Below are 1,090,359 nucleotides of genomic sequence, written 5' to 3'. Positions count from 1 at the left end.
CCGCGCCCCGCGCCCCCCGCCCCGCGCCCCGGCAGGGCCCGACCCTCCGCCTGGAGCGCCCCGTCGCCCGGGGGCTGGGGGGCGGGGTCCCCCGCACAGGAGCCTCCCGCGGCCTCCCCGTGCCTGGGGCTAGTTCCGGGAGCAGCGGTGCGGGGCGCGGCCCGTCTGCGTCCGTCCGCGGAGAGCAGCAGGATCCCTCCTTGTCCCCGCACAGGAGGCAGCGAGCGGAGAGACGCTCAGTGCCCGGGAAGGTTTACGGGGCTCGCGTGCCTCTCGGGGCGCAGCCGGCTGCCCCCAGGCCGCGGCGGGAAGGCGGGAACGAGCCCCGGCGCTCGCGGACAGCGGCGGCCCCTCCGCGGGGAAGGCTCGGCTGCCCCTCGGGTCCTCAGGAGCGAGCGCCTGGCGGTGGAAATGCTGAGAACCCCGGGGTGAGCCGAGTCCTCCGCCTTCCGGGAAAACGGCGTCGCTGCCGTCGGGGTTGGGAGTGGGGGGGAGGACGCGGAGCCCCGAGAAGAGCGGGCCGCGAAGGCACGTGGAGCGCTGGCGGGAAAGGAGGCGACGCTGGGTCCCACGGAGACCAGGCGCGACCGTGGCCGACGGGTAGGGAGCACACCTCGAGGTCCCCGCCGCGGCCGCTCCCGGCTGCACCGACCCGACGACCACCGGCGTCTCGGGTCTCAGATCCCCGCTGACCCGACCCCCGCCCAGACAGCCGTGCAGCTTGGCTGACCCCGCGTCCGACCGAGCGCAGATGCAGAGTTCAGAGGTGCCCACCTGGGCCAGCGAACATCTCACACAGGTTTTTTTTTTCCCACAGTTTGCAAGTGCCCATTGAAGGCACAGAATTAAATTATGAAGAAAAAAAAAAAATGACCAGGGGCCGTAAGTATACCTACAGCCCTAACTCTTTTTCGTAAGTGATGCACTTAAAATTCAACAAATCCAACATTGGACTCATTATCTCTACCCCCGCATTGACTTCTCCTGTATTTCTTGCCTCAGCAGCACCTCCTGCTCCTCCTCCCCACAGGTGGTTGGCAAAATCCTCCTTTCTCGTCATCCAAACTCCCATCTCAAGCAAGCCCAAGTAATGAGTTGTAAGGAAAATCACTACACTTCCAGGTACCCCTCTTCCTTATTTTATCCTTCTAATTTATTACACTCTCTATCAAGGCGGGTTTGTAATTCACTTTAAAGACAAAAAAGAGACTCTGAGCCAGTGGTTCTGGAGTGGATCCCAAGGCCAACAGTATCAGCATTACCTAGGAACTTGTTAGAAATGCAAATTATCAGAACCCATCCCAGCCCTTCTGAATTATGGGGCGCAGCAAACTGTTTTATGCCTTCCGGGGATTTCTGATTCTGTCCATCCCTGTTTTTCACCCGAGACTGCTAGGATTCGGACATTCATCTTCCTTCCTTTGTCCCTGGTAATAATAGTCCTTGTTTTCAACTCTTTATCCAGTTATCAATGTGACCACTGCAGATTTCTTAGACCGGTGTTTGCATTGAGTATCTTTTCCCATCCTTTTATTTTACCCTATGTCTTTATTCTTTTTTTTTTTCCTATGTCTTTATTCTTAAAGTGGAATTCTCTATTCTTGAAGAGAACACAGAGTTGGATCTCGTTTTTGTTTTTGGCCTTTTTTTTTTAATTAATTATTTATTTATTTACAGAGAGAGAGAGAGAGCACGCAAGTAGGGGGAGCTGCAGAGGCAGAGGGAGAAGCAGACTCCCCAGCTGAGTGGGGAACCGGATGTGGGACTCAATCTCAGGACCCTGAGATCATGACCTGAACCAAAGGCAGATGCTTAACCCGACTGAGCCCCCCAGGTACCCCTGGATCTTATTTTTTAATTCAGCCAGGCAAGCGGTACCTTTTACTTGGGAGTTTTTAGGTCATCTACTTCTTATGTAATTATCATACGGTTGGGTTTAAATCTACAATTTTGTTGTTTGTTTTCTGTTTGTCTTCCTTCTTACTCTTCATTTCTTTTTACCTGCCTTCTTTTGAATTAACTAAGTATATTTTAGTATTCCATTTTATCTCAAGTATTGGCATATATCCTCCCTCCTTCTCCCTCTCTCTCTCTCATTGTTTAGGGTTTATAAGAAGCATCTTAAACTTATCACAGTCTACCTTCAAATAACATTATACTACTTATTTCTATAAGATTTTTACAGCAGCATGTTTCCTTTACTCTTCCAGCCTTTGATTTTTGTCATATTTTCCTTTTACGTATATAATAAACCTCACAACACATTATTATTTTTGCCTTAAGTTGTCAATTTTCTTATTTTGAAATGATTTTTTAAAAAGTCTTTTATACTGGGATCCCTGGGTGGCGCAGCGGTTTAGCGCCTGCCTTTGGCCCAGGGCGCGATCCTGGAGACCCGGGATCGAACCCACATCGGGCTCCCGGTGCATGGAGCCTGCTCCTCCCTCTGCCTGTGTCTCTGCCTCTCTCTCTCTCTATGTGACTATCATAAATAAATAAAAATTAAAAAAAAAAAAAAAGTCTTTTATATTTACCATTTCTGATGCTCTTCATGTGAAGTTTCCAATTTTTATATGATTATCATTTTCTCCTACCTGAAGAACATCTTTTAACCTCTCTTATAGATCTCCTGGTGATGAATTATCTCAGCTTTTGTTTGTCTGAAAGTCTTTATATTGCCTTCACTTTTGAGGGATCTTTTTCTAGTTTGACAATTTGAAGCAGTTTAAAGATGTCAAGCATTAAAAAAAAAAAAAAATGTCAAGCATTGTGCTTTCATAGTTTCCCAGAAGAGATCTGCAGTATTATTACCCTTGTTTCTTGGAATGTAATAAATATTTTTCTATCTGCTTATATGATTTTCCCTTTATTGTTGCTTTTCCCAGTATGAGTATGAGGTGGTTTGGTGTGGTCTTCTTTATGTTTATCCTGTGTGGTATTCATTGCATTTCTTGGATCTGAACATTTATAATTTTTAAAAAAGATTTAATTAATTTATTTGACAAAGAGAGAGGGAGCAGCAGGCAGAGGGAGAGGGAGAAGCAGGCTCCTACTGAGCAGGGAGGGCGAAATGGGGCTAGATCCCAGGACCCTGAGATTGTGACCTCATCCGAAGGCAGATGCCCAGCTGATTGAGCCACACAGGCACTCTCATGTACATTTATAATTTTTAACAAATTTGGGAAATTTCCACCCACTGTTTATTTAAATATTTTTTCTGGCCCCCTTCTTCCTTGTCTCCTTCTAGGACTCCAATCACAGTACTGATAGACCATTTGGTACTGTGCCACAAGTTACTGAAGCTCTGTTTATTTAAAAAAATCTTTATTCTCTATTTTAGTTTGGACAGTTTCTGCTGCTATGTCATCAAGTTCACTGGTCCTTTCTCCTGAAGTGCTGAGCCAAATTTTTGTTTCGTAATTCAGACATAAAGAAAACTGTATGATCTCATTTATATGGGGAATCTAAAAGAACCCTACAAACTTAGACACAAAGAGATGATATTTGTGGCTATAGAGGCAGGGGGCAGGGGTGAAGTGGAGTTGGAAGAGGGAGGATCAAAAGGTATAAACCTGCAATTTTAAGATAAGTACTAGAGATGTAATATATGATGACTATAGTCAACACTGCTGTGTGATAGAGGAAAGCTGTTAGACTAAATCCTAAGAGTTCTCATCAAGGAAAAATAATTTTCTTTTTTTGTCTTTTCTTTTTATTGTATATATGTGAGATGATGGGTGCTAATGAAACATACTGTGCTAATCACTTCACAATACATCAAATGATTATGCTGTACACCTTAAACTGATGCAGTAGTTAGTATATGTCAATTACAGCTCAATAAAACCGGAAAACATAAAATGGTAAAATCTAAAACAAATTTCTTTTTTTAAAAAAATATTTTATTTATTTATTCATGACAGACACAGAGAGAGAGGAAGAGACATAGGCAGAGGGAGAAACAGGCTCCCTGTGGAGAGCCCGATGTGGGACTCGATCCTAGCATCCCAGGATCATGCCCTGAGCCAAAGGCAGATGCTCAACCTGTTGAGCTGCCCAGGTGTCCCTAAAACAAATTTCATTTCAGATATTGTCTGTCTCTAGAAGTTCCATATAGTTTTTAATCTTACATTTTCCTCATTTGATTCCTTTTTCTTTAAATCCTTGAGCATTTTGAACATATTTTTGATAGCTATTTTAATATGTTTTTATGGGAGGGGTACCTGGGTAGCTCAGTTGGTTAGGTATTGATTCTTGATCTCAGAGTTGTGAGTTCAAGCCCTGCATGGGGTTCCATGCTGGGCATGGGGCCTACCTTAAATAGATAAAAATAAATAAATAAACAAGCAAATAAGCAAGCTTTATGGAAATTGCATCATTTCCTTTATTTTTTGATATATTCCTATCAGGTGAGCTTTCTCCTATTTTGGGTTACATTTTCCTATTTCTTGGCATATTTAGTAGTTTTTAAATTGGATGTTAGACATTGTACATGTATGGTGTTGCATGCCTAGATTTTGTTATCTTTAAAAAGTAGGCTTTTTTTTTTTTTTTTTTTTTTTCTGGTAGCCAGCTAGGTTACTTATGGATGAGTTTGATTCTTTACATAGTTATTTTAAAGATTTTGAACCTTTATTCTAGGACTCTTCTGAGGTCTTATTTGTATGGATTTATATTCAGTGAACTCTTCCCCTCTGAGCAGTTGGAACTCAAATGTATCCCAACCCTCTGTGAGCTCTGGAAAGTGTTCAGCTTTGTTGCTTCCTGGACAGTCTTTGCTCAGAGCTTTTATCCTCTTCACATGTGACTTATGACTCAGCCAGAGTCTCCAGGGGTTCACAAATGGGAACCTGGTTCTCTTTGTCTGGGCAGCAACATTCTTTGGGCACTCTGTGCCACAAACTCCAGTTTCTCTGCCTCCTCAAATACTGATTTCTGTGTCCTCATCTTGGCTAGACTTCTTTCTGGGCCCTTCTTAGGATCCTGGGCTGGTAAGTGCCCTCAGGCAGGATCCTCAGGAGGCAGTGTCAGGATCCACTTACTTTGCAGCCTCTTTCCCTGAGATCAGTCCTGTGCTATTTTCCACTCCCTGAAAACTACTGTTTCTTGTATTATTTCCAGTTCCCTGTTTACAAGGACAGGGTGAATCTGATCCCATTTTTCCAAAGTGCATGGAAGCAGAAGGTTCTTAGCCTGTTGTTTGAATTCATTTCCCCATCTCTATCCTTATGTGACTGCCTCCATTTCCTGCTCTCCAACAGCACTAGCTGCCTTCTACCCTGGAGCAAATCTAGTAAGTTTCTCTTTTCTTCAAGTTTGGCTAAATCATTACTATCTTTGGGGAGCCTGACCTGACTGCTCCCCCCACTCCCTATTTTTGTCATTCTGATAAGCAAAAGTGACTGTTATAAAATTTACTTCATTATATCACAATCCTTACTTCTTTCCTTCCTTCCTTTCTAAATACCTTTCCACCATTCTATGTGTTCTTTGAGAGCAGATCTTATAGATCTTTGTGTCTGGTATATTTTAGAGGCTCAAACGATGTTAAATGAGATCCCATGTTCAATGGGACATCAAGAAAAAACATGTATTTATTAATTTGCTTGATTTTAAATATTTTTAGGGGTTTGGCAGACAATTTGGTGTAGGCAAAGGCAATTGAGGAGGAAGACTATAAAAGCCTTAGCTTTTGGGATCCCTGGGTGGCGCAGCGGTTTGGTGCCTGCCTTTGGCCCAGGGCGCGATCCTGGAGACCCGGGATCGAATCCCACATCGGGCTCCCAGTGCATGGAGCCTGCTTCTCCCTCTGCCTGTGTCTCTGCCTCTCTCTCTCTTTTTCTCTCTGTGACTATCATAAATAAATTAAAAAAAAAAAGCCTTAGCTTTTGAACATTATTCCTGAATAAAAAGTTTGTAAGGATCAACTGATAGGTTGATAATTAAAAATGGCAATGTATTGTCTGATATGGAGAAAATATAAGGATTACTGGATTGAAAGACTGCTTGCTTCAGGCACAATTCATCCCTAAGTAATAGTCAAATTTTTGGTCTTAATTAGGGGTCTACATGAGCTTTTTTTTTTTTTTTTTTGGTAGATCTATAAGAACCAATTGTAATCCCCAAATGTCTATGTATATACAACTCTGTCGTTCTTATCCTATTTTAATCTTTAAAATAAGATAAGAATTATCCGAAATAAACATAGAATAACTGTGATCTATTAAGACCATGGACAAGAAAGGAGGTAAGGGACTCTTTGGGGGAAGTCAAATAAGTTTACTCCAAGACAAGGAGCTTCCTAGCAAAGAAGAAATTTGAGGAAAGTGTGAAAGTGAAGATAAATCAAGTGTGGGCTTCCTATTCTGTGGCAGACATTATCCAAAGATAAGGAAAGGCAACCCAGGACTTGAGTTGGGAAGTTTTCTTAAAGACAAGCAAAGAAACAAACAAATGGCATACTGTCTGTCCAGCTGTCTACTCACCCATCCCCTTGGTGTCCACATATCCCCCCATCTCCCAATCCCTCCCTCCCTCCATCCATGCATTCATCAATTCTTCCTTCTTTTCCAGTATCCACCTATTCTACCCCATTTCAATAATAAATTGCTCAGATCATTTTCTTCTTATGGAATTATCTGCAGAATCACAATTTTTTCTATCACCTTGTAATTGTACTTTGTTTTCGACTAAAACAGTTATCAAATATTTTATTTATCAGATTCAGCTTTGAATGACTTTCGGTTGTTTATAGGAGAAAGATCTCCCAACATTGAGTATCTGCCAAATAATCAACTGTAATAACTGAAAGAAATCTAAAATGCAGGAAAACACGGCAGGAAGTAAAGCAATGGGGAGTGGCTCATGTAGTGAGCACCAATATCAAGCACATGTATCTATGAGGCTGGCTTTGCAAATGATTCCTGCTCTGAGGGCCAAAGAACATGTTTGTATATAAATATGCACATGGTAGAAAGGACTAGGAGCACACATGAGTAGGTTTTACTTTTATTTATAGTAAAATACTATTATATAAAATATTATCTAGAAAACACATAATGGAATTACTTAATTAGCTTTTGGTGTTTAGGTCATATCAACAGGTATGAAAATTATAGCTTGATTTTTCTTAAAAGCTCAGAAAAGATAGCTTTTATTCTTGATGTTTGAACCTGGATTCCAAGGATTTTTATTTTTATTTATTTATTTTAAAGGATTTTATTCACTTATTCATGAGAGACAGAGAGAGAGAGGCAGAGACATAGGCAGAGGGAGAAGCAGGCTCCATGCAGGGAGCTCAATGTGGGACTTGATCCTGGGACTCCAGGATCATGCCCTGAGCCTAAGGCAGATGCTTAACTGCTGAGCCACCCGGGCATCCCTCCAAGGATTTTTAAAGCTCTTTCAACAAAATTAAAATCTGGGAATGAAAGAATGGCTTTTTTTTTTTTTTTTTTTAAGATTTATTTATTTATTTGAGAAACAGCACAAATAGGGGAGGACCAGAGGGAGAGACTCTCAAGCAGACTCCTTGCTGAGTGCAGAGCCCAACACAGGGCTTGATCTCATGACCTATGAGATCATCACCTGAGCCAAACTTATTTGTTGGATGCTTAACCAACGGAACCACCTAGGCACCCTGAGAATGGCTTATTGCTATCAGCCCTCAGAAGTCGTGGTAAGACAAGTTTAAATCACTTTGGAAATGAGCCAAACTTTGTCGCAAAATCTTTTCTATACTCATCTCTCATTAGCTTTGTTCATGAGAGGAGAAACAAGCTCAGCACTAGAGTGAGAATATTATAGCCTGGCCTCAGATAACCATCTAGTCGTTTTGACCTCTAAGGACACATTGCATTGTTTAATTTCTCTCAAATAGCTGAGTTGCAACCCAGTGTCCCCAAAGTGGCAGAATATATTTTTCTGTTCAGGTCATATAACACACAATAAAATTAGTGGCATCTCTTTCCCAACTCATTGGATATTCAAGTGTATACATTTTGTTTTGGCAAATATAGTTGCTTTTTAAACTGTGAAGTTTAAATTGAACATACCTGGGGGAATGTGAACATAAAACGTGTGATGTGATACTCAGTGTGATACTCCAAAATACCAGTTTGTACTGAACCTAAAACCTCTTTTACTTGCCTTTGACCTCAGTTTTGACTTGTTATTTCAAATGGCTATCTACTCTGATCGACCTAACTACTAATGCTTTTCAGTTGTTTTTCTTAAAGATTTTAAGCCAGTAAAATTTTGAGGTGCTTTGGCATTATAGTATATGGAGTGTTATCCTGAGAAGGGGAGCATATTTAAAAATAATAGGGTTGTCTAAGAAATAGGACAGATTGGGAAGAAATGGGTATATGCTGCCCCCAATTTGTGACAAGTAGGGAATAGCTGAAGGTAATCAGTGAAGTAAAGGTAACGTGAATAATCCGAGAAATCCACAATAGTTTCAATCTCCCACTGTTAGGTAATTGAGTTTCTTTCCTCCCTACTCACTTTTCTAAATATTGACCATGTATCTCTTTAATTTTTGGCACTTTAATTATAGTGTATCTTGGTGTGGATCTCTTTGGATTCTTTTTTTGGAACCCTCTTATGGGCTTTCCAAATCTGGTGTCTGTTCCTTCCCCAGGTCAGGGAAGTTTCAGCCATTATTTCTTCAAATAAGTCTTCTGGCTCCCCCCTCTCTCTCTTCTCTATAATATGAACATTGGTCTGTTTGATGTTGTCCTATATGCCACCGAACTTATCTTTTTTTTTTTTCCTGCTCTCATTGCGTGAGTTCCACTGTCCTATCTTCGAATTCACTGATCCTTTCTTGTTCTTCATCTAGTATCTGCTGTTGAACCCCTTTATTGTATTTTTCAGCTCAGTTATTGCATTCTTCAGCACTGTGATTTCTATTTGGTACTTCCTTACATTTTCCTTCTCTTTGTTAAAATTCTCACTTTATTCATGCCTTGTTCTCCCGACCTTGGTGAGCATCTTTATGACCATGATTTTATACTCTTTGTCAGGTAAACCACTCATTTCCTTAAGGTGTTTTTCTGAGATTTTATCTTATTCTTTCATTTGGAACATATTCCTCTGCCTCTTCATTTTTCTTGACTTTCTATGTTGGTTTCTATGCATTAAATAAAACAGCCACCACTCTGTCTTGAAGGAATGGCTTCCTGTAGATGAACCTTATTCTTCAACCCTGCCTTAGCTCTTAGTTGTCTCTTGAACCTTTGTGATTATCCAAGTGACTTACTGGTTCTTAGTGGCCTCCAATAGTTTAGGGTGTGCCAAGACCAGTCAGTATACCTAAGAGACTATCTCAGTCAGCACCTAGATTCAAGCTCATTGGAAGCTATACCTTGGGCAGTAACTTTAACCTACACAAATATACTCCTTTAATGGGGAGACCAGAAGATGATCTGGAAGATTTCTGTTTGCTCCTTCTGCGCTGAGCTCTGATGTGTTAGTGAGTTAAGAAGTGTGTGTTTGTTAATGTCTCATTGAACCCATGAACACCCATTGGCACCCAGGGCCAGCCTGTTAAAGAATATGTCCTTTGGGAAGCAGCCACAAAAACCAGGATGCCAGATATGTACCTAAGCTCCTTTCTTGAAAATGGCACCCTGGGGAAGGGCAGAGGGACAGCATGAAGATGCTCTCCCTGGTCTCTAGAGAGGATTGCAGCTGACCCCTGGAGGTGTTTAATTAGAAACCCCCCATGCCTCCCCAACTACCTCCCTCCAACAGCTATGAAGATAAGCTAATAGACCCTTCTCAGGGAGAAACTGAAGTTCATACCTGCTGCCTCTGTGCTATACCCTGAGTGGGTAGCTGGTTAAGAACTAGTTCTCTATTTGTTTTTTGTTTTTTTTTTTTAAGATTTTATTTATTTATTCATAGAGATGCAGAGAGAGAGAGAGGCAGAGACACAGGCAGAGGGAGAAGCAGGCTCCATGCAGAGAGCCTGACATGGGACTCGATCCCGGGTCTCCAGGATCATGCCCTGGGCTGCAGGCGGCACTAAACCACTGCGCCACCAGGGCTTCCCTAGTTCTCTATTTGTTACAGTCCTGTGAGAGCCATGAACAGAAGCCCCACTGGCCACCAGAGCCTGGTGATCAGGGGGTGTCCCCTTGGTGGCACTGTAAAAACTGGGGCCCCAGACATGTGCACAACCTCCTTTCTGAGACATACTTGGAGCGAGGCAGAGGGAGAGTACCAAGATGGTACTTACCAGCCTCCACAGTCTTTGAGAAGTATTTCAGTGGCCTCTAGATGTGTGTTGTATTAAACGCCTGCCCTTCAGGCTGAAATTGTTTAAGATAAACAACAGGCCTCTTTCACAGAAAGACTGGTTGGATTTCAGTCAGTTGCCTCTATACCATGCCCCAGCAGTTTAGCCATGATGAGTCCACAAGATCTGTTTCTCAGTTTGCTGTAACCTTGTGTTCTTGTGGATATAAGCCCCATTGTCTTTCAAAGCTAGGTATTTTGGGGTCTCTTCTCTCAGATGCACATCTTAAAATTTAGGCACCAGGTGTGGCATTCAAATCCTTTGCTTCTCAAGGAGAAGCTCAAAGTTGTGAATTCTCTATTTGTGGGTTGTCACATTAAGAGTGTGGTTTACGGTGACATTGTGTCTCAGCCTCTCCTACCCTTTTTGACATGTTATTTCCCCCCCACCAAGATGTACGAGTTGCTCAGCTAGTTTTTGGATTTCTTCCACAGGGCATTTTCCTTCAGTGTAACTGTGGGAGGAGGGGAGTTCAGGATCCTCCTACCTCACCACCCTGAACAGGAATGCCCTGTAGTTCTTTCTTTGATCCGAAACATTAAGTCATCCAAAACCCTGAGAAGCAGATCATAGTATGAGCTCTGAAAGGCTAGAATTTCCCTACTCTTCTCTTACCTTACCCCATCACCTAGCCTTGGGCTTGTGTATAACTGGCATTCAATGAGTGTAGTTGAAAGAGGTGATTTGAGATTTTTGGGTAAGAGGGGACATTTAGGTTGGCAGGGTTCCACTGCTGGATGCTACTCTTGAGTTTTTTTGGGGGCAGACACCTAGAAACAGCTGTGCTCTACTCTCAAGAACCCTCAAAATACCTCAGATGCAAAACAGAATAAAGGAATAATTCTGGGTTCTTGAGCTGCTATTTGTTGAGGTTCACAACCACTTTGCAACCCCTGCCAGAGAAGCTGAGGAGTGTAGAGGATGCTCGTTCCTTCTTTGGGCCTTTGTTCATTGATATTCCTGCCTTGGGCACTTGTAAATGTATTGTCTGGAACATGTCTGCTCCCATCTTTAGCTGTCAAATTTCTATTCATCCATTTGGTTTGAACAAAAATTTCACTTTCTTAAGAGGTTTTCCCAGATCTTCTTGATCTGAATTGAATTCTTCCTGTTATATTCTCTCAGAGGACCATCTACCTTAACAGCACTTAACTATATTTTATAACTGTACACATTGTATGCTACTGATAGCATGTTCCTCTTTCCAGTCTGTAACCTCCAGGAGTGCAGGAAACAACTGTACCCTCAGCACCTAGTACAGTGTCAGGGGCTTATTATGGATCTGCTGTTGGGGGTGGGAAGGGCAGATGTTTTTTTCTTTAAAAAGTGTGGTTTAGGGGATCCCTGGGTGGTGCCTTTGGCCCAGGGCGCGATCCTGGAGACCCGGGATCGAATCCCACGTTGGGTTCCCGGTGCATGGAGCCTGCTTCTCCCTCTGCCTATGTCTCTGCCTCTCTCTCTGTGTGACTATCATAAATAAATAAAAATTTTGAAAAAAAAAAAGTGTGGTTTATCACTTGACGGGATGAGCACTGGGTGTTATTCTGTATGTTGGCAAATTGAACACCAATAAAAAATAAATTTATTATTAAAATAATAATAGTAATTTCACCATTTTGGCTTTTGGGAGTATGTTGAAAAAAATCAAATAACACATTTTGTTCAAAAGACAAAAAAAAAGTGTGGTTTGACTTTGGCACTTCTGTCTAAACTCTAAGGTATTAAATAACAGATTGAAATAAAGGGTATTAAAGGGTTGAAGTAAAGTTTTTCATAAAAATTACACCTCATAAAAGGGCACCTGGGTGGTTCAGTTAATTGTCTGCCTTCAGATCAGGTCATGATCCTGGGGTCCTGGGATCAAGCCCTGCATTGGGCTCCCTGCTCAGCGAGGAGACTGTTTATCCCTCTGCCCCTCCCCGACTTGTGCTCTCTCTCTCTTTTAAATAAATACATAAAATCTTTAAAAAATATATAATTAAAAAATGAATGTTATCTTTTCTTAGTGACATCAATGTATAGGGGAGCTAAAGAGAGAACCAGTATAGGTTACAAAGCAATAAAGCCACCAATCTGAGCTCTGGTCATAATATTTAAATTGTATAAAGAATAGGTCTTTAAATCTATTTTTATGAAATTTATTCCCAATATGAAGTGGCAGTGTATACAAAGATAACAGAGCTTGTGATATTTTACAGAAATGTTTACTACGACATGCACATTATGAAGTGTTTCAAACATATACATATTAAGTTTCATGCTGAATAAATAATCCCCCCAAATTAATTTTTATTTTTACATAAAAATATAATATTGCACTCTTAACAAGACCAGTTATTTTGCATATTTTTTTCTTTAAATAAGTGATGGAATTCAGCCTTAAAAAAACAAAGAGGACTGAGTGGCAACCCTATTCTAACAGGGGACTAATTCAAAGTTCTTAGTAGAAAAAAAAGCCAGACAGTAGCTGCAATTTTTTTTTTTTTTTAAAACAAAGCAAATCACTTCAACGTGAATAGGAATAATCTCATCTCTGCACCTATCTGGACCTCAGAGTTTGGACCTGGTCTGTGCAAACCATGATCTAAAAGGCAGCCTGTGAGGTGTTCTTATGGATGCATGCCCCTGCAGGCTACAAGCACATGTGGCCACTCTTCTCTTATACATATCTCGACAGCAGAGACATCGGAATTGAATTTTATACAGTTTTTAAGCAGAATGTTTTAGAAAGTCTGGAAGTTACAAAAGGAGTTCTGTAAACACCATATGAATTGAATTTCCATAACAAACACGCAAGTTATTCTTAGGCAGGAATACATATTTTTATCCCATGGTAACACATTACTGAGCTTATTTTACAGTGTTTTCAAAGCCAATGAAGCAGCACCCCAAGTAAAAATAGAGCTGTAATATCATGGTAGAGATAGACTATGCCGAGATTTTTAGGAATTTTGTCTTTTTGGTGTGCAAGTTTTCTGTGGCATATACTTAGATTTTCTGTTGTTCCTAGAATTCTCAGGCAGCATAGATTAGTACAAACAGAGCAGACACTGTTTCCTATAAGAATTATTCTGCATCCTGTTGGAAACAAAGTAAGCTGTAATTCTCTTGTGGGAGAAAACTCTCTCTGTACATTAGATTAAATGCCTTATCTAGAATGTATTCTTAATATCTGCACCATCTTTCTGCATAGTGGAGGCTTTCTATTGCAAACTGCTAAGTATTCAGTGCCCTGTAAATGGCAGATAGTAAAATAATTGTCATTGTGTTTAAATCTTAGTGATTCAACTAAGTAAGGATATTCAATATCTAGTGTTATAGATTTTAAGCAGGATTTTTACGAAGAAACAGAATGTGTCTGAAATCAAATGTGTGTTTGTGGCTATCAAAAAATTCTGGTTCCTCTTTGAGCTAAGAAGGCAACTGGAAAAAAAATGCCTAATGTTGAGATTCATTAGTAATTTTAGTATTCATATATTCCATAAAATGTTTGGTGCAGAGGCACCTACTGAATAATCTACTTCTCAAAGAAAGCACTTTGCAAGTTCTAACTTTTTGTTCTTTTCTTTACTTTTTCTTTTTGTGTGTGTGTGGGGAGGGTAGATTATCTTGGCATAAAACTTTTTAAATATAATTTTTAGAGTATTTTATATAAACAATTAGCTACCCAATTTAAATTCTACTGAGTCTTTTTGGAATAATAGAAAAAGGAGACACCTTAATCCTTTCTTTAGAATACCCTTGTGGGTAAAAACTTTGAGAATACGATTTTAATTTATCATGTAAAACTTATACCTTGTTGGTTAGAACATACTCACACAACCCTCTAGATTATCACTAAATGAGAACAAAATTGTTCTCTCAGGACCTTGTGAGGCTGCAAAATATTGTGCAGATGAAGAGTTGATCGTTATTTGGATGATATTTTGGTCATCCATTTCTTCAAGTTCAACCTTCTAAAACTGGGTGAGGTCAACAAATCTAGTTTGGAGCTAAAGTGCTTTGGAGAAGTGATGTTCTCTCTCATCCAGCTGCATAGCTGCTAAGGAAGGAATAGAACATTGGCTGTTTCAAGCGCTGCTGATCCTTCCGGCACCAGGCAATCACGGTCCCATCACTATTTGCTGTGTACAGATGGTGGCCATCACAGGAAAATGTAAGGCTGTCAAAAGAAATTCCATGCGTACATTATCTCTTAAAATTGCATTAGCATATTGGTGATCATACAGAAATTAATATTAAGGAAGCTAAGATCTCTTTATCGGAGTAGAGAGACCAACAAAATGACTGCTTACAACCCACTGGTTTCCAATGTAATTCTTTTTTTTTTTAAGATTTTATTTATTTATTCATGAGAGACACAGAGAGAGAAGCAGAGACATAGGCAGAGGGAGAAGCAGGCTCAGTGTGGGACTTGATCCCAGGATGGAAGGATCACGCTCTGAGCCAAAGGCAGACACTCAACCACTGAGCCACCGAGGCATCCCTCCAGTATTAATTCTAATATAGTTTAGTTGCTCTGCTGGCAACTTTGTGAAGCTCATTCTAACTGGGTAATGGAGAATAAAATCAAGATCAAAGAGATCCGCACATTCTGTTCCTTCTTTGCATATTTTCTCTTACTGCCTTGTGTATACTCTATTACTTAAACAACAAATACTTGAGTATAGGAAAGTTAGATAATATAACAGTGCTACATTTTCTCTATGTAGAAATAAATGATGATTAGAGGGAGATATTTTATTTCCCTGAAATAGGAAAAGGTAAAAATGTAACATTAATAATTAATTTAAGTTCATTAAAATTTATTTCAGTGCATTGAAAACAATTTAATAAAATATAATTTGAATCACTTACTTCCAATTGATTTTTAAAGTCAAATTTGTTTGTTTAAAGCACCCTCCTGTAGCTATCAATCACCATTATTATATTTTTATTTTTTATTTTATTTTTAATTTTTTTCATTATTGTATTTTTAAAAAGGTAGAAAAGAAAAATATAGTTCCTACAATTTAAAAGCTTCTTTGGGCCCTTTCTCAGGATGCCTTTCTATTAGACTTGGAGCTTCTGACTCAGATATTAAGCTCTACAAAGACATGGACTGTGTTTCCTCTTGCAAAAGGTCCTGGTCAACCTGGTATTTGATAAATGGTCAGCTGTTTAGGACTCTCATCACATTGTTCACAGTCTGTGTACTTTAATATCTCTCTAACAAAAATAGAGTCACAGAGTATATTATAAAGAATCCAGGGGTATTTACCTTACAATTGGCTTATTTGATTTAGGAAATGTGATTTCCCGTACAGGCTTTAGGTCCCATGTACTCCATAACCTAGAGAGGGGAAAAAGTCATCATCTAATTACACAAACTGAAATTTCCTTCACTAAAAAAACCACTATATATGTTTGTTCGTTAAAAATCATCTGGAAGGAAACATAATAAACAATTAACAAAAAAAAAAAAAAACAATTAACAGTAGTTACTTCTGGGAAGTCTGCAGCGGGTAGATTTGGGAGTAAGAAAACTTGGTAAATTTTCATATTGTTCATCTTTTATAAAATTAATAGACAATATATAATTTCTTTTTTTTAAAGATTTTATTTATTTATTCATGAGAGACAGAGAGAGAGAGAGAGAGCGAGGGAGGCACAGACACAGGCAGAGGGAGAAGCAGGCTCCATGCAGGGAGCCTGATGTGGGACTCGATCCCAGGACTCCAGGATCATGCCCTCAGCCAAAGGCAGACGCCCAACCACTGAGCCACCCAGGCATCCCGACAATACACAATTTCAAAACTACATTAAAGCCAAGTTTATTATTTAAAAATAAAACAGGAATCAGTGAAGAACCTATATCTGCAGGCAATTTTAAATCTCTAAATATTAAATATTAACATGCCTATATTTTAAAAGCTAATTTGTGCAACTGCTGTGTCCTTATGAACAGAGCAAACAAAAAGAATCAAAACTCCTCTTACCTGACAATTCCATTCTCTAATCCCCCAGCAATCACATTGATAGATACTCCCTCAGGCTGGTTAGAGAAGGCAACGGAACAAATGATCTCCCTGCAGTGGACATGTCCAACGAGGTCCCCGTTCACGGTCCAGAGTCTGAGGTCACTGCCTCCACCAGCTAAAGCACCAAAATCACCCCCTAGGTCAGCAGAGTGTGGGTATATCAGAGCTCACCACCCTGGGTCCCAGAGGGGCATCCCTGTGCACCAAACTCATTTGTTTTAGTGGTAAAATTTACAGGCAGCTCATGACTGAAGCTGTATAAGTAAAATTATTACAAGTCACAAAGAGCTCTGCATATTTATCTAGAGACAATGACCTATAGAAAAATAAAAAGATTAATTTAGAAATAAAAAGCAACTAGGTAAATTAATTATGTATCTTTGTGTAATCATATTTTAGCAAATGGGACTATCAAGATTGAGTTGAAAGTATCTAGAAAGTTAAACAATCTCCAAAAACAGAAGAAAATATTCTGTGAAACCATCTGTAAGAAGTGACTTCCATGACTTTTGAAGAAAAAAAGTTACAATAAAACTTAGCTGAGTTAAAAGCAACTTCTTAAAGAAAAAAAAAAAGAAAGAAATCGAATTCTTCAGAATGTCTAAGATTGAATCTTGTAAGTCAGCGACTTATTAGACTAACTTTTTCTTTTCAAAGACCTTGGGTAACTAAACTTTCTGGAGTTTTCCAGGAGGGAGTGGAGCTTGCCAACTTCTACAGTTGGGGCCTCATGATGATGTGTCTAGCCTTCTTTGAAGAAATATTCTCAAGCTGATAAAGACCAGTTAAGAAGCATGGTAAAGGTTAGGTGCCATCGTTACTCCACCTAATTTTATCTCTCCATTAGAGCTAACAAAAAATGCAGAATTTAACTCTCTCCTTTATTAAGGCAATGAAAAGACTGTACAGATTTCATATTTTATAGCAAAGAAACAAATTGTGCAAATACTTATGTCAAGATATGCTGAAGACCTTCAGATATCACAAACCCAAATGCCTTCTGTGTTACAGCATTATCCACAATAGCCTAGAAGTGCAAACAACCAAATGTCCGTCAACAGACAAAAGGTAGATGTATACAATGGGATACTACTCAGTCATGGAAAGTGATGAAGTTCTGCTACATGCTACAACACGGTAGCCTTAACATGATGCTAAGTGAAATAAACAGACATAAAAAAGACATAAAAGGATACATAGTGTATGCTTCCACTTAGATAAAATATCTAGAATAGGCAAATTCACAGAGATTGAAAGTAGAATAGTGGCTACCAGAAGCTGTGAGGCAATGAGGAATATTTCTGTTTGGGGTGATGAGAAAGTTTTTGAAATAGTGGTGATGGTTATACCACATTGTAGGTGTGGTGATGCCACTGAATCATATACTTTAAAATGGTTTAAATAACAACTATCACTTTGAACATATTTATCACATATGTAGAGAAAAGAAGGTTAACAAATGCCCAGTGTTTTACTTAAGACTTCTTACTGATTAGGGGAGATTACCTAAAGAAAACATCAAGATGTAGGAGTTCAATAAACTACAGAATTACAATCATAGATAATAAACTCATCTTTTCCATGAGTAGATATTTTAATCTTTTGAATTTAATATATTTTTTTAAATTTTTATTTATTTATGATAGTCACAGAGAGAGAGAGAGAGAGAGAGGCAGAGACACAGGCAGAGGGAGAAGCAGGCTCCATGCACCGGGAGCCCGATGTGGGATTTGATCCCGGGTCTCCAGGATCGCGCCCTGGGCCAAAGGCAGGTGCCAAACCGTTGTGCCACCCAGGGATCCCTGAATTTAATATTTGATAAAAGACTTAAAAATATATAAAGCAACCACATGTGTACTAGTAAAGTCAGAAGACCTATCAAAGATACTGATGTAGGGATTGATCATTACCCATAATCAATAGCTACTGCAGGCTTAGTCTTTCAAAACCAAAAATCTAAATGTGGGCCGGGACTCTCTGAAATATGGTATAGAACTAAATAGGCAAAGAATCATCCAACCAGATTACAGCAGCATCTTGGGCTACCACAAAATAAAGTAACTACTCATCTGCCTAAGATTATAAATATCAAAACTGAGGCCTTCACTCAAGACCAGATTGCTTTCATGTATAATTTAGCACATCAACTAAAAGGAAGTTGGGAATTCCTGAAAAAAAAATCTTTATTCTTCCCTATACATCTTCACTGAAATTAAAATAAATTGGGGAGTCACTGCCCACCCCAAATTTCATATTATATTTACTTTGTAATGCCATTGGCAACACATGACCAGGCTATAAACCTAGTTTAAAGGCATATATTTTGATCTAGTGGCAGAATGATTTTAAAAAATACAGAAACCAAACTCAACACCCAAAGAACAAATAATCCAGTCAGGAAATGGGCAGAAGACATAAACAAGTATTTCTCCAAATAAGACATACAGATGGTCAACAGACATATGAAAAATTGCTCAAATCACTTGGGATCAGGGAAACACAAATCAAAACCACAATGAGATACCACCTCACACAAGTAAGAATGGCTAAAATTAACAAGTCAGGAAACAACAAATGTTGTTTTGGCAACATGTGGCAAAGGATGTGGAGAAAGGGGAACCCTCTTACACTGCTGGTGGGAATGCAAACTGGTGCAGTCACTCTGGAAAACAGTATGGAAGTTCCTCAAAAAGTTGAAAATAGAGCTACCCTACATCCCAGCAATTGCACTACTAGGTATTTACCCCAAATATACAGATGTAGTGACCAGAAGGGGCACCTGCACCTCAATGTTCATAGCAGCAATGTGCACAATAGCCAAACTATGGAAAGAGCCTAGATGTCCATTGACAGATGAATGGATAAAGAAGATGTGGTATTATATATACACATACACAATAGAATACTACTCAGCCATCAAAAAAATCTTGCTATTTGCAATGATGTGGATAGAACTACTAAGTGAATTAAGTCAATAAGAAAAAGACAATTATATGATCTCACTCATATGTGGAATTTAAGAAACAAAACAGAGGATCATAGGGGAAGAGAGACAAAAATAAAATAAGATGAAGTCAGAGAGGGAGACAAACCATAAGAGACTCTTAATCATAGGAAACAAAGTGAGGATCGTTGGAGGGAGGGGGTGGAGGGAGGGGGTGACTGGGTGATAGGCATTAAGGAGGGCACATGATGTGATGAGCACTGGGAATTATATAAGACTGATGAATCAGGGACTTCTACCTCTGAAACTAATACTATGCTATATGTTAATTAATTGAATTTAAATTTAAAAATAGAAAATATTAAAATACTTACATAGTTTAATAAATTTCACATCTTATCATTATAAAAACCACATCCCATAAAGACTGGAGAATGATCAAGAGGAAAGAGCTTGCTAGTGTAATTTCAGCCCTGACACAGAAATTTTATATACACATATGTAATGTGTATGTACGTGCATACACACATATATAACATACATACATATATATGTATTTAAATTTTGATTTATTTTTAAATATTTTATTTATTCATATGACAGAGAGAGAAAGCATGAGTGAGCACTAGCAGGGGGGTGGCAGGTAGAGGGTAAGGGAAAAGCAGGCTCCCTGTTGAGCAGGAAGCCAGACATGGGGCTCTGAGGACTCTGGGATCACGACCTGAGCTGAAGACAGATGCTTAACTGACTGAGCCACCCAGGGGCTCCTAAATTTTTATTTTAAAGTTTGGTACTCACTAATGGGTCAAGATGTTTGGTAGGCTAAATCTGATAACTTTCTTTCCTTCTTGGACCATAAGAATAGGAGGATGAACTCTTGTTTAGGTCTCTAAACATAACTTTGGCCTCTCTTTTTTTTTTTTTGGCCTCTCTTTAAAAAAAAAAATCATTATTTTTATCATATTCTCCATACACCAAATTCTTTTTCTGACTTCTCTTATATGTGTACTAAGAGGGCTTAAAAAAATGGAGAAGGCCTTTTTGTTCAGATTGGAAAAAAGAAGTTCTAGCCATTACTCTATTAAACTATGCACTACCTAGGGACACCTGAATACCCTACTTGCAAGTTAGTAATTGCAGCAAAAGTAATTTTGTTTTTTATTCCCATATGACTAGCTGATATAATATCACAGATATAAATCACTACTGGCAGCAGGAAAGTAATTAACTTTACAAAATTCAGCTCCCTAAGGATCAGTCCTAACTTCCAAATGTTGCTAAAACAAGAAAGTTAGAGAACTCTATATAAATAATCATTATATTATTCCCCCAGATTCCCTCTTGATATGACATACTAAAAGCTGCTAATGTATAAATCAAGGGAGAACAATTAGCAAAGTCATCAATCATTGGCCCACACTTGCATTATCAAAGTCAACTGTTTAAAATCTTTCCCCTTAGTTAGATGATTAAGAAATAGAAACGTTTCCAATGGCATTATTTTATAACTGGATGCTAAGATTGGCAAATGCTTCACATCTGATACCTATAAAGCATGACTGAAGACATTACTTTTCTGGAATACAAGAATTAATGAATGTTTAGTAAAATCAACATTAAACTCCAAGAGGGAACCCTGGGTGGCGCAGCGGTTTAGCGCCTGCTTTTGGCCCAGGGCGCGATCCTGGAGACCCGGGATCGAATCCCACGTCGGGCTCCTGGTGCATGGAGCCTGCTTCTCCCTCTCCTTCTGCCTATGTCTCTGCCTCTCTCTCTCTGTATGACTATCATAAATAAATAAAAATTAAAAAAAAAATAAGCTCCAAGAGATGGCTGTAGTATAATAAATAATAGTGAAAGGGAATATAAGGGAAGGGAGAAGAAATGTGTGGGAAATATCAGAAAGGGAGACAGAACGTAAAGACTGCTAACTCTGGGAAACGAACTAGGGGTGGTAGAAGGGGAGGAAGGTGGGGGGTGGGAGTGAATGGGTGACGGGCACTGGGGGTTATTCTGTATGTTAGTAAATTGAACACCAATAAAAAATAAATTAAAAAAAATAGTTATTTGGTCTTTGTCCCAGGTTCCTGGCAGAGAGCTCCTAAACCCTTGTAATTTACCATCTTTTGTATGCTAATGAACTGACTTCTTGAGTGGTTAGGTCCTAGATAGCTTCAGGATGGGGGCCTCTCACCAGAAAAATCAGCCCAGTGGTTAGGAGGTTAGAATTTACAGTACCTCCCCACCTCTGGGGAGGTGAGGGAGGCTGAAGATTGAGCTCAATGGCCAATGATTTAGTCAACCTACATAAGAAAACCTCAGAAAAATCCCTAAGCAACAGGGTTACGAGGGTTCCTAAGTTGGTTGGGCACATTCCTGTGCCAGAAAAGGCAGTGCACTCTGACTCCACCCAGACAGGCCCTCTGGATCTCCCCCTATATACTTCTTCAGCTGCCAGCCCATTCCTTTCTTTTTAGGGAGAGAGCAGGAGTGAGGTGAGGAGAGAAGGAATCTTAAGCAGGATCCCCCAGCGTGAGCCCCAGGTGAGGCTTGATCTCAACAACCCTGAGATCATCACCCAAAATCAAGAGTCAGACTTCAAATTTGCTAACTTCAAGTAGTGTCAACCACATCACATTCTTGACCTAGGTGGTGTTACAGGATTGGAAAATTGTTGGATATCAGAAAAAAACTAACAATATAAAACATGCAAGCAAAGGATAGATGACCACCCAATATAGATACGTTGAAGATACTCTATACTGAGTGGGCAGAAAGAGAATTTTTTAAAGGATTCTTTTGAGATTAAGATCCTTAAAAATGGAAATGCAAACAGAAAATTTATGAATTTTCCAACTGTTCTTTCCTGCTGTATGCGTCAAGTTTTTCAATACTACTTGAAAAAACAAAAACTAAAAACAAAACCTCTGATGAGGAGATAGAACTGTCATGTAAATTTTAAGGCAAATTATATCTCCATTTAGGATTCCATAGTATTGTTCTCTCTCAGGAACTGGAAGATATATATATTCAAAGTGGATCACTGGCTGATGCTTTGCACTTAGTCAGGAGGAAGGCAGAAAGTTAATAGTTAAAAAGCAGAAGCCAAAAAAAAGACAGTAAAACAAAAGCCAGGAAAATTCAGATAATTATGTAACAATTAACTTACATGTGCTCAAATGCAATCTTACATATATCAGAAAAAGAGTTAAATGATGACAATATTAACTTTTGCATAAGTTGGTCCCTCAATTGATGAACTCGCTCTTGGACCTTTTTGTATTTTAATACACAAATACACTGCTACCAAGATATTAAGATGTCGTTAGGGACCTGAGAGATATAACCAACCCAACAGTTTAACTTATGATGGAACCAGCTTATAATGGCTCTGTGCTTTGGTTTTGGGGCTTGCTCACCTGAATCACACACAGTGGCAATGTCACCTGTAGTTTCACTGGCAGACACTGCTGTGACAGGACTTTTGTGTCCCGCCAGGCTTTGTACATAGCATAGCCTGAAAGACCAAAGACAAATCATTAAATGTAATTATATTCTCTTATATAATTCCTTTCCTTAGGGTATGGATCAATTATCCAATTATCCATAAGGCATTCCCCACTATATTCCTATTTGATCTTTTGATTTCAATTCAATTACAAAGTAAAGTTTATATTTCATGCTTAAAATAATCATAATGCAAAGACATTATTTTAGTGCATCTGTTTCACACAGGAAGAACTGAAACATAGAGACATCTATGTTTGAGTTGGAGACCTTCTTCTGTACCTGTTTAAGTCCCATATGATGCAGGTTCCATCTCTGCTCACACTTATCATTATGCTGTAGGGTTTGCAAACAAATAAGCTGGTTATCTCTTCTGTGTGCCCATACAGATGTATCTGAGACTCCATTTCTATCTCTGAGGGCTGAAATTTTAAAAAGTCAGTGAAGTATAAGATAAAAAAGCATGACAGAAGTTTTCCTAGTACTATGTCTCAAAAATAAAAACAACTCAATTGACTCAAACATTCTTCTCAAGCATAATATGTTTCAATCCACTGTAGTTCAACTCTTTCCTGAAGAGTAAAACTAATTAACCATTAAAATTTTTTAATTCTCCACAATTTCAAGAATTAAAATGTTTTTCATTTTTTTGTCTTCTTGTCCAGTCACACATATATTTTTATAGTTATGATTACTGCCACCCAAATAACTTATAGTTTGTATTTAAATATTCTCCCCCAAAAAAATTCTCTCATAAGTATTTTCTATTTTTGACATTGTCTTCAAAATGATTTTAATGGTGTTATGATATTCTATACAGTTGGCATGCCATAATTTACTTGAGCATTTTTATTGATAGACATTTAAGCATTTTATTGATAGACTAAACTTTTATAGCTCTTCTGAATTATTTCTTTACAATAAATTTCCAAAATCCTATTAGTGAATTAGCGAATACTAATAATTTTATAGTTAGTGTACACTGTACTTAGTGTACTCTCCAAAGGTATTATACCAATTCATGATGCCACCAACAGTAACACTCGAACACCACCATTACTTGTCCATAGTTACAGATTGGTTTTCTAAATGAAAGATTGCAAACTGATGTTCCTAGGTCCATGTTGGCTCACAGATGCCAGGTGTCTATACTAGGTTTGACACTTGTTTTCATTAGACTAAGCTGTTTATTGTCTTAAAGTATTTCAATATTGCCACTTCAAAGGATATAGGAAAGTAGAAAGAATAAGTATAATAAAAAGCTGTATGCTGGCCACTCAGTTAAACTAATCCTAATATTTTATATAATCAGTTCTTTAACCAAAGAAAAAATTAAACATTACACAGTTTGTGTATTGTCCTATTTCTTTTGTCCGAAGTTACTACCTCCTGAATTATTTGTTTCCCTTGTATGTAGAACATATGTTTTACTATATGTTGCCATAACCCAAAACAACATATTATATGGTTTTTCATGTTGACAAATCACTTTATATGTGTGCTATTATTCTTTACGTATCTTTTGTATCTTGCTTTTTTGTTTACCACTGTTTTGGAAACATATCTGTGTTGATATAGTAGCTGCCACTCATCTATTTTAAGTGCTATATAATCCAGGGTTTTATTCACAGAAAAAGACCTACTTTACGCTAAAAGAATCAAATGACCAGGCAAAATACCAGGCTCACATTCTTAGAACAACTGGCTTCTCAGCTCTGTAGCAGTCTCGGACATGAGACCCTCAACCAAATACAATCACAGAGAGATGTGCTTTCACAAGGGCCAGAGTCCCAGGCCTGAGTCCCTGCTGTCTCTCCTCTGTGACCCTCCCCACAGGGCCAGGAATCTGCAGGGCCCAAGGGTTGTGCCCCAAACCCTTTCAGACCTTGCTTTAGGGTACCTGGAACCAAGGAATTCTCTGACGGAAAACGCCTAAACTCCTTTCTAAGTTTCTGAAAATTTCCCAGCTTTTAAATGTCAATGAAGGTTGCTTTAAATCGCATTTGTATTACAACCAACTTTAACTTTTTCACATATTCGTTTTCTTACATGTAAATTTGTGTGTTTTCTGTATTATTATATTAAAAAAAAATTGGGACGGCTGGGTGGCTCAATGGTTGAGCATCTGCCTTTGGCTCAGGGCATGATCCTGGGGTCCAGGGATGAGTCCCAAATTGGGCTCCCTGCAGGGAGCCTGCTCCTCCCTCTGCCTGTATCTCTGCCTCTCTCTGTGTGTCTCTCATGAATAAATAAAATATTTAAAAACAAATTATTTGGTGGTGCCTAGGTGGCTCAGATGGTTAAGCCTCTGACTACCTGCTCAGTGGGGAGTCCGCTTCTCTGCCTCTCTCTCTGCCCTTCCTCCTGCTCATGTGCTCTCTGTTAAAATTAATTAATTACTTTTTAATTAATTAATTAAAAAGAAAATAAAAACTTATTTGGAGGAATTCCTCTACTTGTGGAATAGAATGCAAATATCTTCCCTGTTTCTGCTGGATGACCTGGACCACCATATCAGTCTACAGACACCTTACCTAAGTCAAGTCTTGAGATCTGGACAACTTAGAGAATTCCAACCCAGGCTGTAATTCCATGCAAGAGGTGGCCCCACTTGGCTCATCCTCACCCTTAGGGTATAGTCCTTCAGGGACCAGCCTTTGGAGGAGGGTGTCCTTGGGACTCCCCAGCTTGCTCAGTCCTTGGGTATTGTTATCTATTCCTTTCACAAGAGCTGTCTCCAGAACTGACAAACGCCCTCAAGCAAGAGCTCCTCCCTGACTACTTACCTCTCTGGCTTGGGAATCATAGAGTTTGTCAACAATTTGATGCTTTAATTACACACACACACACACATATGTGTATGGTTTTTTTAACTGCATGATCATGAATAATATTTATAAGGTACATACAGGACTCCTATCCTGCAGTGATTCTTAATATTTTTTTTAGATTTTACACTTTATTTTTTTATTTTTTAAAGATTTTATCTACTTGAGAGAGAGCGAGCGAGAGAGAGGAGCAGGGGGAGCAGCAGGCAGAGGGAAAAGCAGAGTCCCCACTGAACAGGGAGCCCGACATGGGGCTGGATCCCAGGACTCTGGGATCATGACCTGAGCCAACAGCAGATGCTTGACCAACTGAGCCACCCAGGCGCCCCTAGATTTTATACTTTAAAATTATTTCAAGAGTTGGTGTTACTACATGATTCCCTGACAGATCAGAAAACCATTTCCATGGGCAGAATAGGAACCATGGCCTACTTTGTTTAAAAATGCTCTTGAGGGGCACCCTAGGTGGCTCAGTTGGTTAAGCATCTGACTCCTGGTTTCAGCTTAGGTCATGATTTCATGGGCCATGAGACTGAGCACTATGTCTAGCTCCAAACTCAGCAGGGAGTCTGCTTGAAGAGCAGACTATGCCCCTCCCCCTCCTCTAAAATAAATAAATAAATCTTTTTAAAAATTGCTCTTGAGTGACATAATACTATCTCAGATAAACCTCATATATATATACTCCTGCCACCACTGATTCAGAACAGAAATGTAGGTGTTTACTTATATGAAGATGAGGTGGCCATACTATTTGTTCAGTGAAAAAAATGACTCAAAAGTAAATATTTTAAAATCAGTTATCACTTTTATTTTTTATTTTTTTTAAATATTTTATTTATTTATTCATGAGAGACAGAGAGAGACAGAGACATAGACAAGGGAGAAGCGGGACTCGATCCTAGGACCCTGGGTTACGACCTGAGCCAAAGGTAGATGCTCAGCCACTGAGCCACCCAGGTGCCCCCAGTTATCACTTTTAGAAGACATTCTTCTCTAATATATAAATGGCTTATAATAATTCCTTATAACAAATCAACTTATTCATCTTTACCTAGCATACATTGTAGAAGATGATCTTGAGAAATTCAACAGAAACTTAACAATATTCAGAATTAGATATGCTTCACTAGCTAAGGACCATATTTCATAAGATCCTCTTGGAAGTATTTTCTAACAACAATTATTTTGGTCATATCCTATATGGCACTTGGGGAGCCTGTCTTTTGTCCCTGTTAAAGCTATGAGGCAAATGAGAACATAAATACTTTTAGAACCCTGGCGTTCAGTGGGTTGGGAGAAACTAGAACATGAGGTGCCTTCTGCTAGCCCTATAGGCAGGGTCATGATGCAGCGTTTGGGATGCCAAAATGGCGACGAGGTCCCTGAGCAAAAACCACAACAGCATCCACAAAAACCCACATCACCTTCGCTCAGAGCAAACAATGATAAAACCATAGAGCTAAGATGAGTTTTTCAACATGATTTAAATAGTAACTGTTAATCTCATGACTTGATTATCTAATACTATTATACTTAGGAGAAAAAAGAAAACCCTTATAAATAAAGCTGAAAATCTTACTTTCAGGCAAATATATAACTGTGGGAAGGTAAGCAATGGAAGGCTTCACAAGCTTACAGTGACTTCCAAAGCAAAAGAAGCATATGTCTTGCCATACTCACACTGTAAGAGCTATACCTCTGATCTGCTACGTTTGAAGCTATGCTGTGCACAATTACTCCTATACTGACAACTTCGTCTTTTTTTCTTTAGCCCATACTACATACTGTGTTAGTGTACAATTAAAATGTTAAATTAAAATGAAAAACAGAAGTAAGGAAAACTAAGGACAAGGCTATTCAAAGTGCTGCAGAAAGCAAAAGAAAATAAAAACAAAAGCAGCAGAGGATCCCAGGGTGGTTCAGAGGTTTAGCGCCTGCCTTTGGCCCAGGGCCCGATCCTGGAGTCCCGGGATCGAGTCCCATGTTGGGCTCCTGGCATGGCCTGCTTCTCTCTCTGCCTGTGTCTCTACCAATCTCTCTCTCTATGTCTATCATGAACAAATAAAATCTTAAAAAAAAAAAAAAAAGCAGCAGCCAGTTTTTAAGTAGGAGCCTATGGTATGGTGCAAAATGATCTGAGTACACAAGTAGACAACTGCTCTAGCAGCAGGGATTAGAATATATTTGGAGAAAAAAGAAACAGAAGGGTGAGCTTAGAAGACAAATGTGATGTCAGAAGTAATATTAGAGATGCTATAAAATTAACATCAGCTTTAGGTCTTTAGGAGTAAAAAGAAGACACTTCTCTGCTGATACCTTGGCATTCTTTTTGTGCGGGTATATAAGAACTTACCTTGTCTATCTCTCTCGCCCTGCTTTGACCACACGCCCCAGCATCTCATATCTAAACTACACATAAAAGTATTCACCAGTCCCCAAGTTACCAAGCCTTTGTTTCCGTGGGGTTAGTTTCATGTCCCTGAAATACTCTGTTCTTTTCTCCAGTAGTGAAATGATCCTTTAAGATCCAGCTCAAGTGGAACTTTTCAGGCTTTCTGACGCCTGGCCGCTCCTCTGTGCTCTTCCAGCCTGTGTGTGAACCGATCTCAGAGCACACGAGCACGTGCTTCCTTGTTCTGCAATAACCTGGACTTGCCTGTCTCCTGAGAAGGGCCCTGCACCAGAGCCCACCTGGGCCACTGCAGAGGCCAGTGGCACCCTTGCCTCCAGTCTCCTACCCCCAGGTGTTGGTCCTGCCAGGTGCTACAGTGGGCTGCCTAAAATGCTGATGGGATGGTATTACAACTGCTGAAAGCATTTTAATGGCTCCTTAGGCTAATGGATCCTTATGCCCCAGTGATCATGGGAAAGAACCTTAATAAGAGCTTAAAAGGGAATAAACTTGGACAGAAAAGTAAGAGGAACCTAGCATCACCCCATGCTAGGAAGACTGGATTCACCCAGTAGAAGATATTTAATATAATGGAATGTGATGGGCACTGGGTGTTATACACAACTGCTGAATTATTGAACACTGCATCTGAAACTAATATGTTGGCTAATTGAATTTAAATAAAGTAAATAAAATTAAATTAAAAATATTATAATGGAGAAAGCTATAATGGGGGGTAGAAGCAAAAGAAAGTTCTAAAATAAAATGATAATTATCTTGGTTCTAGAATAAAAGGATAATTATCACCCCAAATTTGCCATTTATTGTCAACAACACCACAGAGAGTTAATTCAAGAAAGGAACAACAGTAAATTAAAACAAGTATTGTATAATATGTCTTTTCTTCACTAGACTGTTTGATTAATTTTTAAATTGGAAATTCAGCAAATGGCTAAAATAAATTGAGTGGGCCACTTGGATTTTGCTACAGTCCAGAGACTGCAGGAAGGTTAAATATTAGGTGTTCTAAGCTTCCAAGTTTTACAGAAGCACTCTGGCCGACATTAAGAATACAGGCAAACAGACATCATGATGTCATGAAAAATTCTAAATACCAAACAGATCATGACTCAAAATACCATCTGTCTTTGATACCAAAAATAAGATCATAATAATTATTTTCAAAAGTTTTCATGATCCTAATAAACCTAAAACTAAAGAGTCAGGTATGTGACCTTTTACATTTTAAGAGCTCATGTGAAGAAAGGATTAAAGAACAAAAGACTGAAGCACAGACACTTTCAGTTAATCTTGTACCAATGAATTATATTTCATAAGTAATTTATTCTTCTCACAAACATGACAATCCCAAACTACCCATAAAATGAGTGCAGGACCTACCGTGCTGCTCGTAAACCTGTTTGCGTAAGCTGTGATGACCCCACACTTGCTCCCAGTGAACAGCTGGCAACTGTCAGGTACCCAGGCACAGCTAGTTACCTTCAAAATGATCATACGAAAAAGCATGAGAAATGCTTCAACTTCTCTGACAATTACTTAAATAATACATAACCACAAAATTTCATAAACATTTTACTTGAACTGATTAAAAAGGTGCAAGAGATAATAATATCCTGTAACTTTAAGCCAAGTGTCTTGGTGGTTTCCAAGTTAAAATGTATTATAATACCCCATTGTCTATGATGTTACATTTTTCTGTACACACACACACACACACACACACACACACACGGCCATTTGTTCCTCTGAAATTTAAACAAAATGATCCAGGATTGACTAGATCCAAGGTTGAGTATGTGTGTGTATGTGTGTGTGTGTGTGTGTGTGTGTGTGTGTGTGGTTTCATGTATTTACCTGATTTTTACTTTTTTTTTCTTTTTTCTGCTTTTGGTGGGAATTGGGGAACATACACAGAAAGGTATTGCTTCTCACAGTTCTAGACTGTTAAATAGTTGGAGAAGGAAAGATATGTGGAGACAAAGATCTCACATTATTCCTTGGAGACTGTAAACCCTTTAGTCCTGACCGTGGAGTACTATTCAAGGCCACTCAACTCTCTGGCTCTGGGCACCAGCTGACTACCAGCACTGCTTCCTAGCGGCTCTGCTCCCATGTGTCCCTTCTCCAGTACTGTCCCATGGCCCACAGTCCCCTCATGCTGCGCTAAGACAGAGGTCATCAGCCACTGACCTCATCCTCTTCCCTTCTTTGTGTGTCACATGTCATGCCTTCTGATTTAAAGGAGGAAGCCGGGGCAGCCCAGGTGGCTCAGCGGTTTAGCGCCGCCTTCAGCCCAGGGCCTGATCCTGGAAACCCGGGATAGAGTCCCACTTCAGGCTCCCTGCATGGAGCCTGCTTCTCCCTCTGCCTGTGTCTCTGCCTCTCTTTCTCTCTGTGTCTCTCATGAATAAATAAATAAATAAAATCTTAAAAGAAAAAAAAAAGGATGAAGCCCCTCTACTTTTAAGGGGCTATATACCCCTAGCTCTATACCACACCCAGGGTTCTGAGGAGCCCTGGTCCTTGCTCTCAGAATGTCAAGCTGTCTTTTGCTGGCTTCTTCCCCCAGACCTGCAAATGTGCTCAGGTGTCTGCTACCTTCAGAATGACTCTCTTTCATATTTGTAGGGTCTAATATTTCATTTTATTTTTTATTTTATTCTTTCTTAGAGTTCTTCCAGAGAATGAAGAGAAAAATGTATTTTTTTTATGTACAAAATAAAACTTAGTGTCACCATGTGGGTCTACCAAACCCTTCCTTAAACCTAAGTTCTATTACAGCATTTTAATAATTTCATCTTCCCTCTGTCTTGAAACATTTTGCTGTTTCATTACTGTAGGAATTATTTCATTACTACTCAACAATTATTCCCAACTCTTCTTAAAAAAAAGAAAAAAACAAGGAAAGGAAGAATAATGGATCTCTGGGAAGGAGAACATAATCTGTGAAGTAAACTGTCATCTTTTGGTTTTCTTATTGTACTGTCTAAAGAATGGTGTCATCTTTCAAGAAAGTATAAAGGAAGACTGGAGACACTGTTTCTGTACTCTGCTTTTAGCTTTCATTGAACACAGCTGGCAATTCAAAATTTTTCATATTCTACTGATAATAGAAAAAAGAAGAAAACTGAGAAATAAACTAGGTTTCTCGACTATGAGATCAGTCAGAAGGTGAAGGCAAAGAGATGGTAGGACCCTAATGATGAGACAGTGATCGTGGAAGTGAAATCTGAGTGTGGGTCCTCATATGATAACATCTTGGATGAATTTTCTCAAACTAAAGAACTACTGAGTGGATAATATATTTCTAAGGATGAAAATGAAAGGCAGTCATTTGACTGGAATTCTTTATTACAGGGTATTCTGCTTAAAGAATCTGGACAGGGGATCCCTGGGTGGCGCAGCGGTTTGGCGCCTGCCTTTGGCCCAGGGCGCGATCCTGGAGACCCGGGATCGAATCCCACATCAGGCTCCCGGTGCATGGAGCCTGCTTCTCCCTCTGCCTGTGTCTCTGCCTCTCTCTCTCTCTGTGACTATCATAAATAAATAAAAATTAAAAAAAAAAAAAAGAATCTGGACAATCCTGTTTTGCTAAAAGGACTTAAGACCGTGTTCTTTTGTCTTTAAAGATGCTTGTGTGCCAAACTTTACACGGTGGAAGTAATTTTGCCATGCTTAAATTCTTATTAATATTTCTAATAAGGTTATTTTCCACTGTCTTATGCTTACTTTTGTTAGTTTACACTATACTAACAAAAGTAAGCATGATCTTTTTTTCAGGTATATTGAAGTTTAAGCAAACTGTTCTCCTTTCATTGCCAGAAATCCCCACAAGTAGCAGCTTACTCCATTTCTAAGGTGCTCAGGGAACGGGGAGATGTTAGGACACATGAATAGGCAGGAGATGTTATGTAGGTAATGGGAGTCATGGCAAAAGAATTTCCCACCGAAAGAAAGACACTCACAGAAAAAGGGTTTAACATACAGTTTAGTATGGGAAAAAGTTGTGGCAGTATTTTATATATACACACACACACACACACACACACACACAGTCTATATACAGTTTACACACAACTAGAAACATTTTTACAACAGCTTTAGGAGAGAGTAGTGGGAAAAAAAAAAAAAAAAAAAAAAAAAAAAAAAAAAAAGGAGAGAGTAGTGGGGAGTACTATTACACCAGTTTCAAAGAAGTGGAAAGAACAAGTTTGGAAGGGTTAAGGTGCATGCCAAAGGCTAGAGAGTAAATAACAAAGCCAGGACACTAACACAGATCAGAGGGCTTTAGTTGGGCCGGATGCTCTTTCTATACATCATGACGTGATGCCTGAATACCCAGTCCATTTAGCAAAACCAAGTACAGAAGATAGCACTCTGGTTACAGAAAATGACAGAGTGACAAAAGGCAAGTAAACAGAGAAGAAAGCAGTGTTGATTTTGTTCCAACACTGTGCCTATTGCTGATGCTGACTAGGTCTCAATAAGATACTGGGGGGAAGACAAATTTTGGGAACACAGGATAGCAATGGTCAGGGAATCTGAGCACTGTAAACACTGCCTAAATCCAGTGTCATCAGCTTCCTGGGAAGATTAAGTGTAGAATATTAAAGACCAACGCTACCAGTCTGGCTCCTTTCTAAAGCATTACATGTAATTATTATGATAAAGTACTTCGTAAAAAACGTTACCTGATACTGTTGTGAACTTTGTATAAAGTTTATTGGAGGCTCACTCTGTTTACTCTTCAGCCTTAAAATATTGTCAGCGTATCCCCAGCTCAGGATGGCTGACCACTGAATGTCAGTACTGTTCATGCTTCTCACACCTCAAGAAGGAGAAAGAAAAGTATCAGATTGCCATAGCTCCACTGTTATTTGGCAGCCCCCTAAAATGGCGGGTTAAAAGCTGAAGTTTACATAGCAGAACACAGTATCTTTCCAGTGCAAATCACCTTTGTATTCATTAGCTGGACCAATTTAAGGTAGTTTTATTCCTTTAATACTAATGAAATTCTAAGAGTGGAACTAATTCTTTTTCACTCATGGTGTTTTGGTTAGGATTTATTTGAGTTAGTACTAAAATGTCTGTTAAATTTTTATAGAAGACGATAGTCAAGCTTACTCCATTCATGTTCTGTGACCCTTTTGCCTTTAAAAATAAATATAAACTAGACACTGTTTAAATAACTTTGTATTTAAAAGTTATTTAAAAGCCACCCCAGTGGCTCAGCGGTTTAGCGTTGCCTTCAGCACAGGGCGTAATCCTGGAGACCCAGGATCGAGTCCCACGTCGGGCTCCCTGCATGGAGCCTGCTTCTCCCTCTGCCTGTGTCTCTGAACCTTTCTCTCTCTCTATGTCTCTGGTGCATAAATAAATAAAAAAAATCTTTAAAAAAATAACTTTGTAGCTACTGCCTGGACAACCATCAATACTAGAAAGAACATTGCTACCCTAGAAGCAATACCTATCCTGCAAAGAGATCATTTAATCCTGTCAACTGCAAGGGCTTCGCATAGTAGACTTTGATTTAATGAGGTTCTGCTCTTTTTCTCTTTTTTACAACATAGTTTTATGTCCTTTAGGGATAAAGATTTGGTCTTTTTTTTTAAAGATTTTATTTTTGCATGAGAGACATAGAGAGAGGCAGAGACACAGGCAGAGGGAGAGGGAGAAGCAGGCTCCATGCAGGGAGCCCAACATGGGATTTGATCTTAGGTCTCCAGGATCACACCCTGGGCTGAAGGTGGTGCTAAACCACTGAGCCACTGGGTTTGCCCAGATTTGGTCATTTTGTCATCCTTTTTCAGTACTGTTCATAATCTATGCCTTGTTGGTATGCTTAATATAGCTAATGTAGCATAAATTGCTATAATTGGTACCACTCTTGAAATCTGCATTGCTTAAGTCCCTTAAGGAGAGAGAATGTGCTCTATTTATTCCAGCACCTAGAAAAATAAGCCCACATATAGAGGACTAAAACAAATATATATTTGTTGAAAGAATCAATAGCACAGTGAAGATGTAATTCAGATTTTTGTTTTCTTTTGTTGAGTACAATACCAAATGTTGACATCAGTTTTGCAACAAAGGAGTTGGAATATACCCATTTAATAAAAGCTCCTCTAAATATAAGCTGCTAGGGAAAGCAATCACATTCCATGAATCTCAGGGCTGATCAAATTCTACCATAATGCTTGGCATGTAGTGGGCACTCAATGAATGAAGTACATCTAGTAACTGTCCCCAGTTTCTTGTTCTAGCACTTATAAGATGCGCCATCTCCCTCTCTCTCTCTCTCTCTCTTTTTTTTTAAGAAAAATAAACTTCTCCTTTATTATTTTTTAAGGATTTTATTTATTTATTCATGAGAGACACAGAGAGAGGCAGAGACATAGGCAGAGAGAGAAGCAGGCTCCATGCAGGGAGCCCAACATGGAACTCGATCCCAGGACTCCAGGATCATGCCCTGGGCCAAAGGCAGGTGCTCAACTGCTGAGCCACCCAGGCGTCCCTCCTTTACATATTAAGGCAGTGAATCTTAAACAGGAGTTCTCAAGAAAATGGCGTATCCAGCAAGCCTAGGCTTGGACTTGAGCATCAGAGATTCTGACATTGTGGCTCAAATGAGATCCAGGCAAGAATATTTTGAAATTCTGAAAGCACTGTAGGCAATTTGGAGGCACAATTTTCAAGTAATTGGCCTACACTGGGTTTAAGATATCAAAACCTTATTAGTTACATTGTTTTATGCATGTATAGCACAGCAAAACCAGTTACTCAATGAAATAGCACTCAACACCTTGCAGCTGTAGCATGTGACTAAACTCCCATCTGCTAGCTGAGCTATTACTCCCAAAGCCAATACAGTGCATTCTTGTGTGCTGGGTGCAGCAATGAGAGCTCGCACAGTCCCTGGGCACAGGGTGCTGTGTAGCCTGATGGAACTTTACTGAGCACTCAGAACGAGTCAGGAATTGTGCTAATCATTCCCTATTTAATTTAATCTTTACACTAAATTACCCTATGAAGTAAATCCTTTTGTTATTCCCAATGTATACATCAAAAGCCAGGATTTAGAAGGTTTAAGTATTTTCTCAAGGTCAAACAGCTACTAAATTGCAGAGGTGGGTGGGATGCAAACTCAAGGCACTGCCCCTCCTGAGGCCAGTGTCTTGCATCTGTTATATTATACTGTTGTATATTATAATGGGTTGTATTATACCACTTCCCCACACAACCTAGATGCTGGCAAACCCCGAATACATTCTACAAGGGAATAAAGTACAATTTGAATGAACACAGCTATTAAGGGCTCTGAATATAGTGGCACAAATAAGATAGGTTGACAATTACATTTGACATATTTAGGTCTCATCGTGCTAACTGGTAACACTGCCCTTTTTCTTCTTCTCAACAGAGACAAACTTCAATCCACTTTAATTTTTTAAAGGTTAATTACTCACAGATTTGGTACTTTAAGTATTAGTAGTAAATTATTTGTAACACACCTCACAGCTAATTGCAACATATTGGTGAAAATAAACCACTGATATCACAATCATTACAATTAAACAGATTTATCTTATCCTACTAATTCACTAAACTTAGATAAAATGGTAAGCAGCCTCTTTTACTACTGAGAAGTATAAAGGCAATCATTGATTCTATGATATAAACAAGAGTAAGTCTAAAAAGAATTGTGGTCCAGCCAGCGCACTTCATTTCTTTGAGTGTCCTTGTTTAGCATGGGTAACATGCATCCTTATAGTGCAGGGCTATCCACGGTGGAAGGCTACACAGGCCCAAGGAGGACAGGGCATCAAAAATAATGTTAAACACAGTGTGACTGTCAGGAGGCATCTAGCCACCACATGCTGGCTTTTAGGTAAATCTGCACACACTTGATAGGAACAGTTGAGCATCCTCTCACAGATTTTAGTGCCCAAAGCCCATGCCTAGGGAGTAGGGAGAGTTTTTTTATGTTGAGCGAAATAGTTAATTACATTAACCATAAAGTAATTACAGCACTTTTCATGTGTTGCTGTTAGTGAGTTAGTACACAAAGGGTGAGAAAAGCATCGCTTTCCAGGCACACCTGTTTTTAAAACCTATCTTCAAGGACTTCCTTGTCTTGTTCGTTTTAATCTCATGACTATACCTTCTGAAGTACTAGTTTTGCTGGTCAAATTAGACTGCCTATTCTGGGATTCAAGAGCCTCAAAAGGTACATCGCTGTAAGATTGATATTGTTTTCCTCTTGTGAGCATAACCATTTATTCTGGCCTTTGATTCCTCTCATTTCAAATGGCAATGCATTTAATCCTTTTTTTTTTCATACAGTATGATTAATTCTTACTTTGCACTAAATAGCCACAAATTTGAACGATTTTTCACCATGGACTCAAAACTTACAAGTAAAACAAAACAGCAGCACAGAGAAGCTGGAAACATCAAATCTCATGAAAAATATACCTAGAGAGATTCTCATTATGTTTTCTTTTACCTTGTTCTTTGCTGTATGTCATCAGAAGACAGAAATTTTGGGACAAACCACAGATGGCCCTGGTGGGTAGAGCCTGGAGAGAACCAAATCTTTCTCCATGGGGCTGGCTGAAACAGACCACAGGTACTGGAGCACTTGGAGAACCCACATACTCCCCCCACTTTAAGCCTTTTATCCATGACAAAGGACTCTAAAAGGAAAGTAAAAAGTATGATTAAAAAAAAAATAAAAGTATTAAATATAGAATGACTAATTTAATTTAAATTCTAAACAAAGAGTAAGCAACCTGATTATAAACTCTTTGTAGGCAAGGATTATTTTATATTTTTTTACTTCCCCCATACTTAGCATATAGAAATATATGCTTCTTCTTGCTAGACACAGTGATGAGAATACAGACAAAGCCCAGTCCTCATGGAGTTGTGTTCTAGCTGGGATGAGGGGCAGACAAGAAATAGAGGCATTCACATCAGGTGCTGAAAGCTCTTTGAAGAGGGAAGGGAGAGTGTTGGAGCTGCTAACTTAGATTTGTGATTTGTGATCAGGGAACTGAGGAAGGGACATCTGAGCAGAGAACTGAAAGAAATGAGAGAGCAAAGTGGGGCTTGTTTGGGGACAGGCCATCCTAGGTGGAGGGAACAGTCAACACAAAGATTGTGAGTGGAATGAGGCAGGTCAGTACCAGGCTCCTATTCTGAGAGGACACACAGCTCAGATCTTTACATGTACCAGCTGCAAAGTTAGCTAGCACTAAGTATAGTGTAAATCAAATGGAATCTATTACTTTTCAGGGATGTGCTATTAAATTATTTTGACATGATAAAAGAATAGAATAACTCTTAACTCTGAAACACAACATCGGTGATCTGGTTTTGGCAAATACTACCATACTGATGCTTTAAATTTGAATTTTATTGGTTGTATCACTTTGGTTTAACAGGCAAATTTGACATGTGAGCTATGAGCATAAAAATTTACATATGTTCTGCGTTCTATATTTAGTATATTTAAGTAACATTATTTTAAGAAATGATTGTCAAAACAAGGTCTGTGAAAACCATTTTCTCTTAAAATGGGTCATGGTTTCCTGCAGTTGGGGATGTGTTGCTTCTCTCTCCACTAAGATTCTTCCCAACCATCTAGCACCTTTTCATTTTCTGCCATTCCCCTCTGCAACCCTTACATTTTATAGTAATTCACAGTCTCCCATCGCATGCTGCTTTAATGATGAAGAATTCAGTTGAGGGTTAGAATCCATTTTACTCTTAAGGTTTGCCTGCTTTAGTTTTGTATTTCAAAGTAAAAATTATGGCAATACTTTTTACCATTACAATCTAGGGAGGCCAAAGACATAAGTAAGGTCCTCCCTTAATTGTAAGCCAAAACATCCACAGTTAGTACTTTTGGTGGAAGATAGCCATGGCCCTGCTGTGCATGTGTGTAAAGCCATACACATACACACAAACTATTCTCCAGTCCTGGACAATTCCTCTCCTCTGGCTGGCAGGTTCTTCTTAGGTCACTGCCCAGGGGGGCTTTCCCTGGTAGGAGTCCTCTGGGAGTTGGCCATCAGACCTGAGTTCCCCAAAGCACTCCCTTGTATCACTAACACAGCATTTACTACACACAGAATATTGCTGTGAATGATGTGCCTCTGTGTTCAATGGCTGCAGCACACCTTCTGGCTATAACTATTCTATTAGTTGTGGTGTCCCTAGGGCCTTGGAAGGGGCCTGTGGAATTGAATCAACTTTTTGTTGAATTCTATTGAAATTCAAATGCCAAATGATAATTGTCTTTCTCTGATTGACTTATTTTTTTTTTAATTTTTATTTATTTATGATAGTCACACAGAGAGAGAGAGAGAGAGAGAGAGAGAGGCAGACACATAGGCAGAGGGAGAAGCAGGCTCCATGCACCGGGAGCCCGACGTGGGATTCGACCCCGGGTCTCCAGGATTGCGCCCTGGGCCAAAGGCAGGAGCCAAACCGCTGCACCCCCCAGGGATCCCTGATTGACTTATTTTACGCAGCATAATACCCTCTACTTCCAACACATTGATGTAAATGGTAGGTATTCATCCCTTCTGATGGCTGAGTAATATTCCATTGTATATATACCATATCTTCTTTATCCATTCATCTGTCAAAGGATATCTTGGCTCCTTCCACAGTTTATCATTTGGTTTCACTCATAGGTGGAATATAAGAAATAGTAAAAGGGGCCATAAGGGAAGAAGGGGAAACTGGGAAAAATGAGTGAGGAAGACAAACCATGAGAGACTCCTGACTCTGGGAAACAAGCTGAGGATCACTGGAGGGAAGGAGGGCCAAGGGATAGGGTTAGTGGGTGACAGGCATTGGGGGGCACGTGATGGGATGAGCACTGGGTGTTATATGTTGGCAAATTAATTTAAATTAAAAGAAAAAAGAAATTCAAATGCCATACCGGATAGGTAATTTCTTTGACCTGTTCTCGGGTTTCCCTGAAAGCAAACTGCACCAACAAGCCCACAGCAGCAGGAAGCTCTCCTTCAAGGTTGAGCTTGGACCCAGGTCTGCTGGCATGGGCTGACTGGAACAACTGACGAGGGGTCTGGCCGTAGGTTTTTATCATGGTTTCTAGTGCGCGCCGCTGAACTGGATCTTCAACTGCAGAGACATCCATTCCAAAATATGTCTAAAGAGTGAAAGAGTACAAGAGAACAAGAGGTATATAAAATACAAGACCACCAAAGGGGAAACAGCAACTTGTTTTATTCTCTAGGTGGTAGTTTACTATCCTCTTTTTCAAATGGAAATGATTTTAAAATGTTTTTGATTAGTTCCTGGTTCACTGAGGGAAGAATAGAAGTATTCTTGGTCCCACTGAGAGAAGAACATAAGTAAAGTAATTGAAGTTTCTGAAAGGGGAAATGAAAATAATGTGTCTTGGTTGATTGGTGCTAATTATGTATGTTTATAAAACTTTTTTTAAAGATTTTATTTATTTATTCATGAGACACACACACACACACACACACAGAGAGAGAGAGAGAGAGAGAGAGAGAGAGGCAGAAACACAGGCAGAGGGAGAAGCAGGCTCCACGCAGGGAGCCTGATGTGGGACTCGATCCCTGGACTCCAGGATCACACTCTGCCTCCAGGGCCGAAGGCAGATGCTCAACCACTGAGCCACCCACGGATGCCCTATAAAACCAACTTTTAATTTAAGACCAAAAGATATCATAGAAGACTTCATTTATATGCACAGCAAAGGAAATCATCAGTAAAATGAAAAGTCAACCTACTGAATAGGAGAAAATATTCCCAAATCATACTTCTAATAAAAAGATTTATAGCCAAAAAATACAAAGAACTCCTACAACTCAACAGCAAAACAACAACAACAACAAAAAAACCTGATTAAAAGATGGGCAGAAAATCTGAATAGATATTTTTCAAAGAAGACATACAGATGGCCAAGAGACACATGAAAAAATGCTCAGTATCACTCATCATCAGGGAAATGCAAATCAAAACCACAATGGGATATCACCTGATAACCTGTCAGAATGACTACTACCAAAAAAGACAGGAAATAACAAGTGTTGGGGGCAGCCCTGGTGGCTCAATGGTTTAGTGCCGCCTTCAGCCCAGGGCCTGATCCTGGAGGCCCAGGATGGAGTTCCACATAGGGCTCCCTGCAGGGAGCCTGCTTCTACCTCTGCCTGTGTCTCTGCCTCTCTCTCTCTATGTCTCTCATGCATAAATAAATAAAATCTTTAAAAAAAATAACAAGTGTTGGTGAGGATGTGGAGAGAGAGGAATGTTTGCTCAGTTGGTGGGAATGTAAAATGGTGTACCCACTGTGGAAAATAGTATGGAGATTCCTCAAAAGTTAAAATGTTAAAAAGTTAACATTTCTATGATCTAGAAATTCCACTTCTGGGTATTTATCTGAAGAAAACAAAAACACTAGTTGGAAAAGATAGGTACTCCTGATGTGTACTGCAACATTATTATATATATTACAATAGCCAAGATACGGAAACTACTTAAGTGTCCACTTGTGGAAAATGGATAAAGAAAATGTGACACACACACACACACACATACACACACACACACACAGAGGAATATTATTCAGCCATAAAAGAGAATGAAATCTTGTGATAACACGGATAGGCCTTGAGGGCATTATGCTATGTGCAATAAGTGAGAGAAAGACAAATACCATATGATTTCAATTATACTGGAATCTAAACAAACAAATGAACAAACAAAAAACAATAAACCAAGCTCAAGGATACAGAGAACAGATTGGTGGTTGTCAGAAGTGAAGGGTAGGAGGTGGGTGGAGTGGGTTGAGAGTGTCAGAAGGTACAAACTTTCAGTTATGAAATACATCCTGGGATGTACTGTATAGCATGGTGACTATAGCTAATAAGACCACATTGCATATTTGAAAGCTGCTATAAGAATAAATCTTAAAAGTTCTCCTCAAAAGAAAAATAATTCTGTAACTATATATGGTGATGGATATTAACTGGATGTATTGTGGTGGTCATCCCAGAATATCTACAAATATCAAATCATTATGTTGTATATCAGAGACTAATATAATATTTTTTGTCAATTATACCTCAATTTAAAAAAACAAATGAGGCTTTTCTTTGGTCTTGTCTTTCAATGAAGACTGATGAAAAAATAAGCAAGATTTTCACTTAAGTTGATCCAAAATAACAAGCAGATTAGCAAGTGTATATATTTTTTCTGTAGCTGCCTGTCAAATAATGGTCAGAAAACTAAAATGAAGGGGTTAGTCAAAACGATTTCAGGTGGTCAACAAAACTGAACAAGACAATGTAATTTTCAGGTTATGGCAACAAAGAGGCAGAAGAAGAGTAGAGGATCCTGCCCCACCCTGATTTTCTCAGTTTGTAGAAATGAGGACTAGAAGTTCAAAGCCATTTGTATCTGCCTGAAATTATGTGCTATCCGAATACTCTTTTGTTCTTTGACATTAATATGCTTAAAGAAAGATTCTGATTCCTCTTCTTTCAAGACACAATGGCTGGTTTCACAGGATGATTTTCTGTTGCTAACTCATGTAGGGGCCAAGGGCAGCCTGCCCAAAGATGGGGCACTTTGGCATATTGGTTAGTTTATTTTAAAGATTTACCACTTATTTGAAAGACAGAGAGAGAGAGAGAGTGCAAGAGGATGCAAGTGCATGCACAGGAAGTGGGGGAGGGGCAGAGAGAGGGAAAAGGAGAATCCTAAGCATGGGGCTCAATCTCACAACCCTGAGATCATGACCTGAGCCAAATTCAAGACTCAGATGCTTAACCAACTGAGCCACCCAGGCATATCAATTTCATTTTAAATAAAAGTTACTTAGGAGATAGCCTGTGTAAGAAGACCCAGACCCTCCCCTGTCCCCCTGCAAGCAAGAAATAAATTTCCCATGTGAAAGGTACCCTCCCCATAGCAGGAACTAAAGAGGCATCTTTATCACCGGAGATGGGAAATTTAGAGTGGAAAAGGCTGTATAAACAATGCTTGTTACTTTTTACTAATTTAATACCCCAGCCCAAATTCTGTTTAGAAATCCTTACAAATTAAAGCTCTCAAAGTTAAGTTTTCTTTGTCCCATCAATTCTTCACAGATTTATTGTCTTTTTGTCTAAAAAGTATAGAAACTGCCTGCCTTGGTCATTTCATTAGGTCTTAATTTCATTATTGAGCCTCTGTGTGAACATAATTAAACTTTGGAGTTTTTTTTCCTATGAATCTGTCTTATGTAAACCTAACTCTTAGTCTAGCTAGAAGATCTTGAAGGGCAGAGAAAGAATTTTTCGTTCCCTTCACTCACATACATCATCTTGGAGAGGTCTATGAATATCAACTACTGAGGCATGTTTTCTCACCAATATATAGAAATTAGTAAGGAGCCTAGATTTTTGAGGTCTCTATCTATCCCTTTTTCCTGGGCAGAGGAGTCAGGAATTTTAACAGTAGTATCATTGAAACCCAAGCAAAGTCCTTCATGCTAGCATCCTTCTTATGACACGAAGCTGAAGAGAAAGCAGGTGGTGGTGGCTGGGGGGCAGGGCAATAATCAGCCTGGAAGAGGAGTAAAGATTCAGGACTTGCCATGGTCCTTTTCTTTCTCCTTCAGGTTTGGAATAAAAAAAAAAAAAAAAAAAAAAAAGACTTTATGTATAATACTAAATTATGAAAAAAGTCATTTGTTTAAAGTGATATATAGAAAAGGCAAAAATGACGTTAAGATACGATGTTGGTAGGTAGTTCAAGAGAGTATCATTTAGGTTCTAACGAAAACTGTGGGTGACTGAAAAAGTGTGGTGAAAATTGTAAGCTCTGTTATGTAAAGAGCACTATTACACTTTTCTTCCCCCTGTTGTCATCCCCTGCAGTCAGATGGAGAGTGATGCGCATTTCCTTCTTTACTTCTACAACTAACAGTCAGGAGCTGGTACAGATTTTTCATGTTCTGTGCATATGCACTTGTACAATGAGCCTTTTAGCATTTCATCAGGCGTAGCCAATTTTATTACATATCTAGACATTACCTTTCTATAAATGCCAAAATAAAATTTCAAAGATTCTTTGGAAGTTAAATAATCAGCACTACTCTTCTTGTGTCCACCACCCCCGCTGCCACCACAAGAGATCAAATACTTATTATAAATGCTTATCTAAGCATGGTCTTTTTTTTTTTTTTTAAGATTTTATTTATTTATTCATGAGAGACACAGAGAGGGAGAATTCTGCAGGCTCCATACAGGGAGCCTGATGTGGGACTTGATCCAGGGTCTCCAGGATCATGCCCTGGGCTGAAGACAGTGCTAAACCACTGAGCCACCAGGGCTGCCCTAAGCATGGTCATTCTTAAAGGCTGCTTGACATGGTATACTCAAAAATTCAAATGAAGACTGGAATAATCCTCTAGCCAGGGCTTTAAAAAATTTATTTGAAAATAGTGTTTCTCGGGCAATCCAGGTAGCTCAGCGGTTTAGCGCCACCTTCAGTCCAGGGCATGACCCTGGAGACCCAGGATTGAGTCCCACGTCGGGCTCCCTGCATGGAGCCTGCTTCTCCCTCTGCCTGTGTCTCTGCCTCTCTCGTGTGCACTCTGTGTCTCTCATGAATAAATAAATAAAATATTTTAAAAAATGAAAATAGTGTTTCTCTATTCTATGGTATCAATTTCTAAGTGAATCTTATATATTAGCATTTCTACATTCTTTAACAAGATTAACATTTATTAAAAAAAAAAAGATTAACATTTATTTATACTTAGTTCCTCGGCAGACATTATCCTGTATGAATTGCCTTCCTTATTTATGAGGTTGGTATTATTGTTCACATTTTACAAATTTGTATATTTAGTTACAGGGAGGTTAAGCTATTTGCCCAAGGTCACAAGGCAAGTGGCAGCATCACAGGATGAGGGTTTGAACTCAATTCTGAATTCAGAGACTGTACACTTAATCACTCTACTTTCTCTGGCTCTGTGAATTGAATGTTATCATAGTCCTAGAACAATGGCATAAACTCTACTCTTTTTAAACCTCAAAGTCCCAAAGAAATAGTGACAAAAATTCCAGTAAAATGACAATTATGTGGGATATTTCAGCATGCAGATACTGTTAATGTGAATTTTACATAAGAATAATTGAAAAGATATGTTAGGATTATAGGCAGAGTATAATGAGTTATTTTTTAAAAATTTTTTAAAAGATTTTATTTATTTATTCATGAGAGATAGTGATAGAGACAGAGACACAGGCAGAGGGAGAAGCAGGCTCCACGCAGGGATCCTGATGTGGGACTCCATCCTAGGTCTCCAGGCATGACCCTAGGCTGAAGGCAGCACTAAACTGCTGAGCCACTCGGGCTGCCCTATAATGAGGTTAATGTCAAAATTCCTAATTGCTTTTAAAGTTATATTTTAGATCAAATATAAATGAAGGTAAAAAATTACACCTGAAGCCTTGCCTTTACTTTATACTACTCTTTTTTTTTAATTTATTTTTTATTGGTGTTCAATTTACTAACATACAGAATAAACCCCAGTGCCCGTCACCCATTCACTCCTACCCCCCGCCCTTCTCCCCTTCTACCACCCCTAGTTCGTTTCCCAGAGTTAGCAGTCTTTACGTTCTGTCTCCCTTTCTGATATTTCCCACTCATTTCTTCTCCCTTCCCTTATATTCCCTTTCACTATTATTTATATTCCCCAAATGAATGAGAACATATAATGTTTCTCCTTCTCTGACTGACTTACTTCACTCAGCATAATACCCTCCAGTTCCATCCACGTTGAAGCAAATGGTGGGTATTTGTCATTTCTAATAGCTGAGTAATATTCCATTGTATACATAAACCACATCTTCTTTATCCATTCATCTTTCGTTGGACACCGAGGCTCCTTCCACAGTTTGGCTATCGTGGCCATTGCTGCTATAAACATCGGGGTGCAGGTGTCCCGGCGTTTCATTGCATTTGTATCTTTGGGGTAAATCCCCAACAGTGCAATTGCTGGGTCGTAGGGCAGGTATATTTTTAACTGTTTGAAGAACCTCCACACAGTTTTCCAGAGTGGCTGCACCAGTTCACATTCCCACCAACAGTGTAAGAGGGTTCCCTTTTCTCCGCATCCTCTCCAACATTTGTTGTTTCCTGCCTTGTTAATTTGCCCCATTCTCGCTGGTGTGAGGTGGTATCTCATTGTGGTTTTGATTTGTATTTCCCTGATGGCAAGTGATGCAGAGCATTCTCTCATGTGCATGTTGGCCATGTCTATGTCTTCCTCTGTGAGATTTCTGTTCATGTCTTTTGCCCATTTCATGATTGGATTGTTTGTTTCTTTGGTGTTGAGTTTAATAAGTTCTTTATAGATCTTGGAAACTAGCCCTTTATCTGATATGTCATTTGCAAATATCTTCTCCCATTCTGTAGGTTGTCTTTGAGTTTTGTTGACTGTATCCTTTGCTGTGCAAAAGCTTCTTATCTTGATGAAGTCCCAATAGTTCATTTTTGCTTTTGTTTCTTTTGCCTTCGTGGGTGTATCTTGTAAGAAGTTACTATGGCCGAGTTCAAAAAGGGTGTTGCCTGTGTTCTTCTCTAGGATTTTGATGGAATCTTGTCTCACATTTAGATCTTTCATCCATTTTGAGTTTATCTTTGTGTATGGTGCAAGAGAGTGGTCTAGTTTCATTCTTCTGCATGTGGATGTCCAATTTTCCCAGCACCATTTATTGAAGAGACTGTCTTTCTTCCAATGGATAGTCTTTCCTCCTTTATCGAATATTAGTTGACCATAAAGTTCAGGGTCCACTTCTGGGTTCTCTATTCTGTTCCATTGATCTATGTGTCTGTTTTTGTGCCAGGACCACACTGTCTTGATGACCACAGCTTTGTAGTACAACCTGAAATCTGGCATTGTGATGCCCCCAGATATGGTTTTCTTTTTTAAAATTACCCTGGCTATTCGGGGTCTTTTCTGATTCCACAAAAATCTTAAAATAATTTGTTCTAACTCTCTGAAGAAAGTCCATGGTATTTTGATAGGGATTGCATTAAACGTGTATATTGCCCTGGGTAACATTGACATTTTCACAATATTAATTCTGCCAATCCATGAGCATGGAATATTTTTCCATCTCTTTGTGTCTTCCTCAATTTCTTTCAGAAGTGTTCTGTAGTTTTTAGGGTATAGATCCTTTACCTCTTTGGTTAGGGTTGTTCCTAGGTATCTTATGCTTTTGGGTGCAATTGTAAATGGGATTGACTCCTTAATTTCTCTTTCTTCAGTCTCATTGTTAGTGTATAGAAATGCCACTGATTTCTGGGCATTGATTTTGTATCCTGCCATGCTACCGAATTGCTGTATGAGTTCTAGCAATCTTGGGGTGGAGACTTTTGGGTTTTCTATGTAGACTATCATGTCATCGGCGAAGAGGGAGAGTTTGACTTCTTCTTTGCCAATTTGAATGCCTTTAATGTCTTTTTGTTGTCTGATTGCTGAGGCTAGGACCTCCAGTACTATGTTGAACAGCAGTGGTGAGAGTGGACATCCCTGTCTTGTTCCTGATCTTAGGGGAAAGGCTCCCAGTGCTTCCCCATTGAGAATGATATTTGCTGTGGGCTTTTCATAGATGGCTTTTAAGATGTCGAGGAATGTTCCCTCTATCCCTACACTCTGAAGAGTTTTGATCAGAAATGGGTGCTGTATTTTGTCAAATGCTTTCTCTGCATCTATTGATAGGATCATATGGTTCTTGGTTTTTCTCTTGCTGATATGATGAATCACATTGATTGTTTTACGGGTGTTGAACCAGCCTTGTGTCCCAGGGATAAATCCTACTTGGTCATGGTGAATAATTTTCTTAATGTACTCTTGGATCCTATTGGCCAGTATCTTGTTGAGAATTTTTGCATCCATGTTCATCAGGGATATTGGTCTGTAATTCTTTTTGGTGGGGTCTTTGTCTGGTTTTGGAATTAAGGTGATGCTGGCCTCATAGAACGAATTTGGAAGTACTCCACCTCTTTCTATCTTTCCAAACAGCTTTAGGAGAATAGGTATGGTTTCTTCTTTAAACGTTTGATAAAATTCCCCTGGGAAGCCATCTGGCCCTGGACTCTTACGTCTTGGGAGGTTTTTGATGACTGCTTCAATTTCCTCCCTGGTTATTGGCCTGTTTAGGTTTTCTATTTCTTCCTGTTCCAGTTTTGGTAGTTTGTGGCTTTCCAGGAATGCGTCCATTTCTCTTAGATTGCCTAATTTATTGGCGTATAGCTGTTCATAATATGTTTTTAAAATCGTTCGTATTTCCTTGGTGTTGGTAGTGATCTCTCCTTTCTCATTCATGATTTTATTAATTTGAGTCTTCTCTCTCTTCTTTTTAATAAGGCTGGCTAATGGTTTATCTATCTTATTAATTCTTTCAAAGAACCAACTCCTGGTTCTGTTGATCTGGTTCCACAGTTCTTCTGGTCTCGATTTCGTTGAGTTCTGCTCGAATCTTTATTAACTCCCTTCTTCTCTTGGGTGTAGGATCTATTTGCTGTTTTTTCTCTAGTTCCTTTATGTGTAAGGTTAGCTTTTGTATTTGAGTTCTTTCCAGTTTTTGAATGGATGCTTGTATTGCGATGTATTTCCCCCTTAGGACTGCTTTTGCTGCATCCCAAAGATTTTGGATGGGTGTATCTTCATTCTCATTAGTTTCCATGAATCTTTTTAATTCTTCCTTAATTTCCTGGTTGACCCTTTCATCTTTTAGCAGGATGGTCCTTAACCTCCACGTGTTTGAGGTCCTTCCAAACTTCTTGTTGTGATTTAGTTCTAATTTCAAGGCATTATGGTCTGAGAATATGCAGGGGACGATCCCAATCTTTTGGTATCGGTTCAGACCCGATTTGTGACCCAGTATGTGGTCTATTCTGGAGAAAGTTCCATGTGCACTTGAGAAGAATGTGTATTCAGTTGAGTTTGGATGTAAAGTTCTGTAGATATCTGTGAAATCCATCTGGTCCAGTGTATCATTTAAAGCTCTCGTTTCTTTGGAGATGTTTTGCTTAGAAGACCTATCAAGTATAGAAAGAGCTAGATTGAAGTCACCAAGTATAAGTGTATTATTATCTAAGTATTTCTTCACTTTGGTTAATAATTGATTTATATATTTGGCAGCTCCCACATTCGGGGCATATATATTGAGGATTGTTATGTCCTCTTCTTGGATAGATCCTTTAAGTATGATATAGTGTCCCTCTTCATCTCTCACTACAGTCTTTGGGGTAAATTTTAGTTTATCTGATATAAGGATGGCTACCCCTGCTTTCTTTTGAGGACCATTCGAATGGTAAATGGTTCTCCAACCTTTTATTTTCAGGCTGTAGGTGTCCTTCTGTCTAAAATGAGTCTCTTGTAGACAGCAAATAGATGGGTCCTGCTTTTTTATCCAGTCTGAAACCCTGCGCCTTTTGATGGGGTCATTAAGCCCGTTCACATTCAGAGTTACTATTGAGAGATATGAATTTAGTGTCATCATGATAACTATTCAGTCCTTGTTTTTGTGGAATGTTCCACTGAACTTCTTCTTAAAGGGGAATTTTAAGAGTCCCCCTTAAAATTTCTTGCAGAGCTGGTTTGGAGGTCACATATTCTTTCAGTTGCTGCCTGTCTTGGAAGCTCTTTATCTCTCCTTCCATTTTGAATGAGAGCCTTGCTGGATAAAGTATTCTTGGTTGCATGTTCTTCTCATTCAGGACCCTGAATATATCCTGCCAGCCCTTACCGGCCGGCCAGGTCTCTGTGGAGAGGTCTGCTGTTACCCTAATACTCCTCCCCATAAAAGTCAGGGATTTCTTGTCTCTTGCTGCTTTAAGGATCTTCTCTTTATCTTTGGAATTTGCAAGCTTCACTATTAAATGTCGAGGTGTTGAACGGTTTTTATTGATTTTAGGGGGGGATCTTTCTATTTCCTGGATCTGAATGCCTGTTTCCCTTCCCAGATTAGGAAAGTTTTCAGCTAGAATTTGTTCAAATACATATTCTGGCCCTGTGGCCCTTTCGGCACCCTCGGGAACCCCAATTAAACGTAGGTTTTTCTTCCTCAGGCTGTCGTTTATTTCCTTTAATCTATCTTCATGGTCTTTTAATTGTTTGTCTCTTTTTTTCCTCAGTTTCCCTCTTTGCTATCAACTTGTCTTCTATGTCACTCACTCGTTCTTCCACCTCCTTAACCCTCGTCGTTAGGACTTCTAGTTTGGATTGCATCTCATTCAACTGATTTTTAATTTCTGCCTGATTAGCTCTAAATTCTGCAGTCATGAAGTCTCTTGAGTCCTTTATCCTTTTTTCTAGAGCCACCAGTAGCTGTATAATAGTGCTTCTGAATTGGCTTTCTGACATTGAATTGTAATCCAGATTTTGTAACTCTGTGGGAGAGAGGACTGTTTCTGATTCTTTCTTTTGAGGTGAGGTTTTCCTTCTAGTCATTTTGCTCAGTGCAGAGTGGCCAAAAGCAAGTTGTATTGGGAAAAGGAGAAAAAGAGAGGAGAGAAAGAAGGAAAGAAAAGAGAAAGAGAAAAAAAAGGAAGAAAAAAAAACGAAAAAAAAAGAAGAAAAAGAGAAAGAAAAAGAAAGAAAGGAGAAAAAAGGGGGGTGGGGGAAGGAAACAAATCAAAAAGCAAAAAGCAAAAAAAAAAAAAAAAAAGAACCACGGGGGAGTATCTTCTGATTCTGTGTACTTTAAGTCCCTTGGCTTCCCCTGGAAGTTGTCCGTCTAGCTGGTCTTCTGGGGGAGGGGCCTGCTGTGCTGATTTTCAGGTGTTAGCAGTTGGGGGAGCTGCTCTGCCCCTGCCTGGTGCAGGGCTCAGTGGGGGTTGTTTACCCCGTGAGGGGGCAGGAGGCACAACCCCAGTGGCTGCGGCAGCTCTGGAGTCCTGGATTCAGCTCCCGCAGGAACTACTGTCTGCAGGGCCTGGAGGCTCCGGGGCGGGGCCGCTGATCTGCTCAGCTGGGGCAGGAGCGTCCTCGCTGTCCTGGGACCTCCCGGCCTCTGCCTGTCCCGGGGCAGGCCGGATCCTGGGCTGTGTCCCCGCGCCCTGTGCTCCGAAGCCCGCGCTGTTGGATTCGCGCTCCCGCCCCGCAGCCCCCTCCGCGGAGCCGCCCCCGAGCCCCCCCAGCTGCTCCCGCCCCGCAGCCCCCTCCGCGGAGCCGCCCCCGAGCCACCCCCCCGAGCTGCTCCGGGTCCCGCGGTGCGGGCTGCAGCCCTTAGGGAGCTCGGTGCACTCTCCCGGGGCGCAGGTGTCTGTTACTGTCCCGGGGAGCCCGAGGGCATCCTCGCCCTCCTGGGTCCTGTTCCACCTCCCTGCGAGCCCCTTTCCCCCGGGAAGGTTGGTGCAGCTCCTGCTCCTCCGGGACGGGGCTCTCCTGTCCTGGGGACACTCGCCCCGGCCTCCGCCCGGCTCCTCACGGGCCCCTCCCCCTCGGAGGCCTTTTGTGTCTTTATTTCTTTTTTCCCCGTCTTCCTACCTTGATAGCAAACTCTTCTCACTGTAGCATTCCAGCTGGTCTCTCTTTAAATCTCAGGCCGAATTAATAGATTTTCAGGGTAATTTGAAGGTTTTCTAGGTAATTTGGTGGAGACAGGTGATTTGGCGACCCTACTCTTCCGCCGTCTTGCCCCTCCCTCTCCTATACTACTCTTATGTAGAAAATTATTCACCCACTAAGCTGTATTATCCCCTTTTCCAAAACACTGTGCCACAGCATTTCTCTTATCAGAGTCATCAGTAAATCTTACTCTCTTCTAGACCTTTAAGTCTCTGAAGGAATTAAATTTTCTGTTATTGTAAAGATACTTAAAATAATTAGTGAGCAAAATGGACTAAAGAGAATTTTATTTTGAAATTGCTAGTTAGGAATGGGTCTCTGGCATAAATCAGCCCAGGTACAGAGCACATAACCATAGGTTCAGGTGTGCATTTTCCCTGCATTTGTTACAAACACTCCTTAAACCTACGCAGAGAAGTATAGCTGGAGGGGAAGTCCGAGTCAGTCTCACCCTACTTCCTGATTATAACATTAGGAAAGCAGAGAGGCTAAATGCCTTACATAGTGGATTAATGGCTACTCTGCTATACTCACTGTCTCTGAGTGGCCACTAGGCAACACCAGGCAATAGCTTTGTCCATATCATTTGCCTTTTTGCCCCATTCCTTGAGGAATTTTGTTCTAGAGGCCTAATCTGGACCCCCACTACCAAATCCATCCAGGCACCACCACCCAAACATTCCTTCTCACCCTTCTGTCCCCACTTAAATCTTACTCACCTTCATACACCCAGAGTTTAGCAAATTAAATGTTTCCTTAATGGATAAGATTTTTTAAAATAGAAGGCAGCCTATCTAACATCATCAAAAAGTATATGTGAAAGTGTAACAATTCTACTTAGAGGAATTGATATTGTGCTGAAGTTACCATGGCAGGCCCTAACTGCCCTCCCTGGACAGGTCTGCTTACAAGGTTGGCCCTTGGCTGGTACATGGAAACACGGATTTCAGGAGAGTTCCTAATGGGATAAGAGTGGCTTACTGTGCCAAAAATGTTTGCACAAACAATGTGGCTTATACTGAACACCTGATCTCCTTCTGGGAGCCTGGGATTTCAGTACATGTGAGAGAGCGTTTTTGTGACCAGCCCTTAATAAAAATCCTGGGCTCCTACTCTCTAATGGGCTGCCCTGCTAAACAACATTATGCATGTTGCTGGTGGAAATAAGCATGTTCTTTGTTATTTATTGGGAGAAGATTCTTGGAAACTGGAGCCCAGTATCCTCCAGCTTTGCCTTATGCATTTTCCTTTTGCTGATTTTGAATTGTATCCATCACTGTAATAAACCGTCTGTAAGTACAACTATTTGCTGAGTCTTTAAGTCCTCATCCAGCCTGGGGATGGTCCTGAGGAACCCCTGATGGATAGCATCTCAGTCATTTTTCAAGAGGTGAAATACAAAACCTGAAAAGTCTTGGGTAACAGTTTAGGCTGTTGCCAATTCTCTCTGATAATGGGTATTTTAAAGAAACAGCCCAACAGCTGACCTTTTATTCAGGTTTTGCCTTATATAAATGCATATTTTTAAAAGAGTCACTTACAGCAGGATGAAAAACGTTGATGGCTTGAACAGAAGCTTTCCCTTTTTGCTTATACCCGAATACCAAGTCAATCCACTGACAGATGTTCTGGGATACGTAGTCAGACTCTAGAGCCTGTCGATGAATGAGGATAAAAAGACGAGGATCGTTACGTGCCCAAGGAGGGAGGTTGACGTGATTAACCCGTTCACCATTCTGACGCACACCAAAATCAAAACCTAAAAGAGAAGATTAATATTAATGCTTACCTCCCCAAAGCATGCCTCATTTGGCCCCCTGAGCAGGTGTTAAGAGTTCCCAGAAACAGCTAAACAGCTATTAAAAGCAGGAAAAGCAGAGGCAAAGAGAATAGTGACATCATTGTTTATCTACTTACTTACCGAATGATAGAACTACATGGGTTAATGCTATCCTAATTAAATTTGACATCTTTCAACTTTATCCTTCTACCACTTTATACCATATTGAAAAAAAAAACAGCAGAAAATCACTGTCTGCTAATTTCAATATTCCACTTATCAAAACTTCAAATATAAGTGCTTACATATCTGTTCTATTCAATTATAAACTTGATTAAAATAAAACTAAGGCTTTGTATAAGCATTTCTGAATTATTGGTGTTAAAATCATAATCAAATTAAGACTATATTTAGTAAATATTAGCATTCTGTAGTTTAAAAAAATCCAACTAATACAAAATATATACATTCCTAAATGAACTGTTAACTTTATGGTAAGTATAGAGATCTGTCCTGACACCATTTCTACTAAGCATTCCTATGGACAACAAAATTATCGCAACACATTGAATTAGAGAGTTCTTCTGTGATCTAAATGAGCTGTTCTCTAATTGTTTCATTAGTCTGCTAGTGTAAACAAAAATCTCAGAAGTGTTTGTTTAAAAAAAAAAAACTGTCCTAAAAGAAATGTTACAGAGATGTTTTTGTGCTACCTTTTACAGACACCATAATAGAATAGAAACTAAAAAGGATCTCTTAAAAGCTGATTACACTCTACATAAAATTGAGTCGCTACTTCCTTTTAGATCTTGTGAAAACAGAAGGATATTCGTTAATTTTGGAAGTATTTTGAAATGATATGATGTGAAATATAAACCAAGGGCTTATATAAATTAACATGGAGTGAGGGTGGGGGTCATCTCAAAAAGCTCAGCTCCTCCCACAGACAGCTGCAGAGGGATTTAGGACAGACTGGCCAAGAATCTACAGAACTCTATGTGAGCCGCTTTGGGAGAAGTGGCAGGGATTTACTGATTTAACAATAGTGAATGAGACATCTAAGGACTGAGCTAGGGAGGGGCTGAGCAGCAGGGAGTCTGTATAAACTCACATCATTCTCAACTGTTATGTGCTTTAGGGACACATCACAGGCTGGCACACACAAAGCAGATGACTGGAGGTACAACGAAAGGCTTACGGGAATGCTGATAGGAAATGACATGATGTACATGATAGCAAACCATATTTTCCAAAAATATAACAACACTTGCTTTATTGCATGCTTTTCCAGAATCTTGCTGCTCCCCCATCAAGTGGTAAAATCTATATTCTTTCCTTTTGAATGTGGGCATGCACTTGTGACTGCCTCACAAACAGAATGCAGGAGGAGTCTTCCTCTGGACCTCCAGGGCTTGGTTAGAAGAGCCTGTGCAGTTTCTCCTCCTCTCTTGGGACACTCGCCTTTGGAATCCTGAGTTGCCAAGGAGAATGTCCAAGGCCACCATGCTGTGAGGAAGCCCAAACTAGTCCAGGTGGAAAGACCACATGGAAAATCACAGACACCACATAAAGAGAGATGCCTGCCAGCACCCAGCTGCTCTGATCCCCTGGCTGGTCTAGCTCCAGCTAATCTGAATGCAGACCCTAAGCCAAAACCACTAAAAGCACCAGGCTGAGCTGCCCCTGAATTTCTGACCTGCAAAACCTGTAATGATAACTTTATTGTTGTTTTGAGGCACTAAGTGTTGGAGGTATTCGTATGTACCAAGAGATAATGGAAACATACATATAAGGAATCACAGACACAGAAAACAAGCATAGATTTAAATGAGCCCAAGCCCGAAAGCTACAAGGCAGGTACCAAATTGTGGATGCTGACAATTCACTGAGGCATTTCTCATTTGGGCAACACTATGAAATGTGCTCCAGGTTATTAGCAGTATGGATTTATTAATGATTTTCTAAACAGCTCCAGAGAGGCCAGTTAGTATAGAATAAAATTCTAAAGTAATTTTCCCAACACTAACTTCTTTAAAAATACAGTTATCAATTTCATATATTCGTAAAGGTCACATAAAAATATAAAATTATGTAGAACAATGAAATTATGTAGAACAAACACCTCTTAAAGGATTATCTGGTCTATTTAAAAGTAGGTAAGGTTGGTCAAGATTGTTGGTGTTTGGCATCACAGAAAACTCGATTTTATCCTCTACCATCTCTTTTTGGTATTAGAAGATTCTGGCTAGGGTATGTTATTTCTATGTTGGTCACTCATAAAAATCATTAAGATTTTGGTTAAGTTACGTTGCACTTTCAGTAAATTCGTAACTTTTAAAATAATGAACATATGATAACCTTTGCAATTAGAAAAAATAAGCAATTTCTGTAACAAAACTAAAATACATGTTTACAAATACCTTTAATAGTTAAAAGTTACCAATTGTCCACACATATTTAGTCCTATAAAATAGTTAAAATCTTCATACTCACTTGGAAATAAAATGATATACTTGATAAATAAAAGGTATTTCTCTTATTGGGGAACTCAAATTATAGGACTTAGGAAAGCTCTTCTTATTTTTAGAAAATTATAAAATAAGTAGAGAAATATAAATTAGAAATGATTTACTGCTATACCTTCACGGTTGACTAAGAACTCTGGAAGATAAAAAAACTCTGGGATAAGTTCTTTGACATCAGTCATAGATTCAAAAGATGAGAGGCGCCAAGTTGTATTTGTGGAATGAAAAGTTCTGTCTGGAATGTCAAAACTTTGATCTACAAGGAAATACAAACAATGCAATTAAGACATAATGACCTTATTCTATTTGAAGCTTATTATAATTAATTTACTTCTGCTACTTTGAAAAGATTAAAATGATGTTCATTTAGTTTTTCAATTTAAAAGACGTTATTCATGTTCTTGAAAATAAATATTTCTACACACAAATTGAGACCATATTATAGTATTTTTAATCTGTATTATGTTTTCCTAGTACATATAACTGGATGAATTTATATCATTTATTTAATTGATTACTGTCTACCCAAGCAGAATTAAAGCCCCATAACAGCAGGGAGCTGGAGTATCACCCACAACAAGCACATATGAGGGACTTGATGTGACTTATTTATTGAATGAGTGAATAATAAAGAAGGAAAATTAAAGTTCAAATATGTAAAACAGGTTTTTCCCCATCATAAAGCAAAATTACTATTACTTCACCTTTAATAATTAAGATAACTTTTTTCTTTTTTTGGGGGGGGGAGTATTGCTTTTTAGATGTTGTAATTGAGCTAAAGAATGAAGTACAATTTCCTATAAGTGAAAATAAAACTAAACACAGTCACTCCTCTGCTAAGTTCTTCTGCTGTAGATGAGTAATTAAGAACTGAGTTTTGACCTGTCTCTTTCCTGTCAACAGTTACCATCCGCTAGCCATAGGGTAAGCCAAGAACATTAAATGTCATCCAAAGGCCAGCCCCTGAGAACATCAGCTGTGTAGACGCTTCTTAGGAACCATGCTGTATGATCTAAAACTCCTTTGAAGTTGTTGAAGTTTCGAACTTATCTTTTCATTTAGAGACTGTCACAGACTAATCTCAGCATCAAGCAAGGCATAGTTTTGAAAAGGTGTGCTAAATTTCTTCCCCAGGTCTGGGCTTCCCCGCCCAGTAACATTTTCTATTACTTTCACTACTTTCTCTTCTATTTTGTTGAGTCAGTTAGCTCAAGAGAAAAAGTAACCAATCTAAATGGAACCCAGAAAAACTAAAGGCAATTAGATAAGGATAAGGCTATGGTGGAGTCATAGTCTCTAGAATAGAGACTATGAAGCTGTGGCATAAAAGCAGCACAGTAAGGGTTCTATTCAGATTTTCAAATTCTTCATTATTTCTTAGCTTAAAAAAGTAATACTACAAATTCCTATGATCTAGAATGTGCATATACTAAATGAGTGATTCTTAAGTTAGCATTTCTGCCCCTAAGGTGACATTTAGCTATGTCCAGAGGTATTCTTAGGTTCTCACAACTGAACTGGTGAATGCCACTGGCATGAAGTGGGCAGAGGCCAGGGATGTTGTAAAATAGCCTATACAACACAGGACAGTCCTCAAAACACAGAATTATGCACTTCAAAATGACTGCCGGGCCAAGGTGAGAAGCCCTGGACTAAGCCAGAAGTCTAGAAATAAATCCAAAAGCCGACATCAGTCATTTCAGATGGCTAATCAGATGAAATTGATGGAGATTGCAGCAGCCTCTGTTTTTTAAAATCATTCTTAAATACACAATGAAGAAAACTTAGCATAATAGCAATATATATTAAAAATTAAGAAATTTTAGTTGATTGGGAGTTTTATATTAATAGATTCTTGGGCTACATGAGAAAAAGAAGGTAGTAAGAGTTCTGTTACACATTGCAGTGGTCCCAAACCATATCTGAAACATTCCTTTTTATTCTGAGTGTCACTTTTTAATAAGGGCATTGGCAAACCATAACATGTCCAGAAGGATGATCAAAATCGTGACAGGTTTGGAAATCAGAACAAACAAGGATAGCTTACACATTAGTTTTTAAAACTCTTTAGTAAGTATGGAACAGTCTTATTTATCTTTTGTATTCCTTGCAGAAGCTGAATAGAGGAGGCTCTCAACCTGATGTCCAATTAACTAAGGATAATTAGCCTGGGGATAAAGAAGACTGAAAGGGAAAAAGGAGACAGGGCAATAATTTTCAAATATTTGAACAGCTGTCATGTGGAACATTTGTACTTACACAGGGACAAATATAAGAAATATATAGAATATAAGAAGAATATAAGAAATATATAAAAATATATATAAAATATATACAAATATATATATATATATAAAATATATACAAATATATGAAAGCCCCTTCTATATAGACCACATAGAGACAATATAAAATTCATTCTGCCAAGAGGTGGCATGTGAGTAAAAATATATAAAGAAGTTCAAGAAGGGTTGAGTAAATGAACGGAAAATGGTCCCACGAAGGATTCTGGGTGCCATGAGGAACAACTACAGAGCTCATACCACAGTCCTCATTAGAAACTGTTAGGACAGTATGTCCCTATTTGCACACAAGTCAGTAAATTCACCTCTAAGTAATCTTCCTGCCTGCAGTAGGTACTTAAACACTGAGATAGAAGATGATGATGATGATGATGATGATGATGATGATGATGATGATGATTCTTTTCTTGAGAGAGAGAAACAGGGAGAGAGAGAGAGAGATGCTTTTTTGAAGAGAATTTTTTTGAAAGAATAAATAGAATTCTTTTTCCGGTGGTTTGATTAGTCTCAATATGTTCTCAGAAAGAATGTCAAAAAAATTTTTTTTTCCTAATGACCCAATAGGATATTTTAGGTAGTTACAAAATAATTCTTACCTTGATAGGCTAAAAACATTTTTGTGAAAGGAGGCATTCTGACCAGGAAGTGAAGCACAGTGCCACTGTTAGAATAGTGGGAGCCGTAGTGGTAGGGCTGCACAGGAGGCATGGGGTCATCTTCCCTAGCTCCTTTGCGGTACTCTTCCTCCAAGTACTGAAGGAAACAAGGAATCAGACAGTATTCATGAGAGAGTGCTCCAGACAAAGCTGGAAAAGCCTCACTAATTTTCTTTCCATTTTCTCTACTGTCTGCCCCTTTTCAAAATTTTTATTTTATTTTACTTTTTATTTTGAGAGAGAGAGTAGGAGCAGAAGACTGGGTGGGGTAGGGGCAGAGAGAAAGAGAGAATCCCACATTGCGCAGGCTCCACACTCAGCATAGAGTCTGACACAGGGCTCTATTTCATAACCCTGAGATCATGACCCGAGCTGAAATCAAGAGTCAGACACTCAACCAACTGAGCCAAGCAGGCGTTCCTCTACTGCCCCTTTGACACCATTCTCCATGGCTTGCCCTCCCACTTGTGTTTGGACCTCAGCCACCTCGAGCATCTCCTCCTTGGTGTCCTGCTGAGGTTTGGCCACCTGAGAAGCATGGCACAGTCTGCACCTTTAGCAGTCTGGCTCCCAACATGACTTATAATGTTTAAGTTAATCAATCGCTCAATAAATGAGAGCTACTACTGTCACTAGAGACGTCTGCATTTTAAAAATGAGTCTCAAGATACAATGCTATGTTCTTTAGAGAAACTCTCTAGCAGTGGAAAAGCAACAGCAATGGAAAAACTGTACCACATTACTGAAATTCTTAGGTATTAACATTACACATTATGGCTGTTTTGCAATGTAGTTATACTGAGATAAAAATGAATACAGTGATTTTTTTCATGACTCCTATATTCCTATCATGAAGTAGGAAGCTCAACTGAATATTTAATATCTGTCACTCATCTCCCATAGCTCTGTCTGGCTCTGATAACAAAGTCGGGTGATAGTGAATTTCTAGAATCACTTCTCGATTCCATAGCACTACCCCATTTTCAACTGCAGAAGAATCAAGGAGTGACAGTTATAAGATGGCTGGAGAGATCTTTCTGGAACTATGACACAAAACAATGTGAATGCGAGAAAACTGCTTCTCTTACCTTCATACTGCTGTGAAGATGCAGCATGTGGCTAATGAGTTTTTAAAAAAATTTCCAACACAATTCCATTAATGTTAATTTCACAGAAATAGATAATTTATACTTTGATATATTTCTGCTAATAAACTAATGCATAATTTGCTGAATATGAATAAAAGGAATTTATGGTGCATTATAAATAGACTGATATTGTTATATAAATAACACCAGGGGATACAAATAGCAGGTCTCTGAAAATCTCAGTGAGTTTTTTTTTAAAAGGAATATAGTTATTTACATGTGGATTACAGTGGATTATTAGCTTCCAATTTATGCTATAATAAGTGTATTTCTTTGGGCAAAGTGTTTTCAGAGAATTGAGACAGACAATAATATTTAAAATCATATAATGATTTCCAGTTGTCTGTCACTCAAAGCACAAGAAAGTAAAAAACAGAAAAATTAATATTATAAAATTAGGCAAAACACAAGTCTATAGAATATAACTTAAGTTTTCATTGATCAAAATATGAGGAAAAACCAAACCTACCTTGTATGTGTCCACATAACGATCTTCCTTTTCTTTATACTGCACAGCTATAGGCTTAGAGAGATTTCTACAGACAAAGAGAGGATGGAAAAATATGAAGTATTTTGATACTGTCAAGACTAAGCTGCCTACACACCACCTGCATCGTGTAAGTAAATTGGTGATCAGCAAGCACTCAGCCCTTAGTTTAGTGCTTACACATCCTGCTTTGGAACTAACAGCCATCATTCAGTATTATGATTTAATCAATTGACCTAAGGTAGAGTTTTCCTAAACATATCCAAACCAATCTTAGGAATTCCTGACTTATGAGTAACAGATAAGAAGGGCTGTCACCGCCTCTCCTCTCCCTGCTTCCTCTACTTCCTCCAGAATCACCACGGATGCTGCCCCAGGCAGATTCCGGCCAAGTCCTGAAGTTCCTGCCCCATCTTCCAGACCTACACTGGCTAGGCAGTGAAAACCGAAGGGCAATTTGGATGGGAAATATGCTCATGAGGGGATGTTATATAATTATTAGACTAGTTACTGAAAATTAAAGAAATTTAATACTTAAAAAAAATTTTTTTTTAATTTAAGTAGGCTCCACACCCAGTGTGGGGCTTGAACTCATGCCTCTGAGAGTAAGAGTGACATGCTCTATTGACTGAGCCAGCCAGGTGCCCCAAAATGACATGTTTAAAATGACCAAGTGGAGATTTGGAGTGAGAGTACTGAAATAAATGTTTTGTTGTCTAATTCATAGATCAGGAGTGACATCATTGTTCATAAAGTAGAGAATGTTTGCACACATGTGGATGTGTCTGTGCTGGTGTTCACGCTGTACCAGGGAGGCTAGAGAACTCTAGAATGAATCCTCACTTTTACAAGCTAAGAATCAAGTAGTGTCCCCGTGTGACACTTGAAAGAGCAAGAGGAAAAGATCAAACAAGGCAGAGCAGCCTGCCTAGCTGAGGAACCATCTGGTCTGTCATCAGGGTGTGGCTATCTGGAGTTTCAACATCTGGCTCAGTAACTAGATCAACATCTAAGATTTGCAGATATTTCAGTAGGTCAAACCAGATCTGCTGAGCCAGTTATTAATATACCAATTTTGGAGCACCTGGGTGGCTCAGCAGTTGAGCATCTGCCTTATTAGGCTCAGGTCGTGATCCCAGGGTCCTAGGATTGAGTTCTGCATGGGGTTCCCCGCAGGGAGCCTGCTTCTCCCTCTGCCTGTGTCTCTGCCTCTCTCTCTGTGTCTCTCATGAATAAATAAAATCTTAAAAAAAAAACTTATCTCCTAGGGATATTGAAATTAGTGATAGAAAACACTAATTTTGTTTTTGAGAGCTTTCTAATCCTGAAAAAATTGTCAAAAAGTATAACGTTTTATAGAATAGATACAAATTCACCCCTCAAAATCATGTTTAAGATGGGCATGCAGTTTTTCCTAAACAGTGTTAAGTAGGTTTTTTTGAACACAAGTAATACTTATTGTTGTGGCTGAAAAATCAGAAACTACTGATGAGCAGATTGAGTAACTCCCAAATCAGCTATTCCTACTACTAATACCTACTACTATTCATAGGTAAAATATTTTGGTATATACCTTTCCAGAGGTTTTCCTGGTTATCTGTATATGTATACTCATGTTTAAAATAAAAACATCTTCCCCACTTAGACTATATATTTCTAAAATACCATTTTTAATGGCTGCAATGTAAAAGTTCACTCAAACCTCATCATGTTGGGCATTGAGGTTATTTCTAAATTTTAGCTACTTAAAGAAAATGATAGCAGTTTAAGGACTATCTGTATGGCCAGATCTTTGCTTGCAATGCCAGAGTCCTTGCCCTCATGAAACTTTAGTGGGAACCTTTCTGGTAAAGTACATATTCTTAAATATTACTAAAATAGAGTCCCAGAAGTTAATTTGCTAAAGCAGAGTATGCATATTTGGAGAGTTCTTTTGCTATATATTGTCAAATTGCCTTCCAGAAAGATTGGATCTATTTATACCAGTAGTGTAAAAATGTCTAAATGTCTATCAGCAGTGTATAAAAATGTTTGGAAGATAAATAACACGCCACTTGCTGTTTTTTTAAATTGACAAATACATTAAACTGTATCTGATTTCTCAAAAATCATCTTAAACTAGGCCTACTTTTCTGAGGTTAACACATTCTAAAAAATATACATTCTAATATACCAAGTAGGATATTTGCAGTCAATTTTTCTTTAAATTACATAAGGAAAATTTAAAAACTAAATAACCAACCAAACAAACAAACAAAAACTAAATAACCAGAATATTTCCTCAATTTGGTTACTCTAAAATGCAACTCATTCAAGAAAGGCAGGATAAGTGCACAATTCTTCTGCTTTAAGCGCCAAATTTCAAAAGTAAGGAATGGTGTCCTAGTTATATCCAATGGCAACCAGTAAATTTTGGGGGAGGGCCTTTAAAGTATCATTATTATTATTTTTTTTAATTTAAATGTGTTTTAATCAATTGTAGTCATTATTCTTCCTGATGCTCAGATTGTCCTGTCTTTGACAGTGAGAGCCATTCAAGTTGGCTCCTGAGTCCTTTATTTATTTATTTTGATTATTGTAAAAAACACACGATACAAAATTTACAATCCTAACAGTCCTCAAATATACATACAGTTCAATAGTGTTTACCATATTTACATTGTTGTCTAACAGATGTCTAGAACGTTTTCAACTGGCAAACCCCCCACTGAACAACTCCCCATCTCTCCCTCCCCTGTCCCCCAGCAATCACCATTCCATGCTCTGCCTCTGAGTCTGACGATCCTAGATAACTCATGAATGTCATTATATTTGTCTTTTTTTGTGGCTGGCTTATTTCACTTAGCACAATATCCCCAAGTTTCATCCATGTAATAGCATATGACAGGACTTCACTCCTTTTTAAGGCTGAATAACATTCTATTGTATGTATGTACTACATTTTCCCCATCCATCCATCCATCCATCCATAGACAAATACTTGGGCTGCCTCCCCATTTCGGTTGTTGTGAATCATGTTGCAATGAACATAAGCATGTAAATATGTAAATATGGTCCTTAAATCCTTCTGACAAGACTATTAATTTCCTTGCTTTCTGACACAACAAATATCCCAGGTTCATCTTATATGTTTTCTTCTGAAAAATTTAGAATGAGAGAATAGGAAATCACCATTTTGTGACCCCTAGTGAAATAAATAACTGACTTAAGAGATAATCATCAGTGACAGAAACAAGTTTTGTGGAAACCCGATACCGTGGATCAATCTGAGCATCATTAGCATGGAATAGCATATGTCTCCTGATATGGACAATATGAAGTTCACAACACCATCTACAAAGCATTCTTCCCCCAAAAAGTTGAACTTCAATCTAACCAAGCCTTTATTTTTTTTTTATTTTATTATTATTATTATTATTTTTTAACCAAGCCTTTAGAACTAGTTTCCAGTCTCTAGGAAATACAGAAGCTAAAGGAAGAAGCTAAATACTAACATGGGAATGGGGGATATCCTACAAAATAAATGACATGTTCTTTTTTTTTTTTTTTTTTTAACAAGTCGATGTTAGGAAAAAAGAAAGAGGAAAATGCATACCAAAAAACAAATGCTTATTCTAGAAGTATGACTGTAGAGACATAGCAACCAAAGGTGATAGTGGGCCTGATATAAGCCAATGAACCATAAAAAGACATCTTTCATATAATTGGGGAACAGTGTTAGATGACATCATGAAATTATTGTTAATTTTCTTAGATATGATAATGGCACTGTAATATGACAAGTAAAACAATGTTCTATACTTTCTCAGGAGATGTGTACACAGGAATAACATAACAAAATGTTTGTGATTTGTCTTAAAAATAAGAAAAAAAAGATGATGCAAGTTTGGCAAAAACCTTCATATTTGTCAAATTCAGATGATGGACAGATGAGGTTCATTGTATATTCCTTTTGTAGTGGTGCACGGTTGAAAATTCTCATGATAGGTCTCTAATAAAACAAAGACAGCATATGGACAAAGCTAAAAGGTGATAATATTTTAGTTACCTGTAGACTGATGGATCACTGAGGTCAAGGGTCTCACTAACGTAGTCAGCAAGTATGAACGGGAACACTGGATACTGCATGAGATCATTGAAGGATCGGCCGGCATGTTTGTTTAAGTGAGTCAAATATTCAAAGTTAGTAATTTGTCCAGTATACCATAAATTTGTCAAAGCGTTGATGTTGCCATATTCCAGGAGATTAGGGAGGTTATTTGTTAGTATACTATGGTACACGTCATCACGAACCTGCAAAGGAAGGATAAAAAAAGTACCAGGCTACTGACACTTTTCTCCAAAGTATCCATATTTTAGGCATGTTACTAATCTCAAGGCCACTAAGAAAATACTTGTTGCTCGATTAACATCCACTGATGGAGAACTGAGATTCAACTCTGGGTCTTCCTCCAAAGCCTGGGCTTTTAACCATTATGTTTTGCTATTGGAGAAATCAGTTAATAAGAACATGAGAAAAAGTCTGTATATAAAAGTCACTTATATATAGATCCTGAAAAAAAAGTGGTAGATTTTATCTACATAGATATTGTAGAAAGAGCATGGTTTTCTTAATTAGACAGACATGGCCTGATTGTGCTAGTTACATTTGTAATATGGGAATAATAATATTTATTTAATGAGAGTTAAATAAAATATCGATGTAAAATATGATATTTGATTTTCACTACTGATTGAAAACCAATAAACTTTGGTGTTTTGCTTTTCCTTTTTTTCTTTTCTTTGAGATTCACAGAACTTGTCACAAAAAAAGGTAATCTGATTTTTTCTAAAGCCGTTGAATGTCGATTGGTAATAAATTGGAAAAAACAGTCAAGCCAGGCCTTTACTAAAAAATAAATTTGGAATATCTACCTTACATGTGTATGTACTTCAGGCTTAGGAATGAGAGTCACATATGTGGATAACCAGAGATAGGACTAAAAGTAAATGAGAAGAATGGGGAAAGGGAGTTATGGCTATGGAACAGGCAAGGTCACAGTCAGTTTAAGGACCTCCACCTAGAACACGTTTCACAACAATGTAAATATACTAGACACATTAAAATGGCTAAAATGAGGGCACCTTGGTGGCTCAGTTGTTTAAACATCTGCCTTTGGCTCCTTCCAGTCATGATCCTGGGTCCTGGGATGGAGCCCTACATGGGGCTCCCTGCTCAGAGGGAAGTCTCCTTCTCTCCCGCCTACCTTCATGCTCACTCTCTTTCTCAACTAAGTAAACAAAATCTTTTAAAAAATGGTCATTTTATTTTACATATTTTCTTATCACAATTAAAAAAGAATAGGTTCAAGGAAAAACAAAAAGCCCTAAACCTGTAGCTTAAATCTGAAGGCTGCCACCTTCTAAAGCTAAGGATGATAGAAGGGAGTTTATGATAGACTGCATACCAAACTCTGCAAGAAAAAGGAAGCATTCATTCATTTGACAAATATTGATCAAGTACCTATACTCACGCTGTTGATGCTATAGTACCTAGTAAAACAAAATGTCTACATTGTATTGCAGAGACAATATTGGATGTTATTAAGTCCTATATATAAAACAGAGCAAAGGAAAGGAGACTTGGGGATAGGGGTGACAGAGGTGTTGCTATTTTATTAGAAGTAGTCAGGAAGGTCTCTCTGAAAAGGAGACATTTGATCAAGGAATCTGAAAAGGTGAGTGAGTGAGTCATGTGAATTTCAAAAAGGAAAAACACTCCAGGCAGCATTCCAAGGAGCAGTAAATGAAAAGGTCCTGAGGCATCAGTGTACCTAATCAAGGAAAAGAAAATCACCATGGATGGAGTGAAGAGAGAAGGGGATAGAATGACAGAAAAGAAGGTGAGTGAGATAACAAGATGCCAGATCACTCAGTGCTTCATTCAGCTATTATGAGGACAAGTGACACAGGAAGTGATCGGACAGTTTTGAGCAGAGGAATGGCATGATCCAACATACCTTAGCTATTGTGTTGAGAATAGTCTTGAAAGAAGGGAGAGTATGGGGGGGGGGGGCAGTTAGGAGGCTTTTGTAATGATTTAGGCCAAGAGATGATACTTGCTTAGACTAGGATGGTAGAAGTTAATGTAAGCAGTCAGATTGTGGATGTATTTTTGAGGGAAGAGTCAGCAGGCCTGAGAGAATAGGTGTGGGGCATGAAAGAATAAAAGGAGTGTAGGATAATCCCCAAATTTTTAGATTGGGCAATCAGAAAGATCAGAGTTGCCAAGTTTTGAAATGGGGGAAAGTGGCAAACAGATTCTGAGGGAGAAGATTAGAAGTTTGGTTTTGTGCATACTTAAATATGAGATGCCAATTCAACTTCCAAGTGGAGATGCCAAGCAGGGAGTTGAGTATTTGAGTGTGGCATTCCTGGGAGAGGTTTGAGTAGTGATATAAACCTGCAAGTTGTTACAATACAGGTAGTATTTAAATTTATAAGAGTGGATGAGAAGACAAGAGGTCTGTGGAATGAGCCCAGAGGAACTCCAAGAAGCATCTGCAAGTAAAACTGAGAAGGAACTCCCTTAAGGCAGGAGGAGAGCTAACAAAAAGTGATGGCCCAGAAATCTAATGGAGAGGGTTATTTTTTTCCTAAAAGATTTATTTATTTATTTATTTATTTATTTATTTAATAGAGTGTGGCTGAGGGAGAGGGGGAGAGAATGGGGAAGAAGGAGAGAAAGAGAGAAGAGGAGGGAGAGGAGGAGGGAGAGGCACAAGCAGACTCCCCACTGAGCGTGGAACCTGACATGGGGCTCTATCTCATGACCCTGAGATCATGAACTGAGCCAAGACCAAGAGCTGGACGCTCAACTATTCAACCAACTGCACCACCCAGGTGTCCTGGGAAGGTTATTTTTTTTTAAGAAAGAGAAAACAATCACTGGTGTCAGATGTTGCTGATAGGTCAAGTAAAATGAGGACCAAGAAATGTGACCATAGGGTTTAGACATGGAGGTCCCAATAACCCTGGCCAGAGGAGCTATAGGTGAATTGAGAAGAAAACCTGACTAGACCATTTCAAAAGAGAACTGGAGATAGCGAGCACAGATAACTTTTTCCAAAAGGTTTTCTATAAAGGACAGCAGACAAACTGTAGCTGGTTATGCATTCACTTGCTTTTTATAGATATGGTCACTTTGAAGAATCTGAATTAATACAGTTTTGAAGGACAAAAACCATTCTCAGCCAAGGGTTCGCTTTAGGACTAAGAAATAAGGCAGTTTTTATTTGATGTCAGAAACAGTGAACCAAAGTTTAAATAAGTTAAACTTTCATAAAATCAGTATGAGTATAGTTACACTGGTCCCATGATAATTTCAAAAATATGTATCTGTTAATAAGGCCAAACTTACCTTGGTGTTATCAAATGCTAACAGAAGTGTTCTGCCATTTGTTAGAAAGATTTCTACAGCATTGTCTCTCAACTGCCACCAACGTTTGTGAACTTCTTTAATTTCTTCATATGTCCAGGAGAAAGATGCTGGTTCCAATTCTCCCTGAAGGCTCTAAGACAAAAGAAATAAATGAAGTGTTTGCTTTATAGGAAATAAAAATAATCATTTTAATTTTAGATTTTTAAGATATCAAAATGAAATAAAAGGTCTTCCTTTTGTGACAATCTGACAGATAAGAGTCCCTGACCTGTCCCACCCTCCACTACAAAACACTTCAAAATGCTGGATAAAATTTAAGGAATTAAAAAAAATACAGACTTTATTTTTATTTTTTAGTAGGCTTTATCTTTTAGAGCAGTTTTAGGTTTGCAGAAAACTGAGCAGATAGTGTAGAGAATTTCCATGTATTCCCTGTGTGCACTCACAATTTCCCTATGTTTAACATCTCCCAATTGTGTGATAGGTGTGGTGCCTTTATAAGAATTGTTGAGCCAATACTGAATATATTATTCTTAACCAAAGGCCATAGTTTACATTAGGGTTCACTCTTCGTGTTATGCAGTTCTGTGGGTTTTGACTAAGGTTTCCTGAAATGTGTCCACCATTATAACCATCTCCTCATCCTCTCTCCAACCACCGATCTTTTTGCTGTCTCCATAGTTTCTTCTTCCAAGAATACCATATGGTTAGAACCATACAATACGTAGCCTTTCTAGACATATTTTAAAGCTGAGCTTGCAAGAAATTAAGGGAAAATGAAATCCCCAGGAGCCAAGAATAACAAGAAATGTGAAAAGCAGCAGTGAGGTGGAGGTGACACTTTGGCAGCCTGGTTGTGTGTCTGTCCATATGCATGCAGGTGCACACCTGGTTTCAGAAACTGTGATTTAGGTTAACAATCACTTGAAGAATGAAGATGAGGCATGGGTTTTCTGGATCAGAGTATGGAAGTGAAATTACTTCAGAAATCTGAAACCCATTAAGGGACATTTTCCCAATCACAGACAAACACACATGCCCATCAACAGAGGAATGAGCAGGAGCTTGTCTCTTTTGGCCTGGGGTCTGAGTGAAGAATAAAAAACAAGCCTCTCCCTGAGAACATGGATTTTGGTTAAAATTAACCTATCTGCATGGCCTGGGAGAGCCCCAGCATTGACACATACTTCCCATGCCTCTGGATCTTCAGGAAAGGCAAAATAGCCTCCTACAAATTCAGTCCCACAGACTGTAAGCTTACAGATCATCATGCCCCAGATGGCTATGTTCCTCTCCTGTGTGGTCAGCAAAAGGAAGGAAGAGATAAAGTGACCACCAGAAGGCTGGATCTCCCTGACAGCATAACATTAATCCTGGCCTCCTTCAGCAAATTCCCATATTCTAGAATGAAGGGTTAGGGACCAAGGTCCTTTACTTCTTACCATCACTGGGTGCTTGCCAAAGTACAAAGTCAAGAAAAATTTTAAAAACATGTCTAACTCTTTTGTAAACTGCAATTGAATACATGAATTACATACTCAATGCTTTTAATAGAAAAACCATGATAAAAGCTTCTACCTAGGTTTAAAATTAGTCAGAATTTATCTCATCAAATTACCCTGCATCCTACTTTGGTTTGTTGTTGTCAGTTTTCCCTTTTGGAAACAGCATTTATTTACCCTTTTGTGTTGGGACAGGAGTTCAGAGCAAAATTTAGAACTCAATTGCAATGACTATCTCATCCCAGGCTCTTCATCCTTCTAAAATCTTTTTTGAAATTTTTAAACTTTGACTTGCCCTCTTCTATGTGTGTTATAGTATTGTACTAGGCTCCAAATGACTTTTAGAAGTAGGGGTAGGAAATACATTACAAATAAAATTAAACATTTTAATGAAAATGTAGTAGTCTCATACATAAAACCAAATTCCTTCTTACTGAGCTTCAACTTTCATTCATTCATTCAGCTCAGCAGATGTTAATGGAGCATCTATGAGCAAGGTGCTCTGCTAAGTGCTCTGCACGAAATACATCTGTATAAGAAGGAAAGTGTATACACACTTAAAATGCAAGACAGCAAATGGCACATAAAATGTAGGGACAAATGCTAAAGAGCAGAGGAAAGGATTCTTCACTCTATTAAAAAAAGAGGGACAATAAATGGTGCTGGGAAAATTGGACATCCACATGCAGAAGAATGAAACTAGACCACTCTCTTGCACCAGACACAAAGATAAACTCAAAATGGATGAAAGATCTAAATGTGAGACAAGATTCCATCAAAATCCTAGAGGAGAACACAGGCAACACCCTTTTTGAACTCGGCCACAGTAACTTCTTGCAAGATACATTCACGAAGGCAAGAGAAACAAAAGCAAAAATGAACTATTGGGACTTCATCCAGATAAGAAGCTTTTGCACAGCAAAGGATACAGTCAACAAAACTAAAAAACAACCTACAGAATGGGAGAAGATATTTGCAAATGACGTATCAGATAAAGGGCTAGTTTCCAAGATCTATAAAGAGCTTATTAAACTCAACACCAAAGAAACAAACAATCCAATCATGAACTGGGCAAAAGACATGAACAGAAATCTCACAGAGGAAGACATAGACATGGCCAACATGCACATGAGAAAATGCTCTGCATCACTTGCCATCAGGGAAATACAAATCAAAACCACAATGAGATACCACCTCACCCCAGTGAGAATGGGGCAAATTAACAAGGCAGGAAACCACAAATGTTGGAGAGGATGCAGAGAAAAGGGAACCCTCTTACACTGTTGGTGGGAATGTGAACTGGTGCAGCCACTCTGGAAAACTGTGTGGAGGTTCCTCAAACAGTTAAAAATAGACCTGCCCTACGACCCAGCCATTGCACTGTTGGGGATTTACCCCAAAGATACAGATGTAATGAAATGCCGGGACACCTGCACCCCGATGTTTCTAGCAGCAATGTCCACAATAGCCAAACTGTGGAAGGAGCCTCGGTGTCCATTGAAAGATGAATGGATAAAGAAGATGTGGTTTATGTACACAATGGAATATTGCTCAGCCATTAGAAATGACAAATACCCACCATTTGCTTCGATGTGGATAGAACTGGAGGGTATTATGCTGAGTGAAATAAGTCAATCGGAGAAGGACAAACATTATTATGTTCTCATTCATATAGGGAATATAAATAATAGTGAAAGGGAATAGAAGGGAAGGGAGAAGAAATGGGTAGGAAATATCAGAAAGGGAGACAGAACATAAAGACTCCTAACTCTGGGAAATGAACTAGGGGTGGTGGAAAGGGAGGAAGGTGGGGGTGGGGGTGAATGGGTGATGGCCACTGAGGGGGGCACTTGACGGGATGAGCACTGGGTGTTATTCTGTATGTTGGCAAATTGAACACCAATAAAAAATAAATTTATTATTAAAAAAAAAAAAAAAGAGGGACAGCCCGGGTGGCCCAGTGGTTTAGCACTGTCTTCAGCCCAGGGCGTGATCCTGGGGACCCGGGATTGAGTCCTACGTCGGGTTCCCTGCATGGGGCCTGCTTCTCCCTCTGCCTGTGTCTCTGCCTCCCTCCCTCTCTCTCTCTCTCTCTGTGTGTCCCTCATGAATAAATAAATAAAATCCTTAAAATAAAAAAAATTTTAAAAGACAGTATTTTAAGTAGAGTTTTAAAGGGAGGAAATGGCATCTTTTTGGATTCAGAAAAACGCTGGCTCCTATATCAATGATTAAATTCCTTGGTTGCTAAAAAGTGACATCTTGAAAAATAATGTAGCCATACTTTTACTAGCTGGGATCAATGCTGTGGCAGTTGCTAGGTAAATCACACGAAAGAATGCCTACTCAAATTTTGGGGCTATATTAAATATTTTCATGACTTTTTTCATATTACAACAAAATTTTATGTTTTAGCTCATTAATATTTTAAACTCAAGTATGTATTCACTATTAAAGCACATATAAATTTATTTAGTATATCCTTAGCAATTCCTGGTTTTAGAACTTTTCTGAAACAAAGGCCTTATTTTTATTACAGGAATCTCAAAACAATATTTTAATGGCATACAAGCTAATTCTTTGTCTTATTATACAAAGAGTAATTTTTGTTATTTTCTGATTAATATTAGTACTTCCAATAGAATAAAAATCATGGTACTAAGGTATGTGAATATCATGATTTAAGTTATTCAATTATACAACATCTTCCTTTCTTTGTGAAAGTAAGCGTACTTGATAGTGAACTGGGAGTGGTAAGGAGTATACATTTGTTGCTATGAGAATAGTGATAAAAAGAATAAATTAAATAAAATAACGGGAGCACTTTTTTCATTTTTATTATTTTTATATTTTTAAAGTTTTAATTTTAATTCCAGTTAGCACACAGTGTTATATAGTTTCAGGTGTACAATATAGTGATTCAACACTTCCCCCTGTGCTTATCACAAGACAAGTGCCCTCCTTAATCCCCATTACCTGTTTAACCTACTGTCCCACCCACTTCCCCTCCGGTGATCATCAGTTTGTTCTCTGTAGCTAAGAGTCTGTTTCTTGCTTTGTCTCTCTCTCTCTCTCTCTTACTTTTTTCCCCTTTGCTTGTTCACTTTAACAAGAGCACTTTGGAATTTGACTCATAATACTAATTGCTATGAGATCAGACTGTAAGCCAGAGGAGATGGTATGGCCTCTTTTTAAAAGTATCTTTAGGGGATCCCTGGGTGGCGCAGCGGTTTGGCGCCTGCCCTTGGCCCAGGGCGCGATCCTGGAGACCCGGGATCGAATCCCACGTCGGGCTCCCGGTGCATGGAGCCTGCTTCTCCCTCTGCCTATGTCTTTGCCTCTCTCTCTCTCTCTCTGTGTGACTATCATAAATTAAAAAAATAAAAAATAATAAAAAAAATAAAAAATAAAAAATAAAAGTATCTTTAAAAGAAAAAGCTTGGAATTAAGACTAATCCTTGTGTAGAGTGACAATATATGAACTCTCATAGTGCTACCTGCTCTCTGGTTATACTAGAGTTATACATTTTGGGCATCTGTCTAGATTTATGTAAATGCAAACTTAAGCCTCTACTCACCGAACTTTCGACTGTATCAGAAGCATTATCTTCCACAAAATACATCCCACATTTACCTATAGAAAGTAATTAGTTGGGAGTTTAAAAATAAATCTGCATATTACCATACGTGATTACAGATTTGACCTCTGGAGTCGGTTGGCCTAAATTTAAATCCCAGCACCCAGCAACAGTCCCTGTCACTCAATATATATTTTTTAACAATATCCATGGGATCTTGGGCAAGTTGCTTCTTTGTGTCTTAATTTCCTTATTAAAAAAAAGGGGTGGAAGACAGGACTTAATTTCACAGAGTTACTGTGGGAATTAAGTTAGAATATATGTAAAATGCTTATTACTAGTGCCTGGCATTCAGTGCTAAAAAAAAAACTTGGCTATTATTATTTTCAGTACTCTTCTTATATTACTAGCATATTAATTTGTTTTATTTTCTCACATGTTCATTGTAGTTAACTTGTAAACAAATTTTCTAGCAAAAGAGGAATCCTTAATTATATGTATTTAAACACTCAATAGAGCAGAATAGACCTTAAAAGATAGCCCCCAATGTTTCCTGCTTTATATGTTGACTGTGTTAATACATGTCCCTGCGCCATGGTAACCAAATGGTAGGAATTTCTCTGGGGCTCTGTATTGTATCCTGGTCACCCTGGAGCACTGAGCACTGATGGCTTAGAGAAGGGCATCATCTCCATCCTCCTGACCATGGGGCACAGTCCTGGCAGCTTGAAGCTCTGCATCTTGAGTCTTGGAGGCTGTAGTCCTTGCTTACAGCAGGGACTTTCAAGTTTGAAGGTACATCAGAAATCCTGGAGGGCTAAAGAATGCAGATTGCTGGGCCCCACCCACAGAGTTTCAGACTCAAGAAGTCTGGGCTGGGGCCCAAGAATGTGCATTTCTAAGAAGCTCCCATGTGATGCTGATGCTCCTGATTTGGGGACCTTGCTTTAAGAATTACTGGCCTAATAGCATATAAGCTGATTCTTTAAGGAATCAGAGACCAAGTGGTGCAACCTATTGCTTTATACCTTGAGGACAAAATTTCTCACTAAACGTAATTACATAGGTATCCATGGATGGACAACCTTGGTCTTTCTCTCAGAAGCACAATAGAGAATATAAATTATGAACTATCTCAAGGTGGACATATTTCTTAATATTCTAATAGTTCTTCACTTTAAAAACAAAAATTGCTGTACAGTAAAAAGAATGATTAAATATAAAAATATATACTTATGAGGAAAGTGAACTTTATAAAAATTAAGATGCTATTCATGTGCTTTTTAGAAAATAAGATTGTCATTTCTTCACATTTGTGAGTCATAAGCACTATATACAATGTTAAGGCAAAATCACCTATGTGATGTTAAGGAAAGTTTATCTGATTTAATGGTATTATGTCAAATACTGCTTCAAATTATCTAAGAATACAATAAGGCAGGGTATGTATAAAACTCTTCAAAATGTGACTTACCTAATAACAATTCACCAGCTGTCTCTCGAGATGGTGCAACACTGATACATCTTCGATTCACTCTGTCAAAACATTGAAAATCACTATGATTAAATGTTTTCACCAATTTTAAAGAGTATGGTATAAGACATTATTTATCTAGTAAAAGAGTTTAGCACAGCAGAGTAGTTTCAAAAACATGTCTTAAAAAAAACATGTCTTGTCTAAACCCACATGATAATATTATCTCATTTTTTAATGTTCTAGTAGAGGAGAAAATGAAATTTTTAGAGAAGGCTCATAATTCCTATGCCATGTCTAGAGAATATAGAGATTCATTGTTTTTAAAAGAAATTTCAGTATTTTATATTTTCTAGTAATCAAGCAAATGCCGGGTCATACCTCTGGTATTTTCAAACACATAAAAGAATCCTTGTATTCTAGGAAAAACAGAATTTAGACTCAGAAAAGATCTTTTGAGAAAAGATCTACTCTTTCAAGTCACTCACCTTCTTCGAGTCTCAGTTTTTCATCTGTTAAATGGGCATGATAATAACTGCTGCAATAATGATAATACTATCAATAGCTAACATGTACTGACTCATTTGATACTCAACAATACGCTGATACTTTGGGTACTGTTATCTTCCTCACTGACACGGAGAGGCTAAGTAACTTGCCCAAGATCAGATAGCTGGTAAGATGAGGAGCTAAAATTTGAACCTTTAATCACTGCACTAGATTGCTTGTCTCGGACGCCACTAGCAGTGCTATCTTTTTCACAGACACATTAGGACAGGTCAACCACAAAGATTTATGTATGCAGATAAGGGCCAGAATACGATGACTGAAGTCCACTGAATCCTATCAAAAATGTCTTTTCCTTTTGGGTTTTGGCCATTCAACCTGTCCTCTCTTGAGCCATGTGTAGGACCTTTCCTAAACCACAGCATTATCTGGAATGAATATAAACACTACAATAAATCACAAAACTCTTTAACTACTTCAACAAAAGTGAGGACATTTTAAAGATTCACACTTACCTTATAGACTCACTTGCAGCTTTGTCTTTTACAGTTGAAGAGAAAGAAGAATGAGTTTTATCTTCAAATAGGAAAGACAGTGGTGGTTTGACCACATCTGTTGAAGAAAAAAGTACATATTGTCTCTACGTAATGACCACAGTTACATACCACATTTGTATGTTGCGTTAAGAAGCCATTATTACCTTCTGATTTTTGTCTATCCCGAAGGAGATATTTATTTGGAATAGTTAAGTAGCATCTCTGTAGACGTCTCCTCTCTCGATTTGGCCCTTCTGTGGGATCCAGTTGCCATGAAGTCGGATAGTAGAGAGGGTCATACCAGGCTGCTCTGCAAGTGACAATAAAAGAATGTTCTAAGTGGCAATCTACAGTACTTATAGCTTATAATAAAATTATTATAGAACTTGAATAAAGAAATCAAAATTGATCTAATAAATTAAAAAACCCCAACTGCTTATCTAATTAGACTAGGGAATACATACATAGAGTACAACAGAATAAGATAAAAAAAATATATGTTCTACTCCTAAACCCCAGTCTTCTGGTTCCCTGCCTGGAGGCATGCTTTGCTACCACTTTCTTATACCTATTAAATTTTTAAAAGGATATATCATGACTACTTTGAATGCTTTAGCAACATGTATGCTTTAGCAGTACACTGATTGGACTTAATACGGCCTGATAAAATACATTTTCCAAAGTAAGTTTCTATATTTCTCATCTTGCCTACTAACGTAATGAATAAACTTAGTTCATTTTTGTAGCACAAGTTACACTTCTTAAAAAAATAAGCTCATATTTTAAATGAAAGGACAGTAGAACTGCATTGAATATATTTTTAGAAATAGGTAAGAGAAAAAAAAATCACCCTCAATCCTACTCCCCTAAACATACCTAATCAGGGCAGCCCAGGGGGCTCAGTGGTTTAGTGCCGCCTTCAGCCCAGAGCCTGATCCCGGAGACCCAGGATCGAGTCCCACATCAGGCTCCCTGCATGGAGCCTGCTTCTCCCTCTGCCTGTGTCTCTGCTTCTCTCTCTCTGTCTCTCATGAATAAATAAATAAGATCTTTAAAAAACAAACAAACAAAAAACAGATCTAATCACTGGTAGAGATTATTTTCTTTCATTTTTTAAAACTGTAGTTATAATTATTATGTATATACATTTCTAAATCCCTTCTTCTTTTACTAGACATATTTTAATCTTTATTGTCATCATTGAAAATAGCTGACTAATGCACTGAGTGTATTATCATGTATTTAACTCTATTACCATTATTATATATTTTCTTCCAGTTCATTCACTAGCAATAAATAATGCAGAGATGAAAACTTTTACAGTTATTGCCTTTCTATATTTTGAATATTTTCCTTAGAAGAGAATTGCTGAAATAGGATAACCGGGGGTAGAAATAACATATTTAAAGGATTCCTGACATATGCTGTCAAGTGTATAAAGCCATTGAGTCTCTACCATGGACTAGATTACATTTCTTTCTTTTTTTAAAAAAAAAATATTTTATTTATTTATTCATGAGAGACACACACAGAGAAAGAGAGAGGCAGAGACATAGGCAGAGGGAGAAGCAGGCTCCATGCAGGGAGCCCAACATGGGACTCAATCCCAGGTCTCCAGGATCATAACCTGGGCCAAAGGCAGCGCTAAACCACTGAGCCACCAGGCTGCTGTAGATTACATTTCTTTCTGCTGTGGGTATTAGTACCTAAAAAAAATTTATAACATAAAAGGTAAAACATGGTATTTAAAGGTTTTTAAAAAATCAAATTAGCCTCTAGTCACACTGGATATTTTCCTGTTTATTAATTCTATTTGTTTTATGTGGAAGAGTGTATTCACATCTCTTGCTCAAACTTTTTGGGATCTTAACATTTTACTTTTAAATTGGCATTAGTTTTTAAAACCATAAAAATGTTAACTTTGATGCGTTTGTTGAAAATAAACTTTCACATTTTGTTGCTTTTGTTAGAGTTATTAAGTCCACTGGAAAAAAAATTAAAGCTCAAATCCATTTTTTTGTTCTTGGTGGTTTCTTTTATGGTGTTTGAGCTTAGAAAGTTAACCATCTATCACAGAGTTGATAAACACTATTTTCTTCCACTGTATAAACTTTGAGTTTAATTCTTTTGTTCACCTGGTATCTCCTTTAGTGTATAATGTTTAGTGCATTTTAGCACCTTAAGTCATGCTTATACGTTACCTTAACCAAATTTAAAGAATAACACCTTAATTTTCCTCTTTTCATTATCTGTGATACATCTTTTAGATATTATTACTAAAATCTTATCTAGAAAAATATCTATTTCCCAACTATCCTGTTTCAGTGATTTCTCTATTCTTCTACAAAGATTCTATTTTAAAATTAAAACAATGTATAGATTTTATTATCTAGAAGAGCTAATGCCTCTCTTTCTCATTCCTCCTTCCCCCTGACCTTGCCCTCAAAAATTTAAAAAAAGATTCTTGTAGGATTATTCAAGATGAAATATATCACAAGTGATTAAACAAAAAATATTTAAACTAATGAAACAGTGTTATGAATCTTTATTCTGAAATGAAAAAAGTGTTTCACATTAATAAAATATGCTGGACAACTTGAAACGTCCTCCCACTTTGCTTACCTATCATGTGTCAGCTGTTGAATAAGTTCCTGCCAGTGTCTGCTGGCACTCAGATCTACTTTGTACATTCCTCTGATATATTGAATCACCTTTTTTCTCTCAATTCCTTGGGAGAGAGACACGGCCTGGGTGATGTCTGCAGCGATTTTAGATATGTCCTTTGATTTTGAATCCAGACGCTGAAAGAGACTAAATAAACAAACGAGACTGCCCGTAAGTTAAGCCTATCCGTTAGATAGACAGAAAAGCATGATACTTTAACACTAAAGGTATGTGTGAAGTCCAATGGATTAAAAAGGCATGACTTTTAGAACATAGCAAATCCTACCTTTGTTGATTATTATTAACCGTTCTCTGCCAGGTGGCTTTATTTGTACCTTCTTCAGTTTCATATTTCTTTTGTTCCTAAAAGATTGGGATAATAATATGCAGTATAAAACATATTATTTATCATTTGACATTGCCACAGAAGCCAACAAACTCATTTTAAAACCAAGTTAATAAAAAAAAAGTACTGTTCCCAAGAGACTAGAACATTAAAACACATTAACCGCTTAAATAATAATTCTCCTTTGTTTCTACACAGTTTGGGGGACAGAAATTAGGGTAGAATAGTTAACAGGGTTGCCAAACCTAAGGGGTTTACACAGTTGCTTGCTTCAAGGCTGATTCTTCAACGTGCTTGTTCACTATAACAATCTTTCCTTCACTGAAAGTTACTGATTTACGATAAGGATGACTACAAAGGATAAAGTGCTCCTTACAATAAGCCTATTTATTCTCTCATAGTAAAAAAAGTGGTATAAAAAATCATATCAAATTTATCATCAGTGATATTCTATAATAAAGAGAATCCTTCGATCATTCTTTAATTACATTCAATGGGATCTCCTAAGAAAATTGTGTCTTATGATTTCACTGACTCACCTCTTTGATCATTTTAATAAGGTCTGCTTTTGTTGTTGCTGTGGGAGGGATGCACTTCTGCCCGCACAGTTTTAAAGCATTCATAAGCAGTTCTGCTGTGTCTAGTTCTTCTTCAGTCAATTCATCTTGGTGATTATGTATCAACTCTGACAAATATAAAACCAACTTGGCTCCATGCTTTAAGAAAAAGAAACAATTTTTTAAGTCATAAAGAATTGTTATTTCTTATGTTTAAATTATTTAAGAGTAATTAAGTTAAATTATATTGTTAGATTTATTTGTTGGGATCTGGTTGGAATAAAGCAGCTAAAAGACATCTTGGGGATGATTGAAAAATTTGATTTTGCATTGGAAATATGGTGACATTAGGGTATAAGCTAATTATGTTAGGTATAATGATGTTGTTATGGTTATGTAAGATAATGTCTTTTGAAAAAGATTTCTGTAATTTACTTTATTTTTTATTTTTTTTGTAATTTACTTTAATAAAAAAAGAAATGATGTCAATATGGTTAAAATATTAACAACTGTTAAATTTAGGTGATGGTTTTTATATGATACTCATTATATAATTTTCTATTTTTCTTACTATATTTGAGAATTTTCATTATAAAAGTAAAGAAAGAAAAGGAAAGTAAGAAAAGGAGGAAAAGAAAAGCAAGCAAGTAAGCTTTTGGGGAAAAATTTTTGGAGAGGATTTGCTGTAGGAACTGAGGAAATAAACTTGGGATAAAGGAAAATAATTCTTAGTTCTTCTCCTAGGAAAAATGAACTGGAAGGTAAACTTTCCTTTAAACCTTCAGGTAAGAGAATTATGCTGATTTATTTTTTTCCCTTTGATTTTTGCTTGGTAGAATAGAAGTTGGTGAAACTTCCACAATACAACCCTTTCTTTGGATCAGCTTGTAAGCAGTCATTACTCCCCATGGACAACTAAAGGTGATAAAGTCTAAAACCAGCAAGACTTAGGCACCAGTTCTGTGCATATGCCCAGAGAAGGGCTGGTTTGGGTCAGTCTTTTCTTTTTTTAAAGATTTTACTATTTATTTGAGCAAGAGTGTGTGAGAGAGAGAGCATACACAAGTGAGGAGAAGCAGACTCCCCACTGAACACAGAGCCCAATGCTCTATCCCAGGACCCCTGGGATCAGGACCTGAGCTGAAGGCAGAGGCTTAACCAACTGAGCCACCCAGGTTCCCCCAGGCCAGTCTTTTATGAACTGCCCTGTAACCAAAATCAGAATGTTATTTAAGGCGATGTCAACTGTCTTTCATAGAATAGACCTAAACCAAACTTTGATTCATGATTTTTTAAGTGTCCTTTCCATGCTATAGATCTTATGCCTAATTGTTATATGTACACTATGTATTATTGAAACATTAATTATGCCAAAAAATGAAAGATGTGTTTTACTTTTTAAAAACTCGCATTGATACAAATACTACTGCATGGGACGCCTGGATGGCTCAGTGGTTGAGCATCTGCCTTTGGCTCAGGGCATGATCCCAGAGTCCCAGGATCGAATTCCACATTGGGCTCCTTGCATGGAGCTTGCTTCTCCTCCCTGTGTCTCTCTGCCTCTCTCAGTGTCTCTCATGAATAAATAAAATCTTTTAAAAAAATACCACTGCATTTGGCTTTATGACATTTTAAACTGTGAACAGTATTAAATGTCAACAAATGAATTTGGAAACTCTTACATTTTGGGTGATATTTAAATTAACACAGTGAATCACATCATATCATTTCCCAAAAGCATAAGATGAACATATGCAATGATGAAAATAGCAAAGCTCATTTTAATGCAACATTTTAAATTACTCAGGAGACAGCTGCTACCTGACCAAAAGAGAAAAGTGCACAAATACTCTGCGAGTAAAAGGCCTAAAAAGTTGGCAAATAAAGAAAAATAGTAAATGTCTAGACTATTTTCATGTGTGTTTTAAAGGTAATGCTCTTGATATAATCTAAAAATAGTTCAGTTTAGTATTCAGTGACCTTCTAAAATCACCTTGAAGAGCTATCAAAAATGTTTTCATTTATCCTGAATATCTAAAACACACGTGGTTTTCTCAGTGCCTGCAGTTGTTTTTAGAATCTCATCTCAACATCTGACCAATAATTTATTGATCATAGTTCCTGGGACCTGAAAAGGTGTTATAAGGGATGAACACAAAAAAGGGAAAAGTCTTGTTTTTAGCCCTCAAAAAATTGATTTAAGGAACTGAATTTATTAAACACAAATTCTTAGAAGATAATAAAATGCTAATGTGTGTGAAAATAACATTTTCAGGTATTTGTCTAAGAAGGAAGAGCTCTGAATGGACTCTGAAGGTAAGGAAGGTTTTGAAGGTGGGGAAAGGGAGCTGGACGTATGGATACATTGACCGAACAGGTATATAGATGGACACAAAGAGGAAGGAGGCACTTCGTGCAGAGTGGACAGCACAAATGGAGCAGCAGGTCATTAGAATACACAGGATGTAAAGAGGTTGCAAGAGACAAAGATGAGCTGATCTTGTAAAGAAGAGCTACAGACCGAGGGATTAATCAGAATCAAGTTATAACAATAGGAGAGAGGCACTGGGTTTTAAAAATCAAGCAGATTACAAACAGAATATAGCTTGTTGCCAGTTACAAAAATGCACAAAAAGATCTCTATGTACTGTTATGGAATGACCTCTAGAATGTACTGTTAGTTGAAGAAAGTGAAGTGCAGAATAAAGTGAAGAGTACAGTTCTCTTTGTGTTGAGGAGAGGGTGGGGATAATACATATACTCTGTGTGGTGTGTGCACGCACATGCACAGATTTGCTTCTATCTCCAAAAGAAATAGCAATAATAAAAAAGATGGTGACCTATAGAGAAAGAGATGGAATGAAGGGAGGGAAAGAGTTAAAAGCTAGAACCTCTCTGTGCCATGTTTCACAATTTTGATTTTGGAACCACGTAGACATTTTATATAATTAAAAACAAAGTAAAACAAATAAAAACCCAGTGGAATCCCTAAAAATAGAAAGTGAATGGCAAAAAAAAAAAAAGAACATGACTAGTTAGTTGACGTTGGTGGCATGACTAAATAAAGAAACTTATTTGAATAGCTTTTACAATAGCTTTTTTTTACAATAGTTTATTTTCATGGCACACTCATTGTGATATCCTAAGAACAAAGAGCCATGAAAAAGTCTTAATTTGCATTCACTGAGCTTGTTATGTGAAAATGTTGGTCATCTTATTTTGAAAAGATATAGATATCTATCTATAGATAGATAGAGAAAGAGAGAGAGAGAGAGAGGGAACAAATAAGTGAGTATACTAATGGTATCAGGAACCAAGATTATCAATATTAATAAAAGGAAATACAGGTATAAAATCCAAGAAAATATGAAAATATAAGTAGGAACTCATGATTCATTTTTCTTTCTAAAAAGATTCATATTTTCCTAGCTTTGTCCACTAGAAATGCTGAGAAGAAATGACAACTGAATAGAAATGAGTGCACCTAGTCCCTAGATTTATAATTTCTAAATACCATTATCTCATGAAAAGGAAACAGGGGGTTCTTGGGGAGTGGGGGGAGTCTGGTTCTAGATCCAGGAAGGAAGGTGCAAGATAAGCCAGGGACATTCTTCTATTCCAGAAAGCAAAGAAGTTAGTCATATTAACTTGCTAAAAATTGAAAAGCTATATTAAAAAAACGCAACAATTTGAATCTACAGAGATGTTAATTTGAATATCACATGGAATAATAACTGCAAAGGTTTGAAACTACTTTTGTAAAAAATACCTGAATTCATAATGACACCTCAAAAATAAAAACGAATACAAAAATTGGAGGTTGCTAGGGCACCAACTCATTATCCTAAAAATTAATAAACAGGGAAAAGAAGCAAGCATTTATCTTGCCTTTCCGATACAGACTATATTTTAGGGTACTCAAATAGTTAATAAGGGAATATTCTTCCTTACACAAGAATCAGAGCTAAAAGATGATGGTGGAATGAGAAACTTTGAGAAATAACTATTTTGCAATTCCTATTGAAAAAAGTGCATCCTGGCAACTATAATCAGCGGCTGCTAAAACTGTTAGGTTAAAGATTGAGGGTGAACTTTGTAATGCATGGATCAGGCTGATATAGTCTCAAAAAGCCGGACAACAGGCAGCCCAGGTGTCTCAGCGGTTTAGCGCCCCTTTCAGCCCAGGGCGTGATCCTAGAGTCCCAGGATCAAGTCCCACGTCAGGCTCCCTGCATGGAGCCTGCTTCTCCCTCTGCCTGTGTCTCTGCCTCTCTCTCTCTGTGTGTCTCTCACGAATAAATAAATAAAAATCTTAAAAAAAAAAAAAGCAGGACAACTAGACATTCTCTGTCTCCTGCTATGCTGTAATGGAAAACGCAAAGCACTTTTAATAAAGAAGTCTTTTTTTTTTTTTTTAATAAAGAAGTCTTTAAATAAACAAACACAAAAACAAATATGATTCCAGGAACTAGAATCCAGTCAAATCTTGAAAACTTGAGCCACAAGCATTTGATCAGCTAAACCCAGAATGTGGGAAATCCTGCAGAACAAATAACCCAGTTTCATCAATAAATAGCTGATATTTTAAACATGGCTGGGGAGGGTACCTGTCAGGGATTAAAAAGACTAAGCATACATCAAACAAATGCAATGTGTGGGCCTTGTTTGGATCCAGAATCAAGCAGTTATAAAAATTATAGAACAATTGGGAAAGTTTATACACTATTAGATGACAATAAGGAACACACTCATTACTGAGCATGACAAATTTTGTAGGAGTCCTTATCATTCAGAGCTGTAGACAGGTAAAGGATTTAAAGATAAAATGAATTGATACCTGACATTTATTTCAAAATACTACAAAGAAAAATTAATGCTGGGTAATGGTCACATGGGTCCTTGTTTGATATTTTAGGTATTTTTGAAAGTCTCCATAATCAACTTAAAAAACAGGTGCACAATAATGTGGTTTTAAGGTAGAGAGGAGGTTTTTGTAGTCATCTGAGCACAGGGGTGAAAGTCTGGACTAGGGTAGAGCATGTAGAAAACAGTTAAAGACAAAATAAATGACTGGCCTTGGTGATGACACCAAATTTTTAAAAATATTTCATTTGTTTATGAGAGAGAGAGAGAGAGAGAGAGAGAGAGAGAGAAAGAGCAGGGGGAGGGGCAGCAGGAGAGGGAAAAGCAGACTCCCTGCTGAACAGAGAGCCCAATGTGGGGCTTATCCAGGGCCCTGAGATCATGACCTGAGTGGAAGGTAGACACTCAACCAAGTGAACCACCCAGGCATCCCAAGACATAGTATATTTTTATCACTTCAGGAAGTTTCCTAATGCTTCTTTCTAACCAATTCACCTTCTTGCTTCCTCCTTCCTCACGGACACAACTACCATCCTGAATTCTATCACCGTATCTTAATTTTGCCGGTTCTTAGACTTCATATGAATAAAATCACAAAATGTTGCTCTTTTGTGTTTGGTTGTTCTTTTTGCTAACATAATGTTTTTGAGGGTTTCATCCATTATGGTAGGAGTATCAGTAGCCTGTTTCCTTTTACTGCTATATAATAGTCTATTATATAAATATATCACAATTTGGTTATATACTCTCTTGTTGATTGACATTTGGGTTATTTCCACTTTTTGGCTATTAGCAAAAAGGCTGACATGGATATTCTTGTATAAGCCTTTTTATGGATATATGTTTTAATTTCTTTTAGGTAAATACCTAAAAATGGAATTTTAGGGTCACAGGTTAAGTGTATGTTTAATTTTTTAAATTTATTTTTTATTGGTGTTCAATTTACTAACATACAGAATAAACCCCAGTGCCCGTCACCCATTCACTCCCACCCCGCCGCCCTTCTCCCCTTCCACCACCCCTAGTTCGTTTCCCAGAGTTAGCAGTCTTTACGTTCTGTCTCCCTTTCTGATATTTCCCACACATTTCTTCTCCCTTCCCTTATATTCCCTTTCACTATTCCCCAAATGAATGAGAACATATAATGTTTGTCCTTCTCCGACTGACTTACTTCACTCAGCATAATACCCTCCAGTTCCATCCACGTCGAAGCAAATGGTGGGTATTTGTCATTTCTAATAGCTGAGTAATATTTCATTGTATACATAAACCACATCTTCTTTATCCATTCATCTTTCATTGGACACCGAGGCTCCTTCCACAGTTTGGCTATCGTGGCCATTGCTGCTATAAACATCGGGGTGCAGGTGTCCCGGCGTTTCATTGCATTTGTATCTTTGGGGTAAATCCCCAACAGTGCAATTGCTGGGTCGTAGGGCAGATCTATTTTTAACTGTTTGAGGAACCTCCACACAGTTTTCCAGAGTGGCTGCACCAGTTCACATTCCCACCAACAGTGTAAGAGGGTTCCCTTTTCTCCGCATCCTCTCCAACATTTGTGGTTTCCTGTCTTGTTAATTTTCCCCATTCTCGCTGGTGTGAGGTGGTATCTCATTGTGGTTTTGATTTGTATTTCCCTGATGGCAAGTGATGCAGAGCATTTTCTCATGTGCATGTTGGCCATGTCTATGTCTTCCTCTGTGAGATTTCTGTTCATGTCTTTTGCCCATTTCATGATTGGATTGTTTGTTTCTTTGGTAAGTGTATGTTTAATTTTATAAGAAAATGCTAAACAACTCTTTAAACTGGTTGTACCATTTAAACTCTCCACCTATCACTCTTTAATAGAATTTATAGGCTCTGAAATTCTTTGAAGTATTTAGATTTTGATCATTCCATTTTTAAAAATTTTAACTTCCTGTAAGTTTTTTTTTTTAAGATTTTATTTATTTATTCATGAGAGACAGAGAGAGAGAGGCAGAGACACAGGCAGAGGGAGAAGCGGGTTCCATGCAGACAGCCTGACGTGGGACTCGATCCTGGGACTCCAGGATCACGCCCTGGGCCGAAGGCAGGTGCAAAACCATGAGCCACCCCCAGAGATCCCCAACTTCCCATAAGTTTTTTTAAAAAAAATACTATCATATTTCAAAATATGTTATTTGAGCTACTCAATTTAGATGTTTTATGGATAACATAATGCTTTTAAAAAAGAAAACACTTGAAGATTTAGTAAAAAACTACAAAGGATCTTGTAGGAGCTTAGATACAGAATTATTAATTTTAGCTGGAAGAAGAAATGGGAAATAAAGAGGTCAATTTGAGTCTGGTATGGAGCATTTGAAGAAAGACCTCAGGAGATATATTCTTGATAAGAAAACTATGTTTAGGATGTTTGGCATGAAAATACAGTTTTATAACTTTAGTTTTTGTCTTGTTAAATTTTATACTTCACCACTACTTTTTACTTATGAAGTGCTAAGATACTTACTTGCAGGGATGGGCTAAGACAGTCTCGTAGTATCTCTTGATGATTCGGTTCATGAACTATTTCAAAAATTTGCTTTCTCTCTTGAGAAGAGTGTGCTGGTGACAAAATGTGCACTAGGAGTCTGCCAAGCTGCATTCGGAAGGTTTCCTTACAAGACCATAAGATTTTAGTCCACTGCTGTTTGGAGCCACTGGTTTTACTTGAACCCTTCAATCAGAACAGGGATGAATTAGGATCAGACTTTCCAAGCAATAATACACTAACCACTCTACACAGCTCTCTTCTTTAGAGAAGATCATGGAGCATGTTTTATTACAGATTGCTTTTTTAGTAGTAGAAATTAGAATGACATATGCATCCCTATGAACAGGTGGTTAAAAAAGATAGACATATACCAACGTTTACAGCAGCATTGTTCAAAGAGCCAAGAGATGGAAACAATCCAAATGTCCACTGATGGTTGAATGGATAAACAAAATGTATATACACAGAATGGAACATTATTCAGCCTTTAAAAGGAATGAAGTTCTGATGCATGCTTTAACATGGATGAACTTGAAAATATCACGCTAAATGAAATAAGCCACATAAAAAAGGACAAATATTGTATGAAATATTATATTGTATAACTTATATGAGGTATCTGGAAAGTTAAATTTATAGAGACATAAAGTAGAATAATGGTTATCAGAGGCTGGGGGCCAGGGGGATGAGGACTTATTATTTAATGGGTACAGAGCAGTTTGGGATAATAAAAAGTTCAGGAGATGGATAGTGGTAATGGTTGCATAACATGAATACACGAGGCAGCCCAGGTGGCTCAGTGGTTTAGCGCCACCTTCAGCCCAGGGCCTGATCTTGGAGACCTGGGATCGAGTCCCACGTCAGGCTCCCTGCATGGAGCCTGCTTCTCCCTCTGCCTCTGTGTGTGTGTGTGTGTGTGTGTGTGTGTGTGTGTGTCTCATGAATAAATAAATAAAAACTTAAAAAAAACCAATGTGAATATACTTAACAACAATGAATTATACCTTTAAGATGGTTAAAATAGGAACTTTTATATTATGTGTATTTTACCACACACAGAAAAGAGAGCGATGGGTCAAGAAGCTAAGGTCACTCAAATTATGGCTTAGAAATTTTAAACTAAAAAAAAAAAAAAGGACCATCAAAAAACAATAGTAGATTGATTTTATAATTTATAAGAAAAGGAATCATAATAAAGAAGTAATATTAAAATATTGAATATAATAGTCATGAAATAAGAACTGACCATTCATATTCCTTAATAAGTAACCAAATAAGCTGCTTCAGCTGTGGTCCAACCAAAGCTAACTCAATCTTAATGAAATCTCCTGTATCTGGTTTAAAACTGGAATCAGTACATTTTAGAATTTATTCTGAGTTTTGGGAATGGCTCTCCAAATTACTGCCAGTCCTAAGGGCCCTGTGTAAATGGTTCAGCTCTAAAGTAAAACCTGCAGACACCAAAATCTAGTTTACATTTAGAGATTGCAGAATCATGACTCATGAGTTCTACTAGAATTAGATTGACTTTTGGCATCTATGAAATGTACTGGCTGATTTGATTTGTTCCCTATGGTCAACTGTATGTGACCCACAGAAACCCAAGCACATCAGTGATTAATGGAGCCTGATATCTGTTAGTATTCTCTATATAATTGTGAAGGTGTTAGATATGTTAAAGCTAAAATCTAACCTTCATAATAACTCATAATAACTCAAGAATAAGTAGACACATAAAACCTCATTCTTTTGTGTGAATGAACATGTCCCATGAAATTAATTTACTTACAATAGATGCTTTGAATCCTTCTATCAGATATGTGAGTATCTCCTTCTGAAATGGATGGAAAATGGAAGGCTGTTCATGATGAACATTTTCTTCAGAAATTTCAGTTTGGGAAACTGAGATCTTTCTCTGAGTTGCATTTTCTGGAGTACTCAAGATGTCAATAATATCTGGATTAAATTCTGAATTAAAAGATGAATAAATACGTAGTCAGAACACTGATGCCTAGCCATTACAAATGGTAATGAACTTGGTAAAAATATTCTATATAATTACTAACTCAGTTGTCACAATATAAATGTGTAGCAAGTGTATTAGATGTAGAAGATAACAATATACTGGAGAAAGTGAATTCACCTAAAACAATGTAGAAATTTAAACATATATGCCATGTAATTGTAAACTAAATATTTATTTTATTAATGAAGATGCGTTAAACTGCAAAATTATTAAAGCCATGAGGTTCTTGTACAAATCAAACATAAAGACCACATGATATTTACATTAGGTGGATATGCAGAGCTGTTTTAGTGCATGTGCTATCCCATTAAATCTACATGTGATAAATGGTTCAATTTCAGTTTAGTCTGGGATCTGGTTGCCCCAAATACAAATGAGAAAAGTTAAAGATAAGAGCCTTGGTTGTATTGTGTATTTCTAGTGATTAACAATTATTGTTTTCTTTTTCCTATTTTCTTGAGGTTACTGGACATTATTTTGGAACTCCATTTTGACTTATCTATAGTGCTTTTAAGTGTATTCCTTTGCATAGCTTTTTAGTGGTTGCTCTAGGTACTAAGTTTTATATATTAATATATAAACTGGTAGCCCCCATAAAAATGCAAATGCAATGTGATATCACTATACATCTATCAGAATAGCTAAAATTAGAAATAGTGACAATGCCAAATAGTGGTTAAGGATGTGAGCTCCATATGAGTGATTATTCAGGCAGCACATATACTAAAAAAAAACTGCATGTGGATCTACGATTATCTCAAAGAAACATTAAAATAATATATAGGGGGTGCTGTACTGTTTTAAACTCAATGGTCACTCCATGCCAGCATATAACTTAAGAAGTGAATTTTTATTCAAGTTCCAAATAAGAAATTCTTTAAACACTGTGATGTTGAGAATGAAAAATTAATGCTGTATAAAATTTTGAAACCTAATCAGTTTCCTCTTAAATCATTTTCCTTTTAATCTCATATCTGAGCAAGCCCATATTTATCCTCTAGTCCTACCTTGATAAATAATCCTGTTAACTGCTAAAATGGTGAGCCTCTGCAGCCTCTGTGCAAGCTCTGTTTCTGTTGCCTGGACGGGGTTCTCCTGGCTCATTCTCCGTTGCATCATCACATGCAGCTCATCACTTGCCACTGAGCGCATTTTCATCAAAAGAGAGTCAGTTTGAGCAAGAGGAAATTTTCGAGGACCTTCAAGTATATAAATTAAAAACATCAAATGCTGTGGTTAACAGATCAAGGAAATTATTTTTCTTTTTTTTATTTATTTTTATTTTTTTATTTTATTTTATTTTATTTTTTATTTTTTATTTATTTTATTTTTGTTTATTTATTTTATTTTATTTTATTTTATTTTATTTTTTATTTTTTTTAGGAAATTATTTTTCTTGAAACTTTTTGAGTATTAGACCATGAAGCGAATCTTAATTTATACCAAGGTAATTTACACAAAAGGAAAATGCATGATTCAGAGAAAGTGATGTTTCTCCTTCTTTGATGAAGTATAACAGTACTTCTGATTTCAAAGTCCAAATAAGAATGTTGAAACTAGTGACATAGCTTAGTGAGATGGCCATCATTTGGCAAAATTTGAGTCCTCTGAAAAGCTCAGAAGAATTAGAAGGGTATATGTAAGTAGTTCAAAATGTTCTGACAAAATATGTTCAAATACTGTTTCACTTCCTTGTATTCCAAAATAATCAACAGGTTTTTAAAGCACATCATATTTCAGTAAGAACGTTACTATTTCTGGATAATTACCATTGTTAAATTTTATAAAGTAGTTTTGAAAAGTACATATAAGTGAGATAGTGGAAATCAGTCCAATGAAAGTAAGGAGATTGGAAAAGTGAATATAATTCCAGTGATTTGCTACTGAAATGATTCGGTGCATTTCCTACAGAAGCATTTCCTGAGAAATGTTTCCTCAGATCGAACAGTTAGGAGTAGCATTCCTGCACCATAACTGCACCTGCTTTGAAAGGTACCACACAAGTAGTGGATCCAGGAGGATACAGGGAGAATGAGTCTTGATTTAACTGGCTGAAGGAGCAGGACATCGGAAGTTGACCATAGGAACCAAAATGATGTTTTCGTAGGTGAGGAATAATGGAACCTTCATTGGAATTGAACCTTTGTTTTAAATTATGAAAACATACCAAACATAAATTTCCAAATATAGTCTCTATACATATTACTTACATGACTAAATTATGATAGGTTTTAATGACTGTAAGATATTTAAATATTTTAATAGCATTTTAATTTATGCAGTATTTTAGGTAATCAGTATTTCTTAGCTGTTAATACATTTTGGTAGGTGGAGTTGCCTTTGAGACCAAAACAAAGCAAATAAGAAATATTCATTTTGGATAGGGTATATTCAAGAATAATATTGTCAGATTATGTTCTTACTTAATTTAAGCAGATTCTTCCTACTGTCTACATTTCTGGCAGCTTTCATTCTCTATAAGCAGCAGATAATCCTAATTCAGAGGCAGAGCAATATACTGAACAAGGAAATGTTAAGTCTTCTTCACTATTATCTACTTGAAAAAGTGAAGAGGTGGTATTTCAGCACTCATGCTGTGAAGCTATACCAGCTGGGGTGGCCTCAAGTATACTTCTTTCTAAGCCTCTGTTCCCTCCCTATGTTAACTGTAGATTAGAAAGGAAAATAGAGCTCACCTCACAGGTAGATATTTATCACTGTCTGACATGATATTAAATGTACTTGTTTACAGGTTTATTGACCATTTTCTCCAGTAAGAGACAAGCTCCATGAAAGCAGATAAAACAATACCTGGTATGTGGCTGATGCCCAATAGATATTTGATATTTGAATGAATGGATAAAGAGGGTTGTTTGATTGATTAATAAATAAAATAATGGATGGAGTGCCTAGGTGGCTCCGTTGGTTGAGTGTCTGACTCTTGGTTTTGGCTCATCAGGCTCCAACGCATAGTGGGGAGTCTGCTTGAGATTCAATATCCCTTTGCCCCACACCTGCTTGCACTCTAAACAAACAAATCTTTTAAAAAATTAATTAAATAATGGACATAAAACACAATGCTTATTTCATACAAAGCATCAAAAGTTGTTAATAATTGGTATTGTTATTGATGGTTGAAGTATAAAGGAAATTTATTTGTATATGAATCATTAGTAATACAACATATATATTTATGTTAGTTTATATGTATATGTAGCACTTAATGCTTACTTCTATCTTCATCACTAAGGTGAATGTTTAAAGTTTTTCATAGTGATAAGTGGACAAGTGAAAAAACATAAGAGAATGTACATTGCTATCCTATTTATAACAGCAAAAACAAGTTTAAAAAAGCCTTTGTTTATTGATAGAGATTAGGAAACAAGATCATGGCAAATCAATATAATAGATTATCATGTGTTCATTAAACATAAAGAATACTTTTATTATATGGAAAGGTATCTATAAATATATTGATTAGAAATAGAAATCAGTTTACAAACAGAAGGTAGAGCATGATATCATTTAGGCAGAGTGACATCTCTCTCTCTTGTCTAGACCAAAAAAGATACAGAGGCTGAGGAATCCAAGTTTTGTTAACTGGGTAGCTGGAACCATTGAGGATATTGAGCAGGATAATGGCATACATGAGTCAGGCTGTCAGATCAGTCTGGCAATAAAATAGTATCTAACTCCTCCAAGAGTGTGAGAACTTAAAATCTAGATATGACAACAGTGCTGCTGAAGTAACTCTGGGCCTAAGCCATGGGTGTCCCGGCATCCACAGTCTGAGCAGATCTGTTAATGACCAAAGCATGTGGTGCATGGTTGGAACAGAAGCTGCAGCTGCCAGGTGACCCACAAGCCCTGCTGGAGGTGTAGGAGGTGGCAGTGGGGTTGGACGTGTCCCTTGTCAACAGTTTTCAATAAATGCTAAATGAGGAAGAAAACATTTCCCCAAAATATTTATCACTAATGAGAACAGCTTACTTTAAATTTTGGAAGTAACGGCTCGTTATATCTAAATGATGGAAATATAAATTCTTCTTAGTAACTTTAGCATCATGAACAAAGAGACTTAAATGCGCTTTTATAACCCATACTGCTCAGAAGCAGAGGAGCTCCAGGGACTTGTATCTTTTGTACCTGGATATACACAGCCAATACACTTTGAGAATGAGGAAATGAAACACACTCTTTCCCAAATACATGTGTAAAAACACGCAGAAGGGATTACAAAGCAACATAGAAGGGGGTATTTTGTAAATGGATTCAAAGAGACAGCATTTAAGTAACGGTTGTATGGAAAACAGGAAGAACTGGTGGGAGAGACCTCTAAGAGATGGGTCCTAAAGACGTGGCAGAGTTGGAAAGAGCAGATGTGGTGCTGGACACAGAGGGAGGAGCATCAGCCCTCTTCTTCCAACAGTCTCTAATGCCAGGCCTCTGTGCTTCTGTAAAATGTGGGAGCTGGTCCAGCAGACTTTTAACGTCTTTTCTCAAGCTCAAACTTTGTAGGACTCTATAAGCCTCATGTGGCTTACAGTAATTGCATTTACGTGGATATAGTGAAAAATGGAAGCCAAGGGTGAGAGGCTAGAGCAGTCAGGAAAAAAAAGGAGAATGGTTTAAAGAAAGGACTAAAAGTCTGTCATCCACTTTAAAAGGCCTCAAACAAATAAACAATTAACAAGCTTGGAGCTATGCACGGCTCTGAGGCTCAAGGTAATAAAAAATGCCAGTATCTAAAGAGAGAAATGACTGACTGTGAGGGAAATCACAGACCAAACAGAGGACAGCAAGGGCCCTATTGTGTCAGCCCAGGCATGAATTGATCAAAAAAGAAACCAGGGATCTAGGTATAAAAGCACAGGAGAAATGGACATGAGAATGAGAGATGTTAGCAAGAAAGAAATAGCTCCTGTGATCTGTGACACTGGTAAAGGCATATTTTCCTATATCAAAAGAGGGTGAATTCCACCTAAGCAGTCACTGACTATACAAGGAATCCTGCAATGGAAAAGTGGTTTGAAAGTCATCTCTTGGCATGCAGTTAGCTGAGCATTATTGCCAGATTCAGTAAAAGGCAGAATTCTACCCAAGACCAGAGTTACCACTGGGAGGTCCATTCAAGAGGAGAGGCTGCATTCAGATATTATATTAAGGGAGGATACGCAAGGGCAATAAAGTTATGTGGATGTCTCAGAAATTTTATTTACATAGCTTATATTTAGTATAAGCTAAATTCATAGCAAGCCCTGAGGTGGCATGCATTCTAAACACATGAGAGCCATATCTTCTGCTTTGACTGCTGATAGCTTCCTATCTGAACCCCCACTTCCTTTCTTTCTCTCCTCTAATCCACTCTACACACAAGCCAGAGTGGTCTTTACAAAATGAAAATCTGCTTATGTCATGACTTCCCTCTAGGATAAAATCTCAACTTCCTCACATGGCCTATGTCATTATCTATGCACTGGCCCACACCGTCCTGGACAGCCTCATCCGGCATCACGCTCCTCATTCTCTCCAGAGTATTCCACCCTAGCTAAATGACTTTCCTTCAGTTCTCGGAAGCTTCGCCTTTTCCTGCTGTGAAACCTTCACATAAGCCATTCATTCTCCCTGTAGTACTCTTTCTCTTGACTCTACCTTGCTGGCTCCTTTCTTACTCTTTACATCTACACTGAAATCTCACTTCCTCAGAGATGTCTCTAACTCCTGATGTAAACCAGGTTGCCCTGTATAGTCTCTACTTTGATCCTTTACATTTGTCTACTAATTTGTAATCTCTGTGAGGGCAGAATCTGTATCTGTTTTTTTCATCACTGTATCTTTAATATCTACACTGTGCTGGGCACATGGTAGTTGCTCAAGAGATAACTGAATGAGAAGAGCACTGAAAGAAATTAGTAGAATGGTTTTCACTGGGAGGAAACCTCAAATTTTATAGTTTACCTATTTTTTCCCAAATATTTATTTATTTATTTTAGAGAGGGGGGGGAGGAGCAAGATGGCGGAAGAGCAGGGTCTCCAAATCACCTGTCTCCACCAAACTACCTAGAAAACCTTCAAATTATCCTGAAAATCTATGAATTCGGCCTGAGATTTAAAGAGAGACCAGCTGGAATGCTACAGTGAGAAGAGTTCGCGCTTCTATCAAGGTAGGAAGACGGGGAAAAAGAAGTAAAGAAACAAAGTCCTCCAAGGGGGAGGGGCCCCGCGAGGAGCCGGGCTGAGGCCGGGGCGAGTGTCCCCAGGACAGGAGAGCCCCGTCCCGGAGGAGCAGGAGCTGCACCGACCTTCCCGGGCGGAAAGGGGCTCGCGGGGAGTTGGAGCAGGACCCAGGAGGGCGGGGATGCCCTCGGGCTCCCGGGGACAGTAACAGCAACTGCGCGCCCAGGAGAGTGCGCCGAGCTCCCTAAGGGCTGCAGCGCGCACGGCGGGACCCGGCGGGACCCGGAGCAGCTAAAGGGGCTCGGGCGGCGGCTCCGCGGAGGGGGCTGCGCGGCCCCGGGAGCAGCTCGGAGGGGCTCGGGCAGAGGAAGAGGCTCCGTGCGGAGGGGGCTGCGCGGTTCCAGGAGCAGCTCGGAGGGGCTCGGGCAGAGGAAGAGGCTCCGTGCGGAGGGGGCTGCGCGGTTCCAGGAGCAGCTCGGAGGGGCTCGGGCGGCGGCTCCACGGAGGGGGCTGCGAGGCCCGGGAGCGCGAATCCACCAGCGCAGGCTCCGGAGCACAGGGCGCCGGGACACAGCCCAGGATCCGGCCTCCCCCGGGACAGGCAGAGGCCGGGAGGGCCCAGGACAGCAAGGACGCTCCTGCCCCAGCTGAGCACATCAGCGGCCCCGCCCCAGAGCCTCCAGGCCCTGCAGACGGAGTTCCTGCCGGAGCTGAATCCAGGTTTCCAGAGCTGCCCCGCCACTGGGGCTGTTCCTCCTGCGGCCTCACGGGGTAAACAACCCCCACCGAGCCCTGCACCAGGCAGGGGCACAGCAGCTCCCCCAACTGCTAACACCTGAAAATCAGCACAACAGGCCCCTCCCCCAGAACACCAGCTAGACGGACAACTTCCAGGAGAAGCCAAGGGACTTAAAGTACACAGAATCAGAAGATACTCCCCGGTGGTTCTTTTTTTGTTTGTTTGTTTTTGTTTTTGTTTTGTTTTGTTTTGTTTTGCTTTTTGATTTGTTTCCTTCCCCCACCCCCTTTTTTTTCTCCTTTCTTTTTCTTTCTCTTTTTCTTCTTTTTTTTTTTTTTCGTTTTTTTTCGTTTTTTTTTTTCTTTTTCTTCCCTTTTTTTTCTCTTTCTCTTTTCTTTCCTTCTTTCTCTCCTCTCTTTTTCTCTTTTTCCCAATACAACTTGCTTTTGGCCACTCTGCACTGAGCAAAATGACTAGAAGGAAAACCTCACCTCAAAAGAAAGAATCAGAAACAGTCCTCTCTCCCACAGAGTTACAAAATCTGGATTACAATTCAATGTCAGAAAGCCAATTCAGAAGCACTATTATACAGCTACTGGTGGCTCTAGAAAAAAGTATAAAGGACTCAAGAGACTTCATGACTGCAGAATTTAGAGCTAATCAGGCAGAAATTAAAAATCAATTGAATGAGATGCAATCCAAACTAGAAGTCCTAACGACGAGGGTTAACGAGGTGGAAGAACAAGTGAGTGACATAGAAGACAAGTTGATAGCAAAGAGGGAAACTGAGGAAAAAAGAGACAAACAATTAAAAGACCATGAAGATAGATTAAGGGAAATAAACGACAGCCTGAGGAAGAAAAACCTACGTTTAATTGGGGTTCCCGAGGGCGCCGAAAGGGACAGAGGGCCAGAATATGTATTTGAACAAATTCTAGCTGAAAACTTTCCTAATCTGGGAAGGGAAACAGGCATTCAGATCCAGGAAATAGAGAAATCCCCCCCTAAAATCAATAAAAACCGTTCAACACCTCGACATTTAATTGTGAAGCTTGCAAATTCCAAAGATAAGGAGAAGATCCTTAAAGCAGCAAGAGACAAGAAATCCCTGACTTTTATGGGGAGGAGTATTAGGGTAACAGCAGACCTCTCCACAGAGACCTGGCAGGCCAGAAAGGGCTGGCAGGATATATTCAGGGTCCTAAATGAGAAGAACATGCAACCAAGAATACTTTATCCAGCAAGGCTCTCATTCAAAATGGAAGGAGAGATAAAGAGCTTCCAAGACAGGCAGCAACTAAAAGAATATGTGACCTCCAAACCAGCTCTGCAAGAAATTTTAAGGGGGCCTCTTAAAATTCCCCTTTAAGAAGAAGTTCAGTGGAACAGTCCACAAAAACAAAGACTGAATAGATATCATGATGACACTAAACTCATATCTCTCAATAGTAACTCTGAATGTGAACGGGCTTAATGACCCCATCAAAAGGCGCAGGGTTTCAGACTGGATAAAAAAGCAGGACCCATCTATTTGCTGTCTACAAGAGACTCATTTTAGACAGAAGGACACCTACAGCCTGAAAATAAAAGGTTGGAGAACCATTTACCATTCGAATGGTCCTCAAAAGAAAGCAGGGGTAGCCATCCTTATATCAGATAAACTAAAATTTACCCCAAAGACTGTAGTGAGAGATGAAGAGGGACACTATATCATACTTAAAGGATCTATTCAACAAGAGGACTTAACAATCCTCAATATATATGCTCCGAATGTGGGAGCTGCCAAATATATAAATCAATTATTAACCAAAGTGAAGAAATACTTAGATAATAATACACTTATACTTGGTGACTTCAATCTAGCTCTTTCTATACTCGATAGGTCTTCTAAGCAAAACATCTCCAAAGAAACGAGAGCTTTAAATGATACACTGGACCAGATGGATTTCACAGATATCTACAGAACTTTACATCCAAACTCAACTGAATACACATTCTTCTCAAGCGCACATGGAACTTTCTCCAGAATAGACCACATATTGGGTCACAAATCGGGTCTGAACCGATACCAAAAGATTGGGATTGTCCCCTGCATATTCTCGGACCATAATGCCTTGAAATTAGAACTAAATCACAACAAGAAGTTTGGAAGGACCTCAAACACATGGAGGTTAAGGACCATCCTGCTAAAAGATAAAAGGGTCAACCAGGAAATTAAGGAAGAATTAAAAAGATTCATGGAAACTAATGAGAATGAAGATACAACCGTTCAAAATCTTTGGGATGCAGCAAAAGCAGTCCTAAGGGGGAAATACATCGCAATACAAGCATCCATTCAAAAACTGGAAAGAACTCAAATACAAAAGCTAACCTTACACATAAAGGAGCTAGAGAAAAAACAGCAAATAGATCCTACACCCAAGAGAAGAAGGGAGTTAATAAAGATTCGAGCAGAACTCAACGAAATCGAGACCAGAAGAACTGTGGAACAGATCAACAGAACCAGGAGTTGGTTCTTTGAAAGAATTAATAAGATAGATAAACCATTAGCCAGCCTTATTAAAAAGAAGAGAGAGAAGACTCAAATTAATAAAATCATGAATGAGAAAGGAGAGATCACTACCAACACCAAGGAAATACAAACGATTTTAAAAACATATTATGAACAGCTATACGCCAATAAATTAGGCAATCTAGAAGAAATGGACGCATTCCTGGAAAGCCACAAACTACCAAAACTGGAACAGGAAGAAATAGAAAACCTGAACAGGCCAATAACCAGGGAGGAAATTGAAGCAGTCATCAAAAACCTCCCAAGACACAAGAGTCCAGGGCCAGATGGCTTCCCAGGAGAATTTTATCAAACGTTTAAAGAAGAAATCATACCTATTCTCCTAAAGCTGTTTGGAAAGATAGAAAGAGATGGAGTACTTCCAAATTCGTTCTATGAAGCCAGCATCACCTTAATTCCAAAGCCAGACAAAGACCCCGCCAAAAAGGAGAATTACAGACCAATATCCCTGATGAACATGGATGCAAAAATTCTCAACAAGATACTGGCCAATAGGATCCAACAGTACATTAAGAAAATTATTCACCATGACCAAGTAGGATTTATCCCTGGGACACAAGGCTGGTTCAACACCCGTAAAACAATCAATGTGATTCATCATATCAGCAAGAGAAAAACCAAGAACCATATGATCCTCTCATTGGATGCAGAGAAAGCATTTGACAAAATACAGCATCCATTCCTGATTAAAACTCTTCAGAGTGTAGGGATAGAGGGAACATTCCTCGACATCTTAAAAGCCATCTATGAAAAGCCCACAGCAAATATCATTCTCAATGGGGAAGCACTGGGAGCCTTTCCCCTAAGATCAGGAACAAGACAGGGATGTCCACTCTCACCACTGCTATTCAACATAGTACTGGAAGTCCTAGCCTCAGCAATCAGACAACAAAAAGACATTAAAGGCATTCAAATTGGCAAAGAAGAAGTCAAACTCTCTCTCTTCGCCGATGACATGATACTCTACATAGAAAACCCAAAAGTCTCCACCCCAAGATTGCTAGAGCTCATACAGCAATTCGGTAGCGTGGCAGGATACAAAATCAATGCCCAGAAGTCAGTGGCATTTCTATACACTAACAATGAGACTGAAGAAAGAGAAATTAAGGAGTCAATCCCATTTACAATTGCACCCAAAAGCATAAGATACCTAGGAATAAACCTCACCAAAGATGTAAAGGATCTATACCCTCAAAACTATAGAACACTTCTGAAAGAAATTGAGGAAGACACAAAGAGATGGAAAAATATTCCATGCTCATGGATTGGCAGAATTAATATTGTGAAAATGTCAATGTTACCCAGGGCAATATACACGTTTAATGCAATCCCTATCAAAATACCATGGACTTTCTTCAGAGAGTTAGAACAAATTATTTTAAGATTTGTGTGGAATCAGAAAAGACCCCGAATAGCCAGGGGAATTTTAAAAAAGAAAACCATATCTGGGGGCATCACAATGCCAGATTTCAGGTTGTACTACAAAGCTGTGGTCATCAAGACAGTGTGGTACTGGCACAAAAACAGACACATAGATCAGTGGAACAGAATAGAGAATCCAGAAGTGGACCCTGAACTTTATGGGCAACTAATATTCGATAAAGGAGGAAAGACTATCCATTGGAAGAAAGACAGTCTCTTCAATAAATGGTGCTGGGAAAATTGGATATCCACATGCAGAAGAATGAAACTAGACCACTCTCTTTCACCATACACAAAGATAAACTCAAAATGGATGAAAGATCTAAATGTGAGACAAGATTCCATCAAAATCCTAGAGAAGAACACAGGCAACACCCTTTTTGAACTCGGCCATAGTAACTTCTTGCAAGATACATCCACGAAGGCAAAAGAAACAAAAGCAAAAATGAACTATTGGGACTTCATCAAGATAAGAAGCTTTTGCACAGCAAAGGATACAGTCAACAAAACTCAAAGACAACCTACAGAATGGGAGAAGATATTTGCAAATGACATATCAGATAAAGGGCTAGTTTCCAAGATCTATAAAGAACTTATTAAACTCAACACCAAAGAAACAAACAATCCAATCATGAAATGGGCAAAAGACATGAACAGAAATCTCACAGAGGAAGACATAGACATGGCCAACATGCATATGAGAAAATGCTCTGCATCACTTGCCATCAGGGAAATACAAATCAAAACTACAATGAGATACCACCTCACACCAGTGAGAATGGGGAAAATTAACAAGGCAGGAAACAACAAATGTTGGAGAGGATGCGGAGAAAAGGGAACCCTCTTACACTGTTGGTGGGAATGTGAACTGGTGCAGCCACTCTGGAAAACTGTGTGGAGGTTCCTCAAACAGTTAAAAATAGACCTGCCCTACGACCCAGCAATTGCACTGTTGGGGATTTACCCCAAAGATACAAATGCAATGAAACGCCGGGACACCTGCACCCCGATGTTTCTAGCAGCAATGGCCACTATAGCCAAACTGTGGAAGGAGCCTCGGTGTCCAACGAAAGATGAATGGATAAAGAAGATGTGGTTTATGTATACAATGGAATATTACTCAGCTATTAGAAATGACAAATACCCACCATTTGCTTCAACGTGGATGGAACTGGAGGGTATTATGCTGAGTGAAGTAAGTCAGTCGGAGAAGGACAAACATTATATGTTCTCATTCATTTGGGGAATATAAATAATAGTGAAAGGGAAAATAAGGGAAGGGAGAAGAAATGTGTGGGAAATATCAGAAAGGGAGATAGAACGTAAAGACTGCTAACTCTGGGAAACGAACTAGGGGTGGTAGAAGGGGAGGAGGGCGGGGGGTGGGAGTGAATGGGTGACGGGCACTGGGTGTTATTCTGTATGTTAGTAAATTGAACACCAATAAAAAAAAAATAAATAAAAATAAAAATAAAAAAAAATATTTTAGAGAGAAAGAATGAGAGCAGGGGAAGGGGAGGGCAGAGGAGAGGAGAGAATCTCAAACAGATTCCCCACTGAACATAGAACCCAAGAAGGGGATGATCTCACCACCCTGAGATCATGACCTGAGTCAAAATCAAGAGTCCACCACTTATCTGACTGAGTCACTCAGGTGCCCCTCCAGTTTAACTTTGAAACTAAAAAATATTTTAAAAGTGTGAATGGCATCAGAATATAGAAAGTCAAGCCACCTTCAATTTATAATTATTAAAATATTATTTCAATACTCACCAGCAACGCTCTTCCGCTTTTGAAATACTGCATGATGGGGAGCAGAAGGTAACTGGAATGTATCTGCAAGGTTTTCAGAGTCATGATTTGCAGTGGTCCTTATAAATTCCATAGCAGCTTGGAGAACTCTAAACTGTAGTGCAACAGCCATATCTAAAGACAGAAGACACTAGAATGTTTTCAAGCCATGTGGATGTTAATTTTTTAAATTGAGTTTTTTATTTTCTTGTGACATGAACTATCAATAATGTTTTATTAGATATAAATTTAAAAATTTTGATCAATGTGGGTTCTTGATAGTACTAAACATTTTTAAACTGCCTTTAAAAGAAATTTTAAAGCAAATTTCTAAATGGTCATTATAAAAAATTCAATGGAAAAATACCAGCTCACAAATTTATTTCATTTTATGTCACTGTTTTAAAGAACAGGCTTTTTAATATATAGGGCAAAATTTAACTAGAAATTGTCCTATTTTTCTGTTTCATACTTATTTAATATTTGCCATTAAAGAAAACTAAAGGGTATTTTTATTCAAAAGAAGTCTTTTAATTCAACTTGGTAAGAAAAATCACAGGCTTCTTTAGTGATGTGTTGCCAGCTACCAATTATATTGAGGCATCACTTGTTTAAATTTTGCCATTTAAAAAGACTTCTTTTTAAAGCTGATAGTTTTTATTGCAAAATTAAGGATGAATCTTCAGTAAAACAGTTTCCACAAGAAAGATTAGGTTCAAATAAAAATTTTGGCTACTATATAATTTCCTCCCAAATCCATAAAAACTAAATCTTACTTTGTGTCCTCTTGTTTTTGCTATTTTGAAGATATCCAAGCAGTACAATGAGGTCTTCGATAACTCTAAAATATTGTGAGCCTGAGGAACTGCAAGCATGAATTGTAACTGCTACAAAAATTTGCTGTATATCACAAGCAAGCAATTTGTATTCATTCAAAGGAACGCTAAAGAAAAGGAACAAACAAGGCAAAGAAAATTAGTTTAAATTCCCATTCTTACAGCATTCATTCATTCATTCATTCATTCAGTATTTACTCATGTTTACTCTATGGCAGGTTATTTGAACTGCATGCTAGAAACAGAAATAAGAAAACATGCTTCAACTCCTTCAAAAAGTTAACTGTTCTGCAGAGGACCAAAGAGATAACTATAAACAGTGAGTGGTGGTAAGGGTAACAACAGAGAATAACACAAGATCCCATGAGAACACATAGGTCTCTAGACCACACTGAAGGTGAAGATTTAGGGGATATGAACAGAAATGTTCTAGAAGGCCCCTCAGAGAAGGTGAATTTGAATATATTTATTACTTAACCTCTCTGAATTTCACAGCAATTTATAGTTACTTTAAGGATTAAAAGAGATAATAGATTTGAACACATATTAATCACTTATAAATATCTATTAAATATGAGTTAGTTACTTCTATCCCTCAATTGGGCCAATTAATAGAGTAGCATGTAAGGACATTCAGTAGGTCCAATTTATTAAACAAAAAAAAAAAAAAAAAAAGGCAACAAACCAGCAACAAACTACTTTTAGAAGAAGCCTGCAGGCAACTCTTCCCAGTGTGATATATTGTATTATAATCAAGACTAAATGTTTTGAGGAAGTAAAATATTTTCTTTGTCTTTCTTTGTATTTCTCATATGCCCAGTACACAAATCCTGAATTTAATAGATACCCAGTAACAATTGAACTGAACTCAGCACAAGGAGTCTCTCTTGCTCAGAGAACCACCCTGGCCTAGAGAATTAACTAATCATACACTTGCCTTCTCTTGAAAATACAGATAATGTTTAATGTTTTAATGTGCAGTAAGATGGTACTTCTGAAGATTTATATTTTAACACTATGCTAATAAAAATGTTGTGCTATACATCATAAATGCAGGCATAAAAGGCACAAAATCCAAGTAAAAATATAATCTCACACATTTTTTAAAGCTGTTAACCAATTTGGTATGCAGCCATTTATTTGCTGATATACATCTAGAAACAGGAAATTCATTTACGGTAGTAGAGAGCAGGAGAGCATCTTAAGTTCAAAACACAGCTGTCTGAAGTGAGACAGGTTCCAGTTTCAAGCCCTGTGCTATTTACTAGTTGGGTGATCTTCAACAAGTCACTGTCTCTTTCCAATCCTCAATTTCCTATTCCTCATGGGGATAATAATTTTTATAAGACCACAGTGGAAACCTGGTAAACGTTTATTTGAGGACAGGTGAATTTATTCAACTTGTCTTGGGTTCTAAATACTTTAAAGTAGGTCATATAAATATCTTTTTTTAAAGTAAGCTGGTTGAAAATGATGGAAAATATTCCTCCTCCAAATTCAATTTAATTTAATTACTCTAATCAGTTTAGTAGGAAGAATATCCTTTGAAAATGTTTTGAAAAATAGGATGCTCTAATGTAACCTATTATTAAAGTTTTCCCTTTCTAAAGTATTTATCAGATGATGTGGTTTTAAATAATGCTTTAAAACTTACTTTTTTTCTAATCCATTCAGAGCGGCTACTGTATTACACAACACATAGAGGAGACCATTATCCAACAACATATCTGCTACCTTAGAACAGGAATTTAATATTTGGAGAAGAAGTAATAGAGAACTATGCAGGAGCATATTGTCATATAGAGAGGTCTCTATGAGTCCCAGAAGAGGAATGACAGACCACTTCTGAAAAAGTCCCATGTTTTTCACATCTTCCAGATCAAATCTATAATAAATAATAAACAGTTAAGAGCATGTTAGAAGCATTTAACCACCAAATAATCAAAAATGATTGCAACATGAGTTGTTTTAATAACTTGATTTTGAAGCTATAAAAAATGAATTTGGGGAGCATGGAATCTCAACCTTTAAGATCATAGGCCCCACCCCCAACAAAATAAACGTATTGTTAGAAGTCTGTCCCAAGGTAAATATACACACATTCAAATGAAACATGTATACAATTTCATGTTTTTAATTGATTTGCTTTAATTTGTCCACAGGCCCTTTAAGGTGTCCAAAGGACTCCTGCTTCAGAGGTTTATATAACAAACGCACAGGAAGATATTATGAACTAATTATTAATAAAATAAAATTATTAACAATAAGTTAATTATAATTATAGTATGATCATTAACATATAAAACAATGTACATAATTTGTATAATTATATGCATTACTATTACATTAACATATAATAATAATAATATTCGACAGGGAACTAGTAAAAAGAGGTCCTAATGAAAGGAATGAATCTTGAGTTCTTGTTCCAATACTATTTGCCTCTGCGATGGAAATAAATTATTTAAGTGTTTTGTACCTTATTTTCTTATGTGTCAAACATGTGGAGACACCTGCCCTACTTTCTTCTCAAGGCTGTTGTGAGCAAGGAGATACTGCAGAATTGCTTCGAGAGAACTAAAAGCTGAACGCAAATGAAAATGCTATTGTCACTACTATGATTAGTAAGTAAATTCCTCAGTTTTTCCCCATTGAGAATGATATTCACTGTGGGCTTTTCATATGACTTTTAAGATATTGAGGAATGTTCCCTCTATCTATCCCTACACTTCGAAGAGTTTTTTTTTTTTTTTTTTTGAAGAGTTTTAATCAGGAATGGATGCTGTATTTTGTGAAATGCTATCTCTGCATCTATTGAGAGGATCATATGGTTCTTGTTTTTTCTCTTATTGATGTGATCTATCACGTTGATTGTTTTACGAGTGTTGAACCACCCTTGCATCCCGGGAATAAAACCCACTTGGTCATGGTGAATAATCCTCTTAATGTACTGTTGGATCCTATTAGCTAGTATCTTGTTGAGAATTTTTGTATCTGAGTTCATCAGGGATATTGGTCTATAATTCTCCTTTTTGGTGGGGTCTTTGTCTGGTTTTGGAATCAAGGTAATGCTGGCCTCATAAATGAGTCTGAGGATGCATCTGTCCCTTTCTATCCTTCGAAACAGCTTTAGTAGACTAGGTATTATTTCTTCTTTAAACGTTTGATAGAATTCTCATGGGAAGCCATCTGGCCCTGGGCTTTTGTGTCTTGGGAGGTTTTTCATGACTGCTTCAATTCCCTCGCTGGTTATTGGCCTGTTCAGGTTTTCTATTTCTTCCTGTACCAGTTGTGATAATTTGTGATTTTCCAGAAATGTATCCATTTCTTCTAGATTGCCTAATTTGTTGGCATATAGCTGCTCATAATATGTTTTTAAAATCGTTTGTATTTCCTTGGTATTGGTTGTGATCTCTCCTCTTTCATCCGTGATTTTATTAATTTGAGTCTTTTTTCTTTTAAAAAAAGGCTGGCTATGGGTCTATCTATCTTAGTAACCCGAGAGCCTTTCCCCTAAGACCAGGAACACGACAGGGACATCCACTCTCACCATTGTTATCCAACATAGTACTAGAAGTCCTAGCCTCAGCAATCAGACAAAAAGAAATAAAAGGCATTCAAATTGGCAAAGAAGTCAAACTCTCCCTCTTTGCAGATGACATTATGCTGTACATAGAAAACCCAAAAGACTCCACCCCAGAATTGTTAGAACTCATTCATACAGCAATTCAGCAATGTGGCAGGATACAAATCAATGCACAGAAATCAGTGACATTTCTATATACTAACAATGAAACTGAAGAAAGAGAAATTAAGGAATCAATCCTATTTACAATTGTACCCAAAACCATAAGATATGTAGGAATAAACCTAACCAAAGAGGTAAAGGATCTATACCCTAAAAACTACAGAACACTTCTGAAAGAAATTAAGGAAGACACAAAGAGATGGAAAAACACTCCATGCTCATGGATTGGAAGAATAAATATGGTGAAAATGTCTATGCTACCCAGGGCAATGTACACGTTAAACGCAATCCCTATCAAAATACCATGGACTTTCTTCACAGAGTTGGAACAAATAATCTTAAGATTTGTATGGAATCAGAAAAGACCCCAAATAGCCAGAGAAATATTGAAAAAGAAAACCAATGCTGGAGGCATCACCATGCCGGATTTCAAGCTGTATTACAAAGCTGTGATTATCAAGACAGTAGGGTACCTACTGACAGTAGGGTATTGACATAGATCAATGGAACAGAATAGAGAACCCACTGGAAAAAGAAAAGTCTCTTCAATAAATGGTGTTGGGAAAATTGGACAGCCATGTGCAGAAGAATGAAACTGGACCATTCTCTTACACCAGACACAAAGATAAACTCAAAATCGATGAAAGATCTAAATGTGAGACAGGAATTCATCAAAATGCTAGAGAACACAGGCAATGACTTTTTTGAATTTGGCTACAGTAACTTCCTGCAGGATACATCTATGAAGGCAAGGGAAACAAAAGCAAAAATGAACTATTGGGACTTAATCAGAATAAAAAGCTTCTACACAGCAAAAGAAACAGTCAACAAGACTAAAAGACAACCTACAGAATGGGAAAAGATATTTGCAAATGACATATCAGATAAAGGGCTAGTATCCAAGATCTATAAGGAACTAATTAAACTCAACACGCAAGAAACAAAAAATCCAATCATGATATGGGCAGAAGACATGAACAGAAATTTCACCAAAGACATACACATGGCCAATAAGCATATGAGAAAATGCTCCGCATCACTTGCCATCAGGCAATACAAATCAAAACCACAATAAGAGAGTAGACACCCTGGATTCCAAGATGGCATCATCTGTACCAGTGAAGGAGAAGAAGCTCATGGAGGTGAAACTAGGAGAGCTGCCAGGCTGGTACTGATGCAGGATTTCACCCCTAAGCGCATGCTGGAGCATTTCAAAGAGGCTACTACTGGTATTACAACAAGTATATCAATGTGAAGAAAGGGGGTGTCGCTGGGATTTCTATGGTACTGGTTGCTTATGTGCTTTTCAACTACTGTCGTTCTTACAAGGAACTCAAACATGAACGGCTATGCAAGTACCACCAAAGAGGGGCCAGTGTGGAAGCATGTTTGGCATTCCTGACCATGACTTTTGCCTGGCACCCTTGAATCCTTCCATTGTCCTAATTCACAATTAATATCCAATAAAAGTTGACTTGTAAAAAACAACAAAACAAAAAAACCACAAAAAAACCAAAACCGCAAAGAGTTACCACCTCATACCAATGAGAATAGCGAAAATTAACAAAACAGGGACACCTGGATGGCTCAGTGGTTGAGTCTGCCTTGGGCCCAGGGTGTGACACCGGAATCCTGGGATGGAGTCCCACATCAGGCTCCCTGCAGGGAGCCTGCTTCTCCCTCTGCCTGTGTCTCTGCCTTCTGTGTCTTTCATGAATAAAAAAATAAAATCTTAAAAAAAAAAAAAGGGGGATCCCTGGGTGGCTCAGTGGTTTAGTGCCTGCCTTCGGCCCAGGGCGCGATCCTGGAGATCTGGGATCGAGTTCCACGTTGGGCTCCCTGCATGGAGCCTGCTTCTCCCTCTGCTTCTCCCTCTGCCTGTGTCTCTGCCTCTCTCTCCCTATCTCATAAAAAACAAATAAAATCTTTAAAAAAAAGAAAAGAAAAGAAAATCAACAAGAGAGGAAACAACAAATGTTGGAGAAGATGTGGAGAAGAGGGAACACTCTTGTATGGCTGGTGGGAATGAGAACTGGTGCAGCCACTCTGGAAAACAGTGTGGAGGTTCCTCAAAAAAGTTAAAAATAGAGCTACCCTACAACCTAGCAATTGCACTACTGAGTATTTACTCCAAAGATACAGATGTAGTGAAATGCTAGGACACCTGCACCCCAGTGTTCATAGCAGCAATGTCAACAATAGCCAAACTGTGGAAGGAGCCTCAATGTCCTTCAACAGATGAATGGATTAAAAAGATATGGTATATATACAAGGAATATTACCCAGCCATCAGAAAGGACAAATACCCACCATTTGCTTCGATGTGGATAGAACTGGAGGGTTCTGATGCTGATGCTGATGAAGTAAGTCAATTGGAGAAAGACAATCATCTTATGGTTTCACTCATACGGGGAATATAAGAAATAGTGAAAGGGATTATAAAGGAAAGGAGGGGAACTGAGTGGGAAAAATTAGAGGGAGACAAACCGTGAGAGACTCCTAACTCTGGGAAATGAACAAAGGGTTGTGGAAGGGGAGGTGGGCCAGGGATTGGGGTAACTGGGCGATGCGCACCGAGGGGGGCACTTGACAGGATGAGCACTGGGTATTATACTATGTGTTGGCAAATCAAACTTCAATAAAAACAAATGAAAAAAAAGTAAATTCCTCAAGGTCTGAATCGGTGTACTCAATAAGTAGAAGACACTTAATGATGACAATGATAAGACACACATTTCTCACTACTCTAACACAGACAGTGGTATCAGTTTCACTTTTCAGGCAAACCAGGAATTCCAGGTGAGGGATGTAGTGTTTTTTTGTTTTTTGTTTTTTCTTTTTGAGGGATGTACTTTTCTCTCAGAAAACGTGGAGGCTAAGGGGACTAGGAAGCTTCTCTACGGACCACTCACGTGATCTGCTGCTGTGAAAATAAGAGCCTTCTTTCCAGTTACGCTTCTCATGTTAACTAAATCTAACTGATCACCTTCTTTCTTTTGATGAAGCATTTGTTTCTAGTTTCTTACTAATGTTGAAATACACAGGAAGAAACTAATTTATGGAAAATGACATTTAGAAGGTTATTTTTAATGACCAAATAATTTTATTGAGAGTCAGCTTAATAAATTTTATTTTTAAGACAAAAGATCCCAATAATGGTAGAGGAAAGAATCCACTTACTCTTCATCAAGGCCAATACGACGACCAAAGAACATTTCAATGAAGCATTCTAACAATTCCTGTGTTCCCCGATGAAGATACAACTGGTTGGCTAGCAAGGAAAAGCCACGGTTCTTTAGGAATTTATCTTTTTGTTCCTTAGATGCTCTATTAAAATATGCATCTAACAGCTAAGAAAAGAAATGAAGACAATTTACATAATGCATTAACATTTTATATGATGTACACAAATCAGACAAATACTTGTTAACTTACCATTTAATTTCATATCTTTAGAACATAGAAAGCTCAAAATTATGCGATCTCCACAGCAAAACAAAAATAATCTTTGTTTCTGACTACTTTAGAATGCTAAAGATGACTTTATCTTGGAGATCTGAATATTTTTGTTATGGGGAGACTAGCTTTTTAGCTGAGCATGGACACCTAGTAGATTGGTAGCCTTAGTTGAGCAGAAGTACAATATTTGTGGTTTATTCTGAAGTGAAAAAAAATTAGTCAACATTGTACTACCCTCTCTGTAAATATGTATGTGTGTGTGTGTGCATCTCCTCTAGGAGAAGTCTACCTCCATTTCTAGACCTCTTGACAAATTATTTCTCCTGAGCACAGGCCTAAATTTCTACCCTTCTCTGGCATCTTAAGTACAACACGTGTAAAATCCAATTAATTATTTTCCCTCCAAACGTACATCTTTCATGGTTCCAATCTTACAGCCACAGTAGCACCATCTTCCTAGATTTCACAGCTAATCTTACTTTTGGCTTTTCCAGCCCTGATTGCCCATGTGTAATTATGAAGGTCTCTCCCCTTCATTCCAGTGAATGTCTCTCAAATTTGTGCATCCTTTGACTTCCCACCTACTTCCCCAGATCAGAACTCATCACTTCTCCCACGGACTACTGTGCTATCCTGCTAAACAGAATACTTCCACCTCTCTCTCCCCTGCAATCACTTCCTCACAGTGCTGATAGATGATTCTTCCCCAAACACACATCTATTTACTGCCCTACTTAAAAAGCTTTCTAAGTTTATAGCTTAATACCAAATATACCTTTTGCATGAAGCCTTCCCTGGCTCCCCCATCAGAATTAATTGTTTTTCCTATACTACCATTCTTCTTTATTAATGTTGTCACTGAAGCACCTACCATAAGAGGTCTTTATATTTTACTTAGTTGGGTATATGCCTTTCTCTCTCACTAGATAACCGCCTGGAATGTAGAAATTATTCTAAAGAAAATGAGAATCTTTAAAAGACCATTTCAATATTGGTTTTTTTCTAATGGAAACCATTCATATTAAACATTTATTCATTCAACACTATGCTTAGTACCTAGTGTACACTAGCACGAGATGCCCACCCTCATGGAGCTGATATGTCAGCATGGGAGACCAAAAGAAAAGCTCACAGACAGAATAAAAAGATAATTACAAGACATAACTGGGATGCTAGAATCAAAGAGGAGTCAGACACTAGAGGGAAGCTATTCTGAAAGGTGATCAGGTCCCTGAAAAGGTGACATCTGAGCAAAACCCTGAAGTTAAATGCTTAAGATTTGATACTACACTGCAGGAAAGATTTCCAATGAACTCTGTGTTCCTTGGTATGAATTGATATATGGAGGAGAGCTTAAAATTGTATGATAACAAATATAAAAGTATGACTAAGAAGCAATAAAATACAGTTGGCCCTTGACCAATATGAGTGTTAGAGGTGCCAATCCCCTCCCACAGTTGAAAATCTGCATATAACTTCTGACTCCCCTAGGACTTAACTCCTAACAATCTACTGTTGATGGGAAGTCTTACCAATCACGTAAAAACAATCGATTAACACAAATTCTGTATGTTCTATGTATTCCGTGTTGTATTCTTACAATAAAGTAAGCTTGAGAAAAGAAAGCGTTAAGACAATCATGAGGAGAAAATATATTTATAGTACTCTAGTGTATTTAAAAAAAAAAAGTGTATAAGTGAACCCATGCAGTTCAAACCTGTGTTATTCAAGGGCCCACTGTATGTATCAGTTCATTGTTCCTTAGAATAAAATAAAGCTTTAGGTCTACTTTAACATACATATTCAAATTTTAAACTACGCACATGTTTACTTTTCTGAATTAAAACAACACATCTAGAGTCTGTCCTTACTTTAATAACTCCTTGTTGTATAGCAGGTGATGGGTGATTAACAAGGACTAGCAGTGTGTCTGCCTGAATGAGCTTGTCCATCACATCTTGAAGCATAACATCAGGCAAGATGAGAAGAACTCCGCTTAAGAGCTCATATAATCCACAGCATATAGGAACCAAACAGTCTTCTGTTACACTGAAACAGAGACCCCAAAAGTCTTACTAACACAATATCAGGAAGACAAGTACATGATTACCTTAAGAACTGTGAGGAGTAGTAATAATTTTAACATGTGAAACAAAAGTTCATAAAATTATGGGGCACCTGGGTGGCACAGTGGGTTAGGCATCTGCCTTCAGCTTGGGTTGTGGTCCCATGGTCCTGGGATCAAGCCCCACATCAGGTTCCCTACTCAGTGGGGTGTCTGCTTCTACCATCTGCCCTTCTCCTCTGCTCATGGTCTCTCTCTCTCTCTGTCTCTAATAAATAAATAAAATCTTTATAAAAAGCTCATAAAATTATAAAATGTTTAACTGTGACTAAGAAATTTGCCGTCACTTTTTTCACTTTATTTAACACCAATATAGTTTAGGTACATAGTCTATTAAACACCATTCTATTCCACAGCTATGATGTGCAAGAGGGTGGTGGTCACTAGCCACTTACACTATTTAAACTATTTAAAAGGACTAAAAAATTCAGTTCTTCAGTTGCACTAGCCACTTTCAAGTGGTTAGCAGGTATACATAGCCAGTGTCTACTGTACTTCAGGGCACAGGTAAAACTTTCCCATCACCACAGAAACTCTCACTAGATATTGCTTGTTACTTATAAATATTATAGTTTCCCTGATAAGTTTTTTTCCCTAAAAACCATAAGAATTAAATAAACCACAAGGCATTTTTTTTCTTTAGGAGCTACTTATGGTTTAGCCTTTGGTAAAATATGGAATTCAATATTATATAGCATTCAAATAAAGAGAAAGGTAACTTTCTGTTTGTTATATATGTTGTATATGTGAAGTGACATAATGAAGACATTTCTGGAAGGTAGATATTCTTCTAAGAACAGTAAGAAAAAGGGTAGGGGCTGCAAAACACCTGAGTACCTGTGAGTACTTGCAGTTCGGCTGGAGTATGGCTCATAACCAAGAGAAAAGGCAAAGTTTTCCCAGTCATCGGTGTTCCTATCAACGAGACTTGGCCAACGTCCAACTGCTGCAGATCCATTCTGGGAAGGAAAAGCTAGCCCTAGGCTTGCAATAGTGCTGTGGCTTCGCTGGAATGAGGCCAGTCCCTTCAGGTAATCAGGTCGGCGTGGGCAGGACTCGTCCCCAGGACTGTCATCATCTAATCTGAGTTCTGCTGCCAATTCTTTATGATCGACTTTGACCCCCAGAAATCCCAATGTTCCTTTTGGGACACCATTGACAGAGGTGCGGGCTGAAAGGGCAGCTTCCATTTCACACACAGCTTTTGCAGAATCAAAGCTACTGACAAGTACATCTTCTTTGCCTTTTTTCAGGGTCTCAGAACTCGCCAGAGAATTCAGTTTCTCTGCTTGGGAAGCAGCATAATTATCTGCAATATTTTGTAACTTGTCAATACTACAACCCAAACTTCCAGTCAGTTTTTGTGGTTGCACTCGAGGTGAAGCAGTAGGAAATGCTGGTAGGCTTCTAGAACGCAGCATGTTGATGGTCATCCGTTGTGGGATAATATTGGAGGAGTTGTTTCCTGGTAAGGGTAGACAGAAAAATACTCTTCAAATCTATGAAGGGGGAACACTTGTTTTCTGCACTATCAGTCACAACCACAGCAATAACCCACTTATCCAGCAGTGTTAAAAGAATCCACATTAAAAAAAAAAAATCCACATCGGTTAATGTTCCTAGTAACTTGTGCTTAAAATTCTTCAGTGCTCAAAAGACTTTTTCTTTTAACTTTTTATTAAAATCTTCCAAAAATGTAGGTCTTTTCCTGTCTCCTTAACAAAATAATGTTGATTGAATGATTCAAAATCATAGGATTAATGGCTCCATTGTATCGAAATTAAGTGAAAATTTACTGTAGGCCAACAGTCATTAGGATGCAATTTGATGTAGTAGAAAAGTGTGGGCTTTACAATGAGATATAACTAGATTCAAGTTCTGTTAGTTAGGTGGTCTTAGGTAAATCATTAAATTATTTGAGTGTTAGTTTCTATAAATGTAAAAGGAAGGTTCAAATATCAAGTTTGCAAGGCTGCTTTAAGGATTAAGTGAGATGCTCTATTTGTGATGCTCCCAGTATAGTGTCTGGCATATAAGAGGTACTCAGTAAATGGTAGTAATACTCATACTTGTTATGATGCCTAGACTAAATGCCCCTGGACTATTCTGTCTCTCATTCTTTTTTTGTAGTCACTTCTTGATGTTGTCAGTGAGAAGCAATGGTTTTTTGACTTCTAGCTGCCCAGTTTGCTACTTTTAATACTCTATGTAAGGCAAGACCAAAAAATCACTGTCATTCTAATTGCAGGATAAAGTGAATGCTGCTCAAGGTGTGGCTTGTGAGCCAGGAGCATGGAGATCCACAAGCACAACCTGTGTGATTGTTAGAAATGCACATTCTCAGGCTCCCCCGGATCTACTGAATCAGAATGTATGAGGGAGGGGCCCCAAGTTCTGTTTTACAAGCTCTCCAGGCAATTTCTTTTGTGTGCTAGAACTTGCGTATAAATATAAATAGAAACTGGATGAACTGTTTCAGAACATAGGCTTTTTGGTAGTAGTAGCTCTGTAGCTCAGAAGTCTTCCCTAGTTATTTCTGCATTTTGGCTGGGCAAGGTCGCCAAAAGATTCTGTTCAAAAGACCTGGAAAAAAGCGGGGGAATGACTGTATTTGAAAATGTTTTAGAGTAATGTACAATGATTTTAAGAATAGATAATTCCTATAAAATTCTAAATAAAACTAGTTAAAACACATCCCTCTTCTCTAGAAGAGTGCAGCTGTCAGGAATGGAAAAGATGCACAGCCAGTTAGCAACTAGGAGATGTGTACCTATTTTTTCTCTATAAAAGTAGAGATGAGGTAGTCTGTTAAGTATGTTAGGAAGATACAAAAGTGCTATAAGCTTAAAGACTTGATACACTTGCTATGGAAATAGAAGAGGGAATTTATTTTGAACACACTAAAGAATGATAGGGCAGCATTAAAAGACCAGCTACAGTTGGAGACTCCTGTAAAGTCAGAAATTCTCTCTGGCAGCTTTCAGTGGTCTGAGGATGGTTAGATTGAGACAGGGCTGGGTTTTTTTAGGTCAGGAATGCCCAAAGGCCAAGGAAGCTGCAGGCAGTGTCAGGAAAATGACTGGTTAATGGGATCTAGGTGAGATAGGGAAAACAGGTAGAAGGGAATGTAGGATGGTGATAAAGAAACCAGAAGACAAGAGGTTGTTATCAGAGAGTAAGATACTGAAGTTTCACAGCTGGGACGTATTCTTGATGATGATGGAGTCCATGCATAGTAGTAGTAGATAAAATAGAAGGAAAGGTCCCCAGAGTTCAGGAATTCGAGCTGGAGTACTAGATGAACATTGTCTAGAACAATGTTTAGAGAGAAAGGAGAGAGTAAGCCAGACAAAGCTTTTGAAGAAAATGGTAAAATAAATCCGAAACTTCATGAAAGACAAATGACTATGATAAAAGGAGACAGTTCCAGAGCGATACAGCACATGCCTCTTCTGTTTCCTAACTCCCTGGAGTATCTCTTGTTATACTGAGTGTGAGCTACTGATCCAGAAAGTAATAAAGTGGATTCCTTAAATATAGTCTATAATTTTTGTTTAATCATCCACTTACTTGATCTATCACATATATCATACTGCTAAAACATGTACAATTTATTTATCTGCTAATATTCAGAACTATATGAGAAAGGGTTACACTGTCATCATTATGTTTACCTTCAGGTGGTGAAGCAGTAAAACCAGATGGGCTTATTACCATAAATCCAGGGCTAGGAACAGACTTTCCTCCACTGCTGGAATGTCTCAGGTACATGATTGACTGTACTTTCTCCTGAAAGATCTTGCCATCTGAAATTTTTTAAAAATTGGGATAGTAAAATTTTTAAAAGGATAAAATGAAAATATAATTTTAAAAGCAAATAATTAAATAGAAATTTTTACAAAAAGATGTTCAAAGTGAAAAAATATAGCATGTTTTATACTAATGCACATTTGCTATGTGAGTACATGCTATTCTTTCTTACATGTAAATTTTTTATACTGTTACTTGCCAAGTTAACTTTTATTTTCTTTGAATTATAACCATATTTACAGTTATTTCTACATTTCAACAGCTAACTGTTCACTCCTTGAGTAAAGGACTATGTCCTATATTTTTATATATCCCCTTAAATGTCCAATATGACTCTAAAATGGATACCTACAGCTTAATCTTCTTTTCTGAGCTTCATACTTGTAAATTCAATGGCTTGATTTCTTTTTATTTTTTTAATTAATTAATTAATTAATTATTATTTATTTATTTTCTCAATGGCTTGATTTCTTAAATGCATAACAAATGCTACAAATCTAAATCTGAATCCTCTTTCTGCCCTAAATTCAGTCCTGTTTTGTTTTCTGGTTCATTTGGCAGAAGTACCCATTTCCCAAGTAGAAGCCAGGAGCCACCCTTGGCCACTACCTTTCCATCATCCATGTGAAGTCAGTCTCCAGGTTCTGCTGACTTGATTCTGCATCTTGAGCTCCTCTTATCCCTAGCACAGTGCCATAATGGGGGCGCTTATCATGGCTCACTTGGACGTGTGTCGCAGACTTGTAAACGGTATCTACAATGGGCATCGGTCACCCTCAAATCCAAGCTTTCAGAATTCTATCAAATGTCAACCCCTGCTAAGAACCCTCTAGTGGCTCTCTGCTGCCTCCTTCCCACTCTGGATAAAGCCTAACTTCCCCTTTGTAAGAATCTCCGTGATCTCCCTTCAGATTCCTTCCAGCCTTTCCTCATGACACTTCTGTAGCACCTATTTCTCACAGCTCCCAAGCAAGCTGTTTGCTTTGTTTGGAAGCCCCCTCCCTTCAACTCCTACTCAATGTTTAAGCCTCAGAGCAGGCAGGCATCACCTCCTCCAGGAAACACCTCTTCTCCGTGCTCTATGCTACCAGAAACAAACAAACAAACAAACAAAAAAAACAAACAAAAAACCATCACTGTCCTTTCCACACGATGTCATTACCTGTTTATGTCTCTTTCCCCTCAAATAGGTTGTAAGCTTAGTATGGGAATGGACACATTTTATTCATCTTTGCAACTACCCTGTTTCCAGAGTCCTGACAGAACTTTATTTACTAAACGTGCTGAATCTAACACAAAGTCATGTTGTCTGTTTGCATTTGGATTTTTACTGCTGTTGAATCATTTTATTCATTTATTACATTCCTAAATGGATGTTTTACAAGTTTTCCTCTCCAAACTTACTATCTAGTTTTCTCAGAAGTATATTCATGCTTGCTTTCTTGCCACATTACATTTTCCTGGTTCTTTTTGAATTCTGATTTTTCCATCTTTCTTTATACTAATTATTCTTTCTTATAGTTCTATCCTTAGCTTCCTTTTTTCTTTACTCTCTCTCTATACCTTTCTTAGGTGGTCTCATCTAGTCTCAGAGCTTCAACTCACTTCTACATGGGAGATTCTCCTTCTTGAATTTTATTGCAGTAATTTACTTACATATTTCTTTGCTCAAAACAAACACAACAAAACCAAATCCTTTAGTGATCTCTAAATAGAATGTAAGTTCAAATTCTCTGGCCTCACCTTCAAGAATCCATTTAATATGACATCAGGGGAAAAAATAAATAAGTGGTGGTCCCAAACTATGTTTATGGTTTTGTTTATGGTATCACTGATCCTTTAAAGAGCCCACATACTTGAGTAAAATTCATTATTCTTTATTTTCTCTATTTTTTTTCTCTCTTTAAGTCATTCTCTTCACCTGGAGTGCTAATTTTCTAATATACATCTCAAATTTACCTAAATTATTCAATGCCCATGTCATATATAGGATCTATTAAATCTTCCCTCTCCATAGTGGCCTGATGAAACCCTCACTCTTCTAAAATCAAGTAGTTCTTCTTTTGTATCTACTATTAGGTACTTGCCAGATATTGCTTTTTACTATAGATATTTGGGTATTTGACTCCTCTCTCCTCTCAGCAATAAAGCTCTCTGAAGGCAGAGACTGTGTCTGGTTCATTCTATATTCCTTTGCCCTGTTCCAACCCCACTGTGTGATTAGGATAGTTCTTAGCATACAGAAGCCAATGAATATCAGACAAATGTGGATTGGGTGGGAAGAAAAATAATTAAAACTGAGATAGCCAAAATCTAACAAAATATGATTATACCTACCTATGTGCAAAGAAAAGTAGAAATTTGTGGGGTTGTGACAAACGTAAGTATTAGTAGGAGGGTGAACTGCTAAAAGGAAATTGAAGATAATTGTCAATAATTCCAAATCTGGAGGAGATCCAAGGACTTCTGCTATAATTTTCACAAATGAGTTACAAACCTCTCGGGGCATGGATGTAAGCTGCCCCTCTTTGTGTTCCTGAAAAAATAAAAAAAACTCTTTAGATTTAAAGAGAACTGCCAACTAACATTTTCCATTTAAGCAATAGATTCCTTTTAAGACAGAATTATGTTGGTTTACTACTCTAGTCTGATCATATTTACCACTAAACTGAGTTGCAACTTCCCCATTCAATATATCCTGCCATTAAAAAATTCATTAAAACCAACAGCAACTTACTCTCAGTCCATTTATCTTAATTAACAGGGCAAAGTTATATTACGGTGCTCATGAGCATGGCTCTGAAGCCAAACCACCTAGCTTTGCATTCTGGCCTCTCCACTCATTATCTGTGTGATTTGGGGCATATTTAATACCTCAATGCCTCAGTTCAGTAATATGGGAATGGTCATGTTACTTCCTATGGCCGTCATAAAGATTAAATGACAGAAACTCTTGGAAGAGCACCTCACATTTAGTAAGTGCCATATAAATGTTAGCTAATAGTTGTACTACCACGATGACTATCCCTACTTCTGTCCTACTATGATGGGATCACAAGGAGAAATTCCTGATAGACCAAACTGATTACATTACTACAATGTGTGCCAGTTTACAAACCACTTTCTCATAACCGCTCTGAGAGGTTTTATTCTTCATTTCTAGAATGTGAAGCTCAAAGTGATTATATGACTAACTTAAACCACACAGAAAATATGTAAATAGTTCAGACCTCTGATTCTTCTCTACTGTGTCATCGATTGCCTGGTATAAGAAGACCTGGCAGAGTGCCAAGCAACTACTAAAAATAAAGACAGGTATAAATAAATAATTTATATTCTCCAACTCCATCTCCCCTAGTAGGTAGCAGTCACCCTCTAGATCAAGACCAAGGGGGTACACTTCCTCATCTTCCCTCTCCCTGTACATGTGATACATCCAAAAAATGATACATCTCTGCACCCACTTTTCTTCATTTACTCTTTTGTAATTGCTGAATTAGAAAACTAAAATCTAGATGTTAACTTTGAAACCTCAGATTTAAGAAGAGATCACTGACTCTACAGAAGAACCAAAACCCCTCCGCCAAGATTTTCATTAGTGCCAAGTGGTCAAGCCAAGCCAAGCCAGGCACATAGGTCTTCTGATTTTCAAGTCAGTGCTACTTCTGCCATAGCCATCTGCCCTTTTTCTGAATTAGGCACCTGGTGCCTTCCACTTCCCAGGTCACCACTGCAGTCATTCATTCCTATGTCCATCCCAGGCCATGTTTCCTCAATCTTGTCTTTTCCACTGACCCCTTACAAATAGTCACTAGTATCCTATTTCATTAAAAAAAAAAAAAAAAAAAAAAAACATCCTTTGGGACACCTGGGTGGCTCAGTCAGTTAAATGTCCGACTCTTGGGCAGCCCGGGTGGCTCAGAGGTTTAGTGCAGCCTTCAGCCCAGGGCGTGATCCTGGAGACCTGGGATCAAGTCCCACATCGGGCTCCCTGCATGGAGCCTGCTTCTCCCTCTGCCTGTGTCCAGTTCTCTCTCTCTCTTTCTCTCTCTCTCTCTGTGTCTCTCATGAATAAATAAATAAAATCTTTAAAAAAAAATAAATGTCCGACTCTTGATTTTGGCTCATGATCTCAGGGTTGTGAGATCAAGCTCTGAGTTGGGCTCTGTGCTGGGCATGCAAGCTGCTTAAGAGCCTCTCTCCCTCTCCTTCTACCCTTCCCCCAGTCTATTAAAAAAAATCCCTTAACTTGAACTTTGGGAACCTTTTATTAACTGTTTCTTTTACCCTTCACTTCTAGACTTTCTAATCATTATTTATTCTCACTGCTTCCAATGAGTCCACCACACGTGCTGTCTAAAGTCCTTAAAACCAGGATCCCTGGGTGGCGCAGCGGTTTAGCGCCTGCCTTTGGCCCAGGGCGCGATCCTGGAGACCCGGGATCGAATCCCATGTCGGGCTCCCGGTGCATGGAGCCTGCTTCTCCCTCTGTCTATGTCTCTGCCTCTCTCTCTCTCTCTCTCTGTGTGTGACTATCATAAATAAATAAAAATTATAAAAAAAAAAATAAAGTCCTTAAAACCTAGTTCTTGCCTTCATTCCACTGAAATCTTGAGTCATTAAGAATTTCTATCAGTGACCCTTTCTTTACCTGTCCACATTTTCTTTGAACTTTCCACATTATTTGGTTCCCTCTCTGCCCACCCTTGGTTTCCTGGTTCTTCTCTTAGCTCTTTGACTACTCTTTCTACATCTTTCAATAGCTCCTTTTTCCTGTTTCACACCTGAAAATGGATATTTCCAGAGGTACAAGCCACAGCCCTCTATGATCCTTCCACTACATTGTTTATCCTGTAGTGCTTATCCATCCCCGTGGCTTCACTGTGACATCAATGCAGACAGTTCCCCATCTGTCCCTCCCATCCCTCTCCCCAGTTCTAATCTTGCATATCTAGGTGCCTAGTGGTCACAGCTGCTGAACGTCCCACTGTAATCTCTGATGCACAATGGATAAGCTATACAACTTGCATGTTCAATTCCTTCTTTGATGATGCTATCATTCTTCTAGTCTCCCAGCTGGAAATTCTCTATTATATATTTCATTTCTCCTGCAGCTCCTATTTAGACAGGATCAAGCCCTTTTAATTCTCCTTATAATCTTCTTTATATTTGTTCCCTTTCTTTTACACTCTATTTTCATCACTTGAGTTCAGGTTCTTTATACTGTACTCATGAACTAATGAAACTGCCCCATGTCCAATATACTACCAATTTATCAATCTTTCTTAAATAATCTGAGATACCATAAAAGCAACAATTAGGTTCATTTCTTTATATAATTCCTACAATACCTACCATAAAACTATTCTTAATAGCTGTTTATTTGGTAATGGGCTCTTTCAATGAAGAAGGATGAAGAGATATACTTTTTAGGAAAAGGAACTGGTACCTCAATTTTTCTAGCATTTTTATAAATAAATGAAAATGAGAATATATATAGAAATCTCCAGGTTTACAAGTGTTACTCTGCTGACATGGAAAGACTAAAAGAGAACTTCACACTGTCTTGTGAACTTTTTGAAAATTGGTCAGCAAGTTTCAAAATGGATATACAAAGAAACTGATTTAGAGAAAAAATGCTATATAAATGTTACATAAACCATTCCACAAGCTAAGGGCCTCAGAGCTCACTGTATTGTATTCCTGAAGACAACAGTCTAATTTAATTTACTATAGGGCCCAAAAAAGGCAATACAATGTTTTTGTTTTTTAAAGAATTCATTCATCCAACAAATATTTATTAGATACCTGTATGTGCCAGTGTGATCAAGAAAAAACATTATCCCTGCCCTCAGCAGATTTACAGAGGGAAACAAATCATAATTTCATAAATGATGTGATACTAGGAAATGGAGATATGTGGAGCTAGTGGAGGAAGGGGAAGGGTTACTTTAAAATGCATAGAGATAGGAGGGCTTCTCTCAGGAAGTAAATTTAAAGTGGACGTATGAAGGATAAGCAGGAGGTAGCTAGATGGAAAGAACAGGATTAATAACTTCTCAGTCAGAAAAAATATTATGTGTCCTGAGGAGTGAAAAGAACTCACTGTTTAGGAAGAGAAAATAAGCCAGGGGGCCGCAGTGGCATGAAATGAGGCTGGCATGGTCACCAGGGCATATAGGCTTTCTTTAGGTATAGTCACAGATTCTGGATTTTATTCCAAGTACAATGGGAAGGCCTTGGTGTTATTCAAACAAAGGAATTAAAAACATAAATATTAATGCTCCCAGGGAACATCTGAACTTCTCTGACTTGATAAAGTTCTACTAGATGCCTCACTGAAAAAACAGACGACCTTGAAAAATATTCTCATATGCCAACCAAGGTTGTAAAAGAATATTGGCGAAGGCAGAGCTAAAAAATTAACTAGAAGCCAGGCCATAGCACAGACACTACTGGTGAGGTGCCATTTTTTAATATAACATTTAAAAAATTTTTTTAATTTATTTATTCATGAGAGACACAGAGAGAGAGAGAGAGGCGCAGACACAGGCAGAGGGAGAAGCAGGCTCCATTCCATGCAGGGAGCCTGACATGGTGGGACTTGATCCCGGGTCTCCAGGACCACACCCTGGGCTGAAAGTGGCCTTAAACCGCTGAGCCACCAGGGCTGCCCTTAACATAACATTTTGGATATATTTTCTATACGCTAATTCTAGTGCATATAATAGATCTTTGGCAAATATATGCTTATTAAGACAAAATATATTTGCTTGTTATTTAAGGAATGTGGAATGAGTTTCAGTTAGCAATAATCATGTGTCAGTTAAACTTTACTGGCCACCATACTACTACTGTGCAAAGCTTTGCTATTGTTGATATTTAAGAGATTACAAAATTATTATTATAACCCAGCATAAAGAGGCATTGTAGGTATACAATAGTTGTTGTTCTTTTGTAATTGAGCTATGAATGACAGTATGAAGGTCAAGCTGTAGGAGGCAGGAGTTGAGAAGAAAGAATCTGGGAGATTAGGGAAGATGGAGAAGACAAAAACTCCACTGAAAGTCCCACAAAAATCTGAGTTCACGGCACTGAGTTGTTAAACAAATAACTGTGGAAAATATCTCCCAAAGTAAAGTTACATGAAAAGTACCTGCAAAACCTGACATGTGAGTAGAAAGTGATGGACCACTCGGGCTTTCAGTAATTGCTTAATATTAAAGACCTGCTGGTGGTGATCTGCTCTGATGAGGACTTCGAGAGCCGCCAGCAGTGTTTCCCAAGCTCCTTGCTGAGAAAATAAAACACACACAAATCAGCACATGGTTCCTAAAAGACATGTTACCTGCTTTTTAGAAGACATAAAGCAATCTAACATTGTGGGTATATTCATGGCCAAAGATTAAATTCATCTGAAAAAGTAAATCTTAAAATTTACTCCACACTAATGTTTTTTGTCAATAACTCATTTCTAAAAACTTATGTTGAATGCAATATTGTATTAGGTGCTTTGGTACATTAATGTACCAAATATTTTATAATGTATAGTATTTTCAATAGATGAATTATCTTGAGGAATTTGATACAAACACCTGTTATCAACATAATTGCTTACAAATTGTTTTCAGAGCCTTATTAAAAATGCATAAACTTCTATTAAAAATGCATAAACTTCTATATGTATATAGCATTTAATTAAATTATTTTAGAAAAGATTGTACTAAACTGAAAAAAACTCACTGACAATGAGAAAATTCTGCATTTTGGGATTGATTTACTTTTAAGTCCAAATAACAGAATTCTGTGCATAATTACTGTGTATCTTCAGACTTCCTTTTAAGGTGCCTTAAAAATGATTTTCCCATGTGGAATCAATCTTAAATTACCCTTAATAATGGAGAAGGGGGAATCTTCTATAGATAACTAATACTGAAAAATAATCTTTGCCTCATTTTATTATTCCAAATGACCTATCAGCAAAGCTATTCACAAAAGACAAAATTAACTGGCTTGGGCTGCAGGTCTTCCTATTTCTCCTTGGAAGGTAATGAACAATGAAAAGGCCAGGGAACTGACAGACTTAATCATACTATTACACCCAAGGTCTTTCTCTTCATAAGATAGGGGTCAAGATGCCCTAGAAGAACAAGGCATATGAGAAATGGAGCACAAGGCAGCCCAAGTATGAAAACTTGATTCAGGTATGAAAAAGAGTACCAAACAGAATAGTGGCAAAGTAAAGAAATGACTGAAAACAGAAGACAAACTCAGTTAAAAATTATTAGGAGAGAAAATCTTATTTCGAACTCACAGAAGTACTTGTGTGTAACACTACTGAATTCAACAAAAAATGTTTTGTTTTTAATCAACAACCCCAAAGTAGTATCCTCTTTTGAAATACTAAAACGACTGTTGACCAGTTAGGTTCGATCTTCCAATCTACAACTGAGCTGTTTACTATACACTTATATTTATACTGCCTTTGTTTGTTTACATCTGCTATAACTGTACATTTTCTTTTTCTTCATGCAACATTACTCATATTTTTGTGCATACACATGTATGGTTATTTTTTATTCTAAAAGAGAGAGTTTATTCAGAATGAGAAAAGAAATAACGACAAACTAAAAAGTTTTAGAAATTGATAAGCACCATAAAGTCCAGAAGAAGCAATAGTTCAGTTAGCTGCCTAACACAATACTATAATATCTTCCCCCATGTGTGGCTGCATATTCTTTAATTGCTTTTTTTTTCTTTTGAAGCATAATTGACATATAATATTATATTTATTTCAGGTATACCACACTTAGTGAGATTCAATATTTATACGCATTATGGAGTGTAGAAATCACAAGAAATGCAGTTATCATCTGTCACTATATAAAGTTGTTTATACCATATTATCAACTATATTCCCTATGTTGTATCTTATATCCCCATGGCTTATTTATTTTACAACTGGAAGATTATACTTTTTTTTAAAAAAAGATTTTATTTATTTATTCATGAGAGACAGAGAGAGAGACAGAGAGAGAGAGAGAGAGACAGAGAGGCAGAGACATAGGCAGAGGGAGAAGCAGGCTCCTCACAGGGAGCCTAATGTGGGACTTGATCCCTGGACTCCGGGATCACGCCCTCAGCCAAAGACAGACACTCAACCACTGAGCCAACCAGATGTCCCAAGATTAAACTTTCTTTTTAATTATTTTTTTAGAATTTTTTAAAAGATTTTATTTATTTATTCATGATAGACACAGAGAGAGAGAGAGAGAGAGAGAGGCAGAGACATAGGCAGAGGGAGAAGCAGGCTCCATGCCAGGAGCCCGATGCAGGACTCGATCCTGGGTCTCCAGGATCATGCCCTGGGCCAAAGGCAGGCGCTAAACTGCCAAGCCACCCAGGGATCCCCCAAGATTATACTTTCATATAACAATACATTTTACAAATAGAAGAACAGAAAAATAATTCTGTCTTTCCTCTAGCATGCTTGATCAAAATTTATCTTTATTAATAATAGATTACAAAGGTTTCTTTCAGCATATCTCAACTCATTTTAATAATGAGTAAATTTTCAGGGAGTATTGCCAAATTTAGGAATAACTGATTTTTTAAAAAATCTGAAAGGTATATACTTTGGTCTTTATGTTTGATGGTAATGCTGCTATATCTAACTCTAGATAATCTATAGTCTACACTAGAACTAAGAAGTTTATATGAGCCCATACCATGAAGATTGTTTAAAACTAGGGCATGGGGCACCTGGGTGGCTCAGCTGAGTGTCCAACTCTTATCTTGGCTCAGGTCTTGATCTCAGAGTTCAAGCCATGCGACGTGCTCCATCCTAAGCATGGAGCCCACTTAAAAAAATAAATAAACAACCTCTTGCCCCCCAGAAAAACTAGGGCAGAAAGGAAATAGCCTGTATCCATTCCCTGGCTGAGACCAGTGCATCCACCCAGTTGGGTTGAGATGCTGTGCCTAAGATCAACCATGTTCCTCAACTTATGCCTATAATGAAGCCAAGATTTCATAGCCTTGCCCTAATTCAGCTCTATGACTCGTGGGCAACTTGACTGCCCTACTCAGAAGTGTGTACATTTTTCCCTCTCCTTGACTTGACTGTCTAGTAAGTCTCTAGACTAAGACTCTAGTCTAAGAGTCTCTGGACTCTTAGCAGAATCCCTTTTGAGATTTATGGTAAATGCAAATCCTCACTTGATTTGAATGAGCCCCATGTTCTCTAGCCTGCTCTAGCTATTTCTAGTACTACTTTAGCTATATCCAGTTATCCTAAGTTCTGATCCTAATCTTCCAGCTCAGCATTACCATGGATGTTCAAAAACCTGCACAGAAAATAATCTCCACATTGCCATTTATAATTAACATTACACTAAAGTAGTAAGTTTGTTCTCTTCTCCAGAAGAATGATGAGATGAATATTTAAAAGCACATATCTGTCTGTGCAGCAAAGGAAACAACCAACCTATGGAATGGTTGAACATATGGAATGGGAGAAAACATATGCAAACACATATCAGATGAGGGATTAACATCTAGAATATATTGAGGACTTCTACAAATCAATAACAAAAAAAATCAATCCATTTTAAAAATGGGCAAAGAACTTGAACAGACATTTCTCCAAAGAAAATATACAAATGGCCAACAAGTATATGAAAAGATGCTCATCATCACAAAATATTGGGGAGATGCAAATCAAAATCACAATAGAATATCACTTCATACCCAATAGATAGCCACTATCAGAAAACCAGAAAATAACAATTGTTGGCAAGGATGTGGAGAAATTAGAATCCTTATACCTTATACAATGTGGGATTATAAAATGGTGGAGTTCTTATGGAAAATAGTGTAGAGGTTCCTTAAAAAATTAAAAATAGAATTACTATGATTCAACAATCCCACTTCTGGGTATATATATCCAAAAGAATTGAAAATAGGACCTCAAGGAAGCATTTACATATTCATGTCCATTACAGTGCTATTCACAACATCCATATCTAGAAGCAACCTAAATATCTATTGATAGAAGAAAGGATAAAGGAAATGTGGTATATACACACAATGGGTATTATTTAGTGTTACAAAAGAAAGAAATCTTGTCATTTACTACAACACAAATAAACATTGAGGACATATACTAAGTGAAATAAGCCAATCACAAAGACAAATACTGAATGATTACACTTCTATGACATATCTAAAGTAATCAAACTCATAGAAACAGAAAGTAGTATGTGGTTGCCAGGGACTGCGGAGTGACGGGGTAGGAGAAATAGGGGGAATTGTTCAATGGGTATAGTTTCAGGAAAGCAAGATGAAAATGTTCTAGATATCTGCTGTACAACAGAGTGTATATAGTTAGTACTATATTGTACACTTAAAAATTGTTAAGAGGGTAATTTATGTCATATGTTTTTTACCATTAAAAATAAAAAGCACATGGGGGCATCTAGGTGGCTCAGTTGGTTCAGCAACCAACTCTTGATTTTGGCTCAAGTCGTGATCTCAGTCAGGGTCATGAGAGTAAGCCCCATGTCTGGCTATGGACTCAGCAAGAAGTCTGCTTAGATTCTCTCCATCCCCCCTCCCTCTGCCTCTACTACCACTCACACATGCACGCACACTTTCTCTCTTTCTCCGATAAATAAATAAATCTTAAAAAATAAATAAAAGCACATGCCTTGGCTTTATTCCATATCTTCCAGTCAAGCAACAGCTCCTCTAGCAGTTTAACATCTTGGATTATAGCATTAGACTCTACATCCAACTTAAACTCTCCATTCTCATTGACATGAATAATATCTTCATCACAGCAACCTTCAAGAAGTGTCTATGGAAAATTAGCATTAATACAGGATGCGTTAATAATTGATTAATCCAAAAATTCAACAGAAACGTTAAGCTTTCAATCTTAGCAGTCATTACATTAAATTCAAAGGAAAATTAGTGATAATTCAACATTTCACAAAGTATCTTTAATTTGTTTTGCAAAACAATTCAAATTAGAAAAATACAAACTTCCAAATATTTGTAAATGACTATTCAGTAATATAGGTGAAATAAACATTTTATTTTTTATTTTTATTTATTTTTATATTCTTATTTTTTAAGTTCAATGAATATGTTAGACTTTAAACACTTTTTCCAAAAAAGTACTAAAGATTCATGCCATAAATGTAATAGTTTAAGGGAGTTGGGGATTGAAGGGACGGGTGGAGACATAGTCTTTTGCCTTACTACTAGTACCCTCAGAGACAAATAGTTTCACAACATTACCAAATGCTCTTAGTTAGAAAAGTATTTTAAATATATGATGATAGCTGGATCAAAATAAAAACTAATACAGCTTTGGAAAACTAACTCTCTTGCAGCATTGCCTACTGGAAGTGGCATAGTAGTAGGTGTCAAGAGAACGGAGTTATCTTCCATAAGGGGGAGCTGAGGCAAAAAAACAGTGTCTCTGTGGGTCTTAATCTCATCAATCTATGGAATGAGGGGCCAGCTCTAAGACACAGCTCCAGTTTATCCAGATCCAAAAATTTTTTCTTACTCTTCTAAAATGCTTTAAACAAGAAAAAATGTAATTATGTAAATGATGAAGAAAACCAGAAGTGTTTAATACACAACAGTGTATCAAATATACACTGTTGAGTTTCCTTCGTTTTCTTCAGGAATAACTGAAACATAAAAGTTTATTGTTGGAAGACTAGTGAAGAAAGAAGTATCATTGCATATGAAACTGTAAGAATAAATATTATGAGGACATACCTTCAAAACATGAAAGCCAACAATGCATTTTTGTTTAATCAACACCTGATGAATCATAGAAAGTCCATTACAATTTTCTAATTCATGTATTCTCTGTTGGTTGTATTTAGTTAATGAGAGTATAACTCTCAGTGCTAATGCTTGGGTTTCTTCACAGCTACTGAGTTCCACAACCTAAAAAAATATTTTTTTTAACTTATTAAAAAAAAATTAACATGTATGATTATTGACTATTATATAACATCAATCTATCAGTTTTATTTGAAAGCTATTTTTTTGCTCACACTTTGCTTGTCATTAAGCATTATAAACAAAAATGAAAGACATAAATCCCATGATCCTTAGTCTCTTAAATATACTATAAATGAACTGAAATAACATTTAAAACTGTATAAGTCAGTAGCATTTCATTAGTGATCTGAAATGCCAGCAAAATGCCTCAGGTTTTTTATTGGTCCATCAACAAATCAACTCTACATTACATGCTATGGAAGATAGCAAAGAAGTAAAAGGCATGATACTTGCTCCCAATGGGGCCTACTATCTAGTCAAAAGATAAGTTTTATGTATGAAAACCATAGATTTGCCCTGTACTTCAATTAAACCAATGCTTTCTGACCACTGCTATATATGAGAAACATACACCTTATTATCATGATTACAGACAAAAAAGAATGAGATATGAATGTCATAAGGGCACAGAAACTATTTCTGACTCTACTTTGCTTAGGTTAGGGAAGCCTAAATGGAGAGAAGATGGTCTGGAAAGACAGTAAAACACTAGAAAGTAGGAATGGCAGGTAGCCGGGAGCAAGAGACTGTAGAAGGTTAAGGGTTTATTTTTATTTTTATTTTTTTTAAAGATTTTATTTATTTATTCATGAGAGACACACACAGAGAGGCAGAGACATAGGCAGAGGGAGAAACAGGCTCCCCATGGGGAGCCCAAAATGGGACTCATCCCAGGACCCCAGGGTCACAACCTGAGCCAAAGGCAAACACTCAATCACTGAGCCACCCAGGTGTCGTAGGGTAAGGGTCTAAAGCTAGAAGTTCCTGGTACAGCTAGGAGGCTGCAGGTTGCCTATTTGACTGATTCGGATCAAAATGCAGGCTATGTATACAAGGTTTTTAAGGACCAAATTTTATTTTTGTAGGGGAGGAGGAAAAATAGTGAAGAAAGTTTATAAGTTTTTTTTTGTTTTTGTTTTTTGTTTTTTATTTTAGAGTGATCCCCAGACCAACAGCATCAGCATTACCTGGGAACTTTCTCTCTCTCTTTTTTTTTTTTTTTTAATTTTTATTTATTTATGAAAGTCACACAAAGAGAGAGAGAGAGGCAGAGACACAGGCAGAGGGAGAAGCAGGCTCCATGCACTGGGAGCCCGACGTGGGATTCGATCCCGGGTCTCCAGGATCGTGCCCTGGGCCAAAGGCAGGTGCCAAACCGCTGCGCCACCCAGGGATCCCGAAAGTTTATAAGTTTTAAGCATGACAACATACTTTAGAAGTCTTATTGGAAAGATCCTAAATGTTGGCAAAATAAAATATTAATCATTGTCTCTAGGATCTAGTCACTGTGTAATAGTAATCATAACAAAATTACATTCAGTAACAAAATGTATATTTTGAAATTATACAAAGCTATAACAGTTGATTACAAAATGTTGATAAGGAGTTAGACAAAGAGCTTTTAATTTTAAAATACTATGGGAAAATTAACTAGATATTGGATGCAAAAAAAATTGAAAAAGGAAGAAGAAAAGAGAAAAACAGCTTAGAGTATGGCAAATCAATGCTGACAAAATATTTATAAGAACAGTAATGGTAGTATCAGACACTGATGCACCCCTTGCTGCAAAATCAATCAAAAGTGGTCGTCCAATTGAAGAAAGCAAGCCAGTTAGGAAGACTGAAAATTTGAGAATGCTGCAGAAATTACACTTAGGAATAAAATTCTGAGGATGAAAGAAGACCAAGGCTGCTTTAATTAAACAAGGATATGGGCCTTGAGGAAGGAGGGATGATTAGTACATTTGTATTCCCTATTTAGGATTTCAGCAATCCCTGTAAATAGTATATACTTATTGATTGTCTATGTCAGGCAAGTTATTGTCCCTGCTCTAAGACGACTAAGTAGAACAGATAATTGAACAGTTATTTCTAATACAGTACTCATAACAGTCAAACAATATTTCTCCTTCTCTTTTAGAAAAACTTCAAATAGGGGTGCCTGGGTAGCTCAGTCAGTTAAGTGTCTGCCTCTGGCTTGGGTCATGGTCCCAGGGTCCTGGGATAGAGCCCCAGGTCCTGCTCCCTGCTCAGCGGGGAGTCTTCTTCTCCCTCTGCTCTTCCTCCCATTCATCATATCTCAAATAAATACAAAATAAACATTAAGGAAAAAACCTTCAAACAGGGGTGCCTGTGTGGCTCAGTCGGTTGAGCATTTGATCATGATCTCAGGGTTCTGGGATTGGCCCCAGGTGGAGCTCCTCACTGAGCAGAAAGTCAACTTGTCCCTCTGCCCTCCTCCTGCTCATTCTCTCTCTCTCTCTCAAATAAAATAAAGAAAATATTTTTAAAAAATGACTTCAAACAAACTCAAATTATTTTTTGTACTTATTTGCGGACTCTTGTTTTTTTCCGTGTATCTGTAAGCTTGGGAAAAACAAGTTTCACAACCATTATTTTAAAGACTACATTACTAAGGCTCCTGAGTGACGCAGTCGGTTTAAGTGTCTAACTCTTGGTTTTGGCTCAGGTCATGGTCTTAGGGTTATGAGATGGAGCCCTGTGTCAGACTCTATGCTCAGCAAGGAGTCTAAGATTCTCTCTCCTTCTCCTTCTGCCCCTCCCCCCCACTCTTTCTCTTTCAAATGAATATTAAAAAAAAAAAGAAGAATATATTCCTTGTCTATGGCCATACCACCTTGAACATGCTCAATCTTGTTCAAAGAACACCTTTCTTCTTTTCATTACTATAACATGTAATTTTTCTTATTGACAATTTAAATCTTGTACATTGAATGACTGATTTAAATGTAATACCTACCCAATGTGGCACTTGAACTCATGACCCCAAGATCAAGAGTTGCACACTGTACTCACTGAGTCAGCCAGGCACCCCATTAAATCTTGTGCATTTAATATTTAATTGTTCTAATTACATTTCTGGATAATAGAAAACTTCTAAAATCTCCACAATTAAAAGAATTTTCACCGTTTGTGGCAGAGAACTTAATGACAACCTAATCATGCAATTTTTTTTAAAAGTTTATGATAATTGAGGTATAAATGGTTTTGTAATTTAAAAAAAAAACACTGAAATTTATCAGTATTAAAGAAGAAGTTTCTCTTCAGGTAAAACTATAGTCAGTGATTCTTACCCTAGCAAAGAGAAAAACAAATATACCAGTTCCACCAATCTCGTGCAGAATGCCTTGAATAGTTTTACATTCAGTAGGCCGTAGATTCTTTAGATGATGAGGTTCTAACAAGATGCTCTGAACTTCTTTGGAGCTGAAGGGTCTTTGAGAGAGTTGGGTTTTCATCTGACCTTTAAGTCTAATAACTGGTTCATAGATGGTATACTGAGCAGGACAGTTAGTTGTATATACAACTGAAAGACTTTCCTGAAACACAAATATTTTCCTTTAGTCACTAAATAAAATTTAAAAAGTTATCAACCAGCAAATATATATTTCAAACTGAAAAGGTGCCGAACAATTTTTTTTGACAGACACTACACTAAATAAAGATGAACATGAGAGGCAAGGTGGCAAAGATCCATTTCAATTAGCAGTGACCAATAGTATAAACGTTGTCAAGGCTGAGAAAGATTCCGGCTTTAATCATTTTAGAATAAACATGAAATTATACTTACTTTTGCTACTAAGAACAGCTGAGTCTCATACCACATTCATTACATACCAGGCTTTGTTGCTTGCACTTACAAATATTAACCAATCATTACAACCTTATGAGATAGGAACTCTAGGGTCAATGCATTCAAAATTTTTGCTTTAAATTTGTTCACAGGCTGGCTACTCATTTAAGAGTGACTGTGAGCCAGATCTTTCTACTAGAATAAAATCCCAGGCTATCATCATTCCTAACTAAAACAAAGGAATTTTCAATATTTCTCCCCACAGAGAGTAGTTTCCATCAGGTTCTAACTTTAGGTGAGTTGCTCAGGCTTAGGAAAATCATGTACTGTGTCAGTGTCTTCTCACAGAAACTGTGGGGGCTCTGATCATTTTCAACCATGATGATATTAAAAGTTTCACCTAGACATCATGTAGTATATTTGCATACCAACTAGCATGACTACACAGTCTATTGTATATGATTATGCTGGGCAAAACAAAAACTTAAACCTGCAATAGTTTTCATCAGAAAGCTGACAAAATGGTCATCTATGTAAGACAATCCCACCTGACACCAGTGCCTTGCCAGACTTTAGCTCATGACCTCATAATCCCCAAGTTACTAAATCAGGCTTTAAAAATTTGCTTTCTAGAGTTTTCACATCAAACCCTTAGAATTTTCATTTGTGATAATTTATGTTAAATTTTGTGACTTATATAACCTATATTCTTTTCAAGCAAAATAAAAGTATTAGGGAAATTTTATGTATGTGTAAAAACAAATGATTAAAACCTAGAGTTAAAATTATTATTTGAACAAACACTAGTTGTGTGAACTCCCTGGTCTCCCTAAAGCATGGATTCTCAGTGTGTGGTCCTGAACCAGCAGCATCAGCATCATCTAGTATTTGTTAAAAATGCAAATTCCAGGGCCACACTTCAGACCCTACTGAATCCAAAACACTGGCCCAGCAATTTGTTTTAATAAGTCCTCTGGGTGATTCTGATGCACGCTCAGGTTTGAGAAACATTTCCCTAAAGCATGTTTTCTCAATGGTGAGACATTTAGGGTGGGATAATTCTTTGCTGCATAATACTGCCCTTGTAGTATGGAACACTTAGCACCTCTGGCCACCACTCAATCATAGTAGATGGCCCAAATGCCTTCAATCCTCATTTTTAAATACTTTCTAGGGAGAAAAAGATCATATATGCAGTGTCAGATCATTAGCTAAATTCCATAGGTATCTATTCTCTATCCACTTTATAGATATATATTTAACACCATTTAAGACTTGTGTTTTACAAAATATCTATGCTAGAATTTCTCCTTTCCCTTAATCAAATGTTACAGCTTTAAAGTATAATTTAAAAAATATGAAATACACATCTCATTAACAACAACAAAATACATTCCAAACCAATAGTTTCCTTCAAGTAAAAACTATCTCTGACATATAACTGTACCTCTTATAAGAAGCAAGAGAAGGAGGAACACAGTTTCATGGCCAGATCTACCAGTTTTTAGTAGATCTTCTAAGATTATGAAGGCTCAGCTTTCTAGTTGCTATAATGAAAAATATCCACCACAAGTTCCTAAATTATATTCTAGAACAAAATATTACAATATTGTATAAAAAACAGTCTGAGAGTCTCATATAAGCAGAGTTAGCAATATTTTGAAAGCCAATTCCTGTTACTGATATTAAACAAATATTCTAAAATCTGAATATATGTAATTAAGACCAATATTATAAGTAAAAGTTAGTATTCACTTATAAATATGGAAATGAAATGCAATGAGCAATATTGTTTAGGCTAACATATGTTATATTTTCACTATATCATAAACATTTTTCTTAAATGATCAGGAGATGTAAACTAAACCAATACTTAGTATAGAAATATAGTTCTAAGGAAAAGGGGATAAAAATTTGAAACCTGAAAACAATTTCTGAGTATTTAAATTGTTTTAAAGAAAAAACTGAGTTTTAAGGAACAAAAATGTTGAGAAAGAAAGAAGAGAAACTTTAGAAATTTAATTGATAGCTAATTACATATTTAATGAACAGTTACTATATTTAATTATCAGTTACTATAAAGTTAAAAATCATAAAATGAAAACTTACAATTAAGAGACCAATGTCCACTTCTTTCTTGGTCATAAAAAGTTCTCTTATTTGTTCACATTGCAAAATTTCTTTATTAATATATTTGGAGTAGTCATTCACAGGCTTGCCATATCTGCATGGCATTATAGATGTGTGGTTGGGTCCACAAGCATATAGATAAAAGGCCTCTTGTGAATCAATCTTAGCTCCTGAATAGCAGAAAAATAAGCTTACTGATTTAGATCACTCCAGTCAGAATGTTTTAAGACTTTACATTTATTTATTTGAGAGTACGAGCTGGGGAAGAGGCAGCTGGGGGAGAAGCAGACTCCGTGCTAAGCAGTAAGCCCGATGCTGAGATGTTGGGTACTCCATCCCAGAATCATAACCTGAGCTGAAGGCTGATGCTTAACTAACTGAGCCATCCAGACACCCAAGCAGAATTTTTCATAAAAAGCAAGAAATCAAGAATTAATTTATTTTGCTAGATTCTTTTATCTCAATAAAATTGATAAAGCCTCAAATTCCAATCTGGTTTCATTAGCAAATAACCTATGCCAACTACGGATGGAAAATGAATATACAAAGTTAACTGTGAAGCTTGTGATAAAATAAAATCAAAATTTCTATTTGTTCCTTAAATAGAAAACAGCTATTTTGGTTTTGTTCTGCCTTTTTTTTTTTTAAGTAAATGGAAACTATAATCAGTAAATTTCTTTTTAAAATAAATATGGATTGATGTCTCTATTCCTTCCATCCATCTATATATTCAATAAGCACTGCCTGAATGTTATTATGTGTCAGGTTTAGTGATATATATATATATATTTTTTTTAAACATATTTTCCCTAAAATTTATTATTTTTATAGAATACCCTAAAATTTTAAGAGAGACAACCATTCTAAGTTTACTTGTCATAATACTGCATATTCCAGGATTATAAAATAAAATTGATTTTTTTTAATAAAATTGATTTAATATAAGCTTTCTTTTTGGAGGAGAGGGGTTGGGGTATGACGTACATCCCTACATTAAATATATATATCGGGATCCCTGGGTGGCGCAGCGGTTTGGCGCCTGCCTTTGGCTCAGGGTGCGATCCTGGAGACCCGGGATCGGATCCCACGTCGGGCTCCCGGTGTATGGAGCCTGCTTCTCCCTCTGCCTATGTCTCTGCCTCTCTCGCTCTCTCTGTGTGTGACTATCATAAATAAATAAAAAATAAAAAAAAATAAATGTATATATCAATTGTAAGAAACATCTCCAATATAAAAATGTTAAAATATTTTAAAAGTGCATCCTGGCATCTAAGTAGTATAGTACTTACTTAAGTGAAGGAAGAGGGATTAATATCTTATCCTGGATAATTTATTAGTTTAATAACTTGTTATCTGAGAGAAAAATTTAGAAGTTCTTCAAAGGAGAAAAATATACCATTGAAGAGGAGTAAATTTCCCAGGTCCCATTTTCCAGCCAACTGTAAAAACTCTTCTTGGGATGATAAACAATGGCCAATCATGCAAAATGTTTTATTGCTATCAGATGATAGACTTGTTCTTCTTGGAAGCACAAAATCCAAAGAAACATCAGGCTTCCTGCATCAAAAACAAAGTTAAATCAATTATTTCAGTGACTTAGAGTATTTCAAAAGTATGAATGTTTAATAATGGGAAATTCTTGAACAGTCTTGGTTTAGTATCACAGAGCTGGTGATGGGAATTATTCTATTAGTTCAGAAAGTGATAAAGATAGTATCAAATTTAAATCAAAGGAATAATATATTTGTCCTTGGTCACTTGCTCATTGCTCTATTAACAAAAGAAATCATTACTTTGTACCAAATGACAAAAAAAAAAAAAAAAAAAAAATCCTTCAAATGTTTTCTCAAAGAGAGACACACATGACAAGAGGACTTCATTATCTAGTTGGAAGTATAGTATGCTAAGTTCTATCCCTATTTGGTGAATATTTTAAGCTCCATAGTAAGATAATTAAGGTAACTTATAAAGGTAAAGTTTATAAATAAGATAGAATATGCAGACATGGTTAGCTCTTAATGAGAAATTCTACATTGGTATATCTATTTATTTAAAATCTCTTCCCTAAGGCTTTCTGTTTCATATTTAACATATAAATTTATTTTAAAGAAATATTTTCTGATAAAGATATGAGACAACTTTTAAAAATTGAGTTATAACTGATATACAACATTAGAGTAAGATCATTTCTATTACCTGCATCTTTCTTGAACCAAATATATGGCCATGACTGAAGCACTACTGCCACCTATTGGCAGTATGACTTAATATAGTTTTTAAGGGTAAATGCTTTACAAGATGAATTTGATAAATATTAAATAGCTACTATGTGCCATGTATTTCTACCAGATTTGTGTGCTCATCATTAAATAACAACATAAACTATTAATAATTTGTTTTTAAGTGTCATTATGTATTATTAAAAACATTCTCTGGAAATGTGTTATAGAAATTATTCTATTAGTTCAGAAAGTGATAAAGATAGTACCAAATTTTAATCAAAGGAATAATGTATTTGTCCTTGGTCACTTGCTCATTGTTCTATTAACAAATGAAATCATTACTTTGTACCAAATGGTAAAAATAAATTCCTTCAAAGTAATATAGAAATATGTGAATTCAGTGGCTATGCTCACTAACTGTCTACAATGAACAATCTAATCTAAACTCCCACTCTGAACAAGTCTAATAGTTTAGGACTCCTATAGCTGTCAGGTGGTCTGATTCAGAAAAAAAAAAAAAAAGCTGTGGGGCAATAAATCTTCAGGTTCTAAAACATGGGTTGTATCTGGGTTCAAGTTTCCGGTGTATTCCATTCTTGTGACATGACTTTACCCCCCACTTTGGGTCTCAACTTTCTCATATGTAAAACAGAGAAAACAATATGCCTACTTCCTAGTGTTATCAGGAGGACCAAATGAGGTAATTTGTGTAAGGTGTTGAATACAGTGCCGGGCACATGTTGAGAGCTCAAGAAATGCGAAAAGAGTCCAAGAGAAAGAGGTTCACTATTCCAGCCCTATCCCCAACTCCAACGGATCTCACTCAAGGTTCTGAAAAAAATTTACTAATTGGCTGTCTCAGAAAATATTTTATTTGGAATAGAGAAGCTTCAATGGCATATTTCCATGTATTTTAAAAATGAATACACAAAAACTGAAGTCTTGATTTTTTTTCCAAAGCCTGTTCTTTCCTGTGGCAGATACCAGGGACTGACTACTCCAGGTCATTCACAGACCCCATCTCCTCTGCCTTCCTCTAGCATTGAGGCTGGACAGCTGGAAGCCATTAACTTGATAGCCTCCCTTTCAGCAATGACCCAGCACACAGCCTTCCCTTTGTTTTCACAGGCCTTTCCTCTCCTCTGTTCAGAGCATGCTCCATCTCCCCTTGAGGTCTCAAATAATCCTTGCCCAAAGAGGCCTTTCCTGATCCACCTCTTAAGTAGAAAACCAGTTATTTTCTGTCTAGGGATCTGTTTTATCTCCACAATATTTGTCATAATTTGTATATATTCATTTAACTGTTTGCTTGTTGCTGCTTCCCCATTAGACTGTGAGTTCCAAAAAGGCATGGAACTTGAGTCTTGAGTCTTGTTTACCATTTCCCTCAGGCCCACTACGGCACATGGTGGGTACACAGTAATTCCTCAATATAGATTTAATGGATGAACAAATGAATGACTAAAAATAGATTCATCTACGCTAAGGCATATATTGTTTCTGTGGTCTAATCTACTTCAAGGGATATTTGAGAGAATTAGGAGGTAATGTTTATAATGCACCTAGCAAAAGATCTTTAACATAACAGGTATGCAATATTTTATAGTCCATTCCTTACATTCTAGATGCCTCATCTTGAAATTCAAAACTTGCCCATCAGCTTTACCATATCCATTCGTTTTTCTTTCTCATTATTCAACTTAGGATCTTTCTTCGAGCCAGCTTGATCCCATTCCATGCTATACCAGTTTCCAATTCTGTATCCGCTTTCATGTTATTTCATTCATAAAATACTTCCCAACTCTTACAAATCCAAGATAGCTCTCTTGGGGTTAAGTTTTACATTAAGATATTCCAGAAAATATTTCTTATTAACTTGACCCACAATTCTCCTGGTCGGTAAACATCACACAGTGTTATACCTGAATCTATCACCTGGTACATTTCTAGGACCCTATCTCAATCTATCACCTGACACACTGGCTTATATTTTTCTCTAGTCATTCTAACTTCTTTTGAAATCTGACTTAATTTAGGTATTAGCCTTAAAAAAATTAGGTATTAGCCTGATTAGTCAATTAATTGAAATAATTTCTTGTGGAGTCATCTTATAAATGTATAGACATGAAGGACCAAATTATAGGTTCTGTTCCTTGATCTAACGTATATTCTACATAAATGTCTAAGTGTCCAGATTTCTGCATGTTCCCCCAAACCCAAATGTTAATTTTCAATAGTTACTAGTATGAGAAATTAATTTTGTGTTAAAGTGATAAATAGGAAAAAATATCCAACTCTGACACAGATTCTTGCATTAACATACAGGACATTTTATCTATAGTTTTCTGTAACATATTTCAGAAGCTATGACAGACTAAACTTAAAAATGTAACTGAAGTTAGTGTTTACTAAAAATGTTTCAAACCTCTGCCCAGAAATCCATATGGAGATTTTCCCATGGTTATTCTTTTTCCCTTGGGACTGCTGTAAGTAGGTAAGGACTAAATGCTGCCATTTGCTTGGGACGAAAATATTCTCCTGTGATTCAACCTGTGCCAGTAAAACAGCTTTCATATCATCATTTGAATCCAGGCACATACTATAAAAAAAGAGAAAAAGTATAGGCTGAAAACATGAAATTTCTGATCTCAGCATTTAATAAATGTATAACAACAATAATTCTAGATATTTAAATGAGATTAAAAAGCAGTTCTACTTTTAAACTAACCTGAAAGGTCAGTAGGTCATTGTTTTATACCATAAAATATGCTTAGTTATTTTCTTATAGTATTACCTCAATTCATGAGATGATGCTCATTTGCTGGTGCTAATAATTTAGGCATTAATTTTCAAAATTCAATTTGCAAAAAAACCCTTTATTGTTACTATTTCTACAGTCATTGCTCTTTTAGACATTAAAATGTAATAGTTGGTTCATACAAAAATTAATACATGTTGTACATAAATGTCTAAATGCCAGGATGTACTAGAGGTCTATCCCACTTGGAAGGACTACTGAGAGAATTAAGATAGGATGTATATAAAGTACCAAGTAACATTTACAACAAAAAGCATGTATCATCTAAATAACGTATTTTGGTTTAAAGTTTTATAAAAATAGTATCATACTATTCATACTCAATACAAGTAAAAGATTTATATCTACACTAGTTAACAAAGGAGGTAGGAAAAAAAGACAAGATTGTAAGAACTGAAGTTGATCAGATAATGCCTATTAAATACATAATCTGCACGGAAAACAGCTGTCTGATAATAACATCTTAAGGTAATTGCAATCTAACAGAATAGTTCCATAGATAATACCTCAGCAAGTATTTGGTCTAAAATCTGAGAATTAACATAATCTACTTTAGAGTTCAGTTACAGATTTTTGGAATGAATAATATATTGTTACAAAGGTGGTATTAATAACTATTAGAATGTTGGTTTGTTTATTTATTTATTTATTTATTTATTTATTTATTTATTTATGATAGACAGAGAGAAAGAGAGAGAGGCAGAGACACAGGCAGAGGGACAAGCAGGCTCCATGCTGGGAGCCCGACGCGGGACTTGATCCCGGGTCTCCAGGACCACGCCCTGGGCCAAAGTCAGGAGCTGAACTGATGAGCCACCAAGGGATCCCCTGTATCTTCTTTTTAAATACTATTTTTATGATTTGCTGTAGTGATCTTTATTAGCAGATTTCACATTAATGTCTCACATAGATTATTTAAATACATGATCTATTCATGGGCAGTTGAGGATAATCAATACCGAAAGATAAAAGTGCCATTGTGGGGATCAGCCCACACTTGGATCATCAGCGCTTTGGATCCCAATGAAATCATGTGAATACATCCTTCTTCTATGAGCCTTTCACCAGGATTTGTGTACTCTGCACATTCTGGACTGTTGTTTTCTATGGTAAAAAGATGTTAGAATAATCAGTAAAGCAGTTGATAAAAACTGAGTAGAAAAGTGAATTTAAAAGAACACAAAGTGTGGTTGTTCATTTGTAGTAAATTATTTACCTGGATGTCAGAACCTGACCTGTTTCAAACAATATTCCCAAAGTTCTGATGTTAACTCCAAAAAAGCCCCAGGAGTGAAAACAGTAATGGAATGCATTAGAAGTTTTATTAAATGTTTCAAAATACATGATAACTGAGGGCTAATTGGGGGAATGAACAGACTGCTGATGTAATAGGTCACTGCAGTGACCTATTACAATCTGTGCCACAATTCTTTTATTGATTGGATTGGGCCACTCTGACATTATGGATCCCAGCCCAGGGAGCACACATTGTCACATGCACTACTCCAATCATCCTATATTATTACAATAGCATGATTTTTAAAAATTGATTTTAGAAAAATTGTGGTGTTTAAATATATTCCTGTGTAGGCTCCCTGATGAGTCATCTTTGAATATAATTGCTAAGTGAGTCTAAAATTCTAAAATGTTTCTCTAAGGTGTGCTAAGGAAATGCTATATGCTTTGGACTGTCTGGTTATTCATCCTGACTTAGTTTCTTATCCAGCTAATTCTAGCACCATCTAAGTATGTATAGTGAGCTGAATCCTCAAGCCACCCACACTTCCTGCTACTATGCTGCGTGACTTTACGTAAAGCTATGTTAATGAAGATGCACCAAAATGCACATCTGAGGGCTCAGACTTTCTGAGAAGACGAACACTATCAGTTATTAGGCAGCATATATATTTGTTGCCATTTTTCAACAGTTATAAACCCTATCAATTTTTCAGAATACACCTCTTAAACAATTGTAGTCTTTAAAAGGAAGAGTTAAATTCATTATTTGGAGAACTGTTGCAAAAGATAACGAGATGTATAGAGAACTCATGGCTGATATGACACTAATGTTTCTATGTCAAAACTGACTTTGCATAAATAAAAGACTATAACAAAAAGCATGTGTACGCAGGTGCTGTTAGGTAGGAATACGACAAATATTTCTTAATTTAATGCGCATAACAATCTTATGAGGTAAATTTTATTGTCTCCATTTAGAGGGTGATAGAATTGAGGTGCTGAGAGGTTCAAGAACTTGCTTAATGTCACAAAGTTGGTTTAGTGGCAAAGGATGCATTATCACTATAATATTTTCTTCATCGTTCCCTTCATAATTTTGGGATATATACTATTTTTTAAATGTTCTTTTTAAATATTTATGTAGGGTCCTCTTTCTAAAATACATGTTTTCTAACATATTTTTATAATAAAAATTTTAAAAACTTCCCAATACTGACTTTTCTCAGGTCACTATGTATACTTATTTCATTTTATTAGAGCCTGTTTACATTGTGATCACCCCCACTTAAATACAAGAAAGCAGTCTGTACTGTTTAGAGTGTAGTGGTGGCATTTGAGCTCTGGAATTAAATATAGGTGAATTTAAATCCCTTTCCATCACTTACCAGCTATATAAGTTGGTCATGCTGTATAATTTCATCTACAAATATGGACAGTATGAGCACTTACCTTACTGAGTAGTTGTGAGGGTTAAAAACATATGTAGAAAGAGTAGAGCAAAGTGATGCCCATAGAGAGAGCACTCAATGCACATGAGACAGCATCATCAACAGGATCACATATGTGTTGCTTTGGGGCTATCAATTCTTAGATGGCAAAATTCAATTCATAAAAGAAAATGCTATAACTACCTTATTTCAAAAAAAGTTTGGCTTTCTAGGCTAACCCACAAAAGTACCTAAGTATGCTATGCTGAGAACATGGAAATGTGTCTGGAGGAGTGAATCCAGAGCTCTACCTGTGGATATCAGGTGACATTTCCTACTCTTTGGTCTTGAGAGTGTCATTACAGTCTTTCCTTTCTATCTGTGTGAGTCAGTGGTGGAGAACCTGCCCTGAAGGCATCGTGCTCTGTAGCCGGGTGCCAGTGGGGCATGTAAGCTCTGTGCAATTAGAGCTCCTGAAGCCGGGACCTCCCAATAACCATAAACCCCTAACCGTCTGTCTCCTCTAGTCATTTCATTCACCCCATGGCCTCTATTAATTAGCCCTGTATTACTTCTCACCACAATAACCTGCTTTTTAGCAAACAGGTTCTTCCTGCCCTCATCATATGAGGAATGAGGCAGAGCTTAATGGAAGCATAAAAGTGATCATAGAAGGCACTAGAATGGGAAAGATTCTAACTCTGAAGAAAGGCTGACACATCCAGACATGCTGTGACAGGAACCAGGAGGGGGCACTGAGGTAGGATGAGGCACGAGGAGGAGAGGTGAGCTACAAGAAAGAAAGGAGATGAAGTGGGGCTCACGGGGGCTGGGGTGTAGGGAACAGAAAGATGGAAAAGTGGCCTTAGGGTTGCATCTTCTCCTTCTCTAACATCAGGAATCACCCTAATCCAGTAACAGGAACAGGAAAAAGTCAGGAAATGGGGCTGGTGACCCCCAGGAAGTTGTATATGTGGTGGTCCTGCCACCATAGAACCCTCAACCCTCACCCCAAAGCAAAAAATACAGAAGAAAATGAAGTTTTCAAAGCTATCTGACAACCCAGGCTTTGGTAAGTCAGGGCCTGCCATCACTAAGGCACTTAGGGAGAAGAACATGCTCAGAGCACATGAGAATGTCACTGTATTCTTACAGCTCAACCCAAAATGCTGTCTGAAAAAAGCGTAAGAGGTAACAGATAACAGGAACATCATACCTGTTCTGTCCAAACTACTGTCCCGTAAAACTAAGGATTTATTTCTTTTCTTGATCTTCTTTCCTTTCTCCATGATGCTCTCAGCTTCCTGGATGCACTCGATGTTAAACCACAGGGAGACACTGAAGCCTTCTGACAGGTGAGGCCAGCAGTTCTGCCCCAACAAAGGCAAGTGGATTGGAGCAATGTGCCAGGAGGAAAGCAGCTGCTGCGGGAGACTCTCACTGTCCGCCTCCTTCCTGCTCCGAGAACTCCGTGCTCTTCTTAATAATCCCAGGGCCTTACTGTTTAGAATGCCAGGACACTTCTGTGATGAGACGCCATTGCTTAAATTTGGAGTATACAGTAAGGGAAAGGTTAGGTACTGTGAAGGGCTCATTATAATGTCACTTTCAATAATTTTCAGAATACCCACAAGAAGAACTTCCTAGAGAAAATGAAAAACAAATAAAATGTGACGATCATGTATGTAATATGTACAAAGTACATAATAATTTTGGAATTCAGGTTATAAATGAAGGTACAAGCTCACCCACAAACATATCAGCATTCCTAGTTATGTACTTTCATATCCAACATAGCATTAAAATGCTCATAAGATATGAAATGGAGATTTTATTCTTAAAATATATAATCTCTTGTGGTTAATTTTAGATTTAGGTGGGGTTTTTTTTGGTACAAGCCTAAAAGTTATGAGTTGGTTTTAAGTATTAGAAATTAAATACAATAATTATACCTGGTATCATTTCTACTAAAGAAAGAGGTTTATTTTCAAGTAGGCTATAGTTACTTCTCTCAATTATTTTTAAGTGAGGGATAGAACCAGAGATCTTAAAAATTCTCCAGATTTCAAATGATATTTATAGCATGACTGGCTTCATAACATTGAGTGGCTTAACTACTTTCCAACTTATTCTACATGACTCTTCCCTAATCAAATAAATTTTCTTTCATCTGTTTGGTAAACTGAAATAAGAGTTTTTAGGTTTTATTCATTAATTAAAAATTTTGGGTTAAACTGAAATGCAGAACTGTAGAAAAGATAAGAGAGGAAATGAGCATTTAATTAAAGAGAAAAGTAATACCTAAGAGACAAGTAAACTAGAAAAAAGAAACCTAGTCCAATGCCCTATGCAGTGTATGCCCTACGCATAAAATAACAGCTAATGTTGATGATGATAATGAGAACTGCACTCAAGAAAAGTAAAAGAAACATTCAATATATACAGTCAGTTATCAAGTGTCTACTTTAGTGATTTTTAACCTCGTGTTCCACAGAGCTGGAATAAGGTGGTGATATGGGCAGGGCTCAGGAACATTCGGCCTTGCTTCAAAGAAAGTAGCTCTAAGCTTTTCTGTTTTATTTGCTTATGCTTCTAGTCAAGATTTGGTTATAAAAATGAGTTTCTCAGCAAAGAGTCGAAAAGTCACTAAGCTACACCAATAGAAAGAAGTGATAGAAAATACTTGAAGGGTAGATAGTAATTTTCTTAAAAAAGGATAATCCTTCAAATAGTGTAAACTACTCATAATTAAGTTCTTTAGAAATTAAAATTATTTAGCATTTCTTAAGCACAACAACTAGGGGTGGGATGAGGCAATGAGACTATAAACCCAATGATATCTGGTTAGCCAAAACAGAAGTGAAACAGTTAAGTACGTGCAAATAATAAAATGATTGAAAACTTTACACATAACAATTGACTACATAATAACTTCCATATTACAAGAGAGATCTTAGTGACTTCCAAATCATTTTTTAAAAATATTCTATTAGGTATTAGTGAAAACATTTTAAATTATAGTATATTTACTGTACAAGGAGATTTCTCCAGAAATATTCTCAAAAGAAGGGTTAGCTCTTCTGAACATGTTCTTGAGCTCATCAAAGATACCAAAAGATCCACCAATACCCTCTGGCATGCTAAATTAAAGAAAGATAGGGGGAAAAAAATTAGAGCCAATACATAATTAAAGGTTCCAAACACACAATTTCACTGAAAGAGATCAAATACTATTATCATATCTTCAATGGATTACAAGCAATTTAATAATCCAAAAATGTGCTGAAAAAATAGCAATATGATTAAGTGTAAACAAACCCATTGACAAAAAAAAAAAAAAACCCTACTTTTCTTAAAGATAGTTAATTCACAGGAGAGGTATTATTTAAAGAAGCATAAATTAATAAAGTATTTGTTAAATAAGTTGACACTTATTTAGGTACCATAAAATATTCTACAACCTTCTTATCTTGAAATTGTTTAAGTTATAACTTTTAATTTCTAAATTAGATGACATAAATAAAAGTGTAAATATTAAAGATATTAAAATACTATATCATGAACAATTATTTTGAACACTTTCCTCATTCCATCATGGAGTTTAGAATAAAATATAATGGGTAGTACACAAATTCATAGAACTTTTTAGAATAAAGTAACTAATAGTTGTAGCACACGTTATAGTGTTCAAAGTATATTTACATGCATTATCTCAGCTAATCCTCACCAAAAAAAAGTCCTACAAATGAAATATTATCTCCATTTTAGACATGACAGAAATAATCCTGATGTGCAAGCTGGGAAGAGAAGCGATGTCTCAGCACCGTGTTTTGTAGAAGCAGCGAGCTGATGCAGTAGTGTAATAGGTGTATCTGGAAAGAAACTTGCAACCAGACTATAGAACAGCATGGACTTTACCCTGTAAGTAACATGAATCCATGAAAGGTTTTAGAGTAAGAACTATGAAAACTAGTAAATAAAGGAAAATAATTATTTCTCCTGCCTTTCCTTTACAAATTATATCTTAGAGTAACCAAAGAGTTGATGAGAGCAAGTTTTCTTTAAGTATTCCAGCTTATCCAAGAAGATGAAATGATAGTGTGTTACTGTTTTCTAAGTCCCTAGGCTATGACTATCCACGGCTCCTAGGGTCCCCCAAAAAGAGATAGTCAGACATTACGTGCCTCTGATAGAGGCACAGACTCCTGCCCATAAAATATTCTGCTCAAAAAATGGAACTCAAATCTGATTAGGTTTCTAGATCTTACCACCAATTAAAGGAAATAAAAGACAGAGAGGATCATGTTAAACAACCTCTCAGGGACATAATCACCAAAATTGCAGGAGATGCCTCGTGCAAGATGACCTGGCTTCTTCAACAACAAAAACTGCAAGAGGGTGTTGTTGTGGGGCAGGAGGGGAGTAGACATCCACAGATTAAAAGACTTGAGACATATCTGCTAATGTAATATATGAACCGAACTAGGATTCTGATAAAAAAAAAAAACCATTATAAAATAAAGTGTTAGATAATCATGGGGGGTGGGTGGCGGAAGAAAGTAATATGATCAAAGTGTGTGTATGTGCTTAGACTTATTTTTTTTTTCAGTTCAAAACTAGAAGGTTCCAGTTCAAAATCAGGGAATGAAGATATATATATTTACATATATTTGCCTTTGTCTACTACTGAAAACCCACTGAACTAAAAGTACAGAATTACAAAAAGAAAGAAACTCATAAAAGTAAAAAAAAAAAAAAAAAAGTGGGGGTCAGTGGGCACTGGGGGCACATCAGGTTTAAAAATATTTCTTGAAGCTGGAAGGGTAGATAGATAAAAGAGAAAGCTGTAGCTTACAATCTCTTTGAATTACAAAGTGGCTCAGAGAAGTAGCCCATCTGTCTGTCTACATTCTGGAGAGGAAGTAAGGATGGGGCTACAGATGCAGGAGTTAATAATACAAGGTCTGTCTGGAAACACCTATATCTCTCCTTGATTCTGAATTAAGAGCACAGAGAGCTCAGCTTTTACTTTTATGCCTCAACCTGATAACTCTTTAAAGAAACCCACTGAATTCCCAGGCAAAAGCTGAGATGGAGAGTGAGACATCAGGAACAGGGGTACCAGGTACACAGGTACAGTCTGCAGACAGGCCAAGTTGCTTAACCAAGGGGAAAAATATGGGCTAAAATAAAATCTGAATTCTACTGACCAAACCATGCATCCTGGCATTGGGCTACGTTGCCCAGATGAAGGGATGACTTTCTCTTGAACAGAAACACTATACACTAAGACAAGCCCTATGTGTGGAGGATATATTTTTCTAATGTACGCAAGATGCCATTATAAGGTAACAGTAGCCCTAATGGCCCTCCCACATAAATCTCTCTTTATTATAGTATTTGGGGAGCCTCTATCATCCACTGGTACATCCACACAGAGCTCTTCAACAGATTGCCCATTCAGGGAAGATGCCAAATAGAAAAGCAAATTTACAGCATTGGCTCCAACAGATTTCTCTCTCCCTCTCCGTCCGTCTCTCTCTCTCTCTCTCTCTCTCTCTTTTTAAGATTTTATTTATTTATTCATGAGAGATACACAGAGAGAGACAGGGACACAGGCAGAGAAAGAAGCAGGCTCTCCACGGGGAGCCTGATGCAGGACTCAATCTCAGGACCCCAGGATCATGACCTGAGCCAAAGGTAGATGCTCAACCACTAAGCCACACAGGTGTCCCTCCAACAGCTTTCTTAAACAGAAATGGGCAAAATAGGTTCACAAAATATTTGAGAATCAGCAACATAAATAAGAAAAACCAAGATATGGGATCCCTGGGTGGCGCAGCGGTTTGGTGCCTGCCTTTGGCCCAGGGCGCGATCCTGGAGACCCGGGATCGAATCCCACGTCGGGCTCCCGGTGCATGGAGCCTGCTTCTCCCTCTGCCTATGTCTCTGCCTCTCTCTCTCTGTGTGTGACTATCATAAATAAATAAAAATTAAAAAAAAGAAAAACCAAGATATAAAAGACAAACAAATTGATAAATTGACCTGAGAGAGAAAATAAATAACTTAGAGTAGGGAAGATACCTTTCTAAATAATGTTAGTTACTAGATAGATAAACTTAAGAAGATATTATATCTTTATATGAATATGGAATAACCAAAAAAAAGAAGCTCTTATATATTAAAAGATAACTGCCAAAATTAAAAATTGAACAAAAGGTTAGAATAGAATGGGAGAAATCTCCCAAAACATGACACAAAAAGACAGAAGTAGGTAATGGGACAGAAAGCTAAGACATATGCAAGATCAATCTGAGAAGGCCTAAGATTACAATTAGGATATAAAAAAGAAGACAGCAGCAAATACGGAGAGGAGAAACTTACTTTTTATCTGTAACAGGAAGTTAGACTTTCCTAGATATCAAAAGTACTGGGACAAGAGCAAAACAGATACATTGGACTTCATCAAAATAAAAAATTTGTGCTTCAGTTATACATCATCAAGAAAGTGAAAAGTAAGCCAAAGATTGAGAGAAAATATTTCAAATCATACACATCTGATAAGAGGCTTTTATCTAGAATATATGTGGAACCTCTTAAATTCAATGATTAAAACCACAGTAACTTTACAAGGCAGAAACCCAGCAAGACACCACCTTAACCAAGTGATCAAAGTCAACATCACAGTAATAAAATACAGACATTACAAACCACAAAACAATGCACTGTGAAAGGAACGTCACTTATGAGGTCTGCTTTCCAAAAATGAATCACTTGAATTTAATCATGAGGAAACATCTGACAAATCTGAATCAATGTTTCATGTATGTTAGACTTCTCCAACTAAAATCTAGTAGGTTTCTATTACCTATAGCCATATTATATATTCATTATGAATTCTTCAAATGTCTGTGAAAGGACAGAGTAGAAAGTGGCACTCAATGTCTGATAAAGCAGCAACACAGTGTTTGGACCAGAGAACAGTCCTTGCAAGGCCACTTCTACGTACATGACAATGAACAACTCACTTGATCCCTTGGAATTGTGACTTTCTCCTCTATAAAATCAAGATACTCTATTATCTGGGTGATTCTGAATAACAAAAGAGATGATGCATATAAAGCTACTTTTGAAACCACAGGACACTATGCCAGTTGAAGTCATTATTATTAACTCTTCATTTCACATAACAACAAAATAATTTCAAAGCTATTGTGTAAAACTAACAGTTTCAACGCACCTTGAAAATCAGAATCAGCCTGTGTTAAAATACTCAAGAACCCTCCTAAAAGATTTTTCACAGTTCCCTGAAGATTAAAAAACAAAACATAAGAAATTAAATTTCTTACCTCATGAAAGCATGAAGCAACTGTACTGTCATAATAACTGATTTGATACTCTACTATATATACATATATAAATATTTTCAAATAATGGGGAAGAATGCTATGTACACAATTATGCACTTTTCATTTTCTTTCTATTTTAGGTGGCTTATACATTTATTTTTTTCATACTGTTTTTGTTTTCTGGTTTTTAAAAAACAGTAACTATATATTAAATGTAATTTCTCATAAATAAATGAGGATTAGTTAATGACATTCATTTTTTTAATGCGGCTTTAGAGAACTATAGAATTTTTAGAATCCACTTGTAGGTTAAAGCATACCTAAGGTCTTATAAAAGATAAGCAATCATCTCAAATAATTTTTAGACAAGTTGGGTTCTAAATATGGAGATGAGTGATTGGGGCATGTATGTGATAAATCTTGAACACATTTAACTAAATGCATCTTTTACCTGTTGCATGAGTAGAAAAATATTCTTTTCCTTCTGTCTGATGATTTTCAAAAAACTCTCAAATACGTGGGCAAGCACATCAAGTCTGGCTTTACCAGTAGAAAGTAAGCTTAATTCTAGCATACAAATCTCAGGATATATTATTTCCCCGTCAGTAAGGTTTTCAAGCCAGTCCTTTGGACTGCTTGATGCACTGAAACTTTCTGCTTCAGGCTTTATGTCTACACCTGAAAGAAGAAAACAAAAGATGATATTTATTCCCTAACCACTGAATAAATATTTCAAATCTCACTTAACATTTAGGGAGATCTTGTGGCAAAGCACTCTTTATAAAAAGATTCTCACACAGCCTTTTCCTACAAGGTAACTTTTGATTACAGTAAGTAATCAAGTCTTAGATATCAAGTCTTGTGGATATTTTGAAGATAAATGAGTAGCTTAAAAGTAATTTTGAACTTCAATAGAATTACAAACATCCATAGTAACTTTTATAGACATGTGATACAGATTTAACACATTCCTCCGACATAAGTGGGAAAAAATACTATTCCAAACTTTCTGACTCCCAAAATACCTAAATCCTAGGGTAGTTCATTTGCCTGCTTAGTTATTTTTAAAATAATAGGTTTGGCTATTGGTTGGATGAATTCTTTCTTTTGTCTTCTTCATAAGCGAGAAACAGTTGCTGAATATTACATTTTGGAAAATTTGACTGATGTGCTCTTAAAAGTGACCACTGTGCTCTTTGAAAAAATGTTCATGTAGTTAAGAAATTTATAAATGTCTACATAGACCAGAGTTCTTTAAATTAAGATCTAGTTAGCAAACCTATAAAAGGAACAAGTCATTATAAAATATCAGTACACCGATAAAATCAACACCATTGAACTAATATTTTTTTAAAAGCACTTGTTCAGAGGTGGGGGTGGGGAGAGATGGAGGAAGGTAGTCAAAAGGCACAAACCTCTAGTTACAAGATAAATAAGCACCAGGGATGTAATAGACATAGTTAACACTGCTGTGTGATGCATAAATAAGTTGTCAGCAGCATAGAACCTAAAAGTTCTCATCACAAGGAGAATTTTTTTTCTTCTTTTCTTTTTACTTTACCTATATAAGATGATGGATGTTAACTAATACTATCGTGATGATCACTTCACAAAATATGTAAATCAAACCATCACGCTGTATAACTTAACCTTATATAGTGATATATGTCACTTATTTCTTAATAAAACTAGAAACAAACAAGAATAGTTTAATAAATCAAGTAAGCTATATACGTAGCTTATATATACCCACACACATATGCAGATTCTTCCATTTGTAGCTGTGCTTTTGTTCTTTTCACTCTATTATACACAAACGAATACTTTTTTTTTTTAAGATTTTGTTTATTTATTAGAGACACAGAGAAAGAGGGAGAGAGAGAGAGAGAGGCAGAGACACAGGCAGAGGCAGAAGCAAGCTCCATGCAGGGAGCCCAACACGGAACTCAATCCCGGGTCTCCAGGATCACGCCCCGGGCTGAAGGTGGCGCCAAACCGCTAAACCACCGGGGCTGCCCAACAAATACTTTCTATGGGCCCATTAAGCCCTTTTCAGGACATCTGTGATTATTTCTTCATTCAATGGGAAAGAGAAACTAGATTGAGGAAGACAAGCTCCTGGAAACAGTGAAGACTAGCAGTACTGGGACGGTATAAAGCCAACATTAAAAAGATGGAGCCCTCCCAGAGAGCTCTTGACTTCAATCAACTTGTTCTGCTTGCTCTACCCAAGTTTTAAGCCCAGAGAGAAAGAAAGGATCATGTGCAATGTAGTTCCATCCTAGGGAAAAGTCGGGTTGTGGTGAGCTATGAAGAAATCTGTGCTGCAGCATCCCTGGATGTAACAAATCCTTGAATGTCACAAAAAGATGCCTGTATTCCTTACATTATTTAATCTTTATAACAAACTGCCTGAAATGTTCTTCCTGTCAGTCTCTGCCGAGATAGATTTTTAAAATTTAGGCCTCAATATAAACCGAACATCTTCAGTGAGGCTTTCTCTGACCAACCATTCACTACCACATCACCTTGTTTTTTTTCTTTATGTTGCTCACTCTGACACCTATTGTTTATTTTTTCTACTAGAATATCGATGAAAGCAGGGACTCTCTCTTCCCTTGCATTCTCAGGAATTCAGTCAATGTTGACAATAACAAAATATATTTGTTTTAAGTTGCATATACAAATGCCAGGATCTATTCTTAAGATCAAATAAAAATGAAGCAATGCACTTTTTAAATTGCAAGGCAATACAAAATTCCAAAGTGGTATTATTGTAACTATTTTGCTAGTTAATAATCTGACTTGCAAATCTAATCACAAGTACTTCAGTGATATTTTACCATCATCTCGGGTTTCACTATCCTCAGGATTGCTCTCACCGTCTGCTTCATAACCTTCTTCTAGCAAAAGTTTGAGACTGCAACACTGAGAATCCTCAGCTTCTTCTGAAAAATCACCAGGTTGAGGTGACAATTCTTCTTCAGACTGATGACTCTATAGGATCAGTGCAATTAGAAGGCAAAAGCTTTAATATCTGCTCATGTTTAGTACTAGAATATTTATTACTCAGTGTTTATTAGTCATTTTAAGGGAGACTTCAGTGTTTTCTTTGAGAAAACAAATCTCAGGAATCAACATGAAGCACTATAAATTATGAAATTCATGCAGCAAAATTTTCCAGAATCTCTCAACTTTATTAACATCTCAGAAATGGGGGTCTCTAACAGATGAAGCTATAGGTCATTTCAGTTTCACCGAAAAAGAAGTCTATAAAATTTCCATCTAGTTATATAATAGGAAATGACTAGAAACTACAATCAGGTAGAATTATACTTCTTACAATTTAATGTTAGGAAATAAATATTATTTTTACACATTTGTTCATGGAAGAAGACTTCTCCATAGGATTTTTATAAATAAAAATTTTCAGTAGCTAGATAACCAGAGTAGACATAAAAATTATTCAAAGGGATTAATTTCAAGATTTCAGAAACATATTGTCTACAAGCATTTAAAAAATCAAGAGTTTTAGCATTAACTTCTGGTACAATATCTTGCAGCATGAAATCTTTTTCTTATAAAAATGCTACCAATACCTTCATTTTAGAAAACATTTTCACTTAATCTCAGAGTACTGTATTACTGCAACAACATTAATTAAAAGTAGAATAAAGTAGGTATTTTAACATTTTCCAGTAAAACAATGGATTCAGGAATATGAAGGCATCAGCTGCTATTTCAGTAAGTTTTTTAAAGTTATGACAAATAGCAACATAAATATTGTGGCAGGAGATTATAAAATGTCATATATATGGCTAGACAGGGAAATTATTATTTTATTTATTTATTTATTTATTTATTTATTTATTTATTTAATTTATTTATGATAGTCACAGAGAGAGAGAGAGAGGCAGAGACACAGGCAGAGGGAGAAGCAGGCTCCATGCACCGGGAGCCTGACATGGGATTCGATCCCGGGTCTCCAGGATCGCGCCCTGGGCCAAAGGCAGGCGCCAAACCGCTGCGCCACCCAGGGATCCCTAGACAGGGAAATTAAAAGAGAAGTTACATAAAGGACAGATGACAATTAGTTAAAGGTAAAAGAAACACGAAAGAAGAGGGTAGTGAACTAAATATGCATCACTGTTTCAGGAAGAAAAAATAGTCCTTTTAGAAAAAAATGTTAATTTAAAAACTATGATTGCTAATTTCTGTGCAAATACTAGTCATTTTTCTGTTGAGTGATTTAAAATTAAAGTGGATAGAAGGTTCTGGAAATACTAACTGTACCAATATAGGATCAGAAAAGATAGCTGAGTCATTATCATCCTTGAATTATCTTTTTTTTTAATGGTAAGATTTAAAAAAATTTTATTTTTTTTATTTATTTATGATAGTCACAGAGAGAGAGAGAGAGAGAGAGAGAGAGGCAGAGACATAGGCAAAGGGAGAAGCAGGCTCCATGCACCGGGAGCCCGACGTGGGATTCGATCCCGAGTCTCCAGGATCGCGCCCTGGGCCAAAGGCAGGCGCTAAACCACTGCGCCACCCAGGGATCCCTGAATTATCATTTAATAAACTATCAGTTATATGTAGTTCTTATCAAATCAAATAATACATTTCTATCTCACTGAGAGTAATTCACAGTAAACTGTCAGCTTAGATGAAAAAAAAAGCATGTCTCATTGCTCTTCTGTTTTTTATGAGATAGGGCACTGAGTAAACACTGTCCGTCTTACATGATGAAGATATGACCTACAGAACTCACCTGACCAAATCCTGTTCCATGCATTCTAACCACATTCATTAGTGCCCTAGTCCCATCCCACACACATCTGCCTCTACTGGTCAGACCCAAACAACACAACGGGATCTTGTCCGTACCTTCTCAGTCATAGCATCATGGTGTTCAAAATCTGCTGAATGATCCCCCAGTGCAACTCGAAGCAGGGCATCAAATAAAGGCTTTGCTAATTCTGTTTCAATCACCTTTGACTGGGAAAGATGGTCCCTCATTTCAAACAATATATTTTCCACAGTAAAGTTCTAAGGTAAAATAAAGGATATTAAGAAAATTAATAACATACTTTTAAAAAATTAAGGTGACAAAATTAATATTTACTTAATAAGTGGAAAGCTAGTCCATTTATTTGTAATAGATATGGAAGTAAAATGCCTATAAATATCTAGCTCTTATACAAATACCTACCATTACAATCAATAATAACATTTTTATTTATCAAATGCTTCACTAATCTTATTTCATTCTGAATTTTAATGTACCATAAATTAACTGTATCACACACAAAAAAGATTAATTGAAACTTCAGAGTTTTGATTAACCATCTCTACATTTTACAAATGACTTATTCTTAGAGCTTCTGTAAGACTCTAAGAAGTACTTACATTCTAATCCCTTCCCCCCTCTCCCTTTACTCCCTCCCTTCTGTCTTTGAAGGAAACTCTTGCTGTTTGCCTATGTCCTGTATTAGGTGATGATGCCATAAAGATGGATATGAAACTGACTTCTCCCTTAAGGAATTTTCTCAGTCCAGCATAAGAAACAGATACACATAGATATGATGATGACCACACTGGAGCTATAAAAGTTCTCCAAGAAACAAAAGGAGAGAAGGTGCCTAAGAGACCTGTTAAACGTGTCCCAGGGGAGGGTTTGTATGAGATGAATGATGAAGAACAAGTAAAAGAGAGCAGGCATGGGGGCAGACGGGGAGAGTATACGAGGTGGAAAACCATATGGAAGTAATAACAAAGAGTGGCATCTTGAGAAGCTGCCAGCCAGCTCAGTGGTTGATGGCAGCATGGTAAAAGGATGGCAGGAGATGAAGATAGGTAAGGAAGTGAGAACAAGACACTGAAGGGCTCTGTACGCTGTCCAAAAGAGTTTGGATTTTTAACTGTGAGCATGTGAAAACATCAAGATTTTTTAGATAGGAGGAAGTAGGGAGATGGAACGGCAGTTGGGAGAGTCTGTTGGCTGACAGAACAGTTAGGGGTGAGGTATTAACAGGGGATCTGCCATATTTGAAGTTTCCTTAGAAGCAGGGCCTGAAACTGAGGATTTCCTTTTCAGTTGGGAAATGCCCTCAGGAGAAATCTGTAAGATCATTAAGAAAGCAGAATATATTGGGGGTGGGGGGTGGGGTGGGGAGAGAATCCAGATAATAAATGCTTGGCTCCAGCCTAATTCCATGGGAAGCTCTGGAGCCTGAATGGCACCACAAGGACTGTCCCCACTCCACAGAGCTACTTCTATGCATCACTGGCTACGAGCATCCTTCCCACACAACTACAGAAGATGAGTGTAGATGTGAGTCCTTGTAGCAGGTGGCAGACGGGTGCATCAGCTTGGTAAAGGGGACCTGAGCAGGACACCAAACAGTATCACACTGAGACTGTAGTCTAAACTTTGAAACACAAAGTCCATTATTACTCATCTGACATTTGATGTGTATTGAATGTCTTTCAGGGTTGGTAACCTTGACATGTGTGCATTTTGCATTTCAAGCTAAACTGTACACTTCTTGAGGGCATGAACTGGGTCACGTACTCCTCTGTCCTTCACAGTACCTGGTACTGTGCTAAGCATACAGGAGCTTCTCAAAACTTAGAATCTTTGGAAAAACAAAACAATAGTACTATGTTAGAACTTTGAAATAAGTAAACATATATATGGCACAACAGCTGAACAAAGGACAAGTTATTACCTGATTAGGTAACTCTAATTCCATCTTTTGCTGACTAGCTCTGGTGCTGTGAAGACAAATGGCCAGAAGGGCTTCCAAAAGTCGTATGCTCTGAAGTGAGGTCTCATTCTCTCGACTCGTAAATACCTTTGTTTCCTCAGGAGCAGCTTCAGTAGCTGAAATATGTCCCACATTTATGGACGAAATATGCTGTGACTCTAATTTACCTAAACTGTCAGGACTCTTGTTTAAACTACCCAGTTCTGATGGTGTGGGGTCTCTCTTTATAGTCAAAGATAATAAATCGTCCTTCATGGTGATCTCAGGTTGAGAAGTTCTCTTTATATCTTGGTTTTCATGTACATTTAGGTCTCCTTCCCTTTTTCCTTGCTCCTCTTCATGACTTCTGAACACTTTCTGGATGATCATAAATATTAATTTGTGGCATGCTTGGAAACCACCAAGCCTATAAAACTGTTTCTGGAAAACTGGATTCAACATGTAGATCCAACGACACATGGACCATATGTCTGCTGCGTGGTGCATATGTTTGGGAGAAGGCAAGACAAGGCTCTCAGGAGATAAACACGGTGGCATATGATGCAAAGGTTCACTCGCTGTACTGTCATAGCCAGAAGTATCTTCTGAATCATTGGCTGACTCTCTATCAGATTCTGCTTCTTTACTTACACATAAGAATGCCACACAGAGGAACAGGTTTATCATGTTGATATGAACATCCTGGTTAACAGACTTCCGTTTCTTTGGATAGGCTTCTTTGAGGCTGGCATAAAATTTGCTAAGACTCTGAGGAGAATCTGAGTAAGCTTGCTGGTTACGAAAAGAAGTACCTACATTTAAAGATGACAATTCCTTCTGTTCGACGTCTATCCCATCAATACCTGGAACTGAAGAATCTTTTTGTTGTTCCCCTAGGCTGATTATCAGAGTTTCAAATGCTTTTAAGGAATGACTTCGAATACCATCTAAGTAATTTAATTCAATTATTTGATTTACTCCATTACAACTTAAAAACAAATCTCTTATTACCCTGTGAAAGAAAAAAAATACACAAGATTTACACACAGAAACATTTATAAACAGGTACATATACTATTTAAATATGTCATTGCTGCATGTGGTATTTACTAAACACTAATCTAATTCATCAATTATCTGGCTGGCTTTCTTCATTAGATCAGGATCTCAAATTACTTTCTAATTACTTTCATGCCCTTCTTCAAATACTGCACATATGACTCTAGCATCATTTAGAAAAAATAGATTACATGCATCCCAAGTTAAATGAAACCAGTTCAGGGAAGAATACTTTTCCCCAAAGGGAAGATTCTGTATAAATCCTAAATGCCACAACCACTTCTACACTTGAGATGCACAAACTCTGAAAACAGGCAGACATCTGTGTGTCCATTCATTTGTCTGCCTTGTGGTTTACTCAGGACTTTTTGTTTGCTTTACATCTGCACCTCATAGAGAGAAGGAACCAAACTACAGATCTGAAGATTTTCAGCTCTGTCTCTGTCACAGATCTGGATCACTGGAATCCTAGTAATAAGTCAGCTCAGCAAAGATCCAGGTTGTTCACAAATATGCCCAAAGAGTTACAAAACTTTTCAAGTCAGTTCTATTTAAACAATGTCAGAAATTAAGAAGATAATGATGATATATAGGTTATATTTTATGTTTTTAAAATGGTGTATGCATTAATTTGAAAGGCCAGACAATCAGAAGCAAGCTTTATTGATAAAATTATTAAGGACCAGTCTTGACAATCACAAAATGTGAAAAACTCATTGGTAGAATTCTAAGTAATTTTAATTTTTTTTGCTTATCTGTATTTTCTATTTTTTTCTATATACATTATGTACATAATAAATGTAAATGTGGTATTTAAGAAACAATGATCCCCTTCAATCTACTGCCTTCACAAATAATTATCATTTTGGTTCTGTGTGTATTTCACAAAACTATAAATAAGTAGGTGATATTTTTAATTTTGTATATTTTATTGATAAAATGTTATAAGCAGTTTTTCATGTCATGGTATGCTTTTTGTAAACATTATTTATAATGGCTAATAATATTCTGTCTAAATATAAATTAATTAGTTTAACCTTGCCTATACTGTTGGATATCTGTGTTGTGTCCATTTTTTCCTCAGAAGTATATCTAAAACTTCACTTTATTTCCACTGAGAAATTAAAAATCAATGGCTCGATGCTCTCCTCTATAACCACTCCAATAAAATGAAATAAATAAATACAGAAATAGATCAATCAATCAATAAAAGTAAAACAAATTCTGACATGAGACAGTAACTTTTTTTGTTGTTAAACTAAAATTAAATCTTAGGGCAGAATCATGGGTAAAGACATTCAAAAGCACACAATAAGAAAAAGTATCTGCACACGTGCACACATACAAACCTTGATTTAAGCAGTGTAGGCAGAGTTTTTAAATAAATCTGAAGCACTTCCTGAGGTAAACACTGGTTATGATAGCTACATACATGAGTCTGAGCTGAAGTGATGCTAAGGTGTTGACAATGATGTGCTAATTCAACTCCTCGTTGGAGCACAGGATTAAACACATAATTATACAGTTTCCACTGAACAACTACATTGCCTTTCTGGATTAAATTGCAGATGTGATTTGCAATCTGTATACTATGTAACCTATCTTCTTCAAAAACAAAATTCTGATAAGCCTCTAAGGCATCCCACTTCCACAGCAAGTCTTCAGATCCACTGCTGGGCAGGATCCCGTGAAATCTGTAAGAAAGGCTGGATAGATTTGGGGATGATTCAGCATCACATGAGTTTCCCTGCAGTGTCTCTTCTAATTTGGCTAGTTGATCAGGGTCAATGGTACAAATATTGCAAGCTGCTTGTTTGATCTTTTGTGGTTTCTCAGCTCCTCCTAACTGATCCAAAATAAGTTTGTTAAGGATATTCAATATCTGCTGCTGGCAATGTTTCAGTACTGGCAATTTAAAAGCATGGAGCAAAGGAATGATTACAGATTTGGGGTCCATGCAGCAGCATATTCCGACATTATGAACACCTGACAGAATCTGGACGCAGGTGCTGCTCAGGGAAGCCTGCCGGAGTAAGCGTAAGCACTGGTGAGCACACACTGCAATACAGCAGCACCGCTCGGGATAATAAACATCTCCGTCTGCAGTCTCTTCAAATGGGTTTTTGGAAACCTGATTTTTAAACGCGGAAACCAGAAGACCCGAGAGATCTCTGTGGTGGTGCATAAAGTGAGAATATTCACATCGTCTGTGCCTTTTTCTTGTACACATTGAATGATGAAGTTGCTCTGATTTCACTTTTTTGACAGTGCTCATTATTTTCAGCACACTACTTATTAGGGCTTTCAAATGTTCTGAGGCCTCAGTAGGAACTCCATCTCTTACAACCAGCCATTCCATTTGAAGAACGGCTGTTTCAAACAAATTGAATCCATGGTGCTGAATGAATTCCTGAACCAGATCCATGGCTTGACTAAAGGAGAAAGGATTCGAAGCTGCACTTTGAAGACAGCAGATCAGGATCTGCAGAACCCCTTCCAGCAGCTCAGGCAAAAGAAGGGCTCTATGACGATACTTTGAAAACACAAAACCTTCTCGAACCTCCTGTAGTGTTCTCTTTTGTCTTGGTGCAAAAGGGTCAGGCTGCTTTTCTAGGCAAGTTCTAATTTTTAAAGCTGCTCTAAGCAATTCTGTTAAATTTTTCCTAAGATTTTCTGGCATCATCTCTTCAGTACTGATATCTACTGACATCAGATGCAACACTGTTCGAAAAAGCATCCGTTGAATCAAAGCCACTGGTTCTTCAGTCCAACCTGTGGAAACCATCTGACTCTCCAAATTGTCGCTTAGATTACAACAGTCCCCAAAGCCTGCTAGAAACTCAGTCAGTGTGGGCACGACAGTGGCTGCTAGAGCAGAATTATGATTCAGGGTAATGTCAAACTTACAAACTTTCTCTAATAAAGACAACAAAACGTGACATAAGTCAAAAGGAGAGTTATTCATGTGACTGATAATGGACAAGGCAGCTGGCTCACTCAGGATGTCAGTGTTTGATTCCAGTCTTGGAACAACCTCCTTGGGATTTTCCAAAGCCATGGTGTCAGGAGGAGTCTCTTCTTTGGTTGGTAAGCGGTCAAGTTTAGCTGTAAGGTGGTCTTCTTTAGGAGATTGTGTTACAAAATGTTGCAGCAGACGGGGTCTTCTGTGCTTACTCATTGCTACACTCTTGTCATCTGAATTGGCTTCTGAGTCTGAGGTGGAGAGCCGTGTCTTTCTTGCATCTCTTATAGAATAGCGGTGGGTAATTTTACGCTGTCGTCTGCTTTTTCGAAAAATGTTTACTTTTGCAGAAACCTGACCAGATGGGGCACTTCCTTCTAAATATAATTTTTCCTGAGTAGATCTTTGTGAACTTGAGTTCTTTTCTTTGGTCAGGATGATATCAGCTGAGAATGGTAGATTAAAATCTAATAAAATAGAGAAAGGAAATTTAGAATAATACCTTAATATGTTTTCAAAATCTATTTGTATAGGTGATTACTCTCTTACTTATCTTCCACTTTAGGAACTTCTCCTCAGTTTATTTTTACTGGGGCTGATTTCTTTTAGCTATTTGTTATTTCTCTGGATCACTTCCCTCTACACTTTTTTTTTTTTTTTTTAAGATTTTATTTATTTGAGAGAGAGAGAGAAAACACAAGCAGGAAGGAGGAGCAGAGGAGATGGAGAAGCAGACTCCTTGCTGAGCAGGGAGCCCAACACAGGGCTCGATCCCAGGACGCCAAGATCATGACCTGAGCTGAAGACAGACACTTAACTGACTGAGCCACCCAGATGCCTCTATCACACAATTATTCTTCTCATGCTAAGTACCAGGTGGCATTAGTTCAAAGGATACAAACTGATTTTGAAAACAACAAAGGAGAACAAAACAAGGGAAGTAAATCTGATTTAATACCATACACTGCACTCTGACACCAACATGAGACCATAGATTATCTAGGATTTAGTATTACTATTTGCACCATTTTACTAATAATCTCCTCCAATACTTCCACTGATTAAGAAACAGTAGTGTAGGGGATCCCTGGGTGGCTCAGCGGTTTAGCGCCTGCCTTCGGCCCAGGGCGTGATCCTGGAGTCCCGGGCTCAAGTCCCGCATCGGGTTCCCTGCATGGAGCCTGCTTCTCCCTCTGCCTGTGTCTCTGCCTCTCTCTCTCTCTCTCTCTCTGTGTCTCTCATGAATTAATAAATAAAATCTTAAAAAAAAAAAAAGAAACAGGAGTGTATTATATTCTCAAAAATAGCAATTAGTTTATATCCCTGACATGACTTAAGAACTTTAAGATTTTCCAAAATTATTTTAAAATCATATAATAGATACCAACTGTTCTCTAAGACTAAGGTTAAAACAGTTCCTCATTCAAAATATTTACTGAATGTACCACACATTGAACTAGATGCAGGCATCTCTGTTTCATCCTCTATTTCAACCTAGGGCCTGGCATGTGGCCTGCATGCAATATCTACTTCTTGGGGAAATTAATAAATCCTCCTTACTAATTCAAAAGTTAATAAAATTGGTCTTTCCCCTTGCAATAGTATATAGTAAGATCTACATGAAAAATATAGTTGCAATTTAGAATGAATAAATAACAATCTATAAATAAAAGATCTGTGCCTTAATTAAGAGAGGAAGGGAAAAAAAAAAGGAAAAAAAAAAAAAAAAGAGAGGAAGGGAAAAATTAAAAGGAGTCTGACAAATTCTACCTATACAAAAGCATCAGGCAATGAAGATAACTTTCCCAAAAGAACACCAGTCAGATATCTTAACTGATACACAATTTGTGAATTCTACAAATTCAGAAGAAACCGAGAGCAGAGAGTTAAACATTACAAGGCCTTAGATAATCCCCTAAAAAGAGAGCTTTGTATCAGAAATGTATTAAAATGTCACATATGGCATATGGCATTAAAATACAATATAGGAGGATTTATGTTTAACCTGAGAGATCATTAAACATCTCACAATTCACATATCCCAGAAATGGTTAAGGGGAAAATTGTTAAACTGTTAATTCTTCCACTGAAACGGTTAAACTAAGTTTCATATACTTATTATGGTGTGTGTGTGTGTGTGTGTAATTAAAAAAATTGTTTTCAAATCAAAAACTAAAGGTATATATTGACCTTCAGTGTAATAATTCTACCCAGTCTTGAAACAAAATATTACTTCAAATTAATCCCTTCAAAGAACATTAAAAAAACCAAATTGCAAAAGTCACTGGTAGAGTACTAGTAATAGAAAGCAGTCTTTAAAATAAGCAAAGGAGTTTTCATTTCTTTCTTCATACTTTCCACTATCCATTTCTCTGATGGGGTCACACACCTAGATTTACTCCTTCCACTAAGTGTTCTGGTTCTTCATATATTTTCTGATAATCATTACATTTGAGTAATCCCCTATGAAGCACCATGGTTTTCGTATTATTAGCAGAAATAAAAATGCACTTGCCTAAACAATTTCTCATGTCAAGTATCATGCTAATATACACAGTTCTGTATCGACTATTAAGACAGAAGGAACTTTTCCATGGAACTTCTTTTCCTGGTGGAATTTTGATAACACAAGTAATGTGATAAAAGAAACATACCTGTTGCCTTTTCTTCTTGAACAGGTATCTTCCATACCAGTGGAAGAAGTGACAGAAGTAGAGTAAGGAGTTCTTCTCTACATGTCAATGCCTGTATTAGAAACAAAGCAATCCTTCATGTTCTGAGGTTCGGAGACACATAATTCCTAGTACCTTGTCTGAAATTGAACCAAAAATATCCTTTTTCTTGAAAGGTTGCATTTGAGAAACTAAGAACCAAATTAACCTATCTTAAGTCCAATTAAAGCTGTGGTACTTTTCAATTTATAAACCTTTCCAATGACAGAAGAATGTAAGACTATTTGACGGTATTTAGCACAGTCTCGCAGATTTTTTCCCAAAATAGCTGTTATCACCACCATACACATGGCAAGAATTTCTCACCTATGAAAAAAACAAATTTGCTAGGTGAAAATGAAAAGTTAAGCCCTATTAATTAGCAAACTGATAACATGAAGCTACTAGAAAAACAAAGTCTTCATGCAGTTAAATGTAAAACTCAGAGAACACAATTTTAAAAAGAGAAATTGATGTTATAATAAATAATATATATAAAGAGAGAAAGACTTATTAGTGAAAGTAATCTAATAAATATGTATTGACTGCACACTATGTCCACAGTGCTTACTGTATTACCCTTTCTGAAGGATATGGTCCTGGAGAAGGTCCCCTCATTTGGTCCATAAAATACATACACACAAACAGTTAAAGAACAATAGAAGGCATGTAGTATAAGTAAGTACTCAGATGTGATACAGATACTCAGTTTAGGAATTCAAAAAAAGGAGCGATCATTACCAGTTAGAAGTGTGGAAGTGGGACTGCAGCTAGAGAGCTAGATTGGGGCACTGGGGACATGAGTGGTCAAGGAATTCATGACAAATCAAGTTTCAGTTCCTCACTTCAGTTAGTGGGGAGGAAGGCAGAATAATATAATCCAATTTGCTTGTTAGAAAGACCACATTGTATAGAGGACAGAATTGGGTGGGGAGGGAAAGGGACTGACCAGTGTTAGAGGCAGGGAAACAATAATCCAGATGAGAGATAATGATAAACGGAAGTGCTCTACAGTAAAATTGAAAAGGAGACATACTTGAGAAATTGCAAGGAAGAACTGAAATGCCTTGCAGTTGATTATCTATGGAGTGGAAGGGGAGGAAAAAAGAAAGATCCAGAAGAACTTAAAGAATTCTGGTTTAGGCAACAAGGTGACTGATACATGTCTTCACAAGATTGGAAATTTAAGACTGGTACTAGGTAGGGACAGAGATGATGATCCACTGTTTGGACATGTTAAGTTTGAGGTGTCTATGGGATATTAAAATGGGGAGAGCTTTTTAGTCAACAGTTGGATATATAGATCTGGACCTTAAGAAAGAGATGTGAAGTACATAAAAAGACTTGGGAGTCACTGGGGCAGAAGTCAAGGACACAGGAGATTTCCTAAGGATGGAATGCAGAATGACATGAGGACGGATAGGAATGGAGCTCTGAAAAAAAAAAAAAAAAAAAGGAATGGAGCTCTGGAGAGCAACACTTCAAGAATGAAGAATGGTAGTGCTGGAGAGAAGCCTGCCAAGGAAGCCGAGAAGTACTTCCCCAGAGAAGAACCAGAGAAATCAAGGGAAAAGAGCAGTTCAGTAAAGAAGAAAGTCAACTAGGTCAAGAGCTGTTGTTCTTTAGCTGGTAAGATGATGGCAGAAAAACACTCATCAAGTAGAGGGCCACTGGCTACAGTGTTAATGTAGTGATAAGGGTACAGAGTTGAAAGTGGGCAGTGGGCTTCAGAGTTGAAAGGGAATGAGAAAGCAGGGATATGGCTTCAGACTATTCCTTCAGACTATTCCTTCTAGTGCTCTGGTTATGAAAAGGCTGAAAATACTTCAAAAGTAAAAATCTGAACTTCTTTTCAGGCTTTGAAGACCCTTCATGATGTGATTCCTATTGATTTATCCAGTTTCAGCTCCCACCACCAACCCTGACCCATCCCCATGTCCTACAAAACCACAGGCCTGTACCCCCCAATACATCTTCCTTACAGGCATTGCTCTTGCAATTCTCTACCACCACCCTCCCATCTCCCCAATGCCTACTCATTCTTCAGGCAAGTTCCTCTGTGGAGTGACTTCTCTAATCCCCCCTCGGGCAAGTTAGATATCATGTTCCTGATTGATTTCTGGTACAGCAAATAACTTGCTGAATTGTTAATGTCTGAATGCCAGACACTCTGGATGGAGTGGTGAACAAGGAAGACAATTCACCTTCTCATAAAGCTGATACTCTAGCTGATACTCTAGGAGCTAGAAAAGAATGGGTATGAATAAGAAAATTTCAGACAGAATGCTATGCTATGAAGAAAATTAAACAGGACAGGGATTATAAACTGACATTTAGATAGGCTGTTCAGGATGGGCCACTTAAGCAGATACTTAAAGAGAAGGAATCCGTGCAAAGATTTGCAGAAAAGGAGCTCTTAGGGAAGTATATAGAGGGTCAGGAATGGGCTTGGTTATTTCACAGAACAGCACGCAGACCAGTGTGGCTGGAGTAGCAAGGGGGAGAGTGCCAGGAGATGAGACTGGAGGGCATAGGTGGTAAGGTGGACAGTGTCAGATCTCGTGTGGCGTGTGGGCCACGCAAAGGAGTTTGGATTTATCTCTAAATATGATGGGAAACTTTTATAAACACACTTCCCAGTCCTCTCTCAGAGCATGGACTCCCAAGCCCAGGCCCTAGTCCTTAGCGGTCACCTCTCTTTCCTGACACCCAATACCTAGTAAAGAGTTGGATGTTAAATGTTATCTGCACGAATGACTTTAAATTCTGGATGCAAAATCAAAATTATTTCCAAGGAGCCTATTTCCATGTGTTTTACTTCAAAATTAGGAAGACTAAAGAGGTCTGGATAACATTTCCATGTACAGCTCATAGTCAGTATGCACCTTGACATTTTTAAAGATGCCAGCCAAATGTATATGGTCTTTTAAAAAATGTAAACCAATTTTACATTTTTTACTCTACTCCTGTAGAGTCCTCCTGGTCTGAGTCTTTACCTTTGGTTGATGAACTAATAACATTCTAACAGAGCTTGCAGAAACCTTAAGAGTGTGTGAAGTGCCACAGCCCTTGCTCCACAACAGTACACTGGCAAATCATCACTGCTATGCGAATTGGCATTCCTGCCTCCCAGCCTCTGCGTGACGCATGGTCTGCAACTTCTCTCACTCGTTCCCACTTAGCTAAAGGATCCTTTTGAGGCCCACCCCAGCAAAACCTCTTTAGTGAAGCTTTTCCTCCCACATCAACCCAAATTGACTGTCTTCCCCACCCCTACTCAGGACTTCATGCCTTTGCCCCCATTTCACCAAATGGATTATTTTTTGGAAACCATGGGCCTTTCAAAAAGAATGAGATTGAAGTGTAGGATTTTGGTTTTTGCCACCTCTGCTGGAATTGCAGTCCCAAGGAGAACATCACTCGCAGCCCCATGGCCCAATATAACAGTGAGTGAATGACTCTTGACTTTATTCAATCACAATGATTTCTAAACAATTCATCACTGGGGAAGCCCTTGATAATCTTCTGGATCTATTACTTTTTTTAGGTACTACATGTTTCCAGATTATTCTTTCAAGTTTCAAAGAAATCACACATGTAATTCTATCCCTTTGCAAGTCATAAAATCTTTTTCTCTTCTTTGCAGGCATCCTGGCAAACTAGAGCTTGCACTCCTCTATTTCAAACAAAGTTCTGGTTTTCCTCTCCCAAGTTCCTAATCAGTTGCTGTGTCCAGAGGAATGGGATGTTACCTCATGTCAACAAGGAGAAAGTTCTCAATATGCCATATTTGGCAGTATATGCCATAAACAGATGGATTTCCTGGCTATTCCTAGACTGTCCAATCGATAGAAATCACACCACACCTCATTTAATACTTACATTTTTATATCTCCCCTTCTGTAGGGAAAGGACTACATACAACATGCCTTTTTAAATTCCCCACAGCAATAATACACAGCAAAATCACTCATTCAGGTGGTAATTTGTTAGCTCAATTGAAGAAACATATTTTAGGTACCTACCAAGTGTCAGGCACTGTTTCTTCCACAATTCAAGTGTTTAGTTTAGACAGGAATATTCATTGCCTACCCTAGTCATCCAGAAGTAATAGTGTTAGGATGGGAGATAAAGGGCAAATGAATCAGTGGAAAAGGCTGAGACACAAGGCAGACAGTGTCCAGGGGGCTGTAAAGGCAGGTTGGTACCAGATCAGTGGGGTTTGAGGACCTCAGGATGACAGGCTAAGTTTAGTGCTTATCACTTCCATCAGAATGTGATAGAAGACTACTGAAGTTAAACTAATTGGTATTAACGTTATTACTTTAAATCAGCATTTTGACATGCTAATTAAATTTAATGTCCCAGATGTAAACAGAAATACAAGTCCTTTACTTCTTAAGTCTTTTATTTCTTCTCTCAGAATTTTATAATTACTTCTAATGTACATGTGTGTATACACATATATATAAGAACATTTCTTCATTAATACCATAAACAGAATTTTTCTTGTATTTTCTAGCTATATAGCTGTGGCTAAATGAAACAATGACCTTTTGGGTTTTCCTGTCTATATTGCTTTAAAAATGGTATTTTCATTTCTTCATCCTTCCCGCATTTTAGCTGTCATTACTTTCATGATCCACTTTACTATTGCATGTTTTTAAAACTAATGATATCACACAGAAATAGTCATAAAGAGCTATTCTTATTGTAGAGCTTCTTCCTAAAAAATATTATTAGTTTTTCTATTCTTTGTATATAACACCCTCTATAAACCCTGTATAAAACTTCTTCAAAGTTTTGTTAAGAATGGATTAATTTTGTCAAACATTTTTGATGTCTCAGTATATTTTTTTTTTAATTTTTTTAATTTATTTATGATAGTCACAGAGAGAGAGAGAGAGAGAGAGAGAGAGGCAGAGACACAGGCCGAGGGAGAAGCAGGCTCCATGCACCAGGAGCCTGATGTGGGATTCGATCCCGGGTCTCCAGGATCGTGCCCTGGGCCAAAGGCAGGCGCCAAACCGCTGCGCCACCCAGGGATCCCTGATGTCTCAGTATAGCTAAATGTACTGCTTTTTCCCACTGATGTCAAACACTATATGCATACTTTTTCTTAGATAACAGGGATTGCAATCTTTTTTTGCAAACAGCCAGAGAGTAACATCTTAGGCTTTTTTTTTTTTTTAAGATTTTATTTATTTATTCATGAGAGACACAGAGAAAAAGGTAGAGACATAGGCATAGAGAGAAGCAGGCTCCATGCAAGGAGCTCGATGTGGAACTCAAGCCTAGGACTCTGGGATAACGTTCTGAGCCAAAGGCAGATGCTCAACAACTGAGCCCCCCAGGTGTCCCCAGGTTAGGCTTTTTGAATCACACGTGGTCTCTGCTGTATATTCTTTTAACAACTCCTCAAAAATGCAAAAACTAGGGCAGCCTGGGTGGCTCAGCAGTTTGGCGCCTGCCTTTGGCCCAGGGCATGATCCTGGAGACCGGGGGTCGAGTCCCACGTCGGGCTCCCTGCATGGAGCCTGCTTCTCCCTCTGCCTGTGTCTCTGCCTCTCTCTGTCTCTCATGAATAAATAAATAAAATCTTTCTTTAAAAAAAAAAAAAAAAAAGCAAAAACTAGAGGCTCCTGGGTGGCTCAGTTGGTTAAGCACCTGTCTTCCATTTAGGTCATAATCTCAGGGTCCTAGAATCGAGCCCCATATCAGGCTTCCTGCTCAGTGGGGAGCCTGCTTCTCTCTCTGTCTCTGCTTGCTTCTCTCCCTGCTGGTGCTCTGTCAAATAAATAGATAAAATATTTTTAAAAAATAAAAATTCAAAAATTATTCTCAGCTTGTGGGCTGTCCAAGAACAGATTACTGGCAGCAGAATTTTGGTCTGCAGGCCACAGTTTGCCCAACCAGTCCCTGTTGCCTTTCCTCCTCCCCTCTCAGCAAAGCAGGGTTATAAAATGGCTGTATTACTCTTTCTTAGGACTCCAGAAAGACTTTAGGTGGTACCTAGTAAATCCCATAAGCTAGATAAAAGTATTATTAAGAATCCTGTAGGCATTATTTCACACAAGCTTTACATTCCTAAAGTAGAGAGGTCTGTCTCAAAAACAATTATAGATGTGCTTTTGGGGGATGTGGGGGACCCCATTAAAATTCAGAGGAAACCCTTAACATTTTTAAAGAAAGCTGTATTATTAAAAAATACCAATAGCTTGGACTAAAAGGAACAGAGACAATTCAAAATGAATAGAGACCACTGGGTCCCCACTTTTCTACAGGAGTGAAGCAGGGTGAGAAAGCTGCATATTATAAGCTGTCTCTTAAGGAAAAGAGAAGATGTGTTGGAGGGTGGAGCCAAGAGCCCTGGAGAACCATGGATTAGGGAAGCACTACCACAGAAGAAAAACATTCCCTGCTCCAAGAATAGAGGGGGACCAATAATATGTGCCTGCCAGGAGTTCAGTGGATCAGTGACTGCTACATGCCTCCAGTCACTCTCCTTTTTGAATACGCACATCTAGTGTGGTTAACTTGTCCCTACCCAGGGTGAGTGTGGCTTTTATGTTCATAAGTCTCTCCATTAAGAAGAGTTGTAACTAGAGCACTACACCTGGAAACCTCATCTGCATCCAGAACTGCTGCATAACATGAAATCAGGAAGTTCAAGCCTGAAGCCAGAATGCAATGATACTCTGAGAGTCATGTGGGAGAGGGGATGTGGGAAGAATGCTAAAGGTTGCGGCCAGGGAAGAGACTACGGTAGATAAAATATGGCCACCAATTATCTTCTCCCGAAATGATGGAGTCTATGTTACCATCCCTTTATTCTATGCTGGCCTTGTGACTTGCTTTGACCAACAGAATGTGGCATAAATGATGTTAAGTGACAGACACTTTGCAGCTTCTCTGCTCCCCTCTTGGAATGCTTCTAGAACCATGTAAAGAAGCTGAGCCTCATCTACAAAAACAGGAGAAGCCATGTGGATGAGAACTGAGGCAGCCTGGCTGACAGCCCCATCCAACAGACCGCACATTCAGAGATAAGCCCAGCTGACATCACAAGAAGCGGAGGCGGCGATCCCAGCTAAGCCTACCTGAGCTGCCAACTCACAGAAACATGAGCAAAGAAATTGTTATCGTTTTATGCTACTAAGTTTTTGGAATGTGGTCTGTTATGTGGCAATAAACTGATATACTCATTGCTCCTATTAACCTGGGTATGAAGAGAGATAACTCACCAGATTACCTACTCCCTGAGGATAGCTCCACCGTCTGGTGGCCAAAATGATACTGTCCCTCCTCGAAGTAGGAAAACCAGCATCTCCCTACTCCCTCATTCCTGCCAAACTAATCACAAACAAATAGATCTTGCCACATGTGTAAACAGAATCTGTAGAACTAGAGTAGCAAACTGAAGTTCACTTATTATAATACCTTTACTCAACTTAATACAGTATTCAAGGCTTGCCATCATACGGCCTCTGCCTTCCAGTCCTCTGACTAGCCAAAACCACACATGCAGCCTTTGCTCCAACCCCACTAAACTATTACTTTCAGGTTACTGAAAGTTCTTTCTTCTCTAGCCTCCAAGGTCCGCATTTTGCAGTTCCCCTGGACTAATGCTTCCTCCCTTTTAACACTGCTAATTCCTACTTAGAGATGCCAATTTCTCTAAGAAGCATTTCCTTATGGCCCTCTCTTCTGTGCTCCCCCCCAAATACTTTCACACCATTTTGTCATCATTGCCTTTCTTCAATCTGTCTCTTCAAAAGCTAAGAGCTCCTGGTAAGGACAGTCTCTGTTCTTTCATCTCTGCATCTAGCAGAAGCGCTGGCATTTAGTAGGAACTTAATGGTCCACTGAATAAACCAGTGAATGAACTCTTTAGCACACTTCTAAAGGTCTGCTATTTTTCTACTATACTTATTTTATATATTATAATGATAGGCCATTTATGTAGTACTACATATTAAAGTGATAATACTACAAAAACGAAAGAAGAAAAAAGTAATCTCTTACACAGAAAATAGCTCAGAAAAGAAACCTATTATAATTTTTAAATAATGTTTTGTTCATAAATGTATAACCTCCTCCAATAAAACTGCATATTTTACTCAGCAAAATAAGTAACAACTTTATAGAACATTCATAAAGTGTGAACAGGTATGGAAATGTATATATTGAAGTTTAAACAGTAGTATTTATCACACGTTAGTAATAAATTACTGTGATTTTCTATTTATTATATCAGAATTAAGCTATATATATCTATAACCAGGGTATAGGAAAAAATCTGAAACTATTATTATCAAATGTTATATGAAAACAAATACTTTTTATATATTAAGTCTTCCAACTTAATGTATTTAAATTGTTCCTGATGAGGATACACAGATATGAAGCAGTTAGATCATGAACTGAAGTCACCCATCTCATTGATACTGGTGCCAAGATTAAAATCTAAGATAACTCTTACTTTTGGGCTGGACAAATTTTCTTTCATAAAACCTGTAAAGTTCTGCATATAAACTTCAACCATGACACCTTTAACCGTTGAAAAGAACATATATTTGCTATTCAAGGAGAGTATTTTTTTCTAAAGAATAGACAGATTAATTTGTCTATATAATAAACCATGACCAAATGGGTTTTATCCCAGGAGTACAAATGATGGTTTCAACATTTAGAAACCATCATGTAATTCACCCACATTAATAGGATAAAAAAAATATGATAGTCTCAATAGATTCAGCAAATGTATTTGACAAAATCCAATATGTATTCAGGATAAACATTTTAATAGGTTGGGAATAGATGAGAACTCCCTCATTCTGATAAAAGAAATCTAAGAAAAACCCAGAGGTATTAACAACATGGTTACTGTGTGGGGAGGAGGAGGAGGAAGGAACCGTAGCTCCTGCCTCATGCCATACACAAACATTATTTTAATGTGTGTCACAGACCTAAAAATAAAAATACTAATTAAAAAGCTTCTAGGAAAAATTCAACACAGGACATATTTGCCACATTGGGATGCAAGATAAGGATTTCCTAGAAAGAATACAAAACACAATATTCACACAAAAAGTCTGCTGTTCTAAAGGCATTGTTAAGAATTGAAAAGGCAAGCCACAAAGAACATACTTGTAATCCAACAAAGACTTGTATCCAGAATACATTTAAAATAAACTGTAACTGGACATTAAGCAAATAACCTGACTTTTAAAATGGGCACAAAACTTAAATAGACGTTCACAATGGAAGATGTACAAATGACCAACGAACACATAAAATAGTGCTCAGCATCATTAGTTTTTAGAGAAATGTAAATTAAAATCAGTGAGATACTACTTCATATTCACTTAGGATGGCTAATAATAAAAAGATTGACAATGTCAAATATCAGAGAAGATGTAGAACACCTAGAATTCTCCTACATTGTTGGTAAGAATGAAAAATGGCACAACCACCTTGAAAAAATAGTTTGGTACTTTCTTATAAACACCTACCCTTTGATACAACAACTGTATGCCTAGATATTTAAACAGGAAAAATGAAAATATATTCACACAAAGACTTTTTAAAGAATGTTCACAGCAGCTTTATTCATAATAGCCAAATGGAAACAAAAGCCAAATGGTTTAACAACAGGTGAACAGTCAAACAAATTGTGATATATCCATACAACAAAATACCGATCAGAAACAAAACATGGTGAGCTACTGATTCACACATAATGGATAGAGCTTTGGGACACAAGAGTACATACCGCATGGTTTCATTTATATGAAATCCTAGAACAAGCAACACTACACTTAGATGTTAGAAATTAGAATTGTGGTTGTGCTGCAGTCGGGAAAGGGGAAGGCTGCCTGAAAAGGGGCGTGAAAACCTTTTTCTAGAGTAGAAATGTTCTAAACTTTGATTGAGGCTGTGGTTACACAGGTGTTTGTAACTGTCAAAACTCATCCAACCATACATTTTACATTTGTGTATTCACTACATGTAAATATATAGCAATAAAAAGTCTGTTTCATTATTTCTACCAAATATCTATTAATAAAGTCCGTGCACAAAAGTGGAAGGGTAGGGGCTTAATTTCCCTCTTGCTCAGAGTACCCAAGAAGTGCTCCTATTCATGAGAAGCACAGATATAGAAGCTGAAGTTCCTCTTGAAATGCACAGCTTTGAATCTACCGTTTTGATTCCACCCTAAGTGATTGAACCTACACAATTAAATTCCCCTTAAAGACCCAAATTATCATCATCCATTTCCTGGTTTATTTTTTTTTAATTTTTATTTATCTATGATAGTCACACAGAGAGAGAGAGAGAGAGGCAGAGACATAGGCAGAGGGAGAAGCAGGCTCCATGCACCGGGAGCCCGATGTGGGATTCGATCCCGGGTCTCCAGGATCGCGCCCTGGGCCAAAGGCAGGCGCTAAACCGCTGCGCCACCCAGGGATCCCCATTTCCTGGTTTAAATAATTAAATGTCAATAAGCCCTATTTTTTAAATGGTTACTTATTTGCTCTCTACTTCTACTATTCATACTATCATTGCTACAGATATTCCAAAAGTGAATGAGGAAGAGGGAATACAAGATATTACAAGATTTTACCCTAGTAAAAAATATTGTTGCAATTATGACTTGAATGATTTTAGTCATTTAATAATATATTTAAGGTATTTCATGACTTAAAAGAAAGTATATAATCTATAGAAACAGAAAGTAGATTAGTGTCTGCTTAGGGCTGAGGGGGATAGGAGGGCTGGGGAATGACAGCTACAGGTCCCTGTTTAAGGTGATGAAAATGTTCTAAAATTGAATATGGTGACAGTTGCACATATCTGTAATTGTGCTAAAACCACTGGGCTGTACATATGAAATGGGTAAATTCTATGATATATGGGTTATATCTTAACATCTACAGCTTTAATTAAAAAAAAACCTACTGAGATTTTGATTAGGACTGCACTGGAATCTATACATCAATTTGGAGGAAACAAGTATCCTTACAATACTGATTTTTCCAACACACAAAAAACTATGTATTTATTTGGATTGTCTTTAGTTCCTCTTAACAATGTTTTATAGAATTATGTACAGAAATATGTACATATTTTATTAGATTTATTCCTGGGTATTTGATATTTCTGATGCTACTTATAGGATATCCTAAAAAAAAGAGCACTGAAATGTAGGTGAAGAAAATGAACAGAGCATGATATGCTTACTAAGTCATCAAAATTCTGAAATAAAAATCACTATACATGATCTAACAAATCACTTTTTCTAAATTTAACATTCATTTATGGAAAAGTCATACATAACATAAAAACTAAATTACATGTAGTCACGCATTTAATAAAGAACATTCATGAAAAGGAGTAACAATACATACTATTTTGGAAAATATTCTGGACAATTTCATGACAGGTGGACACCACGATGAATAAATACTACCTGATATTTATTTGTGAGGTTCTTCAGTGTAGAGTAAAAACAGAGACATTGTTTAATTTTAGTTTCTGTTTTTATCCAATATATGTATTCATTAGCAAAATGCCTTGATAGCAAAGAAATTTCAACATAGTTAAGTTTCTATCTAAAGCCAGTAACATTGGTAAGTGTTGATAAATGTCTGTCGTATTGGTGCTACAGAGACCTTATCATCTTTTCAAGTTAATTGAAATATTATCTAACTACATTAATTAGTCCCCTGAAAACAGACAATATAATTTTTCTTTCATAAAATACATATTTGTTTTTTTACTAAAATGAAGTAAAGACATAAATCATGTTTGGGCTACAAGTTAACCCTGTCTGAGTTAGTTAATGTTCTGCTTCTCAGTTTTTTGTTTTTGTTTTTTTTTTTAAAGATTTTATTTATTTATTTATGAGAGACACAGAGAGAGAAGGCAGAGACACAGGCAGAGTGAGAAGCAGGCTCCGTGCAGGGAGCTTGACGTGGGACTGGATCCCGGGTCCCCAGGATCACACCCACCCAGGGCTGAGCCACCCAGGCTGCCCTGCATCTCAGTTTTCATCCAAAAAAGAAGGTTGGATGGCATCTCTATTTCCCAACTAACTTTAGAATTCTGTTAATTCTGTAATAAGGAAACAGCAAAATACTTTCTGTTCAGACCATATTTTAAGCACACACAATGAGGTATAAAAAACTGGATGTATACAAGCTAAAGGACCCAATAATTATTGGTTTAAGGATTCTCTACTTTCACCCCAGAATTAGTAAGCTCTTTAAATATAATTACACTAAACCTTTCAAAAGCATACCCGACACTTCTTGAAAGTGCAAATGTTTTTCTGAATCATAATCTTATATCTCTATTAATAATCATAGTTATCTCATACTGATATTAGGATAAAAAACATAATATATATGAAATAATTTTAGAAGAAAAGCCATTTAAAATCCTAAGACATTCCAGACATTTTGAAAAGTATTCAAATAAACAGAATGTTCATAAATGGGTTTACTTTTCCTTATTGGAGTGATGTGAGAGATAGGACTTTATCTCAAAGAGACTCTCAGAAACTACGCAACCCAGAAATTATGCATCCGTAATCAACTATAATATACTGATAAAAAAATTATTTGATATGAAAATGTTACCTGATCAATGATAGAATTTAGCTTGGTAAGTAATAGAAATCCTCGACCATGGACAAGGTATTGTCCAAGGGTAGCCATGTGTGTCTCCTCCTCTTCTTCCTCCCTGGCCTCCACCCTCTGGACCACTGCATTGCAAAGCCGGTTGACATCCGTCAGAAATTCACGTGCCAATGAGTTACTGTCGATGCTCATGACCGAGCTATAAAATAAATATTGCAAAAAAAGATTAGAGAAATGAAAACTTATGTTTATTTTTTTTATTTTTATTTTTTTGAAAATTTATGTTTAAAACTAAGTGTCTTGAAGGCTGTTTGTTTTTAATCAAAGACTGACTTTAAATTATTGATCACTGGTATTTAACGCTATAATATTTTCAGACATAGTTCTGATCCAGTTAGGTGCTCCTTAAATATTCTTACATGGCAGAAATTACTCCTGAGTGTGGTACTCCCTGAGCATAACCAAGAACAGGGAGTGAAAGTACCTAGATATAAGATACACTAGTGAGTGGTGGCAGTTAAGGTAGATCTTGACCTTCTTAAATAGCCTCATCATAGAATAAAAATAAACCCATTACTTATAAAATATTCTTGGTCTATATGATTTATAAATATGAATGATCTTTTAAAAATATACACTCTTTCTGGAACTGACAATCAGTGAGTGGTACACCATCCCCCACAACAACCAGAGTTCAGTTAATGGAGAGAAAAGGGATTTACCCGTTAGGTAAATAAAAATTGAAGAATTCCAGCAGCTGAAGTTACATCACTTCATTTCTTACTGTACATTTAAATCAAAGGGCAATGTGACGTTTTAGGATCAAGGAAAGTAATGAGATAAAGCAGACAGAAGAGAGGAAAAACGTCAATATAAAGAAAAAAGTGTAACTATTTAGAAAGGAAAAATCATGAACAATAAAATTCCCAAAGAATTTCATCTTAGGGCTAAAAGTAATTTTGAAACACCCAGCATTAAAATTTTTAACTTGGAGAGATTAAATTAAGATATACATTGTGGAGTCAGTCTTTCTTCATCCACTTTGGCGAGGGGGGTGCTACTTCCTCCCCCCTGCTGAGAAGGCAGTGGACCATAGGACTGTGCCTATTGCCAGGGAGCAAGGTCAGCCTCTGAGCCCTAATCAACTGAAGCACACCTGATTTAGGAGCAGACAACAAACATCTGGCTGCCAGATGTGACTTGTATGATGCAGCTTGCAAAGAGGCATCTGGCCAATCAGGCTCTTTGTGCTTCATGGGAATTTGAATTAAGGGACATAGTTGATGAGCCAAAAAGTCACTAGAGAGATGGCCTTCGTAGTCATTATGAGGTAGTTAAGACTCAAAAGCCAACTGGGTGAAAATGAACCACTAGGATGCAAAGGGAAGCAGATAAACATGAAAGGGAGAGACGAAAGAAATTTCTAATACTACTTTTGTTCCTATTCATTCTTGGACCTGATGGTTTAGACCTGGATTCCATCAGAATGCTAGGTATTATTACCATAACAATCCCCTCTGTAACATAACAAAGATCATTACTTTTAATACTGTTGGATCACTAGGAAAAAACATAAAAAATAAAAGTTACATTACTCATTATCCCAAAATGTAGCAATATCCTCTCTTATATAAATATTGGCCCTTTGTAAAGTTTTCATAAGGTAAAATTGTTCAATAAATCAAATAATTTAAAATTACAATAAAACTAAGTATATATTATAATATTTACATAATATATAAACTTATTTATATTCAAGCTATTGTTATCCAATTTTATTTACTTATTTCACCTAATTTGTCACTGATTTTAAGGTACATAATTATTTAGTGTACCATTAAAACAAATAACTGCTGGGATCCCTGGGTGGCGCAGCGGTTTGGCGCCTGCCTTTGGCTCAGGGCACGATCCTGGAGACCCGGGATCGAATCCCACATCGGGCTCCTGGTGCATGGAGCCTGCTTCTCCCTCTGCCTGTGTCTCTGCCTCTCTCTCTCTCTCTGTGACTATCATAAATAAATAAAAATTAAAAAAAAAAAAACAAATAACTGCCAGTTAAAGTATAACACAATACCTTCTTATCACTTAGAATGTTTCATACAATATTATCTTGTAGGCCATTAAGACCCACCCACCATGCACCATTTTTTAAGAGTGCTACACTATTACTGTTCCTGGGATTTCTTCCAAAGATACTGCCATCATTCTGTAAGTTTTGATGCTGGAACTTTCCTGATCTTACCAGACAGATCAGCAGGAAGTTTCCCAAACTGGAAATAGTTTAAACTTGGAAACATTTAAAACTCATCAGGTATAGTCCCTATGATGCATATAACTCAACTGAAATGCTGATATGAACAGCCATGACCAAGTCCCCTCATGAGGAACAACAGCTCCCTTACCGAGGGCAGCCTGCTGCCAGTGCTAACTAGACAACATTCATTACAAGGCACACTGCAACTTTAGCAATATTAAAGACGTGAGAAACTTAAAAATTGTGCTTATAATTAGTGCCTATTTTCCAGAAATTAAAATAATGAAAATTAACATGAATATTTAGGCATGACAATTACTGAGGAAATCATTTCAATCCCACTTCCTAAAAGCACCAGATGCCAGGTTGGCATAAAATATTATAAAATATGCAGAAATATATGTTATTCCTGATTTTTAAATGTACATAAGACACAGACACAGTTACACAAATAAATAGGGTATTATATATATAAATGATCTATTACCTGTTTTGATTCATATAGCTATTTTGGAAATCTTTTCACATGAGCTCTCTCTTACTCTTTTTGCTACCTTCCTGGTGTCCTGCTGCATGTATATATAACATGTTTTTCATTATATAGATGTACTATTAACTATGCAGCCAATCTCTCATTGAATATTTAGGCTATTTCTAGTTTTTGTTATCATAAACAGAACTGCAAAGAACATCCTTACACTACTTGCACATTTATCCTCTATGTCCTTGTGGTAGAAACTGTTACTTCATATAATAAGTTTTACACATTTCTTGTTAGGTTTCCCCCAGAGTGTTTTGTAGTTTTTGCTGTTATTTTGAATGGGATTTTGTTTCCATTATATAATCAAATTAGGATAGAAAGCTGGTATGTAGGAGGCAAATAAGTAGTAGGTTTATTTTGATATAGTAAGCATATATCCAAGCTCCTTACTGAAATCTCATTTTTTTGAAATTTCCAGATATAAAACCCTATCATCTACAAATAACGAAAATTTTATTATCCACACACTTTCAATATTCACACACTTTCCACTCTTCTAACTATTAGCACTAACAGAACAACATTGGTAGGGGTGAGGGGGATACTTTTGCCTTGCACATTAAGAAAATATTCATTTTTTTCCTGCTCATCTAATAGTAATGTTGAATTTCACTGAATGCCTTTCAGCCACTTTGAATGTCAACTGAAAAGATGATTGTATAGTATTTTTTAAAGATTTTAAAAAATATTTCAAATATTCAGAAAAGTACAAAGAATGTTTAACATGAAGTTATAGCCAATACTCAGATTTGGCAAGTCTTAACATTATGCTGTGTTCAGATCTGAGAGAGAGAGAGAGAGAGAGAGAGAGTGTGTATGTGTGTGTGTGCAAAGAAATCAAACCTTACAGTACAGGAAAGCCACACCCCACCCCACTTCTTCTCTTTAGTTGGTGTTTATCATTTCTATACATGTTTTTATAATTTTTTGTTTATAGTCATAAAAATATTGTGTTGTTTTAACTATTTTAAAAATGTATATAAATAGTATGCTATATGTATCCTTTTATAACTTTATTTTTCATCTCAACATAATGTTTGTTTCTTTAAACCATTATGTAATATGCCATTGTATGAATATGCCACATTTACATATCCATCTCTACTAATGGAAAGTTTAGTTGTTTGTACTTTGGGTTTTAATTATGTTACATAATTATATAGTTTCAAAGGATTAGACTGAAACAAGTATTTTGACTGCTTAAATCTATTACATTAAATACTTACCAATCTCTCAACACTTTTGTAACATTGAGTCTTTATAATTTGAGCTCATGAATCAGATGAAATAAATATTCTTAGAATAAAGCTTCACCTATTTAAAAATAGAAAAATATATTAATGGCAACAGTGAAACAAATAATTTTAATAAAGTTCTGACACAAAAACTTATGGCCAGTCTTCATATTTCATGTAAGAGAAGCCAACTAAGTTTTTGAACCTCAAGGACACACTAAGAAATTTCTATTGCTCCAAGAATGGAATCTTGAGACAGGAAGTGTTGGAACATACTTGATCTGAACGAGGCAGCTTGATCACAGCAAACCTATTCCTCCTCTCCTCCCAACTCCTTACAACCTCCAGGTAAATCACCAGTTAACTATAAAGAAAGGAGAATCAGACCAGTTAACAGTCTCCTTAACACTGAATCCTGGAGGCAGTGGAATACCACCTACACACTTGGGTAGCCAAGTCATTACTCTCCTGTAAAAGTGAAAGGTATTTGAGGATATAGGAAAACTCAGAAAAATACTAAAACCAAACAATGAATAAACTACCACCAAATTTCATATCCTTGTTGAAGTTTTAAAAATGAATTAACCTTTTGTGTACAATACAATGAAGGCTATTTCTGAATACTAAAGGATAAATTCCTACTTCTGGGCTAGCAACAAATGCTTCTGTTGAGTTACCTGTTTTCCCCTTCTCTGTAGTTGTGACTAAGCAGAGGCATAGAAAATATTTCCTTATTACAAATACAAGGCAGCCATGAATGTTTATTTCAAAACAAGTTTTTAAATCAGCATTATCTTTGATTCCTTCAAAATGCCCAAGTCTAGAGAACTTTCTTGAATTCCCTTCAGCTTGGTAAATAGTACTTGTACCACATTATTCTGGGCACTTCAGGATAAAGGAGGCAGGAAATGGGATTAGCTGCTGTTAAGACCACACAAGGCTTTTCGTGATGCAAGAAAAACATCTCTCCCCAGACTAGCAGCTCCATTGGGCACACACCTATCCAAGCCCAGGCTAGATTTCAGTCCTCTTACCCCACTCCAAGCACCGTCAGCCAGTGCTTCTGCTGCCCAACCAAATGAAAAAAGAATGAAGTCTCAATATACTCTCCAAACCTGCTCCTGCTGCATCCTCAGCTAATAAAAATCAACCATATATTTTCAAGTCTAGAAGGACAGAAGGGGAAACTATCAACCAAATTATGAGCATAAAGATGGTATTTGACTAATTGCTGTGACTCCTACTACCCTCTAATTTGGACTACCAGAGGTACAGCTGTCCACCTTGAAATGCTACAGTGATTCATTCCAGCATGGTCATTACAAGTGGAAGCTGACAGACAACTGGATCCAACTGTTTTTCTCTGTTATCAGGGGACATTTCTAGGGTATGCAGCGGGATTTACCTAATGCTTTTAAACCAGGATGGCTTCTTTATCTGTATTTTGCATAGCCCAGCTTAGATGTCCATGGAGTTTCACTCTATCCAAGATTGTAATTCTATCAGCCAGCACAGTCAGTTCTGACCTCCTTTATACTGCCACCACCCTTGATAAACAGAGCTACATTCCAACTTTTATCAACCTGTATTATGCTGGGTATCCATGAAGTTTGCAAATATAGTTTAAAAAAACAGACTGAAGATGTCCTTGGGGCATTATATGTATTTGTCTCTGTTTCTAAACTACATAAACACCCTATAGTTACTTATGACTGTCTTCTCTAACCCTATGTCATGAATTCCTTAAGAACAGGGACCCTGTCTTATTACTTTTTCTATTTTATAGCTAAAATGCTAAATTTAAAAATCATCATTATCATATTCAACTTCCAGTGCAACTATTATAATGTCATAATAAATAAAACTTACTCGCAATATTACAAGAATTTTTGTGTTCTTAAAATAAATGAAAAGCATAATAATAAATGATCATACAAATAAAATAATCATATAAACAATCTCAGGAAAATAATAAGTTTTTCTAATACAGTGACCAGTAAAGTATAACATAGGAATGGCCAAAACAAAAAGCAAAAAGCTGAGAGTGTGTTAGCTACACCTCTTAGTTTTATTTCATCAGAAATTTCATTAATATGGCATTTAATTCAAAAAACATTTATTGAATATTTATTATCTAGCTACTATCTATTATCTAGCTACCGGCTACTATTTTTGGCACTGGGAATAGAGCAAAAACAAAATCCCTACCCTTATGGATTCCAGTGAGGTAGAGACAGATGAAAAACAAACATATTGTAATGTCAGGCAGTGCTACATGCTATAAAAAATAAAACAGAATAAGGATACAGAGTGACAGGAATGCTACTTCAGATAGGGTGACAAGGATTCTAAAGAGGAGGTATCTGAGCAGAAACCTGAATGAAGTATGAAAATGGGTCACATGAGCATCTGGGAAAAGTGTTCCAAGGCTTTGAGATTAGTTTATGATATTGAGTGCAAAAGAAGTTAAAGAGTATTACAGAGTGAGAAAAGACACTCATTCACACTGGCCAGGTTCTGAAGTAAGATGTGGAAAGATTAAATAGAAGTGTCCCCCACCGGAACTGTTTCTCCCTAAGAATGGCCTCCCACCCCAGAGAATCCATAAGGTTTTTTAAGCCTGTGTGAAGAGCAGTGCTGTTTAGTGACAGACAAGACTGACAGAGGGAGCAGGATGAGAGGGAAAATCAAGTTCAATGTTAGCTATGGTAACTTTGACAGGTAGTGTGGAAACCAAGCAAAGGACATGCAGTAAATACCTGGATGAGCCAAACTGGAGTTCAGGCGGGGAGGCTGGAACTGGTGAATCAATTTGAGAGTTATCAGTATCTAGATGTATTTTAACAGGACTAGGTGGATGAAATAACCCAGAGCAGTACTGTCCAACAGAACTTTCTACAATGACAGGGCTGTGGCTAGTGGCTACTGTACTGATCAGTGGAAACCTATAGAATGCATGCAAATGAAGCTGAGAAGAGACTCTAGGACTGAGCCCTGGGGTTAGCCATCCTGAGTAAGAGGGAGGGGGAAGATCCAGTACAGGAGACAGAGAAGGAGCAGCAAGTAGGCAGGAGAAAAATCAGAAAATTGGTGCCTCCCAAAAGCCCGGTAAAAAAATCTTGAAACAGTTAAGACTGACCAACTGTGTCAAATATGGCAGAAAGGTTGAGTAAGATAAAGACTGGGAACCCACCACTGGATTTAGCAACAGGGAAGTTACTGACAACATTGTCAAAGAGTAGTCTCAGTGGAGTGGCAAAGGGGATGAGGAAGCGGAGGCAAGGAGCTTAAGACAACTCTTTTGGGAAGTTGTTCTGCCATAAAGGGTGGCAAGGAGGTGGGGGTAGCTGAAGAGAACATGGGATGGGGGAGGTGGTGCGTTTTTTCTTTTTCTTTTTCTTTTTATAAGTGATGTTATAGCATATTTGTAAGCTACTATTATAGCATGTTTATATAACATCTTTCTCCAATGGAGAAAGGAAAATAGATGAAAAACTAGAACGAGAGGAGGTAACTGCAGGAGCAGTGAGCAGGCAGTAGGAAGAGGATGTAATGCACGAGTACTAGGAACACTCACAGTTCATGTAATGGAACAGAAAGGATGACAGAACACATAAGCACACACACAGGAAGGTCAGTATATCTGGCTGTAGATGGACCAAGATTTGGACCAAGATTTGGGTGCATCTCTTTTCTTGGTGAAATAAATGCAAGGTTGCCAGGGGGAGAGTAAGGAGTAGGAGGCGGTGTTAACTGATGAGTGGAACAGGGTCAAAAACAGCTACCTGGAAGAGACTTCCCAGGAGGCTGCCATTAGTAATTGAGATTGAGTTTCAGCTGTTCAATCCCTGGACCTGTACTACAGTCCAATTCCCAACATGTCCGTAAGCATGGAATGACAGAATGGATGATGTCAAATAGATGTCTAGATATATTAGAGACACAGCATTCTCCCCATCTGTGCATGCAGTGTCCCCGCCAAAGGTGGAAACTGGGTTATCTGGAATGAATTATTTTTACAAAACTCTTGTAACTGGTGGAAGGGGAGAGGGTGGGGGTGAGTGGGTGACGGGCACTGAGGGGGACACTTGACGGGATGAGCACTGGTGTTATTCTGTATGTTAGTAAATTGAGCACCAATAAAAAATTAATTTATTAAAAAAAATAAAAATGAAAAAATAAAACAAAACAAAACTCTTGTAACTCTTACTGCTCATCTTTCCCTTCTGTAAATATTTGAGAATCTTTTAAATCGATCTCTAGAATCTTTTGTGGAAGTAACATCAAGCTCACTAAAGTCTATGGGATCTATGTTGTTCTTTTATAATTTTTTGGAACTTTAGTTCTCCACGTCTTCCGGTAGCGTTCAAATTCCCCAGAGTTGCTCAAAGATTACCACCTCATCAACGACATTAACACATTTTCACAGAATCTGAACCTGAGGTGTGAACACATTTAGAGCAGCCAGAGGTTCTGGTACAATTTCCTCTCTAATTGTGCGTGGGCTTAAATTTTCTATTATTATTCTTACATGTAGCTTTATTAATTTGTGTGGAGATCATTCTTCATGTCAGAGAAGTTGGAAACAATACAGAAGCTGGGAAGTTTCATTTACTCTGTATCCAATTATAGGGTCAGGTTTTTTTTTTTAATTTTTAAATTTGAGTATAGTTGACACACAATGTTACATTAGTTTCAGATGTAAAACATAGTGATTCAACTTCTCTATACTAAGCCATACTCACCACAAGTGTGGCTACCATCTGGGGTCCAGTTTGTTAAAAACAAAAATCTATTATTTGCTTGCTGTTTTCATCTCTCTATATAAGTTGTAAACGGTCAGCCTTAACCTTTTTCAAAACCTTGGCTCATTATTCTCTTTGGGTGTATTCCTCTTTTATATGAGATATCTGTATGTACATCTATATATTTTTGTTCCATGTCCTTCTTTCCTTCTTCTGCACATATTATTTTAAAATATGAGTTCAACTGGACACATTGCCTCACTCTTTTCTTCACATACTATTTCCAACTGTTCAATAAAACTCTACCTATGGCCATCTTATCTGCACTTTCCCTTCTGGAGACTATATGCATGGCATCCTATCTACCCTTATTTTAAGATTTAGGAACTCTGTCTTTCTAATTCTCTATATTCCAGGTTTCCTCCACATTCCTCTTCCTGTTTCTTATTTATTCATTTAACTACCATTTACTAAAACACTCACTCTGTTTTAGGAACTAAGAATACAAAATGTGAAAATAATTTTAGTCTCTGCCTCAAGAAGGTTCCATTATGGTGGCAAAAGCAAACCAATACACAGGTGTTGTGTACTGATAAGGGACACTGAATCCAACCTGAGTGGTCAGGGAAGCTTCATGAAGGATGTGATATTTCAGTAAAAGCTGAAAATACAAAGGAAGAGAGAAAAGGGGAGAAGAAAAGCATACAGACACAAAGAGAAGCTCAAGTCAAGCCCCTGACAGAATTATGATACATTTGGTATCAAAATGCAAAATGAAAAAAAAAATAAAAAAAAATTTAAAAAAAATGCAAAATGAGAAGCAGGAAAATGATGGAGAGAGTAGTGACCAAGGATAAATAAAAGGACCCCCTGGTGGCCTGAGAGCTCAGCAGAGGTTGAAAGCCATGAATTTCAGATAGTATAACTCTTCTCAGATGTTTGAGATTCTCCAGCAGGGCTCAGCTGCTTGGATCTAGTAGATAAGGCAGATTGTATCACTGATGTAAAAATGGGAGTTTTGGTGGGAGGAAGAAGTTTAAGTGAAAGAGAATTAAGGTACAAGTGAGAGAACAATCCATATGGTCAAAACTAGGATACAAATTGGCTAGGAAAGAGAAATAGGCTAGGCAGATGTTGATATACAAGTTGAAATACAGGCAGGCAATCAATCTCTCTGAGACTGAAGAATAAAAATGAGGGAATATTAAAAAGAAAAAACCATGAGGAAATGAAGGATATTAGAATTTTTAGATTTCTTCTGAAAGAGGATGTGGCACAACTATTTTTTGAATTTGTTAAATGAATGATATGGTTTTCTCTCAGGATTCCCATTATGTTCACTTGTCTAATTAAGCCCTCATAGTCAAATTTAGTCTCAGAGTTATCAGCTCCCCTCCTTATTTCCTTAACCTTTGTAAAATGAAATGGTCAATAAAATTAGTCAATAGCAGCACTGCTTTTACTGAGTAAGACTCCCCACAGACATTTGGATAGTTGACTATGTATCTTAGCTCTATTCTGATTCTGTGATTAATTGCCACAACCTATTATCCAAAGGAGCACACAATTAAGCTATCACCCTTAGTCTTGTGGATTTTGACATAGTTATTTTATACACACAGTATAAAACTACTACACTCTCCCCCTATGCCAAGTCATCCCTTCATATATTTTCCAGTTTTAGGCATTTTTAAATACCTTGTCATTTCTGTGTCTTAATCAGTGCTACCAATAACATTACATTGACCATTGAAAATAAAATCTCAAGCTCAACAACACAACAAAGAGGGCTCCCTACGGGGTTGCCTGGGTGGCTCAGTAGGTTAAGCTTCTGCCTTTGGCTCAGGTCATGATCCCAGGGTCCTAAGATAAAGCTTCAGGCATCAGGCTCCCTGCTCAGTAGGAAGCCTGCTTCTCCCTCTCTGTCTTCCCCTCCCCCTGCTTATGCTCTCTCTCTCTCTCTCTTAAATAAATAAAATCTTAAAATAAAAAAGGGAGGGACTCCCTATGTCACCAGGTTTCCTCCCCAAGAACTATCAAGTCACTCACTCATTCATTCATAAATTCAACCAAAATTTATTACTTATTCAATAAATATTTCAATAAATATTCACTAATATATTTATTCATTCTCTTTTTCTAAGTTTTGAATCTGTTGTGAATAGTCAAACAGGCAGCATTGTGACAGTGGTGAAAATAAAGGCAGAAGAGTGCGAATGTAGCAATTACTAGCCGCCACACAAAGCTATGTGATGTCTGGCTTCCTTTTCCATGAAACATCTATCCCACAGAGTTACTATGTGGATCTTCAAAGATTATATAACATTAGTAAACATTCTTGATAAATATAGTTCCTTTGAAGTGCTCAGCACTAGGTGACAGCAGAGAGTGCCATCTGGAGGAAGAAAGAGATCATTACAACCTTCCCCCAGAGCAGTATGGAAATGTCAATGTTTGGCTTTATGACTACATAGTTTCCAAGGAAGCTCTGAAAATAAAAGTAGGGAGTACCTGTATATTTTGTCTTTTCCCTGTCTTGTGACTTCTAAAGAAAAGGAGAAGAGGAAAGACAATGAGAAAGTTAATAATAATGAACTATTTACTCTTATAGCCTAATTAGAAATCATACATTTTCTTCATAAAATGATAGTTATCTGAAGGGCTCATTTCCTAACTTTCACCAAGTGTCCAAAATCCTGATAAATTCATTTAAAAAATAATATTAGGGTACTTACATCTAAATTTCTTAATTAAAATAATATTAGAGAAATTACCACTGGAAAAATATGTTTTAGAAATGTATTATGTACCAAAAAAGAGGAGACCACTATCAACTGCAGGATTATTGTGAGGATCAAACACAATACTACACAGAATAATAAATATTCAATGAATTCTTTTGAATCAGAACCTGTGGTGATTTAAAGCAGCCTTCTTGAAAATAAGGGTTGGTCATTATGGACTACTTATTATGCTAAATCCCATCTTCTCCAGAGTTCAGTATATATGGAATATAGACTGATTAATGAACTTTCCCAAAGATCTCATATATTCTTTGCAACACATCACTAAAAATTAAAAACCCTTAGAGAAAAACAATGATAACACTATGCCACTTCATGAGTAACATAAATAAAGGTATCAATGTTAGAATCATACATTCTCACAATGGCAGAAACTTTAGACATCATACTCTCCAACCCTACATTCTACAGGTGACAAAAACTGAAGCCCACAGGTCCATGGTCCCATGGTTAGGTCCCACAACAGTTGTCTTAGGAGTTACAGGATATTTTTAGAGCTAATTAACTAGAACTAAAATAGCCAAGTTTAGAAGACACAGCCTTTCTTCTGTTAGGTCAATTAAAAATTAGACAATGGACAAAGAAGTTTCCTTAACACTAAATACTATCTCTAAATGTTACCCAGAACCTTTACTGAAGTCTACTAGATTGCAATGTGTTCACCTGGAAACAAGCTTCAAAAACCTCTATAGGGGGATCCCTGGGTGGCGCAGCGGTTTGGCACCTGCCTTTGGCCCAGGACGCGATGCGATCCTGGAGACCCGGGATCGAATCCCACGTCAGGCTCCCGGTGCATGGAGCCTGCTTCTCCCTCTGCCTGTGTCTCTGCCTCTCTCTCTCTCTCTCTCTCTCTCTCTGTGACTATCATAAATAAATAAAAATTAAAAAAAAAAAAAAAAAAAACCTCTATAGGGACGCCTGGGTGGTTCAGCAGTTAAGAGTCTGCCTTTGGCTCAGGGTGTGATCCTTGGGTCCTGGGATTGAGTCCCACATTGAGCCTGCTTCTCCCTCTGCCTATGTCTCTGCCTCTCTCTGTGTCTCTCATGAATAAATAAATAAAAATTAAAAAAAAAAAAAAAACCTCTCTACAAACTTTCGCTTGTTGCACTAAGTGCAACTTAGTAATCCTGCCTCTCTGTCCTATGCTGTTTCACTCCTCCAGGCAAATATCCCTCCACCCCAAACTTCTCAGGGTATTCTATAGCTTCATGTTATCTTTCTCTATGTGTTTCCACATTTCTCATTTATATCAAGAAGTAAGCAAACAAAGACAAAACAGAAAACAAAAAACTCTGCTCCTCCTAGAAAGAAGTATTTACATTTTAACAAGAAGTAATACCTTCAGTTCTAACTGGAATTACAACAAAAGAGGGGTAGAAGTTGGCTCTGATGTAGATGTTCCATATTAAAAATGTAGGGCTATAATAATCCTTAACCAGTAAACATGGGGGATGGGGAACAATTGAACTGTTCTTACTTTTATTTGGTATTATGCCTTTAGGCTAAGTTAAAGTACAAAAATGTGCTGAATGAAATATTTTCAATTTATGTAGAATTGTATGGGCTATAAAGAAAATAATACAATAAAGAGGGCAGTGGTTTGGGGGCAAAGGGTGGAAATCTAAGAAAGCAGTGGCCCCAGAAAAGTGAACATACTGTTTTTTCCATATTTCGAGGATTGACAAACAATACCACCTGCTTCCCTTCCCTTCCCTAAGCTCACATCTTGGTTACCACTCTCCATCTTGCCTGCCTGGACACCTGTGACTGGCCTACAGAGAAGTCATCATGGCTCCTCATTTGACAAAGCTGGCCCAGCCACGTGTGGCAAGGCAGAATTGGGTCTCCTTTATTAAAACAAAACAAAACAAAACTGTTTTGCCTAACACAGTGCCACAAAAGTAAGAGCTCAAAAAATCAACACCAATCCACTTAATGCTAACTTTGATAGAAAACACTCTAATATTCAAATTCCTGCAGGAAATCTTCCTGCAGCTAAACCTCTGAGAAATAAATAGCCACATTTACAAAAGCCTTTTTCTGTTCCTTAGCAAGCATTTAAGGTGCTAAGGAAAACACTACAGAAATACATAAAAACTTCACCAAAAAATTTTAGATTAAAAACAAAAAACTTAAGCAATAAAATCTTGGATGTTTATTCTTCCTATAAGGACTATAAAAGCATCTGCCTTTGGCTCAGGTCATGATCCCAGAAGCCCCACTTGTGGATGGCTCCCTGCTCAGCGGGGAGTCGGCTTCTCCTCTCCTCCCTACTTGTGCTCTCTATCACTCTGTCTCTCTCTCTCTCTCTCTCTTAAGTAAATAAAATCTTTTTTTAAAAAAGAGATTATAATCAGAATATACAGTTTAGAAGTTCTTTAAAATCAATTCTATAAATAATGGTTTTCTATACCTCCTAAAGAGACACTAAAAACACAGCTTGGTGTCTTATCCTCCATGTGAAATGAAAAAAATAAAAATAATTTATATAGCAACACCATAATGATCAGTAGTTTTTAATAAATATTCTGTATAAGGTAAAAGATTCTGCAAAATAAGTTTCAGAAATACTGAACAGATATGAACAAGCTTTAAAGACACCACATAAGTGTATATAGCAAGAGTTTCCTCTTATTCCTTCATAGAATAAGAAGACACAGTGAAAATTAGCTAGAAAATTATAGGCACAGTGAAAATTAGCTTCCCTTCTAAAAATCATTTAGTTGAGGCAGTCAAGTACAGACAAATGTGTTTACTGCTATAAAAAATTTTTTTTGCTATAAAACATTTTACATCAAGAAAAATTAACAGTGAGATCAAATTCAGATCTAGCTGCTTAATCTACTGCTCTTTAACCATCCATGAAGATGGATAGATAGTAGGAGACAAGGGAATAGGGAATGAGAGCGATAGAGAACAAAAACAGAAAAGTAATATATATTAAGCAAATGCATTTCAGATTCAACCTACACTTTTTTTTTCTACTTCATTGAGTATCATCACAATTTAGTTTCTACCACCAAGGTATAAACTTAGACACATGTAAAGACAAAGGGCTAAAGGTATAAATTAATTACATACTGGAAACCAGCCATCATCACTTTCCATAGTGTATAAGGTTTTGGCTATGAGATTAGTTTCTTAAAATGTATTAAAATGTTCAATAGGTTAGTGGCATAGTAGAAAGAATACTACACTAAAAGTCGAGACTTTTGGTTTTTTATTTTGCCTCAGACACTTCTTAGGATCTCAGGCAAAATGCTTAACCTTTCTGTGTCCCATTCTTCTTAAACACATTAAAACAAAAACAAAACTAGATCTCTAAATATCTTTTAGGCTGTGAACTTTCATGATAGTGCAGCATTCAGCAAATAGTAATATAGTAACAGTAAACATCAAAGTTCAACTAAGATTAAAATTACACATTCTAGGGGCACCTGGGTTGCTCAGTCAGTTAGGCACCCAACTCTTGGTTTCGGCTCAAGTCATGATATCAGGGTACTGAGATCAAGCCCTGCCAGGCTCCACTCAGTGCAGGGTCTGCTTGAGATTTTCTCCCTCTCCCTCTGCCCCCTCCTCTACTCTCTCTCTCTAAAATAAATAAGTAAAACCTTGTAAAAAATTATACATTCTAAATGTTTCCTTAAATTATGCATAATCAAGTTTTGTCAAAACTACCTTACCGGGATTCTGTATTTTTAGAAGTCAAGTGTAGAGAAAATAAATATGTTTCAGCTGTATGGAATACATGACTCCAGAAATATTCTCCAAAATACTGAAATAAGGCTAACAGAAAAAAATCACAAGAACAGTAACCAGCATTACCATCTTTGGAAACATTACCAAAGAGGAAATCCAGAAAACAGTAAAGGGTTTTAATCTTTAATCAACTCTGAGCTATAATGCATTAAAGATCTAATAAAGTCTAGACAAGCAAATATTAAAAAGTAGCATAAGAGCAAGTTGATAGGTATAAGCAGCTGTTCTACAAGTTACACCAGTAAAACCTCCTTTTGCCATTGGCCAGGATACACTGAACTATGCACTTCAATGAATCAATACCCAGAAGCAGTAACAATGAATGCATTTTATGAACTGATAAATGTTTTGTTGCCTTTTCAAATAAGCCATATTAATATAATAAAAGAGGAAATCATTCTTATCATTGTTTTAATTTCATACTCATCCAAACTCAGTATAATAATTACTCTGTTGGAATAATATATATGCAATTATGATTATTATTCTTCCATCCAAGGAGCTCAGACAAGTGAACTACAGAGCTAACAAGAATTCTATTGTAGCAAATCACATTTTTATCAGAGCAATCTTAAAGACTGATGAGAAAGGAAAAAAATTAATATCCTATTATTGTTCTTTAAAAGTTCATAATACTCAAATGTAAGAAAATACAATTTCATTTTCAAAATTCATTTTTAAACCTCATTATTTTGTGAATATGTGACACATTTGAGCTATATGTATGCATATGTGCATTTGTGTATATAAAATATGGACGAGATTTTAAAACAACAATCTACATTCCTATGCCAAAGCTCTGCTGACATAATAAATGATGTTGAACCAATAAAAAAATTTAAAAACATTTTTTAACGTTCATAATACTCAAATGAACATATAGAATTGATTTCACTTATGCTAAATAAATTGCTAAAAACACATTTGGCCAAAAAACAAATGCTACAACAAAAAATTTAAATACTTAATAATGAAAATATATTTCCAATAAGCAAAGACACATTTAACTTTGAAACAGTTAAGCACAAGAACAAATTCCTAAAAAAACTAGCAAATCCATCCCATCAACAATCGTGGGGGTGGGACATGGTTAAACATGCCAAAAACCAGGCTTAAAAGTAGAGAAAAAATAACATTTTTCACAAAACTATTGACAAATAATACTAAAATTTATATGGAACCATTAAAGATCCTGAATAGCCAAAGCAATCTTTTTTTTTTTTTTTAGTATTTAAAAATTTTTTAATTCTATAGTTAACATACAGTCTTATATTAGTTTCAGGTGTACAACATAATGATTCAGTACTTCCATACATCACCCAGTACTCATTATGACAAGTGCCCTCCTCAATCCCCATCACCTATTTTACTCAACCCCTGCCCACCTTCCCTCTGGTGACCATCAGTTTGTTCTCTATAGTTAAGAATCTGTTTCGTGGTTTGTCTCTTTTCTCTTTTTTTCCCTCTGCTCGTTTGTTTCTTAAATTCTACATATGAGTGAAATCATATGGTATTTGCCTTTTCCTGACTGACTTAATTCACTTGGCATAATGCTTTCTAGCTCCATCCATGTTGTTGCAAATAGCAAGATTTCATTCTTTTTTTTTTATGGTTGAGTAATACTTCATTTTACACACACACACGCACACACACACAGGGATACATGAATTACTGTTGGGCAAAGCAATCATGAAAAAGAAGAACAAAGCTAGAGCTGTCACAATCTCAGATTTCAATATATACTAAAAACCTGAGGTAATCAAAACAATATGGTACTGGCACAAAAACAGAAACATATCAACAGAACAGAATAGAGAGCCCAGAAATAAACCCACGCTTATATGACCATTTACTCTGTGACAAAAGAGGCAAGAATATACACTGGGAAACAGGCTGTACTGGACCACTTTCTTATACTATACACAGAAATAAACTCAAATGGATTGAAGACCTAAACATGAGACTTGAAACCATAAAAATCTTAGAAGAGAGCTCAGAGAGTAATGTCTCTAATAACAGCCATTGAAACATTTTCCTAGCTATATCTCTTAAGGCAAGAAAAAGCAAAAGCAAAATTAAACTATTGTGATTATGTCAAAATATAAAGCTTCTCCCCAGCAAAGGAAACCATTAACAAAATGAAAAGGCAACTGCCAAATGGCAGAAGATATTTGCAAATGATATATCTGATAAGAGGTTAATATCCAAAATATATAAAGAATTTATATAAGCCAATACCAAAAAACAAATTATGATTAATAAATGGCCAGAGGACTTGAATACACATTTTTCCAAAGAAGATATACAAACAGACATCAGACACATGAAAAGATGCTCAACATTGTTAATCATAGAAAAATGCAAATCAAAACCACAATAAGATATCACCTTATACCTGGTAGAATGGCTAGAATAAAAAAGGTAAGAAATGACAAGTGTTGGTGAGGATGTAGAAAGAAAGGAACAAGAAAGGAACCCTGGTGCATTGTTGGTGGGAATGCAAATTGGTGCAGCAACTAGGGAAAACAATATGGAGGTTCCTCAAAAATTTTAAAATAAAAAAAATAATAAAAAATAAAAATTTAAAAATAAAATTACCATGAGACCCCTTTACCCAAAGAAAGTAAAAACACTAATCAAAAAGATATAAGCACTTCTGTTATTGCAGCATTATGTACAATAGCTAAGATGTGGAAACAACCCTAGAATCCATCAATGGATGAATGCATAAAGAAGATGTGGGGTGTATATACAATGGAATATTACTCAGCCATCAAAAAGAATGAAATCTTGTCACTTGCAACAACAAGGATGGAGCTAGAGAGTATAACGCTAAGTGAAATATGTCAGTAAAAGAAAGAGAAATATGTTATGATTTCACTCATATGTGGGATTTAAGAAACAAAATAAATGAACAAAGAAAGAAAGAGAAACAAACAAAAACCCCAGACTCTAAAATACAGAGAACAAACTGGTGGTTGCCAGAGGGGAGGTAGGTAGAGGAATGGATGAAATAGATAAAGGGACTTAAAAATACCCTTGATGAGGGATCCCTGGGTGGCGCAGCGGTTTAGCGCCTGCCTTTGGCCCAGGGCGTGATCCTGGAGACCCAGGATCGAATCCCACGTCGGGCTCCCGGTGCGTGGACCCTGCTTCTCCCTCTGCTTGTGTCTCTGCCTCTCTCTCTCTCTCTCTCTCTCCCCCCCCTCTCTCTCTCTCTGTGACTATCATAAATAAAAAAAATTTTTTTTTAAATTCTATTAAAAAATACCCTTGATGAGCACTGAGTAGCATATTCAATTGTTAATCATAATATCATACACCTGAAACTAATATAACACTATGTTAATTCTGTTTCAGAAATAAATAAATAAATAAGAAATAAGAAATAATATGTCAAAGAAATAAAAACCTCAAAAGAGTTAGGAAAATTAGTATTTCTCACCAAATGTATACTAGGCTTCAAGCATTGTCCAAAAACGTGACATATAATATATATTTAAATAATATATCAAATATAATTATATATAACTTAATATTTACAAGTACCATATAAGAGAAATATTACTGTTATGATTTTAGACAGTTGAAATATCCAGAGATAGTCAAGAATGATTGCTAGTGGGCAGCCCGGGTGGCTCAGCAGTTTAGTGCTGCCTTCAGCCCAGGGTGTGATCCTGGAGACCTGGGATTGAGTCCCACATCGGGCTCCCTACATGGAGCCTGCTTCTCTCTCTCCCTGTGTCTTTGCCTCTCTTTCTCTGTGTCTCTCATGAGTAAATAAATAAAATCTTTAAAAAAAAATGATTGCTAGTAAGTTAGATAAGCTGTTCCTAAAAACCACATTTCTCTGGCCTGGAAGCCTATATTCTTTTCGGTTTTTTAAGAGAGACTTCTTTTTTATTTTTATTTTTATTATTTTTATTTTTATTTTTAATTAAAAAAAATTTTTTTAAATATTTTACCCAAGGGATGCCTAGGTGGCTCAGCAGTTGAGTTTTGGCCTTCAGTTCAGGGTGTGACCCCGGAATCCCGGGATCAAGTTACATATCAGACTCCCTGCATGGAGCCTGTTTCTCCCTCTGCCTATGTCTCTACCTCTCTCTCTCTCTCTCTCTCTGTGTGTGTCTCTCATGAATAAATAAATGAAATCTTTAAAAATAAAAAAATAAAGATTTTACCCATTTAGGAGAGGGAGCGAGAGAGAGCACACAAGCCAGCTCAGGGCCTACAGGGGGTGGGGGCTGGGGAGGGGCAATCCCAGGACTCTGAGATCAAGACCTGAGTAGAAACCAAGAGTCAGATGCTCAAATGACTGAGGTGCCCAGGTGCCAGGGAGAAGAGATTTCTTAAAAGAGACTTTGCAAAAGAGACACCTTAAAAGAAAGTTCAATTTTTCCAAGCCCTTCATTTACACTAATAATAAAAATAATTTATAACATTTTACAATTTTCAAGTAAAATCTTAAGAGTGTTTTGTTCATCTACCACAATAAATCCATACGTTAGGACCTCTATTTTACTTATTTAAAAAGATTGTCTTCTACAACCTGTCAGAGTCAAAGAACAAAAAGAGAAGATGTCTCAGCAACAAGAAAGTAGCTGGAATAAAAATCTAGCGGTTGTAGGAAATACAATTCTAGAATGAGTCTCACTGAGGCTCTGTGCCTCAATCTGTACATCAAGCATCCCTAGATCTTTGATTTTGATTCCCCATGTGAAGAATGAGAAAATGGATTTTATCTCTTCTTAGTTTTCAAGCTTTAAAATGTGCTGGCAGTGTTCCTGAGATGTGTTAATGTTGCATATAGAGAAAGAAACTTTGGTCAAAGCTACTTGATAAAAACTAACACAAGTTATTTAAAAAGCATCAATGTTATGGGATCAGGAATCCTGAACTAATAAACCTTATATGCACATTCCTCCTTCCCTCAAAAAATGTAGAGAAAAAAATAGAATCCTAGAGTTATTCTATAACCTAAATGTCACTTTTCAGTATTTCACCAGATTAGGAATTCTCTCTCTTCAATAAACATTTTCTACCTATTTCAGCTTCTGATGAGTTGTAGTTATTACAAAGTTTGTCTTACTTAATTTAAAATGTATCTTCCTCTTACTTTCACTCTTTCCATTACAACAAAATTACTAACTAGACATTACCAGAAGGCATTGGTTAGAAATCCAGCTCCCTCCTAGTTTTTAACCCTTTGTCTCCATTGGCTTCTTCACTGCCTTCCTTAAATGAATGAATGAATGAATGAAATATATATACATATATGTATGTATATACACACACACACACATACACACACAAACACACACACACATATACAGGATATATATATATATATATTTATACACAGGATATATAGATCCTGTTAACACCTTCCTCTTTCAAGATTACTCAAACGTAGTCTTCACTTAAAGTAGTCTTCCTGTCTCCACCTTACCTCTCTGTGTACTGCAGACTGACTTTTGCCCACACTTCTCTACCAAAACTAGTCAGGCCAAGATTAACAACCCTCTAATTGCCAATGGACACATTCCAGTCCTTATCTTATTTGACCTCTCAGAGGAACATAAGGCACATGAGAGATTAATTTCTTGAATCTCTCTCTTCTTTCTAGATTTGTGGATACTAAATCTCTTGTGGCTTTCCTTCTAACCATTCCTTCTCAGTCTCCCTAGTTGTATTCTTCTTTGCCAGCTTCTTCATGTTGGTGAGTCTCTGGATTCTGTCCTCCTCCTCCTCATTCTCTTTGTGGGTTTTTTTTTTTTTTTTTTTTTTTGTGATCTCATCCACTTTTAAGGTTTCTAGTATCACTTATATGTTAATGGATTCCAAATCTTCATATAGAAATGAATCCAGAACTTCTTTCAAATCTTCAGACTCTTACAGAACAAAATGTACATAGAACATTTCAGGGCAATGCTATAGGGCTAGAGAGAATAATCCTGGGTAAGTTCCATTCATATTCCTCTAGTTTAGGGCTCAATTCATTCATTTTCAACATCCACAGCCCATTTCCAAGGTGACAGCTCCTCTAGTTACCTGTCACTGATATGACTAAACATCTTGATTTGCCTACGACAGTCCTAATTTATGAATGCTGTCCCAGAGTAACTATTAAAGACATTCTTTCCATTTTCATAATAATACCTGTTTGGTCAATAAATTACATGATCACCCTACCTGCCCACCCACCCTTTCTGATTTTCCACACACGACTAGATGAGTCTTCCTTCCTCCCTGGATTCTTTACTCTCTAGCTTTAGGAAACCTAGTTCCATTGCTAAACAGCCCTATCTCCTCTACCTTTACACAAGAGGTTCATTTCATCTCTTCCTCTTAATAAATCACTATATACACCCAGATCCCAGGCCAGGAAGACAGATCAGCATTATTCTGGTTATCACCTGGTTCCTAAGGTGGCCTATGCATCATTATTATCCCATTTTTATCCAATTTTAAGGCTATATTATATTTGTAGTTGTCAACTACTGACTTTGAGTCTTTCATCTCCATTTACTGAGAACTTTGTCATATAATTCTTATCTTCCACTCCATACAAGATCTATTATTTGGGAGCTTCATTATCTATAAGAACAAATAATCCCAACATACTAGGATTCAGAGCTCTTTGATTTCCTTTTCTTCAATGACCTCTACTTTGTAGAGGGTAAGCATAGTTTAGTAGGTGGTTGTGAAAAATATGTATAATAACTATAGAAAAAGCATTTACTATAGTGACTAGTATACAGCATTTGATAAACGGTAGTTTTTATTAATATTACAATTGTAATTAGCACTATTAATTTCGGCTACCAACCATCATTGGTCATACTTTGGCCCTTATCGTCAGCTATGACTGTTTCAACTCCAGAATCTTAAAGTTAGGACCTCACATCTTGTGCCTATTTTTCCATCTCTAGTACTTCTTTACTTCTATTAATCTTACAGCTTACTCACTGAGATTCTTCACCCTCTTTGTTCTGTACTTTTATCAGCTCCATCTTGGCTTAGCTGTCTTCATTAATCAAGCAGGATACCTCTGGTTCAGCCCTTCAATTAGCAACCTCATTATCACCCTCAGTTTCTTGACTTTATACCATCCCCCAACACAAGTTATACATCATATCCTCACTTCCGATCACCATCTAGATTCAGTCTAATTATATGCTTTCTGTACTGCTTAACCATTCTGATTGGCTGCTTTCCTCATTTGTGATTTCAAGGGTGTTTATCATTATTCAGCAATTAGGTCAGTGTTCCCTAGTCAAGCCCCTTTTCCAATCACAACAGTAACCTTTCCCATGAAACATACCCCAACCCACGCCCTTCCTTCTCAATTTCAGCAGATAACCTGGCTCCACGGAGACAAGAGATGTTATCCTGGACATGTACCTATATTATATCAGTATTCACTGTCTATTTCCTTTTCTTTTTTTAAACAGGAAGGTGCATCACTGCTCTTCTCCAAAATAACCCTTTCACCTGTGATCTTGTTCCCAACCCTTCCAGTTCCTCTGAGGTTATGTCTGATCATCTTTCTCTTGTGACTTCAATTTTCTTTCTTCTTCAATGGACCCTTTCCATCAGTCCACTAAAGTTCCTTGACTCTTTCATCCTTAAGGAAAAACAAACCTTCCCCAATCACATTTCCCTGCTCAAGCTTCTACCCACTGTCCTCTCTTCCTTACCAAAAGAATTTGAAAGGATATGTTTACTGAATGAATGAAGACTTTTCATTTGGTTTAGACTTCTCTTCTTCTGAGTTCCAGGCTGACCTACATATTTTGAAAAGTTTAATTACATGTGACTCAGTTCTGACAAAGAAAACAACTATTTTCACCAAACTGATATGAATAGATGAATTTCACATCTCCAAATCTGTTCCTCCACCTATATTTTCAAATTTATGATCAATTACCAGCATTACCATTCACTCAGTCAGACAATCTAGAATCCTTAAAGCCCACTTTGATTCTTCCCTTTCTTTAACTTTGTATCTAAGTAAGTCCTTTCTAAAATCTCCCACATCTGTCCCCTTCATGACTTCCCAGGGCTCCTACTGTTGAGTCCTCTTCCTCTGACACTACTTCACAGGGATGTTCTGAGGGTTAAATAAAATAATGGGAATGCACTCTGTAAGATGCAAGGTGCTTAAAAAGATTATTTAATATTATCATATATTTGGCAAAGTGTGCAAGGGGCTAATATGACGTGTTCTTAAAAAAGCAATTCTGGGTCTTAATAATCAGTGCCTTGTTTTCTAATCACAAATTATAAAGCATCTGCTTGGCAATCTGGCCTATAATTTTTCTAGGAATCACTTAGTATCAAGACATTCAATGTACAGTTTCTAAGCTTTCCCCCTCCCCACTCTGTTTTTAAATTTAAAATATGTGATTCAGGTTTCTGGCAAAAATCTTCTATCCTCTTTACTTTATAAAGATGAGTGGCTCTAGTTATATAAACATTTCTAAGTAGGTGCAATACCCTCTCTTATCATTCATCTATTTCTTCCACTCATTTAAAGTGGCTAGCAGTTCTCTTATTTCCTCATGCATTTTGAGTTTCAATTTCAAGGAATCACATTTGAATGGAACAATGACTAGCCTTCTGGAAAATTGTTTAATTCCTTTCTTCGCTAATTAAGATGGTCACATTTTAAGCATTACTTTTTCTTTTTTTTTTTTTTGTAAAGATTTTATTTATTTATTCATGAGAGACACAGGGAGAGAGAGAGAGGCAGAGACACAGGCAGAGGGAGAAGCAGGCTCCATGCAGGGAGCCCGATGTGGGACTCAATCCCGGAACTCCGGGATCACACCCTGAGCTGAAGGCAGACGCTCAACCACTGAGCCACCCAGGCATCCCTACTTTTTCATATTACTAAATAAGATTTTTATTTTCCCCCAACCATTAGACCTGAGAAGCATTCAGAGTTTCTAAATGTATCAGGTCTCTCTCAATTACTGTAAATCAAGGCCAGGAGTATTAAGAGAGACAAGAACAAATACTGGTGAGAAGCAATAGCAAAAGAAAGTAGGATCTAAGAGAATACAGTGTTCCCAATGACTCCAAGATCAGTTTAAAACTAGTTATTAATCTGACAGTTTTAAGATATACTTTCAGAATATATTTAGGTTGAAAATCCATTAAAAAAATGTTAGTTTATAACCTGGGTTCTTAATGTAAGGGATAGACCTTATATTCTAGGGTCCTGATACATATTTTTGATACAAGTTTTACAGGCCAAACTCTGTTGTTCCGCATACTGCATAATTTGATGAAAAGATCTCCATTTAACATGTGATGGCCCATTTATTTCAAGCCATTTTTTAATGAAACTAAAGAATTAGGATAATCCCTCTATATTACTGAATCATTAATAAAGTATTAAAAATACAGGTCATTTCCATTGTAATTTCACAAATGCCAAGTGAAGTCACATTTGATAACGAGATTTCTGAAGCTTAAAAAAAAATTCTTGAACTTAAGCCAGCCATCCAAACATAACTTGGGAAAAGATAAATCATTGGAGGTGTTCAATACAGGAACAAACTGCAAAGATACTCTGAAATTCTGGGTGATACAGCTTTCTCTACAACTGAAACTAAAAGACAGATGCTCTGAGTGCAAGCAAATAAAAACAAAACTGCACTTGGTGAAATCAATGATTAAGCTGGTCCAAAAGAACTAAAAAGAAAATGAGTATGAAAAAAAAGTTGGCAGTTCATGGGTGAAAATATTAAGCCCCTGATAAAGTCAAAATAATGTAATGTCTTCAATACAAAAATCACTGGAATCTACTACTAATAATCTCTACTTGAATGTCTCATTTTACTGTCCTCTCAGCACCCCCTAACCCTCTCCCCATCAAATTGCTCATCTCATAAACCTCATCTCAGTATATGTCTACTTCATCTTCATTTTTGCTCCGACAAAAATTCTGGTATAAATCTCCTGTTGAGTATACCCCCAATTCATCCAGAAATCAACCACTCCACCAGTTTTACTCTGGTCTCAATTATAATCATCTCTAGCCCCAGCTATGGCAAGAGTCCCTGAGTTGATAACCCTGCCCCTGCCCCTGCCCCTGCTCCTGCCCAATCCCTCCCTCTGCCCCAGTCAATTCTCCACTCTAGCCACCAGAATGATCCTTTTTAAAAGTCTGGTTATATTTCTTCTCTATTCAAAGGGATGACTCCCCTTCTCACTCAGAGTATTAAACCAAGTCTGTACAAAGGCTTACAAGGCCTCACCCAAGCTGTCTTACCATTCCCACTTACCTCACTCCATTTCTACTACTCTTACTTTGCTCACTCCCCCACAGCCAAATCAGCCTTTGAGCTGTCCTCAAACACACCCAGTACACTCCTGCCTTAAAGCTCTTGTAAGTGCCTTTCCCTCTGCTTGAACACTCTTCCTCTAGAGAGGGATATGGATTACCTTCTCACTTCCTCCTAGTCTTGGGCTCAAATGCCATGTTCTCTGAGAAGTCTTTCCTGGCTCTAACCTCTAGTTAATTCTAAGCTCCAGTTAAAATTGCAACCCTCTCCCCCTATCCTCCCTCCTTCCTGCTTTTTCTTCTATAGTCCTTGACACTAAATGACATAGCACATATTTTATTATCTGAGATCCCCCACAAGAATGCAAGCTCTGTGAAGGAGGGGATATTCATCTGTTCAGAAAACTGTTTGGCACACAGTACATGCTCAATAAATATCTACTAAATTCATACATCATTTTATAATTTACAAACTGCTTTCATGTCAGTTAAATTATATAATAACTCATTTTCTCCTAATCCCTCCTCTTCTCCAACCTTTAAGCAGTAACAACATGGAGGACAGCAAAGAGATATCAGAAAAAAAGTTGCTGACTACTCGTAAAGCTCTTAAAAACAAATACCCCATATTAATAACTATATCTATAAAATGAAAGCTCAGAGTCAACATCTTTATTAGCATAAGGTTTCTGGGTGTGGAAGTTTAAAGCAGCAGCAGACCGGCCAAGAATCATCAGGAAGAAAAGCCCAACTCAGTTCGTCCTATCAATCTGTTAAACAAACCCTAGGAAAAACGCGAGCTGCATTCAACGTGCAAGGAAACACTGGTCCGTACTCAACAACAACGTATTCAAGGCAAGACGCAACTCCCTTAGTATTTTCTATCTGCTTCAAACAAGCCTCAAGTACCAAGCGCCGTCATAGGGAACGTTTTGTTTAGCCCGATAAGAATTGAGGCTAGGGAGCGGTTCTGAAAGCCTCCTCCCTGACCCCCTCCACCTCGAACAACCCGTTGACCTCCACTCTGTGGTGTCGGGAGGTCTCCCGGTTATTTTTCAAACACCGTAGTCCCCCCGGAGGCTAAGGGGCATCCCAGCCAAGGAAGGCTCTAATGACGCCCCGGCACAGACGGCCGCTATCTCAGAGGCCCCTCTGGCCCCGCAGAGGGTGTCACAGACGTGAGACGAGCAGCAGACGGAGGCACGCGGGGGAGAGGACAGATGGGCGAGCACCGCGGGACAGGAGCGCGGGAGCCACTGCAAGGGTGGTGGCGCGGAAACTGCCAGCTCCCGCGTCGACTTGCCAGTCTGGGCCCGGCCGGGGTGGAGCGAGTGCCACCGCACAGGACAATGAATACGACCGCGCTAGCAGCACCGCGTCGCCAGCCTCGTGCACCTCCGGCCCGGCCCCGCGGCCCCCGCGCGCGCGGAAATAAAGTTGGTGGCGGGTGGCCGCCGCAAGGGTCCCCAGGGGCCGCGGGGAGCTCCCGCCTGCCTCGCGGCCGCTGTCACACGCTGCCGGCGCCGCGGGGAGACATCTCGGAGACCGGGAGCCGGACGAGACGCCCGAGGACCGGCTCGGGGCCGAGCCCCCCGCGCCCTTAGCCCGGGGGCCGCGACACCCAGCTCCGGCCGGCGGCCGCCACCCCCAATCCGCCCTCTCTCCAGGCCGGGGACGGTGTCCGGGACCCCAAGCCCTCGGCCGGCGTCATCCGCGCCCGGCGGCCGCCTTTTTTACCTGCTGTGTGGCTGCCGCCGCGCGCTTCTACTCACCGGGAGAATCCCGAGTCGTTGTCGCCGCTGCAGCTGCCACCCCCGTCGCCGCCGCGAACTCCCCACCCCCGCCCCCTCAGGTAACCCAGGAAACCGGGAACACCACCCCCGCCCTTCCCCGGTCCTGACCCAGTCCCGCTCGCCTGCGCGTGCGCGCTGGCCCCGCCTCGCGCGTCCCGAGCCCCGTCCCGAGCCCCGCCCCTCGCAGGCAGGGCAGCGTCGGCGTCGCAGGCGTGACGCGTGGAGCCGCCGAGCCAATGGGGAAGAGAGGGGGGCGGGCCGGCCTCAAGGCGGGGGCCCTGACGTTTCTCCGGCGCGACGGAGGCTCGGGGCAGACCTGCCTCCGGTCTTCGCCCCGTCTGTGCCCTGCGAGGCTGGTTATGTCAGACCCAGGGCAGAGCGACCAGCGTTTGGAAAGCATCAGGCGCTCGCGCGGCGTCCGCTTCCTGCATCCAACATGGACCGGCAGGCGTCCTGTCCTCCTTGTGTGGGCCCAGAGGACGGGGAGCACAAGAACCATGGGAAGGGGTTGGGAGAGGGAGGACCGGTTACCCCGAGGAAGCCTAGCCAGCCTTCCTCTGCGGGCCGGGAGAAGCAGTTTTGCAAAGGTACCGGTACGCTTCTTTCGGAAACGAAGCCGCCGTAGAAATCATTCAGCGCAAATGTCTATGTTTCAACTTAGCTCTCTTCAAACACATTTGTTGTATACAGTGCGCACCGTCCACAGCACATACCTTCAAAGAGCTGTGCCTCCAGCAGGCGGGCGCCGGAGCTTTAATACGGAGATGTTTTGGCTGCGTCGCTGAGCGCCGGGCCCAGCACGTGGCTGATCCACTGCGGACGCCAGCAGTTTGGCCTTTTAGAGGACACCCCTGCTCCCCACCCAGTCTCGGGTAGTCCTCGCGAGGCGTGTCAGAGGTGCTGGGGAAGACCTTGAACGGGGCTCAGGTCCTACCTAAACAATACAAACTATAAGGGGATGGGCTACAAATTGACAGCAATTGCTTTAGAATCAACAACTCCTGTTTTTTTTGTTTTTGTTTTGGGGGGGGGGGTTGCACAGGAACCAAGAAATAGAAATAAATCAGGATGGTATGTCTTAAAGCTGTATACCAAATGCAATTCTCATCTGACCCAATGACGAGCAAAGTAAATAGTTGACCAGTGATGTGGTTTAAAGCGGCTCTTGGGGAAAATTCTGCACTTTAAAATATCTCCCCACTGACGCCTGACGTTCAACCTTTAGCAGTTCATATCTTTGGGCAGAGGTTGCCGGCATCCTCTGGCAATCTTTTAGAATGCAAACACTCCAAGGATGGACAAACAACTGAAGTCACTAGCAAATTAGTGAGGAGATGTCTTAGGGAAATCACTACTCATTTAACAAATATAATGAGCACCTATTATGTGCTAGGTATCCTTTGTGCTAGCTAGGTGCTGGAGATACTTTGGTGAATTTCCCTGAACTAAAAAGAGGAAGAGAAAGCCAGAGGACCTATTTCACAGTTTTACCTAACAGTGAACCTACTCTTACTTTCACATCAACTTTTACCCACTAATCTTAAAAAAAAAAAAAGAAAATCTTTTTTTTAAAATAGACAATTCATAGAAATGATAAGTAACAATCCAGTTTCTTTTTTCTCTTGAATGCAAGATAATTGATGATCATGATTTTGTTAAACCAAACAGAATGAAACAGACTTTGTATTACAAAAGTACACAATTAGTCCTCAAAGTATTACTTATTTGTAGAAGGCACAAAGTAATGTCATTTGTGACTATTCTTTTCTCTATATATCTGTATAGCCGTCACCAAAGTATTTGTTCAAAAGTATCTTAGAACATAGATATTAAGTATACATAATTAGATAAAACTTAGTTCAAAAGATTTCAAAAGAGCACAAGAAATGTGTAACTATGTACATTCAATAGAAGAAAGAAAAAAGAAAAGGTAAAAGGTGTATAGAAGGAAGGATTACTTATATACGTACCACACTTTGGAAAACTTTGTTAAGTGTGAAGCTCTCCAGATAATTTGACTCTAAAATTAGATTCTAAAATCAAGGTTTTGATAGATGCAGTTAATGTACAGTTGGCCCTTGAACAACACAGGGGTTAGGGATACTGACCCCTGTGCAAAGAACTTTTGACTTCCCCCAAACTCCACTATTAACAGCCTACTTTTGACTGAAAGCCTTACCATGACATAATCAACATGTATTTTGTATCTTATATGTGTTACATACTGTATTCTTAAAGTAAGCTAGAGAAAAGAAAATGTTAGTGAGGAAATTATAAGGAAAATACATTTATACTACTATATTGTACTTGTCGAAAAAAATCCATGTATAAGTGGACCTATGCAGTTCAAACCCATGTTGTTCAAGGGTCAAATGTAAATGTGCATAACTTCACTTTAATTATTCACCAAAATGCCTGAAAATAATTTCGTGGCCATGTGGCTGTATAAATCAGACCATGTCATACCTCTGCTCAAAACCCTGCAATGGTTCTCCCATTTCACCCAGGTAAACACCCAATTCCTTATAGGGGCCTCCAGAGCTCTACATCACCCAGATACCCACACCTCATCTCTTCCTACTCTCCCAACCCTTCAGACCTACTGTTTACCAAACATTCCAGATGCATTCCTGCCTTAAGGCCTCTGCGCTGGCTGCCCCCTCAATCAGAAATGCCTTTTTCTCCAAAAGGCTATATGTATAACCCTCTTACCTCCTGTATCTTTGCTCAGATATCCCCTTCTCCATGAAGTCTATCTCAACATTGTCCTTAAACCTTGGCAAGAGGATAACTCTGCCCTGGGCCCCACACTTGAGTGTCCCTCATATCACAAATGCCATATGTTATGGATGGAATGACTTCTGCCTCCCCTCCCCAAATGCATATGTTAAATTCAAAAGCCACAATGTGACTCTGTTTGGAGACGGAGCCTTTAAAGAGATAGTTAAGGTCATAAAGGGTGGGACCCTCATCTAATAGGACTGGTGTCCTTATAAGAAGGGTAAGAGACATCAGAGCTTTCCACACACGTACAGAGGAAAGGCCACCTGAGGACACAGCCAGAAGTCAGTTATCTGCAAACCAGGAAGAGAGGTCTCACCAGACGTCAACCTGCTGGTGCTTTGATCCTGGACTTCCAGCCTCCAGACTGTGAGAAATTACATTTCTGTTGTTTTAAGTCACCCAGTCTGTAGTATTATGTTAAGACAATAAAAAAAAAAAAAAAGACAATCCTGGAAGACAAATATAACACCCAAAATATTTTTAACAAGAATATAATACATAACTTCCTCATCTATTATGTTCATTTTTATTATCTCCTGGATATAGACTTTGTGAAGTCAGCAACCTTTGTTCTGTTTATGATGTACCCCAAGTGCCAGAAGTGTATCTGGCACAGAATAAGCATTCAGCAAATATTTATGGAATGAACATTTTAATGGAGGCAAGTTTGTTTAAATTCAAATAAATATCCAAATAGTTAATCATAATTTAAGATGAAGTTTGAAACGTTAAAACCCACTGCACAGCACTGGAGCAGAAATGGATTTTTGAAGAAGTAGTAGAGAGGATGCAGGGCTTTCATTTTTGTAACAGTAACACAGTCAAAATTATAGAGATTTCCACATTTGACCACAGACGGAGCAATTGCTACATTAAAAAATTATAGAGCTGCCTGGGTGGCTCAGTCATTGAGTGTTGAACTCTTGGTTTTGGCTTAGGTCATGATCTCAGAGTCAGGGATAGAGCCCATGTGGGGCTCCACGCTCAGGGGAGAGTCTGCTTCTCTCCCCCCCCCCCCCCCCCGCTCTCTCTCTCTCTCAAATAAATAAAATCATTTTAAAAGTTGTAGATATATAAATTTAGTTTTGGAGTGCTTTATATTATTAAGATGTATATGAATCTTTTTAAAATGTGCTTTTTACTAGGCACCTTAAAACTTATTGAAGAAGTCAGTTCTTAATGTCTCCATGAAGTTGTTTGACAAACTTTTCTCCTTCTTTTTGCAAAACTTAGAAAGATTTTTAAATGTAACTTTCTTAACTAAATCACTGGTAACATTTTAAATTTCCCAAAGTACGTATATTTTACTTTAAAAACTCTTATGTCTTTAAATTACAAGGTTTGTAAAAGTGCTCTTTACAGCCAGTTTAAAGTGTTAAGAAAACCCAAATCTCTCTTCTTTGTTGTGGAAATTTCATGCTGAGTGTATCTTAGTGTCCCACTTTCATGTGTAGGAAAGACTGTACTTGTGGGCAGCAGTGTCATTAATTCTCATAAAAGTTCTTTTTTCTTTTTCAATTCTGAATTATCTTTCCGCTTAGGATGGAAAACGTTTGCTGTAATATAAATTCAAACATTAAGGCAAATAAACAATTTAGAAAACGAAAGGCTTATGTGATCTCATCTCAGAAATAGTCACTAGTAAGTGATGTACATGTCCACAGACACACACACACAGCTATAAAGTTGTTACCATCATTGAAAAAGGAGGAATTTGTGTCCATTATTGAGCATATTTCTTACCCGAGTGATTTATCTGCCATTTCTTATTTTAACAGTTGATCTTTGTCTGTCTTAACTCCCAACATATTCCTGTGTTCAACAAGTTTATGATGAACTTTGAGCTGTAACCTGCATGAACTGTTTATTTTGGAAGAGCAAACTAAGTCTGTCCTGTGCAACAGATAGGCTAACAAGTGGAAAAAAATTAAGAAACATTATAAGAAATGCACATTTGCTATCTATGGCTGTTTATAAGACCAAGAGCCAGGGGATCATAGCAGACTAAAAATTTACAAGAACCCTCTAAAATTCGTGGTATCTCATTTAGAAGATGAGAAAAACAAAGAGATAGTTCGAGTTATCCACAGGTTCACAGAGGAGAATATCACTTGACCAGTTCAAAGCAAGGATTAGAAAGGGCTGGTCAGATTCAAGGTAAGAAACAGGTGAAGATATGTGTGTGTGTGTGTTTGTGTGTGTGTGTGTGTGTGTGTGTTTCCCTCCCTACTCAAAAACACCTGCTATGTAAAAAGATTCTTAATATGTAGTCTTTCTCTATAATTTCATATATACCACGATTTTGTACCACTTCAAAAAAAATGACTCTAACTCTACTTAATACCAGACACAGAATCTATCAGTAATAGTGTTAGGTTGATCCATTATTTCAGGCCTTGATTCAACTACAGGGTATTTTCCATGTACTTGCAATGCTCGATGCTTCGGGATACAATAGTAAAGATAAGACCAAGGATGACTGGGAACCCCAGACAGGAAGACAAGCAATGACAGTGAAGGGTGATGAGGGTTAGGACAGCACCATGCATAGGGATTCCTAGGGCACTGTGGAGGAACATCCAATCCCACATCTGGGATCAGAAAAGCCTTCACAGAAAAGCTAACTCTAGCCTTGAGACTTAAAAGACTCAGCAGCAGGGATGCCTCAGTGGCTCAGTGGTTGAGTGTCTGCCTTTGGCCCAGGATGTGATCCTGGAGACCTGGGATCAAGTCCCACATCGGGCTCCCTGCATGGAGCCTGCTTCTCCTTCTGCCTGTGTCTCTGCCTCTCTCTCTCTCTCTGTGTCTCTCATGAATAAATAAATAGAATCTTAAAAAAAAAAATAAAAGACTCAGCAGGCTTCAGGCAACCATTTTTTCCTACACACACCTTTAGTTCTCCCAGTCTAGGTAGACCAGATTTTAAAAATGAGATGAATGTTGTGAGTTTTTCACAAAGTGAAGTTTATTCAATTCAGAAGACTGTCCTCTTCTGAAACTATGACCTTATTATGTCTTCAGAATTTCCAATAACCTTCCTTTAAGATATGGCAATAATAGCCATGCATAAGTTCCCTGACCTTTCTTGACAAATAGATTGACCCCTGAAAGAGTTCATTGCTTTGTTCTTTTTGTTGTTGTTGTTATTGTAGCTGTCTATAATATCCATGTGTCCAGAAGCCATCAGCAGCTAGGCCAGTACAGGCCTGGCGGGGTGTTCTAGGGCCTTGCTCCTCCTCGGACTGGCAGCTTCAGCATCATCTGGGAACTTGGGAGAAATCCAGAATCTCAGTCCACAACCGTAGACTTACTGAGTCATACTAGGCATTTCAACAAGCTCCTCAGATTATTTATATGCACATTAAAGTTTAAAAAGCACCACTCTAGGAGAGAGAATAGCATGTGTAAAAACTGATGAGGGAATCCATTCCTGATCAAAACTCTTCAGAGTGTAGGGATAGAGGGAACATTCCTCGACATCTTAAAACAATCTATGAAAAGCCCACAGCAAATATCATTCTTAATGGGGAAGCACTGGGAGCCTTTCCCCTAAGATCAGGAACAAGACAGGGATGTCCACTCTCACCACTGCTGTTCAACATAGTACTGGAAGTCCTAGCCTCAGCAATCAGACAACAAAAAGACATTAAAGGTATTCAAATTGGCAAAGAAGAAGTCAAACTCTCCCTCTTTGCCGATGACATGATACTCTACATAGAAAACCCAAAAGTCTCCACCCCAAGATTGCTAGAACTCATACAGCAATTCGGTAGCGTGGCAGGATACAAAATCAATGCCCAGAAGTCAGTGGCATTTCTATACACTAACAATGAGACTGAAGAAAGAGAAATTAAGGAGTCAATCCCATTCACAATTGCACCCAAAAGCATAAGATACCTAGGAATAAACCTCACCAAAGATGTAAAGGATCTATACCCTCAAAACTATAGAACACTTCTGAAAGAAATTGAGGAAGACACAAAGAGATGGAAAAATATTCCATGCTCATGGATTGGCAGAATTAATATTGTGAAAATGTCAATGTTACCCAGGGCAATATACACGTTTAATGCAATCCCTATCAAAATACCATGGACTTTCTTCAGAGAGTTAGAACAAATTATTTTAAGATTTTTGTGGAATCAGAAAAGACCCCAAATAGCCAGGGGAATTTTAAAAAAGAAAACCATATCTGGGGGCATCACAATGCCAGATTTCAGGTTGTACTACAAAGCTGTGGTCATCAAGACAGTGTGGTACTGGCACAAAAACAGAGACATAGATCAATGGAACAGAATAGAGAACCCAGAAGTGGACCCTGAACTTTATGGGCAACTAATATTCGATAAAGGAGGAAAGACTATCCATTGGAAGAAAGACAGTCTCTTCAATAAATGGTGCTGGGAAAATTGGACATCCACATGCAGAAGAATGAAACTAGACCACTCTCTTGCACCAGACACAAAGATAAACTCAAAATGGATGAAAGATCTAAATGTGAGACAAGATTCCATCAAAATCCTAGAGAAGAACACAGGCAACACCCTTTTTGAACTCGGCCATAGTAACTTCTTGCAAGATACATCCACAAAGGCAAAAGAAACAAAAGCAAAAATGAACTATTGGGACTTCATCAAGATAAGAAGCTTTTGCACAGCAAAGGATACAGTCAACAAAACTAAAGACAACCTACAGAATGGGAGAAGATATTTGCAAATGACATATCAGATAAAGGGCTAGTTTCCAAGATCTATAAAGAACTTATTAAACTCAACACCAAAGAAACAAACAATCCAATCATGAAATGGGCAAAAGACATGAACAGAAATCTCACAGAGGAAGACATAGACATGGCCAACATGCATATGAGAAAATGCTCTGCATCACTTGCCATCAGGGAAATACAAATCAAAACCACAATGAGATACCACCTCACACCAGCAAGAATGGGGAAAATTAACAAGGCAGGAAACAACAAATGTTGGAGAGGATGCGGAGAAAAGGGAACCCTCATACACTATTGGTGGGAATGTGAACTGGTGCAGCCACTCTGGAAAACTGTGTGGAGGTTCCTCAAAGAGTTAAAAATAGACCTGCCCTACGACCCAGCAATTGCACTGCTGGGGATTTACCCCAAAGATACAGATGCAATGAAACGCCGGGACACCTGCACCCCGATGTTTATAGCAGCAATGGCCATGATAGCCAAACTGTGGAAGGAGCCTCGGTGTCCATCGAAAGATGAGTGGATAAAGAAGATGTGGTTTATGTATACAATGGAATATTACTCAGCTATTAGAAATGACAAATACCCACCATTTGCTTCAACGTGGATGGACCTGGAGGGTATTATGCTGAGTGAAGTAAGTCAGTCAGAGAAGGACAAACATTATATGTTCTCATTCATTTGGGGAATATAAATAATAGTGAAAGGGAATATAAGGGAAGGGAGAAGAAATGTGTGGGAAATATCAGAAAGGGAGACAGAACGTAAAGACTGCTAACTCTGGGAAACGAACTAGGGGTGGTAGAAGGGGAGGAGGGCGGGGGGTGGGAGTGAATGGGTGACGGGCACTGGGGGTTATTCTGTATGTTAGTAAATTGAACACCAATAAAAAATAAAAAAAAAATAAAAAAAAAACTGATGAGGGAAATCATCATGGCTGGAAGATCCTTTCCAAAGTTGAAAGCATAAAGGCCACATTTCAGGGAGGATGAAGGTGATATTGGCAGAGCAGATGGGAGGGTGGGTGATGATTGATATTTTCCCTCTGCACCAACTGTACCTGGATAGATAGCTGCTCCATATTTTTTTTAATTTTTAAAAAGATTTTATTTATTTATTTGAGAGAGAGAGAGAGAGAAAGAGCATGAGTTGGAGGTGGTGTAGAGGGAGAGGGAGAGGAAGAAGCAGACTCTCCACTGAGCAGGGATCCTGACACAGGACTCGATCCCAGGACCACAGGATCAGGACCTGAATAAAAGACAGACGCTTCACTGACTGAGCCATCCAGGTACCCCAACTGTTCCATATTTCATCCTGGTTATTTCATTTTTAATTTTTTTAGGAGAGGATACAAAGAGAGAGGGAGAGAGAGAATCTTAAGCAGGCTCCATGCCCAGCACAGAGCCCAAAGCGGGGCTGGATCTTAACAACCCCAAATCAAGACCCTAGCCAAAATCAAGAGTCAGATGCCTGACTGACTGACCTGCCCAGGCACTCGTATCCTGGTCATTTTAAACTAAGCCATGTTCTATATTGCTTACATTGCTCCATCATTTGTTGCAGAACCTCAAAACATGGGTTAAACTCTTGTGGGGCAAATAAAATACCTTGGGCCTATTCTGTGGCAGTTAGTGGGATGCATCATGACTATAACAACTGGTCATTCCAACCCTCCATAGTGACTGGTGAAGAGTCTGTTTTAATGAGGACCAGACACCAAAGGTTAAAGGTAAGTTAAGATATAAATTAAAGTATGCATCTTCTCTCTTTTATCTGCCAAAAGAGAAGGTATATCCCAAGTAAGTGTGACAGGCAAGCCAGAACACAATCTCAGATAGTCATCTTAATTTCCTATTGCCCAGTAAGTACTCTTATTCTTGTTATTTGTTAATCTTCTCAAACACACTTTGAGTTTATTATGTTGTGAGGACCCTATTTTACCTTTTTGTGTTCATTTTGAGCAGATGGAAGCTGCTCAATAAATTTTTTGAGTAAATGAGGAAGCTTATGATACAGAGGAATACAAGTAGCTGGCAGAATATATTATGACCAACAGTCATGGTCAATAGTTATTAGAGGTTATGTGTCTTTTATACTTCAGGAAATTTTAATTAAGTCCTGATTTTCATGCCTGGAATATAGGAATATTTTATGCCTGTGTGCATTCCAATGTGGCATCCTATTTGTTAGTAAAGCACTGTTTTATGCAAAGAGAAGTCAAACTTATAAAAATTATATAATCATTTCCCCAATTCCCCATGTAAACTAAACTGAGAGATATAGAACTGTCATATATTTGGAACCAGAACTGAATACTAATGCAGTGTGGTCTCACCTTGAGCCTAAGCTATGTTTACCCGTGGATTTCAAATAGTGGGAGGTGAAGGGGTCCAGTGGGACCCTCCAGGAGTAGATCTGCATGAGTGAGGAAAGAGTATTCTGGGGAAGTTGGTACCAAAGCTCCTCTAGTAATAAAACTTGGGTTGCAGAGGGAAGGGATGATTGTATGACAGCATAATGTCTGGTATCCAAATTTGTTCCCCATCAGCATCCCAGACAGCTCCAGGTCCTGAGATTCAGAGATATTTTAAAGGTCTCTGAGATTAAAAATGGAAAAGCCTGTTTCTATAGAATCCCTGGGCCCAGGCAGCACTACATTAGTATCCATGCAACCAAGTAGTCATATCAGAGAAACAAAGAATGGCCCCAGGTGGTGAGGCCTGCAGGATGTCAGCCTCAGCACGGGAGGTCATGTCATCAGATGTTTGCCTCGAATCTCGGGTTGCAGCGAAAACCCTTCTCCCTGACCCCCTTGAGCTGACATCAGAGCCATGCAGGAAATGTAGGGCTTCACAGGAACATAGAATTCATTTTGGAAACCCTTGACTTGTGGCCAACTTTTGTGTTTTTAAGGCAGCTATTCCATGAGCAAAGTTCTGAGAAAGCTATATCACTTAGCAGTACAGATGCAGCCCAGGTGTGCCATCTTATTGAAAATAAAATGTACAGTCTGTTTGGAAGTAGAACATCTGACACAGAAGAGTAACCCAAGACACACAATAATATTGGGGAAAATGCAGACATTATATTGGAAAATCAGCCACTGAAATAGAAAATGAAGACTCGGTGTTTCTAGATTCTAGCAACCTAACTGAGAAAATAGTTTATCAGACACAACATATTAAAGCATCGTTGTGAACTGCAAAGGACCTTAAATAAGAAAGTATTTATAAATATCTGGGCCCAGGGCACCTGGGTAGCTCAGTGGTTAAGTGTCTGCCTTTTGTTCAGGGTGTGATCCCAGGGTCCTGGAATCGAGTCCCACATCGGGCTCCCTGCATGGAGCCTGCTTCTCTCTCTGCCTTTGTCTCTGCCTCTCTCTCTCATGAACAAATAAATAAAATCTTTAAAAATAAAATATCTCGGCCCATTTATTAACATAATCTTCTGGATGTTTATCCATAATTTAAAAAATATATCATCCTGTCACTTTCTGCGTGTTAGTGTGGCAGAAGAGTTCAGTCAGCAAAAACCCAAGACAACATCCCAGGAGTAGGTAAGCCCAGCCTTCAGTTGCATGGGGACTCCTGGCCAGGACATGGTTTCATCAAAATGCATTGCCTCCCTGGGCAAGGGGAAAGTGACTCTGGCAAGCAACTCTGTCCCTATGGGTGGACTTTGTGGCCAGTGCACAAGCTGCCACTTGACTCAGATTCTCCCGAATTCTGTGATTTCTGAAAGATCCTCCTCTTTCCATCTTGCCCTCCCTCCCTTCCCCCAACATCAGACACACTCTCCCAAAGAATCAGACACCAGCAACTGGAAATAAAAAGAATGATTATAGCCCTGCTTTTGCTGTTACTGTTCACACAAGTTTCTTCTCCAGACATTAAAAGCATCAGCCAAGAATGTGAGGTCACCAAATCAGAATGATAGATGACCAGGAAATGTCGCATAAAGCACCATCTTAGGGTCACTCAACCCTCAGGATGACCTCCCCTGACTTGTTTCCTGCCCAGCCTGTAGTACCATTTCTGGAACTCTGCTGCTGATTGATAATTAGGTCTACTGCAGAGCAAGAGTTTCCTGATGGGATCAGGGACAGACAACATCGTATGTGCTGGCAGGTGTACCTCTGCCTGTGGTTGGAAACCTGGCTTCAAACCCTGTGCTTGCTATCCACTATGCCCAACCTAAGCAATCTAGTGGCCTGGGTTCTTCACCCATTGAAGCAGCTACCAGGTGAGTGGCAATCCAACCCACCATGTCTGATTCTCAATAAAAAGAAATGGAATTAGAACATTCACCACTGGAGAGGATGTACTGGTGAGTATGTGGGGGGTTTCCTGAAATCCGATAAAGTCTGATATAGAAGAGATGTCTTCAAAAATAAGCTGAAACGGTGGCCCCTGGGGACTTTTAGCCAAAGAGGTGGAAAACAGTTGAATGCCAACAATATTCACCTCAAGTGACACTGAATGGCACCCTACGTCACTCCCAACCAGATGCTTGAGAATCAGAGTGAAAGACACCATTTAAAGGGAAAGAGAATACGGGGAGAGAAATTTGCCTCCAAATAGTCCCTTTGTTTTAACTCCATGCATTGCCCTCATCTTTTCCTGTCTAATTAAAAATGCCACCCTTCTTTCACACAAAATTCTATTTTCTAGGCTGTTTCTGAACTCTCTAGAATAGAGAAATACTGATCCACAAACTAAAAGCCCTGAAAATGGATCTTAGTTGTCAACGGTGTTTCAGAAGAACTATTGTCTCATTTTTTTCCCCTTTGATGGAACGGCTGCTACATGTGCAGCACTTCCGTCGGTATGCAAGCCTTCTATCTTGTATACACAAGTGACTGATTCTATCACCTGATTCCCATAATTGTTCCAAAGAAGTATTATTTTTACTGACCACTTCTCTTCAATTTCAGGGAGTCAAGAGGGAGGAACGGAGGAGGGAGAATACACCCCACTCATTGGGAATTTATCAGTCTCTGTGAAAAAAACCCTCTAATCTTGCCTTCTACTCCCTGCCTTTCCGGAGAAGTCCTTCTGAACACACGGAAGAGAAGAATGTAGTTTGTAAGATCTGAAAGTAACTTTGTTGGTCAGTTCTTTGAAGGCAAGGAAGCTATGTGGATTTAGCACACAGTGAAAGCGTCGTAATTTGGCACCAACACCGTTATCAGTGGCTATAAACACATCTTTGGCACACCAGTAGGTTAGGCCAGAAATACCTATGTGAAATAGGTTAGAATATTCTACCTACACGTTTTCACAGAAAACCATATCAATACTGACCAGATGGAATGCACACATAATGTATAGAACTTACTATCTATTTTTACCAAGAGTATTTAAAAAAATTTTTTTATGATTTTGACTCAGGGCTTCCTTTCTATGTGCCTATTTCTTGTTTATAAAAAACACTCTCCTCAACTGTCATGTTTTAAAATCCTGCCAGTCAATTTCCTAAGAGATACTCATCCATGTCCCTGGAATTCTACTTTCTACTCAAGGATTTCTTTTTTTAGTCTGAATAGGAATGATCAAGTATTGCTGTGCTCCATCCTTTAAAAAATTCTATTTAGGGCAGCCCTGGTGGCTTAGCCGTTTAGCACCGCCTTCAGCCCAGGGTCCCATGTCGGGCTCCCTGAATGGAGCCTGCTTCTCCCTCTGCCTGTGTCTCTGCCTCTCCCTATATGTCTCTCTTGAATAAATAAATAAAATCTTTAAAAAATTCCATTTAGCTTCCTTTGAGAGATGAATACAAATCCTATTGACCTGCTAAAAATGCCCCAGTGTTACATGGGGGCCAGTTACTGTGATAATTCGAATGATCTTTGTTTTGAGGTTCCAGCATGCTTTCATTTGGATTGCTCTTTTTCTTAAGAATGTACAGGAAAGGGGTGCCTGGGTGGCTGAGTTGGTTAAGTGTCTGCCTTTGGCTCAGGTCATGACCCTGGAATCCTGGGATTGAGCCCCACATCTGGCTTCCTACTCAACCTGGAGTCAGCTTCTCACTCTGCCCCTCCCCTCCCTTGTGCTCTATCTCTCTTTCAAATAAATAAATAAAATATATTTTTTTAAATGTACAGGAATATTTGTTATTTTACTAATGGTAGAATCAGAGCCTAGAGAACTAGTAACTCACTGGAGGGCTGGAACTCGGGGTTCTTGACTCTACACTCCCAAGCAGGTCATAACCAAGTAGTAACTACAAGACTTACTAATTGGATTTCTTGAAAGGATTTTCTTAGAAGCATCTTGCCAGAGTCTAATTTTAGATTTCAAGTGTTGTTAGCACTTTCATGTTTCAAGGAGTTTACAACTTCTGTATGTGGGAATATACTTTACTGCAGGGCAGAGTCAAATATTCTTGGCAGGGTCTTTGCTGTGCTTTAATTTTCTAACATTACTCCATGGGAATTTATATATGGTTACATTTCTATATTGAAGGTGAACACTTACTGTGCACAATTACCTTTGAGGAGAAAAGATCTGAGTTACAATTATCATATGAGGGCAGCCCGGGTGGCTCAGCTGTTTAGCTCCAACTTTAGCCCAGGGTGTGATCCTGGAGACCCAGGATTAAGTCCTATGTCGGGCTCCCTGCATGGATCCTGCTTCTCCCTCTGCCTGTGTCTCTGCCTCTCTCTCTTTCTCTCTCACTCTCTCTCTCTCTCCCTCTCATGAATAGATAAATAAAATCTTTAAAAAAAATTATCATGTGTTCCAGCAATTCCACTTCTAGGTATATATCCCAAGAACTGAAAGCTGGGACTTGAGTAGATATTTGTAACACTGATGTTAATAGCAGCAGTATTCACAGTAACTAATAGATGGAGGCAACCCAAGTATTTGTAGATGAATGAATGGATAAACAAAATGTAGTATGTCCATACAATGGCATATTATTCAGTTTTAAAAAGGAAGTTCTGACAAATGCTATAACATGGATTACCTTGGAGGATGTCATGCTAAATGAAACAAGCCAGTCATATAGGGAACTATATTGTATGATCCCACTTATAGGAGGCTCCTAGGTTAGTCAAATTCGTAGAAATAGAAAGCAGAGTTCTGCTTGCCAGGAGCTAGGGGGAGAGTTAATGTTTAATGAGGACAGTTTTAGTTGGGGGTGACAAGAAAATTCCAAGACGAATGGTGGTGATGTTTGCACAACAATGTGAATGTACTTAATGCCACAGAACTGTACACTTAAAATGGTAAAAATTTGTGTTATATATAGTTTATCATACACCCTCACACACACCAGGAGACAGAACAATTAACATTGATCTGGAAGGAGAGGGATAGAAAAGTCTTCTCAGAGGACATGGCTTTATCTTGAAAGATGAGAACTGTGGCAGGTAGGACAGAAAAAAAAAGGTATGCTAGGCTGAGGGAATGAATAATGTCAGGAAGTAATAAGGCAATTACGAAAAAAAAAATAAGGCAATTACGAGGTCATATGCAAGGAACAGCAAGTAATCCGGGTACTTGGGTCCTTGCAGGTAAGTTAAAGCAGATGAAGCCACAATGGCAGGGTGCAGGGGCAGATCTCAAAGGCTCCTGCATGCCCCACAAGATGTTTGGGCTTTGTGCTACAGGCAATGGGACACCACTGGAACCCTTTCACTTGCAGACTGACCAAGTTTGTGTTTTAGAAAGAGAATGCTTGGCAGTTGTGCGAGGAATGGATTGGAGGTGAAGATTAGAAGCAGGGTCTCCAGTGGTAAGCCTATTGCAATGGCCCAAGGGAGAGATCATAAGAGCCCAGCTGAGAAGGTGTGGGGAGGGGTGGTTCAAGGGGATATGGGAAACACCAAGGGGTGGGGAGAAGGGAGGCTCATGGAGTGGATGACAGCTCCCAGACTTCAGGCTCTGCTCCACCCATGCTGCCTGCCAGACTGACCCACCCACAGGTTCTCCAGGGTCCCTGGCTCAGAACAATTGCTCAAGACCCACACAACTCTGATCCCAACTGGAGTTTGTTCTTAGCTCCCAAACTCTAAAATCCAGACTTCCACACTATCCTCAGGCCCCTCCCAATTGGGTGGGCATTCTGGCTCCTCTTAGCATTCCTTCGAATCCCATCCAGTCTTCCCCTTCCCCTCAACACCAGCTGTGGGATTTCTTACTTATTCCTTCATAATTCCAGACCAATCTCTGGCCTCCAAGATGCAGGTGGAGGTGCAGGGAGGGACTTGAAATCTCCTTAGCACAGATTAGGAACATAACAGAGGCTGAAGATTGGGCAGGACTAGCAGCAAAGGGTGAGAGAGAGAATGAGTACACTTGGGATATGCTGGGTTTGAGGCACCTGAGAGTCCATCTGCACCCATTTCTTAAACTAGCCCTTGTAACTATGCTGTGCCCCCAAATGATCTCAGTTTCTTGGCCTCCAAGAATCAGAGCTGCAGTCTCTAGTGAGGGTCTTTGGCTCAGCCCACTCCAGAGGAGTATCTTAATTTTCCTTCTGTTTCTGCACAGGATCTGGCCACTCTGAACAAGCAGCCTATAGGAACCAGCTCCAGAGAGCACCAGCACTGCCAGGAATCCATCTACTAGTCACCTTCCTCAGTGGCTCAAAAGTTCTCAGCCTGTCCCCAGCTGGCCCACCAAAGCAGCACAGACTCTTAGCTGGCACCAGGGAGTCTCAGAAACACGTTAACCTACCTGCACAGTGATTACCTTCTTCAGGTGAGCAAGGAACTCTTCCCCTTTTGGTAGTCTCACTGCAAGCGAATTAGTGACCATCTACTCCGTTACCTACAGTTAAACCGGTCTCTTCCATGCTGCAAAGCAAGCTTCGTTGATTGTTTGCAGTTAACTTCTGGCTTCCTTTCAGCTGACTTAGGGGAGGATCATCCTCTTGGCATTATAAGAACATGCACAATTGAATCAAACAGTCAGAGAGATGGCAGAGTTTGCCTGATGTCACCAGAGGAAGATACAGGAGCAGACGGTGAAGGCAGTAGCTCTATGTACCACAAGAACCTCAGAACACAGCCTCCCCATGGAAGAATGGATGTGCTGCCGAAAGAGGCAATGCACCAAATGCTGGCACTACAGCTTCTCTCATCCAAGCCAAATTGTCATTGGAAATGGCTTCTTGGATGCCCAATGCTGCTTTTGCATTCGTGATGGAGCTAGGCAATATCTGTGTTGCCAGGAAGGTGAGTGGTCCTCTCTCTCTCTGGCTCTTTGGCAGGTGGCCACACTTGGATCACATGGGGAATCTGGCAAATCAAGTCCAATTCCTTTGCAGTGGAGCTGCAGCAAGGATTTCCAGTTAGTGATTTCGCGGTGGCTCCTATTAGTCATAACGCCCTGATTCTCCTGCAGAGGGGGATGGCCTAAGCTTGTCCCAGTGAGGATCATCATCATGACTCTTGGTTTGAGAATTCTGCAGTCTTTGGAGGACAGAGAATGAAGCCAAACATAAGAATGAGAATCCCAAGCCTAGCCTCTGCCACAATCCACCTGGGTGCAAACTTGCACCCAATGGGTAGTGCAGATTTTTGCCCTTCTTTTGGGCTGACATCTCTCTCCTTTTTAAAGCTGTTATTATTTCTTGTTTAAAATTTTGATTAAAAATAAACAAATCATAAAATGAAATGACAGTCTGATTAAAAACTGCTGTTGCTTTTAAATCCCATGCCAATTATGGATTTCTGAATTAATACTTTTATTACCAAACCCATGGACATGCATATATAAAAATGATCAGTCGCTCCCTTTTATTGAGCATTTAAGCCAGGGCCTGGGCTAGTACTTTACAACATTTTTAATCTTTACAACAATTTTGCCACATAGGTATTTTGTTCCCATTTTATAGGTAAGGAACCTGAGACTTGCCCAATGTCACACTGCTTTTAAATGTGGTACCAGCACTTGAATCCAGTTCTGTTTCACTTCCAATTCCATGCTTTTTTTTTTAAGATTTTATTCATTTATTCATGAGAGACATACAGAGAGAGGCAGAGACACAGGCAGAAGAAGAAGCAGGGTCCTCAAAGGGAAACCAATGTGGGATTTGATCCCGGGACCACGGGATCATGTCCTGAGCCAAAGGCAGATGCTAAGCCATTGAGCCAACCAGGTGTCCCCAATTCCATGCTCTTAACTACAGACTACACTGCTCTGTGTGTGTGTGATACATATATAGTGCAGTAAATGATGTACATATACATCATAGTAGATGTGCAGTAAATATTTGTTGAGTCACTAGGATGTATTCAGAATTCTTAGGATTATTGCTGTACCTGGAATTTGATGCTAATCATATTATTTTCTGGACACAGAGATGGTAGCTAAAGAAATTCTTATTATAACATCATAGTGGAGTCTAGAACAATGGCTATTAAAGTGGATGCTTAGATATTACCACATTATTTACGATTCTCAATTTCCACACCTGGCTGAGCACTGAAACACCTGGCACAGTCTTTATAATTAGTTCCTAAACAAATAACTGTATGTGAGGTGCCATGTATGTGTTAGGACCTTGATGATGAATAGTGATTACAACTTAAGAGAGTGATGCCTGTTACTGTTGGGCCATGTGACTCCTCTAGCCACACTCAGTGAAATGAGTATAGATGACTGTATTTGCCCTCCTGTATCAGGTCTAGTATAGCTCACTGACACACACCCAACACAGATGTAAGAGTCAAAGGGACTGAAAGAAAGTTCCCTTTCCAACTTGAAAACTGTCTGAATGCTATAGAAAGAGTCTCTAGGGAAATTCTTTACTGTGAAAAGTTTGTTAGCTTGTTTCATATTGTGACACACAAAAAAGCCCCAAAGTATTTTAATACCTTAAAGACATCCCTTGGGGTACCTGGGTGACACTGATGGTTGAATGTCTGCCTTCAGCTCAAGTCATCATCTCAGGGTCCTGGGATGGAGCCCAGTGTCAGGCTCCCTGCTCAGTGGGATGTGTGCTTCTCTCTTTCCCTTTGTGTGTTCGTCCATGCTCTCTCTCTCTCAAATAAATAGATAAAATCTTAAAAAAAAAATAAAGACATCCCTCTCCAACTGTGACTTGCAATTATTATGATGCTCCCTGTCTCATTTGATCCTATCACAACTGGATGAACTAAATTAATGTTTTCCTCCTGAAAGCTTTCTGGATGGAAAATATATCTTGGCCCGTTATGAACTTAGAGACACTTGTTAATGAATAGAATGCAAATTATTAATTTGGAAGACAGAGTACCTTTAGGGTTGCTACCATTTAGTGAAACATTCTTCTGAGGCACAGAGTAACATCAATGGCTTGAAAGAGTTGATGCAAAGTCCAAAATGCTTGATTTGCATTATCAAGAGCAGTGATCTTCTCTTAGAGGTTCTGATTTTGCCAGATAAACGAGTCAGTTAAGTCAAAAACAGGAAGTTAGATTTACTCTAAGATGCTTCTACCTTGAAAAGTCTGCGCAGTTCTATTATTATACTGCATGAAGTGGGACTCAGGTACCAGGAAAGAGTTAACTTCCTAAAGATTTGGTATTAATTTCATTTATTTCACATTTTTATTCTGCTAAATTTTTTTTTTTTAGAGAGAGATCTTATTTGTATTTATTTAAGAGAGACATAGAGAGAGAACAAACAAGGGGAGGGGGAGAGAGAGAAGGAGAAAATCCTCAAAACTCCCCGATGATTGATGATCGCGAAGCTTAACTAGGGGTTTGATGTGGGCCTCAATTCCTGGACTCTAAGATCATGACTTGAGCCGAAGTCCGATGCTTAACTGACTGAGCCACCCAGGTGCCCCTATTCTGCCATGGGATAGACCTGAAACATAAAACAATAAAATATAGGATATTTTAAGATTGAAAATGTAACAGAGGCTCTGTAAATGGGAAATATAACCAGTTAACTGAGATAAGCCGATTATTATAACTGGGCTAAGAATTTGGCCCAGATTCCTGGTAACCAATGCAAAAAGGGAAATAGGTTGGATAGAATAGATCAGACCAAAAAGATATGTTTTTATCTTTTATCTGATAACGATAAATGGTACTAAATTGGCATTAAATTACCTGGCATTAGATTCAAGGAGAAATAAGCCATTTATCCCTAAAGAGTTAATGTATTCTTTTAAAAATACCAGCAGTAAAACATAAAACTCATTAAATACCTATCCTATTTATAGGTTGTCTGTTGTTATTATTAGAGATGAGAGAGAATGGTATATTTAGACCATGTCACAAGTTATCCAGAGGAATGTAGAGAAAGCCTCAAGTTGTTATCCTTCACAAGCCTTCAATATACGTTCATGCTGTTTGAAAGGGTTGAGAGATCATTTGGATGGAAAGGCATAAGGATTACTGCCTTCCTGGGGTGGCATGTAGTGCGCTACTTTACAGAGAGGACTGAATGACTCAGGATTTCTGAGGAATCCTGTTTCTTGATTTTCGAAATTACCATCCCTCATTCCCACCATCCCATCTGCCAGAATCCTTTCTTGCTATAAAAATAGGAGGCTCAGGGGCACCTGGGTGGCTCAGTTGTTTGAGCATTCGACTCTTGGTTTTGGCTCAGGTCACGATCTCAGGGTGGTGGGATCAAGCCCCGAAACTTGGCAGTTTCCTAAACCATATGATCCAGCTATTCTACTTCTGAGTATATACTCCAAAGAATTGAAAGAAGGGTCCCAAACAGGTATTTATACACTCATTTCCATAGTAGCATTATTTACAACAGTCAAACGGTGGAAATAGCCCAAATGTCCACAGATGGATACATGGATAAATAAAATGTGGTGTATCTATACAATGGAACATTATTCAGCTTTAAAAAGGAAAAAAACGGGGGCAGCCCAGGTGGCTCAGTGGATTAGCGCTGCCTTCAGCCCAAGGTGTGATCCTGGAGACCCGGGATTGAGCTCCATGTTGGGCTCCCTGCATGGAGCCTGCTTCTTCCTCTGCCTGTATCTCTGCCTCTGTCTCTCTGTCTGTCTGTCTCTATGTGTCTCTCATGAATAAATAAATAAAATCTTTAAAAAAAAAAAGGAAAAAAGGAAAAAAGGGGCATTTGGGTGGCTCGGTCATTTAAGCATCTGCCTTCGGCTCAGAGCATGATCTTTGTGTCCTGGGATTGAGCCCCACATCCTGCTCAGTGGGGAGCCTGCTTCTCCCTCTCCCTTTGCCTGCTACTCCCCCTGCTTGTGTTCTCTCTCTCTCTCTATCAAGTAAATATATCTTTAAATAAATAAATAAATAAATAAATAAATAAATAAATAAATAAATAAATAAATAAATCTGATGAATCCTGAAGACATTATGCTAAGTGAAATAAGCCAGGCTCAAAGGGACAAACACTATATGATTCCACTTATATGAGGTACCAAACTAGACAAATTCCTATAGAAAAAAGCAGAATGGGGTTTCTAGGAGGTAGGGTTGGGGAGAATGGGGGGAGTTATTGTTTAATGGGTACAGAGTTCCTCCTGCTTGGGAAGATGAGCAAGTTCTAGAAATGGATGGTCGTGATGGTTGTACAACATTATGAACAGACTTAGTGCCACTAAAATATACACTTAAAATTATTAAGCTAAAAAAGAAAGAGAGGGGGCAGCCCCAGTGGCTCAGCGGTTTAGTGCCGTCTTCAGTCCAGGGCATGATACTGGAGACCCAAGATCGAGTCCCACGTTGGGCTCCCTGCATGATGCCTGCTTCTCCCTATGCCTGTGCCTATCTCTCTCTCTCTCTTATGATTAAATAAATGAAATCTTAAAAAAAGAAAGAAAGAAAGAAAAGAAAGAAAGAAAGAAAGAAAGAAGAAAGAAAGAAAGAAAGAAAGAAAGAAAGAGAAAGAAAGAAGAAAGAAAGAAAGGAAACCTCAGTATCCGAGGATGAAAAGTGACCATTGACAAGACCCAAGTCATGTTCCAGCTAGTAGTGTACTGGAATTTCCAGTTCAGCCCTGGGGAAGAAAAGTTCTTCCAGGCTTCTGTGATACACATGTTTTTGGGAAGAACTGTACAGAGAGCTCTTTCTTTGCATCTTGACCCGCACATCCATGCTCCTCTGTCTCGTGCTGGGACCGGTCATGCTGCTACAGTATCATCGCATCCCTACCAAATGCTTGCACTGAAAAATGCAGCTTCCTCAATCTCCACACTTGCTGTGCTCCCCCTTGACCCCAAATTCTCCATTAAAGCTGCCGGGGGGAGCTACCTAACCACTCAGCTTGCTTTCCTGCTCCCTTTATTTCTTCTTTCCCTCAAAATAGAAACACTTGAATCCTGTGTTTGCCATGATGAATTAAGTGGAGTCCATTGTTGAAGACACAACAGAAACAAATATTGATAATGCAGTGTTGTGTTTTATAACATGAGTGATAAATGTACAAAGGAGATTGTGATTTTCTGTTAAAATGGGATCCAGAGAAAGTCAAAGGAGCTTTATTTTAGTTATATTTTTTTTTCTTTCTTTTTTTTTTTGAGAGAGAAAGTGAGAGAAGGCGGGAGAGCAAGGGGCAGAGGGAGAGGGAGAGAGAGAATCTTAGGCAGGCTCCACTCTCAACACAGAGCCCAATGTGGGGCTTGATCTCATGATCCTGAGATCAGGACCTGAGCCGAAACCAAGAGTCAGACGCTCAACTGACTGAGCCACCCAGGCGCCCTGCAAAGGGGCTTAAAAAAAATTATTGTGAAATATTATAGATGTAGCTAACAAGAATAGCTAACATTTATTGAGTACTATCCCAGTTGCTTCATGATTTAATACGTTTAAGCCTCAGGGTAATCCTAAGTGGTAGGTTCTGTGATTACTCCTATTTTTCCAGATGAGGAAGTTTAGTCTCGGAGAGATTAAGAAGCCACCTAGTAACATAAATGGAGGGTGCTTGAGACAGAATTTGAGCCTGGGCAGCCTGTTTCCAGAGCCTCCTTCATAATTGTTACATTATACTTTCTCTCCTATATTAGCCAGAAAATAAGGTAATGAACTTTCTGTTCTTGCCAGAAAGTTTAATTAAACCTTAATATTTCTTCATAGTTTCTGGAGACTTCTAAAAGAAAAGAGTATGGCTGTGCTAAATGCAATGGGGTGTCTGGGATTGGACTCTGAGACAACACAAAAAAGACATTAGTGGAAAAACTGATGAAATCTGAGTAAACTGCAATGTCTGGTTCTACCAACATTCTGTCTTAGGTCTGATAAATGAATCATGATTAGGTACAATACTAATGTTAGGAGAAACTGGGTGAAGCATATATGGGAACTCTCTGGACTATCTTTGTAGTTTTTCTGTAAATCCAAAATTATTCCAAAGTAAAACGTTTACCAAAATAATAGCAACATTATGGATATGAAACCTTGTTGATACTCTTCTTCTTTCTGTGGCCCCTCCACAGTAATCATTATCTGGAATGTGGTGCCTATCATTCTAAAGGCCTAACACAACTACTAGTATAACTAATGTGCCAGCAAAAGAGACACATTTTTTAATGTAACTTTTTAACCTTATTTTATTTTATTCAAGTATAATTAACATACAGTGCTATATTAGTTTCAGGTGTACAATATGATTCAACAATTCTATGCATTTCTCAGTGCTCATCACAATAAATGCACTCTTGATCCCCTTCACCTTTTTCCCCCATCTCCCCACCCACCTCCCACAAACCACCAGTTTGTTTTCTGTAGTTAAGGATCTGGTTTTTTGTTTGTCTTTTTTTTTTATTTGTACATTTGTTTTTGTTTCTTAAATTCCACATATGAATGAATGAAATCATGTGGCATTTGTATTTTTTGATTGATTTATCTCACTTAGCATTATACCCTCTGGGTCAACCATATTGTTGCAAATGCAAGATTTCATTCTTTTTAATGGCTGAGTAATATTCCATTGTCATAGGTGAATAGATAGATACATATACATATACATATATCTCACAGCTTTACCCATTCATCTATCAATGGACACTTAGGTTGCTTCTGTATCTTGGCTATTGTAAATGATGCTATGATAAACACAGGGCTGCACATATCTTTCCAAATTAATGTTTTCATTTTCTTTGGGTAAATTCCCAATAGTGGAATAACTGGATCATAGAGTAGCTCTATTTTTAACTTCTGAGGAACCTTCACATTGTTTTCCACAGTGGCTGCACCAGTTTGCATTCCCACCAACAGTGCACGAGAGTTCCTTTTTCTCCACATCCTTGCAAACACCTGTTGTTTTTCGCCCTTTTGATTTTAGTCAATCTGACAGGTGTAAAGTGGTATTCCCTCTGTGGTTTTAATTTGCATTTCCCTGGTGATTAACAGTGCTGAGCATCTTTTCATGTGTCAGTTGGCCATCCATATGTCTTCTTCTGAAAAATATCTATTCAGATTGTCTATTTTTTAATTGGATTATTTGGGGAGTTTTGGTGTTAAGTTGTATAAGTTCTTTTTATTTATTTTTTTAAAGATTTTATTTATTTATTCATGAGAGAGAGAGAGAGAGAGGCAGAGACACAGGCAGAGGGAGAAGCAGGCTCCATGCAGGGAGCCTGACGTGGGACTCGATCCCAGGACTCCAGGATCACACCCTGGGCCAAAGGTAGGCACTAAACCGCTGAGCCACCCAGGGATCCCCGTATTAGTTCTTTTTTAAAAAAAGATTTTATTTATTTATTCATGAGATACAAAGACAGAGTCAGAGACATAGGCAGAGGGAGAAGCAGGCTCCCTGCAGGGAGCCCAATGTGGGACTTGATCCCAGGACTCCGGGATCATAACCAGAGCCAAAGGGAAAAGCTCAACCACTGAGCCACCCAGGTGCCCCAGTTGTATAAGTTCTTTATATATTTTGATATGTATAACAGATATATCATTTACAAGTATCTTCTCCCATTCAGTAGGCTGCCTTCTTGTTTTGTTAATGGTTTCCTTCACTGTGCAGAAGCTTTTTATTTTGGTATAGTCCCAATAGTTTATTTTTGCTTTTGTTTCCCTTGCCAGAGGAGACCTAGCTAGAAAAATGTTTCTATGGCCAATGTCAAGAGAGGTTGCTACGTGGGGTCTCTTCTAGGATTTTTATGGTTTCAGGTCTCACATTTAGGTCCCTAATCCATTTTGAGTTTATTTCTGTGTATGGTGTAGGAAAGTGGTCCAGTTTCATTCTTTTGCATGTAGCTAGCTATCTTGTTTTCCCATAGTATTTGTTGAAAAGATTGTCTTTTCCCAATTGCATAGTCTCACTTCATTTGTCATAGATTAATTGACCATAAGAGCATAGGTTTATTTCCATAGACTCTATAAAAAAACACCTTAAAAAAAAAAGACTTTTTAAGGCTCAAGGTCCTAGGGACTTCAGTGAGAGGTGACGGTGAGGTTCTTCCCAGAGATCCTGCCACTGTCTCTCCCCTCCCCAGCAGTACTGCCATGAATCCCTGTCCTTGATCAACCCTTCTTCACCCTGACCAGACACCAGGCCCACAGGCTTGACCTCAGCAAGGAGGCCACCTGTAGGTCCTTGCACCTCCCTCCCTGTAGCCCCTTTCACTCAACTTTTCTCTGAAAAACTATGCACTGAATTTCTCTGAGCTTGAGGTTAAATGAAGAGTTGCCAGTTTCTGTAATGGTCTAGGTCAGCAGATAAGAGTCTTGAGGCTCTGCCATTTTCTGTAGGAGACATAATACTGATACCACATGGCACATAGTAAGAAGCTCTCTATTTGCTCAGCACTCAAGCCATGCACCTAGACCACCACCCCTCACCCCCAACAGTCTCTGCACTGAGACAGGGGCTGGTCCTGATCTCTGAGGGCTCCTGTCTTTTCTCCTGATGCTGAGGTATTTCCTTTACGTCTAAAGGGTCTAAAGGTCATTAGAATGGTGACGGCTCCAGTACCTCATTCATCTGTTGATTTAGAGATGCCCCCACTCTTTCATGTCTATTTATAAAATGGTAACTGTGAAGATTCAGAGATTCAGAGAGGCTCTCAGAGAGGAAATAGAGAAAACCCACGATGGGAGGGGGTGGGGTGGACGCCTGGCTGGCTCAGCGGTTGAGCATCTGCCTTAGGCTCAGGTTGTGTTCCCACACCTGGGGATAGAGTCCTGCATCGGGCTCCTACATGGAGGCTGCTTCTCCCTCTGCCTATGTATCTGCCTCTTTCTCTGTGTCTCTCGTGAATAAATAAATAAAATCTTAAAAAAAAAAAAAAAAGAAAGAAAACCCACCAGGAAGTATAGGAGGGAGGGCCCACGCCTGTCAAGATTCTAGAAGACTGACTTGGGACTTTTTTTTTTTAAAGATTTCATTTATATACTCATGAGAGACACAGAGAGACAGGCAGAGACATAGGGGAGCCTGGTGTGGGACTCAATCCCTGGACCCAGGATCATGACCTGAGCAAAAGGTAGATGCTCAACCACTGAACCACCCAGGGGCCCCTGACTTGGGAAATGTTAAAAGAGAGAAAGTGCCAGCCAAAGTCTCTGGGAAAATAAATTGGCTTATCAACTGTTCTTTGATCTGCAGTTGCTATTCTTTTGTTGGGAAAAACAGTCCCTCCAGTTTGGGAATTCCTGAAAGGTAACCAGGGGAATGCAGAGTCCACTTCCTGGGGAAAGAGTGTCCTAAAGTCTCCATTGGATACAGGCTCTGTATCCAATATGAGACTCAGCGGTAGAAAGACTGCAAACGTGAATTATTTGTTTGCTTTTTAAAAATAAAATTAACAAAAAAATAAATAAAAATAAAATTAACACAAAAGACCTAATATCCATAGGAGAGATGGGAAGCAGAGGACTTCGGCTTTTAGCAGCTGACAGTGCTAACTTGTAAAGCAAGGACACCTGTGTTCGTGCTTAAGTAAATATTTGAGGCGATATGTTCTTGTTTCCTCTGCTAATTTACCTAATTTCTTTTGAAATCTCTATGAAGTGTACTGGATTGTGAAATGTGCTACAGACATTGAAAATCATACCATTTAAAGAAGGATCATCTTAGATCTTATAGTGAAATATGATTTTGTGATACACAAAGCTAATTCATGCGATTCTACTCTCTTGGGGGAAAAAAAAACAACACTCACAGTTTTATTCACGATCATGATTATAACTGCTTGCTTCCCAGTAGAAGAAAATGTTTCTTACCTCATACAGTGATGTGTGGTTGAGATTGCTATGAACTGCAAGCCAGAGACCTGAGACCTGCCCCAGTCCTGCCAAATTAGCTGCTTGACAGTGGGACTCATCCTTCTCATTTGTGAATGAGAAGTAAAACTCTTATATGTGATCACTAAAAGGTTGAAATCAATATCGTTCATAAAAGTGTAAAGTGGACATATGCAAATATGAAGTTCACCTGAGAAGTTTGTATCTATGTATACCAACTATACAATGTAATAATGAAAGTGCCGTGGTTAATAGTGTTAAATGAGAAATGTTGTCATCAGAAATCTTTAGTGAAGGAAATTCTCACCAGAGATTATTAATAGTAAAACTGATCGAATATTTATGGGACATTCATCTTCTGAATTAGAATTATCTGTATATTCTAGTCTAAATGGTTTTCAGAAAAGGAGTTTAAATAACTTTCCCTAGTATTTGTCTCAATATTTGAAGAGCCTAGTGGTGAACAACTTTTTGCTTTCATTTAATCCACTACTACCTTTGCTCTCAGTCCCATATGGTGGGGCAAAAAGGGGATGGAGTTAGCTCTGAAGCTGTCCCAGTTTAGCTATCTATGAGCTTTGTGGGTCAACTGGAGTAGGGTGAATTACTCTCGACCCCTGGTCCTATGTCAATTAAGTGAGGATGATAATGCTTACAGCTAGTGTCCATGGAAAGTGCTTTATAAGGTAACAAATATGGTGATGATTATTGTTCTAAGGTATCATGTTTATAACAGACAAGGTATTAACATTCTAAGATTTTAAATGATTAATATTAATAATTTATTACAATTCAGTGCAGTCACTTGGAAGAATTGCACAAAATCATGTTGAGTGAAAGAAGTCAAACACAATGCAATAGGTTCAATATGATTTTACAAAGGGGGCTTCTAGGACTCTGGGAATATTCTATTTCTTGATTTATCTGTTGTTTACATGAGTGTGTTCAGTTTGTGATCACTCATCACATTGCCAGTCTAGGATGTGTGCCTTTTTCCATACATATGCTCTACTTTAATAAAGAATTAGGGGTACCTGGGTGGCTCGGTTGGTTAAATGTCTGCCTTTGGCTCATGTCCTGATCCCAGTGTCCTGGGATCAAGTTCTGCATCAAGCTCCCTGCTCTGTGGGGAGGCTGCTTCTCCCTCTCCTTCTGCCCTTGTGCTTGCTCACCCTCTGTCAAGTAAATAAATAAAATCTTTAAAACAAAGAATTAAAATTTTTAGGGGCATCTCGGTGGCTCAGTCAGCTCAGGTCATGATCTCAGAGTCCTGGAATTGAGCCCTGCATTTGGCTTCCTGCTCAGCGGGGAGCCTGCTTCTCTCCCTCTGCCCCTCGGCCCCCTTACTTGTGCTTTCTCTCTCTCTCTCTCACTTTCAAATAAATAAATATTTTTAAAAAAGAATTACAAATTAAGACAATGAATAAAATCTAGCCACTAAATGCAAAGTGCAGACAATTTAGTAAGTGAAAGGGCTTCATTCATCACATAGTTATTCAAAATAGCCATAGACATTATGTGAATTTATTTTGGTTTAAATACCCTGATAATTCAAAGGAGGGTGCTTGTTGTAATGAGCAGCAGGTGTTGTATGTAAGTGATGAATCACTAAATTCTCCACCTAAAACTAATATTGCACTGTATGTTAACTAGAATTTATTTTTTTAAAGATTTATTTATTTATTATTTATTTATTTATGAGAGAGAGAGAGAGAGAGAGGCAGAGACACAGGCAGAGGGAGAAGCAGGCTCCATGTCAGGAGCCCGACGTGGGACTCGATTCCGGGACTCCAGGATTGCGCCCTGGGCCAAAGGCAGGCGCTAAACCGCTGAGCCACCCAGGCTGCCCTAGAATTTAAATAAATATTTGGAGAAAGAGAAAAAAGGAATTAAAATTTTTGATTTAGTAAAATTACAGACCTGGGTAAAAAACAACAGTAACCAACAACAAAAATGTCCAATTTTCCATCTTCCAGAGCTAGTGAAGAGGTTCAGAAAAACAGCTTCAAAATGTGCCACTTTGGTATGTAAATGATTTTGAGCTGAAAGCAATCAAGACCCAGTGGATTAAAGAAAAACTTTTACCTCTCCCTTTACTACCCAAAAGAATTTAGAAAGATGGTCTGGTCTACAAAGAGAGCTATTATCAGAGATAACTTTATATCTGAGAAACCTAGCTACATAGGAGGGTAACTATCTGATTACCAAACATCTGTCTTTATTGTCCTATGAGCTACCCACCCCATTTTTGAGGCCCCAGGCCACTATCCCATTCCTCAACTCCTGATGCTATATAAGCCTCAATTGCCTGACTTGCCCAGGATTTTCGTTGTCTTTGTGGGGCTCTTGTACACATATAATTAAATTTGTTTTTAAAAAATTGTTTTTCTCCAGTTATCTGCCTTCTATAATTTTTGTTGTTAGACCAGCCACAGAACCTAAAAGAGTAGAAGGAAAAATTTTTCCTCCCTGACAGTGGCCACTTTTAATATTTGGATGTAGATCCTTCCAGAATTTTTTCTCCATATACAAACATATTGTGAAAACAGAATCATATCACATCCTTTGGTGACCCAATTTTCTCACTGGGCAATGTTATAGTCTTTCTGTGTCAATAAATTACCAGTTATTAACTGCATAGTACTGGAGTCTATTTTATTAATGCCCTATTTTGCTGTCACAAATACTTGTTCAGACATCTTTGTTCAGTAATTGGTTTGGTTTTTAAGGATACCTAAGACTGGAATTGGGGAACTCTAGGAGGACACATATCTTTAAGACACAGGCTTTCTTTTAGAAAGACTGTGCCAGTTTATATTCCTATCTGCAGTGGGTGAAGGCTCCCCCTTTCCCGTATTACCTCACTAAAACTGGGTGCTATCATTCTTTTTAATTTTTGCCAATCTGGACTAGGTATAACCAAGCACAGGGGTTTATAGTAGGTGTTGAAGCTCTGACTTTGGTGTAGAATAGACTTGGGTCCATCTTCCAGCTCCAACCTCAGTTTCCCTAAGCTATAAAATGGGGTAAATGATAATATTTCCTAAAGAGGACTATTCAGTAGTTTGACACTAGTCCCAACCACATCTGACTGTTCTCCCTTCTTCCTAACGTCCATTGTGGTCCCATCTCGACCCAGCAGCCTGTATGTCCTCCTATGAACATAAACCACATCCCATCACTGCATCTTCCTCCACCAGCATACATTGAATCAAATCTAAACTTTTTAGTTCATCTGCCCTGAATCCACCTATTCTGCGTTTGCCTGCCTCCCCAGAAAATGGTGTCAGGCCTCGCTTTCTCTCACCCACATTTGTGAGGCCACGCCAGTCTGTTTCAGTGCCTTGCATGGAGCCAGTCCCCAGGGTCTGTTTGCTCCTGCTCCTTCCTGTCTTTGCCGACTTCAGCTTGAAAACCACATCCTTAGAGAGCCCTTCCCTGTCCTCCCTGCTATTTTCTGTCATAGCATCCTGTTTCTTCCCTCCACGGTTCTTATTACTACTATATGTAATTATACATTTCTTTTCTTACATTGGTATTTTTCTGTCTCCCCACCACCTGCTAAGCTCAAAGCAAACAGAGACAAGACCTTTTTCTTTCATTGCTGTATCCTCAGTGCTTGCCTCATTAGTAGATGCTCAATAAACACTAATTGAATGAGTAAATAGCCTTTTTACTTTTCCTTTGGTTTGGCGGCTCAGAGACCCATAGCACAGTGATATGGTGAGATAGCTGTCACACCTTTGTGACCTGTCCACCTGGGGGCTCGCTTTCTGTTCTGAGCCTCTGCCAGGCCATTTCTGATCCCTCCCATCCTCCACGCATGAGTTCGTTTTCTGAATCACCTTCTGCTGCTCTGAAATGAGTATCTGTGATTTCCCACTGTTCTTTCAGGGCTTGAAGTGCCTCTCCCACCTTAGGGAATCACATAGTATACTAATCTAGTTTCTCCAAATGGCACTCCGTCATGAGTGGGGCTGGAGGGAGGTTCAATAAACAGTCATTCAGTCAGTATTTATTTATTGTCAGCTACTATATGACACACTTAAGGACACAAAGATGTATAAGGTACAGCATTTTCTAACTTCAAGGAGCTCACAGTCTAGGGATGGAAGCGCATAATGGAATATGTAGCAAATACAGTGATTTGTTTCCAGGACAAAGACAGTATCAAAGGGAAAGGATGCCTAATCTAGTTTGAGAGAAAGGCAGAGCCAGGTGGGCTTCCTGGAGGATATGTGATTTGATTTAAGCCAGATAAAGGGGAGGAAAGCATTACAAGCACAGGAACTGCCTGAGCCTAGATATGGGACTAAAAAAGCAACATTTTGTGGGTAGAGAAACAGTCAGCAGTTTAGAAAATAAAGTGCATGTCAGAAAATGCTGAAAAATAAGTCAGATGGGCAGGGGCTGATCATGGAGGGCACTGGAAGAAGCATGGTTGAAAGCTTAGATTTTTTAAGGGATTGCTGGGACTTTTAATGGGGGTGAGCAGTGGGGTTGGGAGGTGGTAGATTTGAGAAGGACACACATGGAGGTGGGGAGAGCAGATAAAATATGAGGATCTGACCTGGGACAGGGGTTAACAGTGAGAGAGAGTTGGGGACAGTTTTGAGAACCTTTAAGAGGCAGAACTGGTAGGACTTGGTTACTGATTAAATGTAAGGCAGGTTGGCTGGAAGGCTGATGAGGAAAGAGGAGAGTCCATAGCTTGGCAGAAGCAGTTACAGTGGAATTTCATCAACCAAGAGAATACCTGGGAAGCAGGTTTGGTGAGCTGGACGGGGTGAGGTGACACATAAGGTTTGGGATATGCTGAATCTGAGGGTCTTGGAGGAGTGCAGGAGAAATGGGCCCAGAGATCAGGGCTGCAACTCTTAGGTTTGGGAGTCATCACCCCCACCCTCAAGAGTATGTGAAAAGGGAAGAACACCAGACCCACAGTGGATTCTAGAGGAAACCCCACATTTGTTCTCAACTGGAGTGACAGAAAATTAGATGTAGCTCCTCTACTTGTCTACTTATCTATTCTTTCATGCTTATTAACTTCATACCCATTGCCTTCAGACCTCCTCTAGGCTTGGGTGGCCAATCTCTAATGGCTAATAAGAGCTATGATTTATTGAGCATCTGCTATGTGCTTTGTATACTCTAACTACTTTCCTTGTATTGATTTCTTCACTTTTTACAAAAGGAGCTTGAGGTAGTTCTCATTTTTGGAGATGGCAAGGCTGATGCACAGATAAGTGACTTGCCCAAGATCAGACTGTTGATCGTGGCAGAGCCACCTTAAGTGGAGACAAATCTTCCTGTTTGAAGAAGTCTGCAACAGCTGCTCATCCTTTGTAAACCATATGTAAAGCACTTTCTCTACCTTTCCCTGACTTTCTCTTAGAGACAAAAGGCTGCCACAATATTGCTTGTTAATATTTCTTTTTTTTTTAATTTTTATTTATTTATGATAGTCACTCAGAGAGAGAGAGAGAGAGGCAGAGACATAGGCAGAAGGAGAAGCAGGCTCCATGCACCGGGAGCCCGACGTGGGATTCGATCTCGGGTCTCCAGGATCGCGCCCTGGGCCAAAGGCAGGCACCAAACCGCTGCGCCACCCAGGGATCCCGCTTGTTAATATTTCTAAGACCTAAAGAATCACTAAAGGAAGAAATAACATTTTAATGAGGTCTAGATTCCAGTTAGCTTTATAAAGAAAATTTGGGTTTTCTGTTAAATACTAGTGTTTGAAACTGAGTAAATGTTGTTGAGTATGGCAGGGTGCCATCTTTTTGATGTGTACACAACCCCATAAATATCTCTTTCTTTAGAATGAGCATATTAGTGAGGAGAGTGCAAATCATATGAATAACAATGGAGCCCTCACATGTGTTATAAATACTTCATGGTTGAACGGGGTCCCTGTGGGACAAGGAAAGCTACGAGGGTCTTCACCACCCTCCCTTTGCAATTCTGAGAATTGAATAGTATATTATAAAACACCTCTCCATGGAGTGCCTGGGTGGCTCAGTCAGTTAAGTGTTGACTCTCGATTTCAGCTCAGAGTGAGCCTATTCTTGCCAGGCTCCACACTGGGCATGGAACCTGCCTAAGATTCTCTCTCTCCCTCGGCCCCTTACCCCTCCTCCTCTTCCCATGCTCTCTCTCTCTCTCAAAAAAAGGAAAAAAACAACAAAAAACACTTTTCCTATAAAAGAATATTATATAGCTTTATTATGTAGCTTCCTTATGTAACTTTGGAGAATACATCCAAGACTTCCTTTATCAGTTAGTCATCTTAGAGAAAGTTTTTTTCTGTAAATTTTGTGGAATGTTATATTTTCTGAAGATACATCCAAAGCTGGATAATGATGACTTGAATAGGACATTCAAAGAAAAAAAACACAATCCTAGGAACATGAACATCTTATTGACATAGAAATATTCTAGAACTATTTTATATGCTTGCTGATATTGAGTGTAATCAAGAATTCTGCTCTAAATTAGAAGTTGAGGGGGGATCCCTGGGTGACTCAGCGGTTTAGCACCTGCCTTAGGCCCAGGGCGTGATCCTGGAGTCCCGGGATCGAGTTCCACATCAGGCTCCCTGCATGGAGCTTGCTTCTCCCTCTGCCTGTGTCTCTGCCTCTCTCTCTCTGTGTGTGTCTCTCATAAATAAATAAATAAAATAAAAAAAAAAATGAAAAAAATAGAGCCATAGCATGCCATAGAATGGGAGAAAATATTTACAAAATATATCTTATAAGGGATTAATATCTCATATATATAAAGGACTCATACAATTCAATTAAAAAATCTGATTAAAAATGCATAGAGGAGAGAAACTTAATAAACATTTTTCCAAAGAAGACATAAAGATGGCCAATACGTTTAGGTGCTTGACATCACTACCCAACAGGAAAATGCAAATCAAAATCACAATGAGAGGGAGGAGGGCGGGGGGTGGGGGTGAATGGGTGACGGGCACTGAGGGGGGCACTTGACAAGATAAGCACTGGGTGTTATTCTGTATGTTGGCAAATTGGATATCAATAAAAAATAAATTTGTTAATAAAAAAATCACAATGAGATATCACCTTACACCTGATAGAACGTCTACTATCTAGAAAACAAGAAATAACAAAGGTTGGCAAGGATGTGGAGAAAGGGAACTCCTGTGCACTCTTGGTGGAAATATAAATTGGTGTAGCCACTATGGCAAACAATATGGAGGCCCCTCAAAAAATTAAAAATAGATTTACCATGTGATCTAGGAATTCCACTTCTAGATATTTATCTGAATAAAATGAAACCACCAAATCAAAACAATATCTGCACTCTTATGTTTATTGCATCCTATTTATAATAGCTAAGACATGTAAGCAACCTAAGTGTCTATCAATGGATGAATAGATAAAGAAAATGAGGGCATTATGCTAAGTGAAACAAGTCAGATGGAAAAGACAAATACCATATGACTATACTTATATGTGCAATCTAAAAAAATAAAACCAACAAAACAAAAAACCAATTCATAGATACAGAGAACAGATGAGGATGGGTGACTCCCAGAGGTTGGGGTAGGAATCATATGAAATGGGTGAAGGTGGTCTGAAGATACAAACTTCCACTTATGAAATAAATAAGCCACGGGGATAAAATGTACAACATAGTGACGATAGTTAATAATATAGTCTACATTTAAAAGTTGCTAAGAGAGTAGAACTTAGAAGTTCTCACCACAAGGTGTAAAATAATTTATAATTGTTTGGTAATAGATGTTAATTACAGTTATTGTAGTGATCATTTTGCAATATATTCAAATATTGCATCATTATGTTGTACACCTGAAACTAATATTATATTACATATCAAATGTATATTCTCAATTAAGAAAAATAAATGCAGGGGTGCTTGAGTGGCTTAGTTGATTAAGTGTCCACTCCTTTTGGTTCAGGTTATGGTCAAGCTCCATGTCAGACTCTGTATTGAGTGGGGAGCCTGCTTGGGATTCTTTCTCTTCCTCTGCTTCTGGCCCTCCCCTGCTTGCTCTCTCTTTCTGTCTCTCTCTCTCTAAAGAGAAAAGTAAAGAAAAGAAAAATACAGAATTTCTAACTTCCGACAGAAATGGAAAGCTATAGAAATTGAGATATTATTTTCAAATAAGTCTCACGATGAGGCAAGGAAAGAGAAATTATTTCACCCACTAATAGAAAGCTAAAATACCAAAAATCCATCTAAAAATGTAGAACATACTGAAAATAGAAATAGTTATTCAGAGGGATACATGCACCCTGATGTTTATAGCAGCATTATTTACAATAGTCAAGTTATGGAAATGGCCCAAGAGTCCATCAAATGATGACTGGATAGAGAAGATGTGGTATATATATATACAACAGAATATTACTCAGCCATATCAAAGAATGAAATCTTGCCATTTGCAACTACATGCATAGAACCAGAGAGTATTACAACACTAAGTGATATGAATTGGTCAAACACAAATACTATATGATCTCATTCATGTGCGAAATTTAAGAAACCAAACAAATGATCAAAAGGAAAAAGGGGGGGGCATAAACCATGAGAGAGAGTCTTAGCTATAGAGAACAATCTGATGGTCAGCAGAGGGGAGGTGAGTGGGGGATGGGTGAAATAGGTGATGGGGATCAAGGATTAAGGGTGAGCACCAGTTGTTAAACAGAAGTGTTGAATCACTATATTGTACACCTGAAACTAATATTACACTCTGTGTTAACTGGAATTTAAATAAAAACTTAAAAAATGTTGTAGGACAGGGGATCTCTGGGTGGCTCAGTGGTTTAACGCCTGCCTTTGGCCTAGGGCATGATCCCGGAGTCCCAGGATTCAGTCCCGCATCGGGCTCCTGGCATGGAGCCTGCTTCTCCCTCTGCCTGTGTCTCTGCCCCTCTCTTTCTCTCTATTATGAATAAGTAAATAAAATCTTTTAAAAAATGTTAAAAAAATATTGTAGGACAAATGCATGCTTTCACAGAACTAGCATATTCAAGGATATATATATATATATATATATATATCATATATATATGATGGATATATATATACATCATTTATTGATGACTGAGTTTTTCAGCCTCCTTTAAATGTTAACACAGGAGGCTAATGCTTTACTATGCTGCTGCAGTCCCAGCCCTGAAAATTAAAACCATCTTGAAAGAACTATTGTATACCATGGGATTTGAAACACAAATGGAGAAAAAAAACCAACACAAAATTTTTTCATAAATAAACACATAAAACACTCATACAAGCACACACACACACACACACACACACACACACACATTCTCCCTTTATAGTCCTTTATTAAAATGTAAACATGTCCACTAGGTAAATTTGGTAATAAAATAGGTAAAATCTGCTAATAAAAGTTGACTTTGTGGAATACCTGCCTACCTTATGCATTATGTCATGTCCTTCTTGGGATGCTCCCTGTGGGGAGCTGTTTGTGGTCCCGAGGCTCAGAGGCTGTCCCGAGGCTCAGAGAAGTTAAGAAGGAAGTGGAGCCCCTGGAGACTGGTTTCAAGCATATCTCTGCCGGATTTCATTTGACTTTACCTCCTGGACCCTCAGGCTCCCTTTGAGTAAAATTCAAATGCTGATGGTCTATACTTCCTAGGTCTCCCTAAGTATTAAATAAGATAGTATACCTGAAGCACTCCCCTCGGTGCCTAGCACATAGCAAGCATTCAAGGAATGTATCATGACTGCTGTTGTTTTTCTTATGATATGATTGGCCAAAGGTCAACAGCTGCTGAGAGGCATGACTTGTTGAGACTGAACTCAGAGTTCCTTCCTCCAGACCTTTCCTACCTGGACCCCAGGTAGGTGGGAGCATAAGGGAAAGGGTATCTATTTCATTCTCTGTGATGGATTTTGAACTACCACAGATACTATTCTCAAAATATGTCATGACCTTGGCCTTTCCCATTGGCTGAGCTTGCCCGGAAAAATGGTGGCCAGGCCAACTGCCTGGGTGATCTAGAAGTCTAGCCCTTGGGGAGCCCCAGCCTCTCCACCTGCTGTCAAAATTTCAGCTCTGCCTTTCAGCCAAGTTTGGCAAACAATGTTATTAACACCTCTCCCTTTACATGGCTCCTTCACAGTTACAGACTACACAGTTTACACATTTGCCCTGTTACTCTTCTGCTACCCTCTCTCCCCCATCAACACGTGCACATTATTTTCCAGTCTGGGCTCGGCACTTAACCACTTAGTCATAAATTTTTGTTTCTTTTTCAACCTCTCCATTGCTTAAATTCTGTTCAGTTCTTAAGAGCACAAGGAACCAAGCTAAATTTACCATCAGTTTCCTTGGTACCCTGAACAAAGGACCCTCTTCCTTCTGAGAGGCCACTGGTTTTCTCTCTATTTCCAAATAAGGTTACATTGCTGGGGTACTAGAGGTTAGCACTTCAAAGGGTGAACTTTTTTTCAGGGGGGACACAATTCAACCCATAACACCAGTCTTGGGGATTCCTTCCATCTCAGATGATTTTGCATCATCTCTTGGCTAAAATCTCCATATGCCAATGTCCCTAGTTCTAGGGCCGCCCCTAATCTACTCCTAGGACTCTACATCAGTTCTCAAAGTGTAGTCCCCAACCAGAAGAATATGTTAAAAATGCAGATTTTCAGGCCTCACCCCTGACCTACTGAATCAGAAATTCTGAGGGCAGGATCCAGCAATCTGGTGGGTTTTTTGTTTGTTTGTTTGTTTGTTTTCGTTTTTTAAGATTTATTTATTTATTTTAGAGTGGGGAAGGGAGATGAGGAGGCACAGAGAGAGAGAGAGAGAAAGAGAGAATCTTAAGCAGACTCCACACTGACCCCAGAGCCCATCATGGGGCTCGGTTCCATGACCCTGAGGTCACAACCTAAGTGGACACTTAACCAACTGAGTCACCCAGGCACCCATCCAGCAATCTGTTTTAACAGACCCTCCATGAAAATCTGATGCAGGCTGGTTTTTGGAACCACAGCTCCAGAACCATATATTCAAGGAGAACTGCACTCAGCATTCAGCAGTGTTCACTGTGGTAGATGCAGGTGATGCCCCATCCAGATCCCTTTTTCCCACAGGTGCCTGACCTGCTGTGTGTCAGCTGCTGTGAATATTGGCTGATGACAACTCACAGTCTCCCTTCTCCTGGGAATGGTCTCTAGCAAACAGGAGTCATGGTTCCCATCATGCTGTCTAGCCCTGAAATATGAAAGCTCTGCCCCCTTGCATCACAGGGGATTGTTTGTATGGTGCAGTTCAGGCTTCCAAACCTCCTGGAAGGGGTAAGCTTGAGGCTGGGTCTCAGCTGAGATCCATCCCTGATTGGGTTTCCTCTTGTCCTATCTTGCTTCCCTCACTGCCCTTCTCCTAAGAATACTTCCCTAATGAATCACTTCCTCAAGAAGCTCCTGCTTCTTTGGAACCCTATCTGGGTTAGAGGGGACCGTATCGGAGAGCTTGGGAGTTGGTTGGCTATGGTTTCAGGAATCTAAAGAAGAGGACACTGAAAAGGAATTTTAATCCTCTGGGCAGAGGCCAGTGGTGCTACTGAAGACAGCAGGGTTGCCTTTATGTAGAGTAAAAGCTCTCTTTGTTATGATTATTAGTTTTGTTAAACCACAATCCTAAATATCTGAATCTGAACCATTTATCCAACTTCCATCCTAGTGATTTTGGAAGTCCCTGAGGTCTGGGGCAAGTTCTTTTTCCAGAATATAATGCTGCACCTCCCTTCTTTGCTCTTCATACTTGAAAATAAAGGCAGGGGCTCTTTGGTGATTGAGATTTACCCACTCTCACCCCCAGGATCAGTTGGTGTCCTTCTTGGGCTTTGGGGTATCCTTTACTTCCCTACAGCAACACTTACCATGCTAAACGTCTATGTCATTATCCATTTATTACTCAAGGACTCTGAGCATAATTCAGGCTAACATGACCTGCTCCCTTGTCCCATATAAGGAAGATACTTACAAAATGTTTGCTGGATGATAAAAATGAGACAGTAAATGAATGATTCATGTTACCAAATTGCAGAAGTTTCGTGTGAATGCAAATTGCTGTCATTGGTACAATGTCCCTCTGCCTTTTTAATTTGTTTGCTCTACTGCCTCTGTGGATGGCAAAGACTATGTCTTCTAGCCCCGTTTTATCCCTGCAACAGTCAATAGAACTAGTGTTTGATTGAATACTTAATTAATCAGTCAACATTTATTGAAGCACAAACTATTTTAGGGATACTTTCAAGATGGGGACTTAAAAATTAATAAAACACAGCAGTCTTCAGGAAGCTTGTGGTGGCCTGATTAATTGTTCTTAAAGAGTGTTTTGTTGAATGCAAAACTAAGTTCAGTTTAGTGTTTGTTTCTTTGTCAGACTTTTCACAGAAATACATTCACAAATCATCAAAAAGTTTCTTCTCCAGACCACATGACCCAAATTTTGTCAGCAAAATGGTTGGCATACCAATGACACTCTGGCTGTCAATGCAATCAGTGTATGCTACCACCTGGCTAGAGAAGCAAGGTTTTAGGTTCAAGTCCTACTGTGTATACTTGTCAGGGAATCAGGGTCCCTATGGCAGGATATGTTTGAATCTGAATCCAAGTCCTAGAGGTGGGCAGGCTCACTTTAAACACCGTCCACCTTTAAAGTTCTGGCACTAGGTTCTCTGCTCCATGCTTTATTTTATTTTATTTTATTTTTTTAAAGATTTTATTTATTTATTCATGATAGTCACACAGAGAGAGAGAGAGAGAGGCAGAGACATAGGCAGAGGGAGAAGCAGGCTCCATGCAGGGAGCCCGATGTGGGATTCGATCCCGGGTCTCCAGGATCGCGCCCTGGGCCAAAGGCAGGCGCCAAACCGCTGCGCCACCCAGGGATCCCTGCTCCATGCTTTAAAACAAAATCAAAGCTTGCTTTGGTCTTGACTTTGGATTTCATCTAATAATAGTCTGATAAGTATGTCTATGGCACCCTTTTATTTTATTCTTTCTAAGGACTTTATTATTATTATTTTTAAATATTTTACTTATTTATTCATGAAAAACACACAGAGAGAGGCAGAGACATAGGCAGAGGCAGAGGCAGAGGCAGAGGGAGAAGCAGGCTCCACACAGGGAGCCCGATGTGGGACTTGATCCAGGGTCTCCAGGATCATGCCCCGGGCCGAAGGCAGACACTCAACGTCTGAGCCACCCAGACGTCCCCTATGGCACCCTTTTAAATTTTAACTTCCCCCGTCCTAATGACAGGAACACAAAGTCTTGGAATTTCTTGGCATCTGTGAGGTGAGTCATATACTTTATAAATACAGAAATTGACAGAGGAATGACTTGCATAAGGCAGGATGGCAACTCCAAGAATACAGTGAATCCAGTGCCATGAGGTTGCCCAGAATTACTGGGCCTGCTGCCAGTCTTCTTGTCCCTCCACCATACCAGACGTAAACATCAACAGAGAAGAGCAATGATGGTCCATTAAGAGGGGAAGAGTTCATAGCAATTGAAAGGGTAAAGACAGACCCCGGCTGCATTTCTGTCCTCCTCATTTGGGGTGAGGAACTACAGGTAGTGTCTTTCTTCCTTCTTACCTTCTCATGTCCCACTTGGCATATGGAAGTCTACCAGCAGGTGTATGCTGGGTCTGGGCAAAATAATGTTGTAATAAAAACAGAAAAGATGAACCATGACATTGGCTTTAATTGCCCTAAAGTGTCTTTTTCTCTAAGCTAGGAGATATGCAATCTTGCATTTTCCTGTTAGGAATGGAGACATAGAAATTCTCCCACTTTCTTAGGAATATGGGTATCAGCAAAAACATCCATCATATACTGAACACCAGTTTGAGCCAGATGCCGCTGGGTATTTTGTGTGGTCTCATTTAATCCTCATGATAGCAAATATTTATTGAACAACTCCCATGTACTTACTCATTGTGACATTGACATTGTGTTGGAGACAGAAGATAACAAAAAATAAATTGGGCACCGTCCTAGCTCTCCAGAATTGCATAGACAAGTATGGAAGATATAATCAAGATCAATTTATTACGGGGTGTCTGGCTTGCTCAGTTGATAGAGCTTGCGCTGCTTGATCTCAGGGCTGTGAGTTTGAGCCCTATGTTGGGTATACAGTTTACATAAAAATAAATAAATAAATAATTTTTAAAGAAAAGATCAATTGTGTTATAATATGGTATTATAAAGACAAAGAGGTGAGCCTAGATTGCTTTGGGAACACATAGAAAGAGATCCCAAACCAGTGTTGGGGTGCCATGTACTTGTTGGAGGAATTGATATCTAAGCACTATTTGATAGAAATTATTATCTCCAGAAACATCTTTCAGCCTAATAGAGTTTGGGGAAGGTAGATTACTGGGCTCCACAGACGCCTACATGGTAATCCCCAGAAGCTGTAAATATGTAACCTTGTGCAGCAGAAGAACTTTTGCTGATGTGACTAATCGAAAAATCTTGAGATGGGGAGATTATCTTGAGTTATCTGCATGGGCCCAATGTAATCCCCTATAAAGCGAAGCAAGGTCAGAGTCACTAGTGGCAGATATAGAAGCAAGATGTTGGAGTGGTGGCAGGAAGGGGCCACGGAATGTGGGCAACCTCTAGAAGCTGGAAAATGCAAGAAAATGGATTCTCCTCAGAGCTCCTGAAGGAATCCCTCTGCCAACACTTGGTTTTAATCTGCAGGACTCATTTTGGACTTGTTTTAGAGCTGTAATAGAACAAATATGTGTCATTTTATGCTACTGGGTTTGTGTCAATTTATTATAGCAGCAAATAGGAAACTTACCCAATGTCACAAACTAGACAGGATGAAGCCAGGATTAAGACCAAGAGTGGAATCAATTATATCTCAATAAAACTGGGGAAAACCCACCCCAAATCCAATAGTGAATATTCCAAAGCCTGGACAGTCTTTCCCCAAAGGTTATGTTACTTTTTTGGGACTTCTTGTGTATTTGCTCAACATGTTTTGAAAAGCTAGTCTACCAGTCTCTTCTGTGCTCTCTTGCCTAAGGCACAGTGTCCACTTACAGAGATGGCAGGAGTATCAGATGATACTAGCACGCTAGAATGCTAGATCATCCATGAGCCAATGAATTGTTTCTTGGGTAGTATGATGTAAAGAGAACTGGATTAATGGAAGCTCCAGTCCTAGTAGTGGTAGGCTTAGCTCCAAGGCTTGAACAAACCTTTGACATTTCTTTCTGGGCCTCATTTTACTCATATGCAAAACAGGGGCTTGTGTAGGATTTTTTTAAAAATTTGAATCCAATTAATTAACATACAGTGTATTACTATTTTCAGAGGTAGAGTTTAGTGATTCATCAGTTGCATATAGCACCCAGTGCTATATGTTGGCAAATCAAACTCCAATAAAAAAAATAATAAATAAATAAAAATTAAAAAAAAAAAAAACCACCCAGTGCTCATTACATCAAGTGCCCTCCTTCACGCCCATCCCCCAGTTAACCCATCTCCCCCCAACCTCTCCTCCAGAAATCCTCAGTTTGTTTCCTATGGTTAAGAGTCTCTTTCAGTTTGTCTCTCTCTCTGATTTTGTCTTAGTTTATTTTTCCCTCCCTCCTCCTATGATCCTCTGTTTTGTTTCTTAAATTCCACAGATGAGTATAATATGAGAGAAATTGTCTTCCTCTGACTGACTTATTTTGCTTAGCATAATACCCTCTAGTTCCATTCACATCATTGCAAATGGTAAGATTTTTTTTGATGGCTGAGTAATATTCCATTATATATATAATTCATATATATATGTATACACACACACGCATCTGCTTTATCCATTCATCAGTCAATAGACATCTGGGCTTTTTGTATATTTTGGCTATTATGGACATTGCTGCTATAATCACTGGGGTGAAGGTGCCCCTTTGCATCACTATATTTGTATCCTTTGGGTAAATACCTAATAGTGTAATTGCTAGGTCATACAGTAGCTCTATTTTTAACTTCCTGAGGAACCTCCATACTGTTTTCCAGAGTGGCTGCCCTAGTTTGCATTCCCACAAACAGTGTAAGAGGGTTCCCCTTTCTCCACATCCTCACCAACACCTGGTATTTCCTGAGTTGTTAATCTTAGCCACTCTGACTGGTGTGATGCGATATTTCATCAAAATCCTGGAGGAGCACAAAATCCTGGAAAATATATGAGTAACCTCTTTGACCTCAGTTGCAGCAACTTCTTGCTAGACAAGTCTTCGAAGGCAAGGGAAATAAAAGCATTAATGAACAATTGAGACTTTATCAAAATAAAGAGCTTTTGCACAGCAAAGGAAAAAGTCAACAAAACCAAAAGATAACCTACAGAATGAGAGAAGATATTTGCAAATGCATCATCAGATAAAGGGCTAGTATCCAAAATCTATAAAGAACTTCTCAAATACAACACCCAAAGAACAAATAATCCAGTCAAGACAGGAGCAGAAGACACGAACAGGTCTTTCTTCAAAGAAGATATTCAAATGGCCAACAGACCCATGAAAAAATATTCAACATCACTCAGCATCAGGGAAATGCAAATCAAAACCACAATGAGATAACACAACACAGGATGATTTTTGATGTTCCTTTAATTTTAACATTCTACAATTTCTCAAGACTACCAGTATGTCATTTCCCTTTCCTCTAGCACACACACTCTGAAGCCATTAAGCCCCTGATGGGAGTTCAGTCGTTGTAACTTGGATGTCAGTTCATTTATTATTTAACCAAGGAAAAGGAAAGAAACCTCTCCTCTTCCAAAGGGGCTGGTGTGAGCAGAAATCATTTTAAATTCCCTGAGTTTGAGAAACTCTGCAGCTCAAGTTGAAACACTACTTAGCAGCTAGAAAAGCTGAAGAGGATCATTTTAGTTTGTAAGTTCTGTCAATGTGTACAATGAAGTGTTATTTGAATAGTTCTAGATGAACAATAGCTGTAGCTAATTTTGGAAATGGCCATCTCCATGCTATCTGGTGCTGGAGCATGAAAGGAGAGCTCAAAATAAGATCTGGATCTTTGGCAAATGATCTCAGGGGCCTCAGACACTGGAATCAAGGCTGTCTCAGATTGTACATTCAAACGAAACACCAATTTGTTAACCTATAGTGATCCTGAGGTTTTAGCTAGGTCAGAGTGATACCCTATGGCTTCCAAGCAACCTAATGATAATCCTTGCCATGTCACAGCTTTGAATCTTTGAAGCATAGAAACCACAGCACAAATTCCCCTCTACCTTTCTGAGCTGGTCCTAGGTACAAGTCTATGCATGCTGTTCCTTAACATTTCTCTGCTCTCTGCACTGAGGAGACTTGGGAACACCCAGGAAAACATACTGATTACTAACCTGACCAAGCAACAAATACTAAATAATCTTGTGGCCTTAACATACTTTCTTTTCTTGACCTCTCTTTACAGCACTTGACACATTCCTCGTTCTCTTTTAGAACATGTTTCCACCTTATTCTGTGATGCTTCACTCTATCCACTCCTCTTCTTAGTTCCTCCCACTTGGTCTCCACCTCTGGCTTCTCTTCTTCCTTCTGCCTGCCCACTCTGTCTTCCATTTCCATTCTTGGTTCTCAACTCTTCCCTCTGCACATCCTATCTCTTGATGACCTCCTCCCGTTCCAGTATTTGATTAGCATCCTAATGTGTACAGCCCTGAGGTTGCAGAGAACTCAGGTTCTACTTACTGGATTCACACCAGGGGGGTTCTCACCCCTGCCTCCCAGAACAGCTGCTCAAATGTGGACAAGTGACTTAAGCCTCAGCCTCCTTATCTACAACATGGGGAGAATAATAAAATGTACCTCATGGTGTCATACTACACGCTGAAAAAGTTAATTTTGTTAAGTGATTGAGACATAGTAATCACTTGATATGTAATTTTTATTTGAATAATTGAGCTTTTTAATTTGCATACTCTATTAGTACACCTCTCCTCCCTCAAACAACACTTGACACAATCCCTCTCATGATTCCTATTTCTGGTAGTGTTATCACCTGCCTTCCCATGGTCTAGACTCAAGAGTTTGAAATCAACTTTGAACCTCTTTCTCTTTTGTCTCTGTAACTAACAAATTGCCAAGTCCCACCTCTCAGTTCAAATCTGCCTCTTCCTCTCTGTTCCTATTCCTGATAGCCTGATTTATACTGATCCTGTCATGCTTCCCTAACCAATCTTTCCAACTCTCTTGTTTTTCTTACTGCCAACCCATCCTATACCTTGTGGAAATGTTCATCTTGGCACATGGCCGTAATTACACACTTCACTGGTCCTAAACAAACTTCCACTGACTCACACTTCTTGGTGAATAAAAGTCAGTTCCTCAAAGTAACATTCAGGTTCCTACATGGTAGGGTTGAGGCTTGGCTCAGACTGTATGAGGGGGTGGGGAGAGGGCGGCCTTCTGGATAGCACAATGAGGTGTCAGCTCGGGGTGGGAGAAAACATGAGTCACTTGCTTGTTCTCAGTAAGCGGCAGCAGAAAATATATAAAGACAATGGAAAACTCTGTGCAAAATAGCAAAAAATACCAAAAGTCATATGGGCGTGAGTAACATTCAATCACAATTTATTAAGCATTTTCTAAGGTGCCAGACCCTATGGCTGGGTGTGGGGAATAAGCTGTGAAGGTAAGTAACACGGTCTTTGCTCTCAAGGATTTAAGGTCAGAGAGACAGAAGGGTAAGTTGACAGCCATTACCATGCAGTATGAAAACCACTGAACCCTTTGGTGAGAATATGGAAAAATGTCACCCATGCATGTGGGGTTTGGCGGGGCAAGGGAACCTCTCCTAAGAGGAAATGACATCTTACATGAGACAGAAGCATGAAGACTCATTTAGCCAGGTAAGGGTGAGGGGCCAAGGGGTTGGTATTTCAGGGTGAGGGAATGCCCTTGGCACACCAAGACACAGAGACACCCTGATGCATTGGCGCTACAGGACTGAGGCTTAGCTCGGGGAAGAGGTGAGGGGTATTGAGAGATAAGGCTAAAGGTATAATCAGGGGATGGATTATGAAGAACTCTCTTCACCAAGGTAAAAGTGTTGGATTTTATCCTGGGATAAGGGGGAACCACTAACAAGAGAATGGCCTCATTGCATTTTCTTTATTCTCAGAAGCTGAGAAAAAAAACCAGGATTTTAGTTGGGAAGAAGATAATTAGAACTCAAACAATTTCTCAGGCAATTTCCAACAATTTCAGTAATTCTGTTTGAACAACTCAAATCGTTTCAATTTCAAGACACTTAATTGTAATTCTTTACCTCTGACCCCTGGCAGTTTACAAATAACAAGGGACATCATCAACTGATTTATGTGCTGTTGTCTAGATAAATGTTTATTAAGGTCATAATTATAGGTTGCCGGAATCAGAAAGGACCTCAGATGGAGTCGGCTTGAAAATAAAAGCATTGGTGCACTGAATGGTAGGTCCTTGCTTTTTCCTGGTTTGCTGCCTTAATTTAGCTGTCTGGCTTCTGTGGCTCCCCCTGAGGTAGAAGCATGATGCCTGGGGGGGCCGTGAGGGGGCGTTGTTTAAGGTCTGGCCCAGCGCAATACCCCCCTGCTCAGGGAGATGAGGTCATGGTGAGCTCACTACAATGGGTCCAAAGCACATGGAAGAGGTGGGATTGAGATGCAGAGGTCAGGCATCCCAGGAAAAGGGAACCCAGGTCCCACCATGTTAATACCACCCCTTTTAGCCCAATTTTGAAAAGCAGAGATACAATAACTCTTTCAGGTCCAGACTCAAAGGCTGGCTTAAATTAATTTGGTCCTATGTAGTATGTGTCATTAGGAAAAAAAATCCTTCTTGATGGCTTAGTCATTACCGGGGCTATGGTAGCATAATGCGACAGCTCTGGAAAAAAAGTATTAGTCACAACTAAAGATGATTTAGGTTTGATTACTTCCCACAGTGAAGGTTGAAGAAGTGGCTCCCTCAAACCCCAAGTAAGGTTACTGGAAATTTTTTTGTAAGGTTACTGGAAATTTCAACGTCAACATTATCCTACAGTAACTGGTGTCACCTGTTATCTGTGTAACAGTGAGATTTTAGAGATATTATAGCTATTATTATCCACACTTTAGATATGGGAGCCAGAAGTTCCCTAACAGAGAGTTTAAGTAACTTGCTTGATGTCACACAGCAGGTGATGGTGCCAGATAAACCCAGGCAAATCTCTGACAAGAGCCTGCACTATCAAATATTGTTTGCCCACAAAATACCACTGTTAGACACATGGAATTGAAAAAAGAAAGTTTATTCACTTATTAGATTGACAAAGACTGAGAAGCTGGATGATATCTAAGGTGTGGAGGGCTTGGGGAAAAGTGTGCCGGTGATGGACATTCATTCCTCCTCTCCCTAGCAAAAGGCAGCCCCCCCATGTCTGCAGCAGAGTGGAATCTGAGTATGTAAAGCCAGTGCTCTTCACACTGCAACGCGAAGTTTGTTTGGCAGGTCACAACCCATGTGCATTTTTCTTTCCAAACAAATGAATTGAGTGCAAATAGAGAATGTTACACCTTTCAGCTGGAGTTCTGGTCTGTGTGAGAAAAATAAATGTCTTTATTATTTAAGCCAGTTTGTATTGGGATTGTTGTGCCTTTGCAGCTGCAAACTTCCTGGATGATTCACTAAAAGTGTGAACTTTTAAAAGTGTGCAATATTTCTGGAGGGCAATCTGACTACGTGTGTCAAAATCTAACTAGACATACTCAGCAATACCACTTCTAGGAATATATCTCAAAGAAGGAAATAAATGGCTGTATGGGCAATGTAAAATTATTCATGGAATCAATATTTTTAACAGCAAAAAAAGAGAAATGACCCAAATAATCATCAAGAAAGATGATATAAACTATGTTGTCTCCCTGATTCTATGCAACAGAATGCCATGCAACCCGCAATATGATGAGACTTAGAAAGTAAATTGTTTATATCCTGTCTGAGCATAAAAGATGTGAACTGGAAATTAGTCAAGCCATTGAGTTAAAATGAAAAGTTAAGATGCGTATGTTTTTGTCACCGCTAATTAGAATTGATAGAGGCGGGATCCCTGGGTGGCGCAGCGGTTTAGCGCCTGCCTTTGGCCCAGGGTGCGATCCTGGAGACCCGGGATCGAATCCCACGTCGGGGTCCCGGTGCATGGAGCCTGCTTCTCCCTCTGCCTATGTCTCTGCTTCTCTGTCTCTGTCTCTGTCTGTCTCTGTGACTATCATAAATAAATAAAATTATTTAAAAAAAAAGAATTGATAGAGGCAAAGATCACTAGATGCTAAAGCCATTGGGTAAAAGATTATAGAAGGAGGATGTCACATGGTCTCAAAAGATCTCCCCTGAGGTTTTTTATTGATTACAAGGGAGGAAAGGCACCTTTATATGGAAGCAAACTGGCATATGCCACTTACCCCAGTGATCAGACTTTGTAATCCCAACAAGACAAATGGATGTGATGCCTTCTGAAGTACCAACTCCAGTTAGGTTGCATTCTTGTCAGAAAGATTTAAGCAGAATCTAGTCAAGAGAAACAGACAAATTCAGATTGAAGGCTATTCTACAAGACAACCCAGCTTGGATTCCTAAAAAACGTCTATGTTGTAAAAGGAAAAAAAAGGCAAGAGAGAGTATTCTGGAACAGCACTGTCCAATAGAAATACAATGAGAGCCATAGATATGATTTAAAAATTTTACATGGCCACATTAAAAAGAGACACGTAAAATTAATTTGAATCATTTTAATTAATCATTATTAGTTAATTAATCAAGAATTCTAAGTTTATATTTTTACTCCAATGTAGTCAATGTATTATCACTTCAATATGCAATCAATATACAGGATGGCTAATGAGATAACTTGAATTCTTTTGTGTGTGTGCTGAGTCTTTAGTACAATTGGTTCGGCCCAGCCACGTTCCAAGCGCTTAGTAGCCACATGGCCAGGGGTTTCTGTGTTGGATGGCACTGTTCTAGATTACAGAAGATTCAAGAGTCATAAGAACCAAATGAAATGTGGGTGCCTATTTTGGAAGGAAAAAAATAGCTTCAAGAGAGATTGTGGAGATAACAGGGGAAATTTGTAGATTGCATGAATTTTTCATATTATTGTGTATACATTGAAGTCCTTGGTAGTAACTGTACTCAGTTATGTAGGAGAATGATGTTATTTTTAGGAGGTATATCGTAAATTGCTTGGGTGTGGAGTCTAATGTCCGTAACTTTCTTTAAAAAAAAAAAAAAGATTTATTTATTTTAGAGAGAGATAGCATGAGCAGGGACGAGAGGGAGAAGCAGGCTGCCTGCAGGGAGCCCAATGTGGGGCTCGATCCCAGGACCCCAGGATCATGACCTGAGCCAAAGGCAGACGCTTAACTGGCTGAACTACCCAAGTGCCCCCGTAATTTACCTTCAAATGGCTCAACAAATTACAGATATATAGACATGAATAGACAGAGATCAAGATAAATATAGATACACAGAGAGAGAGAGAGAGAGTGAGCAAACACTAATAATTGGCAAATCCAGGGAAAGGATATTTAGTTGTTTATTGTACTTTTTTTCAACTTGTTGAAGGTTTGAAAGGTCTGAGAGAAAAAATAGATTCTAATCATGATAATGACATACTACATGACTTCCTAGTTAACACTGTATTTCCACATATATTGTGAATGAGATCCTTTAAGAAGTCCTCGCAGGTAGACCTAGATGGGATGTTTTATCTTTATTTTGTAGGCAACAAAACATTTCTTCACATGCCAGGCATGGTACCTACATTTCTCTTCCGCTTTCTGCAAGCTCTCCCAGAGACAGGCCGAGTCTCTCCCCTTCACCAGAGCTGACACCTGAGGCTCTGGGACGGAAGGACACTGGCAAGGTCGCCAGACGAGCAAGCCCAGAGCTGGGTTTGTAAGCACCTGTCTTCCATCCTGTGGCCTGACTTCGTTTCTTTCTGTGCTTCCTGTTTGTGAGCCATTTGGGATGGACGCACAAATGGAGCCCAGAGACGTTAACTAATTTGTACAAAGTCACATAGCTACCGAGGGCACGGGCAGGATTCAAGCCAGACTTGTCTCCCTTCCAGGTTCTTTTCTTCACAGCACTGGGCCACCTGTGGAGCGGCCCTCCCATCAACGAATCCTCTGAAGTAGGTTCAGGATCTAATGTGGTGACTCACGTGAGGAGTCTTGGCTCGAGGGCCCTCAGCACAGCAAAGGACTCGCGCTATTGAAGTGGAGCCAAGAAAAGGCCCACAAGCTCAGAGCAGGCCTTGCCAGGGAGAGGCTTTGTAAAAATAAAAGCAGGGCCACATCAACTAAATCATCTGATGCTCTGATTAAGAAGCATGAGTTGCCACACCATGTGATCGAGAGGCTGTGAGCTCCAGCCCTGGAGACAAGATTGGGCATAGATTCTGCCTTCGGGTGGGAGGATGGTGTTCAGGCAGGATGGGGATAGGGGTGGGAGCAGGTCAGGCCTCCAGTCTCACAGCTGTGCTGCATTTTTAAAAGATTTTTTACTTATTTCAGAGAGAGAGAGAGAGAATCTCAAGAAGACACCCCCCACCCCGACCCCGAGTGGGGAGCCCCATGCAGGGCTGGGTCTCACGATGCTAAGATCCTGACCTGAGCCAAAATCAAGAGTCAGACTCTTAGCCTGCTGAGCCACCCAGGCACCCCTAGGTTGCAATTTTTTTTTAAAGGCAGATACAGTTCAGTTTTCATGTAACTTTAAATGAAATTTGAAACTTTCAATGGAAATTAAAATTTTTGTTTAATTTTAATTAGTCGATTAAAAAAAACCATGTGCTTTACTGAAAGTCTGAGGCTGGAGAACCATGAAGCCATGTGTCAAAGTACTCAAATAAGCAGAAAATAGCAATCATAAATGGAATCTAAGGCAACTGTGAGTTTTGCATCAGAACAGGCTCAGGGCAGTGAGGACATCTGAGGAGGGCTTGATAGATTTCTTTCCTTGGAGGACCACCCCCTTCACTCCCTTTGAGGAGGGGACTCCAAGCAACGACCCACCAAGTGGATGTAAAGTGAAGGAGGTCATCTCCTGAATGTTGATCTCGAACCACAAAGCATGGATTGAAGTGCCATGGCTGTCCTGGATGTAGCAGGATCCTGGGCTTCTGGGGGCAGCCAGTGGCTCAGCTCTGCAGGCACCTGCGCACACAAAACAACCTGGCGCCCACCACAAGACCCTCACTAACTATGGCAAGGCCCGTGCTTTGCAGTCACACTGTCCTCTTTTCAAATAGCTCCTCAGCTGAAGATTCTACAGCCACTGTCAATCTAGACTGTGAATCTAGAAATGTTCAGAGTCAGGGCTGAGCACCTGGGAGCAGGACATAGATTTAGTCAGAGACCCAATGGGGAACAGCCATCAGTTTAGGGTGATACTGGTGGTGGCAGAACAGCTACCAGTAGACACCAGACCCCTAGAAGGGTGGTCCTGGGGGAACAAGCCCAGGCAGGCAGCTGACAACAGTTGTTCAGACTGCTGCATGGGCCTGACTGGTGAGGTCACAGATTTTGCAGAACTCTGTCTTCATTCTGAACTGGTCGGGCCTGCCTGTGACCTTCACCCAGACTCTTCTGGAAGGGACTCAACAGAGGAGTGGCAGAGCCAGTGGTGAGGAATTCATGCAGAAGCTGTCCCATGTGAACCCCTACCAGGCTGCTGGTGTTTGAGTCCTTACCCAGCCAGGCACTGGGAGAAACAGGATTTATGCAGTTAAGAGCTGACAAAGTGGGGTCCCTTACAGGTGGGTTCTGCAACCCAGAAGGACTCACTCTCCCCCAGGACCCCACATGCCTACTGAGTCCCCAAGGTACTCAACCAGACACCAGGGCCAGAAGAACCCTGTGTGCTCATCTCTGAGCAGAGTACCCTGAGCTAGAGGCACTTGAGCAGGAGAAAGCCAGAGGGGCCTCAGTCAGTGGAGCTGGAGCCATAATGGCGGCCAGCACACCTTGTGACTTCCGGTTTGCAAGGCTGCTCCTGGTGAAAGGAAGGGCTGGAGCTCCCACTGCTCAGAGAGGCTCAGTGGAGTGCTCTGTTCTATTTCAGGGACATAATGGTCCCATTATCCTTAAAACGGAGAAAATGCACTCCGGGCATAATAATCCTGCTTCCCTCGCACTCTGGCCCATTCTTCCTTCCTGCCTTTCACCATACCCTCCCTTATGCTTTGCTCTATTTTTATTGATGTGAAATTCATAGAACAAACCATGAGCCATTTTAAAGCATATGACTCAGTGGCATTTAACGCAGCACAATGTTGTGCAACCATCACCTCTGTCTAGTTTCAAAACTTTTTCATCACCTAGAACATCCCTGAAGGCATGAGACACAGTTGCTCCAGCTTCCTCTCTCCAACCACACCAGGGCAGCAACCACTGATCTGCTCTCTGCCTCTACAGATGTGTCTCCTCTGGACATTACCTATCAAAGGAATAATGCAATATGAGACTCCTTGTGTCTGATATCTTTCCCTACATGTTATGTTTTGGAGGTTCATTCAAGTTGTAGCATATCAGAGTACCTCATTTTTTTTTCTTTTTTATGATCCAAGAGTATTCCACTGTGTGGATGTTCCACAACTCATCCCATCACCATTGATGGGCATTTGGGTTGTTTCCACCTTGTGGCTATTATGAATAATGCTGCTATAAACACTCAACACACATGTTTCTGTGTAGATATTGGTTTTCAATGCTCTAGGGTCATAGGGTAATGCCACGTTTAACATTTTAATCAACTGCAGAACTGTTTTCCTTTTTTAAAAACATATTATTTAAATTCAATTTGCCAACATATAGCATAACACCCAGTGTTCATCCCATCAAGTGCCCTCCTTAGTGCCTGTCCCTAATTTTTCCCCCACTCAGTTTCCCTCCTTTCCCTTATAGTCCCTTTTACTATTTCTTATGTTCCACATATGAGTGAAACCATAGGATGATTGTCTTTCTCCGATTGACTTATTTCACTCAGCATAATACCCTCCAGTACCATCCACGTCCAAGCAAATTCATCCTTTCTGATGGCTGAGTAATATTCCATTGTATTTGTATACCACATCTTCTTTATCCATGCATCTGTCAAAAGACATCGTGGCTCCTTCCACAATCTGGCTATTGAGGACATTTCTGCTATGAACATTGGGGTGTAGGTGTCCCTGTGGCTCAGTGGGCGTCCAGCCAAGCTGACCTACTGATGGAGTGATTCAAATGGGGAATAGAGCAGCTGACCAGGGGAGCTAGCACAGGAGCAAAACAACTTCAGTGCAGTCTGGTGCATCACTGTGCACTGCCCCCAGCATGGAAGGAGGGTCTCTCACCCTCTCATCCAATGAAACAAAACAAAATCAACAAAACAATCTGCTCATCCTGAAGCACGAAGTCTGCCAAGGGCATTTATTTTTTTTTTAAGATTTTTATTTATGATGCTCACAGAGAGAGAGAGGAAGAGAGAGAGAGAGAGAGGCAGAGACATAGGCAGAGGGAGAAGCAGGCTCCATGCACCGGGAGCCCAACGTGGGATTCGATCCTGGGTCTCCAGGATCACGCCATGGGCCAAAGGCAGGTGCTAAACCGCTGCGCCACCCAGGGATCCCATGCCAAGGGCATTTAAAGAGCCAAGCATGTTTCCTAACAATAATTTACAAAGTGGCCACAATAAAAGGTGAGCCTAAAACAAACATGCCCAACTGGCCCACAAAGTACCTTGAAAGGCAGAGCCAGCTAGTGTCTCTCTGGCTTCAGGGTGGAAGAGACTGCACTGAAGTTGTTTTGCTCCTGTGCTAGCTCCCCTGGTCAGCTGCTCTATTCCCCATTTAAACCGCTCCATCAGTAGGTCAGCTTGGCTGGATGCCCACTGAGCCCAGAACACTCACCTCTCTGGCAGGTAGGAAGACACGTGGAAGTGGGGAAAGGTCAGACATAGTTCAAGAAGCATGCTGTATTGTAGCCAAATCTGAACCAACATGAAAAGGGATGGCATTTTCACGCTGGAAAGGACTTTGAGATCTCAACTCAAAGTCAGGCACAAGGTCAAAGTTGAGGAAACAAAGGTCCCCCAGGTTCAGTGACTTAAACCTGGCTAGTCAGCAGCAGGGGAAGCTAAGGCGAAAAATCAGGTCCCGGTACACCTGAGTTCCCAGACTTGTCCTACAAGGCTCACCTGACGAGCTGGTGAAATGTAGATGCCCTGGCCCTGCCCAAGCCAACCGGGCCTGACTCTCTGGGGAGAGGGTCTGTGCTTTTAATGGGTGTGATCAGAGGACACCTGGGTGGCTCAGTGGTTGAATGTCTGCCTTCGGCTCAGGGTGTGATCCCAGGGTCTCAGGATCAAGTCCTTCATTGGGCTCCCTGCAGGAAGCCTGCTTCTCCCTCTGCCTGTGTCTCTGCCTCTCTCATGAATAAATAAATAAAATCTTTAAAAACACATGGGTCTGGTCAGGAAGTCTGGGGAACATGCCAGTAATGGTGAAGAAAGCTGATTTAGTCGCACCAAAGGTGCCTCCTTCTTGATCTCATTGCTGATATTCCCTTTCATTTGAGTAAATATTTGAAGTCATCGTGTTTGTATGATATGTGGTTTCTGTTATTCTGCCGTAGGCTCTGATGGTCTGATGATTTACATAGTCCCAGCCTATGTGACACACACCTGTGCATGTATGCACTTGCACACACGCACAGAATGGATGGTGAGTGATTCATCTCTTTTAACCCAGATTATAGCAGCTAACCCCATTGTTCCATACGTTGCTTTTAAAAAGGAAAAAAAATCTAAGTGCCATATCTTATCTGATAAAAATTAAGAAAAAAAGCCTGTCTAGCAGGCATTTTTAAAATCCTGATTTCAGGGATGCCTGAGTGACTCAGTGGTTGATCATCTGCCTTTGGCTCAGGTTGTGATCCCAAGGGTCCTGGGATTGAGTTCCATGTTGGGCTCCCTGCAGGGAGCCTGCTTCTCCTTCTGCCTATGTCTCTGCCTCTCTCTCTGTGTCTCTCATGAATAAATAAAATCTTTTTTAAGAATCCTGATTTCATGGATAAAGATACTAAGATTCTGTGAGTCTCAGTTACTTGCTCAAAGTCATGAACCCAGTTACTGGCTATTATGGATTGAACTGTGTCTGTCCCAAAAGATTATGTTGGTGTCCTAACCCCCAGTACCACACAGTGTGACCTTATTTGGAGATAGGTTCTTTTCAGAAGCAAGGGAGTTAAAATGAAATCTTTAGGGTAGACCCTAATCAGATATGACCGGTATCCTTATAAAAAAGGAAAATTTGTACCCAGATATGCACACAGGGAGAACAACCGGTAGAGACTGGGCAGAAATTGGGATGATGCTTCTATAAATCAAGGAATGCCAAAGATTGCTGGCAAATTACGAGACACTAAGGGAGAAGCATAGAACAGATTCTCTCTCCCAGCCCTCAAAAGGAACCAACCCTGCCAACAATTGATGTCAGCCTTCTGACCTTCAGAGCTGTGAGACAATACATCTGTGGTTTGAAGCCACGCAGTCTGTGGTACTTTGTATGGCAGCCCTAGCAAACTAACACACTGGCCAAATTCAGAGGCAAACCTAAGTCTGTCCACATCTAATTCAAATGCCCACATGTCACAGCACTGCAACCACCTCAAAGAGCCCAGAGCATAATGGGGGCAAAGACAGGGCAGCAAATGATCACCTTGATAGTTCTATGCAACTCTGCAAAGATTATGAGAGTACATGGTAGGCAGTGTCCAGAGTGGGGTGGTTAGAGGTGGCTTCAAGGAGGTTGTGCCTGGTTGTGGCCTATGTGCTCTAGGTGGTTCCGAGGTTATGGTCTAGAATGTGGTACCGCAAGCAAGCATGTGTTATGGGCTTATAGAGCTTCACACACACACACACACACACACACACACACACACACACACACACTCAGAGGACCAATACCATGGACAGTGGAAAAAGAAACCCCTAGAAGGCAAATAGACTGAGTCCTGGCCCCATTCCATCTCTTGGACAAGTCACATAGTTTCCAGATCCTTAGTTATTCCTATAAAATTGGGAAATGGGATGTCTGGGTGGCTCAGTGGTTGAGCGTCTGCCTTCGGCCCAGGATGTGACCCTGGAGTTCAGGGACTGAGTCCTGCACCAGGCTCCCTATATGGAGCCTGCTTCTCCCTCTGCCTGTGTCTCTGCATCTCTCTCTGTTTCTCTCATGAATGAATGAATAAAATCTTTAAAAATATAAAAATTAAAAAAGATAAAATTGGGACTATTGACTAATACAGGGTAATGGACCAGAGGCCTACTTATGGTCTATTTTTGAGGTTTATGTCTGGGAAAGGGTGGTTTGCCTATGGGGTAGTAGTTTTCAATCTTGGTGCAGCCTGGTGTGTCGTTGACATATACAGATTCCAGGGTGCCTCTGCCAGAGCCTGTGATGTGGTGGTCTGAGGTGCTACCCCAGAGTACGTGGGAAAACATGCTCTCCAAGTGATTCTGATGGGCTGTGAGGGAGAAGGTTCTGGAGAATTGCTGAATATTTGTGCAAGCAGGCTGTGTGTGTTGTGGACTAGGTAGCTTGCATGTGCTGGCGCAACCAGATACATAATTTGTCAGGTAAAATGAAAACGCAGAGCCTCCTTGCTCAAAAATTGAGGATTGCAAGATGGCAAAAGCAGTGGAGTATCCAACTAAGCACCGATCCTTCTGAGCACAGTTCCTGCACGACTGTGCAGTTTGCTTGCCTGTGAGGCTGACCGTGTGTGCTGGCCTGGTGGTGGGGGGAAGGAAGGCAGGGAGCGCCCTGCTGCATGCAGTAGAGCAGAGCTGCTGGGCACCTCAGAAGCGATGCCTGTATTGGGGAGAAACAGCTTCAGAATGCCCACTGGAGCCACTCTAATGCTGAGTCTTTGATTTTATCAGCTGAGAACATTTTGGGACTTTGTAGATGACATAGCATGGTCCAGGCAAGTCAGCTTAAAAGACAAAGCAAAGGTCCCTCGAGGCTCATGTCCAATAATTCAATTACAGGGACTTCCTCATATCACATTCTGCAGCCTATCTCAGCCAAAGACTATCACCATCCTGCCCTAATTTAGACAGGAGCGCAGGTACAGTGGCAACCATACAAACAGTCCCCACAGGCAGGGTGCTGCTCCTTGCACCCATTACTTTTCTCATCTTTCCCACACAGTCTTGGCGCCAGAGATCACAGGCCCCTTATCTCTTCTGAAGGGTCTATTTCCTTTCTGTCACGTACAGCAACGCCGACAGGTGAGAAGAGTGGCAACTTGGTAATTGGATTCCTGCTCTGATGTTGTAACACTCCTGCCCAAGCACAGGTCTCGGAGAAAATACATGCTTCCATTAAACTAAAAAATCTAAGCAATTTGTTATCCCTTCTCTGTCTTTTTTTTTTTTTTTAATCCCTTCTCCTTCTGGAGGAAAAAAAAAGATCTAAATGTTGAGGTAGCCTGCAGATACAAAGCAGAGGTCACACATCAGTCTATCAGCTATCTGTGTATGCATATGTATGCATATGTGTGTATGTAAATATATGCATATATGTATACACATCTGTGTATATTGCATCTGTCAAACACTGACAAGGGTTCTGATGACTATGAACTTTCCAGTCAATATTTTTGGGGAAAATGATATATTAGGGAAGCTGTAAACTCTGTTCTGAGAAACGTATTACTCGTATGGGGGAAACTGTGCTTGTGATGGAGTACTTCAATCACCTATGTGAAGGTCTCAAGCTCCTTTCCTCACCTCTGCTTCCTTGCAGATTTGCCAAGTCACAAAATTCCTAAAGCACACTTCTCTTTCTTGCAAAGAAACAGGAACTGGGAGGTTAGCTTGAAGGCCATCAACTGGGTGTGCCAGGAGCATGACCTGTAGGACCTTTTCTCTGACACATTTAAATTGGCAGTTGACAGCCTCTATGAGTGAAAACACACCTAAAAGGATTTTCGAAGCCCAAGGCTGGCAGAGCTATAGCTCAGTTTTACATAGACTCCAGTGGGATTTGACTCCAAAATAAGGACTGGGGAGCCTTCACGGTCCGTTTGCTGCATGAGGCTGATGGTGCCTGGTTGAGAGAAATCAGATATTGAGATAGACAGCTCAAGAGTGTGAAAGTTACCTGCTAGGTCTTTCCTCGTGTTAAACAGAGGATTGTCTTACATAGAGCAGTGTCAAGGCCTCACACGGATATAGAGCCAGCAATATCTCGGGCCATTTCTTATTTTCTTTTAATGACAGTCAAAGCTGCCTATGTGTATTGAAAAAGTATGAGGAAACTGTATGCACATTTCTTTTGCCTCATGCCAAATGGCCATCGTTGGCTTTGGTCCTTGCATAGTCTAAGGATGCCACTTTCTACCAAGCAAGAGGGACTAGTTCTTGCTATTTTAGGAGAAAGAACTTCTAGCTCTTTTAGGAAACAATAACTCATTTTCGGGGCAAGTCTTGAAAACCAAACCTATAAAATCATGATATGTATAATTGCATGTTTAAAATGATGTTAGAATAAGAGAAAACTCAAGACAAAATATTAAGATAAATTAAACTGCTGTTATTTCCTGGAAGTCAGACTAGCTGTTTTAATTTCCCTCTGTGACTCTAACTCAGAGAAAGCAGGGTTGTTTCCATGTTGATGAAATTCTGACTGTTGCTTGCAAGATGGAGCCCTGTCCTCTATGAGGTGGCATTCAACACAGATATCCTTCTGAGGGATGGAAGAAAAATTAACAATGGCATGAAGAAAAAGTTTGGGGACTGGAGAGAGGTGGTGGTTGCATGGTATTATGAGCATACTTTGTGCCACTGAGGTGGACACCTTACAATGGTTACAATGATCGTTTTTATCCTATGTGTATTTTATCATAATAAACAAATGAATTAATAATTGGTACCCACCAGACACTGATTCAGAAATAGAAATGAAGAGAATAAAATTGCACAAAATCCCATCCCATACATAGCTCACAGATACACAAATGTTATGAGTGCAATCACATCTACTCAAGAAGATACCCTGTGTATGTTGGAGTGAGCCTATAATGCTAGAGTTAAGTCTGGCATCACATTAGAAGACAAAAAATAAATAACAGTGATTACAGGTGCCTGGGTGGCTCAGTCAATTGGTTATCCAACTAGATTTTGGTTCAGGTCATGATCAAGATCTTGAGATCATGCCCCACATTGGGCCACACTGGGCATGAAGCTTAAGATTCTCTGTCTCCTTCTGCCCCGCACCCTGCTCTCTCTCTCTCTCTCTCTCTTAAAAAATTATAAAATAAAAATAATAAATAACAGTGACTAGACATCCAAAGGAAATGCTCTAAACCAGAAAAGGGATTTGCAGAGATTGGCAAACTGCGGCCTGCTTGCCAAATCCAGCCCCACGCCTATTTTTATGTGGCCTGTGAACTAAGAATGGTTTTTATATTTTCAAATGGTTGAGAAAAAAAATCAAGAGAAGACAAACATCTCATGACCCATGGAAATGAAATGAAATTGAGATTTCAGTGCCCCTAAGTAAATGTTTCCTGGAAAGCACCCTTTCATTTAGGTGTTTTCCCTGGTGCTTTAGAACGATAATGGCAGAATCAAGGAAGGGCAACAAAGAACACAGGGCCCACAAAGCAGAAAAGTTTTCTTCTGTGGCTCTTTAAAAAGGAGTTTTCCAACCTTTGCTCTGGAGGATGGACTGTCCTTCCAATGAGGGTAGACCATCCTGGAGCCTCAAGGCCTGTGCTGGGGGCCAGCCCACACAAAGAGAGACTCATCAAAGAGAAAGAGTCCAGTCTAGTGCCTCAGAGGGGTCTGCTCTGCTGAGAAGAGACATATCGATGCCAGGAAGGACAGGAGACTTCATGGGGCCTTGGCTGCTGTGGGTAACAATGCTCCCACCTCCCATGAGCTCTAACACATCCTCACCCACAATGGTATTTGCTTCCTGATTTTTCTCCTTTCAAAGCTTCTGCGTGTGCTCATGATAAGTAAATATTCTAGGTGTACCAGTGTTAGAAGGGGAGGGATGGAAGCACTGCTGAGGAGTGGTGGGTGCCTGATATTTAATTGTTGGCTCTTCCAACTGTCCCTAAAACTCTCCAATAATGCAGGCATTATGAACCCCATCTAGTACATAATGTTAGCTCCTTTTATTCTTTTTCTGAGTGATTGCCATGGCCCCTGGTACTCTTCTATGAGCTTTATGTGAATTAAATCATTTAATCCTCAGGACCGCTCTATCAGTCAGTACAATGATGATTCTCATTTTATAATTGAGATAACTGGGGCCAAGATGTATGAAGTGAGTTGCTCAAAAAGAAAACACAGGGTCAGGATTTGAATCCAGTTGCCTTGGCCTGGAGGCAGGGCCTTCGCTTCTCAGCTAGAGTATCTCCCACCACAGACAGCACCTAGAGGTTCTGGATAGTGCCCAAGGAAACCCAGATGGCAACAGCAGAGCAGCATTTTGAACCAAGCTTACCCTAGTTCACACTCCACACTCTTCACCCTGATGCTTACCTGGTCCTGCCCTGGTCCTGTCTGGTTTCCAGACACGCGCAACCAGAAAACATTCATTAATCGAGAAGCTACTACATTCGCCAATTCTAAATCTTCTCTTCTGATACCTGGCAATGAGGACAGCTGTCTTTGTCCACTCATCTAAGAAGGGTTTGATTAGTAGTAAAGTGAAAAGCAGTCCTTTGTGTTGAAGCTGACCTCCTGGATCCAAGCTGGAATACTGCCTTTTCTGCTAGTTCTTTGCAGAACTGAGAGGAATATCAACTCAATTACCCTTATGTAAGACAATGACTAAGACAATGAATTTTCTCTGATAGATTTAGTGTATCCAGAGAGAGAGAAAGAGAGAGAGAGAGAGAGAGTGTGTGTGTGTGTGTTTCTTTGGTAAACTGGCCAAGAAGGCTGGAGAATCTCTGAGGAAAATTTTCCCTGTGTAATAATCTATTTGTAGTAATCGGTGACTCAGGTAGCAATGATAGGCACTTATTCTAAAAAAAAAAAAAAAAAAGAGGGGCTCGCAGTAAACAGCCTAATAAGGGAGTCAGCATGGAACACAGTTTTGAAAGTGCTCTAGGAACACACGTTCAGCACTCTGGGTTCATGCGACTCCTGTCTGCCTAAAATGGATTGTGGTTTGTCAGCAGCTACTTGGAAGAACAAGATGCCTTGAAATGATGTGGAAGACCAGATGCGATATGCCAGACGGCAAAAGGAATCTCTGTTTCTTATTTCTTTATGCATCAGGGGGTCTGGCTCAGCAGGTTTATGGAAAAGGCTGGACCCCAAGTAGCAGGAGAGAAATGGACCCCTTTCTCTCTTCACCCCTTCACCAACTGCACTTCCTTTCCTCTGCCGGGCTCCCAGCAGGAGCAGCCGTGTAGACTGGAGATGCTCCAGTGACCTTGCTTTGGAGCATGAGGGAAAGGATGGATCAGAGCATTTTCAGGTGCATGATGCTACTACATCGATGCAAACAGGAATGCAGTGTGAAGCTGGCAAGAATGTTCCTCATAATTGTACTCAGGGAGACCCTGCAGTTTGCATTTCTAAAGAGAAAAGAGCTCTTTGAAGCCAATAAGGTGGTAGTTAGGTGCCCTTCTGTACCAAGAGCTGGTATTCATTTTCACTGGCTGCACTGCAAAAAGATGTGACAGCTACTTTCTGTTTTAAGCTTTAATCAAATTCCCTCAGCCCTTGATTCAATTTTGCAAGCACTGGACAGCTGCTTTGAGCCAGGCCCTGTGCCAGCTCCTGGGAGAACAAGATCAATTAGGCACAGTCCCGACCGCAAGGAGTTCACAGTCTAGCGCTTTCTGCAGATCCCAAGTATTGTGCTTGTTGACTTGAGCTTTGGAGGGCAGAAATGCAGCAGCCTGGAGTTCACAGCCAGTGTCCCACTCCTCCCAGGGGCTGCTTCTCTCTGTTCCCCACCACACAGAGCAGTTCTGTAATCTCACCCACAAAAAGCTGCCCCACCCTTTGTCCCAGTGAAACTTTCAGTCCTCCTATACTCATTGCCATGCTGCAACCTGGTGCCTCTGATAAGTACAAATTTCAAAACAGTGGTCATAATTTCTGCCAAAGCCATCCTGCCAACATCAGGCAGAAACATTGGCCTGGGCTGAGGGTTGAGTGTCGGTGCCATAAAATGACAATTGAACCCATAAAATAAAATGATGGGAGTTCAGCAACCACCTAGAACAGGATGACGCACTCCTATTCACATACACATTTGCGCGCGCGCACACACACACACACACACACACACACACCTTCTTCCTGGTGCTTTGACCCCATCACTTAAGTGATCCCATCATGAATTTCTAGAAAAAAGAATCTATCTTGAGCACAGTGCATTGGAAGATAAACATGAGCAGTTCAATAGGTTCTCAGAGAGATCAACAGGGCAGTGTTGGGTTTCCTCCAGTGCTTTCCCAGGAGCACACCCAGGTGGAGTCTGTCCTGGAGTGATCTCCAACCCCTGATCCTGGAAATTGACCAAGAAGAGTCAAGTTTGCTGTGTTTAAGAGAGTGAAAGCCTCAGGCATCATTTGGCAAAAGTAACCAGTACCATGCCATCAGCCATGTTCCAAATATTCTGAGAGATGTTCTGGTGCCCAACTAGCTTGGCAATCCTCTTAGGGCAGCAAAGATAAGAATGGTAATAAAGAATTTCCAAGAACACATTGTGATCCAAGTCAGGTGATGAGGGCTTTATATGCTTTGGCTCCTGGAATCCTCAGAACCATCCCCCCAGATGATTGCTGTTATCATTCCTATTTCCCAGAGGGGAAAACTCAGATTTCCCAAGTGAAGCAATTTGCCCAAAGGTCACATATGTAGCAGGTTATGGAGCTGGAATGTGAGCTGGAGCTGAGTGACCACATGAAGGTGGTCACAGGCTGGGAAGGGGCTCCCCACCTCATGCTTGTCCACCTCCTTCTGTTACCACCATGATCACCCCTGCCACTCCCCAGGGCATGTGCTGCATAGACCGAGGCAAAGGCACGGACACTCCAGCCGACCCCGGTCCCAGAATGCAGGGAGGAGCAGAGGAGGGATTCATTTTTTGTGCTTGGAAACAAAGTCTCCCTCCCTGTGCTTTTTGGACCTCCTCAGTACATTCAGACACTTTGGTTTGTGGCCTCCTAAGCCTCCATCCTGATGAAGCCTCTCTGTTTCATTCTACATTGTTCCCTCTCTATCCCCTTGCCAACTTGCATCCTCACCGCCATTGGGTTTACACACTAACAAGTGTATGTAAGTGTCCCTAGATGTGTGTGTATACCTGAATGCGCACACATTCCCATACATATCTTTGGATAGAGGTGCATACTTGACTGTGCACACAGGTAAACATGTACACATACATACACAGACACACGTAAGCATCACTTTGTGCGTGTGGTCTTACGTTCTACAAATGGTACTGTGTCATGAATTTTTTTTTAAGATTTTATTTATTTATTCATGAGAGACACACAGAGAGAGAGAGGCAGAGACACAGGCAGAGGGAGAAGCAGGCTCCATGCAGGGAGCCTGATGTGGGACTTGATCCCAGGACTCTGGGCTCGTGACCTGAGCCAAAGGCAGATGCTCAACCACTGAGCCATCCAGATGCCCAGTGCCAGCAATTCGATTCCATCTTCTTTCAACTGGCTCTGTCTTTAAGTTTTCGTCACATGACTGTTTGTAGATCTAGTTTATTCTTCTGATGGCTCCAAGTATTCTATCCCCTGTGCCTCTTTCTGCATCCCTGATGTGTGTGTATAAGTTAGTTCACATGTGTGTGCGTGCACGTGGAAAATAGTTGTTCATCGTCTGTTAGCATTCCCTAAAATCTGTGTTCCATGAAAATAGGGACTTTGTTTCACATCCTCAGCAGATAGAACAGTGCCAAGGCCATGAGTGGTTCCTAGTAAGTATTTGTTGACTAAGTGAATGAAGACACATCTATCACAATTAATTTTTCTATGGTGAAGAACACCCAGGTGGTCTCTTAGTCTCTGCTACCATGAACACAACATGGAGAAGAGTCGCTGGGTTAGGAGGTATATTCATATTGAACCCTCCCTCTGCCCACCCCAGTCCTACCTTCCCTCTCTCCCCCTCTTTCCCTCCCCATCCCCCCTCTTACTTCTTCCTTCCTCCCCTCTCACTCCCTCTCCCTCTCTCCCTCTCCCTCTGTCTCTGTCTCTCCTTCCTTCCTTTCTTTTGTACAAGCATACCACTAAAAATTCTTTATCTGAGTCCCCCAGAGGCAGATGAAACAAAGGATATTTGTGTCCTTTGAGGCCTCACTTCAATTCACTATAAATGAAATCTTTCTAAAAAGCACCACAATTGAGGAGCTATTCCTGAGCCAATACATAGGACCTCAGGTCACATGTTTTTAACGTTTATTTAGGTTTGACAAGTATCTATGGAGCCCCTGCAAACCTCTGTGACAGGCAGGGAAGGGGTGAGGAGGGGGTATGAGGAACAGACTCTGTTCCCAAAGTGGGGGAGCAGGGATGCAACACAGGGGGACTACACAGAGGCGTGGGCAGCTAGGCGCAGACTGGGTTCCTCTGTCGTGGAATATGTATGGCCTTCTGGTCTGTTCTAGAAACCACTGGGTGCAAATTTGAGAGGAACAGGATATTTATAGTCTCTTAGTATCTCCTCACAATTTAAAACTAACATCATGTGCCTCTTGACGTGATGCATTGAGAAGAAAACATTTATGTAGCAGTTCTGCCCAGAGCGCATCATCTGAACCTAGTCACAAGGAATAAATCAGACAGGCCCAAACAACGCCTAAAAACTCTGTATGATTTGACATGAGAGACAAAGCAAGGCTGAAGAGCTATACCAGATTAAAGGCAACAAATGTGACATGGGAGCTGAAAGCAACGTGTGATTCTGGGTCAGCTCCTGAAACAGGGAAAAGCAATTTCTCTAAAGGATGCTTCTGGGCTAATTGGCAAAATTTGAATATGTGCTTATATTAGATCATATGTTGTATTAATGCTAAATTTCCTGAATATGACAAATACACAGTGGCTAGTTTCTAGAGGCAAGGAGAGGAATACTGCAGTTCACCTCTCAGATGGGTTCATAAAACCATCAGTAATGACAGCTTGTATACAGAGGAAAGAAAGATAAAACAAAGGTGGTGAAATAGTAATAATCAGAGGACCTGAAGGATGTACAGAGTTCATTGTACTTCTCTTGCAGCTTTTCTTTCTTTCTTTTTTAAGATTGTATTTATTTATTCATGGTAGACAGAGAGAGAGAGAGAGAGATCCCAGGTCTCCAGGATCACGCCCTGGGCCAAAGGCAGGTGCTAAACCACTGAGCCACCCAGGGATCCCATCTTGCAGTTTTTCTATGAGGATGATACTTCCTCAAAATAAAAAGTTGATGGGGTGCCTGAGTGGCTCAGTGGTTGAACATTTGCCTTTGGTTCAGGTTGTGATCCCGGGGTCCTGGGATCGAGTCCCCATTGGGCTCCCTTCAGGGAGCCTGCTTCTCCCTCTGCCTGTGTCTCTGCCTCTCTTTTTTTTTTTTTGTCTCTGCCTCTCTATGTGTCTTTCATGAATAAATAAAATCTTTTTAAAAAGTTGATGAATCTGGCTTAGGGTTACAGTTGGGGATTTATTTATTTATTTTTTTAAATTTTTATTTATTTATGATAGTCACAGAGAGAGAGAGAGAGAGAGAGAGAGGCAGAGACACAGGCAGAGGGAGAAGCAGGCTCCATGCACCGGGAGCCCGATGTGGGATTTGATCCCGGGTCTCCAGGATCGCGCCCTAGGCCGAAGGCAGACGCCAAACCGCTGCGCCACCCAGGGATCCCACAGTTGGGGATTTAAACACGGGGGCAGGCGTAGTATAAGAAACATAACCATGAGCAGGGACATTATATCTTTCAGCCATGGTTGTCTCAACCAACCTATGGTAGATATTATTATTTGCCCCCCATTTTACAGGTGGGGAAATGCACCCAAGATTCACAGCTAGTATGTTGAAGAATTGGGATTTAAGCCTCAGAACTTTGGTTCCAAGAGCCAGTCTGTACTGCTGCTGTGTGAGGATTACAGCTGAGACCCCAATCTGTCAGACTGGCTTCAAGTCCTACATTCATCACGTTACTGACGAAGTGGCCATGGGCAAGCTACTAGCCTCAGTTGCCTAAAGTGTTTTTTTAAAAATGAGGTTTACGTAAGATACCTGGCTGGATCAATTGATAGAGTATGTGACTCTTGATCTTGGAGTCTTGAGTTCAAGCCCCATGTTGGGTGTAGAGTTTACTTAAAAAAAAAAAAAAGAGGGTTATAAAAGCACTTACCTTATAGGGTTGTTCTGGGGTTAAATGAGGTAAAGCATGATAAGGGCTCAAAAAAGTGCTTGGTTCATAATAAACATATTATCATGTAGAACTTTCTAGAACCTGGGGCCTATAAGGTGGTTGCTCCTAAATTGTATGGGTGACTAAGAGTAATTAGAAATGAGTGACCAGAGAGGTGAAAGCAGGTTTGAGACAGGGAAATTGGTCTGTGCAACATCTGTATAGAGCTGGATGGATCTTCCATAGGATGACTAGAAACCACTGCAGAACACGATGGAGTCCTTCTGATCACCTTCACTTCCAAGGCCCTTCCTGGATTGTGCATTAAGTATCTACAGCCAGAATGGCTATCACCTACAGGGAATCCCAAAGGGAGACAATATTTTGTCTCTCCTATAAACAACACACACATACACACATTATCATGATCATTATCATCGTACCACCCAGGGGTAAAATGGTTGGAATCTCCCATAAACATGTGCACAATAGCGCTGCACTCCGCCTGGCCACACCAACCACTACTCTATAGGGCACTTCTGTTGGAGATGATACAGTTCCCACGAGTCCCTGTGACAACCACCCCAGAGTAGAGAGCAGGAACTCTATTGTGTAAGAGCAGACAGGTTCCGTGGACTATGCATGACTACAGTTGTTCCTTTAGGGGTAGAAAAAGCTGAAGTTGGAAGTTATTTGTGGAGAGTGTTATATATACAGAGACAAGCAAGGAGACAGAGAAGAATAGATGATGAATTACCAACCTGGAAATGAATTAGCAACCCAGACATCAAGGTTTGGCAAAAGTGATACCCTGCAGGTAGTGGTAGTTGGGAAATTTGGACAAAGGTATCCACAGAAAGAGGAAACCTGAAAATAGCTCTTGTAGTGCATTAACCCAAACTAGCCCCAACCTAACTAGAAACGAGTCAGAAGAAAGTGAACCCAGGAATCTGGGCCTTTTCGAGGCAAAGTGTTTCCTGTTCCTCTCAGGGCCAGGTGAGGCTGGTTGAGTGTCCTGCCCCATGTGCTGGGGACAGGGTGAGGGCCTAGCAGATGGGCTGGGGGTAAGAAAGGGCTCAGATATCCCATGGAGGAGACCCAACATTGAAAGGGAGGCTTCAGATGATGAAAACCTTGGACTGCTTTAGTGTGGCTTTAAATTATTTTTATTTGGTTATCAGTGAGACCCGAAATGTTCTCTGGGACTTGATATAGCATTCTTCATTTCATTTCATGATTTCATTTCATTTCAAATTTCTTCATGAGAGACACAGAGAGAGAGGCAGAGACACAGGCAGAGGGAGAAACAGACTCCCTGCAGGGAGCCTGATGTAAAACTCAACTCCAGGACCCCAGGATCATGACCTGAGCCAAAGGCAGATGCTCAACACTGAGCCACCCAGGTGCCCCACACTTATGAGTTTAAATCTGACACTATATCCTTTGTTCTGTCCCTTGCCTCCACATTGTCCATGAACTATGACCTCAGCCTAGCCCGTGTTCTTAAAATTTTTAAGGTGGACAATCATGCTTAGGTAAACATCCCACCACAGACAGTAACCATGGGCCCAGCTTCCTCCCCAAAGTACATGCATATATTTTATGTCAAATGTACAATCACAACCCTTGTGTGTTACTGAACTTGCCTTATGTTGAAAGAGAATGCTTTGCTGAGGAGCCTGAGTACCCTGGAAGGAAGTTGCTCAATCTAAGTGGAAACCAAACCCTAACTTTGGTTTCCTCGGGAAATTTTGCAGTAACTGCTTCTCTATAATTAGTTAGCATGGCTTGATCAAGGCCCCAGCCTAAGAACCAGCCATAGCATTATAGGCAGGAGCCAAGCACAGACCAGTCTTTTGTGCCATCCTGGAGCCCGGAGGCCTTTGAATCTTGAAAGTTTGCCTTTGAAGAAACCACCCAGGCTGGGGATTTGCAACTGCTTTTCTAAGTCTGCTTCAGATCCAAGAGAAGGAGAGGGGGAGGGAAGAAGGAGAAGGAAAGATGAGGGTTTGATGCAAAGCAGATTCACTTCCACCTATTGTCCATAACGGGCCCACATCTGAAAGGAGATTCCGTTGTCAATAAAGGGGGGAAAGGAGTTAACCATCATAGATCTGTTTTTGCTTTTTTACTGGTGAGGAAACAAATCCAAAGAAGTTAAGTGGCTTGAGGTTGTGAGTTTACTGTAAGTGGCTAAGGCTTCTGGCTTCCCGCCCAGGGCCTGTTCTCACTACCAGCCCCCAGTCCCTCCACAAATAACACTGAGGCCAGTAGAGTGACAGATGCTGTCAATAAGCCATTTGATGGCTAATTAACAATCCATCAGTCACTCAATCATCTATTGCTGTCAACTAGGCCAGCAGATTGTGCCAGCACCTTGAGACACAGAAAGTGTTTAAATTATGTCACCTTTCTCACAAAGAGCTGGATCTGTACTTTGAGATGTGATACATATTCAAACCATGTAAATATCAGTGCAAAACCAGGATGGTACAGTGTGGGGATCGATACCATGGCAGTCAGAGGAGGGAGAGCACTCTTCGAGGAACCTCCCTGGTGGGCTTCACAGAGGAAGGGAGCCCAACCCCGAAGCTTGGAGGATGCATTTCAGACACAAAGGCAGGAGGGTAGCCTGGGACCTTGTGAGAACAAGGTCAGCAGCAGAAACAGAGGGTTCCCTGAGGACCTGAGAGGGTATCCTGGCATCAGAGGTATGTTCACACTAGGAGAGATGGCTACGACAATCGCCTGGACCCACTGGCTACCCCCCTCCCTCCACCACCTGCCTGACGGGAAAGTCACAATAATGTGTAGCTTGTCCAACACCCATCACTGGGTCCTTAGATCAGACCTTCATCACGCCTCCCCCACCAGCCTTCTCTGTCCTCTTCTAGCCCTTCTAATAGCCACCAGAATTCTCTTGCTAAATAGCCAGTTACTAAGTCCTCACTCTCTTTTAGACTCTAGCAACCCGTTGCCCATAGGATAAGTCCACTCTCCTTTGCAGGGCAGATCAGGCCCTTCAAAGTCCCACCACACCTGCTGTGTATTCCCTCCCCCTCTTGCGTCCTTAGATTCTAGGTTCACATCCTCATAGCCCCTTCCTATAACAATGTGCATTACCCTTCATGAGGGTAATAAGAGCTGAATCCTCCGTGCCTTCCTGGCACAGTTCCTTTCTCACAGAAAGTCTTTGGGACTATTTGTCTTCTAATTTTTCTTTGAGACTCATCTCAAATGCATCACCTTCTTCAGAAGCCTCCCTTTCTTGCAGTTCAGGATCCCGGCCCTGAGCTCTGATATCATACAGTTGTTACTGTTTCCATATTATTTATTTATTTATTTATTTATTTATTTTTTACTGTTTCCATATTTAAATATTGATCTCTTCGATAAGCCAGAGCCGGGCACCCCGGGCCTGATTCTCATTCTGTTATGTCCAGAGCCTGGTGTAGCTCTAATAAGTGTTGCTTAATAAAGATCTGCTGAATGAATGAATGAATGAATGAGTGGAAAAGTATGATAGAGAGGAAGAAAAAAATGAAGGCAGATTTTCAGGGTACAGAGGCAAAAGGAGTAGAAGACACTTTGCGTAGATGCACAGTTGCCACAGAGATGCCACCTCTGCCCTGAGAATGGCTGGGGTTTGCCTCTGCAGGGGTCTTCCCTGCACTGTTCCCGTCCCTGCTTCTCTAAGAGTGAGATTAGGGGGTGCAGGGAGGGCATCCCCAGTCTGAGCTAATTGCAGTGCTCACAACAGCAGACGTTTCACACACTTAAAAGAAAGAAAAAAAAACTATTTTGATGTTACAAGCCAAAAAAATAACTTAGAAAGTCAGGACAGAAAAATAAAGGTAACCATAATTCTGTGATCTCAATATAATCAATGACTATTATTTTTCAATTTCCCGTCCAGTCTTTTTCCTTATGTATTGCAATGGTTAATTTTATGTGTCAGCCTGGGCAAAGGGATGAACAGGCAGCTGGTTAAACATTATTCTTGGGATGTTTCCGAAAGAGATTAGCATTTATTTTTTTTTTTTTTTTTGAGATTAGCATTTAAATCAGTAGACTGATTAAAGATGGCTCACCAATGCATGTGGACATCATTCAATCCATGAGGGCCTGAATGGAACACAAAGACAAAGGAAGGAAAACTTGTCTTGCTCCTCTTGAGCTAGGGCATTTGTCTTCTCTTGCCCTTGGCCTTCTGTGTTCCTGGTTCTTGGGTGTTCAGACTTGGACCAGTACTTAACACCATTGGCTCCCCCAGATCTCAGTTTCTTCCTGGGCCTCCCGCTTGCAGATAGCCGACGGTGGGACTTCTCAGCCTCCATAAATGCCAAGCCAATCCCTCACAATAAACCTCTTTCTCAAACCTTGACATGTTGTACACCTTACATGTACACAATGTTATAGGTCAATTATATCTTAGTAAAATTTGGTGGGGGGAATCTCTTTCTCTGTACTTATTGGTTCTGTTTCTTGAGAGAACCCTAATTCACATCTAGAGTTGCAATTATGGTTTTTTTAAATACAGCATGAAAGCAAGAAATCAAAAGTCTTGAGATCATGTCTTTCATTTCCTTTCCAGTGTTCTGCATACAATGGGCACTCAATAAGTAAGTTTAGGCAGACGGACATGTATCCTGATTAAAAGCTTTCCTCAAAGGCAACATCACCACTGCAGTGACCCCTCCAGAAGGAAGCCTGTAATCACGTCGCTCCAGCGTCTCTGGCTTTCTCCTTCCCACCTGGAACATATTTTCCTCCCTTTATATCAAATTTTTCAGAACTCAGTCATTTAGTCAACAGACATTTAGTGGGTGCCAATTATGGAGCGGGCCCAGGGCTAGTCCCCATGCTTACTGCCCCGTGGCTTTGCTGACCTGCAGCCTGTGCTTTCACCCTCGTGACAACCCTGCAGCCCCAGAGCCCCCTTGAGACCTTTTATTGGTGGCTCATCACTCAGCACTTATCTAGTCCTCACTAAACGTCCATGTGTACTCAGGTTCCTTCTTTTGTGTGTGCTGCACCCAGAAGCAAAATAATTGTCCAGCTGTCCTGAGAACAGCCAACAGTTGGGATTGTGTCAGCGAGTCTTTGTTCAGTTCCTATAAAGGACAGTCTATTAGGTAATAATCCGTTCCAAATGGAAAACACGCCTTTCATAAGGCCTCAAATTAATTATTACCACATCCCCCTTCAGGCCCACAAACAGTTCTTTCACTACAAAAGAACAAACTAGAAAGAGTCTCAAAAACATCTTTTCTAGCTTTAAAAATCATGGGATCTGGCCTCAGAGTCAAGCAAAGGATGACAGTGCATGAGGAGCGCTCTCTGCAGAGAGGCAAGCTACAGGCGGCTGGTGTGGGCAGAACCGGCACCATCCTTGGGGGCAGCCACGTTTCCCAAACTGCTCTTTTTTCTGTGCAGGGAACATCAGCAAAGGCGGGTGTGTGCAGGCGATGCTGTCACAGGGCAGCGCTTGAGGGAGGCATCATCTAGACACAGGTGAAACACCACCTGAACTTAGTTTATCTCAAATCCTGAGGGGAACCGCATGAGCCTGTGCAGGTCAGAGGTCTTTCCCCTCCTCATGAACTCACAAGCTCAGGGTGAGGCAGGAAAGAAAGGTTTCTGACACGCCAGTGCTCCTGCAGGACAGGCAGCTGATCAGGGTGTCTTCTGGAACTTTCTGTAAGGTGTGCATGCATGTGCGTGTGCACACACACATACACACACATTGTCATAGGCTGACCTCTGTCCCCCTGATATTCATATACTGAAGTCCTAACTCCCAGTACTTCAGAATATGACTGTGTTAGGGCACAGGACCTTTAAAGAGGCATTTAAGGTTAAGTGAGGTCATTAGAGTGGGCGTTAATCCACTGTAACTGGTGTCCTTATAATAAAATGAGATTAGGACACAGAGGGATGACTGAGTGAAGATGTGAGGAGAAGACAGCCGCCTTCAAGCCATGGAGAGAGGCCTCACGGGAAGCCAAACTGGCTGAAGCGCCACAGATGTGCCACTCTCAGCATTATGTGCTCAAAATGTGCCACTCGATTATTTTGAACTGAAGGCAATCAAGACCCAGAACATTCAGAGAAGAGAAAAATTTTTCTCTTTTAATTTCCTAGAAGAATTTAATAGGCCCAGAACGAGGCAATGGCCAAAGATAACTTTCTTATCTGGAAGACTAACCTGCATGGCAGGAAGCACCTGCTCTTCCTGTGGCCCTGTGCTGTGAATCACCATCCTCCCCCTCGAAGCCTCAGGCTTCTATCCTTCCCCTTAGCTTAGGATGGCACACCAGCCTCAGTTGCCTGACCACCTTAGGGTCTCATGTTTTGGGGGCTCCTGAATGTATAAAATTAAATTTGATTTCCCTCTGTTAATCTGTCTTATGTCAATTTAATTATTGGATCAGTGAAGAACCTATAGCAGTAGAAGGAAAATATTTCCTCCCCTACATGGTCAACACCTTGATCTCAGATGGCTGGCTCCCAGATCTGTGAGAAAATCAACTTATATTATTTAAGCTGCTCAGTCTGTGGTACTTTATGGCAGCCCAAGCAGGCTAATACACTCACTCACACACATTCACATACTCTCACACTCGCACAGAAACAGTTTACACACTTATCCTCACACACACACATACACACAGATCCATACACTTTTACACCATCTATACAGACTCACACATTCAAACACACTCACACATACATCCTCACATACTCATACACACACAAATCACACACTCTAATATACTCATCCACACAGACATGCTCACACTCATCTCAAACACACTCATAGGGATCCCTGGGTGGCGCAGCGGTTTGGCGCCTGCCTTTGGCCCAGGGCGCGATACTGGAGACCTGGGATCGAATCCCATGTTGGGCTCCCGGTGCATGGAGCCTGCTTCTCCCTCTGCCTGTGTCTCTGCCTCTCTCTCTCTCTGTGAGACTATCATAAATAAATAAAAATTTATTAAAAAAAATAAAGTAATCAAACACACTCATATAAGCTCTTGTTTACTCACACAAATCAGGCACAGACTCACATTCGAACACTCACACACTCATCTATATAGATGAATATACTAACACACTCAGACTCACATACGCAAACACTCTCACTCACTCACACTCCTACACACTCATCCACACAGACACACACTCATCTCCCATCCCCATCCACACCATCTGTGGAATACTTGCTCCACTCACACACCCACACACACAGATTACCCTCGCATACACTTCCTTGAGCCTAGAGACTCAGGTTGTTGTGGCTCAGGCCTGTCCTGAGGCCTGTTCCCTTCTTTTGCTCTGTGTCAAGCTCATTCCTCTTGCTAGAACCTTGGATCATCCTGGAGCCCTTTCCCTGGAGTCTGACTTCTTGCCTTCTGGCACTCCCTGGTTGCCTGGCACTTTGTCCTCCTGTCTCCAACTGTGGCCTGGACAGGAGCTGGGAGGCCTAGATTCTATTGACCATGGACAAGGAACAAACACTCTGAGCCTCAAGATTCTTATCCCTAAAAATCAGTAATGTAAGTTAGTACAGTGGTTCTCAAAGTATAGTTCCCAAAGTATAGTTCTCAAAGTATAGTTCCCAGACTGACAGCATCAGGATCACCTGGGCTTATTAGAAATGTACATTCTCCGGGGCACCTGGGTGGCTCAGTGGTTGAGAATCTGCTTTTGGCTCAGGTCATGATCCTGAGGTCCTGGAATTGAGTCCCAGATCAGGGTCCTTGAGGGAGCTTGCTTCTCCTGCCTATGTCTCTGTCTCTCTCTGTGCCTCATGAATAAATAAATAAAATTTAAAAAAAGAAATGTACATTCTCAGGCTCTACCCAGACATACTGAATCAGAACCTCTGAGGGGTATAGCCCAGGAATTTGCATTTTAACGTGTCCTTTGGGTAGCTCTGATCTAGGCTTAAGTCTGAGAATCCCTGAACTGGAAGATCTCTAAAATTTCTGCTAGGGAATAAACCTCCCAGACTTGCTGTATGCTTTGTGTGATAATTATGACGGGAATTATTTATAAAATCCCTTCCAGACATTATCTTTACAATCCCCTAAAGTAAGTAACATTAAAAGTGTTTTCCAGATGACTGAAATGAGGCTCAGAGAGGCTAAGTAACTCATGAAGGGACACACAGCTGGAGATGAGAGCAGAAGGAATATTGAAGTGGGGCCACCTCACTGTGCCATCTCTGCTATCCCACCACAGTGACAAGTGCCTGACCTGCTATCAGCACTCAAGGAATGTCATTTTCAGGTGGCCCTGTGACCCTTGGGTACCTGCTCTTCCCACCTTAACCAGCATGGCTCTTGTCCATCCCTGCCAACGTGAAGTACCTTCCCGCTCCTCCCCACCTCCTCCTCCAGTCCTCCTTATTCTGATTTCCACAGTAGTGAACACAACTCTTGGAGCCAGCTTGGCCACCGTAGAAAAGAGGCTGTCTGCCGTTCCAGACTGTTATGGCCTGGAAAAATGCATCCTCTCTCCTCACAGCCACCCCTTCAAAGAAACCCTCCTGCAGGTGGATGTTGAGACTCACAAAATTCTAATACCTGTGGGCGAAACCATGCTTTCGTAATATTTCCACAGATGAAGCCTGAGGCATGTAGGCACTGAGTGGAAAGGGAACCCTCTCCCAGTATAGGTGTATGTGGGGAGGCTGATCAGCCCAGGGCATGCTTTGGGTCTTTCAGGTTTTTGAGAGGTGGCCCCACCTGGTCCTCTTGCACCAATATCCTGCTATCCTGCTAATCTTAGCAGTGCTGCTGGACCATCCCCCACCAGGGAGACAGGGCTTTGGTCTTTCCATTGCTACGGTACTAGTTCACATCCATAGGGAAGTGCCTCCTTGAGATTTGTTGATTGAATGAATGGATTTTGCCTATCTCCTGGCTTCTGCCTCATGGGGGAGCTTCACAGCACATGCACTCGCATGCAGGCATGCTCCAGGGCTGCAGGGCCAGGAGGCAGGACCAGGCAGGCCTGACAGAGGGAGGGGGGCAATGGGCCAAGAGCAAAGCACGAGGGGTGAGGGGCTGAGGGTCAGTGAGAATGGGTCTTGGCACAGCTGAGGTCTGTGAAAAAAGAGATCCAGGCTGAGGCTAAAGGGAAAATCTTGTAAGTTAGAAATTGGGCCTGCGACCTGAGAATGACATTTTCGAATTATGAATAAGGTCTGCTGACAAAAATTAATATTTGTGTCGAGGGCAGAAAGGTCAAGGTGTGGGTGGAGACGGGCCCCAAGCCTACGCACTTCTCCATGTGTCTACGATCAGCCCCGCTGCAGGGTTGCCTTGTGGCCACAGCTAATTTGGTAACATGCAGAGGTGCGCTGAGGGGGCTTTCGTGGGCTGGACTTTCACCCTGAGTGACACTAGCTTTAGTTCCTCTTTCTGTCTGCAATTAGTCCTGTGCTGCTGCTCATTTCAGGAAGGCGTTGCTCCGCATCGGGTGATGCACAGTGTGCCTTGCACAAGGTTTCATTGCAGCATGACCAGGCGGGAGCCTCCTCGCCTTCCGTGACCAGGTTAAGACTCAGTCATCCTACCCAAGCTCCTCCTCTTCACCTGGGCTTGGCCGCACCATTTCAACGGGTCATCTGGAAATTCCCAGTAATTCCATGACTCAGGGCCCAGCCATCACCGGGATGGGCTTGGCTTACCTTCTCTGTCTATGCCACCCGCTGTATTCTTCTGGAACCTCTGGGTTTTGAATAGGTGTGTCACTGCTGCCCTCTAGAAGCAGGCGGGGGTCGCGGAGAGCAGCTCCCACACAGAGGACTAATTGTGGACCGAACCCTGGTTCAGGCAGGCAGCAGCAAACGGGAATCAGTCTGCCCTTTTGCAAAGATAACCTTGTGTGTGCAGTTAACAAGTCAACATTCGTTGAGGGTGCCCCATGGGCCCAGGCCTCGGCCAGCTGCCTCCCTGTGGGAACGTCCATCAGTTGTAAACAACACTGGCTGCTGGACAAAGTGCCCAACGGGAACGCAATCGTGGAGAAGCAGAATTGTCCTAGTGATAGATTTACTCGGTGCTGGCAGAGGCATGACCAGCATGAGCCAGCGTCGTGAACAGGTTCCTAACCGTGTTGTTTCCTCCCGGCTTAGGGGTGGGTTCCATGTCAAGGGAGGCCCCACTACAGCACTGGGTAAAACTGTGCAGAATAAAGTTACAGGCAGGAGGTTCCTCTGGCTCAACACAGCCAGGAGTGTGGATGCCTTCTAATATTCTTGGAAAGCAAACAGTACATTTTATTGGGAACTTAGTAACTGTGAAGGAGGCCGAAAGGTACAAACTTCCACTTACAAAATAAGTAAGTCCTGGGCTTGTCTCGTGCAGCACGCTGCTGACTATATAGTCCGCAATACTGTTTGCCTGTTTGGAAGTTGCTAAGAGAGTAGATTTTTATTTTTTATTTTTATCTTATTTAAATTCAGTTTGCCAACATACAGTATAACACCCAGTGCTCATGTCAGCAGAGAGTAGATTTTTAAAAGTTCTCATCACAAGGGGAAAAAGGTGTAAAACTCTATGTGGATGTTATCCAGATGTATTGTGGGGATCGTTTTGCAATATATACAAATATCAAATTATTATGCTGCACACCTGAAACTAATACAGTGTTACCTGTCAATTATATCTCAGAAAAAAATGTTTTTAAATAGCCATGAAGTTTTGTTAATAATATATAAGCACAGAGTGGATCTTTGAGTAGTAAATGAATAATATGAAAATAATATGGCAGAGAGACTCAATCACTAACTGACCCCACGCTTAACTTCCTGATTCTTTTACATATTCAAAGTATTTGTTCATAATGAGCTGATGATACACTGCCCCAGGTAGAGGAGGTTTTTATCTTTGCTTCAACTCCAGGTGTGCGAGTAAATACTATAAAAATTAAATGGGTGACCAACAAATTCTAGCTTTTCAACATAGAGGAACTATTCCCCAATTGCATCACCAGGGTATGTCCATGGCAGGAAGAGCTAAGGAAATAAAAATACTAAAGGATTCATTAAGCTGGTGGCTGGGATGATCACAAAACCCAAGTGAAAAGATTGTTAGAACATGGAGTCTTGGGGTGCCTGGGTGGCTTAGTTAAGCTTCTGCCTTTGGCTTAGGTCATGATCTCAGGGTCCTGGGATTGAGCCCTGCGTTGGGCTCCCTGTTCAGTGGGGAGTCTGCTTCTCCCTCTCCCTCTGTCCCTTCCCACACTCACGCTCGCTGTCACTCTCTCAAATAAATAAATAAGATCTTAAAAAAAAAAAAGATTAAAACCAAAAAAGGAATATGGAGTCTCCCCGGGATGGCCAGGGATCTGACCTTTCCCCCAGGACTGTGGGGCCCACCAAGGAGAGATTCCCTCAGCATCCATTTTCTCCCCAACTCCTCTGGCATGCCAAGTTCCCCCAAGACAGTTTGCTCGATTTAAGACTTTGTTGTTTCATTTCCCACTTTCCCTTTCAAGCCAGGATCATGGGAACCTCATATGCAAATGACTACAAAGCCTTTCTGTGAAGCCTTCCAGAACACAGAACTCCTTAACATACAAAGCCCTACTTCCCTTAAGATATAGGCAGCTGTCTCAATTGTTTTATAGAAAGAGGGAAAGTATAAAATATTTATATTCCTTAAATAAATCATTTGTCCTAAAATCACATGTCAATTTACCCCTGTGCAGAAAGTCTCATCTATAGACAAGCCCCCGCTTCTGCTTATACTTGGGGACCCGGTCCCTGGCTTCTGGGGGAAAGTCCTCAAAGAGACGTGACTGCCAGTTGAGCCACGAGCCCGACCTAAGCCATCAGAGGCTTCTCAGCCAGTCCTGTCCTTGGAGTGTGGGTCTCACTTGCCTCTCCTGCTTGCAGAGGCTGCTCCAAGGACACAGCCGTGAGATAATGATGTGGTGCTGAGAACAGCTGCACTGTCTACTTGACTGAACCCAGTTAAGGCCTCTCTATATATAAACTTTTAAGATTTGGCAGGCAGGTGTAGGGATCCATTTGTCTTACTGCCACCCAAGATGAGCTTTGTATGTAAATTCACCTGGGTGGTGCGATTGGTTAAGCATCTGCCTTCAGCTCAGGTCATGATCCTGGAGTCCTGGGATCAAGCTCCAAGTCCCAAGTCAAGCTCCCTGCTCAGCGGGGAGTCTACTTCTCCCTTTCTCTCTCTCTCCTCTCTTTCTCTCTCTCTCTCTCTCTCAAATAAACATAATCTTTAAAAAACAAAACAAAACAAAACAAACCCTGCCACCTACCAACCCGGAGTAACCTGTATCTTTCTTCAGCCTCTTCCTGGTCCTCATGTATATGGGCCAATTTCAGATTATACCCAGGAGGCTCCCATGAGTGTTGAGAACCAACACTACCAAATAACCCCCTCGGTGAACAGGCAGGAGCCACGCTGTCCTCTCACCAGGCTCTGTCACCAAAGCCAAGTTCTCAACTCCTGAGGGTCACCCTGGGCCATCTTCGTCTATGGAGCCAGATGTAATCCAGTCCCTGCAGACTCCCATGGCACTGGGTGGCCACAGCCTCAACCTGCAGCCCACCGTCTCCCATTTAGTGATGCTCTGTAAGTAGTGGCCAGTAGGGCTCATGGCGCTCCTGCCACCCCTGTGCATCTGCAAACCAGCTTTTGTAGGGTGGCTCTCTTGTCTGACACTCAGGAGGGCCAGTGAGGACAGACACCTAGCATCTGCGAGGGTGTGTTCTGTGTGTGCAGCAAAGCACACCTCTCTGGCCCACACTCACTGGGCAGTAGGCCAGTGTATGGGGCCACCTCTAGGCAGTGGGAGAGAGTTTGGGCTGGAGACACATTTATTTTGGGAGGAATCTGTCAGCTTCCATTGCATTAGCTCTGTGTGTCCATCTGTCCAGCCGTCTGATACTTACAGTGTACCTGTTATGTCCCCATTATGTGCCCTCCCTGATTCCCGGCATCAGGAAAGCAGAAATGAGTGAAACTGAGTTCTTGCCTTCAAAACACTTGCAGGCCAGTATCGGAAGTGAGCACAGAAGTAGGTCACCTCAGTGCAGTGTGAGAAGTGCCCCGGGGAGGGCGGGTTGTTGGGTGCAGTGGGGGTGGGGAAGGCTGCTGGCTAGGGGTGATGACAGGAGGGACAAGGAGAGTCAGAGTGAAGCTCTTCCCACTTCCTGGTTTCCAAGGACCACTCCCAGGGCAGCACTAGGGAACGTCCCCTCTTCTCCTGAGCCTTTTGCAGGAGCACCTCCCCCAAAGGGCAAGGAGCAGGTGGCCCTCCCCAGAGCCACTGGCTGACACAGCCACAGCTTCCTCTTTGTCACTTCCACATGGTACCCTCGTCCGTGGACAGGAACTGCTGCAAGGCCCACGCTAGCTGTGGGCCGGGCAGTGGCCTGTGCACACCAGGGGGACAGCCCACAGCCTCATCCTGGGGGCAGCGGCTACATCTACACTCGCAGTCAGCCTTTCGAGGGAGCACGGGGCTCCCCACAGACACGTTTGTTTCCTCGGCTGCGTGCACCTGCCTCCCCCACCCGTGCCCGTGCGTCAGAAGGCTGGACTACTTCGCAGCCCCCATGGTTGTGGCAAACCAAGGAGCTTTCCATTTTCAAGGTTTTGCAATTGGCAACATGGGGGAAATCTCTCCCCACGTCTGTCAGCTAGGAATTGTTTTAGTTGTAAAGGTAATATAAGCTTACAACAAAGCATTCGGAAGGCAGTATAGTCTTCAAGAGAAAGTTAAAATCCTTCCCACTATCCCCACTAACTCCACCACCACCCACCATCCCCTACCTAGAACCACTGTTAAGAATTTCTTGTGTCTCCTTTCCAGGCCTCCTCTGAGTGTGAAGACACATGTTTGGTTGTACAAGAAGAGGTAGTAGGATACACAGCCTTCCGTGACTTCCTTAGTCACTTATCTACATTTTTTACATATTTCTGTGTTACTATAGATAACGTGATCTCCCTTTTGTTTTTATCAATCCTCCATCTCTTTTTAAAGGCAACTGATTATACCAGTGAAATGCCCTAAACCAAGAGTGGCTGAGGCTGTCAGCCTCCTTTATGGTGAGAAGAGGCAACAGATTGAAGTGGAAATAGCATTAGGCAGATCAAACTCGGGATTCTGGCTCGCTAGCTGTGTGATTTTCCGAGGTGTTCTTAACATCTCTGGGCTCAGATGACACATCAGTAAAAATACAATTATATACACAATTCAGGATAAGGCCCAGAGGGCAATAATTGTTCAAGAGGGATCCCTGGGTGGCTCAGCGGTTTAGCACCACCTTCAGCCCAGGGCCTGATCCTGGAGACCTGGGATCGAGTCCCATGTCGGGCTCCCTGCGTGGAGCCTGCTTCTCCCTCTGCCTATGTCTCTGCCCCTCTCTCTCTCTGTGTGTCTCTCATGAATAAATAAATAAAAATCTTTTTAAAAATTGCTCAAGAATTGTAGTTCTTCTTAAATAAATGGAGAGACGCTCCATGTTGATGGATTGCAAGCTTCAATGTTATTAAGATGGTGATTCTCAGGGCCCCTGTGTGGCTCAGTCTATTGGGTGTCAGACTCTTGGTTTCAACTCAGGCCATGATCTCAGGGTTGTGTGATCCAGCCGCACATGGGCTCTGTGCTTAGTGGGGAATCTGCTTGAGAGTCTCTCCCTTTGCCTCCCACCCTACTCTCTCTCTCTCTCCCACTCTCTCAAATAAATAAAATCTTTTTTTAAAAAAGAAATCACAATGATAAATACACATTTTAAAAGTTTACCTCAACTAAGAGAATGAAGCTCTCGATGTTCATGTCTGATTGACAAAGATGAAAAGAAAAAGAACTATTCAAGAGCAAAAATGCAGGGAGGTACTCTCAAACACTCCTGCTGGTAGAAGTATAAGTTGGCACAAACTTCTGGAAGGCAGATGGGCAGTACGTATCAAAAGTCCTAACATTTCAAATAATAGTGAGTCTTATTCTAGAGAAATGAATAACGACACTTTGATATAAGTACAATGGTGTTTGTTAAGTGTTATTTACCAGGGGGGGAAAAAAGGAAAAAAGAAAGAAAGGAAACATTCTAAACGTTTGTCAGTAAGAGAGTTTGTGAGAGTTGATTATCCATTCATAGAATATAATATTATGCAGCTGTTTAAGTGGAAAACAAAAACACCAGATTAAATTAAGAATCCCATTTTTGTAATAGATATTTTATATTTGTAATATATTTTAGATATATTTATATATATATATATATAAAACACAATTCTGTATGAGTGTATGAGTTTATATTTCTGGAATAAGGTATCAACGTATTTTAAAAAATATTTTATTTATTTATTCATGAGAGACACAGAAAGAGGGAGGCAGAGACACAGGCAGAGGGAGAAGCAGACTCCATGCAGGGAGCCTAATGTGGGACTCAATTCCGGGACCCCAGGATCACACTCTGAGCTGAAGGTAGACACTTAACCACTGAGCCACCCAGGTGTCCCAAGATATCAACATATTAATGGGATGATCCCTAAATAGTGAGTTTTCTGCTGATTTTTTTTCTTGTACTTAACTTTGACCTTCTAGTTTTCCAAATATAAATGTACAAAACACAAAGAAATAAAAGTAAAATGCCATAAAAAATTTTAAAACATAAAAAATATAAAAATTACAGTGAAAACAAATCTAATTTCTACTTAAAATGTTCTGTAAAGGGGATCCCTGGGTGGCTCAGTGGTTTAGTGCCTGGCTTTGGCCCAGGGCGTGATCCTGGAGTCCCGGGATCGAGTCCCACATCAGGCTCCCCGTATGGAGCCTGCTTCTCCCTCTGCCTGTGTCTCTGCCCACCCCCTCTATGTCTATCATGAATAAATAAATAAAATCTTTAAAAAAAAAATGTTCTGTAAAAAGGGAGGTGGGAAGGATGTACTGAGTGTGGGCCGTAGAGATCCAGAGGTGGGTTCTGCTCTGAAAGTTACTGACTGACATTTGAGAAGTTACATCACTTTGGGCCTCAGCTTCCTGATTCATGTAATGGGCACAATAAATATACTTCACAAGATTTTCATGAGGAAGGAATCCTCTTTTGCATGTACATTCCTCACATGAAAGTTTCTTCCTGGAGGACTCTTACTGAGTTCCCTTCTCTAAGGTTCTTAATATTTGAAACAAGCATTTCACACCACCTGGTATTAATATCTCCTAAGCAATTGGATACACACTTGCTGGGCAAGGACCAGGTCTTATCTACATCAGGCGGGCATTTTCTGGAGTTCTATATCATCCTCCACTTAGATGCACTAGGAACCTAGTCCTTGGAGGAATGCATATACTCTTCTGTGTACACACAAGTACACTTAGGAATACGACTGTGTGTTACTCCCAACAATGACCACATGGCTGTGGCCTGGGCACCATGGACATCTGTAAATGTTTACTGAGGAGATAGGACTCTGGGAGGAACCGTGCTGGGCTCTGCAGCGGAAATCTGCATTAAAAAGCTTAAAAACGCTGAGAAATTGTGACATTTAGACTTCCTTTAGTAGCAGATGAGGCAACTAACCAATATTAGGAAAGTTCTAGAGCAGGATGATGGGAAAGCCTGAGCAGAGTCTTTTGGGGAAGCGATCTGGGCCTCCAGGCCTGGGAGCCTCAACTTCCATCCTACCCCCAGCCCCGCGGGCATTGGGCGGCTTTTCCTGCCCTCTAGTGGTCAGCGCTGGAATCGCCCTTGAGAAGAGCTGCCGGGAGTGAAACCTTGGGTGTTGAGGCTGTCACCTACCTAGCTCCTCTATTCCCAGCTGCGCTTCCAGCAGACAAGAAGCCAACCAGTGAGCCTGTTCTTTAAGCCTTGTGGCTCTTCCATCTCTTAACTCTGGTTGTTGTTTATTTATTTAATTTTAAAGATTTTATTTATTTATTCACGAGACACACAGAGAGAGCCAGAGACATGGGAGAGGGAGAAGCAGGCTCCCTATGGGGAGCCCGATGTGGGACTGGATCCCGGGACTCTGGGATCATGACCTGAGCCAAAGGCAGACGCTCAACCACTGAGCCACCAGGGTGTCCATCTTCAAAACATTTTTACCACAGGTTTGCTTGGTCCCGACGGGATGTTAACTTACAGTTTATTGTCTGTGTTGGCATGTCAGAAATAAAACTGCTCTATCACGCTTATGAGTGTATCCAGTGGAGCCCAAATACAGGTAATTTCAGCCTTTTCAAAGAAATCCTAATAAACCTTTCTTCTGGTCCTTCTCATTCCTCATAAAATGTTACTGTAATGTGATGTTTTTGTTTTTGAAAGTCTTTTCTTGAGCAGCCCAGAGTGAATCACCCAAACTTGAGGGGAAGGAAATGACGTGGAGTGAGGTGCCCCATGGCGAAGGTCAGGGGGAGAGGCCTGTTAGGCGGTATAGACCGCAGAGCAGGGTGTAGACAGTGGCATGCAGTGCGGAGGAGCCTGAGAGCAGAGGAACAGGGATGAGGGGACATGCAGGACCATCCTCGCTATCCACTATTGTTCTGGGCTCCCTTGCTTGCTTTGGGAGGGTCTGTCACCCAGGTGTCACCCACGCAGTACCCAGGCGGTGCTTGGAAAGGACATGAGGAGCTTAGGGAGGTAGCTCGGCCCCATGCTACCCGCCTCCTTGGAAGCTCTTGAGGAAGAAGATGACAGCCGGGGGCCACAGATAGAGGTTTTCGCTCCAGCCCCTTCCTTGCCTGGCACCTGGCTCCCAGAGAGCCCGTTCCTGGCCTTCACCTGCTTCTGCCAGGTCTAAGATGAAGATGGACTCCACAGTCTCTAGCATCATTCTCTACTCTTCCAGTCTTCAGGAGCACCTACCTCCCCCATGACATGGGGGTGCACAGCACTAAACGTATCTGGGCTGCTCACAGACCCTCTCACTCTTAGGAGGGGGACATATCAGACTCTACTTCATGCCTCTTAAGAGTCAAATATTCTAAATGTTACCATTTATGGTTTTTAAGTCAGGAGCCTTAATGCACGGTGGTTGTTTTTTGTTTAAGATTTATTTATTTGAGAGAAAGAGAGAGTGCGCATGCGCATGTGAGCTGAGGGTAGGGGCCAAGGGAGAGAGAGAATCTCAAGCAGACTCCATGCTGAGAGAGGAGCCTGAAGCAGCCAGGTCCCAAGACCCTGAGATCACAGCCTGGTTGAAACCAAGAGTCGGCACTCAACCCACTAAGCCACCCAAGTGCCCCACAGTGGTTGTTTCTTCAAATCCGTGAGTAGATGAATGAAGCAATGGAAGCCTTGCTGGGATTTACTAATCAGACCCCCAAACCTTTAATTCCTCAGGTAAGAAAATTCAGTTGCAAAATGGCCTAAGTAATAGGTAAGGAGATTCATTTTACTTTAGGACGACTGACTGATTCACAGCCTGCTTCTAAGACCCAACGTTCTCTGTTCCCTCAGAGAAGACTTTTTAGATCAGTTGTGCCCTTATTACTTATTTTGTCTTTTTAGGTGTACAACCTAGGGATTTGACAATCGTATGCATTATGAAATCCTCACCATGATTAAATATAGCTGCCATTTGTCACCATATGTCAACTGTTATCACAATATTATTGACTATATTCCCTATGCTGTACTTTTCATCCCTGTGATCCATCATTTCTTTTTTTAAAAGATTTTTATTTATTCATGAGAGACACAGAGAGAGGCAGAGACATAGGCAGAGGGAGAAGCAGGCTCCCTGTGGGGAGCCGGATGCAGAACTCAATCCCAGGACCCTGGGATCACGACCTGAGCTGAAGGCAGATGCTCAACTACTGAGCCACCCAGGTGCCCCTCTTTTTTGGATTCTTAAATTGCATGTGTGTATGTGTGTGCATGTTTGTTAGGTAAGTTGGTCATTTGAGGCATCATCCTATGGAGTGACCTTTCTCTCTTCATCTCACCCGTGGACCGTAGCCTTAAAGACCAGCCACTAAGGCTCCGTATGCTCTGGGAGGGATATTCTTGGGGTTCTAGCAGAACAGAATATGAGCCAGAAAAGATGTGCAAGGCCATGCCTATGGGCAGAGGAGACCCCACCGCCCCTACCCACAGGAGGGCTCAGAGCAGAAAGGGAGGGGTGGCGTAAAAGGAAGAGGGGGTGACCCACTGGCTGCCCTGTCCCCCTTGGGGAGTGGAGGGACTGCTGCACCTTACCCCATCTGCACAGTGGGTGAGGGAGGGCTGAGGGAGTCACTGCAGCCTCTGTAGGCCAGGAGGTCAGGGGAGGAGGCTGCAGACACCCGTGAGGACCACAGGACCAACAATTCCAAGACCCACAGAAGGACACTCTGTAAAATGGAGCCGCCAAGCCCAGGTACCACCAGGGGGTATTGGAAGGCCACCCTAAGACTGATGGGGCTGGGCTGGGGGCATCCTACACAGCAGGTCTGCAAGCTGCAGAGTTTAGGTTGGGGCCTGGGGGAGAATCCTGAGGAAGGAGGGGGTAACAGGACTCCTGAATCTGACTTGAGTTTGAATCCAGAGTGACTGAGAAATTACTGCATCGAACTACACCTCCGCTACAGTGAGTTGCGGACAATGCAGGGCTCAGAGTCTGAAAATCAAAATGAGCTATGGGACACATAGGGCTTTTTTAGTACATTTTTTGTACATCTGTATAATTTGTACCTACGAGTTATGCTGTAGCATGTATCCTAATTGGATACAAGTATATGTGAAATGATTATGAGATAGCTTTTTACCTTTTTTTTTTTTTTGGAACAAACCTACAGACAAACTTACTCAAAAGTAGAGATCACAGAGTTATGAACTCCTGTATCAGTAAGGGTCTCAGCAAAAGATAGACGTGATCACATTAGGATAATTTGATCAAAGTTTAAAGTTATGGCTGGCGTATGGGGAACCAGACTGAGGGGATAGACCCAGGCAATTGTTACCTCCCTGATGCCCAGAGAGACCAGAGGAGGAAGTGGTTCTGGAGACCCTTGCAGGGTGTGGGGAGGGGGACCGTGATCTTTGGTCAAGAGATACAGCCAGCCCTGGTAGCAACTCAGGAGGGAGTGTGCGGTGGGGTAAAGATCTCCTCTCACTCTCTTCTTTCCCTCCTTTGCCTGCTAGGTAGCCAGGGGGCAAGGAACCATAGATGTCATCCACATGGTTTGGCCTCTTGGGGTTCAGATCAGGATGGGGAGAGTAGACGGACAAATGGAAAGTATATGGCTTAATCTCATATACCAACACCCAGTTGCAACAAGTGTATTAGGTTTCTATTGTTGCTGTAACAAGTTACCAGACATTTTGTGACTGCAAACCCGCCATGGAAAATCTCGCAGTTGAGCTCAGCATGCCTTAGGTGGGTCCTCTGCTGAGAGTTTCTCAGGGCTGCAATCAAGGGGTCTGTAGAGCTGCACCCTTTTCAGGACACTCTGGGAAGAACCCGCTTCCAGGCCAATTCAGGTTGTAGCAGGATCCAGGTCCTTGTGGTTGTCGGACCGAGGTCCCAGCTTGCTGGCTGTCGGCCAGGAGTCGTTCTGAGCTTGTAGAGGTAACCCTGTTTCTTGGCTTATAACTGCCTTCCTCCATTTTGAAGACACTGATGGTCAGTCAAGTCCTTCCCAGTTTTCAGCCTCATCTTGTCTGCTTTGTGTTTTTGTTTTAGTTGACTCTTCTGCCTTCCTCTTCTGGCTGTAAGGGCCCACCTGCATTGTCCAGGATAAGGTATCTCCCTGTTTTAAGCTGCTAACAACTTTAATTCTATCTGCAAAGTCCTTTCACAGAAATATGTAGACTAGAATCTTGGAATCTTCAGAATGTAGCCAACTACTACAGTGATCAGCATTTTGCCACTCTTCGGTCACAAACTTTTTTTTTTTTTTAATTACAGTGATTTAAGAAGCTGTAATTCACATGCTATACAATTCACTCATTTAAAGTGCACACTTAACAGTTCTTGATATATTACCTTCCCAATTTTTAAAAGTTGTGGTAAGATATATATATGTAACATGAAATTTGCCATTTTAACCATTTTTGAGCATGCGATTCAATAGCATTGAGTACATTCACAATGCTGTGCGACCATCACCAGTATTTACATCCCAAACTCTTCATTACCCTAAATAAAACTTTGAAACCATTAAGTGATAACTCTCTGTTGACGCTGCCCCCAGCCCTGGTGACATCTCATCTACTTTTGGCCTCTGTGAATTTGCCTAAGTGAAGAACCTCATATATTTGTTCCTTTGTGTCTGGCTTATTTTGCTTAGCATAATGACTTCAAATTTCATCCATGTTGTAAAGTGTTGGAACTTCTTTCCTTTTTACGGCTGAACATTCCATTGTAGGAGAACAACACATTTTATTTATCCTTTCATCTGTCAATGGGTACTTGGGCTGTTTCTACTTTGGTTATTGAGAAAATGTTGCTAGAACACTGGGAGCAAGTATCTGTTAGAGCCCCCACTTTCAATTCCTTTGGGTATATAGTTAGAAGTGGAATTGCTGGATATAATTTTATATTTAAGTGTTGTTTTTTTTAAGTGGGTTTCTTGCCCGATGCAAAGCCCAATGTGGGGCTTGAACTCACAACCCTGAGGTCAAGACCTGAGCTGAAATCAAGAGTTGAATGCTTAACTGACTGGGCCACCCGGGTGCCCCTATATTCAACTTTTTGAGGAGGAGCCATAAAAGTGTCTTCCGTGTTGCTGTGACATTTTACATTCCATTGGCAATGCATAAGGATTCCCATTTTCTAAATCCTCTTCAACACTTGTTATCTTCTGGGGTTTTTTGTTCTTGCTGTTTACTTTTTTGTTTTGTTTTGTTTTGTTTGGTTTTTTGTTATAACCATCCTCATCGTTGTGAAGTGATATCTAATTGTAGTTTTGACTGGCAATGCCTTGATGATTAATGATGTCGAGCATCTTCTCATGCACTTATTGGCCATTTGTTTATTTCCTTTGAAAAAGTGTTTATTCAAATCCTTGGTCCATTTTTGACTTGGCCAGTTTTTTTAATTATCATTGTTGAGTTTTAGTTCTTTATATATTCTGGAAACCAACCTTTATTAAATATAAGATTTGCAAATACTTTCTCCTCTTCCATGGGTTGATTGTCTTTCCACTCTCTTGACTGGGTCGTTTGATGCACAAAAGTTTTTATTTTTGATGAAGACCAGTCTGTTTTTTGTTTTTTGTTTTTTTTTTCCTTTTGAGGTTTGTGCTTTTGGAGTCACATACAAGAAATCACTGCCAGATCTAATGCCATGAAGATTTTTCCATGTGCCGGCCCCCCAATAATTAAAAACAGCAGTCAGTAATCAGAACACACAAGCCAATTTTTGGAGGATAGGGTTGTTATTGCCCACGCTAGCTCTGGCAAGCCACCCTAGGAACTTGACCTGCTGTCCCCACAGCCCCCCACAGCGGAACTGCATGATAGGGAATGGTTGTCACGATTAAGTGAAAGCTGAAATTGGCCACAATTCAGCAGCCTCTTCATCAAGCTCTCTCTTGGGTGCAGCAAGGGTTCTAACTCCATCTCGAGCTCCAAAGTAGTTTATGCCGACAGCTCTTGCCAGCTCAGTTTTTTCTTGCTTTGCTAGAGATGTATTCCTGGAGCATCCCACTGTATCACCTTCCCCTGCTTAGGTAACTAGGTGTTATGACCAGAATGAAACTCTGGAAGTTTTCAGTTGTCCCCTTAGCCAGTTCCATGGATGCTGTCATTTCCCAAGTGGGCTCTTATGCACCAGTTCCCTTCTGTCCACCACAGCAGCTCTGAGCACTTCACTCCTGCAACTTCCGAGCCCCCTTTACTCTGTCCAAGTTAGAGCTCCGTCTCCATCCCACCGAGGGGCCAGTGTGGAACAGACCAGGGCTCTCAGGCCATGGCAGTGCTAGAACGTGTCTTTGTTTCTCCCAGAGGTGAGGGGGAAAAACACACCTCATTGTCACAACTGAGTTAGGAAACTCTGTTGCTGCAGTTGAAATATGTTTTTCTGAAAAATGAAAACAATGTCCAAAACGGTAGTTTGGGGTCTCTGATGGAATGATTTCCTAAGTCAACGAGCCCCTAAGTCTTTGGTGGGAAACCAACCGCCCCTCATAACCTTGGGGTATCCACAGGGTGTGCACAGTATTAAACTGCTATCTTCTCGTTGCGAATCAGCCCCCAACTATAAATTTCTCCATTCAAACAAGATAAAGGTTTTTTTAACAAAAAAATTGTTTAATTTTCTGCACTGATATTTGTACAACTGTAAACTCAAGGAATCATCTGATACTTGTATAAACCTGGGGGAATAGTTAATAAGCACCTTCATTCAATGGTTTCCACAGTTTAAGAATTGACCATTTGAAGACTTCTAGAATGAATCTAGTAAAATGAATAAAAGTTATAAAATTATATAAAATTATGACAAACATTTGTTATAGAGGGCTCGATATGGGATGATAAATATAAAAAAAGTGAAACTAATTCAGGGGGCTGGGATGGATAGAAGACCCATGTGTTCCCCAAATCTCGTGACTCTCGGGGATATATTTGGCTCTCAAAACAAGCTCCAATTATTCAAGGTAAAGGGTCTTTCCCGATCCAGGTGCCAATGGGATGCCAAAGCAGATGAGGCCAACGCAGGGCAGGGGTACAGGCTGAGGGGGATGAGCTCACTGAGGTTTGCAGTAAGGGGAAACATGTCTTCCCCAAGGAGAAAAACAAGCAAATTCTTCTATGTCTTCAAGCCTAAGTGTTCTTTGGCAAAAGGGACCGTTTTTTCTTTGGGATTATTAAAGAGCTTTTCTCATTGCTGTTGTTAAATACCCTTTTCTATCCTTTCCTCTTGATCGATCTCCTTGTGATACTTTCTGCTGAGCCTTCTCTACTTCCTTACCCTAATCTTTACTGACTTCAAATCCTTATGCTCAGCTTTGAATCCAAGATTCCTATTGTTCTGCAACTCTGGGAAGCAGCTGGTAAAAGATAACACTAGCTACTTTTCTGGCCAGGAGAGGTTTCTAAACAAACTGTGGACATGTAAACATGACAGGTGACAATGGTCCCTTTAAGTACACCAATGAGCAATCAAGGGTCTGGATCAGTAGCATAAATACTTGATCTGGCCCTTGTAGATGAGAAGACAGCCAGCAAGGGCCATGAGTAGAGGGAGAAGCTAAGGAGACATGAGCTCATGTTGGCTGAGGGCAGGAGGTGAGGCCCTGGTACCAGCCCGCAGCTATGCTTAAAGCCAGGGAGGCTGGGCATTGGTGCCAGCAGTGGGGTCATGCTGCTCAAGAGACCAGATGCTGGCATCGAGGTGCTCTGGGCAAAGAGGAATAATTTGGTAACTGCTGGTGAATTTAAGGCACATCCAAAGAATCCTCATCCTCAAACATCTGACTCTATACCTTCAAATTCCTACCACTGGACTCTCCTTTGATGGAAGGCTTTATCTACCAAAGGCTACTGCTGAAATGCCAGTAACTTATCTGGGAGGGGCTGCCCATTATCGCCCACAGATATCCATACGGCCCTATGACAGGGCAGGTTTTGAACGAAAGGTGGGACAGGATGCAGGCGGTACAGAACTCAGGGGTGGCAGGAAGCTAGGAGTTGGGAGAGGGAATTCAGAGCACCAAAAGAAAAGAGGGGGGGACAGTTAACTCCCTCCTTCATTCACAGCCTTGCTTAGGTGGCCCTGGCTGGTGCGTCAGGGAGTTAACGCCACAGGGGAAGGGGCAGCTCATGTGTGGGGAGGCTCCACTCCACTTAGGGGATGCTAAGCTGGGGAAAGGTTCCAGAGCACTGGGATGGGCATAAAATCCTCACTCGGAGGTGGTGGGGTTCTGTCTGTGTGGAGGGGAAGAGGCTTTCTCATTCTAGAAGCCCAAGGCATCTGTTTTGGGAAACAGGGGAACACCATTGGGGCTCAGGCTGGGTAGGATCTGGGCGTGGAGGCCAAGAGGCCAGAGTTTTCAGTCTGGACCCTTTTAAGGAGGGTGCTGCCGAATACGTGCAGAGAGAATGAGGCACTCTTGTCTTCATTTCCGCTCGATGCAGTCAACTCCCAGAGTGTTGTCAGGGCAACGGCAGGTCCTGCTTCCAGGTGTGGCCAAGCAGAGGTGGGTACAGCCACCATTGTTCACTGAGCAATAGTTGTGACCTGAAAAAGGCAAAATCAGTTCAAGGGCTACAGAAGAGAGTAACCTACATATTAGCCCCATTTTTGATTTCCACGCCAAGCATGTGGGTGTTCCAGGAAGAGGGAGTCCTCGCCATTTAAGGATTTACCAGATGGGCAAAACTCAATTCCTGAGTTGGGGACTGATTTACCATCAGAGCTGGGAGCTCTTAGTATAACACGGAGCTGGGATTTTCAAGCACAAAGTGCTCTCAGTCTAGCCTGTCCACTCGGCTTTGCATCAGCCTGGAGGTAGGTGGGAAGCCATGGAGCGCAAGTCTGGGGAGGGGTCTCAGAGAGGTGGCACAGCAGATTCTAGAGCCACACTGCCTAGCTCCCCCACGGCTGTGCCACTGTGAGCTGCGTGGCTTTGGGCAAGTGGCTTCGGTTCCCTTATTAATAAAATGGGACAAGAACGGTACCTACCTCATGGGGTTGCTCTGAGGATTAGTGAACTCATGAGTACCCAGCACTGAGAAGGCTGGGTTAATACACATGGTCGTGATTATTAGCAGCAGTGATTTTTTTTTAAAGATTTATTTATTTATTTATTTATTTATTTATTTATTTATTTATTTATTTTTGATAGACACAGAGAGAGAAAGAGGCAGAGACACAGGAGGAGGAAGATGCAGGCTCCATGCCGGGAGCCCAACGCGGGACTCGATCCCAGGACTCCAGGATCACGCCCTGGGCCAAAGGCAGGCGCCAAACCGCTGAGCCACCCAGGGATCCCCAGCAGCAGTGATTATTAATACGGCTGTTAGGTCAAATGGATGGACTCTTGAAGCAGCAGAGATCGTAACACGGATGTTCCTATTTGGAACCTGAAGGCTGCATATATCTAGACCCAGCCCAAGATTCAGTACTTTCCCTCACCCTGGTCCATCACCTCCACCTCATCCTCTCATGTTTTCAGTGTGGCTCATCTACTAAATAATGAAGACCCTTGAGGGAAGGGGCTGTGTCTCACCTGCCATGTGCTCAGGGCTACGAGAGCCCAGGCAGGGAGCAGCCAGGGCCCCCCAGCCCCTGACTAGTAAGAGCACAGGTGGGTTACCTTGGGGACACTGAGACAGGGCCGTGGTGACACCATATAGCCGGGTCTGCTTGTGGGGGTGGAAGGCATCAGTCTCTTTGGAAATAGCAAGATCTACAGCAACCACGGAATTCCTGTGGAACACCAAAGGGCAGAAGGTAAAAGACACATCTGATGGCTCCAACTTTCTGCCTACAAGGTGGCCTTTTCTGTGGTTTTGGGGCCACGAAGAGACACGTTGGCCTTACTGCCTAGCCATCCCCACTCCCTCCTCCTGGGGAGGGACAAGCCTGCATTTCTCTGCCTTCCTGGAAAGGACAAGGACAAAGATTAGCAAGCTCTCCCCTCAGCTCTAAATTCCAAACTGGGAAATTGGCTTTCCATCCGATGCCCTGGGTCCCAGTTGCTTGCTTGGCTTGACGCCCCATGTTTGCAGGAAGGGGTGGTCCAGCAGGGGCTTTGGGAATATTGCAGTTTAAGAAGTGTAATGCAATAGGAGCCTGGGGTGGGCATGGAGCCTACCAGCCAAGGGACCCCAGGCCAGCTCTCGGGGAAAGAACAGACATTCTCCCAAGTCCAAGTATACATACTTGAAGCTGCCCAGCCAGGAGCATCAGATGATAAACAGCACCTCCTACCCCCCAGGTGCCCTCTGCCTCACTCCTCTTCCCCCTCCTCTCCTGACAACCAGAAGGCCAAGGCAGACAGCAGGTGTCTCTGGGCGCTGGAAGGTCAGGTCAAGAGGCCACATGGGGAGGGCTTGGCCTCCCAGAGACAGGGCAGCAGGGCAGGCTCCCCGGCCCCCGCTGACGTACGTCTTCCAGTCCGTGTAGTACAGATTCTTCCCATAGCTTGTAACAGCAAAAGGGTACTGGAGCCCTTCGAGAACCCTGCGTCGGCCAGACTCATCGGGCTTCAGACACTCTACCCGATTGGTGCCTGTGTGGAGCGAAAACAAGTGGTTTATTGTGCAGCCAAGAAACGGCCCCTTTATGACAAAACCAGTAACGAGGGCCGGGGTGAGAGAAGTCGGTGTTACAATGACAGATCCTGGAGAACACATGAGACCTGCTCTTGAACAGCAGAAAGCTTTTGCCCTGCCCTGCCCCTCTTACTGGTCAGCACCCCCCCTCCATTGGGGATCCATACCTGATTCCGATGCAGGTCGGGGCAGGGGGGCCTCTCCTTGTTCTGCCCATTCCCAGAGCAGCTTGGGGATTAAGTAGGAATGATGACATCTTCCAACTCTCACTCAAGTCCCTACTGCCTGAAGCCTCCCAGCCCCTCCCTCCCTGCACTCCAAGCCCTTAACCATCGTTAACATGCCCCATGGTTGCAACCGCACATGGCCCCACATCAGCGCCCAGACTAGGGCTAACTTAAGCCTTGCATTGTCCTTTAATTGTGCAAGATTTATTCCTGTGCTCCCTGGATGCAAGATGCGGTCCCTGCACTCCCGTGGCACCTGATGGTGTTGGGAAAAGGGTAGGTACTCAGGAGACACTTAACAGATGACTGACCATACTCTCCCACTAAGCATCCCGCCCACATCCCTTGATACCCCAGGGTAGGGGATCTCATCAGGATTGTACACCTTTATTTTCCTTGGCTCCAGGTCCTGCCTGGGCCCCTGAGGACAGCTGTAAGCCACAGAAATATAAGTCACGAATTGCATAAAAGATAGATAATAATATGATGAGGACTGGCTCTATGGGTCAGCAAACTTTTTCTTCAAGGGCCAGATGGTAATTAAGTTTTGGGGGCCGAGAGGCAAAATTGAGGACATAATGGATGCATTTACATAACCTCTGAAAATGTAACATTTAAAAATGTAAAAACCATTTATAGCACCTAGATGTAAGCAAAACAGGTGGCTTGTTTGCACTGGCCCATGGGCTAGAGGTTGCTGATGCCCAACTTAGCCAGCTGAGAACTTGCCCTGGATAGCGAGCATCAAGCCTAGAGAAACAATACATTTCAGAGAAAAGATGGGCCGCTATTTTTGTGCAGAAAAGTAAGACAGCTATCTCATGCCCCCTTCCCTGTAATAGATACCAGCCCAGAGTGGGTAAGAATAATTGTTTAACTAAAAAAAAAAAAAAAAAAAGCACTGTTCCAACCCAGGGGTCAGGCCTGGGGCTCTTCATCACCTGCATCCACCCAGCAGAGCTGAGACGAGTAGGCATCAAATGTCAGCCCATTGGGCAAGCCCAGGTCATCCTGCACAAGAATCCTTCGGTTGGTGCCATCCATGTAGGAAGTTTCAATTTTGGGGCTATCTCTGTTCCAGTCTGTCCAATAAAGGTTCCTGGAGGAGGAAAAGGAATGGAAAGAGGAAGAGAAATAACAAAGATGGATGAGAAGAAGTTTATTAAAACAACTTTAAAAGAACCTATGATGGGGCACCCAGGTGACTTAGTTGGTTAGGTATCTGGCATCAGCTCAGGTCATGATCCCAGGGTCCTAGGATTGAGCCCCCTGAGCAGGAAGTCTGCTTCTCCCTCCCCCACCATAGCCCCCACTCATGCTCTCTCTCGCTCTCACTACCTCAACTAAATAAATAAAATCTTTAAAAAAAAAAAAACACCTATGATGAAGACATTGTCAGACATTCAAATGCAGGATGGCTAATGGGTCTGGAGGTGATGAGACACGTTTTCCTTTGCAAAAATACTTGGATTTGGTTCTTCAATTGAACGTGGTTACTCTGTTACTAATGAATTTACTTCCCTTAAACATAACTGACATATTGTATCTTGCTAAAGACAAATTGTGTCTTGTTCAAAAAGACAGCACAAAACAGAACACCACAGCAGAGACAAACACATAGGAATTCCTGTATGCTGTTCCCACACAGGGGGACACAGCAGACCCAGGGGTTCAGGGTGGCCACAGAACTAGGGATGTGGCCTCACAGGGAAGGGATCAAAGTGTGAAGGTGCCGAGGGCCTGGTGTGGATTTAGAGCTTATTGTAGGGAAAAAGAAAGCACTGATGTGAAGACAAAATCCTAGAAAGGGGTCTCCGAGGCAGCCGTGTTGTGTTGGCCTGAGGCCCAGGGGTATGTTTATGCTACTCTGATACCATTCTGGGGTGGAGAGAGCACAGGTGTTAATCCACATTCAACTCAAATGGAAATAACCAGTTTCTGAGCTGTCAACTTACAGAGTCTCTTCTTAAAAGATTTAAAAGTGGAGCATGGGATCAAGTCCATGATCATGGGAAATTGCAATCCTGTTCATCCTGTAACGCATCCATTTCAGGAGAGCGATGCTGGAGTTAGAGCCTAATATTTGAGGATATCCGAAAGAACAGTTGCAAATGGAATGGACACACACACACAGAGATTTATACAAAGATACCCTCTCACGGAATCCGTGATGATGCCTCTGGGATTCACCAAATCAGTCTCAAACAGCACCCGGCGCTGGGTGCCATCCAGCTTTGCAACTTCTATTCGATCCAAGTGAGAATCAGTCCAGAAAATGTTGCGGCCAAGATGGTCAAGGGCAATACCTTCTGGACTTCCAAGATCTAGAACCAAACACAGAACATTTCTGGGTTTTGTAAGCAGGTATGATGAAGTTTTTCTGATTGCTCAGTGTTATTTCTCTTGGGTGCAATCCTTGCACTTTGGGAAAACAAATGGGTATGTGAAATGCCTGTTGCTTATAAGCTAAGCAACACTCAAAGCGACAAATTTAAAAAAATGTCACTCATTCATCCAGCAGACACCTACCCTGTGTGCCCCACTGGGAACCAAGCCCACGACAACACCTAAGCTGTGTCCCCGGCTTCCAGGAGCTTGCAAGCAACCACAATTGAGACTGAGTTCTGTTTTTATGGGAACATGGAGGAGGATGCTGGCCTTGGCCTGGGGAGACCCTGGAAGGGTTTCCTGGGGTGGGGTGGTGTCACCTCGTGTAGCTGGCTCCCAAAAGACCAGGAGGAGTTTGTCAGGAGAAGATCCTGGATGAGAGTTAGCCAGCTAGTGGGCCCAGCACAAAACTATAAAGGAAGATTGGACCCAACTTGAAGTGAACTATATATCATTTTGCATGGCTGGTGTCCATGACGATGGGAGAGCTGCCAGAGGTGTAGGATGCTCATGTTAAGGAGCTTAGAGCTTATCCCACAAGCAAAGAGGAGGCATATGAAGATCTTAAGAGGAGAATAGCACAAAACAGATTTGCCTTATTCATTAGTTATTGGAGGGAAAGGGTCATCTCAGAGAAGTAACAGCAAGAAATCATAGTTGTTGTTATTTCTATAGAAGTTTTAGGAGTACAAAGAAGGGATATCAGTGATCACAAGTAACACTCCCAGAAGTCTTCTGGGTTATAAGTAACTGATTTTCAAGCCAGGGGTTGCCACAGGGTAAGCTGACAGCAATACGAACCTTCGGTGCCCACCTAACCTAACCACAAGTTCAAGACTGCAATGATTCCCCGACTACAAATGAAAGCAAATTAAACATTAGGACGGTAGCTATCAGGGTTCTGCTGGTGTCACTTAGGGCTCTTTCTCCTCTACTGACTAGAGAATTGAAGATCACTTAGTATGGTTGCAGTGTAAGCAGGAAGGGGAAGAGGCCAAGGATGGGATCCAAGGTTTGAGGAAATCATCCCCACACTGTGTTTCTTCATCAATGTGTAAGCAACTCAGACTCTCAGCTCTTGTATCAGCCTTCACTGGACTCCTAATATGACTGACTGCAGATGCTGAGAATACCAAAGCCCCACCCTCCCGGAAAGGACCCCTGCCAGAGGAAGTTTATTAAGAATTAGAAACAGCCCTAGAACAAGGTTTTTATTATTCAAATCAGCAGTAGAGATTTGTGAAGTATTAAAACTTTTCCCACGTCCCTAGGGGAGAAAGGACAGCAAGCCTGACCTCCAGAGACCTCTTCTGTCTTTCCGACAAAACCAGAATAAACCATTCTGGGGTATATTTCCTCTGCCAGTGACACAAGCCATTCAAACACACAGATAGAAAAGTAGAGGGAAAGGCGGCTCAGTGGCACTGCCTGACAAGATGCCCAGGGCCCTCAGAAACTCCGTGTCGTGCTGTCTCCTTACAAACAGCTCTAATCCTGACTTCGAACCCATGAGCAACCAAATCTTCTCCTCCATCCAGGAAAATGCTTCCTTTTGAACTCTCATGCCAAAGAAAGGTCTGTGTAGTTACTGTGTAGTCAGGGAAAGAAGGGAAGATAGCAAGGCAGTATATTCCATACTGCTTATGTCAAGAGGAAACAGATTATGACACTTATTAAAGATATTTGGCTAGGAGTTTCACTCAAGGAAAGAGAGACAGCCTTACCATTTGGATCACATGAAATAAAGAAGAGCTCCCCACTTCCACCTTCATTCACGAGGGAGGCACCAACTTGTTTCATGACAAAAACTGAAGAGGAAGTCTCTTTCTCTCTTTTGAAATAAAAGAAAATTTATGCCCAGTGATCTTCCTTCTACAAAGATCACATTCTAGTTTAATTCTGTGTTTTCACAGTGGACTTTTGCCCGGAATGTTTCTTGCTGAGCTTAAAGCTTTCTTGGATGATTATCAGTTCCAGAAGCAACAGGAAATAGCAGTGATGACCTCCTCCCCTCTTCCACTGGGTTTTAAAGTCAAAGCATAGATAACAGCAACATTTTTAACAGAGAGAGAGAGGACACCCAGAAAAAGGCATTTTCAAAATTCTGTTCATTAAACCAAACTATGAAAACTAGCAGACATTAAATAGCACCCTGGCTTCCAGAAAATGATGCAGCAGCCTATGTCAAAAGCTAGATGTATTTAATTCAACCTCAGCTTGATTCCTATTGCATCATCTTTTGTGAAGGAACCAAGGAAGGAAGAAAAAAAAAAAAAACTGTATGACCAATACAGGCACAGGGACCCTTCCAGAATATCAACTGCTACAGAAACATTAAATTGGAAATTGGAAAAGCAACATTCAGCCTCAAGGAAAAAGAAATACCAAGTGAGGCTCATATGTTTTGAAGATGTATCTTTGATTTGAGTGTTTTGCAAAGGAAGCAAAATGATTTTACATGAGGACCATCGTTGTCAAGACAATGTCTTTTCATTGAAAATATCTGCAAGTCAGCTGAGGAGTTACTGACTTAGTGACATGTAATATTTGACTTTTTCAGTAAAGGGGAATTTATAGAAGTCCTTGGATTTTGGTTGTAATGGCCTTCAATCTTGATAAAACATATCTATGTAAAATAGTTATGACTTGTTGAATGGAGGCATAACAATAACACACAAGTTCTTGACTTAAATCGACCTCTGTAAATTAAGAAATTGAGGTTAAATGTTGAGGGGTCAGCTGTGCCAAAGTGTTATGCACTTCATTATCAGTAACACAACTAAAAATTGAGGAATGTTTATGAAACTTCAGCCTGCTTTACTGTACTCCTCTGGCACAGGCAATCTGAGCAACTCAGGGAGGGTAAGGTAGAAAAGACCTCCTTCCACCGTTATGTTACAGGCTGAAGTGACAACTTTTGACCTGAAAACCATCTTGGGAATAGACAATTATCAGGGATTATATTTGCCAATATATTTGTAATTCTCCCAACTTCATGATGCATCTGCCTAATGGAGCATACCATGGGGCAGACATTCTGAGAATCAATTCTAGGCTCGACAGATAGAGAAGAAATATATATCCTAAGTGGAGGGTTGAGTTTGGCCTTTATTGTTCATTAAAACTTGCTAGATAAGTGTTAAGAGAAAGGCGTGGGCACTTACCCTATTTTAATCTTATTCTTCTTAGGCTAGCAACAAATCTCAGCTAAAGTGTTTGTGATTTAATGAAGAGTTCGTGGACGACTTTTCAGAGAAAGCTGGAAAGGGTGGTGTTGAGGCCGAGAACCCAGGTCCACTCAAATCATGATATCCTGTATGCAACCACACACTCCACCCCTCTGCTCTCCCCCAAGAGCCACTTGGGCTGCAGGAAGCCAAGTCGAGAAGGAAGAATGCTTGCCCACCTTGTCGAATGATGGTGGTTGGCTCTCCGCCATGCATACTGGCTCTCCCAATGGAAGGCTCACTGATGTCAGTCCAGTAAACCATCTTGTCCACACAGTCGAAGGCCAGTCCAATGATGACTTTATCCTGGAAGTGCAGACAGCTGTAAGAGTGGCCCACCCACTAGCAACTGAGTGACCAATGATGGTAGGACTCTTTCATGTGATTACAGGCATCTGGACTTTTTTAATGAAGTGTTTTTAGTCCATTTAAAAATGTTTATTATTGAGTTGTAGGAGTTCTTTATGCAGTTCAGATAAAAATCTTTTGTTGTATACATATGTATGCGTGTGTGTGTATTTCCACTCATGTAGCTTTTTTCTCGCTTTTTTTGTTTGTTTTTATTTTTTAAATTTTCTTAATGGTATTTTTGAAAAGCAAAAGTTTAAAATATTTATTAAGTTCAATTTATTATTGTTTCTCTTATGACTAATACTTTTTTTTTTTAAGATTTTATTTATTCATGAGAGACACACAGAGAGAGACACACACACAGACACAGGCAGAGGGAGAGGCAGGCTCCACGCAGGGAGCCCAACGTGGGACTTGACCCACGGTGTGACTCTAGGACCACACCCTGGGCTGAAGGTGGTGCTAAGCCACTGAGCCACCCGGGCTGCCCGACTAATATTTTTGTATATTATCTAAGAAATCTTCACCTATCTAAAGATCATTTTAAAAGAGACACGAATAGGGCACCTTAGTGGCTCAGTCAGTTAAGAGTCTGCCTTTAGCTGAAGTCATGATCTCAGGGTCCTGGAACCAAGCCCCAAGTCAAGCCCCAGGTCAGGCTCCCTGCTCAGCAGGGAATGTGCTTCCCTCTCTGATGCTCCTCCTGCTTGTGACGCATGTGTGCTCTCTCTCTCTCTCTCTCTCTCTCTCATATGCAGGCACAGGCACACACATGCAGTCTCTCTCTCAGATAAATAAAATCTTAAAAAAAAAAAGAAATAATGGAAAGAGGTAAAACCACTCTAAGACAATTAGATTGTTTATGTAGAAAATCCTGAGGAATCTATAAAACTATTATAACTACCAATTGAACCCAGCAAGGTTGCAGGGTACAAGGTCAATATAAAATTGTATTTCTATGCACTAGCAAAAACTAAAAATTTTAAAACAGTAATTCTTATATTTGCCCCCAAAACAAAGTATTTAAGAACAAATATTTTTAAATGTGCAAGATTCTACACTGAATATTATAAAACATTGCAGAATAAAATCAAAGAAGAGCCAAATAAACAGAGATAAATTAGTTTAATGGATCCTAAGATTTAATATTGATATCAATTTTTCCTAAATAGGCTTAAAAGAGACACAAATAGGGCACCTATTGTGCACCTTTTGATATCAAAATCTCAGCAGGCTTTTTTTCCCCTTTGGTGGAAACTTACAAGTTTACTCTAAAATGTCTATGGAGGGGCCCCTGGGTGGCTCAGTGGTTGAGTGTCTGTCTTTGGCTCAGGTCATGATCCTGGGGTCCTGAGATCGAGTCCCACATCAGGCTCCCCACAGGAAGCCTGCTTCTTCTCTCTCTGCCTGTGTCTCTGCCTCTCTCTGTGTCTCTCATGCATAAATAAATAGAATCTTAAAAAAAAAATAAAGTAAAATAAAATGTCTGTGGAAATTCCAAGTAAATATATAAAGAACTCCTACAACTCAGTAACAACAAACAAGCCAATGACAAAATGAGCAAAGGACGTGAGTAGACATTTTTCCAAAGAAGATACACGAACAGTCCATAAATGCATGAGAAGATGGAAATATCGTTCGTTAGAGAAACAAAAATTAAAACCACTATAAGACACTACTTCACAAGTATTAGGATGGCTGCCGTGAAGACCAAAAAATAATAAATGTTGAGAAGTTGGAATCTTTGTACTGTGCTCGTATGTCTGTAAAATGGTGCAGGTACTGAGGAGAATGCTATGACATAAAAAATAAATCTATAGAATTGCCATATGATTCAGAAATTCCAGGCCTGGTTTATATTACTAAAAAGTGAAAACAGATATGTGTACACCCATGTTCACAGCAGTGTCATTCATAATAGCCAACGGATGGAAGCAACCCAAGTGTCCATCGATGGATGAATACATAAACAAAATGTGGTAAATCTATGCAACAAAATATTATTCAGCTTAAGAAGGAAGGAAATTCTGATACCTGCTACAACATGGATGAACTCTGAGGATATTTTGCTAAGCAAGCAGGTTACAAAAGGATACCACAGAATTCCAAAGGCATGGGGTATCTAGAGGAGTCAAATCCACAGAAACAGAAAGTAGACTAGTAGCTGCCAAGGGCTGGGGAAGGAGGGAGTTATTATTTAATAAGTACAGAGTTTCTGTTTGGTTGATGAGTGGCTGGTGGTGATAGTTACACTGTCACTGTGAAGTGGTTAAAATGGTAAAAATATACACAAAAAAATCAACTAAAAGAACACAATGAATATTCATCCTGGTGTCAGCACCCTCCCCTCCACCTATTCCACCTCAATTTTTTGCTTTTGCTACTGTCACCTGACATTCAGGCTCTACCCTTGATCTCGGGCAACAATGACTGTCACAGGGAGCTCAAGCCTCTCCCGCTACCTGAGCGTGTGCACTGGAGGACACAATGAAAGAACAATGATGATTGTCCCTGCAAGGATTTATGTTTCACTGAGGCAACAGAAGAACCCAAAGATCACTTATTCATTCAGAAAAAAGTTTTTGAGTGCCAAGCCCTGTTTTGGCTCTAGGAATCCAACTGTAAAACAAATGCCTCCATGAAAGAGATGGACAGTTTCTGGTCTCGCGTGCTTACATTCTTAGGGGGAACATATATATCAGATACAGAGCATATATGTTGATATACAATGTACTAAGCAGTGTGGAGTGATATGGTAAAGACCAAGCATGACAGGGAGACAGAGCAGTGCAGACAGGGTGGCCAGGACAGGCCTCCCAGAGAGGTGACATGCCAACAGAAATCTGAACCAGGTGAGGCAGGAACTGCACAAGTGTCTGGGAGGGACAGGACTCCTGGTGGAGGCACAGCAAGTGCAAAGGCCCTGAGATGGGGATGTGTGTGGTGTGTTGAGGACCAGCCACAGGACCAGACAGCTGAAGCTGCTGAGTGGGAGGACGATGACAGGGAATGGGGTGGGGAAAGTAGCTGGAGGCCATGGGAAAAACTGGATTTTATTCTGGGTGAAGGGAGAACCCATCAGAGGGTTTTGAACAGGGGAAGAACATGAATCCAAGAAGCTTTGAAAGCCTTCTTCACTCCTTCTGGGACCTGAGGGCCCCCTCTGCTCTTGCAACCCCGCCCCCAGGTCTCAGGTCTGGTTTCTTTCTGAGCAGGGGTCAGGATTGCAGATGAAAGTTAATGGCTTTTCAGAAGTGTCCAACCTCTAACAGACAAAAATCCCCAACTCACAAAATGCATCTTTGATGCTTTGAAAAGCTTTAAGATGAAGCTTTTTATTGCCTTGCAGCAGATATGAGGATCTTTAGTTGATGATCTGCCAACTGTGAGCCCCTTTATTAATTTAGCAGGAATGGCAAGGTGGGACCTGGGAGACACACACGGACCAGATACTCAAGTTGTGTGGTGCCCCTAACCAAGGGGTCAGATCCCACAGTGGTCTCTGAAAGGCCTCCCTGATTCTGCTCCCATCCCCTCAGGGAGCTCCAGAGGCAGCTCGAGAATACAGTGGCCCCATCTAGAGATGCACACCTGGGATCACACAGAACCCAGAGGCTCCTAAGTCCCAAGGCTCAAGCTCCAGAGCTGGATCTAACTACACCCTGCTTGATTTTCCAGGTCACTGGAGCGGAAGTTGTCACCAACTGCAATTAGCCAGCACTCACCGGAGCATGAAGCAATGTCTTGGCTTCTGTCTTCTGCATGATGCTCCCTTCCAGGGGGAGGTGCTCTATCTTCCCAGTCTGAGCAAAGAGTAAATGGGTCCCAGGTGGCAGGGGAATCACAGCAGTAGGAACTGAGGGTCCATGATGAATCGGGGGAGCCACTGTACTTAGACCTGTGTGGCAGGAGAGGTCATTGAGCAAGGCCTATGGGCAGCAGGAATGTATGCGGTGAGGCACGCATGTGGGTGCACGTACACACACACACACACACACACACACACACACACACATGAATGCCACCTTCACGGCACCACAGACTGCACAGCCACATGATGCCCATGTTGCATCTAACAGCACAAGGAGCAGAAAGCCCACAAAGGGCGTTTGTGAAGTAGATAAGGCAGGGCATGAGTTGAACATGAAAGGTCACATGAAAAAAACAAAAAACCATGAAAAAACCCAAGGGCTTAGCCTTCTCCTTAATAGAAACAGAAATAATGTAACCATTCATGCCCTGCTGCAGGCACTGGCTGCCACAGTGAACCAAAACGACAGCCAGAGCAGTCCCCGAAGCCCCTGTCCCTGCTCACACTCCACTGGAAGATGCTGAGCTTCCCAAAGTCGACCTGCCCTACACACCCCGTCCTGCCTGGTGGGCAAGTCTTGGACCCAACCCAAAGGGCAGGAACGCACCCATCCCGGGCTTTCTGGATCAGGGGCTAATGCTCCCCCAGGTTCGGCCTCACCTCCTAAGTGCTGAACCCCAACGCCTGACACGACTCCCTGGCTCCCCTTGACAAGAACATGCCCTGAGAAGGGACAGGCAGCCTGTGGCGCAGGGTGAGGAGCCCGGAATGCTGAGTCCTGGCTCTTCCTGGGCTGTGTCTCCTGCTCTCTGAAGACAGAGAGCTGGACCTGGTCCTCACTGGGACCACTTCCACCTCTTTCTCCTGCCTGTCTTGCCCAATATACCCAGTCAGTGATGTAGACTAGTCTGACTGATTTCTTTACGATCTCTGGAATCCATCCCTGTCTCCTAACTCACTGCCAGCAGGCCAGATAGCTCCCTCCCTTAATGCCAGGCACTGGGACAGCCCCCACCTCCCCTGTGGGCCTCTCACCCCATCTCAGCTTCTACCGATCAGCTAGCAGTATTTCTAAAACCCAAACCTGGGCAGCCCCAGTGGCTCAGCGGTTTAGCGCCACCTTCAGCCTGGGGTGCGATCCTGGAGACCTGGGATAGAGTCCCACGTGGGGCTCCCTGCATGGAGCCTGCTTCTCCCTCTGCCTGTGCCTCTCATGAATAAATAAATAATAATCTTAAAACCCAAACCTGGTGGGACCAATGTCTACTCAAGACCTTCCCCAGGCTCCTGGCTTCCCTCGGTTTCAACCCCAGGCCCCTCAGCTGGGCATCCAAAGCCCTCACCTTGGCTCGCCTCCTCTCTCCAACCTCTCAGCCTGCATCGGCTGCCTGGAATTGGCCTTCTAGCCACAGCCTCTCTGGGGCTGCTACCTTGGCCCCTGCTTGATAACTTGGTTCACACCATATTGCTCTGGAACACCTTCCCAACTAGCTCCCCACGCCCACCTAAGCCTCTGGGTTTCTCGGGCTCCTCCTCTCTCACAGAGCTTCTCTCCTGCCCTACACCTGCTCACCTGGCCCCTGAGGTTCCCCAGGATCTGAAGCTCAGTTAATGCTGGCTGGATGAATTAATGACCACTTCCTACTCACTTAGCAGCCTTTTAGCAGCTTCAAGAAGCTATCTGGTAGAGGATCAATCCTTGATCATTAGCTCAATTGTGAATGGAGATTCAAGGACTGATTGTATTTGGTTTTGGTCACTTGTTGACAATTACCCATTTTCCACATTTGAGACAGAAGCAGGATTTTAGAGCTGGAAGCCACGCTACAGATTGCTTTGCTCCTCCTTTGGGTGGACGCTGAGTAAACAGAGGCTGAGGCATCATGGGTCCCAAGCTGCATAGCCTGGCCAGCCTCCCACAGGCCCCCGCACCTCCCAGGGGAGGCCTTCGGTTGGTCTCTTCCATGCCTGATACATCCCATGCAGACATTGGAAGGCCAGGCCACCATGGCAGGGAGTGTACTCTGGGAGGCCCACAGCCCCCACACCCTCTGCTACCACAGCAGTACAGCTGCAGCCAGCCCTGCTGGCATTTGTACAGAACAGGTACGCCCAGAAAAGGAAGAGAAGAGGTATGGGGGGGGGGGGGACAGAGTGATGGAGGAGGGGGATGCATGATGAGAAAGACAGAAGAGGGGTGCAGAGGGCAGAGAGGGAGGGAGGGAATGGGGTCCAGGCCAGTGGAGCAGTACAGGATTTAGGGCAGACACAAAGTGCCACCTGTGTCCTGGGCAAGGCCCCCCGATGCTCATGGGCACTGCAACTCTGGCCCCTGAGGCCTTTCCCAGACCCAAGCCCCAAGCTGCGCTGCCCTCCGACTTACAGGGGGGCGTCATCCCGGGCCTGGTCCTGGTGCCCTCCAGCTCCCGGCCGTCGCGATCCACACACCAGCAGTGGCCAGTGCTGCCGTGGCACTGGGTGGGCGTGTAGTGCCCGTGCTCGTCACACTCGGGAACAAACAGGCCCGGCATCACGGGCTGCTGTGGGTCCGTCAGCCCCGCTGCCCGGAGGATGTGTTCTCTCTCCAGCTGACATCGGGTTTTCTCCATTTCTACGACAGAGACAAGGACAAGGGAGGTGGTCAGCCGGGTCACCGGCCAGCGTCCATTGGCCATGGCTGCTGGAGACTGCGCTTGACTCTAACCCGTGAAAGCTGCTGGTTTATGGCTGGGTTTTATTTTGTTCATTTTCTAAACTTTAAAATGTCATATTATTGAATGAATTTAACAGTCAAGAAGACTATATTTACATCTTTTCTTTCTGAAGCGTTTTTTTTCAGTTTGTAAAAATTAAGACAAAACCAACAGAACATAAAATTAGTTATTTCAAAGTGAGCAATTCAGTGGTATTTAGTACAGTCTCAATGTTATGCAACCACCTCCTCTTTGAATTTGGATCCACTGCCTTCAGCTCCAAAGGAACCTTATACTTAGAAGCTGATGCTCTCCACTTCCAGCCCCTGGCAGCTGGTGACCTGCATTGTCTCCATGGATGGTCTATCCTGGACATTTCTAATAAATGTAACACATACGTGTCATGCATATGACATGTGACCTGGCTGCTCTCACTCAGCAGAAGGTTTCTGCGGTTCATTCATGGTGTAGGATCCATCAATGTATCATTCCTTTTTATGGCTGAATAGTATCCCCCTGGATGGCTATTCCACATTTTGTTTACCCATTAATCAGTTGATGGGCATCACCAAAATTTGTTTTAAGAAACATGGTTTCTCTGAAATTTGTCCTTTTTATCATCTCAAGCTTCTTGATTATACACATGGAGTCGAGGTCAAAGATTTGGGAAACCAACACCCCAGGGCACATTTCCTAGCATTTGTGTTTCCTTTTTTTTTTTTTTTTTTTAAGATTTTATTTATTGATTCATGAGAGAGAAAGAGAGAGAGACAGAGACATACACAGAGGGGGAAGTAGGCTCCCTGTAAGGAGCCTGATGCAGGACTTGATTCCAGGACCCCAGGATCATGACCTGAGCCAAAGGCAGATACTCAACCACTGAGTCACCCCCGGCGCCCCTTGTGTTTCCTTTTAATGATGAGCTGTGTTTGGCATGAAACATGGCCTCTTAACCATGCAACTCAGATCCCTAGGCAAGGAAATACTTCTCTGTTGGTGGGGAATTGCTGACAGGAAGGTGTGGCCTGGAATCAACGATTCGCCAGTACACAGAGCTGTAACTGGTTCCGCTCTGCTGGGGTGCAGCCACCACGAGGGCAAGACCAGCACCGCCCTCACTCCTGCAGTATCCACCACACAGAGCAATGCTCAGACACCAGCAAGGGACACTGATTGCTGAGAGCTACACTTTGGCCAAACCAAACCAGGACAACTGCTTCTCTTTTTCCAGGCCTTTCTCTGCCCTATTCATTAGGTGACACACCCTCCCCCATGACCCTGTTTCCCTTCAAAAATCAGCTTAGGCATTTTAGTTCCTTCAGGAAGCCTTCCCAGGCCCTCCATGTCTGGGCCCCCTGTGCCTCCACAGCTCCCGGTGGGCCCTGGGCTCATCTGCCCTGGAGCTCTCGTCACACTGATCCTAAGACTCTGCTCCTGGTTTGTCTCCCTGGGCAGATTTTATTGCATCTCCTTCACCTCCACTCAGGAAGCACCTGAAGAGCAGGAGTGGGGATGCTCATGGGAGTAGCTCAAGGAACTCACATCAGGAGAGAGGGGCCAAGCACAGTTACAATCTGGTGAGTGAGTGTCTTGACAGAAGGGCTCAGAATAGACAGAAACCCAGAAGACATCTTCCCCACAGGTCTCAGAGAGCAAAGGGGTGCCAAAGGGCCATTTCTGATCTTCACTGTAAGAGTGTGGTTATGTATAGACCTAGGACCAGGCTCACTGATTTTTCCTTTTAAGGGGCAGAGAGTAAATATTCAGTTTTGTGGCCTGTATGGTCTTTGTCACAACGACTCCACTCTGCTGTTGGGCCATGGAAGCCACCAAATTTAATACATGAACAAATGAGAGTTCTAATAAAACTTTATTCACAAAAACAGACAGTGGTCCAGATTTGACTTGGGGGACTGTAGTTATCAACCCCTGCTCTTGGGCATTACTAGTGATGTTAGGGAGAAATTTTATATGAATACACTAATTCACATATTACTATGTATTAACTAATATATTAACGTATTGGTAATAACATATATTGTAATATATAATATATTTCATAGAACTTTGTGTCTGAGAATAGTTTTTGATTCTCAGTTCCACCACTTTTGGAGTTATCTTCGGCATGTCAGCAATGCTGGACGAGTCCTACCCCTCAGCTGTAGAACAGCACTGGCAGGAGTAACTCATCTCATGTATTATTTTGAGGAGTATGTGAAATATGAGGAGACTGCACACAGAGGGAATTTTAAACTCTACAGTCAAATGTTCCTGTATGAGTATATCTATCCAACATGGCCTTCATGGTGGCTTCAGGGTGGGTGTTGCCAGTAAATGCTTAAAGTATCTTTTGTCTATGTTGCCAATTCTCACACTAGCCTGCTTCCAGCGGTTGCTCCCTTGATCAGAAGAAGTGAACATGCCAGGAAAGTGTGTCTGTTGTGTTGAACCTGGCAAGAGAGAAGTGTGTATGCCTTTCCTTTTGTTCTAAGGGCTAATATAAACAAACAAACAAATATTTGATGTAGGAAGAGGTAAATAAGGATACAAAGAAGCCATCTGCTTGAGAATGAAGATGTTGGGGTTTGTTGGCTCTTGGATGTAGAACACGTTTACTTCCTCAGTATCTTGCACCTGCACAGGGTTTTAGAGTTCCTATAGAAACTGTATCCAGGGCAGCCCCCGTGGCACAGCGGTTTAGCGCTGCCTGCAGCCTGGGGTGTGATCCTGGAGACCCAGGATCGAGTCCCACGTGGGGCTCCCTGCATGGAGCCTGCTTGTCCCTCTGTCTGTGTCTCTGCCTCTCCCTCTCTCTCTCTCTGTGTCTCTATGAATAAATAAACAAAATCTTAAAAAAAAAAAAAAAAAGAAAGAAAGGATTAGGCATTCAGAAACCTGCAAGTAGGTTGACACCACATTCCAGGTACGTTTTTGTAGGTAATCGCTTTGCCTGAAGAAAAAAATGAAACTGGGCCTTAGCAAGGTCACGAGGTAGAGAATGTTCCTTGGTGTCTGTTCCTTGTAAGGGATGGAACAATAAAAAAGAAAAGAAAGAAAAAAAAGAAACTGTATCCACTCACACATGTTTTGTCTAATTCTCTTCTTGAATCCTATACAACTGGCAACTATAGTTTTTACACCAAATGAGAGACCCAAGGCTCATATTGGGGAAGGGGTTCCCAGGCCACAGAGCTAGAAGTAGCTCAGTTCAAGCTAGAACCTGGCTTTTTGGATTCCTAGCCCAATGCCTGCCTGTCCACACCCATGAGCCCAGGGCCCAGGATGGTTCAAGCATGTTGGACGTGTTACGTCAACGTGATATATACTAGTGAGCTTAACACACTCGCTGAAATTATCTGTGGTCCACAGACTTATTTTCCTTCCGTCGACAGCTGTATATGGTGCTGCCTTTCCAACTAGGAAACAGGCCTGTTGCTCTGCGCACTATCAACCACACCACACTTGTGAGAAGTAAGGGGTTGCTCCATTTTATGTGGCTGATAGTTTTGTGTTGATGTGGTGTTTGGCCAACATATGAAATCTCAAGTGATCTAGAATTTATGGTGAACCTTTTAAGTGCTGGAGGAGAAAACTTACCAATTGTGACTCAGGAAATGGAATTTCCAGTGTGTTTATGGGAACCTGTGATGGTGCTGGGTTTTTAGGGATAGCTTCTCAGGCCCAGCCAGAAGGCAGTGGGAACAGCTCCAGGATCCCACTGAGGATCCCAGCCCTCCATGAGGAGTTCTCCACTGTGAGTGGGGTGGGGAGGAGTAATAGAGACACATTTCCTGGCCCTGTTTCTGGCTGATAAAATGACAAACCTGGGTAAGATTCCTTTTATTCATCTAGTTGGATCTGCTTAGGGTGAGGAAGCAGTCAAGACCTGATATTTATCCAGGGAAGAGCAGAAAGTCTGGGATGACTTTCTCAAGGCTGGGGACAGAGTAAATGAGAGGAAAATGAAATAGATGGAGAAATAAGTTAAAAAGCACCTTTTAAATCTCTTCACTTGTGGGCACCTGGGTGGCTCAGTGGTTGAGCATCTGCCTTTGGCCCAGGGTGTGATCTTGGGGTCCTGGGAGCAAGTCTTGCATCAGGCTCCCTGCAGGGAGCCTGCTTCTCCCTCTGCCTATGTCTCTGCCTTTCTCTCTGTGTCTCTCATGAATAAATAAAATCTTTAAACAAAAAATAAATCTCTTGACTTTCATTTCATTCCTTTGCCTGATTAAATTTCTTTTTCTGTGTTAATTCAAATGAATAAGTATTATAGCCAATGATACACTCAAAGGGGTAGAGGAACTCACTTGGGGAGCCTTAACTAATTCAGCCCCTTCCTGCCCAGCCTGCCCCCACGCCTAGGGGTTCTTCTGTGTACCTAGATTTATCTATTATCTATTATAAAAAACAATCTAAATCAACACCAGAGACTTTAAGAATGCTTTTTTTCCCAAAGGGTCTTACTCAATTTTGAGAAAAATTGCTATAGGAAATTCTCTTATATAAAGAGTTCAAGGAACCTTTTTGTAAACCAATTATTCAGGCCTCATGTTCTTTGTTTATAAAACAAAGGAGATGAATTACAGAATTTCTAGAGTCCCTTCTAGGCCTCACAGGGAAATTCCAGTTTCTAACATTGTTTTGACATGGTTTGTTTGAGGCAAAGCACACATAGAGACACATACAAGACTATAACAAATAACAAATAAAAAGTGTACGTTGAACTGTTCTTCCGTTTTCTTCCCTCTAAATTGTATTATCCTAAATGTTTTCATCTTTCCTTATAGCCCTGCTCTCTGATTCCTGAATTATCTTTGTGTCTAAAGATATGTGGTGTGTCTCTAGGTGCAACACACTGGTAAGTGTGATGGGTGCCAAGTGTGAAGAGATGTGATCAAACATCAGTAGGCTTGGTATTTGCCCTTAACGACCAGGCTTTACAACTCTAGCCAGGACTTTGTATATGCCTCTTTGATCCGCTAATAATCCACTCTCCTACTTTCTAAAACTCTAGCCAATTACATTCCCCCAGACAAGGTTGGTGGCTGCAGTAGCCAGCCCCCAAGAGGGCCCCAATCTCCCGCCTCCTGGTATTCTCACGTTTAGGCAATTCCCTTTCACACTGTCAGAAGGTTGGCCTGTGACTAATAGTATCACCAGAAGTGGCAGCTTGTCTCTTCCCAGATGACATTACAAAAGACCGTGGCGTCCATCTTGGGCTCTCTCTCTCATCACTTCCTCTAGAGGGAGCCAGCTGCCACGTCCCTGTGAAAAGACCCAGGCTGGGAGGACCTAAAGTCCTCAGTCCCACAACCCGTGAGGAATGGAGGCCTGCCAGCAACCATGTGGATCCTCAGCCCCCGATGAACCTCAAAGACCATAGCCCCAACTAATGCCTTGACGACAACCTAGTGAGAGACCCTGAACCAAGACCACCCACCTAAGCTGCTCCTGAATTCCTGGCACTCAGAGCTGTGCGATAATAAATATTTACGTTTTAAGCTGCTAACTTTGAGAATCCTTTACTATATTACAATAGATAACTACAATTGACCCTTGAATAACATAAGTCTGAACTGTGAATTTTTTTTTAAAGACTTATTTATTTATTTGAGAGAGGGAAAGAGCATGCGTGTGTGCATGCACAAGCAGAGGGAGGGGCAGAGGGAGAGAGAGAATTTCAAGCAGACTCCAAGCTGAGCACGGAGCTGATGTGGGGACTGTTCCAGGGACCCTGAGATCATGACCTGAGCTGAAACCAAGAGAAGGATGATTAACCAAGTGAGCTACTCCAAGAGTCCCTGAACTGTGGATATTTTACCAAACACTATGTAAATGTATTTTCTCTTCCTTATGATTTTCTTTTTTTCTTATGATTTTCTTAATAACATTTTCTTTCCTCTAGATCACTTTATTGTTAGAATACAGTATATAATACATACATAGCATACAGAATAGGTGTTAATCGACTGTTCATATTATCAGTAAAGCTGCCTATCAATAGTAGGCAATTAGTAGTTAAGTTTTTGGGCAGGTAAAAGTTAGACACAGATTTTTAACTGTGTGGGGGGCAGTCAGTGCCCCTAACCACCATGCTGTTCAAGAATCAGCTGTAATATGGTGGCCTTCAAATTTTTTGGCCAGGACCCAGAGGAATACATTTCACTGAGCAACTCAATTCACACATACTATGTGCACACATCTCACCCATGTACAGACATAAGTGTCATTTCACAAAATGGCACTTTTTTCTACTACGTACCCTTTACATAATCTGATGTTTTCTCAATTATTTTCTATTCCATTGCATTGAAAAGAAAATGAGAACAGCAATCTACTGAACTGATTTCACAATCCACAGGCGGGTTGTGGGCAGAAGTGCAAGGGGAACATATCTGAATTTCTTGTCTTGCCTGTCATCAACTGACATTGCAGTAGCCATGAATTTAACTGACTGATTCACCCTCAAAGCCAGTTTCATCTGACTTTTTAAACTACTCCCCACTGTATACAGTAGGTGCCAAATTAAATACTGACTGTCCAATTCCCTGCACTTCATTGTGTTTGGCAGTAGGAGTCCACGTGACACTACACATTATTTTTCTCTCTGCTAATATTTCATACAATATTTTAGTCAGATAAAGTTAAGAAAAATATGATAAAAACCTCTCTGTTCATATTCTAGCAGAAAAAAAATTACTAGAAATACAAAGGCAGTCCCTGTACTGCCCTCCCCCAACCCCAGTGCCTCTCTTCCACCATATAGGTACTTGAGGCCCAAGTTTTTGTTTTTCATTCCTATAGATGCATTTTGTAGCTTTCTTACATACATATATATTAGATAAACGGGATATAAAGATAAATTATATAAACGAGATCATACTGTATATGTGCTTTTTCCTGTTTAACATGTTTTTGAGATTTATCCATCAACTTCAGCTCACTCATTTTTAACTGCTGTATATTATTTCATTGTATGAATTGCACTAAAATTCACTGGTCCATTCCTCCTGTTGATAATTATTTAGTTTGTTGTTGTTGTTACCAACAGTACTCAATGAACATTCACATGTATTTCTAGTGCGCTTTCTCTCTTGACGATATAACTAGTGTTGAATTTCTTAAGAGAACGAGAATGAATACATAAACAATCCTAGTAGATAGCTCTTTTTGGTTTTATTCTTGTCCCATCTTCATATCCCAGCCTGCAGGGCTGAATTTGTTTCTATTTAGTTAACAGAGCCTTAGGAGGCAAGGAGTGAGATTAAAAACAAAACAGGGGATCCCTGGGTGGTGCAGTGGTTTAGCGCCTGCCTTTGGCCCAGGGCGCGATCCTGGAGACCCGGGATTGAATCCCACGTCGGGCTCCCGGTGCATGGAGCCTGTTTCTCCCTCTGCCTGTGTCTCTGCCTCTCTCTCTCTCACTGTGTGCCTATCATAAATAAATAAAAATTTAAAAAACAAAACAAAATGAAACATCTGCTTCTTTCTGAACTGGCAATATGAAGCGAGCCCAAGGAAATAATGAATGCCAGTTATTTTCAGTAGCTGCTAGAATGTCTCAATTGAGATCATCATGACCTCTTCTCTATGCCACCTATCAGAATCTATGGGCATTGTGATGGTTTTTACCCATAACTTCAAGAACAAAAGGTTGGTCTCAGTTCATCTTGGCGGGGGGGTTGGCAAATGTTTCCTGTCAAAGGCCAGGTGGTAAATATTTCAGGCTTTGTATGCCTTATAGTCTCTGCTACAACTACTGAACTTAGTCTTTGTAAAATTAAAGAAGCTATCGGCTATGCATAAACTAACAAGCATGGCTGTATGCCAATAAAACTTTATTTACAGAAACAGGAGCTAGGCCAGATTTGACATGCAAGCAGTAGTTTGCCAATCCTTGTTCTAATCAGAAGAAAACAATGTAGACCAGAAACATGTAGTATTATATACCCAAAGTTTATCTATTATTTTTTTCCTTTTTGATGGGCAATCATCCTAAAAATTGGTCACACCTAGCCCTGTTGAAAGCGTGGAAAAATAAATACTTTTATATATACCACTGGTAGGAATGGAAACTGGTGCGTTCATTTGTTTCTTCAACAACTATAAATCTGTAACGGCCATCATGGGCCACATACTCCACTGGATACTGGGGACATGGAAATAAAATGCATATGTACCCAACACTCACAGGCTAGTGTAGACAGACATTGAAATAGTTATTAATTGCTTTAAAATGTGGGGGTAAAATGGATATTGTGTGAAACATTATATAATTGTGTATATAGAGAACATATTTATAGCGGCACACATATATCTGGCCAATAACAGCAGCAGTCATTACAAATAAGTAACCACATGACTCCAGTCTGAGGCATCAGATGTATTCTTAATCTCTTGATGGAATATCATGAGGTTTAGGGGACCAAATCCAGGCTGGAGTCCATCTAACAGACCTGGTTTGAGTCTCACTGCTAGCACTTACTATTGGTGAGACCTTCATTCTACCTTTATTTTTCTAAGCATCAGCATCCTCTATCAATGGAGATTCTAATAGCATTCATTTTTAAAAGACATTTATGGGGGTGCCTAAGTGGCTTGGTTGGTTAAGTGTCTGATTCTTGATTTTGGCTCAGGTCACGATCTCGGGGTCATGAGATTGAGCCCTGCATTAGGTTCTGCACCGGGTGCAGAACAAGAGTCTGCTTGTGATTCTCTCTCTCCCTCTCCCTCTGCCCCTCCCCACTCCTATCCATTTGCACGCTCGTCCCTCTGCCCCTCTCCTCCCATCCATTTGCATGCTTGTCTCTTGCTCGTCTTAAATGTGCAAAGATGTTTATGAACATTACATGAAATAGTACAGGGGAAGCACCTAGCACATAGTAGGTTCTACACAAATGGCAGCCAATTACACTTTTTCATTCAACAGCATTTGCTGAGTGCCTCCTAAGTTCCTGGATTGATCCCAGATATGGACCTAGGACTGTCACTATCCTTATAGTCTAATGAGATGCCACACAAGCGTTGGGTCAGCAGGTAACTTCAGAAACTGCACAGTCCAGGTATGACAGGTAATATGGACAATTCTATAGAGTCCTCAGCCTGCATCTCCCCCCAGGGGTGACCCTTCATCCCTGCTCCTCACCTTTGCCCCAAGCTCTATTCCCCATGACTCTGAGAGACTGGGAGGGGTTAATCTTATGCGCGATTTTGACTGGGCCACAGGGTGAGTATATGCCAGATATTTGGCCAAACATTCAGGTGTTTCTGTGAGGATGTTTTGGATGAGATTAACCTTCAACTTCATAGACTGGGTGAAGGAGATTGGCCTTAACCAATCAGTGGAAGGCTAGAATAGAATGAAGAGGTTGGCCCTTCCCTGAGTAAGAGAGAATCCCTCCTTCCCAATGACCTCTGACCTGGGACACCAGCTTTTCTGTACTTTTGGACTCAGATGGAAACATTGGCTCTCTAGTTTGGGTGTCTAGTTTGCTAACTGCAGATCTTGCTACTTCCAAGTCTTTATAATTGCAAAAACCAAGTCCTTATAATATATCTCTTTATAAACAAACACAGACACACACACAGATGCATGCACACACTCATCCTATTAGCTCTCTTTCTCTGGAGAACTCTGACTACTTTAGAACAGTTCTTACCCTGAACTGCTTGCTCCAGTTCCAAGGATAACCAAACTCTAGGTTGCCAGGACAGTTATGGGCTGTGTGGCACCCCCTGGAGTTGAGCAGTGCACAACCTGCATGATTGTACACTGCAGCTGTGCTCTGATCTCCCACCGTAACAACTCTTAAGACTCTCCATGGAGACTCCAATTTCCCCACCTCACCTCCTCTCCCAAGGCCATGTACTCAATACTCAGGAATATGGCAATGGCCTACCAGCTCCAAATGTCTCTGACACCTTACCTCCAGGCACACAATGGAAGCCGTCTCCGTGATAACCAGGTTTGCACTGGCATGTGAAGGAGCCTGGAGTGTTGTAGCAGAAGGCATCGGGGTGACATCGACTTGGCTGGCATTCATCCACGTCTGTAAAACAGCCATGAAGCCCAGGGACAATGAAATATCTTCTGGAATTCATAGTTTACACAATCATTTAAACCACTTGCTCAACTCTGGGGGACTCTTTCTGCTCCAGGAACAGTGATTTTAAAATTTACTAAACATTACTCATCAAAACGCCAACTCCCCAATTTCTATCTAGCGTATTTTTAAATATGTTTCATTTGAATGATAATGTTTTTATGGAAAATCAAGCAAGCCAAAGGAAAAAAAGAGAAGACTGTTTTGCATTATTAAAGGAGCCTGCTTATCACAAAGGAGAGCTACAAAAATGTCCAAGAGTTTGGAGGCATTATTCACCCCTGACAGAAAAACCTCAGAGATAAGACAAGAAAACTCACATGTTCAACGAAAAGTAGCTCAGAAATTATCATTTTAGAAAAGCTTGGCCTTTGCCATATTCTGTAATGTTAAGTAATTTTGCATATCAAGGGGTCAGGATATTTTTTACAGTGATCTTATCTACATCATCTTTAAGAACATCTTGTCAGCCAACAATGGCCTGACCTCAGGTCTAAAAGAATTCTGCATCATCAGTTATTCTCTGACTCTGTAGTCATTTATTCAAGAAGGGGACTTGGCTTATTTTGAAGCAGAATGTGAGAGGCGGCCAGGTGGATGATGATATGTACTTTAGTAAACAAAAAGCTGGACCTCATGCCCCATGTATACAAGGATTGTTTGCCTTTTCGTGGAAGAAAACTCCTCAGTTCCTAGCAGACAGCAAGGGTCTCATTGTTGCCTAAGTGAGCTACTCACATAGAACAAAATAGTAGAGGAGGAGGGCTAAGTGTCTTCCCCAGGAGAAACAGCCCTGAAGGAAAATGGAGGGTTCACACTATGACAGAGAGACAAAACGCAGCCCATTTACCCAACAGAGTTGAAAGAATAATTCTCTTAATTTCTGGGTGAGTAGGAATAGGCAAATGGGATTTTTTTCAGGTTACACAGGGCGAAAAATCAGAGCAACCACGCACCTTGGCAGGCTCGGCCATCCCCAGAGAAGCCTGGTAAACAGGAACAAGTGTAGGAAGACCCTCCCATGTAGATACACTGGGCCCGCTGGGGTATGTCACAGTCATGGAGGCCAGTTTCGCAATAGTTGATGGGGCGTTGGTCCACAGTAGCTTCAAACAAAAGGTTGACACACAGTGTTTGAAGAGAGGCCGCCAAGTGGTCCCAGTGCCCTTCTAAGTTCCCTCTGCATCACTGGTTTAGTCCACTGAGAATGCACCTAGATCTCGGACCTCCAGACGTCTTGCCAGGCTTTCTCCTCTGCTTCCCACTGTGTTGATATCCCTGGATTTCCTGTTTTCTCCCATCTGCCTCTGAATAGTCTGCACAGATGGACACCATGGCTGGTCGTTCCACCTGGTGCCCAACCCCTGGGGCTCTATCTCAGGCCATTCTCCATACCAGCTCTCCCAAACCCAATTTTCCTTTCACCTAGATGTGGAGATGGGCCATCTACAAGTGTAAGTACACACTTCCTGTGGTGACTCTGCTGGAGCGTTTGGAGCTAAGGATCTGAGACTTCCACATGGTGTTTGTACCCTTGGCCCACCAGGCAGGTAGACCATGGACCACAAATGCTGAAGTCAAAGTCACCCATTTCCCATGAAGGAAGGAGAAATAAATTTTTCCAGGTGTTGTGGAAAGACTGTGGGTTTTGGGGGTAGGCACCCCTGGGTATCTACTAGGTACACATGTGTCTGCCACGTGACTTTGGATTTTGTTATATAATTTCTCAGAGCCTCACATTCTTCCTCTGTGGGAATTACTTCCTGCATGCCAAGCATAGGGAGGCTCAATAGATGGAATTACCATTCCCTACAACGTCTTAATGATAGAACTCAGAGAATGAGGGCTCAGGAAGTAGGTGAGTGACCTAGGGGATGGCCAATAATACCAAGATGGAAGTCAAGGGCTGAGGCCTCAAGGGGTATTTTCAAAGGCTGGTACAGGTTCTCTGGGCTTCCCAAGGCACTACTTAGCTTCTGGTTTTAAAGCTCTAAGACCCAGGACAGAATCCTCTCCCTCAAAACATCAGGACAAAACCTCTTCTTCCCTCCAATGAGTCCCTCAGTGTCTGGATTATCCCAGAGAAGGATGGCCTCTCTTCTTTGTCCTCTTCACTGAGTCTGCTCAAGATTGATTCCAGTCTTTCTTGTCCTTGAGAGACAGAGAGCTCTAAGCACTGTCAGGGGACATGTCAGGGAGAGGATACTCTTCAAAGGTCTATGGGAAATAAGAGGAAAGCACTGAAGGCTGGACATCCAGCCTGTGCACTTGGTAGCTTAGACTCCCGAACTCAGGACTATTAACTGACTCCCTGGAACAGATACCAGCAAATCACCTCTCATGGGCCATAGGGTCACTGGATTTTAAATTACTACAAGTGATCCAAATCCCTGTCTGGAAAACAGTCACCCAGATGATACCTAACAAGTCCAAGAACACATTCTGCTTTCTAGGATCCCCCAAGTGTAGGGAAGTACATGCAGACAAAACAACCAAGAAACGAGTTTCACTCTGCTTTTTTTTCTCTATCTCTTCCAACACATATCTATCTCACTGATAGCTTGTAAGTGGTCATTTTATAAGTGATGTTTGCTCATGGATCAGTTTGCTCCACTCTTATTAGCAGAGGAGTGCATCAATACAAGGTAAGCCGGCATAGGCTTCAGCGTTCCCTCCCAGCAGTCATCGTCACACCTGTGTTTCTAAAATCCTCGAATCACTTCTAGAAAAAAGCAATTTATAACTGAATTTTTAAAATACATTTTTCTTTACATGAGACCACTTTTCCACACCAAAGCAGTTTGGTTCTTAAAGAAGTTTTTAAAAGTCAGCTTTATAATCCCAAACGGTTTAGTTCCACCTTTTAAATTTTTATTTTATTTTATTTTATTTTAGATTTTATTTACTTACTCATGAGAGAAACACAAAGAGAGGCAGAGACATAGGCAGAGAGAGAAGCAGGCTTTGGGGAGCCCGATGTGGGACTCGATCCCAGGACCCTGGGACCATGACCTGAGCCAAAGTCAGATGCTCAACCACTGAGCCACCCAGGCATCCCTACTTTTCTATTTTTAAAATAAATGATGCATTTTTAAAGAGAGGTTTCACATCAGTTAAAAGGGAAAAGCGTTGGGACGCCTGGGTGGCTAAGCGGTTGAGCGTCTACCTTCAGCTCAGGTCATGATCCCAGGGTCCGGGATTAGTCCCGCATCAGGCTTCCTGCATGGAGCCTGCTTCTCCTCCTTCTGCCTATGTTTCTGTCTCTCTCTGTGTCTCTCATGAATAAATAAAATCTTAAAAAAAAAAAAAAGGAAAAGTGTCTTCTACAGTTCTCCACAGCCAGCACACAATCCACAGCCATGGCAGTGGTCCTTAGTTCTCACTCAAACGGAGTTTTTAGACGGTCTTGCTGATGATGTTCATTCAGAGAGGGGTCAGGACCATCAAGGAGGACAGTGGCTGGCCCATCCCTGCAGCAGAGAAGCAGCTGCCCCAACAACCTAAGCCACCAGAAGGGCCCCCAGGATGCCTGGCTGTGCTTTCCTCAAAGGCTCCCAACCTCAGAGAATTGGCAATTTCTCTACAACTCTGATCCCTCCTGTTCAACTAACAGGAAGCTACATGGTGAGGGGCAGGGGGAGCTTTTGGAAAGGTGAGAAAACTAGGCTCAAATGAGTATTAAAAATTAACTAGAGGGGCACCTGGGTGCCTAACAATATCACAGGCAAGGAAGGGAGAACATTGGGTGAAGCAAGGCTAAACCTAAGGCCCTCTTCCTGCCCTGAAGGATGGGCAGGTTCACAGTGTTGTGCACTGTGCAAAGACACCCACGTGAGCATTCAATGGAACCTCAAATTTTCCCACTTTCTACACACAAAGCCACATATCCTAGGGCTGTGGCCACTCAGAGGGTGTATCTATGTCTTCACATAAAGGTGATTTATAGGCTGTTTCCTTTGTGTGAATATTCTTTGCACATTCTAGTTAACTGTAAAAGTTGGCATGCAGCGGAAAAGAGAAAGGTCATGGGTTTACAAAAAATACCGAAAGTGGAGTTCCATGAGGCAGCTCCTCCCAGGAGGGATACTGATCCTCAGGAAAAGATAATCGCTTCTGGCCAGCCCACATCCACTGCATGAGCCCCAGCCCTTCACAGCTGGCAAGGTACAGGGGCTATCTCCTGAACTGTCCAAATTCTCTTCTCTCCCTTTCCTGCTGTGACCTGGAGAAAATCTTTCCAACTCAGGCTTCCAACACTGGATACAGTTTTAATGAGGAATTTCAGCAGAGGTGAAGCTGCCTGTTTGATTATTCAGTGACAAGCCAGAGTGATTTGGTTGAATACATTTAAGCAGACTTGGCTTTATCCCGTGAGCCACCTCTTCACACAGAGAGTCTCATAGGAGCTGAATAATAGGGGTGAAGAGCCAAGCAGGATGGAATTGTGTGGGGCATACAGGCAGGGGGATAATCAGGAAACCTCACGATGCCAAGCCCCGGGGACACACAATGATCTTCACATTTGTTTCTAAGCAGTAGGATCCACTGTTCAAACTAAATGTCATTCAGAAATTCAGAATTTGATGTATGGAATGCCTGGGTGGCTCAGTGGTTGAGTGTCTGCTTTTGGCTCAGGTCATGATCCCAGAGTTCTGGGATCAAGTCCTTCATCGGGCTCCCCACAGGGGAGCTATGCTTCTCCCTCTGCCTATGTCTCTGCCTCTCTGTGTCTCTCATGAATAAATGGATGAAATCTTTAAAAAAATTTTTTTTTGATGTATAGAGAAATGAAAGGCTGGAGGTCGGGGCAGAAGACAAATCTGCTCAGGCTTCCATGGATCCTCACTGGCAGCTCCTGAGGCATCACGAAAGGCTCCAGGGGACACTATGAACTCATGATCCAGTCCAAGGAACTGATGTCCAGACACGTGAAGTGTCTGCCTCAAAACCCAATGCCTCGGAGTAGATATTTGCACCCCACCTGCCCTACAGGGAGTGTGCACGTTGGAAGTGGTTGGACACAGAAACCCAGGACGTCATGCCTCACAGCCATCTACCCCAGGACTGCACCCTCCACCCCTTGAGTCTGACTCCAAATGTAATATAAATGGTGCTGTGAACAAATAAATAAAATCTTTTTAAAAAGTAATTAAATAAATGGTTGCTGTCATGAAAAATAAACGTTCGAATCTCCTTTATTTCAAAAAGCAGGGAAGGAAGTCACACCAAATACCCAGAAATGGTTGTTCTCTATTGAAAAAGAAAAAGAAGAAACCTTAGCAGAGCTGACATCTGCACTCTGTACAAAGGGGACTGGTTTCTCTAAATCCACAGATGTTTGGGTCCTATTCAAACTATGAGAACTGCCTGTTCCCTTCCGCCCTCAAGACATCACCTCGCCCTGGGACCTCGGCAGCCTCATCTGAGCTTCAAGACAGAGCCAACAGAAAGCACACTAGGCTTTAGTGAACAGTAAGGAAGAGGCAAGGAGGTGCCTCACTGATGCCACAAAAGAAGACTCTGTTCTAAATTAGTTAGAAATGTGGAGTTCAGATGGCCCATTCAGCATGCTGCCCTCCAGACCCAGAGATCTCCAAGAAGCTTTGAACTTAAAATTCTTGGAACCAACAGGTCAAAGTGGTGGCAGTAGGAAAAAAGTGGAAAAATCAAAACAATCTGGCTCTTTGTGGTTGGCCTATCACCACCACCAGCCTAAAGCATTATTAGCCCAACAAATAGCTTCAACTCATTTACTCTGACAAGGCTAAGAAAGTTATGCTACCACATGTGGCTTATAACATCGAAATCCACACAGAATGGCCCTGAGTGAAATTTTAGAGGTAAATCAGGACAAATTCCATGTAAGGCAGTAATGACCCAAGCATCTATTAGATGCTTCCTGCACGTGAATCTCGAGACCACTAATTAGAAGGAGAAACAAGTCTAATTGTCTTAATAGCTTTTAAAAATACAATGAAAAGAATTAAAAGGCATTTTATAAGAAGGGATGTAATGCCAAAGCTTACAAGACGTGAGGTGACACAACGGCTAGTTCAGACAATAATGTTGCTTGTCAGTTAGACAGGTGATTCTCCAGGTGGGTGGAGGGAATTCATCTTTGGAAACCACTTCCCAAACAACAGATGCTGGCACCTGCCGTCTCACCCAGGATGATTACCTGGGGCAACACATTCACACAGGTGCTAACATACACACTGCAAGAAGTGTTTCTGAAAAGTTACCCACAGAACTTACCCACACATGTTCCCTCTTCTGAAAACTGATAGCCCTCCACACACTCGCAACGGAAGGTTCCGGGATGATTGTTGCAGATCGCATGGCTGCCACAAACCGAGGGCTGTTCTGAACATTCATCAATATCTGCAACGAATTTTTTTAAAATGTAGACTTAAAAAAAAAACTTCTTCAAATATCACTAAATATATAAAATAGAAAGCGTTTTGGCCTGCAAATGGATCCATTCTAAAAAAAAAACCTTTCTATATTCTACAAGTAACGTTAATCAGATTTTTCTATTTATTTATTTATTTATTTATTTATTTATTTATTTATTTATTTATTTATTTATAATGTAGGGGGTGGGAGGGGCAAAGGGAGAAAGAATCTCAAGCAGACTCTGCACTCAGCTCGGAGCAGGCGTACAGCTCCATCTCACGACCCTGAGGCCATCACCTGAGCTGAAACCAAGAGTCAGATGCTTAACTGACTGGGCCACCAGGTACCCAAATAAGATTTTTTTTTTCTATGCATAACTTTGGGGGGTGACCTCAAGGCCTTCCTCCTACAGAAATGTACACTTCCCCTGCCTCTCCTAAGCTAGGTGCCAAGCCGGGGGTACACTAACATCAGAGTGCCAAATACACGTTAAGAAGATGTGTAGACAAGTGTCCACTGTGAATATGGCTCCTAAAACTACAGAGCATAATTAAATATGCTACCCCAAGATATTTCCTTTCTCCCATTATAGTTACAAAGCCAAGTTGAACAATTTAAAGCCAAGTCATGAATTTTGAATGCTACCTAGAGCATAACGCGCTAAAAGAAAGACCATTAACTCATAAGGTTGTAAATGAACTAGGAGGGTGATGCCCTCTCATAGGACAACACCAAAGCCATCACATGGGATAATACGAGACCAAAGAAAACATATGCTGTGGAGTGGGAGATAGCTAGGCTCAAATCCTGCCTCCTTTAGTTACCAGCCTGCGTGTGGTCTTGGGCAAGTTACTAATTACTCAGCCTCGTTTGCAGTTTCCCAATTTGTAAATTAAGCACAATACTACTGATCTTGAGGTGTTCTAAGGATTACAGAGATTGGATGTAAGCAGAGGAGCACCTGGTATGCTCTGGAGACATGGCTATTATTATAATTTTTAGGCATTCATCCTATACAACCAGTCATGGGGACAGATTTAGCTGATTCTAGGGACATGGCCCTCAGATGGCCCCTAGATATAAAGATCCAATCTAGTAGCTAACACCACAGCAAGCCCGATTGGCCCAGACAAGAAACTGAGCTAACTTGTCATTACTCTGATTACCTGTCCACAGATGGACTAAAATAAACACAATCACACAGGTCTTTCACATGCCAACCTAATTCTCAGAGTGTATACAGTACAGAGGTAACTACCTCTGGCATTTCTGGAACCCTGAGGCACGGGGATGTCATTTTATGATGGCTGAAATCAAATCCTCTCCTCTTCTCACCCTCCTCCAATGCCTTCATGTGAATCTTTCACACTTGGAAGACAAAGCCTCACGCATCCACCTCTGATGGTCAGTCAGCCCAGCCCACCTCTTCACTGGTGAGACAAACCCCCTACTGGCCTAGCGGACCACACTGTGTGAGATAAGCATTTTTGCCACATTGGCCCCATGGCTTGATCTATACTCATGCCAAAGCCCAAACCAAATGATATTCAGCTTTTTCAAGATATGCTGCAGTGCCTGTGCCTGTGAATTAATTAAGATACAAGATCTCCCCAAGAGGACTGCTCCAGACAACCTGGAAGGTTGCAGAACAAAGCCCCTCCCCAAGCAGCCTCTTCTATGAGCTGGAGCTGGAGTGGGGGTATGGGGATATTCAGCAAGTGTGAACCCCATAGCCCCATCCACCAGCTGTTGCCCCAGCAACACAGGAGAAAAAAAAAAAAACATTCCAGCTATCAAGGTCTCACTGTGCCATAACTCTCAGAAGACACTCCCCACACAGAATGCAGGGCTCCAGAGCTTAGATTCAACTGCCAAAGCCCAAGAGTGCAGAGCAACAGTTTTCAATCAAAGGAAAGAGAAAAATCACCCGGGGAAGTCTTCCAAGGTCCATTCTCTGCCTGGATGTTTGTGGTCAGGGAATCTGTGTGGTTCAAAGAAGCTACTTCAGTGATCAATCCCTCACACCCTATCTACTGCTGGCCAATAGGATTCGGGGGCCCTGGAATAAGGGAGGGATGGCCCCCAGCACATGAAGGTGTAGATATATATACATGTATGTATACGTATATATATGTATCTCCAAGCAGGGTGGAGCAAGACTCTAGCAGTTTCCCTGCTAATAGCCCACAGTCCTTACGTGTAGAAATTCTCCCTAATACCTAATTTAAATCCTCCCTTCTGTAAACTGAGGCTAGGACTTTAATCCTTCCTTTACTGGAAAGAGTGAATTGGCGATAGCCCCCCCTCATAAAATTTCACAAAATCTGCTTCAAGTTTATTGTTCTCTTCTCTGGAAAGAGATTTCCTTGCACATAGATCATCCTCTAACCCAACAGGAAAGTCCTGGATTATTCTTGTAATTACTGCTTTCTTCTTTATTTTTTTTCAGAGTGGCTACTTTTAGATTTTCAACAAATATAAATTTGTCTCTTTTCTCAAGGCTAAGCTCTTTGAGGAGAAGAGTCTCATGACTGATTTGTTAAGTGCCTTGTGTGCACTCAAAATTACTCGAACGGAGATTATCCAAAACTATCTCTACAGACTCCCAATTGAGAAATATATGGAAGCCATTCTGCTAGGCAGCAGAACTCTATGATTTTTCTGGAAACCTTCTCCAAACCACCTTGGAGGGTCGCCATGCAGTGTCTAACCAACACTGGGCTTGTTGAGGGTGTCATCTATCATCACGTCAGTGTTACACAAACTGAATTACAAAGGCTCATTCTCATTCTCCTCAAAGGCACTTTCCAGGTCAAAATAATACACGACATGATTTGCTTAATGCAATTTCCTATTAACAGCCTAATGTCTCAATGCATTAACACTTTGAGGCATGTTCTAGTGACCCAGAACAAAAGGTAGCCTAACTGGGAATATACTCACATTCCATGGTGCTAATCTGCCAGAATGAGGACTAACCAGAAAACAAAAGCAAGTCTGCACATGACCACCTGTCTTCCAGAGCGGGCACATCAGAGGGTTTTCTATGATAGCAACAGATAATGTGAGGTATGGCTGGTTGTGCCTTGTGAAGTGAGGCAGGCATTCCTACTATGAGATGCTAAAGTACAAGAGTGGAAGAATTAGCCAGAGGTCATGGTACAGCAGCAGTGGGTTGTAGTATCTCCATGCTTTCCTAACATTGAGTTGGCTTATGAAGTTGATGAAGAGCCACATAAAGACTAAGGAGGCATATGCCTCTAGCAGAGAAATTAGGGAGCCCCATCCCTGCATGGTGTCCATCACCATCTTCACGGCCTCAGGAGGGTTCTGCTCACAAGAACACACTTGTGTGCCCATGTGGGCATGTCCACCTGCGCAGTCGCATGTGTGTCTACACATGCACACACACACACACACACACACACACACACACACACACACACTACCATGCTGCTTCAAACTGGCCTGAACCAATTCAGCCATTCAAGATTGTTGGGCTATTTTGGGAAATTCTGGAAAACTCTGATCATTAGAGGCAAGTAGGAACAATGTCCCCTTCCCAGTTGTATGTTACCAGGAAGACGAGCCTCAGATTGAATTCTACCACCTGTGTAAAGTCATCAGCAGTCTGGCTAAACAGTTTGACAGTCTTTTCCTGTAAGCCCAAGTCCCTGCTCCCTATTATTTCAGATGGCCCACTGAGCACCTCCCATAGAATTTCACCCTGAGTCAAATAAAGCAATATACTGACAGTAGGATCCGCCAAACTTTATGTTAAATCAGCACATGAAATCTGCCACTAATCAGAGTGTTGGATTCCAGACCTAGGTCATTGTCCCCCAATGTCAAGGCTGCCAGGCTCACCAGATTCTTATGTTCCATTCAAGGGGTTGCTCATCTTTCTAGCCAAACATCCATGTGCATGCCACTCTTTCACTGAGGGAACTTATTTCTAGCACTTCCTACATTTGCTAGTGAGCCCTCTGCTGCAGATTTAAGTGGCTCACCTTGAAGCACTTGACATTCTTATACTAGTTGCCCCTGCTATATGGACTCTTCACTGAGTTAGGAATCAACTAACTAATCCTTGGTAGTGGCCTGAAATTCAGTCACAAACATACAAGCTGTCTACGTGTAAGTGTTAAAAATGAAATTATAATTAAAGAAGTTCACTGAGAAGCAGCATATGCATGTTTGAGTCAGTTAAGTTCCAGTGTTTCAGTGTCACTGGCTCATGTTGATGAGTCTCACTGATTCTCAGCTATAGAAGTAGGAATGGACCTGCCAGCCAGTGGAATGGCCACTACCAAAATAAATATAAACCACAGGAACACAAATTGGCAAGAATGTGGGGAAAGTGCAGCCCTTGTGTGCTGTTGGTAGGAATGTAAAATGGTACAGCTGTTGTGGCAAAAAATATGGAGATTCCTCAAAAAAAATCAAGCATAGAAGTACCCTATGATCCAGCAATTCCACTTCTGAGTATATATCCTCAAAGATCTGAAAGCAGGGTCTCAAACAGGTATTTGTACACCGATACTCATAGCAGCATTATTCACAATAGCCAAAAAATTGAAGCCACCCAGGCATCCACAGACAAGCAAATGAAGGAAAAAAAATGGTAGTGCATGCACACCATGGAATGTTATTCCCGCCTAAGAAGGAAAAGTTCTAACCCAGGCTACAACACGCTCGGATGAGCCTTGAGGATGTTACGCTCAGTGAAATAAGCCAGTCACAGAAGAAAGGGACTGTGTAATACCACTCTATGAAGTACATAGAGTAGTCAAATTAATACACAGAAAGTAAAATGGCAGTGGCCAGGGGCTGATGGGGGCCACACAAGAGAATAGGAAACTATTGTTTATTGGGGACAGAGTTTCAGTTTGGCAAGTTGAGAAGAGCTCTGGAGATGGATGGTGGTGATGGCACCACTATGTGAATGTACTTAATACCATTGAACCATATGCTCAAAAATGGGGTAAAACCACAAATTTTACGTGTATTTTAGCACAATTAAACATAATTTTTATTTTTAAAAAATTTTTAAAGATTTTATTTATTTATTTATGAGAGATACACAGAGAGGCAGAAACATAGGCAGAGGGAAAAGCAGGCTCCCTACAGAGAGCCCGATACAGTACTCAATCCCAGGACCTGAGCCAAAGGCAGATGCTCAACCACTGAGGCCATCCAAACACTCCTAAACATAATTTTTTAAAAGGCAAAAATGAAAGCATCAATCTCAACAGAGTTGCTGGAAGAAAGGAGACTGTGTTTGTGGAGTATCTACACCAAGAAAGCCTGGGCTCATTACAGTTAGTTCTTTATTATTAGTGTGATACACAGCACTGACTTTAGCTTCCCTTTAACGTTGTGTGTTTTTAGGGTGCCTGGGTGGTTCAGTCAGACACTGGTGAAGCGTCTGCCTTTGGCTCAGGTCATGATGCCCGAGTTCTGGGATCGAGCCCCACATGGGGCTCCCTGTTCAGCGGGGAGGCTGCTTCTCCCTTTCCCTCTGCCTCTCCCCCAGCTCATGTTCTCTCTTGCCCACTCTCTCTCTCTCAAATAAATAAAATCTTAAAAAAAAAATAATAGATCTGTGTGTTCTTAAGGTGAAGTAGAGCATGGCCTTGTGAATTCTCCTCTGCTGCTGGGAGTCTCTGCATTGGATTAGGTGGAAGAAAGGGACACTACCCCTGACATTACATGGGGACCCCAGGTGTGGGGCTGGGCACATCCACCCCTGCTCCCTCGCTTCACCTGGTCCTCTGGTTTGTGAACTCTGGATGCCTTCTCCTGGCCTATTTCCCAGACCCCACAAGTCAGAATGGATGGCCATACCAGAGCAGGTCCTTCCGTCCCCTCGGAATCCAATGGAACACTCGCAGGTGAACTGAACCCCGGGGCCAGGACGACAGGCCGCGTTGGTGTCACACCCATGAGTGCCGATGTAGCAAGGATTCTGAAGGGCATCAGGGGAGCCATCTGCAAAGGAGAGAGATATTGAGGCAAGTGAGTAATTCAGAAATGCCAGCAGAGGAAGGAAGGCCCAGCTAATGACCCAGAGAATGGCCAAGGGTTCCTGGAACAAGAAACTAGCCTGCCCCTGCATCACCATGGGGCAGGATAGGTGAACTATCCCTCCAGATCCATGCCTATTTTTGTAAATAAAGTCTTACCTGAAACCAGCCACATCCATTCACCTGCATATAGTCTGTTGCTACTTTTGTGCTATGGTGGCAGAACTGAGATCTTGTGACAGACACCATATAGCTGGCAAAGCCTAGAATGTTTGCTGCCTGGCCTTTTAAGAAAGAACGTACCACCCCCAACGCCTAAAGCTCCAGTTGTCCAAGGAGGGAGAAAGACACCTGCCCTGCTCCTGCTTTATGGAGCTAGGCAAGGACAAACTTGGTCAGCTGGGGAAGTGCCCTGGGTATGAAGGGAACACCAAAACAACTAAAAAAGAGAAAGACCTTACTGCCAGACCCCAGATATACAGAACCCCCGGGGCTCGAAGAGCTGCCATTCCTACCCCTCACAGGACCAATGGAGTTGCTTAGTGCATAGCGCAGGATCCTCTCCTCCTGGTTGTATAGTACAAACACGCTGTCCACAGAGAGCTGCTGGGTGCTGGGCAGGACCGGCCGGGAGGTGTCGTGGGCACACTCCTGGAAGGTGATGGTCTGGCGCCACTGGTAGGTGTAGATGTTGGAAGAGGCAGCACCACCTTGCTCAGGCTCTGTCACGGTGTACTCCCGGGTGGAGGAGGACGTGATCACTGGGGTACGGTGGCAGAGAGAAAGCAGACAAGGTAGGGAGACAAATGAGGCAAAAAAAAGTCTTAGTCGAGGGCTTTAAAACCATCGGCGGTATTCCCTGTCCAGATGAGAGACTGGATGGAATGGGTTACATAAGACCATTTATTTCAGCATTGGGGCTCACTGTGTTACCTAGATTTTCCATATTATTATGGTATTGTTCATATTAGTCATATTTACTGCTTCCTCTTATCAAGTGTTCTTTGTAAGTTCTAAAGCCACCCAGAAGCAACCCAGAGATAAGAGGTCTGCTGAAAGAGCACACACTTGAAAGCAGATACACCTGAACTTAACACCTTGCACCACCACTCACAAGGTGGACAATCACAGGCCAGTTACAACTTCTTCAGCCTCCGTTTCTCTTACACTGTGGTTTGGGGTGAGGATGACATAATGTATGTAAAATTTCCGGACCCATGCAGGCTAGTACTGTTAAGATAAACTACCACTTATGGAGCACTGACCACGTGACTAGCAGAGAGCTAATGGCTTTATATAGGTTATCTCACTTGGGATTCAATAAATAGTGGCTGCTATGTATAACCCTAGATGAAACACTTCTCTAATACAAAGAGAGAGAGAGAGAGAGAGACACTAAATGGGTTTCAATATCAATTTCTGAAAAATTACTAAAATGCTGTGAGCAAACCTTCAGAGAGAACAAGATAGCCTTCCCTGCTCAGGAGAGAGCCTGCTTTTGACCCATACTATGAAACTTTCAACTTCCGATTAAAAAAAGAAGAAGAAGAATAAAAGGTTCTTTATATTTGTGTGCTCTGCTGTAGTTCACAACAAAAGCCAGAAGATAAATAAAATTAGTATAAGCTGCCTCCTGTCCAGCTCCCACATGCTACGCTGCCAGAAACACCATCTGGTCGCAGGCTGACTGCAGACTAGGGTCCTGCTGCTCATTCCACCTCCTATTCACCAACCCCAGGAGAGCTCAATCAAGCCACAAAGCCCTGGTAATTAGTACAACCTTTCTGTATGGCAATTTAATAAGAGCCTTTAAAAAGTTCCTATTGTTTGGCTCAGCAATTCTATTTCTAGGAATTGAATCTTAGAAAAGAATCAGAAATTTAGTCCAGACTTTTGATGATGGCCTTTTGACTGATTATGAGATGGGAAAATTGGAAATAACTTAAGCTTTAGAAAACAGAATGGCTTAAATTAACAGCTGTATAATAGTGTGGTATAATTGCAATTTCATTTAAATAAAATTGCTCTATCCAACTGTAGAGCATGTAATAATATGGCATCAGTGTGAAATTTCTTGACTGTGATCATTGCACTGTGGTCACATAAGAGAATATAAAATGGGTGACTTATTTAGGGAGAAAGTCAGAAGAATAATATTTCGGTGGAGGATTATAATGACTATAACTTACTCTCAAAAAAATGTATCATTTGATATATATGTATATATATATATATATATATACATACATACATATAAGAATGGTCAAGTAAATATGGCAAAATGTTAACAATTAGTGAAGCTGGGTAAATGGCCGATGGAACCTGTGCTACTTTCAACTTTTGTGTAAGTTTGATATTATTTAAAAGAGTAAGTTAAAATATAGATGTATACATATATACACATGTACATATAGTTATATACATATGAAATATCCATGGTATACATTACATCCCTAGGACTTATAAAATCTATAGTGAAATATTATATATATATGTACACACAACCCAACATATGTGTACATATATATATATATATATACACATATATATGTTGAGGTATTTTTCTAATATTTTTATTTTTAAGCAATCTCTAAACTCAAAGTGGGGTCCACCCAACTGAGCCTGCCAGACGCCCCTGTTGGGATATTTTATATATAAATGAGGGACAGGCTGAAAGGAAATAATTTAAATCTAATAATAACTTTGCCCCAGTTTTACCACTATGCTTCTTTTTTTTTTTTTTGCACTAATTTCCTACTAGTGTGTACTATGTCTATAATTAGGGGAAAAGGTGACTTTAATAAGCTAGCACCCAGATACTTCCCACTAGGAAGCCCAGGGGATGGCCCAGCCCCAGGGCTCCTGCAGCAGTGGGTGGGTCTGGAGCCAGTGGGGAGCTGGAGCTGTGCCCATACCCCTCCCACTCCCCCACTTCCACCCCTCTCATCTCACCCCCCCACCCCACATGGCTCTGGTGCCTCACCCCCACGAGAGTAGTGGTAGAGCTCTGTGTAGGGCTCGATGTGCACAGAAGAGCCAAATGGGATGTGCGGCACGTGGCCCTCCAGCTCCGTGTTGATGGTCAGGTGTCCATGTTCGTCGATGCCACTGAACTGCTGCTTGATGACCAGCTTGCCCGGATACCCCACAAAGGTCACCTCGGCCTGGCGGGTGAACTCACCTCCTGGAAAGCAACGTGAGTCATTTTGTCACCTGGGAAGGAGTAAAAATGACTCCTAGGCTCAGGGGTTGCTCATGATGGAGGCTCACACCTCCTCTACAGTTTGGTTGGCAGAAATGGAGCCCGTGATGCTGGGGACAGGGCTGGAACATCCCTGTGGCCCAACTGAGTCATGCACAGAGGAGAGAAGCTGCTTCCCAGCCCCATACCTGTATTGGAGATGGGCTGGCTCAGGACTAGAGCTGGACAAAGCAAAGGACCAGAGTTGGTCTCCCAGCTGTGCTAGGTGCTAATGGAGCAAATCTGAACAAGTTACCTAATGTCCCGAGCCTCCATTTCTTAAGGATAAAAGAGCGATACATGCTACCTGCTGGAAACTAGATGAGCTAAAGTATGTTTAGAAGTGCTCTGCCAAATGTCAAGCTTTCCAAGATGTTAATTATGGTGATAACTATTGTAACACTTCAGTGTGCCAGTCAGGATGGGTGAGTTGCTCAGGGCAAACCATTGCCAATACCAGAAACCACCTGGGGAGTACTTACTATGGGTGTTGGCTCAGGAACTCCCCTTGGTCTGTGCTAGGCTGCAGCCCCAAAGATGCAGCAAAAATACTTCTCCTTCCAGCTTCTTTTCCTTTCCACATATGCATACTCCCATTACAGCTGGGGTGCTGGCACACTATGGCCTCGGGGCTAACTCTGGCCACTCAGGCCCATAGCCCTTGAGCCAAGAATGCTCTTTACATTTTTAAATGGTTTATTAAAAAGTCAGAAGAATAATATTTCGTATTACATGTTATCATATATATTTCACATATATACTATGTGAAAATTACATGAAATTTACATTTTAGTGCCCATTAATAAAGTTTCATTAGGACACAGTCACACTTGCTCATATGACATATTATTTATGATTGCTTTTGCTCTGTGATCACTTAACAGAGTTGAGCAGTTACAACAGAGGTCATATCGCCTAGAATATTTAGGCAAAGCAAATGTTTACTATCTGCCCATTTGCAAAGTGTGACAATTCCTGCTTTATAGTACCCAAGTCCCAGGCGGATGTCCAAGTGCTAATCCACGTCCTGGGACATTTAAGGACCACGGTAGTAAAAGAGATTTACTGTGGTAGGAAATTTGTAAAGACTCCCTCAACCCTGCTGAAGTTGACGTTGTTACAAAATACCACCAGTTTAAATGAATCCACAGAGAGAGCAACACCAATTTGAAAACCTGTGTGGGGATGGAGTAGCGTCTGTGGGTCTGACTGCAAATCTTGGCTGTCAGGAAAGAGCATGTTTGCATGAGAACGTGAACCTGGTTATAATACTCAGGATATATATGCCTGAAGGATAGAGAAAAAATATTAGGCCATACAGTTGATACCTCATGGGTAGGTCCACCCTTTTTCAAATATGTATCCTCTCCGTTCTTAAATGGCCACATTGCAGGAAACTATGTATTTAATGTCCCATGACTTTTGGAGGGTTACCATGGCAAAGCCTAGAGACCCTGCTGCATGGCCTTTTCACAATAAAGCCACGGTTGAGGCTCCAGCAAGGTGAAGAGGTGGGGGAAAAAACAGATCTAGGTAGTCAGAAGCAGCAGATGGGTACCAGTGACCCAGAACAATGGGCTCCAAATTCTGGAAGTGTCTAGAGAGGAAGGACACAGTCTCTTAAACCCAAACTATTCCAGGAAAAGGCCTCCAGCATGCACAGGGAAGCTGGCCTCAGCAGAACATGGGAGAGGCCATGACCACACTACAGAAATGTCCCCCCAAACATCTGCCCCCGGGTCTGCTAAAGACTGCACTGTCCCTGATAGGGCACAGCCTCTGGGAAAATTAGGTTTTCTAAGACTCAGGAGGATTATGTTTATCAGGCTTAATTCACTAGCTAGAAACAGCAGATTCCTTTTCTCCAAGCAGATGCTAAAGAAATGTCAAATATCAGATCAGATTGGTTGGGAATTTGAGGCAGGCTTGATAACAAAAGGAGGGAGACTGTCACAGCCTAAGACCTAGGTCTTAGGTCTAGAGCCACAAAATGCTCATCAGTAAGTGTCTGCAAACCTAGAGTTTCCTTACTATTAACCCCCAGGCCTCCCAGGCACACCTGTGGGGTCCACTGATTTTACCGTTGAAGATAAATTACCTGTTATGCTGAACCCATTCTTGAATGCATCCTGTTCCACTGCAAACATCCATCCAATGATGCCTCCGATGGGGGCCAGAGGAAGCAGAGAATAGCCCACGGTCTCGGGAATGGTGCTGATGGCTGTGTAGGAGCGCCCGTGGTTCATTACCACGTAAGAGTGGAGGTCGGTGTTCTCAAAGACGATGGGAACTGGGCTGTTCCCCACAAAGATCCTTCCTTTCACCTTGCCATTAACTCGCTGGGGGGAACCTGAGCAAGAAACGAAGAAGCCAGCTTTTTTTTTAAAGATCTTATTTATTTATTCATGAGAGACACACACAGAGAGAGGCAGAGACATAGGCAGAGGGAGAAGCAGGCTCCCTGCGGGGAGCCCAATGCGGGACTCGATCCCAGGACCCCGGGATCATGCCCTGAGCCAAAGGCAGACACTCAACCACTGAGCCATCCCGGTGCCCCAGAAGCCAGCCTTTTAAAAAAGAGTAACATGCCTGGTAGGACCTGTACCTCTAAAGCAAAGAGATAGAAAGGCATTGGGATCATTGAGAGCAGTTGCCAGGAGGACAGTAGTCACAACTGTCTGTGAGCATTTGAAATTCCAACATCCTTCCTCTGTCCCATGCTGATCCATAATGGACAGCACGGAAGTAGCTCCAAGGGGAGTCACTGTGTGATGAAGGAGCTTCAGGGTCACATTAAATCATCTTAGGAGAACGGTGTCACGAGTGATCTAGAACTAGGTGATCCTATCACTGATCACTCTTAGGTGTATAAGGAACAGAATTCCTAATTTCACTGGGTAGTCCTGGGAATCTGGGACATTTGGCAGCCTGATCTATCACACACCTTAATACACAGCTCTGGCTCAAATATGGTTCTATCACTGAGAGTGAGGACCGTCTGGGTCCCGGAGCTTCATTCAAACCAAGCTCCAACAGATGTGGGCACTGCAGATGTCACAGGACACACAGACATGGCCTCTGGCCCAGGATCGGCTCATGGACTGGGGTGTGTTTGTGGTTGACTGTTGCATTCAGAAAACTGGGAAAGATGTGAAACCTACTGTGGAAATGTAAAAGCCTTCTTCACAAGTTACCAAAGAGTATATATAGAATAGTTTTTGTTTTAAAAGCACACTAATAATAAATGTTAGCATATACCTCGGGGAAAATACAAGAAGAGATATACACAAAACTGCTAACAGGGGTTAACTCAGGGCAATACGGTAAACTTTCATTTTTCTGTAATACGTGCCTCTATGCTTTGTAAGTATTTATAACTTGCATACATTACTGTTTAATCAGAAAAATGTAAGATCTAAAGAAATTAAGTCGTTTTTGCATTCAAATAAGAAAACTGAAGGTTACCACATGACCCAGAAATTCCAACTCCTAGGTGTCTTCCCAAGAGAGCAGGAAACATATGTCCATACAAAAACTTGTACACAAATGCTCTTACTAGCGTTATTCATAACGGCCAGGATATCCGTTGCTTGGTATAACCACGCAAAAGAATACATAGCTAGAAAAAAAAGAATAAAGTCCTGGTATGTGCCAAAACAGGGATAAGCCTTGAAAACAGCAAGTGAAGTGAAAGAAGTCAGATGCAGAAGGTCACATATCATATGATTCCGTGGAATGAAATGGAAATATTTTGGAAGAGGATAAGCCATAATGGCAGGAAGTAGATGAGCTGTGGAGAGGGGTTAGTGGATACAGTGTTTCTTTCTGGACTGATAAAAATGTTCTACAGCTAGACAGAGGTGACAGCTGCACAACTTAGTGAGACTAAAATCCAGCAAACCATGTACTCTATTTTTAAAAAATATGTTTTTATTTATTTGAGAGAGACAGAGACAGAGATAGCAAGAGAGCAGGAGCGGGGAGAGGAGAGAGAAGCAGGCTCCCCAGTGAGCAGAAAGCCCAATGCAAGGCTCAATCCCAGGACCCTGGGATCATGACCTGAGCTGAAGGCAGACACTTCACTGACCAAAACCCCAGGTGCCCCAAACTGTGTCCTTTAACAAGGATGTTAATTATATCTTTAAGAAAACTGAAGGGAGAGGTAAATAAATCACTTTGGACTGTTCAGGTTTGATGCAGAATTAAATTCGATCAGTTATTGATTGCACATACTTTGTTTCTCTTCATAGATTACCAGGGACAGGACTTTCAGATCCACCCAGCTCCTTCACCTGGCCTCAGCAGTTTTCTGCACCCAGAAAGTTCTCAGTAAAGTCTGTTGAATAACACTGGACACAGGGGCTTGCACCTGAGCATCATCGCTTATGATCAGAAAACCCTCTGCTATGTTCACTATGCCCAAGCTGTTAAACAGGGTCACTGACAAGCCAAGACATACTTGACACACACAGTGTTTCAGCACACAAATTGTGTCATTACACTGGGGAATGCTATGAAGTTGGAAGACTAATATCGAAAAAATGCATCCCCCAAACAATTACAGAAACAAGCAAGAAAGCCAAGTGAAGGAAACCAAACAAATTTTTTCCACCAAACCTTGAGCCAGAAAAATGTTTCAAAAGTAGCAAGAATCCAACAAATATGTAAACCACAGAAGTATTATGGGGCGAGTATATAATGTCAAAATATGCAGCTGAACAGTTTGTTACATCTGAGCTTGTCACCAAACACAAACTGCTCAGCATTTCCAGCTCTGATACTTGGCATGGAAAGAGGGAAGGAGAGGTTGCTCTTTAAGAATAAGCTTTCATTGTAAATTCTGGAAGTTTCTCTCTGGGTGAGAGATGTACGAAAGCCAAGCCAAAAACAAGAAACAGAGGCATACCATACTACCTGGGGTGGTGGGATTTAAAAGAAAACAGAAAACACACTTACAGAAGTTCAAAACATTTCCCCAAATTAATAGGTATACATAATTTTCTTTCATCAGATGGTATTTAACAAAACTCCCTTTATCTCATTGCGATCTAGAAGGAAACGTTTTTTTTTTTTTAGCAAATTAAAATAACTGATTTCACTACAGCTATGGCCAGGGATGTGAAAAACAGAAACTGTTCCTCCGAGTTTCAATTAGTTAAATTTTGCAAAGCAGTTGAGATTCTTCAGCACAAAGAAAATGACCAATGAGGGACAAGTGAGGTGATGTAGCACCTAAAAGGACCAATGTTCAGTATGGTAGGGTTTTGTGGCTTTTGTTTTAATTTTAGTCTATGCCCCAGACTCCCAGAGGTCTTACTCTCTGAGTAAACTATTCTCTTACCCCTCTAGACTTCCGCTGAGAAGACTGTTCTGCTCACCAGAGAGCATCAAGACTGGCTGGTCCTCTTGGGGGTAGAGCTTAGAACTGATATTGACCCACAGCTGAATCCATTTTGGAGTCAGCCCCACAATGGGTTTGGTGCTCCAGAATTAACTGGTGTACCCCTTACGCTCCGCCATCATCATGCAGTGATTTCAGAGGCATGAAGAGAGGACAGTGGGAAGGGATGGGTGATTGGAATATACTTTTCCCTACTACAAATTTTGGTCCATGCCTGCCCACCATGGCCCTGCTGGAGTTTAACAACCATTAGGACAGTCAGGGCTGTGATCAATGCCACATGGGAGGTTGGAAAGAAATGGAAGAAAATGAGAGGCATTAACAATGCCTGGCTGGTCCAGGCTGCATTATTTAAACACTTCAGCCTTTGTCCCATGTTAGGGGCCTTTGTAAAGATGGGCTCCCAAGGCATCAAGATGGAGAAAAACATAGCACAGGAAAGAAAGAGACCCCACTTTATTAGAAAAGTGGGCATTCCCTGAGAAAAGCCCTTTAGAGGAGTATGAGAAAAATGGGAATGATATATTAAATATCATTTTAGATCTACTAAAAACACTACCCACCTTTAGAGATGTAGCCAACATTTCAAAACAAACACCATAACAAAAACTCCACTCCCTCCTTCTCCCCACACAAATGGGACACATCAAAGCCAAATACCTCATTCTTTTCTTTTTTGAGAGAGAACAAGAGCGAGCAAGAGAGAGCACAAGCAGAGGGAGAAGGAGACAGAGAGAATCTCAAGCGGGCTCCATGCCCAATGTGGAGCCTGACACCAAGCTCGATCGCACAACCCTGAAATCATGACCTGAGCCAAAACCAAGAGCGGGACTCTTAACTGACTGAGCCACCCAGGTGATCCCAAAGCCAAATACCTTCTGCAACACATTGCTGGCCATTCCCAGTATAGCCCGCGACACAGCTGCAGCAGAACCCCGTGGCAAAGTCCCTGCATTCGGCATGCACAGAGCACTGGTGTCTGTTGTTGGCACACGTCTGGCGGGAGTCCGTGTTGTAGCTGAACACTGTTCAGAGAAAACACAGCACACCTGTAAGCACCCTGCATGGCGGTGGACCAGGCTTTACCATACTGTGTGCACTTGAGCCTCGCAGGAATTCCCACCTGCTCTAGTACTGCTGACTACTTGTAGCTACTTAAGTCATATAGTGGCTCCTGTACTCAAACCACCAAGGCAAATGGGTCTAAAAGGAGTTTGAGAAATCACAGGAGTGAGTTATTTAAAAATGCTATAATCCAATGTACTGGATCCCTGAATCAATATTATCACTGTATCCCTACTAGGTCACTGCCACCCAACATCAATCTTAACATGGCGTCCATGTAATATAGTCAGATCAGCTTCACATTTTGGGACATATCTTTGATTTTTTTTTTTTTTTTTACTATCTTATTGTGGTAAAAAAAAAAAAAAATATATATATATATATATATATATATATATATATATATATATAATAAAATTTGTCATTTTAATGACCTGAAAGTATTTTTAAAACTTCCCCATTCTTCTCCCAGGGGAAAACTCTGAAGCTCTTATACTGAAAAGCTGACTAGAAATAATTCCTTAGTCATACTTGGTCTAAAGGTCTTTGACTCAAAAAAACAAAAAGAATTTCTATTTCAAATTCCTACTTCCCAGCTTCATTTTGTTAGAATTATGAACTGGCTCATTAAATTTAATAATCCACAGCAAATTAATTTGGAATCAGGTTCAAAAGCACATGGGGAGACATTTTAGAGGGGATAATGATCCAATTTATGATTGACTGTGACAAGGGCAGATAAAAGTAAAGTTTAACGTCAGGTCAATTTGATTAGTCTACAAGCTCAGAAGGGAATTTCCGGTGTGTAAAGGTGGCGTTTGGAGCTCGGAACACTAGGGCCTTGAGCTGAACACACAAAACGTGACTGGTTGCTTCAGCTCCAGCTGCGGGCCTGGCTCCCAGTGGGTCCCTTACTGCCTGCGTATCTGTGAGTGACTTTTCAAATAACACCAGGAATAGACTGCTGACTATAGAAAACTGACCTTTCTACTAAAAACAGGGAAATAAAACCATGGGATGGAGGGACAGAAAAATATCTGTTTTAGGCACAGTTGGAGTTCAAATTGAGGCTTTTTACCAGTACCAGGTAATATACCACCCCGAGTTGCTGGTGCTAGCTATGATCTCATTTCAAAGTGATGGCTTCACGGATGAGAAATTCACAGACACCTAGACAGGGGAAAAGCAGGATAAGACTCCAGACTCCACATCTGTGAGTAAACATAACCCCACATGTCTGGGGGACACCAGTCTGGAAGCAGCTGTAAGAGCAGAGTGCCATGTGCTAAGAGTTGTTAGCATTGCCCCAGGAAATCCAGGGTGTATGGAGCCTGACACTGGGCTCAATCTCACAACCCTGAAATGAGACATGAACCCATGTTCTCATCATGCCATAAAGGGTAACTTCTCTATTTCTATGTCTTAGAAGTAAGTAAGCACATCCCCCCTGGGCCACCAGATCTTGTCCAGGTTTGGGGATACTCCAAAAAGAACAAACATTTATAACGACTGCAATGAAACAAATCAGAAAATGTAAGGAGAAATAAAAATTGAGTGAATAATGTGCAATGGAGTCGATTTTTCTGGGGGCCTTATAAATTCATAGTAGAAGCAGGAAAGAGTCACAGTAAACATCATTTAAAGGCTTAGACTATCTCATGTAAATGAATGTTAACAGATTATATGTCAACCTGCTGAGCAAAACATAATTAACACAGTTTAATTTGAACATCTTTTATAAGACAAATCAAAGCATGCAAGAGCTCAAATGGTTTTCCTTCAAAATAGAGCAAAAACCCGACAGAATATGGTTGGCTAGAAAAGATTGTATTTTAAAATTATCTTTAAAAGGGGGATCTATTTGTTTTGTATTTTGAAATCTTTAAACCCAGATTGTTTTGTATTTTGAAGCCAACCCTGAAGCTGACAGGACTGGGGAGGAAAAATAATCAACCATCTTCACGCCAAAACCAAGAGGAAATAGACGTCAAAGATAAACTGCGTAAATAGCCCAAGAACCTTCCAAAATGTTTTTTCAGGTGTGTGAATATATTTCTGATCCCAGAAGTCACAAATAAGAAAATCTGACTTCCAAAATACTTCCAAAGCCCTCTTCTCTTTCAAACAGACAAAAGGAGTCAGAGGAAACTTGAAAGAGCACCCGCTCGGCAGTTCCTGTGACCACAACCCTAATCCCCAAAGATCCCTTGGAGTCTCTGAAGCCACCAGGCCCATCCAGCAAAGTTCTACAGCTGTGATGGCCACCCCTACTTCCCCAGGTCTCAACCTTCCAAACTGCCATATAAGGCACACAACTGACCCCCTCCTGTCCTGGGACATGCCAGCTATAACGTAAATGGCCGTACCGACTCCTGTCTCCTCAACCTCGTCCACGTCTATGACCTGTGCATGCTGCTGGGGAAATGTCTCTGCTGGTGGCTGGAAAGACCTGGTCCTCTCCGTGGGAGGTCCGGGGTGTCTCTCAGTGGGCAGGCGGCGGGGGGAGAGGACACGGGGCGCGCTGTACGTGCCAGGGTCTCCCCTCCTCGGATCCTCATAGGGGAAGGGTGTCGTGCTCACGTCCCCCAGGCCCAGATGGGTCACCGATTCATAGTCTTCATCATCATACTCTGCTCCGTCATCCAGTCCAAGGCTCACGTCGGAGGGCACCACGCCGCTGGCTGTGGCTGGACTCCCGATCTCGAACACCCAGACGCCCTGCTGCCCAGAGTTGCTGCTCCTAGAGGAAGGACAGGCTTCTTAGAAACAGGCCAGCAACCCACAAACTTCCCCCACTAACAAAGCAGGAGGAGCCCTTAGAATCTGCATGTCAGCCTGGAACACACTGCCTACTTTGTCTGAGTCTTTGGTTCTGGCATAAAGCTCCTAAAATCCTGCTAATCTCTGCAGTGTCTCTTGTATGCTGATGAGATGAGCGGTGGCTGGGACCCCAGAGATCTTCAGGATGAGGGCGGGACAGCAAAAAGACCCAGGCATGATTAGAGGGTTGGAGCTTTCAGCTCCACACCCTGACTTCGAGAGAGGGGAGAGGAGTTGGAGACTGAGTGAATCACCAATGGCCAAGGAGTTCATCAATCATGCTCATGTAATAAAAACCCCTAAACAATGAGGGTGGGAGAGCTTTGAGGTTGGTGAGTATAGGACATGCAGAGCTGGCATGGAAGCCTCAAGTCCCTTCTGCCTCTGATACCTTGCTATATGCATTTCTTCTACTTGGCTGCTCCTGACTTGTATCCTTTAAAATAAACTGGCGATAGTAAGAAAAGTGCTTTCCTGAGTTTTGTGAGCCATTTCTAGCAAAATTATAGAACTTGGCAAGGAGTCACAGAAACCCCTAATTTATAGCCGGCTGATCAGAAGTAGAGGTGGCAATGTGGAGCTTCCCCATAGCTTACATCTGAGGTGGGTGCAGTCTTGTGGGATCAAACCCTTAATCTGTGGGGTCTCTGTTCACCCTGGGCTGTCCGTGTCAGAACCGAGCTGAACTGTAGAATGCCAAATGGATGTTCAGAAAGTTAGGGAATTGGTTGGTGTAGGAAAAAAAAAATGCCACCTATTTGGTGTCAAAAGTGTTGTGAGTGAACACAGTACAGACTTAGATTATCGGAAATGTCAACTCTAGCAGCTGTGGGATCTTGGACGGGTCTCAGTTTACCTTTTTCCATCCCAAGGGTATGGTGAAATGTAAATGAGATTCAGGATGTAAAAGACTTGTATAATTTTTTAAAAAGTACAATACAATGACCCTAATCTCTTCTTCCTTCTCCACCATGTTTACTGTTCTTATGCATCTGTGATTGGAAGTGCTCCTATCAGAAACTATGTAAAATGACCAGCTTATACAATGGAAAGAAGGAACAGACATTACTCAGTGGAGGATACGGAGCAAAACATTGGGGTGGGATAGGGGATAAGGAATCAAGAAAGCCCTGTAGAAACAGGTTATGTATTCCATCTGTCGGTCCCAGGACTCCAAGAGAGGCAGTGGTGTGCAGGAGCTTGCTAGCACCAGCTCATGAGAGCCAGCTGCTAAATTTTAATAATTTTGCAAGCCAGTTCTTAAACAGACCCATTGTAAAAAATTAAATCCTATAAACTTACAATTAAACAAATTACATTAAAAACAAAGGCGCTAAATACTTGAAACCCATCATGTTGAATTATTTAACTATTATCGATGTTCTGGAAGTTATTTAAGTCTACTGCATCCGTAGGGTGAGAAGAATGGTTCTCTTCTCAACTCCATATTGAGCAACATGACAAGGGTAGCTGGAAACTGGCCATGAGTTTCACACCACAGAAACAGGCGAGCACAATAAATGAGGGCTTTTGCCACCCACACAATGCCAGTTGCTACTCACACCATTAAGTCAAGGGCAAGGGATGTTTAGATCCAATTGGGTAATATGAAATTGGGAGGGTGGTGTTCTTTCTTCACTTTTCAAGGCACAATGAGAGAGAAAGGTTTTAGTTTTAGAAAAAAAGCAGTCTGAGTTTCCCCTGCTTTTGCCAAATTCTACAAAATAGCCCAAAAGAGCACTAATTCTGTTGTGAGAGTTTCTATTCTCATCCACGTGGCGGGGCAGGGGGTGTGAAGGGGGAGACGTTCTTTTCACAGCTGTGGGTTTATAGCAGGAGATAGGGTGTGAAGAGCGTTTATTTGTAACTTTATGCTTGTAGAGGAGATGGTAGCAACCGTTTCAAATGTGCATGCTATCAAAAAAAAAAAATGGGATACCTGTTCATTGAAAGAGTGTATTACTTTGAATTCATCAAGGAAAAGGCACTACATGATATAAAAAACTGTATAAAAAATTTAAATCTGTGGGAACGTTTTCAGGACATGTTCTCTAGTGCCCATTACTGATATATAATAATATATACAATCCTTAATAAAATAATAAAACCATCATCTTAATAATAAAATGATCATCAAGGGAGAATCTACTGAAGAACAAGGAAAGCATACTTGGCCAAATTTCCAATTGATTCTCTGTCGTTAGCAAATATATTGTATGCTCCTTCGCTCTTCCAGAATAATCCCTGGATGCCTTGACTGAATGCGACCACAGCAGGAACTTGATTCTCGTCCTTCTTGGAGAATGTCGTATAGAACTGCAGGCCATCTTCAGGATAGAGAAAAATGGCATAGGAGCTGTAATCGGAGGAGGCCAGAACAGCCTGGAATGTGTTTCTCTGCAAAGATGAGTTGAGACTCAGTTACTCAGGAATATATCATTAGACCTTAAATTGTCCTATTCACCAGACTATCTAGACAAAGTCCTGAGATAGCAGTACTCTCACCTTATTCTAGAAGTATTTTTGTAGCAAGAGTTAGGCATTCCAGGATGGCTCCACTTAAATCTTTAAGGCTGGATCAACATGAAATTTTCCAATTAATTAATGAATACCTTCTCCATGAAGCTTCGCTAAAAATTATAGAGATGGTACCTCTACACTGGGGCCTAAATCTCATGCCACTGAGCAAATTCTTATCCTTAGAATTTGTTTCCATGGCCATTAAACATATTAACCACACTTATCATTTGTCATACATTTATCGAACCCAAGCAATGTACAGTCAGAAAAAAAAAAAAAAAAGAACATGAGCATTGGGAGAAAACAGATTTGAAGCTAAATCTTTGCTCTACTCATTATGGGTTATGGGACCTTGGGCATGTTACTTAAATTCTCTAAGCCTGGATTTCTGAACCTGCTAGATGGAAAGAAAACCACATACTTCACAGAAATGTTAGGAGACCTGTGTATGATATGAAGAGCCAGGCACAGAGAAAGTATTCCCTAAATGTTGTTGGTACCTTTCCTATAAATACATGGTCTCCACACTTGAGAATTTCCAGTTTGATGGGAAATTGACATGTGAAGAAAACATTGCAAAATGGGGGGACAGATTCTATAATGGAGTTGTGTGCAAGTGCTATAGAAGCCACAGAAAGAAGTGCCTGAAGCTTAGGGGGCAGGAGCAGAGGAGGCTGTGCGAGTTTAGAGGATCAAGTACGAGTTTTACACCAGTAGTGGGGGCAGGCAGAGAGGGCAGCAAATGCAAGATCCCAGGGCCGAGCGAGATTCATGATCAGAGAATTATGAACAATTTTGACTCAGCTGTGGCAAAGGATGTGTGGAAAAGTAAGGAGAAGGGGAGATTAGTCCCAAGAGGTGGGCAAGGACTCTGTACAAGGGGTTGGGTGTTCATCACTCAAGAGGAGGGGACACACAGTTGAGAAATTTAAGGGTTTTTTTGGTTGCTGTTTTTTGTTAAAGATTTTATTTATTTATTCATGAGAGACACAGTGAGAGAGAGGCAAAGGGGGAAGCAGGCTCCTTGTGGGGAGCCTCATGTGGGACTTGATTCCAGGACCCTGGGATCACGACCCGAGCCAAAGGCAGATGCTCAACCACTGAGCCACCCAGGCGTCCTGAGACATTTAAGGTTTTAAGCAGTTTTCAAGTAGAGCACTCAGTTACAAAAAGCAAAATGTGTCCTACAGGCCTATAACAGGCTTTCCCAAAGTGTGTTCTGTGGGACAAAATGTATCTTACTAGGGAGGGAAAAAAGGAGTATGGCCAAAAGATTTGGGGACTGCTAAGTTTTTTTAAAAAAAATTAGGCAGGTTTCTTTATTGCAGGACTTTTTGGAGCGAATCACCAAGGGGGAGATAACGTTTTGCACTTCTCAAACTTATTTGGCCAGGGGAGGTCTTTTGTTCAAGGACTATCTTATAGGACTGGTATTCTGTGGAACACACTTTAGGAACTACCGACCTAGAACATCCTCTGTTTAAATGGAGTGCTTTTGGATCTTTCAAGTTTCTCTCTACTCTGTAATACTATAAAAATCAAATAATGGTGGAACGAAATTATTGTTTCTAAGGAGAAACAGAGGCATGTCCCAAAAAGTGACTTTAGATATAAAGATGGCTTCCTTGACCTACTCAAGAATCTCTCTTCCTTCAAGGAAGACCAAAGTATATAAAACCAACCTATTGACAACCTTGTACTTGGAAGAGTGCTTACCTTGCCTTCCTGCTCAGGGTCCTTGCTGGGCCCCTGGTAGGGGGCCACAGATTCCCAAGTGACAACCACCACACTACTGGGCTGGAAAGAGACTTCTGGGAATCCTCTCTGGACACACTCTGCAGCCAGCTGAGTGACAGAGGGTGATAAGTCTTCCCGATAATAAACCTTCCCAAGGCCATCTGTCGTGTCCAAGTCTGCCAGAAAAGGTGCGACTACTCCGAAGGTTGGTGGGAAGACCCCAGGATAAGATTCTTTGGCTGGGGGTTCACTCATGGCAATAATGCCATTTGTGGTGACCTGTACAAGAGAAAGCATCGTTAAGAAGAGAGTGGGGAAAGAATTCTTCCTCAGGAACTCTGAGCTCCCACTCACAGAACACTGTTCAGGTACCCCCAGTCTGTCAAATACAACAGAATTGGAGAAGGACATGATCCTGAATTACAAAATTCAGCACTCCTCTCCTAGGCAAGATGGCCTGGTGGAAGGAGCATGGTGCAAGAATCACAGGACCTGACTCTGACATATACCCATCAATGGGCCTTGGACATGTGTCTTGAACTTTGAGTCCTGGGCTTCCCACATGTGCGTGCTTTGCAGCATGCAAACCTAAGCTATTATTAAAGCCTTCACTAATTTACCCAACAAATTGAGTGACCATTACATACCAGGGCTGTACTAACTGCTGTGGGTCCCAAAATGAGTAGTACACAGTCTCTGCCTTCAAGGAACCCACAGTCCAGAGGGACTGACATACATGGAAGATGATACAATGAGTAATGGGTCAAGAAGTAACTTTGGCAGCACATGGCTGGCTCAGTCCATAGAGCATGCAATTCTTGACCTCAGGGTCATGAGTTCAAGCCCCACTTTGGGCCCAGAACCTACTTTAAAAAATAATAAATAAATTAAAAAATTGAAAGTGCATCTCTTGAGAAAAAAAGTAAATTGGAATGGGGCATTATGATATCATTAATTATTAGGAATAGTTTAATGTGTCAGAATAATAGCTAACACTGAATATTTACCATGCTCCAGGCATTTTATTAACATTTAATCCTCAGAAGACCTCCATAAGACTAGATACTACTATTATTCACATTTTTCTGATGGGGCAAGTGAGGTATGTTAGATCTATCCAAAGTTACCAATGAGTGACAGCACTGGGATTCAAACCCAGGGGGCTGGACTCCAAAGTTGGCCTTCTTCATCCCTACATACATCCTTCTTGAAATCAGTTATGCTTCCTATAAAAAGAGATCAGTATTCTTATCCAGCTAACCACCACACTCCTTGGGAAAAAGGGAAGGGACAAAGAGCCCCTTGATTGTTTGAGGGTACTCAGTGGTGGGGGTACTTGGGTCTCCCTCAAAGCCATGCTAAGGATGAGGCTTTGATTCCCTCTCTCTTTCTTGTTAGCGCACAATCCACTGATGACATAGAACACCACTTCAGTGCCCTTTTTACTTCGAGAATCTGTGATTTAAAAAAAAAAAAAATCCCCATCAAATGGGAGCAACTTTGCAAATGGCACCTTGGTCTGTACTTTTAAGAGGCTGTGGATCGCAAGAACACGAATGCAAAGAAAGGGACTCTTTCTTGTTCAGGAGTTGATGGGAAGGCTTATGGGTTTTCCAAGTCACTTATTTCCCTCCCTCCTCCTCCCACTGCCTTCTCCTCATTACAAAGGGGAAGGGCTAGGGAGGCTCTGGGCCTGGGAAGGGACAGGAAGGAGAGTTCTGGGAGATTACATGTAGACTTAGCAAACCCCTCCTTTTTACCAGGCTTCATGGGCTGTTAACTGTCGAGGGGCACACTTTCCAGCACCACCTGGCACCAGCGATGCCTTTCTGGAGCGTGCTGGCAGGCTGTGGAGGAGGGAGTCAGGGAAGGAGCTCGGCCAGCTCATTTCTCACCCTCTCCTCTGGCCAGAACCATCCACACATCCCCTCGGACTGGACATCCCAGCGGGGCTTACCATGTGGGGGCGTGGGAAACAGCTCACTTTCCCAAGCCACCAGATGCTGGCAGTTATCAGCCTCTAGTGGGAAGCGATCACACGGAGGCCACATACAAACAACTTAGTTTTTAAAAAGCTGTTTTCCAGTGAAATTCAAGTCAGTCCAACAATTCTGAAAACACTCCCAGTGTCTTTTATTCTTTAGAATCTGGGCACAGGACTGTTTCTATTATCACAAGGAATGCTTGGGGAATCAAGTTTTTAGACAACAATCAAGAAGCACTGCAACTGCTTTGGACACAGACCACATAACCCCCATTAGTATTAGTACTGGAAAATTATTTTTCAGCCCTTTCTTCATGGCACAGTCAACTCAATTGTTAGTGATAATGAAAGATGACATCTCAGATCAAGTTCATTTACAGAATACCCAGACATTTTCTTTGATTCTTAGCTTTAAACTTCTCCTCCATGAGTGTTTCTGTCTTTTTTTGTTTGAGATATACCAACTGATGGCTGACTTGAACAATACTTTCTTAGTTTGGGTGCCCATCTCACCACACAGATCTGTGGAGCATGTGATGTTCCCATCGTTTTGTTCCTTTTCCTCCATCTTCTTAAAGTTGAGCAAGTCCATTGAAGAACTGGGAGCAGAAAGGGAAAGGCCCCAAAAGTATTTAGGAAGGCAGGAGGATGGATTCAGGTACTACAACTGCTAAGGGGACTGGAGTGGGGTCCATTGAGAGATTCATGCCAGGCGCCTAGTTGCTTAGGACAGGAAACTAGGGAGTTGGTCTTGATTCCTTCCCCTTTCTCACCCATGCCCCATGTATTCCACCTCTGAGGTCCCTGGCACTTTCTCCATCTCTACCACCAGCAGCACCCTCTCCCCTGCCCCATGCATTCTTGTGACTGGCTCACTCCCACCCTCCAGGGCACAGTGAAGTATGGCCTCTAGGAGAGCCTCCTCCATCTGTCCAGTGTCAACTCCTCCTGCTGACCCCTCTTTTTCCCTCCCTTCACTCCCTGACCCCCATTTCTGTCCATGTTTCCTGTTTGTTTCCTTCCAAGTGCAGACCATAATGTGTAATGACCTTATTTGTCTGCTGGCTCTTGCTACTTTCCCCACGAGGATGTATGTCCCTTCAAAAGTTGTGACCATGTCCACCTTGGTCACTGCCATAGCCGCAAAGCTTACACACCACCTGACATGTTATTCCCTTCCCTCCCTGACTTCCTCCAGAAATCAGGGTAGGGAGGTTCAGACAGAATAAGGTCCAGAAACCAAAGTTGTTTTCGAAATAGTGCCTGACTGTGTGTGAGTTCCGTTTGTGAGCTGTATGAAGAATTGCAGCATTATGTGTTGCCCTGGTCCTTCCCTCTAGAATGCCACACCGGTTACTAAAACAAAGTAAATACGAAACTGATAACTTGAATCAAGCAAGTCTCCAGATCTAACCAATGGTTAACAGGAAATACAGGGGACAGAAGAACATGTTCCATGATACTATAGGGACATGATCAGCAATATCCAAAACATGGGACACTGTGAAGGACAAATAGCCAGTTTCTTCAACAAATACACTTCAAGAGAAAAGGTGGGGGGGGGGGGGAATCTGTAGATTTGAGAAGTCCTAAGAAACATATCTGCCAGATCTGGATCCAGGATCAGACTGGATCCAACTTAAGCTGGACTCAGTCCAGCATGAGGCCTTGGGTGAATAAAATTTTGTTTTAAGGCTGAACAAACACATTAACCTTAACAAGATAATCTTGAAATACAGTGGCCACAACGGAGAACTTTTAACCTAGATAAGCTTATACGCTTATGAGGTATCCTAGAAAAAAAAGAGTCTCAGCCAAGCACTCACCATAAAAAGTAGAGTGAAAATTATTTTTCCTGCTCTACAGCTTCTGGTGACCAGGATATGACCTGCCAGGACACCCTACTTGCTCCAGAGCATGCAGATGGGCTCCTGGGAAAACTGGCAAAAGCCAGCAAAGGGTGAGAATTCGCGCCAAAGTCAGCTCTCCTAGATCTCTATCTGCAGAGCCTGGTTAAGAGAGGAAGGTCAAATTTCATGGTGTCCCTTCCTTTCCAAATTCAGATTGGCAGGCAAAATCATTTGTAACAATTAGGTCTTTGAATTGTGACCTGTGAATTTTACTTTTGGGTACCCATTGGTTGTTGATTCTTTCTCTCCAGGGGACAGCTACTGCTCTCTTATTTATCTGGTTTAGTGTCAGAATGGGGGGGTGGGCAAAATTTGGCCAGGCAGAGATGTGTGCTGCCTTCCATTTGCGGCTAGGGTCCTATCAACTATTGCCAACTCGCAGGAGAATTGTCTAAGTCTTTCTTTCTTTTGGTTATCTTTGGGAGTGGCTAGGGGATTATCTTGGGCAGGTGGTATCCTTTGCACCCTCTTTGGGGATGCCTCTTGCATCCAAGGGGTTGGATGCAATACTGCCAGGAATATTAATATTCTGCCAGCTGAAACCTGATGAGATATCTGAAAGGATTTTTTTTAAGTAGCTCTATGGTCAGAAGTTGACTAAATCAGAAGTTGATATTCAGAGATGATAGGAATATGTTTTTAGGCTTTCTCACCTAAGATAAAATGAAACTATTCACCCAGAGGAAAAGAAAAACATTCTAAAGTCTTTTGTGTAAGGATTTACTAAAATATTCTGAAGACGTCTAGCACTAAATCTAGAACGTATCTTTTGATTTCCATCTTGGTGGAAGATCTGCTCCCTGATATAAAGAAGCAAACTGAAGATAATGCATTTAGATGGGCAGTTCAGCCCCTCAGTATCTTTAAGGCTACATCTCAATTGTTTGCAGAATTAAGAGCAACTGTCCTTATCTTACAAATCTTTGCAAAACCAGAAATACAGCTCTAGAAACAATTGAAAGTCTACCTATTTTTACCAACCCCCAAAACTCCCTTATCCATCTCAGAACGTTTGCAGATATTGTGAAAGATCAGGACTTTTGAAACAGAACTGCTTTGAAGAAAATGAAGGAAACATTTAAATAGCAACTCTCCGAGACTTCTGATAACAGACAAATACACTCAAAAACTCCTAGAAAAAAAACTTGCCTTCTTTCTCTGTCCCTAGAAGATGTCAATTTTACCCTGCCTTTGAAATGTAAACATCCCAGGGGGCAAATAAAACACAGCCCATAGTCACCTGAAACTGAAAGAAAAAAGATGAGGGAGGTGGAGAATTTTCAAAATATTAACAGTTTAAAAAGCTCCCTCCCCACACATCTAGTCCACAACCTCCATAAAATCACTGTCAAGAACAAATACAAATTTTAAGTCTCTTCCACAAATATTCGAAAAAGCTTTAGCCACCTGCCATCTGAGCAGGTAAACTTTCCATCCGCCAGAAACAAACTTTAGACCCAACTGGTCTTTCATAAACTAGTGAGTTTTGCATTATCATACCTGCCTCATGGCTAGAATTTAATTTTTTTAAAAGATTTTATTTATTTATGCATTAGAGACACACACAGAGAGAGGCAGAGACATAGGCAGAGGGAGAAGCAGGCTCCATGCAGGGAGCCCGACGTGGGACTCGATCCCAGGACTCCAGGATCACGCCCTGGGCCGAAGGCAGGCGCCAAACCACTGAGCCACCCAGGGATCCCCATGGCTAAAATTTTAAGATAAAAGCAAGGCAATCTCCATTTGCATCTGTCTACATATTTACTGTATATATATTACAAATGTATGATTTTTCTTCTACTCCAGATAGTAATGCCAAAGTTAATTAGTAAAGAGCTCTATTTAATTGGCTTAAAGACAAACACGCATTCTGTGGGTCTAGTGTACACTCACAAATATAAAAACTAATCCAAATTTTTTCAAGTTCATGTGATCTTGGATAATCTTTGATAAATAAAAGCTAGTATAAGTTTGTTGGTTTAATTAAAACAGGCTCGTCTTAGAGTTATCAGCATTAAATAGAATACTTTTATTCCATGTAGGTTTACTAAAAGTCAAATAAGTTCCTGATACCTGTTACAGAATTTGTCAGTAAAAACGATAAGATAGGGCAGCCCTGGTGGCGCAGCGGTTTAGCGGGTTTAGCGTCGCCTGCAGCCTGGGGTGTGATCCTGGAGACCCAGGATGGAGTCCCACGTCGGGCTCCCTGCATGGAGCCTGCTTCTCCCTCTGCCTGTGTCTCTGCCTCTCTCTCTCTCTCTCTCTCTCTCTCTCTCTGAATTAAAAAAAAAAAAGAAATCTTTAAAAAAATGATAAGATAACCCTTAAGCGTTTAAGATCTTGAGAAGTTTTTATGACTAAATGTAATTATCAGAACAAGTGAGTTAAACAGATACTAGTAAGGTGAGTTTATAAATGAACTTTTCAACAATGATGATGCTTGATGGTATGTGTACTTAGTTTCCAGGGACACCTTGGTGGCTCAACAGGTTAAGCATATGACTCTTGATTTTTCGCTCAGATCGTGATCTCAGGTGGTGAAACTGAGCCCTGCATCAAGCTCTGCGCAGAACATGGAGCCTGCTTGGGATCCCCTCTGTCCCTCTGCCCGGCCCATCGCCTTCTTCCCACTGGTACCTAGCACACAACCACACACCCTCTCTAATTTAAAAAAAAAAAGTTTCCAGAATCTTTCTGATATCTGGAAACCTAAGTTATACTGAGAAAAGTTGAATGATGGATATTCATTGACTATCTAGATCATTTCCAAATAAGAGAAAATACTGAAACATTAATTACAATAATTAATTAATTATCTATCTTTGGCTTTCTTTTACAGAGGAATGCAAGATTTTGGGTCTATTAGTGAACATATTCTGTGCCACACTGGAAAACTTACTATTAGGAAGTATACACTTCCAGAAATTATAAAATGTATTTGTCTGTCAGTCCACAATTGCTTCTTAATCTTCAATAGGAATTAAGGATTCTAATAATTAAGAATTCTAATTAATATATGTAATTAAGACTACTAGAAATAATAAGAATTTTTAAAACATGTAACAATATCAATAGTGTACTTACGTAAAACAAAAACTGAAGCTTAATTTTCTTTTATCTGCTAGAAGGACAGTTTTCTTGGACTATTGTGCTGCTCTTGATAAGAAATTGTGAATATTTTTTTCTTTACCTTTTAAGAAATCTACCTGGAAAGAAAAGATTTTTGTCTTGCCAAAATAACTCACTGTGCTTTCATGTTGTCTTTCTCAGGTCTTTGATTTACTTTAGAAAACCCAGTCTTTTCAATAGCAAGAGAGTGAAGTTTCATTCACAACTTCGTAACCTTCAGTATCTACCCTTAACATTGTCTATTGTCACCTTGATTAAATAGATAAGTAAATATTAAATCATAACGATCTGTGATTCTATTTAATCAAATGTTCAAGCCTGTTGACATTTTCTAAAAATCAAATTCTAAAGTTTTTTTGACCCCAAAGTAAGTTTAAGATTTCCCAGAGGGGGAAAAAAAAAAAAAGATTTCCCAGAGGGTCCTGCTATTAAATCTCAAAGGATTTGTCTCTCACCTCATAAAAGAGATGTTACGTTACTTGGGTTTATTTGGTATTTTAAATTACATAGAGTTCATCATCAAATAAGTGATGTTAAACCTTAGGTTATATTGTATGGATGCATGTTATTAATATAAGTGCTCTAGAAATTGTATGAAATTCCAAAAAATCTGACATGTCCTGGTATAATGTTATCAGTCACAATTCCAGTTGTTATCTTAAAATGTCATATGTCATAGAAATAACCAAATTTTCTTGTCAGTTCTATTATAATGAATTCTCATCAGATCTTTAAACATGGTCATTTTGTGTCTTTTGTCATGTACAGACTATTACTTTACTCTGACACTTTTGCAAAAGTGCTTCATTGTCAGAAAGTGTTCATAGAAAGGACTCTGACAAGTACTCTAGAGTATACATTTCTGATAACTTTGTGATTATATAACTGAAACTGGATTAAAGCAGAACAAGAATTAATAACATAGGATTGAATGAAATAATGAGGGTTTTTTTTACAGACTTTTCTTTGAGACATTGCTGGTTCCTTAATGTTTTTTTTCCAGCTTTAAGGAAAGTATTTTTACTTTTTCATTTTGTAAAGTCTACCTTTGTAAACATAATTTAAGCATTTACTTTTTCTCCCTACCTGATCCCTCCAGAATGTGGAAACTTACTGAGTATTGTTATTTTTATACAATATAGTTATTTGCATAAGTTCAATAAGAATCTGTCCTCGTTGGACACAACTGGGAACACTGGTTACATGACCAAGGCTTTGACTGAAATGTCAGACTTTCAGAATGTACAGGGGAATGTACAAGTACAGGGGAACTTGGCTGGCTCAGTCTGTAAAGTGAGTGACTCTTGATCTCAGGATTTTGAGTTCAAGCCCCATGTTGGGTGTGAAGCCTACTTTAAAAAAAAAAAATGCTTAAAAGAATGTGCATAACAGATTTAAGAAACTAAAGTTGGTTTTACTGAGCCAGTAAGAGCTCCTTGGAGAAAACAGCCTAGTACCGTGCTTACAGGGTTCTTAGTAGCCCAACCAAGTAATTAAGGACAGGCACTTCCTAGCAACCCCAGGGAACCTCAGGATATCCTGGGGACCTCATGAAGAGAAAAATTCACCCAAATCTATAGGTATTTCAGGCTAAGTCTGATGACGAGTCCTTAGCTTGGCTTCTTAGCCTGGAGAGGCTTTTTTTTTTTTTTAATTATTTTATGTATGTATGTATGTATGTATGTATGTATGTATGTATTTATTTATTTATTTATTTATTTATTTATTTATTTATTCATGAGAGAGGCAGAGACATAGGCAGAGGGAGAAACAGGCTCCATGTAAGGAGCCCGATGTGGGACTCGATCTCAGGACCCCTGGATCACAACCTGAGCCAATGGCAGATGCTCCACCACTGGAGCCCCTGGAAAGGCTTTTAAAAGTCCAATCTAAGATTCCTTATGAAAGTTTCCAGCAGGGGTGCCTGGGGGACTCAATCAGTTAAGTGTCTGACTCTTGGTTTAGGATCAGGTCATGATTTCATGGTCATGAGATTGAGCCTTGCCTTGAGCTCTGTGCTCAGTGTGGAGCTGGCTTGAGATTTCTCCCTCTCCCTCTCCCTCTCCCTCTGCCCCTCCCCCCACTCACACATTTTTCTCTCTCTCAAATGAATAAATCTTAAAAGAAAAAAAAAAAAAAGTTCCAGCAAAGCAGGTGTAAAAAGAACCCTGACAGTCAATCACTATTCTTGCTGCACTTAACACAAATAATCTGGTCAAATTTAATTTTTCAACTTATTTTGCAAACAGATTAGTCTTACCATGATTCTCTTTGATAGAAATAAGGGTGAATGTTTCAGTAGAAACCAATAACACAACCCTGCAGATGTCAGATTCCACTCCAGTTCGTGGTGTTTGAGGTTTTGTTTTACCCCTGTAAACTGTACTGGATCCTGAAGTCTTCAAGTTTCCTCAAAGGTCTGGCTACAACTCCAGACTAACATTTCCAATTTTCTCCCACCATTCTTCTTCTTTTCTTTTTTTTTTTTTTAAGATTTTATTTATTTATTCATGAAAGACACAGAGAGAGACAGAGATGCAGGCAGAGGGAGAAGCAGGCTCCCTTTAGGAAGCCTGAGGCAGAACTCAATCCTGGGACTCCAGGATCACAACCTGAGCCAAAGGCAGAAGCTCAACCACTGATCCACGCTTCTGATTTGGAATCACAAAGAACGAAGACTGCCTTTGAACCTCATGGTAAGGGACTATGCCAGGTCCTCCTTACTGCCCAGAGAACAGTTACACTTGAGGGACTTGAACCATGGGTCCATGTCTCCCAATTAAAAAGGGCTCCTCCAGGCCCTAGGAACTGCACACCAGCTGGAGATATAAAATTGATATTGACTAAGGAGGTTCCTCCCCAGAAGCAGATGGCATCTTGAGGTGGACAGCCCTGCCAAGGTCATGTATCAAGATCTTCACCTCTCGGGTGCCTCAGTAGTTTAGTTGGTTAAGTGTCCAACTCTTGATTTCAGCTCAGGTCTCAATCTCAGGGTCATGAATTCAAGCCCCACATTGGGCTCCACACTGGGTGTGGAGCCTACTTAAAAACAAAAACAGAAGGATCTCACCTCCAGTATGAAGTCTCTATTCCTTTTTCCTCTTCACTACTTGTGTTTTCTCTCTGAATGCATGGGAAGACAATGCTTTCTAACTGTGGAACCTATCTTTGAATCAATTGTTAAAGCAGTAACTTAGAACAAAATCCTTAGACTCCCTCCCCAAAATTGCTCTTGGTCATAGGACAAACCTTAATTACCTTTTACTTGAGCAAGGAGGTGTGTGTGCTATGGCCAACATCACTTGCTGTACTTGGCTTAACAATGGGTTGTTTTTTTTACTTATTTGATTCTGATTGGTTTGGTTCTTGGATACCATGGCTCCAAAGTACACTCTAGACATTGGGACTTATCCTGCTTATAATAATCATGGTAGTCTCCCTGAAACACTGTGTTCTCTCAAAAGCTTTAAATGCATGTTTACAGCCACTAACCACCAAGCAAATTATCTTCTTAAGACTAAGTCATCAGAAAAGAAACAAAGGGAATAACTGATTTTTTTAAAAATGTAAACCCAAGGTCATGACCTGCAAATACTCCAGAAAGATTCAGCTAAAAGACATAATGACCTGTGAATACCACAGAGAGGATGAGAAAAAAAAAATGCAAGAAGTTCAGAGCTTGGAGAAGCACTAATGCCTTAAATTTTTTTTTATCACATCTCTCAGGCTGAGAGCCTGATCAAAAGGGGAGAATTGTAAAAAACAAAACCAAATCCCACAAGATAACATGCCTAAATGGAGTCACTTATGCTAAGCTCACATCATCAAACCAAGACTTAACTCTTTTTTTTTTCTTTTCAGTTTCAGAGGTAGAGTTGTATATAACACCCAGTGCTCATCACATCATGTGTCCTCCTTAATACCCATCACCTAGTTACCACATCCCGCCCACCCATCTCTCCTCCAGCAACCTTCAGTTTGTTTCCTAGAGTTAGGAATCTCTTATGTGCTAAGATTTAACTTAATTACAGTTTGGCTCTTCCAAAAATCTGAAACCAATCAGGAATCACCTGACCAACACTAGTTAGGGAACTCCTGGACACACCATTACCATCCTCTAAAGGAAAGGGACTTTGCAATAACCAATCCCATTTTTAACCTAGTAGGAACCTTCCTTGTTCCTGCTCCATCTAGCTATGAAAGTCTTTCATGTCGTACAGCTCCTCAGAGCTCATTTCTATCTGCTAGTTTGGATACTGCCCAATTAGAATTGATTTCTGTTCAAGTAAATGCTTAAAGTTGTTAATATGCCTCAATTTATATTTTAACAACAGTTCACAATTAGTACCTTGGAGCCCTAAATCAGGTACCCTGACTCCCAATGGCACCAGCACACTCTTTGCTACAGATTATACCACAAAACTCTTACAGATTAAATGTATTCCTGAGACAGCTTGTCTGAATTATTGAGAGAATAATAATAATAATAATGTTATATTATTGTCTATAATACTTCTTTATTGAAAACAGCTACTTCCAGGCCATTGAAAATGTAAATATTGCCTTGAAATCTTACTTACAGTTTACACCAGGAAAAAGAAGCTCCTTTAGTAAAATTAAACTTCATTTTAGTGTGTTACTAGCACAACTTAATGCCACTTCAAAAAACATATCTAGGGGTCCCTGCCTGGCTCAATCAGTGGCATGTGCAACTCTTGATCTCAGGGTTGTTGAGTTCGAGCCCCACGATGGGTGTAGAGCTTAGAAAAGAAAAGAAAAGAAAAGAAAAGAAAAGAAAAAAGAAAGGAAAAGGAAGAAAGAAAAGAAAAGAAAAGAAAAGAAAAGAAGAAAGAAAGGAAAAGAAAGAAAGAAAAGAAAAGAAAAGAAAAAAGGAAAGGAAAGGAAAGGAAAGAAAAGAAAAGAAAAGAAAAGAAAAGAAAAGAAAAGAAAAGAAAAGAAAAGAAAAGAAAAGAAAAGAAAAGAAAAGAAAAAGAAGACATATCTATTCTCTCCCTCCAAGGAGCACACCAAACAATAGGCTCTTCATCCAGTCACACAGGGCAGAACACGTCACTTATATCACAAAACACCCCAGGGTGAAAATGCCCAGCACCACATGGCTAACAGCTGGAGTCACTTAAGTACAATTGTTTCAACTCGGCTAACATGAAGAGGGTGGACAGAGCAATTAACTCTTACTGGGGACTGTTCCCTATTTTAAAAAGCACTTCCTGTTTCAGGCTCATCTTTAAAGACAGCATGTAGCACTGGAGAAAGTCTGAATGAGGACACTCAACAAATTACATGTTAGAAAAAAAATTACATGTTAGATTCCTTATATTCAAATGCACACTCAAGTTGTTGAAACAACCATAGTTTTAGGCTTCAATGAGTCTAGTAGCAGTCACCAGGCAGAGAGCAGCCTGCAAAAGTGGAGGAGAGCCTTCCCCAAAACAGATGTAGTTAAGAATACTTGAGGTAGGCACAAATAAGAAACAAATGGGGTTGTTTTACAAATGCAAATAGCTATACTGAGAAGACCATGAAATTGCCTGCAGTTGCAAAAGCGAACTCCATGGGTGAGAGAAAGCCAGAATTTAAGGAAAAATTATTTGGGGGTAAAGAATGGAAAGGCAACAAACATTTACTGAGTGTGGGCTACGTCTGAGGTCCTTTACTAAAGCTGTCTGCATTTTTAAAAAGGTAATACAAACATCCTTCTTTTCACATATATAAAAAAGACAAGGAAATGAGACTTAATTTAGCTTCATGTCACATAACCAGCAAGTGATGAAACCAAGATTTTCACTCACATTTGCTGGCACCCATAACATTTGCTCTTTCTGTTATATTTGGCTAGTTCAGAAGAATCGTGAGCAAAAGTCATGTAAGTTGCAAAGCTTCGTGGGATGGCTTCATGGATTACGACTGGGTAGGTAGAAAAACGAAAAAATTAAACAGGCCTAAAGAAAGAAAAGGTTGAGAAAGAAGAAGCCCAAGAAAGAGCCAAGTCCAAAATACAATCAAAGAGGAGGTTGACTGATTTCAAGCCTAGGACAATCAGGGGACCCAGGGCCTGACCTTTATGGTACTTTATGGTGCTTTCATGGTACTTTATGAAGCATTTTTATTCCAGTTATCTGATTAAATCTACTAAAGTGGGCATTAATATTATCTTCATTCTCCTGAGAAAAAAATTAGTTTCAGTTTTTGGGTCTTGCCTAAGATCATCCACAAGAAGTGCCAGAACAAAACTCTTAAGTCCAAATTGCAAATTTTTTCCATTAACCCCACAGAGCCAGAGAAATGGCTCTAGATTGAATTAGAAATAAAAACAAAAGTCTTAGCATAGAGGGATCCCTGGGTGGCTCAGTGGTTGAGCACCTGCCTTCAGCCCAGGGCATGATCCTGGAGTCCCAGGATCAAGTTCCACATCGGGCTCCCTGCATGGAGCCTGCTTCTCCCTCTGCCTGTGTTTCTGCCTCTCTCTCTCTCTCTCATGAATAGATAAAATCTTAAAATTTTTTTTTTAAAGTCTTAGCATATAAAAACAAGGGAAAACCTAGGGGTAATAGTTGAGAGGTGTGTCAGTGTTTTCAACTTAATCCAGTTATCTAATGAGAGACTTTGGATCATTTACCCATCTCTTCCATAGGATATTTCTACCTGAGATTAACTTCCACCATTTAAAAATGGTTAATCTTTAAATGTTCACTTCCAGTGTGTCTATTAAAGAAGGGGTAGAAATGTTCCTCGGTATTCCAGAACAGAAGCCACTCAAGAAAGGATGGAGAAGAGCTTGTCTAAACTCTCCATACTGGGGAGAAGCATGTTCCTCTTTGACACTTGGGAGGTAGATATCAGAAGTTACCAACTAGAGCCCCAGAAACTCTCCTCATTTGGATTACACCGCCACCTGAACACCAATCCCTTCATTTGAACATTAGAATTATAGGGAAAGAATTAAGTATCTATCTGCTTTTCCAGAATGAGCCATATGTCAGTATTACCCAAAAGCCCCAGATGATGGGGGCTTGTAAAGTTTCTCTTTACAGAAGGACATCAGCTAATAAATGTAGAAAGAATGATAAACAACAAAACTAAAACACCACCTGGCAGCACTTTTTTTTTTTTTAAGATTTTTAAAAATTTTTATTTGAGAGGAATGCCTGGGTGGCTCAGCAGTTGAGCATCTGTCTTTGGAGGGTGTGATCCCGGGGTCCCGAGATTGAGTCCCACATCAGGCTCCCTGCATGGAGCCTACTTCTCCCTCTGCCTGTGTCTCTGCCTTTCTCTGTGCGTGTCTCTCATGAATAAATAAAATCTTTTTTAAAAAATGTATTTGAGAGAGAGTATGAGCGGAGGCAGGGGGATAGGGGGCAGAGGGAAAGCGAGACGCAGACTTCCATTGAGCAGGGAGTACAATGCAGGGCTGGATCCCAGGACCCTAAGATCAGGACCTGAACCAAAGGCAGCCACTTAACTGACTGCACCACCCAAGGTGCCTATCACTCAGTAGTATTTATTTATTTATTTATTTATTTATTTATTTATTTATTTTTAAAGATTTTATTTATTTATTCATGAGAGACACACAGAGAGAGGCAGAGGGGAGAAGCAGGCTCCCCACAGAGACCCTGATGTGGGACTCGATCCCAGGACCCTAGGGATCCTAGGGATCATGACCTGAGCCAGAGGCAGATGCTCAACCACTGAGCCACCCAGGACTCTGACAGCACTTAATTTAATAATTGATTCAGGCAAAGATCATCAATGAATGATGCTAAGCATTAGTTGAAAAGTTGATGGGAAAGGGGCCAGCTGCATAAGGCTGAAGTATCATCCCATAGCTTGCTCACTGTTCACCAGGGGGAAAATATGACAGATATGATCTGGCTGTCATCTCCTTAACAGTAGCAGCTAGTACAGCAATAACCAGACATCATTTGCCTCCTAATGTTATACAGTATGACATATATGACTTCATTCATGAAGTATTCTTGTTAAAGAATGTTTAGCCTACTCTATAGTAAAAATACTAATATCCCAAATAAAAAATACACAAACACTTGAATAAATGTTCTCTAAAGAAGATCTATAAATGGCCAATATTGGCCTACATCACTGAGCATATGAAAAGATGCTCAATGTCATCAGCCATCAGGGAAATGCAAATCAAAACCATAGTGAGACTTCACACCCACTAAGTTGGCTAGAATCAAAAAGTCAGATAAGTGTTGACAGAAGATGCAGAGAAATTGGAACCCTCATACATTGTTTGTGGGAATGTAAAATGATGCAGCCACTTTGGAAAACTGGTAGCCCCCAAAATATTAAGCAGAGTTACCATATGACCTAGTTTTGGAAGGAGAAATTTACCTCTACACTCAAAGGTTCTTCTGATTGTCCTAAGAATTAAATTAACATGAGACAAATTAATAGGACAAAATCAAATCTAATTTCGAACATACAGGAACACCACGTACAGAGGGTATTCCAAGACAGGAAGGTAAAATGAGGTATATGTATATATGCCATCCTGAGCTAAGGAATGAGATCAGAGAGTAGGGAAATTCACAGGACGATAAGAGCAAATGTTTGAAAATTAGATGCTTGTCCCGCCAGGTAGATGGTCACTCAGAAAAAAATTCTAATAAAAACTCTCATTCTGGGAAAGACCCCAACTTACATTCTTCTATGTAGTTAAGGCAGGGGCAAATGATTCTCTTGAACCCACAGGATCTTGATTGCATTCTGCTCAAAATAACCCACATGCTAAAGTGGCATAATTAAGGGAGACTTGTTTTGAACCTCTTCATTTGCAATTCCACTCCTCAGTAGACCCAGGAGAACTGAAAGCATATGTTCACACACAAACTTGTGCACAAACATTCATAGCAGTATTTCATGAATAGCCACAAAAGAGAATCTGGATATCCATTAACTTATGAATAGACAAAAGGGCAATATCACTCAGCCATAGAAGAATAAAGTACCCATCCACGCTACAACATGGAGGGACCCTGAAAATGTTATGCTAAGTGAAAGAAACCAGTAACAAAAGATCACATATTGTATGATTCCATCTATGTAAAATGTCCAGAACAGGCAAATCCATACAGACAGTAGATTAGTGGTTACAAGGGATCAGGGGAGTGGGGAAGCTGGAGTGGAGATGGGGTGTGACTGCAAAAGGATATGAGGCTTGGTTTTTGTTGTTGTTGTTGTTTGTTTGTTTTTTATAGGAGGCTTGTTTTGAGGGCAATCAAGATATTCTGTACTAAGGGACGCCTGTGTGGCTCAATGGCTGAGACTCTGCCTTCAGCTCAGGTCATGATCCCAGGGTCCCAGGATGGAGTCTCACATCGGGCTTCCCGCATGGAGCCTGCTTCTCCCTCTGCCTATGTCTCTGCCGCTCTTTGTGTGTCTCTCATGAATAAATAAATAAAATCTTAAAAAAAAAAGATATTCCGTAGTTAGTGATGATGGTTGCACAGCTTTCAAAATATACTAAAAATCACCGACTTGTATACTTTAAAGGGATGAAATTTATGCTATGCAAATTATATTTCAATAAAGCTGGTATTTAAAAAATCAAGGAGGTATGTAAAATCAGGTGGTAGTCGTAGATATACATACATTTGTACATTTGAGAATCTCTCTGCAAGGAGATTAAAAAAACTTCATGAACAGTGATTGTCTCTAGGGAGGAAATTATGGGGCTGGAGACCAGGGTGGGAAGGAAATTTCCCTCTTCCCTGTTTTTACAAGTTTTTTTTAAAACCATTTGCATCATCTTACTAGCTCCAAAATGACTTTAAAAATAAAATTGCATGTGTTTTCTAAAGAAAAAAAAAGTTTAACCTGAATATTTTCAAGATTGCCAGTTTTCGGGAAATATAGAGATGGAATAACAAGCCAAAGTACATTACAAAGAAATAGTCAAATGCAGAAGGTAGGGCATTCTACAGGACAATAGGCAGTGATTCTTAAACTGATTAATCAAATGGGGAATTTCAAGATTAAAACAGACTAAAGAGGGGCTGGGCTCCTTGGTAGCAGAGTCAGTTGAGGGCTTGAGTGTCCAACTCTTAGTTTTGGCTGAAGTCATGATCTCAAGGTCCTGAGATCAAGCCGTGCATCAGGCTCCACACTCGGTACAAGGTCTGCTTCAGATTCTGTCTCCCTCTTCCTCTGTCCCTCCTTGCCCACACACACTCTCTCTCTCTGAAATAAATAAAATCTAAAAAAAAAAAAAAAAAAAAAACAGACTAAAAGAGATATAGTCAAATGTAATGCTTGTCTTTCTTTAGACCTGTCTGAGTAAGTCTAGCTACAAAGGACAGCTTTGGGAATACTGGAGAGCTCTGATATGAAATGGACATAAATTGATAATAGGGGATTATTATTGATTTTGTTATGTGTGATCATACTCAGCTGGCTAGATAGGGAAATGCTCTTATTATTTTAGGAATATGTACTAAAATATTTAGTGATGTAAGTCACAAAGACTATAATTTACCTTGGATGCATCAGCCAAGGGAAATTAATGAAACAAATATGGAAAATGCAAACAATGGTTACATTTAGGTAATGTGCCTATGGACACTCAGGATATTATTTTCTCCCTTTTATGCATGTGTTTGAAACACTAATAATTAAAAATTAAATAAAAGAAAACAATTTACTTGAGGATAAAAGCAGTTAAGGAACGTGCTCCTTAGGAGCTAAGAACCAACTTTTTTCACAAGCAATGCAGCAGTGAGCAGTATCGTGCAGTGGGGAGTAGTTTGATGCAGTGGTAAGTCCTATCATGCGGCAGTGGGTCGTGGAATGCAGTGGTGAGCAGTGTAATGCACCAGTGACCCTCAGGAGAGCAGAGACCATGTGTGAGTCACTCATCACTGCAGTCCCACAAACCCAGCCCAAAAATCCGTACAGACCTGGGGCTGATAAGATATCATCCAATGAATAAACAAAGAAAGGAAAAGATGAAAGTGCTATCCAACATAGCATAGTATAAAGACTGCAGAACTCAGAGTGAGAGGATCTGAGTTCAGGTTTCAGTTCATACTTACTAGCTGAGTGATTTTTGGCAAGCTCCTTAGCTGCACATGTCTGTTTCCTTGTCTACAATAGGAAGCTCATCCCAAGAGCCGCCTGAGCTACCTCACAGGGCTGCTGCCATGTCTCAAATGAGATCATACACGAGTAAGCCTCCTTGTTCCCACCTTCCAAATAGGTCTGGAACCAACGATCCTCATCCATATGCCACCATTACCTCTCATCTGAACCCTGGCAACAGGACGTCTCATCCTGGAGTTCACTCTTCCTCCTCTACCCTGCCCCCAAAAATCCTCTGCCTGGGAGGCAGCATAAATTTTTTAAACTTTTAATAATCGGACTATTTACTAGGGAAAATTTCAACACACACAGTTCAACACCCAACGAATGCCCATACACTTATCAATCAGCTCCCACAATTATCAACATCCTCCAGTTCCTGATTCACCCAGTCCTCTCACATATGTGCATATTTATCTTTTCTTTTTTTGAAGTATTTTAAATGAAATCTCAGATGTCAAATTATTTCACCTGTCAATCTTGCCTATGCACCTCTTCCAGAAAAGCAATTGGTCTCAAAGATGTCTTTTTATGGCCACTTTGTTTCAATCAGGATCCAACAAGGTCCTCACCTGGCACTTGCCTAACATACTTCCCAAATCTCTTTTAATCTATAGCGGTTCTCCCTCCTTCTTTTTCTCCCATGCCATTTATTTGTTGAAGAAGGTGGGAATTTTAAAAATAAATCGTGTCCCTCACCTACTTAGAAAGCTCTAAAGGCATCCCGCTGCTTCACAGAATAAGATGAAAAATGCCTAGCACTCTTTCATTCATTCAATAAATCATAACAGAGCAACCACTGTGTGCCACAGAGTGCTAGTGAACCAGGGAAATGGCGGGGGGGGGACTATGGCAAGTCAAACCCTGCCTTCATAGGGCTCAAACTCTAAGGGAAAAGAGAGCCAACAAACAGAAAACAAACTAATAAATGAACAACCTGGTTATTAGATGGCAATGCATGCTATGATGAAAATAAGACAGGATGGGAAAAAAAGAATCACAAATGGGGGTCTGCGTGTGAGCAGAGCCTGCACGACAGGCAAGTGCAGCCATAGGACATCAGGGCCATGTGTCCCAGGCAGAGGGAAGCCAAGTGCCAAGACCCAGATGGGACAAGCTGGCTGTGGTCCCAGGAAAGAAAGCAAGCTGGTGTGGCTGGAGCCTGGCCAGTGAGAACAGGGTCAGGGATAGGGGCAGAGACTCCAGCTGGGCAGGGCCACGAGAGGCTTTGAGGGCATGGTGGGGAGTTTGGAAGCCTTGGATTCCAAGGAAAACCCTTGGAGGGCTCTGACCTGGGGGTGACAGGGTCCTCCTGCACACTGGACTTTGCACCACTAACTGTGACATGACAAGCTCCTTCTCTCGACACTCATGGTCTCACACACAGGAAGCTTTCCTCTGAACCATAGTCCTGCGCTCTGCCTTCTGGGGCTCACATCTAATCATCCTGAAGTTCCAGCTGACTTGGGAAGGTTCTCCTGAACCTCTCCAACTAGCTCAGTTGCCACCACAATATATGGACTTCTCCCTAGTAGCACTCATCACAGTGGCAATTGGCCACTTATCAGTATAATGATTGGTTTAATGTCCCTCTTCCCCAGTGAACTGTAAACTCTATGAGAGCAGAAACAACACTGATCTTGTTTTAATCTGTAGCTCTGAAGCCTAGCACTGTGCCCGGCATATCAGACAGTAAAATTAAGTACTTGCTGAATGAATAGCTTAACACTGCACTGCATTTTATGAGAAATACTAGCCAGTGTCCTGAGATAGTAAATGTAATTATTCAACACCTGGTCACTCAAAGAATATTTAAAAATCTTAAAATAACATGGACCTCAGAGATAATCTTGTCAAACCTCTTCATTTTATAAGTAACAAGACCAGACACAAAAGGGTGAAAAATAAAATGGTTGGACCTCAATTTTGAGTTGATACACAGGGGCACCTGGCCAGCTCAGTTAGTGGAGCATGTGACTCTTGATCTCAGGGTTGTGGGTTTGAGCCCCATGTTGGGCATAGAGATTACTTAAAAATAAAATCTTAAAAAAAAAAATAAAGTCGATCAACATAATGATTCAATTTCAGTTTAGCCCTCACTGGAAATTCATACTCTATTAAGTATTCTATGATTCATCCAGGGCCTCTGCTAGATCACACTGCCTTTGGGCAAATCAGCGGCAGGCGCCTTTTCCTCTGAGTGGCCCCAGCCCCATGCCGAGGTTAGGGCTAGGAGAGTGGCCTGTGGTCTGGGCTCCAGCTCTCACTTGTCCCCTTGGCCATAGCCCTTGCACAGAGAGCAACCTGGGCCACTGGCCCGGACTGCCACTTCCAAGGAAAGTCACAGGGACCGTGTCAAACATGGAGAAACCCTAATTTTACTTAAGCTTTCTGTGAAAGAATGTAATTGGAATGCCAAAAAATATGATAAAGAAGGAAAGGCAAAAAAGACTGAGGGTCAAAAAAAAAGGCCACTCTGGAGAGCAACAGGAATGTTGCAAGAACACACCCTGAAAATGCAATCCGCCAGAAGATCCAGGAGATTAATTTCTCCAGCATGAGTGCTAGGGCTGATGCTGCCGTGCAAGTGTTCATGCTGTACTAAGAACCCAAGAGAACAAAGGCCATGGCCATGTGGCTAAGTGTTCGGATGCTACATAGACGGGTATGGGCCTTGAAAAGCTTTCTCCCCTGATGAACAACCTGAACACCAATGTGCCCTCCTGGATGTTTCACCGCAGCAAATGTTGGGCAGGGTGAGCAGCGACCCTGCAAGCAGCACAGCAAAACCGCATCCAGAAGCTGCTGCAAGAAACGATTGATGAAGCTGGCCTAGCTCTCCTTGATCTCCACGTTGCAACCACCACAGGCTCAGATAAGTTCTGCCCACACCAGCGTTGCTTCCCCAGAACAGACTTGCTCATTTAAGTGATCAAGAGTAATTTAAAGAGGCCCCCAGGTGGCTCAGTGGTTGAGTGTCTGCCTATGGCTCAGGTCATGATCCTGGGATCCTGGGATCGAGTCACAGGGAGCCTGCTTCTCCCTCTGTCTCTCTCTCTGTGTCTCTCATGAATAAATAAATAAAATCCTTTAAAAAAAAGAATTATTTAAAGAACTGGTGCTTCAGTTTTCTTTACTTGTTTCTGAAATATGTTATATGTTTATAGAGATAAGTTGCACTCCAGTTACACTGGGTACATAGCGTGTGGCTAGAAAGCTGAAACACTACTTGTATAGAATGCTTTCTCTTGCTTTGCTATACTTCCTGATACATGAGAAATTCCAGGGACTTTTCACCTTGACAGATTTTATGGTTCTCTACAGTATGTGTAAAAGTATGAGAGGCATATTTTTGTAGTGCCTCTGACAGAGTGAGCATTCACCTGTTACATATGAAACGTCTTTCTCAAAAGTTACATCAAAACTATGCTACCGGGATCCCTGGGTGGCGCAGCGGTTTGGCGCCTGCCTTTGGCCCAGGGCGCGATCCCGGAGACCCGGGATCGAGTCCCACATCGGGCTCCCGGTGCATGGAGCCTGCTTCTCCCTCTGCCTGTGTCTCTGCCTCACTCTCTCTCTGTGACTATCACAAATAAATAAAAAAATTTTTTAACAAAAGACAAAACTATGCTACCAAAGTACTACAAGAATAAAGTAGAGGGTGCCTGGGTGGCTCAGTGGTTGAGCCTTTGGCTCAGGTCATGATCCCGGGGTCCTGGGATCAAGTCCCACTTCCAGCTCCCCACAGGGAGTCTGCTTCTCCCTCTGCCTATGTCTCTGCCTCTCTCTGTGTGTCTCTCATGGATAAATAAATAAAATATTTTTAAAAAAGAATAAGATAGAAAATAAAGGTTTTGGCTTTTTTTTTTCTTAAAGACACAATCTCAGCTCTCAGTGAAGAAGAAAGCCCAGAGTTTGAGAGCACATTACCACACAATAAGCTGTTTAAATACATTAATTCAAGAATGTTCACAACTCCATGAGAAAGGCAATGATGTCTCTGTCTTACAGATGAACAAACCAGGGCTTTCAGAGATCCACAGCAAGTAAGTGGCAGAACGGAGATCCAAGGCCACATGAATTGGGCTCCAGAGACCTCACTCTTCCCACATTACCCACTGATACTCCAGGTGAACAGATTAAATGAAGATATGTGAACATCTATCAATAGATCAAGCTCCGAATCAGACAGTGAGTTCTAAGGACTGAGGACTTTACACAGTCTGCAGATACCAGTCAGTTAGGAAGGAGGAGGGTCTTGTGTTGACCCTGAGAATGGAAGTGAATCTGAGAGGTACGAGATGGGTAAAGCAGAAGAACAAAAGAATGAGCAAAGGGCCAAAGTAAGGCATAAATGACTCCCTGAGAAAGGTTAAGGCAAAGCTGGAGATGAAGCTCGAATGGTAGGCGGAGGCCCCACATCCAGACCGAAGAGTGCATGGTCTGTCTTCTGAAGTCAGGACAGGGGGTGGGCACTAAAGAGGCTGGACACATTTGGAAAGTGTTGTTGCCAACAGGACAAGAAAGATACAAATGTGAGGACCTGCCATGAAGGTGTAATGGGGAACTGACTGCCATGTTAGTCAAGCCAATGGACAACTCTCATTCTCACCTTTTGGACCCATTTAACATGGTGTGATTTACTCCCTCCTCCTTAATACACTTTCCTCACTTGGCTTCCAGGACTCCTTCTCCTTGCATTTCCTCTCACCTCACTGGCCATGCCCTCCATTGCTGACTCCTCTTCTTTTCTCTGACCTGTTGGAGGCTCCTTGGGACCTCTTCTCCATCAAATATACTCCCCTGGTCGGGTTCATTTAGTTCTCGTTTTAAATATCATCTATGTGCCAATGACTTCCAAATTTATATCTGAAGCCTAGGCTTTTCTTCTAAATTCCAGACTCCTATTCAACTGCCTGCTCCATCCCAGAGCCCTGATATTTGTAGCATATCAACTACTAAAATATCATTTATTATGTTTGCTGTTTATTTTCTTGGTCCCACTCCTCTGCTAGAATGCAAATTACTTGAGGATAGGATTCTTTGATTTGTTCACTTACATTTTGAGTACTTGAAATAGTGCCTGGCACATAGTAGGCACTTGGTAAGTATTTGCAGAATAAATGAATAAAGGGACAGCATAAGGCAGCCTCGATGCAGTGTGAGAACCCTCACGAGGTACCACTACCAAGGTAGTGAAAGCAAGCGGCAGTGAAAGTAGCTGAGGGAAGGAGGGACGTGAGTATTATCAGTTTGCCATGTGAAACCTGAACCGACAGGTGGGCATTTGGGTAGAAACATTTGGTAGGATTTGGGAATTCTGGGACCAGTGTTTATTGTTATTGCTTCATCTGTAAAGAAGGGCAGGTTGTCTTGAAGATTAAATAACCTAAAACTAGCAAGTGTCTGACACATGGAAGATACATTCACCCAATAATTGTTTTCCTTCTCAGGGGCTCTTCATCTTCTTAGTCAGGTACCCCCAGCACAGTCCAGACCACCCAGCTCATATGCACATCCCTGATGATTCACCTGTTCACATCCATCACACCCTGGATCCCTCCTCCTTGACTCCTGAGAATACAGCCCTCCCTCGTCAGCCCTCTTTGAGGACTGCCTTGCTCAGGGTTACCTTTCTTCCAGGGCAGCCCTTATGCAATGACTGACCTGCTGTGAGGGCACTGAGGCCCAACCCTCTCACAGACTTGAGACAGCTATGGAAAGTCATCCCACATCAGGGCTCCCAGGGGCTGGCTGAGGCCTTTACTAGGGCTGCAAGCCACTCAGCTTCAGCCTCTGCTCAGCCTGTCAGCACCTCCTTCCCTTCTGTAGGTAAGGCACTCAACCCAAAGAAATAACCTGCCTGCTAATCTCCATTCAGACTCAGCTTCCTAAGAGCCCAGCCAGTGGCAGATATAACATCCAACAGAGCTCTGGGATTCTTTCTCATTGAAGTGCAGATGAAACCCAAGTAGAGGGGCACTTGGGTGGCTCAGTGGTAGAGCATCTGCCTTTGGCTCAGGGCTTGATCCTGGGGTCCTAGGATCAAGTCCCACGTCGGGCTCTCCCCAGGGAGCCTGCTTCTCCCTCTGCCTATGTCTCTGCCTCTCTTGTCTCTCATGAATAAATAAATAAAATCTTAAAAAAAAAAAAAAAGAAAGAAAGAAACCCACATAGACCTGGAAGGTATGGTTTGACCAAAATCCTTTTTTATATTTTTTAATTTTTTCCCAATCGTAAAATCCTTTTTTTTATCAAGAAATTTTCAAAGTTTTTAGAATGTAATGTGGTTAGTCTAATGCCACAAATAAAGGTGAGGAGGAGGTCCCAAATTTAACAAAAGAATTCAGTGGGTCTGTTAAGAGGGAAAAAAGAAATTTCATTTTTATTTTCAATAACCTCTGGCTGGTATGTAGTATTTCCTGTCATTATGAATGCAGGCAACAAAGCCTAGTGGTAACTCTTAATAACCTTGCCACAAATAGAAAATCACAGGTATTCTCACACCACATTTTAGTCTCGCAGCACCTGTCTTCAAATGTTGTTTACTGTCCTCCTGATCTTGAAAATTCAGTAATTATCTGACTACCACCTCCCACTGGACTCACGGTTACACCTTACTATTTAATAATGGGTAAAGATAAGCACATATGTTACTTCAGACAGTTTTTGTTTTAATTCTTTGGTTTTTTTTAAAAAACGTATTTATTCATGAAAGACACAGAGAAAGAAGCATTGACATAGGCAGAAGGAGAAGCAGGCTCCCTGAGGGGAGCCGGATGCGGGACTCGATCCCATGAGCCTGGGATCAGGACCTGAGCCAAAGGCAGAGGCTGAACCACTGAGCCACCCAGGTGCCCTTACTTTTAATATTTTTATCTGGATTTCAACATGATTGATTTCCTGGGCAATCCTGCAGATTTTGGTTTTTGTGATTAAAAATATTCCACGAGGGGGTGTTACAGGCTTCATCAGACTGCCCGGGGGGTCAGGGCAGTCAGCTCACTAGGGCGACCCTGTCCGAGGGTAGAGACTGCAGGGACTCAGTCCTCTCAGGCAAAGCCGGCGAGCTGCACGTGGGGTCGCCGAGGCGCGGTCGGCCCGCGCGGACGGGCACAGGCACTTCACAGGCAGGACAGGCTGCAGCCGCGGTTGCTGTCGCGTCCTCCCCCCACCCCCACTCTGGAATGCGCTCAGCTTTATATGAAACCCACATGGTGCGCGGCTGGGGAAGGCGGCGGCACGGAAGGACCGACAAGCTGACAGCGCCCCAGGCCCGGCCCATCCGGAGAAGGCTCCAGGGCTGACGCCCCCGGGCCCGCTCCCCGCGGGGCCCCCGTGGTGACCCTGCTCCGCCACAGGAACTGGATCGCCAGGTCGCCCTGCCTTCCCAGCGCTAAATTCTGGCCCGAAACGAGCGCCCGGCCGGAGAGCGGACTCACGGCCGAGACACACCCGGAGCCCGCACCCAGGCGCCGGCTGTCGGCGAAATCCCGGGCCCCGCGCGGCTGTGACGGGCTGCTCTGCCCCGAGCGCGGCCCGGACCTGCCCGCCCGGACCTGCCCGCCCGCCCGGCTCGCGGGCCCAAGGGACGGGTCCATAGCGGGACCAGCTGCCGGGGGGGGGGGGGGGGGGGGGGGGCGGGGGGGACGCCTCCCGCGGTCCCGGGGTCCCGGGGGTGCCGGGGGCCTCGGGGTGCTGGGGCCTCGGGGTGCTGGGGGCCTCGGGGTGCTGGGGCCTCGGGGTGCCGGGGTCCCGGGGGTGCCGGGGGCCTCGGGGTGCTGGGGGTCCTCGGGGTGCCGGGGTCCCGGGGGGTGCCGGCGGCCTCGGGGTGCTGGGGGTCCTCGGGGTGCCGGGGTCCCGGGGGGTGCCGGCGGCCTCGGGGTGCCGGGGTCCCGGGGGTGTCAGGGGCCTCGGGGTGCTGGGGGCCTCGGGGTGCCGGGGTCCCGGGGGTGTCAGGGGCCTCGGGGTGCCGGGGGCCTCGGGGTGCCGGCGGCCTCGGGGTGCCGGGATCCCGGGGGTGCCGGGGGCCTCGGGGTGCTGGGGGTCCTCGGGGTGCCGGGGTCCCGGGGGTGCCGGGGGCCTCGGGGGCCTCGGGGTGCTGGGGGTCCTCGGGGTGCCGGGGTCCCGGGGGTGTCAGGGGCCTCGGGGTGCTGGGGGCCTCGGGGTGCCAGGGGTGCCGGGGGCCTCGGGGTGCTGGGGCTCCCCGGGGCCGGCGGGGCGCGCGCGGAGCACCCCGGCCCGCACCCCTCCTGCTGCAGTGGCCCGGCCGGGGGTCCCCGTCCCCGCCCAGGACGCCCTCGTCCGGCCAGCCCCGCGGGCGCCCCCGCCGGCCCCCGCCTCCGTCCGCCGCCGGCTCGGCCCCACGCCCTCCGCCGCTACAGCCCCCGCCGGCCCCCCGACTCGCACTCACGTAGACCGAATCGATGTCGGATTTGTCGAAGAAGCGGAGCGCCCGCCTCAGCTCCAGGGCTGGGGAGACACGGTCGTCCCCGGGCTCCAGCTGCAGGTCCCCGTGTCCCGGACCGAACGGGAAGAGCTCCTGGCGGCTCAGGCAGCCCCCGGGCCCCACCAGCAGCAGCTGCAGCAGCAGCGCCCGCGTCCACGCAGTCTCGCCCCGGCGCCTCGCGGCCGACATGGTCCCGAACTGGCGTCCCGCAAACCTAGCGGCTCGGCGGACGAGGCCGGGGAGGGCGGAGACGTAACCGGACGCCCCTCGGCTGCCCCTGCACCCGCCTCCCGAGGTTCCCTCCCCGGGAAATAGCGGAGGAGGACCAGGGGAGGTGGGGGTGGGGAGGGGGAGGGGGAGGGCCCGCCCGCCCGGGGCCGGACGCGCCGCCGAGGCCGCCCAATGGGCGGGGGAGGGGGGAGGGGGGGAGGGGGGAGGGGCTCGGCCCACCCCCGGGGGAGGGGCTCGGCCCACCCCCGCGGTCCTGGCGCGTCGCCCTGGACCCCGCGGGGGCAGGAGCGCGGGGGCCGCGGGAGAGCCGAGCGCGCGGCTTCGCGCCCCGGGCCTGGGGTCCGGGCCCAGTCGGAGGGCGGGCTGCGTGGAAACGCTCCGCCTTCAGGAGCACAGTCCACCCCGGCGCTGCTCGGCGGCGTCCAGGTCGGACTCGCTGGGTGGGACTCTGGCAGGAAGAGGGGGCAGGTAGGTGCAGGAAATCAGGGAGAGGGGACTGGACCCGACGCGTTCATCTACTCATCCATCCAGATTTTCAGCGTCATTGAGTGAGGTGGAAGTTCGGCCAGACGGGGGGTCCCACCCTCGGAGACACAGTCACGAGTGTATATGATAATCCGGTGTTTGGTGGGGCGGGGCCCCCAAGTGATAAAATGACATTAGGGCTGGAATAATTGGCCAAGGAGAACTTCCGAGGGGGACCCGGGACTCGAACCACGGCTTCTGGAAGGGGATGGAAAAGTCATCAGGAGGCTGGGGAAGGGACGTTCTGGAAACTGGAGCTGTGAGCGGATTCAAGACACAATCTCCCAGTTGAGAATGTGGAACGAGGGCTGTTGGGAGGAAAGCCTTAATACCAAACCTAGGAATTTGAACTCGCTCTTAACGCTCAGAGAACAGCTATTGAGAGTTCCTGACAAAGGGCGATAAGGCATGTAGCTGGTGTCCTAAGTAATGGGTTGATCATTAATTTGGCATTCATTGGGAGGTCATCAGAGGGCTATTGAAAGGGAAAACAGGGGTGAGGGGTAGTGAGAATGGAAAAGGTGGATGGATATTGAGAAGAATTGGACCTAAGAGGCATTACAATGAAAGAAGGAATGAGACTTGATTATGAATCTGATATGGGGGTTAGGGAGAGAAGTTAGAATTGGGTGTAAGGTTTTGAGCCTGCAGGATTGCAAAACAGGGCTGCCTTTTGAAGTCAGGGACAGTGGGTGTTGGATATGTGCCTGCTATCAGACCTCTTAACCTAGAGAGGTCAACACGGGGCATTTCTGTTGCCTGTCACCAGCTAAAATGAAAGACCTAGGACGCAATTCGAAATAATTCTCACAGTAAACAGCAAATTCAATATAATATTTAAGGAGCAGGAGTCCTGAACCAATAGAAAACATAAAAAGCAAATGACATCCACCCTCTGAACAGAAAGTCTTTGATCATTCTGGATGTCTTTTTCTTTTAAATTCATTAGCTGTCACAGAAAACACTACATTTCTACAAGGTATCAGTTCGTTTTGCAACCACGATAACCCTAGGAGAGAGACCATCCCCATTTTCCTGAAGAGGGGCACAGAGATCCAGAGAGGTTTAAGTCATTTTGCTAAGGCTGCACAGCTGGAAGCCTGCAGGTGACCCAGGGTCGTCCAGTTCCAGGACCACCTTAACCACTACATTAAATGGCTTCTGTATTGATGCAGTTTCTCTCTTGTTAAAAAGTGACTAGTGTGGGATCCCTGGTTGGCGCAGCGGTTCAGCGCCTGCCTTTGGCCCAGGGCGCGATCCTGGAGACCCGGGATCGAATCCCATGTCGGGCTCCTGGTGCATGGAGCCTGCTTCTCCCTCTGCCTATGTCTCTGCCTCTCTCTCTCTACGTGAGTATCATAAATAAATAAAAATTAAAAAAAAAAAGTGACTAGTGCTCCTTGCAATCCATTACCAAATCTGATGGCTTTTCCTTTATCTCCCAGGAGCCCCTGTCCCCCACCCCTGAAGCACACTTCCTGACTGTGCTCCACACCATCCCTGGCTTCAACTGCTGTACCTCTGGGCTTCCAGGCCCCAGCACTGCCCATTCAACCCGCCAACAACTCTTTCTGGAGGCTCCTCTTCATCCTCTGTGCTTACCTGTACTCGGCATGGGCCCTATGACACCAAGCCAGCCTTTTCCTGCCTGTTGCCTCACTCAGACTATCCTCTTTCAAAGCCCCCATCTTCTGTCTCACTTCAGAGCTATGCTGAAGCTGTTGCTCGTGCCTGGAATCCTCTCCGTTTTTGGTACTCAGACAGATTCTGCAACTCCTATTGGTTCACGGCATTTCCCTCGGCTCCTACAAGAGCAAGTTCTCCAGAATACCAGTGCAAAGCTCCAAGACTATTAAGACACAATCCCTTTGGGGAGCAGTTCACAGTCTGTTGGAGAAGACAGACAGACGTGATAGTAACATGGTGAGATGTGAACTAGTCTTAACAGAATGAATACCAATAACAGTTGCCTAAGTGAGTAGCCTCAAGCAGATGTGGGGAAATGGGACTTGCAGAAGTTAGATAATACGCCCAGTTTTGTAGTTTGTGGAAGAGCCGCCAGGATTTGAATGTTTTCAAATTTCAGTGTATCTGAAACCAAAGCTAATACTTTTTCTGCCACACCCTTCTGCCTTTCTGTAAAAGGAGAGGTTTCTCCCCCAATTTCCATCCACAAGGTATATCTGCTCTGTTGTTTATACATAATGTTCATTTACTATTTACATGTTCATTTATTCTATCAGAATGGTCTTGCTTAAAAAAAATAAATAAAAATAAAAATAAATTAAAAAAAGAAAAAAGAATGGTCTTGCTTAAGTGAGTCTGGTATGTACCGTAAACTGTCTGTCGTTTCCTATTAATAGCCCTGCACTCATTGCACATCGTTTGGTGCTAGGGAATGTGACATCTATGCTATGCCTCTGACTGAGACAATGTAGCTGCCAGCTACTCCTTTAGGATTTCTAGTTTTAAATACATTTAGATACACAATCTTCATCATTAAATACTTAATTTTATGTTATGCCCTGGTCATTTTCTAAGTATATGTAACAATTACATATTTTCCTCTAGTTGTTTCATGTGTTTTTTCCCCCTCCAATATAAGCTCTTTGGGGGAAGCCTCATGTGTTCTTTTCTTTTCCAGAGTTCACAGAGCCTCAACTAATGCTGTGTGCATGTTAATAAAAGTTAATAGTTTGAAAACTCAGTAGTACTTTTAAGAACCATTTGCTATCTGCAGTAGCATATGAACCCAAAATGACATAATATACCAGGTTTTTTAAAAATTATCTTTTATTAAACTCGTCACGTTAGAGACTTGTACTTTTTCACTGAGTGCTATCAACCGGATGAGACAGGAAGACAAAATTCAGGAAGCAGGCATATCTATAAGAAAACAAGTTAAACTTTCTATTTGGTTTATTCAGACAAAAGTCTAGGCAACTGAATGGAAAAATAGCTCAATTGGCTATTTCACTGAAAAAGACTAATCTCACTGAAAAAGTTCTAATCTCGTTCTCCTGTGAGGTTTGGCCACTGACCACATATGGTCATGGAAGATTCCTTTATTTACTAGATGTTATGTAGACATAAATGTGCTAGTGTTTCAATTCCAGGGGAATTTACCTAATTTGTGAATAAGATGATCACTATTTTAAACAACTTAACCTCAATTCTTATCACGGATAAAGATAACACAAATTAAATAACCACTCCTAACTAAAGAAGAGAATTATTTCCAAGAATATTTCTGTAACTATGTCATGTTCCAAAACAATGTTCATCCCAAAACAAAATTATAGGGAACTATTAAGAGATTGATCCAAAAAGTTTATGTTTATGCCTTCTCAGCTGCTATTCTTAATTATCATCTTCTAATAATGGATTTTCATATGTTAATCACTTTTTTCCAATCTTTATTGAGGTATAATTGACAAAAATTGTATACATTTAAGGCGTACAATGTAATGATTTGATATACAAATGTAAATGATTACCACAATTGAGGTAATTAACACATCTATCATTTCACAGTTGGCATTTTTTGCGTGTGTGATGAGAACACTGAAAATCTACTATCTTAATGGGGTGGCTCAGTAATTTAAGCATCTGACTCTTAATCTCATCTCAAGATTCCATCTCAGGGTCTTGAGTTCAAGCCCTGCATTGGGCTTTACTCTGGGCATGGAGTCTACTTAAGGGCGCACGTGCACACACACACACACACACAAACACTACTACCTTAGCAAATTAGCAAGTATACAATACATATTATTAACTATAGTCACCATGCTGTACATTATATCCACAGAATTTATCTTATAAACAAAGTTTGTACCATTTGGCCAACACTTCCCCATTTCCTCCATTCTTCAGCCCCTGCAACTACCATTGTACTCTGCTTCTATGAAAGAATAGCAAAGATTTTTGATATTGTAATCCATATTTATTTTAGATGGCTCATATGAATGTTTTGTTGAAAATAATACTGATTTAGCCACAGTAATCAGACAAGAAAAACAAATAAGAGGCATCCAGATTAGTAAAGAAGTTAAACTGTCACTACTTGTAGATGACATGAGACTATATATAGAAAATTCTAAAGACTTCACCAAAAAAAAAAACTACTAGAGCTGATAAATTAATCCAGGAAAGTCACAGGATAGAAAGTAAGTATACAGAAATCTGTTCCATTTTTATACACTAATAATGCAGTAGCAGAAAGAGAAATTTAAAAATAATACCATTTAGGGCAGCCCCGGTGGCGCAGCAGTTTAACGCCGCCTGCAGCCCCGGGGTGTGATCCTGGAGACCCGGGATCGAGTCCCACGTCGGGCTCCCTGCATAGAGCCTGCTTCTCCCTCTGCTGTGTCTCTGCCTCTCTGCCTGCCTCTCTCTCTCTCCACCTCTGAATAAATAAAAAATAAAAAATAAAAATAATACCATTTACAATTGCACCAAAAAGAATAAAATATCTAGGAATAAAGGTGAAAGACCTATAGTCTTAAAACTATAAACACTGATGAAAGAAATTGAAGATGACACCAACAAATGGAAAAGCATTCCACGTTAATGGGTTGGAAGAATTAGTAACATTGAAATGTCCTTATTACCCAAAGCAATCTACAGATTCAATGCAATCCCTATCAAAAAAAACACCAGCATTTTTCACAGAACTAGAATTTTTAAAATCCTAAACTTGTATGTAACCACAGGAGGCCCTGAGTAGCCAGAGAAATCCTCAGAAAGAAGAACAAAGCTGGAAGTATCACAATACCAGGTTTGCAGATACAGTACAAAGCTGTAGTAATGAAAACAGTATAGTGCTGGCACAAATATAGACATGTAGGTCAATGGGACAGAATAGAAAGCCCAAAAATAAATCCCACAACAATATGATCTGACAAAGGAGGCAAGACTATACAATGGGGAAAGGATAATCTCTTCAATAAACAGGGCTAGGAAAACTGGACAGCTACATATAAAAGAATGAAATAGGACCACTTTCTAAACACCACACACAAAAATAAACTCAAAATGAATTCAAGACCTGAATGTGAGACCTAAAACTATAAAAACCCTGGAAGAGAACATAGGCAGTAATTTTTTACATCAGCCGTGGCAACATTTTTCTAGATGTGTCTCCCTAGGCAAAGGAAACAAAAGCAAAATGAAATTCTCAGGACTATACCAAATAAAAAGCTTTTGCACAGTGAAAGAAACCATAAAAAAAACAGAAAGACAACCTACCTACTGAATGGGAAAAGATATTTGCAAATGACATATCTGGTAAGGGGTTAATATTCAAAATATGTAAAGAACTTATACAACTCAACACCAAAAAAAAAAAACCCAAACAATCTGATTTAAAAATGGACAGAAGACCTGAATAGACATTTTTCCAAAGAAGATATAAAGATGGCCAAGTCACATGAAAAGATGCTCAACATCACTAATCATCAGAGAAATGCAAATAAAACCACAGTGAGATATCATCTTGCACTAGTTAGAAAGGCTAATATTGAAATGACAAGAAATAGCAAGTGTTGGTGAGGATATGGAGAAAAAGGAACCCTCATGCAATATCAGTGGGAATACAAACTGGTGTAGCCACTGTAAAAAGTGTGGAGTTTCCTCAAAAAATAAAAAATAGAACTATCATATGATCCAGTAATTCCACTACTGGATGTTTACCCAAAGAAAACAAAAACACTAATTTGAAAGATATATATGTACCTATGTTTAGTACAGCATAATTTACAATAGCCAAGATATGGAAGAAGCCTAAGTGTCCATCTATAGACCAATGGATAAGGAAAATGTAATACACGTGCACTGGAATATTATGCAGTCATAAAAGGGATGAGCTCTTGCCATTTGAGACAATATGAGTGGGCTGGGTGGGCTTAGAGGATATTATGCAAACCGGAATACTGAGAAAAAAAATACCATAGGATTCTGCATAGAAGTGGAATCTAAAAAACACCCAAATGGATAAACAAACAAAAGCAGAATCAGACCTTTAAGTACAGAAAACAAACTGATGGTTGCTGAGAGAAGAGCCATGGGGAGTTGAGCAAAATGGCTGAAGGGAAGAGGGAGATACCAGAATAAATCATGGGAATAAAAAGCATAACATAAGGAATACAGTCAATGATATTGTAATAGTGATTTAACAGGACAGATGGTAACTGCACTTGAACATAGCACAATGCATAAACCTGTCAAATCACTAAGTTGTACACCTGAAACAAATGTAACATTGTGTCTCAGCCCTACTCAATCAATCAATCAATAACTATAAAATAATAGTGATTTGTGATGGGTCATACATATGGCCTCAGATTGTCATAACATTCAATTGTCAAGTGCAAATGAAGGCATTATTTCTTATTAATTTTTTTTAATAAGACATACTTAAACTTACAATCCTGAGATCGAGACCTGATCTGAGATCAAGAGTTGGACACTTAACCTACTGAGCCACCCAGGCACCCTTCTTAATTTTATTTTGTTATTAAATCTTCATAAAGTCCTATTCCTGTGTGGTAAATTTAATGTAACCAAACCTGAACAGGTCAAACTTGTATAAATAAATAAGTTCAGCATAAATTGTGATGACCAAATGATTGTAATGTACGTCACTGTAACTGACTGTACTCAGTCATAGAGGAAGAAGACCATGATGACTCATTACTTTGTCTTAGCTAATTAGAGCTATGTATTTACACGTATTTACAAAACCATGTTGGTAAAAATTTCCTCATTGGAATGGGATTGAGCAATAGTCACCACTTAGCTTCTGGTTCTGTATGTTACACTGAGAACCACTGACCACTTAGCAAATGGGTAGCCATCGGATCTTGCAAAATTAAAAAAAAAAAAAGTAACACATTTCCTTACAAGATTCTTATGAGATCAAGTATGCTTAGCAGGGTAAAGTAAGTATGTTTGACTAGAACAAGTTCAGCCCATCTAGGCCAGTGGTATAGGCTACATGTTATCTCCTTAGTGCTTAGAATCTGTACCTTCTGGGGTGAGGTTGCAGTAGATAGTGTTCTGCGGATATTTTACATTTCAATAAAATAGATTAGACAACTGCCTTCACGGGATTATCCTAGAGGGTACAAAAGACTTCTTCAAGTCCTAATTTACCACTGGTTTTAATTTTGTTTGTCTAACTTAAGGTTTTCCTTCCAATTAAAATCAGAGAACATGTTTTGACATAGCAGAGGGAATTTCAGGAGACTAGAAGAGGTACAAGGATACAATTGAGGAATGAAAGATAACAGAAAATCAGGGTGTTTATGACCCAATTGGCCCAGTTCACAATCTCCCTCAAGTCAGCCAGGTAAAACCATTCAAGTATTGAAGACAGAGTACACATTTAGTGCTAGGTTTTTTGGGCAGGTTAATTGACCCCTAGATAATTTTATCTAGCATTTATTTTTATACCTTCAGTAACCCTGTATTGATCATGCATTCATTAATGACTATTTATTGAGCACCGACTATGTACCTGACACTATTCTGGGCATTGAGACACACCCAAGAACAAAATATTCTCATGGGGGGAGATGGACAACAAGGGAATGAATAAGCAATTAGATATTGTGTGGAGAGGTGATGGGTAAAAGTGCTATGAATAAAAATAAATTAGGAAAAAACTGAAGAGTATTGTGACATGGGTGGGTGTGAAAATTATTTTATTTAGGAAGATCGAGGAAGTCTTCACCGAGTACCTGTTCCCTTTGGAACAGAGGCCTGAAGAAGTTAGGGAGCCACATGTGGACAGGATGAAGGAGCATTAGTAAGTAGAAGTCTGGACAGGGCTGCGTTCAGGGTGTGGGGACCATAGATGTAAAGTTCCTCAGCAAGAATGGGCTCCCTCTGTTCAAGACCATCAAGGTGGGACACTTGGGTAGCTCAGTGGTTGAGCGTTTGCTTTTGGCTCAGGGCATGATCCTGGGGTCCTGGGATTGAGTCCCACATCGGGCTCCCTGCATGGAGCCTGCTTCTCCCTCTGCCTGTGTCTCTGCCTAGCTCTCTATGTCTTCCATGAATAAATAAATAAAATCTTAAAAAAAAAAAAAAGACCAGCAAGGTCCAGTTGGGAGAGCTGGGTAAGCAGGGGTAAACCCCTTGGCCCTATTGGCCAAAGTAAGGGCTTTTGAGAGTCAACAAGCACCTGAAAATAGTTAAATAGGCAATGTCAAAACTGGAAGGAATCAACCAAATTACCAGAATACATCCATGACCGAATTAAACAGCTGTCTCCGGTTTTGGAAAACATTGAAAATGGTACGAATCTAGTACAAAAGAGCCAAGAAGGAAAATGATTCCAGTTTGAGACTAAATGAGATATTATCACTGAAAGGTTATTAGTACAAAGACCAAAATACTATTGTCTCTTCATTGAATTTAGGTACTGTCACTTCTGCTAGGATGCTTGCTTCAATAATGCAAATCTATTCTAATATGAATGATGTATTAATAAACAGTTTCAGCATAATGCATTTTGGTATTTGCATATGCAAATTTTTGCCTTCGAGAAACACCAGCTGAACACAGAAAGCTGCACCCGCTTGAACAGAGCCATGTAGGAATGTGCAAAATGCACACAAGCACAGCTCTTACCCAGACAGTGAGCTACACCCATCCTCATCTGGGTCTAGGACTTTCTATCCCACTTCAGATATTCCTCCTTCTACTCCTCCACTAACCTGCAAGCAGCCCCATTGGCAAAGGTTGTCCTGGCCCTGTGGTCCTAGGGATCCTCTCTTTTATTCCCACCTCGCCTACTTTGTATTTTCCGTCTCTATTTTTTTTTTCTCCTCTCCCCCTTTATCCCATTTCTTTTATTTTCTTCTTTTTTGTTCTCTTCCTCTCACACCCTGGGAGCTGGGCACACAATTCTACAGAAGTTCCGGATGTTTTTCAAGGGAAAGTGCCATAGATGCTGTGGTATGTATGCATTTCTCAACCATTCAACATGTGTTACAGTGAGATAATATGCAAATATCTATACAGTGTTGCCACTAAAGTACATATACATCATTTTGTATTCACTTTTTTCCTATTAATGCTATAGTATAATGATTTTCCATGTTGCAGTATAGCTTTATTTATATATTTCATATGCACTGCATTTATATTAGAGTCTGACCATTTCCCAACTGTTAGCATTTAGGCTGTTTCTAATTTTTTTTTTGTCTATTATTTAATCACATCTGCAGTAAATATTGCTCTTCCTCTGGGGATTATTTCCTGAAATCCTCTTCCCCAAAGGATTAAAGGATGTGAACATTTTTTTAAAAAATCAACTTTATTAAAATATGTTTTATAAGTAATAAACTGTAATAAGGATGTGAACATTTCTGTTGTCCTTGGTATGTCACTGTTGAGAGTAAGGGCAAAAGGAGATGAGAAATAGGTTGTGGGCAAAAATCACCACCAACACTGGAGAAATAAGATGCGTGTCTTTTAATCTTTCTACAGATCCAGTTCAAATGCACTTTCTGCAAAAATCCTTCCCAAATCCCCCCAACACAATTCATCTCTTTCCTATATCTTATTTGTCAATGATTTTAACAATACCTCATCTTGGCTGAGAACTCTTTAGTTTACAAAGTGTATCTACAATCTCAATTATATTGCAGTATTTTCTATCCCCATTTTATAGATAAGGAAACTGAGACTCAGAGTAAATGCCTTGCCCAAGGATATTGAATGAACAAGAAGCAGGGCCAGGTAGTTAAACTCAGAGTCCTATCTTTTTTTTTTTTTAAGATTTTATTTATTTATCTATTCATGAGAGACACAGAGAGAGAGGCAGAGACATAGGCAGAGGGAGATGCAGGCTCCATGCAGGGAGCCCGATGTGGGACTCGATCCCGGGACTCCAGGATCACACCCTGAGCCAAAGGCATACGCTCAACTATTGAGCCACCCAGGTATTTCAAGGACAACTCCTAACTATGGTGAAATTTTATTTTGACTTTTTTTTTTAAGATTTTATTTATTTATTGATGAGACACACAGAGAGAGGCAGAGACTTAGGCTGAAGGAGAAGCAGGCTCTCTGAGGGGAGCCTAATACAGGGCTCAATCCCAGGACCCCAGGATCATGCCCTGAGCCAAAGGCAGATGCTCAACCACTGAGCCACCCAGGTGCCTCTTTATTTTGGCTTTTGAAATAATGTTGATTTCTCCACACAGCCTCTCCAAAAGGCTGGGCAGCCTCTTCAGTTTTCAGAAGCTCCGTCAGGAACAAGAGAGCACACCTCTCTGTCTTCCAGAACAGTAATTCCTAGCAGGGTGTACTGAGAGACAGGAGGCTGGGAGGCGGGGAAGAATGTCAGAATCATCTTCCACAGATTCTGATCAACCTGAGGGGTGTGCCAGGATCTGGGAAGGGGGTGAGGAGGCAAGATGGAGAATTACTGATCAAAACTTGAGATATGTTTGTTGAGATGTTCATGTGATCACATTTGCTCACTTTGTTCCATTCTGGATAATTCCTATCACAGTGGGATTTCCTATGTACAGACCCTTTAATTCTGATTACAAACTATTCATTCCTATATAAACAAAAAAGTATAGGAATAAAGAAAATTTGAATTCATACAATGGAAGCTGATCAAGGAAGGGCATTTCAAACCCTCTTCATTATAATCCTGTGAAGAAATGTGCTCTATTCATGGCTGAGTAGTCCAGTGGGAAAAAGGCTGGCCTGGAAATCATGCATGCTAATGAACATGAAAATCAATGTGTTCCTTAAAGTGTTCTTCATATTTACCTAGTGAAAGGCTCCTGGGAAGTTTCCCTTCCTTCTTTCATCTGCTGCCTGGGATTCAGATGTGTTAACTGGAGCTCAGCAGTTGACTTAAACCATGAAGCATACCCAGGGAGAGTGCTATAGCAAGCTGCAAGGGCCCCAAGGATTGCATGGAGCTGCTCCACTGCCTGCCCTTCTCTTATGTGAGAGAAGGATCATAGTAAAGGGCTAAGCTCTACACAGGGAATGCATCACAGAGAGTCCCCTCTACAGAGTATACCCTAATCCCTCATAAACTGATGGCTCAAGCTTCCCCTGCAGGGTGCATCCTGATTCTCTGCTTTTCCAATGCTTGCAGGTTGGATCTGGACTTTGCTCTGACAGAGGCCCTTGTATAGGATCCTGACTGGAATGAGGGCATGGGAGAGAGGAATCTACACTCATGTGGTCACTAATGTACTGATGCAGGTGCCCACCTGGAGGGGTGCTTCTCAATCTGCCCATGGTGAAGGATTGCACCCAATTTGTCATGGACTGATACTTCTATAAAATATAATTAAAATGAAAAATACAATTAAAATTAAAACGTTTCACAGTGCTTAATTTCACATTATTTAGTTATTTGATTGAATAGACATAACATCACTCTATCAAATTGATATAAAACTTTCTCATCACAGATGCTCTTAGGTTTTACACTTGTCTGGCTGAATACCGGTAACAATCCGCAGACTAGCTCTGGTCTATAGACCACATTTTGGGTAGCATGGAACTTTTAAGCTACACCTAAAAGGAATAGTATGGGTGTATATTAATTGAAATGTCTACTCTAGATAGAGTGAATAATTTTATATGAGATAATTTTTATACAGAACAATGCTATTATAAACATAAGTTATTTGAAACAGTCACTGCTGGTTAGTTTTCTCCAAATTGTTGGAGGCAGTGGATTGGAAAGCAATTCACTGAGGTCTTAGATCCTCTGCTTCTGTCTATATTATTCTTATTCTCAATTTTAGAATGTGTTATAATTTTAACTGTAAAGCTCCTCAAATCATACCTGTTAGCCCCCTTTTCAATGTCAGACTACAGATTGAATCAGATTACTATGAAATTCAAGATCAGGTTTGGAAAAGAAAATAATTCGTAAATGCAAGCCAGCCTTAAGGGTGCGTGGAGGGCAAAGGGATAATTTTTGGTGATGGGAGGGGGATGGTAAACAGATGTCAAGTGACAATTTAAGCAGGTGCTCTACCAAAGAATTGGAAACCATCTGATGGGCAAATGGATTTGTTATCTATAGGGAAAGTTGCAGGCTTTCTCAATACCACACTAGTGTTAGGAGTCCTTCCTTTATTTAAAGGCCATACATCAAGGCACCAAAGCAGGATTTGGCATGGGTGAAGAGAATGCCTTTCTTCTGTAAAATGAGAGGAGTGTAATTTTGAAAGAATTGCTAGAAAAGGAAAACTAGTGTGTATGGGTTGAATTGTATCTCTCCCAAATGCTATACGTTGAAGTCCTAAGCCCCAGTACAGCAGATGTGACTATATTTGGAGATAGGGCCTTGAAAGAAATAAGTTAAAATGTGGCCATTAGGATGGACCCTAATAATATGACTGATGTCCTTACAAGAAGAGGAAATTTGGACACCTAGGAAATACTAGGAGTGCATACACAGAGAAAAAAAGACCATGTTGAAAGGCATCAGGACAGTAGCCATCTTTAAGCCAAAGAGAGAGGCTTTGTGGGGAGCTTATCCCTGACGCCTTGATCTCGGGCATCCAGCCTCCAGCACTGGAGAAATAAGTATCTGTTGTTTAAGTTACCCAGTGTATGGTACTTTGTTACAGTAGCTCTAGGAAACCAAGACACAGTGTGACACCTCAACTTTCTGGGTATTCTCAACTATATCTTTCTTTTTAAGTTGTGCATCATGTTTATGACATACACTCAGGCAGAGAAGACTGGAAGGAAATCAGCAACTTGCTAATCATACACACATTAAGGTGACTTTTGTATACTCTATTTTAAAAAAATGTGACATAGTTCTATTCTTTTTCTCATTTTAAAAATAATTTTTATTTTGAAATAGCTTAAGACTCATGAGAAATAGATGGATCATTTTATTTTTAAGATTTATTTATTTTGGGGAGAGCACAACAGAGAGTGAGTGGGGGAGGGGCAGAGGGAGACAATCATCAAGCAGATTCACCACTGAGCACAAAGCCTGAGGTGGGACTTGATCTCATGACCCATGAGATCACTACCTGAGCTGAAACCAAGAGTTGGATGCTTAACTGACTGAGCCACCCAGGTACCCCTAGGTAGATCATTTTAAAGAAGGAATGCAATAGAGCTTAAGGATCTAGAAATGGATTCCTTTGAAATTACCCAAGCTTATGTAGCCCTTGGAGGGTATAGCCCACCAAATCCCAGTTGGAGGCCCTGCCAGTTACATAACTCTTATTGAACCATTTACTTGTTTTTCATTTTATTTTATTTTTAATTTTTAAAAAGATTTTATTTATTCATGAGCAACAGAAAGAGAGAGAGAGAGAGTGAGAGGCAGAGGCAGAGGGAGAAGCAGGCTCCATGCAGGGAGCCTGATGTGGGTTTCAATCCCAGGACTCAGGATCACGACCTGAGCCAAAGGCAGACGCCCAACCACTGAGCCACCCAAGCATCCCCATTTACTTGTTAATATCCCATTCTGCATCAACCTGATAATAATAACCACTGGGTCTGCTTGTCTACCTTTTCTCAGCTGTTATTGACATCTTGCTCATTCTAGGTCTAGACTAAGTGCTTTGAATAATCCTGAGTCTTTCCTGATGCCCTCAACTCTGATGAATATGAAGTCCTACCTTGGTCTACTTATCTTCTATAGTAAGACTACTGTTTTGTATTATACTTCATATAATACTACTACTGTTTTGCATTATACTTTGGTATTATACTGTTTTGTATATACTTCTTTATGTTTTTGTGCTATCCTCATTGCATAAATATTTACTAAGTTGCTACTATATGTAGGCTCAGATCTGAGGAAACAGCCCAGAACAAAACAAAGTCCCTCCTCTCACAATGCTTCCATAGGTGGGAAGACAGATAATAAGCAAACAAAAACCTATAGCGGCCAGTGGTGACCCAAGCTGTGAAGAATAATGGAGCAGGGTAAGAGGACAGAGACAGGGAGGTGTCGGTAAAAGGAAGGCATGCTAGTTGGATGGGACGTTGAGGAAGACCTCTCTAATGAGGGGACACTAGCCCAATGATTCTGAAAATGTGGGACAGGCAGCATCAGCAGCATTCAGGAACTTGTTAAAATACACATTCTCAGGCCTACCCCAGACCTACTGAATCAAAAATCGTAGTAGTGGGCCCCCCATCTGTGTTTTAGCAAGCCATCCAGGCGATTCTGATGCTGGCTAGAGTAAGCTGGCATTTATACTATCATTTCTGAATTCTTTTAGAGCCTGGTGTAGGGCCTTGCATACATTAGTTGGTCAATGAGTGTCTTTCGTCCGAATGGAGTAGGTACTTTTCTTTCTCAGAGTTGTTGATCTCAGCCTTCATAAGGAATAGTGATGTATGCTATGTGTCACACATCCACAACACCTTGGGTTATACTTGCTTCTCACTTTTCCTTGCCCTCTTGCCATTCTCCTCCTTCTTCCTGATACTATTTCCTTTTTAGTTTTCCTTTTACTTTGTCCTACATATACCATCTCTTTCCTCCTATATCCTCTTTTTTTTTTTTTTAAGATTTTATTTATTTACTCATGAGAGACCCATACAGAGAGAGAAAGAGAGAGGCAGAGACATAAACGGAGGGAGAAGCAGGCTCCATGCAGGGAGCCTGATGTGGGACTCAACCCCAGGACTCCAGGATCACACCCTGAGCCAAAGGCAGACGCTTAACCGCTGAGCCACCCAGTTGTCCCTCCTCCTATATCCTCTAATAAATAAGAGAAAACCCATGTACTTCCCCCTTGATCCACATAACTCTGAAAATCAAATTTGTTTGAAACACAGCCATATATTTCCTACTTGATTTCTTCTAACTGAAAGTAAAATGGTAGTCCTCCCTACATTCTTCATTCATTCACTTGTTTGTTCCTTCAGCATCTACTATATGCTGGACATAGTTTTGGGCAAGAGTAGATAAAATCTTTCTGTAAAGAGCCAGATTGTAAATATTGTAGGCTTTGTAGGCCAAGGACTAATGTCCTCAATTTTTAAGATTTTTTTTTAAAGACTTTATTTATTGATGAGAGACACACAGAGAGAAGCAGAGACGCAGGCAGAGGGAGAAGCAGGCTCCATGCAGAGCCTGATGTGGGACTCAATCCCAGGATCCTTGGGATCATGACCTGAGCTAAAGGCAGATCCTCACCACTGAGCCAATCAGGTGTCCCAAGATTTTTTTTTTTTTTTTTTGAAGATTTTTAAGTAATCTCTTCACCCAATGTGGAGCTCAAATCTGCAACCCTGAAATCAAGAGTCAAATGCTTTACTGAGCCAGCCAGGTGCCCCAGTAATGTCAACTCTTTTTAAAAAAGATATTTAAGTAATCTCTAAATCCACTGTGGGGCTCAAATCAACAACCCTGAGATCAAGAGTTGCATACTCTACTGACTGAGCCAGTCAGGTACTCCAGTAATGTCCTCAACTCTTTTTTTTTTTTTTTTTAAGGATTTTATTTATTTCTTCATGAGAGACAGAGAAAGGGAGAGAGAGAGAGAGAGAGAGAGGCAGAGACACAGGCAGAGGGATAAGCAGGCTTCATGGAGGGAGCCTGACGTGGGACTCGATCCTGGGACTCCAGGATCACGCCCTGGGCTGAAGGTGGCGCTAAACCACTGAGCACCCTGGGCTGCCCTGTCCTCAACTCTTGAAGCAACTTCTCTCACCAAAAAGCTAGAAATGGTTTTTGTTTTTTTCTTTTTTCACATTTTAAAATGTAAAAGCCATTCTTAGCTTGTTGGCTATATGAATAGTAGGGTTGGGCTGAATTTGGCCCTGGGCTATTAGTTTTTGCTGACCCCTGGTTTTAGCTATGGAGATACAGCATTGACTGGAATAGATGAGCATTCCTTCTGTCATAAAACTTACATTATGGTTGAGGGAGACAAAATAATACAATAATACAATTATATACAAAATGTAAGAAATGCTTAGTGCCATGGGGAAAATGGAATAAAGTAGGGGCATTGGGAATGTAGTGGTGGGAAGAATGTTAAATGAGATGGTGAAGAAAAGCTTCAATGAAAAAGGTGTCATTTGGGAACACCTGGGTGGCTCAGCAGTTGAGCGTCTGCCTCAATAAAATATAACAAATATTATATTTATTATAAATATAGGTATATTTATATAATATATATTTAGAATAAATAAAATCTTTAAAAAGAAAGGTGTCAGTTGAGCAGAGACTAAAAGAAAGTCAAGGAATGATCCGTGAGGCTGTGCAGAAGAAGAGTATCCCAGACAGAGGGAACAGTCAGAACAAAGGTTCCTGAGGTCAGAATATACCCGGTGTGTGAAGTGGCCAGCAGGGCTAGAGAGAAGAGTGAGATCAGTGTATATACTAATGTCTTGTATGTGTGCATGCATGTGTGTGTGTATTTGTGTAGTGTTTGGGATGTGAGGAGAGAAGCAGCTGTTAAAAAGGGATGTTCCGGGGTACCACCTTGTCCCTGAACTCTATCTCATGTCCTGAGTCTGATCCCATTCTGTTCCCCCCAATTAAACCAGAAAGGATCTGATATCAGCCCCTGTCCAGAGTAATTCCACCTGATTCTCTGCTATGGCTAATCCAGGTCTGTTACTGCTTCTGAACAGAGGCAGGAACGCAGTCTGATTGATAAGCAGGGCCTTGGTTCTAAGGGAGAACTGAAAACTCCCCTAGAACATGCAGGTAACCTTTCAGATTTGAAATGAAGGGAAAAAATAAAGGATTTCCTGTTACAGTTGAAAGGTTCTGGCTTTGAAAGGACCACATTGGAAAGGGTTGGATGTTTTGTTTTCAGGATCTCTACTGGGGGAGGGAAAATAAGCCACTTCCTGGGAAAGGAAGGACCTCCCCTCCACCCCACAATCCGCGTGCATCAAGAGGAAGGGAATGTGGGAGCTGTGTTTTAGGGCATCTTCAGGCATACCGAGGCCGGCTGTGACTTGGGTCCAGGCTCTACCACTTCATGCCTGACTTAGGACACAGTTTCCACCGTGGCTCAAAAGTAGGAGGGCCAAAGGTGCGAGGGGAGGAGGAGACAGCCTTGCACAGTCTTCAGCGGGCCCCTCAGGTGATACGAGTGTCAGGCTACCCGTCTTCTTCGTTTGTATGAACCAAGCCAGTGCCCCCTCCATAGGGGTGCACCGCTGAACCCCGGAGCTCGGCGAGTACCGCTTGGAACGGCCCGTGGATTGACGAGTACTGCCCCGCCGAGGGGCAGAGTTAATGAGGCCCAAGAGGGTGTGTTCTATGATGACATCGACACAAACACGGACTCTGGGAGTCGGGCCTCATTAACTCTTATCTCTCTGGTGGGCCTGCTTCTCCCATCTTCCAAACCACTGCCCGTGTGAGTTTTCAGAAAGGACAATTCGATTCCCATAATTTTTTTAAGGTTTTCATTTATTTATTTATTCATAAGAGACGCACAGAGAGGCAGAGATATAGGCGGAAGAGACGCAGGCTCCCTGTCAGGAGATTCCGGCCGTCTTCAGCTGAGCGTGGGCGCCACGTAACTCTTTCGTGGGGCACCCAGGAACGGAGACCTCCAGCCACAAACGCAGACTCTCCCACTAGTGACATTACCGCAGAGCAGCGAAGGGTTCGCCCCGGTGCAGGGCCAGCCCCAGGGCTGTCGGCGTGGCCCGAGCGAGCGCAGGCACCGCCGCGGCCTACGAGGCCCTCCCCGCTCCTCCCGTGCACCTTTGCGCCACCTCCCGCTCGGCTCCCAGATCCTCGGTACTCCCTCCCTCGGGGTTTCTTTGCCCTTTTGCCTCAAGGAGGACAGACTCGATCGGGCATGTGGAGGATTATGCTCCCGGCACCTCCGAGCGCCGAACTCCGGGCCACCCCGCACCAAGCTGCGCTCCCAGCAGGCCCCGCGCGCTGCGCTCCCAGCAGGCCCCGCGGGACGTGCCCCCGACAGGCCCCGCGCGCTGTGCTCCGGCGCAGGCTCTGTCCTTGTGCCCGCGCCTGCGCAGGAGGGTCCCGGCCCGCTGTGAGCGCAGGAGGCCGCCTGAGGTAAGGTGAGGTGTCCTTCCAAAAGCCAGTGAGGGAAGTAGGCAGACGGCTGGGTGCCTGCCAGACCCTGGAAAGTGAGGGGCCCTTTGGCCTTCCTCCCCTCAGAAACCCCGGGCTTCTCACTGCCCGTGCTGTTGCCGACGGGCAAGGTTGTATGAGGGGCTGCCCCGCGGTGGACAAGGGTTAGCAGCAAACGTGGCCTCCGCCCGCTAGATGCCGGGCAACCACGGATGTCCGCAGCGTTTCCCACTGGCCCCAAGCCAGCCCCCTCCCCCAGGAGGACCGCCGTGGTGGCATGAGGCAGGCCCAAAACTTGTCGTAGGACCCCCTGGTGTTTACCCCGCCCCGCATGCTTGACGGGGCAGTACTCGTCAATAGATTACTGTCATCCGTAAGGGCTCCTGCATTCTTACATATTTGATAATACACATATAGACTGGTTTGTGACTTAATGCTCCATTGGTTCACCAGCCTTTTCTGCAGGTTCATCAGCAGGTTGAGCAGGCTGTGCCTTTCTCTGTGGTCTTTCTTCAAGACCTTCCAGGAACGGAGATACATCATCATCTCATAAATCGTAAACTCCAAGTCTTTACCAACAATTCCAGTGGAAACATTCTTTGTAGTTAGGTCCTGTTCTGCAGGAAGTGCCTCTCGTAAGGCACGCAGATCATGTTTAACCAGTTCATTCAAATTGCACTCCATAAACCCAGACATAGGTCTCTCCAGGTAAGTACGAGCTGATTGAGAACGGGCTCCAATGGACATGGCTCTACAGTCAAAATAGTTGGCAGATGGACAGGTTCGGAAAATGTGAGGGCCCATATCATCATAACCAGCAATAAGCAGTCCAACACCATACGGTCTCCGGCCATACCGTTGTGTTGGTATCTGGGTCTTGCTTCCAATTAGAGATACAAGACGAGACACAGGAAGTGGTCTGTCAAATACAAATCTGGAATCCAAACACTCCTGGCGCATAAAATTACATAACAGTCCAGCATCAGCAGTAAGTCCCGCAATTGAGATACCAATATGGTTAGCAACATGAAGAATTTTCTTCTGATGAGCTGCAAGCTCTGACTGTGCTCTCTTCGGTGCAACCAACACTGCATGGGTTTTTTATCTCAGACCAACTGTGGCTGAACCTTGTTTGACAGCTTCCATTGCATATTCAATTTGATGAATCCTGCCCTGAGGGCTCCAAACAGTGACGTCATTGTCATACTGGTTGCGAAACGTGATTCCGGCCAGGGTCCCGCTGCTGCCTCTGGCAGAGGTGGTGGCTTCAGGAACGCGGCCTGGGCCTGGGATCGCATCCTGCATCAGGCCCTGCAGGGAGTCTGCTTCTCCCACCGCCTGTGTCTCTGTCTCTCTCTGTGTGTCTCTCAGGAATCAATCAATCAATCAATCAATCAATCTATCTATCTATCTTAAAAGGGTGTTTGGAAAAATGGCTACCTATTACTACCTTTTTATAGAACATAGAGCATTAATTAGAAAGCCTGACCGGTCTATGGAAAGAAAGTTCTAGGAGTATAACATTATTCTAAGATGTTAGAATAAAGTGTTTTTCTACAATATGACTAGCTTTTAGGTGTCATTTTTTTACCTAAAATATGCATAACTGGAGCCTATTGTATTTCACAATCTGGAAGTAATGGTATGCCTGCATACTTGTAAAAAGAATTGTACAAAACTGCATACCTCATTGCACTTTTTTTTTTTTTTTTTTGTATATTTAGCATATGAAACAGTGACACAGTGGACCTGGCTGTTCTTGTGAGGCAGGATATGGTAACCAAGGCAAGAGACCCCTTTACCAGGCCATTCTGCAAACTTTGTTCAGTATCACACAACTCTCCTGAAGGCTCTCGTAGGAAGTCCTACCCAGAGTCTCCTGAGAACACACCTCCTCCTCATCATCTGGATCACAACACTCAGGGAAAACCACATCAGGATCTCTAGGGAATGGGATTGCTGGACAAGACTCAGCTAAAACCAAGCAAAGGAAGAGAACAAAGAGCACTGTGGCCTGTGATGTAGAGGCTTAGTGATGCCATCCAGCCTTGCCACATCAGATTGGTCCCTTTTCCCTATTCACAAGTGCCTATGACCACAAGATTGGCACCTTTTCCCAATTCACAAGTGCTTACTGGGGGGATGGGATGGCTTTTCTGGCTTGCTAAGGGACTGTGACTGCAATGTTCCATTAAGGTGATTTCTGTTCCCCTCTTTGGACAAAATAAAATATAAATTTACCTTCTCTGTAAAAACTAAACAAACCATAAAACTTTGATAATAAATGTAAACAGTAGCAAAGTAGATAACATCCAGAGTATCATAAATGTTGGCATTCTAAAATGTTATATCACTCTTAAAAGTAATGAGAGAAATCTAAATAGTTTGAAAACCATCAACATCTATTTTAAATTATATGAATAAACTAAAAGAAGAAAAAAAAAGGCAGATTTTGTCACTCATGCCCTGGAATAGTATCACTTTTATATCTTTGTCATTGTGTTGATTAAAAAAAGAGACTCCTTCTCCCTTGCTAGACTCTGTGTTCCTGATTTACTTCTAGGTCCTACCGCAGGAGTAAGCACATAGTAGATGCTCATGAAATTCTTACCAAACTGAACTGATTTTGAGCAAAAACTATCCTGTTCAAAGCAAAGTCTCCTTAACAAGAATGACCCAGACATAAGTCAACTAGATAACAAAACCTGGGGTATTAGCGTGGGAGACCAAGTCATTATTCTCAGTGTTCAGAAGGGTCCTGAGAGGGGAATGACAGCTATAGATACATGTTTCAAACAAGTATAATTTTTAATTGCTGCCCATGGAATGGGGTCTTCATTTGTTCAGATGACATTATCCCACAGATAATGCTAAGGAAAAAACACAGCTGATTGTCATATTGTTTAAGAAAAAAAGCAAATGAGTAAAACAGTTATGAAATTGTTACTAACATATTATCTTTAAAAAATTAGAAATGTGTTATGGGTAGATTTTTTTAAAAACCTAATACAAAAACCTAAAAAAATATTTTCTAAAAGTGGTCTGAGGTACAAAATGTACTTTTCACTTAAAAATCTGCTGGCTTTGTGGTGCCTGGGTGATGGCTCAGGTCACGATCCCCAGGTCCTGGGATCAAGTCATACGTTGGGCTCCCTGCTTAGCTGGGAGCCTGCTTCTCCCTTTGCCTCCCACTCCCCCTGCTTGTGTTCTCTCTCTCACTGTCAAATAAATACATAAAATATTTAAAAAAAAAAAAACCCTGCTGGCTTACATGGGTGCTGTGTAATGCACATACATTTTGTTTCAGCCTGGAAGCTCTATGGATAAGTAGATGGACAGAAATTCCTGAGTCTTGGGATGCCTGGGAGGCTCACTGGTTGAGCATCTGCCTTCAGCCCAGGACGTGATCCCAGGGTCCTGGGATTGAGTCCCACCTTGGGCTCCCTACATGGAGCCTGCTTCTCCCTCTGCCTCTCTCTCTGTGTCTCTCATGAATAAATAAATAAAATCTTAAAAAAAAAAAAAAAAAAAGGAAAATGAAACTCCTGAGTCTTAGTTTTGCAAACGCAGTAATTGCATAGACCTTCAGTCTAGTTAAAAGAGCTGAAACTAAAACAACCAGCAAGCCACTCATTTCAGTTCCTATATGGTGCAACATTTTGGCTCACCGCACACACTCCACAGGGTTGTTATGCAGCATGGGAAGGTTTACAAAAGTCAAGACTCATCTTCTTCCAGGAACTAGAGGGCTAAATATTTACAAATGTAAAGAGAGACTGTATGCCTGAGACCCTCTTAAAGGGAGGAGTGGTTGACTGAGAGGGTCTTTTTTTTCCTTTCTAGGTTTACACTGAAGATATATTATGGCAAAACAAATGATGAAAAATGAAAATGTGTCCAACTGGTTGTTTGGACAGCAGCATCAGCTGGCTAGTTTGGCTCATCTGCAGAGCATTTTCAGACTGACTCTTCTGTCTTTGCATCAAATCCATCCATTACCACTGTCTTGTAATGTTAGGGCTCACCACAGACCTTTCCTGCTCTCTCTGAGTCTGAGCAATTAGGCCCAAAAAGTGAATTTCTTCTTTTTTTAAGGTTGTATTTTAAATTAGTGGTACTACTCTCCATTGTTATTTTTTGCCAAAATTTCTATAGAAAAAAAAAAACTTTCTTTTATAAATTATAAAAATAATGTTTAACTGTTATAAAAAATTCAAACATTCAGAAATGTATGTTATAAAAAGGAAACTTCTCCTTTCCCCTGTATATTCCATATTCAGAGGTAATTTGGTATTAGGAACATCGCCTCTGGAGTGCATGTCCCCATCTCTTCCACTCTTATTGGAAGACCCAGGGTAGGTTCCTTGACCTTGTGTTTTAGTTTTTCTCATCTATAAAATAGGTACAATTTTCATAGGGTTGTTGTGAAAGTGCCTGTAACAGTGCTTGGCACGTAATAAGCATTAGATTTGTGATAGTTATGATTATTGGTAAGACTATAAGCACATACTGTGTTACTTAGAGTATAGGATTAGCTGCTGTAATAGGAAACCCCAAATTACAGTGGCTCAAACAGCACAGAAGTTTCTTCCTCTTTCGAGAAACAGTTGGAGGAGTGGGCAGGTAGCCTCCGTTCCATGAAGTTTCATCTCCTTGGAGGGATCCTTGTCCATATCCAAGTGTTATCTCTGGGGTCCAGTAGCAGGAAGGGAACAGAGGAAACAAACGACAACTAACTTCTTTTGAAGGATGTGACCACTTAGTTGTATGTATCACTTCTGCTCACATCCCATTGGCCAGAATTTAGACCCTCTGCCAAACCCAGCTAAAATAGAGGCTTTGGCTGTCGATGTATATGCAGGATTGGGCTAGATTGCCCACTGGGATCTTCATACCCACCCAAGCTAATGTAGTCTTTAGCTGCCCACTTACAATGGACAGGAGTGGCAGAAAACCAGAATTCTCATTCTCATTCTTTATTTTTAAATGAAATAAAGCAGAGATACTGAAAACGACTAGCAAGCTTTGCTCCACACCTTTTCTTTTTTTAATGGTATCATTTCATGCATATTGCTTTATGTGTAGATTTTTCTCTTAGCAGTATATTGGGTAGGTCTCCCTATGTCAGTATACACATACCTCATTTATGTTGCCTGTCAGCTCCTTGTGTTCCAGGAAATAGAGGTCTTACAACTCACTGAACCAAGCCTTACTGATAGGCATTGAGATTGGTTTTGATCTTTGCTCTTACAAAGCTTCCACGTTCATCCTTTTATGTAGGTATTTTTGCAATTTTTTTGCTAGCACTTCTATAATGTAGGTTTATAGAAGTGAGTTGCTGAGGAAAAGGCATGTAGGTTTAAACTTCATTACATACTACAAAATTCCACTCTGAAAATATTGTGTCAGTTTGGGCTCAATAATGTCTTCTTACCTACATAGGAGAAATCTCTCCTTTATAGAGACAACTATTTCCATGTGACAACCTCGGGGAGAGGGGCTGTAGCAAGCACCCCTACCTCACCCATAAATGATAGTCTTGATTTATAGCTGGCTCAGTCTGAAGGTATGGAAAAGGGACAAAAAGGAAGAAGAAACCTGATATTTATTGGGGACTAGGTATTATTATCCTTACTTTATATGTATGGAAGCAGAGGCACAGAACTGTTAGTACTTTGCCTGGTTCACCTAGCTAGTCAGACCTCACTCCCCACTCTTTGCTACCTCTTTTTGGAAGCTTTCCTCCTTTTTTCTTCTCTTATTAGCTTTATTGATGTATTACTTACAGTACAATTCACCAACCTGAACTATGCAATTTGGCAAATTTTAATAATTGGATACAATCTTGTAACCCCCATCACAATTATGCTATGGAAATTTTCCATCACTCCAAAAAGATCCTCTGTGTTTTGTTTTTTTACACAATCAATCTCAGTCTTCCACCCAGCCACTTCATCTCAGTTTCCTCATTTGTTAAATTGGCTAATAATAGCACCTACCTTCTGTGGTTTCTGTAAGGGTGAAGTTATTGCATGTGAACTACTAAAAACAATGCCTGGTGCATTAAACATGAGTGTTGTGTTTGGTATTCTACTTTCACCATCATCTTCATCACTTGTTACTATGTACCTGATAAGTTAGCTAAACTGGATATCATTGGCATTCTGAGATTTTATTGCCCAGTGCCAAAAATAACTCTCCAGATCATACACAGAATAGGTAGCCTCAGGAAAATGGGGGACAAGAGCTATTATGGGGCAACTGCTCTTGATTTGGAGACAAAGTTTCTAATCCCCCCCCCAAAAAAAGTTTCTAATTCATGGAAAGAGCTCCATGGATTGGATTTTTTTTTGCAGATTTACAGTGCGTTGTTCCCTTTCATCACAGTGGGGAAAACTTTGGCAATGGGGCAGGAGAGGTATAGTGCTACACTAGCCTGCTAAGAGTGTGAGCAAATACTGTTCCAATCCATTAGTTTCCACTAAATCTCCAAACATGTGGCCCTCTTTGAGTGGTGGAATTACATTAACACAGCTTCTTGAGTGCCTTAGATATGCATGGCACATTGTTGCAAAACTAGACATACTTTAAAGCTAACTTGAAATCATTGTCTTTTGCAATGCCCAAGATTGTTAAAGTAGCTGCATTACATTTCCACAGACCTCCAACATTTCCTTCCTTCCTGGCCAGAATTCTTGACTCACTTCTCAAAGTGTTGGCTGACCAGGGCAATGTGCCACAGCAGCCTGGGAGGAAGCTCCACAAAGCTGGAAGGCAACACAGGACATCTGGTCTGGCCTGGCCCGCCGCATAATGCTTTCAACAGACTGCTGTCTAAACAAGGCCTGAGCCCCTGGGCTCACATAGTGTCTACCCTATAAGCAAAGACAGAGAGATGGACAGAGAAATTACAGGTGAAAATTATTTATTCATAAAGAAGAGAGAAGAAAGAAAAGAGGCAACTAAAACAGAATTGTAGTTCATTACAGGGAGGTTTTTGAAGCTCCTGGAGCTTTTTTTATAAGTTCTGTGAGGGACGGGTCTTACTAACCTTTGTGAGCTACTCAGCAGAAAGGCACACCGTGGGTTCTGGGTGAGCTCTCTTCTCCCTTGGAAGCACTTCGGATAGACAACCTTCCCCTTCCATCTGCAACAATCCCCAGGATACTTGTCGGGCACTCTTCTTTGTATCCCCTCTGCATGCTGGTGTCCTCTGAGATCTCTCCTCTTCCACTAATGTCCCTTTTCAAATGATTTCATGTCCTCTGCTGGTTTAAATGTCCTTGTTTGTGTTGTGAATCCCCTAAATCTCCAACTCCAGCCCAGATTTCTCTATTGAATGCCCAGTGGACATTTCTATTGCTGCCTCATATTTATCTTAAATTCAACATTTCCAAAACTGGAAATTGAAATTCTTACCTGCAAATGTGCTCTTCCACCTAACTCCTCATCTAGATCCATGAAACCATCTTTCCCTACTTGTTCTATCCAGAAACCCAAGTCTTCTTCAATTTCTCTCTTTCCATCTTGCCCCCATGCTTAATCAGTAATAATAATCATAGCTAATACTGATTTAGAAGGTCCTATGTTCCAGACATTATACTAATCCCTAATATTTTAATTTAGTACACCAATTATATGAAGTAGGTACTCTTAGCTGCATTTTGTAGATGAGGAAACTGAGACACCGATTGTTTGCTCCAGATCACAGAGTAAATAGTGTAACTGAAAGTTGGATCTGTTTAATTCTAAAGCTTGAGTTCTTCATTGTCACCTTGCACCACTTTTGATCACATGTACTAAACACTTTTCACTTCTGCATCTTTCCAGCCCCCTGTCCTGGACTGGCCTTTTGGTACTTGTATCATTTCTCACATGGACCACTGCTACCCCCTATTAATGTCTGTAGCTCCTAGCCCGCACCTTCATATTGCCAGCATGGTGAGTTTAAAAACTTTTCAATGGTTTGGTATAGTTTGTAGGAGAAAGCCTGACCTCCTAAGCATAGCAAAAGGAAAACAAAACCCTTCACCCAGATTTTTGCCATCATCTCTCTACTTGCCCACAGAGTGCCTGGCACAGAGCTCCTAAAACCCTGGGAATTTCCTAGGTGATAAGAGCCATAAAGATCTCTTTTGTTATTTATAATAAGATCCTTTCAACCACACTGAGTTTATATTAATAAGGTGACTTTTTGAGAGCCTGAAGTTTGAGGGCTGGATGTTAGGGCAACCAGCTATAACTAGAGTTGGAAATTTCAGTCCCACCTCTAGACCTCTGGCGATGGGGCTAGAGGTTCAATCAATTACCAGCAGCCAATGATTTAATAAATTGTATCAACATAATGAAGCCTCCATTAAAATTCCTAATTTAGCACTCATTCATTCATCTGAACACTTATTTGACACTTGCCCTGAACATGCCTTATGTTAGACATTTGGAGAGCTTCTGGGTTGGTGGAGGGGTTGAGAAGGTGGCCTGCTCAGAGGGCATGGAAACTCCATGTCCCTTCCTCCATACCTTGTTCTGTGCATCTCTTTCATCTGTCTGTTCCTGAGTTGTATCCTATTAGGACAAACCAGTAATCTAGTTAAGTGACCTGTCTTCCTTTTCTTCAAGCTATCCTAGCAAATTATCAAACTTGAGAAGGGATGGTGGGAACCTCTGATTTTATGGTTGATCAGAAGCACAGGTGACAAGACAAGAAAGGCTTGCAATTGGGGTCTGAAGTGAGGGCAGTCTTGTGGGATGGAGGCCTTAACCTGTGGGATCTGATACTATCTCTAGATAGACAGCGTAAGCATTGAGTTGAATTGTAGGACACCCAGCTTGTGTTGGAGAATTGTTTGGTGATGCCAGAAGTATTGAGGGCAGACTGGTAAATAGAGGAGAAACGAGTTTTCCCCTTCCACCATTGTAGCCCTCCTAGGCAGAATTAAACGTTCTTTCCTCTGTGCCTATGTTACTTTTATTTCTTTAATAAGATGTAGCAATAATTCCTTTATTTGCATGTTACCATAGAGTCCTTGCTGAAAACATACTGTTGCCACATCTCTCCTAAAGTGGACACATTGCCATTGTTGCAAGTAGATTCTTAAATGTTGACCCTTATTCATTGGATAAAGTCTTACTGGGCTCCTTTGCTTAAATCTCAGATTCTGTGCTAAGTTAAAGGGGTGGGAAATTAGTAAGGCAGGGAACCATGCATCGAAGAGCTCTGAGCTCATGTTAAATAACTTTCATTATTTACTTTATCCCATACTACAAGGACCAGGCTCTAATCACATATGTATTTACAATGCCTAATATTAGGTGTGCTTGGGGCAAGTATTACATAACTGTTTGTCAAATGAATGAATGAACCTTCTGGACCAATTTATGAATTGGAAATAGAAGTGAGGAATGAAGATAAAATCTCTCTCAAGAGCCTGACCTCTTGCTTTCCAACTATCATCCACAGAGAATTCCAAAACCCCAAAGCACATTTTCAGAGCCACCACTCCACAGGCAGCAGTGGACTCCACATGATCCATTTAGGGGCCCCTGGCTTGAGGCCCAGATAAAATGATTGTGATCTTGATGCCAATCTGTAGAACTTTCATAGGCCACGGAAGGGTAGGATTTTCCCTTTTCCTACTTATAGAACATCTATATTAATCAGTGAAGCCTTTAACATAAAAATGGGATCTACAGTTCACTTCCAAACCCCTGAAATTACTTCCTTAGTTCTCCTGTTCTAAAAACCAAAAGGGGGGATCCCTGGGTGGCGCAGTGGTTTGGCGCCTGCCTTTGGCCCAGGGTGCGATTCTGGAGACCCAGGATCGAATCCCACATCGGGCTCCCGGTGCATGGAGCCTGCTTCTCCCTCTGCCTGTGTCTCTGCCTCTCTCTCTCTCTCTCTCTGTGACTATCATAAATAAATAAATAATTAAAAAAAACTTAAAAAAAAAAAAAATAAATAAAAAAATAAAAACCAAAAGGGATTACTCATTGGTATTTGTGGGAAACCTCCACTGAGCTCGTTAAGCTGTCATTATCAGAGGAGGAGAACAAAGGTCATGTGAGATGACAATGTGGATCACAGGCAGCTGAGCCAGTTGAAGAATTTCTGCCATCACTGTGGAGCAATTTCAGTGACCCCTGTCCTGTCTCCAGGAAGGTTGTGAGACTCTAGGAAACAGAAATAGCTCCCAGGTTGATAATTCACCACCAAGTCCCTCGGTTCCAGAAACTAGGCAAAGCTGCCACATCAATCCAAGCCAATGACACTGGATAGCCCCTGGCTTCCTACAAAGGGTCCTATCAAAGCTAAAGCCAAGTCTAGAGTATGGAAAAGTGGGGAGAGACAGTCCTTTGTCATCCCTCAGTTTTGGAGATTCATCCTTCATGAATCTCAGGCTTTAGTACCTGTGTGACTTGTTCCTCAGGGTTGGGCCTGAGGTGGGCCTCTGGAGCAGCCCTGAGAAGCCTGAGGGATGGAGAGGGCCTGGGGGGTCTTCCTCTGTGGATGTGCATGAGTAAGGGTGAGTGTGTGTGTGGATGTGACTCTTTCTGATCTTAAACCATCCCTCACATCTGCTCTCACTTAGAGGCTGATGGAAGGCCACCTGAGCTCTCCTCTGTCCACCACATCTCTGTGTCTCCAAGCACACTTTCTTTTATGATGATGACGATTTCTTGATTGTATTGCGGTCATCTAACTTTTCTGTCTGACCTAACTGAAAGCTCCCTGAGGAACCTACAGCATCCACTCTGGCTTGGGATTCCTAGTCCACAGGGGGTATTTGACAAGTAGTTTGTGACATTTGACTCAATCCCATGCTCACCCCAGGTGTTCTTCAGTATGTCTCTGGAGAGTTTTCTCTCCCTCATCCCTCCCTTCAGCTCCACAGGGCACCTGGTCAGGCAGCCTGTGTGGGATGGGAGCAACAGCTCACCCAGGTTTTGTCAAGGGGGCCCTGTTGCCACTCCACATGATGTAAGCCCCACTGGCCCCATGGGGTCCCTACAAGGTGCCACAGAGTGACTGAAGGCCTGGCCTGAGGACCAGAGGTGCTGGGCTGTGGGGTCTGGACAACATATTGGCCCCCTTGGAGCCTCAGTTGGTCATTGGTGGCATGAGGAGCAGCACCTTTCTACCTGCCTCACAGGGGTGTTGGGAGGTGACAGCAGTGACAGCCTTTGAAAAGCATCAACCAATGTGCAAATACCAAGTCATATCACTATTGGGGAGAGAAAAAAATGTGTTTATCAGTGTTCTACAAATAAGCCATTGAAAACGAATGTGAATGAAGCAAAACTCCAAAGAGGAAGAGGAGAAAGCATCCTGAGCCTTTCTGAAGTTGCTCGATGGTGTGGAAATAAAGCCTTGGGGTTTGGCATTGGCAGAGTGGGCTCTGCAGGTATAACTTGCCCAGGGCAACTGAGAACACTTTTGTCCCAGACCCAGGAGGTCCAGACTACAGTAAGGAGAAACTCTCCAGCAAAGCTGCTGCTAGATGTGTGGCTTGTTGGTTCATGCAGCTGGCACGTTTTTTTCTTGTTTTCATTTTGCAGTGGTTATCTGATTTTAGTAGTTCCCTAGGGGCACATTTCTCTCTCTCCTGAGAGAGTTGTTCTGGCTTTGTATGTAGAATCACTTTTCAATTTTTCTAGATCAGTGCCCTTTGCTTTTCCCATTTTCCCTTCTCCAGTCTTTGTCTAGTCTACTTGATGTTTGAATTTGAAGGGAGGGTAGGTTGGAGGGGGAAAATAAGTCCAGTTAAAATTCACGGCCCCTGGTTGGCATTGTCTGTGGAACACATGACTCTTGATCTTAGGTTGTGAGTTCAAGCTCCACATTGGTGTAGAGATTGCTTTAAAAAAATTAAAAAAGTTAAAATTCAATCTGACAGAGGATTTGATAAGTGTTTTAGTAGGAGAAATTAGTATTTAACTAATGTTTTATTATATTTGTTCCTATATCTCTTCTTACAAGAGATTTTCAAAACTGACCATGTATTAGAGAACAGAATACAAAAGATCTTACCAATTTTATTAAATTCGTACATGGCATGTAAAAACAGAATCTTCCAGAAGGTGGTGCCAAAGTCTGCCTTTTCTCCACCTTCCTCCTGGCTCTAGACTGTTTCACAGTGTGCACATTTCACTCTCAAGAAAATGAAGTTTCTGTATCAGCACAGACCAACTCCAGTTAAGATGCACAGCAGGACATTCCCAGTAAGATGTTGAGGGGAAAAATTAGCCCCAAGAGTTGTAGCCTTGATCAATATAATTAACAACTTCCAGGTTTCTGAATTATTTATGGATTTTGTGCCAATTTAGGTTTGAAGAAATGTATAGGCTTGAACTTCCCATGAGCCTTACTTCCCATCTGCCACCTCCACCTCCTACTGACCTCATTCAAGCAACAATCCAAAACCAATGTTTTGGTTAACGTGAGGTACTGGGACCCCAGGACAGGAGACTCTAAACCCGGTATTAAGAGACTATAAATATAAAGCAGGAAATCCTGAGTCCCCATAGCTGCTGCTTCTCTCTTCAGACTCATGACTCTACCCCAGACCATGACAAAGACACAAGTGGGGATTAAAGAAAGGGAAACAGGGATCCCTGGGTGGCGCAGCAGTTTGGCGCCTGCCTTTGGCCCAGGGCACGATCCTGTAGACCCGGGATCGAGTCCCACATCGGGCTCCCGGGGCATGGAGCCTGCTTCTCCCTCTGCCTATGTCTCTGCCTCTCTCTCTCTCTCTCTCTCTCTCTGTGTGTGTGTGACTATCATAAATAAATTTTAAAAAAATAAAAAATAAATAAAAAAAAGAAAGGGAAGCAATTCAAGTGACCGGACTGTCTCCATGCATTCCCCCCTAAGTCTGGGGTAAACGACTGTACAGGTGAGGAAACCAAAGAGAATGAGAAACTGAAATTGCAAAGCCAGGCTAAACATTTATGCCAAGCCCAAAGATTCTTTTTTTTAAAAAGATATATTTATTTCTTGGGTGTGGGGAGAGTGCTCAAGCAAGCCCAGTGGGGAGGGGCAGAGGGAGAGGGAGAGAGAATCCTCAGAATCCTCAAGCAGACTCCCTGCTGAGCACAGAGCCCATTGTGGGGGCTCACTCCCAGGACCTTGAGATTATGACCTGAGCCGAAGCCAACAGTTGGATCCTCAATCAACTGAGCCACCTCAGCACCCCAAAGCCAAATATCTTATTAATTGCTGTATAGGTGTGTGGCATTGTGAAAACTGATAAGAGATACAGTCCCCAGGAATTTATAATTAGGTAGAAGGAAAGATGATCCCATCCAGCAGTGTGTTACAGCCAGCTGGCACTTGTGTGCTAAATGTGGACATCTCCCATCTCTGTGTTCAGTAACATCTCATCAGCAGCTTCAGATCAGCCATAGTGGGAGTATTTATACCAGGGAAATCAGTAAATGCTACAAATCAGGGCTCCTTCTCCCCCAGAGCTGAATGTTAACCATTTACCAGGATACAGATGATTTGTTCTACAGCACAAACTGCTTAAATAAAGGAGGAGAGGACATTTCAAGGCTGGGAAGCAATGGAGAGTGTTGCAAGTTTGCATTCAAGGTTAAGCTTTCCCACTTGGTGACCATCTGACCTTAGCCTCAGTTTCCATCTTTCTTTAATGGGGATAAAATCCTATGCTCAAATGAGATGGATTTGTGTAAAATATTGTATAAATCACAATGGATTTTACCAAGGAGACAGAGGTGATCTATAAAATGTGTAAAATGATGCTGATGATGCTGATGCAGTTCTCATCCCAGTTTTATGAGGAATACATAAGATAATACATATGTATGTTTTCATTTATTCAATAATGTTTATTGAGGTTCCCTATATGTTAGACATTGTGCTAGCTGGGCAGTCATAAGATTTAAAAACACTTTGTAGGTTATAAGGCTTTTGTGCAAAAGTTCTTATAGGTTAGAAGGCGTCCTATATTGTTATTTTTTCCCTGAACTTTCTGTATCCCTCCTAATCTGGACAGACTCACATTTGCCCTGTGACACATCCTGCAACTCATTGTGCATTGATGCCTATATTTAAACTATAAAACACGGCAGCCATCACGAGCAATGGCATGGAAGGTAAACAGAGACAAGGAAATGTCCTTGAAATACTTCGTCGACTGGAAGCATGTCATAACAAAATTTGTAAAAAATTATCTTTATGTATATATATGAATCTGAGAGAATATACACTAAAGTGTTCACAGTAGCTTTCTCTTGATGGCAAGATTGATTTTGATTTTTTTCTTGCTCAGATGTAGTTTTTACTTTTTCTACAAAAATTATCTATGTAAAGTTAAGATTTCATAAAATAGATTTAGCATTTCATAAAATACATTTAGCTCTTTCATAAAATAGATTTAGCTAAAATAGGTTTTGCTATTCATTTTATGCAATCTTAAATTTAGATTTGAAAGGAGCTTAGAGGTCTTTACAGAAGAGGAAGCTGAGTTTCAGAGAGATGAAGGACCTGAACTAGTCAGACTTCCTCCTCTAAATTTGACATTCTGGGGGCATCTGGGTGGCTCAGATGGTTGGTTGAGTGTCTGCCTTTGGCTTGGGGTGTGATCCTGGGGTCCTGGAATGGAGTCCTGCATCAGGATCCCCGCAGGGAGCCTGCTTCTCCCTCTGCCTATGTCTCTGCCTCTCTCTGTGTGTATCTCATAAATAAATAAATAAATAAATAAATAAATAAATAAATAAAATCTTTTAAAAAAATTAAATTTGAGATTCTCTTTCCTCCTCCTAAGTGTGTTTGCAGACCTCTTGATTATTAGTCTAAATCTATGTGCTCTGTAATTAGATTCTCATCTTTAATTATCTTTCTGACTTTTTGATGTATCTGATTACCCTCGTATACTAGTATTTCTTTGGCTTGTTTCTTTCTTTCTCTCTCTCTGTCTCTTTTTTTTTTAATGTTCAAGTGGCTGCTTGGCTTCTTTGACTTTTGTCTTTGAAAGACTCCTGAGGTAAATAAGCATTTTATCCCAATCAGTGGCCTCTTTAATTATATTCTTCTCACATTTGCCCTTTGGTCTCTACCAACTAATTTTCTCAAAAATTTCCAAGGATGAATCATAATTCCTCAAAGCCACCATTCTTGGAATCAGAGTATTTTTTTTCTTTATTTGATGTAGGCTGAAGTAAGAGTTTTTCTGCCCAGTGTATAGTGGCTCAGAGGTTTGCCTTCGGCCCAGGGCATGATCCTGGAGTCCTGGGATCAAGTCCCACATTGGGTTCCCTACATGGAGCCTGCTTCTCCCTCTACCTGTGTCTCTGCCTCTCTCTCTCTCTCTCTCTCTGTCTTTCATGAATAAATACATAAAATCTTAAAAAAAAAAAAAACAAAGGCTATTGCCTTCTGGGCCTCAGTGTTTCTTTCTGCTAAATGGATGTTTTCTTAGCTCAATTGATGACTATTTCTTTTTTTTTTTTTTTTTTTGATGACTATTTCTTATGGAAAATATCATGGAAAATCTGAAGCCCTTCTAGCCTCAACCTATAGACACTTGACTCCTTAGATTTCATAGGAGTGAATGAATCTAGGCCAGAGGTTGTAATAGAAGCCAAAGAATCAAAGCTGCCTCTCAAGACATAGAGCCTTGGACTGTACATGGGGAAAGCTCAAAGGGTTAGAGCCAAATATCAGAACAAGTGAATTTGATTTTTTTTTTTTTAACCAAAGCTTCTTCTCTGATGATGTCCCACCCCACTTTACCCTGCTCAGGGCACCTATGGCTACAGTTTGATTGCTCCCTTATCTGTGGCCATTTATGAAGCTTAACATGCACACGGAGAGTAAATGAGTTGAAGTAAGCTTTCAGATTTTCTCTGAGAGTCCAGGGTAACCCTATCAAGTAGAAATATAATTTAAACCACAAAGGTAAACCACATATGTAATTTCAAAGGTTTTTTTTTTCTAGCAGCCTTATTTATTTTCTTTAAGAATTTTATTTATTTATTTATTTGAGAGAGCATGAGTGAGTACATGAGCTGGGGGGAAGGGCAGAAGGAGAGGGAGAAGCAGACTCCCCCCCTGAACAGGGAGCCCCATGCAGGGCTCAATCCCAGGACCCTGAGATCACTACCTGAACCAAAGGCAGATACTCAACCAACTGAGCCACCCAGGTGCCCCTTAGCAGCCTTATTTTAAGTAAGTAAGATAAATGTGACAGTAATTTTAGTAATATACTTTATTTAACCTTATATATCCTAAATATTATCATTTTGACATGTAAGCAATAGTAGAAATTATTATTGAGATATTCTACTTTTTTTTTTGTTCCTACTAAATCTTTGAAATCCAGTATTCATTCCACACTGAGGATATGTCTCAATTCAGACATTTCAAATGTTCAGCAGGCACATATGGTTAGTGGCTAGCATTAACAGCACAGATCTAGGTGTATCTATATGACTTGCCAAGGTCTGTAGAATGGAGAAGAGTATAAAATCATGCCTGTAACTTCCAAGTGGATGTAACCTTATTAATGCTGTCTCATATATGCAGTTGGATACAGGGAATGAAATTTTCCTATATACCTGGCATTCTGAATATATGCAATCATTCTTGTATATAAATCAAAACTCCTGACAACCTAACAAGATGATAAGAAAATTCTCACTTTACAGATGAGGAAAATGAAATTTGGGTAGTCTCAATGGCTACCTAAAGATTCCCAGTGAGCAACTGGGGAGGCAGGATACAAACCCAGGTCTGTCTGGTGCCAGGGCTCAGGGGCTTCCCCTCCCCCACATGCTCTATTTCGCTCCATTTTCCAACCACACAGATGTCTTGGATGTCTGGTGGGAGACAAGCAAGTAACTAAGCATGGCAAGGTTGCTCAAGACTACCCAGCTCAGATTAGGTAAGACACAGCCTCTTGAAGCCTACTAAGTCTGCTGAGGGTGATGGAGTTGAGGGAGAGGCCAACTCAGCCACTGCAGGGCCTTTTGGGGGAAAGGTGAAAGGTGGCCCTTTGGGGACTGCAGATGGCTCCTGGTGGCTAGAACAGGAACCATGTGTGCTGGGGCACATATGTGGACTGAGAGCAGAGGATAATTCAGTGACGGGCACAGAACTGAGGGATTTTACCCCAAGGACTGTGGGATTTTAAGCAGGTGCTTGATATGAATGGATTTGATTTATATGGCTCTACACCCTAGTCACAGAATAAAGGGCAAATGAAGGACCCTGCCCGGGTATGATCCCACTTGCACATTTCTTTTGTAAATTTAAATTTCAAGTCTAACCAAAGAGGGTAACCCAGAGGTTAGGACCTGCCCAGTCAACAGAATGAAGCAAGAACACTGGGAGGTGCTTGATGTTCTTCCTGGGATTTGGAGTCAGAGAAATCCAAATGCAAGTTCTGGCTTTGCTGTTTTCTAGCTGTGCCACCTTGGCCAAGACTCAGCTTTTACATCTGTGAAGTGGGAATCACACAGAGACCAACTGGATGGAGCCATTGTGAGGATTAAGTGGAACAATCCTGGCCAAGTGCTTAGCAGAGTAGCTGGTACCCAGCCAAGGCTGAATCAGGCATGCCCAATGGTGTCACTGTCACCAAAGCAGTGACATGGCCAAGTGTTCAGGACCATGAGTGGATGGCAGCATATGGACTCCAAGCTGCTCCTGTGTCATGGGCACTTCGGCATGTAGCCAGGTACAGGATACCCACCCCATGACTGACTCATTCCCAACTATTCTAATGTCACACACCAGGCTCTGGAGAGAGAAAGGTGTTCCTGTTTTATGGAGCTTATAGCCTAACAAGGGGTCCAGGGGGAGACCGAGCTCAGTTAAATGATACAAATAATGTATAAAGTACAACCGTAACAGGTGCTTCAGGCGAGAACTGTGTCTAGTTAGAGGTGAAGAAAAGTGCTCAGTGTATAAAAGTCTGTCAGGGCTGTGATCTGGAGGCCGAAAGTCAGAGATCAAGGCGTCCACAGCCAGGCTCCTAGAATCTTTCCTTGCCTCTTCCAGCTCCTGATGGTGGCTGGCAATCCAGCGTTCTTGGCTTGCAAAGCGTGCACCTGCATCCCATTACCAGGTGAGGGCGCTGCGGCTCACCCAGGGGAGGCACCGGACGGTAGCGGTTCTTCCTCTCCTGGGTCCTGTTTGCACTTGGTTTTGCTTTCTCTCCCTCTTCTTTAAAATCAATATGGACTCAAACTATATTTTAAAACATTTTTGCACTTGTTGAAAAAAATCATCACGTCCCCTTCTCTAACAATCTGGCGTATGAAAAAACTTATTTAGCTTTCGGAATATACATTTTCCCCCATTTATTTATTTCTATTTATTTTGTTTCCATTTAAAAAATGAATAGAGAAACTAAGACATTTAGGAATGACTCAGACTCTTCAAATCCAGATACACTACTCTACAAATCCATATTTATATATGCTGGCTAAAAATTAGTCCAAAATATATAATGAAGAATTAATATGTACATGGCTGCATGAGGTCAAGGTGAGTATCTATGACTATAAATTTCAATCAAGAACTTAGTAAATAAGCATGGAAGTTTTATTTTATTTTTTAAAAGATTTTATTTATTTATTCATGAGAGACACAGAAAGAGAGAGAGAGAGAGAGGCAGAGACCCAGGCAGAGGGAGAAGTAGGCTCCACGCAGGGAGCCCGATGTGGGACTCGATCCCGGGACTCCAGGATCACGCCCTGGGCTGAAGGCAGAGCTAAACTACTGAGCCACCCGGGGATCCCTGCATGGAAGTTTTAATGCATAATCTCAAAGACAGTGAGGAAGGCAGTTTAATGTTATTTCTCATTTTATCAAAGAAATCTGTATAAATGCAAGAAAAGATAGGAAAGAAAGAACAGAGAATATATTCAGTATTAAGATTAGAGAATAAAGTATATTTTTCAGTTTTCTTTTTTTTCTTTTTTTAGTTGTAAAGGCTTTATACTATCTTTTTGCATTTGTTTTTATTGAAGTTCGATTTGCCAACATATAGTGTAACACCCAGTGCTCATCCCATCAAGTGTCCTCCTCAGTGCCCTCACCGAATTACCCCAAACCCCTGCTCACCTCCTTTTCCGCAACCCTTTGTTCATTTCCAGAGTTAGGAGTCTCTCATGGTTTGTCTCCCTCTAATTTTTTCCATTCAGTTCCCCTCCTTTCCCTTATACTCCCTTTCACTATTTCTTATAATCCCCATATGAGTGAAACCATATGATGATTGTCCTTCTCTGATTGACTTACCTCACTCAGCATATTACCTTCCAGTTCCATCCCTCCCTTCAATTTGCCAGAAGACACCAAGAAACTTCCAGGCAGGAATTCCAGTCTGAGGACCTGTTCTAAAGATAAAGATGTGTTCAATGAGATGTCTGTTACTTCAACATAATTTTTTTTAAGAAATGCATTTATCTTTTAAAGCAGCTTTACTTAGTTATTAATTGACACAAAGTAAACTGCACATACAATTTGTAAATATTGACACCTGAATAAACTTGTCATCATGGTGATAACGTTTTGCAACTTATTTTTTTCCGCTTTATAACGCAGCATGTGCATTTTGTCAAGTTATGAGATATTATTTTAGAATATTTTAATGACTGCATAGTATTCTATCATATGGGATATTATTTATAATATTGAAAAATGACAAATCATTGAAATATCCAACAATAGAGAATTATATAAGTGAACACACACACACACACACACACACACAGAGGAAGAGACTGAAAAGAATAGGTTCAAGTGCTAATAGTGGTTATCTAGATGGTGGGATTACATGTGGCCTTTTCTGTTTCTGTGTTTTTCTATTTTTGCTGCACAGAACCATCATAATTTCAAAAAGCAAACATAATTTTCTTCTTTTCTAAAAATTAAAAACTTAAATGTCTAAAAGTGGAATTTTACATGCATCAGTGGGATTCTATAGCCATTTAAAATAATATTTTAAAAGAATATTTCATAATATGAGAAAACATGTTATATTTAGTGAAAGAAATCTTACAAAACAATATAGCTTAATTATTTTTTAAAAAGATTTACTAAAAAAAAAAAGATTTACTTATTTCTTTAAAGTGTACAGTTCAGTGGCATTAGGTGCGTTCACAATGTTGGGCAGCCTTCACCACCATCCACCTCCAGGACGTTTTCATCCATCTCATTTTAAATGATTTTGAATGGATGGTATCATCAGAGATTTTATTCCTGTCCTAATGGTCAGGAAGAGAAACAAAGGCTTTCATCCTCCCATCTCATCTCCCTTTCCCATTTTCTTCTCAATACTTGCAGTCTGGTTTCTGCCCACAACTGCCCTGGACTGGGTGCCATTAGGGCTGTCAGCACATCCTAGTGACCCAATGCCATGGGCTGCCACCTGGTCCTGTGTTACTCCTGGTCTGCAAGATTGGACAATCCTGTTTTCCAATTCCTCCTGAAATTTTCTCGTTCCAAAATTCCCATAATACCCTCCTCTCTCCTGGGTTTCCTCTAACCTCTTGGATCTTTTCTTCTGGCTTCTTCTCCTCCTGGCTTGGGAACTCCTCTCTTCTCCCAGAACCACTTGTCTGGTTTCCCTGCTCTGGGCCTGCCCTGCCAACCAGTATGATCTTTCTAACAGGGAAATTGGATCCTGCTTCAAGTCTACAAGTGTGGCCTGAATTAACAGAATAAAGTTTGGCCTCCTCAGTTAGATATAGAATGCTCCTTCTAATCTGGTTCTCAGTGACCTCTAACACTTTCTTCACTGTCACCCCTTTAAAGTCTGCAGCATAGAGCCATTTGTAGGTCTGGTGTTGGAGAACCAGGCTGCGTATACGTCATCTGCACACATGTAGTTGCTCTATTCTAGAACATACATTATAATTATTTATTTGGCTATCTCCCACCACAGGGCAATCTCCTGGAGGGCAGGAATCTTGCTTGCCCTCTTTATATCTCAATGTTTAGTATAATACTTTATAGTTGGACAATAAGTTAATACATATAAGCAGCTCCAGAAAATAGATTGATATCTTGCTGGAGATCTCAAAATCATTAAGGGTTACAGCTAGGACTGAAATCCAGGTCCTCAAAAGTCCTGTCCTTTCTCACTGTAAACATCCTTCCTACTGAGAATCCTGGGGGTTCCAGGGACAAGATGCTGAGAGAAAATGGATGCAGTTCCTCCGTGGTTCTAGGAAAATAAGAAGAGTAAGTCCTGCAATCCTGGACAAGAGTAGACAGACATCATCAAAGATCATTTTACAAATACCCCGAATCGAGGGATTTTATTATAGCTGGCATTATAAAGCCACGCCACAATAGTGAAAAAGTCCTGCATCTGGTGGGAGCTCCTCTCCTGCCTCCTGGAGCTGCAAGCAGTGTGTGTGGGGAGAGAGGGAGGAGCATCACTCTGTCCTCCCCCAGGCCAGGGAGTCTGCTCACCTCCTGATCGCAGCCCACAAGACCTTGCTAATTCATATGAGCTCCCACGAGACAGAGAGGCAGCGTGGTCTGGCTGAAAGAGATATTGTCTCCATCAGCATACTTGAGTCCTGTTTTCTTCTAGATCTGCCACTGATTGGCTGTGTGATCTCATAATGCCCAGGAACCTTCTTCATGCATAACATGAAGGGATATTTAGATCTCTTTCAACTTTGAAATTCAGAAAGAGGAAAATATTTGCATTTAAAGATTGTTCAACCCTACGACCCAGCAATTGCACTGCTGGGTATTTACCTCAAAGATACAGATGTAGTGAAATGCCAGGACACCTGCACCCCAATGTGCATAGCAGCAATGTAGCCAAACTGTGGCCAAACTGTGGAAGGAGCCTCGATGTCCTTCAACAGATGAATGGATAAAGAAGATGTGGTTTATGTATACAATGGGATATTCCTCAGCCATCAGAAAGGATGAATACCCACCATTTGCTTTGACGTGGATGGAACTGGAGGGTATTATGCTGAGTGAAGTAAGTCAGTTGGAGAAGGACAATCATCATATGGTTTCACTCATACGTGGAATATAAGAAATAGTGAAAGGGATTATAAGGGAGGGGAGGGGAACTGAGTGGGAAAAACTAGAGGGAGACAAACCACGAGAGACTCCTAACTCTGGGAAACAAACAAAGGGTTGTGGAAGGGGAGGCGGGCGGGGGGTCGGGGTAACTGGGTGACAAGCACTGAGGAGGGCATTGATGGGATGAACACTGGGTGTTATACTATAAATTGACAAATCGAACTTCAATAAAAACAAATGAAAAAAAATAAAGATTGTTCAACACTTTTAAGATAAAACTGGTCCACATTCCCCAAGCTATCAAAGTAATGGCTGAATCCTCTCATGGTGCAGGTGGTCACAGACTTCTCTTCACTTGCCCATCGCTATGACCTGTGTCTCGATTACTGTTGCTTATATAAAGGTCTAACTTATTGGAAGTGCTTATCTGGAAGAAAGAACTTTAGTTGTACTCTTGGTTTTAACTATTTTCATATGTTATGAATTGGGGTAAATGATATGTTTGATTCAACTGTGTGAGATAGAACTCTTTGAAAGATGGCTGTACCAAATGAGAGGTCTGACCAGAGCCACTGCTGAGATGGAAAGGAGAGACAGAGAGATTTCCTTTTACAAACCCAGATGGTTTCCACAAACCCCACCTATCATTTACTCAAGACTGTTAATTACGGGGCACAGATTTGGACTGCTGTCTCTAGCAACCAAGCTGGTTATTAACCAGGAGAAGCAGAAAATCCTGGAAATTCACCAAGTGCTGTTTCAGGGAGGTGGTCCACCTCCATGTCCTAGATGGCTATGGACACAGACATTTCATTCTCCAAAGTCCTACACAGATCTTCATTTAATATTCACAACCACAGAAGGGGTAGAAAACATAAGATTTAATTTCCAGATTAGGAAACTGAGGATCAGAGAGAAAAAAGAACTTCCCAATATTATGCAATTGGGGATTTAAAACCATGCCTGACCCCAAGACCATGCTCTGTCTCTTTGATAATCAGATCTACCTGCTTCAAATGGCTTACTCTATCTTATCACCTACCAAACAAATCATACCCAGTTCCATCTCATGTTCTGTCTTCGCCAACCTCATGACTCCCTCTGACTCTTGTGAGTACTTTAAGGGTTACTGACCACCTGGTAAGTTTCTTGAGGTGAAGGTGCATGTTTCCTACTTTGTTTTTCATCCCAAGCCTCAGATACCGAGCTGGCACATGACTACATATTTGATAGTTAGGAACCAACACAAAATCCATAAATGACATGTTGTTCAAAGACCACAGATTCTGACTCGTGGAATGACTCTTTTCTTTGTGTCCTCAACTTCTTTTTCTCCTACGATCATGGTCATTTCCGCAAGCTCTCTTGTAGCTCTTAGGATCTCAATCAAAATGTCCTTCTACCAGAGCCTTCCATGACCACTTCACTCTCAAGTCTTACCCCTGGTTATTCCCTTTCATGCTCTCTCTTTCTCTCTCTCTTTAATTTCTCTATAAATATATTGTTCTCTGTTAAATTGCATAAACCAGAGTTCTAGGCCACCTCCTTGAATTATTCTTTCCTATGTATATGTCAGAAATACATGTTAATAAACATGGGTTTGAGTTGTTTGGGGTGTTTTTGCCTTGTTAATCTGTCTTTTATTATACAGTGTCATCTGAAGATCTATGGTTAGCAGAAGAAAATTCTTTCTTCCCCTACAGTAAGTCCTGATTGCTCGTTTGTTTTTTCCCTTTGTGCGTTTACCTGATAAGCTCCTGGTTATCCTGCTGGCCTCTGCTGTAACAACCTCTCTTTCTAGTCTCGATAGGGGTCAGTCTCAGAGTGCTGGGGTCCACATCCACTGTAGTATTGCAAATAAGTACAAAGTAAATCTTTGACTTTTTCTGCCTGGAAAAAAATCTCCGAAGATATGTGTTTGGGCATATTAAGTGTCAGTGTCTGTTGACATGCTGAAAGTCTCTTCCTTAACACCAGTTGTCACACAGATGAATGGATAAAGAAGATGTGAGATATATATATGTATATATATATATCATGGAATATTACTCAGCCACCAGAAAGGATAAATACCTACCATTTATTTGGATGTGGATGGAACTGATTGTTCACTTATGCTGAGTGAAATCAATCAGTCAATCAGAGAAAGACAATTATCATATGGTTTCACTCATATGTGGGATATAAGAAATAGTGTAAGGGGGCAGCCCAAGTGGCTCAGCGGTTTAGCGCCGCCTTCAGCCCAGGGCGTGATCCTGGAGTCCCGGGATGGAGTCCCACATCGGGCTCCCCACAGGGAGCCTGTTTCTCCCTCTGCCTCTCTCTCTCTGTCTCTGTTTCTCATGAATAATAATTTTTTTTTAAAAAAGAAAGAAATAGCGAAAGGGACCATAAGGGAAAGGAGGGAAACTGAGTAGGGAAAAATTAGAGAGGAAGGCAAACCCTGAGAGACTCCTAACTCTGGGAAACAAACAATGGGTTGCAGAAGGAGATGAGGGTGGGGGGATGGGGTAAATGGGTGAGAGGCATTAAGGAGGGCACAGGATGAGATGAGCACTGGGTGTTACAGTATATCTTGGCAAATTGAATTTAATTAAAAATTTTTTAAATTGAATTTAAATAAAAATTTTAAAAAGTACAATAAAATTCACTATTATCATTAAAAAAACCAAACAAACGGTTGTCGCAGATCAGACACCGCCCCTATTGCTCCACTCACTTATGACGATGACCTGCGTCTAGATTACTACACTGAACATGGATTTACTTTGCTGTTTTCTCATGGCATCTCTTTTTTTTTAAATTATTTTTTTACTTAAGTATAATTAACAGTGTTAGTTTCAGGTGCACAATATGAATAATTCTATGCATTTCTCAGTGTTCATCAAGATAAATCAAGATAAATGTACTCTTAATTCCCTTTATCTATTTCACCCATAACCCCTCCCACCTTCTTTCTGGCAACCACAAGTTTGTATTTAAGATCTGGTTTTTGTTGTATCTCTTTTTTAATTTGTTTGTTTGTTGGTTTTGTTTCTTAAATTCCATAGGAGTGAAATTATATGGAATTTATCTTTCTCTTCCTGATTTGTTTCACCTAGCACCAGAATTAAATCCTAGAGGATTCTAGATTCATCCATGTTGTTGCAAATGGCAAGATTTCACTCTCTTCTAAGGCTGAATAATATTCCATTATATATATACCATTTCTTCTTTATCCATCCATGTACTGATGGACACTTGGGCACCTCCATGTCTTGGCTATTGTAAATAACACTGTGATAAATATAGAGGTGCATATATCCTTTCTAATTAGTGTTTTCATTTTCTTTGGGTAAACACCCAGTAGTAGATCATGTGGTTGTGGTAATTCTATTTTTAATTTTTTGAGGAACCTCCATACTATCTCCCATATGGGCTGCAGCAGTTTGCATTCTCACCAACACTGCGTGGAGGTTCCTTTTTCTCCACACCCTTGACAACATTTGTTATTTTTGTGTTTTTTTATTCTAACCATTCTGATTAGAAAAAAAAAGTGCTGTCTCATTATGGTTTTAATTTGCATTTCCCTAATTATTAGTGATGATGAACATCTTTTCATGTGTCCATTGGCCATCTGTATGTCTCCTTTGGATAAATGTTTTGTTTTGTTTTGTTTTTTAGGTCCTCTGCCCATTTTTTAATTAGATTGCTTGGGTTTTTTGGTGTTGAGTTGTATAAATTCTTTATATTTTGAATATTAGTCCCTTATCAGTGATACCATTTGCAAATATATTTTCCTATTTAGTAGGTTGCCCTTTTGTTTTGTCAATGGTTTATTTCACTCTGCAGAAGCTTTTTATTTCAGTGTAGTCCCAATAGTTTGCTTTTCTTTCCCTTCCATAGGAGACATACCTAGAAAAATGTTTCTGCAGCTGATATCAAAGAAATTACTGTCTATGTTTTCTTCTAGGAACTTTATGGTTTCATGTCTCACATTAGGTCTTTAATCTATTTTGAGTTTATTTTTGTGTATCGTTTAAGTAAGTGGTCCAGTTTCATTCTTTTGCTTCTAACTGTCCAATTTTCCCAGCACTGTTTGTTGAAGAGACTGTCTTCACATTGTATAGTCTTATCTCCTTTTCATAGGTTACTTGGCCATATAATCCTGGGTTTATTTCTGGGCTCTCTGTTCTGTTCTGTTGATCTATGTGTCTTTTTTTTTTTTTCTTTTTGCCAGTACCACACTGTTTTGATTATTGCAGATTTGTAGTGTATCTTGTAATCTGGGATTATGATGCTTCCAGCTTCATTTTTATTTTCAAGATTGCTTTAGCTATTTAAAGTCTTTTGCAGCTCCATACAAATTTTAGGATTATTTGTTCTAGGTTTGTGAAATATGCTGGTGGTATTTTGAACACTTTTTTTTTTTGAACACTTTTTTAAAAGTTTATTTATTTAAGTAATCTCTGCACCCAACATGGGGCTTAAACTCACAATCTCAATAACTAGAGTCCCATGCTCTTCTGACTGAGCCAGCTAGGCACCTCTATGCTTTGGTATTTTGATAGAGATTTCATTAAATCTGTAGAGTGCTTTGGGTAATATGGACATTAAAATAATATTAATTCTTCTAATCCATGAGCATGGAATATATTTCCATTTGTTTGTGTTATCTTCAATTTTTTTAAGTCATTGTTTTAGTTTTCAGAGTACAGGTCTTTCACCTCCTTGGTTAGATTTATTCCCAACTATCTTATTATTTTTGGTACAATTGTAAATGGGACTGTTTTGTAAAATTTCTTTTTCTGCTACTTCATTACTAATGTACATAGAAATGCAACAGTTTTCTGTATATTAATTTTGTATCCTTAACTTTACTGAATTTATTTCTCAGTTCTAGTGGTTTTTTTGATGGAGTTTTCAGGGTTTTATCTGTAGAGAATCATGTCATCTGCAAATTGTGAAACTTCTTGACCCATTTACTTGCCTTTTACTTTTTTCTTGTCTGATTGCCGTGGCTAGGGCTTCCAGTATTATGATGAATAAAAGGTGAAAGTGGACATCTTTGTCTTGTTTCTGACCTTAGAAGTAAAGCTCTCAGTTTTTCACATTGAATATCATGTTACCTGTGGATTTTTAATATATGGTCTTTATTATGTTGAGATGTGGTCTCTCTAAACCTACTTTGTTGAGAGTTTTTATCATGAGTGGATGTTGTACTTTGTCAAATGCTTTTTCTACATCTATTGAAATAATCATATGGTTTTTATCTTTTCTCTTATCAATGTGTTGTGTCATGTTGATTGATTTGCAAATATTGAACCACCCTTACATCCCTAGAATAAATCCCACTTGATTGTGGTGAATGATTTTTTTAATGTGTTGCTGGATTTGGTTTGTTAATATTTTGTTGAGAGTTTTTGCATATATGTTCATCAGAGATACTGGCTTGTAGATTTCTTTTTTTGTAGTATCTTTATTTGGTTTTGTTGTCAGGGTAATGCTGGCCTCATAGAATAAATTTAGAAGCTTTCCTTCCTCTTCTCTGTTTTTGGAATAGTTTGAGAAGAATAGGTATTAGGTCTTCTTTAAATGTTTGGTAGTATTCACCTGTGAAGCCATCTGGTCTTGGACTTCTGTTTGTTGGGAGGTTTTTGATTACCGATTCAATTTTATTACTAGTCATTGGTCTGTCAAATTTTCTCTTTCTTTGTGATTCAGTTTGGAAGGTTGTATGTTTCTAGGAATTGATCGTTCCTTCGAGGTTGTCTAGTTTGTTGGTATAAAATTTTTTATAACATTCTCATAATATTTTGTATTTCTGTGATGTCAGTTTTTATTTACCTCTTTAATTTCCAATTTTATTTATTTGAGTACTCTCTCTTATTTTCTTGATGAATTTGGTCACAGTTTTATCAATTTTGTTTAATTTTTCAAAGAAGTAGCTCCTAATTTTATTGATCTGTTGTGTTTTTTTATGTTTTGATTTCAATTTTTCTCCTGTAGTATTTATTGTTTCTTTCCTACTACTGGCTTTGGGTTTTGTTTGTTCTTTTAGTCCAGGTCCTTGAGATGTAAGGCTAGGTTGTTTGTTTGAGATTTTTCTTGCTTCTTGCATTGCCATAATCTCCTGTCTTAGAACAGCATCCTGGAGATTTTGGATTATTGTGTTTTCTTTTGCATTTGTCTCCATGTGTTTTTTAATTTCTTCTTTGATATCTTGATCAAAAGAAATTGTTTAGTAGCATGTTTTATAGCTTCCATGTATTTGTGTCCTGTCCAGAGTTTTTCTTGTGATTGATTTCTAGTTTCATACTGTTGTGTTCAGAAAAGATGCATGATATGATTTCCATCTTTTTTCATTTATTGAGACTTTCTTATGGCCTAGCATGTAGTCTATTCTGGAGAATGTTCCATGTGCACTTGAAAAAAAGTATTTATTCCACAGATTTTGGATGGAATATTCTGAATATATCTATTAGATCCATCTGGTCCAAATGCAAAGCCACCATTGCTTTCTTGATATTTAGTCTGAATGATCTACCCATTGATGTAAGAGGGGTGTAAAAGTCCATATCAACAAGAGAAAAAAAGAACCATATGATCCTCTCAATAGATGCAGAGAAAGCATTTGACAAAATACAGCATCCATTCCTGATCAAAACTCTTCAGAGTGTAGGGATAGAGGGAACATTAAAAGCCATCTACGAAAAGCCCACAGCAAAAGCATTCTCAATGGGGAAACACTGGGAGCCTTTCCCCTAAGATCAGGAACATGACAGGGATGTCCACTCTCACCATTGCTATTCAACATAGTACTAGAAGTTCTAGCCTCAGCAATCAGGCAAAAAAAAAAAAAGAAATAAGAGGCATAAAATTGGCAAAGAAGAAGTCAAACTCTTCCTCTTTGCAGATGACATGATAGTGTACCTAGAAAACCCAAAGGACTCCACCCCAAGATTGCTAGAACTCATATAGCAATTCGGCAGAGTGGCAGGATACAAAATCAATGCCCAGAAATCAGTGGCATTTCTATACACTAACAATAAGACTGAAGAAAGAGAAATTAATTGGGTGCATTTACAATTGCACCCAAAAGCATAAGATACCTAGGAATAAACCTAACCAAAGAGGTAAAGGATCTATACCCTAAAAACTACAGAACACTTCTGAAGGAAATTGAGGAAGACCCAGAGATGGAAAAATATTCCATGCTCATGGATTGGAAGAATTAATATTATGAAAATGTCAATGCTACCCAGGGCAATTTACACATATAATGCAATCCCTATCAAAATACCATGGACTTTCTTCAGAGAATTAGAACAAATCATCTTAAGATTTGCGTGGAATCAGAAAAGACCCCAAATAGCCAGGGGAATATTGAAAAAGAAAACCAGAGCTGGCAGCATCACAATGCCAGATTTCAGGTTGTACTACAAAGCTGTGGTCATCAAGACAGTATGGTACTGGCACAAAAACAAACATATAAATCAAAGGAACAAAATAGAGAACCCAGAAATGGGCCCTCAACTCTATGGTCAACTAATATTCGACAAAGCAGGAAAGATTATCCACTGGAAAAAGGACAGTCTCTTCAATAAATGGTGCTGGGAAAATTGGACAGCCACATGCAGAAGAATGAAACTAGACCATTCTCTTACACCAGACACAAAGATAAACTCAAAATGGATGAAAGATCTAAACGTGAGACAAGAATCCATCAAAAGCCTAGAGGAGGGGGATCCCTGGGTGGCTCAGGAGTTTGGCACCTGCCTTTGGCCCAGGACGTGACCCTGGAATCCTGGGATCGAGTCCCACGTCGGGCTCCCAGCATGGAGCCTGCTTCTCCCTCTGCCTGTGTCTCTGCCTCTCTCTCTCTCTCTATGTCTATTATGAATAAATAAATTTTAAAAATCTTTAAAAAACAAAAACAAAACAAAATCCTAGAGGAGAATACAGGCAACTCCCTTTTTGAACTTGGCCACAGCAACTTCTTGCAAGATACATCTATGAAGGCAAGGGAAGCAAAAGCAAAAATGAATTACTGGGACTTAATCAAGATTAAAAAGCTTCTGCACAGCAAAAGAGACAGTCAACAAAACTAAAAGACAACCTACAGAATGGGAGAAGATATTTGCAAATGACATATCAGATAAAGGGCTAGTAGCCTAGATCTATAAAGAACTTATTAAACTCAATAGTAAAGAAACAAAAATCCAATCATGAAATGGGCAAAAGACATGAACAGAAATCTCACAGAGGAAGACACAGACATGGTCAACACGCACATGAGAAAATGCTCTGCATCACTTGCCATCAGGGAAATACAAATCAAAACCACAATGAGATCCCACCTCACACCAGTGAGAATGGGGAAAATTAACCTGACAGGAAACTACAAATGTTGGAGAGGATGTGGAGAAAGGGGAAGCCTCCTGCACTGTTGGTGGGAATGTGACCTGGTGCAGCCACTCTGGAAAACCGTGTGGAGGTTCCTCAAAGAGATAAAAATAGACCTGCCCTGTGACACAGCAATTGCACTGCTGGGTATTTACCCCAAAGATACAGATGCAGTGAAATGGCAGGACACCTGCACCCCAGTGTTCATAGCAACAATGTCCACAATAGCCAAACTGTGGAAGGAGCCTCGGTGTCCATCGAAAGATGAATGGATAAAGAAGATGTGGAATATTCCTCAGCCATTAGAAACGACAAATACTCACCATTTGCTTCAACGTGGATGGACCTGGAGGGTATTAAGCTGAGTGAAGTAAGTGAATCGGAGAAAGACAAACATTATATGGTCTCATTCATTTGGGGAATATAAAAAATAGTGAAAGGGAATAAAGGGGAAAGGAGAGAAAATGAGGGGGAAATATCAGAGAGGGAAACAGAACATGAGAGACTCCTAACGTGGTGGAAGGGGAGGTGGGCGGGGATTGGGGTGACTGGGTGACGGGCACTGAGGGGGGCACTTGACCGGATGAGCACTGGGTGTTATGCTGTATGTTGGCAAATTGAACTTCAATTTAAAAAAAAAAGACTGTTCCCTTTGTTGTTATGTAGTGTCCTTTGTCTTTTGTTACAAATGGACTTTGTTTTAAAGTCTATTTTGTCTATTATAAATATTGCTATTCCATCTTTCTTTTTGCTTCCATTTGCATGATAAATGTTTTTTCATTCCTTCACTTTCAATCTGCATGTGTCTTTAGTCTGAAGTGAGTTTCATATAGGCAGCATATAGATAAGTCTTACTTTTTTAAATCTATTCAATCACTCTGCCTTTTGATTGGAGCATTAATCCATTTACATTCAAAGTGATTATTGATTGGTATGTACTTACTGCTGTTTTGTAACTTGTTCTGTGTTGTTTTTGTAGTTTCTCTCTGTTGCTTTCTTCTCTTGTTCTTTCTGTTGTGAATTAAAGACTTTCTTGAGTGATATACATGCATCTTTATTTTCTGTACATCTATTACAGATGTGTGTCTGTGGTTACCATTAGGTTCATATAAAACATCTAATGTATATAACAGTATAGATGAAACTGATGGTCACTTAAGTTTGAACCCATTCTAAAAGCACTACATTTTTACTCCCCCTCTTATGTTTTATGTATATGGTATCGTCCTTTACATTCTTTTATTCTGTGAATCCCTTGACTGATTTTTATAGATATAAAGGATTTTAGTGCTTTCATGCTTTATCCTTTGTAGTGGTATTATAGATGATTAATCTACTACTTTTATTATATTTGCATTTACCTGTGAAATTTTTTCCTTTCCTAACTTTTTTACTCCTGATTATGGTCTTTTCTTTCCACCCAGAGAATTCCCTATAACATTTTTTGTATGGCTGGTGTAGTGGTCATGAACTCTTAACTTTTGTTTATCTGGGAAACTCTTCATCTCTCCTTCTATTCTGAATGATAGCCTTGGTATAGGTAGAGTGTTCATGGTTGCAGGGTTTTTTTTCCTTTCAGCACTTTGAATATATCATGCCACTTTCTTCTAGCATGCAAAGTTTTTGCTGAAAAATCCACAAATAGCTTTATGGAGGTTCCCTTGTATGTAACTATATTCTTTTCTCTTGCTGCTTTTAAAATTGCCTACTACTACTTTTCATCATTTTAATTATTATGTGTCTTATCGTGGAGCCCCTTGGGCTGATTTTGTTGGGGTCTCTCTCTGCCTCCTGGATCTGGATGTCTGTTTCCTTGCCCAGATTCAGGAAATTTTCAGGTATTATTTCTTTAAATAAATTTTCTGCCCCCTTTTCTCTCTTCTCCTGGGATCCCTATGATATGAATGTTACTGTGCATGATGATGTCACTGAGTTCTTTTAACTTATTCTCATTTGTTATTATTCTTTTTTCTTTTTGCTGTTCAGCTTGGTTGCTTTCCATTCCCCTATCTTCCAGCTCACTGGTGTGTTCTCACACCTCCTCTAATCTGCTAGATTCCCTCTCATGTATTTTTAATTTCACCTCCGAGTTCTTCATCTCTGATCTGTTCTTTTTTATATTTTCTTTTTTTTTTTTTTTTTTTTTTGAGAGAGAGAAAGAGAGACAAAGAGAGAGTGGGAGTGGGAGGGGCAGAGGGAGAAGGAGAGAGAATCTTAAACAGGTTCCTTGCCCAGTACAGAGCCCAAGGCAGGGCCCAATCCCATGACCCTGAGATCATGACCTGAGCTAAAATCAAGAGTTGGATGCTTAACCAACTGAGCCATCCAGGCACCCTACTTTTTTATGTTTTCTATCTTTTTAAGTCTCACTGATGTCCTCCACTCTTTTCTCAATTTCAGTGAGTATCTTTTTTTTTTTTTTTTTCCCAGTGAGTATCTTTATGACCATTACTTTGAATTCTTTATCTGGTATATCTGGTATGTTGTCTAGCTTTGTTTCATTTAGCTCTTTTGCTATAGTTTTGTCCTGCCTTTCATTTGGGACACATTCCTTTGTCTCCTCTTTGTCTTAACTTTCTGTATTTGCTTCTTTTTAAAAAGATTTTATTTATTTATTCATGAGAGACACACAGAGAGAGAGAGGGGCACAGACACAGGCAGAGGGAGAAGCAGGCTCCATGCAGGGAGCCCGACATGGGACTCGATCCCGGGTCTCCAGGATCACACCCTGGGCTAAAGGCAGCACTAAACCGCTGAGCCACCTGGGCTGCTATCTGTATTTACTTCTATCTGTGAGGAAAATCAGCTGTGTCTGCTGATCTTGAAAGTAGTGGCCTTATGAAGAAGAGGTCCTGTGGTGCCCTGTAGCACAACATCACCTGTTCACCAGAACCACATGCTTCAGGAGTGTCTCCTGTTTGTGTTGAGTGCATCCTGAGTGGGTTGAGTGAGCTACTATTGTAGCTGAGCCACATTTGCCTTTAGTCTAGTCACCTTCAGTAGCCCACTCTGTCTTTGGTAGGCACACTTGGCAAGGTTTGGTGCCTGTGCTGTTAAGGGGCCAATCTGGGGCTTCTGTAAGCTTGTAGTTGGATGATGTCAGCCGTCAGACCAGATGCCTGCCCTCAGCCCATCTTCTGGGGCTGTGGCACCACTGATTGCAGGATATTCTTGGTGGCTTGTCCACCAAGAGGCTTCTGTTGGTGGGCAGGTTGGCAGCCAGACCAGATACCTACCCCTAATCTGTCTACTGGGACTGCAGTCAAACCGTTGTGTGTGGTTATCTTCCCCTCCCCCCAGGGAAGGAGTCACTTTGGAGGGACACCTGCTTAGTGAGGTGACTTGAATGGGACAGATACACAGACGAACACTGGGGCAGCAGAGCTGTGGTGTTAGCAAGATGGGTGGAGGGTGTTCACACTGGTTTCCAGAAATGTCCGTCTATCTAGGTGGGGACAAGGGGGGTTAGATGGGGAGAAATGGCCACTGCCAGTTCTTTTGTTCTTGGAGAAGTCTCCTAAAGATCCCTACCCCCTCAGTACACATTCTGAGGTTAGTAAATAAACATTCACATATACCATAGGTGATTTTCAAACTGCTGCTGCTAATGCTATATCTTGGTGGAGTTGTTTGTTACACTTTTTCTTTAAGAAGGGATACTCCGTTTCCTATCACCCTCCAGCTTTTCCAGAGCTAAACCACACTGATTTGTAGAAACTCACAAAGCTATGCCCCACTGGTTTTCAAAACCAAATGTTATGGAGATTTGTCTTCCCCTGCAGGTCCCCTGTGTCTGGGGTGCCTGGTATGGGGTCTACTCCTCACATTTCTCCATGCTTGTGGCATTCTTCCTGTTTGTGGTTAGTCCCTTCAGGAGTTTGGTTCCTGACCATGTCTTTGCCCCTCTTACAATTAACCATGGAAAGTCTGTTCTGTCAGGCTTCAGGTCATTTTCTGAGTTGGTTGCACTGATGTGAGTGTTATCTAGATGCAGCTGTGAGTTGAGATGAACTTAGGAACATCCTACTCTGGCACGTTTTTCTTTTTTTCTTCTTTGTAGAATTTACTACAACATGTAATGATGTGCTCATTTGCATATCTACCTGTTTATCTCCCTAGAACATAAACCCACAGAGGTCAGGGATCATGTGCATTTTGTTCACCAGAGACTTAAAATGTATTTGTTGAATGAATGATAGAGTGACTTCCATGATCTTCAATCTCTAAGGACCAGCTACGTATGTAGTGATGAGGGGCCCAAATTAGAAATGAGAGAACAAGGGACACCTGGGTGGCTCAGCGGTTGAGTGTCTGCCTTCAGCTCAGGGCATGATCCTGTGGTCCCAGGGTTCGAGTTCCATATCGGGCTCCCTGCATGGAGCCTGCTTCTCCCTCTGCCTCTCTCTCTGTGTCTTTCATGAATCAATAAATAAAATCTCAAAGAAAAAAAAGAAATCAGAGAACCAGACCCCTAGTTCAGGCCTAGTTACCCATATGTTGAGTGATACATCCACAAACTCTTCCTTGGCCTCCATTTTTCACTTGCAGAGCAAGGATAGTATTTCCAGTCCCACATATTCTCAGAGGCTGTTAGGTGAAGAAGGTGGGATAATTTTATATTTACCTTGTTTTATATTTACCTTGTTAATGCTAAAGCCTGATATAAACATGATGAATTATGGGTCCCTTGGTGGGGGGGGACAGGGGTGGTTCACATCTCTTTTTTTCAACTTCATTTTTTGGTGAATAGGTCATACAAATACATCAAAAATATTAACAGAGGCACTTGGGTGGCACAGATGGTTAAGTGTCTGACTTTTGATTTCAGGTTGAGTCCTGATCTTGGAGTTGTGAACTCAAGCCCCATGTTGGGCTCCACACTCAGCACAGAGCCTGCTTAAGATTCTCTCTCCTCCCTCTGCCCATCCTGCTCGTGCTCGCTCTCTCTCTCTCTCTAAAATAAATAAATAAATCTTTTTAAAAAATATCAAAATATATAGAAATATATACAGTGACAATCCTCCACTCCTCTGTTCCCTATCTTTCCAGTCCCAGTCTCAGCAAAACTTTACTACTGGTTTCTTTTATAGCATTCCAGAGTTCCTTTATTCATATACAAGTGAATATTTCCCCCACAGGATTTTGTCTTATACCTGCAAGTTTTCCAGCTGCCTTGTCCTCCTGTGCCCAACACTGAGTAAGTCAGTGTTGTTGTTGATGAAATTGATTAACAGGTATTGTAACAAAAAATTGGGCAAGAAAGAATATGATTTTGTGGTGTGCTTTAAGGAAGGCGATGCACATGCTGAATACGGACCGTTGCAAAGAAGAGTTTGCTTTTGTCTTTCCTGCTGTATTCCAAGACCAATTCCTACATCTGGGCCTTTGTTTTGTTTTGCTTTTCATCTGTTTTTTAATGGATGTAGCAGTTTGTTGGGAAATCTTGATTCATTGATGGTTACAAGGAAAAAATTAGTTACTTCATGAAAAGGTCTTGGAAAAGTGCCTGGCACAAAGACAGAACCTAGAAATTAATATCACATGCACTCTTACCTCCTAGCCACAATTCACCTCAGATCACCTGTTAATCCTATCCACCCAAAATTCAGATGGGGAAGTCCTAAACTCTAGAACATTAGAATATGATTGTATTTGGAGATGATCTTTAAAGAGATAACTAAGTTAAATGAGGTCATATGGGTGGGTCCTAATCCAATATGACTGGTGTCCTTATAGGAAAAGATAAGGACACAGACTCACACAGAAGAAGACTGTATGACAACACAGTGGGAAGTGGCCACCTGCCAGTCTAGGAGAGAGGCCTCAGAAGAAACCAAACCTGTGGACACCTTGGTCTTAGACTTCCAGCCTCCAGAAATGTGAAATAACAGGGGTGCCTGGGTGACTCAGTCAGTGAAGCTTCTGCCTTCGGCTCAGGTCCTGATCTCAGGATTCTGAGGTCAAGCCCTGCATCCGGCTCCCTGCTCATCGGGGAGCCTGCTTCTCTCTTTGCCTTTCCTCCCTGCTTGTGTGCTCTCGCTCTCTCTCCCTCTCAAATAAAATCTTTTTTTTTTTTTTTTAAAGGTACGAAATAACGAATTTCTACTGTTTAAGCCACCCCTCTGTGGGACTTTGTTATGGTAGCCCTACCAAACTAACACACCTGCTCAGCGCCTCATTTCTCAGACATATTAAACTAGAGATGTGTCCTTGTTTTGTTTTTTAGAGCCAGGCCATATGCCACCATGAGACACAAGACTCCATCAGCCACCTGTGAAGGAGTTTCTGCCTAGAAGGAGGGACAGGAGGAGGATGCACCCCAAGCCGGACCTCACGGCATCTACCCCAGGAGCTCTCCAGGTGTGGCCAGGGATTGAAACCAACTTCCTGGCCAACTCTTCTAAGATGTGTGTGCAGAGCTGAGCAGCCACAGCCCTGCTGTGGGGAGAAGCTGACCCTCAAGGCGAGGACAGAGAGCGGACACCTGCAGGGGTCCCACCCAGTGTCGCACCTTCACCCCTACACCTCTGACATCATCCCCACCTCTGTCTCCCTGAACTTGGATTCCTTGGCTAACCCATCCCACTTTTGTTCTAAGTTCATTGGAGGTGGTTTGTGACATTTGCAGCATAGAGGGTCCTGATTATTATAGTCTCTACAGAATAAGATCCTAACTCTGTGGCAGCTCCTGGTGAATAGCTGCTGGCCAGGCTCCTCCCTCTCCCTCTCACTGCTGCCTCTCCCTAGGGCAGGAATGCTCCAGGCCCCAGGGAGGGCAGGAGGTGGGAGGCAGGGGTCTTCTTTCACCACTGAGTCTCCAAACAGGCCTCCCAGCAGAACTGCCACCCTCAGCTGTGCACCCACCAGGACTTTCCTACTTGTGACTTGGCTCAAGTTCCCCACACAGAGGCTGAACCTCCCTCCTCTGAGCTTCCCTGGTCACATGGGTGTGCATGCATCTCTCAACCCCGGGCTGCTCAAGGCCAAGTCCTGTGTAGTCCCCAGCTCTGCATTCTCAAACCCGCTGGGCTGCCCAGTGCTTGTGGTTCAGGTAATCAGCTAGAGGAGTCTGCGTGGCTCCCAGCTTGTCCTCAGTGGTTCAGCCCTCAGCTCTCTGGAATCCAGTAGTGCTCGCAGAGGTGCAGCCTACAGGTCAGTATTGAGTGTCTCTTACGACTTGCTGCTGCAGAGTCAAGTGGGATCCAGACTGAGGCCAAGCCTGTGAAGCTGATCATAGTTAAAATGCCTTTGCAAAGTGGTCACTTGAGCAGCTCTTACTGAAGGCCAACAGAATGGGCTGCCCCTGGCCCTGGGGCTCACTGCTCTTGCTGGGCTGACTAGAGTCCAGCACGTGGCTATGGCAGGCCAGGTGGGGGCCAGTTACATTTATAAAGTCACCTGCCCCAGTGGTCCAAGGAATTGGCTTTGGTCAATCCTGGGCTGGTGGGGGTGGGGGTCAGAGTCATCACGGTGCTTTTGGGCAGCATTTGTGCAATGGCCCAGAGCTAGACACCAGGCTTCGCAGACCAACCCTGCCCTCCGTGAGCTGTGTGTCTTCAGGCAAGTGTCCTAACTTCTCTGAGTCTTTCATCACCTGCTGGCCAGGGAGAAGAGGTCACCAAGTTGTTTATTTAACAAAACAAAATGGTGATATGCTTAGGAATGCATGAAATACTATGCTTGAAAATGTTTTCTTCTAACACCTTAGAGATTATCGTTTTCAGTTGGTTTGCTTGTTTGCTTTTCCTTGAGCATATTTAATGCCAGGAGTTGGGCTTCCTCTGCCCACCTTCTCATGCTCCAACCTCCCCTGGGTGATCCCAAACCTGCTTGCTGCCCCTCCCCACATCCCACACAACCTGTCATATCTGACCCCTCTTCTCTTCTGTCCACCAAAACTTTCTGTTCCCACTTGTACCTTGAGCCTCCCTAATGCTACACTTCTTCCCTTCCCATCTTGATCCCATGATTCTCAGTCCTGGAGTTGAGGAGTCACACGTCTCTGAAGTGACTGCTCATTTCAGGGCATGTGCAGCTGAGTCACTTTCATTACAGTGAGAATGAGATCAGAGGAGACGGGCAGACCAGGATATGCCCCTTACCACCAGTGGTCCCCCATCACCATCCTGAAACCGTTGGCAGCAGCACTGTTCCCTGCTCCGTGCTGGTGGAATCTTCTGGATACTGGGCTAAGAGCTCACATGCATATTTTATTTCACTTTTTCTCAGTAGCCCTGTGAGTTGATCACCTAGGTTGGACATGAAGAGCCATGGTTATCAGCAAGGCTGTGTTTAAAACAGTGAGGCACAGTACTTGTCCATCCCACACAGGGCCCAGAGAGACCCGTTTCTGGCCTCAACAGCTTGACGCTGGGCTAATTCCTCCTGTGGGGCTTCCACATGCGCCAGAAAGCTACCTGGCTCAGCCATGTACTCAGCTTGCTTACAGGAGAGGGCTCTGGTTGTGTGCCCTTTGGTGGAGGGCTCTCACTGCATTATCATGGGAGATTGTCCTGAAGCTTGGTTTGTTGGGTTTGTCTAAGCAGAAGGCCAGCAGTGTTCCCCTGACCCAGATATGCTGAGGCAGCATGTGGTGGACCGGCCGGGGCTGCTGTGGCCATGGTGTGGCATTGTGCTTTTACTGTGGGCAGAGGGGAGCAGCTCACCTACCCACAAGCTCCTTCATTTAGTTGTGCCTCGAACTGAATTAGATCTCCCCTAAAATTCATGTGTCAAAAACCTAACCCCCAATGTGACAGTATTTGGAGTTGGAGCCTTTGGGGGCTAACTGGGTTAGGAGAGGTGATGAGGGTGGTGCCCTCATGATAGGATTAGTGCCCTTATAAGAAGCACCAGAGAGCTTGCTTTCACTCCAGCATATAATGATGCAGCAAGCAGGTGACTATCTGCAAATCAGGAGGGGTCCTCTCCAGGAAGACTTCCCACTGTGCTGGCACCCTGATCATTGGCTCCCAACCTCTGGACCTGTGAGAAAAGAACTTTCTGTGGTGTAAACCACATAGTCTGTGGTACCTTGTTCTGGCAGCCAAAGCAAACTAATACAGTTAGTTTCTTTATTCTCGGTCCAATACGAGGGATCGTGATTGCTGTTAGAATTATTATTCCTGGTGTTGTTACACATTTTTTTAAAAAGATTTTATTTATTTGACACAGAGAGGGCAGGAGAGGGAGCACAAGCAGGGGGAGAGGGAGAAGCAGACTCCCTGCCGAGCAGGGTGCCATATATGGGACTCAATCCCAGGACCCTGGGATCACCACCTGAGCTAAGGCAGGAGCTTATCCAACCGAGCCACCCAGGCGCCCCTTGTTTCACGTTTTGAGAGCACAACTGGCAAGCGTTTTGTTGGGGTTTGCTGCTAGTTGGTCTGGCACCAAGTTGAAATTCTCTATCTCCTCCGGAAGGGTGGGTCTGCTCCCAGGGCACCGGACCAAACGGAGGCCCCAGCTGCTGAAGGCTGGCCCCGGCCCCGCCCCCAGCCTGGCCCCGCCCCCAGCCGGCCCGCCCCCAGCCGGCCCCGCCCCCAGCCGGCCTTCCTCCTCTCTCCCTCTTGCCCTGGTCTCCAAACAGGACGGTGGTGGAGGCCGCTCCCTGGCACCGTGGGCAGGGAGCTCATTCTTCCTTCTCCAAGTACAAAGCATCACTATGCTCTGCTCACAGGAAGAATGCAGATGAGGCTCTGGGTGTGGCCAAGCCTGGGGCCCCAAGAGCTGGCCTGCAGTTTTTTGTTCTGTGGCGTTTATTTTCCCTTTCAGCAGACGGGACCTAAAACTTCTCATACACCGCAACGGGGACATTGCAACCGACTGGGTGACGAGAGCCCTTGATTCAAAGACTGCGTAACGCTCAGCGTTGCGCGGGAAAAGTGGACCTGCCCGGAGAGATACGGATCACACGTGAAAGAAAAGTTCTTTTGTTGAAGTTTTCCCAAACGGACAAGAATCCTAAAAATCCACATGACTAACGTTAACTGGTTGTGAAGCCGAAGCTCCCCTGAACTTCAGTAATAAAACCAGTATTTGGTCAATCATGCCAGAGAAAAGAATGACTTTCCTATTGTCCCCATAGAAGATTACACTGCAGAGTCATTTTAGGTGAAGAGGCAGAGACAGCCAGGAAACAGAGGGAGCCAAGGACTTAGGGATGCCTCACGTGAGCAGTTCGTGGAATTACTGCGTTCTTCTGGATTTTGTGATATTCGTGGTACTGCCCAGCTTCTTAAAATTTGCAATGTGTTCTAAATAAATACTCACTTTAATTTTGTATTTGTAGTTTTGTTTTCCTTTAAAGAGGGTCCCCAACGCTGAGGAAGCTTCAGGACCCACGAAACCCGTCTCCAGCCCAGAGTCTGGAGCTGCTTTCTCAGAATGACTTGGAAGGCACACCCCTCACCCTTCGCCCGTCTGTCCTGCGGCCCTGGCCCTGGCTGCCTGCAAGCCTTCCCGCAGAGCTCCCTGGGACAGATTCCAGCCACGCTCAGTGGCTGAACGTGTGTGCCCGGGAGACCTGTGGTATGATCCTGACAGCTAATTTCCCCTGCTGTGCATGAACCTTCCTCCACTGGAAATAGGGTGTGGTTATTCTCAGGCCTCGAGACATATGAAGTGCCATGAGTGGCACTGGCTGTCTCTTCTGCGTGTTTTCTGGAGATGATAATGGGATATGAAGAAGAATGTGGAGCAATGCAGGCAGCTTAAGTGTCTTTCCAAGAACTCCTGGAAAGAACTGGATCTAGTTTCCCCCCTGAAGCTTGAGCAAACCACTGAAAATTACTCCCTCGGAGCAGAGTATGATGTTGACATGCTTTGGGGGTATTCACTAGAGTAAATTTTTCATTCTGTTTTTAAGTAAGTAGGCAATACTCCATGCTCTTGACCTGGGTGAGCCCCAATTTGTACTAAATTCCCTTTTTACCCTAGATCCTCTTAGTACCAAAGTTACAGTGAGATTATTGAATCATAATAAGAGCATTTCTGAGCAACCCTGTGAGGGTTGCACCATCTGCCTGTTTGCTTAGATATGGGCTAAGGATTGTTCTAAATTATTAGTTACAAATTATCCCACTGTGGCTACCTAACTGAATTAAAATCTACTATGCTTCATATTGGGAGGGATGAAACATTCTGATGCAGTTTTATGGAGATAGTTGTGGCACAAGCTGAAGTTACTAAAAACCACTGAATTGTACACTTAAAATGGGTGAATTTTAAAATCTACCTATTTGGTGAATCTGATAAAGTTGTTTTAAAAAATTGATATGGGACACCTGGGTGGCTCAGTTAAGCGTCTGCCTTCAGCTGGGGTCATGATCCAGGCTCTGAGCTCAGCAGGGAGGCTGCTTCTCCCTCTCTCTCTTCCCCTCCCCCCCATGCTTGCTCTCTCAAGCATGCAGTATCAGTCTCTCTCTCTCAAATAGATAGATAAAATCTTTAAATTTTTTGATATGCTTTACAGTCTTTTTTTTTTAAAGGTTTTTATTATTTATTTTATTTCAGAGAAAGAGAGAGAGAGAGAATGCTCCAGGGGAGGGGTAGAGGGAGAGGGAGAGAATCTTAAGTAGACTCTGAGCTCTATCCCATGACCTAAGCCTAAACCAAGAGTTGGATGCTCAACCAACTAAGCCATCCAGGTGCCCCTGTAGTCTTTAATTTAGGAATTACAAACATGAGAGAGAAAAAAAATAGGTGTGTAATTCATTCATATTTCACAAAAGTGAGATTTATTTGTTGAAAACGGGAACTTTTACCCGAGAATAATCTAAGCTTGCAAAATCCTCCCCACTCATGCTATCTCACCTACTCCACCTTGAATCTCTCAGCATTCCTGAAATCTTTGAAACCCTTAGCGTTCAGAGTTTAAGACTGTGATTTAGACCAATAACCCCACAAGAAATAGCTACAAACAAGAACTGCATCCAGTGAACCAGTCACTCCTCCAACAATGAATCAAACACTTAATATGTGCTGATCATGAAAATGAAGCGATCATTATGCTTTTCTGCCAGTTTAGGTTTGGTGAAGCAGGACAAACCTACCCTCGCTTAGAGCAAAACAGAATCTCTCGGGAGTGGAATCTGGAGACGGGAAGCCACGTAACACAGTTTTCGGGGGGCTGAATTTAAAAAATGTAAACCAGCAATAATTCTGGGGCTATCCGAACTGCTGAGAGGCTTCATCTAACAATTTACACAATGAATATGAATAAGGATGGTTTCTATTGCCTGGGGGGGCCACGCCTTCTTCAGCGGACTGCTTCTCCCAGGAGTGTGTGCCTTCTAGGGGCCTTTATTAATATCCTCCACCGAGCAGGCTGTGATGGTTGTGTGGTTTCTACCTATCATACATTTCCGTAGCTGGAATCAGCAGTAACAATTGGACAGTGTGCTCTTTCCCAAGGGAGTACCAGTAAAGATCTGCTTAGCTAAATGATCCTTGGAAATCCTAGTCCTCTGAAGTGGAACACAGATGTATTTTAGGAGACAAGGAGTGTCAGTGGGATCTGGCAAAGGCCTGAAGGGTGGACATGCTGTGGCCGGTAGGCCCCGGGACAGCCGCATAGCTGGGGGATCCTGGATATCTGTACCCTCAGTCAGGACAGGAAGGTCAGAGCTGGGAGAGAGGCCTTGTGGTCACCGGACCTCAGCAACAAGCCAAGGGGCAAAAGAGATTTCCTTCTTGGGAAGGCTTTCTTCTCACCCTTTGAAAGAATTTCTGAAGACAGCTGACAGATAATATAAAAAATAATAATAATTGCATGCCAATGTTATATCTCTTTTCCTAAAAGTTGATTCTACACTTTTAACTGTGTGCAGACAATAATCTGGGAAGGTCTAAAACAATGCAGGAAGACATCTGTCACCATTTCAGCCCTGCAGCATCTGAGCTCCCTTCCCACACTGGGGTATTTCCTATTTAAGGAAGTAGGGGCTCCCTTCAGAGACACGGAAGATGCTAGATACTTATGTTTCCAGCCACCATTGCTGCTAGAATGTGGGAACATAGCCTAGGCTCTGCCAATCAGATGACTTTGCCCCAGACTTTGAATTGGGAGTTCTTTTTTTTTTTTTTTTTTTTTAAGATTTTATTTATTTATTCATGAGAGACACACAGAGAGAGGCAGAAGCAGAAGCAGGCTCCCTGCAAGGAGCTGATGCAGGATTCGATCCCAGCACCTTGGGGTCACGACCTGAGCCAAAGGCAGACGCTCAACCACTGGGCCACCCAGGTGCCTTGAATTGGAAGTTCTTGACCCAGAGAATCATGAACTGCATCATCTATTTGAGAGAGAGAGAGATTCCTTCCCCCAAGGCCCTTTATATACCCATTCCCTTTCTGCCCCTGCTATAGAGCCTGGTCGTGCCAAATGTGTGCTTTCTCAGCTTCCTTTATCACTAGATGACTGTGGCACACTTCTGGCCAGGGTAATACAGGTGGAAGTTTGTCTTGAGATCTCTGGGAAAATTCTTGCCTTCCTGCTATGGGAGTCACCCTTTCTGTCTTCTCCCAATTTCTGCCTTGACCATAAATGTCTTATCTAGGACCGCAGCAGCTGGGTGGAAACCATGAGAGCAGAACACTGAGGAGCTGTTAGAGCCAATATGCTGAGAGTGGTAGAGCAGATCAAAGGAGCCAGAGTCCTTGGCAGATTTGTTATTGTTTTTTAAGATTTTATTTATTTATTTGTTCATGAGAGACACAGAGAGATAGGCAGAGGGAGAAGTAGGCTCCCAGGTAACCGATGCAGGCCTGGATCCCTGGACCAGTATCATGCCCTGAGCCGAAGAGAGACACTCAACCACTGAGCCACCCACGCGTCCCGGCAGACTCGTTTTTGACAGTTGAATCCATGCTTGCAACAACTGACATCTAGATATGCGAGAAAAATAAGCATTTCTTTTTAACCTATTCATTAACCAGATTTTCTGTTCTCTGCAACTATTTTCATCCCAACTGATACAAGTAGGTCCCAGTGTCCAGTACTGGTGTAGTCTGTAGTCAACTCCCACATCAGAGCTGGTGGTGGTAGCCTCCATGTTCCTTCAGAAGTCCTAAAAATGTTGTAAGCTGCACAATATGCCTTTTAAAACATTCTTTTTCGGCTTAAATTACCCAGAGTTTAATAAAAAATAATAAGATGAGGTCTTAGCATGGGTCTTAATCCAATAGGACTGGCGTCCTCATAAAAGGGGGAAAATTGTACAGAGCTGCCCACAGAGAATACCATATGAGAATGAAGGCAGAAATTGGGATAAAAGAATTAGCCAAAGTTTGTTTCTATTGCTTGCAATCAAGAACCCTGAGAAATACAGAAATAGACTCCGGGAGGGATGACAGCAACATACCCTCAGGAAACAGGGGAGAATTTGAGGCTTGATTATCTAGCCTGGTTGGATTTAATGACAATGAAAATTCAAGTAGTGTTAAGGCAGTTCCTGCACAAATGATTACTTGTGCTCGCTTGTAATGATCACCTAGTACAATGAAGGTCCTACTGAAGTTAGGGCATTGAGCAACCAAGAAGTTGCTTCCAGAGCACAGCATGGAGGGCACAAAGAATTCAAGAACTGTGGGGTGGACTGGTGAATCCTAATGGCTGGAGAGATTAAGTGAATGGCAGAGCCTTCAACTGTAGTTTAAGGCACAGTCTTAAAACAAGGGGCTTTCAATGACTACTGAAAGAATGTCTTATCTTTTTTAAAACTAAAAGGCAGATTCTGTGGGTTCCTGATTTATACTGTCTGTTGGATTCACAACCTCATTTCCTCTCTCACTGGTGATTAAGGGACTGATTGGAAAGAGTGAGAAATAAGACACATGGGACAGAGGACTCAGCACACAAAGCTTCCTTTGTTTTAGGTAGTAGCCCCTTCTCCTCGCTGTTTTTCACTTGCTTAAAGTGATGTTCTTGCCTGAGGAAGTCGCTTTGCAAGGGGAGTCCAAGTGCCCTTGTACCTCCCCTCTTCTCGTTCTTCAGACCAAAACCAGAGCTAAATGCCAACATGTCCCTCCTGTTAGAAAGCCAAACTTGGATAGAGGAGATTTACACACCAAAGTGAGTGCAAGGTTTTGCTCTTTATATTGGTAAAAGTATGGGGGATACCTGTGGGAATCCATTCTGAGTCTGCTAAGCCTGGGGAAGGCAGAAGGAGTACAGGATGTTTCCTTCCCAAGCGATTCTAGCTCAATGTGCTTCCTGGAGCAGGGGAAGTGCTTGTTTGCTTGCTTGGTTAGTTGAATGAAACCTGTAGCCCACACCAAGAGAAGTTGAAATGCATGAATTTCTTTGGCCTAATGGAGAAACAGAACCCAAGGAAATAGGAATGTTGGTGTGGATATATTGTGTATGACACATTCACTAATCCCCTGACTCTGTTCCCTGAAAGCGACCAGAAGATGCTCCTTTCATCAAGGCATTGAGAAATCAATGGGTGAGGGAAATGCCACCACTTCTCAAAAACACTATCATGGCTATTTCGTGTACATTAGGGATGCTGTTGAGACGTGGTGGAGTTACACAGACTCCTTCATATTTGCCAGGATTCTAGGTGCCACAACCACCAGGAGGGGCAAGGTCAATTCAATGGAAGGCATGCTGGCTATAAGCATTCTCAGGGCCAGTCTAGGAATCAGAATTTTCTGCACATCAGATATCTTTGGCAAAAACTGATTATGAGCCCTAGCACCAAAATAGATGGTCAGTTCTCTATGGCCCTACATAATCCATGTGACAGAAGCAAACCAAAATGCTCCAGATCTGACAAGTCATCAACAAGACAACTTGCAATGCTTCGGCCTGACCTTGAATGCTACAGAAGTGGCAATGTCCTACCATGTCCACATTTAACTGTCCAGTTGATGTAGAAGATGGATGCGTCTTTGGAGAGTGACAATGGGTTATCATCATAAGCTTACTAAAGTGGTGATAAGGTGGTGACTTTGAACAGCAAATCCCACAGCCCCTGGAGAAAAATGTTCTTTTCTCATTCCCACTAAGTAAAGAACTCCAAAAGCAGTGTTGTCTCATCTGGCAAGGATGGCTTCCCATCTTGCTTCAGAGTTATGTCAACTCTGATTCCATGCCACAATTCGGTCTATAGAAATTATAATTGCCTCAGCATTCTTTAGGACATCACAGTGCCTACTACATTGATGATATCACGTGTGAGGACCTAAAGAGCATGGATCATAGTTATTCTAGACATGTTAGTATAAGAAACATGCAAATCAGGATGCCTGGGTGGCTCAGTGGTTGAGCGTCCACCTTCTGCTCAGAGCATGATCCCAGAGTCCTGGCATCGAGTCCCACATCAGGATCTGCAGGGAGCCTGCTTCTCCCTCTGCCTGTCTCTCTGAATATTTATGAATAAATAAATAAATAAAATCTTTAAAAAAAACGAAACATGCAAATCATAGTGTGGGATAGAAGTTTCATGAACCTTCCAGGGCTTGTGACCTTAAGAGACAATGTCAGAGAGTCTAGTGACCTAGTTAGGTTAAGATAGCTTCTCCAAAGCAAAGGAGGAGCTGTTGCACCTTACAACCTCCTACAGGAAAGAGAGACAATTCTTCGAAGTCCTCTATGGAAGCAACACTTGTCACATTACGTGTGTTTCTCTCACCCACCTACTGGGTGACTCCGAGGGTGCTAATCTTGAGGAATGGCCCAGAGATAAAGAAGACTCTCTATCATGTTCAGGCCGCAGTGCAATCTGTTCTGCCACCTTCGACTCCGTGAATCCAATGGTGCTCCAAGTGTCAGTGGCAGAGTGGAGGCATGTATGGTACTTGTGACAAGCCTTATTAGGAGAATCACAGCATCAACTTTCAGTGTTTTGGAGCAACCCCATACTTTATCAAATAACTATTTTCCTTTTGAGAAAAAGACTTGGCTTGCTGCTGGGCCATGGAAGAAACCAAACGCCTTACCAAGAAAGTCAGTTTACCATGCAGTGTGAGCTGCCTGCTGTTACTCTGGAAGTCAGGTCACCAAAAGACCCAGTTCCAGGGGCACCTGGCTGGGTCAGCGGTTGAGTGTCTGCCTTTGGTGGTGATCCTGGGGTCCTGGGATCAAGTCCTGCTGGCATCGGGCTCCCTGCAGGGAGCCTGCTTCTCCCTCTGCCTATGTCTTTGCCTCTCTCTCTCTCTCTCTCTCTCTCTCTCTCTCTGTGTGTGTGTCTCTCATGAATAAATAAGTAAAATCTTTAAAAAAGAAAAAAGACCCAGTTACACTGGAGACTCTCAATGTTCAAGAGGACAGGTTAAGTTGCTCCATGGGTGTAAGTTAACTTGTCTCCCCAGCTAACCCACTGCTTATTCAATGGATTCACAGACACAGTGACCAAGTAGGCAGAGACTGAAATTATCTATGTTTTTAACAATTTAGACTTCCCCTTCCAAGGCTGACCTGGCCTCTTACCTGCATCACTACCTGTGAGTGTTCCAAATTCAGAGGGGGTCATAGCCACCTGGAAGCAGATTATATAGACTTCTTTATTCATGGAGGAGATCAGGGATTTGTCCTCACTGGAATAGACTGTGCATCTGAACTCGGATTTATTTTCTTTACCCACCACGCCTACGCTATCATGCTCAGACTTTCTGAGTGCCTTGTTCATCATCATGGTATTGCACACAATAATGCTGCTGACTAAGGACCTCCCGTTACACCGAAAGAAGAAATGTGGTGGGTTAATATCTGTCCCTTAGTAGCAGCCAGGCTTATAGAATAATGGAATGATCAATTATAGACTTCGTGCCTGCTGGAAGACACACATGTAAAGACAAAATGACTGTCCTGTATACATAGGCTATCTTCTGATCTCAAGGCCAATATATGATGTTTCTTCTGCAGCTGGGAGCCAGGGTTACAGGATGCAAGAGGATGGCATCTCTAATATGACAAATGATCCATTTGCAAAGTTTTTGTTTCTGATCCTTTGTCTCAGGGTTGTGCTACTTTGAAGGTCATAGCAACCAAAGAGGAATTCTTCTACCAGGGGACTCAAGCACAGTTCCTTTGAGATGGAAATGGAGACACTGGCTATTTCAGATTCCTCATGCCAGTGGTTGAGATTGCAAAAAGGGGGAATTAGTGTTGATTTTGATGGTAGTGACATTCAAAGGGATGTAAGGTGCTGTTATATTGGCAAAAGGAAGCCAATAGAATCTAGCCGTGATGGGCTTCTTTTGTACTGGTAGCCCAATGGGAAATAATGTTTTGTTAAAAAAATTAACATATACCGACATGAAAGTTATCTCCTGATTAGCTGAGATGCTTAATAAAAGGGAGGTTTTAGAATATGCATTTAAGAGAGGAGTCATAAGTTGGTATAATTTTATAACACTTAAAAACTTGTGGCTGCCAGCAAAAAAGTAAGGATTGTAACTCCTTATATTTTCTTTCTCGATGTGTCCTACGTATATTTGTGTCTATTTCAACTAATTGCTTTTTACTTTTAATTTTCTTCTGTTTATATAGGATAAAGTAGTAAGAGATCACTTAATCTAGGAGATCAGAATATTGAAAGGAGTCGTGGCAGAATTAAAGGAGGAATGACTATCACCCACAGATCGTGGATTTCAAGCTGGACATAGAAAATGATCCTTCAGTGTGACCTTTTGTGGGGAGGAGTGAAGATATTTTGCAAGTGTACAAGGTATGTTGCATTAAATCAAGTGGAAGCATTTTTATTTTTTATAGTTTCTATTTTCAAAAATGTAAGAGTAGGAAGAAGCACATTTGATACTGGTAAACATGGCTAGTTCCTGCCCAAATCCGTTCTCTTTTTTGTCTATAATAACAGAATCTTGACTTTTACCCATATGGAATAAAAACTACATTTCCTAATCTCTCTTGCAGTTGTCTCATTAAGGTAACTAAGTTCTAACAATGAGATGAAAGTGGATGCATTCTGTAGTATTTCTGGGAAGAATTAACAAATAGGAGAGGACAAGCGCCCTCTAGTTTTCTTCTGTCCTTGCTAATGCCAGCCTGGGAGGTGGGTGCAATGGTTGGAGAGCCAGCAGCCATCTTGGATCCGAAGGGAATTTTGTGAATAGAGGTCTTAGAGATGAGGAGAAATATCAGAGCCTGAGCCTTTGATGACAAATGACATTCTTTCAGTATAATAAAATATAAACTTTGTTTTTGAATGGCCAGACAAGCACAGGGAAACATTAGTAAACAAGGCATAGTTTCTAGACTGAGGAAACTTGCACACAAGTCCAGTGGCTGGCCAATTATGTAAGATTGCTCTGTGAGCACACGGGGGGTGCATCTAAGTTAATCTTGAGTAGATGGTGGGGGTGTAGTCCAGGAAGGCTTTCTGGAGGAAGTAACCTCCCTATAGATGAATAGAATTTGGCCAGTTGTCAGAGGAAGGGGTGGAAAGAGTTTTCTAGGTGTAGGGGAATTAAGAGGTGTTTAACACTGTAACACCTCTTAAGAGAGACAAGTCAGGGAAGTCAGCTAAGGTAGGAATGTGGACTTTATCCTCAGAACGATGAGGAGCAAGTAAAAGGAATTAAGCCTGGGAATGACATGCTCAGAATTCTCATAGAAAGATGACTCCAGTTGCTGTGTGCATTAGGAATTGAGGGAAACAGGATCAGAGGTGGGGGGATATTTTTCCCTTGGCGATGAGAAGAAAAAGAGGAAGGAGAAAAGGAGCTTGAAACCAAAGGCACCCTTGGCCTTGATGAAGCACTTGAAATGTATTGGGAAAGTGTAAACACTAATTTAGAGGAAGAACAGGGCTGGATCCAGGCTCCGCAGGGCCCGTTTTAGAAAAAACACACAATTAGGCCCGAAGCTGACTATAAAGTTGAGAAGAGGAGTCACAGGAAATTACTGGAGCCCTGGAAATCCAGGTCTCTTTCCTCTGTTTATCCAAACTGGTTGCCCAGATGTGCTTCCAGCGGTCAGTCTGGCACCTCCTCTCTGCCCTGAGCGCTCCACAATTCCTGGCACCCCAGGGTAACGCTAGAGAGATGCCCTGGTGCATAAACCAAGTCAAGTTCTCTGTCTGGGAGGAGTGACTCTCTGCGCCCCCTCCCCGACCCCCCCCCCCCTCCGCGCCTGGATTGGAATGGGAGGCAGTACTCAGAGCACTGAGTACTTCACTCAGTGCTTCACTCTTGAGCCCTGTGGCCTCAGTGGTTCTGACTGACCCCCTCCCCAGATCCTCGGGGTACTAGCTGCGCTGCTGGGAGTTGAGGGGTGCAGCACCACGCACTGTGTGGATCTCCTGAGAAAGACCCCTGGTCACCGCCAAGACCAGGCAGGCGCCGCAGCACGGTTCCCTTCCTCTCTCTGGGTATACGTGACCTCAAAACCAAACTTATTCTTGGGCATTTCTGGATTTAGAAATAAACATCGCCCCAGCCTGAGATGTCCAAGGAAAAACGCGGGCCACTTCCCAGCTAGTTTTATTTGTGGTGGGAAAAAAAAGGGGGGGCTTACAAACTTTGTTTTGAAATAAAAGAATGAACTTCTGCAAACCAAGTAAGCGAACGTCAGCAGATAGCGGGAGACCACGGGCGGTAGTTGCGGGGGCGCTGCAGGTGCTGTGCGGGCGGGCGGGCGCGGTCCTGCAGGCCTGAGGAGTCTGCGCTGGAACCACGAAGGGGGCGAAGGGGGCGTCTGCAGGGGACAGCGCCGGCTGTGCCGTAGGGGGGCGGGGGCCTGTGGGGCGGGTGGGCGTCGGGCGGGGGCTGTGGGTGACGGGGTCCGTGGGGGGGCCGCGGATGATGGGAAGCGGGGGCCCGTCGGGGGGCCGCGGATGACGGGGGCAGGGCGGGGGCCGTCGGGGGTTCGCGGATGACGGGGGCGGGGCGGGGGCCGTCGGGGGTTCGCGGATGACGGGGGCGGGGCGGGGGGCCGTCGGGGGGGGCCGTGGATGACGGGGGGCGGGGCGGGGGCCGTCGGGGGTTCGCGGATGACGGGGGCGGGGCGGGGGCCGTCGGGGGTTCGCGGATGACGGGGGCGGGGCGGGGGGCCGTCGGGGGGTCCGTGGATGACGGGGGCGGGGCGGGGGCCGTCGGGGGTTCGCGGATGACGGGGGCGGGGCGGGGGCCGTCGGGGGTTCGCGGATGACGGGGGCGGGGCGGGGCCTCGGGGGGCCGCGGATGACCGGTGCGGGGCGGGGCCTCGGGGGGCCGCGGATGACGGGGGCGGGGGGGCGAGCGGCGCGGGGCAGTGGGGCGGGGGGGCCACAGGGCCGCGGGCGGGCGCGGGCGGGCGGGCGGGCGGCGCGGGCAGTGGCGGGGCGCGCGGGGCTGGCGGGCGCGGCCCTGCCAATCGCAGACAAAGGCCGCCCCAGTGAATCATGTGGTGCCGGGGGAGGAAGTGCGGCTTGTTTTCTTTCCTCCAGTCGCGGGGCTGCGGGCGGAGCGCGATGCTCGGAGACCCCCGCGGGGGCGGCGGCGGCGAGCCCCGATGAGGCGGCCCCGGCCCCGCAGCAGCGCCCCCGGCCCGATGGAGGCCCCGCCGTGGGACCCGGTCCGCAACGACTCGCTGCCGCCCACGCTCACCCCCGCGGTGCCCCCGTACGTGAAGCTCGGCCTCACCATCGTCTACACCGTGTTCTACTCGCTGCTTTTCGCGTTCATCTACGCGCAGCTCTGGCTGGTGCTGCGCTACCGCCACAAGCGGCTCAGCTACCAGAGCGTCTTCCTCTTCCTCTGCCTCCTCTGGGCCTCCCTGCGGACCGTCCTCTTCTCCTTCTACTTCAAAGACTTCGTGGCGGCCAACGCGCTCAGCCCCTTCGTCTTCTGGCTGCTCTACTGCTTCCCCGTCTGCCTGCAGTTCTTCACGCTCACGCTCATGAACTTGTACTTCACGCAGGTGAGTCGCGGAGAGCGGCGCGGGGGCGGCGGGCACCTGGGGGCGCTCACCTGGCCGACGGCAGGGACCCGGGAAAGGCACCGGCTCGGGGTCTCCCGCGCCCCGTCCCACCTGCCGGCCTCTCTCGCAGGTGTCGCCCCCCTCCCCGCCCCCATTCTCTAAAGAGGGGGAAGAGAAAGAAAGTGAGGCTGGAGTCACGGCACGTCCTCCCGGGGGTACGCGCCCCTGTCCCCGCACACAGCGGAACTGGCACCGACGGGCGGAGTGCCCACGAGGGAGACTTGAACTCTAGGATTTCTGCTCCCTCTCCTCATCCCAAAGTCCCCAGCCCGAGCCTGGAGAAATCATCTGGAGAAGTCGTCTGCGTGTTGGCCTCCAGATGTGGGTCAGACGCGTTTTTTTGTGTTTTGGGTTTTTAAAAAATTTTTAATTATTATTACTTTTTTTGAGCGGTGGCAGGGCGGGACTGTCCCGTGTTGGATGAGAGATCTTTAAACCTCCTGCTTCGGAGCCCTGCTGAATGAACTAGAGCTTAAGATTTCATCTCCCAGGGTTGCTAAACATCAGACTGGGTAACACCCAGCTCCCCAGCTGCTGCGGCAGGAGGTGGGGCTTGCTGTCTGAGCGGCTCTGAGAGACCCCAAGAAAAAGCCATAAAGTTTACTGGGGCTCTTTTACAGGCACAGAGGAGCTGATTTATGAGGCATATTGTTAATAAGCTAATGGGAAAACACATGAATTGATTTGGCTGCTGTGACCTAAGGAAAGTACAGTAAATGTAAAGTGCTTTGCAAATCCTGTGTAAAGTAATGCAGAAAGGTTTAATTACACAATGCCATCCTCATCCCATCTGATTCTCGTTAGCCTTCCAAGCACTAAAATGTCCATTTTCACTAGGACTCTACCTGTGTCACCCGGTGAGGGTAATTGAAGAGCTCTCTCACAGAGGCTTTGTACAGGCAGGAATTCTGTTCCTTTTAACAGTCCTTATTTCTCTAAAGAAAATGCCTTTGCTTAAAAAAAAAAAAAAAAGAGAGACAAGAAAAAGTAGAAAAGGATTACCCTGTTGTGGTGGGAGCCCCTAACTGAAAATCTGCAGGAGATATGTCTGGCTACAAAATAGCATATGTATTATTTAGTAGCTTTTATACTCTTATCAAAACAGGTCTGTTTCGGTAGGCTTCTGAAAGTCTGGTGTATCCACGTATTTTCCAATCCACAGATACTGGGTATTATCTGTCCAAATACTACTTTTGAGCCCAAAAACTAGTTCAGGCAGTCATCAACTTCATCATAGACACTCCAGCTTTTTAATTGGTTTGAAAAGGGTTGTTCCAGCAAGATGTAAAGGTCAGGTAGGTTGATGTTACTTCAAGAACTGTGACACTGGTGATCTTACCTTGTATTGAGATCCTTGTGTCCCTATTTTAGAGGAAAAAACAAGGGGGAAGAAAAGGGGAAACACAGGCCAGTGCCATGGCTCTCTGCTAATCACATGCAAATTCTGTACTCAGCTGGATTAGGGGCAGGGCTGCACATTTTCTGCACCATCTGCTGGTTGGCAAGTAAATGCTGAGCGAGGGAAAGAGTGACCAGGCAGACAGAGCCACTCAAGCCCAGAGGCCTCAAGCCCTGGCTTCTTTGTGTCTTCCGAGCCTCATTTCTCTTTCTATCTCCAGAGTGGCTGGCCAGAGAAGGTGCTCCCTAACTAAGTGCTGGCATCCGAGACTGCAGAGCAAAGCCACACACTGGCCTCCTGACAAAATATTCTGGTGTTTCTGGGGAGTTATAGAGGGGTCACCCTTTGACTCTCAGCTCTGAGGTCTCTCTCCCTCTCCCTCTTCCCTCCCACGTGCCTTCTCTTAGACAAAGTTCCCAAGTACTTCAAGTACTGACATTGCCCCCCCACCCCCCCGCCGCCCCCGGGGCGGGCGAGGGGGCAGGCGAGGCGGGGGTGGGGTGGGGGGTGTGGGGGTGTGGGGGTTGGTGGCTTTAAGAGTTACAGCCACTGGGGCCCATCTCAGAACAAGTTCATCATATTTGGGAGGGAGGGAGCTAGCAGCAAATAATTAAGAAGCTCCTGGGTACTGGGTGCTAGGCACAGTTCTAACTGGTTTGCCTTATTCTTTGCAAGAGCCCTCTGAAGAAAGTGATGAGACTGTCCCCATTTTGGGGGAGGATAAGGGAAATTAAATAGCTCACTCAAGTTATGTGGTCAGGGCCGGAGGAGCTGGGAGCCCCCCCACCCAGGTCTGACATCTGAGCGATGGTCCATGCTTTGTGGGACAGTATTGGAAGGGGGAAACATACCCTAGCATACCCTGCCCCTGCAAGCTGAGCCCCAGGCAGGGGAGGTACAGAGCGCAGACCCCAGCCAGGGAAGCCGTAACTCAGGGGGACTTGCAGAAGGTGGGTGGCTTGGGTGGGACCTGAGCCCTTTGTGGCAGTTCGGGAGGCCAGCTGGGAAGAAGGAGCAGGCAGCATCAGGGGAGCGGTGTGGCAGAGACTTGGAGAGGAACTGGGCGGTGCTCCTGGAGCCGAAGGAAGTCTTCACTGTCACTGTCCCGTGCTCTGTGCCTGGCCCGGTGCCTGGAGCTTACTTACACGTCTCTATGGAGCCTTCCTGATAACATGGGAAGAAGGGTATTATCATCTCTCCTCTGAGGGGTGGGTTGGTGAGGTGCTTGCCCACAGGGCCCTGCAGCCTCTGGGGCACCTGGGCCAGGCAGGTGTGCGGTACACCTGCCACAGTGCAGTCCCTTGGGGCTTGGGGCTCGGGGCTCGGGGTAGAAGGCTGTGTCCTGGGCTCTTAGCTTCTCCCATTCCATCTGCAATCTGCCTCCTCTTGTGCTGGCCTGAGGAGGCGCAGGGTTGTCCCAAGTGACTCGAGTGTTCACTTCCCACCTTGCCCTGCCTCTGGGCCACATCTACACCATGGACTCTGTGGATAAATCCTGACTCTCTCTGCTTATCCTCCTTCCATCCAATCCCTTCTCCAGGTGTGGCCACACAGACAGTGTGCTAGTGCCCACCCAGTGTCTCCTCCCAGGTCCCCATCTGCTCCCTTTCATTCTCTGCCTGCCTAGGGACCTTACCACCTACAGAAATCCCAAGTGGGGCAGATACTGCCCTCTGAGGTCCTGGTGCCCTCTGACCTCCCAGGTGCTGGTTGGCCTCTGCTAGGACTCGCCACAACTGGCTTTGTTCTCCTGTCTACACTTCTTGGGTCTGAGCCTTCCCAGCTCAGCAAGCACCTGTCCATGGAGTGGGGTGGCTAGGTCCCCTGCTTCCTAATTCCTCTGAGCAGTTCCCCTGGGGTTTTGTCCCCAGTGACCTGGGGTGAGGGTCGCATCTCCTGCCAGCAGGCTGATGACTCCTTTTCTCTGATCTCTACCTTCTTTCACAGGCGGGAAGGCGGGGAGGTGGCTGGACTGGTTCTGCTGACTATTAGCAGGCCCCATGCAAGGTGTGTGAAGGGCTGGCCCCAGTGTCTGGGCCTGTGTTTGGAACACAGGATCGAGTACCTGCCATTTCTGGCTCTAGTCCCCCAGCACCAGTTCTGGGTACAGGCAAACTCCCACTCAGCTCCTTGTTGCCCTAGGAAATAGTAGGGCCGAGGCTTGAACCAAGGACTTTCCTCCAGAACCTGCTTTTCTAGCACCATTTGACTTCCAGATAGAGGTTTCAAGTGGAGCAGGACCCTGACACCTGAAGCAGGTGGAAGCCTCTCTCTGTACATGAGGTGTGGTGCCATCCACCCCCGGCTGTGGAGTGGATGCTCAGTAGCGAAGGCTGCCAGCTTCTGTTCTGGAGCAGCCCCCTGGGCACGGCAGGTCTCCCTGTAGAGCTCATAGTGTGGCCGTGGGTTCGGTGATACCTGGGCAGCTGTGTTTTCCAGCCATTTCCCTGGGAATTAGGAGTCTGGACCCTGGGGGTCCCCACGTTTGGTGGAGTGCACTCAACTTCTCACTGGTTTAGCTGTGTCTTGAGCCCAAAGACAAATTCCTGCCATTACAGAAGGGTATTTTGAGGAAGGAAAAGGAGAATTGAACTCTCCGGACGTGTGTGTGTGTGTGTGTGTGTGTGTGTGTGAGAGAGAGAGAGAGAGAGAGAGAGAGAGAGAGATTAATGGATGCTGACGCAGGAGCCAGGACGCTAGCGTGTCTTAGAGGGCAGCTGGGAAGCTGCAGGGTGGTTATGGGGGTGGAGCTGAGGCTCATGGCAGGTGTTGGAGCTCACTGTGGGGCCCAAGGCTCATGGCCAGGGGGTCAGAGATGGGCAGGGCCTCGTCGGTGTTGGAGCACGTAATAGAAGTCTGGGGGCCATGGTGTGCCAGCAGAGGCCTCTAAGTCAGGAAGCAGCACTGCAGATGGAAGGAGCAGGGACTCTGTGGGCAGAGCTGAGCTTGTATCCTGGCCTCCATGGCTGGTTACTGACCTTTCTCTCCGGGAAAGCGGCAACCACGGTGCTCATCCCCAGTTGGAGCAGGTGAAAGAGATACTTCTTTGTTGCAAAACCTTTGCACTTCAGCAGAGATGGTCTTTCTCCATCTGGTGGGAGGGACTCTGGCTCTTGCCCGGATACCAGACCACAGTCTTGAAGGTCAGACCCCAGTGCCGGCTCTGCCTTTGGTTACCCCACAGTGTCATCACAATGACTTTTACAACCATGTGGCAGCAGCATTCCTGTGTGTGAAATGGCAGCAGTGCTCGGCCTGCCCTTAGGGGAAGAGTGTGGAAATGAGTGCTCCTCACAGCTCCAGCTCCCAAAGCCCAGAGCTGGGATGAAGTAAGAGGTTCAGGGGCTCTTCATTTTGCAGAGGAGCCAAAAGAGGCCAGGAGAATTCTAGTGACTCATCCAAGGCCACCCACCCTGGCCTGAAGAGCCGGGACAAGGCCCAGCACCTTGTGAGCCTGTGCTTCCTGCACACACTACCCCGAATTCGAAATGCACTCCTGTTCTCATCCTTGCCGATAGGAGACTCCGAGGCAGCCAAACTTGAATCCAGAGACCCTCTCTCCACCCCTACCAGGAAAAGGGAGATACTGACTTTAGGAATAAGTGAATCTTGCTGTGGCTCTTGGCAGCCAATTTAATCAAGAAACGTTTACCAAATACCTATCGTGTGCCAGGAGTTGTAAGGAGAGACACTTCTAGGCCTGTTGGTGATTATGACAAAGAAGCTTAGGAACATACAAGGCAAGCCTTTGACTCTCCCAAGTACCTTATTTCAAAGCTGGGACCAGACACTCCTACCAGAGCAAGGAATATGCTCGGCCTCACCTCTTTGCATCACAACTGTGAGCTCCTGGTCCCTGGCACTAGCTCCTTGTGGTCACTCAGTGGGCTCCCTGCCTCCAGAGCTGTGTGTATATGTGTGTGTGCGCGTGTGTGTGTGTGCGCGTGCTCCTCTGCAAGGGCATACACGCGGAACCCAGGAAAAGTTTCCTTATTTGCATTTAGTCTACCATCTGCCACCAGCCCCTCCCAGGATGTAGCTTCCCAGCCTCACTTCTAAAAATTTCCCCCAGAAAAGGCCTTCTGATCCTACAGCCTGGTTGCCCAGGATCTCTCCTTGAAGCACAAGGTTTTATTTCCCTCTGCTCCTGTTATAATTGCTTCAGTGCCAACCTAAGTTGACCCACGTTTCATTCATGCCCTCCACACTCTTGGTAATGATTAGACTCATGGCATACCCCAAGTTCCACACCCCTGACCTTGATGCCTCAATTTCTCAAGAGCAGAAGCTGAGCTGAGTGTTGCCAGCTTCCTCCTGTGTACTGAGCACAGACCTGCAGCTCCTGTCCCCACCAGGGGCCTTGGTCTGGGTCCCACACACCCTGCCACCTACAGGGTTTGGTGGCATCTTTTAGCTCCCTGGGCTTTCCCTGGGTCAGACAAGCAGGGAACAGTAGGGGCCTGCTTATTCCCCAGGGTGAGGGGCTGCCCACAGCTGTGTCCAGCAGCAGGTGTCCACCCAACAAGGGGGCTGTCATAGGTTTCTCATCTTAACCCTGAGGCCTCCCGTGCCGAGAGGGACTCACCACGGACACGATGGGCCGGACAGTGAGGCCTGACCTGAGAAGGACATTGTCAGAAGGGAAGGCTACCCATCCATGTGACATCACACAGAGAGTCGTAGGTTTTCGAGAACAACAAATCATGTGATCTGGAGAGTGGCTTTCGTCAGTGAGTTCCTGTTCTCCTTGCAGCTCCAGTGAGAGGAGGGGGGCCTCTTCCTGGTCTGTGGGTCTCAGTCCTGACGTTCCGGCAGGTCGGTCCTCTCGGGACAGAGATAGCCTCGGCCAGCAGCCAGACAACACCTGGCCCACTGGCACTCAGGGAGGTCTGCAGAGGCTTGTGAATATTTTACTTTTTCTTTATCCCAGGGCTAAAGTTTAGAGTCTGTTAACCAGTGAGGACAGATAAGGATGAGTGGTTTTTTCTCGGCAAGTAGCTTGATTTCTTCAAATGTGCTCATGGAGAGCCACAAGAAAGGAAGGAGCACCAGGAGCCCACGTCGGTATTTTAGCCCTTGTGAGCCCCATACAGTCTCTGCTGTGTGTTCTGTGTGTGTGTGTGTGTGTGTTTTAAATACTTCTCTTTTAATAGATAAAAGCTGCTCTGAGTTCACAGGCCATATGAAAACAGGCTGTGGGCTGGATTTGGTCCTTGGGACAAGATTAGAACAAACCCAGCATTTATCACCAAGCTCCCGGCCCATCTTTATCCTGTTGTTTTTTGCTGGGACAAGTTGGAAACATGCTTGGATTTTCATCTCACCCTTAGAGATGCTCTGAGCAAATCTTATTGATCACCTAAGCAGATGCCTGGGACCTGAGGCGGGGAAGGGCAGACATAGAGACGGGAGTGCTGTGAGCCACATGCCACCCATAGCACACAAAAGGGAACCTGTCCCTTGCCTACCAGGGGCTGGGGAGACACAGAGGAGGCTTGATGTCTTGTGATGTCATCAGTGCTCTGCCACTTTAATAGCAGACACACTTGCTAGACATGACCCACAGGGCGAAAATCCCCACCCAATGGCATCAGCATCCCAGGCTGTGCCTCCTCCTGCTGCCCTCCTGGGCTGCCAGACTGAAGAGCTGTCGGGGGCTGCGCTGTCCTCAGGCATCATGCATGAAACAGAGGAGATGGCACACATCTGCCTACACACAGCTTTCGCATGGTGACATTCATTCAACAAGTGTGTTTTTAAAATTAAGGTAAAATTTACATAACACAAAATTAACCATCGTATTATATACAGTTGAGTGGCTTTCAGGCCATTTATGCTATGCAACTAGCAGCTCCGTTTAATCCCCAAACATTTCCATCTCTCCTAACCACCCCCCACCCCTCCTTGTACCAGCCCCGGGCAGCCATGAGTGTGCTTTCTGTCTCTGCATTTGCCTGTTCTGGATATTTCACATCAGGGGAATCACACAGTAAGTGGCCTTCTGTGCCTGGCTTCTCTCGACGAGCGTGATGTTTTTGAGACTCATCCATGTTGTGACAGGTGTCATGACATTGTTTGTTTTTGAGGCTGGATGAAACCCTGTTGTAAGTGTCTGCCACAGGCGGTCACACTTTCCCCCGTTGATGGACATTAAGGTGATGTCCTGTCTTGTGTTTCTGAGTGCCTGTTTTTCTTTAAATGCTGTGTAGACAAGATTAAGGGCAAACATAGCTCCTACCTTGATGGAAGTTGGCATTGAGTGGGAAAATAGACTACATGATCAATAGCTCTTGTGCCTTTGGCCAGCATGACTTGGTGACAGTCCTTATAGCAGTGACACAAAGTAGGATGTTTCCAATAGAAGGTTGGGGGCTTAAGTCACTCCTTCATATCTATGATTAGGGGACATGTTTTAAAGGAACCAGTGACGGGGATCCCTGGGTGGCTCAGCGGTTTAGCGCCTGCCTTTGGCCCAGGGCGCGATCCTGGAGTCCCGGGATCGAGTCCCACATCAGGCTCCCGGCATGGAGTCTGCTTCTCCCTCCTCCTGTGTCTCTGCCTCTCTCTCTTTCTCTCTCTCTCTCTCTATCATAAATATAAATAAATAAATAAATAAATAAATAAATAAATAAATAAACAAACAAATAAATAAATCTTAAAAAAAAATAAAGGAATCAGTGGTTTTTGCTGTTATTTAAAGGGTGGGCAGAGGCACTTGGGTGGCTCAGTGGTTGAGTGTCCACCTTTGGCTCAGGGCGTGATCCCAGGGTTGTGGGATGGAGTCCCACATCGGGCTCCCCGGAGGGAGCCTACTTTTCCCTCTGCCTGTGTCTCTGCCTCTCTCTCTGTCTCTCATGAATAAATAAAATCTTTTAAAAAATGATTGGGCAACTCCATTTGCTCTGGTTTGTTCATGGCAGCAGCCTCCTGAGCTTTATAGCATCAGAACAGAAAGGTGGTGCTTGGAGGAAGTCTGGTTAGGTCCCGGTCCTCCCCTTGGGGCCATTCCGAGCGGATACAGTCCCTCCTCCCAGGACAGGACAGCCCTTCACAGATGTGATGGCTGATGCATCCTCCCAGGTACTGTCCGCTTGGGGTGGGACATTCTCAGTTCCTTTCATTGTTTCTGATGGGATGTGGGTTTGTCTCTCACCATCCTGGTCCCTGTCCCTGGAGGCCCCACCCAGTGGCCTGCGGTGAGCTGGGGGCAGCTCCAGGAGCAGAAGGAGGCCTGGCTCCCGCTGTCAGCCCGCGCTGCTTCCTCTCTGGGAAGTACCGAGGGCAGGGCTGTCAGCGGCAGGATTTGAGGAGCATCGTCTATGCTGTCTTAGTCTGCTCGGGCTGCTGTAACAGATACCACTGACTGCGCTTCAAGAAATGTATAGCTCGTAGTTCTAGAGTTGGGAGTCTGAGATCAGGGTGCACCATGCTTGGGCTCTGGCGAGAGCGTCCTCAAGGCTGCTGATGGCAGCTTCTCCTAGCGTGCTCATGTGGTGGAGGTGTCCTTCGTGCTCCTCAGGTGTTCTTTTATACGTGTGTGTTACACACATCTGGAAACAATTACAGGCAGGGCCTTGACCGACCGATCATGATGCGCGGTGGTGGCTGTGGTACGAGTGGTTCAGGTACACAGTGATGACCACGGCACCTTGTGCGGTCAAGGTCCTTTCTGTTCGCGAGGCTGAAGAGAGAATCCTGCCAGGGAGGCAGATCTGCGTGGTCAGTCTCCATCCGGCCCCGTGAGAGTGGAGTAGGTAGGCCAGGGGTGGGATGATGCTTCCATGACTCAGGCTGATGTGGGGGCTGCTGGGCCCACCTCCCCTCCTCCTCCCCTGAGAGGTGGGGCCCACGCCACTTGTGAAGCACAGCTGTAGTGGTGCCAGTGGGGCTTCTCAGGGCAGAGGCCACAGGCTGGCTTTGGGGAAGGCACTTCAGGTCCTAGAGTTTTAAAGGTAAAAGGCAGCTGAATGGATATTGGGACTAACCCTTTGGTCTCACTGATAGACATCAAGGCCCAGAAAGGTGAAGAGAGGTCACTGGGGCTGAGCCTAGCAGGTTCATGGCTGTCTGGCCACACTCTGAATCCAGATGCCAGGTGCCCAACAATGGGGAAAAGCAAGGGAACGGAAGGCCAGGGCTCAGGGTGTTGCTGGCTGACTGTGAGGCCTCTGGACAGAGGTACACTCTTTGGGGTGCCACCACCACCTACCACCCACCCCCCATCCATGTCTGGGCTGCCTGCTGGCCTGACTTAATCCATGCAGGCCGAGAGCCTTCTGGGCGGCCAGGCTGGTGTGGGCACCGTCAGGTGGAGCCCGGTGCTGTTGACAAGGACAGGACGGGGAGCTGATGAGGGGTGGAGGCGGAACAGAACTTGGCTGGACTGGAAACAGGAGAGGATGGGAGGAAGCAAGTGGAGACGGCTCTCTCATGTGAGGCCTTCTCTGTTCGCTGGGTGAACATTGAGAGTCAGGGGCAGTTTGGGCATGAGGCCCAGCTCCTGGCCCCATCGTGTGGGTGACACAGACGTGCATGTGCCGGCATGTGGGTGCCTGGAAGGGCATCTTGGGTGCCAGGTCAGCCAGACAGGACAGGACAGCAGAACTCCCGGGAGGGCTGGAGGAGGCTAACGGCACCTGCAGAGAGTTCTGGGCTTGATAGACGTGCAGCAGGGAGGCAATATCGCTGTCTGGGTCCCGAGATCACATGAGCAAGCCACTCACCCGAGTGTGGGGGGCCCTGTCTGTGGGCCTTGGGACAGCTCGAGGCCTGGACATGAGCAAGACTCACTTCTTGAGCCGTGAGTTTACCATGTTCAAAGACAGGAGTTGAAATGGTGAAGCCCTGACCCTGGAGCCCAGTCGCCTCCCTGCAGGGACCTCACACTTGGCCAGCCCAGGACCCAGACAGAGCACACCTCGGCTTCAGGCTGCTGCACCCTGGGATTATATGGCACCTGCAGTGTACGCCTCTGTCCGTCATGGGGTTCCACAGCTCTAAGTACACAGACAGCCTCTGCATACATGAAGACGCTGCGCTGGCCCTCACTTTCGTAAAGAGCTGACCTGGATGGCTGACACCCAGGGCTGTTTTTTGTTCAACCTCGGGGATTGCAGAAAGGGAGCAATGTTGTGTTTGGTCTTGGGACCTCTAATCGTCATGTCACCCTGCTCTGCTGGATGAAGGTGCTCAGCGCATGGAAACAGATGGAGCCAGCTGACCAGTGACTGTCACCTGGGGAGGTCAGGGCCAAGGGTTTGCATCATGTTTCCTCAACATACCAGGAAGTGGGCAGTGCAGACGGACCATAAAAGTGAACAGCGAATGTGTCATTGTTCCTAACCTTTCTGAATATGAAAGTTCCTTTTATGGTCAAGAAGGCCTCTGTGGTCACAGTTTAGTAGTGGTGCATTTAGAGTCATGGTTTGAGAACATATACAAGGGCTGATAATGGCAACAGGGGGAGCAAACGCATCAACACTTACAGAGTGTCAGTGCAGTGACACATGTTTGTCTAAGTGCCAGGTGTGTGTTCATTCACCTGATCCTCACAGAACTGACCAGGTGGGTACTGTGGTTAATGAGGCCCTTGAGGCACAGAGAGGTTAGGTAACTTTTCCAGAATTACACAGCTGATGATTGGTGCAGCCAGGATTCAAGTCCAGGTGAGCGAGCTTGAGTCCACACTCTTAGCCATCTTTTTGTGCTTTTGTGCCAGGGATGGACACTCAGCTGTGACACTTCCTCTCATCCTGTTGACAGTGGGACGCTGGGCCTTAGTGAGAATGCATGTTTCAACCTTGAGATGTTGCAAACAAGTCATGATGGGTGAACAAACAAGTTGCACAAGGGTGTGGATGGTATTCATACTGTTCAGATGAAGTGAAAAACCACACAAGACAGTACTACGTATGTATTATTGTAAGGCATATTGAGACGCTGTGTTTTATTTGGGAATGCACGCACACACAGTTAAAGTACAAGGCGTCCTGGGTACGGGAAGGCTAGATTCAGGAAGTGGTCACCTCTGCAGAGGAGGGAGGGATTAGAACTGGAGACACAGATGCCTGGGGCAGCTTCACTGATATCTTTTTTATGTGTTAAAAATAAAACAGGACTGGAGCAAACATGGCAATTACAGGTCGGACCGCGTGGTGGGTACGTGAGCCTTGGTGAGGTAATTTCTTTGGGTATATGTGACACATACTTTATAATGAAGTGTAAGCCTTCCAGAAATCGGTTACTTTTTCAAGTGAATTTGCTTATATGCATCTAAAGAGAGTGCGCATGTGAGCAACACAGACCTACTGGTTTTCTTTGACTTCCACCTGCTTGTGTGCGCAGCCTCAGACCTGCTTAGCTCCCGGGAGGGCCTCCCCGGGGCCTCAGCCCACCCGTCCGGGCACAGGGGTCAGGTGCGCCCAGCCGGGGTGCGGGCCAGGGAGCCTGCGGGCGGGGCGGCCAGGGGCTGTCCTCTCTGCGTGCTCGTTTCCAGGAAGCGCAGCCCCAAGACCCAGGTCTGTTCGGTGTGGGGTTTACAAGGCAGGATGGTACATGCAGCGACTCCGGGTCAAGTGCAAGTCTGGGAGCGCAGTAGCCCATTGAGTCGCCACCAACCCCGCCTGCGGGAACGGAGAGCTTACTTTGTGGCGCTGAATGCGCAGCGGACACTGTCATATCCACAGAGAACAGCATGGGACGTTTCTGCCAGAAGCAGCCAACATGACATTAGGAAAAAGGACCCTGAGGCAGCAAATGCCAGCTTGAGTCAGCAGGAGGAAACACAGGCAGCAGGCAGGAGCTCAAAGGGCAGGACACGCTTGGTGATGCGGTCAGCCACTAGAATTTACGAGGGGAGGAAGGCCGAGGTCAGCAGCCGCTCTAGGCCTTTCTGCTTCTGTCCCAGCAACGGCGTCATCTGCAGGCCCTCCTGCGTCATCTGAAAGGTGACGCCAGGGGCCTGGGGTTACTGAGGGGACCCTGGGCAGGCCCGCGGGTCGGGGGGGGGGTGCCCACATTCTGCTGCAGCCTCAGGGGGGTCAACCTGGGGCAGCTTCCAGCTTTACCTCACACCTTCCTGGAACTGGGTCTTAAATCGGAATCCAAGGACCCAGGGTCCCCCACAGCGACATCCTCCAGCCCAACGACTTGGGAAATCGCCTGCCTTTCTTCCCGAGGCGGCCGCTCTGGCGGCGGAAAGGACCCCTAGAGCAGGCCTCAGGGGCGGGAATGCTGGGGAGGCCCGACGGCAGCGCCCAGCCGCAGCGCTCAAGGCCACGGCGACTCCGGAAAACCCTGGTGTTCTCCCCAACTGCGAAGACGCCGAAGGGGTGGCAGGGAGAGGCCTCACTCCTTCTTTCGCCCTTCTGTTTCCCCAAGAAGCAGCTGGGACTCTCCCTTCAGGACAGGGTTCCAGGCTGACCTCATGGTCCCCTGGGCCACCTCCCCCTGCCCCCTGTGACCCCCTCTTGGGCCCTCCTTCCTGCCTCAGTTTTTCCACCGTCTGCCTCCCTCTGGGGGCACCATCCACACCCCTGCTGTCCAGCTGCTCCTTCCCTCTGTCAGTCTGGGGCACAGGCCTCTTCTCCTTACCTCTAGGTCTCCCGGTCTTAAAACCAAGCTCCCCCCGCCCCCCCCGCGCCCGGCCAGCCGCCCTCTTCCATTTCCCACAGGTGCCCTCCGCCTGCAGTGCCCATCCCGGGCCTGCCCGCACCCAGGCCTCCTCTGGGAGAGCAGCCGCTTGCTGACTGTGGTACCTCCACCCAGCACCTCCTGCGCTTCTGGCTGTGCTGGGAGCCTGCTCAGGCCTGACCTGCCTCAGACTTGCCTCTGGCCTCGCCTGGGGCTGAGGTCCCCCATTGGCAGCCTCCTCTCCTCACATCTCTCACTTCATGACTCCTTGTGCCTTTGCTCGCCTCCCCATGCCATATCGTGCCTCCTCGTGTTCCCTCACACCTCCCCACATCCCCCTCGCCCCCTCATGCCTCATCACACCTCCTGGCACGCCCTCACACCTCTCTACACCTCCCGTGCCCCTTCACGCCTCCTCATACTTCTCTGTGCTTCCCTAACACCCTGTCATATCTCCTCACACCTGTCCACACCTCCTCATACTTGTCCACCACCTCAGATACCCATCACACCTCCTCATACTTCTCCACACCCTTTCCCACCTCCCAAAACCTCCTTACACCTCCTCACGCCCATCTATACCCCCCTCACACCTGTCTATATTCCCTCACACCTAGCCACACCCCCTCACACCTGTCTACACCCCCTAATACCCATCGATACCCCCTCACACCTGTCCGCATCTCCCCACACCTACGCACACCTCCTCCGATCACCTCACACCTCTCCACACCTCTGCTCTCCTCATGCCGCTGGCATGTCTGTGTCTGGTTGTGTCTTAAGGTCAGAGACCAGCTTTTCCCATTTTTATAGTTCCCGAGTCCAGATTCAGCGCACCAAATTGTTGGCCTGTGTGAACATCTTCATTGTGAACGTAGGAATGATATGAATTTTTGTCTGGCCTCAGATTTTCCTTAGCTATTCACACGGTCTCTGATTTTACAGGTCTGGCTTTGTACCGAGGAGGCAGGCCCATGCTGTCAGGAGCCCTGTAGAATAGGAAAGGGTAATCACTCTTTGTCTGCCTCCCCCTCAGGAGAGGTCTCCTCCTCCCAGCTGAGTTCCTGCTGAGGTCAGTGGGAGCCAGTGCAGACTGTAGGAGATGGACAGCCAGATAAGGGATCTCCGGCAGGCCAGAAAGCAGGGGCTACCCAGGACATTTAGCTCCAGTTCTGAGCACTAATCAACCTTTAATGACGTCTCTTGAAGCACAGATTTGGGAGGGGGTGGATTTATTTTGCTGGAAACATGATCCAGTTGTTTATACACTTTAATTAAAGGAGACAAAAATTGTAAAAAATATATACATATGTATATACTTATACATGTCTGTGCACACGTGCATGTGTGTGTGTATTTGTGTGCGTGCGGGTATGGGTGTATACAATGACAGAATGTATATATTGCAGTTTAAAATGCCAAGAATTTAAACACAACTTTTTTTCTTTTTTTAAAGATTTTATTTATTTATTTGACACAGAGAGAGCACAAGCAGGGGGAGTGGCAGAGGGAGAAGCAGGGAGTCCGATGTGGGGATCGATCCCAGGACCCCGGGATCCTGACCTGAGCTGAAGGCAGACACTTAACCAACTGAGCCACCCAGGTGCCCCTAAATACAACTTCAAGGAACTTGAATCTGTAAGTTCCTTGGTCGCTTGTAAGTTCAGAATGCTTGCCTGTGAAGATCTGAAAACGTGTTTTAAAGGCGGGGGGTAGGGGGTGTTGGTAGATTTGCTTACTGTAAACTCTCTGGGAACATCTGTGTGCCAGAGGAAGATTTTCTCAGCACAGCTTGAATAGATCCAATTGCATTTAAGACCTAGATTTGTCACAAATTTTCAGCAGTGGATCAAGTTTTTGCAAACCATGGTCAAGGCTTATATTTTGATATTTTGATGTGGTTATCACCTTGGCTTTTAGTTTAAGAGGATCCAGTGATTTACTTACCATCAGATTTTGCCTTTCCCTGGTGATGCCTTTTCCCTCCAGGCTGGGGGATGGGGTGGGGTGGGGTGTCTGAATTCTATGGGTGGGGCCCCGGGGCCCTCTTGGTGTGGGACACCTCACCCCTGGGTTCCTCAGGCTTGGTGTGCTGCCTGGCTGGTGTTCCTGTTTAAGTCCCTGTCCCTGTTTTAAAGTGACCTCACTTCTTGTTTGTTGTGTTGTAATTACTGTGGTGAACAGTGTCCACTCATGCTTAGTATGTAGGGCAGCATTTCCGAAACTGTGTTCCCCAGAACACTCAGAAGACCATAAGCAGCCAGATAAGTTTGGGAAATTGCACATGCTGTATGTTTTGCTTGAAGATTTACAGCACGTATTAGTCTTTTGTAGACTAGGAAATTCCTGCAGGGAAAAACCATTTAGCCTTGCAGCTTCTAAATTTGCTTGATCACATGACACTTATTTCTGGTAACATTTATTAGTTTCAATTCTGTAGAACACCTTGAGAAGCCTTGCCTTGGAATAAATTTGTAGAAGTGGAACTGTAGGGGCAAAGTATGCGATTGCTTATAAGGCTTGAATAACTAGACCAAATACTTGGCGGTCATGGCTGGGAACCCCATCCTTCACCATGTCCCAGGAAGAGGGTTCTGGGTCCAGGCTGGCCTTGGAGGCTGTCCTCCCACACCTGACTCTGTTCAGCGCACTCCCAGTAGAGCGTGGGCAGATAGAGCTAGAGAGGCCAAGGCCCTGTGGGAAGTCAGGATGTGTCTCTTGTTCGGTCTATAAAGAAGGTGAGTAGGTGGGCTGTGTTTCTCTCCTTGCTCAGCTCTTGGCTGGGTATTTCATTCTGCACATTCCAGCCCGAAGACCCAGTGCTGGCTGATGGTGGGAGCCAGCAGAGAGCCTGATTTGCCATGACCTTGATGCCGATCCACCCAAACTCCTCCTTCCTGCCATCTGAAGACCAGCAGGAGCTGTAAGTGCCAGAGGGGGCAGTGCTGGGCCAGGGAGCAGAGGAAGCCAAGGTGCCCACCATGAGGAGGTGCCCATGTGGAGCTTGCATGTCTGCTCCTGAGCTTGGGCACGCTGTGGCTGGAGCCTTTTTGGTCTGCATCCCATCTTGTCCCCTCTGGGCCTCTCCTCTCCAGCTATAGGCCCATTGAAGGCAGGACTGCTCATATTTTTCTTTCAGTTCTGGCAGCACTTTACACAGAGCTGAGCCCACAGGATACAACCATTTAGTTGTGTGCCATCTGGGGGATGCTATCAAATGGAGTGCTCTCGGGCTGTGTCTACGAGCACTGGGATAAACCTGGTGTGTATGAGTGAACTGAGTCACTTGACCTGAAACCTGCCACTGACCAAGCCCCACTAAGTGTGGCACAATATTAAAAATACTTGCGTACCGACAAGGTCAAGCACCTTAAAAAAATACTGTAGTTTCTTCTCTGCATTTTGATATCTGTGAATTTTTAATTAATTCAGAATTATTAAATATTATTAAAATAATAATTATTAAAAGCGAGATATCCAAGTACTATTTAAGGAGCATTTTCCTGAGACCATCGTTATATGTTGCATGAATCAGCCAAATTTTGTAGCAAAACTTTGGAGTCCTGTATTAATCTGTTCCTTATTTGTAAGAGAGGTTGTTTTGTAACATTTCTCCTTATGGGCTGCAGAGAAACACCAAAGCTGATGTGATTTGCAAAAATCCCAGGGGAGCCTTGTCAGATAATGCTGGACTCAGGACCCCTTTAGAATCAGGGCAGTGCCTTTGTGTCACCTACTTGTGTTATTAGCAGATATTTTATTTGTGATGTAAACCCCTACTTCCTACCTCCTTCCAAAAATGATTTAGGACAGATACAAAACTCATGTCAGAAACAAAATCACGGGGATCCCTGGGTGGCTCAGTGGTTTAGCACCTGCCATCGGCCCAGGGCCTGATCCTGGAGACCCGGGATCGAGTCCCACGTGGGGCTCCCACATGGAGCCTGCTTCTCCCTCTGCCTGTGTCTCTGCTTCTCTCTCTCTGTCTCTGTCTCTCTCTGTGTCTCTCATGAATAAACAAATAAAATCTTAAAAAAAAAAGAAACAAAATCGCTTATAAGTTTAGAATGCTTGCCTGTGAAGCTCTGAAAACGTGTTTTAAAGATGGGGGTGGGGGCGGTATTGGTAGATTTGCTTACTGTAAAGTCTGTGGGAACATTGTGCTTCCCCCTCCCCCAGATACAGAGTCTGTTCCATTGGCGGCATGGTACTGGAGATTGGAGAGAGGGCAGGGATGTGTGTGTCTGGGGGGCTGCCCGTGGACCTTGATCATGCCCTAATCTTTGTTCTTTGCACCATGGCCTGACTATGTCGTCTCACTATTGTAATCGTGTTTTAAATTAATGATTGCAGAACTATTCAAGAGTAGCAGTATTTCTCAAGAGGTGGTCCTTGGACTAGCTGAATCAGAATCACTTGGGCTGGGGAACTTATAAACATGGAGGGCCTCTCTCTGGACCCCTCCTAAGACCCACAGGGTTGGCCTCTCCCTGGGCCCCTCCCAACACCCACAGGGTTGGCCTCTCCGAAGGTGGTGGGGTTTGCATCTTTGCAAGCTTCCTGTGTGATTCTTTTTTTTTTTCCTTTTAATTGAAGTACAGTGGACACACAATGTTATATTAGTTTCAGGTGTACAACATAGTGATTGGACAAGTCTACGTATTACTCAGTGCTCACCATGATGAGTGTGGACACCGTCTGTCACCATACAATGTTATTTCAATATTGACTATCTTCCCTATGCTGTACATTTCATCTCTGTCACTAACTTATTTTAAAACAGGGAGCTCATACCTCTTAATCCCCTTCACCCTATTTTTCCCATCCCCGCACCCACCTCTTCTCTGGCCACCATCAGTTCCCTGAATTTAAGGGTCTGCTTATTTGTTTTGTTTGTTTTGTTATTTTCAGATTCCACATCTATGTGAAATCACATGGTATTTGTCTTTCTCTGGCTGATTTCACTCAGCATTATACTCTGTAGGTCCATCTATGTTGTCACAAATGGCAAGATCTCATTCTTTTTCATGGCTGAGTAATATTCCATGGTGTATATACCACATCTTCTTTATCCATCTATCAGTGGCCACTTGGGCTGCCTCCGTGGTTTGGCTATTGTAGATAATGCTGCTATAAACACAGTGGGGCACATATCCCTTCAAATTAGTGTTTTTGTGTTATTTTGGTAAATAACCAATAGTGCAATTACTGGATTGTTGAGTAGTTCTGTTTTTAATTTTTTGTGGTCCACCTGCGCTTGCCTCAGAAGCCCCCATACACACACAGGGGACAGCGGCCATGTCATAGCTGGAGCTGGAGCATGAATTGCCATGTGCCTTCTCTGACCTCTTCTTCTCTCTCCTCCTTGCCTTCTCTTACCTCTTCTTCTCTCACCTCCTCTTCTCTCTCCGTCTCCTCCTCTCTCCTCCTCCTCCTCTCTCTCCTCCTCCTTTTCTTCCTCCTCTTCCTCTTCTGTCTCCTCCTTACCTTCTGAGAGCCTTTGCCAGGCCGGACCCTGCACCCTGGGTGGACACATTAGCAATTGTGCAGGACACAAAAGATATAGAGAAATCCCAACACACAACATTTCTCCTATAGATAATGGTCGTTTGATACTTCTATGGCCCTGAGACATTGAAAGCATGCTCAAAATTTGAGGCCTGGGTAGGTGGACATTTACATTCAAACAACATGAGTTTGGTGCCTGTGAAAATTCTAATAAAGGGTGAGAGTGGACGGTTTATCTCTATGGGAAATATGAGTTCAAATAGGAATCTTATAAGAGAAATATTTGGCAGTAGCAGACCAGTAATACTTTTACTCCCCGCTCCCCCCTCCCTTTTTTAACCATTTTCATCATTTAAAAAATATCTTTTGAAATTGTGTGGATGGTTTTAAAAAAATCTTTAGCTTAACAAACATTGTAACAAAGCAACCATTTCAGTTTCAGAAATTGCCCTGGAAGCTGGGTAGAAAGGGAAAGAAGAGTTCCAAGTGATGTCACTGGTTTGCTGGGGTCTGTTTACCGTATCTCCAACCCACCATGTTGTTCTGTCATTTCAGGTGATTTTCAAAGCCAAGTCAAAATATTCTCCAGAATTACTCAAATACCGGTAAGTACCCTGAGGGGGATTTCCATCTTCATTCAGCAAATATATTTCTGACTATTTAGGACTCAGTTATGCACCCTGAGGGAGAAATATAGTCTGTGTCTGCAAGAAGCAAACACTCTGTAAAGATGCCCTAAACAACACAGAAACTCACAGCATCAGGCAGAGTAGCGGATGTTCGGGAGCACGGGCGGTCTCCGCCTTGGGCTGCTGTGTTCTGTGAGAGTCACAGGAATTTTATGGAAGAAGTCAGTCAGTGCTGGGCTAAAAAGAGAGGCTCATAATATGGAAGAGAATGCCTTAAATCACATGCCAAGGTATATGAAGAGGTAGATATGCATGTTTTTCCTATGAAGAGGGTTCGTAGATTTCCCCAAATTTTTGGAGAGGTCTGTGACCCCAGCACTCCCAATAGCAAAGAACCAGCAGCTTGAAGAATGCTCAGACCTGGTCAGAGGGCCAAGGGTCAGAAGGGAGACAAGGCAGTTAGCAGACATGAGGCAGGTGCACAGTGTTCTGGTGTCCCTTGCCCAGGAGAGCTCCACTGCCATGGGCAGACATTTCTGGAAAGGCGATTTTGGCCATTTATCTTCTTGAATCAAAATGAAAGTTTAATTCTTTTGTTACTTAAAAAATATGTAAAAATGTATGCATATTATATTTTATTTAAATATATAATTTTAAATTTATAAGTACTTCTTATTTAAAATTTTGAAAGTGTATTTTTATTGAGATGTAATTGATATATAAGTCATATAATCTAATATAGATTATATTAGTTTCAGGTATCCCACAGAATGATTTGATACTCGTGTGTATTGCAAAATGATCACCTCAGAAACTCTAGTTAACATCCCTTACCATACACAGTTACAAAAATTGTTGTTTCTTGTGATAAGAACTTTTAAGATCATGAAAATGTACATTTTAATCTCCATTTTATATCCAAGGAAACAAATTCAGAAAGTAGTATGACAGTTCTCTGGCCAAGAGACGAGTCATAAGACTCATGGTGCCATGTTTGTTTTTTTTGTTTTGTTTTGTTTTTACCAGATCTTGATGTCTTTGCTCACTACTTTTTGGTATATATTTCTACCAGACTACTCAATTGGGACTTCAGGGTCCACCAAGAAAAAATGTTGGTCCTAAAGAGAACTGCTTAAAGGAGCAGCTCCAAGTGCGTGATCCCCTCCCTTATCTGGCTTTTCCTCTGCTCCCATAATCTCTGCCTCCATCCTCTTGACTAGAAATGTAGATCAACCAGGGGGACTGAGGAGCCAAGAATGGGTGAAGACTGAGGAGGAGGAAGAATATTTTGATTGAATCATGGAGTAGTCTTATTTTGAGAGTGGTTGGTTGAGGCAGGGGTAATGAGATACCTTCTAGAAATGAAATATGAAAGCATTGGTTAGAAAGGAAGGCTGTTCCAAAAGTTTCCAACCTCTGAGTCCTTGAGGGATGGAGTCTATTAGATGAGAGTGTGTGTGGGGGGGGGAGGGGGGGGTCAGTACTTGATCATTGAACTAAAGTGCAGACAGCAGGATAGGCTGCTTTTTATGGGAGCAGATTTGGAGATATGAAGGCAGAAAACCAGGAGAAGTTCAGTTGGATGAGATATTCGGGGTGGAGAAGATACAAGAGTTTCTTGAAGCCAGGAGAGTGAAGTTTCAATGGGAGAAGCCTGTTAACTCTGACGTAATAAAAAAGAAATCCTCAGAGTTATTCGTATTTAGGCACATCTTCTGTATTCTCTGTTCAGCTCCCCACTTCTCCGAAGCCAGATGCCACTGCAGATATTTCAGGCCATGATTTATCCCTTGGGATGCTTTGATATGTTGGCTTTTGAATAGATTGGTTTTCCTAATTGAACCACAACTCATTTGAAATGAAACACCAGCCACTAGTTTAGAACTGGTTAAAACTTCTCACTACTAGAAGCTACTCCTGTAGCCACTCAGTGTTTTTGAAGATGATTTACATTCAGCACAACCAAGAACCACTTCATTTTTCACTGAAGTCCTCTCTCTCCCTGACACGTCAGCTAGCTCTCAGCTTTGCTGGAGTTGGTGCCCATGTGATTCAGTTTTCCTCTTTCTTGGCCTCTATTTTTCAATCTTTGGCTTGGGAAGTGTGAACGCCAGACATGGGGGTGCCTAAGAATACTTTGATTTTAAGCCTTTTTAACTGTTTCCCTCCATCTTTGAGTTTTTGGGTAAGTGAAAAACCTAAGGAACCGGGCTTTGCCTTTCCCATTCTGTAAGGAATCTAAGATCTCAGAAGAGACATTTAAACAATGCTTTACAGGCTATCAATACTACCCCCTCACTGTAGGAGGTAGCAGAGTTGTTTCGCGCTGAATTAGCTGGCAGCCCTCAAGCCAGGCACCTATGTCCCAGACCCACGTGGGCAGCTGCCTTTAGAGACTCATCTCTGAGCTTGCAGCCCAGCTAGGCGCCCATCCCTCTGTGCTCACAAGCAAAGTCATCTTCCCAGATGCAGGGTCCTGCTGCTTTCCTTTTCCTTTGGTCTTTTTTATCTCGTGATAGACTATTTATCTTGACTCTGTGGCTTGAGTTGAGAAGAAGTAATTCTGGGGCAGGGCGCAAAACAGTGTTGCCATGGAAACACACCCTTGTGATTATATCTGTTGTGCCCCCCACCCCGTGCTCTCTCCACACCTCCAGATCTCTCCCTTTCTTCCAGAACTGCAGGCCCAGGGGGAAATGTTGAATTTTGCAAGGTATTTTTTTCCACTCTAAAAGTTATATAAGCTCATTAGAAAAAAAATTATAAAATAGAAGATTGGAAGTTTGTAAATACAGACATGTGGAAAGAAAGAAACCGAATTTAGTGGACTCCCCTCTCCTTCCCCACAGAAAGCCCCTCCAATTTGAAGGAAACACGGTTTCCGTTGTAGGTTTTCATATACATTTCCCAGGATGGAGTTGTTTTGCCACATTTATGATTTTGCTTTCTGACTTTGACCTTAATGTTGGGCGAGTACTTTGACTATGTGGTTTGTTGCGGATACTTTGACCAAGTCTCACAACACAGTGTATTTCTTTAAGGTAATACCAGCCAGCTCAGCTCAGGTCATGATCCCAGTGTCCTACGATTGAGCCCCTAGTCGGGCTCCCTCTGCCCATCCCCCTGCTCATGTACACACGCACTCTCTCTCTTTCAAATAAATAAAATCTTAAGAAAAATAAAAGATAATACTAGGCTGAATTCTGTTTAGCATATGGTCCTAGAGGCTCGCAGAGCAGGATTGGATAGAAATTGTAGGACAGGGAAGTTTTAGGCAGAAAGATCAGCTTGTGAAAAGACGGGGAGGTGGGGACACCTGGATGAGCATCAGGCCAGCATACAGACTAGCTTAATTTGCATGTGGAGTGCCTATTGATTGGCCTGGCTCCACAGAGTGATTGGAAGTACAGGGGATTGGAGGGTGCAAGGGTGGGGCGAAGGGTGGGGGTCAATCTGGACACCATCACATTGGTTCTGGCAGAAGCATGGGGTTGTGTGGTTGGTGAGGATGGGAAAGTGGGCCCATAGTTAGGGGAGCAGAAATCAAGAATCTGTTGAGCTTGACAACTGATTAAATTGGGGGTGTGGTCAAAGAAGAACTTTACAGTTTAGGAATCTTCAAAAAAAGTTGTGAGGCCTTTCACAGAAATAGGAAAACTGAGAGGAATGATGGGGGAGGAACACTGGGAGTTAGGCATGGGCATGGTTTGAGGTGACAGGGCCTCAGGGGCAGGCTGTTTGGAACGTGAGTCTGGATGGAGGATGGGCCAGTGGCTCTAAATGCGCTTCATGAACTTAGTCTTAGAGAGACTAATGTAAGCTGTTAGAGTGAATGCATTTCCCAGGAACCAGGGGGTAAAGGAGAGAGCCAAGGATGTTATCACTTTGAGGAAAAGGAACCAGGGGCTATTCTGGGGCAGGCTTAGAGGGAGGAACATGAGGCCAGTGTAGGGAGCTCTAGGAAGGTGGGGAAAGATGGTGGTCAAGAGTGGACATCTCTGAGTTTGGGAGTAGGTCATGGGGGCCTGGGGGAATGTGGGGTCAGCAGAGGAGTACCTGTGGAGGAAGGAATGACAGGATGAGGCGAAAACCTTCTAGAAGTTGCTGTTGACAAAAGGGAAGTCTCCCTGGGGGTGAGGACAGAGGAGTAACAAGATAGGAAGGCACAGGACCCACTGGATTCTCACAGAGCTCTTTGAGGCAGAACGGGAGTCATCTCTCTTTTATAGAAAGGACATGCAGCCCAGAGTGGCTGAGAGACTGGCCTGATGTCTTGGCTCCGTGTGTCTCTGGGTCACGCTGGGCAGATGGGGGAAGGAAAGAGGGTGCGATGGAGGCTCGATTGCTATTGTGTGAAAATGCAAGATGGCAGGGGAGCCAGGGAGCCACATCGTACCAGCTGTCATGGGTGCCCCGTGGTGGGTGTTGACTTCTAGGCTTCCTCACCCTTCACTTACACGTTCTCCTTCTCTCTCTGCGCCCTCTCCCATTCCTCTCCCTCTGCCCCCCTCCATGGGTCCTGTCAGTGGCACGATGTCCAGAGTCGGGACTGTCATCCGGGATTCTGTGTCCTGGTCTGTTACAGCTTTTGAAGACACTCTGTGGCTTCAGAATTGCTTTCCATTGCGAGTTTTCATCTTCTGGATTCACACACTCAACTTAGACCCAGTCTGTTTCTGAGCCAAGCGAGTCTGTTCCCTATTTGCATTTTTATTGAAGGAAGCGAACAGTACGGACGGTCCTGAAGAGAAGTGGGAAGCTGCCGACTTTGGTTTTAGCAAATTTGAGAAGTCTCGCTGTGGACCTCACACCAGGCACTGAGGAAATTGTGGCTCCAAGAACCTACACGTAGAAAATGCATCCGTCCAGCCTTGGGCAGGTGCTGTGACCGATCTGCACAAACCTCCCAGACACAGGAACAGCGAGGCTCAGAGGGTGCCTTCCTCAGGACACCTCGTGTAGCCGGTCTGTGATTTGAATCCAGGACCAGCTGCCTCCCAAATCTGGCCTCTTAGGTGTTTGTTAACTTTGGCACTTAAACAAAAAAGACCGCATTTTGCTTCTAGATTGATCCAGAACACGCAGCCGGCAGATAGGGCACAGTGCCTGACATTTCCCTCTGGTCCTTTCCAGGTTACCCCTCTACCTGGCCTCACTCTTCATCAGCCTCGTTTTCCTGTTGGTGAATTTAACCTGTGCAGTGCTGGTGAAGACAGGAAATTGGGAGAGGAAGGCCATTGTCTCCGTGCGTGTGGCCATTAATGACACACTCTTTGTGCTGTGTGCCGTCTCTCTCTCCATCTGCCTCTACAAAATCTCCAAGATGTCCTTAGCCAACATTTACTTGGAGTCAAAGGTAGGAAATGGGGTCGAGATCCCTTCACTACTCTAAAAGTCGTTCCCTGGTGGCCAGCAGAGCTCAGCAAATACCTTTCACACCCGACCTCCCACCAATGATTAGCCATCCTGTGGTTGTCCGAACGCAGAGCTGCGAGCTCGTTGAACTTGGTATGCGAGAGCAGTTCCATTCGAGGTGACTCGGAGCGTACTGGAGTGTGCAGAATTACTGGCAGAGATGCAAATCTCTGGGTTATAGATACACTGTTTAACCAACGTTTCAAAGGAGTCTGGGGATTGCTTGTGCTGATGACATTAGTAGAATCACACACCTAGTGTCCCCTGTGTTCCAGGCACTTTTATGAGATTGGCGTTCTACACGCATAAGCTGACGGAGTCCTCACAGGTCTCTGGGAATAGGTATCAGCCCCACTTCACAGCCCGGGAGACCGAGGCAGGGCTCAGCAGCTTGCCCTGGTTGCCCTACGCGGCCTGTTGACGGGGAGCCAGGTGTGGGACTCAGTGGTCTGGCCCCAGGCTCACCCCGACACTGACTGACGCGCCCATGGTAGCACACGCTCCAGTGTGGACACTGCCCCTGGGAGTCGGGGACCAGGTCCCTCTTGTGCTGATCGGCCAGAGACAGAGGCAGACGTGATGGAGGGGAAGCGTGGCTTGCTGCCGTGCTGCACGCCCTGGAATCTGCGCTTTCTCCCTCCTCTCCCCAGGGTTCTGGAGCGGGGCAGGGACGCGCCCTGGGGCTGTGGTGCCCAGGTGCCTCTGCTCAGCCTGATCCCAGTCTCCCTTCCCTGAGGAGCGTGGTGACATGTGGAGGCTGGGAGCGGACCTGCCCCTGGCCCTTCACCTCTGGGGACCTCGGGGCTCTCACGGGTGCAGGGATTGCGCTGGTCCTGTAGCTCCGCGGCTTCCAGCCTACGGGGACTGGGTCCTGCGGCAGACCCCCTCGCCTGGGCCTGCCTTCTTTGCCGTGCCGCCCACCTGGCTGTCATCAGTCTTCATCTGAAGACACTGAGGCTGCTCTGTCTCCCACAATATCATGTCTTCAGGACTGACCAGTTGGCTAAAATCTGGGCCTCTGACTTCAGGAACACAGAGCCCTCTGCAGGCCTCTGGGATCTGGCTGACCTCTGGCAGGGTCCCCGGAGACTTGGGTACAGCAGGGGCAGTTTTCTCAGGCATCAGTCTGGACAGATGTGAGACTTGATTTTGCCTCGACTTTGTTGTTTATATTGTCTCCCGCGTAAGGGCTAGCCAAGGCTTTCACAAACAGAATTGTGGTTTTTATATTGGAAGGGTTACATTCCAGATTGTCAAATTACCATTTAGATCACCCCTGTGGCAAACAAGCTAATAAACTTCTACTAGCAAAATGAAATATCTTAATTAGTGACTTCCGAATGCAAATCTCAAAAATCAGTTTCCATTTTTTGGTTACATTACCAGCATATTTGTAGGTAGGGGCCCTTTAACTGACTGTAAATTGTTAGCTTCATCAATTGGGGGACAGATCACCAATTTCCGTGTAATTCCAAGTCTGGAGTGATACTGGGATTCCAGTGTTTCCAGCCCAGAATTTTCTGGAATTTGAGGAAGAACTCCTCCCCACCTCCACCCACGCCCCCCAGCCAGAGCCGCCATCAGTGGGACATCGCTCTCCCAGCCACCATCCTGTTGAGATGGGTTGTCCCTGGGCCGAGGACTGGGCAGTGGGCTCATAAGTCAGGAGGTCATCTTGGAAATTGAACAGCATAAGCCATCTGACTTCCTCATTCTTAGAAACCTAGGCTTTAGGCCAATGACCCATATTTTAAAGCATCTCCAAATCAACTCCCAGATTTTGAAGCATCTATTGAGGAAAATTTGAAATTTTAGAAGGGGCTGTGGGTTTCACGTCTGAGGGTAGAAGGTATTGGCAGAGGCCAGTGGACACTGCAGCGTGTGCCTCTGAGATCGAAGGGTTTACTAGGTCTGAACACAGGCTGGGTTCTGGGAGGAGGCTGGTGTCTTGGGCCTGGAATGGGTGCAACCCTCGTGGCTCTGTCTTTTCCAGGGCTCCTCTGTGTGTCAAGTGACTGCCATTGGTGTGACCGTCATCCTGCTTTATACCTCCCGAGCCTGCTACAACCTGTTCATCCTGTCATTTTCTCAGAGCAAGAATGTCCATTCCTTCGATTATGACTGGTACAATGTATCAGATCAGGTCAGTGGGTGCCAGTGAGGTGTCACCTGAATGGCGACTCTTTGCTTCACAGGATCCCATGTGGCAGAGAGGTATAAGCTCCTTGCTTCTGCTGCTAAATTGCTGGATGACCTGTGTGGTACCTGCATCCTCATCTGTAAAATGTGATCGTACTACCTACCTGGTGCCAGCTCACGTCTTCTGAGAAAACTAGCCCATATGTGTGCACACATGCACACAGGCACACACACACACACATATTTCTAATTTCTGGGGCTTTTAAGTACTTCCATATAAATGTAAGATGGTTTTATTAAAGGGTGAAGTTTGCCAAGGTAAAATAGATCATAGGTTTCAGAAAATATGTGAAATTATGACTTTTTTTTAATGGAGCATGTAAATCAACAGCATTTGAGGAAATCTAGACAGAAATGACTTGGAATTTGAAGGTGTTGGTAAAAGTTCATTTTACCCGAGGTCTCCCTATAATATTCTCTCCCATTTAAAATATTCTAGAAATTCATGAATTATAAATTATAAAGCAATGAACAAAGGTAGTGACGTGTTCAGTTATATACAAATGCACTTCTAAAATCCCAACAGTGCTCAAACCCTGGACCAGGTTAAGACTCCAGAAGAAGACATTGAATGATGCCAATAAACATATGAGGTTAAGGTGAAATTCAGAAGAGGAAATTATCAGAATTAGGAAGGATTAAGCCAACCACCACCACCCAGACCGATCCCACATGTACAGGATGGGAAAAATTGGGGCGATACATTGCTTGAAGGTGTGGCTTATTTTGAGAAAAGCAAAGATATAAAAATTTATAAACAATAGAGACTTATTCATAAGACACAAAAGGATTTAATTGTAGTAAAATATTCCTAAAACTTACTGTCGTAACTACTTTCGGGTATACAATTCACTGGTGTTCAGCATGTTCCCCTCAATGGGCAACCATCACCACTGTTCCAGAACCTGTTCATCTTCCCAAACTGAAACTCCACACCCATTACACAGTAGAGATTAAGTTTTAACAAAATAAGGATTTCAGGTTTTTTTTTCAGTTGAGGGCTTATAATGATAACAAACTTAAAATAGAACAGTTTTAAAAATTCTATTGTCTTTAGGGGAGTACTTATTTATGAGGATCTAGATCTGTTATTACAACCAAAATAATCTAGGACCAAACCTAACAGATAGTCATGAGGGGCATGTTATTATGTAGAAGGAAGAGTAGTGTACTACTGAGATGAGTTAGAGATGGAACACGATGTGCAGGGCTGGAGAGACAGCTTCCTATGGCAGCCTGGTCAGCTTTGGCTACTGTACTTCAAACACGATGCAGTAGGATTCGGTTTAGGTGATGGGCCCTTCATGGCTTGGATTTGGTGTACTTGGTTGGAAATGCTGGCCTTTGTGGGAGAGTTGCCCAGATGCAACTGTGCACGCTCCTCACTCGCCCACCCTGTCCTGCAGCAGGGTGGACAGACTATGGGGGGGCCCATTTGGCCATCTCACTGGTCCAGACACACATCCTGGACCTTTTCCAGACAAGCTAGCCTGTAATAAGCTCTAACGGGTAAAGAACAGGATATGGTTAATATGAAGAGAAGTTTAAAATTGATATGTTTATCCCAAAGGTGAGACAGAAGGTCACAGTTAAATGCTGCTCTCAAAAATTTGGAGGGGGTGACCTAGCATCTCCTTATTCGTTTGTCTGAAAGGAAGAAAATCAATTTAAATTCAAGAGATTTAACTTGGATATAAGGAAGATTTTGGAGGGTAAAGTCATAAAACATCAGAGGTGGGCAGTTTCTGTCTTTGACTGTTTTAAAGATAATTATCTTTGCTGTGTGTTTGGGCTAACTCTCAACCGGAGGTCCTGACCACTAGTACCACCTGGTTTCAACATGCATGTTGTAGGGGAAACGAATTATACTGTATTAGAATTAGTCTCTGTTCATGTTAGGACGGAGCAAATCCAGCTTCTTTCCTCCACCCCCTGTGTGGTGACTCCATGCCCTTCCCTCGCTTCTCGACAGGCGGATCTGAAGAATGAGCTGGGCGATGCTGGCTATGTGGTGTTTGGCGTGGTCCTATTTGTGTGGGAGCTCTTACCTACCACCTTGGTCGTTTACTTCTTCCGAGTTAGGACCCCTGCAAAGGACCTTGTAAGTAAACTGTCTTATATTTGTGGAAAATATCACCTGCTTCTAATCATGAAACATGCAAGTGGGTTTTGTTCTTAGGTTTCAGTAGCGTGCCCCTTCCATCCTGCTGTGATGTGTTCCCTGGTCTGTTTGAGATGGTCTTTTCCCTTAATTCTTTTTGAGGGAAATGTGTTTTTCAGCTTTTATAGAAGAAATGAAATTTGCATCTCAAGGCTTGGAGATAGTGATTAATTATTTTTCCTAATGCAACAGCAGTCTTACCAGTATCTGAGGTTTGGCTTGAGGTGAACTAAATATATGAGCTTTTATTTTAGCAAAGGGAAATAGAAAATGGTGCTTGAGTTGTTCACCCCCATGTGATGCTGGACGGTGAGTTGGGAACTTGGTGATGTAGAAATGAAAACATCGTTGAGGGATGCTACTCCTGCTCCCCTGGGTCAGTCCTGTTTCTGCTCAGCCAGGTTTGTATAAATGTCTTTATAAGAACAGGACAGAAAATATACAACCTATGAGTATGAGGAAACTCCTGGGAGCTTTTGCTCCCTAAATTATTCCAGCTACACTAACAAGTGGTAGAATTTTGAGTCACTGATCTAGGAAACCCACAGCAAAAGTAGTGTAGTGAATGGTTTTTGGCCAATGTGAGCCGAGTGTGGGTGGGTGGTAAAGAAAGCACAGATACAATAACTAACCTGTTGTGTTTTATCCTGTTTCTTTTTCTTTCCTTTAAAAAAAAAAAGATTTATTTATTTGAGAGAGAGAATGCTAGCAGCAGGGAGAGGCAGAAGGAGAGAGAATCTCAGACAGATTCCTCACTGAGTGTGGAGCTGAACTCGGGGCTCGAACTCATGACCCTGAGATCATGACCTGAGCTGAAAGCAAGAGTTGGCCATTTAACCAACTGAGCCACCCAGGTGCCCCTACCTTGTTTGTTTGTTTGTTTTTTCTTAATCATTTCTGGATAGTCACTGATGAGCCAGAAACGGGGGGAAAAAAACAAAAAACAAAAAACCGAGCCTGGCCTGGGGCAGGTGGAGCAGCACAGCCTGACTGGAGCCCTTGCAGAGAAGGTGGTGGGCAGCATTTTCTAGACCTCGAGATCTGTTTCCTCCCCTTCCATTATCTTTAGCTGCAGGACCGTGGGACTGCATTTCATCTGACCTTTGCTTACTTTGGGAACAGCTGGTGGCGTCTGTAAAGTCAGATCCTAAACACTTCTGGTGTGCTGGCTAAGAAACGGGACAGGTAGGCAGTGGATTCTAGGCCATGAGTCCAGTTGCCTGGTTTTCCTTCCTTCCCTGGAGTTTTCTGGGTACCTTGCTTGACTGTGGTATAGTGAGCCCTGGGCTCTAGGGGGCTTTCCCCAGGCTCCACTGTACCTTTTCATCAGCTTGAGTTTCAGGGCCTTCGGACCCAAGGCAGTCTGAGGGAGAGAGATTTCCGAATTTAACCAGAGAAAGGCTAATGCAATAGTGTTGAAAGTACTATTTTACTAATGAGTACAGAATAATGTCTAATGTGTACTCTTGGATCTCATTATCTGGGGAAACATGGCATCCCTGACACACTCCGTGCAGATGGATTACTCGGTTATTGTGCTTGAATACATCTGCGGTGTAGAGTATGATCTAGAGCCGTGGTTCTTAACCTTTTTGGTCTCAGGACACTTTACATTGGTTAATTTTTTTTTACCGAGCTGTAATTGACTTATTAGTGTCAGGTGTATAACATAGTGATTTGATATCTGTGTATACTGCAAAATGATCCTAATAAGTCCAGCTGACATCCATCACTACACAGTTACCATATTTTTTTTTCTCATGATGAGAACTTTCCACTCTCCTAACTACTCTCAAATATGCAGTACACTGTTATTAACCATAGTCACCATGCCACCATGCTGTACATGACATCCTCAGGACTTACTCATTTTAGAGGCTCATACCTCTTAATCCCCTTCACCTATTTTTCCCATCCCCGCACCCACCTCTTCTCTGGCCACCATCAGTTCCCTGAATTTAAGGGTCTGCTTATTTGTTTTGTTTGTTTTGTTATTTTCAGATTCCACACCCTTTGACCCCTTCCACCCATTTTGCCCACCCCCCATCCTCCACCTCAGGCAACCACACATCTCCTCTGTATCCATGTTGGAGACTTTTCTGTTTGCTTTTAGATTCCACACAAGTTGAGTCTAGCTATTCTGATAGGTGTGAGGTGGTAGCTCATTATAGTTTTGATTTGCATTTCCCTGATGATGAGTGATGATGAGCATCTTTTCAGGTACCTGTTGGCCATCTGTAGGTCTTTGGGAAAATGTCTTTCAAGTCCTTTGCCTATTTTTTTAATTGGATTGTTTTTTTTTGCTGTTGAATTATATATTCATATGTTTTGGATATTGACCCCTTATCAGATGTATGATTTCTAACATCTCCTATTTAGTTGGTTGCCTTTTCGTTTTGTTTATGGTTTCTTTTGCTGTGTGGAAGCTTTTTCATTTGATGTAGTTCTGCTTATTTTTGTTTTTGTTGCCTTTATTTTTGGTGTTCAATCCAAATTATCATCGCCAGGACTGACATCAGGGGGCTTCCCACCTGTGTTTGCTCTCAGGAGTTTTATGGTTTCAGTTCTTACATTCAAGTATTTAACCCATTTGTAGTTAATTTTTGTGTGTGGTCCAATTTCATTCTTTTCTATGTGGCTGTCCAGTTTTCTCAACACCGTTTATTGAAAAGACTGTTCTTTCCCCCATTATGTATTTGTGGCTGCTTTGTCATAAAGTACGTGACCATGTAAGTGTGAGTTTCTTTCTGGGCTCTGTTCTGCTCTGTTGATCTGCATGTCTTTTTTTTATGTCAATAACATACTGTTTGGATTACTGTAGCTTTGTAATAGAGCTTGAAATCAGGGAGCACGATGCCTTCAGCTTTGTTCTTCTTTATCAAGATTGTTTTGGCTCTTTGGGGCTACACTGATAAATTATTGAGGACCCCCAAAAGCTCTTGTTTGGAGAGGGCTGTGTGTGTGACATTTTTAAAAAACATTAATTCACTATATCTAATAAACCCATTACATGTTACCATAAAAGTTTTTTCTGAAAAAGAGTATTTTCTAAAACAAAATGGAAGAGTAGCATGGTTTTAAAACTTTTTGATTTTTTAAATGTCTGGTTTAACAGAAGACAGCTGGATTCTATCTGCTTCTGCATTCAGTCTGTTATGACACATTGTTTTGGTTGAGCATGTAAAGAAAATCCACCTTAGAGATATGTAGTTGTAGTAAAGTGGAGTAATTTAATAGCTTTTAACATAATTGTGGATATTTTTCTTTGATATGCATCAAAAGTGAACAAGTTGTGGTTTCTTAAAAGTTAGCTACACTGGAATCTAAAACCATACCAATAAACTTTACAGATTGTGTTATACACTAACATCCATTAATCTTGGACTTTGAATGGATCTTTTACCCATGCATGGTTTTTTATATCATGCTTTGGTCACTTGGAAAGATATTGGTTTACTGAGATAACTCAGATCTTCCAGATATTAAAATTGACTCATTAAATATCACCACTGATCATTTCAGGAAAATATTTTAAGTATTGGGATGCCATCAAGCTCATGGTGGGGAACACAAGTTTGCTTAAAAGCTCAAATTTGATCACTGATAAATACCATCCACTTGTTTTTTGTTTGTTTGTTTTGTTTTGTTTTTTAATTATCAGCCCACTTCATTTACTTTCAAAACAATGTCTGCCAAACACTCATGTCTGAAAAAGCATGGTTTGTCTGAGTTGTGAAGTTGCATGAAAAAAGGTAGCTACTCAAGTAGCTGTACAGGGTCTTTTCTTGGAAAGAGCTATCTTGCAGCTCACGTGCCAGAAGCATACTTTCCATTTTGTCACATATTAAAAAGATAGGCTCAAGGATTGAGATTTAATAAAACTAATAACATACTGCTTCATAAAATTTTTAAAAAGATTTATTTTTGAGAGAGAGAGCACAAGTAGGTGGTGAGCTAGAGTAGAGGGAGAAAGAGAATCTCAAGCAGACTCTGCACTGAGCATGATGCCCAACCCAGGGCTTGATCTCATGACCCTGAGATCAGGACCTGAGCCAAAACCAAGAATCAGATGCATAACTGACTGCACCACCCAGGTGCCCCTGTCAAAGACCATCTTACATGAAACTGTTTTAACTGATCGTGCAGTGGTGGTGAATACAGTGGCTGCTAGGAGGTTGTTGTCACTGCTTTGATACAGGCCAGATCAGTGGTGTTTTTTCAGTAGCGTTTTTACCAAGGCTTTTGCACCATGAGTGCCACCATCGAGACCATGGAAAAGGCAAATAACATCTTAAAACACTAATTATGAAAATAATTGTGACCTTTCAGATTCCTGAAAAGATCTCAGGGGCCACACTGATGATAGGCACTCATCTACGGTAGCATAGTAATGAATTAAAATGATTCTTTATGCCCTGAACAATATTTTCTCCTAATATACTACGAGGAAGTGACTTCAGTATGAAGGACGTATAATACTAAATAGAAAAACATTTTTTCTACTCATGAAGGAGCTCTCGTTAGCAGGTAATGTGGGTGTCAGGTTTGGCTTGGTGAAGCACTAGTGTTCGTAAATTAGCCATAGGCAAGACTAGCAGATTTAATGCCATCTGTATGTTCAGAATTTGGTAAAATTAGCCAAGTGTTGTATAGTGCTTATATGAGGTAGGCACTGCTTTAAACTGCTTTTACTGTTATATTTAAACACTTTAAATATATTCTGTTCTTTAATCTTTACACTCAGCCTCTGAGATAGAAACTATGATCACACTTAGATGAGGAGTTCTTTACCATTTGTGTCCGTAATTCAGTCCGTAGAAATAAGTCTCTACACTAGGCAGCACTACAGCCCAGATGTAACTGCATTCTAACGTGACTCTCTGCCATCCACACAGGAGTCCCAAGGGTCCTGAGTGAGTGTCAGTACTGATTCCGAGGCCATGTTCTAGATCCAGATCAGAACCTCCAGGGTAGGTTCCGGGAAGCCATATTTAAAATAAGAAGCACCTCAGGTGATTTGAATGAATGTACTGCGAATGCTGTGGGGAAAGTCAGCTACCTCTCCTGCTTCTGAAAGTAGGAGTTGGGGTGTGCACTTTGCACAAGGTGGCACTGGTCCTTTTACAGAGCACTGGGGTTGTTCCTCTGCTGCCAAGACCCAGGCCAGCGGGCACTGCCCCACAAAGTGTGTGAGGGGGATGTGTGGTGCCTGGAGGTTATGCATGCCAGCCCTGTTCCACATGTGACACACAGCCTTTAGGAGACTGGGCTGGCCAGAGTCCCTCTGCAATGTGCAGGCAGGGCATGCAGTTTTAACATGGTGCGAGCATCCTCCACACAGGGTGGCTCACTGCTGCCACCAGGACTGAGGCCCTGCAAAACACATAGTAGGGACACCCCACCCTAGGTTGGGTTTGCAAAGGCTTTCTGGGGAGGTGCCCTGCAGCACCAGGACTGAGAGAGGCCTGGCCACAGGGGGCAGGGGGCGATGTAAGCAAGTTATATAATGACTTGCTGGCACCAGTCCTGGTTATGCTGGGGGACCGGATGGGGAAGTGGTGCCTGCCAGCTCCTTTGTTCCTGGAGGAGTCTTCCAGTGCAATTTGTCCCTCTGGTATAGGCTCTGAGATTAGTAAATCACTCTCCCTTTCATATGGTCCAGGCACCTTTCACACTGTCCTTCCAGGCTGCATCTCTGCAGGCTGTTTGTTGGGCTCTCTCTTTAAGAGACACACTTTCCTCTCCCTTCAGCCTCTCCTGGAACTGAGCCTGCTGATTTTTAAAGTTCCAGGCTTTAAGTTCTAGCTGGTTGTAAGATCTCAGGAAATTTGGCCCCTCTAGTTTTTAGAGCCACATGTTTTGGTGATTCATTCCCTGCAGGCTCCCAGGTGTGAGGGGTGTGTATCTCCCCTCTCTGTATCCATGGTTCCTTCCCAGCTGCAGATGGCCACAGCAATTTAGCTCCCAACCACATCTCCCTCTTCCTACCCTCACTGATGTGTCCTCTTCTCTACGTTTAGTTGTGGAGTTTGTTCCACCAGTCTTTGGGAAGTTTTCTGCTATTTACACTGGTGTGTTATCCAGTTGTATCAGTCTGATGAGGTGAGCTTTGGGTCCTCCTCCTCTGCCATCTTCCTGGAAGTCAAGGTTGTACTTTAAAAAGCAATCTGCCAGACTGTTGGAATTTTCACAGTGGGTATGCCATCTTACACTGGCTAGTCCTAGTAGAGCAGGAGGGTTCTATCTGGCTCCTCCACATCTTCCCCAGCACTTGTTATTGATGTTTGACTCTAGAGATCCTGGATGGGTGTGAAATGGTACCTCAGTGTGCCTTTTGCCCCAATCACTAATGATGTCCAGCATCTTTTCATGTGCTTATTGGTGACTTGTATCTGTTCCTTGGATAAATGTGTGTCTAGATATTTTGCCTATTTTTTAATTGAGTCATTTTTTAAAGAATTCTTTATATGTTTTAGATCTGAGTCCCCTGTCAGATAAGTGATTTTTGCAAATATTTTCTCCCATATTTTGGCTGCTTTTTCACTTTCTTGATGGTATCTTTCAAAGTTTTTAATTTTGATGAATTTTATGTTTTCTTTTGTTGCTCATGCTTTTGGTATCATATTTGAGAATGCTTTGCAAATCCTGGGTCACAATCTGTCCCTGTATTGTTCTTCTACAAATTTCACAGATTTTACTCTTACATTTAGGTCTCTGATACATTTTGAGTAACTTTTTGTAGGTGTGTGAGGTTAGGATCCAACTTTATTCTTTTGTATAGACATTCTTGAACTGCTACAAATAATAAATTTTAAGGCATCTCACCTCGTCTAGGTTTTGTTTCCTATATTTGGCTAGTTTAGTCTTAGAAAAGGAGGAATTTACATATACATGCCCACCATATAGCAAGCAACCTTGTTTCATACTCTTGTTTAACTTTAAAATAGACAACTAATGATATGTACAAGATGTCAAATAAATTCTGGATTTTATGCCAGCTTTGGTTTGCCATATAATAAAGTTCTGATCTTCTGCCTCCTTGAAACCAGTTATTTGAAATGTTTTGAAAGGTGAACTCAGCTTGGGGACAGAAACAGGACAAAATGATTATAGAAGCAGGATATGGAAACGATACAGATCCTCTCAAAATTATTTCATCATTATCATGATCATTTCATTATTTTAATTTGTAAATATCCACATTATTATATAGTTTATCTAATTTGGGACTATATAATTTGGTTCATTTGGGCATTGCCTAGTGTTTCAGTAAGGGATTAAAACAATGATCATTCACTGCTGCAAGCAGAACTCTGAAAGATTTTGTCCACACTGAGGAAAGAAAAAGTTAACACTTCTTAAAAATAAAAGCAACTAAAATGAACATTGTAGCTGAACAGATACATCCTCAATTCAGATGAATACAGCATCATGTTTATCTTTGTCTAGAGGAAAGCACAGTGTATCTCAAAGTATACTGAACAATTGTCTTTCTAGACCAACCCTGGAATTGTCCCCAGCCATGGATTCAGCCCCAGATCTTATTTCTTTGACAACCCACGAAGATATGATAGTGACGATGACCTTGCCTGGAACATTGCCCCTCAGGGACTTCAGGGAAGGTAAGACCCTAGTTCATTGTAGAGAGGCATGGTTAGTAGGCTGAGGATTACACCAGTGAAATCAATTCAATCGAAGAGAAGATGCCTACATGACAACCCTGGAGTCAGAGGGAGTGTGAGGCAAATCGGAAACAGAGAAACCCCCGAGTATGAGACTCCGCAACCAGAGCAGAGACCAGAATTAAGCATCCTTACCTCTGTGGCAGACAACAGGGGTGGTAGCCACTGGGGTTCCCTTCCCCTTTTTCAGCCTGTAATGCTTTAGCCACCCTCCATGGCGCATCCTCTCTTTCTGCCTGTGAGTCTGGGGCTTCAAGGACAGCAGGGGTGAGAGAAGCAAAAGGACTGTCCTAGTGCTTCCTGAGTCTCTCTGCCCTGGGCTTGTGGTCTCACTCAGGTGTGAGACCTTGTGAAAGGGAGGCTTCAAGTTGTGTTTCTTGGAAGCTTATTTTTTGCAATCTTTTGTACCTTGAAAGGAGATCATTAACATTTTAGTATAAACTATCCTCCACCCCCAGGATTGAGTGATAAAAGAGAAGATAGGCTGGCTTTTCTACTTTTTTATTATGAAAATGTCCTTGGAAAACTTTAAAAGAGCTCCGAAGAGAGCCCTTGTTGTAGGGACAGGAGGACCAAGGAGAAGCTGGGACGATATATTGCTTTCTCAGTGGACTAGAGAGCAGAGAACCAGATAGAACAAGAGATGGTGCTTGGGGAGAAGAAAATGCAGCAGTCCATGGAACAAGCCAGCAGATGTGAAAAGCTAGAAATCTGGAAGCGATCCAGTGGGACTTAGGTCAAAAGTTGTTCTAGCCCTCCCTCATCCCTAAAACTGCTTTTATCTAGTTACCCCACTGAGCTGCCCTTTCAGCAAGCATGTCCCTCCATAGCCTGCAGGAGCAGCCATAGCCCCTCAGTGGCCAAAGGCAACATAGAGCTGGGAGTCCTCACTCCATGTGGAAGACCACCCCTTTTCTACTAGAGAGGAAGAGAATAATCAGATGGACCCTGCTGAGTGCTTACTGTACATTAAGATACTGTTCTAAGTACATTATAGGTACAAACTCACAGAAGCCCAACAAGGCAGTTACTGATTATTGCTGGTATTCTACAGATGATAAAGTTGGTGCACAGAAGTTATTTGTGCAGAGGTATCAGGTACAATGTGTTGGCAAAATATTTTGTTACACATAGTGATTGGTTTATGGTTCTAGTGCTTCTGGGCTCTATGGAGTTTACTTGGGTTTTGTTTTTGGAGCGAGCAAGCGGAGTGGGGGAGGAGGGGCAGAGAGAGAGGGAGAGAGAAAATCTCAAGCAGGCTCCACACCCAGCACAGAGCCCAATGCACGGCTTGATCTCACAACCCTGAGATCATGACCTAAGCCAAAATAAAAAATCAGATGCTTAATGGACTGAGCCGCCCCGGTGCCCCAAGTTCAGTAGAATTTTGTGGGTGAACTTGTAGCCACTGCATGGGATTCAGGAAGCTACTTTAAAGATTGAGTTTGTCTATGGTTCCTACAGAATCCCAGTTCTTCTGTCCATCTGGAATAGACATGTCATCAACAGGAAGTATAATGTTTTTAAGTCACCAAAACATCTTGAAGTATAATGTTTTTAAGTCACCAAAACATCTTTTCTTTCTTCTTTTTAAGCTTTGCCCCAGACTACTATGATTGGGGACAGCAAACGAACAGCTTCCTGGCACAAGTGGGAACTCTCCCACCAGACTCAGCTTTGGATCCTGACAAACCAAGCCACGGGTAGCATCGGGAAACAGTTTTATGGAAGATTCCTCAAGTGAAGAGCTTCAAAGAGACTAACTTAATGAATTTTTAAGCTGAATTTTTAAGGCACTTTTCCTTAAGAAATAGGACTTGATGTTTATTTGTTACAGGTTTCTAATGGCTCCATAGGACTAAGCAATAATTCAGATTGATAAAACCTTATTTTAGTACTAAAAAAGTGAGCCTGGCTGCCTATTTCAGTGGGTATAATTTAAACTTTAAAAAAATTCTGTACTTTTATAAAGATATATTTTATATAACTTAACACTAGAATATATACTAGCATTTTTTTGAGAATGTTATTGCAATATGTTTGTAGTTTGCACAGACTTTTATGCATAATTCACTTTAAAAGCATACAGTACACGGTCTGATGGTTGTTTAAGGCTTTTGGGCTAAAGTATTCTCCAGATCCTTACCTCTTCAGATCGTACAGATACTGAGTTTCATGCCTGGTAGACTCTAAACATAGTTGACGTCTAGAAAGTCAGTTACAACTCCAGTGTTAAAAGCTACAACTCTGTTAAAAGCAGAGTATCAACAGACTACATACAAGGTCATTGATTCCTTCCTTCGAGTTAGGTCCAGACAGTTGTTCCCTCAAAGAATCTCCAGAATTTTGCCAAAACAGTGGTACTTCTTTCAGCAGGGCACTAACGTATACACTTCAGTGATAAGTGGATACGTTAAAAACATGGATAAAATTGACACCACTAAACCACCTCTACTATCTTCAGAAACTCTGCAGTTTTCAGCCCAGTGAACTCCCATATCCGTTACCTCAGTATTTTTGCAAGACTGCACCTTTCCCAATCACTGACATTCAGTACATTCAAGGAACAAAGGAGAGGTTGTCAAAGGGGATAAATAATAAATGCCCTTGATCCAGAAGACTGTATGGCATCCAAATAGTTTTCCTGTAATTTCCCACCCTATTTAAAATAATGTCCTGTATTTTTAAATTGCTCTGAAAAGCAGGCTATTAGAAGCAGTGGCTAAAAAATGAGAGTAGCATCTCAGTGTACTATAGCAGGATTCCTGGAGCTCAGTCGTGTAAGAGGGCATGTTACAGACAATGGCTTGTAAGTCGTCTTCTGCTGAAATGAAATACTAGTTCTCCAGCCGCGGGTATGATTCTAAAACCTCCAAGATGTATACAGGTAAAACTGCCTGCAATAGGAAACTGTGGTGCAAGGCTCCCTTGGGGAGGTTAAATGCTCTTATTTTCCTTAAAGCAGAGGGAAGGCTCTAGAGGATTTACTGTCACCAGAGAGACAGTATCCACTCTGCCTAGGAAATGTCATCTCTCGAGACAGGATGAGGAGGAGCAGATGAAGAAAAAGTAGGGTTAATAAGTTCTGCCTTCATGGGGAAAGCCATTTCAAATGTCTCTTATTTCCTATTTTGGTCTTCCGAAAGGATTTATCTCTGGGCGTTGATTTCACAGAGATCAAGTCTACTTCTCTTGATGGTAATTAAAATTGCCATCTCAAGGTTTAAATGCCTTGTGATTGGGATTCTCATTTGTATAGAACGCCTTTATCCTGCATAATCCCACATAATAGTGTTCTTGCCTTTCAGCATTTGGAAGAATTGCAGTCACATATTATTGAAAATAGTTACTGTCAGGGAAAATTCTAGACTGAAGCAAAATTTGCACTGATTATTTGGGTTGCCTTAAAATATTATAAGTTGTTATTATTCTAAATAGCTTTAGGAACATCCTACTTGTCATACTTTGTTACTAATACTTAGGAGAATTTAAAGGGAGTCCCAGCATATGCTTAAAACTTTAAATCGTGCTTTCAGAAAGTACTTTAATTAGGATATCCAAGGGCAGGTATATTTTAAAAAATACAGTAATTTAAAAAAATCACTAAAATCATCCAAGTATTATACTCCTGCTGTATCAACACATTATTATTCTGTTATTACTGGTAGGAAAATGGAAATATCCAGCATTAAGTGATAAAAGCCATAATCTATTTTTATAATAAAGCTGCTACTATTTGAACTATTTTTTTATTGGAAAGAATAAAAATGTTATAAGAGCCTATTTTTCCCTTCCCTTTTTAAAAAAAGTAGTGCTAAAGCACAAATATTATAAACACATCCATAATATAAATAGGATTGTAGCAAACTATCTTTATCTCATAGTAAATGACCATGTATACCCTGTGAAATATTATAGATATGATAGGTACGCAAAGAGAAATTAAGATTTCTTTAGGTTCCTAATTATATTGTGTTGTGAACGAGGTCACTACCAAAGCTCCTCCTCAGGTGGAATAGTAAAGACTCAGAGAAGGCAAAGAATGGGGATGGGATTACCCATTGTCAAATACAGAGATGCCCTTCTGTTTTAAGGCAACATGATGAAATTAAAACCCTGGTCATTTGAAAGTTAAAAATGTAGGGGCAAAAGGCAATGTCACTAAAAATTTTGTATGAAGTCTAATTCAACACTAAAGGCTGCACATGGCTGTTTCTGTGCACCTACTGGAAATCTGCAGGTTATTGTCTAAAAATGCCAACTGGTTTGTGTAGATATTTTTTCACTGGCTCTTTTTTTTCTTTCTCCAATTAACTCACTTGGTTGAGCCAATATTACAACATCAAGAGTATGTCACACATGGAGCTGTGGACTGTAAGTAGTTTTTTGACTCTTACAATATGCACATCAGTTACATTGAGTTATGCCGATTTTTTCTCGGATGTACCAGGCATGTTGTTAAAACTCTGCTGGTTACCATGTCTAGCTATGTAGATCAAGCACACTTGCTGGTGTATCCCCAAATATCCTCTTTTACCAAAATCCAATAGAACTGCTCTTTGTTGGCCTTGAACACTTAATTCCTATCAGGAGGAAAGGAATAGGCATTAGTAAATCCCAGAGCATGAAAAGTACTTAAGAGAAAAAGGTTTATATATTTACATAGATGTTACTAGTCTATTTTAATTTTTCTAAAATTATCTTTTTATTTCTTTAACAAAGGTACACTTAGAATTAAATGGGCCTAAATATTTGAAGTTTTTAAAAAGATTTCCAACTAAAGAAACTTTGTTTAAAAAAATAATCTTGTTTTCACTTCAGAATGCTAGATAATAAAATCTAGACAAGTGTAGGTCTGATCAAAGACATCTTTCCAAAAAAAAAAAAAAAAAGACATCTTTCCCATTTTTGGCCCCAGGGGAGAATTTTATTTAAAAAAAAAAATTCTAACTGTGCATAACCATTTAAGACTTCTCATGGTCCAGAGGAGCTGCTGGAAAGGATCAGGCTAAAAAGTAGAATTCTCATCAAAAACTATAAAGTGGTCAAAGTGAGGAAACACTTAAAAAGGAATGGAGGGAATGGAATTCACTGTCTACTGCATGCCTGTTACATGCTAGACAATGAACGACTGGGTGTTTGCTGGTCTGAGTGTCCAGTCTGTAAACCGTTCCATTAACCCTACTCAAGGCCCTTAGTAGGGATATGTGGAAAACCTCTTGCACCAATGGGCCCAAATACCTGGAAGCATGTGAAAGATGTCCCTGTGCCTCCAACCTAGCTATCTGTGCAAATTCCCTGTACCTGTCATGCAGCAATCTGGGCCTGGGAATCGAAGGTGGGTTCTGTCAGTGTGGAGTTCTTTCTGCCCAGGTCAGCAGGTAGGGGGTTAGAGTCCTCAGATCCAAATCCAGGGACTCAGCAGCTACTAATGGTTTCTGCCTGGTTCCTCTAAAGATGGATTTCTTTCATCTATTCCCTGACCTGGAACTGAAACCGATTCTGTTTTCCCAGAAACTGGTTATACCTTGCCAAGATTAATTCCATTGTAGCCTCCAAAAGGGACTTCCCTTTTGCGGTGTGGTTGCCCTACTGCTCAGATAGTAGACTCTATCTCCAGAACCTATTTTCTGCCTCTGAACTTCAGTGTGGACAGAACAGGAGATCAGATGCCTCCTCCCTCTAGCTGGATTTATGACCTCATTCTCTCTAGCCTGTACGAGCCCTAAATCCCCCACTTTCTCTGAACCTGTTTCCCTCCAGTCCCTTTGCAGTCCCAAGTCCTGGAGCTCCTTGAAGGCATGGAGATATAAAAGGGCTTACCAGGGCCATTCAGTTTGTGTTGCTGAGAATCCTTGGCTGTCCCCTTACTGAATTCACTAGCCCAGAGCTTAGGTTTGCAGACTTAAAAACCTATCTGAGGGGAGAACACCTATTTGGATGTATATTGTTAAGGAAATCTATATGGAAAGTGAGATAATGTATCAGACTGCTGCCTGACTCAGACACAGACTCTGACTCTGGTATTAGCTGGATGATTTTATTTTGTGACAACTTGATGGCACTGTCAAGCAGACACTAAGATTCATTCACATTGAGGGCATCCTCTCCACCAGACAGGTTTCTATGTTAGCTATTCCTCTTCAATGAACGTATTCTTTCTCTGGGTGAATTCTCAGTATAAACCAGATATAGCCTAGTTAGGTTACAGAATTCATAAGTTACATGATGGCAGGAACAGCTGTGTTTTGTTCACTGCTATGTTCCCAGCACAAACAACAGTAAATGGTCAAATCCTGTTCTTGTGGTAGATGGTCTTTCTTTTTCAAAGGTAACTTCTCTCACTTGCATTTTTATCCACGGCATATGGATTTGACCAGTATAAGGGCCTATCCCTGTTTTCTCACATATCTAACTTTTGGGTAAGGGAATTAATTCATAATGTAATTTTAAAAAGGAAATAAGGATTTTACATAAAGACAACCTCCAGGAATGATTTGAGACAGATTGGGTTCTCACTGACATGAAATTCTGTCTCCGTCTATGCAGGCACTACATGCCCACTCTTTGCCCTCACCTGTTTGGGCACTGGCAGATAGAATACTGAAATAATGAACAGTAAAAAGTAGATCTTTATCAGCTAAAGTATAAAATTAAAAGAATAGGGACGCATGAAAGTGGTTAAAAGTGCGCAACTCTTGAGAAAACACTGAATTGAGCAGAGTTCCAGCATAATCTATATGTTAGTGAATTTTTTTTTCTAAAGCTCATATGAAATAAATAAGCACAGCTAAATAAAACTTTTTTAAAAGGGTGGCAGTTGGGGAGAAGAGGGAGCCAACACACCAGATATTTAAACACAGACCCTGAGTAATTAAAATAGCTGTGGTCCTGGTGGCTGAGTAAACAGACCAATGAAACAGAAAGAGAACCCAGATATGGAGCTAATTCTGTGTGCGATGCGAGATATAATAAATGAAGCATCTCAGACTAGGGAGGACATGATACAACTGTTCAGTCAATGGTATTGGAATAACTGGATGATCACCTAGGAAGAAATGAGGCTGGATCTGTAACTTACATCCTACACTGGGACACACTCCAAAGGGATCAAAACTTAGATCTAAAAAACCTCCAAAAGAAACAATAGGTGAATAACTGCTGTGTAAAGAAGGTGTTTAAACTATGACTCAAGCCCAGAAACCACTGAGAAACAGAAATTAAAAAAAAAAAAATCACAAGGCAAAAACCACCATAAGCCAAGTCAAAAGACAGACACCATCTTAAAAAGAAATTTAGAGCCCACCAAAAAGGAGTAATATGTAACCAGGTACTCCTATAAACAAGGTCAACAATGCAGTAGAAAAGTGGGCAACAGGTATGAATGTGAGGAACACAAGTGGATCTTAAACATGTTAAAAGGAGTCAACCTCAGTTGAAGTATGAAAAATAGAAACTAAAACACATTAATCTGTAATTTTGTACCTATCAGAATGGCAAACATCATACCCACATCCACGCAGGTAAGGTTGTGGGTGAGCATGCAGTGTCTTAAGTTGCAGATGGATATGTGAACTGGGTAACTGCCTTGATGGAGGGAAATACTCTATTTTTCAAAATTATAAATATACACGGTCTGTAACTCCAAAATTCCATTTAGGGGAATTTATTCTACAAGAACATATTTATGTATGTGTGAAATGACAGGATATACACAAGGTTTGGAAACCATCCAAATGCCCATTAGTAGGGGATTGGTTAAACAATTGTATGAATATATAATGGGATACCAAGCAGTTATTGAAAAAAAAAAAAAACTTTAACGAGTAAGCTATCTAGGGATGTGGGAAGAGTACCAACAAAAAGAAAGTGAATAAAAGTACATGGTATGTATAAGATGCCACTCTTTGGGGAAAAAAAATGAGAGGAACAGTTAAGACTTTACATTTGTATTTGTTTGTATATGCCTAAAATATGTATGGATGGAAACAGAAGAAACCCCAAACCAGAGGTTATGGGGGTGAGGGGTGGGACGTACAGTATGGGCAGTTGGGCTGAGGACCAGAAGAAGACATTCCACTGTGTAGTCTTCCATGTTTTTTTGGTTTTTTGAACCATGTGAATGTATTAGCATTTGAAAAATAAAGATTTTAAAAGCCTTATGACTCAGTACGTCAGAAGATGCTAAAAGTCCCCAGTTTTTATTTTATTTTACTTATTTATGAGAGACAGAGAGAGAGAGAGAGAGGCAGAGACCTAGGCAGAGGGAGAAGCAGGATCCATGCAGGGAGCCCAATGTGGGACTCAATCCCAGGACTCTGGGATCACACCGAGCTGAAGGCAGACGCTTAACCATTGAGCCACCCAGGCGTCCCAAAGTCCCCAGTTTTTAGTTGAAGCAGGCTCCATGCAGGGAGCCCAACGTGGGACTGGATCCCGGGACCCCAGGATCACACCCCGGGCTGAAGGCAGGCGCTAATCCGCTAAGCCACCGGGGCTGCCCAGACTTTCTGGCTTTAAGCTCTTGTCCCACAATCTAGAATCTGTTGACTATGGACGACTTAGCCAGTTTTATCTTCAGTTTTCTCATTTATAAAAAGAGTTGGCAATTGTATCTACCTATGAGTGCTGCTGTGAAGAGTAAGGAATACATGGAAAACCCTTAATACGGTGGTTGCTGATGCTTGCCATTGTAAGAAACAAGCTCACGCTCCTTATGTATTTCTTGCATTCTCTGCAAATTATAAGTCAACTCCTCAGCTCATAAAGGGAAATAGTTCAAAGGTGGGGGGAGGGGCACAAGAAAGAAAGATGGCAGAGACATTTAGTTTAATTCACATTCGCTACAGTCTGACGGGCACAACAAATTATTTGGAATTGGTGTTCAAAATCAAATTAGACTAGAATACACGTCCGCCTGTGTGTGCGTCTGTGTGTCTTACCCGATACCGTCCATCATACCACGTAAGCAGTCTGCGTGCTTCGGTGAATGGCTGTGGTTTCTGCAGGCACCACAGTCTGCAAACTGCTGAGATGTTTACTGTAAACTGTCCCCGAACTTCCAGCTGAAGTCAATGCTGTCCCTTAGTCACAGTGGCTCCCAGGTAAAGCTGGAGAATATGGCAGGGTCCCCCAGGTGACAGACACCGCGGGTGTTGAGTAAACTCATGATGTCACCACATCACCATGTCTGACTTAAAGTTCACAACTGGGAAAACTCACTATTCTGTCTGGTCCTCTTTATAATCTAAGAATCGACACAGGAGAAACATTCAAATTTTACCAATTTTAATATATAGTATTTCTAACTTACATAGATGCCACTTAAGGAAAAAATAAACTCATGCCATTGAAGGAAGGAATTCTTTTCCTTTTCTTCATTTTCATTACTTCGTCAGCTGGTACAATCATTTCTGTCAGTTATATTATCAAGTGCTGGACTTTTAAATTAGGTAATGAGATAAAGACAAAACATGAGAGGAATTACACCCAAGCGTCTTCACAAGGCAGGCAGTCCTCTAGCATCCCTGTGCGACAGAGGGTCTAGGACTTGGAAAAACAGGTTATATCACAAAGGTCATACAGCATCACCCAGCTCCCACAACAAAGATTCCTACACCTATACAATCACTGAAGAAATACACACAGACACAAAAATGTAGGCTGCCCCCCACAATCCAATCTGTGATGAAATCAAGTTAATCAAATACATTTCAGCTTAAGAATACTTCGTTTGTTTATTTTCTTGGTGGTACAAAAATTCGTTAAAACCTTGAAAAGAACTTTTTATACCAACCTTTTAGCTTCCTAGAACTCACTGTAACGTACAATTTTTCCTAAGCTTGAAATAAATCACAGTCAAGGAAAAAAGCAATCAATGGAAACGACCAAGGATTTTCTTCAATAAACAGAATTTAAATAATAGCTTTTAACTGAGGGAACAACTTATAGTAATAATAGACAAAGCGCAAAACTCACATTTTGTTAAACTTTGAATGAACATGAAGAATAGTTCTTATTAATTTACCAACAAGATTACTTAAGATACTCACTTTTTAAACCAGTTTACCTCAAAGCCCCCTCTCCTACCACACAATACTTCTATCCCTAAACATGAAAAGACAAAGCAGAGGAGGTTCCAATCAAGCCAGTGTGTTTTATTCGACTTCACCAAAAAAAAAAAAAAAAAAAAAAAGTCACCATCAACAACGAAAACCCTACAAAGTTACAAAGCTGAGAAATTGGGTAAAAGAATAGTGAGGCTTTCCTCCCTTCAACCATATTCCTCCAAGGGATGACCAAATATTTTTAAAAGAGGGGTGAGCCAACTAAATACGATTTAAAATATGCCCTAAATCATCGATGAACACATTTTAAACTCTGGCAGGTAAGATGTGGGTTTAAGAGCACTTACTTTGTAAAAGACTGAAGAGTCTAAGGAGAAACTCTAGGTTTTGTACCCGTGTTACTCCTATATGCCTCCTTCCACATTAATCACACTCGCCCTCTAACAGCTTTTAAAAGAATATTTTAAATATTGGAGGAGTTTAAATCTCAGCTTTAGAACATGAACTTAGGATGTGAAGGTCCTCTGTTGGTATAAGTCACACAAGGTACCATTTATAGACAATGAACCGAAATGAAAAGAATGGTGGGGCCAGAGGGGAAGCTTCATGGGCCTCCAACTCCTCTACCTGTTTAAATAACTTGCCAGAGAAATTTAGGTGGAGAGAGGATTGCATAGATTGTAGTCTAAAATAAAATCCTTTAAAAAACATTCAGTTTAAAAGAGTAAATTTTGTGTATATAATGTGTTAAAGTGGCATTACAAATCCATATAGTCCCATTCAAATTTTATCAAGGTGAAACTACCAAGGTGAAATTATGAAGTTTTTTTGTTTTCTCAAAGTAAACAAAAATTTCCTAAAATTGGAGCCAGGACAAAGAAATGCAAAGTCAAAAGAAACAGATACACAGTAGAGGTTCTAAGTAAAGGATCCTCTGGAGCCAGCCCACAACACACACGGGCTATCTGGCTGGGCAGCCAGTGGAGGCGACAGTATTCACCTTTCCAGAAGCAGGGCCTTTAGACCAAAACAAAACAGCAACAACAACAGCAACTAAAAATCTTAAATAAAAACCAATGAAATCAAAGTGAAGGCCTGGGAATCCTTCAGTCACTTCTGTAACTAGACACTGAAAGGGCCATTCTCACACTGATACAGAATCAGGCAAGGCTAAGAACATGTTTGAAAAATCACTGATAACTTTTTGTTACTGATCCTAGCCTGAAGCAACATTTGTTCTCTAGCTCTCCCTTTCCATAACAGACCACTAACAGTGTTTATTAGGATGGTCATTTAAGTCTGACAACTGGAAATAAAGACTAACAGATTAAGAAAAACCAATTCTAAACAAACAATAGCAGAATATTCAACAGATGGAAACATGAAATTAAACACAGAATTAGTATAACTTACATGTTTTAAAAGTATATATACTTCATTTATAAATATTTCTAATTGACAATCTATTGAGAATCATAAATATTCAAGTGAACATTTGAATTTTCTCTTTAAGAGTTCAGAATTCTTTCTTCAAGTCTTTGAAGATTAGTCTCCTTCTGCTGAATGTCCAAGACTAACAGGCTTCACACAGTCAGATTATGTCTCTAATTAGACATATAAAAGCCTTTATTACCTACTGTGTTGTAATAAGACTTTAAAATTTTGTAACTCTCTTATACTTGTAGACAGCCTATGGAAGAAAAAAGAACATATTAGTACAGTTAATATGTGCACATATTTCAAATTACTGACACTGCTCTATGAGCCATAATTTGAAAGCAAAATCCACAATAAAAGAATATAAGCAACACTGAACAATTAAACTTTTATTTTTAAATGAGTATGCTGTACTTATTGAGGCTTGACACACATGCTCATTTATGTCTCTACCCACTAGCATCACATGACAGAGTGATGCGCAGGCCAGGTGTCCTGAGATAAAACTGTATTCAAGAGGCTCTCAGATAAAACTACTAATTCTTTCAGAAAAACTAACGCACAAACTTGCCAAGGTGCAACACATAATTTTATGTGTTAATGCAGCCAGAGTAATTTACTATTTAAATGGACCAATAATCAGGTAGAAGATACGATGAAAAGATTCCACTAACAATTAAGAAAAACTGTAAAAAAAAAGAAAAAAAAAAGAAAAACTAACATTCTCTAAGGAAAAAGTAAATGTACAGAATCCACATAAATTAAAAAAATGAAGGTCAACTAAGATGAAAAGGAGAGTGGCTAAGTAAATTGTGGTATGTCCTTGTAACAGAATATTGGCACATATTTAAAAGACAGACTTTTTTTTTTATTCAATTTGCCAACATATAGCATAACCCCCAGTGCTCATCCCGCCAAGTGCCCCAAGAAACAGACTCTTAACTACAGAAAGCGCTCTGCTGGTTCCCAGAGGGGAGGTGGGGGAAGTAAGAAACAGGTCCCAATGAAGGACTTGTCCTGAAGAGCCCCAGGTGTTATATGTTAAGTGTTGAATCACCATGTTATACAGCTGAATCTAAAATTACACTCTGTTACTTATGCTGGAATTTAAAAAATAAAAAATAAAATAATGCTTATGTATCTGGAAGCTGCTAAGAAAATAAACCTTAAAGCTTATCACAAGAAAAAAAATTCTATAACTGTGTGGTGATGATGATGTTAACTAGTCTTACTGTGGAGACAGTTCTGCAATATATATAGAAATATCAAATCATATTGTGATTTGATTTCATGTTGTGCACCTAAAACTAATATAATTTTGTTTCTCCAAAAACAAAATAATCCTTATGAAAAAAATTTAATAATTTTGGGAAATGATTGTAATACAGTACCAGGTAAAACAGAACAGGAAAAATACACAACTCTGTTCAATTTTGTTAACACATACATACATAAACACACGCATACACGGAAATATTTTACTTATAGGTAGAGGAAAAATACATATTAAAAATATATCAAATGTTGAAATAGTCCTGGGTAGTGGGGATAGTAGTGATTTTTAAATTAATTTTTTTAAATTATACTTTCATGTTTTTTTCCAAATTCTTTATGATGACCATGAATTATTTTTATAATTGGGGAAACAGGGAAAGATGATTATTTTAAGAGCTTTAATAAGCACATGGATAAACTGGTGTTTGTTTTTCCCTGGGGGGAGGGGAAATTAAATTAGGCTGTATCCTTACATGTGTAAGCATCCCACCCCAGGTGTCACTACCCTTAGGAGGAGAACAGTTTCCCACACCTAGTTTTGTCAGAAACAGACAATTTTTAAAGTCCTGAAACATAAGAGCGCTAAATATCCAATGGTTTGTAAACCATCAGCACCAGCTTCCAGGGATTTCAGGGAGCATGTTGTAGTCTAACAAGTACAGTCATGTGTAATCTCATGTCATCTTCATGTGAATTCTGAGAGAAGGGCTTTTACTGCCCTCATTTCACAGAGAAAGGAAGCCAGCTGGGAGAGCAGACTGAGCTGCCGGAGCTCCTGTGGGTGGTATACAGCAGGCCTGAGATTCTAGAGCCCTGGGACCGCTGGCCCTGAATCCAGTTCTCTTTAAAGAACAGTAAAAGGAAATACCAGGCTCTAGACAGAAAACTGAAGCTGGCAGGGTTGCATTTACAGAAATTCTCTTTGAGACTCAGAGAAATTTTGAGGAGTTAACATGTGTTTTCTTCCCTCAATTTAATTTTATTTGGATTTAAAATGTGTAAATTAAAATATTTTTCATTTAAATAAATTTAATTCAGTTTCTCCTGTATCTTATTTGTAGGCCTCATAAGTGGGTGAACTAAATTCCTCATTTAAATAAATTCCACTTGAAATCCCAACCTCCATAGTCATCTGTAAATACATGAGAACGACAGGTGAAATCTCCTAAGATGGGGAAGGAACAACTTATTTTTAATTTAACTGACCCTTTTTAACTTAAAAATGTTAAGAAAAATTAGAAGTAATCTCTACATCTCTTGGCTCCCCCCTTTTTTTTTTTTTCTGAGGATGTCAAACCTTAAGACTGACTTTGTGATCCTCATGGTAGAGGGCATCTCTCTGGCACAAAGGATTTATTTTGTTGTTTTTTAATCTTATTTTAATTCAATTAATTAACATAAAATGTATTATTGGTTTCAGAGGCAGAGATCAGTGATTCATCAGTCTTATATACGCAGTCCTCATTACATCTCGTGCCCTCCTTAATGTCCATTACCCATTTATCCTGTCCCCCTCACCCGCTTCTCCTCCATAGATCCTCTTTGTCTCCTAATCTCTATATCACTTGGCTCCCTTCTTTTTAAAACAGTTCTTCCTTGACTTGACTTTGGATTTTCTAGGGCAGCACAGTTTTATTTTCCCTTATTTTCTAGAATTCTTTCCCTTCTGTTCTGTATTCCTCAGTTAGTTGGTACCACATGCATCTCTGTAGGAAAATTCAAATTATGTTTGAAACAATCTGTGGCATAAGCCAAATGCAAACTATAGGTTTATGCAGGGAAGAATGGGGTAAGAATGAATGCAAGGAAAATGCCTCTTCACCTTAAGAAATAAAAGCAAGGGTGCCTGGGTGGCTCAGTGAGTTAAGCTTCCAACTCTTATTTTTGGCTCAGGTCATGATCTCAGGTCATGGGATCGAGTCCTATGTTGGGCTCCATGCTCAGTGGAAAGTCTGCTTCAGATGCTCTCTCACCCTCCCCATCTATCCCTCCCCTTGCTCCTACACACGCATGTTCTGTCTCCCTCAAATAAATAAAATCTTTAAAAAAAGAAAAGCAGTGAAAGGTTTATACTCTTTTTCTTTCATCACCATCTCAACCAAGCCTTCCTTTCCTTCCTCACTCCTGCGATTGTACTTGGCCAAGCAAAGCCAGCTGAAGACAATATTAGAATACTTTCCCCACAAAAACTGAGAAGGCAAAAAGAAACACTGGCAATCTGACACTATTAATTTTTCCTGTGACCTGCTGAGACACAGGCTTGTGAGGATATAGATATATGACAGTATATAATATTTTCTCTTTGTCAACCAAAGAAAGCAAAACAAACCACTTTAGCAGAGAAGATGATCTTTGAAGTTTGCTGAAACCAGCAAAACCCAACAAGTCTTCACTGTGAAAACTGTTCTTACCTTCCAAAAGCATTTAAAAGAGCAACTATTTCCTGTCGAGTGAGTTGGAAGCCTTTAGATGGGCTGTTCTCTGGAAGCTTCTGGATTTCTTTTTCAGAGAATAGTATCTTCAGGGCAGTTCCTAAACCCTGAGTCTAAAGAAAATAGTGATACACATAACAATTAAAATTCCTGTAATAACAATCACTATAATGGTTAAAAGGAATACACAGTTGCTGTGATGAGAGTTAAGAAATTCATACAAACTGAACTTTTTGCCAAAATGTTAAACTGCAAAATATTGTTTATACTTCCTCATACATTATGCATATGACAAATTTATCTTAACTGCTAATGAATCCGAATAGTTTATTTAACACCTTTTGGACATAAATTACTAAAATGCCTTTTCCTAACCCAGTAGGAAAATATCACATGAGGATTACAATGTTCAATACATGGCCTCAAAAGCATTCTTTACAGACCCTAGCAATTCAAAACTTAGAAATTATTAATGAAAAAAAATTATTGATAACTACACTTAAAAATTTATCATTAGAACTAGAGAAAAACACCTGAAATGTAGTTTCCTTTAAAAAATTGTCTTCTGATTTTCTGACTTACTCTCATCTTTGAAAAAAATATGATAAAATATCAAACAATCCTTTTTATACTGAATATATAGAGAGAGAAATGGGCCTGCTTGGCAAGCTTTTCTTTTTTGTGACTAGGTGGCCTTCTTTTGATCACTGAAACAAATTCAGTGGCTGAAGTTTGACAATTAAGCCTTTTTATATCATATTTTATTTTTATATGGGTCTACAAAATACTAACATACTATTTATAACTACCAACCTCAGAAATGAATCTGACTGTACCAACAGAAACAGATACCATAAAACCAAAGTCATTAACATAGAATGGGAAAAACATTCTTATATTCATCTTTTTCATCAATAAAGCAGAGAAACCACACTTCAGATCCTCTATTTCAATGAACAATGGGGGCACTGTAATAAAAACTTGCAACTTCCCAGTAGGAAAATTTAAGGTTAGTAACCGTTTTAAAACAGAAGACAAAACACAAACCTGCAATTTCCCCCATAATCTGCATTTGTCACATCCAACACAGTCCATTATACGGGAGATATTCTTGAAATGTAAGCGGAATTCCTCCTAACATGCAGAAAATATTTTTGCTCTCATTAAAGGTTTAAAAATTAAACTGCATTTGTATGAATTATAAGAAATAAAGGTTCTGAAGCTTATTAATGAATGAGTTGTATTTTTCAACAATAAAGAAGAAAAACAGTTGGATTTGTATGGCATAACATGGCACCTAAAACAACCATGGAAATTTATAAAATTCCTTCCACACAGTAATTCAACCAACTTTTTATTAGGTGCTACTCTATGCAAAGCACCAACACAAGCACTATGGGAGGAACAAAAGTAAGTGATACATGGTTTTTACTTTTAAGGAACTTAACTGCTCCCTCCATTTGATATCTGCATACAGCCAGCAGTAAATATAACTATATTATGTTTGGTTTATTTTTCATGTATTGCTTGTGTTGAGTCCAAATCAAAAAGGTGGTCTCAGACCAATGATCAATTTCCATCTTTTTCCTTAGTACCCACACACTGTAACAGGTGCTCCATCAGCACCAATGATGACACGGCTGTCTGAGGGGTATTGTCTCACAGTCCCGCACATTTGCCAGGCAGCTTTTTGGGGGATGTTGGCTGACTGCAACCTTGTACTGCTCCCTGCATAGGAGGGTTATTCTGCCAGTGAGCATCTATCTGGCCATGGTTCCTAGGACTCTAAGGCCAGTCTCTGAGGCTAACAGTCATTAAGAGAGTTTCCTCATCTTTTTCATGTGGCAAACAGAAAAAATAAATTTCATTTTATTGTACCGAGGTAAACATTTTATTGCATGAAGCTAGAGGAAAGCAGCCTGAAAACTCTGGCCACCAGAAGCCCTGCCTGGCTACTTTCCAAAGGTTCCAAATAAACAGTATCCTGGCTCAAGGACAATCTAAAGAATACAAAAGTCCTTTGCTCTCCATTCTCATGTAATTCATTTTCTTGGGAGGAGATGGAAAGATGGACCTAAGCTCCCCCTTATACATCTTTGAAAAACAGCAAACACAATTTCCAGCAATTCACTGATGACTAGTTCTTTTCTCACTCTCACCTTCCTCCTCCACAAAAAGAACAACAGAGTTGTCCAAAAGTATATTTGTATAAGTACTTAAAAAATAGGAGGCATGACAAAAACAAATTAGCATTATAGTAAATACCACAATAACAGTATACCCCTAAAATAATCATAAAACACAAAACAACCTTCCAAAACTAAAATACAGTTGTGACTAAGTTATTAGTTCATTTCAGAAGCACCAAGAGACTCTTACTAATGGAGAATCACTCAGTGCTCATTTATTAGTTCTTGTAATACATCCACATTCAGGGCCAAATGTGTTTCAGAATTCCAAATTTCAGAAATATAGTATGTACATTATTTATTATGAGACACTCCACCAGAGTGTGTGGCAACACCTAGTAATCAAATACATTAATAGTTCTGTAGCAATGTGTAAGGATACTCAAACAAAGCAGTTTTTTTTTGTTTTTGTTTTTTCTTCAAAAAAGCACTATAAATACTCTTAGGTCAGTTCACGTCAGGTTTTGCTAACAAATTAATCTGCACCAAACTTAAGAACAGTGTTTCAGTTTTTGGAGCTTCTTGGGTTTCAGAATTGCATATCAAGGACTGTGGAGCTGTATTAGAACACTATTTGACAATCGGTTTCAAATACTTCTATGAACATTTTAAGGGTACAATGTATTCCTTAATATGCTGTAAGCAAATGAAAACAGAGCTCCCAACATGAAGTCTGATAATGTTCCTAAAATACATTCTCTGATTATCACAGGGTAACGGATAATTTTTGCCTTTTGTCAGTGTGTAAGGACAAAAACATAATAGTTCCAGAAACTGGAACATTCCATAAAATATTCCATAAAATAAACCTTAGAAAAATATAATACTTATTGCCTTCAAAGTGGCAAATGGTTTATGATTTTCAAAACCAAAACAACCCAGTGACTTTAAAGTAAAAAACTTTCTCTCAAAATAAGAATTTTAAAAGACATTTACAAAGGCACCATACACATTAGTCAGTTAACAACTGAGGCTTCAAAGTTGGCCATATTAGAAAGGAGGAAGGAAGTGAAAAGTATGGAGAAGGGGCTTTCCGTGCCATTTATAGTAGAATCCAGTCAAACGAACTTCAACACAATGCAGGAGTGAAAAAGAAGAGGTGAGATGGACAGGATTTAAACACAGTCAGTAAATTGCTTCCCATCCTACTCCCCAATTAAGGACATTTTACCTTTAATGACTTGGCCCCCTTTTTGTCACCTGCAAACATGGATTTCTCGTCAAAATGCATGGGAAAGGACCTGAAGAAATGAAAACACTACAAGTTACAGATGTTAAAGTTAAGCACTGTGTAGAAGAGCTCTGGCTGAATTTTCTATCCCCACAAATATTTACAATTCATTATTTACTCGTGTGTGAAGTTTAATAACACATGAAGGAGGCACAGTTCACTTGTAAACTACTCAATAAAAGAGTAATGCAACATAAAAAATGGCTTTGTAATTTGTAAGACTGTGATGTTTTAAACAAATTACATGATAAAAATAATCTAAAATTTTAACTTAAAAAATGTGAAAAATATACAACACTGTTAAGAGGTTTTGAACTTTAATGCATACTTTAAATACTTCTTAATCCATGGTTCATGCTCATTTTAACCATCAGTAAACTCAAATTTTAGAGACCCAACATTTTTTTTAAAAAGGTTATGTTCTAGAAGGTAAAGCTGGGTAGCCCTTAGGTATCTACTTTCATGAGAACACATTTATAGCACTATCTGAATTTAAATAGCAACTGAAAGAATACAAAACTGGTAAAAAAAAACAAAAACCCATTAAAACAGCATTAAACTTTGGGGCGCCTGGGTGGCACACTGGCTTAAGCGTGCAACTCTTGGTTTTGGCTCAGGTCATGATCTTGGGGCCATGGGATTGAGACCTATATTGGACTCTACAATCTGCCTGGAATCTGCTTAAGACTCTCTCTCTTTCCCTCTCCACCTGTCCCTTCCTTCACAATTGCTCTCTCTTTCAAATAAATAAATCTTTAAAATAAAATAAAATAAAATAGCATTAAGCTTTGATACTACATAAAATTCAAAGTTATGATTGAAAATAGAGCCTATTCTCAAGTGTGACTAAGCTGTTCTACTGACCATGTTCCTTCTCAGTTCTAACACTTCTTCCTAACTTTTAGAGTCAGTTTCTCCTATATTTTAAGCACTACCTCATTCATAATCAGAATGCAGAATTTCAGAGCATTGATACTCAATTCTTACTTTGTATCTTGGAAGATATTCAGTAGAAGGGTTTTTGTGTCAGCATCTTCTTCTACATTTCCAGTGTAAAGATCGACAATTGAGCGTTCAAAATATGGGGCCACCTTTGATAAAGCTCGAAGTTCAATTAAGTATAAAAAGTACAGATTCTTAAGCCTTCTTGGACCTTCTCCTTTAGTTTCCACAGGATCAAAGCGGCGTTTAAATTCTTTCATATTAGGTCCCCAACTAGGTTTACCCCAGGTTTCTAAAGAGAAAGAGAAATATATAATACAGCTTCAATAAATAGGATTTTTTTCTTTATGGAGAATGTATATCCCCCCCAATGATTTTTGAACTAAAAAAGGCAAGATTTCTATGTAAAAATGTGATTACCTTCCAAAAGATAATTTGCACATAGATGTAAATTGATACTAGCATGAAGTCCCGATATAAGCTTATAGAAGACTCTCTTTTCCAGACACAAACCTATTCAGAAAAATATTGAAAAGAAATCACATCCATTTAGCTAATGGAAATACTGAATCAAGAATATTCAATATACAGGCTTATTTTTAAAGTTAAAGTTCAAGGACATTAAAAATAATCAAGGAATAATTTAAAATGATTAAATCAAGGATTCTCTCACCAGAAGACAAAAAATAAGATTCTGACTTTAGAATGGAGTTATGAATATGGTAACTTAATGCAGAATGAGACAGAAAACATTGGGCTCTGTAGGTCTAAGCACTATAGATGTATTTGGCAAGTTCCCACACTACCCAGAAGGCAACAGCACAGATTTTTCATGGGTTAGGCTAAACTAAAGCAAATGTGATTTAAAGTCACTGCTTTGTCTTAACAATAGCTGTTTCTCCTTCCCTAGAGATGGTCTTTTTTTGAACCTACTTGATGGTGGAGGAAGAAGAGACCGCATTCTATTTCTCTTCTTCCTCCAGACTCTTTAGTCTTATTAATCTTCTGCCCTAGAATTCTCCAGTTCTACTTAACTATATGGTCTACTTATAAGGAGTCAAAACCTGGAAAACGGTCACCCAGGAATTTCAACCAATAAAAAAAGTAGGTTGACTATTCACTATGTGAGTAGAATTATATTATATGGAATATAGAAATATGATAGAAAATTATTTTATGTAGTTTTCTTAAGCCACACAGGCTTTTGCTCAGAGGTCAAGATAATTCCACTAAGCAATTCTACCCCGCCCCAATTTTAAAAGCTTTTCTCTTATTTTAAGATTAGTATGCATTGTGAATGTACTTAATGGCACTAAGTTTAAAATGGGTAAGATGGTAAATTTTATGCAGTATATATTTACCATATTATGTGATATACTTTACTATGACAAAAAATTTCTAGAAAATATTCTTTACAAAAAATTTCAAAAATAAATAAAAATGCAAAAACCTAAGTTTTAAAAATCCACTAAATGCAGAGTAATTAGCTTTTTCCTTCTCTTATCATCCAACAGTATTTTTTTGTCTTTGGTCATTTTTGCCTTTTGGTTGTTTTAAAACTCTACCCCTGCAGAAAATGGGCTTCAACAGTACAAAGGAACTAAGAAATAACCTCATTTATAAGCTTAGGGATTAAAATGTAAGGGTACGTATGTGGCTTACTTTGCGTTTTTCCCAATATCTTTTAAATCTTCAATTTACTCTATGTTCTAGGTAATAGAACCTAGGTAATAGGTAAAAATAATTCTTTTGAGATTTAATTCTCTAATTCAGAATTCTTGCTAAATATTCCCATAGTTACAGATAGAGACCAAAACGTAGAAATTAAGTTCTTTTTTGCAGCTTCTTCTAAAACTATATGGCCAATTTTGACCATTCATGGTAGCAAGGGATACAAACATCATGAATAAGTTTGATAAAATATTAAATACTAACTTCTCCTCTAGTAAAACTTTTAATCAAATCTGTTATCAAGTAGCAAAATGATCAGATCTGAAGTTCACTTCCTTTCCCTTCTAATCTACCTCTCTAAGCAATGTTTATAACCAGTAAAATGTCTAAAGATTAGAGAACAGAAAAAAGGCAAAACAAAGCCTGTGAAAATTCATATGCCTAAAATAAGAGCATAAACCAGAAGGCCATTCTAATTTGCAAGCCCTCGCAGCCCCTTACTTGAAATGGGGATGGATGAGAAGTGAGGAGCAAGGAGTAGAAATGTACTTCCATAAACTGAAAATTAGATAACTTTCAGCAAAATGGTAATAAAAGATGCGCGAATCCTATGTACTGACACACAACAAGACACACAACAGAGTCAGCAGGAAAATGCTGGACAACTTTTCTCAGCCTGCAGTCTGCTGCAAAGCAGGACACAGTCTCCGACTCCTCAGGCCCCAGCAAAAGCCTTCACAGTCATACTGTTAAGTAACAACTCCAAAAGCGGACTTACAAAGGCAGAATTTACCAACTTCTATTTCTAACAATACAGAGCAAATTCAACTATCCAATTTAGAGACTGGTTCTATTTCTTTTAGATTTCATTTCATTCAAATTCACATTCATCAAGTGAATTATAGGACACTGATATGTATTCTTTTCCCTCACAAAAGGGCTAGATTTACTGTATCAGTATTATATGACATTTGGTCACTGTTTAGTGATTTTCAAAGGCATTTTTACAGGCATCATCTATGCTCAGTGTAGGTAAGATGGATGGCTGTGGCCAGTCTCATAGCCCCAGATGAGGAAACTGAATCTCAGAAAAGTTGAGTCAGTTGCCTATAAAAATAGGAGGGTTCTCTGAAACCATGGATCAATATTCAGGGGCTCCCATCAGTAGGATACTAGAAAAGTGGTTAATACAGAATACCCCAGAATTCAATATTGCCCATAAATTTCATTCGCATCTTCCATTATCAATATTCAGAGTCTTTCATCACCTTAGGTTCTTTTAACCTAAATACTACTTTTCACAACTTGTATCTTTACAATACAGCTAATGAAACAAAGTTAAGAATCTTCTTCCATACAGACCATTTATCAATATCATTCCTAGTAGTACTGGTACATCAATAATTTTCACCTTAATACTGACCAATATATGTACACACTTCATTATTAACAGAGAAATCATGTTCACGAGGTAACATCACCAACTAGCAAACATAAAACAGAATTAAGTGCTTTAAATCTGCAGAGTTCCTATTAGGTTATGATCTCCTGTATCATTCAACTTGTTTATCTTTTGTTAATACATTTTAACTTATGCTTTTATAAATAAATGTTAATTTGGAAAATTTTTTAAAAGCATCATATCTAGTTTTAAACCAACCTGTTAAAATTCTAGAATGTTTCAGCTTTCCATTAATATAGCATTTATATTTTCAACACTAGAAAATATAAGAATGCAAAGTATCTACTGGGATCTATATTGCTTTATCCTTTAAGTAGAGAAGTTTACTATATTAACATGTGTAAACATTATTTAAAATCTTCTGAAATTAAATCTACCTTCCCTCATTTTCATATATATAAAAAGTACTTCCTTCCAAAAAGAAGGTTTCTACTTACAAAGTAGGTTTGCATAATGGTTACTAGAAAAGCAATCTGGATAAGTGGTTTATACAGAATGAAAATAACACTGAGGAGCCAGTTATGAAAACCTGAGGACACTATGTGTCCCTGTGTATTTCCCTAATGCTGATTATTCTTGGCTGACCAACAGCCTCAAAATTTTCAAATCATTATATCCTAAAATACAATAATCTAAAATATGTTAGTTTCTTTCAAATACTGTCAAAATCAGTTGTCTAGGTAATGAATCCTGAACTTAAAGAAATATATTAAATAAATCCATATATTTTTTACAAGAAACCAATAAATTTAAAATGCAGACATGTAGGTTTACCTTCCAGCCATGTGTAGAAGGATTCTCCTTAAAAAAACAAAACAAAACAAAAAAAACACACACACACACATACACAGATTTGGGTTAAAATATTTTAAACAGTCATTTACAAATTATAAGTGCCTAAAATATTTCCTGTGACAGATTAAGGAGTATCTCTAGAAATGACCACTGCTTCATGTGAAGTAGAAAAACAGGTATATGGTTCTAAAAAATAAAGCCCCAAGTAATTTAAGTAACTTTGGGAGGATATTCTTATAAATGATTTTAAGCAAAATTTTTATGAAAACATTTCAGTCAAAATATTATGGAAGCCTTATTCATTAGAAGGCTTAAACATCCATAGTATGGGGGTGAAAAAGCTTAAAAATCTTAAATTTGAAAAAACAAATCTTAAATTTGCTTCTGATGATAACAATCACAGAACTCCTTTAAAAATTCTAGAAAAAAGCAGTGAATTATAATACAAAAATCAGATTAGTAATTATTCTTTTTTTTCCCTGAGCAGTAAAGCTAGGTATATTTCTTTGATTATCTAAGACTACTAAATTTCAAGGGGTAATTTTAAAATCCCTTAATTTTCAAGACAATTTTTCAGAAAAGTCAATGACTAGAATACAGAGGGACCTGACTTACCTGTGTACTAAATGCTAAAAGATCTATTTCTAGACCAATACTGTTCTGAGTGGAATAAAAACGGCAGTCAATAAAGATCTAAAAGTTAATGCACTTTGTGAATTATCTATCTTTAATTGAGAAAAGCAAAGCAAAGGAAAAACTCCACACACAGATGAGCTGAGCAAGGAGTCTAGGGGGTAAATTAGATGGTGGGGAATTGCTTTGTCTCTGATAGTCTTGCCACTTTGCAAACTACACAAACATCTTCCCACAGAATAATTCATCCAACATATTCTTCCAAGGGTCATTCATCATAATCTCACTTGTTTACTCAAGAAACTCCAAATGCTATCAGAAAAGTAGAGCTCCCAAGTCCTCAATAATCTGGCTTCTCGTCCTTCTGACTTAAACTACTCCTATATAAAGTCTTCCCTACTGCTAATAGGGTCTCCTCAGACATGCTTGGTTCTTCCATTTTCAATTCCTTGGTCCACGCTATTTTATCCTAACAGCACACAGGATCTAATTCTACCAGCCTACATCCGTCGCATTATCCAAAACTCTTTTCCAATGCCGTTTCCTGCAGTAAGCCACCAGATCCTTCTGGGGAGATGGAATCTGTCCCACCTCTGAAGAGCTCTAGCACCTACTGCTTGTACTACGTATGTGCAGCACTTCTTATCATTATGTATAATGCTTCTCATTCCTGCTATATACTGTCGGCTCCTGGAGCAAAGGAGTCATGTTTCACAGATCTTTCTATGCTGCACAATGCCCGTCACTGTGTCCTTGAACACAGATAAGTAAACATTCATTTGAAATAATGATTTTGACTGTTCTGGGGCAATTTATGACTGATATTCATCAGATAACCTTGAGTAACCAACTGTTGATAAATCACTATTCACCAGATTAAGTATCATACTAACTGAGGTTATACATTACAAACTCAGTAAGAAAATAAAGTCAAAGACTTATCTGGTAAAACTATCTTAACTTCTCTGCATTTTTTCAGAATATATTTTAGTAGATTATAATAAAACCAGACAACGGGGAAGTTGGATTGTAATCCTGGTTTCTATCCTAAACATTTAAGTAAAATGGAATTTATAGTTTTTTAAACATAGGGTAAATTACATTATAAAACTCTTATTTATTTTTTGTCACCATTCATTGGTAGCTATTTCTGAAAAAAATAGGAAAAACATTTTCTTTTTAATTAAATAGAGGAAAGATCAAATTTTGATCATTAAAAACATTTCCTCTATACTGGAGGCAAACCCAAACACGAAAGTTTTAACTCACCATCATCTTTGCCTGAAAGAGAAAATAGTAAACAGGATTTTAGAAACTGTCCCCCATGGTTCAGATTCCAATTCCATTTACTTTAATATGAGATTAAAACTTACTGTGTGTTAAACTATTAATTATACTACAAACCTTGGTCAGTGTAGTCATCCTGCAAGTGAGACTTCTTAATAAGAATAGAGGCCAAAAAAGTACAAGATTTTCATATGTTTTATATAACAAATAATATCAGAAAGCATCTAAAAATACTCATAAAGATCACTAGTTTCAATAATTAACAAATGGACACAGGCACTCCTTTCATTGTTACATACACAACTCTCTCTTCTCTTTCAAATTACTGCTCCTCAGCCTATATTCACCTTAAGAAAATTATTTCCCGAACTGTGATTAGTGAAACCCTCACTGGGGGTGCCACAGAGCTGCCCAGACATGGGGAAGAAGCCAGAGTTCCAGCTCTACAGAGCCACAGCAGCTCTGCCTTTATCAACTTTGTAATGAGGAATTCTGATACAAGGTTTTGTTTTCGGAAAGAAAGTTTCTGTTGTTCAAAAGCTATTGGAAAGCTAGCTGGAGAAGCCTAGCTGTCTGGCTCAGCAAGAGTACACAAGTGATCTAGCTGAGACTGTTAGGGAGCTGTGAACCACCAGGAGCTGTTCCAGTGGAGACAGCACACAAATAGCATCAGCCCAAGCTTAATTACTGCATGGATTTCTCACCCCACAGAAAGGACCCCGGCTCTCCCCTCACCTGGTCCTCCATCTCCCTTTGTTCTTAGTACGGTTTTCTTCTTCCCTCTCCTTCTGCCCCTGTCTTTTGCTATGTGGCACTCTCTTTCCTCTCATCATTCCAGTGTTCTCATGTCTCTAATTTGTCACAACATGGACGTGAGGTATTTCTTAGGATGAGATGGTTTTGTTCAGTGAACTATATTTTCTGCTTGAAAAGGTTTTTATTCAGCTATAAAAAGAAGGAAATCCTGGCACTGGTGACAACATGGATGGACTCTGAGGACCTCATGCTGAGTGAAGTCAGAGGACAGATACTGTATGAGCTCTCTTGTATGTGGAATCTAAAAATGAAACAAACCCCCCCAAGCTCATAGATCAGAGAACAGATGGGTGTTTGCCAGAGGCAGGGAATGGGGAGCGGGTGAAATTCATAAAGGGCGTCAAAAAGGTACCAACTTATTAAGTCCTGGAGATATCATGTATAACATATCAACTACAGTTAATAACACTGTATTGCATATGTGGAAGTTGGTAAGACACTAGATCTTAAAAGTTCTCATCACAAGAATAAAAATTCTGTATGTATGGTCACAGATGTTAACTAAGACTTACTGGGTCATCTTTTTGCAATATACACAAATATCTACACATTATATTGAACACCTGAAATTAATATAGTGTCGTATGTCAATTACACCTCAATTTAAAAAAAAATATTTTAACTCCAATAAAACAAAAGTGATCATAGAAAAATATCTGAAAGAATACCTTCCAATCACTGTACAATGTAACAGAGGAGTGTGGAGGCATGGGGGGTACTGGAGTGTGGTGGGGGAGGAGCCTTCTCTTTTTGTTGTATATAACTTTTGTTTTGTTTCCATTTTGTGTATGTTCTTTCCATTTTTAAAATAGTAAGTTATAAGATAAACGCAGCAAAAGGGACATAGGATAAGAAACCATGAAAAACCTTTTTCGTGATCCAATTCCCTTTTCCAGACAGTGTCAGAATGAATTTGGGGAAGAACATTTGTCACATTGTGAGATAGTGAGCATCTAACAGCAGTCCATTCGCCAACCTTTCTGAATCTCTCTGGCTCTCAGAAATGCCTTAAAAATATAATCTAGACCAGGAAATTCAAGTTCTTAAATCAATCCTGGTCTAAAGAAAACATCGGAATGGCAAGTCAATTATAGGGCTGCTCCCAGGGTTTGGCTCCTTGCTGATAACAGACTGAGGTCATGCCCAGTTTTATGTTGATTAACCTCCAAAAACGCTGTCACATATGTAATTTTGAATTTTTTCTAATAAAAATTTCTAGTAAAGTTTTTTTCTAGTACCCACATTTTAAGAAGTGAAAAAGTATACATGCACTACAATGCAACAATTACACATTACATGAGGCCAGAGTTAAAATAGTCCTATCAAAACAATAAACTTCTGTTTAATGACACTGCAGTTTTTAAATTTAAACAAATTAGATAAAAATGTAACGTTTGACTTTGCACCAGCTGTATTTCACAAGCTCCACAGCCCAATGTAGCAAGTGGTAACCTTGGACAGTGCAGGTTTACAGTAGTGCTACAGGCAACTGCCTAAACTTCCTAAACTCCTCTACATCTGTAGGACTCAAATGTAGTACGTGGATCAGCCAGCATGCCAGGTATTACCTGGGAGCTTGTTAGAATCTTGGACCTTACCCAATGGCCTACAGAATCAGCACCTGTATTTTCAACAAGGCTCGTAGGTAAACCATATGCATGCTCAAGCCTGAGAAGTATGTTATGAGCCACAGGTTCTCAAGCTTGTCTGCATACTGGAATCATCTGGATAGTCAAAAAAAAAACAAAAAACAAAAAACACCAATGCTTGGGTCTAATCCCACAGATTCTGACTTAATGAGTATAAGATAGGCCCTGGGCATCAAAAATTTTAAGAGTTCTCCAGGAAACCCTATGATATATATGGATTACTCATAGGTTCAGATTTATTTCCCATAAAACTCTTACTGTATTTAGGGCCTGGCATATATCAGTAATTATATAAAACATGTAGAAATCTTGAGACTGAACTATAAACTAATCTTGCACTTTTGATCATTCAAATCAAGCAAAATATAAAATAGTTGAAAATTTACTCCAGTTTAGTTACAAAAACATTTTGTAAATAATCTCTAGAAGCCTGAAAATTTATGAAAAACCCACCTCGGCTAGGTGCCAGAGGATTTAAAGGACGATAAACAGAGCGAGGCCTGAAAAAGCAAGTGTGAAACTCAAACAAAATGGTTTGACTTTTTTATGTAATCCTTTCCCAGCAGAACCATACTGCCCTCCCTCCCACCTCCCTTTGGCCATTCCTCCTCCTTCCCCTGCCCCTTCCAGTTACTTGAAACAGTTTTCTTCATAGATGCTGTTCCATACTCTCCATGCAGAGGACCCTTTATAGCCAGTGTAACGCTCTGGGTTCAGCAACAGGTCTACATATTGAGCAGCTGGAGATCGCTCATCTGAACAAGAAACAGTTCGTAAAAACCAGTCACATGAAAGAAAAAAAAAAAAAAAACCAGTCACATGTCACCAGTTATCTCAAATGTGATATTATACACAAACAGAACTACCAAAAGGTTAGAGAAAGGTTATGCTTTTCAAGTAATCTCCAACTTAAATGGTAGAGTGGTTAGCACACTTGTGCCTGTACTTGACCCAGGATAACTTATGCTTATGTGAGAGGAAAAAACAACTCCTCCCTTTCCTTCGGATACTCAGTGCTCTCTCAAGTAATAGAACACTCCTCCCCTTCTTAAAGGTATTTGTCATTCTTATGTTTTAACCACCCAGGATGGAAAAGACTTAACAGAATCATAACCTGTTTTTTTTTTTTTTTTAAATTTATGATAGTCACAGAGAGAGAGAGAGAGAGAGAGAGAGAGGCAGAGACACAGGCAGAGGGAGAAGCAGGCTCCATGCACTGGGAGGCCGACGTGGGATTCGATCCCGGGTCTCCAGTATCGCGCCCTGGGCCAAAGGCAGGCACCAAACCGCTGCGCCACCCAGGGATCCCCCATAACCTGTTCTAATACTTGATTTGATTTCTTCCTTGTGCATCCACCTACCTAAACACATGCTTGGAAACTTTTTTTAAGCATATACATACTGTACTAAAAATATAGATTTTCCTACTGTTTTCTATTTCCAACTTATGAAATAAATGGCTCAATAACTTTGTGATTCAAATATGATCATAGACTTACACAATGCTCTAGTTTAAAAAATAGACATTTTATTTATTTTTTTATCACTATTAACATACAGAAGTGCTTTTTTCCCCTCTGAAGCCAATATACAGTAGGCACAACTTTAGGAACTTAAGACATTTAAAATTAAATATTTCTTTTTCTTTAAGATTTTATTTATTTGAGTGAGAGAGAGAGAGAGAGAGAGAGAATGAGTGGGGAGGAGCACAGGGGGAGGGAGAAGGAGAAAGAATCTGAAGCAGACTCCACACTGAGCACGGAGCCCCACACAGGGCCCCATCCCACAACTGTAAGATCACAACTTGAGTGGAAACCAAGAGTTGGACCCTTTACCAACTGAGTCACCCGGGAGTCCCTAAATAACCATTTTCTGTGTTGAAAGCCAAATGAGTGTTTACTAGATCTCCACTACTTGGACATTTTAATAGAGATCTCTGAGGAATACAAAAGATAAAAACAGTCTTAATTATTAAGGCTTACTTTGGTAGAAAGGGGAAATACATGCTTTCATACCTATAGAAAAATTATAATGACCATGCTTCACAAACGTATGAACATAATACATGGAAACTGAACCACTATTTATGTTGGCACAGATGTACTCTTTTGTGTGCTTCCTACCTTCTCGTGTCATGAGATTAAATCAATAGTATGCAGGCACCTGACTTAAAACAGTGGCCAAATACATCATTAAAATCTGGTCCCTCTTTTTTTCATTACTAATAATGTATTTTCCTGTCAGCCAACAACATTCATTGAGCAATCAGTGATCATAGGCTGAGGTTATGCATAACCATAAGAGGAACATGGCATCCTGATCCATACTTTCCAACAACTACTTGGCACTTTTGTAAGGAAGTACAAAGAATACAAAGCTAATTACAAGTTATCATTACTAAATCAGTTATACCTAACTTACAGACATAGAAACATGAATGGAAGAACAGTGGCTCTATTTCTAGCTCTAACATTATATAGATATTCTACAATACAAGTTAAGGCACGAAAACAGGTAATTTACAGACAGATGAACAGAAGCTGTCCAAGGACATGGATTGATTCAAGACTTAAAAGAAATAGTTAAAAAAATCTTCATTAAAAAAAGATTCAAATTATAAAGTTAGTAAGAGTGTAGCTCTTAAAGTTCAAATAAAAGTTTTACAATTCACTAGTTACTCTTATATATTTTCAAAATATATTAGACTCATTTGCAAAATTGATTTGATTATATATAAGCTTTATAAATACTACACCTACCATAAACATATTAACTGGGGTATCAATGTCCAATGTGTAAAGAATATGTGTGTGCATGTAAGTTTACAGAGGTGTAGGGTCATCTATGAATGTACACATCAGACTAATATCAACCTCTTCACCCAACAATAGCAACTAACCAACCAATAAAGAAAACAAGATCCAGATATTAAAATATTTTTAAATCATTATACCTTAAGGAAGTGACAAATCACAAGAGTTCAATCAGTCCTATCAAAGCTTAATTTAAAACTTATATTCTCCAGCAGCCCAGGTGGCTCAGCGGTTTAACACCACCTTCAGCCCAGGGCCTGAGCTTGGAGACCCTGGATCAAGTCCCACGTCGGCCTCCCTGCATGGAGTCTGCTTCTCCCTCTGCCTGTGTCTCTGCTTCTCTCTCTCTGTGTCTCTCATGAATAAATAAATAAGATCTTTATTAAAAATAAATAAAACTTATATTCTCAATGTCTTTAATGTGTATTCCCTTAACCAAAATTGCGTTGTTGTTTTTGCGTGGTTTTGAAAAATGCTAATACTTTTCCAAATCATGAAAAGGTGGGTCTTGTTAGCCTATAGAAGGGGTTAGCAAACTATGACCCACAGGCCAAATCTGGTGTGTGTACTCTTGGAAAGAAAGTTTTATGGGACCATAAGCCATGTTCATTTGCTGCTTTCACACAATTATGGCATAGTTGAGTAGTTGCAACAGAATCCAGACAGCCCACAAAGCCTAAAATATTTCCTATCTGTCCATTTGCAGAAGAAAATGTTTGTCAATCCCTGACCTACACTGACAAGAACTTCATGACATCTAGATAAGGAATGGAAGTGAGGGCAGCGGAGGGGGGGGGTTGGCACAGGGGTAGGCATATACAGGTTGAGTTACCCCTACAAACACACCAGTGCTGGTACCCCTATCCTTCCCCTGGGGCCACCTGTGGCATAATTTTCATTAATTAGTCCATAAATTACAACTTCTTTCTATTTGCACAGCTATATCATTCATTTGGATAATGCTCTTTGGACCTTTGATCTGTCCTTCTCCCCAAAAGTTCTCTTTTTCCTCCCTTTATAAAGCTCTTCCAAAGCTGTTCTATTTGACCATGCTAACAATTCCCTAAGATTCAAAGAATTTCCACTGAATCAAAATACCTAATGCTGGGAATTCATCAATTTCAACTAATGATTTCTCTTCCTTTTCAAGTATATCTTTTTTCCTTTCCAACTGAATTCTTTAAAAGATTTTATTTTATTTATTCGTGAAAGAGAGAGAGAGAGACGCAAAGACACAGGCAGAGGGAGAAGCAGGCTCCATGCAGGGAGCCCGACATGGGACTCAAACCCGGGTCTCCAGGATCAGGCCCTGGGCTGAAGGCAGCGCTAAACCACTGAGCCACCTGGGCTGCCCCCAACTGAATTTTCTTTTCACTGTCTTAATTTAAGTGTTTTGAGCCATCTATGTTCTAGGATGCAAGACACTGCTTCCCGCTTCCCAACCCAAGTATCTCTTCAAACATAGCATAAGCCAATTTAGCATGCAGGCTTTTTGTTTATGGACACAGATAAAAAAAATACTGCTGTAGACTCAGGGTTGAGAATGCAACTCTCCATAACCAACTCTATCCCAGATTACTAGCAATGCATTGTTAAAATATAATTTACTCAAGTGAGGAGAATCTATAGTTTGTAAAGCTCCCAAGTAATTCTGATACACAGCCAGATCTGGAAACTACTATTTTAAACAATATTTTAAATTTTGTAATGAACATGTTTTAAGGGAAAAAAATAAAAGTAAACCTCTGTCATACTATTTAGATTATTTATGAACCAACAACTTCATTCAGCAAATATTTATTGAGCATATACTATGTCCAGGAACTGTTCTAGGTACTACGGATAAAGTAATGAACCAGAAAGACAAACCCCCATACCCTGAGGTAGCTGACAATCTAGTTGGAGCAGACAACAAACAGACAGACAAATAACCTGCCCCATACTCTGATAGTTCTCAGGGCTCTGAGAGCAGGCAGCAGTACCAACCATCAGAATGACAGTGGTTACTATTTTATACAGGGAGGTGACAGCAGGCTTCTCTGAGGAGGTGACCTTCCAGCAGAAACCTGAAGCAAAAGAAGCCATGCATAAAGACAATAGGAGCGATGACAAAACAGGAGTAGAGAAAGCAGCTTACCTTAAACTGGTAAATTATTTAAAAATCTACTATTTGATCTGCAAGGATCATCTTCCTTTCAAAGAAAGAACAACAAAATAGAGAACAGGGGTGTATAGATATATTCCAATAAGCTGGGGTGAATATTCTTTAGATTGTTTTAATCCAGTGGTTTTAGATAACGAAAATAAACAATGACTCTAAAGCTACTCTGACTTGTTTTTAAAATTGTATGTATAAATAATTGGGACACATATGAATGTTACTACCCAGAGGAGTAGCAGTAATCCAACTGAGAAGAATAGCTTGTATGTTTGAGGACTATACAAAATATAAAAATAGTATACTAATTATTTTAATTATGTACTCCTAAAAATTTTAGGGGATGATTTTAATGTATATTATTACAGGACATCTCTTCCATTTTTAGAATATAAGAAGCTAATGTTAACATCGTTAATTAACATTATTTATATTAATGAGAGGTATCTGAGTACATCAATTTGATCATACCAAGTGATCCCTGCAACTGAGGAGCATTTTTTGTTAAATACCTATAAAACAAATATATATTCACATTGTTTACTCTAAGAGAAATATTCACAGACATTATTTTTTAATCTAAAAATCTGTTAATTAAGTGCTACTAAAAGTTTTTAATTTTAATCAAAGAATAGGTAAAATGAGAAGTTGGCAAGAAGTGACCATTTGTGTGGAACACTATAATTAGAATGACAATCAAAGAGCAAATGAAAGAGTAAGCAGTGATGTCAATTCTTAACCTAAGTACAACAGCTTGCTTTAATGAAACCTGTGCCAAATTCTAAATATCATAACAGGAGTATTTTATTAATTTTCCATCATTATATCCCGATAGCCAAAGAAACGATTTTTCAGATCTCTTGAAAATATCTTTGCTGGGGACACCTGGGTGGCTCAGATGGTTGAGCATCTGACTCTTGATTTAGGCTCAGGTCATGATCTCAGGGTCATGGTATCAAGTCCTGAGTCAGGTACCATGCTCAGTGCAGAGTCTGCCTAGGATTCTCTCTTTCTTCTTCCTTTACCTCTCCCTTTGCTCACACTCTCTAAATATATAAATAAGTAAATAAAATCATTTAAAAAAAGTTCTTGCTGAAACCATATAAACCATGGTGATAACATTCCACCTCCTGGCATCTTCTCAATTTGCTGTGCTATTATAGGAGCTCACTGTAACTTATTCCATTGTAGATTGGATTAACAGCACAATTCCACAGATGAATCTTCTAAAACTCTTTAGAAAGCTGTATGACTACTCTAGGTGCTTTCAGAACTCGGAGGAACTCCTGCTATCTCCATCTATGCATGCCAGAACCCCAATTCTTTTCCACCACCCACGATATAAAGGTAAAAAGTAAAGAGAGGCCAAATGAATGATTTAAGCCTATTTAGCACAATTCTTGGGAATATTCTCCTTAGATAAAAAATTTTGAGTCACTTTGATTACCTTCTGAGGTAAGAGTCATGGTAGTTAATGTTAAACAGTGCCCTCTCTTTGTACCATTCCAGTGGACTCTTGGAAAGGGGACTGGTTGTAGGAAAGTCAGATTAGAGTCCTCCCCAAAATTGCAAAGTGTCTTTATGTTAGTTTGTTGAGGCCTCCAGAAAATTTCAGCGTGAACATGTTTTTATGTTCACAGACCTAAAGTAGCTTAAAATAGAGGTCCACAGGAGATGGTGTGTCATGAGGTAAAAAAAATATAGGTATGGAATCCAGTCAGATCTGGAATTGAATCTTGTTTCAGCCTCTTGCTACTGTGTGATCCTAGGCAAGTTAGTCAGTTTCCTCAGATATGAAATTATACATACTTACTAAAATAACTGTAAAGATTAGAAATAATGTATTTAAGGCACTCAGGGACTGGAACATAAGCTCTCAATAGGTACCATTATGAATAATAGGATGCCCACTGCAACATCTAGTGTTTTCAAGTTATAACTGATTATATTTTCATTGATTTCAATTTCTTATGAAAGGATTAAGGTTAAAATAATTTAATTATGATAGTTTATTTTATTACCATCAAGTTCACAAAAGTGATCCTGTGAATCATCGTATCTTGCCCAGTCAATGAAAGCTTCTTTGCTTTGATTACTAGGGAAAGAAGGAATAAAAAAGAATAATAATTAAATCTGAAGTTGAAAATGTTTACCCTCTATCTTGTATAATTAAAAACAGATAATCTGAGGTCATGTCTTTAGATAGCTCACAAATTCAATTAATTATGACATGAAGGAATAAGAAGTTATATGAAAAACATAGGTATTAACTTCCATGAAGGATTTCTATTTAACTATACTAAAACTATTATTAGCCCTAGTTCAATAATTACTTTAACTAGAAAATTAACTTACAAATATATATGAGATGTAGTTGAACATAAAAGTCAAGCTTGCCTTTTGAACTAACTTGGAAATTATAGTAAACATTTTTTTCTAAAGTAGAAGTTAAATTTACATTCATAATTCTTTTAACTTAAACTGCTTCTGTATTTACAGGACAAAAATACCAAAAACTACATTTCTAGAATCTTCTTTTCAATGTGGTATTCACTGGTAACACCAATGTCACTCTTATCATGGCATATCATTCATTTTCCATACTACCTCATATTTAACAAAATCTATAATCAAGATCTCTACTTAAAGAACTGATAAAGGAACAATACAGTCATTCAAATAAACTTTGTCCTACATCCATTTTAACCTATATTCAAACCTTCTCTATCTTAAATACATAATGGCAACATCTATAAGAGAACTATTCTTCTTTACACAATAGGAAAAAAACAAGGTAAAAAATTTGCGTACCAAGTATAAACCAGGTAGTTCCTAAATTGTTGCTGTCATAGCCAATAATTTACTTTGTATCTGAGAGACTGCTACATAACATAACCATGAGGACAAGTGTATAAGACTGGCTGCACTACATCAACTTTATCAATAAACATTTCCAATTTAATTCACATTGGGATTATTTTCCTCCTATGGGAATATTTAATTAACTTAATAAAAGTTAATGGAAATACTTGTATTATAGTTGACTCAGCTGGAATATAGGATGCCATAAAACAAGAATGCCTAAGTTCTAGTTATAGCTAAGATAAAACCTATTGTTATGTTTAGTTAGATAAGTCTTCTGTTGAAAATAGTCAACAACAAAGCAATTGTGACACATTCCTATTTTCTTGTTAATAATATGACTATCTTAGAGGGACTTTCTTCTTGAGCATCCTTATGTGATGATGCTTTGCTGTTTCATCCTAAACCCTGCTTGAAAGCCATGGCAGCAGGAGAGATAGGGAATGCTAATCTAACGCTAACAGAGCTGGCCCAGTTTGGCTTACAAATGAGTTAGAAGGAACCCAGTCCAGCTTTTCTGAAAGTCAGTTTGAAGATGGATGCCAAGCTACTTACATAAGAATTTCCTGGACTTACCCCAGGACTTCCTGTCAAGATGGCACTGTGAGTTAAAGTATTAGACTTCGAAGTAGAAATGCAGGAGCAGGAAAGAATGGGGTAGAGTGATTGCCAAAGGGCATGAGAAAACTTTTCAGCGTGGTAGACAGGATAACTATCTTGATTGTGCTGATTTTCATGAGTGTATACGTGTCAAAACATCAAAAGGTATAATATAAATAGGTGTAGTATACCACATATCAAGTAAGCTTCAATAAAGCTGTTTAAGAATTACAGTGTCAATTGTTGGAGAAGTTGTAGAATGAGGAACTCTTGTACACTACTAGTGGCAATGTATTTTAGGAGTCATTTTGGAAAACCACTTGGCAGCACTACTTAATTCTACTTCTAGGTATACTCTACACATAAATGCATACCAAAGAGACTACCAAATGTCCAACACAATATTTTATGAAATGGCTACAAAGTGGAAAACTTCAACTATCAATGATAGGATGGGAATATTCTGGTGCAGTCTTAACTATGGAATACTGTATCAATGAAAAAAGAATTAAATGCTACTACTAAGCTCAAGAACATGAATGACTCTCATGACATGATGTTGTTTTAATAAAATAAGCCTGGCACAAAAAAATTCATTCTACATTATTTCATTTATATAAACAGGCAAAATTAACCTCTGCTACTGGAATTTAAAATCATGGTTAACTTTGGACAGTGGTAATGGCCAGGAAAATACACAGCAATCTTTGCAGTAGCAAGTATATTGTTCTGAATGGTTGCTGCAAAGTTGGGTTCACTTTATAAAATTAAACTGATCTTTATGCTTAAGATTTGTATACTTTATCATATATTTGTGTTATACCTGAATTTGAAAGTCTAAAAAAATAACTTTTCTTCAACAAAATATCTATAAGCAAAATTGAAAGACAAGCCCTAACAACACATAGAGCCAAGAATTATACTGGATTATATTAAGAATGACTACAAATTAATAATAATTTAAAAGCACACATCGCTCCATCTCCACCCGCCCCCCACAACCTCCATGGAGAAACAACAACAAATACAAACAGGCACTTTACCCTAAACACTTATAATGACTTAAGGCCCAATCCCTTGACGATTTCTCTAATTATATTCTCTCCTGGGTAATCTCATTCAGGTTTATGGTTTTTAAATACCATATATTCACACATGACTCCCACATTTTCTCTCCCCTGAAATTGAGACTTGTGTATCCAACTACCTGCTCGACATCTCCAATTGGATGTCTTATAGGCAGCTCAAATGTAATGAGTCCAAGGTTGAACTATAATTTTCCATCAAACTTGTTCCTCCTGTAAATAACTTCAGTTCAGTAAAAGGCAATTCCATTTTTCTGGTTCCAGATCTTGTAGTCATTCATAACTCCTATCTTTTTTCATACCTCACATCAAATCCTTCAGCAAATCCTGCCAGCTCTCTTCAAAATCTATCCAGAATCTCAGCATTTCTACTGCTATCACTCTAGCCTTAACGAGACCACCATTATGCCTTATCTGGATTACTACAATGATCACAGAAGATTTCCACAACATAACACCTGGTTCCCTCAATGCATTCTCTCAAAACCCTCCAATGACTTTTCATTCCATGCAGTTTAAAAGCAGTATTCATAATTGTCTTTAAGATCTCCATTCCACTCTACACCTGCCCCGAACCCTAGCATCTTCTGACTCTGTCTTCTACTACTTTGCCTCTGACCACTGTTCTGCAGCCACACTAGCCTTCTTGTGATTCCTCAAATAATCCAGGCACACTCCTGCCACGGCCTTTTTAATAACAATTAAACATGCCTAGAATACTCTTCCCCCAAGCAGCCATATTATGACCTATGCCTTCATAGGTATTTTGTTCAAATGTCCCAGTATCACTGAGACCTTCTTGCACCATCCACTTTAGAACAGTGCAACTTCCTTGTCCCTAGCCCCACCACTCCTAGACTTCTGTCACTCTTCTCTGCTCTTTTTCTCCTGAGCACTCATCATCACTTTACTTACTTCTCATATATTTTACTTATTTACTACCTATCTCAAAGAGAATTAAGCTTCACAAGAAAAAGAATTTGTCATGTACACTACATGTCTTATACTCCAGAACAGTGCTTGACATATTGTAGGCATTTATTGAATGAATGAGAAACACAAATATTCAATAAACAGATTAAAAAATGCTCAAACTCACTAGTAATCAACAAAATAAAAATTTAAAAATGAGATACTACTTCATATGCAAATATCATCAATTTTTGGCAAGGTTGCAGAGAACAAAACAAGTTCTCTGGAAAGCCATTTGGCAGTATCAAGAATAGATACATGTGGGCAATCCTAAGATTCAGCAATTTTACTAGTGTATGCCAAATTTCCTAGTGTACACCAAAAGAAATTATCAAGAGTGCTCACAGTAGCATAATTTGTGGAAGTAAAAAATTTGAATAATTCCAATGTCTACCAGTAGGGGAACAGATAAGTAAAATAGGGTATAATTATATGATAAAATCCATTCATCTGCTAAAGAATGAGACAAATCTCCAAGTTTTGACATGGATAGATCTAGAAAGAAAAATGTACAGTGTAAAAATAAAGTTGAAGAGTGTTAAATACAGTATTATATAAGGGAAAAATGAAATCATATATAAAATAAATATTATATGTATAATAAAAACAAAAGCATAAATGGGTATATAGCAAATTCATGATAGTAGTTACCTCTAAGAAGGAAAGAAGGTAGGATTGGGAAATAGGACACAGGGGATTTCAAATTTATCTTTTCTTAAAAACATGGTAGAGAAAGTTAACATCTATTCACTTGGAATAAAGGATAGCAAGTAGTTATTATATCATCTTTTCTACTTTTCTGTATTAAAATTTTTCTTCAATAAATAATAAACTGCTAACTTCATTAAGTCTTTAACAATTATAGTACACAAATGACAACCTAAACAAATAGGGAAATTAAAAAGAATATTAGTAATAATCCATTCCCTACTCCCAACTATAGACATACTCAGTCATTTCATAGTACATTATCTCAGACCACTAATGAAGTATGTTGGCCTCCAATCAGGTTTTTACTTAGAGCAAATAAGGAAAAATCAATAGGAAAAAAAAAATCTATGAAACTTAATAGTTATGGTAATCATAACTTTTCCTGTTCAAAATAGAACTTACAGATTGAATTACTATTTACAAAAGACTTAGAGGTTCAAGTTCCTTTTACTATAATAACCAGGAAGAATGGATTCATAAGCCCTGCTAGTTAAGCAATCTTCTATATTTTTACATTTTGATAAGGCGACTACTGATGATGCATCCTACAATTTAAGAACAAATCCACTAAGAGAAGGAAACAAAGCAATCATGGAATTTAGGATAAAGAATAACTTCTTTTTAAGAATGACTTGAAACTTTACTGTTTGTTTTATCAAAATCACATGAAAAACAGAAGATTTCTGATATAATATACTAAATATGAGAATGTTTTTTATACTACTGAAATAAAACTTGCCTTAATGTGCTGTTAATTGCTCCCAGTTTATTAGCTTGCTCACAATCTTCTAATTCTTTGGTATTGTTTGCCACTTTCGAATACTGAAAGGAAGTTCATTGTAAGTTTAGTAATAATATTACCTTTCTCTTTATTTCAAATTCAACTGGCAATCTGTCAGTGATGAGACAGATACATTCTATTATCAAGATCTCTCACTTATGTAAGAAATAAAAATCCAAATGAGTCGCAAATTTTCACCAACTAAATAAGACATTAAAAACAATTAGCACTGGTACGTTGGTGATGGTGTAAACCAAGAAAAGCCTCTTGGGAAAGTAATAAGACAATATTTACCTAGAGCTGTAAAAATGCAGAAACCCTTGAAGCAGCAGTCTCACAACTGAAACTACATCCAGAGCAACATTTTTTTTTTTTCAGAGCAACATTTAAAAACAAAACCAAAAATAAGATACAATCACTTTAGAAAGGTATTTGGTACTATCTCATCATGTTAAGAGATGCTAGTAAGGCTAGTAACCTTACTTCTAAATACCAATCTAGGAAAACTCTTTCATGTGTACATAACGAGACAAAGGACAAAAAGGCTAGTACATCACTGCTTGTAATAACAAAAAACTCAACACAACTGAAATGTCCATCAACAGAGGAAGAGCTAACCAATGATATACAATTGAATGCTACACAACTATTAAAATTAACAAAGCTACATGTATCAACAGAGACAAAATTTCAGAAGTACATAGAGTAAAAATAACTGAAAAAAATGTTTTTAACCTGAAGACATAAAAAATTATAATCTTAATGTTTTAAAACTTTGTATTAAAGGATCTATTCAGGGGTGCCTGGGTGGCTCAGTGGTTGAGCATCTGCCTTCAACTCAGGCCCTGATCCCAAGGGCCTGGATCAAGTCCTGAATTGGGCTTCCCACAGGGAGGCTCCTTCTTCCTCTATGTCTCTGCCTCTCTCTCTGTGTCTCTTATGAAAAAATAAATAAAATTTTTTTAAAAAAGGATATATCCATTATTTGTGGATACATGTGCAACAGAAGTAAGTATCACAGAAGGATGCACATCAATTTCAGAGAAGTAGCTGTCTTTGGGGAGGGAAGAAAAGGGAATGGGATTGGGAATGAATCCACAAGGGATTCCAAATGTCTCTAATACTTTATTTTATATTTGAAACAAATACAAATAAAAGAGAGTGAACAGAAACAAAGACCACACGGGGAGAAAACACAGAAAGAAAATGGGAGAGAGGAAGCAAAGGGAGAGGATATGATGATCTTTATCATGTGTACATGACAGAGAAAAAACTAGAAGTAAACTCTATCTAAAAACACACATAGCGGGATCCCTGGGTGGTGCAGCGGTTTGGCGCCTGCCTTTGATCCAGGGCGTGATCCTGGAGGCCAGGGATCGAATCCCACGTCGGGCTCCCGGTGCATGGAGCCTGCTTCTCCCTCTGCCTGTGTCTTTGCCCCCTCTCTCTCTCTCTCTCTGTGACTATCATAAATAAATAAAAATAAATAAATAAAAAATAAAAACACACGTGGCTAAGTAAAATTATGGCCTGCTTATAAGAGCAAAAGCATTAAAAAAAAATAAGAGGAAAAGAGTAATCTCTAAAAAAGGAATATTTTAATGCCCTTTAAAAGTATTACACTCAAAATACCCTGATAACTGTTTATACAATATAATCCTGAATATGACAGGTGGACTAGTTGAAACACAAGACAAAAAAATACATGCATGATAAAACACCCGTTGCATAGGCCATCTGACACTAGTTACACCAGGATATTCTTCTAGAGAAAACAGAATTGAAAAGAAGTTACATCATTTAACTGTAAAAAGCATACAAGGTCTCTGCTTGCTGCAAGAATCAAAAGGTTGGGACTCTGGGGCAAAATGTGCCCATTCCAACCTAACCACAGTACAGTTCTCTTCCAAAAACCCTGTCAAGCAGTAAATAGGAAGTTTCACAATGTAAAGCAAAAACATTCAAGGAAGAAAAGTGACTCACCTTATTAGAACTCCCAGCTTTAATTCCGACTGGAATTTTGCTCTTAAAAGAATAACAAGAAAAATTTAGAAAGTGATCTTCATTTTTTTTGAGATTTCTTCACAAATTAGTAATGCCATTGCCCAAATACAAAGACTATTTAATTCTATGATGAAAAAAGTGAATATTTTTTAATGAATATTTAAATTCTATTTTCATTCTACCTCAAGATACAGGGTAAAGAATTATAGCAATTTACAGACTTGTAAACCATAGTTTAGCAAACTGAATGACACACACAAAGAGTGTCAAAATCAGATAATTTAAACCTTCAATGCAGTATTGAATAGTTTACATAATTTTTAGATTAAAAAAAAAACTGACAAAAATCACTTTTTCCATAAACTCTCTTACCCCAGAAACAGAAGCTTTAAAATTTTTCAAAGTTCTTTGAAATAGTTTATGCTCAATCTTAATTTCTGCCCTAAATTGACATTTAAAGTAAAAGCAGTTTGGGATTCAAATGGAAAGAATTAGTTCTTTGGTCCATAGGATTCACCTAGAGTTTCTAGATAGATAATCAGGGTTTACTAATAAAAAATTCACATGTAGATCCAACTTGCTTTTCTACAAAGCCAATAATTAATTTTAGGCTTTAATAAACAAATCTAGAAATCATGACAGCTGGTTTATCAAATATAATTTTAAACAAAAATCATATCTGAAAGTAGAAAATCACAGGTTGAACCTCTGACCAGTCCAGGGGACTGATTTCTAACATCTGAATCTGTTGTACAGCAAATTACCTATTAAAATATTTTCATGTTTCCATGATAAATTTTAACATAAGTAAATTTAACCAAGTTTTCAGAATAAATATCTTCCTGTCAGGTAGAAGAATATAAGTAATAATAATAAGAGATATTTCCCTAATCATTAAAAAGATTAACAGATTAAAATGCTACTTGCTGCCAGTATTTTATCATTTCAGTGTTTGCTAGTATTTCTAACAGAAGGCAGAAGAGAGAAGACTATAAAACTCAAGTCAAATCTGGCAGCCAAGCACCCTGAATTTAAAACATGGAATCAATACTAAAGTGACTGCTGGCTGCACTGTGTCCTCTGTCTAGCAGAGTATAATGAGCTAAAATCAAAATCCTTAGCAGCTTTTTTTTTTAAAGTTTGATGCTAAATGCAATAACCTGACTTAAGCAAATCTTAATAACAAGTCGTTTAGAAATACTGGGGTAGCGCAGCCTGGGTGGCTCAGCGGTTTAGCACCGCCTTCAGCCCAGAGCATGATCCTGGAGTCCCAGGATCTAGTCCCACATCGGGCTCCCTGCATAGAGCCCGCTTCTCCCTCTGTTTCTCTCTCTCTCTCTCTCACGAATAAATAAATAAGATCTTTAAAACTAAATAAATAGTATTTTAAAAAAATTGAAATACTGGGGTAGGCTTCACAGATGATTGTCATGAAAAACATGTAACAATCACAAAAGGGAATTATTAGAAGTAATGATAAATGTAAAACTAATGACTAAAAATCAACCATGAAATAAATCTAGCTGGGATTGAGGGTGGGAAGATGGCAGTGTAGGAGGGCCCTAGGCTCACCTCATCCCATGGATACAACTAGATAACATTCATATCCACAAATAATCCAGAAAAACACCCAAAGACTCGTAGAACAAACTCCACAACTAAGGGTAGAGAAGAGGCCACATCGAATTGGGTAGGAAGGTTGGAGATGCAGTTGGGAATGAAACAGGCTGTGGCTATCCACAGTCAGGAGCCAGAGGCACAGAGAAGGGTGACACAGACTATCACACTTGCATGGGGAAGACCAAGCCCCATAACTTGTGGCTTTGAAAGCCAGAGGGTCCAAATTTCATGAGTTCCTACAACCAGTGGGACTTGAAGCCCGGAATTTTAAAAAGCAGCAGCTCCACTCTGGGAGAGCCTATAAGGTATTAGGAAGTACAGCTCCTGCCCTTAAAAAAGACAGCATGACAAAAAGCCCAGGTAGTTACAGCACTGAAGCATCAATTTGGAAAACGCTGAGGGCATATGGGAGAGAAACTTATTATTCTCAGAGCATGTCCAGAGACGCAGGGATCATAGGAAGACCCCTCTAGGAACAACGGAGGATGCCGGTGCCCTTTCTCTCACCCCTGACCCCACATAAACATAAAGGCAGCTACAGGAACCAGGACTATGCAACCCTCCCCACCTAAATTGTTTACACTGAGCCCCACCCACCCACACTTGGGCAGATCCCCTTTTCAACACATTTGCCTCCATTCTGGCTGCAGATTCCCTCCTCCAGAAGGCCAGTGTAAACATCACCAACTCATCTTCTCTTGACCCACATGTTTTGCAGGGCCTCGGTAAGGGCAGCTGTGGGCCCTGAGAAGCTCAAGGGCACACCCTGTTAAAACTGGTACCGTACCCTCTCAGCCTCCCATCCACCAGTGCAGGCAACCAGTCTCATTTCACAGACCAGCACACACTTTGCTAAAATGTGTTGCACCCCAGCAGGGGACCAAACACTGCCCACAACAGGCTAAGTAAGCCTCTGTAGACAACTAGACTACAGAAGGTGGCCAGGACACGATAGCAGAGCATATGCAACACACAGAGGAGACACTCCCTCAGGTGCCAGGTTATGGAGAACAGGGAACAACTGCACTGCAGGGCACTAGAGGACCTCTTCTTCATAAGGTCATTACCCTCAAAAGGAGGACGCAGTGCTGACTTTCCTAACACAGAGAAACATACAGAGAATTAGACAAAAGGAGGAGACAGAGTATTATGTCCCAATGAAAGAACAGGACAAAAATCACAGCAAGAGACCAAAGTGAGATGTATATAAGTAATATGATTGAGAGAGAATTTTTTTAAAGATTTTTTATTTATTCATTTATGATAGACATAGACAGAGAGAGAGAGAGAGAGAGAGAGGCAGAGAGAGAAGCAGCAGGCTCCATGCCGGGAGCCCGACATGGGACTCGATCCCGGGACTCCAGGATCGCGCCCTGGGCCAAAGGCAGGCGCCAAACCACTGAGCCACCCAGGGATCCCCAATTGAGAGAGAATTTAATGTAATGATCATAAACATACTCACTGAACTTAAGAGTGGAGGACATCAGTGAGACTCTCAACACAGAGAGAAAAAAAGAATGCATCAGAGATGAAGAGCACAATAAATGAAATTAAAAATACACTAAATGGAATAAATAGCAGGCGAGATGAAACAGGCAAATGAATTAACCTGGAAGACAGAGTAATGGAAAATATTCAAACTGAGTATATGAGAGGGAAAAAAAAATTATACAAAACAAGACTAGACTTAGGGAACTCAGTGACTCCATCAAGTATAATCACATTCAAATTACAGGGATCCTGGAAGAAGAAGAAAGAGAAAAGAGAGCATAAATTTTATTTGAAGAAATAATAGCTAAAAACTTCCTGAATCTGGGGAAGGAAATCAATATTGAGATCCAGGAGGCAAAGAGATCCCCCGACAAAACCAACCCAACATGATTCACACCAAGTCACACAGTAATTAAAATGGCAAAAAGTAGTAATAAAGAAAAAATTTTAAAAGCAGCAAGAGAAAAGAAAACCACTACATACAAGGGGAAATCCCATAAAGCTGATTTTTCAGCAGAAATTTTGTAGGCCAGAAGAAAGTGGCAAGATATATTCAAAGTGCTGAAAAGAAAAATTTGCAGCCAAGAATACAATATCCAGCAAGGCTATCATTCAGAATAGAAGGAAAGACAAAGAGTTTCTCAAACAAAAACTAAAGGAATTTATGACCACTACATCAGTGGTCATACTACACACTACAACAAATGTTGAAGGGGACTCTTTGAGTGGAAAGAAGAGACCATAAATAAAATATGAAAAGTGGGAAACACAAAAGCAATAAAAATAAGTATATCTGTAGATATCAGTCAAGAGATTCACAAAGGATATAAAATATGACACCCATATACCTAAAATCTCGGGCAGAAAGGAATAAAGAATGGGTTCAAATTTAAGTGACCATCAATTTAATAGACTGTTACATGCAGAAGATGTTATGTACAAACCTAACGGTAACCACAAATCAAAAACCAGCAACAGATATGCAAACAATAAAAAGAAAGGAATCCAAGTGTATCACTAAAGAAAACCAAAACACCAGGAAAGACAGCAAGAGAAAAAAGGATCAGGAAAAAACTGCAAAACAATCACAAAGCAAGTAACAACTTGGGAATAAATTTATAGCTATCAATAACTACTGTGAACGTAAATGGACCAGATGCTCTAATCCAAAGATATAGGATGGATGTCTCTGAATTAGAGTGAATAAAAAAACAAGACCCATCTATAATGCTGCCTAGAAGAGACTTATTTGAGACCTAAAAACAACTGCAGACTGAAAGTGAGGGGATGAAGAAGCATTTGTCATGAAATAGACATCAAAAGAAAGCCAGAGTAATATTTGTATCAAACAAAATAGACTTTAAAACAAAGACTGTAGGGGATCCTTGGGTGGCGCAGCGGTTTGGCACCTGCCTTTGGCCCAGGGCACGATCCGGGAGACCTGGGATCGAATCCCACGTCGGGCTCCCGGTGCGTGGAGCCTGCTTCTCCCTCTGCCTATGTCTCTCTCTCTCTCTCTCTCTCTCTGTGTGTGTGTGTGTGTGTGTGACTATCATAAATAAATAGATAGATAGACAGACAGACAGATAGACTGTAATGATACAAAGAACACCATCCAATAATGAAGGGGAGACTCCACCAAGAAAATGTTATAACAATTACAAATATTTATGCACCCAACATGAGAGCACCCAAATACACAGAAGAGTTAATAACAAACATTAAAGGGGATCCCTGGGTGGCACAGCGGTTTGGCGCCTGCCTTTGGCCCAGGGCGTGATCCTGGAGACCGGGGATCGAATCCCATGTCGGGCTCCCGGTGCATGGAGCCTGCTTCTCCCTCTGCCTGTGTCTCTGCCTCTCTCTCTCTCTCTGTGTGTGTGTGACTATCATAAATAAATAAATGAATAAATAAATAAATAACATTAAAAAAACTGATCAATAGGAATATAATAACAATAGGGGACTGTTAACACCTCTCTGACATCAATGGACAGATCATCCAAACAAAAAATCAACAAGGAAACAATGGCTTTGAATGACACACTGGACCAAATAGATTTAAAAGAGATTTTCAGAACATTCCATCCTAAAACAGCAGATATATAGTCTTTGCAAGTGCACACAGAACGTTCTCCAGAACAGATCACATATCATCCCATAAAACAAGCCTCAACAAATTCAAGATCAAAGTCATACCATGCATCTTTTCTGACCACACACTATGAAACTAAAAGTCAACTACAAGAAAAAATCTGGAAAGAGCACAAATTCATAGAGGTTAAATAACATTCCACTAAACAATGACTGGGTCAACCAAGAAATAAACAAGAAATAAAAAAATCACATGGAGACAAAGGAAAATGAGAACATAACAGTCCAAAATCTTGAGGAGGCAATAAAAGCAGGTCTAAGAGGGAAGTTCAGAGCAATACAGGCCGATGCCAAGAAGCAGGAAAAATCTCAAACAACCTAACCTTACACATAGGAGCTAGAAAAAGAATAGCAAAACTCAAGACAGCAGGAGGAGGAAAATAATAAAGATTAGAGCACAAATAAATGATATAAAATTAAAAGAAATAGAACAGATCTATGAAATCAGGAGCTAGTTCTTAGAAAAGATCAACAAAATTGATAAACCTCCAGCCAGACTCATTAAAGAGAGAGAGAGAGAGACAGAGAGAGAGAGAGGAGGACCTAAACAAAATGGCAAATTAAAGAGAAAAACAATGGACACCACAGAAATACAAGCAACTGTAGAGAATATTATAAAAAATTATATACCAAAAAATTGGACAACCTAGAAGAAATGGACAAATTCCTAGAAACATATAACCTACCAAAACAGAAATAGGAAGAAAAAGAAAATTTGAACAGACTGATGATAACCAGAATGCAATAGAATCAGTAATCAAAAAATTCCCAACAAACAAAACTCCAGGACCAGATAGCATTATAGGCAAATTCTACCAAACATTCTAAGAGTTAATACCTATTCTTCTCAATCTATTTCAAAAACATAGAAAAGGAAGGAAAATTTCCAAATTCATTCTCTGAAGCCAGCATTATCCTGATACCAAAAACAGAAAAAGATACCACTAAAAAACAGAACTATAAAAAAATAATTTAAAAAAATGTTTTTAATCAAAGAAAAACCAGAACTAAACGCCAATACTTCTCACAAACAGATGCAAAAATCCTCAACAAAATACTTGCAAACCAAGTCCAACAATCCATTAAAAAAAATCATTCACCATGATCAAGTGGGATTTATTTCTGAGTTACAAGGTGGTTCAATATTCGCAAATCAATCAGTGCAACACATCATACAATAAGAGAAAGGAAAAGAACCATATCATCATTTCAACAGATGCAGAAAAACCATTTGACAAAGTACAGCATCCATTCACGATAAATAACTCTCAACAAAGTAGGTTTGGAGGGAACATACCTCAACATAATAAAGGGCTTATATACAAAACCCATAGCTAACATTATACTCAGTGGGGAAAAACAGCTTTTCCCCTAAGGTCAGGAACAGAACAAACATATCTATTCTCTCATCATTTTTATTCAACGTAGTACTGGACATCCAGCCACAGCAGTCAGACAATAAAAAGGAATAAAATGCAACCAAATTGGTAAGGAAGAGCTTTCACTATTTGCAGAAGACTGGATATTCTATGTAGAAAAACATAAAGACTCCACCAAAAAACTACTAGGCCTGAAAAATGAATTCAGTTAAGTTTCAGTACATAAAATCAATATACAAAAATCTGTTGCACTTCTATACACTAATAAGAAAGCAGCAGAAAGAGAAATTAAGAAAATAATTCCATTTATAACTGCATCAAAAATAATAAAATAGCTAAGAATAAATTTAGCAAAGAAGTGACAAACCTGTATTATGAAAACTATAAAACACTGATGAAAGAAGCTGAAGACGACACAAAGAAATGGAAATATATTCCATACTTATGGATTACATAAATATTAAAATGTCCAAACTACCCAAAGCAAGCTACACATTTAATGCAATCCCTGTCAAAATACTAACAGCACTTCTCAAAGAACTAGAAAAAACAAATCCAAAAATTTGTATGGAACCACAAAAGACCCCAAATAGCCAAAGCAATCTTGGAAAAGAAAATCAAAACCAGGGATCCCTGGGTGGCGCAGCAGTTTAGCGCCTGCTTTTGGCCCAGGGCGCGATCCTGGAGACCCGGGATCAAATCCCACGTCAGGCTCCCGGTGCATGGAGCCTGCTTCTCCCTCTGCCTGTGTCTCTGCCTCTCTCTCTCTCTCTCTCTCTCTGTGTGTGTGTGACTATCATAAATAAATAAAAATAAAATTTAAAAAAAAAAGAAAATCAAAACCAGATGGATCACTATTCCAGATTTCAAGTTCTATTACTTCTAATCTGGAGTAATCAAAACAGTATGGTACTGGCATAAAAATAAACACACAGATCAACAGAACAGAATACAAAGCATAGAAATAAATCCACAATCCTACTGTAAATTAATCTTTGACAAAGGAGGCAAGAATATTTAATGGGAAAAAGTCTCTTCAACAAAAGGGTGTTGGAAAACTGCTACATGCAGAAGAATGAAACCGGATTTTTTTTTTTAATTTATTTATTTATGATAGTCACAGAGAGAGAGAGAGGCAGAGACACAGGCAGAGGGAGAAGCAGGCTCCATGCACCGGGAGCCCGACGTGGGATTCGATCCCGGGTCTCCAGGATCGCGCCCTGGGCCAAAGGCAGGCGCCAAACCGCTGCGCCACCCAGGGATCCCTGAAACCGGACTTCTTACGCTGTACGCAAAACCTCAAAATGTTTTAGGAACCTAAATGTGATACCTAACACCATAAAATTCCTAGAACAGAGCAGAGGCAGTAATTTTTCTGACACTGACCATAGCAGTAGCTTTCTAGATAGGTCTCCTGAGGCAAGTAAAACAAAAGCAAAAATAAACTACTGAGACTGCACTAAAATAAAAAGCTTCTGACAGCAAAGGAAACAACCAATAAAACTAAAAGGCAACCTAGGGAATGGGAGAAGGTATTGCAAATGACATATCCAATAAAGGGGTACTATCAAAATTATATAAAGAACTTACACAACTCAACACCAAAAAATCCCAAATAATCCAACTAAAAAAAAATGGATAGAAGATATGAACAAACATTTCTCCAAAGAAGACATCCAGATGGAAAACAGACACATGAAAAGATGTTCAAAAATCAGTCATCATCAGGGAAATGCAAGTTAAAAACACAATGAGCTAACACCGCACATGTGTTAGAATGACTGAACTGAAAAACTCAAGGAACAAGCATTGGTGAGGATGTGGAGAAAAATGAACCCTCATGCACTTAATGGGAATGCAAACTGGTACAGTCACTGTGGAAAACAGTATGTAGCTTCGTTGAAAAATTAAAAATAGAACTACCCTATAATCCAGCTACTCAGTATTTACCCAAAGAATACAAAAATACTAATTTGAAGGGATACATGCACCCCTATGTTTATAGTAGCATTATTTATAAACCATATAGTAGCATTATTGCCAAACCATGGAAGTAGCCCAAGTATCCATCAATAGATGAATGGATAAGGAAGATGTAGTATATAAATGGAATATTATACAGCCATAAAAAGAATGAAATCCTGCCATTTGCAAAAACATGGATGGATCTAGAGAGTATAAGCCAGAGAAAGATAATTAGCACGTAATTTCACTCATATGTGGAATTTAAAATCAAAACAAAAGAGAGAGACAGAGACAAACCAAACAACAAACTCTTAAGTACAGAGAACAAACAGATGGTTACCAAAAGGGAGGTAGGAGGGGGGATGGATGAAATAGACAAAGGGTATCAAGAATATACTTATCTTGATGAGCACTGAGTAATATATGGAACTACCGAATCGCTATTTTGTATACATGAAATGAATATAACACTATATTTTAATACTTTAAGCTATATAGCACATTATTATGTCATCTGGCAATATATAGCTAAATTCTGTAGATTAGACACTAGTATTATAATTAACGTTAATTTTCTGATTTTGTTAATTAGGTTATGGTTAGGAAGAGAATAATCTTGTTTTTAAGGAAACACATCCAAGTATTTGGGGTAAAATATGATGCTGGTAACTTACACCCAAATAGTTCATAAAATATTAACATATACAGAGAATAATAAAGCAAATGTGATAAACATTTAGGGAATTTGAATAAAAAGTAAATGAGGACTGTTGGTATTATACTCCCAATTTTCTTTATAGGTCTGAAATTATTTCAAACTAAAAAGTTAAAAACAAAACATTTTATTCTTAAAGGAAAATGAAAAGAATTTTTTAAATTGTCCCTTTAGAAAGGACATTGGTTAAGATGGCTTTTTTTCCCATTTTTAAGGATAACAAACTAGATTAATTGATTAGGTAAGAAAAGCAAAAAGTGAAGTGAAAACATAACTTATAATGAATTACTGTTTAAGAAGAATTAATTATGATAGATGTCAAAAACAGTCTAAAATGTTAAGTAGAGCTTTTTTTTTTTAATGTGAGACCAAGTGAAGGCCTCATGCCAAGCCTGCAATTCCTCTACTTTACCCACTCTAAATATAAAATTTAAGGTCAAATAGCACCATTTTTCTTATGAAACAAGATTTGTATTCAATAAACCATCAAATAAGAATTAGTCAATTATAGATCCAGTTCTAGAACAGGCATCCAGTTTTCTATCTACTTTAGAATCATACTATACTTCCACATCCAATCAATACCACTGGATACAAGAGTGTCTTCAAACCCAATTAGGTGACAAATATAAAATAAATCTTCCATAATCTGGTTAAAAAAGAGTTGACAGCATATGAATTTTAGGACAAGACTAAATCCATCGACATTGACCTAAAATATAAATTCATGCTTATCTAAGAGCTCAAGAGGAAACAATGTTTTCCCCATTTTTTTTTAACTTATTTTACCTCTGGACAGGGCTCCACATGGCAGTCTTTTATTGAACAATGGCCATCTTCTGCCCAGAAAGGACATGGTCGCTTCAGATTGACCTTGAGAGAAAGATTGGATAAACACTAGTAAATGTGTAGCACAGTTCTGCCAACACTCTCGAAGTGTCACTGTTCTGGGCACCAATGACGTGGTGGTAAGAAGAAAACACTTCCTATCCTGTGGCATCTATAGAGTTCAGAATTTTAAACAACTGCAGTTTTTCAGACACCCAGAGGTAAGATTAATTTTAAAAAATAACTTATTAGTCCTCTGACACTTCACAAAAGAAGTCCAAGTACACTGCTTATCTGCAGACCCTGGAAAGCATTTTATGCTAATGTCTGTCAACACCTTACTGTTACCTTACTCATTAGGGTTCTCTCATGCATGCACCACTTAAATGTGTACTGAGCACCCACTATCTGTCTGGCATTGTGTAGGGTCTGGGGCAAAAAGAGACACAAGAAAGCACTATCCCCTCTGGAACTGACAGTCTACTGGAGGGAAGAGAAATTATGTTTGTATGTTTGTTTAATTACAAATTGTGGTAACTGCTACAAGGAAAAATCCAGTTTTGTGATGGAGAATAATGGGGCTGGTAGATGGTGGCCTATGATAAAGTATTATTTTAGGACGGATGAATGTTGGAAAAACATGCATTTGGATAAAGTGATAGAGCTTCAACAGTTGTGAGAACTGGGGAAAAAACAGTTTGACTTTTAGTGAGGGAATGCGGGAATACATAGGACAGGGGCAGACCATTTTAACCATCAGGACACATTAACCATAGTTAAAAACTCTAGATTTTCTTATTTTGAACTTAATGGAAGACAATAATTCAGTAAGACTTCCAGATGGATTGCCCAAGCCAAAACTCCTTTTCTATCTCCTGTAAATAATTCATTATCCACTTCTTCCCACCACCTCCATTGCTACCACTCCCTTCTTGCCTAGACCACCGCTACTTCTCTGCTTCTACTACCATCTGTTGTCCACACAGCAGCTCCAATGATCTCCTTGGGATATAATTCCAACAGGATCAACCCCTGCTCAAAACCTTCCTGTGGCTTCTGGTCACTTTCAGAATGAACCCCAACTCTGCAGCAGGCCCCACCAGGCCCGCCTTCATCTGGTCTTCCCATCCACCTCCCTGACCTCGTTTCTGAAGACGCTCCTCCAGCCTTCTTGCTGGGAATATACTATGCTCCTTTGTCTCAGGGCCTTTACAGTGGCTCTTCTTTTTGCCCAGACTGTTGCACCAGATCTTATAATCCACTCCCTTCACCTCATCCAGGACTCTCTGAGATCCTACCGCAGCAGAGACCTTCCCTGACCAGATTCTCCAAAGTAGTGCTCAATATGTGCCCCCACATCTTGTTTTATGTTCTTTATAAAACATTTACCACTTACCACTACCTGGATATTATTGACTTGCTTATTTATTGTCTGCATCCCCCACTGTAAGGATCGAGATTTTGCCTTATTCATTATTTTACTTCCAGTGTCTAGGATACATACATAATAGACATCTTAATAGGGACATCTGTGTGGCTCAGTTGGTTAATCATCTGAATCTTGATTTCAGCTCAGGTCATGATCTCAGGGTTGTGAGATTGAGCCCCAAGTTGGGCTCCACGCTGGGTGTGGAGGCTGCTTGGGATTCTCTCTCTCCCTCTACTTTTGCCCCTCCCCCTCTGGCACACACATTCATACTCTCTAAAAAAAAAAAAAAAAATAGACATCCCTGGATGCTTGGATGGCTCAGTGGTTGAGCATCTGCCTTCAGCTCAGGTCAAGATCGCAAGGTCCTGGGATCGAGTCCCACATCAGGCTCCCTGGGGAAGACTGCTTCTCCCTCTGCCACTCTCTGTCACTCTGTGTATGTGTCTCTCATGAATAAATAAACAAAATCTTTTTTAAAAATAGACATCTCAATAAATAGGCATAAAATGAAATAAATAACGTCTACATTATAGGGGAAGAGGCAAAAATATGTAGAGACTGGCAACAGGAGGAGAGAGTGGTCAACTCTGACTATGGGTTGTCAGGGAAGGCTTCCTTTTGGTAACGTGTAAAATGGGTAGGACTAGAAGTTTCCTAGAGAAGGAGATTTCCAGGCAGAGGGATCAGGATGTTTGTTTGGGAACTGCAGGTTCCTTGAGCTCCTGGCTTTTATGTCCAACACCTCTTTGATATCTCCATAGGACCTTCTTATTGCCATCTCAGTAAATAGCAACTCACAACCCTGAGATCATGACCTGAGCTGAAATCAAGATTCAGATGATTAACCAACTGAGCCACATCACCACCTGGAAGAATAAAGAGTTTATTACCCCAGCTCCTGGAAACGTTAGCTTCTGAAATTCTGGAATGAGGCAGGCAAACTCAGGTGAAGATAGCCACTTTGCCCAAGGTCACACCACCCCTTCCAACGGTGGCCTTCATCAAATGACTGACATAGGGTTGCAAAGGCCCAGACTTCTCCCAAAAGTGAGCACAGCTCTGGAGGGCCATCCCATCTGCAGGACTCCCAAAGGGTCGCCTGAAGTTTCCACAGAGGCTGACTCAGAGCTTTACCTCTGCCTCTGCTCTTTTCACTTCCTGAGCTGTTGGTTCCACAAGCAGTCTCTAATTAATCTCTTGCCCACAAGCCACAGTCTCGTAATCTGCTTCCCAGAGAATTTAAGCTGTGACAACTTGTCCAGCTCTGGGGAAAAAACTATTGATACTTTTATTAGGATCACATTAAATTTATACATTAATGTGGAGAGAATGAACATCTTATCTTTATGCTACAAAAACATTAGTCCATTTCTTGAAGCTGACGTGTCTCACAGTAGTGTTTTGAAGTTTTCCTCCCCTAGGTTGTGCACATTTATTGATTCATTTATTCCTATAGATTTCATCTTTTTTTCATTGCTAAGATAAATGGGGATTTCTTTTCTGTCCTATCTTCTTATTATTTATGAAGATATGGATTTTTGTATGTTAAGTTTATAACCTTCTGCCTTAATGCATTTATCATTTTTGTTCATTTTATTATTTGGGTTTTCTAGTATTCTTCTGTCATTTTTATAAGTGGAGATAGTTTTACTTATTCTTCAAAAATGTTTATGCCTCTAGTTGCCTTTTCTTGTTTGGTATACAAGAAGATAATGTGTACCCATGTCTTGGTCCCTCACCTAAGGAGAATTCCTCCACTATTTCCCAACAAGCAAGATGTTGGCAACGCTAACTTTAGGATTAAAATGATAATGTTAAGGAAGTATTTATCATTCCTATTAAATTTTTTAAACATCAGGAATGTATGTTGAATTGTGTTGAAAACTTAAAAGCCTTGTCCTTGCATTCTTAGAAAAAGATTAACTTGTCAATACATACTTCTTTGCTCAAAACTCTGCATCATCTTTGATTTCATGTCTACTCTCACAGCTTACATTCACTCCATCAGACAAGTTTGTTGGTGTTATATCTTACATACGATGCTCATTTGCTCACTTTTCACCTCTTCCAATTCTACTGCCCTATTCCAAACCCCTATCACCTTCCATCTGATCTCATGCAAAAACCTCCTACATGGTTTCTCTATTTCCTGTCTCATACTGACCGTCTATTTTGTACAAATCCCTCCAAAAGCTTACCATACTTACACTAAAATTCAACATCCTTATGCGCTGCATAAGGCCCTCTAATTTTGTTTTAATTTGGCTCCTATCTACCTTTCCAACTCTCCATGTCTCACTCACTTTGCTCCAGTTATACCAGTCTTCTTATTCCTCAAACACTCTTAACCTTTATATCTGCATTCAATACCTTTATACCTGCAGTTCTACTCCCCTTCCCTGGAATGTTCTCTCCCCATGTCTTTTCATGGCTTTCACATTTACTCAAATGGCACAGTATTATAATACCTTCTCCTGATCATCTTCTTTAAAAATAAAGCTACCTACCTTCCCCTACCCCATTACTCTATCTCCTAGTTTATTTTTCTCCATAGCACTTCCCTTATAACCATATGAAATTATATTTTGTTGTTTATTGTTTGCCTTCCTAATCAGAATAAAAGTGTCACGAAGTAAGAGCCTTTGTGTTATTCACTACTGTATCCACAGCACTTAGAATAGAGCCTACTACAAAGTAATCATTCAATAAACATTTGGTGAATAAAGGAATGGAATGGATAGTAAAAGAAATTGTAAATACCAACTACAGCAGCTGACTGAGTAATTGGCAGGGGTAGACTGTTGCTTCTACCTGTGTATCCTTGCTTGCTCAATCATAAGTATGTATGCACATGTTTAAAACTCACCTGTTGTCTTAGCTTTCTTTTTCTGCCACTATTGTGCCAGTGCTGGTTAAACAGCTTTTTTACTTAATTCATAGGTTGGCAAAACTAGAAAAGGAGTAGAAATCATCTGAATATCCTTGACTTAGAGACAAATGCATTAACTAGATCATTGCATTATCCTCCCTTGGGAAAGTATGAGGACATTCCCACTATATACGGAGTAATTTTGTTAAATGGGTTAGAATGTTTTCTTAAAACACTGTTATTTTTGCCTATCCAATTTTCATTTTTCCCTTCTTCTACAACGCCCACTAATATTCCTTTGAGAAACAATCACTACCTTTATATTTATGCAAAGAGGATTGTTAACCAAAGTGTCTTTCCGTCTTTTGGTCAATTAGACCAATTACACACCTATATAAGTGTTATTCCATAAATTTGGGAGAAATTTCTCCTAGAAATTTGACACCTGTATAAAGTGTTGCAAAAATATGGGAAATAGCTAACTGAGCCAAAATTTTGGTGGTACCATAAAACGAATGGCTATTAGTTCCTGCTCCAATTTTTTTTATCCTCAGAAGTATTTAAAGATTAAGATAGCTACATAGAAACAGGATTAAAAAAGAAAATCATTGTCAATTTAAAAATGAACTAAAAAATGAAAATCAAAAACATTATAAACCCAACTGAATACTGAGAACAAGAGCCCAGCAAAGCATAACAGCAGCTTTTAAAACATTGTTCTTAAATTTAAATATTGTTCTTTTTGAAAACTGCCTTATTGCTGCTACCTTTAAACCATCATTGGTTATTTTGTAAACTGAGTAGACTGCTAGATTTAAGAACCAATTCTGCAGCATTACTATGAATGGTGCTCCGCTCGTACCCTCAGCCTCGTTTGGCAGCCCTTCCAGTGAGCTACAGGAAGTGTCTGCTGCTGTGGTACTTAGCACTGCTAACAGTACTAACACAGGACACTGCCATCAGCACAACATAGAGCTTGGGTAGGTGTGTAGATAGCAGAGCCTAAGTTACAAGAAAGGCTGACAAATAAGTCTGTGGCATTTTTAATTTCTGTGGAGTCTCTGCCTCAAAAACAAAACTGAAAGATGACGAATTTCCCAAACATAGGAAGGTTCAGATTCTTAGTGTTCAAAAAGATGATCAGGTTTCACCACAACACCTGATATATTCCAATGATAAAAAACACAGAGGATGCTGAGAAGAGTCAAAATGGGCTCTCAATAGGGTCATAAAAGTCACATCTGTAGACGGCTATGTAAAAAACTTTGCTACTAATGGAATCAAAAATTATAACTATACCTTGTAGTAACGGAAGTAGTCTCGCTCTTGCAACTTTTTTATTTTGGGGAAGATTTTGAAGGTGTTAAAGTTATCAATGCTATCAATATCACACAAGCAATCATCCAGGACTCCGGTGACCTAGGGGGAAAATATATATGTAAATATATACGTAATATAAATATATGTATAATAAATAAATATGTATATAAAATATTACATATATAATTTAAAATATGTGAATTATGAGCATCTCAACCTTAACAAGTCTGTACTATTATATAAAAAGATAATTTATTCATTCAAGGTAATGATTGCTGATTAAGTTACATAACATTAAAGGGGTGTCTGGGTGGCTCAGTTGGTTAAGCATTTGCCTTTAGCTATGGTCGTGATCCCAAGGTCCTGGGACAGATCCCCAAGTTGGGCTCCCTGCTCAGCAAGTAGTCTGCATCTCCCTCTCCCTCTCTCTCATTTGTTCTCTCTTTCAAATAAATAAAATATTAAAACATACATATACATATATGTATGTGTATATATATATATACATATATATATATAACATTAAAGCAATCATTTACTTTGGACGATGGCGAATTAAGTAAAAAACAATAGAAGATCAGATATACTTATTCTGAAGAGCTAAGTATTATTATTTAGTGACTAGAGAAATGTATGAATGTTCCTTCCTTTCCCCAAACATACATAAAATCCAAGAAATAGTTAGAATGCTAAAGCAATTTCTTCCAAAACTAACCTAAAAGTCATAAACTGTAATAATACTGCTGTAGTAACTCTATCTTTCTTTCCTACTGCCAGTTATGGAACACTTACGTGACAGGCACAGTGCTAAGAACATTACATGTTACCACATTTATTCTTTAAATATTCTATGAAATAGGTGTTATTATCCTCATTTTACACGTAAGAAAATTAAGGCTTAGCATGGTTAAAATAATTTTTCTAAAGTAGAAATGAGACTTAATCCCAAGTCAATTGCGCTTAAAAAATACATGCTTTATCCACTACTCGAAGTATACATTAACTGAACAGAAATTGGTATTTACAAAATGTGTTCAGAATCCAAAACTTCCACAAAACAGTCTTCAGCTAAATTTAAAAATGGGACTCACTGACATCCACATCTTGGATGAATCTTCAGGGAACCAGACTGAGTGAAAAAAAGCCAACCCCAAAAGGTTATGTACTATGTGAGTTCACTTATACAACATCTTTGAAATGGAAAACAGATTATTGGTTGCCAGGGTTTCAGGACTAGCGTAGGGATAGGAGTTGGAGTAAAGGAGTAGGACAGAAAGGAGGTAAATGTGGTTATAAAAAGTGCAAGAGGAGGAGCACCCAGGTGGCTCAGTCAGTTGAGCTTCTGACTCTTGGATTACCTCAGGTCATGATCTCAGGGTTGTGAGATTGAGTGCCCCACACACACACACACACACTCAGCAGGGAGCTGTTGAGACTCTCTTTCTCTCTCTCTCTCTCTCTCTCTCTCTTCCCTTTCCCTCTCTAAAAATATAAATAAATAAAGTTAAATTCTTAGGAAAGGGCAAGAAGAAGGAGTCTTGTGGTAATGAAATTGTTCAGTATCTTGATGATGATGGATACATGATCCTAAACGTGATAAAAGTGAACAGAATACATACATACACAAGTGAGACAAGGGGGAATCTGCGTAAGATCAGCAGACTGCATCAATGTCAATGTTCTAGTGATAATATTGCCTCGTATACTTGCAAAATGTAACCACTGGAGAAAACTAGATTCAGTGTAGGTGACATTTCTTTGTATTATTTCTTACAAAGGCATGGAACCTATAATTATCTCCATTAAAATTTAAATTTAAAAACAAAAGTGGGACCCAGGCTGTTAAAGATCATTCATGTGATCCACTGGAGGAATCTATGCAAAGATGATTAGAAAATGGAAACCAGAACTTCCCAGTCCTTTCTTTCTCCTGCTTTTCCCCTAGGAATGCAAATGCGTCTCCAAACTCCCCACAACATATAAAGAGTCAGAGGTATATTATCTTTAAAGAACAAAGGATCATTAACAATTTTGGCTTCCAGATGCTTTACTATTCTACTTACTAAGATCCTGTCACTAATTCTACTGAATTTCATTCCATTTCTTTAGCTCACTATTTATAAAACTTCAAAGTCTAAGTAATTGCGGGGGAGGGGGGCAGAAAAATAGCAACCAGCAACTTCCTAGGTTTTAAAAATATTTGATCCAGTGATTGCTCCTTCTTACAAATTTTTCTTAAATTGTTCCTTTTTAGTAAACCTCCATATTTTGGGTTTTTAAAAATATTTTTTAAAAAAATAATAATAATAAAAATAAAAATATTTTAATTGTGGTAGGGGTTGGGGTAGGGTATACAAAATTATCATGTACTTATTTCTAACTCTTAAAGACAACTACTATGACAAAAACCTTCATATCGGGGATCCCTGGGTGGTGCAGCGGTTTGGCGCCTGCCTTTGGCCCAGGGCGTGATCCTAGAGACCCGGGATCGAATCCCACATTGGGTTCCCGGTGCATGGAGCCTGCTTCTCCCTCTGCCTATGTCTCTGCCTCTCTCTCTCTCTCTATCATAAATAAATAAAAATTAAAAAAAAAAAAACCTTCATATCACCAAAATTTAAAAAAACAGAAATAGAGGGGTGCCTGAGTGACTTAGTCAGCTGAACGTCTGACTCTTGGTTTCAGCTCCAGTCATGATCTCAGGGTCCTGAGATTGAGCCTCAAACTGCCCAGTTGGGCTCCACACTCAGCAGAGATCCTGTTTCTGTCCCTCTCCCCGCACCCCCAACCTCTCTCTCTGAAATAAATAAAATTTTAAAAATATATCGAAATATTATCTTTTAAGTCCCGTTCTAATTACGGCCATCTCCCTCCCCCTGAAGCTAAAATACCTTATTTTTGTTAATTTCTTTACTTTTCTTTGCAATTTCACCACATAGGATATATCCCTGAACAATATAGAGGATTTTTTGGTTTTGTACTTTATTTTATTATTATTATTTTTATGATAGTCACAGAGAGAGAGAGAGAGGCAGAGACATAGGCAGGGGAGAAGCAGGCTCCATGCACCGGGAGCCCGACGTGGGACTCGATCCCGAGTCTCCAGGATCGCGCCTTGGGCCAAAGTCAGGCGCCAAACCACTGCGCCACCCAGGGATCCCTGGTTTTGTACTTTAATATTAATGGCTTCTAATGTGTGAATTATATTGTGAGGTGTTTTTGCTAATATTTTATTTTGACAGCTACCCACCATAATGAATTTTATCCTCATTCATTTTCCCTGCCGTAAATGTTACACTCCACGAAAATATCACAACGTATTTGTTATATTGTTGACCTGTAAGGTAGGCAGAATAATGTCCCCCAAAGATATCCATGTCCTAATTCCTGAAGCTTGTGAATATATATGTTATTGTACACAGCAAAAGGGATTCTAGATGTGATTAAGGATCTTGAGATGGTGAGATTATACTGGATTATTTAAGTGGACTCAATACTAAGATCCTTGTAAGAGGAAGACAAGAGTGTCAGAGTCAGACTGAAAGATGCTACATTCCTGGCTTTTAAGATAGTGGAAGAGGACATATGCCAGGAACACAGCAACCTCTCAAAGCTTGGAAAAGGCAAGGAATGATTCTCCCCTAGAGCCTCCACAAGAAATGCAGCCTTGTTGACCTTGATTTTATCCCTGTTAAAACCCATTTTCAGGCTTCCATCCTATAGCACTATGTGATCATATATTTGTACTGTTTTGAGCCCTAAATTTGTGGTAATTTGTTAGAACAGTAATAGGAAATTAATGCAATCCATACTTAGGTTGTTTCCAGATTAAGCTAAAGAATAATGCTGCTACACAAACATATTTTCATTATCTCTCTCTAAATGTGTAAGAGTTTTTTCTCTAGCTTACATGCTTACAAATGGAATTACTATAGCTCATTTCCAAAACAGGTATACCAAGGCAGCCCGGGTGGCTCAGCAGTTCAGCACAGCCTTCAGCCCAGGGCATGATCCTGGAGACCCAGGATCGAGTCCCACGTAGGGCGGGCTCCCTGCATGGAGCCTGCTTCTCCCTCTGCTTGTGTCTCTGCCCCTCTGTGTGTGTGTGTGTGTGTGTGTGTGTGTGTGTCTCATGAATAAATAAAATTTAAAAAAAAAATAGGTATGCCAAATCCCAATCCTACCAACAGCAGACAAAAGCTACTACTGAGTCATATCCTTACCAACACCTGATATTTTTAAAATTTTTGCCAATCCAGTCTGCATGAAAGGGTATCTGATTTTTGTACTAATGAAGTATAATGTTTTATGTTCTATAAGACATTCATATTTCTTTTTTCATGAAATACCTGTTTAGGTCTTTCTTTTTTTTCACTTTTCTACTGGGTTGTCTTTTTCATATTGACATGCAGGAATCAATACTTTTTCCTATCCTATTTCATTCTTCTGGAGCTCCACTCAGACATACTATATTAGACTATGTCTCTTAAGTTTTCTTTAAAATTTACTATCCTGTTATTTCAGCTTCATTCTGAATAATTAATTTGCTTTTATTTTCCATTCATTTATTTATTCCATTCACATATTTATATTCATATATTTACTTATACCCATGTATATTTAGATATATTCCATTAATATATTTATTCATTCATTCAACATATTTGAAGATCTACCTAACATAAGCCTTGGACTGTTTTAAGTGCTGGAAGTGCAGAAGTAGAAGAAAGAAAAAAAAGAAAAGAAAATTAAAGAAAAGAAAGAAAAAAGAAAAGAAAAGAGAGAGAAAGACAAAAATCTCTACCCTCCATGAATTTACATTTTCATAGAAAAGAAAAAAAAACACCAGTCAAGTACAAAATCTGTCAGATATTAATAAAGTAATAAGAATGGAGACAAGCATTGCAGGACTGAGCTGCTACTATTTTAAAAAGCAGAGTTACAAAAGGTCTCAGTGGAAATTTTGGCAATGCTTGAAGGATGAAAAGGAACAAACCATGCAATTTAAGAGAAAGGGGGAAAGCATTCCAGGCTTGGGAACACAAAATATAAATGCCCCAAGGCAGTCAGCTGTCCAAAGTTTCTGAGGACCAATAAGGAGGATGATATAGTAGGTGAAAAGGAGAAGCAGGAGACCACTGTAAGACTTTGGCTTTACTGGAACTTGGGGTTTTCTTACACCAATCAATTCTCAAACTCTCCAATACCAACTGGGTGCCCAATTCAGTTTTGATACTACCTGGAGTTAGAGCAGACCCCCATTGATTAAGGGCTCAGTCACACAGGACTGTCCCCACCTTATATATTAGTCCCAAGTTCCTAGTCACCTATACTTCTGACTGACCAGCTATAAAGTGGGGGTTCCCATGACTCTTCGCAAGTTCAATAATTTGCAATGGCTTATAGAACCAGGGAAACACTTTACTGGTTTATTGTAAAGGATACAACTCAGAAGTGCCAAACAGAATAGACAGGCACATAGGGAGAAATTCCAAGGAGCAAGTGCACCTTCCATGGCTCTGAGCCACCCTCCCAGCAAGCGTCTGTATTCACCCACCTGGAAACTCATCAATCTTGTTTTAAGTGCTTTTACAGAGCTCAATGTCTAGCATCCCTCTCCCCATTTCAGTGGTCATGGGTGGGGCTCAAAGTTCCAATCCTCCAATCACTTGGTTTGTCTGACAACCAGTCCCACCCTGAGTGATCTAGGGAGTTCCCAACTAATTCACTTCACTAGCATCAACAGGTGTGACTGAAAGGGGCTTGTTACGATTAACAAACGGCATCCCTATTACTCTGGCAATGCCAAGGGTTTTAGGAGCTCTAGGCTAGGAAGAGGAGACAAAGACCAAATACATTTTTGTATTATACCTTACAGATTTAGACAGGAAACCACTAGTGAGTTTTAAGCAGAAGGTAAAAGAATATGGAGTACAAGATGAGGATGGAGGGTTTCTCTTTCACATTGTACGGTCAGGGAAGGCTACAACTTAGATAAGTGGACATGTTAGATAAGGTGACACAGCAGAAACCTAAGAAAGTGAACAAGTGAACCAATTAATACACGAAAAGAGTATGCTAGGTAGGGAAAACTGCTAGTCCAAAGGCCCTTAGGCAAGAACATATTTGCCATGTTTGAGGAACAAGGAAGCCAGTTTGGCTGCAGCATATGTTTAAGGGGGAGAAGACTGGGAAAAGCAGATGTGAGGAAAAAGATTGGGAACTTGGTTCCTGACACATCCGATTTGAGATACTTACAATCATGTTAGTGGAGATGAGGCAAAGGTAGTTGCATATCCAGATCTAAAGCTGAGAATCCTGGTCTGGAGATTTTGAGAGTCAGTTATGTAGGTGGTGTATAAAGCCAAGAGACCAAAGGAAATAACTCAGAGGAGAAAGAGTATGGATCTGAATCCTGAGGTTCAAATAACTAGTGGTCAGGAGCAGAGGAGGAAACAACCAAAGGATAGACTAACCTGAGAAACAGGATGAAACTCAGAAAAATAGAGCATCCTGGCAGCCCAAAGAAAAAAGTATTACAAGGAGAGTATGTGATGAACTGTGGGAAAAAATGCTGTCTAAAGGTAAAGCTAAGGTTAAAAACAAACGATTTTGTTTGACATGTGCAGCTTGACATGTGCAGCTTCTGAGGAGTGGTAGGGGCAAGAGTCTGACTGGAGTAGGCTAGAGAACTGAACAGAAGAGGAAGAATAAAGATAATTCCTTTGAGTAGTTTTTCTATAGAGGAGATCAGAAAAATGGAGCAGAGCCAGAAGAGATGGGCAGGTCAAGAGAGAACTCTAAAATAGAATTAATGGTATGTTTTAGGATGACAGTAACAGTCTATCAAACTGTTCAACCAGAAAAATTAATGATCCAGGGGCACTTGGGTAGCTTGGCGGTTGAGCGTCTGCCTTTGGCTTAGGGCGTGATCCCAGAGTCCAGGGATCAAGTCCCACATTGGGCTCCCTGCATGGAGCCTGCTTCTCCCTCTGCCTATGTCTCTGCCTCTCTCTATATGTCTCTCATGAATAAATAAATAAAATCTTAAAAAAAAAAAAAAAAAAAAAAGAAAAGAAAATGATCCAGGACCAAAAGGGAAGATTTGCTGGAGCCATGTCCTTGAAACAAGGAATGGGACCTAATATACAAGAGAGAGGGATTGGCCTCTGATAAGAGTTCACAGTTCATCTATGATAACCCACTGGAAGTCCAGATGTGTGGGTATAGAGACTAATAGATAAACACAAAGGATTATGTTGATTACTCTAATTTCGTTAGTGAAGTATGAAGCTAAGAAAAAGAAAAGACTTAAAATGGTTGTCTGATTCAGTAGTCATTTCTCCTGCTGGATATAATCACCTATTTAATCCATCCATTGAGTTTTTAATTTCATCTCTAGAAATCTCATCACATTATGTTTTAATCTTTTTTATAGTTCTTTAAAAATCTCGTGTTCCAAAAAAATAAAATAAAATAAAATAAAATTTCGTGTTCCTTTTTCTTACTTTCAGGTCAGGGTCTCTCTGTCCTCCACTCCTTTGTATTTAAATTCACTATGTTTAATGTGTTTAAATTAAGTCTGCTATTTTCAGAATCTAAGATCATCACAGATCTTTTTCCATAGTCTATATTTCCAGTACCCCATTCATGATGCCTTGTGTTTTGTGATTTTTAACTATTAGCTGCTTATTATCCTTGGCCCTATACCTTCAAGAATTCTTTAGACCTGGGTTAAAAATAAATTCCTCCAGAGGGGATGGATATTTGCTTTTACCAGTAAACTAGGGGCATGCACCTGGGTCTGCCATAAATTAAATTTCTCACTTGAAGTTTTTCCCAGCATAGGTGGCATGAATATGGCTGGCAAACTTTTATAAGAGCTGGCTTGTGGTTATAGATTCTCAAGGGAGTTGTTTCCCCCTTCCCTAGCAACTTTCTTACTTTTCCCTTATTCCTGGTAGGATTCATCTCTCATATTGAGGATGTAGCTCTTTGGAGTTCAAGCTTTACCGTGGATCTCCTTCTAGTTTCCTCTCTTTGGGCACACAGAGCCTTTATTTCTTGTCCATTCCACACCAAGGAGTTATCACAGCATAAAGTCAAGGTCTTCAGGACTGGGGGAAAATCCTCAGGGTACTGGCCCTATTTGAGTCTCAAGACCTGTCTTTTCCATTAGGAATGGGGGGACTCTGTATTCTCTGATTTCATGCCACCTCAGATGCATTTAGAAAGACTTAAAAATACATCTGACTAAAATTACTTCTTTACAGGAAGATTAACTTGTCACATCAAGTATGTACTATGTCTTTTGTTAGTAGTGCTTTCCAGACTACAAAGAGTATTTGCATTTAATTTATAAGAAAATGGGTATGGGGGATCCCTGGGTGGCTAAGCGGTTTGGCACCTGCCTTTGGCCCAGGGTGTGATCCTGGAGACCCCATTGAGTCCCACATCAGGCTCTGGGCATGGAGCCTGCTTCTACCTCTGCCTGTGTCTCTGCCTGTGTGTGTCTTTCATGAATAAATTTAAAAAAAAAGAAAGAAAAAGAAAATGGGGTATGAGGGGCATCCGGGTGGCTCAATTGATTAAGGTCTGACTTTGGCTCAAGTCATGATCTCTGAATCCTGGGATCAATCCCCCCACGTCCCTCTGCCCCTCCCCCTACTTGTGCTCTCTCAACTGAATAAAATCTTTTTAAAAAAAGAAAATGGGGTAAGAGATATACAAATGCCTATGATTTTATAGGCTTAAAAATAACCTTTGCTTTCATTATAAGGAGACACATTCAATATACACCTCTCCGTAAATGATTTCTTATAAATGGAGATATTTTTTTTAAAAATGTACTTCTCGCTTTATGCTTTACTGGACATTTTTTTTCCTCTTAATTCAGTATATGTAAAAGAAGTGAAATAACTAAGTTCCACTTTATTTTCCTGGGACTCCCTCTGCTTTATTTTGATACCCTAAAGAAGCTGGCATATTGAGATGTAGTGTACAGAAGAAAAAGGGGCCTACCAGGGCTCCAATTTAATCTTGTTCATTTAGCAAGTGTGATATTAGTCATGTAAGCTTTTTGAACTTCAGTTACCTCAATTGCCCCACTTCTGAGAGACAGATCCAATAAATGAGATAATGTATATTTAAACATGGTACAGATTAAAAGACCATCTATAATATGGTCCAACACTATATTAGAAAATACCACTGTATCCACTTTTGAGGATTCTTTGGCACAATGCTACTTTGAATATGCACAAATTTTTCATTTTTGAACTATATGTATTCATTTGGACATTAAAAACTACATATATTCATTTGGACATAAAAGTACACATGCAATTATAAAGCGTTTAATGCATGTAATTAGTAGATGAAAAAACTAAAATGAAGCTTCTAGATTGTGGACAAAACATACAATATATGCTATAAAAAGAAAAAATGAGAAAAGTATCCTTTTAGAAAAACATGTAAATATATATTCCACCCCAAAACAATCACCCAACCATTCTATTTTAGCTAGAAAATAATTCTGCTAAAGACAATTTGGAAATTTTACTTTTTAAAAGATTTCCACTACTTCAGTGTTTTCTAAGCAGGGTTCAAAAGGTAGTTCAGAGGATAACAGCCTTACAGTTACTTACAAACAAGGCTTGTTTAAAACTGCTGATCCCTGGGTCACATCCAGATCCAGCAAATCAGAACAGGTGGCGGCGGGGCCAGAGAATCTGCATTTGTAACATGTTCACCAATACTAAAACCGAAAGTGTGCCCTTTTTATTTTTACCAAATCATCCATTCAAAAAACATCCACACAAGTAGGCTTTCTGGGATTTAATGCACGACACCGTCAGGCCGTGGAAAAAGTATGTGAATCAAGTCAGAAAAACATGTTTACACAGTTACACTCCGCTTCACCTTTTCCCAGCAATGAGCATTAACTGCTTCAAACGACATCCCCCCTCCTTATCGAACCACCTGAGACTCTTCTTTCTCTTTCTTTCAGCAGTTTTGTCACTTTGCAGCACAGGCTATTCAAATGATACTGTAGAAAAGAAGCAAACACCGCTCTCAAGGCAAAAGGCTCTGGTTTCCAAAACCCCCGATTTCCGGCGTCCTGAGAACACTTCTGCAATAGAGGTTTCACAGAAGCAATCCCTAAACTCTAATTTACTCTCCAGCCATCACCTGTCTACTGACAGGCCTTGTAAGGCCAGACGCCCCCCCCCCCCGCCCCCCAGTCTCTTACTTGAGCTCACCTGGAGATACCACCTGGCAGACAGGGCACGAGTTGGGAGACAATACAGCATTCCCAGGCAAGGAAGATGCCGGAGCAAGGGCAGACACCGAGGGGCCCCCTCGTCCGAAAGTTCCAGGAAGTGGAGTCTCGCCCCCTCCCCTGAGCACTCCACTTCTGCGGGGCGTGGGCACCGGCATGGGCATGGGCATCGGCATCGGCATCCGCATCCCCCTCCCCGCCCGCCCGCCGCCGAGGGCTTCACTTCGACGCGTGCTCTCCTCCCAAAGCAGCTGACGGCGCTTTCATTCCGTCTCACCTCCCGCCACACTCCCAGCCGCTAAAAGACCAGCAGGAAAAGCGAAAACACCTCAGGGGACCGTCACCATCTTCCTCTTTTTACTGCCGTCGCCCCACGAGCGTCGCCAGGCCCAGGCCCGCACCCAGCCGCGGCTCGCAGACGCGTCCTGGACGTGACGGCTCGGGGTCCGGCCCCCGCCTCTCCGCCCCCCCGACGCCCCTCGGGCTGGCCCCGGCCCTCCCCGCGCCCGGCCGCGGCCCGGCCGCCGCCGCCGCCGCCGCGGGCGTTCGTCCCGGCGTCCCCGCCCCGCCAGCCCTCGGCTCACCTGGGCCTCGACGACGCTCGGGAGGAAGCTCAGGGTGAGCAGCAGCTGCGCCGCGGCCGCCGCCCCCTGCCCGGCGCCGGCCGGCCGGGCCCCCGGGCGCATGCTGGCCTCTCCCCGCAGCGCGGCCGGCCGGGCCCTCGGGGCGGGGGAGCGGCGGGCGGCCCAGGCGACGACGCGAGGGGACGGCTCCCGGCGGCCGACAGGCTCCAGGGCCAGAGGTGCGCACGCGGCCCGAGGCGGGGGCCGCTCTCGCCGGCTCCCGGCAGCTGCGAGTGAGGAGGAGAGCCGAGCGCCCCCACTGCATCCCCTGGGCGGCCCCGCCCCCGGCTTCCCCTTCGCCGGCCACGCCCCCTCCGAGCGCGGGGCCTTGTGGGAGTTGTGGTCCCGCGCTGCCGCGAGCCGGGCCCCTGGCGGAAGGCGGGGCCGGCGGCGCGGGGCTCTCGGGAACTACAGCCGCGGAGGCCGCTCCGCCTCCCCGGGGCCTCGGGCTCCTCCGCGGCCAATGAGGCCGGACCACGCGGGCTTCCAAAACAAGCGGCGGGGCGGGCGGGGCGCGCGGGGCGCGCGGGGCGCCCTCCCCCGGCAGTTGCTCCGGGAAACCCGCGGCGGGTTGTTGCGGTGCAGCTGTTCCCGACACCGCGCAGCGGGAGGCCCGGGACGCGACCCGAGACGTAGGCAAATAAGGAGCGCGCGCCGCGGGGCCTTGCAGTTCCGGGCCCAAGCGCTGTCTCTGTCTCGGTCAGGGTTCTGTAGCCCCCGATCTGCTGCAAACGCCTGGGATAAGCCCCCTGAGACTTGGAGAGGTGGCCCCGGCTCCACGCCCCAGACGTGGATGTCATCCTCTTCCTCGTCCCACCCCCTCTCCTCTGTTGAGACAAACATAATACTGCACGTTGAAGAATGGGAACAAGCCCAAAAGTCTGTAATAATGTATGGGAATGGAGATAAACGCACGCAAGAGCTTGGAGCGATACAGACGGGGTTCAGCTCCCACCTCTAAAACATCCCACTGCTACGGGTGCCACGTGGCTCCGGACGGACTTCAGTTACTTGACCCCTGTGAACCTCGATTTGCTCATCTGTAAGTGAACGCTGTTTGAGGCTTATATTCGATGACACACACAAATGGCTTCGTATGGTGCCTAGCACAAAGGATGTGTTCAGTCAATGGTAGCTGCGATTCGTTTTATTAATAGCCTTGATTTCTAGAAAACTAGCAATACATCAATTTACCTTTATGTAGTGTGTATTAGTTTCTTGTTACTTCTATAACAAATGACCTAAATTTAGTGGCTTAAAACGAAACAAACTTATTGTCTTAGAGTTCTGAAGATCAGAAGTCCAAATTAGATCAGCAGGGCTGCATTTCTTCTAAAGGCGTTAGGGGACACAACTTCTAGAAGCCACCTGCATTCCTTAGCTCATAAATGTGCACCACATTGTCACATCTTCACTCTCTCCACTTCCATTGAAACGTGTCTTCTCTTGCTGACCCTTATAAAGGTCTGCCTCCCTCTTATAAAGACCTCGTGATTACCTGGGGCTCACCCAAATAATCCAGTATGATCTCCCGACCTCAAAATTCTTTTTTTTTTTTTCCCTAGAGACAGAGCTTGTTTATTGGGTAAGTGGTTATGTGCCAGCCCCCGAAATTCTTCATTACATCTGTAAAGTCGTTTTTGCCATATAGGGTAAACACACAGGTTCTGGAGATTAGGGTGTGTACGTTTTTGGGGAACATTAATCAGCCAACGCAAACTGTGTTAGACCTTTCTGCACATTTGCATCATTTGAGGGGCCTATGCAAAATGAAAATGCAAGATCCTGGTGTAAAAAATACTAAGAGTTTCAAGACAGTGACAGCAGAGCATTAAACCAAGTGCAGGGCCCTTCTAAGTACAGAACCTTGTGTGACCCCACAGATAGCATGCCCAGAAGCCAGCTTCATCAGTCCTCTTCCTCTTTGGCAGCTTAAAAGCAAACGAATTTTTGCTTGACTTTTCCAACTACTTTTCCATGTTTCTTCTTCCTTTATTTACCAAATCTCTATTTTCTATCCTCCCATTTCCTTCTGTTCCTCATGTAAATGTGCTCTGTCTCCGTCCTTCTACTAAAGCTTTCTCTTATCAAATCCAGTGGAGATTAGGGGTTTTTTTCCTCAAGATTCCTCATCTCTGCACTGCATTTGATTTTATTGATAACACATATTTTGTGGGATTATGTTATTAAACAATCCTGGAAATTTTTGTGCCATGGTTTTTTAAAAAGCGTAGATTATAAATATTCTTATTATAAAATCTCAAGTCCTTTAAAGGACGTTTAATTTCAACTCCTCTAGCACTTGGATATCCAGCGTGGCATCCACAGCCTGTAGTTAGAACCCTTCTAGATTTGTCACTGCAGAACAATTTGAGAGGCCAGTAGATGGAAGGAGGAAATTGGTCACAGAACTCCAGTGCGGGGGTCTGATAGCTATTGTCTTCCTGGTTACCTAACCCAGAAAAGTAACAGCAACAATACTCCGATTCATTTCCTGCTCAGGTGCCTGACACAAACCTTCTGGGCGCAATGGGTTTTTTTCTTGGTGAGTGAAATTAGAAATTGTAGGTATTTGGCATGAGATATGGTGCACCCAAATGCATTCTCCTAATGACATCTGCCAGGATCTTACTGTTAATTATTACAAGTGCTATAAGAGGGGTTGGGTGTTTTTTTTTTTGTCAACAGACTGCTCCTTTTGTTCTCTCACCCTGGTCTCTTTGTATACCTTTTCTTTCCCTAAAATCCACTGCACTGAAACCAGCTCTGTGCAAGGTGCCAGTGATGTCACCCCTGCTTCCTGCAGAGTTCCACAATGATGCTGGATTTGAACCTTTCCATCTCTAATGCTGTGGCTGGAAGTTGTAATAGAGGAAAGAAAGTACAGACTTTAATCCTCATTGGTTGAAAGCCACAAAAACCAGCCCTGCTAAACTTTTTTAGAAAAGAATAACAAATGACAAAGATGTAGAATAGCTCACAGTACCAAGGAATATTTCACCGCTTAGGGCTCCAGAAAGGCAAGTTCATCAGGACAGCATTCAGGGACGCTAAGCGAGTCTTTTCCAGGGCACTGCCATCGGACCAACCCATCAATGCCAGTTGCATTTCATCCTTTGTTCTTCCAATAAAAATTCACATTTCTTCTAGAATTTAGCTCAAGGGAGGGAGCAAACCCCTTGATTGCCAACCCAACAAGTCTAGAGGGAATGAGCAAGAGGTAGTTATACAAATGAACAATGAGCACTACTACCTTCAATTTTTAATAGAAAGGGAAGAGGGGACCTGGGTGGCTCAGTAAATTGAGCTCTGGTTCTTGATTTTGACTCAGGTAGTTATCTCAGGGTCCTGAGATAGAGCCATACAGTGGCTCCCCACTGGGCTTGGAGCTGGCTTGAGATTTTCCCTCTCCTCTCCCTCTGCCCCACTGCTTGTGCATGAGTGCCACTCTCTAAATAAATAAACAAGCAAACAAATCAATAAAATCATTTAAAAAATTAGAAAGGGACACTGGTCAGACATGACCCTTCAGTTGTGGCACTCCACTTGCACTTACATTTTTTTTTTTTAACTTCAGTTTATATTCCCACATTAAGTCACCACAAGTATCTTGTGTGGAACACCAAAAAGTACACATTAGGGGGACACCTGGGTGGCTCATTGGTTGTGCATCTGCCTTCAGTTCAGGGCATGATCCCAGAGTCCCAGGATGGAGTCCCATATTGGGCTCCCTGCATGGAGCCTGCTTCTCCCTCTCTCTCTGTCTCTGCCTCTCTCTGTGTGTGTATCTCATAATAAATAAATAAAATCTTAAAAAAAAAAAAAAGTACACATTAGGACACTGGCAGCCCAGAAACAGCAACAATTTGCCTATTGTAGTTTACATGATTTATGATTTACCAACCGCACCTGGATTAGATTGACCTAATTGTCTGGAACTAACATATTTTACAATTGACCACATTTTTCGAATGCAAGAATTTATGGGCCTCTGAAATCTCTTAATCTGAGGAAGGTCAGGGCCAGCTCTGGAGCCAGTAAGTACAACGGCCTCATTGCAAACAATGATAATTTATCATTGATTTGGTTGGGAAAGATTATGGGAAAGGGCTAACCAGGAGGAACCATCTTAGTATTGATGGTAATTCCACTAGGGCTAGCCATGACGCTATTTCCTATGTGGGACAAGGACAACCTATGTGCTTCGGGTTTTCAATGAACAGTGTCAAAATGTGCTTAAGGTTAATCTTATTCGTATCTGAAATGTAAGCACACTGACAACATGCACAAAGATGTATATTTGTTGCAGATTCTCTCAATTTTGCTCTCAAATACAAATGATTCCTCATCCCTCTTTATCCCTGTTTCCCCTCCTCTCCTTTCCATTCCATATCTCTCTCTTTTCCCAGAGGATGGCCTATCTCGTCCCATAGTCTAGAATGAGTCTTCTAAAGTCCTATCACTGTTCCTACCCATGACATTCATTTAGCACTAACAATCTGCTATTCAGTATTGAGAGTTAGCTTTTCCCATGTATATGCGTATTATAGACATCTGGAGTGAAAAGTTACAGAAGACTCTGTCTTCTTACACTATATTCTGTTTAGTGGCTCAGTTCCCATGAATAGTAGTTGATAAATATTTGTTGATTGGTCAATATTTCCAACAAGCTCAATTTATCTTAGAAGACATGTCTCTCAGAACCAATCCTGGATGGGGTACCCTTGAGTGTTTCCTGTGGACGGGCTGGGAAGTTGCTTCATTGGACAGGAACATTTCTGGAGAAGGCATTAAGATAAGTGGCAGCATTTCATTAAGGCAAGGTATTACAGAACCTCAAACAGAGGTGTATTTGGGCACCATCAAAAAGACAGTGGAGAGGGCAACCCAGGTGGCTCAGTGGTTCAGGGTGTGATCCTGGAGACCCAGGATGGAGTCCCACGTCAGGATCCCTGCATGGAGCCTGCTTCTCCCTCTGCCTGTGCCTCTGCCTCTCTCTCTCTCTCTCTCTCTCTCTCTGGTGAATTGATAAATAAAATCTTAAAAAAAAAAAAAGACAGTGGAGAGTAACCGACTTGTCAGAAGATTGGTTGAGACCAATTACTGGAAATCCATTACTTTAAGCACTTCGTTTTTTTCTTAAACAGTATTGGAAATGTCTGTACTCATGGTTGTTGAAGCAATGTCTTGAGCAGATTACTGTGATGTTTAAGAGATTTTTGTGAGTTAACAAAACCACACTAAGTCTTTAGGTTTCCAAGATACCATTCAAATGTATTGTGTTTCCTTGATGATTTTTTGGCTTGGTGAACTTGTGACTTCTAGTGAAGGAAATCGTTGATGAATGGTTCTAAATAAAAGTCAAGGTAATGGGGTGGAAATTTAATAACATCAGTAATTTTCGCTTCTGATAGCAAGCTGGATTGTGATTAATGAAACTGCTGAGTAGTGGCAATCTGTTGTGTTTAAACAAGTGTATTTGCAGATAGCACTGGTGTGTTAACAACCTGCCACAGCAATTTTGTTAAAAGTGGATTTCCACCTGTAACTTAGTTATAAAGGGAATTTTTTATGTGGCGATAGGGTTTCTGAATTTTACTGAGAATATTTCTTCCCCTGTTCTTTTGACAGGAAGAGGGATTAAAAGTAATTAAAATGAAAGAACTTGGCTGGCCTGTGGCATGCTATTAATTACCTACCAAAAGCATTCACTGTTTTTCTTTAATATTTACTCAGCTGTGACATACTCAAGAATTTCACTTAAGAGCATTTAAACTGATAAACTTGAGTAAGTTAGAATTATTTCCATTTCTAAAAGAGTTTACATGGAGATATATGCAGTTTGGATAAAACCTTTTATGTAACAAACATATGGCATTATGCTGGAAGTTAACATACAATGTGATCAGAGGTATAATCTATTAAAGGTAAGTAATTGGGAAAACTAGAATAATCATTTTGCCAATTTCACATCCCTACCTAATTTCTATAATGCAAATGACTTCATATAATCACAAAGTTCTATGGCACCTGCCTGCACATTAGGACTATCTATCTGCCTTGAGTCCAGCTCCTACTCCAGTCCACTCTGCATAGGGTCCAGGGCACATCACATGAGGGCAAACGCTGTGAATGTTCTTATAATGTGAGAACAGGGACTCCTGGGTGGCTCAGCGGTTAAGCACCTGCCTTCAGCTCAGGGTGTGATCCTGGAGTCCTGGGATCAAGTCCCACATCAGGCCCCCTGTATGGAGCCTGCTTCTCCCTCTGCCTATGTCTGCCTCTCTCTCTCTGTGTCTCCCATGAATAAATAAAATCTTTTTTAAAAATTAAAAAAAAAATTTTAATGTGAAAACAAACATTACAGGAAGTAGAGAGGGACAAGGTCTTGGAAATGGTGAGGGCAAGTAGAGAAAGGCAGAGAAGGTTGTAGGTGGTCATAAGTGGCTGCTGGAAGTGTTTCTGTGTTGGTGCTGACTGAGTTTTTTCTTGATGTCAGTCTGTTCCCATGCAATCATTGGAACCCCAAGAAGTTTCATTTTTCCAATCTCATTTGCTTTTTCCGAGTTCAATCAAACATGTATATTGAGTCCAGCCAGTTGCTTCATCTTTGCTTTGTCCTGCTGCCTCTCTTCCAAGGGTCACATTCACACTTCCTCCCTCATTGCTGCCTCACTGGCTTCTCTTCCCCATTACCTCCCCCGCTAGAATCTGGTTTTTATTGTGTAGGATCCCTTCCTCCTGTGCATCATCCTCTTTCACTTGCCAACATCTTGATTCAGATTTGGATCCCATTTGGCCTTAATGGAATCACATACTTGCTGGTTTCCATTTTGTATTAGTTTCTTTCTTCTGTTTAGGGACTTCTGATGATCTCTTATAGATGCACAGACTTCAAGGATCTTCTCCTTCAACTTGAGCAAGATGTCCATCTCGCATTTAGAATGTTACATAAAACCCTGTGCTCTTTTCTGGAGGAAAAAAAAAACAAGCATAACATATATTCTGTAAGGCACTGTAAGTGTCAGGCTCTGCATGAGCATGAAGTCTGCTTGGGATTCTCTCTCCCTCTCCCTCTGCCTCCCCCCACCATTAAATAAATCTTTTAAAAAAATAAAACTAGGGATCCCTGGGTGGCACAGCGGTTTGGCGCCTGCCTTTGGCCCAGGGCGCGATCCTAGAGACCCAGGATCGAATCCCACGTCGGGCTCCCAGTGCATGAAGCCTGCTTCTCCCTCTGCCTGTGTCTCTGCCTCTCTCTCTCTCTCTGTGACTATCATAAATAAATAAAAATAAAAAAAATTAAAAAAAAATAAAACTACAATTTCTTAGAAAATACTACCAATTTTTACCAAGCTGGGTAATAAAACAATCAGAGAACACTAAGAAAATATTCAGTTATTTTAAAGATAACTTTACAATTACTTGAGGGAATCTTTCTCCCAATTTTCAGGTTGTTTTTAAAATCTCATGCTCCTAGTCTGTGGTGCTTTTTTCAGACATTCCTGGATTTAGCATATAACTAAATGAGAGTGATTCTTCACTGTACAAAATTATTTAGCAAAGAAGTTCTCTTATCAAATGCCATCATTGCACTATTTTAATTGCCATGTATAAAAATTTACTAATTTATCAAGAATGGCTCTAAGATTTTTAATGACAAGAGAACGCTTTGGAAATTACAAGTCCTGCTTATTCAAAAACCTGTGTTTACATCTGAAAGCTTTGTGAAATTATTTTTTAATAGAGCAGTTTTAGGCTCACAGCAAAATTGAGTGGGGAAAAAAAAGTTCCCATATACGCCTTCCACCAACCTGCATGGTCTCCTGTATTATCAACATCTCTTATCAGAATGGTACATTTGTTACAATCTAAACCAACATTGACACATTATTAACATCCAAAGCTGTTAGCTTATATTAGGGTTTATATTTTTTGTGTTGTACGGTCTGTAAGTTTTGACAGATGTGTAATAACACGTATCTACCCTTGTACTATAATATGCTATAGTATCACTGCCTTAAAAATCCCTGTGCGGGCAGCCCCGGTGGCGCAGCGGTTTAGCACCGCCTGCAGCCCAGGGCGTGATCCTGGAGACCCTTGATCGAGTCCCACGTCAGGCTCTCTGTATGATGCCTGCTTCTCCCTCTGCCTGTGTCTCTGCCTCGCTCTCTCTGTCTCTATGAATAAATAAATAAAATCTTAAAAAAAAAAATCCTGTGCTCAGGGGCGCCTGGGAGGCTCAGTCAGTTGAGCATCTGACTTCGGCTCAGGTCATGATCTCAGGGTCCTGGGATGGAGCCCACTTTGAGGAAAAAGAGGGGAGTCGGTTTTTCCCTCAGCCCGTCCACCAGCTTGTGTGTGCGCTCTCTCTCTCTCAAATAAATAAATCATATCTTTAAAAAAAACAATCCCATGCTCCATCTATTCATTCCTCTCTCCCCAGTCCAATCATTTTTTAATAAACTCTCCTTCCCCAAGGTGCATGTCACAAATGGAAAAACCCATATCAGTCGGAATTAATTCTAACCATGTAGAATAAAACAAAATGAAACCTCAAACCTCATTAACCTGAAGTGGTTTCTCTTCACTTTGCATGATGTGATTTCAAGAGAAAAAATAAAGATGCGTGGTGGGGTCCAGTTATCTTAACTCAACATTAATGATTATCAACTCAATTTTCTGGCCAAAATTATGAAGCCGGGGGGTAGAATTTCAAATGTAGCAATTTGGCTATCTTGCACTAAGCCAGAGACAAGCGAAGTGTCTGTAGCACTGTCAAGGTTATGGAAGAAAATAAAGATAGAGGACCTTCCTTTGGGATAGCACCCTGTAGCTTAGACTCCCCACATCCTTCTGCACTCTCATCTGTCAGGTGACTAGTGCTTCATACCAGATGCTGAGGATTCTCTGTACCTCAACCTACTACACAAGCTTTGTGCTATCTACATGTCCCATTTTATATCTATGTAAAAAAAAAAAAAACTAATTCTGATTTATATTTTTTGAGTAACAACTAGAAAATCTCTTGACTGTCCTGAAAAGTAATTTTTAAATAGAAAGCTACTAATGTGTTCTTGTTGATTAATTTGTATGATGGAGAAGAGCAAAGTAGTTACTTCCCCTGGCACTGGAGCTATATAGACCACCACTGGGCAGGGGAGTTATAAGGGAGTCGAAGCATCAAATGAATCATTAGACCTGGTGATTTCTTAGTTTTTCAATCCTGACTTTCAGTGATTCCACCTAAAAAATAGAGCCTTTTTTTCAACCAATGAACAAACAAAAAGCCTTTTGCTAACATCATTTAAACATTTTAGAATTATCCCTTCTAATTTTCAGTATGAGCATCAGTATTAGCAATTCAGCAAATGGCCATTATCCTGTGTTCCCACATTTAATATCTTGAACTAGAAAGTAACTATAAATTGCAAATTGAGTGAATGGAGCAATCAGTAGCCGTATATTATCAATTTTTGAAATAGACTAGACTACATATACTAATGCCGAAGAAACAGGAAGTACACTTTGAAAAAAAATAGCAAGAAAAAACTTTCTGACTCAAAGATCTAAACAACTAGCTGATGTTTAGATAAAAAGAACTAATTATTGTGGGGATATCTTAATAGAGTTGATTGCTAAGGAAACACTTTATAGCACCTAGAAAACAGTGTCAGAAAGAACTATTTGAGAGAAAAGCTGCCACACTGTCTTGGAATATTAGTACATCATTTGTCTCAATGTTCATGGCAATAGCATTAGCAACATAAGGACTTTTCAGATTATGAAGATAGCCTTTTCATCCCAGAATGAGTACATCCCCTATGGCTATCTTTGTATTAAGAAAAAGAAGTATGTTAGCCAGAATTTTTATTTCATTCACAGAAATCATACAGAAACCAAAGCATAGGCATGTCCCCCACCCCCTCACCTATCCACCAGCCTGCATCTGCCTTTCCTCCTTTGCCCCCCCTCACACCCCAGCTATGTTCCCTTTGCCAACCAAAGGGCATTGTTCCAAAAATTCACTCATTGTGTTCTGCAGATGGATTCCATCAATATGGAAAAACATATTGTAAGTACTCCCATCTTTTAAAAACACTTTCTTGACCTTATTTCTGCCATGCCTTTCTTTTTCCAGAACACTCCTTAAAATAGTTATCTTATTTGCTGTGTCCATTTCTGCTCCTCCTGTTCTCTCATTAACCCACTTTAATTAAGTGTTTGCCCCCACTGCCCCACCAAAACTGCTCTTATGGAAGCTCCCCAGAGACTTCTATATTGCTAAATCCAAGGTAAATTCTCAGTTCTCATTTACCTGATCTAAAGCAGCATTTGGCACTGCTGAGCACCTTCTTGAAACACTTTCTTCACCTGACTTCCCTGGTTTTGCTCCTCCCCTTAGTTTCTTTCCTTTCAGTCTTTTTTGCTGGTTCACCCTCATTTCCGTGGCCTCTAAATATGGCCTTCTGGGGGTATCTAGGCAGCTCAATCAGTTAATACTCCAGACTCCAACTCTTGATCTCAGCTTAGTGTATGATCTCAGGGTTGTGAAATGAAGCCCTATGTCAGACTCCAAGCTCAGTGGGGAGCCTCTTGAGATTCTCTCTCTCCCCTCCCTCTGCCCCTCCTTCCCTCCCTGCCCCCACACATGTGCACACTCTCTCTCTTTCTCAAATGAATAAACAGATCTTTAAATATGGCCTTCTTTTATTATTTACTCACTCCCTTGGTGATTTCTTCCCATCACTTTGAATGCTGTCATATGTTAGTGGCTCCCAAATTTCTAGCTCTAGCTTAGACCTCTGCATCCAATTGCAGACACATGTCCACCTGCCCCCTTGACACATTCGCTATGCTAATAAGCATCCTGCTCCAATGTGCTCCTCTTAACATCTCCATGTTGCAGGATATGGCAACCCCCTACTTCCAGTGAGTCAGCCCCAAATTCTTGATGTTTTTATCTTCTTTCTTTCTTTCTTTCTTTCTTTCTTTCTTTCTTTCTTTCTTTCTTTCTTTTCTTTCTTCCTTCCTTCCTTTCTTCCTTCCTTCCTTCCTTCCTTCCTTCCTTCCTCCTTCCCTCCCTCCCTCCCTCCCTCTTTCTCTCTCTCTCTCTCTCTCTCTTTCTTTCTTTCTTTCTTTCTTTCTTTCTCACCCCAATCTGGTCCAATAGCAAATCCTACTGCTCTTTCTTGGAAATACATCCAGAATCTGATCACCCTCTCACCATTCCCACCACTGCCACTGCCCTAGTTCCAGCCACCATCATTTTCTCATACGGATTACTGCAAAAGCCACCTAACTGGTCCTCCTGATGCTTCTTTCCTTACCTGGCTTTAATTTTTTCTCAACATCATAGCACTTTTGTTAAAACATGCACCAGATCATGTCATTCCTCTGCTTATAACACTTCGCTCCCCATAAAAGCCTGTGTGTTTACAGTGACCTCATGTGATCTGACCCTCATTATTCTCTAACCTCATCTCTATTTATTTTATCCTTAGTGAGTTCATCTTCAACCAGATTTGCTTCCTTGCTGTTCTTCAAACATACTGAGCGAGCTTCCAACATCCTTTGCAACTTCTGTTCTTTGCTGGCACATTCTCCTTCCAATACTAAATATCTACATGGCCTGCTCCTCAACCTTCTTCAGATACTTAAAATTTAACTCCTCAGTGAGCCTTCTATGCCTAGAATTGTAATTCCCCCTGCCCAGATACTTCCTCTCTTTTCTCTGCTGTATTTTCCCCTTAGCACTATTTTTTTTTAATTTTTATTTATTTATTTATGATAGTCACACACACACAGAGAGAGAGAGGCAGAGGGAGAAGCAGGCTCCATGCACCGGGAGCCCGACGTGGGATTCGATCCCGGATCTCCAGGATCGCGCCCTGGGCCAAAGGCAGGCACCAAACCACTGCGCCACCCAGGGATCCCCCCTTAGCACTATTTTAAAATAGGATCTGTTTTATGTATCTTGCTTATTTACTTTCTTTTCCAGTAAAAAAGTAACATTTGTCCTCTGCTATATCCTCCACATACAGAACAGCACCTGACACATAGTAGTCACTCAATAACTATTTGTTGAACAGATGAGTTAACAGTGTAGACCTTATTCCAAGTATTTTGTAACCCATAACACATAAATTTCCTACCATCCTAATTTATAAAAATAAGCTTGTGAGCAGTTAGGATAATACAATTGCCCTGGCCGAGGATGAGAGTAGGGTTCCTGTTTAGAGTAGCTAAAACGATGTATTGGAACAAATAGTGAGAGCAACCCATGAATGATTTGTCTGGTACTCCAAGTTATGGGGGAGTGCCAAGGGAAGGTACTGTGCAAGGTAGTTTTACTATTGCTGGTTCTGACTCAGTAAGTTAATTACCCAATGTTGTATAATTTGTTCTTTAATACACGACTAATGATTCCCTACTGCACTTCTCCTGCTTCTCTCCTAGAGGGGACTCATGTGGTGGACACACAAATGGAGTCAGGCAGAAAAGGAAGAGTCGCAAAAGTCCAAATGACCCATGAAACATAGTGCCTTTTGCAAAAATCACTCAGCCTGCTAATGGTTTTTATATAGTGCAAAACTGATCCAGACACAGATGTCTCCAATTCTAACCTTCCTTTTCAACCTTTAGCGAACAGGAAAACATCTCCTGTAGGCATACTTACCTATTCCACATTTGTGTCTTAGTGTGAAATCAATAGAAATCTACCCAAACAGGTTTAAGCAAGGAGGGATGTATCTCAAGGATGCAGGAGGGGCTCACGGACCACCAGAGCAAGGAAGCAGCTATGCGCTGTAAGGATAAACTGGAATTAGGGACCTCAGATTCTTCGGGAACCTCAATGTTTCTCACCTCTCTGCCCTTTTCTGACTGTCAACTCTTGTTTTTCACTACACAGCAGCTTTCTCTGCTTATCATCCCATATACACAAACCATGGCAGAAACGCTTTCTCTAAGATTTACTTCTCATCCTCTTTAGAATGAGGATAGAATCTCTTGGTCCCAATTCAAAATTTCCAGTAACTGCCGGATCCAGGTACCCCCACCTCCGAATCACCATATTTGTATGGACATAGTATGGGACCCAGGAAATTTAACAAAAATCCCCTACCCCTGGACAAGCAGAGCAGGACTAACTCCATTTTGTGCTACATCCGCCACCTCCCCTATGACCCCCACAGGACCTGCTTATGGCTTAAGGTGCTGCCCCACCCTAGGCGAGCCGCTGGGCACACCCTAATGGGAAATGGGCTCATGACAATGTAACCCTGCCTTGTGCCCGCCAAAACTGCGCGTGGATTCTGACCAAAGTAATAGGCCAGCTCAAGTGGATCCTATAGGGTAAGGTGTCATTCAATGGGCCACCTGCGTGTGGACCGACATGACTGTGCAACTTTCTGCATATCCCTTGGGCCACTGGCCCCTATAAAGCTGCTGCGCCTCTTAGTCTCGGGGTCCAAGTCCCTGCTCCGCTGTGTCGGGTGCACTTGGACCCAGGCTCGAGCTTGTAAATAAACCCTCATGTGTTTGCATCGGTGCCGGCTCCTCGGTGGTTTCTCGGATTCGCGATCTTGGGCACAACACATAGATACTTTTATTTGAACTGGATGGACGACAGTGAACAGTTGCCAGAGCATTTGGGAGCCAGCAAAGAGTCAGCTGTTTGAGGCAACCCAGCAGATAGCCACTATATTTAGGCTTCATGGGCATTCACAAAAAAATATTACATTTGTAACACTACCTTTTCTCCTACCTCTCAGCTCAGGGTCAGTCTGAGGTTACATAAGGAAGGGAGTGGGATTCAAAACGAAGAGACAACTTTAGGCTCAGTAAGTATATGCAAGGATCATGCCTGACTTGGTCATCACTGAATCCGCATTTACAGCATCACACCGGTGTAAGGACTCTGTTAATGTTATCCTGTGACTATTACAGTAACAAATGAGTGTTGTTGTTGTTGTTGAGTACTCAACAAAACTCATTGAATACTGTGGATGTGAAAGGGGAAGAAAAGAGTTACAAGTGTGTCTTCAATAAAAGCCTTGGACGAGGGGCAGCCCAGGTGGCTCAGCGGTTTAGCACTGCCTTCAGCACAGAGCGTGATCCTGGAGACTAGGGATCGAGTCCCACCTCGAGCAGCCTGCATGGAGCCTGCTTCTCCCTCTGCCTGTGTCTCTGCCTCTCTCTCTCTCTGTCATGAATAAATAAATAAAATCTTAAAATAAAATAAAAAAATCCTTGGATGGCACAGATATTTTCATTTCTGTGACCTCATTATAGGACCAAAAAATGTTGTGGTGGTAGCAACTGACAATAGCCAGGAGGATTATTTGGGCTCATTGCAAGAGAAGAAGAGAAATTAAACAAATAAATAGCTAGATAAAGAGGATCCGTATGACATAAGCCAACAACCCTAAATGGACTTGGCAACCACGAGTCCCTTACATCCATGAAATCAGCCCATCCAGAAATGGCCAGGATGTCAACGTCTCTAATTATTTCAACCTGTGTTTGTAGTCTGGGATAGGATTTGCAACCATGGCAATCTTGTATGTGTCCTTATCACAATAAACAGACATCTGAAAGGAGGTCAACTATCACTGGTGGTTACTCTTGGCTTAATATCCCTCTTGTGTTTGACACATTAACAGAAACAGTAACAAGAACAACACACCCTTGTTTTACTTGGTGGAGAACAGGAGCTCCTACCAGGAATTAGCTCTCTGTATCTACTGCTCTTGTGTCACCACGACTTTTTTCTTTCCCCCAAGGGAAACAGAAAGTAGCCAATCTTAACCCAAAGATGGAGAACACTCATGTAATCCAAAAACGACAAAATGAAAACAGGTCTTACACAGTATAAAGCCTGTACTTTATACTGTGAAGAAATTATTCCAAACAATGGACTGGGAACCAAGGAAAATAAAGCTATAAGAGGGCTCAAGAGCTGAAAGCTGGTTGTTGAGTAGAAAACAAAAGAAATTTGTGCTTTGCCCTGAAGCAATTGTAGATAACATCACTATGGTTAGTAGGCTGATGGCGGGATGAAGTAGTCCAACCTCAGGCAACCCATTTAACCAAGACCCTCAAATCCAAGTAAAGTGATTTCATGTTCCTAGTTCTCATCTGCTTCTGGTAAATACAAACTCAAAAGCTCTCTTGAAGGAAAACAACTCTGACCTGGGCAGTCTGGATTCCCGTCTGTTCACTTCAGTCAAATGTAAACTCACAATTTTGAAAAAAATCACCAAACATACATGAATCATCTGGTATCAGTAAAAGTCAGCAGAAACAACAATAACAGATTTATGCCTTGAGATTCCAAGTATGGGAATTATCCAATTCTGGGTAAAAAAAATAACTGTAAGACATGGCTCAAGTATAATCAAAATAAATGAAGACCAAATTTAAAAAATAAATGAACAGTAAAGGACAATTGAAATTGATATTCAAAACAATAACAAAAGAAACATTAAAAATGCAAAATATAGGTGTTGCAGGATTTCTTTTCCTTTAGTGTCAGTGGTTCTTGGTCATGTTGCTTCAAAGTATGAGGAGGGTAGACCAGACAGAGTGTTGGGCAGCAAAGCAAAGTTTATTGAGTGATATTGGAGCAGTTTATTGAGCAATAGTACAAATCTTCCAAAGAGAAAGGGACCCGAGAGGGTTACTAATTTGGCGTTTAAATCTAGGGGTTTGGGGATGCCTGTGACGCTCAGTGATTGAGCCTCGGCTCAGGGCTCCATCCCGTGTCCTGGTATAGAGTCTCCATTGGGCTCCCTGCAGGGAATCTGCTGCTCCCTCTACCTTCGTCTCTGCCTCTCTGTCTGTGTCTTTCATGAATAGATAAATAAAATATCTTTTTAAAAAATCTAGGGGTTTTCATGGGCTCTTTGGTGTTGGCTGTTTTAGTCTCATTAACCCTGCATATTGTGCCTGTCACACAATTAGGTTTTCGGCCATGTGCTCGTCTATCTATCAGATAGTTGTTCTTGTGGGAAAGGGTGGAGGGCTCCATCCAGGGTGGTGGTTCATAGCTTTGCAGAACAAGAGGGTGGTGGCTGCCACTGCCCTGAGGCATGCCCCCCATTCCCAGGCCACCAGATCAAGCTCTTTGTTTAAATCCCATTGGCTTTTGAGCTGGCCCCCAGCCTGGGTTAGGACACCCTAGGCCATTCCTTTCCTTTCTATTACATAAAAGTTATAAATCCTGCCAGTAGGAAGACTTAAAGCTGGGGCACTCAGTAAAGCCTAGAATAACAGGATAAGGTCTTTTTCCTTTTTAAAAAAAGATTGATTGATTGATTGCATTAATTAATTAATTTAACAGAGGGAGAGAGCACAGGCAGGAGGAGTGGCAAGCAGAGGCAGAGGCAGAGGGAAAAGCAGACCCCCGGCTGGGAAAAGGCAGAGGCAGAGGGAAAAGCAGGGAGCCCATGTGAGGCTCCATCCCAGGACCCTGGGATCATGACCTGAATCGGAGGCAGATGCTTAACCAACTGACCCACCCAGGCACCCCTGTCTTTTTCCTTTTAAGTGTAGTTGTCCATTAGCACCTAGATCCCTCGTCCCTGCCTGCCTTTCTTCCAACTATCCTCCACCATAAGCAGGGATATTTCAAACTCAAACTAGATTAAAAAGTAAATTAGACACAGATGAAAGAATTAGTTAACTGGAAGATCATTCCGGAAAGATTTCAGCAGAGAAACTAGAAGATGGAGAATATGGGAAACAGGTAAAGACGTGAAATCTACCATGAGGAATTCCACAAACACGAAATCAAAAATGTCAAGAGAAGAGAAAAGGGAAAATGAGAGAAAGGGAATATTCAAGTAGATAGTCACCAGGAATTTTCTCTAAATGATCAAGTCTACCTATCCACAAATTTAAGAGCTCCAGTGCATCTCAAGCAAGATGAATAAAAAGAAACCCACATACAGATGCTTTGCAGTGAAACTACAGAATAGGAAATGAGGGAAAAAAATCTTAAGAGCCATCATGGAGACAAGACAGATCACTTCTGAAGGTGTAACAGACAATTAAATATGCTGTAGACTTCTCGAAGCTGCAATGTGAGAACAGAGTAGAACAAATAACTTCAAAGTCTGCAAGAAAAATAAGTGACAACCTAGAATTATGTACCATCAAACCTATCTTCCAAAAATGAGGGCAAAGTAATGATATTTTTATATTAAGTAAAGCCAGAAAGATTATCTCTAACAGACACTAAACAACAATAACAACAAAAAATCCTCAGGGACATGAGCGCCTGAGTGGCTCAGTGAGTTAGGCGTCTGACTCTTGATTTCAGCTCAGATCATGATGCGGGTGTCCCAGGGTCCCAGGAACAAGCCCGAATCAAATCGGGCTCCTTGCACAGCAGGGTACCTAGTTGTCTCTCTTCCTCTGCCCCTCCCCTGGCCTATGTGCTCTCTCTCGCTCTGCTCACACTTTCAAATAAATAAATAAAGTCTTTTAAAACAACGTATAAACAGGGGGCATCATCCCCGGTGGCTCAGCGGTTTAGCCCAGGACATGATCCCGGAGACATGCGATCAAATCCCACGTCAGGCTCCCTGCATGGAGCCTGCTTCACTCTCTGCCTGTGTCTGTGCCTCTCTCTCTCTCTCTCTCTCTCTCTCATGAATAAATAAATAAAAATATTTTTTAAAGACGTATAAACAAAGGTCCCCAAAATGAAAATCTGAGAGGCAAAAATAGGTAATCAGTAAATACAAAAATAGATAATCAGTAAATCAGTAAGTCAGTTAATACAAACACACACTACCTGATTCTTCTTTTTTAAATTGCATTGATATCTGTTTAATGAAGAATTTCTTTTTTAAAAAATTTTACTTATTTATTTGAGAGAGAGAGTGTATAAGTTGGGGGAAGCAAAGGGAGAGGGAGCAGCAGACCCCACACTGAGCAGGGAGTCCTACATGAGACTTGATCTAAGTACCCCAAAATAATGATGTGAGCTGAAGATAACAAACTGAGCTACCCAGGCACCCCTAATGAGGAGTTTAAAAAAAGACAATAATAGCAAAGAAATTGGGAAGGAGTGACATGTAATGTTCTATTTTTTTTTCTTTTTTTAAAGATTTTATTGATTTATTTGAGAGAGAGTGTGAGCATGAGTGGGGCGTGTGTGGGGGGGTATTGCAGAGGCAGAGGGAAAAGCAGACTCCCCACTGAGCAAGGAGCCTGATGCAGGGCGATTCCAGAACCCTGGGATCATGACCTGAACCGAAGGCAGATGCTTAATGGACTGAGCCACCCAGGCAACCCAGGGATGTTCTATTTCTTGATCATATGATTACAACAGTAAAGTTACCTTGTGAAAATAAAGGTATACAGTTATGCCTTTTGAAGGCTTGCACTTAATGGAAGATCTTTAAGAAATCTTTAAGATAGCAAACATGCTATCTCAATATCACTCAACATCATGCTCAACATCACTGCTACTGTTTAGCATAGTATTTTGAGGTCCTGATCTACACTATGTTGGAAGTAAAGAGATAAGAGGTGTATTCCTAAATAGATGATGGTCTGAAAAAGAAGAAGAAAAAAGGAAAGATATCCCATGATTGGGATGGAATACATGTATATTACAAAAACATCAATTATCTCCAAATTAATCTCTGAATCTAGTGCCATCTCAAACAAAATTCCGGTTGGATTTTTCTTGAGCAATCAACTAAACTTATTCTAAACTTTATAGATAGACACCCATAAATAATTAAGTCAATTTTTAAAAAGAAAAGAAAGAACTTGCCTTTCTAGGAATTATGACATATTCCAAAGCCATTTAAATGAATTTTAAAATGGTGATAGTAGCCCAAGGAGAGATAAATAGCCCAATGGGACAGAAGAGAGAGCTTTGAGATAGAATATATGCAAATAGAACCAAATATACCATAAAAGCAGTACTATAAATCAATGAAGAAGACAGATTGCTTACTACATGCTGTTGAGAAAACCAGTTGATTATGGAGAAAATTTTAATTATTTCTACACAACACCATACAAAAGAACTCTGGCTGGATTAAATATCTAAATTTGAAAGGCAAAGCTATAAAGTTAATAGAAAAGAATACAGGACAGCATCTTTGGAACTAAGAGGTGGCAAAAGAATTGTTAAACAATTCCAAAAGCACAAATTGCTAAATTTTATTACAAGAAAATTAAGGATTGCCATTCAATGAAGATTACTGTCAACAAATTTATGGTACGTAACAAAACTGGCAGGTTATCTTTAACGTCCCTATAGTATGTGAAAATCTGACAAGATTGATTACATGTAAGCATTACAATGGTCAGTTTGTTTTTATTTTTTGTGACCCCTTGTACTAAGTACGTTGCCCTTCAGCACCATGATTACGCAGTCATACGACTAGGCCATTGTGGATTCAGTTCACTAGCAACAGCGTGCAAACCCTGGGATCCTGTTCACTGGAAATTCTATACAGAAATTTCATCATGCCAAGGAACAGCAGGTACTGCTCCAGCACAGCCACCCAGTGGAAGAAAAACCAAATACAAAACTTGATTGAAGAATGATGCATATGATATAAGTGGAACAACTCACTTCTTTCTCTCTTTTTTTTTTGTTTAAAGATTTTATTTATTTATTTATTTGAGAGAGTAAGAGAATGTTCAGACTTTTACTCCTGCTAATAAGCAACCAATGCTGCTTGCTCAACAAAAACATAAAGCAAACCATAAGGCAGATACATAAATTAGAGACAAATTTGGAATTCTGAAGAGTTATCCCCAGACTGTTGAACTAAAAATACTGTTGCCTATAAATTTTGAATTATGATTATTACTAAATTAGGAGTTCTTATTTTGTTGTTTGTCATCATATCAGAAGAATATTAGCCCCCTATTTTTAATTTAATATAAACAAAGACCAATATAAGAATATATCTCGGCTCAAGAAAACCCTCACTCATTTGTCTCCATTCAGTATGAAAAATCAAAGAATCCTTCCTTGGAACCTAGGAGCCACTTCCATAAAGTTGCCAGAGAATGGAAGTGGGAGCCATATTGGCAAATCCTAAGACATTGGGATGTATTTTGGTGTAGTATTTCTCAAACTCTAATGAGCCTATCGATCACTCGTGAATCTCATTAAAATGCCAATTTAGGCTCAGGAGGTCTGCAGTGAACCTAAGATTCTGCATTTCTAACAAGCTCCCCCAGGTACAGCTGATGCTGCCAGTCTACACTGGCACTCTGGGTAGCAAGGTCCTAGTCTATCTTACAGTTCTTGGTTTTACCAGTTGTGCTTTTGAATGATCTGAAGAGCTACAAAGAGCTTCAGCATGTAACATTCAGTCTTTCTGAGGAGCAAATCTAAAATCGAGCACACTTAAAACTACAGTGAGAGGATGAGTTATATATAATGAGTGAGCATAGAATCCACATCTCAAGGAGCCCCCACCTCCTTTTTTGCTCACTATGATAGACATTTTGCAGGAAAGGTTTTAGACTTTGAAGATTCAGAACCTAAGCTTTGCTAGTGTCAAGATAGCTGTATTTATTTCTTGCATTTACATCTTATCTAAGTTTCTTAAAGGAAAGAATGGCCAACTGAAAGTAGAAAGAAACTTCAGGCATAGAAGACAGATAGTGAAGATATCATTAGCGCTCTGTGTTATGGTATCCTTTCATGGTAAACATGCCTTTTCCTGTTAAAATGGCTGTTCTCCATCATGGAGCTACACAGGTAATCCATTACAAGACAACAAATCTTCAAAAGCCCATGTTCTAATGTAAATAATATTATGCTCTTCTGTATTTGCCATTTTTTAAAAGATTGTTTTCTAAGAGAACACTTAAATCAATCTTTCCTCTTTTTTAAAATTTTCATGAGTCATTTATTTCCCCTCTTCCCCAAAGATTTTTATCTCTTGTTCCACTTGTAAATATAATATAATCTCACCTCAAAGTACTTCCTGTGCCTAAATGCAAAGCTGGTGCACATCTCCCTTCTATTCCCTCTGACTCACAAAGGAAAGAATTTCTTACAAAGCCTTCATTCTTTAGTGGCAGGTTCAGGTATAGAGCAATGGTTTTTAATTTTCTTTCTTTTAGAACAATCCTAAATCTTTTAAGTGAATAAAATGAGTGTTTCAGTTAGTGTATTATTGACACACATTTTTTAAAAATTTTATTTATTTATGCATTCATGAGAGACAGAGAGAAAGAGAGAGAGGCAGAGACACAGGCAGAGGGAGAAGCAGGATCCACACATGGAGCCTGATATGGGACTCGATCCTGGGAATCCAGGATCACGCCCCGGGCTGCAGGCGGCGCTAAACCGCTGAGCCACCCGGGCTGCCCTGACACCCATTTTTTAAAAATAAAATTGAACCTGATTAAAAACTACATACAGTATTTGCACATGCAGAGATAAGATCTGGATAGAAAGTTCAGACAAATGAGGGGATCCCTGGGTGGCGCAGCGGTTTAGTGCCTGCCTTTGGCCCAGGGCGCGATCCTGGAGACCAGGGATCGAATCCCACGTCGGGCTCCCGGTGCATGGAGCCTGCTTCTCCCTCTGCCTGTGTCTCTGCCTCTCTCTCTCTCTGTGACTATCATAAAAAAAAAAAAAAAAATTTAAAAAAAGAAAATTCAGACAAATGAAAGCAGTTCCATCTACTTGCAAGAATGTATGTGCTTTTTAATTTTTTTCTGTAGACTTATATTAATATAGTTACCTAATACATGATATAAATTTGTAAAAATATTAAAGTTAGTGATGATACTAAAGATGTCATACTGGCTAGGAAGAAAGGATGGGGGCAGGTAGGTAAATATGAACAAATCTTTTTCTGAAGATTGTGATTTTTTTATCTTTTTAAAGATTTGTTTGTTTCTTTGTTTATTTGAGAGAGAGAGCACGAGCGAGGGAGGAACATAGGGAGAGGCACAAGCAGACTCCATGCTGAGCGTGGGGCTCTGAGCATGGTCAATCCCATGACCCTGAGAGCAGGACCTGACCCAATATCAAGAGCCTGATGCTCAACCAACTGAGCCACCCAAGCACCCCTAAAGACTATGATCTTTTAAACCAATGTAAACTTTTAACTATTTATATGCTCTTTCCTGTTCTTGAAGATTCACTACCAATTCTAGGAAACAGTCCAAAGTTCAGACTTTCAGAACACAGGAAGACAACTGAGTAAAGGGGTTGTAAAAAATGCTAATTCTGAATGTTTGATTTCCAGTGGGAAATTTTTATTTTCAGGCAAAGGTGGGCACTTTGGAGGAAAATAGAAAGTAGATTGCACAAAAAAAAAAAAAAAAGAAAGAAAGAATAATGACGTCACTCACTGGTAACCCACCTGGCATGAAACCAAAATTCCAGTCCTTTTTCTACCACCAAGTAGCTTTTAGTGACCTCTATCAAGTTGTCTCACCTTTCTGTATGTCTTTATCTGGAAAGTGAGGGCAAATACAGTTGCCTTCCTCAAGCCTGATAAGGCCACTGCAAGCATAAAATGAAATAACAGGATATGTTGATTCCTTGCTATTTCTGGGCACTTTTCATTTCAATGGTTTATCCAAGCTTTGTTAGCAGATCTAGTTGCATAATAAAGACAAGGGCTAAAATAGAACCATATTTTGAATTCTTAGAATTACAAAAGCAAGCTTCATGACAAACTTTCCACCAAATGACACCAAGCTTTAACCTCCATTCAGGCAGGAACAGAATCTGGACTGATGCCAACTGAATGCTCAGCCCCAAGCCAAGAGGTTAATATAAAAGCAGTCAATAGATATTTGTCAAATGGACATGAAGATTGGTCTTCCCAGTTATCTATGTGGAGAAACTAATGAGAAAGTTGCCCATTTTTAGGGTCTGAATGCAGTGCTCAAAATTCTACCTGATATGGAAGGTAGCCCAAACAGGGAGAAATTTAGAAAATATATACTAATGGCTGTATGCTTAAGCAATATTTTATGTTTGACCCCTTGATTCTCTCTCCCTCTGCTCCTACCCCCCCATGCACTCTCTCTTTCTCTCTCTCTCTCTCTCAGATAAACAAATCTTTAAAAAAATAGTTTAAAAGCTGCAGTCCTTTTTTATATGCTATTACTTACATACCCGGTAAGTAACAATACAGTTTCTCTAAAAGAATTAATTATTCACCCTTGGTATTGCCAGACAAGATAGTCTCTAATGGAAATACTGGAGAAAAGAGGGTAAAAATTCAGAGTTAATCTATCAGAATCATTCTTCTTATTTTCATACCCATTTTGCAGATGTGGAGATGGTGGGGGGAAGCATCCCAGGGGAACGACCAGGAGATACAGCTAAGCTAATTGGTTGGGAGACTGAACCAAGGGTAGCCCCGTCCCTGGGTCCTCCTCTGCCCTCTTCTGGTGGGGGTCCGTTAGGCTGGAGGTGTAAGGGTGGGTAGCACATGCTGCCTCTCCCTCTTTCCCAGTAACAATTGACCAGCATTTGTCTGTGGTATGACCAGACACTCTCACTCCCTGTCACTAAAGTGGATGAACAAGTAGAGGCAACAGACATTCTATAGAGTCTCAACCAGGAAGATAAGCTCATGATCTAAAATTACCAAATACTCGGGCCAGGTGACACTAGGGAAGTGAAAAAACAAAGGGACTTATTCACTTGGGAGAACACAGGTATCAGAGCAAAGTGGGCAGAACTTCGAACACTGAAGACTTTACATACAGGAAAGTTATTACAGTATTACAAGATTTTTAGATATCTTGGAAATGAAATACCTAGTTGCTTAAAAATCAAATTTGGGCCATCCCTAGGTGAATGAGTAAATGAAACATGACATATTCATACAATGGAATATCTTTCAGTCTTGAAAAGGAAGGGAATTCTGACACATGCTATGACATACACAAACCTTGAGGACACACTAATTAAGCAGGCACAAAAGGACAAATATTATGACTCTGCCTACATGAGGTACTGAAAATAGGAAATACATAAAGACAGAAAATAAAATAGAGGTTACAGGAGCTGGGGGAGACCAGGAAATGAGGACTTAGTGTTTAATGGATACAAAGTTTCAGTTTGGGATGATGAAAATGTTCTGGAAATGAATAGGGATGACAGCTGCAACAGCATTATGAATACATGAATGCCACTGAACTGCACACCAAAAAATGGTTAAAATGGCAGGGTGCCTGGGTAGCTCAATTGGTTAAGCATCTTGACTCCTGATCTCAACTTAACTTGATTTCAGGGTTGTGAGATTGAGCCCCATGTTGGGGATGGGGTGAATTCAAGCTATGTATTGGGCTCAGAGCCTACTTTAAAAAAAAGTCAAAATGGCAATTTTATGTTATGTGTATTTTATTTTGCTACACACATGCAAAATCACTTTGGGTTATAGAGGAGAATGAGTTCCACAGCTGATAAAGAATTTCACTGACAGATAAGAGGCATGGCAGATATATTTAAAAGTTCTAGTACTGGGGCACCTGGGTGGCTCAGTGAAGGATCTGACTCTTGCTTTCAGCTCAGGTCATGATCTCAGGGTTGTGAGATGGAGCCCCACATTGGGGATGGGGAGTCTGTGCTCAGTGGGGAGTCTCCTTGAGATTTTTAGCCTCTCCCCCTGCCTTCTCTCTCTCTTCCTTTCTCCAAAAATAAATAACATCTTCAAAAAAAAATAAAAGTTCTAGTGCTGATTTGCATACAGTTTATTGATTTTATTGTCATCATTCCTCATCAACTTCCCCACCAGAGACATCACTGTAAGGGCCTAACCCAGCCCCCACCCTAGCTGTGCTGGCACCTGGGCCTGTAACTGGCCCACATCTGTCCCCTCCCTTGCCTCCCAGTGGTCAGAGCTGTGCCCCCCACCAAGGCCAGCACCACCAGCAGCCCCTCGGCAGCCAGGCATGGATATCTCCACAGCCTGGCCTGTTCTCTCCTAGAGCACAGGTCTCAGAAGGTGAGAGACCACAGAATCAATGTTGCCATCACTCAAAAGTGCCAAAAAGATCTTCCAGCTTTCAGTAGCCCCAGGTGAAAGCTGAAAAGTCCAGTGTCCTCACTTATTCCTCTGCAGGCCCCAGCTTACACCCCTTTCCCCTCAGCCAGCCCCCTCCAGTCATTGCTTTGTAGCTGGAGTCCTGTCTCAGTGTCTTCAGATCCCCCAGGAGAGTAGAAGGGAAGCAGTCAGATAGTAGGCAGGGGGAGCCCATGGCTTGGGGCATGAGAAGGGAGCCAAAGGGCCTACCTGCCCACTGGAGAAGAGGCAGGCTGAATGCTGCTACTCTTGGTTGGGGTGTCCCCCACTCAGTCTCTAAAAAGAGTGGCAGCATGCAAGATAGCCCACATGTGCTCTGGTTTACATATGGGCTGACTGCCCTGCCAAGACCCTATTTGGCTCCTATTACTCATGGGCTGGTGTCCCTGAGTGAACCTGTTCCAAGAGAAGCCTTGTCCCAGGCCTGGTGATGCCAGCAGGTGTTGGCTGCCCATGGCTTTACTGCTTTAAGTGGATGCAGGGGTGGCAAATACCTTTCTCTATCAATAAAACGGTCTGTTCTAATCATTTATTCATTAAATAACTGATATGTGACCGTGCAGTTGAGAGAGCCCTATGTTGGCAGCCAGTCATGTCAGCAACAGAGATATTAGAGTGCTCACTGCCTGCCAGGCTTGATGGTGCTTTTTACGGATCTGTCATCAGAGCAACCATGTGAGGCAAGTGCTGCTCTTTCTCCTGTTTTTGAAATGAGGAATTTGAAGCTCAGAAATAGTTCATAATTCCCCAGAGTAATAGAGGAAACAAGAGGTAATGTAAGATTTGGCTCCGTGCAAACTGATTCCAGGGTCATGGTCCTAATTCCTGGCATCATGCTTCTGGCTGGAGTCTGGTTTTAATTCTGCTGTGTGACCTTGTGCAAGTTAATCATCTGTCCCAACCTTGATTTCCTTATCTGTGAGTGATCTTTAATTTGCTTTTGAGCTGAGCTGTATGACCATGATTTGAGTACTTGCTGTGTAGAAGGCCTTTGCCTATACACATTGGACTAATAAAAATGTTTTTGAGTGAACTTTTTGGTGTACATTAAGTCAAGATGCCTCTTGATTTCTAGACTCTACTGCCTGGTTTGCCAGTCAACCCCAAATTGTTCTAGTACATCCCCAAACAAGTAACAAGTGATAAGCTTTTAGTTTTCTCTACTTTTGGACAAAACTTTTTATTTGGAGTCTACTGTTTCTGGAGATGCTCTTTTCTCCCCTGCCCTCTGGGTTAAAGGACCTATACTAGCTCTGCCTTTTGAATCTTTCCTTATTGTCTTGAACCTGTTTTCCTCTTTGAAGAGTTCAAATAATTACTGATAAAGCTGTTTACTGCAATTGATTCCTATAATATACTGAATCCCAGTGCAACCAGGATTTACAGCAAAACCTGGTCATGTACAAATTATATACATTAAGCGGTCAGACAAATCTAACATCATTATGAGAAAATTTGGAAGGTGGGGCAAATAGATCAAAACCCTATATTTGGATTTACACTGGAGTTCAAAATTTGGCACCTACTTTTTTATTTTTTTTAAGTTCTATGACTTTGGGTAAGTCAATTAGCTTCTCCGAGGTCCAGTTTTCTTCAAATTTCCAAAATAACATTTTCCTATATTAGCAAACAATTGAATGATTGCTGGGTATTAACTTATTTAGTCCTCACAAATAGGTACTTTATTATTCCCATTTTACAGATCGGGTAAGCTCAGACAGATACTAAGGCAGTGGTGCAGTCAGAATTTTAATCAGGTGGTATGTTCCAGAGCTGAGGCTCTTAATTGGCTTAGTAGAGGGTATGTAACACCAGCTCCCAAATCCCTGGTTTGCCTTTTTCCTTTTTATTAAAGTGTAATTAACATATAATGTTATGTAAGTTTCAGATGTACAACACATTGATTCAATACTTGTGGGTTTTTAAAAGATGTTATTTATTTAAGAGAGAGAGGGAGATAGCGAGGGAGAGGGAGAGAGAGAAAAAATACACACAAGCGGGGGTGTGGGGGGCAGAGGGAGAGCGACAAGCAGACGCGGTGCTGAGCGCGGAGCCTGAAGTGAGGATCAATCCCATGACCCTGAGATCATGACCCAAGCTGAAATCAAGAGTCTAATACTTAACGGACTTAGCCACCCAGGTGCCCCATTGATTCAACAATTCTATATTACAAAGTGCTCACCATGGTAGGTGCAGTCCCCATCTGTCACCATGAAACATTATTACAACATTATTGACTATATTCACTCTACTGTGCTTTTCATCTCTGTGACTTATTTATTTTATAACTAGAAGTTTTTTTTTTTAATTATTTATTTATTTATGATAGTCATACAGAGAGAAAGAGAGAGAGGCAGAGACACAGGCAGAGGGAGAAGCAGGCTCCATGCACTGGGAGCCTGACGTGGGATTCGATCCCGGGTCTCCAGGATCACGCCCGGGGCCAAAGGCAGGCGCCAAACCGCTGCGCCACCCAGGGATCCCTATAACTAGAAGTTTGTACCTCTTCATCCCCTTTATTGATTTTGCCCACCCCCTCCCACCTGGCAACCACCATATTTAAAAGTCTGTTTGGCCTGACTTTTATTTTCCAAGCTCTCAGTGATTTGTTATTGAAGAACCCAAGTACTAGTTAGTATATGAGAGGAAAGTGGAGGAAGGGCAATACCTATAACTTTCATGCTCTTAAATCGCTGGCGGAAGTAGCTGCAGCATTTCCCACGATTTTATTCAACTCAAAAGATTTCCTTGTGACTTCTGGGAAAGGACAGGGCCTCTGCTTATTCCAGAAACGGTGAGAGAGTGAACATTGACTTTGGACTCCCTCTTCTGGGAAAGAGCTAGCCTAGCCCATGGACGCACTGTGCAAAGCTTTATCATGGGTAGTCCACGAAAAGCAGAGGGGAGAACTCCTGATGCTATTAGCCCTACGTTGATCTAAGAGGCCAACCTTTGTCCTCAATATCCTTCAGGTCTTCCTTTGGGAAATGTTCTATTGTGAGGATTTCAAACTGGTGGTGTATGGGCCTCATATGGCTCACAGAACTAACTTGTTTAGCTTCCAAACTGCTGACCTACAGATCGTTTAAAAATGTAATTAGTTGTCAACGTTTAGCAACAAGAAGAGTTCACATTTATATCCAAGTTACTGGCCTATTGAAAAATCTGAAGGTCTGACAATAGTCCCACCAGCTGTTCCATCAGCTGGAGCTCAGCAGATGCAGCTGCCATGAGAATGGGTGTACGTACCACTTTCCTAGAGCCCCCCTCATGCTACCCCCAGCAGCTCATTTCACTAATGTCTACACCTCCTGGACTCAATAGCCCCTGAAGTGTCCATGCTTATCCCAGCCTTTTAGGGCTTTCCCCTGACATAAGCCCCTTTCACCAGATGCTGTCCACTTTATTTACTCAATTAGGGACTATTTCTAGGTTTAAAAAACCTCAGCCTTGCCAAAATGCAAACATCTCCTTGGAAGACATTAAATTAATGGTGTTAATAATAAAGATTCCAGGTATCCAGAAAATCCATTTTATCAAATGGCCTTTTGGCAGAGCTTGCTTAGTGACAAATCATCTTCAGAGCATAAAATACACACATTTTAAGACTATAGCTTTTTATTTTTTAAACATTTTATTTATTTATTTATAGAGGCACAGAGAGAGAGAGAGAGAGAGAGGCAGAGACACAGGCAGAGGGAGAAGCGGGCTCCATGCAGGGAGCCTGATGTGGGACTCGATCCCAGGTGATACTAGTATCTTGGTTCACATCCACTTACATCTGAATGGATTTTCATTATATATGGGACTATAGTTCCGGGATCACGCCCTGGGCTGGAGGTGGGAATAAACCCGCTGAGCCACCAGGGCTGCCCAAGACTATAGTTTTTTAAAGTTTTTATTTCACAAATGAACCTTTTGAAAGATGAATAAATCAAAATGCCAGAATTATACAGATAATATGCTCCAAATGTCATGCTTGCAGAAAACCATAATGATGATCAATGTATAGCTAACATATATTGATTCTTTTTTCAAAAAAAGATTTTATTTATTTATTTGAGAGAGAGCAAGCCATAAGTGGGAGGAGGGGAAAAGGGAGAGGTGGGGGCAGACTCCCCGCTGAGCAGGGAGCCCTATATGGGGCTCAGTCCCAGGACCCAGAGATCATAAGAGATCATAACCTGAGCTGAAGGCAGACGCTTAATCAACTGAGCCACCCAGGTGCCCTGAATTGACCGTTTCTTGAGAACTCTGGAACTGGTATGTATGCATGTAAGTGAATAAGACAGAGTCCTCCAGAGAGAACTTTCTTCATGATAATTCTTCATGAGAAAATTTTCAGACTTCTAAATTAGTATATGTTGTCTTAGATTTTATATATATATATGATATTCCCTTAGAAAGTATCAAATTTTGTATACATATGACATATATATAATATATATGGGAATTATATATACAATAATTATATATGGGACATCCTACTTTGGATTATTTTTAGATCTACTTCACCACTTATTATTCTTGATTAATAGTAAAATTATACTACATCAAGACCTCTGGAAAATCTAGAACTATAGTCCCATATATAATGAAAATCCATTCAGATGTAAGTGGATGTGAACCAAGATACTAGTATCACCAAGCCACAAGTGAGACTTCTCCCATTAGCAATCAGTAATTACAGATTTATGTTATATTTAGCATCCCTTAGAGTATGTACTATACAGTATAAGAAGCATTATAATTTATCATTTCTCCACCAAGAATGAGAAAGCAGTGCTGACAGACAGGTATGCTATCCAGAAAGAATATGAAGTGCTAAATAAAATCACAAATGAGAGAGGAGAAGAATAAAGACCACCACAGAAATATAAACAATTATAAGAGAATATTATGAAAGACCATATGTCAACAAATTCAACAATGCAAAAGAAATGGATTAATTCCTAGAAAACATAAACTACCAAAACTGAAACAGAAAGAAATAGAAAACTTGAACAGACCAATAACCAGCAAAGAAATTGAATCAGTAATCAAAAAACTCCCAACAAATGAAAGTCCAGGACCAGATGGCTTCACAGGTGAATTCTACCAAACACTTAAAGAAGAGTTAATGCTTATTCTTCTCAAACTATTCCAAAATACAGAAAAGGAAGGAAAATTTCTAAATTCATTCTAGAGGCCAGCATTACTCTGATACCAAAACCAGATAAATACATCACTAAAAGACAGAATGACAGGCCAATATCTCTGATGAACTCAGATGCAAAAACTCTAAGTATTAGCAAACCAAATTCCACAATACATTAGAAAAAATAATTCACCACAATCAAGTGGAATTTATTCCTGGGTTGCAAGGATGGTTCAATATTCCCAAATCAAACAATGTGATACACTACATCAATAAGGGAAAGAAAAAGAACCATATGATCATCTCAATAGAGGAAGAAAAAGCATTTGACAAAGTACAACATCCATTCATGATAAATAACCCTCAACAAAGTAGGTTTATAAGGGACATACTTCAACATAATGAAGGCCATATATGAAAACCCCACAGCTAATCTCATCCTAAATGGGGGAAAATTGAGAGCTTTTCTTCTATAGTGAGGAACAAGACAGAGATGTCCACTCCCATTGCTTTTTTTCAAGTGAAAAAAATGTACTGTATGTCCTAACCATCAGACAATCAGACAACAAAAAGGAATAAATGGCATCCAAATTGGTAAGAAAGGAGTATAACTTTCACTATTTGCAGATGACTTGACACTTTATATGCAAAACTTAAAAAGACTCCATCAAAAAACTGCTAGAACTGATAAATGAATTCAGTAAAGTCATAGGTTAAAAAATCGACATACAGAAATCTGTTGCATTTATATACACTATTAAGGAAGCGGCAGAAAAGGAAATTAAGGAATGGGTCCCATTTACAACTTTGTCAAAAACCAAAAGGTATCTGGTAGTAAACCTAACCAAAGTAGTGAAAGACCTGTACTTTGAAAACTGTAAAACATTAATGAAAGAAATTGAAGATGACACAAAGAAATGGAAAGACATTCCATTCTCATGGATTAGAAGAACAAATATTGTTAAAATGTCTATACTACTCAAAGTAATCCACACATTTATTGTAATCCCTATCAAAATATCAATAGCATTTTTCACAGAGCTAGAGCAAACAATCCTAAAATTAGTTTGGAACCACAAAAGACCCCAAATAGCTAAAGCAACCTTGAAAAAGAAAAACAAAGCTTGGGGCACCTGGGTGGCTCAGTCAGTTAAGTGTCTGACTCTTAAATATTGGCTCATGTCATGATCTCAGGGTTATGAGATGGAGCCCCACATCAGGCCTCATGCTGGGCATGGAGTCTACTTAATACTCTCTCTCTCTCTCTCTCTCTCTTCCTCCCTCTCCCTCTGTCCCCCACTCATGATCAATCTTTCTCTTAAAAAAAAAAAGAAAAGAAAAGAAAAAGAAACAAGGTTGGAGGCATATAATTCCAGACTTCAGGTTATATTACGAAGCTGTAGTCATCAAGACAGCACGGTACTAGCACAAAAATAGACACATAGATTGAACAGAATAAAAAAAACAAACAGAAATGAACACACAACGGTATGGTTAATCTTCAACAAAGCAGGAAAGAATATCCAGTGGGAAAAAGACAGTCTCTTCAACAAATGGTGTTGGTAAAACTGGACAGCTCCATGCAAAAGAATGAAAGTAGACCACTTTCTGCACCATACACAAAAGTAAATTCAAAATGAATTGAAGACCTAAATGTGAAAACTGAAACTATAAAAATCCTAGAAAAGATCACAGGTAGTAACTTCTTTCACATCGGCTATAGCAACTTCTTTCCAGCTACGTCTCCTGAGGCAAGGGAAACAAGATAAAAAACAAAACAAAACAACAACAACAACAAAACTATTGTGACTACATCAGAATAAAATACTTCTGCAGAGTGAAGGAAACAATCAACAAAACTAAAGGCAACCTACTGAATGGGAGAAAGTATTTGCAAATGACATATCCAATAAAGGGTTAGTATCCAAAATTAGGGCAGCCCCGGTGGCGCAGCGGTTTAGTGCCGCCTGCAGCCTGGGGTGTGATCCTGGAGACTCGGGATCGAGTCCCGCATCGGGCTTCCTGCATGGAGCCTGCTTCTCCCTCTGCCTGTGTCTCTGCCTCTCTCTCGCTCTCTCTGAATGAATAAATAAATACATCTTAAAAAAATTAATATGAAAAGCTTATAAAACTCAACACCCCAAAAATGAATAATCCAACTTAAAAATGGGCAGAAGACATGAATAGACATTTTTCCAAAGAAGACATACAGATGGCCAACAGACAGATGAAAAGGTGCTCCACATCACTGATCATCAGCTAAATGGCAAATCAAAACCACAAGGAGATATCACTTCACACCTGCCAGAATGGTTAAGACCAGACAACACAAGAAACAACAGGTTCTGGCAAGGAGATGGAGAAAGAGGAACCCCTTCCCACTGTTGGTGGGAAACAGTATGGAGCCACAGTAGAAAACAGTATGGAGTTTCCTCAGAAAGTTAAAAATAAAACCAGCCTATGATCCAGCAATTGCACTACTGAGTATTTACCCAAAGAATACAACACTAATTCAAAGGGACAGGTGCACCCTGATGTTTATAGCAGTGTTATTTACAATAGCAAATTATGGAAATAGCCCAAGCATCCATCGATTAATGAATGGATAAAGAAGAAGTGGTAGATTCCAAATAGATCACTCATATTTGGAATTTAAGAAACAAACAGTCAAAGGGGAAAAAAGAGGCAAACTAAGAAACAGATTCTTAACTGTAGAGAACAGACTGATGGTTACCAGAGGGGAGGTGGGTAGGGGTGTGGGTGAACTAGGTGAAGGGGTTTAAGGAGGGCACTTGTGATGAACACCTGATGATGTATGGAGGTGTGAATCACTATATTGTACACCTAAAACTAATATTACACTGTATGAAAAAAAAATATTACACTGTATGTTAACTAACTGTAATTTAAATAAAAACAGAAAAAAAGAGTAAGAAGTGCACATGGTAGTTTGAAGTCAATCCGAGTCTTTGATGTACCACATTTAACACAATGAAAATTACTTTCTGTCCTTAAATATGTGTAAAATAACTTATGGTTTTGGTTTACCTTTGATTTTCACAAAACACTTTACAGCATATCAGAAAGAAAGATGGCAGCCATCTACTTATAATATTGTATAGGATGCCCAAAGCTCTCTGCTACGCTGCATCACTAGGCTTTGACAGTCCCTGAAATCACAGCTGTGGGAGACACATGGTACTGCCAACAAAATCTGTGCCCTCTCTCACATTGGTGTCATCTCAGCTCATAAAAACACATTTCTGCCAGTCTATCTGCAATCTCCATTATCTTTATTTTACCCCACCTCCAGTAAGGAATAAAAATCAAATTTTTATTTCATTTTTCTCCATCAGTTACATTATTACTGTTGTTAGTATTTCCTACTCTTTTTAGACCAGTAGTTTCCAAACATCTTTTTGATAACAGCCTTATTGAGATGTAATTTACATATCATATAGTTCACCCATTTAAAGTACCCAGTTCAATGCCTTTAGTATATTCACAAAATTGTGAAAACATCACAACAATCAATTTTGGAACATTTCCATCACCCCTAAAAGCAATCCCATGCCTATTGGCATGCATCCCCCATTTCCTTCCAACCCCTCAGCTCCTGGCAATCACTAATTCACTGCCTATCTCTGTAGCTTTGTCTATGCTGGACATTTTTTATAAATGGAATCATACAATAGGTATTTCTTCTGGGACTCACTTCTTTTACTTAGCATAATATTGTCAAGATTCACCTATGTTCAAGCATGTATTAGTACTTCATTGATTTTTATTGTAAAACAATGTTCCATTTTGTAAATATGCCATGTTTAAGAATCTAAAGATACTAAGTATTTCAGTGATGTGGAGCAATGAGAAACTTGCTATATTCCCAAAGGAGAGTAAATTTTTCAACCATTGAGAAGAGCAACTGGCAATATCACTATAGTTTAAAAAGTGGGTATCTAACAGATAGTAATTACAGTCTTAGGTATAAATTCTATAGGAATTTTTGCACGGGTGTACAACATATAACATGTACTCTCAGCCTTGTAACTGCAAAAATTATAATCCTTTTTACTGTTCATGAGCATTTTCCCAAATAAATCTCGTTTACTATTTTCTCATGGGCATACCATTCTCATGAACAGTATATTCATTCAATGGACTATTTCATAATTAATTATAGACTTGGATGAAATCTGAAACATATGCCAAACAGAACAGCTTTCTAGAACACATATAAGGTGATATCATAGATGTAATTTTAAAAATATTTTAAATAATACCATGCACCTACTTTTATATTTCCCTAGAAGCATTTATTTATCTTCAAAAACTAGCCCCTTCCCCACGCCTTAGCTAGGGTTCTTTTTTTTTTTTTTTAAGATTTTATTTGTTTGTTTATTTGAGAGAGAGCAGGGGGAGCAGCAAAGGAAGAAGGACAAGCTAACTGCACACTAAGCGCAGAGCCCAACACTGGGCTTGATCCCACAACCCTGAGACCACAACCGGAACTGAAATCAAAAGTCCACCATTTAACTGACTGAGCTACCCAGGTGCCTCCTTGGCTAGGATTCTTTGAAGTTTACAACCAATAGAAAATAACTCTAAAATTTTTCAAAACAAAGGGATCTATTACAATTATACTAAATAGTCCATATGGTCAAAGAAAGTGCTGAACCATAAATTCTTTTTTTTTAATTTTTATTTATTTATGATAGTCACACACACAGAGAGAGAGAGAGGCAGAGACATAGGCAGAGGGAGAAGCAGGCTCCATGCACCGGGAGCCCGACGTGGGACTCGATCCCGGGTCTCCAGGATCGCGCCCCGGGCCAAAGGCAGGCGCTAAACCGCTGCACCACCCAGGGATCCCTGAACCATAAATTCTTGAGATGGAAATTATGGCAGCACTGAAGTCCTCACCAGCAGGAACTCCTCTGTGAGCCCTGCCATCTTGTGGCTCTGCTTCTGACGGTAAGTCCATTGTGTGTTTTCTCTTTGGAAATTGAAATTCCTGAAAGGGTATGTCAATTGATCCATTTAGTCTCATTTCCCTTGTGGTAGGTGTGTGGGGACTGGCATGTTCCCTTCTGTTACTGAGTGTGCAGACAAGGGGAATGAGCCTCTCAGGTCTCTGACTGCAGGGCCCTCAGCAATTCAGGGCCCTGATGCTGTGCTCAGGAATCCATCCATCACTAGGCTAGCTCACAGCCCATACTTCCCCACTCACTGCTCCCAGACAACTTGTGAGCTCAGCAGGGATGTGAGTCAAGCCTGGGAGTATTTTTCAGCTTTTCCAGCCTCTCCCAGCTCCCTCTTCATTTTCTCTGATAGGCATTTCCCCAAATAAATCCCTTTTAATCCCATCTTTCCATGTAATCTCAAAAGAATTGAGCTAACATCTCAAGTACCATATGGAGTGAGTGAAGACAGCTCTCCAAAGAATGGGTGCTGGGCAGAGAAAACCACACTTACATTCCAACACCACCATATTCCAGTAGTTAACTTCCCAGAACACACACACACATACACACACACACACACACACACACACACACACACATATATACTATAAATCCTTCTGAGGCTTTCCAAAAATGTTCCTGAGATCCTGCAAGTTTCCACATACGACTGTAAACACTCATCCCTTTACCAATGAAAGACAGTCAAAGTCATGCCTACCTCTTGCATCTAGAAATAAATGCTTAGATGTTATTCTGAGTTTATAAGCTCCCAATAATGTTCATTCCACTTCTGATTCCATCCCAATATTTCTTAATATTCTGAAGTCCGTGATGAATTTAACCATTGCCCAAACTCCTGAGAATAATGTGAGAGGTAAGCATCAAGAGGAGGAAAATTTTTAAAATAAATAGAAGACAAAGAAGATAAAGAAATACAGATTGAAATAAAGCATAGAGGATACACCTGGTATTCTTCTTCCACTGTCACATTGGCCAGCAGTTCTATTGGTTAGGGGTCTGTGCTCAGCAGAGTACATGAGGGCTTTATTCCTGAGGGCCTGAGGTCATGATCCTTCTGCCAGTGTGGGGTAATAACAGTCTTCATGAACCTTTGCTATTAGGACAGCATCTCACCACTCTTCATGACCTTATTATATTATAATGTATCAATTTAGAAGCTTTGGCGGGGGAGTCAGCTAACAAAATCTCCATTTAAAACTGAATCAGAGGGCAGCCCCGGTGGCGCAGCAGTTTAGCGCCGCCTGCAGCCTGGGGTGTGATCCTGGAGATCGGGATCTAGTCCCATGTCAGGTTCCCTGCATGGAGCCTGCTTCTCCCTCTGCCTGTGTCCCAGCCATTCTCTCTCTCTCTCTCAATAAATAAATAAATAAAATCTAAATAATAATAATAAAACTGAATCAGAAGCAATGAACTTTATATTTATTTTATATTTTATTTTATTTTCTCAAGAACAGGAAGTCAGAAAGTAGATTAAGTTTCAGGCACATTTTGATCAGAGCTCCTGCTCAATTCTTGGAATCTTCTCTTTGGTCTTCCCTGCTTTGTGGGTCAGTTTCATCTATGCTACCAATGGTGCCACAATGAGGTATTGTCTGCTGCCTTTCAGATACATTGAATTAGTGGCACATACAGTTTTATTCTCCCCATAGAAGAATGCACAGATACAGGAATCCAAGAGGAGAGCTGGATGAGGGATAGAAGAGGATTCTTCCTATGGTCGTAGGAACCACCTGCTTCCTTTCCCCAGGACTCTTGGTTCTATGGGTCTAAAAGTTTTACTGATGTGTTCTCCCTCTCTCTACACTCCCCGCCCCCCCCCCACACACACACCTCGAGATATAGTAAATTTTTCACTGAAACAGAAGTTGAAGTTGCCACATGGCTACGTTTGGGTTTTTTGCTCAACCAGGAGGACAGATAACAAGGAGAGAGTTAGTTACAACGTTGGCAAGTATGTGGTCCTGCTCTTTGACAAGGGAAAGAAAATTTGCTCCTTGTGGACACTCATCCCTCAACACCTATTCCTCCCTTCCTCCTTTGCATCAGATCTCCAATTTTCATCAATCATTTATTTGTACCCCTTATGATTCACATTATTCCAGAGATAATAATCTCATTCCTAGCCACACGAGTGGGTCCTGATTTGTCTAAGCCAAATATGGTGATTCCATTGGCCTTATGATAAAAGAACCAGAAACCAAAATTAGAACCAATCAACACATGACACCCCCCAGACAATTATCATTGGTTCAAGGTGGGGAAAGTGAACAATATTGGTTCAGTCAGACTTCTGGAAAGAACTTTTATTCTATAACCAGGATAGAGTAAGTAAACAAGTGTCTTGTCTTACAAGCTATTGGCAGCTGTCTTGTGATCTTGAGTGAAGGTAGTCTGCAATCTTGTCTGTAACATCACTTAAATATTTAACAAAGGTTATTAGATTCATGTTTACATAATTCATTTCTAATTAATTTTAAGAGCACAATGCTCAAAAAAAGAGCACAGTGCTCAAAACAGCATTCTGTTTTCCCAAATTAATCAAAAAAGTCAGAACTTTCTTTTTCCTTAACATTTTAATTACTAATCAAACATCTGTTTAAGTAATGCAGCTGATCTCTTACAATTTAATAATATTTCTTTTCTGTAAATAGTCAAGTTTTAGCTGTGATAAAATAATTTCTATTTGATTTATAATCTTAAAAAATATTTTGGTTACTCTTTCTAATGTGCTCCACTCTGTTTTATAATCCAAAAGGACTTGTCCATTGCTTGATTCTCCATCATTTCCTGGTGCAAAAGAGATTCCACACATAATGATGCTGGGAGAGGCAGGGCAGACAGAAAAGGCAAATCTAAATGTCGAATGTGTCTGTACTGGTAAAGGAAAAATTCCTGCCTTTTCCAAAAGGAATGAAGTCCAAAGTCACTGGCATACCACTAGGTAGCTGGCTGGTCATCTCAGGCCAGGGTGCCAGATTGGGGGTTTGGTGTGAATTACAGTGGCCAAAAAATTAGGCATTGCACAGTGACAGCTCTGGTGATCAAAAGTCCACATTACTGAACTTTCACAGAACTTGAATCCCTGCCACTGAGAATGATGGATTCATGAGCATGCTGGGTTGGCAAGGAAAACGGGAGACTAACAACCAGAACCCAGGTTGTCTTATGTCCTTAATTAAAAAGTTCCTCTGCAAGGGATAAAAATAATTTTCCTCTCCTTTTGGGAACATAGCAAGGGCATGAATGAGAATAACATTCATGTGGCTCAAAGCCAGTATTTTCAGCATGCCAATCTTGGCATTCCTTCCTCCACATAGAGGTTTCTCAACTTTGGCACTACCGTCATTTGGGGCCAGATAATTCTTTGTTGTGGGGGCCTGTCCTGCTCATTGTAGGATGTTTAACCCACACCCCAACTTCTATCCTAGACTGCCCTCTCAGTTGTGAGAATCAAAAATATCTATAGACAACTAATTATCTAAGAACCACTGCTCTATCATGCCAACAGATTTCTTATCTATTTATGTAATTTAACACAGCACCATTAGGTCCAAGTTTATAATAGATAACCTAGAAAACTATTGAAATGTAACCACCTATCACAGTTAGCATATTGCATGCACGCCGTGTGATCATGCCGATAACAATACTGGATTCAAAATTAGAATCTGATTCAAAATTATAATCCTCTGGATCAGACACCTTTAAATTTCAAGTCCCACAAATATTTCCCCAATTTCTAAGAAATAAAGTAGTGAATTCTTACAGATTTTTAAAAAACATCCCTGTTCTGCAATTCTGCAGACCTCCACCATTCCAGGCTACACTGAGCTTGAAACTGGATTACATGGTGAAGCAAGTGAAACCCTGATGTGGAGGAGGTGCAATTATAGCAGCTGCCTCGATGACTGTTAAATGCCAGCCATTGTGCTTTTCCCTTTACAACTATTAACTTATTTAATTTTCCCAACAACCCCAGGGGTTTACTACTGAAATACCAAGAAGTTATGCTAAATTGCCTGAAATCACACCACAAATTAGTGGCAGTGCAGCAGGTGGGGGATCATTTGCTTTTTCAGTGAGGAAGGCATTCTGGCTAACAAAGAGGGATGGGGTGAGAGGGGACATGTTCTCTTTTTCCTGAGTTTTCAACAACAAAGGGACAGTAAGGAGTGTTTGTGTATAGGCGGACATTTGTGTAACTCCTTCCTAAATTTTTTAATTTGGTTATTTTATTTCAGGAGCCCTATATGTTCTTTGTTCCAATCCTGACTAATAATATCATGGCTCAAGTCTGAATCAGGGGCAGTTCCAGTGGTGCAGCGGTTTAGCACCGCCTGCAGCCCAGTGCGTGATCCTGGAGACCCTGGATTGAGTCCCACATCAGGCTCCCTACATGGAGCCTGCTTCTCCCCCTGCCTGTGTCTCTGCCTCTCTCTCTCTGTGTCTCTATGAATAAATAAATAAAATATTTTAAAAAAAAGTCTGAATCTGCAAATCTCTAACTGGCCAATCTCTAATGAATGAAATTTTCGAAAGTATAATGATCAGTGACCCAGGTAGTGTTAGAAGGCAAAGTCTGAGCAGTGCTGCAATTTAAAACATTGTAAATAAAAACAACAACAACAAAAACATTGTAAATGAATGAATGAATAAGATTGTTAAATATATGTAGGCTGAGAATTTCCTTTAAGATTTGGGAATAATAAGATTATATGGCCTAATGCACATTAGAGCAAAGTATTGGATATGGGACAGAGGGTTGGCTTGAAAGTCTAGGATGTAAGAGATTAAGGGTGAGGGAAGTCCTGCTATAGGGCATTTCATTATTTTTTTTAGAATGTATTTACTTATTTATTTATTTGGTGTGCATGCATGCAAGCCACAGGTGAGGAGGTGGGCAGAGGGAGAGAGAGAATCTCAAGCAGATTCCTGGGTGAGCATGGAGCCAGACAGTGGGCTTGATCTCAGGATCTTGTGATCATGACCTGGGCCAAAACCAAGAGTAATATGCTCAATCAACTGAGCCACTCAGGTGCCCCTAAATTTAATTAAAACAAAACAAAACAAAACAAAACAGTGTATTTCCTTGAAAGGATAAGATCAATGATGCAATCACTTTTGAGAAACCAACACTAAACTTGTTCTTACTTCTTAGAGAAGAAGGAGGAAAAATACTTTATCAGTCATAAGGACACAAAGAGAAAAGAACACTAGCCAAGTGAGCTAGTGAGCTAGTGTTCTTTTCTCTTTGTGTGCTCTGATTTTTAGCATTACCAAGTTGAGTTTCTGGCTAGTTGTTTTTCTATGAAGGGTAAAACAACCTCCTGTAATCATCTATTTTTAGGTACAAAATTTTTTTCCCTCTCCAATGGAATTTAATTCTTTATCTAGAGTCTAGGATTACAAGTTTGTTGTAAGATACTGTATTTATTATAGGGAATATAATTCTCAAATTCATTTGTTGTAGAAATTGAATTTATTCACCCAAGCTTTAATGTATATGCCATCACTGTGATGATTAGCTTTATCTTCATTCTATAACTTCACTAGTATACATATGGCATGAATTCACTTTCTAGGTAGAAAGCACTAAGACACTTTGTCTTGACAATCTTTCTCAAGACTTGTTTCAGAGCAACACATTTTATGATTTTAACAGACTTACTTAAGTCTGAATCCCATTTCTCCAATATCCTAAGTATTTTTCTTAGATGGCTTGCATATGGCATTTCTTAAAAAGGTAGTAAGATGAAAAGTGATCTTTCATTAGCAAAGGATATACCTCCTTCCAACAAGTTCATCAGAGAGCCAAAATGTCTAAATGATTATCCTGCATATTTTTTAAAGACTTATTTATTTATTTATTTATTTATTTATTTATTTATGATAGAGAGAGAGAGAGAGAGAGGCAGAGACACAGGAGGAGGGAGAAGCAGGCTCCATGCCAGGAGCCCGACGTGGGACTCGATCCTGGGACTCCAGGATCGCGCCCTGGGCCAAAGGCAGGTGCCAAACCGCTGAGCCACCCAGGGATCCCCTATCCTGTATATTGATACAGTAACCAAACCCAAGTTTGCCAGCCTGATGTGCAGCAAAGACCATCATTGAAACATCAAGAATGCAGTAAGGGAAGGGTTTATATGAGAGGCAGCCAAAGGAGAGATGGGAGGGAGAGCCTCAAATCTGCCTCGCCTATGGAGTCAGGGAAATCCAAGGCAAATGAGCAAGGCTAAGTAAAAAGGATCTGTTCTTGCAGGTCTTATAGTCTGCAGCTGTGCTTAGTAGTCTCGTTAACCTAATGGTTACTGGTTTCAGTATCAATACAAGAAATCCCATCAGCTCAAGGTTATCTCTGAAGCACTCTGTTAAAGGGCTAATGATTAAAAAAGTAATAATAATAATAACAAAGTCTTCAGGGCACCTGGCTGGCTCAGTCAGTTAAGCATCTGTCTTTGGCTCAAGTCGGGATCCCAGGGTCCAGGGATCAAGACGGACAGGGCTCTGTGCTCAGCAGGGAGTCAGCTTCTCCCTCTCCCTCTGCCCTTCTACCTGACTTGTGCTAGCTCTCTCGCTCTTTCAAATAAATAAAATAAAATAATAAAATAAAATTAAATTAAATTAAAAAAATAAAATAAAATAACAAAGGCTTCAGAGACCTTTGTTAGATTACCACAGTGTTAAGAGATTGTGTGAATTAAATTGCACTATTTGCATTTCCATGACACTAGCAAATGTATTGCCATTCTACCATGATGGTGTTTTGGTTGACTTGTCTTTTTAATGAAGGAGGAAACAGTTGACTGAACAGTTGTAATTTAGCCGGAAGGTGTTCGGATGAAGATATAATAATATACTTTGTATTTTTAATGTCATGATAATTTATAAGAGAACCACCTGGATACTAGTGCTCATAAATACCATAATATATAAGGGAAACTGCTGACTTGTTTCTTGGATTTGTATCTGTGGCTTAAATGAGAGACTTTTTTGCTTGACATTAGGTTTTCTGTCCTTTTCTCAAGACAGTTCTTTTTTTTTTTTTTTTTAAATAATAGGGGGGCACCTGGGTGGCTCAGTGGTTGAGCATCTGCCTTTGGCTCAGGTTGTGATCCCGGGGTCTTGGGATCGAGTCCTGCATCAAGTTCCCCACAAGGAACCTGCTTCTCCCTCTACCTATGTCTCTGCCTCTCTCTCTGTGTCTCTCATGAACAAATAAGTAAAATCTAAAAATAAATAAATAAATAAAAATTTAAAATAATAGGAATGAAAAGTAACAAAGTGAGAGACCAGTTTTCACCCCACAATATTACTTGAGTATAATGTTTTCTTCTATCAGACAACAGAAAAAAACATGAAATAATTCAGAGTCATTAACAACTCTGATTTTATATAAAGAGAAATGTCACATGGAGAAAGATCTTTTTAAAATCACTGAACTATTGAGTTTGGCTGGCATTCAATGCAGTAGACATGTACAGGAGACTCTAAAATTTAAAAAAACTGGTAAAACTCATGGTATGATTCTGCTCCACTTCATCACACACTAACTTCTATAAGGTAACCTTTAATCAGATTAAAACAGATTAGAGAGTAACGTAACAGAACCAGCACATTAGGACTCTTTCCTCTCTCTCTCTCTCTCTCTCTCTCTCTCTCTCTGATTTTATTTATTTATTTGAGGGAGAGTGCAAGTGGGAGGAGGAGCAGAGGGGGAGGGAAAGGGAGAAGCAGACTCTACCATGAGTGTGGAGCCCCAGGAGGGCTCCATCCCAGGACCCTGAGATCATGATCTGAGCTTAAACCAAGAGTCAGATGCTCAACCACTCAACCGACTCAGCCTCCCAAGAGTCCTGGAACCTTTTCTTAACTCCTCTCACTTTCCTGCTCTAACCCACTGGGCCCTGGGGAGATCACAGTGAAGACTAGCATCATGGATGTGTAGACAGAGGGAAATAAACCTCACCTGGTGAGGCAGGGGACAAGGTCATGGAGATACTGACAGTGGCCAGAGGAAGGCTGGTTGCACAGCTGCACCAGTTATAGGTGGCTGGCAGAGGTGAGCTTGTGTTGGTACTGAGTTTCTCCCTCCTGTCGGGTCTGTACCTCAAGGTGTGGAGAACCTCACAACCCAGGACTCCAACACTCGCCCAGAAGTCTTCAAGTTCAATGCCTTTTCCCTCGGTTCATTCAAAACTACATTTACTAGCTCCATGTGGTAGCTCCCTTTTGCTTTGTGCCGCTTCTTCTCCAAGGGTCACATCCATCACCTCCCTGAAAAGCCTGGTGCTTCCTGTGCAGCCTCAGTGGGGGCAGGTTTCTACTCCCAGCCATCTGTACCTCCCATTGCCACCCAGGGCTAGAGCCCCTTCTGCTCATCACATTCCTCCATCACTAGTTTTATTTTCTGCTTCCCTTCAAGGACTTCACCTTTTTCAGAAGAGTGTAGCTCATAATTCAAGTGCAGCTCAGCGTGGTCAGGTGTTAACTCTTGGGCAGGTCCTGGGGCCTGGGGCAAATGTGGCTGCTCCCCCTCAGCCAACCTGTAGGTGATCTGTGGGTATGAATAAGCAGTTTTCTGAAAAGGGGTTTAGGTTATGGGTGGCAGTGAGAGGTTATCAACAGACTATCTAATAGGTACCAACTACACTTAGATCTCACTGAAACTCAACTGGGAAATAGTTGTTAGGCCCCCATCTCTTCCAGAACCCTTTGGCTTGGGTTTGGTTTCACAGATTGGCAGAGTAAGCAGGCTCTGCAGCCACTTCCCCCCTGTTGCATTAAGTGATGCCTTTGAAAAGCAAAACAAGCTCAGTTGGAGGCGAGAACAGCAAGCTTTATTATGTTTCCTTAAATAGAAGATCCATAGCTCCTACAGCCTGCCCTGACACAAGGCAGACATTTGGTAAATGTTACCTGCTATTTTAATTTTTGTAGAAGACCCGAAACAAATAGTATTAGAAGCTGTCAAAGTGGGATTGCTGAATTCGAAGCTGGCACTTTGATTTGCTTAGCACTTTTCTAGACCAAGGCCAATCACAGAGCTATCAGCTGAGAGTACTCAGTAAAACTTAACATTATAGGGGAGCCTGGGTGGCTCAGTGGGTTAAGCTTCTGAGTCTTGGTTTCAGCTCAGGTCATGATCTCAGGGTCGTGAGATGGAGTCCTGTGTTGGGACCATGCTCAGCAGGAAGTCTGCTTGAAGATTCTTATCCATCTGCCTCTCCCCCAACTGCCTCTCCCCCAATGTGCCTCTCCCCCAATGTGTGTATGCAGGATCTCTCTCCCTTTCTTTAAAATAAATAAATCTTTTTAATTTTTTTCTTTTTTTTAAGATTTTATTTTTTATTCATGACAGACACAGAGAGAGGCAGAGACATAGGCAGAGAGTGAAATAGGCTCTTCACAGGGAGCCCAATGTAGGACTGGATCCTGGGACCGGGATCACGCCCCAAACCAAAGGCAGATGCTCAACCGCTGGGCCACCCAAGCGTCCCATACATAAGTCTAAAAAAAAAAATTCATATTATAAAAGACTGTGTTTTCAGGATAAGAAAATTTAAAACAGACAAGTGGTTGGTATGAATGCAAGTCAAAACTGGGGTTAGAACTAATGATGGCACCTCCCACCCTGTACCACTCCAGGATAATGATATATCATCCTTCTTAAAATCAGATATTTCACCTTCTCTATTCCAGGTAAAAGGAAATGTAACTCTTCTCAGCAGTGAACTCTGCTGAGGTGAAAAGACTCCTGGGTGGGGCGCCTGGGTTACTTAGTTGGTTAAGTCTCTGCCTTTGGGTCAGGACACGACCCAAAGTCCTAGGCTCAAGCCCCCCCTCCCACCCCGACCTCCCTACCCCCACCACCAATTTGGTTCCCTGCTCAGTGGGGAGTGTGCTTCTCCTGCTGCCCCTCCCCGCTGTTTATGTGCCCCTCCCTTCTCAAATAAATAAACAAAATCTTTAACAAGTGGAGAAAGTCATACCAACCGATAGATAGAAATCAGGGCACTTGGGTACTGGATATGGCTGCCATAAACTAATACCTCAAATCATACAGTTACAGAAACCAAGAATTACGGAAAGACCAAGATCACACAGAGGGCAAGACAGTACTCCTTAATTTATAGCACAGAACTTCTCAGGGTGCAGTTGTCTCCAAATGTCCTCTTTGGGGTGATGGGGACAGGACCAAACTATTTAACTGAGGGCTTCAGGGAAAGGTCAAAAGGCCAGGAGGACAATGAGATCCAATATTCTTAGTTTGACTGGGATTCCCCAACTTGACAGTTGATAAAAAAAAAAGTCCAAATGTCCTCTTAAGGCCCACATTCTATACTATCTTTTTGGCACTTGGCCTTCTGGTAACTATTCACTGAAGAATCACTGAATGGTGCCAACAATGACTTGGGTTTCCCATAGCATCGGACTCCCAAATTCCTCTACCCTGTTCACAACCTTCCTAGCTATCCTTGCCTAAAATTAATATTTTCAAAACCAGATAACAGCAAGATAGGCATTCTAGTTTTCAGATGGGGAAAAGCAGCATAGCTCAGATCTCAGGCCAGAGAAGGTTGTGGAGCACAGTGGCAGGCACCATGCCCATGATAGCTGCAGGGAGACTGCCCAGCTGTGGCTGGTCTCTTGGATTCAGCCATTTCTGTAGCCCCACACACCAGTGTCTTCTTCATCACCATCAGGCCACCATACTATGTTCCAGGTACCTGTACTGAGGTCAGGAAATTGTCCCTAGACAGTGCTGGGGCAATTATAGGAGCTACCTCCTGAGTGTCCTTTCTCTCAGGGGCTGTAGTCTGTGTCACTTTGGCACAGTGCCGGAAACTCTGCCTCTTGTATTTTGTCTGGTTTTATAGAATTTCCTCTTTGTTGGAAGAGAAAGGGAATTTCTAAAAGAGAAAATGCTATGCTTTTAAAATCTTGGTGAGTCTGATCCTATCCTTGGCATAAGCCCATTACAATTCTGGGGATACTATAAAAGAAACCATTAATGCATTTGAAGGATAGTAACATAAACTAGAAATATTACATTCTAATCTCGTTAGTTGAAAATTTTCCGTAAGACTAAGCTTAAGCTATGGAGAATGATACATGCCCTTGGCTGTCTCCCTGAAGAATGCTGAGAAGCCATCTCCAAGAAGCATGGGTAGCCTGAAGCATTCTGAGCTCAACTTAAAACGTATTTCAATCTTGTGTGTGTGTGTGTATGTGTGTGGTGTGTGTGTGAGAGAGAGAGAGAGGTTGCAGAGGGAGCGAGGATCTTAAGCAGGTTCCACGCTCAGCTCAGAGTGCAACCAAGGGCACAATCTCACAAACCTGAGATCATGACCTGAGCTGAAATCAAGAGTCAGACACTTAACTGACTGAGCCACCCAGCACCCCAAAGCATATTTCAGTTTTATATAAACTAATAATTCATTTCATCAGCATTCAGAGATTTTTTTTAAATTTTTATTTATTTATTTATTCATAGAGATGCAGAGAGAGAGAGAGACAGAGACACAGGCAGAGGGAGAAGCAGGCTCCATGCAGAGAGCCTGACGTGGGACTCGATCCCGGGACTCCAGGATCATGCCCTCGGCTGCAGGCGGCGCTAAACCGCTGCGCCACCGGGGCTGCCCACAGAGATTTTTATTTGAAAGGTTGTTGTTATAAAAGCTCTGAGGAAAATCTAGAAAGATAGATGATCCTTCTGTTCCTAGTTTAAATATCAGTTGAGGACTAGGAAAAAGTATTCCTTATGATTATCTGAAGCCTACTTTTATATCTACAAGATGACTTAAAAGAAGTCAATTCTTTACATATCTGACAGGACAAAGTATCTTTTTTTATATAGCAGTTTCTGTAAAAAAAAAAAAGTAATGTTTTGTATGTTTTTATTTGGCATTCCCATAATATATGCCTCTTTACTTCTCAGTCATGAAAAGACAATAAAAATACAATTTTTGATGTATCAGATCACCCAATCATCACCATGACATAAAGATGGGGAAAGTACCCCCATAAAGGCCTCATGTCTCACTTTGAGCCAGGCAGGAGCACAAGGATGGTCTGCCTTCAGACATGAGTTCCTCCTAGACCACCCTCTGTGGTATGGAGAGTAAGACCCCAAGTTATCAGGGAACTCTCAAGTCAGACTTGTTAATAACCAACAACCACACACCTCTGAGGAAGAACCAATATCATGAAAGAGAAATGACAATCTCTATAAATGGAGAATCTTTTTTAAAGGCCAGAATGGGGCTCAAAAATAACATATACTGTTAATATGCTGTGGGCTAAGAGATGATGGCACGTGCAGAAAGTAGACTAGGTAAGGAGACAAGATCTTACAAGGGGAAGACAGTTTTTATAGTTAAAGAATTTGCCAGATGAGCTGAACAGCAGAAAAGACACAGCTCAAGAGCAAATCAATGAACAGGAATATCAAGCCAGAAACTTTTTGAGAACATAATATAGAGCGAGGGAAGACAGGAGAGAAAGTTGAGATATAAAGGACGAAACTTAAAGTTCCAACATCATTCCCTAGTTGTTCCATTTATGTTGCCATTAGCTCCTTCCTAGCCAAAAAATAAGTCACCTGAGCCATTCATTTCTCTTCTTGGGTTTGTGGAACTACATAGCCCACCTTAGGGGCCACAGTTACCCCTGTGCCTGCTGAGCTGAGCCCACCTATACCTCAACACAGGAAGTGCCAGAGAGTCTGCATTCCACCCTCTTATGCCCCATGGTCTGTGGTGGTTCCTCCTTCTGGACCCTGCTCCACTGCTCTTCCTTCCCAAACCCTGGTTTCAAATTAAAAATTGTTCCTGGAGGAGGAGTACAAGGCTATGAGGCTCAGGAGAGCTCTCCTGCATGGAGTCTCATCTGGTGAATGCACAGTCCTAGCATTTTGTCCAGGGACTTTCAAAACCTAGGGAGGCAGATTTCTCTTCTCCCTTTCTCTCTCTCTAGGCTCCTACCAACTGGGAGTTCTTAGAACTTTCCTCAGTGACTTCTAGGTGAAGCTTTGCCACTGTTTTCACTGAAAGCCCATTTGAAGGCTTTCATGATCACCACCATTTCAACACACATATAAGCAATTAAATTAAAAAACAACAACAAGCCAATGTACACAAACCCTTTGGCAGCAGCATGGCGTGAGAGAGACTGGAGTCCCTACCTTGGGAAATAGCAACAGAGATTTGGTTCAGCAAACCAAGACCCTGGACTTTGGCAGTTTCCGTCGTTGCAAATCCAAACATGCCAAATCCTGAGTGACAACATACTAACTCTAAAAAGGCAATATTTGCCAGAATTAAAAGAGTGGAAATCAATTTGTACTGAAAAAGAAAGCCACATGCTTGCCATGAATTAATTGAGCTGGGAGGACAGGCACAGATCAGGGCAACTGTATGGGTCACAGGAATCATTGTTTTTCTAAGGTTAAGCTGTATCTGTAAAACGCTGTGAGGACTCCCTCTTGAGGAGCTACTGCTTTCTTACCAATGAGGTCCCTCGATCTGCTTTGCCAGTCCCACGTATTACTGGGTTACCCAATTGCTAAGGTACCCTGTCCTCATGACAACACCTGTTATGGCCTGAATGTTTGTCTTCCCCAAATTCAGATGTTGAAATTCTAACCCTCAGTGTGATGTCACTGGGAGGTGTGGCCTTCGGGAGGTTATTAGGTCAGGGGATTGGATCCTTCTAGAATGAGATTAATGCCCTTCTAATTAAAGACTCAAGAGTGTGTTCTCCCTGCTGTCTGCCATGAAAGGATACAACAGAAAGATGGCTGCCTGCGAACAATGAAGCAGGCTCTTGCCAGACATCAGATATGCCAGGACCTCGATCTTGAACTTCCCAGCCTCTGGAACTGCAAGTAATAGTAAACGTTTGTTGTTTAAGCCACCCAGCCTAGGGTCATTTGTTGTAGCAGCCTGAACTGACTAAGGCAGTGCCCAAGACCTGATTAATCCCTCCTGCTACTACTTTCCCCTCAGAAAGAGCATCCAATCCAGAACTGACCTCTGCTTCCCATACACCTGCCTCAGCTCCCTTGGGGGTGGTCCAAACTTTGCAAAAGATGCTTTCCTCCTCCCTCGTGGCAAGCAGCACTCTATGGTTCCTGAGGAATGTCTTCCCTCACTATATTAAGTGAATAAATCTGATTTTAACAGATCCTGGGCTTGTCATTGGTGGTCTTTGGAAGATTAGGTGTTAACACTTCTGAGAGAAAGTTCCTGAATGGCTGCTTTATGAAGAAGCAAACTGTCCCCAAAGCCAGTTTTGCACCTTCTAATCACAGATGCACAGCTAAACAAAACCACCCAGGTGCTGGTTTCTCATAGCACTTAACACTTTGGCTTAGAAGTTCCTCATATGACCGTTCCACTTTAATCAGTTTTTGATAAAACGGCCAATTGGTGGTGGGTACAAAGTGCACTGATAAGTAATGTTAATATTACGGAACAATTTTTTGAGTGCCAAGCGTATGTGTGTGTGTGTGTGTGTGTGTGTGTGTGTGTGTGCGCGCATTGTGATAAATGTCTGACAAAGACTAAAACTAAAAGTCAGAATAACTCATTAGCTGGTATTGTTAACTGTTATTGTTATTATCCCTATCCCCTAAATTATGAAATAGGGTCAGAGAACAAGAAGTGGCAAAAAGAACCAAGCTTTGAGGCAGCTCAACTTCACAGCCAGGCCTGACCAATGAGCACATATACCTGGGTCTAGTTTCATCTCTGTGTAACCTTGCCCTACATAACCTTGGATAAGCTGTTCATCTCTAAGGTTCAGGCTCATTCATTTGCAAATTAGGGATGTTTCAGGACTTATAACTCCCAGACCATTCCTACGAACTCCATACTTATAAACTCACCTGCCTACCTAATTTTTTATCAGGAACTGTGTAGGGTGTGAAATTTTTGCTGTGGCTAGCCGGCTGTAATGTCATGGATGCTGGCAGAAAATGCAAGGTATTTAAGTCAGAAACAAAGGACTTCATTACTAATGGCACAGTAAGTAGCATGAACTTCATGTTCAAATTGGTTCCCTCATTCCTCAAGTACCATGGAGGAAACATGGGGCACCCTGAGGAATCCTGAACATAGGGACCCCAAATCTTTTATAATGGACAGTAATCCTGGCTGAGTTTTCCTTAAAGGGACAGGACAGGAAGCAAACCTGCCATCTGCTCTGGAAAGAGATACTCTTTCCGTATTTCAAATATATTCACTATATAAACATCCTTGAAAAGATAGGCTGGACCAAGTCTTTCAGTGCCTTTGCCCACAAGATGTGCAGGCATAAATCCATGGAGAACTGGCTCCCCCAATATCCATTCGTTATTTCTATACTCTCTTGGCTTCTTGTGAATTTCTTGACAAGTGAGACATTCTGATGACTCTGACCAATAGAGGCTGGGGCCAAATCCATTCATTTGGTTTCATACAGCATTTAAAGTTACTATCAATAGGACCTAAGCAGCAGGATGAAGCCAACTTGGGGTGTTGACCTTCAGCTATGCCCTCCAGGGTCCTGAATGCAGCCAGGTTGAACAAATCTAATAAACCATCATTGTCATTAAGATTCTGTACTGACCTTTCTATGCGGTGTAAGGCATTAATGCAGGTGTAGCAGGATGTATTAGGGAGTGCGCAGTGTCTGCCTTGTCCCTTCAGGAAGAAGTCTAGGGCAATCCTGATATCCATAATAACCTCAGGCAGTGGGATGAGGCTGGCCTGAGTGCTTCCCATGGCCAGACTGATCATGTCATTAAAATCAGAAAACAAATTTTGTATCACCTTTTCTAACCAGATGACTCCCATGGTAGGGAAAACTGTCTGCAATATGTGTTTAAGTGATAAGTCAGTTATTGCTCTGAAAGATTCCCCTGAGTAACCAAGAGTAACCTCATTTAGGTAGATCTCTGCAATCACTTTAGGGCTGTCTGACCTCCTGGTGGTGTTTTCTTAGGACCACCCTTAAAAGAATAAGCCCATGTCTTTTTGAGAAGGAGGCAAATTAATGCCTGAATTCTACACAAGAAGTGCAGTGCCAGAGGTCCACATGGGCCTCCAGAAAGAAAATGCTGTTGACAATTGTCAGAAACTCCCACAGGAGATCCACATCTGTGGAAGCGCACAGGTTGAGTACCCCCAATGTGACTTCCTGGCAGGCTGGTAAGCCCTAGAGTTCCCAGCTTCTGTTTGAGTAATTGAATCTAGTCCTTGTTTTATTGGAGGCCCGGCTTGGGCAATGTGTCCACATCACCAAACAGCAGCGTTTGCCCACCCCATGTAATGACTGAGCAACATTCATAAGAATGGGGGTGGAAAAGATGTCCATAGGTGTTGACAGATGTTCTGCATGGGAAGTGCCAGAGCTGGGGCCATCACCTGCTCTTCCCAGTAGCCTTCCCTGTCAAGTTAAAATAAATGGCACTCAAATCATGATCAGAGCTATCTAGCAGGGAGAAGCAGACCTAGTGGTCAGTTAAACTGAAGAAGCTTGCCAAAGTTTGGGAGACTCACACTAGGGCATTTCCCTTTGTGAGGAAGGCTTTAGGGGCAGTTCTGAAGACAGATTTTTTTTTCATAAAAAAGTATTTGTCTATAATTTGTTTGTTTTTAAGAATTAAATGGCAAAATATATACACTGTGGAGTCTGAATCCCCCATCAGAATGTGAATAATGGTTCTGGTGAGGAGCTCCTGAATATACTCTTTGGCATGGGTGACTGCCGTCCTTGGAGCCACACGTGGAGGTGGGGGGCCTTCCACCAACTTCACAAAATAATGGCCATAAACCTTCTCCATGATCTCAAAGCATCCTCTGCCATGGTATCGGATGAATTTCAGGTACTGGCCTCGCCCTGAGGTCAACTCAGCTATATATAAATTGGATCTGAATTCCACGTTGTGGTCTGTCACAATCTCACAATTTCACAAGCCATATCTTGTGCTTCTAAGAGAATCTCTTTATTTGGGTCCCCTTTTTGTCACTGAATTCCAATTGAGCCAAAGCCTGGTCAAAGGACATTCCTCATATCAATTTTGCCAAATACCACGTCTTGTCTTTGCTGTATTTTATTTGCCTTCAATAATGGTAGATTTCTGCTTGTCTCCAAGGTTCTCCAGGCAATTGTGGAGGATAAACAATTTTATACTTCTTCTCCTATTTTTGAGAAATGTCCAGAGACCCACTCATGTGGATATGTGACTGGGGTAAAACATCGTGAGATGAAATAAGCCCTAAGGCCAGCTTCCCCCTCAGATTCTGCCTCCATAATGCACCCAAATATTTCAGTATTGCTGCCATATTCTTTCTTCTTCCCTCTACTGAAGACAAAAATTATTAACATCTCTCTTCTCCCCATACATCTCTCTTTCCTCCGTACATCCTAGCCAAGGATGTTCCCTCCACCCACCCACCCACCCACTCCACTGGTCCTGTATGGGGGTGTTGCTTTCTCTCCACCAACCACAAAATCGCTGAGTAGATATAACTTCATCTTTTCCAATATCCCTCTCCCATCCAGACATTTGTCTTTAATGGCCATGTGCAACAGGGACAAACACATCTTTTAAAAACTTACAGAGAGGGGCACCTGGGTGGCTCAGTGGTTGAGCGCTTGCCTTCAGCTCAGGGCATGATCCTGGGGTCCTGGGATTGATTGAGTCCCACATCAGGCTCCCCGCAGGGAGTCTGCTTCTCCCTCTGCCTGTGTCTCTGCCTCTCTCTGTGTGTCTCTCATGAATAAATAAATGAAATCTTAAAAAAAAAAAAAAACACCTCACAGAGACCTATTATGTTCTACTACCTTGGCCCACATGGGCCACTGAAAAGAGACTCTGTGAACTGTATACTCAGATGAATGGTCATTACCTTCAGAAAGGCAGAGACTTTGATAGATATAGAAACCAAAAAAGCAAGAATTAATGGGCCATTAGAATAAGGGAGCACTGACCCTTTATCACCCATGGTTCAATCCTCAAGGTCCAATTTCTCAACAGAATTTTAATTTTGGCCTCATTTGACTCACTTGCCCACCCCTGGGCCAGTTGGCAGTTCTACTAAGAACTGGAACTGAGGGTAGTACCTTAGAGGAAGAGGAAGAGGAAAAGAATATTTATCAGGTAAACCTAGCAAATGTCCATTATAGGAAGTTATGATTTTTGTCATGGTTCTCTATTCGCACCCTCTTGATTGTTAAGGAAAAAATTATTCATGACACATGTCAAAGACAGTAGAGAAGATTTTATTCAAGGGATGCTACTACAATGGGATTTTGTAGTATAGGAGAGAGATCTGGCTCAACTCTGAATACAGCAAGGACAAATGGAGATTTATAGGCAATGAGCATGAGGGAGACTTTGGATGGAAAATTAACAGGGGGGATCACTGGGTGGCGCAGCAGTTTGGCGCCTGCCTTTGGCCCAGGGCGCGATCCTGGAGACCCGGGATCGAATCCCACATCGGGCTCCCGGTGCATGGAGCCTGCTTCTCCCTCTGACTGTGTCTCTGCCTCTCTCTCTCTCTCTCTCTGTGACTATCATAAATAAATTAATTAAAAAAAAAAGAAAATTAACAGGGAACAACAGGAATAAGGGAGGGAGGATTCCGGCTGAACCAAATGGACAGGATTATTGCTGAACGAAGGCTAATATCATAAAATATTGAGAGTGGGGGATGAGGAATTTGATCAGATATTAAGAGGGATAAGATACCAAGGGTGAGAGATAAGGAATTTGATCAGATATCAAGGATAGGGTAGGAAATTTCTGAAAAATTGACTCAGCAAGATACTTGCTAAAACTGATTGAAATGGGCAGAGTCTGAAGTCAGGGCCTGGTCAGAAAGGGGACTCAGAGGAATCTGACTCAAATTTGCTCAAGGAGAAAGTCTTTGTCATGCATGATTCATCATATTTTCTGCAGTCACACATTTCACTAATTCATTTATGAAATATGCTATGAACAGGAAACATTAAAACAATACCAATAATAATAACAAATGTAAGCACTGTAGTAGAGACAAGGGCAGTACAGGTTTAGAATACATGATTCCATGCTTGAGTTATTACCACCACTTGACTTAATTGTTGAGATTAAGATATAGCACTGAGGATCATAGGGAAAGGGAGGGAAAACTGAATGGGAAGTCATCAGAGAGGGAGACAAACCATGAGAGACTCTTAACTATAGGAAACAAACTGAGAGATGCTGAGGGGGAGGTGGATGGGAGGATAGGGTAACTGGGTGATGGACATTAGGAGGCATGTGATATGATGAGCACTGGGTGTTATACACAACTGATGAATTATTGAACTCTACATCTGAAACTAACCATGTCCTAATGTTGGCTAGTTGAATTTAAATATAAAAAAATACACTTAAAAGAAAGATGTGATATAACTTACACTATTCTTTGAGTGGAACAATGTGTGGACTTTCTAGACCTGCGCTGTCCAAATACCATGGCCAGCAGCCACATGTGGCTATTAACCACTTGAAAGGTGACCAGTTCAAACTGAGAAATGCTGTAAGTGTAAAATACACACTTACTTTCAAAGACATATTATGACCAAAAGTCAGCTAGCACTGCAACCCTAAGATTGCAAACATTGCATGACATCTATAACTAATGGGAGTGGGATCCAAGATGGGAGAGGTCAACCTGAAAGTCCATGATGTCAGAAAGAACATGGAGGAGAAATACTTATAATCTTGGAGTGAATGGGCTGAGGCTGTCAAGATGCTTTTTTTTTTTTTTTTTTTTTTTTTGTAATTCTGTATATGGGCAAAGAGAATTCACTGGAGATGACATCTGTATGCCTCACATTTTTCAAAGGAAGATTATCAAAACTCGTAAAGATCCACAGCCATCAGTTAATCATGTTTGAAATGTATTCAGACCTACCCCAGTCCAGTAAAGTGTATCCTTTCATGATTTAGCCTCTCGATTTTACTCTTCTGCTCCTCCCATTCTTGAAATCCCAACACAAATCCTACCCCTTGCCCGAGGACCATGAACTACCCCACTATCAAATGCCATAGTGATTCATTCAAAACAACTTAATCTGGAGGGATGTGTCAGGTGCTGTTCTAAGAACTGGTGACACAGGAGTGAACAAAACAGGCAAATATCTTGCTCCTATGGAGCTTATCTGGTATTAAGGGGAAAATCTTTTTCTTATCAACGCGAATAGACTTATTATGGATGTTGTTTAGAATTTCAGTTTTTTTTCTTGGAGATATCTCAGGTGATCATCTTGGAGGTGATTCTTCTGAAAGTCCCCTTGGAGGACTGATTCAATCTTCTGAGTCAGGAATTTTCCTAAAGAAAATGGTAACAAGAAAGGTGGCAATGGCACTGTTGCATTAAGAAAAAAGATCACAGTGCTTTAAACACAGATACACTGCTCAGCTCTCAAAAAGTCCACAACTAATAGAACCTGTCTGCTCAGAGATTATCATCCTGAAGAGCAATGGGAAATCCCTCTAGTGATCACTCTCCTTGACAGACACTTGACATTGGCCTTGATTCATTTACTATGATGTTTATTTTATACAAATAAAGAAAAATGTACTGGGCACTTACATTTCCATGATACCATCCAGGATGTTCTTCTATTAAAATTTTGCAAATAGAGCTGTAAATGTACAGAGCTGTTAAATGGGGCACAGGTGAAACTAAGGTAACTTTGTGTGTCGGCTGATCTAGGAATCAGCCAGTGAGTAATTCTATATCAGCGTCCAGGTACCAGGAAAAACATGTAACAGTGTATTTGTACTTCTGATAGTAAGCTGAATTGTAATCAATGAGCCAGCTGGACTCTTCTAACAACTCATTTACCCAGTATAATAGAGATATTAGAAGGTAAAAGGCTTCTGAAGAGTCTGATGATTTATATATTGGATAACATCTTGACAGGTATAAATTGTAATTTGTGCCTGGTGATAAGATTTTTGATGTTTACTTTCTCCTTCCCTTGGCAAGTCAACAGATTAAAAAGCAACTAGAGTGAGTCCATTGTTTATCTTAAATGTTTACAGAGCTATAGAAGTCTCAAGTTTTCTTTACTAGACAGGATTTGATATATTTGGGCTAAAGTTTGGAATGATTTATATTACTAAACTGACAGTTTGAAGAAAGCTCATTTTTATAACCAGCAGATTGACTGGGCTAGTGATTAATGGGTGCTGTGCTCAGAGCTGAAAAAAGTGATAAATTCAAAGACTGGTCAAATTTGTTCTATAATTTCCCCCACTCCCCCATTTTCCTCAGCATACGGCACTTGCCATAATTGTATTCAGAAAGCCAATTAACAGAACTGGGCTATTAGTTTTGTTTTTAAACACCAAGCTCCGGGAGGCCTGGGTGTCTCAGTGGTTGAGCATCTGCCTTCGGCTTGGGTCATGATCCCGGGGTCCAGGGATCGAGTCCTGCATTGAGCTTCCTGCATGGAGCCTGCTTCTCTCTCTACTTCTGTCTCTGCCTCTCTCTCTGTGTCTCTCATAAATAAATAAATAAAATCTTAAAAACAAAAGCTCCTCCATACTCCATGCCTGTCATCCTCTGGTAACTAACCACATTCTTGGAATGTGTTTGTCACCCAAAAGAGGGAATGACCGCTCAGGACCTGCTCTTCCTCCATGATCTCAGGCTTCCTTTCTCCACTCTTATCTCATGCTTAACAACTTGATCTGCCAGATAATATCACCAGCTTCCAGCAACCAGAAACCATCCCTGGATTATAAAATTACCAGCAAATGGAAAGAAGAAATGCCCTGCCTCTCTTTCCACCATTCAAGGCAGAGCCAACTTGATGATAAAACAATGATGTCCTTTTATGAAAGAGACACCCCCAACCCTGTTGACACTTGGTGGGGTTGCACAGTGACTGAAGAAAGTGGAATGGGAATGGGGCAAAGAGAACAGTGGGTTTTAGCTTCTTGGAAACAGAGCCCACATCTATTTCTATGTTTATTTCACCGCTATAAACCTAGGTCATAGCACAGTGCCTGAAATAGAGTAGCGGAAGCTCTCCAGAACTGATAACTATTGCTATTTATACTACTAAATTCCTTCCACAAAGGGCCAGCTTCCCCCAGTTCCCCACACTGGGATGCAGCCAGGCCCATTGGACTTAATGCAATGAAAAATCAAACTATTAGGTTAAAGATGGTGAGAGATATTTAACAGGACACAGATCACAGGAGCCATATTGTATTGCAGGACTTGTGGTCTTACCAGTGACGAGGTGTTCACATCTCTTAAGAGGCTAGCTCCCTGGATCTCACTCTTCAACCCTTTGAACCTATGTCTGGAGTCTGACACCAGCACCCCATTTGCAATCACATTGAATTTCTCAATTTCGCAGAAGAAACCTCATCAGAAACAACAGTAAACATTACTTATTGCACTTGTTTAAAATTTAATGCATTCTCTCTCCCTCTCTCTGTCCCTCATACTTTCACTCAGACATGGACATTCACAAAGTCAAAAACAATAGCAAGGTATTTCCCATTCTAACTCACAAAGGCACTATGAGCTTTTAAGCTCAACAAAGTCACTTTGCCGGCTGCTGCTCTACCACCCACTGTCCCCTACTTTGTCCCCAAGCACAAGCTGTGACTGAAGTGCCATGGTGGTGGCACCTTCTCCCCTCCCTCCCCAAGACCACCATTAGCACACTCTTCCTCTTCCCTGTGCCTCCACTCCTAGGCACTGGCTGTTTCTGCCTTTTCTTAGAGCCTTCCTGCTCTCCCCAAGGGGAAGAGAACCCTTACTTCTCACCAGTGGTTGTCACGTGCCCTACGTATTATGATGGTCAGCCCAATTAAGAGATTGGGAACTGGGGCACCTAGGTGGCTCAGTGATTGAGGGCCTGTCTTTGGCTCAGGGTGTGATCCCAGGTCCTGGGATTGAGTCCTACATTGGGCTCCCTTCAGGGAGCCTGCTTCTCCCTCTGCCTATGTCTCTGCCTCTCTCTCTCTATCTCTCATGAATAAATAAGACCTTAAAAAAAGAAAAAAAGAGAGAGATTGGGAACCAAAGGACCTGCCTCGGGTTCTGGATAAAACTAACTCTGGTGCTTGGGACACATGACATCTGCACTTGGTGGAAGAATTTAGATGGTTAAGAAATTACCTGAGTTTTCACATCGGGTTGGCAGCAGAACCAGGTCTTTAAGTCTTTAACTTATAGTGCCATACTTCTCAGGCTTTGGAGCTTTTCCAACTCCAAAGTCTTAATTCTTTGTAGCACTTTAGACTCTGAGAGATACTTCAGAATCACCCCTGGCTGGAAACAGTGGTTGGCAGAGGACCCCCAAGTATCTTACATTCAGAGTTATCCTTGTGTCAAACTAAAAACTGTAGAAAGTATGGGGCTTTCCTGTTAGTTTCTGGCACTAACATCCTATTGGACTTCAGAGGTGTTTTTTTATACCCAGTTATCATATCACAGTGTGACTACTCTAGACTTCACTCTGTGGTTTTCCCCCTACACTGATTGTTATGGACTGCATTGTGTTTCCTGGAAGTCATGTGTAGAATTTCTAATCCCCAGTGTGACTGCCTTTGGAGATGGAACTTATAAGGAGGTAATGAAGGCTAAATGAGATCATGGGGGTCCTAATCTGCTAGGACTGGTGTCCTCGTAAGGAAGCTCTCTACCTGCCTCCCCTCTGAGTGCCCACAGAGAAGAGGTTATTGGCGGGCACAGATGAAACGATAGCTATCTACAGGCCAAGAAGAGAAGATGTTGGTTTCACTGGAAACCAACCTTGTTGGTACCTTGATCTGGAACTTCTGGCCTCCAGAACTGTGAGAAAATAAATGTCTGTTTTTTAAGCCACTCAGTCTGTGGTGTGTTGTTATGGCAGCCTTAACAGACAAAAATACACTGATAAGGTCTTCTTTCAAGCTTTGGAGAAACTGTCTATACACTGTGCTCCAAGCTTTGAGGCCTAACCCTTCTCTCTATAGCTATTGCTAATACTTGAACCAGAGAAGTCATAGACACTAGGAATGTTGAATTTAGATGGAATATCAGTAACCATCCAACTCAGTATCCCCAGCTATGAAGAATTAACTCTCTCACATGCGTGCAGTCGTACACACGCACACACACACACAATACAAATGTCATTATCCCACGTAATTACAGTGATGGTTTCTTGATATCCAAACCCAAATGCCAGCTCCCCTTTGGAGTACATACTTCACTACCTCCCTGTGACATCCAGGCACTTCCATGCAGTCCCAGGACCTTCTACCTCAACTCCTCCTAAGCCAACAAATTCTGTTCCTACCTCTCATGCTTTATTCATTACTTCTTAAAGTCTAGTAACCCCACCTTCCTCTTCTTTCAAAACAAACAAACAAATCCACCACTTCATGGGAGCTTTCCAGATGTTTTTCATCCCTGTCTAGTGGACAACAATGTACTAGAACCTCTGAGTGTCTATTGATGCCTATTTGCCACATCACGTATGCTACATAGTACCTTCTTCTATGGTTTTAGCAACCAAGGCTTTGACTTGTTGCAAAGGCCTCTGAAGGTCCATCACCTCCAGTAGTTTGTAGCTGAAGGTAGTCTTTAACTAGAGTTTATTGTGCAAATGCCTGAAGCAGGAAGTACCTTGAGCAGTGAATGACACACTTCCAGAGGTTTTGGAGTTCTCTGTTCAAATACACATTCATTTGGAACAGTCATGCTCTCCCTGAGGGAGACCATCCAAAATCAGCATGTGAGCTCAGAGTTGCTGCTTAGACTGTGCAGGCAGTGTTAACATCCTCTAGTTCCTTGGCCTCTCTCAGTGCTAAAAATCCTCCTTTCTGGAGACAAGCATCCTCTCAAAATACTTACCAATCAGTGGAGACAACTGGGCAATTTTCTAAGTACCAAAAATTTAGGGGTATGTATTTTGAAACAAATAATCTTGTACTCTTCTGGCTTTGCTATTTTAGTAGAATAATCTGTAAGAGAGGCAGTTAGAAAGAGTTTTTGATTTACCAATTTAAATTGGAACTTATTCTCTCCCTTCTCTCCAGCAGATTTTTTTCCTGTCCATAACAGAACTGAGAACCTTAATATAGACCATGGATGATCAGCATGACCCTGTGGTGCCTTGTTTGACTAAGATATAAAAGTATACAAACATCAACTTTCAAATGATTACTTCTGGCAAATTATTGTGTTTAACATAATGTTAATTTTATTTTTTCTTTTTCTTAAAGATTTTATTTCTTTGAGAGAGAAATAAAGAGAGCAAGCCAGAGAGAGCATGAGCAAAGGGGAGGTGTAGAGGCAGAAGCAGACTCCCCACTAAACAGGGAGACCAATGTGGGGCTAGATCCCAGGACTCCAGGCTCATGACCTGAGCTGAAAGCAGATGCTTCACTGGCTGAGCCACCAGGTGACCTAACATAATGTTAATTTAAAAAATTTACTTGTTTATATGCAGTACAAAGAATAGATGTTTGTCATTTCTATAGCAAATTATTATTGTTTTTTTCATTCATCTTTGAGAGTCTTAGTAAGGATGTTTGGTTCCCTTTCAAGTACTGAAAAAAAGATACTAAAAAATATTTGGGAGGATCCTCAGTTACTCTTTCCTACCATCCCCATTTGTACATGAGGAAAGGGGGGGTGAAAATCTGGAGGGAGGAGGCCAGCAGAAGATGAAAGGGGAACCAGCTGAGATCCTAGAACGGAAGTTCACCAAAATACAGCCTCTCAAGAAACAGAAAATGGGGACACCTGGGTGGCTCATTAGTTGAGTATCTGCCTTCGGCTCAGGGCATGGTTCCAGAGTCCCATGATGTGGTCCCACATTGGGCTCCCTGCAGGGAGCCTGGTTCTCCCTCTGCCTGTGTCTCTGCCTCTCTCTCTGTGTCTCTCATGAATAAATAAATAAAATCTTTAAAAAAAAATGAAATAGAAAATGAGATGCCTGCTTCCAGCTTGGAACAGATAGTATGGGAGCTTTGGTAAAAGAAATAAGCAAAATCCCAATGATTATCCAGCTCAGGAGGAATGGGGGGGGGGGCATCCAGTGACCACTAGGTTGTGAATCTTGACTCTTCCCATTTTCGTTACAAAAAAAAAAAAAAAAAAAATCCTGCAGTTCCCTCCTCTTCATCCCTCTCCCTACTGCAAAGAAAGTAAAAAACAGTGATTCTCAGGTACAAAAAAAATGAGTGGGATATAAACCAACAATCACAAATGTTTCAGAAAAACCAAACCATGAAAAAAATAACTTTAATCTTTTATCCTTTTTTTCAAGAGAGAATTTGCACCTGAGGAAGAAAAAGGAAAGTGATCAAGACATTAACATCAGTATAATTAAAATAGTCCTAGGTATAAGCCACAAAATATTCTATCTTGAAATGAGAGCAGGTAGTTATGAAAGAATTAGCGGAGAGCCTGGAAATACAAACAGCTACCGCAATAAAAAGAAATCTTTCAAGACATGGGCCGAATAGCAGAATGGGCATTGCTCAGAACCAGACCAGAGAGCTGGAATATTAAGCTAAGGAATTCTCCCAGAAGGCCACATAAGGAATAAAAAGATAAAATCTATGAACGACAGGCAAATTATAGAAGACAGATCTGAAAGTTTCAGCAGAGGTCTCCAGGTGTCCCATTGGTTTGGCTGCCACCTTTCCTGCTCATCTTCTCTGCCAAACGTAGAGCACCTTAGCGGTTGGCTCTTCCCCAGAATTGCTGCTGGCTTCAGGCTCGCAGTCTCACAGTGCTGGTGGGCGCCCCGGCTTCCCCCGGGATTCCCCTACCAGCACCTGTAACTTCTTCCGATGGGCTCCCAGGAATCCCAGGGCCACCGGTGGCTTCAACGCAACCCAGACGCCTCACTGCGCCTCCCCAGCCAACCCTTCGGCACAGGCTGCCCATCGGCGGCGGCCCGAGGCGACACCCGGCGCTTGAGAGACTCCGGCCGCGAGAGCTCCCAAGCTCGGGCCAGCCGCGTGCGGAGGCGGAGATGCTGAGCGCCGAGACACCTGCGGCACGACCCCGCCCCCTGCAGGTCCCGCCCCGTCGCCGGCCACGCCCCCTCCGAGCGCGCAGCCCTGTGGGAGTTGTGGTCCCGCGCGGCCGCGAGCCCGCCTCCTGCGGGAAGGGGGGCGGCGGCCGGGAGAACTCGGGACCTACAGCCGCGGGGGTGCGGGCGGGCGCGCTCCGCTCGGCCGCCGCCGCCGCCGCCGCCGCCGCCGCCGCCCCACCCCCACCCCTGTCTGCGCTCCCGCCCTCCGCCCTCCGCCCTCCGCCCTCCGCGAGCTGCTCGGAATTCAGTCCTGCACCTGCCCTGCACCTGCACAGCCCCGGGGGTTCGGCCCCTACCTCCCAGAAGGAGGGTTCTCCTCTCGGTAGTCTTCTGAGGCCTCTTCCCTCCAGGCGCTTAGCAGCCTCCCTGGCCTGAGAACTTTCTCCTGCGAGTGCGGCGAGCAGGCTAGGGCTCCCCCGCTTTGGGTTTTGCCTTGGAGATCATTGTTCTTGGAAGGAGAGTTACTTGAAAACGATTGTTTCATCTAATCTTGTCTATTTGGGGGCTTGCTTCAGACTGGACAATGAATCAAGTCCATGTTACTGTATCTTTGCTGGAAGCAGAAACTAAGAGCGGCTTTCTTTTTTCTTGATACTATCCTAACTATTTTATGAAATCAACAAGTCAGGATTCCAGAAAAGCAGAGTGTGCCAGAATTCATCCCTAGTGTCTGCTGACAAAATGATCCGTTTAACTATTCGCTATATTCTCGAAATTGGGGCTGATATTTACCTTTGTGCGTCATAGAGAATTTTACACAGAGGTGGTAGCAATATTTTTCAAATTCCACACTGGGACGTTTGGATTGCGTTTTTTGGCTTAATAATTAATAATTCGTAGGAAGAGGCCTTCTTAGACTGTAGGTACACATTTACTAACTGATCCGGATAGAAAAATGGAGAAAATAAGAGTTAAGACACCTTCCATAAAAATTGGCGGCCCATTTGGTTTTAAGATGTTGTTTTCTTAGGATCCCTGGGTGGTGCAGCGGTTTGGCGCCTGCCTTTGGCCCAGGGCGCGATCCTGAAGACCCGAGATCAAATCCCACATCGGGCTCCCGGTGCATGGAGCCTGCTTCTCCCTCTGCCTATGTCTCTGCTCCCCCCCTCTCTCTGTGACTATCATAAATAAATAAAAATTTAAAAAAAAAGATGTTGTTTTCTTTTTAGAATCCTGTCTTTCACATCAATAGTCTTTTACTACAGATTCAGGTTACTTTTGTATTACTGAAGCACATATTCTTAAAAAAAAATTATCATGTAAAACCAGATTATATTACAATTAAAGAAATAATGCTAAATAGTAGATGTGCCCTCACAAGGAACAAGATGAAACATGCATATGTCTCGTCCTTAATTTCCAATCCCAGTACCTATTATAAAACATTCATAGTCCAAGTAAAATTAATTTGTAATTCTAAAATCTCATCATAAGAATGTCATCATGTAATCCATAATATTTATCACTTTCAACAGCACAAACAAGTTGCTGGCTGGCATTTAGTGTCTTCTTCAGTTGGGCCCTTCCACTTCTTTCCAACCTTATCTCCCATAAGAAACTTTAAGAAAATGTTCCCTCATTGTTTCTCATTGAATGACTATGTATACTGTCTCCTTGTCTGCATTATCTTTGTTCCCACCTCTTCTCACCCAAGTTCCCATCCAATCTTTCAAAAGCCAATGACAGTTTAGCTCATTATATTTGTGAACTTTACAACTCAAAAGGACCTCTTTCTCTCCTATTTCTATCTCTACTGAACTTTACTTACTCTCTGTATCAATTGTTTAATGGTCCATTATCCATGTAGAGACATTTTTATTTCACTATATATGTCTTACCAAGAATATGTGAGTTTTTTTGAAGTAAGAGATATACCTTTTTAATGAAATGATAAATTATGAAATTATCATTGATAAGATTTGCTAATTAATTACTCTTGGCATAAAGGGTTCTAATTTAAAATGTTGTACTCTTAGAGAAGGCCAACACATTACCACCACTGACACTATAGCGTATGGCCTTCCATCATTAGTTAAGGTGTTTTTTTTTTTAATTTTTTATTTATTTATGATAGTCACACACACAGAGAGAGAGAGGCAGAGACGCAGGCAGAGGGAGAAGCAGGCTCCATGCACCGGGAGCCCGACGTGGGATTTGATCCCGGGTCTCCAGGATCGCGCCCTGGGCCAAAGGCAGGCGCCAAACCGCTGCGCCACCCAGGGATCCCTAGTTAAGGTTTTGATAACAAGAAGCATCACTGGTAAATTTTGATTATGGGAAATAAGCTGAGTTACGTTTGGGAAACCACAGCTGAATGCCCTGGGCAACCAGAAGGAGCCTGAAGTGGGGCACCTGGGTGGCTCAGGTGGTTAAGTGTCTGCCTTTGGCTCAGGTCATGATCCCAGAGTCCTGGGATCGAGCCCCGCATTGGGCTCCCTGTTCAGTGAGGAGCCTGCTTCTCTCTCTCCCTCTGCCATTCCTCCTGCTTGTGTTCTCTGACTTTATCTCTTTATCAAATAAATAAATAAAATCTTAGGAGAAGGAGAAGAAAAAGAAGAAGGGGCCTGAGATCTCATTGAAATAGCCACTTCCCAAAGAGGAGCTGGAAGTCATGGGAACAACGGAGAAGGCCTGGAATGTGTTTGGCAGAAAGCTGTCTCCTGCTGGGTGTGAGCTGATGCCTCTTCCAGCTGCCCAAATGATACCAAAAATCTGTGGTGGCTCCTCATTCCCTGGGAGGATTCACTGCCTTTGAAGGGGAACAACAGCAGGGTCATTCTGGAAGTGAAGTGTCTGGTGATGCATCCTCACTACTCTGTCAAGCTTCAAACAGGGAAAGAACTCATTTACTCTAAGATGCCAGGTCTCACCACTGTCCCAGCGGCTCTCGTAACTCCTACACAAGTTTTGGATCTTCCTCCTTCACAAACTTCTCCCTCCAACCCAATTCTCAAGAGTTAAAGGTTGCTCAGCTTCCTTACAACTTCCTCGTGCCTGTCTCAGGCAAGGGTCCCTCAAGCGAAGGCTGAGTGCCTTTCCACACCCAGGCCTCTTATCTCCCAGTGGTCTCTCCAGAAGGAGTCTTCTCCAGCTCTTCTAGCAGGAGATGGACACTACCCATCTTCCCCTGTTGCCAGACCAACCCTAATCCATCCTGCAGGGCCACACCAGTCTGGCTTTTTATCTGTTCTCTTCTTAATAGGTGGGTTGTCATAAATGCTGCTGACCCTCATGGGCCCTGCTTCAGGACTTACCCTAGACTACCAAAACCTTTTACGTGTGCCAATGAAGCCTAAGAAACATTTCCGACGAGAGAACCAGCAACTTGAATAGATCATACCTATCCTGAATGTTCTATCCAAAATGAAAAATATTTACATTTCTGAGGAACCCCAAGATCTCCAAGAGGTGAAATTTCACAGACTCTTGTCATGTAGTAGAGTACGTAAACATCAACTCCAATTCTGTGTCAATTTTCCTTCTTTCCCATTAGTAATTCTCTGCCTCAGAAAAGTCACTCTCAACCCTTTCCTCTCTGAAAGACCATTGCTCTTAGAGTCTACACATGGCACATGCTACCTGAGGCTCTTTGGCTGCCGTCTGTGCCTTGGGTCTAACCGCTGGGGGGCCTTAGGAAGAGAAGGAAGGATACCAGGGACCTCTCGCTCTCTCTAAACTTAAGATAGTTTGGGGCACATAGTAAACAATAATCACTTTTTGGTTGATCCAAATGTTCACCCTTTCTTAATTATTCTATTACCATGATTTACTGGTTTTAAGCTTTGTCTTTTTTCCCCCCAATTTTAATATCACTTAAGATGGCATGCATCTTGCACTTGACAACATGTCATAGTTTAATTGTCAGCATTTCTTTTAGCAAAACATAAAATATAGTGCATCTTACCATTGATAAAAGCTAAGATTCGGCTAAATATTCTATTATGGTTGTGATTCTGCTACTTTAAATGTCCCAGTAGCTCCCTGTGCCCCCCCCCCCAGTGTTGTACCTCAACTCCTCAGGGTGGTATACAAACCATCTCACCCCCACTGTCAAGCTCTGGGCTAAGCCTCCATCCCCAGCCTCCCCTTCCAACCCATCTCCCTCCCACCGGATGCTGCCAGATTGGTTGTCCTGAACTTGCTATAGTTTCCCAAATTCATTATGCTGCCTCCTGCCACTTGGGAACCTGACACATTCATGCTCATTCTTCCAGGTTGCATTCATGCATCACCTCCCCCAAAAATCTGTTGCTAACTAAGTGGCTCCCTCCCAGCTCCAACAAACCCTTGCCAGCCTTTTGTCTCCCTCTGTTAAAGAGCCTGTTTCACTGCTCTGTGGACAAGCTGGTCGTCCCTCTGAGAAGAGAAAGGAGCAGTGAGGGCACTGAGCATTTTCAGCTCCAGTGCAGAGCCCCATGCCTGGCTCCCAGGAAATGCTGGATCCTGAAGACAAATGGAGGTCATCCTCTGGCTCCAAAGGGCTCTCTTTGCCCACCTCAGGCAGTTCATTCAGTTGACTTAGCACAGGATCTGGATCAATAAATAGTAACTGGTAATTATTGCTGTTGTTCTAGAGATTTTTCCCCATATATTTCCCAGGTCTTTACTCTTTACATCATTTTAATCCAGACCTCAAGCACTTCCTAATCAGATCAGGTGAAAGCATTTTCCTTCCTGTATTGTATCCCTGGTAATTTATAATCTACATGGATTTACTGCATCAAGTAGTTCCATCTTCTTCAAATATAGTTCTTAGAGCCATGTCATACCTTTAATAGCATATTTGAAATCTTGGCCATTGGTTTTGATTTTTGCTTTAGGATTTTTTTGTTTTGTTTTGTTTTTGTAACTTAAAAAATCCCTCCAGCATTTGGCTCTGTCTGACCTGACTACTTTGATCTGTTTCTGCAACAAAATTGTCCTGGCTGCAAAAACTCTCATTATTGTCAGCAGCACCCCCTTCTAAACACTTCATTAGTAGAATTTTTTTTTTTTTTGCTACGGTAAATTTGTAACAGCAATAACACATTTCAGTAGAGATGATTCACAGATAAATTTCTCTAACCATGGGGTGAGGGTTAGAAAGGAATTTTGCAAGGTTTTTTAAGACCCTGATAATTATTACGTTATATAATTAATTGTTACCATGCTCTTAACTGGTCAAACACTTGTTGGCACACAAGAAACAGAAACATGGTTCTAGTGGCATTCCAGCACATGGTGTCTTGGTCCAGAGTAAATGCCAAGTGGCCTGCATTCTAGCTACTCACTGTGAAAGGCATGAGGACTGTTAGTGATTCTGTTTCTTCCTCTGCAAAATGGGACCCCAGGTCGTTTCCACTCAAATAAATAATGTAGTGATTCCCTGAGTGAGTTACACTTTTGGTTTAAATAGCTGACTGTCTTTTAAGAGGACTTCAATAATTTTTTTTTCAAAATTCCATGTATTTACTCCCATCCTGAAACTGTCATTTTGACTCCCTTTGCTAAAGTATTCTCTCCAAAACTTCAGTTATTTGCAGGTATTTGAGTGTAAACATTCTTTACATATTAAAAAAAATCCATTCACAAGTTTCATTTACTGTGACAATACCAAGACTCCTTAGTGAAAATCTCAGGAATCTAAAAGTGTACCACTTGTCACTCATCAAATAGTTATTGAATCTCCATAAGTTCCAGGGTTCCAGAGAGTGTGACCTGACAGGGATGGAGCATTTTCCACCTTCTGCTCCCATGTTCATTTCTTTATTACCCAGAGAGCCCTTCTTTGTAGAATATATTATCTGATCTTTTAAAAATCAAAAGGATGAATTTAAATTCTGTTCCTTCATTCCCCACAACCTTTATAAAGCCAAGAAATGTTAGATGGAAAATAATTTTGTGCCATTTCCTAAGAGCCCATGGATGGCTTATTTTAATGTTATGATCTTGAGTTTTCATTACCATTTATTCATGTTACTTCTGCTTTGGAGATGTAAACAATTGCTGATGACAATGTGAACTTCCTACAAATGTACAACCAAAAAGCTTTTGTGCCCTTTAAACATTATTTCTCTTTTGATATGCATTCTTGTTTTATATGTAAAGTTTTAAAAAATAGATTTATTTTTATTTTGGGGGGACTTTGGGGATCACAGTAAAATTCTCTTTCCCCACTTACACACAGCCTTCCCCATTATCAGCTGTACCATAGTGATACATTTGTCACATTCACTGACTCTACACTGACACATCATTATCACCCGAAGTCCATAGTTTACATTGGAGTCACTCTTGGTATTGTACCTTCTATGGGTTTTGACAACTGTGTAGTGATATGTATCTATTAGAGTGTCATACAGAATGATTTCACTGTCCTGAAAATTCCCTATGCTCTGCCTATTCATCCTCCTCCTCCCTAACTGCTACAAACCAGTGACCTTTTTACTGTCTGCATAGTTCCACTTTTTCCAGAATGCCATATGGTTGGAGTCATACAGCATGCAGCTTTTTCAGATTGACTTCTTTCACTTATTGATATGAGTTTTAAGTTTCTTCCATGTCTTTTCATTGCTTGATAGCCATTTCTTTTTATTGCTGAATCATTTCCCATTGTCTAATGTACCACAGTTCATTTATCCATTCTCCTACTGAAGGACATCTTGGTTGCTTCCAACTTTTGGCAGTTATAAACATCTGTAGCAGGTTTTTGTGTGCACATCATTTTCAGCTCTTTTGGACAAGTACCAAGAAGCACACTTGTCAGATCATATGGGAAGAGTATGTTTAGTTTTGTAAGAAACTGCCCAACTGTTTCCCAAAGTGGCTGTACCATTTTGTGTTCTCACCAGCAGTGAATGAGAGTTTCTCTTGTTCCACATGATCAACAGCATTTTATGTTGTCAGTGTTTTGGATTTTAGCTATTCTAATAGATTTGTAGTGATATATCATTGTTGTTTGAATCTATAATTCCCTAATGATACATGATGTGGAGCATTGGAGCATTTTTTCATTTGCTTATTACCATCTCTAGATCTTCTTCAGTGAGGTATCTGTTCAAGTCCTTTACTAATTTTTTTTCCTTTACTAATTTTTAAATCAGGTTATTCATTTTCTTATGTTTGAGTTTTAACAGCTCTTTACATATTATTAATAACAGTCCTCTATCAAATATGCCTTTCGTAAATATTTTTTCTCCCAGTTTGTGGCTTGTCTTCTTTAACAATATCTTTTGTGGAGCAAAAACTTTCAGTTTTAATGAAGTCCAGCTTATCAATTATTTCTTTCATGGATCATGCCTTTGGTGTTGTATATGAAAAGTCACTGCCATATCCAAGGTCATTTAGATTTTCTACAGGGTTGTCATCTGTTTTATAACTTTGCATTTATATTTAAGTCTGTGATCCATTTTGAGTTAATTTTGAAGGGTGTAAGGTCTCTATCTAGATAATGATGATGATGATGGTTATTATATTTGGTATGTGGATGTCCAGTTGTTCCAGCACCATTTGTTGAAAAGAATATTTATATTCCTTTGTCGAAGATCAGTTGACTATATGACTATATTTATGTGGGTCTATTTACGGGCTCTTTATTCTGTCTATTGATCTATTTTTTGCCAATTTTACTGTCTTGATTACTGTAGCTTTGTAGTAAGTCTTGAAGTTGATTTTTATCCATCTTTGTTCTTCTCCTTCAGTATTGTGTTGGCTATTCTGTCTTTGACCTCTCCATACAAAATACAGAATTAGTTTATTGATATCCACAAAATAACTTTCTGGAACTTTTATTGGGATTCTGTTAAATCTATAGACCAAGTTGAGAATAATTGACAACTTGACAATATTGAGTCTGCTTATCCATGAACATGGAATATCTCTCCACTTATTAGTTATTCTGATTTCTTTCCTTTGGGTTCTAAAATTTTCCTCATATAGATGCTATACATATTTTGTTAGGTTTATAGTTAAGTATTTACTTTTTATGGGGTGCTAATGTAAATGATTTTGTGTTTTTAACTTCAAATTCCACTTGTTCATTACTAGTACATAGGAAAGCAATTGACTTTTGTGTACTAACCTTGTATCCAGCAACCTTGCAATAATTGCTTATTAGTTCCAGGAGTTTTTTGACAATTTTTTTCCTACATAAATGATCATGTCATCTGTAAACAAAGACAGTTTTATTTCTTCCTTCCCAATCAGTATATTTTTAATTTCCTTTTCTTGTTTTATTTCATTAGCTAAGACTTCCAATATGATGTTGAAAAGGAGTGTTAAGAAGAGACATCCTTATCTTGTTTCTGATCTAGCAGGAAAACTTAGTTTCTCACCATTAAGTGTAGCGTTAATTGTGTTTTTTGGTATATGTTCTTTATCAAGAATGTGTGTTCAGGGATCCCTGGGTGGCGCAGCGGTTTGGCGCCTGCCTTTGGCCCAGGGCGCAATCCTGGAGACCCGGGATCGAATCCCACGTCGGGCTCCCGGTGCATGGAGCCTGCTTCTCCCTCTGCCTGTGTCTCTGCCTCTCTCTCTCTCTCTCTCTCTCTGTGACTATCATAAAAAAAAAAATTAAAATAAGAATGTGTGTTCTGCTGTAGTTGAATGAAATAGTTGATAGATGTCAATTATGTCCATTGATTAATGGTGCTGATGTGTTGAAATATGTCCTTACTGATTTTCTACTGATCTGCCCATTTCTCACAGAGGGTGTTGAATTCTCCAACTGTAATAATGAATTCATCTGTTTCTCCTTGTAGTTCTAGCAGTTTTTGCCTCATGCATTTTGATGCTGTTGTTAGACACATACATATTAAGAGTTAAGTCTTTTTGGGAAATTGACCTCTTTATTATTATGTAATGCCTCTCTGTATCTCTGATAACTTTCTTTGTTCTGGGGTCTGCTCTGTCAGAAATTAATATAGCTACTTCTGCTTTCTTTTAATCAGCATGGTATATGTCTCTCCATCCCTTTTAATCTATATATGTGTGCCTTTATATTTAAAATAAGTTTCTTGTAGACATATGGTTAGATCTTGTTTTTTAATCCATTCCAACAATTTCTGTCTTTTAGTTGATGTATTTAGATTATTAACATTTAAAGTGATTATTGATATTGTTGGATTAATATCTACCATAGTTGTTACTATTTTCCATTTGTTGCCTTTGTTCTGTGTTCCTGTTTTTATCTTCCTCTGCCTTTTGTAGTTTTAATTTTTTAAATTTTTATTTATTTATGATAGTCACAGAGAGAGAGAGAGAGGCAGAGACACAGGCAGAGGGAGGAGCAGGCTCCATGCACCGGGAGCCCGATGTGGGATTCGATCCCGGGTCTCCAGGATCGCGCCCTGGGCCAAAGACAGGCGCCAAACTGCTGCGCCACCCAGGGTTCCCGCCTTTTGTAGTTTTAATTGAGCATTTTATGTGATTCTATTTTCTCTTCTTTTGTAGCATAACAGTTATATTACTTTTTAAAAAAACTTTTTCTAGTGGTTGTCCTAGACTTCGCAATATAATAACTAACACAAGCCACTTTCAAATAATGCAGGTAGTGCAAGTAACTTATAATAAAATATTCCTAATTCCTCCCACATATCCCTTGTATCATTGCTGTCACTCACTCATTTCACTTATACAATAAGCATACATAAACATATATATGTACATAAGCATACATAATTGAATACATTTCTGCTATTATTATTTTGAAAAATTATTTGTTAAATCTATTAAAATATAATAAATAATATAATTTTTTAAAAATATGAAAGTTTTTATTTTGCCTTGACTTCTTGCTTCCCTGATGATCTTCCTTTCTTTATGTAGATCTGAGTTTTTAACCTATATTTTTTCCTTCTAAAGAACTTTTAACATTTCTTATAAGGCAGGTCCACTGGCAATTAATTTCTTCAATTTTGGTTTACTTAAGAAAATCTTTACTTCTCTTTAACTTTTGAAGGACAAGTTTGCAGGGTGCAGAATTCTAGGTTGGCATTTTTTTCTTTCAACACTATTTTTTTTTCTTTCAACACTTTAGATATTTCACACCACAGTCTTATTGTTTGCATGGTTTCTGAGCAGGAGTTGGTTGTAATTTTTACCTTTATTCCTCTATAAGTAAGGTGTTTTTATTCGCTGGCTCATTTTTTTCTTTATCATTGCCTTTCTGAAGTTTGAATATAATACGCTTAGGTATAGATTTTGTTTATTTGGTTTGGTTTTGGTTTTTGTCATTTATTCTGCTTGGTGTTCTCTGAGATTCCTGGATCTGTGGGTTGGTCCCTGATGTTAATTTAGGAAAATTCTCAGGCATTATTACTTCAAATATTTCTTTTGTTCCTTTCTCTCTTCTCCTTCTGATATTCCCATTACATGTATGTTAAAACTTTTATAGCTACCTCCCAGCTCCTGAATATTTTGTTTTAGTTTCCCCGCCCACTGTTTTTATTCCCTTTTCTTTTTCATTTTGGAATTTTCTACTGACTTATCCTGAAACTCTGAATTTTGCATCTCAGCCATATGGCACTTGCAAATGAGCCCATAGAAGATCCTTTGTTTGTTACAGTGGGTTTTTTTAATTTTTAATTTCTAGCTTTAAAAAATTTTTCTTCTGAAAATTTACATCTCCCTGCTTGAATTGCCAATCTGTTCTTGCATTTGTCTACTTCATCCATTAGATACAACTGCCTTGTTTACCTTTTTAACATGCCTTGTCATTTTTTTCTTGATAGCCAGACATGATGTACTAGGTAAAAGAAACTGCATTACATAGGCCTTTATAATATGGTGGTGAGTGTTGGGGAGAGGGAGCATTCTGTAGTCCTGTTATTTGGTTTCAGTCTTCTAGTGAGTCTATGCCTCTGGACTACAAACTCCACAAATGCTTTTCGGTACACTCTCCTCCCAAGATGAGACAAAATTGCTACAGTGGGTTGGAGTTGGGCCTTTCCTTTCTCCCATGGAGAAGGTTAGAGCCAGCTAAAGTTGGACATTTCCTTCCTCCAGGTTGATGAGGCTGTGATAAAACCCCAATAGTTTAGACTCTGGTAAAATAGTTCCTCTGAAGGGGAGGCCTTTTTAAGAACAAATGCTCTGTGTATTTCAAAATGATACTGTTTCTTCAGTTTCTGCTGATACTGGCTGTTGAACTTGGTCAAACTCCTGGAGCTGAAATTCATAAAAAAGTGTGGTCACCCCTGGAATTTTTATTTCTCAGAAATCCACACTGAGCCTTCAGCAACTGATCAATTACAGTTCAGGCTTTCCTGCCTTAGTACTAATTCCAATGAAGTTTTCCATTTATGGGTTTCTGTTCTAATAGATTGTAATCCTCTATACTGGCCTGTTGGTTTCTCCAATTTTGAAAGCAGTGGTTTTCCCCATGACCCCACTTCTCTGATGGGTCTAAAGAGGGCTGTTGGCTTATAGTTTGTTGAGATTTTACTTGTCGTCAGGAAGGAGTGATGACTTTCAGGCTCCATGCTGGCCATTATCAAGTTTCAAGTATTTGAAAGCAAAATAATGATTTTATTGTTGTATCAGTATACTTTTGTGATTATCAATTAATGGATCATAATTCAACCAATTCAACCATTCTACTATTATTAAACATTTAGGTGCTACTGCTTTTCCTTTATTTCTTAGTTACACTTCGGCTAAAATGATTATCTTTCTGCACTTAAAATTATTCTTCTTTGGATTATTTTCTTATATCCAACTTCACATCCATAATCCTCCATCCCAAACTGTGTTAAGAAAATGACTGTAATATGCATCATTGATTGGATCTTTTGGTTGAGAGAGGAGGAAGGGGAGAAGAGAGATAAGGATTCGTCCTCTCTCCACACCTTCAAATCTTTGCACTGATGGAAATGGAAAATATCTTGAGTATCATAAGGAGTTGCCTGTTGAAACAAGTTAAATGACAATATCTCCTCTCAACAAAAGAAATATGTAGTCCTGAAACTGAGAAAACTTTTATTGAAATGCTGGTGATGGGCATTTCTAAAATGCAAGTTCTCAATAATTGCAAAAGAAAGGTCAATTAAATTCTAGTAACCTATGAGAAATTTACAATTTAAACTTCCCCTTCTTTTTCAACTGAATTAAACTTCTTGGCATGCTAATTGTGCCAACTGTAACTTAGTGTAAAAAAGCACAAGTTTATTCCACTGAGGAGGAGGAGCAAGATGGCGGAAGAGGAGGGTCTCCAAATCACCTGTCCCCATCAAATTACCTAGATAACCTTCAAATTATCCTGAAAATCTATGAATTTGGCCTGAGATTTAAAGAGAGACCAGCTGGAACGCTACAGTGAGAAGAGTTCGCGCTTCTATCAAGGTAGGAAGACCGGGAAAAAGAAATAAAGAAACAAAAGGCCTCCAAGGGGGAGGGGCCCCGCGAGGAGCCGGGCTGAGGCCGGGGCGAGTGTCCCCAGGACAGGAGAGCCCCGTCCCGGAGGAGCAGGAGCTGCACCGACCTTCCCGGGGGAAAGGGGCTCGCAGGGAGTTGGAGCAGGACCCAGGAGGGCGGGGATGCCCTCGGGCTCCCGGGGACAGTAACAGACACCTGCGCCCCGGGAGAGTGCGCCGAGTTCCCTAAGGGCTGCAGTGCGCACGGCGGACCCGGAGCAGCTCGGAAGGGCTCGGGCAGAGGAAGAGGCTCCTTGCGGAGGGGGCTGCCCGGCCCCGGGAGCAGCTCGGAGGGGCTTGGGCGGCGGCTGCGCGACCAGGAGCACGAATCCAACAGCGCAGGCCCGGGAGCGCTGGGCGCCGGGACACAGCCCAGGATCCAGCCTCCCCCGGGACAGGCAGAGGCCGGGAGGGCCCAGGACAGCAAGGACGCTCCTGCCCCGAGCTGAGCAGATCAGCGGCCCCGCCCGGGAGGCTCCAGGCCCTGCAGACGGAGAGCTCCGGAGCTACTGCGGGAGCTGACTCCAGGGCTGCAGAGCTGGCCCCGCCACTGCGGTTGTTCCTCCTGGGGCCTCACGGGGTAAACAGCCCCCACTGAGCCCTGCACCAGGCAGGGGCAGAGCAGCTCCCGCAAGTGCTCACACCTGAAAATCAGCACAGCAGGCCCCTCCCCCAGAAGACCAGCTAGACGGACACGGGAAAAACAAATTATTGACCAAGCAGAATTGGAAAGTTCCAGGGCAAGTCAAGGGACTTACTTACAGTATACAGAATCAGAGGATAGCCCCCGTGGGGTTTTTTTGTTTTGTTTTGTTTTGTTTTGTTTTTTTGCTTTTTGATTTGTTTGCTTCTCCCCCCTTTTTTCCCTTTCTTTCTTTTTCTTTCTTTTTTTCTTCTCTGTTTTCCTTTTTTCTTCCTTTTTTCTTTTTTCTTTTTCTCTTTTCTTTCCTTTTTTTTTTTTCTCTCTCTCTCTTTTTCTCCTTTTCCCAATACAACTTGTTTTTGGCCACTCTGCACTGAGCAAAATGACTAGAAGGAAAACCTCACTTCAAAAGAAAGAATCAGAAACAGTCCCCTCTCCCACAGAGTTACAAAATCTGGATTACAATTCAATGTCAGAAAGCCAATTCAGAAGCACTATTATACAGCTACTGGTGGCTCTAGAAAAAAGCATAAAGGACTCAAGAGACTTCATGACTGCAGAATTTAGATCCAACCAGGCAGAAATTAAAAATCAATTGAATGAGATGCAATCCAAACTAGAAGTCCTAACGACGAGGGTTAACGAGGTGGAAGAATGAGTCAGTGACATAGAAGACAAGTTGATGGCAAAGAGGGAAACTGAGGAAAAAAGAGACAGACAATTAAAAGACCATGAAGACAGATTAAGGGAAATAAACGACAGCCTGAGGAAGAAAAACCTATCTTTAATTGGGGTTCCCGAGGGCGCCGAAAGGGCCAGAGGGCCAGAATATGTATTTGAACAAATCCTAGCTGAAAACTTTCCTAATCTGGGAAGGGAAACAGGCATTCAGATCCAGGAAATAGAGAGATCCCCCCCCTAAAATCAATAAAAACCGTTCAACACCTCGACATTTTTTTTAACACCTCGACATTTAATAGTGAAGCTTGCAAATTCCAAAGATAAAGAGAAGATCCTTAAAGCAGCAAGAGACAAGAAATCCCTGACTTTTACGGGGAGGAGTATTAGGGTAACAGCAGACCTCTCCACAGAGACCTGGCAGGCCAGAAAGGGCTGGCAGGATATATTCAGGGTCCTAAATGAGAAGAACATGCAACCAAGAATACTTTATCCAGCAAGGCTCTCATTCAAAATGGAAGGAGAGATAAAGAGCTTCCAAGACAGGCAGGAACTGAAAGAATATGTGACCTCCAAACCAGCTCTGCAAGAAATTTTAAGGGGGACTCTTAAAATTCCCCTTTAAGAAGAAGTCCAGTGGAACAATCCACAAAAACAAGGACTGAATAGATATCATGATGACACTAAACTCATATCTGTCAATAGTAACTCTGAACGTGAACGGGCTTAATGACCCCATCAAAAGGCGCAGGGTTTCAGACTAGATAAAAAAAACAGGACCCATCTATTTGCTGTTTACAAGAGACTCATTTTAGACAGAAGGACACCTACAGCCTGAAAATAAAAGGTTGGAGAACCATTTACCATTCGAATGGTCCTCAAAAGAAAGCAGGGGTAGCCATCCATATATCAGATAAACTAAAATTTACCCCGAAGACTGTAGTGAGAGATGAAGAGGGACACTATATCATATTTAAAGGATCTATCCAACAAGAGGACTTAACAATCCTCAATATATATGCCCCGAATGTGGGAACTGCCAAATATTTAAACCAATTAATAACCAAATGAAGAAATACTTAGATAATAATACACTTATACTTGGTGACTTCAATCTAGCTCTTTCTACCCTCGATAGGTCTTCTAAGCACAACATCTCCAAAGAAATGAGAGCTTTAAATGATACACTGGATCAGATGGATTTCACAGATATCTACAGAACTTTACATCCAAACTCAACTGCATACACATTCTTCTCAAGTGCACATGGAACTTTCTCCAGAAAAGACCACATACTGGGTCACAAATCGGGTCTGAACCGATACCAAAAGATTGGGATCGTCCCCTGCATATTCTCAGACCATAATGCCTTGACATTAGAACTAAATCACAACAAGAAGTTTGGAAGGACCTCAAACACGTGGAGGTTAAGGACCATCCTGCTAAAAGATGAAAGGGTCAACCAGGAAATTAAGGAAGAATTAAAAAGATTCATGGAAACTAATGAGAATGAAGATACGACCGTTCAAAATCTTTGGGATGCAGCAAAAGCAGTCCTGAGGGGGAAATACATCGCAAAACAAGCATCCATTCAAAAACTGGAAAGAACTCAAATACAAAAGCTAACCTTACACCTAAAGGAGCTAGAGAAAAAACAGCAAATAGATCCTACACCCAGCAGAAGAAGAGAGTTAATAAAGATTCGAGCAGAACTCAACGAAATCGAGACCAGAAGAACTGTGGAACAGATCAACAGAACCAGGAGTTGGTTCTTTGAAAGAATTAATAAGATAGATAAACCATTAGCCAGCCTTATTAAAAAGGAGAGAGAGAAGATTCAAATTAATAAAATCATGAATGAGAAAGGAGAGATCACTACCAACACCAAGGAAATTCAAACGATTTTGAAAACATATTATGAACAACTATATGCCAATAAATTAGGCAATCTGGAAGAAATGGACGCATTCCTGGAAAGCCACAAACTACCAAAAGTGGAACAGGAAGAAATAGAAAACCTGAACAGGCCAATAACCAGGGAGGAAATTGAAGCAGTCATCAAAAACCTCCCAAGACACAAGAGTCCAGGGCCAGATGGCTTCCCCAGGGGAATTCTATCAAACGTTTAAAGAAGAAACCATACCTATTCTACTAAAGCTGTTTGGAAAGATAGAAAGAGATGGAGTACTTCCAAACTCGTTCTATGAGGCGAGCATCACCTTAATTCCAAAACCAGACAAAGACCCCACCAAAAAGGAGAATTACAGACCAATATCCCTGATGAACATGGATGCAAAAATTCTCAACAAGATACTAGCCAATAGGATCCAACAATACATTAAGAAAATTATTCACCATGACCAAGTAGGATTTATCCCTGGGACACAAGGCTGGTTCAACACTCGTCAAACAATCAATGTGATTCATCATATCAGCAAGAGAAAAAGCAAGAACCATATGATCCTCTCATTAGATGCAGAGAAAGCATTTGACAAAATACAGCATCCATTCCTGATCAAAACTCTTCAGAGTGTAGGGATAGAGGGAACTTTCCTCAACATCTTAAAAGCCATCTACGAAAAGCCCACAGCAAATATCATTCTCAATGGGGAAGCACTGGGAGCCTTTCCCCTAAGATCAGGAACAAGACAGGGATGTCCACTCTCACCACTGCTATTCAACATAGTACTGGAAGTCCTGCCTCAGCAATCAGACAACAAAAAGACATTAAAGGCATTCAAATTGGCAAAGAAGAAGTCAAACTCTCCCTCTTTGCCGATGACATGATAGTCTACATAGAAAACCCAAAAGTCTCCACCCCAAGATTGCTAGAACTCATACAGCAATTTGGTAGCGTGGCAGGATACAAAATCAATGCCTAATCAATCAATCAATCAATCAATCAGTGGCATTTCTATACACTAACAATGAGACTGAAGAAGGAGAAATTAAGGAGTCAATCCCATTTACAATTGCACCCAAAAGCATAAGATACCTAGGAATAAACCTAACCAAAGATGTAAAGGACCTATGCCCTCAAAACTATAGAACACTTCTGAAAGAAATTGAGGAAGACACAAAGAGATGGAAAAATATTCCATGCTCATGGATTGGCAGAATTAATATTGTGAAAATGTCAATGTTACCCAGGGCAATATACACGTTTAATGCAATTCCTATCAAAATACCATGGACTTTCTTCGGAGAGTTAGAACAAATTATTTTAAAATTTGTGTGGAATCAGAAAAGACCCCAAATAGCCAGTGGAATTTTAAAAAAGAAAACCATATCTGGGGGCATCACAATGCCAGATTTCAGGTTGTACTACAAAGCTGTGGTCATCAAGACAGTGTGGTACTGGCACAAAAACAGACACATAGATCAATGGAACAGAATAGAGAATCCAGAAGTGAACCCTGAACTTTATGATAAACTAATATTCGATAAAGGAGGAAAGACTATCCATTGGAAGAAAGACAGTCTCTTCAATAAATGGTGCTGGGAAAATTGGACATCCACATGCAGAAGAATGAAACTAGACCACTCTTTTTCACCATACAGTAAGATAAATTCAAAATGGATGAAAGATCTAAATGTGAGACAAGAGTCCATCAAAATCCTAGAGCAGAACACAGGCAAGACCCTTTTTGAACTTGGCCACAGCAACATCTTGCAAGATACATCCACGAAGGCAAAAGAAAAAAAAGCAAAAATGAACTATTGTGACTTCATCAAGATAAGAAGCTTTTGCACAGCAAAGGATACAGTCAACAAAACTAAAAGACAACCTACAGAATGGGAGAAGATATATGCAAAAGACGTATCAGATAAAGGGCTAGTTTCCAAGATCTATAAAGAACTTATTAAACTCAACACCAAAGAAACAAACAATCCAATCATGAAATGGGCAAAAGATATGAACAGAAATCTCACAGAGGAAGACATAGACATGGCCAACAAGCCCGTGAGAAAATGCTCCGCATCACTTGCCATCAGGGAAATACAAATCCAAACCACAATGAGATACCACCTCACGCCAGTGAGAATGGGGAAAATTAACAAGGCAGGAAACCACAAATGTTGGAGAGGATGCGGAGAAAAGGGAACCCTCTTACACTGTTGGTGGGAATGTGAACTGGTGCAGCCACTCTGGAAAACTGTGTGGAGGTTCCTCAAAGAGCTAAAAATAGACCTGCCCTACGACCCAGCAATTGCACTGTTGGGGATTTACCCCAAAGATACAGATGCAATGAAACGCCGGGACACCTGCACCCCGATGTTTCTAGCAGCAATGTCCACAATAGCCAAACTGTGGAAGGAGCCTCGGTGTCCATCGAAAGATGATGGATAAAGAAGATGTGGTTTATGTATACAATGGAATATTCCTCAGCCATTAGAAACGACAAATACCCACCATTTGCTTCGACGTGGATGGACCTGGAGGGTATTATGCTGAATGAAGTAAGTCAATCGGAGAAGGACAAACATTATATGGTCTCATTCATTTGGGGAATATAAATAATAGTGAAAGGGAATAGAAGGGAAGGGAGAAGAAATGAGTGGGAAATATCAGAAAGGGAGACAGAACATGAAGACTCCTAACTCTGGGAAACGAACTAGGGGTGGTGGAAGGGGAGGAGGGTGGGGGGTGGGGATGAATGGGTGACGGGCACTGACAGGGGCACTTGATGGGATGAGCACTGAGTGTTATTCTGTATGTTGGCAAATTGAACACCAATAAAAAATAAATTTATTTTAAAAAAAAGTTTCTTCCACTGAAACTGCTGTTACAGATGTTGGTTCAAGGTTGTTCATGCACAGGTCTTCAGGTCCCTTTGTCTTTGGTGCCCTCTACCTTTCCTCTTGGTGAACTTCCTTGCTCTGCTTCATTATTTCCTCTCTTCCTAATGTTCTCCAGTTCCCCCAGAGAAAACCTGATTGGATGCAAATAATTGCTAATAGAATGAACTATTTGCATTTTAAAAGAGATCAAAATAGTGCGACACAAAGAAATCAAATTCTAATGGGTATATAATCTCAGATAGAAGTCTCAAGTCATTTCAAATATGCTGACCACCACTTATTGTGTAAAATGGATAAAAAATTATTACTTTCATATTTACTTCGTAGTCGGCAATATTGAACATTTCATCATCTGAAAAATGAGAAGCATGAAGGAAAATTTTTCAAGCAGACTTGAAAAATTGTATCTTGTATCATATACAAAGACTTGTATCTTTGCAAATACATCAGCCCAAAACAGTGTCTATGGGGGTGGGGGACAAGGCAGGTCAGGACTGATTTTGTTAAGCAGGCACCTTTATGAAAATTATTTCCAAATTTCCTATTTACAATTTTAATTAAATAGTATATACAAAGATAAATATTTATGTATAAAATTAGAACATTACAGAAAGAGCTGAATTCTCTTTTAGCATTAATCTCTTCCAATCCTGGTCCTTCCCCTGTTGCCCAAAAGGGGACATTAGTAGCCATTGTTATGAGTTTGGCATGTATCCATCCTTAAAAAAAAAACTTTATTGAGGTATAATTATCATACAACGAATACATATTTAAAGTGTACAGTTTGGTAACTTTTGATATAGATATACATCTATAAAACCATTACCCCAAGCTGTATGTGGTGAACCTATCCATTCCCCAACTCTACTCATTTCCCTTGGTAATCATACTTCCCTCCCATCCTCAATCCTAGGCACCCACTGATCAGCTTTCTATCACTATAGGTGAGTTTGCATTTTAATAGGTTTATATCGGTGGAGTCATACATTATGTGCTCTTCTTTTTTTTCTGCCCTCTCTCACTCAACTATTTTGAGATTCATCCATGTTGTTATGTGTATAATAGCTCATTACTATTATTACTGAGTAGTATTTCATTCTAAAGGTGTACCTCAATATTTGTACCCATTCATCTGTTGATGGACATCTAGGTTGTTTCCAGTTTAGAGTTATTACAAATAAAGCTGCACTGAAATGTGCATAAGTCTTTATCTGGACATGTGCATTTTTAAAACTTGTATAAATAGGTAGAATGGTAAGATCATGGTGTAGGTGTATATTTAAATTTTCAAGAAACTGCCAAATGGTTTTTCAAACTGGTTGTACTCCTTAACGTTGCAACCACTGGGGCAGCGGAATGCATGTCAACATTTGGCATAATCAGTCTTTAAATTGAACTTTTCAAGATCCATATGCATGTCAACATTTGGCATAATCAGTCTTTAAATTGAACTTTTCAAGATCAAACTAAGTTACCAGAAAAGAGTTTGATCCTTTTGGGTCTTGCTTTTAAAATTCGCTGGGTGGAACTGGGGCAGTGCTTGATGTCCAGGGATAATTATTCTCCACTATTGGGGCAAGACTCTTCTGTGTACTCTACCAAATTCCCATAAAATATAAGGTTTCTCCAGTCCGGTTGGTAGGAATAAGCAATATTCGTGGCTCTGAGTGAGCATGAGGTACTGTCACCTCTAATTCTCTGACATAGTCCCTCTAATCATCCTTTCCCCAACTGTGGGTAATTTCCAACATGAATGCATCCATCAGTAAATGTTACACTGAGTAGTTAAGAGGAACTTTCTGTGAATTCTCTGCAGCATTCTGTCCTGTGACTTCATCTCTTCACATCAGGGAGTCCATACGGCTTTGTCTGCATTCCCTTTCTTTGCACTGCAACCTGGAAATTCCCTTAAGGCTACCTTAAGCTGGGGCAATCATAGAATCACCTTGCTTATATCCCAGCTCTTAGGAATCACTAACGTTTTTTGTCTGATGTGCAGTGCCTTGAAAACTGTTGTCTCATATATTTTACTTGTTTTTTGTTTTTGTTTTTGTTTTTGTTTTTGGTTCTTGTTTTAGGCAGGGGCTAAAATCTGGTTCCTGTTACTCTGGTCACAAGGCAAAGTTGACAGGTATCCATTTTTTTAAAATTTTACATATAGTTATAGAAAACATAGAGATTGGCTTCTGTCTACCCCTCATATCACTTTGCAACTTGTTTTTTCACTGAAAATGTTTTTAGGCTTATTTTTGGTAAATTCTGTAAAACATTGCATTGTCATGATTATATTATGTATTTATTCGTTCTCCTTTTTTTCTTTTTTCATTCTCCTTTTTTTTTTAACTTTTATTTATTTATGATAGTCACAGAGAGAGAGAGAGAGAGAGAGAGAGAGAGGCAGAGACATAGGCAGAGGGAGAAGCAGGCTCCATGCACCGGGAGCCCGATGTGGGATTCGATCCCCGGTCTCCAGGATCACGCCCTGGGCCAAAGGCAGGCGCCAAACCGCTGCGCCACCCAGGGATCCCTCATTCTCCTTTTGATTGGCATTTTGGTTGTTTCTAATATTTGCTACTACAAACAGTGTACTATACGTAAGTGTTCCTTTATGGAAATTTTAGGTCAATTTTAGCAATTTTAGGTATTTTAGGTAAATTCCTCTCCAATGTGACCATATTACTTTACATTCTTACAGTGTATAAAGAACTGTTTCTTTGCAATCTTGCTAGTATTTGATAAGTTTTTGCCAATCTGATAGCTCACTATTTCCTTAATTTGTATTTGTATTATTTTTAAAGGCTGAGCACCTTATATTTTTATTAATCATTTTGGTTTTTTCTAGGAATTTTCTACTTAGTCTTTGTCTAACCTTATACTGAATGAATTATTTTTAATATACTTTATTTAGATAAATGTTGAAAATTTTGGATACTGATCAAAGGTTAATTTTATATAAACTATATATTATATACTGTTTTATTTTATAATTAGAAGTACAAATATTTTATAATTAAATTTTATCTTATATTTTATAATTACAGTTATAAAATAGAATGTTATATATGTAATTAATTTCTTAAATTTACCCCAATATTATAATTTTCTATTATGGCACAGAATTTGAATTTTTATCCAGTTAGGTTTATCAGATTTTTATTTTATGTCTGTTGATTTTTTGCCTTAAGAAAGACTTTTCTAGGGCAGCCTGGGTGGCTCTGCGGTTTAGCACTGCCTTCAGCCCAGGACCTGATCCTGGAGTCCAGGGATTGAGTCCCATGTCAGGCCTCGGGCATGGAGCCTGCTTCTCCCTCTGCCTATGTCTCTGGCCCCACCCCCCCCTCACTCGCTCACAAATAAATGAATAAAATCTTTAAAAAAAAAAAAAAGAAAGACTTTTCTGGGGTACCTGGGTGATGTACCAAATCTTGGTTTTTGCTTAGGTCTTGATCTCAGGGTTATGAGATCAAGCCCCATGTTGGGCTTAGCACTCAGGATGGAGCTGCTTAAGACTCTCTCTCTGCCTCTGCTTCTGCCTCTGCCCTTCCTTACCCACCCCACTCTCTCTCTCTTTCTAAAATAAACAAATAAATCTTTAAAAAAAGAAAGCCTTTCCTGCAACTGAAGTTATTAAGACATTCTCTCTTATAGTCTTTCTTAGTAATTTTAAAGTTAAATGCTTTAGAGTTAGATATCTAATGTATTTGAAGCTTACTTTTGTTTTTTGTTTTTGTTTTTTGTTTTTTTTTAAAGGTTTTATTTGTTTATTCATGAGAGAGACACACACAGAGAGAGAGAGAGAGAGAGAGAGGCAGAGACACAGGTAGAGAGAGAAGCAGGCTCCATGCAGGGAGCCCAACGTGGGACTCGATCCTAGATCTCCGGGATCACACCCTGGGCTGCAGGCGATGCTAAACTGCTGTGCCACTGGGGCTGCCCTTACTTTTGTGTATAAGGTGAGGCAGGGATATAAATTGTATTGTTCATCTAAGTAGAAAAATATCTCAATGCTATTTTTGAACTGTCAATCTTTATACTATATATATATATTTTTTTTTTTTAAGGTGATTTGAGAGAGAGAGACAGAACTTGTAAGTAGGGGAAGGAGAATAGGGAGAGAAACCCAAGCAGACTACTCTTGAGCCTGGAGCCTGACTCAGGGCTTGACCCCACAAACCCTGAGATATGACCTGAGCAGAAATCAAGAGTTGGATGCTAACTGACTGAGCCACCCAGGGGCCCCTCACCATTCAAATGTCTACCATATAGCAAATTCCCAAAAGATACAAGAATCTCTGCTTGAATTATTTTTATATCCTCATTCATTTTTCTTTATACTGTTTTAATTACTGTTGCTTTATAATATCTTGCTATCTTGTAGGGCAAATTTCCTCTCTTTGTTGCTCTTTCTCAAAATTATCTTGAATTTACCCTTCTATATAAATTTGCAACCAGTTTCATATTCTAAGAAAATCTTATTAGCTTGATTGGGTTTTATTAACTCCATAGATTAATAAGGAATCATGAGTGTCTTGACAATATTGAGGCTTCTTATCTATTAACCTGGTCTAGCTCTCTATGTAGTCAGATTTACTTTTTATGTCTTTCAGGAAAGCTTTGTAATTCTTACAAGTTTTTAAAGATTTATTTATTATATTAGGAGGGGTGCAGAGAGAGCGGGAAAGAATGTCCCAAGCAGAGTCTGTGCTGAGTGTGGAGCCTGACATGGGGCTCAATCTCATGACCTCCATTGGAGCCAAAAACCAAGAGTCATGCACTTGACCAACTATGCCACCCAAGTGCCTCAGTTCTTGCAATTTTTAAACACAGTTTTATTGAATTTGTCCCCAGTAACTTTATAACTTTATTTGCTACTGTAAATGGGATTGCTTTCCCATTGTTGGTTATTGTTGGTCTATAAAAAAGCTGTTGGGGTTCTATACATTGAGCTTTATCTCTCCTCCAAGCTAAACTTGCTTACTAGTTCTAATAGTATCTCAGTTGACTCATCTAGATCTAAGCCCACCTTCTTGTCTCAGCTCAGAATAAATTCTAAATGACAAGTTGTTAAAATGATTTATTTAATGACAGATGATTTTGTAGATTCCTGGGTCAACTACTTGAGCCTATGTTCCACATTCTGGGGGTATGCAACATAGGAAACTAAACTCTGGGGTGTAACAGCAAACTAAGGAAGCTCAGAAACTACACTATGTGTAGTTGACGGGTCACCAGACATAAAGGACTTATTGGAACAATTCTGGCAGAGAAAGAGAGAGGTTTTACAACTTGCATAAGTGTAGAAAAGGTGGTATTTTTCATTGGGAACAGACCATTTCTAGGCTTGTATGTAATAGCAGTAATAAAAGCTTTGCACCTACTCAAAAACAAAAAAAAAACTGTACATGTTTTATGTGGTCACTGATAACACCAGGTTTTCTTCTCCTAACAGTGGAAACGATAAAATCTCCTCTAGCTGACTTTAATTACCTGGGTTTCAGGTTTTAATATATAAAGTTAATCCCTCTGAACAGATTTTCTCTCAAAATCTGGAGCAAGAAATAAATTGTTACATAGAGCTTCATTAAGAAAGCAGCTGGAAGATGCTAAGCATGATGGCACTAGGATCAAGGCACCAGCCCACATTTGTGAGTGGTGAGATCCTGAGGCTGGAGGAAGATTCCTGAATAAAGTGCTCATTAGAAAGCTCTGTCTCCTTACCTCTCTGTACCTCCCTCTCCCTACCCATGGCATCGAAAGTGTTTTTAGGATGCTGATTCTTATGAGAATCACCCACTCTGTGCGATTCTCTTTGTGGAAAAGCAAACACAGCACAAAAATCGTGGTTTTATTTACCATGCTTCTGAATGGTAAATAATTCAAAGTAAGCTGGTAGGAGTAGGCAAGGGAGATTTAATCTCCTATATGTTAAAGGGCTTTTGTATAAGTGAGTAGAGGAAAGTAAGAATTATGCATATTTAAATATATGCACCAGAATGCTATGCCCCTTGTCAAATAGTCTTCAAATCAGTAAAAAATGATAATATTTTACTTACATCTGTTTAGTCCCCGTTAACATTTTGGAATACATCATTTTAATGCACATCTGCAAATTTGTAAACCCATCATTTTGTATGAGACAATGAATGCTTAAAAAGGCAACAAAAGAACATGTAGAGTTCTCAGATATGAGTTTCCCTCACATTTGGACAAGGATACAAATTCAACTCTAATAAATTACAGTGCATTGTAAAGATTAAATGCGCTCAAGGATTGTGTTCTCTCCTTTCTCCATCCTATCCTACACACAGCTGCCAGACTAATCCTCCAAAAACACCAATTTTCACACGCTGCTTTTCCAAACTAGCTTCCTGGCTTCCGGTTGCCTGAAAAATAGTCTCAAATGCTTTTGTCTGGCATTCAAGGCTCTCTACGATGTGCATCCTGGCAGACATGTCATTCTGCTCTTTTCTTCCACGACGCACAAGTGGTGTGATCTTGGGCTAGTTTTTAGAGATCCATCTCCCAGCTGACCCAGCAAAGGCCTCACACATCCCCTAGACTCACTGGCTCACTCAGTAGTAGTATAGGCCTCCTTCTATGGCCACAAATGCATGCACTGCCATTACAGCTCTAGCCACTTTTATATAGATCAGACCCTCCCTGTCCGGGAGCCCAGTTTGCTGGATTTGTTTGTACACAACGTACATACCCTCAATAATATAACTTCTTATCTCAGATTGCATAGATTTAAGTAACACTTAACCAGAACAGTGTAAAATAAACAAAAACAACATATTCAGTGATGAATCAAATAAAATATATTTTGATCTGCTGTTTTCCCCATTTAAAGATAACATTTTTTATAACGGTGATTATCTATGAAAAGACATGGGACGCCTGGGTGGCTCAGTGGTTGAGCATCTGCCTTTGACTCAGGGCCTGATCCCAAATCCTGGGATCAAGTCCCATGTCAGGCTCCTTGCATGGAGCCTGCTTCTCCTCTCTTTGCCTGTGTCTCTGCCTCTCTCTCTCTATGTCTCTCATGAGTAAATAAATAAAATCTTAAAAAAAAAAAAGACACAAGACCAACAGTTTTGTTGTTGTTGTTGTTGTTTTTTACTGGAGGCTGTAGCCATATTATCATGAATAAAGATCTCAAATTTGCCTGGAAGTTTTCATGGCAAATTGTCAGTTTGAGAGTGGTCACCACCCAGCCAAATGGCTTCCTACATCATCAGTGTCTTTTTTCCATTGTTCCATCTGGTTGTCTTCTCTTCCTGGTTTAAACATTCATTACCCTGGTTCTACAGTGAAAGGTATTTGCAAATCTTTCCTGACCACAAACTCCTAAAAGTTGAGGACTTCTCACTTTGGTTTCTCCAGGGCTCGACATTTTGTTTGGTCCTTGGGGGGCAATGGGCAGTTCAAAAAGTATGTTAATACTGTCACTCCATGCATTGATCCATGCTATGGATGAACATTGTAATAAATATCTTTTCATTTCTTGGAACAAAGGCAATACAAACTTCTTCCAATAGATGAAACTCCAAGGATAGAATGAAGGCAGGAAGGGAGATGGTATATTATATATATTACACACACACACACACACACACACATTATTCCAGTGAAGTATCACAATCCTGCAAATTCTTACACATTCAGAGTTTAGCAAGCAACCCACACTCACAGTGACAGGCCCCTGAGTCAAACCCAGCATGTTTGACTCCATGATCACCAATTCCACTATCCTCACTTATTATGATTCTGAATTCATGAGTATATAGGTGCTATCAGGAAATGTCAAAAATACCCATTTTAAAGAGTGTTTTAAAACACTGCTTGGGCAGCAATAGAAACAAAAGCAGAATGACATAATGTAACCACAGATAGTTTGTAGGGGAATCCTTTGGGGACTCTGGTGGATAAAATTTTTTAATTAGTTTTTCATAAATTATTTTTTAAAAAGCTCCCATTCGTAGTGTACACTTTATAGTTCACAAAGCACATGACAACAATAAAGATAATGATGGGTTATGGTTGCAATTCGTAGAATAGGATGTACAGGGAAACTGAATGTCCCTAGTCAATCTTCCATGTAAAAAAATCAAACCAAAAGTTCATTTCTGCCACCTACCTTCTATTTGCTCTAATAAAGAATGATACAAAGATGAATTACAGTTCATGGTTTTGAAAAGCAAACCAGCATTATAGCAATGCTTGGGCTTGTGTTGCTAACAAGATAGCTCAACTTGATATGTGGTTCCTGACAACCAACTTCTTCATGAGAAGTCAGAAAGAACCACAAACCAAACCTCAAAATAGATTCTAAGAGAAAATACTCTTAAAAAAAAAAATTCCCCTCCTATCAGAAGCAGACTAAAGGGAAGTTTATCCTCCCACTTACAAATTCCCCAGAAAGCTTCACCTAGAAGGTTGTGCTCTCTTCAGACACTAGCAGGACCCTCTTTTCTGAGCCTGTTATTTCTTCCGTGGCATGTTCCAGAGAATAAGACCCTAATCCAGAGAGTGCTATGGGCCTCAGGACTACTAAGCAGATGGTGAGAGGCACCAAGCAAGCCTCTGGTCATCAAGAGGGTATGTAGACATTTGCTGCTTTTCTGCATTTTTCAAAACTGAGTTTTTAGCTGGAGGCTGCTCCTTTATGACAAACTGCTGATACCGTGCACTAAAGGCTATTATACTAACTTACAAACCAATTTCAAACCAATCTGTCTTTCCTTTCTCATATGCCGAGGCAAACATGGATTATTCAAAACCCTGAAGAGAGTGCTATTAAATTCAAACTGCCTGTAACCTTTGTGTAATGGATTTCTGACTGATGATGAGTTTAGTTAAAATAGATCTATTTTAAATATATTCTTGGTCAACGATTCCAATCTGTGCTCACTTAAGTAAGCGGCGCATAATCCTTTTCCAGCTCAAGGGAACTGTCGAGCTTTGCTTTTAAGGACCAATTCCGCGTTTTCGAGAGAACCCCAAACTGCTTTCCTAGAATGGCTGTCCGGATGTCTATCAGCCGTCCCCTTTCCGCTCCCTTTGTGCAGCACCTGGCCCTGGAGGTCATGCAGTTACGAGTGCCGCAGAGAAATCCGGGTCGGAAGCCCTGCGGTGCGCCGTCCCGCCGCTGCACGGTCGGCCCGAGCTGGGCGAGGCGCTTCAGCCGCAGACCGCGGGAAGGCGCCGCAGCCAGGCCCCCGGGACCCGGCCGTCGGGGCCACCGCTACGCCAGCTGCGGGCGCCTCGGGGCCCCTCCCCGCGCCCCGGCCCGGCCCCCGCCCCCGCCCCCGCCCCCGCCCCCGCCTGGGCAGCGAGCGAGGGAGGCGGCCTCGCCCACGCGGGGCTCCGCTAATTGCCGAGGCAGGAAGTGAGCGCGCGAGGCGGCGGCGGAGAGCCCGGCAGGAGGCGGCGGCGCAGTCTCGGGCGCGTGGGCACCGCGGGGCCCCCCGTGCTCGCCCCCGCCCGGGCCCGAGGCCGCGCAGCCCCGCCGGGCGCCCGTCAGCGCCTGCCTGCCCATGGCTTCTCCGGACCACCCCGTGCGCGCAGGTAAAGTGACGCCGCCGGGCCCTCCGCGGGCCGCGGGCTGGCCGGCCTGTCCCGTCCGAGCCCCCCGCGCCCGCCGGGGCCACCTGGGGACCGCCCGGGGACCGCCCGGGGGCTGGGTGCCGCCGCCGGGTCCGCGCGGGGTCGGCCCGGGGACCGGGAGGGCGGCGGCGCCGGGGCCCCGAGGGCGCACCGCGAGCCCCCCCTTCCCTCCCCCCCCCCAGCGGCTGCGGGTCCCCGCGGGCGGGCAGGCCCCGGGCCCTCCGCACCCCCACGCGCGCCAGGGGCGCCCCCTCCCTCCTCGTCCCGCGCGGCGGCCGCGCCGCTTTTGTTCTGGACTCGGGGTCCCAGCTTGAAACCCGCCTCTCGGAGAGCGCAAGGAGCGGGTTTCGGTGTTTCCTCCGCGGCCCTTCTCTCTCCCCACTCACGTGCCTCCTCCGGTCTCCTCTTCACTCCTCATTTCTACTTTTCTTAAATGCTTTTGTTCTGTATATTGACCCTCAGGGCTATTTCATAAAAGCTGGTATACACGGACCCGAGAGCCTAATCCCCACCTGTGGGATCTGTGGGATCCCACCTGGAGAGAACTTCTTTTTTTTAATTTTTATTTATTTATGATAGTCACACACACAGAGAGAGAGAGAGAGAGGCAGAGACACAGGCAGAGGGAGAAGCAGGCTCCATGCACCGGGAGCCCGACGTGGGATTCGATCCCGGGTCTCCAGGCTCGCGCCCTGGGCCAAAGGCAGGCGCCAAACCGCTGCACCACCCAGGGATCCCCCTGCAGAGAACTTTTTAACCAAAACGGCCTCTAGTTCTTTCCTTGACTTAAAATAGTATGTGTGCCTGAGGCCAGAATCTAGATTTGTCTTTACTCTCTTGGGTTACGAACCTCCTGAGACTTCATCTTCCAGGATTTCTCTGTCCTTGCTACCCGCCCCCCCCCCCCGGCCCCCCGCAGCCTTGGCCCGGATCCCCGGTGACTGTTGAACACACAAATGAATGAATGATATATCCCCCAGAGCATACGGGGGCTTTTTGTTGTTTCGCTGAAGTTGGAAAGACTAGGGAGAGACCATATATACAGATACAGAATCGCGTGTAACTGCTTAGATAAACGTGTGTCCTGTTTTGTTGCTTGGGTTTGGGTAGGGGCAGAGCTTGAGCACTCCATTATTAATCTGTGGCTTGAGCAGTTAGGAGGAGAGAGTATCTGGAGGTGAGTCAGAAGACAGCTAAATTGGCATCCTAGTGTGCTGGGATTGGGAGAGTGTCCCAGAGATTTTAAAGAAAGAATTACATTCTAATTCAAGTGGGGAATGGTAAACATTTTATCGATGGGAGATGGAAACTATTAAATTGTCTGGCCAACCTTTCCATCTCCCCCCGTGTCCATTATTTGGAAAAATAGAAAGGGTGGTAAAAGGAGAAATCCTCCCACTCACCTCCACATCCTCTTCCAAGAACCTAATGGATGAGGTGCCAAGAGGTTTTAGGCCTGATGTTACCAACAGTGGTCTCAGATCTCATTCAATGATCATGGTGATCTTGGGCATGTGGGGACCCACTGAATGGGGGCAAGTATAAAATCTGCTTGGGTCCCTAAAAATTAATAGCAGCAGAGAAGATGAGACTGAAGAACTATAGCTTAATAGTGACACAATGTATAAAAAGCTTCAGTGAGTCATAGTGTGGAGAGGCTACCAGGGCAGCTAGTATGGTCCTAAGTGACCTTATGTAGCACTACAAGATCTAGATTTCCCATGATGGTGTTCTTGGTTGGCCCCACCCAGTCTAGCCAAAAATAGATGCTCACAACTTGGAACAAAAGGTCTTGGGGATCCCAGCAAGAGAGGCACAATAAGAGGGGGTGCTGATAGGAGGGTGTCCTTCAGGAGGAATCTGTCTTCTTGACTTTAAGATAGAGAACTCAAATCTGCAGGTGAAATCTTTTTGGCTCCAAAGAGGGAAGAGGCCTCCAAAAGGCGAGGTAAAGATGTCTGAATATGTTGAACGTATTCAGACGTCTCAAAGAGGTCCTCATGTCCATTCCCACTCTGGAATTCTATCAATAAGGTGAGCGCTCCTCCATTAAAAAAAAAATCTAAATTTCCTTCCCTTTCTCATGGAATTTCTGGAACCCCCCAGCACACACCCACCTACCCCTTCCATTGCTGTAACTAAGCCCCAGATGGTACTAATTTGTGGAACCCACTAAAGGCAATTTTTACTTGTACAACCCTGACCAAGTTACCATACTCTCTCCCCTAATTTCCTACACTCACCTCCCACCTCGTGTGTTCACACCTGCACTTGCCTTTTACCAATGGCTTCGCCAGAGTGGCCTTTCAAAGACAAATCAGTTCCTGTCATTTGTCCACTTAGAAACCTGCATGGACTATCTAATAAATTCTCAGTCCTTAGAGTTTCCATCCTCAGTTTCTCCCTCTCTACCTACCCCTCCACCTGACTGATGCTCTGTCCCTGTCTCTCTGCACTTTACCCACACTGCCGCCTTTCCCCCCCTGAGAGCCCTCCTGCTTAAGAGCCTTTGCACAAGTGATTCCCATTGCTTGGAAGACCTTCTTCGCCCCTTCTCCCACTCCACTTACCTCCTCCTTATTCTTCAGATCTCAGCTCAAAAGCCCCACAGTACACATTCCATGTGCCCTGTTCTTTCCTTTCTAGCACCAGCCTCCATTTCTAGCTGGTTGTGTCACTAATGTCTCTCCCCTGTTAGCCTGGAAGCTCTCAGAGTGCACGTCTGTTTAGCTTAGAACACCTGGCACAGCACTCATCATAGTAAGCCCTGTAACTATTGCTCACCTCACCAAACGAGTGAAAGAATAAAACTGAACCACATCCATTTCAAACTGTCAGCAGAAAAAGCTTTTCTTGTATTGACACTTTAGAAACTTACTTGTCAAGTTAGACGTGTTCACTGACTTTACCTTGTAAAGTTAAAAAAAAAAAAAAGACGTATCTCCACGAGCATATGACAAAGGTGTGTATATACAATTATACCACATTATGAGTTTAATGTAAGAAGATGACATTTTATCCTAAGAAAATTTATAAGGAAAAAAAAAAGAAAAGAAAATTTATAAGGCTGTTGGGATCACATGGAAAATAGTCATGCTGGTTACAGCACAGCTATCTTACTCTATCTCTGTCACTAATAAAAATCTAACACCAGATGAGTCAGAATTGTCTGTCGGAGAAGAGTCAAATCTGTCTCATGTTCATACAGATGTTAAAGCCTGGAACGAAGACAGAGGCTTTGAAAGCCTGGGTTGAGGTATTGTGATTCATTGCAATGAGCTGCGTGTCCAGGGCCACTAGCTTTTGGTCATGTGTCCTGCCTCTGTTCTGGGGTCCCTTGTGTACCTTGTAGCAAGGCCACTGGCTAGGAGTAGCTCAGGACAGAGCTGGGTGGCATCTTCTCTCTCCCCACCCCGCCTAGCCCTCCTCTTGGCTAAGGTGGGTCTCAGGTGGCCACCTGCCCTTCTGGCAAGCCCCAATAGCACTGGGAGCAGAATGCAGGCCTGAAGAGTGAACTGCTTCAAGGAGCGCTCTGTTTGACAGTCAGCTCTTCTTCAGATGCACCAGAGACGCACAAGCTCTTTCCCTCTCTCCTGCCCTGCCTGTGGGGTTTCTCAGTGCCCACTTCCTTTCTTATATGCCTGTGTTCTAGATTTTTCTCTCTCTCTCCTAGTTATTCCCCTCATCTGAATCTCCTCTTTTGTCTGTCCCTGTGTCCCCTTTCTCTCCCAGCTCATCCCCTTCCCTGGACCCTCTTCATTCCATCTCCTCTGTAGGCCTGAGCCCCATTGAATGCTTGGCCACCCTCCAAGGAAGTTACTCTTGGGTGGGCATTTCCTGCAGAATCAGGGAAGAAGAGAAATTGAGCCGTGTGTCAGCACCTTCATGCAGCCTTGCTGCTCTGGGAGCTTTTGGGAATCCTGAATATGGTCAGGACTTGAGGACCTCTTCAGAACTAGGCATGAAGATGGCTATAGGTCAAAAGAAAAGCTATTACACACACAAAAAAAAAAATCATCATCATCATCATGAATGAAAAATAAGTGAACTCTGAAATCCCAAGTCGGAAGACTTGGCTTGAATTTTTCACTAGAAAGTCCACAAGCCTCTCTGTCTTGGCTCCTGGTGCCCGGGAAAGGCAGAAAGCTCTGACACACTTCCCTCTTTGTTTGAGGGAACATCCTTAGCAGCCACCTTTGAACTTCACCTGAGAAGCTGTCTCTAGGAACCATTGGCCCTCCTCTGCCATGACTAATGAAGGGAGCTGTCAGGACTTAACAGTACAGTGGCTGGGCACATCACCAGGGTGTGCGTTGCAAACAGTATGTGATTGTTGCTTCTGGAGGAGCCGTGGGATGTGGTCTGCAGTTCTGACTCCATGGCTGAGATGTGGGTCCTTGGGTAAATGAGTACGGATGAGCTTTTGGATTTAGAGTTGTTGTTGCAGTGACTGGTGCTTTGGGGGATGTTTGGGTGAATGTATTTTGTACGTGGGAAGGACATGAATTTGGGGGGCCAGAGAGTGGACTGTTTTGGACTGAACTGCATTTTCCCCAAAACCTTGTTGCCATTCTAATCTCCAGGACCTCAGAATGTGAACTTATTTGGAACTAGAGCCTTTGCAGATGTAATTGGTTTTACAATTGTAACCAATTGTAATTGGTTAAAATGAGGTCATTAGAGTGGGTCCTAATCTCATATAACTGACATCCTTATAAAAAGGGAAAATCTGGACATTGAGATTCCCCCACTGTCAGGTAGGTGGTCAGTGCATGAACTTCTAGAACCCTGAAAGTAGTCGAAAACAAGCACAGGCTGGGCACTAGGTTAGTGGGAGCTCTAGTGGAATTTCAGATGCAGGTGCTGTGGAGCACAGCTTCCTATATCATAGTGACTTTTGCCTATGGGGCCACTGCTTCTCACCATTCATGGACCTTCAAAGCTGGAAGGACATGTGGAGTCTCTCTGTTCACCTCTGAATATTGCAGATTAGAGGTATGAGGCCCAGAGAAGCAAATGATTGTGCAGCCTGCCTAGCTTGCTCTCATGCGCAGTCTCTGAGAGCAAGGCTAGGTGCCCTCGCTAAGGGCCATGCTATGTTAGATCACCATGCACTCTCTCCTGTCTCCTGTCTTTTGAGAACTCTCTGGAAGATGTTCATATAAATTAAACATCATTCTCACTGCCATCAGTTTTGGTCGGTAGCCAGCTAATGGGGGGTGGACTGTGCCTGCCATAGAGTCTCCGATCCAGGAGAGTGGAAGTGGCTCTGGGAAGAAAGCACTGCTGGAGACTGTAGGGCTATTGCTGAGGGCCAGAGGATGGTCCCCATGTGGCCCTGACCTGAACTCACACAGTCCCCCTTCCTGTCTTGACTCTTCCTGTGCCTCATGTCTCCTCTGATATCAGAACCTTCCCTGGGGGCCCTGCCTGCTGTTCCCTGGGGCCTGTAAAAACACTTCATAATATTGTCAACATGCAGCTCCAAGAGCTCTTAGAAATCCTTTAGGACAACCTCCTACTCCCAGACCAATGTCAAATAACCAGGATTAGCCCCCCTCCAGATGCTCTCTTTGGCACATGACAGTCCAGGCCTTGCAAACAAAGGTAGTTGAAGGTGAAGCACAAGAACCTCTTGGGCAGAGGAAGGTACAATGTCAGGCAGAGCATGCCTGGTGCCACGTGCACCTGGGTCTGTGAGTGAACTTGGCAATGTTGCACATGGAAGAACTTCCTCCAAGGCCTGATCTATATCAGATGCTCCAGTGAAGGTGGAAAGAGCCCTGAAAGTGTCTCTACTGCTGGTTCCCAACACATCGCCTTTCATGATTGCTCTGTTGCTTGGCATCTGTGCCTCTGAAAATGAAAAAACCCTACCTTCGTTGTGCCCTTCCCATCATAAGTTTCATTTATAATCAGAGAGTTCAGACCAAAGCAAGAGATGTTGGGCCTGCAGGCATGTGTTGTTGTCTCCTGGCTCTTCCTGTTCCCCTCACAGCCCTCTGAGTCTTGCTCAGGTGTGACCCAGAGTGTGGTCAGGTTCTGAGGGGCAAGGAGGCTCCTGCAACCCAGGGGGTCCCACCACAGGCCTGACCAGAATGTCCATCACCCGGGACCCCCCAGACTACAGGTTATGGAGGAAGGAGCCCGAGGCAGCAAGCAGTGAAGTCAGTCCAAGGTCACACCACTGGCCCTGTTCAAGGCTGGGCCACTGCGCTCTGCTGGCATGGCGCAGAAAGCCAAGGCCTTCTGCAACCAAGCCCACCCTGCCTTCCTTTTGACTGTGTTGTTAGTGCCCTCACTGCTGCTTTCCCAGTCACATGCTCCATTTCCTTCCTCTCATGCTAATTCTGTAGGAAACAGAATGAACTTGTCACAGATACAGTGGGTGGTTTAGAAACCCCCTGCCACTCATACCCCAGCTCCCCAAGTCCTGCACAGCCGATGGACCTGAAATTCCATTGTTGGTATCGCTGATATACCGCACCCCTGGTGGGTATTATCACCCAGGTACACTTTAGTGGAAATGGAATTATTGGGACAAGGCTGTGATAGGAGAGGTGGGAGGAAGGCACTTGAGGCAGCTCCTATCACCCTCTCCCCAGCCAGGGACCAGAACAAGAAAGATGGAAAGGAAAAGTCTCAAAAGCCAAGCTCGGTGCCTCTGGCTGGACATATCTGGAATACACGAACATGCTCTGTTCTTTCTCATCACTCATCAACAGCCCATGCTGTTCCCTCTACTGAGAATGCTTTTCCCTCCCCGACCACTTCTCCTGGCTAACTTCAGCTCATCTTCCAGGCTCAGCTGTCATTTCCCCTGCAGGCTCTTCCCTCCCCCCGCTCTCACCCTCTCCCCTCGGTGCACCCCAGGCTGGGCCTGTTGCTCTTCCTCTCCTTTCCACATCACTCTGCACTGCCGTTACTTAACACCGAGTGTGCTCTGTGTTATAATCACCTATTACTCGGGCCACAGAAGTCCTGCAAACTAAGGGTGGAATTAGCAACACTGGTGGTTCTTCCTTTCTTTATAGGGATTGAAATCTATATTAAGTCTGTATTCCAGTGGGCTGGGGCCCTAGCCCCCTCCTTGGGGTCACAGAGGAATCTGAGAAGATGACATGGTGCTGGGAGGAGCCGTGGATTAGCATCGATGGTCTCAGGGTCTGAGCCTTAGAAGACCCTTGAGGTCCAGCAGCATCTGCTTCTGTGCCAGACACAAATCACGGTGTCTCTGCCAGGGCTGGGAAGTCCCCTTCATGCATCCCCAGCTGTGGCCTAGCTATCTCTGGGACTCTGCCAGGGACCGGGGCACAGTCCCCACTCGGGCAGATGCAGACATCTGTCCCCCGCTCCATGGGAGGACGCTGACAGAAGGCTGTCTCCATTTGCCCCCATTCCCCTGGGCCACCTCATTTAATCTCTTCAGTGACTAGGCCATCATAAAACAAACATGTAGAGAGATGCTCCCTTAACACGGCTTCTCCTTTGGGCATTGTCAGCATTTCTCAGGCAAAGATATGTGAAAAGCCCAGACACATTCTAGAAGGGAGATATTTAGGGAGAACAAACACAAGCTGATATCTCAATAAATCATTTTGCTATGCTCTTTTGGATCCCCAAAGGCATTTCCTGGGCCTGGTCCATGGTGTATACTTAATTCCACTTAAGTTGGCTTTTGGCTGGTTTAAGGCTTCTGCTTAGGGTTTTTTGGGTGTGCACTGCACAAATCTACAGGACCTCACTCAAACCAATGTGATTTTATTCACATAGTTTTCTGGCAGATGTCTGGCCAATGGTCTTGGAGAAGGGGAGCTTTTTCCTAATTTGAACAAATTCTTAACATCTAGTGGTGGCCTCGACCAAGGCCTATACCTTTTTCTGGTTTTCCTCATTCAATTCCTTAAATTCAACAAGTGGTAAATAAAGAGTCAAAAATCTTGGGAAATCAATATCACTTTGTTCGATAATGTTCCTGGGAGGTTGCTGACTTATTAATTATCTGAACCACAGCCAGAAGCTGAATATTTTAAAATGACAAAATTGCATTACAGAAGAGTAAGAAATACAGGAGAAGAAGTCAGGATCATGTCATTCTTGTTCAAAGTTAAATTATGCCAGAGAGTCATGGGAACCATGTGTACATAACTCATGGTTACCTGTAACTCCGAGTGTTTGTGGATCTCTACAAGTAAACTGTTTAAAATATGGTGGTGTTTATTTTTATTTTTTATTTTAAAGATTTTATTTATTTATTCATGAGGGACACACACAGAGGGGGGGGGGGGGAGGCAGAAGAGGGAGAAGCAGGCTCCATGCAGGGAGCCCGATGAGGGACTTAATCCCAGGACCATGGGACCATGACCTGAGCTGAAGGCAGAGCCTCAACCACTGAGCCACCCAGGCATCCCAAATATGGTATTTTTTAAAATAAAGTTTGTTTTAACCTCTTTCTTGATGTGATCTGACCCCATTCCTTCCTATTTTGTTTCTTGTAATGATTGAAGGTAAGTTTTTCTCAAGCCTGACTAAGGTAGCTTGCGTTGATCCAAAGACAATTCAAAGGACACATTTGTGCTCTTAAATTAAAGAAAATACCCTCCATTTGTTTTGTGTGTGTGTGTGTGTGTGTTTTAACAGATCATATGGCAAAGGAGCCAGTGGAAGACACGGACCCCAGCACTTTATCCTTTAACATGGTAGGTTACAAACTTTACATTAATGGTGACAACTCTTGTTACTCCTTTTTTCCCTTTGTTACATTTTTATTGTTCAGTATTTACATAAAGATCAGAAACCCCAAAGGAAGGCTTTCCCAAGATAAATTTCTTTATCACATTGTTTTCTGTGATGTAATAAACTTTGGGTTTCTCAGGACTATTACATTCTGTTCTTGTGATCTTCAATTTTATCAGGTCTTTGTATACAGACGCTCAACCGCTGAGCCACCCAGGCGTCCCTACATGTCTATTTTTAATACTTGACCATCTACTTGTAACTTCCTCTTCTTCAAAATTCAAAATATTTAATGTGAGATGGAAAGACAAAAGAGAACTACTTTGCAATTCCTAGGGGCTGCCTGTTTGCCTGCTGGGCATACACTATTTGATTCACATGAGTTATCCCGTGTAATCCCTGCAACAGCCCTATAAGGTAAGCACTGCCCATTTTACAGTTGAAAAACTGAGACACCTCAGGGGTGGTGAGGTAAGTTGCCCAACCTGGAAGCAGCCCAGGTGCGATTCAAACCCAGCAGCTGGTTTCAGGTCCCTGCCCTGCCTTCGTATAACCACTGTGTGGCATGTCTGCTGCTTATGATTTTTACCAAGGATTTCACATATATCATTTTTCGTCCTCTGAGTAATCAATGAGATGGTAGGACAGCCACCCCATTCTGCAGATGAAGCGATGAAAGTTAACAGATTCATATAAAATCTCCCAGCCTGGAGAAATCTCACAGCTCTGCTATGTGGCACCACATCTTGCGTGTAACCACATAAATGCCTCTGGCTACATTACATGTGTTATTATGCATAGAACGTGTGACACATGAATTTTTTTAAGTGTTCAGAGGAGAGAAGCTGCTCAGTCACAAAAAATTCAGATTGATTTAGTTAGAATAACAAAATCCATACAACAGTATAATTACGCTATATAATTCAATGAAGTCTTGGTGATGCATGAGGCACCTCAGTCTCTCGAGGATCTGAAGTGTTCATTCTTATGTCTTGAGTCCCCACTTAGCACAGTGCACGAAGTGGCGGTGTGGGGGACAGCGCTGGACACACAGTGGAAATGGATGTGAAAACATCCCCTGTCCCTGCATCCCAGAAAAACAGCATGGACTGGCCCTGTGGATATTTCCCACCACTCCCTGGGCTGTGGCCCCGTCCTGGAGCCTCTGGCTGCTACAAGGTGTTACCAGTTTGCCCTTCCCAGTTCCTGACCTGTGCTGTTCGCAGACCCCGACTCTCTTCCTGACATCATGCTCTCCTCCCCTCTCACCTTGGGTCACAGCTACCTCTGCTCCATGCCTCCAGGCAAAGTGATTTTTCCAGCCCTTTCCTGGGTCAGTTTGCTGGGGCTGCCGCAACAGAGGACCACCTAGTGGGTGACCTAAGCGGCCCACCCTTCTGCAGGTGGGAGGTCTGAAACCAAAGTGACCCCAGGGCCATTCTTCCGAAACCTATGGGGAAGAATCCTTTCTCATCTGTGCTGGGTGGCAACCCCTGGTGGTCCTCGGCTCGTAGCTGCATCCATCTGCTCCCTCTCTGTGTTGGCCCGTGGCCGGGTTCTCCCCCTGGGTCTGTGTCCCTTCCCTTCTCTTGTATGGAGGCTGGTCCTATTGCATTGAGGCTCTGCTCTACTCCATTATGATCTCATCTTCACTAGTCCTAGATCTACGTCTGTAGTGACCCTATTTCCAAATGAGGTCACAGTGCTCACTTAGGCAGCACATCTAACAAATGAGGTCACATTCGGAGGCACCGGGGGTTAGGAATTCAACAGATCTTTTTGGGAGGATGCAAGTCAGCCCATAACACTGCAGGTGCTCCAGGGATGAAACGTACACTCCTCAGCGGGGCAGATGCGGTCCTCCATGACCTCCTCTCAGCATCCCTCCCGATAAGCCAGTCGTGTGTAGCCATTTGCTGCTCCAGAAACACCCCACGCCTTCTTCCCACCTTCCTAGGTTACTAGCACTGTTCCGTCTGGTGAGGAAAATCTCCTTGCCTCCTCACCTAATGAACTCCTTGTATTTCTTCCTCTTTCTGTTCAGGCTTCTCTGACCTGTGATGCTTTCTTTGCCTTGCCCCAGGGCCTTGAGCAGCTCCCTTCTCCACAGCCCAACCCCTACTTTTTACCACGCTATGCCAGAATTGTTTGCTTGTGTGAGTTCCTGCAAAACTGTTGAATGTCTTCCCACATGTGTGCTAGGCACAAAGCAAAGTTTGATGGACCATACCTCTCAAGAACCCAGAATGGCACCCACTTAAATCTTTTCACCTCACTTCTAGCATCTTCCATGTAATGTACTGGTTCCATCATTTCATATCCCACCCTTTCCCCCCTCCAGCCTGCCTCTCTGCTTCTACACCTGTCACTCTTCACAGTACCTGAACTCGCTCCTCTCTGTCCACGCCCTGCACTCACTGTGCTCCTTCCTCTTGGTCACCTGAGTTCTTGGGCATTCTCTACACCTATCTCAAATGTCAGTCTCTCCAGGAAACCTACATTCAGTCCAGCCTGTTGGTTCTTTCTTGCAGACTCTTAGTAGATGCTTAATTAACACTGAGTTAAAATGTGCAGTTGCAAAGATTATAGTTCCTTCTTTTGAAAAACTCTGAGTCTATCTGAGGAAATTAGGCAAGCATGAACTTTAAAAACAGTCTGATAAGTATAGTACAGTTGTGTTTTCCGTGCTCTGGGGAACAGACTGGCTAGAAGAATTCAGTCTGAGGGAAAAATTGACTTTAAGTTCTCCATGATTGATTGATTTCTTCTGTGGAAAAGGAATTGGAGGCTTCTAGAGGTTCTGAAACTTCACTGTTCAGCCTCAAAGAAACTGCAAGGAAGGGAATTTAAAACAAAACCCCTAGTTCCACATCTGTTTCTTTTTCTCCTCTGTCAGAGGAAGACATACATGCACAAGACCTACAGGCAAGTTGGAAGGTGCGACTTTTTTTTTTTTTTTTAAGGCTGGAGGGCATAGACCCAAAAGCCTAGATGGGGAATGGGAGCTGAGCAAGGGTTAGGGGACAGGGTAGGGGGACTGGGCACATTCCCACTCCTCTCATGTAAGTCATCAGAGAATGGCCACACTGTTTAATCAGAAGTTGAAGCTTCTAGAATACCTGCATAGAGGTACCAAGAAAAAGATACACGATTGAAAGAGCTTCGGCTCTTTTGAATTCCCTCCAATGGTATGCCCCCTTCCAGAGCACCGAGGATCTGGGGAAAATTGTACATGGTGAGTCCATCTCTGTAGGCTGGTTGGCTTTTAAATCCTGTCCTAGTCAGCCCAGGACAGAGCTCTGCAGTCGTGAGTTCTGCTCGATACACAAGCTTGGTGACCCAAACGAATGCCGTGGAAACAGACAAGAAATGGGTCTATTCCTATAATTCATGAAAACAACTCCTCAATTTTAAACTATGGGAAATGAGGGGAAATAGCCTTTTAGAAAAGAGAGGAAGTGTGTTTTTTGTGGTCAGAGCTGAGGAAATTTGGAAGGCTTATTCTGTCTCGTGTTCCAACATTAACTTCTTGTCAACCTTGATTTCATTGGTATAGGCTGAGGATAAAAATGAGCAATGGGTCCGGCCTGTTGGTAGATCTGCAGCTAGAAACTTGCAAGGTTTTAAACTAAAACTATTACTTTCTTCAAACAAAGATTTCTTTTCACTTTGATCTTGTAATTGAACGATGGTGTTTAAAAATAACTCTCCTCTTTTGTTGGTTTCCACAGCCAGACAAATATCCCATTCAGGATACGGAACTCCCTAAAGGTATGTACAGTTACTATAACTCCATGAACTTTGATTACTTTAACATCTTGAACAAAGCACTAGTCAAAGTCATCTCTCGGTATTTAAAGTCATAAAACAGAAACAAGCTGATAATTTACCTTTTGACTTGTTGATTATCTCAGGCATGGATTTTCTTATTAAAATCTATAAGTTGTCTTCTTATAAATTATACATTAAATTCCTGTGGTGTTTTTAACATGCATAAAATGAAGATAGCCAGGCCTCTGGGTTGCATGGTTGCACAGAAACCTAACTCAACTAACCTGATTTTTAAAAGGGAGGAGGGACATACTGGCTTAAGGTCTTTGAACACTGCTAGGTCCACGCATTTAAACTAGGCTCTCAGATTCAGTCTCTCTGTGTCTTTCGTGGCTCTGTCTTCATCTGTCTGTGTAGGGTCCATTGTGGGGCAGGCTTTGCCTTCATGGTGGAAAAGGTGGTCAGCGACACCTCTAGCTTTACACGATGTCCTGTCAAGATGGCAGAGCAAGGGGGAGCCTTTCCCCTAGTACCCATAGCACAATTCAAGGAATGACTGGTAATATGGGTAACTTGGGTCATTTGGCCATCCATGAGTCAGTTGTTGCCATCAGGTAGATGGAGGACATTGGTCAGGTCTGCATCTTGAGGTTGGGTGGGGGAGGGCATGGAGTTAGTTCTGCCCAAACTACAAGAAAGAGGCTTCTGTTAGCAGACAGAGGGGCAAAGGATGCTTGGCAGGCCCCAAAGCAAAAAAAAAAAAAAAAAAAAAAAAGCCCCCCAAAAACCTATCTTTTGTAATTCACAGGCTAATGTAATGTAGCCCTGGTGTAGATGTGGCTAGGCTTAGCCTTTCATAGTTCTTCTGTGGGGCAGTCTGCAAAGCTGTGTCTGTTGCAGAGGCCAAGCTGCTGGTTGCCCTACTGGAACATTTACCTTGTACTCTGCTGATAACCCAGAGAGGAGGAATGGATGGGCTGGGAAACAGTCAGATCTGACCAGCTTCAGAGATGGCAGAAGTCTCAGCCTCCTGAAGAGGTAGGATTTCCCACCACCCACTAATGTGGGTTTTCCTGGCAGTCCTTATGAGAGGGCAGTCATGGGGTCACCCGACTAGAGAGTTGGGAGGGAGCTCCCTGGCAGAGTTCACCTGGGGGTTAATCCAGGGTTCGGCCAAGGCTTCCCTCCCTCTGTTCCTGACTCTCCAGACTCTTTTTCTAACACACAGAAATGGTACCACTAGAGTTGCATTCATTGTGCCTCCTCTGCATATCCTGGGCATGGAAGTGATGTAGTGAAAAGAAACCAAAGGCCAGGTTTGAGTCCAAATCCTGGCTGTACTCAGGGAGGCTTCTGGAAAGCTCACTCTCCCCTTCCCCTTATTGGTGAATGGCTTCTAAGTGTCTGGAACCCTCTAGTCTGTGATTTGATTATCTAGTCAGTGAGAAGGTGGCCAGTGCAAGCCAGGCGACCAGGGACAGATGGGAGGCAGTCTCGAGTGGTGCTCATTAGACTTCAGTGTGCAGTGAAGATTCATCAGAGGGTAGTGGGGGAGCTTGTTTAAAATGTAGATTCTGGGCCCCTGGGTCTGGGCCAGGCCCAGGAACCTGTGTGTAAATGCATACCTGAGTGGTTGGGACACAGAGCTCTCTTTAAGAGACTGCCTGAGGCTTCAAGGATTTGGTGTGTCCCCAGGGAGGCATATAGACAAGAGAGCCAAACTGTAGCCAGACTACCTGCTGGACTCTGAGTGCCCTCCACAACGGTGGCTTCTTATCTCAGGGTCTCAGTTTCCTGTCTCGTGTAGGAAGGGCAATGTTATCATCCTCCTTCCAGGACACTAGTAAGAATTCAGTGAAATGAGTCCTGACTGGTGCCTGACACAGGAGACCATCAGATGGTACAGGAAAATCTGGCAAAGAAATGTGTAAAATAAGGCTTGAGGATGCTTCCCAGCACTGTGGCAAAAATGTCGCTTCTTGAGATGACCACTGAGCTGCAGTGACTCTGGAAATGCAATGTAATGGTTTGATCTGTCTAAAGATCTTTTTAAACACCCTTCAAAGTGATTTCCTGTTTTGGGGGGAAAAAAAAAAGACTGGTTGCTTAGCAATGTGATACTACAGTAACTGTATTATTATTGTGTTTCTCCTGGAATCTGAGATTTACAAAACATTAATTAAGATGGTATTGAGTTTACAAGTAGCTTGACTGTAAAAACCATCTTTATGAGAAAGGTGACTAAGACTTCTGTCTTTAGTCACCGAGAACAGTATAATTAAACGCATCTTATCTCCAAAGAAGATGTATAAGACATCATGTAAGGGCACCTGTGTGGCTCAGTTGGTTGAGTGTCTGACTCTTGGCTTCGGCTCAGGTCATGATCTCAGGGTCATGGGATTGAGCTCTGTGTCAGGCCCTGCTCGGCGTGGTCTCTACTTGAGATTCTCTCTCTCTCTGCCCTTCCCTGCACTCACACCCACACACGCATGCTTGCTCTCTGTCTCTCTCTCTCAATAATGAATAAACAAATAAAATCTTAAAAAAAAAACCCTCCAATATTCGCATTCAATAATATCTATGACTTGATACCTGCTAGTATTTTTTTAAACATGTCAATGGGGCCAATATTATCATTAAACATTTATGGTAATATTTTCATTATAAATGTTTTTAGGGAAAGAAAACCCATATGAATCAGTGCAGAAACTAATGTATAGAGTTAAGAGTAGTTGTAATCTAATTAAGTCCAAACTCAGACTCTAACATTTAAGTGAATTTTAGGGGGTCCTGCTTTATTTAACAGAGGATTTACCATAATTCACTTGAACAATTTCTATATGGTTAAAAGGTCTTCAAAATTTATTTTCTTAAGCAGATTAAGCATATTTCACAAAATCTTGATTATACTTCCAGTATATTCTTACTGTATACATGAGTAGTATAAAATGATTCCTTCACGGTCCAGACTAGAGTGTTTCGGAATTATGTGCTTTCATCATAAATCAACTGTGGAAATCTAGTGTAACTTTAGTGATGAGTGTGTTTTTGAGATGAAACATGTTGTTATTTTCTTATCGAGAACAAATGTGTAGCTTCTGCCTCCCCTGATTTTAGAGGTTTCAGGGATTCATTCTGTCAGTCTTCTTTTCTAAGAGCTGTTCTGTGAGAGCCTGCAAGCCCTAACCTCAGGACTAATTTAAGAGTGAGGTTTATTTCATTAATGTTTTTTGAGTATAGTTGAGGTACAATGTTACATCAGTTTCAGGTATATGACATAGTGCAGAACAGTATGGAAGTTCCTTAAAAAATTAAAAATAGAAATACCATATGATCCAGTAATTCCACTACTGGGTATTCACCCAAATAAAACAAGAACACTAATTCAAAAAGATATATGAACTCTTATACTGACAGGTGCATTATTTGTAACAACCAAGATACACAACCAACCTAAGTGCCCACTGACAGATGAATGAAGATATGTATGTGTTTGTGTAGAGTATTACACAGCCATTAAAAAGGATGAGATCATGCAGTTTGCAATATGAGTGGGGCTTATTTTAGATCACAGAGCCTCTGATATCTTGTAGAAACTGTTGGCTTGAGTGTTCTGAAGGGACTGTGACTCTTTGCAATTGAGAGAAAATGTGTTTGGAAAAAGAATTCAAATTTTTGAGGGGAAATTACACATAAAATACATCATAAATCAATCAAGATGTTATCTTTTTCTCTAGGGTTACTGCTTTTTTATTGTTAAAGTTTTTTTGAGGTGATTTTGAGTTAAAGAGAAGTAGACTAATTCTATTGCTAAGTTTGAGGAATTTGAACTCAGGCATAGATGATATTTGGGGAACCTTTTAGAGCAATTTGTTGCTAAATGTAGAAGTAGTGGTTCAATTTAAATAATGAGAAAAATGCACAAAGATGAAGGAATTTGTTAAAAGAATTCAGAAATAGAAATGTTTGCCCGAAAATTAGCAAGCTAACATGCTGTATTTTTTATACGATTTCTCCCCTCGTAGATTGACAGCATTTTGTTAATAGGTTTCCTTGTTCTAAAGAGGAAACTGAACACCCTTACTACCTGCATAATTTGCTGTGTCCTGGTCCTCCTGCTCATTCCAAGGTTCACTGCCTTCCCCTCAATCTTGCCCAGGACTCCTGTTACAGTCAACTCCCAAATCAACTGTCCTCCCCCAAATTAGGATTTGAATACAAAGGTGACCATCCTCCACGTTTTTTCTCTTTTGTGGAGGGCAGGGAGGAGACAGAGAGGGATATGACCACGGGAGGGTTTGGGGTACCACTGCCCAAAAGTAACTACATAAGTTCCAGTTGTCCTCCTGTTGAGGAAAAAACCCACGCTTTTACAAAAATGCTAGGTTGACCATTATGACACTAAGCATTCTGAAAATCAGTGACTAAAATCACAGGCTTATTACTTTTGCCAGAGTGCATTAGAATTCTGTGGATGCCTGTTGGATGTCAGATTTCTGGGGCCCCCACCGAGATTGCACTTACGGAAGTCAGGTGTGGAGCCCGGTAGTCTGCATTGTTAACAAGCAGAGCAGGTGCTTCAGATGTCAGAATACTGAGCAGTCTATCTCAGGGAGCACAGGCCAAGGCAAGATTCCCACTGCTCTTTCGCCTCAAAAGGTATCATGTAGAATCTTTGTGAAAAACCATGCTTTTAGTTTACATTTCTCAGGTAATACTATTAAGGGGAAAAAAACGTTTTTTAGTTGGAATCATGTAAGAGGCAGTGAATATAGCCTCTTGTTTGAACAAATCCAGCAGCCCGGCACTTAATAGGTGAGTGAATGTTAACGAATATAAAAAGAGATAAATCAATCAATCTTTTATTCAGTTGTAACTGTTGGCTCCTGATAAATGACTCTTTATTTAAAGCTTTATAACTAAAAGTTTACATAAACCTTTCTTTCATAATATTCTGTATTTCCATCAACTTTCAAGTTGAGAGTACAGTACTGAATTCTGTAAAGATTCAAATCTCATAGACCAAAATCAGTTTTTAACACGTTTGTGCTGTCTTCACCACAAGTTAGGGAGCTGCGACATTAACACATATGTCAGACTCCTTAAAAATGGAGGTTTTTACTCCAAAGTTAAATTTCTGAGAGATATTAAACATTTCACATGCATTTTAGTTTCCTTTGACTTTCACTGGCAATCCCCGCTTTGACAACAGAGCTGATGTGGCTTTGATTTGACTTTTAGGAGGCTGAGCTCTCAAGACAAGTATAGTCCCACTCTCTGCCCTCTGAAAGGCTTAGTAAAATGTTGGGCTAACTAATGAACAGTGTGGAATGTGATGTGGTATTAAGCAGAGGGGAATTGGGTTTGGAGTGCCACTTACTCACCCCATTGGGGAGGGAGGGATCCTGCCCTGAGGTGAGGGGACGGCCACACACACCTGACACTGGACAGATGAGAGGGACAGCAGTTCACAAGTCACTTATGCTCACAGCCTGGGGGAAAGAGGACACTGCCAGCCAGCCAGGCTCACATGGGGTTGTCCTCAGGAACAGCATGAACAACCAGGGGCTGTGGTGCTAAGAGTGGTAGTAGCAAGAGGATGGAGTGCCCTGGTTCCCCAGGGAGGCTCATCTTAGTAATTCTTTGGGCTTGCAGGGAACTGAAACTCAATACCCTGGGGTAAGCGGGAACTGTGGCTGGTGTTTAGCTAGGGGGTATTATCCACAGAGCACAGTGCAGAGAGCTTGTACCTCTGCCTTTTGAGGCCTTCATGATTTACCAGATGCCATGGCAGCACATAATATTGAGTTTTAATCTAACATCTTATACCACAGTTGACTCCGTGGTACCATGGCATCAATTTAAATCTTAGTGATGATTAAGGCTTACAGGGTATAGAAAGGCCTCTCTAAACAACAAAACAGACACTTGACCAGAAGAGAATGGGCCATGTGGTGTAGCATTGGAATAGTGAGTGCACGGCCCTAGAAGGCATGAATTTTAGATAGGCATTGTGTATTTTGAAAAGTGAAATAAATGTCTTGGTCACTACTGGTAATGTCTGGAACTCCAAAGGGGATAGAGCATGTTCTAACAAGGCCTTACACTGTGATCTTACTATATGCAGAGATATCTGTTACTTTGATTTATATTCTGTTCATCTATGAGGCAAAAGATTCCCAGACTTCTTTACCCCAGAGTGAGCAAGTCTTAGGCAATGGTTCAAGAGTTTGTAAAAAATAAATAAAGAAATAAAACTGCTGATGGGACCATTTGTTGGCCAGGGCATCCAGCACTCAGATGACTGCTCAACGTTTGGCCAGTCGTTCTGACCCTTGAATCCTGTCTATTATAAGAGACATCCTGAAAGGGCTGGAAAGCACACCTATCCATGAGCTCCATCATGTATGATGGTGGTGGTACCATGCGTAAAGTCTACAAACCCCCACTGCTACTCACTCAGTTGATCTGAAGGGGTCCTCCAGGTAACCCAGGAATCTGAGAAAAGTAACCTCTTCCAGCTCCATGGCGTCTGGCAAGGACTGAGGATAGTGGAGGCCATCGCCTTCCATGGGTGGGATACACCAGAGGACCCAAGTTTTGCTCCACTCAGTAGCAAGGCCTCAGAAGCCATGTCAAGCTTGTACAGTGCTGCTTTCATGACCCAAGGCATAATGTGTGGCAGGGCATGGAGGCTCACGGGTACAGGGTCAGCAAGCCTCTATTTCCAGAAGAGCCTAGCATGCAGCCAGCAATCGCTGCTCTAATGGGAGATAGAAAGAAGGACCTGGGAGGGCAGTTTCTTGCATCAGAAGCATGTGGACAACTTATAGCTAGCATGGGTGGTCCAGAGACTTCTGGAAGAAAATAAAGAGGTTGTTTAAACCCCTAGAGTGAAGGGGTCTCTGAGAATGCTGGTTGTAGACTTTCGTTGGAGAGAGCCAAATTTATGGTGGACCAATTTGCAAGTAACCGTAGCAATGAGAGTAATTAAAATATGTAAATAGGGAATATGTTGTGTCCAGTATTCCAGAAGAGCTAAAAGATGTTGTGCTTGTATTAACTTGTAGGTACTGGGAGGGTCCAGTACTCTTTATTGACAGTGTCAGAGGTGGAGCAGCCCTTTGTTTACCAAATGATTCCTAGGAATTTAGCCAAGGTGGCAGGGCCATGGGGTGGGGGGGGAAACTGGAGGGGGTGGAGGAGGGCATGTTCCATTCCCTTTCCGTGAGCTCTTTTATGGATATGTATATGGCTTGAGTAGCCTGGTCACCATGTATGGGTGCCTTCAGAGATGAAGGCGCACTGCAGCTGAGAGGTTGCTAAAGCAGATGCTGAACAGAACCTATTAGCCACATCTGTAATAGCCAAGGATTTACTGGGATGGAGTCAGGAATTTCAATAATAGTGGGCATCGAGTATGGGGCCTAAGTGGATGGGACCACCATGTTAAGGTTGCAGTAATGCTCTGTGAGGTGCCATTCATTTTCTTTCAGGTTTAAGAAAGGCCAGATTTAGCTGTTAAATGGAGAAGCAGCAGATAATCAGTCCTTCACTTATCAGGTCTCATATAATAAGTTTTGATCTTTGAAGGTCCTGATTAATTTACATCAGGCCATAGTAGTTATGTGAACTAAGAGGTCTATGGGACCCCATTTTGTCAAGTCAACTTCTATCTATAAAGATTAAATTTAATATTAATTTATGGGGTCAAAGCAACCATGACCACTGTAGGATGCTCTAAGGCAATGGGTGCTGTGACCATGGGAAATTGAGGCAAACCAGTAAGCTCTCATGGCCAGGGCGAGGCATGCCTATCCTCTCTCTTACTTTCAGGAGCTCTCCTAAGATTATGTTTGCATTTAGTGGCATCTCCAGGTATAACTGTAATGAGAGTTTGCCAGTTCGTGCATTTCAGCAGATTTTAAAGGTAAATCAGAACCTGTGGTGTCAGGCACAGAGATATCTAGCATTTTTTTTTTTTTATTGAGTGCACGTGCACACATGCTATGGGGGGAGGGGCAGAGGGAGAGGGAGAGAGAGAGAGAATCTCAAGCAGATTCCACTGCATAGCGGGAGCCTGACTTGGGGCTCAATCCCACCACCTCCATATCACAATCTGAGCTGAAATCATGAGTCAGATGCTCAACCGACTGAGCCACCCAGGTGTCCCATCCAGCTCGTTCATCTATTGGCTGTGTGAAGTATTGTAGTACATGTTGGCTTTCCCATTGGGTCAAACCGTGGACCTCTGTCTTCAGATTTTATTTTCCTTTTATCTCCTCCCCAGTAGCCAGGTTTGTTTCCATCTCTCTTAAATTTCCCCCTCCCCTTTTCTTTTTGTATCACTGGATAAACTCCGGGTGCAGGTAGGTGGGGGAATCCTCTGCTCGTATTCCTGCATTTCCTCCTCCACACAACCTCAAGTCAGTACCATGGGGGTTGGGGCCTGCCCTGTGGCAGTGGTTGCTTTCATATGGTTTCAGAACCCCACGCTGACGTCAGGTTGGGACTAACCCCTGGCCATGCTAGCAGGGGTACCCAGGATCAGGATCATCATTGCAACCAGGCAGGGGTGGCCTAGTGGCCCAACAGGCAATGGGCTGAAACTGGGCTTTGCTACAGCCATGCCTTTTCTTTCTTTTTTATGCCATCTGTGCAGATTGCCTTGGGATATTTTTATTTCCACCTGCATGAAGTCTCAGCATTCACTTTCAGACAGACTTTCTGGGGGTTTACAAGGACAGTCTGGGGAGGCTGATGGCCTATCTTATAGGGAGCTATTTCTTCCTCCAGGGAATGCCAGTCAGTTTCCTTGGGGTCGGGGTCCACCTCCAAGAGGGCTCTACTGCTTATGGGCTGGGCAGGGACTATCGGGCTGGTGATTGCAGGACTGGTCCTTTGGCACGCTGGAAGCAGCTTCGGCTAAGCACAGGTGTACAGCTGGGGGCGTGGCATCAGCACAACAGCCAGGTGCCAAATGCTCCTTCCCTGTTTCCCTCAGTTCCTGGGCCACAGGCTGCCACTGCTTTGTACCTTGATACCCTTGGAAGGGGGTGGTCTCATTCCTTCCTGCAGACCTAACAGAGGTCCATCGTCATACCTATACTGGCCAAGTACAATCATGGTGCCTGTGTGGCCACCCCAGGTATCAGTGGTAGCCACCAGGCTGGACACAGCATCTGGAGAGCTCTCACCCAGCCCTTGGTAGCTGGGACTTCAGTGGTGAGCTGTGCTGTCACCACCCTTATAGATGGACTCCTTAAAGCTCAGCTGCCAAACAGCCATGGAACGGGGGTATAGACAACAACAATTTCACCTTGAGAACAAGGACATTTTAGATTGGAAGAGAAGACAAACATCGGACAAAGACAACATACTGCTGTGTAGGCCAAAGTGCAAGTCTTCCAGCAACTGGCTGTTCTGTCCAGGCAGCCTTCACTGTGTCAGCAAAGTTAGTTAAATCTGACCTGGTGTCTTCCATAGTTGTGGGCCATGCTGTTCATGATGCCGGTTGTTCTGATCACCTCCTGGATGATGGGGGAAGGATCCTGCCCTGGGGTTAGGGGGATGGCCACACATACCTGACACTAACAGATGAGAAGGACAGCAGTTCAGAGTCACTTATGCTCCTGGCCTGGAAGAGGGGGATACTGCCAGCCAGGCAAGGTCTCTGGGGTTGGCCTTGGGAACAGCATGAACAACCAGGGACTGTGGCGGCTAAGGGTGGTAGTAGCAAGAGGATGGAGTGCCCCTGATTCTGCAGAGTATGTGACTGACTCATCTGAGTAATTCTGTGGGCTGACAGGGAACTGAAACTCAATACTCAGTGGGTGAGTGCCTGGGTGGCTCAGTGGTTGTGCATCTGCCTTTGGCTCATGTCATGATTCCAGGGTCCTGGATTCGAGTCCTGCATTGGGCTCCCCATCGGGAGCCTGCTTCTCCCTCTGCCCGTGTCTATCTGCCCCATTCTCTCTTTCTCTCTGTATCTCTCATCAATAGATAAATAAAATCTTAAAAGAAAATACTCAGGGGTTAGGTGGGAACTGTGACTGGTGCCCTCCCAGGCAGTGGAGGTATAGCTATGGGGCCTCATTCATGGAAGCAGAGAGGACAGGAGACCCAAGGCCCTCTTGATTTTACCAGATGTCCAGGCAGCCCCTAATTCTGAGTCCTAATTACGGGCCTTACGCTGCAGAGCATGTTCTTTATCAAGCCTTGTGTCTTTTTCCCCCCAGCTGAGGACTGTGATCCAATTACTTTGAACTGCCCAACAAATTCTGAGATGCATCACCAGGTAAGAATCATTTCAGTTATATTTTCACCCTTAGGCACTTGCTAATCCAACAAGAATTATTTTTAGAAATTATCTTCCAGAGCTTTGAAAATTAAGAAGAGGACTTTTAGGTAGAAGAATAAGTCTGGGAATGATCTTTAAGCATCCCCGTTATATACCACGACACAACTTCTGTTACTTCCAGTAACTGTGATAACTTTAATCCATTCTCCAAAATGAATATTTGTCAGTATGCTAAACACAGTCAATGTCAGTGAATGAAAGAGCAGAGCTACTTTCAGGTGGAGCTGGTATGCTGTGAGTGGGAACCTTTTTTTAAGCCACAACAGAAGTGGATGGTCTAATAACATTTTTGTAATATTTTCCTTTTTTTTCAGACATCAGAGGTTAAACTTTAACACATTATTTGTATTGTCTTTTTCCAAAAAGCAAATCCAGGTATTGTTTTTTGATTGTGAAAAAATGGTTGTTATTTTAAACTTCAGATAGGACAAAAATGTACCCCCCCAAAATTGAGGATTGCCTGTCATTCCACTCTTCACCTTTTGAGGTATCTCTTTCCAGAAGCTTCCTTGGGTCACCGTGTGCTTTAGCTACTTCTGGTACCGTCCATCCCATTTCTTTCTGCTCGCTCAAAGCTCATTAGCAAAATTGCACAATGCTTCACATCTGCTGAACTATATTTAGAGTGTCAAATGTCTCGAAAAGCATGTCTTGCCTCAAGAAAGGCTAGTTTGATCCTGCCCATTCCATAACACCAAGTTACTTTTTAGCAAGACGAACTGAAAGTTCTGTTTAGGCTTGCTTATGAAACGTCAGTCTGTCATAAATCATTAATAGCAATGCTCTTGGATAGTCAAATCACTTTTGCAAAGAAGCAACATTATGCAGTAGTTAATAAAATAGTCAATTTTAATTGTACACAGCTCTCTTGAAAGTTGTCAGTGATGCTGCTTTTAACTTTGGTTTGGGGCTCTTCAGTCACCTGCTGTGAATATCATATTCTTATTTATTACTCCTTAGCATTTTTCTTGGAATTACAATCTAATGATTGACTTTGGCACTGACTAAATTTAAACAAATGCAGTAGGGCAGCTCGGGTGGCTCAACGGTTTAGTGCCGCCTTCAGCCCAGGGCCTGATCCTGGAGACCCGAGATCAAGTCCCACATCAGGCTCCCTGCATGGAGCCTGCTTCTCCCTCTGCCTGTGTCTCTGCCCCTCTCTCTCTCTCTCTCTCTCTCTCTCATGAATAGATAAAGAAAATCTTAAAAAATAATAAAAAATAACTGCAGTAAACTCAAAGTATGAAACTTTCTCTTTTTGCACTTCTTAATTTGTTTAACAAAATTTTGCTCCTCACATGTTTTGTAACGTGATACAAACTCACATGAAGATACAAGAATGCTACATTGTTTGTTTAGCTTGCTTTTAGGGATTTTCCAAGACCAGTTAAGGTTAGGTACAGAATATACCTTAGGACACTGTGCAGAAATTGTTTATTTTAGTGTCATAGTTCTGGCTATATGAAGCAAAGACTATCCTAAAAGATGACAATACATCTATCAACGAATAGGGGCAACTGAGGAGCTCAGTTAGTTAAGCATCTCTAGTCCCAGGGTCCTGGGGTGGAGTCTCATATCAGGCTCCCTGCTCAGAGGAGAGTCTGCTTCTCCCTCTGCCCCTTCCTCCATTCATGTTCTCTCTCTCTCTAATAAATAAATAAATTCTTAAAAAATAAAAAGATCTATCAATGAATAAAAGGAGAAGAAACCTATTCAAGATTTTATTCAGTTCTGTTTAAAAAGATATTGTCTTATATTCCTATGAAAAGTAGGACTGTACATAGCTACTTCAGTTATTTCTTTGCATAATCTATAGGATTTGTTCTCACTGCTAGGTGTCCAGAAGGACTCTTTAAAACTAACCTGGCAGTTAGAAGAAAGAAAATTCACTAGGGGAGCAACATTTAAACAAACAAACAAACCCCACAGTCCATTTTCTAGAGTCTGACATTAAAAGCAAACTGAAAATATGTTCTTCAAAATATGTAACATTTGGTGTGTTAAGGATTTTTATCATTTTAAAACTAACGTCCACTTCTTTGAATGATGCAGAGGAAAACATTGCAGCCTCCTGGTGTGCAAAGTCAAAGTCTGACACCTCGGACAAATTTCATAAAGAATCCTTTACTTTTAGGAGCTTAACACCCATACTCCATCTACTAGAGCCTGTCCTGCTTCTACAATTTATTACAAGTGGCATTTGTTGAGCATATGCTCTGAGACGAGATCTGGACTGGGTGTTATTGGACGTAAGAAAAAGCAGGAGGGAGGGACAGGGAGGAGAGAAAAACCCCGCAGAGTTTACAGACTTTCTGGCGAAGCAATGCACACAACATGAGACTCTAGATGTGGGGATGATTCACAAGGCTTAAAAATGTCTATGGAACTTGAGACACTTGGGTATCTCAGTTGTTTCAGCATCCAACTCTTGATTTTAGCTCAGGTCTTGATCTCAAGGTTTTGAGTTCAATCCCCGCATTGGGCTCCATGCTGGGCGTGGAGCTTACTTAGAAAAAAAAAAATATATATATATATATTTAACTTCATGTTCAAGAAAACACTTTCCAGAATGTTTATCCAACAATTAAGTTTCAACTACATGAACTACAGGCACAAACATATGGCAAATGAGACTAAAAATTTGTTCCAATTTGTAGCCAACAATCTGTGCCAAGAGGAAACCAAAGTAATAAGAAAAATAATAAATATCAGGTTACTAACTTGGAGTTAGAGGTTATAGAAAGAATTACATTCTCCTCTATGTTGTTTATTTGGTTTTACCAAACCAAAGGTATTTTATCTTTTAAGTTTTAGAAACCACATGAAAGTACTAGCTCATTTAGTTGTGACTAAAGAATCATACTAATGTAAGATGTTAATAATAAAGGAAATGGAGTGTAGGGTATATAAGAACTCTCTATAACATCTACTCAAGTTAACTGTAATTCTGAAACTATTCTAAAATAAAAATGTATTTTTTAAAAGATGTATTTTAGAGGAGGAGAGCACACACAAGCAGGGGGAGGGACAGAGGGAGGTGGGGAGAATCTCAAGCAGCTCTCCATGCTGAGTGCAGACCCTGACATGGGGCTCAATCTCACGACCCCAAGTTCATGATTGAGCTGAAACTGAAGAGTCCAATGCTCAATTGAGCCACCCAGGCGCCCCAAAAATAAAAATGTATTTTAAAAAGCACACTAAGTAAAATTAAGAATCTAAAAAAATTAAAAACCTCATTCACAAGTCCACTACTCTAATATAACCATTTTTTTGTCATTTGGATGTATTCCCTCATACATTTTTCTTCACATGAAAAATTATAAAAATTGTTTGTAAATATATCTTGCTTTTGTCATGTAATGTTATCTCACAGATATCAAGTTTGCGACATGGTTGCACCATCAGTTTGATTGGTTGCTGGTATTACCGTCCCTGACATGGAAATTGATTCTGGGATGCATGTCCGAGGGTAGGGTGGTGATAGCAGCCCTGCTACGAGCAGTGGTACATGTCAGTGCTCTGAGGAGAGAGCCACTGACAAATACTTTGCCTGGAGCTGAAGTATTAGGAGATTCTAGGTAATAAAACTGAGGGATGCATTGGAGCCAGGGCCCCAGACACCTGAATGCCAGACACCAGGTGGAGGGAAGGTATTGGGGATTGTAAATGATGGCCACTTGACCATACTGGGGAGCCCAGGGGGATGGCAGAGGGGATGAGGCTAAATTTCAAGCCTGTAGCTGGGAGCTATTCCTACTAAGACTATAAAGAGAGAATTCAGGAAGAAGGTAAGATTCATGTGTTGCTGGGGTTATGTTCTGTTTGTGTGTGAGCTGTGAAGAAAGAGATGAAGGTTTGTAGAAGTTGGGGTATGTGAGATTTGCGGCAACGCCCAGTGAGTACCAGAAAACACAGCTCTAGGTACTGGCTTAGGACTCTCACAGCAAGAGGTTACACCTGGGTGGCTCAGAGGTTGAGTGCCTGCCTTTGGCTCAGGGCGGGATCCCACAGTCCCAGGTCAAGTCCCACATCGGGCTCCCTGCATGGAGCCTGCTTCTCCCTCTGCCTGTGTCTCTGCCTCTTTCTGTGTGTCTCTTCTGAATAAATAAATATTTTATTTATTTATTTTTTTATAAAGAAGGTTACAGCTGAAGCCTCAGGAGTGAATGAGACTGCCAAGGAGAGAGGGGAGAGAGGAGCCAAGGGTAGAAGCTTAAGGAACACCTCATTCTAGAGGCCAGAGGAAGAAAAGGAGTTTAGAAGCAGAAATTGGTCGAGACAGAAATGTAATTGCAAGTCTTAAAGAGTGAGTGGGTGATAAGAAAGTCTGCTTCCTTAAGGGAGCAAGGAAAAGTATTCAATTCTTGTTTGAAGGTGTTAGAAAATACAGGAAAAAAGCTGCTTTTTTCCAGGATGGGAAATAGCAGATCTTAAAAGATAAAGTATTACTAGGAGTGGAGAGATTCAAAACAGGAAAAGAAGAAGAAGTGTAATATTAGTGGGGTTTGTTTTCCTTTTGGAATTAATGTTCCTAGCAAATATTGTTTGGTAATGTGCCCAAAAATGTTCTGGGGCAGGGGAGCACCTGGTGGCTCAGTTGGTTAAGTGACTGTCTCTTGATCTCAGCTCAGGTCTTGATCTTGGGGTCATGAGTTCAAGTCCCCACATTGGGCTTCACACTGAGTGTGGAGCCTATTTAAAAAAAAAAGTTCTGTGGGGGAACACCCAACATACTGATTTCCCTGAAGGTATGTATAATCTAGCAGGGAAGATAGAGGCACACATATATCAGGCAAAGTCATCCGAGACGCATATCAATGAGTTAGCATTTTTAAAGTAAGAATCTCAACTTTTTCAGAGACAAAAGAAGGCTGGAGAGGTAAAGATGTAAGCATTCTCTTAGATGTAAAGACTCTGGGAGCTGAGAGCTGATGTCAGATCTGAGCAGCCTTTTGCATGGCAACACTTAAATGGATCTAGTGAGGAGATTGGGGGCTACAGGGTATGTTCTGTCCATACAGTAGGAAGGCCAGAGGCCGTCGTGAACAAGGCAGTGGCATGGTAGCATTTGATTAATTGGAAATGGATTGTGACAGGATAGATGATGCCGCATCCATCTATCCATTACGTATTTGATACTGTCACTCTTTTAGATGCTGGGGATATAATGGTGAATGCTTAGAGCTACAGTCAAAGTTAGCATTTGAAATCTCCAGCCTGGAGAGCTGAGTAGGAATGTTTATGGATACTCCCAAAACAGAGGCTCTGTAGGCAGGTAAGCTGAGAAACTCTTCCTTAGATTCTTGGAGAATCTTAGCACATATCTATAAGGGAAAGGAGAGAGAGGAGACTGCTGGTTGAGTTCATTCAACAGGTAAGCAAGCTTCTCCCACCACCTGGGCACACCTGTCAACCTGGGCATCCAGCAAGGTTAACAGCTCCACTTTGGAAAATGCTGCTCTGGGCCAAGGTCTTGAGTGCCAGCATGGGAGCATGGTCTTGGTCTCCCAGCCCTGGGGGGCTTTCTGGAAGAGTCTCCCCATAGAATGATGGCATAAGAACAGAGTTTTAGACAAGTCGGCCTAGCAGTGGATCGTCTAGGTGATAGCTAGGGAGAAACACTGCGGTAGTGGTGCTCACCCAGGAAAGCGATTTCAAGGGCTTAGGGGCAGGATGTAAAGGGGAGAATGAAGATGGGAGGGTGCCATTCCCAACATCTGTGCTGCTGTTGCAAAGCACCACGAGTAGAATGTCATGGCTCTGGAGCCTATAAGTCTGAGATCGATCCTTCTAGGGTGCTGGGGACAGACTCTGTCCCAAGCCTCTGCCCTTGCTTGTCAATGGCCATCTCCTCCCTATGTCTTCACACCATCTTCCCTATGTGTGTGCCTCTCTGTATAAACGTCCCCTTTCCATAAGGACACCAGACATGTTGGCATAGGGTCCACCCTCATGACGTCACTGGAACTTCATACCTCTGTAAAGAGCCCATCCCCAAATACAGCCATGTTATGAGGTGCTGGGGGCCAGGACCCCAATGTATCTCTTTTTTTTTTTTTTTAATATTTTATTTATTATTTATTTATTTAAGTCACAGACAGAGAGAGAGAGAGGCAGAGACACAGGCAGAGAGAGAAGCAGGCTCCATGCACCGGGAGCCCGATGTGGGATTCGATCCCGGGTCTCCAGGATCGCGCCCTGGGCCAAAGGCAGGCGCCAAACCGCTGCGCCACCCAGGGATCCCCCCAATGTATCTCTTTGAGGGGGAAGAGAACATAATTCAAATCATAGAAACACTTGCCAACAGAACAAAACAAGAACCAAAGGACACCACGTTCTGAAGGAGATGAAAGGGTTTGGCATCAGTCAGGGCTTGGGGCTGATGCAAAGGGAAGCATGGAAGGCTTGCTCAGGGAACTGGTGACCTGAGTGCATGGTTGGCGGGGAGGGGGGGTGACTGTCAAAAATAGGAAAACAACTAATTTGGGCAGTGAGGGAAAAATGAATTGATCTTCCTTAAGCTCTTAAAATGCCATCCAGCACATCATAGATGCTTCTGGGCATGTAACTAGTAAGTGAGGAACAAATAGAGTATTTCATAGAGTATATAACATACATACATACATTTCATAGAGTATAACATAGAGTATTTCTACTGGTAATGGTGCTCAGAGAGAAGTAGGGGAAGGGGACGGTGAGGGGGCCACCAAGGCAACATGGAAGTTAGGGATAGGGAGTGGGAATCAAGCTTGCTGTATTCGGGGTGCCAGAGCAAATGATGCATTTTTGGAACATGTTAAGAAACAAAACGAGGAAACCAGTCAAGGCAGAAGACTTGCAGAGTCCCCAGAAATCAAGAGCCATGCTAATTCAGGTGTGCGCAGCCTTACCCCTTCCGCCCACCCGGGCCCTCCCTCATGTGGCTGCGTGGCTTGCAGGGGACCCACGAGGCCAGGTTTCTCCCTCCAGAAGCTCACAGAGGAGAGCTGAGCTGGCAGGACATGCAAGGGAGCAAACCCAGCTCGAGGCGTGGACTTTGGGGTGTTCTAGGGCTCTCTCGTGCTCTGGGTCAATCCTGTTATCTGGGGGGAGTGGGAGAGCAGGAGCGAGCCCACCCTGCTGGCCACCTGTGAGAAGAGAGGCAGGCGGGGAGAGGAGGGAGTGCGCCCGCCTGGTGGTAGGAGCTCTGAGCTTCCAGAACCAGAAGAGGGAGGGCAGAACCTTCCCAAGCCGGAAGTAGATGCACCCACTTCCCCTCTGGCAAACAAAATTGCTGAGTGGGAGGGACAGCACCTGGCCATGGGTTAAATTCACCTGTTGCCAGCGAGGCTGATGTATGAATAATAGTTCATGTTAACCTCCATCTGTAGTTGAAGTTACCATGAGATTAGTCACACATGTGCCTCTTACCCTTCGTCTGCTGTATCCTCTCACCACCTGCTCCTTCTTGGCCATTTAGTCTATGAATCTGGCACATGATTTAGGACACAGAAGGGGCAGGGGTCCTTCGCACCTCAGGTGGCAGCTATACGATCCGGCCCTATGGGCCGTAATAAGAATCCTTAAGGCAGATTTTTAAAACATGTGAAGCATCTATTAGCAGCCCACACAAAACAGATTTCAATTTTCCTACTAAAATTAGTGCCCACCTAAGATCTGTTTAGCCCAGTGGTTCCGGCCCCTGACTGTACATGGGAATCACTCGGAGGACCTTTACAATATACCAATGCCTGGGTCCCATCCCCCAGAGATTCTAACTGAAATGGTTTGGGGTAGTTCTTAATGTCCTGGGAACTTCACTGCACGGCAGAGTGAGGAAGGCCAAGGTGGACCACGCATCCATGGGATGTGGGGTCCAGACATGCCCACAGCATTAACATTCATTTTCCATGCATGCAGGCTGCTCCACCTGCTACCAGGTATAGCCCTGTGTGGCATCTGTCTCTGAATTTCCCCTTTTTCTAAGGACACCAGTCCTGGGGCATCTTGGTAGCTCAGTGGTTGAGCATCTGCCTTCAGCTCAAGGCATGATCCTGAGTCCTGCTTCGGGCTCCCCACAGGGAGCCTGCTTTTCCCTCTGCCTGTATCTCTGCCTGTCTCTGTGTGTCTCTCATGAATAAATAAATCAAATCTTAAAAAAAAAAAAAAAAGGACACCAGTCCTATTAGATTAGGGGCCATGCTGATGACATCTCTTTGACCTCATTACTTCCAGAAAGACCTTATGTCCAAATATCGTCAGGTACTGAGGTTAGGACTCTGATGTATGAACTTGGAGTGGGGGACCAGGAGTGGGGAGGCACAATTCAACCTAAAACAGCATTCAGTGATTTGGTGTTGATTATATTACAGCATTTATCTTGGAACCTAATATTCAGTAGGAATTTAATAAGTGGAATGGATGGATGAATATGCATCTTCTGGCATCTGGGGTACTGTGTATACTGACTGCTAATCTCTGCATAAAATATACACCCTGATTGTTTACATCCTCTTGCAAGCAGAACGCCAGAGGTTTCCCAACTAACCTCCAAATAGATTCATATTCTTATAAAAGGGAGATAAGGGAAGTATTATTTCCTTTTTTTCCTTTGTATAGATAAAACTATTTTGTATATGGTTATGATCACAGTGTCCAAACAATGTAATGTTTTCTTTCTTTTTTTTTTTAGAGAGAGATTTATTTATTTATTTTAGAGAAAGAGCACAAGTGGGTTGGGGAGAGAGAGAGAGAGAGAAAGAATGAATCCCAAGCAGACTTCCCACCAAGTGTGGAGCCTGATGTGGGGCTTCATCCCATGACCCTGAGATCGTAACCTGAGTCGAAACCAAGAGTCGGATGCTCAACTGACCAAGCCACCAGGGTGCCCCTCCTTTTTTTTTTTTTTTTTTTTTTACTTAATACAGTATCCTAAGCATTCTAGGATGTTAATGGGATGTAATCAATAGAATAATAATTATAATTATAATTAACATCTTTAAGGCCAAGAGTTATACCAAGCACTCACCTGTATGAACTCATTTCATCTTCCAAATGACCCTAGGTGGGATGTACTATTACTATGTCTATTTTAAAGGTGTACACTCTGACACAGAGTGGTTAAATAATTTCTTTAAGGTGACTCGGCTACTGAGCAATAGAGCCAAGATTTGAACCACATAGGCATTCTGATGCCAGACTCTGTGCTTGTGGCTGCTACTGGCCTCACCATGGGCTTGGGAACCAGACAGACCTCCTAGGCCCCTAGCTCTATCACCCTGAGCTGGTTACCTGATCTGAAGTCAGTTTCCTCCTTTGTAAAATGAGTAGAGTAGTACCAGTCCCCTGGCACACAGTAAATGCTCAATAAGTATCTAGTTATATTGCATTTAAATGAACACCATGCTGTCCTTAATTAACTCTTGGCCTCAAAACTCAAGCTTGTCTCCTTACCCCAGCTCAGGCGTGATTGAAATTTGAGGCCCAAAGAGATATGGATGTATTTCCCTATCCTAACCCAAGTGAGAACATAGCACCATATGTGGACTGAGCACTCCCAGCTGGATGTTCTCATCTGTCCCCAACAGCCAACCCCAGGCACTTCCCTCCAGGGGTGTATCACACCTCTCTTACCTGAGTAGGGTCCTTTCAAGATGGCTCCAGTCCATTTGGCCATGGGAAACTTGTAACTTCCTCATACATGCAGGTGAGGGCCTCCCAGTGGCAGAAGGGTTGCTCCTGGAGGGTCTACACATCAGTGGTCATCCAGCCAAGTAGTGAGAGGTTGGTCTCCACCTTCCAGCAAGCACCCTTCACAGGCAGTGCTCCTGAGGCACCCTCACCTGGCATGAGTGGGCAGAGAGGCTCCCTTCCTCCTGATGGCAGGGGATGGATAACAACCACAGCCCTTACCTCTTCCGATTCTTCAAAGAAATCTCTTATATAAGCTGAAGGTGGTGTTGAGGTAATGCTCACACTGCCACTTTGGCCACTTCTTTGCTAGTCCTTTGGGGTTTACCTGGCACCTCTCTGTGGAATGTGTGCATACCAATGTCCTCCACTTTTGGCCCCAATCAAAACTCTTATTTATTTAGATTTTATTTATTCATTCATGAGAGACACAGAGAGAGAGGCAGAGACATAGGCAGAGGGAGAAGCAGGCTCCTTGCAGGGAGCCCAGTGCTGAACTTGATCCCAGGACCCCGGGATCACGACCTGAACTGAAGGCAGATGCTCAACCACTGAGCCCCCCAACGCCCCCCAGCGCCCCCCTGGCTCCCGCTGTCAAAACTCTTAAGACACTAGGAAAATGTCCCATCTCATATCCCGTTATATTCTTGGCCATGAGGTAATTTAAGAGTTTCTTTATTGTAGAGCTTGACATTGTTTCAACTGTTTTGCTATCTGAAATACTGCTGGAGTGCACGTCCTTCCCCTGCCTCTCCCTCCCCACCCCACCCCCCATGTAAAGCTGTAAATTTCTTAGACTTACATTTGCATTTGTGTTGACAGACTAGACCTAACAGACCAGACCGCCAGTCTGATCTTCCTCCCAACAAGTTATAAGAGATCAAATCTGTTTCTAGTGACAAATGCCACCAAATAGAGGATGGTGTTTTATCTATTGAAAGCCTATTGATAACTGATTTCTTCAAAATTCAATAAGATGTCTCAAAAATAAAGTTGTACATTATGTTGCCCAGAGTAGACGGGTGCCCACACCCAGTTTTTAAGCCATGGAATGCCAAGCATGCTTGGGATAGTATCACACAAAGTACCGCAGGATGACCAAGACTGAAATTCTCAACCCTCTGTGAGCTAGAGAACTATCTTAGTTAATGATTGATGCTAAAGTCGCAGCCCCAGACCTTGTGGCCAATCTTGTGTCTTGTTTATTCACTAAAGAAACAGAAGTCTTTTCTTTCCAAGGACACATGTTTTGTATTTTAGGTGGGACTCTCCCCCATGGCCTTGACCCCTCACCTACCATCCGTGTCTGTCTGTCTGTCTTTCTTTCTTTCTTTCTTTCTTTCTTTCTTTCTTTCTTTCTTTCTTTCTTTCTTTCTTCTTTCTTTCTTTCTTTCTTTCTTTTCTTTCTTTCTTCTTTCTTCTCTTTTTCTTTTTTTTTAAGCTCTTATTTTAGAGAGAGAGAGAGAGAGCAGGGGGAAGGGCAGAGTGAGAAGGAGAGAGAATCTCAAGTAGACTCTGCATTGAGTGTAGAGCCCAATGTGGTTCTCTATTCCAAGACACTGAGATCGCAACTTGAGCTGAAACCAAGAATCATATGCTCAACCAACTGTGCCACCCAGGCTATCTCTGGGTCCTCACCTGCCTCCCAGCTCCGAGAGGCCCATGTTCTGCCTATTGTGCCTTCTCTCCTAAACTCTTTGCCACCAGGCCTAAGTCACAGGGCAGCTGAGCATGCGAATCCTGACAATTTAGAAAGTGGGTTTGGGCCAGACATTGCCTACTGACAGCTTGGTATTGTTAGAGCCAAAGGGACCCATGAAAATCATGTTGTTCGTGATTTCTTCTGTTTCCATGAAGGGAACCAGAGATAGTTGATGAGGCAGAGAGTTGGGACCTGTGCCTTGTCCACTGTCACCTTCCCCCACCCCCCATACCCAGCATTTCTGAGTCAGTCGCAGCTGCTGTTACCACTTCTGCTGAGCCTCTTGCCTAGGGAGCTTTTAGGCTTTTCCCAGTTCTAAATGCTAGCTGTCTGGCAGAGTAAGCTTGGGTAAAAGCTACTGGAATAAAACCAGAAAATGGTAGGGTTGCTCTTTTCTTTAAATTAGGTTGAGAGGTAGCTGGCAAAATCCTTTCCAACAGCCTCATGGCCTTGGCAGCACAACCAAATCTAGCAGACTCTGTGCAAACCCGAAGCAATTATGCACATTATAATGACAGGGAATGGACCCAAGCAGCGCTTGCTGTTGATGGTATCTCCCAGGAGTCAGCCTGGCAGGCCCCTACCTGCCCTTCTGCGGCACTCCTGTTTCAAGTGCCAACAAGATCTGTTTAACAGATTGGTGAGTCCTGTAGTTTGTGCTTTGATTGTGTTGGCTGTAGGAAGTCCTTGGTAGTGTCTCGCCACATCCCTGAGACAATGTCCTGAGAATGAGGAAGCAGTGCTGTTTAGGTAAAACTAGAGAAACTTTCCCTGGAACCTGAACTTGCTATTTTCAACTCTGGTGACAGGGACTTCCTTTAGCTTTGCGGTCACTAACTACCCGTCCAAAATAGATTGCTCCTTTTTGAAACAGGCTTGGAGAGGTCTCTCGATACACAGCTGTCTGGAGCTTCAGAGGAAGGACAAGGAATTTCAAGGGTGGGTTTTGCTGGGATGGAAACCACCTATTCTGTAAATGCAAGTAGTACACATTTGCCCCCTCCCTTCCCTCTCCCTTCCCCCTTTCTTTAGCCACCTTCCCACCCAGTCTGTGTGCTTGACGCCCCCACCTCTGCTAAGGTGATGGGGTGCCCATTAGGGAATAGATACACAAACCCCTAGAAAGTTAAAATTAAGTAAGACCAGGTGAATTTGCTTAGGGTCTTTGAAAGGGGTAGATTCTTTCCTGGTCTTGATATCCTAGGCAGTTTTGTCTAAAACACACAATGATCTGATTCCATCTCCTAGGATAGAACTTAACTCCCTCAGGATGTGTCATCTTACTTGTTCTAGATTATATTTGGGTATCCGGCATGGTGGTCTTCAGCTGACCTGCCTCCTCACTCTGTGCCATCTCTGGGAACAACTGCATCTCCTAGCACATTATCACAGGGAGCAGACCTTCTACCTCAGACTCTGAAGTCCCCTCCAATTCAACCCTGTCTGCATTCTCAGCTCTCAACAGCCCTCCCTTTGTCAGGCATTCTGGTGCTGGTGCTCCTCTTACTGATTATTAGTGGAACTTACCTTGCCAAATCCTTGGGCTTGGGTAGACCAGGACCACGTGCATGCTGTGTTTCTGAATGCTGGAGAAGAGAGTGAAATGTAAACTGCTGTTCCCACTACAAATTCATGCTGCCCACTGCAGTCACCATTCCAGGGCCTTAATAAACTTCCCAGAAATGAAATTTTAAAAGAAAAATCAAGGTACAGACAATCCCCGACTTAGGACAAGCCAACTTATAATTTTTTTTTGACTTTAGTGTGGTGCAAAGTGACACGTGTTCAGTAGAAACCACACTTCAAATTTTGGATTTGGATCTTTTCCCAGGCTAGCGATCCACGGTATAATTTTCTCTCCTGAGGCTGGCCTGCAGCCCCAGCTCCCAGGCAGCCACGCAACCACAAAGGTCAATAGCCAACACTGACAACCATTCTGCATCCACATAACTCTTCTGCTTCCCACTTTCAGTATGGCACTCAGTCAATGGCATGAATTCTGCAACACTTTATTATCAAGTAGGCTCCATATTTGATGATCTTGACCAACTGTAGGCTAATGTAAGTGTTCTTTTCTATTTTTTATTTATTTTTTATTTATTTTTTCAAGATTTATTTATTTGAGAGAGAGAATGTGGGAGGGAGGGGCAGAGGAAGAGGGAGAGAAGCTTAAGCAGACCCCTGCTGAGCATGGGGCTTGATCCCACAACCCCAAGATCACCACCTGAGCTGAAACCGAGTCTGATGCTTAACTGACTGCTCCACCCAGGCTCCCCAGCTAACGTAGGTGTTCTGAGCATGCTTAAGATCAGCTGGGCTGAGCTAGGGTGTTTGGTAGGTTTGATGTAGTAATACATTTTCAATTTAGAATATTTTTAACTGACAATGGTTTATTGGGATATAATTCTGTTATAAGTTAAGGATGATCTGTACTCTAATTTGATGTTTCTTTAACTTATTTCTACATCTGAGCCAAGTCAAAATAATATTTTTGTGGTAAGGCACATATAAGCCAAAGGGCAGAAATGCTGGCTTTCTAGCACTTAGTAATTATTTCCCTAAGAACAGCATAAGAAGAGTTTATTAGTCATTAAATTATACAGTTCCTCATTATATCTACTCTAATTGTTTGACTTAAAGGCTTCTGTTCTCATTATCATTCAGTGCTTTATTGGCTGTAATGCCTTTAAATTTCACTAGTGAGTTAGAATTTTCACTTAGATTTTCCATTGGTGTGGGTGTTGGGGTGCAGCCACCTGCCTGCACAGTTGAGAGTGCAAATTGATACAACTTTCAGAACACTGGCAGTATCTATTACTCATTGATCAGGTGATCTCTTTTTAATTATCCTACAGAAATCATAACAGAGTGTGTTTGAAATAGAGAAAAATTGCAGATAACTTACATGTCCATCTGTAGGGACTGGTTAAATACATTTTGGTACTCTGGCACAGTACAGTTAAAACCATAAAAAGGAGGAGAGACCACTGGCCTTAAAAGATATCCATAAGATATTATTTTTTAAAAGATTTTATTAATTTATTCGAGAGAGAGAGAGCATTGCCGGGGGGTGCAGAGAGAGAAGCAGACTCCCAGCTGAGTATGGAGCTCAACTCCAGACTCGATTCCAGGACCCCACGATCATGATAGCTACTTAACTGACTGAGCCACCCAGGTGCCTCCATAAGATATTATTAAATAAAACAAATTGTAAGGGTGCCTGGCTGGCTTAGTCGGTTCAGTGTCCAATTCTTGATCTCAGCTCAGGTCATGATCTCAGGGTTGTGAGATCAAGGTCCGCGCTAGGTGGAAATCCTGCTTAAAATTCTCTCCCTCTTTCTCTGCTCCTCCCCCACTTAAAAAAAAAAAGATAGACACTAGTATGGTTTGGAGCTAAAAATCTGTCTCAATCTTGGATCCTATGACTAAGGAATCAGAAAGGACATGCCCCAGATTGTAACCAGTAACCTTTGGAGAGGGAGATGGATTAAGAGATGGGCTGAGAGAGTGAGAGAAAGATTTCCACATCTCTTGCAGTGTTTTTAAAAACCAGTTTGAGTAGAGATATTAGAGTGGGGTTAGGGTGTCATAAACACATCATAAGTTAAAAATATTTAAGTTGAAAATGCATTACTACTCCTAATCTACCAAATACCATAGCTCAGCCCAGACCACCTTAAACATGCTCAGAACACTTATGTTAGTCTACAGTTGGGCAAGAGCATCTAACACAAAGCCTATTTGATAGCAAAGTGTTGCAGATCTCATGTCATTGATTGAGTAACTGAAAGTGGGAAGTAAAAGGGCTGTGTGGGTGCAGAATGGTTGTCAGTGTTGGCTGTTGACCTTTGTGGTTGCGTGGCTGCCTGGGAGCTGGGGCCACTGGATAGCCTCAGGGGAGAAGATCATACTGTGGATTGCTGGCCCGGGAAAAGATCCAAATCCAAAATTTGAAGTACAATTTCTATTGAATACATATTGCTTTTGCACTGCCATAAGGTCAAAAAATCATTACTTTTTTTTTTTTTTTTAAAGAAAAATCATCAGTCAGGAGCCATCAGTACTTTTTATTTTGTGTATGTCTTTGGTATTTTTTTCAAATTAAAGAAAAAGTAGTAGAATAATTCATTCAAACATCTGGATGGTGTTTAGGCCTAACCAACTTCCATATATTGGCTCTCCAACCAAGTGGTCTTTCTTTAACCTACATATAATTGTGTACCATGGGAAAATTATAGAGTGAACTGTGGGATGGTGAATGCACTTCCTCACCTCGCAGCCTTGCACGAGTCTGCTCCGGCATCACATGTATCCTACACCTGGGATTTGTGAGTGTTAGAAATCTAGGCGGAAACCCCCTGCCCCTCCATTACACCCACGGCCTTTGCACAAGCAAACCATAGCCTCCTCTGAAACACTTGGCGATCTTTCTGAACAGTAATCAACCATACTTCATGCTCAAGGGGAAAATCCCTGCCTCCTTCACCTTTGAAACTATAGCAAGGGGATGAAATTACACCTGAGCATGCCCAGCCTCCAATGAGCAGCTGCTCCAGGCTTTGACCCCCACTTCAACTCCAGAAGTAGCAGGCCTTCCTTGTAGGAGAGAACCCTATTTGAGCCAAATGTACACAAACCCACAGGTTTGCTCTCACCCCAGCAAAGCAGTGCAGCCTTTATTTCCAACTTCTATTCTTCTGCATTTCGTTCTTTCATCCTCAGTGTGAAACTTTCCCTGTTGTCTCTTTTCACTTGACATTCTCTCTGTGCCTCTTTAACATGTTATTCATTCCTTGTGTTGTCAATATTTATGCTCATGTCTTTGTTTCATTACCAACTTGTAACCTTGAAGCAGCAGGGATATGGCTCCTTTGTCTTCATATGCCTTAAAATGGTCTCAGACACTGAGTTGGTGCTTGGTAAATGTAGCCTGAATTAAATACATTTCTCAAGGTCAGTTTCTGGAATATACTTTCAAATAAATAGATCTATCCATATGTAGACACACACACACACACACACACATATATATATATATATATATACACACACACATATATATGTATAAAGAGAGAGAGTATTCTTCAGTAAAGAGTAAAAGTGTAAACAGTTACTGCAATAATAATTTGCAGAAAAAGAATTAAGTATAGATTGCTATAGAAAAATCCAACAGGAGACTCATAGTCTAGTCCTACTGTGTAGAAGCGGATCATCGACAAATACATGTCGTTCAGTTACATGGAAACCAGCTCTGTCTTGAGAATTTACACCATTGAAAGTGGCTTGAGTTTCACTGGCTATGTGACAGGAGAGAGTCTAGAATAGTCTGAATCCATGCTATGGAAGCTCTGTTACTAAATGCATACCTAAGCTTTTAAAATCATATTTTCAAAGCCATTTGCTAACATACTGTCTTAAAGCAGAGAGATCAGGTTTTACCATTGGTTGTTCTCCTGAAGAAGCCACTTAAGTAATTTGGCTGCACTGGTACCTCAAGTAAGTAAGTCATTTGCATGGAAGGCAGCTCTTTTCTGGCCCTTTGGGTATAATTCAGGTTGTTCTGACCAGGTGAGCAGTGATAACTTGGTTTGGGTCTTCATGGTGGTTTCCAGTCAGACTCAGGTGAGTGCTTTCCCACCCAGTTATCCTTTCCCTTGTTTGCAAAATAACAAAGATGGCGCTCTTTATTAATTAGCTAAGCCAGACATTTAGAGATAGGACTAGACAGTAGAGAAGAGCATGCTTCCCAGAAGACTAGCTCCTAGGTGCTGGTTAGTACCTTCCCCAGCAATCTATCAGCATCTCTAGCTTATCAATCCATCCTCATGTGGGATGTCCATTCATCTCTGAGGAGAGTTTTCTCCACAGTGTGTTCTTGGCCTTGGGGTTTCTGCTGCTCTGTGAAATCTCCAGAGCCCTGTGTGAGCCTTGTGTGAAATCTCCGGAGGTGGCTCTTCACCACCTGGTGCCTTCAGCTCCCTAAGCAGAAATGGGACCTGGCTACCAGTCTATAAGCTAACCAAAGTACAAAAGTTTGTGTAACCCAGCCAACTTTCTTTCTGCTCGAAGAGTTTTTGGCAGCAGTTAATACCTTTGCCCAAATACAAGGTAATTCCCCCACATCCACAATGAGAAGGTTTTACAAAATGGGGATTTTCTTTAGCCTGCTTGAATATAGAAAACATTAGTGTTCAACTTTGCAGTCCCTTCAGATTCCTAAGGAGATTAAAAAAATTTTTATTGCGGTAAAATACATGTAACATAATATTTACCATCTTGATCACTTTTAAGTATATGGTCTATGGCATTAAGTCCATTCATGTTGTGCAACCATCACCACCACCCATCTCTAGAACTTTTTCATTCTCACAAACTATGCCCATTATATATGAATTCTCCCTTTTCCACTCATCCACCTCCTCATAATTACTATTTTACTTTCTGCCTTTTGAATTTGATTCCTCTAGGGACTTCATTTAACTGGAATCATACAGTATTTGTCCCTTTGTGTCTGGCTTATTTCACTTACCATAACATCCTCAAGATTCATCCATGTTGTACCCTGACTCAGAATTTTCTTCCTTTTTGAAGCTGGATAGCATTTGGCATTTTGTTAATCTATTCACCTATTCATCTAGGCTAAACCCTAACTCTGGTTGTTTGGGTTATTCCATCTTTTTTTCTTACCTAGAACTTTCTCTGTTGGCATACAGACTCAACCCTACCCAGAAACTATTCTCTCCCACAAAGCCAATACTTTATACTTGAACTCCATTCATAATTAAAACAAGACCTCTCAACAGAAGTTTTTTTTTTTTTAATCATTTGTAAATGGTGATTCTTAGCTCCTAAATACCTCTTGGAGTAGTCAGTGAGCTAGTCCAAAGGCATTATGTACCTGGCATAGTATGCACTTTGCAGAAGTAAGTCCTTGAGAAGTCTGGAAGGAATTAGGGAAGAAGAAAAGGGGTGGGGTGAGGGTGCTAGTTTCAGAAGTTGGCATAGAACAGGGGGAGTCTTGTATGTGATAAGATCCCCTAGAGGGGAAGGGGCAGACATGGAAGGGGAGGGATAGAGTTGGAAGTCTTTGAAGCCCCTGGCTTATTTCCCCTGCTGTCCTGGGCCGCTCACACCTAAGCCTGGTGCCACTCTGACTCACCACTCTGGCCTCCGTGTTCCTGGATCAGTTTTAATGGGATCAGCAAGATCTCAAGCTATGGCTTATGCAGCTGAGGACCATCCGTTCCCTCAGGCCCCAATCCTGGGTCCCAGGGATGCCACGGGCTGGACTTCCCTGCCCAAGTCAGCTCTCCAGTCCCCTGGACTCCAGTTACTACAACCAGGCCAGTGTTAGGTTCCCAACACCAGTACACCTCCTGAGGACTGGTAGTGGCTCTGCCCATCACCAGGGATCACCTGCCTATACTTTCTACTGGTACAGGACATCTCTCTGATATCCAGGTGGAGCCCAGTTTCCTTTTGGAAATCCCTCCCATTAACTGTTTCCAGAAACATCACAGAACCTGCCACATTCTCTGTATCCCAGCTCTCATCCATGAGCTGATCCTCTGCTCCCTTGTCCACCTCAGACCACTCATCAGGTCTGACGTGATCTTGGAGGCAAGACCTGTGCTATAGTGAGAGACCCCCTGGTGACGACGCTGGATTCCATTATATTGACCTAATATTTCTGAACACAGCACGTAAGCTCAGTGCTAAGCCATATAGAGATGGAGAAGATATGTCCCACCCTTCCCGGTAAGAGCCATTGAAAACATCTTCACAGGACCATAGTTCAAGGATAAAGGTTGGGGCTTGAAGGTGAAAAGACACCATCTCTTTGGAGATGGGAGAAGGAGGAGAGTGAGGATGAATCCACTGGCCCAGCCACCTCTCTGGAGAAGAGACACAAATGGGGATGAGGCCTTCAGCAGAGTGGAGAAGGTTTGGAACAGAACTCGAGAGGGCCTGAAGGAGGACAGCTGGAAGGAAGATCCAAACACGGCCAAGGAGCAGCTGAGGTCCAGCTGAGGTCAGATATGTGATCCTATGAATGTGGAAGGTTTGTCACTTCTTTTTCCAAAGCAGCACTCAGCAGTTTAGAGCAAGTTGGGGGGAAGGGAGGGCAGAGCTAAAGATTGGCCTACAGAGGCGCACTGCTGGAAGAAAAATCTAGGATGTTTTGAAACACATGACTGAGTGGACAGGAATCCAGGTGAGGCCAGAACAGTGGAGCAGGGGGCAGGCTGCAGAATCAGTGACCAAGAAGACGAGGCCACCAAGGAGGATTGGAGGGCATGAGGGAGGCATAGGGAGAGCATCACGAGGGCGGAAATTCATCCCCTGGCCTGGGGAAGAGACTCCACACCCCATTTGTGTCCTCTTTCCTTCCTCCTCCCACTCGCCGTCGCTTCCACAGATATTACGTGTTATCTGCCTCAGATGTGCTAATCACAGGACACGGCATGGACAGGGGCCCTTGTCTGGTAGTTCAAGGTCGAGGGCGTGAGAGAGACACCTCAAACCCCCACAGCCAGTGGAGCAAGCGTCCCTTGGGGTGGCATAGACAGGATGCCGTGGGAGCACCCCAACACGGAACCCAGTCTGGGGCCTTGCAGAAGGCTTTCTAAGAGGAAGTGATGTCTGAGCTGGGAGCTCAAAGATAAGAGAAATTTTGGCAGACAGAAGGGCCGAGGGAGGGGAGCCCAGCAGGCGGACCCCCCCGTATCCTCCCCACCCACCTGGCAGAAGCGGTTTTCGTGTCCATCTCTCTGCTAAATTTGGCTCTGACCGCACGTCCTGCTCTCCAGTGTCTCTCTCTCTCCTTCCACAATCCTGTCAACATCCATATTTTCATCTCCGGCCTTGGTCTCTCTCAAGGGCCAGCACCCTGTTTTCAACACCCACGGACATCTCATGGTCTTTTTTTTTTTTTTTTTTTTACATCTTATGGTCTTAACCATCACTCTTCAAAACTTGCTCTTGATTTACACCTCATGACCCTTTCTCTGCAGTGGCTTCCTTTCCTAGATGAGCTGTGTAGGGTCTCCTTAATTGTCACCTTTGAGGCCATCTTGTTCTCCCCCACCACACCCACAGTCACCTGGCCTGTACATGGCTCTCTAGCTGCCGTGTTCCTGTGCTGTGCACACAGCCAGGTGGCATTTCCTGCTTTGCTCCTGGATAGCTCTGAGCATGCCTGCTTCTGGCAAAGAGCTCCTGAGTGACCGCTCCCCCCCCCCCCCCATTGTCTGTGAGATGAAGCCCAGCTCCTTAGACAACCAGGTCAGAGTAAATCCCTCCCAGCCTCAGTCTGGCCTCAGAGCATCTCCTTCTATTGCTTCTCATGGCCTTTGCCTCAAAGTGCCCTATGGGCACCATGTTGCCACTTCCTTGGTAGCTCACGTGGGCCTCCAGCTCAATGCCTTGCCTCCAAGTACCCACTGTCCAGATCCTCAGCAAAGTTCATCTCAAACATCTCTGGAGAAATCTCCTCTGTTTTTTTTCCTGTCAGAGGAAACGTCTCCTCTCTGATTGGGTCTATGCATCCCTATTGGAACTCATCACCTCTGCCTTATACTTTAGTTATTTATGTGCATCTCTATTTCCCCAGCATATCTGATGGCAGGCCTTGAGGTCAGGGGTTCAGATTTATCTTTGTATATAGGTTCTGACATGGGGAGCTGGTGCATATCAGGTGCTTCATCAAGAGGTGTTGAGTAAAGGCCATTTTTTAAAAATGCAAAAATAAGTCTTTTCTGATTTCACTCTTGGACAACTAACCTAAGAAGTAGCATAACATAATAATCAGAGTAAGAACAGAGATAATAGATATTCTTCTGTATTCTGTCTCCATCAATGTTCACACTTCATTCTGTGTCATGTCACATCCCTTGTCTCTCTCACAGGGATGATTCTGGCCAGATGTTGTCTCTGATACAAATTTTCTCCAGGTTATGAGAAATCCAGTCAAATCCATGTTAACGTAGTCTTTTGTTAAAGGAATGCTCATGTGTTGGCAGTGATCCCCGTTGTACCACAGAGTCTGTCAAGTTTTAACATTTGTGTCTCTAAACACCAGCTGAAGGTCCTGTTTCTGTTTGCTCCCTGCACGTTTCCGGTTCGGGGAACAGAACCATGAGTCTGCTGATAAAAGAGCGGGCCTGCCCCATCCTGCTGCAGTTGTGCGGATGTGAGAAGGCAGGTCCTTACATGACCGGTCCAACAGTGGCCCTACCATTGTAGAGCCTTGAAAAAGTAAAAAGGAGATTGTTGTTCTTTCACAAACTTCCTATAACCTTTACCCAGTGTACGCATCAGAGTGAGCAGGTTGCTTTTCATCCCAGTTAGGACAGTGACGAGGAGCAAGGCTCAAACAGAAATAAGAAATATTTAGATTGGGGGGGGAGGGTGGATGCGGAATCTGGCTGGTTAAACACAGGAATGCTGCTCATGTGGGGATAAAAGGAGGCTCATAATTAGATGAGTGTATCTACGCTGCTGAGACATGGGAATATATGAGCTCGGAATGAGGGAGAGGGTTTCTCAGAAGATGAAGAGAAGACTATTTAAAAGATCGACACCTTTTAAAGTCACACATCTTTAAGGAGGATACTGAGAATGCAGAGGTCTTTGGTGACGAGCCTATATGTGACCCCCCCAATCCACAAAGGAGGATGCAGAGACCAGGGCTTTTGGACGCAATTCCAGTGCTGCTTCCAGAACCTGATGGAAGGGGGTCATAGTAGCTATTGGGAGGGGTTTCCATTGTACAAAGATGGAGTTAACACAAACAGACGCATCCTGAGGATGGTCTCCTCTACTGATGTCATTGAAAACTCATTTGTGCACACACATCCTCCAACCAGGTCAGAGTAAATCCCTCCACGTACCATATCTGGTGGCCTGGCCCTACTTGTAAAAATAGAACCCCCGGTAGAAGGGCAGAAACGCTATCATCTCTGCAGATACTTGGACACTGCCTTTTGACAGTTTCTCCTTGCTGTTCTGAGATTATATATATATATATATATATATATATATATATATATTTTTTTTAAATACAATAGAAGGACCACCTGGGTGGCTCAGTGGTTGAACGTGATCCTGGGGTCCTGGGATCAAGTCCCATATTGGGCTCCTTGCAGAGAGCCTGCTTCTCCCCCTGCCTGTGTCTCTGCCTCTATCTCTGTGTCTCTCATGAATAAATAAATAAGATCTTAAAAAAAGAAAAAAAAGAATAGGGCAGCCCGGGTGGCTCAGCGGTTTAGTGCCGCCTTCAGCCCAGGGTGTGATCCTGGAGACCCGGGATTGAGTCCCACATTGGGCTCACTGCGTGGAGCCTGCTTCTCCCTCTGCCTGTGTCTCTACCCTCCCGCCAACCCTGGCTCTGTATCTCTCATAAATAAATAAAATATTTAAAATAAATAAATAAATAAATAAAATATTTTTAAAAATAAATAGAATAGACACGTAAACAAATTACAACCTAGACTGACAACAAGCCCAAGCAAAGAGTAGATAGGGAACAAGAGAAAAGTCATCCCTAGTGTGAAATAAAAGTAAAACACCAGCACATTGTTCATCTATCAGTGTCTACCATGTGCCAGGCACTGTTCTGGGCATGGATGACCCAGCACAGGGAGCAAACAGATAAATGCCCCTCACTTCCAGGAGCTTCTATTCTAGAGGGAGACGCAGCGGTCCCTGCCCTTTACTGTTTTTGAGATCCATCGCCACCCACCCTGCTGGGCTTTGGTGGAAATTTAACTACGTTGGAAAATTGATAATATCTCCATTCACGTATGGGTGTGATTCTAATGAAGGTTGCTTTCTGGTTGACAGGGAGAAGAAAATGGCTTTCCAGACAGTACTGGAGATCCCCTTTCAGGTAAAGGACTGATTCGACAGATGTCTGGGTTTCTCTGATAACTGGCACAGCTAAACTAAAGATAATTTGCAAATCTGTTTGTCATTAATTTTAAAAATCTGTATTATGGACAAGAGAAACTTTCCAACCACAGGCCGCAGGGAACTGCAAGGAAATGTTAACCAGATTTCACAAAAGGTATCAGAGTCTTTTCTCCATGCTAACCTGACTTGGCTCATGAGGGTCACAGCTGGGTTCTTGATAGGAAAAGTTTAGGATGGGGCACCAGTCAGAACAGAGCAAACCCTCCTCCTTCAGAGTTAGCATGGATGGAAAACTGCCAGGTAGAAGAAGGCAAGGGGGCTGAGGCCAGCCAGGGTAGCCAGCCATTGCCTCCATTCCCGCCCTGTGCCCTGGCGCCCCATACTGTGAGCCCCTTTCTGCTGTTGGTGTATTTAACCAGAGCAACATGAAGATCTTTCTCCTCCCCCACTTGTTACTTTAAGTTGGAAACTTTGGCAATCTTCAGATTTCATATTAGTTGATCACAGAGAACATCTGGAGTGAGCATTAACATAGGCTACCAAAAGAATGATTAAAATACAGAAAAACCTCATTAATGTTTTCTATACCTTTTAAAACACCTATTGAAGGGCTGAGTCATCAGGGTTTTGTTTCTTTCTTTTATAGGGGGAGGGTGGTGGACCCTAAAACCCCCAGGGTAATCCGTCACCAGATCTACTTGGACTGGGCACACATGACCATGCTGAAAATCAGAACTTGGGATGTATTCTCAACTTTTTTTTTTCCCCCTTAGAAACATGATGTTATCGGTGCCCAGGGGGCCCAGTCTGTTAAGCATCTGCCTCTTTTTTTTTTTTTTTTAAGATTTTATTTTTATTCATGAGACACAGAGAAAGAGGCAGAGACACAGGCAGAGGGAGAAGCAGGCTCCCTGTGGGGAGCCCAATGCAGGACTTGATTCCAGGACGCTGGGATCATGGCCTGAGCCAAAGGCAGACGTTCAACCTCTGAGCCACTCAGGTGCCCAAGCATCTGCCCCTTGATCTCAGCTCAGGTCTTAATCTCAGGGTTGTGAGTTCAAGCTCTACCTTGGGCTCCACTTAAGAGAGAAAGAGGAAGGAAGGAAAGGAAAGGAAAGGGAAGGGAATGGAAGGGAAGGAAGGGGAGGGGAGGGGAGGAAAGGGAAGGGAAAAGAAGGAAGGAAGGAAAGGAAAGGGAAGGGAGTGGAAGGGAAGGAAGGGGAGGGAAGGAGGAGGGAGGAAGGAAGGAGGAAGGAAGGAAGGAAGGAAGGAAGGAAGGAAGGAAGGAAGGAAGGAAGGAAGGAAAGAAACATGGTGTTAGTAACAGTTATCTCTGGGTGGTGAGACTCTAGGTGATTTTTTTTTTCATTCAGTGGATTTTTATTTATTAAGGACCTACTGTGTGCCAGGTTCCCTAAGGAGGCCACGTGGCAAAAGTACAGCTCTGGGAGACAAGTTGGTATCCTGGTTCTAGTTCAGGCACTACCCTGATGAGAGAAGTCAAAGGGGAAACTGAGCCAGATGAACTTGCAGTGGAGCCTTCCCACCGGGTTTCACGGGACAGGGCCAATGTCAGGGTCCCATCTAGACACCCGCGGGAACTAGCCTTCCCTGGACCACACCCCACCCTTACCTGAGGCTAAGACCGCTGGCCAGCATTTATCCTCTCTCACAAATGCCACAGCAGACAAGCTCAGATTAGAAGCACCTTGCTGGGGACGCCTGGGTGGCTCAGTGGTTGAGGGTCTGCCTTCAGCTCAGGTTGTGTTCCCAGGGTCCTGGGATCCAGTCCCACATCAGGTTCCCTGCAGGGAGCCTGCTTCTCCCTCTAGCTGTGTCTCTGCCCCTCTCTGTATCTCTTATGAATAAGTAAATAAAATCCTTAAAAAAAAAAAAAAAAACCCTCCCTGGGTAATATGAGGAGGAGAAAGCATCTTTGGCACACAAGCAGTCAATTTTTGTTTTCTTTCCACTCTTTTCTATTTTTAAAATTTCTAACATGAGTGGATATCAGAAAAATCTCTCTTCCCAAAACTTTAACCTGTATCTACAAATCCATATATAACAAATGATTAGATGTAGGCAAATAAATGTATACAACGTGTGGCAAAATGACCAAGGACATCCGTAAAAGGCTGATTCACCTGGGTGCTAAGGGCATGAATTTTTTCCCCCTATGCTCATCTGAATTTTCAGATTTTCTGCAATAAGCACATATTTCTTTTCTAATTAAAAAAAATGTGTATTTAAACTTTGAAAGGACTAGCACCCTCCCCACTAATGTGGAATGTGAGCTAAAATGGAAATGGATATGATAAGTTATTTAGGAATATCTATAACGTTTATAAAGTTCTTATTGATAGATTAACTTTCATCAGATTTCACTTGTCTCTTAAAAAACTTTCCCTATGTCAAAATGAAATGGAAAACTTTTGAAGAGAATAAACTCCTCACAGTGATAGCAAGTGATATTATTGAGAGCAGATGGTGCTATTGAAGTTGGTACCTTTGGCAGCTGGCATAGTACTCTGCACACAAGAGTGAGTGTTCAGGTGTTTGGTTGGAGTTTTGTTTTTGTTTTTGTTTTTCCTAAACAGGTAGATGAGACACACTGACTTAATGGCTTTGCTCTTGGATAAATAGGCAAAAGCTGATCCACATATTTCAGTCTTTGAATGAGGGTAGCAACTTAAGATTTATTTTATCATTTTAGTTACAAACACTAATTTAGCACTTACTGTGTACCAGGCCCTGTTCTGAGCCCTTTAAAAAGCCGCTTAGAAAGAGTGCACGTGACAACTCAGAACTTACTTTCCTCACCAGGTGGATGTTACAGAAGCAGTGCTGGGTCACAGGAATCCTAAGTGGGACTCAAGCCCAGGGCCTGGCCAGGAGCTCAGTCCCAACCACTGCACTAGGCTGCCTCTCTACTGGTCAGACGCAGTGGCCGGGTAGTAACCACATTGAATGTTGGAGTCATACAGTGGGGTGCCGGTCAGCTATCTCAGATACGGCCCGAATCTGGAAGGAAGCCAAAGCCCACGCTCCCACCACCACCCCTATCCCTGGCCCCATCTCCAAAGTCAGTCTCTGAACACTGCAGTAACTTTCACAAAAAGTTTGCTACTTTCCCTAGATCAGGCTCCAGGCCTTAACTCAGAGCCTGGATTTTATTTAATCCTCGTCTTTGAAAACCTGAGTTGTCTGCAATCTGGCTTCTAGCTGGTTAGAATAAGCGCTGTCGGGAGCATGCTAGGCACTGCTGTGGAAGGACGGATGAGACAGACTGTGAGAAATGACAGCTGACGGTTTGAAATCAGGCAAAGGAAACAAATGCAAATCAGAATCAGCTACCACTAGAAAAGCAAAGCCTCCTTCGTGGAGCTAGTGAGTGCAGAAGCAAACAACTGGGGGAGGGGGTGCAGAGCACAAGGAGGAGGACACCCACTGTGATGCCCTGGATTGATACAACAACTTAAATCACGTTCAGTTTACTCTGCTAAAGGAGCCATTAAAGTTTTACAGCGTTTTCATATAGGTTTTCAAAATGAAAACAGTCTGGCATGAAAGGAGTAAGACTCAGTTTTTAGAAAGTATCCCCCAAATTGAAAATATAAACCTCTCCTTGTCCCCCATCTGGTGGCAGTAGATATCACACAGACCACACTTCCTGCACTTTCTCGACACTAGGCCAGTTTTTCAAGGATGACTTTCCGACAACCTCGCATAATTGAGCACTTGCCCAACCCATACCGAATTTCCCCACAGAAATGAATGTAAACTAGGATCGTTATTTTTTTCAAATTAGGTCCATTAAATGACACTTTGTTAATATGTCTTTTTCACATAATTTCTGAAGCCAAATTCCCATGGAATTCTATGCTTTATTTTTACCTGGGTCCTTTCTTATCTAAGTTTGTTTTTCTCTTAAAATGCCCTCTATGCTCCAGTTTTGTTTGATGACAAAATTGAGGTGCAGCATGATTTACTATCCCAGATCCTTCCAATTTGTCAGTCAGACTCCCCAGTGCTTGATGTCTCCTTTAAAGGGTATTTGAGAGAGAGAGAATGAAATGGGATTGTTTTTCCCTTTGGTTAAAAGATCAAACGCCCACTAAAAGCCTTTGGGTTAGTTTCTTGGGAGATAAAAATAGTTCATCATTTTCCAGCTCAGAGCATATAAACTACCTCCGATGAATAATGTGATGTGTACATGCACCCCAGTGATTTATCAAAGCCATAAACTGACATTTTAAATATATTTATTTCCAACCACATTGGAAACCACACATAGAAAAAAGCACAAATTTACAACCTTAACACACATTACTGCAGAAGTATTCCGCTCTACTCTGATACTTTGTTCGTATTTTGCAAGCTCCAAATCTGATAATTTGTAGACACCTGGGATAGAGGTGTTTTATTTCAGGACCACAATATTTTGCTAGTTGCAAAGTTGCCAATGGAAAGATGTTTACTATTTAATTGTATGAATTAACTATGTATCCTGGGGAACTTATTATAAATGATCTAGAAGCTCCCAGTGGTCCTGAGCACACCGGAGGGAAACAACCATGTAGAAATAGCTCTCGAAAAGCCAGGGTGTACAAGATAAAACAGCACCTACCCTGCAGGGAGACACATTAAGTCAGTCTGTGATCCACTGCCAACATCCTGACTGGAGCCAATTTCTAGGCTCAACTAATCATGACCTCTGTGAATCCTGAATCTTGTTCCAATTCACAATTAACTCTTAATTGACCAGTATTTTAAAACCTGCCAGCCCCACACTGGAGTTATATGGTGTGCCGTTGGACACAGACTGTTTCTTACCTGATGTTTTAAGTGACCTGAGCCACACCTTGTCAGCGAACATTCTTGATTCCTAAACGCTTCTTTAAAGTCTGCGTAAATGTGTATGAGAGAGAGGATGAAGATTAAGGAGAGAGGACAGGAAACACCCTGTAGGAAAACCCACACATCTACTGCTGAGTGTGGGGAAATGTTTTCTGCTCAAAGACTTAATCACCAAACAGACACCCTATCTCTCAAAGAAAAGTAGCTCTGATTCCAAAACGTAATCTTGGCAGACCCTTCTAAGAGCTTACCCCACAGCTGTCTTTAAGGAAATAGTCTTCAACCCCAGCTGCATATTAGAATTCCCAGTGAAGCCTTTAAAAATTCCCATGTCGGGCAGCCCCGTTGGCGCAGCGGTTTGGCGCCGTGCTGCAGCCTGGGGTGTGATCCTGGAGACTCTGGATCGAGTCCCACATGGGGCTCCCTGCGTGGAGCCTGCATCTCCCTCTGCCTCTCTCTCTGTGTCTATGAATAAATAAATAAAATCTTAAAAAAAAACTCCCATGTCCCTCTTGCACCCCAGACCAATTAATTAAGGATCCTCGAGGGTGGGGCCAGAGTTAGGATTTTGTGAATTTCCCTGGGGGTGGAGGTGGGGCTCTGAGGGGAGGAAGAGTTCTATCTGGTAGCCAAGGTTGAGAACTAAGGCTTTTAAAAAGGCCGTTGGTTATGCTCGCTTATCCACAGCTCTTAATCCTTTGTTGCCTGCCCATCATGCCCTGGGAAGAGGCTTTAATGGATGATCTCATTCAATCCTTGTAACAACCTTATGAAATAGATCTCTCTGCCCCTGTTCAGGGAGTGAGGGTATGGCCTTGGCGATCTCAGTTACCTGTCCAAGTTGCACACCTGTACCATGCTACCTGGTACTGACAGCCAGTTGGCATGCCTCTAAAGCTGTTATTAATCTCTGTGATACACAGGTTACTACTCCTTCTCCATAGCAATCAGGTGTCTTTCTTCTGCCTTGTATATGCTCAGTTAGCACTAAAAAAAAAAAAAAAAAAAAAGTTTTGGTTGATTTGAAATTTTCTGGGTAGCTCTTCTTAGGCTGCTCAGAGGTTTCTAATTGGACTATTTCTCCATGACACACTCTTCATTCATTTGATTTACTCAACAGATATTACTGAGCACCTGCTTTGTGCCTGGGATGAAGTGGTGACATCAGACAGCAAAGTCTCTTTCCTCTTGGAGTTTATATACTAGTTGGGAGTGGCAGACAAAAACCACAAATAAATAAGTCATTACTTATGGTGGTAGGTGTGCCTTGAGGAAAATAAACAAGGGTAATAGGATTTTTCCTGGCAGAGGAGGATCCTGCTTTCAGCTAAAAAGGTGCACGGGGACCTGAACAATGCAAAGGAGCCAGTCATGTGAAGAAATGAGGAAGGAGGACTCCAGGGAGAAAAGCTAGCTGGTGCAAAGGCCCTGAGGCAGGCCTGAGCTTAGTGATCTGGGGATAAATGTGGGTAGGGGAGGGCAATGGAGAAGGAAGGGAGCTGGAAGATTTCAGCAGGGGCCAGATTACATGGGGACTCTTTTCTTCCCAGTGTCCTTAAAAAAAATAATAAATGTAAAACCTAACATCTTTACATAAGATCTAACAAAAATGCTTTCATATCATTTATCGCATTTAATTCATGAGATATAGAAATTATCATTTTCATTTCATGGATGAGGAATCAGAAGTCTGTAGATGTGAAATGCCTAGAGAAGTCAGGCTGTAGGAGTTTGGAGCACTGAGATTTAGTGAGCCCCACATGACACAGGTTGGAATGATCCTGGACTAAGGACTCTGAGCCCCTATGGAGGGGCTGGTTGTATCTTAGCCCCTCCCTCCATAAATGACTGTGGTGGGATGAAGAGGCACTGGGAAATCTTGCTTTCTCCTCTGACAAACTCTCTCCAAGTGTAAACCAGTACTCAGACTAGACTCACAGAGAGTGGGTTTTCTAGGGCTTTGGCTTCTAAAATAGGAAGTCATTGTACGTTGATGGTGTGTTCCATTCTGGCTCTGCATCAGCAGAAAGTACACCAGTCAAGTGTCAAAATATGGCAAGTGAGGACCCTCATTAGACAATCCGAGTAACTTCCTTTTTGAAATAGCCCTCCCTTCTCCTCCCCCAAGTCTAGAATCAATCCCTTCTTTTGTATTTTAAGACCAATGCTGTAGTGTTTTCTCCCAATACCTCTTTACTGTCAGGAGACACAGCAACATTCTTTTTCCTTTAATTTTCTCTCTTCAGGTCCTAAGATTCATCAAACAGTATTAACAAATCTATCAGTGGGTGCCTGGCCAGATCAGTGGGTAGAGCGTGCAACTCTTGATCTCTGGGGTTGTGAGTTCAAGCCCCACGTTGGGTGTAGAAATTATTTAAAAACAACAAGTGTCCCTTGTTGCATAGTTCTTCTTCACTCATTTGGCAAACAATTTCTGAGCTGTAGCTATCAGCTATATAGCACCCCTGTGCTTGTTTTTTGAGAGGCATCAGATAATAATCCCATTTCCCCCCATTTCTGATGAAAGCTTCTTTGGTCCTATGTCTCTCTCTCCCCGCAATTGTTTCTTCCCCAAGGCATCGCCCAGCCTAGCCTTTTATGTGCACCATTACGTGATAGGTGTTTAAGGCAGTATAGGACGAAATACATTTGATACGATACAAAACAAAACAAAACATGTTTCTCCACTTAAGTCCACCAGGGAGCTAATTATAGTTTATGATTCTAAAGCAGGCAGCTTTAAATTCACTAGTGTTGATGTTTCGTGTCGATTGCAATTCAGTAAATGGTTTGTGATTTGTGTCACAGAAAATACAAAAGGGAAACCGATAGATTTTCAGCACATCATTTCTTTTCAAACAAAGTAATAAATGGTCAAAGTTCAAAGAAAAGCTTCTCCTACACTAGAAGGCTTAAAGGAGCTTTGCAGAAACCTTACTGATGTCTTTCTTCTTTATATTATTTATTAATATTTGTATTCCTTTTCTTGACACCAAAGGAAAGAATCTCACCAACACTGAATCTTACAAAGGTGGTGTCAGAGATGACCTTTGCGCTCCAATATATTTAATGCAGGACTTGGAGATTTCAATCCTTTATTTTTCTGTGACATTTAAAAATATTTTTTAAAGCATCCAAAGAAACAATCATAAACAATTAGAAAATATCCATTATTAACAATTTTGTTATACATACTTCCAGACTTTTTTGTGAATAGGTATATATGCTTTACATGAATATGAATGACTATATTGTTTTTTTAGGGTTTTTATTTATCATTTTTATTTATTCATTAGAGACACAGAGAGAGAGGCAGAGACACAGGCAGAGGGAGAGGCAGGCTCCATGCAGGGAGCCTGATGCGGGACTCGATCCCGAGACTCCAGGATCATGCCCTGGGCTGAAGGCAGGCACTAAAGCTGCTGAGCCACCCAGGGATCCCATTTATCATTTTTGAGAGAGAGCAGGAACTGGGGCCGGGGGGCTGCAGAGGGAGAGGGAGAAGCAGGCTCTCAACTGAGCAGGAAGCCCAACACGGCGCTCCATCCTAAGACCCCAGGATCATGACCAGAGCTGAAGGCAGATGCTTAACTGGCTGAGCCACCCAGGCACCACTACTGTATTGTTTGTTTTTACAAAAACAGAATTATACATGCTTTCATGGCCATTTGATGGAATATTGTTCATTTGATCCCACCTTTAAATAAGAGCAAAGAATATTGCAGAATTTCCCTTACATACTTCTTTTAGTAAGAAATCACCTTTGCCGTTAAAAGTTCACTTTTTAAAAGATTTTTTTTATTTATTCATGAGAGACACAGAGAGGCAGAGACATAGGAAGAGGGAGGAGAAGCAGGCTCCATGCAAGGAGCTCGACGTGGGACTCGATCCCAGGACCCCAGGATCACAACCTGAGCCAAAGGCAAATGCTCAACCACTGAGCCACCCAGGCGCCCACAAAGTTTGTTTTTTAAGTAAATAAACATCTGTCCCATCAAGCTTTACTTCTTAATGCATCATTATTAACATGGCTCAAGAATGGCTCTCCCTATATTACACAGAAATGTAATTCAACATTCTTAAACTCTAAGATGTGGAACACACTGCAGAAGGATCTGGATCTGTTCTCAGGGCATTTAAGGTGTAATGAGGAACAAGAAAACCATGCAGAACATCTCACCGCAAGGCAGAGTCAGGAGATGCAAACAAATCTGAGGTGGGTGAATCTGAGGTGGGTTTTATGGGCTGGACGAAGCTCAGCAGAGAAAGAGAGGTTCAGTAGAGGAAGTCCTGTGAGAGGGAGAGGGAGAGAGAGAGAAGAGAGAAAATTGATCAGAGAGAAAACACCAGAAAAGACATGGAGGCCTCATTTTTCCAACTGGGAAATTGACAAACATTTTTTAGTTGGTGCTGACAAGGGTCAGGTGAGATAAGTGGTATCACTGTTCCCTGGTTAGAGTATAAATTGGTACCACCTTTATTTCTGGAAAGCTGTTTGCGGCACATGCATTGATGGCCTTAGAATGCTCATACTTTTGGCCCTAACAATCCCCTTACTGGTGCGGCGAGTATAGATGTGGCCAAAAATATATGTGCAACGGTCTGCATCAAATTGTTCCTCTAAATTGTGAGAATTTGGGAAAGCCTGAAATGTTCAATCGGTTATACAAAATCTCTAAGGGTATATAACTTCCAGATTTCTATACTGAGCTGATTATTAGTTTTTTAATTAATCTGAGGTAGGCTTTGTAGGATGGATGAAGTTCGGGGAATGGAGTAGTCCAGCTGGTCTGGAGCACGGGTTGCATTTAAGGATGTCGTAGGAAGTAAGACAGGAATTATAGCATGGAGAGCTTCCAGTGGAGGCTGCGATATGGGAACTGGGTGGATGCAGTGAAAAAGTCCACCAGGACATCTCGGGAGCTCTAAGTCAATAGGGGAGTCAGAGAGCTTTGGGTGCCTTAGAGGGAGAAATTGAAGTACTGTTTTAGGTCTTAGCAGTGAGACAGGCTGGAATCTCCGCACATCAGACGACAGGGTAAGGGATGCAGCTGGGCCATGGTGGGATGGGGCTGGGGGTTCGGAGCTCAGCTGTCAGAAGGAACGTTCAGAAAGGATACAGCCAAGCATGCAATTGGCGGTATCCAAAGGAGTGTTAGGAGCCTTGGGCCCAGTTCCAGAGGCAGCCATATCCAAGGGCAGCTGGTGTGAGGGGGGGCCATTCAAAGCAACAGGAGGTCCAGGTGACCTTCAAAGTCAGGTGGGAACCTGCTTGTTCATGTAATACATTGTGTTGTTTACCATAGAAATAAAATAGCCCCGGAGAAAGTTTGGAAAATAGAAAATCCTGTGGAATTAAGACAGTAGCTATTACCATTTTTGTACATTTCCTTCCATAGTAATAGTAACATCGAGTTCTCATATACTTCTAATGTCCAATACACACATCCCTTACATCTTGCATTTTTCACTTGACATTACAGCACACGCATTCTCTGGGTTGCTACGTGGTCTTCATAGTTATTTAAATAAAATTCCAGGCAGCCCGGGTGGCTCAGTGGTTTAGTGCCGCCTTCAGCCCAGGGCCTGATCCTGGAGACCTGGGATTGAGTCCCACATTGGGCTCCCTGCGAGGAGCCTGCTTCTCCCTCTGCCTGTGTCTCTGCCTCTCTCTGTGTGTCTCTCATGAATAAATAAATAAAATCTTAAAAAAAAAAATTCCATCAAGTAGTACAAAAATGTCTTCCACTAATCCCTTAACTTTGACATTTGTTTTTTAAAAATGGATAATAAAAATAAGACTGTAATTAAACATTTTCATTTGTATACATATTCTAGATTATCTCTTTAGGCTGGGTTTCCTGAAGTTATATCTCAGATCAATGAATATGAGCAGGATTTTTATGGTTCTTGTCATCTTATACTTGCCTCCAGATTGCTGGTTCACAATCTTTGGATCACCAAAGACACTCTCTTGTTCTAATTTTTAATTTCCCTAAACTGGGAAGTCCAGGGCTCAGAATAGTAAAGGTTGTTGCAACCTCCCAGAATTTTCCAAGCCAGTGATCTCTGGCATAGCCTTTGGCTGTTAAAATCCCTGGTCAGAAGGGTCAGGAGACCTAGTATGGATGCAGAGTTGAAGACACGATGCCATGCTGTGCAGAAACACCACTTACAACTTTATTGTAAATAGTTTGCCAGCACTTCTTCCCGGCTCCTTTACCCTCCCCCTACACTCATGCTCCCTTGTATTGAAATGAGGCTAGAGATAACTGATGGAAAATGTTTGCCCTTCCCCTGGGCTGGGGCTGTGCCCTCCTTGGTGAGGCTCAGCTCAGAAGCCTCCTGTTCATCCATCCCACTGTGCACACCTCAGGGTGTTGGCTTCACTTCAAAGGCAGCTGCATGGGTGAAGAAAACACAGATAAAGGCAAAGGGATGATAAGGTGGTCATAAATCTAAAAAGTAAGTTTTCTGGCATTATCAATTATCTCTCCGTTTCAAATATGTGTATAGACTGGATATTCCAGTTTTCTCTGTGTGTGTGTGTGTGTGTGTGTGTATGTGTGTGTGTGTGTTTAAAGGCCTTTTAAAGAATTGTGTAATCATTTATACCCTAACATGCCATGTTAGGCATTCAAAAGCTGTCAGGGCTGACTTGTAACTTGGAAGGGGTAGGGGTGGAGGTCCAGGTAGGTATAGGCTGGTGTACCTATGGGATAGTTGAGCATGACTTCCTCTGGTGACCTGCCCACAGAGAGACCCCTGCTCCTCCAAACTCAGATTCCCGCCAGCAGTCCCACAAACACACAATGTAAGACACAGAGAGTCTCAAAAAGAAAGGGAAGCTGTGTAAAATCTCACTAGTGCTTCTAGCAAAGCAAGCCATCCTTGGCTGTCAAAAATGCCACATTTGTTGTGTGAATATATAGAAAGGAGTATCCTGGAATATTCCTCTCTAAGGTGCACTGTGCTGTCCACTAGTGCTGCTGGCATTCCAGCGGAAGGATAAAGGATAAAAGATGGACGCGTGTGTTTGCTTTTTTGCTGACCTGTGGACCATATTGCTTGTTCCTGCAGACCTAAGCAAAGATGAGTCCTGCAAGAAAAACTGTACTTGTTCCTCCTGTGTGCTCCGGGCCCCGACCATAAGTGACTTACTCAATGATCAGGACTTGCTTGATGTCATCAGGATAAAGCTGGATCCATGTCATCCAACAATAAAAAACTGGAGGAATTTTGCAAGTAAATGGGGCATGCCCTATGATGAACTGTGTTTCCTGGAGCAGCGGCCTCAGAGCCCTACCTTGGAGTTCCTGCTCCGGAACAGCCAGAGGCCAGTGGGCCAGCTGATGGAGCTCTGCAGGCTCTACCACAGGGCCGACGTGGAGAAGGTCCTGCACAGGTGGGTGGATGAGGAGTGGCCCAAGAGGGGTCGTGGAGACCACCCCAGGAACTTCTAGACCTCGGCTTCTTTGGCTTCTTTGGACCTTGAAACAACCACAGGTTAAGGAGGAATGTGGATCTGTTCTTTTTGTAATTGTTTAGGATAAGGACATGAGAATGATGGACATTGATTGGTTCTCCCCAAAGCTGGTGGTTTTTGGAGGGGTAGGGTTGTATTTTGGTGGCGGATTTTTGTTTGTGTAGTTTTGCACATCTGTTTTAATTTAATATTTGAATCTGGTTGGGGAAAGATACTTCCTAGCCTCAGATGGGGACCAGGGCCAAAGACCACAGTCAGAATGGAATCATGCCATGATGAAAATAAAATGATCCTCTCCCTTCAATACTGTGGGAGACTGAAATGAGAACTAAGATTGTGGATGGTGCCAGCCGGTCATCATCCATGGGATCCTTCATGATGGACCGACAGCTCTCCCACAGCTCAGAGGACAACACAGAGAAATTACCTTGTCCTTTTTCTGTCATAGAGGACTTTGGTATCATGGGGCCATACCTTCAGGCCATATGTGCCATCTTTTTTATTCAAATACTTTGGTAATCTGTGCACTAACAAAAATGCCATTTGTGCAAGTTTTTTTTTTTTTTTTTTTTTCAAGAAATACGAAAGTAGTGGCAAGAGGACAGAGTTAGGAATCAGGAGGGTTCTAAGGACCTTGGGCAAGGTGTTTGGCAGAGAGAGTACACAAAATGCCCTTTGTTACCCAAGACTTTTTAATAAATGAATTAATAGTTGCTCTTCCATCTTTTGTATGAGGCTGAGTGTTTCATCCCTGGGATCAGGTTCAGCTAAGAAATAAATAAAAATCACCTGGCCCAGAGTTGAAATGTAACAACTTCTAGCAACTACTGTCACAGCTGGAAACAGAGCCACCAACAAACACTACATAGCGGTTTAGCTAAGAACAGGAAGTCTTTGATGCTAAAGATCAGTATTAAAATCCAAATTTTAGAGGATTTTAAACCAAATGAAAAATTGGATCTGATGTTCTTATTTTGTGGTTTAGGGGGATGTAAAGTGTGGAGGATGGAAGAGTTTGTTACTGGAGAGATCAGATTTTCTCTCTCTCTCTCTCTCTCTTTAATGGGGTAACAGAGATATGAGGCAAAGCCTTGGCTTGTTTGACAATTTCATGAAAGCCCTATTTGGATTTGGCTGGGGCTCAGAAAATTAAGGCACTCCTTTCAGTTTGGTGGGATTCTGTACAAGTCCTGGATTAAAATAAACAAAAATGATGAACATTGGAATACAAAAAAGATAAGAATTAACTCAAAATTATTTTCTCAACTTCCAACATATTTTTCCACTGACAGTTTTAGCAGTTTTTATTAGGTTGCCAATATATAGAGTCAACTTTGCTATCAAATATAAACTCTAAACTAACCCAATCTACTATGGACATTTACTAATCACTTCTGATTCAGGGTTAATCTCACCAGCTCATCTTCCTCTGTTTGATTTATCAGATAAATGTCAGGTTTATCACAAAATGTATTTAAAGGAGCAGCCAGTAATAAAATGTGGAGTTTTTTTCAGTTGATGTCCAATGAGGTGGTTGTTAAATATTTATCGTCAGCTATGGTCCAGGCCCCCATACAGAACTCATTAAGGGGGCTCTAATCTTCTAGGAATTTGATTTTATGTTCCAGGTTCCCATTAATCCACAGCGACACCCCACCCTCAATATGTTAGCCCAAAATTCACAGTGGAAGAATATAGATGAACTTGTGGCATTCTTTATTGACACATTAGGGAAGTAGAACCAAAAGGGGTTGTGATTATTCAGTGAGGCATGATACAGGCCCCCAGCAGCTGGATGCCATCACTGCTTGTGTCCCGCTACCCCTGGGATACAAGGAGTGGGCCCCAGGCTGGCGAATGTCCCGCTAACTGCAGCCTGGCCAGGTGCCACAGGAAGTCCCTTCTGTCTCCATGCTGCTGGGGAACTTCATCTTTTTATCACAGTTTCCCCCTGCCCATCTCCATCCTGGCCGACCTGTCATGCTGCAGGCTCTCTGAACAGGTAGAAGCAGGGGGAGGGGGAGAGGGAGGAAGATGGGAGGGAAAAGCCCTTTTGCTCCCTTTCATCAGCCTCTTCCTTCCTCCTCCGCCTCTAGGCCTCCACCTCCTCCAAATAGAGACCTAAAAGAACAGGTGGTACCTCCACTCCTACCGCCAGCCATCACTCCCATGGAGATGGGGAGGTTTTTGTGATTCCCAGACATTTCCTCCACCTCCAAATCACATAGGACAGAGGTGCAATGGGAAGAAAGAGGATTGGAATAAAACCACTCCCAGCACCCTGACTTCCCTCCCTGATGCCTCACCAACTTCCCTGGCCTCATGCCCTGCTCCTTGGGGGATTCCCAACTCAGTGGACACTCTGCTCTATTGAAAGCCATGGCAGGTCACAGACCACCCTCAGTGGCTTGGAACAGTAGTTGGGGGAAGTAGGCTTCTAAATTTCCTCCCAATAGGGCCACAGCTGCAAATTTTAAATAATGTTTAAGGTCCTAATATCCCAGACATTAAGTCTGGAAAATCTTGTGAAGAATTTTCCCATGGAAACATTATTATACAGGTCGATGAGGTTCTTTAGAACTCTGTGTTCTATATTTCCCAAATTTCTGAATTAAGTTTTTTGTGACCTGGCTTGGGAACACTGGTCCCTGTTGGCCCTGCTTCTGTGGGATGTGTTTCCAATTCCAAACCCAAACTTTCAATCTCAAAACTGACTCTCAACTGAACTTATCATCATAAGTATCTTGAACGTGGCTATTGTTTGTAAGTGTCTGCTGAACTTACCTTTGAGTTGTGTCAAAAATGTTAAGACAGAATTCAGGGAATTCAGTTATAGGTAGAGCTGAGTGTGCTCCGTTACCATCAAATTCAGAAATTCCAGGAAAAACATGTGACTGCGGAGCACCACCCCCTCATCTCTCCATTTGGCATCATTACTTCCAAAGTCCTCATTGCTAATCATTTCCGTTACTGGCTAAGAAAGTTTAAAATTCCTGTTTATAATTGTATGAGGGGAAATGCCAGGGTGGATGGGATTTTTTTTTAATAGAGGAGTTGACATGAATGTGCTATTTGAGTTTGATTCTACCATTATTTGTGCATACTGATATATCTATCGATTGACATTTACCTTATGAAAAGTTTTAATTATTAGAAGTATGATATTAGGGGTGCGTGGGTGGCTCAGTCGGTTAAGCATCTGCCTTCAGCTCAGGTCATGATCTCAGGGTCCTGGAATCAAGCCCCATATAGGGCTCCCTGCTCAGCGAGGAGTCTGCTTCTCCCTCTCCTTCTGCCATTCCCACCCACTCATGCTCACCATCTCTCACTCTCTCTCTCTCTCTCAAACAAAAAAATAAAATCTTAAGAAGAAGTATGATATTAGCAGGGAGAAATTTAGCCAAAAAGTTTTTTAAATACAAGTTCATTTGGAATCTAGACTTTGATTAAATGTAGGGTGACTTTTATCTCTGTTACATACAGGCATATCAAAGAGTAATTGTCAACTGAAACAGAACCTCAACTCAATTGCATAATAACCCAAAATAATCTTAAGCGAATTTTTAGCAAATAAATACTGTAATGGTGGGGTACGTGAGTGGTTAAGTGTCAGACTCTTGGTTTCAGCTCAGATCATGGTCTCAGGGTCAAGCCCTATGTAGAGCTCCAAGCTCAGCAGAGAGTCTACCTGAAGATTCTCTCCCTCTGCCCCTCCCCACAGTTGTTCCCTTTTTATTTCTCTCTAAAACAAATACATCCTTAGAACAAATACCATAACAACCAAAATAGGCGGAGACTTCACAAAGGTAGGAGTGGAAAGGAAGGAAATCATTTAATGATTAATTGATTAAATAACTGTTAAAATGTAAGTTCATTAATACATAAGATTTTCCCATTGTGTGTTCCTAGGGATCTTGGTTAAATTGACCATGCTGTAGATGAAACTACTTATGATGAGGTCCTTTTGCTATTAGAAGATGAAATCACTTTAGCTATGTTCCAAGATACAGTCTTTCAAACAACATTCAGTGCAGTATTACATTGTGACACTTTATGTTATGAACCCAATTTATTTGCTTGCAATAGAAAATCACCACCTGTGAGAAAGGGAAGCAAAGCCACAATAAACACCACACACACCCAAGACACATACACACTGAGGAAGACTCTCAAAAGAGAGATTCAAACAAGCCATACTTTCCTTAATTGTAAGATTTAAAATGGTTAGGGCTTCTATTGTTTACCAGGATTGCCCACCAATATTTCAGGATACCTCATATGGACAAGTCACCATTTTGGTAGCCCAAATAACAATCATTCAATAATGTAGAAATTTTGCAGTAATAGACAAAAGGTGTTGCAGTCAGGTGCCACTTGAGAGTAATTTTTATGTGGTACTGCCCTCTGCTGGAGCATAAAATCTGCACACAACCATTCTGGTTTGGCTACAGTCCCAAGACCAGCCCAGAACTAACCTTGTATTCATTATTGGTGGTAGGTTAGAACCCTTATAGTAGCCCTGATAAAAGATAGGAAGAGCGCAGTTATTTTGCAAATTGACGTAAGCAGAACAATGTTGGCACAATTGAGATGAGGGTCCAGCGGCCTGAAGGTGCCATTGTCACATTGCCCCATCACTCAGGTCAGTTGTGTGACCAGTGTGCTCTATGAACCGTCTGGGAATTAAGTCAGTAAGATTTTCCTCCATGTAATTCTACAGTTAGCTATTTCTGAACGTTTGATGTTTCTCCCTTCAATTTAGTGATGCTCTTTCATATTCAGAGAAATGGCTGTGAGCAACGGTGGCTTTTTTTTTTTTTTTAAGATTGTATTTATTTATTCATGAGAGACACAGAGAGAGAGGCAGAGACATAGGCAGAGGAAGAAGCAGGCTCCATGTGGGGAGCCCAATGCGGGACTTGATCCCAGGATCCCAGGATCATACCCTGAGCTGAAGGCAGATGCTCAACCACTGAGCCACCCAGGCGTCCCAGCAACAGTGGCTTTTGTGTAAAAAGGAAAAGAGATTGCTCTCCCTTAGTTCTAGCAGACATCAACCATGAGTACTGGCTTTCCTCTTCCTCTCTAATTTATAATATAAAAATATATTTTTAAAAATACAATATTAATAACTAAGGTCCAGCAGATTTTCTTTCCCTTTCTTTTTAAAACAATAGATGTTTCATTTAGTTTTGAAACAAGACCATCTTCCTTATAACATTCTCCACTTCTGCCCTTCCTGTTTTATAATTTTTCTCTCCTCTGAGTCCATGTTTCTGTTTTGTGTTGCTTATCCAAGAGCTATTCACTAATTTCTAAGTCAGATTTCCTTGCTATGCCCATGGCCTTCTCCCTCCCAGCTACGGACATCTGCTTCCTTTGTTCACTTAACACATGCAGAAGCAATTTGTTGGATCATCTTTCACATTTAATGACACTTTAGGCTTAATAACATTAAAACTGTTTTCTACCTTCGTAACTAAAACATACATCACTACATTTGCCCAGAAGAGTGATGAGAAATGTTCACCCTACTTGTTGCATGATTTCCTGCTTAGGAATTCAGACTCTCTGACACCTGCGCACTGGGGTAAAAGTGGATGAGGGCAAGTCTTGCTTCCCTGGTGTGTAGAGAAGCTTCTGGCCATGATGCTAAAAGCATGTGCTGGGCCCGCTGCAGCCTTGGGGTGACTGGGTGCTACAGCTGTGGTGCTCCCTGCCTCAAAGCCCACAGCAGAGGAAAGCCTATTCTCCTGCCTCCTAGGGCTATGCTTCCCTGAGGATGCCTCCTAGAAGCCAACTCCACAGTTGAACTGAAGTGATCAAAGCAGTCAATTGTGCAACTTGAGATGAAATGATTGAGTTTATTAACCCTTTAGGAAAAAGGGTTTTAGGGGGGAAAAAGTGGGGGGGGAGCGGGCAGCCTGGGCGGCTCAGTAGTTTAGCGCCACCTTCAGCCCAGGGTGTGATCCTGGAGACCCGGGATAGAGTCCCATGTCAGGCTCCCTGCATGGAGCCTGCTTCTCCCCTTGCCTGTGTCTCTGCCTCTGTGTGTGTGTGTGTGTGTGTGCGCGTGCGCGCGTATGTGTATCTCATGAATAAATCAATAAAATCTTTAAAAAAAAAAAAAAGGCAGCTTCTCTTGATTTCCCAAGCTGAGCCATGCTCTTCTACATTATGTTACAGCCAGCAACCCATTTTTCTTTGAGACATGCCCTCAGAAGCTTCCTGGATGACATTTCTTCAGCTGATAAAAGCAATGCTTTTAAACTCCTAAATTTTTGTGATACCCTATTAATATATCTTAATGGTGTACTTTTTAGGCTATCCTCATTTTGATCTCTTGTATGACTTTGCATTTTTCTTATAAATAACTAAAGATTATTTTAACTGCAATAATGGATACTATAAAATTAGAGATTGATGTCAACCATTATCCTTAATTGGTGCTTTTGTGTGGATTCCAACACAATCATTGATTCATGTGATGTGTTGGTCACTTGTCCATCAGAAAACTAGTGAGTTTCTAAAATGTGTCCTGGATGCTGGGAATGCAAAGATAAGAACAGCTTCCCACCCTGAAGGAGCCTACAGACAAGGGAGAGTCTCTGTGCCCGATGAGAGACGTTCCTGGAGTTTCTAGCAGCAATGTGCACAATAGCCAAACTCTGGAAGGAGCCTCGGTGTCCATCGAAAGATGAATGGATAAAGAAGATGTGGTTTATGTATACAATGGAATATTCCTCAGCTATTAGAAACGACAAATACCCACCATTTGCTTCAACGTGGATGGAACTGGAGGGTATTATGCTGAGTGGAGTAAGTCAATCAGAGAAGGACAAACAGTGTATGTTCTCATTCATTTGGGGAATATAAATAATAGTGAAAGGGAATAGAAGGGAAGGGAGAAGAAATGTGGGAAATACCAGAAAGGGAGACAGAACATAAAGACTCCTGACTCTGGGAAACGAACTAGGGGTGGTGGAAGGGGAGGAGGGCGGGGGATGGGGGTGAGTGGGTGATGGGCCCTGAGGGGGGCACTTGACGGGATGAGCACTGGGTGTTATTCTGTATGTTGGTAAATTGAACACCAATAAAAAATTAATTTATTAAAAAAAAAAGAGAGACGTTCCTGGAGAGAGCAACACACATGTGGTCCGGGAATGGGCGGAACAAAATTGAGAATCACTGAGGTGGGAAGAAAGGCAGGCAAACAGTCTAACCAAGTGCTTCAGATACTGTGATATTTGTATATGAAGGATGGCTTTCTGGTTACTTTCTGCCTCTTCTACCTTTCTATCTCTGGCCATGCTTGTCCTCCGAGCTGCCAGACATCAAAAGGACTTGACATTTCCACATGGATGCTTCTGCAGGTACCTCAAACTCAACCTGTCCTGAAGCGAACCTGTGATCCTTCCTTCCAAACTTCTCATCCGAGTTCCCTATCTCACCACTCACCCTATTGCTTAAGTCATCTTAAAGAACCCCTTCTCCTTTCCTGCCAGTTCCATCTCCCAAATGTCACTTAAATCTCTTCCCTCCTCTCCATCTTCCTGCCTGTTAGCCTCACCCATATAACCACCCTTCCACCCTGTAAGGGCCTCCCAGCCAGTCTCCACATAGTTGATGGATCCCGTCATCATGACATTAACTTGGATGGATTCTCATTTGTATGATAAAGTCCTGTGAGACTGGCCTCTTCCCTCCCCTGGGCACCTCTTGTTCTGTTCTCCCACAGCTCCTGATGGATGCTTCAGCCGCACTGAATTCTAGGTCTCCAAGGTTGTCCTTTTTCCTACCCCAGTCTTCACCCCACATCACTTCCTCTGCCCTGTCCACATGCAGCTGCACTCACACCTGGATACACCATCCTTCCCACCTGATCCTACCGAGTGCTAGGCCTCACTCACACCATTAGCTCTTTAGTTGTCTTCCTCTCATTTACCTCCACAGCATGAACCACAAAAGTAAACACTTGATTGCAGTGTCATCCTGCTAGGCAGCAACCCCCTGGGGAGAGGGGCCTTGTTTGCTTACTCACCTCTGGGTCATCAGTACTAAGTGCCTAGAAGAGATTCTAAAGATGCTGAATGAATGAATTGGAACTATTTGAACTAACTTCAAATGAATGAAGGACACTAAAGCAAAGTCTTTCTTTACATGGCTTGTGAGGAGGATAAAGGTTATAAATAGAAAATTCAAAACAAGGGGATTCAGTTTCCAAACCATGAATGCCTCTGGACCCTGGAACTCAGGTTTATTTTGATGAGGTTAGCCCATTCCTTCCCTCCTGTGGGCTTAAAAGGTCCAAGCAAAAATGTTGTGGAATTTACAGAGTGGTGACAGGCACTTTGTGAATATTCTAAAAGCCACTGAATTGGGCACTTTTAAATGGTTAATATGGTGAGTTTCATGTTCTGTAAATTGTACCCCAAGTAGAGGAGAAAAAGAGCTTATAAAATCATCACCAGTGTCCCCACAGGAGAGTGAGGCAGCAAGACCAGCTCCCAGCTGAGGGACAAGAGTCTGCAGCTGATCAGGAGCAGAGAGAAGGCAGGGAGAGGGAGGGCGAGCAAGAAGCTGGTGGCATGCCTGTAGGGAACGTAACATTTTCTGTCAAATACACTCAAAATTTTCTTTTTAAAATAATAAAATGTGGAGCACCTGTGTGGCTCAGTGGTTGAGTGTCTGCCTTCGGCCCAGGGCGTGATCCTAGAGTCCTGGGATCGAGTCCCACATCGGGCTCCTTGCATGAAGCCTGCTTCTCCCTCTGCCTGTGTCTCTGCCTTGCTCTCTCTCTCTCAGTGTGTCTCTCATGAATAGATAAATAAAATCTTTTAAAAATAATAATAAAATGAAATATAAAAGTAAAAACAGAAGACAAGCAAAACAAGGAGCTCGTCTTGACAGCCAGTGAAGACTCTGCTCTGTGACCCCTAACCAGGCCATGAGTCACCCATCTCCTTAGTGACAGCAAGGTGACGAGAAGCACTCTGGAACCCTGCCCTCCACTGCTCTCTTCTCGACCATGCCTGAGGGCTGAAGATCCTGTTCCTCAGAGGGTTCGTGTGGCGAGGGACCATGCTCCAAATGCCACCATGAGTCCAACCACCTTATCTTGATGGTGCCTCAGCTCCTCCCCTTCCCAGGACAGAATAGGACAAAATACTGAAGAGGCCAAAGTGATCAGGGCTGTCATGGTTGGATCTGTACAAGTTACAGAGAATCATTGTATGTTTTGTGTAGATTCAATAAATAATGAAAGAGGGATCCCTGGGTGGCGCAGCAGTTTGAAGCCTGCCTTTGGCCCAGGGCGCGATCCTGGAGACCCAGGATCGAATCCCACGTCGGGCTCCCGGTGCATGGAGCCTGCTTCTCTCTCTGCCTGTGTCTCTGTCTCTGTCTCTCTCTCTCTCTCTCTCTCTCTCTCTCTGTGTGACTATCATAAATAAATAAAATAAATAAATAAATAAATAAATAAATAAATAAATAAATAATGAAAGAGAACCAATTGGACCACAAAAACAGAAAGGAGTATAACATGAAGACAAGAAATAAATTATGATATTTGGCTTCCATCCAAATTTTTCCCACCTCAACAAAAAAAAAGGCCCCAAAGTTCAACTTCATGGTTGTCTTTAGGTACCTACCATCTCATCTTTGTCCTTTCCTTCATAGCCTATTTTCTTGAGAAAGAGTTTGTCTGCTCTTTTGGTCTAGAACTCTTAATTCCCCATTGGACTCTGTGACTTGCTGAAGTCTGACTCCAGTGAAGGTGTCTGGCAGGGGCACCTGGGTGGCTCAGCAATTTAGCACCTGCCTTTGGCCCAGGGCATGATCCTGGAGTCCCGGGATCGAGTCCCACATCAGGCTCCCTGCATGGACCCTGCTTCTCCCTCTGCCTATGTCTCTGCCTCTCTCTCTCTCTCTCTCTCTCTCTGTCTCTCAAGAATAAATAAATAAAATCTTAAAAAAAAAAAGTGGCAGAGGTGAAGAATGACCTTCCAACTACTGCAGCATCCCCTTATCCATACCAGTCCATAGCCTTATGTAGACAAGAGCTCATCTTGCTCCATGCAGGACTTGTAATGTCCACTGGTTCAAATCAGTTGACAAAGTGGCATCACAGACCCAACAGGGAATGATTGTACGAGATCCAAGTTGCTGCTGAGCTGGAACTCCAGCCATCACTACTGTTAGGTGGATCTGGATGTGTCAGGGGAATTGGACAGGTCTTCCCACCAAAGTCATGTGTGCAGGGGCCTCCAGGAGAGAGTACATTCTGGGAAAAGGAACCAAGTATATAACAAACTCCTAAGGCACCAACACATACTCATTGGAAGGAAGGAAGGATTTACAGCACATTATAGTGAGTGTTTTTTGAATCTTCCTCCAGTGGATGCCCCAAACCTGGAGATCCCTCCAACAAATAACACACCTGTGACAAACTGTGACTCAAAGGGGAGGGAACCACGCCTCCTCCCTCTGTTGTCACACATTTCCCTGAAGCTTTGTCACCCTGACTGCTCCAGGCTGGCCATGGCAGAACAGGAATAGCAGAGTGGGGAACCACAGTACCTTTGACCCCAAGCTATGGTGGAGCCATAGCTATGTGGCTGGAGAAAAACCCACCTTGTCCAGTGGAGAAATACCTTATCCAGAGAAGCCTGAGAATACCATGGAACCCATGGGAGGGGAAACACATATGTGATGTCCCCAAGGACCCCAGGGAAGCATTTCTTATTGGAGAGAACTCAGCGGGTGCCGAGGGCCTCATGTCTGCAGATAGAAGTGAGAAGCTGGGGAAAATGTTCTTTCTTACTTTCTCCCCCCACCCCCTTGGCTTCTGAGACTCCATTCTCTCCTGATTCTTTTCTGCTTCTCTGATTTTTTCCTTCTCATCTCCTTTGTGGCCTCCTCTTCCTCATGGTCTTATTAAATGTTGGTGGCCCTCAGTGTTGCATTTTTCCTTCCCTGCCCTTCTCATGTTATACTCAATCTCTCTGGCTTCAATTACAACCTCTATGCTAGTAACCCACGATCCTGTTTCTTAGCCCTGACCACCTCCTATACAGACATGCAGACATGCAACTGTCCATTGAACTTGAGGTGCCTCAAGTAGAATACATCCAAAATGGCATCATTTCCTGCCCAATATCTATTCTTCCCCCTAAATTACCTGTCTCAGAGAAGAATGCCCATTTATTCCAGTAAGGAACTGAGAAGTCAAGCTTGGCATTGCCCTTCTTCATGACCACATCCTAGCTATCATCAATCCCGTTGGTCCTTCCTCAGTCCCTACCACTCAGACCAGCTCATGGCCTCATCCACTCTTGTCTAGCCCTATTGCTGTCATCATAACTGGTTTCCTTTTATGCCTCACCACCCAGAGTCAGATTACTACCCTGCTTCAATGCCTCTCTTTGTTTCCGCTGCACCCCCCTACCCTCCCACCCCCAGCCAAATCAATACCTGTCCCCATCAGTTAAGGAGATTTTCCACTCTTTCCAGGGACATGATATATGTTTGTCTTGAAGCAATATGGTAGCTCAGAAGTAATATTCTGTTCAGGTCCTTGATGGATCTATCTTTGCTTCTATTCAAGAAAACGAAAAGTCCTTTTACACACCACTCAGGAAAATACATAATGGGTATTGTTTTATCCATTCTTGGCAAAGACAACTTAGCTCTTAACAAGCAGGGTGTCTAGGAAAATATGTTGCTGCAAGTTAACATTGCGATTTTTAATTAGAAAACTTTCAGGGACGCCTGGGTGGCTCAGTGGTTGAGTGTCTGCCTTTGGCTCAGGTCGTGATCACAGGGTCCTGGGATTGAGTCCCACATCAGGCTCCCCTCAGGAGGCCTGCTTCTCCCTCTGCCTATATCTCTGCCTCTCTCTCTCTGTCTCTCATGAATAAATAAATAAAATCTTTAAAAAAAAAAAAAGAAAAGAAAACTTTCAGATGGAGGAGGGCATTCACTGGAAGGGCATTCATTCATTTCACAAATAATGCTAATGTGAGCACCATGCCAGGCCCTGAGGAACGAGATAGACATGGCCCTGCCCTCTGACCATGTGCCCAGGGATGCGGCAGCCCATCCCAGTATTCCTGCCCCTCTCAGACACATCCCTCCCCTAATAAGTGCTAGATCTAGCAGCATCTGGACTACCTGGACAGGTTTTCCCCCATCACAGCTAAAAAAAGAGGCAGTTTTCAAAATGCATGTGTATTAGGGCTCTTCAGAGAAGCAGAACCAACAGGGTGTGTATATACATACATGAAGAAGAGATTTATTCTAAGGAGGCTGACTCTGGAGGCTGACACATCCCAAGATCTGCAGTGTGAGTTGACAAGTGAAAGAGCCAGGTAAGCTGTGTTAAATTCCAGTCTGAAAGCTGGTGGCCTTAAGACCCAAGAAAAGCCATGTTTCAATTTAAATGTAAAGGCAAAGGAAGATGAATCCCTGCTCAAGGTCATCAATCAGTGGGAGATCCTTTTCACTTGTGGGCAGCTCAGACTCATGTTTTATTCAAGTTTTCAACCCACTGGATAAGGCCTACCACACCTTGGGGAGGGCAATCTGCTTATTAGGTTTGCCTATTCAAATGTTAATCTTATCCGAAAACACTAGAATAATGTCTGGCAAATGTCTGAGCTCCCTGTGGCCCAGTAAAGTTGACATAAAAAAATTAACCATCACACCATGTTTTGACTGAACTCAGAACACTTTTAGGAATTGTCAACTCTCTAATTTATTTTTAGAAATTAGCTAAATACACTTTTTAAAAATGTTTGCAGGCTTAGGGCAGAGGATCACTTGGAAAATCCAACAATCCATCCAACACGGATGGAGCTTTGAGGATGTGTGCTAAGTGAAATAAATTAGGCACAGAAAGACAAATACCATATGATCTTATGTATATGTGGGATCTAAAAACAAAACAAACAAAAAACCCAAACTCATAGATACAGAGAAACAGATATGTGGTTGCCAGAGGCAGGAGGTAAGGTAGTGGGCAAAATGAGTGAAGGGGTTCAAAAGTACACATTAAGAGTCATAAGATAAATAAGTTATATAAATAAATATGATAAATCAGATAAATAAGTCTGGGGGATGTACCGTAGCTAAAAATACTGTATTATATGTATTTAAAGTTGCTAAGAGAGTTCATCTTAAAAGTTCTCATCACAAAAAGAAAAAAAAATGTTTTGTATCTATGTGTGGTGATGGATGTTCCCTAGATTTATTGTGGTGATCATTTCACAATATATACATATATTGAATCATGTTTTATACCAGAAACTAATATAATATGTCTATAACTCAATAAAAGGAAAAGAAGATGTATAGGTGGCAAATAACCACATAAAAAGGTGCTCCACATCATATGTCATCAAGGAATTACAAATGAAAACAAGATACAAATGCTCACTTATTAGAATGGCCAAAATCCAGAGCACTGATGACACCAAATGCTGGCAAGGATGTAGAGTCACAGGAGCTCTCCTTCATTGCTGGAGAGGAATATAAAATGGTTCAAACATTTTGGAAGATAGTATGGAAATTTCTTACAAAACTAAACATAGTCTTGCCATATGATCCAACAATCACACCCCTTGGTACTTACCCAAAGGCCTTGTCCACATAGAAGCTTGAATACACATGTTTATAGCAGCTTGATTTATTTATTTTTTAAAAAGCTATACCTCCCACTGTGTATAAGGAAAACACTTTAGTCGTAACAGGAGGACTTTATAAGCTTAAATGAAAGCATGAACACCTTCATAGCATAGCTCTGACCAAGTCAGGAAACCTGAATGGCAGCTCTGTTACTGTGTTTCAGTTATGCTTCTGAGCATGCCCTATTGATCAAGTTGTTAGATAATAAACTAATTCTAAGACCCTGTAGGTGAAGTATTTCTTTCATCCTCCATATCACAAAACAGAATGACTGCCACAAGGATGAAGAAATACTTATTCAGAAGATCAAGAGGAGCCAAATACCAAGAGTATTTAAAGTGTAAGACCTCCTTTACTTGGAAAATCTAGTGCCTATTCTTGGTACTGGCCCATGCATCGCTCCTAAGTCCCTGTAACTGGCAGAAATAGCAGCCGCTTATGTTGTAGGACTTTAATCAGAAAACATTCTAACTTCCTGCCACCTCCAGTGGTGTGGCTCTCTCTCAGGCTATCTTATTTTGCAAGAAAGACCTTGTTAAAATATGATAAAAGTTCAGTGAAGGTGTCATAACCTATTCTTATTTTCTGTTACTATGAGAGAAATTTGGGGGTACTTCTGAGATACAAGCACTGTGGCACTTAAATATGACAATCATCATTGCCAAACCAAATGGGATGTGGGCTTCCAGAATTTTAAAAATCATAACAGCTAATATACTTACGTGGTATTTACAATGTATTTATATATGTTACATGTATTAACTCACTTAGTCCTCATGGTCCTATAAGATAAGTACTCCTATCTCCATTTTATGGATGAGAAACCTAAAAATGATTAAGTCACTTGCTTAGGATCATGCTACTAGTGGCTGGTGGAATCTAGATCCCCATGCATGAGTCTGGTCCCAGAGGCTGTGTGCTGTACCACTCAGCTATGCTTTCACAACCACCTAAGGACAGGAAGTGAAGAAGCACACATTCAGAAATGATTACCATGAGGAAGTCATGAGATTCCTGGAATGTCTATAATTTTACTCCTCTTGTTAGTTTTCAAAAGCTGTTTCCCTAGAATGAATCCAGTAAAATCTAGGAGGGAGGGAAGAAGAAGGAAGGAAGGAAGGAAGGAAGGAAGGAAGGAAGGAAGGAAGGAAGGAAGGAAGGAAGGAAGGAAGGAAGGAGGAAGGAAGGGAGGGAAAAGAGGGAAGGAGGGAGGGAGAAGGGGGAGAGTGGGTGACAGGAAAGCTGAAGGGAGCCCTGGGGGACCCGTTGCATTCCCTTCCACTGTCCAAAAGGATTGTTGGTGGCCCTGTAGGTGGCAGCAGATTTAGGAAAGCTAAAGTAAAAAGGTTCAGCCACTGGAGCATTGGAGAAGAAAAAAGGAAGTGAACAGGGGAGCCTGGCTTACCAGAGAGAAGGCATGCTGAATCTGCAGACACGGGTCCCTGAGCACACATTAACCCCTTATTACCTGAGATCACTCTAGCCAGACTTTATGGCAGAATCTTCAGGTCAAAGAAATAATTTGCTCTGATTGGGGTTTCCCTCTCCCACAGCCAGCTCCTCAAGGGCCGGCCCCTGACCCACATACGTAGCAAAAACCCAGAGCAGCAACAAGCAAAAATGCCAAGCACTGTGGCTACATACAGAAGAAGACATTTGGGGTGAAGGGGGCCTTCGAGGAGCTATGGTGGCCCAAGAGTATAGTATGAAGTTTTTGTTGTCTGGCCAATAACATTAAAGTTCTTAAACAGCTACTTGATTCCATATAGTTGTTTTGGAGAGGAGTTACTTCAAAAAAATTATGTGACCTACATTATCAGTGCATTTACAAATTATCAGCTGAAGCATAGAAATTTCAAGAACAAACGACATGCTTCTAGTAACTAGGGGTGTACACACACTTCTTTTTTTTTAACATTTTATTTATTTATTCATGAGACAGAGAGAGAGAGGCAGAGACACAGGCTGAGGAAGAAGCAGGCTTCATGCAGGGAGCCCGACATGGGACTCAATCCCATGTCTCCAGGATCAGGCCCTGGGCTGAAGGCGGCACTAAACCGCTGAGCCACCCAGGCTGCCCTGTACACACACTTCTATAACTAAGGGTGTAGTACTTTTGTGGAGAACATCTGGAATTGCTTTTAGGGACACTCAAGTACTGCCATGATTACCTGATTTTTCTCAAACCACATCAGTCTTACATTACATATATGATAAGTTGATTAAATATTTTTAAGACAGATTATTTTATTTTTTAAGATTTTATTTATGTATTTATGTATTTATGTATTCATTTATTTAGAGCATGAGGAGGGTGAGGGACAGAAGGAGAGGGAGAGAGAGAATCTTAAACAGACTCTACAATGAGCACGGAGCCTGATGTGGGGCTCAATCTCACAACCTTGAGATCATGACCTAAGCCAAAATCAAGAATGAGACACTCAACTGACTGAGCCACCCAGGTGCCATGCACCCACATTATTTTAAAAATTTCTAAATTGGATTAATTTATAGAACTTTATACACAAAAGATGTTGCAAAAAAAACACAATATCTTTGTTGGCATATGAAGATGTTCATTCTTTGTGGTTGCCCCGGGAATGTGGGACTATAGGTACATTAGTGTTCTTTTTGTTTATACTTTGTTTCTAGAAGAGCCGACTTTGTACTAAGAACGTACAGGTGGCGCAGCGTTTTGGCGCCTGCCTTTGGCCCAGGGCGCGATCCTGGAGACCCCGGATCGAATCCCACATCGGGCTCCCTGCATGGAGCCTGCTTCTTCCTCTGCCTGTGTCTCTGCCTCTCTCTCTCTCTGTGTGACTATCATGAGTAAATAAATAAAATCTAAAAAAATAAAAAATAAAAAAAAAATAAAACAAAGCAATAGCTACAGAAAAATCCCTTACAAGATAAAGTAGCCCTAGGACTTTCTACTTGAATGAAACAAGAAGCTTACCCAAGATTAAAACTGTCTAAAGGCTCACTTGGGCAGACCAAAAAAATGTACATCCCATTAAAGTACAATTATGGTTAAATGTCTTTGCATCAGAGGCCCCCAACTAAATTTCCTAAGAAGTGTGTGCATTGATGAGCAGAGAGGTCACAGGCCAATGGTGTTCAGTTAAAGGGAGGAACAGGCATAAGCCACACAAAAATCAAGACCCAAATTGAGGGTGCCTGGGTGGCAGAGTCATTTTAGCGTCTACCTTGGGCTCAGGTTATAATCTTAGGGTCCTGGGATTGAGCCCTGTGGTTGGCTCCCAGCTTCTCCCTCTCCCTCTGTCTGCCACTCCCCCTGCTTGTGCTCCCTCCCTCTCTCTCTCTCTCTCTCTCTCTCTCTCTCTCTAATACATAAATAAAATCTTTAAAAAAAAAAGACGCTAATTGATGGGAAAAATCCTCAGGCCAGGCACCGAATTTTCCTTTGATGAAATAAAACATTACGTTCCAAGGTTGGCAGAGATGAATGAAGGTAGGAGAGGAATCGAGTACCTTTCAGGGGATGCCATGGACCTCCACTTGTACACTACTGTCATTTTGCTAAGCTTGTTGCATTGCTTGTTGACATGCTCCTTTGAGAGCCCAAAATTTGAAACCAAACAGCCAGAATTTATCCTAAATATTTAGATGTGATATTCCCCTAACAGACTGGTTTGAATATGTGTCTGTTGGGATAGAGAATTAAATAAACACCTCCCCAGCCTCCTTGCCATAATACTTTATGTTAGGATCGGGAAAAAATTATTTTCCTCTGCACACCATCCATTGTATAATCTTGCCAGTGTGTTTAGATAGACAAAAAAGACATATGGATATTAGGAACACATACGAAAGTAGCTTGGGGAAAAAAAAACTAGTTTACCTACAGGGAAAGAATTCACTGATGAATTTTATGAGCCATACAGCTTTGTAATTCTAGCAGAGAGATGGCCTACTAAGAATCTTAATAAATCAGAAATTACAATTTTCACCTAAACACCTCCAGATATGGATCATTTTCAAAGAGCTAAGGTCTCAAACAGATGTGTCTTAACTTTAGAGATACATATGTCCAAAGGAAGTTGAGAAGGAATGGAGATTTGAAGCAATAGCTGGGTTTAATTTTTAAAGCAATGTATAACTTCACTATGAGGTGGCATTCTAGAAGGAACCCTGCTAGCATATGGGGTGAAGCCTGGGGGAGGAGGCTGGAGAGCTGGGATTCTTTTTTTTTTTTCTTAAGTCAGTTCCATGCCCAACATGGAGCCCAATGCAGGGTTTGAACTCATGACCCTGAGATCAAGGCCTGAGCTGAGATCAAGAGTCAAATGCTTAACCCATCAAGCCACCTGGGCCCCCCACGTTAGGATTCTTCTGAGTTGTGTGGTCCACAGGCAGTTAACAGAGGAAAAACAATAAATCTGGTGCTCACTGCGCTAAAACATTGCCTGGTTCTAGGTCCAGAGAACCTTCATCCTGCTGGCAGGAGTCAGTCCCAGCCTGTAGTCCACCCCACCATCAGCTTTTGTGATAAAATCACTCAATTTCTCTTCTTCTATAGCTTGTCACTGAGAGATGGGGGAAAGTAACAGAAAGAAGGCATCTGGGCATTTGGGATTATATTAGATTCATAATTAGATTATTTCACCTCTTTCAAAATATTTGGTTTCTAAATGAATCCAGCTTTAAATGCCTTAACTCGTGGTCATGCACAGTTCTGCATCCCAAATCTTGAAGGTTCATTCTTGAAAAACTCTCCTGGGGTATTAGGCTGGTTCTTTTAATAGGTGCTCTTTTATATGCATAATCTAGAACAATCCAACCATTAAGAGTAACTGCTGTAGTTTAACAAAGACACTAACCACCTGAAGTGTTAAAGGCCAAATTGTCCTTATACTTCACACAGGGTCCTATACAAGCAAATGGCTCTGTTCCTAGAAACAGGCCAGCTTCCTGATCAGCTATGGCTAGAGCCTCTTCTTGAAGTTGCAATGTTAGGATCTAGTCTCTGTGCAGTGAGGTATAGCTCTCAGGACCCAAACTCATGGCACACCGAATTTTGACAATATTCACACTTTGAATAGCTCTGATTCTCAGCAGTGATAATAACTCTTAGTATATAGATCTCTGTCTCCAGTGCCTACACAATGAGTATGTTAATAAATGATAGATAAGAATAATAAGCAGCAAGAGAGTTGGTAGTCTCAAATTCCAGCTCCTGTGCTAAATTACCTGAGTCATTATTTTCCCGACACTTTCTCCTAAAAGCTCCACCCTCAAGGGTCCCACAAACATTTTCCCAACAGCTAGGTCCAGTATTCAATCCTGTGCCACCAACAGTTTTCCACAACTATATTAATAGCTTTTCAAAGAATTTCTTGCACAGGACTTACAGATAACGCGAGGAGCACGGGTTTCTTGAATATTTGTGATTGTCAAACCCAGATGACTTCTTAGTCATGCACATTTAAAAGTCCAGATTCAGTTCCTGGAAGCACTTGCACAACACAGATGTCAATGTCCTCAGCTTTTTATCGTCACATACACATTCCACGTGAACCGCCAAGTTTGTTAAAACTACAGTGGATCAGAGTTTATTTTCTTGGGCAGATTTTGGATTTACAGCTAGGGAAAAAAATTAGACACACACAGGAAAAAAAAAGATCTAAAAGAAATTAGACTGAACCAAAGAGAAACAAACTTGTGATGAAATAAGCATTTCAATCGCTTGAAAATATTTCTCTGCTTTTGATGTACTACTATTACATCACTGTGAAAATAGTATTGGAATAATAAAAGTTGCTGGTGGGCGCCTGGCTGGCTTAGTCCATAGAACAGCGTGACTTCTGATCTCAGGGTTGTGAGTCCGAGCCCCAATGTTGGGGGTGAAGCCTACTTAAAAAAAAAAAAAAAAAGGAAAAAAACCTGATGAAATTGTAGTAGTGAAAATTGACCACGATGGCATACATGTGGGATGCATAAATTTACTCATGCACATAATTTTAGAAACAATGGTTTCTGGAATTCATCAAGAGACTGATTTTACAACTGCAGAAACTACAACAGCTTTCAATTCAATAAAATACACTTAATTCAACATGTAGTCATTCATTGGGATACTCTCAAACATTTTTTATAAAGGAGTCTTCCTTTGCTTACTAAGCTTTTCTTTCTTCTGGTCAAGACAATAATTTGTCTTCATTGAACTCCCTGGGGAAATGGTGGCTCTTAGGCCCAAGTAAACACTCAACCTGAGCTTTGGGATGGCCCATCTGGGCAACAGTGCAAATAAAAACAATTACTTAGCCCATTTTTCTTTGCCAAACAGAAATAAGGGGCAAGGATTGCTTCTTCCTCCAAGTTTCTGTCTCTGAAAAAAACCAGGCCAAGAAAGAGCAATTTTTCTGGAGTGACAGATTTGGACTAACTGCTTTCACTTCTTTTAGATGATTTCTGTTCCTAGTCTTAATGGTACATAGATACTAATAGGAGAAATCACATTAACTTAGTCAACAAACATTTCCTGATCACTTTCTGTGGTCACATCTTCTGCTATCTGGAAATATAATTGACAACTAACAGTCCCCGAAACTCAAGTGGCCAACAAGTCCAAGATTGAAAGATTGAAAACAGTTTGCTACAACTCAACTGATATGATAAAGGTATGTTGCAAACTTGCAACAAATGCCTTCATCCCTTTTTTAATGATCAATGACAGATTAACTGCCAATAATAGTAGCGGAAGAATAAATGCCAAATCCGAAGACAATGTTTGCCTAGCGCGGGTTCACATACCATGAGGTGTGTGAGCAGTTCATGCACATTGTCCTGTCTCATCCTCACAATTCCTCAAGGTAAGTTTAATTACTCTCCATTTTATGGATGAAGAATGTCACCTAATCTCACATGGGCCAGTGGTCTTCCAATGTGGGTATACGCAACTCCAGGCATAGATGAGGACTTTGTCTGGGGTCCTCGGCCAAGGATCATCAATCTCCAATGGTATTCTTTCTTGACATTGACCTGCCTGCAGAAGTATCTGCACTGGAGCATCAAGCTGGCTCTTTCCCTCTTTCCCGTTTCATAATTGCCTTCCTCCCACTTTACCAAAACTTTCCAGTCTTCCTATATTTTAATATGGCACAATGCCTTGAGGTATAAGAAAAGAAATCCACTGGATGCCTGGGTGGCTCAGTCAATTGAGCATCTGCCTTCGGCTCAGGTCATGATCTCAGGGTCCTGGGATCAAGCCCCACGTTGGGCTCCCTGCTCAGCAGGGAGTCCGCTTCTCCCTCTCCCTCTGCCCCTCCCCCAGTTTGTGCACCTGTGCTCTCTCTCTCTCTCTCTCTCTCAAATAAATAAATCTTAAAAAAATAAAATGTATTTGCAGTATGTTAGAAATGATATTCCTTCCAACTCATTAAACCAAAACATCCATGTAGAAAGTGTGGAAGTTTACTATTTTTTAAAGACTTTATTTTTTTAGAGCAGTTTTAGGTTGACAACAAAATTGAGAGGAAGGTACAGAGATTTCTCATACATTCTACTCTGCCGCCCTGCCCACACATAACACAGCTTCCCCCATTACCAACATCACTCACCAGAATGGTACATCTTTTGCTAAGGAACACTGACACATCACAATCACCCAGAATCCATAGTATTGTACATTCAATGGGTTTGGACAAATGTGTAATGACATATATGCAAGATTATAGTATTATACAGAGTATTTTCCCCCGCTCTAAACATCCTCTGTGCTCTACCTGTTCGTCCCTCCCCAACCCCTCAATCCCCGCCTATCTTTGACCTCTAGCTACCACTTACCATTTTATTGTCACTATAGTTTTATGTTTTCCAGAATGTCATATAGTTGGAATCATACAGTACGTAGCTTTTTCAGCCTTCTTTCACTTAAAAATGTGCTATTAAAGTTTCTTCATGTCTTTTCATAACCTGATAACTTATTTGTTTTTAGCACTGATTATCTGAATGGAGCACAGTTTTTTAACCATTCACCTACTGAAGGACATCTTGGTTGCTTCCAAGATTTGGCAATTATGAATAAAGTTGCTATAAACATCTGTTTATGCAGGTTTTTGTATGGACATAAGCTCTCAATTCCTTTGGGTAAATGCCGGGGACTGTGATTGCTGGATCATACGGTAAGAGTGTGTGTTGAGCTTTGTAAGAAACTGCCAAACGGTCTTCCAAAGAAGCTGTACTATTTGCATTCCCACCAGCAATGGATGAGAGTTTCCACCACTCCACATCCTCACTAGAATTTTGGTGTTCTGGATCTTGGCAATTCTAATAGGTATGTGGTGTTATTTCACTGTAGTTTTAATTTGCATTTCTCTAATGGCAGGCGATGCTTCATATGCTTATTTGCCATTAGTGTATCTTCTTTAGTGAGGTGTCTGTTAAGGTCTTTGGCCCATTTTTAAATTGGGTTGTGTTTTTATTGTTGAGTTTTAAGAGAGCTTTGTATATTTTAGATGACATCCTTTATCAGAAGCGTGCTTTGCAAGTATTTTCTCCCAGTCCATGCCTTGTCCTCTCATTTTCGTGACATTGTCTTTCACCACCAGAAGTTTTTATTTTTAATGAAGTCCAGCTTGTCATTTCTCTCATGGATTGTGTCTTCAGTATTGTATCTAAAAGGCATCACCATACCCAAGATCATCTAGGTTTTCTCCTTTGCTTTTTTCAAGGAATTTTCGAGGTTTGCTTTTTACATTTAGGTCTATGATCTATTTTGAGTTAATTTTTGTGAAAGGTGTAAGGTCTGTGTCTAGATTCAGTTTTTTGCATATGAATGTTCAGTTGTTCCAGCACCATTTGTTGAAAAAAAAAAAACTATATTTGCTCCATTTTATTGCCTTTGCTCCTTTGTCAGAGGCTGCTTGCCTCTGACAAAGTAGATTTATGTGAATCTGCTTCTGGGCTCTTTATTCTTTTCCTTTAATCTATTTGTCTATTCTTTCACCATTACCACACTTGATTACTATAACTTTATAGTAAATCTCAAAGTCTGTTACTGTCTTCCAGCTTTGTTCATCTCCTTCAATATTGTGTTGGCTATTCTGGGTCTTTTGCTTCTCCATACAAACTTTAGAATCATTTTTTCAATATCCATAGAATAGCTTGCTAGGATTTCGATTGAGGTTACATTGAATCTACATCTTGATAATAACAAGTCTTCTTACCCATGAACATTGAATATATCTCCATTTATTTGGTTTCATTCATCAGAGTTTTGTAGTTTATCTCCTATGTGTTTTGTTAGATTTATACCTGGGTATTTTTTTCTTTTTTTTTTTTTTAAAGATTTATTTATTTATGATAGACATGGAGAGAGAGAGAGGCAGAGACACAGGAGGAGGGAGAAGCAGGCTCCATGCTGGGAGCCTGATGTGGGACTCGATCCCGGGACTCCAGGATCGCGCCCTGGGCCAAAGGCAGGCGCTAAACCTCTGAGCCACCCAGGGATCCCCCTATACCTGGGTATTTCATTTTGGGGGATGCTAATATAAATGGTATTATGTTTTTAATTTAAAACTCCACTTAGGGATCCCTGGGTGGCTCAGTGGTTGAGTGTCTGCCTTTAGCTCAGGTCATGATCCTGGGGTCCTGGGACTGAGTTCCACATCAGGCTCCCTGCAGGGAGCCTGCTTCTCCCTCTACCTATGTCTCTGCCATTTCATGAATGGATAAATAAAACCTTTTTAAAAATCCTCCATTTATTCATTGTTGGTATATAAGAAAGAAATTGAATTTTGTACATTAACCTTGTATCCTGCAATCTTGCAATAATCACTTATTAGTTCCAGTATTTTTGATCGATTCTTTCAGATTTTCCACACAGATGATCATGTCATCTGTGAACAAAGACAGTTTTATGTCTCTTTCCCGATCTGTACACCTTTTCTTTTCTTTTTTCTTGTCTTGTCTTACTGCATTAGCAAGGACTTCCAGTACCATGTTAGAGGAAAGGTTACATAGTTTTTCAAAATTCTATTAGAGGTTATGTGGGCAGAAATATTTACAGACCATTTACTTAAACCAGCATATGGTCAAGCCAGCACTGAGTTCCCTGTCTTTTTCAACTTAAAGCTCAAAGCTCATAAATAAAGCTCTATAACATCTCCAGGTAATGTATAATTTGCTCTTTTCCTCATTTTCCCATCTGCAAATTAACAAAAGTCATCAACCTCACATAACACAGGTTTCACCAGTTGGCAATCAGTTTTACCTAAAATCCATTTTCATTAAAAAAAAATTTATTAAAATAAATTATTTTATTAAAATAAACAACTCCTTACTATGGCTGAAATGCAAGAGACCATAACATTTAGCCTCGCTTTCCTATTAGAGGTAGTTTTAGAGTACAATATTATAGCTTAAAATATAGCTAAATTATAGAGAATAAAAGTGAATATAACCACTAAGGTGAAAGGAGGTTTTGGATGATTGTTGCCCATTCTGCATCACCCTTAAACCCAGCCAATCTTAACAAGGTATGGTTAGGACATATGGCAACTTTTGTGCAAATTAGAAAAAGGTGGTCTTCAGCCCATCCTTATCCCTTTACCCTGGAGATGCAGTATCATGCCAGTTCGGCATATAAAGTATAGACTGTGTTTCAGCTACCATATCTTACTTCAGCTAGTTGCCCTTGTATAAACATATGCAATGATTCCTTGCCAACCAGACAAGAAAAGAGTGTAGAAGAGTAGTACTGTTCTGGGCTATTTACCTTGGACTTTCCCACTTTGCCTCAAACCCATTTGCATTTATTATTCCCAAACTTCCTAGGCGGAAGCTTCCATATTTCCTCCTGGCTCCTATTTGAAATCCCCTAGCTTTCCTTCCTGGCTTCTTGACGTTGGCCTTCCATGTGATTTCTGGTCCTGCTCACTCCTTTGGTTTTAGTTCTTGCATCCTCTCAGGTGACAGGTTTTCCACTAGAGCCTCTCAGGCCTCACCTCCAGCACCCCTTTTCCATCAGAGTAGCCTGGACCTTCCTCGAAGGTGGAGTAGAAACAAAAGATCGAATGAATTCTCAAAAAGTACTTTAGCTCATGGGGCACCTGGGGGCTCAGTGGTTAAGTGTCTGCCTTTGGCTCAGGTTGAGATCCCGGGGTCCTGGGATCTCGAGTCCTACATCAGGCTCCCTGCAGGAAGCCTGCTTCTCCCTTTGCCTATGTCTCTACCTTTCTCTGGGTCTCTCTTGAATAAATAAATAGAATCTTTTTTTAAAAAGTACTTTGGCTCCTATCTAGCAAAATTACATAGCGCTTAACTTTTGACACTAAAAGTCCACTTCTAGGAATCTTTCCCAGAGAGACAGTGTACAAATATACAAAAAGATGTGCACAAGGCTATACACTGAGGCATTATTTATGACAGAAAAGATGTGAAACAATCCAAATGTCCACAGGTTGAACAAGTACTAAAGGATTCTGTATCCAAATTCCAATGTTTGTGTGTGTTGGGGGAAGGGGGTGTTTTTCCACACCAACAAGCAATTCTCCAACACCAGCTGAGTGTCCTACAATTCAACCCAATTATGAGATATCTTTTTTTTTTTAAGATTTTATTTATTTATTCATGAGAGATCCAGAGAGAGGAGAGAGAGAGAGAAGCAGAGACATAGGCAGGCTTCATGCAGGGAGCCCGATGTGGGACTTGATCCCAGGACTCCGGTATCATGGCCTGGGCTGAAGGCAAATGCTCAACTGCTGAGCCACCCAGGCATCCCACCAATTATGACATATCTACCCAGAGATAGTATCAGATTCCTTAATGGCTCAGTCCTACAAGACCACCCCCGCCACACCTCAAATGCCAGTTGCTCTTGTGCTCCTGAAGGAGCCACTATAGATTAAAGATTCCTAGGACACCTCCTTGGATTCAGTTGCTCACAGTAGCTACAGCAGCTCACAACTCAGAGAAACATTTTACTCACTAGCCTACCAGTTTATTATAAACAGAGATAGAACTCAGGAACAGGAGATGGAAGAGATGCAGGGCAAGGTATGGAGAAAGGGTATGGTGCTTCCATGTCTTTTTGGAGCTTGCCATTATTTCCAAATCTCCAGAAGTTCATCAAACTGGAAGCTCCTCAACCCCATTCTTTAGGATTTTTATGGAGACTTCATTGCAGAGGCAGTGTTGATTAAATCATTGGCCATTGATGATTGAACTCAATCTCCAGGTCCTCTCCTTTCCCCAGAGGTTGGGGTGAGATAGAAAGTCACAACTCTGTAATCACATGGTTGGGTTGCCTCCACTGGCAATCAGCCTCCATCCTTAGATCGGTCCAAAAGTCATCTCATAAACATTACAAAATGTACCTTTACAGCTCTCGTCACTTAGGAAATTCCAAGGAGCTTTGTGTCAGAAAAGGGGACAAAGACCAAATGTATATTTCTTTTAAACTTTATTTAATTTTTAATTATTTTTTAAAGATAGTATTTATTTATTCATGAGAGACACAGAGAGAGGCAGAGACACAGGCAGAGGGAGAAGCAGGCTCCCTGCAGGGAGCCCAATGCAGGACTCGATCCCAGGATCCTGGGATCACGACCTGAGCCGAAGGCAGATGCTCAAGCACTGAGCCACCCAGGTGTCTCTCAAATTACTTTAAAACACAGAAATATTATTGTATATCTCCTGTGAGACACAGCTTAAAGACAGAAAGTAACTGCATATAAACCTTCATTTTGTTTCGCAATAATATCATTACAACAAATATTTAACTTTTTCTCCCCAAACTATTATATATAATAGAATAAAGCAAATAAGGAATTATGTTAATGTTGTTTTATTGTAATTTTTTAAAAAAGATTTTATTTATTTATTCATGAGAGACACAGAAAGAGAGAGAGGCAGAGACACAGGCAGAGGGAGAAGCAGGCTCCATGCAGGGAGCCTGACATGGGACTTGATCCCGGGTCTCCAAGATCAGGCCCTAGGCTGAAGGTGACACTGAGCCACTCAGACTGCCTATATTTTTACCAAGATTTTTATTTTAAAAAATAAGGTAGAAATATGAAATTAAAAAGTTAAATGAAAACATCATAATCCTAAATTGAATGAAATCAGCATAAACTCAGATATATATTTATATTTTATATATTTTAATTAAATATATATTTTTAATGTTTATATAATTATAATTATCTAAATATATATTTTAAAATAGATTTCTACACTTAATATATATATTTTTAAAGATTTTATTTATTTATTCATGAGAGACACAGAGAGAGAGAGGCAGAGACACAGGCAGAGGGAGAAGCAGTCTCCCTGCAGGAAGCCCGAGTGTGGAACTCGATCCAGGTCTCCAGGATCATGCCCTCGGCGGAAGGCGGTGCTAAACTGCTGAGCCACCCGGGCTGCCCCTAATATATATTTTATTAAATATGTTTATGTATATTTTTAAGCAAACATTTTTCCTAGCTTCACCTATTGAAGAAGTCTAGAAACCAACCCATGGGCATTAAGCATCTCTAGTCAAAATTGTGGTCTCTATATACCATTTCCCACTTAAAGGTTTCTTGGAGAAACTGCTAAGTCCAGGTTTGGCAGGAAATAACAATGGTAGTTTGGGATATATTGTCATACCACAAAGCAAGGAAACTATCTAAGATTACCAGGTTGTGTCAAAAGAACCCGGAAGCCAACTCAAAGGGGGTTCCATCTCAGGGGATAATGGGATAATTATGCATATCCTGTATGGATAGGGGATAAATTATGGGATAGTCTAAGTATCAGAAAAAAATTAGAAACATATCAAGTATATTAATATTCATCAATCCATAATGAGCTTTAAAAAACCAATGTGGTTACCTTTTGTGGAGCTTAGGGAATTGACATTATCAAAAAAATCTCTACATAAAGGGAAAGAATTCAGCACTTACCTTGACTTTCCAGTATAAACTTCACCTTGGGGTCACTGAACCATATTTCCTTATATAAGAATTCCAATTCATAAACATAGGAGGAATGATGGAATTGATATATTACCATTTTTCGGTTCTTGATGAAATACTGGACCTAGGCAATGACCATCAACAGGTAGCTGTTAAAACCATTGGGTCAAAAACTGTTGAGAATGTTGTGATGGAGGAATCAGACTAATATCATCTGAAATCACTGGCCAGTCTTGATAGCATAAAAAGAAAAAACTGACATTAAGTGCCTCCTGATGACTTGCAATTGAAAGTACACATCGCTTATAAAATCTGGCCAAAATGTGAACCTGGGTCTTATTAAGTGTAACTACCAGTTTTTAAGTTTTAGAGATTAAATGAAGTGTTAAGATTTTCTTGAAAATGAGCCAGTGGTGAGGAGTGGATGAAGTGCACATGAAAGAAGATAGGCCATGTTGATAATTGCTGGAGCTGGAAATGAGTAAATGGAAATTCATTGTACTATCTCTCCACTCACGTGTATGTTTTGACATTTCCAAAATAAAAGGGGTTTTTATTACATGGACTCAATCACATTTTTCTACTTGGAAAAAACTATCTGGATGTCTTGCTTGCTCAAACCTGACTCAGAAATTCTTCCCTTGAGGTTTTCCTTGTTACTTTATTTTATAATGAGCTGTGTAAATACAAGCTGGAGGAGGATTAGCTACACACGAGAAGGATTGGTTAAATATTCAGATTGGGTTGCTGAGAGGCCTTTCTAATGAGCGATAATTGCACCTCGGATAAACCTCATTGGCTACATAGGATACTGCCTGCGCAGAGCTGAGGGAGGCCTTTCAATAGTATTAAGAATCTCACCTACTTTGCAGGAAAAAAGATCACAATGAGCATTAACAGTTACTGACATCATTCTTTTGCATTTTAAAATACATATGTATAATTATTGTCTAATTCTGACTAGATATAAGCTCCAGCAAAGCTATGTTTTTTTTACCTATTGTATCTCTAGCGCCTAAAATGTTACCTAGTATAATATACATGGTACTTTAGGTATTCTATTGTGTTTTCACTTTAAAAATTTATATAATTTCAGATATATTCTCATGTAAAATAACAATATAGTATTCTCTAGTTAACATATCATAGTCTGCCAAGGCTTTCAAGAAAAGTATTTTAAAAATAGGACAGCATCTCATATTCTTTGAGCCACTGGGATGAATTAATGTAATTTACAATCCTCTGAAGATCTTTCACTTCTTCAAGATTCTTTCATTTTATGACAAAACCATAGTTCTAGAAGCTTTTTTCTCACACCTAAAAAGACTAGATTAGAGACATGATCCTGTAGAACATAAGAGGTAAGCCTGCTGAATCCGAACACAGGGTATCTGAAGGTTGAAAGAAAGGCTGAGTGCCCATGGGTGGTGCCAGTATTGGGGTAAGAGAGAGATTAGTTGAAAGCAAGGGGATTTAAAGAAGAAATGAGTCCATTTACAGAGGGGAGGATAGTCAGAAGAGGTTGATGACACCAATCATGAATTCTTCCTGGGAAGTAGACCTATGTCTAAGAAATGTAAGTGCCACGGTTTCATGAAGAGCCCTGAGTTGGGCAGAGATTACTTAAATAATAATTGAAATAAAAAAATTGAAATAATGCAGCCCTAAAGGCTGCATAATTTAAAATCTGAACAATACAAGACTAATTTTCTCATGAGACTAAATGAAAAGTGAGTGTATATTCTCAGAACTCATAAATCTGTAACAATTTGGCAGATTTTTAAATATTGCTTTTTTATATATCATGATTATTGCTAAAGGTTCTAGAGTTTTGACTTCTAAATTCACAGCATGATGTATCAGAGCAGTTATTTAAAGTTCTTTACAGTATTTTAGCACACTTCGCTTGTATTCCAAAATTATTGATTTGGGGCATATTTTCCCAGCACTGGCATCACCATTCAATCAATGCTTGGAGGTAATAAATTTTTAATTATAGCAACAAAAACACCTCAACACCATAACAAGCAAAATCACCACCAGAATTACTTCCTACCTTTAAACAGGATTCACATTATTAACAAACTATGGCAGGTATTTCTTTTTCTTTTTTTTTGGTTTGTCTCACTCTCTAATTTATTTCCATTCATTTTTCTTTTTTTTTAATTTATTTTTTATTGGTGTTCAATTTACTAGGTATTTCTTTTTAAGGTGTTAATCCTACCAAGAAGCAAGAGCGCAGAGTTTCTTTTTTTTTTAAAAGATTTTATTTATTTATTCATGAGACACACACAGAGAGAGAGAGAGAGAGAGAGAGAGAGAGAGAGAGAGAGAGAGAGAGATGCATAGACCCGGGCAGAGGGAGAAGCAGGCTCCATGCAGAGAGCCCGAGGTGGGACTCGATCCTGGGTCTCCAGGATCACACTCTGGGCTGCAGGCAGCGCTAAACCGCTGCGCCACCGGGGGTGCCCAAGAGCGCACAGTTTCAATTCATACATCTAAAATCATTTTTTACTACTTTTTTTTAACAACTGGGGCAATATACATTATTGCTTATAAGACACTTTATATCATGCTATTTCTAAATTTGCAGCCACACTGTACTACGTAAATATGTTTTCTTGGGTAAGGAAAGAACAATAAAGAGATGAAAAAAAGAAATCGATCCAACTAGAAATGATCCCTTCAGCTTAGGAAATCTAAGGGAACTGTCTGCAAATAATTCGTAACATCTGTGTTATTGTTTTGAACTGATATTCTGAATGTCTACTTCTGTGACTTTTGGGCAAAATCATCTCAAGAGCCACTCTTGTAACCATCCCCTTTCTCTTACATTATTAGCATTCTCTGTTCTACCGGATCATATGAGTAGGGTCAGTAGTGTGGTGCTAAAAACGTTGAACATTCAGCTTTGGGGTCGAGGGGGTGGTGGCGGGCGAGGCGCTAGGTTGTAGCGGTGGTCTATGCCTGTGGTGTGTATGGTTTCATTCCTGGCCAATTTCAAGGTACTAACGTGGAAGATGGGCAAAATTGGCTCTCGCAAGCTAGTGTGAGCCAGCTCTAGCACAGCCCTGAAAATGGTTTTCAAACCTCAGTTTACAACCCATTAATGGGTCTTGGAAATATTTTTAGTGGGTTGTCAGCAGCATTTTTTAAATGAAAAATTAGAATGCTTTGCATAACGAGTATTGTTTTGTGAATTTTTTGTTTTCATAATTTTAAATATGTAACAAGTCACCGTGTAATGTAGTTCGCACTGAGGCTTACTTGTTCCAGTCTGCAAGGCACCACGTGGCATCGATCTTTTAAAAACAACATTGAGAGGGAGCAAGAGAGAGAGCGCGCGAGCTCTTCGGTGCGGGGACAGGCGGGGGGGAGGGTAGGGGGAGGCGCGGGGAGCCAGCGGGCTCGGGGCTGCACGCGGGGAGCCGGGCCCCGCCCAGACCCCGGGACCGTGACCTGAACCGGGATCAAGGGCGGGTCGCGCGCGGCCTGACTGAGCCGCCCAGGGGCCCCCGCACCTCCTCATTTCAAGAACAAACAAAAACAGCAACAAAACGAAATCAAAATCCTTTTTACGCTCCTGCTTTCTTGGCTACAACCGCTCTGTTCTTCACAGCAAAGCTCCTAAACCGTCGACAGTCGTGATCCTGCCGCTCGTCTACCTCACGTTTCTCAGCCACTTCGGAGCCGGTCACGGTGACAATCGTCTTGCTAAGTCCACGGGTCACTTTTACCTTCTCATGAGTACCTGACACCAAGTGGCTGTTCTTTCTCGGAATACTCTGACGTCCAGGTGCCCCTGCCACAAGGTCCCCACGGCTGCCCCTCCGCAGTCTCCCGCGAGGCTCGGTCCTGGGCCGAGTTCCCCGTCGGCCGCCCCCAGGTCGCCTCATCCAATCACATCGTCGTCCCCTGTACTACGCTGCAGCCCCGGGAGCTTCCTGGTCCCTAATGGGAAACCGAGGCAAGCAGCCCGCTGGCCCAGGCGGCTCTCGCAGCCCCTCCGCACTGGGCGACCAGCCGGCTCCCCGCCTGCCAAGGGAGAAGAGGGAGCCGCCTCTCCACCGCCCGCCCGCTCGGGCCCCGCCTACCCGCTGCGGCCCCGCCCCTCCCCCGCTCGGGTCCCCCTCCTGCCCCTCTCGGGTCCCCCTCTTACCTCGCTCGGGTCCCCCTCCTACCCCGCTGCGGCCCCGCCCTACCCCCCGCGGCCCCGCCCTACCCCCTGCGGCCCCGCCCCTACCCCGCTGTGGCCCCGCCCTACCCCTCTCGGGTCCCCTCCTACCCCGCTGCGGCCCCGCCCCTACCCCTGCGGCCCCGCCCTACCCCCCGCGGCCCCGCCCTACCCCCTGCGGCCCCGCCCCTACCCCGCTGTGGCCCCGCCCTACCCCTCTCGGGTCCCCCTCCTACCCCGCTGCGGCCCCGCCCCTCCCCCCGCCTTGGCCCCGCCCCTCCCCGAGCCGCGAGCCGCGAGCCGCCGGCCTTCCCCGAGGGGGGTCACTCGCCCCCTGCCCTCGCCGGGACCTGGTGAGTCCCTCACTGCGGCTGCGAGTCCAGTTTCGCGCGGCCAGTGGGCGCTTTCGGCCTCGGGCCCCCGGCCCCGGAAGGGCGGCGAACCCGCCCCCGGCACTCGGCGACACCCCGGGGGCCCCCATCCTAGGGCGACGGGGCGTCTGCGGGTCGGGTCCTCCTGCGCAGCGCCCTTCGGACCGTGATCCGAGGCAGAGTCCGCGGCAGCTGCACGCACGGGGACTCGCGGGGCGCAGGCGGATCCCTTCTTTCCAAGCCGCTTCCGTGCACCCCCACGGCGCCCGGGCGGAGGCAGGAGGACGCGCTCAGGAGTTCGCAGGGCGCGCGCCCCGCCCCGCCCCGCCCCGCCCCGCCGCCTGCCCCTCCCCCCGGCAGGGCCCCGAGCGCGGCGGGCACACAGGCGGGGCGGGGCTGCGGGGCGGGGCTGCGGGGCGCGCGGACCGGGGCCCGGAGGCGGCCTGACTCCTCTCGCTTTCCGTAGCCGCCCGGAGCGCCGGGGTGAGCGCGCGGCGGGGCGGTCCTGCGGTGGGGCTGCGGGGGGCGGGGGCGGGGGCGGGGGCCGCGGACGTGGCCGAGTCCTAGTCGGGGGGTAGGTGGGACTGCGGGGGGCGCGTCCCGCCCGTCCTCTCGGCGGCTCGCTGGGCGGCTTGGGGTCCCGGGAGGAGCCGCCTCGGGAGCCGGGACCCCCGCCCGCCGCCGCCGAGGGGCCGAGTCCCCGACGGCGGCGTCACAGGCTCCGAAGCGTGGGCCGCCCCGGTGCTCTGCGCGCGGAACCCGACGGAGGCCTTGGGCGGAGCGAGTGAAGGCGGGCGGGAGGCTGCGGGGCTCCTGCCAGGGGCTGGTTTCCCGGCGGCCCCGGGCGCGCGTGGTCGCCGTCCCCCCCGCGCTGGCCGCGGCCTCTTCGTAGCCTTCCTCTTGCGCGGATTCGTCCTTCCTGAACTTTACGGAGCTCCGGGAAGAGTCTCGAGGCTTTGACCGGCGTCTCAGTTAAAGACATCGCGGCTGCGTTTCGGTGGAGAACCAAGAGGGATGCAGTGTTGCGTTTTTCCTAATAGAAACTCCTAGGTGTGGTTAACTGCGCATTCACTGTACGGTGTAAGGACAGAATCTGTGCAAGTAGAATGTGGGAAGTTTTACTTTCATTTCTCTTTTAGTTGCGCTTGACGTCTTGAAGTCTTCCCTGGAGCTGTTTAATGGGGACTTGTATCAGATGAGCACTTTGATCTTTAAAACTGTGGCTGATGCACGGCACATCCCCCCCCCCCATAGTTTTTTTTTTTTTTTTTTAAGCCACAAGGAAAAGCTGTATCATGGATATTCAAGGTATTGGATTTTTTTCTTTTTAAAGATTTTGTTTGTTTATTTATTTAAAAGAGAGAGAAAGAGCGAGCAGGAGCACGAGCATGAGGGGGTGGAGGCGAGGGACAGAAGGACAGAAGGACAGGGAAAAGCAGACTCTGCTGAGCCCGGAGCCCGGATCGGGAGGACCCCAGCCACGTCAGAGGCTTAACAGACCAAGCCACTCAGACGCCCCTGGATTTTTTTTTTTTTTTTGACTTGTTTAACTTGGAGGAGAAAGAGCAATGCCTTCTATTAAAATAAGAGCAAAAATTTATAAACACTATTACACTGTTTTATTGATTCCTTTAATCAGAGCAAACCTGTGAGGTGAATGCTATTCTTGTTTTCATTTTACAGATGAGAAGAGTTAAATGAGTATTGGTAGTTGTACAGGATAAGTTGCTATTTTATTTTTAGTAATAAATTACAACGTAATAGTTTTTCTGTGAATATATTGTTTTGAATTTGTTAGTTTGTTTTAGTTCTTTTTGAGCACTTTAGGATTTGGGTGGTCAAAATAAACGGTAGTGCTAATTTTGCTTATCACAATTACCTTTTTTCCTCCTGTTAAGTTGCCTGCATGATGGGATAAACTTGTTTCTTCTTTTTGATTGAAGAATAATTGACATATAATGTATTAGTTTCAGGTGTAACAGTGAGTCAGCATTTATATATAGTTTATATAACATTGCTTCTGAAATGATCACAAGTCTAACTAGCCTCCCCTGCAAAGTTGTTACCGTATCATTGACTATCTCTAGTAAACAACTGTTACTGTAACTGAACCAACATGACTTTGCTCCTTGGCGAGTCACAGACAAAAACTACACCAGGTGAAGTGTGGCACCAAGGAAACTTTATTTTCATCAGATAACGAGATTGGGGGAATAACTTTCAAGGCTGAGCCTCCTCAAGCCCAGTGAATGGGTTATTACATAAATGAAGCTTGTGCTCCTGGTATTACATTAGTATTATGATGAGGTAAAGGTAATTGTTGTTTATACCAGCGGTCTCTCCCTGGTCCATCTGTACAGCCTGAGTCAGGGGTTTAGGGCCACCAGAGCGCTTTCTCTGCAGTCATTCTTGCTTGAGGAGTCGTTTCTGTCTCCATCAAGGGACACTATGCCTAAAAGTCTTTGACCTGAGTTAAGGCTAAGCTGTAAAGAAGAGCTTCAGGAAAAATGCAGGACAAAGGTTAGTGGGTACAAGGAAGTGTGTAGTGAACGTCAGATCTTGGGTGTAGCTGGTGACTTCCCCTTACCAAATTGTTACAATATTACTGATTATTGTATTATATTCCTTTTCTTATTTATAACTGGAATAGCATACCTGTTCATTTCTTTCACCTGTTTCCTCCATCTCTCCCACCCCTGTTCCCTCTGGTAATCCTCAGTTTGTTCTCTGTATCTGTTGGTCTGTTTTGTTACTTTTTCACTCAGCATAATACCCTCTAGATCCATCCATGTTTGTCACAAATGGCAAGATTTCATTATTTCTTATGTCTGAGTCATATTGCATATATATTTCATATATAAACCACATCTTTTTTTTTTTATCAATTCAGCTATGATGGATATTAGGTTGCTTTCATATCTTAGCTATTGTAAATAATGCTGCAATGAACATAGGATTGTGTATGTCTTTTCCAATTGGTGCTTTTCATTTTTGGGGGGTAAATACCAAGAAGTGGAATTGGGTAATACTCCATTGTATATATATGCCACATCTTCTTTATTCATCTGTCGATAGACATCTGGTCTTTCCATGTTTTGGCTATTGTGGACATGGCTGCTATAAACATCGGGACGCAGTGCCCATTTGGATCACTATGTTTATATCCTTTGGATAAATACTTAGAAGTACAATTGCTGGGTCATATGGCAGTTCTATTTTTAATTTTTTTAGAACCCTTCATACTGCTTCCCACAGTGACTACACCATTTTGCATTCCCACCAACAGTGCACAGCTGCTCCCTTTTGACCACATCCTTGTCAACATTTGTAATTTCCTGTCATCTTGATTTTAGCCATTCTGATGGGTGTGAGGAGATCTCTCCTTATAGGTTTGATTTGCATTTTCCTGGTGATTAGTGATGTCGAGCATCTTTTCATGTGCTGGTTACTTATCTGTATGTCTTACTTTGAAAAAAGTCTGTTCAGGTGTTCTGATAATTTTTTACCCAGATTATTTTTTTATATTGAGTTGGGTGAGTTTTTTTAATGTATTTTGGATGTTAAACCCCTTATTGGGCAAGTATCTTCTCCCGTTCAGTAGGCTTCCTTTTTGTTTTGTGGATGGCTTCCTTCACTGTGTAGAAGGTTTTTATTTTCTTGTAGGCCCATTTGTTAATTTTTGCTTTTGCCTCAGGAGACGGATCCAAAAAAAATACTGCCAAGACTAATGTCAGATAGCTTACTGCCTATGTTTTCTTTTAACGGTTTTATGTTTCAAGTCTTTTATTTAAGTTTTTTTTAATAATAAACTTATTTTTTATTGGTGTTCAATTTGCCAACGTACAGAATAACACCCAGTGCTCATCCCATCAAGTGCCCCCCTCAGTGCCCTTCATCCATTCACCCCCACCCCCCTGCCCTCCTCCCCTTTCACCTCCCCAAGTTCGTTTCCCAGAGTTAGTTCAGGGAGTTAGAACAAATTATTTTAAGATTTGTGTGGAATCAGAAAAGACCCCACAGGGGAATTTTAAAAAAGAAAACCATAGCTGGGGGCATCACAATGCCAGATTTCAGGTTGTACTACAAAGCTGTGGTCATCAAAACATACACATATCTCAATGGAACAGAATAGAGAATCCAGAAGTGGACCCTCAACTTTATGGTCAACTAATATTCGATAAAGGAGGAAAGACTATCCATTGGAAGAAAGTCTCTTCAATAAATGGTGCTGGGAAAATTGGACATCCACATGCAGAAGAATGAAACTAGACCACTCTCTTTCACCATACACAAAGAGAAAATGGATGAAAGATCTAAATGTGAGACAAGATTCCATCAAAGTTATTTAAGTTTTTAATCCATTTTCAGTTTATTTTTGTAATGGTATAAGAAAATGGCCCAGTTTTTCTTCTGCATGTAGCTGTCCAGTTTTTTCAACATTACTTATTAAAGAAACTGTGCTTTCCCCATTCTTGCCTCTCTTATCATAAACTGACCACATAAGTGTGGGTTTATTTTTGGGCTCTCTGGTGTGTTTATTGATCTAGTTATCTGTTCTTTTTTATTACTGTACCTTGTAGTGTACTTTGAAATCTGGGAGCATGATACCTCCAGCTTTGTTATTCTTTGTCAAAATTACTTTGGCTGTTTTTTGTTCTTTTTTGTTTGTGGTTCCATACAGATTTTAGGGTTATTTGTTTTCTACTTACGTAGAAAATGCCATCGGTACTTTGATAGGGATTGCATTGAATCTGTAAATTGCTTTGGGTAGTATGGACATTTTGACAATACTGATTCTTCCGGTCTCTAAACATGGTAGATCTTTTCATTTATTTGGGTCATCTTCAGTTTCTTTGATCAATGTCTTAAAGTTTTTTTTTTTTTTTTTTTTTTTTATTCATGAAAGACCCAGGGAGAGCGGCAGAGACATAGGCAGAGAGAAAAGCAGGCTCTTTGTGGGGAGTCTGATGTGGGGATCCCAGGACCCTGGGATCATGACCTGAGCCAAAGGCAGATGCTCAACCACTGAGCCACCAAGGTGCCCCAGTGTCTTTGTCTTACAGTTTTGAGAGTACAGATCTTTTACCTCATTGATTAAATTTATTCCTAAGTACTTTACTCTTCTTGATGTAATGGTAAATGGGATTATTAATTTCTGTTTCTGAGAGTTCATTATTAGTGTATAGAAATGCAACAGATCTCTATATACAGATTTTGTATCATGCAACTTTACTGAATTCATTTATTCTAATAGTTTAGAATAGTGGAGGGTTTAGGGATTTTTTTATATATAGTTTTGTCTTCTGCAAATAGCAACAGTTTTACTTCTTGTCCAATTTGCATGCTTTTTATTTCTTTTTCTTGCCTAATTTCTCTGGTCAGGCCTTCCAATACTGTGTTGAATACAAGTGGCATAAGTGGGCAGACTTGCTCCTGATCTGAGAGGAAAAGCTTTCAGCTTTTCGTTACTGAGTATGATGTCAGTTGTGGCATATATGTGGCCTCATATTATGTTGAGGTATTTCCCTCTGTACTCCTTTTGTTGAGAGTTTAGTTATCAAAAGTGGATATTGAATTTAAGCAAATATTTTTTTTTTGCATCTACCAGGATGTTCCTATGATTTTCATCCTTTGTTTTGTTAATACAGTGCTTTACATTAAATAATTTGCAGATATTGAAACAACCTTGCATCCCCGGAATAAATCCCACTTGATCATGTGTATGATCCTTTTAATGTGTTGCTGAATTTGGTTTGTTAATATTTTGTTGAGGATTTTTACATCTGTGTTCATCAGGGATATTGGCCTTTCATATATATATATATATATATATAGTTGTTTTATATATGTAGTGTCTTTGTACAGTTCTGGTATCATGGTAATGTTGGCCTTGTAGAATAAGTTTGGAGTAGAAGGGTTCCTTCCTCTTCAGTTTGTTTGGAATAGCTTGAGAAGAATTAATAGTTCTTAAAATGTTTGGTGGAATTTACCTGTAAAGCTTTCTAGTCTTGGACTTTTGTTTATTAGGAGTTTTTTTTTAATTACTGATTTAATTTCATTACTAGTAATTGGTTTCTCTGGGTTTTTAATTTATTCCTAATTCAATTTTGAAAGGTTGTATGTTTCTTAGAATTTATCCGTTTCTTGTAGGTTGTCCAATTTGTTAGCATATAATTGTTCATAGTAGTCTCTTAGGAGCCTTTATATTTCTTTGGTATGAGTTGTAATTTCTCCTCTTTCATTTCTGATTCTATTTATTAGGCCCTTTTTCTTGACGAGTGTGGTTAAAAGTTTATCTATTGATAAACAGTATTTTGTTTATTTCTTCAAAGAACTTGTTTCATTGATCTTTACTATTTTTTTGTCTCCATTTATTTCTGTTTTGATATTTATTTCCTTCCTTTTACTAATTTTGTACTTTTCTGGTGTTTTTTTTTTTTTTTTTTTTTTGGTTAGCTTTTGTTTATCTAGGAAACTCCTTATCTCTCCTTCTATTCTGAATTATAGCCTTACTTGATACAGTATTATTGGCTACAGATTTTTTTCCTTTCAGCATTTTAAATATATCATACTACTCTTTTCTGGCCTGCATGGTTTCTGCTGAAGAATTAACTGATAGCCTCATGGAGTTTCCTTTCTCATGCTGCTTTTAAAATGTTCTCATTGGGGCATCTGGGTGGCTCAGTCAGTTAAGTATCTGCCTTTGGCTTGGGTCCTAATCCTGGGGTCCTGGGTCAGCAGGGAGCCTGCTTCTCCCTCTGCTGCTCACCCTGCTTGTGCTTGCTCTCTTTCTGTTAAATAAATAAATTTAAAAAAAATAAAATGCTCTCATTCTCAATATCACTGCTTTTGTGCCATTTTCACTACTATGTGTCTTAGTGTGGAGCACTTTGGGTTGATTTTGTTGAGGGATCTCTGTGTTTCCTGGATCTGGATGTCTGTTTCCTTGCCCAGATTTAGGAAGATTTCAGCTGTTATTTCTTCAAACAAATTTTCTGCTCCCTATTTTCTTTCTTCTCCTTCTGGGGTTTCTGTAATGTGAATGTTGCACTTGATGGCATCCATGAATTCCCTAAGTCTCTTCTCATTTTACATAATATTTTTCTCTCAGCTGCTCAGCTTGATTACTTTCTATTACTCTGTCCTCCAGGTCATTAATTCATTCTTCTGCTTTGGTACCCTGCTATTTTTCCCATTAGTGTATTTTTAATTTCATTTATTGTGTTCTTTATCTTTGATTGGTTCATTTTTTTTTTCATCTTTGTTCAAGGTCTCACTGTCTCCACTTTTAGTACTTTATTATCATTATTTTAAATTATCTATCAGGCATATTACTTATCTCCATTTTTCTTAGGTCTCTTGCTGTGGTTTTGTCCTATTTCGTTTGAGACATATTCCTTTGTCTCCTCAGTTTGTCTAACTCTCTGTGTCTGTCTGTTAGGAAAGTCACCTATGTCTCTTCTTGAAAGTCCTGGCTTTATGAAGAGGAGTTCCTATAGTGACCTGTAATGCAGTGTTCCTTGTTCACTGGAACCTGGTTCTTCAGGGGTGTATCTTAATGTGTTGCATACATCCTGTTGTTGTGGATGAACCACTTTTGACTTTAGTCCATTTGTCTGCAGGGGCTCTCTTTGCTTGTTGTGTGCAATGTTTGGTCCTTGTGGTGTTAGCAGACCAGTCTTGGGCTGCTGTGGGCTTGAGTTGAGTCAGAGCAGGCATTTCTCAGGGATGTAGTAGCTCCAAACTTCAGGGTACTCTGTGTTATCTCCTGAGAAGTATTAGTTGGTAGGTGGGACCTGCAGAGGCAGAGCAGATCTGCCTCCAACCCTCTGCTGGGTCAGCAGTCAGACTGGTGTGTGGTGGGGCACCTGGGTGGCTCTGTGGTTGAGCATCTGCCTTTGGCTCAGGGCATGATCCTGGGGTCCTGAGATTGAGTCCCTAAACCAGGCTCCCTGCAGGAGAACTTCTCCCTCTGCCTATTTCTCTGTCTCTCTGTGTCTCTCATGAGTAAATTAATAAAATCTTAAAAAAAAAAAAAAAAGACTGGTGTGGTAGCTATATTCCTTTCTTCTTGGGGCAGTAATCATTTGGAGTCATGCTGGCCTGTTAGAGCTGCTTGCACACTGCCAGGTTTGTGGCTCAGATTTGAATGGGCTCCATCCAGGAGCCCATTGGAGGGTGTGGATCTGCAACATGGGGGTTCTGGGGGTGTGGTGGGGCAATGGTGTTAGCAAGGTTTGCACACTGCCAGTTTTCTGCAGGAGAGGTCCTGAAGTGAACTGAGGCAGGCCTGACTAGAAGGGGAGATTCTTGAGGCCCAGGGACCAGAGAGCAATGGAGTGACGAAGTTCTCACTGTGTTCATTCCTTTCTTCTTTCTAGTTTGGTAAGTGTCTTTTTGACTATTACTTTGAACTTTTTTTTTTTTTTGTATTTTTTTTATTGGAGTTCGATTTGCCAACATAGAGTATAACACCCAGTGCTCATCCTGTCAAGTGCCCCCCTCAGTACCCATCACCCAGTCACCCCATCCCCCCGCCCACCTCCTCTTCCACTACCCCCTGTTCATTTCCCAGAGTTAGGAGTCTCTCATGTTCTGTCACCCTCTCTGATATTTCCCACTCATTTTCTCTCCTTTCCCCATTAATCCCTTTCACTATTTTTTATATTCCCCAAATGAATGAGACCATATAATGTTTGTCCTTCTCCGACTGACTGACTTCACTCAGCATAATACCCTCCAGTTCCATCCACGTTGAAGCAAATGGTGGGTATTTGTCGTTTCTAATGGCTGAGTAATATTCCATTGTATACATAAACCACATCTTCTTTATCCATTCATCTTTCGATGGACACCGAGGCTCCTTCCACAGTTTGGCTATTGTGGACATTGCTGCTATAAACATTGGGGTGCAGGTGTCTTGGTTTTCCACTACATCTGTATCTTCGGATAAATCCCCAGTAGTGCAATTGCTGGGTCCTAGGGTAGCTCTATTTTTTTTTTTTTTTAAGATTTATTTATTCATGATAGACATAGAGAGAGGCAGAGATACAGGCAGAGGGAGAAGCAGGCTCCATGCCGGGAACCCGACGCGGGACTCAATCCCGGGACTGCAGGATTGCGCCCTGGGCCAAAGGCAGGCGCCAAACCACTGAGCCACCAGGGATCCCCTCTATTTTTAACTCTTTGAGGAACCTCTACACAGTTTTCCAGAGTGGCTATACCAATTCACATTCCCACCAACAGTGCAAGAGGGTTTCCCTTTACTTTGAACTCTTTATTGCATAGTTTGCTTATCTGTGTTTTCTTAAGTTATTTTTCTGAAGTTTTGTTTTTTTTTTTCTCCCTTTTTAAATTTTTTTTTCTTTTTTTTTAATTGTTCTCTTTTGGAACATACTTTTCTCTCTCCTTATTTTGCTTAACTCTCTGTTTGTTTCTATATATTAAGTAGTTCAGTTATGTCTCCTGGTCTTGAAGGAGTGACTTTATGTAGATGTCCTGAGGGGCACAGAAATACAGTCCCCCATGGCCTCCAGAGCCAGTTGCTCCAGGGTTCTCCCTGGTGTGGGCTGCATGCACCATCCTGTTGTGGCAGGATTGTAGCTGTAGGTATGCTGGTGGGAAGGGCTGACCTCCTCCTGCTCAGCTGGCTGTTAGGCCTGGCTGCATGTGTTTCAGGCTGCTCTGGTGGGCAGTGTTATCGCCCTATTGGCTGCAAGGCCATGAAGAGGCACAAGGTTGTGTGGGGCTCTCAGCATTGTGCACCCCCTGACATTAGCAGTCTAGAGGGCAATCAGTATGGCAGAATGAGATGGCAAAAATGGCTGCCACCAGTGTCTTTGTTCCCAGCCAGAAACCCAGCTGTCCCCTGCCTCTCCAGCAGATGCTCCAGGGTTATAAGGGGTCTCCTTCACCTCTGGTCTCTGCTTTTTGTATGGTATTTTTGTGCTGGTTTCAGGGTTGAGCAAGTCTGCACACGGGCTAACTTTAAGAATCGGTTTTCCCTTCCCTACAGTTCTGTCATTTTTGCGGGTGATTGATTCCCTGTTGGTTTTGAAAGTCATTTGTTTTGGGGGCTGTCTCATCTGTGCAGAATATAAGGCCTGATGTGAGCTTGAATCTCTCACTCCTCTGGGAAAACTTCCATACCTTTGAGCTCTGCCTGGACTGTGGAATCCCATGCCTGGGTGTGAGACTGTATTTCTGCCCCTTCTTTCTCAGTGCTGTGCCTTGTTGTGGACGTTCTGTTCATCCAGTTTCTAGATACCCCTTTCAAAGAAGTTATTTTATATGTAGTTGTAGATTTGCTGTATCCATGGGAGGAGGTGAGCTCTGGATCTTCCTATGCAGCCTTTTTGAACCCTCTTCTCTTCTCATGTATATTTTAAGTCTGGACTGATAGTCCAAAATTATTTAGTGTACAAGTATGCAAGGTAAGAATTGGGGTCAGATCTTTGATTGTCATAGCATCCTGTTATTTGGTAAATATCAGTCAAATAATTTGTAATTTAAATTAGAAACAATTATGATGAAAAATGCATATTAATTTTTCTTTCTCTCTTTTACACAGGGCAAGAGCCTCAGTTTCAATCTGGGAAGTCTTTAAATGAAACTTGCTTAAAATCTTAGATCATACATAGAAGAGAGACCTCAATCAACAATAAGGTGAAAAAGAGTGATGTTGTCCTTAAAAAACCTGCAGAATATCATCTATAACCCGGTAACTGATTTTTATAAAATCACTTTTTATCTGTGGCAGGATTTAGAGCAAATCCAGTTGGATAGTAATTATCCATTGTTGGGGAGGGTTGACTGATCAAATTCAGTAAATATATGGAAAGTACGCACTGTGTGATAAGCACTATGGTGGTTGCTGACAGAAAAACAAAGACCTTGGAACTCAGTCTAGTGGAGGACAAGATCATAGTGACAATACAAAGTGGTGAGAATGTGTTCTCAATGGAAAGCATGGGGTATGGTGGAGGGAAGCCAACTTTGGTGGTTCTGAGAAGATAATAAGACATTTTCAAAGGAAAATGGATTCATTGCTATAAAAAATGTTTTATTTTCTTTTTAAATTAGACTCTATTCCTGAGAAGTAAATGTCTCAGCTTTTCCCTCTGCCTTTTGAATACTGCTTCATATTTGAGTGGGGGAAAGATCAAAATCTAGGGGCAGGATGGAGAAAGAGAAGAATTAAGGGTCTTATGATCCAAGAGCCCCAGTGACTGCAATTCCCAGATCTTTCAGTGTACATCGTGGGAAATAATGAACTTGTTTTAGTTTCATGTGGTGATAAGAATCTTTAGAAATACATGGTTTCCACATATGTGAAACTGAATCCTGAATTTATGTCTAAGAGTTGTTGCTTTTTTTTTTGTAACCCCCTCAGGAGACTTGTGGGCAGAGAAGGGAGTGTGGGAGTCCTTGAAGCAGGGCGCTAAGCCAGTCTCATTAGTTTTCGTGTGTCCCCTGTTTTTGTTACTTACTTTCTAGTTGTAACTCTTATCTAGGTTTTTATGTCATTGTGCAGTGAGGGACAACCACCGCATGGAGCAAATTCCATTTTAGAAGAAATAGCCTTCAATAGTAGTAGGTTTAAAGAGGAAGACTGAATTTGAAGTCCGTGAGACATTCAAAATGATTTTCTGTATCTTAGAGTTAAAAACATCTCAAGGTTAGGGGCGCCTGGCGGGGCTCAGTGGGTTGAGCATCTGACTCTTGATCTCAGCTCAGGTCTTGATCTCAGGGTCGTGAGTTCAAGCCCCATATTGGGCTCCACCCTGGGTGTGGAGTCTGCTTACAAATAACAACAACATCTCAAGGTCGTAGATGGACTTTCTGCAAAGATTAAAAAAAAAAAAAAAAAAAAATGCTGCCCACAAGGGTGCCTGAAGTCCAGTCCTGGCTCTAGCCAGGGGGCAGAAGGGATGGTCAGCTTACACTCCTCAGTTCTGCCTTTCCTGCACAAAGGTGCCTTGTCTGAATGTGATTTAGAAAGTAATTTTTATAGATTAAGATCCCTGTGCATCCTGATACAAGCATGCTGATGATGCCTATAATTTCTGGGATTAGCACACTCAGCTACAGGGTCAAAACAAGAATATACTGACAGTCACTTCTTGCTGAACGTCCAGGAGACCTAGTGCCACTTCAGGGCAGGAAGCACAGCCAGGGCTCCCACATGGGCTTGCTGCTGTTCTGAGGATCACATATGATGACACATTTTTCCAAAGTAAATATTTTTGGCAAGTAGCCTTTTTGGTTGGTTTGTTTGTGTTTGTTTTTGTTTTTCTGTTTTACTGTCTGTTTTCACAAGCAGGAAAGTGTAGAGGGAGAAAGATTGAACTGAATAGCAAAAATGACATTTTGCTGGGGTGCCTGGGTGGCTCAGTTGGTTAAACATCCTACTTTTGATTTCAGCTCATGTCGTGTTCCCAGGGTCATGGGATCGAGCCCCACACTCAGTAAGAAATCTGCTTTGGATTCTCTCTCTCTCTCTCTCTCCCTCCCTCCCTCCCTCTCTCCCTCTCTCCCCCTTGTGCTCCGCTCCCCCGCCCCCAAAATAACTGACTGTCTCCATCTCTGTCTCTCTCTAAAAGGAATAAATATTTTTTTAAAAATGATATTGTGCTCCATCTTTAAATTTCACTTATTAAATAAGTATTCACAGCAGGGAAGTACCCATCCTGCTAAGCTTTTCTTCAGTTTTTTGAACTGATCACTAACAAAATAACCGTAATGCATGAAAATAGTGCTTTTTAAGTCTAGCTTGTACAATATCCTAATTGACTTAAAAGATCTAAGTTATTTGCAACCTCTTCCTCACCCAGACCATGGTCTTTTGAACACCGGAAGGGCAGCTAGCTGCAAATGGGAGAAAAGCTTAAGTAATGTGGACACTCTTATGTTTATTGACTTTCTATTGCATGATTTATTAAGCATCATGAAGATACAGAACTACCACCTTTTTTTCCCCTTAACATTTCTAAAGTTTTCATCCACAATGGTGACAAATTCTATCCATATGAAGTCTTCTTGGAAAACAAAGTACACTATATAACTGTCCTATGTGCTTTTTCATACCTAATTTATTTCACTGACTGTTGTGGTTTCCAAAGTTCTCAACATGTGACTGAGTTAGCTGGTTAAGAAGTTACTTAGCAGCAAATCACATTGGTTGTTACAAGTGAATAAACCGCTTGTCAACATTCATTCCACTGGTGCCAAAAAGCTCATCCTTCCGGTCTGTGGGAACCTTGCTTCCACATTTATCCTTTGCTCTGTAGTATTCTGAGTACCCTCCTTTCTGCCTTACCACTTAATCTTAAAACGCAAGAGAGTAAAACCTTTTTTAACCTCTGAGGTCCTGTCCAGCCTTGTGACATCGTCGTTCCTCCTTGGCTGACCACTGTCCCTGGGGTGCATCTGTTCTGCCATCTTGATTCCCGCACCACAGCTCTGCCCTCTGATTTTTTTTTTTTTTTTTTTTACTCTTTCTTAATTTCCTTTTTGTCTTTACTAGTTGTGTCTTTGACTTTCTCTTTATTTTGTGTCTTCATTTACTTATCACCGTTAGACCTTTTGAGTATGTACACAATGTGGGAACACTTCTGGCTTTTACCTAAGGCTCTGCTGTCAGTTGCCCTGTCAACCCTTCCAGACTTAGGAGTTCAAAACTAAAGTCACATCTTCCTCCCCGAACCAGCTTCCCTCTAGAAGATTTCCATTTCTGTCTGTGTCTTTCTGCTGTTTATATTTTGCCTCCTTCCATGCTGCCATGCCCTAAATACTTTGGAGATAATCTGTGTTCAATTTCATTTCATTTAGGTTATAGGTTTTCCTTTTTTATTATTATTTTTAAAATCTAAAGATTTTATGTGCAAATCTTTTACAGTGATCAGTGATTACAACTGCTGAAAGCTTAGATGATGGTTTGCATTTTATAGCCATATTTTTAAATTAAGGAACATACTTTTTTATAGCTATAATGCCATTGCACACTTAATAGACTGCAGTATAATGTAAACATAACTTTATTATGTACTGGGAAACCAAAACATTTATCTGAATGGCTTTACTGCAGTCTCCACTTTGTGAAAGTGCCTTGGAAACTGACCCTGCAGTATCTCCGAGGTGTACCTGCATATACACTGCCCTATGTGCCACTTTTCCTGTTCACCACATTTTGAAGATACTGGCACACTGGGACTTGCTCACATAGTTTCATGGCTGCATGATGGTCCATTTTGTGGATATACTGTCACTTATTTAGCCAGTTCCCATTAAAGGACTGTTCTCTTTTGTGACCTGATCCAGCGCTGTAGTGTACAGCCAGGTATGTGCATCTTTATGTATGTGTGCCAGTATTTTATAGGGTAAATCTGTAAAAGGGGAATCAGCAGGTCAAATGGCTTGATACTTCATTATCTTTTTAAAAAATCTTCCTTATATTTTCATATTAAGGATTTTGACAGTCTTCCCATATTGAAATTGACCTCGATATGTCCAGCTCTGACCGATCCTTTTCACCTTTCTCTTCCCATCTCCTGCATCGAAGTCCCCAATTACACACCCAGGTGTGATGATTCACCAGCAGAGTCATAGTCATGTCTGCGATTTATTACAGTGAAATGACATAGAGCAATATCAAAGGGAGAGGGGGACCTGGGGTGAAGTCCAGGGGAAATCAGGTGCAAGGTCCCACAGGTGCTCTCCCGGTGGACTCACCCCAGATGAACTGAAATCCCGCAGCAGCAAGCTGTGACAATGCAGGTGAAATGCTGCCTACCAAGTAAGCTCATCAGAGACTCACTGCCCAGGGATTTTTTGGGGACTGGTTATGTAGACCACTTCTGCCTAGCACAAACTGAAATTCCAGACTTCTGTAAGGAAAGCAGGTTTTTAGTATGAACCATATCATTTGCACAAGCAGTTTAGGTATAGGAGACCACCTTCATCCATTTGGGTGGTGGATGGTCCCCCCAAATCCAAGTTCCTGGATCCTGGCCACAAGCCAGCCTTGTACAAGGGAGCCTTTCAGGGCTTGCAGTCAGGTCTGTTTTGTATGTGCGTGTGTGTGTGTGTGTGTGTGTGTGTGTGTGTGTGTTTAAGATTTTATTTATTCATGAGAAACAGAGAGAGGCAGAGACATAGGCAGAGAGAGAAGCAGGCTTCCTGCAGGGAGCCCAATGTGGGACTCGATCCCGGGACCGAGCCAAAGGCAGACGCCCAACCACCGAGCCACCCAGACATCCCATTTCTGCTTTGTTAACTCTCTTCTGCATATTCCCTCGTATTACAAGACATTTTACAAACCTTTGCCCCTGCCTTTCCCTTTCTCTCAGCTTATCAACCTCAATACCTTTAATGATCATCCCTGCTCTGACTCTGAGCATGAGTTCCGGCCATTCACTTAATGTGTGGCCCTGGATCCCCTCTTAGATGTTCTCCTAGCCCATCACTCAAGAAGTGTCCAAAAGTAAACATATCTTCCTTCTGAAATTCTGTTTCCTCCCCAGTTTTACCATTTTAGATGGTGGCCCTATACAGATCGTTTCCTTTGAAATATTTCTTGTGTCTGTCTCTTCCTCCCCCCACTCCTATGTCTCCTGCTATCGCCTGGATTGTAGCCTTATCTCAGGCTCACTGCAAGTAACCACTGTACCCCGAGAATCCCCTGTGCTCCAGTGTATTTTATTCCACTGGACTGTTTCCCTAGATCCCACTTTCATGATCTCATTCTAAAGTCTGACCCTGACTCTGTCTTGAATGCTCCCTTATTGCTTAAGTTTCCAGATATGTTTTTTCTTTTCCCACCTCTGCTTTTGTAAATGGACCTTTCTACCTGAACTGGCTTTCCTCTCTTGATTGCCTGGCTCAAACCACGCCGCCTTAGAAACTTCCTTTGGGCAACCTGGAATTCATTACACATTTTTCTGAAGCACCAATTTGGCGCTTACTGCCCTGCGTTTTAAGAGGCTGAACTAGTAGTCACAGTTGGCAGTTGCAAGCACAGAAGCTAGTCTCTAAGCAGAGAAGGAATTTATTAAATGATACTGAGTAGTCCTCAGAATCTTTAGCAGGACTGAAGAACCACACTTGGCAACTACATAATCACAGACAGCATCCAAAGTCAGGCTGTAAGACTCTTCCCACCAAGAGGGTACTTCTGCCCTGGCAGCACCGTCACTGCCACCTCTGCCTCTGAGCCTGGGTAGGGCCGCTGCTCCCCGGCAGAACGAATACTGGATGATTCTGGCTTCCTTTCCCGGCTCTAACGTCACATCTGAGCTGGGGGTCCCGAGTGACAGAGTTCCGTCATATGTCCTGGCCTTTCCCTGCACTCTAGATGAGGTCGAATGTTTCTGTGGTGGAGAGGAATTGTCCAGGTATGGGAGAGACAGCCCGAGTACCCCATCTCTACTCTGATTATCTTCCCACAGGTATCTGTCTTCTTCCCAGCTGTATTATAAGCTCCTCAGGGACAAGAAGACTCTTACACTTGCTTTTATCTGCGTTCCACCTCAGTGAGACCTTTGTGTGTAGAAGTAATCCTAAACAGGCAAAGCAGTTATGAGCCAGCTAGCATGTTCTGGCAGATAATACTGAACCTAAGTATGGCTTATGCTTACAGTACTGTCTCCAGGGCTGTATTTTAAATTTTTTTTGACATAAGTTATTTGTGAAACATCAAAGCTTGACGTTTCCCTACAAAACAATACTCTTCTCCCTTTTCACAGGAGCAAATAGTCATGAGTTCAGTGAGTGGGCTGCAGGGCAGTTCGTGTTGCTCATGTGATCCAAATCACTTGAGTATGACTAACATCGTGGAGGGTACTTCCCTCAGTAGAAAGCATTAATCCAGACAACTGAAACAGCAAATGGTGAAAATGTCGTTTCTCAGATTGGAACAACTTATGAATGATGGTGAAGAACTTACAGTGATGGGGACAGATTATTGGTCTGAGAAAGCTCTCTTCATCCCATCCCTCAAGTTAAATATATACTGAAAACTTGTGGTTATAAAAAGATAAACACAGAGATCTGGAAAACAAAAATCCCATCCCTTGAGAAAACTGTTAATTTTTTTGGCTTATTTCATTACGGCGTTTTCTTTCTTTAATGTTTATCATGAACTTAGTACTTAGTTACAGTCATACTATGTATAGTCCTGTAGGCTGTTTTCTCACTAATATTTATATCCCTAAATAGTTTGAACATATTTGAAGTTACGAAAACTTCAGTTTATTAAGAGATTTCCACTGTGGAGTGTGCTGCCAGCTATTCCTGGAATCAGCTGTGGCCCAAAGATCAGTGTAGAAGTGTAATTCCTCTACATTCTCTACTCACAAAACCCAGCTACTCTGATGTGTGTTGTGGTATTTTCTAGTGTGATGGGCTCTGTTCATCCTACCCACTCAGCTCTCAGCAGGTGTCATGACACCAGGTGACAGCTGGCTTTCATCATTTCCTGCCGTTCTCAGTGATCGCTTGGCTGGCTGGCCCCAGGCAGCTTACAATCTAGGCAGAGTCTAATGTGCTATGCAGCCCTTCAGAGAGGAGTGAGGTCTGCTGGCCCATGGAGTCCAGAAAAGGCTCCATGAAGAAGATGGCGCTTTCACTGAGATTTTTCAGCTTGGTAGCAACTTATCTACAACTACTTTTATACGTGCTCTCTTGTTCTAGGTCTTATTTTTTGACAATCAGAGCCACCTTGGATAGATTTTAGCATTTATGTCATAACTCGGGTCGGCTCAGCATAAGGCATGATGGCGTATGGCCTGGTTGGTTTGCTTAGACGCTCCCGAGTGGAAGGGGTGGTGGTTGTGATGCAGGAGATGCAACCAGTGGGTGGGGAGGACACTAGAGTCACCTCTGGGAAAGGGGAGTGACAAGATCTGATAGTGTGTCCGGCCCCAAGCAGAAAGGCTGGGTTCCAGATGATGAGGGGGCAGGCTGGGACCTGGATACTATGTTGGAAGCCAAGCCTGAGACTGAACCAGGCGAGGTGGATGCCGTGTCTTGAGAGACCACAAGCACCCGGTGTCATCATCCTTAAGATTACATGGTTCTGATTCTTAGCAGTGCAGTGGGCTGAGGTCTGGAAGCCTGGCAGGGAAGATAGACACTGATCCCAGGTATGGAGGAGGGGCTAAGTTCACAGGGAGTGTCATTGTCTCCATCAGCATGGCCTTGGGGCCTCAAGTGGTTCCAGTCCCATGCTAGGATCATCAGCAGAACCTTAGGGAAAAGGGAGGGGAAGGGGGAACAGGACTCCCAGCAAGTTGTTTTTGTTTTCAGAATTATCCTATTAAGTAGACATCTTATTTCACAAAACCCACGCTAAATAAAAAGTTCTGTGAACTTTCAGCTGTGTCTTTTTTCAAAGAACTCAGGTTTACAGATACTGTCACAGTAGTGACTTGGAAAATGCTAGATTCTGAGCAGATTCACATGGAGCCTTTCATAATGTAGCCTTTCTGTTTTGTTTGTGTAAACATCCACTTGTTAAACATTTTTTCTTCCTAGGTAATCCCCTATGTTGGGACCATTCCTGGGCAGTTGGAGCCTGGAACCTTGATTGTAATACGTGGGCATGTTCCTTGTGATTCAGACAGGTAAAACCATCCTGTGAAATGGAAAAACCACATGACTGAACGGTCTTTTAGTGGGGAGACTGTTTGGATAATTTGAGGTCTGGTTTTGCTTTCATCAGCAGCCCTGGCCCAGGTGCTGAGAAGATGGGAGTGAATAACCGAAAGTCACCTGGGTGTTTTATTTTACTGTAGTAAGTCTCATTTGAATATAGAGGATTAGCTGTCTAGTTAATGAGGGAAACTGTGGTCAGACCCCAGGGACAAGGTCTAGTTAGAATTTAACGTTCCCACAGCATCACTTAAGATACGCCCTGGGCAGTTTTGTCCAATGCTTGCTTTCTGTACAAACTGTGGGCGAGGCTGTATGGGTTCTACTGGGCCAGCTCTGTGCAGCTGATGCCCAGATAACAGCAGTTTCTATAAAAAGTGAAAGTGAAGTCTGAAGAAGACAGCCCAGATGTTTCCAGGCAACTCCATAGAATCTAGAGAAGCAGGCCTCTCCCAGCTCACAGTTCTGCTGTTCTGAGGGTGAGGTTCTCTTTCATGGCAACCGGAAATCCAGGCCTCACACCATGTTTTGGGGAGCTGGGCAGGTGCCTGTGATGTTTGCGGGGAGCGGGCTGTGGGTGGACAAAGGCAAATGCTAGCTGACCTTGAGCCATCCCAGGGGTCTTCCCTGAACATCTCCACCTCAGCAGAGTCTCCAACACCTGAGCACACCTGCCTGCCAGGGAAGCAGAAGAGGTGGGCTCTTACTCTGCACACACAGGGCCTTGGCCCCAGTTTAGGATTCTGCCCTGAGGAAGGACATGAAAGTTATGGAAGACAGTATTTAGGCCACGTGGGTGAATGGACAGAGGATCAGTCCCGGGTCCCCAAGGCCAGCTGGCTGTACTTGCCAGACCTTCCCCTGCAGCCTGCCTCCTGCATGCCCCTGCCACCTCTCGTTCCATGCTCTCTCAGGTTCCAGGTGGACCTGCAGTGCGGCAGCAGCGTGAAGCCACGTGCCGACGTGGCCTTCCACTTCAATCCACGCTTCAAGTGGTCTGACTGCATCGTGTGCAATACTCTGAAAAATGAAAAATGGGGATGGGAAGAGATCACCTATGACACACCTTTCAAAAAAGAAAAGTCTTTTGAAATTGTCATTATGGTATTGAAAGACAAATTCCAGGTAGGTTTTGGAGAATGAAGATGAAATCCTCATTAATGACATAAGCGCCCAGGGTGGGTCAGCACATCAGTGGACTCACCCTCCTGTTACTTCAGTCCAGAGAAAAAGAGTGGCTTTATCATTTTGCTCTAAAGTAGGGAGGGGCCAACCGGGTACCTAAATGTGAGATGGGGCACACCTCCATCTGCCCCTGGTGTTTCATCTAGAATATGGATGCACGGCAGAGAAACTTTTTTATTGGATCCCATTTCTGCTAGCTCAGCTCAGCTTAGGTCTGAACTGGCACAGGAATAAATATGGGATAGTAAAAAAAAAAAAAGGGGATAGTAAAACTGGTCACCATGACCCAAAGTGTCAGGGCATTTGTACTAGTAGATGGATAGGAAGTCAAAGTTAAATCCTGCCATAAGTTTGTTTGTTTGTTTTTTTTTTTTTTAGATTTTATTTATTTATTCATGAGAGACACACACAGAGAGAGAGAGAGGCGGAGACACAGGCAGAGGGAGAAGCAGGCTCCATGCAGTGGGACTCAATCCCGGGTCTCCAGGATCATGCCCTGGGCTGCAGGCGGCGCTAAACCACTGCGCCACCGGGGCTGCCCCCTGCCACAAGTTCTTTAGGATTTTATTTTTAAAAAAGATTTTATTTATTCATTCATGAGAGACACAGAGAGAGGCAGAGACATAGGCAGAGGGAGAAGCAAGCTTTCTGCAGGGGCCCCAATGTAGGACTAGATCTCAGGACCCCAGGATCACTACCTGAGCCAAAGGCAGACATCTGCTCAACTATTGAGCCACCCAGGCACCCTCTTTAGGATTTCAGGTGAGAGATTTAGATGCAGAGGAGTTCTTAGAAGTCCGATGTGTAGTAAACACCAGTGGCTCCAAGCGGTAAATACCTAGCCAGTGTTAAGTGTGAGGTAGAAGGTGGCCTGGAGAGGCTCTGGCCCACAGGCCTTGTAGAACCTTGAGCCTCCCAGACTAGAGTTGCTCCGCTGAGAGTGAGAATTTCCCCTCTTCTTGTGTGGGTCCTTTCTGGCCTTTGGGATATGCTCCCACCAAAACACTTCCCCTGAATCTCCCAAACTCTATTCATCCCTCCCTTCCCTGGCTTACAATAGGAATCTCAGATAAACTGAGTAGCTTGCCCACGTCCGTTCATTGATCAGATTCAACAAATATTTATTGAACGCCTGCCATGTGCAAGGTGGTCTTCCTTAGAATGTGGTCCTCAAGGACAGCAGGTGGGGTGGCAAGCTTGCAGGGCAGATCGCAAACCAGGGTCTTCACAGGCCTCGACCATCCGTGTATACACATGCACATACATTCATGAATGCATCATTTGTCCGGGGGGAGGATCCATGCTAATGAATCAGACCAGGGACTCAGAGGAAGTTAAGAAACACCACTAGAGTTATGGATGCTTTCAGGTCAGACATACAATGTACAGACCTGTGGGAAAAGGTATAAAATTAAGCAAAAGTAAACATTTAAATTTGGATACATTAATACATGTATTAACTGTTTTTTTTTTCCCCTGGGGGTGCTGGGCTGTCTTCTGTGTCCACATAGGTGGCTGTAAATGGGAAACACATACTGCTCTATGCCCACAGGATTACCCCAGGGAAAATAGACACTCTGGGCATTTATGGCAAAGTGAATGTCCACTCAATTGGTTATAGCTTCAGCTCGGTGAGTATCCTTCCATAGCCTGGGGTCTTCTTTGATGATGTCTTCCGATGAAATGGTAGGAAATATCTTTAACATCTTAAGATAAAAATATTGTCAATGTCTCTGTCCTTAGTATATTAGTTTCTTGAAGGTAAATCTTTTAGGCTGGTGGTGTGTTATCTATTGGCTAGGTTTTAATGTCTATAGGATCTCAAATCTAGTATGGTTCTAACAACAATTAAAAAAAACCCTTATAACAGGAGCTAATTCCTTGACATAGGAAGTACAGTGGGGGCTTCTAGAGAGATTCCTGGAAGTAGAAAGTCTGAGTTAAAGGACATTTGCATTTTAAGTTATAAGTGATCCTAGTTGGAGGGCTAGTTGGCTCGTCCTCCAGAAAGATTACCAACAATGTAGTCTCAGCAGTGTGCCGGACTACTCCCACTTTTCTTGATGCTCGTTCTTAGTATTCTTTCTCGCTTGCCAATCTGATGGGGGGTGGGGGGTGGGGAAGGACCCTAATGTTAAGCACATTTCTGGATCATGATCTTCAAGCATATTTTCATGTTTAATACTATTTATAATTCTTTTTTGATATGTCAAGGAGGTTGTATTTAAAGTTCTGATGGCTGTTAAAAATTAATCTTATCTTCAGGATTTCAGAAGTACCCAAGCATCTACTCTGGAACTGACAGAGATAAGTAAAGAAAATGTAAATATTAAAGCTAAGAATGAACTACCAGTTTAAAAATGCTCTCTTAAAAAAAAAAATAATAATAATAATACTAAAAATAAAAATGCTCTCTTAGTTGTCATGTAAATCAGGTGGCAAGCAGGCTAAAGTTTTTTAAATTATGTTTTGAATGCGAAAGGTTATTTTTAATAATAATATGCTGGAAGTAAGCATTTGAAAAGTAAGGCATATATTTTTGTACCAGGCTCTGTGAGTTTTGCAGACTCTCGAGTTTTGAGTTTTGCAGACCCTTGAGTTTGCAGTGTATCTGCCCCCTCCTGTGATTCTTGTGTAAAAAACCCCTCTCAACTGCTGAAGAGAACTGTCACATGGTACTTATAAATACTGGGCACAGTGCTTTGGCAGATGAACTTCCACACATATCTTCCCCCCTGTAGGAACAAGTATAGTTTAAACACCGAGTCTTTGGTATCAGGGGAGAAAGTGATGTCTTAATGATCTCAGAACATGTGACCTCGTAGATAGAATGTAGTATTTCAGCATTTTGGGAGCACCTTGGAAAGAACAAGTAAAACATGTCTCAAGTTCACATATAGTCCTGTGAATAATTAATTTATGGCGGAGTATACAGGCTTAAGATGACCAGGACCCCAGGACTGTATCCCCAGCCACAGTCAGGAAGTGCAGGCCGTTTGTCTGTCATTCCCAGGGCTGAGCAGGCACTACCATCCTGGCTCTGGCTGTTGTAACCATTAAGATCTGACTGTTCATGTTATAAAATGTAGTTTTTCCCTTTCAAACGTCTTCATCTTGACTTTCTCCTCCAATAGGTACTAAAGCCCGACACACCACATTTTGTAAGTATTTTTGCCTCAGTTATAGCGTGGAATGTTTTATAAAATCACCCAGGACATGAATATTTAAACCTTAGAAGACAGCCTCACTCCTTCCATACCTTACTGCAGAACTCTTTCCCCAACAGCCTAGTAATAGAGGAGACATTTCTAAAATTGTACCCAGAACTGTCTACACCAAGAGCAAAGATTCGACTGCCAATCACACTTTGACTTGCGCCAAAATACTACCTACCAGCTGTTTGTCAAAGGTTTGAAGAGCCAAAAGTTTTCCTAATTCTGTATAACAAATTAAATTTTAATTAGCTGGTAATGTAGAATTCATACCCTCAGTAGAAGCCCAAAGCAGCCAACTCTGCGTTTCTGTGCTGACCCTGGAGAGAAGAGTCAGCTGGGCATTGACTCTCTGGGCTCCCGAGCAAGTATTTCCGTAATGCCTCCCATCTGAGCTTCCTCCCCTCAGGCAGAAGGTGGAGCATGGCATCAGGACCCCATGCATAGCATCTTTCTCAGAGTGGATCTCACTCATACGAGGGATTTCAGGCCCCACCTCACATGTATTCATTTCCTTGTCTGAAATGCTTTCATTGAGTTTCCACTGTGAGCCGGGCAGTGCTGACTGCTGGGGTTTACAGGATTATGACTTTTGACCATTGCCCAGTGTCTTCGGACAGTTTTCCCATGAGGTCACTTTCTGCAGGCTTCCTAGCGCTGACTGTGGTTTCTCTTCAGACTCTGCCATTCACTGCAAGGTTGAACTCCTCAATGGGCCCTGGACGAACTGTTGTCATTAAAGGAGAAGTGAATAAAACTGCCAAAGGGTCAGTACCGCTGTTACCAGGAATAGTGTGACTGCTTTCCATGTGTCTTTTTTTTTTTTAAGATTGTATTTATTCATGAGAGAGAGAGAGAGAGAGAGGCAGAGACACAGGCAGAGGGAGAAGCAGGCTCCATGCAGGGAGCCTGACGTGGGACTCAATCCCAGGTCTCCAGGATCAGGCCCTGGGCTGAGCGCGGCGCTAAACTGCTGAGCCACCAGGGCTGCCCTCCATGTGTGTCTCTTAATGGCCTCTTATGCTCTACCTGTCTTGTGAGATGGAAGCAGGAGTAGTGTCCTAATCCTCACCTGAAAGAGACTCTCAAAGCAACAGGAAGTCAGGCTGCTAACAAGACTGCTGACAACTAGCTGGTGGCAGAATTAGGAGTAAAGGCCTCTCTTTTGAGCTAGGGTTTTTGTGGCCAGATAAGAGGGTGGTGTTTTTGTCCGGGAAGCTATCCATGCCTTGTAGAAGGTTCAGGTCAGTCTGTGGTCAGGTGACTTTGTTAGGGCCCCTCACGTCATGCGACTTATACGATTTCTGCCTTAGGAACCTTTTCTAGAGACGTTGAGACTTCTGGAAGCTTGAAATTACCTATTTCCTAGAAAGTAGTACACTTTCAAGAAGAACAGAACACTTGTCAATGTTAAAAGAGAATATGTACTTGAAAGGACCCCATCCTCCTGTAGCCCAAAGCAAGCATTTCGGTTACTTGCTCTAATCCTTCAATTGCTTCCCATCCAGATCTGTAGCTTCAGTGTTGAAGTGTTTAACACTGATGTTAAAGTTTTTTATATTTTTATTTTGCAGAGAGCACATTTACATCAGTGGCATGCTAACTCAAAATTAAAATATTTTTTAAAGATTTATTTATTTATTCATGAGAGAAGAGGGAGAGAGGCAGAGACATAGGCAGAGGGAGAGGCAGGTTCCCTGTGGAGAGCCTGATGTGAGACTTGATCCCAGGACCCCAGGATCACAACCTGAGCCGAAGGCAGATGCTCAACTGCTGAGCCACCCAGGTGTCCCTCAAAATTTTAAATTTTACCTTCCCATCTGCATTGGTATGTCTGTGTGCACACATGTGTTTTATGCAATTATGATCAGAGCTCAGTTCTGACTGTTAAAATTGCAGAAACTGTACTTCTCTCTTCTACTTGGTTAATTTTTTTTTAATTCTCTCAAAAGCTTTAATGTTGACCTAGTATCAGGAAAATCAAAGGATATTGCTCTTCACTTGAACCCACGCCTGAATATTAAAGCATTTGTAAGAAACTCTTTTCTTCACGAGTCCTGGGGAGAAGAAGAGAGAAATATTACCTGTTTCCCATTTAGTCCTGGGATGTACTTTGAGGTAAGATGATCTTATCGGACAGAACAAAGAATCCTGGGAGGAGGTATAGGAGAAATAAGTCTTTTAAAATTAAGCCCTAGCTTAATATGTGGAGATTGCATGTGGCTTTTATTTGGGGAGTATCTGCATTATAAAAGGGGCATTCAAAATACAGTTGGTATTTTGATTGGCATAAATGGCATAGCCAGTGGACTATTACATTATTTGCACTGGAATTATTACTGGATGGTCCCATATTAGTTCATAGGAATTTTAACAGGAACCTTGCTTTAGGACGGAGAAACATGATTAGGATAATCCTAAGAGAACATGAGGGCATAGGAACCATAAAATTGCCTGTTCTGTCACCTGCCATCTTGAGTATATATAGCCTCAGGTGGCAGTCCTTTCTTCCAGGTTAGTCCTGCTTGTATATATTTAAGGAAAGAGATTTTAGACCCTTGGAGCTTGGAAGTGCTATGGTCCCAAGTTCCCCAAATGTGTGAATATTATGGTAACACAACCTGTCCTAAAATGTGTTTCTGGATGCTTACACACAGTAATCTCCTTAATGTGGATGCTGGGTGGTTGGCTAGGTTCACTCACTAGCTTAGGTGAAGCACTGTCTACGTGGTCATTCAGGGTCATTGATTTAGGTCATGCTTCTGTATTTTAAACTGTCACATGCTCTGGACCATTAGGACTCATCAAAACTAGTTGTTAAAGGTAGGAACATCGAGGCTGAATAGAAGATGGTAATCGGACATTCATATGTATTCCTAAACTCCTGGTATGTAGAGTAACAGATGTGACCTAATCCTAGGAGGTTTCCTGGAAGTTGTGGATATTGGTTTGGAATTCAGAAGGATGTAGGAGGGTAAAGTTAAAGGTGGGTTTTCCAGATTGAGGGAATGGTTTGGGCAAGGTGGGGACATGGGGAGGGCAGCCAGGGGATTGTTGGCTTGGCAGGAGTCCAGGTATAAAAGGTGACTGAGGGCTCATTGTGGGGAAGACAGCAGTGACTGTTTCAGAAGGCCGTGGATCCTTGTGGTTGGTGACAGGAAACCAGTGATAGAAGTTGCTCTTTGATCCGACCCCCAAGTTTAGCTCTATGTTAAAATAGAAAAGGACAAGCATTCTTTTAAATAATCTTTTCCTTTTGTTAGTTTTCTGCCTCAGGAACAGTAATTACTCTCATGTTGGACCATTGTTTTTAGTTTTCTGTAGTGATAGGGAGTTGGAAGCAGAGAAAAAACAATCTTTTTAATATGCTTTCATTTAGATTCTCAGATTATTTCATTATACTGTTACTTTGATATTAACCACTACTTTCTGTTGTTTCAAATTCATTTATTAGTTCCAGCTACTAGAGTCTTTTGAGAAATATCTTTCAGTTTTGTATTTTTTTTTTATCATCCTATAATGTTATGAGCTATTCTAGAACATCAGATGGTTGTAAAGGATTGTTGTTCCATGTTTTCTTAGAGATTGTGGGTCTGTTTTCTGCAAGTTGTGTACTTGTTTTGCGGCAGTATGTTCCCTGGGCTATAGGCATTTCCTTCCATTTGTGAGGCAGTGGCACCATGCTTGCTCTGGTACAATAAGGGTGACTGATGGACTCTTCCCAGTATACCCCTCTGATGCCAACTTGTTTTCCCTTCTGGGCATTAGGCTGTGCTTTATGTTCTCTTGAGATTTCGTTAAATGTATGTTACTGAGGGTTTCTTCCACCTGGTTAAAACTGGGATTTCCACCACTTTTTGGGATGATAGAATCCCAGGTTATGGATATTTTCCCAGTTCTCTGTGTAGCCCCAGTTTCTGTAGTAGCTCTTCTATCCATGGAATTTTCCCCAGCAGCCACTTTTACTAGTAGAAGCAAAATAACCTGCACACTGTCTTTACAGATTTAGATTTGCCTCAGTCTAGACCCTGGGGATGGAAACGGAGTTAGCAGCAGGGCTGTGCTGCTCCTTTCTGCTCTTCTGAAGCCCTGACACAGGGAAGAGGCAGAAGGGAGAACATGGTACAGGTTCACCAAACTGGTCTTTTTAGTGTGGGTGGAGAATAAATGGTAGAATTGTGGCCAGACTGGCATCAGGAATGTGTTATCAGAAGTATGAGTGTTAGGTGTGATTTAAAAGGATTGTAGTTTCTTTTGTTTTTCACTATTTTGAGTTTTAGGCAGACAACTCTGTGAAAGGCTGACATGAAAGGCCAACACCAGTCATGAATCTGAGTTAAATCTTTGCCAGAAAGCTAATTCCTCCATGGATTACTGCCCAGAATACTGCTTTTGGGAAATGGATGGGGAGACCAAGATGTGCTGAGCTGGGATGGAAGTCACAGTCCCCACACAGCTGGGCAGTCCTAGAGGGTGCCCTAAACTTCTGAAATTTTTGATGCGTGGTTTGTCTAAGACCCTAGAGTTTAAGGCAAAAAAGTCATGGCTCAGGTCCCTTGGTTTCCCACTTATGGAATCTGCTCCCCTGTGTCAATATGGCAGTTTTCCTATCATTACAGTTCCCAAACATGGGTGGAGGGCAATTTTCCACTTTGCTGGGAGCAAGGGGCAGGAGAGAGGCCTCAGGCCCTGGGGACAGGGTGAGGCTTCAAGCATGCGCAGTGACTTCTCTGAGTGGGACAAAGCAGAAGGTGCTGCTACCAGATAAACTTAAGAGTCTTAGAAGAGAAGTTAGCAGCAGCAGGCTGGGAGAGTGTCTCTGTAGAAAGCAAACCCCGTGGGTTTACTTTTTGATATCCCGGAAGTGTGCAAGAAACAAAGTGTTGAACTGAGGGAGCCACTAATGTTGTCGTACTTTCCTTCCAGATGATCATTTATTGTGATGTTAGAGAATTCAAGGTTGCGGTAAATGGTGTACACAGCCTGGAGTACAAACACAGATTTAAAGAGCTTAGCAATATTGACACGCTGGAAATTGATGGAGATATTCATTTACTGGAAGTAAGGAGCTGGTAGCTGACATGCTTGCTACAAAAACTGAAATACAAAATGTCTTATGTTAACACTGGCTTCGTTAAAATGCATCTATTATATTGTTTATACGTATATTTTGTTAAAATGAGCTTGCATAATATGAAATCCTACTAGGTATTCTCAGTCCTTGCCATGCAGTGTGGCTTTGTCTATCTAGCACAGAGTAAGGAAATCTGAGGCAACAGTAACTTAGTCATTTTTCAGGCATTTCTGTTCTCTCTCCCACCCCAGCCTCTTCTTTTTAAAATCTGCTTCACATTCAACAAGTATCTATTCATATAGAAGCTAACATATATTGAGCACTTATTTTTTTTTGCCAGCAACGTGCTAGAGCTGGGGATAAATGTATACAGTGGAGCACAATACCACTCTGTTCCTGTTCTCTTGAGCTCAGAATCCTCTGTGCTCTGCCATCGTGCCACTGACTTTTCTACGGGCATTAACGCATAAAGGAACCAGAGACAATTACTGAGCTGTGAAGTTACCTCCATACTAATTTACAAGACATTACTTCTCTAGCGATCGCTTTCAAACCCAGAGTTCAGTCATATCCAATAATTAAAGGACTGATGTTGCCTTACATCTGGCAGTTTCCTTCAGCAGGATAAATATCTAGCTCTAACATGAAATCTGAACACAGTACAAAGATTAAGGCAAACAATGCAGCAAAACAAAACCAATGGTATTAAAATTAACTTGAGGTCAGTCTATGCCGCCAGTGTCTGTACCAGAAATGCTTTAGAGTAGCTGAATTCAGGGTGAGTCAAGAGGTTTACATGTACTCCAAATAGAAAGTTTAAGGTAGATGATTTCAATCTGTAAAATGTTTATGGGTAACAAAGCAATGTCAAGATTAGATTTCATGACTGTACAATAGGCGCTATCATGAGGTAGAGAGAGGCAGTATAAAAATCTCTTGCTTGTCTGCATGCAAATAAACTCCACTTCTCTGTTCTAAAGATTGGTCCCTCATCATTAGCAATGGAGATCAAAACATTATTCAGTGATTAAAATCAAACCTGTATCAGCAAGTTAAATTTTTGCATTTCTGTAATTTTTTCCTATTATTCTTTGAAGCGAGTTGGCAGTTATTTGTACAATTCTTACAGGTCAGATCTTGTTATAGGAAATTTCAAACGCTTGGGAGTGGGGAGGTAAAAAAGCTAAGTCGGTTTGATCATTTTATCATGTTCAGTTGTTGGGCTGAATATGCTGCCAGTGTTTAGGAATATTTTCCTTAAAGATTTTGGTTAGATATTATTTGTACCCATATACTGAAAAGACAACTAGCAATCTGATTTTTTATAAGTACTCAGTGTAGAAGCTTCTGGCACTTAATTCTTTTCTATTCATGTTAACTTATTATGTTGCGTCTTGCCAAGCTCGTGGGGAGCAGAGTTGGGGTCCTAACTTTCACTGGGAAAACTGAAGAAGGAATCCCCCAGGGGTTTTTCCCTCCATAAAGAACATCAGAGGGCTTGAACGAGATGCAGACTATGGGGCTCTTAAAGGAAAAATAAAAGCCCATATACATCGTTTCCTTTCATTTCTAAACATACTTGATGTTCACTTTTGTGTCATGTGGAGGTATTACTAAAGACATAAAATGGATTCTCTGACGGAAAGAATATAAAATATCAATGTGCTTTGAAAAGAAGCTGTCAGTACTTACTGAGTAATCTTACCAAGACATTTCTTAGATGGGAATGCAGATTCCTAGCAAGCTGTTATCTCTAACGCTGCAAGTTTAGTGTTTTGTCACAATTCTGCACTAAATTTCTACATTAAATTAGAACAAAGAATTTCAAACTAAACATTCTATGGGACAGTTCTTAGATGCTTTAAGTTTTTAAAAAAGGTGTAAGTAAATAAAATGCCTCAAATGCAGATTTGAGTCTTTACTTGACATGACATCAGAAATTAGAAAACTTCAAAGCGTTCAAAGCTTTCAAAGAAATCTGAAACCTTCTCATACTAGTAATTCTTCATTACCACCAGTGGAATTCGAACACTTCTAATTCTGGAGGAGTCATGCCACCTTCTGTTTCTGAGCCTTTTCTATTTGTAGGATCTGCCTACACAGCCCACTGCCTCCACACCCTCCAAAGACTGAAGGGTGAAGACAACAATCACAGTCCTAAGTGGGAAATACATTCCAGAACTATTTTCCTCTGTGGTCACACACAAGGCTGAAGTGTCACCTACCCAAAATGAAATGTATGCCAAATAGCTTTATAGTCCAAAGCACTGTTGCTGAGTAACTCAATTTTCTTGAGGAACTACCATGAGTGAAATCTCGGACATGGATACCATGTACCTAAGACATCCGTTTCCAGGAGAGTTAAGGTTTTATAGTCAAAATGAGGTACTTTTACCTTTGAGTGCTCAAATTAAACATATCCATAATACCAGTAACTTCAACCAGAAAAGACTATAACAAATGTTTATTTTAATTTTTTTATTTTTAAAAGTTTATTTATTCATTCAGAGAGAGTGAAGAGAGAGGCAGAGACACAGGCAGAAGGAGAAGCAGGCTCCATGCAGGAAGCCCGATGTGGGACTCGATCCTGGGTCTCCAGGATCACACCCCGGGCTGCAGGTGGTGCTAAACTGCTGCGCCACCGGGACTGCCCTATAACAAATGTTTAAACAAACACAGCAGTCTGTATAAAAATAGCAGGTATCATTTATTCTTATTGCAATTCTGTACAAGTGGCAGGGGAGGCTTCTATAGTAGTACAAACCAGGTGGGACTTTCATAAAGGAGTCTAGTAGACAGGTGTCAGGGTACCAAAAGTAATATGGTACCACACCCAAAATAAAAATATGAAAAGTAAATCTGACCTCTGAACAGAGTAAGAAACACCAACACCCCAAAGTTTTAGAAGTAGCTCTGGAGTGGTTCTCCCAGTATAGCTTCCAGTTGCTGAATAGTCTTTTGGCACTGATGTTCTACTTCTTCACATTCATCTGAAAAACAAAAATATAAACTGAATCTTCTGCTTCAATTATCATTAGTCTAATTCTTCATGTCTTCCATTCTCTGGCCATTGTTCAGTCAAAAGAGGGCGATGAAACCCATCAGTGCTGCAGAGAGCATCATAGAACCCCTCCTCTGCATGGCCCCTTCCTTTGTTCCCTTCTTAGTGTTTGACTTGGAGCCCCCAAAATAGCAGTTTGCTAATGAAAATTCCAAATTCCTAGTGATACCCCTCCAGGACGTAAGAAACCAAGATGAATGTACTTTTAGAAAAGCAGTGAACCATTAATATGAAAAAGTGTTTGTCTACCACCCTCCATCACCCCTGCTTCATTAGATGAGCTGTTCTTTCTCAGGGTACATGGTGGCACTTGGTGGTACATCCAGAACTGCATGAACCGGGATTCAAACCCCGCTTCTACCTGTCACACTCACTTTATCAATTTAATCCTCTAGTTTCTTCATTAAAACAAGGATAATGGCATACAGCCCATCATGAGGATTAAATGAGATCCTCCATGCAGAGCACAGTTGATGTTGGTCATTATTAACAGGCAGCTAATCTACTGCAATTATAATGGCACCAGACATTCTGCTATCATAACCCAATGTCTGGGGAACAAAATATTCAAGGATATAAATGTACAGATTTAATGAAAAACAATACTGTAGTTTGTTTTTACTATCATAAACACAAAAGTAAAGGTAGTGAAGATTACACTGTAAACAAAGTTTCAATAATCCTGGGGTGGTCACCTACCCACCCACTCCCCAACAAGAACTCAACCTCCTGTGTCTGCAGAGGAAGATATGGGCAGGTGGAGTACAGAAGCCCCAGGCTTGTCATATACTAGCCACATTTCCATTATCACTGGGCACATTTTCACAGAATTTCACTCTATTTCTTAGTAGTTTAGGAATTACCTTCCATCAATTCAGCTAAGAAAGGAATGGACTCTGGTAGCAAGACAATGTAATTCTCCTTTAGTTTTTCAGCCAGTGCTAACACGGTAATCAGAGCAGCAAATCGAACCTGAAAGGGATAAAGAATCTTAAGCAGACTCCACACTGAACACGGTGCCTGATGTGGGGCTCAGTTTCATGACCCTGAGGATCAGGACCTGAGCCGAAACCAAGTCAGACGCTTACCTGACTGCACCACCCACTCCCACATTTTCCTTAAAAAAAAAAAAAAAAACAAACAAAAAAAACTATACATAAACTCAAGTGTGTCATTTCAAATTTATGTGCACTGGACTTACTGGCTCACCTGGCTATCAGAAATGATGCAAGCCTGGCCAAAAAGCATCCCTGGCCACCTCAGACAGGATCCCTCCCTCAGAACTCTGTCACTACTACAGTTGTGTGAGGGGCTTGGGCACTGGCTCTGGTCTCATGCTCAGTAGAGAATTAAAAACAATGTATTATGATGTTCTAGTCTGGGAACTTAAAAAAACGTTTGGGTATCTCTCAACATGACTCATCTATGACAAGGAATGCAAGCAGTCATTGGGCACTATCAGTGATTCGCTTTGAAACCAAAGCTGTACTAGTCCTATTTCCAGTTTTGGAATAATAATTTAAATAATTTTAAAAATATTTGGATATAGCAAAATAACTTATTTAAAAAGCATCTGTAACTACCTATGTTCAAACCAGACTTTCTTGATGTTGTACAATCAAAACTAAACATTAAAATACATGTAATGCTAGAACTTTGTCAAGAACTGCAATTTAAAATTTAGGGGTTTGTGAAAATAGCCTCATTGTCCTAATAAATAAATGTTATGATGAAGTTCAAGTAATAAATCTTTTAGTAAAATTCCGCTTTGGTCTGTTTTATTCACTAAGACTCTTGTATGATAATTAAAGAAATGGTGATTCACTGCTAACCAGTTTGAAAACAATGACACTGAGGCATAGAGTTTTAACTTCTATACATTCTCGCATATGTCGTCATTGAGCGGCAACTGCCACTACTTATCTTGCGTTATTCTGATATCTACAATGGAGATAATACACTGCTCTAACTCCGAGGAACATTCTGTGGACAAACTGAAAGACTGTCTCTGGGAGCACAAGGACATTTAAATGGTGCTTAAGAAACAATTACTTCAGGTTTTTTCAAGATTTAAAAGTATTTAGAAAATGTTAGTACTTGTGTCTAATACACTGTGGAGATGGGGAAAGAACTATTATTTATGAATACCCTTTAAAAAAAAAAACCAAAAAATTCTCAGGTTCAATCTTCTGCCTAACAGAGCAACCTCTAGTTCTACAAGACAAGCAGCATGTCCCTGCCAGTTTACCATGGCCCTTTATCCATGACTGCTTTAAGACTGCTTGGGTTGTATGGTGAATACACACAGCTTTGGTACTTGGCAACCAAAGCTCCTACCTTTGGTGAAGAGTCTCTCGTCTTAAGCAAAATCTGGTAGTTCAGTGGTTTCCAAAGAGAGTCATCTGCCACGGCCACTGAAAACTGCGCGATGCAGGGGATCAGGTGCTTCGTCACTCGCTCCTGGAAGTGCGCATCCCCTCCTAGCCTGTTTTCCAGCTATGAAGAGGGAAATGAAGACTTTGAGCAATCAGTCTCCTTTCTGGGTTTGAAAAAATACCCAATGTGACAGCAACAGTCTCAAAAAACAAGGTATAATTCTAGTACTCTCTAGAGCAAATTTACCACCTTTTGGAGCTCAGATTCTCCTAGCCCTTGGCATCACTCCTTTCCCTCCAGCAGAACAGCTGAGAGGAGTTCTTCCATCGAGCAGCCAAGTCCTAAAACATTCTTGATAAATCTAATTTTAGAAATTTAAAAATTAAAAATCTAACCAAGATACCTTGTATTATTCTGAAAAATTCAAAGTAAAACTTGGTACATGACACTATGAAGAGAAGTTCTATCCATTCAAAATGAAAAATCAATTTTGAAATAAAAATTTCATTAAAAAATGCCTGGAGAAGAAAACCCAGCAGCTATAATTGTAGTAGAAATAAAATCTAAACTTTAATAGGGATGGTGGTTTCCACATCATTTGTCAAAAAAGATAGTTCCTTTTGGTTACCTGGTCCACCAGGGGCATCATCAAGGCTTCTGCTCTCTCTTTACTGATAAAATGCTGAGTATCAAATAGGAAAATTTTATACAAACAGTTCAAAATAAACTGTAAGAGCAAGCAGCACTTTTCAGGATCATTGTCAGAGTCAAAAAACGCTTCATCTGTAGATAGGGGAGAGTAAAAGTGAAAAAAAACCACAACTGATTTTCATAATTTAATCTCCAATGTTTACATTCAAATCACTTTTAACACCACAAACAGAAGGGTATTTCTTTTCTTTTTTTTTTTCAGAAGGGTATTTCTAAAATAGTACATAAATCAATCAGGATGAAGGCACATGAATGGCTCAGATAAGTGACTCCTTTAAGAGTTAAGATTCTCAGTTAAGATCACTTAGTTTGCCAAGTTCAATTAGTGGCTGTCAAGTCAGCTGTTCATCAGCCATAAAGAATATACCAATCTGAACAATTTACAGTTAGTTTCAATAACTAACAGTAATGCCCATGTATTGTGTTCTCCCAAGTTAGTCAATGGATCATAGCATTTTTCATTACCCTGAAACAAACACTTCAATGCCTGTCAACTACGAAGTAAAAACTTCACCTTCCTTATCCTTATCATACTTCCTGTACCCTGCGTGAGGAACAACAAAGCGAAGTTGTCAACTGAACTGGAGTCAGCTACCAACCTGTTTTGGAGATGTTCACCTGGTTCAAGGTGTCAGCAAAAGGCTTTACCAAGTGGCCAGCAAACAGAGTAAAAAGCCCTTTTAGTTTTTCAGCAATGCAATCCGCCAAATTGTAAAACGTCAATAGTCTGTCCTTAGGGGCATCCTCTGTTTTAGCCCAATCAAACAGCTGAAAGGATAAAACAGTATTATTCTACATACATTGTAACATTTATATATGAGTACAAAGGACATGTGGAAGAAACAAGCTTACCTTGAAGAAAAGGGGCCTAAATGTGACTTCAGAAAGTTTTACAACCATGGCTACTAGACAGTCAATGATAAAATTTTCTGTTTTTCCAATTTCTTCCAGATCACTCTGAAAACAAAAGACCTGACTTATTAGCCAGTTTACTAACAACATCTGGCTCTAAATAACTTTTGGAAGTAAAATAGGTTATATGGCTAGATTGTTCTCTGGTTCTTAAACAGGTAGGTAACTTTAGAATTTGGGAAAGTAGAAATAAGCTTACTTCAGAATGCTGTGCTCGGAAGTCCAGGGCTTCCAAGAAAAATATGGTTAGCTGAGACTGATGGGAGGTGAGCTCTTCCTTCTTCATGATCCCAATGTGCTCTTGCAAGATGCTCATAAATGGACCCATGTGGTTCTACCAGTAATACAGTAAAGAGATGTGCCAATTTTTAATATTCTTATAGTTCGTTAATACTATCATCAAGGAATTAAATAACCATCCTCTGCTAAGTGAAAACTTAAAAAAAATTCAGTACCATATCTTCCTTCCCCAAAGTCTAAAACCCAGTATGATCTAACCTTCCAGTTCTTCTCAATTTGCTTGTACGTTTTATTGATTGCTGGCAGTAAGACTCTGGGTGAGAGTGTGGTAGCCAGTGTCTTCTTAAGGGATGTGACACGGACATTAGCTTGTGAGGCAGAACCCATTTCACTAGTGATTTTCTCCAAATGAACCACCTACAGGAATATAAAAAGAATGATCAAAGCCAGTATGGGAATTGACAACATCTGAACACTTACAGAAGTCAATTCAGATGCCAGCTTCACACAGAATTCCTTTTAAAACCGTCCTTGAACATCTGAAGATAAAAATGAACATGCCTCTTTCCCAAGGGGGAGTCAGGGATGTAGGTAAAGGACAGAAGGCAAAAGGACACAGAGCATTCAGGCTGATTTTTTTTTTTTTTTTTTTTTTTTTAGAGGACAGGAATCCAGAGACCACGAGAAGAGTCAAGTTCTTTTTTACTAAAAAAAATCTAGAAAGCTCCTTAGATGTAGTGGTCCTTTTCTGTAAGATGTCTACTTTTAAGCCCTGGCTACAGAATGTGTGAATCAGCTAAATAATTTTCATCATGGCAGTTAAGGCTCCTAACCTCATAAATGGCAAATGACCGATAAAATAGAACAGAACAAGGATCATTCTGGGGCATTTTCAGTTAGAAATGCCACTTGCCCAGTGCCTGTCTGCCAACTATCCACCGAACTGCAATACAAGAATTCTACTCAAAAAGTTACCTTAGGATTAAAAATCCCTTCATGTTGAAACAAACAGGGCACACTAGCAAAAAGTAATAAAAGGCAGCTCTCTACCAGCCCAATGCCAAAAATCTCAAGGAGGGGAGGGGAAGAAGAAAGGCAAAGACATTTTATAAAAATCAAAAAAGAGATGAGCCTTAGAAGAAAGCAATAACCATACTGATGTCAGAATCAAGCAGGTGGGAGGATGGGAGAGAGAAAGGCACATGTTTTTACTATAAAGCAAGATAGCTTTTCAGAAATAAAAACCTTCTTGCCAAACAGAAACTGAAAACTTAAAGAACAAATAAAATCATCAGATCTCCAATTCTCCCCCACCCCCATATCACGCTGAGGTCACTGTGCTCACCTGAGACAGGACCCCTTCCAGGTAAGGGCTGATGAAGTGTGGGAGGGTCTCCACAACCTTATGCAGGGCTGCCAGAGCACTGAGCAGATAGACCTCGCCAGAGAGCAGCTCGCTGGTGTTCTTCATTCTTGTCAGCAATGACGGCATCAGGCTAGAATTAAGGAACAAGAGGTATCGAGTAACAATTAAGAAGAGACAGAGAATGGAAAAGTCATGAAAAATCCAAACTGTGCCTGCCACATCACTCCATGGTAACAGCCTACAAAATGGTGTCAACACATTTTATGACACTAAGAGCAAGAAATCTCCTGATACCCAGTCAGTGCAGTCGTTTTTAAAAATACCAAGGTCTTCAATCTAACACTTGCTACCTGTCAGGCACTGTGTGAAAAATCTCGCATGCATGGCACCCCCCCAGATTCCCACGCAGTGGGTATTCTCTTGGTGTCAGAGACGGCAAAGCTCTAACAGACAAAGTAACCTGCCAGGGCTGCACAGCTAATCAATCCCAAACCCAAGGAGAAAGTCAGGAGCATAAGCTTTTGCCCAAACAGCTGAGCCCCTCTAGAGAGGCTTCACCTATCACTTCCCAGTTACAGCTGGCCAAAGGGGAGTGCAAACAGGGACACAACAAACATAAAGGGAAATGATAATGTTGTGGGTTTTAGCTTGAAGATCACATCTTTAACAAATCTAATCTTTTGCAACTTCTACTTAGAAGCAAAAAAGTTGTTATGGTATTATTTTTCAATTTGTACCAGACACCCAACTTGGTTCCGGTCCCAGGTCCCAGTCAGCATACCTGGGAAGCTGAGGGATGGCCAGCGCCTCCAGGGTGGAGGCCACCTCTGCCACGCACAGCAGGGCACTTCCCAAGACATTCTTCTCTTCCTTTGTTTCGGGTGCAATTAGTTTCACAGCAGCATTCAGCACCGGGACAAAATGCCCTGGATTTTCTGCACCAAAATTCTTGCATAAAAGCTTCAGGGTATACAATGCTGTCTGTCTGTTTATTGCTTGTTCTTCTACCATCTTTTTATGCTGCACAATGGCCAAAAGGACTGGAACCAATTTCAGGAAACGATAAACCTGAAAAGATCAGCCAAAATTTTCAAATGATTAAAGCTCAGAAAAAAATAAACTGGTTCACTTTTCCATTTTCACAGTTTGAGACTGCCTAAATGGAAATCAGACCAAAGGTCCTATGCCACACAATTACACACAAGCAACCGTCTCCCCATCTGTTTACCACCGAGCCAGTGTATGTGCTTGTGACCAATTTTGGACATTTATATAAAGTACCCTACCCGTCTGGAGTAAAAGAAGATTAGAATTATGCTGCAGCTAACACAACGTATGGTCCATATTATCAAGAATTTCATTAGGCTGAGATTCCATTCTAAGAACTCTTATCACAATTCCCATTAGAATTAACATCACATTTTAGAAACACACCTCATGGCATTATATTCAGATAATGATATACTTACTTAAATTATCCCACTGGACAAACTTAAGGGAGTTAAATGCAGCTCTTTGATAAAGCAAAGAATGGTAAATGGGTCTGACACACAGTCTTCACTTACAATTTTCTTTTTCCAGGACGTATTCTGCTGTAGCTTATTGTTCAAAAGATCCAATGCTTTCCGGCGGACAGATGGCAGTGGGTTACCCAGCAGTCCTTTGATCACAGCAATGAATGTCTCTGTGGGCAGCAAGGCATTGACCTACACAGCAGTTTCACATTAAACAAAAAAATTTTTTAAAACGGAAGATCCATTCAGATTAAGACAGATTTCTATTCACTGCATAGCTTCTAGGTTCCAGTCATTTTGAGGTCCCTTTTTATTTCTTAAAACACTAATCTTTCAGGTAGGCATTACTAATCACGTTCACTTAAAAAAGAAAAAAGCCAAAAAACCTGATGCTGAGTAAGTGAACTGCTTTGTAGCTAGATTTCAAACGGCAATTCAAATGTCAAGGCCAGTGATATTTCTAATATCCCATGTACACTACCTAAAGAGGTATTTTTCTCTTACTCCACTTGAATAAAGTAGAACATAATACAGTATTAGACCACTGACTATTAATAAGTATATTTACAGAGGCACATGCGCTTATAACTGGTAGGGAAACAATCATTTTTCAGATGAATTTCTTTCTAGCCATCAAAAGATTCTTTCCAAGAAAAAAACGTGAGCGACATTATATTAAGAAAAGCCGGGATCCCTGGGTGGCGCAGCGGTTTGGCGCCTGCCTTTGGCCCAGGGCGCGATCCTGGAGACCCAGGATCGAATCCCACATCGGGCTTCCGGTGCATGGAGCCTGCTTCTCCCTCTGCCTGTGTCTCTGCCTCTCTCTTTCTCTCTCTGTGACTATCATAAATAAATAAACATTTAAAAAAAATTAAAAAAAAAAAAAAAAAAAAAGGAAAGCCTATTGCTAGGTTTATTCTTAAAGTAAAACTTTATATGTCAAATAGTTCCACAATGACATAAACACAGTGGCTGGGGGGAAACGAAAGCGTACCTTATCTAACATGTCGTAAGCTTTACTCAGCAGTGCCCGCCAAAACTTCACAGTTAGCTTGTCTGCATTTTTCTCCACAGACTGTGCTACTGTGTTAATATAGCCAAGAACGGTTTCTAGCAACCTAAAACAAAGGAGATCCACATGAGAGTTCTGTGCACTATTCTTCCAGCTTTTTGATAGAAAGTTGGAAATTATTTTCAAGTCAAAAAAAAAAAGTAACATACCTCTGTTCAAGGCCTTTTAAAACCTGAGGACCACCACTTTCAACCATCTAATTTTTAAGAAAACATCATTAGAACAGTATGGAAGCTAGTAATAACATCACTTGAGGTAGGTGCAGTGAAACTCAGCTAAGACAATTCAATTCAAACTTCTTAGGGGCTGTTTCTGACATTACAATTTAATCAGGTTCAGTTCGTCCCCACCATATTGTAGCAACTCCATTCCCCTTAGTTTAATTCTTCTATTCATGTTAATGATAACTCTAGATACTTGTGACATCTGTAAAGCACTACAAAGATTCAGAAAAATACAGCTATCTATACTCATTTACTCACTAATCTTATGAAGCACTTCCCTTAGCTCCTAGCTAATTTTAAGACATGAAACACTATAGATACAGGTGTAGCCCCCTATGTATCTCTCCCTCTTTCCTTCTTCTGGTACCCCCAGCCTCACATACTTGAACCTGCCATTAAATGTTGTCAGAGTACACAGCAGTTAGCAACATGCTTTTCTGGAACATGGGAGTTCTGAGGTCTGTCTTTGGGGATTCATGTCAACTTAGTGCTCATTTAACTGCACTCTGTGCTTCCTGCACATAGCCACAGAACACACTGTGGCTGACCTGCTCATCCACCTCTGTTCACTGTGGAGGTTTTGTTTATGTCCATTTCTTCTGTTAGTAAGAATGGTAAAAAAAAAGAACAAGCAGGCATGTTTCTGTAGAGCATATACCCAAGAAAGAGAAAGGCTAGATCAGAAGAGATGTGTGTCTCTGATTGGACTGGAGACTGCTTTCTCAAGTGGCTATCTGGAGACATTATCCATTTCTGTGGACACAAATAACTGTGTCCCCACAGCCTTGCCACTTCTTGGTATTAAGAGCTTTTAAATTTTTGCCAATTTGATGGACATCATAGTGGCATCCCACTTAATCTGCAATTTCCTTGCTAGGGAAGGTTATTTTGTTGTATATTAATTGGCCATTTGTGATTCCTCTTTAGTGAATTCATGTTCTCTGCCAGATGTTCTAATAGGAACTGAATTTATCAACTTATGTCTGTGGCTTTCTTTTCCTTTTGTTTATGGTGGCTTTTTGTTGAACTGAACTTTTAAAGAAATTCTTCACTAACCTCTGGTCAAAATGTTATTTTCTTCTAAGTGTTCCTTTTCACACTGAAATACATTTTTAATCTACCTAAAATTGTCTTTTGTGTACAGTGTGAGATCAGTCTTCTTTCCCCAAATGGAAAGCAAATCATGCCAGTTCTAGTTATTGGACAGTTCTCTTTCTCCAACTACTCTCTAATGCCACTGCCACATTACCACATTTCTTACATACACACAGGTGTGTGTCCAGACAGACTTCAGTAACACTGACCCATCTAACTGCTCTTACACCACCAGTCCTTGGCAAGCTGAAATGGAGCACTGTCCACACTAATCCCTATAAAGCAAGCTTGCAAAGCTAATTATTAGTTCTAGGAGTTTGGTGATTATCATTTCTTACACTTCATTCTTTTGCTCAACAGAAACAGCAACACGACAGGACATCTTTGTTCTGGACTTTATAATGTCTGTCTCATTATGAAGTGTGATATAAACTAGTTTCTGGTATCTTCCTTAGACCAAGGAAGTTCCCATCCATCTTAGATGCTAAGAGGATTTTTTCTTAAATCATAAATAAGTATTGAATTCATCGAATTATTTCTCTATAAATACTTAAATTATCATATGGTTTCCCCATTGACCTGCTCATGCAGTAGACACAGAACACAGACTTTCAATGTTCAAACACTCTGATGTTCCCAATTCTTCCTTCTCTTTGTTTTGTTTCTCTATTTCCTTCTTCCTCTCTGTGTGTAAAGGTTAACACACAAACAGGAAAGCATATAAATCACATGTATAGAACTTATTGTATGCAGGTAAAGAAAGAGCCTATAATTATACACTTCAGAATCCTTCCTCTATTTGACCCCCATTACTACCCTTTTCTTCCTTCCCAAAGGTAAACACTGTCCTTACTTCTAAAACCACAGATTTGTTTTGCCTGTCTTTAAACTTTATACAACTGGAATTAAGGTATATTCTTTTGTGTCTGCCTGCTTTCTTTTAGCATTATCTTTATCAGATTCACTCATGTCCATTTATGATGACAGACACTTTATCCACTCCACTACTGACAGACACCTGGGTTGTTTCCAATTCTAGGCTACCACAAATATTACTATTATGTGTTCTTATCAATGTGTCTTAACATGTATGCTAAATATATGCTCATATATTTCTGTTGGGTATGCAGGCATACCTCAGAGATACTGAAAGTTCAGTTCTAGACCACCACTGTAAAGTACACAATAAAGTGAGTCAAATGAATTTTCTAGTTTCCCAATGCATATAGAAGTTATATTTATGCTAACTGTAGTCTATTACATGTGCAAAAGTGTTATATCTAAAAAAAAAAAAATACATACTTTAAAAATACCTTATTGCTAAAATATGCTAACCATCATCTGAGCTTTCAGCAAGTCATAATCATTTATCACAGATCACCATAACAAATAGAATGAAAAAGTTTGAAATACTGTGAGAACTACCAAAATGTGAGACATGAAGTGATCAATTGCTGTTGGAAAAATGGTGCTGGGAGACTTGTGTGATGCCACAAGCCTACAATTTATAAAACACACACACACACACACACACACACACACACACCATCTGAGAAGTACAGTAAAACAAGGTATACCTATGTACCACTTGAGAATGGAAATAGTCACAAGATTTATATATATATGTACAACCTAAACAGATCACACCAAACAGTTTATGGTAAATTCTACCATTTTCTTCCTATTATCTTTAAAGGCTAACCTCATGTTTTTATATTTGCCAATCTCTTTTTTACTAATTTAAAAGATAGTTCCCTTCAGAAAAAATAATTTTATCATAAATACATTTAAAGAACACATCACCTTTCTGATAAAACGGGTGGAAGCCAGGAGCTGAGACATGAAGGACACTGACAAAAACTTCAAATGCCGCAGTTGCTTGTTAGTGTGAGTGTCTATGTTAAAAATCTGTAGCATTTGTTCTTGTGATTCACTTTTAGTTGATACCGCTTTGGGAACAGCTTCTGAAAAAGAACAATAACACAAGTGACCTCACTCATCTTCAAGTGGAATCTTTAGAAAAGATATAATGAGCATGGTACATGGGATATAATTTTCTGAGAGGAATTGGTGAATCTGCCACAGCCATTTCCTCCCCTTCTGAATTAGTGAAAGATGTGTATTTATTGACAAAATATCCAAGAGCCCCAAGAAGAGAGCATATAAGACAAAAACAAAACAGAAAAAGACCAGGGCAACTGAGACAAGCAAATGAAAGAAAAAGGTATTACAAAAGGTATCTTGAAATGTTGCCTCCATCCCCAATCCAGAAGCCTAAGAGGTATTAATTTGGTGGCCCACAACAGACTGAAGGAGGGTCATCTCTAGCCTTCAATGTTTAAAAGTTCATAGATGTATGTCCTAAAACTTTGCAGAATCTCTTATCCAAATTTATCTAATATAAAGGGGTTTGAAGGTGCAGTAACTGGGAGTTCAGTGGGCCACTTAGAAAACGCTGTGCTGGAGAGTGACTCAAACTGAAGACTTCCTTCATAAATAGGTCACTACATAGAGCTTTCCAGGCTGGTCTGCCCTGCCAGACCCAAGCAGACCATAGGATCAGACAAGCTGCTGCCTGGCCAAAACAGCTAGCCATCCAGAAAACAGTCCCCATGAAGCCCTTTGTATCTTCCTTCCGATGTTCCCTGCTGCTCTGTTTCAAAGAACAGAGAACTACGAACACATCAAACCCTTTCTCAAACCAGTCTCATTGGTACTGCCATGAATGGAATTTTTTTCAAGACTCACATATACAATAAAATTTTAATATTTAGTCACCAAAGTTGTGTTATCTGTTTTTTTCTTCCTGTGTCTTCACAAATATTTTAGTAGGAAGAGACAGCTAGTAAGTTCCTGCTAATTGCTGTCATTTTACTATAATTCACAATGTACACCTGTGAACACTCCACAGCCAACATATCCGCACAAAAACAGAGAAGAATGAAAGCCAATGTGTGAGGAGAGGCAAACAGAAGTCCTACTTTCTATTTTCCATAAGGATTTGGGAAAACACACAATCATACACTTAAATTAAAAATTATTAAGCTACTTACAAAAAACCCTTCTAAAGCTGTACTATGTGCTCCAAGGATAACCTGCATGGTCTTCTGCTTCTCTTGAGCTTTCAGATTAAACAATAACTAACACCTGATTATGCTTACCTTCTTTTTCCTCTGGCAGCTTTATTAAGTACTGGAGAATATTCATCAAGCTTTGTATCTGGTGTTGGACACTGAATTCACAACAGACTGAAATCCAAAATTCAGTGTCTGCCTCTAAAATAGCATCCTGTATAGAGAAGAGATATAGGTAATAAAACCACACCTATCAACTTTATATTAATAACTACAAATTAAAGAAATGTTTTAAAAATATTTCTTAGCATGCAGAGGATTACATATTGTTCCTTACAGTCATGTGTATCAGTAGATGAATGAGTTACTGAGTGTCTTACCTAAAAAAGCCAATTTATGAGAATTATGTGGGCATAATTCTAGGATCATCTGCATTGCAATTTCTAGCAGAACTAAATGTGCCCCTTAGAGTAAGTCTAGATCTATTCCCAAATCCTATGTCTAAAAAGACATTTTTTGACCTATAAGTTCTGCCCTCATCTTTCCAAATAGGGCTCTTTAAAACAATCACCAGTGTTGGAACAATTTTAATGATACTGACACTCCTCCCTTCCCCCACAGAAAGCCTGCAAAACCATTTTCAAGAAACATAGTTTAATCACTTTACAGCTGTACTATGTTAGGCTTAAAATAGAACCAGTTAGCATGTACTACAGACTAGTTCCCAGAAAAGTCAGATCACCCACAGAAAGTGATCTGTTGCTACTGAGAATATACAGAGTGCCACAGGCTCTGAAAGCAATTGTAAAGAACATCAAAAATATCTTTAAAAACAGTTCTGAGCAAGTACTGTTAAATGATAGACATGAGCATCACTGCCCCACACATAAACCAGAAAGTATCACAAAATGTGTGTGAAACATCATTTCCTTCTAATCACCCTGTCTTACCCACTGACCTTTTCTCCATAGGCAGCCACCAGCACTGTCTTAGTGACATACTGTTCAAAAAGCAGAACAAGGAGAATCCAGAGGAATCTTTCTGCACCTAACGTATCAACAAGTTGAACAAGGATGGGCAGGCGCCTGTGCTCTGGAACGTGTGGAAGTGCATCCACAAAGACGTTAATGATTTTCACCACGACACCTTCCACGTTTCTTGTGACTTCTACAAAGTCTCCACCGTCGGACTGCAGAATAGCAAGCAGGGACAGTGAGTAGGAGCAAATAACCCTTCACAAAGAAGCTTTTAGGTGGACACGGAAAGGTATTCATATGTGCCTCCAAAAAGTCATCAAAAGAATTTGAATAATCAAAAATCTATCAGTAAATACTCAATAAGTATAGATTATGCCCCAGGTACTGTGTGGCCCCAAGGGGAATGGGAAAGTCTAGGATGGGAGCCTGGCCACAAAGAAGATTTATCATCTGTATGAACAAGATTCACATGGGAAAAGATAGCAACAGGAGGTACGGAATGGTAGATGCCAAGTATGTGGCACTTATACCAAGTTTGCTCTCAGGCCAGCTGGGAGCCTGCGCAAATCAAGGCCTGAGAAGAATGGGTATAATCTACAAAAGCAGAACACAGAAACGGCTAACAGCTCCCTGATGCTTTTAGAATAACATGCAAACTACTTAACTCTGGTACTAATACTCCAACAACAGCTGTTGAATGAAAGAATGGAACGAACCAATACCCTCTGCTTCTCCATGTCTTAGCACTTTGCACTCCACAAATCCATCCATATTACATTCTTCACATACACAACTGTCCACAATCCCAGACCCTGCCACATAATCAAGCAAATCCTGTCCTTCTTCATATCCATTCAAATTCTATTTTTTTTTCTTTTTAAATATTTTATTTATTTATTCATGAAAGACACAGAGAGAGAAAGGCAGAGGCGTAGGCAGAGGGAGAAGCAGGCTCCAGGCAGGGAGCCTGATGTGGGACTCGATCCTGAGACCACAGATCACACGCCCTGAGCCAGGGGCAGGTGCTCAACCGCTGAGCCACCCAGGCGTCCTTCAAATTCTATTTCTTATGAAACTCTGTGGTCCTCCTGGCCCATACATACTGCCTTTATTCTGAACTCTTCCAGCACTGACCTATTCAACTGGCATATATGATACTGATGAATACAGTTATTTTCCTTTTTATATCTGTGTCCTGTATTTGCCAACTTGTTGGACACAGAAAATATCAACCTAATACCAAGATTAAAAGGATATGGTACTGATGGTCATCCCCGGAATGGTCAATAATGTGAGGAAGACATGAACAACAGGTAGTGGTAAACAGAAGACTCAAGCAGATAACCAAGCTCTTTCATCTTCAAGGCTGCTTTTTAGTTTCAAATGGTTCAGCCTTATTGGCAGAGACTCAATCATCTCTGAGTACATGGCTCTTAGAGAACACTTGGAAAGTGTTTGTTGAATTGTATATTAACAAATTTGCCACTCTAGCTCTAAAATGTCTTATCTTCAGGCAGCCCAGGTGGCTCAGCAGTTTAGCGCCACCTTCAGCCCAGGGCCTGATCCTGGAGACCGGGGATCAAGTCCTACATCAGGCTCCCTGCTTAGAGTCTGCTTCTCCCTCAGCCTGTGTCTCTGCCTCTCTCTCTCTCTGTGTCTCTCATGAATAAATAAAAATTTTAAAAAATAAGTAAATAAAATAAAATGTCCTATCTTCATTGACCTGAATAAGGTATTTATTATCCAACTGCAATGTCTTGAAATATATAGCAAACTTAAATTCACTGTCAGAGTAACATTAAGACACGTATAGTTACAGCCTTTTAGCACAGCATAACCAGCTATACATGTTGATTCATATTTTTGGAAAGGACATTGTTACTAAGACTAATTCTTAGCTTCACTATTCTGAAATTTAAGAAGCCCAAATACCTGAGCATTTCACAAAGGCTTTTAATGTCACTTATTTACTACTAAAGTTTCACACTACATAAAAATTTTAAGATTAAAAACAAAAAATACTGGGGAGGCGGGCGGTTCTGTGTGGCTCAGGAGGTTAAGTGTCCAACTCTTGATTTCAGCTCAGGTCTTGATATCAGGATTGTGAGTTCAAGCCCAGCACTGGGCTCCACATTGGTTGTGGAGCCTACTTTAAAAAAAACAAAAAACCCCTAATGACGGTATAAAGACAGGTTACCTGAATAAGTGCTGGAATAACCATTTTCACAGTCTTGTTAATAACTTGAAAACTGTAAGTATCATCTAGGCGCATGACATTGGCTCCCATAAATGTAAAAATAGACATGATATTGTGTAGAACTTTATCCTGAAAGAAAACACATCTTTCAACATTTTCTATTTTGAGCACACTAAATTATCAATGATTCATTATAACCCAGCAATAAAAGAAATAATCCCATTTAAAAATGGGCAAAGGATCCAAAGACATATCTTCAAAGACAAAGAAATGGTCAATGAGCACATGAAAAGATGCTCAATATGGGCAAAATCCAAATCATAAGATACTTCACACACACTAAGATGACTTAAAAAAAAAAAAAAAAGACCAACTAGCAGGGAGAATTTGGAGAAATTAGTATTATAAACTGCTGGTGGGTAGAAAATTATATAGAAGAGAAAGATCAGTGGTTGCCAGTGCAGAAATTGTAGTGATAAGAGGGAATGAGGAGTGACTGCTAATGATTACAGTGTTTCTTTTTTGAGGTGATGAAAATGTTGGGGATGTAGACCATGTGATATTTTATAAATGTGAACTTACTTTAATCAGTGAATAGTATGCCTATTTAAATGGGTGAATTTTACGGTGTATGAACTATATTTCAATAAAAACAAAAATATCACTGATTCTTAATTTTTCTTAGATTATCAACTCCCCTGAGGGCTACTAACTCTTTCCCAAGAAAAAAAATCCTGTATGCATAAAATCTGGCACATGGTATTAATATACTGAAAGACCACTAGAGCTCACAGAGAACTCCAGGTTAAGAACCTGTGACCTAAATCCCCAAGAGGAAAAAAAATTTCACTTTCTTCAAAAGATATGCTTCTATAAGGAACATGATTTCCTTAACTGAGGTAGTTTGTTTGTTTGTTTATTTATTTATTTATTTTTAACTGAGATAGTTTATAATCAAATTACTTTTTCTCAACTCACTGGCTGAAGGCTGTCTGAGGATAATGGGATGGTAATTTTTTCAAATAACATGAACACAACTGATTATTGGACAGTTACACCATGCCACGCTGTGTTGACTATAAACCATAAACTACCAGTCACATCCTCACCAATAATCCTATGAAGGTCACTATTACTCCCAAGGACCCAAATTAGCAAGATCAACCAGCTCATGCTACCCTCCGCTATTAAGAGACAGGGCTGAAAGTACCACCAGTAAGACCCAAAGTCCACTGAATTCAGACCAGTGAGCACTTACACATTTCTAGTGAAGAAAGAAAATACCTAAAATATTTGCTGAAGTCTCAGATCATTAATACTTACAGGAAATATTCCAGCAACAGTACCCAAAAGTAAAAGGGCATGGTGATGGGTCTGTGGCATCTCTGAAACACGGATGCACTGAACAATCAATTCCACATTGAACTTTTCCTCATCTAGAACATCTATAGTGATGCGAAAGAAAAAAAATCTCTAAGTGGTAGGTACATTCACATGCAAAGCAGGTAATTCTTCTACCCTTTCCTTCCAACAAAGTACATACCCTTTGATATTTTGCCACCATCTGGAGAGAGTTTTTGGCAGATGTTGAGCAAACAACTAAGAATTAATTGTTTGGTGTATTCCATATTTCCCTGCTCCGGCGGCAGAGGTTCTAAACTCCTTCGGGATGCCCCGGAAAAGAAATAATGGGAAATGAAAGTTACACAATTTCAGTGATACATTAATGACCACTGTCCAGAACACATTTAATTAGGAATAACTACAATATTAACATTAAATGTAGTCATAAAAAAGATGTAAGATCTGATTTTTTTCTCATAAGAGGTGCTTAAAGTCAAATTTTAACTCTCCTCCCTGTTGCACTTTGCATCAACCTATTTGAAATTGTAGAGGACAACCTTGAGGACTACATTGTTTTTCAAACAAAAGCAAATATCCACAATACAACAGCATACACTACAGTTCTTAATCTGGTAAATTACACCTAAAAAAATATAGTAAGTTTCACACTGTATCTTTAAAGTAAAGATGCCCCAGGGACACAGTGTTGAAAATAAAGATGTAGACCCTAAGGGGAATGGTCATTCACTATACAACACAGGAGATCATTCATTCTGGGGCACTGGCAGTGGGTACCAAACACCTTTCTTTTAATCTTTCAACTACAGTACTTAACTTGCTTTATTTTACAGACTAGTTAAGCAAGAAAAGACTATATTTTAAAAAGAAGATTAAATAAGATGTAAATGAATTAGAACCCTATTCTCTCATAGATCAAAAGCAAAGGCAAGTGTCAGTACCTTGACAGCAGGTTAAAAAGAGTCGGTATCAGTATCTGAGGATTTTTGAGTTTCTTTTTGTGCTGCAGTAATTCTAGGATGAGGGTTACTCTTTGCCAGTAAGAACCTCCAACTTCCTGAACAGATTCTAGATCTTGTAATTTTCTGGGAAACAGATAAAATATTGGAAAAGCAAACACTATCAATAGAAAATAAAAATTATCACTCATTTACGCCAAAGTGACAGATATCAAAAAATCATAATGGTTTCGTAACATTCAAGGTCTGGGGAATAAACAGAACGTTCTCATCACACTCCTCTTACTTCTGCTGCATTTTTTGTCTTCTTGTTTGCTGAATTGTGCCCAAGGACTTAGTTTTGTCTGGTGGTTCCAGTTCTATTCTGACTTGTTCAGCATTAACAGAAATCTGAAATATGAAGGAAGAATGATTGATGATACACTTCCATGGTATAAAATTAGAGAAATAAATGTTGACTTAAAAAGATACAGTGAAAATGTCCATATCCACTTCACATTTCCCTAGGACTCTAATGCCCAAGTCAATCTCCAAAGGCAAACACCACTGACAGTTTCTTATGTATGCTTTTCCATATCCCAACAGCTATATAAAGATGAAAACAATACCAATACCACAAAAACAGGAGTGTATTATACACACTGCTCTGCACCTTAATTTGTGTCACGTAACGAATCTTAGAAATCTAAGAAAATATGTTAAAATCCTAAGAACTGCTAAATCGGGATACTGGGACTTCCCCATACTATTACCTATTTTGTGAACTTGTATTCTGTATTTTTAAATAACAAAACAAATGGTTGTTCTGATGTACAACTATGTACAAGTATAACCTGTACTGTATTTAACATCCTTGTATAAAACAGGTAGATCCCATCTAACCTTAAGATTCAAACCAACACACATACCTAACCTGGTTAAAACTATAAATATTTCACACAATAAAAATAGCGGTGAAAACCTTTAATTTTGATTTTGCACTTGTCTATGAGCTATTTGTCCACAATTCTTGTTAATGCTAACATCTGACTTCTAAAAGCCCTGGAAATCAGAGATTTTCAGAAAGTTTGCAACTTACCCCTTTAAAAACACTGCTAATGGTCTGAGCACAATGTGAATTTTTACAATTCACCAATAAATCAAACAACATGCGCAAAAGCTTCTGCTGAACTTTTTCATCTGATATAGCTGCAAAAAATGGCTTTGTAATCTAGAGGAGGTAGAAAAAAGGCAATTGAACGCAACAAACAAATGTGAATTCCAAAAATAACCTTTATATTGTTCTTTCTTACAATGTAAAATTGTTCCCATTTTGTCAGCTAAAATGCAGTTTTAATCACACATGTACACCATTCAATTTTGCAAAAACAGGACAAATAAATTCCTTTTAAAACATGCCCAGTCCACTTTAGCTTCTCCAAGTAAAAAAACTACAAAATTTTGAGCTTGAACATATTTTAGTTTCTTTTTTATAACAAATTTTGTAAAGATTTTATTTGTGAAAGAGAGAGAGAGAGAGAGAGAGAGAGAGGGGTGCAGAGGGAGAAGCAGGCTCCATGCAGGGAGCCCGATGTGGGACTCGATCCCAGGACTCCAGGATCACACCCTGGGCCAAAGGCAGGCACTAAACTGCTGAGCCACCAGGGATCCCCCTATATTTTAGTTTCTGAAGAAAGTCACTGACCTTTTCAAGAGCTGTTATCTGTATAGTTGGCATTCCTGTGTAAAGTTCCTTTGTTGTATACACGGCTTGTATAAATATATCTAGACTCTTTGGGTCCTTATGTAAAAGGGAAGCTGAATATTCATTATATTTTCCCAGAATAAGATGTAGAATAATGGCCTCATCTTTCAGGACAGCTGTTGGCTCCTTCTGGATCTTTTCTAACAGTTGTTCAACCATAGGCAACAGCTGAGAAAGCACCATCTAAAGTTTGGGAAATTGATTAGCAAACATTTATCCATATGATATATTTTTGCTTGTTTTACAAAGACATCCAAAGATATGATGTTGCAAGACTGGGAGCTTAGCCAGTTTATAATGATCAAAAGCTCTAAACCCTTCAGAGATGAGTAATTTATGGGTGTCCCAACACTTTTTGACAACAGGAAATACAAACTAAAGTTTTAGACTACAATAATAAATTCTAGCTTTCTCTAAAATACCACGTTTCACCAAATAAACCTTCAAAGTATAATGTGAGGTCTTTAATGACTAAACCAAATGCTAGCAAATTACGGCTTATGGGCCAAATCCAGAGGACCATCTGTTTTTGTAAATTTTATTTCCTGAAACACAGCCATGCTCATTTGTTTACATAACTGGCTCTGGCTTTCACAATGCAATGGCAGGGCTGAGGACCCTCAGAAAGACTGTGTCACCCACAGTGCCTCAAATATTGACTATTTGATCCTTCACAGAACAAGACAGTCAATTCCTAGTTTAAACTACAAGGAATGACACAGAGCTGATAAATGCCATCTGTTTGCTCCCACCAAGAAAATCTAATCATGTGGTTTTCACTGCATTTTACCCCTGTTTTAGTTCTCCAGGTTGTAGTCAGTTCAAGACTGTGAAGCATCTAGGCATTTTTGGAACACTGCTGCTGACACATGCCATCACATAAACAAGTGCTCCACAACCTCCTTCTCTGTTATCATAAGGCCTTCCTGACTACGTAATGAAAGCTATGGATTTTCCCACAGAAGAATGTTTAACCACATACATCTTACAAATGAACAAATGATTCTGGAATCTTCACTCTTATGTCCAAATACATTACCTTGTGGAGGATTTTCACCAAAACACACAAACCGTTTTCTCAGCAGTGCACCTTCAGTGTTTTTCCCTTTTTTAAAATCACTTCAGATCAAGAAAATGATTAAGTAGGGAAAATACACAATTTTAAAATGGAAAAAAAAACCCCACCAATATTTGCTTGTTTATGTTCTGTACCTGTTTCTATACCAACACTTCCCCCTCCCAAATCAGTAAGAAAATTTTCATTTATGAGTGCATATTTGTAACTCCTGCAAATGTTTTCCTCAAACATGAGCAAATACAATAGTATTTTGTAACATTACATGGAATGTACAAGCCACTTGCATTGCACATACCTCATTGTTGACTTCCTCAAGTACTTTCACCAAATCCTTTGCAATGTAAGATGGGCAACTATACACACAATTAAGTAGGTTTTTCAAAGTTTCAGATAACTTCTGATAAGATTTCAGTTTCTTTTCTCTCTGTAGTTCTTCAAATAAAGCAGCTAAATCCTAGAAAATCAAAAAAGAAAATTGGATAAAAAAGAGTTAAAGAACTACAAAGGCTAAATTTATTAATTATGGAAGATTCTCTTCCAAATTATGTAATACTAATAATCATTTTTCATTTCCCCTTGAAACCTTAACAAAACGGTATCAATACCTCTCAGCTTACTATTAAAACCCAAATACTGGCCTTTTAGCCAAAGAAAGCAAAGCATAACTGAAACACTGTACTGTTATCTTTTAAAAAATGGAAGAAAGACGTGCAGACATTGACATTAGTTTCTAAATTCAATGACTTAAGTCAATCAAAATTCCTATAAAGCAAAATGTCAAGAAAGGATGAAACTGTTGATGGGTATACACAGACATATGCATGTAATCAATCTTCTTTGCTGATGAGTTTACCTGAGCAGCATAGGTGGCATCTGAGGTGATCTCCTCTGTTTTAGGAACCAAATGATCTATTACCAGATGGAACCGAGACACCACTCCACTGAGGGCCTGAAGACAAAGAATGGAGGCCCTTCGTACTTCCTTTACAGGGCTTCCCAGATTAATGAGTAGAGATGTCACCACTAAAACCAAAGGGAAAAAAAATTAGCAATTAGAAAAACAAAAATAGTATCAAAGGGTAGATGTTGAAGTTTTCCCCCTCACTGAAATTCTCTCCGAAGATTCTAGCAAAATGTTAGATACATGCTAGTGTATCCTCCTGAAAACACACAAATGAGAGCAGCACACCCAGTGTGTACACACACACACACACACACACACACACAGAGGAACTATCATATCTCAGTTTATTTTGGAAATGTATCTAAATTAAAGCATTCTTTTAAAACTGTATGTTTCTCCACTGTATTTTCTGTATTTTTTAAACCAGTATCTTACTGGTGAAAGTTCACCTGCTGCTTGTCTTTCAGCATTAAAACTGCTATAACAAACATCTCTGTACATATATTTTTCCAAGTGTGCAAACTACCTATTGTGCATCATGCTTTGCAAATATTTTGTCCTTAATTGAGGTCTGAGTTTCCAATGCAGAAATAAGTCCAATTTTTCTTCTAGTTTTAGAAAGGCAGGCCCTCCTCACTCTCAGTTGTTCAAGTGTCTGTCTCCATATTTAGAGAGGCCACATGTCCTGTTGTCTTCTAATGCTAGAGCTAAGCTGGTTTGTTTCTTTAATGTAAAACCTTTAATTCAAGTCAAATTTTTGTCTAAGGAATAAGGTTGGAGTCTTTTTAAAGGAGAACTTTTTAATGTTTCCAAATAGCTAGCCAAATGTCCTATTTAATAATCCACCTAAGAATTCCACAGCTTTATCATTTCTACATTCCATCAGTACCTGAAATAGCTACTTCTGCCAGCTACTACTTCTAGAACCAGCAATGAATTTAACAGGAATGCTTGTTTCCCCAAATCTGCAGTGAAAATGCTAGCTTTTGACTTGAGTAGTTTTATTATGTTACTCCTACTTTGTTGTCACTTAATTAGAAGTAATTACTGATTATCTAATGCCTTTTCAGTTCTTTGGAAAACGATAATATGAATTTTCTCCTTTAACACTGATATGGCCAGTTAAGAGTTCATTATTCTGAACCAATGTTGTGTCGTTGGAATGAACTCTATTTGGTCAAATGCTTGTTTTTTAAAAATATGCAACACTCAATTTGCAAATATTTTATTTAGAAATTCTGCACTATTCTTCAAAGCAACTTGGCTTATGGTTTTGTTTTTGTCTGTATGCATTGTCAACTTTCAAAGTTATGTTCATTTTAGACCAAGAATTTGGAAGCTTTTCTTCATTCCATACCCTGCTCAGTTTAAAGGCACTAAAAAACCTGCTTCAAAGATATATGGTAGAATGCATCTGTACAATCAACTGGATTGGGGCTTTCTGAAAGGATGATTCTGGTATAAAAAGACACCTAAATTCCTTTGATGATAATTATTTACTTAAGCTTTATCCCATGCTATCTACTGAGATAAACTGCAGTGACTTTTATTTTGCTAGTAACGATCCATTCCATATATTCCACTTCTGGAGTGGTAAGAAAGAGCTCAACAAGCTTTTGAACTTTTCTGAAAAGGTAAACTGAAAGCTGGAACTCTTTCTTGGTCTCTGTAATGGTAATTTATAAAATAAAGTCAGAAACAAACACCTGTAAAATTGAATTCACACAAAGGGCAGCTTCAGGCCAAGATACTATTTCCTAAAATTCCCTGTATAATTCAAAACAAATTCCAGTACTAAGCACTAGAGTTACCACATCCAAGTAACATACTGGAACTCAAGGGAAGCAAACACTACCTTATCTAAACAATCAGCTTCTAGGAATGTTCTTCTATTTAAAATCGATACGACTTCATTCTCCCAAGTCATTTTATTTAGATTTAAAATAGCATATTTTACATAAAAATTGAACAAGATACTGAGCTTTGGTTTTATAAATTTACCATATTGTTTGGGTATTAAAAAAAACCAAAAGCAGTCTACATCTTCTTACAAGCCATGTTAAGTGTTTACTTGTCTAACAAAATTTGCTACATGTAGGACTGACCTGGAATCTGCACGGAAAGTAATAAATGGTGGTTAGATTCCCAAGCCACTGACAAAAACTTAATTCCTGTAACACAATACTATGTTAATGCGGCAATTCCTTTTTCTTTTTTTTCTTTTTTTTTCTTTTTTTATGATAGTCACAGAGAGAGAGAGAGAGAGAGGCAGAGACATAGGCAGAGGGAGAAGCAGGCTCCATGCACCGGGAGCCTGACGTGGGATTCGATCCCGGGTCTCCAGGATCGCTCCCTGGGCCAAAGGCAGGCGCTAAACCGCTGCACCACCCAGGGATCCCGAATTCCTTTTTCTTTTGAATAGCGTTAACATTTTTTGTAAACAGATTAAAAGGAGTACCAGCCATCACTTCCTAGACCTTCACAATGTACAGAGAGAAGCTCACTGCATACACCAAGTGGCAAGCGCGGAGGACAGATGCCATGGCTAAATGACCTCCCACTTTAGGCCCCTGGGGACTCTAGTGTGTTCCTTTGAGTTTCCCAGTAAAACAAGGTGCATCTCTCCTGTTTTCAGAAGAATATTGTGATATTTGTAAGCGGCATAAATGCAAAAGTACTTTAGAAAGAAGGAAGGTGACAGATGACAAGGCAGCATGGGTAGGCAGGGAGCCTATCTTGCAGCAATACTGGGGAAAAGTTAAGTCTTTTGATCCTGGAGACATACATTCTTCAGGAACCACTGCTTTTGATACTACAAGATAATAGACATTCCATACTTAATTAGGAAATCAAAATAGTTATGACCTCTAAATAAGATATATATACACCTTTACGAATACTCCCAAATATATATATATATATATATTTTTTTTGATATCCCACATTTAACAGAAAATAACCATTTTAATAAATCATGCTATTTCCATACAATGGAATAGTCTGCAGACATTTGCAAATAAATTTTCATATTTACTATTAATATATAATAATGCTTGTAATAAAATACTTGCAATGATACTTTTGTTAAAGAATTAAAGTTTAAAAAAATGTTTAGGATGTCTTCTTACCCAAAGGGAAAAAAAAGTAAAATGAAAAAACCTAAAAATAGGGACTGTAATTTTAAGTAGTAAAGAAATAATTATATTCATGGGATTCTTTTTGGTAAGTAAAACTTGAAATCTCTATGTGTATATTACCTAGTATTTAACAAAATTTTGTTTACAATTATACTTATGTGCTCTTTCAGAGAGCTAATGAAAGATAAACATTGAGAAATTGTTCTGGGAAAAGCATATCATCATTCACTTTGCTTTCTCAGAACATTTATAAAGAGCAATTTTTTTTTGAGTTAATTTTTTTTTTTTTTGAGTTAAAAGAAAAATCTACAACACTTTCAAATTTCTCAAGGGCTATTCTTAGTCCTTTGACATTAAAATCATTCCAGCTTGAAGTATCAATCATATCCATCATCCTTATCAGTTCTCTCACCTTTAATAGCTATAGGGCTTAATTCTGCCAGATTCATTTGTCAGTAGCTTGTAAGTACCTATGTTTTAAAAATTCTGCATCTTTTGTAAAATTTGCAAATTTCATTTTTTCAAAAATAAAATTTTGGGGTGTTTTTATTAGTGAGTGCCCAACTTGAAAATGCCTTAACACCTGATAAAGGAGACAAATTCAAGAAGGTTGTCTGAGCAGAGACCCATCTTATAAGTAGTCAGGTGAATATAGAATTAAATGGCCTGGCTTCTCCCTGTACCGCTGAAACTCAGAACATGAATAGGTGGATATTAACAACCCATGATTAATCATTTGCCATTTCTACTATCTGTTTTGGTGATTAAAAGTAGCTTGTATAGGGGCGCCTAGGTGGCTCAGGTCATGATCTTAGGGTCCTGGAATCGAGCCCCATGTCAGGCTTCCTGTTCAGTGAGGAGTCTGCTTCTCCCTCTCCCTCTGCCCCTCCCCCACTGCTGGTGCAAGTGCTTGCATGGGCTCTCCCAAGTAAATCAGAAAAATCTAAAAACAAACAGACAAGAAAGTATATAGTTTATACATACAAACATAAATTACACATAACACACAAATAGCACGGTAAGAGTGAACGTGCTATGAGCACTCTATTAAAAAAAAAAAATCAAAAAGAAATTCTCCCAACTACAACTTACATAAACCACATATAGAGAAAGCATTAAAATTGGTCATGACAGAACACAACAAGCTACTCATAATACCTGGAGAAGATAGAGATGCCAGCTGATGTTTATTCTGTACCTTCTGAGCAGAAAGCATCGCACAACCTATATAAAGAGCTTGAGTTTGTAGTGCTGTTTTCACACTGCAGTTAAGTGGATTTGAAAGGCTAGATCCGTATGTCCATAAAACAGAAAAGAACTTGAATAACTGAAAAACGTCTTCTAGATGCACCTAAATTAAGCAAATAACAGTGAAGTTTAGTTTTTACTCACATTAAGTTGGTTCCAACTCCTTTTTTCACTACTGTACAATTACAGAAAACAATCTCTTGCAATGATTTGCCTGTCTCATGACTTAAAATTTCCCACACCTATTTTAACCAATGAGAAGGATATAAATGAATTCAAAGGACTCATTGTAACGTTACATTTGAACACAATGAACAACAACATGAGAAATAAGATAAGCAGAAAACCAAGACTTGTGATGCTGGGGAAGCCTCATTAGGCAAGCATTCCAAGCTGGAGTGAGCATCACCGATGGTGCCACATGCCACTTGAGAGGGGCCAGTCACATTAAGAAACAGAGACTTTACTACCAGACCTGGCAACACAGAGGTCACTGAAATTTCTTAACTGAGTTACATACGTTAACTCGCCCCTCTGAACGGCAGTTTCTCACTGGTAATGAATTAACAAACCAAACAGATTGGGCTGCTATGATTAGTAAATACATCACTAGTAGGCATGGGGCAGTGATGGGGCATGGGGTATGACGACAGCACTACTTCACAGGGCCTGTGTGCATTATCACACACTTCATTGTTTAAAAATCTACTTTCATTTTCAGTAAAAACAGCCATAACTCAAATGCTCTCCTATAATTTCTGAAAGGGAGAATATGCCTAAAAAAGATGAGCCCAGTACCTTTATGAAAAGTTTCATCATAACCCTAAAATGAATGGCATCAGCACCACTGAGTATCATCTCAAAGAGCCCAATCAGCAAGCGCAGATAGGCTCTGCTGTCTTCTTCCAGTTGTTCAGGATTCCACCATATATCATCTACATGGACACGAAGAAAAAGAGAAACGAAGCACAAACTTATGTAAACACACTGGTGAGAACTTTTCACTCAAGAGAAAGAGTTATGGAGATAATAATTCCGTCTTCTAAAGTTACATTCAAATGTCATACTTCATCCTACCTTTAGGAAAAGATTTAGGAGCCTTTAGTGCATGAATAAAATTTTTCAGTGAAAATATGAGTAAAACAGAATCCTCCACAACAACACGCTGGGCAGCGTTGAGCTGCTCTATGTAATGTGCCCACAGTTGCACTGGTATTTCTCTGTCCATCATCAGCTCAAAATGCCATTCTGAGGAGATTTCCTGAAATGGTAAAGGAAGCAAAGAGCACAAATAAGAAAGGGTTCTGAGCATGGGTTATACACAGGGGGACTGCAATGGATGTGTGACTGGGTAATATGCAAAATTTTGTCTCTATGTGCATTTAAGTGGGTTAGGATTAATAGCTTTAACCAAATTTGTAAAAAGGTTCAAACATTACTATTTAGAAAAAAAAGATACTAATAAGTTACCTACAGCTTCATTTTATCTATATTTTCTTGAAATATGTCTAAAAACAAATGTTATTCATATAACTTATGCTTATTGAGTAGCACATTTCTACAGAGAGGAGCTGGATTTCCAGAAGACACTTAATAGGACCTTTCTCCTGTCACACTCTTATTGCTAATCTGAAGAGGGTGCATAGTAAAAACTCCAAACTTGTAAATAATTCTAAACAAGTAGCAAAATGTGAGGATGTTTAGAAATTATACTGCAGATACTAAAAAGCAGCTTGACAAAATATGAAGAAAAATGATAAATCAGACTCTGTACAGGAGAGTGCAGAGTAGTAACTTGGGAGGAAAATAACCCAAAACCAGACTTAAAAGAAAAGGTCTCTAGTGAGGGATTACATGGGTCAATATGATGTTACAGCTGGAAATCCCAGAAAGGGTACTAAATATAAAACAGCATATTAACTGCACATATATAAAACACTCAATCTGTCCACACTTTTAACACCAAGGGAAAACACCATTCAGTTTATCACATTCTATAAAGGATAACAAAGAAAGAAATTAAGAAGGGCTTATCTGGGCTACTTTTTAAAATATGAAGATTCAGGGGATCCCTGGGTGGCTCAGCGGTTTAGCGCCTGCCTTTGGCCCAGGGCGCGATCCTGGAGTCCCGCATCGGGCTCCCGGCATGGAGCCTGCTTCTCCCTCCTCCTGTGTCTCTGCCCCCCCCCCATGTCTATCATAAATAAATAAAATAAACAAATCTTTTAAAAAATGAAGATTCATTCTTTTAGTTTTTTTTTAAGATTGTTATTTATTTATTTGAGACAGCACCTGCAAGTGGGAGACAGAGGGAGACAGAATCTGAAGCAGACTCCATTCAGAGTGCAGAGCTCGATGCACAGCTTGATCCCATGACATGAGATCATTACTTGAGCCAGAACCAAGAGTTGGATGCTTGACTGACTGGGCTACCCAGGAGCCCCAAAGGTTCACAATTTTAACGTTCTCATAATTATAGGTAACAATGACTATGACCAGAACTTAAAATCTTGAAGGTACATGTAAATGTGAGAAAGATGTGATTCGTTCAGCAAATCCTAAACTGAGGAGTCCTCTGAATGTTGGAGGACAAATAAAAACAAAATACTATTAAAGATATTAAAAGAAATAATCTTATTACCTCAAGATGTGATATTAGCTTAAAAATATAAACAATTGAAACATGTTCTGTAGCCAATACTGTCAAAGCCAACAGTAAGCTGGTAAGATCCAAATCTGATGTAATATTAAAATAATACAAAAGATCAATTGTTGGGGTACCTGGATAGCTCAGTTAAACAATCAACTCTTGGTTTTGGCTCAGGTCATGACCTCAGGGTCATGGGATCAAGCCCCATGGAGAGCTCCACGCTCAGCAGGCAGTCTGCTTCAGATTTTTTTCCCTCTCCCTCTGCACCCACCCCCATGAACACACTCTCTCTCAAATAAATAAAAATCTTAAAAAAAAATCCATTTAGTAAACAACAGAATGAAATAATATTTTGTTTAAGCACTAACATGTCTAGTGAATTCTTCATCACAAAGGGTAGTTAAGCATAACTCACATAATTACCCTTTAATAAAGATAATACAAAGGAGAGTCAACTACCAGGAACAAAACATCACAACTCTGAAATTCTGTAATTCAATGAAATTTTCTAACTCACTACCTATTGCTACCCAAAGCTACTTCACATTTCACCCCTACTATCCAAAGATAAAGCATTTCACAGCCCCCAATTTTCAGTGTTGCTGTGATTAACAAGCCTGGCCACCACTTCACTCAATGTTCCAGACTTCGCACTCCTTACCACTGCAGTAATGACACTTTCAAGCTTCTTTATTTTTTTCTGCAACAAACTGAAGACTCTTATTGCAAATGGAAAGTGAGCTTCTTTTAAAGATGAACAGCAAGAAACAAGCACAGCCATGATCACATGAAAGGTCACTTTCTGCTTCAGGCTGAAGCACTCCTTTTCCCCCATGCTTATTAAATCTTCCACCTTGAAAAATAAAACATACTCCATTACTAGAAACTCTAAGTTTGCACAAAACAATTTTCTTTCCCTCAGACCTATTTGTGTTTTACATTTAAAGCCAGATGACAAATATAAAGTCTTCAAAAAGTAGTAAGCACTGATTTATAAGTAGTAATAAAAATAAAGTTTCAAAACTATAATGAACATAATTGCATCTGGCAATTGCATAAGTGCTTTAAAATTATACACCTAATACCTTGACGAAGGTATTTACTAATGCAAAAAAATCCTTTTAGATATTATGTTATTTTAACAAAAAATATGACTTTATATTTTAAATGTGAGGAAACAGGAAAGCAAAAAAGTACACACTATTCTTATTAAGTCCAATGTAAAATCACAAGAAAATCATATAAAGTGTAGATTTCAAGCAATCTGTAGAATATAATAAATAAGGCTATCCATGTTTAAAATGTAACAAAGTAGTCAAAAAATTGCAAAAATTATTTGAAAAAAAAATTTAGTAAAGCAAACACTGAGAATCTAATTAAGATTATGAGAAATAAATCCAAAGTGATCTCTGACAGCATACCTACCATCTTTAACATTGAAGAAGGATCCCCTGAACTTATATTGTCAGCCAATAACGCAATCATCCTCTGATTTGCTACACCAATTAGTTTTCTCGAGTCTGTGCTTTTAATCACATTTTCAAGAGCTGTTAAAAAAAAAATTGAACACAGAAGACTCTTATATCACCAATACTCACCTAACGAATTCTGTAGAGTAAGAAATCTAGGCAAAAGATTTACAATTTTCCTATGAAGCTTTGCTCTGTATTTTTCCTTTTATCCAATTCTGACTCTGTGGATTAGCTTCCTTTTCATAGCTGACTGTTGAAAAACATGAGGAACAGAGTTGCCAAAGCCCCTCCCGAACACAGTCAAAAATCTGCATATAACTTTTTTGACTCCTCAAAAACTTTACTAATAGCCCACTGTTGACTGGAAGCCTCAACATAACACAATGTAAACAGTTAATATATATTTTGTATATGTATTACTGAATTCTCACAATAAAGTAATCTAAAGGGAAAAAGTACTGTAAATAAGAGAAAATGTATTTAGAGTATTATACTTATCAAAACAAAACAAAACAAAACAAAACAAAACAAAACAAACCTGCATTTAAGTGATTCCATGTGTTCAAACCTTTGTTGTTCAGGAGTCAACTGTAGGTTTTTGACCTTAGCAACAATCTTTAAAAATCTTGCTGACACAGATCGTAGCAAACATGATTTCAAATAACAATTAGAGCCAATTTTTAATTGTACTTATCTTCTTTTTAAAGTTTTTTTCTAAAAGGCAACTGAATTCTTACCTTCTTCCCAGCCTCTTAATAAAGGGTGAAGAGAGCAAATTCCTGATTTTGATAAATATATAGCAATTTTCATCTCAGCAGATTCCATATCATCACTGACAATAATCATAAATGGCAGCAGATGTACCACCACCTGATTTGACAACTGATCATTTTCACTCAGTATCTCTTCTTTAATTAATATGTCTGCTGCTACCTCAAGTACCTCATACCTGAGACACAAACACAATTGGTTGAGAGACCTATTAGGAAATTAAATTCAACCAAAAATCATTATTACACTGTTCCTGCTCTACTGACACTATCCTGATCTCCTCACCAAACACATTATTCAGAGACATCAAGACAATCACTCAAAATCCAAGCTAATAAGGGAGCTGTTTGGGACAGTAGTTTATTTTATATATTTTATATTTTATTTTATTATTTATTTTATTTTATTATTTTTAAAAATATTTTATTTATTCATGAGAGACCCAGAAAGAGAGAGCGAGGCAGAGGGAGAAGCAGGCTCCATGCAGGGAGCCCGACGTGGGACTCGATCCCAGGTCTCCAGGAATAGGCCCTGGGCTGAAGGCAGCGCTAAACTGCTGAGCCACCCAGGCTGTCCGGGACAGTAATTTTAAACTGCTCTTTTTTATTTTTATTTTTTGACAAATCATTAGGTTAAACTATGGGGTTCACTCATAAGTTAAATATCTGAACACATACTATGTGCTAAGAACTAAATATAACAAATATTTATATTTACAGATATAAAAACCTGTAAGACATGCTCTCCTCCCCCAAGGAGTTTAGGTCATTTTTTCCATACAAAAAGCTTAGACAACCAAAAGAACTAGAGCTCATCAAACACTACAGAAGATGACCATGTCCCTCTGATCTTTTTAAAATGTTTATGATTAACAATATAAATCCTAATTCTTCTTATAATGAAAGAGTTACTTTCTTATAATGAAAGAGTTATCCATCCCACTACCATGACCAAAGGACCATGTAACTAAATTATAAGATGCAAAAATGTAAAGAAAAAGAAAAAAAAAACGAAACTGATATTGTCAATTCAAAACAGAATGAGGAGAAATGAATACATACCATCCCCTATTTTTTGAAAGTTCTGCTCTTTGAAAAAGATTCAGAAGATTTGAAACTGTCACTTCTGAACTAAAGTGTTGTCTGAAAATCTAAAGAGGAAAAAACATCCATAAATAAATTTTTACTTGCTTCAAATACATTCGGTGTTTGTTAAATGAACTTTTAAAAACAATGTATTATAAAGAATTTATCTCCCATCAGTCTTGATATAATTTCAAAGCTTAATGAGAGCAATTCCTCAAAAGTGGCATTCATGAGATAATTTTCCATGATCCCAAGGTATTTACTACTGATAAAAATTCACAAAGCACTTTTCCCCCTTTTGAAGAACTTCCATATATATAAAGTTGTGCAGTCTAATTTCTCCCATGAGCTTTCCTTAATCAGGCGTTAGCCTATCTCTTAAGAGAAGAAATCTCTGAAGGAATAATTTCCAAATATGTTTATGCCTAAAGCAGAGAATCACCTGAGAAGCGCAAGAAAATATTTATAAATGGTGTAAATCATTATTACAGTGTTCCTGCTCAAATTAGCTCACCTTAAAAGCATTCATGGCTGACAAAACAACATCTATGCTATCATCACCTAATCGGGTTAAAACAGCTTCTTTTATGAAAGACTCATCGACATTTTCCTAAAAGAAAAAAAAATTAGTTGTTGCTAAAACCTCCTTAGGTTTTACACTATAAAGAAAGCTTAGTGAAAAGCACTCTAGATTATCAGTCAAGAAACACAGGCTCTGGCCTGGACACAAATTCCAACACTCTAAGTATACTTGCACTGAATGATCTAGATCATCTCTAAATGACTTTTTTTAGATTAGTAATTATTTGGTACAAACTCTTCGTAGTTTCTACTGAAACTACCATAGAATATGCATAATTGAAACATAATTTTTGCATTAAGTTCATCTTGCTAAGTAAAAATAAGAGCCCAGTTATTGAGAGTGCACAGACTGAAGAACCAAAACGCCTAGGTTTAAATCCTAACTCCACTACTTACCAACTGTGTGACCTTGGACAAGTAAACTTTTTCAGGTCTCACTATTCTCATCCATAAGATAGATTAATAGTACCTATCTCAAAGGACTGCTACAAAATGAAATAATACATGTCAATTCTTAGAACAAGGCCTTACACACTGTAAACTCTCTTAAAAGTTAGCTATCATTATCAAGATTTTTACAAAGATAAGGGCATGCACTAAGAAGCCAGGTGCCCATCAGTTAAAAAAAAAAAAAAAGAGATCCTATTTTTAACTAACAAAAGAAAATAAAGCATATAATCATTCAAAGTAATAGAAAGATAAGAATACAAGTCAGTATAAATATATCCCTACCTGTAGGTGGTGAAAAAAATAGAACTAAATAATGCCACAAAAAAGCAACAGGGCACTCTTTTGGGAGATAAAACAAAAATCCCTAGAACTCACAAAACTAAAGTCCAAGTTTCATGTATCAAAGGTCACCAAAATTTTCTCAAGAACTAGCAAGTAGACAAATATCCCAATGTGAAATTTAGAACAGAATCTATGTTCTGTCACTGATGGAGAAGGGAAAATGAAATCAAAACATGTGGAGAAAGACAGTAACTGTAATTACAATACATAACGTTAAAAATACTTACCTTATGTCTATAAATTACACAGTATCAATTATAGTTGGTAACCTCAATTTCTTATTCTAGAATGTCACTGTTCACCACAAGGACGAATATATCACAAATGAGGCTATTTGATACAAACCTCTGATGTTTTCATGATATTTTTCAGATGATTAATGGCCAGAATTCTCACCGGAGCAAGTGGATGATTCAGACTGAGCATCAAAGAGGTATCAGAATCTGCTAAAAACTACAGGATTCATCACAATCACCAAATGATTTCACCATTAAATCTCAGCATCTGATCAAGAATAAAAACTAGAGAAAACTGCCCTAAAATGCCCAACATATTTGGTAACCACCATCTAATTTCAGAAATCAAGTAAAATACTCGTCTCTGAATCATGGTATGAGTTACAACAGATGAAAAAGAAATGTGTATTGTTAATGTTGTGATTTTGAGTACATGTGTCTGTGTGTAGGTTTATTTAGTGAGGCAATTTTATGAAGTAATTTTGCATTCTTTCTGTATATCTGACTCTAGCCTAAGAAGCATCTAAAATAAATCACTGTATTAGCACCTAAATGAAAATATAACTTTAAAAATTGGTCACTGAAGACAGAAAGCAATTCATATAAATGACCCAACAATGATAGTCGAATGAATGACTGAATATAATCAGACTAAGAAGGATATTTGTCTATCATTCCAAGATTTGGAAATGAAATGCCATGAAAGATGAAAGTCTAAGTATGGAAGAGAAAAACCAAAACAATCACATTTTTCTTCATAATATTTACTTTCAAGGCCAATTGTAAGAACTGCTTACCTGTCTAACTTCTAGTAAAAAGATTTAGGGTGAATTACCAATAAATTTCTGAAGTTCTAACATGATCGTGAAATTAAAATCCACCTCCTTTTTCCTAATCAGTGACTTAAATAGCCACATGTGGCTAGTGGGTACTGCACTGGAAGTTGCAGCTATGGGAGAAAAATAAGGACACACTGGAAACTAAGTGAAGCTACGTTCTGGTGATTGCTAATGATTATTTGTAACATTTCCGGACAATACTTTTCCTAAATAAGTATTGCACTGTTTTTTAAATTACCGTGCCTTTCCAATGATTTGACTCCTGCCTCACAGCCTTACTTAAAGGGACTAGGTAAATTGTATTAAACCATATCTGTCCATAAAACTTTCCAAAGAAATGAGCGAAGTAGGAAATTTCCTTCCAGAGCTCTTCAAGTAACCATACAAACCACATACCCATAACTGCAGTAATTCCTCTGAAGAAAAATTTACCTGATACTTCCCTCCACTTGTAGAAAGAGAAATAAACTGATGAAAAAGCTCTTGTTTTTTTAGATCTGTAATTTCTTTTAGGCGGTCCTCTAGTACAATATCTAATGTTCTAGGATATCTGGGAAGAAATTAAAGAGTTAATTATTCTTAGTGATGTTACTGACCACACGCACCAATACATAAATGAAACTTAAAAATTCCTGAGACTAAGACTTAAAATTTTTTTTTTTTTTTTTATTTATTTATGATAGTCACACACACACACAGAGAGAGAGAGAGAGGCAGAGACACAGGCAGAGGGAGAAGCAGGCTCCATGCACCGGGAGCCCGACGTGGGATTCGATCCCGGGTCTCCAGGATCGCGCCCTGGGCCAAAGGCAGGCGCCAAACCGCTGCGCCACCCAGGGATCCCAAGACTTAAAATTTTAACAAATGGTATATGTAAAACCAAATGATGTTAATCAAGTTACTATGCCTATTCTCATTGTAACGTCTCTCTATAAAAAAAACTATAGGGATCCCTGGGTGGCGCAGTGGTTTGGCGCCTGCCTTTGGCCCAGGGCGCGATCCTGGAGACCCGGGATCGAATCCCACGTCGGGCTCCCGGTGCATGGAGCCTGCTTCTCCCTCTGCCTATGTCTCTGCCTCTCTCTCTCTCTCTCTTGTGACTATCATAAAATAAATAAAAAATTAAAAAAAAATAAAATAAAATAAAAAATAAAAAAATAAAAAAAACTATACTCTCTACAGTCTCCACACAGCCGCTACTTCCTATATGAAAATATTTCAAATATACCTGAATCCCCTAGCTGTCTTCTGGGGGGGTGGGGTGGGGAGGGCTCTTTAAAATTCATTCCAATGTGACCTGTGAATCTTCTTTTACAAAACAAGAGGCACAAACAACTTACTTGCTTTCTAGAAGTCTGATAAGTGGAAGAAACTGTTCATTAAGCAAAGATACTTTATCAGGATGGATTTCTTCCTGTGAACTATATGAAATATACTCTTCAAAAAGAAGGCTGCAAAACAAAACAAGTATCAGCAGACATGAGAGCCTACTATTTACGTACCCATTATGTTCCAGATGCTTTAGAAATATTATCTACCATACTTCCACAAGGTAGAAGTCATTCTCACTTTACACATACAAAAATGGGGGCTAAGAATTCTTGTAAGTGGCCTGAGATCAAAGGAGAACCAGCATAGCCAACACTTAGTGAGACCTCCTGTGCCGCAAGTAGAGTAGGTTTGCAAACTCAGTTTGATCTTGGGGCCCACACTCTCAACAGTACTTCCCGCATTTACCCTCATTTAATTCACAAGCCAACTCTGTGAGCGACAGGCAGGAATGACACACACCAGCAGACAGGCCACTTTACACAATAGCAAAACCAGATCCAGGCCATTCTGACCTTCAGAATCTACTACTCTGCTGAAAATGAGAGAGGCAGTCCAAGTCTGACTGCAATGCCTACATTATTTTCACTTGTATCAAGTTGCCCTTTAAGTAAAAAAAGAAAATGGGAAACAACTATCTTTACAGAAAAGGAAGAAATACCCTCTACTTCACCAACCCTCAGTATTAAGTTTCTAATTGATACTTACTAAATGACAACTGTGAGGTATTGTTTCAGGCATTTTGATGCATTTATTAACAGGCAACTCTATATAGCCACTAGTTACATGAAGCTATAACCCAAATTTAGCTTAATTTTCCATGATCGCACATAAGCACTAAAGAGAAATTACTTTTTCCTTCTATTGTCACAACTATCGCACTAAGTACTTATAATTAATGAGATGATACGGATAAATAAAAAAGTACATCATAAAGACATACTGGAATAGTGCTAATCAAGTCTGAAAAGAAAAATATAAATCAAAAGCACATCAAAAATAATAGCTCACCTAGCTAACAAATGGTCTAAGTTGTTCTTCAGTGATATATTTGAAAGTATAGCTTCTAAATGTCTCCTGTAAATTTGTCCATCCATACCTTCAGTTTCTTCTCCTTAAGTATACAAAATAAAGTAAAATTGGTAAAAATTTCTTGCACTTACATTATTAAATTTATTTACAGCAGAAAATATTTCTATAGGAATAACTTTGAACCATATCCATCAGTGTCCAGCTTTTTACTGGTTTATAAAACTGCATATCACCTATTTAGCCTCTGAAATTTTTTACAACATTTTTGTATATACTACTCTCATCTATACTTTACCTGAAATTCTCTATTTTTAGTAAGTTATTCATGGCCGTCTTATTAAAATAGAAGTCCAAAAAATAGTCATTCCAGGTCATATTACAAGTGGTTGAATTTAGGAACCAAGCCTAATCTCAATAAACTAGCTCGGAAAACAGGATCAACTTTCATCTCAATATGTCTTACTGATCTTCTAATTCCAGATTGACTACAGATGTATCACAAATAAGATGTTGGCCCTGCCTTCAAAGATTGTGACATTACTCACCACCACCAGAAGAGGAAAAACATACTTTTATACATGCTAGCCACATTTCTGAAACACATATGTAAACCAAGATGTGGTTAAATAAACCTAATCTTCCCATAAATTGACATAATTTAGAGATGTCTTCCTTAGTACCTCTTTCTTAGTCTAAGTGGCAATAGCACCAAGTATTTCTTCATGTCCTTCTGTATTCATTAAAGGCTAAAAAGCATATATTGGAAATAATCACTTTTAATCATCTTTTTAATGTCTTTTTAAAAGTCTGGGTGTTTACCTATGAGATTTTCCTGGTCTATGGTCAGTGAGTGACTCAAAGGAGGAAAAAATTTCTGGCAACTGAATATTTATTAGAAAATGAATCACTGAAGTTCATTAATACCTAAACAAGAAGAGAAAGTTTTACTTGGCCACATATTTTAATCATTTAAAAATAATTCCATGGTCATCTTCCCGTGGAGACTGTTTAAGAACAGACTTAGAAAGAAAACAAAACAGAATTCTGAGCTTATTATTCAATTAACAAGGATCCCCCTTCAAACAACCTACTTCCCATCCCAAATGTTTTTCACATAAGAATAAATTACACAAAAACAATCAGACAGTAAAAATTTTAAATATCTTAAAGATGTAATCAAAAGCTCAGTTCCTATTTTAAGATAACCTTAGACACTAAGATTCTCAACACAAAATCTAAAGATATTTAATAAGATCTCTTCTCAACACAAAACGTAAAACTACATAGATACCTGTAACATGATTAATGATGGAGACAACCAGATGGGGAAGCATGTAACGCAGAAGAGGACTGATGTCATGTTTTTCAGAAATCCCATGAAGTATTGTAATAAGATCAGGAACATTACACAAGTGAGAAAATGGCCTTTGAAGAAATAAGTACATAAGATGGAACTTTAGAAATCATATAATACATGGCAACTTAAAAACAGTATAAAACTTATCTTTGAAAAGATATATACAAAATAAATTCATTCTCCTGTAATTATTATCATTTCTCAATTCAATTATACATACTTTTTCCCAAGGCTCTCTGGCTTCTGTCTCTGCATGAGCACTATCAAGCAACCTAATCCATCCTTTATCAAAGAGGGAATTTTGGTCAGTGTTTTGATGATCTGCGATGCCAACGAATTAACAAAGGTATCTTCCATTGTCACTTTCACAGAAATCTGACATATTATCATGTACGTTGCAGCTCTGTAATCTGGTAAAGATGACTTCAATCCCTAAATATTTTTTAAGATATAAGAAAAAATGATAAACTATACTATTTAACTCTATTTAAAATGTCACTTTATCTTGACAAATTGAAAATGCCATGTTAAAGATTAATACTACCTAACACAGAGTCAACCACTCTTCAGAAGTTGACCTCTTTTCTTGAGAAGAGATAAGTCTTCTAGATGAGGGATCTCAGAAGGTCTCCCAACTCAAACACCCACTCTTTATGCTAACAGGGGACAACCAGCTTTTCTTTTATAGGCAAACACCTACCAGTGTAAAGGAGACTTCAGAAACAAAACTGTCTCATTAAAGACAATAATTTTGGAACAACGGTAGGAAGTGAAAGTGAGGGTGGGAGGGTTCGCCTCACAAGGCAGCTCCCACCTGAACTTGCAGCACATGCTGAGGGGGCATGTGCCCCCCAACCTCCCCTCTGCTCGTGGACCTACGGAAGCAGGGGGCTGGGGGATACAGCAGAAAACAGTCTCTTGAAGGTTTTATGTCCTCATATTTATTTCTTTGTACTTTTTTCCTGTGAGGAGAGCAGACCCACCACTTTCAAGTAGTGCTGCTCTCCTAGGGGGTTAAGGTAGGGAGCAGGGTCCTGTGCCCTCTTCACATTTCTGAATTCACGGGGTTTCTCAGGCCTCTAGCTCCGGGCTGCCCCTGGCCTGGCTCCCCATCCATCTGAGCAACCCTCCAGCCCCGCAAGGGGAACACATCTGGCTTAGAAAATCTAAACCCAGCCCTCGTTTCTGTTCCCTTGGTGTCATGATTTGCATCTGTCGCATTGAAACTGGAAAGCAATATATCAATGTCTGTGCCAATTTTCGTTCCGTTCCCCATCTCCTCCCCCTTTTTACTTTTTATTTATATAGAATATGTGCTGTTTAACGACAGAATGACCACTCTTTCCTCGTGTAGCTGTAAAAGCGCTCCTTCGCTGGGCCACAGTGGCGGCAATCGCTTTGGATCCTTGGCCGCCTGTGTCGTCCCATCTCACACTCAGGCCTGTGGGTTGGTGAAGCCAGCACAGGGCGCGTAAAGGCCTAGAGCCCAGACGTGACCTTCCACAAGGCTTCCACCAAATCCACAGGGAACTTGGAAGGGTGATAGGCAACAAGGAACTTGGGAAGAAAAAATATTGAGAAGTGCAAGTCATTGTAAAAAGAATGAGAGCCTATGCTCTGATGAGATCTAATCCATTCCTTTTCCAGTGAGTTAACATGACTGTTAAGAAAACAGATCTGGAAGATAGTGGCAGGGCCAAATAGCCAACATTTATTCTTAAGGAGCCCTAATTAAGATCACACTCTGGTTAATTAAGTTTTTAGGACAAGTCTTTTTTTTTTTTAACCAAAAAATTAAGTCTTACCAACCATCTGATACAGGTCTTTAATTTTAAAATATTTATGTCTAAGTGAAACTTTTAAAAAGCCAGGAAATTACTTCAAGTACAAAATAATCTACTTTACATATGAGCAGGACCAACCTTTTGGATGTACGGAAATAGCTTGGCTACTATATTATCCAATTTGTCCTCAGCAGTCACTATGGCAGACACGATGGTAGAAGCATAAAAAGTTAAGAGCACCCTCAATTGAGCTGAACTCCCAGGGTACTCAGTAAAAATCTAGAACAAAAACACAAACATAGCACTTATAAAAGTGAAAGGCCAATTAGATAAAAGTATAAGAATATTTATAGCTCTCAACTACTTCAAGCTGACATGTTCATTTTTACCATATGTAACATTAAGTACACAAATGCAATGGTTCAATTAAACTATGACAAGAATGAACAATCCTCCTGACATTTTTATTTTTTAATTATTTTTAAAAGATTTTATTTATTTATTCATGAGAAACACAGAGAAAGACACAGACATACGCAGAGGGAGAAGCAGGCTCCCCTTGGAGCAGGGAGCCTGATGTGGGACTCAATTCCAGGACGCTGGGATCATAACCTGAGCCAAAGGCAGACGCTTAACCAACTGAGCCACCCAGGTGCCCCCCTCCTGACATTTTTGATCATCTTTCTTTAAACAGTCATTATAAACAGAATTTGGCAAGAGGAGAATAATTTATTTTGGAGGAAAACTCCTTTGGTGATGAAAGACTGATCAAACTGCTCATGTTCCCCAACAGTATGTCACTCAAGGGGAACTTCTTCAAAGTACAGTCATTAGGAAATGCCTTAGCAGGCCTTCTTCACTGAAAGCAAGCAATTTTTTAATGGAATTATACAGTCATGGAATATACTACTCACCTTCACCGATTTGGTCACCAGACTACAAATGAAATCCATGAAACCAAGATCTTTGTAGCAGTGGGTAATCAAAGTTCCTCTAGCTAAGGGCACTCCGTGTTGCTGTTAGAGACAGAAAGAACCAACTATCATTAAGGACATTCATCAACTGATTATTATTTTTAAAAGTACCTGTCACAGTAACAGCTTCATATTGGTACAGTTCATTAATACAAAATAGTCTCTCCATACACCTGGTGGTAGAGATAGGATTAACATACAAAATTGTTGCAAACTTTAGAAATCCAGAAGTCAACAGTGAGGGTGCAGGTACTCAGTAAATATTGCCTACTTACCATGTTTTGCATTTTGATATGTTTTTATCTAAATCTCTAGATTCTTAGGAACTCTACTAGTTAAATTGGGTTGTCTCTGCTTTATAATAACACTAGTAATAGAAATAGACTAAGAACACAGAGAACTTATGCTGCTATTCCTACCTCTTAGCATCATGCATGGCATGTACTGGGTGCTCAATAAATATTGAGCAAAACAAAAGTTTGCGGGATCCCTGGGTGGCGCAGCGGTTTGGCGCCTGCCTTTGGCCCAGGGCGCAATCCTGGAGACCCGGGATCGAATCCCACGTCGGGCTCCCGGTGCATGGAGCCTGCTTCTCCCTCTGCCTGTGTCTCTGCCTCTCTCTCTGTGTGTGTGACTATCATAAATAAATAAAAATTAAAAAACAAAACAAAAGTTTGCATACTTGAAATGTGTGTTTAGAGAGCATCAGTGTCTGTGTATAGAGGTAGGAAAAAAAAATGGTCTTGATGTTATTAGGAGAGGGAGTAGTTTGATACACTTTATAATGGTTGGCTTTCTCTTCCTGAACACTCTTTAGTTGAAGCGCTTTATATTCAAACTCTTAAACTATAATTCCAACTAAAAACTCTCATTCCTTTCTTTTTACTAATTCTGATCACTGACCTCACTATCATCATGCAGAAAGTTAACTCTTTCCATGTTCCTACAGTCTGTTAGTCTCCTACAGTCTGTTAGTCTACTTTTGTTCCCATTTGTCCTCCTCCTAGGCTGAACTGCCATGTTCAATATTCAGTAAAATACGTGTCATTCAACAATCATACCTTAACTGGTGACAACCAAAACCATTTGTGCTTTGGATTATTAATTTTTAGAAGCTGTATAACCCGTACAAATATTCTTGTCTCATGGTATGGTAGAACACAAGCAATGAGGCTATCTTGATTATAAAGATGGATATGAAACCTAGGGGGGGAGAAAGCAAACAATTCAAACTGACACAAACCTACAAGCACATATTTCCTTACATGTCCAAATTGCATATCAATGAACTCAAACTACTCAGAATAAATATCAGTGAAAACAAGCACACAACTATAAGCAAGATAAAAGCACTAAATGATAAGTCTCTATTTTGCATTAAAGTACTCATCAGTAGGGTTCAGTTAACTCTTAGTAACATTTTAGAATATTCAGTATCAAAATTTACATTCCATTCACTTTCTCTTGACTTTTTTTTTTAAACCTATTATTAATAAAACTATGTGATTACTGTGGTCAAACCAACAGAAAAGCAATGGGTCAACTAAGCAGTAAAGCTTGGCTTCTCTCAGTGCTCTGAAATTCACCTTTCGCAGCTTCCTCAGCTTACCTAATTATCAGAATTCTAAAACCAGAAGACTAATGAAAATCACATTACTTTCTTTGAATTAAAAAAAACTGTCAAAGGGACGCCTGGGTGGCTCAGTGGTTGAGCATCTGCCTTCAGCTCAGGTCATGATCCCAGGGTCCTGGGATTTAGTTCCACATTGGGCTCCCTACAGAGAGCGTGCTTCTCCCTCTGCTTGTGTCTCTGCCTCTCTCTCTCTGTGTCTCTCATGAGTAAATAAATCTTTTAAAAAATTAAAAATAAAATTTAAAAACTGTCAAATTACAAACATGTATAATTTGTCCCTAACTTCACAAAACTTTGTATTGGCTCCTCTACCATAATAAGAGGTTCATTAATTACATCAGATACATTAAATCCTTTCTAGCCTTGAAGACTGAGCTCAAATGTCTCCTTTCTCAGAATGCTTTTCCTAATTCTCCCAGTGAAGTGCTCTCTTACATGTCCATCTAAACTCTAAACTTACTAGCCAAGATGCTACTTTCTCCATGAAGCTTTCCTCAACTACCTCAGGCAACACACAACACACCCCAAACTTTGCATATACCTTTATTTCAAAACAACAATCAAGGGCAGCCTACTTATCTTGTGTTAATTTAATGTTTGCTTAATAAATAAATTACATCAATAAATAATAAAGGTACTCCTTATACTAATGATCTATTGGGGGCAGGGAATTAAATGCTATAAGAAAAAGGTAAATATTACAGACTTATAGTTTTTTGTCCGATGACTCTAATGTTCTGATAATCAGAAGACCCAAATTAAACTTATATTTTCTGAATAAGTCACTTGCTTCCAGAAGGGAAATCACTTTATCCCCATGTCTCCTATTAATGAAATGGAGCTCTTTCTACTTCTAAAACATGTAACACATGGCAGAATAAACAAGATTGTGTAAGCTGTGATGTGATGGCCATTAAGTGAGAAAGTAAACTGAGGATACTTACGGAGACAATTTCCAAAGAGGATAAAAGACCAAACCTTGGAAACAGTCTTGTATCTCAGTTTACTAGATGTGGGACTCAGGTAACTTAATGATGCCTCAATTTTGTAAGTTGTAAAATGGGGATAATAAAACTATCTTCCCACAGGAATGCTGTGAACATTGAGATAGTGCATGCAAAGTGCTTACAACAGAAGCTGGTACAAAAATGTTCAATACATATTAGCTATTGTTGTTTTTCTTAAGTTACAATATTTTAGAGAATACTATTTGCCTCCTCCCAAAGCATTGGTTTGGTTATTTGGGCAAGAAAGAGGTTTCAGATTCTCTTTGCTTCAAGTATGCAGTAACAATTTGTCATGGCAAAGTAAACATGAGCTCCTTAGAACAACTCAAGCTGGCCTATTAACTAGATCCCCAAGAGTTCTAGTTCTCGATATCAACAAAAGTTGAGTTTAACAAGGAGGCATGCTTACCTAACCCAACAGAGATGGTGTTAATCTCTTAACAGACCTAATTTCTCAGCTTTAAGTGGGTTTAAGTGCTCTCGTTGCTTAAGTTTTTTAAAAAGGTCAAAGCTGTTAGCCCGTAATTCTTTCTATAAATTTTATATGCTACCTGTGAATCAACCACTCCAGACACTTCTGTGCTGGCTTCAGCAGGAAGTAAGGAGACAAATGAATAAGAAATAATGAAATGTTTTCATCCAGCTGTTTGTTCACTGCTTTGGTCTGAACGCTGCGCTCCAGTGTTTTTGCTAGCTGGCTGAACAACGGTGCTTCAAATTGCTCAAAGGAAGGGTCGATCCCCAGCAGCTCTTCCAGGCCAGTGCATCCTAGGAAAAGGCCGGTTTATTTAACAATTCTTTGCAAGCAAACTCATCTCGCTCCTCTTTTACAGTTTTACTTACCCCCAAAATCTCTGTATTTCTTCGGCAAGTATAATCTATGATACAGTCCCAAACACAGATTTCTAGTTTTCAACATAAAAGATAAATCCTATCTTTCCAACCAGGAGAAATAGAAAGTTCTGCCTGGCAGGAGCCAGTCTTTTAAAAAGCAAACAAACAAAAAATCCCACAACATAACACAACAACAACAACAAAAATACCCTTTCAGTAACCAGGCCTCCTGCAGCCCAGCCACCGCCTCCTCCCTTTTTGAGCTGTCCTTCTTCGCTCTACAAATTAACTTCCCTAACCTTGTTTCTTCATCTGGGAAATTTAGATACCGGTACCTGCACAGTTTTCAAGCATCTAGAACATGGCTGTCATTCTCTCTCCCTGAACAACAGAATCCAACAAGTTAGAAACTGTTAAGGAAGAGGGAGGGTCAGAAGAGAAAACGATAGTCACATCCGCGAGAAATGCTTCACAGATTTTCTCAGTTAACGGGTGGATCGCTCACCAATGGCAAAGGCGGTGTCCCTGTCGACGGTGGCCGCTTCCTTGGGGTCAAACAACAAAGAAGCAACTTCATCTCTTGATAACAGGCTGCGGTCACTCTGAGGGAGGGCGAGTCGCTGGAGTTGCTGGGCTAAGGACGTCATCTCTGACGCCGGCAGACTTCTAAAAACACCGGCTAGGAAACAAAACCACCGTGAAAAGTCTCCAGGAAGCTGCAAGGTGGCTTAACTGGGAGCCTCGGACGCCTCACATACAAGTAACCTCCCTCGCAGCCGGCGCCGCACCCCTCTGGCCCGGGACGCACGGCCTCCGCGGAGCAGACACCACAGCAGCAGCTTTAATTAAAGCCCCTGAGGCCGCGCCATGGCTTGCTTCAGCCCCGACTCCGCAGGACTCGACACCCTCCCTCGGGATAACGCCTACTTCGCTAAAGCCCCTGCTTACCGAGAACTTGACTCGGGGAGGCGCGTACAGACTAACCAGACCTCACAGCAGCTCCCACACGCTGTCCGAGCGGCCGGCTCTCGCCCGGAAACGCAAAGCACGCTGGGAGAGCTTCCGGCCCCAGGCACTACGGCAAGAGAAGAAGTACAAGCTTGTCAGAAAGGCGATAGGCTGACTGCGCCTCTCTGGGTGGAAGCCCCGCCCCTTCCGCCTCCCAGCGGCTCCTCCGCTGCGGGCTCCGAGTGGGCGCCCCGCGGTGGGCGCCGGAAGGCTTCGGTGCGGGGCGAGCTCCCGTGAGCGTTACGGATCTGTAACTGGAACCTTTCTTTTGACGCCTATATTTATCCAGAGCTTACTGTGTACCACAGATGGCGCCAGGGCTTAAAAATGTGAGCTGTGAAGTCACGTCGGCTGCGCTCAAGGCCCGCGCTGGCGCCCCTGCGCTGTGTGAGCTCCCCGAGCTCTTTCGTCTCTCCGAGTCTGTGACCTCCTCCACCAAGCAGAGAAAGGCTAGGAACTTCGTGAGATGAGCTGCGGGTCGCGCCGTGGGAGCGCTCTGTAAACCCTGCACGCCGCTGCCTTGGAGCTGGAGGGGACCTTCTTGTAACCACTTTGCATTTCTGGAGACCACACGCTGGGATTTTTTTTTTTCTTCTTCTTCTTCATCTTCTTCTTCTATAGTTAACCCCGTTGCGATACAACCTACAAACCGCATTCGCTACCACAGCTCAAAAGTTCTAGGGGTTGCAACAAATGAAGAGGGAGGCATAACGATCTCCCCAGTCAAGACATAGAAAGTGTTCGCCACCCCTGGAAGTTCCCTCTTGCTCCTTCGCGGTGATCCCCATCCCACTCCAGGCCCCAAGCACCCGCCTGCTGGCCTCGGCATCATTAGAGGTGAATGTGGCCGGAGACTGTCCCAAGTGAACACACCACCCTCTGTCTCCAAAGCAATGTGTAAGTGCTGCAAATGAGAGTTCTCTCCAAGGAGCTACACAGGACGCAGGAATGATCGGATGTCCTCCTATGCCTTTTCTGGATACATTCGTGTCTCTCAAGAGATGAACTTTTCGGTACCAAGACGTTAGTCTTTCAACAGCTCTCTTCCCTGAAGATTGTTGGAAACAGTTGCACATTTGGGGGCTCCCTGCTTCTATGCTCAGTGCACATTCTAGTCTTCTATTAACAGAGCTTGTTGTTGTTTTGCTTTAAGAGCATTCAGAACAACCCAAAAATCTCTTCAGTTATTCCTACAGATAGTTAATAATCTTCTTTTTCATGTGGTATTAATTGCCTTAAGAGGGTAACAGGACTTTTAAAAGTCCTGGTGGTATCTACTTTACCTTCACAAACAGATCTCTCAATTTTTTTTTTTTTTTTTTTTTTTTGTCCTAATGTGTCAAGGGAATTTTGCCATCACAAGAGCAATCAGCTTAGGGAGACGTTAAAGTAGTAAGAAAAGAAAATCAGTACCATTTCAACCACAAGACATGTTTGCTTTCTTTCTTTAAAAATTCCTGAGTGCATTTTTAAAAGCTTTATCAAAATGAAAATTAAAAGAAAAGTGCGACGGGTATTTGGATCAACTCTTTGTCAACCAAGAAATAATTCACTGAGAAGGCAAGCAAACAGGCATTTATTTGGACAATGAGAATTGCAGTTCAGGAGACAGATAGGAACTCAAATTGTGCTCTGAGGAAGGTAAGGAGGGGACAAAGATGCAAAGGTGAATGGTCATGAGTGCAGTTCTCATATAGGTCCTCTATGCAAAATAGGAATTGAAAGTATGTTAACTGGAATTGGTTGGATTAATAGATAAATGAGGGATTGAAACTTGTCAGATCAAGTTGCCTCCTTTCAAAGTGGAAGAGTTTGAAAGATTCAGATGTCATGATGATGAGGGAGTTAATTCCAGGTGGAGGGCTTACAGCTGGCAAAAAGTTTATGATTCCTCCAATGAGGATGTGCATAAATTTTTCCTACTTTATGGACTCTCCACCCTATTTAAAAGAGCTAGGCTTAGCTAGGCTTGCTTGCTCCATTTTGAAATCTTTGATACCTTTTTACGTCAGTTCCATTGGTATACAGTGCCATGTTGAATTTTATTTTCGAAGTACACTGGGAAAGTAAGAAAACAAGTCAGAGATTCATAAATACATATATATGTATTTAAGTATATATATATATATATATACTTAAAATTTTATTTTAAAATATACCATGATCTTGAATTATATCTTCATTTTATTTTTTTTAAGATTTTATTTATTTATTCATGAGAGACACAGAGAGAGAGAGAGAGGCAGAGACACAGGCAGAGGGAGAAGCAGGCTCCATGCAGGGAGCCTGATGTGGGACTCGATTCCAGGTCTCCAGGATCATGCCTTGGGCCAAAGGCAGGCACTAAGCCACTGAGCCACCCAGGGATCCCCCCCTTTTTCTCCATTTTAAAAGAATTCTTTGGATGCATCCTGATTGTTTTCTGATATCTCCTCCTTGGTTTTTGGAACTATACACCCATCTCCTGGTTTGATTATTCATTTGAGGACCAGAACAAACCTACTTTCTCAGTTGTTATTTGAATTTAAAATATCAGTTGTCTAAAAATCCTTTTCATAGCTTTTGCTATTTACATTCATTAAATTCATAACTTTAACTATAACTGATACATATTTCTTGATGCAAGGATAAACATGGTTTTCAGAGATGGTATTTTAAACATATGTTTTTTCATCTGATGAAGGATGACATTACAGAGGAGTGATGAATCCTGTTCTTCATTTCAATCACTGTTCAAGGCAAGGACTCTACCTCCACTCCACAGTTTCTAACAGTCATTTGAAGGAATAAGTTGTTTTTAAAGGATACTCTCCCACTTTCACCCTACCTCTTTTAGTCTCTGGTATTGGTATTTTGGTTCGTTCCAGGTGTACTTTATACTAGGTAGGCATATAGTGGTGAACAAGACAGCTGGGCTTTCTACTCTTATGGAATCTATTTTCCACCAGGAAGAGACAAACAGTAAGCAAATAGATAAACCAGAAAAGCGTCAAGTAATGTGATAAGTACGCTAGTGACATTACTACAAAGCCATAGATAGGCTAAAAGACATTAGTGTAAGTATTTAAAAGTTACAAGTCAACCTAACACACTATTGACTCCTCCTCTACTGTTAACTGTTATAACCTACAGCTTTGACAAGTAAACATTTATAATGACAAAATAAAAAAATTTTTATATGAATGAAAGATGACAAAATATAAAAGATGACAGTATTTAATTATTGTATCTGTCTGGGTAAAATGTTGATTGGCTGATAATTTTGGATGAGTAATAAAGACATATAGAGCTAAAGCATTCCTATATATTTATCTCATAAAGTTTTGCCTTCATTTCGGCAAAATTACCAATTATGTTGTTTAACCCAGATTTTCACAAATTGTGTTGACAAAAATGATCAAAAAGATTAAAAAATTTTAATTATATTCAAAGTATACAAAACAAATATATTTTCATAAAAACATGAACTAAGTAAAAAGTCAATACATTTTATTTTTCACTTGTTTTCAACAGTTATCTTTCTTTTAAGAAGATAAAACCAATCACAATTAATGACAAAATTTCAAATAAAATTAAAGATGAAGTTTTTTTATTTTTGGTAAATCTTATTACCTTGTTAAATATTTTTACAAGGGGTACCTGGGTGGCTCAGTCAGTTAAACGTTTGACTTCAGCTCAGGTAAGGATATCAGGGTCCTTGAGATCCCAGGGGAATCTGTCTCCTTGCTCAGTGGGGGGTCTGCTTCTCACTCTACCTCAGCCCCTCTGCCTGCTTGTGCTCTCTCTCTCTCTCTCTCTCTCTCGCAAATAAATAAAATTCTTTCACAAAACATAAATTATGCACAAGCTTGCCATTCAATGTCCAACTAGTTGACAGTGTATAGAATTAGTATCACCCTTCATTCATGTTACATCTATATCTACCTATTTTCAAATTTAACTCATATGAATTGCTCAATATTGTAAACACTCTTCAGCTATCATATCCAATTATTGAGATATACTTTGCTAGTTCATGAGTATATCCAGACCCATAAATTGGAAAACAAAAGGAAACAAGAAATTATGTTTGGAACTATTTAGAAGTAACAATTATGCAGAAATCATATTATGTTCATGCAGTCTGAAGGGAAGAATGTGACAAGTTAATTAATTTGTCTTTTTTTCCTATCTAAGCCCTTTTACATTCAAATCTTCCTTACACCTGACACAGTGTCCAGAAGCAGTATAGCTCATAAACATTCAGTGCATTCAAACAGAGTTTTCTTTTAGTTGAGGACACAGAACAAGAGACCAGTTTCCTGATGCTTAAACACACAAATCAGAGACTGGATGTTCAGATTATACTACAGAAGTGCTAAAAGGCAGATGTTGAGGGACAGGCTCCTACATTTTTAAACAAATTTTTAAAATATATTTGTAATATGTAGTCTGTAGGCCTTAATTAGGTCCAAGGATGGTGTTGAAGACAAGGCTTTCTCATGCTTACTGGTGAATCCCTGCTGTCAATCCCTGGGGTGTGGATGACAGTAAATATTTATTGGCTGAACAAATGAGTGAGTGAATGTAAATATGTGTAAACTGTATATGTATGTATCTCTTTCCTGTTCAGGAAATGTATATCAGAATGTAAGTGAATGAAAGTAGTATTGCTACAGTAATGACTTAGATATATTCTAACTGTAAAAAAAGCAAATTATTCAGAAACTTCGAGGTTTGTTTTTTTTTTTGTACATTATTTGTATCATATATCACAACTGATGGAACACTACTTGAAAATATATCAGTTGGTGAGAAATGAAATAAGATATATGTAATGAAGCATGTCAATTCAGCATGTGAAATCTACACTGGAGTCAAGTGGCAACAAATACATGATTAGTTCAATGAACAAGAAGTTAATATTTGTTCTTCATCTTATGTCCCAAAGTCATTTACATTATTATGAATTTGAGCACTTGTGGTCCTGTCACCATAAATGGCAATTATTTTTCTGGTTGTTTTGCCATGCAGTGGTGGGGAGCTAGGAGTTGAAAAAATAAAAATAATAATAAAATAAAAAGACTCGGCAAGCAATTGGAGTTAAGTGCCAGATACAGCTCCAGGAACCAGCAGATGGCACTAAAGCATTTTACCGACCCTCAGAGGGCATTAAGCAGCATCCCTAGGTAACATTTTCAAATTTAAAAAGCTTTCAAACTTTTTAAATTTGAAAATTGTGTACAATTATATAAAAATCGGTTCATAGAATTTTCTGTATAAGGTGCAATAAAAGGAAGGCCTTTTAAATATTTAGAGACCCAGAGGACTCCAGAGGACTTGACAATGTTTAGATTTTCTTAGCTAATGAGAATTATTCAGTCATCTGTTTAATAAACACATGAAACTGTAGGTATGGGTATCCTGAATCCCTTTCCCCACCCCACCTCGTCCCAGGTTAATTTCCATTGAATATTTGCTCTGAGGGAGATTTTTGTGTTGAAGAGTGATGGTGAAGTAAAGAACTGGGAAAGCCAGCAAGGAGAAATTAATAGCAACATAATGACAAAGAGTTATCAGAAAATCCAGGGAAGTTTAGGTGATTGGTGTGGAGGGGAAGGATTCAGCTCTCTGTGAGCTGGATTTGAAAAATGGGGATAGAGAAAGGACTGAGGGATAAATTGAATAAAAGATCAGCTCCATGTGTGAGATGGTATTAGATAGGAAATAGAGAAAAAAATTAAAAAGTTTTCTTCATGTTACATTTGTATTCTCCTTTTGGTTTTTTTTTTTTTTTTTTTTTTTTTTGGTCTGGGTACTGTATACTTTATTGATGGTACATGACAAGGTAGGGCTCCCCAGGTCCCTCCCCTTCTTCAGGAATTCTAAGATGGGAATTCTGTAGAGGTCGGGAGATTCTCAGTGTGCTGGAGGATGAGTAGGGACAAGGACTCCCCAGCAGCTGAGGGCCTCTCTCTTCCCGTTGCTCTTGATGGGCCTACTGGTCCAGGGGGCTATTAGTCCTTGGAGGCCATGTTGCTCCACCACCCAGTTGCTATAGCCAAATTAATTGTCATACCAGGAAATGAGCTTTACACAGTGGTCATTGAGAGCAATGCCAGCCCAGAATCAAAGGTGGAAGAGTAAGAGACAACCTGGTCCTCAGTGGAGCCCAACATGCCCTCAAGGGGGCCCTCCGATGCCTATTTCACCACCTTCTTGATGTCATCATATATGGCAGCTTTCTGTAGGTAGCACAACTGACACGTTGGGGGTGGGAACACTGAAAGCCATGCCAATGAACTTCCCTTTAAGCTCAGAGATGGAAGGGGGAGGAGCAAGATGGCGGAAGAGTAGGGTCCCCAAATCACCTGTCTCCACCAAATTACCTAGAAAACCTTCAAATTATCCTGAAAATCTATCAATTCGGCCTGAGATTTAAAGAGAGAACACCTGGAATGCAACAGTGAGAAGAGTTCGCGCTTCTATCAAGGTAGGAAGACGGGGAAAAAGAAATTAAGAAACAAAGGCCTCCAAGGGGGAGGGGCCCCGCGAGGAGCCGGGCTGAGGCCGGGGCGAGGGTCCCCAGGACAGGAGAGCCCCGTCCCGGAGGAGCAGGAGCTGCACCGACCTTCCCGGGCGGAAAGGGGCTCGCGGGGAGTTGGAGCAGGACCCAGGAGGGCGGGGGTGCCCTCGGGCTCCCGGGGACACTAACAGGCACCTGCGCCCCGGGAGAGTGCGCCGAGCTCCCTAAGGGCTGCAGCGCGCACGCGGGACCCGGAGCAGCTCGGGGGGCTCGGGGGCGGCTCCGCGGAGGGGGCTGCGGGGCGGGAGCAGCTCGGGGGGCTCGGGGGCGGCTCCGCGGAGGGGGCTGAGGTGCGTGAGCGCGAATCCAACAGCGCAGGCCCCGGAGCACAGGGCGCCGGGACACAGCCCAGGATCCGGCCTCCCCCGGGACAGGCAGAGGCCGGGAGGTCCCAGGACAGCAAGGACGCTCCTGCCCCAGCTGAGCAGATCAGCGGCCCCGCCCGGAGCCTCCAGGCCCTGCAGACGGAGAGCTCCGGAGTTCCTGCGGGGGCTGAATCCAGGTTTCCAGAGCTGCCCCGCCACTGGGGCTGTTCCTCCTGCGGCCTCACGGGGTAAACAACCCCCACTGAGCCCTGCACCAGGCAGGGGCACAGCAGCTCCCCCAAGTGCTAACACCTGAAAATCAGCACAGCAGGCCCCTCCCCCAGAAGACCAGCTGGACGGACAACTTCCAGGAGAAGCCAAGGGACTTAAAGTACACAGAATCAGAAGATACTCCCCCGTGGTTCTTTTTTTTGTTTTTGTTTTTGTTTTTGTTTTTGTTTTTGTTTTGCTTTTTGATTTGTATCCTTCCCCCACCCCCTTTTTTTCTCCTTTCTTTTTCTTTCTCTATTTCTTCCTTTTTTTTTCGTTTTTTTCTTCCCTTTTTTTTCTCTTTCTCTTTTCTTTCCTTCTTTCTCTCCTCTCTTTTTCTCTTTTTCCCAATACAACTTGCTTTTGGCCACTCTGCACTGAGCAAAATGACTAGAAGGAAAACCTCACCTCAAAAGAAAGAATCAGAAACAGTCCTCTCTCCCACAGAGTTACAAAATCTGGATTACAATTCAATGTCAGAAAGCCAATTCAGAAGCACTATTATACAGCTACTGGTGGCTCTAGAAAAAAGTATAAAGGACTCAAGAGACTTCATGACTGCAGAATTTAGAGCTAATCAGGCAGAAATTAAAAATCAGTTGAATGAGATGCAATCCAACTAGAAGTCCTAACGACGAGGGTTAAGGAGGTGGAAGAACAAGTGAGTGACATAGAAGACAAGTTGATAGCAAAGAGGGAAACTGAGGAAAAAAAGAGACAAACAATTAAAAGACCATGAAGATAGATTAAGGGAAATAAACGACAGCCTGAGGAAGAAAAACCTACGTTTAATTGGGGTTCCCGAGGGCGCCGAAAGGGACAGAGGGCCAGAATATGTATTTGAACAAATTATAGCTGAAAACTTTCCTAATCTGGGAAGGGAAACAGGCATTCAGATCCAGGAAATAGAGAGATCCCCCCCTAAAATCAATAAAAAACCGTTCAACACCTCGACATTTAATAGTGAAGCTTGCAAATTCCAAAGATAAAGAGAAGATCCTTAAAGCAGCAAGAGAGACAAGAAATCCCTGACTTTTATGGGGAGGAGTATTAGGGTAACAGCAGACCTCTCCACAGAGACCTGGCAGGCCAGAAAGGGCTGGCAGGATATATTCAGGGTCCTAAATGAGAAGAACATGCAACCAAGAATACTTTATCCAGCAAGGCTCTCATTCAAAATGGAAGGAGAGATAAAGAGCTTCCAAGACAGGCAGGAACTGAAAGAATATGTGACCTCCAAACCAGCTCTGCAAGAAATTTTAAGGGGGACTCTTAAAATTCCCCTTTAAGAAGAAGTTCAGTGGAACAATCCGCAAAAACAAGGACTGAATAGATATCATGATGACACTAAACTCATATCTCTCAATAGTAACTCTGAATGTGAACGGGCTTAATGACCCCATCAAAAGGCGCAGGGTTTCAGACTGGATAAAAAATCAGGACCCATCTATTTGCTGTCTACAAGAGACTCATTTTAGACAGAAGGACACCTACAGCCTGAAAATAAAAGGTTGGAGAACCATTTACCATTTGAATGGTCCTCAAAAGAAAGCAGGGGTAGCCATCCTTATATCAGATAAACTAAAATTTACCCCGAAGACTGTAGTGAGAGATGAAGAGGGACACTATATCATACTTAAAGGACCTATTCAACAAGAGGACTTAACAATCCTCAATATATATGCTCCGAATGTGGGAGCTGCCAAATATATAAATCAATTATTAACCAAAGTGAAGAAATACGTAGATAATAATACACTTATACTTGGTGACTTCAATCTAGCTCTTTCTATACTCGATAGGTCTTCTAAGCACAACATCTCCAAAGAAACGAGAGCTTTAAATGATACACTGGACCAGATGGATTTCACAGATATCTACAGAACTTTACATCCAAACTCAACTGAATACACATTCTTCTCAAGCGCACATGGAACTTTCTCCAGAATAGACCACATATTGGGTCACAAATTGGGTCTGAACTGATACCAAAAGATTGGGATTGTCCCCTGCATATTCTCAGACCATAATGCCTTGAAATTAGAACTAAATCACAACAAGAAGTTTGGAAGGACCTCAAACACGTGGAGGTTAAGGACCATCCTGCTAAAAGATAAAAGGGTCAACCAGGAAATTAAGGAAGAATTAAAAGGATTCATGGAAACTAATGAGAATGAAGATACAACTGTTCAAAATCTTTGGGATGCAGCAAAAGCAGTCCTAAGGGGGAAATACATCGCAATACAAGCATCCATTCAAAAACTGGAAAGAACTCAAATACAAAAGCTAACCTTACACATAAAGGAGCTAGAGAAAAAACAGCAAATAGATCCTACACCCAAGAGAAGAAGGGAGTTAATAAAGATTCGAGCAGAACTCAACGAAATCGAGACCAGAAGAACTGTGGAACAGATCAACAGAACCAGGAGTTGGTTCTTTGAAAGAATTAATAAGATAGATAAACCATTAGCCAGCCTTATTAAAAAGAAGAGAGAGAAGACTCAAATTAATAAAATCATGAATGAGAAAGGAGAGATCACTACCAACACCAAGGAAATACAAACGATTTTAAAAACATATTATGAACAGCTATATGCCAATAAATTAGGCAATCTAGAAGAAATGGACTCATTCCTGGAAAGCCACAAACTACCAAAAGTGGAACAGGAAGAAATAGAAAACCTGAACAGGCCAATAACCAGGGAGGAAATTGAAGCAGTCATCAAAAACCTCCCAAGACACAAGAGTCCAGGGCCAGATGGCTTCCCAGGGGAATTTTATCAAACATTTAAAGAAGAAACCATACCTATTCTCCTAAAGCTGTTTGGAAAGATAGAAAGAGATGGAGTACTTCCAAATTCGTTCTATGAAGCCAGCATCACCTTAATTCCAAAGCCAGACAAAGACCCCACCAAAAAGGAGAATTACAGACCAATATCCCTGATGAACATGGATGCAAAAATTCTCAACAAGATACTGCCAATAGGATCCAACAGTACATTAAGAAAATTATTCACCATGACCAAGTAGGATTTATCCCTGGGACAAAAGGCTGGTTCAACACCCGTAAAACAATCAATGTGATTCATCATATCAGCAAGAGAAAAACCAAAAACCATATGATCCTCTCATTGGATGCAGAGAAAGCATTTGACAAAATACAGCATCCATTCCTGATCAAAACTCTTCAGAGTGTAGGGATAGAGGGAACATTCCTCGACATCTTAAAAGCCATCTATGAAAAGCCCACAGCAAATATCATTCTCAATGGGGAAGCACTGGGAGCCTTTCCCCTAAGATCAGGAACAAGACAGGGATGTCCACTCTCACCACTGCTGTTCAACATAGTACTGGAAGTCCTAGCCTCAGCAATCAGACAACAAATAGACATTAAAGGCATTCAAATTGGCAAAGAAGAAGTCAAACTCTCCCTCTTCGCCGATGACATGATACTCTACATAGAAAACCCAAAAGTCTCCACCCCAAGATTGCTAGAACTCATACAGAAATTCGGTAGCGTGGCAGGATACAAAATCAATGCCCAGAAATCAGTGGCATTTCTATACACTAACAATGAGACTGAAGAAAGAGAAATTAAGGAGTCAATCCCATTTACAATTGCACCCAAAAGCATAAGATACCTAGGAATAAACCTAACCAAAGATGTAAAGGATCTATACCCTCAAAACTATAGAACACCTCTGAAAGAAATTGAGGAAGACACAAAGAGATGGAAAAATATTCCATGCTCATGGATTGGCAGAATTAATATTGTGAAAATGTCAATGTTACCCCGGGCAATATACACGTTTAATGCAATCCCTATCAAAATACCATGGACTTTCTTCAGAGAGTTAGAACAAATTATTTTAAGATTTGTGTGGAATCAGTAAAGACTCCGAAGAGCCAGGGGAATTTTAAAAAAGAAAACCATATCTGGGGGCATCACAATGCCAGATTTCAGGTTGTACTACAAAGCTGTGGTCATCAAGACAGTGTGGTACTGGCACAAAAACAGACACATAGATCAATGGAACAGAATAGAGAATCCAGAAGTGGACCCTGAACTTTATGGGCAACTAATATTCGATAAAGGAGGAAAGACTATCCATTGGAAGAAAGACAGTCTCTTCAATAAATGGTGCTGGGAAAATTGGACATCCACATGCAGAAGAATGAAACTAGACCACTCTCTTTCACCATACACAAAGATAAACTCAAAATGGATGAAAGATCTAAATGTGAGACAAGATTCCATCAAAATCCTAGAGAAGAACACAGGCAACACCCTTTTTGAACTCGGCCATAGTAACTTCTTGCAAGATACATCCACGAAGGCAAAAGAAAAAAAAGCAAAAATGAACTATTGTGACTTCATCAAGATAAGAAGCTTTTGCACAGCAAAGGATACAGTCAACAAAACTCAAAGACAACCTACAGAATGGGAGAAGATATTTGCAAATGACATATCAGATAAAGGGCTAGTTTCCAAGATCTATAAAGAACTTATTAAACTCAACACCAAAGAAACAAACAATCCAATCATGAAATGGGCAAAAGACATGAACAGAAATCTCACAGAGGAAGACATAGACATGGCCAACATGCATATGAGAAAATGCTCTGCATCACTTGCCATCAGGGAAATACAAATCAAAACCACAATGAGATCCCACCTCACACCAGTGAGAATGGGGAAAATTAACAAGGCAGGAAACCACAAATGTTGGAGAGGATGCGGAGAAAAGGGAACCCTCTTACACTGTTGGTGGGAATGTGAACTGGTGCAGCCACTCTGGAAAACTGTGTGGAGGTTCCTCAAACAGTTAAAAATATACCTGCCCTACGACCCAGCAATTGCACTGTTGGGGATTTACCCCAAAGATACAAATGCAATGAAACGCCGGGACACCTGCACCCCGATGTTTATAGCAGCAGTGGCCACGATAGCCAAACTGTGGAAGGAGCCTCGGTGTCCAATGAAAGATGAATGGATAAAGAAGATGTGGTTTATGTATACAATGGAATATTACTCAGCTATTAGAAATGACAAATACCCACCATTTGCTTCAACGTGGATGGGACTGGGGGGTATTATGCTGAGTGAAGTAAGTCAGTCGGAGAAGGACAAACATTATATGTTCTCATTCATTTGGGGAATATAAATAATAGTGAAAGGGAATATAAGGGAAGGGAGAAGAAATGTGTGGGAAATATCAGAAAGGGAGACAGAACGTAAAGACTGCTAACTCTGGGAAACGAACTAGGGGTGGTAGAAGGGGAGGAGGGCGGGGGGTGGGAGTGAATGGGTGACGCGCACTGGGGGTTATTCTGTATGTTAGTAAATTGAACACCAATAAAAAATAAATTTAAAAAAAATATATATATAAAAGAAAAAAAAAAAAAGCTCAGAGATGACCTGCCTACAGCCTTGGTGCCAGTAGAAACACAGTCTGAGCAGCCCCTCAAACTTCCCAGAAGAGCCATCCACAGTCTTCTGGGTGACAGTGATGGCATGGACTGTGGCAATTAGTCCCTCCATGATGCCAAAGTTGTCATGGATGACCTTGGCCAGAGAGGGCAAGCAGTTGGTGGGGCAGAAGGCATTGCTGACAATCTTGAGGGAGTTGTCATACTTCTCATGGTTCATGCCCATCAAAAACATGGGAGCATCAGCAGAAGAGGCAGAGATATGACCCTCTCAGCCCCATCCTTTAAGCGAGCCCCACCCTTCTCCATGGTGTTGAAGACCTCAGTGGACTCCACAGCACACAGCACAGCATCACCCCATTTGATGTTGACAGAATCTCGCTCCTTTAAGGTGGAGATGGACTTTCCATTGGTGACAAGTGTCCTGTCCTGAGCCTTGACTGTGCCATTGAATTTGTCAAGGGTAAAATCATACTGGAACATGCAGACCATGTAGTTGAGGTCAATTAAGGGGTCAATGATAGCAACAATATCCACTTTGCCAGAATTAAAAGCAGCCCTGACACAGGTGCTCAATAGCACCAAATCTGTTCACTCCAACCTTTTCCATCATGTCTTGGGGAGGTGGCTGGCACTAGAAGATGCAGCTATTTGTCTAATGTGAAGGAGTAGAGAGCTTCCCTTTGGTATTCTTAAAAGACTTATCTAAAAATTTCAGGTTTTTTTCAATTCTGTCTAGGAGCTAGACTACTATTTTTTGTATTATAACTCTATGCTGTATCTACTTTCAAGACTCAGTTTAGTTTAATGTGCTTATGCAAGTATTGCAAATAAAGAGATGAAAATACCATTATTTTCCAGTAATATGATTACTGAGAAAAGCTAAGGATTCAGTTCTAGAAACAACTGGATATACTATGGAATATAAGAAACTAAATAGGTGTGAGTATAAACACACAGACACACACGTGTATACATGTGATGTAGGAAAACAAACTGCAAGATAAAGGCCAATTTCCAATAGCAAAACACACCAAGTATTTGAGAGAAAAATATATAAGATATTTGTGAAGAGAGACGCCTGGGTGGCTCAGTGGTTGAGCGTCTGCCTTTGGCTCAGGGCGTAATCCTGGAATCTGGGATCAAGTCCCGCATCTGGCTCCTTGCAGGGAGCCTGCTTCTCCCTCTGTGTATGTCTCTATGTCTCTCTCTCTCTGTGTGTCTTTCATGAATAAATAAATAAAATATTTTTTTTAAAAAAAGATCTTTGTGAAGAAACGATAAAAACTTATGGTAAATTAAAACAAAAGATTTGGGACATCTGGGTGGCTCAGTGGTTGAGTGTCTTGTCTACCTTTGGCTCAAGTCATGACCCTGGGGTCCTGGGATCAAGTCCCATGTGGGGCTCCCTGCAGGGAGCCTGTTTCTTCCCCTGCCTATATCTCTGCCCCTCTCTCTGTATCTCTCATGAATAAATAAAATCTTTTAAAAAATAAAAACAAATAAAAGATTTGAGTGGGTAGAGAAGATAGATAGCTCTATTATGTTCCTGGATAGGAAGACAAATATTATATAAAATGGCTATGTTTCATCTCCAAGATAATTTACATACTTAATTTGGTCTTAAGAAAAGTCCCAGAATGGTTTTTAAAAATTTGACAAAATGTTTCCTAAATGGATATAAAAGAATAACAAAATGCATTTAAAAAATTCTTAGTGGGAAATTTAATGGAAAAATATAATAAGGTAGATTAGCATTATCAGGTATTAAAAATATATGGCAAAGCAGCTGCAGGTAAAAAAAGTATACCTCTGAGGCAAAAATAGACTAGAAGATCCTCTGTACCAAAGAGCTAATTCAGAAATAGATTCCAATATACAGTACAAGGTAAATATCAAAGACAACCAGGGAAGAAAATATTCACTAGTTGGTGTTGGAATAGGTAATCTGGGTGGAGTAAAAGAAAAAAACCAAAATAGATATTCACCTCAATCTATACAAAGAATGAATTCTGAGATACCTAAAGAAATCACAGTTCTAAACAGAATGGAGTAATCAGGGATCATATTAATAGTCCCACTGGAAACAACCGAAATATGGACAAAATATATGAAACAATATGGGAACAGTGCCCACATTCACACAGCACCAGGAACAGACCCATTCCTACCACTGAAATGAAAGTCTCGTGACTGGGTGGAGTTCACAGAAGGGTTTTACCTCAGAAGTGGCATAATTGGAGAAGTTGGCTGTATATAAGCATGGCTCCAGTGCCACCTAACACATCTCCACAGCTAGACATGAAAGACAGAACTTTTTGCAAGTGACCTAGCTACATTCCAGAGCAAAACTCAAGAATATCTAAAGGAATACAAAAATATCCCACACTCAACAAGATGATTTTCACAATATCTGGTATTGAATAATAATTGATGGGGCACACACACAAGAAAAGGAAGAAAATGCTTCCTTTGTTTGCTAAGGAACAGACTAATTGAACAGACCCAGAACTAACAAAGAAATTGGAATTAGCAAAGACAACAGTCAGTTATTATAACTATATTCTATATGTTCAAAAAGTTAATAGAGACATAGGATATTTGTTAAAAGACCTACATCAAGCTGCTAGAGAAGAAAACTGTGATGTGTAAGATGAAAAATACCCTGAATGGGAATAATGGCAAAGTAGATACCACAGAAGAAAGGATTAAGAAACTTGAAAGCCTAGCAATAGAAACTATCTAAAAATGAAACACCCACAGATAATTTTTTTGAAGTGAACAAAGCATCAGTAAATTATGAGACAACCTTAATTGGATAGATGTATTTGCAATGGAATCCCCAGAGGCAGAGGCAGACAGAAAAAATATTTGAAGAGATAATGGTTGAACATTTTTCAAATGTGATGATAAATGATGAATCCATATATTCAGAAAGCTCAATAAATACCCACACAAGAAACAGGAATAAAATAACACCATCAAAAAAAATTATATAAAAACCTAAATAGTAGAAAAAAAATAATGGAATTCTATATTTATCAACTTGGAGGATGATGTAAGAAAGAACTTTCCAGATGCTTCAGAAAACAATTATTAAAAGAAAGCTCAGCAGATATACTAATGCTTTTTTTAAAAAAGATTTTTTAAAAAGATTTATTTATTTTCAGAGAAAGAGAGAGAGCACATGGAGGGGCAGAAGGAAGGGTGGGGGGAGAAGCAGACTTACTGCTGAGGGTGGTGCCTGATTCAGGGCTCAATCCCAGGATCCTGAGATCATGACCTGAACCGAAATCTAGAGTAGGGTGATTAACAGACTGAGCCACCCAGGTATCCCTGATACTTTTTTAAATAATGTATAAACAGACTTAAAAGACAAGTTATAGAATGAAAAAACAAATATAATAAATATAGGTAATTATAGAAGATATTCTTCTATAACATATATAGAAGATAAGAAGATATTATATATGTACATAACACACAGTTCATAATAATAATAGAAAAACACTAAGATTTCAATAGATAAACAGCCAAAAAACATAACCAAATCATTCACACATACAAAATCTAACTATTAAATTTATGGGAAAATACTCCTTTTGTTAGAAAAACAAACAAATGCATATTAGAATAATGTACCTCATACCTACTAAAGAAGCAAATTTTTACAAAAGTAACATTGTTTACTCCTCAAAAAAGATTTTAATTAATATTTTCATGCATTACCAATGATACTGTAAAGTGGTGTCACCCTTTCAGAAGTAATTTGGAAACATGCATCAGGAACTCAAAATATGCTCATACTTATTAACTTGCTAATTTCATTTCTGGATTCCTGTTAACAATCCAACATTCCACAGCTGTAAACAGACTATTATCAATTTATTGTGTGGAATGGTGGATTTTTTAAAGTACAGTTATATATAATTAAATGTAAATTCAGTTAATATAAGTATATATTAAACATAAACTTTTAAAAACTATACTTTGATAGTTTAAAAAATCATAGATCCTTTTCTAATTTATCTATGTGTACCAATCATTTTTACATGATATTTTCCATTTTAAATCAGCCCCTAATGTTTAAACCTTAACAAATATAGTCACCATTTCTCTCCATAAATAACTTTGTATAGCTTATTGGAGATAATATATTAACAACTATTTAACATCAGTGCGCGTTTGGGTTATACTACTTTAAAGGCTTTTCTTTAGCCTGAGAACAAAGAACATACTTTGAAGAAGACATTCAGTTTGAGGAGTCAGGTTTCTACAACAGGAGTAATGAAATGAATTCACTGTGGTTAATATTCTTATGCAGACATTGGGAAATTTTTCATTATGAATCTCAGAAGATCTTTCCATAAAAGTCAATGTAATTATAACACTTTTAAGCTAGAAGTATAATTGTAGGCATTAAAGAATTTTAGTTTCTCAGAATCAAAGGATGATATATTTATATATAAAGCAGTTATTTTGGATTGTTAGACAGGTAAAGGGAAACTGCCTTTCATTAAAAGCTCCAACATTGGCTAGGTCAAGATCATTTGAACATTTTAAAGGTTGGAAAGATGACGGTATACCTTTAAAAAATTAATTGAATGAACACTAGCCAAGTGAGTCCTATATTGCACTTAGTCTTGTCTTTTCATTAAATGTGCTTTCAAATATTTCAGAAGATCTCAGAATCTTTAGAGAGCCATGGTTATTGTACAGGAGGAAGTACAAAGAAGACTATAAAAATAACAGAATGAAAGCTTTCTCATACCTCCTTCCTGTAATAAGGACCTTGGGATCACTGTGCCAGAGATGGGAATCATTAGTAGTTTGCCTAATTTGTGAGCGTAGCTTATTTGACAATGCTTTGTTGGAACTTATGCCAAGATTACCAATAAAATGAACTTCCAAGCAATATCAGATTTACCACTATGTCATTCAATTTAAGTCAATTCAATTAACATGACTATATCTCTACAGTGTGTCCCATACTTTGATAAGTGCTGAAAAGATGACCATTCCACAGGGCCTGGATTTAGACAGAAGGAAGCATTAGCAGAATCTAGTGCAGAAGGCAGCCTTTTAAAATAACCTCTACCATTCTGTTTAATAGGCACGAGACCAGAGATTGAGAGTACAAAGAGTTCAGCTTTCCCTGGAGTATTTTTTCTCAGAGAAGGTGACAACTGAGCTGTGTCTTGAAAGGTTGAATGGAAACAAAAAGGTTGAATGGAAACAAACAAGGGGATGACATGCTGGGGGACAAGTCATCCCAAGAAGTGGGGCCACCTATGAAAAAATGCAATGTTTGGGTAACTGTCAGTCTAAGCTGGCTGTGCTGGAAGGAAAAAGCAAGGAAGGAGATGGGATCCAGAGATTGAGGCCATATATGGGAGATGCTCTAAGCCAATCTCCTAGAAGGCAGTGAAGTCATAGGTGGTGACTCTGGCCTCCACCTCAAATCGGTAAATGCTGGCTGCGGAGACCAGTAGAAGGTGACTGCAATAGTTTAGGGGTTATGTTAACATTTTAATAAATAGTTCAGGGGTTATGTTAACATTTTAATAAATATCCCTACAGATGCCATTGAGAAACTATTTCCTCCATTTTTGGAGTGTAATTAGTTGGAATTTTAAAAGCTGAAAGATTTAAAACTGCTCAGGGATTTATGGAATAAAAAGAGCTACCAGAAAGGAAATCATTAAACAAACAAAAAATTAACAGTAATTAAGACATTATCCTTTACCTACATTTGAAGCTTGGGGGAAACTCACCAATGCCTTAAATCTAGGAGATGGTGTCCAAATTGCTACAGAAAAGATAGTGTAATTCTTAATGGAACAACTGGATGCTGAAGCCAGAAGCTCACATCAATCAAACTAACCTTACCCTGGTCAATTTTTCACTGCTCTATCATAGTCTTTTTCCCCCCAAGGGTAACTGAAAGTTTTGTTAGCCTTAGCATAGTATCTACATATTTAAATAGATTTAGCTAGAAAGCAGACCTGAACTGAGATAGTTTCATCAGTGGAGTTATCATCGATAGTTACAGAGTCCCTGTCAAATGCTATATTTTTATTTGTATTTTATTTAAAAGATTTATTTATTTATTTATTTTGAGAGAAAGAAAAAGAAATCACGAGCGGGGGTGGGGGGGGGGTGGGGGGTAGCAGAAGAGGAGAGAGAAACAGACTCTCTCCTGAGCCCGGAGCCAGACATAGGGCTTGAACCAAGACCTTGAGATCATGACCTGACCTGAAGGCAGATGTTTAACCACTGAGCCACACAGGTGCCCTCCAAAATGCTATAATTTAAATACTGAGCTTTTGTACTTGCTTTGTTACATACAATACTGAAGGAAGGTTTCTGTTTTTTAGCCTTTTGTTCTGGGTTTTGTTTTTTTGTTTTTGGTACTACGGTTTTTCCCTTTTAGTTAAAATTGTTGAAAATAGCAACATTTGTCTTCCTTCCCTTCAGTTGAGATTGATGATGAGTCCCCTAACTCTAACTGGGTCTCCTGTCCCCTCTGGAGTTCTCAGCAGAAACTCTTAGGACTGTGCATTATAGTTTTGCATATGGGTCAGGAGCAGCCCAGAAAAATCCATTATGATGCCTAGCATGTATGTCTTTAGGCAGAGCAATTACGTTTTCCACATGTAGCATTTTAGAACCCAAGTGTCAGTTTCAATATGGCAGAATACAAAAAGACTATGATACTCAGTGTTGATAAAGGTGTGCAGGAGGAGCATTCTCATACTCCATCTGGGGAAACATCTAGTGTTATGCTTTGGGTGGGTAGTTTGGTACTGCCTACACAAATTTGAAATGTGTATACCTCAGCAGTTCCGTTTTTAGAAAGCTACCCTAAAACCTGATATATATATATATATATATATATATATATATATATATATACACACACACACACACACACACGGGGATATATGTACCAATGTGCTTATTGAAAGATTTTTAAATGATGTCCATCAATATGGGAATTGTTAAATAAATTAGGATATCTTTGTATCGTGAAATAGAAGGCTACGGTTGGAAAGAGTGTTTATGATATATTATTTAGTAGGAAAAGCAAGTTATAGGACAACATACAGTTTGATCCCATTTTTATTAAAAAAGATATATTTATTTGCTTATAGAAGAATCTGTAGAGTGATATACACCAAATTTTTAATAGTGGTTCTACCATGGAGTAGACTTGGAAAGTGAGACAAAGTACGTTTTTACTTTATATACTTAAATAATGCTTAAAATTTTTACAATGAGCATGCATTATTTTTGCCATACTTTTAGTGAGGGAAGAAGAATCTGAGCCTCAGAGAAATGAAGTAACTTTTTTTTTTTCAAATGACTCAAATGGCTTTAAAAAAAAGATAGAATTGGATTCAAGTTTTTTAAAATCCCAGTTGGGTGCTTTTTCTGCTAAAGAAGCCCTTGAGAGACCATTACTAGAATGTCTGGCTTCCTGTAGATCAAGTCAAGTCTTATATTTCTCAGGATAAATATGGTATAAAACGTATGATTTCCTGCTTGTATCTGGCAAATAAGTTTTTGAGCCTCTTGATCAAAATATATCCTCCTCAAGACTTTTTTCTATATAAACCATTGTAATCATCATAGAAATATTCATTGATAGTTACCTCTGCTTCACTTGTAACAGGGACCACTTCCCTAGTCATTAATCCACAAAGACAGGATTGAAACTAATTTGGGTATTATTCCATAGTGCACAGAAGACCCAGGCTTTCCAACAGAACACACAAATCTCTTCCCAAAGTACAGAGGAATTTGCTATCATATTTTCTCATCTGTTCATAGAATCTCTTCAGCAGTTTTACTCAAATAGTTGCTATTTTTAGTGGCATGTTAGTATTCATGATGCGTAGCTCCACTGCTCTCCATTACATCAAATAAAATATATCAAATGTTTCTTTACCTTAAATCAACAGCAATATTAGCTTTTCCTACATGTTTAATTTTAGGGATCCAAAAATTTAAACTATAGATGGTGTATACCCATCTCTACACATTTCTCTATAAGCATTTAAATAAATATGTATATTTTAAAGATTTATTCATTTATTTTAGAGAGAAAGAGAGGGCAAATGAGGGGCAGAGGGATTGGGAGAGAGAGAATCTGAAGCAGACTCCATGCTGAGTGCAGGGCCCAACGCAAGGCTAGATTCCAGGATCCTGAGATCATGACCTGAGGTGAAACCAAGAGTTGGAGGCTCAACAAACTGTGCCACCCAGGTGGCCCAATAAATATATGTATTTTAATAAAAAGAGATCAAATTTTATGGGGCACCTGAGTGGTTCAGTTGATTAAGCATCTGCCTTTGGCTCAGGTGGTAATCCCGGGGTCCTGGAGTCAAGCCCCATGTCAGGGCTCCCCACACAGTGGGGAGTCTGCTTCTCCTTCTCCCTCTCCCCTTGCTTGCACTCCCTTTCTCTCTCTCTCAAATAAATAAATAAAATCTTTTTTAAGAAAGACAAACTCGGGATCCCTGGGTGGCGCAGCGGTTTAGCACCTGCCTTTGGCCCAGGGCGTGATCCTGGAGACCCGGGATCGAATCCCACGTCGGGCTCCCAGTGCATGGAGCCTGCTTCTGTCTCTGCCTCTCTCTCTCTCTCTCTCTCTCTCTCTCTGTGACTATCATAAATAAATAAAAATTTAAAAAATAATAAAATAAAATGGTAGGGTAGGATCTATTACCTGCTTTAAAAAAAAAAAGACAAACTCTATATATTGTCCTATAAGTTGCTTTTTCTACTAAACAGTATATCATGGACACCCTTTCCAACTATAGCCTTCTATTTCATGATACAGATATATCCTAATTTATTTAACAATTCCCATTATGATGGACATTTAGACTGACTCCAATTTTTAACCGTCTAAAAATCCTGCAACAAGCATATTGGTACATATATCCAAATATATATTAGGTTTCCTTAGGATAGCTTTCTAAACTATTCCCAAACTTTAGGAATGCCCATAATTATTGGGTTGATCTTTTTCTCAATTAATAAATGAAGGGAAGTCTTTGAAAGCAATTCAAGGTAGGCTTTAATAATATTATGTTTAAAAGAATATTTAATTATGTCAGAAAATGTCACAACACTATGTTAAATCAAAAGAGGTGCAACAAATATGTATCTCAAATTATTCCCATTCAGCAAACATATATATTTTACATGCAATCACATATGTATGGAATAAGATCTTGAAAAAATGTATGTAAATATTAACATTTACTCTGAATGATGAGCCTCTAATTTCCATTTTCTTCTTTATACCTCCTTGTGTTTTCTCATTTTGTCAAAAGAATGATTACTTTTGACAACAGAAAAAATAATTTTAAAGAAGATTTGGAAGCCAGTGTAACCCGAAATAGTACTTACTGAATGCCTTTTCCCAGCAATAATAGTCAATTTTAGGCACTCCTCAAAGAGAGCAATAAAACCTCAGATTAATTTGTGAGTACACTTGCCTGAAAGCATTTGCTGGGCAAAGAGTAGGTTAAAAAGCGGAAACTGAGCTAACCATCATGAAATATTGGAGTCATAGAGGAAAAATGAAGACCAACTACCTTGTTTTTTGTTGTTTTATTTTTTTTAGGGAGCAGGAAACCGGTGAAGAGGGGTAAAAAGAGCTCAGCCACACTTACACAGATAAATTGATCAAAAACATCCATTTCTATTATTTGATGGGCCACTGACTTCTCTAATCATCTTGTAACATTCTTTAATGCTCTTTCAGTGCTCCAGTATTCTCCTCTGTAAAATAAGATACAAATGATATTTTCCTCCTTAGCCTTAAAAATAACATAAGTGTTAAAGGGCAATATGGACATAACAACTTATAAATATATTGTAATATGCTACCATTTAGGATTCTTAGGGGAAAAAAATCTCTTACCCACTCACTCCAGGTTACGAACAGTTTATTTTGGATGAAGTAAACAACACCAACATTCCATGTTGTGAAAACACATATGCAGAGAGGAATTCTGGGTATGTGCCACCTAAGTGAAGCTCATTTGTGACTTTACTATCTATGCCTCACCTGGACCAAACAGTTGCAGCAACAGTGAGAAGAATAGAACCTTTGCCCTATGTAAGGTTTAGCTGTCTTTGGGTGCCAGAGAAGAAGATGGAGTCTAATAACATCAGGAAATTCCTCTGTGAAGCACAAAGGAAAGGCTCATGGGTAGAACATGTACTGCCAAAATTTATGCATCCTCCTATGGTAGGTTGACTTTGAATGCATGAGTGTGTTTGGTGCCATGAAGAAACTTATGGTGGACAGACTCTAAAGTGGCCCCACAGCCTCTGTACTACTAGTATTTGGGCCTTTATCCAAATCTCCTCCTTTTGATGTGGGTGAGGCCTGTGACTTGATTCTAACCAACGGAACATACATAGCAAAGGTGAAAACCTGTGTGTGATTACATTGCACACAACTGTAACATCGGTCTTAATGGAAGACTTTCTTGCTGGGTTTGAGGAAACAAGTGGTTTCGGGGAGGATTCAGATGGGGAGGAGCTGAGGATAACCTCCAGCCAATCGCCACAAAGACACTGAGGCCCTCAGTGCAATGGCCTGCCAAGCACTGAATGTTGTCAACAACCCGATGACCTTGGATGCAGACCCTTCCCCAGTCAAGCTTTAGATGAGTGCCCACCCATTGCCCCAGCTGCCACCTTAATTGCAGGTTTATAAGATGCTAAAGTAGACAACCCATGCTGGCTGTGCCTGGACTCCTGACCCGTAGGAAGTGTAAGGCAATTAATGTGTGTTGTTTTGAACCACTAAGTTTGCAGTAATCTCGATTACTAATACAGAGTTCAATGATGCCCTGAGTCTTCACTAATTCTGAGCTGAGAAAGTAAGAAGAACAGAAAGACTGTGTGATCTGCAATGACACTATTCACCTGCCTGCTTCTCCATTGCTAACCCACAGGAGTAGAGAGGGCTCAACTTTTATTTTATGAAGGATAGCTGATAACTTGGGCAATTCAACATCAAATCAGAATTCCAATGAGCCAACAAAGAAAAATACATCTTATTTAAGAACTACTAGCCAGGGATACCTGAGTGGCTCAGCAGTTGAGCGTCTGCCTTTGGCTTAGAGCGTGATCCCTTGTCCAGTGATCGAGTCCCGCATTGGGCTCCCTGTGAGGAGCCTGCTTCTCCCTCTGTCTGTGTCTCTGCCTCTCTCTCTGTGTCTCTCATGAATAAATAAATGAAATCTTAAAAAAATATATTACTAGCCAGGGGCACCCTGGTGGCTCAGTTGTTTAAGTATTCAACTCTTGATTTTGGCTCAGGTCATGATCTCAGGGTCCTGGTTTTGAGCCCTGTGTCAGGCTCCACACTCAGCATGGATTCTACTTAAGATGCTCTCTCCCTCTCCATCTGCTGCTTCCTCCTCACTTATATACTCTTTCTCTGAAAGAAAGAAAGAAAAAGAAAGATAGAAAGAAAGAAAGAAAGAAAGAAAGAAAGAAAGAAAGAAAGAAAGAAAGAAAGAAAGACAGACTAGCCAAAAAGAGGAGTAGAGGTCAAACTAACAAAACACGTCTAGTAGATGGAGTTGTTGAAGATGATAAACAACATTGTAAATTTAAAATAATAAAAGAAGTCTCACTTCTAGTAGTTAGTAGTTAGGATGGACTAATTTTTTTTACAGATGAAATTTATAAAATCTTCACAAAATATGAAAAACAATAACTTAAAGTACTAGAGAATGACCCCAAAGCAGGCAGACAATGGAGAGAAGTTAACTTTTGAATAATGAGCTGTGTACCAGTAAAATCTCTCAGTGTGATCTCAGCCTTTTTTCTCATTTATTAATTCCCTGCTAGAAGTCAGCCAGGCTCAACTGAACCTCTGTGTCTTGGTTTGTTAATGACAGCCCCTGTCCTGGCCTTTCCCTGAATCTTCTTGTCTGTGGACTCAGGATCTCAGAGCTCCCCACCTCCTACTGAAGCCCCTCGTCCTGCATTATGGCCCCTAGCCAGCTCTTTCCTTCCCATGGCTGTTCTTTCTTTTCCCTCAGGGCTGTGTGATGCTGGTCTTAATAACTCTCAAATTACAATCATCTTCACTACCTAAACTCGTGGTGAACTTGGCATGGGAGCATCACTATTCCAAGTTAGTATAGTCCTATGTCATATTGTAGGTCAATGACCTGTAAAGCGTACCCACCTTATACCTATTTGACCTCCTCTACTTCTCTCTGCTTTTCTCTCTCCCCTCCAGCCATTCTTGCCTCTTTGCTACTCACTGTTTTTGTTTTGTTTTGTTTTACACAAAAGATGTACTTCTATCTCAGGGGTCATTGCACTTGCTGTTTCCTCTGTCATAAATGTTCTTCTTCCCCAGGTATCACCATGGCTGTCTTCCTTTTTCTGGTCTTTGCTCAAAGGTCACCTTTTCAGTGTGCCTTACCCAGACATCCTGTCTAAAACTACCAACCTACTACCATGTCATGACACTCTTACCTCCCTTCCTTTAGTGCCACCTAACATGCTAGATGTCTTGCTTAGCTTGTTTGCTACCTGTTTCTCCATCTAAAACATAAGTGCCATGTATGCATGGGTTGGTGTCTGGTTTTTCATTTGATATTCTTGTAGTGTTTGGAACAATGATGGACACATATCAGGCACTTAATAATTATCTGTTGAATTTCTCGATATGACTTAAGAGTTTCATTTTCGTATAGTATAATTTCTCTCACAGATCAGTGGCCTGGAACTAAATTGCAGAGGTATCTTGGTTGACCCACAGCCATGGTTTTAATGTTCTAGTTCCTTTTGGCTAGAAATGGTGCTCGATACTCGATGAGTAAGACAGAAGGAAATAGAACATCTAGGACTCCCCCAAGGCACAGAGTCATGGGTTCTAAAGTTCATTTATAAGTCAATTGTTTGGACATCCTGAACTCTTTTTCAGAACACGTTGGGGCACAGCTAGTTAACTGCAGGAAGTCTGAGAAGATTGGAAAGTGCCAGAACTTGGAACCAGATCTGCCCTCTGGGATGGAGCATGCTCTGGAAGGACAGGAACAGGTGCACTGAACACTGAGGGTATTCATTGCAGCCAGCAGGAAACATTGTCCTGAAGGCAAGGGCACAGGCAGCAGGTCACACTAGAGAGGGCCCAGAGGAAATATTGTAACCCCATTGGGGAGGAAGAGTTTAGCAACTGGCCATATAGGGGTAGTGATACTTAAAAAATAAGTTTATTGAAAAACACAATTAAGACTGCACAAAAACAAGCCAAAGAATAGAGATAATATTTGCAGTATATACACATATATATGTATGTATATGTATATATGCAGTATATGTGTATATATATATATATATATATATATATATACTGCAAATATTTGTCAGATGTATATCTGACAAATGTTTAATATTTAAGGAACTGAACATTTAAGGAACCATTTCAAATGGAAAAGAAAGACAACCCAATAGAAAAATGGGAAAAAGACTTTAATAATCACTTCAAAAAAGACAACATCTGAATGTCTAATAAACATATAAATATATTTTCAGCCTCATTTATGCACAGTCAAATTAAGGCTGCAATGAGATTTTACTACACACCACCAGGAGGGCTAACACTAAAAGGACTGGCATACCAGGTGTTGGTAACGACATGGAACAATTGAAATTCTCTTACACTACTGGTGGAAGTGAAAACTGATATAAATGCTTTGTAAATTGTTGTTTCATAATTGAAGACCTCTCAGGTATAAATCTAACAGCTATGTATGCTCAAAAGGCTTGTCCAAGAATGTTCATAGCAGCATTATTTGTAATAGCTTAATCTAGAAAGAATCCAGATGTTTATCAACTGAAGAAGGGACACATAGATTGCAGAATCATCATACAATGGACACCATCAAGAAACAAAAATAAAGGGGCACCTGGTTGGTGCAGTTAGTTAAGCACTGGACTCTTGGTTTTGGCTCATGTCATGATCTCAGCTCATGAAATTGAGCTCAGCGTGAAGTCTGCTTGAGATTCTCCCTTTCCTTCTGCTTCTCCTGCTCATGCTCTCTTTCTGTCTCTCTCTCTCTCAAATAAATCATTTACTTTTTAAAGATTTTAGCTATTTATTCATGAGAGACACAGAGAGAGGGGCAGAGGGAGAAGCAACCTCCCCCAGGACCCTAGGATCACGATCCAAGGAAGACATTCAACCACTGAGCCACCCAGGTTCCCTTCAAATAAATATTTTTTAAAAAAGAAAATAAACCACTGTTACACACAGTAATATGACTGTTCTCTTATGCACATTAAGCAGTAAGAAGCCAGATAAAAAGAATACATATAATTCCATCTATGCAAAGTTCAAAAGTAGTCAAAATTAATCTGTAACAAAGGAAATAAGAGTAATAGTTAGTTATCTTTGTGGAACAGAGGTAGTAACTGGGAGGGGCCAGGAGGGTTTCTGGGATAGTGGTACTGTTCTATTTCTTGTTTTGGGTAGTAAGTACCTTTTGTAAAAAAAAAAAAAAAAAAAAAAAAAAAAAAAAAAAGTCTTCAAGCTATACACTATGCTTTTCTGTATGTACAACACTTTTCAATAGAATTTATATTTAATTTTTTTAAAGAAGGAAAACACAGAGGCCAGCATCAGGAAGCATCTTGGCACATAGCAAGGCCCCAACTCTGGACAGGGGGTGAGGAATTAGAACCTAATTTGGATGAGGGGAATTGATAAGAATTGCAGTGCCACAACCCAGGAAGAAAGAAGTAGAACTTTGGAATCACTCAGACAGCTTTTTTTTTTTTTTAAAGACATATGTATGTATGTATGTATTTGAGAGAGAGAGAGGATGCGGGGGGGGAGGGGCAGAAAGAGAGGGAAAGAGAGAATCTCAAGTAGACTTTGTGCTCAACACAGAGCCCAAGGCAGGGCTCCATCTCAAGACCCTGAGGTAATAACCTGAGCCAAAATTAAGAATTGGACGCTTGACTGACTGCATCACCCAGGCCCCCTGTGCAGACTGCTTTCAACACAAGCAACATAGGCTTCAGTTCTTGACATACCATTTATGACCTTGGGCCACCTAACTAACCCTTCTGGATCTCAGTTTCTTCATTTGTAAATCAAAAATGATGCAAAGTTCTCAAGGTTTGCTTGGTACTGAGAATGGATTTTTTTTTTTGAGAATGGATTTAATACATATCAGCTATTCATAATAATAATCATTTTTACCTCAACAGGAGGTAAAGATTTTTCCTCAACAGGAACAGGATTTTTCCTCATAATAATAGTCATTTTTCCTCAACAGGAGGAAGAGATTTAGTTACCATCCCTGTGACAGAGCTCAAGCTTTGGGTATTAGGAACAATGTAGAAAACCCATGAATGCAAACCAAGGTCAAAGTCAGAGCTGAATGTGCTTCAAAAGGGACTCAAGTTAGTTCCTGAGTCCTCACCAGAGATACTCAGAATTCTGAAAGGCCTCAGGGGAGGGGATAGAAGGGATACAGAGGGTAGGCTGGACTTGATGGGGGAGTTTTTCCTATAAATATGGCTACTAACAATTTCTTCCATCTGTGCATGTTCCTCCCATCTGTTTTCTTCTCCTTGAATCAATGTTGATTCTGGGATTTGCTTTGACCAATAAAGTAAAAAAGAAGTGATGTTGGGCCTGATAGTTTTCACTTGGCTTGCTTGGAACCCAGCAGCAATACGGTAAGGCAGTCCAGACTATTCTGCTGGAAAGAAAGGCCACATGGGGAGGCCCTGGGGGATGAAATGCAACATGGAGAGAGAGGCCATGTGGAGGAGAACCAGGGTGCCTCAGTGGATGATCAGCCAAATGCCCCATACTTGAAAGAAGCCTTCTCTCCAGGAAAGTGAGGCCACCAGCTGAATGCAGACACATGAATTAGATTTGGTCAATAACTTGTAGAGTTGAATAATTACTCATTCAACCCATAGGACTGTGAGAAATAATAAATAACTGTTGATTTAAATCATTAGGCTTGGGGATGTTTTGTTATATATCGATAGGCAACTGATACAGAAATGGGTTCCTGAAAATGGGATGCTGCTATAGCAAAAAACCTAAAACGTGTGCTATTGGCTATGAGGTCAGGCAGGTGGGGACCACAGAGGTGGTAAGGAGACCACGATGGAGGCTGGAGGAGCAATAAAGTAGCCACCATGGCAGCTGGAGAAAGGGCAGTGCATGCTACAGAGCTGCAGAATGTACTAAGCTAGAACATGTACCTAATGTCTTTGTCAAGTTTGCCAAAGAGATTTTCCAGCTGAATGTGGAAAGTGCCAGTTGACTTATTTTAACTGTGATAGAGAAAGAAGAAGAAAGAAGAAAGAAAGAAAGAAAGAAAGAAAGAAAGAAAGAAAGAAAGAAAGAAAAGAAAAAGAAAGAGAGAAAGAAAGAAAAAGAAAGAAAAGAAAGAAAGAAAGAAAGAAAGAAAGAAAGAAAGAAAGAAAGAAAGAAAGAAGGAAAGAGAGAGGAGCTAAAGAAGGAATAGTTTGGTTGCAAGCAAAAGTTAGGAGATATATTTCCAATTCAGAAATTAATGTGTTAGGAGGTGAAACTGTTTCTTAAGTTCAGCACATCCAGATGAACAAAAGATTCTTTTTTATTTTTTTTTAATTTTATTTATTTATTTAGAGAGAGTGGTGTGTGTAAGCAGAGAGGGGCAGAAAGAGGGGAGAGGAATCCTCAAGTAGACTCCCTACTGAGCCTGGTGCCCCACACAGGGCTCAGTCTCACAATCCTTGGATCATGACCTGAGTCAAAAACAAGAGTCAGACGCTCAACTGACTGAGCCACCCAGGCAACTCCAAAACATTCTTAAAGTAAGAATAGTCTTAGGACAAAGATCAAATCCAGGGTACTGCTAATGAAACATTGCCTTAGGATCAAGATAAACACAAGAGTCTCTGTAAGACCCTTTGTTAATGTTTCACAAAGCTATAAGATGATGCCTCCTAGGTCCTTTCTTTGAAGCATCTGAGAACCTTAAGAACATTGTCTAGTAGCGCCAAACGGAGAGAAGATTATCTTGGAAAGAATTGTGACTGTGGTTTTTGTTTAAAGAAATAAATTCTAATTTGATAAACAAAAGCACACAAAGAGTTTAAAAGAGTTGTGCCAGTTTAGACAGTTCAAAATGGAATGAGACTTTGAAGTGCCACTTTCTTTGGATGGGAGAAGTCTGAAAGCAGAACCAGCATAAGCATGCTCAATCACCATGAAAAGGGGATGATGACTCAGAGGACAGAGTCAAGAGCTCAGAGGGTGGAACCAAGAACAATGGAAAATACTGGATCAGAAAGCCACATCCAGACAGCAGAATGGGTCCATAAACTGCCCTCTCAGTCCTACCCTGGAGTCAAGGGAGCTCATGATATGTGCTTGGATGGATTTCATAGGTGCTATGGACCAGATAGTTGCTATCTCTGTGTCACTGTTAGATATTAGATGTAGGGGAGATAGATAATTTATAGAACTCATAGATATCTAGAGCAAAAGGATTCACACCTGAAGGGCCTCTTCTACATCCAGACATGAAACAAACCATAAGATAGTCAACTTCAAGCCTTGTACCATAATTGGATGAGTCTTTGAAGAGTATTGGGGGGCAAGTGAATAGTTTTGGCCAAACAGAGGACTGTGATGGATGAGTCCTGAAGATTTATGCCAACAATTCCCCTGCCCATGTATGCCAGTCATCCCATCAAGAAGTAGAATCTAATTGTCTTCCTTTTAATATAGGTAGATGCAATGAAAATGACATTCTAGGACTTCTGGCCGTAGAACTTATGAGGCATTGTAGCTTCTACTTTCATCCTCTTGGGATCAAGTTGCTAAGGAGGAGATTGGGATAGACCACTAAATCATGAGAAACCACATGAGAGAGAAAGGCTCAGCCAGTCCCCAGCCATCCCAGCTACTAGGGCTGAGGTGTACGGTCCCTAACATACAGTTAGGGAATCCACCTTTGTTGTTCTAGCCCTAGGAGACCCCAGCTGAGTGCAGCTGCATGCATGACTTCAGTTAACACCTTATAGAGTTGAGTCAAGTTGTCACCACCCCTCACCACCCCTCACCAATTGCCCAAATTGCAAAATCATGAGCAAATAAATGGTGGTGGTGGTTGTGAGACACCAAGTTTTAGGATGGTTTTTATGTACCAAGAGACAACTAAAATACCTGGCACCAGCCAGCACACAGAAGGTAATGAAGTTACCTTGCCCAAATGCACAAAGTTCTAAAAGATCTGTTTCTCCACCTACTTTCCTTACTTTTTCTGGTATTATTCCTTGTGTTAGTCAGCTTGGGCTGCCATAACCAAATAGCATAGGCTGGGCGCTTAAACAATAGTAATTTATTTTCTCACAGATCTGAAGGCTGGAAGTCCAAGATCAAGGTTCCAGCAGGGTTCAGTTTCTGGTGAGGACTCTCTTCCTGGTTTGCAGATAGCCAGTTGTTCACTGTGTCCTCACATGGCAGAGAGACAAAACACACAAGCTCTTGCATGTCTCTTCTTATAAGGACACTAACCCCATCATGAGGGCCCCGATTTCACAACCTTGTATAAACCTAACTACCTCCTAAAGGCCCTGTCTCTAAATACTGTCACATTGAGAGTTAGGGCCTCTGCATATGAATTTGGGGGGACATAATTCAGGCCATAGCACTCCGTTTCCTCCAACAATACTAACTTCAGCCTCTCAGACATGATATGCTCATTATTACCTTGGGCTGTATAATTGCCGTTCCATGTCTGGACTGTTCCCAGATATTCACCATTGCCTTACTATTATTCAGTCTTAGAGAAAAGGTTACAATATTTCCTCTGAATGATCTTTCCTGACCCTTCAATGTAAAGTATGCCCCATGGTCAAGCTATCTTATCACCCTGTAGTATTTCATTCACAGAAGTGAAGACTCTCTGAAGTGATTGTATTCATTTATTTCTTGCTTATTTGCCTATCACCTACCATGGAAAGTCCATGACTATAGGTACCTTACCTGTCACTTGTATGGCGGTATCTCTGGTGTCTAGAGTAGTTGCCAGAATGCAGCAGGTATAAAATTGTTTTTGTTTAATGAATAATCTGCAATACACCTACATTGTAGAACTGATAAATGATATATCATACATTACTCTGTTCATCAAATATAGCAGTTTATCACATACTAGTTAGTTGGGCATTAAAGATAGTTCAGATATGTACTTTAGCCTTCCAAAAACTTCCCCTGGATGCATATTGTGGAAGAAGATAAAACATAAACAAGAACTTTAATACGATGTGACAAATACTCTCATATAAGTGTGTAGAAGAAGAATGGAAATTCTGGTTAGGGAGAAATACTTCTGCCTGGAGGGGGAGGAAGAAGCAGGTCAGGGTGACCAACAGAGAACATTTAGTTGCTTCTTGAAGAATGAGTAGCAAATGGGTGAGAGGTGAAGGGCAACCACTCCATACAAGAGAAAGAGCATGAGTGAAGTTAGAAGTGGTAAGAAGTGTGGTAGCTTGAATGCAGGGATTAGGGGTTAGGGGATGCAGGAGGAAGGGAGGCCAGATACAGCCAGGGGAAGAAGGGAGCTAGGTTATAAAGGACACAGGGTCATAATGGAATTTGTACTTTACCTTACAGGCATTGTGGAAATAGAGCAATCTCACTGTGAGAGGGTCCTAACTTTGGACATCAAGAACTTATGTCTCTACTGCAAGCCGGGATGGACAATACATGACGAGCATCCTGGCAAACAGAAAGGCAGGTTCTAGACTGTTCTACCACAGTGACTTCTGAGATTTAGGGTCAAGCCCTGATGGGCTCCCACTGGTCTTTAGTAGGAAGAATGGTTCCCACAGGGTGTGACCAAGAGAGTGTAAATTAGAGAAAAGTTTCCTAATAATTTGATTTTTAAAAAATATATATTTTAAAGATTTTATTTATTTATTCATGAGATACACAGAGAGAGAGAGGGAGAGAGAGGCAGAGACACAGGCAGAGGGAGAAGCAGGCTCCATGCAGGGAGCCCGATGTGGGACTCAATCCCGGGACTCCAGGATCATGCCCTGGGCTGAAGGCAGGCGCTAAATCTCTGAGCCACCCAGGGATCCTCTGCTTTTTAAAAATATATTAAGAAGCTCAGAGGACATATTTCAAATTTGCTTTTAAGCCTTTTCACCAAACTTCTAAAGAAGTTCTGTTTCCATGCATTATTTTTCTAAAACAGTGTTGATAAAGATTTTGGATTGCACACTCCCCTTCTCCACCACCACTTCATTCTGTCATTATTAGAAGCAACTGTTTGAATTTAGTTTTTAATGGAGTCAGTTTAATTATTAAAACCTTATAAATGAATAACATTAGGTAAAAGTAACACTTGTAGATCTTTTAAAAGGTTTAAAATTGAAAGTGATTTGGTTTTGAAACACCAGTATTTTTTCATAGAGTTGAAACATTGAAAGGCTTTCTGCCTTGGAGAGATCTTATACTTGACCATGTTCTTAGCAAAATTCACATGACTCATTCTCACTTTCTTTTTTCTTTTTTTTTGAATTTTATTTATTTATTCATGAGAGATACAGAGACACAGGCAGATGGAGAAGCAGGCTCCAAACAGGGAGCCTGATGTGGGACTCGATCCCGGGACTCCAGGATAACGCCCTGGGCCGAAGGCAGGAGCTAAGCCGCTGAGCCACCCAGGGATCCCCTCATTCTCACTTTCTTGATAGAGTCAACAGCCAAGGAAATCCCTTCATGTATCTTTGACTCACTAAATTTTCCGCATATTTGTATCCTTCCTCCTCAGACCCAAGATAAGTTGAGAAGAATGGTGTGGAAAACCAACCATTTAGCTACAGAGAAACACAAATGTATAGCCAGTGATCTACATCTTCTTCCTCTCAGCCATCTACATGGAATCTACCGTGGAACAGGAGAGTATTGTATACTTACCTTACAGAATCATCCATTAAGACATCATCCATTCAGGGTGCCTGGGTGGCTCAGTTGGTTAAGCATCTTCCTTTGGTTCTGATCATGATCTCATAGTCCTGGGATTGAGCCCCATGTCAGGCTCCCTGCTCAATGGGGACTGTTTCTCTCTCTGTCCCCTCCAACTCATGCTATCTCTCTCTCTCTCTCTCTCTCAAATAATTAAATAAAATATTTTAAAAAGACATCATTCATTCAACTATATAAGGTGCTATAAATAAGCTTATGAATAGGGTTTATTAATTTTTTTGAGCATTACATTTCACTGTTTTGTCATACCAGCAACTAATACTTACTAAAAAGTAGGTTCTAGGCTCTTGCTCTGGCTTCCAGAATTCTGGGGGAGGTGGAGTGGAACTCCTGGCATCATATTCCCATGTATCCTATAGCAGCATTATCTGTAATAGCCAAATTATGAAAACAGCCCAAGTGTCTATTAATGGAAGAATGGATAAAAGAATATGTGATGTACATATACACATACAGAAGTGATATATACATACATACATATACAGTGGACTATTACTCAGCCATAAAAAAGAATGAGATCTTGCCATTTGTGATAAAATGGATGGACCTAAAACGTATTATGCTAAGTGAAATAAGTCAGACAGATAAAGACCAATACCATATTATTTCACTCATATGTGGAATTTAAGAAAGAAAACAAACAAGCAAAGGGGATAAAAGAGAAAGGGAGAGAGGCAAACCAAGAAATAGTTTTTTTTTTTTAAGATTTTATTTATTTATTTATTCGAGAGAGAGAGAGAGAGAGAGAGAGAGTGAGAGAGAGAGACCAACCGAGAAGCAGGCTCCATGCAGGGAGCCTGACGTGGGACTCTATCCCGGGTCTCCAGGATCAGGCCCTGGGCTGAAGATGGCGCTAAACCGCTGAGCCACCTGGGCTGCCCAAGAAATAGATTAACTCTAGAAAACAAACTGATGGTTACCAGAGGAGATGTGAGGGGGGAATGGGTGAAATAGGTGATGGGGATCAAGGAATGTACTTGTGATAAACACTGGGTGATGTGGGGAAGTGCTGAATCACTATATTGTACACCTGAAACTAATACTACACTGTATGTTAACTAACTGGAATTTAAATTGAAACTTTAAAAGATCACCTTACTCACATGTATATGATTTATTCATGTATATATAACCTACTTACTAGAAGGTACTGTGTCCACTACTCTGAGACATTCAGCTGTAGAAACCTATATTTAAAAATATACATGTAAAGTAATTCTTTATGTATATGTCCTTTCCTACTTGCTTACAATCCTCTCTAGGGCAGGTTCCACATCTCTTTTATGTTTGTACATTTGTCTGATTTTAGCACAGTGCCTGGATCATAGGTATTATGATAGATATTTGTTGACTGGTGTCTGGTCTGCTGAACAAAAATGTTAAAGACAACCATGAAAGAGATGTGTTTGGACATGTTTCGCTAAAACCTATTCACCCTCTAAATTCATAAACTCTATTCTCTTCCAGAATGTGTTTCTAACATCAAATATTGATGAAGTTTGCGAGCTCTATTTTATTTTCTCCATAATAAGTAGGCTCGCTAGACTGGACACTTAAAGTTGGGAATAGTATACAACTTCATAACATTCTTTGTCCATGATGCCGTCATAAGCACCTAACCCCCGTGCATTTAGCTGGTGTAGTACTGGCTGTGAACATCAGCTGAGGTTACAATATCACCCAGGCATCCCACGTCATCACTTTCCATTCCATCTAGCTTCTAGAAGCTCATTTTAGCTGTGGAGATCACGCGGCATGGTGTGTCTGTGTCACTGGTAGAGATACCGTGACTACTTTGCCCCTCCTGTCCAGTGTCCCCACTCCAAAACCAAGTGTCACGTACTCTGTGTGTGTGTGTGTGTGTGTGTGTGTGTATGTAATTTAAAAGAGGGTCCACGCAGAAGGTTTTGCCTGCAGCAAATGTTTCAAAAAGAAGGGATGAGCAAGGCAGGTTCTCAGTATTTGGCAACAAATTCAACCCATGCAGCTATAACCCACATCACACTCTCCCTGGAGTAAGTGGCAGTAGAATAAAAGTTCCCACTCTGAGTAGCAAGAGCTCCAATTATCCTGTCAGTCCTCCTGCAGTCCCACCCAGGCTGCTGTCCCATCAGCAGTGGCGGGATTAGAAGTAATCCATTTTTCCACCCAGGAACATCTCTTTGGGGCGATCGCTTTCATGTTATTGCTCTTCAGTCCCAGACCCATAAACATAAAGAGGGAGACACAAAAATAGAATCACAGGGACAAAGAAAGAAAGCACTGGAACAAAATACTTTGTAAGAGCTACATGGACTCTGTGGAATTTCCTTTCTTAATAATCCCCTAGGATCATCAAATATAGGTCCTGGCTGCCTGATTTGGTCCTGAGAAGTGCCAGGTCGTGTACCCCTTCTAACCTGAACATCAGTCTGGGCAGGTGGGAGTGCTGGAGTGGGGGTCCCTTATGGAGCAGCTGCATAAAAGCTTTGTAGCTGAGGTCAGCCAGTCCTCCCTGAGCTGGTTGCCAGGTTTCTGGAGTGTTAGAATAGTAAACAGTTGTTTCTCAGAAACAGAGATAGGGTTATCCACAGCCTCAACTGCTAAATTTAAATTTAATAAAGCTCTTTCCTAACAGCCTAGATCAGTGATTTCCAACGGGGGCAGGTGGGGGGGGTGGGGGAGTGGGGAGGAGAGATCTGGCCTGGGGCGGGGAGAGGAACCAGCATGTGCACTTTGAAAAAGCTCCCCAGGGTGATTCTGTATCCTGTCTGTAAACACTGATGCCTCTTCAGAACACCACCAGCAACAGGCCTACGATGTCCCCATAGGGCCTCTCTAGTGTTTTCTACTATTTGCCCATGGTGGTCCTGACATTTCAGAATTGACCTCTGGAGCACTTAGCGGAGATCACATTGGGAGATACTGGATGGTCTCCCTCCCCAGTGCTGCCCTGTAAACTTTCCCACAGTTACAAAGGAGTAACTAAAGGGGATGAACAGTATATAATGAATGAGGTGCGTATCATCAAATGTTGACAGCAGCTGACTGAGAGTCTTCAGTCTTCAGTGTAATGTAAGAAGCATTACATGTGATTGGGGAGAAGACTATTTCTTAGTTCTCAGGCTAATACTTGAATTGCCATTTAGTTTTACAAATAAAAGGCAAAGCTCAAAATGGAGCTGGAGCTCCATGGAAATGGAGACCATGGCAGATACTCTCTGTTGACCCTACTGGTTCTCAAAATGATCTCGAGACCCCTTTGGGGGTCTGTGAGGTCAAAACTAGTTTTATAATAATGATAGGGGAGTATCTGCCTTTGACACACTCAGTTTCTTGCAAGCAAGTGTATGTTCAAGTTTTTCTAAAAGTGGATGATATGAGGTAATGAAACATTGCAGAAGCAGATAGAAAAATCCATTTGTTTTCTACTAAGATACATAGCAAAGACATGTACAAAAATGCAAACAATGCCACTGTACCTACTGTTTTTTGTGAACCAGTTGTGTCTCATAAAAATATGTTCTTTGTGTTTAACTTATATTCATCTGGAGTGGGTTTGGTATTGTTATTTTAAAATGAGGGACTGTTAAAATGAGTTATTGTTATCTTAAAATTTCTCAATTTCAATACCTATTGTGGCAAATATTAATAGACACAAGCCAGATAAAGAAAAATTGTTTATGATTCCTTAATTTTCAAGAGAGCATTAATGGGTCTTGAGAACAGAAAGCATGAGAATCCCTGCCACACTGTGCATGTGAGCACATAGAAGTGAACAGAAGACGGGCTTGAGGCCAGAAGCCACCAGCCTGAGGCTCTGTCCAGCTGCTCTCACAGGCCACTATTTCTGCAGGTAACTTGTGCCTTGGCATCCCTGCAGGGGAGCTCTGGGACCCGATAGCTGTTACCAATTCCTATCCCCTTGTCTGCCTTCTGCTAGAAAAATTGGGGAAAACAAGCAAACCAGCAAGCAGGTATTTGCTTTCCTGGCCTACTTTATAACCAGAATGCATGATGTGTCTTAGTTCTCTTCAATGAGACATAAAAGGAGGTGGGTAGGAGTTGTTTCTGAGAAGGCTTTTGCTTCCTTATGAAAGGTACCAGAAAGTATGGATGGGTGAGAAGACTATGCTGGCATGACCACTCACTCTCCCCTTTGCCTTGAATGCCTAGAGCTGAGGCAGCCATATTGCAGCTTCAAGGGGCCAAGCAAATGGCTTTTTTTTAAAAGATTTTATTTATTTATTTGAAAGAAAAAGAGAGAAAAAAAAGAAAGAGAGAGAGAGAGGGAGGGAGGGAAAGAGAGAGAGAATGAGCAGAGGAGGGGCAGAGGGAGAAGCAGACTCCCCACTGAGCAGGGAGCCTGATGTGAGACTTGATCCCAGGACCTTGGGATCATAACTTGAGCCAAAGGCAGACGCTCAATCACCGAACCACTCAGGTGCCCCTCAAGTGTGGAGAGTCTCCTAATCATCAGAGACCACCTTTGGGACCCTGGACCAACCTACTGCATGGGGAATGATGAGGGACATAGAAGACTGGGCAGCATTTCCTCCTAATGAGACAGAATGTAAGGAGAATCTTCCTTTTTTTTTTTTTTTTAAGGAGAATCTTCCTGAATCCACACTCATTCTCTTTGTTTCCTCTTTCAAACAGTTTCTAATTACCTGGTTCTTTCCTTCAGATACTACTTGTATAATCTGAGCTCACTCATTCCATTCATTCTCTGGAAAACATAGCTTTTATTCCGAGACACAGGGCAGGCTAAGCAGCCAGGCTGGGACTCCCTTCTCAGACCAGGGGAGTCCAGACAGTGAGGTTGTGGACATACTATTATTAAGTGCTCGATCTCTCTCTTTCATGGCTTTTCAGGAAGGGTGAACTCTTGTTCACTGCATGTGCCTACCCAAGGAGGGGCAGAAGGTTGAGCATATCCTACCCATGCAGACTGTTTCAAATACTGTATCTTTGTCAATGCTAGTGACCCATCTGAGGAAAGAGAGCCTTGGTGCTTTTACCCTCTTTTCACCCAGGTGGCTGATTCATTCAGCTTTCACTCTTGGTTCCTTTTCCCAGTATAAATCCTGGGGAGGAGGTGGGTCTGGATTCAGAGCATGGAAATTAACTATTCTGATTGGTTTATATGGGAATCTAATCTAGATTGCTAATCTAGATTGCTAGATTTATCCTCCCTGCCCCCAGGGCTCAGCCACACAAAGTAGAGTCTTGCCATCTCTTTCTCACCACCAGCTTCTTTGTGTGTCATATGTGGCAATCCCGGAGACCCTGGATCCTTACAGGGTGCCTGTGTCTAAAGCCAGCTAAGTCATGTCAGCACAGCTCCAAGGAAGGCCATTCACTTCATGGCACCACAAGTTGAGCTGTAGTTCATGATACTACCTGGCTTATGGCTGTAAAATGTCCTGAGGAAGACGATCTCTTATCTAAATTGCACAAAACATCTCCCTGTATACAAACAATGGGGCCCTGGGGTACGTGTCCTTAAGAGGAAAAGATCCAGAACACTATGGCACTAGCATTCAGGGCCCTGCAGGGCCTTCCTGAATTCAAATCTGAGATTTATGAAGCCACCAGGTAGAACTGTCTTTTATATGTAATTTGGTATTGGGGAAAGGAAATACTTCAGAAAGAAAGATGACCTTATTGTTAATGCACCAAATTTAGCTGCTTTGTGGTGTTTCTTTTCTATAAATATCTTATCTCCCCAACTCAATTTCAGTCCAATATGCAAGAAATTACATATTTGACCCCTCTGATCTCCAACAAGGAACATGGTCTCTGTGAGTAAGGTATGTCCAATCGATAGGGTCATTGTCTCCAGCACAACTATTTACCACCTCCCCTTTCACTTTCTGATGTATCCAAGTTTGAACAACAAATTCTCTGGTCAACCCATGGATAAATGACTGTGAATTGTGATGGTGGTAGAGAAGCATCCTTCATGCTGCATCTTATCCAGCTACGTTTTTTCACTTTCCCTTCCTTTTGCAATGTTGCAGCCAGATTTTTTTATGTTTGTTTATGAAAACAACAAAACCATTCATTAGCGGTCCTTTCACATAAAAATATAGAATTGCAATTTTCATTTCAACTCCAGCAGTATGTTAGGATGAGATAATCATCTCCTCAAAAGCTGTATGCAAAATATCGTTCTTCTCCTTTTGGCTCAGCTCACAGAGAGAGGGGCACAATCTGGTTGACACCGAGACTACACAGAACAGACTCAATATTCTTCCGGTAGCCTTAGCTAACCCTTTGGGTCTGAATGTAAGAGCAGTTTAAAATCAGCAGGTGACACAATGAGACAGCAATTTGGTTACCTGATATTTTAAATATCATTATAAGGAGTTGCATAAGGAAGACATGTTTTCAGATATCAGTTATCATTGGTATCAAAGAGATTAAGAAATTAAAATTGTATTTATTTCCTAAGAAACAGTGAAGATGTGATCCACCAAATCAATGTGACTTTAGGATTTAAATTCTTGTTTTGATTCTTTTGGAAATAGCAGATACTGCTTTGATTTTATTTGAACATGAGTACATTCCTCTGGCTCCCATCTGGCAACACAAATTCATTTTCCAGCTTTCCTAACATACTAAACCTTTCCTCTGGGAGAACCGGAAGGTAGAATTTGCTTTTATTTTCTCTGAAGCTGTACAGAAGCCAGGTCTTCTGTTTTCTCTGACTCTGTCCCTACTCTCTAATACTCTGTCCAATGGTGGCAATAGGCAAAGGACACAATTTTTGAGAATTCTCCCTTTGGCAGGGATGTGGGCTGTCATCTCTTCTGTGTGTAGAGACCTGACTTTGAGATTACAAGCTATTACAACCTAAGAACCTTTAATGGAAGGAATGTATCAGGCTCTCCCTTGGAGGAGACAGAACTGTTACAGGAGAGGAGGGGTTAGAATTGGCACTTATGAGGAGTGCTTGGGTGGCTCAGCAGGTTAAGCATCTGCCTTTGGCTCAGGTCATGACTCTGAAGTCCTGAGATTGAGCCCCATGCCAGGCCCCCTGTTCAGTGGTGAGTCTGCTTCTCCCTCTGCCCCTCACCCCGCTCATGTTCTCTCTCTTTCTCTCAAATAAATAAATAAATAAATATCTTCAAAAAAATTAAATAAAACAGTTTAAAAAGAGAATTGACACTTGTGGCCAGATTACTCTTTCTAGAATCCATGTATCTTTGGTACAAGCGATGCTGTTAATGTTCCATACACTTAGATACTTTTTGAAAAGCACAAAACTTCAGAGATGAGTGGTGTGTTCAACTATCCCTGTGCTATAGAATAAAAGCCAATGCTTGGATGGAACCAAAGAAATATCTTGTTGGCTTGGGTGATACATCTTACCCAAATGTAGGCATATTGATGCAGTTTTTTAATTCTTTTATGACTTGGTTTGATAGAATTTTGATTCTGGCTTCTATTTTTGGTCACCTTCTTCTGGAAAGTGTCTTATATTTCCATAAATATCATGTAGAACCTACCTCCTGATGTGGCTCTCATTCTATGCTCCTGCCAAAACCCTGTTGCTCCACATGCTGAATTTAGGTGTTCTGCTGGAAAATTCAGAGAAGAGGGACTGTTTTTTAACTTTCAGAAAATGATAATTTAATGGATAGAGTTTGCTCAACTTTAGTGTTTTATAATTTTCTTTAACCTTACAGACTTGGCAGTGTACCTGGCTGGCTCAGTAGGCTGAGCATGTGACTCTCGAACTCAAGGTTGTGGGTTTGAGCCCCACATTGGATGTGGAAATTGCTTAAAAATAAAATCTTTAAAAAAATCAACTTAAGAACTTGGGTTGACCAAAACCAAATGAATAAAAATTTAGCAAATAAATGAAAACAAGAAACTATGCTAAGATAGGTTTTCTGCTTGCCTTTGTTATGTTCATATTATAATTTTTATATTGGACTATTAACTAAAATTATCTTTCCTTTTAGTCAAATTGCCTTGGTTTTGATAAGGGAATTGAATATAACAGTAGGTGTCAAGGCCTAGCACATTGCAGCACTCAATAAATGTATGTTGAATGTTTGATGAATGGGTGAATACATCATGGTCTTCCCAGAGACATTGGCATTCTGCAAAAAGAGTATCCTGCCTCCTGAGGAAGTTGGCAAATCACCCACTAACCAACAGAGATGAGGAAAACTGGATAGTTTCTGCCTTTCAAAGAACTGATGATTTTTCACAAGTTACAGTGGGTTAAATACAGCAAGAACGTGGATTTCCATACTACTATATAGAGAAACATAAGCTTCAAGACTGATATTTCTCAATGACAGGATGAATAATAATATCTGGCTGGAGGCGATTAGGACAGACTTCACGTAGTTCAAGTGCTTCATCTGGGCTCTAAAGGACAAACCAGATGTTGGTGAGTGCAGGCAAGATGTGTGGGGTGAATTGTGGGAGCAAAAACAAGTAGAAAAGCATCAGAGGAGATGCAGCAAATCTTGAGTTCTGTTTGGTGTGTATTAGTTACAGCAAACTGTGGCTTTCCTTTTGAAAAGTGCCACAGGGTAAAGGGTTGCGGTTAATTAGGCAGGTGATGGCAATCACAGAAAGGTTTTGAATGGAGTAAGTGATGTGTTTGGTGCTGCTCTTTGGGAAAGTCAGTCTGGGTGGGATTGTTTGTTCTCCACAGGACATGGGGAGGACCCTACAATCATCTTGAGAGGAAGTAATGATTTTTTTTTTAAAAGATTTTATTTATTCATTTGAGACAGAGAGCACCTGAGAGAGCATGATGGGAAGAAGGGCAGAGGGAGATGCCGACTTCCCACTGAGAAGGGAGCCCCATGTGGGGGCTCCATCCTAGTGCCCTGGGAACATGATCTGAGCTGAAGGCAGCAGCTTAACTGAGCCACCAAGGCTCCTCCAGGAAGTAATGATTACAGTGATTCTATGCTCTTTTGAGTCCTTATTCCACAGCCATAAAAAGGTTAATATGCAATAAATATTAATCCTTGACAATGAGCTTTTGATGCCACCCTGAAGGAAAGAGTAGCTAAAAGACACATGTCCTAATCCCTGAGATCCTGGATCCCCACAGGGGGCCTGTTTTTAAAGCCGGCTAAGTCATGCCAGCACAGCTCCAAGGAAGGCCATTCACTTCATGGCACCACAAGTGGACCAGCTGATGATGACACTTCCTGGCTTATGGCTGTAAAGTGATGGAGAGGTTCTCTTTCTAAATTGCACAAAAAGTCTCCCTGTAGGGATGCCTGGGTGGCTCAGTGGTTGAGTCATTTCCTTTGGCTTAGGTTGTGATCCCTGGGTCCTGAGATTGAGTCCCCCTTCAGGCTCCCAGCAGAGATCCTGCTTCTCCCTGTGCCTATGACTCTGCTTCTCTCTCTGTGTCTCTCATGAATAAACAAATAAAATCTTTAAAACAAGAAAAGGGGATACCTGGGTGGCGCAGCGGTTTGGCGCCTGCCTTTGGCTCAGGGCGTGATCCTGGAGACCCGGGATCGAATCCCACATCGGGCTCCTGGTGCATGGAGCCTGCTTCTCCCTCTGCCTGTGTCTCTGCCTCTCTCTCTCTCTCTGTGACTATCATAAATAAAAAAAAAAAAAAAAAAAAAAAAAAAACAAGAAAAGTCTCCCCTTATACAAACAGTGGGGCGTGTGTCCATCAGGAAAAAAAGAAGGTTAAATAAGTTGGTATTTTTAGAATGTCTTGTCTATGTCAGATGATGGCTAACTAGTGCCTTTATTTCTACATCTCATCCTTCCAATCACTCCTCACTAATACTAGTATCTCAACATTGGCTGAATCACTCCCTTCTCAGTGAGCATGTGCACATGTGCCCTGGTACCACTTTGAGGCGGAGACTCTTTCTCAGAGATTCTGATAAAATCTCAGTTTAGGCCACGGCTCTTTTATTTATTTATTTTTTTAAAAGATAGATAGATAGATAGATAGATAGATAGATAGATAGATGATAGATAGATTGATTTATAGAGACACACACAGAGAGAGGCAGAGACACAGGCAGAGGGAGAGGCAGGCTCCACGCAGGGAGCCCGACGCGGGACTCCATCCCAAGGCTCCAGGATCATGCCCCGGGCTGTAGGCTGCGCTAAACTGCTGCTCCACTGGGGCTGTCCCCCACGGCTCTTTTCGTTTCCCATTCTTTTTGTCTTGGAAAAACGTGTCCTAGTTGTGTGTTTCTATTAATTAAATGCCAGTTATCCTAGGGAAGCAAAACAAATGGAGATGTGGCTTTATACTTCCCTACACTGTTGATGTGCACAACTATAGGACTCTATAAAACCCGAGTACTATTTAAAAAAATAAATAAAAAAAAAAAAAAAAAAAAAAACCCGAGTACTATTATCAGCTCTGACCAAAAGGAAAACAAGTCAAGAGGTATGCCAGCATAGGAAATCCCATCCTAAAAATAGAAGTGGGGTGTCTTCATTTTGCTTCCCTAGCTCTGACTCTGCTAACAGTTGGCTTGGTTGTGTAGCTGGTTTCACTTGGGCAAGCTTTTAGATTAGGCCCCTAAAGTATCTCTCTTTTTAAGGGTAAGATCATGTGGCAGCCCATTCTGAGAGACAGGCTAGGTAAACAATGCTCTGCATGCTATGATTCAAAGAGTGAAGCCCTCTATTCTCAAAAAAGAATATGTATATTTATATAATAATATTGCTTTCTCCCTGGAGATATTCTTTTGACTTAAAGACATTCCTCCTAGAGCCTATTAGGGCATTTCTGCCTGGGGCAATGAGGTGTGAGGAGAAGAGGGAGCAAAAGAACGGGAGAGTCTCCCTTAATATTTCTTGCAGAGCTGGTTTGGTGGTCACATATTCTTTCAGTTTCTGCCTATCTTGGAAGCTCTTTATCTCTCCTTCTATTCTGAAAGAGAGCCAAAAATAGTGAAAGGGATTAAAGGGGAAAGGAGAGAAAATGAGTGGGAAATATCAGAGAAGGTGACATAACATGAGAGACTCCTAACTCTGGGAAACGAACAAGGGGTAGTGGAAGGGGAGGTGGGCAGGGGGTTGGGGTAACTGGGTGACGGGCATGAGGGGGGCACTTGACAGGATGAGCACTGGCTGTTATACTATATGTTGGCAAATTGAACTCCAATAAAAAAATATACAATAAATAAATTAAAAAATACCAAAAAAAAAAAAAAAAAAAAGAAGAAGAAGAAGAATGGAAGAAGCCCTAAGAGAAGAGGGATGACAATGGAACTCATCTTGATCAATTTTGCACGAGCCCAAGGGCCTGCTTGCTAGTCTCTGGTAGATGGATGAGCAGGCTGGCAAAATGCCTGTAACTAAAAGAACAATGACTAAATAAGCTTATTTCATTCATATTCAATGTCTAAATAAGTTTCTAATTAAGCTTTCCCAAATGACCTTTGTTCATTCATTTAAAGTTTATTTGTAAAACCCAAACCGTGAACAGGACTGGCTACCTAATTGGTATATTCTTGCTCAAAAATGAAGACTTTCAAGTGGTTGGTGACAGCAGGGCATTCACCAACCATGAGACCTTTCTGAGGGGAGGTGGGAGGCTGATGGGACTTCACAGATGCCCACATGGCCCAGACTACTTGTAAGCTTTATTGGCCAATGCTCCTTTGGCTAGAATTTTCTTAACTGCCCCCACCCCCACCCCACTGGTGGTTCTCAGGTGTAAGGTCCCCTTGAAAGCAGCATCAGCAGTATCTGGGAACTTGTCAGCAAGCCCCAATCTGTGTTTTAGCAGCCCCTCCAGGTGATTCTGTCTCTTGAGCAAGTTTGAGAACCACTGCCATGTTTTGAGTTGCAATGACTGAAATAATGGATTTTGAAATGGAACCCATTTTAAGGGTCACGTGGCTTAACTATCTCACAGTATAAGGGAAGTAAAGGCAGGATGAAGGAGAATGAGATGTAGAGTTCCTGTGTTCATCTGTGGAATAATTTATAGAGCACCAAATGGTCTATTTCATGAATTACTCATCTTCCCAGTAAAGCCAGCTCATATCCCAATTTTAAAGATGAGGAAATTGAAATGCCAAAAGTGTTCAATGAGTCGCCAAGTGGAGCTGGGATTAAAACCCAGAGCTCTTAAATCCCCCATCCATGGCCTTTTACTTGGCCTTCAGGTAATACGATCCAGCTGACAGGTGAACTAAGCTGCTCCCCACCCTCTATAGCATCCAAAGGCAGCGTGAACCAGTGCAGTGTGATCAGCCCAGGACATGTACAGTTCAAAGTGGTTCAGTCTGGTGTAATGACAAAGACTGATACAGGGCTGTGTTTGTTTGTATTTTTAAGATTATTTTTTTATTTATTCATTAGGCACACACAGAGAGGCAGAGACATAGGCAGAGGGAGAAGAAGGCTCGCTGAGGGGAGCCTGATGTGGGACTCCATCCTAGGACCCTGGTATCATGCCCTGAACCAAAGGCAGATCCTCAACCACTGAGCCACCCAAGTGCCCCAGGGCTATGTTGTTTTTGAGAAGCTGGTATTTATGAGACCCAGTGTATGGGCTCATGGATCTCAGCACTGCCACAGAACTGAGGTTTGTAGTTTACTATCCTTGTCTAAACAGCCAGTCTGAGAGTGGGACACGACCAAAGTTCTCCCCACTTTAAGGTTCTTTGGGAGACCAGTAACACACTCTGCTGTATAGTCAGGTCTGCCCCTTGCATTCCTGTCATTAAGTCACTTTCAAAGCCTTGGCCCCAGCTTATCATTTTTTCCATTCTTAGGCCAAGGCTATTTGTAGTGTCCCCACCTGTCACCATGTGTGTTAGGCTGCAAAGGGCAAAGGCAGCTTCATTAATAGCATGGTACCAGCTCAAGCTCACTTAGAGCACCATGCTTTCTCTGAATGTTCCATTTGAGGGAGCTTTCTGAATCTTCACAGCTTTTCAGCTGTATACTTTCACTTGGGTTGGGTAATACATAATGAGTTAGATACATATTAAGTTAATTTCTCTTAGGGCCTAATTTATTTCCCAGTTGCAGATGAGGAATTTTACTAATTGCATTATATGTTCCTGATTAGAGAAGTTACTCCATGAGTCCAAACAATGCAGGTGTTTAAAAGGATTATTGTAGGGAAAATATCTATAGAAAGGAATCAGGAAAACGTAAGAGAAAATCTAATTTTCAGAGTGCAATTTATAGTGTAAAATGGAGAATAGTCAGCAATACAGTCATTAAAATTGGAGCTTGTGGAGAATATTAATAATAATAATAATTAATAGTAATAATAAAACAGATTGTGTCATAGACCTAAATGTACAATACAAATGTGTGAAATCGCTGAAAAATAGCAAGAGAAAAATCTATGGGGCCTTTGGTGGTAAGTTTTTAAATACAACACTAAAATACAATCTATAGAAAAAAAAGATAAATAAGACTTCAAATCAAGAAAAATTCTAAGAATGAAAACACAAGCCACAGACTGGGAGAAAGTGTTTGGAAAAGACATATCTGATGAAAGACTGGCTGGTATCCAAAGTATACAAAGAACTCTTAAAATTCAACAATAAGAAAAGAAACAACTCAGTGTAAAAAATGAGCAAAATATCTGAACAGACCCCTTAAGAAAGAAGCTACACATGGCAAATAAGCAGGTGAAAAGATGTTTAACGTCACATTCCATTAGGAAATTGCAAATTAAGATAATAATGGGATACCACTGCATATCCGTTAGCATGGCTAAAATCCAAGGACCGAAAATACTAAATGCTGATGAGGATATGGAACAGGAACTCTCACTCATTACTGGTGGGAAGGCAAAGTGGGCAGCCACTATGGAAGGCCTTACAAAAGTAAATACATCTTTACTGTATGATCCAACAATGGTGTTTGGCATTTACTCAAATGATGTAAAAACTTATGTCCACATGAAAACTTACTTTTGAATGATGGCTTTTTTATTCATATTTGCCAAAACTTGGAAGATGCTTTTGGTTGGTGAATGGATTAACAAACAGTGGTACATCCAAGCAATGGAATATTATTTGGTGATAAAAAGAAGTGAGCTATCAAGTCATGAAAAGACATGGAGAAATCTTAAATGCATATCACTTAGTGAAAGTAGCCAATCTTAAAAGGCTGCATACTGTATGACTCTGAGGATATGGCATTATGGAAAAGACAAAAGACATTATTGAGACACTAAAAAGATCAGTGGCTGACAGAGGTTTGTGGAGAGAGAGGGATGAATAGGTGCGGCTCAGGACATTTTTAGTGAAACTATTCAGTATAATACTGTAATGATGACTACATGCCATTATACATTTGTCAAAACCCATAGAATACACAATACCAAATGTGGACCCTAATGTAAATTATGGATTTTAGTTAATAATAACGTATTAATTTTGGTGCATCAATTCTAATAAATGAGCCACACCAATGCAAGATGTTGATAATAGGGGGACCTGGGAAAAGATATTTGCAAATGACATATCTCATGAAGGGTTAATATCCAAAATATGTAAAGAATTGATACAACTCAATACCCCAAACACAAATAATCCAATTAAAAATGGACAGAACATTTCTTTAAAGAAGACATACTGATTAGATTGGCCAACTGACACATGAAAAGAAGCTCAACATCATTGATCGTCAGGGAAATGCATATCACAACCACAATGAGATACCTCTTCACACCTGTCAGAATGGCTAAAATAAAAAACACAAGAAACAAGTGCTGGTGAGGATGTGGGGAAAGGGGAACCCTCGTGTATGATTGGTGGGAATGCAAACTAGTGTAGCCACTCTGAAAAACAGCATGAAGGTTCCTCAAAAACTTAAAGATAGAGTTACCCTACATCCAGTAATCATACTACAGGGTGTTTACTCAAACACTAACTTGAAAGGATACATGCATCCCTATGTTTACTGCAGCATTATTTACAATACCCAAGTTGTGAAAGCAGCCTAAATGTCCATCGATGGATGAATGGATAAAGAAGTGGTAACACACACACACACACACACACACACACACACACACACACAAACAGGCACGATGGGATATCATTCAACCAAAAAAAAATGAAATCCTGCCATTTGCAACAACATAGATGGAGCTAGAGTGTATAATGCTAAGTGAAAGTAGTCAGTCAGACAAAGACAAATGCCATATGATCTCACTCCTAGGTGGAATTTAAGAAACAAAACACTGGGCAGCCCCGGTGGCCCAGCGGTTTAGCGCCGCCTTCTACCCTGGGTGTGATCCTGGAGACTCAGGATCGAGTCCCACCTCGGGCTCCCTGCATGGAGCCTGCTTCTCCCTCTGCCTGTGTCTTTGCCTCTCTCTCTCTCTCTCTCTCTCTCTCTCTGTCTGTCATGAATAAATAAATAAAATCTTTAAAAGAAAAGAAACAAAACACAGAATCGAAGGAAAAAAGAGAGAAAGAGACAAACCAGGAAACAGACTCTTAACTATAGAGAACACACTGTCCAGAGGGGAAATAGGGGATGGGCATTAAATACTACACTTATCATGCTGAAAAAAAATAAAATAAAATGATAATAGGGGTAACTGTTAGGGGCTTAGATGAGGGAGTAGATGGAAACTGTATACTTCAGCTCAATTTTTCTGTAAACCTAAAACTGCTCAAAAATGTCTATTAATTAAAAAATTATATAAACTTATGGTAGAATAAAGGATTAATGAAGATTGGACTTCTACTTCTGCATTTCTTGTTATGTAGAATATACTCTCAGCTATTGTTTAAACAACTTCTGGTCAAATGTTCTATTACTTGAAGCTGAAAGTGTCCTGACATAAAGTAGTTTTTCTGTTTTTGGTGGTGCTGTTTTTAGAAGACCCTTGCCACTCTCTCTATCACTTTAACATATGCATTGTTAGTGAAGAGGTGCAAAACATTGTACTCTTTTTATGAGGACAGCACAGTTACACATATAGTGTATAAACATATACAGGGTCTTCTGGGGGGCTCAGTTGGTTACCCATTGGAACTCAGGGTCATGAGCTTGAGCCTCATGTCATCAGGCTGTGAGCTCATCAGGGGAGTCTGCTTGAGAGTCTCTTTCTCCCTCTCCCTTTGCCCCTCCCCTGTTTGTGCACACACATTCTCTCTCTAAAAAATAAAATTAAATAAGCAAAAACAGATATACAAATTATTTCTGGTATTTCGGTATCATTGAGGGAAAAAGACTAAAAAAAGGTTTTTTGGGGTAATAATGAAATATAGATGAGAAACATGCTTTCACATAAAAGATGTGAAATTTAGATAACAGTATGATGTACTAAAGAGAACATTTAATTTGTATCAAAAGACCAGCTATATGACCTTGGTTTATTTTTTTAAAAAATTTTAAGAAGATTTTATTTATTTATTTGATAGAGCACAGCAGGGAGAGTGGCAGGCAGAGGGAGAGGGAGAAGCAGACACCCCACTGAGCAGGGAGCCCGACACGGGGCTCCATCACCAAACCCTGGGATCATAACCTGAGCTGAAGGCAGATGCTTAATTGACTGAGCCACCCAGGTGCCCCCATGACCTTGGCTTGAAGTCACCTAAACCTGGTCACCAGAGAGGAGGTGGATGAGGGGATGGGTGAAATCAGTGAAAGGCATTAAAAGTACATTTACGATGAGCACTAATGTATGGAATTGTTGAATCACTATAGTGTCCACCTGAAACTAATATAACACTGTGCAATAATTATATTGAAATTTAAAAATGAAGAAAAAATTAACATAAATAAATCAAGTCTCCTAAATCGCTTGGCTACATTTTCTTTGCCTATAAAATTGAGAGATTGTATTGTTGATCTCTAAAGGTGTATTCAGGTTTTAATAGTCTGTAATTCTGTTTTTTATTTTACCAGTATGAAATTTTCTAGCATCAGAGTACAGTGCTATTGAAAGCAATCACAAAGCCAATAACACTATTTAACTTTATAGTGAAGGAAACAATATAAAAATAAAATGTTGCCTATGATGGAAGTAATAGCTATTTGCCTTTAGTTTTCTGTGCGTAGGGGGCTCTTTGAGACCATGCACTAGAAAACTTACCTTGATATATTTTGCCCATGGAGATCAAGTTCTGGGAGCCTAATGCAACTGGTTCCAAGGGGGGTGGGTATTATTCTTATTTAAAGATTTTATTTACTTATTTCACAGAGAGCGAGAGCACAAGCAGGGTAGCACAAGCAGAGGGAGAGGAAGAATCAGGCTCCCCACCGAGCAGGGAGCCCAATGAGGCGCTCGATTCCAGAACCCCAGGATCATGACCTGAACGGAAGGCAGATGTTCAACTGACTGAGCTCCCCAGGCACCTTGGTCTCAAGAGTGATTAATGTGTGACAGGGCATTTCTAACATTTTTGATTGGCTATTGTCAGGGCATGTGACAACTCACCTCTTTCCCATCTTCCTCCTCCCCTGCCCAAACACACAAACATATTCACACAGTCATGCACACATCAGTTTGCCTCAACTAATATGCAACTGAACGTTGTGTTTTGTAATGGAGATGGACAGAAGAGGCTGTGGTTGGGGAGGGAGCATGAAAAAAAGAGGACAGAAAGGATGGACTGGCTGTTTATAAACTCAGGCTGGTGAAGTTTTGAGCAAGAGTGTGAGGCCTAGAACTTGAAAAAACTCTTTGAGAACAGAGACTCTAGGATCAAGCAAAGCTAAGTGGTATTCCAGAGGTACAAGTTGGAAAGAGTGTCCATCTCCTGGATTCTGCACAGATTCCAATAGTACCCTGACACCCCAAATCCTGGAAGCCCTAGGGCTCAGAGGTCAGTGCCCTGCTACTACTAGGCAATCACTGAAAGAGAGTGGCTTCCAGAGTCCTTCCATCAGACAAGACAAGGAAGGCTGGGTCTGGCACTGTGGGGAAGTGTAGTGAACAAATTGCTTTGTGAGCCATATGAAGATCTCCTAAAATTTTCTAGAAATAACGGTGGGATTCTTCCAGGGGGCCTAAGTCACTGTTGTTATACACATGGTGCTGTTGGGCCAATGTGTGGGTTAAGAATGATATCCTATTTAATTCAATTTAATGGGTACTTCAGAGGTGTCTGGGTGGCTCAGTTGATTGAGCATCTGCCTTTGGCTCAGGTCATGATCTCCAGGTCTTGAGATTGAGCCCCCCGTTGGGCTCCCTGCTGGGGGGGGATGTGGGGGGGGGAGTCTGCTGTTTCCCTCTCTGTCTGTGCTCTCCAACCCTCTCTCAAATAAATAAACTAAATCCTTAAAAAAAAAAGATAGGTATAGAGCTTCAATTTGGGAAGATGAAAAAATTCTGGAGATAGTTATACAACAATGGGAATATACTTAATGCCATTGAACTACACACTAAAAAAATGGTTAAAATGGTAAATTTTAAGTTTCAACACAATAAAAAAAATCCTGCAGAAATGCTAACTGCTTGTCCTCTTGTATTACCACAGTCTTTCTCTGTAAATAAAATTAATTAAGCAGAGGTCTGGGCAAGAAAGTTGGATTAATAAATACTTCTGGGGCTTTCTCATCTGTAAATATGATTTCCAATTTCCTCTAAGCTCTCCAATGCCAAGCTTCCATAATTCTATGACTTAATTCGACAGGGATATTTGCGAAATAGGAAGGTTGGATGGCTCATGAAGCAAGAATGAAATGGAAGATTTTGTTTCCCCTTTTATCATTCTGAGTCAGGCTCAGCTGTAGTTGTGTCTCTATAATCTGGAAGTGGTCCTCTAGGAAATGAGGCCCAAATGTGAGGGAGTTGTTTCTTATTCCATGGGTTGTATTTTTGCCCTACCTGGGCAGCACTTTTTTTTTTTTTTTTTAGATTTTATTTCTCTGGGAGAGAGAAAGAGAGGTTGAGTGAGGGGAGGAGCATAGGGGGAGGGAGATGAAGAGGGAAAGAATCCCAAGCAGACTCTGTGCTGAGTGGAGCCCTGTGTGGGGCTCAATCTCACCACCCTAAGAACATGACCTGAGCTGAAACCAACAGACACTTAAGTGATTGAGCCACCTGGGCGCCCTCTGGGCAGAACTTCTGGACCCTCTCACACCTCCCACCCTTCCTCTCACTCTGGGCTGATGTTCTTGCTCCCTTCACTTCACTGGCAACTCCAAGAGCCATCAGACAGGACTGCCTCATCCTCCAGGGACCAAGTGCACAAGCCAACCTACATCTGTGTACATCTTCTCCCTGGCCGCTCCTCCCTAGTGGCGCCCTCATCCCTTCTGTGTGTGCTCTGATCTTCTCCCACTCCTCCCCAGAGACCCTGATCCTGGTTTGCCATATCTCCCTGGACTCATTGCTCTTCCCCTCCCTCCTGGATTCTTTCCCTCAACATTCATTTTTGCTTCATTTCCTCCCTTTTCTCTCACCTCTTTATGGTTAAGTATATTTTTTCTCAAGGCAATTTTTTCCTTTACTACTCCAGAAGTTATACATTGTATTTATACTTTTTATAGTAATTACGTGCGAATTGCAGCATGATATATGAGTTAACAGGGTCTGGGGCACCTGGGTGGCTCAGTGGATTAAGCATTGGACTCTTGATTTCAGCTTAGGTCATGATCTCATGGTCATGGGATCAAGCCCTGGGATGGGCTCTGCACTCAGTGTGGAGTCTGCTTGTCCCTCTCTGTCTGCTTCTCCCCTGCACCCCCTGCTGCCCTGCTCACTCTCTCTCTCAAGTAAATAAAATAAGTTAACAGCTTCTAGAGTTATACAACATCCTTATCTCCCTCCTGGAGGATGTAGGGAATGTAACCCCTGCATTGCAGAGTGCCTGTTCCTGACTTATATGCTATTGTTGCCATGACTTGAAGTTCCATCTTGATTTTTTTTTGTAGTAAAATATACATGACACAAAATGTACCCTTTTAACCATTTTTAAGTGTACAGTTCAGTGGCATTAAGTACATTCACGTCATTGTGCGGCCATCACCACCATCAGTCTGCAGGACCTTCCATCTTGCAAAATTAAATTTTGTACCCAGGAAACTAACTCCTCATTCCCTTCTTCTCCCAGCACCTGGCAGCCACTGTTCTATTTTCTGTCTCTGTGAATTTGACCCTTCTAGGCACTTCATATAAATGGAATTATATAGTATTTGTTCTTTATTTCTGGCTTGTTACACTTAGTGTAACATCCTCAAGGTAACCAATGTAGTATGTGTAAGAATTCCTTTCCATTTTAAGGATAATTAATATTCCTTCCTTTTCAAGGATTAATAATAGTCTATTATGTATATTTATGTATATACATAATCAAATTTTGCTTATCCATTCACCCATGAATGGACATCTTAAGTTGCTTTCACCTTCAGCTATTGTGAATAATGCTGCTATAAACATAGGTATAATGAGTATCTCTGAGTCCCTGCTTTCAATTATTTTGGGCATATACCAAATCATATGATAATTGTATGTTGTTGGATGATACGGTAACTCTACATTTAATTTTTTGAAGAACTACCCTACTGTTTGCCATACCAGCTGCACTATTTTATATCTCCATCAATAGTGCACAGGGGTTTCAATTTCTCTACATTCTTGCCAACATTTGTTATCTTCTGTGTATGGTTTGTTTAGTTTTGGCTTTGAGGTTTTTTGTTTGTTTTTGTTTTGCTTTTGTTTTTGTTTGTTTGTTTCTGTTTTGTATAGGGGACATCGTAAAGGGTAAAAGATGGCAAATTTGATTTCCTTTTAATCAGCATGACATTTCCACATTCAAATTTTGTAAAATGTCAATGATGGGAAACCATTCTCAATATCGAAGTTCCCATTTCTGTCTTGATTTTTTCCAGATACATGGCTATGTGCTCATGCAAGTGGTCCAAGTGCTCTGGCACTGATTTCTCTCATGATGTTGGAGCTTTGTAAGATCAAGTGACTTTGGTATTATAAAAGGAAAATAAAATCGTGTTCTAATTACTTTTGTGCTTTTTTTTAGGGCAGAGGTTGGCAAATGTTTTCTGTAAAGGTTGGATAGTAAATATTTTTTTTTGATAGTAAATATTTTTAAGTTTTGTTGGCTACACATGGTTTCTGTTGCAACTACTTACTGTACTTACAATAATATAATTATTGTTATAATACTTTGTATAATTATTCCATTGTATGTATAGTCTATCTTGATTTTTAAGCACCAAGACATTACTATTTTTGTTTTGTAGTTTTTTTTTTTTAAACTCTCTTTTGTCTGCCAGTAAGTTTTATTTATTTATTTAAAAGAGTGCCAGAAACGAGGTCAGAGAGTGGCAGGCAGAGGGAGAGAGAATCTTTTCTTTTTTTTTTTAATAATAAATTTATTTTTTATTGGTGTTCAATTTGCCAACATACAGAATAACACCCAGTGCTCATCCCGTCAAGTGCCCCCTTCAGTGCCCGTCACCCATTCACCCCCACACCCCGCCCTCCTCCCCTTCCACCACCCCTAGTTCGTTTCCCAGAGTTAGGAGTCTTTATGTTCTGTCTCCCTTTCTGATATTTCCTACCCATTTCTTCTCCCTTCCCTTCTATTCCCTTTCGCTATTATTTATATTCCCCAAATGAATGAATTATTAAAGTGTATTATGTGATACATTTGCATTGAAGCAAATGGTGGGTATTTGTCGTTTCTAATGGCTGAGTAATATTCCATTGTATACATAAACCACATCTTCTTTATCCATTCATCTTTCGATGGACACCGAGGCTTTTTCCACAGTTTGGCTATTGTGGACATTGCTGCTAATCTTAAGCCCCAATGTGAGGTTCAATCTCATTACCCTGAGATTTTTTACCTGAGTCTAAATCAAGAGTTGGACCCTTAACGAACTGAACCACCTAGGCATCCCTTGTAGTATTTGCCATTTTGGGGGAGTGTGTTTTCTTGCTTCTGAGACCTTCTGACTGAGTTTCCTTTCTTTCAGTCTGAAGTACATTCTTTAGAATATCCTTTAGTGAGGGTTTATTGATGACAAATTCTCTCAGATTTTTCCCCCTAAAATGTCAATTTACTTTAGTTGTTCAAAGCCAGTTTTGTTGAATATGATTTATGTTGATGGTAATTTTCTTATAACACTTTAAGGTGTTATGGGTTCAACACTTTACCACACTTTTCTATTGTTTTCTGGCTTCTGTTGTTGCTGTTGAGAAGTCATTGTGAACCTAATTGTTGATTGTTTATAGTAGTTTATGTAACTGACTTCTTTTTTTTAAGATTTCATTTTTTAAATTTATTCATGAGAGACACAGAGAGAGAGGCAGAGACATAGGCAGAGGGAGAAGCAGACTTCCTGCTGGGAGTCCAATGGACCCTGGGATCATGACCTGAGCCAAAGGCAGAAGAGGCTCAAACACTGAGCCACCCAGGCATCCCTCTAGTTGATTTCTCTTGAGATCTCTTTTCTCTTTGGGGATCTAGGGTTTAACTCTGTGCCTACATACAGATTTCTTTTCATTTATCCTGCTTGAGAATCAATAAATTTCCAGAATCTGTGGAGTAGGATCTTTCATCAATTGGGACAATCTTACATAATTATTTTTTTGAACATTGCCTCTGTCTCATTCTCTATTCTTGTCCTCCCACAAGTCCTCTGGTAATACTTACTGCCTCACACTCTCCTCCATATTTTTAAAACGTTCTATCATATTTTCTAGCTCCTTCTCTCTGTGCTACATCTCAGATTTTTTTTTCACATTGATATCTGGTTATTTCTTTTCTTTTCAGAATATCTGTATCTCTTTCTGCCATGGCAAAATGTCACAAATTTAGTGGCTTTGAACAATACAAATTTATTATTTCACCAATCAGTAGGTTGGAAATCCATTAAGTTTGGCTGTTTTTCTCTGCCCAACTCTCATGAGACTGAAATCAGTCCCAGCAGGACTGTGCTGCTTTCTGCAGACTCTAGGGGAGAATCTGTTTCCAGCTTATTCACACGATTGGTAGAATTGAGCTCTCTGTGGCTACTCTTTCTTGCTAGTTGGTAATCAGGGATTGTTTCAGCTTCTAGAAGCTGCACTCAGTCCTTGGTTCGGGGCCCCCTTCTTCTGTCTTCAAAGCCAAAGACAGTGGGTCAAGTCCCTCTGACACCCCTGACATCTCCCTTGCCTCCCCCCTGCTGTATCCCTCTCTGACCTTAGCTGGGAAAGGTTTTCTAGTGTTAACAGCTCATAATTACCCCAGGTCCACCCAGACAATCCACAATAATCTCATCTCAAGATCTTTGTAACCTAATTATATTTGCAAAATCCCTTCTGCCATGTAATATATTCATAGGTCCAAAGGATTAAGAAATATACGCAAATTTAAAGTGTATAATGTGATAAATTTGCATATACATATACCTGTAAAATCATAACCACAATTTAAAAAATGAATATATCTATCACTCCCAAAGTTTTCTGGTGCCCCTTTATAAATCTCTCATCAATATCTGCCCTTCATCCCCTAGGCAAACATTCATCTACTCCCTGAAGCGAAGTTTGCATCTTCTAGAACTTTATATAGATGGAATCATGCAGTCTATGCTCTATTGCCTGGCTTTTCTTAATTGGCATAATTATTTTGAGATTTAGTCATATTATTTTGCCCAGATCATGTGTTCATACTTTTTTTTTTTACTGAAAAACATTCTTCTGTATGTATACTAGTCTCCTGGGACTTTTTTTTTTTTTTTTTTTTTTAATCTCCTGGGACTTCTGTATCACTAAAGCCACTAAATGGTTTTAAGCAACAGAAATGTATTCTTTCACAGTTCTGGAGACTAAGAGTTTTTTTTTTTTTTTTTTTTTTGGAGACTAAGAGTTTGAAATCCAGCGAGACAAGTCCTGTAGGGCGCTAGGGGAGAAATTATCCCTTGCCTTTCCCGCTCCTGCTGGCTGTCCACATTCCTTTCCATGTGACTACATCACTGCAATCTCTGCCGGTGGTCACATGGCCTGCTCTTCTGGTTCCCTTCTCCTCTGCATGTCTCTCTGATTAGGTCACTTATGATGGTATTTAAGGCTGATCTGAATAATCCAGGATTATCTCTTCACCTCAGGATCCTTAATATAATCATATATATAAATACCCTTTTTGCAAATAAGGTATACATCAATCCAGGCATCAGGATGTCCTTGGGGGGCAATTTTTCAGCCTATCACAGTACAGATATACCACAATCATTTTATCCGTTCACCTGTTGATGGACATTTAGCTTATTTTCAATCTTTGGCTATTATAAATATGGAAATTCATGATAAATCTTTGTATGGACATATGCTTTCATATCTCTTGGGTAGATATCTTTTTTTTTAATTTTCATTTATTTATGATAGTCACACTGAGAGAGAGAGAGGCAGAGACACAGGCAGAGGGAGAAGCAGGCTCCATGCACCGGGAGCCCGACGTGGGACTCGATCCCGGGTCTCCGGGATCGCGCCCTGGGCCAAAGGCAGGCGCCAAACCGCTGTGCCACCCAGGGATCCGCTCTTGGGTAGATATCTAAGAGTGGATTGATTGGAACATATGGCAGGCATATATTTAACTTTTTGAGAAACTGTCAAACCATTTTCCATCAGCAGTGTCTGAGTTCCAGTTTTTCTGCATTGTGTCCAACACTCGGTATATTAAGTCTTTTTTAAATTTTAGCCATTCAAATAGGTATGTGATGTTACCTTGTACTTTTTGTGTGCATTTCCCTAATAATCTTGAGGTTGTGCATCTTTTTCTGGGCTTATTTGCCATCCCTATGTTTTCATGGACGAAGCATCTTTCAAATATATTACCCACTTTTTAATTGGATTGGCTGTTTTCTTATTATTGAGTTTTGTGACATCTTTACATATTCTAGAAATAGTTATTTAACTAAATACAATTTGCAAATATTTTCCCTCAGACTGCACTTTGTCTTTTTATTTCCTTAGTAGTGTCTTTTGAAAGGCAGAATTTCCTAGTTTTTATGAAACCCAGTTGATCAATTTTTTTTCCTTTTGTGAGCAATGTTTTTGGTATTATAGCTAAGAAAATTTTGTCTACCCAAAGGGCAGATTATCTCCTGGGTTTTCTTCCAGAAACTCTATAGTTCTGTGTTTTACGTTTAGGCCAATGACCTGTTTTGCATTAATTTTTGTGTGTGGTGTAAGGTATAGATCAAAGCTTATTTTCTCATATTGCTTATTTTTAAACTTTCCTTTGGTTATTTTTCATATGATTATTTGATTGTTCCAGGACCATTTTTTGAAAAGACTGTCCTTTATCCATTGAATACCTTTGCAACTTTGTCAAAATTTAGTTGCTCATATATATATGTGGATCTGTTTTTGGAGCTTTCTACCCTGGTCCCATTCTACTTGTCTATCATTATGTCAATACAACATTGTTTTGGGGCATAGAGTTGTTCATAATATTCCTTTATTATTGTGAAATAATATAAAACTTATGTGTTGGTCTCTCCCTCTGGTTCCTACACAGAGTTCCTGAAACCCTTGCAATTTCCTAGGTGATAAGAACACTAGAACCACAGCTTGTTCTAGCATTTGTCCTTAACTCCCTTCCTGACACAGACCTTTTGTTTACTTATAAAAATTCTTGAAATTAGGTCATACTCTCAAACTTTGTTATTTTTCGAACTTGTTGATTCTTATATTCCATATATGAGTGAAACCATAGGATCATAGGGGAGAGGAGGGAAAACTGAATGAGAAGTCATCAGAGAGGGAGAAAAACCATGAGAGACTAAACTATAGGAAACAAACTGAGGGTTGCTGGAGGGGAGACGGATGGGGGATGAGGTGACTGGGTGATGGACATTAAGAGGGCACGTGATGTGATGAGCACTGGGTGATATATGCAACTGATGAATATTGAACTCTACATCTGAAGCTAATAATGTACTATATGTTGGCTAATTGAATTCAAATAAAGGAAATTTGTTTTGGCACTATGGATCCTTTATTTTTATGTAACTTATGAAATCGGTTTTTCAACTTTTCAAAAAACCTGCCATGATTTTGACCGGGGTTGTGACAAATCTATAAATCAGTTTAGGGAGAAAATACATCTTAGCAATATTGAGTTTTCTGACCTGTGAGCACAGTATGTTACTCCTTTTATTTCGGTCTTCCTAAATAAACTTTTATAATTTTCACTGTATAGATTTTATGTATCTTTTGTCAGATTTACCCCTAAGTAGTTCATAGTCTTGATGCTATCTTTAATGTCATTATTTTTAAATTACATTTTCTAATTGTTTACCGATGGTATATAGAAATATAATAGATTTTTTTCTTTCTTTTTTTTTTTTTTTTGTCCATCAGTCTTGTATCCTGCAACCTTATAAAACCCATTGGTAGAATTTATCAGTTAAGCCATCTGGGTCTGGAACTTTCTTTGTGGAAAATTAACTATAATTTCAATTTCTTCAGTCAGGCTATTTAGGACACCTACTTTTTATTGAATAAGATTTAGGACATTATGTCTTTCAAGGAATCCATCCATTCTTACCCAAGTTGATGATTGGCCGGGGGTGGGGGCATAGAGTTGTTATAATATTCCTTTATTATTGTGAAATAAAATAAAACATATGTGTTGGTCTCTCCCTCTGGTTCCTACACAGAGCTCCTGAAACCCTTGCAATTTCCTAAGTGATAAGAACACTAGAACCACAGCTTGTTCTAGTATTTATCTTTAACTCCCTTCCTGACACAGGCCTTTTAAAACCCTTATAAATTGCTAAGTGATAAGAGCACTAGGAACATCTTTTCTCTGGGCTCCTGCCTGGGTCAGCAGAAAGACCAAGCCATGATTAGAAGTTTAGAATTTCAGCCTAACCCTCCATCTTCCAGGGAGAGAAGGGGGATTAGAAATGGACTGTACAATTAATTATGCCTATTTGAGGAAGCTTCCATAAAGTCCCAGTAGCATAGGGTTTGGAGAGCTTCTAGATTAGGAAGTACATCCACATCAGGAGGGTGATGGACTCCACAACTCCATGGGGATAGAAGCTCCTGTGCTTGAGACTCTCCCAGACCTCCCCCATATATGTATCTCTTTATCTGGCTTTTCTATCTGTTATTATATCCTTTAATAAATTGGTAAACCTAAGTGTTTCCCTGGGTTCTGTAAACCACTCTAGCAAATTAATCAAACTCAAAGAGGGGTGTCACTGAAACCTCCAATCTATAGCTGGTTGGTCAGAAATATAGGTGACAAACTGGGCTTGCGACTGACATCTGAAGTATGTGTGTGGGCTGGGGGCAGTCTTGTGGGATTGAGATCTTAATCTGTGGGCTCTGATTCTATCTTCAGGTAGTTAGTGTCAGAATTGAACTCAATTGGCAGCCACTTGGCTGGTGTTGGAGACTTGCTTATTAAGGAAAACTGCTACACAATTGGTGATCAGAAACCTCAAAAGTGAAGTGTTTTGTGTGAGAGGTAAAGAAATACACAGGAAAGAAAGATACAGTAGGGAAGACCTGGATTTTTCTTTTTTTAAAGATTTTATTTATTTATTTATTCATGAGAGACATACAGAAAGAGAGAGAGAGAGAGAGGCAGAGACACAGGCAAAGGGAGAAGCAGGCTCCATGCAGGGAGCCCGACATGGGACTTGATCCCAGGTCTCCAGGATCACACCCTGGACTGAAGGCAGCACTAAACCGCTGAGCCACCTGGGCTGCCCGATACTAAACATTTATAAAGGTTGTTTTTTGTTTTGTTTTGTTTTTTTGCTTATATTGTATCATTTGCTCTTTGTAATACTCCAATGCTCCTGGTAAAGTATGCAAGGCAGGGATTACTCACATTTTACAGCTAGGGAATTTAAAGCTTGGAGAATAACTTGTCCAGCATCCCACAAGGAATAAGTGATAATGCTGGCGCTTGTGCCTGCTTTCTCTCTCTTTCTTGAATGAATAAATAAAATCTTTAAAATAAAATACATAAATCAGTAAAACTAACCAACCAACGAAAGAGCACTTGCAGGATGCAAACCTTTGAAGTGACCATAGAGACTTTATAACCCAGCCTTTTTATTTTCTGTATGTATTGAAATCTCAGAGAGGTAACCAGAGCTGCATAAGGTCTCATAGCAGAGCCAGAACCTGGGTCAGTCTGATCTACCAGTTCTTTCCTGCCGCAGCCCACGACCTCTCCGGACAGCAATGATGGTTAGGGCAGGGCCAGGCCCCTTCATCTCCTGGCCTCAGTATCCTTATCTGTGAAGTGCAAGAGCTAGACATGATCTATAAATGCCACTGTCTCTGATACTCTAAAAGTTGTACCTCCTTTATTTCCCATATTGGAAGAGAAGAAGTAGGACCTCCCCTAATGATAGAACTTAAGACTGAAGGCAGTTAAGCCAAGCACAAAGCCGAGCTTAAAATAAAATTTCTTTTTTTTTTTTTTTAAAGATTTTACTTAATTGATTCCTGAGAGACAGAGAGAGAGACAAAGGGAGAGACAGAGAGAGGCAGAAACACGGGGGGGAGGGGCAAGACGGCGGAAGAGTAGGGTCCCCAAATCACCTGTCTCCACCAAATTACCTAGAAAACCTTCAAATCATCCTGAAAATCTATGAATTTGGCCTGAGAATTAAAGAGAGAACACCTGGAACCCTACAGTGAGAAGAGTTCGCGCTTCTATCAAGGTAGGAAGACGGGGAAAAAGAAATAAAGAAACAAAAGGCCTCCAAGGGGGAGGGGCCCCCCGAGGAGCCGGGCGGAGGCCGGGGCGAGGGTCCCCAGGACAGGAGAGCCCCGTCCCGGAGGAGCAGGAGCTGCACCGACCTTCCCAGGGGAAAGGGGCTCCAGGGAGGTGGAGCAGGACCCAGGAGGGCGGGGATGCCCTCGGGCTCCGGGGACAGTAACAGACACCTGCGCGCCGGGAGAGTGCGCCGAGCTCCCTAAGGGCTGCAGCGCGCACGCGGGACCCGGAGCAGCTCGGGGAGCTCGGGGGCGGCTCCGCGGAGGGGGCTGCGGGGCGGGAGCAGCTCAGGGGGGCTCGGGGGCGGCTCCGCGGAGGGGGCTGCGGGGCCCCGGGAGCAGCTGGGGGGGGGCTCGGGGGTGGCTCCGCGGAGGGGGCTGCGGTGCAGGGGCAGCTCGGGGGGGCTCGGGGGCGGCTCCGCGGAGGGGGCTGCGGCCCGGGAGCAGCTCGGGGGGCTCGGGGGCGGCTCCGCGGAGGGGGCTGCGGCCCGGGAGCGCGAATCCAACAGCGCAGGCTCCGGAGCCCAGGGCGCCGGGACACAGCCCAGGATCCAGCCTCCCCCGGGACAGGCAGAGGTCAGGAGGGCCCAGGACAGCGAGGACGCTCCTGACCCGAGCGGAGCAGATGAGCGGCCCCGCCACGGAGCCTCCAGGCCCTGCAGACGGAGAGCTCCGGAGTTCCTGCGGGGGCTGAATCCAGGTTTCCAGAGCTGCCCCGCCACTGGGGCTGTTCCTCCTGCGGCCTCACGGGGTAAACAGCCCCCACTGAGCCCTGCACCAGGCAGGGGCAGAGCAGCTCCCCCAACTGCTAACACCTGAAAATCAGCACAACAGGCCCCTCCCCCAGAAGACCAGCTAGACGGACAAGTTCCAGGGGAAGCCAGAAGTGTACAGAATCAGAAGATACTCCCCGGTGGGTTTTTTGTTTTTTGTTTTGTTTTGTTTTGCTTTGCTTTTTGATTTGTTTGCTTCCCCCACCCTTTTTTCCCCTTTCTTTCTTTTTCTTTCTCTTTTTCTTCCTTTTTTTTTTCCTTTTTTTTCTCTTTCTCTTTTCTTTCCATCTTTCCTTCTTTTTCTCCTTTTCCCAATACAACTTGCTTTTGGCCACTCTGCACTGAGCAAAATGACTAGAAGGAAAACCTCACCTCAAAAGAAAGAATCAGAAACAGTCCTGTCTCCCACAGAGTTACAAAATCTGGATTACAATTCAGTGTCAGCAAGCCAATTCAGAAGCACTATTATACAGCTACTGGTGGCTCTAGAAAAAAGTATAAAGGACTCAAGAGACTTCATGACTGCAGAATTTAGAGCTAATCAGGCAGAAATTAAAAATCAGTTGAATGAGATGCAATCCAAACTAGAAGTCCTAACGACGAGGGTTAACGAGGTGGAAGAATGAGTCAGTGACATAGAAGACAAGTTGATGGCAAAGAGGGAAACTGAGGAAAAAAGAGACAGACAATTAAAAGACCATGAAGATAGATTAAGGGAAATAAACGACAGCCTGAGGAAGAAAAACCTGCGTTTAATTGGTGTTCCCGAGGGCGCCGAAAGGGACAGAGGGCCAGAATTGTATTTGAACAAATTATAGCTGAAAACTTTCCTAATTGGGAAGGGAAACAGGCATTCAGATCCAGGAAATAGAGAGATCCCCCCCTAAAATCAATAAAAACCATTCAACACCTCGACATTTAATAGTGAAGCTTGCAAATTCCAAAGATAAAGAGAAGATCCTTAAAGCAGCAAGAGAGACAAGAAATCCCTGACTTTTATGGGGAGGAGTATTAGGGTAACAGCAGACCTCTCCACAGAGACCTGGCAGGCCAGAAAGGGCTGGCAGGATATATTTAGGGTCCTAAATGAGAAGAACATGCAACCAAGAATACTTTATCCAGCAAGGCTCTCATTCAAAATGGAAGCAGAGATAAAGAGCTTCCAAGACAGGCAGCAACTGAAAGAATATGGGACCTCCAAACCAGCTCTGCAAGAAATTTTAAGGGGGACTCTTAAAATTCCCCTTTAAGAAGAAGTTCAGTGGAACAATCCGCAAAAACAAGGACTGAATAGATATCATGATGACACTAAACTCAGATATTTCAATAGTAACTCTGAACGTGAACGGGCTTAATGACCCCATCAAAAGGCGCAGGGTTTCAGACTGGATAAAAAATCAGGACCCATCTATTAGCTGTCTACAAGAGACTCATTTTAGACAGAAGGACACCTACAGCCTGAAAATAAAAGGTTGGAGAACCATTTACCATTCAAATGGTCCTCAAAAGAAAGCTGGGGTAGCCATCCTTATATCAGATAAACTAAAATTTACCCCGAAGACTGTAGTGAGAGATGAAGAGGGACACTATATCATACTTAAAGGATCTATCCAACAAGAGGACTTAACAATCCTCAATATATATGCCCCGAATGTGGGAGCTGCCAAATATTTAAATCAATTAATAACCAAAGTGAAGAAATACTTAGATAATAATACACTTATACTTGGTGACTTCAATCTAGCTCTTTCTATACTCGATAGGTCTTCTAAGCACAACATCTCCAAAGAAATGAGAGCTTTAAATGATACACTGGACCAGATGGATTTCACAGATATCTATAGAACTTTACATCCAAACTCAACTGAATACACATTCTTCTCAAGCGCACATGGAACTTTCTCCAGAATAGACCACATACTGGGTCACAAATCGGGTCTGAACCGATACCAAAAGATTGGGATCGTACCCTGCATATTCTCAGACCATAATGCCTTGAAATTAGAACTAAATCACAACAAGAAGTTTAGAAGGACCTCAAACATGTGGAGGTTAAGGACCATCCTGCTAAAGATGAAAGGGTCAACCAGGAAATTAAGGAAGAATTAAAAAGATTCATGGAAACTAATGAAAATGAAGACACAACCATTCAAAATCTTTGGGATGCAGCAAAAGCAGTCCTAAGGAGGAAATACATCACAATACAAGCATCCATTCAAAAACTGGAAAGAACTCAAATACAAAAGCTAACGTTACACCTAAAGGAGCTAGAGAAAAAACAGAAAATAGATCCTACACCCAGCAGAAGAAGAGAGTTAATAAAGATTTGAGCAGAACTCAACGAAATCGAGACCAGAAGAACTGTGGAACAGATCAACAGAACCAGGAGTTGGTTCTTTGAAAGAATTAATAAAATAGATAAACCATTAGCCAGCCTTATTAAAAAGAAGAGAGAGAAGACTCAAATTAATAAAATCATGAATGAGAAAGGAGAGATCACTACCAACACCAAGGAAATACAAACGATTTTGAAAACATATTATGAACAGCTATACGCCAATAAATTAGGCAATCTAGAAGAAATGGACGCATTCCTGGAAAGCTACAAACTACCAAAACAGGAACAGGAAGAAATAGAAAACCTTAACAGGCCAATAACCAGGGAAGAAATTGAAGCAGTCATCAAAAACCTCCCAAGACACAAGAGTCCAGGGCCAGATGGCTTCCCAGGGGAATTCTATCAAATGTTTAAAGAAGAAACCATACCTATTCTCCTAAAGCTGTTTGGAAAGATAGAAAGAGATGGAGTACTTCCAAATTCATTCTATGAGGCCAGCATCACCTTAATTCCAAAACCAGACAAAGACCCCACCAAAAAGGAGAATTACAGACCAATATCCCTGATGAACATGGATGCAAAAATTATCAACAAGATAAGAGCCAATAGGATCCAAGAGTACATTAAGAAAATTATTCACCATGACCAAGTAGGATTTATCCCCGGGACACAAGGCTGGTTCAACACCCGTAAAACAATCAATGTGATTCATCATATCAGCAAGAGAAAAACCAAGAACCATATGATCCTCTCATTAGATGCAGAGAAAGCATTTGACAAAATACAGCACCCATTTCTGATCAAAACTCTTCAGAGTGTAGGGATAGATGGAACTTTCCTCAACATCTTAAAAGCCATCTACGAAAAGCCCACAGCAAATATCATTCTCAATGGGGAAGCACTGGGAGCCTTTCCCCTAAGATCAGGAACAAGACAGGGATGTCCACTCTCACCACTGCTATTCAACATAGTACTGGAAGTCCTAGCCTCAGCAATCAGACAACAAAAAGACATTAAAAGCATTCAAATTGGCAAAGAAGAAGTCAAACTCTCCCTCTTCACCGATGACATGATACTCTACATAGGAAACCCAAAAGACTCCACCCCAAGATTGCTAGAACTCATACAGCAATTCAGTAGCGTGGCAGGATACAAAATCAATGCCCAGAAATCAGTGGCATTTCTATACACTAACAATGAGACTGAAGAAAGAGAAATTAAGGAGTCAGTCCCATTTAAATTGCACCCAAAAGCATAAGATACCTAGGAATAGACCTAACCAAAGAGGTGAAGGATCTATACCCTAAAAACTATAGAAGACTTCTGAAAGAAATTGAGGAAGACACAAAGAGATGGAAAAATATTCCATGCTCATGGATTGGCAGAATTAATATTGTGAAAATGTCAATGTTACCCAGGGCAATATACATGTTTAATGCAATCCCTATCAAAATACCATGGACTTTCTTCAGAGAGTTAGAACAAATTATTTTAAGATTTGTGTGGAATCAGTAAAGACCCCGAATAGCCAGGGGAATTTTAAAAAAGAAAACCATAGCTGGGGGCATCACAATGCCAGATTTCAGGTTGTACTACAAAGCTGTGGTCATCAAGACAGTGTGGTACTGGCACAAAAACAGACACATAGGTCAATGGAACAGAATAGAGAACCCAGAAGTGGACCCTGAACTTTATGGTCAACTAATATTCGATAAAGGAGGAAAGACTATCCATTGGAAGAAAGACAGTCTCTTCAATAAATGGTGCTGGGAAAATTGGACATCCACATGCAGAAGAATGAGACTAGACCACTCTCTTGCACCATACACAAAGATAAACTCGAAATGGATGAAAGATCTAAATGTGAGACAAGATTCCATCAAAATCCTAGAGGAGAACACAGGCAACACCCTTTTTGAACTCAGCCACAGTAACTTCTTGCAAGATACATCCACGAAGGCAAAAGAAACAAAAGCAAAAATGAACTATTGGGACTTCATCAAGATAAGAAGCTTTTGCACAGCAAAGGATACAGTTAACAAAACTAAAGACAACCTACAGAATGGGAGAAGATATTTGCAAATGACCTATCAGATAAAGGGCTAGTTTCCAAGATCTATAAAGAACTTCTTAAACTCAACACCAAAGAAACAAACAATCCAATCATGAAATGGGCAAAAGACATGAACAGAAATCTCACAGAGGAAGACATAGACATGGCCAACATGCACATGAGAAAATGCTCCGCATCACTTGCCATCAGGGAAATACAAATCAAAACCACAATGAGATCCCACCTCACACCAGTGAGAATGGGGAAAATTAACAAGGCAGGAAACCACAAATGTTGGAGAGGATGCGGAGAAAAGGGAACCCTCTTGCACTGTTGGTGGGAATGTGAACTGGTGCAGCCACTCTGGAAAACTGTGTGGAGGTTCCTCAAAGAGTTAAAAATAGACCTGCCCTACGACCCAGCAATTGCCCTGCTGGGGATTTACCCCAAAGATACAGATGCAGTGAAACGCCGGGACACCTGCACCCCGATGTTTCTAGCAGCAATGTCCACAATAGCCAAACTGTGGAAGGAGCCTCGGTGTCCATCGAAAGATGAATGGATAAAGAAGATGTGGTTTATGTACACAATGGAATATTGCTCAGCCATTAGAAACGAGAAATACCCACCATTTGCTTCAACGTGGATGGAACTGGAGGGTATTATGCTGAGTGAAGTAAGTCAATCAGAGAAGGACAAACATTATATGCTCTCATTCATTTGGGGAATATAAATAATAGTGAAAGGGAATATAAGGGAAGGGAGAAGAAATGTGTGAGAAATATCAGAAAGGGAGACAGAACGTAAAGACTGCTAACTCTGGGAAACGAACTAGGGGTGGTAGAAGGGGAGGAGGGCGGGGGGTGGGAGTGAATGGGTGACGGGCACTGCGGGTTATTCTGTATGTTGGTAAATTGAACACCAATAAAAAATAAATTAAAAAAAAAAAAGAGAAACACAGGCAGAGGGAGAAGCAGGCTCACTTGAGGAGCCTGATACAGGACTCGATCCCAGGACTCCGGGTTCACAACCTGAGCTAAGGGCAGGTATTCAACCAGTGAACCACCCAAATCCCTAAAGTAAAATTTCAAATAAGAATGTACTCTTTCTGCTCTTAGAAGCGAGTTTCTGATTCTAAGACTCTGTGAAGTGAGAAAATTGCATTGCCTTTAGTTTTATTTTCATCTGAGTTGCCTTAAGGACTACATTATAGGGGCACTTGGAACTTTGCTTACTTTCTGTGACTGAGAAAATAACAAAAACTCATCACCCTGTGCCTTATAATAGCACAATTTCCCAGGAGGGAACTTTAATAATTCCTCACTTGTGGTCTTTCTATATCTCCTCTACTACTGGCTTTTTATTTTGTTCAGACTCTCAGGGGCCATTAGAGGGATTGAGAAACCGACACAGTGTAATGGGTCTTTAAAAAGATGCATTTGGGAGTCCCTGGGTGGTTCAGTTGCTTAAGCATCTGCCTTCAACTCAGGTTATGATCTCGGGGTCCTGGGATGGAACTCTAGGTCAGGCTCACTGCTCAGTGGGGTCTGCTTCTCCTTCTGCCTCTCCCCTTCCTTCTGTGCTCTCTCTCTCTCAAATAAATACATAAAAATATAAAAAAATAAAAATATGCATTTGAAGATTTCTTTTTGATAAAAGAAATAAAAATTTCTAGAGATTTTATGATTTTTTTCCAGAAAGCAAGCGTATTTGTATGAACACAGTAGTAGAAAGCACATTCCTCAACACCACATACAAAATAAAGAAAAAGACAATAGAAGAGGAAATTTTCAGGCTTTCTTTTTTTTAATTTATTTTTTAATTTTTAATTTTTTATTTATTTTTTATTTATTTTTTATTTATTTTTTATTTTCAGGCTTTCTGCCAAAGAAAAACAATTAGCCTTTTGGTGTATTCAGTACATCCATATATCTTGATTAAATTCAAACAATAACTATTTTGAATCTCTGCTTGCAAAAGTTGGTCCTATCAATAGGCTTTGTCCTTAGTGTAGACCCTTACGTATGCAAACATGGTTGAGCAGGACATTATCCATGAGCCATCCATGCCAGAGCTGACACTTCCCAAATCTCTCTTCACCACATCTCTCCCCTGTGCTCCAGATCCTTAGTTGTGTCTGACTATTGGACATGTCCCAAAATGAACTCATAGTGTTCCTCACTCCCTTTCCATACCCACTACTGCTCTTCCTCTGTTGTCTCAAGGACTCTGGTGTCTCATGCACCACTGACCACGTCTGGAATTAGGAGGGAACCCGCATCCTCTCTCTTTCTCTTTCTCCACCTAACCCACTAAAATATTTTCTTCTACTTTCCAACTGCCTCACAGAACCAACCTGACTGTCACTGCCCTACCTCCTATCATATCCTTTGCTGCTGGAATGATCTTTCTAACATGATGATCCAATGATGAGGCCCTGAGTAAATCCTCTGGTAGCGTCTCTGAACTTAGAGAACAAATCTGCACAGCCCAGTGCAGTATACAAAGCTTCTCCTTGGGTTTGCACCAACTTGTGTGCCCATGGGTCCTGCCCTCCCCCCTCATATTAGACTCTCATGTTTAGGGTTCTCTGACAGGCCCCTCTATCTTTGTAAGTGCTGTTCCTTCTTTTTAAACACTAACATCAGCTTAAGTGTCTGGGAAACTCCTGCTCATTATTCACATCTCAGGTCAAACCTTGCCTCCTCTGAAAAGTATGCCTTGGCTCACCCAAGCAGACTGGAGTCCTGTCTTCCTGTACCTCTGCATGTTTCTATATATTTCCACTATAACTTTTAAATTATTGTACTGTGGCCCTTCATTTGTGTGATTCTCTCCCATTTAGTCTGTGAGCTCCTTGGAAGACAGTAATTTTCTTTCTTCTTGGTATCACCAGCACCTATCATGGGTCTTGGTGCTTAGAATATGCTCAAAAAGTATTTGCTGATTAAAGAAGTGAACTTTTTGACCTGCCTTGTCAAATTGTTGGCTAAGGTAGAGCCGATTCAGAGATAATTCTTGAAATTCCTCTCTAGTTACATTGGAGTATTCTTGAATTGGAGTGGCTCAGGGAGGTGGGTCATTCAAGAACAGAAATTGAACCTACTTTCCCCAAGCATGTGTTTGGCAAATTCTTTGGCCTTGAGTTTCCTTATGCTTTCTTGGGGAGAATCACTAGACTAAATTCTAGAATTGCCTCAGAGGATATTTGATTCCCCTGGATCAGAATCAACTAGCTAAACTGAGATAGACTGAGAGAAGACTTTGAGAGAAGTAGTATAACACAGTAGCTAAGAAATTTGAAATCAGATGGATAGATATATGAATCATAACTTCAGCATTTACCACTTGTGGGCCGATTTACTCATTGATTTTTCCAATCATTCTTTTTAATGGTATCCTTTGTGCCAGAGACTGTTCTAGATTCTGGGACTAATGAGATCTAATATTTGTGACACACTTTGCGCATGCCTAGCATATGCTGCATACATCTGCCTCCTGCATGCCCTTGACATGTAGTAGAGGTTGTTGTCACAATTCCATACTAGTTTTGACATCTAAAATCCATGCCTAAGTGACCAAATACATGTCAATATGACATTTAAGTATGGCATTTAATATGGCATTAAAGAGTTTTTAAGGGATTATTCCAGCCACCACCCAAGTTCCATCAAAATTACAAAACATGCAAAAGCCTTGGTCTACCTCTCTCACTTCCTCCTCGTTCACTTCTAGGACTGTGCTTTCCTACATCCGCCCACCTAAGTGTTCTCATTATCTAGAAGTTCAAATTATATCAGACTACCTAGAACTTAATCAAGTTCACCAAGTCTATCTTAAACATCCCCCAAATAAAATAATTGGTGCAAAAGGGTGTTTGTGAATGGTCAATCAACCCTGTGTGTTGTCCAACCTCCCAACTCCCATGAGTGTTCAGGAATACTCTCCTGGGACTAACCTGGATCAAATGGATCCTGATGGGCAAGTCTGGCAGGGACAGTCTCTTTCCTAGAGATTCCAATTTGACAAAATGGACAATAGAGAGAGTAGAGTCAGAAGGAAGGGAGGGAGTCCAAAGGCATTGCCTAAAAAAGGGAAGAGGTTGAGGCAGATTACTAAAACATGGAGTAAGTACTAAGTATTTAGCAAGTACTTATTAAGTACTAAGTATGAAGTAAGTACTAAGTAATTACTAAGTAACAGTAAGTACTAAGAGATGGAGTTACTAAGAGTCCAAGGTGTGGGGGAGCCATGGACTTGAGACTAGAACCTGGTAGACTGAGTGAGTGGGAGGGGACTGCCAGGAATGCCTGAGATAGGGCAATGCTTTCTGGGCTATAATGCAAAGGTAATCTGCAGAAACAGCATCTATATCCTAAATGAAGAGTCTATCCATCTAATTGGTCCTCCAGTTAGTGGAGTATTTGGGACACATTTTTGAGCAGATGGACTTCCAATATTCCTTGCCGTTTGAAGTTTCAGGAGGACACAAATCCTTCCCCTCTCTACCCTTCACTCATATATGCAAAGACTGATGGTCAAAAGGTTAAATAAACATTATTGAGACTGCTCTTCCTTTAGAAAGAATGATCTGCATGAAGGATATAGAAAGATATGCAAGATACAGTGTTAAAGTCTTAAAAAAAGAAATTGTATACTAGTTCATATAATTTAATCCTATCTTAAGTTTTTTTTTTTAAGTACTCATGTGAATATGCATACAAAACTCTGAAAGGATCCACAAGAATCTGTCAACACCAACTGTCTATAGGGTTAGGGAAAAGCATTACATTTATAAATGTACATTTATAAAAAAACAAACAGACTGAAAGACCCCGAAGCCCTGTTGAATAGCTGCATCTGCACACCACCCACCTGTCCTTTTTCACTTTCTTGAGGAACTCTGAACCTTGGAAAACTCAAGAAAATGGTAAATATCATCAATAGAAAAAGAGGATGTGGGTTGGTACACGAACAAATGTTGAAAATGCCAAGGTTTCCTGTAGTCTTAAGTCTGTTCCTAACAATAAGTAACAATAATTGGATTAGATTTTATCTCTTGCAATTTTACCCATACTGCTTTCTGGTTCGGTGAAAAAGACCTAGGCGTCTTAACTGATGCAATTTCAATAGAAACCAACTGTAGGCGGACAAAATATCAAATGGAAAGTTAAGGGGGATTAATGGATGTGATGTTCTGTTCTTGGTGATGTATTGTTCTCTGAGCTGGTGAGATCACAGCTGGAAAAATAAAAGCTATCATTTATTATAAATGTAACATGTCCTTATTGTAAAAAAACAAATAGTACAAAACTGTAAGAAATAAATAGTTGAAGTGCCAGCAACTTCATCCCCTACCTGTTCCCCATGGTTGGCTGATATGAACAGTTTGGAGTGTTTTCTTCTAACTGCAAAACATTTTATAGACACATGTCATTTTCTTCCACAAAAGAAATTATTTTTAAAAATTGCTTTTAGTTTCTAAATCACAGACATAAAAATTTAGATAAGTTCCTTAATCAGCCTCCTACACATGGACCTTGTCTACATCTTTAGGGTAGATCAACAAAAACACAATTTCTGGGCCGAAGTGTAGATTTACAATTTTTGATGAATGGTAACAAATCCTTTACAAAAAGATTGCATGGAATTCTCACTTTAGGAATCAATACACACATAGACACACACATGCAGGAGTATGTTCAGAAAAAAATTAAAAATATAATATGACATAGCTGTTGAATGCGTGAGTTTTGTAATAATCCACTCAATATTTGAGCTGTATGATCTTGGATGTGTTACACAATCTTTTCAAATCTTGCTGCCTTCATTCATAAAGTGGAAATCATAGCTCTTCCCCACTGGGTGGATGCGCAGGTCTAAATGAGATAGTTCATGTAACAAGATTGCCACAGTGTTTATCATATAAAGAGCCCTTAATAGATACTGTTAATCTGGAAAAATCTGGAAAATAAGTATCATGAGATAATGGAAACAAACTTTCTGAAGTCTTAAAATATTTGAAAGTGGATCCTATGGAATCAGATGTCTTCTCTGAAGCTCCAGAAGACAGATGAGGCTACTAATTGGTAGAGGCTACATCACTTTTTCCAAAAATGAGCTGAGTTCTGGGCCCCATAGATTATTCAGTTTGGTAGGCCTTATTTCAGGAAAAAGAACACAACACTATGAACTTAAAATTTGGTACAGTCTTCAAAAGGGTCATATAAGCAAAGATCTCTGAAAGTTAAGATTCTACCTCTGAATGAGTCATATTTGAGGTAGTACATCCTCTAGGCCTAGAAAATGGTCCTTCAGGTCATTCCAGCCATCCCTCAGGTCTAGAAATAATGCAAGTAAGCAAGTTAAAAAACTTTTTTTATTTTTATTTTTTGGTGTTCTTCAATTGATTCCTATAGTGAATAGAAGTTGGACTAGCTAACATCTAATAGATCTGAAATTCCTCAGTTTCTATGAATCTAAAAGTTACTAACATATCAAAATGGCCTCAGTATATGTATTCAGGAAAAGAATGAACACGTAATTCACAATGTTAGTTATTATCTTATACAATCAATATAACATCAATTTAAGGAGCGCCTAGATGGCTCAGTCGGTTGAGTGTCTGACTTGGTTTTGGCTCAGGTCATGATCTCAGAATCCTGGGATCGAGCCTTACATAGGGCTCCATGCTCAATGGGGAGTCTACTTGAGATTCTCTTTGCCTAGTAGTGGTTAACAACAGTCCTGGGTTCAACTTCTGGTTTTATCAACTATTAGTCATACCATCTTAAGCAAATCACTTAATTTCTGTAAGCCACAGCTTTCTCCTGTGTGAATGGGGATGGCTATATTTACATCAGACATAAGGTTTTTGTGATGTAATGTGTGTGTTCCTGGCACAAAGCAATTAAAAGTGTTGACTATATTTTTTAGTTGTTTTTTTTTGGGGGGGGGGGAATATCAGGTGTAATTGGTATTCCAAACTGTAAGATTTCTAGAAGTATATAATCCAGTAAGATTATGTATAATTATTTATGATTCAAGGCAGTATTTGTTAGTTACATATCTAAAGGTTATTTAAGAATGCAGAGGTGAGTCACTTTGGGCTGCAATTAGCAGGGGTTGTTTTAGAAGAGAAGGCATTTTTTTTTTTTTTACTTTTAAAAGATTTTATTTATTTAAGAAAGAGTATGAGCAGGGATCCCTAGGTGGCGCAGCGGTTTGGCGCCTGCCTTTGGCCCAGGGCGCGATCCTGGAAACCCGGGATCGAATACCACGTCGGGCTCCCGGTGCATGGAGCCTGCTTCTCCCTCTGCCTGTGTCTCTGCCTCTCTCTCTCTCTGTGAGACTATCATAAATAAATAAAAATTAAAAAAAAAGAAAGAGTATGAGCAGGAGTTGGGGGCAGATTTTCTGTTGAGTGGGGAGCCCGACGTGGGGCTCGATCTCAGGATCTCTGCCCAAGATCATGACCTGAGCTCAAGTCGAATGCTTAACTGACTCAGCTACCCAGGTGCCTCTAAAGAAAAACCTTTGTTAGATGGGCCTCCAAACACAGGCAGAATTTTAAAATAAAAACTTGTGAGATATTGAAAGAACTACCATCAGCAGATGCTAAACCAGTATAGATTGTGAGGCAACAGAGAAATAAACAGTTAATTTTTAAAACACTTTTATTGAGATATATGGCATCAGATAAACTACACATATTTAGAATGTACAATTTGATACATTTTGCCGTATGTGTACCCGCATGACACCATCATTGCAATCTAGGTGATGATGTCGAACACCCAGATAGTTTTCTTGTGCCGCTTGGTAACCCTCCATTCCCAGCCTAGCCTGCATTTTCTAGAACTTTATATAAATGGGCAGAACCTCTTTTATAGGCTCTTTTATGTCTGCTTTTTTTATATTCAGCATAATTATTTTGAGAGAGTTCTTTTCTTTTTATTGCTAAATAGTATTCTATTTATGAATTTACCACAACTGTTTATCCATTCTCCCATGGATGCACATTTGGGCTATTTCCAGTTTTTGGTTACTGCAAATAAAGCTGCTATGAACATTTGTGTCCAAGTGTTGATATGGACACACGCTTTCTTTTCTCTTGAATAGAACACCTTGAGTGGAATTGCTGAGTCGTATGTAGGCATATGTTTAACTTTTTAAGAAGCTGACAAACTTTTCCAAGCCGTTGTGACATTTGACATTTCCACTGACAGTGCATGAGAATTTGAATTCCTCCATATCCCTGCCAACATTTGATGTGTTCAGATTTCTTGATTTTAGATAATTTTATAAGTATCTCATCATTGTTTTAATTTGCATCTAATGGCCACTGATGTTGAGCATCATTCCACACACTCAGTTGCCATTAGTTACTCTATTCTATTTGATGAATTACCTGTTCACAGCTTTGTCTATCTTTTCACCAAATTGATCATTTCCTTACTGTTGCACAGAGTTTTAAATATACTATTTGATATAAGTTTGTGGTTAGATATGTGATTTGCAAATGATTTTACTATTTTTCCACAATACTGAGTTCAATTTGCCAATAATTGTTGAGGAGTTTTGCATCTGTGTTAATCAGGAAAATTGGTCTGTAATTTTCTTTCTTTTTTTTTAAGATTTTATTTATTTATTCATGAGAGACCTAGAGAGAGAGACAGATACATAGGCAGAAGGAGAAGCAGGCTCCTTGGGACTCGATCCCAAGACCCCGGGATCACAACCTGAGCCACAGGCAGATGCTCAACCACTGAGACACCCAGGTGCCTCTATAATTTTTTTCTTATTTTTTTTCCTTTTTTTTTTGCCTGGATTTGGTACTCAGGTAATGCTGGCTTCATAAAATGAATTGGGAAATGTTCCTTCCTCTTCTGTTTTCTGGAAGAGACTGTAGGATTGGAGTTATTTCTTCTTTAAATTTTGTTAGAATTTTTTAATGACGCCAGCTGGGCCTGGAGATTTCTGAATACATTTTATTTTTGCACATTGATCTTGTATCCTGCAACACTGATTAATTCACTTATTAGTCTAGAAGCTTTTCTGAAAAACTCACTGAATATCCTACATAGATGATCATTGGGAATAAATGGTTTTACTTCTTTTCTTCCAAACTGGATGACTTTTTTGTTTCTTGACTGATTGCCTTGGCTAGAATGACCAGTACAGCGTTGAATAAAACCTGTGGTAGTAGACATAATGTTTTCTTCCTGATTCATTTTTTATTTTAGCCTTCAATTTTTTAACAGTAAGTATGATGTTAGCTATAGTTGTTTTGCTTTTTTGTTTTTGGTTTTAGGTGTCCTTTATTAGGTTCAGGAAGTTTCTTTATAATTCACTTTGCTAAAAGTTTTATTGGTAATGGATGCTGGATTTCGTCAAATGCCTTTTCATATCTATTGAGGTTTCTCTTTTTGAGTCAGCTAACATGGTGAATTAAATCAATCAATTTTTCAATTAAAAATAGAAATACCATACAAAGCAATTCTGCTTCTGGGTATTTATCTAAAGAAAATGAAAACACTGATTTGAAAAGACATATGCACCCCTTGTTCATTGCAGGATCATTTACAATAGTCAAGATATGAAGACAACCTAAGTGTCCATTGATAGATGAATGGTTAAAGTAGATGTGATATCTATCTATGTATCTATCTATCTATCATCTATCTATCTATCTATCTATCTATCTATCTATCTATCATCTATCATCTATCTATCATCATTATATATAATACAACATATGCATTCTATTACACAACTATGAAAAGGATGCAATCTTACCACTTATGACAATGCGGATGAACCTAGTGGGTATTATGCTAAGTGAAATAAATCAGAGAAGACAAATACTATATGATTTTATTCACATGTGGAATCTAAAATCAAAACAAAACAGAGACACTCATAAATATAGAAAACAAACTGTTGGTTGCCAGAATGGAAGGGGGTGGTATATGTGAAATAGGTGAAGGGAATTAAGAGGTACAAACTTCAGTTTTCTTTTTTTTTTTACGTGTCATTTATTTATTTTAAAGATCTGTCTATTTGAGAGAGAGAGAGCAAGTGGGAGAAGGGGCAGGAGAGGGAGAGAGAATCCCAAGCCAACTTCCCACTGAACATGGAGCCTGATGTGGCTAGATCTCATGATCCAGAGATCATGACCTGAGCTGAAACCAAGAGTCGATGCTCAACTGATTGAGCTACCCAGGCACCCCTATTTTTTAAAAGTGGACTCCATGCCAATATGGTGCTGGAACTCATGACCCCGAGATCAAGAACCACATGCTCCACCAACTGAGCTAGCAAGGTGCCCCCAAACTTCAGTTTTAAAACAATAAGTCAACAGATATAAAGGGTAGTACAGGGAATATAGTCAATAAGACTGCAATAACCGTATATGGACACATGGTCAAATACACTTATCATGGTGATCATTTCATAATGTATATAAATGTTGCATCACAATGTCGTACTGCTGAAACTAATGTAATATAGTATGTTGACTATACTTCAAATAAATAAATAAATAAATAAATAAATAGGATAAGATTTTGAATATTTAAACTAGTCCTGAATTTCCTGGAATCAATTCCATTTGATCATCATGGATCTAAGTTGCTAAAATTTTTTTGAGAATTTTTGCATTTATTTTTATAAAAGACATTGATCTGTAGCTTTCTTGTAATGTTTTAATCTATCTATGGCATCAGACTAACATTGGTCTTATAGCACAAGTTGGAAAGTAGTTCTTTCTCTTCGACTTCCTGGTTGTGTATAGCTGGTATGATATCTTTCTTAAATGTTTGATAAAATTTACCACTGAATGCAAGTTGGCCTTAGGTAATTTTATGTGTGTTGGGGCTAGGGTGAGATGGGAGAGGTTTTAAACTACTAGTTGAGTTTATTTAATAGATATAGGGCTATTCAGAATTTTTATTCTTCTTGATCTAGCTTTGGTAATTTGCGTCATTAAAGGAATTGGTTAATTTCCTCTAAGCTGTTGAATTTATTGATATACAGTTGTTAGTAATATTCACATAGTATTCCTTTAATATCTCTAGAATCTGTAATGATGTCACCTCTTTTATTCCTAAAATAGATAATTTATGTTCTTTTTTCCCCCTATAATCGGTGTGGCTTTTAATGTATCAATTTTATTGATCTCCTTAAAGAGAGTTTTAGTGTAGACTTATTGATTCTATTAATTTTCCTCTACTAGATTTCTGTTCTGCTTATTTTCTTGATTTCTGCTTTGATCCTTATTATTTCCTTCTTTTGCTTACTTTGAGTCTACCCTCTTTTTCTTTCTCTAGTATTTTATATTGGAAGTTTGAGGTCATTAATGTAAGATCATTCTTTTCTAATTTAGGCACTTCATGCTATAAATTTTCCAGTAAGTACTATTTCAGTGACACCCCACAACATCTGATCTATTGTGTTTTCATTTTAATTCAGCTAAAAAATACTTTATAATATCTCTTTTAATTTCTCCTTTGATTTTGAGGTTACCTAGGTGTTATTGAATTTCTAAACATCTGGGGATTTTCTACATCCTTTGGCTACTTATTTCTAATTTAATTCTATTGTGATCTAAAAGCATACTTTGTAAGACTTGTATCCTTTTAACTTTATTGAGACTTGTTTTATGGCCCTAAATATGACCTACCTTGCTGCTCATGATGGTTTTCCACAATTCCCCAGTTTCATGGAGGTGATGCAAAGGGCTCATAATGGAAGCCTGCTCACACAGTGGGTTACCATTAGAAGAGAGGAACTCTAAACTTGGGGATTCATGACTTTAATAGCAAGCAGTAGCAAGAATCCTCATTGTTTAAGGGTAGACACTCCCTCATCTGTCAAGGCTGTTCATTGCAAATACAATTTTGAGCAACAGCTTAGATAAACTCCTGCCAGGATCCTGCAATTTTGGCATACCTGCAAGAATATATGGGCATCCTTAGGACCCACAGTGGATTGCCCCTCTAATGATATCACTGAAGCTCTTTCATTCTTTTTGGTTTGTTTTTTTCTGTCTGTATGTTGGACAGTTTCTATTTCTATGCTTTCAAATTCATTAATCTTTTCTTCTGCAATATCTAACCTGCACTTAATTCCATACAGTGTATTCTTCATCTAAGATATGGTAGTTTTAATCTCTAAAAGTTTCATTCCAGTCTTTAAGAAAATATCTTCCATGTTTCTATTTAACTTTTTGAATATGAAGAACACAAGTGTAATAACTGTTTTTAATGTCCTTGTCTGGTAGCTAACTTCTGTGTCATGCCTGGGTCAGTTTTGATTGATTGTTATTCTCCCTATCATGGGTTATGTTTTTCTGCCTCTTTCACATGTGGGAATCTTTGATTGCTTGCCAGATAACGTGGTTTTAACATTGCTGGGTGCTGGATGTTTTTCTATTTCTACAAATCCTCTTGATGTAGTTCAGTTTCTTGGAAACAATGAAGTCACTTAGAAACAAGTTACTTGGAAACATTTTTATCCTTTTAGATTTGGCTTTTGTGACTTTATGATTGCTTAATGATTTGCTAGGCTGGGTTAGAGCAGTGCTCATTCATTCTAAGAATAATTAATTCCACACTACAGAGGCAAAACCTTCCTAAGTACTCTGACCACTGCTCTATGAACTATGATTTTTTTGTAGTCCTGTGGTTAGCACAGACTCCCACCTGGCCCTGTGTGAATGCTATGCACTGTTCCCCCTACTCCTTTCAGATGGCTGTTTCCCTGGACTTGGGTGCTTTCCTCACAATCATGCTCTGCTCAGAACTCTCTCTGTGGCTCTCTCCACTCTGATACCCTATACTGTAAATACTAGCTGCACTTCTGCCCAGATTCTCAGTCCGCTTCATCTCCTCAACTCTGGGCATCCCTTCGACCTTACCTCAATGTTCTGGCCTACAAGCTCTCTCAAGGCTATAGATTGAGGCCATTTGACAACTCTCCTCATTTATTTCCCATCTCTGGGATTCCTATACTTCATTCTCTGAAGTCCAATGTCTTGAAAACAATGTTTCATTCATATATTTTTTTTAACTGAATCAGAAGAGGTGATACCAGTCCTCATTTACTCTATCCAGTCCAAAAGTAGAAGTCTCCTTATTAATATCTTGACTTAAGTTATTATTTCTTCAAATATTTTTTCTGTCCTTCCACTTCAGAACTCCAATTACACAGACACAGGCTGCTCAACACCCTTTTTGAACTTGGCCACAGTAACTTCTTGTAAGATACATCCACGAAGGCAAGAGAAACAAAAGCAAAAATGAACTATTGGGACTTCATCCAAGAAGATGAAGATATCTTCACTTCAAGATAAGAAGCTTTTGCACAGCAAAGGATCCAGTCAACAAAACTAAAAGACAAACTACAGAATGGGAGAAGATATTTGCAAATGACGTATCAGATAAAGGGCTAGTATCCAAGATCTATAAAGAACTTACTAAACTCAACAGCAAAGAAACAAACAATCCAATCATAAAATGGGCAAAAGACATGAACAGAAATCTCACAGAGGAAGACATAGACATGGCGAACAAGCACATGAGAAAATGCTCCTCATCACTTGCCATCAGGGAAATACAAATCAAAACCACAATGAGATACCACCTCACACCAGTGAGAATGGGGAAAAGTAACAAGGCAGGAAACCACAAATGTTGGAAAGGATGTGGAGAAAAGGGAACCCTCTTGCACTGTTGGTGGGAATGTGAACTGGTGCAGCCACTCTGGAAAACTGTGTGGAGGTTCCTCAAAGAGTTAAAAATAGACCTGCCCTACGACCCAGCAATTGCCCTGCTGGGGATTTACCCCAAAGATACAGATGCAGTGAAACGCCGGGACACCTGCACCCCGATGTTTCTAGCAGCAATGTCCACAATAGCCAAACTGTGGAAGGAGCCTCGGTGTCCATCGAAAGATGAATGGATAAAGAAGATGTGGTTTATGTATACAATGGAATATTCCTCAGCCTTTAGAAATGACAAATACCCACCATTTGCTTCGATGTGGATGGAACTGGAGGTTATTATGCTGAGTGAAATAAGTCAATCGGAGAAGGACAAACATTATATGTTCTCATTCATTTGGGGAATATAAAAAATAGTGGAAGGGAATAAAGGGGAAAGGAGAAAAAATGAGTGGGAAATATCAGAAAGGGAGACAGAACATGAGAGACTCCTAACTCTGGGAAGTAAACACAGAGTGGTGGAAAGGGAGATGGGCAGGGGGTGGGGGTGACTGGGTGATGGTCACTGAGTGGGGCACTTGATGGGATGACCACTGGGTGTTATGCTATATGTTGGCAAATTGAACTCCAATTTAAAAAAATGTAAATTAATTAATTAATTAATAGGATAGATTATAAAAAAAAAAGAAAAAGATACAAGGCTGCTTAAAGTTTTCCCACATGCCACTGATTCTGTGCTTATTTTTAAAAACTCTTTTCCTCTCTGAGTTTCATATTGGATTATTTCTATTGCTATGTTTTCAAGTTCATTCATCTTATCTTATAATTAATGTTTGCCCCATAATTAAACAGGTTCAGCATATTTTTATTTTTTAATTTTTTCCATTTGGTGTTTTTTAAACTTAGATATTGTAATTTTCATCTCCATTCAATTTAGGTGTTTTTTTTTTAAATCTTCCATATCTCTAGAACATGTTAAAATTTTCCTCTAGCTTCTTGAACATATAAATATATGGAATTCAGAGATAATTACTGGTAAAGCTCTTTTCCACTCTGTCATTTTTTACTGTTCTCATTAGGGATCTTTCCTGATTCTTTGCACATCTGCTAATATTTGATAGGTGCCAGAAATTGCAAATTTTACTTTGGTTTATAAGTATTTTTTTTAAGATTTTTTATTTATTTATTCATGAGAGACACAGAGAGAGAGAGAGAGAGGCAGAGACACAGGCAGAGGGAGAAGCAGGCTCCATGCAGGGAGCCCGACACGGGACTCGATCCCGGGACCCCAGGATCACACCCCGGGCTGAAGGTGGCGCTAAACCGCTGAGCCACCGGGGCTGCCCTTACTTTGGTTTAAAGGTTGAATGTTTTTGTATTCCTATGGACATTTTTAAAAAAGATTTGTTTGTTTGAGAGAGAGAGAAAGACAGAGGGAGGCAGGAAGGGTAGAGGGAGAGGTAGAGAGAGAATCCCGAGTAGATACCTGGCTGAGCATGAATCCAGATGTGGGGCTTGACCTCATCACCCAGAGATCATGACATGAGCCAAAATGAAGAGTTGGACACTTAACTGACTGAACCACCCAGGCACCCCTCCTATAGACCTTTTAAAAAAGATTTTATTTATTTATTTATGAGAGATACAGAGAGAGGCAGAGACATAGGCAGAAGGAGAAGTAGGCTCCCTGTGGGGAGCCCAATGTGAGACTCGATCCCTGGACCACCGGATTACTACTTGAGCCAAAGGTAGATGCTCAACTACTGAGCCTCCCAGGTGCCCCTCCTATAGCAGACATTTTTGAGCTTTGTTCTGGGACATAGTTCAGTGACTTGGAAACAATTTGATCCTTTTGGGTCTTTTTTTTTTTTTTTTTTTTGAGCTTTTTCAGGCAGGTCCAATAAATGATATAATTGATATAATTTAGTTTGGGGTAATATCCCCCTGCTCTGAATACCCCATCTGGTGCTCTGTGAATTATGAAGTTTTTCACTCTGGCTAATGGAAACAGGAATTATTCCAGGCCCTTTAGGAGTTCCAAGGACTATTCCTTCTAGTTCTTTTGGGTGCTTCCTGTCCTCAGATATTTTTCTCCCATGCACTCACTGATCAGACTAAAGGGGCAGTCTCCGAAAATCTCCAGCATTTGTCTTTGCAGTTCTCTCCTCTTCTGTAATTTGCCTTGCAAATTCTAGCTGCCTTGGTTTCTCTGAACGAGTTTTGGGAGACCACTGAGCTATGCCCAGGTTTGCCTTTATTGATTGCATCTTAGAAACTTTCTCCATGCAATAAAGGGGGCAATCATAGTGCTCATATTTCTTTCTTTCCTCCATCATCCTTCTTTGATTGATAACCAATGTCTTGAAAATTTTTATTTCATATATATTTGTTTGGCAGATTTGGGGTATTTCAGGAAGGAAGATAAATCTAGTTCCTTTTATTCCACCTCATCGGCAACCTGAAGTCCCTACGGTTTATTTTCAAGACTAAGATTAACCGTTTTTATAATTGTTGATACAATTTCTAATGGTTAAAATCTCATGATAAACTTTTTTTCTTTAAAGATTTTATTTATTTATTCATGAGAGAGAGAGAGAGAGAGAGAGGCAGAGACATAGGTGGAGGGAGAAACAGGCTCCCTGCGGGGGGGCCTGATGTGGGACTTGATCCCAGGACCCCAGAATCACAGCCTGAGCTAAAGGCAGACACTCAACCACTGAGCAACCCAGGTGCCCCAGTGATAAATTTTTTCGAAGAGTGTGATTTTAATACAAAATATAAACTTAAAATTTTAAATTAAGTCCAGGCAAATTAGCTCAGTCACTGTTTCCAAGAATGCTTATTTTTTCGACAGATGTTTGAGCACCTACTATGTAGTAGACTTTCTTCTAGTTGCTGGGAATTATAGCTACGAACAAGACAAAATCCCTGCTCTCATGGAGTTCGTGTTTTGGCGAGTATGTTTTTCAACATGTTAATTCAACGTATATGCTAATTTGTCAGTCTTTTTTCAAAAAGCTCAAAACAATAAAACTAAGTGATATACACATTCTAAGGAACAATGATAAATCCAGGTATAGTTTCAGCCTGAAACATGTTAACAAATTGAAAGCTCTTGAACCACAGATAGTTGTGTAGCACCAATGGGCAACTTTCATTCAATTTGGACTTAAATTTCAGAAGGCAGGTGCCTTGCCTCTAGATCCTTAGTGCCTCAGAAAGTCTGGATTACAGTGGGTACGTAATAAATATGTGATGAAAAAATTTCAACCTACTTGTCTCAAAGGACCTCGACTTCCGGGCATAACTGACAGGGAGTAGCTAACCAGAACCACAGGGATGAAAATGCTTCTGTGCAATGTATCACCGTGAGATGGAAGTGTAACCTGAAGCTGGCTGCTTGTCCTCCATTGTCAGTTCTTTTAAATTTATGACTGGCAGGTGAGAGCTGACACTTCCCGCCTTTGGTTTGCTTCCTGACATTTTATTTTATTTTAAAGATTTTATTTATTTATTCGAGAGAGAGAGAGAGAGAGAGAGAGAGAGAGAGAGGCAGACACAGGCAGAGGGAGAAACAGGCTCCATGCAGGGAGCCCGACGTGGGACTCGATCCCGGGACCCCAGGATCACGCCCTGGGCTGAAGGCAGGCGCTAAACTGCTGAGCCACCCAGGGATCCCCGCTTCCTGACATTTTAAAATAGTTGATCCGAGCTCTTGCCTTGATTTCCCCAGGTGAGGGAGGGGAGAAGGGATCCTGTAACTTCTAAACTTGACTTTTCAGGGGTGTAGGTGCATGACATTTATGGAAATATGTGGAAAACGTGAAGATGCAAATGGTATATGGAAATGGTAATGGATATGGGTGCGCTGGAGGTGGTCGGGGATCCAGGCCCAGGGCGTCCTCTCCCGGCTCTCCCCGGGCCGGTGTACACCCATCCCCCCACCTCCCCAGTTACCGGACCGAGGCGCCAGCAGGCCAATCCCACCGCGAGCCAGAAGGGTAAGTGGGAGGCGTGGGCTGGTGCAAGCAGGCTCAGCTCGCGACCAAGGAGGTTTGCTGCAGCGGCACGAGCGGGGACCCCCGCGCCCCGCGCCCCGCGCCCCGGCCGGGGCCCTCCAGCTCGCCCGCGGGCCCGCGGAGCCCGGAGCGGCGGGGCGGGCGGGGCGGGGCGGGGCGGGCCGGGCCGGGCCGGGCCACGTGACGGGCGGCGCGGGTATTAAGCGGCGCGGCGGGCGGGCGCGGGAGCTGGTGCTTCGCCGCGAGCCAGCGTCTAGGCGAGCCGCCTCGAGAGCAGCCGCGGAAGGTCGCCCCGCGCCGCCGCCCGCCGCCCGCGCCCCGCCGCCCGCGCCCCGCCGGCCCGTCCGTCCGTCCGTCGGTCCGCCCGTCCGTCCGTCCGAGCCCCGCGCGCCCCGCCGCGACCCCGGCCCCCGAGCGCCATGAACCAGATAGAGCCCGGCGTGCAGTACAACTACGTGTACGACGATGACGAGTACATGATCCAGGAGGAGGAGTGGGACCGCGACCTGCTGCTCGACCCGGCCTGGGAGAAGCAACAGAGGAAGGTCAGGCTCGGCCCGCGTGTCCGTGTGTCCGGGTCCCGCGGGGGTCGCGCTGCCCCGCGCGCGCTGGCGCCCCGGGGCCCCTCAGCTCGGGGCGCGTGCGGGGCCGAGACCACGACGGGCGTCCTGCGCCCTCGTACCTGACCTGAGAGCCCCGAGGGGCGCCGCGCCCCCCGCCGCGCCCCCCGCCGTGCCCCCCGCCGTGCTGGCGCTCCAGCCCGCCTTAGGCCGCATCCCCGCGAGTCTGCGCTGGGCCCTGAGCCCCTGAGGCCGTGACCTTGGCCGCAGCAGCCGTCCTTGGGTACTTGGCTCGCTCGTTCGCCCCGTCCTGTCTCTCCTCGAATGAAAGAGGTCGGGTGAACCCCAGTGTCCTTCGAACTCCCTCAGGATTGCCCAGAGAGCCATTCCAAGTCACTGCTTGAATGTTCTGGGCTCCTAAGGGAGGGATGCTGCGTGAACTCAGACATTCACTCATAAAGTAATAACTGTTTCACACTCTACTTATGGTTCATTGAGGTAAGCACACAGGGACCAGGGAGTCAGCCAGCTCCGAAAGCGCCCTGCCCTTCTTGGTTGGCGCCCTCCGGGAGCCCAACGGAATATTCCGCTATTTCAAGGTTTCTTCTTGGGCCCCTTGGCTAGAACAAGTAGGCAGTGCTCACCAGGAGGCTAAATCCCACCTCCTGTTTGACTGGGCACAGAGCCTGGCAGAGTCAGGCATGCCAGCACAGACAACTTTATGACAGTGTCATGACAAAAGCAAAGTGCCTTACAACCCCCCCCCCCCATTTATAGGGGGTGCACAGTAGATTTTCCATCTAAGGACCTGCTTTTAAGTGAATGACCTGTTGACCATATGTGTACATGGAGAGTGCTCTGTGTAGCTGCCACTGTGAGTGAGTGTGGGCCGTATTGCATGCTGAATTAGTGTATGATGGTCGGGAACTCACACATCCCATACTTTTGTCCCAATGAACAGTATTAGCTGGAAGGATCTCTCCCTATTTGGATAATTATCAAATAACTGAGCATTATTTTTATATCAAGATCTCTCTTTGGTAAAATACCATTTACTATTACTATCTAATTTGGTGACATTTTGCTCTCCACCTTAGTTTGCTAAAACTTCCACCTTCCCCACCTTGGAAACAAGAGAATGGAAGTGATAAATAGGAATTGAGTCTATAAAGGAAAATAAAATTTCAAACCTTCTACAGTTTTTTTAAATGACATTGTAAGGAAAACACATGGCCTGAGAATTATTAATATGTCATCTGGACTAGCTGACGCATTATCAGCAAGAAGTTAAAAAGTAACTTTAATTTTTAGCATGAGTATTTCTCTTTAAAAGATTTTCCCACAGTTTTGATTAATACATTTTTCATGTTGGTTGTTAAACTCCTAAATCTTTGTTTTAAAGGTTGCCTCTTTTTTCTTACAAGAAACAATAAAAAAAGCCAAGAAATTGGATGGGTAATCTCCATCCAATTTTTAGGAGTCCATCATTTTTAGAAGTATAAGTCTGATCACAGTGGTTTCTTTTGGTGTTTTGTTTTGTTTTTTGTTTTGTTTGTTTTACAGTATGAGAGCAGGATAGAGCTGATGTCAATTTCCAAAAGCCACATTGATCTATATCTCCCGTCATATTTTATTTTTTATTGTATTAACAATATTTTTGGATAGAATGGTATTGTAGGTATTGTAAATTTTTAGGTTGGGGATTCCTGTGTGAATATATTATTGTAATTGTACAGCACTTGACATATATTATTGAAAAAATGGATATACTTTCCAATCTCCATTCAAAAGAATACTACAAAGTTTAAAGTGAGAATTCATTTTTTTCCCCTTAAGGTAGATTGAGTGTTGTAGTTGCTGGGGGGGGGGGGGGGAGTGGTGGGGAGGGAACCCACTGCCCTTGGACACAAATCTGAACAGAGCTAGAAGGTACTCTACTTCTGCTTTTGATATAGAACCTACTCAGGTGAATAAAATAATATTGAACGATGAGCTCAGTGTAGCTAGAGCAGTGGTCTCTATTTATGTCCTATGAGACAAACTGTTGGAACAGGACAAGGCTAAAATACCATTGTTTCTATTGTGGGCTACCTTCTCCACACTCCATTTCAGTGATATGCTGGGTATGAGATCTGTCAACAGATGCTGGTAACACATGATGACGTCTGTAGCATTATAATGGATGCAGTGCCTAATTATATCCACAGTTCAGAGAGTCTCCTGGGCCCTGGTAATCCTTACTCTCGGGTGTGGAATTCCTTGCTACAGAAGGACTTAGAGAAAGTATAGTGCTTTTCTTTTGATGATGATGATTTTTTTTTTTTTTTTAGTTTTGGTAAAATAGGTAGAACATGAAATTTACCGTCTTAACCATTTTTAAGTGTGCAGTTCATTAGGGTTAAGTACATTCACACTGCTGCATTATGCAACCAATCTCCTGAACTCTTTTCATTTTGTAAAACTAAACTCTGTATTCCCATTAAATGGTAACTTTACATTCTCTCCTCTCCCGAGCCTCTGGCAACCACCATGCTACTTTCTAGAAAGTCTCCATGAATTTGACTCCTCTAAGGCCTCATATAAGTGGAATCCTACAGTATTTGTCCTTTTATGTCTGGCTCATTTCACTTGACATAATGTTTTCAAGGTCCATTCACGTTATAGCATGGGTCAGAATTTCCTTCTGTTCTAAGGCTGAATGATATTCCGCTGGATGTATATACCACATTTTGTTTATCTGTTTATCCACAGATGAACACACGTGGGCTGCTTTTTGTCTATTGTGAATAACATTGGTGTAAATATCTTTTCATGACCCTGCTTTTCAGGTTGTTTTGTTTTGTTTTGTTTTGTTTTGTTTTCTTTATACTCAGAAATGAAATTTCTGGATCATGCGGTAATTCCATTTTCAATTTTTTAAGGAAGCTCAGTGCTCTTTTCCAAAAGGAGGCAATTCAGAAGACACTGAATTTAGCCTCAGTATGTACAGGCATTTCCAAGTGCTGCCCTTCTCTTTCAGGGGTGTTTAGTAGCCAGGGGTGGGGCATTGATATTCATGTAAATTAGGCTGTCTTCAGTGGACTTTTGAAACTTCTAGAGCTTTGGTATTTAGAAGCAAGCTCCCCTTGGAACTGAGGAACACGTTCAAACTTCAGTTCAACTGTGAATCCTAATCAGGAGGTGACTTGTCAGAACAGCAATGTTGAATATGTGTGCTATCTCTAAGCACGGGTTGCTGTCCTTCACCCCTCTGGGAGACTAGCACAGGCCTTTTAAGGAAATGACTCTGTGTTTTGAGACCTAAAGGTTCCTTACGCCCTTAATTTGCATATGGCTACATGATTGATCAACTTTAAAAAAATTTTTTAACCAGTTGTTGGGAGAATAAGAGAGTGGTTCTTTTATTCCACATTCAGAGTTCTTACTGGTTTTAATCATTCCTAGAGAATTTCAGACTCTTCTGCACATTAGTAATTTAGATGAACCGATTAGCCGTTCACCTCAGAATACCTTCTGTTCGTCCTGGCATCCAGGCTAAAATGTCGCCGTGTCGGATCAGGCAGCATGGTAGGACACATGTGGAAGCAGCTGCCCACAGAGTCAAGATTAAATAGAGAGCCCTGGGACCTGAGAACTGGCCCCCCCCCCCCCCACAATGTTCTGTGGAGAGCAGCTGCTAATGAAGGGGTGGCAGGTGAAGGCTTCACCCCTGCACGATGAAATCTGCCTTTGCATGAATTTTTCCGCAGGAGAAAAGGCACGATGTGTTTCAACAAGGTGAATGGTTACCAAAAAGCATGTGAACTTTCTCAGATTCATGAAACCCGGATGAATCTCTGCGCTCCCTTTGTACTCTCTGACCATAATCAAGTCACTAAACCTTCAAGTCCCCATTTATCTAGAAAATAAAGATAAATGATCCCTTTCTTACCTCACCGCATTTTTCATGATCAAATGGTTAAACTAGTGCATGTTGAAGGGGTTCCATACACTGCAGTTGTTCAGATGCTATTATCCTTAAGCAGCAAATATTTTTATTAACTGGTGTAACCGTCAGTAGAGAGCTATGCTGGGACTGCTGAGGGATGATGACACACAGACTTGTTCCTTAGTGACTTTGCTATGGTGTTTTGTGTGTGTGGTAAAATATATATAACCTAAAATTTACCCTTTTAACCATTGTTAGGTGTACAGTTCAGTGACATTAATATATTCATAATATCATGCAACCCTAACCACCACCCTTCTGAACTTTCCCATTGCCCCAAACTGAAACTCTGTGTCCATTAAACACTAACTTCCTATCATTTGATGTACTTTTAAAGAGAAGGTTTATACACTTGCACACTTAGTGCCAGGTGCTAGTTGTTTAAAGAACAAAAGTTATAGGAGGTCAAATCAGGAAAGCCATCATGAGTGAGAACAGTGAGGAAGTAGCTTTGTAGGCTAGTAGGACTTGGGCCAGACCTTAATTTGAGTAGTAACTAAACATTAGCCTAGTGGAGAGAAGAAATGAAAATCGTATTCCTGGCTGGAAAAATAGAGTGAAGAGCTGTTGTGCTATTTTTTGGGGGGGAGGGATGATGATAAGTGTGATGTCATCATAGTAAGTGTTTGCATCACCCTTTAGCACTATGAAAGCAAATCCCCCTTATTTCCCAGGTCCCCCTCACCACCCTCTGACAAAAGACTGAGGGGACAAGCTCAGAGAGTGAGAGTCTAAAAGGAGAAAGTAGCCAAGGTGGCCAGGCTAGGACGCCTGGGTCCATATTCTTGGATGTATCTGCTGCTTGTGATGTGCTTGAGGGAGTGTGAAGAGGAGACAGGCTTGGCTGAAGCTCACATTGCAGACTGGAATTCATAGAGAAGACAGAGCAGGCCAGTGTATAGTGAACCCAGGACTCGGGGTGAGGGTGGAGCCCTGCAGGTGTTGGAGCTCCAGAGTACTGTGCTTAAAGAAGCAGACTATTAGCAGAATGAGACCAGGAGATGGCAGGCAGAAGCCTGAGATAGGACCCACTGGGTAGAGCGTGAGGATTAGAGCCAGGGACTGGTGGGAGCAATGGTGAGGAAGGCATCAATTTGAGAGTGGTCAGGAGGGATTATGCAAGTATTAAATGGCCCCGTGCTATTCCACGGCGGGCTGTGTATAAATCCAGTTAAGCAGACATGATCCCACCCTGAGAGCTCCTGGGCTAGAAACTCAAGACGGTTATATTGACAAGAAACAAGCAAACTGATGAGCAGAGTCTGTTTACCTCCCAGGAGATAGAAAGCTGCCTGTTCACAGGATTCGTCATCCAGTGCAGGGCGGAGGGGAGGGTGGTAGTCCCTGTGGCCGGCACTTGAAGGGAGGGCTGATGTTCCAAGGGGACTCTGATGTCTAGAGAAGCATGTTGGTGGGTCGGCGTGGAAAGGCAGCATCTGTTATGAGCCCTAAGAAACCTCTGTCCCCGGACGGACTGTGGTTCTAAAGAAGCACTTGGCTTGCTGTGGATGATCACAGATGCACACGCTAAAGGCGGAAAAGTCACTCTTTGTCGTCGGACCCTCCCCAGGGCCCTGGGATCTGTCCTGGCGTGTGCCCTGCCCCTTCAGCCAAGTTCATCACCAAAGAAACTTGAACCCCAAAGGAAGCGTCTCCAAGAGTGTGGGAGGACGAATATAATTCTTAGCTGGGAAACTTAATGAGCGCGGCTTCAGAAAGCTGTCAGAAGGCGCTGCAGTCAGTTGCTGCAGCTGGGAGACACCTACGGAAAAGGCGCAGGACTGGAGTGGGTGGGGGAGCCGCCGTGATGAGCAGAGGAGTTGGTACGGAATACGTTGGAGGACAGTCAGAATTGTACCACTGTTTCCCTGGGAACGGTACTAATTCTTCCAGAAAGAACAGAAAGCAGAGATCAGGGGAACGTTTGCTAACTGCTGTGCTAGACCAATTCCGAAGGCAGGAAAATCTTGCGTGCAAGGAATTGGTTTTTCTAAAGGAGCCTGAGGAACCTTTTTTTATACAAACCCCTATCTGAGCACCTGCAGGCTTGCCAGTGTGCCCACCTTCCCCCCCGCCCCCCACCCCCCGCAAACAATTTTCCATGTCAGAAACCAGAAGGTGTTCTGATCTGCAACCCTGCTGAAGAGCAAGATCTAAATGGTCACTTATTCTTTCATTTGTTTGACTTTTATTACCATCCTGCCAGAGGCTAGGGATAGAGAATTGAGTTGACCCCCTAAGGAGCTTATAGCCTGGTTTAGGAGACAGAAAGTTCAGTGCAAAGTGCAGAGCAGAGACACCCAATTCAGCTAGGCTGGCAAAGGAAAGGCAGAGTATTTCCAGAATGCTCCTCTTATGTGGTTTGCTGTCTTTGTAAATGGAAACATCTTCCTCCCTGGCACCCAGGTGGGATGCTGGGAGTTATCCTTGGTGCCTCCCTTTCCCAACTCTGGTGGAGCCCACATGCTAAAGTCCTTTGGACCCTGCCCCTTCCTCCCATTAAGTACTTTCACGTCTTCAGAGTTTCTGTCTTTCCTGCGTGGATTAGGGATGGGAGCCTCCTGCTTTGTCACCTTTCCACAGCTCATGCTTCTCTAAAGGCTCTTCTCCATGATGCTGGCAGGAGTGATCTTTATGGAACCACAAGCCTGGTCATGGTATTTCCTGCTTAAAGTCCCTCTGTGGTTCTTCATTGTCTTCAGGAGAGAGTTCAATCCTCTTACAGTGGTCTGTGAGGCCAGGTCTGAGCTAGACTCTACTATTCCATCCCCCACCACACACACACAGGTTCAAGGTCCAACCTCACAGAGTGGCCCTCACCGTGTTTGAGTCACTCTTTTGCCTTATACCCAGCCCCTGCTTCCTTGGCCCATTCTGGGATTCTTCCTCAATCAGGCCCCTCCTCCAGGAGGCCAGCCTTCTAGAACATGGGTCACCTGGTGCTGTCATGGTCTCCTCCTTGAGGACTATGAGCAGATGCTCTTCCCAGGTTCCCCAGGGCCACCACTGAGTCTGCTCAGACTCAGTACTCATTTGTAGAATGAGAAAATTATGAGTCCTATTTCTGAAAAGCATTTAGTATGATTAAAAACTTTAAATGTAATAATCAAGAAACTTTTTTTTACAATCTTTTTAATTCCTAGAGCTATATATGTATCACCTCTAATTCATGCTTCTTGTGTAGTGGTTTTAAAAAAGATTTTCTTAAAGCATTTTTCTCAGATCCTCAAAATGAATGCAGTTATCTGACTTAATTCTTTTTTTTTTTTTTTAATTTTATGATAGTCACAGAGAGAGAGAGAGAGAGAGGCAGAGACATAGGCAGAGGGAGAAGCAGGCTCCACGTACCGGGAGCCCGACGTGGGATTCGATCCCAGGTCTCCAGGATCACGCCCTGGGCCAAAGGCAGGCGCCAAACCGCTGCGCCACCCAGGGATCCCTATCTGACTTAATTCTTATTCTAAGATTAAACCTTCAAAGACAAGCTGTTAATTTAAAAAAATGGAATTTATAGATTTTTGTAATTAAAAAGTCATAGATTCAGATTTATTTAAATTGAATGTGTCACTGTATTAATGAACAATTTCTGGTCACCTAAATTTGATTTGAAATGACCTTTTTTCCTCCAGATTGAAAATATTTACCCACTTAATAAAGAAAATTACATTTAGATTCAGATAAGTATAAATTTAAACGCGTGGGTTTTATGTACAAACTATCGTAAAACAAAAAAAAATTTTTTTTTTTGAAAACATACTGTGCTTCACAGTAGCAGAATTACAAAATAAAGAATAGACATGGGTGATTCGGAAGAGTGTGTGTGTTCCTGAAAAGGAATAAGTCTGAATGCCAAGTCCAAGACTAAGTAGTTATCATGATTTTGCATTGTCTTGCTTTGTTTCTTTATTTTTGTTAGCAAATAAAGGTGTTAGTTATAAGCCTTAGGAATCATTATACATTAAAAGGCATGCAATCTTGGAAAACACTCTCCTTTTTTAGTGATTGTGGGGACCAAATGGACAAGTAGGTAAATATGAGGTTGTTTGGGGGAAATGAGAACTGTATTTAATATGAAACTGTGATCGAGTCTTATATAGACAGTTATAATTGAAATTGGCCAATCAGGTAATCCTACCTATTAGAGTCATAAGGAGTCTTTAAGTTATTTCACGATAGTCAAATAAGATGTGAAATAATAGTTATTTTGAAGTTAGGTAATGTCATTGATTTTTATTAAGAATTTTGAGGAATTTTATATTAGGTCGAACCATTTGAAAGCATTTTGACTTCCAAAAATTGCAGTTACTTACTTTCAACTCAATAAAACTATATTACCACTAGGTTCCAATGTATTTGAGATCCATGACCAATACCATGCAATAGCCAAACCATAAAACTGAATTCTAAACATTTCTAGCCTTATCTCTAATGCCTTTGGTGTTCATAAGGGAATTGTTGGATTTTGTAATAGTTAAAAATGTGAGGTTTGGATTGAGAGCTTGACATCCAACAGAAATATCAAGGAGAAAGATCAAGCTTGGAGGTTCAGGCATAGAAGCTATTTGCTCGTAGGTGATGGTTGAAACTGTGGGGAGGGGAATGTGGAAGGAGGTCTGAGAGGACTTCCACAGGAAGCAGTGACATTACCTGCACGTGGATGTGCATACATCAGACGGCTTGGAACCACTTGAACTGTGGAGATGTCTTTAATTTTCTTCCTGGAGAAATCTCACCTTGGTATTCCATTGGAGCTTTGCCAGTCTGAATCTGGCATATGAATTGGTTTAGCTGCTGGAAGAGAAACCCAGGGATTTGGCACCGTGGGATGGGATATCTTTTAGCCAATGAGATAAGGTGTGCTTTCAAAGGAAATAAAAAACTATGAGAAATTATTTGTGGTGGTGTGCTCAGGTCTAGAGCATAAAACCCTTCTGCAGTATTTCAGTATGATAGGCTTTCTTAAGGGAGACTGTATTGAAAATTTGTAAGGATTACTGAAAACAGTAGAATGTGTTTCATCTTATGCTAAATGTAAATTTTTTAAAAATTTTATTTATTTATTCATGAGAGACACAGGGAGAGGCAGAGACACAGGCAGAGGGAGAAGCAGGCTCTACACAGGGAGCCTGATGTGGCACTCAGCCCTGGGAGTCCGGAATCACGCCCTGAGCTGAAGGCAGATGCTCAACCGCTGAGCCACGCATGTGCCTCCTAAATGTAGAATTTAACCCCAAGATAGATTTCCTTTTTTCTCTTTTATCATTTATATGATTAAGGGAATGAAATGAATTATTGCCCTCCTTCAGATGTTTTGTTTTAAGCTTTTTAGAAAATATTATTGAGGGACACCTGGGTGGCTCAGTGGTTGAGCATCTGCCTTTGGCTCAGGGTATGATCCCGGCATCCTGGGATTGAGTCCCATGTCAGGCTTCCTGCATGGAGCCTGCTTCTCCCTCTGTCTATATCTCTGCCCACCCTCCTTTCTCTCATGAATAAATTTAAAAATCTTTAAAAAAATATACTGGTATTTTCGGTGTTGGAGAGGATCTGTCATGAAAATGATAGAAGACACATACAGAGTTATAATCAGTTTAGAGATTACCCACAGAGGATAATATTTTTCTATTTTAAGACAAACACATTTTTGAGGGGAGGCAGGGGTGAGAGTTAGATTGAACTGGGATGTGGGCAGAGAGACATTAGAGAAATGCAAACTATGCATTTTACATTTTGCAAACTGTATAATTTCTGTTGTTGGAATTTTATGAAATAGGAGGTGGCTGATTATTTTATTGCATACTTCGATCTCTTGTTAAATTTTGAAATAGATGCTTAACATTTTTTTTTCAGTATAACACTAGAACAAAAAGAATTTCAACAATATAAAAGTGATATTTTAATATATGAATTTTTGGTAGTGGATTAAGGAAAGGAGGAAGAAGAGGTTTGGCATATTAATCTTAGCATCGCAGACTATTCACTGTAAAGGGGCAGAGCAGCTGTTTATTGAGAATTACTGTTTTAACCATAGATACTATATCACTCAAATTTCACAACAATCTTGAGGGCAGAGTATTATTATTCTCCTTTTTTAGTGAGGGAAGTTAAGTAACTTGTCGAAGGTTTGTTGAGGGTGAGGAAGTATAGCTGGAACCCATGCACACAGAAATCTAAATTACAAAGGCATGACCCTGTTTCTCAATGGGAGCTTTATAAAATGTGGAGATACTAAAGATGTTATTGCATCCTTTGGTCTGTAAGTGGCAAAGCTGAATTTTGGAGCTGGGCTGCTTTACTCTGAAGGCTGTGCTGTTAACTACTAAACATTTTCTGGGTTTTGTTGTTGTTGTTGTTGTTGCTTTCTACTCATACTTAGGATCTACACCTCAGAGCAGAAGTGTGGGAGTCGGTATTTCTAATTTCTTGCTTATCCCTAACCAACCGCCTCTGTGGAAGAGTATGGGTCTGTGAATTTTTTATTCCTAAATGGGAACAATTGGGGGCATCTGATAAAATGAGAGAACTAAATGTTGAGGCATGGGGAATACTGTCATGCACAGGTTTTTCTCTAGGTCAGATCATAGCAGTTGGTGTGTTCAGCAGAAATGCCAAAGGAGGAGAAGAGAGACCACAGGGAAAGCTAACTAAACCTCTAAATGGAGTTTAGTAGGACATGCCATTAGGGGCATACCTTTGGTATGCTGGTCTGGCTGACTCAGTTCCAAAAGAAGCCACAGTTCAGGATGCCTAAGTACTTGAGTCAACTCCCTGTTGGAACCAGTAGATGGGACTCCAAGAGGCAAGAGTACAGATCAGTTATTGTCCTGCAGGCGTGATGTCTTAGTGGACAAGAATGCTCCCTGAGATCTGGGCTCCACAGAGATTCAGCCTACACACTGTGAACTGGCAGTACCAAGGGCTCCTTTTACCTTATATTAAAAAAAAAAATTCCACTTTCCTTTTCTGTAACTTCCTATAACAGAAAGTTTTAAACATACACCAAAGCAGAGAAAATACAGATTAGAGTGAATCCTTTTGAATGCAGCTGGCCATGGAAAGTCCAAGTTTCATGCATAGGGGGTGTTCCATACTTCTCCCCACACCCCAGCTTTGTGGAGGTATAATTGACAAAAAATTGTATATATTTCAAGAGTTTGGATATGTGCATACATGGTGAAATGGCTACCAGGGATGTCCACGTCTAAGAAGAAAAAGTTTTTATGTTCACCAAGTGTTTTATTCCCTAAACAAAATTTTGAAATAAATCAGCATGAAGCAGAACTTCAAAGGAGGCCAATTGTCACCATCCCCTCTTGGAGTTCCTCTCTTTTCACCCCAAACCCTACGCTTCCTGCTACCCCTCTGGCCATCTGGGCCTCCTCCATCCTCTGCTGTGCTTGTGCACCTCCCCTCATCCACCAATTCTCCTAATGATTTCTCAGACTCTTACTATTATATTCCCCAAACCTGCCTTTCTAGAGATCACCCTTATTTTAAAGGTGATCTTTCTAAGACAATAACCTTGTTGTCTCCTTCCAGGAAGGACCCTCAAGGTAGATTTCAGGCAGTCTACGAGAAGAGGATGGAATTGTGCAAAGCACTTTGGGCAGAAGCAAAAGCCGTTTAACACCCTATGATTGCAAATGGTTCACTGCTATGTTAGTGCCCATGTGTAAAGTCAGCCCATGTACTGATAGGGTACATGCCATGGGTAAGGAGCAGCTCTCTCCTGCTGCAGACTGATCTGATGAAGTGACCCTATAAATTCTTTCAGGGTTATTGGTCTAGTTCTCTCTCAGTTCCTCTGATCATTGTTTTCACTGCTTTGGACGGTGAGCTTGGGTTTGAGACAGGAGTTGGGAAAAATGTCTGAGGATGCTGAACTTGATACATCTTCATTTCCTCTACCACCCCCAGAGTACAGCCAGAGGAAGGAGAGAGCAGACATTTAAAGGGTTCTTGGGGAAAAGTTATTTTTAGAGGTGGTCTTGCCAAGACTACTTCCGGCGATTTTATTTAGACACAGATCAGGCCCTTGCCTGCTTATATGTGTGCATTTCTAGGGTAGCCGTGGAAGTGATGGGGGGCCCTTACACATGCTGTAGATCCAGGCCACCTCATTCCTGGCAAAAATTCATTTTATCTTATCTATTTTCTATCCCCTCCTCCACCGCCAAGCTTTATCAAGATATAATTAACATACAACATTTTGTAAATTTACGGTGTATAATGTGTTGTTCATTTCTCAGGACCTCTATTCTTTTTTTTTTTAAGATTTTATTTACTTACTTACTTACCTATTTATTTATTTATTTATTTATTTATTTATTTAAAAGACTTTATTTTTATTTATTCATGAGAGACAGAGAGAGAGAGGCAGAGACATAGGCAGAGAGAGAGGCAGACTCCATACAGGGAGCCTGATGTAGGACTCGATCCCGGGACTCTAGGATCACGCCCTGGGCCAAAGGCAGACGCTCTACCGCTGAGCCACCCAGGGATCCCTAAGATTTTATTTATTTGTTCATGAGATACAGAGAGAGAGGCAGAGACACAGGCAGAGGGAGAAGCAGGCTCCCTGCTGAGCAGGGAGCCTGATGCAGGACTTGACCTCAGGACCCTGGGGTCACGACCTGAGTGAAGGCAGGTGCTTCACTGACTGAGCTGCCCAGGCACCCAGAAGTAGTCCAGTTTAGACACCAACTCTATAGTCACTCTGTTCTGAGGACCTACACGTGGTAACCTTAGAGAATGTTAAAATAATGTTGAGACCCAAATAATTTATATATAGGATAGTGATGCCTTTTCTCAAAATACTTGCTTATTTCTGAACTTTAAAAAATGCAGATATTGGTGAAGTGAGATTTCTTATACTTTGTGACAGATTTAAATACCAGAGTCTAGTAATTTCTGAATCTTTTAATTCATGAATCCTTTAGAAGACCAATTCTTGCAGAGAGCTGTGGGAGTAAGCCATGTGTGTGGAGGGATGCAGGGCCATGGATCCCGCTGGTGGGCCAAGTTCCCCTCTGAAATACATGCTGCTTTTGGTATTTGATATGCTAGCTATATGTTTTTATTAGTACTGTATAGACTCGCACTTTAGTTTGATATTAATATGTGCACATCTGAAAAACTAAGAGTTAACATTATTTAAATAGGTGGACCAGTCACCAAAGTCAAATCTCTGGCTTTGTTCTTCAGGCAGTTTGGGTTTTTTCTTTAAAAACAAAACAAAACAAAACAAAAAACGAACAAGTGTGTGTATATGCATATATACACTTAGTATATATACACTAAATATTTATATATGTTCAGACCCTTGAAAATCTGGGAGTGAAGTGGTGATAACTATATTTACTGTGTGATAAATTCATGTTTACTGTAAAGGTTGCCCCTGTTTTTATACTTGGATGCAAGATGGGGCTGCCTCTGTTGGAGTCCTTTAAGGACTTGGTAAGGAAACAGGAAAAATCCTGTCAGAAATACCTGGTGTGTGACAGTAGGTTCTATTGCTGTAACTGGTATCTGGGTAACTGGATATTACAGACTCCAAATGACTTCTATTCTGTGGTCCTAGAACTTGGACAGTGTGTACCTTCTCCATTAGGGTTTTGAAATGTGATGTTGAAATAGGGATTTTATTATATTTATTTTTTATTTTTTTTAAAGATTTTATTTATCTAAGAGAGAGGGAGAGAGAACACGAGCAGGAGAGAGAGGGAGAAGCAGACTCCCTTCTGAGCCAGGAACCCAATGTGGGGCTTGATCCCAGGACCTTGGGACCATGACCTGAGCTGAAGGAAGATGCTTAACTGACTGAGCCACCCAGGTGCCCCCAAACTGTGGATTTTATTTTATTTATTTATTTATTTTTAAAGATTTTATTTATTTATTCATGAGAGACAGAGAGAGAGAGGCAGAGACACAGGCAGAGGGAGAAGCAGGCTCCCTGCAGGGAGCCCAATGCAGGACTCAATCCCGGGTCTCCAGGATCATGCCTTGAGCTAAAGACAGATGCTCAACCGCTCAGCCCCCAGGCATCCCCAAACTGGGGATTTTAGTGTGAAACTTTAAAAAGTCCTGAAGCAGCACTTCATTGATTAACTTCAGAAATCTAGATTTGCTTGATTATATCCAATTTGAGTTTTTGTTTTTCAGGGAGAAATATGGAGGATTAATGATATAAAACTAGCCAGCATAATTATAGATAGCCACGAAGACCAAAGAATCTAGGCTAACGAATTGTATATACTTCCCCGAATTACTTTTTAAAGATACATATTTGCATAAGTCCTACACATTCCCTACAGAAAAATATGGATAAGAAAATTTTAAAAGTCACAATCTAGAGAAAACTGGTGTTAACATTTGGCCATATTGTCTACCAGAACACTTTATGCTATAGTATGTAAGAATATGTTTATGAATTTTACACTATAATATGTTTTATCTGAAATGTCTCAGGGAATGAAGACTTCGTAACATAGCTTTGTGCATACTCTCCACTCAGCATGAGCCCTGGGGAAGAACTTTTAGAAGGAAGAAATCCAAGCGTGGTTCCGTCCAGTGTGGAGTGAGCAGGAACTTCGGGAATAACCAGCTTTTACCCCTTCTGTTAACCAGAGATTTTCCCATATGGAGAGGGAACCTGTAGCATACCTGATGGAGGCTGTTCCTGACTTAGAACTGTGCTTCTGGTCTAGAATACCAATGCAGGAATGTGGTGTATACAGAGAACTGTGTCATTCTAAATGAACGCTTTAATCCCTCTGCGTAGGCAGCCATTTATTTGGGTCCCTGAAAATAGTAACAGTATGGTTAACTTGAATTAAGGGATATTTATTTTGCTGTCTACGTCCTACAAGCTGTTTCCCTAGTTGCTGGGATGGGCCGAGGAGGGAAACATCCCTTTGCTTTTTTAAAGGGTAGCTTGAATTCATCCTCAAGAAGAGAATAATGAAAGTATAATAAATGTTGCTGTTGCCTAAAACCAAGCAACAGTTAGGTCTGCCCTGTCACAGAGCCACATCTTGCACATAATTATCCTCCAAGAGAACAAGTTATTTTGGGAAGCATAGCTCAGGATCAATCATATATAAGGCTGTTTGTTGGGAGCCTTAAATGCTTGCTTACCAGAAAGTCCTCAGAAGAATTCTCCATGTAGCTTGTGCCAGCTTGGGGGAGGCAGGTGTGACCCCACAGAACTCCTGGCCAGTGGCTAAGTCAGGCTCATGGCCTAGGGATTGCTCTAAGCTTGGATGACTGAGCACTGAGAGCTTTCATGTGGTTCTTTGAGCTTGCCACTTTTTTTTTTTTTTTTTTTTAACTTTTAGAGCAAAAATGACTGAGACTTTGACTCTGAAGATACTTGATTTGGTTAGTTTAACATATGCTTCCAGCCCTAAAATAGTTGGGGAATAATCTACAATTTTCTAACCTGCTCATTTTTTCCACTTAACAGTTAAAATGGGGAGTTTCATCAAGATCATTTGCTAACCGTTGTTTAGAAGAGAGAATGCTAGAGCTTGTTTTAATAAAAGGTTTTTAAAATAAGCTTTATAATTTTTTTTTAGAGTTTTTTTTTAATTTTTATTTATTTATGATAGTCACACACACAGAGAGAGAGAGAGAGAGAGGCAGAGACACAGGCAGAGGGAGAAGCAGGTTCCATGCACCGGGAGCCTGACGTGGGATTCGATCCCGGGTCTCCAAGATCGCGCCCTGGGCCAAAGGCAGGCGGTAAACCGCTGCGCCACCCAGGGATCCCAAGCTTTATAATTTTTATATAAGAATGTTGTTTTAAGAATTTTTAAAAAATTATTTATTTATTCATGAGAGACACACACAGGCAGAGACACAGGCAGAGGCACAGGCAGAGGGAGAAGCAGGCTCCCTGTGGTGAGCCCGATGTGGGACTCGATCCCAGGACCTCAGGTCATGACCTGAGCCAAAGGCAGACACTCAACCACTGAGCCACCCAGGTGCCCCTTTAAGAAATTTTTAAAAAGATTTATCTATTTATTTGAGAGAGAGAGAACAAGTGTGGGGAGAGGCAGAGGGAGAGAATCTTTAAACAGACTCCCTACTGAGCATGAGCCTCACTTGGGGCTTGATCTCACGACCCATGAGATCATGACCTGAGCTGGCACCAAGAGTCAGATGTCCAACTGAGTGAGCCACCTAGGCACCCATTTCAAGAATTTTAAAACAGTCCTTGGAATGAAAGTAGAGGTAGCTCAGTGCAATGAATACTGAGAATCATCAGATCAGAGAAGTGGTTGAGGTCCTTGCTGTGTTGCCTCACATGCCTTGCCGATAATAGAGATGAAGACATGAGTAATCGCAGCTGAGAAATAAGATTTAGGAGTGTGAGTAATAAGAGAACTCCTGTAAGTGGTGATAAAATGTTTGTGGGAATTTTTCTTGAGCAGGGAGGAAATTAACAGATGGAAATACTTTAGCTTCTAGATAAATGTAAGATCTTTATGGAACAGGAAAAGTGCTAAATAATTCAGCCCAAACCCAGTATTCTTTCTGGTGATTTGGATAAGAGGGAACACAGGGACACGTATCAGACTTTAAATGGAGGCTTTGACATAGAAAAGGCATCCAGTAAGCCGAGACAGTTGTCATTTTCACAGGACAAGGGAAGCATTCTATAACTTAAGATCAGCAAATCAGACTTTAGTTAGTTCCGTGTATCATTCTTGTGTATCAGTTACTGGTTCTCTTCACTGAAATCAGTAGCATTTAGATCAAAACAGTGGATACTTTAAGCGTATTTGAATGTTGACCTCTGTGGAGACGAAAGACCTGAAAGCCTAAAGTTTTCAAAGACCATTATTAAATAAAGGTGCAAATTGTGACTGTCACACAGATTTAAAAAATGAACAAATGCTAAAGATGTCATTTAACTCATTACCAATGAAACGTCTGGAGAGGAGTTACAAGCAGGTCAAAAGAAAATCCAAAGAATAGGCACATATTAATAGATGAGGGATAGCGAAACAAATGGCTGAATGGAAGCAGAAGATTTTCTCCAGGAGGAAGGATTGTCCCTGTGCCGTGCAGAATCCATTTCTTGTCTAGAGGCAAGAATTACCTTTGCTGCTCTCCTTTATCTGTGACTTACATGTCATAGGATAGCATAAAAGGGGTGCGGTAACTGATAAATAGGTTTCCCACTGAAGCCCAGACTTTTCTGTATATAAATTAGCCTTAACTGTTGTGACATCATTCCAAATTCCATAACTTTAATCATCCATCCTTTCTGTAAGTTATGGAGGAGATGGTACCTACCAGAGAGGCCACTGCTCAAACTGGAACCCGTCTGGGCTAGATTTGGCTTTGTTAAAAAACCTGAAAAGCATTTTTTCCCTGTTAGGCAGTCTCCAAGCTTTTAGCACCTTTCTTATGTATTCCTAACAGCCCAGGACCTAAACAGTAGTTATTCTTATGAGCCTGAGGACTGACACCTAAAATTCACAGTTCAGAAATTCTGATTAAAACCAGATGTGGATAGAACTATCTTTTCAAGTGCTGGCAGAGTCATCTTTAACCTACCCACTTAAAGAATCATCCATTAACCTGACTCTATTTTTAGATGCCCTCAGCCATGGGGTTGTCTTTTATTATTCACAAGGGTTTTTTTTTTTTTTTTTTTTGGCAAGATTACAGTCTCTTTTAACATTTAAGGATTCTGCAATTAAGTTTGACATGATAATAATCTTTAAAAACATGGAACTTAAGCAGATACAGATTTTTTAACTCCTCAGTCTTTTTAATTTTTTCAGTCAAGAAAAAAAGTCCAGCTGCTATCTTCTTTACTCTGTCCTGGAAAGTCTGACAAATCATATCCCATTCAACAAATAGTATTGGTGCCACTCTGTTCCAGGCACTATCTGACACAAGCAAAGACCCCTGCTTACACATGAGTCACCTGCACCAGCATTTTTAGAGTGTTGGGTGCTGTCACACACCGGGTATTTCTGACAGTATTTTTTCCCACTCTCTTACCACGTCCTTAAATGACTCTAGCAATGACAGCTCCCCTTGAGCTGTTCGTGGGTTCTCCTACCCTGCAATTTGAGATTGCCAGGTATCCTAACTTTGCATAGACCTCCCCAAGCCCTGCTTGCTGGCAGAATGTGTTGGGGGTGAATCAACCAGAAAAAGCTGCCTCATTTTTTCCCCTCTTACTTTGAGTAATTAATTTTGTATTTCTGAGTATCCCTGGAACTCAAATTAAAAGCAGTATTTTAGGGGTGCCTGGGTGGCTCGGACGGTTATGCATCTGACTCTTCATTTTGGCTCAGGTCATGGTCTCAGGGTCCTAGGATCGAGCCCTGAGTCTGGCTCTGTGCCCTGAATGAATAGAGTCCGCTTGTCCTTCTCCCTCTGCTCCTCCCCTGGCTCTCTCAATCTCTCTGTCTCTCTCTTAAATAAATAAATATATAAAATCTTAAAAAAGAAAAAAGAGCAGTACTTTGGTACTGTTGAGGTTCCAATTTATTAATGTTTGAAATTGTTACTATTTACTGAAAATTTGAATAGGTACTGGTTCTTTCTGGGTGAATACAGGTACGCCTGCTGGTAGCTGGGTTCTTTAGGTGACACAAAGGTGAACAAGATAGGGTCAGATGCTACTATGGTCATTTTGCTTCTTTGACTTGTAATTGGTATGCTTGCAGGGATACAAAGGCCTGAGAAACCAGTGTAGGCCTGCCATTTGCAGTGGAATGTAATGGAATTTGCCTTTGTACCAGAGTTGATTCGGGGCTCCTTATACTTCGTGTATTTTGAACCAAGTCCTGATTCAAATGTAGCCTTTTATATTAATGGTCTTGTGGGAATGTTAAAAAATGCATGGCCAAACCTCTTTACCACTATTGGCAAAAGAACTAAGGCTGTGAACCCCTTGTTCCTTGAAGGAAGTTAAGATGTGCTAATGATGCTCTTTGTCCTTTGAACAGCAGTGGGAATATTTGGGGTAAATCAGGCAAAGATGAAGACCTGGCATCTTTCTGGATTCTTGGATCCCAGACCTTCTAGTCACCTTTTTCTGTCTGTATACGGCAACAGTTTATGAAATGTGCTAAGCAACAGCATGTTTATGCTTAGTTATTGGAGGTGGAGTATCTCTTATGCTCAAGTAGACTTAAATTGTGACTGTAGGCTATTTTTTCTATGCAGTGGTTAATTTTTTTAAGTTATTATTTATTCATGAGAGACACACACAGAGAGGCAGAGACATAGGCAGAAGGAGCAACAGACTCTCTGTGGGGAGTCTGATGTGGAACTGGATCCCAGGATCCCCGGATCATGACCTGAGCCAAAGGCAGACACTCAACCGCTGAGCCACCCAGGTGCTCCTTATGCACTGGTTTAATTCCCTTTTGAGTTAAACCGCAAAGCACCTCAGGTTTCTTTGAATTGCCATCACTGACCTCTGTTCTTTGGTTTCGATGGCATCTGTATTGGTGAAATATTTTGCATTCTCTTTCATTCGAGACCACAGTCAACTAGTTGAATTAGGTCCACATACTTTCCTTGGGGGAAGCCACAATCATGGGAGAGAGGAGCTGTCCTGCCCACACCGGAGGCTGAGTGGGTCACAGAGCCAGGCTTCAGATTTTAGGGCTGCTGATCTCGGCGGGGGGGCGCTTACTACACTGCACTGTGTTATCACATAGGATCTTGGAGATGAAGCAGAGATTTGTGGGCAGAGAAGGAAAGGGCAGCCCACCGTACGGTTAGATGCCTGGTTATGCAACTCTTAGGGCCCCAGATGGGCTCCCAGGACATCTTAAAATTGGTGTAGCACATGCAGGATCCTTGGAATGAACACTTTAGTGCTTACATGCTTCTCTCTCTGGTTGAATTTTTCAAATCTTGTGTGACTCCTTGAAAGTTGTACCTGGGCACGTGGCAGCCTAGAGGGTTTGCAATTTTTTCCAGATCAGATGATTATGCTGACCAGTCCTCACCATGAGTGACTTCCGGATCCAGAGAGTATCCTTAATGGTTTTACAAGATGGTTATGTGTCTGAATATTTACATTTAAGGCCATGCTGCTGACGTGATTCTGGAGGGGCCCATTGTGTGGCTTACCTAGTGCATGTCCTCACCTGGCGTGTGGACCAGGATCTCTTGGCTGAGGGGATTGTGAAGCTTTGTAGCAAACCTGAATGTTCTGCTTCCGCCTGCCCTGTGGGGCAGGAATTTCTGCCTCTCTGTGCCGTGGGCTCTCTGCTCCTTGTGAGGGCAGTGTCTCTTTTTTAAATACTAAAGCCACAATCACAGTAACTTCAGAGGAACAGCTCTGGCCTCCTCTCCTGCCTTAACTGGAGATTTTGCAAATGTGTACAGCTTTCTAGATGCTTCCCACCTCCTTACTTTTCAAATATTTTCAAAAGTCTGGGAAGTGATTAGAAGGAGTCTTGCCAAATTAGGAATCTATGAGGTGGAGCATAACACACTATGAAAGTGATTATTGCAAATAGGAAAATAAATGGAGCATTTTTAGAAATTCACCTTAAACCACAGCAGTTTCTCGTAGTTGTACATGAGAGTGTGTTCAGAACCAATGTGATAGGTGGTATTGGCTGGCCAGCTTTTCTATTTCTTCTCCTCCTGATAACCTTTTGAACTATTTCATGGAGTTGATCATGACAATTATTATCTTTCTCTCTCTTTTTTTTTTTTTTTTTTTGTAGCTGGGAAGGTGTCAGGGCATGAAGGACAAATAATTGCATGGTGTCAGAGTCAGAAATAGAATGAGTTCTGAGCCATGACTACAGGCTGGTCCTCCCCCACTCCTGGGGCTCACTGCTGCTGCTTACCTGGGGCCTCCTTGTCCCACCCCACAGGACATAGGCCAGGGTCGATGCGGCGAGCCCCTTGATGCCTTTCCTCACTGAGGAAAGCAAGCTATAGACAGTCTCAAAATCACAGAACATTCTCACGGTGCCCCCAAACTGTTTTGGATCTGACAGACAATGCTGTGTTGTAATTGGCAGGCTTGAAAGCTAAGAGCTGCTGCAGACCTTACTTCCACCACTCCCACCCTGAGCTTCATGCTGTGCCTCTGCCCAAATGTCCCAGCCCTCAGCAGGCCCTGTTCTATTTCTTTTCTTTTCTTTTCTTTTCTTTTCTTTTCTTTTCTTTTCTTTTCTTTTCTTTTCTTTTCTTTCTTTCTTCTTTCTTTCTTTTCTTTTCTTTTCTTTTCTTTTCTTTCTTCTTTCTTCTTTCTTTCTTTCTTTCTTTCTTTCTTCTTTCTTTCTTTTTTTTTTAAATTTTTTTAATTTTTTATTTATGATAGGCACACAGTGAGAGAGAGAGAGAGAGGCAGAGACACAGGCAGAGGGAGAAGCAGGCTCCATGCACCGGGAGTCCGATGTGGGATTCGATCCCGGGTCTCCAGGATCACGCCCTGGGCCAAAGGCAGGCGCTAAACCGCTGCACCACCCAGGGATCCCCTTTCTTTTTTTTTTTTTTTAAGATTTTATTTATCCATAAGAGACACACACAGAGGCAGAGACATAGGCAGAGGGAGAAGCAGGCTCCATTCAGGGAGCCCGATGCAGGACTCGATCCCAGGACCCCAGGATCACACCCTGAGCCAAAGGCAGATGCTCAACCACTGAGCCACCCAGGTGTAGTGGGCCCTGTTCTACTTCATTAAGAAAAACCCCATAAGTTTTTCTGAGTACCCATTTCAGGAAATGTGATCTGAAATTAGTATCTTATGTCATTATTATCAGAAGGAAAGCTAGTTTTAAAAAGTAGAAAGGAAATTTATAGATGTTGTCTTGCCATATTTTTGTTTGAAGAAAATAGAATAGTGAATTGAACAGTTTAGTCTTACAGGAGACAGACCAGGCTTAGAACCTTATTGCTGAAAGAATTAATAATTATCATGAAATGGACTCAGATTGAGTGTCAGACTCAAAATTGATTTTTTTTTTCTTTATCTGGGCAATAATCTCTTCCAGGTAGAGGTATGAACTTGTGTTATGTAAATAACCACAGTTATTACTCATTTTGATTAAATGACCTTTTTCCCTTCTCACTGTGGAAAAGTCCACAATGTAGGCTGTTATGTCTATAGGCTTAATTAACCTTGTATATCATTCAGTAACACAGGCTTATCTCAATATGCCAATAAGGACATGGTGCTTTTTTTGCCATTAAGCATGCTGTGCTAATTGTCCTAGATTTGACTTAGAGAAAGAAAATAGTCTTATGGTTCTTGTGAACTAGGGACTTTGCCAGTAAGTTCTCCAGGAAAAAAGGAATGGACTCACCTGCCAGTGTACAAGACTAACAGTCCTTGCTAACGATACCCCTGGGAAACTCCTCCAGCTGGTATTGTTGTCAACTCCCATGTTTTGGGTGTTGAGGAATGTTTTCTGGGCCTCTAGATTATGTTCAGGAATATAATGGAGGAGGGACTGTGGATAGCTTGAGCATCCTTCAGACTTCTGCATGAAAACATAATACTACAAGCCACAGAAACACAGCCTTTACCTCCTTTGTATCCTGTTGCTTGCAGAGTTGCAGTGCCATGGCCAGGGCAGGGAGACCAGTCTGTGCCCATAGGACCAGCATCCTGGCCAGTGCCTCAGGGGTTGTGATTCCTTGTTTCAGGAAGAGGCACTGACATTTGCTCTTGTCGTCTGAGGAATATACATGTAGAGACCACGCCTTCCACTGCCTTTCCATCTTTTCTCGCATGTCCTGAACATCCTTTCCCTTAGCTTTCTTGTGAGCTTCTTTGGAAGGTGATAAGAACTACAAATATCAGCCTTTCTCTTCTGGAAGTACACCTCTTCCTTGACTTATGATGGGGTTACATCTGGATAACCACATTGTAAGTTAAAAATATCTTAAGTCAGAAACACATTCAGGACACATAACCTACCGAACATTATAGCTCAGCCCAGCCCACCTACGTGCTCAGAACACTTATGTTCATCTGCAGTTGAGCAAGAGCATCTAACACAAACCTAGTTTTATCACAAAGTGTTGTCTATCTCGTGATTGAATAATACTGTGCCAAAAGTGGAAAACAGAAGGCCTGTGTATGGGTGCAGAATATTGGTAAAGAGTGTCGATTGTTCTCCCTTATGATCCCACAGCTGCCTGGGAGCTGCTGCTCCTGCCTGGCATCACAAGAAGGGATCGTACCCTGTGCTCACCTGGGAAAAGATACACATTCAGAATTTCAAGTATGGTTTCTACTGAATGTGAGTGGCTTTCCCACCGTTGTGAAGTTAAAAAATTGTTAAGTCCAACTAGGATCATCTGTACATGGATCTGTGGCGTCCCATCTTGGTTCTCTTCGTATGGCTCTGAAAGGTTTTTTGTTTTTTGCAGCCCCTATTTTCGAGCTGCAGAAAGCACTGGGTTTTATCCCTAGGTGTAGAGGAGCAGAGAGTGAGGTGTTCTTCAGGAGAGAGGTAGAGGAAGCAGGAGGGGAGGTTGGAGAACTTTATGTGTGACTGAGCAGCTTCTGGGTTGAGCCATGGCTTGTGGACCCTGTGGCCTCTTTCCTTGGTGGGCTGCATCTGGTTCACAGAGCACCATTTCTCTTAAGAAAAAACATCTGGTTTGGTAGTCTGGTTTGACCCAAGGAGCCTGCCCCTAAAGCCATGAGGACCTACTTCCATTCCGTGTTCACCCTTTAAGATTTAGTTCCCATGGACTTTAAAGGTGCATATTATTCTCAAGTAGCAAGACCAGCCACAAAGAAGCCTTCAGGTAAAATGTTTTGCTTTTGCCCTCATTGCTTTGTCTCCTCCACAATTAGCAGGCTTTTCACAGAAACCCCAGATGATTGAAACGCATAAGAGCACTCTCCATAGGCCATGGTAATTAACACTGTAAATAGAATGAAAATTAAACATTCCAATAAAGTTTAAAATTCCTCTTCAGAGTGCACTGGCTTCTTTGCAAGCTATTATCCTAGAGCTGTTGGGGTCTTTTTTCTTAAGTTGGTTAGTTACTACCTTCATTGGCTCTTAGGAGCACTCTTTAAAGATAGGAACACTTCATTAGACTTAACTAAATAAATTGACTTTTTAGATTAAATTCATTCTCTGGATTTGCACAAAGGAATAATCACCCATGGTGAATTACCTTCACTGTGCAAATACCTATAAAAAGGTAGTATCAAACAGACTTCCCCTGTATTTCCTAAGGGGGTCAGGAAGCTTGTATTGATCTCACAAGCAGCTTTGGGGTTATATCCAGAAGTGTTCTGATACTTTTATTATGAAGGGACTTAAGTAACATGGTAACAGGATAAGATAGTTTGTACTAGCAGTAGTTGCTCATTTTAAAGTAGAATCTAAATAAAAGTGACTCTACACATATTTTATACCATTATTTTTGTCAATTCCATTTTTAAAAGTCACAACCTGTTTTCTTATGCCTTTCCCAAAAGTTTAGGTATATAATTAGTCTTAGTATTGTCAATTAAAAAAAATGTTTAAAGTAGTTTTGCTTGCTGAAAACGGGGCCTAACTTGTATTTTACTGAAAGATAACAGTCTAGAAACAACCTAAATGTCCATCCACAGGGAGCTAGTCACATAAAACGTGGTATCTGCACTACAGCAGAATACTATGCGGCCATAAAACGGAAAGATCTGTACTGATACGAAATGACCTCTAGGTTATATTTTTTTAAATGGCTAAAAAAAAAAAGAAAAAAATCCAGGTGCAGAACTGTGTATACTCTGATATATATTAGAGGACAAAAAAAGACGTGTGTATCTGTGTGTGTATATATGTATCGAAGATCCTTGAAGAGATAATATACAAAACTGAATGTGTTCCCTCTGGGGAAAGGAACTGGGTACCTGGGAATAAGAAGAGATGGACACTTTTCACTTTTTATTTTGTGGCACTTGAATTTTGAGCTACGGAAACACATTACCTATTCAAAAAGTAAATAGATAAAATTAATATTGAAATGAATAAGTGACAGACTCTTTGTAACAATCTTAGCTTCAAACACCAAAGTTTGAATATCTCGAGCAGCTCTGTCCCATAGAGCTTTCCGTGATGATAGAAATGTTCAGTATGGGCCCTGTCCAGCTCAGTAGCGGCAGCCACAGAGAGCTTTTGAGCACTTAAAACGTGGCTTATGCAGCTGAGGAACTAAAATTTTAAATTTTCTTTAATTTTAGTTAATTTACACTTCAATAGCCACACATGGCTAGTGGCTACCATATCATTTGGGGGTATATATACCAGAGTATATGGTTTCGAGTGTCTGCTCTGTTTAGAATGGACTAAAATTTAGAGGTGTTTTAGGAGAAATAATTATTCCTTTAGGCCCTCAGAATAAAATGAATTATCGTTATGTCCAAGAAAATGCCTCCATTCTCTTTTTGCCATCAAACTTAATGCCATCGCATATTTATTGAAATAAGTGACTGCTAGTCAGAGTTGAAAAATCTTCATTTTTTAGGAACATAATTTTTTATGGAAACTCTTTTTGTGGCCTTGCATGGAAGCTGTCTATTTTTTTAGGGATTTGTTTTCTCCTCTCTAACACGGACCCTATTTGTGTATCTCCTCACAGAGTAACATGCTGGGGACTTTGTTCTTGAGCCCCACAGCTGTTGTGACACAAGGGGACAGTTTGCATGCTTAGCCAGCAGCTGCCAGAAGCCCTTCTAAAATGGTTTTGGCAGGAAATAGTACACAAGTGGAAGCCAAATTAAAAGCAGCTTGAAAAATAAACAGAATGACTTTGGATGCCACTTAATACATAGTCCATTTTTCCACTGAAGTTTGTCTTCATAATTTGTTAACATGTAAGCCATGTTAACATGGAAAGTCCATGGCAGGACTGTTTCTAATTGTCTTTGAAATCCAGGGTCTAAAAAAAAAAAAAAAAAAAAAAAAAAATTCCAGGGTCTAGCCCAGGGCCTGGCATATGCCAGTATGAGGTCATTATTACTATTATTATTATTATCATTATTTCTAATGATCGACTATCTGCAAATTGGTTTAATTGATTTAGTTACTAGCTTAACACTGTTGTGCGCTCAGGATAAACTAAGATGTAGATAATTAGTGGTTTTGGGTCCCTCATCTCTTTGCCTTTCTACTACACAAAACCACCCACCCTCTGCTCTACAGTAAGACATTATGAACATTATTTAAACATTATTTATCCATTCTGCACACAAGCTTATTTTTGTTGTATGCAGGGAAGAAACACACTCTTACTGTGTTTCCTGTAAAGCAGGAAATTTTCAGAAGGTGAAGGCATAGGTGTGAACATAGTACTTTTTTAAAGTGAAGGCAGAAATCTCTCAGGGTGGTTATATTAAATAAATATGTGGGTTTTTGTTTTGTTTTTTGGGTTTTTTTTTTTTTTTGGCCCCTAAAGGGAAAACTACTAAAATCTTACTTTTAGGCCTCAAGTCATTCTTTCCACAAAATTCAGTCTGCTTGCTCTAGAAGACCTAAGGAACTCCAACCTCTTAGCCCCCAGAATATGTATGATGTTGAGTGTTGTGTGTGTGGAGGTTGGGGTGGGGGGGGGGCGGGTGGCTGATGGCTGCTGGGGCTGTGCCAAGCAGTGTTTGGTTCTTGTTGCAGACCTTCACTGCCTGGTGTAATTCCCACCTAAGGAAAGCTGGCACCCAGATTGAGAACATCGAGGAAGATTTCAGGAATGGCCTTAAGCTCATGCTGCTTCTGGAAGTCATCTCAGGTTGGTCTTGGGCATTGCATAGTTGTCCTACCTTGCCCTGCACGTCCGTGTGAGCTCTAGATACGCATCTATTTAGAGGTGGCTGGATCAGAAGTCCCTTTGAACCTGGCTGGGCAAGAACATGGTATTATTGGCAAAGAACACCTTTCCAAAGAGTAATCTGCCTTGAGTTGTTTTTCTACTCTGAAAAAGGAGTAAATTCTGTTTAAAATGGACTTATTAAAATAATGTTTGCACTGCCCATCTTGAAACAAGAGAAAAAAATCACATGTCTGCGACTACCCACCATGCTGCCCACTTGGCTCTTAGCACAGCGACTGCACCTCCCAGACATTGTCTTTCATGCAGAAAGCCAGTATACATGTTGGCATAACTCTGAAAACATGTGCTCAGATCCCAGAGGGGTTATGTTTTGCCCTGAACTTCAGTTGGCTGGTTTAGACTTTGGATGAGAGAAGGGATCACCCTCGGAGAAGTGTGACTGGGAGGATGATGGCAAGGCTGACCTAATCCATATATCTTCATAATCAGGTGTCTGCCATGAGTCCTGGCAGCCACTTCTGTGATTTGGACCAGGCTGTCATGACTTCCTCTAATAACTGGTCAACCACTCCAAAGGCTTCTGGGATACCACCCAGCTTTCGTCTGTACTCCTTTGTAAGTCAGCTTGGAGACCAAACCAGACTGTCCCAGCAGATCTGAAAAGCATATGGCTCCGCGCTGGTCCATTGGTCTTGAAAGTTTTTTTGGTTCTTGGCCCCTCTGTACTATGATTTACTGAAGCCAGAGACCCATCAGAAACAGTCACTTAACTATTTCCATTTAAGGAAGCATGGAGTCAGACTTTTGGCATCTCGATTCCGTGTCAGGGGGGTTACTTTCTCTTGTGTCTACGCTGTTCTTTCTTCATCCAACAGGGGAAAGGCTGCCCAAACCTGACCGAGGAAAAATGCGATTCCACAAAATTGCTAATGTCAACAAAGCCTTGGATTACATAGCCAGCAAAGGTGTGAAACTGGTGTCCATCGGGGCTGAAGGTAAATGAAGGGTGATGGGAATCACTCTGACTGTGACCCTGACCTCACCACAGTGGAGGGTAGCTGGGCCTTCTTCCCATCATTTCTCATGTTTGCGTCATGTCAGGCTTCTGGGAGGCTCGGGGTGCAGGGATGAGAACAAAAGACACTATGAATGGCAGACCAGGCTCTAGAATAAATTGTAAAGAATAGAGTCAGATATAATGCTGTCTTCTTCAAATGGATTACTCGGATGAGAAAGAGCTTAACCTTCCTGGAGACCCTTAAGAACTCCTTGATAGGAAGCAAGTAACATCTTCATTCTCTGGGAGATTGGGAGTCCTGGTGGGTTTGACAAGAGCTGAGACCTGTGAGGTGCTGGAAGGATCAGGATGAAAATGAGTGAAGCAAGGTGAAACCAAGTTCTCCATACTTGGTTACTTTGAACCTTGGCCTTTCCACTCTTTAAACTTCAGAAACTCTTGGGGTGTTTTCAGTGATCATGTGTTTGCAAGATTTGTGCTTATTATTAACTCAGAATTCACTTAAACCAGAGACATTTGGTTATGAATATTGTATAACCAGACCCACTGTGACACTTCTAAAAACATAAACTGGTCTTTGTATGTCTATGTATTTTTTCCAATAGCTCTGACGTAAAAACTTACGGGAAATGTACAAGTAACAGGAAAAATTTATGTCCTAATTATGTTATCTTTACACTAATTTGTTGTTTTTTCTTTTCTAAAGAAATTGTGGATGGCAATGTAAAGATGACACTGGGTATGATCTGGACCATTATCCTTCGCTTTGCTATTCAGGATATCTCAGTTGAAGGTAAAAGACATGGTTGAAAATCTGATTGTATTATGATACTTAGAGGGATTTATAAATCGAGTTTTTTTTTTTTAATTTTATTTATTTATTCATGACAGACAGAGTGAGAGAAAGGCAGAGACACAAGCAGAGGGAGAAGCAGACTCCCTGCAGGGAGACTGATGTGGGACTCAATCCCGGATCTCCAGGATCACGCCCTGGGCCAAAGGCAGGCACTAAACCACTGAGCCACCCAGGGATCCCCTGTAAATTGAGTTTCTAAAGTAAAATTTAAATAGGGTTTTGTGAAATTGAACAGTCATTTACATGATTTAATGAAAGCTATGGGAGTTGGGTTTTCACAGATTTTATATTTGTATGGGAAAGACCCCAGCCATACTGTTTCATTCATGGGGGTGGAATCGTTTTGGAAAGATGAGCACATGTTCAGAACAGAAGTTGGTTTTTAAAATGAGCGGTTTTTTTGAGCTTTTAATTGCTTATTATACCAGTAGGTTCCCAACTATAACAGTTCTGTAGACTCAAAGTTGGAACATTTTTTTTTCCAGGTGCAAAAAAACAATCAGTTGAAATCTGAGTTCATTCATTCACCCTCCCATCTCCTTCCCTCTCTCCCTCCCTCCCTACCTTCCTTTCTTCTCTGTCTCTATCTCTTTTGATCTGTTAATAAAATCTCTATTGTTTTTGTATCTTTTGGCCTAACAACTGTTCTGTCACTATAATAGAATCATAGTCCTTGGCACTGCCACTGAAGATGAAAATCTTTAGTCTTTTACGCCTACTGTACTCCTAAATATTTTGATAAATTCAGCACTGTTGAAAAGTGTCAAATTGACATTCTTAAAATTAGATCTTTGCCAATTTAGCCCTCAAATCACAAAATGTATAGCTGTAGGACTCTTTAAAGGCAGTCTGAATTGTCCAACCAGTCAGCATCTTATCTGTACCTTTGCACCACCTAACAGGTAACTGGGTACTGAATGGTGAGGTATTGGGCAGGTGTTGTATATAAATCTGCCCAGAGTATGGAGTACCCCTTGATGCTAGTCATTTTAAGTAATGTTACCAACAAATATTAAAAAACAATAATTTATCTACTGTTGGGTCAGATTGCATGAAGCCTACAGTATTTACCCATAAGGGACTTTCTGACCCACTTAGACTATTCCCTTCTGGCACAGAAGCCACATTTGTGTCATCTAAAAATCCAAGTTAGATATAATGATATTAAAATCTCAATAATTCAGGCTCAGAAATGACAGCCAGCTTGAACTAATAAACAGTATGAAATTGAAAACTTTCATGACAGTGTACTTTTATTAAAGTACATTCATTTCACTCTAGTGAAAATAACAAGATGCTTCTTAAAAGTTCTTGCTTTATTAAAGGAAAAACAGTAATTTGTAATGATTTTACCAATTTTATAAACTTCCAAGTTTACATATTTAAACAGTTGAGTCCACCTTAAAGAACAAATACTATTTGTAAAAATCCTGTTCACGCTGTTGCATTTGCTAGACTAGTGAATCCTTTTCCCACAAATATTACAGAGGTGAACTTGACCTCAGGTTTTTTCTGATTGGTTACAAAATTTAAGTTAGTGATAATATTAATTTAGAACTAACTTCTGTTTCAAGCGCAGCTGTGAGTGGTATTATCCATTATTCATTTTCCCTAAAATGATTATTAATGTGCCCAAAATAAGATAATCAAGTCACAATATTTTATGAAATACCACAATAAAAGTTACATTAATCTGCTTTCAAAAAGACTAAGAAATTAAACATTCAAAAGTGGAAATTTGATTAGCAAAGTACTAGATCTCTTCTAAGTAGATGTCTTTCAGGAAGTAGTTGGTTAACTTACATTTTTATTTTATTTATTTTACTTTTTTGGAATTATTTCTTAACAACCTCACTTTATTTCTGGAAGTCTATAGAAAAATGACCTTAGTTTGTTTTAATAATGTGTATCATGTGGAAAAAGACATTGTTATTATGATTGAATTCTTTGAGGAGCCAATCTCCTTCAACAGAATGATGGATTTCTTCCAGGAATTAAAATGAGAGATTAATATGCCTGCTAATGAGGGTGGTCCCGATGTGTGCAGGTGGGGTTCCTTGGAGCATCCGGTGGGATTCTGTAATGAAATGATAAATGGCACTACCTGTTTTAGGATATGCTTTTCATACCCACGACCAGGGTTTTGTGTGTGGATGTATGTGTGCATGCACCAAATGGCCGAGTTCCAGATTTAATCTATCCTTACGGAGACTGGGGTATACCACAGCCAGGTACCTAGTAGGCACAGCCTTGTTAGCCTGGTTAGGAAAGCCAAACATGGGCAAAGGGTGGGAAAGAGTCTGTTTTTTATTAGATTAACCAATTAAATGAGAATACTTTGATGTCTATCAGCTAAGAGCATCCAGTCATATTTAGAAAGAAATTAGGTGTTACTCAGTGACTCGCAAATTTAAACTCCAGTAGCAGTTATGAGATTTTATTGATCAACTTCACCTCTGTTTACCTTTCTAGCCTAAATTTCATTTAAACTTTAAAAAATGCAGTGTGTGGGGATCCCTGAGTGGCACAGCGGTTTAGTGCCTGCCTTTGGCCCAGGGCGTGATCCTGGAGACCCGGGATCGAATCCCACGTCGGGCTCCCTGCATGGAGCCTGCTTCTCCCTCTGCCTATGTCTCTGCCTCTCTCTGTCTCTCTGTGTGACTATCATGAATAAATAAATAAAAAAAATCTTTTTAAAAAATAAATAAAAAATAAAAAATGCAGTGTGTTCTTTCCTCCTGATGTATAATTTCTTACTGATTACATCAGTCAGGATGCCAAAGGCAGGCAGTTATGTACATGGCAGAAAAACAAGTTTTCCATTTTTGAAAACTTCTATCAGTTAATATTTGAATAAAGTATTAGAACTTTCAGTTGTTTTTCTTAATAAGGTTTTCTGGAGAAGAGACATGAATAGGAGTCATTCACCTAGTCCTATATCACATGAAAGTTTGGGAATCTGTTTATTTCAACTGGATTATGGGACACAGGGAAGTCTGACTAGAATGGACAATTTAGATAAATAATTACAGAATACTTTTTACAGAAAAAAAAATCAACTTTAAGCCCTTACTAAAATGGAAGACCAGGACCCATTGTTAGTCAAAAGTCCACACGTTTATAGGGTTTTTCTGAATTAACAATTACTTACAGGCAGGATCCTAGATTTGGGGAGTGGTTTGGAGGGGCTGTTTGGATGTGTATATACTTTGGGTCCAAGAAGCCAGTGCCAGAGGAGTATTAAGATGCTGTCTTGGTTGGCTTGGGCTGCTATAACAAAATACCGTAGACTGAGTGGCTTGAACAACAGAAATTTATTTTCTCATGTTTCTAGAGGCTGGAAGTCCAAGATCAGGGTGTCATTATGGTCAGCTTTTGATAAGGACCTTCATTTTGGCTTGTGGATGGCTGTCTTCTTGCTAGGTCCTACGTGGCAGAGGGAGAGGAAGAGTGTGCACTTCGGTGTCTCTTCTCAGAAGGGTACTAATCCCATCATGGGAGCCCCACCCTCATGACCTCATCTAACCATAATGGCCTAAATAAGGTTCCATCTCTAAATAAGGTCAGGGCTTTAACATAAGAATTCAGGGAAGTGGGGGAACACAAATATTCAGTCCATAACAGACATGCAGAAGATTTGTTGGGGGAAATGCCTGTGAAGAACCAGAAATGGCTGAGAGAGCCATCAGGCTAGTGCAGCTGGCCAACACTTGTGCTGAAGAAGGAACAGGAGGGCTGCAGGGAGAAGGGTCTTAATGGTGATGGGACCCTCAGACCCATTCAGCGAGGCTGATGGAGAGCCCTTAAGCCATGGTCGCTTCCAGAGGAGCCCTACATATGCAGAAATGGCCCAGCTCTAGTGCCCCCTCATACCCAGTCTTTGGAGCAGCATGAGGAGTTATGGCCTCTGGGGAATGCAGGGGTGCATCCAGCATGGAGCAGCTTGTCTTAAGCTTCCAGCAGCAGGACATCTGAGCTGCACATTGTCATGGTTACCGGGGGGGGGGGGGGGGGGGGGAAGGGACTGTTGTTGTTTCTACTTGGTCAAAACCCAAGTGGCCAAACCTGAAAGACACTCATAAAAGCCTTTCAGTATTATAAAAATCACCACATAAGGGAGTAAATCTGAGACACACTGGCTTCTGTGAATTCCATTGACCTAAGAGCATAGTGAATCGAGTGACAGGTTAGTGAAGTCTTAACCCAGATTTTTTAGTTTCATGTAAACAAATGGTAAATCACCCATATCCCTCAAGTCTGCTTTTATTTATTTATTTTTAAAGATTTTATATATTTATGAGAGACATACAGAGAGAGGCAGAAACATAGGCAGAGGGAGAAGCAGGCTCCCTGTGGGGAGCCTGATGCGGAACTCGATCCCAGGATTCTGGGATCATGTCCTGAGCCAAAGGCAGACGCTCAATTACTGAGCCACCCAGGTGCCCTGAAGTCTGATTTTACATCCAGGATGCCATAACTTGCAGTTGCTCCTGCGTTGGCAGTGTCATCAGAAGTCAGTTCCTGGGAGCAGTGTCCTGCTCCTGCCCTTTGGCAGAGACCATGGGAAGAGATGATACATTTGGTTTTTGGCCCCCGGGGAGGTCTCTTTATAAAGTGACTAGGAGTTGGGTGCATGAAGTAGTGAGTATTTCTTCCATGTGGACACTTTTCTTTTTGGCCCTTATTACAGAAACCTCTGCGAAAGAAGGTCTGTTGCTTTGGTGTCAGAGGAAAACTGCCCCTTACAGAAATGTGAACATCCAGAACTTCCACACCAGGTGAGCAACCAGGGCTCTGGGATTCCTCTGTTATTACTGGAGTCCTCAGATGGCTGGAAGGTAGTGGTCACACACAAGTGTGTTCCAGCTTGTGTCTGAGAGGTGTTTTCTGATGCAGTGGAACCAAGGTTATAGAATCTCTGATGCTTAAGATCTCTCTGGGGAACCCATCTGATTAAGATTTGAGGTGCTGGTAAAACAGCATAGTATTGATAAGCACCCTAACACGTCCTCATAATTTGGGGATGTAGGAATGTGCCTCACTGTGGCCTTCACCTGGTGCTGGGGTGGGGGTGGGAGTGGCTGGTGTGGCTTCTCAGCGAGAAGGATGCCAAGGCAGAGTCTGCATGTTCCTCCGATGTCCTGTCTACACTGGGAAAGACAATGCATTGGCCAGTTTTGTGTGCTGGGATTTGAGAGAAGTAGAAAACACGTGTGTAACATGATGGCAACCTGCGTGAATGAAACCTAAATATACTCTGAGTGTGGTTTTGTCCTTGCTCCAGGGTTCCTCATCATGCAGGTTTTCTGTCATTATCATTTGTGAGGCAAAGAGTTGTCTGTATTTTCACCCTTTAGATGGTGGCTTACCCAGAAATATAAATGGGTCTCTAGCCATCATGGATAGTCAGCAAAATGGAGGGTGAGGATGAGCCACAAGGAAAAATGGGAGAGGTTCTTCTGGGTAGACAAATATTATAGAGTACATCCCAAGTACTAAGCCAGGTCTTGAGTGTACGAAGCTGGGAAAGAAAACGTCTCTGTTCCTATGACATGTTGTCTCGAGGATATAAGGAATCACGAAAGAGAAGGTAATCCTGCCAGTGTGAAAGTCAACCAGTTGCAGACCTGCCCGCTTCTCATTGACCTTCTTGCTGTACCTCCTTGGGCCCAAGATTGGCCCAAGCACATGAGCTGTGTAGCCCTGGGCTTTTGGGTTTCTTTCTTCCCCCTGACCCTTTGAGGAACAGAACCCCCACTCCCAGACCTCGTTGAACCCCTCGTCAGAACTGGCAAGCTCAAAGCCTGGGGCTTTCTAAAGAACAGTTGGCTTGAGTGTCTCTGGGGAAACAGACTGGGAATCCAGGTCCTCCTTGCTGAGTCCCTCAGGTGTTTACATGTCTTTGCCTTATTTAAAAACATGTAAAGAACCTTGTGAAGAAAGACACAGGAAGACCTGAGAGCTGATAGCGACTTTTTAAGTGTACTAAGGATCTTGGGGGGAGTGTGTTCTGGACATTTCAGGATAGATATCCTTGTGTCTATTGGGCAGACCCAATATAGGGTCCATTTTAGAGACTCCAGAGAGGGAGGAGGGGATCGGGACCAGGGAGGAAAGCAGAGATGGAGTAGAGGGGCCCAGAGACAGGGAGGAGTCCCAGGCAAAGGTAGGCCTGAAGTTGTAAATGAAGAGGAGTTCAGCAGACCCTAGAAAGATCCTGGAAAGAAGACTGATGTTTAAGGAAGTGATCAGAAGGTCACTGGGTCAGGGAGGAAGTGCATTAAGTCAGATAGCAGGACACTGTGTCCCAAATTTCAGTCCTTTGTCTGACCAAGGGCATGCCCTTGCTGCTACTTTCTCTCCATTATTAACATGTATTCCCTTTCTTCTCGACTGTTGTGCAGCTGGAAGGATGGCCTTGGACTCTGTGCGCTCATCCACAGACACCGGCCCGACCTCATTGACTACTCAAAGCTTAACAAGGTCATTCTGGGGGCCTGGCATGCAGTGTCCACCCTGCCCCTCAGCACATCATTCTGAAAATGAGCACATCAGCACTGAACTCACTCAAATACCAGCTGCCACTGGCCGAGGTTCCCAGCTAGCCTGGCACACCAGGCAGAAGGAAATGGCAGCCAGGAAAACACTTCTATTAATATTGAATTAGTTACTAATATTAAATAATTAGGGTGGGACAGGACCCAAGGCTAAGTTACCCTTCTGGCCCACATGTCGATTGGGCTTGATTTACAGTGAAGGTTTTTATTGATGTTTCTTAGAGATTTTACATTCCCAGATTGTAAACATGAGAAGGGGACATATATGGTTTTTAGGGGGAGAGAGAGGTTCAAATACTCTTAGCCTTCTTTTTAAATTCCCTTTACCTTCCTTGAAGGTTTTAGTTGCAGACATTTTTACTCAGAACTGATTAACTTACTTCTCACACAAGGGATACTTTATCATTATGTTGCTATCAATTGATGATATTAGTTGTAGCTTTAGCCAAGAGTTTTTGCGGGCACCTGGCTGGCTCAGTCAGAGGGCCATGTATCTCTTGAGTTTGAGCCCCACATTGGGTCAAGAGATAACTTAAAAAAATAAAAATCTTTTAAAAAGATTTTTTTTTAAAAAGGAAAGGTTTTGGTTTTGCTCTCTTTAGAAAATGCAACTTGAGGAAATTTTAATTCTCTCTGTAAGCTTAAGCTTCAGCGTGCTTAAGTTTCAAATAGTCTCAGAATTCTTTCTCTAAAACAGTAGTTTAGAAATGTAATCTATGACGGAAAAAAGTTGTTCACGCTCCTTCTCAATCCTGTGGTAGACAGTCTGTGCGGCCCTAGAAATAATGACATGTAAAGATTTAGGACTAAAAGTGTTGTCTGCCCCAAAAACATTCCTACAACTGATGATTCTAGCTGCTGCTGTGCTCAGCTGGCTGTTCACATTGAATTGCTGTGTTTTGGTGTGGAATCTGGCTGCATGCTGCCCTCACCTGTGTGATGTGCATGGTCGTTGGAGGAGGTCACTTTTGCCATTTTTTTAGTTGTCACCTGCTCATCACCTCACTTCCTAGCCTGTCTCTGATGACTACAAGGTAGCTCATCAAGAATTTACTTGTATGAAAAAAAAAAAAAAAAAAAAAGAATTTACTTGTATGAAAAGATGAATCCTACAGTTCTGTAATGGAAAGTTGCCAGGGTTCCTCAACTTTTCAAAGCATACATGCTCTTATTCTGGAGTTATTTTGGAATGTCTCAAACATGGAGATGGTGTATATCTTTTCAGTGAATCTCTGTCTCATTTTCAAAATGAAGGGGTTGTTCTAGATCGAACTAGTTTCATTAGCATTTTATAATGGTTGATTTTTATTACAAATGGTCAACAGACCTGTGGCAATTGGCTAAGATGAGTGAGAAATGATGGTAATTATCAATAGCAGTTAATACTTATACAGCTCTAGATTAGATTCTGTTATGAATAAATACATATATTTATTGTGTATGTATCATATATTAATATGTATGTGACATAGGGATATATCACACACTTATATATGTATATTAGTCTATTCTAGTATGTATATTATATATTAATATGTATGTTACATATACATATTATTATGTGTATGTTACATATACATGTATATTCATTCAGTCTTGACAGTGCACAGTGAAATATAATGCAGTGATGAAGTAGGTATTGTTATTATCCCAGTAATGAAAGAAGTATGGGATTCAGAAATCTGCCCAAGGTCTCGTGGCCAGTAGCTGAGCCAAGGAAATACTTAATTGCCTCATTTTATCTCTCTCTGTTACAGTATAGATGAGATTCCCAGAGTCTCAGAATCAATCTATTTTTAATATTAAAATTTTTCTAATATATTTAAAACAGAAAGACTTTTGCTCAGCAATTTGGGCTTATAATTATATGCATAAAATATGCAGGTACACCTGACATTATCATATGGCTGCTTCTAATGGAATGCTTTGTTGAAACATTTACTTGAAAAAATGTATATTCTGTGAGGCCAGGAAGCTTGTTTGGATTTCTTCACTGAGCCCTCATGAGTGAAAGCCTGCACTTCTGAAATTGCTTCAGCGTATTAAAATGTACTTTCTGCAAAGGGCTGCAGTTTCTAAAATATTTAATATGGCTTTGATGTTAAAATTCATTGAAGCCATCCCTGGACTAACATTCCTTTTCTGATTGATCTATCTTTCCAATCCCCATCCCATTTCAGGTTTATAATGATCTCTGAAGTGGATCAAAACAAGAAATGTTAAATAAGTCTTTAAATTTTTCAGAATTTTGGTTAAATTTATTTTATTATAGCATATATATATTTGTATGTAAATATATATGTATATATTTAACCAATTTTACAGTGAAGATCAATGTAATCTTAAGAACAAAAGTTTCCTCCTACTTTTGATTTACAATTTTAGTCTTTGGCATCCTAGAAGCATAATTTTTGCTTTGTTGCCACCTTGTGACATTCTTTGGGGATCTAAAAGTTTCACCAACTGGCATGTTGCCTTCTCTTCACCCATCAATTTTCTTATATTCAAAACAAAAGCATTGTACTAAATATTCTCCATGATCACCTTCCAGATCTGGAAAAATGTAGGTTTCATGATTTCTTCTGGAATCATGAAATGTCAGTAGAGTTGAAAACAGCTCAGAGGTCTTGAGTGTTCTTTCCAGTCCACGAGAAAGTATCTGACAGCTTTACTCCTGTCTGCAAAGCAGTTGTCCTCTTAAACCTTGGGCTCACATTTTATGATTTGGATGGAGTGTGCATGGATTGTGTGGGGTTCATATCATTTTTGGTGTTTTTCTAAATGTTTGAAGCGATTGGGAAAAATTACTTGTACTGTTATGGTTACATGCATGGAAAGGTTGCCTCCTAAAAATGAGGTGTAATAAAACACATCATTCATAATTCCTTTCAAGAGACATTTTCAAAAACTGGCTGTGCTGTTTTTCATGCAGGATGACCCAATAGGAAATATTAACCTGGCCATGGAAATTGCAGAGAAGCACCTGGATATTCCCAAAATGCTGGATGCTGAAGGTGAGAGGAAAATCGTGTTTACCAACTTGTGCAAAGTCTGTGGCCTACACATGCTATGGCCATGCATGGGGATTTGTAAAACTTTATAGCCAAGTTACATCTGAAGTACTTAGGAATCTGAAGAAGTTTATGTCATTGGCCATGGGAGCATTAAGAGAATTTCATTTGCAGCTTGTTCATGAATTCTTTTTAAAAATCCTGCTAAAAACCACGCCAGCAAAACTCTAATGAAAGAACTTGGTAAAAGGTTCAGCTTTGGCAAAGAAATAGAATGCTTTGGTTTGTGATCTGCAAAGAAAAATTATTTTTATTTTTGTAACAACACACTGTTACCTTTCTTACCACATGGAGACAGTTTAGCAAATAAATCTTGTGAAATGCTCAGGACTCCACAAGGAAAAACATTCTTCCTTCCAAACAGTAATTATAGAATCAAAATACAGAATATGGAATGTTTAGCCAGCAGCACACCTCTCAAACGTCCATGTTTCATTTTGGGTCTAAATTAAATTTAGTTTAGTTAAATCTGGAAGAACTTCTAAACATTTTGCAGCTGAGCATCACTCATGCTGAGGACTAGTTTCAAATAACTTTTGTGCCCTCTATATGTAATAAATTTGTGTGGGTTATACCTATGGCACCTCATTGAAAGCACAGATATGTGGAAACCATCCATTCATTTCACTTGTTCATGATTCACTTGGCACTCAACAGACATATATGAGTGCCAGGTATGAGCAAGACCCTCTGCTAGGTACTTCAGGAGATAGTGAGATGTATAAGGTAGGGTCCTGGCCTCAAGGAACTTATGTTGCTGTGTTTGTAGTTAATACTTTTATTCCATAACAGTCCATATCTTCCCTTAATTGGCTTTATTAGGGAAAAGCAGAGAACTTGATTATAGCCAATTGTCAATCATCTGTTCCTCCTCATTTTTGGTGATTGTATTATAAATGATCATAAACTAGGTGTCTTGAAGCAACAGAAATTTATTCTCTTATGATTCTGTAGGCTCTAACTCTGAAACCAAGCTGTTGGCAGCACTATGCATCCTCCCAAGCCTGTAAAGCAGGTTCCTTCCTTGTCTCTTTCAGCTTCAGAAAGCCCCTCTCATTCCTTGGCTTATGGTAGCATCACTCTTCCGTCTGCATCTGTCTCTACATCTCTTTCTCTCTTTCTTACAAGGACATCAGTCATGCTAGATTAAGGATCCTGTGTACCCCAGCAGGACCTCATCTTCATTTGATTATATCTACAAAGACCTATTTGCAAATGAGATCAGATTCATAGGTACCAGGGCTGGGAGATAGGACTTCAGCAATATCTTTTTGAGGGACACTGTGCAACTCATATAACAGTTATCTTCAGAGTAGGATTCTCATTTTACCCATTCATTAATTTAACCATTTAACAAACATCTGTAGTATTGGGTGTTAACACTTGAATACACTCCTCCAAATCTGTTTATGCTTTGCAAAAACTCTTTAGAGAGAGAGAGTCAGTAAAATGATGTAATAGCAATATAGAATAGTTCCTTTTCCTTTTTGTCTGTCTTTTCTAAGCTAAGTTTTCATTTGTGTGGCATCTCCTTTGACCTTTCTGTAGAGTAAATAACTATCCAGAGTTTACCCACTCGAATTAATAGCTTGGATTCTAAAGAGAGGAGAAAACAGACCAACAGTAAATTAATGCCTCCCTAATACACTGCAGTTGAGGGTGAGTTCAGGGTCACCATCATTATTCCTCTGGCTTGCTGACATGCTTGCTAGCTGGTAGGTAGGTTTTCCCTTAGCCCCTGAGTCCTGGTCTGAGTGTGTGTCCATCTTGTGAATCCTTCTAGGCCAATGAGATGCACTGGTACTCCTTCATTTCCTCCTCCCTTGTGACACATTTTAGTCTATTTTCTTTTAAATGGTTCAGAACAATGTTTACATGTTAGAGTATTTTCTTTGTAATTTCCCACAGGAGTCTTCTGGCAGTCATGAGCTAGACTGGGGCACATTGTGATGGGGCACATTGTGATGGGACAATTTTAGTCTTTGGCATCCTAGAAGCATAATTTTTGCTTTGTAGCTACCTTGTGACATTCTTTGGGGATCTAGAAGTTTCACCAACTGGCATTTTTCCTTCTCTAAACATGAGTTTAGAATGGTCCCCTCTGCATGTGGCCCTTTGTATCCTCACTACAGTACCACGGGGCCTTGTCACCACCACAGCATTGTATTAGCATGTCCTTGCTGGAGCCATGTCCTGTGCTGGCGCCTCCTATCAGAACTCTCATCCCTCCCGCAAAGCCTTGCCTTCCCACCTGCTCCTGTTGACCTCACTTCCTGTCATGGTGTTGCGGCCTGGACCTTAAGTGGGGGTTGTCGAGTGGCTAGCTGGGCCACTCTCCCATGAGCTACTACCTATACTAAACACCAGGGAAACTTGTCCTCATTGTAACTGTCTGTCATGGTTTTAAAAGGTTCTGAAAGTTGTTTTCTCTTTTTTCCTCCACAAACCTTTCCTTAAGGTGAGCACTGGGCTTAGGTTCCTGGGTGTATACATTCTGTGTGGACTCGCAGAAGGGCTCTTTGTCGACCCCTGGGCCCTCCATATGTGCAACGATAGGAAGTCTCAGGGAATGTGCTGTTGCGTGCCTTCTGTGGGCTTCCAGAACTCTGATTCTGGCTGTGGATGTAACGTTCTTGCAGATTTAGGGCTCTTCTGTGCTAGCCATGGCCTTCTCTTGGGCAATTCTCAAAAATACAGATAGTAATGACTTTGTAGGTATGATTTCTTTGACTGGAGCCAAAGTTTTAACAACATAAGTGTGTGGCGGGTGAGGGGAGGAGACTCACGGCTTTGACTTCTCTGAGGCAGCACTTGGCAGAAGCCCGTGGGTACTAGAACATCCGAGCAGTTAACCTTCTTTTCTCCACACAGATTTAGTATACACTGCCAGACCCGATGAGAGAGCCATAATGACTTATGTTTCCTGTTACTATCATGCTTTTGCTGGTGCACAGAAGGTGAGGATGTAAAAAGAGTCACCACTCACCCTTCACCTTCTGTGTCTTTTTTTTTTTTTTCAATTGTTTTTCTCTTTTTCCCGTCTCCTCTGCATAAGGAGACCTGTCTGGTTCTGAGGAGGAGGTCATTTGTCTTTTTTAGTCTAGTTTTCTTTGAAACTTACTTTCTGTCCATGCGATAGTATGCCGTTCGTGTTTGTTTTCCAGAAGATTCCATACTGTTACACAACCCCACATCCATTCTGGGCATACTCTCTGAAAACCCAATGACCAGGTTTCACCCATAGGAAATTACATGGTTATCTTTTTAACTTTATTTTATCCAGTGACCCAAATGAATTTAAAGTTTAAAAGCAGTTCAGCAAAGAGTGGTGTCACCAAGGTGGAAGAAGAAAAGGATGTGTGTTCACATGGTTCTTTGTTTCTTCCTGTTGCTTATTTTGGCAGCTAATACAAATGGTAGCAAGAGTCACAATAAGTACAAGCCCTGTATATCCTTCTCTTTAGATGTTTTATTAACCCTTGGTGGTTTTGTAAATGGCAAGGTAAGTACTCACAGAAGGTGTTAAAAGCCACATCCTCTCCAGTGAATTTTGTCCTCATGGGAGCCAGGACCATTCACGGAGCAGAAAGCCAATAGTTATGAAGGTGGGGGTGGGGAAATGGCAGGAGAGATGGGGCCACGGATAGATGCCCGTATTCCCAGCATCCTGCTAGGCTACCTATGTTGCTTAGAGCAACAGTGGCAGATGACCTGATCTGGTCAAAAGATGAGCAGATATGGGCCTCATGAGTCATTAGGAAGTGACCACAAGCCCTGAGAGAGCAGCACACAGTCCCCATATGAACCTCTTGACTGCACTTATAGAAGCACATCACAGGGTAGGGGAGGAAAAAGACCCTTGGCGAGTATGAGAAAAACATGTGGGTTCAAGCCATTCTGTTCACAAACAATGTCAGTTTGAGAGCCTTCTGGAGGCGTAGGGTTGTGGGCCCAAGAAACACACAGAAAACGGATCTGTGTAAACCAATCCGTTCTTCCCTTTGTTCACCCTGGTTTCTACTCTTCATCTGTGTGTGTGTTTGTTTCTGTGTTATTTTTTTCCCTCCCTTCAGACATTGTGAACACTCCTAAACCCGATGAAAGAGCTATCATGACATACGTTTCCTGCTTCTACCATGCGTTTGCGGGCGCGGAGCAGGTATTCAACACGTGTCGATTTGGGCTGCTGTGCTGCTCTTCTGCATTGGTTTTAGTTGTGTGTGCGTGCGCGTGCGCGTACCTGGGTGTGTGTTTGTGCGCTTCACATCTTACCTTGGAATCTTTCTAAGTGTTTCGTGATGACCTAATATGGCAAGTTCCAAACCGTGAATACTTTTTGTTTTTTAACAGCTTTAATTTTAGATAGTTCCTGAAGTGTTTGTTTGTTTGTTTGTTTGTTTGGGTGTTTTTTAATCTTTCCTTCCTTCCAAGATATTGTTTTTATTTCATTAGTAAATGGTGGGAAACATTTGCACTTTAGGAAAACACAAGCACCTTGAAAATGGTGCCACATTCATGAGCAGTGACGGGGAAATCTGATGAGGAGAAATGAGCACCTCCCTGGTGCCCCTGTTTCCTCTGCCAAGAAACTGCTTTCTGTTCAGTGATTTGTTCTAACAACTTTCAAGATGAGTCCTAATTTAACTGCAATAGTGAAAGGATAACAATGTTAAAGCCTCAAAAAAAAATCACATTCCTTAAGACACACGTTGTGGGTGAATGTCCCTCAGCTTTCTACCTTATCCACCTGTCTCTTGCCCCTCCACGTACGTGTCCTTGGACAAAATGAATGGGCCAGAGTGGACCAAGTAGGTATCGTGTTTATGATTTCTCCATGACAATCAGCAGCAAATGATGCCAACTGCAAATGGGGCTTGTGAGGCAAGGCTTTGGGACAGGCTAGAGGCCAAAGGGGGTGGCTTGGGCTTCTGGATTCACCACGTGGTCGTGGTTTGGGGCACTTTGCTACCCCCAGCCTCAGTGCCCCTGCATGAAATGACGACTGAGAATTCCATACACCTCAACGACTTTTCGTGTAGGGCACACCAATCTTAGAGCAAGTCTAGCTCTGTGGAAGGATCCCATCTAGCAAGTTCTGTGTATTCATTTTAGGTCAAGAGGGCTGTAGTGAACTCGGTGCAATGACAATATCTATTCAGGACCCAGTTCTTTTTTTTGCTTTGATTTCCAAAGGCTAAAGTTATATAGAGAGCTCTGGCCCTATAGTCATGAGGTCAGTAGAGTACTCAGGTGGACATTCAGGGATGGGGATTTCCTCTTCCTGGACCCATATATTTCTGTCACTAACTTGCTTGATGTTTTACAAAGCTTGTGTTTTAGACTAATGGTATCTTCCCATTATTCCCCACAGTACATTCAGCCTGCCGTGTAAGTCTGTGTAAAAAAGGTGTGAAATGACTCATGAGCCATATCCTCAGTCTGAATCCACCCTAACCTTGACTCTGCACCATCGACAGCACACCATCTGCTCATTACCTCTCCTGCCTCACCACGTTCCGTTTTGTGCATGCACCTCCCTGTCGACAGAGCTGTCCTGTTTACCTATTGTGTTTTACAGGCCGAGACAGCAGCTAACAGGATATGTAAGGTTCTTGCTGTGAATCAAGAGAATGAGAGGCTGATGGAAGAATATGAGAGGCTAGCGAGTGAGGTAAAGGGAGCGGGTGCCCGGCAGTCCTGTCCATTCCCACCCAGAGGGAGAGGCGTGGAGGGGGAGCACCGGCTGTCAGTGTTTTCTTTCTCTGCATTTTTCATCTCAGACAGAATACGAGTAGGAAAATGCACTTGATCTCAGAGGTTGCTCTTCTCATAGCAACATGCTTACTGGCACAAAAGTAATCCTGATGGTCTTCCCAACCACCCCAGATCATAGAAAAAGTTTGCGTGTTTTAAGGAGTGGGGCACGATTCCAAGCTCAGCTCTGCACCACCAGGGTTGGATGCCCCCAGATGAGCCCGCATTACTTTTTGTTTTTTTCTTGCCTTGTTGGTGACTGACCTCCAGTAGCGTGCCCTCCATCACTCAGAAGTCCTGCTCCACGCAGCAATTGAGCATTACAGGAACTGGCCCAGCCTGTTGTGAGACATGGCGCAGCCTTGTGTATGCCTGTGAATATCTAGAGGGAAATGTAAGGAGGACAGAGCCCCTCTCACCCATGCAAGGTGTTTGAACCTAAGAGTCCGTGATGCCTTCTGTAGCTCTTCAGCCCAATTCTGGGTTAGGATAGCACTTTCCACATTGCTCTTCTTTTTGTTCTGATTTAGTTGCATAAATAGCAACTAGGTGGTCTTGTCACTGCCGTTACATTGCTTCCCCCATGCAGGTGATGGGCTGAGTGAGGTGCACAGCCACACACACCATTTCTGGGTTCACTCAGTTACAGTGACACACATGTCAGAGACCAAATGGTTTTTGCTCTGACTTGATTTAGCCGATATTTGGTCTGTCCTGGGAAAAGCATCGGGATTCTTGAAGTAAATCTTCCAAAGTAATGGTCAGTAGTAATCCAATATGATGATACTAAGTTTAAAATGTTTTCATACTGCTACTGTGGGAAAACTCAATTTGACAGCATTGTTTAACCCTGGTGACCAACGTCAGGGTAGAGGCATGACTGGGGCCAAAGGACAGACACTCCTCAGTAATTCTGTCCTTCGTTTTTTCCCCCTGGTCCTTCTTTTATCCTCTTCAAACCCTTAGACTGTGGATATATCACCATATTTTTAAAGATTTTATTTATTCATGAGAGACAGAGAGGCAGAGACATGCGCAGAGGGAGAAGCAGACTCCTTGCGGGGAGCCCGAAGTGGGACTCCATCTCAGGACCCTGGGATCACAACCTGAGCCAAAGGCGGACACTCAACCATTGAGCCAGCCAGGCATCACCCCCTCTTTTTTTAAAGTATATCACCATTTTAACAAATTTTTATTCTTGCCTGCCATCGTTTTCTGAGTGATCGTAAATGTCAATTATTAGTGGCTTTCCAACTTGATCGTAATTCGAGAGAAGGGGTATATATACTTCATCCTTAGGAATTCACGACCATTTTCACTTTTATCGTGTGGATTTCCTCAGAAGCCAGGTGATAGATTAAAATATACCTTGGCATTGAGTCAGTCCCAGATTTACAATACATTTTTCTGATCAATAAGTTCATTAGATTGGAGCTTATTTACAAAATACTTACATTTGAAGTTAAACCCGATTCTTGGCTGACTTTCCATCCCATGTCAGGTTTTTGTTTATTTGAAAGCTCCATCCAGCATTTTTGTCTGCTAATGTCTAGTCCCTGAGTTTCCTGTAAATGTCACATTTTTGTGAAACATGACTTGTGTTGCCTTTCAGTTTTTGACCTGTGTGTGGTACCGTTGGGGCAATCACCAGTGGCCATGGCGGGGGGAGGGGGGAGACATTGGAGTTTTCATTCATGCCACAGTGCATGTGCACAGAGATGCCTTTTTATCCTCTCCTCTCGACCCAGGGTATGATATTCATAGTCTGTAATTTTAGGAACCTCAGGTGGAATCCATTCCAATTGTCAGGTGCTCCTGTTTTTTAACTGGGGGTGGGGGGCAGTTTGCTGGTGTCTCCAGCAGTATTTTTATGTTTTGGGAGCAGCTGTTGGAATGGATTCGTCGTACGATCCCCTGGCTGGAGAACCGGACCCCCGAGAAGACCATGCAGGCCATGCAGAAGAAGCTGGAGGACTTCCGGGATTACCGGCGCAAGCACAAGCCGCCCAAGGTGCAGGAGAAGTGCCAGCTGGAGATCAACTTCAACACACTGCAGACCAAGCTGCGGATCAGCAACCGGCCTGCCTTCATGCCCTCCGAGGGCAAGATGGTGTCGGTGAGTGAGTGTCACACACCCCTGCAGCTCCGAGGCCTCTGCCCTGGTGGGCTACCATGAAAGCTGGGCTAACATCTCCAGTCCTTTCAGCTAATGGATAGAATTTTGGCCCTGTCACTACTTCTCTCAGGATGTTTCTCCCCCACCAGCATGCAGTTCTCCATCTCTAACTGCTCCCGGTGTGGTACCCTCTAAGAGCGGCCTTTATTATGCTTGCGAAGTGCCCCCCCCACCTTGTCCTCCTGCCACCGCGGCTCCCCGGGCCTCCTGGTGTCTGGCATCTACGTCACATGCCTTCTCTAACCTGTGCCTAGGACCCCGTCCCTTTCCAGGGCCTGGCGCCACATAGGTCTCCCTCTGCATGCTGCTGGCTCCCCTGCCAGAGTCCCTTGCCCCAGCATACGGGGACTTAAGACATTGTGTTCTGGTAGTGCTGACCTGGCCCTTGGCTACCCTCCGCAGCAGGACATCCAGAAGGAGTTGCCTGTGGCAGAGCCCTTCTCAGCTCCTTGCTGCTCCTTTACTCCTTTTACTCTTCACCCTGCAGCCACCCGGTTTGTCTCCTCTGGCGATGGCTCCCATTCAGCTTGGCGGCCTCCCTGGTGACATTCTGGTTGTCACATTCATTTCTGTATTCTTTGCCTCTTTGATCCGGTTCCCCATGCCGCCTCCCTGAGCCTTCTTCCACTCTCACCCTCACTGCTTTCCTCCCCGGCACGGAGTCCTTACACCTGCTGCTCAGAGCTCTGCCACCCCCACCCCAGTCCCCTCACCACCTGAATGCCAGCACCTCCCAGACTGTGCATCTCCAGCTCTGACTTCCTCCTGACTTTAGGTTCCTGTGTCTGCGAGGACATCTCAGAGCATTTCACACCTGACCTGTTCCCCAACCCCTCTGCAGTGTGCTCTGTCTTCGCTGATGGCATTGCTGCCCCTACATTACTGACGTCCCAAGCCCAGGTGTCATCTGGGACTCTTCCTGTCACTTCATGCATGCAGTTCCTCCGTGGTCCCATTGGCTCTGTGTCCAGATTATACCTTGAATCTGTGCCCTGCTCTCCACCTACACTGCCGTCATTGTTTGCTGAGCCTTTCTCTCTCTCTCTCTCTCACTCCTCTCCCCCTCTCTTTCCATCTCCTAGGGCCTCTATCACTGGCCCCTAAAATTCACTCTCTGCACAGTGGCAGTTGGGTTCCTTTCAAAATGGAAACCACAGTGTGTCTCCCCTTCTCTTCAGTCTTCTAGTGACAGAGTATTTAGACAAAGATCCAGATTTATTAACCTGGTCTGGAGGATCCCATATGATCTGACTCCCTCCCTGCTCTGCTGATGGGCCTCTGCTTCTGTGTCCTCCACTCCCATGCAGCCTGTCTCCGCTGCTGCTCCCCGCACACAGGGCCAGCCCCGCTCAGGCCTTGGCGCTCTCTCCCAACTCTTCATGTAACTGGGTGTTTCTGTCACTGAGGTCTTGGATGAGATGCCACCTCCTCGGACGCCTCTTCTCCAAGTGACCTGCCTGAAGGAACCCCCACATTAGGCTCTCAGCATCACCTGACCCCCTTTTGTTTTACCTCCAAGCCCATCACTATTGCAGTGACCCTGTATAATTTACAGTCGATCCTCAAACAACACAAGTTTAAACTGTACAGTTCCATTTATACATGGGTTTTTTCAATAAATATAGAATAGTACTGTAAATGTATTTTCCTTTTGATTTTCTTAATAGTTTTCTTTAGTGTGAGAATACAGTATATAACACATATGATGTACAAAATATATGTTAATCAACCGTTTATATTACCAGTAAGGCCTCTGGCCAACAGTAGGCTGTTAGTAGTTAAGATCTGGGGGAGTCAAAGTTTATATGCTGATTTTCACATGTGTGGGATATTGGTGCTCCTATCCCCACCTCCCCATGTTGTTTAAGGGTCAGTTGTACTTACTGATTCTTTGTCCTCTGACAATCATGCAAGCTGCTCAGGGACAGGGAACTTTCTAGGTGTCTTTTGTTCTTCTATCAAAGTCTCACTAGTACCCGGCACATTGCACAATGTCTAGGAAATGGTTGTTGATGGCTGGCTGGCCAGCCAGCTGAGCCCAGTCACTGAGCATCAGTTGATTTGAACTGAGTCACTTTGAGGCATCATATTTTTCTAGCCAGAAAATTAAAGCCCTGTCAGCCTTTGTCCACCTCTGGACAAGTTTTAGGTAATAACTGGCTGATGAGAACAACCATATCAATTTTAAAAGGCCCTGGTGATAATTAAGACCTTGAAAAGCCCAAACGGTCTTGAGTGGTTATTTGGGGATGGGAGAGGGAGAAGCAAGGAGAAGAAAACACGGAAGAAAACCTGTCAAACTTGGGGCAGAAGGAATTTATAGAGAAGCCCTCAGGTGGAGGGTTACTAACCTGTCTTTGCTTGACCTCAAATGCCCCTAGGACATTGCTGGTGCCTGGCAGAGGCTGGAGCAGGCCGAGAAGGGCTATGAGGAATGGCTGCTGAATGAGATTCGGAGGCTGGAGCGTGTGGAACACCTGGCAGAGAAGTTTAGGCAGAAGGCTTCGACGCATGAAACGTGGGCTTATGGCAAGTGGACTGGCCTGGGGTTGGGTTTCTGAAAAATCAGAGTGGGGCTGTCTCTACAAACCCCATCCCTAACACTGGTGGCCTGTGACCAGGTGTCCCCACCTCTCTCCGCTCTACCATCCCAGTGCTAAATAGCTTCAGGAGGTGGGTGGGAGGACTGATTTTCTAGTCAAGCAGATAATGTACTTTTTCACAAAATGGCACTCGAAATGCCTTCTTCCCACACTTACTTACATAAGTCCTGGCCTCCTTCTGTCTTCCCCCACTTTTGTTCTGTTTGATCCACACGTATCTGTTTATTCCCTGTCCATCAGATGGCCCTGGCCCAGATACCAGCTTCTGCCGCTAGAATGTTTATTCAATTCCGCAAGACAACATGATTTCCCATTTAGAAAATCTGCTTGGAAGGAGGAATTCAAGGGATCATTTTCTGAAGTCTTAGCTTCCTTATTTCACTTAAATTTATCTACTTCTTTTTGTCCTTGCAAACATCTCTCTTTCTATAGCCATGATACTATGATCTCTCTCTCTCTCTCTCATACGCACACACACACACACACACACATATAATTTTACTTATTTTTTCTGCTGCTGTTTGTTGAGGTAGCAGAACAAAACATTCTCCCCTTCACATAATCTATTTTGAGAAAGGTCAGAGAGGTTCATCCTTTGGTTGCCTTTTGCTTTAGTGTTGTCTGATGGTTGATACTGCCCAGCAAGGAGGTGAGAGGCATGGGCCTGGAGCCAGGCAGGTTGGAGTCTCAGCTCTGACACTTCCCAGCTGTGCTCTTTGGATGAGTTCCTAAATCTCTCAGTGCCTCAGTGTCCTCTGCAGAGTGGTATCAAAATGATACTTCCAGCATAGGCTTTTGGTGAAGATTTAATGAGTTCACAATATAAGTATTTAAAGCAGTGGCTGGCGCATAGTGAATGCTGTATTGTCATTGTTGGATATGTGAACATTTGCCTTCCATTTCTAGCTTTATAGAATTAAATTCTCAGAGGTCATCAACCAGGGAATAAATGTGAGTCCGTTTATAACTACAGCAAATTTAAGAAATATTCATGGGGAAAGAGGTGGAGGTGCAGAACTTGTAGTGTTGGCAGGAAAGAAACCACAGGCTATATTTAACCACAGAAAATCAAGCTTTCAAACCAAAAGATTTGGGGTCAAGGTTGACCTTGAGAGCAGGCCAGTAGAGTACGGGTGTCTCGTCTGACTCTCCCAGGTAATTCTTGTGAACTAACCATCACTAAATGGAGCCTCACACTGGAAAATCAGATAACTGATTCCTCAGAATTATGAAGAACACAGATCTGTGGCATAGCCTGGACTCAGCATGCTTCCCTCCACTTTGTAGACATGAGCTTTAGAACCCAGAAGGATTCTGGAAATGGGAGCACAGTTACAGCCTGGAGGCTGATCACAATAGCACCACTGTGTCTTCCCCCTTCTCTTGGTTGTTGGGAACTGTAGGAATCACCAAGAACTTTACAGGTGCAGGTGCCAGGAAGCTGATGAGTGAATTCAGAGGAGTCATATCCCCTTCTGTAAACTTTGCAGGCAAAGAACAGATCTTGCTGCAGAAGGACTATGAGTCGGCTTCTTTGACCGAGGTCCGGGCCCTGCTGCGGAAACACGAGGCCTTCGAGAGTGACCTGGCTGCACACCAGGACCGGGTGGAGCAGATAGCGGCCATCGCGCAGGAGCTCAAGTACGTGCTGCTGTGCAGCTCTGCCTGGCAGGCCCCTGGGCTGTCCATGGGTGCAACGGAAGGATTCCATGGAAAGTTTCCCCAGCACTTCTAGGGCCGGGCAAGGCTGGCCTGCCTTCCCTTTCCCATTCTGAGTCTAGGGAGAACCAAGCTGGAAGCCTCTGTGTTTCTTAACAACTAACCAGACTTCAGCTTTGGTTCTCTGGATGTGCTAGAATCCCGGTGCCCTCCCATCCAGCAGCAGCCCCGGCCCCACTGTGGGCAGCTCTGCTTCTAGGAGGGTGAGGAATGAGTGTGGAGGACAGCTTGGAAAGGCTGCCTCCCCCACGCCGGGCTGCAGGGCATCCACACACCAAGACAAAGCAGAAATGCCTGTCCTGCCTCAGAGGAGGAGACACCATGGCCCCACTTTTTCTTTGTCATCAAATAAGTGCTATTTCATTTGCTTGTTTTTTATTTTATGGGAGGGACCAGCAAGGGTTGAGTTCAGGCTGATGTAAGCCTGAGTGGGAGTTCTTGGGTCCCACTTGTCATGCAGCCTCTGGCTGTGGCTGCCCTCCAGGGTGACACCTCCCTGCAGTCTTTCTTTTTTCTTTTTTTTTTTTTTTTTTAATATTTTATTTATTCATGAGAGACACAGAAAGAGAGACAGAGACATAGGCAGAGGGAAAAACAGGCTCCCTGTGGGGAGCCTGATGTGGGAGTCGATCCCAGGACCCTGGGATCACAACCCAGGCCAAAGGCAGATGCTCAACCACTGAGCCACCCAGGCAACCTCCCCCCATCTGCAGTCTTTCGTAGCCTTTTTAAAAGACCCTTGCCCCCTTATGATAAGTAGATTTCATTCCCTGTTCCCTTCCTCGTCAGTATAATCACAGACATATCTGCATAAGTTTCAGAGCCTAAAATCCCATAGGGATGACTGTCACAAGATAATTTTTAAAGACCTATAACAAATATTTCCTTTACTATGTTTGATTTTAAAACTTCCATATTGCTCACTTATGACCAGAGCAAACTTGTGAATTAACAGATATGGACTCTTTTTTAGAGGATCCCATTATTTTTTAGCCTTGGTAAATAAACTCTTAATTATTTGTGATCTTCATAATCCAATTTGTACACTGTATTTGTGGTCTTTACAAGAGCATACTTCTTGAACTTTGAGTGTGTGAGTGCTTGTTAACTATTACAATTAAAATAAGGCATGAAACAAATTCTAGTAGCTATTTAATGCTCTGTAACTGCTCTGATGAGTAATTTGAAATGGTTTTACGTGTTGCTCATAAAATTTAAGTAGTGATTTTCTGTTATTATTCCTGGCATCCCTGGTGCTAGTTTCTTCACACTGTTCAAAGAGGCACTATGTGCACAATGTAAATCTGTGTTCATCTCAGTGCATTCCTTCCTTGTCCTTTTTATCTTTCCTAAAATAATAACAAAGCGCTTATGCGGCTCTCAAAGTGCAGAAAAACCAGTATGCACAGTTACACAAGCCCTTCAGAGCAGGTATTTGTAGAACTCTTTGGATGACTTGGTATGAGTTAGGAAAACAAGAAACGGATATACCTCTAAAGGTAATGATGGGGGAGTGAGCATTGATGTCTCCAGCATAGATCCATAGAAGGATCCCAGGTTTTTGTTTTTATTCTTGAAGTCTTTATTCTCCATAATATTTGCATTTTGAAGAGCCATAGCCATTTCTCTTGGAATTCAAGACTGCAAATGGCTGGTATGTTTTGGTTCGGGGGGTTGTAGCAGGGAGCACAAGAAGCTAAGTCTGTCTCAGACGAGTGAGGGGTTATGTGTACATAGAAAGCTGCTCTACATATAGAAAGCTGCTCGTAAGCTGGGCAAGCTCTCCCCACTTCAAGAACCCGCAGCTCACAACCACAAAGCATTTATTCAGTAGCAGAAGCAATAACATTCAGTACTGACAAGTTAATATTATTTAAGAGGAAAAGCAAAGCATGTGGTGAGTAACCATTGCCTTAATTTCTTCAAAGAAGAAATAAATAAGCTTAAGCCTCAGGGAAATGGATTTGGTAGGATGGGGAGGTGAGTTATCTTATCTCAGACTGTTTGTGAAGAAGTCTCTCTGAAAGGTATCTTTAAACATTTGTGAGTCTGGCTTTCATCTTAACTTTTTATCCCCAGAGATACCAGGTTAACCTTCTAGTTGGGAATTAAAAAAAAAATTTTTATTTATTTATTTATTCATTCATTCATTCATGAGAGAGAAAGAGAGGGGCAGAGACACAGGAAGAGGGAAAAACAGGCTCCTTGTAGGGAACCCGATGTGGGACTCGATCCCAGGACCCCGGGATCATGACCTGAGCCAAAGGTAGATGCTCAACCACTGAGCCACCCAGGCGTCCCTAGTTGGGGATTTGTTTTAATGCTAAGTTCATATCACTTTACATTACAAAGATCCCATCAGGATGCAGAGACGGGGCTGGTGGAGAAAAGGAGTTACCGAGTAAGAAATCATTTGGTTCTTGCCATCATACTGGTGGCATCACACAAGTCAGAACTTCCATCTAGAAGAGGAAGGACTCAGTTCTGCTAGTTTTTCGAGGTCCCTGCAGTGCTAGATAAGGTCACAGCGCCCCTTCTGGACATGGTGCTCCCTGCATTCCCCCCCCCCCCCCCCCCCACCAAGCCCAGTGCCCTTTGAGGGGAGCCAAGGACACAGTGGTGTACAAGCTGATACCTGCCACCTCTCCCTCCCCACCCCCCGCCCCTGGACTCACTTTGATGTTCCCATCACTGTGGCTTCAGGCGGCCCCACAGGACTGTCATCCAGGTCAGATGGTTGGCTTCATTTATAGGTACACTGCCACTTAAAAATAATACTCTGGAGCCTGGCCAGAATGAAGTTAGCTTGGGGCACTGAGAGGGCAACACTTCTGTCTAGAAAACTGACCAGCCAGGTTTACTGATTCTTTCTATAATCTGTCAAAGAGTAACGATCATGTTTGCAATTGTGACAATGAACAAAACTCTGAAATACCCTGCCATTTTTCTATCAGATCTCTTTAAAAAAATTTTTTTGAGCCTGTGTCCATTTACCTCATAACATCAGGGTAAGTTAATCTTTATTCTCACTTCTCCCAGTGAACTGGACTATCACGATGCTGTGAATGTCAACGATCGGTGCCAGAAGATCTGTGACCAGTGGGACAGATTGGGAACGCTTACTCAGAAGAGGAGAGAGGCCCTGGAGGTGAAGCCTGGTGACATGACATCCTGTCAGCCACCTATTGGCATGAAATCTTTTAACAGAGGCTCTCTAATTAAGTCCCTGTTACTAATTTTCCCTGTGGCACAATGTGGGTGAAACAAAACAGGTTGTCTTGCGAAAGGAGAATATGAAAAATTGGAGAAAGTGGGAAATGCAAAGTTGGTAGCTTTGTACCATCATTTATCTACAGAGCAATGTAGCATACTTTTTTTTTTTCCAATGAAGCATGCTTTTTATTTTTTTTCAGGGAAGCATGCTTTTGAATTAAAAAAAAAAAAGACATCCAGAGCTAATATGATTATGGTATAAAGTCATTCTGTATCAGGTAGTAATTCTAGTGAGTTTCCAAAGGGCTTTCTATCAAGAGTATATTTAGCTGTGACTTAAGGACTCAAGGGGAACTTTCCTGTGTAGCAGGCAAAGGCAAAATGGCAGCAAACGTTGAAGGAAAAAGGGATATGAAACAGATACAGGATGGGCGTGGCCTTATTTAAGTATATACGGCTTGGATAAACAGCCGAAAGTGGCTGATATTTAGCTGTGCCCTGTTGCCTCTTACCATGGAAGATTCATGTAATGTGAAGGAAGGAAGCAGTGGCCATTGTTTGGAGACTTTTCACATTTAAAATACATGATATCAAGCTTTCTAGATACCAAATGGCTGTTACCTATCCACCTAAAGAAAGGAAGGTTGAAAGAATGAGGACCAAGCGTGAAACAGAGACCTGCCCCTCCCCAAATATTTTAGAACAGGAGGAATAAAATGAATAGGAATGGAAGACTTACAGATGAAGAGGATGCTTTTGCTGTCTACCCACAGCCTCTCTGCCACATGAAACAAGTAGAATGTTGTCTGTGGCTGGAAGCTAGGTGCTTCCACATGCCCAGAAAGGCAGAGAGGATCTCTATGTGAAATCCTGATGATTTGAGAATGTTAAACTGTAGTTCCTGTGTTTTCACTTAGGTGAAACACAGGTGACTTTTGGAATGGCGTGCATCTTCTCTGCACACTTTTTTCTCAAAAATGAGGAAGGTATGTTGAGTGTTGTTGCCTAGGTGGTTAGGGGATCAGAGCTGACCTTCACAGTACTGCTTTTAGCTGAGAGCGAGTTACTTTATCCCCCCTACAGATTCTCAGTTTTCAAAAAAAGTAGCATGGAACAGAGTACTAGCCTTTCAAAACAAGGCTACTCTGGATGTCTTGAAATCCTTTTTAGATTAAGAAGCCTCTTCAGGGAACTGCAGGGCTCAGTCTAATCACTGAACACTGGCTAATCTTTTGTATATACGTACTAGTGATGAGCACATTGTGATTAACAAAACATCAGATAATAACTTTATTGTTCTGGAATGTGTGTTGACATCTTCAGAGAGAATTTTTTTTATTAATCTATGATAACATTTCTATTTAACTTAACTCCAGAGAACTGAGAAATTGCTAGAAACCATCGATCAGCTCCACTTGGAGTTTGCCAAGAGAGCTGCTCCTTTCAACAATTGGATGGAAGGTGCCATGGAGGACCTACAAGACATGTTCATTGTCCACAGCATTGAGGAAATCCAGGTAAGTGAACCCCTCAGCTCTGTACTTATACTGCACTAGAGATGAATTGTGATTTTAAAAACTTAGGATTCTTTCATTTTGTTCCTTTTTTTGAACTAAGAAAAATGTAGCAAGAGAGCCCAAATTACCCTTTGACCTTTAGCTTAAAGATGTGTATACTACTCTTTGCTGCAACTTAAAAATTAATATCCATCAGACAATGGTGAATACATCTAAAAAGGCCTGTTCTTTAAAAGAATACTGTGGAATCATTGAGTAACATAGACATATATGCTCTTGGGAGGTATTCATGGAAAGGTATGAGTTTATTGGCTGCTGAGTTAAGTACTTTGCAAATACATGCATATTACTGTTTATTAAGATCTGTATAGTTTTGCTGGATGATAAAGCATAAGAAACCAAAAAGCAGCACCATCTGTCTCCTGCAAACCAAAATTTTCTGCTTCTGATTTCTTCTGGAACATCAAAGTTGTAAGTAAGACTTTTCTAAGTAGTCACGTTAGGGAGGAGAATTACTCTTAAAGAGCCAAGACCTAGTCTATTGAGAGACCAGTGTATGGTGAATTTGATGTACAATGGAATATTAAGGGAAAACACTTTTTAATTCTCTCTGTAAAATAGATAAGTCATCAAAAAGAATCCAAGTATAAAGGAATGCTAAAGATTGGAATTTGAACCCACATCCCTGTCAAGGAACATTCTAGAAGGGTGTAGGGGGAAAGAAATTACTTTGTTGAACGTTGCATTTTTTTTTCATGCATGCGTAAGCAGAGGTTAGCGACCTAAAATCATTTATTTTTGAAATAAGTGAGACTTCTAAGTTTACCATGGAAGCCATACCTGATCTATGAAGTAGTTTCTTTGTAGCTTGGCACTGCAAGGGCTCCCTGTGGCACCTGCATACATTAGGGCCAAAGGATAGATTTGATTAATGGAGGTTTTTAAAGCCCTCAGGGAAAGAGCTGATTTTTGTGGCCTTTTCTTTTTGGGAAGTAGGGATATATTTCTTGGTGGTCTTTAAGTAGAAAGGCAGCAAGTGTTAGGTTCTTTTGTTGAACTGCAAAGATAAGACTGGTCATTATAAAGGGCACCTAAGTTCTGTTTGTCAATGGAAAGTAAAACTGATCCCCAGCAGCTGGGGATCAAAAATTATGAAAGCAAACATGAACTTTTTTAAAAAGAAAATTATTTTTTTTCAAGACCTTGGATTAATAGCCATCAATTAGTCATGGTATCTTGTTTTCATTTTCAAGGAACTTGACTTCTTTTGTGTATAGAATAGCTTTACTAAAACATCCAGAGTTTGTTTTCCTGCAGAGATTCCTGTAATCATAAAATGCGTTTACACATGTGCAGAAGGGAGCATAGAGAAGCCTGTAAAATTCACACAATAGTAAAGTTTTCCTCACTTCTGTCTCTGGGTTAGAGTCTGATCACCGCCCACGAGCAGTTCAAGGCAACGCTGCCGGAGGCTGATGGTGAACGGCAGTCCATCATGGCCATTCAGAACGAGGTGGAGAAGGTGATCCAGAGCTACAACATCAGAATCAGCTCCAGCAATCCCTATAGTACTGTCACCATGGATGAGCTCCGGGCCAAGTGGGACAAGGTAGGTGACTGAGGAGTGGATGTGGGACAAGGTGGGCATTCCCAAAGCCAAGGTTGAGGGAAGAGGTAAATACTTGAGAAACTAGAGTGAATGATTTGCATGATGATCACTTTCCTGCAGTCCCACGTTGCATAGGACTTGAACTCATGAACCTAGCAGGGGGTCCTTAACTTTTTTGTGTCTTGGATCCCTCCGGCGGTCTAGGGGAGCCTGTGGATTCCTTCTGATAATCATATTTATAAATTCATAAAAACATTTAAGGTGGCAATGGAAACAAATGATGTTAAAATACAGTCATTAAAAAAATTTTTTTTAAAGTTGCAGTACAGTAATGGATGGCTTCTGCACAGACACATTGAAAACCAGGGTCTAACAGCAGATCTGATCTTTTTTAAAAAATATTTTATCTGTTTATCCATGACAGACACACACAGAGAGGCAGGTTCCCTGCAGGGAGCCTAATGTGGGATTCGATCCCAGGACCCTGGGATCATGCCCTGAGCCGAAGGCAGACGCTCAACCACTGAGCCACCCAGGCACCCTGATCTGATCATTTTGAAGCTGGGATGAGTATTCATGCTATTTTGAGAGGCAGGCAATAACTAATGTCATGTGAGACTGTCTGTGATTTCTACTGTGATCAAGTCACGGTACTGCTAAATACGACTGGATTTGCTGCCCACATTCATAATTGAAGGAAATGCTAACTTTCAATTAGAGATCATGAAAATAAAGATATCAGCTTTTCTCTCATTCAAGTTCACAAATCCTCTGTGCTCTGGACTGGCCCCTGAACCACGCCCCCACTCTCCCCCCATCACCCCCTGCCAGCCATACAGAGTTAATGGATATCATTAATGGGGAGCTGCTAGGGCTAGACCCAGCTCTTCCTTAGTTCCTGTAGTAGTGGCACCCATTCTGCCTCCTCTTCCTATATCCCCTTACGCTCCTCCCCTCTTCTTCCTCCTCACCCTCCCTCTCTTCCCACCACTACACTTTGGACTATGAGCACATATTTTCGTACTCCTGTTGGATGCAAGATGGCTTCTAATCCCTGTTGTCCTTGGTCCCTGACAGGTGAAGCAGCTTGTGCCCATCCGGGATCAGTCCCTGCAGGAGGAGCTGGCCCGCCAGCATGCCAATGAGCGTCTGCGGCGCCAGTTTGCTGCACAGGCCAATGCCATTGGGCCATGGATCCAGAACAAGATGGAGGTAGGGCGGTGCCCTTCAAAAGAGCTTCTTGCAACCCTCGAAATTGACCTAACAGTGAAACCTCTTCCACTTACCTCCTGGTCGCCCTGCTTGGTGCTGTGAGGAGCCCTCATGTCATGCTGAGCTTTACCCCCTTGGGCCCCTAAGCTCATGTAATCTGTGGCATCAGTGGATGCAGGGCCCACTACAAAGGGGGCTGAGGCTATTCTTGCTGCCATCCGTTCATTTTGTCATTTAAAAGGATGACGGAGTTCTTTCTTGGTGTTTAGCTTCTATAGGACCTAGATTTTAAACCATCCATCCTTCAGGAGAACATGTGAGGAGTCACAAATACTTTACATTTTTAGAACATGTAAGGAAAAATGATCTTGGAATGGCACTGATTTCGGGGTTCATTTTATCACTAAGAACAGTCAAGAGATATATATCACTTTTCTTGTGTTTCTCCCAGCCTTCTTTTTGGTGATAAAATGTTACCTTTTTTCTTAAAGGGAGAACCTATAAGAATATGAGAAATTCTTTTGACCCTCCAGCGGTCTTAAATCTGTCTGGCAGCTTTTTTCCTGCAGAACATCACCCACCTCCTCCAGAACAGGGCAGCTCTGAGCCAGGGAGGCTTCCCTCTTTGGCAGAAGGAGGCTAAAATAACTCTTCTCTTGCCCTTCTCTTGCTTTGCTGTTTTGGATCTTGGTTGATTTTTGCCCCCCCGCTCCCCCTACCCCCTTCTCTAGATGAACTGGAACTAGAGCTGCTTTCGTGCCATGGTTCTGCTGTTTCCCACCTCACCTGAGAAAATCAAGTGTCTCTGGCTGCTGCCTAACACTGGCATAGCCTCTGAGGCAGAATCAGGAATCCTGGCTTCCACGCGGTTGCTGTGGAGGCTGACTCACCTGCTTTCTTCCCTCTCTTTGCCTCCATCAGGAGATTGCCCGGAGCTCCATCCAGATCACAGGAGCCCTGGAGGACCAGATGAATCAACTGAAGCAGTATGAACACAACATCATCAACTATAAGAACAACATCGACAAGCTAGAGGGAGACCATCAGCTCATCCAAGAGGCCCTGGTCTTTGACAACAAGCACACCAATTACACCATGGAGGTACAGCGGCCAGACACGTTGGGGTGGCTGTTGCTTCTTGCTGTGACCATTCACCTTGTCTTGCGCGGGGGGGCGGGGGGGTATCCCCACACTTGTCCCTACTCCTGTGGGAGGCTCTATGCTGCAGAAGTTAGGGATCTTCATCTTCACTGTCACTATACATGAAAAAGCTTTGTGAACTCTACCAAGAGCTAGAAAAGTAGTAGTTTTCACCATCATCATCATCCTCATCATCAGGACAGTGAATTCATTGCACTGTCTGGAGAGTAACTAACGGTTCACATTTTAACCACTTTAGCCCCAAGCAGGTATAATCCAGGGCCCATCCCGCTACTTGGTTAATGGAAAGCAATTGCTAGTGACAAATTTACTCTTCATTGTGCATTTTACTTAAAAGTGCCAGTCGCCACTATTAGAACCCTGCTCTCACTTCTGGGTGCTTTCCCACTACAGAATCTTAAAAGGAGTGAAAAATTAGAATGAAAAAAGCATAAATAATAAAAGTTTGTTAAGCCCTACTCATCTCCCTCTGGGTCAGCTCTCCAGTTAGGAAGATGAGGAAGACAAAACTGATGTGCTGGAAAGACCCAGAGCTGACCATGTCCTTTTTCTTTGGTAGCACATCCGTGTTGGGTGGGAGGTGCTGCTGACGACCATCGCCAGAACCATCAACGAAGTAGAGACGCAGATCCTGACGAGAGATGCCAAGGGCATTACCCAGGAGCAGATGAACGAGTTTAGGGCCTCCTTCAACCACTTTGACAGGGTATGTCTCCTTGTATTTGTACAATAGGCAACACCAGGATGTGAAAAAATGCATTTGAAATGATATTCATGCTATTAGTTTGAAGTCTTAATGCCCTATAAACATTCCAGGGAAAGAGGATGATTCATGCCAAAGGAAAACAGCCACCAAAAATGAAGCTCTAGGCTCTGATGTTGCGCATGGCAGCTTGAAGTGGAGGTTTGTGTGCACTTTCTGCAGATCTCCCGACAGATGCCTTTGTAATGGAAGGCAAAGCTAGATTTGTTCGAAAGAAAAGCATGTCCCTGATGTAGTCTGGTTGTTGGCCTTAGATCTTCTCTAAAGACTTAGATACAAAACCCTGAGTTTTCCTAAGTAACTAGGTAAAGCACCTCATGACATATAAAACTGGTGTTTTTGGTTTTTTTTAAAGATTTTGTTTATTTATTCATAAGAGACACAGAGAGAAAGGCAGAGACATAGACAGAGGGAGAAGCAGGCATCCTGCAGGGAGCCCGATGTGGGACTCGATCCTAGGACCTTGGGATCACAACCTGAGCCGAAGGCAGACACTCAACCACTAGGCCACCCAGGTGTCCTAAAACTGTTTTGACGTATAAAACTTCATGTTTTGTAATTAATGAAATTGACTCAAGACATGTTCTAAGGAAAATACACCACTAGAATGATGATTGTTTTCATGGTAAAGGCATATAAAAACTAACATGCTGCTTTTAAAATACTGGGATTTTGATTTGAATCATACTAAGTAAGACCAGTTCTTTATAAAAAGATTCCCAGTTTTAATTGAATTTAAATTAAAAAAAAAAGAAAAAATTTCCCAGTTGCTTATCATGCGGCTAAAAGTAACTTCTAAGGCCACATACTGTTTACTAAAGATCCCTAAGAAAGGATATTCCACTGCTCCATACAAGATGCTGTGTCTGGTTTACATTTATCAGTAAATGGTTCTCAAAATGCATCTGGGAGGTTGCCTGGGTGGCTCAGTCACTTAGCGTCTGACTCTTGATTTTGGCTCAGGTCATGATCTCAGGGCCTTGAGATCGAGCTTCTTGTCAGGCTTACACTGGGCGTGGGGCCTGCTTGAGATTCTCTCTCCCTGTGCTATTCCCCCTCCCTGCAAAAAAAAAAAAAAAGAAAAAAAAGTTCTTTGGGCCACGCAGCCAGAGTTAGACCTGTTTAAGAGTTCAGGCTATAGACCTCTGATGGGACAGATACAGAGATGGGTCCAGACGTGAGCAAGAGGTCAGCACAACATCATTATGCAGAAACATGCTCTCCTACTGACCTGATCCATACGCTGAAGTCTTCGTCATTCTGCCCCTGAGGAGGGAAATAATGGATCACTGTCCCTGCACAAACCCACCTGGGCTTGTTGGAGGACCTGTCTCTCTCACTTGGGCCAACCCACAGGAAAGAGCATATTTATTTGAATCTAAGACAATGAGATTATCTTTTGCAGGACAAAGGAGGGTCATGCAGAACCTACCAAGTTAAAGAGTCTGTGACTATTATGTTAGTATATGTTTTGGGAGAAATGAAGTTTACTTAATGTCATGGGGAGATGCATCAGGGATGCAGATCCATTTTGTTTCATCTTATTAAATAGTAAGGGTAAGAACTGTAGGGGGCACCAGGGATGTGTCCTGAGTGGTTCCTACTGGAGCTTCTAGAGCCTCGGCATACCATGATCGTGGCTGTGCCTCAGAAAATGTGCTTGGTCTCCTTGGTGAGAGTGGACTGGTGGGTTGTATGCAGGGGAGAAAGTGAGCAGAAGATCTTGGAGGAACAGGAGGGGTGGGAGTGAGGAAAGAGGACAGAGCTGAGATTAATTGAGACAGAAATGGAAGGGAACGTGACCCCAGGATCAGGGGCAGAGGAGGGAGAACACTTACAAAGGACATGGAAATTGCAAGCCTTGAGAGCCCAAGAGAAGAGATGCTGAGAGCCAGAGGCAGCATGGTGCCCAAGACGTGCCCTGGGCAGTGGGCAATACAGTTATTAGGGTGCAGGGCTGAAACCTGCAGGGGGTCACCACATGGTGGGATTGGTGGCAGGGCAGACTGGACAGCAGGGAGAGGCTCCCCAGCAGGGAGAACGGCAGAGGGGAGGTCGCTGTGGGGCAAGGAGGCAGAAGAACATGAAAAAGCGAAGCTGGGAAAGTCAGTGTGCAGTGGAGTATGGGTGAGGTGGGGGGCCTCACAGTAGGGGACTCCGTGAGGTGGGGGGCCTTGCAGTGGAGTGTGGGTGAGATGGGCATTACCAAGGGAGCAGGGTGGTGACAGTGCTGGGTGCAGGCCTGAGAACACACGTGAAGTTTCCATTTATCTCAAGAAGAACCTGCTGTCAGCTTCTGGGACTGACAAATGGGCAAATGAGAACACCAGAAAACAACCTTACAAGTGTTTACTTATCTTTACTTTACATGTGTACTGATGCTTGCACCGTAGCTGTCCCCTCAGCCTCTTCAAGAAAACCTCCAGCACAATGTGTCCTTCCCATTACAGCTGGGGCTTTGTGTGGACACCTCGGTGTCAGGAGGGTCGGGGTCACTGTCCTGACCTGGCCTTTTCTCAATAGTGACAGCTGCCACCCACGTGAACCTTCTTCTTCTTTTTCTTTAAGATTTTATTTATTCATGAGAGACACAGAGAGAGAGAGAGGCAGAGACACAGGCAGAGGGAGAAGCAGGCTCCATGCAGGGAGCCTGATGCGGGACTTGATCCCGGGTCTCCAGGATCATGCCCTGGCCCGAAGGCAAGCGCCAAACCGCTGAGCCACCCAGGGATCCCCCATGTGGACCTTCTGCATGCTGCTCTGCGCAGACCCCCAGGGCATCCATGGGTGAGGCCATGTGAGGTGTGGGGGGCCACTGCCTCCTGGCTCCTGAGCCCGAGAGTGGTGTGGGCTCCCTGGACCTGAGTTCAAGGAATGCTGCTGTTCTGGGAGGAGTCTCACAGAGGAGGACCATCATGGGAGCGTGATGATTTCTCAGAACATTCTGGAACCTGTCATCAGTAGGTTGCAGTAGTTAGTTCCTGCCTGGGTCATTCTTGTGGCCCTTGGTGACTTTTTTTCTGCTGCTTTCTGGGATGTGTAGTCTCCTTTCATTTTTGCCTGGTGGTTATCCTCCCATGTTTCCTTTTTCCTTTTTAAGAAACTGTTTTGTAACATCCCTGTGTTGGCCCCATCCCCTTAGAAGTCAGGGGTGACCTCTACCGTCTCCCAGGTGGGGCTCCCCATGGCTCTTCTCTTGCTGGCTTCTCCTCATTTCGCTTGGTCACTTTGCCCCTAATTCTCAGCTTCTCTGTTCATCTGTTGGCAGAGGAAGAATGGCCTGATGGATCACGAGGACTTCAGAGCCTGCTTGATTTCCATGGGTTATGATTTGGTAAGACAGAAATGAAAATTTGACAAGGATTGGATATTTTCTTAAGCCTGGACTTATGTGCAAGAAATGACTAGCTTAGAGCAGGAGAGCACGTTTGGGATCGGTTCCCTTCTTTGTATAGGATGGTCATTTTGAAGGTTTGCCTTCTACTGGCTAAAAATAATTTCACGGAACCAGAACATATCTTTTTGTTCGGTAATTAGTCAGATTTTTTTTTCTAGTGAAGGAAGAACACGTGAACTTTTAAAAACAGCTTTATGGACATCCAGTTCCCTCATATAAAGTGTATACACCTCAGTGGCTTTCAGTAGCCTAATGATTTCCAAAGTGCTTTTCCCTCTGATATTAATCTATATTTTGAACATGAGTTGCTTTGATTCTTTTTGGACCCTTAACAAAAAAATTGGGAGAGCCGTGTTCTGCACTGCCGCTTTCTACTTAGCAATGTTACTCTTGTGGGTTATAGTCTGAAAAAAAGGCCCATCTCTTTCATTTTCTCTGCATTCCTCTCCCAAAAGTATGTTAAGGCCTGAAGGCTAATGCATCAGAGAGAAGAAAGAATTCATATGTTTGGGAGCTTCTGGCTTGATGCTACAGCAACTTGTACCATCATCTGATGTCAGTAAACCTAAGTTGCCCCTCTGCGGGCTCTATTAAAAAGACAGAAAGGAAATGCAGGGAATATTTAAGTTTTTATTTCATAAGGAATTCACAGGTCAGGAGTTAAAAGCAGGAGAATGGCACTGTTGAGGATTGTGTCCTGTTATGAAGTGCATGTTTTCTTCCAACCTTGCCCCAGGGCGAAGCTGAATTTGCACGCATCATGACCCTAGTGGATCCCAACGGACAGGGCACTGTCACCTTCCAGTCCTTCATCGACTTCATGACGAGGGAGACAGCTGACACAGACACGGCAGAGCAGGTCATTGCCTCCTTCCGGATCCTGGCTTCTGATAAGGTCTGCACTGACAGATTTCCCTCTGCTTTTGTGGTAGCTCATGGTGTTTTTCTAGTAAAACAAAAAACAGTATTGCCAAAGTAAAAACCGTTTTGATACTGGCGTATTTTGTACCACATCAGCATTGAAAAAGCAAGTCAACCTGACAATGGCCCACACAGAACAAAGAATACACACTCTGTTCCCAGCACTTGTGTGGGGGCCTCCCAGGGAATTGGGCAGAAGGAACCCAGTGCATATTTTGTGGAGTTTTTTTGATGTGTTTTACTGGTTAAACTTTACGTTCAGGAGATAGGACTCAGAAAGAAGGAACTGCACAATTCAGATACTGTGGAACCAGGGACCTTTTCTTAAGGACCTTGTCTTTGTGGCCAGCCATGGAAACAAAGCTAAATATAGCCATTCACCCATTTAAAATATGGGCAGGCTTTGCATTACATTTAACTGCAAGTTCGGAATTTTTGAGTCTCATTCCCCAAACAATAGCGACATCTTAGTACGTATAAATTCAGTGTGGAATATGATTCTTTTACTCAGTGTTCTGGCCGAGAGAGAAGGGGAATTTAGTGTGTTAAAGTATCAACAGAAACATGCTTAATATCTTACAACATCAGACAAGATACACTATCCTGAAAACCATAAATGTTTGATTTAGAATTTTAAAATCCTGTATCATGAGGATAGGGGTAGAGGAAGAGAGCCCATCTGATGTAGGAGGTAATCAGCCAAAGCTCATCTAACCCACTCATCCCCCCTACCCCCTAAAAAAACCCTGCTACAAGTTAAGCATATTTGCTGTTTATTTATTTTGACTCTTGTCAGCCAGTCTGTTTTACCAGAATTATCCTGTTTCCTGTTGGACGCTTGACATTTAAAAAAACTATATGCATCCCAACATTAAATATCAATTTTATTCTGCTTTACAAAGAAGTTTTCTACAGTGACAAAATTAGCTTTTTAATAAACTGAGTAGGAAAATGACTCCATTTTCTAAAAACACATATACATTAAAAAAAGAGTAAACGTTGGTCATGTTAACTGTCCCTATATTCTCATCAGCAAATGATACAAACCAACTATCCCTTTATCTTTCCAGTATGAATCTTAGGCCATAGTATTTTTCACCTGCGTTATGGCTCAGTTTGAGATGATAGTCCTCCCTCTGCCTTTATGAAGCATATTAAATTTTGTGCTGGCCACAAAACAAATCACCTTGTAGATACACTTTTTTTTTTTTTTTTAAGATTTTATTTATTTATTCATGGAGACAGAGAGAGAGAGAGAGAGAGAGAGATACAGGCAGAGGGAGAAACAGGCTCCATGCAGGTAGTCTGACATGGGACTCGATCCCGGGTCTCCAGGATGAGGCCCTAGCTGAAGGCGGCGGCACTAAACCGCTGAGCCACCTGGGCTGCCCTAGATACACTCTTAGCAGTGAAATACAGCCTGATGTCAGTTGTCAGTTACCATGCCCACTTGACCCCTGCCTTTAATCCTTTATTTAAATTAAACAAATGCAAGCTGTGTGTAAGTATTAAAACTGTTTATCTTCCAGTGTTTTCTGCGATTGATCTTACAAACACTTGTGTGTTTTTTCCCTAGCCATACATCCTGGCAGAGGAGCTGCGTCGAGAGCTGCCCCCAGATCAGGCCCAGTACTGCATCAAGAGGATGCCCGCCTACTCAGGCCCGGGCAGTGTGCCCGGAGCCCTGGATTACACCGCGTTCTCCTCTGCCCTGTACGGGGAAAGCGATCTGTGATGCTCGGGCTCTGTAATCACTGATCCCATCAGAACGCAATAAAAGCTGAAGTCACAGTTGGTTTCCTGGAACCTTTGACAAGCTTTATTAAGTTAAAAGAGAGAAAAAAATAGTTTGCAGCTCAGTAGTTGCCAGCCATGTGATATGGCTGAAGTGAAGTTTCTACCATATATGAGGTAGTGTGTTTCATAAATAGGTTTCTTTCTGGATTTTTATCCAAGATTCAAGATTAGGAAAAAAAAAATCACACATTAGTTAAACGTTTGATACTTTAAAAAATATTCTTCATATTTAATGTTTATGAGATTATCCCTAATGGATTATATTTGGGATATTAGTGTTTTACTTTCTTGCTTATCCAAAGATTAGGTCTATTTGAATTTCATATTGTCCAAGGAATAAAAACAAACTACCCCAAAGATCCTTTGTCCCAAAAACTTTTTAAGTAAAGATGTTAGTCAGCTCTTCATGATTTAGGATTATGTAGTCAGTGGGTTTCAATGCCTTACTTATTCTCCAGAGTAGGGAACTCCTCAGGAAATACAAAAGTCAGTTTAATTGCCAGAGAGGAAGAGAAAAGCACTGGATAAAATGCATGTTTTTAGGATTATCTGCTGATTCCAAGTTTCTGTGCTTTTTCTAGAGCTTGTTAGCACAGGTTCTCCTTATAGAAATGCTCTGTTATGACATAAACAAATGTCTGTAGTAGCAGTTCCTAAGAGGGGACAAGTCAGAAACTGGGACCCTTCTGGCTTTCCAGGTAGGACTTTTTTTATGCCTTTATGGTTTTATGACCTGGTAAGAAGAAGGAGTTTGTAGAAAACGGTAGGAAAGGCTTAATTCTCAACAGGGGAGAGGTAAGTTCTTTCCTTGAAGAACCTTTATATATCTTTGGGTGAATTCATTCTGTGAAGTAGGAATTATTAGATGTTTTTGCTAGCACTTGGTGTGTGTTCATCACTGACTGGATGGTGCATCCTGACAAGTCTGAGTCTGGCTCCATCCACATCTGAAGCCTCGTCACAGAGGACACACTATGTGCTCCCAGCATCATCTTGTTCTTGTCAGTGTTCGTTCATTTTTCTGCTCATGCTGCCTTATGCTGCAACGGTCCCCTCTGTTCTTCCATCTTGTTGACAGCTTGAGGAGAATAAAGCAGGAATTCTTTTTATATCTTAGCCCTTATTGATCGGGAAAGGAATTATAAACAAACAGAAACAGTTGCAAACAGCCATTAAAGTGTGACTAGAAAAGGCAGTAATGTGCTTATTACCTACAGTCTGTTTCCTCAGATTTTTATAGCCTTCCATCTACAGAAACATGACATTTTCCATTCATAACTGCTTTTGCTACATTGGCCCATTTAGAACCTTCAACCTTTTTAACTTAATGTGTTCCATTTTATTGAGTAGATGGTAGCTTGCAAATGCCTGAAATATCTGAGTAGGTTTAATGCCAAACACTTTTGGGGTCATGTCTAGGTGAACTCTGACTCCCTGTTTTATTTCAAGCAGGTGCTATATTCCAGCCACAAACATCATGGAAAAAGCTAGAAAGTCGTTCTGCCTTTGAGGCTACTAGGGGGAGTTGTGGTGTTTTAGGATGGGAAGAGGTAGCTCATCTACCTAAAAATCTTAATTTCTTTACAATATTCAGGCAAGATATTAGATCACTATATGCAAATAAATGAAGAAAAGAAGTAAACTCTGAAAACCACTTAGTAAACGTGTTTATACTCTCATTTTAAAAGTTATTTTTATTCCTGAACCTGAATTATCAATTAAACTTCATTTGTAAAAGAAAAAGAAAAGAATTCCTGTTTTTTATTATTCCAAACAATAACCAGTTTCTTTGGTTAACAACAAACTTCATCACCTAAAATTTCCACCATACCTTAAAACTCTCTTACCTTACTTGAACAATCAGAGACAAGCTTGTCGAGTGGAGGGTGAATTTGAGATGAGGAGTTAAGGTCGACCCAGTTAGAGGTGAGTGACGAATGGACACGGAGATGAACTGGATTAGGAATTTTACCTAGGAGCTCATACCAGAAAGCACATTAGGTATTTTTGAAATGTTTTGAAACGTGTGCATATCAAACCCTTACCTCAGACTGTCAAGGTCTGGGTTAAGACTTGGACATCTGAATGTTTTTGAAAAATTCAAATTTTGGAAGATTTGAAGTGAAGTTTCTACCATATATGAGGTAGCATGTTTCATAAATAGGTTTCTTTCTGGATTTTTAGGTAAATACAATGAATAATCAGGCTTTTGTTTGTTTCTTTGATAAAACAGCAAATTACTCAAGTAGTGTGAAATTAGGAGGTTCTAGGGACAGAAGAAAAGCAAAAAATGGGAAATTGCAGAATATCCAAGATTCAACATTAACACTTAATTGAAAACCACTGGATTAGGAGTTCCTTGCTGGCTCAGTTGGTAGAGCATGTGACTTTTGAACTTGGGGTCCTGAGTTTGAGCCCCAAATTGTATGTAGAGACTACTAAAAACAAAATCATCAAAAAAAAAAAAAAAGAAAGAAAGAAAAAAATGATGAAAGCCAGTGGCTTAGAGGTCAAAGAAAGGATGGGCAAAATAAAAAAGTCTAAAAGAATTAGAGAGGCTCTACCTGGGAAGGTAAAATGGGACAAATATGAATGGCCAGGCAAACTCCAGAGCCGTCTGGTTGGTGACCTGGAAATGCCAGGCTATGAGTTTCATTAATCGACAAGAAGGCATTGAGTGTGCCCAACGTGTTCTTGAGCTTTCTTAAATACCCAGGAACCTGGGCAGTGATTATACTGTCCTGTCTGGGGCATTTTCATGTTTCAGGTGAAATCAGCAGAGGAGACCGGTTCTGTTTTTCTTTTGCATCACTGATAACTCGATACTTTAGAACCTGACAGACCATGATTCTTTCGCAACTGGGAGCTGGAGATGGTTGTGAGCTGTCAGTGGGAACCTGAAGCCAAGGATTCCCTAGGGCCTTAAAATCTTTCTGAATTTATCCCCACAGCAGTGCAGATGGGTAAAGCAGATGGGTGGAAGAAATGCCTGGGGGCCCACCAAGCACACGTGCAAATCCTTTTGCATGGCTGGGAAACCACAGTAGCAAATATACCGATAAAGTCACGATGTGTCCTTATGGGACAAGCTACCTGAGATGGAGAAGCATTAGCTATGTAAGTGTAATGTAAAGAGAAAAATACTTTTTGAATATGCAGTATGAACAGTGAGGTGGTATGGTTAGCATTTAAGTGTACAGCTTCAAAATTACCAATGTGACCAATGCCCAAAAAAAAAACCCAAGAACAGCAGCCCTCATCAAAATAACCTCCTTCATGAAAACTACCATACTGATGCCTGGACCCCACCCTAAACCACTGTAATCAGAATATTTGATATCAGTGGAGGTGGAGAACCCAGTCAAGGAAATCAAAGCATGAATGTCAATGAGTGCCCTTAAGGAACCAGCCTTCTCTCTGGCTACCCTTCCCATGTACCACCTCATATGTACCCATTCCTGAGCACTGTTAGTTCCAAAACACCATCCTTTCTCATAATCAATTCAAGTGTTTCAGATGCTGGACAGGTTCTTTGCTCTTCTCCAGTGGGGGTAAATCCATCATCCTTCCAGGCCTGTCTCCTCCTTTGGGAGGCCTTCCCTAGACTACTTCCATCTTCGCAGCCTTACTCTCTACTTCCAGAGCTTATTCTTGCTTTAGCTTTCAGGGTCTCGTACCCTGCCCTGGGGTAGTACTGTGAGCTGAGATGGCCAAGGGTAGGGACTTGTCTTACCCATGCATCCTTAAGCACAGGACCTGGCACAGGGCAGGAGGTAAGCATTGAATGAACAGTTCTGTGTGCTCCTGTGCATCTGAATATTATTGACTAGCAGCCACAGGAAGGAGAACAGGTGGAAATAATCAGGCTGATGGCTGGGCTGGAGAGGATCAGGAAAGGATCCAAACTGATGAATGACAGTGTAGTGATTTTCTAGCAGGGAGACCCATGCATGTGAAGATGTCCAAGGGCTTTGTGGAAATGGGAATATTTTTTAAAAAGATTTTATCCATTCATGAGAGAGAGAGAGAGAGAGAGAGAGGCAGGGGAGAAGCAGGCTCCATGCAGGGAGCCTGACGTAGGACTCGATCCCAGGTCTCCAGGATCAGGCCCCGGGCTGAAGGCGGCGCTAAACCGCTGAGCCACCTGGACTGCCCGAAATGGGCACTTTTAATGCATTTCTGGATCTTCAATTTCCCAGACATACTCTTTCCTAACATTACAGGATCTCCTTTGTCACTTTTGCTTGTAGAACCACCCTTCTCCTCTCCCACTTCTCAAAAGAAAACACACCCCTCACCCATTCTAAATCTAAGGTCCACTGACCGTGGGTATAAAAATCTCCAGGGCTCTGAACAAAGGGATGATTTGAACTATTTTTTGAATCCCTTATTACGGTGCTTAATCAAGGTACCATACTCCCAAACCCTGAAACTTTCTATCTTTTCTGGTCCTATTGTTATGCTGAAGGTGAACTGTGGTGTTAGGAATGGAACACACTGGCCCTTGTAAGGACATTATGAAATCAGATACGTGTATTATAAAGCACTGGGGGTGGCAGTAATGCCAGTTTTTCTGACCTCACCTTTTCCACTCCCCAATTATTATCAAAAGAATGAATGACTCATGAGGGAGATTGATGATGGAAAATTGGACCATCAGAATGTTCTCCCCGCAGTCTGAGGCTCATGTTTCAATTTTTGGAGTAGTGTCTTTAGAAGAACAAAATTTTAATTTTGATGACATCCAGTTTATTATTTTATCTTCTAGTTTGGGATTTTTTGTGTGTGTCCTATTAAAGAAATCTTTGCTAAATATAGGGTCTTTAAGAATTTTTCTGTTTTCTCCTAGAATTTTCATAATTTTTGAAGATTTTATTTATCTGAGAGAGAGAGAGCACAAGTGAGGGGAGAGAGGGGCAGAGGTAAAAGCAGACTTGCCCACTGAGCAGGGAGCCCGAGGCAGGGCTCAATCCCAGGACCCTGAGATCAAGACCTGAGCCAAAGGCAGATGCTTAACTGACTGAGCCACCTGGGCATCCCCTAGACTTTTTGTAATTTTAACCATTATGTTCAGGTGTATGATTCATTTTGAATTAATTTTGTACTACAGTTAGTTACATAGGGAAAAATTAAAAAGAAATAAATGGAAAGATATTTTCATGGGAAAAAAGGAAAATCAGAGCATCAGTAAGAGAGATTAACCATCTAAATGGTGCTTTTTTTGATCGAGTATTTAAGCAAAAGCAATTGTTTTCAGCTACTCTCAAGAATAATCCTTAGTATTAGTTTGCTGGTTAGAAAAGCACCACCAAACAACTGAAACAGCGCAGGCCACTATTGTAGTGCTTTTGGAGACAACCACAGTTTTCAAATTTCACCAGACAAAACCTGTGGTCATTTTTTACCTGACTTCTTTGAGATTTGGTGTGTATTACACAAAAAGGTATTTAAAACATTTTAATCCAGGCATATAAAATATTCCAATTACAGTCTTGAACTTACTTCATCTTTGAAAATATTTGTATGCACTACTTCATGTTAGCAAAAAAATAAATAAAATTTATACTATACACCAGATCAATTAATTTTTAGCTATACTTACTCTTTCACTAGATACTTTGAATAAGTTTGATTAATATGTCTAACAAAATTAATGGAATTACTTTTTAATTTTATACATGATTTGTATTTATTTCCAAACACCAGAGTTCAGTGTACATACACATACATATGTAACAAAGGAGTACCATTCCTTTTAAGCATCCCCTTTGCTTCATGAATAACTTAAATTTGTAGCTACATATTGCATAAGTAAGTGAGAAAAATTTACATAATGAAAATTTTCTATTAGCACAAGAGCATTTTAATCTTAATTGCTTTTACAAGATTTGTTGCATTATTTATCTCTTGGTGGTTTTTATTCTATTGGTCAAAATGTGTTAACATTTTATTTGAAGAATAAAGTCTGTTTTTTTTTTTAAAAACAGTAAGACTGATGTAATCATTAAATTAATCATTTAGCCTGAATTTGGTAATTAGGTTCCATGGAGACATTTTTCATTTCTTCAATTATCTAAAGCTGCAGCTCCAATGTTTTGAAGAAAATACAATTAAAGTACATGATGATATAAAAGCCTTTTATTTTCAAAAAGATACTGGCCAAGGTGGGTTGAAATTAACAATTGCTCCAAACTCTTCTTGAGTGTAATGGACTAAACAAGGCATCTTTAAGAGAAAGACAGCAGGCATCACCAACACTTGGTTGTTAGGTCCAAGGGATGGGATGCTTCAACCAAGACATCTGGGTTCCTGTTTGACAGATTTGCCTCAGTGACATGGGCTGCTCACCTCAAGATTGCCATAGAGAAAGAAACACACTTGTACTCAGTGGGGAGTCTGCTTCTCCCTCTTTCTCTGCCCCTCTGCCTGCTTGTGCGCTCTCACTCTCTCTCAAATAAAGAAATAAAATCTTTAAAAAAAATTAAAACCATCATATGATTTCATTCATACGTGGAATATAAGAAATAGTGAAAGGGACTATAAAGGAAAGGAGGGGAACTGAGTGGGAAAAACTAGAGAGGGAGACAAACCGTGAGAGACTCCTAACTCTGGGAAACAAAGGGTTGCAGCAGGGGAGGAGGGCAGGGGGATGGGGTGACTGGGTGACAGGCACTGAGGAGGGCACTTGACAGGATGAGCACTGGGTGTTATACTATATGTTGGCAAATTGAATTTAAATAAAAAAGGAAAACTAAAAAAATTAAAATTAAAAAAATAACAGTTTGAACTGCATGGGTCCACTTATATGCAGGATTTTTAAAATATATATATATCCAGTACAGTACTGTAAATGTGTTTTTTCTTCCTTATGATTTTCTTAATAACACTTTATTTTTCTGGCTTACTTTATTGTAAGAATACGGAACACAATGCATATAACATACAAATAATGTGCTAATTGACTTATTGGTAAGACTTCCAATAGGTAGTAGGCTATTAGTAGTAAAGTTTGGAGGGAGTTAAAGCTCTATGCAGATTTTTTTTAGTACATGTGCTGCCAAAGCGAGCACTCTATGCAGATTTTTAACTGCACAGGGTGGGGGGGTGACACCCTTAACCACCACGTTATTCAAGGGTCAACTGTATATGCTTTAAGCCACGGTATTTACGGTCTCTGTTTTTATCAGCTTAGCTTTACCCCAAATAATACATTAGGAACCTTGACAGTTTCCTGACCTGGTTGCACAGCTATATTTATGGTATTTTATAGTATGGTATTTTATTCTATTTTATTTTTAAAGATTTTATTTATTTGAAAGAGAGAGAGAGAGCACACCCAAGCATAAGTGGTGGGGGAGGAGCAGAGGCAGAGGGAGAAGCAAACTCCCTTTTGAGCAGGGAGCTGGACACAAGATTTGATCCCAGGACCCTGGGATCATGACCCGAGCTGAAGGCAGATGCTTAACTGAGCCACCCAGGTACCCCTATTTATGGTATTTTAGATTGTACTAAGCATTTTCACATTTTTGTCTGTCAACTCATCTTTATATATGTTTAATAATGGAAGATAGTGACATTTTGTACCAAATTCAACACATCCATTCATTCAATCCATCCATTCGTTCATTTTACAGCCACCACATATAATTTTAAGCACAATTTTCAGACATTCTTTGTTTTCACATGCTTTATTCTTCTCTTTTCTACATGGTTTTACCATCCAATGCCCCTCTGACTCTTTCCCATCAGAGGGAATGTAAGCAGTTTTGCTGACACAGAATACTTTTATCTCTAGGGGCTAGGGTTCTTTTTTTTTTATTTTCTGTCCCCATCCATTCATTTATTCTCTTCCAAATAATAATTTATGTTCTCTTTCAAGAATTTTTTTATAATCAAAAGAGACTATGTGATATGGATCTTGAAGGGTAGCATGCCTAATGGCCTGTCTTCCACTTGGATCTTCCATTATGATGTCACTTTCTTATGAGAAGACTGACAGATGGCATCAGTGGGGAAAGACTGCTGGTCAGCCTTGCATAACTCTTTGCCATTTTATTTTATTTTATTTTATTGGTCTCTGAGCACCCAGTGTGTTTGGACTGCTGGTTATATTGGCGTCATACCACATACATGTCAGCCTGTTACTCCTGTCACAGTCTTGCTTCCGCACTGTTTCTGAGCCCAAGGAATCAGCCACAAGTGTGAAAGCTACTGCCTGTTTTTACACCACAGTGGGTCTCAGGGGCCTGGGGTCCACATGCAGTACCAGCTTCAACTCTCTCCCTTCTCCAGCTGAGGCATCTACTTCAGGGTTCCTCTGGAAACTGGTGTGCTGGGTGAATCTATATGTCCGAATCTCAGTGGGGAGCTCTATGGGGACCTAGTTGTTGCTACGGAATTACACGTTTATTGCCTCTTCTTCCTATGTCTGATGGCCTCCAAATGGTTATCATAAACCTAACCATTCATCGTCCAACTTCTGATAATCATGGAGGGTTGTGGGGTAGAGTCTTGACAGGCAGCTGGGGATTGGTGAGGCCCAGCAAATCTGACTGCAGGCCTCAGAGCTGGCCCTTTCAGCTCCTACTCCTTGTCTGCCACCACTACTATTAAAGAATGTTCTGTCACATACCTAAAATCCTCTTGTGAAACATGCTTTGGGAAATACCGATTTAGAATAAACAAGATTTCAGGAAATTACAGCTCAGAGATAATCTCATCCAAACCCCTTCATTTGGTAGAAATGAATCTCAGAGAAAAAAGGTGACATCCATTATCACAGCTGTTCCTCACAGCGGTCCCTTTAAATTAACTATTATCCTCATTCTACAGAAAATTGAGACCATCATGGTTAAGTGCCTATGATTGCCCAGCTAGCAGAGTTGGGACTTCCAGGACTGTTCTTTTTTTTTAAATTTTTTATTTATTTATGATAGTCACAGAGAGAGAGAGAGAGAGAGAGAGAGAGGCAGAGACACAGGCAGAGGGAGAAGCAGGCTCCATGCACCGGGAGCCCGACATAGGATTTCGATCCCGGGTCTCCAGGATCGCGCCCTAGGCCAAAGGCAGGCGCCAAACCGCTGCGCCACCCAGGGATCCCAGGACTGTTCTTATCCATTACCCCATGATCAATTTTGAAGGTAGGAGATTCTGAGTCATATTCTAATATCCCATGTAGGGCCACATTCCATTTTCTGCCAGGGTGTAGACTGTAGAAGTCATTCTTCAATATATTAAAAATCCACACTTATTCTCCACTGGGCCGGGTGTCTGAATCACTCAATTCTGTTGGATGCATGAAATGTTCCATACTGAACAGTTCAGAGAAAAATAAATAGATAAAATATTAAAAGTAAATATGTATCAAATTTGCAAAACCAAATGAATTCCCAGCCTGCTGCAGTATTCACTTAAGTAATAAACATATAAGAAACAGGCTATTTGTTTGCTGCAGATGTAGGAAAGCCCTTAAGACTTTGGATTTAAACTTAAATACTAAATTTACATTTAATATTTGTATTTATGTCCTAACATATATATGTGTGTGTGTGTATATATATATATATATATATATATACACATACATATATATATATATATTCAATAGTCAGTGCTTGCACCTGTTTTATGCCAATGCCCACCACTATTCAAGACTTGACTGCTTCCCTCTGTTCCAGGGCTTGCATCCCCAGCTATTTCCCAGAGACCATAGCTCTTGGGTGATGTCTGTCTCCAGGGCAGCTCATTGGTGGAACAGATAGGATACACACTCCAGATCTCCCTGCTCACTGACAACTTTATCAAGGTTGGTTGTGGCCAGAAATGAGGAGGGCGGAGAATGAGTGTTAGGAGGACTGGTCAGACAGTGAGCAGGTGCAGATGGAACAACTGGGAGAGAGCCAGAGAAAGGCCAGCCGCACCCACCTTCCGCCCCCACAGAGGGCTAGACAGTTCTAAAACAGAAAATTCCTTCGTGTATGCTAATTACAATCATTCCAGGATCTGCTGACATTAAAATGAAGACTTATTTTGAGAAGGCTGTTGTAAGAGTCCAAGTGTGAGATAAGGGCCTGGCCTCAGTCAGAGTCAGAAGAGCAAAGATGCCTGGGTGAGTCTTCCTTTTTTAATTTAATTTAATTTAATTTAATTTAATTTAATTTAATTTATTCATGAGAGACACAGAGAGAGAGGCAGAGACATAGGCAGAGGGAGAAGGAGGCTGATAGCCTGACGTGGGACTTGATCCCAAGACCCCAGTATCACAACCTGAGCCAAAGGCAGATGATCAACCACTGAGCCCCCCAGGTGCCCCTCAGTGAAGTCTTCCAATCCTAATTTGAAACCACTCAGTTTACAGTCCCTGCCTCATTTTATCTTTTTTGTCTAACATGATAAAATGAAGCACAAAGAAGGAGGAAAAAAAACCCCATGATCATCTGTATTGATATAGAAAAAGAATATGATAATATTCAACACCCTGACATGATAAAAACACTCAATAAAATACAAACAATAGGGTACTTCTTCAAGAGGATTAAGATCATGTGAAATAGAAAATTCACAAATAACATCATATTTAATGAAGACTGAAAGCTTTTCCTCCAAGATCAATAAGGCAAGGATGTCTGTTTTCACCACTGCTATTCAACGTAGTACTGGAAGTTCTAGCCAGAGTAATTAGGGAAGAAAAACAAATAAAAGACATCTAACCTGGAAAGAAAGTAATATGGTCTCTGTTCACAGGTGACATGATCTTCCATGTAGAAAACCGTGAAGAATTCACACACACAAAATTATTAGAGCCAATAAATGAATTCAGTAAAGATTCAAACACAAAATCAATGCCCTGAAGTAAATTGTATTTCTACACATTTATGGTTCCTAATAAGGAATTTATGAAATATTGCGTTTACTATAGTGTTAGAATAAAATACTTAGGAATCGATTTAATCAAGGAGATAAAAGGCTTGCCCACTGAAAAGTACAAGACGCTTCTTAAGAAATTCAAAAAGACCTAAATAAATGGAAAGATATCAAACATCCTTGAATTGAAATATTGTTAAATGTTAATACTACCCAAAACAATGTACAGATTCAATGCAATCCATACTAAAATCCCAGTGGCATTTTTATAGAAATAGAAAACACCCCCACATTTTTCTGAGATCTCGAGGAACCTCAAATAGTCAAACTATCTTGAGAAAAAAAAAGAACAAAGTTGAAGGACTCACACTTCCTGATTTCAAAATGTCCTACAAAGATAAATGCAGTGGTACTGGCATAAGGATAAACATATAGGCCAATGGAATAAGCTTCAGAACCCAAGAATAAACCCTCACATATTTATCAGTTGATTTTTGACAAGGATGCTGAGATCATTCAATAGGGGAAAAAAAAAGTGTTTTCAAGAAATTGTGGTGGGAAAATTGAATTCCATATGCAAAAAATAAATCTGGACCCTTATGTTACACCTTATGCTAAAATTAACTCAAAATGAATGAAAGGCCTTATCTTAATAGCTAAAACTACAAAAATCTGGGAAGAAAACAGAGAGCATAGGGGAAAACGTTCATGCCATTGGATTGAGCAATGATTTAATGGATATGGCACCAAGAACACAGCTCATAAAATGAAAAAATATATAAATTGGACTTCCATAAAACTAAAAACTTTTGTGTCTCAAGAGACATTATCAAGAGAGTGAAAAGACAACCCACAGAGTGGGAGAAAATATTCACAAATCGTGTATCTGATAAGGGATTAATACCCAGAATATGTAAATATAAATAACACAACAAAAAATAAACAACCCAATTCAAAAATGGGCAAAAGATTTAAGTAGACATTTCTCCAAAAAAAGATAGATAAATGGCCTATAAGCACTGAAGGTTGTTTAACACCACTAATCATTAGAGAAATGCAAACCAAACCCACAATGAGATATGTTACCCTCTTAAGTTGGCTATTATCAATAAAATGAAAAATGACAATTGTTGGCAGGATGCAGAGAAATTAGAACTTTTCTACATTGCTGGTCAGAATGTAAATTGCTGCAGCCACTATGGAAAACAGTTGGGAAGTTCCTCAAAAAACTACACATAGAATTACCAAAAGATCCAGCAATTCTAGTTCCCAAGTATTAACCCAAAAGGTTGGAGCAAATACTTGTCTGCCTATGTTCATTGTAGTATTACTCACAAGAGTTAAAAGGTGGAAACTATCCATGTACCCATGAACAAATGAATGGATAAACAATATGTGGTATATTCATACAATGGAATACTATTCTACCTTATAAAGGAATGAAGCTCTGACATATGCTACAATGTGAGTGGACCTTGAAAACATCATGCTAAATGAAATAACTTGGGTACATAAAGTTAAAAAAAAAATCCATTTACATGAGGTACCCAGAGTAGCCAAATCACAGAGACAGAAAGTAGATTATAGATTACCAGGGACTGGGATGAAGAGGAATGGGGAGTTATTGCTTAATTGTTACAAAGTTTCTGTTTGGGATGGCAAAAAATGTTTTGGAAGTGTATAATGGTGATCACCATATTGTGACTGTAATTAATGCCACTAAATTGTATACTTAAAAAAGATTAAAATGGCAAATTTTATATTTGTTGCTAATACATTTATATAAAAATACATTTATGAATTATAATGCAATTTAAAAAATGATGTAATACACCCCAAACCATAGCATTGTATACCTTAAATAAGTGAATTCTATGATATATTAATTTTATCTTGGTAGAGCTATCAAAAAAAAGAAAGAATAGACAACAGCAATCAGCTTTTTAAAAGATTTTACTTATTTATTTGAGAGAGAGAGAGAGAGCATGAGAGACAGAGAGAAAGTGCGTGTGCATGAGCAGGGGGAGGGGCAGAGAGAGAAGCAGACTCTGCTAAGCAGGGAGCCCAACATGGGGCTTGATCCCAGGACCCTGGGATCATGAACTGAGCCAAAAGTTAAGCTGAGCTTAACCAACTGAGCCACCCAGGCAGTCTGACAGCAAAGTTTTGAAGGAAAAAGGCTGTAATTCAAGAATTTCATAGGTAATCAGCCAGCCATTCAAGCATATGAGCAGTAGAAAGACATGGTACATGTGGCAGAGCTTAGAACATCTATGTGCCTTTCTTCAAACAATTACTCGTGAACAATTAATACCCTTTTCCAAGGAAGTTGTCTTGTCCTCTTTTATAAGAGCCCTATCTCATTCACAAGGGCTCTACTCTCATAACCTGAGCACCGTCCAAAGGCCCCACCCTCCAGTACCATCACATCATGAATTAGTTCTTTGTATTTTGAATGAACGCCTTCTTTTTCTCTAGGTCAGTAGCTTTTCGTTTGCATTTCCCTTATTCCATTTCTGCTTTGTCTTAATTCATTTATAATCTCTCTTCATCTATACTGCAGGATCTTTGGTGTAGAAATCCTATTTTGAACATCTCTATTCCCCCAAAGTACCTGACATAATACTTATGTACTTCTGACACTGAATTAGCACTTGTTTTATTGGATTTCCTAAAGCTCTGTTGTCGATATTAATTATGCTTTTTTTTTTTTAATTTATGATAGTCACAGAGAGAGAGAGACACAGAGAGGCAGAGACACAGGCAGAGGGAGAAGCAGGCTCCATGCACCGGGAGCCCGACGTGGGATTCGATCCCGGGTCTCCAGGATCGTGCCCCGGGCCAAAGGCAGGCGCCAAACCGCTGCGCCACCCAGGGATCCCAATTATGCATTTTGATAGTCTGATTCATGCCATAGGTTTCAATTTCTTTGAAATTAAATTAGCTCCTAATAAAAAAAATTCCAAGGTTTAACACACTACAGAATTAACCCTGTGATGGAAATTAATAGTGTTTGACACATAGAATGAAGAAGTAATTGTTGATCAAATATTTACTGGAAGAAAAACATGCATTATGCAATGTTTTCAAGCAATATTTCATTTTTGAGAGACATCCAAATTAATAGTTTAAAAAGGACTTTTATATCAAGGTCCTTAATACCAACTGGCCATCCAAATATAAAAGCTATCTCAAATATTATTAGATGTACATGATACTTACACATGGGTGTTCTCAATCATATACCAGGTATACTATTGTTCTACTTATTTTTCTTAAAGTTTTTACTTATTTATTTGACAGAGGGAGAGAGCACAAGCAGGGTGTACACCAGAAGGAGAGGTAGAAGCAGACTCCCTGTTGAGCAGGGAGCCTGATGCAGGGCTCAATCCATGACCCTGATATCGTGACCCTGAGCCCAAGGCAGACACTTAACCAACTGAGCCACTCCGGTGCCCCTATTGTTCTACCGTAAATGGAAAGAACTATTCCAGCATGGTTGTCTGTTGCCAGAGGACTAACTGGCCACCCAGCTAGTGGGATGACTCCGAAAGCTAGTGTTGTCAAACCATGACAGCCTGAGGTATGGATTTCTAGTATACATATCCCCTACACCAGAAACAAAGGCAAAGAGGCCCTTAGCAAGCTGTATATTTCTGAATCCTTTCTCTGTGCCTCCATTTCTAACCAATACTCAGCTGCCCCCAAACCTCCCCATTATCTAAGGAACGGGGCATTTCTTTACCAGGATTAACACTTTTCATTGAGTTACAGTCAGCTGCACCTGGGGATTACTTTGCTTTATTTAATGTTAACTCTGTGAGATTTATCCTACCATTGGAAAATAAAAGAATCATCTCTCCAATATTAGAGAATTTTTGAGCTTTCAAGTTACATTTTGGTTAAAACAAAACAAGCACACAAAATCCTCTCTGTGCCTTTTATAGAGTCCGCCGTGAAATTTGAGCTAGCAGTGTTCATTTGATAAGGTCTGAAATATGGTGACTACTGTATTCCTCCAGTAACTTTTTTTTTGGTAAGATTTTATTTTTAAGGAGTCTCTATGCTCAGTGTGGGGCTCAAACTTACAACCCCAAGATCAAGAGTCATGTGCTCTACCAACTGAACCAGCCAGGCACTCCCCAGTAATTTATTCTTGCAAACACTTATTCACTTGTCATTGTGTGCCCAGTTAGTAGATGTGCTGTAGATGTAGTTAGGACAGAGCCAGAAAAAGTCTGTACTGAATTTTTTCTAGCACCAAAAGCCACGTAGGAATATTTCCCATTGAAAATGTAGCACACTTAAAATTCCAGAGTTTCAGGAATGAGAATGGCATTTATTTAACTACTAAGAAAGCGGTAATGTTTTACAAACTCATGTTATATTGGAAATGAGGATCAGGGCACCTGAGTAACAGCTAAAATTACAAGCAATTTGGGACATCCAGTTTTCTGGGGAGAGGACTCTGACATTAGTCGCCCACAGGGAGGTTTTACCTTTGAGACAAAGTCCACAAATGCTGAAACCAGTTTTTCCAGGTTTGAGGACCAGCTGCAGGCACCGGAAATGTGACCTTAGGCAAGATGTTTAAGTTCTCTCCTTTCTTTTCCTTTTCTTTTAGCGGAGAAGGAATGAAGAAATCTGTAACTGGCTGTGATCAATTGTGTAAACACGACTGCACTCTGACCAGCCAAATTCTCTTTCCCTTGTTTTTTTTCATCATAAAATAAGGAGATCCTCCTACATGGCACTAATCTTGTTTTATAATGATATATGTGATTATCATTTTTCCTATGCTCTAGCCTGAAGGACCTGAGTCTGTCTCCTATTTTAGCTCCAGTGCCTGGCTAGTGTCGACAAATACTTGTTAAACAAACAAATAATAATGCTAATAATTCATAGGGTTCCAACAATCGGATCTTTAAATGCCAGTACTCCAAGAACTCTTATCTTCTAATACCTCTGAATCATGTCCCAAATACTGTAGAAATTCTAGGCTTCAACTTCACTATCTTAATTGGATCTTGCCTCCCAGTTTCCCGGGCAGGGCCAGAAAACAATGTTTTAAGTCATCTCTATTTCAAAATTTGTCAATTAAAAAATAATTTTGCCCTTCAGAGGAAAACAAAAACAAAATATTAACTTAGCAAAAATTGCTGAACTTTTAAGCACTGAAGCCCTAACCAATTCTTTTTGTCGTTATGAGAAAAGAATTTGTACTCAATTAACTCTTTGCAACTTAAAAATTATTTCTGATTTCCTTCCAGGCCTATACCATAAATTTCTAGAATTCAAAGATAAGACTTTAAAAAGTGTTTGTCAGGTCACTTTGCCTCTTTATATCTCATTTCTTATTTTTTAAAAAGATTTTATTTATTTATTTGACACAGCTAGCACAAGCAAGGGGAATGTCAGAGGGAGAGGGAGAAGCAGGTTCAATCCCAGGACGCTGGGATCTTGACCTGAACAAAAGGCAGACACTTAACCCAACAGAGCCACCCAGGTGCCTCTATATCTCATTTATAAAAGTAAAAATTTAGCAGTTACTTAAAAGTTTAGCTCTCAGTTCATCATCTTATGCTGATTAAATACCATATTCCTATTCAACAAAAATATTTGACTATACTCCTACAGAAAAGCAAACAAACCCAACGCAACCCAAACCAACCCAACCATCCTCCAAAAACCCAGTCAAAAATCCAAACCAAAGCAAATTTTAAAAAGCAAAAACCTGGGCATCTGGGTGGCTCAGTTGGTTGAGAGGCTGCCTTTGGCTCAGGTCATGATCCAAGGGTCCTGCGATCAAGCCCCACATTGGGCATCCTGTTCATCAAGGATTCTGCTTCTCCCTCTCCCTCTGCTCTTCCCTCTTCCCTTCAGTGATCATAAAAGCAAAGCCCTCTGCACTTTGCTTGGATTTTCTGAAAAAGTTTTCAATATCCTCGCAGTTAAATCCACAAATGTTCTCCTCTCCTGTCTTCTGAATGTTGATATTTTCAGTATTTGGAATTAAGGTTTTGTTTAACCCATTACTTCCTGTGTTGGGCTCTGGGTCCCTACTCTATTGCTCTTTAGTTGTATGAGCCCTTGGGTACTTCTTTCTCACTTAATTTCTGTCGCTCTAAAATAGGAACAAATATATGAATCCTATTTTATAAGAATGCAGATTAAAATAAGAGATGCCACATAAGAACTTGTGTTCCACACATGACAGCCAGTTTTATCATGGAGGCAGATCAAGCCCATTTTTTGTGTTTCCTTTTAGCCAAGTGATGTCTACATAGAAGTGCTGGCATAATTAGCCAGGTCAAAGATGAACTACCTTTTGATAATTAAGAATGCCTTTGGAGTTAGTGGAACAGGTGGTACAGATTGAGCCAACTGACTTCCCCGGGTGTCAAGTCACAGAAAGAGATGATAATTCTCTCTGTGTAGGAAAAAAGGTGGGACAAGGCCTCTCTAGGGCTATTGGTGACAATAAAATAACTTCAAATCTCCTTTATATTTGTCACTACCTTGTGCTTGGCAACAAGACCATATATCACAGCATTAGTAAATTCAGCTCAGTTAGTACAAGCCATGTGGATAATCAAAGGGCTTGTTGACCTATGGGACTCTGGAAGGGGCAGTGAGTCAAAATCTTCAGATTATAAAGGAATTGAAGGAAGGAGGACAAACTCAGGGATTTCTGGGAAAAGCTCATGGTCACCTTGACACGCCCCTCAGGGGTAGCAATACCTTGTTCCAGAACTGGATCTCAGTTTACATTCTTGGGACTCTGACGAGCAGGACCCCAAAGCAACCCAATGGGTATGACCTGCACAATCAAGCCCATAGAATAACATATTAAGCTGGAATACTGTTCACTTCCTGGCGTACAATAAGAGTTGGATATCTAGGTTCACCAATCAGATCTTCTTTCTGTGAAGACAAACCTGCTGGGAAGCCCAAAACAACTGAGGGGTTTTTGGAGACTTACTTCTACATAATGGGTGTGTGATGGATGAGCTTGATGAGAGTGAGGGTGGAGACGAGGGTGGGGGGTGGGCTAGCAGATTCTTATCAAAATAAGATAATAGCTTTACTATGACAAGAAAAACTGCTTTACTACAGAGATGGAAAAATTGAGGCTTTCTTTGCCTTGGTGGTCCTACATCCTCTATAGATGTATTTGTATTAGTTTCCTAGGCCTAGTGTAACAAAATACCACAAGATGGGTGGCCTAAAACAACAGAAATGTGCTGTGTCACAGTTCTGGAAACTACAAGTCCAAAACCAAGGTTATCAGTAGGGTCATGCTGACCTCAGCTTTTGCTGTCCTGTGGCTGTTTATTTCTTGAGTCTCTCTCCTCTTCCAATAAGGACACCACTCATGTTGGACTAAGAGTCCATTGTACCTGGACCTCATCTTAACTAGGTATATGTGCACCAACCAAGTAAGTTCCAATCTGAAGAGCTAGGGTTTAGGACTTCCATATATCTGTTGGGGGACACACTTCAACTAACAGTATTCTTGGAACTTTTCTTTCTTAAGATTTTGTGTATTTGAAGGAGTACATAAGTGGGCAGGAGGGCAAAGGGAAAGGGAGAGAAACAGACTCCCTGTTGAGCAGGGAGCTGGATGCAGGGCTCTATCCCAGGACTCTGAGATCATGACCTGAGCTGAAGGTAGATGCTTAACGGACTGAGCCACCCATGAGCCCCTTGGAACTTTTAAGTTGTGTGAGTTTTTGTAGGAGGAATTCACTGCCCCTTTACCCTTATTTGTTACCCTTTTAAGACCAAGAGAACACCGGGTCTGGTCAGTTTTAGCTGACAAAGTGAACATCTGATGACTAGCTAAATACAGAGCCTGATCCACAATTCCTAAGTAAGAGGAATTGCTAAGATGGAGAATACTAAGTAACTAGGTACCTAAAAGATTTTTAACCCAAGGGACACATCAACAAACCTGTGAGACAAGTGAGAATTTGAAACCTTACAATCTTAACAAGATCTTCAGTTTCAAGGCCATCCTCTCCCTCCCACACTCTTTTTTGTTCCATTCTCTCCCACATCAGTTTTTGCTCTCCAAGTGGGACCATTTTCAGTAAAGATGCTAAAGACCCATCATTATTATACTCTTTTTTTTTTTAACAGAACTTCCTTAAAAAGGTTTTATTTATTTACACACACACACACAGAGAGAGAGAGAGAGAGGCAGAGACATAGGCAGAGGGAGAAGCAGGCTCCACGCAGGGAGCCCGATGTGGGACTCGATCCCGGGTCTCCAGGATCACGCCCTCGGCTGAAGGCAGCGCTAAACCACTGAGCCACCCGGGCTGCCCTAATTTTTTAGGTGTACGAAACTTAGGTATAATTACATACAGTAAGATGAAAATGGCCTGCAAATCGGTACCTCAAAAAGAAAAAGATTAGTAAACTTCACACAATTTGGTCTCCATTTTATTCCAGATCCATTTGTTTTCCTCCCATCAACCATGCTCATCCTTCCAGAGGCATCCTTTATTTTCAAATTCTCTCAAGTACTGTTCTACTCGGGGAGTTTCTCTGCTCTGGAATGGCCTTACTTGCTGGGCACATGCTCCTATTTCAAGTCTCAGTCACTTCCTTGAAGCTTTCCCCCAACACTCGGGGAGGACCGCAGCTCTTTGGGCACAAAGTGGTTCTCACTTTCCCTGTTCCGCGGCTAGTTTTTCCCAGTTACTGAGTCCTTTCCCCAAGACAGAGGGGGGTGTGTGTGCGCGTGACGCAGCTCGTCTTCCTTTGCGTTGCAAGTGAGTAGCCCGATGCACCTCACAGCGCTAAGTGTTCAATAGTGATACTGCCAGTAAGTGGCCATAAACGTGTGTTTTCACAGCGTATTCGCATGGTCTCATTTGTCTTCCCACGACAACCTACCTGATGAAGTAGCAGTAACTGCCACCCTCTCCTCTGCTGCCCGTAGCGCGGTGAGGCTGAGTCTAATGATCTCGCACAGCGCCAGTCAATAGCAAAACGTGACTAGAACTTGCTCCTCGGATTCCAAATTCCCGGCTCTTGACGCCACGACACGACCAAGCCAGCGCCAGCTTCATAGCAGGACTTAAACTTGGAGAGGCCACGGCGGTCACACTTCCGGACGTCGGGCTCGGAGGTGCGTCCAACCTCCGCCGGACTTGGGACTTTTGGGCTCCGGCAACACCGACTGCGCTGGACCTTGGACTACATCTCCCATAGAGCCGTGGGGCGAGCCCTCAGGCGATTGGCTGAACTAGATCAACCAATACAGCCGCGACGTGCTCGGACTGACCAATCACAGGCCGGAGGGGCGGGACCTCCCGCACAGAGGCTAGATTGAGCGCAGACACTAACGGCGTCGTAAGGTGTCCCAAAGCCCCGGGGGCCTGAGGTGCTCGCTCCCGTGCCCGGGGCGCCGCGTCGTCCTCCGCGTCGGGTCCAGCCCGCGCCTTTCTCGCGAGCCGGCCTCGGGTCGCGCGTGCGAGGCCGCCAGCCCCGCGCCGAGGACAGGCGGGGTAGCGGGGAGAAAGCACGTGCTGTAGCGTGGCGGAGGCCGAGGACGCGCCTGTCCCCGCCGCGCCGCGCCGCGCCGCCCCGGGTCCAGTCCACGGCAGGTGCCGCGCGGCGGGCTCCGGGCCCCTCGGGGGCTCCAGCGACCCGGGCCTCGGGGCCGGCTCCGCGTCGCTGGCTGGCGTCGCTTTTGGCCGTGCCCTCCTGCGCAGAGTGCGACTTCCCGGCTTCGCCGCTGGCCCGCGGAGGAGGAGACTCGGCGTCATGTCCCCGGCGCTGCCCGCGCTGACGCCTTCCGGTAACGCTGCCGCCCGCTCTCCGGGGTGCGGTGGTTTGGTGGCTCCCGCCGGGGGCTCCGAACCCCTGGGGCTGTCCCCGCAGGCGGGAGGGCGGAGGAGGGCGGAGGAGCGCCGAGGAGCGCCGCGGCGCCGCTCGATCCCTCCGCACCTGCTCCCCTCCTCCCCGGCCCGGCCGACCGCCCGCGGCCGCCGAGCACCGCGCTCTCCCCGAGCGCCCGACGCACGCTCCTAGCGTGGGAGCAGCTGCGCGGTCCGGGGCAGCACGGCCCGGCAGGGCGCGGTGGGAGCTTGCCCTGAGCTGACGCCGTTACTAACCACGTGTTTGTTGAGCACCTGCTGTGCTCATCCGAAGGGAGCTTCCTGATCCGTTGGGAGACAGATAAGGAAACCCAAGAACTATTTAAAACTTGAGCGAACGCTTCCTTTCCACACCAGGGGTGGAGCAGAAGTTCTGCAGGCTGCAGTGTGCAGGGAAACACTGTGTAAAACGGGCAGATCGTGGGTCGTGATGGGGAGGAGTCATCTCAGGGGATTCTGAAACTGGTGGCTCTGAGGTCAACACCGACAAAAAAACTGGTCTAGCTCAAGAACTGGCAGTCATTTCAGCTTTATAATGAGCGCTGGGTCTCGGAGGTCATCCCTGGTTAACATTTGGGGTCAGACATACCCATAAAAACACGGGACGAATGAGGTAGGAAATGTAGAAAGAAGAGAATAGTCATACGGACCAGACAGCCGCTGGCTGTGACGAAATAGTCAAGGGAGGGGGTGAATACTGAATTCAGAACTCAGAAGGGCATTTATCAGAGGTGAGCTAGTGACCCTATTGGTATTCTAGGGTTCTGATATGGGACTGGTAAAATTGTGCTTGAAACCAGTGGAAATGTGACAGAAACACTGTATCACTGGTGCCATAAAAGAAGAGGTGGTACTTCTTTGAATGATACCTCTGCCTCGTGACTTCTTGCCTTCCCATTTAATTAAAAAAGGAAATACATGATTTCCTTTTCATCTAAATATTATCAGCAGCACAATGCCTTAGCTAAATGAGGGAAATGCAAAGCAATATACTTCTGTTTTCACTGTGAGAGATACTGGGGAGAATCTGCCCTTTAAGAGCCTGATTAGTCAATGGTAGACTGTACAGAATGTTCTGTGCACAGTGAACCGAATATATAGATAAATATGAAGGTGTTTTGGTTATCGTTGCTCTTCGTGGGCTCTCAGTGACTGCTCACCTTACCAGGGGAAATGAGAACTGTTAAGGTGACTTACTGTTATGAAAAGGTTCTGGAGGGGCAGCGCTGATTAGAAACCAGTGAAAGACAACCCCCTACTGGAAGAGCTTGGGGAATACATAAGGATAACAGTGAACACTTAAAACCAACACATCTGGGAAGAAGGCCTCTTAGTTTCCCTAAAAGGGAAATCTTAAGCCCTAAAGGATAAATCAGCATGTGGACGATGTAGAAGCAGTCAGTTTTTAAGGGCCTCCTTTTGGGTGGGGGGAGTTTTGTATTCAATGCATCTAATTCCCATTTTATTATGTATCTCCTTTCATGTCACTTGATGTTCACACTTCTCTTGGTTCCACAAGTAGCCTGTTTCCCATATTGCCATGTATTCGTACATTTCCTAGTACTCTTGTCTGTGTAGGTATTTTTAATTGATATAAATCGTATCTTGGTAGTTACCAATTCCTGACTCTTGGACTCAGTATTACATCCTCGTAGTGTAGCAGTGCAGTACTCCCCAGGAGCATCCACCACATTTTACGTGGCCATTTCCCAAGGTTGTCTCCAACTTGCCACTCTCCCCAGTGTGTCACTCCTATGAACATCCTCTTCCATGTTCTCGATGGATCTGAGATTTTGTTTGGGGAATCTATCCTGGATTGAGATTGCTGGGTTTTCTGCATAGTTAATTTTTTACCAAGTTCTGCTAGGCCTCTCTCCAGAATGGCTCTGTCCAGCAAGCATACTTGGGTTCAGATTTTCATTAGCATTATCCAGTCTCCTAATTTTTGCCCATCTATTGGGTGTAGACGGGTATCATCTTGTTTTAATTCACATCTGATTGCTAATGAGTTTCAGCATCTCCTCATATAGTTGTTCGGTATTATTTTCCCTTCCCTTGACTATTCGTGTCTTTATAGGAGTTCCTTGTACATTATGACTGTTGGTCCCTTTCAGTTTTAGACATTGCAGAATCTTCCTCCAAGCCATAATCTGTTTATTATGTTTGTCTATGGTAACTTTTCTTCTCTTTTCTTTTTCTTTTTCTTTCTTTTTTTTTTTTTGGTAACTTTCATTTAATAAGAATCTTAGTTTTTATGGAACCAAATTCATCTTTTTTTAATATTACAGGTTGAGCTTTTTGAGTCTATGTCTTTCCCTACTTTAAAATAATGAAGATATTCTATATTTTATTTTTTCTTATTTTATAGGGATGTAGTTTAATAGTATGTTATAATATTTAGTGGGACAAACAACCTCTTTCTACTTTATCAATATTAATTTAGCTTTTTCTGCACTTTTAGTCTTCCACATAGAATATGTTTGTCAGATTTCTAATTAAAAATCAGATGTTTTGTTTAGAGTTAAAAAAAAAGCTTTGATCTCTTGCATATATGATGACTCCTTTCACATCATTTCAGAATTTGTATATGTGGGGGTGGGATTGTTTTATGGCAAATAGTAAACAGTTCATATGTCTGGACTGAGAAGTGACTACAGCAGGGACCCATGGAAAAGTGCTTAGACTTTTTATGAAAATGGGACGAGAAGAGAGGCGTGCTCTACCGTCAGACCTGCAGTGGGTACGGAATTGCTCTTCCGTAAGTGCAGAGGGAAGGCAAGTAGAGTCCAAGCTGTAAGAGGATTATGAGGTGGAGGAGGGTGAATTTTGGAGCTCCCAACAGAAGACTTCTTTGAACAGGATTGTAGAATCTCCTACAGATGGAGAAGGATTTGGAGCTAAAACAAAGGTTTAGATAGCAGATGTGAGCTGTGTTGAAGGTAGCCAAGAAAAAGTGAACCAAGGAGGAGGCTCAATGTTAGAAATTCTCAGGGACTCCAGTTAGCACAATTTTGTGGCTTTCTAGTATTCTTAGAAACTTTCTCCACACATCGTTTTTCCCCCTGATTTTGAAAGTTGGATTTTCACTTTCTTTAAAGCAAGTGTGAAGAAAAGCCTGCAGGATGAGATTGAAGCCATTCTGCGGGAGAGGATTATGGTACTGGATGGAGGGATGGGGACCATGATCCAGAGGCACAAGCTGAGTGAAGAAGACTTCCGAGGTCACGAATTTCAAGATCATGCCAGGTCACTGAAAGGCAACAATGACATTTTAAGTATAACTCAACCCAATGTCATTTACCAAATCCATAAGGTACAGTACCCACCACGTTTTCTGTTCTTATCCATTATTCTGTGAGCAACTTCCTGTGCCAAGAGCTTTGGAGGATACAGAAGAAAGAAATGATTCATTCACAAAGAAGGTGTTGGACATCAAATACAGGTCCTGCACTGTGATGAGCATTTGGGATAAGGAGATGAGAAACATAGTTTTTGTGCTTTCAAGGCAGTTCAACTCCAGTGGAAGACCGTAAAAATCTTGGACAAATTGAGATTGTCACATATGCTACTTTAAGTCACCACAGCAGCCCTTACAAAGGTGGTGGTTATTCATTCTTATTTTGTAGATTTGGCAGTTCAGGATCATGGAGGTTAAGGAACGTCCCTGATGTTAGGGAGGATTCCTGACTTGAAATTCCATGCTCTTTCATTCCATTTTTCTGTCTGCAATAAAAAGTTAACCAACATAAAGAAATCAGGAACAAGTAACTGGGGGCAGTAGATTTTTAAAATTTAGAAATAGGGATCCCCGGGTGGCTCAGTGGTTTAGCGCCGCCTTCAGCCCAGGGCGTGATCCTGGAGTTCTGGGATCGAGTCCCACGTCGGGCTTCCTGCATAGAGCCTGCTTCTCCCTCTGCCTGTGTCTCTGCCTCTCTCTCTCTCTCTCTCTCTCTCTCACTCTCTCTCTGTGTCTCTCATGAATAAATAAAATCTTAAAAAAAATATTGGAAATAAACCCAAAATGGAATTGTTTGATAGGTTGTCATCAGAATTTCATAGAATTACAACCAGAAGAGATATTAAGTGATTGAATCTGTTTTCCTGGTTTGAATTCAGTTGGAAGGACAACGCATATTTACCAGTGAAGGGAGAAAGTTTTATTTTCTTGAGAAGGGCATTGTTACAGGTGTTTCAGGTTATTTTATTTTATTTTATTTTATTATTTTATTTTATTTATTTTATTTTATTTTATTTTATTTTATTTTATTTTATTTTATTTATTTTATATTTTTTTATAAATTCATAAGAGACACAGAGACATAGGCAGAGGGAGAAGTAGGCTCCCTGTGGGACTGCAGTACTCAATCCTAGGATCCCAGGATCATGACCTGAGCCAAAGCTCAACCACTGAGCCACCCAGGTAAATCACCTGAACAAATCACTTTGTGATTAACTGATCCATCAAGAATGGAAAGGATCATTCTGTTGTGTGGTCAAGACTTTGTTCTAGGTAAGATGCAGAATGGCATTCATTCAAAGAAAAGCAAAGAATGCCTTGCCTTTGCTTATAATGAGAATTCTAGGTACTAGAAGATTTAAAATTGGTCCTCGAAAAGGTGTGATTCTGCAGGAAGAATGCTAACTAAGTTTTTCTGGTAGGCCTTGAGAATATGTAATTAAATCCTATTATAAAATCCTAGTCTCTTGTAGATTGGGAACGTCATCATGGGTATGACTTGCTTGGTATGGTTACAAATACACTTCATGTAATGCAGCTGATGAAATCACGTGAACTATCATGCCCTGTGGCTTCATCAGTATTATTCATGTAGATTATCACTAGATAAGAAGCTTCCGCAGGGCAGGAATTTATGCCTGTTTTTCACGACCAAATCCCTACTGCCTAGAACATTATCTCCCACACAGGAAGTGCTCAATAAATATTTGTTAAAGGAAAGAATCCTTACTCTTTGTATTAGGTAGGCATCTAGATGGAACAACAAGGTTCCCATGATAGGTCCATGAAGCAAAAATGGCTGTAAATACAATAATGTCTGCCTGGGTGTCCCATTTCTAGAGAACTGGAGAACATGTGTTCATGGATGAAGAAAGGAAACAGGATGGTTTTCTTTTTTCTCACACATGACATAAATCAGATCCCCTGAGGTTTAATTTTAATGGACTATCCAAGTTATACTTGTAATGTAATGACAGTAAGCTGCTCTGGTTGTAATGTAGGTGCCTGATCTTAAGCTTTTGGTTGCCAAGACATTCATTTCAAAGACATCCATCTCCTATTAAACATGACACCTACTAGCTGAACAACTATATAGCAGGCTAATCCCACCCATGAAGTTCTGCTTTTGGATGCTCTGGATGACCCAGACAACTGACTGTTTGAGTGGCCCTATTTTTTTTCTTTCCACACCCTGACTCCCACTCTTATGTTTTAAATTTGGCAATAAAGAGTGAAACTGTCAAACCCTAGGTGTCCCATCCTTGTACCTCAGAGAAGGCAGAAGCTTGTGTCTGTGGTCACTCCACCCCCCCATCTGCCTCTTGCTCCTTCAAGTGTGGCCCTGGGCCTATACCCTTCAGGACTTCTGCGTAGTACACTTTTTTCTCCCCAAAGTTCCCTATGATTGTTGCTGAAATGCATTTTGCAATTATCAGAACCACAACTTGGACTCTGCCCAGGGAAACGTTTGTGGGAGCTGGCCTCAAGGAGGACAGGTGAGTGCCTTGGGCATTCTAGTGGCATCACTGTCACAAAACTGAATTCAAAACCTCTGTTAGCCTCTAGAAATGCTGTCCTTAATATCCTCCTCTAATCCTGACAGAAGTGAGGAGCAGAGAAATTCAGTAGCATGCCTCATATCACACATTTTTTTAAATTAGCAAGAGTAGGATTGGAATTGAGGGTTGTCCTGCCTAGGGTTTAGGCGTGGGATATTGAGCCAGGAAAAAAGGCATAGAGAAAGGATGAAGAGCTAGAAGAAACACCTTTTAAACTATATATCGTGGAAAATTTCAAATCTACACAAAATTGGAGAAAATTGAATTTAAATTTTTTTATATAATTGTAAAGAGAATACGTGTTTAGTGCTTAAAAAAGAAGTAACTAGATAATATAGAAAGCCATAAAAGGGAAAATCAAAACCAGGACATAACAATAACAAGACTTAACTACTATTCACATTGTTTAACTTATATTTTAATCTAGTATTTATACTGGGATTTTAAAAATATCTGTAGAAGGCAACTGTTTGTGTACATGTATGTTTTAAACTTCTTGGTCTCATATTTTACATTTCAATCAATTTTGGTTTCTACTCAACAATGCTTTTGGCGATCTTTCCATGTCAGTATATGTAGATATACACAATGTTTTTAGCTGTCACAAAGCATGTTACAAAATGGTTATATTTTCATTTCTCCAGTTTTTTCTAATTGGTGGATATTCAGAATGTTTGTCACTTATAAATATGTCTAAATCTTGGTTTTCATTTCCCAGATATTCTGTAAACAGTGTTTATCACTTTGGGAGGGGTTGGGTTAATTTACTTTTGGACGATCAAGGGAATTGAGAGATTCCAGGGTGTTCATCAGATTAAGGTTGAGAAGGTGTTGTCCTAAAGGCAAAAGGAGGAAGACAGGTTTCAAACATGGAAGACCGGAAGGCACCAAGATCCTCAGGGTTCTAGGAGGAGTGCGGATCTGGCTCAGATGGACCAGCAGATTGGGACTGAGACAATTATGGGCAGACCTGGGCTCTCGGAGACAGCGCGGTTGCCAGTGGGGATCAAATTGTGCTGAGACTGGAAAGTGCCATCCTAGGCCAGAACTTGTGTTACTTGTGTCATTGTACAGCCACCCGGTGGAGTCGGGTTCTAGTACTTTCCAGAGAGGAAAACGAAACTCAGAGTTTAAGGAACTTGATTCCATTTATATGGCTTAGCATATGAACTTCATCTGAATTCAAGCTCTGCGTTTGTTTATTTACACCACATTCCTTTCTGTGAAACACTTATCTATTTCTGCATCTCTGGCCCCTAGTTGCAGTGCCTGTGCTCAGTGAATGGTCACAAGGTGTGTGGTGGTGGTGGTGGTGGTGGTGGTGGTGGTGAGCAGACGTGTCTGTTGTGGAGAGACAAGTTCTAAAACTCCAGAGCAAATGATACTACTATCTCGTTGCAGGATTACTTGCTGGCCGGGGCAGATATCATTGAAACAAATACTTTTAGTAGCACTAATGTTGCCCAAGCTGACTATGGCCTCGAACACTTGGTAAGAGTTCCATTTTGCCATATCTCTAAGATGTTCCTGAGCATGTGCTGCATTGATGGTTGCTAGTGAGAAAACCTCCAGAAGTTGCAGAGTCAGGCTAATGCCTAGCTGTCTGTTTGTGGTCAGCCTGGAAAAACCATTTGAATCTCTCTTCTGGTTATGAATACAGCAGACCATTCATTTTCTAACTGATTTCTTTTGCGGGCAAGTGACCAAGTGAAAACGAGCTTGTTGTGCAGCATCTGCTGATAAAGGTATAAAGATTGGCTCTGTGCGCACCATTTTTATGTACTGGGTGGCAGATTTGTTTTTTGTTTTTTTTTAACTGTGGCAAAACACATGTAACATAAAATTGACATCTTAGCCATTTTTAAGCATACATACAGTTCAGTGGTATTAAGTACATTCATGTTGCTCTGCAACCATCACCACCTTCCATCTGCAGAACTCTCATCATCTTGTAAAACTGAATCTCTATACCCATTACATTAAATAATCACTCCCCATCCTCTTCTCAGCCCCTAGGCCCCAGAAACCACCATCATTACTTGCTTTTATTATGAATTTGACTCCTCTGGGTACTCCATGTAATGTCTGTGTGGGATTTTTCCAGACATGCCTCTGTTTCAACACAACTCTGTCTTCTCTCATGATGTTGGGACTTTGTGGGAATCTCATGTCTTTTGGGTTATCAAGGGAAAATGATTAGTTTTATGTAATTTAGGGCAGGAGTTGGCAAACTTTTTCTTTAAAGGGCCAAGTAAGTAAATATTTTAGGCTTTTTTGGCCATATACAGCATCTCCTCAACTTTCTCACTGTAGTGCAAAAGCAGCAATAGACAATATGTAAACGAAGGAGCTTGATTGTGTTCCAGTAAAACTTTATTTATAAAACTGGACCAGACTAGATTTGCCCTGGGAGCTGTAGAATTTGCCAACTCCTATTTTAGGATATTCTGGTTTCTTAATTACTAAATAATGAAAATCCACAGTGCATAGGATCTGGGAAGGGGTCCTGAGGACTGCAAGTCTAGAACCTTCCAACCTGCTATGGGAAAAGGTTTCAGGAGGCTTAGGAACCTCTTTAAATTATAAGCATTACTCTATGTGTGCTTACTTTTTTATTTCCTAGTGAGACCTTTACTGAATTCTAAAGAGGTTGATAATCCTCTCCAAAAAGTTCAGAACCACTGAGTACAATCGCTATACAGTGAAGGAAATCAGGGCTCAGAGAAGTTGCTAAGGGAACTGCAGGTGCTGAGAAGATCTGGTCCTTGAACTCAGGTCTCTTGCCTCTGAAGCTTTTACTTTTTCGAACTAACAGAGTATTTAATGGCATCAGCTTATTCTTTGACCTACCAGATGTCCAAGAGATTGCCCATTTTTACCAGTTAGCTCATAGCTTAAAAGAAGAAGCTAAAAGCAATTCTCCAGGACTCTTGGCCTTCCTGCTGCCTCCATACCTGTGGCAGCTGATAGACCTTCTCGGCTAAGATTTACTGAGTAAAACTGGCTTTTATAAGGTCATGAATTCCTTATTTATTGTGTAGAGGAAAAAAAGTTCTAGCTAATGTTTGTGGTTGATATGTTAGGCCTACCAGATGAACAAGTGCTCTGCAGGAGTGGCCAGAAAAGCAGCCGAGGAGGTATCTTTCCAGACGGGTAAGGGACTTTTTCTTCCTCTTTTTTATTTTACAAAGATAATTCTTTTGAGATTCTCAGCTATAATGTGCTGTTCTTATTGCACTTTTTCCTTTTGTGACAAGTGGCCCACTAACAACATGGCAGACACTGATTTGTACTTGTGTGTAGGTTACTCCTTTGCAGTTTCATAATCAGAAATCCATATCTCTCTGAATTGATTCTGTCTCTCTGGGCCTTAGGCTCAGAGTTTACTGTGCATTTTCTTTAGTGGGGGTTTTAGCTTAACTTTGTAACTGTGGCTACTTTGTATATTTATAGTTATAGCTTCTTCCTATATTTGCAGCTAACATGATTTTCCTCCTTTTTGGAAGCATAGTATTAGGTGACTAAGATGACAGCTGTCCTGGTTGTTATGATTAACATTAAGATATTTGATTTTATCTCTTTAAAGCTACCCTCATCCTTGAGATAGGCTTACTTAGGTAAAGAGATACTGCCTTTAGAGCATTTTCCACTTCCTATTATTAATGTCCTTGAAGGCTCTGTGCGGCACAGGAGCATGGTGTTAGATTCAGTCTTGCTGGGACGTGAAAAGTAGCTCCCTGAAATAACTCGCCTCCTGGCTGACTGCCATAACATGACTTGGGCGCCAGCTGGTGGGGAGGCTTTGAGGGAGGGAAAGGAATAGAGGAAATGTATAGAGCCCCTCAAGATTTGGAAATGTAAAATTATTGCCAACAGAAGAAAATATAAAGCAAAGTGGCTAAGTTGGACACAGCATACTAACAAAGACTGAAGCCATTCCTGGGAACTCTGCTTCTGAGAGAAAGTGTTTAAATCCATGAATGTGCGTGGACTGCTACCCCAACAGAGCCACAGGTCAGAGAATATTAAACCTGCCAAAGCAGGGAAAGATGAGGACATTTTTCTGAAACGCACATTATTTAGCTTTGGGGAAGGTTACCTGCTCAAAGGCTGGGTTATCAACTAGTCAGTAGTCTTCTCCAGTTAAATTGAAAAGTGTTAAGTAACCCAGGTTACTGAGTGGTTACCATCTACCAGAAGTGATGGGCAGTGTTCCCCCTGGCTTTGGTTATGACATGTAAATGAACCTAACTTTTGAGGCTCTCTTAGAAGCACCTAGACTCTAGCCTGGAGGAAAGGTTATTAAATAATTATGAAAAGAGCTCTTAAAGTAAGATTTGGTCTGTCTCATACTTTAATTTTAGGCTTTATAATTGCTGATCCTGATTTAGTATCCCCCACCCTTACCCCGCCCAGCGAAGGGTGTGCAGCACGGTACTGGCAAGCATCGCAAGTTGTGTTAGAATCTGTATTAAGTTCAGGATTTCTTAAGAATAAGGGGAGATAATTTGTCCAAACATGGCTGTAGAGATAGAAAAGGGTTAGTTACTGAAATGCTTTGATGCCAGAGAGTTGAGAATTTGTTGTCTTTTGGATTGGCTTAGCAATAATATGTACAATTCCCTGTATTTCATAATTTTCCCAGTGGGGCCCAGGACAGCTCCCATCATCACAGACACATTTTCAGTCAAATCTGGTCATTGTCTCACTGAGTGTGATAAGACTGTAACTAACCTCTTGTTGGTCCAGGATGGGTCAAGTTTTGTTAAATTTTTTTTTTTTTAAGTTTTGTTAAATTAAGAATGTAATTTGTGCTTTTGTATTTCAGTTGTGGATGAAGGACTATAGACCTATGTTCTAGGGAAAAATCTTAGAGCCTTTGTTGAGTCACAACAAAAAGGTCAAGCTATTTAGAGATTCTTTACACTTGTTTTTCTTTTCCCAAAGGAATTAAGAGATTTGTGGCAGGAGCACTGGGTCCAACTAATAAGACACTGTCTGTGTCCCCGTCGGTGGAAAAACCAGATTATAGGAATATTAGTGAGTATCATATTTGATCTTTGACCTTCTGCAAGTGCCTCTGTTTCAGTGATCTTAAAATCTGTAAAATGGGATCACTAAAAGGGTTACTGTAACTTAATGGACATAAAGGGCTTATAACAGTCCCTAGAATATAGTAAACATCTAAATCAAAAGTCAGATCTTATTGCTGTTGTTGTTATTATTATTATTTTGAGTTTGCTTTCAAATGTGCTTGGTTATTGTGATAGTGTTTCTTTATGAGCTGAGGAAATAAAACTAATCAAGAGAAAGCTTTAAACTGAGAAGTTGAGCAAATGTGGACACCAGGCCTTGGTCTATTATGGAATAACCCATTAGGTTTCCATTTTATGGCAGAAAGTGTCCAAACTACATAAACATACTAGCATTGTTGACATTATAAACTAGTGTATTGAGATTTTATTAAAAATCTAGGTCAATTTCTTAAGCATCAAGACAATGAAAAAAAAAGAATTAGACTTAGTTGGATGATACTGATACTTTTTATGGTGAAGAATTTTGTGTAGATGAAAGGTTCAGGCAAGTATGGTTTGTGGTGCTACTGTACTTCTTCACCAGGGGATTACTCATATGGGGCTTATACATGGTCTATGGCCTCTGGTCTAGGCATGACCTTGGGGGACAAACTTTTTCTTTCTCCTGTGCTGTATATAACAAGGATAAAGGTACTACTTAGATTTCTCTACTGAATATCTAAGCTTTTTTCTTTTTTTATTGGAAGGAAAATGGGAACAGGGATGAGCTCTCAAATGGAAATGGACAACTCAAGATGTTTCTAACAAAGTTTTTATCCAGGAACAATTGAACACTTTGGTTTCAGACTGAAATTGCCCCTCAGTCAGGTTTCCTCTTGGGCAGGGATTAAGTCCACAGGACTGAAGCCTTTTAACACAGTGAGTGTGAGAGCATGTGACTAGACCCCCTCCCCCCATATTTCCAAGTCAGGGTGACATGTTTCTCTATGTGTTCCTCACACACATCCCTTAACTGACTGATTAAAACCATCCTGGAAGGAATGACCTGCTTTAAAGATGTGGAAAGTAAGGGACAGGGTTCAAGAAACCATGTACCTTCAAAAAAAAAAAAAAAAAAAAAAAAAGAAACCATGTACCTTCTTGCTCACTCACTCATTCTTGGCTTATCCATGGGAAGCGGAGGTTGTATGGTAAGTGTTTAGGAGAAATAGTGTCTAGTCTATAGGTTTAATTAACATCACTACCCTGTTTTCTTAATTTGGTTTCTCACAAAAGGTGATATTGTTAGTGAATTAAGCATTATAAACCAACAATAGTGGTGAGTTGACAGGTACCAAGCCTAAACACAGCATGTCCTGGCCATTGAGAGGATTTTGATGACTGATGTCCTGGATGTGATTTATTTTTTGCAGCATTCGATGAGCTTGTTGAAGCATACAAAGAGCAGGCCAAAGGGCTCCTGGATGGTGGAGTTGATATCTTACTCATTGAAACTATTTTTGATACTGCCAATGCCAAGGTGAGTTGAGGGAGATGAAGGGGACAGCTGGGTGGGGGCTGTGATGAGTCCCCCGGTGGGGTGAGATGACCATCACAGCTGTTGTCAAAGTTAAATGAAAGTCTTCTGTTCGATTCTGTTCTTGAGGATTTCTAGTTGAGGCCATCTAGTTGATGAGAAAAACTTCAGTAGATTCTCTTTAACTTTCAAAAGCATTTTTCAAATTATGAAAGTACATGTCCACATGTACACATACAGCTATTAGGTGCACAAATGCAGATGTAGTAAATATATATGTATGGTTCTAAATTTAAAAGGTATATAAATGTGTGGAGTAAAAAGTAAATATCCTTCCTTCTGTTCCTTGGTTATCCAGGTCTTTCCTGGTATGGCTACTGTTATTGGCGTGAGGTTCCTGATAGACATGCCAGACAGGTAGAGGGAAGTGTGATACAACATTCTTTTGATTACTGAGGAATGGTTTCCCCCATGATGCATCTGGAATTTATTTTGGAGTGAGGAATGTGGTAGAGATCTAACTAGGTACTCTTTTTGCCTAAAGTTTACCTAGTTTTCTTAACACTATTCAATATCCTAGTATTTCCCAGTGATAAGAACCATGTGGAATGTCACCCATACCATCCTAAATTCAGAAGTGCCTCTGGGTAGAATTTATTCCAGTAATCTGTCAGATATCACACCCCCTTCCTGCTATTTTCTGTAGCATTGTGATTAAAATACATCTGAGTAGCTGGTAGGCTTGCATTAACCTCCTTCCCCCTCTATTTTTCCCCCAGAATTTTCCTGGTTATTCTTCTTTGTTTATTGTCCATAAGATCTTTAGGATCAACTTGGCTAGTTCTAAAAAAAAAAAAAAGGGAAAAGGAAAAGAAATTCTCATATTGTTGATTTAATTAATATGCAAAGGAACCCCACCATCACACTAAAGGTATACACTAAGGGCAGGTTGCATTCTGACTTCAGAAAAATGTGAGAATTCCTCTTGGGATCAAGAAATACAGTGATAAAAAAAAGATGTTCCCTAGAACTTAATACATCACGGGTGTGCACAGAGTAGCTTGGCATTTGTACCTTTGCAGACCATTCTGAGCTCACACTGTTGTTTGTAATGACACACACCGTTCGCTCTGTACTGACTGTGTATATATGAGGATGTGGAAGATGGAGGCATTCTCACTTAATTTTGACTGGGAAAAGGAAGAAAGAGCATAGCTCTTGAGCTCCTCTTCGGAGGAAATATTAGTTTGTAAACTCTCATATTGTTTTGTTTCAGTATGTACAGTGTTCTACTTAAGAATGGGGTGTTGGAATTGTACCTTACAGGGAGGACATGCCTCTTCCCCAGAGAATGTGATGTCTATCTTATCTAGAGAGTTTTGGGAAGAGGCGGCATTCTGATTAGCCAGTTAGACTGGCCAAAGATACAGTCTCTCAAAAATAAAGCTGTCTTCTTTTTACCTCTGACAGGCAGCCTTGTTTGCACTCCAAACACTTTTTGAAGAGGAGTATTCCCCCAGGCCTATCTTCGTAAGTTCGAGAATTTGCATGCTGAATTTTGTCTTTTATTAATACTGTCATTTTGAGGGTAGGGTTTTCATTTTCCCAACATAGAACTATCTTTAGTAATCTATTAGGAACCACCCATTTCGGTTTCCTCTCCCCAGTTCACCAGCTGTAGACCAGTGGCAGGCTTAGCTCTGGAAATGCTAAGAAAATGAACCCAGAAATGTTTGGTGAAAGGCAGGCCATTCCAAAGAAGCCTTGATGAATTGGTCTCCTGAAGTGAAAGTCTTTAGGGACTCCCGCTGATAAGAGCCCCAGGAGAGGGGGCTTGCATGCTGATCAAAGTACCCAGAAATGACAACACCAACCTGCAAGGAGGCCAATCCACCGGAGAGTCCCAGGATTTCTTGTTGGGAAAAGAATAGAATCAAATCAAGGGGTGTTAGATGAACCAGAGGTGTGACAGCCAGGACAGCCTGAGGTCTCTGGGAACGCCTTCTGCAGTGGCACTGGATGTGTGAATTCTAAATCTTTGTTGGTCACTGCTTTTGCCTCAGTGACTTTCCCTGACTTCCTGACTTCCCTGGCTTATCGACTCCTCCCCACAATCACTTTGCCTGTGTCCTTTTTGACTGTGATGAAAAGTGCTTCCTTGGGGAGAGCTCTACACTTTTCTTCCTTGTAAAACAACAAAGTTAGCATACTCATTTTATTTCATGTTTGTGACCATGTTCTTAACTTGAGTCTATCATGGACTGTGTTTACTTTGTTAATTCAGATTTCGGGGACAATTATTGATAAAAGTGGGCGAACTCTTTCTGGACAGACAGGAGAGGCATTTGTCATCAGTGTGTCTCATGCAAGCCCACTCTGGTAAGTGATCATTCTTTGACTCCATTCCTTTTAGAGGGATCTTCCCTGATGTCTACAGAACTCTCCCTGGGAGGGTATCATTCCTGCATATTTCTGCTGAACTGCCTGAATGGGACGCTGGCTCTCTGGGCAGTACATTCAGACTTTCCTTAAGGACATCAGAAGACCACTGCCTGGGGCAGCCCCGGTGGCGCAGCGGTTTAGCGCCGCCTGCAGCCCGGGGTGTGATCCTGGAGACCCGGGATCGAGTCCCACGTCAGGCTTGTTGCGTGGAGCCTGCTTCTCCCTCGGCCTGTGTCTCTGCCTCTCTCTCTCTCTGTGTCTCTATGAATAAATAAATAAAAAAATCTTAAAAAAAAAAAAAAAAAAGACCACTGCCTGAAGGGGTCAATTTGAAGGGCTGGGAGATTGCTCCTACCCCTGGGATTGGGCACATGGTTGTCTGTTTATTTGTAAATGTGCCCCTCACAATGTAAGGCTATGCTCGGCTCAGTTGGAATGCTATAAAACTGCTGCCAGTGCTTACGTTCTTAGGGCAGTGCTTTGCAAGGTTTTTTCACTTCCTGCTTATGGGGCAAACAGAAGCAGTCCAGCTTGGGGTAAGGTGGGAATTCTAAAGGTCAGATTTTTTTATCTTGAAATTTAACCTGGTTTTGGGGTGCTGGGGTGGCCCAGTCAGTTAAGCATCTGACCCTTGATTTTGGTTCAAGTCATGAGCCAAAGTCATGGAGCATCGGGCTCGATGCTCAACACAGAGTCTGCTTGAGATTCTCCTTCTTCCCCTCCTGCTTGTGCTTTCTCTCTCTCTCTCTAAAATAAATAAATCTTAAAAAAAAAAAATTAACCTGTCTTTTGCATTCTATTTTAAAATATCTTCCATTTATCTTATCAAAAATGTTTTACATTACATACCATGAGTGAAATGGAACCTCCAGCAGTATGTACTATTTTCACCTTTGCCTTTTCCATACATTTACTGATCTTCCTGCCTGGAAGCTGTGCCTGCCCCTGCCCAAAACACACATATACACACACACACACACACACAGTCATACTCTTGCTGGCTCCTTGTTAGCATTTAAGAATCATCTCCAGGGTCCTTTCTAGGGAACCTGCCCTTTCTGACTAGCGCAGGTTGATGTTCTCACTCTGTTTGAGTATAATTTTTGCCACAAAAATAATAGTAATGGACATTTATTGAGAGCTTGCTATTTTAAGTGTTTTATGTGAGTTATTTCTTTTAATTCTAGCCACAACACCTTGAGGTGGGCACTGCTGTTCATGTCCTCATTTTGATGAAAAGGGAATAGAGACACTCGGGTTGTCACTTGCCCAACATCAAGTCAGTCAGTAGTGAATCTGGTGATAGGAGCACGCTTGTAGCCACGGTGCCATACCACATTTTATCAATTATTTGATGTTTTTTTTTCATGTTTTAATGTTTCTGGTTTCATGACATGTCTTACAGTTGAGTTAATGTGAATTTTTTTTAAGAATTGCTATTAATTTAGAGTTTGTTGTCATCCGGTTGATTGGGGCTGATAATTAAGAAAGTAACTATTGAACTTGCCTGTGATTGACTCCTTTACAGCCTATGAGCTTTTTCAGAGCAATGTCTTAATCATTTGTTTCTCTAGTGCTTAATAAAGTCCTTGGCATGTAGTGTGGCTGCAATAAATGTTTAACAGAAAAACTAAAGATAGGAAAGTGTAGGGGTCTCTGATGACAAACAATATCTAATTTACTCTTGAATTTTTTTTGTCTTTCCTCATATACTCTGAGCATTCCTCCTTTCATTCTCTGGCTCTCTTCCCCATCCCCTTTACTGAGTCTTAATTCATGATCTGATTGGAACCCCTAGATATGTAGATGAACATGTACATTGCCCCAACTGTCATGTTCTCAGAAGACATCCTGAGAGGATGTTCTGGCCCTGCCTCACTTGCAGGAGTCCACAGATGGTATTTTTATGGAGTTTCAAAAATTTCTATTTGTTCCTTAAGCAAACATGAAGTTAATTTTGACTTTTGACCCACTCAGTGGTTAATTTTTTTTAAAGATTTTATTTATTTATTCATGATATACATAGAAAGAGAGAGAGAGGGGCAGAGACACAGGTGGAAGGAGAAGCAGGCTCCATGCCGGGAGCCCGAAGTGGGACTCGATCCCGGGGCTCCAGGATCACGCCCTGGGCCGAAGGCAGGCACCAAACCGCTGAGCCACCCAGGGATCCCCTCAGCGGTTAATTTTTTAAAAATTGTTATCCTATAAGTCTGTCTATGTCTTCAACATTCATCTGTACCCCTTTCACAGAGAGAATATATCTCGTCTCCAATTTGTTGTGAATCTTACAGACCGAAGGGGCAGGTAGGCAGATAGATGGCAGCCCAGGAATTGGAGAATTGTATCAGGTCCTATTTATATTGTTCCAGGTTTGGAACTCTGAGTAGTGCCTACTGGTTTTCTTTCTAGTTCAATACTGAGGGTCAATCTCAGTAGAGAGGAGTCCTGTTAACAAATATATGATGATTTTTAATAAATTTGTGTATATATGTATATACACATATATACACATGTATATATGCACACATATATAAACAGATAGTATGTAACAAGGTGACTGTGAGAAACTATTGCTTATTAATTCCTGATTATTGCAAACTGTACATATGTTAACAAAATAATGTGTAACAATGAGCCTTTATATAATTTGAGCCTTTATATAATTTTTATTCATTGAGCATTAATTGAAATCCTACTCTGTGCCCTGGAATACAGGCAAATGTGAAACAGTCCACACTAGGAGAAATACATAAGTGAATTCAGATGTAAAATGTCAACTGGTATATAGAAATATGAACAAAAATCTGGCAGTACATAGGATCCATCCTATCCACCTATAATGGTGTCCTTGCGGCAAGGACTGCTTTGTAGAGAAGGTGACATTTGAGCTGGTTTTTGAAGCATGAGTCAGAATTTGCTAGGCAAAGGCAGATGGGTATATCAGAACGAGCAGATAGGATAAGGACTGTATTTTCCTGAAACATTTTCACATATCTGATTTCACTTTCATTTGACCCTGATTGCCAGTTGGGCATAGTTTTCTCATGCAGCAAATGAGGAACTGAAGCCACCTAACTATTGAACCAGATGAGTTAGGATTGGAATGAAGTTTAGCAAAAGTCTAGGATCCTTTCTACTGGTAATGTGATGATAAAAAAATTTCAGTTTATTATCTGGTGTTGAGTGTGGATGACAGTAGCACAAGATAAACAGAGTAAAAGCATTCCAAGTGGAGCTGGAAACTGGTGCAACAGAACAGGTTTATTTGAGGCTTGTAACTTAGTCATGCACAGGACCTAGCAATCTTTTTTTTTTTTTTTAATGGAGGTATAACTGACTTAAAATATATTAGTTTCAGATATATAACACAGTGGTTTGACATTTGTATACATTGCAAAATGATTGCTACAATAAATCTAGTTATCTTCTGTCACCATACAAAGTTAACACAGTATTACTGACTATATTTCCCATGTTGTACATTACCTCCCAGTGACTTAATCTTTTGTAACTGGAAGTTTGTGCTTCTTGATTTGTACCCATTTCACCCTCAAACCCCCTCCCCTCTGGCAACTATCAGTCTGTTCTCTAGACCTGTGAATCTGGGTTTTGTTTTTTTAAAGATTTTATTTATTTATTTGAAAGAGCACAGACAGGGGGTTGGGGAGAGGGAGAAAGCAGACTCCTTGTTAAGCAGGGAGCCTGACATAGGGCTCAATCATGACCCTGAGATCATGACCCTGAGATCATGACCTGAGCTGAAGGCAGATGCCTTACTGGCTGATCCACCAGATGCCCTATTTGTTTTGTTTTTTTTTAAATTCTACATGTAAGTCAAATTATGTGATATTTGTCTTTCTGTGTCTAACTTACTTCACTTGGCATAACACCCTGATTGGCTAATAAGTAATGCTGCAGTGAACATAGGGATACATGTGGGGGTTTTTTTTTTTTTTTTTGAATTAGTGTTTTTCTTTTCTTTGGATAGATGCCCTGTAGTGGAACTGTTGGATCATATAGTATTTGTATCTTTAATTTTTTGAGGAACCTTCATAGTGTTTTCTGTAGTGTGGCTGCACCAGTATGCTATCCCACCAACAGTGCACAAAGGCTATCTTTTCTCCACATCCTCACCAACACTTGTTTCTTGCCGTTTTGATACCGGCCAATCTGACAGATGTCAGGTGATCTCATTGTGGTTTTGATTTGGATTTCCCCAATGATGAGCAATGTTAAGCTTCTTTTCGTGTGTCTGTTGGTTGAATATCTTCTTTGGAAGAATATCTATTCAGCTCTTCTGTCCACTTTTTTTTTTTTCTGTTCACTTTTTAATTGGATTTTTTGGTTATTGAGTTATATGATTTCTTTAAATATTTTAGATATTAGCCCCTTATCAGATAGATGATTTGCATGTCACCTGTGTGCCGGGGCCATGCTTATCTTCTCTGTATCATTCCAGTTTTTGTACATGTGCTGCTGAAGCAAGCACCAGAGGTATGATTTGTAGACATCTCCCATTCCATACGTTGCCTTTTAGTTTTATTGATTGTTTTCTTTACTATGCAGAACTTTCTTAGTTTGATGTAGTCTCAGTTGTTTATTTTCTTTTTTTTTTAAAGATTTTATTTATTTATTCATTCATGAGAGACGCAGAGAGAGAGAGAGAGAGAGAGAAAGAGAGAGAGGCAGAGACATAGGCAGAGAGAGAAGCAGGCTCCATGCAGGGAGCCCGATGTGGGACTCGATCTCGGGACTCCAGAATCGCGCCCTGGGCCGAAGGCAGGCACTAAACCGCTGAGCCACCCAGGGATCCCCTCAGTTGTTTATTTTCATTTTTGTTTCCCTTGTCTTTGGAATTAGATCCAAAAAACCATTGCTAAGCTTGATATCAAGGAGCTTGCTGCCTGTTTTCTTTTGGGAGTTTTATGATCTGGTCTTTAATCCATTTTGAGTTTAGTTTGGTGTATGGTGTTAAGAAAATGGTCCAGTTTCATTCTTTTGCATGTAACTATCTGGTTTTCCCAACACCATTTATTGGAGAGACTGTCCTTTCCCCAGTGCATATTCTTGCCTCTTTTGTTGTAAATTACTTGACATGGGTTTATTTTTGGGCTCTCTTTTCTTCCATTGATCTTTGTGTCCATTTTTATGTCAATACTGTTTACAGTAGCTTTGTAGTATGATTTGAAATCTGGGCATGTGATATCTTCAGGTTTCTTTTTCTTTCTCATGATTGTTTTGGCTTTTTTTTTTTTTTTTTTTTTTAATTTATGATAGGCACACAGTGAGAGAGAGAGAGAGAGAGGCAGAGACATAGGCAGAGGGAGAAGCAGACTCCATGCACCGGGAGCCCGACGTGGGATTCGATCCCGGGTCTCCAGGATCGCGCCCTGGGCCAAAGGCAGGCTTTAAACTGCTGCGCCACCCAGGGATCCCCTGTTTTGGCTTTGAGGGTCTTTTGTGGTTCTATATAAATTTTAGGATTATTTGTTCTAGTTCTATGAAAAATGCATTGGAATTTTAATGTGATTGCACCGTAGATTGTTATAGAATCTGTAGATTGCTTTGGGTACTATGGACATTTTAATAGTATTCTTCTATTCCACAAGCATGGATATCTTTCCATTTCTTTGTGTCATCTTCAGTTTTTTCATCAGTATCTTACTGTTTTCAGTATATAGGTTTTTCCACCCTATTGGTTAAATTTATTCTAGGTGTTTTATTCTTTTTGATGCAATTGTATGGGATTGTTTTCTTAATTCTTCCTTCTAATAGTTTGCTATTTAGTGTACAGAAATGCAACAAATTTTTTTTTGGTGACAAGAATTGTGTGTCCTGCTTTACTGAATTCATTTATCAGTTCTAGCAGTTTTTTAGTGGAGTCTTTAGGGTTTTCTATATATAGAATCATATCATAAAAAAAAAAAATCATATCATATGCAAATAGTGAATTTTACTTCTTTCCAATAGAATGTCCTTTATTTCTTTTTAGTTGCTATAGCTAAGACTTGTAACTAAGTCTTATAGCTAAGACTGATACCGTGTTGAATAAAAGTGGAGAGAGTGAGCATCCTTGCCTTTTCCTGATCTTAGAAGAAAGGCTTTAGCTTTTCACCATTGACTATGCCATTACTTGTAAGTTTGCCATATAATGTTGAGGTGTGTTGCCTCTATACTCTCTTTGTTGAGAGTTTTTATCATAAGTGGATGTTGAATTTCGGCAGATGCTTTTTCTCCATCTTTTGAGATGATCCTATGATTTTTATGTTTCATTATATTCACGTGGTATATAACATTGGCTGGCTTGTCCAAGGATGTTGGACCATCCTTGCATCCCTGGAATAAATACCACTTGATCATGGTGTATGATCCTTTCAATGTATTGTTGAATTTGGTCTGCTAATATTTTGTTGGGGATTTTTGCATCTGTGTTCATCAGGGATATTGGCCTGCAATCTTCTTTTTTGAAGAGATGAGTGTCTTTGTCTGGTCTTGGTATCAGGATAATATTGACTTCTTATGGAGATTTGGAAGCATTTATTCCTCTGCAGTTTTTTGAAATAGTTTTGGAAGGATAGGTATTAAATTTTCTTAGAATGTTTTGGTAGAATTCTGAGTGAACCCTTCTGGTCCCTGACTTCTGTTTTTTGAGAGGTTTTTGATTACTGCTTCAGTCTTCTTACTAGTAATTAGTCTATTGAGATTTTCTTTTTCTTTGTGATTCAGTCTTGGAAGGTTGTAGTTTCTAGGAATTTATCCATTTCTTGTAGGTTCAATTTGTTTGCATATAATCATTTATAATAGTCTCATGATTTTTTATATTCCTGTGGTGTCAGTTGTAACCTCTCCACTTTGATTTCTGATTTTATTTGAGCCATCTCCTTTATTGTTAGTGAGTTTAGTTAAAGGTTTGTCAATTTTATCTTTTCAGAGAACCAGCTCTTAGTTTCTTTTTTTTTTTTTTTTGGTTTTATTTTTATTTTATTTTATTTTTTTAATTTATTTTTTATTGGTCTTCAATTTACTAACATACGGAATAACCCCCAGTGTCTTAGTTTCATTGATCTTTTCTATTTGTTTTTTAGGCTCATTTATTTTTTAAAATATTTATTTATTTAGTTGAGAGAGAGAGAGAGAGATAGAGCATGAGTGCGCGTGCACAAGTGGGGGAGGGGCAAAGGGAGAGGGAGAGAGTTAGAATCTCAAGCAGCTCTGATTCCCTGCTGAACACAGAGCCTGACTCCTGACTCGGGGCTCGATCTTAGGACCTTGACAGATCATGACCTGAGCCGAAATCAAGAGTTGGCTGCTTGCTTACCTTACCCAGCCAGCTAGGTCCCTCGTCTATTCCATTTATTTTTACTCTGAACTTTATTATTCCCTTCCTTCTGCTGACTTTGGGCTTTGTATACTCTAATTCTGGTTCCTCTGATGGAAAGTTAAATTGTTCATTGGAGATTTCTCTTATTTCTTGAGATTGGCCTCTATTACTCTGAATTTTCCTCTTAGAAAGTCACTTTTGCTGCTGCCCATAGATTTTGGTGTGTCATATTTCTGTTTTCATTTGTCTCTAGGTATTTTTAAATTTCTCCTTTGATTTCTTCTGTGACTCAGTAGTTCAGTAACCTGCTTAATCTCCACCTATTTATTGTTTTTCCAGTTTTCTTCCTGTAATTGATCTTATCTGGTTTTATACCATTGTGGTTGGAAAAGATCCTTGATATGATTTCAGTCTTCTTTAATTTTTTTGAGACTTGTTATGTGGCCTACCTACCATGTGTTGTAGGGAATGTTCTGTGTCCACTTGAGAACGAGAGTGTGTTCTGATGCTTTTGGATGGAATGTTATAGGTATCAGTTACACTCATTGGTCTAATATGTCGTATTAAGGCCAATGTGTCCTTATTGATTTTCTCTCTGGATGATCACCATTGATGGAAGTGATGTGTTAAAGTCCTCTATTGTATTGCTGTCACTTTCTCCCTTTGGCTCTGTTAATAATTGCTTTATATATTTTTTTGCTCCAATGTTGGATGCATGTATATTTATTATTGAGTTTTAAGAATTTTTACTTTTGGTTATCATTTCTTTATTAAATATATGATTTACAAATATTTTCTCCCAATCTGTGGTTGTTTTCTCATGCTTTTAACAATATAGTGTCTTTCACTGAGCAGAAGTTGTTGGTTTTAGTGAAATCTAGTGTATCCGTTTTTTCTTTCACTGATCCCACTTTCAGTGTTTTATCTAAAAGCTCATGGCTAAACTCATGGCCATCAAAGTCTCCTGTGTTCTTTCTTTCTTTTTTTTCTTTTTCGAAGTTTTTATTTAAATTCAATTAGTTAACATATAGTATTAGCTTCAGGCTGATATTTTTTTTTAAATTTTTTAAATTTATTTATTTATGATAGTCACAGAGAGAGAGAGAGAGGCAGAGACACAGGCAGAGGGAGAAGCAGGCTCCATGCACCGGGAGCCCAATGTGGGATTCGATCCCGGGTCCCCAGGATCGTGCCCTGGGCCAAAGGCAGGCGCCAAACCACTGCGCCACCCAGGGATCCCCAAGCTTCAGGCTGTATTACCTTTTAATATATATTTATATCTTTAATAGTTTGCTGTTTATATTTAGGTCTGATGCCTTTTGAGTTACTTTTCTGTGGAAGATGTAAGGTCTGTATCTTGTTGAATTTTTTTAGATGTGAATGTCCATTTGTTGAAAAGGAAGTCCTTTGTCCCTTGGCTTGCCTTTGCTCCTTTGTCAATGATAATGATCTTTGACTGTATTTGTGTGTTTCTTTCTCTAGACTATTTCATTCCATTGATCTATTTGTCTCTTTCACCAATATCATTGATTAGTTTAGGTTTTAGTGAGTCTTGAAGTCATGTAGTGTCAGTTCTTTGACTTTGTTCTTCTCCTTCAATATCATATTAGCTATTCTGGGTTGTTTGCCTGTCCATATACACTTTAGACTCAGGCTGTTGATATCTAGAAAATAACTGGCTAAAATTTTCATTGGATTTGTGTGAATGAATTTTCTATAAATAAAATTGGGAAGAGCTGGCATCTTAACAATGCTGAGTCTTCCTAATTCATGTACATGAAATATCTTTTCACTTATTTAGATTTGCCCTGATTTATCTCTTAAGACTTGTAGTTCTTTATGTAGTCTTGTACATATTTTGTTAGAATATACCCCACTATTTAATTTGTTTTGATGCTGATGTAAATGGTACTGTGTTTTTAATTTCTAATTTCAGTAGCTCATGGCTGGTATATGGGTAAACAGTTGATTTCTGTATATTAACCTTGTATTTTCCAACCTTGCTATAATTGCTTATTGGTTCCAAGAATTTTTTAGTTGATTCTTTGGGATTTTCTAAATTGACAGGGTTTTTTTGTATATATATTTTTATTGGAGTTCAATTTGCCAACATAAGACCCAGTGCTCATCCTGTCAAGTGCCCCCCTCAGTGCCCGTCACCCAGTCACCCCAACCCCCCACCCACGACCCTTTCCACGACCCCTTGTTCGTTTCCCAGAATTAGGAATCTCTCATGTTCTGTCACCCTCTCTGATATTTCCCACTCATTTTCTCTCCTTTCACCTTTATTCCTTTTCACTATTTTTCATTATTCCCCAAATGAATGAGACCATATAATGTTTGTCCTTTTCCGATTGACTTCACTCAGCTTAATACCCTCCAGTTCCATCCACGTTGAAGCAAATGGTCGGTATTCGTCATTTCTAAAGGATGAGTAATATTCCATTGTATACATAGACCACATCTTCTTTATCCATTCATCTTTCGATGGACACCGAGGCTCCTTCCACAGTTTGGCTATTGTGGACGTTGCTGCTAGAAACATCGGGGTGCAGGTGTCCTGCTGTTTCACTGCATCTGTATCTTTGGGGTAAATCCCCAGCAGTGCAATGGCTGGGTCGTAGGGCAGTTCTTTTATTAACTCTTTGGGGAACCTCCACACAGTTTTCCAGAGTGGCTGCACCAGTTCACATTCCCACCAACAGTGCAAGTGGTTTCCCCTTTCTCCACATCCTCTCCAACATTTGTTGTTTCCTGTCTTGTTAATTTTCCCCATTCTCACTGGTGTGAGGAGGTATCTCATTGTGGTTTTGATTTGTATTTCCCTGATGGCCAGTGATGCGGAGCATTTTCTCATGTCTTGTTGGCCTTGTTCATGTCTTTCTCTGTAAAATTTCTGTTCATGTGATCTGCCCATTTCACGATTGGATTGTTTGTTTTTTTGGTGTTGAGTTTAATAAGTTCTTTATAGATCTTGGATACTAGCCCTTTATCTGGTAGGTCATTTGCAAATATCTTCTCCCATTCTGTAGGTTGTCTTTTAGTTTTGTTGACTGTTTCTTTTGCTGTGCAGAAGCGTTTTATCTTGATGAAGTCCCAGTAGTTCATTTTTGCTTTTGTTTCTCTTGCCTTTGTAGATGGATCTTGCAAGAAGTTACTGTGGCTGAGTTCAAAAAGGGTGTTGCCTGTGTTCTCCTCTAGGATTTTGATAGATTCTTGTCTTATATTTAGATCTTTCATCCATTTTGAGTTTATCTTTGTGTCTGGTGTAAGAGAATGGTCTAGTTTCATTCTTCTGTATGTGACTGTTCAGTTTTCCCGGTACCATTTATTGAAGAGACTGTCCTTTTTCCAGTGGATAATCTTTCCTGCTTTGTCGAATATTAGTTGACCATAGAGTTGAGGGCCCATTTCTGGGTTCTTTATTCTGTTCCATTGATCTATGTGTCTGTTTTTGTGCCAGTACCACACTGTCTTGATGATCACAGCTTTGTAGTACAACCCGAAATCCGTCATTGAGATGCCCCTGGCTCTCGTTTTCTTTTTCAATATTCCCCTGGGTATTCGGGGTCTTTTCTTTTTTTTTTTTTTTTTTTTTTTAAATTTTTATTTATTTATGATAGTCACACACAGAGAGAGAGAGAGAGAGAGAGAGAGAGAGGCAGAGACACAGGCAGAGGGAGAAGCAGGCTTCATGCACCGGGAGCCCGATGTGGGATTCGATCCCGGGTCTCCAGGATCGCGCCCTGGGCCAAAGGCAGGCGCCAAACCGCTGCGCCACCCAGGGATCCCTGATTCCACACAAATCTTAAGATGATTTGTTCCAACTCTCTGAAGAAAGTCCATGGTATTTTGATAGGGATTGTATTGAATGTGTAAATTGCCCTGGGTAGCATTGGCATTTTCACAATATTATTTCTTCCAATCCATGAGCATGGAGTATTTTTCCATCTCTTTGTGTCTTCCTCAATTTCTTTCAGAAGTGTTCTGTAGTTTTTAGGGTATAGATCCTTTACCTCTTCGGTTAGGTTTATTCTTAGGTATCTTTTGCTTTTGGGTGCAATTGTAAATGGAACTGATTCCTTAATTTCTCTTTCTTCAGTCTCATTGTTAGTGTATAGAAATGCCACTGATTTCTGGGCATTGATTCTGTATCCTGCCACACTGATGAATTGCTGTATGAGTTCTAGCAATCTTGGAGTGGAGTCTTTTGGGTTTTCTAAGTACAGTATCATGTCATCTGCAAAGAGGAGAGTTTGACTTTTTCTTTGCCAATTTGAATGCCTTTTGTTTCTTTTTGTTGCCTGATTTCTGAGGCTAGGACTAGTACTATGTTGAATAGCAGTGGTGAGAGTGGACATCCCTGTCGTTTCGTGATCCTAGGGGAAAGGCTCCCAGTGTTTCCCCATTAAGAATGATATTTGCTGTGGGCTTTTCGTAGATGGCTTTTTAGATACTGAGGAATGTTCCCTCTATCCCTACACTCTGCAGAGTTTTGATCAGGAATGGATGCTGTGTTTTGTCAAATGCTTTCTCTGCATCTATTGAGATGATCACATGGCTCTTTTTTTTTCTCTTGTTGATATGATCTATCTTGTTGATTGCTTTATGAGTGTTGAACCAGCCTTGCATCCTGGGGATAAATCCCTTTTGGTCATGGTGAATAATCTTCTTAATGTACTTTTGGATCCTTTTGGCTAGTATCTTGTTGAGAATTTTTGCATCTGTGTTCTTCAGGGTTATTGGTCTATAATTCTCCTTTTTGGTAGGGTCTTCATCTGGTTTTGCAATTAAGGTGATGCTGGCCTCATAAAACAGGTTTGGAAGTATTCCATCCCTTTCTGTCTTTTGGAACAGCTTTAGTAGAATAGGTATTGTTTCTTCTTTAAACATTTGATAGAATTCCCCTGGGAAGCCATCTGGCCCTGGACTTTTGTGTCTTTGGAGTTTTTTGATGACTGTTTCAATTTCCTCCCTGGTTATTGGTCTGTTCAGGTTTTGTATTTCTTCCTGTTTCAGTTTTGGTAGTTTGTGGTTTTCCAGAAATGCATCCATTTCTTCTAGATTGCCTAATTTATTGGCGTATAGCTGCTCATAATATGTTTTTAAAATCGTTTGTATTTCCTTGGTGTTGATAGTGATCTCTCCTTTCTCATTCATGATTTTATTAATTAGAGTCTTTTTTTTTTTAAAGATTTATTTATTCATAGAGACACACACACACAGAGAGAGAGAGAGAGAGAGAGGCAGAGGCACAGGCAGAGTTCGGAGAAGCAGGCTCCATGCAGAGAGCCTGACGTGGGACTCGATCCAGGGTCTCCAGGATCACGCCCTGGGCTGCAGGCGGCGCTAAACCACTGTGCCACCGGGGCTGCCCTCCTTTTTGTTTTTAATAAGGCTGGCTAATGGTTTATCTATCTTACTAATTCTTTCAAAGAACCAACTCCTGGTTTTGTTGATCTGTTCTGCAGTTCTTCTGGTCTCTATTTCATTGAATTCCGCTCGAATCTTTATTAACTCTCTTCTGCTTGGTGTAGATTTTATTTGCTGTTCTTTCTCCAGTTCCTTTAGGTGCAAGGTTAGCTTGTGTATTTGATTTTTTTCCCATTTTTTGAGGGATGCTTGTATTGCGATGTATTTCCCTTTCAGGACTGTTTTTGCTGTATCCCAAAGATTTTGAATGGTTGTATCTTCATTCTCATTAGTTTCCATGAATCTTTTTAATTCTTCTCTAATTTCCTAGTTGACCCTTTCATCTTTTAGCAGGATGCTCTTTAACCTCCATGTGTTTGAATTTCTTCCAAATTTCTTCTTGTGATTGTGTTCAAGTTTCAAAGCATTATGGTCTGAAAATATGCAGGGGACAATCCCAATCTTTCGGCATCAGTTGATACCTGATATGTGACCCAGTATGTGGTCCATTCTGGAGAAAGTTCCATGTGCACTTGAGAAGAATGTGTATTCAGTTGCGTTTGGATGTAAAGTTCTGTAAATATCTGTGAAATCCATCTGGTCCAGTGTATCATTTAAAGGTCTTGTTTCTTTGGAGTTGTTGTGCTTAGAAGATTTGTCATTTGCAGAAAGCCCCGTGTTGAAGTCTCCCAGTATTAGTGTATTATTATCTAAGTATGTCTTAACTTTGGTTATTAATTGATTGATATACTTGGCAGCTCCCACATTAGGGGCATAAATATTCGTGATTGTTAGGTCCTCTTGTTGAATAGATCCTTTAAGTATGATACTGTGTCCCTCTTCATCTCCTACTACAGTCTTTAGGACAAACTTTAATTCATCTGAAATGAGGATGGCTACCCCTGCTTTCTTTTGAGGACCATTTGAATGATAAATGGTTCTCCAACGTTTCATTTTCAGGCTGTAGGTGTCCTTAGGTCTAAAATGAGTCTCTTGTAGGCAGCAAATAGATGAGTCTTGCTTTTTTATCCAGTCTGAAATCCTGTGCCTTTTGATGGGATCATTAAGCCCATTCACGTTCAGAGTTACTATTGAAAGATATGAATTTAGTGTCATCATGATACCTATTCAGTCCCTGTTTTTGTGGATTGTTTCTTTAGACTTTCTCTTTCTTTTATAGAGTCCCCCTTAATATTTCTTGCAGAGCTGGTTTTGTGTTCACATATTCTTTCAGTTTCTGCCTATCTTGGAAGCTCTTTATCTCTCCTTTTATTCTGAATGAGAGCCTGGCTAGGTAAAGTATTCTTGGCTGCATGTTCTTCTCATTTAGGACCCTGAATATATCCTGCCAGTCCTTTCTGGCCTGCCAGTTCTCTGTGGAGAGGTCTGCTGTTAATCTAATATTTCTACCCATATAAGTTAGGGATCTCTTGTCTCTTGCTGCCTTAAGGATTTTCTCTTTTTCTTTGGAATTTGCAAGTTTCACTATTAAATGTCGAGGTGTTGAATGGTTTTTATTGGTTTTAGGGGGGGAAATCTCTCTATCTCTGGATCTGAATGCCTGTTTCCCTCCCCAAGTTAGGGAAGTTCTCAGCTATGATTTGTTCAAATACACTTCCTGGTCCTCTGTCCCTTTTGACACCTTCTGGAACCCCAATTAAATGTAGATTTTTCCTTCTGAGGCTGTCATTTATTGCCCTTAACCTTTCCTCATGGTCTTTTAATTGTTTTTCTCTTTTTTCCTCAGCTTCCTTCCTTACCATCAACTTGTCTTCTTTGTCACTCACTCTTCTACCTCATTAACCCTCGTCGTTAGGACCTCCAGTTTGGATTGCATCTCATTTAATTGATTTTTAATTTTGGCCTGATTAGAGCCAACAGGTGACTACTCCTCCGCCATCTTTCCCTACCCCCTCTACATTGACAGTCTTATCTGTGAACAAAGACGATTTTATGTCTTCCTTTCCAATCTGTATACCTTGTATTTTCCTCCTCTTCGTACACTAGTCAGGACTTGCAGTATGATGTTGAGTAGGAGTTGAAAATGGGCATTCTTTATTTTGTTTCCCATCTTGGGGGAAAGCATCTAGTTTTACATCCTTAAGTTATGATGTCAGCTATAGGATTTTTTTTAGATACTCTTTATCAAGTTGATGAAGTTCCCTTCTAGTCCTGGTTTTCTGAGAGTTTTTATCATGGATGGGTGTTCTGTGTGTTTGTTAAATAAACTTAAGATAAATACTTTGTATATAGGAAAATGTTCCTCATCTCTTCTTTTGGTTTTTACAGTATCGGATTAAACTGTGCTCTGGGTGCGGCTGAAATGAGACCTTTTATTGAAACAATTGGAAAATGTACAACAGCCTATGTCCTCTGTTATCCCAATGCAGGTATGTATTTCTAGGGAGTTGCACGTGGGGAAATCCAGATACACAGGACAGAGGTAGGTAGAGTTAAAAGAGTTGGCTGAAAGAGTTTCTTTTGTAGGTCTTTTACAGAGTTGACATGCAGTGGCAGTTTTCTAAATGAAGGGTATTTGGGTCTAGACTACTGCTTGCCTCTAGACTTGAAGGAATAGTCTGACTCACCCTAAGAGCTTCAGGACTGGAAAGAACTTTGGAGGAATGAAGCCTAGTTACATAACTGATCACAACCTTGCTCTAGGTGACAGCACTGGCCCTGTGAATGTGGCCAAAGAGATGAGTGCAAATAAGAAGAGAGGGAGCCCTCTTCTCTGTTCTGCTGCATTAACAATCTGTGTGTCAGCTTTTTCCCTTCTAAAAGTTAGCATTTGTAGTTTACTATATATATTTTAAGATATTTATAGACAGTTCTCAAACTATCCAATTAGAAATTGGTAATCTATTCTGGATTAACCAGATTTCCTGGTGAATGTATTTGAGCATTTGCTTAGCTACTTAGGGCTAAAAAATCATTTTCCAGCTTTCTTTCTCCCAATATATATATTTTAATGCTCAGCAAATTTTATTTCCCACAAGGAGTAAGATAACTGGAAAGGGCTAATAAATAAAACAGGAAATTGGTTAGTTTGATGCCAGAATTTTACTTGGGAAAATTGATTTGAAAGAAGACTGGTTGTATTTTGCGTTTGTTTTAAATCACATATCAGGTGCTCATTAGTTCAAAGGGTATGTAATACTCCCCCAACCTCTACCCCAAGCAGCTGGCTGACAAGGTTGAGTTTCCTTTGTGGGAAGGGGTGGCAGTGGAGAAATTCTGTCCCATATAATAGTGATTCTTCTATCAATTGGAAGAGAAATAGTTTATTTTGCCTCTGTGATTTTTTGGGGGTGTGGAGAGGAGGTGTGGTATCTCTGTTTACTATGGTCAATATTAGAAACTATTGTTTTTGCAAGTAATCACCATTAAATTATAAATGTAATATTTTCTCTTTTTTTTAATATAACATTTTCTGACTTTTAAACTTAACTACTGTCTTCACAAACACCATAGCCTATTTGTTAAGATGGCTTTCAGTAATGCTTGAAATATGATTTCTTAGGTCTTCCCAACACATTTGGTGACTACGATGAAACTCCGCAAATGATGGCCATGCAGCTAAAGGTGAAGGATGGTCTTTCACTTTGGTTTTTAAGAGATAGAGAAATGGAATCTTAGATTTAGAATATTTAGAAGAGGATTTTTCTCCTAAAGAAATCCTGGTGTGTAGATAACAAAGGCTTAACACTCTGAGTTAAGATGATAGAGGCAGAGGGAGGGGCTCCCTGTCTCCCTGTCCTGCACTGGTGGCTGTTGGGAAAGTCCCCAGTCAGATCCAACCCAAACTAATTGAGACTTGGCTGTCCTCTACAACCCTCCCAAGTGGTGGCTCCCCTCCCCGACTCTGCCCCAACCAAATTAACCCCTGGGTCTCTTCCTCTTTCCTTGAACTTTTAGCTTCTGGCTCACTAACATTATCTCTGATTTCTGACTTAATTCTTGTGATTTCAGTGCCTTATTTAGTAGATGATCTTTCTAGTACTCTGACTTTTCAGTTTCTTGACTTCTTGGCTCCGTTAGGTTGCCCTTTGCTAACTAGCATGTGTTTGAACTCTAGACCCACACTGACCAGTAGGTTACCACTGCCATATGGTTATGGAGAACTTGAAATGTGACTGAGGAACTGAATTTTTAGGTCTTTAATTATTTATTTTTAAAGATTTTATTTATTTATTTATTAGAGAGAGCATGCTCACGTGCATGAGGGGGAGGAAGGGCAGAGGCAGAGGGAGAAGCAGACTCCCCACTGAGCAAGGAGCCTGACACAGGGCTCTATTTCAGGACCCTGGGATCATGACCTCAGGCGAAGGCAGACTCTTAACTGAGTCGCCCAGATGCCCCTGAATTCTTAACTTTTTAAAATTTAAAATTAAGTGTTAAAATTAATGGCCATTTTATGCATTATTTAATACACTATCCAACTCACATTCATTCAGCTCAGCATAAGGGTAAAAAAAAAACAAAAAACAACTTTATTATGATCAAGTAGGCAAATGATTGTCATTGCACTTTAAATGATATAAAGGATTTCATAGTATCTAAACTATGCTCTGCTTTTAAACTCACATTCAGGGTATGTGAAAGCTTTATGTCTTGGGTTAAGTATGTTTAATTCTTTTTAATGAAAAATTCATTATTCAGGAAATGTAATCTCTTTGTGCTGAATTGGTGGAGGTGAGTTTAGAATTGATGGACTTGGGGTGACTGAGTGGCTCAGTCTGTTAAGCGTCTACCTTTGGATCAGGTCATAATCTCAGGCTCCTGGGATTGAGCCCTGCATCAGGCTCCCTGCTCAGTGGGGAGTCTGCTTCTCCCTCTCCCTCTGCCTGCCCCCTGCCCCCACTCCCTGCCACTTGTTCTCTCTCTCTCTCTCTTTCTCAAATAAATAAAATCTTTAAAAAAAATAGAATTCATAGGGACTCTGTGAAACTCTTTTTTTTCCCCCCCAAATGCAGGACTTTGCTATGGATGGCTTGGTCAATATAGTTGGTGGTTGCTGTGGTACGTCACCAGATCATATCAGGTAATAATCACTTCTAAATATTTTATCTTTTCTTACAAGATGAACGGTGTCCTTCACCCACCAACATTCGTGTGTTGAAGTCCCAACCTCCTAGTTCCTTTGAGTGTGACTGTATTTGGGGATAGGGTTTTAAAGAGATAATAAAGGTAAAATGAGATTCTATAGGTGGACCGTAATCCAATATAACTGGTGTCTTTTGAAGAAGACATTAGGATGGCATGTGATATAATGTAATGAACCCCGGGTGTTATATAAGACTGATGAGTCACTGACCTCTACCTCTGAAACCAATAATACATTATATGTTAATAAATTACATTTAAGTAAGATTTTAAAAAAGAAGAGATTATGGCACAGATACATAGAGGAAGGAACAGAGTGAACATACAGGGAGAAGATAGCTGGCTACAAGGTGGAGAAGCCTGGGAGGAGACCAGCTCTGCCAAAACCTCTGTCTCAGACTTCTAGCTTCTAAACCTTGAGAAATTCCTGCTGTTTAAGCTACTCAGCCTGTGGTATTTTATCTTGGCAGCCCCAGCAAACTCAGATACCTTTATATTGTGAAAAATACACGTCTCCATTAGTTCTCTCGTGGAAGGAAAAGACGGTTAAGACAGCCAAGCCCCTTAAGGTCAAGAGAAGTCACACAGTCATTGGATTAAGCAATGGCTTCGTATAAAACATATAAAGCCCAGGGATGTGGAAGAAGAGCCTGGTAAAGGGTGTGTCCAGATCCTTGCCATTTTGTGGCTTATAAGAGTGTTACAGTCCAGTGGAATAGAGTATAGTTTAGGACTATTTGTAGTTTTTTTTTCTTTTTTTATTTTTAATTGGAGTTCAATTTGCCAACATATAGCATAACACCCAGTGCTCATCCCATCAAGTGCCCCCCTCAGTGCTCGTCACCCAGTCACCCCCACCCCCCGCCCAGCTCCCTTTCCACCACCCTGTGTTCATTTCCCAGAGTTAGGAGTCTCTCATGTTCTGTCTCCCTTACTGATAAATCCCACTCATTTTTTCTCCTTTCCCCTTTATTCCCTTCTACTATTTTTTCCCCTTCTGCTATTTTTTATATTCCCCAAATGTATGAGACCATATAATGTTTGTCCTTCTCCGATTGACTTATTTCACTCAGCATAATACCCTCCAGTTCCATCCATGTCGAAGCAAATGGTGGGTATTTGTCGTTTCTAATGTAGTTTGTTTTTTTCTACAGAGATTGATGATCATATTTTGAGCCAGTCATCTCAGTGTTCTGAGTCTGTTTTCATGCATGCGATATGTCCACTGTTTCTGAATTAATTACCTAACATTTCAATGTTTTTGTTGGTTTCTGATGGGCTCTCTTAAGAGCCTATGTAATTTTTAAATATATCTTTTTTTAAAAAAGATTTTATTGGGCAGCCTGGGTGGCTCAGCGGTTTAGCGCTGCCTTCATCCAGGGCCTGATCCTGGAGACCCGGGATCGAGTCCCACATCAGGCTCCCTGCATGGTGCCTGCTTCTCCCTCTGCCTGTGTCTCTACCGCTCTCTCGCTCTCTCTCTCTCTCATGAGTAAATAAATAAAAATCTAAAAAAAAAAATGCATAAAAAAAGATTTTATTTATTCATTTGAGAGAGAGAAAGAGAACAAGCACACAAGTGAGTGGCAGAGGGAGAGGGGGAAGCAGACTCCCCACTGAGCAGATAGCCTTTGCAGGGCTCAATCCCAGGACCCTGGTATAATGACCTGAGCTGAAGGTCAGGCACTTAATTGACCGAGCCCCCCAGGCACCCCAAATAATATCTAAAAGCTGTCAATAATTGAATGTAGCTTATCTTTGAATCTCCTTTTGTTTATAAGATTATCTTCTTCTTTTTAAAAAGTTGTTTTAAAAATACCGGTGTATTTGTGTTTCTTTGTATGGGTTTATCTACATGCAGGTATATATATGTCTTATCTGTTATCTATTTACCTAAGGTATTTGTCTGCCTGTGTGGGTGTGTGTGTGTTGTGTGTTTGTGTTTGTGTTTGCTGCTTTTGCTTTCGGCATCTGCATGCCAATCTAGGGGGCAGCAGAGTGGAGTTCATACTGGCTCTGATAAATTAGTGGAGGAGCCAGAATTTTCCAGGTTGATCAAAGACCTAATTAACTACAGCCAATAAGGTTAAAAAGTATATGCATAAAATGGGACACCTGGGTGGCTCAGTGGTTGAGCGTCTGTCTTTGGCTCAGGGTGTGATCCCAGAGTCCCGGGATTGACTCCCTCATCGGGCTCCCTGCATGGAGCCTGCTTCTCATTTTGCCTATGTCTCTGCCTCTTTATGTGTTTGTCATGAATAAATAAATAAAAAAAGAAGTACATGCATTATCAATGCAAATTTTTAAGAGTAATGACCTTAGTGATTTATTACTCTGTACCCACCCTACTATGTGCTTTCTGTGTTTGGGAAAACAGACCTAAAGATACAGGCCTCTGTTCCTGGTACCTCCTCTCCCATATGCTCCTCCTTCTCAATGATGAGGCCTTTTTTTCCTTTTAAGCCACTAAGAAGCAAGCACATATTTCAGGGAGTAAAGGAAATTCATGGGCTTGGGAAAGATAGGAGGAGATTTGCTGTTTGCATTTGTGTAAACCGTCAGGTACCTTGGTTTATATCTCTGAGGGCAAAAAGTGGTGCAGTGAGTACACACCAGACTGGGAAAATACAAAAAAGTTAAAGTTTACACGTTCATTTTCTACATTGCTGAGGAAACCGAAAGGCATAACTGTTGCTGCACATTTGGAATTAGGTATATAATTATGTGCATACTTATGTTAAATAAATTTAATTTCATAGCTGGAGGTTAGTTTAATTAAATTTATTTTATTCTGAATTAACGGATGTCGTGTTTTCTCTTTTAACTTAGGGAGATTGCTAAAGCTGTGAAAAACTGTAAGCCTAGAGTTCCACCAGCCACTGTTTTTGAGGAGCATATGTTACTATCTGGTAAGTGATAAAGATATGATTTTTATGATTTCAGAAACCATTTGTGGGTTAATTTCGTATGTTATTCTAAGTGGTGGTGACGTGTGTGCCAAGCAATTTTGTTTCTTAGGTCAAAGAAGTGTACATGTTTTTCTTACATTTAAATGAATTCTGGTGGAGATGAGGTGTGGGAAATGTACACAGGTGATTTGCCCAGGCAGTGCCTTCGCTTAGATTTAGAACTCATACGGCCCCAGCTCTATTAGACACTGCTCTGAAAACATACTTTTGGCCACAAGCTAACCATTTTAATCATCAGACTTGCTATTGGTTATTGAAAATTCCAGACTGCCAGGGCTCTATGGTTTGTAATGATGGCAGCCTCTTTGTAGAAAATCGTACTTGCTTCAAAAATATTGTCTCAATCTTAGATTTGCCACTTATTCAAGACTTGACAAATAGGTGTGATATTGACTATTATGTTTGGTGCTTTGATGTTCCAATAAGGAACAGTAATAGAAGTAATAAAATAGAACTAATAAAAAAATAAAAACAAAAATTAAAAAAAAATAAAAGGAAAAAATTAAAAAATAATAAAAGGAACATGCCAACCATTAGAAAAATAGCTTTAAATTTTATGTTTTCCCCATAATATTTCAATGATATATTCTGAGGTAGTATTTTTAAGCAAAACAATAAAAAATTATATGTATATAAACAGACCCTTAGAAAACCTACAAATAGCACACATGGGAAATTATGCACCCTGATAATTTAGAATTTAATATTTCTCTGAATTGAAATATTTTTGTTCCTTATGTTCCTTCAAGAAAATTGAAATAAAATACAAGGATCAGTAAAAGGAACACCTCCTTCTCTCATTCAGAATTTATTTCATTGAATTCATCCCAGTGAGTGAGTGTGGAATAGGGTTAAAAATCCTCTTCAGTCTTACTTGTTTTCGTTTTATTCTCCAGAAAATAGAATGAGACTAAAGGAAGTGAGATTTAGGGAGTGATAACACATCCCTTACCCCAGAAAGTGGCTTTTGTCAGAGAGAGGTGTGGTAGGATAGTATATTTCATCCTCGGATCTTAAAACTATGGACTGACTTTAGTCAAGGGCTAACAGTGTAAGTAGTCAGCCTTTGGGACTCCTGGGTGGCTCAGCAGTTGAGCATCTGCCTTTGGCTCAGGGCGTAATCCCAGGGTCCTAGGATCAAGTCCTACATCAGCTCCCTGCAGGGAGCCTGCTTCTCCCTCTGCCTGGGTCTGCCTCTCTCTGTGTCTCTCATGAATGAATAAATAAAATATTTAAAAAATAAAAAAAAATAGCCATTGCCACAGTTGAAACAAGAAGAGAACCATTTAGGTATGATTTTTATTTATTTATTTTTAAAAAATTTTATTTATTCATGAGAAACACAGAGAGAGAGGCAGAGACACAGGCAGAGGGAGAAGTAGGCTCCCTGAAAGGAGCCTGACGTGGGACTTGATCCCAGGACCCTGGGATCACGCCCTGAACCAAAGGCAGACGCTCAACCACTGAGCCATCCAGTCATCCCCATATTTTAATTTTTTCAATTAAGATTTTACTTATTGATTTGAGAGAGCGAGTGAGCACAAGCAGGGGGAAGGGGCAGAGGGAGAGGGAGAAGCAGGCTCCCAGCAGGGAGCCTGATTTGGGACTCCATCCCAGGACCCAGGATTGTGACCTGAGCCAAAAGCAGACACTTAACCGATTGAGCCACCCAGGTGCCCCTAGATAGGATTTTTAAAAAGAATTTATATGTAAGAATAAAAGAATCCTCTTCTGGTTTGACTTTCATGTGCTGTTTCTAATAGCTTTAAAAATCACCTTCAATCAGATTTTAAAAGAATGACATCAAACATACTCTTAAATTGTTCTTTTATAGATAGCACACTTAAGAAAAAAAAATGTAGTTTTTATATCAGATACTTGGCATTTATAACAGATGAGAAGCACTTTGTATGTGGTGCTCATAGAGTGATGAAGTGGGACCTCTTCAGTATTTATGTGTTGCTGGCCCCGCAAACCCCAGGGTCTGACTAAGGATCGGGGACGCCCTCAGGCTCACATGGAGGGTCACTACCAATGGGAAGAAATCACAGGACAGAACAGGAAAGTGATGGTCTCCCCAGTCTGTTAAGCAATCTGGGATACTTTCATAATTCCTCATCTTATATTCATTATTTTCCTCTCCCCGATATTTTGTACATCCTCAACCAATACTTTGGCAAAGGACTCCAAAGCCGTTTTGTTTTATTGACAACAATAGCTATGATTGCTGTGCTAATTATATGCTTATCAGTGTTCTCTAGTCTCATTTTTACAATAGTGTTATGAGTATGAAAAAAGTACAAAAAAACATCCTTTCATGTCTGTCTTTTATATGGTCAGAGATGATGAAAGAAAGCCCTGGATTGTGCACTGAGATAGCCATACGAGGCTTTGAACCTGAGGCTGGCCGTCCCTAGATCCTGCTTGTAACCTGCCCTGCAAGATTCCCTCTCCTCATACTTTAAATATAATGAGTAGAACGAAAACAGTTACAGGCTGTTTCTGTAGTGATACTTTACATATTGCTTTTTATCTCTGTTAATGTGTTCATAATTATAAAGCTGGTGTTTGCCCCCCAACTGGCTTGTAACAGGGGAGATGTTATGTCCCCTTTGCAAATAAGGAAAGGGGTGCAGAGAGCCCTGCTTTTCCCAGCATCCACTCAGCTCATGCATGGTGTGTGCCATGGCAACTTCTGTCTCCCAGGGTTCAGCTGGGTCCTTCCTTGTGACCCCATTTGTCCTTTCTGGTTATGGATTCTTGGCCTCTCCATCAAAGACATAAGGTAAAGCTCTAAATGCATTGCTGGGGAGATTATGAAAGCCTGCTCCCCCTGGCTTCAAGCTGATGTCTGAGTGGACCACTGTGGAGCAATCTTTCTGATTCTAACTTCATGGCTTTTGCCCCACAGTCTTGGTTAAATAGAGATATGACGATAATTTTTTCTTGTTTCTCCGAGCTGGAATGATGCAGTTCTTTAGAAAAATTTTGAATCTAAATTCCTAAAATACTTCTTTTGGGAGTTCTGGCTGTAAATGTAGCTGTGACATATAGCCTTTGTTGTGTTTAGATCCCTGGAGAAGACCATGGTCCTAATCCTACATCAGGCATCCTGTCTAGTCATGTGGGCTGGGCGACTGAAATGTCTTTTCTTTCTCATGAAAGCATTTGATTTCTTTCTGTCTAATGTCATCATATGAATTTTCAGGAAATTTTCAAAATGCTTCTCCTTTTAAGGTCTAGAACCCTTCAGGATTGGACCGTACACCAACTTTGTTAACATTGGAGAGCGCTGTAACGTGGCAGGATCCAGGAAGTTTGCTAAACTCGTCATGGCAGGAAACTATGAAGTGAGCATCTCGTTAGGACCCTTGAGGCATCTGCCATGTTCTTGGCTAGACAGCATGTAAATGAAACAGCTCTGCCTTCGAGAGTGTTCTGAGCAGAGCTCCTGGGGATTAAAAAGAGAATGGGCAGGTGGGAGGATGATCACCCTCGGAAAACTGAAGCTGCTATTATTATTTGTCAAAAGGAACTGCATCTGGAATCTGAAGTGGGGTGAGGTGGGAGGGATCCAGAGTCTGGCTCTTTCAGTAACTGTGAACTGAGTTTAAAAATTCGAGAACACTCTTCATTTTGGCTTCTCACAAATCCCTTCAGGGGAAGGGGAAGCCAGGGGAATTCCTACTCACTTCCTCATGACCACATCTAACAACTGACTAGTGTGGTGGTCTTCATTCTGCTAGCTGTAGACTAAAATAAGCAAGCACACAGAGAAGATGGACTAGACCCCTGCCTTTGAAAGCTTACATGACGGTTTAGCCATAGTAGTTTTAAGCTTGGTCACTCTGTGGGTGAGCAAAATCTAATCCCAATAGAGGCCACCCTAAATAGCCAGATACGTTTTTTTTTCCTTATTAAAATAGGAAGTTAAGGTTGGAGGAATTTAGTCTGGGCTTTCATGATGATTTATTTTGGCATCAACTGTCACTTGAAGTCTCACAATCTTTAGGAAATAGGTTTTCCAGAAACCAGGATCAAAGCAGACTTGATTTTAATCACAAAGAAAGGACCCCTTTTTTTTTATCCTTTATGGACTTATTAGTTCCTACTCCTCGGTAGCCCTCAAAGGCACCCGGTTAGCTGGTCTGCTGGCTCTTGCCAGATCCCGTCCATCCTCTTCCCTGCATTCCTACTGCTGCTTGCTGCCATCATGTGCTTTTGTCACTGTCTTCCCCAGATCAGAAGCTTTCATAGGGTCACAATTTTTTTGCAGATGGGATAAAATCCAGACTCTTTAGGGCAGCATTCATTTCTCTCCACTTAGACACCCATCCCAATCCATCATCCGCACATTCCAGGAGGCTTGCTTCTGCACTCATGCCCTCTTTTCATGTTTATTCTCCTCTGAAATCCTGATGACCCTTCGTAGTTACATAGCCTGCTTCAAATGGCCATATTTCTATTTACATTTTGATTCTTATGGTCATTCTGTGGTGTCCCTTTGAGCTGTCAGATTTGATAGATTTGATACTGTGAACAGAGGGCATTTTAGGAAGATGAAAGTGGATGGGAATAATATCTAGCCTTTATTTTTTAATTTTTTTAGAAGATTTTATTTATTTATTCATTCTTGAGAGACACAGAAAGAGTAGCGGAGACATAGGCGGAGGGAGGGAGCCTGATGTGGGACTCAGTCGCAGGACTCTGGGATCATGACCTGAGTCAAAGACAGATGCTCAACCACTGAGCCACACAGGTGCCCCTCTATCTAGCCTTTAGTAAGGTCTCACTGTGTGCTGGTCACAGCATGAGGCATGAGGCATCATTACTCACTGAGTCTTCACAGGCCTGTGAGGCAGTTAACCATCACTGCACCCATTTTATGGATGTACATGTGGGGGAAGGTAAGCTATTCTCCTGTTGTTTCACAGCAAGGACATGATGGACCCCAAGTTGACTCTGCAGGGGACACAGGAAGGGGAGACAGTGGAATCTGGCAGGAGGTTGTTAGGGGCGACTCCTCATTTCATTATAGTTTTCCTTGAGTTAGTGATCCCTCTAGGTTTGTGGTTTGGTGGAAAGGGAACTGACTTTGGAGGAAGCTCCAGTGCTGATTTTTGCTCACCTTGTACAAATAACTTCCTCCTAGTGAGCCCATTTGGGAAGGTTGGACCTGCAAGTTTTTACTCTGTGACTTTTCTGGCCTACAAAGGTCGATGTTGGCATCTCTGCTTTCCAGCTCTTTCGATCTCTGGTCTCACCAGGTTGCTGGCTGTCTCCTCTCTGCATCCTCCCGTGCCTGCAGACTGTCGCTCTGAGGTGGCTTCCTCCATTTCAGTCTGCAGAGACAGACCCTTTCCTATTGTGTAGGCCATCTTGCCCTTGACTCACATCACATATGGCAGCGCTGCTAGCTATTGCCTGACTTTGTCATGTGCCCCCAGCTAGATGTGAGCCCTTCAAGGACATGGATTGGGATGCATGCTTTTCATTTTTTATAATATTTAACACATTGCTGATAACTGAAAAACATTGTTTGATGTGCTGAAGTGTATTATGAGCTTTTTCCTGTGTAACCTTGGGTCATTATGAACGGTGTTTCCTTGTGGCATCTGCTAGAGGGTCTCAGCCCTGCTCTATCACGATTGCTTAAGATGTCCATGTGGTTTTCTTAAGTTAAGGAAAAATTAGGACAACATCGGACATTGCTATTCATTTTATCCTTATTTGTTTTATTACATTACGAAGTGTACAGTGAAGACCTAAAATAACCTCTGTTTTATCAGTTAGTTGGAAAGCATCGTGGAACATGTATATTTTGCCCAGTACTGTCCAAAGGAGAGCAGGGGAAATGTAAGACCTTTCCACAGTTCCAAACACCTACACTCTATTTTGAGGAATAAGCCAACACATGAAATCACAAGGATATGATGATCTAATAAACCATGATGATGTAATGATCACAGTTGTTACAGATATTTCAGAGGCAGCAGTCATTTTGGAATAAGCAGTGTTTCCCACCCAAACTATGTTCTCTGGAACAGTGATCCTATAAGGTATTCCTTCAGTGGTCATAAGTGGGGAATGCTGTGTATTCTGTTCTTGGATATTTACAGTGTGTAACAGTGTATGAAAGGATTTGAAAAGCCTTCCAGTTTAAAAACCTGCTGGATTTTATTTAACTCCTATTTAATGCAACTTTTACCAATAGCCTGCAACACACTTTGCATGTCTTGGCAAACACTGAAGAGTCACAGAAGTTTTGGATGGTTTCTATGAGGACTTTTTTTGGAGGAGATGGGGCCTGAGCTGGGTTGTACACAGTATAGAAGGGAAGGGGACTGTATTCCAAGCAGAGGGGACAATGTGATCTGTGACCCTGAAGTGGAAACAGACACGGCCAGGTGGAGGGAACCAGAAGGGCAGGAGACAAGGCCAGGTCACAGAGGGCCTTTGAACACCAGGCTGGGGAGTTTAGCTTCTTTACAGCAGGCAAACAGAGCCTTGGTGGATTGTGAGGGAGGGAGGAGATGTGGAAGAAAGGCCAGTTGTCAGTCTGCAATGATTGTTGGGCAGAGAGCAGGCCTGGACTTGGGAAGGCTGGTTAGTCCAGTCTGATTTGAAAGGACTGCTGGGGAGGTGAGGATGACTTTTGCTGACCTTCTCTTGAGTCACCTTCTCCTAACACTGCCTCCTCTGGCATTCTTTCCTCAGGAAGCACTGAGTGTTGCCAAAGCACAGGTGGAAATGGGAGCGCAGGTGTTGGATATCAACATGGATGATGGCATGCTTGATGGTCCGAGTGCCATGACCAAATTTTGCAACTTTATCGCTTCGGAGCCTGACATTGCCAAGGTTGTTTACATGACCTCATCTGTCACTCCTTCAACTTTGTCACTTGTCCCAGGGATCTGTCATCTCATGCTTTCCTACTGTGAAAGCCCAATGGTTTCTGACCACCACTTTCTCCCTTAATGTTAGCCTTCCAATATAAACTAGAGAGAGCTGTGACTTCAGCTCAGCTTCTGGAATTGCTTACAAGAATGGTTTCCTCTGGTGTCTAGCCAGACGAAGAACCTGCTTCCCACGTCTCTGAAGGATACACTGGCCCTTTCCTACTAGGGCATTGGTCCATTCCTAGTGTAGGAGCGCTCAGGCAGTTCTTCCTTATTGCGGGAGGAAGAGACCTTCCATGGCTTATCAGGGTAAAAACAAGACTATAAAACAAGATTTAATCGAAATAGTATATGTCAGCTTTGCATTTGTTCTTTAAAAGATGAAAGTTAATTTTTGCGTCTAGTTTTTGAAACAAGTTTTTTAGATGGATTCTAAAATCATTAAAAACTTTTACTTCAGGCAGCCCAGACGGCTCAGTGGTTTAGCGCCGCCTTCAGCCCAGGGTATGATCCTGGGGACCCAGGGTCGAGTCCCATGTCGAGCTCCCTGCTCGGAGCCTGCTTCTCCCTTTGCTGTAAAGTTCTTTTTTAAAGAAACTTCCTCATGCTTTGAGAGATGGGGCTGTCAGGTTTTCATTAGGCCTTCAGCAGATGCTTATGTTAGATGTCTTGTGGTAAGCACTAGAAAACATGAACCCATCTTTCATTTGTGTCTTAAAACTCCTCAGTAAAAAGCCTCATCTCTCCTTTGGGAGTAAGTATTTTGAGAATTTAAGGTGCAGAGAAGCCAAAGGACTTGTTCTGAGTCTGCCGGAATCAGAGGGAGAGCAGTTGTTCAGCAGTGGGAAGGGGGCTGTGCTAGAAGTCGGAGACTCTTCTGGTCCTGGACAATTTGGCTGACTATTGGCCTGTTTCCTTCCTCTGCCCTGAAGTGGGAGCTGTCATACCTGCTGTGTCTGACTCACACTGTGAAGATAAAAGTGCCTCAACTATGAACAGCCTTGTATAACAAGATATTATTAATTAATTACTGTTATGACTGCTCCAGTAATTTTTTTTCTGTATCTTTCCTGGATTGGACCTACTACCAAAATTTATTTGAGATCAAAGTATGAACAGCTGGAGTCAAGCATAAAAGGTGGGACTAGCCCATTTTCACCAGCAGAGCTGGGACTCCAAAACATTGGTCAGGTGTTGTCACTGGTACCCGATCCTTTTTCTAGCAAACGTAGGAAACCCAGCATGGTTAGAAAGGGTAGAATCGCTGGATCCCGCATTCCATTGTGCTCTCTCCCCTTTGGAGGCATGGCCGTAGGAAGGCCCCAGGGGCCCTGGAAACCTGGGAACCTTTCCTTTTTTTTTTTTTTTAAATAATAAATTTATTTTTTATTGGTGTTCAATTTGCCAACATACAGAATAACACCCAGTGCTCATCCCGTCAAGTGCCCCCCTCAGTGCCCGTCACCCATTCATACCCACCCCCTGCCCTCCTCCCCTTACACCACCCCTAGTTCGTTTCCCAGAGTTAGGAGTCTTTATGTTCTGTCTCCCTTTCTGATATTTCCTACCCATTTCTTCTCCCTTCCCTTCTATTCCCTTTTACTATTATTTATATTCCCCAAATGAATGAGACCATATAATGTTTGTCCTTTCCTTATTGACTTATTTCCTTTCCTTGACTTCTCCTGCCTGGCTCTCCCTGTGCCTATGTGGGGGGGTCTGCTGCCCTGAAACAGGCTTTCATAGCAGCTTTGTCCCTCTCATGCCCTCGCCTTACCCACGCTTCATGTTGTTATTTGTTAAATCACTTACTTCCAGAAAGCTTGGGGAAGCCAGGGAGCCGCCTACTCTGTCACTGCCCCTAGGTCTAGCACGGGGCCCAGTGTAGTTGTCCCTTAGTTGTATACTTATTGAGTGGGTGCAGTAATGGAGCTTAGATCAGCGGCCCTGTTTCATTTCTTTGCTTGACTCTAGTCTTGCCTTGAAACCCTTAACTTTCACCTTTCCTAGAATAGAGCCATGAATGCATGGAGACTGTGAGAAATAAACCTACCCTCTCTGTGCATTCCAGTTTTGTCCTTTATTGTAGTTCTATGCATTTATTAAATATTACATTTTTCCTTCCTAGGAGTAAAACTTTTTTTTGTTTGCTTTTTCCAGTTAGGAATTTGATTTTCTAAAGGGAAGGTTGAATTTTTTTTTTTTAAGATTTTATTTATTTGTTCATGAGAGACACACGGAGAGAGGCAGAGACAGAGGCCCAGTGAGAAGCAGTCTCCTTGCGGGGAACCTGATGCAGGACTCGATCCCAGGACTATGGGATCATTACTTGGGCAGATGCCCAACCAGGAAGTCACCCAGGAGCCCAAGATTGAATTTGAATAATTGGCTGGAGAGCTGTTCCTGGGGATGTGAGGCTAAACACTAATCCCAGAGTCAGATCAGGGATATCTGAATCCTGTTTGAGGTTTAGGCATTTGAAGGTGCAAACTGGTGATGACACTGTGAACTGACATCTGATTTCATTCCGGTGTTTAGCTGCGATCTTTGATTTGTCAACTTCTCTCTCATGCATGTGAGACTGGAATTACTCCCAAGTATTTTGGGCTTTAAGAACAAATACATTAAAGTCCTTTTTCTGCCTCACTACTCTTGTGTATTGTTTCCCTAAATAAGAAATAAATAAGGACTCTTGGGGAGGGTGGTGACTTGTAAATCTTCCGTGAATTTTTCCTGCCCTTCTGATCTTAGGTGCCCCTGTGCATTGACTCTTCCAATTTTGCTGTGATTGAAGCTGGCTTGAAGTGCTGCCAGGGAAAATGCATTGTCAACAGCATTAGTCTGAAGGAGGGAGAGGATGACTTCTTGGAGAAGGCTAGGAAGATTAAGAAGTTTGGAGCTGCTGTGGTGGTCATGGCTTTTGATGAAGAAGGGCAGGTGAGTGATTTCTTTTGACCTCACTCTATGGCATTGCACAGTCTAGACAGCATGATGGAAGAGAACAGACTCCACAACAGCCGTGTAAACACCACAAGTGCCATATGTGTCCACACACACACACACACACACACAGGTCATACACATGTACAGATACTTGTATTTATATATGCATGTCAAAATTAGATGCATAATGAAGTCTTTATAGAGAAAGGAATTATTCAGTAAATTCTATGAGAATGACTGGCTGTGCATTTGGAAAAAAATAAAATAGAGCCCTATTTCCCACCATATGCTAAAATAAGGTCTATGTGAGTTAACAGTCTAAGTGTATAAAACAAAATTCTGAAGAGTATATGGGCAAAATAGTCATCTAAACTTGGGAAGCCAGAAGGAGAATTAATAGAGCCATCTGCATGGAGACATAACACTTTCTATGGTGAAGGATGTGGTACTGTCTGCAGCATGAGTAGTAGCAGTGGGTTAATATCCCCAATATGCAGCATTTCCTCAAATCAGAAAATAAAACACCCAAATCAATCCAAAAGGAGACTAAACAAAGGAAATGAATAAGCAGTTTATGGAAGAAGAAATACAAATAGCCAATAAACCTATGAGAAGATACTCTATTTTATAATAATTAAAGATATGGAAAAGGAAGTATTAGTGAGATATTTCTTTCTTTTATCAAAGAGAGAAGTAAAAGGTTGACAAATGGCACCTCCTATAATGTCTCTGCCATGGAATCACAGAGGGGCAATGGGAAGCTTCAAACATAATGATAGTTCAACTGAGTGATGGGTGTGTGGTGACTATATTGTATTGTCACTTTATTTTTTTTAAAGATTTATTTATTTATTTTAAAGAGAAAAATGCAGTGAGGGGAGGGGCAGTGGGAAAGGGAGAAGCAGACTCCCTGCTAAGTGCAGAGCCCTACTTGGACCTGATCTGAGGACCCTGAGATCATGAACTAAGCTGAAACCAAGAGTTGGACACTTAACCCACTGAGCCAGGGACCCTTTTGCATGACTTTTATAACTGTTTTTGTGTCTATTCAATATTTTTTTAAAAACAATGATAAAACCTCCATCCCTTATGATTCAGCCCTCTTTGGGAATCTCGTAATGGCTGATATGTAGGGTATCACTCATTGTAGCACTGTGGTAGCACAAAATGGAAAACACTCTGAAAGTCCATTAATAGGGGAATGCTTAAATCTTGCTACATGCCACCAGAATACACTGTACCAGGTAAAGAGAATGAGGTGATGGAATCATGTCTATAATATATTGAAAAATGGGGGGAAAAAAACCAGGTGACATGATCCTGACTTTATTTAATAAAGGTTTATATGGATGTATGTGTGTCTGTATAAGCAGAGAAAGAAAGCTAGTTAACTAGAGGGTAAGGATGGTTTCAGATGGGACATACTGACTTTTATTTTATATAATTGACAAGTGGTGGTATTTTATGTCCGTTTTCTTTCTCTGCTTTGTGTATTTTTAAAATAAAATTGTTTTTACTAAAGGGTTATTGTATTTGTACAAAAGATAGTTTCATCAGGAGAAAAATTCAAATAATCCAAAAGGGTGCAGAAGAGATAACTTTTTTTGTATATTTTTTTATTGGAGTTCGATTTGCCAACATATAGCCTAACATCCAGGGTTCATCCCGTCACCCAGTCACCCCAACCCCCCACCCACGACCCTTTCCACGACCCCTTGTTCGTTTCCCAGAATTAGGAGTCTCTCATGTTCCGTCACCCTCTCTGATATTTCCCACTCATTTTCTCTCCTTTCCCCTTTATTCCTTTTCACTATTTTTCATTATTCCCCAAATGAATGAGACCATATAATGTTTGTCCTTCTCCGATTGACTTACTTCACTCAGCTTAATACCCTCCAGTTCCATCCACGTTGAAGCAAATGGTCGGTATTTGTCGTTTCTAAAGGCTGAGTAATATTCCATTGTATACATAAACCACATCTTCTTTATCCATTCATCTTTCGATGGACACCGAGGCTCCTTCCACAGTTTGGCTATTGTGGACATTGCTGCTAGAAACATTGGGGTGCAGGTGTCCCGGCGTTTTATTGCATCTGTATCTTTGGGGTAAATCCCCAACAGTGCAATTGCTGGGTCGTAGGGCAGTTCTTTTATTAACTCTTTGAGGAACCTCCACACAGTTTTCCAGAGTGGCTGCACCAGTTCACATTCCCACCAACAGTGCAAGTGGGTTCCCCTTTCTCCGCATCCTCTCTAACATTTGTGGTTTCCTACTGTGTTAATTTTCCCCATTCTCGCTGGTGTGAGGTGGTATCTCATTGTGGTTTTGATTTGCATTTCCCTGATGGCCAGTGATGCGGAGCATTTTCTCATGTGCTTGTTGGCCATGTCTATGTCTTCCTCTGTGAGATTTCTGTTCATGTGATCTGCCCATTTCACGATTGGATTGTTTGTTTTTTTTGGTGTTGAGTTTAATAAGTTCTTTATAGATCTTGGATACTAGCCCTTTATCTGAGATGTCATTTGCAAATATCTTCTCCCATTCTGTAGGTTGTCTTTTAGTTTTGTTGACTGTTTCTTTTGCTGTGCAGAAGCATTTTATCTTGATGAAGTCCCAGTAGTTCAACTTGGCCCCAGCCAAGTTCAGAAAGGGTGTTGCCTATGTTCTCCTCTAGGATTTTTGATAGATTCTTGTCTTATATTTAGATCTTTCATCCATTTTGAGTTTATCTTTGTGTCTGGTGTAAGAGAATGGTCTAGTTTCATTCTTCTGCATGTGACTGTTCAGTTTTCCCGGTACCATTTATTGAAGAGACTGTCCTTTTTCCAGTGGATAATCTTTCCTGCTTTGTCGAATATTAGTTGACCATAGAGTTGAGGGCCCATTTCTGGGTTCTTTATTCTGTTCTATTGACCTATGTGTCTGTTTTTGTGCCAGTACCACACTGTCTTGATGACCACAGCTTTGTAGTACAACCTGAAATCCGTCATTGAGATGCCCCTGGCTCTGGTTTTCTTTTTCAATATTCCCCTGGCTATTCGGGATCTTTTCTGATTCCACACAAATCTTTTTTTTCTTTTTTTAATTTTTATTTATTTATGATAGTCACACACAGAGAGAGAGAGAGAGAGAGGCAGAGACATAGGCAGAGGGAGAAGCAGGCTCCATGCACCGGGAGCCCGACGTGGGATTCGATCCTGGGTCTCCAGGATCGCGCCCTGGGCCAAAGGCAGGCGCCAAACCGCTGCGCCACCCAGGGATCCCTGATTCCACACAAATCTTAAGATGATTTGTTCCAACTCTCTGAAGAAAGTCCATGGTATTTTGATAGGGATTGTATTGAATGTGTAAATTGCCCTGGGTAGCATTGGCATTTTCACAATATTATTTCTTCCAATCCATGAGCATGGAGTATTTTTCCATCTCTTTGTGTCTTCCTCAATTTCTTTCAGAAGTGTTCTGTAGTTTTTAGGGTATAGATCCTTTACCTCTTCGGTTAGGTTTATTCTTAGGTATCTTTTGCTTTTGGGTGCAATTGTAAATGGAACTGATTCCTTAATTTCTCTTTCTTCAGTCTCATTGTTAGTGTATAGAAATGCCACTGATTTCTGGGCATTGATTCTGTATCCTGCCACACTGATGAATTGCTGTATGAGTTCTAGCAATCTTGGGGTGGAGTCTTTTGGGTTTTCTATGTACAGTATCATGTCAACTGCAAAGAGGGAGAGTTTGACTTACAAGAGATCATTTTGATAATGAACCTTTTCTCATACTAAGCAGGCACACACACTACCCACATTAAATCAGCTTTTCTTCCCAACATATAAATGTTAGGTGTTTGTGTGTGTATATATATATATATGTATTTTTTTTTTAAGGTTTTACTTATTTATTCATGGGAGACAGAGAGAGAGGCAGAGACATAGGCAGAGGGAGAAGCAGACTGCCTGTGGGGAGCCCGATGCGGGACTCGATCCCAGGACTCTGGGATCACGTTCTGAGCCACAGTTAGATGCTCAACCACGGAGCTATCCAGGTGCCCCTGTTAGATATATGTTATTATTTTTGTGTTCCATACTCTTGAGTCACTGTTGTCACACAGGTAGCAAGCAGTAGTGCCAGGATTTGAGCCTAGATCTGGTATCATTCATCAGACTCTGCTAAATGTTTGGGTGAAAGAATCCAGGGGATTGCTGTCAGGAAGAATTGGCTGTTTTAGAAAAAGTGGTCTCATAAAGCCCCTCCGAAGAGGAAACATTGAAAACCTGAATAACATGAGAAAGTCGTGTGCCCATTTAAGAAAAGAGGAGAAGTTATCCCAAATTGAAAGTTTTGTATAAAGGAGTTTACACCTGCCGTTCTGGAACTCTTCACTCCCACTCAGCAGAATGTTGGCACCTTCCCATCTTAGTAAATCTGTGTTATAACTCCATCGTCTATGGTTGCATTAGATTCCAGTTGCATGTTTTCTTTAGTCTACTAGTAAATGAAATTACAATGGTTTATAATTTTTTAGTAGAATGAGTGTGGTCAGAACTCTCATTCAGCCATCTACTCCCCACCCCCGGCCCGCAGTGGTTTTCCTCATCCTGGGGCTGCGAGGTCAAAGTGTGTTCGCGGGAAGCATTTGTGCACATGCTGCCAAATAGTGCTTCTGTGAAGTTGTCATCCAGTCGTCTCCCACTGCTGGTTCAGTTTGGGGGGACCTTCCAATGTAAATTTCATTTTTCCTTAAGATGTATATATGGGTAGTTACAAATAGTTCTGTGCGGCTCTGTATGAAAACCAGAAGCCCCCAGCCCTGCAGACCCCCAGAGGCCACCGCTGTCAACTCTCTTTTCTGCTTGTGACATTTATATTCCTTGTCTCCTTGTAGTGGTGACGGATTTGGTGTTTTTACTTTTCCACTGGTACTCTTCTAACCATTGGTTCTTTTTTGCAAAACCTATTTATTTTCCCACTTTCTGGATGCTTCTGGGACCTCATATGTCAACAGTGTTCTGAAATCACTTGACAATGAGCCATCAGTTATATTGGGTGCTTAGTGGGCCCTTTCATTTGGGAAACCAAATTTCACAAATGAAATGGTCACAGTTGTAGCAAGTTTTCTTGAATGATTTTATCTTTTGTCATGTGTGGCATTCATATATTAGATGTTTTGGAAAGATTGCCTTTTTTTTTTTTTAATCTTTTCCTTCCTGTTTTTTCAACTCTAGCATTTTGCTCTGCTTGATATGAGATTTCTACACCTACATATATTCTCCAAATCCTCTGTTAGTCTTATTTCTTCTTTCTAAGAGCTGTTCGTTGTTACCTTAAGTGGTCATTTAAAAATCGGTACAGAAATCTGGTATTGTTTGTTGGAGGCAGATACGGGCTTTAATTCTTTCAAATATATCTTGTGTGCCTAGCCATGGGGAGATAGCAGAGAATAAAACCTAATCTCTGTCCTTGTGCAATTTGCATTCTTAGAGGGCAAACAGAGTAAGAAATAAAAACAGATCACACACATCATCTAACATATATGGATATATGGTGGATATACTTGGGAATAATTTGTACATAGATAGGATTTAAAGTTGTGAGACTGACTCTATTCCCAAAGGAATGACTATAGAGCAGAGCTCCTAGGAGTGTATCTTGGAGCTGCAGTGCTCAGGGCTGGGGAAAAGAGGAGACTCCAACATCACTAGAAGAATTTGAGGAGGAGCAACCTCTTTGGTAGGAGAGGAACCAGAGGACAGGTTCACTTGGAAGTCAAGAGGAGATCAAGCTTCAAGAAAGGCATGATGAGCTATTTTAAAGAGCTGTGGTAGATCAAGTTGGATAAGACAAAGAATTTATCACTGGATTAGGAATGGGGTAGTTTATGATCTTGCTGTACTGTTTCCAAGGAGATGAAAGCCCAATTGGAGTGGGTTCAAGAGAAAATAGAATTGGAGGCAGCAGGTGTAAACAGCCTTTTTTGAGGAGTTTTGCTGTAAAAGGGAACAGAAATAGTGTGGAAGCCAGAGATGGATAGGAGGTTAAGGAGGAGTGTGTGTGTGTGTGAGAAAATGGATCATGTGATAATATGATAAGCTGATGGGAATGATCTGGTAGAGAGAGAGGGAGGAATTGATGTACCAGAGAAAGGGAGTGTTTGTTATGTCCCTGACCTTGTAAGTGGAGAGGGTTGGCAGTCAGTCTGCAAGTGAAGGGGGTAGCAGTTCACTCCCACTGCGGGAGAGAAGGCGTAGTACGAGTGTGGATCCAGAGGCAGGCTGAGCCGTGTGCAGGTGGGAGTCTGTAATTGCTTCTGTTTTCTCTGTGAAGTAGGAAGCAAGGTCAGCTCTGAGAGTGAGAATGAGAAACCAGTGCTCTGTGCTTTGTGTGTCTGTGGTGCTTAACCAGGAGTGTGAGGCAGAAACACTCCCGTGGGGAATGGTAGTCTCTGCTGATGCTTTTAAAAAAACATACATTCCTGGGCTCTACCCCTTGAGTTCCTGCCTCATTTGGTCTGGGGTGAGATCTGGCTTCAGTAATTTTTTTTTAAAATTTAAATTCCAGCATATTTAATGTACGGTGTTACATTAATCTCAGGAGTACAGTATAGTGATTCAGCAATTCTGGGCATTGCCTGGTGATGAGCATCACCACAGGCAGCTTCCTTAATTCCATCACCCGTTTCAACTGTTCCCTACTACCTCTCTGGTGGCCATCAGTGTGTGCTCTGCAGTTAAAAGTCTGTTTCTTGTTTTGTCTCTCTTTTTTTTTCTTTGATAGTTTGTTTTGTTTCTTAAATCTGGCTTCAGGAATTTTAAAGCTGTAGAGGTGATGTATACCCCGATTGAAAATCGGAAACCCTGTATCTCAGTCCTCATAACAACCACCTGGGGTAGCTGTGGTCCCATTTTACAGTGAGCCAAGGTCAAATGGCTAGGACATGCTGGAGCCAAGTTTGGATCCCCGGTCTGCCAGCTTGAAGACTGATGCGTGTTTCCAAGTCTTGTATAATCCCCAGGCTTTGTCTGTTAGCCTTGAATAGTGTTTGATCCTCTCTGAGAATAAGTCTTCCCAATTTAGATTTGAATGTGACTACAAATAAAAAAGTGTAGGGAAAAAAATTTTAACTTGCTAGTTATGAAAGAATGCAGATTAGAGCAATATTAAGATAGTGTCTTATCCATACTAAGTAAAAGTAAACTTAAAAATGATCAAGATCTGTGCTGGTCCAGCAATAGTAAACAGAAAGCTTTATTCATTCTAGAGCGTAGCATCAATTGGGATGGTCCTTTTGAAAGACAATAATACCTGCCAAGAAATATAAAAATGTTCCTACCCTTTGAGCTAATGATCTCATTTCTGGGAAATTATCCCAATAAAAGAATTCAACAGCATAAGAACACTATATATGCAAAGAGTTAACAACCTAAATGCCCAACTGGAGAGAAATGCTAACTTAGATTATGTCATTCTGTTGGAATATTATTCAGAGTATTCACATATTAATAACAAAGATTATGGAGCAGGATGACAGTGCTTATAAAATATAAATAAGAAATTAAAAACCTAAAGTTATTTAGACCCTGTGTATATGACTACGTAAAAACTACATTTGGTAATGATGGGAAGAAAATGCTGTAAAGGGAAGTAATTGCCAGACTAAGGTGGTTAGAACTAAAGATTCCGGGATCCCTGGGTGGCGCAGCGGTTTGGCGCCTGCCTTTGGCCCAGGGCGCGATCCTGGAGACCCTGGATCGAATCCCACGTCGGGCTCCCGGTGCATGGAGCCTGCTTCTCCCTCTGCCTGTGTCTCTGCCTCTCTCTCTCTGTGACTATCATAAATAAATAAAAATTAAAAAAAAATAAAGAACTAAAGATTCCTTTTATTTTTTAAATATTTATTATTATTTTTTAATTTTTATTTTTTTATTTATTCATGAGAGAGAGAGAGAGAGAGAGAGAGAGAGAGGCAGAGGGGGAAGCAGGCTCCATGCAGGGAGCCCGATTTGGGACTCGATTCTGGGACCCCAGGATCACCTCCTGAACTGAAAACCACTGAGCCACTGAGGTGTCCCTAAAGATTCCTTTTAAATACTGCTTTTCCTATTAAGAGATCATTTTTCTATATGACTGTAGACTTATATATGCTTACTGAAGGATTGTGGTAAGCAGTTATAAACCGCAAAATTACAAAGAGCAAAACAACAGAAACCAGTAATCCAGATATTTTGGTATGAAGGCATGTCTTCTGTCGATGAGTTCTCATCACGCTTTTGGACGTAGCAGTCAGTTAAGAACCAAAATTCACTTTGTGTGCATGACAGGGTTGCTTCTAAGGAGAAAGATGCTCTCTCAAATGGAAAACCACTGTTGCAACAGAAGAGAGCAGAGTAACTCACACCTGCTTTTGTTGCTGCATTTGTTTGTCGATGTCAGTTGACCTTTGTGATTCATGTTGTAATGAAATCTGCCAAGTCAGAGCCACCTGTGGCAGAGGGGACTAGGCCCCAGACTTCCAGAGGAAAGGCAAATAAGGAAGCATTTCTGTGTCTTCGTTGATGTCAGTAGTTTTGATCGCCGGCTTTTTTTTTTTTTTTTTTAAGATAGAGAGAGAGAGAAATCATGAGTAGGGGGAGGGGCAGAGGCAGAGGGAGAAGCAGACTCCCTGCTGAGCACAAACCTGATGCTGTGCTTGGGATCAAGACCTGAGCTGAAATGAAGAGCCTGATGCTTAACTGACTGAGCCACCGAAGCATCCCTGCTCCCAGTTGTTTTAACTCTAACAATCCTGAACACCTTTATCATTGAAATTTCTGTGAGAAAATAACTTTATTCCTACTCACTTCTAGATTTAATTTTCCTTTTCTAATTGAAATGATATATATTATATGATAATTTTTGATAATGTAAGGTTTCTTAGAAATATAATTATCACATTATAGAATGGGCTATATCAATTTTGTTTGCATCTATGCACACTATATAAAATTGATATTCTATAAGTGTATCCATTATATTCTACACATTTTTCTATGTTAAAATGATTTGAAAAATAATTTTCCAGCTTATGGAGAAATAAAGCTCCATTGGGTTATTGATTAAAATTTAATTAATCCTAACTTAGAATATCATGCTGTCTTGGCAATATTCAAAGTTGTCATTCAGGAGCATGGTTACTATTAATTAATCAGGTTTTGTAGTTTTTCTTAAATAGAAAATCTCAGGAATATTCTTAGGTATTTTGTGGTGCTTTATTGTTGGTGGGATTGGCTTATTTCTCCTTTCGTAAATATTATTATTTTTCCTTTCCTTTGGCAGTGAGTTTTTAGATTTTTATTTGGTAATACCTTATTTATTAAATTTAGATAAATTGATGTGTTTCAGTTGAATGTCTTGTATTTTCCAGGAAAATATGCACCATGGTATCATAGATAGTTCTAGGAAACAGAAGTAATTGTTCTTAAAATTCTCTTTATTGGGCAGCCCAGGTGGCTCAGCGGTTTAGCGCCACCTTCAGCCCAGGGCGTGATCCTGGAGACCTGGGATTGAGTCCCACGTCAGGCTCCCTGCATGGAGCCTGCTTCTCCCTCTGCCTGTGTCTCTGCCTCTCTCTCTCTCTCCTCTCTGTGTTTCTCATGAATAAATAAATAAAATCTTTAAAAAAAAAATTCCCTTTATTTTTACCTTGCTGGAGGCAGTTGACCCACACCTAGGAGATGATCCTCACATGTTCTCCCCTGACTCTCTGAAAATCTGACCTATATTTCTACATTTCAGGGGCCTCCTTTTTGGTGGCTCTAGAGAGGTCACCACTCCCTGGCTAAGCTTACATGATTGAGTATTTATTCTTGGGCCTTTCCTTATATAAGATGGACTATAGATCTGAAACTATTTTTTAAGTTTGTTTGTTTATGTATGTATGTATGTATGTGTGTAATCTCTATACCCAGCATGGGGCTCAGACTCACAACCCTGAGATCAAGAGCTGTGTGCTCCTCTGACTGAGCCAGCCCAGTGCTCCAGATCTTAAATTCTCTGTAAGAAAGTGACTTCTCCAAATGACCTTTGGAGGTGGAAATTCATGGCAGGGATGTGAGGAATAGGAGGCCTCCAAAGCCACTTGGTCCCAGATCTCCACAGAGCCTGGGATGCTCACTGACCTCACAAGAGTAACAGCACAGCATACAGCTGGTGTCTCTCCGCAGCTCAGGTTCCTGGCTTCCTAGCACAAGCCTGGCATTCCTCTTTGTGAAAGAGATTTGAATGGAGTCGTTTGCCCTGTGTGAGGATATAGTGCTGCTTCACCTGGGCTCTTCAGAGTAGGATTTTCTAGCAAGCAGCCTCTACCCGTGGTTTCTAGATAAAAAGCCATGGGTGGGCATTGGATCACGATAATGCCGTGCAGAGGAGTCTGGTTTTTGATTTCCTCATTTGCTGTGTCACCAGGGGCCACAGCTGAGATCCACTTCTCCTGGCTGCTGTTGGCATAGTATGGAGACTGCCTCGCAGTCTCGTTTCCCTGTCTGACATCTAGTCTGTTTTCTCCTTGATTCTGAGTCCCTGGCCTCAAGGTTGCCTGCTTGGAGCATGAGCTGTGCCAGGGGCACCATCTCCCCTCCATCAGGTAGAGAGTGAACCAGGAGGCATTCCAGGTTGGCCTTGTTTTTCCAGTGACCCCAGCTATTCTACTCTTCTCTTCCACCATGGGCAGGATCTGCCCTGTCTTCATTCCATGCTCTTGCTTCTTTGGCTTTTTTTCCTTCTGACATATGGCTCCCCTCCAGATGGTGGCACAGATGCCTCTTCCCATCACCACTCTTGGGAATTTTGTGGCGGCAGGGTGGGCCTCCTACCCATGTTAAGTGCATTCTGAGGGGTTTGCAACCCTTGGCTGGCCTCCACAGGTAGTCTTGTGCCTTCCCTGTTGCTTGTCAGGCTGTATTTTTACAGAATCTAGGTGTCTTCCACCCTTTCTTTCTTGTCCTCACAATATCCACCTTAATGAACAAATCAAAGATTAGTTGAGGTTTACCTCCTTTCTCCCCAAGTGTGATATTCTGGCAAAGCCTGGGTGTTGGATTTTTTAACTAAACCTCCCTACCGATGGCCGTCTAACTTTGTGCAGCTCAGGAGTAAACTGGGTAAATCATAAAATCATAAAAAGTATGTATGCCTTCTTGAGCCAAGGTTTATGGTATTGTCACTGAGGTTTTCTTGTAGCTTGACCTGAGAAGGTGGTGCCCCATCCTGGCTGTATGCTAGAATCACTGGGGACTCCTAGAAAATACTGTTGCTCAGTTCTCTTCTCAAGATCCTGATCTAACGGGTGTAGGGTGAGGTTCAGGTATTAGCACACAGGCAAGGAGCCCTCCAGGTAATAATGTGCAGCTGGAATTGAGAGCCCTAGCAAATAAAGGAAGGTGGCTCCCATTCTCTTCTTTCCTGGACCTCTCTTCTGGGTCTGTGAGCTCCTCAGGCATGACCACTCCTTAGCAATGAGTTGATCTCATAACCCTGGCCGAGGAACATGACAGAGGAAACCTTGGCAAGTCGGACATGATGTGACCTGCTCCTGGCAGAGTCCTGCACCCTGAACGTCTGTTCATTCTGAGGTTCTTTTGTTTCTCCAGCGGACAGGAGTTGTGTGTCTGTTAATGTGGTAGGCACTATGGCAGGTGCTACAGGGTTGGTGAGACAAGACCCTGTTCTTATGGGGCTGGTAATTGGTGATTCCTTTCTGACCTGTAAAAGAATTCCTGTCCTGTGAGGACCCTCCTCCTTGTCCCATGTACAGTGCTGCCTTCTGGTGCACAGCTGGACTTTCCTGGGTGACCTGCTCCTGACTGCTTTCTTCTGGACCCACATCTTGGTCTTAACCATGTCACTAACTGAAGGAGTAAGTTGTTGAAAAAATTCAGTTAAGATGAGAGTTTGCCCCTTTCCCTAAAGTGTGGAGCAGTGGGGTCACAGAGCCTGCTCCTGTCTCCCTTTCCCCTAGCTCCTCGGTCTGCTTCATTGTGGGGGCACTGACCCGCCAGATGTGAGATCTAACCCCTCCAGCAGCAGGAAGCAGGGAGAGATTAAAGGCTGAAGAGAACAGTGCAACAAATACCAAAGCAGGAAAGTCATTGAAAGCCTAGATGTCAGAGTGAGCTCTTTATATAGTTGTACCACTAGGCCTTTCTCCAGAGGGTGGGACCTGCCCTAAATATTCGGAGCTACAGCAGTGTCCCTATCCCTCTGTGCTTGCCTAGAGAGCTCTCTCAGGATGTCAGGATGGATGTGACCAGGACCTGATTCTTCAGCATGCTGAGTGTCCACCTCTATCCAAGGCCACCCTCCCTCAAAGTAATCAGCTTGGAGACTCACCATATGGTCCAGTGGTGGTAGCCACTCTTCAGCAACATTTTGCACATCTGTTCAAAATTGTATGTGACTTATTTTTTTAGAAGGACTCTAGTGATAGCAGGTATTCAGTTTTTCTTCAGAGCAGATTTGATTTTTTAAAAATTTTATTTATTTGAAAAACTTTATTTATTTGAGAGAGTGAGGCAGAGTACAAGCACGGGGAGGGGCAGAGGGAGAGGGAGAAGCAATCTCCCTGCTGAGCAGGGATTCCGATGCAGGGCTCGATCCCAGGACCCTGGGATCATAACCTGAGCTGAAAGCAGACGATTCACTTACTGAGTCACACAGACACCCCCAGATTTGATTTTTTATACAAGAAAGCACTCAGAGTGTGACGTGAAGACAGTCTCCATGACCATGACCAAGTTCAGAAGGCTTTGAGTGAAAAGCAGCATGTGTTCATTCAGTGAATCGTACTGAACATGTGTTCTGGGCCAGGCACTGCTCTCAGCTCAAGGGATACAGCAAGACTGGTATTTTGGCTCAACAGGTTAATAATAAATAATAAAACAGATTTTTAAAAAAAAGAGTTGCCAAATAAATAGTTTCTAGAAAGAGAGGTGCTGTGAAGAAGATGGAGGAAGCAGGCAGGATGGCAGAGGGGCTGGTTGGAGAGGGAGAGCAAGAAGGCCTTACAGGGGAGAGGTGTCTGGGCAGGGAAGTGAGTGATGATGAAGCACACTGCCCTGTCCCAGGGTTTTGTGTTCTGAGCAGTGGCAGCAATAAGTAAAAGGGCTCTAAGGTAGGGATGAACTGGGCAGGTTTAAGGACTGTCAGAGGAGCCGAGGGCAGGGGAAAGGACAATGGTACGAAATAAAACTCTTGAAATGGGCCCTGATTCTAAGGGTGGGGGGAAGCGACTGGGAGTTTGAGTCTTGCTGGAGTCAGTTCTTTGCTTTCTAGCATCATATTTTGAAGAGCAGTACTGATTTATATTTATGGCTTAAGGCACACGCTAGTTAGCTAGTGCTTAGGGGGTTGGGAAGAAGCTGGGGACATATCCCTAAATCTTTGTGGATTCTGGAAGGTCAAAGAAGCCTTTGGTGGTGCTGCCTGGGTGGTGAGTTATGGCAGTCCAGGCAGATCAGAGCAGGAGGGATGCTTATTTGTTAATCGTTCCTTAGTAATGTTTGAGTTTTTATCGTGTGTGTGTGTATGTGTGTGTGTGGTTTAATTTTTACAGAAGCAGTATAGCTGTTGTGTGGATGAAAACACAAAGCGACTTTAAACCATCTGAGATAATTTGATAAATGTTGAGAGGCTGCTTGGCATTTGGATTTCTATGAAATCTAAGCATCGATAGTTAAGTGCATTTCGAGAAGTGAAATGTGCTTCTGTTTTCATAGATAACACTTCATTTTCTTTTTAAAATTGCATCTTTTGCCCCTCTTGCCAGGCGACAGAAACAGACACAAAAATCAGAGTGTGCATCCGGGCCTACCATCTACTTGTGAATAAACTGGGCTTTAATCCAAATGACATCATCTTTGACCCCAATATCCTCACCATTGGCACTGGGATGGAAGAGCACAACTTGTATGCTGTTAATTTTATTCACGCAACAAAAATCATTAAAGTAAGTACAGATATTTTCTTGTTTCTACTCAGGCCATCACTCACGTTTATCTCCTAGCACCAGTGAGTAGTTTGAGCTAACCTGTTTACTGGCTGGGGATGTTGACAGTTTACTGTTAGGTATTAAACTACTTTTCTGAAATTTAGGGCTCTTCATTATTTTTCTTTTATGTGATGTTTTACATGATGAAGTGGAACATACATACTGGAGAAAATATACGAAAAATATAAACTATAATATATAATTGTGAAGCACATAATAGCTTTCACTTAGGTCATGAAATAGAACATGCCCAGCGCTCCTGTGACTCTCCCTTTCAACTTATACCCTCAGTTCTGAATTTTGTGATGCAACCATTTTCCTGTTTTATGATACCACTTTGTGGCTTTTCTTTATAATTTTATCACTTATGTACAGTCCATCTGAATTATCCGTGGATTGTGTATTTGCAAATTCACCTACTTGCCAAAATTTATTTGTGACCCCAAAATCAATTCTGTTGGTACTTTTGCAATCACTCACAGACATACCCACGCGCAGAGATGTGCGTGGCCCAGATGGGGCCAACCCACATGTTCCCAGATGAGGTCAACAAAGACATGCCCTGCTGCTTGTTTCAGCTCTTACTCTGTAAACACATGTCCAATTCATGGTCTGTAATAGTGCTGTATTTTTCACATTTTTGACCTTTGTCTTGGTAATTTATTTCTCTGTCTAAATGGCCCCCAAATATAGTGCCGTAGAGCTGTCTAATGCTCCTGGTTGCGGGAAGGCTGTGATGAGCCTTACGGAGAAAATGCTGGCATTACATAAGCTTTGTTTAGACGTGAGTCGTAGTGAGCCAGTTGGCCATGCGCTCAGTGAATCAATAGTATTCATTAAACAAGATGTCTTTACACAGAAACACACATAAAACAAGTTTCTATACTGAGGACTAGATGAAAATTGTGTGACCAGGGGTTCACAGGAACATAAACTCTACTTTTCCCTCTAGGAGAAAGGGTTCTCAGTATTTCCAAATTCATCATTCACAGTGACTTTATACAACATAACTGCCACCAACAATGGGAATCAATTGTCTAAACAGTGCAGTTTAGTGTTTCCTATTTTTATGCTTAATATAAATAGAATCTTAAGATGCTTATGCCTTTTTTGCTTACCCAAACTTACTAAAAAGATTTATCTCTGTTGTCGTAGCTTGTACTTTGTTCATTTTTATTGTATAATATTTCATTGTGTAACTCTTCCACAATTAACTGGTCTACTGTTGATAGACATTTGGTTTGTTTCTAGTTTGAGGACAATGTGAGTAGTGCTGCTGTGAACATTCTCATATGTGTAATTTGGGTGCACATGCACAAGTTTCTTTGTAGCATATACCCAGCAGTGGGATGATTGGGTCACAGGAGTAGATAGGACAGGCTATCTGCCTAAGTGCTTGAGCTGGTTTGTACTTAAACCAATAGTAAGTAAGAGTTCCTGTTGCCCCACGTGCATGCTAATACTTGACATTGTCATAAGGTGTGCTGGGAGCCACAGTTTCATTCTGTCCTGTTAAAATTAGTCAAGTTCATGCTGAATTAAGGAGTTGCTTCATTTAGGCTGTGGAAACCTTCAAGTGAATGGCAGGCTACTGTCATACCATATGTGTATGACATATGAATGGCATATGTGTATGTGTATGTGTATGACATATGAATGGCAGGCTATGTTATACCATAATGTGGCAAGTTCTGGTTTATGTCTACCTACAGGAAGCTCTGGATTACTTCGAAATTCATGTTTTTTACTTTCCATTCTTTTCTGTTAAGCTTAAGGGATATGATTGCTGCTTTTGGCAAAATAAGGAGATCTTTTCACATTTTTAAATTTTTGCCAGGAAACATTACCTGGAGTCAGAGTAAGTGGCGGTCTTTCCAACTTGTCCTTCTCCTTTCGCGGCATGGAAGCCATTCGAGAAGCAATGCATGGTGTTTTCCTTTACCATGCAATCAAGGTACAGTAGAATACCTGTTTGCCCTTCGAAAGCACCTTTTACATGGGGAAGGGCTTGACCAACTATGGCCCATAGACTAACTCCGGCCTGCTGCCAATTTCTGTGAAGAACGTCTTATTCATGCTTTATATATTGTCCCTGGTCACCTTTATAGGACAGTAAAAGAGTTGAGAAGTTGTGATAGAGACCACGACCTGAAATATATTGTACAAAAAATGTTTGCTTATCTCTGATACAGAGTATCTCTGGAAATTCTCTCTTTTCTTTTCCTTTTTCTTGCCTTAGTTTGGTATGGACATGGGGATAGTGAATGCCGGAAGCCTCCCCGTCTATGACGACATCCATAAGGAACTCCTCCAGCTCTGTGAAGACCTCATCTGGAATAAAGACCCTGAGGCTACGGAGAAGCTCCTACGCTATGCTCAGGTAGAGAGAAAAGTGTTCTGATGAAGGCTTTTCTCTTCGAACTTATCACCCTCTTCCAGTTATTAGACCTTTGCTAGTAGAGTAGTATAGTAGTACAAGTATCTCATCATGTCTTTGAATCACTAAAGATTTCTACAGAGAGTCCAAGAGAAGGTGTTTTAGTTAAGGGTGAGGGAGCAGAAGCAGAGCATAGCCACCCTGCTTCTGAATTTAGGTTTCTTTAAATTTATTTTAAAATGTAAAATTGATCTTGTCCCATACTGAAGTAACACATATTAATTCTAGAAAATTTACAAAATATAGATAAGCAGAGGAAGAAAATGAAAATCACTCAGGATCCTACCACCTAAAGTTAACCACTATTGAGATTTTAATGACTTTCTAGTCACAGATTTTGGTTTATTTTCAAAATAATTATGTCCTCACACATGTGTGCGTGCACACACATACATTTTTATAATAATAGACCTCTATTCTAGATGCTTTTGGGTAACCTGTTTAGCAGCATATTGGCAGCATCTTTCCATTTTAAGAAACATTTTCTACCTCATTTTAAATAGACTATTTTGGATTTTCTTTTGTGGCTTTTATTACCTGATACCCATTGCAATGTGTTTACATATGTGTGCCTGTTTGTGTTCGGATCTGTTCCATCCGTGGGAAGGTTCACAATTCAAGGCTTGGGGTCTGTACGCATTTGTTGTATAGACGTGTGAATGTGTTAGTTAATCCAAAAACTGGCTCCTTGTTTCCCCCTTACTAAGTGTCCAGCAGTCCTAGGTACATTAAGTATCTGTCATGGGGGCTGCTTCCTGAAATTGTTTAAGGAAAGGTGAAATCTTTACCTTAAAAAAAACTTTTTGATTTTTTGCAAAGAGCCATGGCAAAGGAAGACATATTTCTCACAAAGCATGTTGGCAAAGTGGTAGAACACTTCCAAGGATGTTGTCCCTTTGTTAATGTTTTCTGTGTTACAGTCTGATTATAACTCCAGCAGAACTGTCAACTTCTGCTCCATTGTAGCGTGAGAGCTGGTGGGGTTCAGACTGTGTGGTGAGCAAAGGACCCTCCCCTCTAGTTCCTTAAAAATATTTCTGATTTCTGGGATCCCTGGGTGGCTCAGCGGTTTAGTGCCTGCCTTTGGCCCAGGGCACAATCCTGGAGTCCTGGGATCGAGTCCTGCGTCGGGCTCCTGGCATGGAGCCTGCTTCTCCCTCCTCCTGTGTCTCTGCCTCTCTCTCTCTCTATGTCTATCATAAATAAATAAATCTTTAAAAAAAATATTTCTGATTTCTCTTGTGGACCTAGGACAGAATGTGTTGGGGCTTGACTATTGCAAATGTAATTGTTTTCTGTCTCTTGGGGCTCACTGAATACGAAACAGCCTCTAGACTTCTCTCTCTCTCTCCAGGGCTTTTTCTGCTCATTTAGACAGAGTGCATGGCCACTCAGTGTGGAACACTACCCGGTTTCTTCCTTGCCTGTCTTCTGTTGAGTAGAATCATAACTCACGTGGGTTCTGTTGAAGGCCAGAGGGGCGTGGCAGCTTCTATAAGCATGAAGTCATTGTAGAGAGTTCTTAACCCACACAATGTGCTGTTTTGTTGTTTCCTCCCCTCTCTCACATAGAAAAGTTCAAGCTCCTTATTTGTCAGACTCTTCTCACATAAGGTTTTATTGACTGTGTATTTTATGTCAGTCATCCTCTTGGGTCAGTTCACTTTTAGCATTTGTGTACAAGTTTTTGTTTCTGTGTGTCATGCTGGGATGTCAAGAAGTTTTGCCCCTGGGGCATAGCCACACTGAGGGAGATCTTAATAGCCATCTCTAGAGCTTAACAGTCCATTATTACCAGAAATTTCTTCCCTCTTAGTGTAACCACAGGGACTTATTACAAGCCACTGACCCCTCTGTCAAGTAGGCTGTCTACGTTCAAAGGTGACTTCTGTTACCATTAAGGGAATTAATAACCAAAACAGGTATACTTTAATAAGTCCCAGTAGTTGCCAGCTTGGTAGCAATTTCTCAGGATGTACCAAGTGCAAATGGAACGTAAAAAGCAGTGCTATTAAGAGGTAAATAAAGGCTGAGGGTTTTTTTTTTTTTTTTTCTTTATAAGGGAATGATCTTTTTTTGTTATTAAATGATGAAGTCTGCACCCAGGTTCCTGTGTGATACATTATTGAAAAGCTGGAAAGAGTTTTCTCTGATCTTTCTAAGCTCTCTAATCCCACTTTGGGGGAGTTAACAGGTTTATCAAAAAATAATTATTTTAGCTTGGCACAGGCTGACTTGTGGTAAGTAAATTAGTTTTGGTAATGAAAAGTTCCAGGTGTCATGGTACCATATGATTTCCATAGAGTTCTTCCCTCCCTCCCTCTCTCTCCTCGCCTCCCTCATTTGGACTGGAAGGATCTCTGCTGTCAATACAGTGGCCCCTGAATGACCTTGGGTTGTGAGAATACTCTTGATGCTTTTCTGGGAAAAAAGTTATTTGATCATTTGTCTAGTCTTCATCTTCCTCATTGCCCCTGGAGGTCACAGTCTTGTTTGCCTTTTCTTCCAAGCACCATACTCCCCTTGATGCCTGTCCAGCTTTTCTGTGTGCCAGGAACAAAGCACAGGTCACCAGGAGGACCCCCTGAGCAGGAAGATACTCCAGAGCAGTAGCTACAGAGACAAGGATAGACAGCTGCATAGGACAGGTAGCTGGTTGGTTTGCTTGGTGACTTTGTGCTCAGTGAGCGTCCACAGTGTGTCTGGTGTGTGGTCTCCCCTCTGCAGCATTTTGTACTTAGATCGTGGAGAATCTTCTGTCGAATGACTAGTTGGAAAGCAAGGTGGGCTCAGCATGCAAGGTTGTACTCCTAAAATAGTTGCTTTAAAATGTACCTTTTAAGTATTGATTTTCTGAAACAGGGTCATCAGATGGGATAGTTTTTATGCTTTGGAGAAATCTTTGTTGACCTTCCCTGGATCCTTGTTGGCCACTGTTCATCATCCCATAAATGTTGACCCCTCCATGCCCCAGAGGCCCTGCACACTGGGGGATCTTTCTGTGAACACACCAGATCCTTTTGCCCTGTTTGTACTCCTCAGACTCTGTCCCACGGGTAGAAATGGCCTGATGCTGTGGCTTATAGGGCAAGTGGTGCGTCACAAGTACTGAATGAGAGGAATGTGAGCTTCAGAAGAATCCTCTCCTCCTCTTTCTTGAGCCAAAGGCAGATGCTCTCCTCTCCTCTCTTTCTTGTCTCTTTTCCTCTTTGTTTTCTTTTTGCAGGGCCATGCAGCTCTAGTTTTTTTTTTTTTTTCCTTCTCTATGGTCAGATAGTATTATACCATGTTTTCTGTATTTGTTCAGCCATCAACGGACGTTTAGGCTGCCTCCGTGCCTAAACAAGGAAGCCCTTGTGTCCTCAGTATTGCCATTAGCACCCCAGCCATGCAGTTCTGGGGGTTCTCCCAGCCTTCTCTCTCTTCTAACACATTGCTTGTCACTTAATGTCTTTATGCTTGGATTTTCTTTCCTCCCTGTTATCACCACTGTAGTCCAGGCCTTTATCGTGGACTGTTAAAATCTCCTCCCCCTTCTAGGGTGCTCTTAAAAATATTACTTTATTATTCTGAAGCTTCAGAACTTTGAATTTTGTCCTGCACTCCTCGTACCCCACAACTGCCTGGAAGGTTAAATCCAAACTGGATAGCATGGATTTCTGGTGCTCTCTGATTTGGCCTCTCTTATCCTGCCTAAACATTGCTCTGGAAAATCTGGCTTTGTTCAGCATTAAATCACTCAGCTAATATTTACTGAACTCTTGTTCTGTGCTGTGCACTTCACTGACCATAGAGGATCTAAGCAGTAAGAGAGATGTGCCCCCATGGAGCCTACAGTTGGATGAAACATACAGAAATACTGGAGGCAGTTGTGACCTAGCACAGTCCACGCTGGGATAGGGCAGGTGCAGGATGCTGTGAGAATGCAGAACCCAGAAGTAGAGGTGGTTGGGGAAGGCTTCCCAGGAGGCGCAGGTCAGGGGAGACCTCAGAGCTAAGTGAGAGTTAGCCAGCCTGGGGTCTGGTATTGGAGTGCCGGGCGGTGGTTCCTGCCAGGACAGGGACATTTGCCATCTAGATGGGGGCTGGCACTGGAGCCGGTGCTGAGTAAGTGGATGTCAGGTGAAGGGATGTGGAGGGTGCAAGGGGCTGAAATGCATGGGATACTAAACTTGCTCAGCTTGGCAGAAGATGGAGCTCCAGAGAGGGCTGGGCTGGCGCCTTGCATGGCATGGAGAGCAGCCTCAGAAAAGAGAGGTAATGTGTCCTGAGAGGAATAGGATACTTAGGAATTTTTTCCTGTGGGGGTGGATTGATCAGATTTGCAGCTGGAGAAGTTCTCTCTGGCTACAGAAGGTGCACTGGAGACCGGGGTGATTTTGGGCTGTAGAGATAGGCAGTGGCTTGGAAAGTGTGGAAATGGGGCAGGGAGAAATTCGGCCGCACTGTAGTCATTAGGACTCGGTGAGTGACCGAATAAGAGGAATGAATGAGTATTTCAGAATGCTACTTAGGTTTTTGCTTTGGGTGAGTGATGCCACCAGTTTACATGGAGAAAGCAGATAAGATATTGCAGTTCACGTCATGGACCACGATTCTTTCACTTTGTGTGCTTCTGCTGGATCTGTCTGTTTATTCCAGGTCTTTCTCCATCCTGGTTTGTGATGATGACTTGTTCCTCACATTCCCGGTCTAGTTTGTATCACATAGTGGTCTGACCATCCACTAGTATGTTCCGCGCCTGGCATGTGCTTTCTCTGATGGCTTGCCCCTCCACCTCCCTTAGGATGTGGCAAAGTCCTCGAGAGCATAGGCTATGTCTTGCGGCTCTTGGCATATCCACGTCCCAGATGCTGTCTGACTCAGCACCTCCACAGCCTCTCTTTGTGGGTAATGATGCTCCTTGTGGAAGGCTCTGGAGGCCCATCACATGTAGGGAATAGCGTCTCTAACTGCCCTGAAAATCCTTTGAAGTTGTTATTGTTTTTTTGTTTTTTTTTTTTTTTTAAGATTTTATTTATTTATTCATGAGAGACACAGAGAGAAAGAGACATAAGCAGAGGGAGAAGCAGGCTCCCTGCAGGGCCTGATGCAGGACTCTATCCCAGGACCCTGGGATCATGCCTTGAGCCAAAGGCAGATGCTCAACCACTGAGCCACCCAGGCATCCCCATGAAGTTGTTTTCTTCTAGAAAAGGAAGAACAGGACCTTGCTGTGCCCTTCTGCTACACGGTCAAATCCTGAAAGACCTAGACCTCTCCTTGTCTCTTCTTCCTGCAAACATTTGTTAAGATCTTAATTCATGCTGCATATTCAGCTAGGTACTGGCAGTATACAAGAAAAGCAAGGCATAGCTTTTTGCTGCTATGTAGTTCAATAAGGGCCCATTGTACCTATCTGTCTGTCCTAATTTCAACTCAGACTCACGGCAAAGGAGGGAAGAAAGTCATCCAGACTGATGAGTGGAGGAATGGCCCCATTGAAGAGCGCCTTGAGTACGCCCTCGTGAAGGTGAGTGGTGGGAGTGCTGAGGGAGGCGAACCGGAGGTCTGGAGGCACCTCGTGCTTGCCTTGTGTTGTGCTAGAGGGGTGATTCCCTAGAGCACCCCTGAGTGAATGTGCCCCCGGCCCCCACCCCACCTCCAGCACCATTGGCAGTGGCTAGAGATACTTTCAGTTGTCACGATAGGGGGTGGGAGGTGTTCCTGGCATCCAGTGGACAGGAATGCTGTGAACATCCTGTATATAATTCACGGGATCGGCCCCACATGAAAATTATTCAGCCCAGTGTGTCCATGGTGCCAAGGTTGAGAAACGCTCTCCTAGACCAAGTTGCTGTCTTTTGATCAACAAACAAGTCCTGGTTCTTCTGCTGACAATTGGAATTTTAGGCAACATAATCTCATAGCTTCAGTGTCCTCATTTGTTGTCTGAGAATTTTAGAGGATTTTTTTTTTTCTTGGCTCTCAAATTTCACATTTAACTTCTTGAAACTTTTGAGATTCACATATTTGAAGTTATGGAATCAGCCAGCCACATCCAAGGGTTGGTGAACTGGGGACATGGAGGATTAGGGCTTGGTCATTGAATGCTGGAAAAGTCCTCAGAGGCTTCATTGAATGCTGGAAAAGTCCTCAGAGGCTTCATGGATTTGAACTTCACTCAAGGGTCCTGCCCATTGTCATTCCTCCCACAGCCCTAGAGTGTACTTTACAGTAACAAAACATGCTGATTGCACAGATATCTTTAGTAACATATACTCTGTGAAACCCCTAGGATGCAAAGTGTATTTTATGATGAATTTGAACTTTACTTACTGCTAGCATTCCTTCTGTCACTGGTAACTCACTTTTACTGAGTACTTTTATGGAGTGCTTATGTTACATTACTACAGCCAACTAAGCACTTTACATAGGGTATTTCATTCAATCCTCACAATAACCACCTGAGGCAGGTACTATGTGACATTTTAATTTAGGAAACTGAGACTTGATAAATTGCTTAGATTAGTGATAGAAGCTAGGATTTGAACCCATGCAGTCTGAATCTAAAACCTATAGTCTTAAGCATTTTCATGATTCATTCTTTATTGGCTATTTGGACTTAAGTCAGTTGTTAATGTGACTCTTTTTCCCTAACCTTTTTTTTACTAGGGTATTGAAAAACATATTATTGAGGACACTGAGGAAGCCAGGTTAAACCAGGAAAAATATCCCCGGCCTCTGAATATCATTGAAGGGCCTCTGATGAATGGCATGAAAGTTGTTGGTGACCTTTTTGGAGCTGGAAAAATGTTTCTGCCTCAGGTTGGCAAAAGATCAGGTTGGGTGTTGGGTGCAGTTTTAACAGCCAAAAGAAAAAGACTTTGTATTTTAATAAATAGTAACTTAAGGTATATTTCTTAAGTGTTGCTTTTGGTAAGAGCTCGTAGACATTGAGATTAGGTCATTCTTTCTCTAAATGTATTTAGAAGGAGTGTCTGGAAGGACCATCTTTTTTCTTTTTTTTAAATAAGATTTTATTTATTTATTCATGAGAGACACACAGAGAGAGGCAGAGACATAGGCAGAGGAAGAAGCAAGCTCCCTGTGGGGAGCCTGTCACAGGACTCAATCCCAAGACCCCAGGATCACGACCTGAGCCAAAGGCAGATGCATAACCACTGAGCCACCCAGGTACCCCTGTTTTCTTTTTATCCCAGGATCCCACGTTGCTTTTATCCTGCCTTCCTCAGTAGTGTGCCTGTTATGTAGACCATCCCTTGGTTTGAATTTGTCTGATGTTTGCTCATTTTTGGCAAGAATAAGAGTGAGAGTGAGGCTGTGCCATCCCCAGTGGGTCATATCAGGAGGCTCGTAATGCTGCTGTATCTCATTGCTGGTTCTGTGGACTTTGATCACTTGGTTATGATGTCTACTAGGTTTCTGTGCCATGTATTTACTTATAAGGAGAAACTTGGAGGCAGCACAAACATCCTGTTTCCCACCGGACTTCCAGTTGTGAATTTTAGCATTTATTGATGAATTTTGTAAAAGGCCCTATTCTTGCTTAAGCACAAGCCTTCATTAGAAGTGGATCAAGAGGGGATCCCTGAGTGGCCCAGTGGTTTAGCACCACCTTTAGCCCAGGGCATGATCCTGGAGTCCAGGGATTGAGTCCCACATCAGGCTCCCTGCATGGAGCCTGCTTCTCCCTTTGCCTGTGTCTCTGCCTCTCTCTCTCTCTCTCTCTGTCTCTCTGTTTCTCATAAATAAATAATAAAAAAATAAAAATAAATTCCTTTATGAAAAAAACAAACAAACAAGAAGTGGATCAAGAGGGGCATCTGGGTGGCTCAGTGGTTGAGTATCTGCCTTTGGCTCAGGTCGTGATCCTGGGGTCCTGGGATCGAGTGCCACATCAGGCTCCCCACAGGGAGCCTGCCTCTCCCTCTGCCTGTGCCTCTGCCTCTCTCTCTCTCTCATAAATAAAAATCTTTATAATTTTATTTTATTTAAATTCAATTTGCCAACATATAGTATAACACCCAGTGCTCATCCCATCAAGTGCCCTCCTCAGTGCCTGTCACCCAGTCGCCCCAACCCCCCGCCAACCTCCCCTTCTACAATCCTTTGTTTGTTTCCCAGAGTCAGGAGTCTCTCATGGTTTGTCTCCCTCTCTAATTTTTCCCACTCAATTTCTCTCTTTTCCCTTATAATCCCTTCGCTATTTCTTATATTCCACATATGAGTGAAACCATATGATGATTGTTTTTCTCCAATTGACTTCTTTCACTCAGCATAATACCCTCCAGTTCTATCCATGTTGAAGCAAATGGTGGGTATTCATCCTTTCTGATGGCTGAGTAATATTCCATTGTATATATAGACCACATCTTCTTTATCCATTCATCTGTCGAAGGACATTGAGGCTCCTCCCACAGTTTGACTATTGTGGACATTGCTCCTGTGAACGTTGGGGTGCAGGTGTCCTGGCATTTCATTGCATTTGTTTCTTTGGGGGTAAATACTCAGTAGTGCAATTGCTGGGTCATAGGGTAGCTCTATTTTTAACTTCTTGAGGAACCTCCACACTTGACTGGCTGTACTAGTTTGCATTCCCACCAGCACTGCAAGAGGGTTCCCCATAAATAAAAATGTTAAAAAAAAAAAAGTAGATTGAGAAGAGGAGGCTGAGAAGGGCTCATAGTGGAAGAGGATGCCTAGAACTTGGAGAAATGATAGATGGCCTTCTAGGCTGAGAAAAAGTATCATATAGATGATACTTCAGAACACAGAAATCAGAACATGCAGTTCCTAGACTCATTTTCCTTCCGCTATACCTCATTCACTATCTTTCCCCACAAGGAACTTGTTCTTTTTTTTGTTTGCTGTCAAAAGTGGATTCCAGGGTGGCTGATCTGAGGTCAAAGCTTGCATTCTTAATTTGTGCTAAACTTCACAAGTGGGTATTAACAACCATCCAAGATCAAGTAGATACCTGACTCTGTGTCTTTCCTAGGTTATAAAATCAGCTCGAGTCATGAAGAAGGCTGTTGGCCACCTTATTCCTTTCATGGAAGAAGAAAGAGAAAAAAATAAGACGCATGCTGGCACAATGGAAGAAGAGGCAAGTCATTTTGTCCTAGGCTTCTGGGCCCTATGAGTAACTGGCCTCAAAGACTTATTAGGAGGGGTAGGCACCATGAGGCTTGGCAATCTTGTCATGGAAGATAAAATAGAGCAACGATCTCTTTTATCAAGTATCCAAATATCCTGGGATTTTTCCATCAAGTTGTAGCTTTATGAATTTTTAATATGAACGTAGTTTTTCAGACAGAGCCTACGATTTCAGATCAAAACCAGCTAGTTAAAAAAAACAAAACAAAACAAAACAAAACCAGCTAGTTCATTTACTGACCATTTACAGAGCTCCTACTAAGTGCAAGATACCATGCTACACACTAGCCCTAGAGCTCAGTCCCTAGCCTTGAGTAATTGAGTGATGTTTGGCTTTGGAACACCACTTTACTGACTCTTTTCTGTATACTGGTAATGTCCTTGGCACTGCCTCCTGATCCAATTTAATTCCTGTTAGCTATACTGCCAGAGTCAGTCATTACGCTTTGACCTTGTTTTGTTCCTGGTGGAGCTCAGCCAGCTTTGGCCTGTAGAATTCTGAATTCTTATACTGATACGAGTTTGCGAATGGCTCCAACAGACATAGAATCCCACTTGCCTGGCATGCTTTTTTCTTTTCTTTTATCTTTTTCTTTTTAAAAGTTAATTAATCAATCAATTTATTTATTTACTTGGGGGAAGGGGTGCTGACAGCGCATAGAACAATGGTATTGAAGAAACAAAATATAATTAAATGCCCCTGCACTGGGCTGTTGAGATGATGGTTCAGATCCTGATGGGAGGTATGCACGCACCAGCTTCTCCTTCTGCTCCTTCTCTCCTCTCTTACTGCTCACATTAAAATTTGTCAGACAGTGTTTTTGGAGTTAAGGATAAGTTCTTCAGCTATGGGACTGTTTTGATGAAACCCCTGGTTGAAACTCCCTGAGCTAACCAACTAGCCAGGCCTCCTTCAAACTGCTCGGGCTTACAGCTTTCTACTTGCAGAGCACATGATGTGGGTTCTGGGTCTGTTTGTGAGTTGTCTTAGTTATATGGAAGTGCTTTCTGTGCTGACCCGTGTCTGGCTCCCGAGAATTAGGTGTCTTGCTCTAAGTGACCACAGCAAATGCTCAGCTTCTTGGCTTACTCTCCAGGACCCATACCAGGGCACCATTGTGCTGGCCACTGTGAAAGGTGATGTGCACGATATAGGCAAGAACATAGTTGGTGTCGTCCTTGGCTGCAATAATTTTAGGTAAGTCAAGACCCACCTCTTTCAACAGCTTTCTTATTTAAAAATACAAGCTTCAACAGGATGATTCTTTATTGGTTAGGAGAGGTAGGGTATGGCCTTGGATATTGTAGGTTATTTTTAATTTGTTTCCTGACTTTTTGTGTGTGTGTGTGTGTGTTTTGTTTTGTTTTGTTTTTACATTTTCTGCATTGAACACAACTTTTCAAATCAAGGAAGTTAGTAATTAATCTGTGTGATCTGTTTGGTAAGGACAGAAAGAGCAATATCAAAACTATTCCAGTAGCATCAGAACAATTAAAAAGCTTCTTGAGAATTGACCTTGGGCCACAGCTCTAATAACTAGAACATTGGGCTCCTGCCTGTGGTATGGAGCATATTCTCTTTTTCTTCCCAGTAAACTGCCATGTTTTGTAACTGAGCTCTCATAAGACTTCAGCTAAATGGGATTTTAAAAGGAGGCTTTGACTGTACAATTCTCTCTTTTCTCTGCTTACAACAAAACCACACATCCCTCTTGGAAATGATGAAGCTAGATTTCAGAAGGCGTATAGAAGTGAAATAGCTTGCTGATATGTCTTATTATAGTGAATATTCAGCACTGTTATTTCCATGTGACAGCTGATGACCTATAGTGAGTGTATGTTTTGCCCAGATTTCAACATGTTCTTTATGATCAGAAGCCTCACACAACTAATGTCTTCTCTGGTCCACGTCCAACCACCCATCCCTTTGAGTCCTGGACTTCTTTACAGTGTGCTGTTTTCTCCATGAAGCAAGGAACCATGGCTGCACTGCATCTGTGTCTCTCACAGGTGTACCCTTGCTTCCCTGTGACAACCACCCTCCAAGTCCCTCCCTACTCTCAACTTGGTGAACCATCTCTTCATTCAAGGCCAATAAGATGCAACCAGGAAGCCCTCAGGAAGGCTGGAGATGGTGTGGGATCAGGATGATGCCTTTTTGCCCCTGACTGTCTTCACAGATGCTTCTACTTGATGCATACTCACTGTCAAAACACTTAGCACTCTCTTCTAGTCCTAGAAATGCGGAATATTGTTCTTGGAGTGTATTTATTATTTTTTAAACGATAAATATATTGGAGATACTGTGGAGGTTGTTGTAATGAGGTTTCACCACAGAGTAAGTATTTGGATAAGATGTTTGCTTCCTGGAATCTACAAGACATCCCTGCTCTCTCTCCCCTTTTCAAATCAATGTCATTGGTTTCTGTTTACATTCATTACCATTAGGTAAAATTGAATTCAACTCGTAAATGTTCATAGACTATCTACCACATACCACACATTGTACTGGTGACACCAAAATGGCTTAGTTGACTTTTCTCAAGATTTCAAGGAATTTGCTATCTATTAGGCTAAATGGCCAAGTATAGAATCAGCTGTCGGGATCCCTGGGTGGCGCAGCGGTTTGGCGCCTGCCTTTGGCCCAGGGCGCGATCCTGGAGACCCGGGATCAAATCCCACATCGGGCTCCCGGTGCATGGAGCCTGCTTCTCCCTCTGCCTCTCTCTCTCTCTCTCTCTCTCTCTCTGTGACTATCATAAATAAATAAAAATTTAAAAAAAAAAAAAAAAAAAAAAAAAAGAATCAGCTGTCATCATGAGATGGAAACTGTTGAAAAAGCAGTTTGTAGGTAAACTTCCTAAAGCAGTTCTTGAGACCTTATTGTCATGTGTTCATAATTTTGTTTTGAGAAATGGATGAGTAGCCAAGAGAGCCACACTAGGAATGTTTTCTCTCTCCAGTAAAGACATTGTGAAAGGCCGAGAAGAATGGTGGCCTTTCTCTAGGGTGCCACTAGAGCTGCATGTCAGCATCTGTGAAAGCCTGCTTATAAGACTTGAGGCTTGCCTCCAGCACATCCACATCCTCTGTCTTGTGCACTGAAAGTCAGCTTACCTTTGCTCCTAAGTCTAACTGGAGAACTATCTTCTGCTCAAACTGTAATTATTCCTTTTATAAAAATGAAGTGAATGTGCAAACTTTTTCTGTCACTTGGATACCCTTTTGGATCTTGTGGGTCCTTAACGTGTGGCCCCTTGGTCAGTATAATTTTATGGTATTCACTAGTAGACAAGTGCCCCAAACATCTACCTTACCTAGTTAAATGTATACTTTCACTGTCAGGGCTCTAGACTGGATCTGGAGTGAACCACCCAGCTAGTGAGTGAGTCTAGCAAACCACTCAGGACCAAATCCTAATGCAGCTTTCTAGTTCCTGGTTCTTTGTCATTGATGCAGGAAAATCTCATAAAATGGGAAGAACTTTTTTTCTTTATGAAGGAAAAGGAAGTAAAGAGGAGTAAGGATGATGGTCCTGTCTACACAAAGAACATTTTCATGGGGATGACACATTAGATTCTGTGTTATAATGGAATGTGTATGTTTGAGAATTTAGATAGAACTAAGGGATGTGTCCACTGAGAGTTTACTAATACCCAACATTTGTTTAGCACCTCACAAATAGAAAGAGTAGGATAGGTCAACAGAAATTTTAAAATTGGACATTCTTTTTTTTTTTTTTTTTTTAATTTTTATTTATTTATGATAGTCACACAGAGAGAGAGAGAGAGGCAGAGACACAGGCAGAGGGAGGAGCAGGCTCCATGCCGGGAGCCCGACAGGTGCCAAAGGCAGGGGCCGCCAAACCGCTGAGCCACCCAGGGATCCCCGAGGCCTGGTTATATTTTAACCAGTGGTTGTTAATCTGTGTAGTATGAGTAAGGACTAAGCAACATATGGCTATGAAATACTCTCAAACTGAATAATGTTATTCAGCTGTACTAAATCAAGGGCACAGTAATCCACTTTGTTCTGTGCACCACACATGCTCACTTGGTAATTATTCAGGGGCTTTCAACCTTGGGTGTGTGTGTGCGTGTGCGTGTGTGTGTTACGGCTTTATTGAAATATAATTGACCTATAACATTGTGTAAGTTTCAGGTGTACAATGTATTGATTTGATACACTTACATATTGCAGTATTATTACATGTTGTTTTAACTAATGCCAATGTAATTTTTCACAATTACCTTGCTTTTGTGTGTGTGTGTGTGTGTGTGTGTGTGTGTGTGTGTGTTTGCGGTGTCTTCTTAATAACAGCCATTCTAACAGATTTAAGGTGGTCTCTCATTATGGGTTGGATTGGCCTGTCCCCAATGATTAGTGAAGCTGAGCATCTTCTCATATTCATGTTGGTCCTTTATATGTCTTCTTTGGAAAAATATCAAGTTCCTCTGCCTAACTTGTAATATTTGAAAGGGGGACTTTCCAGAATTAATTAATTAATTAATATTTATTTATTTATTTAAAAAGACCCTATTAGCACGGCTTAACCACAGGTTGGAAACAGGCCATGGGGACTGCAGAGCGGTAGGGTCCTGCCATCTGGTGGTAGCACATGTGAATTGCAGGATCAGAAACAAAATGCCGTCTTTGTTCAGTTCATTTCCAGAGACAGCAGATATGGCGCACCCTGAATGGGTGCACGGCTCTGATTTTTCCTTTTTAATTCTTCCAGAGAGTAAGAGAGACTTTATCTATTACAGTATGTTTTTAATTGGGTGTATTCTTAGGCAGTATTGGATGCCTTTGCTAAAGCAGCTAGCGCAGCTTACATTTTTTTCCTGACTTAAAAGCCCAAATGAAATGCTTACATACACAGCGATTCTACATACTTTAGAAAGATGATTTAAAATCAGCGTTTTCCCATAACACTAATTTTTTTTTCTCGTATCTTACGTGACATAATGTAAAAATTGTGTAAGAAGAGGTCTGCAGACATGGGGCAGATAGGTCTGGGTGAAGAAGAGAACCTGGGGGAACCCCAGGGGAGTAGGGAATGGAGGTGTAGGGGAGACAGGATGTGGGGTGAAGATGAGGGACGAATGCAGGGGAAGGGAGAAGCATACTGCAGCTGTGGACAGTGGAGGTGGGTTTGTAACCCATGCCATCCCCTCCAGCTTAAGTTCCATGGGGTCAGCTGGCTCCTCATTCTGCACCTTCCATCCTTGTCTCATCTTTCATCTAGCTAATACCTACTTACTCTTTCAAAATTCGGCTCGGGTGTCACCCTCCTGGGATGCTTCAAGCTCCATTTGGATATCAAAAAGAAATCTCAAACCCAGGGGGCACCTGGGTGGCTCAGCTGGCTGAGTGGCCAACTCTTGACTTCTGCTCAGGTCATGATCTCAGGGTCATGGGGTCAAGCCCTGCATCAAGCTCTGCACGGGGCAGTGTGGAGCTTGCTAAAACTTCTTTCTCTTTCTCTTCTGCCCCCACCTCCAATCGCTCTCTCTCTCTTTTAAAAAAAAGAAAGAAAGGAATCTCAGACTTAGCGTTTTGAAAATTGAACTAGTTTGTTACCATTAAGATGCCTCTCCTCCCTTTCTCCCTGCCCTTTGCTCCTTCTCCCATTTCTGTCCAGCCACACGGTCTCCTTGCTGCCCTCAAAGCAAGCATGCATAAGGTGTTCCTGAAAGACACATTGCTTAAAACAAGACAAAGAAATGAGAGCAACTTGATTCCCAACTATCATATTGACGATTTTTAGTTGAATTTTTAAAATACATACAATGTTGGATATAGTTAGCTTAGAAATTGTGCCTTTTTGTCTTGATTGAAAGGCAATATACTGCTTAACTTAAATAAGTAATAAAAGGCAGCATACTATTTTGCTTAGTTTTATATGTAACAGTCTATATTTAGTAATAGTTTAACAAAAGATCCAATTACCAGACTTTTTCAATATGCTAAAAAAAAAAAAAAAAGGTGGTTGTAACCTGCCATCTTTAAATCCTGCACGTTCATTCTACCAGGTTAGTGCTAACACACTGAACGCAGCTATCAATTTGGAATTGTCTGCCTTTTACTGAGGCATCTGTATGTGCTAGTTTTTTTTTTTTTTTTAATTTCTAAGTAACCCAGGAGCAAGCTAAAAAAGTCAGCATGAAAAGATACATAGCAAGAAGCAAAGCTCCTTCCTGTCCCACATCCACTATTACCAGATGATAACTGTGTCAAGTGGTGGTTCTTAAGCATTGATTTTTTTTTTAAATTTAAAATTATTTTGCCTATTTTAATGACATTATGAAAGAAGTGAAAGTTTATGCTATGAGATGTATACTCATGATAAAATTAAGTTGTAAAAATGATCAACCCGATCGATGGGTGTGAAGTGCTGTCCAGGGCAGGAATTCTCTGAGTTGGGAAAGCTGCCTCTGTGAGTTGGAACCCCTCCACTGTTACTCTGTTCCCTCAGAGCAGACCCCCCACATTCTCTGCTCGCTGCCTGCTGTCCATCCTGTGTGTAACCCCCCAACTCCCGAGTTAGTTTTTCCTTTGAGTCTCTCACCCTGTCTCCCTCAGGTTCTGTCTCCCTCTCCTGTGACTCAGTAACCAGACTATCATATCATCAGCTTTCCATGTGCAGGAACTGATTGATTATCTTTTGCATTGGCTTCCACGTAACCTCTGCTGGTCAAATATATTTATTGAGTGAACTTGCCTAGCATTTTTGTTGGCCTAAATGGCCAAGAGAATGGGTTTTGGTGTCAAGTCCTGTTTCTTATCCCAAATCTACTACTAATTAGTTGCATAACTAGACAAGTTGCTTAACTTCTCTGGGCCCTTCTTCAGTGAAATGGGGCCTGTAGTGGTGCTTGGCATCTTAGAGCTGCTTTGAAGGCTAAATGAGATTGTTTATGCAAAAAGCTTAGCACAGGGGAAATGGCCTCAGTGTCCATTGACAGATAAAATGTGTTGTGCCCATTATGCCAAGTGGAATAAGCCAGATATCAAGGGACAAATTACATATGATTCCACCTATGTAAAGGGCTAGAATAGGCAAATTCACAGAGATAGAAAGTAGGGGCTGGGGAGAAAGGAGAATTGTTGCTGAATGATTCGAGTTTCTGTTTGGGGTGACAGCCGAGTATTGAAAATACATAGTGGTGATGGTTGTACAACATTGTGACTGTAATTAGGGCCACTGGACTGGAGACTTACTGGTTCATAGGGCAGATGATATCTTATATATTTTATCAGAGCTGAAAAAAATAGTAACGTCTTATGCCAAAAATGATTGAATTGTGTACTTTGGGTGAATTTTAGGCTATGTGAATATTATATTAATAAAGCTGCTTTAAGGGCAGCCTGGGTGGCTCAGCAGTTTAGCACCGCCTTCAGCCCAGGGCCTGATCCTGGAGACCTGGGATCAAGTCCCATGTCGGGCTCCCTGCGTGGAGCCTGCTTGTCCCTCTGCCTGTGTCTCTGCCTCTCTCTCTCTCTCTCTCTGTGTGTGTGTGTGTCTCATGAATAAATAAATAAAATCTTTTTTAAAAAGCTGCTTTAAAATCTTACCATAGCACCTGGCAAATATGCTAAGTACTTAATAAGTGGTTGTGATGATTGTCGATACTTAGTGAGCATGTCCCTGTGATTCCAGTTTACATTAGAAGAGTATTTGGTGGCCAGGTAAAAATGTTCATTTCCCCTTTGTCTCTGATGAGAGACATTAATTCCTTTCCATCTCGTTTCTGTACCTCAGAGTTATTGACTTAGGAGTCATGACTCCCTGTGATAAGATTCTGAAAGCTGCTCTTGACCACAAAGCAGGTACTGTGCACCTTTGCTTCTGGGAATTCCACTGGATGTCCTTACCCCCAGTGTTTGTCTGTCTATAAATGGTAATCCCTAGCCCATGTGGGGTTGGTGGGGCATTCAGTCAGGTGCCAGCTCTTGCATGGCAGCTGCTATCATCGTCACTTAGAGTGGGAGTTGAATTGGTGACTGGGTGACCATGAGACTCCTTGTAGCTCTGAAGATGGGGAATGGGAACAGGCTTCTTTTTATAGGGTCTTATTAGTTTTTTCCCTGTGTGTCATTTTTATGTTTCTTCAGACACTGTAACGTGCAAATCTGGGAAATCATGAACAATGTATTTTATTTGCATGGCTTCCCCAGAGTGTGGCAAGTACATGATTGTAACGTTAAGTTACAAATCATGTTTACTACCAAAAATAAACAAATCAATTGAAACTCCCCAGAAAAGATGTCTTAGAATTGGAAATTGGGAATTCATCTGAGGTCTTAGGGTCTTCATTGCAAAGGTTTTAAAATGAGTCCTGCATATTTTTCTGCTTTTTCTCTCATCCTCCTTCTCACTGTCCTTTTTCTCTTTTTTGAAATAATAGATATAATTGGCCTATCAGGACTTATCACTCCTTCCCTGGATGAAATGATTTTTGTTGCCAAGGAAATGGAGAGACTGGCTATAAAGATTCCACTGCTGATTGGAGGAGCCACCACATCAAGGTAAGTCATGCTAACAAACTTTTTGCTTTCCTTTAAATTCATTTAAATGCCAGTGTTTAAAAATAGTGATAAAACCTGTTTGTTTGTTTGTTTGTTTGTTTGTTTGTTTTTTTATGCTTGGCACTATGGCTCCTTATATATAAGCGTATAAGCTTTCAGTCTTCACCTGGACAAGAGCCAGCATGTCTCCCATTCGGTTCCTGAGATTTCTGAGAAACACTCCTCTTGAAATCAAACCAAGTGGGGAAGGTGTATTTTTTGACACAAATATGTTTCTGGAATGTTAGCCCATTCTCTGTCTGGAAGCAGGTGTCTGATTGACTAATTACAGGTTTCCTTGAAGAAACTCCAGCTTTGTAATAGTTCAGGCACAAGGCCACCCTAACAAGAATGAACCAAAGGATGACCTTGGGGAGTTGGTTTTGAAAGGGGAACCTTTTGAGAAACTTTGGGGTAAGCAATTTCAAGAGGAGAAAGTTCTAAGTTGGTCACATGACCATTATTCAGTTCGATTTTTCCTGGAATTATAATTGTAATGATATTTGGTGAGAAATACGTGAATTATGAGTACTACTAGATTTTTTCTGACATGTCTTTTATCCCATATCACTTACTTTGGCAGAGAGAATAAGGCCAGGTGGAACACTGAACTCAATGATCCTACAAGAACACACTGTATTTTTTTTCTGATACAAGAATACAATAGAAATCCAGTCAAAGATATTCCAAAGTTCCTTTCACACTAGTAACAACTGCACATTAAGCCATTCGTATTAATCAGGTTTTCCACAGAAACAGAATCAATAGGATGTGTGTATATATATTTATTTTATGTACGTTATATATATATATCACCTTATGTTATATTATTACTATATGCTATGTATTATGTATACAGAGAGATTTATTTAAAGGAGTTGGCACATGTCATTTTAGGGTCTGATAAGACTAAAATCCGCAGGGAATCTCAGCAAGCTGGAGACCAGGTAGGAGCTGACATTGCAGTTTTGATTCCAAAGGCTATCTGGAGGCAGGATCCTTCCTAGGGCCCCTCAGGCTTTGCTCTGAATCAACTGATTCGACAAGGCCCACCTACGCTAATCACATCTAAAAAAATATCCTCACAGAAACATCTAGATTGATGTATGACCAAAAACTAGATCCCATGGTATGGCCAAATTGACACATGAAATTAACCATCATCCCATTTGTAATCTGAATGGATCATTTTCACAAGTAGTAGTAGTGTTATGTGTCATTTATTCATTAAATGAAAAGAAAATATGCTTTTCATACTTGAAGGACTCAGTACTGTGGTGATTGTTGCTCACCTCAGAAAACTGAATTTGTTTTTCCACCAAGGACTTATTCACTAGGACGTGGAGCAGATTATTCTCCAGGGACATGACCAAGCATTGATAACTGGTATATAAGTGAGCAGGGTCTTGGGTAATTGAGATTTTAATGTGAATATTCATCAGCTTTGTAAAGATAATGATAATGAGAATTTACAGACTATTGTGAGGATGAAATACCTTTTAAGATCAAGGTTGTTAAAACAGAATAAACAGATGAGATGCTGGTTTCAGAATAAACCATTTTATAAGGTAGGGCCCTATACTGAGAAGTTCATTGTCAGAAAACCACATGCAAATTGGAACATCACAAGAGGCCTTCCTGTTATATCTCTTACCAAGTAAGAGCCACCAGATTAAAGAGGGTTTTTTAAAAAACATTCAGAAGCAACATAACTAACTTTCCAAGGTACAGTATATGCAAAATTAGCCACAAATCCTCCTAGCAGTTACAATCTGATATATCAAGTTAGGTATTAAGCAGTTCAGAAGTCACCCAACTGTGTCTCCATGCTGTTGGAAAACTTCTTTTCTCAGGGTCTGGGAAATGGCGATGTGATCCTCCCCAAAGGTGGAAATCTGGGTCACAAGACCATCTGAAGTTCCATCAGCACTCCAGTTGCCTTAATTCCATATGAGCTCTGCCTTTTCTCGTTCTGTTCTCTCTTCATGCCTTTTTCAATTTTTGGGAAATTATTTGGAAAATAAAAGCCAGTCACAGTGCTTCCAGATATCCATTCCCTTCTCCACTGTGGGAGATTTCTGTGCAATCTCTGAGAACATCAGTGTAGAACTCCCTATTCTGACTCCATTTTTAAGTAGTGACAGTGGGTAAGGCCTCATTTAATCCTGCTTAATCAAGCCCTCTTATTAGCTAAGCCCTTTTACTGAAATATAACAGTCATGCAGAAGAGCACACAAATCAGAGATCTACAACTTGATGAAGTTTTACAAAAATGGATGCCCTCTATAAACACCTCTAGATAAAGAAATAGAACATTAATAGCACTCTGGGCACTGTGCTAGGTTCCTCCACCTAGTCATCCTTCACAACAACAAAACCACTGTTGTGTCTCCTATCACCATAGGTTGGTTTTGCCTGCATTTCAGCTTCATACAAATGGAATCCTGTTGTGTGTATTCTTCACATGTCCAGCTAATTTTGTGCACCATTATGCCTGTGAGGCCCAGACTGGGGGTTATAGTAGTTGTTTTTCCACTGTGGTATATAGAATATTCTGTGGTATAGTATACTAAGCCTTTACTACCCATGCTACTGTTGGGGGACATTGGGTTTTTCCAGTTTGGGGCTTTTTCATAGAATGCTGCTGTGTTCTTATTCGTGCACTGAAGGAGACTTGCTGGGTCCTGTGGTACGATCATCAGCATTAGATGTTGCTGGGTAGTTTTCCAAGGTGAGTGTATTAATTTACACTCCCACTAGCAATCATGAGAGTTCCAGTTATTCCACACCCTTTTCAATTTTATCCTAAATTTTAGTATGTACATAACAGTATCTTGGTATGGTTTTCATTTGGACTTCTCTGCTGACTGACGATGTTGAGTACCTTTTCATGCATATGTTGACCGCTTGGATATGCTTTCTAGGTCTTTTTTTTAATTGAGTATTCTGCCCCTTTTTTCCTGACTGATTTATTTATAAATGATCTATATATATATATATCTTTATATTGGACGCAAGCCCTTTCATTAGAAATGCATATTGCAAATAGATTCTTCCATCATGGCTTGCTTTTTGCTGTCTTAGTTGTATTTTTGGGTCACAAAGTTTTTAATTTTCATAAAGTCTGTTTTATCAGTCTCTTTCTTTACAGTTAGTGCTTTTTGTATCTAAGAAAACCTTCTCACCCTGGGAGAGTCAGCTTTGCTGGAAGGCAATGAGAGTTTGGATGTCTCAGAAGCCCTCTGAGCTCTTATTCTTACCTGCTACAGACCTATTGGGAGTGTAGCCGTGTTCTGTTTTTTCCCTTTGCTAATTGTTCTTTGAGTAAATGGCGACTCAGGACTTCCAAGTTGTCATGAAAGAAGATGAGGAGCTGTTATTCCCTGGCTTTTCCAGATCTCAGTGGCCTCTGGTGACATGATAGAATTAGAACAGTACTCCCAGGATTCTTGCAATGAGCCTTATGGGTGACTGACAGATCCTGGAAGAAGCTGAAAGGGCTATATAGACTAGGCATCACGTGTTCCTGGAAATACGCCTGGAGTTCCCTTTTTAACCTGTAGCTCCGAGAGGATAGAAAATGAAATATTCTCATGTCTCTAATGCTAGAGACAAGATGTGCTTGTATCACAAGCTAGAAATGACTTGAATGGAAATCTGGCCCTGTTAGCTGCACAACTTCTCAAAAGCACCATTCTAGCTCTCATTTTTTAAATGCTTTAAAGCCAATAACTGCTCAGTGTCTTTTTCAGTTATTCTTTTGTGAATAGTGGAGAATTCAAAAGGAAGTCACATTGCTCAAAGAGAGAGGAAATTTTCTGAATTTTAGGTTTTTAATTGTTAGGGGTAAGATGCTGAATCACATTGTTTTCCTCCTTGCATTGGCTGCAGGGAAGCTTGGAGTTCAGGCCTGGGTGGAGGATTGCATGGACCTGACTTCTGCATCTGACCCCACTGCTGATTGCCTCCCATCTTTGTTTCCTCTGACTCTTCATTTCTCTCGTTAAATTCTGAGGATTTTTATTTTTTGGTCATGCTGTATTTATGTAAAACATTTGAATTCTGGAAGGATAAGACATGAAAAAAAATGCTTGGATTACTTGTTCTTTTTCAGAGTTTTTAAAAAAGAGCTTCCAAAGTTAACACTGTCATGCCCATTTGGCAAGTGTAGGTGAAGGGGCAACTCATTGAATGACCAATGTTGATGGGGGACTTAGCAGAGGTGGAGCTGACATTCACCCTCAGGGCCCGACATGTCTATAGGAGGGAAGGAGAGATTCCAGTGTTTTACGTCCTTTCAGACTTCTGAAAAAATTCTGCTTCCAGCTGGAAAAGGTTGCATAAATGGAAGTTTAGGAGAAAGTAGAATCAATGTCATGTCATTTTATAAGGAAACCAGAAGTACTCTTGATGGCTGGGCCAGTTCAGATCATGTCTGTGCTCATTTAGCTTTGTTTTATTTTGTTTTGTTTTGTTTTGTTTTTGGTGCTAGAAGGCAGCACTTTGCTTTTATTTGTTGTTGTTGTTGTTGATATTGTTTTTAAATAGTGATCATCCATGAGAGAATGGCCAGAATTTCACTGGGAATCATTGGATGCTTAATAAATATTAACTGTGTTGACTTTTAAGATTTAAAACTGTACTGGTTCCCTTTAAGAGAAATGTCCACTAAATCACATCAGGCTTACAGTTTCCTAGCAGAACTTCAAGCAGAAAATATATTGAGGTGTATTTGTATGTTCTAAGAGCTGATCAGCTGAAGGAAGAGGAAGAAAGCATAGTTTCACTTATGTTCTCTTGAGAAACTGGAAGCAGTTTCTGCTTTAAAACTATTCTTAGGGGATCCCTGGGTGGCTCAGCGGTTTAGCGCCTGCCTTTGGCTCAGGGTGCAATCCTGGAGTCCCGGGATCGGGTCCTGCATCAGGCTCCTGGCATGGAGCCTGCATCTCCCTCTGCCTGTGTCTCTGTCTCTCTCTATGTCTATCATGAATAAATTTTAAAAAAATCTTTAAAAAACAACAACAACAACAAACTATTCCTCCTGTTTGAAAATCTCCACCTTGTAGAATACTGAAGGTATTTTCAAATCTTTGGGCCTGGAGCACACAATGGTCACCAAACATTATCCTCAGGAGGCAGGAGAGTTCATGTGGCTGCTTCGGGGCCATGGTCTGACTCCTCCTGTTGCTTTGTACCCTAACCCCCCAGGCCAGAAGAGTCTCTTGAACTGCAGACCTTAGGCCTGCACGTCTGTTGTAAAACTCAGTTCTTGTGACTTTGGGCTTTAGGGCCCTGCTTCCTATCCATGTATGGAGTTACCTGTAGAAAGGGGGCAAGTCAAATGTCAGGGTCTTGTCTGTCTTATTATAACCAAATTTCTAGTCATCCCTGAGAAGCCTCTTAAGAACATGTTCACATATACTATTGTGCCTTTAATATTCTCTTGGTTTTTAAAAGTCAACTCAGTAATCCATGATTAATAGAACATGTCAAACACTTCAGAGGAATGTAAAGTAAAATTTAGTCTCTCCCTTCCTGCCTTCAGTTCCACCTCCAACTTCTGTTTAAGCAGCATTGATACCGGATGTGTATCTCTCTGTTTTTTTCTAAATATACAGAAACTTATATGTAAGGTTGGCAGGTCAGGGCAGGTTAAGGGTGGCAGTGTTTGTTCATTTAAAAAACAGAGTTGTATTAAACATACTGTTCCGTTACTTTGTTTTCCCCCCCACATAGTAGCATATCCTGGACATCTTTCCAAAGGAAAATGCATGTTAGATGAGGGGGAAAAATATGAAAGCATCTGATTCCGGGAAGAGTCCTGCCCCCTTAGGTTTGGGGCTGATCCCATGTTAGCATAAAATGTTGTTGTTGCTTTTGCCTCTCTGTGTTACTTCGTGGGGCTGGAGCTGGGAAGTGGTAGTGTCCCTCAGGAATGGGGAACAGCAGCTAGTGCATGTGTCCCCTGCCTGTTGTCTGGTGTCTGGTTCCCCAGGGCCCTGGCTGCTCTCCCAACTTATTTGGAGGAAGAAACTCAGCCTGACCTTTATGGCAGCAAAGTGCAATTGCCTGGGCTGGTTAGCGCCATCAGTTCAGGTAGGCTACTAATGAGTATGAGGTCACAGTCTCGTTCCCGTTGGCAGAGAGCTGAGGACAAAATCTTCCGCATTTTGGTATAGACTTTTTTGTAGCCTGAGCCGACAAACCCATGTCTTCTCCCCTTGGCTTCCCCATCTTATGGTGGGGAGGAAGTCCCCTTGTTTTACAAGGCAAATGTGAAGTTCGGTATTTGTAACTACTTTAAAATCTTCCTCTGGAAAGCACTGTGTAGAAACATATTGTCTCTAATGGTTCCAAACAAGTGTTGTGTAGGAACTGTCAGCGCTGATGGATATGTTTTTCTTCCTGACCCCTCTTTTTAGAACCCATACAGCAGTGAAAATAGCTCCAAGATACAGCGCGCCTGTAATCCATGTCCTGGATGCATCCAAGAGTGTGGTGGTGGTAAGTGTGGGGCCTTACATTATTTCAGATATGTTGTAGAAGAGAAGATTCAGAGTTAAGGGTATTTCCCAAAATTATCTTTAATTTTTTGTTCAAATCTACTAAAAAATGTGGAAGAAGAGCCTATGGCTTTGGATGGTGTCACTGCCCCTGTTGCTGGAACAGGGTGGCCAGGCAAGAGTGCCCTGTACTTTTGAAGACCACGTCCTGAGCCAGCACAGAATGCTGGTCTGAGTAAGAGACATGGTACCAAGATGCATGACCTTGACACACCAACCTGGAGGGAGAAAGGTTCCAGCCATTTACATGCGTTTACAAATATGAATATATACTGTCTTAACTCTAAGCCAGAGCTAAAAGGAATGTGGAATTTTTAAAAAGTGACCTATTTCCAGATAGAAAGACATTTGACCGGCAACAGACTAGTTGACCCTACCCAACAAAAGAAAAACATTCTCTAGATGTCCAAAACGCAGAATACTAGATGCTTTTGCTCAGTGAATGTAGTATACAACTTACCTGAGTGTGTGTTTATATGCTTTTCTCCATCAGTAAAGCCTAATATCCTCTCTCATTGTTATGTTTCATTGTTTTCATCGTATAACAGGAAATAAAGTGGGAGAGAATCTGAGGGACCATGTGGTCCTATGGTTGCCCAGTTTGTTTTAGCCACAGAAACCTTGTCTTCCAATACAATACAGCATGAGTAAGAGCAGCCCCTTCTGTCCTTCATCCCACACCTAGTTCTCAAAAAAGCACAATTTAAAAACTGCTAATATAGCCCAGCCTTCGCATTCACAGGCCAGGAAAGTTGCCCAGGGGTCTGGTGATTTGTGAGGCTGCCAGGTGACATCACGCAGCCTGAACTCCAGTGACCACAGTTCCCATTTTCCAAAGGCATCCTCCCAGATCTGTGAACTCATTTATATGGAAGTTGAACAATCATTGCTAACATTATTGGAAATTGGTAGTATGCCAGGCGTTGTGCTAAGAGCTTTACATGGATTTTTCTTTTTAATCCCCATGAAGCAAATACTTTAATTATTACTGTTTTAGAGATGAGGACACAGGAATGGAAAGGTTAGTACCTCTCTTGAGGCCACACATTCATCAAGTGGCAGGTGTGCGGTGTGAAGGCAAGTCTTACTCTATGCCACGTTAAACTTGCTTTCATTAATATTTAGTGATTCTCCTTTATTATAAAGAATACAATGAAATCAGACTGGAATCATAAAGTTGCAGTTTTTTATCTGCCATTGACATAGACTGATGTATAAATTATGTTTCTACAATTTCAAAACAGTTTTTTTTATCTCATATTTGAATTGTGCTTCATAAGGAGCTTGTATTGAGTTTATGGTTGAGTAACCAATGGGCCTCTTTTTAAGGCTTGTTGCTATTTTCAAATGCTAATGAATCACTGACCATTTCCCATTTGGAGACCAGGCCATTGGTCCTCATCGAGTATACACTGGTAGCGTTGCCCCTACGGGCAGGTGGAGGACTTTGGCTGGGAAGGAACTGGCCTCTGGATTCCATTTTGAGGGCACTCCTTCACTGTCATGCAGAGCTAAAGCAGTAAGGGCCCACCCGAAAACCAGATGAGACATGGACACTTGTGCTCTTTCCAGTTGGTCTAGCTGGACAGCCAGCAGTGGTTGGCTCTTCTCATATACAAAGAAATGGCCACCTTCTGAAATGATTCAAATGTAAGTGCAAAGATAAGTCATTTGGGTGATGGCTGATGACACATTTCAGGAGTCAGTAGTATAATTCATTTAGGTTGATTGTTGGTTCAGAGTCTTAAATTTTTTCAAATTACTTATTTTTTTATTCATTTGAGGGAGAGAGTGCGCACAAGCCGGGGGATAGGCAGAGGGAGAGGTAGAAGCGGACTCCCCACTGAACAGGGAGCCCAATGTGGGGCTTCATCCCAGGACCCGGGATCATGACCTGAGCTGAAGGCAGATGCTTAACCAACTGAGCTACTCAGGTGCCCTGGTTCAGAATTTTTTGATCCAACTCCAGTGGGTATGGCAAAGGCCCATGCTCTGGACCATTGGCTCAAGCATTTGAAAATTCCAAAATGTGGCAACTATGTGACTGTTGGAGCTTTAGATCTCAGGATGCCCCAGCTTTCTTTCCTTTCTTTTTATTTATTTATTTTTAAAAAGATTTTATTTATTTATTCATAGAGAGAGAGGCAGAGACACAGGCAGAGAGAGAAGCAGGCTCCATGCAGGGAGCCCGACGTGGGACTCGATCCTGGGTCTCCACAATCACACCTCGGGCTGCAGGCAGCGCTAAACCGCTGTGCCATCGGGACTGTCCTCTTTTCATTTTTTTAAAGATTTATTTATTTATTCATGAGAGACACAGAGAGAGGAGAGACATAGGCAGAGCGAGAAGCAGGCTCCATGTGGGGAGCCTGATGTGGGACTCAATCACAATACCTGAGATCTTCGGCTCTGGGATCACAACCTGAGCCTAAGGCAGATGCTCAACCACTGAGCCACCCAGATGCCCCTTTCCTTTCTTTTTAAATAGAAACTGAGGTGCCAATATTTAGTTCTTTCTAAATTATAAAATATATTTTCACCTTATTCCCTCTCATTGTGCTGTCATTGTCACGAAGAATAAAAGAATAAAACATGTCTGAATGATTGACGTGAAAACCCACGATGAGCTCTGATTTTGTGGTAGAAACATCATGAAGATCAGCCCAGATAATAGGCCATGAGCTGGTTTACATCAAGCAAGTTTTAATGGACAGGGATGGGCTGGTCACTGTGGCTCTGGCAGCTAGGGCCTCATGGGGTGTAGACAGTGCCACAGACCATGGTGTGCTCTGTCTACCCAATGGGAGCTGTGTCAAATACTGTTAAAAGTTCCTTGGATGTTTAGAAAAACAGGGTATTACTTTCTCAGAGTCTAAAATCTAGCAGAATGTGGTATTTTAAACAATATTTTAAAATGCTGGTTCCATGTACTTTAGGGAGCTCAAGGGTCTGCATCCCCTCCCTGTCTTCATTTGGTTTTGCAGGCTTTCCTAAATGAGGACTCCATTGAGCTCATGTTGATATAAGGCTGGGAAGTACTTTGTGGTGTGAATACCATTCAGGAGCCTATTTTTAGGATTGCCATGGTGGTCTTCTCTGACTAAGTTCCTTCAAGTGATTTGACTTTATACGAACTCTTAGGGGATTGGATGGCTATTAGAGATACTTCGACATTCATGTAGAATTATGGTTGTGTCAAGCCAGTGGGCACTTCAGCCATCGTCCAGTCTAACCTGGTCAGTTTCATATAATGATACTGACCTTCCGGACACTTGTATTGGAAGATCCAGCTAGAGGCTGCAGAGATGGGGCATCTCAGTGCTTTGAACTGATGGTGATCAGCAACCATTTCTTTCTTTAGAATTGTATTTTGTGCTTTGGTGATGGCTGTTCTTCCACTACCTTGATAATCCCACTCTTAAATGATATTTAGCTGATCCTCATTTTACAGTTTACTGAGTCACCTCACATTTCTCAGATGATGGGTTTCCTTTCTTTTCTTAGCAGAAGCCCATAGTTGACCGTGAAGATTGTTGACCTCATTCCTTCAGCAGACATTTAGGAAGGAGGCACCTTGTATGAGCCAGACACAGAGCTAGAAACGGGGGGCACAAAGGTGGTTTAGGTATAGTCCTGCCCTCCAAGGGCTTGTCCTCTATAGAGACAAGTAGATACACAGATACTACAAGTTGTTGGGGAATGCAGTGATGGAGAGATGCACTGAGAATCTTTGAAACACAAGAGAGCAGTACCTAACTAGTGTGTTGTGTGGGTCCCCAGGACCACCCTCAGTTTCAGCGATTTGCCAAAAGAACTCACAGAACTCAGAAACATTGTTATACACACAGTCATGCTGTCTTGCCATGAAAGGATACAGATTTAAAATCACCAAAGGCAGAAGATACAAAGGGTGGAATCCAAGAAAGACCAAGAACCAGCTTCCAGCTGTCCTGCCCTAGTGGAGTCTTACGGACAGTACGTGACCCTTGCACTGTAGGACACCATGTACGGAGCATCACTGACTAGAGAAGCTCACCCAAGCCTTGGTATCCAGGCTTTTACAGGCAGTCAGTCCTGGAAGAATGGAATGCTTTAAGCACCTGACTGGCCTTAGTTACTCTAGAGGTCAGATAGATATAACATAAGCCAAGTCCCCCCGCCAGGATCACATTGTTAGCATAAACTATCTGGGGTGGCCCAGGGCTCCAAGTAGACAAAGACTTTCTTATCAGGCAGGATGTTACAAGGGCTTAGAGCTTCTCTCTCAGGAGCCATCCAGAGCCAGGCCTTTCTTGGGGTGTATGAGAGTTGGACATTGTTGGTCTACTGATGCACAGCCCGGTGGGAATAAGTGGAGCTAGAGAAGAGAGAGTGACTGGTGTTAACTAGGGAAAGCTTCCTGAAGGAGGCATCACTAGAAATGACCAGGGTTGCTCATGTTTTGTTTGTCTCTTTTTACTCTGTGGTTCTTGAACTTCATCTTGCATTTTCAGTGCTCGCAACTATTAGATGAGAATCTAAAGGATGAATATTTTGAGGAGATCATGGAAGAGTATGAAGATATTAGACAGGACCATTACGAATCTCTCAAGGTAAGTGACAAAAACAGGTCCCTGCTAGTTTGGGCGTTAAAACAGTCCTGCATTTTTTAATGTGACTTTATTGTTTTAAGGAGGGCAAAGGTTTAGGATCATTTTAGAGAAGCCCTGTTTTCTAGTTCAAGTTGGAATTCTCTGGTGTCTAAGTTCCCAGTAATGTGGGGTGATACTAAAATTAATTCCATTTATTCTACTAAACATTTATGGGGTACACAGTAGGTGTTAGGTGCTGTGCCACATAGCAGAATTATGAGAACACGTAAAACATACCCAGCAGGAACACAGAAACTGAAATGGCATATGGGGACCATTGTCAGCCTGTCTCCCTCCAGCGTAATGTAGACTGTGCAGAGTAGTGTTTCAGGAACTGACCGTCTCTACAGAAGCTGCAGGGAATCCTTAGAGAGCAGGCTTAATTACTCCTGAGAAGTCCATTCTTCCCAGTCCATTTGCCTGTTGGACCTTGTCCGTGGTGGGGTACGGGGTACATTTTGGGGTGGCTAGGTACACAAAAGGAGATGACAAACATCATGAAGAGAACAGGTATTTCTGAGGTGTTGACTAGTGCAAGATGCTATGCTTGGCTTTCTGGCTCTCCTGAGGTCTACCCATAGTTGACAGTTTCTTAGTTCTGCCTTCGGGTCCTTGGGCTGGTTGGCAGCAGGCCCGTTAACCCTGGCTTCAGGTGCTCCAAAAGCCCGGGCAGGACCCTGCTCCCTTGCCAGGCTTTACCCACCTGGTGAAGGGTTCAGGCCAGCTTTGTGTCTGTGTATCAATGTTTAATGGGTATTTGCTGAATCTTCACTCTCTATTCTGGTGCTGATGTAAAGCCATATTGGGTGGAAAAGGAAGAGCTTTTGATGATATGAACTTAAATTAATTAAAGCATTTGTGGGTTGTTTTTTTTTATTTTAATTTTTTTTTACAAAAGTCATATACTAGGTTTTTGGACATACTTTCATAGTAGCAGCTGAAAAGCTAAGAGTCTCTGACTAAAATAACTTTTCTTTTTCTCATAGGAGAGAAGATATTTAACCTTAAGTCAAGCTAGAAAAAATGGTTTCCATATTGACTGGCTGTCAGAGCCGCCTCCAGGTTGGTCTGGCTGTGGGTTAGAGAGAGAGGGCATGTGTGATAATGTGAGCTGGAGAGGTGTTTGCATTGACTTGGCTACAGACTCACATAGGCAGCTAGAGACTCTTCATTGTGTCTAATAATAGTGATGCAGGACAGTGGTGACTGAAAATAAAGGTACATGGGTACCATTTATGGAGGACCAGACGGGGTCCTGAGACTGACCACAGCAGTTCTGAGAGCTTGACATGGGTCTGTAGTGAATGTGCTATTAGCCCCACTCACATGTGAAGACCCTGAGTTTCAGGTAAGAGCTTGAAAGGTCACTGGGATCCTGTCTCTGGTCTGACCTCTGATCCACACTCTGTCCTTTCTCTATGCGGGGCTTGAGTGGCCCCCTGCAGCTTGACATGAGCCCTGGAGACCTGCCTGGGCAGTGCTGTCCCTGGGTGGCCTGGGTCACAGGGCAGGCCCAGGTGCAGACAGGGAGTGTCTGAGATTGAAGATGCCCTCACCCTGAACAGACCTGGAGAACATTACTGCAAAGCAAAAGCTCCTGTTTCTTATTCACTCCCATTCTCTCTCAGAATGCTTCCCTCTATTCTATATTCTCCCTTTCTTATTTCCAGCCACCTCTCTTGCCTTACTGAGGTGTTCATGAGGGAGCCAAATACAGAAGATATTTTGACATGGTCAGAGAAGCATAAGGTACAAATGCAGGACTGCCACGGGGTGAACAGGGGTTGTAGTCACTGAATCTGTATTTCCAAAGTAATAGCTCAAATCTGCTCTCAGTGCTCACAACATCTGTGTTCTGTACATGCTCAGCAGAGTTGAGGGCATTAGGTTAGAAATGTGGGAGAGCTTGGTTCTAATTTCAGGCCTACTGAGTTCAGTGTGGTTTAGTAGGAAACCCCACATCGGAAGTCCAGAGGTCCATGTTCTACTCCTGTCACTGAATGACCTTGAGTGTCTTATGTCCATGTTTGACAGTTCCTAATGTGTAAAAAAGAATTACCCTATGTAGGTTGTGAGGATAAAAGATGATCAACTTTTGAAAAATGTAAGTCATTGTGTAGTCCAACTATTATTTTCCCTTTACCTTTCACTATGAAATTAGAAAAATAGCACAAGGGAAAGTCCCATTTTAACTAAGTCGAACATCCAACACGCTTCAGCAGAGACAGTGTTCCAAAGGCTCATGGCGCAGGGCAGCAGTGTTGATACTGTTCAAAGAGCCATCTGTCCCCAGTGTGAGGCCGCTGCCTGAGGAGCAGTGAGGCCCCTGAGGTAGATGTTTCAGAGGATGACCTGTTCTTAGAGTAGTCACAGGAAATCAGTAAAGGGAAGAAAAAAGGGCTCTTCTCTCAAAGTCGTTGGTGGTAGAATTCTAGAATAGCATCCTTCAGTGACGACAGTGGAGCATTTCTCCTGCCCTTCCAGGTAAGAGGAGCATTCATCCAGCAGAAATCGGTAGTTTTTTCTTAATTGTCAAACAAATCAACGCGATAGGATATTATTATGCAGAAGAGTTTGTTCTGCATAGTAAAAAGATGGCCAGCCACAAATGAGAAGCGCTACTATGAGCATGTGTGAAAGGACAGAGATTTCTAGGCAAAAGTTAAGAAGCAGCTCCTACTTTCCCTGTGTCTCCCTCTCACGTCTACCTCTTACTATCTTGTGACACAAAAATACTCTTGAGACTTTGGTGTTATCCCAGAGCACCTGAGGTGAGTAGGAGAGTGTAAGTTCTCTGATCCTATTTACAGAGCAGGGAACTGGGGACATGGGGTCCAGGAAGCTGGTGGCATAGTCATCATCTTGGACTCCAGCCTGACCCCACTGTGGGCTTGGGAGGGGCGGGGTGAAGTAGTGCAGCTTGTGGTGTCACAGAGGGCCCCGGGGAACCATCTGTCTTCTGAATTCTTTGTCATTAATTCACTCCTGATCTATTTTAGACTCACAAAGGGGTGTAAACACAGTATATTAAACACCCATGTATACCCCTAGCCACCTGGGAAATAACTTGGTGCCCATTTTTAAAAAAATACGAAGCAACACAAACATAGTGGAAGTTGCCTGAGTGCCTCTCCATCCCATGCAGGATCCTGAATTTGATGCTTTGTTTCCATGCATTTTCCTTATATTTGTGTTTTTCTGCAGTGGCATCTATGGTACTATTGTCTTCATTTGTGCAAGTGAAGAGGAACCCAAGTCTTTTCTCTTAGAAAAAGGGCTGAGGGAAGAATTTCCAAGGGGTGGTGTAGAGAAGTCAGCTGCCTGGGAAGAGTGGTTTGATTTAAGATTTGCTACAGGAATTATTCCTTCTCTGTGATAATTTAAAATTCTGCACTTTGTAGAACAGGTGGGAGGGAGTGTGTGGGAGCCCCAGAGCAGGGAAGAGCTGGCGGGAAGGCATCGAGCAAGTGTGTACTAGGCCCCCCTACTAGCACTGGCAGCTACATCAGTACTTCTTTTTACAGTGAAGCCCACGTTCCTTGGGACTCGAGTCTTTGAAGACTACGACCTGCAAAAGCTGGTGGCCTACATCGACTGGAAACCCTTCTTTGATGTCTGGCAGCTCCGGGGCAAATACCCGAATCGAAGCTTTCCCAAGATATTTAAGGACAAAGCTGTAGGTTAGAACTAACCCTTCACTCAGCCCTTCCTTTCTGCTTGGCTATTCGAGACAGTGTTGGGACTTTGAAAATGAGGATGGGTGGTAAGCAAAGGGTTTGGATTCTGTAGGATGTACTGTATTGTTATCATCTCATGTGTAACTAGAGTATTGTTTACCTATTCAGCTCTTCAGTGGTTATAAGCTGCTAGATTGGTCCTTTATTTATGGGATAATTTGGCATTTTGTTTATTTCTTCTGCAATAAATGCAGATTGACCTCAGTCACAAGGCAGGCTCTGTGTTGGGCACCAGGGATTAACAGAAGGTAATGGTGTGACCCTTCCCTCTGGTGCATGGCTCCTGGCTTGTACAGCTGCCAGCGATGGGCAGTTTCTGCAGAGCCCACCAAGCTCCTGCTGCAGGGCTGAGCCCAGGGCTTTTGTGGACAGGAGACATGAGGCCTCAGAATGGAGGTCAAGAGAGGCTTCCTGAGGGAGGTGGTGTTTGAAGTGCTTTTTGAAGATTAAGTGGGAAGCACTGGGCCTGGGGATATGAGATATGAGATGGGATTGGAGAAAAGGGCATCCCGGGCAGAGACAGGATGGGAAGGCACAGTCACCTGCGCCTGTTGGGGAAAGCCCAGGAGTCCACTGTGCCAAGAGCACTGGTTGGGGGAGGTGAGAAGCTAGAGTACTGATTGAGCTGATAAACTGCAAGCCCCACCCCCAGAACCTACTCCCAGAGCCATGGGGTCACAGTGGGTTAGAAAAGAGCCAGAGAAGAGCAAGGTGGAGGGGTGGGCTGCTAGGAGCATGGGATTAGGGCTGAGAGGAGCCTGACACCCGCCATGCAGCGACAACCACCCAGATGCAATGCTGAAGCCACGTAATGGGAGCTGGGCCACACTTCCCTCCACCTGTTCCACAGCCCCCAAGGCCATGAGAGGGTAGTGGAGTGATGGGTGCACGAGCAAGGTTGGTGATGGGAGGATTGGCCAGCTTTGTTTCATTCTCTGACTGTGTTGGAATCTCCAGGCTGGGCTCTCTGCCTTCTGTTGAACAGAGGCATTTAGGGCCGCTGCAGTCAGCCCAAACCCTTAATACTCAGTGCTCACAAGCACCAGTGACGTATTTGAGGGGAAAGAGGGGGACAGGAGAGGATGGCTGAGGAGGGGTAGTAGCTTCAGAAAGAAATGTTTCTTGCTGGCTATCATTGGTATTTTTAAAGATTTTATTTGTGAGAGAGAAAAAAAGAGAGAGGGAGCACAAGTGGGGGTAGAGGCAGAGGGAGAAGCAGGCTCCCTGCTGAGCAGGGGGCCCGATGCAGGACTGAATCCCAGGACCCTGGGACCATGACCTGAGCTGAAGACACACACTTAATTCACTGAGCGACCCAGGCACTTCTATCATTGCCAGTTTTTAGTGAGTTCTTACCATGTTTTCCTAATAGGCGAAGAGGCCAAAAAAGTCTATGATGATGCCCAAAACATGCTGAAAGTGCTCATCAGTCAGAAGAAGCTGCAAGCCAGGGGTGTGGTAGGGTTTTGGCCAGCGCAGAGTGTGCAAGACGACATTCACCTGTACGCAGAGGATGCAGCGCCGCAGGCCGCAGAGCCCATAGCCACCTTCCATGGGCTAAGGCAGCAGGTATAGAGAGCCATGCTGACAGTGACTGTGCTACAAACAAACAAACAAAATATATATATATATATATATGTAAATATATATATAAGAATTAAGTCACAGCTATGTATAAATGCTAGGTCTGTCCCACCTCACCCCAAATGACCACTCACAGGCCCAAGGCTGACGCGTTTGTGAGGACAACAGAGAGAAGAAGCTAGTCTGGGTTGAGAGGCTGGGCCCTGGGGCACCAGCAGGAAAGGGCTGTTTGATGGGTGTTGGACAGGTGAGTGGTAAATGGTGTTACTACATCGGTGGTCACACACAGATGGACATTTCCTTGATCAAAAATAATGGGTTTGTGAATACACCTATTATTAAAATAGGCCAGTGGCTCCTTCTCTCAAGGGGAAGACAGGTGGGAATGCACCTTTCCTGAAAGTCTGAGGTGCCAGGTGCTTAGTTGGGTACTAGATGGATTGTCTTGTTGACTTTCCACACAGCCTTGTCGTAGGCAGTTTGTGTGTCCATTCTGCAGGGCAGGGGAACTGAAGGCTGATGGAGCTGGGAAGAGGCCAGCCTGTCCACACCTGGTGGCTGTTCCTTCCCTCGGTGTGGTGAGAACAGGCACTTCACATGGCTGCCTGTCCTGTAGCCCTGCCTGGGAGAATGCAAAGAGCATGTGCGGGTCTCTGTAGTCGCGATGAAAAATAGCTGTCCTCATCCAGAATTGGAGCCAGAACTCACCAGAGCCATTAACAAAGAGTTGCAGTAAATTCCCCTACAAAATTCTGTGACCGATTTTGGTCATTCAAAAGCAATAGTGTTGGGACGCCTGGGAGGCTCAGTGGTTAAGCGTCTACCTTAGGCTCAGGGTGTGATTCTGGAGTCCCAGGATTGAGTCCCCCATTGGGCTCCCCGCAGGGAGCCTGCTTCTCCCTCTGTCTATGTCTCTGCCCTCTCTGTGTCTCTCATGAATAAATAAATAAAATCTTAAACACACACACACACACACACACCAATAATGTTGCTTTTAATCATGCCCAACAAGTAATTTGTAATGACACAGAGTTTAACTGTAACAGCATCTGAAGGGCTTCTTAACTTGAGGACATTCAATAATATCATCATAAGACCAGGGAGGACGGCTACGTCACTCCATCTGCACCCAGGCTCCGACCCCACAGAACACAAGGCAACCGGCTCCAATGTTAACATTCCCTCCTCACTAGTGAGTTGGTGACTTTTCTTTCTTTTTTTTTTTTTTAATAATAAATTTATTTTTTATTGGTGTTCAATTTGCCAACATACAGAATAACACCCAGTGCTCATCCCGTCAAGTGCCCCCCTCAGTACCCGCCACCCATTCACTCCCACCCCCCACCCTCCTCCCCTTCCACCACCCCTAGTTCATTTCCTAGAGTTAGGAGTCTTCATGTTCTGTCTCCCTTTCTGTTATTTCCTACCCATTTCTTCTCCCTTCCCTTCTATTCCCTTTCACTATTATTTATATTCCCCAAATGAATGAGACCATATAATGTTTGTCCTTCTCCGGTTGACTTACTTCACTCAGCATAATACCCTCCAGGTCCATCCACGTTGAAGCATATGGTGGGTATTTGTCGTTTCTAATGGCTGAGGAATATTCCATTGTATACATAAACCACATCTTTATCCATCATCTTTCGATGGACACCGAGGCTTCTTCCACAGTTTGGCTATTGTGGCCATTGCTGCTAGAAACATCGGGGTGCAGGTGTCTTGGCGTTTCATTGCATCTGTATGAGTTGGTGATTTTTCTTCTGCAAGTATAATTCAGGTGTCAGACTTCTGCCCTGGCCCCTCTCTCTCTCTCTCTCTCTTTCTTTCTTTCTTACTTTTTTTTCTTTTCTTTTCTTTTCTTTTCTTTCTTTCCTTCTTTCCTTCCTTCCTTCCTTCCTTCCTTCCTTCCTTCCTTCCTTCCTTCCTTCCTTCCTTCCTTCTTCCTTCCTTCCTTCCTTCCTTCCTTCCTTCCTTCCTTCCTTCCTTCCTTCCTTCCTTCCTTCCTTCCTTCTTCTTTCTTTTTTCTTTCCTTCTTTTTCTTTCTTTTCTTTCCTTCTTTCTTTTTCTTTCTTTCTTCCTTCCTTCCTTCCTTCCTTCCTTCCTTCCTTCCTTCCTTCCTTCCTTCCTTCCTTCCTTTTTTTCTTTTTCTTTTTCTTTTTTTATTCATTTGATCATGAGAGACATAGAGGGGCAGAGACACAGGCAGAGAGAGAAGCAGGCTCCCTGTGGGGAGCCTGAAGCAGGACTCAATCCCAGGACCCCAGGATCATGATCTGAGCCGAAGAAGACAAGACACTCAACCACTGAGCTACCCAGGTGCCCCCCTGGCCTGGTTTTTACATCCAATACCATTCATGACCAGGCAGGCTGTGGCCAACTATGTTAGGACATCTAGTAGGATGACGTCTCTATGTGCATATATTGCACATTCAGGTAGCTCTTGCCGAGGAGGTGCTTTCTTCCAGTGCTCTGGAAGATTCTGCTGCAGCCTCTCATTGCTCTGGGAGTCTTCTGTCTCACTGTGGTGGCCATCTCTTTTGTGTGGGTCTCTGTGACCCATCTCTCCTTGTGGTGCTTGGAAGCTTTGTATCTCCCTCTGGCTTTTGTCAGTGGAGGATGGTTGATGGACAGAGTACAGCTTGAAAGCCGCTCCTCCCCACATAGCTGTCCATGAGCTCTGTGACCTTTCTGGGGTCCATTATCAAATACCTCCTGACCACTTAACCACGTTCTGCCTGCTGTTGGTCAGGCTATGCTTGTTTCTAGAGTCAGCAAGTAGATAGTAACTCCAAAGCCTCCAGGGTGTGGCACTCATCAACAAATTGATCAGTTCTGAGCCCTACAGAACTGCAGTCAAGAGTGGGGGTTATGGTGTCCGACCCCCAGACCTTCTACTGTCTGACTCTGAGCTTGCAGATCGAGCGCTGTCTGTCTCAGGTTTTCCGTCTGTGAAATGGAGCTGATGGGATCACTTACATCACAGCATTGTTGACAGCATGAAATTAGCAAATTCATGTAAAGCCCCAAGAATAGTGCCTGACATATAGTAAGCCCTCAGTAAATAGTAGTCATTAGCTCTTTATCTGCTCAGCAAGTATTTGTCAATGGTGAAATATGTATGTGACCTTATTTGTCAGTTTGGTGGCAGGAGAGAGTCTGTCACCAGCTGGGAGTGAGAAGCCGACAAGGACAGGCTCCTGGAGGTGACGCTCAGAAGCTGGACCTGCTGGATTCTCCTTGTGGTGTCAGGCCAGACCAGGGGTGTCCCCAGCTGTCTCCCGAGCCACCACTGTGGCGGGCAGCACCAGACCCAGGGCTGCTCACCACAATTCTGTTGAACTGCTTCTATGATGCTAAGTAGAGGCTTATGCATTTGGTGGATCCCTTTTGGCCATAACTTCAGGATTTAATGTTGATCTTGAATTGTGAAAAACCTTTCAGGGGAAATTTTTTTTTTTATATGAATGTTTGGGGTTCCAGTTGCTAGCACAGAGCCTATAGGCATGCAGGAAATGTTCACTCAGTGTGTGCAGGAGCAAATTCAGTGGTTTCTTGACTGTTATGTCATAAGTATTTTTTTAGAATCTTACTTCATTTGTTGATTCAACAAATATTTATCAAATACTTGCTACATATCAGGCGCTCTTCCAAGTACTGGGTATAACAGTGAACAAAACAGACATCCCTGTTGGAAGCTTATATCTGTCCAAAGAGCTTAGATTGCTGTCCCCTGTGTGTTGTTGCCATGTTCATGCTAATGGTCCACCTGTGCCCTCCTTGGGTTTTAAGGCCGAGAAGGACTCTGCCAGCACAGACCCCTACCACTGCCTCTCCGACTTCATTGCTCCCCTGCATTCGGGCGTCCGCGACTACCTGGGCCTCTTTGCCGTTGCCTGCTTTGGGGTGGAAGAGCTGAGCAAGGCCTATGAGCAGGAGTGTGATGACTACAGCAGCATCATGGTCAAGGCTCTGGGAGACCGGCTGGCTGAGGTAAAGCAGTGGCGCTGGGGGTGGAGCGGGGAGCCCATGACGGTGCCAGATGCTAAGCAGCCCTTGGAATCCATGTCCTGCTGTTTTTACCGAATCAGATGGGACTGGCTTTAGCATCACACACAATTTTACTTTGTTTTTTAAATTTTTATTTATTTATTTTTTCATAACACACAATTTTAAATCAGCTCTTCTTGAGTTGCTCTCACACGTCATCTTTTGGGCAAAGGAAAGCCTTTGCCATAGTTTGTAGCTGTCCTTAGAACCATGACCCCTTCGCTGCAGTTCTGATGTCTCCCTTTGCTTATTGTGATATTTTCCTGAAGAACCTGGAAAAATCAGAGCACATTTCTATTTCCAGGCTCCTTGTTCCCATTTGCTGTCCTCCATAGATTGCTCATCTTCCTGTGTCGTGGCCAGGGTCATCTAAGCCATGGGGAGATCGCCTCTCCTTTTCCTGAGGCCAAGCAGGAGGAGCTGGCAGCTATAATCATCCCAGCTTCTCCTCATGGCCACGAGCAGGGAACTGTTTCAGTTCACAGTCCTCAAGTCCTCAGATCATTGAGTAGGCCACGTCAGAGCCCAGGCTGTGAGGCCACAAGTGGGCAGAGAGCAGCCAACAGAGCCACAGGCGAGTCAGGAACCCAGTCCGACCCCTTGTGCCCAGTTCCTCCTGGCTGTGGTTCAGGCGAGGGGGGTGCTCCAGCGGGGTCTGATGGCCAGTGGGGTTTGGGTTGGGGGAGCACCGCAGCCCACGCACACCTTGTCCTGGGCTGCAGGCCTTTGCGGAGGAGCTCCACGAGCGGGTCCGCAGGGAGCTGTGGGCGTACTGCAGCTGTGAGCAGCTGGATGTTGTGGACCTGCGGAGGCTGCGCTACGAAGGCATCCGCCCGGCCCCCGGCTACCCCAGCCAGCCTGACCACAGCGAGAAGCTCACCATGTGGAAGCTCGCCAACGTGGAACAGTGCACAGGTGTGTACCAGGAGCTGAGGAGCCCTTGTCCTCCCCTGTGCGGTTCCTAGGCCTGCTCCTCTCACAGCAGTGCACCCGGGCTAAGCATTTTAAAATAGGGAAAGGCTTAGAATGACATCCCACTGTCTCTCCTTCTAGCTGTTGATCGTGGTAGTTTACATCCATGTGACTGAATGGTAGTCTCACATGCCCATGTTTAGATCAATCAGTTGCAATGAACAGTTTCTCTTAACCTGTAACAGATGAGAAGTTAGCACATCATATTGCCCACACATCTCCCTCCCTGCCCCTCATCTCCTGCTGCACGCTGCTTTAATTTCTCCATCAGTGACCTTTGCAGCCTTTAGTGACATAGGTCACGTCACCTCCTCCTTCTGCTCACAGACCGTGTCTCCCGACACTGCTTCTGTGCAACACCCACCACACCCCTCTGCTCTTCGCTTTCTTGGCCTTTACTCTTTATTAGCACAATTAACTGTTTCCATGGAACTCATCAGAAGCATGCTGTCTGTGCCCATGAGGTGGCAGGAACATCTGTCTCAGTGAGAGACTGGGGCGTTTGGATGCAGTTGGCAGGAATGGTGTGGACTCCTAGGCCTGTCAGATGCAGATTAGAGTCCTTCCCTGCCACAGACTACCTGGTGATCTTTGGCAAAGGTTTAACCCTTGCACCACTCTGTTCCCTGTCCGTGAGGTGGATGGCTTGGACTGGCTGGCCTCGGTGTTTCCTCTGAGTACTGCTGTGGGCTCGTTCTCAGGGCCCGACTATCAGTCATCCCCTAGTGGCACAAGCCTGGGGTCCAGATGGTGCTCACCTCCCAGGGCTGGCGCTCCTTATTGGAGAGGCCTGCACTGCAGAGCACGTGGAGACCTCTGTAACTGGTATTGGAGACTTGTGGTGGGGGCAGACAGACAGGCTTTGCCAGGCCTGTCCCCCTGGATTAGAGGACACTGGCCTGAATTTCTGTGTCGGGTGTCCACCTAGAGGGTGTCAGCTCATTTTCATTCACCTGTTACCTCCTAAACAAGAGTTTATTGGGTGCTACCAACCACCAGGCCCTCTGCTAGGCATGGAATGAATCTGCGTTTTTCCCCCATGTTGCTGTCTCCAGGCATTAGGTTAACAGAATCCTTAGCAATGGCACCTGCTTCAGCAGTATCCGGCCTTTACTTCTCCAATTTGAAGTCCAAATACTTTGCAGTGGGGAAGATTTCCAAGGACCAGGTAAGTTAGCTGTTTCATTGTTTATGGCTTCCCTAGATGCCTACATTGTTTGTCTTTTTTTTTTTTTAAAGATTTTATTTATTTTTCACACATGCATGAATGGGGGAGGGGCAGAGGGAGAAGCAGGCTGCCCACTGAGCCAGGAATCTGATTCCCAGGACCCTGGGATCATGACCTGAGCTGAAGGCAGACACTTAACAGACTGAGCCACCCAGGCGCCCAATGCCTGTCTTGTTTTAAGTAGAACTGTAGAACCTAATTTATTTTACATGTGAATGAGAATAAAAACAAAGGGAAAGCATGACGAAATTTACCCCCAGTCTTAATTTGATTTCATCTTGTTACCCTGATTCTTTCCTCCCATTTACACCTCTAAGCCCCCAACATTCACACACTCCAGCCAGCGTCTAGCACCAGATACTTACTGCTTGTTGTTTTCTGCCCAGGGAATAAGGCAACTTGGCGAATAGATAAATATCCATCTCCATGTAACTCAATAGATTGCTATTAAGACAAGAAATGGAAGGCTTTTAATGTTTCCTGGCAAATCCTGTGGAAACTTCACTTCAGAAAGTCTTATCATTTTGGTTTGATATGCTGCTTTTAATCTTTTACAGATTGAAGATTATGCTCTGAGGAAGAACATGTCTGTGGCTGAGGTTGAGAAATGGCTGGGACCCATTCTGGGATATGATACAGAGTAACTTTTTGTTTTAATCCCTTTCTGTTATCCTCAAGGATCCCTGAAAAATATAGTCTAGAGTGCCTTTTAAAATTAACAGCAGTAACAGCAACATGCAAGCCCGGCCGTACCTCGTTGACATTTGCTCTGCGTCAGGCTTTGGAAGACTGTCCAGTGGAACCCTGTACAGGAGCAGAGCTTTCCTATGTCCTTGGAAAGCAAGTGGCTCCTTTCTAGAGAACCTCAAATGAAGAGCAGTAACCCCCACTCTGGTGGTTTTCCACTCCAAGCTGGAGATGGAGGTCTTTTGCATTTCAAAGCAAGTCAACTTGCGTTTTTCACTTTTACTTCTGGTCCAGGAGGTCACCTATTTTTTTTTTTTTTTCTTTCTCTTGCTCCCTTAGAAAAAAGCCTGGAACTTAGCTGAATAGAGAGATGTATCGAAAAATGTGGCCCTGTGGCAAAAGTCACACTGTGCAAAATGGGGCATTTTCATCTAAATGGTTACAACAGCAGACTCTGCCAGGGAAGAAAGTATAACTCTACTGTCCCTCTGGAAGACCTCATTTTCTAAAGTCTCCATCACATGGTTGCAGAAGGCCTGCTCTCACTGTTGATGGTTCAGAAATGCCCAAGCTGTTTGCCCTAGTGTGGTAGAACACAGTGGTATTCTAGTTTTCACATTCCCTGCCCTGAGCGGAAGCAAGGAGGTGGGGCGAGAAAGTGGCTGCTGATGGTAGTTAGCATTGTTTAGCTGTTTTCTGGAGTTGAGAAACTCTCAAATGAGCTGTGGTGTCCTGTGCAGAGTTGGGCAGATGAGCAGCGTTGATTCCACTTAATTCTCCTATTTCTGCACCAACCCAACTCCTACAGTGTAGGAATGGCACATTGACTTGCTTTTAGTTATTTTGGGGGAAATGGTTAAGAACATGGGCTTTGAGGTCAAACCTACCTGGATTTACATTTCACCTTTGCCACTTACTTGCTGTGTGACATGGGCAGATCGCTTACACTCTCCAACACTATCCTCCCGTCTGTGAAATTGGGGCAGTGATACCAGTTCCTCTGCCATGGACCTAAAGGGCAGATAAATAAGAGTTGCATGTAGGGCATGTAGTATAGGATCTGGTGCACAGGACATGCTTGCTAAATGGTAGCTTCTGTGGAGCTCAGTGGGTAGTGCCTCCAGCTCAGCACATGGGAAGCCTTCCTGGCAAGGGAAGAGATGAATGGAGACTGTGAGAAGATACCAGGGAAATGCAGGTGATGACTGGATCAACTGCACGAGGCGCTCTTTCTGGAGTAGACCCCCATTTACCCTCTGACTGGGCAGGGAAGCTACTTGTGTCATCTGAACCATTAGTGCTCATCTGCGTGACAGGCCTCGCCCTCGGTTCCCGTGGTGTAAGCTGGCCTTGCTTTTCAAAGCAGTTGTAGCAGATGAACATTCAAGTGCCTTGGAGGCAGAGGGAGAAAACATTCAGAAAAAGAACCATCTGCATTTGCAGTGGACGTACCGAGTAATGCACCTGTTCAGCCATCGCTTGCCGTCGGAATGAAGACAGCCATGTGCTTTGTGAGGTACAGTTAGCTCATGTATGAGTAAGAATGGGACTCGATTTCCCAAGATACTTAGAAGACTTCTTTCTATAGCAGGTGGTAAATTCTTCTGTGAGAAAGAGTAACCTTCTCTAAATATTTGAGTGTATCTTGTCAGGATTACAGTTGCTAAGAGTCTCCTGATTTCATTAAGTATTCACTATCTCTTCCCTCAGCTGAGTACGTGATAGAGTGGCTTCCTTAACCGTAATTATGTCCTCCCTGCACTCAGCTGAACTCACATAGTCTGTTTTTGTTTCTCTCTGGCATGCCTTTGCAGATACCAGGTATCTGCTGTGTCCTACACCTTCTCCCCCGTACTATCCTGAACCCCGTGAAGTTAGTTTTTTACCTGCCTCTTCTGATGTCAGTGACCTCTCGAGGTTAGGTCCAGGGATCGTCATCTGCATGGGCTTGGACAATATAGACCACTTCTTTGAAACTCTCATTTACCTGCTTCCCTCTTGGCTCACTCTCTGGCTGTCCTGTGTTTTTGATAATTTCTCAGCCATTTTCATAGATTTTTATCTCCCTCCTCCCATTTAGATCCTGGTGTTCTCGGGCAGCCCGGGTGGCTCAGCGGTTTAGCACCGCCTTCAGCCCAGGGTGTGATCCTGGAGACCTGGGATCGAGTCCGGCATCAGGCTCCTGGCAGGGAGCCTGCTTCTTCCTCTGCCTGTGTCTCTGCCTCTCTCTCTCTCTCTCTCTCTCTCTCTCTCTCTCTCTGTCTCTCGTGAATAAATAAATAAAATCTTTAAAAAAAAAAAAAAAAGATCCTGGTGTCCTCAAGGGCCTGTCATTTAGTGGCCTCCTTAGTGTCTGTCATTTCAGTGGGCAGTCTCACTGAGCCAATATCCCCATCTCAGCTATGTCTTGAGGAGCACAGCATACACCAGCAGCCCCTGCCAGGAAGATAGATGAACATCTCAGACCTAGTATATCTTGTCTCATTCCTCTCAAATCGTGAAATTCAGTCATGATGAATGGTGCCACCATGCCAGCGTCAGATCTCACACTCAGCCTGGATCATCTTTGGCTTAGATTCTTACGGTTACCTGAAAAGTTAGCATATGAAAGACACACTTAGCCTACTATAGTTGGGATGGTGGTAGAGATATTTCAGGAAGGCAATGCTTAGATGAAGGCCTGACTTGAGACTTGAGGATTAAGGTGAAGAAGCAAGATAAGAACAAATGAAGAGCTATTTTTGTTCATGAACAAGAATATTAAGGATCGTACCTCCCCAAATTGATATATGGATTCAGTGCCATTTCCAACAGAAATTACAATAGAGGTTTTATTCAATGTGACAAGCAGATATTTAAATTTATATGGAAAAGCGAAGGACTGGGAATGACTGAGTGCTTCCAAATGTGAAGAGGTTACAAGGTAGTAATTTCTGTTGTATGTGGTACAGAGGTAGGAATTCTGAGCAGTGCCATGAAACGAGGAGCCTGCAGAATAACCAGTGCATGCTTTGACCTTTAAGAACGGCAGAGGTGGCATGGTGCATCCAGGAGGACGGGCAAGGTGACCCCATATGTGGTGCCGGAACAATGTGTATTCAAAGGGAAAAGGTGAAATTTGATTTCTGCCTCACGTGTTAATCCAACAGTCAGTTCCAAATATATTAAGTTCTTAAATACAAAAAAAAAAATTTTTTTCCCCTCATGGACAAGCCTTAGAGCAGGAAAGAATCCCTTGAGACAGAAAGGACTAATCATAAAAGAAAAGATGATTAGACCAGCTGTTTTTTAAGACTGATGTTAAGCTAATAAACAATTTAAGGCAGCAAAAATACAAGCCATGACTTGAGATATTTGTAATACACTTAATTGACAAAGGGTTAGTAAGCAGAATAGGTTTAAGAAAAAATAACTCTGGACAGAATTAGACTGGAAAAGGCATTTCACAGAAGAGGAAATACACATGGCTTATAAAAAAGGTGTTTGACAGCATTGGCAATCAGGGAAATATGAATTGAGACCACAGTGAGATCCTATTTTACATCTGTAAGTTTTGCAGAAATTAAGGAGCTTGACGAGATGGATCCCAAAGAAGTCTGTGAGGACTTGCATGATACGGGCATGTGAACAGACACCTCTGCTTCAGAAAACAACTCCACCTCCCAAAGTTGAACTCTTGCATACCTTGGGAGCTGGCTTACCACTCGGACTCCCGCTTGAGTATCTAACAACCTTGCACACGTGTACCAGGAGGTGTGGGTAACAATGTTCATTGTAACATCTTCATAATAGTCAAAAACCGGAAAACCCGAAATGTCCATCTGTCTGTAGGAGAATGGATAGATAGGTATATTCCACGCTAACGGGCATTATTCAGGAGTGGAAATGAATGGACTGCAGCTGTACTGGACGATAAGAATGAATCTCAGGAAATACAAGAACTAAAGCAGGCTCCAGGAGAGCATGTGCTATGATGCTATTTTTATTGAGCTCATAAACAAGCAAAACCAAAGAATATATTGTCTAGCCATATGTAAACCGTAAAACTATGTTGTAAGAAAAAGAAGCAACAATAAACCAAAATTTAGTAGAGTAATTAACCCTGATAAGGTTAATTACTGAGCAGATCGTAGAGGAACACATAGGTGGATGCAGGTTATTAGTAATACTCTGGCTCTTGGGCTGTATGATAGGTTTATGGCTATTTGTTATATTATGCTTTATAACAGGGTCATACCTATTATTACATGTATTTAATGTCTGTATTAAGTATATTTTAAATAAAGAATAATTAGCAAAAATCTGGGATGGTGGCTTTGTATCTGATATTGTGTGTGTCAAATAGTTATTTTTCAGAAAGGAAGGACGTTTCAGCTAGAGCAAACAGCAGCGGGGCAGGAGGGTGCCTTGTGTCTGGGCCGCAGTACCCCAGGATGAGGGCCAGTGTGGCTTTGCGTGTTGGGCTTTGGTGAATGAGTGCACCCAGTACCGCTTGCTACTGCACAGAATATAGGAGGGGAAAAGAGATGAGTTTGGGACAAATTTGACACAACTGAATATGGACAGATACATGACTGGAATTTAGGAAGACTGGCCTTAAAATAGGGAGGCTTCAGTGTGAAGATGGAAGCCAGGCCACAAGCATGGACAGGACAGCTTGTGGAGAACATGAGAAGGGAACCCAAGACAGCTGGATTCCAGGAACGGGGTGGGAGGGCAGCTCTCTAGGGAAAGAACACTGGGAGAATCCATGTCAGGTGGTCTGAGAGGGGGGGGGGCGCAGTTGCAGCATCATCGGAGGGTGTGGGGACCGTTGGCAGACATGGCGGGTTGAGGATTGAAGGGGAGGGGAGGAAGTTGTCTGTTATTTAATGAACATTAGGTGTTGAGTTTGGTAAGTTATATATTTTGGATACTGGCCTTTTATCTGAATGTCATTTGCAAATATCTTCTCCCATTCCGTAGCCTGCCTTTTAGTTTTGTTGTTTCCTTCACTGTGCAGAAGCTTTTCATTTTGATGTAGTCCCAATAGTTTGTTTTCGCTTTGTTTCTTTTGCCTTAGGAAGCATAGCTCTTAGAAGTTGCTACAGCCAAGGTCAAAGAGGTTGCTGCTTGTGTTCTCCTCTAGGATTTTGGATTCCTGTCTCACATTTAGGTCTTTCATCCATTTCAAATTTATTTTTGTGTTGGTGTAAGGAAGTGGCCCAGTTTTATTCTCTTGTACCTTGCTCTCCAGTTTTCCCTACACCATTTGTTGAAACTCAACACCCAAAAAACAAATAATTCAATTAAGAAATGGGCAGAAGACATGAATGTGCATTTTTCCAAAGAAGACCTCTAGAAAAAAAAAAAAAGAAGAAGAAGAAGAAGACATCTAGATGGCCAAAAACACATGAAAAGATTCTCAACATCTACTCATCATCAGGGAAATACAAATCAAAACCACAATGAGATACTACATCACACCTGTTAGAATAGTTAAAATTAACAATATAGGAAAAAACAGATGTTGGTGAGGATACAGAAAAAGGAGATGAACCCTCTGGCACTGTTGGTAGGAATGCAAAGGAGTGTGGCCACTCTAGAAAACAGCACGGAGGTTCCTCAAAAAGTTAAAAGTAGAACTATGTAGGATCCAACAATTACTCTACTAGATGTTTACCGAAAGGATACAAAAATACTGATTTGAAGGAGTACATGCATCCTAATATTTATAGCAGCATTATCAACAATAGCCAAACTATGGAAAGAGCCCAAGTGTCCATCAACTGATGAATGGATAAAGAAGATGTGAGATATACACACACACACACACACACACACACACACACACACATATAAAATGGAATATCAGTCATAAAAAATGAAATCTTTCCATTTGGAATGACATGGATGAAGCTAGAGTGTCTTTTGCTAAGTGACATAAGTCAGAGAAAGACAAATACTATATGATTTCACTCATGTTGAATTTAAGGAAGGAAACCGGTGAACATAGCGGCAGGAGCGGGGGAATACAAACCAAGAAACAGACTTAACTATAGAGAACAAACTGAGGGTTGCTGGGAGGTTGGGGTGGGGAGATGGGTTAAATGGGTGGTGGATACTAAGGAGGGCACTTGTGATGATCACGGAGTGTTGCATGTAAATGGTGAATCACTAAATTCTCCTGAAACTAATATTATACTATATATTAACTAACTAGAATCTAAATAAAAACTTGGAACAACAAACAAAATAATGTTGGAGTGGTAGGTAGAATGGAAAGAATATTTTAAGCTAAGGGCTTTTATGCCAAGGGGGAATAGAAGTTAAGAGGGTTACAAAGTGCAAAAGTAAAAAAAATTACATGTCTTTCACCTAAGTCCAGAGAGCCTGGACTTCCATCTACCAGTCCCCATGATTTAACCTGAGAGTTGTCCCTACCCTCCCTTTTTCTGAAACATCACATCCAGTTGGTTGCCATACTCTGACCATTTTACCCACTGAATACCTCTTTAGTCCCTCTCTCTCCTACCCTGCCCAGGCTTAGATTCTCATTTCTCCTCGGGACTCAGTCTGCTGGGTGGGTTTCCTGGCCTCCTACGGCGTCCTCCGGTGAGCTTTCTGAAACTTTACGCCCACCTCTATCCTGCTGCCCAGATCAGATGTCTGTCTTGCCTAGGAAATGTCCAAAGGCCTTACACATTCACAGAGCCTTCCGCATACTCACTCTACATGCTCTGAAGGAGGTGTCTGCCCATGTCTTTTCTCTCGGTGTAACCCCACCCCACCTCCACCCATGGACTTCAGACGCTCAACTCCCTGAAAGCCACGTGACCTCTCTTCCTGTCTGCCAATAGAACCTTGCATACTTCCCACTGCTGTCATGGCAACAGAATAATCTACTTCCCCACTAGACTGTGATTCTTTTTTTTTTTTTTTTTTTTGAGATTTTTATTTATTTATGAGAGACACAGGCAGAGGGAGAAGCAGGCTCCCTGTAGGGGACTCAATCCCAGGACCCCAGGATCATGTCCTGAGCCAAAGGCAGACAATCAACCACTCTGCCACCCAGGTGGCCCTAGACTGTGATTC

The 1,090,359-nt window shown here is 41.2% G+C and overlaps 10 protein-coding genes, 5 long non-coding RNA genes, 1 other non-coding gene and 3 pseudogenes across 44 annotated transcripts; 7 read left to right on the top strand and 12 right to left on the bottom strand.

The window, feature by feature from the left end:
• Positions 1-12,425: 12,425 nt before the first annotated feature.
• On the bottom strand, positions 12,426-201,754 carry LYST (lysosomal trafficking regulator). Its single transcript, XM_025448651.3, has 53 exons — positions 201,619-201,754; positions 178,236-178,323; positions 174,215-174,413; positions 161,514-161,604; positions 157,247-159,326; positions 154,821-155,850; positions 152,977-153,138; positions 150,933-151,086; positions 148,541-148,767; positions 147,981-148,047; positions 143,771-143,880; positions 141,957-142,383; positions 139,034-139,178; positions 137,682-137,855; positions 134,431-134,591; positions 133,014-133,204; positions 130,405-130,650; positions 127,019-127,192; positions 125,931-126,080; positions 121,380-121,517; positions 116,561-116,759; positions 114,088-114,219; positions 111,251-111,878; positions 110,160-110,337; positions 108,010-108,179; positions 102,736-102,966; positions 101,022-101,188; positions 100,228-100,380; positions 88,552-88,743; positions 87,308-87,486; positions 85,495-85,701; positions 78,123-78,299; positions 77,524-77,600; positions 77,196-77,384; positions 74,738-74,883; positions 74,553-74,649; positions 73,531-73,592; positions 72,057-72,112; positions 66,956-67,108; positions 63,605-63,849; positions 59,539-59,605; positions 57,862-58,018; positions 55,078-55,218; positions 52,199-52,416; positions 38,973-39,203; positions 36,525-36,714; positions 32,710-32,846; positions 29,399-29,497; positions 23,057-23,196; positions 22,687-22,784; positions 16,282-16,438; positions 15,564-15,635; positions 12,426-14,465 (listed from the first exon to the last, which is right to left on the bottom strand). The coding sequence occupies exons 3-53, from the start codon at positions 174,404-174,406 to the stop codon at positions 14,327-14,329; spliced, it is 11,403 nt and encodes a 3,800-aa protein (XP_025304436.1). The 5' UTR covers positions 174,407-174,413; positions 178,236-178,323; positions 201,619-201,754; the 3' UTR covers positions 12,426-14,326.
• Positions 105,814-106,288, top strand: LOC112660911 (ATP synthase subunit f, mitochondrial-like; annotated as a pseudogene).
• An 89,185-nt stretch (positions 201,755-290,939) lies between the features above and the next one.
• On the bottom strand, positions 290,940-373,945 carry NID1 (nidogen 1). The gene is made up of 20 exons (XM_025448448.3): positions 373,496-373,945; positions 346,915-347,214; positions 344,849-345,075; positions 342,225-342,598; positions 339,669-339,818; positions 335,491-335,742; positions 333,135-333,335; positions 330,667-330,912; positions 329,973-330,116; positions 323,985-324,110; positions 318,686-318,835; positions 317,553-317,675; positions 307,317-307,544; positions 304,848-305,020; positions 300,951-301,077; positions 297,309-297,480; positions 296,098-296,255; positions 294,763-294,886; positions 293,969-294,081; positions 290,940-292,890 (listed from the first exon to the last, which is right to left on the bottom strand). The coding sequence occupies exons 1-20, from the start codon at positions 373,718-373,720 to the stop codon at positions 292,769-292,771; spliced, it is 3,735 nt and encodes a 1,244-aa protein (XP_025304233.1). The 5' UTR covers positions 373,721-373,945; the 3' UTR covers positions 290,940-292,768.
• A 3,133-nt stretch (positions 373,946-377,078) lies between these two features.
• LOC125754907 (uncharacterized) lies at positions 377,079-413,910 on the bottom strand. Its single transcript, XR_007410005.1, has 4 exons — positions 413,782-413,910; positions 411,601-411,698; positions 378,532-378,695; positions 377,079-377,173 (listed from the first exon to the last, which is right to left on the bottom strand). It is a non-coding gene; the product is annotated as an uncharacterized LOC125754907 (long non-coding RNA).
• Positions 392,224-394,874, top strand: LOC125754906 (uncharacterized). Its single transcript, XR_007410004.1, has 2 exons — positions 392,224-392,318; positions 394,061-394,874. It is a non-coding gene; the product is annotated as an uncharacterized LOC125754906 (long non-coding RNA).
• LOC112660815 (proteasome subunit alpha type-1-like) lies at positions 392,692-393,651 on the bottom strand (annotated as a pseudogene).
• A 30,123-nt stretch (positions 413,911-444,033) lies between the features above and the next one.
• GPR137B (G protein-coupled receptor 137B) lies at positions 444,034-489,450 on the top strand. Of its 2 annotated transcripts, none has more exons than XR_003137184.3 (7): positions 444,034-444,604; positions 463,758-463,807; positions 468,965-469,187; positions 471,240-471,389; positions 473,418-473,546; positions 478,502-478,576; positions 481,104-481,228. XR_003137184.3 is itself a non-coding variant. In XM_025448431.3 (7 exons), exons 1-7 carry the CDS (start codon positions 444,197-444,199, stop codon positions 482,993-482,995), a joined length of 1,197 nt encoding a protein of 398 aa, XP_025304216.1. In that variant the 5' UTR covers positions 444,045-444,196; the 3' UTR covers positions 482,996-489,450. The 2 variants fall into 2 exon arrangements, 1 of the variants encoding a protein (XP_025304216.1); XM_025448431.3 differs by lacking the exon at positions 478,502-478,576 and adding an exon at positions 482,884-489,450 and having other exon boundaries at positions 444,045-444,604.
• LOC112660751 (uncharacterized) lies at positions 445,734-449,307 on the bottom strand. The gene is made up of 2 exons (XR_007410003.1): positions 449,042-449,307; positions 445,734-447,227 (listed from the first exon to the last, which is right to left on the bottom strand). It is a non-coding gene; the product is annotated as an uncharacterized LOC112660751 (long non-coding RNA).
• A 1,109-nt stretch (positions 489,451-490,559) lies between the features above and the next one.
• On the bottom strand, positions 490,560-550,072 carry ERO1B (endoplasmic reticulum oxidoreductase 1 beta). Its single transcript, XM_025448439.3, has 16 exons — positions 549,797-550,072; positions 538,910-539,029; positions 533,274-533,357; positions 523,140-523,181; positions 521,115-521,197; positions 516,167-516,240; positions 509,809-509,929; positions 509,628-509,674; positions 506,692-506,703; positions 504,769-504,795; positions 501,282-501,374; positions 500,907-501,153; positions 499,860-499,929; positions 497,547-497,633; positions 496,479-496,612; positions 490,560-493,045 (listed from the first exon to the last, which is right to left on the bottom strand). The coding sequence occupies exons 1-16, from the start codon at positions 549,896-549,898 to the stop codon at positions 492,985-492,987; spliced, it is 1,404 nt and encodes a 467-aa protein (XP_025304224.1). The 5' UTR covers positions 549,899-550,072; the 3' UTR covers positions 490,560-492,984.
• Positions 550,073-550,376: 304 nt separating this feature from the next.
• On the top strand, positions 550,377-700,217 carry EDARADD (EDAR associated death domain). 7 transcript variants are annotated; one of them, XM_025448531.3, is made up of 7 exons: positions 649,987-650,924; positions 651,724-651,882; positions 652,150-652,180; positions 652,677-652,716; positions 662,955-663,013; positions 686,292-686,337; positions 698,298-700,217. In XM_025448531.3, exons 2-7 carry the CDS (start codon positions 651,854-651,856, stop codon positions 698,678-698,680), a joined length of 588 nt encoding a protein of 195 aa, XP_025304316.1. In that variant the 5' UTR covers positions 649,987-650,924; positions 651,724-651,853; the 3' UTR covers positions 698,681-700,217. The 7 variants fall into 7 exon arrangements, with proteins under 7 accessions (XP_048964703.1, XP_025304315.1, XP_048964704.1 ...); XM_025448532.3 differs by having other exon boundaries at positions 649,990-650,924; positions 651,842-651,882; XM_049108746.1 differs by lacking the exons at positions 649,987-650,924; positions 651,724-651,882; positions 652,150-652,180 and adding exons at positions 550,377-550,877; positions 648,850-648,908.
• LOC125754905 (uncharacterized) lies at positions 586,868-598,531 on the bottom strand. Its single transcript, XR_007410002.1, has 3 exons — positions 598,516-598,531; positions 593,440-593,563; positions 586,868-587,423 (listed from the first exon to the last, which is right to left on the bottom strand). It is a non-coding gene; the product is annotated as an uncharacterized LOC125754905 (long non-coding RNA).
• On the bottom strand, positions 599,952-602,336 carry LOC112660814 (39S ribosomal protein L22, mitochondrial-like; annotated as a pseudogene).
• A 27,377-nt stretch (positions 700,218-727,594) lies between the features above and the next one.
• Positions 727,595-760,026, top strand: LGALS8 (galectin 8). Of its 14 annotated transcripts, XM_025448498.3 has the most exons (12): positions 731,480-731,900; positions 731,990-732,158; positions 741,421-741,570; positions 749,382-749,470; positions 750,413-750,623; positions 752,195-752,314; positions 752,949-753,005; positions 753,818-753,844; positions 753,970-754,092; positions 754,574-754,662; positions 755,848-756,013; positions 758,822-760,026. In XM_025448498.3, exons 3-12 carry the CDS (start codon positions 741,529-741,531, stop codon positions 758,969-758,971), a joined length of 1,074 nt encoding a protein of 357 aa, XP_025304283.1. In that variant the 5' UTR covers positions 731,480-731,900; positions 731,990-732,158; positions 741,421-741,528; the 3' UTR covers positions 758,972-760,026. The 14 variants fall into 14 exon arrangements, with proteins under 14 accessions (XP_025304288.1, XP_035570886.1, XP_025304291.1 ...); XM_025448503.3 differs by lacking the exons at positions 731,480-731,900; positions 731,990-732,158 and adding an exon at positions 727,595-727,666; XM_035714993.2 differs by lacking the exons at positions 731,480-731,900; positions 731,990-732,158 and adding an exon at positions 727,736-727,881.
• Positions 760,027-761,651: 1,625 nt separating this feature from the next.
• HEATR1 (HEAT repeat containing 1) lies at positions 761,652-807,665 on the bottom strand. The gene is made up of 45 exons (XM_025448496.3): positions 807,546-807,665; positions 807,103-807,276; positions 806,315-806,531; positions 804,185-804,326; positions 803,064-803,165; positions 802,288-802,428; positions 800,586-800,797; positions 800,300-800,433; positions 798,988-799,090; positions 797,988-798,098; positions 797,080-797,197; positions 795,918-796,025; positions 794,713-794,808; positions 794,175-794,263; positions 793,080-793,291; positions 792,296-792,417; positions 791,532-791,723; positions 789,298-789,481; positions 789,019-789,155; positions 788,131-788,323; positions 783,785-783,954; positions 783,227-783,385; positions 781,794-782,036; positions 781,188-781,319; positions 780,396-780,499; positions 780,092-780,235; positions 779,332-779,450; positions 779,112-779,233; positions 777,789-777,917; positions 775,573-775,803; positions 774,702-774,828; positions 773,344-773,504; positions 770,371-770,417; positions 770,144-770,267; positions 769,201-769,341; positions 768,417-768,703; positions 767,615-767,765; positions 766,528-766,686; positions 766,229-766,363; positions 765,970-766,074; positions 765,717-765,885; positions 765,035-765,189; positions 764,368-764,526; positions 762,894-763,002; positions 761,652-761,959 (listed from the first exon to the last, which is right to left on the bottom strand). Exons 2-45 carry the CDS (start codon positions 807,242-807,244, stop codon positions 761,871-761,873), a joined length of 6,426 nt encoding a protein of 2,141 aa, XP_025304281.3. The 5' UTR covers positions 807,245-807,276; positions 807,546-807,665; the 3' UTR covers positions 761,652-761,870.
• Positions 807,666-829,802: 22,137 nt separating this feature from the next.
• On the bottom strand, positions 829,803-899,196 carry LOC112660802 (uncharacterized). Its single transcript, XR_003137228.3, has 4 exons — positions 898,609-899,196; positions 879,007-879,133; positions 841,509-841,610; positions 829,803-829,970 (listed from the first exon to the last, which is right to left on the bottom strand). It is a non-coding gene; the product is annotated as an uncharacterized LOC112660802 (long non-coding RNA).
• On the top strand, positions 893,012-959,455 carry ACTN2 (actinin alpha 2). 2 transcript variants are annotated; one of them, XM_025448528.3, is made up of 21 exons: positions 893,012-893,335; positions 919,961-920,075; positions 920,993-921,112; positions 921,842-921,928; positions 926,682-926,769; positions 928,396-928,474; positions 931,481-931,562; positions 935,693-935,778; positions 937,198-937,290; positions 939,259-939,489; positions 941,931-942,078; positions 943,643-943,793; positions 946,911-947,019; positions 948,461-948,601; positions 950,028-950,210; positions 951,288-951,422; positions 952,344-952,523; positions 953,143-953,289; positions 956,615-956,680; positions 957,480-957,638; positions 959,241-959,455. In XM_025448528.3, the coding sequence occupies exons 1-21, from the start codon at positions 893,210-893,212 to the stop codon at positions 959,397-959,399; spliced, it is 2,685 nt and encodes an 894-aa protein (XP_025304313.1). In that variant the 5' UTR covers positions 893,012-893,209; the 3' UTR covers positions 959,400-959,455. The 2 variants fall into 2 exon arrangements, with proteins under 2 accessions (XP_025304313.1, XP_048964698.1); XM_049108741.1 differs by lacking the exon at positions 935,693-935,778 and adding an exon at positions 934,491-934,576.
• On the bottom strand, positions 957,354-980,103 carry LOC112660801 (translation initiation factor IF-2-like). 2 transcript variants are annotated; one of them, XM_049108742.1, is made up of 2 exons: positions 979,229-980,103; positions 957,354-957,689 (listed from the first exon to the last, which is right to left on the bottom strand). In XM_049108742.1, the coding sequence occupies exon 1, from the start codon at positions 980,101-980,103 to the stop codon at positions 979,564-979,566; it is 540 nt and encodes a 179-aa protein (XP_048964699.1). In that variant the 3' UTR covers positions 957,354-957,689; positions 979,229-979,563. The 2 variants fall into 2 exon arrangements, with proteins under 2 accessions (XP_048964699.1, XP_048964700.1); XM_049108743.1 differs by lacking the exon at positions 957,354-957,689 and adding an exon at positions 968,447-968,772.
• On the top strand, positions 980,000-1,087,586 carry MTR (5-methyltetrahydrofolate-homocysteine methyltransferase). Of its 7 annotated transcripts, none has more exons than XM_025448520.3 (34): positions 980,002-980,135; positions 983,313-983,527; positions 985,888-985,947; positions 987,412-987,501; positions 989,094-989,163; positions 990,958-991,050; positions 992,459-992,565; positions 994,033-994,092; positions 994,847-994,941; positions 1,010,027-1,010,127; positions 1,011,261-1,011,322; positions 1,012,714-1,012,781; positions 1,015,673-1,015,752; positions 1,019,050-1,019,162; positions 1,022,530-1,022,670; positions 1,025,463-1,025,648; positions 1,039,445-1,039,624; positions 1,041,504-1,041,620; positions 1,041,906-1,042,046; positions 1,047,526-1,047,615; positions 1,048,758-1,048,910; positions 1,051,105-1,051,212; positions 1,052,360-1,052,460; positions 1,059,028-1,059,095; positions 1,059,674-1,059,794; positions 1,066,256-1,066,337; positions 1,070,890-1,070,988; positions 1,072,014-1,072,089; positions 1,074,552-1,074,707; positions 1,076,137-1,076,333; positions 1,080,141-1,080,341; positions 1,081,121-1,081,313; positions 1,082,426-1,082,538; positions 1,083,156-1,087,586. In XM_025448520.3, exons 1-34 carry the CDS (start codon positions 980,102-980,104, stop codon positions 1,083,240-1,083,242), a joined length of 3,858 nt encoding a protein of 1,285 aa, XP_025304305.1. In that variant the 5' UTR covers positions 980,002-980,101; the 3' UTR covers positions 1,083,243-1,087,586. The 7 variants fall into 7 exon arrangements, with proteins under 7 accessions (XP_025304310.1, XP_025304305.1, XP_025304306.1 ...); XM_025448522.3 differs by lacking the exon at positions 980,002-980,135 and adding an exon at positions 980,676-980,827; XM_025448521.3 differs by lacking the exon at positions 985,888-985,947.
• Positions 999,382-999,493, bottom strand: LOC112660931 (U6 spliceosomal RNA). The gene has a single exon (XR_003137319.1). It is a non-coding gene; the product is annotated as a U6 spliceosomal RNA (small nuclear RNA).
• Positions 1,087,587-1,090,359: the final 2,773 nt, after the last annotated feature.

Source organism: Canis lupus, chromosome 4 (assembly GCF_003254725.2).
Source record: "Canis lupus dingo isolate Sandy chromosome 4, ASM325472v2, whole genome shotgun sequence".
Classification (NCBI taxonomy): domain Eukaryota; kingdom Metazoa; phylum Chordata; class Mammalia; order Carnivora; family Canidae; genus Canis; species Canis lupus.
The sequence above is the reverse complement of the archived record's forward strand: the minus strand, read 5'-3'. Positions and strand labels throughout refer to the sequence as shown.

Coding starts and splice junctions, on each gene's coding strand:
- LYST (XM_025448651.3), bottom strand. CDS start 174,406: ATGAGCATCGACAGTAACTCATTGGCACGTGAATTTCTGACGGATGTC. Junction 142,384..143,770: donor TGGAGAAATCTCCTTGTACA/GTAAATATACTA, acceptor CATTTTCTCTAG/GAAGTTCTTCTTGTGGGTAT. Junction 73,593..74,552: donor GCTGCAAGTGAGTCTATAAG/GTAAGTGTGAAT, acceptor ATGTTTTGACAG/AGTGAATCGAAGATGTATCA.
- NID1 (XM_025448448.3), bottom strand. CDS start 373,720: ATGTCGGCCGCGAGGCGCCGGGGCGAGACTGCGTGGACGCGGGCGCTG. Junction 342,599..344,848: donor TCAATTGGAAATTTGGCCAA/GTATGCTTTCCT, acceptor TCCTTCCTCTAG/GAGCAGCAACTCTGGGCAGC. Junction 294,887..296,097: donor GCTCTGCTGGGTGGATGCAG/GTGATGAAGAGC, acceptor CGCTCCACACAG/GCACCAATCGGGTAGAGTGT.
- GPR137B (XM_025448431.3), top strand. CDS start 444,197: ATGAGGCGGCCCCGGCCCCGCAGCAGCGCCCCCGGCCCGATGGAGGCC. Junction 463,808..468,964: donor CCAGAATTACTCAAATACCG/GTAAGTACCCTG, acceptor GGTCCTTTCCAG/GTTACCCCTCTACCTGGCCT. Junction 481,229..482,883: donor CCTCAGGGACTTCAGGGAAG/GTAAGACCCTAG, acceptor CTTCTTTTTAAG/CTTTGCCCCAGACTACTATG.
- ERO1B (XM_025448439.3), bottom strand. CDS start 549,898: ATGCGCCCGGGGGCCCGGCCGGCCGGCGCCGGGCAGGGGGCGGCGGCC. Junction 499,930..500,906: donor AATATCTTCCAAGATACAAA/GTAAGAATTGAG, acceptor TCATTTCTTCAG/GTCCTTTCCCATGCATTTTG. Junction 496,613..497,546: donor GATTATGGGGGAAATTGCAG/GTTTGTGTTTTG, acceptor TATTTTCTTTAG/ACTCAGGGTTTAGGAACTGC.
- EDARADD (XM_025448530.3), top strand. CDS start 640,140: ATGGCTTCTCCGGACCACCCCGTGCGCGCAG. Junction 640,171..648,849: donor GGACCACCCCGTGCGCGCAG/GTAAAGTGACGC, acceptor GTGTTTTAACAG/ATCATATGGCAAAGGAGCCA. Junction 652,717..662,954: donor GGATACGGAACTCCCTAAAG/GTATGTACAGTT, acceptor TTTTCCCCCCAG/CTGAGGACTGTGATCCAATT.
- LGALS8 (XM_025448503.3), top strand. CDS start 741,529: ATGTTGTCCTTAAAAAACCTGCAGAATATCATCTATAACCCG. Junction 750,624..752,194: donor TATTGAAAGACAAATTCCAG/GTAGGTTTTGGA, acceptor GTGTCCACATAG/GTGGCTGTAAATGGGAAACA. Junction 754,093..754,573: donor CTACCAGCTGTTTGTCAAAG/GTTTGAAGAGCC, acceptor GTTTCTCTTCAG/ACTCTGCCATTCACTGCAAG.
- HEATR1 (XM_025448496.3), bottom strand. CDS start 807,244: ATGACGTCCTTAGCCCAGCAACTCCAGCGACTCGCCCTCCCTCAGAGT. Junction 796,026..797,079: donor CAAGTGGAGGGAAGTATCAG/GTAAATTTTTCT, acceptor TGAATCCTGTAG/TTTTTAGCAGATTCTGATAC. Junction 766,364..766,527: donor AAATTGAGAAGAACTGGAAG/GTTAGATCATAC, acceptor TATTACTGGTAG/AACCACATGGGTCCATTTAT.
- ACTN2 (XM_025448528.3), top strand. CDS start 893,210: ATGAACCAGATAGAGCCCGGCGTGCAGTACAACTACGTGTACGACGAT. Junction 931,563..935,692: donor CAAAATGCTGGATGCTGAAG/GTGAGAGGAAAA, acceptor CCCTCCCTTCAG/ACATTGTGAACACTCCTAAA. Junction 935,779..937,197: donor CGTTTGCGGGCGCGGAGCAG/GTATTCAACACG, acceptor TGTGTTTTACAG/GCCGAGACAGCAGCTAACAG.
- MTR (XM_025448520.3), top strand. CDS start 980,102: ATGTCCCCGGCGCTGCCCGCGCTGACGCCTTCCG. Junction 992,566..994,032: donor TTGATACTGCCAATGCCAAG/GTGAGTTGAGGG, acceptor TACCTCTGACAG/GCAGCCTTGTTTGCACTCCA. Junction 1,012,782..1,015,672: donor ACGTCACCAGATCATATCAG/GTAATAATCACT, acceptor CTTTTAACTTAG/GGAGATTGCTAAAGCTGTGA.
- LOC112660801 (XM_049108742.1), bottom strand. CDS start 980,103: ATGACGCCGAGTCTCCTCCTCCGCGGGCCAGCGGCGAAGCCGGGAAGT.